Source organism: Poecilia reticulata, chromosome 18 (genome assembly GCF_904066995.2).
Source record: "Poecilia reticulata chromosome 18, P_reticulata-male-v2, whole genome shotgun sequence".
Classification (NCBI taxonomy): Eukaryota; Metazoa; Chordata; class Actinopteri; order Cyprinodontiformes; family Poeciliidae; genus Poecilia; species Poecilia reticulata.
The window spans coordinates 3,907,379-5,060,811 of record NC_088847.1 but is presented as its reverse complement, the minus strand read 5'-3'; the positions used below and the strand labels follow the sequence as shown (position 1 = coordinate 5,060,811).

The following is a 1,153,433-nucleotide window of genomic DNA, read 5'->3' as shown; positions in this document are numbered from 1 at the left end:
GGAGTTTATCAATCAAATGAATCACATTAAAGTTTGGGGAAAACTTCAAAGAATGGAATATTTATTTCTACTGTGCTATTTTTCTTTAGTTCTACATGTAAAATATTTAGAAGATTCATATTTCCTGACACACATATGGAGTATTTTTGCATTTTATTGTCTCCAAAATGGGGAATAATTTCATGTGTTCCAACAGAAATATCAAGAACATTCAGATCTTCAGATCTCAAACCAATCCGTCTACGTCTCACCAGGACGTTCTGTGACGGTGCTGATGTCTCCATCTGGACCGCTGGCTGAAAGTCCAGCTGATGTCCACTTCCTGTCAGAGTCTGGCTGAAGGCAGAACTTCATCATCAACGTCTCATCAGAGCTGCTGATGCTTCTCCTCTCTACAAACACTGAGAGACACAAACCCGGTTATAGAGCAGGTCACAAGGTCACATCCACTCATGTTGCATATTAATGTTGGATCTGATCTATCTGAACCGAAGCTTCTGTGTGGATCTGGATGCCAGCAGCATCAACATTTCACAATTCCACAAATAGGTTCAAATTTATCCAGGCAAACATCAAAAGTAAAAGAACATTTGGTGTTTGGTCAAACATTTTCTGTGTTGCACAAAAATTCAAAACAAGATTTTGGAACGGGCACCGACCTCGACTCAATTTAAGATTTAAAGACATTTGATATCATTTAAACATTAAATCTGTGGCAGGAAACCAAACAATTTGGTGTAGAATTATCCCTTGTAAGAAGAATCCTTAAATATTTTGCCGGAAATATGTGAGAAACTCAATGTTGGGTACAAAATGCGTGAGGTTTCTCTCTAACTTACTAAAAGACATGTACCTGTATATAAGTAAGTCTCTATGTGACTGTGAGCCTCTATACATGTGGATTAGATAGAAGTTAAATAACTGCTGATTATCTGAGTTCAAGTTTTTCTAGAGTCTTTAATGAGCTGTAAACGAGGTGTTACTTAGGAAAACAGACAGACAGGAAGTCTGAATGTGACTAAAGACAGATTTATTCAAACTAATGTCACATCAGCAGCATCAACATTTAAAGGTTTCTCTCCTTTAGCTGGTCTTACCTGAGAAGTCCAGATCTGGAGTTAAGAAGAAGGAGATCCAGACGACATTCAGCAGAACCACAATGATCCAAACTACCTGCTGCATGATTTGATCTGCTGCTGATCTCTGACTTCACTCAGTCAGTGAAGAAGACAGACTGACATTATAGATTAGAGCTACAGGATGAACCACAGCCCGATGTTTTTATGAAGCAGTGAGAAACGTCTGAACCGAAACACCTCTACCTCAGCTTGGTGTGTTACGATGGTTTCACGTCTCTCTGCAGCCATGATGAACATATTAGATAAAACCACAAACCTAATAGGAGACATTCTGCTTAGTACGTGATTATGTGACACAACAGGCACAGCTGGTTGCAACTTACTGAAGTTGAACTTTGACCTCTGCTCTTCTGTCTCTCAGTGAGGTTTATGTAGAAAGCTTTAAGAAGTAACATCTGACATGTTTGGTTTCGCTGAAAGCTGAAAATTTGTCGGATAAGAGAGGAGAGGCGGGACACTGGTAAGAGGGATGGGAATACTTTTCAGTGTACCAGTTAGCTTTTTTCTTGAGATTTTTTTTTTTTTTTGATAAATGCAGAAGCTGGGTCATAATGCCAACATTTGGCTGATCCTGATTGGCTGGCTGCATTACCATTAAGGTAGATGAAGTAGAGGATGTGAGGAACAGATCGCTCAGATCTGTGTCCAGATAATCTGAACTGATAATGGAATTTGTCAAAAGGAGATTTATTTGGGACAGGAACCAGTTTCCTCATCTTACAGTCAAACCAACATGGTGTCATATTGTTGACTCATCGTTGCATGAAACATTTTCTCACTGCTTTTTCTCTGCTGAACTGAAAAGTGAGTTTCTACAGATTCTTTAAAATATTTTTATTTTTATCATTATTAAAACAGAAATCATATTAACATCTTATTCTGGAGTTGGACTCTCTGAGCTCATCCTCCTGAACTGAGTTCAGAACACGATGTTTTTATGAAGCAGTGAGAAACGTCTGAGCTGAAACACGTTCTCTACCTCAGCTTGGTGTGTTCTGACCACAAACAAAACTGTCAGACAAATTTCACAAGATTTCAGCTGAGCGAAGTAGAGAAAAAATATTTAAGGTGATGCGATTTTCTGTTAAGCTAAACTCAACCTCTGAGGTTGAATTCAGGTCAGGTCACGTTTACCTGAACAGCACATTTCAGCAGCAAGATGGATTAAAGTTATTTATGTTAAAAACACAATAATGAATCAAAAAATGTGTATCGTAGTCATGGTAACTAGTCTTGTCAGATAAATGTGAACTAAAGCATCAAAATTTCTAGCATTACTAGATCATATGAAGTCTTTGTTTTTTTTTATAAAACTAAGAATTTTAACACAAGCAGCTCCAGTAAACGTAACTGAGAAACACAGAGTAAGACCTGAGTCAGACACGCTAACTTATAGACATACGCTGCCCCCTGCTGGTAGAAAGACTTACTGCATCCACTATTTGTGAAATTATTCACAATTCAGCTCAATTCAAGAGTTAAAATAAAACCAAACAAGAATAGAAGAATTTAAGCTTGCTTATGCACATGATTATGTTACAGTGTCACAACATTTGATTAATGTATTACTAAGTGTTTAATATTTCACCGCCACGCAGCAGGAAACGACTCATCTTAAACGTGTTATGATCAGGTTGATTAGACGTGTTATTCTGGTCAAATGAATCAAATGTTTCCATCTGTGTGAAATCTTCTGTCCCAGTTACTGCAGAAAGAAAATCACATGCGTCTGCAAAATAGAAAAAAAAAAAGAAAACTACAATATTTATCAATCAAGCTTTGTCATGTATTTAACTTTTCCACTGCTGCTGTTTTTGCCTCTGTTTTTATCAGTAGCCGTTACTAACAGCAAATCCTTTGTGTTTAAAGCACCATGAGTTTCTCTCTACCAGGAGTCTTGTTAGGTTTGTGCATTTAGTTAATAACCAGGTATTCTACATATATTTATCTGAAATTACTGCTACAAAATCCTCATGCTGTTTATAACGCAAATGTTATCATTGATGTTTTAAAGCATGCAGGAGTAAATCTACCTGACTCTTTAGTTTGTTTGAATTTCAGACCAAAACTTCCTTTTCTTTCTAAAATCTTAAAGATAATGATTTCTTTTTAATAAACACCATTTTAAATGAGATTGATGTTCCTTAAATATTTTAGTTTAGTTTTAAACTATGAAACAGCAAAAATGTTGCCACTTGATCACCTCTTCGTTACTTGGTACCACATGGTTCGGTTCTGGGACCAGTTTCTAGACATCACTGGTCGATTAATCTAAAGGCTTCGAGGGTCAGAGATGAAGGTTTTGAAGTTTGATTCTTGAGGTTTATTGCTAGACTTCACTCACCATTCATCCCAGTCCATTCAGTTTATTTATACTGAACCAATTCACAACAAATGTCAGAGGAAGATATTTTACATGTCAAGTAGATTTCATTCATATTGAGAAATATAAAATCAAATCAACCTCATAAAACAGACAGAGTGAAATTCAAATCAATACGCTTCAATTCTGTCCTAGTTATGACGCCTAATAATGTTTTTGTGTGTGTTTGGCTTTAGGAAAAATTGTAAAATCCAGCATGAAATCATGCAGCAAATGGTAAATACAAAGGTATAAACACAAATATATACATGTCCTTTTAGTCTTGTCAAATTTCTTTCTATCTTATATCAGAATCACAGACGTTTTACATATGGGGGAATATTTTGACTTCATGCTGTTGATATGCATTTTGGTCTAACCACCCGCTGCATTTCCTCTGAAATCTTCTCTCTGCCTAATCAAGTGGAAAGTTTCACCGTCACAGAACCGTTCAGTCACTCTGTAACCACAAAAACCCAGACTTTTCTGGGTTTTGACAGAAGCTCTGACAGATTTTTTTCATGTTTGGGTTTGGATAAAGGCAGCACTGCAGCATGCTGTTTGTTCAAACGATCCAGAGCGTCTCTATCGTCACTCACAGAGGAACATCTGGTCATCATGAAGGCTGCTAACATCCTCCTGCTCTGCATCCTGGGAGCGGCTCTGCTGTCCTCGGTGCTCTGCAACAGTAAGTTCACCTGGAGATGAAGCTTCTCCGATCAGCTGATGTCAGTCTAACGGTCTGATTTTCAGGTGGAAATACTCCGGTCGACTGCTGCTTTGATTTCTTCAAAAACACCATGAACAAAAATCTCTTCTCTTCATATTACAAGACTGATCCCCGCTGTTCGCTGAGTGGAATCGTGTAAGTACTGCAAGCTGGGCTCCTGTTGTCCTCTGTGTGTTAAATACATTCATTTATTCTGTTTTAATCTTGACTTTGTTTTACTTCTGTAAAATGTGAAGCTCGTTGGTGAGTCTCTTTTTATTCGTCTTCTTTTCAGTTTAATAACAAAAAGAGGACGCTCCATCTGTGCGGATGCAAAGCAGCCCTGGGTGAAGACGATTACTGACTTTCTGGGGAAAAATCCCCGTTAAAGGATCTGCCTGTCCTGCTTCACCAGACCACATGAAGCCCAATAAAACGCTTGTGGCAGAGTGATTATGATTTTTTTCATTAGATTTTGGTTCAAGTAATCATTGTTTACGCTAAAATTTATTTTGAAAGCTTTGTACAACACCTGCTGTCCTACAGAATTGACTGTATTGGTGTTTTTGTTGTTTTTTTCCCCCTTTTTTGCTTTTGTATTCTATTTTTCTTTAATCCCACAAAGTCTTCTAGATGTTTCCTTTGGTTGTTGTGTGCTTTCTTTTACTTGATTTTATTCTAAAATAAATGTAACTTTTGTCAAATGGTTCTGATTTTTGAATCTTAATTATTAAGCTTTAAGCAAGGCAGGTTTAACGGCAACATTGTTTTATTGTAGTTGTAGTTTTATTATCAATTTACAACTTATTTAGGAAACCTGTACATAAAACGCATGTTACTAAATTTTACTTCTGTAATTTACAAAAAAAAAAGTAACAGTCTGAACATATTTCCTTAGTTAACTCTTACCAGCAGGGGGCGAAGAGAATACATTTTGCTCTTAGATTGAAGATGTAAACTTAAAACATTATTGTACATGTTAGTTTTTACTTTATGCTTTTGATGTCAAAAGGGCAGTACTATATAAAATCAACTTTATTTAGCTTTACATAATAATATAATGTTATTTAATCAAAAACATACCTGGAGAGTTGCTTTGATTCTTTTGCGCATGTTTGAGAAATCCTCCAATCGCCTCCTTTTCCTGCTTTTCCCGCGCGTCCTTCACTGGTGGACGCAGAAGGCGCGCGGGTCGCTCTGTAACTGTGAAAGTGACAGACGTACGTAACTATTTACGCTGCCGTACCCAAAGTTTATATATTCACAGTACAAAAATATCCATTCAGAATATAAAAGCATAAAAATCTTCTTAAATATCGATTGCGTTAAGCCCATTAGTTATTAGGTGACAATTTAGCTGAGTAAATATGAAATATCTGCTCGATATATTAACATATCGCTTAATTTACCGAAATGCTCAGTCGTGTCCGCACATGTCTATGAGGGCCCCTCATACATGTCCGCTCCCGCTTCCACCACCGGCTCGTCTCTCCCGCTCTACCAGCTGACCGGACGGAGCTGGCTCGCCATGCCGAGAGAGAACGTCTGTCTCGCGGGCACCTTGTTTCAAACTCCCGCTGGTTTTCAGCAGTGAGCTGAAAGCAGAAATAATTCAATCAGTCAATATCTAATGTTAATGTTTGGTAATATTTGTATATTATAAATTAATTAAAACTTTGTTTGCAAAGTTATTGTTAGTGTAATGTGTTAAAAGTTTTACTATTAAGCTTAAGATGGCTGATTAGTGAGTCAAATTAAAACATAAAACAAGAACACTTCAACAAAAAGTTTATAAGCCATCATAAATATGTAAAGGGGAAAGTACTGTTATTTGCTGTGGAGACTGCTTGAATTGAATCACTCTTAAATTTAAGATTAATTTAGGTTTTTGTCTTTTCCGACTGTTAGATTTTGCAGTTTTACAACCAGGATCTTCAGGAAAACTAATCAAAAACTGGAACAAACTGTACAGAGTTTACCAGAACTACAGTGATCTGAATAATCCGTTGTCAGCAACATTCTACATTAAACCCATTTCATGTGTGTGTGCAGTCATGATAAACATTTCTGGGTACAACCACAAACCCAACAGGATACGTTCTGCTCGATGTGTGACTTTGTGATGCAGCAGGGACGGCTTGCTGCACCTCAAATTTCCTTAATAGGAAATTAATCATATTCAGAAAGATGAACAGAGGAGCAAACATTCATGTACAGTTAGGATTATACAGTCACACGTTTAGTTGAGTCTAAGAGGTAAACCTCACCACTCATTCAATATAAAAGTTAATGTTAATAAGTTTATTCATATCAATGTTGCAACAGATGTACTCTATATGTTCCTTCTTGGTCAGAAAGATCATCAGCTGTTATTCATATTTCTGAAAATCAGGTTGAAGCCTCCACATTCTTCTGATACTTTTAATACATTCTTTTCACTCTTGTCATTTCTTTTTGCTCATTTATTCTGTATTATGACAGTTGGTGTAAATTGTGAAGTACTTTGTTCAAATGTTTATGTTTTCAAATGTGTTATACAAATAAATTTAACATTAACGTCTAGCTAATGTTAAATTTTAAAAAATACTTAATTTGAAAGTATACAAGTGTCTCATGTCTATATTTGTAGTCAGTGTTTGTTAAAAATTAATGCAGAAATGCAGGTCTCTGCAAAATTCAGCTAAAGAGGAAGCTGAGGGGGAGAAATGTTTTTGTGTGTTTTTATGTGGGTCATAAAACACATGTATGTATATATAGCTTGACTCGGTTTGGTGGTTAAAGACACCTAAAATAACAATCTGTCATGGTTCAGAAAAGTGCGTAGTGACAACCCAACTGCAGAAAACATCTAGAAATGATGACGAAAAGTCATTTTGATGTAAAAACTAGAATAAATCAGCCTTGTCTGTCAAGTTTGTACAAGCAAACAAGAAATTTGAATGTTCAACATTTGTTGCCATCACAGAAAATTTTCATCGGATGCTGTCGTTTGTCAAGCCTGTAACTTGCTGCTATGAACTAGGCTACGCTCTGCAGGAGAGAGACTTTTAGGTCAGAATAGTTAGCTTAATCTGCATTATGTTATATTAATACATTCATATTTTCAGTTTAATCACATGAGGTAACTTGTCACAGTTGACAGCCCAGGTATATAAATATGGTATTGATCTGGGAACTCTGACTGTTAAATGTTCATCAGTTTGTATCCAGGATGTGTGGGGTCTCCAGAGACGTTAGCAGCCTTTTTCCTAACCTTAAACACATCCTGGATAGAGTGAAGGTCAGCCCTGAAGCTCGCCTCTGGACAGTTCTGTGGATGTTTTCCGTCTGGATATTCTTCTGAACGGTTCTGTGTGAGAACCAGCTCAGGTCCTGAGAAAGGCTGGATAATAGGAACAGGAAGTGACTCAGAGTAGACACACTCCTTCCCTCTTTTTACAAGTCTGGCACATTTTTCAATATTTTGATCTTGATAAAGGCAGTACTACAGTATACTGTTTTTTTTAAAGGCCCACACCATCAGCTGTGGTGTTGCTCACTATCATCGCTATCAGGGGAACATCTGTTGCCCCTTTTGGAGCAGAAAAAAACACATCAATAGATGGGACATTATCTCAGATACACATCTGTCCTCTTGGACACGACTAGCATCACTATTAAGAAATGTGCAGTTTGGATTGTCACTACACAAGATGGGGATCCTCACGGGGATTGGTATTTCTGATTCAACCTTCTCAAAGCCTGATCTTGTTCTCTTTCAGGATGTGTCTGCCTCTTGTCTTGTCTGCGTAAAAGGCTGAAATTATTTCTTTCTCTCTGTTGAAGCTTGAAAACTTGCCTCAGGACAGTCATGACATTCTGTATGGATTCATGTTCTACATTTGGAGTAGTGTGTTTTTTTTTTTTGTTGTTTTTTTTTTTTGTTCTTTGGAAAAGAAGATTCTGCTGTAAAAGATGCAGCCATATTCCCCATCCTCTGCTTGGACTCACTCACACCCCACACTCAACCCCTCGTTTTCTATGCTGGTTTGTATGCCTTGCAGTCTTTTGCCTCCACAGGTGAGACGTGTCTGTGGCAGAGTGCAGGCCTCTCCAGTGGTGTGAAGAGGCCCTGATGATGCCACATTGTCAGCTATGTAATGTGGCATTAGATTTGTAAATACTGCAAATTATGCATGGTCTGTGGTAAGGAACCTTGTAAAGGAACAGGCCACGCCCTTCCTCTGCTGTTTGTGATGATGCAGCGTTATTCCACTGCACAGCCTCTCCGCTGTTCTTTATGAAGTCTTATAGGCTGTGAAAGTTGCACACTGACCCCTGCAGAGATCCGTCAGCACCGACTGAAGCCTGCTGACCGGACGGTGCTGAAGAAGCTCCATAGAGAACACCGGCGACTTGGCAAGGACTCTTCCAAGGGCTGTTTGTGACTCAGACTGCTGAAAGAACCATCTGAGTCCACGCAAGTCACTGCAGACGAGTTCATGATCCACCAGGTGAATCCAGCCAGACGCCAACCAACCTAATCGCAGCAAAGAGAAAACGTCACTCTGACGGTGCGTTCAAGTACTAGAAGCCTCTGAACCCAAAGAAAGAAGACATACGGAGAAGATCCTGCCAATCGCCTTCGACTCAGGCAAAAGCTCAAGAGGGCTGGTCCGTAGAAGCTCCTGTGCACATTCTTCATCAGCGTCATCCTCCTTCCATGAGGGTGGTGGTTGGTACTGCCACAGACCTGCTCCACCTTTCAGAGAACAGACACAAATGTGTTTATGACAATGGAAAGAATTTGTCAGTGACTTTTTTCCACGGTTTTTAAGCCCAATGCCCCTCAGTAATGTCTTTTATCTTAATCAAAAGAAGGGAATGTAATGGAAAACCTTGTAATATGTTCCTCATCCCTCTTTTGCTTTAGATTATCTGAACTGTCTGATAATAAGACGGGATAGGTCCCTGATGCTCGAGACTATAAGTGTTACTTTCCTGACCCAGAACTTATCAGGATCAGAGCTGTCCTCTTTAACATCAAACACAACTCTGCTTTCTTACCAAAAGGCAAAAAAGGGCTAATAACCAACTCAAATCATTAAGTAAATAAAGGTTTAAATATATTCCTTTCAGCTTTTCTCAACCTTTTTCTTTTTTCTTTTGGAATCAGAAGTTTTACACTTTTTACTTCTTGCTGTTCAGGTGCATTTTGGTCCAACCACAGCAGCATTTCCTCTGTCATCTACTCTTTCTAATGAAGTGGAAAGTTTCACCGTCACAGCAGCATTCCGTCATCGAGTAACCACCAACACCTCCTCTTTCATTTGACACCTCCAACCCTTTTTTAATATTTTAATATTTAAGGCAGCCCACTGTTTGTTCATAAGACCCAGAACGTCTCAATCATCTCTCACAGAGGAACATCTGATCATCATGAAGGCTGTTAACATCCTCCTGCTCTGCATCCTGGGAGCAGCTCTGCTGTCCACTGTCCTCTGCCAATGTAAGTTCACCTGGAGACGAAGCTTCTCTTATCAGCTGATGTTTCATTCACATTAGTCTTTTTTTTTATTTTACTGTGCTGTCTTGCGCAATGACAATAAAAGGAATTCTGATTCAATTCAAATTCAAAATTACTTTATAGATCTCAAAGGGAAATTAAATGTTGTAACTCATGTTCATTCAAAATTCTTCATTAACTAACGATGTCATTTTCAGATGCAAGTGGTCCCAAAGTATGCTGCTTTAAATTCTTCAGAAACCCAGTGAACAAAAATCTCATCTCTTCATATTTCATGACTGATTCCCGCTGCGTCCATCGTGGTGTTATGTAAGTACTGATAAGTCAGTCCCTGTTATTCTCTGAATGTGAATTATTCTTCTTTATTTTTGACTTTGCTTTAGTTCTGTTGAAATCAAAGTTCATTTGTTATTTTTATCCCTCTTTTGAGAAAAATGTCTTTTCTTTCAGCTTCATAACACAAAAGGCACGCCGCATCTGTGCGGATCCAAACCAGCTGTGGGTGAAGAATCTTACTGACTTTCTGGACATAGAGTCTTTTTAAAGGAGCTGCCATCTGTCCTGATAATCCAGTAAAACACATTCTGCAAAGCGATCATGTTTTCAGTATCAGAATTATTCTGTTTCAAATAATCAAAGATTTTGCCTTTAAATGTAATCATTGTTGATGTCTTTATCATTTCTTTTGGAAGTTTTGTACATTAACCATCTACATCAGTGACTGGAACCGTTCGGATTTCTGTTGATTTTATGTTTTCTTTTCTTATTGTTTTGTTTTCATAATTTTCTCTAATCAAATACAAAATCATCAAAAAATCTTTCCTTTGGTTGCTGTATGTTTTCCTTTGCTTGCTTTTGTTCAAAAATAAACTTGATTCTTATCAATTGGTTCTGAGTTTTTAATCTTTTTTTAAAGGTTGTTTTTTGGTCATTTATTTGAAAGTGTTAAGACATGAAAGTAGGCAATGAAAGAGAAGGAAGACATGCAGTAAAAGCTACCAGGCTGGGAATCAAACCTGCAAAGGCCACATCAAGGACGAAGGCCTCCTGTGGGATGCTGCATCACCACAGCATCCCTGAGTCTTTAGTCCTAAAAATTTATATTTAAGTAATATACGTTTAACTTAGTATTAATGTACTGTAGTTACAGATCACTTTTAAACTCACAACTTACCTAGCAACATAAAACTCACTATTTTGTTTCTGTTTGCTGATTAACAGAAATAACTCCAGGTTCTACAACAGATGACCTTAGCTAACTTTTACCAGCAGGGGGCGAAAATAAGATGTTCTGCTCCTAAACTGAAAATGCATTAAAACTTAAAACATCATTGAACATGTTACAAATAAACACATTTAATTTAGTGAAGGGGCTGAATACAAAAGCACAGCACTGTTTATAAGTGTATTTAATCTGTTTCCAATCCTAACCACACATTTACTGTCATTTTAAAGGATTTACTTATTCCATGCTTAAAGTTTATCCCAAAATAAACAATTAAAATAGAGATCTGTGTTGGTGTTTATTTCTTCAGCTCACTGACTTCATGCTTTTTTTGGTCGACCCACAGCATTTCCTCTTCAATCTGTCTAACCAAGTGGAAAGTTTCACCATCTCAGAGGCGTTCAGGCACCGTGTAACCACGGAGACCCTGCCTCTTTTAACACCTCTGTTTTGATAAAGGAAGCATCGGTCTGCCGATTGTTCAAACGGCCCAGAGCATCTCTATCGTCGCTAACAGAGGAACATCTGGTCATCATGAAAACTGTTAACATCCTCCTGCTCTGCATCCTGGGAGCAGCTCTGCTGTCCACTGTCCTCTGCCAACGTAAGTTCACCTGGAGATGACAATTCTCTGATCAGCTGATCTTACATTCAATTTTGCGCTTTCTTGCGCAATGAAAAACAAAAGGAATTCTGATTCTGATTCAATTCAAATTCAAAGTTTGTTTATTGATCCCAAAGGAAAATTAAACGTTGTAACTCATGTTCATTCAAACTCTTTATTAACTAACTGTGTCATTTTCAGATGGAAGTGGTCCCATTGAATGCTGCTTTGAATTCTTCAGAAACCCAGTGAACAAAAAGCTCATCAATTCATATTACAGGACTGATCCCCGCTGCGCCACAAGTGGAGTTGTGTAAGTACTGATAACTGGATTTCTGTTAGTATCTGTTATAAAATGATCAGTTCTGACTGTTTTACTCAAAGTGAAGCTTGTTTTTCCCATTCCTCCTTTGTGAGAAAGAGAAATCTGTGATTTTTTTCTTTCTTTCAGCTTAATAACACGCAGGGCACGCCGCATCTGTGTGGATTCAAAGGAAGACTGGGTGCAGAATATTGTTGAGAATCTGGAGAGGAAGTCCCTGTAAAGAATCTGCCTGCTGTTCTGCTTTATCAGTTCATGTGAAGAACAAAGTGAACCGGCAATGTGATCATGATTTTGGTATTAAAGCTTTTCTATTTCAAGCAAAGATTTTGCTTTGAATGTACCATCATTGTTTGTTTTTATAAAAAATTCTTTTAAAATCTATCAATTATGTCTGGAATGTTAATTGTAGTCTTTATTATAGTCCTACTGTAATGTAATGTTTTTGCTTACTAAATTTAAAGATTGTGCAATAAAAATAAACTATAAAAATAAACTTGCCTTACCTTCCATCTCTCTGCCACAGTCCTTAGCAACACCTTTGGTTCTTCCTGCTGCCACTAGTGGTTTCTATTTCCTGGATCATTACAGTGGCAAGCCTCGTGAACAAGTCCAATAACTTCTGGAGAAAAACAATTGTGGTCAGAAAAGGCAAAAGTTGAACAGTTTGTCAAAAACAACAAGTAATAAGTCAAGGTGAAACTTTCAAAACCAAGAAGAGTTCTCAATTTGAATCAGTGTCTGGCAACAAAATTGTTATAAATATAACTCAAAATTTATTAGAAAATTGATGGATTTATTGAAGACTGACCTGTTTCTTTGACATGCTAACTATCAGTGGGTTCCTGTAACATATTTAAATATATTTGAGGATCCATGAATTGTTCAGACTCTGGATTAGAGAGAATCTGCAGTTCAAATCTGTACATAAAGAAATGTAATGCAGTTTTTACAAATTGTATAATTTTGAATGGAAAAATTATTCCCCTCTGAAAAGAAATACTGGTTCAGACAAATCCTTAAAAGTCTTGAAGCAATGGTACGCTGACAAGTTCGGCTTTTTCGGTTTCTCTTAAAATCTAAACAATTACATCATTTAGCAGAACTACAATGACCTGAATGGCCTGCTGTAAGCTGCAGTCGACATTAAAGCCATTTCATGTGTGCGTGCGTGCGTGTGCGTGTGCGCGTGTGTGTGTGCGTGTGTGCGCGCGTGTGAGTGTGTGTGTGTGCGTGTGTGTGTGGTGTGTGTGTGTGGGGGGGGGGGGTGCGTGTGTGTGTGTGTGTGCGCGCGTGTGTGTGTGTGTGCGTGTGTGTGTGTGTGGTGTGTGTGTGTGTGTGTGTGTGTGCGTGTGTGTGTGTGTGTGTGTGTGTGTGTGTGTGTGTGTGTGTGTGTGTGTGTGTGTGTGCAGCCATGCTAAACATTTTTAGACCACAAACCCAACAGGATACGTTCTGCTCAATGTGTGACTTTGTCACACACCAGGGACAGTTTGTTCACCTCGACTCTCCACAACGGCAAATAAATAATATTCAGAGACAAAAACAAACATTTATCTGCATTTAGGATCTTACAGTCTCACTTTACACAGCTGAATGACTGATGATGATGATGATGATGATGATGATGATGATGATGATGATGATGATGATGATGATGATGATGATGATGATGACGACGTTGAAGGACAGCAGCTCTGGAGGAATGGACCTCAGGCCACTGGTTGGTCAACAGACATTAAGACTCGTCTGACTTAATGGTTTTGTTTGGTTAGAATAGTTTGTTGGTTCTAGTTATCCAGTGCTCAATCACTCACCATGACAACCAAACATACAGCTCTGAAAAAAATTAAGAGACCACTTAAAATGATCAGATTCTCTGATTTTACTTTTTATAGGTCTATGTTTGAGTAAAATGAACATTGTTCTTTTATTCTATGAACTACGGACAACATGTCTCTGAAATTCCAAGCAAATATTTGGTATTTATTTGCAGGAAAGGAGAAATGGTCAAAACAAAAACAAAAAAAATAGATGCTGTGCATTCAGACCTCAAATAATGCAAAGAAAACAAGTTCATATTCATTTAGAAACAACAATACTGATGTTTGAACTCAGGAATAGTTCAGAGATCAACATTAGGTTGAATAACCATGAGGTTTTCAGTGGGTTCAGTGCAGCCATTTTTTCTAGAGCTGTAGCTGCACAACACCACCTGCTGACATGAGCATTTATAAATAACACAAATATTACTGGTTTCTATAGTACTGTACTGATGGTGTGTGTGGTTTGGGAGTGTTAGGTGCTACATGAATTTCCCCTACATGGGTATTAATTAAGTATCGGTCTGTCTGTTCTGTTTTTCTATTTAGTAACAGGTATTTCAGTAAATGGCTGAAATTGGTTGTCAGTGTTATGAGGTTCATCACACTGAGTAGGAAGGTGATGTGGTTTTGATAACTCAGGAGTAAAAACACTCAAGTCACATGTCAGAGCTGGAAAACACCAGCTGGTTCTGACCAAGATGAATTTAACTTGTCAATAAGTAAATAAATGCTGTTCCTCTATTTAATTCAGATCTATAGGTCTTAAATGAAACTTCTTGAAACTTGTGGAAACCTCATATCTACTGATCTGATTTTCTAATTTTTTCATCTTGTCTTTCCAAACAAGTTATTATAAGCCTGAGCAATGTAGAAATACACCGTTAGAACAAAAACAGATGAATGTATTTTTTTTTATTTTAGATTAAATCAACAGGTACAGCAGATCACTTTAGAAAACATCAGAAAACAAGATAAAATCAAAACCGGCTTCCAGTGAGGTTAACCAGTCAAGATAACAAAACCACTGAAACAGTCAGATAAATGACTCAAAAAGCTTTGAGCAGGTATATCAAAATATATGCCACCAATGTTCTCCAGCTTTTATGATGGATGAAAACAAAGCAAAGAAACGCGAAAGGATGAGCAAGAGGTTCACTTCAAGTCCTTCTCATCCAGATGCCTCATCATGTTTTCAACCCACAGGAGACTTGGATCCACGCAGATGTGACGACCCTTCTGTCCTGTGACCAAACTAAACGAAAAGAAAGGAGATTCGAAAATAAGAATACTGTCAACACTTCCTCGTCCAATGGTAATGTTAATACAAAACATCTCTAGTTTTAAGCATAACTGACATTATTCTTATGCTAATTTCCCTAAGAGAAAATCCCTACCTACCTATTTATCTTCTTAGGACTCATTCAAAACTTGACTGACATGAATCCAGTTGGAGGTTTGAATTACTCACATGACTGCAGCCTTGGGACAGCGGTAATCAGTGAAGTAGTACGAGCGGATGGCAGATTTCCTCATCTGTCGTGGATAGAATTTGAAGCAGCAGTCGTCGGGTCCAATTCCATCTGCGAACAAGAAGATCACATGAAACGAATCATCTGACAGCCTGGAGACGCAGCTGCAGTCTGGCTGTAGTCTTACTGGTGCAGAGGACAGTGGACAGCAGAGCGGCTCCCAGGATGCAGAGCAGGAAGACGCGTTCGGCCTTCATGATGACCAGATGTTCCTCTGGAGGTGATGATGATGATGAAAACTAACACAGAGTCTGGGGGGCATCAGGGTTCAAAATGGATAGGAGGAGTGACAAGGTGTCAGTGGGGTTAAAGTAGGAGGGCGTGTGGTTATGAAGAGACTGCATGTGAAACTTTCCACTCAGTGAGAAATGATGGTGGAGTACAGCAGCCGCAGTTTGACCACCGCTGCATCCGTCGAGCAAGATGGTGACGGAGCACAACACTGGTTCTTAATAAACAATAAGAGAAGCAATACAAAGGTGACATCGAGACTCATATGCTGCGTTTGCTGCACGTTTCTCATGCTTCTTGTTTGAAAACTCACTCCAATGTCTTGAACTGATTCCTGAAGAAAAAAAAACACAACAACCATATATCTATATTACTGCTGGGCCAAACACAACTGAACAAGGACTGAACTGCATACAGACACTGATAAATACTCTGACTCCCGGAATGCACTTATTAAATGTTCTTGATGGCCAAAACCAGATATTTTTGAACAATAATTCATCCCAGCATTGTTGCTAATTTCAAGTCTTGACCAAACAGTCACAGATTATATTGGTGGTTGCAGATTTCCTTCCGTTTGCATATGATCTCATTGGCTGTGGCTTCTTGGCGAACCTTTAAAGACTAAGGTTTAATCTCTATCCAGTCTGTATCGGAGGTCCTCACCACACATGGTTGTCTCTTTCTGTGGTTGCCTTGATCTTGAAATGAGACAACATAACCCAGATTGGATTCAAACAGAAGAGAAATTTCTGAGAGGTTCATCTACGGAGGAATTACTTCTATATATGAGGAAAATAAGGCTTTTTCACATAATTGAATTAAATTAGGGAAATGACCTAAATTATTCAGTTTACAACGGTCATGGAGTCGTTCAGATTTCGGTTCCTGGTTTCGACGCCCGGTACTTGATGTATATTTTCTATATATCGCAAATGGAGCATTATATATTTGCGAAAGTAAGTCTGTTGAGTTGTGATAAGAACAGGTGCGTCAGCAGCAGGGAGATCTGTTGTTGTTGTTGTGAAGCAAAATCTGTTCATGGACTAAAGTTGGAGTTGGTGCATCAAAAGCCGCTACGTCTAGATGAATCCTACGCATTGGAAGCATCGTACCTGCGTTAGAGAGAAAAACAACTGAACTGATATAAGTAAGAGAGCATTTAAATATGCCGCCCCCTCAGTCTGAAATGACTTTCAGTGAAAGGCTAAATTGACAGAGCAATTGACAGTGAACTGAAAGCACTTCTGAAAGAAGAGGTTTGTTAAAGGCAATTACTTTTGATGGTCATGTTTTATTGGATTTTTTATTTTTTTACTTCATGACGCCTTTGAAAGTAGCATACGCCATCGTTGGGATGTGAATGCTGAAACTTGTAAACGCTGCCATCATACCAGGTTGCTCTTGAAAAGGAGTTTGTGCATCTCATTTGTAAACATTCTGAAAACATCTCTAAAATTTGTAGGAATTTCAACACCAAATATCAAGAAAAATCAGATGCAACATCCTCAAAGCAAATTAAAGAATGAGACGAGAGTCGCTACAAGCTACACAAGGACATATTTCTAAATGCAAATGAACACATTGCCATGCATCATTCCTAGAATGTGGAACAATCTGACGTTTTTCTTTCTCAGTAAATTCTTCTGAGAAAGAAGTAGTTCTAGTAACTGCTTTAGGAAAAAGTGACAGACTAGGCAAACGTTAGTAAACCTAGTCATCGTCGAGGTTTGTCTTGGTTTTAGGTAACGCTTGCAATTTTGATGACAAGGACATTTTTATTAAACAATCTTAAGTTTAACCCAACTTAGTGATACAAAGTCATCTTTCCAGATGAAAACATAAAGGATTCCATTTGGAGATCAAGGTCACAGAGGTTTTAGAAAAAAGGTGGAGAGGCACAGAATCCTCATTGGTTGGAGTTGAGAGTAAAGTTTCTACAATCTGTGAAGGTTTGGGGAGCAGTCTTCCATCTACAAGGACATTTTAGAGCAACTTTTGGTTCCTTCTGTTGACAATAATATAGAGATGCTGATTTCATTTTCTAGCTAGGATTTGGTACTCAGCCCACACCGTCAAAGCTGGTTCAGTGGCCGTGGTGATACTGTTCTCGATTGGCCAGAAACTCTCATGACCTGAATCCTGTAGAAAATCTTTGGCGTACTGTCAAAGATTCTCTATAGAGGAAGAGGAAGATGAGAAGCACCAACCCAACAATGCAGATGATCAACCTGGGCTTCCATTATGCCTCAACAGAACCACAGGCTGGTCTTTATTGTAACCAAAATGGCAAAAAATATTTATTTAAAATTTTTTTTAGAGCATCTGTAGATTTAACAGACTCAGAAAAAGCAGGAGGGTATGTACAGCTTTTTATTATGATAAAACCATCATTTATGTACATTTTCAAGTGAGATACAGTTGCATGACGACCCTCAGTCCTCAACAGTACACGGGTCTCGAGAAAACACCAAAACAAAAGTGACGATATAAAATAAAACCAACAAATCAACCTGATTACTGAGCCAAGGAAAATGACACTGATGATTGAGTATTTTTGTGTGTTTTAAGTGCTGTGGATTAAAGAAAGGACAGGTAGTGTTGATAGATAACACCAGGTTTTACCTTTAATGTAACATGTTAGAAACCAACATCTTTGTGCAATTACCTTCTTAACACAAGCACACATTACAGAGAAAAGATCGGCACGGCAACGTCAGTGCGAACAACACGAAAACAAAAAGACGGAAACCCGTTTAACCATGACCGATGACATGAAGTGATGATGAGAGGCACAACTCAATGCAAAGGCTGACATGTTTGTGCAAAAAGCTTTATTGCAGTCCTGTGTGGTTTTTTTTAAAAAACCACAGTGGAGGAGTTGAATGGTGGGTGGAGGGGAGAGGGGCGGAGTGCAGAAAGATGATGATGTGAAAGCAGAAAAGAAACAGAGAACCGTCTAGAGACAGCCAAAAGATGAGCGAGAAGAATCCGACAAGTCAGAACCGATTTTTGGTTTCAAGTCATCTCAAGACTTCGGTGTACTTAGAGAGCGCGGTCCCACTGAGGAGATTTTCACAGAAAACAAAAGTAGCCTCAAAAAATAAAAAAATCAGCAGCAAAACAAGCAAGAGGAAGCAGTCATTTTATCCACAGTTTACCTTCAGATCCAATCAGATTTCTATGCTTTCAACCTGATTAGGTTAAAAATGGGGCTTAAAAAAAAGAATAATCAAGAAAAGTTTCAAGAAATACATATTTAGGTGTTTTATGTGGATCCTTACTTTAACTTTACAGATGACAGCAATGTAAATGCAGGCGTCACCTGGTTATGATGGGATGACACGTTTACCACAGTGTGAATCCACTGTGAAGGCCACAGAGGTCTGACTGAAGCAGAGTCAACATCTGATCCCCAACATCCAAGACTTTTACAGCCAGTCGTACTTTGAACTCATCCTGCTGCGCTTCGGAGCAGCAGAGTTTAAACCAGGAGCAGCTGTGTAGTGTGTTAATGTGTGTTTACGTGGGGGAGTTTCTTGTATTAAAGCAATAATTCACAGCTTCTTAATTCACACTTGGGAAAAAAAAGTTTAATTTAACAAAGTTCCAGTTAAGAGCTACTTACATACTGTGAGAAACTTACAGTAGCCTATGTCTACATGTGTTCTTCAAAATATGTTGGAGCCTGTTCCAAAAGTGGGAGGAGACTAGTCTAAAAGTGGGAGGAGCCTCCCCAGATGCAACTTCAAGATCCAATATGGCTGCCTCAAGGAAGAAAGTGCTAAAAGAAAATCTAAGAAAAATAGTTTGTTGGAAAACTTCATCAATTCATGCATTCATGTTTAAAAATCAATGACATTGCAGCTTCAGACATGAATTATACTTTATATTAAAGCTCAAACTGTCACCATCAGCCCCTGACGGCTCCTTCTTATAATATCAGCGAGGCAGAACTTGCACACTCTAAAACTGCAGATTTTGCTTGAGAACCCAGAGTTCATTTTACCATCACAGCTATCATGTGGACAAATTTTAACAAAGACTAATAAAATGTTTCTTCGATCACTTAGTAAATCAAGTAAACCGGTTCCGTCTCAACAGTAAAACATAGTTGCACGTGTCGGTTTGTCTGCTGCAACATGTTCACACTCCTCTCGCTTGCTGAGGAGGAACTTCGCCACATCCTTCATTTCGATTTTATGTCTCGTCACATTTTCGATAAATATTAAATAACAGCACAAAAAGACATCACACTCCAGGACACTACAAAGCTGAAATGTACCACAAACACATTAAAAGCATGAAAAAGAAATCAACATCTGCAGTGTTCAGACCAACTTCACCACTTTTTTAAAAAGTTAACCCAGTTTCATTGATGCAAAAATAAAAAGAATTTTCCAGGCAGCTTATACGACCTCGATGAAGAGTTCTCATTACTTACATGTTGGATAGAAGCTGCAGAGTCAGCATGTGATCGAGTTGCAGCTTCGTGGATTTTAACGCGACAGAATGGAATGATTCAGAAAACAAGCCTGACTAATTAAATAAAACACACTCACACACACCATGAGGGAATGATAGATGTGCAAACAGAATCCACTGGCCACATTATAAACAAGCATGGCCTTTTTGAAAGCAAAAGGTGGGAATTACAGATAAGAGTGATGTTCCCTGACTGGTACACATCTGGGAAAAAAAAGACAAGAAAAAAGAAAAAAAAGGAGTTTGTGAATCTCGTCATGGTAACCAGAGGAAGAAAGAGACAAGACGAGTGGAACGCGGTTCAGGTAGCTGACAGCAGAGGACCCGGCGCCGGGTGGAGGGACTGGTGGAGGAACTTCAGTGGTACCTCTGTGGTTTCCTCCCTCTGACTCAGCCTGGTGTTCATGACAGTGGGAGTGCGATACATTCTTCACCGTTTCCCAGCTACAGTTTCCAGTTCACTGCTGGGCTTCGTGGTGGGTGTTGGGGAGTAAAAGGAAAATAAGGCCTCGTATTCCTTTCACCTCTCGGTGCTTCTTGACCGGCAGACCCTCCTGGTGGATGCTGGTTAAGGGCCTGAGCGGCGATACGAAGGAGAGCTCCATCTCAGCAGCTACAGTAGTTTACTTCCCACCCACAAGTTGATGGGAGGTGGGGGGAGGGGGCGTCTCTGTCTCTTTCAGGTGCAGGATGCCCTGAAAGCTGGAGGGGATCTGAGTGGATTAGTGTGTGACCTTCCCTCTGACCTCAGCTCAGCGCCTCGGCTCCAGACAGCCTCGCTCCGGATTTTTTCTGATCTGTCAGCGTCTGTAGGACCTGAGAGGATGGAAGGCAGCAGAGACGTTTTTAAACATCCTCGCTTCTCACAGGTGGCATGAAAATAAAATAAAGCAGAAAATACAAAACAAGAAGCGTTCAAACACCTCAAACTTTTCTAATTGTGTCTCTAAAATGCTAAAAACAGTCAAAGGAGTAAAACAGACCGGCGCATGAATTAGAGATCATTCAGTTCAAGAAGACTTTAACTGAACCCTAAAGGAAAAGTGAGGTCTCAAGGAAGGGTCTCCGGTAGCAGTCTGTGTTACAGCGGATCAAAAGAAGCCTCTGACTGAACACTTTTAAATCTGAAATGTATAAATTTGCAAAAAATAGAAGGTGCAGCAAACAATAGAATTAATGCTGCATCAGTATTGGTATAGGCCAGGTCGTAGAACTACTAGGTAAGCCACACTTTTCAGATTTGTATTAAATTTTCTTTGCCCTTCACAGTCACGTTGTACGTTGTGTTGGTGTATCGCATACATTAATATTTAATATTGTAAAAAAAAAAAAAAAATCCAAGGAGAGTGAATCCTTTTGCAATTCACTGTGAACAGACCCAGTGGATGAACCAGTACCTGGGCCCACTTCCTGTTGCGGCTGGTCATGTGAACGGCTGCGATGTGCTGGAAGAGCTGCTCAGGGGGGATGAGGTCAGGGAGGCGGGTGAGGAACTGAGCCATGTGGATGAAGTCCATGGAGGTCAGGACGTCCTGGTAGAGGCGCAGCACGCCCAGCGCCGTGCGGAACAGGAACTCCTCGCTGTCCCTGCAGAACACGTCCCACACGCGGCACGCCAGGTCCAGTGGCAAAGACTTACTGTACAGTGTGAAGATCCTGGGAGGAAAGGGGGGAAAAAAAAGAAAGAGGAGGAAGACTGTAAATGGCAGCCAAAATAAAAACTGCATCTCTCTGCAAAAGACAACAGAGGCAGGCAATAGTTTATTTAGGGGTAATCAATTCATTTACATTCATGATGTCAGTCCACTACTGTCAGAATTAACTGGAAACTTTTAGACCAGGAATCATCATCTGATCTGAGTGATCAGAAAGAACCTAAATGGTGCTAAAAATCATGATGTGAACTCACTCAAGACAGCTTGGACAGTTTTTTTTTCCTGCACTAGTTTGGGAGTCTGAACATAAAGCCCTGTGGAACTCATCTGACTCCCGTAACCATCGGCGATTAAAGAAAACAAACAGGAGCGATTTTTCTGGGGTGCAAGGTTTGTTTTGATCGATTGTTGACGTGATTGAACCCGTTACCAAATTGCAAAGATCCAGTTATCTACGACAGACTTTCTCAGCAGGTGTTAGCAGTCATGTCTGAAACTGTCAACTTGTAACTTGCAACATTGTTTTCCTCATTAAGAACCTGCCTAGCAGCATTTCCATTAAAAAATTAGCAAAACTTTCAATACTGTTAATGTTGAAAAAAGAAAACTTTGCGATAGCAGTGTTTCCATGAAACAAAAAAATGCAATAAAAAGTCACACGGAAATAAACAAGTTGCTGTCCACAAACAGGGATGATGTGAATGAAGTGTTTCTATTGCAGTTTTACAAAATGCCCAAATTTCAACACAGTTACAAAAAAACTCAACCTTTTATTGTAAAAATGTGAGTTCTTTGAAAACTGCCATTGCCGTTAAGTGCATTTGTTTTTGTTACTCCAATTTGCGCAATTCTGTGCTCAACAAAAACGCAGCCGACGATGAAAATTCTCAGTTTGTGGTTTGACACCTCAGTGTTTCATACTGCTGTTAAATACCTCATTAAACAAACAGTGTGATAAAAACTGTTTATTCCACCTCTCTAGAGGAGAGATGGAATAAAATGACATATGACATTATTGGCCAACGTCATTTTACTTTATTAAGAAAAGGGGATGTACATTTAAGCATGGTTAAAACTGTACCCTCTAATGGGAGGTGATATTTGAGTACCAAGTGAGAGTGAACAGCATTTCCTCCAGTGGAAGGTGCAGACCACTAACACAGACCGATGTGCAAACTGAGCCCATCCTGTTTTCTCAGAAACTCAGCTGAGGTTCTGAATGTGACCCGCAGGCAGCATGAAGTTCCCCTACAGCAACACGGAGCGCAAAGTTCACTCTGCATGCAGGTGAACACATTACCAGCTCCACACGCCGACTGACGGAGCAACTTTAAGATTTGGGTCAAAACTACCTAATGCACCCAGTCAAGTTCAGAGTAGGTCAATTAAAAAAAAATACAAATAAATAAAAAGAAAAGCTGTAGAAATATGTAAAAGTGACAAACTCACCAGTCAATTAAATAAATATCAGGAGTCAAGCTGTTTTTCTTGAAATGTGCAAAGAGCTTTGGTAGATTTTCTTCAAAGAACACTTCAAACGCTGCAAAGTACGTCAACATCTGGAAACAGGAGAGATGGGAAACCATGGAAACAAAGTAACCAACATTTAACAGTCATTGCATAGGATAGAGTAGGGATGCACCAATCCACTTTATTCACTTCCAAAACAGATATCTGACATTTATCTGATACAGAGAAACAGATTAATTGACTTAAAACGTTTCTGTTTTTAAGCATAGACATAAATGTACTGAATAACACATTGATCTGATAACTCTGCACCAGTACAGCACACTTAAATACATCAATATCTTCACAAGCTTGGTCAAATGTAAAAATAACTTTAATTTATTCAGTCAGTGCAATTAGGAGCATAAAATAAAAAAAACTGATAAAAATAAAAATAGATCAACTACATTGGTCAAACGTAAAAATAAACAGCAGCAAACCTTTTAAATGGTTCAGAAAGAGCAATTAGGATTTCTGAATATTATGGAAAATAAATGATAAAACATTGCGTCACTCAGGTCCAACCTTATGGTTCAGGAACATTGTCACCAATACTCAACATAGATTTTTTTTCCCCCCCTATATTGGGATAGATACAGATATTAATACCTGATGGGTAAATCCCTAGGGTAAAGTCCCCTGCATAGTTTTTGAGAAACTCTTTTATTCTATTTCCTACCCAAACATTCCGTCAGAATAAATATGGAGTTTGTAAAGAGGCTCCCCACGTGTGATTTTTGTGTATGTATGATGTGGTTTCTGAGTGTCAGTGTGTGTGTGTGTGTGTGTGTGTGTGTGTGTGTGTGTGTGTGTGTGTGTGTGTGTGTGTGTGTGTGTTTTACTAACAAGGCTGTGGTCGACTCTGAAGAAGGCCATCTGACAGGGCTTGTTGAGCAGGTTGGCGAAAGCTATGAAGGCGTCGGCTGTGTCCAGATTGAGGATGAGCACGGCGGCGATGAACGACATCCCCTGCACCTGAGCGCAGTAAGAAGAAATGAAAAAAAAAAAAAAACACAGCCATTAACGGGTAACACTGACAGCTACAGAGGCGAGTCAGAGTGATTTGTGTCTGAGAGACTCAGAGCACGGCCATGACTCAACACCTGAACTTTCACTCTGTCAATACCAGGAGCTTTTATTGTTAATCAGACCGAAAACAGAGGAGATTCACATAAACTGAGGCTGATGCACATAAACTGTATATGCAGTGGTGAGTGCACAGATGTGTGTGCAGAGATGGGTTGGGGTCAGCGCAGGAAGTCACAGTCATTTCTATAAAAGTGTATAAACGGCAACAGTGGGGCTGCGGTTGAACAGCAACAGAGCCGACATCACAGCTCACATGTGCAAACAGATCAAAGGAGCGCTCCGTTTGCTGAAACTTTTTAATTTCACAAACTGATTCACTAAAAAGCAAAGCTCAAAAATACAATTATTTGAACAATAAAGTTCTTTAGTTGTGCTCAAGCTTCTCATTTTATTTTGTTTACTGTCCTGAGTCCACATCATTTTAGCTTAAATTGAAGTTTGACAGTAGTAATTTTACTATTTTGAGCTTTTAAATTCAAGAATATAGAGTTTCTGCAGGTTTCACTAAATCAAAATTAAGACTTTTTAAGATCACTATGAATTAAATTTAAGACCTGTAGCTCCACTGAAATGTGTGAACTTCGTCCAGCAAACTGGCAACAAATTTGAACTTGCCTATAATTGACACAAAGAAGCTAGCTAGCTAGGTAGCAGCGATTTAGCCTCAACCGTCTGAAGTCAGAGCGCAAAGAAGACATCCGAGTGCGACTCAAATATTTGCCTGACGGAAATTCCCGAAAGAAAAAAATATTATAATATATAAATTTAAGACCTGTGATCATCTTACTTTTTTAATATAAGATATATTAAGGCCCTAATTTTAGATACATCAATTTAAAACTTTAAGGATGCATTGACACTCAGTAATATAAACTAATAAAAAGTAATAAAAACAATCAACTTAACACATCAAAGATGATTTGACATCTGTTGAGACTTGGGGGGGCGGTGGGGAGGGGGGGCGGGGGGTAATTTAAGACTTTAAGACATCCTGTAATATAATTTACTAAAAAGGAATAAAAAAAATTACATTGATTTGACATTTGTTGACATTTTTTTTTCTTTTAAATCAGACATTTTCTTCCCTATCCTGCAGAGCTAGAATGTGTTTTTGTTCATTATTAATAAGAAACAACTCATTAAAAGTTTTATTATTCACCAAAACTAAGACACTATCAGGATTAAAAAGGGAACAATAAAAAAAATCATTTCTTTACTGAAGATAATTTATTTTTTTTTACTCATCAGATCAATTACCGTAATCACGCCAACAGAGTATTTTATTGGTTTTGAACTTTTCATACGCTGCTGAAACTCCAGAGTCATAGCTGATATCGACTGCTCACCTTTCATAACATGGACCCACTCAGCTTCTCCACGGCGCCCACTCAGGTGAAAATTAGATCCGAGAAGCTGACATCTACTTACACCACACTAACAGCTTAATGATAGAAAGCATGGGTGTTGGTGTTGTGTGGGAGGCTTGTGCTGCGCTATATTTACCTTTTTACGCTCTACAAGAATTCCTGTGGTCAACAGCAGAAAGTCCATTTAATATTTCCCTACAGCGTTTCTGTGGTGTTAAATTACAGGGAAAATATTATGCTAATGCTGCGATATTCTAAGAATGTTCCACTGTACTGTGACATAGTGGGTATTTCCCCAAAGCTGGCAGAGAAGAGGGCAAACGACTGGAGGGAAAATAGCCTTAAACGGATCGGATCGACTGTGACCACTACAGACATGAAAATTGGAAATGCCTGAAAAACACAATTATAAACAGAAACTGTACTCATAATGAAATATCTCAATTTAACTAAATGGACTGAACTTAAATAGCACTTTTTCAGTCATTTTGACCACTCAGAGCGCTTTACACTAGAGTCACAATCACAAACGCTCACATTTATATACCGATACGCAAATCGGTAGGCAATTTGGGGTTAAGTGCCCAGGGGCACATCGACATGCGGCAGGAGGAACCTACAACCTTCTGATCACAAGACGGCTACTCTACCCACACAGCCACAGTCCCCCCACTAAGTAGTGTGATGTAATTGGGAGTCATAATTTTGCGGTCGTCACGTTTTGTTTTAATGACAACTTCACTTCAAAGCACTTTTAGTGGAATGAATTCATCAATTGTGCTGATGCTGTAAAAACTGAATTGGACAATTTGAAACACAAATCTGTCCGACCAGCTGAAACTCAAACACTGACTGATCTCTCATCTGTGTCGAACACAGAAAGAGGCAGAAATGCATTAAATATCTGTATATATAATTAGAAAACCTAGAGAATTACAGAGGAACTGAATGGTATAAAATGTGAGCCAATTCTAGGACACTTAGTTCTCATTTCATCTCAACTTTTACATAATTCACACTCACCCTGCTTGCTCTGCAACTGAGTTTATACATTTTTCTATTACTTTATATTATCTTTTAAAGATTTTTATTGTTACAATTTAGCATGCAGTTTTTCAGAGATCATTTTGTCAAGGAAAAAAAAAAATCTTGTTCTTCCAATTCATCAAGGATCAAAATTATTAGATTTTCTTAAAAAAAAAAATTTTTTCTTCTCTTGTAAAGTGTAAGTGTGTCCAAAATAGTGCTAAAAAATATGATGTATTATTATTATTATTAATATAGTCTGGGTATATTCTAGTTAATGAGTGTATACACATAGTTAAAGTGACTTGCGATTCGTTTCACATGAGAACGAGATCAAATTTACCCTTACAGTGTATTTTGTCATAAAAAAGATGGAGGCGATTTAAACGTGGATTATCAGTATTAGTGTGACTATTATTGTCCCCTTGGGTACATTTTCATTGCAGTGAGGTGGCAATCAAACAACAACAAAAACACCAAAATAACCAAAATAAAAAATAAAATAAAATAAATATCTGAAAATACAAACAGAAAAACACTACAGGCCTGAATAAAGGCCTGGCCAATAAAAGAGTTTTTCTATCCATTAGTCATTTTTCTTAACGTAATCCACATAAGTACGGATGGTAAATAACCAACATGACAGAGGTGAGATGTAATCTCAACACAGGAAGTAGGGAAGCGTTTGGACGAACTTACATAGCCGACGTCTGGCCGGTAGCACGTGTACGCTCCCAGAATGCTGTGCAGCACATCATAATAAGGCCCACCCTGAACATCAACAGAGAACCAATGAAGAGCCAAGAATGAGCTTCCCTTCCACTTAAACAGCTTTCAACATGGCGGAGCTTTTTAATTAGGTTGAACATGACTGCATCTATATTCTGGATTCAACCTTCCTGTTGCTCACCTGCTGGAAGATGCACAGTTGGGGGAAAGTTCTGGAGATGTCCAGCTTGATGAGCTCCAGGCTCGACTCGCGGTCCGAAGAATCTAAAACGTCTTGAAGAAAACCCGTTGTGTCATGTGGGAGTTTTACTTGGATCAGGAATGAAAAACAAAGAAATCCACATTTTGCGTTTAGTCTCTACCTTCGGTGTCAGTGGTGGGAACTGCTGTGCTTCTCCACTTCTCCTTCGCCCGGGCCAGACAAATGTTATACAGCTCTGCAGGGATGACAGATCAATCGATATGAGACAGGAGAGGGCAAAGGTTAAAGACAATGAGCGGAGAACAAGATGAGAGGACAGAGAGGTGGTTGCAGAAACCAGAACTCCATTTCAGAAAACTTTGATCCTTATTGTTGCTGCCCTCTAGTGTTCAGATCCAAGTACTGAATTTGATGAGTGGAGCACCAGTGACCTCCATCATGTTCAACGTTCACCTCTCATCAGCAGGTTTATATTCCTACAGAAAGTATCTATGAACCACCCAACAAAGGCATTTAGAATAAATAAAAGCTACCAGCTGAATATTGTGATAAAGGAAAAAGATATTTTGGATTTTTCATGCATCTAATGAGCCTCTGCTACATTCAGGGCTGGAGATTAAATGTTATGTTCTTGAAAGTTGCAGAGGAACCTTTAACCTTGTTCTTTCAGAACGACATGGCAATAAACAGAAGCACTGATGTGAACAACAGCAAATATTTTATGTGCAAAGAACTTCTTTTCAAAAACATGTTTGAGGATCCATACAGTTTGAGGAGCCGTTGACTGTATGGATCCTCAAACATGTTTATATCACTTCTCCTGTATAATTAAGTCTTCTTACCTAGATTTTAAATTAAATATATCAATAAATTACTCAACCAATAAGGACACAGATTAGTGTTTGAAAAATGATATTGCTGCCTTTTAATGTTAACCTGAAGATTTTTTACCAAAACATGAGTTGACTATTATTTTAGGAAGGTGACGATATTCAAGCTTAAGTGTCAGGAACACGTGGAGTTTTATTACTACATCCATTACCTGCACACTTATACAGCAGAGATCTTGAAAGCTAACATGTCGTTTCCTCCAGTATGTAGAGGAGGTGTTATATTTGGAGCCGTCAAACTGCACATTTTTTCTTCAGTGGTAGGTACACTTCCGCTAACAGCACAGATCATTTTTCATACAGTGCATGAGCTAGCTTTGAAAACAGTTAGCAAACCTAGCTTTCTCTAATTTAGTTTACCAGGAAAACATTAATTTACTTGGATGATTTGTAAACATCCTCAATCCCAATGGGCCTATAGGAGCAGGATTATATCACTGTATAATTAACTCTTCTTACCTAGATTTCAATTAAGTATATCAATAAATTACTCAACCAATAAGGACACAGATTAGTGTTTGAAAAATGATACCGCTGCCTTTTAATGTTAACCTGAAGATTTTAGATTTATTTGTCTGATTCAGAGCTAGAAGAGGAAACGGGTTGGTGAACTGAACTAGAACTCTGTAAATTAAGACTGAAATCAACAACAACAAAAAAGAATAATAATAATAATAATAATAATAATAATAATAATAATGTACCATGTGTGATGTTCAGCTCGTTGCCCACAGCCAGGCTCCACACTTTCCCCCTGACACTTGGAGGGATGCCTTGCCACCAGAGGTCTCTCACTCGCCGGGAGGTACACCTGCAGACAGAAAAGAAAAACTCAGGCTGGTTTGGAACTTTGCTTCTCTTATTAAAGAGTCCATTACTGATCTGTGCCACATGGGGGCGATAATATACAACTGCAGCAGCTACTGTCTCTACTGCCAGAGCAGGAAATAACAGGTAAACCAAAACACAATGTATCTGGCTACTACTTCCTGTTTAGGTTTTCACAACTCCTTTTACTGACCTGCATGTGTTTGGTTGTAGCAGCTAATGTGGTATTTAGTTGGTCTAAACTAAAGTAGACCAACTAAGTAGAGAAAGTATCCTATAGCTATATGGATAATTTCTGAACAAGTATTACTAGCGTGTCCGGTTTTGAGATTAAGTGAGCCTCAAACGAGCCAAGTATGCTGGGAATGTCACCCAGGAATGTTTCAGTGAGAAATGCTTCATGTTTTTCAAAGCTTGTGAGTGGATAATTGTTGAGATCTCAGCTGATTCTGAATGCATTTCCTGTTTGAGCTAATCTTGTGGCGGCAGGAAAAAAGGCAATTACTAAAAAAAAGAAGAAGAAAATAATAGAAAAGAAAACCACCAGCCCTAGATTTACAAATGGGAAAGTAATCTTCACAGTCAATTTAAAAATAAATGTATTTTTTAAACACTAGAATAAATGGGAGAAATATAACTGATCAATATGTGCCTGAAATAATTGAGAATGTTTAGAATTAATAAAATAATTAGAAAAGATGCTACAATACTCAACATTCATTGATTCAGTCTACTGTGATGTTGGTCTATAGATCCATATAATGCTACAGCTGTTATTATTCTTCTATTTGGTTTTATATGCTTCATTTCTGTTTTAACTAAAACCGGATACAGACGGAAGAAAAAAAGTGTTATGTGGAAGGCTGTGGAATGTTAACTAATCTTTTATTCTTTTCTTTACTTACGTCAAACATACCATTTTGCATTTATTTAATTTACTGTAACACATATAAATGTGACTTTTGGAAAATATAAAGAAGAAAAGCATGACTCACATTGTGCTCCAGTTGGGTAGGATTTCCTGGTTCCAGATCTGGGCCGCCGTGCCGATGCTCTCCTCCAGCTTACAGCGATCCTCCAGCTGCTTCTTCCTTTTCTGAGCTTCCTTCAGCTCTGCAGAAGACAGAGAGTGAATTTAACAATACAAAAAAACACCAACAATATATGACGAGCTGATGTGGTCCAGTGTGGATTCCAGCTGGCTGACCTCTCTTCTTGGCCTGGGCCACCATCTCCTCATACTGCTGTCGGTGTTTCTGGGCCTCCTCTGCAGGTTTGGCGGGCAGATTACTGCACAAAACAAAGATGAGTGTGTGTCAGAAGAAATGAGTGAGCAGCAGTGTGTGTATGTGTGTTCTCCGAGTGCTACCTGCTTCTCATTTATGAGAAGCAGGCCTATGGCCTAAAGAGACATACAGTCCTGTAGAGGTAACTCTACAGGACTGGATTACATGCATCACAAGCTGCATGTAATCCAGCTGCACATGTTTGGATCTGCTTTCAATTTTACTTCTTGTTTCCAAAAAGTTTTTAATTTTTGGACCCAAGACTGATTTCTAATTTTTGTAATTAAAAAGGACATAAGGATGAATGTCCTTTTGGACTTCCTGTTTGTTCCTCAAATGGCAGACCATACTGGGAGTTGAGAGGTCAGAAAGGCATTCTGTTTTGACAAATATGCTATATATAATAACTTATCAGAAGAATGATGCTTCAATTAGGCCAAACTAATAATTAATTATGACTAAGTCAGAAAATCTAGCTGGTCAGCAAAATATCTCTGGCTACAAATTAAAGTTTGATTTACACTACAAAAACTTACTATGAGCTGTATTTTCAGTTAATTAATTATTTATTTTTTAATCTCCAATTTCAAGTTGATCCTTTTTCTTCCACTCAATTTTTTTCTAATAAAAAAACAACCGATGCAGAAATGGAATAAATGTAAACACTGGATTTCTTGCATATAATCAAAATGAAAAAGATGGGGAAAAAAACTCCTGGTATTCCAGGAGGAAGTTTTGATGAATTAGTTGTTTTACAATGAAATAAATTAAGCAGCCCAGAAGAATGAGGTCTAAGAAAACGGTAAGAACAACAACAACAACAACAAATAGACAGGGAAGGTGAAGCTTCTTTTAACAAAGTGAGAGGTAAGTGTGAAAAAACAAAGCATAAGCTCCAATGATCATGTTAATGAAGACACTGGTAGGATGGAACGATGAGGAAACGTACGCAGGTCTGTCCTCCAGGATGAGCGCGGTGGTGGAGAGGGGCTCGAAGTCCAGGTTCTTCCTCACTCCCTGCCTGGGGGACGTCGGGTTGCCAGGTCCAGCTTTGCCACTCTTTGTTTCATATTCCTGAGGACAAACACAGACATGGATGGAGAAAAATAAGAAAACAAAGTGACGACAGACGGCAATAGAGGCTAAATTATTTAGTTTGGGCGGCAGCTTTTAGTGTCAGAGGTATGCTGGTATCGACGTCTAGCATCAAGGAGAAAAATAAAACTAAAAGCATTTCACTGAGGAAAGTCCCTGAAGGGTCAGAAAGTCATGTGGAAGGACAAACCGATGGGATTTAGTGAAGGACAGACAAAACTACAAAAATTTTAAAAATAAACAAATCAAGAGACATTATTATGGACTGACTTATTTTCAGTTTGTCTCTAATGAGCTCTGATTAAACACTGGGTGTGACAGAGAGGGGGGAGGTCATGTGATGTGTGTTTACAGCTGAGGTCATAGAGCAGCTTAACTCAAGGCCAGCCATCAGCTGACTTTCACACTGTGTGTAGGCGCAGCGTTACGGAGCACACGGGTCAGAGGACAGCCTCTTTAGAAACATGCCGCAGGCTTCCTGACCGATTACAAAGCAACTAAAAACAGAACAAGCGCAGCGTGGATGCACATCAAACTGAATCACAGACAATTTCGTACATTTGCAACAGAGACGGAGGTCTGCCAGAACAGTTTTAGTCACCGATCAGCACAGAAAACGCCAGGCAGGAAATCCATTTCTACACTCAGAATGACTAATGCAGTCCAAGGCTTTTTCTGTCTTTTTTATTACTCATTTTTATGATGCACTGTAATTATCTACATTTTTGTTACATTGTCAAGGAAAAAAAGAACTGTACGTCCAGCAGGGACACAATCTGACTTGCATCCTTTTAAGCACACTACATAAGAATAATCTGAACATCAGAGAAAAGATAAGGAAAAACAAAAAGCGTTTTCTGTCTTTGCCATGCTGCCTGTAAAACTTGGACTGTGGGGAACCTTTTATAAGTGACTGAATTATGCAAACCTTTTACTAAAGTGGAGTATTTGTCTTCCAACTTAAAAAAAAAATATCTACATGGTCTGTTAAATCTTGATCAAAAATGCTATATCTGTGCTGCACTGGTAGGTGGTGATAATAACCAAAATTCAAGATTCAGAGCATGGCTAAATCAGTGCTGGGCAAAAGATTTGAAATTATGACAAGAAATGTTATTTACTTGACTGAAAAACACAAAACAATATATACAAGTTCTCCTAGATTAAAATCAAAAACACTGTAATGCCTGTGCAGCAACAGCAAGCGGTAAACGGCAGTAACATCAGCGCTGATATAATCAAAATTCAAATGCTTCTGTTCTTTGGCAGGTTGGCCATTTCCTTGCATCCATATAACTAAGCTTAATGGACAAAGAAAGATAAATATAAAATTAACCCCACAAGAATAGCTTCTATTCTTCTGCTTCCTTTTCTAACACAGCATGAATTGAGCCTCTATTATTATTGACTTATAAATAACTTTTGGTGACAAAGTACAAAGAAAAGAGAATTTACATTTTACAAAGCTTAATGCTGTGCAGCAGTTTGGAATATGGCTGTATTAAAATAGAAGAAGAACTATTGTTCATAAATATTTGAAAATGTTTAACAAATAGAACATTTTTTAAAATAGTGCTGTTACCAAATTTACCTCTCTCATTCAAGAGGTAAATTCTCTGTAAAATAAAACTCTTTATTTAGAAAAAAACAGATCTGGGAGAATAAGAGACTTTGACCTAAAAAAAAATAAATAAATCAATAATGCGTGTCTGGGAGATATTCCATTTACCTACTGGTTTCTCTAAAAAGACATTCTCCCCACTGACTACAGTACCACATGAACTACAAGACATTGTGAAACTTAAAAAAAAAAAAGAAAAAGAAAAAAAAAAGCTAATTGCAACAACTACCAGTAATCGAAAGCCAATTCAAAAAGATATTCAAATGGGAAACTCCCTGCAATGGTTACAAAAAAAACTGGAAAATAACCAAAAGAACAAAAGTGACGTAATGGAGATAAAAGATAAAACAAGAATGCCAAAAGCATTTCCAAAGGTTCAGGGGATCAGAGGAGAGCAGCTGATGCAGAACACAGGAAGCATTGTGGGTAATGACCAGGAGCACAGCAAGCAGATACGAAGCTACCGAAGACTGCTCCAGCTCTGCTGGATGTGAATAAACGTTAACATCCTACAGAAGACGAGCCGAGATTAACGATACGATACGGCGACAGGCTGCTTGTTTCTTTGACACTGCTGAAGGCAGCTGGTTCGTCTGAATCAGCTGCAAAGATAAAAAAACAAATCCAAACCATTTCCTCTCTCTATCAACACATGCAAAGCAGAGAAATCCCTCATAGCCGTCAGCTAGTTATCGTTGGAGATAACACTCGTATGTCTGGATTTCTTTTTTAAAGGAATGTTACCAGGAATTTGAATAGAACTTTAATTAGACTGTAAACCCAAATAGAAAGATATTGATGTCACAGTACTAAATACAGCATAAAATTTCTCGTTGAAATAAAGTTAGTGTAAGAAACGGCTCTCAGCCATTAGCTATGCTTATGTTCAAGACTATTATTCTGAAGTAACAAAGTACATAGTTTTTGCCCTGTGGACTAATCAAAACCACATGTTGGTTTGGTTGACATGGTTACAAAACTACTAAAACTGTCTACTTCAGGGTACAGCTAGCATCAGGGCTAAAGATCAGCTTTGAGATTGAGCATTGAGAGTGGACAATTTATCATTTCTATTTCAAAATGTTGTGAAAATGTACTGAGTAAAGCTGAACTGGATAATTCTACATTGAACAAAGAATCCTGAAATTGCAGTTTGATATTTCTGAGATATTTATCTAAATTCTGAAAACACAAAAAGTTAAATTTTTGACACTTTAGTTTCAATATTTTGCCTTCGATTTAGATGAGCAAGAAAACCTCCATACATGGTCTATATTATTGTTAGCGATGTACAATATATCAGCATCAACATCTGTATCAGCTGATTTTAACCTTTGTTTAACGGACTGTAATCACTTCAATAATAAAACTGGGCTGATATTAATTCCCATCTTGTTGCTGTTTGTGTTTCAAGAGAGAGAGAGAGAGAGGGGGAGAGAGAGAGGGGCAACGTAGATGTTGTGGACACTTTTACAGTGTTGAAAGTTAAATGTATAAAATAATAATGCTATGATAATCCGTCAAAGTGGAAGTATAAATATCGGCCAAATTGTCAAATTGGTGCATTCCCAATTATTATACAAAGATTAGGTTATTTATTACACATACGGCCAATTGTAAAAATGTTGAGTATTTGACAAAAACAATTTAATCTCGTTTTTGAGAACTCATGTAATGCCTGAAACAGGCAGATTTATGTTATTTTTTTTTATAGTTCCAATAATGGTACCAACACCACACAGCGAAAAAAATCTCATGTCAGATCAAGTAAATATTGTCAGTCTGTGTGTTTAATACAAAGCCAAAGTGTATTTTGTTTTGTTCACTAGTCAGTGTGAACCCTGGCAGCAGCTGCACTTGACTGAAACAGATCAGCCAGAGTTCTGCGCCACTGAAGAGGCTGGATGCAGCAAAGAGAGGGAGTGAAGAAAGGAGGGAAGGGGTAGAAACTGCTAGTAGTATCTGTTGTGCAAAGAGCATGATGTTAACTTGGGGAATGCAGGAAAGATGGAAGGATGCGTGAAATCTGTGTCAGATTGACAAATTAAACTACAATATAAATCAGAGGCTAAAGCTTCACTGTTCAGCAAATTCTGCTGCCGAAACAGCACTTAGCTGTTAATGAGTAAAAAAAACATGGCAGCTTACAGTATAAATCTGAAGACATTAATCTAAAATTAGGTTAAAGCACTACCTAGCAACATTTAAGATCTCTAGTTTTTTTTTTTTAATTATTATTATTCACCCATTTCATGGTTAATGAAGCCAAATCATCTGAATTATCCAGATCCTCTGGTTCATGTTGGATTCCATTCCTAAGATAGTAGATTTCTCAGCCTGCTCTGTGTGCTTTAGTTCTATAATACCAGTAAGAGAGGCAACATCAATCAATAAAGGAATTACTTTATGACAGAAACCAAGCCAATTAAAGTCACAGGTGTTTTCTTGTGCTTCAGAAATAGAATACGTCTGTGTTACGACTGGCTCAGGGTCGTAACAAAAACATGAAACCATACCATGGTTAAAGTGAAATAAAGTAAATGTTTATTAACAAAAAACAACTATCAAAACAAAAGAAACTCAAAAGTGCAAAAGACGGGGAGCTGGGGCCTGGCAACTACCATTGCCTCTGCAGAATGGACGCTGAGGGCCACAGGCGACAAACCACCAACGACCAGTGACCAACGACCAGCTACGAGCCACCCAGCGCCGCTGAAAGACGGAGACAGCCAGCTTTAAGTATCCTGCACTCCAATCACCCGATCAGGCACACCTGCAAATGGGAGGAGCACAAAGAGGGACAACAAGACCAGCCTACAAGGCCCAGGGCCGTCACACCCCCACCCATAAAAAGCAGGTTCCTATAAGGAACCCTGCTCCTGCCTAACTCACCGTGCGTAAACAAACACAGCCGCCATTTTCACCAGTCGTACTTAGCAAAGTAGATATGTAATGCCCAGGTTTTCTTCTCCCTACTCCACTTTCCAAACCAGCAACTGATGCACTCAGAAGCTCTTTTAAGGACAAGAAAAGGAAACAAAGAAAAAAAGAGCACAAAACAAACTACTAAACTGGAGCGCGAGATAACGCATCGGCTACTACATTGTTTTTCCCTTTAATGTATTGAATATCCATGTTGTAGGACTGCAGGAACAATGACCAGCGAATCAATCGCTGATTAGGACATTTCAGGGAAGACAAGAATGTCAGTGGGTTATGATCTGTAAACACCACAACACTAATGCCACCACTCAAATAAACATCAAAATGTTTCAGTGCCAAGATCAAAGCAAACGTCTCTTTCTCAATTACAGAGTAGTTCAATTGGTGCTTATTGAACTTCTTTGAAAAATAACTCACCGGTCTGCCAATACCCAGATCATCAGTCTGTGTAAGGACAGCTCCGGCTCCCACGTGACTGGCATCCACGTAAAGCTGGAACGGACGGTTAAGACGTGGTGCAGCTAATACGGGAGCAGCACAAAGGAGTCTTTTCACCTGCACAAAAGCCTGTTGACAAAGGGAAGACCATTCAAACTTTACATCTTTACGCAGCAAATTTGTTAGCGGCGCCACCACAGATGAAAAGTTTTGACAAAAACATCTGTAGTATCCTACCAGCCCAAGAAAACGCATCAGTTCCTTTTTTGTAGCTGGAACAGGAAACTGCCCTACTGCCTGAACCTTCGCTGCAACAGGGCGGACCTCACCTTGGCCAACCACACGGCCTAAATAGGTAACAGTTGCCCTTCCAAATTCACATTTGGCCAGGTTAACCGTTAACCTCGCTCCCGCCAAACGAGTGAAAAGCTCCCTGATGCGCTCCACGTGCTCTTCCCACGTATCAGAATACACCACCACGTCGTCCAAGTAGACTGCACACCCAGTCATATCACCAACCACTCTGTTCATTAATCTTTGAAATGTCGCTGGTGCATTTCTCAGGCCAAACGGCATCACCGTGTAAGAAAACAAGCCTGTTGGAGTAATAAATGCAGATACTTCACGTGCGCGTTGTGTCAAAGGCACCTGCCAATAACCCTTCAGGAGGTCAAACTTACTAACAAAGTTAGCAGAACCCACCTGGTCAACACAATCATCCATTCTCGGTAACGGGAAACAATCTGGTTTTGTCACAGCGTTAAGTTTGCGAAAATCCGAGCAGAACCGTAGGGTGTTATCAGGCTTTGGGACCAGAATACATGGAGATGCCCAACTGGACATACTCTGTTCTGCGATCCCATTTCGAAGCATGTAATCTACTTCTGCATCCAAATGCTTACGCTTCTCCAGATTCACTCTGTAAAACCGTTGTTTTATCGGCCTAGCGTCTCCCACCTCCACATCATGTTCGATGAGATGAGTGCGACCTGGCGTGTCTGAAAACAAACAAGGAAATTCACCTATTAAGTCTGCTAACTGTTTAGCATGACCTATAGGTAGGTGAGCCAACAACGTGTCCAATTTAGCCAACGCTTCTGAGTTTTTAAGACGCCCATGAATCAGAGCGCTGTCCAACTCATCTGTACCGCCGTCATTCCTCACAGGTGATACTGCGCTATCCGTGGTGCTGAAAGTCTCGCTGCCCCCATCAAGGCTGTTTACGGCACACACCGGGGTAACGCCATGAGGCTGAAATAAAACGTCATGAGCATAATATGCTTTTAACGTGTTAACATGACACAACTGGCTTTTCTTTCTCCGCTCTGGCATTGATATTAAATAGTTCTGGTCGGAAACCTTCTCCAGGACCGTATATGGACCAGAAAATTTAGCCTGAAAAGGAGAAGTCATGACTGGACACAAAGCTAACACTTGATCACCAGGCAGAAATGAGCGAACCTCAGCACGGCGATCAAACAGACTTTTCATTTTCCTCTGCGCTTCAGTCAGCCTCTCTTTAGCAAGATCCCGCGCCAGATACAAGCGTCTTCTGAAACCATTTACATAATCCAACAAGTTTGTCGGTGGAACGGATTCTTTAAGCCCGTGCGCTACCACAGCCAACGGACCCTTAACGTTGTGCGCAAAAACCAGTTCGTTTGGGCTAAACCCGGTGCTTTCCTGGGTTACCTCCCTGGCGGCCAGCATCAGCCACGGCAAACCTTCCTCCCAGTCGCCCGCCAGTTCTGTACAGTAAGCTCGCAGGAGAGACTTCAGAGACTGGTGGAAGCGCTCTAACGCCCCCTGACTCTCTGGATGATACGCTGTTGCTTTACTGTGTCGGATCCGTAACTGCTTCAAAACCTGACTGAACAAATGTGATGAAAAATTCGTTCCTTGGTCAGATTGTATGACTTTAGGGATGCCAAACACCGAAAAAAACTGAGTGAGCGCACGTACAACTGACCTAGCAGTTATTGACCGTAATGGATAGGCTGCTGGATAACGTGTAGTTTGACATATGACAGTGAGCAGATATAATGACCCAGCCTTTGAGCGAGGTAACGGGCCAACGCAATCAATTATTAAGTGCTCAAACGGCTCAGATGCGGCAACAATTGGGCGTAATGGGAACGGTTTCAAAGTCTGATTGGGTTTAGCAATGAGCTGACAGACATGACACATCTTAATGTAAGACGATACGTCCTTTTTAATACGCGGCCAGAAAAAATGTCTGAGCACCCGGTCATACGTTTTACGTACACCAGAATGGCCAGACTCGTCATGAGCAACTTTGCACACTGCGGAGCGGAGTTTAGTGGGAACCACTATTTGAAATACTGGCTCACCCACAATGTCAGCATGGGGTAACCATTTCCTCACCAACAACGAGTCCTGCAGAAAGTAGCCACATGCACAATCCGTGATTTCACTCAGCGGGCGCACCTGATCGAAGAGATTCTTGAGAGAAGCATCAGCTTGCTGCTCCGCCACGAACTCGCTGCGAGACAGAGACATGGGAAAACTGGACAATGGAAGAGTCATTTTTTTCACACATTTTTCCTCTTTCCCACTCTGAGCACGCGTCATGGCTCGAGTAACTGCGCATGCGGTAAAAACATCCGGGAATTCCCTGTTATTCTCGTCAGTCTGAGAAATGACTCGTTTAATCGGCTCCGACTTAACAAGTCCATCCAACTGCACAGTCTCCGCCCACAAATGTGTCCCAGCTAAACCGTTACCTAAAATCACAGAGACTCCGTCAATCGGCAAAGCAGGGCGCACAGCCAACTGTGCGTCACCCGTAAATAGTTCACAGTCAAGATATACTTTATGTAGTGGAACAAACAAGACGTTTAATCCCATTCCTCGCATCGGAACACAGGCACCTGTCTCAGATTCAACCGAGAACGGCAAAACATCAGCTCTAATGAAAGAGTCAAACGCGCCAGTATCCCTAAGGATCTTAACTGGAACCTTCTCCGTGCTGTTTGGCAGTGACACATACCCATCACGAATAAACGGCAGATAGGAGACGCCTACATCAGAACGCTGAATGTTCTTCGCGTCCTTTAGATGATTCTGCACCGGTGCAGCCAAACCAACACCTTTAGGAGCAGTCTCAAACCTTTGCATTTCAGCTTTAAGCTGATAACAATCCGCCTTAATGTGTCCGCGTTTGTAACAATAATGACAAACCCGATCATCCCGAACAACCGGACTTTTAAATCGTCTGGCCTCATTTAGCTCAGCGACATCAACCCGATCAATGCGGTACTTGCTTCGCCCAAAAGATTGTCTGAAACCAACCTGATCTGAAAAATCCTTATGCGTCAGAACGTATTCGTCTGCCAACACTGCAGCTTCAGACACGGTCTTAGCTTTCTGCTCATTGATGTAAGTTGCTATGTTTTCCGGCAACCCGTTTTTAAACTCCTCCAGCAAAAGTAGATCGCGGAGCTGATCAAAGTTTTTTACCTCCTGTGCAGCGCACCACCGATCAAACAAAGCGGTTTTTACACGCCCAAATTCCGTGTAACTCTGATTGTCGGATTTTTTAAAGCGGCGTTGTCTATATGCCTCGGGTACAAGTTCGTAAGCCTTTTCCACTGCACTCTTCACTTTATCATAATTTAAACTGTCACCAGGTGACATCGAGGCATAGGCTTCCTGTGCTTTACCCGTAAATACGCACTGCAAAAGCAACGGCCAAACATCCTTAGGCCACTTGAGTGTCTTAGCCACACGCTCAAACAAGACAAAATACTTGTCCACATCCGACTCTGAAAACGGTGGAATCAAACGAATGCATTTATTAATGTCAAACTGGGCCCCTGCAAGACCACTGTCCTGATCAGCAGAACCGCGCGCTGAGTCGCGTTTCGCAACTGCCTCCAATTCCAGTTTGCGCATTTCAACTTGATGTTGCAGCTCCAAACGACGCATCTCCAATTCCAATTCCATTTTACGCACTTCAGGGTAAAACGGCCCAACTTCACCCTGTGTGTTTGGTGCGGGAGGTGGCAAAACCTCTTGCTCAACCAATGCGGCGTATAAACGTCCTTTAATAACCCCCTTTTTCTCTTGTTTAACCACAGGCATGTTAAAATGAGCAGCAATGGCTATGAGATCGTTTTTAGTAGTACTATTAAACTTCTCCAAAGAGGGATCAGCTACAAAACTTTCCAGGTCAAACTCCATTTTCAGGACGAAAATTAATCACGTCACAGAAAGAAAAAACGCCAGCTAAGCGCCAACTACAGCGTGAAGTGAAAACAAATTGAAACAAGTGCACAATGGGTCCAAAGTAACCATGTCCCCACTATACTTTACCTGCCTGCCACGACTCACCTGATAAACTGATTCCTGGCTCTTCACGTGGATCGGCGGCGGGTTTATTAAGCACCAAACCAGTAAGAAATTAATCTTACGGACTGCCCCCGAGATCACTGCTCGCACAGTGAACGCTAACCGCAAACCCCCACGACACTATCAAAATAAACAGGTGAAGTCTAAAGCGACAGCACCTCTTAGCCTAGCAGGAGACACAGTCACTAAAATAGAACCAACACTGATGCACAAGCTCAAGAAACATTTCACTCACCTGCATATTGAACCAACCTACCAAATACGCCACAGCTGCCCAAAACAAGCCGGCCAAAAAAAAAACGTGTCACACCCAAATGGTGACGTCAGTGCTCACTCCTACAAACACGAAAAAAGATGAATGACAAAACATCACGCATTCAAACCATCAAGTTTACAAACTGTAGGAATTCTTGCTTTGGACGAGCCCCCATTTGTTACGACTGGCTCAGGGTCGTAACAAAAACATGAAACCATACCATGGTTAAAGTGAAATAAAGTAAATGTTTATTAACAAAAAACAACTATCAAAACAAAAGAAACTCAAAAGTGCAAAAGACGGGGAGCTGGGGCCTGGCAACTACCATTGCCTCTGCAGAATGGACGCTGAGGGCCACAGGCGACAAACCACCAACGACCAGTGACCAACGACCAGCTACGAGCCACCCAGCGCCGCTGAAAGACGGAGACAGCCAGCTTTAAGTATCCTGCACTCCAATCACCCGATCAGGCACACCTGCAAATGGGAGGAGCACAAAGAGGGACAACAAGACCAGCCTACAAGGCCCAGGGCCGTCACAGTCTGCATTATTAGCCAGCTGTTTATCTCACAGCAGAGAACCTGGCAGTGAGCCACTGGCTTTGGTTTCAGATGAAACACTGGAAAGCAGAACTCTCTCTCTGTGTGTGTGCGTGCGTTTCTCACACAGCTTGGCTCCATGCGCAGCAGCTCTCCTCTGGAACAGCAACCGTATCCCGTGATAACCTGGCGCCACGGCAACATGCTTTGTCATGCTGCCCTTCAACGGAGGTCTCCAGTTTCCGGAAAGTGATGAAAGAGCTTCCGAGTGCCTGGCTGCAATGACTGACCGACTGACTGACTGACTGACTGGTGTTAAAGCGGCCAGCTAATAGCCTTTACAGCTAAATTCTTCACCCTACAAGTAGACACATTTATAACTAGTCTGCTGTCATCATAACCTGCTGCCACACAACGTAGGCAAGAGTTAACATCACATAAAAGTATTTCTGGTATTGTACTTCCTTAGGCGTTGCCATATATTGTTTCTTTGGCATCAAATCGTCATGGAAACTCAGCCTCCTCACTAAATAATGTATACTGTCAGATTAAAGGCTACAGCAGCGACACGCCTCCTGGTTTCATGACACCATTAAGTGGAATCTGCCTGAGGCTAGCTAGCAGAACACACTAAACAGGTCACTAGGCTTCATTTGGTTTAGCAGGCAGGAACTACAGGAAGGTTTCCAAGTTTAAATAGCAAAACTACATCATCCTTCTGAGTAAATTAAAAACAGAGACTCAGATAGATGGAGAAATACTACCAGCGTGATCATTTGCACAGGGTGTCTGCAGGTTTCAATAAGACAAATTTAAGACTTTTTAATGCCAACTCAAATTAAGATAATAATAAAAAAGAACAATACAGGGGATGACTGAGGGATTCTGCTGGCTTATATGGGTTGGTACCAGAGCAGAGCCAGTGGTAAAAACAAACATCGTTCAGCCAACTGGCAATTTCCACCTGCTACATGTATAAATAAAATGATGAGCTGCTAATATAAAATATGTAATTCTCCAGCAAAAAACTAAGACATTTTCTAGAAGAACATTTCTGTGTTTGAAAAGTTGAAAATTTGCTGGAAAAAACTAAAATTTTGAGATCTCAGAAATTTGAAGGGGAAAAAACTTTTGAACTTTTTGAGCAAATATGACTCTTGAAACACAAAAAATTCAGAGTATTGAAATTTTTCTGGCGGAAATTTACTTTTTATTTTTCTATCTGCCTATGATGCCTCTAAATATTACTTGAGTAAATACGCAATCGTAAATATGACTCTTTACAAATGGAACTGAGCTAAACTCGGCATGAGCTGGTATGAAATTCTGACGGCATGAGAACCTTGATTAAAACTAACAAGTGTCAAAAGTATCCACACAAACGTTTAAAACAAAAAAAAATAACAGTTAAGTACTTCAAATTAAAAACAAAAGGACCAAATTTTTATACTACTGCTAACATTAGCAACAGACGTGCATGTGTATTTTGCAAAGTTACACGTGCAAAATACGTGTAACAAAATACGTGTAAAACACGCAGAATGCCGGCCCTCGAGGACTGACTTTGGGCAACCCTGCTCTAAAAGAAATGTATAAAGGAACATTTTGGTGATTTTGAAACCGTGTTTTTAAATTGTGGGTAGTAATTTATACCATTACTAAATGGGTGAGAAGTACTAAGCTGTGAACGAGCTCTGATCAATTACAATGTAGTATATTTTTTACTTCACTCTTTACAAAAAAAATACTTTAAAAAATTTTAAATGTCTGTTTGAAATCTGAAGAAACTCAGTGACTAATTCATCCAAACATGTGACACTCCTGGGCAGCAGTGCTGTTTACCAGATGGATTAAAGCAAAAAGATGAAAATAATGACATGACTTTGTAACGGATTCAGTTATCCTCGGATGTAGAACATAAACATGTCAAACAGCATTTAGTTGCTGACTGGAGTGTTGAATCAGAGGGAGTTACTAATTCAGCAAATTTTTTACAACTAATGTAGTCAGAGAGAATGAACCGAGATCATCTGCGTGCCGAGATACACTGGGATGTGGTCCATTACCGTTGTTATTCATACAGTTTGGAATCAGCAGCTATTGATCTGTTTGAGAACAGAAAGTGAACTCTCCCTTTAAAAGTCTGTCCTGACACTCAGAAGCACAGCATTGCTTCATCATGAACCCTTTGAGTCAGAAATTGACCGCGAGTTTGCAATAGATTTTTGGTGATTACTTTTAAGTGAGAAAATAGAAAAAAATACAAATCAATAGCACACCAAATCTAATGCTACAATTAACCCGTGTTTGAGGGTATGCTGGATTTATTCACAGGACTTTGCAACCAAATACATAAAAGTACTTGTCTTTGTCTTCATTATGGTCAATTTCAGTAGTGGATGCGTTAACGGCAAAACTAATTTTTTTAGCTTCCCCTACTTAGATGCTAAAGAGCTACTTTACTCAGCTGCTTTGTAAACTTTCAAGTTGAATAAAGTTCAACATCTGTGTTGAAGTTTTAGTTATTAATCTTTAAGTAGTTGCACATTTATATTCATGCTCTTATTTTGAAGTGGGTGAAGACTGTTCATGTTCTTTTCACTTATAAATTCTATTTTTTATTTATTTTTTTTATTTTTTGCATGACTAAAATACTGACAAATATACATTGAAATAGATAACAGTAATAAAATTAGAGGTCCAAGCCAAAGCAACCAGACGGCAGCGCATCGCACATCATCATCATGGTAAAGATTTTCTGCATGGATTACTCAGCGGTGAGAGTATGAGGGTTTCTGGAGTGCACACACTCAGGTGACCAACAAATATAAAAGAGAGAGATAAACATCCATTTAAAAACATTTGCCATGGGGGACAAGTCAAACTTAAAGAGGCCAAACCAGTATGCGCACCCAAGTCGTGCTTTTGTAGCATGTGGAGAATGTGGTTTGTATTGTCTTGAAAATCGGGCGTTAATATTTGTTTCATAAGCTGCTCTGAGGTCTGGGTGAACTCATCTGCATCAAGTGTGAAGTGCCAGAACCATTTTCTTATTACTTGAAGTAAACTTAAATCATTATTGTAGTTGCCCAACTTTCTCTGATTTACAAATTTTACCCCCATTTATAGAGATACCAATGATGGTTTAGCAGGTCATTTTCAATTTTTTTTAAATCTTTGACATTTGGTACACATTTTAGCCAAATGGGATTTTTCTATAAGAATTACATTAGTGATTAAAATATTTCTTTGTAGCCTTTCTGCCTTAAGGTCAATTTTCTCCATTAATTTGAATAAACATCTCTAAAGCATAAACAAATTGATGTCTCGCATCAGATTGCTCATCTCTGAGCATAAAAAAGTCAGATACTAAATGCTGAGCAGCAGGCATGTCTCCACAGAAAGAACTTTCCTTTTGAATAGTTGTGATTCCCCTCACTTCATCTCTATAAACATGTCATTAAATTGTGAAAAATAGTGAAGTCTGCATCCCACAGTAACAACCTGCACATTAATTGTTAATTGGCCTGGCTTGGTAGAATTTAATATGGTGCATTAACTGAAGAGATTTTTGCGTTTCAGAACTATAATGTTGATCAAAAGTAGCAGTTTTCTCTGAATTTGTCATTTTAAGAGGAGATTCAAGCTCTTTTTAAAAAAAAATTGATCCAAAACAATTATTTAACAATGATTTCATTTCCATACAATCTATTTTACCCCCTTCTGAATTACAGTTTCCACTGAATGAGTTTACGATCAGGGGTGCAATGATTTCAGCAAACCAGGAAGAGATCTCAGAGAATCTCAATGGACGGCTGTACAACCAGTGGCATAAACACGGGGATTTCCTGCAGTCCATTTCATCCAAACATTGACTGGAAAGAGGAATTAAACAGTCATGGAATCAACAGTTAAATGAGCTGCATCTTTAATTGCAGGAGGAAATCCTACGAGTGCTTCAAAGAGAAAAGAGCTGGCGGTGGAACCCTGCTGCACGTGCTTTTGATGTGCAGCTGAAAGCTTCGTGTCAGGATGAAAAAGCTCATCACTCCGTCAACGCTACACATCTTTATCCATCTTGAAACGGAGAAGTTATCATCATCACCTTCTGCTCACACAAAGCGGCGAGGCTATTATGTGAAACCGGAGCCATCCTCCTTCTGTACAGTCTCTTTTATGTTGCAGCTAACCGATGTCCTCTGATTTAGCCAGACAAGGAGACGGTCGCTCGGTGGGGGTCAGAAAAAAAGAAAAGCTCAGCAGCTACTTCACTCACCATGAACGCTGTGGTTCCTTGCAGATGGACAGTTCTCCGGTAGCCTAGCGTAGCATCACAGTTGCTCGGCAGGGCTCACTCCTGGTAACAGGACACCCGGGGCAGAGGGACAGGCAGGCTGCCGATGGAGGGACACACCCCGCATTGCAAAGGATGCAGCAGCAGGAGCATGACACCCTATGATCCACTCAACACCCCCCCCCACTCCCTCTCTCTCTCTCTCTCTCTCTTTGAGCAGTGACGCTACACTGATCCACTCTGCATCAGGTCTTCGGCTGCTGTGTGTGTGTCAGCAGAATCAGCCCTGCCTTGCGCCCTTGGGCTGCGTGTCTGCAACGAAAGGCTCTGCGCTCGTCTCATCTCTGGCAGTCCAGCTAATCAAGCCCAGAGTAACGGATCGGGTTTCACCTCGGCTCTCCCAGTCCGGTTGAGGCCGACTGAGCACCGGCAGTCTCCTTATCTGCTGTCCTAAAAACATTGTCCTCATTCTTCTTGTTCTCAAGCAGAGAACAAGAACATTTCCTTCAAATGTGTTATTTTATGTTTTAAAGGGGCAACGTCATCTGTTAATGTGCCATTTTATAGCACAATAAAGTGACTTAAAAGACATTTTATTTCCAGATTTAAATTGGGCCTCTGTCTCTTTAAGAAACTCCTACTCTTTCTGAAACTTCTCCTTCAGGAAGTCATCACAACATCACCATTAGTCCTTTAGCAATGTTTTTACCAGCATCCCACTGACGAGTGTCTCCAATAATGAGCTCAGCATGTGTTCCACCAGGTGTTTGCTAATTGCTTCTGGCTAGTCTGAAGGAGCTGACTGGTGGGAGGGGTTGGGGGGGTGATGCTCTGTGAAGCGGAAACTTTGAAGCTCAGAGGAGGAGCTTCATCCGAGGAGGTGGAGTTAGGTCCATCCAGGGGTTTCGCACAGCTGAATGGTTGCCATGGAGATTCAAGATATTTCTCAAACATTCATGAACAAATGAAGCCAACACTCCAGATACGTTTTTGATGAGGGAATAAAATTACAATATGATGGAAAGCTCAAAAGTTGATTTCACATGATACTGCCCCTTTAAAGACAAAACCATTGTGGGATATTTTCACTTGGTGTGAGACAAAATATGGCTAGTAAAAAGAACAGAGTTGTTCATAGTTGTTGAATTAGAGTTTTGGCATTAAACACAGAGCAATGAGTTCATCTTTAAAACAGCCGGAGTTGCAGGACAGAAGCCTGAAATCTGAGCAGCATTAACCAATCTTGCAGTGGAGTGTAGGGTTACAACCAGACATAAGATAGGAAGCACATGTGTCAGTGTTCACATGACCATATGTTTACACCCATACAGGCCACTGTAAATGATTAAAAAGTAATATGAGACGTGTTAAAAGGCAGTCTTTGAAGATATTATTTGTAATTTGTATTTTATTTTTAGAGAAAAAAAATAAAAATGGAAATTGAATTTGGTATGAAAGAAAAAAAAAATCTGATTTTATTTTTCAGTTATATTGCCCAGCCTTTCCTGTAACATGACTTCATGTTAAAAAGTCAAAGGGATGTCTTGGTAAGGCATTGGATCGATCTTTAAAGATGCAACTGAGCTTTTCAGCCAGGACTGAATTAAACAGCGATTGTTCCGCCTCTGGTGTCACCCAGAGAACAAAAGAAAGCAAAATAAGTGGTTCTTCACCCCCTTAATTACACACTAATCCGTTTCTTTGGTGCATTTTACTTGTCAAGAGCTGCGCTTTAAACAGGCCTGAGACCATTTCCCATGTGATTAGCAGCAGGAGATTATACAGAGGCAGTTCAGCCTCCCAACAGGATGAGAAGCTTTCAGTAACACCTCAAAGGAACTTGGAACGGAGTGAAAATAAATACAACAGAGCGCTGGCACTAGTAGTATATGCTGCATTACAAACAGAGATGAAACAATAACTCAGCTGGTGACTGGAATCAGCTGATTCTGAAGTAGACAGGCTCAACCAGTCTAATCTGACAACTACATTTTTTCTTCTTTCTAACATGAGACAACAGAGCTAAGTGGCCAAGTTGCATTGCAAACAACATGTCTTTGGCTGTGTTCACAGCCAGTCTAGATGCTTAATTGCAACTTTTGCTGAAATCAGTTTTTTTTTTTAACCAGGTCTTTCATACTACCAAAATGCGATTGCAATCAGACTTCTGCGTGAACGGTTAACAACCCCAAGGCGACCTGCATGCGCAGAAGAAGAGCGTAGATGTCACACAGCAGTGCTCTGTTTATGGAAGTAAGAATGAATGTCGCCGTCTATGGATCGATCTTTAAAGTTGTTCAGCGAATGGGAGCCAACAGTATGTCACAAGATCATAAGACGAAGGAAGCTAAGAAAAAAAAAAAAAGAACAAACAAGTAAGTTTTGTGAAGCGCCCACTGTCAGAGCCAAGAGTGCTGGGATTGTGATGAGCTCCAGTCACACACACTTCTTTCATAATTTCTAAATGTTGTGGAAGATGTTTGATTTAGTATATTTGCACCTCTACTCTAGCGTCTCGACAGAACACTAACTTCCGATGAATAAGGCTGCATTCACACTGCAGCCTGAAGTGACCCGATTACAATTTTTTGTCAAATCAGAGTTTTTTGTCGTGGCCGTTCGCACATCCAAATATATACGACCTGTATGTGTTCTCCAGTTACGACCTGAAAGTGTCCCGCATGCGCAGTAGAAGGCGCAATAACGTCACATAGAGAGAGTACTCGGTGTTTTGCCAACTACCAAGAATAAGAAGTGCTCTGTGTTTGCAGACATAAACATGGATGCCAACAATGTAGCATATCTTACAATTTTAAAGTAGTTTTCCGACCGAAGCCAGCACTTTAACAACTTAATCCTCATTACAGTCTGCCATGGTTGTTGTTTTTCTTCCCGTTTGTGTGTATCAGGATGCAGGATAAGGACATTTGTCGAGTACCAGTGACGTTCAGGTGGGATGGAAGCTAGGTTACATTTGAGTCGGATACTGAAGTGGCCTGGGTTGCATTCTAAAAGAATCTGTCCCGTGTTGTTCAGACTGTCATGTAAAGATCAGATACAGGTTGCTAGTCAAAAAAAATAAAAAAATCGGAATTGGGTCACTTCAGGCTGTAGTGTGAACGCAGCCTGAAGTCAGACCATTTGTGGCCCTTTAAGTGATTTTGTATGGTTTTCCTGACTACAATGGTACGAAATTCCTAGACGGGTACAAACAGTGGATAAACTGCTCAAGAATGTTTTGAGAAAGTGATCGAAAGTTGGTTCTTCTTAAGAACAACTGACCCAAGTTTGAGCTCAAGTCTGAGGCCCATTTTATATTTCAAAAACAATAATTACACAACAATTTTCTACCAAAATCAGACTACTTTGTTTCTTTCATTAAAGGATTCCATGTCTAGTTAATTAAGCATGTTGCACACAAAAAATTGTGAAATTAGTTTTTGCATTTTCTTTAAAAATCTAATATTTGTGCCTCATGAGTACTTGAACTTAATTTCAGTCTGCATGACGACAAGTTGATCTACATACCAAACATAAATCTCTCGCATAACCCCCTGACTGCATGCTTCCATCTTACATTCTACATTTTATAGCATTTTTATATTTTATTTTATTTATTTATTTCTATTTTTATTTTTTATTTTTATTGGTAACTTGATCTGTGTGTATGTGTATGCTGCAACAGCGCAGTAATTTCCTGTCTGGGATGAATAAAGTATTTAAATTCTATTCTATTCTCCTGTGTCAGTGAAACCTGGACTAACTGGTCCAACACTCTGCAGTTTTCTATGAACCGTCAAAACAAACAGTGGGTTGGTCGTTTGCTCTCCAGCACGTGGCTTCCTAAAATTAGCCGTCAAGCCCCAGTGATACCGATGAGGGTGTTTCTGCTCAGAACGCCATGCTCATTTCACTCAGAGACGCGACTTCTTCATTATTAGGCTCCATTTAAAGTCCAAAGGGTTAATATGTAACTGATTTATCAGTCAGCTGTGGGATTTTATTCAAGCTACAGCCCACAAGCTAGTTCAGTCAATATGGAAGGATGAACCACTGCTGCTGGTTTACGTCGATACATTACTACAGTGTTGGAGCTCAGCCTAAACCACAGCTGACTGCAAGGACCTGGGAAATCTAATTCATAGAACACACACAGAGGACATATAATAATAAATCAATGGCTTTGTTGAAAGTTTGTCAGGACTCTGTTGTAAAATGAAGATGTATTAATTTACTCTTCCTTGAAACGGATTCCTTAGAAGCCCTTCTTTTCTGGCAAAGTCAGGAAGGTCATGTTCTCTTTGAAAGGCTTAAGCAAACAGGGAGCAAAGCAAATAACCAGTAAGCAAACAATCTATTGTTGGATTGTGGAAGGGATTTCCTCTCCAAGGATGACAGAATATATTACAGAGATGGAAGGTTTTTATATGGAGTTGAATACCTTTCTGCCATATGAAAAGTATTTATATGGCAGAAACATTTGATTATTGGGTCATCTAAAACTTTCAGACCGATGTGGCATTACTGGTTTAGAGATGTACCGTCTCTAATGTTATGAAGCCTTTCTTGCTTTAGAGCAGTGGTTCTTAACCTGGGTTCGATCGAACCCCAGGGGTTCGATGAGTCGGTCTCAGGGGTTCGGCGGAGCCTCTGCCGCGGAGGTAAAGACACACTTGTGTAAAGTCGTGATGACGCCCCGCTTTGCCATCACTTGCTTGCAGAGGATCACGTTACATTGCTTAGCCAATCATTGCTAAGGAGGAGCACTGATAAAAGGAGCTCCACTCTCAGCATGGATTTGAACTTTATTTACTTCAGCAAAGATCACAGTTTCACTGAGCCAGCTCACAGAGCTAATTAAATGACCTAAACAAGACCTTAGAGTGATTAAAGTTTCTCTCGATGGCCAACCTGTTGAAACTGTGGCAAATTTTAAATACCTTGGGTCGTTCCTGGACAGTCAGCTCAACTGTGCTGAAAACACTGACTATATTTTGAAGAACTGTTTTCAGAGACTCTACCTTTTAAGAAGACTTAGTGACCATGGGGTGACCCAACTAGGGTCTAGTTGGGTCACCCCTATGCCTTAAATTTGGGAGGGAAAAAATTATATTTTATTTATCACTACAGAAGGGTTCAGTGAATGCGCATTTGAAACTGGTGGGTTCGGTACCTCAAAAAAGGTTAAGAACCACTGCTTTAGAGTCATGAGATCACTGAAGCTTTTGTTCCTACCTTTTGGATTTTCTTGGGGTCCTTTAGGGGGCCTTCCCGGGGCGGGATCTTCCCAAACAGCTTCCAACCCGGATCTTTCTGCTCCACAGGATTACTGTCCTTCACTTTCTTGGCAAACAGGTTCCTGAGAGAAGGCAGGGATTGAGAAAGAGAATTAGACTGGAGAAGAAAAGTCAGACATACTTTGCTAATGATGTTCATCATATCACTAGACTTGTCTCTGGACAAACATGCGGAGTTAGCGTTAGCTGAATAGAAGATAATCAACCAGCTGACTGATAGATCTCGACTTTTTTTTATAAATTTTGGTGATCAGACAATATGTATACATTTCTTCCAAGTATTAGAAGAAATATATTTTTCAGACTGTAATAGTAAAAAGCTTATTGAACCTATTACTCTAAAAAGTGACTAATCATTTCTCTCTGTTTTTAAGGAGCATTTATCAATATATATACAGCTCTGGAGAAAATAAAGAGACCACTTAGAATTATCAGTTTCTCTGATTTTACTTTTTATATCTATAAAAATATATCTATATTTTTAAAGATATATGTTTGTGCAAAATTAATGTTCTTTTATTCTGTGAATTACTGACATGTCTAAGAAATTCAAAACAAAAATTTTGTATTTGTAGAAAATGAGAAATTATCAAAATAACTAAAAAGGTGCAGTGCTTTCAGAAATCAAATAATGCAAAGAAAACGAGTTCATATGCATTTAGAAACAACAGTACTAATGTTTTAGCTCAGGAAGAGTTCAGAAATCAATATTTGGAGGAATAACCAGGAGGTTTTCAGTCAGGTTCAGTGCAGCGGTCTCTCCATTTCTTTCCAGAGCACACACACTAAAATATATTTTCCCCATTTGTGACAGTTGACTTCAAAATAAAGTTGTAAAAAAGTAAGCAATGATATTGTGTCAGATTTTTCAGGGAATAACTTAAAGCTTAGTTAGTTGTGGTATATCGTGATATATATTGTTATGATATAAAATAGTCCATGTTGTGATACGATTTATTTCCACCTAACCCAGATCTATGCACATCTTATCCAGCGATTGCATTTTAGTTTGGTTAATTTAGTAGTCTCGACAGCAACGCTCTAAGCATTTTATTCATATTTGAGAGCCAGACCTCATAAAAAACTGCACTTGATGCAAAACTAGTAAGTATTAAACCACTGCATGTGCAGCTGGAAGGCAGAGGTTCTGTTTCCAGCCTGGGTTCACTGCACCATTTAGCTCACTAATCCCATCATCTGTAGGCAGATAAGCAGCAGCTGCTGCAGGGGCAGTTCAATTAAAAGCCTCAACAGACTCTAAGTATGGTCAAATATAGACTTGATGTAATCTGACAGGAGAAATAATGGCTTGTAATGTTAGAGGCTCCTAATAATGGTGGTTTATTTGCGCTGCAAATCTCATTTGGAGAGCTTGATCAGATGGCAGCTGGTTCACATTAACAGGTGATAACCGACCAAACCAGGAAAACATAAGGAAGTGTTTGGTTTATGCCACAAGCAGTTCAAGGTCTGAGCTTTCAGAAGCTGATAAAAATGTTTACGACTGAGTATTATAAGAATGTTATGGTACAACAATAAAAGTAGTTTGAAGTTGCCAAACAAATAATACAACTCTATTCAGGGCTACTCGAGTTTCTCATTGCTTAACTGCAAATTAGGGATGTACTCAAATGAACATTTCAAAAATGTATGATATTAACACTGCTAATAACCAATCACTCTTTAACCCTTTCACAGCTTCTAAACGTCGGTGCTTATCAGACCAATATCAGTATGTTAAAAGAATGACAAACAATGGTCAGCAAGAACATTAATGCAGGTATATTGTGCATTCTAATGTAATTACATATCTCAGTCGCTTGATGTCAAATAATAATAATAATAAAAAAAAAGATATGCCAAATAATTTTCAGCCAATGACTGGAAATCCTAAAGGAACGTCAGTGCAGAAGTGGATTTCCGGCACTTTCTTTTGTTGTCTCTTGTAATAAGAATTAAAAGGGGATTAAACCTACAAATATTACACTGAAGTTGTAAATATTACACTGATACTGACAGTGTAATACACACCATAATACCCACCTGCAGAACCATTGAAGTGACATCATGAAAGATCACTAGAACATTATGTACATAATGTGCTAATATACCATTACTTGAAAGAAAATTGTACAAGAACAAAATATTACATACAAGCTGGCCTTTACTTGTGTGCAGTATTGCAACAGCAAACAGTTACAGAGTTACGGTGAGAATCTACGATGGCTGTTCTGGCAATGCTAACTGTCCCTATTATTACTATAGGATGCTATAGCTAGGCTAACATGAGAACTAAACATTTTGTCTTGAAATAATTGTAAAGCCTAGAACATAAAACAGTTCTTAGACAGAAATCTGAATTGGCTGTAAACAGTTATGAGTCAAAGACGGTCTAATAGAGCTTTAACAATGAGATAAATAAAAATAAAGAGAAAACTACAAACTGTTATTCTTTGGAGCTCACAGCAAATAGCAACATTAACTGAAAAGTAGAAGAGTGGCTGAGAGGAAGTGGATTTAGCGCTTTCCAATACAGCACTCTGTGCAGCTGTTCAGACAACCTCAACTAGTATTTTCTAAAAACCAGCCACACAGACATCAACCATATCTCACAAGTGAAAACAGTGGGGAGAGGCGACACTTTCAGTTTTCAGTTTGACAACCTATAAACACAAGACCCCTTCTGTCTTGTGTTCTGACTCTTCAATGATTCCATCTTTAGCCAAAGTGTCAAGTTGTACTTCACGTTCAATCAAATCTATGTAGTAAAAGGTCAGGTATGACGCCTCGACACGAATATGTACTGTTGGATGCTGACATTTCACCCCACATTCCTCAAAGTGACACATTCAACACCGGACTGCTCTATTTTCCACTCTGCTCTAGCTAAACTAAAGCATATGAAGCTAATAGCAGCAGCTCAAGGCATTTCCTCATTCTGTAGCCGAGTAAGGTTTGATGAGGGAGGAGGGACCCAAAAGATATATCAACATGTCCTATTTGTGGTCGGGTAATGGCAGAAAGTGACTTCTTTCGAAGATGTTTGTCTTTTATGACATCGAGTTGGTGCTCTTAAAAAAGACAGAACACAAATTCAGCATTGTGAGATGTTGAATTTGCCAAGTCAAGAAGTTCCACTGGCACCAAAGAGAAGCAAGAACACCATGTAAGCAAGAAGCCAAAAAGAACAGCAGCTAAAGCAAGCCAGCAAGCTAGTTTATGAAACTATCAATCTGATTTAAATGCTGATAAGGACTATCAGGAAACTGAGCTATTCTTAGCCTCAGGGTGGAGAGGACAGATACTGTCAGTCATTGAACTTGAGTAACCTTTTGAACCAAGACATAACAACCCAACATGGGTCAAAGGGCAATGGCCACCTTTAAACCAAGAGCCTTGAGTTATAGTCTAAAATACAATAACAGAGAGTGTGTTCTTCAGTATAGCTTTAGTTTACTCCATCCAAACCTCCAATAAGCAAGAACAACAATTTGCATTCAGTCCGGGCCAAATGTGCCTCAATGTGACAGCTGAATGGCTGCGGCTATGCTCGAGCGCTCAAGTGGAATGGCTACAAAGGCCGACAGAAAAAATGGTTGTATGTTGGATCTGTGCTCAGATTTGTCAAGTCTCAAGAACTTCAGAGGTTGACAGAGATAGTGTACAGCCCTGATTTCTGGGAATAAGATTGCTCAAATTCTTGAGCTGGCAGCGAGTTCAGTTGTTACGGAAATACCAAACAAGCCAGAACAAGATAGCAAGAGAACATCAAGTTTTTCCCACGTCGGACTGCAGTGATGTGAACGTTCCAGGTCGTCTTCTCTAAAAAGACCTTATGCAGGAGAAACTAGCAGGCGATCTCATACTTTTATAACTGATCAGAATCAGGAGTCAACAATCGGCAACTTTTGTGCATCGCAAAGCTTGTTGCATTCATTCACCTACCTGTCAATGTACAGAAGAAGGGATGGAGTTGCCATCCTGCTCACTCGCTTCAAATCAAAGCCGAGAGTCACAAATGTAATTGCTAAATGTTCACAGAGAAGACTACTCAAGAGCTCTGCCTCAGGTCAACATTCAGGTCCGCTGATCTCACAGTTTGAGCAAAGTCCTACAGACTCAGACTGCTGAAGAAGAATGAGAGCAGGAGCCGACTCCTCCAGAGCGTACCCGCCTCCTCACGGAGATGCCTCGTCTAAATGGGAGGAGGAAATGAGTAACTTCTCTATCGGAGGTAAGAATGATAACAGAACCGTAAAAAGAGGAGGGGACCAAAGGGAGTGGTGGCCATGTGACTCATTATCCTATACATAAACAGATTTGATTTGTTTATGGAGTGTGTGTGCTTGAAAGATTGGAGTTTGCTGTGCTCACATTTTCTCTGGTTCAATGAGAGACTGAAAAGAGCAATAAGTAACAAACAGCCAATGTCCTTGGCTGTTTGGTATTTGTTAGAAATCCAGAAGTGCCTTATTCTGAAAGGACTGCAGCACAAAGACAGTAAATGACACTGCAGAATAAATAAGAGTACCAATGAAAAAGTCAAAAAGTTAACTTTCAACAGAACATGAACTGAAAAGCATTTCCTTGATTTAAGGTTTCAGCTCCCAGCGTGAATCCCCTTAGTGAAAGTACCTGCTAGATCCACATGAAGCAGTTTCAAAAGATTCAATTTATGAAAAAGACTGGAGTTGCTGGTGGCAAAGTTCTTCTATTTAGTAATAAATTAGTTGAAATTTATTACGTAAGAGGTAAAAAAAAATAAATAAAAATTTATTAAAAAAGGACACTGAAAACTTTGCATCAATAACAGAAACCCTGCAGAGCTTGATTGCATTTATCTCTTCAGAAGTGAAATAGAGAAATGATAACTTGGTACAGAATCAACGGTTCTGCAGGTGAGTCACTGTAAATTCAAGGAACTTCAGGGGTCCAGTAGAAAGTGTAATGTGGTAAAGCAGTGAGGGGAAGTGAAAGACAAGTTTTGTTTGTTTCTTTAACACTTAACAAGGATAAAATCATGTTAAGCTCCAAGGCTACTATAAAGCACAGCTAAGAACATATGAAGATTTATTAACCAGCCGCTCTGCTTTCTAAGAGTCGGTCCAGCTAGTACAAACTTTAAACAACAACAATTTGCAAATCACTGCAATATTTTAAGAAATAAGCAATGATTGAACATCACTGCAGAAATCACATGGTGAATCCTACCCAAAGCACAAAGTCCAAAGTTGCATAAACAGAAAACCAAGTATCCAATTGGGTTCAAATTGTAGAAAAATTTACCTTTTCACAGATTTTACATACAATATATACTAAAGACTATGATAATTGGGAAGTTAAAATACCTAGGCGCAATGCTACTTGACAAGCTACCCGCTGGTGTTTTCAAAGCAGCCAATCCCGTAGCTATATTCACATCCTGAGGAGTGGAGGCATAGAAGAACGTGGATGTTAGCTTCTCCAGTAGTGCTAGGACAATTTCCATTGTCTGTTAATGCATATTTGTGGATTTTAGCTATTCACAGGATGTTATGGTTCCTAACCCCCATGAATACCAGTGAGCTGCTATATTCAAATTGTGCACTTGAGTGAAGAATTTAAATGCCTCATTAGATATTCATGAAAAACTATTTATAAAATCTAGACTCACTGAACTAAGATCTCCTTTTTTAAGAAGTGGTGTGTGTGTGTCCTGTGAACGTTTCTACTTTGAGAACATTTTCTCATCGAGGTGGCATGACAGTAACTTACAAATGTTTCACCATGTGGGGAACAAAAGGTCAGGGTCACCGGGGTCACGGACTGGGTAAACTCCAACATAAGGTAGCTTGAGGGATTAGGAGCATGTCTTGGCCAAGCCAAGTTTGTACAACAACCTTGAGCAATGTCTACTTCGACAAGCTCTCTCAAGCACAGAACATGCTATTGCTTCACTATGATGACGGCTATTTGCTTCCCCCACTTTTAGCCAGTATACTCATAGATATTTGTAGCTCTCTTTTTGAAGCCTAAGTTTCGAATGGGGTGATCAATTCAGTGTGAAGAGAGTTGGCAACAACTTCAATGTCTCTCCTTAGCAAATATAGGACAGACTACTGTTGAAAAAAAGAAAGAAAAAATAAGGTGACTGTAGAAGATAGCGCCAAACATCAATGCAATTTCAGTAGTAGTCATCGTGATGATGATGATGATGTTATCAACAACAAAAATAGGTTTGTGTGTGAACATATGAGCAACAAGTTCTGTAAACGTCTGTATCTATGCAAGTTGGTGTGTTGTAAAATTATATCTGTACCTCTAATATTTCTACATTGCGTCATTTTACAACCACAATCATAAATATGTTTTGTAACAGATCAACAGAAAACACAGTAAAGTGGAAGATATAATTTACATATGGTTTTCTACATGTTTTGAATCTGTCAAAGCATTTTTAGAGCCAAGTTTCACTGCAATAACAGCTGCAGGTGTTTAGTGGCAAGTCTCTACCAGGTGTGTGGATGTAACATGGCAAATGTGTGTGAACGCTAATAAGGGTTGAGAATTTCACAATAAAACGGCATCAATTTAGTGATATGTTTTGACAGACATTGGGAGGTGGATACAGTTAAGACTATCACAATAAGCAATTAATTACAAATTAAAATGAGAGCAATAATCTCCATTTAGGCAACTGTCTCCATCAAAGGTTTCAACGATAAACGTTGAAAAGTTGCCATTTTGAGAAACACCACCTGCCACCTTTGCCTGTTTCCCCACAGAGACTTCATAATTCATTTTACATACTGTCGTTTTGTTTGTTCATTGAGCGCATTTAAAATGTTTTCCAGTTCCAGTATTAAATCTTCTTCAGAAATTCAAGGGTTTTTTTCTCTTTGGGCAGACTTGCATTAATAAGCCTTTTTCTCAAAATGACAATAATAGTTTATCGCAATAATTTCTGGAACAATTTAAAATCTGTTGTTGTGACAGGTGAGCGTTTACTTGCCTGTTGAACAAATTGGAAAAAGCTCCCAGTTTCTTGAGCTTTCCGTCGTCCAGCTGCATGCCGCCCGTCCCCGAACGCCCTCGCCCGGGACTCCGGAAATCTCCCGGTGGTGGCGATGACAGCGCCACGTCCGAGAAGTGGGCCGAGCCACTAAGATCCGTTTCCAGGGTTACAATGGCGCTGGAATCCGAAGTGACAGTGAAGTCCAGGATGTCCTCGTTGGAGACGGACAGCTCGGTGCTCATGCTCGACACACTGCACACCGAGATGTCGTCACTGCGGTTCAGGGCTCCGCCCCCCACGCTCAGCCCCGACGCGGCCGTCAGCCTGACGGTGGGACTGAAGTGTCGAACGGAGTCGTAGCCGCTGCGGGGGAAGGTGGAGGACCTGTGCATGCCATTGCTGTCGGCCAGGTTATCGTCCAGGGGTAAAGTGGCGGGACAGTCTTCGGCGGCGTCTGCCGGGTGATGGTGGCCGTGGTCCGGAGGGTTGATCTCCAGAGTGGGGATTCCCGAGTCCTGTGAGGTCAAGCTGTGGCGGTCCGGGTCCAAGTCGGAGCAGTTTTTCTGGGGACTGCTGTAGTAGATGGGAGTGGAGGAGCAGGACGGCTTGTAGCTGGGCAGGACCAGCTCGCTGCCTAAAGCACAGCTGGGTTTGTCATACGAGTTGGAGGCGCTCGATTCGTTGCCCAAAGATCCGTTCTTCACAACGACTCCAGCAGATACCCCTAGATAGAGCAGAAAGTACAGTTTTACAAATCACTTCAACTCAGCTTGTAATGTGTTAATTAAACATAAAACTTAAGAAGAAGAAACCAGCTCTGGCTTCCTATTTGACCTTTTTCCAATTTGTAAAGAATTACTGAATATAGGGCTAGTAGATAATTCCAGATATCTTTAAAGATCAGCCATATTTAATGATTGTTCACTTCCACCATTAAAAAGCAATATTTTTATGAGTCACCCAAGGTCTCTTATTTATCAACACAAGAAGTGCAAACACAGTAACAAAGAACTGAATTCAGTACTCAACCCATTTACCAGAATCTGTTCGCAAATCTCATGTGGGTGTAAAAATATGACTTATATATATGACAAAAAACAAAAACACCGAAGATAAATGTACTTTTTGTACTGTTCTTCCTCGGAGCACATTCACGTCACGATCCAGTGAATACACACAGTCTTTGGAATGATACATTGCTAAGCTACTTAATGATTTATAAAGCTGGAAAAAAGCACTTAGCATTCTGATTTTAAAAGGGCTTTAAAATGTAGAAACAGCTTGACTGATTTATTTTCAGTTCATTTCAAAGATAAGAATCACTGCAGGACTTGGGGGTGCAGTGAGTTATCAAGAAGGATCAGAATAGGTGGAGAACAAAAACTGGGAGGGTCACACTCGCAAATAATTCTGATTCTCACTTGTCTAAGAATGTAGGAGCCGTTATAGTGACGCTTGCATCATTCTGCAACACAAATCAGTTTTATGAGACTTAATTCAGTTATCAGTTCCTTGTAAATAAAACCATGAATCAACTTTAAACAGTCAGTAAAACCCTTAGCAATGTAACGTACACTGAAAAATATTGGATCGACAAAACACAAAGTCATTAAAAGCCTCCTTAAAATTTACTAAGACACAGGATACAAAAGGAGGAAATTTAATGCCACAATAACCAGGCTGTAACTGGAGCCTGGAATGTAATCTGAACAGAGCCCCAGCTGGGCTACATCAGGCTTTAAACTGCAGCTTTGTGGCGTGTGTGAGTGAGCAAAGTGAAACATTAACACGGAAAACACTCGTTTAACAGCAACATGGTAGCCAGTCGACCGTTCAGCCGCGTTCCAGAGCCAGATTGCTGCCCAGCTCTAAAGCCCTGATCTGCTGGCTGCCATGCGAGTCCTGCAAGCTATTTTTTTATTGTTTTAACGGAACTATGCGACAGGTTGATCCTGCACCACAGTGGCCGTAATCTACAAGAAACGGGTTGTTCCCACTCCTTTTAGAACCAATGCAGTGAAGAATTTAGCAAACACAAAAGTGGAGAAGTGTTGTCGTGCTTTCAAAGTTTTAAGAACGGTCAGACTCGCAAAACCGCCCGTTTGAATAGATGCACAAACCATGCTCCATGACTCATCGGATCAAAATTAACCAGCAAAGGCATTTAATCTCTACACTGACAGCATGACAAAAGCTGAAATATGGGCTAAGTCATTTAGGTGTTGCCTCTGAAAGAGGAAACAATATTAAGCAATGCCTTCAGCTTCTGCATTTAATTAAAGTTTAAAAAAAAAAAACTTTTTAACCCAACTAAGACAATATTTTTTGCTACAATTGCTTGGTTATTATGCTGCTCTATTCAAAACCAGAATTAGCTTGATAATTACCTATTTTTTATTCCTATTAATAACACTGGTTGATTTAGCAGAATGTTCAGGTAACTCAAACAAACCGTCTTTTAGCTGTTTCTATAATTTAAAATTTAAGTTGATCTAATTTTTAATTCCAAATTTAGACATTTGACTTAAAAAAAAAAACATAATCTGAATTCACTTTTGTCAAATATCATTTATTGTTTTTAAATGGTGAAATGATTTTTATTCATCTGAAAATGGAATTAAATGTCATAACTCATACCATCCAGGTATCTTCAATGGATGGTGATGTTGTGAACGGGAAGAATCTCCAGCAGCTGTAAGTCTTGCAACTAATTTGAAGAGGCCTCTGACTGAAGACTGTTGTATCAGCCTCATTACATGCAAGCAGTCCACTTTTCAGGCAGCAGAGACAACATTCCACAGTAACATGTCCTGGAGGACACCATCAGTTGTTAGACATTGGTACTCCACCTCGTGCTTTTGACTAGGCTAGGAAACCACCGTTTTGGTAAGGATGTGACCTTTTTATGGAATAGACCATAGAGGATCTATTACAAGTGATATTTATTCTCATTATTGAGAAAAAGTCCTGCATCCCAAACGGTGTGCTGGATGTTCCGTGGGAATATGTAAAAGTAGCAATTTTATAGCAACAGTTAAATTTAGCCATTCTGAAAAGCTGGATCGCGACTTTTTATAAGTGTTAATCTGTTTCAGAATTTCAGCCTTTACACTGACTTTTTGACCAATACAAAGTTATTTTTGTTTTCCTCTCAAATATGCTTTTATTATGATACACGTCATTTTACAGCTGGTCTACACTGAACTGAAATACATATTTTAAAAAGTTGAAGCTAAACAAAAAGTTTATTTTCTCTTTCCAATTTGCGTCGTGTGTTTTAAACACAGAAGCCGAATTAATGACGTACTTCATTAATACACAAAAAGATACCTTTTAAGTCTTGATAAGTTCGCTACTTACAATAAATGGGATATACGTTTCAGTTTAACCTCTTTTCTCATGTAGTTTGGCGAATGTTAAAAAGGGACCGAGACTCGAGGGCGGTACAGCTAATGGCAGGGAGTGTTGCTATTTAAACGTGTTAAAGTGGAACAAACTGCCTTACCGGAGCGGCCGTCCATCTGTTTTTGTGGGCCCAGGCTCGGATTTGCCATGCCGCAGCCGGTGGACGCTACAGGTGGATGCCAGGTAGCGTCCGCTTGGAGAGATCCATGATGATGCTGGGGCTACTGCGGCTCCACCATCTCCCCCATGGCTCCTCCACACAAACGGCTCTGGAGGGAGGTCATCCGCGGTCACATAAAGTCACTACAGGTGGAGGGGGGAGGTAAAACAAGCGGCCGGTAAACACAAACACCACGTCGCACCACCTCTCTTCCTCAGAGTGCACTTGCTGCTGCTGACGCCAACTCACTTCTCTCAAAAGCGCTTCCTCAACTGGAAACAAATGTGAACAACTTTTATAGTTTAATTTCTTTGCTAGCATCGAAACGGGAGATGAAAGCGGTTTCCGCTACTTTATAAAGTGTACAAATGGCACATTTAAACCTTTACGGTGGAAGGTTTTTTTTTTTTTCTTTAATCATACCTGTTTCGTCGCTTCCGCCGCCATTTTAAAACAAACTTGTACGTGGAGTGCGGTGTAATCGAGTCAAGAACGTCTGCTGTCGATAGATTCACCTGTCTGAACCTGAAGGCGTTAATAATCGACCTACGTCACCTGCACACCCGGTTAAAATGCTATTCATACTATTCGAACTAATTTTTTTCCCACTACAACCGTAAACCTCAATGTATTTGTGGGGCGGGGGAGGCGGAAGCGAAATGTCGCGTGGGTTTTAGTTAGGTACGAACACTTGTCCTTAGAAGTCACCTGTTAAGTAGCCAAGAGTCCACCTGGGTTTAATCCCGGTATAAATACAGCTGTTTTGGCAAGGCTGTTGTAGCAGTACATGAGAGAACAGAGAATATGAACACTTCAGACAGGTCGGAGGTGAAGTTATGAAGCAGTTTAAGATTTTATTTTAAATGTTCAACAATAAAAAGACAGGGCTGTACACCCGACATTGTCGCCCTCAAGGCCGGGCCACGGCCACCCTACTGCCCCCCCACCAGGGAATCATGTTCAATTCACGAACAAAGGCATAGAGAATTATCTTCTACAATCAAGTAAAACCAAATAAATGTTATTTATTTTTGGTTTAATTTCTGCCACCCAAAATTTTTACTGACTTGGTCACCATCCTGAATTTTTTCTAGGGGTACTGCTGGCACCCCAACTTACCAAAAGGAAGGATACCAAAATATAACTTTTTACCCAACATGCAAAGCACTATTTTCACACTACCCGGAACACAACCTTCCAAATGTGAAACACGGCAGTGGTAGCATCATGAAGCAAAGGATAATTTTTTTCAACAGGTAGAGAAGCTGCCCTGAGTTGATGGGAACATAGAGAGCACAGAACCCCGGGATAAAAACTAGTGATCCATCAGGGCAATGACCCTAAAAATATAAGTGCTAATAGTTTCGAATAACATATATTCATGGTTTAGAGTGGCCCTGTCAAAGTCCTCACTCAAATCCAATTGAGAACGTGACGCAGGACATGGCAACTCACAAACTTTTATCCACCGTACGAGAGCTAACGCTATTTTTGCAAACATTTCAATCTCCAGAGAATGGTAGCTCTATTTGCAGCTAAAATAAACTCTAAATATATATATATGGTCTTTGAAGGGATCGTCTTAAGTGAGGTTGCTCACTGCTACAAGTTGATAGACAAAAAAAAAGTTATTCAATACTTCACAATGGATACTAAACTGACCACATTAGTTTACTTAAAAAAAATGCAAAGCACAGTAGCATAAGTTTGCAAATATGGTTCCACAGCTTGGAGCATCAACGCACTCTAGTGCCACCCAGAGGTCACATAGTGGAAGTGTAGAACTGGTACTTGGAACAAAAAACAAGCAAGTCCGACTGAGGTTTGCTTTATTCATTTATTAGATGTTAAGGAACTCCACAATGAAACAAAATAATTTACTCATGGTGTACATGAAATTAGAACACATCTATTAGGGTCATAAAGGAAGAGGGAGGGGTTTGGAGGAGCATCTTTCTGGGTGGGAATGAAAAGACGAGAAAAATTCTGATTTTCAGCGTCGTATGGCGTTCTTCAGGCCGGAACTTCAGACCAAAGTGTCGGCGAAACTTCATCAAAAAGTCCATCTCCTTTCAAAACACGTCATACAATCACTGAATACATTTTCCTGCCAGAGAGGCTTTATTTTTTATTTTTCCTTGTTTTAAAACAGCTCATTAAAAAAAATGAAACTTGAGGAGAAAGATGTGATGCAATCCATCCAATGTAAGTGCTTTTTGTGACTGCTTCTCGCATACATTCACACACACGCACAACATTCTCTCACCGATTTAAACTGTTTTAACTATAATGTGTTTCATCCAACTTAAAGCAATGGAGTGTGACGTTTGCATGCTTTATTTCTCAGACATTCCTCTGTGTTCTCAGGCATCCCTCGCTCAAAAGTAGCCCTGCATGCAACAAATAAAATAAATCAGCTGCATGACTTGGCGTCCGTATGTATACTTTAGAATGCTTTTACATGCGCCAACGTATTGCATAGAACTCAGGGCTCCTGAAATTCCCTCTCACGCCGTTTATGCAATCAATGGCTTCGATTTTTTTTTTTTTTTTTTTTTTTTTTACTTTTTTCGTAATTAAAACTATAGCTCTACATTAATGACAGTCATTACAGCGGTATGCTTGAAAACAACTTCTGTCACCAATTTCTGCTCGACAAAAAAAAAACAAACAAAAAAAACAATGCATCACTGCACTGTCACAGGTCTGAGTGTAGATTATGCTTATATTAAAAAAATTCCTGAGTATCTTTGACTGTTAAGGAAAGGGGACGAGACCCTGAAGTTAAGTTTGCTTCGTTTCACTACTCGAAGGGATTTTTCATTTTCTTTTTTGTTAAAGTACCACAGGGCTAAACTATCATTGGGTTTAAACAACATTCACACTCAGGAAAGTGGAAGCAACTCCATGACGATACAGGGGGAGGATTTTTAGTAGCCTGTGCTTCACATCTGTGGTACTTGAGACAATTAGTTCACTTATGTTATCTTCAATCTTCATTGAAAATAATTTTTGATGAAGAAAAAGAAAACCGCTTTCATTCAATTTGATTTTTTTTTTTTTTTTTTAAGCCTGGAAAACTTCAGAGGGTTTCTAGATAACAGCTCAAAGGGCGGAGCGGGAGGAGGTGTGGTTCCGAGTTACTGCGCAGAAGCACTTCTGCGGCCGTTCCCGTTTCTCGGAAGTTAAAACTTTTAACTACACTCAGTCTGAACCAGTGTCTTCACAAGTTCTACACCACCACACACAAAACGGAGAAGACACGAATCAATATTTCAACAAGATAAACCCAAAAGAAAGATAAAAAAAATAAAAAATAAAAAAAAATAAAATAAAAAAGACACCTCACATGGGAAAAACAAAATAAACCTGTAATTTAGAGTACTTCCTCTTTGCTTTGTGGTTAGCCGGTTGCCCAGCCACTTGTTAAAAGGTTTGCTTCCTTTGTATCTGCCGTGATGTCATCCTTTCCTTTCTGCAGTGGGGGGTTGGCTTTGAACTCAAAAATACGTGTTCAAACATGAGATTTTTTTTTTTTTTAAACATGTCTACTAATCATTAAATTACAGGTAAGATAATTCTTTTTTTTAAAAAAAAACAAGTTGATGTTAAAGTAAGAACTGTGTTCAATCATAAATTTTCATACTTGCAAAAATAATAATGAAAAAAAAAACCCCGAAGCATTTCTGGAGTCTGGCTACAAACTATGTCAAACGTATCACAGCCAGATTTATTGAACTTCAAAAGATTTTGGAACATTTTAATAGCACCAATGTTTTGTACCATAGAATTCACAAAAAATATATTAGAAAAATGTTTCAGCTGCAACTCAGATGTCTGGAGAGATGGCTGCAGTTGAGCCACCTTATATACTATCTTTAGCTCAAAACCTTTTTTTTATATGTAGATTATTTTTAAACCAATTTTGTGTACAGCATTGCAATTTGAAGGAGACCATTGGTTCCCCCGACAAAAACATTAATTTATGGTTATTTTTGTTTCAAATATTTTTTTTTAACCTCACAAACCACACTATATCTACAACTAGCTCTTTAAAAGACTATCACCATTCAAAACAAACAAAAAAAAACTCAAGACAATTTTTCACACACAGGGAAGTTGAGGATATTTAGAAGAAAGCTCAGTACATTCTCTACTTCGCATTCAGAAAGTTGCACAATCAAGATAAATTAAACTCTCAAATCCGATACAGAAGTCAAATAAAAGAAAAATCTTCACATCCTTGTATTTTCTTTCTGAATCTAACGCAGAGAAAGTAGAGAATGGGGCAGCAGTTGTTTCAAAACGCAACATCTGTTTCAACTAGAAAAAAAATAAAACAGGAGTGAGACTGCCTGGACGAACAAAAACATGCACAACCATTCAGACGGCACCGACCACCAGAGACCTTGGTTCGCTCTCAAAAAAAAAAAATGGTGGGAACGGAATCGGACGAGGATAGAACAAAAAAAAAAAAGGAAGGAAAAAAAAAAAAGAAAAATAGAAGCATCTCTACAAGCTAACTGTGAGATGTGAAAAAGGACTGGTGTGCAGAATAATCATTGCATCACTCAAAGACAGAACTTTTTTTTTTTTTTTTTTTTTCTTTAACCTTTTTTTCCACTCTTTTTGTTGATCCGATTGTTGATTACACAAGGTTGTTGTTTTTACGTTAGTAAATGAAAAGCCAACAGGGTTATGTGTTGGGACGGGGAGGTTTTTGGAGAGGGAGTCTCAGAAAAATTAGCCTACGTTAGGTTTTCCTGAATCTTTTGCTGGTAGAGGTCCAGTCCCAAGACCAGAGGAAGTTCTCCTCTCGGTGACAGGTGTCCTCCGCAAAACTGGAGAAGTCAAATGTTGCTGCTCCCTGGGGAGGAGGGAAAAAAAGAAGCAGAATAGAAAAAGTTAAAAACAGAATGACCGTCATCAAAAAGATACAGCAAATGAGGTCGTTAGATTAAAATTTTTTTTGATGGACTGAAAAGAACGTCTTCCATGAATAAAAAGCTGAATTTTTTTTCTAAGAACAGTACAGTAAATATTATATAACATATTATATGACACTTGTTTGTTTTATTGAACTACTAAATTTATGGCCTCCGTTTCCTAGATCTAGTATTTATTCTAAAACGTTATCTTTAAATTCACAGTGATTCAATGAGATCATTCTTCACTTCTAGTTGTAAAACTACAGAATGCAGTGAGACATAAACCCCACCAGATGGCACTGTTGAGCAGAATCTTCAACAATTAAGTCCAACAACGACTAGAATTTTAAATATTAAAATGTTCTTGTTTGAGCTTGATATTTAACAGACAGCTGACAAAGTCCATAAATCCTTCAAAAGCCTTCGAACTTGTAGTTTACAAATATAATTCCATATCATACATGGAATAGAAAGATGCATTAAAATTAAAAACTTTGACACTTATTTAAAATTGTATTTCAATGTTGGGAGAATACCATCAGGTTAGTGTTTCACAATAAAACACAAGCTTAGTTGTAGAAGAACTTTCTGGTGCTTAAAAAAACATATTGGTGACAACAAAACTTAAATATTTTCAATATGATGTCAAGAGAAAGCGAGTTTAGGAAAGACTTGCCAGACATAATAGCCAAGCAACACGTTTTTAACCCCTAAACGGTTAAAAATAAGTGCAGTGCAGTGTTTTGAAGTGCAACATAAAATGACATAACATTTTCTACAGTTGTTATAGTTTTTACCCACATGAGACTCAACATCTGAGATTATTTGTAAAACCCCTGAAAGATTTTAATTTCTTTGTACTGCACTAAAACTTCATGCATTTCATTACAGCTTAGAATACAACAGAGTAAGGAAATTAGTTCTATCGACTAAATGGTTTTTAGCAACCGTTATACCATACCGCAATTTGCCCGCGGGCCGTGAAAATGAGACCTCTGCTCTATATTGACTTCTTTAAAATAATAATATTAATATTTTTAGTTAGGTCACTTTCATAGGCCAACTCTTACTTTGTTCACTACTACATTGGTTGCTATGAATATGTGAACAGAGCTCTAATTCTTGTTCAGTTGTACCACTGAGTGCATTACCCACATAAAGGAAAGACCACAGATTACCCTGTAAAATACAATGAAAATTCGGGAACATCTGGCTGAAGTTTAGAGTTAATCTGACAGAAAAAGCCCACTTTGAAATCTGGACTTACCTGTACACTGAGAACCAGGGAAAAGAGGGGAACAAATTGTGTTCTGCCACCAGAACTCATCTTGCTGGCTGCCAATTCCTCCCTGACCACTTCTATTTAACAGAGGGAACTAGAAACAAAAAAAACAGAAAACGTTCGATCAATGTTTCTGTGAAATTCACAACTGCAACAATTTGTGAACCTTCATTACCTCTTGCATGTCGCCAACATAGTCATAAGCGATCCCGTACTTGGGGGTCTGAGCTGCTGGTGAACATAAGTGGGGCTGCTTTTCCTCTGCAGATTCTTCTTGTTGAATCTCGCCCACATCCACCTGTTCGCCTGCACTCGGCATGGCTGCTGCTGCCGTTTTGCAGCTCAAGCCGCTCTCTTGCTCGGCAATCGGCAGAAGGGTACTTGAGCCCTCCTGCGAATCCAGAGAGGTCTGGGCACTCTTCTCCATGCCAGACTTCTTTAATCTTGGTAAAAATTTACCAGATTCCAGTTCTGACTTCCCGTAATAAGGTCCCTCGCATTCGGCGTCCTCCTCCAGAGGTTTGAGGTCGGCTTGAGGATCGTCAAACACGTCCACCGGCGCCGCAATGGGAAAACTCATCTCTTCTTTGTCGGTCTCGGCCTCCGAATCGCTAACACCGCCAGGAGACAGTTCTGAGGCCGATATTGGTCGGAAATGAGTCCTGGGTGAAATGCGGATGGCTCTGTACTGCGTCCGGTTGATGCCGTAAATTCGAGTGTGGAAGGCTTCGCTCTCTGAATCCGAGCAAAGAATAGATTTGGGCTTGAATCCCGGACTGAAAGAAGCCATGTCCTCAGGCTCAAAGGAACACTCAACATGGAGGACTTGAGAGAAGGGATTGTTCAGGTTGAAGGATGCAAACGGGTATTCTAGACCTTGCTCCTCTCTGTGCAAGCCCCCGTATGATCCGAGCAAATCTTCATGGAAGATCAGAGAAAATCCCTTATTCAATCCATCTCCGCCTCCTTTAATGGCCTGGTCGCTCTGCCCAAAGGAAACGAGGGGCCTCCATAGGGGCCGGTGCCCAGGGGCGAAGCGGCTGCCCGTGTTCATGAATACATCTCTGCCCGTGATGGTCAGCATGTCGGAGCTGGACGCGGAAGCAGCAGCAGCGGCGCACTGCAGCAAGCTATCTTGACTATCGCTCGGCGGCACAACCGCCCAGTTTTTATCGCCACTTAGTGTTTTCAACTCTCCATACACTCCTCCGAGGATGAACGATGTACTTTCCTTGTCGGAGTTCAAGTCCCAGGGCTTGGACGGAGTCGTGTAATCCCCAGCGGCGTCTACTTTAGAGAGTTTGTTTTTGGCCAAGTCCTGTTCTTCTTTCTTGCCGTCCCAAAGGCGATACTCGGATCTCTGCACAGCCTTTTTCTGAGGTCCTTGAACCGAAACTCCTTTAGTCTGGACCTCAAGACACCTGCAACAGCAAGTGCCCGACTCATCGGAGAAGAACCCCTTGCCTGTCTTGTCTGTCCCGTGCTTCGATGCGGCAAATTTCCCGTCTCCTATTGCGGTCCAAATGTCTTTTATAATCCCTGAGCTGTAATCGTCACTCTGTTGGTTCGAGTTGTCTGAAAACACGTCTGTGCTGTACGGTTTGCTCTCATCCCTTTCTAGCGCTATGCCACAAATGGACTCTAATTTAGATTTTTTGGTAAAGGTCTGATTGGGTGCTGTGCTGACGCTGACTTTTTCGCACTTTTTGCCCGAGTCCTCCTGCAAAAACTCCAAGATTTCATCTTCTAGATATGTACCCGAAAGAGGAGGAGGGATGACTCTGTCTGGTTCGTCTCTGCCGAACGGAGCGACGTCCTCCGCCAGAGCATTGCCCTGCTCGTTGTCCGACCGAGTCTCCTCTGAATGCGACCATGGGCTGCAAGTTCGCGTCGATAGGTTCGAACAGTGTTCCGTTTCGTCAAAGGCACTATTTTTGGTCCATATTAGCAAGCGGGACTGCTTATTAGAATGCGGGTCAAGACAGCTACTAGAACTGGTATTGTTTTCGTGACTGACAGAAAGCGAGTCTCGGGGGAAGGGAAAAGTGGCGCCATCACACTGCACCTCAAAAAGGGAGAAGCAGGATGAATCCAAAGCAGATGCTTCACTGGGAGCTTCAGGAACGGCCGGATCTTCTAGTGGTCTGGATAGCTTGCTCAGAGTCAACGACACACTATCCAGCAGCGGAGAGAGCCGGACGGGAGAGTCTCCAAGGAAGCTTTCACCGTCTATGTCTTCGGAAGAAGACGGTGAGTAACACCCCCATACATGTACCAAGTTTTCAAAATCCTCCATTAAAAACCCAACAGTTCCCGAAGCTTCCTGTGAGTCTGCCTGTATTGCACTTTTCCCTTGCTGCTCAAGGCCATCTAAAACTAAACAGCATTCTGCCTCATTGTCTCCTTGCTCTTTGCTTTTCTGTCGAATCAGGCTCAAGATCCGACTCTCTTGTATCGTGTCTGAGGCACTAGTATCCAACATGGATTGATAAATATCGACTTCATAGAAGTCGGTGAATTCAGACAGATGCTTGTCATCTAAATCTCTACTATCTTCTGGCTGAGAGCAACGCAAAGTGTCAGTGAGGTCGGCGGGTTCATTGTCCGCGTCGCCAGGCGCTTCCACGAAGTGCCCGTCCACAAACGAGCCAGCTGGTAGATAGGCCCGCTGGTAGCTCTCGCTGGCAATGCAGATTCCCTGGATTTTTTCAGGCAGCCTTTCCATTTCCGCAGAAAAGCCGAAGCCATCCGGAGAGCCCACCTTGCTGCGATACTTCGTTTCAAGCTTACTTTGACAGCTGCTGAATGGTACAAAGTACTCCGTGATGGGCTCGGTGTACCACAGGGGCTCCTCCTTGTACTCTTTTTTGTTTCTGGCCTCCACTGCAGACTCCCTCGCTTCCAGCCAGCCCAGCTCTTTACGAATCTCCTTCAACGGTCTCTTCCCCTTCTTATAAAGCTGTGGTTGTTTAGCAGCGCTGCCGGTCGCGCCGCCGCCACTCGCTCCCATGTTTCTTCTTTCCTCCTTATCGATCACCTTCATCTGCAGCTTCACCTGCCCGTTGTTGCGTGTCCTCTTGTTCTTTGCAGCCTCCCTGGATTTGTGCCTTACTCTAACTGTTTTGCTTCTGGATGACTTTGTGTCACCCTGGTTCCCGCTGGAGCTCGACCCTGCCTCACTAGAACCAGAAGACCAGGATCTGGGTCGATATTTGCCCTCAGATCTGTGTCTGATCTGTCTCTTAGAGTGACTGATGGTCTTCTCCTCCGCTGCTGCGCCACCATGGCATCGGTTTTCCTTCTCTTTCTTGCTCCGTCGTTGCTGGCCTCTCTCGCTGGTCACAGTAGAGATGGTACCACATGCCTCGAGGTGTCGCTCTTTTGCAGCTTCACCATCACTGTTGCAGTCTTTGGGGGAAGAGGTGTCTGTGCTGGTTTGTGGAGCTGCAGAGGATGATGAACTGGAGTATGTGCAGGCCTTGGCCTTGTTCCACACCGTCATGATCTCTTGGAGACAAACAGGTTTCTCTGACAAAGGAGGAAAGGCTTCATAGTACCTGCAGTCACACCAAAAAAAAAGAGGAAAGGGAGATTAATTGCAATCAGAGTAGCTTTTATTAACTCGTGACAAACTATACCAAAGATAATAGAAGACCACAAAGCTGAACAAATAAAATTAAACTACAAGAAAATGCACAACTATCAAGATAATGCTCTACTTATAAAAAGCAATGTTAAAAAATTACGTTTGCCTACACATTTATGTCAAATTAACCAAGCTTTAATGCCTTTCAAAAAGGTACTCTTTTTTTTTTTAAATGAGACCAACATTGAATCAGATCAGCCTCAACTCTGCAGCTGTGTAACATACTGACAGATGAGTTCAAGATCAAATCTATTTTAAAGGATTTTGTAGAGAAGATCCAAAGCAAGTTCAAAAATGTATTCAGCATCCAAATTTCTTTATTCACTCATAATGAGACAATGGCAAAAAAAAAAAAACTAAGAATTCAGTGTTCATCTGTAAGAAACTCAGAACGTCAACATGAGAAAATGCAATAAAGCTTAGAGATGGCCGATACATCGACTGTATTTGTTAAATAAATTTGCTGTTTATGAAGATTTAATTTACGTAAAAATGTAAAAATAAATTACAATCAGACTTCAAACTTACATTTCCACCTGGTCCTTAGAAGAAGGCGAATCGGCACGTTCTGGTGACTGACAGCCATCCGATTTCTTTTGAATGCGTTTCTCTTCTGGAAAATGATTCAAAAACAGCAAAACATCTTAGTAAGATTGCCATTTGTGTGTTTTTCTTTAACAGCAATAAAGACAGCTAAACAAGAGAAAAATATTAGTTTCAAACCTTTCTGTTTGTTTTGGATGTCCTTAAGTTTAGAGCAAAGCTCTTCAACCAGACTCTCAATTCCAGAGTTCTGCACAGAAGACAAAAACAAGAGGAATATTTGAGATGCACATCTTTCCAGGTAACCAACTAAAAGAATGTAGCTACTGAAACTAAATGCTATGTTTCTGTTACATATTGCATACTCTGTGTATATATATATATGGTCAAATTTGCCACATCTCAATTATTAAAAGACATGTTCCAGAAAATAAAATGACTGCAGTCTGTTTGCAAGTTGTAGTTGATCTGGCAAACTACTTTGAAACAGCAGAGGGAACAAATGGCATGCATTCCGCTAGGACAGGTCTGTCACAGTAAAAAAATATTTTACCGGATGATAAATTGTCCCAGAAATTATGGTGTTAAAATTGTCATTTTGAGATCAAGGGAGGAAATCTCATTTCATTATTGGGGGCTGGGGCGAGACAATAAATGGACATTTTTTTAAGAGCAATTTCTTTTAGGAGGGGGGCAGGGGGGCCAGCAAAGTTATAGTGAAATGTAAAGTAATATGTGGCTTAAGAAGTTTATGTGTTCGAGCTGTAAGACCAAATATGACTAGTAAGCGGTAATGTTCATACATGTGTTTTTCTCAGTAAGCAAACTATTGAGACCCATAAAAGTAAAACTAAGATTTAAATGTTTAGATATGAGCTTGATTCAGTGGCACAGATATAATCTCTGGTACAAAATTACAAAAATGTATGGCTATAAATAAATAAATACAAGCTTTAATGATCAACTCCACTTGATAAAATTCCTCATAAATATTGTTTTATTGTAGTGGCTCTCAATACAAATTATGTGTTAATTAAATTATAACTTGCCAAGTTGCTTTATGTTTAAATCTTTTTTGGTTTTGCCATGTCCTGGATGGCTGAGAATCTATAAGTAGGTAGAAATAAATAAGATCTCGGAAGTATCATAACTAAAACTTAATGGTCAAAGCACCAGGGCTTTTATAGAAAAATATCCAGATTTCTTCTGTGTGTAGTTTTAGAGGCTCTATGTTGAGGATAAAGATTAGAAATAAAAGCACATTTCTGTTTTTCTCCATCTCTCTCTGCTCCTATACACTGAGCTGTCAGCCAGTTGTAGCGCTTAGTCCCTCCCGTTTCAAACTCTTCTCATTAACATAAGAGTTAAAGTGCTAAATATATGTGATTTGCTACCTTCGACAAAAAAAGTTTAAGTCCATCAAAGCACAGCCAGTTTTGCTAGTTTTGATTTTGACAATTCTAGACTTTTCCAAAATTGGGGGGTCCAAAATGAAATAGTCATCAAAATAGCTACAAACCGACCCGTTCACATTTTCTAAATTATCGCATTGTCCTCCCCTCCCACAGCAACACCGCAACAGTCAGCTTTTTCCCAAATCAGAAGGTTAAAATATTCTCATATTGTAATTAAATCATATTTTTTTTCTCTTAACTAGAAAGAACTATGTGCTTCCATAAAACGTTACAGCGATATCAAAAATAGTATTGATTATTTTTCTTAGCATCAGTACCAAGTTTGAAATTTGAGTACCCTACATTCAGCACAGAGAGGCCAATCAGCTTGTTTTTTTCAGTCAAATCAGATAAGATGACTAATGCTGAGGAAGGAATGCTTGTACTAACAAAGTAAACAAAGGCCAGCGGCTACGACTGCAGCCAGCTGATTTGTGACACCATAGGCATGTTCATTTAACAGGAGCGCATACATCCTTCCAAAAATAAAGAAAGCAGCAGAACAATGAGTTTCATCCACTGCTTTCATCAGCTAACATTTACTGCAAACACATCCTTGTAATTTACTGCCTTCTTAAATTAAGCTACACAATATGAATTACTTCATTTACAAACTTAGGGTTTGTAATCAACAAAAACCACAAAACAGCTGCTCTTGTTTCCAACCTGACCGATTACTGCTGCACTCTGGTCTGGTCCGAAATAGAAAGTGTTGCTGTAGCGCTTCGCTCCAGTCCTTTTATTTCCTCCTGCATAGCTGCTAATGCCGGTCAGCTGACAGCCGGCCAGCTTTACTGCAATCACATGCCGCGCTTACTGCTTAAGAATACAGAGCACAGAGTCCGGCCCCCAGAGAGGAGCATGACACCGCTCCCGTGTTGCAGATCTTTCTCTCCACCTTTTCATGTTGCGTCGACTAAAGCAAACTGCCATTTAGTCATGGAAGAAAACAATATTTCCGTTTCCTTTTTACACAGAAACAGAAGTGCGTTTTTCTGCCAGGTTGTAGTAAATGTTTTTTTCTGTTCCTTTTGGTCTTCATTAATTATAAAACACAGGACAGTATGGCTTTATGCTTGGTGAAAGCTGGAGTGCTGACCTGATGATGAGAAAAGCTACAGCCACCCGGCCAAATAAGGTGACTATGCATTTTCAGTCCAGATCTTCCCTTTTTCAATGCTCTGGCTTCCCTCTTTGACCCAGCTTTGTTCATTGCTTATCTGTTGTGAGTCATGCAATCAACATCCGCCTGACTTCACCTAAATAACAAAGACCAATATAGTCGATTCTTAAAGCACACGGTGCCTAGTAAACGTGTTCATTTCAAAATTTGGGGGGGCGGGGTTTGTCAGAGTGTGAACAGAGACCAGAGTGAATTTTATGTGGAATCAACACAAAACTTGCATCATCCTGAAGCGGGGCAGGAATATTTATGGTTTTATTTATGTTTATTTAACAGAGAAATCTGTAAATCTCTCATTTATACTCTGCTTTAATTCAATTATATTTTTTATTAGTACTTAATTTATTATGTTTTCATAAACTTTTTTATTGTTATTCATTTTTAGTTACTTTTTTAAACAATTTTTTTCTAATTTTTGGAAGTTTTGGCATATTTTCTGTGAGTCTTACAAAAAGAAAAAAAATTTTAATTATGCAAAAAGAAATTGACATTTCAAGATCTTTTCTATAAGTTCTTGTGCAAAACCTGCTTTTAATATCTACGGCAGACTTTTAAAAGTAACTATCTTCAAACTATGCTACTTATCTTTCTTCATTATGTATATTTATAGAAAAGGCTCATATGGTTCTACAAAATTGTTTTTCTCCCCTCTTGTAATAGTTGATTAATTTTATTCCAAAATCTGAAAACAGGAAACAATTTTAGTTTAATGTTGTTAAAACATTTATGTAGCACATGTATAGAACATTTTTGCAGCTCTAGACGAGTTTTATTCTGTAGCAGCGAGAGGAAAGGCTGCGGACGCCTGCTTTACATTACCTACACTTACCCTCTTCGGTTCCTTGGCCATTATTTTGCTATTTGTTCATTAATATTCTCCAACAAAGCACATCTGTACCCAAACTGACTTTAAATCACACAAAAGATTGAGTGCTTATATAGTGTACGAGTTTTAAAGGTTGCAATGGATTTTATTCGTCAGAGTAAATAGGGTAAAATAATAAAGCACACCCACATAAGTCTGCTGTTTTTTTTTTTTTTTTGTCGTTTTCTTTTTTTTTTTACTAAAAAACTGAAAGCTTCCTTCCACTGCACAACTGCACATTATTTTCTGCATGTCTATTTTTATAACATAAAATCTGAAATTGTTAAGAGGTGTGAATACTTATAAACATACAAAGAACAGTTTTTATTATCAGGTTAGGTCATTGCTAAAGGTGGAATTCAGTGAGGATTTCCCTCAACCAAGATTAGAGATTATTTCAAACATTTCAGAAACTTAACACCCAAGTTGACTAACAGAAGCTGATAACCACAGGATTTCAACCGCTGCGTAGAACAGAGCTTACTTCATCAGATGCAGAGCGAAGGCATTGCACGGCGGCTTGCTTCTTTATCTCCTCTAGACTCAGGTCGGTCCCTCCTTTCTTCTTGCCCTTGCCCCACTTCTTTCCGGCTCCTTTCTCCCATCCCAGGAAGATGTCATTCTCCTAGAAAAAGAAAAAAAAAGAACAATAAAAATCACTTATGTGACAATTCAAAAACAGAAACAATGACTTTTAGGGTTTCTCTTCTTTGGTTGAATGAGAGCTCACCTGGTCCTGCAGGTCGTAGTCGTAGCTGTCGTGCAGGAGAAGGCTCAGGACGTAGCGGGTGTAGATCATGGCGTCGATCCCACACTTCTCGAGCTCCTGGCCGAGCCAGCTCTGCACCGGCCCCAGCGACTGGAGCAAGGACATCTCTGAAGCGGGCAGGGGGAAGGGGCAAGAGAGGTTCTCAGGAGCAGGACCGTCTGAATCGGTGCTCACGGGACGCATGGGACCTCAGGTGTAGGCCATCTTCAGGCAGAGCAGCCTCATGGCGGGAAGCTAGCGAAGGCGAAAAGGGACGAGGCGGAGCCGATCTGGACGATGAGGTGAGGGTGGGGCGTCACTCCAGCAGGATGTACTTAAGGGGCTCTACATGGGGAGGCATGTAGGATGCTTTTTTATTGCTTTAAGCAAAAAGAAAGAAAAGAAAATAAAAAAGGAAAGGTGATTTTACTGGCGAGGCATGGCTGCTGAAAGCTCACGGCCGCTGAGCAAAACACAAGACGTGTTTCTGTCTCAGGCAGAGAGGTCCATGGTGGGACTGGGTCTTACTGCACCGGCACAATCTGGAACACAAAACCAGCCTGTATGAGTTTTTATGCAGAATAAGGAAAATGCAGCATATTTACATCTCAAAATATTCAGGTATCGAGAAAACTTCTTCACAGTTTACGGTTAAAATACGAGTGATTATAGGGCTGGGCGATACGGACTTAAAGTTTTATCACAATACTTTCCGGTCACGATAAAAGTGACAATAACAGCTGTTTATTACTTCTTTTTTATGCAACTGTATGACTGTGAGTCACAGCAAATACAACCCCACAACCTCAAATAGAGATTTGGAAAAACATTCTCTTTTGCAGTGCACTTCTTTAGGACACCAGTCACAAAGATGTGGGATTTGTTTCACTAAGCTGCCCACGGTAAATGGATTTTCAAATTTATTGGTATTTACTGATGCTTTCATTGAACAAATAATGGAGAAAATAGTAAAACTATCAATCACTGATAAAAAGGACGGTTGTGGGTTTGATTTTTAAACATGAATAGGAATTTACTGTGACAACGATGAATCAGAATCAATTGACAGCACTTTGGTGCAATATTTGAGGTTAGAGACAAAATTGGTTGATTCCTTCATTTTCTACTAGATTTAAAACTAATATGCCTATCAAGGCTCCTCCAGAATCTCCTTTATTAGTCCTTTAAAATATGAACTCGAATAAAATGAGAATTAGCTCATTAAACTAAAAAATAAATATCGGAAATGTAAATGAAGGCAAAAAAATTCTATCCAACTAATATATTTATGCTACAAAGACCATTATTATGACAGTAATAATAGTTAGAAATAATTCTTGATTATAACTTGTGCGTAAATAATGCTGAAGTCCCACACTAGCCTGTGCTTACTAGAAGATGAAAACAGTTAAAGCGAGGTCTGTTTTGAAATTCATGAATTAAAGCAAAAAAAAAAAAAGAATAATCCTCGAACACATTTACTTCGACTTATATCCATTCTCAAAAATAGTAAAGAGCATGGCAAAACGCGTTGTCCTGGATCGCCGCCGCCGCTGTGAGCCACTTTTGACAGCTAGGGGGGCGGGGGGGGAAGGGGTGGAAGTGGGCAGGGAATACAGAAAGCATGCGTTTCAGATGGTGAAACTGCGGGTTCGGACACCGACGACGTGACGAGCAAATGGAGACTGTGGAGATTTGATTGGTTGATCCGGGCGTCATTCAGCGGTGGCATTTACAGAGTCACCCGTCGGAGACGTCAAAAGGGCAAGATAAGGAGCTTTGCTATGCGCTACCATACGACTTGAGCGATCCGCACCCTTATGCACAATAACACTGAGTCACAGGCACCCTGAGGGAGAACAGCTGAGAGGTTAACGAGCCCGGCCGGCACGGCGGTTTCTAAATATGGCTGACCGTTGTCGAGAAGCCAGCAGTTCTCTTGTACGCGCATTAGCCCCGGCTGCCAGTTTCTGTCTGCGCTGTCAACATACTAACTTCATTCAGCAAGTCAAACTTACCCTTACGGCCGTTCTCTGTATACAACATGCACTTAATTACAATAAAATCTTTCCCAAGACACTTCGTAATTTATACGTTTTCGCAAACAAACGTGCGAAGCATGAGAAGCTAAGAAGAAATAACACTACAATAATTTTAAAAGGTTTCAGCTGTACATGGCGTTACACACCGGCAGTTTGTGGCAAAAACAATACTGCGCTGTGTTAAGGCAAGCTCCGTAACTAGGTGGAACAACATTAGGTAACAGTACAGCTGTTTAATAAACACACGGCGATAGTGACTTCTGTTATTAAATGGCGATATTTATGTCGCTTTGCAGTCAAACCGCAAGGTTAGCTGGACCACCGACCTTTAGCTCATGTTAGCCAAGTTAGCTACCTGGAGCTTCACGTATTCTGTCACAAACGTATCTCTCTTTTAATCGTATGACATAGGTATATTACCCCAGAATACTTTTAGGCGTTTGCGGTTAATGACGATGTTGCCGTATGCCTGCCATTAAGAACAGAACACTTTGTTACAGGCAGGTGAAGGGAGGTTGCGCTCAGTGGTGGCGTTATACTGCTTTTACGGCTTTCCATTAAAATGACGACAAACACAAATACGTCAAATATTAGGCCGAATTTGCAGTCGAAAAGAACCGGGCTTTAAATATCATAATGCCAACAATAGGAGTAAATGCGTCCAAAAAGGCTGGAACCATTTGAAAGCTAACGTTAGCTTTCACGTAGCTACGCTTGTTGTTGTGACCGAGGGGGAGGAACAGCGGCTGCACCGTACCAGAAGACAGTCAGACGTTTTTTTCCCTCAACAAATGTGCGCCATATCGTCATAAGGCGAAGGAGTTAACAAACTTAACATTATTCACCAAGCGGGAGCAAGAGAAGCTCAACATGTAAAGAACACCACCGGAGACGGTTTACTCACCTGCCGTGGCCTGAAGTAAAGAAGCAGCGAAAGGGGAGCGGCTAGTTCTCTCCCGCTGCCGTTCCGAGCTCGAGCTCTGGAATCTGCTGCGGTAGCAGCGCGTATCATGGACGCCGACAGAAATGGCGCTGTTTTCGCATCTAGCGCTTCTTCACCAGAGCGTCAGCGAAACCGGCGACATTCGGGCTCCCGTCCAGGAAGGTCATTCGTCGATGACGGGTGATACGCGGAACCACAATGTCCACCTTCAACGAGCCAGTTTCATTCACATACGACTATTGAATGCGCCACCCTCCGCGTTCGTATCTAGGCAACAAGGCAAACCTCTACCGTCCCGCTGCGGTAGGTTTGATTCCTCCGCCTGGAGTATTGCATCAGAAGTCCAACTAGTACTCCCACAGTTTGCTCTCACACAAAGTGAAAATTGAAAGGCACTGAGCAATACTGAATGCAGAGATTGTGCTGTACAATAAATACTTCAATCAATGTGACCAATGTTGATATTCACAAAGTTACAATTGGATTATCTTATCTACATTTGACAATAGTTAAAGCACCCTGTAAAAGTATTGATGCCCTTAAGATTTTTCAGCCTGAATACATTATAATATAATTTGTGGTAGACAAAATAGCACCTTACAGAAAGAAAAATAATATTTTAGAATTTAATGTTTGTTTATTTTTTGATTTTCAAATTCAAATCTGTCAAGCATGGTATTCATTTCTTTCATCTCTCTTTACTCTGAAATTCCTAAATAAAATCTGATGCAACCAATTGTACCCAGGTCTCCTAGTAAGTCAGTATAAATCTAGCTGTCGGCCACATAAAAAGTCGGCCCTCGGACCTTAAGTTGATACATATCCTAAAGTATCATGTCTGTATACTTTTACACAACCAGTTTTCTGCAGCATTTTACAATTTTACCTCCAACAAATTATTTAGTTTTTCATTTAAATACTACAGAATATATGTCAGATTGCCCATTTCAATGCATCACAAAAACTGACACTTTAGATTTTTTGTAGATTTTTTTGTGGATTCTGTAGATTTTTTTATATACACTTTTTTAAAAATAAGAACAATGAAAAATGAAAAGCACATGTATATCGACAGGTAAAGTGACTTTGTGAAACAGAATTACTAAGGAACTAGCGCAATATACAAGCATAAATATATTCAATAAAAGGTACACAATAATATTTTTAAATAGCTATATGGAAGACGAGTGATATACAGAAACAGTAAAATAATATGGGATGTTCTTAGATGATTCAGTTAAATATAATAAAGATAGAACATCAGCACAAAAAACTAAAAAATAAAAACCTTCTGTACATACATCCACTCTAAGATGTTCTTACTGGTTATAAGAACATCAACACACAACCTACATACAGTTAAAATAATAACAGTAAAAATAATCCTCAAAAAAGTTAATAAAAAATATGTTTTCTATGTAAGATATTGATATAATACGGTCTCATCTATTTTTGACACATGGATACAATAAAGAATAACATAACTAAAATGGCCGATTCTTACATTGCATGTGTACAGTATGTGTATGAGGATTTTTCTTTCTTTTCTTTGATTTTTTTCTAAATAAATAAAGAAAGTCAGTGTGTATTGGAGGATTCTCCAGACTGACCCTCTTCCATAAATCAAAGGTGTGTAATGTGAGGCCTGACCACAGGGGTCACCACCTGTAGCGTTACATGAGTTGGAGTCTATTGCCCTGCTGTCTGCACCACTGTCCAGATGACATAAAAACACTGCCTCATTGTCATGCTAGCAGCTAAAAAACATAGAGGGGTTCTGGAAAGGAGTTTGAGGAGTAAAGTCAGGATCTATATGTGTGTACATGAGACACTGCTGATAAATAGCAGAGCTAGTTTGTGTGTAGTTAGCAGCAGTCCAGAGGATCCCTCAGGGGTTTTTAACAGATAAGCTTTTGATTTGTATCTGGAACCAGAACAAAGATACCCGACGGCCCGCTGACCTTACAGACGCAAAGCCAAGTGAAAGCCGTGTCAGTCTCCACAGTCAATATCCTGCATGTCCTTTTATGAATCATCCTAATCATTATTGGAATCGTTCTGCCTCGTCAACGTTTCTGTCCTCCCTGACGCTGATAAGATCTCGTTTCAGCCTCGAACTGCAGGCCACGATTTAGCATTTTTTTGCTCCGAGCTTTATGCTCTGACAGCTTCCTCATTCGGCACTACTAATTGAAAGTCGATTTAGAGCATCTGGCACAGTTATAAGATTCCTTATAATCCTCTTTCAGGAAGATGGTTTACCCTGTTTAGAGGCATGAGGGCAGATCTTTTTCACTCCTAAAAAAAACAAAAACAAGACCACAATGATGTCTGTATTGGCAGCTCGTTTGAGGAAATGCTTTTTACATTTCAAGTTGTGTCTATTGAAGCTGAATTTGAAACCGGAAACTTACACAGACTGAATAAAAAGACACACATTTTTTTAATCTCACTGCTTAATCACACCAACCTTCTCTTGTTATGGGTCAGCTGGAATTACCAACACTATTTCTATTTTTCTAGATGCCACAATATTGAGAGAAAGAATATGTCAGGGATGTATTTATTAATGTCTTTGAAATCAGAAGTTTGCATACCGAATGATTACTATTTCTCACAGTGAAACATGTCCTGTACAGTCATTGGCTGAAAGGTTGCTCAGAAAGGATGAAGCCGGTGCTCCTAAAGGAGGATTTAAAAGACAGATTGCAGTTTGCAAATGCACACAGAGACAAACATCTTTATTTCTCAAGACATGTCCGGTGGTCTGATGAACCTACAGTAGAACTGTTTGACCATATGACCATAGTATTTGGATATTTTCTTCACCTCCCTCCTTTACTATCCAGCTTGATTTGAAGAATCAAAAATCAACCCAATAACTGAACCACCTGGAATTTGTAAAGACTTATTTGCTCCCATTTTGCTGGTTAAAATATTTTTTAAAAATCAAATTGAAGGTGGAAATTTTTTAAAATTAGATTATCCAATTAGCTCAGAAAAAACCAGCCTCTTGTGGCAGACGGTCTGGACTCTACGCTAGTGATAAACGATGGCTTCCTGGAGGCATGGACTCTATTGAAGTTTTAAATGTTACCCAATCGCTAACATTTGCCTATGACGATGCTATGAAGCTAACCGGAAATTGTCTGCACTGTAGAAAAGTACAGATCTGAATGTGGCAGCTGTTGATGTTAATTCAGTATTTGGATGCGCGGCCAGCACGCATCCAAATACTGAACGGCTGAAGACTGAATGGCTTCGTTCACATCCTTTGATGCCATTGCCAAAACTACAGGCAGATTGCAATTCGAAAAAGGTGCAGAGAAGTGTATTGTTCACAACTCCTCCTTCTGCTCGCTAACTGGCAACGTAGAAATTCTACCGGAGAAATCCAAGTGAATGGGAGAAACCCAGACTGAGCTTTTAAAGCGAGATTAGAACCGAGCGAAACTGCGTAGGAAGACAATGGCAAGGCTCTGCCACTAAAGAGGGAAATATTTGAAGCTTTTTACATAGTTTTACTGAAGGTGCCTGCAAAGGTAGCAGACACATGTTTGCATGTTTGACCAACCAGACCTGACAGGTATGGTTTGGAATTTTTTTGTTGCATTTGGTTTATCTTAGACAATTGCAGTTAATCAGAGGTTATCTAGATAATCTGACTGTTCTCATGAAACCTGTTAATCATCATCATCATCATCATCATCATCATCATCATCATCATCATCATCATCATCATCATCATCATCATCATCATCATCATCATCATCATCATCATCATCATCATCATCATCATCATCATCATCATCAATAACATCATCAGCATCCAGTCATATGTCAGCATTCACTAAAGCCACAAGAGCAGCAAGTGATTCTTGGCTCTTGAGCTGACACACTTCTCAAAGTAATCCTTTTAGTGAATTTAAATAGTAGCCTGTGCAGAGACCAATCACAGCCAAATAATTTAATCAAAGGGACCAATAGGGATCGTTGAGCAACACTCTAATCTCCGCCTTCATCAAAGCCATATGACTTTAGTTCCTCTTTATGATCTCCAGACCTGTTTACCACAGTCTGCTTTCAGTTTCTGTGTTGTTGCCCCACTGCATGTTCTTCACACAGACCTTCACTGCTGCCTGTCTGAGTGCAGGATATTTTTCTCCCTCTTCTGCTCACAGTTATGCAATGTTTTTGCTGGCAGCCAGCTTTTATTCTATGTCAGCCATTATTGCCGACCAATCAGATGTGTGATAATAAAGACAAACTCAGCTCCCATGAACCTGTTAATGTCTGTGTATTCCCCTGATTGTTGGCAATCTCCTCATTTTCATTTACTGGAACGTGTTACTGGGATCATGCTCTGGCTTGCAGAGAGGTTTTGTTGCAAGTCAGATTAGAAAAAAAGGGGAATTGGTGTACTTCTGCACTGCACTGAAGGTTCAGTTTAACAATGTACTGTAAATGTGAATTGCATTATAATAGTCAGTGGTCAAAGAGTGGGTAATTCTATGGCTACATGTCTAATGAAAGTCAGAATTTCTATGCTTTTAGGTCTGTAATTTGCAATTTGGAGTCAACACAGACGAGGTTTTTCAGCAACTATGCTCACCGCACAGCACAGCATAGTCCAAGCTTGACTCAGTTTATCTCCTCTGTAGAATTTTTGTAGTTTTCCACAGCCTCTTCTCCATGTGTATGGCTTTAACCTGTTCTCCCCCAGCCAACCCTGACCAGATTCGTCTCCGTTTGCAGACATGACGTGGTTCTTCCCCTTTTTTCGGAATCACCTCAGGGCTGGTTCAAGCCAGAGCTAGCCAGGTATTACGATCAGGCAATATGACTGGCAGCAGACTGGCCTGTGAGTTTATGTCGACATCTCAGCCACCATTTTCAATCTGCAATGAGACCCAGTAGTTGGCCAGACAGGCAAAACCTGACGTCTAAACCTTTTTATCAATTGCGGCAGAAGAGCACAGACAGCATCAGCAGGACATGGCAACTGGCTACAGACAAATATTAAGTGATTTTGGAGAAACTAACCTCTCCAGGGTGCATGATCAAAATCATCACAGCTGATGGAAAACTAACCCGGAGCATCACCCTGAAAATTCAGGATTTCCTAATCAATAGCTGCAAAAGCAAATGAGGTAGATTAGCAGTGCTTGCCTACGGCTGAGGGTGTCATAACACGCTACGGTGAAATATCATCCGTCACTGGATATTAAGCACATCATGACAGTCATGTATGACACTCATGTGACTGTCAGACAGCAACAGCTTCTTCAGTCAGAGGCCTCCTCAGATTTGTCCCATGACTGATTACCAGCCCACAGCATGACAGTCTGCATCAACTCGTTGAAGATACTTGGATGATATGAGTTCTGACAACATCTTTTTCCCCCTTTGGGATCAATAAATTATTTCTGAATTTCTGAAGAGTGGGTACAGTTCTGCATTGCAGAAACATGTTCAGGCTGAAACATGTTCAGTGGAAGATCAGAAATTAGTAGCTACAAGCCAAGAACAAAAATAGAACTTGCAGTATCTCAGTGAGATTGTGTTCTAGAGCAGATTCCAGAATACAGTGTCCTAACTTGGAGATGATTGTTGCTTTCCTCAAACCACTGAGGTTAAGATGCTTAATCTGCAGCTTCTAAAACTGATAAAACATATAATTGGTTTGACCTACTGTGTATCTCTTCATTTAAACATCCATTCATTGTCTTTACCCGCCTGTCTGTGCAGGGTCACGGGAGCTGGTGCCTATCTCCAGCGGTCATTGGGCAAGTTGCCAGTTCATCACCGGGTAACACAGAGAGACACAGCACAAACAACCATGCACACACGCACGCACACGCACATTCAGATCTTAGGGAAATTTAGAAAGGCCAATTACCTTAACAGTCATGTTTCTGGACTGTGGGAGGAAGCTGGAGTACCCGGCGAGAACATGCCGGAGTTTGAACCCCAGGCTTTCTTCTTGCTACAAGGCAACAGTTCTGTCAACCGCGCCTTTCATAAAAAAAACAACAACAACAACAACAACTTATAAATCATAAAAGATAGATAAATATAAAAGTATGACACATTGTATTACTTTATTCTTTATTCAAATCAGAAGAGCGTAGCCTAAACTTTAGAATGAACTACTACACGTTGCAGACTGTAAGCTTTTCACGGCTGAACTAAATGCTAAATGTCCGTGTATCTCCTATCCTCAACTTGGTTCTTCTTTCTTGGGCTCCTTCTATTTTTCACTTAGGTGGTTTTCATGACATTTGTTTGACCCACTTATTCCAGTTCCAGTTATTTTCATTGTGTGTCAGTCAGACAAGCAGCAGCAAAGCTTTTTCTTTTACTCGCTGCAAATTCTTGCACAGGTCACTGAGTTCTTTCTATAGCGGGACCACGGCTATTTAGGGTACAACATGTTCTTTCTAGACTCACAACACTCATGCAACAAAGCCAGAAAAAGGGGGAAATGTGTGATCTTGTGTTTTTATTCAAAATAGTTTATTTCAGCAGGATCTACATGAGATGGTTTCTGTCATAGCAATGTTTCCATTACAAATCTGCACAAAAATTAATATTCCACTAATGCAAAAAATTTTTACAATTGCGGTGTCCATCCATCCATTTTCCATCCAATATTAGAATGCGCCCCTCGCCCCGTTTGTGCTTTATATTGTGCCTGCATGATCTCATCGGGAGATTGGTCTCTTGCTCTCCTAAAGACTTCCACAGTGTCATGTAACAGCAGGGAATGTCTGTGATCCAGGAGACAATCTGGGTGATACTTCCCCGGCCAGAACTGAGACTGCATTTCATGCATTAAGTGACAAGCCCCTTTTCTTGACAATAGACAAATGGCAAGACCATCAGAACTGAAACTGAATTTCATGCATTAAGTAACAAGCCCATTTGCTTGACAATAGACAATTCCTGATTGCCCTGATGCATAACTATCAGGGATTCACACCTATTGCCCAATCAAGTCTCTCTTCTCTGACCAGAACCTATGAAAGGGAGCCAGATCCACTGTTGGTCAGAGCAGACTTGACAGACTCCTTTGACTCTGTACTTTTGTTCTCACCACAAGCAGCGTTATCATCCTCCAACTACTTCCTGTCGTCTTTTTCGTGGTTTGCATGACTGGAAATATCTGGTTGTTGACTATGTGACTCGTATCATGGGGAAAAAAGAGTTTTCTTTGCAGTTTTGCAAAATATGTCCAAAAAAAAAACACCTCCACCTAGCGCCAAACCTTTTCATTGCAAAGCAAGAGTTTTTTCTAAATGGGCCTGTTTCCATTAAGCAGATTTATTTTCGAAATGTTACATTTGGTGTCTTTTGGTTTAGGAATATCTTCCCGTGATTCCAGAAAGCTGCCAGAAATTTTACCACAACCATCTACCATTTCCTGGCTGACGGCTTTGTTGGCTGTAGATTTTAGAAAACGCAGCGGACCAACACCAGCAGATGACATGAAATGCAATTTAACTTTAATTTCATCAGAGAACAAAACTTTGAGCAACAGTCCAGTTCTTTTCTCCTCTGTCGAGGTCAGACATTTCTGACATCGTCTCTAGATCAAGACTGACTTGACATGAGGATTATGACATTTGCAGCCCATGAGTCGGATTTGTCTGTAGTGGCCCTTGCTGTGACTCCAGCCTCAGTCCATTTGTTATGAAGTTTCCCCAAAATCTTGACTGGTCCTTTACCAAATGTTTTCTTCCGTTCAACTTTCCATTAATATGCTTGGATACAGAACTCTTTGAAAAATCAGTTTCTCCAGCATTGACCTGTTGTAGCTTACTGTCTTTGTGGAGGGAGTCAATGTCTCTGGACATTTGTTCAGTCAGTGACCTAATAACCTAACCTAGTGACCTAATAACTCAGATTGAGAGAGCATTTAGAGGCTGAGGAAACATTTGCAGGTGTTTCATCTTGATTAACCTATTAGGGGGGAGACCATATTTTTCCTCTAAGGAAAGTTCCACTTTATGAAATGAGTGACTTTGTCATGATATTCAAATTTTTTCAGACGTTCCTGTGCAGCCAGGGCTACTCTGGAATGTTTTAGATTTAAAATAAATGATGTGGGGGTGCTGTGGTGGCGCAGGGGCAAAGCACAACCCATGTATTGAGGTCTTAGTCCTCATGCCAGCAGTCGCAGGCTCAATTCCCAGCTTGGTGACACTTGCCGCATGTCTTCCCCCTCTCTCATAACCCTCCTTCCTGTCAAACTACTTTCAAATAAAGGCCACTAGAACCAACAAAACCTTTAAAAAGATAAATAAATGATGTGATAGAAGGACATAGTCGAAGCACAAATCTTAATCCAATTGAGAATCTGGGGACAAGTTTGAAAACTGATATTAAAAGACACTAAGAATTCAGATCTCTTTATGTCCGAAGCTGGTAGAGACATGCCCTGAAATTCTTGTAGTGTAATTGCAGAGAAACGGGCACAACAGTGTTGATTTGAAGGTAGCGAAGGGGTGGTACGTTGACTCTTCTTGTTGTAGTGTGACATAATTTGTCCCTCCTGGATGTTGCAATATATTTTTTTGTGATTGTTGTAGCCCAAAATTACTGATTACCTTTTTCAAAACGTTGCAGTGAAAGTTGTGAGACATCATAAAACAGGAAGTTAAATTAGAAGAATGCAAAGGGGGATTGCTCAATGTTCAGTTGAGTTGCAGTGACTGGTCAGATTTGCAGAAAAGTTGCGACGACGGCTGAAAATTGCGAGTCTGTGCAAAATTTGGGGAATGATGAATTTTTGCATCGTAATTTGTAGATGGCCAACATCCTGGTAAACATCAGGCATCTTCCTGGCATAGACGCATTTCAGTTTGGATTTCTACGGGTGAAAATCCTCTTGTCCTCTAGGCAATTGGTGAAATCAAAGCCAAGAACCCATCTGAACTGGATCAGACCTCAGTGACGATACAAGGAGAACAGAGCATCGTTGTCGCTTTGTTTGACTTTGCGTGCGTGTGCGGAGAGGGCGGGTGTTTGTTGAGCGTAGCAGAGAGAGCAGGCCTGTTTGAGCCGGGACACGCCACCAGCCATGCTGCTTTTAATTACATCACAGGCAAGAGAGGCTGTGGTGGCAGAAAAATGGGGATTACGACACCGGGTCACAGTGTGTCCACAGAGAGAGTCTGCTATCAGGGCTCTGCAGGCATGATTGCGCACTCAAAGCAAACAACATGTCCTCACAACCCTTGTAAAACTGTCTGCAGTGTGCAGCTGACAGACTGCAGATAGTCGCCTCAACAGGTTTATAATGCATAGTTTGCATAGTTTTATTTTCACTTTGAAGTTTGTTTGAACAGAGAAGTTAAAGCTGGGCTAAAAGCCCAACAACAAATAGTTGAAAAACCAAAATCTCTGCTTAAATGGTGACGGGGTATGAAATATTTTTCTTCTATTTTGATGTTTGTTTTTCAAAAACCCACATAAAGATTTCATTCAATAACTGCTCGTATTTATTTTTCATTTTTCTTTTTTTTTTAAGTGGATAGACAATATTGAACTTATTTCTGTTCAGAGAAACAAGGAGAGATCAGTGAGTTAGGTTCAGGACAATTCACAGCAAAACTCATGAGACCAGATTTTCATCATCTATGTTTCATCTGATCTGAAAGGTTTTCTAAAGTGTCAGCCATTTTTGTTGGTCCTGATGGTTAGAAATCCAGTTTGAAATCATTTCTGTATTGCACATAGACAAACAAAAAGAAAAGTCCTGTCATTAATTTGAAAAAGAGAGAAAATAGTAGTTTAGCAAATAAAAATTGGTGGCACAAGTATTGGTACGCCTTAAGTAGCTAAAGTAAATTTTAAATAAAATTTTAAAAATCATTTCTTTTGCAGTTGATCAGAAAACCAGCTCAAGTGAGTACAAAAAACTTCTTTTTTTATTTTTTGGGGAAAGAAAACTAAATTAAATAACTTTAAAGTTTAAAGTTATTTTGAATTTTGCTATTTTCATCAATCTTTTCTAATGCGATTCTTCAAAAAAAATTTGATGGAAACACAGAGTGTAAATCATGATCATGGTCAAACGAAGTCACTAATATGCTCGTTTGACATTGGCATTTTATAAGATGGCAGAAATTAGCCTTCATATTTCTAGTGAACTGAGTAGTTAGTGTGACTCAGCTGAGGAAAAAAATTCTTGCATCCTTATGGATAATGGTTTTATGTTGTTTGCTGAAGGTGAAATGCAGATTACTTGCAGCTTGTTTTTAGTCTCTATTCCCTAAAACAGAAATCAAGCAAAAGGAAAGAGCGAGCATGTTTTCCTGAACTTCACCATCTGTTTCTTAAACATAAACATTGTTAAATCGGAACTAGAAACAAAACCAAACAAAGGATGTTGATGGTGAAAAATTCCTGCTACAGAACTGAACTCAACACTTCCTGTTCCACGAAGGCTTTAAAACCATCCACTCTAATGCAGCAGATTGTTCTTTGCCCTCGCCTTTCAGCTAGCTTAAATGAACCTGTTGCAAGCTGGCCTGACATGAGTGGGTCAAAGGTCACACAGTAACTGCTGGTAGAGAGTGCTGTTCCCTTTCTTTTGTTATCATACCATTTGGTTATGTCGACAAAGATAACCCGGCTCGGACAGCGTCTTGCGGCTGGTTTCATGAATTAGCATGCAGTAAAACAGGTTCTGTAGAGTGTTTAGGCTATAGAGCCGATACCATCGGCCTGTTTGACAGTGACATCCTCTGTGACACTCAGCTGAAAGGTATGCGCGGTATGGGAGGAACTCAACGGCACGCTGTCTGAGCCCTGGCAACCGGTTGTTAGCCCACGCTTTACCCTAAAGGCCACTCACACGTCCAGCAGGTCGGTTTCTGGAAACAGGTTCCCGGGTGAAAGGAAACGACGCCCTTATTAACATGAGCTTTTGGTTGACTAAAGACAATTGCATGATTTCCTCCCGCTTTGCAATGCAAACTGATCAGGAGTTACTCAGCACTCAGCACCTATTGCTGGATTGAAATGCTTCTCATGATTTTGACCACTAAAAAAATATAAAGAGTATCCCTTAAAGTTTATACATCTGACTTTAGACAGTATAATGAGTTATATTGTCAAACTGCACTGCTTTAAGTATGTTGCATATGTTATCCTTGATGTTCTGTTTTCAGGAAACAGTGTGCCTTTTTTCTTTTACAGTGCATTCCTTTCAATCTGCACCTCTTTCAGAGAATACAGGTCAGACCGGTAGGGGGGTGAGGTGTGTGGTTCCCTTCAGGCTGACATGACAGAAATATTAGTAACATGGAATTTACTCACCTGTTGACATTTATAGGAAATGGCAGTTACTCTTCTTGTCTGATTTATCTCAACTTCTCTTCTTTCATTCAAACAATCTGATATCAGTAAATCAGACTGTTTTTCTTATTTTACGTTTCCAAAAGTCAAAGTTCTTAATAATATGCTATTATGAAGAACCTCTAAAAGTAAGTTATATACTTACTTGTAGTAAGTATATAACTTACTGAAAGTAGGTTATACTTTTGTGCCTTTGTAGTTATCGGTGGATACATACAAACATTTACAGGTACAACACTGAGTTTTCATGTTTGGGATGGTTCATAACGGCCATACGTCAATTCATACCACACCAGACTTTTCTCATTTTTGTCAGCTCTACATTGCTGATACAAGTTATGTAATCCGCAATCAAACAGCTGTCAAGTAAAACCAGTCTGTCTGTTAAGGCATTTGTCAAAAGTCTCAGAATTACCATGGTCCATCTGTACAAAAACCAAATGACGCTCCGTGTACAGATAAACAGAGCAGAGACAAAGAGTCACAGTGTGCTCACTGACTTGTTTTCTCCTTCCGGATGTCAGGCCACGAGATGAGCCGGGACACCGTGGTGGATCATATGACCTGGGATGTGTGGCTTTAAAACTGAATGACTTATTTATGACTGTGCTTGTCTGTCTCCTCATTTGGACCGGGGTTCAGCAGCGTTTACAGCAGCCGTACGCCTGTAGATCTGTGTCCCTGTTGTCAAAAGTTCTGACCACCAAAATCCTGTAGAAGGTCGAGGCTGAAGCCAATGGGGAAAACCTTGCTATACAAAATGATTCAACAATTTTAATGGAAATATGCTGAGGTAAACGATGTCCGCTTAGTTAAGTTGCTAACTGTGTGTGTGTGTGTGTGTGTGGGGTGTGTGTGCGTGTGTGTGTGTGTGTGTGTGTGTGTGTGTGTGTGTGTGTGTGTGTGTGTGTGTGTGTGTGTGTGTGTGTGTGTGTGTGCGTGTGTGTGTGTGTGTGTGTGTGTGTGTGTGGGTGTGTGTGTGTGTGTGTGTGTGTGCATGCGTGTGCGTATGTGTAGGTGTGTGTGTGGTGATTCCAGGTGAGGTTTCTACCTGCATCATATGAGATACTAGGAAGACAAAAATAACCTTATACATCCTCATTTTTTTTTTCATCGTTGTTGCACTGCTGTAATATGAAGCTCTGCCACAGTCTCAGGCTTATCGGAACTTATAAGACGTTTTCTTCCAGAATGAGCCCACTCTTAACTCCAGCCGTTCTCCCAAATTGCATTCAGGGTTTATGTGCCAAAAATCTGGAACAAACTTCCAGAAAACTGCAAAACTGAAGAAACACTGACTTCTTTTAAATCAAGGCTAAAAATATTTCAAGTTGCCACTAATTAATAATAACTGGTATGCTGATTAATACGTTTGTTGCTTTTTTCAAAACTGTTTATTGTGTTGTGTTTTTAACATGTAAAGCACTTTGCCTTGTTGCTGATATTTGCTATGCAAATAACATTCACTTGATATTGTCCAGTTTCTCTGTCCTTGGTGAAAACAATCATCCCAATAGCATAATGCTTTCACCAAGTTGTTTCATCAGATACACAATACAATTGGCTAATATAATTAACTTTGTGGCCCACCAGTATCTTAAATTTGCTAATTTTGCCAAAAAGCTTGGACACCACTGACAGAGCAGAGAAATATCAGTATCTAGTGGTAGGTGTGTATTATTGTGGCCCAGTCAAACTGCTTCTCTCCTGACTCAAGGGCCACATCCCCCCCACCCGTCTCTGGACACCTAATCCCCATAAGCCTCCGTAATGGCCCTGGACAGGGAAGAGGAATTGGTGAGGGGAAAGTTTGAACTTTATGACCCTTCAAGCCGATTATTACGGGCCAGCTGAGTTTCACAAGTGGCCCAGCGAGGCCTCAGTCTCAACCCGGACAGGCACATTGCGACAGAAACTTGAAGACATCGTCAGGATATCTGTAGCTCAGGCCGAGAGCCGCCAAGGCAAACACTCCACTCTACTGCAAACGCTGATCTGACTTAAAAACGAGGAGAAATATGCCATTTGCCACTAGAGGGCAGCACCGACATTTGGTAATTACACAACTGTTCTCTGCGGGAGAAAGTATGTCACTTGGCCGCCGCTCGTGGTGGACCGAGAGGGTGATGACCTGAATCTAAAACAGAAAGTATCACAAAGGTGGATTAGCAAAGATGCTCATCTAACCGTGACCCCCTTCAGTTAGAGGACCGGTACAGTAATCAAGTTCAAAAATATTACAGGTCAGTAATGACGGACTTGAATAAAAATACTACTACACACTACTTGAATAAAAGTAGTGATATGGTCAAATCTTACTCAACTAAAAGTAAAAATTGCTCGGTCAAAACTTTACTCAAGTTAAAGTACTGAAGTACTTACTATTGAAAATACTTAAGTATTCAAAAGTACTAAAAAGACGTATTCAAAATGATTTAATTCAATCTTTCTAATTTAGGTACATCTTTTCTGAGGGCTTTTACAGTACCTTGTAACTTGCTGATCCCAATAATGAACTAGCCTGTAAAGTCGCTCAGCTACAAAATGTATGCACCACCTGTAAAAATTTAAGCACAAAAATCCTTTTAAAAAATAACATAGCATAAGATATTCCTTTATTAATCCTGCAGTGGGGAAATTTACATTGTTACAGCAGAACAGAGGACAGAGCAGAACCAAGATAAAAATCTATATATACAAAATACAAGTGAATATAGAAATACTGAAACAGTAGTGTATGAAATATAAAAAATAAGTAAATTCCAGGTGTATATGTTAAGGTAGGCAGATAGGTGATGTTACACATAGATTAAAGTAAATAAGTAATAAATGAAATAGTAAAGCAAGTCATATTGCACATGGTGACAGATAGGCAAGTTGTTATACAAGGTGAATTTGATATTGCGCACAGTTGAGCACTATACCAGTCATAAGTGAGTAAAGAGAGCAGGTTTATTGCTTGTAGTAGAGAGTAGTGAACTACTGAGAGCAGCAGGTGTTGTACAGTCTGACGGCGGCCGGAAGGAAAGACCTGCGGTATCTTTCCTTCACGCACTTAGGGTGCCGCAGCCGGGCACTAAAGGAGCTGCTCAGTGCTGTCAGAGAGTGGTGCATGGGGTGGGACGGGTACTCCAGCATGCGCTGAAGCTTAGTCCTCATTCTCCTGTCAGCCACCACCTCAACTGGGTCAACATGACACCCCAGGACAGAGCTGGATTTCCTGAGGATCTTGTTACAGATCCTTTTTACCATCTACTTTTTACTAGCTTTGGCTTGAATTTCTCCAACCGTCTTTGTTGTCATTGTCTTCTATTATATTGGTGGTTAGCAAACAACTCAAGGAAGCATTACCGCCATGCCAAAAATAAAAATAAATAAAATGAATTAGATCCTGTTGTACAGGTTATGGTGTAGTGGTCCCCAAAGTCGGTCCTGGAGGGCCGGCATCCTGCATGTTTTAGTTCTGTCCCTGGTGGTAGTAACAACCTTTTCAGCATGTCAATGTTCTTCTTAGGTCTCTAATGAGCCATCATTGGATCCAGGTGCGCTAAACGGTGTCTACCGTCACTCTGCTTCCCAAATGTTTCTGCACTAAACCAACTTCAATTTCATATTTCTAAGATTCTTAGCTAACTTATTTTTTTGAACCAGGTAATCCCTGCAATGCTTCTCCAACCATCTCCATTGCCGAGTTTGAATGAAAGCAGGAGCTCATCTCGCGACATTTAACAAGGATAATTCCACATCCCAGGTGTGAGTGGAGGCTGTGATATGCTCCCCTTCTTCAGGAGCATAGCGCATTTCAGTAAAGAAAAGCAAAAATGACTTCTTTTAGCTAGCTACAAAGCTAGCCAAAAAGAACAAGTAACATCAAGCTTCCTAGAAATGTAGTGGAGTCAAAGTACATTGTTTGTCTTTGAAATGTAGTAGAGTGAAAGTCATAAGTTCCCCCAAAAATAAATACTAATGTAAAGAAACTCAAAATATGTACTTCAGTACAGAACTCAAGTAAATGTGCTTTGTTACTGTTAGCCACTGAGAGGTCAGATATCTATCACCTCTGATCTTCAGGGGGTTATTATCTATTAATTCTTTACCACAGGATAACTTTAAACTTTAAGAAGGTCATTAGGTGTTGCTGTGTGTTAACTTTGAACACCCACCCGAGTTTAAAAATAGCCCTGCTAAGAAACAGCTTGAGGGGAGGGAAAAAGGTTTGCTTGTGGCTGACTTGCTGCATCAGAGAAGAAACCACAGCTCGACCACTCGCTTGAGATGTTTGCAAGGGTCCATTTCCATCCAAGCCGTGCGTCTGGTGAAATGAAGTGACTTGTGGTGTTTTAAAAGATAAAGCATCTCAACGTGTTGAAAACTTTACGCCTCTGAAGTGAAATGCACTTAGAGCTTTGAATTGTTTTAAGATCCGATGACCCCCCAAAAAATCTTTTGGGACTCAAACCTTCGATGTCCAAACAGCAGACCAACTATGAAACTTCTGAAAGACGACTTTGTTGGCATGAGGAAGTCTGAGTATTTCAATGAGGAAGTTTGCGATTTCTGGTAATCTGATGTGCGAGAGAGAACAGAATGTATGGGCCTGAGCACACTCTCATTATGAGTTGTCTGGACGGAGTGTGTAGTCTATGGCTTTGAAAATAAAAGATCTAGGACAGGCTTGAGAAGAGCATGGCTTTGGTATTAATGATACCAAATATTTTCTAGTGAAAAATTCCATGTAAATTACATTTCCTTTTGTTTTGTTCTGCAAAATGTTTGGTTTGATTTGCACCTGTCTTCATTTTTAATGGAGTGGAATACAACAAATACATTTCAACAATACACTGAAGGTTTTATGAGACCCAGTTATAATCTCTTTGTTTTAGCGGTAGTTGAGTTGCGTGTGTCAGTTGTTGAGAAAAATTTCAAGAAGTGAAGCATGGGGAAGTGAAGTTTAAGGAACTTCAGCAGGATTTTGTCAGATCAGAATCTAGTGCACAAAATTTTCAGTTTCATCCTCCCAAGAAATTGCTCCACAACGGCGGACAACGCACTACAAGAGCTTCCTTCCCCTTTTTTGTATTGTTTATTTCTCCTTATAGTACTTTCATTTGTTGCTAACATCCTACTAAGTACAACTTTTTAACAAAAACGTTACACCACAAGGTACATGTGCATGAATCACTTTATTTGTCTCAAAGTAACAGTAAGTACAAGGGGTTTTTCATGGTAGTGCCGGTGGTGGCCCCGGGGCCTCATGGGCTCCTCGCTCTCTACTGTTTGCAGAAGCGGCTGTGTACTGCACAGGTCAGGACAACGATCAGCATGACAAACTCTTGGAAGTCGACCTCAGCGTCCCCGTTTAAGTCCAGATCTTTCAGGAACTTGTCCACTTCACCGGGATTCTTCGCTCCCTGGAAAAGCAAATAAAAACTTTACTAGCAGGTTTGCTTTCACCAGGTCCTTTTAGAACCATGTTTAGCTGATTAAATAGGTATATTTTAGATAAATACAAGGTCTTTGAAGATGGAATTCAATGAAAAGTTGTCTCAATGTACAATAATCCCTACAGAGACAATAGCCTTGACATACATCGACTGACTATTTTTTGTCTAATTTCTAGTATACCTTAGTTCACTTGAAATAAGACAAAATTACCTCACAAGTAACTTTTCAGCAACATATAGGATCTTGTTTTAAGTCAATGATGAATGAAAAAGTACTAGCTCCACTGGCAGATAATCACTTAGGGGAAAAATGTTTTGTCATAGGTGAAAAAAATCTTCCAGTGGAACTCTGACTTTCCGCTATCTCGCTGAAAAGTGACTTGTAAGTTAGTTTTTGTCTTATTTCAAATGTACTAAGATATTTGCACCAGAAAATAGACAAAAGTACAAAGTTAGATTTTATGTTTTTGCACCATAGTCCAAAATATGCTCCCTAGCAATGATGCATTGCCTCAATAGACGTTTAGAAACTCTGTTAATGTTAAAGCTATGAGCTCTACATGATTATCTTGTCTGTTTCCACCCCGAGGCACACAGGCATCCCTCCCCAGGTGAGCAACGTACCTTGAGCAACCCAGGCAGCTCCTTCTCTACCAAAGTCTTCACCTCAGTTTTGCTCAGCGTGCTCTTCTTCCCATCAGAACCAGCGTATTGGTCGAAGGTCTGTATCAGGGTGGCCATTGCCATCTCCAGGCGACTCATGATTGCAGCCTGTCTGGTCCTTAGCGTAGTTCAGGGGAGATTCGGAGCGGCGGATGCACACGGTGTGGGGACAAAAGGTGGAGGCTGTTTTTATATTGTGTGGACCAATGATGAGGCTAGACTTGAAAGGTTGAGCAATGCCGTGTGTTTACCATAGGTGGTGACTCCGACTCTACAGACAACATCCATACTCCACCCAATGTACATACCCACTAAAAGCCAGCTTCTGTCATTGTCTTGTTGATTTAAGGAGGGGCACTATCATTAATGTAACCACAAGATGGGTCCACTTAAGCTGGAGACCAAATTACTTTAATACTTTAGGTTGTTATCATCTTATTGTGCAATCTAGGATCCAAACATTGCAGATTGTTGCCTTTTTGTTTTTAAGGATCACGATATCGAAACAGGTTTAAGCTCACAATCACTACATTTCACCGTGGTCAGTGGTTGCCCATGCTTCTGCACACCAGCGAACACAAATAGGTTTTGTGAACAGAAGTGTTTGCTTTTGCTTGCGTTTTCTCTTGTGCACCTGATTTCCTGTAAACAATCCCTTAGGGTTTCTGAAAGTAAGCAACCTTTGCTAACACAGTCAATAACTGCTTTCTCTACCTTATTTTTATCTCTGCTTCCAGATGTATTATAATAAAGTGCATCAGGAAAAGGTGCAAATGTTCACATTACCAGTTACTGTGACCTGATAAGCCCAGATAGGAAAGTATAGCTTGTATTTGTATCCTGGTTGTAGCATAAATGTCACTTTTGTACCTCTGACATCTTCAGTTTTCTTTGCATTTATTTTCTACTGGCTGCGAAACAGATTGCTCCTTGGAAATAATAGTTTATCTTGTACAGCAAGATAATCTAGTTGTAAAGCAAAAGTCCTATAGATGATGAATAAAAACTGACAGCCAAGCCCCTGCTGACGGCCAGGGATCCATGTCAGATTGGATGACTTTATCTTACAGTCCTGTAAAATAATAAGTCCACCTTACAGATTTGTTCCCCATTTAAGACTGTCGATCAGGTTCTAAGGTTTAAGTTTAAGATTTAAGTGATTTCTTGACTCTTTGGGGCTGCCCTTATTTAGACTCAGATGTGGCAGCTTTCCAAAACGTTTTAAGACTGCTTCTTGTATTAACTTTAGTTATTTTGGTATGATACATTTTTTAAGATGTTAAAAATTTAGAACGTTATCTATAAGGGGAGAAATGCTCTTTCATAGCACCGTGTGTTTACAGTAATTTGTCAAAAGAGCCTAGATCACAAACCGTCCTACGGATGTGGTGAATCTGTTTGTCTAGGGCGAAAGGAGAAGGCAAGGTTAATCTGCAACCAGAATAACTAGGCCACAATATAAAAAAAGCCACAGTAGCTGGTTAACACCTTCTGCTGGTCATTGCAAGGAATATGAAATTGGTGTAATCATATGATGATGCAGAGTTGTTTTGATCCAGCTACGTGAAGGAGAGTTTTGTTGGACTATTCAACCAAGAAAGAGGTCTCTTCTTTTGATTGGTTTCCATCGACATCTTTGGCCTCAAATGTCATATCAAGTTTGGCCTTTAGTTGGTTTGTTTCAACTTTTCTTTTTCTGGATTATTCTGATTATATGACATAGAACTGCAGTAATTTTTATAAACTAAATTCCCGTGGACATGATTGAATTTAATGTGGATTTTATTCCATCTACACAGGATCAAAATTATACATACAGGCTCAAAGAGAAACATAGACAGCCACTGTTTGGGTGAATGTGCTATAGGAAGTTGCACTATCACCACATACTTCTTTAATTCAATCGTTCTTGTACTCATCAGAAAAGCTCCTAGGATAATTCTTCTTTTTGTTTTTTTGTCCATAAATGAGCTTTAGTTTGTGTTCTGCCTTAAGTTGACATATTGTTCTGTGTTTGTTATTGTCATGTTTAAACATCTTGTTGATTCCAAGTCTCAGTCATCTGACAAAATCAAATAAGAAGCCCAGGACAAAAACTGACACAAGCTCACTTAAACTTTGCAACATGGACGAAAAATAGATTCGGTGTGAGGCTTTCTTACCTTAGATAACTTTGTTTCTTTTATTGTTTTGTTTACTTTAATTCAAACAATCTAAAGGCAGTTGGAACACAAAGATAGGTTTGTTTTACTCTCTCATTTGTATTTTTCAAGCCTCTTCTAAATGCTTCTCTGGGTGTTTTCTGTAACCTCTTTCTTATCCTGTTGTAATCTTTCTCGGTACATCCGTGGGTAATGTCCCTATGATACCTCAGCAGCTTTTGTATTTGCTGCTTCTCTTCAACAGATTCTGCAGATAAGCTTGAGCTCATCTTCTATTTTGGTTCTCCTTGTTTGTTGTGTGACATTTTGTTGTGTGAAATTACATTTTCTTGTACGATGCACCTATACACACAGGATGCTTGTCCAAAGGGCTCACTGCCTTTCCTCAGACCAACTTAGCAACTTTAATATTATTACTTATGAATACATTGTTGTTTCAAATACAATGGACTCCTTTATTTGCATGTGTTAGGGACCACAGCCACCCGCTAATAGCAAAAATTCCCAAATACCAGAGATCCCCTCTAAACATGTGCATATTATAATAGTTCAAGCACCAAATATACTATATATACATTAATATGACCATTAATATGAACAGTGGAAACCGATTTGGTATAACCATATAGAAGCTAACTTTCACAATCTTCCTTACACCAATCGGTGCCAATGAAAACGACTGACACACCTGGAGTAGCTGCTTTGCTAATGCTAGCAGTAGCTTGTTGAGTAGCATTGCGGCTACATATTTCAGCTTCCCAAGCTGCATTGTCTTTCAAATGTTTTGGGTATGAAAAAATATGTCAATAGGTCAGTTTTCCACAAAATTTTAATTTGGAGTTATATTCCACAGAAAAATCTGCAAAAATATGTGGAATATAAAAATACTGAACTGTAAAGGAATTTTTATTTTTTTTTTACATTAATCATCTGTGTAATATTCATATGTTCTAGACTTCTTTTTCTCTAAACTTGTTTTGCTGTTTGCTGTGACTTTATGTAACATAAGGTATGACCAATATTAAATGACCATTAATGTCAAATGATTATATGATGTATTGATCTTGCTGTTTTATATAGGAGCTTTTTAGCCTGTTTTACCAACATTTAACATGACATCATCAAGTTCTGAATCCCTTATGCCCCTTTAGCTCATTCCCCCTTTACATTTTTGTTCTTCTGCTTTGGGGAATTTTTAAATTTAACCATTGAAGCAGGATTCTTATGTTTATTTATCAGTATTGAATTTGCATTAAATAAAACTAACAGTGCTAGGTACTGATGACAGGACCAATGAGGTTTATTCACTTTCCCCTGCCACACCAGGATAAGAGATTTGACTTTTTAAGCATTTTAAGAGGAGCCTTCCTTCTTCATAATAACGTATTAGCATCTGTAGACGGTTAATAATAGGGTAGAATTGGAATCCAGAAATCCTGGGTCTGACGGATACAGATGGCATGTTTTGGTGACTAGATGAGACTTTGTAAAATAAAGCACACAAAATAAGACTTCTAGTTGCATTTTTAAGCTGTTTCTTCATCAGGTTTGACTTAGCATCTATCTTCTGTATCTTCTGCAGCTAGTGGCTGCTACCTAACTAGCTTGAATAATTCTGCTGTCCTTGGGAAGCCATTTGTTAAACTTAAAGCCTATACTGTATTTAGCTAACATTTTATGAAGTGGTTAGTCCATTGACATAAACCTGTAGTACAGTCCTGCTGTTTCAAACTAAAAACAGTTGTGTTTTCCTTACCACAGTGTTTCTATTTGTGACTAGCTGTAGGAACTCCCCCGTTAATCTTAAACGTGTGTTCAGCAGGTGCTGGGAGCGTTTTAGCGGTAGGTGTATGGAAGTTCCAGTCAGAGGACATAACAATCTGTATGTAAGCTCTCCGATAATGAGTGTCTAGAACGATAACATCACTGAGACACGGTCACAGCAGAGTAAATCAAAGATGTATTGATGTAGAGTACGCTGAGGGCTCAAAGTCAGACTTTGACCGTCATGCTCTTGCTCTTTCCACTTCCTGCCTTTGACCTATTATGCTGCAGCACGGCAACACCGCACTTTCCATTCAGGGTCCGTATTGCGAAACTTCCCTTCCAGCTGTAGACTTAGTATGTCTTGGTGATGTGGACCACTGCCAGTAATGTAGTTAAGTCACACTAGAGGTACATTTGACACTTTTATCTTCATAAAAGTACATGTGTCATATTTGTAGACTTAGAGTCATATTCAGTAGATCAGTATGTCTTTCAATGAGGTTTATGTCAGATTAAACGTACATTTTCAAAATAACTATATGCAGGTTATAATACTTATCAATCCCACTTTTATTAATTAAAAACATTGTTTTTATCTGATGTGCTATTCTAATCTTTAAGCATAAAATCATCATAATAATAGAAATAAAAACATGAAAAGATCAGTGTGTATGAAGTGTATGGTGTATGTAGTGTCTCACTGAGTGAAAATAAACTGACGTAAATAAACTTTCCAACAAGATGAATATAACTGTATATGTAATGACAACGTGAATAAATGAATTGGCCACCATATTGAATAAGACATAGTTTATATGAAAATATGAAATATTTACATACATAAAATAACTTGTGTTACTCAGATATAGAAATAAACAGTATTTACAAAATTACAAGTAGGAAAATGTTGGATGGGATCCTATTTAGTTCTTTTGGGCTCCACTCGCTCGAAGTAATCCAAGGAGTCATACATGGCCACTTCGCACTAAACAGAACAGAGAGAAACAAGATGTGTCAATACAACAAAGTTCAGCGTGTTTAAAATTAGTTTTTAATTTTTTTTGTTATGTGTTTTCTAATTTGCGCATAACAAATGATTCAAATCCATAGATGCGATGTAGCTTTGTGTTATAATTTTATCACAATGTAGGAAGTGTTTAAAAATAATCAATAAACACCAAAGGTTTTTTTATGGTTTCTCACTATAATTGAATATCCAGACTCATACTCACCCACTGGGTTGAGCCTCTGGAGGAACTGGTGCTGCTTTTGTCCATATCTGCTTCGATAGAGTCAGTGTGTGGAACTTCATAGATCACCCTGGCTGCTTGTCCTGAAAAACACACATTTTCAGATACTTACAGGAACAAACAGAAACATTATTTTTTCACCTAAAGAATTAAATGAAAATGTTGCGCTTCATATCGGTTTCTATGAAAGTGAGACTTGATATCACTTCTACTTTAAAAATAATGCTCTTATAGTTCCTTTTTCACCACAAAGCTCTAGTTTAGTCACACACTTTGGGTCCTATAAACATAACATCACACTTCAAACTGAAGCAGGAACTTATTTTTGCTGTTCCTACTGAAACATTGCGAGCTAAATATATCCTAATCTTTGTCAGAGGTGTACCACAGGGCGCATGCTTTGGTCCCATTTTCTTTTTACAAAGATTCAAACCTGGCAAAAAATTACTTTAGCAATCTTAATAGAAATAATTACTGTTAATGAAATAATGTTAGCTGGAGATGGGCACCAGCAACCCTCCCCACCCCACTGAGGGACAAGGGTGTCAAGAAAATGGATGGATGGATGAAATAATGTTGCACTTGAATTAACTTTACCAAATCTTATTTAAAAATGCACTTTATAAAGAGTTCTAAATGGCTTTCAAGAGATTTTTCTCAACATGTTTTGCCATTTGTGAACAAAAATGAATAGTAACTCCCCACTTCGCATAGTGACAAAATAAATCATACTTTACGAAAACTGGCTATATTTAGATTTGTTGGCGCTGCATTGAGATTGGCTAATGGTCAAAAGTTTGTTTGCAACTGGTACAATAACAACTACAACAGGAAGGAAAAGGAGTGGCTACAGTTGTCTTGTGTTTTCAAACTCATGTTGCGAATAAGATCAGTTTTTCATTTGTGTCATCTTAAAAAAGTTTGGTGGCTAAAAACTTGAAATACTGTTAGATTTTTTAGACACTTTCAAGTATATATATTTTTATCAGATCAGGTAAATCATGAGTGGCAAACATAATTATGACTGCCAAACGGCCACTGGTGATCATATTGTCTTTAATACTGTTAATGGCATACAATTTTCAAGTTCCTGAATTAATAACAAAAATGCAAGTGTATACTTGATAGATGGTGTTGAATAAAAAAAGTGCATAATTTTTGTAACAATAGTTACTCCGTGTGAAAACATTTAACACGTTCCATTTTAGAGCAACTTCTTCTTTGAATAGAACCAAAGCAAACCTCTTGGGCAGAAGTGTTCAGTCAACAAACCCACAGAAACCAGCCTGTCTGGGCTGCCAGTGCTACTTTACAAATCAACAACATGACATGCACATTTGAGATGCAGCCTTTGAACTGTGGCATGAAACTCAATAGGTTCACAATATCCTAGGCATTAAATAGGGTTCAAGATATTCCTGAAGAAAGGGTCTTCTACTCTGGTTTTCAAGGGCTGGTATCCTGCAATGTTTAGATGGGTCTCTGAATCAAATGGTTGAATTACCTCTAGAAGTCCAGTCAAGTCCTCTAGATTCATGCTAATGACCTGATTATTTGACTCATGTGTGCTAAAGCAGAGACACAGCTAAATGTTTCAGGACATTGAGGACTGTTGGAGCTGAAGACCCATGTCCTGAAGGGCTAAACACTTCTGTAACCTGTGACGCCTTTTTGGTTTGAAGTGTGGTTTTATGTTTGGTTGTAGTTTCAGCTGTAGCTGTTTCTGATGCTTGGCTGAAGTTTAGTGATCTACTTAGTTACCTCAGTGTCACCTAATGTTTCTTAATGGCAAAAACTTTGTGTCAAACACAAACCGCACAGGGATAATATCTGAATATCATCAACTTAAATCTTCAGCTATGGTGCTACATCTCTTGAGCAGCAAATGTGGTTTAAACTTACACAAGTCAACTGTGACACAATGTCTAACGCATCAGGACTGTAACAGCGATGGGTTGACTTTAACCCTCCTAACTGACTTAGTCTTTTCTCAAAACACAGAATGATTGAAAAGGCCTCATGAAATGTTTTGTTGTGAAGGCGCTATGAAAATTCAGTCTTGCTCTATGGATGGAATTTTATGCACAGCATCCTGTGGATTGAACAACATGTAAATTTTGGGCTTTGAATGATTTATTTGCAGCATTCTTTAAGCAGTATGAAATGATTGTAGAGCACTTCAATGGATTTTATAAACAGCGACTAAGTGTACAAATATGAACTTGTGGTCAGTTTTCTTTTAAGCCACATGTTCATAATTATACATACAGGATCAAATATACACATACAATCTAAGTAATGCTTGTATAAATGTCCCTGTAGCAAGGCACTTCAAAAGCACACTGTTGATGCTTAAATTATTTTTGGCAAGATATTTAAACACATACATAGTTTATTATAATAGTTTATTTAAATTGGTTGGTTTCCTGGAACTGATCTAACTTGAATATATTGTCCATAAATATTAATCATGATCAAGGTCAAGGCTGTTCTGCTAAAATGATTAACCACATGTTAGAGAAAAAAAAAACTAAATTCAAACTTGTGGATTAAAATGAATATTTGTAGAAATGTTGGTGAAACACACACATACATGCGTTTTCACATATTTTCACATGTAGAAAAATTGTATAGATGAGTTAATAATCTAAATATGAAGCTGGTGATGGGTGTATGAAAATCAGACTAACGCAAACATGACAGTGAAATTTAAGTAAATTTGTATTTAAGTCAAAACCCGGTTTAGTTCTGGCTCTAAGCAAGATTACTAATGTTTGTTTTATTAAAGTGAATCTTAACCAAAAACCTGTTCTGATTGGTTATCCCTTGAGAACTTTGCAAATTAGGGAAGGATTTTTATTTTAATAAAATCCTTTAATAAAATCCTTCTCTCTTGCTTCCACATCAAGCAAGAGAGATGTGGAAGGATGTGCTTGTCCTTCCACATCTCTCTTGCTTGTCCCTCCACAAGCAAGAGAGATGTAGCATATGATAAAAACCCTGATATGTTTGTTCTGTCAATGTAAAAAACTAAATGTATTCAATAATGCAGTCAAGACTATATTTACAATACTTTGACTATGAATGTCAAAATGTTTTTAAGAGAAGATATCCTGCACTCTTTTACCTCAGCCTAACAACACATTGACTCAGATTTGTGTTACATTGACATTAAATGGTCTTCACTGCTTCATCAATCACTAAAATAATCCTTAAATAACCGTTGATGTGGCCTAGAGGGCATTTAAAACCTTATTTAGAGAAAAACAGCCAACAGTCCAAAGACACAAGACAATCACTGCAGGTTTGATGTGACATTTCAAAGGCTTCCTCTTTTGTTCTTTGCAGCTCAACATTTCGTTAGCGGCTATTTATTGCATTGTCAGTGGGTTTTGGCCCTTTGGTACATTTCACAATGCAAATCAGAGGAAGTTGAGGCAGTATTCTAGAGAAATTTAGTACAACTTTTCAAAGATTTTATAAATTATTTGAAAAAATACACTAATCCTTTTTCGTAGATTTCCAAATAAAAATGATTGTGCATCTTTGTTATATTCAGGTAAAATAAACTTTTTGGGGGGGACCATCTAAGGGGAAAGAAATGCTCTTTTGCAATATAAAAATAAAAGATTATACATTTTGTTTTATTGAGGGAGTTTTAGTCTTACCTTTCTTCTTGCGCAGAGAGCAGAAACAGATGAGAGTGATGAGGAAGAGCGGGACCACGACACCCAAGGCAATGATCACGGGATACGGCAGATTTCCTCCAGTATTTTTTTGCCCTTAATGTTAGAAAAGGAATGAGTTTTTATTTTTATTAGCAAAACAAAGCATTCTTTCCAACCTATGTTGTAGAAAACGTCTGGTAAAATTCAGATTTATTTTTGTCAAAATGTGACACAGGCTATGCATTCTACGTAATGCATACAGCTTGTCTATTAGAAAGGCTGCAAGTATAGTCACCTACCTTCAATTTTGCTGTCATTTGTGCTCTTTCTGGCTGTAACTGTGATGGTCGTTCCATTTCCTAGAGCTTCCTTTAAAACTGGTATCTCCACAGTAACTTTACAGATGTATTTTCCTGAGTCATTTTTTGTCATTGTTTCTAATGTCAGAACTGAACACTTATTTTTCTGCTCATTCTGAAAGCCTGTGGACTGATCTATGACAGTTTTATTCTCTATTAATGTTTGGATTTTCAGCCATGTAAAGCGAACTCTGTCAGCTGACCCATTCCAGCAGCAGGTGATCTTTGCTGTCTCTCCTTCTTGGACAGAAACATCCAGACTCTGAGTAATAAGTGTTCCTGAAGAAACACCTGGACAGAGACACAATGGAGTATGTTAGTTCGTACAAAACAAATACTGCATGATTACAGAACTAAAACCAGAAACTGAAACTTTCCTCAGTTTGAACGTTTTTGGTAAAAACAATGTGGAGATAATGTTTAACTTCAACTATTAAGGTTTTACAAGGTGGAATCGTGCATGTAACAAAATCTATACAGTCGTTTTCATAGCATGAATATCATATTCACTTTTTACTTTTATTGAAATATCCGCATTCAAAGAAATATCTATAAAAAGACTCAGTGCACATATAATGGAAGGCCATAAACGTCCCATCATATATAAAAAGATATTAGATATAAAATATTTAAAACTTTCAAATAAAAGTAAACTTCATGGTTGAAAGACTCCAACCATTGTAGGCATATTCATATTTCTGTCGTAAAAATGGCCTCATCTTCTGTAGCTATAATGTCTGGGCCCAAGCTAAAACGGCGATGCTAAGAAGTGGAACCGAAGGAGAAGTTTTGTTTCTACTTACTCCATGATGAGAGCGCACAGAGAGAGCTAAGAAGCAGACTTCTCAGTAGGAACTTCATCTTTCCACCTCGATTCATTACAGAAGAATGATCTACATCTCCTGTCGCTGCTCTAAGTACCACCCACCATCCTCTCAGACCAACACACACTCAACAGAAACAGAAACATTACGGGACTGTTTTTTTTTTTTTCAAAGAATCTGAACCCACAGATTCTGTTCCTTCCGTCTTCAGACAGACGGCAGAGAGAGAGAAAGAGAGATGGTTCAGAGAAACGGCCTCTGAGATTCACCCTTCTGTCTTTTATAATAACACAATCACCACAGATCTCTAAGAAACACTGCAGACAGAGTTAAAAAGGAAAGTCAGAGACGTTCAGAATAATGTTCGCATATATATCTGGTTCAGTGATCAGTTTCAGTTTAGTACGTGCGCTCCTCTCCTTAAGGCAGTGGGTTCTTAACCTTTTTTGAGGTATTGAACCACCCAGTTGCATATGCGCATTCACCGAACCCTTCTTATTCCAACCTCCCAACACTGATTAGCTAATCAGTGCTCCTCCGCAGCTCTGATTAGCTAAGCAATGTAACGTGATCCTCTGCAGCAAGTGATGGTAAAGCGGGTCGTCATCACGACTTTACACAAGTGTGTCTTTACCTCCGCGGCAGAGGCTCCGCCGAACCCCTGAGGCCGACTCACCGAACCCCTGGGGTTCAATCGAACCCAGGTTAAGAACCACTGCCTTAAGATTTACCAGGTACACAGATACAAACTCCTGGCTGGTAATAGTCTATAATAACTTCCTAAAAGCTATTTTTAACCTGAAAAACAGCCACTATGTCAATCAGAAAACCCCAACTTTAACAGAAACACTTTAGTTCCATAGTATGGGGTTCCATTTGTATCAAAAATAAGTAGAAGTCATATGTGTAGATGTGTCGTTGCTATGTGTCATTGGTCTATGTTGCGTGTAGATGACGCACATTTAGATGTTGCATATTATGGGGTTCCATTTGTATCAAAAATAAGTAGAATATGGGGTTCCATTTGTATCAAAAATAAGTAGAAGTCATATGTGTAGATGTGCCGTTGCTATGTGTCGTTGGTCTATGTCGTTGGTCTATGTTGCATGTAGATGATGCACATCTAGATGTTGCGTATATCTATGTCGCATATGCGTTCGCTGCATATGTGTTCGCTGCACATGTAGATGTTGCATATGTCTATGTTGCATATGTCTATGTTGCATATGCTTTCGCTGCATATGTGGTTCATGTCGTTGGTCCTTGTCGTTGGTCCGTCTTGCTATTGCTTGTTCTCTTCGCCATTAAAAAGTCTTGAAGTAGGTGATGTATGATCAAATAATTTATTAGATATTACAAAAATATTGGTCTTTCAATATCAGTGGTTTCAGTAAAATTGTTTTCAAAATGTTAAGATTTCTACCTCGTATTTTCTTTAGGCATTAGTCAGGGCAGCTAACGAGGTGGAGGGGTCCTGGACCACTGAAGGGGGCACTATTTCCCATAGATCCGCGGCCCATTTTTTAAAATCTGTGATATATCTTCATTTCATTTTAAGAGTGATTTTCACCCTCAGTATGTTTTTGAACTTCTCTCTCTTATTTTATTCTGCGCAGCTCACAGTTTTAAACTAATTCTGTAGTTTTCGGGGTACTTCCAAATCTGCTCCTTAGTCACATCTTTTTGGGCCTTCTACTGCCTCTAGTGGCATTAGGTTAATAATAATAATAATAATAATAATAATAATAATAATAATAATAATAATAATAATAATAATAATAATAATAATATTATTATTATAATAATAATATTATTATTATTATTATAATAATAATATTATAATAATATAATATTATAATATTATTATAATAATATTATAATATTATTATTAATTAATAATTAATTATTATTAATTATTAATTAATAATAATTATTATTATTAATAATAATATTAATAATAATAATAATAATTTTATTATTATTATATTAATAATAATAATAATTATTATTATTATTATTATTATTATTATTATTAATAATAATAATAATCTCACTGATCTCACTGATGGTGGGCTCCTCACCATCAGTGAGACATGCAAGCTGGGCAGCTTGCATGTCTGGAAAGGCTCCATTAATGCAGAGAACTATGTTCAGGTTCTAGAACAATATGCTCCCATCTAGACGTTGTCTCATTCAGGGAAGATCCTGCATTTTTTTCAACAAGATAATGCCAGATCACATTCTGCAGCAATCACAACATCATGGCTATGTAGGAGAAGGATCCGGGTACTGAAATGTCCAGCCTGCAGTCCAGATCTTTCACCTATACAGAACATTTGGCGCATCATAAAGAGGAAGGCCCAAGACGATTGAACAGTTAGAGGCCAGTAGTAAACATCAATGGGAGAGCATTCCTATTTCTAAACTTGAGAATCTGGTCTCCTCTGTCCCCAGACGTCTGTTGAGTGATGTAAGATGAAGGGGAGATGCCACACAGTGGTAAAAATGGCCTTGTCCCAACTTTTTTGGGATTTGTTGATGTCATGAAATTTTGAAACAATATATTTTTCCCTTAAAATTATATATTCTCTCAATTTAAAGTTTTAATCTGTGATTTGTGTTCAATTGTGACTAAAATATTAGATGTTGGCACCTACACATCATTGCATTCAGTTTTTATTCACTATTTGTTTAGTGTCCCAACTATTTTGGAATCCGGTTTGTAATTTGCACAGGCACATTATTATTATTATCATACTGCCAGAATTAATAATAAATACTTTGTAGCATTTTGATTTAGTAATGTAATTATATTAGTTGTGTTACCACCCCGCGCCACTAGAGGTAGTAAAAGGCCCAAAAAGATGCGACTAAGGAGCAGATTTAGAAGTACACCGAAAACTACAGAATTTGTTTAAAACTGTGAGCTGCGCAGAAGTAAATAAGAGAGAGAAGTTCAAATACATGCCGGCAGTGAAAATTATTCTTAAAAATAAAGATATACAGATTTAAAAAGAAATTTAGCGCCCCCTTCAGTGGTCCAGGACCCCTCGACCTCGTTAGCTGTAGAAATCTTAACATTTTGAAAACAATTTTATTGAAACCACTGATATTGAAAGACCAACATTTTTTTATATCTAATAAACAAGTTGATCAGACATGACCTACTTCAAGACTTTTTAATGGCGAAGAAAACAGGCAATAGCAACACGGACCAACGACATGAACCACATATGCAGCGAACGCATATGCAACATCTACATATGCAGCAAACACATATGCAGCGAACGCATATGCGACATAGACATATGCAACATCTACATGTGCATCGTCTACATGCAACATAGACCAATGACACATAGCAACGACACATCTACACATATGACTTGTACTTATTTTTGATTCAAATGGAACCCCATAGAACCATGATATCGTGTGTGTTGTCATACCACAACAATCTCATAATGGCTTATGCCTAGTTTTTGGGTTCTGTGAGTGTTTTCCATTTTAATCTACATTTAGTTTTAATATATTTGGGTTGTCTTCTTTAATAATACAATGCCTAAAACTGTATTCATTAAATATTAGCTTTAATTCCTGCTTTATTGTACTATTCATATCAAAGGTCTGTCGGTTTATTTCCTTGCTGATGATGCTCCCCTGTGGTTATCTGCCCTAGCCCTGGCTTTCTGGTGGTTAACACTTCAGTAGACGTAAGCAAGGCTAATAGCAGGTTGCTAGGAGAAGCGATTTAAATAAAACGAGACTGAAAGTGGATCTGATGGTGAATTTAACTAAAATTTAATCATTCAATGTGTACATCCTCTAGGTTTGACCATTGGCTTGCTTACCTTCTCTACCATTATACATTCTGAATCATGTTTTTTTAGAGATGTACAGAGGAAGGAAGTCAGTGCCCGATCAAAGTAGTAAATAGGAAATCACACCTATGCAGCTTAGTAAAATTTAGTACTAGAGGGTTAGTGGCAATGTTATTACGTAGGCACACAATGAACTTTGTGCCTATTTCTCAGACTTCTGTTTAGACGCACATCTGAGTAACTAAAGCAACCAAACTACATTGTCAAGTTTTTTATTGCTTAAAATCTTGAAAAGTTTTTGACTGCTTTCATTAGAGATGAAAGCAATGAAAAAACAAAGGATGTTTATGATTGTTATGAATAATGCACCAATACATCCACATGCTTTCTTGGGCATGATTCCTAATTGACATTGTCTTGTGTTATACTAAATGTATATTCTAATGCACCATTTTAAAACTTCCACACAAATTAACCTCATAGTGCTATGTTTAATTCCTAATAGGAAGTCGTGGTTGTTTTGAAACAATCTGATTGGCTGACACAGGTTTAATTTTGCATTACACTGCCCCCTGTGGGTGAGGCATGTTCAAAACAACGTTCAGGGCCGATTTGTGGCGATTCGAGTGGATGAAAACTTTCCAGAGAATGAACCGGTGTGTGCAATATTATATTTTTAAACGATGTGATGGGAATTTTTACAAGGCCGCAGTCTTCCACCACAGCATTACCGTTCTTAATATTCTTTGAAACTCACATCTCTATAGTGGTAACAATAAGCCTCCATTCTTCTTCTTAAAATAAATGTATTATTGAAATAGGGAAGAACATTATTCATCTAGACAGCAACTACAGTCGTCTGCTGTAGTCCTGTACTGCTGCAGCTCTAACGGTTGCAGCTGAGCTCCTGTCGTGATCAGAGTCTGTTTTGTCCTTTAAGTAAGCCTCCCTTTGTAGCTGGTGGGACGTGTTGGTGTTAACCACATCCTCAGTTTGTTGCCTCCATCTGAGGGGCCGAGTGTTCATGTTCCCCTACTCTTTCTCAGTACTCTCTCTGCTATTCTGCAAGTCTTTCTGACATGAGTTTATTAAAAGATGTTGTGACCAGTAATTCTCTTAACCCTCAATAATCCTCACTTTTAAACTCTTAGTGTTCTGGAGCTCAGCTGGAGTCACGTCTAGAATGTTTAGATCTTTACGTCTGTGCTGCCTATCAGCTTTTAACATATTTACATTTATGTTTATCTTATTATCTCCTATGTCATCAGGTTGATTTTCATTAGTATCTAATTGCAATTTAAACAAGCATCAGTAAAGACAAGTTGGATGTTACTGGTTGCAATTTTGCGCATGCTCACAACACTGGAGGGCAAAAAGATGATTCTTTTATCTGCCATGCAAAGCCGCTCTGCTGCAGTAGAACGATTCTGTTCACAAAATAAAACCTGGATTTGTAGATATTGTTAATTCTGTGCAGTGCACCACATCAAAGGAAAACATAATGCAGAAGAACCGCCAAAGAATAACTCAAAATCACTCATATTCTTATTTTGTCTTGCTCTCTGTGTCATCTACACGCAGACTTGTTGCCGTAGCAACTGACTGGCAACAATGACACTAACGTATCAGAATTCAACACCAAAAAATACGCAAACATTTCCCACACAAGAAACAAAGTTTTTTACATTACAGTTTTATGTTTTCAGGTCTGATCTTTATTTTGCAATTATTAATGTGATTATTAAGTGATTGCTGTGGTACATTAGTTACCACAAAGATGGTTTGATTAGCTAAATTAAACACCTGCTATACTGATTGTCTGTCAGGGAGTCGGTGTGTGGGTCGCCTTTTTTTAACAGAACCAAACCATCAAATTCTGCAGCACGTCCAAATGTTAAGGTTGTCAAAGTCAAGCTAGCACAACTGACCTATTTTTCTCTCTCTCTCTCTATTTTGTTTTTTAATGAGAACTTTTTCCTGACCATGTTATCTAGTTGTCTTAGTGTTGACAGCTAGATTTTTCTTTCTTAAGTCATGTGTACATTTAAGATTTAGCGTTTTATGTTGACAACTTCACAACTAAAACCAATGGTAGTCAACATTGCTGATCAGCTTTTTGCCCTCCAACAGGGAGGGTAAAAACACATGATGTTGAAATGCTGGTGGACTACAGCATTTCCTCCTGGCCACAGGCTGGAGTTACAAAATAAATATCCAATCAATTATTCAAATATTAATGATTTGTAAAATTGTTTAATTTTCAGTGATGTCCTAATCTGATCAGCGTGTTTCGGCATTTTTATTTTCATGACTGCTCCTGAACTCAGCTGCATGCAAGGCCTTTCATCCCCAACTGTACCACAGGCACTGTATCACATACAGAGAACAAAGAGGCTGCCAAAGAGCAATTCTGTTTGGAATTGTTTTTGTTAAATAAAGTACTGAAATAAGTTGAATTTTCAATGATATCCTAAACTGATGAGAAGGAGAAGGAGATATATATTAGCTTGTGGTGACATTTTTATTGTCCTGACTGCTCTTGAACGCATCAGGCCTCTCATTCCCAACTCTACCACAGACACTGGCGTCCATGTTCAAGTAGCGTACTTGCCAAAGAACAACAGAGTGACCCAAAAGTATTAAATGAAGTCAAATATAGCTATATTACTGACTGGTACTAAGTCACTTTTGGACTGGACATTTGCAGTTATTGAATGTGCGATATTACATATATATTTGCATCAGTGATATGTATTTTCTGCGAAGAACCTTAAACTGCTGTAAATAGCTTATTGTCTGTGTTGTTTACTCCTTTTTTTTCCATGTTCGGTCTCAATTAAGAAGCATAATATAACTACAAGTTACATGTAACAATGGATGCAGTGGTGAGAAGAAATTCCGTATTTTATCATTAAATAAGAGTAAGAAGAGCATGGCTTACAGGTTAGTCATGAAAAAACAGAAAGTTTGTGTGTCCCCAACTCAACTAGAGGAAGGAACAATGTGTGGCTTTACACGTTTGTTTTAAAATATAAAAACCCAGCAAATAGAGAGAGCGCCTGCAGTGTGATCTGTGTTAGAAGTCACAGATCATGAAGAGGCATGAATCAGTATTCAGCGGTAAACCAAACTGGGATCATGGCGTTTCTACTGAGCTGTCTGCTGATGCTCTCATGGAGTAAGTAACAACTAATTTATAGATTACACTTATTTCACAAAGTGTAACTTAAAGTTGTTGACTTTCTGAATGTTTAGATTAACTCAGATATTTGTTCATATATAACTTACATGCATAAAACATGTAAGTTATATACATTTTCTATGAGCGAACAAAACCGTTGCTCATAGAAAATTTGGGGAAAAATTTATAAGTGAAAAAAAAATCACATTTTGTCAATTTGCTGTTGTTCATTGGAGTTAGATTATATGAATGTTTGATTTTTGTAGAACTTTACAATTTTTTGTAAATTTTACATTTTCAAATTTAAATTATATTTTTTTTTTGCTTTTTGTAAAAATCAAAAACTTTACATTTAGATGTTTATGGCCAGATTCTTCTTGTTCTAGCTGTGGCTAAGAACATTTTATTGTCGATGTTCTTGACAACAAGAATATCGAAAACACTGTAGTTACTATATTTCTGTAAAATTGAGCAATAGGAAAAATAAAAACAGACTAAGATTTACCATTCTAATAAATAATGACATTTAAATTATTAGCAAAGGAGCAATAAAATATGAATTTGACATTGATCAACCTTTTTTATTTGTCTGTTTTCTCCACCATACGCATTGCTTTGACTTTTAGAATCCTGACTTGAAGGGAGTAGATGTTTATGCATTCATTTACTTTATTTTAAATATTTTTCATTTCATTCATCTGGCATTATTTTTGTAAAATATCAGTTTTTGATTTGACATTTAAGGACTTTTGTTATCATTCTAAGGGCAAAAAGCAAAACTAATTTTGTTAATTATGATTGATTTGCAAAAGAAAATAAAGGGCTAATAATATCCAAGAAAGTGAATACTTATATCATTGTGCAGGCTTTGTTTGATCATTTGCTCCCTGAAATCAGCCTCTAGAAATGGTTCAACGTTATCTTTTAATTTGGCTACATAAAAATGGTAATGCAAAATAAATTATTTCAGACTGACGGTCTTACACACATGATGTCTCTGTCCAGGTGTTTCTTCAGGAACACTTATTACTCAGAGTCTGGATGTTTCTGTCCAAGAAGGAGAGACAGCAAAGATCACCTGCTGCTGGAATGGGTCAGCTGACAGAGTTCGCTTTAGATGGCTGAAAATCCAAACATTAATAGAGAGTAAAACTGTCATAGATCAGTCCACAGACTCTCAGAATGAGCAGAAAAATAAGTGTTCAGTTCTGACAATAGAAACAACGACAAGAGATGACTCAGGGAAATACATCTGCAAAGCTACTGTGGAGATACCAGTTTTAATGGAAGCTGAAGGAAAAGGAACGACCATCACAGTTACAGCCAGAAAGAACCCATCTGACAGCGCAGACCACCAACCTGACAGCGCAGACCACCACAGTTTAAACGGTACATAAGACACTTATATCTTAATTTTCTACACTGGAAAAAAGAAGAAACCTACAACCTAGTTTTTTGCAGCTGTATGTTAAATAAGCTGCAAAAAACTTATTTAACATAAGTTAAATAAGTTTTTTAACTTATGTTAAATAAGTTACAAAACTTATTTTTTTAACTTATTTAACATAAGTTAAAAAATAAGTTAAAAAACTTATTTTTAACTTATTTAACTTATTTAAGTTTTTAACTTATGTTAAATAAGTTAAAAAACTTATTTAACTTATGTTAAATAAGTTTTTTGCAGCTTATTTAACATACAGCTGCAAAAAACTAGGTTGTAGGTTTCTTCTTTTTCCAGTGTAGAAAATTAAGATATAAGTGTCTTAATTTTCCAGTTTAGAACTTAAGTTTAAGTTTAAGAAATTAAACTTATCATTTAAGTTCTTAAACTTAAATGATAAGTTTAAGAACTTATCTTAAACTTATTATTTAAGATAAGTTCTGATCTTAAATGATCAGAACTTGCCTGTTCTGATCATTTAAAATTAACAACTTATTTTCTATTTGTTCAAAGGAAGAATTAAAAGAGTTTTTGTTACTTTCTTTAAATTCAAAAGTGTATAAAAATACATTTAGCCTATTACTATTAATCACACAAAAATGGATTTTATTCAATTCTCTACAAAAAATGTAAATATTATACAGCAGCAGGATGTCGCTTAGAGTTATTTGGTTATGTTGGTCATAGTCTGTAATATCCAGTCTTCAGAAAATAATACAGTAAAGTTATATATGAGATTGTATTATTTTTTATGATTATCTCCAAAAAAGCTATAACTGCACAAGAAATGAAATAATTTACAGAGGTTGATAACATGGGTAAAGACTGGTTAGTTTTTGGTTGAAGAGGCAAACTGAGCCACAGGGAGTCGTCTAAGACTGGAAAATATCAACTCTTCAGAAGGGAATTATGATTTTTATTATCTTGTTAATAATTTGTGGAATCTTGCAGCTAAAGCAAAATGAGGCAAGACACTTTTAACGCTAAAATACTGAAAGAACTGTTGCATTATTGGTGCAATAGTGTTTTGAAAAATGCCAACAGTTAGCTGTGGCCGTTGACATTAGCATACCGCGCTGAGGCATTGCTCTACTTTAAACAAAGTAAAGTAAAACATCTCAACTCCTTTTTTGTACCACATGACACATTTTTATTTTAACTGTGGAAGAAAATGACAACTGACATTTAGAACGACTGAAACTCGATGCAGTTGTTGAGTGAAGTTAAAGAGTTGTGTTAAATGCCGTTACCTCATATCACTGAAAGAATGCAGCACATTCTCATCTTCTGTACCTATAGAGAGCAGGAAGGGAGGAGTACCAGCACAGGCTTCACCACTATGTGTGATTTTCATCCGGTACTAACTTTAATGGGCTAATATGGTAACTAACAACCACCAGAGAGACTTTTTATTCTTTACTAATTTACTATTTTTGGGACAAAAAAAATTGTAATAAATCATAAAGTATTTACTTTATGATTTGGACAAAACCTTCTGATATTGTTTTTATCAGTCTAGTTTACAGACTTGTCAGTTAAACAGTAGCAGCAGCACCACTTGTGCAGGTTCTGGACATTCTGTTTTGTTTCGTAGATCAAACCTTTAAGTACTTTAGTGCTTGCTAACTTTTAAGATGATTTCTGTTTATTGATGGCTGTTTTCAATAAGGTATAATAAATATGCTCAAATCCTACATTAAATAAATTTTAATTACAATCTGGCTTCTAAAAACTTTGTTATTCTCTGCTCTCATTGACTGTGGTTCAAATCCCCATTTGGACAAGTTGACAATAAGATGGTAAAGATGCATGACCCCTAATTAAAGCAGAATGACATAGCAGCCTGCTGCTGAGATACATTATTTATCTTTCACATACAACCACAATTCAGTTCAATAGAGACCATGATGATATTATTGAAAATGATTTAAATAATCCACTTTTAAAGTGGGCGTGAAAAATCTTTCTCTAAAATGACATGACAAATATTGAGACATTTTGCTACACTAACCTGACTGACAGAGCTAATAATGCTCTGCATATCTAAGACATAAATAAAGCTAATAACTTCTGCATATCTGATCTTCTATCTCTGTGGAGGAATTTCAGATGTTCCCCAAGAAGATGTTGTCACATTTGTTCTGAGATGCCTGCCCATCCTGGCCCTCATCACAGCTTTCTTCTGGCTCTACCACCAGGGGACCAAAGCTCAGAGGGACACAAGAGGTATTAAAAAGTGGTTCAACTCATAGTGTTAGTAGGACAGCTGTGGTGAATCTGACTGGTGTTATGTTTACATTTCAGCTACTTCACTGCAAAGCAAAGAAGAAGACCAGGAAGCCAATGACGGACATGAGAGACTGGCAGAAGGACATGAAGGACATGGGGCAATGACAGATGGACATGAGGAAATGACAGAAGGACATGAGGGACAAGAGCGAATGACAAAAGGACGTGAAGGACATGAGGGAATGACAGAAGGACATGAGGGACAAGAGGGAATGACAGAAGGACATGAGGGACATGAGGGAATGACAGATGGACATGAGGAAATGACAGAAGGACATGAGGGACAAGAGGGAAGGACAGAGGGACATGAGGGACAAGAGGGAATGACAGAAGGACATGAGGGAAGGACAGAAGGACATGACGGACAGGAGGGAATGACAAAAGGACGTGAAGGACATGAGGGAATGACAGAAGGACATGAGGGAATGACAGAAGGACATGAGGGACAAGAGGGAAGGACAGAGGGACATGAGGGACAAGAGGGAATGACAGAAGGACATGAGGGAATGACAGAAGGACATGAGGGAATGACAAAAGGACGTGAAGAACATGAGGGAATGACAGATGGACATGAGGGAATGACAAAAGGACATGAAGGACATGAGGGAATGACAGAAGGACATGAGGGACAAGAGGGAATGACAGAAGGACATGAGGGAAGGACAGATGGACATGAGGAAATGACAGAAGGACATGAGGGACAGGAGGGAATGACAAAAGGACGTGAAGGACATGAGGGAATGACAGAAGGACATGAGGGACAAGAGGGAATGACAGAAGGACATGAGGGAAGGACAGATGGACATGAGGAAATGACAGAAGGACATGAGGGACAAGAGGGAAGGACAGAGGGACATGAGGGACAAGAGGGAATGACAGAAGGACATGAGGGAATGACAGAAGGACATGAGGGAATGACAAAAGGACGTGAAGAACATGAGGGAATGACAGATGGACATGAGGGAATGACAAAAGGACATGAGGGACATGAGGGAAGGACAGAAGGACATGAGGGACAAGAGGGAATGACAGAAGGACATGAGGGAAGGACAGAAGGACATGACGGACATCGGGGAATGACAGATGGACATGAGGAAATGACAGAAGGACATGAGGGACAAGAGGGAATGACAAAAGGACGTGAAGGACATGAGGGACAAGAGAGAATGACAAAAGGACGTGAAGAACATGAGGGAATGACAGATGGACATGAGGGACATGAGGGAATGACAAAAGGACATGAGGGACATGAGGGAAGGACAGAAGGACATGAGGGACAAGAGGGAATGACAGAAGGACATGAGGGAAGGACAGAAGGACATGAGGGACAAGAGGGAATGACAGATGGACATGAGGGACATGTGGAAGGACAGAAGGACATGAGGGACATGAGGGAATGACAGGAGAATGATGACGAGACAATAGGATTATGACAGATCAGTGCAAAGCAAAGTATTGCTCCTACAATACTAGTTACTTTATTTCCTTAAATGTTCTCACTGTTTAAAAACTGGATTGTTTTTTGGTTCTGTGTTGAGTTTTGGGAAGATTATCTTGGTAAAATGTTTAAAACACTTTACCATGCTTCTAAGTTCAAACTGTTCATTGACTATAAACTCAAGTCGGACCTAGAGGCGAATGTATTGGATGAACAGCTGCATTCTGGGACATGTTCACACCAGGACTGGTCGGTTCCTAGATCACCTAGATTAATGAGTCAGATCTTCATTCTGAACCAGGAATCAGGGTCTGTCCACATCAACTGAATCAAATGTACCACCTCTGATCTAATCCAATCTCCAACCAGAACATTGGTATTGATGTTGGGTTGAGAGGATCTTCTCCACTTTAGTTCCATTTTTGACACTCTGCTCCCAGCCTAATACATTACACACTGAAAGAACATTGTGATATTTCTGGAAAAGTGTGTAATTCCTGTTGGTTTTTTATTGACATGGGCTCCTCTAGTTATTTCACAGGGTCCATTTTCCCCCAGAGATGCTGAAACTGCAACCCAGAGCGGTGTGGTTCTTCTCAGAAGTTACAACATGAAATAACCACACACCACAACACCCAGCAGGTTCTCAGAGCAGCTGGAGTTAGTGTTCTCACCAGATATTTTTGAGGAAAAGATGCCAACTTTTACTGATAAAGGGTCCTTACTTCCAGCTAGCCAAAGGAAGATTGGAGTCTTAATCAGTATTAGATTAATTTTCACTCAGGTTACCCTGAGAACCAGATCTATACAGGCAACCTATGGTTTCTGCAACACTATGCTCACTGGATGGCATGGTAACATGAACATTTTTTGACGTTTTGGACGTCAGATGTGAATTATCTGATTCTCTGGATGTCTTTTTTGAACATGGTGAACTGACCAATACTCTGTAAAGAAAAGTGATTAAAAGTTCAGAAAGTAAAACCCTACATCTGACTTGTTCTTTAACATGTATAAGTACAGTTTAAAATGTGACTTAATACAAATGTGGCGGCAAGCAGCTGAACAAAACCTGTTTCATCATCACCTACTGAGGGAAAGACGTCTGGTTGTCGACGCAAATCTGTGTAAGAAAGGAGGATCCGACTGTCTTCTACTGATCTGCAGGAGACACAGTTTGTGTTTCACAGAAACTCTGTGGTAAAAGCTGGAACGCTTCATCTGATCTGGATGTAAAGCTTCTGAAGCGATAACAGCGATGAAGCTTCTTCTGAACATCCTACTGCTCCTCTGTGTCTGTTCATCTGGGAGTAAGTAAAAACCTTAAAGTATTCTTTCCTCTGTTTGTACAGAACTCACTGGAAGCCAACAAAATTAAAAGAGCTCAACTGTAGATTACACCAGAAACTTGTTAATAATTATAAAAAGTGCGTAGTCCAAGCGCAACCTAAGCGATATTTACTCAAATATCAGTGCTTTGTTTAAGAACGCTTGTATAAATTTGATATATATAATATCGATCCAGTAATAATTTGAAAAAACTCCACAACCAATTCAAAACTCAGGCAACTAGTTATTTATTGTACCATTGTTCAAATAAATTATGAATAGTTCAAAATTAAAATGACATTCATGCTAAACGTCAAATAAACCCATGTTTTGTTTTGTTTTTTCTTCGCATTACTGCATATTTTATTTCATATAGTCGCTAATTCAATCGGAACATGTCCAAAAACATTTATCTGAATTGTCTTATTTGTCTTATCTCGTGATATGACCATATTTTGTATTATCTGATGTTATCCTCCTCTATGTTTCTTTCCAGATGTCTCTTCGGAGTCACTTGTTGTCACTCAGAGTCCCGATGTTTGTTTCCAAGAAGGAGAGACAGGAAAGATCTCCTGCTGCTGGGATGGGTCAGTTGAAAGAGTTGGCATTAAATGGCTGAAAAACCAAACATTAATAGAAAATAAGACTGTCATAGATAAATGTACAGGTTCTAAGAATAAGCAAAAAAGCAAGTGTTCAGATCTGACAATAGAAAACATGACAAAAACTCATTCAGGCAAATACATCTGCAAGGTTACTGTGGAGATATCAGTTTTAAATGAATTTGAAGGAAAAGGAACGACCATCACTGTTACAGCAGGAGGTAGGAACTGGTGAATAAACTCTGTTGGAGCAACAGAAAGAACTTAATAGTTTGTCATAAAAAACCCTTTTAACAAGTAACATTGAATTAAATTGTGTATTTTTACATCAGTACTCTATTCTATGAATAGAATAACTTCTACTAACATTTGATTTTGCATTTCTGTTGTTGTTGGGGGAGATGAAGGTTTGTGCTTTGGTTAAAAATATGTTTCCAAAACTCATTTTTATAGTAAACTCATTTACGTTTTATATTATCCATCATCCTCAATAGGTGATTAATTTCTTTCATGTCATCACACAACCACTGTTTCATTAATAAGGAGCATGGCTTCATATATATCCAGATATTACAGTAAACTGAATGTATTGTCACCATGACAGGCAAAGCAGCAGGCGATTAAGTTTCTTCTTATAACATTAAGACACTTTATAGACTAACTGAATGTCTGGCAGTAAAATTCACTTTTGAAAGGTTATATTTTAGTTGATTCCAAAAAATGTAATAAAAAATATTACTGGTAATCAAAGGTGGATAGAGTACTCAAAAACTGTACTCAAGTTTAATAGAACTAGTTCAACGTGTTTTTGCTCAACCAGAAATAAGAAGTAGTCAAAATTACCTGAGAGTAAAAGGAAATTGATACAAAATGCTACTCAAGGAGTGAGTAACTCCTACTCACTCCTTGAGTGAGTAAGAGTTTTGGTTCCAAATATTTGAACCAAATATTTCTAAATATTTGGTTCAATATTTAGAAAACTATGTCATTGTAAGAAAAAAAAATCAAATTATGTGTTAATTTTGACATTTTAGAGATTAAGATGAAAAAAAAGAATATGACGTGTTGTCTGTTCATTTGACCTCCAAATGGCACAGCAGGCTTATGTTATTCTCCACTAGTCTAGTGCAATCAAGACATTTCATTTTAACATATAAACTGTCTGTTTGGCCTCACCTTGAGGCTATGTAGGTTTATGTCTGGTGTTTTTCTGGTTAAACATATTTGATCTGCATTTAGTAATATAACTCAGAGTGAGTAGAGTAGTAGAAATGGTACCATGGTCAGAATAGTGTTGCTTAAAAAGTAGTGTTACTCAAGTAAAAGTTACAAAAATGTGGTAAAAATTACCATAGTTACCATCCATCTCTGTTGATAATGATTCCATGTGTGCCTGATCTTTCTAGAGAATCCATGTGCTTCCCAACACCAACATCTGGTGTTCTCCCGTTTCTCCGGAAGGGCCTCCTCATCCTCTCCCTCTCCATCGTCTTGGCCGTTTTCTGTGTTCACCACTCAGAGGAGCATCACAGGCCACCGGTCATTAGCTGTGTTGGAGCTGACCGGCTTTGTTTTCAGTTTCAGCTGCTGCAGAGAATAATATGTCGCTGCATCGCAGAAAGGAAGACCAGAGAGAAAAGGACAGAAAGAAGAGAGAGACGGACAGAACGGAAATGTCCCAGGAGGACAGAGTGAACCGTTCTACGTACCTGCCAGGTGTTCTGGGAAATAACTTCTCATGTTCAAATGACTCGTTGTATTCAACACAGCTATAACCTCAGACAGAGAGAATGAGACGCTGAACACCAAAAAACACATGAAGTCAAAGCCATTCACATTTTTCTATATGGATGGGTGGAATCTGTAAATATTAATATGTTTTAATGCTTCCACTTTTCTATGCGATTTGCATTCTTAAAGGGGCAGTATTGTGTAAGTGTCCGGTTTCCACCTCACAAAGTTGCAACTTCCCAAATCAGATCCTTCCGACTAGCCACCAGCAATTAGCACATTTGTTACATGAGCTACTTCTGAGAGCAACGCTGGTAAAAACGTTAAAGGGTTAATAGAGGAGCCATGTTTCAATGACTTCCTGAAGGTGGACTTACGGAAAGAACAGGAGCTTCTTAAAGAGACAGAGGCTTAATTTCAAACTTGTGAAGTCAAATTTCTCTTTAGTCATGTTTGATATTTACAGCATTTTATAACAAACTAAAGTCAACATAGTCACTTGATTTTGCTATAAAATAGCACTAAGTGCCTGGAAAACACATGACACCGCCCCTTTAACAATAAGACACCACCACGGTCAATCCACTGTTTACTGTTTCATCATTAAACCAGTTTAAAAAGCCAATTTCTGACTTTTTAACTGAGAACTTTGTCAATTTTAATAAAAAATAAAGATGACTGTCACACCAGTCACCATCATCGAAATCGAAAGAGCGACGTTCCAGTCCGATTTCATAGAAGGAGAACATTTGTTTTCCGTTCTCAGATGTGAAAAGCAGATTATGTTAGTGACCCGGTTGTTTACAGGGTTTGTTCAGGCCACCTGGCCCTCTTGTTCTACTTCTCATTTTGGTCTGCTTAAAGAAAATGGTCACATGCGCCACTGTGGACCGTCAGCGCGTCGATAAAGAGACAAACAGGAAGACGAACCACAAACCTCACAGCTGCCGCTGCCGTGCATCAGCCTTCACATCAAGATGCTCTGCAGTACGATAAATGACGGCCTGCAAATTCACAAACAAACATGGTAACTAATCACCCCCTAATGGTCTTGTTCCTACACATCATCACGTTACAGTTTGCCACTTATTCTCACCCTAGTTTTAACTAGGACAGTTGTGTTTTGTCTTCATATTTATATGAATGTTTATGCTTCACTTCACATTTATTTCTGAGAACTATGTTGGTATTTGATACTTACAAGATTGTGCAAACTGAAAGAAAAATGTTAGATTAGCTTTGTGAACTAGGGAGGGTTTTTTTGCCAGTTTGTACAGTTGAGAAATTTTACAATTTACAATTATTTACATGTAGATTATGTAATTTTATTTCTTCTTTATATTGTCTCACTGATACCTAACCTCTAAAGTTAATGGAATTATGTGGTAAGGTGAAAATGTGAAGTCTGTGACAGTTGGTGTTCAGTTATTATCTCTCTGACTCGGTGCTGTTCACACTTTTTTTTTTTTTTTCACCAACGTGTCACCTTTGAAAACGGTGCGCCACAGTCCTGCGCTTTCTAGCAAAGTTTGATTTAAACATTTGGTGGTCTGGTTCTAAATGAGCATTTATGTTTGACTGATCTGAGCCACTCAGACATTCCAAAAGTGATACGATATCACAAATAATGTTTTCATTCGTTGGTGATTCCATGGTAATGCCAAAGCCCAGTTAACGTTTGTTGACACTCAAGGATTTAAAAAAATGTAAAAAATATTGTAATCTGTTCTTGCAGTAGCAGAAATATCACTTGGAAAAAAAAGTGCAACTTATACATAATTAGCACCTCTAAAACCTCTGAAGAATCAATGTATACTTTTTTTGTTACATTGATCAAAGTGCTTAATTAGTATGACTCCATGACTTCCTGTTTCCCTGTGGAACAGATGTCACACGGACTTAAATGACTCCATCTTCATGTTAGGTCGGTGTGTGTTGTTGAGCTTCTTAAGGGAGGAAATGGCTTCAACAACAAAGCTTCTCACCTCAGGTTTCCCACGTCAAGTCAAGTTTGTTTGCTTTGTACCTTTCAGGTCAGACAGTTCAAAGTGTTTTACGTGAAAATACAAAACACAATGAAAAAAGAAAACAAAAAACATGACGATAAAGCAGGGAGGAAGACATCCCTTCAAAACAAATGTAAAACAGCCAGATTTCAGTTTGCACACAGGAGTAAAGACCTTTATTCCTATAGAAATGTCCTGATGTCTGATGAAACTGAAGAGGAACCGTTTGGCCTTAATGACCAATGTTGCTTTTGAAGGAAAAATAGCGATGCATGTTTTTTTTGTGTGTGTTTGTTTTTTTGTTTTTTGCTTTAGCATCCATAATTATCTAAGAGTGCAAATGAGAATTAGGAATCGTTTTGCGTTAGTCGAAGGGAGTGACTGACTTTGGTGAACAGAGAGGTGCAGACCTGACCTTTACCGCTGCTGCCTCTCTCAGCAGATATTAGTCGTGGAAATCTCTCATAAGAGATGATCCATTGCTTCAGTGACTCAGAGGTCAGGATAAATGTTAACACCGTGCCATGCCACCTACCACTTCCTCCTCAGCCTTTCTCACTGTGAGAATTTGGTGTGAGAAGAACAAAGTCTTTTGCATTTTGGAATACCGTCATGTTTCAATCTCCTCATGCTAACGCTAGTTTACTTTACTGGTCCTAACGTGGTAAATTATGTAATATGTAAACAGAAGAGAACTCTCAAACTGGAGATTTTTTTTAATCTTCAGGATTCCAGTCAGTATCATTAAGACGTGAACAACAGAATCATCTGCACAGCAAATCTGCAAAGCTAAATCAACACTATGCCCAGTCTATTTGGTCCTTGTCAGAATTGGTGTTCATTTAAATCTTTTCAGAGTTATTTCAACAAGAAATTGAGTAATTTTAACACTTGAAAAAGTTACAACTACTCAAACTGTTGTTGAAATAACTGTGTAAGAGTTAAATTAATGCCAGTTCTGAAAGGGACCAAATAAACTCGGCATAGTGTTGATTTAACTCTGCAGAATTTATTGTGTGCTGTTGACATCTGTCACTATGTCAATCAGAATCAATTTTAAAACCAAACCCAATCCAGGTGCAATAAAGGGGAAATTAGTATTTGATCCTCTGTTGATTTTCATAACTTGCTCAATTACAAGCAAACCCACCTTCTCTAATGTTGATATTTTCTTTTTAGTATTAAGTTTGAAGTCAAGGTTTGATTAAATACTTTTTTTCACTCAAAGACATGCAACCCAAATGTTTTTCTTTTTTTTCCCTTTTATACAACACGTTTTTTCATAACATTTTGTCGATATTCTGGAACTGTCGGATTAAAAATGACAATTATCTGTTCGGAAGACAATTTTACTTTTCCAAATGGTACTTTTACTTTTTAAAATCAAATGGAAATGTTACAACTGTTTAAACATTTCAAATGTTTTAACGGACCAATGAAAATACACCTCTGAAGATGCTGACACCTCCCAATCTCTCAACAGAATCGCCACTTAGGTAGATCTGAAACTTTCTGTTAAACTCAATATGAACTACAAACATTTTTTAGTTAGTTTAAAAACACACACACACACACACACACACACACACACACACACACACACACACACACACGCATGCACACACACACACACACACACGAACACACACACACACACACACACACACACACACACATTTGGCCACGTTCCTACAATAATAATTTTTTGTGTGTTTGTTTGATTTTTTGTTTTGTTTTGTTTTTGTTTTTGTTTTTGTTTTTTGCTAAAAGTGATTTTGTTTTAAAAAAAATAAAATAAAATAATAAAAAAAACATTATTTTAGGAAGGTGGCGATGTTAAGCTTCATATCAGAAGCGGAGCAAAACGTTATTTTTCATCACCCTCTGCTGCCATCTGGTGGATGAAGGTTGTAACTTTCTGCTAAGGTTTCCCAGCAGTTTCCTTTAACAGTAGCTCTCTAACCGCTCTTCATGACTGCAGCGGGTGCTACTGCTACTGTCAGCCCTAGTTGTGGTTAAGCGCAAACAGCTTCACCTGCTACCAATGTTTGTTGCGGCTTCGGCTTGTATTTTCCGTGATTTCTACACCTAAACAAACCACCGTGGCGTTTTTTTCCAACTTGGCAGGAAATGGTTACATCAAACAAAAAAGACCAATCAGTGTGTCAAACAATGAACCCCAAAGGAATAGAATCTCTTCTACAAGCTGAATGCAGGGAAGAATTAAATGTACTCATAGTTCCCTGGCGATAAATCACAAGTTAAAAATATGATAAATGTGTTTGATTAACAGTACATTTTTATGCGGAAAAATAATTGGATGAAAACATTTGACTTAGTGATATTGTGAAGGCTCAAACTTAGCATTTCTGATTTAGATTAACTGGAGCAACGAATATCAGACAGATAAAAGCATAGTGTGTAAGACTGTGGGGTTGTGGGTCAAAATAATCAGTTGGTCATCAGTGCAGGAGCTCCACAGGGAACTGTACTCTCACCATTCCTTTTCACTTTGTGCAGTTCATACTTCCAGTACAAGACAGTCCCATTAACAGCACAAACTCTCAGTTGATAGTGTAGTTATCAGGAGCATCAAAACAACATTAAAAACAGCAGGTGGCGTGCTTTGTTGCACAATGTGGAGACATTAATCTTTGAGTTAACACAAATCAGTTGATTGTAGTTTTCAGGAGAAACAGGAAAATGAAGAAATAGAGACATAAATGTGTCAGTGTTTACCGGTCGACAAAAAGAGACAGAGGGAGGTTTGTCCATTCAGGAATTGTGGCAAGATGTTGTATATCTTCTATACATTTATTGTGGAGAGTGAAACCTCTTCTGCTATCATCCATGAGGCTATAGCAGCATCAACCAGGGATTTAAAAGCTGTAATGCTGACCACTACAGGAGATCCTTCCTAACCACAACCTTCAGCAACAACTCTGAAGAAACTTGAATAGTTTGAGTTCAGCAACATTTAATTTCCCTTTTTGAATAATAAGAATATTTTTTTGAACTGAACTTAATGAATTGAAAATGAAAGCGACAGTGGAAGCAAACTCTATGCTCCTGATGTCTGAAAAACAACTTAATTTAACATTCTCATGACTGCAGAAAACGGAAAACATCTGATTCAAGTAACCAATGGCAAGTAGCTAGCAAGAATTCAGCTAGCAATAATCACATCCAGACTGGTGAAGCATCTGTTTCACCAGCAGGGGGCGCAAAACACCAGTATTCTGAGTGCAGCCCTCTGGGTTTTTATTTCCAGCTTTAAAAGAAAAAGATTTTTCTTAATCTGCTGCCAATACAATATCAGATGAATAGTAATGTTCTGATTCTATGTCAGAAAATCGTTGTTGGGTTTAATAAATATAAACATAGACGGAGCACTTTAAAGTTTTTATAGCTCTGTGTGAAGCTGGTGGTAAACCTTTGTTCGGTTAACCACTCAGAGCCGATGACGCAGAAACACTGTCACACTTTCCTGGAGGTAACCTTCGTTTCTTTAGAACATGTCTGGAGGAAAGCTCTTCATTTTTAAATTAATCTGAAAACTGCAGGTTACACAACAATGCTTCTTAATTAAGATAAAGGTTTGTCTCTATGTTAGCTTTCAGTTACATTCATGACTAAAACCCTTTATACTTTTTCCACATTTTACAATTTTGCAACTAGAAACACAACAGAGTGTGAGATCTTGAAGTGGAAAAAAAATAATGTGGTTTCTAAAATTTTAACAGATAACAAAAATATGAGTAATTGTCTCTGTTCTGTGAAGGCCTCAGATTCTATAGATACAACAGTGACCAAGCATCCAGGAAAACTTTATCAGTCTCTGGTAAAGTGTCAGCAACAGTTAACCCTTTAAGTGTTAACATCACAAGATCTCTATTTCAAACAAAAATAAATGTACAAATGTTTACTCTCTTCTGGTTTTACACCCAAACTTGTGACTGAACACTATATAGTTCAGTCTTTTGGTCTTGCACTGATATTGGATAGTAAATTTGCATAATATGTTCCACCGATAAGGTCACAAACTAGCACAACTTGAAAAATCTTGGCTAAGAAAGATCTCTGTGATTCATTGTTACATTCATGACTCATACCATTTATACTTTTTCCACATTTTGCAACGAAAAAAAATTATGAAAAAAAAAAGTAAGTAAATGTTTTACATGACAAAAACGTGACATTTGTGTGCAAAACTGGTACGGAATGCAATACAGAGCACATTTTATATTTAATATTGCAATACCTTCATTAAAACATGTCTTAGCCAAACCAGCTAAAGGGTTGAACTGTTTTAATGATATTCTGTATTTCTGGCTTCCATACAAAATGCTAATTGAGGTTCAAAAGGAACATTGCACTTTGCCCTGGCCCTTCACCCACACGTACATAAACTTCTTGTAAACTTGTAGTTACTTTGTTTTATGTATTTGTCATTTTGTTTGTTGAAGCACTTGAAAGACACTTTATAAATTGTGTTTTTCCTTCTTGCTTCTTTCCTTCCTCCACAACCATTCATGTTTGGTTGACTGGATATTTTAACTTACACTTAGTTGTGTTTGAATGTTTTTGTCTGGTTTGTGTCTGTAGTTGACCTTTGCTTGGCTGGTAGCCAGTTCAGTTCAGGAAGAAACCCTGCCTCTCACCCATAGACTGTTAGAGATACAGGCTCCAACATCCCTGTGACCTACAAGTCGGCTGACTGAATATATAAATAAATGGACCTATAGGCAGTTCAGTCCACATCCTGTACTGGGCGAACATGAGGATCAGTAGACACTCGAGTCTTTGTTCGTTTCCCTTTTGCTTCTTTTGTCACAATTGCTTCTTGGTTTTCCTCTGTACGTTGTTGCGAAGACGCTTTAATTCCAGAAGCAGCTGAAAATAAAAAATAAAAAAACATAACATCAGTCAACTCCACAGCTAAGTATCCGTAAAGGATACTTTGAGAGGATGTAATCCAGTACCTGCTTTTTCTCTCTGGGCTTTAGTCCCTACGTAGTAGAGCCAAAAGAAGGCAGTGATGAGGGCGACGATGGGCAGGGACCTCAGGATGAAGGTGAACATTACCTCATGGGAATCATCTAAATACAATATACACACAAGTTATTGTCGTCAGTTCAGCTTCCATTTTTCGCTAAGTGATTGGCATGAACAAGTACTACTGTGATGATGGACTGAAAACTTTAACAAGACAAGTGGAAAATTAAGACGTCTGAAGGACGGGCTACATTAATGTTTTATCGTCTTTTCTGCTTGTGCACTAACTTGCACTCAGTGTCTCTTGTTAGACAGTTGATTCCCAATGAGAGGTCTCTCTCTCTCTCTCTCTCTCTCTCTCTCTCTCTCTTTCTCTCTCTCTCTCTCTCTCTCTCTCTCTCTCTCTATCTCTCTCTCTCTCTCTCATGTCTGTCCTATTGTGTCTAACATTGGGGAATGCTGAGTGTTTTAATTGCGCGCTGCTCTTCATAAAAATAAGGAACATGACAGTCAATCCCCAAGTAGGAGAGGAACCCTTGCTCTGTATGTCAGAGAAAACTGCAACAATACCTTATACTAGTTATTCGTAGAGACTGATTACAATTCAATAAAAAGTATGTATGTATGTATGTATGTATGTATGTATGTATGTATGTATGTATGTATGTATGTATGTATGTATGTATGTATGTATGTATGTATGTATGTATGTATGTATGTATGTATGTATGTGTGTTTCATCAGAACGCAGTTGCAAAAAGTGAATAAAGTGGGCCAACTTCACTGAAACACGCTGTTTGAGTTTTCACAGTGTCCGTAGATGAGAGCACTGAATATACGTATTTTGCCACCTGCTGAGTGGCGAGGAGACGCTGAGTGGGAACCGTATCTGATGGGAAACGCAAATCGTATTTAACAGTTTATCATGAGTAGTAGGCTATTTGTTAAAATTATTATTTACATAATCATAAAACATACATAACTCGTTTATTTACGCTCATTTTGAAGTATCGCAATTGAAAAGGCAACATTCGACATAAGTTTCTCACTTTCCGTTGAGGTGGTCTTCGGCTTTTCCGAAAAAGAGTACTATCTCCATTTTTCTGAAATGTACGGTCCATGTTAGTTTGAGACCTCTGCGTCGTATTTATTACTCATACTTGGCGTTCAACATCGGACAAAATGATGCTCAGCGTAGCCTGGTTGACTTGCTCCAAAATGGTATGGAAACTCACAATTATTATTATTATCTCTTTTTGTAAAATTTTTAAAGTTTGCTCACAATTCGCATGACCACATGGATGGAAACATGTCTCGGTTAGTCATTATATATTTCTTACAAATATTTGTAGCTCTCCAGTGAACTGAGGAAATGAAACATCTTTGTTGTGGTTCGCTGTTATGCGGGTTGTACAAAGTCTTGGTAGCTCAACATATTCAACAAAACATCTGATTTACCGTCAGCTGGTCGTTGGTTTTTTCTTTCTCCCGATTTCTCCCTGGTTTTCTCCGTATCTGTAAAATAATCGTTGGTAGCGCCACATGGTATCTCTACAACAAATTACACTATTGTTAGTTGCTAAAACATATCAGATATGTCACTTACCTTTAGCAATGCGATTACTTGGTCTGTCAGTTGTTTTCTCTTTGTGTATGACGGCCTTCTCTTTACCTTCTAAATAAGAATAAAGACAGAGTTTCTAGAACAAACATTCTCTCATATATTAGAAAACATCACATTAAATTGTCCATTGCTGTATTTCTATGAGCATCAGGTCTCTGGTGTTTTGTCACCTACTGTCTACAATGTGGATTTTACTGTTGTCATCTTCTTTGTCTTCATCTGTCCTCTTCTTCTCTTCAAATTAAACAAATATGTTATTTTACGAGGTATAAATATCTTGGTGAATCTTGGTCAAAAGAGTTTTATTAGTTACCGTTTCTAGTGTGGTGGTCAGTTGGGTTTTCTCTGGGTGTAACTCTGATGGTTGTACCATTTCCTTCAGTTTCTCTTAAAACTGGTATTTCCACACTAACCTTGCAGATGTATCTTCCTGAGTCGGTTTTTTAAATATTTTCCAATGTCAGATTCTCACATTTGTTTTTGTGCTCATTCCGAGAGCCTTCAAACTGATTTATGACAGTCTTATTCTTAATTAAAGTTTGGTTTTTCAGCCATTTCACGCCGACTCTATCAGAAGTGCCAGACCAGCAGCAGGTGATGTTCACCGTCTTTCCCTCCAGGACAGAAACGTCCGCACTCTGTCTCACAACAAGAAGTTGGGACAAAACACCTGTGGAACAACGGAAAAAATATTCGCAAAATGTGAGAAGTGGAAGCAAAACAGTTCTGTTTTCTGTAGTATTTATTCTTTATTAGTTTTTCTGGAAAGGTTAATATGCGTTCTGATGAGGCTCATTCATCAGATTGTAAGTACCTTTTGAAAATAACAACCTTCAAGCAGGTACTAAACATATTTCTTATTATTTCTATGTTAAAAATGGGGCTTCCTTTTGGTCTGATGTAATATTCTAATCCTAATTTAGTGTTTTCATTAGCTGTAAGTGGAAAATCATCATAATTAACAGAAATAAAAACTTGAAGCCATCAATCTGTGTAACTTATTTACATATGTTTTACAAAGTGAACTAAACAGAATTTTATTTACTAAAATAAATGAACTTTCAAGAATATTCTAATTTATTGAATATGACTTTCGATGTGCACAATAAAAACACAACTTTTGGGGTGTGCTGTGGTGGCGCAGGGGTTAAGCACAACCCACATATGGAGGCCTTAGTCGTCAACGCGGCCATTGCCGATTCGATTCCTGGCCTGGTGACCCTTGTCACATGTCTTCCCCTTCTCTCAATACCCACTTTCCTGTCAATTAACTATCAAATAAAGGCCACTAGAGCAGGGGTGTCAAACTCCAGTCCTGCAACTTTTAGATGTGCCTCTGCTGCACCACACCTGAATAGAATAATTAGGTCATTAGCAAGGCTCTGGAGAACTGATTTACACAAGAAGGAGGTAATTAAGCCATTTCATTCCAGTGTTTTGTACCTGTGGCACATCTAAACACTGCAGGACAGCGGCCCTTGAGGACTGGAGTTTGACACCTGGGCACTAGAGCCAATAAAACCTTTAAAAAAACACAACTTTCTTCGTTTATCTTCACAATTTTATATTGCAGAACCATCAAATAGAACGATTAATGAAATAGTTATATCGATTTGAACTACATTCTGTCTTTACGCTTTGCAGGATTCATTAAAACACATTTATTCAAATAGGTCCTCCATCAACAGATTGTAATTAACTTTACATGAGTTATATGTCAAGAATTTGTGATAATTGAAGGAAAATCAAAGTTTTTCTGTTCTTACTTACCCCAGGATGGATATAAGCCAACATACAGGAACAGGAAACACATCAGGAGGTTCATCCTGTCTCTGAACGCCAACACCCGACTGTCTGCAGTCTGAACAGAGTGATGATGCGTTCTGTTCTGTTCATCATCCGAAAGTCTTCACAAAGAGAGACGTATGAAACCACAGGCTGTGCTGTTTCTTCCATATGTGCTAGAGTCACACCTCTCCTCACAGCCCATTTCTCTAGTGTTTTTTTTATTGCTGCCACTCTTGAACAAGTAGAAATCTAAACGTAGAATATCTGAAGGAAAAGTTAATATTTCATGAATGTATTTAAAAGCTGTGAATGTCATAGCTCTTAAAATATCATGAATTCCATAGCATAATTTGAAGTCCTATGAATCTTATACATCATTCAGTAATGTTAGATATAAAAGTATTTCTTTCCTGCTGATGTTGTTCTAATATACAATTTAAAGTATTGTTTTTAGCTTAGCTATTAGTCCTGCTAACCTTTTAATCTTTACCGTACGGAATTTTTTGTTTGTTTGTTGATCTGGTAGAAGTGAAAAATTGTGTTTTCATAGAACTGCTCTTCTATTTTTAGGTCTTAAACTGGTTTCCCAGCAGAACCAGAATCTGCTTTTGAGATTTTCTTTGTTGCCTCTAAATAAATGACTTTTCCTCCACATCGTATCAGTAATAAAACAGCAGCCTGTCGTTCAGAGGCTTCAGCTCTCATAGAGCTCTGAACCATCATGAGGTCTGTTTATCGGAAATGGCTTCACTCTCTGTTTCGGACGGCTGAACAGGAAGACGCTCAACCACAAACCTACAGACTCATAACATCGGGCTGCAGCAGATAACTGCAGGACCGACATGAAAACTCAAGAACTGAAATGAGAAACACACAAGGAACAGAAGCAATTTGGAGAAACACGATTACAAGACCTTAAATAATTACAGTCATGTTATATGTGGAAAAATATGGATTGTTTTAGCATATCTTTCCTAAATGCCTGATTAAACAGCAAAAGAATTGAATTGGTGGCATTTGCACTCAAGAATATTCTGATTTTGACAACATGTTGAGTTTATTTCCACAATCTTCTCACAGGAAGATGAAAACATGACTCCAAAAATTAAGATCTTTGTCCCAGAGTGCATTTTCAAATCATAATCTAGCTTGCTGTGTTGCTGTTGGAGAAATGGCTTTGTCCTCTCTGAGCAGCTTTTCAGCTCATTTCGTTGTGGATAATGAAGGTTTCAGCCAAACCTCTGTGGAGGATTGGCTTGTGGTGAAACACTCCTGGTAATAAGCTTTAATAAAACTATTACAGACAAAGGATTCAGTCACTTATTTATCAAAAAATTCCACCACTTACAATCATCTTCAGAAACCTGTTTATTCCTGGACAGTATTAAGGTCAGATGTGTTCATGCTGTTTATACAAGCAGACAAGTGTGCAAACAATAAAAGTGGCACCTTCAGGCATCTGGATACTGCAAAAGGAAGTTTTCATAGAACTGCTCTTCTTTTTTTAGGTCTTAAACTGGTTTCCCAGCAGAACCAGAATCTGCTTTTGAGGTTCACGTTGACATGCATGTCAACGGGATTGTGAAGCCAGTAGTCACAGACGGCATCATCACTTCTCAAATAGCTTAAAGGCACAGTTGGCTCAGTGTATGTAAAACTCTGACTTTGTACAGATCTTTGACATGTGTGGCACCCAAACAGATAGAAGCAAATAACCAGGGAGATTCCTTTCTGCTTCAGAGTAGCGCCACCTTCATATTTATAAAGTTTGTGGTTGAGCTTTTTCCTGTTTAGTTCTGCTTTCACACTAACAGAGTTTCATTAACAGCCCTAGTAGAAACAGACGCACTGTAAACACTGAGCCTCTAAAAGAGGAAGTATTTTGCAGGTCTAAGAATGAAAAAAATATTAAAACAGATCTGTTTTAATAAACAGATCTGGATCACTGGATCCATTTATCCTGGATCCAGTGATCCAGGATAAATGCATCTTCATTTGCATTTATCCTGGATCACTGAACTCCACAGAGCAAATTGAGATCGAAGTAAAAGTCCTTTCACATTATGTAAAGACAGGATTTCTATAAAAATCATCAGACTGGACCTCAGCTCCCATTCTATTTCCTCATCCAGATAGCGTGTGCTGCTTCTATGTGTCTCATTTCTTTGTAGTTCTTTTAAGGTTCTGCTGATTCCTTTTAATGAAGCTTGTTGGTCTTTTTCATTGGACACTGAACCCCAGTGGAAACCCTTAAAAAGATAAAAACATGCATTTTGATAAATATGAGCTGTAAAACTCATATATTTACTTTTTAGAATAAATACAGATGGATGGACTTTGCCAATATCTGTTTGTGAAAGGAAGTGACGCTTTAGAGAGGAAAGAACCTGGTCTGTGGTTTGTCACATTGCTCCTCAAAAACAGATGAACTCAAATCTAATAAAGATAAAGAGGAAACAGAGTGATTTGTGTTAGAGATCATACTAACAGAGAGGAGAGGCAGTTATTGTTATTTAGTGTTAAATGATGGCACTTCTACTGACCAGTCTGCTGCTCCTCTGTGCAGGTTCATCTTGGAGTGAGTCACTTTTTTTTTTTAATATATTTATTTATTTCCCATTTATTAATTTATTGTAAATAATTTCTGTTTCTCAGAATTGAGAGCTAAAATAAAAGAATGAATGGTTGGTAAACAGCTAATGACAGCTATATCTTTGATTAGTTTGTATGAAAAAGCTTTTATTCAGAAACACAAAATCTTGTGCTCAACATGGACGCCGGGTTCAAAGACTAAAGCACAATTTCAAGCTGATGAAAGTAAAGCATTTATTTCTAAGTTAAATTCTCATCCATGGTGAGTAAACCATGGATGAGAATTGTTAATAAGAGACAGTAGGAGTACACAGCTTGATCTGTCATTAGTCAGATAATAAAAGATTAATAGAGCAATCAAACTATATTAAATGCAACACTGATGAGCCGATGACTTAATGGTCCAAGGCAGAGGAACAATTCAGACCTGAGTATGTTGAAAACTAATCTTAATGTCTGATGTCAAAAATTTATGTCAGGCATTATGTAAATATGGATATTTTATAAAAAGACAAGTAAAAACCTTTAATTCATCACTGTCTTGTCAGGAAATGCAACTGTAATGAGCAAGAGTAACATTTTCCCTCAGCTTTTTTCTGCTCTTGGTTTAAATCAGACTTATCATTTAAATATATCTACGGAGCTCATTTCCATATCAAAGTGCAAAATCAGGACATTTTCAGCTTCTTACAACTGATTCTCAACTATGTTTCTGTCCAGGTGCTTCTTCAGATGCACTTGTTGTTATTCAGAGTCCGGATGTTTCTTTCCAAGAAGGAGAGACAGGAAACATTTCCTGCTGCTGGAAAGGGACAGAAAGAGTTGGTATTAAATGGTTGAAAAGCCAAACATTAATAGAGAATAAGGCTGTCATAGATCAGTCTACAGGCTCTCAGAATGAGCAGAAACAAATTTGTTCAGTTCTGATGATTGAAACAATGACAAGAAGTGATTCAGGAAGATACATCTGCAAGGTTACTGTGGAGATACCAGTTTTAACTGAATTTGAAGGAAAAGGAACGACCATCACAGTTACAGCCAGAGAGAACACAACTAAAAGCACAACAGGAAGTAAGTGACTGAAACACGATTCATCTGACTGTTGGGTGGAATTTAAGTTCAGAATTCAGAGAATAACTACAAGTGTAAATCATATCTGATATTGCACTTCCTGCCTGTATTTTACATAAATAATTTTATGGAGTAAATTAGCCTCTGTTGAAAATGTGACGATAAGTTAAATCATGGACCTAATATCCTGCACTGTTTCCATCTTGGTTTATCGTTTGCTATTCCAGACATGTTTCATTCCCCTGTAGCACACCTGTGAATAATTATAAAAGGAATATATTAAACACAGTTTGAAATGAACTCTAGAATATTCAAAAATCAAAACAAATATAAGGACAGTTTCACTGTTTGTAAATAAAATAAATAATAGCAGCGAGGCTTACAAAGGACAGCATAAACTTTGTCTAAATCCAACAACAGCTAACAATTTTGTGTTTGACATTTAAAAAATATTTATAAAAAAAGAGACATAATTTCAAGAGGCACTCTTTAATAGGAGCTATAAAATGTCTAGAAGAATTCAAACCTGTATTTTTCTTGCTAAATCTTGTTGTGTGAAGACAACAGAAAGATGAATGATTAGTAAAAAAAAAAATGGTCCAGAATTGGGGGTTCAAAGTTCAGACAACATGGCAGCACCAGAAGATTTCACTTCATGCAGTCTGGAGTTGGTATATATGTTCTTCTAGAGATTCAAACTATTTGTAAAATCAAAATAGAAAGTTTGACTTTTACTGACTTGCACATTTATGTTCCTCTGTCTCTGTAAAGTACCGTTAGAACATATCGAACCTAACGACATCATCTTCATCCTGAGGTGTCTGCCCATCCTCTTCCTCATCTCAGCCTTCGTCTGTGTTCAGTATTTAGCTCATAAAGCTCAGAAGAATCCACCACCAGGTACTGAGAAGTTAATGGATTCATGGCATTTACTGCATTAACAACAGCAGAGCTGACTGGTGTTTTGTTTCAGCTCCTGGAAATAAATCCACTTCAGCCCAGAGCAGAGAGGGAGAGCGAGGAGACGACAGAGGAGAAGAGAGAGAAGAAGAAGAAGAAAATGAAGAGACAATGAGCTGAGGATGATCACTTCATCTAGCGAGATGCATTTTTTAAAGACTATTGTTATAATATTGTATTTTTGTGACTTATTCATCCAATATTTTTAGTGTTCAAACTTCAAAAAGGTAAGGAATAAACAAATGAAAGGATTGCTTAACTGTAACAAATGAACTACATTTTTAGGACACTGAGTCATTGAAGTGACAGCAAAGTGAAGGGAAGAACTCTAGATGAACTGCGGCGTGTTGGCTTCATTCAGGATGTTCAGAATAGTTCAGGTATTAATAGTAGCAGCTATGAGAAGTCAGAGAAAAAAGCTGCAAAATTCAGTTACCTTAATAGCTTTTATTAGTTACAAAGATAATGCAGCTGGACGATCTAGTGTTTGCATTAAAATCTGTTCCTGTTACTAAAAAATGAGAAGAAGAGAAACAAGGCAGCCTGAGCAACATCATGATAAATCATCTTTAAATTACCTTTATAGAGACCAGCTGAAAAAAACAACAAACAATAAAATATATTCCAAACGAAAACTGTTGTCATATTTTTCAGCCCTACTGTCACAATTAAAAAAAATTCTTTATTTTGTAACTATAGTTCATATATATTTAAGCTCTGCTTTGTTAATTAATGCAGACATTTAATCAGGAAGAATTGATCAAAGTTTGAAACAAATATATTACAAAACCATACTTTGCAAAAACTTATTACATTTTATGGCTGCTGTACCGAAGCATAATCATGAAATATTTGCTAACCAGTGCTGTGTTTCACAAAATACACCACAACACCTTACCCTGGACCCCCGCTGTTAGAAAAAAATAGTCAACCTCCACCTTGACTCCAAAACCCTAAAATCAGCACCATGAGATTTACCCTCATCGGTTGTAGCTGCTGGCGTCACCAGCAGGGGGCGCAAAAAACCAGGAGGTCGGTTGCATGATGGATACAGTTTATCCAGTTTTCTTTTCACATGGAGCGTAACGTTGTATTGTTTTACGAACAATCCCAGCCATATAAATATTATAGATAAATTCACGTTGCAACAATAAAATAAAATAAATGACTCAACTAACATGGATGATTATCTATTATCTAAGTGATTTTAAACAGTTTTGTTTTGTTTTTAGTCTGATGTAATATTCTAATTGTAAATGTCATGTTTTTACTAGCTGCAAGCTGAAAATTGTCTTAAATAAATGCTTTCCAATATCCATTTGTGTGTAATTAATCTTAATGATAAAGTCCCTAAAATAAACAGCCAAGCTACCTTTCTAATGATATTATAGAACTCAAAAATCAAAACCCAAACACCCAAAGATTGATACAAAGACCGTCCTTTCTTCAAAGTAACCTGCACCATGCAAAATTAAGCAGTTCATAAGCTTGGTCTTTCCTTTCTCATCACATTTATTTTAGCAATGGCTTTGAGAACATGAATGTATGTGTACAGATAAAAGGAATAAAATGTTATATATCTGTGAAAATAAAATGTCGTCACGTATGAAGCCGATCTTATTCACCACTGTTTTCAACCTCGGCAAAGGTCTAAAAGTCAACCACTGTGCTTTTCTTTTCTTTTATCCCGTGAGAGAGGTTTGACTGGCAAACCGGCTGACCAGGTCATGCCTGGACATTTACAGTTAACAATGGTCACTCCATTGTTGCCAGTTCAGCAACTTTCTTGATATATTGAGCAACATTTCAGACAAAAAACTGGTATCGGCCAAAATCGGAATCGGTAAAAGATCTAAAAGAAAAAATATACGGAACTTTATGGTTCCTCCTGTGATGAACAGAATAGGTTTGACCGCCAGATGGAAGTGATTGAATTACAAAGGTAATTCAACGTTGAATTATAGTCAGAATGGTTGATTTTTGGTTGAGGTTGACAACTGACGGTGGATCAACTATCAAACAACCATCCACCTCTAGCCAAGTAACCAATGTTGAAAATGTGTCATTGAATCAGTGTTATTTTGTTGTTTTGTGGTTGAAACATCTGATCAATGTTGAATGTCCAAATTACCCCTTACCTTGTTTGTCCTGTGTGTTTCTGTGTTGCCCTGCGACAGACTGGCGACCTGTCCAGGGTGTATCCCGCCTCTCGCCCGGAACGATAGCTGGAGATAGGCACCAGCAACCCTCCCGACCCCACTGAGGGACAAGGGTGCAAGAAAATGGATGGATGGATGGTTTGTTTGCAAAAGATGTTAATTCAATGTTGAATTGATAACAAAGGTTGACTTTATGGTTGGTTGATGACAGATGGTGGATAAACCATCAAACAAGCACACATGATTTTAACTGATGGCTGATTGACAGGGTTTTGCTAAGCTGAAAACATGAGGGTCAGCTTTCCTTCAGGACTGGTGTCTAATCAATTTTGAATCCAAGTATGCTGTTTGTTGCACCCCTCCTCACCTCCTCCTCATCTCCCCCTGCTCACCCCCAGAAATCTGCATGTAGATCCACGTTCAGATGATGGTTGAATCAATATTGATTCAATGTAAAATCAACACAAATCTGCATGCAAATTGACATACAGATGATGGTTGAATCAACGTTGATATAGTGTCAGTTATGGTTGAAACCCTAGCGTTGATTCAACATGCAAGTCACCAACTTTCAGTTCCGTTTCAATGCCAGGCTTCAACGTAAATTCAATTTCTCTGCCTGACATTGTTTCAATGTTGTTTCACTCATATTGTGCTATCTGGGTCGGTAATCGGCGATCGGTCAGAAAACTGAAATCGGTGCACCCCTACTTGTTATCTGCAGTAAAATATTTTGAATTTGAATGTTGATGCATTTACCACAACTTAAGGGGAAGACAGTTCAGCAAAATGATTTTGTAACAAGGCAGCTGGGCTTAAAACTTTCGTGAAGCATAGAGATGCGTAGATAAATAAGCATCTGCACTGACTGGAGATTTACTCTCATTTGTCGTAGCTGCTAGCTCCACCAGCAGGGGGCGCAGAAAACCAGGATTTCTGTTTTATGATGGAAACCGTTTCCTCTTTTCCCATGGAGCATATTTTCCCATGAGCAATCCTCACACAGAAATATGATAGAGATAAATTCACATAGCAAAAAAGCTTTCCACCGACATGCTGTTATTTGAGTAATTTTAAGAAATCTACATTAATTTGACAATGAGCAACAAAAGAATTCTGAGAGGAGACCTTGCAAGGAAAAATAATTATAATAAGACCAAATTCAGATAGAAGAAAATGCTATAGACATTATCAGGGATTTGTTGTTTTTCCTCAATTGTTGCTATGATGAAACATTTAGACTGGCATCTTTTTAACGACAAAGTTGACGAAAACAAAAAACTCTTATTTCACCTGATAATTATACATTCATGTGCGGTACTGACTAACGCCCCAACTACAACCGGAACTGGAACTCTGTAGATTTTCAAAAGAATAAACTCACAGTTTGACCATTAGATTCTGACATTTAATAAATTCATTCTGAAGAGCGGTGCCTCCCTCACATGTCTGACGTGGAATATACGGAACTTTATGGTTCCTCCTGTGATGAACAGAATAGGTTGGACGGACCTAGCTGGTTTACAGTGGAGGTAGAACGGAACATCCTGTGCTTTGTGTGACTCGCCCGCCAGACGGAAGTGATTTTTTTGTTTAGTTTTTTTTCATTAAGTGGGGAGGAGTTAACGCGGTTAATGGAGTCCGCGTTTTATTCTGCCGCAGTTTGTCCGCCACGTGTTTAGACAGAAACAGAGTTTATAGTTTTATTTTCTACTCAGTCGTATCAGACCGTGTAGATAGTAAAAAGCTCGCGATGAACGGCGGGAACATTAGAGAGACATAGTAACGGGAACATTTCCCCAAGGTGAGTCTATCTGACACTTCGGCATCACGTTAGCTAAGAGTGGCGTGGAAACATGGGCCCGAGCTACAGCTAAACTCCTAAGTTTTAATTAGAAATATTAAATAAATTGTCAAATTAGTTAGTTGTTTAGTTTCCTGTGGTCTGGGTGATGAAACATCTCACGGCTTATGTTCCCTCTGTTATGAATCGTATGTGTTTGAACTGACGGATATTAATATATCTGTGATGAATTAACATTAACATCCAAGTTATTGTTTTGTGGATGAAGTTGATAATGTTACTTTCTTAAATTAGCCGAACAGGTGCGCATAGGACCGTATTTAGAAAAAAGGGGCCTCCGGGCGGGCTAGAGCCAGTTTTGGTTCCCCATTACCAAAAAAAACAAAACAAAAAAACCAATAAAGCATTTTACTCACACAAATTACAGTACGTTAATATGCAGGCCTATACATCAACAAGTTTAAAACATCTCTTGTGAGATGGCTCCATGTTGGCCCCCAAAATGAACTATAAAATCAGAATTTCCAAATGTTTGAATATTGTATAGTTCATGAAAGCATGCATTCATTACAAACGTATCCTAAATCTTTGAACCCACAAAAACCTAATGGCCCCTGTTAGCCTATTTTAAACAGTTAACATGAACACGTGTCTCATCAATGACACGTTCTTTGTTTGAAAAAGATGTTGGACTGGTTTGCTAGTTACTGATAGTCTTTTTATAGTCATACTGTAACTATCTCATTGATCCATCATTAGATGGGAACTTCAGTATTACTCTTTCACTTTACTTTAAAATGAAGTTTATTCTACAGTTCAGCATCATTGTAATAATAGCAACAAAGCATCTTAATGATCGGTGAAACATCTGAACTTTTGGTTCACATCTGGATGTTTCTGATGACACAACTTTTATGAAACTTAATGCAGACAAATGAATGCGCTCTGAGATTTTTTTATCACATCACGGGTTCAAAACCGTGAAAACTGTTAAAGCTTGAAACTATTGCTCAAATGAAGGCTGTTGTAAAACTACAAGCAACATGTGTGTGATGTAGCTGACATGACATGGAACCTGATGAGTGTGATGATGTTGGGTAAACACGACAGTTTCAAGATATGGTATCCATGGGAACATTTAATATTTAAGATAGAAATGCAACAGTTTCCTTAATGCTGCAAATGACATTTAATTTAAATGAGTTAATACAAATGGATAAATGTAATCTTACAAGTATGTTGTTATTTTTTCTTATAACAGAGCTGTCTCCACATAGATTTAGTTGCTAAGTTATTATTATGGAAGGGTTTGACTGATGAGCAAGGAAATGAATACAGGAGCAATATTTCTTAAAAAATGATAGTTTCTTGTAAAAATATGTCCCTCTGACAGATTGTGACAATTTATAACAGGGATTGCGTTAATGGAATATTTTCTGTTTTTGACTGTCTTTTTTTTTTTTTTTAACAACAAAAGACAAACTGGAACTGGAAGACGTTAAATGATGTTTTCAGAGCACCATGTGAAGACTGGTCAGAGCAACATGGTGCTCTGAAAACCCAGCAATAAAATCTTAATTAAATGAATACGTTGGGACAGGTTTACTTCAGGCTCCAGCCTCCGATTAAAGTTGGGTTGGGCTCAGACATAATGTCTAACGACTCGGTCCGGGTCGGGTCGGGTCCGATCCGATCTAAACTTTAGGGCAGATTTCACCTGTAGATGCGAACCAGGAGGAAGTGAAGCTGCGTGCTCAGACCCCAGCAGGTGAAACGCTTATTATTTATATGGAGTCAATTAAGTGAATTGTTCAGTCTGTGGTTTTTATCACTGTGGAGAAAAAGTTGGTTATCTTCATCTGCTTGATTAATGTGTGATGGGGTCTGGATTGTTTGTTCAACTTGTTTGAATATTAAATGCGACAGAATAGTTGATATAATTAAAAAATTGACAGATAAAAATCAAAATGACGGACAACAAAAAAGTGTAGTACGACCTCTGACTCGGTTTTCTCACCAGATACTTTGTTTTGACATTACTGTTGTGACCTTTGTCTATACAAGAAAATAAATGTGTTTTAATGAGAGTATATCTCATTATAATAAAGTTTCTCATTTTAACTTGCAGTCCTAGATTTTAGACGTTACATGTAAAATGCGTTATGTAAAATACTATGAATGTAGGATGATTTCAAAGCCCAAATGTGATCCTTTGAAATAAACTAAGCTTTTTATCCATGCTTGAAGAATAGCTGTGCTGGCAATGAAACAAGATCCCACTTGTTCTGTGTGGCATTTTAAGGTAAATATGGGAGGATCTCATCCAGATCACGTTAATCTTTTTGTCATTTGCTTCATGTTGCAACAGAAGCTAACTGGGTGAAAGTTAGTGGGCTGAGGACAAAGAGCAGGACAAGCTCAGGTAATGTTACTGTTGCTAAGAGCAGAGAAAGGGAAAAGTAAATAACCAGAGAGGTTCTCACAGTCATTGAATATTCAGCCTGAAATCTCTTGTTCTTGTTTTTTTTTTTTTTCTTTGAAACTTGAGAGGAAACACATCTGTGTGATTTAGGGGGGAAGAATTCATTCAAATATGGATAGTGAGAGTTTGTTCAGCTGATCTTGAGATTGTCTGCTTGAAATCAGGTATGTAGGATGTCTGAGGCAGACAGGTCAGTCGGAATAAACAAAGTGGAATCCACAATAAAATGCGGATTTTTGCGTTTCTGGGTAATATTGACGAGAAGGGCAGGATATTCTGTAGCTCCGGGCGATATGGCTCTGATTATCCATAATTGTCAATACTGGTAATTATAGATTAGATTTTAGTTTTAAAAATCTGAAATGCTGCTAGACGTTACTTTTCCTGCTTTATCCTTAATTTCCTCTCTAGCTGTTTTACTCACTTTCTCCTCTCACGCCACGATTGTTTTGTGTGTTTTTCTTTTTTTAAGCCTGGTGGCAAAACATAAAAATGCTGTTGCGCAAGTTACTCAACAGGCTGTTGCTAGGTAACCAAAAAGCGAGTAAGTTAGTTAATGGTACCCATCTTACATAACTCACCGTGAGACGTTGAGCAGCTAAAGCCTTTGCCTACATCCCCCAGAATGCTGTGTGGTTCTGGATTGAAATTCAGTGAAATTTTTGAATGTTCTGTCGGACGTATTTTCTATTGATATTGATTGTTTTTTGCGGTAGATAATTAGTTTCTGTAGTGTTTTGGCCACTTTGGCTCCTGTACCCTCCGTTACCTGGTTACGCTGTGCTCTCCACTCCTTTCTACACACAGAATGAATCGGTCACCAATGACAAAAAAAATACTCTGAACCCCAACATCTTCCCAAGAAAATAAATGCATCACTCAAATTTCAGAGCAAGATTCAGGGCCAGAGAGTTTTCCGAAACATACAGAAACATTTTCTGTACGTTTTGTCTGCAAACGGTTGACCGGAGGATACGATGATTACATGCATAAGAAGCCAACTAGCTAGCTAGCTAGATGCAGCTAGTCACCGTGTTCTGATGAACTACAGCAGTTTGTTTGGTTGTGATACAGAATAACAATATATGTTGACTTCTTGTTATTGTTCATTTTTAGTCATTTACTTCATTATTACATACTGTTTGGGTTCATAAATCTAAAATGGAATTCAGAAAAATGAAAACAGAAAAAGTGAAGTTTTAGGGGGGGAAATCAAATTGATTTCCTAGTTTGTCATATTCTGCTTAAAATACATAATTAATTCTGCTTTGTTCTGACTACTTGTAGTAAAACATGTAGGTAATGTGGGTCAGAAGAGGTTTTTTTTTAGAAGAGACCGGAAGCGTTTCAAGAAGCTTTTAAAGGGGATGGAGGCTTTCAGACTGTCTCCTTTGAGGCGGTTTGTCCTTGAAAGACACAAACAGCTGCCTGTCCGTCCCCCTGCTAGAACAGTGTATCATTAATCCCCAGTGGGATTTTTCTCTGTCATTGGCTCCAGAAGGACAAAGCTTTGGGGAATATTAAAGCCGGAGGCGGCGACTTTCTGAGCTTTGCCATTATGTTTTATTAGAACACCAGGAGTTTTTATCACCTTTGTTTTTCCCTGGTTCATAATTTACGAGCATATTTTAATTAGTTCTACTTGACTTTATCTTTCATGCTGTGAACTAAAGTTATGAGTTCTGAAAAAACCTATTTCCTGGTATTGACTACTTCCTGGTAAAAGGAAGCTAATGTGAGTCACTGTGATTAAACATTCAGGTGTTTTGTGAATGGTCCCAAGGTCATTTGATGTGTGTACTGCATTGTGGTGTTTGAATGATGGAGACATGCGTGTTTACTTTTTCATGACTGTGACTCCTGCACTTTTATTGGTTAGAAACAGGAAAACTGAATGCTGAGAAAAGAGACGAGGACAGATGATTCTGTGAAAATCAATCAGACAAAAATCAGGTTGTTGGGTTATTTTTTTGTCGTTTTTTCATCTAAGGCTTCCCGATGTTGTGTGCTCATGAGGAACAACATCAGACTGCTGATGTTGTGTGATCTGTTCAGCACAAAGCTGAACCAGAGGAGGTCAGACTGAACTGCAGTGTTTCCAGTGACTGGGCTGCTGCTCCCAGCCTCTGGGGGTCGGAGCAAACAGGAAGTTATTGAACCTTCGGTCCGTTTCCTCTTTTAACTGGAGGACATGTTCACTCCTGATGTTAGTGGGATTCTGCTCTGTCGATAAATCCATCAGGCTTCATTTAGAGAGCACTTTAAATGCAATCGGATGTAACAAAGTGTCTCACAGAGGTTTGAAACAATCAACAAGAAGAAAGTAATGATACTTGATTTGATGATTTAAATCAAATATGATCTGGAATGTAGAAAAAACAGACGTAGATGTAAATAAAGTAGAAAAATGTACAGTGTAGGACACCCCATGTATTCTGACAATTTGAGAAATGGGTAAACCATAATGTTAAGAAATGCACGGATTGCAGTTTTTTTTGGCTGATGCTGATTCTGATCTTCGCCGATGCCAGTTTTTTTTTTTTTTTTTTTTTTTTTTTTTTTGCTGTTGTTGGAAAAAGTTGCTAAGTCAGCAACAGTGGGGTGACCATAATTAACCACTCATGTTCAGACGAGACGCGGTAGGCGGGTCTGTTGGTCAGTCCTCTCTCACAGGAGATGGCTGTGGACAGTGGCTGATTTTTCAGACATTTGCAGAGGCGGATAAGATTGGTGGGTGAGATCGGTTTCACATGTAAGACTGAGACAATTAATCGGGTTAATCATGACGAATTGATTATTGAAATGTCAACTAATTTAGTAGTCGATTAACTGGAGAAACAAAGGACACGTATTCAGAGCAGTAGTTGAGCCAAAACTGTTTAAGATATAAAATAAAAACTGTCGTCTGTAAATCTGTTCTACCCAAGAACTCTAGTGGCTGTTTTAGCTTCACTTGGTTCTAATTCTGTTTTAAAAAAATTTGAAATCTATAAATACTTAGTCATAATATTCAGCATTTCACAGATCGTGATGTTTGTTTTATTTTTCTGATTTCAGCAGAAACTCCAAACATCGCTATGACAGGCCGAACCGACACTCCACAGGACCGGTGAGTGAAACGCCAAACCGTCGCTTCGTCTTATTCATAAAACCAACATGGAAACTTCTGGTTTTTACATCCATCTTTCTCTCTTCTTTCTCCCGCTGTCCCCGTTTCCTCCCATAATCCCTAGGTTCTGCTTGGTGGGAATCTTTTTCTTCATTCTAGGCCTGGGAACGCTGCTGCCATGGAATTTCTTCATGACTGCCTCACTGGTAAGAAGTGAAACGGTTTCCATAGAGATGATGTATTTGACAGAATGTGAAAAACAGGATGTGGGTCCAACAGCGGTTTACTTGGAGAAGATGGAAGGAGAGGGATCTCTAGAACAGGAAATGTGTTGTAAAGCAAGCTGTAAATGACTCTGTCCTCAATCAGACCAAAAATGACCAGCATCATCCTGTAAGTCCTACATCAGAAAACTGAAAACTGTCAGGAGTCGAGTTTAGAAAACAATAAGCAGCAGAGGCTCTAAAAGTCAAACGGCATCAGTTAATGACTGGAAAGAACGAGAGGCTGGCTGCAGTTTAACTGATGGTAACAATGTTGCCATAACTCTGCTATCAAACGGTTCGTCCGACTGTTCTAAAGACAAACGCAACACATGGCTTTGGAAAATGACTCCTACAACCCAAGAGGCATTTCTGGTTACATTCCAAACTTTTTCTTTTTTTAGCAGATCTCGTACAAAATGTCTCTTGATGGAAAAGAGTCAGAACAAAACACAGTCTGTTGGCGACGTGCCTGATCAAGGGAAAGGAAAAAGGAGGCATGCTTTTCTTCCTTTTTTACTAATGCAAACTGAAAGAAGTAATGAGTGTCTTTTGCTAACATAAAATAATATCCAGTTTCAACCATTTGCTTTCAGTTTTACCTTCTTAGTTAAAAGTTCACATAGGTAAGTTAATTATTAATTGATTAGAGAACAAATGGCATCTTTCCAGATAAAAAGATGAAATGGGTGTTGACCTAAATCAGAATCAGCAGGTCAGGCTTTTCAAAGATCCGTAATCGGCCAGAAAACTGCAATCAGTTCAGCACTAAATATGATGATTTACATATTTGTCCAATGGTCAGAATAAACGTTATTGTCTCTGAAAATGTTCATTTTATTTTTATTCCAGCCACTAAGAAGTCTCTAGATTTGTTGCTAGTCCCTATTTTGAACAAAAGCAGCTAGATTTGTCGAGCTAGTTGCTAGAGAAGTCAATCGCTTCACAACTAGTTAGCCTGTCATAACGGTGATGAGACTTTTCTATACAGCAGCAGTCTTCGGTCAGAGGCTCTTTTACATTCACTGCAACACTGACTGCTTGTGGAGATCCTTCCATCCACGACTCTTTGAATATACTTGAATGATTTGAGTTGGATTTGATTTCCTTTCAAAAATCAAGTATTTTTTAAATAAAGTATTTTTGAATAGAATACTGGAGGAAAACCTGCTAAAAAAAAAATGTTGTTTTTGGATTAGAGTTTCACCTTCCAGTAGCAGAACACCTTTAAGCATCAAGCTAGAGGTACAACAGAATGATTTAGATCAAAGTCCAGCTCTGTTTCCACATGTCCAGTATAAATAAATGGTCCGATTTGACTCCTGCTCTGTCGGCAGTACTTCCAAAGCCGCCTCAACAACACGGAGACGAACGGGACGGTGGTCAGGAAGGAGTATCACTTCAACAACTGGATGACCTTTCTGTCCCAGCTGCCCCTGCTGGTCTTCACCCTGCTCAACTCCTTCATGTACCAGAGGTCAGTGCTAACAGGTGGTGCCGCCTCGGGGATGACCTGTCGGTCCTGGTGCGACCCGATCGCCAAAACGTTTTCTGTTCCAGGATATCCGAGGCCATCCGCATCGCAGGCAGCCTCGTCTTCATCCTGCTGCTCTTCATCCTCACCGCAGTCCTGGTGAAAGTGGACATGCATGCGGATCTCTTCTTCTCCGTCACCATGGCGACCATCTGGTTCATCAACTGTGAGTTTTCTTTGACTGGAGGTGTCTAGAAGCATGTTTTTGTTTTTTTTTTGTTCGTGTTGTGATGGCGTTGCTGCTCCGCAGCGTTCGGCGCCGTTCTGCAGGGCAGCCTGTTCGGCCTGGTCGGCCTGCTGCCGCAGAAGTACAGCACCGTCTTCATGAGCGGCCAGGGCCTCGCCGGGACCTTCGCCGCCATCGCCATGCTGCTCGCCAAAGCCAGTGAGCAAGCACATAACTCAGAACACCACTCGGTTGCCTAGCAACGCAGTAGAACTGCTACAAATGGGCGCTTTCATTTAGGTGTTTTCAAGGAATGTGCCTGATGTTTAAACTGCATAGTTTTGTAATAAAGTCAGTCAAACGTTTGATAAAAAAACAGAATTTGAAAAACGTTATTTACAGTTCTAACCTGATTATTTTCATGCATAAATAAAAAGGCACATTTTTTCCACACTGAAGTTAAATCAGACTAAACATTTCTTGTTTCACACAGCAAAAACACAAAATCTTACCGAGTATTTCCAGTCTAGTTATTAGTGCAAATATTTTAATACACTTCAAATAAGACAAAACTAACTTATGAGTAACTTTTTAGCTAAATATGGGAGCTTGCTTTGAGTCAATAATTCTTTAATATTGATGGAAAAGAACTAGTTATAAGTGAAATAATCTGCCAGTGAAACTAGACACTTTAAATTATAAGAAAAATGACGATTATATTTTTAAAGATCAATATTAATTAATTATTGTAAGTTAGTTTTGTTTTGTTTCAAGTGAAATTAGATAGTTCCTGTAGGAACCAGGCCACAAATACTTGGTAAGATTTCTTTTTGTGAACTACTCTATTTCTCGAACCAGTCAGGTGTATGTGAGAGAGATCTAATTTTTTAAAATATTTTTGTTTACCTTACCTCTGCTGTAGAACATAGAATACTCACAAGACATTATTGATATCTAATAAATGATATCGCATAACAGTGAACTGAAACTGTCTTTTTTTTTCTTTTCTTTTTTTTCCTTTTAGTTTATTTGTATAGTTTTCATCTCCAAAGTTTGAAAACTTGCCGTAAAAATGCTTGAAATTTTCTGTGGTGAAAAGCGTGCAAACCCTGATTAAAATCAGTTTATTTCTAAGAACGTATTTCATGCTGAGTCTGGTTCTGTTCCCCGTTGTGACGCAGGCGAAGCAGACTCTGAGTCTGCAGCTTTGGGTTACTTCATCACGCCGTGTGTGGGGACTCTGGTCACCCTGTTGAGCTACCTGCTGCTGCCACGCCTGGTCAGTACAACACCGCCCCATTCAGACCGTCACCTTTAAGTTGTCATTTTATGACAGCAAAAGCTGGTTCGTCTGCCTGACTAATTCAGTTCTGCCATGTTTTTATAGTGCTGTCTGGACTTGTTTGAGATTCCATTGTTGTTGTTTCTCTGCAGGAGTTTGCTCAGTTTTACCTGAACAGAAGCAGCAAGTATGAAGAAGGCACAACGGACAAGCTGCTGACTGGTGAGACTTTGTTTAGGCCGAGCAGAGATGGGACGATAAATGTGTTGCTTCACAGTGTGACTGAATCAAATCAATTCACTGGAACATTATCTCATTAGGTTTGTTGACTCTCCGTTTATCCAGTTAAAAGCCAGACAAAGATGGCTCTGTTAGATGTCACACACACTCACTCACTCACACACTCACTCACTCACATTTTCCATTCAGCTTCGAGCCCTGAGGAGCCTCCACTGACACGAATTAGACACAGGATATAAAGGATTTGATAAACCCAACTGGTCTGTCTGAAAACAGAACTTTTTCACTTTTATTTCCTTACAACCATAAACTTAAATATATGTTTAGTGACATTTTATGTCACTAAAAATATATTTACCAACACAAGGTGAAGTGGAAGGAAAACTTCACATTATTTCAAATTAAAATCTCAAAAGTAGTGTGTGTGTGTGTGTGTGTGTGTGTGTGTGTGTGTGTGTGTGTGTGTGTGTGTGTGTTTTTATTCAGCTGGTTGAGTCAGTGTTTTGGAGAATTATGATTTCCACACCTGATGGTAGACGAGAGCAAAATTGCAACTTTTGTTACATTTTCTGCTGTTGTGGTTTTCTTTCACTGCAACAAGAACCACTGGAAGAAATGACATGAAAACCTCTGAAGAAGACACTTAGCGCATCTCCCTTCTTCATAAAATAAAGTGGTGTCAGATTTTAGCAGTTGCAGGTTTTCTCTTTTGTGTTTGGTAAAAATCCACAAGTCATTTCTTCTGCTAGCGATAAATGAGCACGTTTGTTTTGGTTGTATTCACCCAGAATGCCCTGTGCTGTAGTCCACTTCCTGCTTTCGGAGCGGTCTCCAGTCCGCTTGGCGTTCACATATGCCCTCGGACCACACCAGAGTTCACTTCAACTGAACTGAGACCTAGATTTGTATTTTTTGAGCGTTTTTCCAGAGTTCAGTTATACATTCACAAACCGGACTTTTTAGACAAACGGACTGGAGTTGGACTGAAGTGGACAGAGAGGACTGGTGTGAATGCACTGTTGGTTACAGCTGTAAGCAGATCGAAAATCTTGACCAGAATGCTCTGAACTGCAGACGGAACCCCTCTGGAGAACGGGAAGCTAAACGGCCATGCTAACGGCGCGGTGGCCAGCGTAGCCCTCGACAGCAGCGGTCAGGACGAGGCCAAGCTGGAAACCAGTCCAGACAGGAGCGAGCAGGCCGACAGCTCTGCAGAAAAATCCTCTGTGTTGGAGGTGTTTAAAAAGGTACGGGATGAAATTCTGGGCAAAAACAAAAAAACTGTTTTCTCTCTGCTGCTTCTTTAAATAATACAAACCATTTTATATATATATAAATATCAGATTTGGGTGATGGCATTCTGCGTGACGTTTGTGTTCACCGTCACTCTGTCCGTATTCCCCGCTGTCACTGTCGACGTCAAAACAGCATTCCCAGGTGGAAAATGGGGTAAGAGTGAGCAGCGCCGATTCAGAGAAGATCTGTGTTGAACATGGAGCCGATATATCGTCGTTTTACTCACTTAAATTGTCCCTCCTCTCTCAGAACACGTCTTCATCGAGGTGTGTTGCTTCCTGGTTTTCAACATTCACGACTGGTTTGGCCGGACCATAACTACATGGATACGCTGGGTGAGAACCTGACTGCTATTTGCTTCCCTAGAAAACAAGAATGACTGATGTTAGCCAACCTGCTTCAGCTGGTCTCACAGCATTTGTTTATTTTACTACCTTCGTCTTTCTGTAATGTATATGTATATTGGTGAGGGTAGTTCTATGTTTTTTTCACTTTCTCTTTACAGTGTGCTAAAAGAGAAGGCTGTCTGTAAATAGCATTTGCATGGTATTTGAATACCAACAGCTCACAATATTTTATTAGACATCTGTTTCTTTTTTTAGCTTACTGACAGTATTTTTCTCTTTAGAGGGTCTAAATCAGGGGTGGGCAATCCTGGTCCTGGAGGGCCGGTGTCCTGTAACTCTTAGATGTCTCCCTGGTCCAACACACTTGAATCCAATAACTGAATCACCTCCTAAGTGCAGTCAAGTTCTCCAGAATCCTGCTAACCTCATAATTTGACTCGGGCGTGTTGAAGCAGAGATGCATCTAAAACACATGTGTCAGACTCCAGTCCTGGAGGGCCACTGCCCTGCAACCTTTAGATGTGCCTCTGCTGCACCACACCTGAAAAGAATAATTAGGTCATTCATAAGGCTCTGGAGAACTGATCTACACAGGGAGGAGGTAACTAAGCCATTTCATTCCAGTGTTTTGTACCTGTGGCACATCTAAACCCTCCAGGCCTGGAGTTGCCCACCCCTGTTCCAGCACCGTCGCTCTGTCCGTATTGCAAAAATGAAAAAAAAAAACGTTCCGAGACTAACACGTATGCATAATAATGCGTAATTTTTATTTCTTATAAATGAGAAAAGTGCCTATATTTAATGCAGTAGCAGCCGGCCCAGCTGCGTGTAGTTTAATCTGTGATGGTTTATTAGTCTGGCTGTGCTGTGATGGCGCAGAGGTTAAGCACAGCCCACATAAGGAGGCCTCAGTCCTCGACGTGTCCGTCGCTGGTTCGATTCCCGGCCTGGTGACCCTTGCCACATGTCTTCTCTCTCTCTTTACCTACTTTCCTGTAATAACACGTTAAAATAAAGACCACTAGAGCCAAAAAAAGAACATGGCTGAACAAATTGCGTCAGGATTTAAGAGATTAGTAACACCTTTATTGGCTCCTCCGTCACGCAATGAAATAGACCTGGGTTTCAAAATGCCAGAGGAATCTCCCTGTGGGAGGATTATATGTGAAATAAACATTTCCTCTCCCCTGCAGCCTGGTAAAGAGTCGCGTGTGTTCCCGGCCCTGGTGGTCTCCAGGGTGATCTTCATCCCCCTGCTGATGCTCTGTAACGTCCAGAAGCGCTCCTACCTGCCCATCGCCTTCTCTCACGACGCCATCTTCGCCCTCATCATGGCGCTCTTCTCCCTGTCCAGCGGTTACTTTGTGTGCCTCTCCATGTCCTACGCGCCGCAGTGAGTACACCGCAGCAAGTGGCTGACCTCTGACCCCTGAACTCTGTCCCACTTGGTTCACAACTCCACCAGCTGCTCAGCTGTCAGCTAAACTGGAGATAAATCTGGAGGGAAATGATCTGCAGCCATTGTTGCTGTAATTGTGATTGACGTTCCTGGGTTGCCATGGTGATGTACAGTACAAATGGAAAGGATTTGTTCCCTTCCAGATTTCTTCAGTTTCCTGCTTTTTTTTTTTTTTTGCCACTCTTTATTTTTTTAAGATCTTCAAGCTAATTTTACTATCAAGCAAAAATGAGCTCACTACATATGAAAGCAGGGGTGTCCAAAGTGTGGCGCGTGGGCCATTTGTGGTTTCTTCACTGTTTCTGTGTGGTCCACTTTTTTTTAAAGAAAATTATTACTTACAAATTACAATTCAATTAAATTTTTTTTCTACAATAAGTCTTCGTTTTTCTACAATGCAAAATATTAAGTACAACACAAAGTGTTTGTCTTTTCACAGCTACGCCTCTTGCTTTCTCTTTAATTTCGTAAAATATAGAACCGTATTTATCGACTGACGTCCACCCAGAAACAGACTTTAGAAAATCTGCTGGTTAAATACAGAAAACCTTTCTAAAGAGGAAATGACCCAAATCTGGTTCTTGCTGTTGGAAACAGGCTGATATTTTAGTCATCTCATCATTTAAGTCGCCATTTCAGCTCACATTTCTGAGCTTGGTTGACCTCTTCAAAGGTCATAACTCAGCATCTCAGACCAAAGCAAATCCACACTTTGACTAGGCCATATCATTTTTTTGTCTCATTCAGATCAACTCTGTTTCTCACCTGTTCTGGAATTTTAGTTATTGCCTCATCTTAAAAAAAACAACAACAAAAAAATTTGAACTTTAAACGGTCAGACAGGTTCTGTGCATGATGGTCTGACTAACCAGGTCTGGGTGCAACTTGGGAATGTTTCTGCTAGTTCATGATTAAACAAGGCAGATATCATTTGAGGACTCCTCTATTTGATTAGCTCAAACAATAAAGGGACAAAGAAGCAAAAACAAAGATGGTTGATAATTTTCAAGAAGGCAGTAAAACAAACACAACTATTGTTCTGACTCTACTGAATGGAAAATCTTTTTTTGTGCAACATGACTGAAAACGTATGTATGTTTGTTATGTTGACACTCTGAACAGCATAGTCTGTAGTGACTAGCGACTAAAATCAACTGGTTCTGTGGTGTTTCTCCAGACTGGTGGAGCCTAAAGATGCAGAGACTGCAGGAGCCCTGATGACCTTCTTCCTGGCCCTGGGTCTGTCCATTGGGGCCGCCCTGTCCTTCCTCCTCAGGATTCTGGTGTAGTTCCCATAGAAACAGCACGGTAAAGGTATCACTACACTCCTTAAAGGAGACCCTGTCAGTTTTATGTTTAAAAACAAATCCAATATTAGTTTTCATATTAAGTGCAACTGGTTCTGCTCAGCATGTCGTTACAGTGGAACAGAGAAACATTTCAAGACGTTCGATCCAGAACAATCCGTAGATCATTCTGAAACCACATCAGTTTTATGGGTTTTTATCGCTTGTAGATGTTTGTTTTAAGACAAATATTTTTCTATTTTTTTATTTGTACATTGTTGTTTTGTAATGAACGGAACAGGAAGTAAAGCTGAACAGAACAACAACAAAGAAACAGGTACAACAGGATTTCTAAGCAGTACAAGCTAATTTGATGGTAAATCCTGCCATCTGGTGGCTGAAATGTTTATTATCGGGCAATTTGCCATATTGACTAAATTAGTACCAGTATTGTTTATGTATGAGTTTATTTCCTCATCAAATTTTACTGGTGAGGTGCCATTGTTTTGTGTTTCAACATTCTGTTCCAGTCTGCGGGTTCACATGGCTCCATGTGATGAGAAGCTTTGCTTATTTCCTGATTAAAGACCAAGCAGCAGAGGGTTCCTGCGCATTTAGTTCCTTAACTTTCTTTTTTTTAATATATATATATAAAATAACATAAGTTTTTCCGTACTCAAATTCCCCAATTTTATTTATTTAACATTTAAGTCTGAAATCTGAACTTTTTAACTGCTTAACTAACATTTGGGTTTTATCTAGAGATTCCACATCATCTGAAAAAAGAAAAAAAAAAACGAATTATGGAATCTGTTTTTGGTTTTCCTTAAAGTATTGAAAATAAAATACTTTTTTAACGTTTTGGATGAGCCAGTTTTCAGTCCGAGTAAAAAGAACTGGTTTTATTTTCCCAGTCCGTCATAGAAACACCTGTTCCGATTTGTTTTAGTGGCAGATGAACTGTGTGTGTTTTACAGTGTGTGCCGACTCGTGGTGTTTTATTTCTCATTTTGACAGCGCCGGAGTGTTTTGTTTGTTTACCACTAAAAATAATTTTCAGAACTTAGGCCTGTTCCTGTTTGTCAACAATGTGGCAGCTGTTACTTCAACACATTTTCTTTACAATGGGATCAGAAGAAAAACAAACAAAAAGCCTTGAAAGTGTCTGATTTTGGTGATTTTTGCTCAACTTCCATTTGCTGTAAAACGGACCAACAACACGGTGGGGAGACGGCAGAACTTCACTGCAGTTAGATGAAGACTAATGCATGAAATCCAGTTCCATCAGAACCGATGGGGGTTCTTAAAGAGACTTGAATGTTCTGGGGGAGTTTAGGATTCTGTTGCCTTAATGCACGACCCGGGGTATGTTCCGGTTCCCACTTTGGAGAGGACATTGGACTGCACAAGCAAAATGTTTTTGTATACCATATGTATCCATAGCAACAGAATGCGTCCTGATGTTTTCAGTTCCAACCAAATGACCATGTAGTGATCCATTGTGCTGTTCACAGTAGAAACCAGTTTCAGCAAAGGGAATCTTTTCATTGTTCCTGTCAATAAATGAATCTCAACAATTCTGTGATGTCTGCTGGTTTATAAAGGATTAGAGTGAAGTAATACAAATTAAAATCTTAAAGGAAAATATTCGCTCTACTTGAGTCGTGTTGATTTTCATCAAAGAACTTTGGTGCACCAAAATCTTTAGTAGTTTTATTAAAATTGGCTAAATGCATTGTTTACAGAGTGTGACCCAAATCCTGCTCTCATTGCTGAGAAAATACTAAATGTTATCTAGATTTTTCAAATTTGCACCTCTATGGAAGCTCATTCCTGCCATAAGTCATAATTTTGACATCCAAAATCATAATTATGAGATAGTCAGACTGTTTGTCTACAGCAGTGGTCCCCAAACTATGGCCTGCGGCCCGGATCTGGCCCCCTGAACAATACCAGAGAGCGTTCAGATTATTTTTTTTCATATATTGTATTTTCCGGTTTATATGTGGATTTTTCTTCAACCACCAGGGGGCTCTTTAGCAGGAAGTGTGTAAACTGGGTGTTTTGCTAGCGGTAAAGCAAATGAACGCCGCATTCCAGGTCGAGTTCTTTGAAGCAATGCCTGTAAGTAGCAGCTTATACTTCAAAACGAGCATTTATGTTAACATATGAGGAATTTATATGTTACTTTCCCTCAATGGAATGTATACTAGTCTGTGTATAGCTAACGGTCCCAGTGACCGTTTCACTAACGGTTTTTGTCCATGTGCTTTCTGGGTAAAAATCGAGTAACGCCCCCCTCACCCCCCTCTTGAACAGTATTAACCTTCAACCCAACCTCCCCCTCTAGTAATGACACTGAGCGAAAAAATGCTCAACTTCCTCGTTTCATTAGCATAAGGGAGGAGTGAACTATTGCATCAGGTAGTTGGATTTGCCCATCTTTATCTAAATCTAATTATTGAAGGGAAATATAGTATACAGTCTTCATAATCTGTACTCTTGGTTGAATGTAGTTTTTATTTCCACTTTGGTTTTATGTTTTTATTCAAGTGCATTTTGTCGTTTTTGGATGTTTTTTACCTGTTAAATGTTTTGAAAATAAAGTGCATTTCTTTTTGTCAGGATGTGCTTGCATTATTGTCATTACCATCAGTATAAAAAGATCTTCAAACAATATCGTTTAATTGCAATAATTTGAGAATCGTTCAGGAAGTTTTATCGTGACAGGCCTAAGTGTAAAACCTTTTGTTTTGGGTGGTTAGTAGGGCTTAAAATGTAGCATTCACTGATCACTGGTCTCAAACTTATTTGTAATTTAAAGCAAACCCAACATGTGAGTGGAACAGCTTGACGACAGGACTTTATTCTTTAAATGAGCTGTAGAGATGAAAGGACGACACACAGAATGGGATTTATTCCCTGTATTATTTATTGAAAACCCAGCAGTCATTAATACCTGTGGTGTCTGAACAGGCAGGGGAGGAAGGACATGTGGTAAACTACAAACTGCTGTCATTCTGTTAAGAGAAAAACAAAAAAATAAGGACAAAAATATAAAGATATGCTACAGAATGACTGGTTGTGTCTTATTGAAACACCTTTTAAAAATGTTACATAGACGCAGAGGGAGGATGAGGAAGAGGAGCTTAGACCAAGAAGAAGAGTACAACAGCAGTTCAAGAGATTAAATGGGAAAAAAAAAAAAGTTTCTGGAGAATGGGGTGTGTTTTTTAAAAATAAGGGGTTCTGGTTCCTTCTCTGCCAAGTGTTGCTTTTACTTCTTTAATGTGAAAAGCCAGAAGGAGACAATCGTATCATCTCGTCATCTTTCTGTCCATCTTCATCGTTTCTTTGGGGGTTGGGCTGTGCGAGGCGGCGTGACGGGTCGGCCGGAGTTCATCCCTCCATACTGGTACTTGGCCTTCTTCTCAGACGGCTTCAGGATCTGAGAGGAGGAAGAAGAAGAATCGATTATTACTGGACCAACAGCTCTACCTGGAAACATGAGCTGAACTCTTGACTGTTACGTAAATATGTTGGTGTCAAACATCTCCTCGGCAACATATCTGAATTTTACGACGTATAATATGGTACAAGACAGACCTTTGCATTAACAGCACTGAGGCTAACAGAAAAGATTTTGTTTTCCAAAGATTCTGAATTTTCATGTTCCCATTCTTATGTGGATTTGGAAAATAATCCAATCAAATTCCATATTTTAAGCTTGTGAAGGAACCCCAAGCCTGTTTGTCAACGGTGGCTTCAGTAAACTCAGAGGGCCACCAGAGGGCGCTCAGAACGTTGGATGGAGGGAAGGGGGTGGAAAAAGTAAAAGCAAAACAAATTGAAGAAATTTAGTCGAAATTTTCATCCTAAAATCTGATTTGTTTTTCTATCATTATAGAAAAATACAAGTTAAAATAACTTACTGAAATGTGTTTTGTCATGCTCATCTTTATGAATGGCAACAGAAGGAACAGTAAAGCTGAGGAGGATTCTGCTGTAAAACCCCTAAATTTTCCTTGTCAACTAAAACCAAAACATACGAGGCTGAATTTATGCTAAATTATAATAATTAAAGAATAGTGATAAAAGTGAGATACTAGTGCTGTTTGGGGGGGGCATGGAGTGGAAAGGCTTGGGAACCTCTGGGCTAAGCAACAACTTTCTGTCAATCAATTCACGTGATAATCTGGGTTCTAAAAGATCCTGGATCAGTTACTATGGCAACAGACCTGGAAGGAGCACATCAGGGTTTCATCCACGCTCATCATGCCACCGGCGTTGTCAAACTCCCCGCAGTAGTTGGGAGCTGAGAACAGGGTCACCAGCTGCCGCTTGGCGAAGAACTCATAGCCATCTTCTACCACCTGGGGGCGTCGGACACACAAGAATCAGCCAAGGCTTTTACAACGGGGGGAGAGGGAGGGGGGATCTGGTAGGAAGGAGCTGTGGTACCTGGTGAGCTCTACAGATGAGGTCCAAATCGTGACGGTTAAGGAACTTGCTGACCACGTCGGCGCCGAATGTGAAGGAGACGCCGCGGTCGTTCTCCCCCCAGCCCTGCACGTCCTTATCAGGGTCCGACCACAGCAGGTCGCACAGAAGACCTGCAGGGGGAAAGAAGTGAAACAAAACGTCAGAGTCCGTCACCATCTAGTCACCTGGTTGCAGGGAAAACCTGGTACTTTTTTTTTTTTTTTTTTTTTTTTTTAAGAGACGTTAGTGAAGCGTTCACATGCGGAGACGGAGTCATGGTGAAACTCCATAAGAGGATGTGAGACGGAGGCTGCCAGGGTCTCAACTCCAGCTACCTTATAAGGACAGGAAGAGGTTTAATGAGGGGGTGAACACAGAGAGGCTCCTCTTCCTCTGGTCCAGCTACAAGTAGATAAGGGGGAATAAGGCTGGGGAAGCTCCTGTTCTTACATTAGACCACAAATCATTCAGCAGAGAAACAGGAAGAGTTCACAAGAACCTGAGTTCATGTTGGTTCATCAGGACCAAAGGGAAAATGGACTAAACAGGCCACCATAGGAGAGGCTGAGAAAAACATTTCACCTCCTTACTAAGTTAATACAGTTTTGTTTTCACACTTAAATGTGTTGTACAGACAGAAAACACCAAGTCAGCCTGAGGTGAATTCAAATAAAGGTTTTGTTGAAGGGAAACCAGCTATTCAAACCAACCAGGCACCATGTAAACCAAGGGATAAACCCTAAACCTAAAACCAGCCAGTCATTTCTGGGAAGGTTCACTCTTCCAACTTTTTTAGTTGTGACTGTGGTTTACTGGAGTCACAAACCTTCAAAATGGCTTCCAGGGTTTCTATCATACCATCAACCTGGCAGGCCGCCAGGATTTACTTATCCCCCACAAGGCTAAACGGCATTTGTCCATTTTAAATGTTTTATTGTTTTGGGGTGTTTTGTGTCATGAAGGTGGTAGGAGTTGGTAGGAGTCAGTGAGTCGCCGGTTCAATTCCAACTCCATCCACCTCTGCTGTCGTGTTCTTGGGAAAAACACTTCACCCGCCTCGCCTGCTGGTGGTCAGAGGGCCAGTGGGGCAACATGGCTTCTGTCAGACTGACCTTTGTGCTCCTTTCCACTCTGATCCAGGTTTCATTTCTCATTTATTCTTGAATTGCCTTAGATGATTTGTCGCTTTTTTCTTTTCTTTTTTTTTTATCATTTCCTTCAAGCTACGTTAGGTTGTCAGAGAAATTCCTCAACTCCACAGCTTTGGCAAAACTTGCAATTTGTCTTTGATGAGTGGTTAATCATCAATCTCAATTGGATTCAAACTTTGACTAGGCCACTCTGTAACCTTACAGAGATGTTCTGGATAATGATACTAGAGGAGACGGTCACAAACTGATGGACACATCATCCTTCAGGATTTTTCTTGTAGAAAAATAAAAAGAAAGGACCATTTGCCTTTAGACAAAAAGAAAAAAAAATAGCCTCAGGCTGTGGGAAGTTTTCCAACCTTTGGTGAGATAATTTGAAGACATGTTTTATTTTGTCGCGCAATCTTTTTGTTTGATGCTCTTCACTTCTTAAGACACTGAAGAAACTTCCAAATTAACTAGATTTGGATGTGAGGCAGCGTGATCATTTTTACCCCTCTGATTTATTTCTAAGTTCTCCTTCTGCTTGGTTTGAAGCCCAGCTAGTCTGCTGTGTGACCGCATGTTAAGCTACCTGTGTCAGGCACGTCTGTGGGTCTCATGATCCGTCTGATCTGCTCCATAGACTGAAGGTCAGGAGAAAGTCCTGACAGAGAGAGAGAGAAAGAGAGAGAAAGAGAGAGAGGCGTTACAGGACTTTGTTTTTATCATAAACCTGAAACACTCCCAGGTCTCAATACCTCCATGACAACAGAAGATCTTCTCGTCCACTATGGCGGCGATGGGCAGGCAGTTGAAACAGTCAGTAAAAGTCTTCCACAGTTTGATGTTGAACCTGCGTTTACCTGCAGGATCAACAAGAGTGTTAGAAAGAGCCCACTGTCAACTCATGAACACATAAGCTTATCTCAATAAGCAGTAAATCAATTAATTGCATAATAAATTCAAATGAGTCGAAAAAGAGAAGCTCCTCTTTAATATTGTCAAAAAGTCGTCATGTTGAGAAATCCTGAAAATGTTTGACACCACCTGCCACTTTCCACTGTCTTCCAACTGTCTAAGAAAACAGTTAGCCATTTGTTACCTAAAAAATTAAGCTATTTGTTAGCTTAAATTCTTAAATAGTTTACTTGCCAGTAAACAAATAGCTTAATTTGTAAGCCAACAAATAGATAAATTAGGCTATTTGTTAGTCTTTATTTTAAGGCAGATTTACAATAATTTACTTTTCAACAAAAACTTGGTTAGCATAATTAAAATGTAGCATTTTTAGCTTACTGGTTAGCAGGAAAAATACAAATATCAGTTTTTATGAAAAAAGTGGTTGCTATTGGTTTCTGCATAAATAGCTAAAATTTGGATACCTTAGTGAAAAGAGTTTGACTGTTTTTTCCTACACTTGTTGAAATTTCAAATAGTATTTTCAATGTTCATTCTGTTGAACAAAACTGAAATGAACTGCAACCCATGTACTTGGGATGCTTCTCCGTTTCAAACCCTACATTAAAACAGGAAGTAGATGGAGTAGGCGGAGCTTACACTCGTCGTAGAAGCCGTAGATGCGGTTGATGGAGGCACACTCGTGGTTGCCCCGGAGCAGGAAGAAGTTCTCGGGGTATTTGATCTTGTACGCCAGCAGCAGGCAGATGGTCTCCAGCGACTGCTTCCCTCTGTCCACGTAGTCGCCCAGGAACAGGTAGTTAGCCTCTGGAGGGAAGCCGCCGTACTCAAAGAGCCTCAGCAGGTCTGTGTACTGTCCATGGATGTCACCTGGAGGAAACGGGAAGCATGCTGCGGGATCCTTACAGGAAAACGGGCCGTTTAGTCAGGGAGGGGGCAGAGCTTACCGCAGATTTTGAGCGGAGCCTCCAGCTCCAGCAGGATTGGCTGGCTAAGGAATATTTCCCGGGATTTGATGCAGAGGCCGCGCACCTCTGCCTCCGTCATCTGGACGATCTTGCCTGGGCGGCATCCTCGTACTGGTGGGAGGACAAGGAGAAGTGGAGAACAGGTTAAAACGGATGCATTTCTAAAAGTGTTGATGCCACTTTCACTTTACCGACCATGTGTTGTCGGTAAAGTTAATGTGTTGTCACATGGCCTCTGCCGGTTTCACTGTCAGTGAACTTGAAGCTAAATATGGGGGACGACGTGTAGGCAACAGGAAGACAGAAATAGACTGTGTGGGTGCTGCTGCTGGTGTTGGGGAGGGATGTTTGGACACACTTCCTGTTGGGCAATGGGTTTTTTGTTGTTTTTTTTTAGTTGAAGAGGAAACAAAAGCTTAGTTTAGTCCCGTCAGTCATGTCCAATTTCAGTTCCATTTTTGTGTTGTTGCCTAGAAACAAATCAATGTTCTAACACAATAATATCTAGATGTAGCCTATACTTCATTATTTAATTTTTTTAGGATTTTGTTCTGTCCTACAGTCAAATATAGCTTATAGTCAATTATGCCACATGAGGAGTATCCAACTTTTTGTAGAGCTAATCTGATCTTAGACTGTAAGGCAAACATTTGACACCCAATACAAAGTAATTTGCAATACCTGATACTTTTGCCTGTTTTCCCCGTCTCTAAGCTGAATGATTTTTTTTTTAAAGCAGTTCCAGTTACTGAGACTTTGTTGTCGTTTTGTTTATTTTGGATATTAGAAACGTTTCCTGCTTAAGTGTAAAAAATGTTCCTGTCTTTGAGTGGGTATACCTGCATCAATAAGACATTATTATCATTATATCAGCAGAAAATCGTGTCAAAATGACAATATTGTTGTTTATTGCAGTCATTTCTGGGACAATTTATCATCCAGTAAAATGTGTTATAATGAACAGCCTAAATGAACTATACTATTCGGTTTCAAACACTTTATTATCAAATAAAGTGTGAAACCAGACAAAGTTAGGACACCTCAGAAAATCTGATCGGTGCAGATCTGACTACAATGATCAAGCAGTTAGCATCGGCCATATTTATTTTATGTCTGTGGGCCGACTGTCACACATTTTTCCTGAACGATAAATCATCCCAGAAGTTATTGCAATAAACGATATGATAATTTCCAGTAATAGAATGGTAATGGCATAATAATAATTATAAACATTATAAATAATGATGTTTACTGATCTTTGAGAATTGTGATTCTCAAAGATCTCTTTGTGTGTGTGTGTGTGTGTGTGTGTGTGCGCTCACACACAGAATAATGATTCTCAAAGATCAATAAACTTTAAACTCTAATGAACATTCAACAGCTGGAAGACATTTAAATATACAACATAAAAAAGACAAATAGAAACAACACAAATCGAACTATGAAGCCTCTGAAAACAAAACTGTCATTAAAAAAATAAATAAAAGAAGGAGCTGGTTGAGATCAAAGCACTGGGCTAAAAACTTTTCATCCAGTTTTTGGTAGAAAGGAAAGAACAAAATGATAAATCATGAACATGGAAATTATTGAGCACATTTTAATTCATCATGCATGTCCGATCTATTTTGCGATATTTGTTTAATCTATGAAATAATTTTTAGACAAAACTGTTAAACAATGTCAGAACTCTTCCCTTCAGTGTTCCCCCATTTCTTCCTGCTGTGTTTACACAAAGAACAAGTCCAGCACCTCCGACAGACAGATCCGCTTCTCCTCGCTGCTGTTGAACCACAGCAGTGGAGAAGAGCCGACTCAGACCACACCACAGAACGGGGGGACCGTTCAACGGGCCAGGAGGGACGCCACCGCCACCGCCAGCTTTAACGAGGAGGAAAGTCGTCCCTTTTCTGCCTGGAGACGGTGATCACGCCCACCTCACCCTCAGCCTCATGCAAACACAACCTGTGTCCACGTTTTGACTGAAAGGGGACACCAGGACTATATCTGGAGGGTCCAAATGGAGGGACGGCTCAGGTTAGCCAGGAGAACGATGCACTGGAGAATCTGGCGTTCAGAGAAACGGGACCGTTCACACAATGCACAACCAGGGGGAATGTGTGTGTGTGTGTGTGTTGCCTGCTGTGTGGCTTCATAGCCGTCCCCTTCCAGCTGTGTGAGGTGACGTGTCCACACATCGGTGCCATCTCAGCTGATATCTGGGATGGACCAAGATGGAAAAGTAGGAGGCCTGAAAGGATCAGCTTTCAGGCGGCGGGTGAATCTGAATCTGAGCTCACATCAACACCTCGGTTTCTCCTACCTCTCCAACACACACACACACACACCCACACCCACACACACTGTGACCTTGACTTCAGACCGTACCACTCTAAGCTTGCAGGGAGGGAAGTGTCCCAGCATCTCTGCGTCCGTCGCCGTGGCACTGCGGCTCATGGAGAGGTGAGGAAGAGGATCGCCATGGAAACGTAGCAAGGTTGTTGTCTGGGAGTAAAGGATCTGCAGACAAGGTAGAACCTCCAGCGGGTCGCAGCCTGCATACTAAAGCCTGCTGCGTCAGAGCAGAACAGGCTGCACCGATAATCAGACCATTTCCTCAACTTTCAGCCGATACTTTCTGCACAAACCAATTTTTTTTTTTTCTACCTTCGCAAAACTCTGAAAGTCAGCCAATCCTGTCGCAATAATCAATCAATTAATCGCTTAACAAATTAAAATGAGCTCGATAATTTCCATTCAGTTTTTCATCTGCCTGCTGCTGGCGTACCAGACTGTTTTGTTCACAGAGACTTCATAGTTCATTTTATTTATTATTCTTGGTTTCATTTTATTGTAAATATTTATAATGTCATCCTCTTGTAGTGTAGAGTGTTCTGTACAAAACTAAAGTTTTCTAGTCTCTGACTGAGAGGGCGATCATGCATTACTATGCAGATATCAATATTGCCTGAAAATGGACTCAAAAGCGACAATATTTGGTGTTTATCGCCATAATATCTGGGACAATTTATCTTGTGCCGTTAACAGTAGGGTGACTATTATTAGCAAGTTGGCAACTTTTTCCTTCTTAGTGACTATTCAGACACACAAAAAAACCAAACAAAAAGCAGTAAAACATGTCAAAGTGTAGCGAATTACTCCTCAATTTAAAAAGAACTTTTCCCCACCAAAGTTCCAGTTCAGTGTGAAAATGACGGGTGTGATTCATTTCCCCTCCTCTTTACCTTTCAACTACGATGCTTGACATTTATCAATGCAGACGTCTGGCTGCAACTTTAGAAGTAGGCCAGATACTGATATCAGATACTAATTTTTCAGCCAATATCGGGCCGATGTCCTGATACAATATTGATATCGGAAACCACTCGTACACAGAAAAGCAACAACCAACCAGAAAGGAACAGGAATCGTTCTCACTGCAAAATTCAATATTACAATGTAAAATTTTCCAAAGCTTAGACATTAATCTCAAGATTCCTGTTAAACTGCTATTCCTTCAGAAAAAAATAAATAAATAAATGTGGGATCCTTGTGCATCTTTGTTTGCAAAAATATCACATCTGTTTCTTTAAGTGGCTGCATTCCTGGGTCATCACCCTGCTGCACCTTCAGTGAGCTACTATGACGTCAGGAAAAAGCAGCGCCTCAAACGCACGCACACACACACACACACACACACACACACACACACACACACACACACACACACACACACACACACACACACACACACAACCCCCCTTCCTCAGTGAAATCTGCATTCCAGACAGCTTCACAGAGCTCTCAGACCTGAGCAGCTCCACCTGGACCAGGATTTACTGCAGCAGAGACTCAGCAAAACGCAACATAAACAGCAATTCCCTCCAAAACATAATAATATTACCTCATTTTTATTTAAACAAAAGAAAAGATGCACAAAAGGAGTATTACTAAAACACACTGTGGCTTTGATTAGACTGCTTTAGCCGTTCCTGGTCCTTCTAGGTACAAACAAACCCAGTCTTCCCCCGAATTAAAGTCCGGCTGCCTAGCAACAAGCAGGTTAATTTGCCAAATATGTGGAGGGATTGGAAGGAGAAGCCCAGCTCAAACCACACCAAAGCACTGTTGCAACAGCCAGAACAATACAACCCACAGAGAGAAAGCACAGGACCAGTCTGACCACTTCTGCTAATAGACTGAGAAGGCCTTCAGTCAGTGTAACATCAGCTAGCTTAAAACAAGCTAGCAGGCTGGTTTCATCGTGTTTATAAAGAGCTCCAAGAGCCAACTGATAAATAAGTCAATCACAGACACTGGGAAATGAACATGTGACCATATATGGGCACGGAGTGGAAGGAGGAAGTAGTCAGTCAGGACAAAGAAGGAGTGCTGCATGGGATGGAGAGAGAGCCAGAGCAGCAAGCAGAGGGCTTGGCTACACTGTAGGAAAATAATAAAGTTAGAGAAAGATCAACTACAGTGTTGGGCTGGTGGTCTGTGTTTGATGTCCTGAAAGGTTCTGGAGTAAATAACTTTCTGCTTAAAATAGAAAGATAAAAGTTCTGGCAATTCTTCGACAACTGAGAGGTTTAATCTGAGTTGGTGTAAATGAACAAGCTGAGCGTCGTCATCATATGTCCTGTCAGCTGTTCTTTAAACAATCTGATTCCATTTCCAATATGGATTTCAAGACTAAAAACTCCATAATGGAGAATAAACATTTTTGTCAGGGAAGAGCGAGCCTTTTTAATTTTTTAATATTTAAAAAAGGACAGCATATTTTATGATGTCCCCATCAACTAAGCCTGTTGCAATAGATCTATTAAAACAAGCTGGATAATTTCCATTTGCATGCTTGTTTTTTTTTTCTTTCCATCAAAGACTGGATGACAAAAGCTTTCAGTTTGGTGTTTTTGGTCTCAAATAGCCCCTTTTTCTTTGAAGGGCAAATTTTTTTTAGAGACTTCATAATTCATTTTATTTGTCGTTTTGGGTGTTTTATTCATTTGGGATATTGAGATGTTCGAAACAAACAAAACTTTATTGGCATTATTATGCCACTACTTTTATATATTACTTGAAAACGGACTCAAAAACAATACTAGTGTTTATTGAAATAACTTCTGGGCCAATTTATCATCCAGCAGAATTTGTTGTCATGACAACAAATATTTTGGAGGTTTTCTTAATGTGGTCAAGTTCTGCAAGAAGTTCTGCAGAGAATAGTTTTGCTATGAATCATCACCAGTTTTTAATCTAGCATCTGTTTAGGTTTTTTGTTGCCCAGAACCAAACACAGAGAAGCAGCATTCAGCTTCTATCCACCACAAATCCAGAACAAACGTCTAGAAGATGATGCCGAAACGCTGAGTTTGTTTAAATCAGCTGCCAAAAAAAAACCAACACATCTCTTAAGAGATTTTTTTATTATTCATATTAATGGAATAATTGGAACACTGATCAATAGATCTGATGAGAATGTAACATTTTAAATTTCGCTATGCTTTTTTGTGCACAATAACAAAAGAAATTCTGATTTATTGCATGTTTCATAATTGGTTGCATGTTTACCATGTGAAGCACTTTGAACTGCTTGTTATTCACAAGATGTGAATGACTTTTCTTAATAAAAACAGCAATATGTTTATATTTTATTGTATATTTTGTCATTGTTGCAATAAATAATCTGTGAAACTGAGGATTAAATTGTTTCATTATGTTTGAGTCATGTTCATCAGTTACATAAAGAAGCCAAAGTGTGGACATTGTGAAGTTGAAAAGTTTTAAGAGTTTATTCTAGATTAAAAAAAAAATGCATAGATTTCTGCATATTAAAACAAAATAATCAATTTAAAAAATATAAAGCAGTTCTTTCAAGTACCATCTGAAACTGTGTTTCTATTAGACGCTTGTTTGCAAGACCAAGCTGGTGTATGGTCTATTTATACTGCAAGATAAAAGTTACGCAATACAACTTAGAAAATGTTAAGTACATCTTAGCCGTTTTGTTTTTGTTTTTTTAATTTATGACATGAGGCTCCACTGCTTATAATCTAATATTCTGACAAATCAAACCAGAACTGGATAAAGCAACACTGAACAGACTCCATAAAAGGCAGTGTGAACAGGGTCACTGATTTCAAACAGCAGATCGTCATACTGCTATGAATCATTTCAGTCAGTTTGTCCATGTCAAAGTTTTTTGTGCGTGTGTTTTTTAAAAAGCAAGTCGGTCGACTTGCTTTAAAAAAAACACACACACACACAAAAACAGCCTTCCTTGCTGGTTAAGCTTGTTTAACACGTGTTGAAAAATTCTCCAGCTTCCTCCTCTGAATAGTTTTATTGCACCAACAGCAAAATGTGGAGCTGCTTCCCTTTAACACACTGCAGACTCTGATATTGAAACCAAATACATCTGGAGATATTAAACCTGTTACAGAAAGCAATTAGAATATCCATTGAGGTGATTCAGATTTTTTCATAAGGAAAACTTTATTTAGAAAGATTTCATATTTATTGTTTCAATTTCGTTTTATTTATCGAGTTTTATTCTGGATATTTAAAAACGTCCTCCAGCCACAGTGTTAAGTGTTCTTTACTAAATTAAACTTTGACATTTGACATGGCATTTCCAATAAGTTACTTGAAAATGGTCTCAAAACAATAATATCGTTTATCATGATAATTGCTGGGACAATTTATTGTGACAGACCTAGATGTGTTTATTCATCCGTTTTGATGTTAAAAATGAAAATATGCCTCACCGTTTTGTTTTGATTTTTTTTACCGACATGAAAAGCAAATTTGATCAGAAACAGGAAGTTTGAGGTTCTTCCTTCTTCCTGATCAAGTGCATGTCCTGTTGGCGGGTTAGTAGCACCCCGGTGAATTTTGAGCAGGCATGACTGCACGTTTCTATCCCTGCTGCATGAAAACGCCCCGTCAGACCTTTTATTTAAGCTGCCCACCTCTGTTCTTTCTAACTGGGACTCAAGCCAGCCACCCCACCACCCCCCATCTCACCTCCAAACCCCCTCCTCCATCTAACCCTCTCCCACGCAGGGGCAGATGGAAAACAGTGACCCTCCCTACTCCCCCACATCACTGAACGACAAACTCAGAGTCCTGACTGCAGTGGCATTTCTGAGCAGGCTTTTTGCATTTTCATTGGGATGTTTTTGTTCGCCTTTAAGTGCCGGTTGTGAATGCTTGGCTTTGTGGCGCCAAAGAAAGACTGAAATTGAGAGGAGAGAAAGAGAGAAGAGGGGGATAGACGGGAGTGGGAGAAGAGTGGAAAATTGAGAGGGGTAGTGGTGGTGGGGGGGTCGAATCGCAGCAGCAAAATGAAAGTGCAGAGAAAGGAGTGGATGTGAGGGAGGGCTTTTACTGGGTGAAGCGCTGGCTGCCACATTTGGTGCCAGGGGGCGAGCGCGCCCCGCCGCACAGGCTCCACCATTGTTGTTTCCACAACAGAATGCCACGCCAGCAGCCTGGAGCTGAGCAGCTCTCACACTGAGAGGGGAAAAAAAAAAAAAGAAAACAACCGGGGAGACACCAACTGCAGAGATACATTTGGAAAAGATTAAAAGTGTTCAATGCAAAGGCTTTTTATTGTTTTGTTCAAACTAAAATGTACAAAAAGTATCAGTTTAACTCCAACTGAGAAATAAATATTAACGTAGATGCTTCTAGGCGACATGTTTACACCCTGGAAATGATGGGAGGTTACGGTTTTGAGGCGTGTAATCGATACAAGGCTGCAGCTAAAGATTATTTTAGTAGTTGATTATTCTAATGATTGATTAGTTTACATTTATTTTGAAATCTATGATTTTATATTTTATTCAATACTAGAAATGCATAACAAAATGCCACAACTGAATTTGTTTTCTTATATATATATATATATATATATATATATATATATATATATATATATATATATAATAAGCTTTTTATTGCCTAGAAGGTAAAAGCATAACATTCTGTCAGTGAATGTCTTATCTGCAGAAAAAGATGGACATCTGTTTTTTCCCCCCTTTTACTAATTGATCAGTTAGCAACAGGTGCTTAACATTTTTAAATATCATTTGAAGTAGGTGAAGCTATACATATGCAACTTTAGGAATTCTGGGTAGAATGTATTTACAAATATTTTTCATCTTCAATCCAAAAAAAGGTAGAGAGCTAGAAAGGGTCCATTAGCAGCTAGCTAGCAGTAGCTTCAAGTCAGACAATAATGAGGAGCTCTGAGTGAGACTCAAACTTTTGCCTGACAGAAAACTCTGGTATGATTTTTTATTTTTTACCCTTCAATACATTTTGTTGTGTACTTTGGAGTAGAATTTAGAATTTTGCAGAAAAGTCTTATTTTATTTCTTTTGGTGTGGTGTGTAAAGATCTTTAGCTTCTGTGTCGGTCATATTTCTCAATCCAGTCAGTAGCTACTAAAATTTTTTTTCTTTAACAATTATGGTACAGTATTTGCTGTGGAATCACTAAACAAGGTCATGGACTTCTGGCAAATCAGTTTAATAAATCCGACATTTTATTTCTCTCAAAGATTTTGTAGTCCAAAAGTTCAATGATGCCAAAGCTGCAAGTGGGTAAGTAAAAAATTTTCTATTGTCATTGATGGATTGACGGGTTAGTTCCTTCCGTCTATGAATCGATGGACACAGCAAACTACGGAAGCCCAAGTAGTACATTGGTTGGGGAGGGGGGGGGAATCTCAACATTAAATCTCCATAAACAGCTAATTTTGCAACCATTTGCCAACACCTGAAATGAAAACTTTCCCTCCATCCTTTTGCTGATGCCATGTGACCATGTTGGTAATCGTGCCACATAGAACCACCTGTTCTGATAAAGCACACAGAAGGGCTGTTGTTGCTAAAGCCTGGAGCAATGTGGGCTTAAGCATAGCTATGCTGGAAATGTTAGCGTGTGCAAGAGCTGCTTTGCTGGATCCCAGCACTAGTAAAAGCTAATGAGCAGGAGGAGGAGGAGGAGAACACAAAAGCAGTGAAAAAAACATGAGATTGGTCTGGTAGACTGAAGGATACCGGTGACCTTGCTCCGACACCCTGCAGCTTCAATGTGCTGGAACTAACACGAGTGATATTCTCTGGAAAACATCAACTGGAAAAACAGCAGATGGCTCTTTGATTCCCCACTGTGTCATACGCTGGTCTTTTTCCTCACAGAAATAAGGATAAGCCACACCTCCAATATTAGACCCTTACAGTGGTCGCAGTGGTGGAGGTGCTGGAACTGGTCCCAGGTCAGTTTGGTTTCAGGGTGACTGATGAAACCAGAAGCCCTGAAGTCACAGAGCGGCCTCAGCCAATTGGAAAGCATGTCAGTCTATCAGGTTTAGCTGGTCATCTAGACAACGCAGAATATTAAGTGATTTGGACAGATATTTAAAATCATTTCTATTTAATTGCTAAAAAATATTCAAGAGCCAAAGGATCTCACACGTTTCACGCTTTGAAAACGGAAGTCTTCTTCGTAAAAATGCTTTGGAGATGAGGTCATTCCCAAAATATGAATGACAAAGAAACAAATCTTACAAGCAGTAAATTCTTTCACTTGCCTAATGGAGCTTCTTGTTTGCAACGCTTTACAAAAGCAGACAGAGCTTTCATTTGTTTTCCAAAAAAAAAAAAAAAAGTTCAATTTTGCTTCTCCTGATTTAGTTTAGAAGTTGTTCAACCACTTGTTCAAGTGGTTGATAATTTTTATGTGAACCTCCGTGGTCATCAGGTATTCTTGGGGATCCAAAACATTATTAGTCACAGCAGAATTTAATGAAAGCAATGATTCAAAAGGTTTTGCCTCGTGAATTTCTTCTAAATCAGCCTAGAAACTGATAAGCTGCATTTCCACATTGCTTAGACATTAGTGCTATTAAAGTTGCCTTACGTCAGCCAACAGCAAGCTTATTATCTGCAGATCTACCAGGTTATGTTTAGAAACTATTTGGATGGCTTCTTTTCTGTTTGCAGCAGGACAATCAACAGAGAGGCAGCAGTTTTTATTGGAAATATTTGCTAGTCAACTTTAGAAATGGCTTCAGACACAGATACATTTTTATGCATTGTGGACTTTAATCTATACAAAAACTGTTAAATACAAAAAAGAGGAGATTTGAGAAAACTTGCTTGACATGATTCCAAATCGACATGGTCTTGTGTTTTAATAACTTTATATTCCAATACAGTGTTTTTCAACCGCTGTGCCGTGGCACAAAAGTATGCCGTGAGTGATCGTCAGGTGTGCCGTGGAAATTATTCAATTTCACCTACCGTATTTTCCGGACTATAAACTGCTACATTTTTCCTACACTTTGAACATGTGGCTTTTCTGTGGATTTTTCTTCCAACCACCAGGGGGCTCTTTAGCAGGAAGTGAATTATTGGAAGTCTAAATTGGAAATCAAAGAAGAAGGCGCTAATTTTCATTTAGAACAAGCACATGCTAGCAGCAGTCACGACGGAAAAATGTTTTCAAACTAATATGATGCAGCTTCTAAGTTGAGGAGTATCGATCTGGCAGTACAGGAGGAAAATAGAGCCACTGCACGTAAACTCGGCGTGAACAAAACCGGATTGGGAGACGGAGAACTGTGTCCTTAATATATCCAGCAGTTATTAGGACGCAGCCCTCTGCTGGGTCGTTATGGGAAACCGAGAGTGGTAAAGATACCAGCGGCCTGTAGTCCGGTGCGGCTGATATGCAAGTTTCCAGGGGAGAGGAGAGGGGTTCAAAAATTTGAAGGTACGGTTAGTATGGTGCACTCATAGTCCAGAAAATACGGTAATTGGTCTTAAAAGACTTAATTATCTGCAAATAATGCCATGTTTGAGTGTCTTTGATGTAGTAGTGACTAGCGGCGTAATTTTGTAATGTAATTACAAAATTGTAAATTTTATTATCACTAGATGGCAGTAGGTACAAAGCATTTTACATTAAACAAGAAAATTTGTGATTAAAACAAGAGAATTAGTGATGCATGAATGTTACTACATTCATACATTTTGAAGTGGACATGTTAAGTGCAATTTGAAATAAGAAATGTCAGATATGATAAAAATAAATTTTTTGTGTTGATTCCTATTCCAACTTAGACACTTTGATAAGAATAACTATATATGTAATATAGGCGGCTACAGAGCATCTTTGTTTACATCTTTGGTTGGTGGTGTGCCTCGTGATTTTTTCAATTAAAACAATGTACCTTGGCTCAAAAAAGGTTGAAAAACACTGTTCCAATACACCACTTGAAGGTAGTTCCACCTATATATCTGTCCACACAAATGAACCTCCTATTTAATTCCCAACAGAAACTGAAGCAATCTGATTGGCTGATATAGGTTTAGCTTTATGCTACACTCCCCTCTATGGGTTTGGCATGTTTAAAACAACACTCGGGAGAAGATTTATTTGGGTTTGTGTGGACGAAAACATTTCTAAAACTGATCCCATTTGTACAATTTCTTTTTCTTTTCTTTTAGGGTTAAACGATGTTGCATAGATTTTCATTTTAAAAAATGCCTGGCTGTGTGTGTACAATGGATAAGTCACAAAAGAAAGAACTAATACTTTTAGCTCACTACTGTTTATTGTTCAAATTACATCTATTTTGAATAATAAACATTCAGAGAGAGACTCGGAGCAAGATCATTCGGTTTACTAAAAATGGGGCTAAATAAATCCCCGATTACAGTGATCCCTCGCTATAACGCGGTTCACCTTTCACGGCCTCGCTGCGTCGCGGATTTGTTTGTGTAGTTTTTTTTCACAGTGCATTATGTTCTGCGTCCTGATTGGCTAAACAGTCTCCGAGCTGCCTGTGTGCCAATAACGTTACGGTACTTAAATACAAGTAATACAGATTGGCCATTCAGGAAATGAAAGCTGAAAACTTTGAATGCCTGCTGGGAAAAAAAACTGTGGCCAGAAGCAGCGCAAAACCCAACCGGAGGCTCGGTTGATAAGATCCATCGTTCTGCCGTAGATACAGCTGTGAATCTCTCGGGGCAGGTTGGAGGAGATGCTTTAATGACATGACTTCGGATCACATTAAGGGCCGATTGATGAAGACGCACATCCACTGACTTGATAACAGGTTTTGTTTTTTGGTTTCAATGTAGAGTATTTAATTATGCTGTATAATAACTGTAAAAACTAAAGGTTTTTATAAGTGAAGTCCACTTTGCGGACTTCACTTATCGCGCATTATTTTCGGAACACAACCCCCACGAAAAACGAGGGTTCACTGTACCTAAAATGCAATATTTTGTCACTTTTTTTTCTATTTTTAGAAAAGAATTGAAAAAAGAAACCAAGGGCAGCCATATTACTGTATGTATTAGTACAGCACCCTGCCCTTGTGAATTACCGTCTCTGAAGGAGTGTGTTCATTTCAACCAGAGACAGCTGTTGACATTTAGAAGGACATGAACTCCTCTGGAAGTTGAGTCAGTAGGAGTACCTAGCCTCCCAATCTGTAGTAGTGCATTCTGAAAGAGAGAGAAATCAATCTGATACAGCTATGAAGGAAAGTCCTTTCACTGTTGGAAAGGCCCGGTTATTCAAGTAGAGAAGAAGAAGTGTGCAGTCAGTCATTCTGATCTGCAGGTAAATCCCTGAAGAAAAAAAAAATAAAGAAAGCCACAGAGTTTCACTTGAGAAAGTTTTGATGCAACCCAGCCAGGTAAGCTGAGGGAAATTGTAGTGGTAGACAGCTTAGACAAGTCTTTGTGTTGGTGAAAGGTCAGATCTCTAAATAAAATCTGGCAATTTAAGCGTTTGGCTCTATATAATATTTTTCATGGCTTTAGGAAGAACACATGGGGCAAGGTTTTTGCCTGACGACAACATTTTAGTTTCCTTAACATAACACAACATACAGTACATAGACACAAACGTAACCACATGGTATATAAATGATTGCCAAATTGGTTTTTAAAAAATCTTAAATTAGTTCATTTGATTAAAGGATACGTACGTAATGTGCATCAATCAAAATGGCTAAAACATTTTCTAGCAAAGAAGCAGATACAACAGCTAGCTGGACGTCACAAAGGCTGTCGTGTTTTCTCGTGAACAAGTCACCATGGTAACATCTGCTCAATTCATAACCTTTTCTGGAGCAGAAATCGTTTTAACTATGAAAAAGCAAAAGAATTATAATCCTATAGGGTGATAACGAGTGCTAGTTAATAAATAAAAGTCAATCCTTCTTAGCAATGTGCCTGTCTTCAGTCTCAGTTGTTAAATATATTTTTTCCTGTAGCATAGAAAAGGCCAGGATGTGTTTCTTGCTCAGCCTGTCCTTCAGAACTCAACGTTCCTAAAAATGAGACATATGGGTTGATTTTTGAGAAACGGATCAGGATCCTCCACGTTTGCAACTTGATGCGTCAAAAAATCTGTTAAATAACCAACCAATCTCAGTTGTGTTGGCATTGTAACACCTCTACTGAACTGACACCTTTTAACATTTTTTTTTCCCTACAAGAACTAAATTTCAGTTAAGACAATAGCTTTAGATTAGAAGTCCATTAAAAATTATTATTATTCCAGAGTATTTTTCAATTCTTTGAAAAAGAGTAACGCTGGTTTCAGAGCAAGAACAGAAAGGGACAGGACATTCTTTCCTCCTAGATGACAACTTTAGAATGGAGTTAAATCACAGAGTACTTTATTGTGACACTCTGTTTAATGCTGGGGTCCATTGTATATAGTGCAATTTAAAAATAGTACTGATCAGTACTGGATGTTCACCAAATTTGCCTCGAGTTTTGTTCCATTCTTCCCCAGTGATGTACAGCTCAGAGCCAGCTAACAGAAATTAAATACTGAACTAATTCAACTGTATGTTTGGAGGACTTTGGTTCAGACTCTGTGTTCAAGCTTCAGAGCACCTTGGAGACTCAGCTTGCAGCACTTACGCTTCCTCTGATGATTCAAACCGACAGAGAAACAAGTTTAATTCCTGTAGGTTGCTCAAATCAAATTGAACCTGTCAACCTGTCACACCCTTAACAATCGCGAGTACACAGTGGCCTTTCCCCTGTCTACAGAATAAAAATACACACCTGCAGTGACTATGATTTCATATGCGTGTTTGGATGATCTAGCTCCTTCTGTGGGAGCTGTCATATGTATAACTGCAGTCACACTGGGTTCTAGATTCACGTGTCTTCTCAGGTGTGTCTGGAAAGTTCCTCCTACCTCCTTGCTCATCAAGTACATGTCATTTTGCTCAATCTGTTCATACTTGCCAGACTTCCCAACTCTTTTTCTTCCCAACTCTTACTACAGTAACGAGTTGATGGTCCAAAACCAGAAAATGACCACAAGCTTGGATTAAGTCATAAAACATTTTCATACCTGATAGTTCAGTCCAGACTATGTTCTATTGGGGATCAAAATTGTAACATTTGTTATATTTTCCACACATGTGGTTTGCCATCACACTGCACTGTGTAAAACAAATAAAATATTTTGAAAAACCTGTTCACCTCCTCGCCTGTGTGGGAGCACCACCAAGAACCACTGAAGGAAATGACACAAAAACCTTCAAAGACACCAAGTGCAGCTTCCTTCTTCAAGGAATGGCATTTCTCTTGCTGTAGGTAAAAGTCATTTCTCCTGCTAGCGCTTGACTTGCTCGTTTCTTTTGGTTGCATTTACCCAGAATGTCATGCACTACGGTTCGCATCCTGTTTTTGGAACGGTTCCCGGTCCGTTTGGCGTTCACGTATGCATTCAAAGCGCACGAGAGTTCACTTCAACCACATCCCGACTAAGGTTTGTAAGCGGACCGCAATTCGCTTTTTTGGTCCACATCAGAGTTCGATTGCGCATTCACAACTCCACAAATGAACTGGAGCTGGAGCAAAGCAGGCTAAATGGTGGTGGTGTAAATGAACCCAGATTCATAATCTGGAATTGTTTTCCTTCACTTTTCCCATTTGTTGCATCACAAAGCAGACAAACATGAAATCTAACCTGCAGGCAGTGTTGTCATGCACTGCTCACATACTGAGCAAACAACCTGTAATCACTCTTTATCAACTCAGTTGTTGCTAAAATTTCATGCAAATCCACATCCTGATGATTTGCACATGCTAAAAATGTTTTGCATCCATCCAGCCACATTATTTTAAAGACAAAAATCAATCATCGCCACTGGCTCATCACTAGCTCGAGTGTTTACTGCATACAGAGAGGCCGTCCGTGTTCCTGGCCGATAAGCTCACCTGGGTCAGGATCCAGTATTTATCTGGGGAAGTCAACCTCCGCTGCCATGCAACACATAACAAAAGATGCAGGAACAACAGTGGCCTTTTCTTCGAAAGTACATCCATAATTAACAGAGCCAAACCAACAACATCAGCAACAGAAGCAAGAACGATGGCCAGTGCGGATATTTAAAGGGGCAGTATCAAGTAAAAATAAGTCTTTTTTGAGTTTCACATCATTTTATCTCCTCAACAAAAACATACCTGGAGTGTTGCCTTGATTCTTTCTCGCATGTTTGAGAAATCCTTTAATCTCTATGGCAACCACTGAGAGATGTAAAATGCCTAGGTGGACCTAGCCCCACCTTTGAGGACAAAGCTCCTCCTCTGAGCTGCACTCTCAGACCTTCTGCTTCACAGAGCAGCCCTCCCCCATGATTCCCTCACTTAGTTCCTCTAGACTAGCCAATAGCAATTAGTAAACACCTGGTGGAACTGCTGAGCTCATTATATGAGCTACTTCTCAGTGCAATGCTGGTCAAATTGTTGTTAAAGGTAAAGGAGCCAAGTTGTGATGACTTCCTGAAGGTGGCCTTTCAGAAATAGTAGGAGTTTCTTAAAGAGACAGAGGCCCAATTTCAAGGCACTAAATTACAAAGTCAAATTTCTTTTAAGTCACATTTGATATATACAGCATTTTTGCAGCAACTGAAGTTGACATTTACTTGACTGCTATAAAATGGCACTACGTACCTGGAAAACACAAAATACTGCCTCTTTAAAATCTGACTAAGACAGGAATTTAGAGGTGGAGACGCATCATGTGACTCATGTGCTTTAGACACAGATCTACTCCACCCCACACACACACACACACACACACACACACACCCTCTCAGGGAAAGAAAATACCCAGCACAAATGATAACATCATCAGTACTGCTGGTTGAAATTTACTCACAAAAGAACAGCTGATTCAAAACTCAGAATTAGTCTAGAACCATGGTCAAGAATAAAAAAAAAAATAATAATAATAATAAAATGGTTGATTAGCAACTATTTTTATCATCAGGGAGATGTTTGAAATGACAGAGGAAGCCTTCTAAGAGGATGTTTAACTCCAATGGATAACCGGGCAGAATGTATTACATTCAAAGGAACAAATTAACCAATCAAGAAGCCCGATTTGTGGTGCTGTATTTAGAACATTGGTGGCTATTTGGAGATCTCCATAAAGGTGCTCTAGTAAAGCTAACTTCACTAACCATGGTCATTTAAAATGTCATCACTGTAACTATTGTTTAAAACGATGGTGAAATCCTATTTAATTTCAGAGCTGCGTAACCATAGTAACTCCTCTGGTCCTAATACAGATAATTAAATGGCAATAGCAAAAAACTTTTCCTAAGGCTGGAAAAGATTACAAGAAATTAATACACAATCCAAAATGTTGGGTAGTAAAGCAAGACTTTATTTTTTGAAAAACTGCTATGCTTTCTGAATGGTTCTTGTAGAAGGAAAAAAAATGTACATTTTATTTGTTGCACTTTAATTTGAAAATGCAAAAAGAGGAAAAAAGGGATCTAAAGTTGAATCTGATGTTATATTTTTAAAAATACTTCTGCTCCATAACCTGAATGATTTTACTGTGCTGAATAGAAAGACAAGCTATGTAATCTGCTTTTGAGGATTTACAATAATCATAATCAGCTAAAACAAAAAATTATAAATAATAGACCATGTAATCCCTGATGGGTCCACTTTTAGTTTTTTTTTTTTTTTCCCTTCCAAGTCTGTAAATGTTTAGAGGCTACTGCTGAGCATTAATTACATTTATCCTAGAAAGAAATAAAAAAATCATGTTAAGAATTTTGAAGATAAATTTAAATGAACAATGTCTGAAAACCCTAAGAACTGCCTTTATTGCGGGAATTTTTATTTCTACCATTTTCATTTTCTCTACCGTTTGTCTCATGAGAACAACAACAAAGTAAAAAAAAAGACTATTTTATCACTAAACTGTGTCCAGTTTAGTGATAAAATAAAATACATACTTATAAATAAATAACACCCTTTTACAAGTTGAGGTAGTTCAAGACGGGTGTCCGGAAGATGCCTTTTTAAAAATGGGTATGTTTTCGGCCATTTTCAATAGCTGCATTTCTGTTTGTAGGGGGCTATTAGTGCTGTCCCAGCTATAAAGTTACCTAAAAAATACACAACAGTACCACAGAAAAACAAAAAGTAATCGTGACTAAACCTTAGCTCCATAACTCTCACCCCTACTTGAGGTCATGGTTCCTGTAGGTCTATCTAAAAGTGGAAGATAATCAATTCTCATGTACACAGTGTCATTTAGCAATGTTCACACAGAAACACAACACTGTGACGTCTTCAGCCACCCCACCAAACCTCAAGAGAAAAACTCGTTTCTTTTTAGGAATAATTATGGGTTAAAAACTAAAACAATGCTACACCTTATCTGGCATCTTTCCATTACGTCCAACTTTTCGAGCCACAATTAGTAAAGTTCAAGATTGCCATTTACTTTGCATGAATATCCAAGTTTGTTGTTGGCAAATGAAGCTGTTGCATTCAATCGAGTACTTTTTACGGGGCTAATTAATACAAATGAGTATGGGTTGTAATACACACTGGATGACATTAGATTAATGGTTATTTAGTGGCTGATCTGCAACATGCCGAAGTAATAAAGTTAATATTGCGACATGAAAACTAGTAGAAATTAATTGCTGGTATGGAGAGTCTGACGTTACTCTCCATACTGAACCAGAGCACAAGCACTCCAAAGCAACGGCTAAAACAAGGGAGAGTCAACATTTCCAGGCTGAAAGCACCACGGTGTTCTAAGAAACTATTTTATACCACTTTAGTCTGAAGGAGCCGTGAGACGTGTAATAGTAGCTGGCTAAGAGGTGTGCCTGTATTCTCGGACAGAAAGACCAGTGTTGTACTCCCGAACGTAAGCTAGCCAACGAGTCAAGCGAGTTCGTTAATGTTCCCGGGTCAAAAATAAGCCCAGAGCGCTACAGAGTTTAGGAAAAATAGTCAACCAGCCACAACGAACAGACAGTATGGAGAACTCACCCTCTAGAAGCCTGGAAATCAACGAGTCAACGTCCAACTCCCCCTCCGCCATTTCTGTAACGCAAAGCTCTCTATGCCCGCCGCAGTCTGGTGTACAGGCACCCAAGGCGAGGCGCCGCCTCAACGCACAGCAACTGCCCGCCAACTCCTCCCATTAATGTCCTGCCGTTGCATTAAATGACCCTCGGAAATTTTTATATTCCAGCGAAAAAACAGACAATTTATGCGTTTGCCTCAAAAGAGTTTTATTTATTCTGATAAAATATGACAAGTTCTTCAGAATGCAACCTAAATCTACCATACATAGGCAATGGTTTATGGGAAATGTAGTTTAAGAACAAGACTCGCCTTTCTGTCCAAGAGTGAAGTAGTGTCCTACACACCTATCGAGGTTTTCTTTACTGGTAAATTCGGATTGTTTTGTCTTTTTTCGACATTTCTTTTGCCTAATATGTTTCAAAGTTTTCTGGTGTTTATTAAAACAATTAAGCTTGAACTTTAAATACGGTAAGTATTAAGAAAGCATACGATTGTCAAAACTTCAGATTCAATACAAAGAAATGGACCGAGCATGCATTTTCTTTTCAATAAACAACATACTTCATAACAAAACAGTACAAAAGAACTACACAGAAGCTGAGTAAAAACCAGATGGTCCGACATCTCATGTCAGACCAATGATCAAAATCATTGGTCCGACATCAATGATCAAAATTGATCAAACTTTGTAAAAACAACAACAACAAAAACACACAAAAAGGTAAAAGAAAAGATACATCAAGCTACTTTCAAGGATGAGGAGCTGAGGAAACTCAATTGTACAGTTTATTAAAGAAACACTAACAAAAACACAATTCTAAACACAGCACAGTTCTACAAACCTGAAAGCACAAGTAGTAAACAGAATAAAAGACCTAAATATTTGTCATAAAAACTTTTAAACAAGACAAAAGTGCAATTAAACAGTTGCACTTTTAATTGCAAATTAATGATTTCTTTTAAATCATTAATACATGATTTAAAAAGAAAGTCATGAATATATAATAATGGTCAAATTGAATAGTTGCGGCTCTCACCATGAGTTTTGGCTCTCACCAACAGAAGACTCTTCCTGCAGAACCAGCGAAATCTGGGGTGATAAAAATAACTTACTAAAATAAATCTGATAGTTAGACCAAACACTGATCATCAATTAATTTAAACAACCTTAAAATCAATAGATGTGAGCTGTCTTGCAGACGTCAGCGTTCTTGGAGCTGCATTTTGTAGTAGCTTGAATGGAGTGATAGTTTTGGTTGTCCATTACAATAAAGAACTCTGTGAGTCGTAAAAGTGTGCGCTAACGTGTCTGACAATGTTTTTCTACTGATAAAATTTAATTTTTGCAACATTTTAACGTGGTTTGCAACAAATCTGGTAATGCGAGATGTCAAGGGATTTGTGAATTTAGACAAATTTTTTTGTCTTGCTTTGTTTTGTTTTATTTTGGAGTGTTGCAATCTTAATGTTGCCCATCAACTTGTCGAAATAGAACTTCAGATGTTTTGTTACGCTAGTCACAAGTTGGGATGATGGACTTTTTGAAAAATTGTTTTCTTGGTTTACAGCACCCTCTGCTGGTCAGAGTGATGCACATATGTTTTTTGGGGGGCCATAGAGATGGCAGAATTCCTCCTATTCATTGTTTTTTTTAAAAAGAGAAAATTTGCACCAGTAGCTAAAAACATTGCTACTAATACTACATACTCCTGGTCGGCGCACAGCTTTTAAAGTTTCGGGAAACGTTTTTGTCAATGAAATAAAAAGCCATGTTGCTCAAAGAGCTTTGACTCGTTAAAGGCGGACAAATCTCGGTTGATGTTCTACTTTTAGTGAGGATAAAAAACCATGAGTGCACGCTTCTAGCGGAGATGGAAAAGGATACAGGTCTCTTTCTCCCACTCTTGTTATTGCCTCGCCCACTCACAACTTATTTTTCTGTTCCTTTAAAGTGCGTCATTTGGGTATTTCCGCACTGTTTGAGTGGGCGGTGGTGAGTTGCACTGAGAAGGAAAATCAAAGAGCAGCAGCTGTCAAGTTACACAAGAGTCGGTGCCGGAAATCCACGAATTCTATTTTCAAAATAATAGTCCTAGGTAACATTTACCTGGACACAGTTATCTTCAGGTATTTGTGAAGAATGTTTTTCTTTGCTTTACTTATTTGTTCTGCCTACTTGTTCAGCTTTTCAATTCTGACTCAGTAGAGACGGTATGGGGGAGCCAGGTAGTTAGGAAGATTGAGCTCACAAGCAAGCACACAAAAAACTATTTGCATTTTTGATGTATTAGCAATTACAGAGTACATGAAATGTGACACCAGACCACAAGCGGCAAAAATGAATAAGCTACATGCCTTTACTTATGACTGACATTTATCAGTTGAAATCTTAAATCAAAGTTTTAAATGTAACAAAATTTCAAATTTAGAACTCTGAAGCAAAGTTATAATGTGACTCTTTTTTGATTAACATAGTTTCAAATCTGAGGTTTGAAGGTCTATGTATGAGAAGTGAGGTGTTTAGTTAGCCGATGTCTTGTTTGCTGATACCACACACCTCACTACCATCTTTCTGTCCTTGTGGTTTTACTAGACATTGGGAACATAAAGTACAGGAATATGCGTGACTCACTTTGATTCAAATTTGCAGATTGTGTAGACTCAAAAAAATCAAAACATGTTTTAAGTGTAAGTGAAATATAATGATTCTCTAATTCAGATTTGGTATTTATTTGTACTTCTTTGCATTTCAAGACTCTTGTCTTGAAACTAGAGGCAGTTTGCCCTATAGAGCAAAATAAAAAAAAATTGAGGTAGTTTGTTAGTGAATAGTCACTAAATTCTGCCTTGATAGTTCATGGGCTCAAAGACAAATCCGCCAATTGAATTTTAAAATACAAAGAAGAGTCTAACCCTAATTTCATAATTTATCTTTCATCCTCTCTTTAAACTTTTTTTGTTTTATTTCACAGAAAGATTACAAAACTGGGAAATAAATATTATAGGTCCTATTACGACCTGCTTCATATCTCGTTAAGACAAGATTTGCATCCCATCAAAACTAAAATATGTTTGTTTCAATCAGAATAGTCAATCTATTGTGAACAGCATAAAAAAATATTACCGCCACCCCATATTCCTTCATTTTATTACAGACAAGGAGAAAAAAATTTTTTATCAAAGAATATGCTGCCTGATTTTCACCCTGTGCCACCGTGTGAGTTTAGGAATGTTTTGTGAAACAAATTAAAAATAAAATTATAAAGTAATCTATTTACCTTTAATGTTGTTGATTAATTCAACTGAACAATGTGATTATAAGTTTAAGCACAGGTCTTATATATTCAAAAAAAGAAGGTCAAGCTTAGACAATGTTGGGGTGTCCGGTGGGTTTAAGTACAATTCTGCCCAGGGCCTCACATATAAAGTTTGACCAGCTCTGAAATGGGTACATTTTGTCTATTTGACAAATGCGTCAGAGGAATTACACAAAACAATTGGAACTATTTCAGTCCCAATTGCTGACTTTGACAGTGGGACATTGCGCAAAAATCAAACAAGAAGCTGGCTCTCTTTGTTTTCTGAAATACACGCTGTATTTCTGGGCTACTTTTACCGGAAACCGAGTGAGCGCTTGCCCCGGCACTTTACTATGTAGGTGGGGCGAAGGAGGCCACAGTACTGCACTGTCAAGAAGTTTTTCGACTTCACATTGTCGTCGTTGCACCGTCTTTTTTTTGCTAATAAATACAACATAAACGACAGAGGACAGGTGGTGTGAGAAAAAGTGGTGTGATAAGAGGAGTGTGAGGCGGAAACGGACACAGCCATGGACGGTAAGTTGAGCTGCTTTTATTTGGTCTCCTACTTGGCAGGAGGTGAAACTGTACGGGTAGTTGTTTTGCGAAGAGGGAAAGCCCCGCTGTCGCTGGGTTTGCGCTAACAGGAGGAGGAGGTTGCTATCGAATAGCTAAAGTCTAACCTAAAGTTTAGAATTTGTAATTAATTTAATAAAGGGTATGACATATAAATTTCAAACGACCTTGTTTGCATTATTTAGCCTGTTAGTGGCTACTTCACCTGGCCTCGAACCTGTCGCTCTGCCAGGAGGCCTTCTGGGTCGGTCCTAAAGGATTGACTGCCATACTCGATTCAGAAATCCTACAGTTTAATATTTTTCCATCCCTCTGAAAAAATGCAAGTTATGAATCATACTCAAATACATTTATCTGATATATTTCACTCTTCGCCTTACATTCGGGCTGCATTTTATCAACTTCGCTTGTTTATTTTAATTTTGAAAAATCTCTTTATTTTGTATAACTTCGTCTTGCCCGCCCAGCTGATTTCTCTTTTCATTTTCTTTTTTTTTATTTTTAGGAAAGGCAAAAATATATATAAAAAAATGTATGCAGCAGCAACGGAGCGGCCATTAAACAGTTTTATTCATTATTGTCTCCTCATTTCAATCGTAAATTGAAACTGACATTATTCGGCTTGAATTTTAATAAGACATACGAGACCGCTACAATAATAATGTTATAGTGACGTCTATGTTGGGTCACTTAAAGTGAAAGTGACATCCAGTTGCCCCAAAAACCTTCAGCAGTTATAATATTAGTGTACTGAATGACTTATTAGTGTGTGACAATATAGTCACACACTCATAGGCATTTACTTTCACTTTCATACGAAGCTGAAACTAACATAAATTATGCCACTTTGATAAAAAATAACAGTTGTATTCCCATAATTTTAATGTCCTAAAATTTAATTTTACATGTATTAAAAAAAATTGTACAGCTCCAATAGGATGCATTGAGTTGGTCTATTTTTAAGCAGGGCAATAAAGCTATAAGCGTCATATTAAAAAATATACATAAATTTTCTCCACCTTACAGTGATTTAGTGTGTAAGCCCTAGCAGGCAAGTTCCAGCTTGGAAAGCATCCCACTCATGGTTCTGAAATGAATGCAGGGTGGAGCTTTTTGGCCACCTGATCTCGTCGCACCTTCCTCTCAGAAACCGGAGTTGAGCCAGCTTTTTTTTTTCTCTCTCTAGCAACAAATCTGGTAATGCGAGACACCGGCACTTCACCCCGTTGTTTGCACTTTTCCTCACTCCAGCTCCTCTGGATCTTTGGCGGGCGGTTTACGAGCAGTAATTATATTTAGCTGGGAAGCCCGTGTATCTCGGTGGCCTCCTGACCTCTCCTGGTTGCTGCGCCGTCTGGTAGATTTCCACTCGGACTGCACAGCAAATGACAAACCCGTACTAAAACCTCAAATATGCGCTGAATCCTGCTTGTTTTTTAATGTGTTTTAGTCATTTGTGCAGCGGGTTGTGTTGTGCGTCACTTAATGTAGATGATTAACAGTTACTCCTCTTGGGAGTTTACCTAACCCTGTCTCTCTGTCACCCCCAGGTGTGTACGGATGGGGCATGACCTCTATTAACCCAGGTATGAAACTGTTTTTATTTTTATTTTTTTAAACTTGCAACTGTTTTTGCCTTGTTTGTACACTGATTATCGATTATCTCGATGTCACTCCTCACACCCACCAGTCCAACCAGCGAGCCCTTACATAGAGATTATCGAGCAGCCGAAGCAGAGGGGGATGAGGTTCCGCTATAAATGTGAGGGTCGCTCAGCTGGCAGTATTCCTGGAGAGAAAAGCAACGACACCACTAAGACCTACCCGGCCATCAAGGTTGGTCAAACCAATGTTTTCCTGCTTTGATCCGATTTAATGAAGCATAAAATTCACATTTTTACCAGTCAGACTCCAATCTGTCGCTCCAGTTACTGTTCTCATGTTAGATGCTCAATTTGAATGGAATTTTATGAGGATAGTTTTCAATGGTTTATTATTATTATTAATAATAATAATATTATTAGGGATGCTCCGATCAGGTTTTTTGCTGCCGATTCCGATCTCCCACGAGGGCGGATTATTGCCGATCACATAAAACATGCCAAATACTTGCAGGCTCGATACAGCAGCTATTCGGTCAAAAGGACGATTGAAAAAACCTGCAATCAGTAAAACAATATTTAAGAATAAGGCTCTAAACAGCCTAAATTATGCATGAGTCAAATGAATCTCACAACACTGTCTATATTAAATAATGTCAAGAAAAAGAGGAAACATTAATTCAAAGTTAAATGCAGGTTGTATCAAAATAAACAATCCTGAGTTACTAAATTAAAACTTCCTGAGAGCATGGTTCCGATTGGTTGTTTGTGACCGAGTGGAGTAATTCTGCAGAACACAGGAGGAGGCAGAGGAGATTGATTTATTTATTTTTTTCACTGATTATCTATCTCATGTTGGGACATAGGGAAAGTTTTAATGCATATATAAAATCTTCTGTTTTTTAGTTTAAGTTGCGTGCTGCAGCTTCAAGCAGACGTTCAATGTGAGAGTTCACTGCCAGTTTATAATATTTTTATTGATTTTTTTTATTTAATAATAATAACAATAATTGAAATAATCAAGGAAAGTACATATTTAGGTTGAAAGATGAATAACATATGAGCCAGGAGGGAACGTTGTGGCAGTCACCTAGGTAACCATGCCTCGGATGCTTTGATGATTAGCTGTTTTCCCGTTGAGAATAACACTACTGGAACACTACTGGAAAGCTTCCAGTAGTGTTCCTAGGAAACCTGATGGAGACGCTTTTATATGTGAGGGTCGCCAGGAAGCCAGGAAATGTGATTAATGTTTTCATGTGTTACCTAAACTGGGAATACCCCTAAAGATGAATGTGGACAGTGAAACCAGGGGCCATTAAAAGGCAGGTGTGTAATAGGAAGTAAACGTTGTCAAGCTTGAAAACCGTCGCTGTTTTGAAACTGAATGTTTCCATATTTGGACTGAAGGGTTGACGTTTGGACGCTTGTCTTTGACCTCAATACACAAATGTTATTTCGACATATATGTATAAACATTGAAGTAGTTCACATGGGAAATTCTAATTCAGAAAGTTTTTTTCTCTGTGTTTCAGATTATTAATGCTGCAAACTATTAGAAAATATAGCAATGCAAAAAGATATGCACTAAATCCATATTTTTCTGCTTCCCCTCTTTCTCTTATACAAATAACTTAAGTTTGAAGTCCTTTTGCAATATTAATATTACATGCAGTGATACTACAGTGACATATTTGGTATGCATGTCTGTGCAGGTTTTTATGAAGATGTTGGGAAAGGATTTTTGTTAGTTTCCACGTTTCCACTCATCAGAAAAACAATCTATTGTAAAAAAAAGAAAAAACAAAAGGTATTGGCTAAAATCATAAAACGGAGTGTCTATGCATTCTTAAAAATCGGAAATTCATGTATCTGAACTTAAAGCTTTAAAATGTCTTAAATCTGTTGGAAATTGTGCAAGTTGGCCTTAAATACCGTATTTTCCGCACTATCAGGCGCACCTAAAAACCTTCAATTTCCTCAAAAGCCGACAGTGCGCCTTATAATCCGGTGTGCCTTATATATGGACCAATATTGAGCCACAACAGGTCTAGCAACTACGGCAAGCAGCCGGCGACTTCATTTTTGCCCGTAGAAGAAGAAGCGCGTGGTGCATGCTGGGATAGTTGTCAGAACGCTGGTTTGTAATCTATTAATAAAGTTTGACTGACCTATCTATCTACATACCGACCGTCTAGAATCAGGTCGTCTGCAGGTCCTTTAGCACCACGTTCTCGACGAACATGCTGTGCGCGAACGGAGAAGGGTGACCATCATCCGGCCACGCCCTGGCCCAGTCGCAGAAGGCTCTCCTCGCCGACCGGAGTTGGACTGTTTTGTTGACATTCCCTTTTAGTGCAGCTCCATCTAGTGGATGTATAACATAACTTCACCCTCTACTGTAACGTCTATTCTATGCGCCTTATAACTTGGTGCACCTTGTATATGAAAAAAGTTTTAAAATAGGCCATTCATTGAAGGTGCGCCTTATATTCCGGTGCGCCTTATAGTGCGGAAAATATGGTACATTAATCACAGGTCTTAAATTTTGTGACATGGCTATTTTATGTATTTTTCCTGTGGGACTTTTCTGTCAGGCAAAAGTTTGACTCTAACAGACGTCTTCATTACGTTCTGAGACTCGAGACAGTTGAGGCTACCACTAACTATCTGCTAATATAACTTTGCTAGCTAGCTTGCTAGCTTTTTTGTGTCTATTTAAGTGTAAGTTATCGCCAGCTGGCTGGACGATGTTCGTCTTTGCCACCTGCTTACTTATGTTGCCAACCCATACAACGCTACCTACATTCTGTGCAAAAATCTTGGCATTTTTATATAAAGTAACCAATTTTCTTTTGTATATTTCTGTCGTGATATAGGTCCTTAAAAAAATCTTAAATCTGAGTTGGTGAAACCCATTCTGTAAAACAAAATCAAAGTTGACTTTTTTTAATGTTTCTACATAAAGGTCAGTGACTGGCTGTTCTATATTTACTACCAGATGACTGAGAGCCATCAAACCTGCTCTGTTTTTTCTCTTTTAACCAGCAAATTCGTCTCGTTTTGTCCGACAGGTTCACAACTACAGCGGCCCTCTCCGGGTCCGCATCTCTCTGGTGACAAAGAACCCTCCGCACAAACCCCACCCCCACGAACTGGTTGGGAAAGACTGCAAACATGGCTACTATGAGGCCGACCTGCAGGAGAGACGAATCCACAGGTGGGCTTGTCAATCCTTAGATTCGGTTTACAGAATGAATCCTGCGTGTTTCTGGTCTTCTCAGTGCAACTTAAGCAGCTGTGCAGATAAGGGATAGTTTTCAAAGTAAATTCAAAGAGCGTGACAAGTAAAGGACAGGAAAAACAAGATAGAGATTGTTTTGATAAGTGACTGCAGCTCTCAGTCTTCGACTAAAATGACCTACATTCTGTTTCTTGCATGTTAGAGACGCACTTCATCCAAATCTTCCCTTTATCTACTTCAGAAATTTCATCTGTAAAGCTACCAGCTCCACCTTCTGTGTGGACGTGAGTAAAACATTAACTGCACCCATTAGGAACTGTTGGACTTCCTCTTCAGGGTCTGATATCCCGACTAAAATGGTCTTTTACTGGAAAGGGTCTCGTCGAAAAGGAAGCGGCGTGCTCTCAGGTGTTCTTTACGATCAAAAACTTAAAAAGGCGAGTCAACTCAAAGTTTGACTGTTTGACGCCAACACCTTGAGTTACATAACCAAACCGGTCTTCCTGGTGAGACTGAAATATGTCAGTGTGGTCTAAAACAGGAGTGATGAAATCCTAACAAACAGCATGTACTGCAGGTGGTTTGAGTTAATCCACTGGGTATATTACTCATCTAATTAAAAAACACTTTATACAAGGGCTTTATAAGTTTGCCTGATTAAAAGGATTATAGGAACCTGAAGATGAAGGAAGTCTCGTTTTTTTAAGCGTATTGTGTCCCTACCAAAATGACTGAAAACAATTATTTAATTTTATATCTAACTACATATTGGGGCAAAAAAAGATCCTTCCAAAAGATTAAAAATGTGAAATTTAAGAAATATTATTCATGTTTAAATTAAAAAATACAGAAGTAGAACCAATCAATTCTAAGACATAGTTCCTGCTTGTTGTAGTGTGAAAATGTAATTTTCATTCAACTAAAATGTTTGTTTCTGATTGGAATTGACATTTTTCTCCCAAAAGATAAGGCAATGAACAAGGAGTATTATGTTTGAAAAACAGAAAACAGCGGAATATAAGAAATGATGTATACTCTGCTATTAATGGAAATTAGGGGTACACTGTTAAGTGTATCATTTATTTATCGGGATACATTTCCTATCATAAGAACTTTCATTTATCGTTCCCACAATAAATTCCTATTCATGATATTTAAAGTCGCCCCAACTGTCCTTTTGTCCAGATTGTCAGTTTTACCATCTTCTCCACTGATAATTCAATAAATACCAATAAATCTAAAAAGTACAGTTTAGTGGTACAATTCACACTTCTTTATGTGACCTTTGTCCTAAAGAAGCGTAGTATAAATGGAAATGTTTTTCCAAAAGCATTATTTGTGTTTGTGGGGTAATAATGGCTCTGACACACATTCCCAATCTGACAGTTACCTAAAAGAGAAGTCATATTTTGTTCTTGTCATTCATTTTTCTCTCTGTAGCAGTAGTGAATTAATTGTGATTTAAAAAATGCAATAAAATTCTGCTTACTAAAATTATATCTGGCTAGGAAGTTGGACTTTATAGTTAGTTTTTTTAATCCCGACACATTTAAATTGTAGAGATCAACATGCCATAATGTAACTGAAATACTGCAATTTCCTGCTCTAAAAATGATGAATCCAGTTGGATTTCTTTGCTTTTTACAGAAATGTTGTTTTTCTCCTAATACAGTTTTCGATTTAAGACAATGCAAATAATAAATATTTCTCTTCTGTCCAAGCGGTGCAAATATAGAGTACATTAAAAAAAAAAACTTGAAAATTGATTGGAAAAAATCCAAATCAAATCAGCATACAAAGTATTAGAATTTAAGCAAAAAAAAATGTCCTTAAAATAAATAAATAAATGCCATTATGAAAAGTTATGTTGCATAGATTAGGTTTTTGGTTTTTGCAGCCTTGTTTACTGTAATTAAATGAACAGTATGCGATAATTCTGACAAACCTTCTAAAAGTTTTTAAAGTATTGTTCTGCTCACCATTGTTCCCCAGAAAGAAAATATTAAGGGGAGATTCTTGCAAAAAAAAAAAGTAAAACTGTACATAAATAAAGCCAAAAGAAAAAACAAAACGTATGTTATCAATATCTGTAATTATCCAGATCAATTCCCAATCAGTCAAAACATGGAGCTCTGGCCTCCCATAAATAAAACTTGGTGTATTTGCCCTTTAGTTTTCAGAACCTGGGCATTCAGTGTGTGAAGAAGAAGGATGTCAACGAGGCCATCACTTGCAGACTGCAGACCAGCAACAACCCCTTCAGCAGTAAGTGTCAATGGTTTTCTACTTTTAAGTTGCTGCATTCTCTCCTTGGCACCCAAATAGACTGATGACAATAATACTGATGAAATTTGAAATGCAAATCACAATTATAACAACTGTAGCAGGACGGTTTACTGGAACAAACCTTGTTAAGACGCCAATTTTTCAGTTTTTTTTTTTTTCCAAGCGTTCCACCTTCTCTTGACAGGATGCAGTGCTTAGTCAGACTGCCATGCTGTGTGATTACACTCCCCACCCTTTTCCTTTCTCTGTTTTGATTGCAGTTCCTGAGCCCAAGGTGTGGGAGGAAGAGTTTGACCTGAATTCTGTGCGACTTTGCTTCCAGGCCTCCATCACCCTTCCCACAGGGGAGATGTTTCCTCTGCCGCCCGTCGTCTCACAGCCTATCTTTGACAACAGTGAGTTGGAAACACGACACTCAACTGTTTGTGTGCCACTATTTTCTGATTAAAGCAAAGCAAAAAGAGAAAACGGGAAAATTTTAATTTATGATGGAAAAGTTGCTTTTGTGCAAAAGTGGGGAAATGCTTAGGCCTAAACCTATGGTATGTAAAGTTAAAATCATGATAAATTAATTCTAAACTCTCAACATCTAACATTTCACCAAGTCTCACTGGCCTAACTTCATTAGATAAAGGGATATTTTGTGATGCTAGTTTAGAAATATTGGCAAGGATATTTTTTTATTCATTAAACCTTCCAAATTTTACTTTTAGAAGGAAAAAAAATGAGAAAGCACAGTAATTTTCGCCAACTTATTGATCACCTTTTATAACTAGACTTCAAGTTGGCTGAGGCAGCAGTGTAATTGAGGTATGAAATACTGCCACCTGCAGGTGGTACTTAGCGGTCATTTAAACCAAATTGCAATAAACTCAGGATTACGCATTAGCGCAGAAAAAAAACAACAAAAAAAACCTTGGAAATCTGTTGATTTTGCATGAATTTCCATGAAAATGGAGGGACTGATTAGCAATGCTAGTAGCTACCACACCGCAACTCAAATCACTTCAGACGTATTGAAGACAGCATGTGACTGGTTGACTGGTTAAAGGGTTTTGGTTGGCCAACAACCAAAAATTTAGAACCTATTCACTGGAATGGACCAGTTTGATCAACTCAAAATGTATACATTTAAACCGTAGAACTGCTGCTAGTGAGAGAGAGCAAGACTTTGAGCGAATAACAGGAAGGCTAAACAAAGCACGAGAAAGTTGCTCTATTTTGAAACATTCCAGATTTGGAAATGTTGGCATCCTTGTGGAAACGGTGGCATCAAGAAAATAAATATACCCAGAAATCACCAGCCATGCTAACAATGCTAATTACTAGTGTAAGGTGCTAACACTTGGTTAAAGTGTCAATCAGTTACATTTACTCAAGTAGCTTTTTGTGAAAAATATATTTTAGGAGTATTTTCACTGTGCTGTACTTTTTACTTTTACTTCAGTAACTTTATTATGAAGTATTGTCACTCTTGAGTAAAATTTCTGTTTATGCTACTCTCTGAGAGTAACTTCACTGAATAAAGAACAAGCTTTGTTTTAACCAAAAATTCACCAGACACACAACTTTTGTCAGTGATTCATTAGCTTTATAATGAAAAAAACTGATACGGAAAAAACTCACCTCTGCAACTTGGTAATAGAAAAACCTTGTTTTACAGTGACTGCTTTACATTAACTGTATTCTGACATCGGCTACCCCCCAATCTAAATAATTAAGAAGGCAAAAAATATATTTTCAGTACCAGAAAACGGTTCTTAAAAGTAACTCGCAATCATCAATGATGTTAAATTAATGAATCTATTTAAGACTATTGATGACAGTCTTCAGTGCCTTTATTTACTTTTGTTTCAGTGAATAAATTAGAAATTATTCCGATGTAATTTAATCTGAGTTAGGGTAGGGTAGGGTTTGTCTGTCAAGTGAATTTAGGGCAAACTTTTGAAATTTTCTCTTAGAGTGAAGCGTTACCTCTCAGCTTCAGTATAAACGACAAGGTACAGCATTGTGAGCAGCTTATTGCTTATGTTTTCTGATGGTGATGGTAATTTCACGAGGGAACTGGCATTTATTACAAATTCGACTTATCGTGGTGCCTTCTTGCAGCCTCAGACGCTCTTTGTTCCTCTTTGCTTACCGATTTTTCTCATCAGCCTGAAGATACTGACAAGAATTGATCTCCAGATTAGCCACATCCTATTTTCGTGCAAGTTATTTTCTGTTGCAATCCTTTACTGAATCTTTGTTTTGCTAATAATAGTTTTTCTTTTTTTGTCTTTCAGGAGCCCCAAACACAGCTGAGTTGAAAATCTGCAGAGTGAACCGTAACTCCGGCAGCTGCAGAGGAGGGGATGAAATCTTCCTCCTCTGTGATAAAGTGCAAAAAGGTGCCTGTGCTGTCTGACATTTGAATACATTACTACAGCTTTTAACTTACACTTTCATACTGCGTAGTCTGTAAATAGAACTCAGAAGTGAGTAAGCAGAGATGTGGCTTATGAGACATATAATTCGGTGGGGTAGAAAACGGCTCACGCCCACAGGAAGTCGGGGCCTGTTGCCTCGTTTGAAGATAAACACACAGATGTTTCGTATCAACCAAAAATATTCGTTTTTAGATTGCGTAAATGCAAAGAGCTGTTTTCAAATGATGATTTAGTTTGTGTAAAATCTACCCAAATCATGAATCGTGAATTATCGCATTTTTACTTTTTTCTTTTGTCTTATAGAAGCCACAATTGACATAAATGGAGCCTTTCTGTCAAAGTGAATTAGGCCAGAAAGTCCAGAAAGCCATGGTTTAGCCATTTCAAACAAAATGGAGAACATATAAAAAAGTGGACTACCTTCTTTAGGATTTCTGAAAGAGGAGTAAAAGTCGTAAAAAGCTTGCAGGCCTGTCACATTACACGTACGAGTCAGATAAAATAGTACGTTGGCCAAGCCGGATGTGGCCCACTAGTCCTGAGCTTGTGGGCCACACGCCTGATCTAGGAAATAAAACGTCCGATAACGTTTCTACAGCGGAAGGCGTACGGTCGTGTGACTGGGTATCGGACTTATCTCAAGTGCCCAAAATGAGCTGCCACTGCAGTTTGTTGCAGATGTTCAGTTGTTGTCCTGTCAGTCATGAAATGACTTCTTGAGCGTGGCTGTCTATGGCCCAAAATAACTTTTCTGCAGCATTAAACTTCCGTTTCAAAGACCTTCTGGTTTCAGATGATGTCATGTTGCGACTGTAGGGTTTTGTTTCTCTGTTGCCGTAGGGTTAGAGTACAACAAAGCAGCAACACTGTGTCTGAATGAACAAAATATGTTTTTGTAATGGTAATCATTGGTTTAATTATGTATGGATATAGATGTACGCTACCTTGCTGACATTTTTATACCCATTTGAACTTTTCCACATTTTATCACCATACAAGTTCAAACTTTGGTGCATTTTAATGGGATTTTATGGGATAGACCAACAAATAGTACCTAGTTGTAAAGTTGTGAAAAAGAACAAATGGTTTTCAAAATCTGAAAAGTCTTGTGCATTTATGAGTTAGTACTGTTTAAAAACACTTTTCATTGCAACTACTGCAGCAAGGACTGCAGCAAAACTAGTAGATATGCAAGCCTCTACCAGCTTTACATATTTAAATCTTGCCGGTTTGCCTTTCCTACTGCAGAGGACATCGAAGTGCGGTTCTTCCAGGACTCCTGGGAGGGGAAGGGCACGTTCTCTCAGGCTGACGTCCACCGGCAGGTGGCCATTGTCTTCCGCACACCTCCCTATCGCGACACTAACCTCAGCGAGCCCATTAAGGTGAAGATGCAGCTCAGACGGCCCTCTGACCGTGAAGTCAGCGAGCCGATGGACTTCCAGTTCCTACCTGCTGACCCAGGTAATAGACTTCAGTTTTTATTTGAAGGCTCTCGAAAATAATTTATAAAACTAATGTAAAGTGTATGAAATCTTAACAATTTGCCATTTCGATGATCCCTTTATAGATGAATACAGGCTGACTGAGAAGAGAAAGCGTACAGGAGACATGTTCCAGAGCTTGAAGCTGGGATCTATGTTATCAACTGGTATGTTAGGGCCTGGATGGCCCTCTTTTTGTAATTATCATTATGCTTACATTGAAACTCCACTAACAAGCACATTTTGTAAAATTCTAGTGTCCGTTCCACAAGACAGACGGCACATAAACCTCGCACGGAGACCAGTTGCAGCTAAACTGTCTTCAATGAGCACACAAGCAGGTGAGTTAGTCTCATCCACTTATTGTTCGGAGTCGGTTTTATTAATTTGATCTGGGAAGAGATAAAACAATGTTAACATAATAACATATTCTGGATGATGCCATCAGTTGTTGGCGAGCACCTCCTTTGCTTTTGCCGCTCCACTTTAAATCTGTGTCTATGGCAATATGGTAAACTCCTCTGGGATTTGGGGTCATAGTTCATGTGTCATTTGAGTTTTTGAGACACTAATCAACTGCTTTCACTTGGAAAAAATATTACCTTGTTGCCACAGTTTCACATCTTAACAACCTTCCTAAAGTTAAAATCTAACTCCAAGAATTGAGAGGGAATGCTGATCCACACGTGCCACACCTTTTGTTTTTTAAGGTTTTATTGGCTAGTTAGTTGACAGGAAAGTGGTTAACGAGAGAAGGGGAAGACATGTGGCAAAGGTCGTCAAGGCCGGGAACCTGTGACAGGTGCGTCAAGGACTGAGGCCTCCATATGTGGGTTGTGCTTAACCCCTGCGCCACCACAGCACACCCAACATGCCACACCTTTAACATAAAAATGATGACCAAAAGTCTACAAAAAATAGGACTAACATGACAGAACTTCTCCAACATGCTTCCACCATAGGCATGTAGTTTTGGAATGAATTGGGTCAAAATACATTTATATGGTAAAATGGACCAGACATAAGTACATTTTTAAATATTATTTGCAGGACTTTAACACATTAAATCTGATTAATTAACTACATAGATTTTAATGCATTAAAATGTTAACGCAATTTTCTTTGTTTTGCATAGATAAAAAAATCTACAGAAGTAACCTTTATATTGTTTCTGGTACACCAGTAAATGTGACGCACAACTGACATCCACAAACAGCGACAGACTAAAGCCTCTTCTCTTAGCCCACTGGGAGTAAATTTTTTTCTTCAAAAACAATTGGATGGGATGCTGGGAACAACTACTGTTGTGTTAAAATGAGTTAGCCTGTCAGTGAAGCTATTCAAGCCTAAAACATGCTACAGCAGCAGCACAGACGTTCCCAGTGCTAATGTCAGAGTCCATAGTCCACATTTCTAAAAAGGTTCCATGAATGGTCAGGACCACCTAGATAACAGATTAAAAACAACAAATATCTTTATTGCATGTTTGTTAGCCCGTTAATAATTAGACATACTGGCCCTGTAATTTACCAGCAAAAAGTGTTTTTGAATTAAAACTTTCTTTTCTCAATATGGTTTTTGATTAAAATGCAATTAATTGCAATTAATTAATTATAGACCCTGCAATTAACTCAGTAAAAAATGTGAATCGAGTCCCACCATTCATAAATTTGAATTTACTTCATAAGGAACAATGCACAATGAAGGTTGCCCTTAGCAAAAAGGTTATTTCTCATCGGTTGATGGTGGAAAAATAAAGAAAAACACACACATGGACGAACACATAATTAACATCAAATTACAAGGAATGGTTAATAGTGGTACAGATGACTAATTTTAAAAAGCAATATTATAAAAACTATTAAAACATTTCATTCAAAGATATTAATTTAAAACTTAAATGCAGCTTTGAGTATTCAGCAGCCACTGTTTAGATTATTTTCTAAAACTGTTCACTGACATGTTTGTATTAGTGGATATAACGCGGCTTCAAAGTTGATGTTTACAGATACTTCTCTTCGAATACCTTGCAAAGCACTGCATTTTCCAGTACCTGACATTAATCTGTGAAGTATTACTAGTCCTTGCATTGAATTGGTTTTCGGATAGGAAACTGATGATGTTTTTTCTTCCAGCAGCAGAGGCTGCCCCTTCTGCCAGTGGGTTGAAACCCTTCTCATACAATCAACCAGGACAGCTGTTCTCAGTCCAGCCTAAGGTTGAGGCATCTTCGTCCATCTCCACGGCGACTACCAACCAAACCTGGAAGATCATGGAGAGCTTGAAGCTGGGCCCCACTAACCCGGTGCAGACCTTCACGATGAGCTCCGTGTCGGCCCCTTCCTCCTCCACCACCTCCACCGCTGTCAACAACGAGTACTCCACTATCAACCTGCCGGACCTTCACGAGTTCTTCCCCAACATTTCCTCCCCCATGGCCGAGGAGTCTGCGGCTCCTAAGGGAAGTGCCGTCGCCCCACAGACTGGCAGCACCTTCCCCCTGCAGGAGTCCCAGTTCCGGGTAGACCCCCCACTAGTGGACGACGAGATCCCGGACTTCTCCAACTTCACCGACCATCCGGTGCCAGGCACCCTGGACAGCCTCAACATGGATGAATTTGAGGACCTTCTGAACCCACGCCTAATGAGCGAGGGCGGATCTGCCGCATCCATGCTGACGTCTTCCCAACAGGGAGTCCTCTCCAGCTCGGCTGCTGCGTCCCAGAACGGCGCCGTATCCCAGAACCTCCCAGATCACATCAACAACCCAGGAAGCACCTACATGAATTACCCCAACAGCATCGCCAACCTGCTCCGGAGCGAGGACATGATCGTCCTGGCGTCCAGCAACAACAACCAGCAGCCTGCCGTGCTGGATGACTTCGACGTGCTGATGTCCGCCGATGAAGACCGCCTCATCTCCATTTTTAACAGCGGGAGCCAAGCTGGCTTTGTGTCAGGACACCCAACTTAATTGTTTTTCCAACAAAGACAATTTGTAAATTCCTTCCCTAAAGACTCTCTTATTAATGCAGACACAATAAAGAATCCTGGACTGAAAAAGGGTCGAAGAGGCTAAAGGTAGCAAAAGTTCTCTCTGTGGACAAACTCATAGAAATACTATTACCAACTGAGAAACCACAGGACTGAACGCATCTTGATTTCATTCAGCTCGTTGAAAACAACCATGGATAATGATTTACCACTAGTAAAGACTGGGCGTGGGACAACAAGAGGTCATCATAGTGGTTTAAATTTGAATTGAAAATACCATGGTATTAACTCAATTGTTTATGTTTAAAATTGTCACCAATCTCCTTGCTTTGCAACATTTCTTCTTGACCGGAAGTGTGCAGCAACAGGTGGGGGCAGCACCTATAGGAACTTAGGTTTGTTGGAAACATTTTTACAGTAAAAAACCCCCAAACATTTTAAGTGTTTAAGGTCACCTCTGTAGCTGGCCCATGCCTAGTAAAGACGTTTTGACGAATACGTCAGTAAGGTTGTTCTGAATAGAACATGTGTAGCTTGTTTGTGTTTTTTTGTACTGTCAATGGAATAATTTTTGGTAGCTAAAATAATTTTCTTCACAGTAGGGCTGGGCGATGTGGCTTAAAGTTTAATTTGCAATTAAATTTATTGTTTAATTACAAGAAAATAGACCAAGTATTAGCAGAATAACGACACAATTTAACCAGAACCAAAATTACCAAAAAAAGTCCTTTTGATGATTGGAAAAAAGGCTTCTAGAGTTATCGAGATCTGACGTGAGCCTTTCAGTGTGTGCGGTTTTCTTCAAAATGAACAATTTCAAAGTCCTGCTGCTGATAATTTAAAGCCAATGGTTAAAAAAAGCAATGCCAAAGTGCAACTTTAAAGTATGCTCAATATTCTTCATTGAATGTTTTTCTTTTTAATGGCAGAGTTCTCATAAAATTATTACTGCATTCTTTTTATATTACAACTGTACTCTGGTGATACTCGTATTATTTTGACTTTATTCTCACAATGATATGACTGTATTCTTGTAATACTTTGATCTTATTTTTGGAATTGAAACATTTTTTTTTTAAATTCTGGCCTAATATTCTAACTTGAAAAAATGATCATCCCCTTCTCCTACGCTTCTCTTTGTGCAGAAGTACCGGACCCTCAGCTATCGAAAAACAATTGCTTCCTTAAGGGGTGAACTCTGTTGAAGTTTTAAACTTTAAACCGATCGCTAATGTTTGTACGTGACTTATGCTATGCACCGGTTCGATGCTATTAAGCTTCCGAAAATTGAATGCGCTGTAAACAACCATCCTCTGCTTAACCATCGTAATATTAATTTGATATTTGGAGACATGGCCAACATGGACTAACCGGCTTTGGTCACTTCCTCCAGAGCCACTGCTAAAACTACAGGCAAACTATTTGTAATTCTAAAATGGCTCAGAAAAACGATGCCGTCATCCACAACTTCTCCTGTTTGCTGATTGGCTCGGTCGAAATTCTTCTGGTGGAATCCAGGTGAATGGAAGGGGGAAATGGAGCGGAAATACTTATTAAGACAGTGGCCAGGTTTCTAATATTCCCATCATAGAATTGACCAGAATTCAAAGTCCAAATAAATACAAGCTGTAAAAAGATGCTTGTTGAGCAAGATGAGCTGTGGGTGTGCTGTCATCACTATGAACTATAGAAAATGAGTGCATTGGTGAGGGGGGAAAAAAAAAAGATATTCCAAAAATTAAATCTTCAAAACCAAAAATGTTATTGATAATTTGATTTTATCGCCCAGCCCTACTTCACAGAAGTGTTTGATCTTGCTTTTTGTGCTATAAAATAAACAGGCTGGTACTTCTTAGAATGTAATCTAATCTAGAGGGAAGCCTATGCAAATCCATTGTTGCTTTTATCCAATACCATTTTCAGTTAACTTCGATTGTTAATTAGGGATGCACCGATATGAAAACGCGGTCGATGCCGATATTTATATTACTGCTGTGGCTGGTAATTGATACTATATATATATGTTTCCCTACCCTTTCTGCTGACATCACCATTAATAGCTGTGTTCCCATTGACCGTATAATTGCACAAATTGGAATTACGAAATAAAATTTGCTTAATAGAAACGCAAAAAAAAAAGTTTTGATTGAGGATGAAGTACCAAAATTAATGTATTTTGCAGAACTGTAATGGAACCACTTTTTTTGCATCACCAGTCATGTGAACAATGGATGTGAATACTGGAAAAAGGACCAGAGGACAGGAAGTAGTAGAGTGGTGGTGTGGCATGTTTTTTTTTTTTTAAACCTTGAGTAAACACACTTTTTTACATGATTTTTATTTCATTTAATAAAAAAACACAATTGCAAATGTTTTATTTTTTACATTAGCGGAATATCTACGAAGTTTTGCGCACCCTTGTTATGGAAATGCAGCTATTGTCACATGACTAAACAAATACCACTTAGATGATCCCCTGCCAAAACTTTAATTGTATCAGCCCAGTTTTACTTGCAGAACCGATATGTAAAATAATATCGTGTATCCCTAATTTTTATGTTCACTGAAGGTCTTTAAGTTACCATTTGAATGTGGTAAGAAACCAAATGAAGGTCTATATGTAAATACCATATAAACAATTTAAGAGTATGCTTACTAAACAGGATTTATTCTTGTGAAGTCATGGGTTGGGTTGTTTTTAACACCCGATAGAACCTGCAGCAAAAACCAACTTAAGACTTATGTAAAAACTATAAGTAGTAACATGTTTTTTTCAAGTTATTCTGCCTTTTTGTTTTTTTTACATATGGTATTGGATATATCCAATAAAGATGCAATTTATTGTAATTGACTGTCCCGATTCAAAACACTCTTTGCCAATAAAAATTACAACCGTGTAAAGAAAAAAAGTTCTTCAGATGTGTGTTTTATTTGGAAATAGTGAAATACGCAGTACTTAACACGATTTAAAGCTAAAAAAGCCCAATTCCTTGTAATCAATGAATTCATAACTCGATTCACCTCCTGAAGTCATGCATATAACTCAAACAATCCAGCCAGTCCCTTAAGTGCTTTATTCCTGAAAGGAACCTATCCAAAGCAATCACCCCTGGTAGAACTTAGAAAATGTGCCAGTCAAAAGAAATGGAAGAACTTGAGATCCAAACTCGATCAGTTTTGATTACTGCACAGGTTCACTCAAAGGCCTCGTCTTAAAATCAGTCCGGGGGAAAAGGCACCCAACTAATCTTCCTTATGTTACTTCCAGATTTGTGACTTTGTTGATGATGTGCGAGCGCCTTGGCACACACTCCAGGTCAAACTTGCTCTCATAGATGGTGGGGCAGAGCTTCCAGCGGTTATTCCTATAGATCCCCAGGTAGGTGTAGACGTCTGGCTTGTAGGAGAGGGGGCATTTGACTCCCGTGGCCCGGATGAAGGAGTCCAGCCGTACCACTTCACCTTCGTCTGTGAAGTTCTGGTTATAGGCGCAGATCACCTGCTTGCCTTCCGCCTTGGGGTTGTAAGGACTCACTTTGACCAGGGAGATTTTCCCCTCTAAAGCTGCTCTGGCCACGCATTCCCACGCATGGTCCAGCTTGAAGCCAGAGGCCAAGTGCATGAGCCACTTTCCGGAGAGCACGCCGTGGTTGAGGGCCAGTTCTTTTACAGTCTGGAAGGTGACAGGCCGGGAACTGGCCAGTAGTTTGTCCCAGCTCTCCTGGAGACCAGTCACGTCACCTGTAGACGGACAGTGGTTGGGACCCAGCACGGCTATCCACCCCACGCGACTGACCCCGTTGTCCTCGTCCCCAAACCGGTACACCTGGGAGGGTCTATTGCTCTCCAGCCAGCCGTCAAACTCGGACCGGGGGGTATTTCTGGAGTCGAAAACGATCCAGGGGTCCATGTCCGCAGCCATGGCCTCGGCGGCGTAGGTCTCTGCGGAAAGGAGGGTCTCCGCCTCACCGTCCGCGGGGGCTTCCTCCTCCATGATACCGTCAAGTGTGCGCTGGAGACTGATAAACGAATCCTGAGTGGGGAGAGCAGACGCAGTTGCTGAGTGCTACAGTTTAAGTCGGTTTGTTTTACTACGCCCGTACTGCTAATTAGAATTCCACACTCCCAACAATTGCTAAATAGCAACAACGTCCAAACCAACGTTTTCTGTCCAATATAGCCCCTCTACACCCCGTCTTTTAAGGCTTAGAGAAGAAATAAACAATTACCTCTGCCCTCCTGCTGAGGCTAGCCCGCTAAGCTAGCCACTTTCGAGCATAAAAACTACTTTTTGAGCAATTTTTAAGGAGCAGCGCGGACTAACTAGTAACTTTTAAACGCAACAGGCGTTATAAAATACACACGCAGTCTGGAATTAACAAGTCATGAGACGTGGAGCATAAATGTAGTCAGTCTACCTGTTGTAGCTCACGTTGTTAGCCAGTGTGGCTCTTTTCCGCTCCAGGGCGCAGAGATGTTGTTAAAGTTAGCTTCTGATTTGAAGCTTCAATAAAGGGACATTTCTGTATTTTAATAGGCCTGGAGTTTTGATTGCATATAATATAATATTGAAAAGGTTTGGCTTAATAAACCTTGGTCTGAATTGTTCTACAGAACCTTCACGTTTTCTCTCTTAGTAACCTCAAAATGTAATTGTCTAAAAACTCATAATTAAAACTTCCTGTAGAACTTTTATTTGTTTTTTTATGGTGGAAATAGGTTTCCAATAAAAAGCAGCAAGTCATTGTTAACTGTAATTAAAATAATAATTTCCTATATTTTTTTGGCCTTTATGCAAAAAGAAGAAAGTCATAAGAAGTCCTGTTTAGTGCATGCCATGTAGAGGACTCAGTAGGCATGAAGTTAAACATTGTTGCATGGAAATTGACAGAAATTACTGCAAACAAAACGTAGATGTGACAGCAGTACGCTGTGAAATAGTGCGAAAAATTGAGAGAAATGCAAAACTGGTGTGACAGACCTAGATATTGTAGTTTTTAAGATTTCATTAGAATCCGTCTATAATGTAGTCTATGTAATACTGAAAACAAAAAGCATTGAAGCAGTTCTCCTTTTAGTTTCACAAAATATGTTGTATTTTTGTGAATCTTTCCTCATTAAAGTTGTAACAAACCACTTTTGACTGTCAAAGCTGGTCCAAAATAGTCTATAAATTAGCCCTTTAAGCGGATACGATTCAGATACCAACTTCAGCTTGATGACGCAGCTCTGTTGTAATAAAAATATGTCCCTTTTCTTTCTTTCTTTCTTTCTTTCTTTCTTTCTTTCTTTCTTTCTTTCTTTCTTTTAGCCAATTATCGTTAAATACTCCTTTAAAATATTTGGTCATTTTTGTGCTTCATTACAGAATAATAATAATAAAATGTGTTTTATTTTTACCGATAAATATTTTTTATTTATTAGCAGTTTCTGCACAAAAACAACAACTTCGAAAACAAATTGTGTAACGGGTTCACTACATTTCTATCATTTATAGCTACCACATCGTAATGCAGAATGTAATTTATTTTTTCAGAGAAAAATGCGGAACAAACTCTGTTTGAGGCTGACGGCGCTGAGACCCTGCGGAACCAAACTGACACGACTGACGACAACGTGCTAACAAGTTAGCCGGGACTGGAGGAGGATTGTATATGGTGTAGGCTTATAATTTCGAGCGTTTTTGTATTTTATTTTACTTTAACAACAAAGTTTATTTAATTATGCCCAGCAAAAAGAAGAAATACAACGCCAGATTCCCTCCGGTGAGTTGAAAGCTTTATTTCTACCGGCGTCAGCACTGGCTAACTTTAGCTAACAGTGAAAATGAGAAGCTATTTGTTGTAGCTAAACTTGAGGGGCTTCGGGTGTCTTTTATTGCCCAGAAAGCCCAAAAAAAAGCCAAAGAGCTAGCGGAAAGTATTTGCTAAAGTAGTCAAACTTCTTTACGGATAAGTCGTAGGTTTCTCTGAATTAAACTAACTAAACTAACTTATGTTTCATGTTTTTATCCCAAGTTAGCTTCCAGGAGTCGTTGTTTTTAGCATGTAGAGCTAACCCAGGCTGAATCTTTTAGAAATGTCATTATTTATACGTCTTCTGAGTGCATGAGGTGTCATGGTACATCCTGCACATTCTGCTTAAAATTCGTAGTAATTTATCCGCACAGTTTTCTCATTTGAACACTTTGAGTGTTTGCATGGAAATAACATCAGATCTGTCCTTCTTCCAGGCGAGGATTAAGAAGATCATGCAGACAGATGAAGAAATAGGCAAAGTGGCTGCAGCAGTTCCCGTTATAATCTGTATCCTTCTGGTTTAGGGTGTGTGTATGCGAGACATTTGATATTATGCCTCCAAACGTTTTAGGTCTACTTTAAGGAACGCTAATTGGCAATAAATTTTCACGCCGACAGAAAACTGTTTCTCTGCTGATATTACGTGTTGTTGAATGATGAGATCTTTATTTATTTCGAACAAGTAAAATGACAGAAAAAAATGAGAAGAAAACAAAAGAACATATAATTATAGTTAAGCATAAGAAAAAAGACAAATCTATATCGTAAATATTATACAACTGTATATAATACACACATTTGATTATACAGATTTGCACATTGGAGTGTAGTTTGGTTATTCATGTTACAATTTCTACTTTTTCCAAATTATATACATGCACAAAATGTATCATTATGGAGTCTGCATGATTTTTACTGTCTTCTTCCTCCTGTATGATAATCCATGCATACAGCTACATTCATATTTAGCAAAACAACCAAAAGCAAAAAAAAAATTCTGTTCTGTATTTTTTTAATTTACAATCAAGAAATAAAAAAGTCACCCTTTTTTGTTTGTGTTGCTTTTTGAATTGGATACAAAAAAATTGCATATTTTTCAAATTTAGTCCCGGTTAAAGAAATGGAATAAATTACTTTTTATTCATATTATTTTCACCTTACTTGTTATGTTAAGGTTATGCCTTCAAAACACATTCGGCTTTTAAAATATTTTTCCGAACGGCATGATGGGTTGCTTTGTTTTATTGTTTTTAACTCAAATATAAAATAGTGCAAACGTGATGTGCTTTAACTCGATCAGAGTAATATCTGGTGAATTATTTCCGGGTCACGTAAAACCCGAGCAGTGAAATATTAATCTCAAATTTTAACTTAAATTAAAAATATGAAAAACAAACAAAAAAATTTTTTTTTGCATGAATGAATTCAAAAACCTACTACAAAAACCACGGATTGGGACCTGCAACGGTTTATTTTCCTGAAGCAAAGCCTCAGCGAGAGCTCTGGAGCTTTTCCTGGAATCGCTGCTGACGAAGGCCTGCCAGGTCACCCAGTCGAGGAACGCCAAAACCATGACGACGTCGCACCTGTGAGTTACTGCGTTCGGAACAGGTTTACTATAGATTTTAAAGGCTAGTGCTTTTTTTTTTTTAAAGCCTGTTGCATCTGTTTTTGGCAGGAAGCAGTGCATCGAGCTGGAGCAGCAGTTTGACTTCCTCAAAGACCTGGTGGCGACGGTGCCGGACATGCAGGGCGAGGGCGAGGAGAACCACACCGAGGCTGGAGGAGAAAAAGTCCCACGCAGGTAGTTCAGGGAGCCAACGCTCTGACAGGGTCAACAGAACAGACACCTCAGAGTTAGGGAAGTACAATAGAGTCAAAAACCATTCATTCATGAATAAAAAATAAATAAAAAATTGCGCCCCCTCATGGTGTTAGCATGTTATCTGTTACTTTAGTTCTGATTTCTTCTTTTTTGTCTGTTATTTTTTTGATTAAGGACAATTATTTCCTCTGGTTTTGCTGTTGGACAGTTGTAATGTGTAACCATAGCAACAATGTTTTTTTCTTTCCTTCCTTCCTTTTAATTTACAATTGGGAACAGTTCATTCCCTGAACTATGACCCCATTTGTTAGCATGTCATGACTGTCATACAGAAACCGTCTTCGGTTAGGGGCCTCTTCTGATTCGTTGCGACACTGACTGCTACTTTAGACCCTTTCTTCCCACAGCATGGTCATTCATAATGGCTCTATGAAGATACTTGGTTGATATGAGCTACGACATCTTTTTAATTTATATTTCGGATTAAAAAAAGTATTTTTGGATTGGATTTAATTAAATATCAGCATAATATGTTAAATATGTCTTACAGTTGTTGTTAAACTTGATTCGTTGACATTTTTCCACAAAGCAACTCTGACAGAGTTTGAAATAAGATTAAATACACTTTAAATATGGCTTTGGTTATGTTTTTTTTTTAACTGCAAATGTAAACATTTTCTGACTTTATGTTGTGACGTAACTTCTCTTTAATAAGCAAGTGTTTGTTGTTTTAGAGTACCAAAGTAGTTCTTTACTGAGGTCACAAACTGAAACCTGAACTGTTTGGAAAAAGTTCCTGGAAGCAGCACCTACCTTAACTTCTCCTTACAAAATCTATTTATTTATTCTTTTTTTATTTATTTATTTTTTTGTAATTTTTTTAGGGGACGAAAGCCAGGATCAGGTCGCAAGAACGGGGGAGCCGGCTCCAAAGGCAAAGACAAGAAGCTTTCTGGAACAGAGTCGGAGCAAGAGGTAGGAGATAATTTACACAGTGATGCTTTGGGAAAAAAACTCACACACTTTTGTGTTTTTGTGTCGGTGAAAACAGGAAGATTCTGAAGACAGTGAGACGTACGGGGACGAGGACGACGGCTCCCAGTCAAGCACAAACCAGCAGGCTACATCCATGTTCCACAGGTGAGGAGACGGAAGACGCCATGCGTCTGAAAGCTGGTCTCTCCGACAGCCCAGAGCGGCTGGAAAAGGTAGAGACGAGTGACCAGACGGAACAAAATGGAGGCTGAATGATTGAACCGCTTTCAGGTGAAGTAATTAGGTGCTTAAATTAAAGGCACTTTAAATTAAAGTGCTTTTAATTTAACTTTTTTTTCTATGTTTAGAGAGGATTTATTAAGCTTGAAGCAGAACTAATGTCAGGTCTGTGGGGCTACTAAAAGCCCTCCATTAGAATTATGAATTTGGATGTGCAGGGTTAGATCATTTCAGAAGTTTTTAAAGTGACGTTATAATCCCAAACCACTAGAGGGTGCTGTTTTCCCACTGGAATCAGAAGAAAAAATATTTCTGAGTTTAGACATGGGGATCTTCTTTTCTATAATGATGCTCACATATTTGAACTATCCACATCCTATGCAAATGTTTTCATACCTCTTGAACTTTTCCATATTTGATTCGTACAAGATATAATTTTGCTTGATTTAATTTTGCTGTAAAGAGTCTTGATGTGAGCTCCATATTATTATTTAGGGGTAGGTGTTACACAGAAAACAATCCAGACAGTTCTGGGGGGTTTTAAACCTTGTTACATGGAATTCATCATGGTGATGAGAAATCAAAATTGTTATTGCGATAAGAAATTTATCACGATAAATGATAAACGATACGATAAATGCCCACCCCTTTTAATATTATTATTATAACCATAAGGTTTTATACGTTTCTTAGCATGTTATGTTAAGGAATTTAGAACTGTACATTTTTCTATATTTATATATAGTGCAGCATGCATTTTTATGTACCTTCTTTGACTTTTATACTGCTAATATAAAGAGTTTGGAACGGCCCTCAGTGGCCTATCTCATACATTTTCTGCTTGTGCTCCCTCCCCTTCCCAGCTCAAACCCCACCTCCCAGTTCGGGAACACGGGCAACATGGTGACAGCAGCCAACCCGGCTCCGGCCCAGGGCACCATGGCGTTCGCCCCTCATCCCTCCATGGTGAGCGTCGCTCTGCCCCCCCCAGCGCCTGCGCCGCACAAAAACGAGGAGGAGGACGACGATGAAGACTATGACTCTTAGCTACCTCCCTGCCCTCCCCACCAACATCCTCTCTTTATCTCTCACACACACACACATGCAAACACACACACAAACCCAGCATTATTTCCAGATGAAGTTGGCCCCCTGGTGGCTGCTGCAGCAGTGAAGAAGAGGACTCTTCATCTTCATCGCAGCCCGCTAACAGAAGAAAGCTGTAAGAGACAAAACCTTGTTGTACATTAGGTGTTTTAATTTTTTTAAAAAGCTTTTATTTTAATGTAGAGATGGGGGGGATTGTTTTTTAAGCTAGCTCTTTGCTGTTTAGATTTTTTTTTTTTTTTTGTCTCGACTAGTATAACACGGTGAGCCACAGCAGACAGGATAGGTGTGGTTTATTTCACCTCACAGCTTTGTTTCTTTTTGTCTTTTTTTTTTTTTTTTCCAAAATTTCTCTGCATAATAAAAACAAATGCAATTCCTCCGACCCAAAGAAAAAAATCAACTTTTTAAAGCTCAAGCTGATGGCGAGCCCAGGTGAATTATGAAGCGTGTATTTGATGTCGTCTTTCAGCCGAGTGCTAAGATGCCAGCTGCATCTTTCTAGTCGTGCCTGATCTCAGTCGACAGAAAAGCAGGTGAATTTTTTATTTATTTTTTCCTACCACGTGTTTGCAACCTGCTGTTTGCTTTCGTTTCAAATTTAGTCTCTGCTTTAAACTCAAAATTGATTTCAATCACATCAGCAGGGGGTAAAGATTTTGATCTGAGTGTGTTTTTATTATTTCACTTAACCATAAATTTGTTTGCCTGTAAAATACACAAGTATTGGACCATGTTTTTTTTTTTTTTTTTCTGGCCACACCCTCCAACGTTTGCTCCTCTGTCTTTAACATTCGTTTTTCCTTCTTTTAGATTCTTTATTTTAAACGAACGCAGAGGTGGAACTCCCATTTACACGGCGAGCTTGTTATAAAATGGTTGCGAGACAGTTTACTCTGTATTGTAAACTTTTAATGTTCTTTTTATTTTGTATGGGTGAAATAAAGTTCACATTTAAATAAAAAAAAATGGACAGCACTTGTGGTTTCTTCGTTGGTGTGAAAAGAAAAAAAAACAAACAAGTTCACGTTACGTTTTGCTTAAATGTTGGAAGTTTATTTATTTATTTTTTTTATTCAACTGCATAAAAAGTTTTCATAAATGTTCCTCCTGAGTCGTTCGCTAGAGAATCGGGACACCAACAACCTGAACCTGCTCCTCCTTAAATTGTTGTCGTATAGTTTAAAAGTTCAGATAATTTTCCCATGTTAGCAGTGAAAATAATCTGCCAATGGAACAAATACTTTTTTTATAAGCATCAAGCAATTATTGACTCTAAACAAGCACCTATATCTCGCTTAAAACTTACTTGTAAGTTATTTTTGTCTTATTTCAAGTTCACCCGGATGTTTGTACTACAAACTATAGACCAAAACTACTTTGTTAAACTTTTTGCAGTGTAGGATCAACTTATGTTCCAAGAGAAACTTCTTCTACCAATCATTTGTGTTGATCCGTGTATTTCCATTTTCCAGTGTGATGGAGCAAAACGTGCAAAATAGTTACAATTTTTGGAACTCGTGGCATGGTTGTTTAAAATTTGTTTTTATATTAATATAACAACATGCAAAAAAAATGCAGGCAGATATATTTAGTTAGGACTATCAGCTGGGGCGTCCATCTTTAGAAATGGCTGTTTGGTTCACCGGCTGGAAGTGGAAAATTGAAACCCTGTGGCATCTTTTGGCAGAGTCGTCAAACTGCTTCCTCCTTCATTTCCCCGTTTCACAACCGCAAATCACATGATTTGTAATCCTTTGGCTCGGTTTTTGTGCCTCCCTTTTTTTTTTTTTGGTTTTTGTTTTTTTGTTTTTGATGTTGCCGCCTTCCTGAATTTTGCAACGCGTAAAGGTTCCCATGGAAGCGGCTTCACGTTCCGTGACTCACGCGGCCCTCTGGAAGACAATGCCTAGCATTTATCAGCAGCCTCTCCTCCTTGGGTATTTGAATCAGATTATGTGCAAGACAGCACAGGTTGGGAGGAGAGCTGCTATGTTGGTCGTCACCTTTGGAGCATCAGGGGTGGAGGGGGGGGGGGCTCCCGCTTTGCCCCTCGGAGCGTCTTCAACCCATTTCCTCTTCCCACTGCCATATTTGTTTGGTTAACCCCGAGCTTTTTACCACCCAACCAAAGAGGCGACTTGGATCTGGTGCCGCAAAAACAACTGCATCCTTCCTGCGCAAGAGTTGACTCAGCGGACTGGGAGGAAGGTGGAGCCTCTTTTGTGTGTGTGTGTGTGTGTGTGTGTGTGTGTGGCTGTGTGTGTGTGTGTGTGTGTGTAGTACGGAGGAGGGTGGGATCGGAGTTTGGGTGGTTGACTTTAGGATTGGTGTTCAGACAAAGAGCAGTACGGGGGAGGGAAGGGAAGGCGAGCCAGCAGAAGGAAGCGCACTGTTTCCACACAGCAGCCAACAGGGGCCAAAGGTGGCCCCTCTGATTCTCATCCGCTCCCATCAAGCTACTGTCTTCTAGGCTGTCTGCACTTTTTTAAAAACAAGAGGAAATGTGAGGGAGGAAAAAACGAAAAAGAAATTCCGTAATGTTTTGGCTTGAATCAAATGCACCTTGTGCTTCAGCTCTGAACAATACGACGGCCTGATTTAACGTGTATTTTATTGTTTTAAACGTCGTGTCTGTTTGTTGCTCTGTTTGATTGTTTGCTAAAATGATATGAACGAACTTGCATGAAAACTTAAAAGTTGATATGGCCATAAATGAATTATGGTCATATCATAATTCACAAGACGTGTTCCACATTTAACTTTGTAGTTTTTTATATGTATGTGCTTAATTAAAGTTTCTGGATAAAAATAGTGCTATGAAATGTTTCCCTTCTGGGTTTATATTCCTTTTTATCAAATTGTAATGTTTTAAAGGGGCAGTATTATGTGAAATCAAGTTTTGAGTTTTACGTCATGTTATTCTCACATCAAGAACATACCTGGAGTGTTGCGTTTAGTCTTTCATGCATGTTTGAGAAATTCTTTAATCACCATAGCAACCATTCAGCTGTGCAAAAACACCTTGTTGGACCTAGCCCCGCCTTCAAGGACAAAGCTCCTCCTCTGAGCTGCAGTTTCTAAGCTTCCACCTCACTAAGCCTCCATCTGCCTCCCTCTGCCGCAACTCCTTCAGACTAGCCAGCAGCAATTAGCAAACACCTAGTGGAACTGTGCATCAGCTGAGCTCGTTATGCTTCTCACAGTGCAATGCTAGTGAAACATCAAAGAAGAATTATGTAGTGATGACGTCCTGAAGGAAGAGTTTCAGAAAGTGCAGAAGTTTTTAAAAAGATAGTGGCCCAATTTAAAGGTGTTAATTTTCTTTGAGCTATCCTATGGAGAGCCATTTCAGCCAAAATTAAATAAATAAATAAATGGGTGAAATAAATAAAAAATGAGTAAAATAAATCAAAAAATGAAGAAAATGAGTGAAATAAATAAATAATTTGTTAAATAAATAATTTAGCTTTTTCATTAACCCATTTTTTCATTTATTTATTTTTCATATTATCAATTTCCCTTTTTTCATTAATCTATTTTCATTTACCCACTTTTCATTAATCTATTTTTCATTTAACCATTTTTTAATTTAGCTTTTTCATTAACCCCATTTTTCATTTCTTTATTTTTCACATTATCAATTTCCCAATTTCTCTTTTTCATTTATCTATTTTTTATTTATCCCTTTATCCATTTACCCATTTTTCATTAATTTATTTTTCAATTAACCACTTTTCAATTTCCCTTTTTTATTAACCCAATTTTTTCATTTATTTATTTTTCCGATTATCAATTTCTCTATTTCTCTTTTTCATTAATCTATTTTTCATTAATCTATTTTTCATTTGTCCATTTTTTCATTTATCCCTTTATCTATTTACCCATTTTTCATTAATCTATTTTTTAATTTAAACATTTTTTGATTTCCTTTTTCCATTAACCCGATTTTCTATTTCCCAGTTTCATTAATCAATTTCTCATATATCCCTTTTTTATTTACCCAATTTTCTTTTATCTATTTTTCATTCAACATTTGTTTGAAAAATCTTTACTTTTCCCATTTTCCAATTCCCCTTATTTATTTAGTATTTCCTTATTTTCTTATTTATCACATTCTATTTCCCCGCAAAACTTAGGGAAAAAATAAATGCAAATGAGGAGAGGCACGTCATCAGGCTACAACTTCCCCAATTGGTTGGTTAGCGTCACACCCATACTTTGCTTCAAGAAAGATGGCGACCTACTAACGGGTTATCAATAAGCTGAAGCTCATTAACTTCATTAGAAAATAGTGTTATTACTCCTGACTTTAGTTCTCGTGTGGCCGCTCAGACAGAACGTGTTTCAGTTGGCGGCTCTCATGGACTCAGAGCTTCACCGTCGGGAGTTTTTATAGTTTGAACGAAGCGGCCGCTGAAGTTGGCTTACGATTGAAGGTTCGGGACACCTTCGTAGCTACCAGCTGTGATCCAACTATAAGGAGCAACTTTACTGTACATCGTAAGTGAACTGCAATATCCAGAGGCAGCTCTACGGAGCATCGGGCTGAAAGAATGAGAGTGGAGAGCCTTGGAGATCTGCATCGGAGGCCATCTTTCAGACATGCACCGCTGCTGTCCGTCCAGGATCCTCCGGTTGCCCAGACGTTGCACGGTAAGCTACTAACGCTGATGTTTGTTTTCCAACTACAGTCATATTTAATCAATAGGGCTCAATTACGGTCGCGGGAGTTTTTGAGTTGATCTCGGCAGTAGGTGACAAGCTGAACGTCTCCAGGATGTTGAGACCAGCACGTCCTCTGATCCAATACATCTTATTAAGGATAAAATCAACAAAACGTGTTCAAATTAATGGCCCAACAGGTTGATTAAAGACAGTAAAAAGGTAGGAGTGGTTTCGAGTCGATCGCCTTGTTTTACCTTTGTAAACAGACAACCGGAATACAGTGACATTTAGTGAGGGTACAGAATGGAGAATGGATAAAAGCTGAACTCCTGCTACAATCTTTGCCTCTCTTGGTTATATCCCTGAGGTGTGCCAAGTGTGGCCCACATGCATATGCACTGTTGAAAATGAGAAGCTGACATTCACAAATGACATTGAAATAAATTCTAGTCCAACTTCTGGTTTGTTGCGATTCCTCTGGATCCTGTTGGAGGAAAAATATCCCAACTTCACAAGATGTGGCTTTAACCCAACTCCTGTCAGTCTGAAGCTTCTCATATTTAGGTCATCAAACCAAAGTTCAGATCTACCATAACTGGTTCCATCGCCACCAGGTCAAAAGTACAGCTTTTTGGCGCAGCACATTCATTAATGTTTCCATCATGTATGTTTTCAGATGCAGACCATCCTGCAGGCCTCTGGTCTCAGTGTTTCCCTTCAGACTCCCAGTGGGCTCACAGCTTCAGGATGACCAGAGACCTTCAGCTTTCTGGAGCAGGAACACTCGGCCACATGCACTGGTGACACATTCATTTAAAAAAAATTGGCTGTTCTTATACCATTGATATGCATGAACCGTCTGTATTTTACTGTTTTGAATAAACAAACTGATTATTATGAAATCTGTGTTCCTTCTAATATGTGAAGTTCTAATTTAATCAAATCTCATGTTTTCACGTCCCAGAGACAATAAAATGATCGTTTGTTTGTGGCTTAAAATAAAGGAAGCGATCTTAATAGAACAAAGCTACAAAAATAGAATACAGATTGAAAGTTTTGGACCTGTTTTATTTTTTGGTTTCATTACACTGAAGATTCTTCAACATGAAGCTAAACAGTGAGTGGAGGACCTTGTATGTATGACAACGTAGAAATGAACAAACATGACATATTGGGTTCTTAATAGCAACCCTAGCAGTTATTTTACACAGCTTGGTTTATTGAATAATGATTGTGTTCATTTACAGACGCCTTCAATTGGAAATCTGCAATCTGAAGCGTCAGTGAAATAGTTTAACCAGTCAGTCCTCAGGTCGTCTGCCCTGCATGTTTCAGGCCTCAGTAAATGTCTGATGGATGAGCTAATGCTATCGTTTGTATCAGGGGCTCTGGAACAAACACTTTAAAATGTTAATGTCCTGTATAACAGAGTGATATAGACAAATGTTTTCATCTCACTGTCATTTCCACTCTATAGCTGAAGCTCATCACATTTCTGGATGTTCTGTGTTTCAGTTAAATTGAAGTTAGCAGGTTTTTAATCGGGGCCACAACACCCTGTGTGTGTTGGGTTTAAGAAAAGAGGCTGCTCTGTTGAGCACCAGCATTCATTTTTCCTCTGATGTTTGGGTGAACTCTTCTCTGTGGAGGTCGGCCGTCTCTCTGCTTCTTCCTGAAGGAGACCCATCAGGAGTTCTGGTGCTGCTCACAGTGCAGACGGTTCTCCTCACTGTCAGCCCTGGTCCCTCTCAGCCAGGATCTCCAGTCATTCTGTTCCTTCACCCTTGAATAAACATAACAGAATATGTTCTGGGTGTTATTTATGATTCATTTGTTAATTGAAACAATGTTTAGTATCAAAATAAGATTAATTTATTTCCTTAACAGTTCCTTCTCCTGTTCCCTCAGAAGGGCAGAGTTTAGGAGTGACTAATTACATTTACTTAAATATAGTTGAGTAACTTTTTGAAACTCAAATGAACTTTTAGGAATACTCTTACTATGCTGAACTTTTTACTTTTACTCAAGTCATTTTATTATGAAGCATCACTATTATTTAAACTAATTTTTTTAACCAAGAGAGGCAAAGATTGTAGCAGGAGTTCAGCTTTTATCCATTCTCCATTCTGTACCCTCACTAAATGTCACTGTATTCCGGTTGTCTGTTTACAAAGGTAAAACAAGGCGATCGACTCGAAACCACTCCTACCTTTTTACTGTCTTTAATCAACCTGTTGGGCCATTAATTTGAACACGTTTTGTTGATTTTATCCTTAATAAGATGTATTGGATCAGAGGACGTGCTGGTCTCAACATCCTGGAGACGTTCAGCTTGTCACCTACTGCCGAGATCAACTCAAAAACTCCCGCGACCGTAATTGAGCCCTATTGATTAAATATGACTGTAGTTGGAAAACAAACATCAGCGTTAGTAGCTTACCGTGCAACGTCTGGGCAACCGGAGGATCCTGGACGGACAGCAGCGGTGCATGTCTGAAAGATGGCCTCCGATGCAGATCTCCAAGGCTCTCCACTCTCATTCTTTCAGCCCGATGGTCCGTAGAGCTGCCTCTGGATATTGCAGTTCACTTACGATGTACAGTAAAGTTGCTCCTTATAGTTGGATCACAGCTGGTAGCTACGAAGGTGTCCCGAACCTTCAATCGTAAGCCAACTTCAGCGGCCGCTTCGTTCAAACTATAAAAACTCCCGACGGTGAAGCTCTGAGTCCATGAGAGCCGCCAACTGAAACACGTTCTGTCTGAGCGGCCACACGAGAACTAAAGTCAGGAGTAATAACACTATTTTCTAATGAAGTTAATGAGCTTCAGCTTATTGATAACCCGTTAGTAGGTCGCCATCTTTCTTGAAGCAAAGTATGGGTGTGACGCTAACCAACCAATTGGGGAAGTTGTAGCCTGATGACGTGCCTCTCCTCATTTGCATTTATTTTTTCCCTAAGTTTTGCGGGGAAATAGAATGTGATAAATAAGAAAATAAGGAAATACTAAATAAATAAGGGGAATTGGAAAATGGGAAAAGTAAAGATTTTTCAAACAAATGTTGAATGAAAAATAGATAAAAGAAAATTGGGTAAATAAAAAAGGGATATATGAGAAATTGATTAATGAAACTGGGAAATAGAAAATCGGGTTAATGGAAAAAGGAAATCAAAAAATGTTTAAATTAAAAATAGATTAATGAAAAATGGGTAAATAGATAAAGGGATAAATGAAAAAATGGACAAATGAAAAATAGATTAATGAAAAATAGATTAATGAAAAAGAGAAATAGAGAAATTGATAATCGGAAAAATAAATAAATGAAAAAATTGGGTTAATAAAAAGGGAAATTGAAAAGTGGTTAATTGAAAAATAAATTAATGAAAAATGGGTAAATGGATAAAGGGATAAATAAAAATAGATAAATGAAAAGAGAAATTGGGAAATTGATAATGTGAAAAATAAAGAAATGAAAAATGGGGTTAATGAAAAAGCTAAATTAAAAAATGGTTAAATGAAAAATAGATTAATGAAAAGTGGGTAAATGAAAAATAGATTAATGAAAAAAGGGAAATTGATAATATGAAAAATAAATAAATGAAAAAATGGGTTAATGAAAAAGCTAAATTATTTATTTAACAAATTATTTATTTATTTCACTCATTTTCTTCATTTTTTGATTTATTTTACTCATTTTTTATTTATTTCACCCATTTATTTATTTATTTAATTTTGGCTGAAATGGCTCTCCATACTATCCCAAGAAATCCCAATAAATTAAAAAAAAGCGGAATGAGAATAATGCTTTTATAACATGGTGTAGGAAAATAAAATGCATGAAAGAGTTTCAACATATTTCAGAAATAACCAAAAAAATTGGGGCATACTCCATCCATCCATCCATCCATCCATCCATCCATCCATCCATCCATCCATCCATCCATCCATCCATCCATCCATCCATCCATCCATCCATCCATTTTCTGTACACCCTTGTCCCTGGGGTCGGGAGGGGCATACTTCAAATGCAATATATATCTTTTAGGAAATTATGTTCTTTAACCAAACATTAAAGATTCAAATGAGTAAGTCTTTCTGATTTTTAAATTGCTTTAAGCCTTTTTCTCAGAGATAGTATTATTATTCAATACGTGGTGTAAAAACTAGACAAACACGAACTAATGGTGTACTTTTCAAAATAAAAGCAATTTTTAAAGGATCATTAGTGGGTTTTTTTTTGCCCTTTAAATTGCAATTTTTTTGTTCCTTCTCTTTATAAGTAAACAGTCCCTTCTACACAAAAGTACCCAGTCCCTGTCAGATTGTGTTTTTAGCTATCTCTGTCACTAAATATGTGAGATGTGAATAAACAAGGATTTCAGTAGGAAATATTTTAATGGCAATTGCTCCAACCAATTGGTTAAAAGCAAACAACAACAAAAAAAACAATATCAAATTAATGATAAATATTTTTTTCACTTCATTTCACCTGCATAAATTATTTATTATTAACTATGTAATTGTATAATGATACAGTTTAAATAAATTGAGACATTTAATCAAGCGGTTTGTATGTTTTCAAAGGTAAATTAAGGCAAATTTAGTTTCGGTAAGTAGACATTACGTTTCAAATTGGTTGAACTCTTAATTTTTAATTATTAGTAATATCAGTGTAATTAGTAGATTTTAATAAGCTTTAGTTCAGAACATTTATCAAAGTTATCTGAACGTATTCGATTTTTTAAAAGGAAACTTGGTTTTCAAAGAGAACTTGCCACTCACAACATGGCGGACGCGTTTAGGTGTGGCAGTGAGCCGTCTACATTTCGCCTGGCATAAAAGCCCGTATTAATGAACTTTTATTTTGAAATCGGAAGTTTTGTATTTACTTGGTCCCCATTGGCGGGAGCGTGTCAGCTGACTTTGTTTCCTGTTGGGAGAGGAAAAAGTTTTGAAACCCCACCCTCCGGCACAGCGGCTGTAAGCAGCGACGTTGGAGTGGTCCGAGGTGCTGGCCGCTGAAGGCTGACCGAGGAAGAGGAACGGAGTAAAAACTTCTCACGGAACAGTTCCGCAGTTTTGACACCGTCTTTATGAAGCGGAGCACCGAAGTGACCCGGGCCCGGCGCTGAACTCCCAACAAGAACCAAAGTTATCGGGAATAGTTTGTTTTTCTTTCTTTCGGTTTTTTCCCTCCTCAGGACTGAAAAGCCAAGCAGATTTGGAGAGCTCTTCCTGTTCCCAGAGTCGGCGGCTCGCAGTTTATGTATGAGCTCCTTCATAACACAGCCAGCATGGATGTTTTGGAGCACGGGAATGCGGGATTTCCTGTGTGGTCACCGCAGTGTTGCGTTCAGGCGCACTTTCTGGGTCCTCGGGCTTAAATAATGAAGAGTGGTCAGCGCTTGAAACTTGTCGTAAAACACTGGTTGGCTGGACTGAATGCTCCTTTTCCTGCTATTCTTCTACTCCTCTCAGCGCTTCCTGCTTATGGTGACCACTGCTCTTAATGGCTAAAAATACATAAAAACCGAGTATGGACTACCAAGTGTGTGGGAAATGTTGATTGGGACTCTCATCTGTAAGCGGTTTCATTCCTGAACATTAATTTTGAACTTTGACTCTTCGCACTTGCTGCTCAACAGTTGGTTGTTCTGAATGAGGAGGGGGGGGAAAGGAGGACAAATTCAGTCATAATGAGTTGATTCCAGAGTCTTTTAAACACAGGATGATGAGATGATAATTTACTCAAGCCATGTGCGGGAAAACCACACACCACATCAATCTTTCAGAGAGTTAATTACTGCTGACTTGTAGAGATTTGATAAATGCTACGAAAAGCAAACCATCTGAGGACTGCGGAAATGGAAAGATTTGAGTTTAATCCAAGAACAAATGGAAGACATTTGACTTTCATTTGTCCCTGAATCCTTTTCCATAGCCCACCTGTTGGTCTGACTTTTGAACACACCTCATTGGTCCCTGATGAGACAACAACAAAGACAGGAAAGGGAGCAAGGTGCAATAAAGTACTCCTTTGTACTTTATTTTCAGACCCCTGGAGTGAGCAGTCGGATCCAGTCAGGCAATATAGTGGAGGTTCCATGGAGCCGCTGAAGAACATATTCAGTCGTAGCTCGCTGTCGAACTGGAAGAACTTGGATCAGTCCCAAAAAGGGAACTTCACCAACCCTGTATGGACAGTTTTGTTCGACTATGAGGCCTCTTGTAAAGACGAGCTCACCTTGCGTAAAGGTGACCTGGTGGAGGTTCTCTCTCAGGACTCTGAGATATCTGGGGATGAGGGTTGGTGGGCAGGTAAGGTCAACAACAAGGTGGGCATCTTCCCATCCAACTACGGCTCCTTCAAGCCTAGTGGATATGCCAAGCTACCAGGTACCAGCGTGGTGGAGGAGCTGAACCGTGCCGTGGTTGGCACCGTTGATCCCGAGGAGGTGGATTTCCGGGAGCTGAGCTTGGAGGAGGTGATTGGGGTTGGAGGCTTCGGGAAAGTGTATCGAGGTACATGGAGGGGTGAGCTGGTGGCCGTGAAGGCGGCCCGGCAAGACCCGGACGAGGACATCAGTGTGACAGCGCAGAACGTGAAGCAGGAAGCCCATTTGTTTGCCATGCTCACCCACCAGAACATCATCGCCCTGAAGGGGGTGTGCTTGCAGGAGCCCAACCTGTGCCTCATTATGGAGTATGCCTCGGGTGGACCACTGAGCCGGGCACTGGCCGGCCGCCGCATCCCTCCTCACGTCCTGGTCAACTGGGCCGTGCAGATAGCAAGAGGGATGGTGTACCTGCACAATGAAGCCATCGTGCCGGTCATCCACCGGGATCTCAAGTCTAACAACAGTAAGTCCTTAAAGTCTTTCAACTATAACACCCCGGTCGGTCTGTCCATCTGTGTCTAACTGCTGGATTTAAGTTTAGGGATATAATCATAGGGACCTTAGTGGTTTCTAAAATGCTTTTTAGGTGTCATGGCAATAGCAAATTACTTTTACCAGTTATAAGGTTTTAAAACAAAAAAATTGTGTAATGCAGGTATGTCCTTCTCCCACTTGTTGCTATGGGTCATTGTCAGTCTATCTCTGGTTTGTACATTTTTCCTGTCATGCTAACCCTAACCTTTGACACCAGAAAGAAATTCACACACGGAGTGAAGGGAGTGTCAGAAAAATGCGTGACAATGAGGGGGGTACTGCAGGACTAAATGAATGACTCAATTACTCAAGAGAACATCGTCATGTTCCTGACCTGATTGAAATAAGCATCATTCATGTGATGTTATATTATGTTGAACCAGGGAAATATCATAAACCTGCAAGACCTGGTTCAAGGCCCTCACAATTTTTCATTGTGGGTTGCTAATACTTTTTTGTGGTAGCCCAATCACATGACTTGCATGCTGACAAAAGCAGGCCTCAGTGATAGAGACTGCAAGGTCTTTGAGTGAGCCGTCGACGGGACAAGAATACTTTGCTGCCGAGCAAAGGTCAGGAAATGTTTCCGCATCAGCACCTTTGGGACTTATCCCTCGGACTTTGAGACCTTAAAGAGGCGGCGTGTCAGCTCTATCGCGCGGAACACGTCTCTGCTGTTCCGGTACTTTTACCTTCAGTTTCTATCTTCCAGCTATAGTTTACAGCAGTCGTCTCTATGGTGTTATCATTCCTTACATTTACCATTGTGCAGTTCTGTCATTTCCTGAGAAATACGGCTGTGACTGGTGAGGTTAACCCGCTTCATTCGAGTCGTGTTTATTGCACACTTTGAGGGGAGGAGGGCATTATGCAGCACATCCCAAGACATCCCTCCTCTCCTCCGTATGCATCAGCCTCAGTCGTCAGATCGTTGACATGATTGTCATCACAGACGTCTTCTCTCTAGCTTATCTTTGCCTCCTCCTGTCAGGGTTTCTCTCCCAGATGAAAACTCTTCTCCTGCAGTGCAGGAGAAGAAGAAGAAGCAGGGAGTTATGGTAATATGGTGTTTGTATATGGGGCAGGCCAGCTCCAACGCAATCCCTCTCTGTGTGTGCCACGAGATCATATCGCTCTCCTGCCTCCTGCTGCCTCTTGTTTTTTAATTCTTCTCTCAAGCTTTTGTCCCCGGCCTGCCTCTACATGTCTCCATACAGATGTAGCCCCGTTGTGTCACTGAGCAACATCCTGTTGTGTTGTAGGAAGGACAGAAGAAAGATTGGTGGGGGTGGAGGGATCTCACCAAGACAATGTCTTTTTTTGTTTTTGTTTAGTAGGTTTGCTGATTGGCTTGACAAACAGGTGCAGGAGCATCGAAGGGGATCTTAAAAGGAAATAAAGCAGAGCTACTTGAACGATTTGGTTGGTAGTTCAGCAAAAAAAAAGATCAGCCTCTGAATGAGTTGTCAGTTCCTCAGAATATTGATGCAAGTTCTTCTTTCTTGAGGTGCCATTTTATTTCATAAATCTGTCACGCTCGTTTTGTCTCCTTTCTTTTATATCTGTATCCCCAAGTGAGCTGTATTGCAACATGGCAGCGACTTGTAAAGGAAATATTAAAAGATGGAATCGAATGCAACGTTTTGTTTTTAGTTGTTGTTGTTGTGATCTGGTCCATCGAAAACCACAGGTTAAGAAAATGACGAGCGCAGCATAAAAAAAGAGAACTTGGAGATAATTGGGCTAATCTGTCACCGTGATGGATGGAGGTGCAAAGTCATTATCCTCACAGGGCTCATAAACAACAGCCAAGAGTTGCTGTTGAAGCTAATGACCAGCAGAAGATGCTGATTAAACAGGAGCGTGCTGGAGAGGGTGCTTTGTGGGGGCGCTTGGGTCGAAGCCAGAGGGCCATAACTTGAATTCCAGCGAACATGGACAAAGAAGAGACTACAGGATTGTGTCTGAATGTGTGCAGAGGAGTTGTACTTTTGGCACGTTGCAGTTTGTGTTTTTTCAGCCGCCATTTCTGTGGGATTTTGAGACTTTGCATGAACTGAAATCCCTTTAAAGTCCCTTTGATGTGCACTGCCAATCAGGTGGACTAAAAAAAACATTTTTCTTAGAAGTAAAACAGATTTGCTTTAAAAAAAAAAAAAAAAGCATATTCATTTGTAAAAAATAAGCATGTCTATAAAGCTTAAGAGCTACTTTAAAACTATAATTGGTAAATTTTAGACTCTACCCAAGCAGGTAAAATACCTAATGAACCTTATATAAGTTATACTTGTGTGAAAAACAGCAGAACAGCAACAAGCATTCTGCCCAACAAGCAATTGAAAACTATGGATGCACCGATCCACTTTTTTGACTACCGATACAGATATCTGAGATTTAGTAATGGCTGATATCTTACCCGAAACAGAAGAACAATGCTGAATTGACTTAAATCGCACTGTACTGAATTACAAATGTATGTAATGACTCAGCACAGGACGCTTAAATTCACCAATATCTTCACAAGCTAGGTCAGACATATTAACACAACACAAATTTAATTTGTTCACTCAATTCAAAATAGGAGTATAACAGCCAATGTCAAATAAAGAATAAAACTGAAACTGACGAAAAACAACATGTTGACAACCTTGGTCAAAAATGTAAAAATGAACTGCAACAAACCTTCTTTCAAATAGTTCAGAAAGTGCAATTAGGAATTCTAAGTGTAATGTAAAATAAATAGTGAAGCATTAGAGTTAGACTGAACAGATCTCCCCAGTGGATCGGACACATTGTCACCGATACCCGATCTAGAAATGTTTTTCAATATCTAGTCAGTGCTTTGCTATTGAAGACCACAACAAAGGTTCATTTTAATACATAAATATCACCAATAAAATTGTAACAACTGCTATAACCAGTCAGACAACTTACCCTTTATTGACTGACTGAAAGTATAAAAGAAATTGAGTGCATCTGTAAATTCAGTAAATAATGCACCTGTAAAGTCAATAAATCAACCCTAATTTCCGTAATTTTGGGTGATTAGCCAAAATGTGCATGTGAAACCAACTTAGGCATGTATCCAATTTAGCAACTATGTTGTTAATTTTCAGACTAAAAAAAATTGGTATCGGCCAAAATCGGAATCGACGTGTCAGGCTTTTTAAAGATCAGCAATCTGCCAGAAAACTGCAGTTGATGCAACCCCACTTTTTTTCCTATAAAATAAATTTAGCAAAGCTAAGACCCTGATGTAATACAGCACAGTCACATTCACTAGGTTACACAGCGTGCAGTGATGATTAGCTAAAAGGCGTCCAACAAAACCAGTAGCTTGTTTCGAGTCATCTTGAATAAGTACATGGCGACAGTGTGGAGGAACAACTTCCTCTAAACACGAGGGAACTTCCAGTAAAACAATAAAAGTAAAAAATAAAGTGAAGCTAAATAATAAAGAGAAATACTTGAGAATATTTGTTGAAATTCAAAAGAGTATGATAGCTCTCCTTCAGCAGCAATTGACAAACACCTGGTGGAACTGCACATCAGCTGAGCGTATTACACAAGCTACTTCTCAGTGCAATGCTGGTAAAAATGTTGTTAAATGGTTCATGGAGGAACCATGTTGTGACGACTTAATGAAGGCGGAGTTTCAGAAAGAGCATCTTAAAGAGACCGAGACCCAATTTCAAGGCGTAATTCTATGAATTTAAATTGTTTTTAGTCATGTTTTATATTTACAGCATTTTTTTAACACCTGAAGGTAGCCTAGATACTTGATTGTGCTATAAAATGGCACTTCATGCCTATTTTAAAACCTCCTTTCTGCATCTGTTTATGATAAAGGAACCAGCTCTGGCTTTTAGGTCAAATTTGCTTTGATTAGGAGACATAAAAACAGTCTTTATGTATGCTAGAACTTTGGGCCACTGAGTGTCTAATCAGAAATGGATTATCAGTCGGCGACATGTTTTTCGTCCTTGTATTTCACAATCCGTCAGGTTCAGCTGTGCTCTTTTCACCCTGTGTGTGTGTGTTTCTTTTTTTTTTTCCTGCACAAAGCCTTCATAGACCTAAAACCAGCTATATGCAACACCACAGCACATAAAACTTTGCAGAGAGCTTTAGTTAGAAATGCCGGAGGGGGGAAAAGCGCCAAGCTAAGCACTCTCTGGGCCGGTGCTTAGAGACTTCTTTCTCAGGAAGAAGCCGCAGATAGATCTTGGATCAACATGGCATTTAAATTTTTTTTTTTTTTTGCTACGAGTGGACAAACATCTGATGCATCTCTTTACCAGCATGTTTTCATTCAGGGCCTCCAGTGTCCCACGATATCGCGCACTTAAAAAAAACCAAAAAAAACATCAATAGTGTGTGATGTTTTCTGCATGTAGGGAATTGCTGTCCCTGCTTGTATTATGTGCTTGATAAATTTTATTTTCTGATTAAATTTAGCAAGTTAAATGTTGAGCTGATGTAGCGATGGGTTTCTTTGACAATCAAAAGTACACAAGGTTGCTTAAGGTAATTAAAGTTAAATGAGGTTGTGAAATTTATTCTCAAATTATGCGCAGGGCAAATCACATTGGCAATAAATGAAGCACTAAAAAAAATAAACCATATGTAACATAATCTGTACCAACCCACACTAGAGATACTGCTATCATAATTTTCTGTCCAATTTATGATCTCGGTTATTTTTTTTTCTCCAAGGATTTGACTTACTGTTACAGATTTTATCTGCACTGAGAATATTTGTCTCAGCTTTTCTTCCATGAGTGGACATTAAGCACTAAAACAGAGTCTTTGGAAATTTTTTTTTTTTTTATCTGACTCAAGCATCTTCATATTACCAGTTAGAGCAGTTAGCGAGGTTAGCATTATAAAACCTCGAGTTTCCACGGGCCGCAGCTGTCTGCTACTAGTTAAAGTCTGTGAATACTTGAATTCCCTTCTAAAAATGCTTATAGCTGCTTATTTGAATACTTCTAACACCAAACGTACCATCAAATGTTTTAATACAGTGGAACACATCTCAACACTGCAGTAAGCCCAGGCTTATTCGCGGTTCAGGGTTTACTAATTCGTAAATGTCTCTGTGGAACGCAACTCCAAATTATTTGTGGGAAATGAATCTATTCACGGATTTTTCCAGAACGTATCTAAAATGTCCTAAATTAAAATTCAACTTGGGAAGCTTAAATACCTGGACGCAATGCTACTTTACATGGTACTGGCTGGCATTTACAAAGCAGTCAGTCTAGGAGTCATTTAATTTTCTTATCACTTATTGAGTGCACCTTCAGTAGCGCCGATATGAATGACTGTAGAGATTAGCTTCTTCTGACCCATAACCTTAGAATTGCAGTCAGACATTCCCCTTTAACATTTTCTGATAAAAAGCAGAATCAATGTCTCTGAGTTACGACTCCTTTTCAAACAGCAAAGTACCCCCACACCATGACCCTACCACCACCATGTTTCACAGTTAATATAATTCTTTGTTTTTCTGAAATGCTGCACACTTTCCTAATAGTCCAAAGAATAGTTTCCCATCAAGATTTTGTTCAGGAAATATTAGACAGGTCTTTGTGTTATTTTGGTAGGCAGTGTGTCTTGCCTTGGGACCCTCCAATGGAGGCCAATTTCATCCAGTCTTCATTGCCGAGTCATGAACTCTGACATCAACTGAGCAACTCAAATAATCAACTCAAATAATTTTATAACCCTTCCTACACTGACAGGTGGGTTTTTTTGTAAAGATGTTCTTGTATTTCTATAGATTAAGGCATGATGTGTTGCTGTTTAAGATCTCTGGGCCAGGTTCTATGTTAGACAGGTTCTATGTGAAGAATGTTTTTTTATGATCATTTTTAGGTTTGTAGTTTCTAAAGAAATTAAACAAAAACATGCTCAGTCCTGTTTTACCAAGATGGGAAACTATATTTTCACACAGGGCTGGGAATGTTGGAATAACTCTTTTTCTCTCCCCCTCCCCCCTTAACCCTTGTGTGCGAGGACTGAGGCAAACGTAGAGGACTATGGCAAATGATACAAGTTTTACGTGTGTGGGGTCGGTTGAACCCCATTTCCTCATACAAGGGTTAATAAACCTAACCTTCATTTTAAATTAGTGGGTTTGACCTGTTTCTGCTAATAGTTTGTTGGTTTGGAACTTTTAATTCAGCTCCGTTCAGAATGATGAATCCCAAAAGGAACTCACATTTGTTTTCCTTCATTTTAATGCACTTAAAATATTTTTTTAAATAGTTGAATGCTACAAAAAACCTAAGTTGAAGTAGATACTTTTTCTTTCAAGGCACTGTAATTGTCACAATCACCAGTGTTAAAGCTGAATATCACTTAAATGTCAAAAATGTCCTATTCCTCTATCTTCTTCCTCACTTAACCTGAAACACTTGTATTTTTTACTGAAAAATGTTGAAACTATTCATTTGGAAATTAATCTCACTACTTTTTTGACTGTGAGGTCAAAATTAATCGGACACTGTTCTGTTGTTCCTATGAGAAACAATATCATGAAGATAGATGTGGACTTGGTCGTAGCTAGGCTAACAATTAGGCCTTTCACAATAACAAATTTTATTGGACAATAAATTGACCCTAAAATCACTGAGATAAACGATAATATTGTCATTTAAAGACCATTTTCAGGTAATATATTGATAATGGCATAGAAAAAAAAGTTTGCGCTCCCAAAAAACTTTCATTTTGTGGAGAACACTCCACAATGAAGCTAGAAGATATTTAAAATATCTGAAATAAAACGCAACCAATAACAATAAATAAAAAGGAAATAAAAACCACATGCCACCAAAATCACAGATAAAAAGGATTATGATGTGCTTAAACAAAATTGAGGAACAAAATTAAGAAAATATTAATCACCATTGTCAAAGCAATTGAGTAATATCTGTAAATATCGGCTGCCTACATTGGCCCAGGTTTTCACATCGGTGCATTCTTGCGAATTAACAGTCGTTCTGACTTCTCAGGGCCCTGAAATGCGCTTCTGACAAATATTTATCTCATAATGCAGAAACATTTAGAAGGTTTTAAATGTTTGAAAGCTGTTTTTATAGCATTCGTTATAGTTTTTTTTACCCATTCTTTTGAGATAGGTGAGAAGTCTCTGCGTGTTGACGTGGTAGAAGTGCAAACAGGAGCGCTCAAAAGATGTACTTCCTCAAGCAGCAGAAGTATGTCTCAGAGGGGAAATTTCAATTATGGAGCTCTACTTTATACATTAGAACTTAAGCTCTGGCTCTGATCACTGCCTTGCTTCTAGGTCAAGCCAGTGGTAGACCTCCCCGCCCCCTTTGTGAAGTTTTGTAAGGAAGCGACCCTAATGAAGGTTAAATTTCAACACAGAAGCTCGGGGGGCTTGTTAATAAATGACTGCTTACACACAGACTTTCACCTGGTAGAACGAATCATTTATAACCCCCTTCCTGATCCTGACAGAGTTGAAGTGGCTACCCAGACACGGGACCCTGCTTTGTGTGCGTTAGGTTTGGTTTGGTCGGTTAGTTTGGATGATGGTTATGATGACGCTCAGAAAAAGCAGGATAGAAGTTGGTTCTATTTTTATATTTAATCTGTGTCTCCACAGTCCTAAATATTGATTCCACAGTATTTACTAAACAAAATATAGATTGAAAAAAATCCTAATATTGCAAAATAAGTCTTCTAAGCTTCAGTTGTTTTTATATTTATGTGACTTTTGTTATGTATGAAAAAGAAACGGTTGATGTTTTAGTCATCACGTATGCTTTCTTTTACTGAGATAAGACCTTAAGATAACTACAAGTTCTAAAAACAGTTGAACATTGAGGTTTGACACAACCCAATGCTTCCTTATTTGATTTGACCATCAAACCTGTTTTGCAGTTCATTCTCAGAGTTAAATGCTGGTTGCTCAAAAACTGCTTCCTGTTTCCTTGTTTTAAATGTATTCCAGTGCAAAACACAGCAGGAAATGGGATTTAATGTTTGTGTTTAGAAGAACTTTTTTTTTTTTTTTTCCTTGCAGTGGGTTGCTAATTTTTATTGTTTTTTGTTTTTGCTCGTTACTGCCGCCTCAATGGTCAAATCTTTAGCTTGGGCGCACTGAGTGTATCTTTTTTTTTTTTTAACTCTGACTGTTTCAGATTTTGGGTGACACTTTTTACCAGTCCAGAATGTCCCCCACATACTTGGGCATACGTCACTCCACAGAGATCAACACCGAATCAAACTCCCAGACACGTTCACGCAAAGGTCAACAATTTTACGCCAACAGTGTAGAGTGGCTGCCCTGGTGGAGAAGAAATGATGCTAGGAAGCTAATTAGCTTGCTAAACTTGCTAATATCTACTCAGATTGTGCAGAAAAAAGGAATTTAACACAAAAAATGTGGACAGTCGGTACGCTCGACTATGAAATCTCAACTGTCCTGACCTGCGAATTCTGATTTTGACCAACGTTTTTTTTTCTTGTCTCTTAAGTCACTAAATATATAGCTACAAAGTTGCTAAGTTGGCAACGGTGAGATGACTATCACTAAAGGTGCATGTTCAGACATGACCTGATGTGCAAGTCTGTCAGCTTGCACACCAGTACTTTCATGGCAGAGCAAAAGGATACAGAAGCTGATTTTCAGAATCTTACACTGGAATAAGAGATCAGTTTCACACGTTAGTATTGGCCGACAGCTGATCTTTCAATATTGAGGAAATCGGTACATCTGTTTTCTCACTTTGCTAATAGGTGTTGTTTTGAATGGTATGTACCAATGTGACTTGCTTCTAAACAGGAAACTATGTTGCGTATTGATTAAACGTTGAATTCTGGTGGTCGCATTGGTGAGAACAAGACAGTTTCCCTCTGTACTTCTTTTCCCCCACCTTTCCTTCCTGAATCTCGTTTTTTTTTTTTTGCCCGCTACTGATTTCTAACAACATCCGAGATCTGCGACCTCAACCCGCTCTGCTTCCTTGTTATAAACCCTCCTGCTCGTCCTGCCTGTCCACGAGAACTGGCTACGATCCGATCGATGCGTCCAGAAATGGTTTGAAGCTGAGAGATTGGGCTGGATTCATTAGCCAGAGAAAACAAAGCTCGCTTGTCAGAACTGCCCACGTTAAACACGGGGCAACATTGAGTGATGGATTTAGACCACACTTAAATTGGCAAACTAGATAGAGGAGACCAAACAAGCAGCTGAACAAAGAGGGTCTTACAGGAAACAAGATTTTTTTCTCTCCCCCCCACCCCCCTTCCTTTCCCTTTGAAAACACAAGACGGATATTCTGCAACAGATCCAGATTTTTTTATTTTATTTGTTTTTTGCTCAGGGATTTCAGACCGAATATGAAAATTATTTAAATTTCATTCCCACTTTTTCCCCCACAAGGGTAACATCAGATTGATTCTAAAATCTTCTGCTTATTTTAAACCACTCAGTTTGTCCCTGTTCCCTCTATTTAAACTCCCTGAGGCAGCTTAACACCACCCGGCACTCGGAGTGCAACTTAGTGGAGCGAAGACAAAACTCCAGCAGAGCAAGTGCTAGTTTCGCTGTGAGCTGACATCTTCTCAGCTATGATTATGTCCCGCAGCTCTGCCTTCCTTCCTTCCCTCTCTCACTCGCTCACTCCCCTGCCTGGTCAGGGGTTGCCAGACTTTCTGTCAGCCCATGGCCTCGTCCCTCACGGGACAAAGCGCCCGTTCTTCCTGGGGAAAGCCCCCCGCCCCATCCGCTCCACCCCGCCTGGATTCTGCTCTCGCCTACGAGTGCAGCGGGAAGAGGGAAGAAGGTAGAAGAGATCACGCACAGCGATAACTATCGTGGTGACATTTAGGGTGCATTCACACCAGCCCTGTTTTAGTCCGGTCTAGTCAGTTTATCTAGAAAGTTCAGTTCGCTCAAACACTTGTCCGTCTAAAAACCCTCAGCTGCGGGCCAATGGAACCAAAATAAACTTGTGAGTCTAGCGTTAACGGGAGAAATGTTTTGTGGTGTTTTACCAAAGGCAAAGGAAAAATCCTACAACCGCTAAAACCTAATGCGACACCATTTTTGTTTACATTTCATTGAGAAGGAAGTTGCGTCCATTTCTCTTTCTGAGGTTTTTGTGTCGTTTCCTTCAGTAGCTCTTGGTGCAGTGCCACCACGGACGAGGAGGTGAAAAGGTTTTTCAATTAGTTTGGCATGTGTGGATGGCATATTTGCATGTGTGTGTGTTTAACAACCAAAAGTCGTACCTAATAAAGTTGCCGTTGGAGGAATAGCCTCATTGGAAATGAGACGAAGAGGTGAGGAATAATGCAGTATGTAGAGAAGAATGTGCTAGAGATGGAGACCCGGCTCCAGATGTAGCTCTGTCCACGGAGTGAAGATCATTAAACGAGGTGCAGAGTGAAGAGGCACAGTGCTGACGTTTGGGTCTTAAAGATGACTATGATTTCATATGTTGAGCTCCGGCCGCGCTCTGTCACACGTCCTTGAGCAAGGTGGTGATCCTCTATTTTGCTCTTTGTGCTACAGTTTTAATGTTTTTGATGGACTCAGATTTTGCCGTAAACCACGTACCTGGACCGTAGTTCATGTAAATAGGCAATCGCTTTGATAAAAATATCAAAGCGATGCTTCGCCATACAGATTCCATTGGAAAAAACTTGGGTTTTTAGTGAGGTTTTGTAGAGATTTGGCTTGCTGTTCCAGATTTTAGTTGGTTTGTCTTTAAGAAATATAAAAAACAGCAAAATTCTTGATGGTGCCTCTTTTTTGCATAAATTGAAAATGTATCTGAGACAGTATGTTATTATTTTAACAATTTTCTTTAAAAAACTAGTTCGAAACACTCCTTTAATCTGTTAATTTGCAACAGGTAGAGCAGTCTGTGTTACACAGCTCTGCAGTAACGTTTTCTGTAATTTAAAACAAATAGGACAAACTGCCTTGAGCATCATACAAAAACTTTAAATGGAAGAGTGTTGGTGTCATCTGTTAATGTTCAGGTATTTTGTGTTCAGGATGAAACAAAATTTAAATATACAAGCAATCTGCCCTTGATCTATAAATAATGCTTAAATAATTAGATTTATTGCTTTCTATTAACCGTATATAACATCCAACAAACACTGGCACCTTCCAAAGCAGCTTATTTCAACTTGCATCCATTTACGCAAGGTTTATTGAAAACAACCTTTTCAATAAACCTTGTTGCATAAACATTTTCTCAATGGTTCTGGTAATGAAATAACTTTTTTGCAGTTTATTGAATACTGAACTACCTTACCACCACTGTATCTACTATAATATGTTCAAAAAGCTTTTGGCACTGTATCATAGCCTGTTATGACAGTCTTTTTGATACTGTTCAATGGGCTTTTGGCTGGTTTTCAAACTACCTCTCTGGTGGGAAGCACCTGTTAAATTCCACAATTGTTCCTCTTATCTTGATGTCAATTACGGTGTGCCTCAAGGCTCTGTGTTGGGTCCTGCACTCTGCAATTTTAATTAAAAATAAAATTGCCTAGTGCATCTAACTATGCTGATGACACAGTTGTTTGCTGTCATGCAAACTGCTTTGGCCTTGTTTTTGATTGTCTTCGGGCTGCTTTTGAATTATTAAGTCACTTTTGTTTTATCTGAAATTGGTACTTAATGCTGACAAACATAAAGGCTATTGAAACTAATTACAACAGGACCTGAAGCTCTGCAGCTTAATTGAATTATAGGCTTTTATTCCAGACCTATCTTGTCAATATAATTACATGGATTTTAATGAGTTAACATGTTTTAGCATGTTGTAATTTTGTGTACAGTATGAGATTTACCTGTATAAATAAAGGTTTAATGGAAAAAGCTACTAAAACAACTTTTTGTACTGTGGGTCAAAATTGGAAGATTGAAAGTACACCAGGGACATGTTTATTTTTCAAATTAAACACGCACGCACGCACGCACGCACACACACATAAAAAACAGTACTTTGAATTATTTTCTTTTTACATGCTCAGTATTAAATTAATTATAAAACGTTTCCATAAAACAAAGCAGTAGATCTTAAAAAGACTATATTCAGATTAAGATTAATTAAAAGAATCTTTAATTAATTGTTTTAATTAAAGAAAGGCGTACAAGTTCCTACCTTTTGAATTAGAATTTTATATTTTTCTACCTGGAAAATGTTTTCAGTCTATTTCCAGCAACAAAGACTTTCTTCTAAAACCATTGCTGTATTTAGCCGAGCTTAATGTTCAGGTGTGCCCAACAAATCCGTTGAGTAAAAAGTCACTGTACGTTTTTGGCTTGATTTACTACAATATTAACATGAAACTAAAAAAAACCAAACAAAAAAACATGGCTAACAAAAGATAAAAACACTTTGTGTTGTACCTAATATTTCCCTTTTAGGATTATAGCATTTTGAAAAATAAGTTTCCTTTTGGATCAGCTGTACTACATTTGCACCAACTGCAGTCAGGAGGCACACAAAAATATTCCAGTTGTCACAATGGACCTCTGGGACGCCCCCCTCTGCCAAACAACATGTAAACGGTGAAAGTAAAATCAATATCAAGATAGAAAATCAAAGGCAAAACAGTTGTGGCATTAGCGAGGAGCAAGGCGATGTGGCTCTGTTTGGGCCTCCTGTGGCTAACCTACAATAATCAAGTACAACAACTTGGCAGCTGCCTCATACTATGGTTTGAACAAGGTTTATAAATGGCAATTAGTTCTTTTGTAAGAAACTGAATGGTTCAAGGGATGTTGCACAATACAAGCCAAAAAAGAAAAACACTCAAGACCTCAGTTGACTTAGATGCACACAAGGGGAACTGGGTTGTTGCAGTATGTGGCTGAATGAGTTCAAAAGGTATTGGGTAGTTTGTGATCTAACAGTGAATGCAGATGGATAAAGCAAACTCATCCTCTCACTCTAGCAAGCCTGGCACAAGATAAATATTTCAGCAGGTTTGCGCTCCTGAGCACCCCGCCAAAATTACACAAGAGTTTCTGAAGAGAAAACAAGAAACTAGGTATGTTGCTTGACTTGAAACGGAATAATACCTTTGTTGTTTTGCTAAAGAGAAATTAAGAAATGGTAAGTCCTTCCCTTTCAGCAAAGCACAGCTAAACAAATATGTTGCTTAAAAATAATATATGGAAAATTTAGCTGGACTGGTATCTCAAAGATGGGTGTTTGCTCAAATAAGAGGTGTCTGATTTTTACCTCAAATATCAGGGGTTGTGCGTCACGTTAGAAAAAGCCCAACATTTAGATCTAAAAGTTTCATTCTGCTCATGTTAATGTCAGATTTAATCATGAAGTTGTGGTTTTCCGCGCCTTATCAGCTGGCTCATTTTAAACCAAAGACACTCGCCGGATCTCTGCCTCGGATTGTTTCTAGGAATTGGCGGTAATTAGCTTGAGTCAGCAACACCAAGCTTGCGTCTGGGCAGCGTTTTTGTAGGAGGCCCTTCTGCAACTGATGCTCCCTTGTTTCCGTGCAGCAAACAGTAACCAAACAGAGGCCCCGTTGCCATGGAGAGGGTGTCACGGTGTTTCTCTGTGGTGACATTGTTGGTTTCCCCTCTCAATCAGGACGATGTTCTGTCTGGGCAAGACTGATCTGCTGATGATACTTGCTGTTGCTCACCCCCCCCTACTTCTGAAACGGCAGGTTTCCGTCTCTGTTTACCACTCTGGGCAACACACACACACCTTCCCAAAATGAAAGGAATGTGGGAGATAACAGAGGATGCAGGTGGAATCTCTTAAACAACGTATAATGACCCCATATTGGACATGTCATTTGAAATTTTGGAAAGCCTTTCTACAAAGAAAATATCACCTTAAAGGTAGGAGTTTATTTCACCATGGACCTTTGGAATTGTTTTGCACTTTAAAACTTCCCCGTGCTGATTTGACGATGTCAGCGGCATTTCGTTTTTATTTGGGTCAACGGCTGATTTGGACACAGTGCGTTGCCACATGCCGTCCAGTAAGCAGCTGACTAATGCAGCAGCCGCCATCCACGGTGGGAGTGGGGAGGGCTGGGCTGGATGGGGGCGAACAAGGGCTGAACTGTGGATGCACTTTATCGCTCTCTCTCTCTCTCTCTCTCTCTCTCTCTCTCTCTCTCTCTCTCTCTCTCAGCTCAGGAAGTGGGGGAAGAATGCGGTGTGTATGTGTGCTGAGATTGCTGAAATGCTTTCGCGTGTGTTTTGCTTCTCCTCCCGGCTGCACGCAGATGTTGCAGAAGCATGCGTGTTAGTTCGGAGACCAGGTAGACCATGTGCTTCCTGCTATTAGGATCGCTTTTAAGATGCATCAATGGTAGTCTATTATTTTTAATTTTTTTACAAGCTTTAATATTACTGAACAGAATGACAGAGGAGCATAAGAGGATTCTTTCTCACCTCTATTGAGACTTTATGATTAGACTCGGATGTACCGCTAAAGACACTGAACGACGATTTTTGATGCTTCAGCTGTCTCACCAGAGCACCTCTGGGGTTTGGTCTTCACTTTTTCTTCTTTTTGTCGGCGTGCACTCATGCTCAACTCTTCAGCTGCATCTTTTTCTCACACACTGGGCCACTGTATTCAACTTCCTAGAAACGTTCACAGCAGTAAACGAGTTGATCTCCTTAGACTCAGTCATTGAGATCAATTGCTTTGATTGGTGGTACTATAAAGAGTTGAGTCTGCAATTTGGCTGAAAAGCTTCCATGCACAAAACAACACCAGCTTGTTAACATTTAAAAAGATGGTTCTGGTTAAAAGGGGAAACTTCAATGTATTTTCTTTGAATTTCAAGTGAGTAGTGTCCACATTTTGGTAACTTGGCTAAAAATTGTAAAGTGGAAAGTGCTTCTTTGTCATGTATGACTTTTTCTAATAAAGAAAATGAACAGAATTTTCCTTTTGTCTCTCTCGATCTCTTTATTTCAAGGAAAGATGGGCTCAGAGATTTCACTTCAATGATTTTCTTTTATTCGAACAAACATTTTAAGTCTTAATTTATCATAAAAAACCCAACCAAAACATACTTTTTTCACAATCAGAACCGCATCAAGCCATCTTTACAGTGTACTGAGTGTTCTTTTTAAAATAAAATTCCCCCCCTCCGGATGTTGTAAGGAAACAAATGTTGGGTGATCAGTCTTTGACATCCTGATCTCTTCCTGTCTGCCTCTCTGGACTCATGTGACCTCTCCTAACACGTGTTTACAAAAATAACATGACTTGTTTTATGCTCAAAGTTCAGAAAACACTGGGGGAGGCTTAAAAAAAAGATGTCTTTCAGTTTTTAATGTATAGTGTTGGGACAGGGTGCATAAATTGGCCTTGAAATTAGATTGTGAAAGACCCAAGTCTCTTCATCGCCCCTCAAAGCTCCCACAAACACAGCAGACAACACAACTTCTTGTGATGCATTCCTTTGTGACGTCAAAGTCCCTGCCTCTGGGCTATGAGGCGCAGCACAGGATATCTGAACAAGTGACACAAAGGGAGTTCGAGAGATGCAACGAGAAAAGATGAAACTCATATTAATGTGTGAAGAGAGTCTGGACAAAATCGATTTCTTTTTTTTTTTTTTTACATTGAAGTTTAAATGGTGGGGGACGGGAGGGAGGGTAGGAGGAGCGGGGGAAGGTGCCAAGTGCAGAAAGTCGGAAAGTGACTCCAAATAGCTGGAGTCCTACTTCCCTATAATGAGTGATACTTTGCCGCTTCTGATCTGCGAGTTTGACAGCAAGTCGTGCCCTGAACGATGACCGGTCTGTCAGCAAAGAGGAAGAAGGACACCACTGCCACTCGCTAGCTCGCTTTGAGACATGTGATCCAGCGTCACTGTCAAGCAGCAAACTCGGCGTTAGACTCTCTCTACTGAGACTTTCCATGTCAGGACTGCACAACACTGACCATCGGCACATCTTTAAGGACAAGTCTCCTGTAGGATATTTTTTTACTGATATTGAAAAGCAATCCGTAAGACAAACATTGCCTCTGAAAGAGTACTACAGATGCAACTTTTGCTTTAGGGCTGTTGATGTAGAAGTACAGAGAAGGCCAGAGGGAGCTGGATCTTGTTGATCTTGGATCTTGTCAGACAGGATTTTAGATCTTGTTGATGTATAGAAAGTGTATGACCGGGTGCCAATGGAGGAGTTGTGATATTGCATGAGGAGGTCTATAGTGGCAGAGAAGTTTGTTATTGTGATGCAGGACACGCATAAGAGACGTGAGACAGGTGTGCTGTAGGAGGCAGAACATCAAGGATCAGCTCTACGTCCCTTTGCTTGCTTTGGTGTTGGACAAGCTGACAGTTGACTAAACATGGAGCATGATGGTTGCAGATTTACAGTTTTCAATGCTGTTGTGTTTTCACACCGTGATACTTTGGGGTTAGCCTGGTGAAAAGGAGCCCCTTGTTCTATGTTTTGCTTTGTACAGAGGGTCTGAGCTTTGTTATTGAGGAATGATTGCTTACAGGAGGCATGGACTCTGTTGGAGATTTAAATTTTACCCAGTCGCTAACCTTTTTGTAAATGACGTATGTTAACACGCCAGTTCAGTGCTATGAAGCTTACTGGAAATCGGATGCAGTATGTTCTGATTCATTAAAGTAGTTGTTGTAAAGGGCCACTTAGCAACAGGCTGCATAAGGAAACAAGCAGATCAATGATCCTGACTTGCCACTAACCCCCCTGCCCCACACACACACACAAACACCCACCTACACACACACACACACACACACACACACACACACACAGTGTGGGTTGCTTTAGGAAAACATGCTTAATCTTACTAAGTTTAGACCTTAGCTTGTAGCTTTGCACCTAAAGTTTTAACTATGACTCAGTCATCAGTTTCTAGTGCAAAGCAGACCTAGGTCAAGGATCCTGATTGTAATGTTGACATTTGTGTTTGTGCTCTCCTTCTAAATCTATCATTTTGTCCTTTGGGATGAATTCTTCAACACCGTCCTTATCTCTCCCAGAGTTTCAAAATAACTGTTGCTTAAGAGAAAACCCTGTGTTTGAGGGTATTTTTTGTGAGTCATTATTCAACGAGCTGAGAGTTTTAAAGCTTGTCCGTAGTATTGAAGCTTTCTAAGCCCAAACAGCCAGATCTGTCCAGGCAGCAAAACCTTCTGAGCCCAAGTAGGCGGAGCACATTCTGGGTTAAAACAGCTGTCAATGTTAGACATGTTTAGTTTTTAACGATCTCTTTAATGGTGATTGTTTAAAAAAGTGGCTAACTTCTGAGAATATCATCTTGACATTGTCTCATTGAAGCATATTGTAGGGACTGGAAACATCCCATCATGGACCAAACACGGGAACAGAATAAACCCCAAAAATAATACAAAGATCAATAGAAATTAAAACATTTATTTTTCTGACCTGCTATTATTACTTCGACTGGTTTTATGATTTTTTTTATATATGTTTCTTTTTTTTAAAAGGAAAATAAGTGTTGTAGATGATGGAGGTTTTTAAAATGAATACATTACAAGTTCATTCCCATTTATTCATCAGAACGTTGTGCATAATCTGAATTTTCTTAAACTTAAAAAAAAACAACTGTTAATCAAAGTTGGTTGATTAGCTGACAGTGGACAAGGCCTCAACTGTGATACAATCATTTTAATGAAGGAGAGAATCATTTTCTTCTGCTTTTAAAATTCTTCCTAAAACCAATTTTTTTTTAAATTCTTTGGCTTTCAAAAGGTGATGAGACTTTGCGTGACCTTGTTTGCTTGATTTGTTGTTTAATCTTTTATGTCATATCTTAATAGTTTGCTGTTATGTGCAGCTGTGGCTGTTTTTAAATAAAATTGCTTTGCTATCGTTAAGTTTTATTTTCAGAGCAATATTTGTGTTTGTAAGGTTTTGACGGCATGAAATCATAGATTTACAGCCAAAAATAAATGGGTAATTTTGTAATGACATCCTTTTTATGCTCATTGCAATACACAACACAAAATATCGGAATTAAATTCAATGCCCATACTGCCCAGTGTCCATATGTAAATAAAAATATTTATGATCCAGAAGTCATCTGAATTCTGCAAGTTGATTTTGATTGTGTTTTTCCTCTTTATGTAGCTAGCATAGCTAGCCTGCTCCCATTGTAGCATTGTATTTTCAATGCTTACAATGGAAGCACCTCGCTCCATGTACAGGAGCGCTGACGAATTTTGGCGGGCGAAGACGAATATATTTACAACAGAAAAGTGAAGTGAAGTGTGACGCAGGAATTGCTTAAATGTGTGTGACTGGATCATAGTGGGCTGAAAAGAAGAGGAAGAGGAAGTGAGAAAGAAACTGAGAATCTATGTTCTGAATGATAATCTCAGCCAAATTAGATTTTTATCTGCTGTTACAGGACAAAATCACTCTAAAGTTGTTTTATCAAAATGTAAGATCACAATGCCTCTGTCTAACAAACCATTTTTTTTTCTTCCTTCCTTTTCCTACCTACCCGTCCTGGTGTTCTGCAGTCCTGCTGGCTCAGCCCATAGAGAACGAATGCATGGAGGGGTTGACGTTGAAGATCACTGACTTTGGCCTGGCGAGGGAGTGGCACAAGACCACAAAGATGAGCACGGCCGGAACCTACGCCTGGATGGCCCCGGAGGTCATCAAGTCCTCCACCTTCTCCAAGGGCAGCGATGTTTGGAGGTGAGCATGGTCACACTTGTGGTCGAAACATCACATCCACTCCTCTTGGGGAGGAATTTTTGTTATACTTTGGCTTAATGACAGGAAGAATGTTTTAGGAGACTTTCAGGCTTAAGGACACCGTTTTATTGTCCAAATATCTTGGTACACTTGGCATAAGACATAACTAACAACTTTTCAGTTTGCTTTATCAAAATATTTATCAAAATATTTTTTGTAATATTGAATGATGTTCAAGTTCTACTTTACTTTCCTTATAATGTGACATTATTCCCGAAAGTGAAATAAACTGCCAGTGGTACTAGTTCGTGTTCTTGAACGTTAAGGAATTATTGAGGTAAAATAAGCTCCGATATCTTGCTGAAAAGTTATTAGTTTTGTCTTATTTAATGTGCTCTAAGATATTTGCACTAGAAACTAAACCAAAAGTACCTGGTAAGATTTTGTGTTCTTACAGTGCATTATATAACTGTGCTTTTAAAAGTATTGTGGCTTTTATAGTTCATGCATACGTTGGTGCAGTATTCTCCCAAAAGTTTACAAAAGTTTGGAGGCGCTGGCGCTGCTACACCGCGCAGAGGTGCAGTTATTAACCTAGCATTAGCCTGGTGGGTTTTCACGTTTTGTGCTTGTAGTTTGACAAAAATGTAAAACATGTTTGATTTCCGATAGATACTTTGTATACTTTTTGCGAGGAGTATGCTAGCATGTCCCAGCAACTTTTGCAGAAGTGCCGAAGGGGCTTGCAAGTTTTTGTTTGTGTCCAACAGGCGGTTTTCAATCATCTGTAGAGCTTGAACTAGTGGAGTTGGGGGTTTGGTAGGAGGAGAAAAAAAAAGATAGAAGTTGTAATTGGAGACTTGTTGATGAAGAGAAGGAGAGGCAGTGTGATGGATTACAACAAGGCCACCGTGACCATGTGACGGCGTTCCCTTCAAAGGCCTGCTCTGTGCTTTGTTGTGAGACATATGTACTGCACACTGTCCCATTGTCTCTGCTATAGACAGAGAAGGAGGCCTCACACCAGACCTGACCGCGGCCCTTTATCTGGGAATAGCTTAGTGTTGGTGTGTGCGTGTGTGTGTGTGTGTGTGTGTGTGTGTGGAGCCACATCTACACACTATAACCGGAATCCCCTGATTATGGTTTTAGGGTTTATCGTAATGACTGAGATTTCTTAAAGTGGTGTTTTAGAACTGGAATCTGGATGGACGTAAACACAAAGTCTTCATCTTGGCAGTAGGAAGAAAGATTTGTAGTTTTGTAAATCGATGAGTCATTCTCAAGATTTGTTTGCCGAGATTAAACTTCTACTTTCATATGCTTTGCTTTAATTGTCACCCTAACCTCCCTGTGTTTTCTTAGGACACATTCAAAAGAACGTCTAAGCAGAATCTCGATATGCTGGAGCTATCAAAGAAAACCCCTAATTAGTATAAGTTTACAGTTTTCCCCCATTTTCTTTTAGTTTATCCACAGTTTCTTTCTTGCTGTCTTAACACGAACAGCGAGAGAACGGGGCGACGCGTCTGCATTTGCAGAGCAAAGTAAGAAACAGCCTTTCTTTGGGGGAAAAACAAAAAAATCGAAGGCCGATCTTTGTTCTGGTATTCTTTCTCATCTGTCCTCGACTGCTCGTCTCCAGATTTTTGGAGCGGAACCCGACGGCCGCCTCTGGGTGCGAGCCGACGAGGCCGTTTTTTTTTCTTTCTTCTTCTTTCTTTCTTTCTTTCTGCGCAGTCACACAGCGTGTGGAAGTTGTAATTAAGGGACTAAATAAAAAACAAAAAGGCGGCGGCCCTGTGCTCTCCTCGCAGCGGGGCCCTCAGAGCGCACTCAGTCAGGGCCGGGCGAGGGCTAATTGACGGTGTGGGTGATCCAAGTCCTCTACGCCACGCTTCGTCTTCTGAAGATGCAGTGCTGAAGCCTTTGTGCTCGCTCTAAAAACAAAAAGGAAACTCTCCCTGTTTGTCTGTTTGTGTTCATCATGCGTGACTTGTTGGCGCTTTGTAAGCATGTGGTTCATCCAGCATGATGCTCCATTGCATCAGTTTGTCATGACGGGGTTTTATCACGGTTGCACAAGAGCGAGCCCAGTGTCTATGCTGTTATCAGATTGTGTGCTGCTTGGGACTAAAATAGATGCTGTGTCACACTGTCATCGAATAGTTAGGTGTAACTCATGGCTGGGTGGCCACCTGTTCTGTTTTAGTGACTGATCGCTCCATTTGACTACAGGTTTGGTTCAACCTCTTCAGGGCTTCGTGATATCAGGAAAATATTTAATTGGGATGCTGATGAAAATTAGTTTTTTCTTTCTCTGTGAACTGTTGTATCTCTGCCACTTAAAACATAAGGCCTTGTTTACACTGAGCTGATTTTCAGTGAAACCGTAACACGTTATTTTTTACACGTGATCAGTGATCAGATTCTCTCACAATAGCTGCGTTTCCATTACAAATTTGCGCGTGTCCAGCTGGTTGAAAACATTGTCAACAAATATACCGACGATTCAAATATTCTGCTCTCACACAAGCCTTTGAGATTTAAATACTGCACACACTGATGTTGCGTTGACGATTGCCATTTGTTACACAGTGGACCCTTAGAATTTGCGAATGACTGTAATACCTTAACACCTAAAAGCTTTCTAAAGGTGCTTCTAACTGCCTATTTTAATTGGTCAAACATCAAATACGGCAGGAACAGTTTCGGCACACCACAGAAGCTAACAGTCTAAATAACCACTTAAGATGTACTTTTAAAAAGGGAATGGACCAATAAACATGACACAGATGATGTCTAAAATAATAGAGAGGTTTAAATGCTTTCTCAATAATGCCATTAGTCACTATTCATGTAAACACCTTTATAAATTAAGTAAGCTGCAGCTTTTTTTAAAACACTTAATTAGTTTCTTATGTCATTTGTCTATTTGTTGTATTTTTCTGTTATTTTTCTCTTTAATAAGAACCAATCCTACAGTTTGTTTTGGCTCTGAGTGGGTCCGGTTTGAGCGTGAGTCAGCTGCTTCCTCATTTAGAGCTTTGTTTGTGTGGAGAACGGAGAATGGTTTTTTTTTTTGTTCATCTTATCTTTCAGCAGTTTCTCTTTCAAGATAGAAGCACCGTAGTCGTTGAACCAGGAGTCGTGTTACATCTGCCAGTTTCCTCCCACTCCGTGTACACCATGGACTACAACCTCACTTCCTGTTCCAGCTGTAGTATTTATCGGGTCACAGGCTCTTCCTGTTGCGCTGGAATTGTTGTCGAGCGGGATTTTCCAAGGACTCGTTTTGCTTTTCTCTGCTGCCTTTATGTGCTACAGTGGGATCATAATTTGTCGGATGTTCATGAAACGTCTTTATTAATGTTTATTTACAGAAAGTTAAAGTTAAAGTTCTGGTTTAAAAAAAGAATAAGAAAAGGGAGGGGGGAGGGGGAACTTTGGGGAAAAAAAGTGAAAAATTTAAATTATTTTATTGAAAATCTGAGATTAAAAAAAGAAGTTGTATATAATTTCACATTTATTTTCTTATTATTTATCTTACCATTTATTTAGGGGTATTAGAAGTGAAAACAATGCCACTTTTTCTTTTTCTAGTTTTTTTATTTTTTTATTTCCAAAGAACATTTTCTTCCACTTCACAATTATATAACTGCTTCACAATAAAATATGCAGAATATTTTTTGGTTTTAATAAATTTTGCTTACATCAAACAGAACAACAAAGCTGAAAGAGAGAGAATTAATCTCTCTACCACTCTGCAAATGTATCCGTTTTATAAATAAGAATTTTTGAAGGAGATATATTCTACAATTCTTGTGAGTTTTGCTTTTATCTTTTGTGGTGCACTGATGAATCAGCCCAGATTTTCTTAATTTTGGGAGATCAGTAATCGGCCGATTGCATGTAAAACTGATCTTATCCACTGATCTTACCTACTATATTTAGCAACATTTCAGACAAAAATAACAACAAAACTGTATCAGCCAAAATCTGAACCTCGTAATTGTCAATCAGCCAGAAACCTGCAATTGGTGCACCCTTACCTCTTTTTTTTCTTTTTATGGTCCATCTTTGTTCTGAGCAAACTGTGGTTTTCTTTTTTTCCCATTTCCAGCTACGGTGTCCTGCTGTGGGAGCTGCTAACCGGGGAGGCCCCCTACAAAGGGATCGATGGTCTTGCCGTCGCCTACGGAGTCGCCGTCAACAAGCTGACCCTGCCCATCCCTTCCACCTGCCCCGAACCCTTCGCTCAGCTCATGTCAGGTGGGCTTTTTTCCCGTTTAGTTGTTGAGACTGATTCATCATTGCAGCAATCACATAATAATGTTTTTGTCATTTCCACAAAGCTGCACTTAAAAGAGAGAAAACAGATTCATCAATGTGTTGTTTTTAAAATAAGAGGAAGTGTGTTCTGGATATGGCTTGTGCAATTTTTTCTTCTCTTGTTTAACAGAAAAAATACTTGAATATTTTGGTATAACATACCTTTTTATGCTTTATTTGTCATCTTTCTTTATTGAAGAAAAAAAACAGCAACTCTAAATCACTGTTGGCCCCCAGATGATTGTTTAATTAATAGATTTGTTTTATTATTACTGTGCCCAAAGTTTTACAGCAAATGATGCCAAACTCCCTCGTAGCAGGTTAATTAGGCGGAACCCTCTCAATAAGAGATCAGCTTATCTGTGGAATCGGCTGGCATAAACGCCTGGATCGCGTGTAAATAAAAGTCACAGACACGGCAGGATCTCCATTAAAATTTCTCCAGTGCAGAACTAGCCGTCTCAATGAGTCACCGGGCCTAATTTAAGTTGTAAAAATCTGATCTGACGGCTGTTGAGTTGAAGCGTTTTGAGCAAGCGACTTCCTCGTTTCTGGAGGAAAAGAAGTGAAACCGTTCTGGGAACTACTGAATCCGTCAGATTCTCTCTACCGTCTTCAGGAGGCAGCTGCAACGAGCCGAGGTCAAACACAGATCTGGTGTTCTCAGGGTTATCGGCGTTTCCATTTGTCTTTTGGGCATTAATGTGCAATACAGTTTGTTACGGACACGCTTGCCTGTCTGTGTGTGACAGAATGCTGGGACCAGGACCCTCACCGACGGCCCGACTTTGGCTCCATCCTGACGCAGCTGACCGCCCTGGAGCAGCAGGTGAAGGAGGAGATGCCGCAGGAGTCGTTTCACTCGCTGCAGGATGACTGGAAACTGGAGATCCAGGACATGTTTGACGAACTGCGGGCCAAAGAGAAGGTAAGAGGTTGGCGGAGACTTCAGCTAGCGCCAGCTGACACATTAGCTGGTGGTACATCATAATGAGGGGAAGAACGGTTGGCCTTTTGAAGGCACCAATACATTTTTTGTACTTTCTGTACCGATACTGATATCTGAGGTTTAGTATCATTCAATTCTGATACGATACAAAAGGCAGCGCTGAAATAACTAAAAAAAGTTTCTTTTTGTTATTTTAAACACAGACATAAATGTACTGAGTTACCACACCAGTAAAGAACTTAAACCCATCAACCGATTCACAAGCATGGTCAAACTTGTAAAAACTACACAATTTTAATTTGTTCAGTCAGTGCAATTAGGATCAGAACAGCTAATGAAAAATAAATAATAAAGAAACCGAAACGGATAAAAACAATAGGTGTTCTACCTTGGTCAGACATTTAAAAAATAAACTGCAACAAACCTTTTAAATGGTACAGAAAGTGTAATTAGGAACTCTAAATGGATGTAAGATAAATAATAAGGCTTGACATCACTCATTGTACAAAGTATAGAATTGGACTGATTCAATATGGTGGATAGTTACCTTATCTGGCCTTATTAAGTTTTGTGTTACCTTGTGTGTACTTTCCATTTCAGGATGTCGTGACAGAAGCACATGCGTTCAGCAAATAAGAACGACAAAGAATAGTATCTAAAAATATGTTGATTTTATGGCTGAATTAAAACACAGGAAGAATATCCATCACTAAATTATGCCTAAAAAACCCTAGTAAAAATAATTAAAATTATTTTTTAATGTTTTAAAATTATTTTTTAACTACAATGTTTGTAGGCCAAATATTGTAGTTAGCATTAGCAATGCATTTCTTGTAGAGACTCTTCCTCTACTGCCTGTTACTGAATATGAGCAGATTTTGCCTGAAGTGCCATCTACTTTTCAAAATAAGAACTGCAGAATAAAAGCCAAAGGGGCACTATTATTAACTAATTAATCTTATTAGTACAGCAAGCACTTTGGAGGAGTTACTTGTGTACCTAAAGTAGAAAGACATTAACATTTTTGAGTTTCCTACTTATTGCAGGTCACATCACTGGCATTATCATAGTAGCAGCCCTACTGAGAACCCAGTTAAGTGTAAATATGTACTGCAAGAATGCAGTTTGTTGATAACAGTATATTTATACGTGCTGAAATTAATCATATCAATCAAACTCTCTCTGAAGAAGACTGAAAAAATGAGACCCATGGTTTAAAAAGTGCTACAGGAAATATTTGAGTGTAAATATCAAGTAATGGGGAAAAAAACCTGACTAGAATCTACAAATTTGTTCTTGCAACGTATGTCATTTTGGTAATAAACTTGCTGCCTTTCTATTGACAATATTCTCTTCAGTTGTGGAAATATTTTATTTCCATGTGTTGAAAACTGAAAGTCCTACTGGACTTTCTCTGTCAGGACAGAAGTGTCAGCCATATTACGGTTCACATATCAAACCTTTTACTTTTTCTTCTTTTACTACATTCTCTTTTCAGCTCCACCGTGTCTTTTTATACAGATGTTTCGGTAAGTCACACAACTCCTTCGAGACAGGCAGCTCTTCTCTTGATTGAAGCCTCGGTTATTTGTTGTACTTTGAGCTGAAAACATCAAATGAAACCTAAAAATGATGGCCTCTGTGCGAGCTCTCGGACTGGTGTTTAACGGGCCTCGCCTTGAACGTTTACTGGCGGAACGGCACATATTTCTGCTCCTCTGAGCTGGCATTTTAATGTGAGCGCCATCGAACTAAAAGCAAAAGTTAGCTCCGGTTTAAGCCGGTAATGTTGTTGCTGGGCTTTATGAAGAACACACGTTACCTCTGGATATATTGGAGGTTGTAAAGCCGTTGTTTATTGGGAGCTCAGGTTGTTTTTCAGACCGTTCCTAACAGTAGTCCAGAAGGAGAGCTAGAAAGAGTTTAAAAGCTTTACTTGTTGTTTTCTCTGGTCTGGGGAAGAGCATTGATGAAAAGCTGGGCAACATTATGAAGGTAAATATTATTCAAACTAGGTGGTACTTGTAAAGTAAATGTATATTAATTCAGCTACACCATGTGTAGTGTAAGCTCCTAGAAGTAAACGTATGTTATTGTGTGCTCTTTAGTGAAACTATGTGAATTTGGCAATGAAATATTGTTGCTTGGCTGCCGGAGTACACAGAAAAAATACTGAAAAACTATTAAAAAATAAAAGTGCCTGTAAATACATATATACAGGTGTTAGTGGTGCACGTAAAAAAAATAACATAAAACAATTCTAAAATGAATATTATACAAATAAAACATTGAGGCATCAATAAAAACAACATTGAACTGTTAAAGTAAAGATACTGAACTTAGCATTTGGCTGATTAGCAAACGTTGGCTAATAGTGCATCAAGTAGCTTTACGGCTAGCTATTTCAGCTGTTTTTAAAATGTTTTTAGATATGCCCTATGGACAAATCCACAAAAGGTGAATTTTCCACAAATAATTCAAAGTGACATTCAATATATAAATACGGCAAAAACTAAACCAACAGGGCAGTTAGGCACGGGCCTAAATTGGTGTATAAATGTGAAGCAAAATTATGCGTTACTTTCAGACAACTTTGGAAGTGTGGCATTACACTGATGCCCCTAAATAAAATCCAGTGTGTGCCCATTGCCCTCCTGAAGCTGTATAGCCTGCAGAATGCCCCTAACGATGCGGTGATGCGTTTCCACCTCCATCAGGAGCTGCGGTGCCGCGAAGAGGAGCTAAAGCGAGCGGCCCTGGAGCAGAAGTCCCACGAAGAGTTCCTGCGGCAGCGCGAGCAGCAGCTGGCCCAGTGGGAGCAGGATGTGTTCGAGCGCGAGCTCAGCCTCCTCATCCTCCACCTGAACCAGAACCAGGAGAAACCCAACGTCAAGAAGCGCAAGGGCACCTTCAAGAAGCACAAGCTCAAGAGCAAGAACGGCGAGAAGATCAGCATGCCACAAGGTATTTCCGTCTCCGTGTGCTTTTTGGTTTTTAGAGCTCGGTTTTATTCAAACAAGCTTCAAACTTTGAATCGCATTGCAAATAAAGGTTCTTTTTGCTTGTCTGGCATGTCTAAGCGTTGATCCGGTGAGCGGTCATGATTAGAAACCATGACTGTCCCAACAATGAGTTGATCGCTTTGAGCAGCGGTTTTCTCTAGAAACATTGCTAAGCCCAGTGCTAAGGGCATTAGAGCTGTCCACCAGCAGCCCAACGTGTTTTTGTGTTAATGTTAAAAAGTTTTAAAAATTCAGAAGCGCAGGAGCAGGTGCAGGGATGGTGTGATTGGTGCGCACCCCTTTGTGCCCAGATCCGTGTGTCAACTATAAACCTAGCTTAATCCGTCCTTACCGTCACTTTTACTTGTTCTATAAAAAATCCTATTTAAAATGATCAAACAATGTTTAGCCAAGTAAAGCCCGGAGGCCTGCCAGGCTTATATCACACTGGCTTCACCGATTGCAGTTTTCAGGCCGACTACTGATCTTTAAGGAACCCTGACCTACCAATTTCAATTTTGGCCAATAGTCATTTTTTTTGTCTGAAATGCTACAAACTTGTACCAAGAAAGTTGCTGAGTTGGCAGCAGTGGGGTGACTATTGTTAACCGCAGACAATCAGGCCCGTCAGTCAAACCTCTCACGCCATGGCAAAAGAAGACAGTGGTTGATGTTTATACCTTTGCTCAGGTAGATAAGATCAGCGGGTAAAATCGACTTCATTTTTAAGTATCGACCGATCACTGGTCTCCCAAAATGAAGGAAATCTGGGGTCGATTCATTGACGCACCCCTAGTTTTCTCCCATATTCTCACCTGACCGCCTCGGCTGATGTGTCCTCTGCTGCGGCAGAGTCACGCAGCCAGCAGCAGTTTCCATCCAGTGCTTCAATTCAAGTCTGAGTGTATTTTGGGCCGAGCATGCATGCGTAAATGCGCCGTCTGTGTGTGCCTGTCAGTGTGTTTGTGTGTCGTGGTCAGCCCTTTTCCCAGCAGCAGCAGGGCGGTGATGCGGCGGTGGCAGTGGTGGTGGTGGTGGTGGTGGTGGTGGGTGGGGGTGTAGGGGCTGATGAGAGGGGAGCGTGAGCCAACCACGCCTCAACACTTCCTGTCCATAGGCATACTGGCCTCTCACTTTGGCGCTTCCAGTCAATGCCTTTGGCTCTTTCTTTTTAGATACCTTCCCTTCCCCTAAAGTCGGTGTTTTTGTTTTCCTGAGAGCCGTATTGCGCCAAACCCTTTTATTATTTTCGCTTTTTCATTTCCTGTCCGTGGCACTTGTTGTTGTTGTGCGTTTGTTCTGCTTGTGTTCCTCTTGCACTTTTGACTTAAAGTAATTTGTTTCAAACACAATATGTGACACTGTATGTAGTTTTATGTATTCTCAAAAATGTTTTAAATACATTTAATTGTTAGGTACTGTAACAAAAAAGAGCAACATTTTGAACTACAGACTTAGTCCAAAGGTTCCTGCATGTCCAGCTGGTATTTACTGTCTTAAATTACGTCCCAGTCCAATTCTCTCATCATTATATGTGGTGCAGAACTATAAAATATGCTCCACTGTCTCATCTCAAAAACAGAAGTCACGTTTCCCTGTAGCATGTTTTTAAATAATATATTCTTTAACCCAGTATGACCAAATCATAATCATATGGTCAATTTTCCACATTATGCCAACACTGTTTCTACCATCTTCTCTTGACCTTTTGTTTTGTTACTAATTTCATTTGTCTTTTAGAGTAGCATTATTTCATTTTTCACTGCTCTGTGTAGCTTGTTTTACATATTTGTCTTGTTCCCTCTTATTACTACATGTTGAAGGTATCCACAGAAAAATAACTGTTAGTCGCGACGCTTGAATTCACTGCAGTAATTGTTGGGGATTTCTATAAAAAGGTCTGGTCTGCGTTGTGAATAATTGTTTCAATGAATATAATGATGAACCTGAGTCAGAGCAAATAAACCCTCTTAATGAATGAACTTCCTCAATCTGAAGGTCTCAGGACAGGAGCCCTGAAACTGGATGTGAACATATTTGAATCCAAACTTTTTACCTTCAGAATACTTACATTTTACTACCAGGCAGCTTTTAAATTGGCTTTAAAAACTTTAAAAATAAATTGGGGCAACTGTGGCTGTGTGGTCGTCTTGCGATCGGAAGGTTGTAGGTTCCTCCTGCCCTTGGGCAAGGCACTTAACCCCAAATTGCCTACCGATCTGCGTATTGGTGTATAAATGTGTAAGCATTTGTGAATGTGACTCTAGTGTAAAGGGCTTTTGGTGGTCAGAATGATTGGATAAAGCGCTATATACAGTAAGTTCAGTCCATTTACCATTTACTCCACCAACTACTTAGTAAACTAGGTACAACATAGCTTGGTATTTGTTGGCAGTAAATTATTATTTTTACATTATTTAACAATAGCAACAAGTCTTTCAGTTATGATTTCTATCCAAAAACACACAGCATCTTGAATTGCTGCTTCTTGCTGCTAACAAACTGTTGTGCCTCACTAGTTAGTTGACTCTTGGATGAGGTTTTTTTTTTCATTTGATCATCTCTGCTATGAGTTGTCATGCAGTATTGTAACATTTGTAATTAAGTATTAGAGTTTTTAAAAGCAGAAAAGCCAAATATTCAATGAGTAGTGTAAAATAATGCAGCTGAAATCTGTTGGAAATCAGCTGAAATTGTTGACAGACAGATAAAAAAAATGTTGCAACCTTTCAGCATGAATTGTCTTAAAAAGCTGTTTTGTGATTTTTTTTTTTTTTGTGCGTGTGCAGATTTCATCCATAAAATTACAGTGCAGGCATCCCCAGGCCTGGAAAAGAGGCGGAACTCTCCGGATTTGGGTTCGGGCTCCTCGCCGTCCTTCGGCCCACGGTTTCGTGCAATCCAACGTGAGTATAGTTATTTTCCCTCCGTCCAGATTGCTTCTGATCACGTCTTTACACACATCCTGCGTTGCAATATCTCCGTTTGTGAACATCATCTGCTTTCATGTTGTCTTAAACACACGTCTTTTGTATTCCCCTTGTGTCCCTGTGGGCCCCCCCACCCCACCCCTAGTTCCTTGCACTCTTTCCCTGTCGCCCTCTCTCCTCCATGCGCTCTCTCTCTCTCTCATACACACCCTTTTCCCTTTTCTACAGTCTGCTCCAGTCCAATTATTATCCAACTTCCTCTGAGCCGTTCAGCATTTCTTTTTTTTTTATTTTCCCCAACTGTAGACTTCGTCTTGTTTCTTCTGTCTGCAGTTGCCACAATCCAGCAGGAGGGGGAGCCATTCAGCTATACTTCCTGTGCAGAAAAATGGAGACACACGTGCTCCATTTTTTCCAGGATGTTTTAATGTTGTTTTTGTTTTTGTGTTTTCTAACAATTCCAAAAGGGACAATTTTAAGAACAAAATTGTTCAAGGAATTGATATAAAAGCAAAAATTGGAATAAGAAATATTAACCTACAAAAGTGCTTTTTACATTTAACAGATTTATCACTTGATTATTAATAAGTGGTATGATTTTTTTTTTTAATTCTAAATGACTCTTTAACGGCAGTTACTAAACCATGAGTGGGGCGGCCATTAAAATATGTTTAGAGGATATTCCTCTTAGAAGCCAGCAGTTTCTTTTTTCATCTCTGGATATTTTAGTGGAGAACATTTATTTCTCTGCTCAGATCAGTTCCATTGTTTCATTATCTGACAAATGAGATAATAAGGAATTCAAACCAGCCCCATTTTTTTATGTCTCAGCTCTATTTGCAATTTAGCTCCCTAGCTCAGCGATACATGTTGGAAGCTAGCGAGTATTTCTGCTACAATTTATTTTATGCGTGTTTGGGGCAGAAATAGATTAAGATTTTTGTTCTTTATTAGTTATTTCACTTTTTATTTCAAGTGTGACAGCAATCGTTACAACCCCGAGGGCCATTTGGTCCAGCTGAACAAAACGTGTTTAGAGCCACAAAAGTGACATTAAGGAAATTAGCTTATTTTAACAAAATCAACAATAGGATTTTTCTTTATTTAAATGAAAAAAACAATTTTATTGTTGTTTTTTTAGGTTTAAAATGAAGAAAATCAAACATTTACCCAAATATATATATATATTTTCCAAAGGAACAGAACATGCTTTAAAACCAAAAGATGTAAAGTTTTATCAAAGTTACTATATCAAAAACGAATATCCCTAACTATATTAGTGTAATTTTTGTGAAAAATCTTTATAATGTTTTTTTTTTTTTTTTTTTTTGCATTTTTGACCACACTGGTTGGTCTAAAGAGCCACATGTTGCAGACCCCTCCTCTAGCCCCTCAATCAGGTTAGAGTTCCTGACCCTTATTAATAGAATCTCAAAAAAGGAAAATAAACCTCTAATGCACATAAAAATATGGAATATGGTGATGAGGAGAGCCACGTAAAAACGTCCAAGTCATTTTCCTAAATTATGCATCGGCGCACGTCAGGAAGGCAACCAGATTGCCTCTAATGTAACACAGTTTATCTACTGAGTTTTTTCATTTCTGCTACCGAAATGAAATGAAATTTTGGAGTCACAATAACAAGGTACTCTACGGTTACCGTTATGACAGTTTTTCCTCCGATATTTGAAGTGCATGTCATTCTCCCGGGCTGTAAAAACGCGGACTACCTCTGCCTGGGTACATGCTGTAAATTTAGAAAACAAAATTTGCTCGGTGTTCCTTCTCCTCTGTTTAAGTCGCATCGTGTTCCGGAGGTCGGCCCTCCTGAAGCATTCCCGTACTTGAACCCCATCCTGGAATTGGAAGACTGTCGCAGATTTCCCAGAGGTTGGCTTGATTCCTAACTGTGCGGCGCTAATCATGTTACGCATTACAGCCGAATTTGGATCAAACAGTGGCAGCTGCTCACTCCATTTATCCTGGATGTATAACTGGCTCGCTCATTATATCATCATAGTGTAAAATGATATTAACTTGTGTTTTCGGAAATGCTTCTCCCCCCCCCCCCACCTTTATACTTATTAGATAGGGATTTCTTTAGCTTCATTAGGTTTTTATAGAGCTTTAAAACTCCACATATAACAAGTTTTAATGTTTAAAGAAGTGCATAGAAAATGATCTGTTTCAGTTAGTTGTTTAAATGGATTATGTAATTAAGGCTAGCGTGACATTTTTGTTGTTGTTGCTTTTGTTATTGTGTTATTTCACACTTTGTGAACATAACGAGGAAAACAAACTAACAAGTGTCGTTTCGAAAACCGGACACACAAGAAAATGCAGAAACTGCAGCTAAAATTAGTGTCTACTAAAGTAAGAAAAGAAAATGCAGTGGATTTCAAAAGTATTCATACCTCTCTTCCAAATTTTGCCACATTGCAACCACAAAGGTAAACATATTCAGTTGGAATTTAATGTGAAAGACCAACACAATGAAAAGATCAGAGTTGACTTGAATTTCATTTGTTTGGTTTTTTTTAAGGAAAAAAAGTGCAGAAAAAAAAAAAAATCTAATTTGATATATAAAAAAAAACGGGGAGATTTTTTTTTTGTTTGTTTTTAATTGCCCAGCCCTAAACACTACATATTTTAACTCTTTGATCTGTATTTGTATAAATCAGTACTCTTTAACTACAAGGGAACAATAATTGAGCCAAATTTCTGCAGAGAAAATACCAAAAATGTGTTTTTAAACCAGCTCCTACAGTTTACCCCATCCTGGAATTGGAAGAGGTAATTCCAGGATGTATCGCCCCCTTTAGGTCTAAAGTCGAAAGACCAACAGGGGTAAAAGCTCTTGGAAAAGGCTTTATGGGACAGTATTATGTAGCATCCTGGTAGTGTTGAATTGATTCTTTCATTCATGTTTGAGAAATCCTTTAATCTCCATGGCAACCATTCGGCTATACAAAACGCATGGTTGGACTTGGCTCCGCCTTCGAGGACGAAGCTCCTCCACTGGGCTGCAGTTTCAGAGTTTGAGTTTACGCCTCCCCCACTCAGCTCCTTCAAACTAGCTAGCAGCAATTAGCAAACACCTGGTTAAACACACGCTAAGATCATTGTAGGAGCTACTTCTCAGTGGTAAAAACGTTGCTAAAGGGCGAATAGAGGAGAAATGTTTTGATGACTTTCTGAAGGCAGAGCTTCAGAAAGACAAGGGATTTCTTAAAGAGACAGTGGTGCAATTTCAAGCCTTTAAATATTGAAGTCATATTTTATTATTATTTTTTTATAACAACTGAAGGTAACATAGTTACTTTATTGTGCTATAAAATGGGACTTTGTGCCTGGAAAACACATGACTCTGTCCCTTTAAAGCAGGGATGCCCAAAGTGGGTCCTCGAGGGCCGGCATCCTGCATGTTTTAGTTCTCTCCCTGGTTTAACGCACCTGGATCAAATGATGGCTCATTAGAAGGTCTCAGAATAACAATTGACATGCTGAAAAGGTTGTTACTACCACCAGGGAGAGAGCTAAAACGTGCAGGATGTCGGCCTTCGAGGACCGACTTTGGGGACCCCTGCTTTAAAGCTTTTAGCACAGTGACAGCTGTTGCAGACGGCCTGGTTTAGACATCCTCTGTGTTACTGTGTTACTGTATGCTGTTCACACTGCTGGCAGCGCAGACCTGTTGGTGTGAGGAGAGCTGAGATGTGTCACTTGAGCTTGGCACATGCAATCTCAGTTATTCTTAGAGCTGAAGTCCCACCAGTTCCCCCTTCCCTGTGAACCATGTGTGGTTCTGATCAGTTTGAAGGTTGAGTGTCACCATCGCCTCGGAAATACAAAAACAAAAACATGAGAGAAAAGTGTAGAAAAACTGTAGCCAGTGCAGATTGATTTCATCTCATGTCCTCTCTCTCTCTCTCTCTCTCTCTCTCTCTCTCTCTCTCTCTCTCTCTCTCTCTCTCTCTCTCTCTCTCTCTCTCTCTCTCTCTCTCTCTCTCTCTCTTGGTCTCGGTCTCTCCAGTCAGTCCCAGCGACAACAGGACGTTTTGTCTGGCCCCAGTCCGGTCATTAGAGACCCCGTCTCACAAGCAGTCCAACGGAGACCTGAGGCTGAACCCACACTGGAGGCCCCAGAGCCCGAAGAGTCCCAAAAGCCCCAAGGTTCTGCGGCTGAGTCCCCAGGAAAGCAGGTACACCGGGACTTTAAACCACTAACGTCCTACTTTGGTTCTGCTCGTTTCTTTTTTAACAATATGTATTTAAACAACAACAACAAGAAAAAAAATCACATATTACATACTTCAACAAACATAAAACCATTTTAGAGCTGCGCTGCTAATGGCTGCATATAGAAATAGCTTTGTTATGTTAGTTCTGGTTTGTTGTTTTTTCAGACTTTTATTCCCTCTAGTTTTGGATGCTGGGCAGCTGGAAGGAATTTTAGCTTATTTTTATTTTGTTACTCTGACTAACAAAAGGTATTGTTTTTACAACTAGGATATTAAAAAGCTAAAAAAAATAACAAACAAAAACAAACAACAACCCTAAACTACAACCACAAATCACAGAGGAGTTGAAAGTGAAACTTTGTGACTGCAGACAGAGAAGAAGGAAGTTCAAACCTTCTCTACCATCAATCATAATGGATGCTGCCTGGACACTGAGCCGTCTGTGTGTCCGTTAGTCATAAGCCTGATGAAATAACGGTCTTCAGTCAGAGGCCTCTTCTAATTTGTTCCATCACTAACAGCTACTGGAAATCCTTCCTTATGCGTCCTTATTTCTGACCACGAACTTTCATTCAGAACTTTTGTTTATATCATCAAGCGACATGTTGATTTTAAACTGTAAATGAAGGAAATATATAAATAACATTAAAACCGGGGATGCAGAGTCCACTTTTTTCACTTCGGTACGATACAGATGCAGAAGCTAAATTGATTTTAAATATCTTTTCTTTTTTCAAACACAGACATAAATGTGCTGAATTACAAATGTATCTGATACCTATGCACCAGCACAGCACACCTAAATACACCAACAGCTTCACAAGCTTGGTCAAACATGTAAACACAACCTTAATTTATTCAGTCAGTGCAGTTAAGAGAATAATGTGAAATAATAATAAAGAAACTGAAATTGACAAAAAAAATAGGTTGACTTGGTCAAACATGTAAAAATAAACTGCAACAAAACTTCTTTCAATGGTTTATAAAGCGCAATTAGGAATTCTAAATATAATGAATAATAAAACATGATGTCACTTAGAGAACCACACAGAATTAGACTGAACAGAATCTGCCTCTTTGGATGAAGCACATTATCACCATGTTTTTTTTTCAGTCCAGCGACTGATACTGATATTAGGCGTTCTAAGATGTTCTGCTCGTCTCACTGCTTCCAGTTTATCGATGAGGGCCAAGCTGCTGGAGTCGGACAGCAACGAGAACGGAGACGCCATGGACGACTTCGAGGAGTACCGCCCCCCCACGCCGACCTCGGCCTCCACTCAGAACGGTAACGCTGCCGTCTGGGCAGTAGGAGCTACTGCTCATTGCAACGCTGGTAAAAATGTTGTTAAAGGCTTAGTAGAGGAGGTATGTTATGACGACTTTCTGAAGGCGGAGTTTCCGAAAGAGCAGGAAGCATTAAAGTGACAGAGGCCTAATTTCAAGACGTTAAGTTAAAAACTCAAATTTGAACTCGTATTTGAGTTTCTAACCACTTAAGTTAACATAGTTACTTGACTGTGCTATAAGTTGGCACTATGTGCCTGGAAACACATAATACTGCTCCTTTAAGACTCACCCAAGTCTGGGAGTGTGAATTAGAAACAGAAGCTGAATGAATAATAAATGCGTGGAGTCATTACTGTCTCACATCTCTTTTTTTTCACTAAACTTTCTCTCTCTCTCTCTCTACAGGCTCCTCATCGAAGGACAGCCTCCGCCTCCCCCCCTCCCAGGGAGACTCTGGCAGCGAGGAGGGGGGCTACTCCCCGGCCGGCTCCCCCATGCCCGAGAGGGGGTTCCTTGGCGGTGCCGTCAAGAACACGCACCGGGCATTGCTAGGCTGCGGCTCCCTCTTGTCCTCTGTGGCACTGGGTCGGGGCTTGGACGTTCCCCCCAGGGTTCCCCCTCGAACTAACCCTCCCGCCTTGGAGGAACGCTCCTCCTTTGAGCTGGAGATCTCCCCCCCCAGGCCGCTCATAACTGACCCCCCTGTGGTGGACGACCTCATCACCTTCTCCACCTCTGAGCCGCTCCCCAAGCCGCTGCTGGATTTAGCCCTGCAGTACCAGGAGCTGAAGCCGTTGCCCCTGACGCCACCACCGCCCAACCCTCGTGAAAGGTCCGGCCCCCGGACACCGCAGACGCACTACAGCGGCCCGCCGAGCCCGGGGACTCCACTGCAGCAGGACGGCGCTGTCCCGGTGGACTGGACCGCTAGTTCTGGTTCCAGCAACGGAGAGCTGAGCAGCGAGGCCTGGGAGCACCGACCCGACCGCAGGAGGAGGTCCAGCTACGGCCTACACGCCTCCCAGCTGGGTCAGTGGGTTCACTCCCCCTACCGTTATAACCCTGAGAGCCACATTTGCCTTTATCCACATAAATAATATTACACCTGATAGTCCGGTAGACTCCGTTCAATTGGGGATCAAAGTTGCGACATTTGTAGCATTTTCACCTGGTGCAGTTCCCCTCCTTGCCTGTGGGAGTGCTGCATTAAGAACCACTGAAGAAGACACTTTCTACTTCACAATATGTAAACAAATATGACGGCGTCAGATTTTAGCAGATTTTGTCGATGGTACAAGACAACAAGTTAACCCTCCCGCTAACCCTGAATAAAACAGCAGGTGTTTGTTTTGGTTTTATTTACCCAGAATGCCCTGCGCTCATGGCCAGATTTAAAAGGATAGGGGCAAATTTTTTTGCTCAATCGACCAAAAATGTATTTTACTCATATAAATGAAAACACATTGGTGGAGCTCATCAGTGGGTACAAGTAATCAACTTTACACACTGATGTCTACATAATAACCCTGAAAAGATGTAGTTTAGATTTAGAATAAAATTTTTATTACTCATATTGTTTCTATTCAACATTTACATTATTAAAACACCTCATTTAACACGGGTTGGTTAGTTTTATGTAGACTATGATTTTTATAAAACGTGTTAATAAAAATGCATTTAAAAAATAAATCTCTGGAGCCCCCAAAAACTTGGCTCTCTGGGCTTCTACCCCTGTAAGCTCTTCTTAAAGTCTGGCCCAGTTTCTTAAAAATAATTACTTTAAAAAATTGACCTTGTTAAAATGAATATAAAATATAAATATCAACTTAAGGAAATTTGTTATTTTTTATTTCTGTTTTTAAGTTTTGAAATAAAAAAAAACAACTAACTTTTGTAGAAAGGAGAAACAAACAATGATTTCCAATTTAATAACAAAAAAAAAAGATCCTAAACACTATCACCCATACTTCTGGTGTGGAAAATCAATTTATTACATAAAAAACTGTTGAAAGCAGCATTTGTTATTAATTTTACATTTGAAACATTAGTTGATTCTTTATAATTTTAAGGCAGAGTTAAGAGCCATTGCCGAAGAACCAGAAAGCCTCCTTAGCCTGATCTAATAATAATTAGAGTCTACCTCTGCTGTTTTAATTCTCACTAGTGTTTTTTTTTTTTTTTTAATTTGTCTTCTCCAGCTCTCTTCTTATTGGAAGTGCCATTTTAAATCAGCAGAGTACTTCCTTTAAGTACCTGCTCTTCGCCCAGATTGGGTTTCGGATTCGGGTTTTTAATTTAGCTCTGTGATTCATCTGCAACCCCTAACCGAGCTCGTTCCACCCGGCCGCGCACGCAAATCCCAATCCGGCTTTAACCTTGAGTCCCGTACCACCGCGGCATAACAATGTGCCACCCCCGCACACACACACGCGCACATGCACACACACGGTTCCCCCGGAATTATCATTGTCTTTTGTTTTTAGTGAGAATTTTTGTTTCCATTTAGCAGCACAGGGGATACTTCGTTGCTGCAGGAGCTTTTTCATTAGCATCAAAGCTTCTCTGCAGCCATTTGCATATCTCAGGTAACAGCTGGCCCTTGCTGTACTTCACTGCTAATACTGGCTAAGCAGAGCTATCAACCAGGGTTTTTATTTTTTCAAATGCTGTTTTTTTCACTCTTCTGTGATTGGAGTTTTCTTTCATTAAATAGCGCAGGATGAGTGCAGCACATTGGATGGAAATGTAGCAGATTCCAGACTGCTAATCTGCAGTCTGTCTGCTGGAAAGCTGGGCGAATTTGTGTGAAACCACTATGCCTTTCAATAATAGTGTTCACATTACGTTTTGTGCTACATTCTTTGTGCTGCTTTCTCTCCGAGTTTTAGACGGAAGCAAAGTAGTTCATGATTGTGGAGTAGGAGGAACAACTAAAAATATGAAAAGTGTGACATGCATTTGTATTCAGATTCTCTGACTACACGTATTGTGAAGTTTCATTCTTAACGATTTTGTCGCAGTATTTACCAAGTGTTTATTGACCAAAAAAAAAAAAAAATTGGTATCGGCCAAAATTTGGAATGAGGATTTTTAAGAGTGGAGGTTGTCTAGAAATCAGCAATCAGTGCACCCCTAGTTCTTTGGTCTTCGTCATTTTGTTTGTTCTCTAATGGTTTCTAGCAAATCTGTGAGGCCTCCTGAGAACATTTGGATTCATACTGATTCCACTTGACCGGATTTTATTTTGTGAACTGAGATGAATGCAAATTCATGCAGATTTGCAGAATGATCTTTTGTGATGAAAACACATGAAATACACAATAAAAGCTCAAAGGAAATGTCAATGATGTAATCTTTCAGACAGTTGCATCGATTTTATTCACACCTGTTTCAATTTATGTTGCAGTAATGTAAACGACCCAATTTTGGCGCCCCCCTGTGGTAACACCCCGGTGTTGAAAACAGGTCTGAATGTTCTCCAAATGTTTTGGTCGCTTGAACTACATGTCACAAAAACACATACACACCTTACACGGCGCCCTCACATGCTCAAAAAGTCTTCAATTAATGTATCTAAATGTTGGGCCTTAAAAAGTATTCAATTTATTATAAAAAGTAAGTTTGCCTTTAATATATGGGGACAGTTTTTAAATTTTGTCCTGACAGGACGAACTATTTAATCTCGTATACTCTATGTAATTTTTTTCCTGTGGGACTTTTCTGTTTAGTCGCACCCAGACTTCTTGTGTGTAACAGGAGACGGTTGAGGCTAGCATGCCACTGCTGTGGTAGTTCATGATTGTGGAGTACAAGATTATCGGCAGTTGGCTGGACAAAGTTTGTACATTCCAGTCGTAGGGGTTAAATTCCCTTTATAATGGCCTTAAAACGTCTTAAATTTGAGTTAGGGAAACCTGCAAAAACCCTGAATTTTAAGACAAGAAAAAAACCCCATCATTAACCAAGTGTGTTTTAGCTAATATGCTTGTTGACTGGAATGACGCAGGCGACAGACTGCCACATGGTTCGCCTGGCAGCCTGCGCTTGAAAAAGAGATGTTTATTCAGAGGATTTTTGTCACTTTTTTTTTTTTTTATATTCTGCTGCTCTAGTGTGACTCCTGATTGCTCGCTCTTGTCAGCTGAAAAGCTCGGCAGCCTTTGAGGGTAACTGTTGATGTAAATAATGCCATTTGGCAGACGCATCACATTTGGAAACAGCAAATGTTCACTCAGGGTGATTTATTCTGAGTTTAATGTTCTTGTCAGCGCCAATTTACGCTTTGTCTGCTGCTCTTGCAGCTCTGTCAACTAGTTAAACAGCACTATGTTACACTTAATTGAGACTAATTACATCAACATTCCTCACTTGTAATTGCTCCATTTCTGTTTTTTTTTTCTTTTTTCGTGTTGCAGTAAAGTTGTGCTTTCATCTTCTTGTTTTTGATCAATTTCACTGAATGGATTAAATCAGATGAGAGACGTTTGAGTGGAGCACTTCAGCCATTAGATCCGATTAAAGAGACATTTTTGCTGTGCTCCTTGGTCTTCAGGATATTTGTTCAATGACAAACCTGACAAATTGACCGAACAGGACTTTTAACTGAATTCACTTGTTTACAGCAATATGACATAATTCCATTACAGATTTTAAATAAAAGTATAAAATTATGAATAAAAGCCTCTATTAATGTGCTAATAGCAGATTAGCATACTGCTAATTTTGTTTGCGCTTAGCACACCTAGAAAATTCTAAAGCACTAATACATAAACTTTGAGATGAATAAAGTTTACATCTGTTTTCGAGTTTTAGTTATTGAAGAATTCTTCAAATAATTGTTTTTCTCTTACGTTTGCGTTTTCTCGCTAATAGCGATTTCAAACAACAAATATACAAGAACAAAATAAAGAACATGATATTAACATTATAGGCCATTATAGATTATGTAAAAAAAATTAAAATAAAATGTACGTTATATTGTTGTTGAAGGTTGTCATTCAAGGGCAAATGTAATTTGAACTGTAGTTAGCACTTTAGCATTAGCTTCAGTTTGAATAATTCTGTTGTGCTAGCAGAGCTAATGTTTATGATTAGTGCTTTAGGGTTAGCGTAACTAACTTTTTATAGCTAGTATTCCCCACCAGATTTTTTTTTATCACAGCATTTTTGATGTTATGCATCATTTTCATCCCACTTTACAATGGTACGCTACTTGTTTTTTATAACTTCAAATCCCAGTAAAATGTTGATGTTCCACACTTAACGTGACGTGAAAGTTTCTTTTTATTTAGGAATCTATTGAAGCGTAACACTTTTTTGTTGTTTTGTTCCAGTTTTAGATCTCCCCCTATGCCAAGACACACTGGACTTTGAGGACAAGACCTCCGTACCCTACGCCCTCCACCCCAACCCAGCGCTATGGAGCCCCAAAACCCGGCGCCTAGAGGTCAGTGTCATCCCCCGGCCACGCCCGTCTCCCATCCGGCCCCGCATCGACCCTTGGAGCTTCATCTCGGCGGGTGGCGCCATCTCAGCAGGCGGCCGCAGCCCCATCCGCACAGACGGCCACGCCCTGGGCTACCAACCCTCGCCCACCAACCCCTTCACCAGCTGCGACCCTTTCCCCTCTCCGGACTGTGACCCCTTTGCCCTCAAGGCGGACCCTTCCAGCAGCTCTGACGGCGCGCCGCCCTTCGACCCGTTCTCCGCTCCGTTCCGGACCTCCCGATCCGCCCCATGCTCCGCCAACGGCTCGCCCACGCTGCCCTCGTTCCGCATCGCACCCATCAACCCGGCGGACCCGGCCTTCATGGACCTGGGCTGGGCGGCCTGTGGCAAGCCTCTGGACGTGACCAAAGAGAGAGCCCACCCCCGCAGGACGCTTGGGCTCAAGCCCTTCAAGTCGCCAACGCAACTCAGAGACGATCGCTTCTGAACCCAAATCTCATTCCCAGTCGTGGATTATATGGAATGCAGACTTCATCGCCGCTATACCTGAGTGAGGTTGACCCCGCCCCCAACTTCTTCAAATTGAGTGTAATTGGTGTTGAACATTTCTGCTACGTTTGTGCTGCTCAAATTTTAATTAATGTTAATAAATGTTTCTGGAGGTCATATCAGCCACTAATCAGCCACTTCACATTTACAAAATAAAACATATGTTTCTGAAGTTTCCGAAGATCAACCAGCCCCTACCACCTCCGCACTAACAAAATCAAACTGCACTGATATAAATTAATTGTGCTATATTTGTGTCCTGATTAGTGCAGCTAAAATTTTAGCAGCACCAAATTTGACACAGAATTGTTTTAATATTTTAAGTGTGAAAGCAGGGGCTGGGGGAACCTTTTGATGACTTCGAAAAGTATCTGGAAACGTTTACCGTTAATTTGGTAGACAATGTCTGGGGGGGTCTGGTGACCTAGAAATCTTAAAAATCACAGCGGCACAAACAAAAATGAATACTGCACAAATGGAACCCTGCTGATTGAAACCATATGTTGTTTGATTTTGTAAATGTGGAATGGCTGGTCGACTTTGTTGGCCTCCGGAAACATTTAGTAATATCTTTTAAAATAACAGCGGCACAAATGAAGATTTTTGCTGCACAAACGTTTGACACCAGTTTTGTTTAATTTGAAGAAGGTGGCTGTTGTGGGTCAACTTCAATCAGGTGCCAATGCAATTCAGTCCAGGACCATTTTCACTACTGTTTTTTTTTTTTTTTTTTTAGTTTTGTTTGTCTTTGGGACGAAAACTTGGAACCTTTCAAATTAAAATCCCACTGAGGGTAGGGAGCTGCAGGCATTGTAGTTCTTTCTACCCCAGCCTGGTGGTTTGGAGAGCAGAAAGCCAGGGGAAAAGGTGATACAATGGATTGTGGGATATCTGCCTGTGAACCAACGGCTGGTGCCAATTTCATTTTCCTTTTTCATTTTTTCCTGGCGTCTCGTCTGTGTTACTGCTGTCCCTTTGAAGGAGCAGAATCCAGATCAGCAGCCTCATCTTGATCTTCTGTCATCCTGCTCCTATCAGCTGCTTTCATCTCCCCCTGCTGCTTTGAAGCATTGTGACAATGCAGAGGTGGATCAGGCCTTTTTTTTTTTTTTTTTCTTTTTTTTTACAGCTTCATCCTGCAGACTGAAAGCAGTCAGGACAATGAAAGAAAATTGGAGTGCCTTATTTTGTGAAGTGTTTTTAATATATATATATATATATATATATATATATATCTTAAAGGTTCCCCTGAACCAGTAAATGGCCCGGGCCATTTACAGCTGGTGCGTTAGACAAGATTTGACCTAAATTTTCCAGATTGTGTAAGAAAAGAAAAAAAAAAAAAAATAGAAGAAAAAAAAATCAAATGCTTGTGAGTGTGCATCTGTGTCTCATTGTTGGAAGAAAGCTTCTTTTCTTTTTCTTTTTACAGTTTTGCTTTATGGGAGAATCCACTCGGTAGATATTCTAGGCCACTCATGAAATCCAAAACGAAAACCGCGACCCGGGCGTTACCCCCCTTCTACTCCCCCCCCACCTTCAGAAGTAGAAAGCATTCCAGTCACATTCCTCGGGAAATGCCAGGGATTGGACAGATCCACTGGGCTGGCAGGCGACACGGCGGCACAGGAAGCGGGACGGGGAGCCCTCCGCCGCCCCCCACCCCCACCCCTCCTTTCTCCTGCCAAAGAATGCCGCCCAGCGCTCGGACAAAAGGTGCTTACAAATAAGCGGTTTTGGGCTCCGCGCTGCGCCAGGCGGAGGCAGCAGGGATTCACATGCAGAGCAGCGCACAGAGCGTTGGCGGGAACACAAATACATTTTATTATTATGGGAGTTAAATGATATTCTCTGTAGAACTTGCTAAATGCTCGAAGGCTTTATTTAAAGAACGTCTGCAGTTTTCATAGAATCTGAATCTGGTTTAGAGAACTTCATGCTGGTGGAGTTCTCAGTTTAAAGGCGTTCTGGATGCACCGCTTAGGAAGATATTCCAACTAAAACAGCTCAGCCCCTGCCGAGGTTTTTAGATTTTAATTCACTTTTCACTTTTTCCCCCCCAGTCATTGTAAAGCAGCTACATGACTTATTCTGGCATTTCATAGAAAAAAAATCGTCAACATTTTGAGATTGTCTGAATTCTGACTTTTTCCAATTTTTTATTTGAAAAAATGTAATGTCTTAAGAAAAAAAAAAGAGCAAAGTTTTGATTTGAGTCATTTCTGCAAAAGTCAGAGTTGTGAGATTAATCTGATTCAGACCTTCTTTTTTTAAATTCAGATAAAAAATAAACTCAATTCTGATATTGGTTAGAATTGTCTGAAATTCTGAAATGACTTTTTTTCAGTATTCTGAATTTTGAGATTAAAGTCTGAATTATTTTTTGTGGCCTTATCCTGTTGCTGCTGACAGAACGCTAACATCTCTCCATAAGCTAACATAACTTAATGATTTCTTTTTACTTTCCTACAAAGTTGCAAAATGGCATCTTTAAACTCTAAATAATAATTTCATAGAACCTCAATTCAAGAAATGTAAGCTTTGGGAAGCTTCTTGCTTATTCTGAACTGATAATTACCTCACAAACATTTCAGATTCATTCAATTTTTTCCATACAGTCCTAAATGTAAATCACCCTAGTTTGGCCTGCTCAGACTTTTCAACATCCTGCTATCTGCAGCTCACTCCACCATCATGTGCCACCATGGAGTTGCCAGGCAACTAGCTGAGACGTTTAGGCCAAGTTACACAGTCAAATTGGCTAATTTTTGCTACATTTGATCCGAGCCTGTCTGGCTGTTTTTGGTTGGCTTCATGCTTTAGGTCTGTTTTTTTTGTTGTTTCGAATCGTTCTCATCAAAGTCTTGCATCCGATCATTTGCATTCCAGATTAATGTTTTGTTGCTTTGCACCTATTCCAAATCACCAACGCAGCTTCCTGTTGACACCTGGATCATCTTATTGCACGTCACACATGCTCAGACACTTTTCATAGAATTTCTGTGAAACTGCTGTGGGAAATGTTAATTTGCACCTGGAGCTGAACTTCCTGCTGCAGCGAAGACGTCTTATCCTCAGGAGTGTGTTGAATATCAGAGTAATGATTCATACCAGCCTCTATAATTTGCTTATTTCAAAATGGCCTCTTTATCACACGATTGTTTAGCAAGTGAGCACCTGAAAGAGACCCACTCATTTATAGCCGACAGTCTTTCTATTAGCTAAAAATAGTTTGAAATATGACAAACTCTGACTGGCTGTGACACAAGAGTACATTCATGGAAAAGCTAAAACAAAATCAAGTGTTTTCCTTTATGTAAAATTGTATAAAAAATATATTTATTTTTTACATTCATAATACACAACCATTGAGCTAGTAGTTACTGTACTAGCTCATTTAGATGGAATTTGAACACAACGGGGGAAAAATTGGACTGAAATGGTAACAGTAAGTTGTAAATTAAAGCTTTATTTAAAAGAAGTAGCTCAACTGAACTTAAAGAACTAACTAAAGAATTATTTCATCAGCTAGCATGATAGACTTAGTAGTAGCAATTTCAACTAACTGCCAGAAGTAATTCTTGCTTTAAAACTGTTTATTTTGTTTAAATAATGTAAAGTCATTGCCAAACTGAGTTAGATGTATGCATAACTTTCTCCTGTGTACTCCTGAGATGCCTCTGAGCCTCCTGATAAGGGTGGGTGTAGCGTAGCGCTAACAAAGTGATCAGATATTTGGGTAATTAATTAGCCCTGGCGATGCCGTGCTTTGGGCCAGAAGTGGGTCTGCTTCCTGCATCGGCTCCCATGCAGATCCATGTTGTGTCCTGTTTTCTTTTTTTTGAACGTGTGAAGTTTCAGAGCCCGTGTGAGCTGGGGTCTCCTCCCTTTCCGTTCCTTTTTGTTGTTCTGTGCCAGCGGCTACAACTGCTGACTGCACCGTTTCTTCATCGCCTTCGTTGCTGAGGCTGTTTCTGCTTCTGCAGCCTTTCCCTCCTCACATCTCGTTTACCTGGCCGTTCTTCACTTCTCCCTTGACGTCTCCTTACCGTCTTAGTTTTTGGGGTATTTTCTCATGAATAGTCCTGGCATCGGGGGAGCATTCAGTTCTGTAACACCCATGGAGTGCTGGAGGGCGGGAGAGGGAAAAAAATAAAGTGGCATTTGTTCTAGGGCAGAGTCTATTAACTGTGGAGCAATTGTTTTCTTTTTTAACACATTCTGTTCTGGTCCAAATCATTTACTGGGATTTCAAGGAATGTGCCGTCCCACTGCTTCCTAGCTCTAAAAGTTTTAAAGCTGTCTTAAATGGCCACAAAATTTGCTAAATGGCTGCCAGTTAGGAAAAGACAATTATCCTTAGAATGAAAAGTCTGAAGCCACAAATCAGTATGCCATAATGGCTGCTGAAAGAAATGATCATCGTAACAAATGGTTCCTAGTTATTTTATACCCACGATTTCCTATTTCATCTAGAGCTGCAAAACATAGCTTTTTTTTTTTTACTTTATTTTATTTCAGAGATGATGTACAACATTTCATTAACCTTTTAAAGAGAGAGATGCATGGTACCAAGTTGTAGCAACTGCACCCCATCGACAGGTTGGTTACATCAACCTGTCCATGAGTTTAACAGATCATAAATTCATGATCATCATAGCATTGCAGCCCCGATATTTTGGAGGTTAGAACATTTTCAGTGTCATGCATTAACACTCCACTTGCCAATAATGTGTTCTTCTTGGATGTCCTTTCGTTGTCCTTCACTAGCCACACCTGATCTACATCTACTGACCCTTCTCCACTAGTACCAACTCAGCAAGACTCGACTCGGTTCCAAGTGTTTTCCACTGGCAGCAGCTATGTGGCCTACTTTGCTACCAAGCAAAGTAGGCTGAAAACACAATGATGTTGGTCACTAGTTGCGTCATGAGGGCAACGCCCCTTAGAAGAATCAGACCTACGACTCATAAAAACTCAGTGAGCGTATTTGGAGCGTTAAGGACAATGGCAACTCTGAAATCAACACTGTGGTCTAAGGACGAGGTGCAGACATTTTGCGCTTGCGTCATATACAGATCAGGTTGGGCTACTTTTCGGTGATTGCCTTTTACTCCACCCACACAAAACTGATCCCCAATTATAGTGGAGAATGACTCAAACTGAGTGGAGCCAAGTCAATTCATAATGAGTAGGTAATGGTGGAAGAGGGCCAATAATGAATATGTTTCTAAAGGAGGTTGGTAGAGACATCATTAACTAGACAAATCTCCACATTTCCTTGCATTAGACTATGAGCAGATACGGTTGGACAATAAATCAATAATGATATTCCAGTAGACACGTGTTCAATATCAATCGAAAAAACGTCTAATAGCATGTTAATAATTTCACTGAACTCCCATCCAGAACCAAAAAGCATTCAGGGCAGAGGCAGAGGTTGGGTGCCATCGACTCACTCACTCTTCAACCAGAAAGTGAGGGAGTTATTCGTTGAATAAGCTGCGCACCAGCAGTTTCAGATTTAAGTTAAAGAGGGTACGAATTGAAATCCCAGAAAGGTCAGTCATGAATTGACCAGAACAAAGATCTAAAACAGCAACAGAAATAACCAACCAACTCCCAAAACACAGACATTTTTTGTTTTACTAACTAGTTAAAATGATCCAAGCAAACAAAATATAATGACTTGCAACTTTGATTGCAAGTGAACACTTAATGCCTCGCCTCAGTATGTCAACACGCTAAAGCAGGCGCTATCTTATGACAGTCGTTGCCTCCTGGCAGCTGCTGTTTTTGGTGATCAAAAAAGTGCGTCAAGGAATCTGAGATGATTGAAATGTTTGGGGAAATTGCTTCAGTCACAAGTTTTCCTGTGTGAAGTATCCTCTTCCAGCTGTCATTCAGCAACCCGCCTAGGCTAGATTTGAATTTTCCTTCAGAGATTTGGTTTTGGAAAACATTTCTCGTTGTTTTCTATTTAATAATTGAGGACCCTAAAATATGACTCGAAATAAAAGGAGTCTTTTGTGCTTCTCACAGATGATTACTTTCCTACCTGCAGTCAGAGGGGGGAATGTTTTTCCTTCTGGTAATCACTTCTGTTGCGGATTGACCCATAATGAATAAGCACTTGCTTTTGCACACACACAAAAATACTCCCCGCACTCGCTTTCCCTGAACTTGGTTTTCTAATTTGCTAGCTGTGAGGAAAAGGCTTGACACATTTTATTCAGGATGTCTTTGACAGGGATGTCTGATTCTTGGTTTTGGCTGTCAGATTTAAGAAGCGTAGCTGCCATTCGTCGCCCCTGAGCTGACAACCTACGCTTCGACAAGAAAGTCCTGATGAGTCTCTGCGCGTCTCGGCAGCAGGCAGTCCGTCACCACAAGTCACTGTCCTGAGTGCAGCTGACAGGTAGTCAAGTCCCTCCTGCCCCATTTGACAAACTTCATTTAAAGACATGCCTGGGCCATTTACAGTAATAACTGAATGCAAAGATGGCCAGTGTGTCACCTGACGAAAATCAGCAGAGAAAGCACTGACCCCTTTGAGATTGCTTGCAGTAATGTTACAATCGGCTGTTACAAAATGAAAGCTTGCTTAATTGTATCCAAAGTTAGTTTACTGGATCTGCAAAAAGTCATTTTTACATTCATGCTTATTTTTGATTTAGACGTTGAGTTAGCTGGTGCAGTTATTAGAATTAGCATTTTAATTCCATTTGGAAACACTGAATTGCATTTCAGGAACATATTCTGTTTGGGTGTTGAAGCCAACGTACAATGTATTGATTATAGCTGTTAATGGGAGAGTGTAGCATCAATTGTCTAGCTCTTCTCCCAGTATTAACACTAATTGGACACTTTTTGTTGAAGTGCGTCAAGACTGAGCAGATTAGTGGATCTCAGCTGATTTTGCTTTAAACTGAGACTGAAAGCTTCAATGGTTTTCGCCCTAAGTAGAAAATAACATTTGTGTTTTGACACCCTTGAGAGAAAATTATGTTTAATTTGTTTAACATGTTGTTGAAGTATTTCCCTTAATATAAAATAACAGGTCTTATATTTAGTTTTTTGGGTACAATAATACTCAACATATGCCCATATCATACTGGTCATATTATTTGGTAGTAGGAGCATAGTAGGTTTTTAGATTTGAACAGAAGAACTAAACAAATTAAAGTAGCCTGAACTTACAATAGTTAAATCATAAAGTAAAGCTTTATTAAAAACATAACTGAATCAGATCAATAGAAGAAACTTTGAGAGCTAGCTGAACAATTTTTTGTTAGCTAGCTTGATTGACTTAGCAGTAGCAATTTTCTTTTTATTAATATATTATTAGCAAATTTTGTTTGATTTATGCATAACTTCCCACTGTGTATCCAATTCTAGTGATATTTTTTGATGGGTACTATACGTCACAATTTAAATTGAGGTTTGTGCTGATTTCTAGATTTGCATACATAAGAAAAACAAAAAATAATAAACTAGGGCTTAATTATTTTTGATAAATTCATAAAGTTGAGCTTTAACAAAAAACATAAGTAGCTGAACTGGGTCAATATAAGAAATGTAAAAAGCTAGCTAAACAATTCTTTTGTTGGCTAGCTTGATTAACTTAGCAATTTCAGCTAGCTGCTACACTAGGACTAAAATAATTTAAAATCTAAATTTATTTATACGTTCCCACTGTGTGATATTTATTTTTCTTGTTTTTCCTAGCTGAATCTGAAATATAAATCTGTTTGTGTTGGTAGCTGGTTTGTGTGTTCCCATCTTCCAGTTTCTGAAAACCATGCAGACACAATCCAATTCACTTCTCTGTTAAAAAAAAATAGACAGGGTAAATAACATAAATCAATGTGCTATATGCAACTGCAACAACATGGTGGGATGGTGATGGAGGTCGGAAATATATTACTTTAAAGCCTTCGGGGTAAACTAACCAAGCTCTGGAACAAGAAAAAAAAAAACACACAAAAACCTTTGTCAGTGTGAGGTAGGGAAAATAAAATAGATCATTTGAATTTCTAAAGAGCTGAGGAAGAACAGTGTGCCCTTAAACATGGCAGCTTGGCTTAAAATTTTCTTATTTTTTTCCCCCAAAAGTTGCATTTCTCCACCCGGGAAAATTAGAAGCAGTTCAGTAAGACTAGATTCAAACTGCTTCAATTCAGTTTTTACTTTGGCAAGCTGGTTATTATTTAACTCCTACAGTACCACTATATGTGGCTCTCCATTTATCACTGATAGTTTCTTTTGTTTGCTTGCAGTCAATTAGGTGGATGTTCCAAACGCGTGGTTTTCTGGCATGCCACAATGGCTTCTCAGCTTCCTGTCTAAGCCAGAAACATTATTTAGCGTTTATGAAAGTGAAACACCTGCCCGGACCTTTGTTTGGCCCCATTAGGCCGGCACCAAATGATTAAATCTGACCTTTCGCTGACCGTTCAGCGACGGCGGAACCCCGGTGGGGGATGCGGACAAAAGCCCACGTCCGCGAGAGATCGCCAGCAGGCGCAGAAGCTTGATGCTCGCCCTCCGGAAAAAACTGTGAATATTATTTCTAATTCTTTCGGCGCAGGCACCCAAGGTCACAATCTGCTGTCCCCTTCTCTTTCAATAACAATGAAAACGAAATGAATAGGAGCCGCGAAAGAAAGGCCGATTGGTTTCCAAGAGCACAGCGCCGGCTCCTGCGTACAACTGGATGCACGTCTGGAAAATAAACACAGATTTCAGCGAGGTTATCAAGTCCAAGGCTCAAACACGCTTCCCTCATTGAACTCAACAGCATGCGGCATCCGCTTGCTCGTGATTATTGCTCCGTCTAGTTACTGACACTCAATTACCTTTGTCATCTTCCTCTCTAGCAGAAGCTATTCAGTTTGTAAATTTCTGTTTTTTTAGAGTACGGTACAGCCCTGCTGCAAATCAATTTGGCTGAATGAACTCTGATCAGCCCTTAGATATGGAGGTGCTAAATGATTTATTACAGTTTGCTCCTACTGATAGATGATCTTCTCGGCCTTTCTCTTGTTCATTTGATAAACCAATACAGATCACAGTTCACAAGCAATCTCTTTCGATCTTTAAAAGGACTGTAAAAATGTATTTCCCCCCTTCTCGGTTGGTTTGGTTTAAAATGCTAATCGTAATGTGTAATTCAAAACCTCAGCTCACTTAGCTGCAAAGACTGTATGAACACCTGTAAATCCTGCCGGTGCGGCTGAATTGCAAGCATTCTGCAAAGACAGAATTTCTCTACAGCAAAGTAAAACATACTGACAGTTATCCCAAAAGCCTGATCAGGGTGTCACCAACTCAAATGGAAGACTTTTTAATACCATTATGAATTAAATTTAAGACCTGTAGCGCTATAGAGCTGTACAAAAGACGACAAATTGCCAATAAATTTACACTTAACCCATGATGGATGGATAGCTGGCTATCAAGCTATCAGCTAGTTAGCGGTAGCCTCAACTGGCTCAATGAAGAAGTCTCTTGCAACTCGAACTCTAGCCTGACAGAAAAGTCCCATGAGAAAAATAAATAAATTAAAAATATATATAAATATACGCACACAAGATTACATTTTCCACAACAAAAGGCCTGTGATTAACATATTTAAGGACAAACTTGAATATTTGTTAAAAAAGTATTTAGGACTTTTTAATTGTGCGCTGTTCCAAAGAGGGAACAACTCTTTAAGAAATATTTGATTTCCAGTCCAATTTGATGGCTTCTTTTTCCTTCTTATCCTCCTTTCACAAAGCGTTTTTGCTTGCACTCAGGTTATCTTCGGTGTTCAAATCACTTTGACGTTTTCAATAATTACATTTCGAGTGTGACCAGCAAACGCAGTGGAAATCTCTAATCGGACGTGTGCTTCATCACAACACTGCGAGGGGAAACCAGGAAGTTTGTAACCGCTTTGCCTCTGAGCGCTAACTTGTTTTATCTACTGGCAAATTATCCCAATTATGATCATGTAAGGCATTTAAAAGTAATTAACAGAAGCCTGAGAGTATTTAGCAGTGGGTGGTCTCTTTCAGGTGTTCATTAGAGCTGAACTCCCAACGATCCACAGATGCAATTTGCAAGGTTTTGGTTGGAACAAATCCCCGTGACTCACAAGTCAAATGTTTCACTCTCAACCTCTAAAGGTTTTTTTTTTTTTTTTGTGGGGTTTATTTTATTTCCCTGCTCACGGTTTTTCCATACGACGGTCAAAAAGGATATTTATGACTGGCCACCTTCTTAAACACTGGACAGAGTCTCTTTCAAGGTGGCCGTTGACGCAGTCTACTTTAAGATGATAAATACTTGTTTTAGGTTTTCACTGGAGTCTTAACGAGGCATGCTTTTGGGTGCTTCTATTTCTTCATTTTTAATGTAAAATATTTTCTCTACAGGGTGCTGTCAAAGAGTTTCTTTGCCTTTTGAGGATTAAAAGTTGAGCTATTTCGGTAAAAATATGCAGAAATTTCAGCCTAATGTTTCTTTGGGGCACCCAAACTTCCAATTTTATGTTGAACTGCTTTTTTTTTTTCCTCCACTCTTTTTTACTTTTTTCTTTTTTTTGACCACAGACATGCTTCAGCTCTTCTTCTGCCTGTACGTGCATGTTGTAACTGTTTGACCGTCTCTACTCAAGCGAGTTAAAGACTTTGCAGGCCCTCGTGCTTTTCCAAAAATCCTCCTCAATTTTTTTCTTTTTTTTTGTGAAATCTCGCACTGGGCTGGGCCTGAATCAACTGTTTTTACTGTGCGTCGAGAGTATTATTTCTGTATGCAGTATGTGAAAGTGTTTTTATTTCTTATGACTATTATAATGGGTTTTAACCTGTGGAGAGGAACAAAAAGCTGAAAAAAAAAAAAAAAAAAAGAAACGACCAAATAAAACGTAACACTCCTGACTCGCCTGTGACTTTTATTGTTGCGAATACGGCTGGGAGGCTTTTATGATTCGTCCGTTCTTCGAGCATAAAAACAGTGTGAAACTGCTGCCGTTTGATTGAACTATTGTCAGTGTGGTCCACGACAATTTTTCAGCACTTCACTGACATGTTAGACACCAATTACAGAGTGTGACACCTCCCGCTGTCCGGCGTCGCACCAACAATCGCAGACTGGAACGAATGTGTTGTTGGTTTGATGACATCCTCATAACAATTATCTGTCGCAGCAATTATTTTGTTTGGAAATAGCACTTTTCACATTATGCCAAGAAAGTGGATTTTTCTTTTTTTTTATTATTATTAAATATAAATGCATGGGGTTTGTGTCTGTGTTTGATATTGTTAAAAAAAGGGTGAAGAAGCCTGATTCTGACAGACATCTGAAATTGTAACAAGAAGTTTACCGACTGCACAGAAAGGAGACAGAAAAAGAAAAAAAGACTAAATCCATGCTTGCATTTGTTTAGTTTTTTTCTATGTGGTTCACCAGGTTAACGGTGACAAATATTGACCAAGATTTCAATTCTCAAATTGAGATTTTGGGATGAGATTTTCTGCATTTTTCTCTTGGGGACTCAAAATCATAATTCACCCAGAAGAAGAGGCTTTTCGCTCCAGGTCACGGGTTGCAAAATCAATCTCTTGCAAAGGTTTTTTGCCAGTAACACACATGTGATTTCAGGTTGAAATATTTTCTTTATTTTTGTTGCTTCTGTTGTAGATTAAAGAACCAGTTCATTTTGTAGGAAATGTATCCCAATTCACACAAACGGCAACATTTTCTATTTAGAAGCACCTTGTCGCTGGATTTGTACAGTCATATCTACTGTACAGTCAAAGTTTAACATAATTTAGGTTTGTCATATGAGAAAAAGAACATGATTCACTTTTTTACCATGTTATTAATTTATAAATGTCAGTTTCAAACTATTTAGTTGGTAAGCTAAATATTTATCTTCAAACTGAAGCTAAATATTCAGTTTGGAGATAAATATGTAGGTAAGCTTAGCCTTTCAGCTGAAACATGAATTGAGACCCATCATGGTTCAGTGATTCTGCATGCACAGCATTATCACGTGGATATCAGTGTGAGTCAGTGGTGAGACTCGTCGCTTTAGGTGATGACAGATTTTAACAAGTGTGTGTCCTCCAAAACATGACATTTTGGACCACCATACTGTTTTTTTTTTATTTTTTATTCATTTTTTAATTCTCACTGTGTTTTTACCTTGTCAGAGCAGATGGCTGGTCTGTTTAAGAATAAAACGGTACTGCATTTAAAAAGGGGACCCTCGATATAGACTGTGTTGCCTATATTTTCAAGCTGGGAGGATTTGGCATCTGTTTTAAATATAAAACAACTATGTTTTGTTTTATTTTGTTGTCATATAAATGCAAATGAAGTGTGTATGAATGCGGTCCAGGTTGTCTCTGGTGTAATGTTAAAAGGCAAGAACCGTTCGGTCCAAACGGAGCAGTTAGAGCTCACAAACTGCTAACTGCCCTCGTGGACAGGTCAACATCTCCGAAGCTAACCTGTTTGATTAGCTTAGCGCGCGCCAGGGATGCGCTCGCTGGTGGGACTCACTCAGACATGGCGGCTGCACTTCACTCCGGCCCGGTCCCTCCTTCATCAGCACCGTCTCCCAGCTAGATAACAGGCATTGAAGAAGACGTGATGCAGGAACTCTTGCAAGACCCAACATAAACCAACAAATGAAATGAACTTCAACAGTCTTGGGTAGAAGTTCTAATACCCACAGATGGTGCTGTGTAAGCATAATGTTGGGCTTAATCTGGAAATATCCAACTCAAAAATATGAGTAAAGGAAAATTGGAAATTAATTATTTAAAATGTATTTTTTTGAGCTTTACATTATGTCATTCCCTAATCAAAAACATAGTCGCTTTATGGATGTTCAGCTCCTTCAGACTAGCCAGCAGCAATTAGCAAACACCTGGTGGATCACCTAGCTCATGATAGGAGCTACTTTTTAGTGCAACGCTGTTAAAAACGTTGAAGGGTTAATGTGAGGAATTCCTAAAGACGGAGTTTCAGAAAGAGCAGGGGTTTTTAAAGAGACAGAGGCCCAATTTCAAGGCATACAATTACAAAGCCAAATTTCTTTTAAGTCATATTTGATATATATGACTTAAAAGATATATGTAGCATTTTTCTAACAACTGAAGTATTATACTATAAAATTCCACTATGTGCCACTTAAAAAAACACTAAATGTTTTATTATCATCACTTAATTTCTGTGCTTAGTATTGAAGATATTAATTTAATACATCAGGTTAAAACTAACACAATAGCTGCATGGTAACCATTATTTTGCTGTTGATAATTGCATTACTGATTGCTATATTTTACTAAAGGACAGATTTAGTAGTTTAACTTAAAATGACTAACAAGAAAATAGAGTTGGGGGTAGATACGTTTTATTTTGTACTTTTTAGTCCACCACTTGGTTAAAAATCAAAGACTCCCTGCAGACATTTTCTCTCAGCCCAGCCTCAGATGGTTTGTTTTTCATAGCAATTCAGCAATCTAATGGGACTCCCGCTAATCGGCGTGAATTCCCCAAAAGAAGACGCTGATGATCAGACGGAACATTAACGCCCCTCAACGACAGAGCAGAACGCAAAAATACATTCAATACATTTCTTTAAGGGCTGGAAAATTAAGTGAATCTTTTCATTTTTATTCCTAAACCGGAGAAATGGGGCAGGACTTCACAAAGCTGCTGAGATGATAAAAGTTTTGGGCAATTTTATCTCTCCCTCTGCCGGAGAATTGTTTCCGTCCCTATTAATTTTCTACTTGAAATTGATTATAGGCCAAACAAAAGTAAAATGTGAAGCTTGAGCTGAGTGTAAGAAGAAGAAGAAAAAAAAATCAGCGCCTCCAGTAATTTAGCTGTTTATGCTCCTCATGGAGTCAGAGAGTGTTCCGAATGGCGCCCCGAAATTGATAAAATTTATCAGGAGCCAAAGAAAGAAGGAACATAAAACAGGAAGGGGGAAAAAAAAAGCATTTGTCTATAATAATCTGAGCACAAGAGAGAGAGAGAGAGAGAGAGAGAGAGAGAGAGAGAGAGAGAGAGAGAGAGAGAGAGAGAGAGAGAGAGAGAAGAAGCATGAATGTTTGTAGCTTCTGGCTGTGGAGAGCCTGCAGCGATGTAGAAATCAATCAAGCTATCATTGCAGCGCTGCATGCTATCAGCTCAGATTTATACGCCGTCCGCTGCATTGGATGCATTGACTAGACCAGTTTTACTCAAAGCAACTTCCAATTTCAGAGTCAATTTTAAGCATTTAATGAAAGGGAAGTGCTTTAAAACAACGATATACGGTGTAATTTGCAAATTTCTCTTTTTATTTCAGACATACTGAAAGATGCTCCCATTGATCAGGACTTATAAATGTAGAGTGTGAAAGGTTTTGGCGGCGGGCGGTGCTGCAATGCTAAAAATAAAATCACGTGAAAAGCTTTCATATGGCAGTTCTCACCGTCAGGTAAACAGATGATGATGATGATTTTATTTCAGACAGACATTTCACCAACAAAACATAATAACAAAGACTTCTACACATACTCAAATACATCACTTGTTCGGTGACTGTGAGTCTGAAAAGGAGTATGATGACGTTTAACTTATATAATTATACCCTTTTTCCATTCAGTAATTCATAAAATAAATAATCTTTCCATTTCCTGATGCAGACACAATTTTTCCTAACTGTCTGAAGTTCAATCAGATCAGACGTCTCAGTTTTCGCTGGAATCAACAAAATTATTTCCATTTGCTAAATGCCAGAAAACTTAGCGATAACATATTTTTAGAATTTGTTTTTGATAACTTTGCTCACACATTTGGTCAGCATCAGAGATAACTGTCTTTTAAAATGTATGTCTTTTAAAATGTATTGTTTCCTTACACATTTTTTGAATTATCTTCACTTGAGTATTTAAATATTGTGCTTTAAACTCCACTACATTTGTGTCTACAAATCTGGCAGCTATGGGCCAAATGATTTTCTTACATTTTTTTTGTAAGATTTACAAACCTGCCTTAAATATTTCACAGCCCCACCTGTTGCCAAATGAACCACTATGAGCCCTTATTTACATCCCACTGATTTATACTGAGCCATTTCTGCAAAGCTTAAGGAAAGGGATTATTGCAGGTCACTTTGAATAGATTTTACAAACTTGTGTTTAACAACTACAGTATATACCAAAAGGCTCTAATTTTTATTTATTTATTTATTTTAAACAGCTTGCTGTTGGCTTCTTGTGGGAAGTTTGCTGACTTTAATGTCACTTTTGCAGTGGTGTTGCCAGAGACAGCAGAACTAAAATGTTATCAGCTGAGCAGTTCAAAAAAACGGAATTAGAGACACAAATTATTTTGGTTATTCTATTGTGTAGAGGAAAACTATATGGATCCTGATATTTTTTGGGGGGGGGGATCTAAGCTTGTTCTGGGCACCAACTTTGTGCACAGTCGTTTCCTCCATTTTGAATAATAAAGTCATTTAGCCTTTTTGCAGCTCCTTCTAAAATCAAGTCCTTGTGAGAAAGCCAGACAGCTGTGTAATGTCTGTACCCGGAGATTCTCCATGGAGTTCAGGTCCTGACTCTGCGGAGACCAATCCAGGTGTTAAAATGAGAATCATGCTCTCTGAAGCAATCTCTCTCTATTTGAGGCCAATGAATCCTGGCATTGCCATCTAGGAATACAGCCTACATCATCAGGGAAGGAATAAAAGGGAAAATACAAAACAAAACAACAACAACAACAACAACAAAAAGTCATTCGGTGTGTTCAGGTGTACCACTTTTTTTCCATTACTTCAGTATCATTTGACTTCATGGGAAACTGAAGCCTTTTGTTTCAGTTATCCTCACTGATAAGGAGTTTTCTATCAATGTCAGTTTTATTTCTGTTGCACATTAAAAGCAGCAAAAGAAGGAGTGAGTTGTCCTGGCTTTGATCCAGGGGTGGTCCTAAGTCAGAGCGAGGCCTGGGGGCTATTTGCATCCGTAGGAATATTTTGTGTAGACTCTTCACCCCACCACTAACGCAGTTAAAGAAGGAAGAAGGAAGACTTATAACAACACATTTTTCCCATGTTACAATTGAAATAATCTGCCTATGACCACATAATTGTGCAATTTGACATTTCAAAAATGAATTTGCTCAATGTGAACACACCAATTTCGAAAAAACAAACAAAAAAACTCTTGTTTTTCTATAAAAGGTTATGGCGCTATGATATTTTAAATTTTTCTGGACATATTGAAATTAGTTTATGTCGTAAAACTGCACAGAAACATTTTTTTCACATCACACGAGTCACATGACCGACAACCAGATGATACTACTGGTGAAAATTACGAAGAAGAAGACAACTGTTAGCGATAGGAGATTGATGGCGCTGCTTGTTTTTTTTGTGTGAAAAGTTTCTTATTTAACGGAAACACCGTGACTTGCGAAATTGGGTTTTTCGACATTAGCGGAATATTGGTAAAGTTTTGCACACATTTGTAATGGAAACGCAGCTGGTGGAAGTAGTAGTCTTTCATTAGGAATTCATAAGGAATTATTGCAATAATTATGGCAATATTTCCCATAAGCTTCTATATTTTGCTAAAAAGTTACTTGGAAGTTAGTTTTATCTTATTTCAAGTGAACTAAAATATTTGCGCCAGAAGCAAAGCAAAAATACTCAGGAAGGTTTTGTGTTTTTTTGCAGTAACCACGTCTCTGTCGACGCTCTCCTTTATCTCGGATTGAATGAGAAGCTAAAGGGTTTTATATGTGTTTTTAACTTCTTCAAAACATTCTCACTGACATGTCCTGTTCCTTGGTCTTCATGATGCCATTTGTTCACTAATGTTCCCTAACAATTCCCAACAGAACAACTGGATTTTTACTGAGGTTTCACTGAGATCAAATTACAATTGCCATTCACGCCACCTTTAAAGCACAGCTCAGTGACAAAGTGTAAAGAAATGTCAAAAAATCTGAATACTGTTTAGATGCTATGATGCTTTAAGTCATCCATCCATTATCTGATAAAGTTTACAGTTTTTACGGGTAAAAGAAAAAAGAAAAAAGATTGCTGCTCGTCTGACTTTTACATCTGTTAAGAGGTAATTTTGGTGTGATATGCGCTCCCCCAGCCAAATTACACTAAGAGCTTTTGAGGAGAATGAACCAGAGTGGGAAAAAATGACTGTCTGATAAGACTTGCTGAGGGCAAATCGACACCGGAACAAAGATGTCCCCCTTTCCTGTAGCAATGAAAAAGCTAAAGCTGAAGCCAAAGAGCTCAACTCTGGGAGGAAGACCTAAGTTAGTTAAACAGATGAGTGTGGTTGTTCATTTTAATGTCAATGTAATTTGAAAGTGAACCAATAAGGGAGAAAAACCTCCTTTTAATCGAGAAAGGAAATAAAAAGACATCTCTGCATTTATTTATCAGCATGCAGATCCAGTCACCACCAGGGGGCAGTGTGTGAGTGCGCTGCATAATAATAGACTTTTGTGTACTAATTTATTCTGTTTTGTCTTCACTGCAGTCTGCTCTTTTGGTCTCCGTGGATTCAGCGGGGAGTTTTGGAGTGAACGCCGCGTCAGGTCAGGGGTTGAGCATGTTTCCCTTTTCTCTGCCCATGTGGAGCATCTCTAGTCTGAGGCAACTCTGCGTGGCACGGCTGAATAATGATGTTTTCAGAGCGCGCGGGTCCTCTCCTCCCACAGCAGCACAGAGCTGCACGTGGAACGGAGGAACGCTGAATGACAGATTGAGATCATGAAATTACAGACAAAAGGAAAATGTGGGCAGGACTGAATCATTACACAATCTGTGCTCTTTACTCCTCATCATAGCAGCGTGTCTATCATGGCGTAAAGAAAAGGCAGCATACAAACGTGCTCTTTAATCTCTTTAATTCACGCCGATATTTTGAAGAAAAAAAAATAATACACACGTGCTTGGTGTGACGTTTATCTCAGATGTTCCGAAGATGCTAGAAAGTCTGATTTTGAATATAACCCTAAAATGCCTAACTGGTTTATTCAAAATTAGTTGCCGGTTTAGTGTAGTGTAAGAAAAACATTTCCACTGTCTAGCCGTACTTTTTGGCTCTACCTGCCAGTGGTGTCCCCAAGTGGGGGATTAATGGGGGACAACGCTCACTGGAAAAATAATGATCACCTCAGAAATTTTTGTTCAGTTCATACAGTGGCATCCAATCAAGATTTAAAAATTTACTTATTTAAATAAAAAAGTCATTTTTTGCCAAAAGTTGTTTTTTTTTTTTTACTAAGGCCATTGTTGCAGACAATGATATCAAAAATGATATATAACGTATATTTTTACTGGCCGGGTCTTGCCAGTAAAATTTCTGGTATGGAAAAATAATAATAATAATAATTACATATATATATATATATATATGGTCATGGCAGTAATGCTCAGCAACTTTGTGCTGCTTTGTGGCCCCTCAAAAAGGGAGCACCAAATACATAAATGTGCGCCTGCATGCATGAAAGACTTCCGAGTGAGAAGTGTTTGCAGGGTAAATATTGCTGTTGGCCTTGAAGCATGTGTACAGAACAATTACATGCTTCATTGTTGTGACAAAAATGGGCAGAGACAGCAACTATTGCTGCTTATTCAGCCTGACAAACCCCCAACACTGAAGGCAGAAATCCCACTGGATGCTGCAGGTTTCTTTTAGCAGGCTGTGGAAGGCTTAGGTTTAATTGAAATCATCTAAAATAGAGTTTAGTTTTTTGATAACAGCTTCAAAAACATCATAGCGTTCTCATTGTTTTCCTAATTTTTCAAGCTGGGTTGGAGGGAAAGGGATTGTGGAACACCAGGATTGTCCTCTAGTTTTCTAACCAATGATGGGAATCGAGTGGAAAAATCTCGCAGGATAAGTCATAAAATGACCTTTGTTGAACTTTAAAATATCAATTAGTGTGATAAATAGAAGAATATAGCAGTCATATCAATATCAATAAGGAAGAAAATGAAACATTAGCAACAAAAAAGTGAGTTTAAGCTGAAAAGAAATAAATTAAAAAGTAAAAAATAGTAATAATATGAATGGACACTATTGTAATTTGTATTCTAAAAGATTTAGTGCACAATTTCCAAATAAATGTGCACTGGGGCCAGACTAAGAGATTCTTTTTCTTTTGAAATTATTAGAATAAAGTCATGATATTAGCAGAATAAAATTACAATATTACCAGAAGATTATAAAATGACCAGAAAAAAGTTGTGGTTTATAAATAACCAATAAATCATTACTGATATAAATTTGTTCTAAAAGTATTACTGATTGCACTTTTAAAATTAGGTAACTTTATGTTATTAAAAGTAAAGTTTAAACAGTAATGATTTCTTGGTTAATGTCAAGTTGTCATAACAAAGACATTTTGAATAATGTCAACTTTGTATTAAAAGTGTCATAATTTACTGAATGACGCTTTATGACAACAGTTTTAAATATTCATGAAGGCTTATTCATGTTCATGACAGATGTTATGTCATGTTTATGACAGTGTCATGTCAGTCTTATTCACCCCCCTTCAAATAAAGTGTTACCGAAAAGTTTATAGAGGCAGAACGTAGCAGTTTTTAAATGAGCAAAATTGAGAAATATATTTGTTAAAAAAAAGTCTTTTTCTATTAAATGCAGAATAGAACGATATCATTAGCAGCAGTGGTAGGCTTCTGTTCTGCAGAGGACCGGCGGTGCGGTTAATTCTTCTCCCTCAGGCTCAGTCCACTGGGATTTGTGAGTCCATATCTTGATTCATGACCAGTGGAGGTGCAATTGAACATTTTAAGAGGAACCAGGGGTATACAGTGAAGAGTAAGCCGTAATAAATGGTGTTCTTAAAAGCCATTCATAGGCTGTCCTGAGCACGCCAGAATGATGACGGATAGGTTTTCTTTGCCGTGCCTCATTTCTTATCCAAATGAAATCCGGGAAGTCCATTCATCCCCCTTAGGAGATAATAAATTGGTAGAGCTGTTGGCTGTATATATTCTATATATCTACAGTATATGTGTGCCATGAGCTGACCCACCTCTGTGTTTACCTTTTTCCTCAGCAACACCAATTAATTCTCCTCCCTCATCATATTTATATCGTTATATGTTCAGATGACTCATGCTTTGGACTTTTTACATTTACAAATAATCCTCTACACTTTGCAAATTAACAAATCACGCAGTACAATTACTCTTAGACATGACTGTTTATAATTTACTGTGGAACTAAAAGACACAGGTATCTTTCATCTCTTTGTTATTATACATGTCATAAATTGATTCAATGCTTCTCCTTATGTACGTCAGTTATAGATTTAATATTTTGCCAACCTTTCAAATGTGCATTTTTCTCAGCACCAGTCGAGTTTATTAGTACAGCATACTTCAGAAACACAGCAGTTCAACTTTCCGACGTAAAATATAATGCAGTATTTTGAAACAAGCAATAAACATAACATTTTGTTAAATGTCATCATCAAGCAAATACACATAAAATACATTTATTGATGTTCCAGTTATTACAATTTGTTTAGGTAACTCTAGCAAATTGATTTTTAGTCTTAATTTTAAGAAACCAGTGTTTTGGCAGTTTTGTAGGTTTTTTTTTAAAGTTTGTTTCAGATTACTGGTTCTAGGGACACAAAGACTAGAGCATGGAAAGTTCATACAACAACAGGTCGTTAAAGTGTTTTGGCGCTAAGCCGCTCAGTGATTTATAAACTAACAGAAGTAATTTAAAGTCTCAGAACTACAGACAATAGACTTCCTGTATTGCTCCACCATGAACCTCTGTAGAGGTGAAATGCTTCTTTATATTTACAATGACACCATATTGGCTTGAATAATGAGAAAGAAGAATCCCAATCAATGGTTTTCCAGGTTTTCTGGCTATCTTCTCAACCTAATCATGACAATGTGTTATAGTGTGTACATCTAGGAACAGAACTTGAAGGTCAAGCCTTTAAAAATAGCCCACAATATGTCAAGCTCTTTTTTTAAGAATCACATCATTGATGGAAAAATCTATCAGATTCTCTCAACGTTGGTATACAGAGTTGTGTGAGATGGTGATGGAAACAAGTACCCAAAATCTCATAAGTGGATTTTCCTGAGGTTCTGGTTCATCTCTGGTGTTATTTCTTGGAGTCTCAATAATGTGTTAAAGCAGTTTAATAATTAGCAGTTTAACAGACAAACAAGCTAGTTATACTTCTTTGTACTTAAGAGATTTTAGTCGGTTGGCTGCTTGTCTGTTAAATTTGTATCTACATTCACGCCACTGTCAAATGTTGCCAGCTGTTTTTTGACAACAGCCAATAAAGATGTGAATCTTATTTCAACCTTCAATCGTCGTCATCTTTATGATGTTGGAAAACAGGCAACTATCAAAATAAGTATGAGGCTAATTAGCGTCACTTGTCCATAAGGGGTTAAGGAATCCGTCTGGTGAACAGGAAGACCCCTTGTTTTATTGGAGCAACTGAATATTGCCAAGCAGCCAAATTGTATAGAAAACCAATCAAAAGATATATTTATAGTAATTACAGATAATACAACTGTGACAAATTGTCACACATGATGTCTGTCACACGTAACGGGTACGAGAGTCATATATCTTGCTCAGTTTAGTTTTGGACTAATGTGTAATAAAATGTGTAATAAATCTTTCATATCCGTGATATAACTACGAGTGGCTGTGAGATTCGACGTAACTGATATTGATCTGAATGCTAATTGCTGAAGTGGTTTAGGTGCAGATGTATTTTTTGTGTGTTAAAAGATGAATATGAAAATAATATGCTGTAGCCACAAGGTTTCTGTAATACTCCATATTCAACTCCAACAGTTCTCTCTGAATCAGTCAAGTTTCAGCAATACGAACCAACTTATTCTCCACCCGATGTAGTCTGATAAGCATATTGTTGCCTCTATATACGTGTCTAACTGAGACAAAATGGAACAACAGGACCATTTTTAACTGGATCACAACATGTGCTCATTCTATTCATAAATACTCAGATAGGCTTTATACTGCTTTTATGTAACACAGTGGAGCCAAAACATAGAGACAGCAGGTGCTGCCATAGCTGTTAAACCTCTTTGTATATAACTAACACACCGGCGCATGTTGCCACCTACAGAGAGAAGAAACACATCAATAGCACTCTCCAGGATGGAAATCTTTCAGATAAATTATTGAAAGGTTGTTGAGAATTTCCTGCATTATAAGTCATACAATTTTAGGACTTTGAATTAGTAAAAATACTGCAATAATCCTTGAAGCTTTTGTTGAAGATGGTATACAGTTATCAATCCATTGTCTTCTGCTTATTCAAGAATGGGTAACAAAGGTAAAAGGTCCAGCAGAGTAACCGCAGGTAAGGTTCCAATCAGTTAGTCTAACTGTCTCCTGCTTAACGTTAACAATCATTTCTGAACCATACCAAAAAATATACTTGAGATCCTCTACTTGAGGTGGAGGCTCAGAGTATCCAACTCTCAGGTAAAACTGTCCTATCATCTGCAACAAGACAAAGGTTGTTGAGGGTGTCTGTTTCTGTATCAGACACCCTTTTCTTCATGACTACACTTCAAAGTCCTGTTCATGAGCTCAACCAGTCGGATTTGTGATTAGGGAGCGTACCAGTGGAATCCAACCAGTAAAGGAAACAAGATTGACTTTGTACCTAAAATGCGAACCCAGCTTCTCTTTTGTTCATCGGAAAATCAGATGGCCTGTGCTCCTGGAACAGCCCCAACAACATACCCAGTCAAAAGCCCAGATCCACAACAAACATCTGGACTGGACCCCTTCATTAAGTCGGTAAGCATAAAACTGTACACTAGCCTACAAGACCAGGATGAGAGCCATTATGCTCCCACGCTCCACGTTTCATTAAAAATCTGTACATGGAAACTGGTATTGAACATCAAATAATGTACTTCTGAAACGTACCAGTTTTTATTCTTTAGAGTAACCGTGTCTGTCATCTTGTGCATAAATGTGCAAAACCAAGCTGCTCTCCAATCCTATAGACATACTCTTAATTAGCACAGATAGAGTGCAGGATTGTGATGAGTGGATCCTGGTTGCGTGATGGAGACGAACTGTCTTCAGAGGCAGTGAGGTCAGCTGGATGCAGCTTCGGTACGCCAGCAGTTTAATTAGAGCGCTCCATAATGGAACCCTATCTGGAATAGGCCCTAATGAGCACCTCGTCATTCTATGTGTCCTTAATTTGTTCCACATAACTGGGGCCATGAATAATCCCAAACTATGAATGATCATCTCGCGCCAATGGAGGCTGGGGGAAGTTTGTGTTTGTTCACTTTGCTGTGGACATCACAGCTGGGTGGGGAGCGCTCAAGAAAGGTGTGGACAATGCAGTTTCTCCAAGCAAAGCAGCTGGCTTTACATTTCCTGAACACACACGCACACACTAGCACTAGAATGACGGTTGTCATGGTAACTGGGCAAAAATAGTTGTGGATGGATGGCGGAGAGTACACAATCATCAAAAGGCAAACCGTCTCACAGGCCTGCTGATTTTGGCAATCTCTCAACATGTTTGTCCTCCCTTTAACATCTCTCCATCTTTTGTCCCTCATTCTCCTCGCTTTCTCTCTTCCAGCCTTTCTGTGGGTGTGTACTCTCTGTGTGTGAGCGCATTGGAAAGTGTGATCTGTTGACAGCCAGATTGATGGCTAAATGCGTTGTGTTTGTATGGCTTTATTCCAGCAGCAGAGGTCTGGAGGCAGCTACCTGTTCATTCATCATCTTCCTTCTTCTCTCTAACCCTACAGTCAGATATTTTTGCTATACTGACAACCGTTCTTTCATTAATCCATGCCATCACAAACACACACACACTCTCTAAGCTCCTATATATTGCACACAAATTCACTCAGCTCATTTTATACACAGCCATTTTAGACAGAAACAACTCCAGTTAGAAACTTTCCAAGAGCAACTGAAAGACATCTACATCACTAACCTCTTCTATGCATCTGAAGTACAAGTGCAAAGCATATTTAACAGAAATGTGAGAAAGACTATTTGTGTTTCACACTCTGACCCTCACCTATGGTCATAAGACATAGGTGAAAGAACGAGATCCTGAATTAAAGCGTCCGATGTTACTTTCCTCCACTGGAAAACCTTAGACATAAGGTAAGGTAAAGTCACTAAAGGGGAGTTTGAAGTAGAGCCACTGTTTCTCGTTGCCGAAAGGGGTCATTTGATTATAATGCCCCCCAGCTGACCCCTTTTGGAGGTCCCACAGGAAGGAGACTCGGGGGGGAAAGACCAAGAACCCGTTGGAGGGCTACATACCCCACCTGTCCTGAAATGCCAGAATGCTGTTGCAAATATTTAATCAGATAATATTTGTTAATCTTGTCTGGCTTGTTTAATACTTTGCTGTTTGTAGATACAGAAGCTTTACTGCCATAAAGTTCTTCAGAAACATCAGTGTCTGGTTTTAAGATGCTTTGCTATAAGTTTGGAAAGCTAATCTGCTTTCTAGCCACAGCCTCACTCATCTATATCTCTCTGCTTTTAAGATTGTCTCCCTCAAAGGCAAAAAAAAAAACAAAAAGCAACTTGAAAACAATTCTTTTGTGGTTTACTTTGTCTGTTCAACCACAGAAGGTCACAAAGGCTCTTCTCTGGCAAATTTATCATGCTACAAGAGTCTTAAACTTCAAGCACCAGCTCACCGTTTTGATTCTCAGCCATCAGATTAGCTGCTGAAAGAGAGAGTAGTGTGTTTGCAGTGCTCTGTGAAGTTGTGTCTTAAGAAATGGCATTTTTTTATTTGTTTAGATTCAATAAAACTGCGACAGACTGGCGACCTGTCCATGGTGACCCCGCCTCTCGCCCGGAACGTTAGCTGGAGATGGGCACCAGCAACCCTCCCAACCCCACTAAGGGACAAGGGTGTAAAGAAAATGGATGGATGGATGGAGATTCAATAAAAATAAAATTTTTGACATCCTTACTCATTTCCCTTGTAGCTGTGGAAATGGGTGCAGTCATTTCCACTGCACCCACAGTGGAAATGACTGTTCTGGCGTCACTGGTGCAAAAAAAACTGGTGACGTCAGAAAACTACAAAAATGAAAGAGATATTCAACCATCCCCATCTGTTTTGAAGGCAAACATCTGGACTCATGTTGTTTTTTTAACTGAATTCCCAGGAAGAACGAGCTTGACATGAGCTTCACCGTCTGTAAGGTTCGTAAAGTGAACATTTGTGAACATCACAAATGAGTGAAAACAAGTTAGAGTTTAGCTAAGGTACACTGTAACGTGCGTCATGATTGGTAAGAAGTTTGTTATAATGTTTAATAAAAGGTTTTTACTCTGACATAGTGTCTGTAACCTTAGTCAGCTCATGTAACCAAGCTAAGTGTTCATGAGGAACTGAGCTTGTCACAGAAGAGAATCCTCAAATATTTGCCAAGTTAAGCTCTATTCTAAAATATTATTAATATAGTAAATATTCTAAATCTAAAGCCGTTACCATCTATTTTTAGATGATGATTAACTGAATTGAATCTCTTACTAAAGTTGACCACATCCTGTGGTTTGTTCTGCTGGACTATTGTATCCATGCTGTAAGCTAGCAGATTCAATAACAGTAACACTCTCAACACTCAGTAATGTCCTAAATTTTATTTCAGTTTGCTAAACACAGCTAGAAAAAGTATAATGTGTGTGTGTGTCTTTTTTTTAACTTTCTTTAAGAAGATATTTTAAAATGGTTTTGGTTTGAAGTTATCACAAACAAGTGTGTCTGCATTTTCCTCGGCGTCTTGTCGACAGCATGACTGTACTTAGCATTTATGCATGTATATATTTACCACAGTTGGCACGGCTACGTTGCAACACTTGCGTTTTCGTTTAATTCCTTTACCTGAACTTTCCAGTTCTTCTCCCCCCACTCGTCTTTAAAGGCTCTTTTAATAACTACAGCAAGGGATTAATTAGAACAGCTTGTGAATCGAACATCACACTTTTAGGTCTCCATCAGCTTTGATAGTTGAAGAAGGGGTATTGCCTTCAAGGTAACACAAGGGTGGAAAGTGTAGTGTGAACACGGTAAGCAGATTAAGTAGCATAATTAATGATAAAATATGTGTGTGTGGGTTACTCCAAACTGAAACCCTTCTGTCAGAATCAACAACTTTTTAAAAAGAACAAAATCCAAGGAAACATCTAGCAGGTAAAGAAAATACAAAAAATACAACACTTCACCTTAACATTTATGATTTTTTTTTCTTATGGGCAGATATGACTATAAAACAGCAAGCACTGTTTTGCTGCCATTTTCATTATTGAAAATACTTGCCATTGTATGGGAAGGCAATTAAAAAAAAAACAAAAAAAAACATACTGGCGCTCAGAAAAAGGAAGAAAAATTCAAACATGCCTTTTTACGTGATTGGTACATGGACGTAATCTAGAAAACATGGCTGGATATTTTACTACCTTTAAAAGAAACCATCCAGCCACTATCTGGAAATTAGGTGATGTTTTTTGTTTTGTTTTTTTTGTCTGGAAAACAAGTCATTATTTGTCAGGATAGTGTGAAAATATATTCAATTAACTTATTTCGCATCAGCAAAGACTGAACACTCCACAAAAAATTGCTAGATATGTTGGTATTTTTTCAAATACCAACCAGTGGTGTGTCAAGTAGCATTACGCCGAGATATTTCAGCTTCTGAAGCTGCATTTTCTTTATAATATATTTCAATTATGTTTATGGCAAAAAAAAAGTCTGCAAATAATTGGATTTTCTAAAAAAAATTTGGAGTTACATTCCACAGAAAAAACATGAATCTGGGAATAATGGACCACAAGTAGTGCGCATTAATAACAATTCTCAGACATAAATATTTGATTTAATAGGTCCACTGATGTCTCTATAATACCACAGATACTTGAATTCACTTGGACTGTATTGTTACTCAGTCATCAACACGGCTGAGATTCATCTGGGTCTAATTTTTGTGGAGATATTGCAGAAAGCTGATCTATGTAACGTCGTTTTTAAAACGCAGCATTGGCTGACTAGAGATTTAAACAGTGAAAGAGCTAATGGCTTGTGCAACTTCATTAGTTTATGTGCATGACGCTGCACAAATGCGACTGGACATCTCAAAGTTGTTTTGATTTGCTTGAACAAAATTCATAATGCGACGCCTGCAGTGAGTTTATTAAAAAGAGAGAAATTTCCACCATACAGCGTCCTGATTTCAGCTGATAAGTCAAATCTGAAATGTTGAAGGTCTTCATCTTTTTTTTTGAGAACACTCAGAATGTAAGACTTTTAAATGAATAAATCCCTTGGAGTATTCCAGAGAGCTGTTTAGTATTCATTGTTGAATTACATTTGTCTTTGGCAGTGATTTTGTCATTTAGCAAAGTCCAGACATGGTCAGATGACTTCAGGCGTGTGTCAGGTTTTAACAGGACGATCAAGTCAACCCTCATTGGATCAGGACCTTTCATTCCCACTGGTGGAGGTAACATATCAATGAGCATGGCAAACAATGTTTTCCTAAATTTCTCCTATGTGGAACAATAAAGGCTATTTCTATGTTCTGTCTCCATCTTTAAAAAGTTATTTTAACTTGTATTTTTACAATGAAAAATATATTGCATTTATAAAAACAACTTAAATTTATGATTTAAAATTGTGTTGGACTACATTTTTTCCCCTATTTTTTTCCCCTCATTTTGTCTACAACTTTCCGAATGCCATCAAAATATTAGGATTCCACCCCCCGAAATTTACTCCTTTTCTTCAATCCACAATGACCCTCATGAGTCGTAGCATGAATCAAATCATTTCCTGCTCAGTGAGCCATTAGTGGCTGCATAATCACCTGCTCCTTTAAGGCAGGGAAACACCTGAAACATGAAGGTGGTTCCTGAGGTCCAGGGTGGAAAACCACCGGATTACAACAAAATGGATTATACAACTTCACCATCCATCTCTGTAGGGACTTGTATTTGCCGTTTTGTATGCTTATAAATCTTTAAAAACGTGTGCCAAGGTTTCATTTGCGTGGATAAGGACTGTTAATTAAATACAGTAGCAGCCACAGGGTTCCTCATATGCATCCCCAGCTCCGGTAGAAATGTTTTTAGAGCCTCCACTCACCATTTTATGGTCGGTTTTACGCTCCAGCTTTTCGCCCTTCTGCGTTCTCAGCTCTTCCTGGCCCCCTTCCATTCACGCTCCGCTCCTTATACAGATTTGACTTGTAAATTGTGGCTCTATTTGTGTCATGCCCAAGAGGTGCTGTCAATTAGTTTAAACACCATGACGCTTCTTGAGCAGAGCGAGAGAGAGGAAGAGAAGAGGGGCGAGAGAGAGCGAGCAGTATGAAAATAAGGGAGGGAAATGGATGGAAAATGAGTATGAGGCTGAATTCAGAGAATCATCAGATCTGAGATCAGTGTTTATCTCTCTTAACCCTTGTGCGTGCGAGGACTGAGGCAAACGTAGAGGACTGTGGTATGATACAAGTTTTACGTGTGGGGTCAGTTGGACCCTATTTCGATATACAAGGGTTAAGATGAGTACTGAATGCAGGTGAGTAGAGGCGTTCGTCCTGGTAAGGTTCCATGTGTTGACTGTCTGCAGCTGGGGTGTCCAAAGTGAGGCGCGGGGGGCCATTTGTGGCCCGTGAATTGATATTTTTGTGGCCGCCAACTGCAGTTCACGAAGGGTACAAATTTGTTTGTGAAATGTTTTATTTTTAGTCAGACTAAAATTATTAATCTCATACTTTTATTACATAGAAAAAATGCTAAATACAGCACAAGGTATTCATCAGGCTTTCATAAAGCGTAGAACTACGTTTATCAGGAGATTTTTACTGAAAGGCCAACTTTGCTGTACTTAAACCACTTTTTACTTTATTTATTAAATTTGGCTAAATACAGCAAGTGTTTTTAAAGAAAGTCACCCAAATCCTGTTTCTATAACTGAAAATAAATCTATTCAATCGACCGTAAAGATTTTGATAATTAGATGCTTTAATTTTACTGCAACAAACCTGCAAAATCCTTTTCACGTTTTGGATCTCCAATGAATAAAATCCTTTCCTACAAAAGAAAAAAAAAAAGATATTAGATGACTTTATTTGATTCATTTTAGTTTATTTTTTGTGTGTCACACACATCAAGTTCTTAATAAGCTGCAAAAAGCAAATTAAATTCATTTCTGGCATGCCATGTAAAATAACCTTCCAGTTTATGAAGACAGAAAAATTCAGATTATGTAACATCCTGGCCAGACTGAGCTCAAGTCCTCCTCCGCACACTAAGCTGCTCCTGTGTAACACTCTGCAATATTTATATCATAAAGCAGCAAGGTGCATATTTAAAGATATACATTAATCAACACCAATCAGCTTCTTGTGTCCAACCTGTGACATAACTAAAGATTTGCTGCACAACACTGTGATTATGAATCAGTCGCTTGAATATTTATGCCACAGAACTTGTAATGTATTCGTGGCTGAAAAAGGGAAGAGAAGACAGCAATGGAAGCTCAAAGTCACCAACATTTTAGGGCTGCATCTTTTTTCTTGCTGTTTTTAACAGGAAGGAGCAGCAGGTAGATGCGAACAACGGCATTAGTGATCGGTCTGTTTCTAAAAGCCATGACGATACGCGAAGGCGCGCCACGACACGGTGAAAACCCTGGGATTCATTTTGTGCTTCTAGCATGTCCTGTTTGTGACTGCTGTTTGTCTGTATCACATTAACACTGGAGGTGTTAGAAACTCCACTGAGTTCACTCATTCATCAGGGATCAACATGTTCCTGGAACCTGCATCTGTGGAAAATGTTACTTTCCAATTTATTTGAAGTTACAAAAAAAAACTCAAATTGAGCCTCAACTAGCAACTGTGTATGGAGCTAAATTGGAGCCAAAAAGTTTGCAAATAAAATTGTTTAAATTGAAAAAAAAAAAAAAATTTGAAACCAAAAAACAAATATGAAACTTAAGAAAGTCTGAAAAATAGTTTTGAACTTTCTTTTTCAGTTTCAAATCTTTTCTATTCAGTGTAACATTTTTTTTTCGGTTTCAAAAAAGGCTAACTTTATGGTCCTAATTTAGCTCCACAGACGCTTGTGGGAGGAAGCCCAAAACTTTTGATCAAAGTCATACTGTTTACATTTTCTGAAGGTATTTTGCAATGACACCTGTTAGTTTCTAATGTTAAGTAAGAATAGTAAGAATGGTCTGGTTAGTCTGCTTAACTTCTTACCAGCTCCTGTGGTTTATTTGACAACTGTATTCCAGAATCTGTTTATACTTAACAGGACAGTAAAATACATGAAAGAAATGTTTTATGTTATATTTTGGTATCAATCTCTGAATGTATGTCTACAACATATTTTAATAATATATTAACATGATAATCAGAAACAGAAATGCAAAACAAATTTGTGTGCACCTTTTCCAAAAATAAAGTAAAAAAAATATTTAATTTGAGAGCTAATCGAAACAAAATCTTTTTACACAGTAGTTTTCAGAAAGTACATTCCAAATATAAAATTTAAAAAAATTCAAGAGGGAATCTTAAGCTACATTATCGATCTTAGCACACCAGTTTCAATACTGATACTGACTTGGTATCGATAGTATTGATATTTCGGATCGATCCGCCCACCTCTACCAACCATGATAGATAAACTGTACATTTCTACCCCATGTATTATGCTCTGAATCTCAAATTGTGTTTTTGAAGCCTAATGAAAACAGCATCCAGTATCTCCTCTTCTCTGAATGCCGGGTGCATTCAGGCTGAAAGGCTGTAATTTGTCCCTGACAGATTAAACAGAAGATGGAAGGAAGGAGAGTGTGTTGGTGAGGCTGTTATAAAGTAATGAAAAATATTCCCTCTACCACTACAAACGTTTAAAATGGGAACGTTTATGCTGAAGACAAACATAAATATGCTGGATTTTCTGAGAAAAAAAAACAATCACATCCATCTTGTAAAGTAAGTTAATTTTAATAATGTTGTTCATTTTTTTATTTTTAATTAAAATACTTTTTTTGTCTGGCAAACCATTGAGACCACAAATATATTTAAACATAGTAGGTGAGGAAAAATAAAAACATCTGTTCTTACATTCTTATTGAATGTAAGAACAGATGTTTTTGGCTTTTTTAGTCCATGTTAGAACGACCTTCAGGTGTCGACACAAATCAGGGAATCTTTTACAACCTAATACACCCTTAGATTAATAAACCTCCCATGAAACAGGGCAAACAAGAACATTTATAGGCTAACAAGCATTTTACTAAATGACAAAAGCTTACAAATAGGTAATGTCATGGTCAGACAATGGGGAAGGGCGGTTGTTCCGTCAGACTGTCAGTTCCCGAAACCAACTGATGGTTGGTGCTTTTGTAAAACCACCCCACATGTATAAAAGCACATGTGGGATCATTGCGATAGTGCCATGCTATAAATGACCCTCAAAATCTACTGAGTATTAATTTAGGGTGTGGAGTCTGGGCTGAATGCAGTTGCATGCCACACTTTTTAGATTGTTTTGTGGAAGGTTCACAAAACAATGTATGTGCTGGAACATAACATAAACATTTAAGATATGTTGAGTTTTGATGGAAGGATTTTACGTTTGGCTGATGGATTAAACTTCTGCAGAAAGAATGTGTTTGGGAAATTCTTACCTGTTCATCCTCCTCTTGAAAAGTTCCATCTTGGAATGATTTCCACCTTTGATATTCCGCCGAGCCGTGGCGCTGATAATCCATTCAGCACGTGTCCTTCCTCCCGCTCCGTCAGGACCGAACGCCACTCTGTCTGCCCATCAAGCTTTTCAGAATCCGCCTGCAGCTATTTTTCTCGCCCTAATTTCCTCGCTCTACCTGTGGATTTTTTATTCAGACGCGTTGTTTTCTAGCTCTTTTACCTTGGTGGCGTCCCTGACCACATGACAGCTTGTATGCCTGGACACTTAAAAGTAGATTACGGCTTTGTAACATTATTGCACAGGAGGACGAAGGCCTACTTGGTCGTTATGCAGTCTGTGAAACACCGTCTTTTTCCCCATGGCTTTCTGTGCCTTGTCACATCTCAGCAAAACATCTGACGTTTCTTGTTCTAAGGTGATTCATTTTGAAAGTGCTTACATTTCAAGCAGGTAGGTATATGTGCCAGAATTTTCTGTTGGAACAAACAGGCGCATCACAGCCGCTGTAATTTCTGAACATTCAATAAACGACGAACTTGGACTAATTGTTAGTCTGTGAGTACACCATGTCATTTACAACAAACATCAAACACGGTAAATATGTTTCATAAAGTATTTAACAAACAAATGGCTTCTACCGTGATAATTATGTGAAATTAAATTAATTGTCTAATATAAAAAAAATTGTTTGGTTCTGTCGGACTCAGAGTCTGAGGCTTTTCCTTTATCAAACAATTTATTTTGCCTCTTATTTAGTGAAAATATTGATGTTGATGAGACTTTCTCTAAAATAATAACCTTTTTCAACCTTTATAGCTCCACTGTTGAAAATGAGAAGCTAACATTCACAAATGACAGTGAAATAAAATCCAGTCCAACTTCTGGTTTGAGGTGATTCCTCTGGAACTTTTTGGAGGAAAAATATCCCAACTTCAGAAGATGAGCTTTTAACCTAACAGAGCTCTGTGGTTCCTCCTGTCAGTATTAGAGTCAGGGTGAGGAGGCGCCACGTTAGGAAGAGAAGTGGAAGCTGCAGGATCTTCAGAACAAACGGGTCATGATGCTGGGCTACTGATTATCCCTCTGTCTGGACACAGGATCAATAGAACCAGTTTAAAAGCTAAAATGAATGGTTATATGCCAGACATGGAAAACTGGGATGCACTCCATGCCATGATGTTCAGGATTTAGGTCTCATGGCATCTCAAGGTGTCGGCATTGCAGCCAGTGAGCTGAAGGAAATACAGCTTTATTTTGTAGCATTTCAAGAGCTACCAGCTTTTATCACTTTGCAAAAAAATTAATCAGCACAGAAACTCAAAAGCACACAGTTATATATATATATATATATATATATAAAATTTTATTTAATTTTTTTGTCATAGTACCCCCAAGAATTTAAAACTATTTTCAGCCCTGATTATAACATGATACAAAGCTCAAAAAAGTTGATTTTCCATGATACCTCCCCTTTAAGAACGATGGTAGAAATGTCACTGTAGATTGTAAATGTTGTGACATTCCAGTGTAAAGGGACCAATAACAGGTAACGACAGGAGCTCATGGCATCTCCAGTGGTCAGAAACATTACAGTGAGTTTCTGCTGTCTGGCTGGAAGCCAACCCTGTTCTGGATCAATACCTTTGAAGCATGATGCCAGCTCAGTCTTCAGCTGTCTGAGGATTTACTTTAAAAGGTGTTTCTTTAAGCGTGTGTAGCCCAAAACTCTCCCCCGCTACCTAAGCTGCATCAATGTGAGTTCCTAAGGGAACCCTCTCCCCCTCTCCCCCCCCCCCCCACCGTTTGTCAGGAATGCTGCCTTGGGGAGTTTTGAGGGGTGGGGGAAGGGTTGCACGATCACACACACGATTAAACCCAGAACAACGTACTCACAAACAAACAGGCGAGCCTCACAGCTCATTTGAGCTTTCCGCTCGGGGGTGAAGAGGCAAATAAACAAATTGAGTCTGAAGATGATGCGTCGTCTCTGCTTTTCACCCAAACCCGCAGGCGCGCAGCCGGGCGCGGCGCCGAGGGTACGAAACGGCGAGGCGGCCGCTGAGACGATATCACTGCTGATTGTCTAACCCCAGATATCGGATTCCTTCTGAAAGCAAAGTTCCCCCCCTCAGTGTTTCCAGCTGAACTTTCTTGCCTGCAGGAAAATTATGCCACAAATCCTTCTGCCACTTTCTGATTTGATGAATGTGGAGGAGAGAGCAGGGGGAAAACAAAACCAAAAAAAAAAAAAAGAAAAAAAATGTGCTTGAAGGAGGAGCATTTATCAGTTTCTGCAAGGGAATATTGGCCAGGCCTCATTGTGGTGTGATCTATGCATGCATGCAGCTCATATTTTACAGACCGGTGAGTAAATGGGAAATGGAACTCGCAGCAGGATTGAAGATCGGATGATGAAATGAGGAGGAAAGTCCTCTCAAAAAAAAAAAAAAAAAGAAAAAAGGAGCATATAAAGGTGGTGTGCTTTTTTTTCTGCCTCTGCTTCAGGGTGATGAAGTTTGCGTATCTTGCATCCCTAAATGTGTCGATTACGTCTTCTTGGAGCCGTTTCTGTGATTCGCTCTTGACAGAATTAAAACTGAGTTTTCAGGGGGGAAAAACACAACCAAGCAAAGAAAAAAAAAAAAAAAAGAGCAAGAGCTGGAAAACTCCCCAAACTAAAGTTAGTCCCTGGGTTTATCAATACGTGGTGCAGATGGTGTGCGGTGCCATTCGTTATGCTGAACAGCTTGCCAACATTCCTCTTTCTGCTCTCATCTCTGGGGACTGCACAGCGCCTCCCAGCACACAGCCATCCTTCTTTATCAGTTTGTTCTCTTTTTCCCCCCCTAAGCCTCTGATGCTGCTGTTCCTACAGAATGACTCTCTCCACCCCAACTTAAGGGAGATATTACAACATGTTGATGACAGTAAAGTACATAACCTTTACCGTCATCAACATGTACCATGCCAGATCTCTGGCCCTTCTTGTTTTTGGCAGTCTGTTGTCCAGGTGAACACCAAGACCTTCTGACTTCTTTCAGAATCTAAACGTAGCATCTGTATGCCATTAAGAGATGGCCAAAATAACATTATAAGAATTATACAAGAATAAAGTCGAAATAATATAAGAATAACAATATTTTGAGAATAAAGTAATGATATTAACCGAATAAAGTCATAGTATTATTAGGCCTACCACGATACATTTTGCTGGACGATAAATTGCCCCAGAAGTTTTTGCAATAAGTGATAATATTGTTGTTTTGAGACCATTTCCAGTAATATAACGGTAGTGGCACAATAATGCAAGATCATATTCTCAAAGATCAGTAAACTTTAAATCCTAATGAACATGTAACACTGGATGTGTCAAATATTTAAAGTAAATGAATAATAATAAAAAAACAGAAACAAGAAATAAAATAAATAATGAAATCTCTACAAACAAAACTGTAGTTGAGACCAAAGCACCAGACTTAAGATTTTTGTCATCCAGTTTTTGGTAGAAAGAGAGAAAAGAGAAAAACAATAAATCATGAACATGGAAATTATTGAGCTCGTTTCAATTTATCACACGATTGATTGATTTATTGCTTATTGCAACAGGCCTAACATTATGACTTTATCCTCATAATACTACGACTACTGTATTATTTCTACTAATTTTATTTGTTGACATTTTCTTATCCGTGGCCCTAGTACGCTGTCATAGCAACCAGATTAGCATCAGATAAGAGATTTTTGTGCGTTTGTAATAAATCAGCAGCATGTTAACCAGAATGTTCTGCCCATGTACGGCTGGTTTCTTTCACATGACAGTTTTCTGTTTTAAGTTGTTGGGAAGTTACTTATGGACTTTTTACAATTAAATTACCATGAGGTAATTTAACTTCTGCTCTAACAGAAATGCTGGGAAAGCTTTTGATAGACTGAACTCATGCAGACTCCTAGAAGTGAAAAGGCAACAGGGGAATTTTAAAGTCTAAGTTTTCACTTTGGTGATATTTTACGTGTCAGATTGTCACTGATTGAAGTCTTTCTTTTTATGTTAATCCAACAAACAAACAAAACAAAGAGTTTATGATGGAAGCACATTTTCCTTGCTGTGTTAGTTTTAGCAGTGATGTGGTTCTTGGAATGAGATGCTTTTTCTAATAAGCGCCTTGGAATGAAGTTGAATAAAGTCGACTGCATGTTTCGACTTTATTCTCCTGAGAACACGGCTTAAAATAGACAGACTGGAACAACGGCTTCCTTTAACCCGTCATACAAAGACCCAAACATAGACAGTTTCTGCATTTCTATTACAAATGTGCACAAATCTTTGTCTATATTTTACCAGCGTTTAAAAAAAACATAATTTCGCAATGTGTTTCCATTAAATAATTAATTAAATTAAAATCACATGAATAAAAAATTATGATAAGTCATCAAAAAGTATGGCAGTGACAGATACATAATTCAGCCATGGTGCTAGCTATGCCATGAGTCATGACTCATAAGTTATTATTGTGAGAAGAGAGATTACATCAATTCACAATTGTAAAAAGGATTACAGAGGTAGCATTTTAAACTGGGTTAACATCTAATAGCAGCATTCAGTTTCTATGCACCAGATTTGGAACAAACTTCCAGAAAACTGTAAAACAGCTGAAACACTGGGTGCCTTTAAATCTAAACTTAAAACCCACCTGTTTAGAGTTGCTTATGGCTAAATTAGGGTTAGAGTGCGGGTTTTGATGTCTTCCATGTTTTTAATTTCTTTTTATTTCTTTTCTACGTTTTAATGATGTAAAGCCCCCCGGAAAACGTCCCAGTTAAACGACGTTTAACTAAAGTTCTACGGGGTTTAGAGTCCCAGTTGATGGAGTTTCAACTAAAAACCTAGAGGTTGGAGTCCTTGTCAAACGGTGTTTTTGACTAAAGTCTCTGAGGGTTAGAATCCCAGTTAAAAGGTGTTTAACTGAAGTCCTAAAGGGGTTTTAATGTTTTTTTTTTGTTTAGTTTTTTTTTAAATCTCTTTCTCACTGTTTGTTTAATATCACATGCTGTTTTTATTTTAATTATGTAAAGCACTTTGAAATGCCTTGCTGCTGAAATGTGCTACACAAATAAAATTTGATTGATTGATTGATTAATACAAGTGATTGGAATGGCTAGAATCAGCACAGGAGACGGGTGGGTACAAAGATCCTTTCTACAGGTTACCAATATTTCTACAAGTAAAGTTCAAAGGATAAAGCATCGCTTCACTCAGCCTTCCTATTATCTGCTGATATTCTCACTCTCTCTCTCCCCAAACCTAAATAAATCAGTTTTTAAAATAGGAAATGTCCAAGTAAATATGTAGATTTTAAATTGACACATTTAAAATTTATCACAATATTTTGTGGTATTTCTTGTGACCACACCTTTATGGTCTAGTTTCTAGTTTCTTAGTTTCTTAGACAAAACTAATTTAAAAGTAAATTTCCAGGAAGATATAGATGCTTGTTTTAAGTCAATCAAAAATGTCTTGTTATAAGTTAAATAATCTACCAATGAAACAAGTACTTCATCGATATTAAGGAATTATTTACTTAAAACAAGCTTCTATAGCTTACTAAAAAAATACTTGTAAGACAGTTTTGTCTTATCTAAAGTTTATAAAGATAATTGCACTGAAAACTAGACCAAATATAGACCAAAGATTTTGCGTTTTTGCAGTGGCAAAGTCACAGTAATCATAAAAATTGCTTTTAAAAAAACCAAACCACTCGGAACACCAGTTACCTAAAGAAGTGAGCTTGCCATCAGTAAGCTACACACAGAACCTACATGTGATCATATTTATGAATTTATTGATATTTCTTGTTGTCTTGTGAAACCAAAATTGAAGGAAAAGCACCAAGAATTTCAACGGTGCAGCCAATTTTTGAAGCTCTCAAACATCACTAATTGGAATTCATCATTATCAAAATAAGTCTAAATTACTGACATAAGAAATTTTTCATCATAAAAATAAGATAAATGGCAAGCCTTTTCCCCATTTCCAGTGATCTTGTCAAACAGATCAGCATCTCTAGAAGCTCTTCGAAAACTCCAACATTTTCCTTTAGCCTCCCTGCCTGAGCTGATCTACAACATTCATCCTCTCAGAATCCGTCAAAGAACGACACATTTTCAAATGATTGATATTACCGCCATCAGATTCTTTCTTTTTTTTTTTTTTGCATTTAGTAATTATAACTGAGCACAGACAGTACATACAAATGCATGTTATTTGCATTTCATAGCTCCACAAATAAGACCTAGAATGACAAAGTGGTATTTGGAGAGCAGAAACCCTTGAAGCGTTTGCAGAGTGAGTAAATCACCGTGATAAGTGTAGAGCACTTACCTCTGTCCTTTGCTGTGTTTGATTGGAGAGCTGCTGGAGATGCTGCTCGACGTGCAGAACTGCTTGGAAGGTTTGCAACAGAAGCATGATGCTTCACCGAAGCTTCCACACGTTTTATCAAGCTGATTGACTGCCTGAGACAATATTAAGCGTTTTCCATCAGGGGTCTGAAGACGTCGTATCCTCAGGGATCATGCGCAACATGATAGTAGAAATACATAAAGCAGGAAATGGTTTGTTTTGTATACAAAAACTGAATGATAATAATAAAACTTTGGTCCTTGATGTTTCAGGTTCTTAAAACAATTTTTGTCAGCGTTAAAGGTGACTTATTATGCGTCCTTAAACAGGTTAGGTCCATGGCCTATCCAAAACATGTTTATTACATTTTTTGCACAAAATTGTTCTTCGATAATGAGATTTTATTCTGCTCAGTTCAACAGATTTTAGTCTGTTTTAGGGCCTCTGTCACTTTAAATACAAATAAGCTGGCCACGCCCCCCTCCCATCCCTAACTCAATGTTTACACTCTTACTGAAAATAGCTGCAAACAGATTCGCAATTATACAACAGTACATATTCGAAAAGCATTAGTATAGCCTCCTGGACATCCACCTGAAATACAGTAAGTGGTTTCTGGATGGTCGTCAACAAAACACTCGTCTTTTCCAACAGCCATTTTACAGCAGTAAAACAAACTGCCCAAGGTTTCCCAACTTTGTTTTAGCTGTCTGCAGGCGGTTGTGGTCTCTAACCCCCAAATATACCAAATATATAAAACATGACATATAAATACAATAAAAATAAAAAACGCTGCAGTTGGTGAGAGCACTATGCGTCTCTTCACAGGTGAGCAGGTCGGCCTCTTTGTGGCCTCAGAATAACATTTGTATTGATTTTACAAGGCTGCAAGAATTAAATATTTTTTGAGAGATGGTCCTTCATGTAGTATTCTGATAATAGTGGTGTTAACTATACTGCAATCTGAAAAACATATACAATTACCGTCAGTCATCACAGTGTTCAGAGGCCCCTCTTACGCTTTGCATGGCTGTGCTGTCATCAAGGAAGAAAGCTCTTCCACTGGTATAGAAATATTTCCTTGCAAGATAAAGGTGAAAACCTTTATTGATCAACAGTGAGGTGGCTTCTAAAGGAACAAATGGATCCATGCCGTGTCAGTGAATCGTTCCCCCGAAGCCTTACAGGGCCACTGCATCGTCTCTCTTCAAGGCGTGGGCTGGCATCGTTCTCCTACCGTGTGATAACTTTGGGTAAAAAGTACCTTAGCTTCACTGTAGTACAATATATTGACACACAAAAAACAAATCAATTGTATAACCTTATGGGTTACAGTTTTGTTATTAAAACCATTAGGGGTGTAACAATATCTAAAACTCACAAGACGAGATATTGAACAAGACGGGACGAGATCTCAAGAAAACTTCAAAGATCAAATTGATGCATCAAAAAGGCCTTTATTCCGCATTTTTATTGATTTGGCCACAAACTCAACAAACAGATGTGTTTCTTGTTTATCAACTATACATACCCCTAGACATCCAGCCTTCGGTTGTTATAGCGATGCTTTCTGTCTCTTTCGGCGTCCGAATAACTTTCAGTGCTTGTGCCTCCTCTGTCGCTCTGCTGCCGTTTATTGTTCTTCCTGGAAAGCCAAACTGCTACCAAACTAATGACTTAAGAGCAGCTAGAGCATCCTCTGTTACAACTTCCTCAAGCAAAGCCATGACGTCCGCAACTGGCTAATGCTCATAAGATCACAGTAATCTCAGCAAGAAATATTGTGATGTTTAAATATTGCAAGATCTTGTGCAATGAGGTCTTGTTACACCCCTAAATACCATACTTTTGTTATTTCTTAGCACGGACTTGTGTGAATACTTGAATGAACACCTGGTAAGTTTAGTAGCTCCAAGGCTATTTTTTTGCCTTTTCCTGAGTAAAACAAGCAAAACAAGAGGAGTAGCTACATCTCCACACCACCTGGTAACTGAGGAAAGTAACCTTCTGGAGGAAAATAACTTTCAAACCTTGGTACCTTGGTACAGATAAACGACCCATGACGGAGAAGGAGAAGTTCATTTGTCCACTGATGCCTAAACCTACGTAACTTTTTCTTTAGAGCGTGATAGATCTCTCTGTTGGTTTTCAAGGGCAGGTCATATGACACCAACAGATAAGTTCCTTCAGCTCACTGGGAACAGTAAAAAAGAATCAGATTTGAACCCAAATTACAGTTTGGGACTGTGATGAAACTTAATCAGGACCCCAAGCATATACCAGGCTCAGACTAGGACACCCCTAGGCTAAACCTAGCAGAAATTAGGGTTAGGAGACAGTATAAAGAACACATGACACAGAGTAAGAAGTATATAACCAAGTGTATTCCCTCTGTTAATGTACACATATTTAGAGTCATCTCACTGGAACACTTTACAATAACATTTAGAAAGAACAGGTAGATACTGGGAGGAGTATGTTTGAAATGGAGGAGGAGGAGAAAAACCAGACGAACATGACGAGGAAAAATCGATGGAACCTGGCAAGTGAAAAAAGAAAAAGATTGACAGATGGACAGTCTGCTGTAGAAGGAATAGATGCAGGACACAAAAATGAAAGGAAACAAAAGATGAACGATGACAGAAACAGAATAAAAGAGGATCTTATTTTCCCATGGAAATCAGGAATGCTATGTTATAACCCAAATGACATTTGCTCAGTTACCAAAAGAAAATACAAAGAAATTTCAGTATCCCAGGTCTTTTTTTTTTCCTCAAACAGGAATGATAGTAGGGAAAACACATGTCTGTCTCAGTAATGGGATGAGTGTCAAATATTTAGACATTTCACAAACTTGTTTCAGGAATTTTCTTTTCATGGTTCAGTTTACTTTTTTTTTTATAGAGTTGAAAATTGGAATACTAAAGTTCAGTTGTACATCTTCCGGGGACTAGCCATTCTTGTGGATACTCCTCCCACAAAGTTAGTTTTGCCCTTTGGCTGCCATCAGTCCAGTCAGGCAAGAGAAGGACAAAAAGTGGTCTCTTTAATCTGCTGTAATAGATCAGTTCACATTGGAACTCTCGCAAAAATGTAATCGGAATTACCCTAAAACGTCTGTCATTTATTCCGAAATGAGGAGGGAGGAAATAAAAGATAGCAGCTGAATCTTGCCATAGGGTATTTCATCAGCCACACTGTTCATGAGAGGGATAGGGTTGTCAAGATTAGGGAGTTGGGTGTTGTCAAAAAAATCCTGAAGTCCATCTTCCTTGTGCTCTGTCAGCAAACTTACTTATAGACTTGCTCACGCTTTAGGTCCATAAGTTTCTGCATCGTCTATACATATATTTATAGTTATATAGAACAGAGTTCATCTGGTTTGCTGGAGTTTTTTTCTGTGATTAGTAACTGTAAGAACATGACAGTTTCTTTGTTGGCCCACTCGGGGGCGCCGTGGCGTCCCGAAACACACGACATATATCTGCTGGAACAAAGATAGGCCAAGTGGGTTTGGCCACGAGTTTTTGGCGGCTAAACGTACAAGTTAGCATCCGTTAGGTTGGAGCTTGATGGTATCTCACATAGTTGCTACGTTTAACGGTATGATCGTCAGTCATCGTGATTTTTTTCCCGTTTTTTTTTTTTTTGAAACTCCACAGAAAGGAAAACTGTTTATCTCTTTTTCATAAATGAATACTACATGCTTGAAACATGGCAGAGTTCGCATTGCATCGGCTGCTAGGCACCGTAGACAAGGAGAGAAACAGAGAGCGCTAGCCAGTGAGCAAAAGAGAGAGAGACCCGTTCAGACGCGAGAAACTACAGGTGTTTCTTAACTCCCAGATGGATTACGACTTAAATATTTCTGTAAGATGGCGGTAAATTTTGTTCCAGGAATGCTAGCATAATGCTAATGTGTGTTCTGTTTTGGTGTTTGCAAATTACTTTTCAAGTTTTACCCACTCAAAATGAATTATAGGCCAATACTTTTGATGGTGCATGTTTACAGTACTTAAGACTTTATAATGCTAAACCAAGGAATTACTGATTTATCAGCATTGTCTCTGTGGTTGTTGGCACTGTACCTATGAAGATTTAAAAGGACGGATCAGATTCCGTCATAATCGACACCAGAGTTAACATTTTAACAAATACAAGAAGGCGTGAGAAGGACAATGACGCCTCTAAGTTGTTTTTGCTGCTCCTTTTTTGCCGTAGTTTGAATTTACGATACTGAATTTTAACCAAATCAGCCGGTGTGTGATTGCCGTTACCACAAAGCTGCTTTCTCTCTTTCCCTCCGTCTTTTTCCGTCTCCCGTCTCTTTCTTTCTCTTAGTGCGCCTACTGTCTGTCTTTGCGTGTGATGGCGGCGCGTCCTCACACATAGTACTCCTTGTCTTTGTTCTTCTTGTTCTTGGTGACCGTCTTGGCAGTGGCGGGCTGTTTTTCCTTCACCAGAGCGCCGTTGCTCTGCGTGGCCGAGTTGCTGATGTAGTTGCGGCTCTGGTCCACTTGATAGGAGCCCTCGTCTCGGTTGCGGTACTTGTACATGGCGTAAAGCAGGATAAGGATGCAGAGCGCTGCCGCCGCTACAATGCCCACCACCATCCCCGTGGTGCTGCTGGACTGCTGCACCTCCACGGCGCCGGGGAGGCCTCTCTCGGGAGACGTGGGATCTGGAGTGGGAACATGGGGGAAATTTGGGGGGTAGGTTATTCCCGGGATTCTGCGGTGACCCGGGTCTGACGAGGGGTGGGCTGGCGGCAGCAGCACTTGATCCCGGGTGTTCATTTTGCCAGCGGGGATATTGTTGCTACTGCTGCTGCTGCCGCCAGCGGCCGGTTTGACGCGGGGGCCTAGCTGGTCGGGGTTGGCGGTGGGGGTGGAGGAAAGCGGTGGGCGATGGGAGTTGGGGTTACGAGAGAAGTGGCGGTCTCGGGGGTTCTGGACCCCGCCCTCGACTGCCGGGGGAGGAGGGAGGACAGTTCTATCAGTGACCAGAGGGGAGTTTTTATAATAGTCCTCGTCATCCGTCTCTGTCATCTCCCCCGAACCCGAAACCTCTATGGTCTCCTCGCAGTCCTCCTGGTCCAAGGGGCAGGGGGGGTGGCCGTTGGGCATGGGGACGGACTCTTTGGTGGTTTCAAGCAGGGTGAGGAAAGGGCGATAGGTGGTGGGGGGCGGGGGAATTACTGGGTAGCGGGTGGCAATAGAGGGGGGATCTAGGGAGTCCACCGTTATAATGGGCAACACTAATTCACCTCCTAGGACAAGAAAGAGAAAACGAAGAAACAGAGTGTTAGAGACCGCCTTATAGAGCCCGCCTTAAGTTCAAATCAAACAGAACAGTTCAAATGAAAATAGGAAAGCCAGCATTAATTTCTACATCTTAACATGAAGTTAGTTATGTCTGTCTATTCTTTTCTATTTAAGAAGACTGTACTGACTACATCTGAGCTGCAGTGTGTTGTACAAAATACAAGAAAGTACTCTATCCTGATCTGCCTCTCTAGTCTGGACAGACCTATGTGTTACGTCACTAACAAAATATATCAGTAAGCTACAAACAACACTGACAAATTTAACATTTATTGCACTACAAATCCTGTTGTAAACTGCTAACTTTCTAGTCTTACCTACGCTAGCACTCAGGTGTTTCTGCTGTGAGTGGTTAAGTAAGATAGCAAACCACGAGGTTCAGGTCACTTACATCAACAAATTGGCCGCATGATTTTTGCATGAAAAAAAAATTACAAAAAGAAAGCTGTGTAAGATTGTTCTCGGATAGTAATAAACAACCACCCCCCTTTACCTCTTTTACTACTTTCTAGTGTTAAAATGAATTACAATGCAAAGGTATACGTTCTTGAATTACTCACTGACCTCTACCTTTTCTTGTCCCAAATGTTACTTTATGAGAATGCTTTCCCTGTTTCTTTCCATCCCCTATTGGCACGGTGGTTTCTATGGCTCATTTGTCAAAACAAGGCACTGCAGAAGTCTTACTTTTAAGGCTTAACTTTCAAAGTTCACTACGTTTCAGGGAGTTAAACATCTAGTGCCTTGCTGAAATATTTATCGACTTTGATCTTTTTCACATTTTTTTTTACATTGCGACATCAAACTTTAGTTTTGTTGGGATTTAACACAAAGTTGTGTAAAATTTTGAAGTGCAACAAAAGTGAAATATGTTTTTTGATTTTATTTTCAAAATAAAACGTGTCTTATGGATTTTTATTCAGCCCTACTGAGTCAATAAAAGTTTCAAAGTTAGGTCTGGACTTTGGTTGGGGATACAAATATGCTTTGATGTAAACCACTCCATAGTGGCTCTGGTTTTATGCTAAGGGTCATTGTTTTCCTGGAAGCTGACCCTCTGCCTTCAGCCCCTTCTGCACTAGCATAACTTTAATTGATTCTTCACCACTCAGCCTCCATCTAGATTAGTCTCTATTTGCATATACTGTGCAGTTCTTCCCTGATTTTTGGGTTGGTTCAGATCTATCCAGACAAAACCAGACCTAGTGCAAGCAAGGTCTGGTCTATTGATTCCTCCTCAAACAAACAACAACTCAACCGGTGCGTAGTGAGACTGTAGTAGTTGTCAAGAAGGCGGAGTGCAAATCAATAATAACGTTATAAAATGTTGTGGTCCAACCTTTTCTATCGATTGTGGCCAAAGTGCACTTACAGCATCAACTAGACAATAACGAACAAATACATTGAGAATTTTTTTAGAAACTGGTTGCCTAAGGGTACACGTGCAAAATGACATCATCGGAGTCTCGACCAAACCCACATAGTGAAGAACACCCAACCTGGCAACTTTAGCCAGTAAATGTCTCAATCTAGTGAGACTTGACAACATAGAAGGGGCTTTAGTGTCAAGTCTTTTGCTACCTCTAAAAATGTTACCCTATATTTAGCCGAATTTATTTTCCCATTCACTTTGACCAACTTCTTATGAGATGATTAAACCTTGGGATATTGTTTTACAACCTAACCTTGAACTCATGTTTTCAGTTTTCATTCCGCCAGATTTGCATTTCTTCCACTGATGCCTATTGGTGCATATTCCACACATACCAGTGTACTTCCAGAAAGCTCTGTGTTGCCATCTATTTCCACAGGAAATCACTTTTTTTTTTGCATATGTTCTATTTTCAGATTAATTAATAACACAAATAATTTATTACTGTAGCTTGGTTTTTATGATTCTATTTGTTTACTAGTAACCCACAACAGTCTTTTGATGGCTTCACAGATGGTTGTATTTGCATTGCTTAACAAAGTGTTAAGCAATGCATTCTTTTCCTTCACCTTCATAATGAATCCCAACGTTGTGTTACCGTATATAGAATTCCAATAGAATACTTTGAAGTTTGTTATTGTAATGTGCAAAAATGTGAAAAAAGTTCAAAAGGCATAAAAACATTTCCAAAAGAAGTGTCTTTTTTTTTAACATAAACTCTTCAAGCCCTACTCCCACTAAAACCATTCCTCTAAATCCGCCACCAATGGTTAGAAAAAGCTCTTAATGAGCCAAAGTTTGTTTAGCTCCTTCTATTAATCTGTCATAAGCCCACAGTGAAATAAGGACCAGAGAAAGATTACTGGGCGCAAAATGAAAAAGGACAAACACCAAAGGTGAATCCTTCAGTGACACAATAACTGTTTACACATATTGGGAAGCATAAGGACACAAAGCAGTAAAATGAAAACAGTTTTTTTTTTCTTTTTTGGTCAGAGTGGCAAATATGTATGGGTCAAAGAGCACGAAACAGTCATAAAACATGGCAGACGGGAATAAATTACATCACATCTTTGGGGAGAGAAAAGGGAAGGTAAGAGCAAAACATGAGCAAAGATAATGCTAACATCAACAGCATAAAATCATGGCTCAGGCTCTTTGTTTGATTGATGGGGTGAGTGAGTGGAACTCCGTGGGTGAGGCTTTGGAAAGGGCAGTTCAGGGTTGAAACGGGTGTGAGTAAAAAGGAAAAGGGGTTCTGGGATTGTAGGAGTTTCTCTATGGTCCTTAGTTTAACTCATCAACATACAGACACCTCAACCCCATAAACCTTTTAGTCACATTTCAGCAAATAATTTCAAAGAACCAATGCAGTTGAGTTACCATGACTACCAAAACATGTAACATTACATTTCAGAAAAAAAAACAGACATAAAGAAAAACACGAGAGCTGCGAAGGAAAAAGGACTTTGTGCATCTAGAACTTTCTGACTTCTCTCGCTGTCATTGCTCTAAAGTCTAGTTTCCATGGCAATGCTTCGGTTATTTCCCTCCACTCTGTCTTTGTGTCTGAGGGATGTGTTTGCGCCGTGACGACCAGAGGACAGCAGAGCGTGGTGGCACGTTTGAGGAACAAGAGAATTCTGGAGGACTTCCTAAACGGGTCGTTTTTTTTTTTTTTCCCTGTCTAACTAACAAAGAAAGCCATGTGTGATGGACGGTGAGGAGAAACCAGCTCAGCTATCTTTACGCTGCCATCTGTGGCAGATGTGCTGCAAGTGCAACTTGCTACAGCTGCTTTGGGCCCAGCCCCATTATGAGCAGTTACTTCCACTCTCTCCGTGTCCTACTTCCACAGTGAGAGTGGCTGACATTGCAGGTGGACGACCTTGTGAGGCTTTAGCAGCGCTGTAATCCTCTGGCTGTACGGGGGGATGTTGTTTCTCAGCTTATTTCTGGCTGATGTGCAAACCCAAAAGAACACAGCATGCAGTCATTATTTAGCAACTTATGAAATGTTGATCTTGCACATGATTGTTGAAAGTGAGAGATTGTTTCGTCAAACCCGTCCCACTGCTCTGCTGTGCTTTCAGACGGCGGTGCAGCCTCGGGGCCTTATGGCGTCAGTCTATGTAGACTGACAGGCCTGGGCTACTTGGAAAAATAATGAATCTCAACCCTCATCCACAAAGTGGGCCAGGCAGTTATCAAGTCTACCATCTTTTCATTTCCTGTTGTTTGCCTTGAGCCTGATGACAACAGTATTTTAATCCAGTCAACAATGTCTACTGGCTGTGCACCTTTTGGGTCCCCTGAATGCACCTCTGATTCTCCTGCTAACCCTCAAAGGAAGGGGAGAGTTGAGCTAAGGTTGATGTGTCGTGCATGTGCTCCCAATGAAAGCTGCCAAGAACCAGGGTAACTGTTTCGTAGTGACTCCAAATGTGAAATCTGAGCGGATCAATCAAAAATATCAATAATATTGATACCAAGGCAGTATCAGATCAATACTAGCTACTAAGACTGATACTTCAGTTTCAGATTCCCTCTTGAAATGTCATTTTATATTTCTGTTGTAGTTTCTCAACTCTTTTGTAAAAAAAACAGTTTGCTTAGATTTGCTCTAAAGAGATGTTATTTTGTTATTTTTCTATTGTCTTGTTTATCATGTTAATGTTATTAAAATATTTTCAAGACACATAAACTTTATCTAAATTCTGTCCTGGGCTTTAAAAAAATAATCAAAGAAGAAACAAACATCTAAAAGTCAGAAGTTTGATGATATATTATTCTTAAGCCACTATTGTATCGGTATTAATATCGGTATCGGCCCTGTATTTACTTGGTATCGGATTGATACCAAAATATACAGAATCGCAGCCTCTGGTAATTTTCTGTCTCAGGTTTAAAACAAATTATAATAAAACAGTATTAAAAGAAAAAAACACACAAACGCCTCTAGGTCCAAAATTTGATATGTCATACTTCAATAAGCATTACATCGGTAATGATTTCAGTGATTCTGACCTTTAATTTACTTGGAATTGGATTAATACCAAAATATGAAGTATCACACTCCTCTAGTGAGAACACTAGAGGTGTGTTTTAATATGTGTATGTATGATGACATTTCTGATTTAAACAGCACTGAAAATGCAGCTCATGTCTCCAGTGACTGCTTGTTTCTGTCATTTACACCCAAAAGTGAGAGAGCATCAGATATTCTGTTTGATTTATTGAGCTAGACTCCACTGATTTAAGCTGCTGAGGCGGTGAGTTCACGTTTAGGCCACATGATGAAACTTTTTTTTTCATCTCTACTCTCACGCTGCACCGCTTGCCCGCCCAGTGTGACTGACCTGCCATCTTTATTTACACAAAATGAGACCAGCCTAGATGGACTCTGATGCATTAATGTCACTCGCTTGAAAACATTCGTGTTGCCAATAACGCCGCGCTGCTCACACGCGTTTGAAATATCTAGATAAAAAAGAAAAAAAGGGCTGTTTGGAGACTGAGCATTCTGTAACTCGGCTTTGATTAGACCGCAGATGGAATATCCAGCAGCATGTCCGAGCCCGATACGTCCCTCGCTGCGGAATGATACCACAATAGGAGCAATTACGACCAAACCGCCTGTGCAGCGTAAGGGTTCCATAAGCTGTCTGCAAATGGTGCATTTGCTGCTGTCGCTCTCAGAAAAAAGGGATTTATTTTGAAAAAAAGGCAAAAAAAGCAAAAAAAAAAACAACAAAAAACCCAGCAACATTAACAGCAACAAAAAAAATAAATGCCCCTGACTTTATATAGTGTTTTGCAGGGTGTTACATATTTGCGGGAATGAAACTCACCAGTCAGCCCCTATAGCGCTTGAGCCGCTGGATTGCCTCTATAAACCTGGGTGGATTTGATTTCACAGTGAGAAACATGTCAGACCTGCAGAAAGGATCTCAGCCTGATTTGAAGACATCATCATTTACCATTTCTCCACTATCCCATCTTTATCTCTGCTCTATTTTTCAGTAATAAAAAAAATTCAGTGTCTCCGTTTAGCTGATCCCCCCCGTCAAACTTGTTTAAAAAAAAAAAAGCAAGAAACTGCAAAGCTAATTCACCGTAGAAAAATTAAAGAGATTTGAAACTAATTAAAAGAGAAATGACTAAAATTAGGAGCTCTGGACAGTCTGCGTTCTCTGTTGTCAGAGAAAAATGCAAACACATTCCCTGATAGTCTGAAGGGTGAGTGAGAAGACTTCCTGCTGGGAAAGCAGCAACGCAAGGAGGAAAAAAAAAAAAGAAGAAGCATTTCTCCCTCTTCAGATGTGGATTTGGATTTAATTATAGCTTAAATGAGTTCTGGGATCGCTTGCTGCACGTTTTTATTTAAACATAGACAATACACACATATGTGGCTGAATACAGATCAGTCAAGAGTTTTGTTTTCAGTAATTACAGCTTGGGCTTCGTCTTAAAATGGAAGTTATTTTTCATCAAACTAGACAGAAAATGTTTTGTTTTGCAACAAAACACTGCATCTATGTATAATTTCATAGATGGAATATGAGCTATGAGCAGTTTTGGTCAGTATTCTACATACATACACTGCATGATATATTCATTTTGGACTTTTTCTGTTGCTTTTCTCCATGAGGAGGGTAGAATCAGGGTTGAAAACAAGAACCGTGTGGAAAAATTTATTGTGAATTTTTCACAGCCTAACAACTAGACATGTAAGTTCAAATATACATATTAGGCTGAGAACACTTGAGCCAGATGCAGAGAAACCTTGCAAACGTTTTAGCACTAAAGTGACTCTGGTATAATTCTGATTGGATGTTGAAGCATTTTTCTCATCAGCAATCATGGTGTTAATTGGTTTGGTTCTCAGCTTTGATCATAGATTTTCAATACAGATGCGAATTGTTAGCTTGATTTTTCCATTCCAAATCCAACTTGGACCGGTGTCATGTTGGTATGTTAAGTTTTAACCATATAATTGGGACGTTGAAGAATTTGGAAGTCTAAGTTGTGGGATACACTATAATTTCTGGAAACACAACTTTCGACTTTTGGTACTAGGGCTGCACTGATTGCAGTTTTCTTACTGATCAGTGATCTTTGAAAAGCCTGACCTGCAGATTCCGATTTTGACAGTTTTTTTTTTTTGGTCTGAAAAGTTGATAAATATGACATCAAAGATGCCAAGTTGGCAACAGTGAGGTGACTATCATTGTCAGTCAGTTCTCTCTCACTGCAAAAAGAGGACAGTGGTTGATTTTCAGGACTTTGTGGCAAGAAATACAGATCAGTTTCTTATGCACGTATTGACCCATCACTGATCTCCCAAAATTAAGGAAATCTGTCCTTTGGTTTGAACGCCTCGCATACAGTTTGTCATTTTTGGTGAATAACTCAATTTTTGTCTGACCTGAACATAAAAGTGATTTCCAGGAGGGGTTTGGATCGTCTGTGGAGGAAGCTGAACACTTCAATTTAGATCCCAAATACATCTCAGAACTGATTTCAGAATGCTAAAACTAGCCAACATCAAACTTCCGGAGAAGTCTTAACCTCAGTTGCATTGAAAATGTATAGATTAAGTTTGTTAAAAGCCCGCTTGGGCAAAGAAACCTAGTTTGTTCAAGCTGCTTCTCACTGTAATTCCCTGAAAACTCTATAGCTGAATCAAATAGAGGTAAAAGAGAAATCCTACAAAAGAAAACATCTTTTTAATAAGAAGGTTGATATAGTCAATAAAACGTTGAGATGCTTTCAGAAGGTTAACCAACTCTTTCAAATTATTAGAAAACCAAGAAATTCCTGAAACCACTTGGAAATTTTACCTGAACTGAGATAAAAAAAAAAGGTTGTTATGGTGATCTTAGAATGAAAGACAAAAAAATCATTCAGCATTTCACAATAAAAAATATATAGAATTATTACTGATAGATTGTAATTGGATTATATTTTTCCCCCCACCAATTATAGTTGCAGAATATCAAATGTTTCTGTTTTGTTTTACTGTGCAAATATCTGCATAAAACATAATGAAAAGGGAAAACGTCTAAGGATCTGAAATTTGGGCTGTGTATTCGGTTAATAATTATTCATGGTGATTTCACATTAATCATTTAAGTTCTATTTCTCTTGGCTAAATTGTGCGATTGAAACATCAGGTGAAGGAGGAGGAGAACCATTTCTGAAACCTGCTATTCAGAGATCATCACTGGTGTTCACCGCCAAACATCCAAACTTTGAAACCCATTTATTAAAGCTGGGGCTGTTTCCTTGCCAAGGGAGCTCAAAGAAGCTTCACACTGACAAATAACTGACACCCAAACTCATTGAGTGGGATCACACTGGACTGGAGGGCCCGGCGCTCTGGGGTCAGCCCTCATTTATCACCCTATCTCGTACACTCACTCGTCGACCTAAAAAGAGCATTTGCGGGTTGTCTCTATGGTATGTCATCTGATGAATTATTGAGGAGCACCCCCAAAGCTCTGATCTTGTCAGAGTAAAACTGATATAGCGTCTACAACGTCCTAGGACTGGTAAGTAGCTTGAGGTTGGCGAGAGAAAGGCAAAGTGAGGTCATGCGGAGGTAGAGCAAACTCATCAAGTGAAATATGGAGATGGGATGGAAGACGTAATGAGCAGAACTTGTTGGACGAATAGGCTTTTTCGAAATGTGTACTGCAGTAAATGACACTTTAGTAGTTTTGAGGGAAAAAAAAATGTTCTGTGTCCATATTCGTTTTGTCATTTTCTGCCTTGAATCCAGCTTTGTAACAGAGTCCTTCTCATTTCTGGGTCTGTTTGCTCCCTCTGACTTAGGCTCATTACCACCAAGGGCAGATTCAAACCAGCGCTCTAATTGGGTGATGTAATTAAGCCTCGCTTACAGTCAAAGTTTAATTAGCCTAGTGGGAAAGCAGGATTTGTTCATGGGAATTCCACTCTACTTGCGTTCCCAATTTTGCATCCTGTTCCCGTTCTCTCTCTTTCCCTCCCTGTGGTATCTGCGTTTCACTCCTCTCTCATTTCTCCGTTCTCCTTTGAGTTGCGACACAACGTGATAAGCATCTCAACAAAACTCCGTTCCATTCATCGTCGCCTCATCAGTTTGTTTGATACATTTCCCACCTACTCTTCACTTGACAGCAGCCAGAAGACAGTGGCCTTCATTCCTTCTCATGAGCAAAGACATCTTTTAGACCTTCAGACATTCTCTAGCATGGGCATCAAAGGGTCTCCTGGTTTGGATTGTGGGTCTCTGGTCCCACAATCCATTCAAAGTATTTTATCTTGGTTATACTTCTGCAGCTAAACACGTTGCTACAGGGATCCCCCTAGGCGAAAAGAGGCACTGAGACCTCTTTTCGCCTTACTGTGTACACTGCCTCAACAGACTAGATCAGGGATCGTCAAATCAAGGCCTCACAGGCAGGTTGTAGATGTGTCTCTGCTTCCGCACACCTGAGTTTGGTCATTAGAAGGATTCTGGAGAATTTGACTGCACTGAGGAAGAAATCCAGCCATTCGATTGAGGTGTGTGGAACCAGGGACACATCTAAAAATTGCAGGACACCTGCAAGTCGTAAGGCCTGGACTTGAAGACCCCTGGACTAGATCATTTGATCAAATGGCTCTTCATACCACTGCCCAGCTTTGTCTGTAATTCCCACCTACCCCACCATATCTGCATGAATTTAGTTTCTATCTCTTGCTCAGTCAAAGGTAGCAAGAAACTTGAGCAATCAATGACCAGCTGACCTTTAAAGGTGTTGCCTCAACTGTGTGATCATTCTGCTTTGCATTGTTAAACATAAAAAAAATCATGACGTACCTAACCCAACACACTGCTCAGCTCCCAGTGAAGTCTGTGGTGATCTCTGACCTTGATGATGGCAATGCCTTCCCCACTAATCTCCCTGCATGTGCAGGAAAACCTCTCAGATGGTCACAATATGATGACGCGTTTGGTCTTTAACTAGCCCGAGAGACCACCAGTTGGTTAGCCACCCAGATCAAACTCAAGTCAATGTTGTCAAGCTACAAAGTGCTTACTGGAATGTCTGTCATCTACATTAATGCTCTCGGTAACACTTTATTTGAAGGGGTGTGCATCAGACTGACATGACACTGTCATAAACATGAGATGACATTGTCATGAACATAAAGAAGTCTTTAAAAGTGCCAACTTTGCATTAAAGTATCATAATTTACAAAATCATGCAAAGTTGGCATTTTTAATGGACTTTCAATGCAACTTTTAGAGCAACTTTGCATTAAAAGTGTCCTTACTTACTGAATGACATTTCATGACAACAGTCATAAACATTCATAAAGACTTCTTTATGTTCATGACAATGTCATGTCAGTCTTATGCACATCCCTTTAAATAAAGTGTTCCCATGCTCTCCAAAAGGCTAATGCTGACACTCAGTCACTCTGGTGATCAAGGGGTCGTAAACTAGCTGTGCCTGCATCGTGCTCAAGGCAATCCTCAGAAATGTCCCCGGTAGAAGTTAACTGATGAAGTATTTCAAACACTATATGGGTATTTATGTGATGAACAAACACAAAGTAGAACATAATTATAAAGCTGAAGGAAAATGAGACACGCTTTGTAAGTTATTTTAGTTTCTAACAAATGAATCTATATGTGTATCTACATATCAAATTTGTCTACCACATTTAATCTCAACAACACGCTGTAAAGTTTGTGGTTATAACATGACAAAAAGCAAATAAAACAAAAAAAAATGATGGGGAATGAATATGTTTACTAGGTGCTGAGCTTTACTACTGCAGCTGCGGGTAAACCCATCTGTAAAGTGCGTAGAGCTTTGCGGAAGCAGGAAGAAGTTGTATTGATCCCTATGAATTCCCAGCCCTCATATCAGGCACAGCTTAACAGAAACTCCACAGCTGTGCTTAACATTTTCCTGTCCTTCCTAAAGGCAGCTCAATAATTTCCAGCTCCTTCTCACATGTAATTGAAAACACTGGGAATTGGTCCTATCTCTGACAGGCTGGAAACCTGTATTTGTGGAGATGAGGGATGGACGGGGGGGGTTGGGGGGGGGAGGACATGCGCTGCGGACAATGTTGATTCTTCTTTCCTTGTCCACAGCTTTCAGAGAGGCTTATCCAACCTGGCTGGCTCGGCACGCTGGAGCCGTTTCAGCATCTGGGAGGCGCGATACGGAGCACGTGTGCATACGCGCGAGCAAGCGTTTATTTCTCAGGAGAGTCGGCTGCAGAGAGAAAACTTTACACCCACAGAGTGAGAGAGGCAAGTGTCTGTCTGGAGAGGTGAACATGTCTGCCACTATCTCCGCGTGCGTGCGTGTTGGTGTGTGTGCGTGTGTGTGTTTCTGTTTGTGGGTGGGCAAAGAGAGTTGCATTTCCCCACAGGAGATTAAGGCTGGGCATAGAATCCACTGAAATACTCTCATTTCTGCTTTCGATAAGAGTGGAACCGTGGCTCTATTTCGGTCCCAACCACCTACAGAGAAAACCGCAGGAGAGTGCTGCTCTCCAGTTCCTGAACACAGCTTCAGATCAGTTTCTCTTCACACAAGCATACTGATAGGCTCTGTAATCTCTTGCTATTTACAGGCGCAACACAGCCATAATCCTTATTCCCAGTTTATTCTGGAGAAGCGCAGCGACGTTAAGAAGCAAACACGGCAATTCTGCCATCTTTTCTATTTTCCAACTTTTTCAAATAGCAAATGTTCCCTGAAATGAGGTCTATTGCTTTTTCCTAGATAGATTTGTTTACATATGAAAAGAAGTGGTGTGCTTTTCATGTAAATGGTGAAATTGGAACTTGTATTGTAACTTCATAAGAGAAGATTTAAGGGATGCTTTTCAAGGGAGAGCCATGTTGTTTCCTGTCAGAGGTTAGATTGTAAATCTCAGTCATCTTGAGCTAATGGAGTCAACTCTACATGCTGTGGTTTGTAGTCAGAGAAGTATTGTTCAGTTCAAACCTTCTGTTTTTATTTCACTACAAATCGACGGTTTGAAGTGAAATTCTGAGATTACCAGTAACAGTAGAAAACAGATCATATCACTCTGATTTTGTTAAAAAAATGAAATAAAAACTCTTGCTAAAAGTCCATATCAAAGCGGACTGCAGAAATGAAAAACAACTCAAGCATGAAATAATTCTCAGTAATGTGACAATATCTGCTATCGTAGTCTTTTAAGTATCTACAGTTTCACAATAAACATCTTTTAAGTTGGTCGTTTTGTCAGTAAAGCTGTGTTTATGTTGCTCCTAGCAGCTGTTAACCTCCCACCATTCCCAGGACTCTGACTGTTTCAAATGATCTTTCTTTACTGTAGTTCAGTTTTGATTGGTCAAAGTTTCTTACATAACTATATATTAGCCCTTTAGTTTGGGCTGAAGGAGGAGCATGGAAGCAGATGCTAGCTTTTGTGTTGTTAGCGGCTAGCAGCTAGCCAGTCACATTTTTCTCAGCTACTTTCTTCTTTTTTAAGTTGAGTGCCTAAAATGCTGACAGTAAAACAATTTATCAGTACGGGAGGTTTCTATGCATTTGTTACATATATGAAAAGTCTTTATTACTCAAACTCTGTCAGCGCAACCTGCCAGCTCAACATCTACTGCCTTCCTCACCTGCTGCATTCATCAAACATGAATGCAGCAGGTGCTCTTTCTGTCTGGGATTCAATAGTTTACACCAACGTTGTGTGAGAGATTCCACTTTGATGAGAATTTTCATTTTAATTAATCGACAAGATCTCATTGCGCACCATAAACACAGCTGATAATAACGTTATAGAACCTTACTTCAAAACATCCAAACCATTCCTTTGATTAAACCCAAATTAATCTTCCCACAGTCGCAACAGAATCAGTGTGAGATTTGTTTTTAATAAATTTTTTAAAAAAATGCACATTTTATTTCCTGACCCTCGCAGCTTTTAAGCCCTAATGGTAGCAGTGGGAGTAGCTCGAGCCATGCTGATTCTTTGTGTGAACATGGTTCTTGGCAGTTTTCATGTACAATGGAGCTGGAAAGCACAGAGGCAGGGAGTAAAACACATGGCCTTTTACTTCCCCCTCCTGTTGGGGTGTCAGAACATTACTTGACCTGCTGTTCAGACACAGTGGCTCAGCTGCATGCTGCACACAACAAACTGTGTTACCATGTTGAAACCGTTTGTCCTTGTTAAAGTCAGCGCCGGAGATTTGTGCAACAGCTGAGAAAATGTTAGAAAATACTACTTGGCTGGGAAATTGAAGAAGTACAAATTCTGCTGGTAGAAGAGAGAGAGAACAAAAACATGGAGTAACCTTTGTCCAATCAGAGGTGCATACAGGGGGACTGCAAAAACCAAAGTATGAGACAGTCTGATTTCCTTTTATTTTTTTCCTTTTTAGGTTTCTGGATAAAACACAATAAAGACAGAACTTTCTGAGCTGACTCACCATTTCCGGGCTCGCACTCCTCCAAATCCTCGTCGTCGCTCGGACACTCTGCTGAAGCTACCAAGAGGTCGTCGGCGTTCTGGAGGAACGGAGAGGGACAGAACAGCAGGGCAGATTTTATTCAAGGGAAGAAGCATGCCGATCATCTTAGAGAGAGTCAACACTTTTCAGGTCCACAGAATTCCATCTAACCGTTTGTACATTCTGTAGGTGCAGGACTCTGTTGTAACTTTCACTTTGAACATGGGGGATTGCTGTTCAGCCGATGTGTTGGAAATGTGCTGCTGGTGGGCGCAGCTTTGTGAGCTGCACTTGTGTTCATGTAGGCAGAGTTGGGGGAGCAAAACAAAGAGAAACGAGCTCTTTCTGACCAAACACTGATGATCAAAGAGGTGTAGCTTTTCTTAATAGTAGGCATCGACTCTACTGTGTGGGCAAGGAAGTCATACACTGTAAATGGTTTGCGTTCACAGTGCTTTTTTAAAGTTGTTTCTTCACAACAACTTTAAAAGTAGGAACCCAACAGGACTGAGCGGTCTGTCAGAAAGAGATTCTGCCAATAAATGCTTCTTCTGTTCTAATTCAGATAATTTTATTACTTTTCCAATCCTTAATTTATCAGAATGAAAATGCAATACACGGTTGATCTTTTACTTTATTACAATTCTGCAATAAAACAAAGTAATATGAGCAACAGAGATAAATCGACCTTCACTCTTAGAAATCGGTCTGCATTGCTTGTTGCTCATGGAAATATGTTGTATTCCTGTAAATCATGGAATACCCATAAAATCCAGTCAGCTCTGCTTTTTCTCCCATTGTGTTAACCGCCCTCACTGCTGCTGCAGCTTCTTTTCATAACTTTTAATGTGATTTAGCTCATGCACATTCCTCCTCAGCTGCCTAACAGCTGAACTACCATGTGCAACCAGGTCACACACAGAGCGATAGTTTGCACTGCAGTGTCTTCGTTAAAAGTAGGAGAAATAATAAAAAATAAAAAAGCATTTACATTTTAATTCTAGATGAGTTTGGAATTGTTTTTGATTTGAACACATAATTTAAGTTCCTATAACATAAAGCAAAAAAAAAATAAATAAAAAAAATCTGAAAAATAAATGACCTGACGAATATTTAAATGTCATCTGTTTATCTTTGATTTTCAACCTTTATTTTTTTTTGGTCAATGCTGACTGTTTTTAGTTTCTGGATGTGCACACATAAAAAAGAACAGATAAACAAAAAATAAAAATAATTTAAAAAATTACTTTTTTTTCTTCATTTTTTTCCAATTAAACTCTAAGATTAGGATATTTATGCTGGATTTGAGTTGCTTAAAATATATCCATGTAACATGGACGCCCCATTGTCTTTTGGGATTAGCATAAATACCATTTATAGCAAAAGATTTAAAAGATTCAAAAGATTTAGCAGTTGCTAAAAAAAAATGCTAAAACATATATGAATATTGAGGCAACTAATAAAAACATTGAGATGTTTCAGGATTCGGGGAAGATTTAGATGATAAAAGTTGGCAGGAGTCCTGCAACTTTTAGATGTGTCCCTTGACATGTTCCATGCCTCACTAGCATGCAGTCAAGTTACACAATGCTCTGCTAATGAGTTAGCAGAACTCATTTAGCATTGAGTACTGTAAATATGTTACACTCATATATATATATATATATATATATATATATCCATCCATCCATTTTCTTGCACCCTTGTCCCTTAATGGGGTCGGGAGGGTTGCTGGTGCCTATCTCCAGCTAACATTTCGGGCGAGAGGCGGGGTCACCCTGGACAGGTCGCCAGTCTGTCGTAGGGCAACACAGAGACACACAACCATGCACACACACACTCACAACTTGGGGTAATTTAGACAGACCAATTAACCTAACAGTCATGTTTTTGGACTGTGGGAGGAAACCGGAGTACCCGAAGAAAACCCACGCATGCACAGGGAGAACATGCAAACTCCATGCAGAAAGACTGGGTGTATATATATATATATATATATATATATATATATATATATATATATATATATTGCTTCTTTGTGTGCTTTGGAGTTTCTGTGCTGATGAATTTTTTTGTGAAGCGATAAAAGCTGGGTAGCTCTTGAAATGCTACAAAATAAAGCTGTATTTCCTTCAGCCCACTGGCTGCAATGTTCATGGCATCTCATGGCACCTTGAGATGCCATGACACCTAAATCCTGAACATCATGGCATGGAGTGCATCCCAGTTTTCCATATCTGGCATATAACCATTCATTTTAGCTTTTAAACTGGTTCTATTGATCCTGTGTCCAGACAGAGGGATAATCAGTAGCCCAGCATCATGACCTGTTTGTTCTGAAGATCCTGCAGCTTCCACTTCTCTTCCTAACATGGCGCCTCCTCACCCTGACTCTCATACTGTCAGGAGGAACCACAGAGCTCTGTTAGGTTAAAAGCTCCTCTTTTGAAGTTGGGATATTTTTCCTCCAACAAGTTCCAGAGGAATCACCTCAAACCAGATGTTGGACTGGATTTTATTTCACTGTCATTTGTGAATATTAGAGCCTCATTTTCAACAGTGGAGCTATAAAGGTTGAAAAAGGTTATAATTTTAGAGAAAGTATCATCAACATCAATATTTCCACTAAATAAGAGGCAAAAAACGTGTTTGATAAAGAAAAAGCCTCTCAGTCTCTGAGCTCAAAGCACCAAGCTATTTTTTTATATTAGACAATTAATTTAATTTCACATAATTATCGCGGTAGAAGCCATTTGTTTGTTAAATATTTAATGAAACATATTTACCGTGTTTGATTTTTGTTATGAATGACGTATACTCACAAAGAACGAGGTAATTAGTCCAAGTTTGTCGTTTTGTGAACGTTCAGAAACTATAGTGGCTGTGATGAGCCAAGACAAAGGTAAAAAAGGTAAAACAACCTGAACAGGTGATCAACTCTAAACCACTCGCACCTTTTTACTCTCCGTCTTTCTGTGATTTAAGCACACCCGTTGCCATGGCAACCTCCTGCGCTCCACAAGCCGACCAGAGATTACGCTAAAAACATAACATTCAGTCTGTTACAATATTAGGTTTGCAGGCTTGATATTTATTTTGCGATCATTAATAAGCCTCCCTGAACACAGAGGTGGTTGATTAGTTAATTTTAAACTCCTGCTCTGCTCGTTATTTTAATAATGGAACCGAAACACACAGAATTGCGCAACACCTTGTTGAAACAATAATTACTGAGATTATTATTGTTGGGTCATTAATTTGAACACGTTTTGTTGATTTTTTTGGTGTTGCTCTTTCATAAAGTTACGAACGTTTTGATAAGCCAATCAGAGGAGGACGTGCTGGTCTCAGTTTGTCACCTAATGCCGAGATCGACTCAAAACCTTCCGTGATCGACTTATTGCCCCCCTGCTCTGGTAAAGCACGAACAGTTCAGAAACTATATGAAATGGGAAAAAGCTATTTATTAAATGATTAAGTTGTGTTTTAGATTGTTCTTGAAAAACTAATCAGCCACGGCTGATTAGTGAGTGAACTCACGGCTGCACAGTGAATCCATTGATTCTTTACAGCAGACAGCCGCTCCCCTCTCTTGCAGGTACTGCGTACCCCCGCTAAATCTTTTAGGGGTAAAGATGCCTGCCGTACCCCCCTGTATACTTTCACCCCTGTATATATATACAGGTGAAACCCATAATAGCATAGTTATATGAGTGGCCTTACAGTGGTCTTTACTGCCTGTGGGTAACATTTTGTGCATAAATATTTACATTGCATTAAAGAAAAAAAAACATATGACAAAAACATTTGACATATAACAAAAAGTATGACACGTGGCCTGAAAATCTTCACAAATTGTGGAAAACGATCACATTTTTTATTGTTATGGTGAGGAGGAAGAAGATAAAATGTGTAGCAGTGAGTCGGAAACAGAGAAGGAAGAGCAGCGGGGATCTTGACATGAAAGCAGATTAAACTAGACAAGGTGGTTCCAACGAAGTGTCCCGTGTTTGTCCTGACTGTCGCATGACTCACACAGCTGCATGTCTAGACGCCCCGGCCTCCTCCCCGCCCGTCTTCCCCGCCACTTTGTTATTCAAGATGGGGTCATCCGATAGAAAATGGAGAGCTTTTATCAGCGTAATTGATTTGAGCTCCGCGGTGCTCGGCAGGGCTTTTCTCCTCGTTATTAATCCACAGTATGGGCGCTATCATTTATTAATCACATTGTGTCAGTTTGAGTGCGTGCTCATGTCACCTACCTCTGTCAAACAGGCCTAACGATGCCGTCTCACATTCCAGGTTATATCTCTGTTTAACATACAGGGTTTTTCTTTATTATTATTTTATCAGTTCAGTCATCTGCCTTGATATCATCGTAATAAATTAGAACATAATTAAAAAGTGGATTTCTTTTAGTAATGTCATTTAAAAAGTAAAACTCATGGGTCCATTACGCACAAAGTGATATAAATCCTGTGTTTTTTTTGACAGCTAATGAAAACTCAAACTTTACTTTAGAAAACGTCAATAATATTCTAATTTATTGATTGCAATACATTTGACAATTCAAATAATAATAAAAAAAATCAATAGAGATATTAACATGCTGAACAATATGTACATGTACTGTTCATGGTAGTACCACCTTATTAAATACTAAAAACAACCAGTAAAAACAGCAAAATAACAGGAAAACGAGCAGTTTTCAGGGATTTTGATCCTTTGGCACAAGCTATTATTGGTTGATAGCTCGTATTGCTAATAGTAGTTAGACTGCTATTGTTATAAGCTAATTGCTAATAGAATGAGCTAAAATCACTGTTTCTTGTCATTCTCAAGCAAGAACATGGTTCAGTTGCCAGCATGCCTAGGTGGGCCCCATGTGGGGGAAAGGAGGGCTGATATATGGGTCCCATTTGGATTTGTCTGCAGGTTCCACGATGGCCCCACATGGGTTTGCCCATGTAGGGCCTCAGCCTACATGGGCCCTAAATGGACAAACCCATGTGGGCCCACCACCATGTAGGGCCCATGTGGGCAGTGGCCCTACATGGGCAAATCCATGTGGGGCCATCGTGGAACCCGCGGACAAACCCATATGGGACCCATCTGGTCGGCCCTCCTTTTTCCCACATGGGGCCCACCTAGGCATGCTGGCAGGGGTTGGGTCTAATTTGATTCCCAGATCTGTGTTCTGACTTCAGAAATATAATAGAGCACTACTATTAGCTTCTACTGCTAATAGTAGTTAGCAAGCAAGTGTTATAAAACTAATTGCTAATAACAATTAGCCAAAAACAGTTTTTTTTAAATTTGGGGCCAGAACATGGTTCAGTTGGGTCTTATATTCCCAGATCTGTGTTTTAATTTCAGACACATAATGAAGTACTGCATCGCAGTTCACTTAATTTTAGCAAATAAAACCTAAGTGTTTGTATTTACCGTGAAAATAATCACCATCAAAATATCTTGAGCACCAATAAAGTTAGCCCCGGTACCACTAGTACTAACTGTACAACATGAATGAGATCAAACTATGCCAGTATACAGAGTCAGCTCCGTTTGTGTCCCTACAAAACAGCAATGCCAGCTAAAATAGTAATCTAAGAGTTGTTTTTAGTGTCCGAGTTATCCTTGGCTGTAATTTAGTGCAGCATCTGTGACACACTTGTAAAGCCAAATTCACAACATGCCCCCCTGGAACATCCAGAGCGGCCCACAATGCTACCACTGCCTGTAATTCATCAGATAGGATCGTCAGGGGGCCCACTAACCCAGTGTGCTGATAAATTCTGAAGGAGACCTGAAGGTGTAGCTCCGATGTCAGGTTTGACCCAGACAGAATGTAGTTTTTTCCCCCTCTCTCTCTTTCTCACTCTCTCAATCAGTCTTCAAGGAGAATACAGAATGGTGGTGAAGGTGGGATTTCTACGGCTCCACATCCACGCAGCCGGCTTGCAGAAAGATCACAGACGCACGGGCGCGCTCTCAGACCAAGACGGCGGCCGGGGCGTCGGCTTGTGATCTTCAGTTTTAAAACACCCCAGCGCCGAATTTGGGTCAGAACGGAACAAGTGATGACTCCAACTGTTCCACGGAAACCCACACGATCAGGGGGTGAGGAGAGGGAAAAAATATCAGACCTCCCCCCCACAGATACATCAAAAGGTAGATCTTTTATTCTAAGCATCAAAGCATATTATTCCACTATGATCAAAGCTGCAGCAGCCGTGTAGCTCAGAGCTTTGGGAAAAAAGAAAAAAAAATAAATTGAAATTTGGCTCTCCACTCGCTTTGCTTTCCGCCACCCTTTGCGGTGACTTGCTGGATTCTGGCAATATTCATCAAAACTGCATGTCCTCTGTCAGCTTTCCTTAGTATTTACAATACGTCTATTTTATTTCATTTTTTTTTTTTTTTACATAAAACAGAGGGGATTGGCTAATAAGAAAGGAAAAGAGAAACTAATGAAACTGATGCAACGTTAAATATAAAACTACAGTACGTAATGCATTAATAATTGTGGGAGTAGTGGCAGCAAATTCAATTTTCTTTCTCTTCAAAGACTCTCTTAGCAGCACTTTGCGTTACTCCACGCCGGCTCTCACATTTCTTTTCTCCATTTAGTGTTTGCACACCTTCGCTATAGAATGGGAGGGAAAAAAAACCCCAGTCTTCTCAGATGCTTGTTCTTTAGCTTTCAGCCACTGTCGGTGACAGAAACCGAGGCTTGACGGTTGGATGTTTGATGCCAAAATGCTCCCAGGGAGTTGAACCAGATTGTTTCCCAACACAGTTTTGACTGATGATCTGACTGAGAGGATTTCACGCTGTTCCAAGCTGCACAAAAGCCCAAACTGTGAGTAACCCAAAGTGGCTCAGAACAATCTTCACATACAAACACAGCTAGCCTCGGAGTAAAACATGACAAACATTTGAGAATTTCATGAAAGGGAAAGTAATTTCCTCCTAGACGTACGTCAGATGAACTGAGTAGAATCCATTCATTTCTCTTCAGGGTTTGGCAGAATAACTTTTGCTGTGTGAACTGGTACACAGTACAACTCCACTATTTATTAAGTGACATCTGTGCAGTATGGTGACCCAGAAGAGTCAACAAAATGCAAAAGCCACAACTCAAAACCAAAAGCCACAATGGAACTAATGCTAACGTTGGAGTTGTGACAAACCTGCTCGCATAACGCCTGTTTTAGCATAACTAAACAGAAGTTTAGTTTATGATGATAATAGCAATATATTATTGTCATTAGAGCGATGTGGGGAAGTCATAAGAAAAAGTGAAATTTGTCTTTGTTTTAAGGAAGGAAAAAATCTATAAACCTTCTAACTTATGCTAAAACAGAACTTATTTTAAACCTGTTAGCTAGCATAACTTCCATTTTAGTTATTCCATTTTAGATTCTGTAAATCTATTGCTAAGAATTATGATGGCAGCATTGGGAAAACAGTCATTCACTGAGATATCCTTTCATTTCCGTAACTGTTTCCTAAAGGCTTAATCTCAGCTAGCAGTTGAGAGATTGAGGCGGTGACACTGTTCCAATGAAAAGTGGACACTGTTCCACTTTGTCTTTGTCCCACTAACTCTGTTTTTACATTTCTAGTATCGAAAAATGTTGTTTTGCTGTCTTCCTACGGGTCATCCTGGTTTCACCCCCCCAAACTCCTATCCAAATGGTAACACTGCCGACGCCATTGTTTGTCATTGCACCAGTGGTCAGCCCAATCTCAATAGAGTGTGACACTCTCATGTGATGCCATTTGGAATTTTTAAAGAAAGAACTTTGGTGTGGCTATATTAATCCTGTGAACAAATGAGAAATTCGCAGGCACGCTGATGTGTTATTCCAAACTCTGCAGAGATCTTCTATAAAACAGTCAAGGACTATTAGGCAGCTAATTTGAGATTAGCAATCTGGTTTTGAACCATCTTTTGAAATTATTTTTAATATTGCACAGGCACATGCTAAGATGTAAAAAGTGTCAGAGTACAAAAAATGATGTAAATAAATTACCTAAGGAAATCCATTGGAGAAAATATTAAAGGAAATATTAGGACAGGAAAATACATCCATCTTCCAATATTTAAAAAGAAAATATAACAGCTAAGATAATGATATTGAATAAAACTTCTCTTTTTATTTTTAGACAATTCATTTGTTGCACCATTGATTTATTTCTTACTTTTGGCAATATTGGTCTTCCATAGACCTGTGACAACATAGATTCCCTTCATACACATCAAGCTAGTGACAAAGTCAGACACTGACTTCTGAGGATTCATAAACCTAGAATAAGCCAGTAAACTCCGATTCAGACAGTCTGTATAATAAACTTCTTGATTAAGAGGGACAAAATACAAAAGCAAGATGACTCCACTGCTGACACGCAGCCTAGAGTTTGTGTTTGCTGTAGTCGTAAAGCTGCTTTGATGAAACAACAAAGGACCCAGCAGGAAGGGATATTAACATATTTCTGTTTTCGAGTCAGAGTTGAAATTCGCGGTGGAACACCTCCTGAACAGACTGAATGCAGAAAAAAAAAGGAAAAAAAAGAAAACATGTCTAAATTTCATTGCATTTAAATTGGGCAACACAACACCGACATCTGTGGCAGCACAAATATTGTTTTTCCTTTCAATTTTCCGTTTATTTGACAAACCAACATTTGGCCAACGCCAGTCAAATGCTTTCAATTTTGTTAGACTGTCAGACATCACCTTTTATTCAGTTTTGATGACATTTAAATGTTGTTTTAGGTCTGATTTTATTCCCTGCAAATGAAAAAAAAAAGCAGTGCAACAGAGGAACTTTCAGACTGCTTCGTTCAGGTCTCTGAAGATGAACATGCAGAATGACTTACAGCAGCAACTTGGAGAAATTCTCTTCTGAGTGGCTAAACCAGTCAAATGATTTTTCAGAGGAATGTTCTGTTCTGTGTGGGTTCATTGAAGTTAGTTAACATTAGTTTGTGCAGAGTTGTATCAATGTTCCGCCATCACGATAATTTTGATAAAACCTAACCACTTATGACTATTAGTCAGTAATAATGTGTTTAAACTGCTCATGCAAAGGAGTTTATGGTTCTTTTTTTTTTTGTTTACTTATTATCATTACTCTTATTATTTTAACAGTATACATATTTTTTTTCTCGTATTATTTTTTTTTTCTTTTCATCAACTTATTTTATCATTTTTTTTATTTTTTTTTATTTGGTGAAGTTTTAAACCTGTTCTTAAAGTGCTATATAAAGAAATTTGACATTGTCATTTTTGTTTGTGCAGATCCTGCAGAGGATCTAAGAAAAAGATAGTTGCTCATTATTAAAACACTCTGCCAAGAAGTTTATCAGTGTTATATCAGTTTCTTCACAGTATTATATCCACTTACAGTAGACAAAACTTACATTACATTTGCCTGCTAAGACAATATTGACTATTACACTCAAAAACTAAATGTTCATTTAGCAACATATAAAGATTAACTTGGTGTCTTCTAAAACCACTAATGTAGTCATTCTAAAAGTTTTTTTAAAGAGATTTACTAAGTTGGTGGAAAACTTAAGCATGAAATGTTCTATATTAATTAGAGACCTGTCCAGGGTGTACCCGGCCTCTAGTTTAATGCTGGAGGTAGTTCACCAGCCCCCTGGACACCCCGCAAGGACTGGAGGGTCTAGTCAATGGATGGATGAACGGAAAGACTTTTAGGAACCAATTATGTAATTACAGCACAGAATATCATCTCTTCTTGCTGTTCTGCTCCTTTTGGAAACTGTTAGTCTACTGGCTTGGCTCTGTTAACAGACATCCAGCTCCTGACCTTTACCATGCAGACTTTACATTCAAAATAGCTATACTTTAATAGCAGCTATACATGGCTTTCTTTATTTTACATCTACAACTTTCCAAACAGTTGATTGTGTTTTTAGTGTATAACAGGAAGGACAATGAAACGGGGAATGAAGGAGTAACTCTCTCTGGCATTTTGTTAAAGGATCTTTATACCATAAGAACGGTTTAAAATTGGTTTAGCTCTTTGAAACCATTCAACAATATTAGTCATTTCCTTAAAAATGCCTAAAAGAAACTCCCCGTGGTGGCAAAAGACAAGCTTCAAAACATCTACACCAAAGGTGACAGAATCTGGCCAGTGGCTTATTTCCACAGTCTCACTGTACATCAGCGGGACTGAAGGTCCTGGGTTTGAATCCCCGGCCTGAGGTCTTTCCTACATGGAGTTTGCATATTCTCTCTGTGCATGTGGGTTCCCTCTGGGTTCCTCCCACAGTACAAAAACAAGACCACCAGGTTAACTGAATACCCATTAGGTTTGAGTGTGCATGTGCAAGATTGTGTATCTTTGCTGTAATTTATTTTTGGCAAATCTGGCAAATTTTGCTCCAAGATGTGCACTGTGCTCGCAATAAAAATCAAAACCACTATTGGTTATCCCTTTCAGATGATAGTGTCATGATAAACACACATCAACCCTATAGGAGCTCCCTCTGTCTTTCACATTTCATAAATTGATCTGGTGAGATCACAGGACTAAATGTCACTAAAACTGGGATTGTAGAGCCAGTGCTACATTGTGTATAGCAACGGCAAAATTACATAAATAAGATATATTCATCCATCCATCCATTTTCTTGCACCCTTTTTCCCTCAGTGGGGTCGGGAGGGGTGCTGGTGCCCATCTCCAGCCAATGTTTCGGGCGAGAGGCGGGGTACACCCTGGACAGGTCGCCAGTCTGTCGCAGGGCAACACAGAGACACACAGGACACACAACCATGCACACACACACTCACACCTAGGGGCAATTTTGACAGACCAATTAACCTGACAGTCATGTTTTTGGACTGTGGGAGGAAACCGGAGTACCCGGAGAAAACCCACGCATGCACAGGGAGAACATGCAAACTCCATGCAGAAAGACCCCAGGCTGGGAATCGAACCCAGAACCTTCTTGCTGCAAGGCAACAGCTCTACCAACTGCGCCACTGTGCAGCCCTAAATAAGATATATGAGTGATAAATTACTGTTGAAATTTGCAATAACAAACATAATCTAGAGTGATCAACATACATTTGTTGACTCTTTTTCTATCTTTAACATAACACAATGTGTCCAAATGGCCATATGGTGTCAGTAACTGTGGACGGATGACCCTTGGGGATAGCAGCCCACCAAAAATTGCATCCATGTAGTCCTGCAGAGGTGACTGTGATTCAGCAGCTCTAACTCAAGCCTGTAGGGATGGCTCACAAAAGACTTGTGTGGTTCTTGGGATTTTATTTTATTTATCAATTATTTCCTGTTATTAGAGATGTAATTTGTCACTTTGTCTTTTTCATTTAGTCAGGAAAACGGAGTACTTTAAACCTTTGACATCTTTTTTGTCTTGGAAATTAGACTTAAAAAAAACGACTCACCGGTAGAGGCCAAAAAATGTAAACGGATATTTTGCTGTTAATCTGAGCTCATTTTCATCCTGCTCATCCTGCTGCTTAATGCCACTGTGGGAATACACCGTACTCAGCTAAGACCATATTAACGTTAAAGACAACACTCTCAAGATCTTCTAGCACTAACTGTATTCCTGTAATTAAATGCAATGTCTATTGCAGTGTGGAACAACACAAGTACAAAACATATTTCACAGGAACATGACTATTTCTGTTTGTGTTAGGTTTAGGGGTTTATGAGGTTAGGGTTAGCCAATTATTGCAGATTTTTATCTTAAATAAGTTCTAGGTCATTCATCTGAACTACTAGCTTCTTCTACCAGATGTACTTTAAATATTAGTTGTATTTGGATAATTCTATTCATGCTTGACCATCCTTATAAATGAGTACGCTTTGGCACTCTTTTTGTACTCCAAAACGTTTCCCCATGTGCAGAAGAAAATGTTTGGATTAGCGTTTTTTTTTTTCAGGATGTCATCAGAACTAAAGTTTTGTAAAACTATGCTCATTCATTCGGTAACTTACAAATGTACTAAAGAGAAAGAAATATATGCAAGGACGTATGCAAAATTAACATCCCAAACTCTGCAGAAAGTTACTGTCTGCCGTATAAAGTTGAATTCACTTTGTAGACGGATCTGTCCATTGTTTCAATGAGAATTTCATCTAATTATAATTGCTGTATTTATTCCAAATGGTCTAAATCTACTAAAGGTCTGAGTTGAGTTCCGGTTGTCTCTGAATCTGCTGATGATGCTCACAGGTAAAGGCTGTGTGGAACTTGCTGGAACTTCAGATGAGTCTCTGTAGAAGCAAAGGTCCTTAATCAATGCGAGTTTGAGGCGGCCCTTTGTTATTTCTCCAAGTCCTTAAAACATTCAAAACACCAGAGCGTTTGAGCAGAAAACCTTCACAGAGGCAGAAACAGCTGACAGAGAGCAACACCGTTGACAACGCAGGCATTAAGCTGGCAGTCCTTCCAGAGACGGCCCAGATCGCTCCTGGTTTTGCTCAGCACACGGTTTGCAGTTAATGATTGTGGATGTCGAGTGGAACATATTTCCCCCTGGAACAAGTAGATCCTGTCATTAAGCCTTCTGATGAGAGTGGAGCATTCTTCCGTCATCCCGCATGCGGGCAAATGCCACTTCCCTACAGTTTGCTAATTGTTGCTTACCGTGATGCTAACTTCAGCAAACGTGGCTAGTCATCAGACCGTAAACGACAGCCTCTCACCAGCATGTAGAGCCGGGCCGTAAATGTGTTTACTGCACCCTGGTTCGTCATTGACCATGGTACAGAGGATATCCTTGTGCTGATGCTCTACCCGTCCCCCTTCCACACTCTCCTGCCCAAACCCTCCAGTCTTTGTTGTTTGGTTATGTGCAGCAATTTCCCGCATCCCAGAATGCCAGACCTCTTCCGAGGAACATACGTAGCAGAGTTGACTGGTGTAATAAAAAGCAGTCACAGAGGCTGTTCTTTGCTAGATCCTTTGAGGCCTAACAAATGTCGCCGAGATGTGGGCCAGAAATATTTCACACGTGTAAATATAGATCTGTAATGTTGTGGAATAAAGTACCTGAGAATTTGTGTTTCCAATTCACTTCTTTGGAGTTATCAGGACTGCAGACACAAGGCAGAGAGTGTGTAAAATTCAGTTGCCCTCTGAGTCTCCCTCTCGAGTTCAGACTGCTAATTTTGGCTCAGTCATTTCACCTCTAACTAATTGAACGGCAGCCAATCAAACCAACCAATCAGGTGAGACATTGTTCAGCCACGTGAAGATTCCCACAGGAAATGACCAGCTCTGCTAACCATGTGACGTTGCTGGACGTGAAGGTCTCAAAACAATGAGTGAATTATGATTTTTTTCATAGATCAGTTTGATTGCAAATAAATACAAGTACTGTCCCTTTGATTGCTACTTGATTAGGCTTCTTTAATTTATACAAATCTAGCTTGTTTTAACTAAATAGTAAATTAAGCTGAAGCTTCCATTGCAAATGTGTGCAAATATCCCACTAATGTTGAAAAAATTAAATTTTACATTTGCTGTGTTTCCATTAAATAAGAAACACAATTCAAATCACACACGAATACGTTTGTTCACATAACATGACACCATGATTCTACCAACTACTTCCTGTTGTCTTCCTTTTTTTGATAAACGGATTTTTTCAAAAAATAATTAAAATCACCTAAGTTTGTTGACGCAATGTCATTAAAAGACATTACGCATCATCGTCCTACAACTACTTCCTGTTGTCTGCTTCTTTGTGGTTTTCTCCAGTGCCAACATCCAGTTGTTGATCACGTGTCTTGTGTGGTGCGAAAAGTGTTTCCATTGGAGTTTTCCAAAATACACCAGTTTCAAAAAAACCTGCCTCATCCTAACAGCAAAACTTTTTATCAAAATTGGGCCATTTTTTTTTAAATTGGAGTGTTTCTATTAAGCAAATTTATTTTCAAAATGTCAAATTGCATGATCAAATAGTCAATGGAAATTCTAGTGTTAGCATGACCGATGGTGAGAAACCAGAGGTAAAATGACTGGTGTACATGAGAAAATAAGTGGCCTTTTCTGATGCTGAAACGTTTTTACAAACCGTTTTTTTTAGCCATTTTCACGAGCATAAGAGATGTGAAAACATTGAACGAAACGTTTCACAAAATATCTGTCATTGCGTACAAGCTTAACGCTTCCTCACCTGCGTGACGCTGTCCCTCATGGTGGGCGAGCGCCCTTTGCGGGTGGTGGTTGTAGCCATTGTGGTCGTCGTCTCCATGATGGTGGTGGACATATCAGCCAGCGGGGTGGTGGAGGTGGTATCGGTAGTGAGCACCGAGGGCACGTCGCCCACCAGCCTCAGGTTGCCCTGGGTCTGGACGCTGGGGTCGCCCTCGGCCGCCAGTTTGAACACCTGCAGGCCGTTGTAGTACAGGCCTGACATCTGGCCCTGGAAGTGGCGCCCCTTTTCTCCACCACCGACTTTAATGAATGCCTGGCTGTTGAAGATGGTCAGCTGGCGACCTGATGATGCCAGAGAAGCCGGAGCCGTGACAGACAGAGAGAGAGAGAGAGAGAGAGAGAGAGGCGGTAGACATAAGACGAAGAGGAGAAGAGAGAGGCCATGAGAAAGCGAGGAGGGGGAAAAAAAGATAAAAGAAAGGATAGAATTCAGCTCATGTTTTAGTTCAAATATGAAATACAGTAATACACAGACATTGTGGAACAGAGGAGACCTAGAAACAGGGAGGGGGATTTCCTGGGTAACACTTTAGGGAGATTGGGCCCTGGCTTGCAAAAGTTGGTGCCATTACATTCCAGAAAAGGCAGCCCCGAATCTGGCAGTCAAATAGATTGCAGGGGTCGTAGCGGATTGATCCCGGGACGGATGGTTCACAGCAAAACGCATCTGATTTGCCCCCAGATGGAATATATTAGACCAGTACTGGCTCTGTGTCATTGACCTCCAACGCACCTGAGCTGCACAATGATAAAGTACCACTACCGGCAGGAAAAATGTCACCTCACCGCCATCCGAAAGCGGGAAAATGAGATCCTCATCGGTAGGAAATGTTTAATTCATCAGGGGCTGTTCTTCTCCGTGGTCATTACCATTTATCTGGATGGATAGATGGATGAAGGGAGGATGGGGGTCAAGCATTTAGCCAGGGCCCAATACTAATGTGTTCCCGGGATGTGTAGCGAACAGGGAGGGGAGTGTGACAGGTGGAGCTTCCCCCCCAGATGATGGCAGCAGAGGATTCACAAATAGGATTTCATTTGGGCATACAACGCGGTCGTGATTGGTGGGGGTTTCCCATGGTGCCACCCGGACCATCTCCAATGTTATGAGTCATATGGTTCAGATGGACATGTTTGTAAGGATGTGGGATGGAAATACTAGTTATGAGGTAATTACTCAAAGGAGAAGGATGAGAGATGCCAAAGAGCTTTTTTATGGATTAATCAATGGTTGTAAGGAAAGAGGGAGTGTGTCTGTTTATGAAAGGAATATGCCACTAATGTGTGCAGTTCAGAGTGAATTATTGACTCAGGCTAGGGGCCTCTGAAATTACAGAGCAATGCGGAGCCTGAATGAAGTTGACGCTGTTATGCAGAAGTATTCATATGCCTTAATCTGTTTTTTTTTTTCCAAGAGGAACTTTGTCAACATGTGCCAATGTTTCTCAGGAATCACTGGCCTGCATGTTGTAGATGTGTCTCTGTTCCATAACACCTGATTCATGGGATTAGATGACCTCCTCTGCATGCCGTCAAGAGCTGCAGAAGCCTGTACATCACCCACTTATTCAAATCAGAAGGGAAACACCTATAAGATGAAGGGAAGTGGAGTCTGAGGACAGAAATTGAGAAATACTGATAATATTCTACTTGAATTTTATGTGATAGACCAACACAAAGTAGAGCACTGTTGTGAAGTGGAAGGAAAAAATTGCTTATTTCAATGTATTTTTTTTATAAAAAGAAATCCAACAAAGTGTGGTATGAATTTGTATTTAACTCCTCTGGGTAAATACTTTGGAGAACCTCCTGTTGGCGAACATCTCTAGAAGCTTTTAACACCCCAAGAAAAAACACTGTCCCATTCTTGTTATCATAATAGGTCAAATTCAGTCAGATTGCGCAGAAGGCTTCCAATTTTTAAAATCTTTCCAAAGATTTTTTTTTTTCCAGTTCTGGGTCTAAACCGTTTTGGTCCATGTTTAAGGTTTAAGGTCATCGTCATGCATCATGGTGAACCTCTTCCCTCGTCCCATGTCTCAAGTCTTTCCTAGCCTCTAACAGGTTTTCTTCCAACACTGTTTGCTAGTTAGCTCCATCCACCTTTGCATTATTCTGCCACCACTGTGTTTCACTGGGGAGAGGGTGTGCTCGCGTTCTAAAAAGGCTATATTCTGCCACAGAGTTTTGCTGGAAGGTGAAAAAGTTGAATTTTGATCTAATCTGGTTTTGACATCTTTCCACGTGTCAGCTGTGTTCAGCTGACACGATTAAATTACATTTAATTTATTCCACTTCTCCATTTCCATAAAGGGCATTTTGTGGAGTTCAGACGATTCTCCCATCTGAGCTCTTAATGAGGCCCTTTTGAATACTTTTCTAAAGAATGTTCTGAGTTTAAATGAGTTTATTAATGTGTTTAATTTTATCTGCTTAATATTTAGCAAAAAATTTTTAAAATCTATGAACTCTTAAAGATCCAAAATGTAAAGAAAGCTTTGTTTGTACTACTGCCTTATTGAATTGAAATTCAAAAATACTGACACTGAAAATATTGATTCCAATGGATAATGTTGTTGTAACTTAAATTATTCAAGAGTCTTCAGAATCATACCTCAGACAAACAATTTCCAAAATTTTGAGTAAAAAAACAGCATAACTTTAATCTGTTTTTTAATCTGTGGGAGGTCATCCGTCGTTTCCTGTTTTGTTGGCCAAATTGTTTACTGTTTCGACTTATGGCCGATCAAAATCATTTCCAGGGCCATAGATGGCCCCCAGGTAAACACTGCAATGTATTTCCACTGAGATTGTATCACACACAAGTGGACTCTACTTACCTTTCTGCTGTGAATAGGCCAATCTGCTGTGAATACAAAATCATGCCAGACTGTTTTGTTATTATTATTAAGAAAAAATCTTCCACTTTACAGGGATCCCCTACTTTGTGTCGCTCCATCACATAAAACCCCACTGAGGTTTGTGGTTCTGTAGTGACAATGTAAAGAAAAGTTCAAGCCGTAGAAACATTAAAGCTCATATGTGGACTGATGGCAGGTGAATCTGTAGAGTAACCTTTCAATGTTTCTGTTCTCAGCGTAATAATCCAAGTGTATCAGGGCAGTGTTCTAGTCATCAGCATGGAGGAACTGTCTCATTTGTTTTCAATTAAGAGCTCAGAGGGTACTTCATCACTCTAATTATGATTTACTGTACTCTCCTCTATGAGTGCTCTTGGTCTGACATTCATGCAGCACCCAGGTGGGTGGAACTATCAGACAGAAAACGCACATCTGTATGTTTACACGTGGGTGTTATGGCACGTGTGTGTGTGTGTGTGTGTGTGTGTGTGTGTGTGTGTGTGTGTGCGTGTGTGTGTGTGAGCTTTTTACGGGCATTCTAGGAAAGAGAAGTCTTTTCCACTAAGACGGGGCCATTATGCATGCCATCCCATTATCACATCATTAAGTCTGTCGCAGAGCCACCGGGGCCCCGGTTCTCGTCCCCCAACCCTTTAATGAAGACACTTAATGTCTGACATATGCACCGCTGACATAATGGTGGTATCTTACTCGATTATCTGGTGTTTGTTGTGGGAGGGATGTTGGAATGACTGGCAGGAGAAAACGAAAAGTATGGACAAAGTGTTGAAAAAGAGGAAAACACAGGACAAAAAAACCCCAGGTGTATGTAGCTAACTTTACAGAGGGGAATACACACATATTACACCTCATGTTCACGCACACACACACACACACACACACACCCACGCACGCACACGCACACAAACACACACGCACGCATGACCACAGATCAGCACAGAGGGTCTCGCTTTTTCAAACAATCTGAGTTTTCATGTTGGAAAAATCAAAAACTTAAGTCTCTTTAATCCTGGATGCTGCAAAACAAAGAGATGAAGTTCTCCTTTGAAGTGAAAAATATGTAAAAATCTAAGAATATCACAATAATGAGGAACCGTAGTGAGCACCGCATGGCATATGTTTGGTTCAAATCAATTCAATTCAGTTTTTTGCATAGCACCAATTCACAACAAATAGGAGGGAACCTGAGGAAACTTTACACAAATGATCATTTCAGTACAGTCCCACACACGTTTCACTTGACCCTAGTTCAGTTAATTATTCTAATTAGTTTGAAAAGTTTCTATCTGAAGAATCGTTTGTCGACTTTACAAGAATCCCTCATACATGCTTGCATGTTGCAACAGTGGAGAGGAAAAACTTCCCTGTAACAGGACTAAACCTCCAGCAGAACCAGAACCTGGCCCAGTCTGCTCCATCTGCCACGACCAACTGAGGTTTGAGAACGCAGAGCAGATACACAAACTAAAAACAGATGAACTGTACATGACAGTAAAAAAAAGTTAGAAAAAGGAAGAGAACTATGTTTGGTGACTCATTTATTTTTACACCAGACTCCCAAATATTTGGGTTCAGAATTCATGGAAAACTAAATTATTTACAGAAAATCCATCCATTCCATTTTTTTGTATTTAGTTTGAAAGAAAATTCAGAAACAGCCAATAAAAATGGCCACAATGCTACTTTAAACACTGTCCACCTAACATTTGAAAAGCAGTCGATCCAGAAGCGCCATTTTTCTTTTCCGCTGATTGGCTGTGTCCACAAGAGCACGAATAAAGAAAACTGTAGATATTAGCTTCTGCGCTAGTGCTAAGACAGTTTCCACTGTGTGCATTAATGAAATTAAGGTATATTTGGTGTGAACTTTTAAAGTAGGCAGTAATAATTGTTCAACAGGGGTCTCAAGTATGTGTGGCTTGTGTGAAAATGCTAAGTGACTAGCAGTTAGGCTGCCAGCACAGAGAATGTATTTACTTTTCTAAATTGCTACAAAGTGGACGCCTGCCTGTTCGCACTTCAGTATTCATATTTTTTTTCTGCGTAATGTAACTCCAAATTATTTGCTGAAACTTCCCGTATTCACAGATTTTTTTGTCAGTTTCAGATTGTTTATTATTTATTTTACATTGGCTGTTTATACTCCTAATTGAAGTGACTGAACAGATTAAAGTCATACTGTTTTTTACATGTTTGACCAGGTTTGTGAAGCTCTTAGTGTATTTAAGTGTGTTGTAATTGTAATTGTACTTTTGTAATTCAGAGCTATGTTTCAATTCAATTTAGCACTGTTGCTGAATCAATATCAAACCTCAGATATTGGTATCACAATGGGAAATTAAAAATGTGGATTGGTATGTCCCTAGTATCAATTCTGATTAAAATAAAATATATTTGTAATTTCAACTATTAAAATAGGCAGTTATAAGCATTTTTTAAGAGATAATCTCAAGTGTTTGTGGATTCCGAGTTATTTCCAGGTGGTTGTGGTTCCTAACCTCCAGGTGAATACCGGGTCTCCACTGCTCCGACGCCTTTGGTCCTCGCCAGGTCAGACACTGATAACAACAAAAGGTGCCCTCTAGACGAGAATCAGGGAAATCATTGTTTGTTTTCTGGTCAGGATGAAACCCTAACAAGCCCTGATGAAGTTATTGTTTCAGGGCGTGCCAGGTCAAATCAAAAGTGGCGTGTGGCTTTAGAGCCAATTTTGGTGGCAGGGATGAGTGTGTCGCGGCGGAATGGAGGGACGGGCCGTCTGCATGACAAGCAATCGGCGCTCCTAACATGACGGAGCTGGATGTGACACTGCCGCAGAGAACAGGCCGGGCGCTCTCCGACGTAATGACTTATGAAATATGCCAGCGACGGTTTGTCTTTTCAAGCAGTGTGTGTTTGCTAAGATTTGTATTTACATATGCCTCCTCTATGCGAGTGTGTATGTGTATCAGGGCTCGCACACTGATGAGCAGTCCATTGGACCTATTCAGCCGCCTCTGTCCTCGGGGCTCTTAAGGTTATAGGCATTTAATGGGCAGCGGCTCACGGACGGGGTGAGGTTATGGCGCCGACCAGCCTCTAACTGTTCCAGACATTCAGAGCAACACATGGAGCCTTAATTAACCGCAGTGCAGACACAAGGAGGGTCAGGATTTAGCAACAAGCCACTGCAGATGCTCAACTCAGATAACAGATCTTTATTTAAACTCTGCATTCAATATAGCTGACAAAAATGGGACCTGTATTTTTTTTATACACTGTCCCATAAGGAATCAGCCTCCTCACGGATTCTGACGTACTGTGCCTTTAGTGTACACAGTGGAAACCGTCTTACCGTACCGCAGGAGCTGATATCTACAGACTTCCTTATATCTGCTTTTGGAGATACAACCAGTCAGCGACAAGGAAAAAAAGAATGGTGCTCCTGGATTGGCTGCTTTGAAAAGGCCAAGTAGGGTCAGTCTAGTGTCAAGTAGTGTCGCTAGTAGGTAGTTCGTCTTCTCAGGCTACATTTTCTTGTTAATATTTTAGGCAAAAATACATAAGAGAAAAATGTACAGGAATAATTTTGAGTTAACATTCCATAGTAAAAACTGCGAATGCAGGTGGGGTCGACTGTATTGCTATTTAAAGAAATCGTCAGAGTGATGTCAAGACCCTAGTGTTAGCCGATTTTAGCATTTTTAAACAACTCAAACTGAAGTTTATATTGTTAGTGAGATATAAGCTTATCTCAGCAAGTTGTTGCCCAGATGACCACCTGGCACAAAATGCAAATGTTTACTAAACCGGAGCGTGTGATCAGTCCCTGTTGGACTGGCTGTTTGACTTTGGTTGTTTCTTTTGTTTCCTACAAACTCTTTGCAACTTGTCACATTTCTAATACAAACCGACTATAACTTTACTTCCATAAATCCTGAAACAAACAAAACAAACTTTTGTAAAAGACTTTGATTTTCTCATCAAGACACCAGCTGGTTAAATTGGTGACCTAATTTTACAAATAATTTTCTTAAGATGGCGGACACGATTTTGTTGGGGTAAAAAACAAAAACAAATCTAGGTTTTCCATAATAATCTGAGTCTTCATCCGTCGATGCTGCGGCACCCAAAGCAGTTTCTTATTTACTGCAGTGAAAGAGAGACTGTATTGGCTGGTGCAGCTCCCTGTCTGTCTGTGTGAAAAAAGTTGAGCAGAGATCTGACATCTAAAGCAAAGTGCTAGATTTGTAAAACAGGGAAGCAACATCTTAGTCAGCAAACTGCATAGAAACGTTAGGAGGAACAAGAAGTGACTTTGTTTCAAAAATATATTCATGTACATGAGTCTGATTAATTTTTAGAAACAAAATTAAACTCTAAAAGGAGCAAAATATTTGTTGCTTCCAAATATGGAAGCCGACATGGGTGATATGGACTTAAAGCTTTATCAAAATATTTTGTGGTATTATTGTGATATTGATAAAAGTTGAGATAAGAACTATTAATTCCTTCTTTTTTAGGGCAATGTGGCTGTGAACGCATTACACAGCAATCATAACCCCGCAAATACTGCGCTTGAAAAACATACCATTATATTTAGGGTTATTTAGGACGCCAGTCAAATCCAAAAATGTGAGTTTTTATCACTTAGCTGTGAACAATAACTGCATTTAACCATATTTTCAATTTATTCATGGCTATTGACACAACATTATTGAACCAACAGACCTGATCATTTGGACAGTTTTGGGAGTTTTAATCATCATTAATTGGAGTTTATAGTGATAATAATGAATCAAAATTCTTTTCATATTGAGCAATTTATCGCGTTAAATGATAAGGGATACAATAAATGCTCCCCCGTCCCCAGGATCTGGAGCGTAAAGTGAAAATGTAACATTTTTTTCATGACACTGATTTTAAAAAGTATCAGCCATCCTGTGGTAGCAGTCTGCAGCTTCATGCCTTGGAGCAACAATCTGTTTAGCATATAGTTGCACTTTTATTGGTCGAGTTATCGTTTGCAATAAAACAAACATAAAATAAATAAAGGTAAAGTTTCTAGCCATGTTGTAATTTTGTTAGAACATACTGTAGCTTGCTGTAGATATATGTCTGTCCATGAAGGAGATACTTTATGAAATTGCCATAAAGTGGAGGCTTCCCCCCCCCCCCCCCTTCCTTATTTATACATCTCTTAGAAACAGAGCCGGAGGGGAACGGCCTGCTCGGTTTGCTCTACTGGCCCTAAACAGATACTGACTAACATTCTGTACTAAAGCTGCACAAATTTGAATTCTCAATGAAGCATTTTGTCATATGCAAACTAAGCATACGCCCCCAAGCGCTGAATGAGTCATCAGCGTTTTCCAGGAAATTACAAACTCTAAAATGCAGCATGCATACAAAGCGACGTATTTGTCATTGTCAGGTCTTGTCCTGGCATATGGGTTTAAGTAAACCACAAGACGTATGATCTGGAACAACAATCAGCCTCCATGGGGAGTAAACGTTAAACATTTATGTGCAGTTTAACCTCTTACGCTGCGTTTTCACACCGCATTTCCCAAACAGAACGTGCCGGGCTGCTGTTGGAAAAAGTCCTGGTAGCATGTGCTTTGTTTCTGCTTCAGCAGTCTGGTTCATATATTGTAGAGCAAATTCAGTAACATAAGAATTTTTGACTGGTTCTTATTAAAGCATTATTTACCCTCATTTACTGTTCTGCCCAAGTTTTTTTTTAAAAGAATTTTCTGGAGGTCTTTAGCTCTCCCGCTGGCTTGGTGAGATTACTCGCACTTCACAATTTTCCATCAAAGCTTCCAAGATTACTTTGAGGATATTTTTGAAGCAGAACTTTCACAGTCTATGGCTCAAAGAGTTAATTATCTTTTCAGTTTTTTTTTTTTTTTTTTTGTTTTTTTTTTTTTTTTTTACATTGACGAAAGAGAAACATCTTCAGCTTTTGAGGAAATTTAAACAAGCGCTACTCTAAGTACCCGCCTAAGGTAATTGTGTTTGGGTGCTTTAAATGTAATAATACTTGCTAGTTTGGCTCTAAGGAAATTACATTTCACTCCAGTACATTAATCTAAATGCTACAGTTACTGATTACCTTGCAGAATTCAGCAGCAGCAGCAGCAGCAGCAGCAGCAGCGATGCACTTGCATGTCAGACCACAGGAATCTTCTGTGGTTTTAAATGTTTCCCTTTTACAGGCCTGAACGTGGAGCAGAGCTAAAACTCACAGCGTGTGAACATTTCCTATTATTATTATTATTATCCTTTGCAGAATGTCAAAGGAGGAGCTTTATCATCTCAAGTGAAATAAATTCATTTCGACCATTTCATAGGTCACATTTAAACCAATAACATTATGACCACTGACAGACGAAGTGAAAACCTTGATTATGTTGTTTCAGTCAGAGTGGGAAGGATATGTTAGCATAGATACAGTAGACTCACGCCTGTTTGTGGTTCGGTCCTTGGAATGTGATCCAGAATTACTTATGGAAAATCTGTCAACTCAGATTTTTCATAGAATATTTCTAAAATATTTGAAAGAAAATGCAACTTGGAAAGCTGAACCAGCTTAGCACAATGCTACTTGATATGCTATTTGCAAACCAGCCAATCCAAGAATGCCATTTATTTTCCTTGTCACTATGAGCCCAAGAGTGGAGGAAGGTTTGGAGGAAGGCTGTAGATCAGGGGTGTCCAAACTTTTTGAGAGCAAGATCTACTTTTTCTCTCACCAGCCGCCTGAGATATACCTCATGACACAGAAACATAAAAATAAAATTGTAAATTAAACTCTATTGACGTATTTTATATGCGAATATACATCAGTTATAGCAGAAATAATAAAGTGACAGAAAACCTAATCCAGCTTCTTCCTCAGTGAGATTCTGACACTGGGAGCAGGTCACTGGTTTCTCAGTCAGAAGCTGGTTGCAAACCTGACGCCAGCAGGTGTCTGTCAGTCATGGTAGATCTGAAATTTGGTTTTATGACCTCAGTATGAGAAACTGCAGACTGATAGGAGGAACCAAAGAGCCCAGGAAAGGTAAAGGCAAATCTTCTGAAGTCGGGATATAATTAATTTAATTTCACATAATTATCGCGGTAGAATTAGTTAAAACTTAATGAAATATATTTGTCCTATTTGATGTGAGGTATGCTCACAAACGAACGAGGTCATTAGTCCAAGTTTGTCGTTTATTGAACGTTCAGAAACTACAGCAGGTGTAATGAGCCACAGCAAAGGTAAACAAAGGTAAAACAATCCGAAAAGACGATCAACTCAAAACCACTCCTACCTTTTTACTCTCTCTCTCTCTCGCTCTCTTTGTCGTTTAAGCACACCCGTTGCTGTGGCAACCGCCTGTGTCCCGCAAACCGAGCAAAGATTACATTAATTGATTGATATTTCTCAATTATTAATACAGCGGTGGTTGAGTAGCTAATTTAAACTCCTGCTCTGCTCACCAGTCGGTCTTTGAGTCGCCTTTTTTTCCTCTTTTTTTTTGTTAATGGAACCGAAACGCACTGAATTGCGCAACACCTTGTTGAAACAATAATTACTGAGATTATTAATTTTAACATGTTACGTTGACTTTTTTATAATTATTCTTCTTTAATGAAGCTACAAACGTTTAGGATCTTAGTGAATATTTTTGATAAGCCTATCAGAAGAGGAAGTGCTGGCCTCAGCGTCCTGGCGGCGTTCAGTTCGTCACCTGCAGAGATCGACTCAAAACCTCTCCGCGATCGACGTATTGGGCACCCCTGCTGTAGATATTAGTTGCTGCTAATATCAATTGCAGAAGCTAAGCTGCTAGGTCAATGTGGACATTAATGCATATTTAAGTATTTTTGATGTATGAGCTAATAAAATATACAAGTAAGTGTTTTTAGGGGGGACTCTCAAGTATTTTAGCAATTCACAGATGACTGTGGTCCCTAACCCCTGTGAATACCACGGGTTCACCTTAAATATATTTAAAGGATTGAAAGTAGAAAACCAGACAAACATAAGAATTAGAGGGACTTTTACAAGTACAAGTTGGAAATGCGTGAAAACGCAGACATCTCCACACATTTGTGGTGAGTTCTGGTCCTGTAGAACCCAGGACGGTTCAAAGGCAACACAGGTAAAGGAACCTTAACAGGGTCGAGATCTACCAAACCTCAGTCTTTTATGGGTCCAACAAATACTGATCTGTGTTCCTCAAGCTAACAAAAGAGCTAATTGTTGCTGGAATTACTGAAAAGGTTATTAAGATGTGTGTTCAGAAGGTGCTCTGTGGGAACATCGACTCTCACCAAGCAGGATAACACTGGGTTTGCATGCATAGGATGAGGCTTTGGTTATATTTCTGTGATAACAAAGAGTGTAAAGGTTTCCCTAACTGTGTTATAAATAATCAGTTAAGAAATACTGAGTACTTCAATCCAGTTTCGACCAGTGTGTATGCCATTCAGGCTTTTATGTTTGTCCTTTCCTATGGTGCTTCCCTTTTTGTGTTTTAGATAGCTAGTAAAAGTTTGATGAATCGCAAACTGTGCAAAGATTTCACATGATTTATCAGTTTAAGTATTAAAGATTATTTTTACAAGAAATGTTAAAATGCCATTGAGACTCATTAAAACGCAAAAATAGTTCTTTAGTTTAGCGCCAATAGGAAGCTGTGATCCAGATGGAAACTTTGGTGTTGTTAGTGGCTAACAGTTAGCACGTGGTTCTCACAGTGCTAACTGTGATATAATTGCCAGACAATTATATCTTGTCTGGCACTTTCTACTGAGGGCCCAAATGAGTTACGTCATCCTGAATGAAAGTGTTTATTAGCTGATTCTGTCAACTGTCAACCCAACAGGTTAAGAACTACTTCCAGTTTTTTTTTCTCAAAATAAGAGTTCCAAACATCAATACAGTAAACTTAAAGCACCCACCTATTGCCTTGTTTTCACGGTACAATATTTTATGGTCCGGCATATTCAGGAGAGTGTGTCCACTGCCAGTTGAATCCTCAATGGCCAAAACAGCGAACTGAATCCCACTGACCCTTACTGTACGGCTCAATACAGGAACAAGGCTTTAAGTGCAAATCTAGGGCTCATCGTAAGATATTAGACTTCACCAGAAATCACTTGGTGACCACAGAAGATAGCAGAGTTCACTCTACAAATTTCACACTGAAAGTGAAATAGAGTTTTTAGGCCATCAGAGGTCTTGTGGAGTCTGTTTCAGTGGGTCGGGGTTGTTTTTAGCATTACCATTACCTTTCCACGCAATTAAACTCAATTCTCATCTCCCTTCAGTAGTCCGACTGGAATTTCTCACATTTACTTGGATTCCTCTAGTAGAATTTCTACTGGGCCAATCAACGACCAGAAGGAGAAGTTGTAATCAATGACGCAGCTGAGCTGTTTTAGAATTGTAGTCTGCCTGTAGTTTTAGCCAAGGCAGTGGAGGAAGTGAACTAAGCCGTTCAGTCGGTGTTAGCCACGCCTACAAATATTGAATCAACATTAATCGCCATCTTGTTCGGTTCGGCACTTTTCTCTTCGCAGTGGAGAATGGTTGTTTACAGTGCAGACAATTTCCTTTTAGCTTTATAGCATTGAACGGGTTCAAAACATACGTCACGGACAAATGTTTGCAATTGGGTAAAATGTAAAACTTCAACAGAGTCCAGGAAGCAATCGTTTCTCAACAGCTGAGGGTCCAGACCCTATGGACAAAGCAAAGCATAGAAAAAGGGGCTGTTTTCTTATCAGGCTAGGTTGCTTTAGCAATAAAGGGTGAATTATTTAAGAGAGTTAAAATATTAGGAGTGATGTATAGCATGAGCTATTCTTATTTAAAATAAATGGGAAATCACTGAAAACAGTAAGTAAAGCTGCTTGAGTTTGAAGCCAAAAAACATGAAAATTGTAAACTGAGTGATAAAAAAAAACTGCTACCTTATCTGGGGCAAATGTTTGTTTGTTTTCTGTCACATTGAAACCTGCTCCATGAGATATTCCGAGCTGCAACTGCTGCTCCTGTCTCCGTTGTCTAGCAAGTCTCTTGACCAAAAAGCCTGTATATTCCTTCTGCCTAAACAGGGCATGTGGGCAAAAGAGACAGGTATTGCTCGAGGCGCTATCATCTGCAATCACCACTGATCGGTGGAGCAGCTTGGGATGAGGGCGAACTTAGTGGCTGGCAAGCGCCATGGAGAAACAAGTGGGATTCCGACTTTGATTTCCTCGCTGAGTCATTGCAGTAATGACCCCTGCATGTCACAGCAGATTGTACAGCTGGAGGAGAGGGGGTATTTTTACATTTTTAATGCACAGTGGAATGCGGCATGCAGTGTCCCTACTCCATGCTAGGCAGGTAATCAATTTGAAGGCAGACAAGAACTCCCCCCCTACTGTACATCTCACACAAGCCAGCCATTTTCTCTCCCAATTCTTCTCTGAAAAGAGGACTTACATTTTAATATCAAAGGTTTAAATTAAATCACCCCTATTAAAAGACTATTAAATGTAATTTCCTTTTGTCGTCTGCTGGTGAACAGCTCCACGGTTACCAAGCTCGGCGCTTGAGACGGAAAGACGACACGGGGAGAAGAGGGCTGGAGCGGCGCGGAGAAAAGGGGGACATGAGATATATGATGGAGGACGGGGGAGTGACAGACAATGAATGAGAGTATAGAGGATAGAATGTCATCAAGACAAACTGCTGGAGGGAGGGCTGATGGGTTTGATAAGAAGAACTAGAGAAACGGCGCAGTTGGATACATGGTAAATGTATAAAACAGGAAGGAAGACACTCAAGAACTGAGTCGCCTCTAGAGTCCAAACCTTATTTTTAAATGCCAACTAATGACAGGGTTAACTTTATGATAACATGTTTTCCATCACCTTGTTGTGGGGCCTAAGACTCCTGCTGTCTGCATTGTGGGAGCCCTACTTTTTGACTGTAGGAGGCGTTTTCATTTAAGGAAGTAAATACATGTAATACATATAAGAGGTATCGATAGAACAACGGCCCTCTCTGTTCAATGCGCTTTAAAGCAAGGCTTGTGTGAAAAACAATTATTTCAGTAAAATATTGTGCAGATTATGAATTAAATCTTTTACTTCAATGAAAGATATGATTTTAAGTGACGTCATTGTTTGACCTAATATCAATGTGCTGATGTGTTGCAGATTTGTATTGTGACTTCTGACTAGGCCTGTCACAATAACAAATTTTGCTGGACGATTGTCTAAAAAAATATTGTGATAAACGATAATATTGTTTTAAGACCTTTTGACACTGATTTAGTGGAAATTACGTAATAATGCATGCAATTTGCTGCCATAGATTGATACTTTATTTTCAAAAGAACACATAACACTGGAACTGATAAACTAAACAAACAAAACAACCCAAAATAAAATGGATTCTCAGTCTCCATTAACAAAAAACGTACTTGAATAAAAACTAAACAACATAAAGCCAAAGTGGAAATAAATACTGCATTCAACCAAAAGAGTGCAGATTATGAAGTCTGTATACTATATTGCCCTTCAGTAATCACTAGATTTAAATAGAGAAGATGGGCACATCCCACTTCCTAAGGCAATAGTCCATACTACACAACTCTTTGCCCCTATTTTCCCTTTACGAAAATCTTAAGACGTTGGCCAATCTAAGATTGTCACTGGTGATTTTGTAACCGATCGTTCTGCAGTGTGTGGTGTGTTACGGTAGATCGTCATGGCCGCTCTGATCTAAATCAGGGGTTTTCCCCAACTGGGAGCTTAACGCTAAATGTGACAGGTAGCCAATATGAGAGCGCAGATTCTCCTTCGTGCTTTCTGAAGGGAAATTACGAGGTGAATCCCAAAGTCCAGCGACATCGGAGATGATTTGTGGAAACAACATTAATGTTTATTCAACATTTCGTGCAAAGAATATAGAAATGACATGGGGAGGAACTGGAGCCAAATTGCTACTGCAGTTGATAAACCCGGTAAGTTTTCAGCTGTTCCAAGTTAACGTGACATAAATAGGTTATGATGATTTTCATTCAGTCAGGACCTTACGCTGACTCTAGCCACATGCATAACAGGTAGATTCTAGTAAAGCAATGATCAAATGCCTGATTTTAAAATGAGTTAACTGGACTTGTAGCCATTATTTTGGGCCCATGTGGCTGGACACCACACGGCACGATGAACCCGATCGAACCGTTATGCCTAGGATTTCTGTCGGCTAATGTGTGGTCTCAGGTTTTGAAAATGGGCCGACAACTCATGTAGTGTGCGCTGAACATTACACTAAGGAAATGAGGAAGGGAGGGTCAGTGGAGAGCACCAGAGGTGAGCCTTTTTTACTCAGTGTCATCAATAGAAAGAAAAAAAGGCAGGAAGAGAAGATAAAGCCGATAATTAAAATGAGGTCGATATGTTTAATTTATCGTGCGATTAATTGATTTATCGTTTATCGCGACAGGCCTACTTCTGACATATGTAGGTTTTACTGTATTTTAAACATGGCAGATGAGGTTTTGTAAATGACAGCTGCTGCTGTTATTGGATCAGCTTCTGATGACAACAGTGACGATTCTGATGCTGATGATGGTGAGGGCTTCAATGGACAGGATTTTGGGAAAAACTGTAGGAATTTGGAGTACTGTACTTCTGATTTCAGTCTCTTTTGAGTAAAGTTAATTAAAGTGGTTTGAGGTGACGTGTCTTTATTGTACGTATTACTATAAAGACGAATGAATAATCCTCATGTAATTTATGTAATTCACGTTAGGTCTCTCTAAATTTAGGTATGAGTGTGTGCGTGTGTATGGTTGTTTGTCCTGTGAAACCTGGTGATGGACTGGTGACCTGCCCAGGGTTTCCCCTAGCACTTAGCCAAAAAGCATTAGAGATAAGCTAAAGGGCTTACTTACCCTAGTTAAGGTAAGGGCTCATAAATTGACACAAGGAGAAAGAACAAGCCTGGGCAACAAGGCATCCATGGGTCACAACAACTGCAGGCAGAAGTTCAGGAAGGTCTGAGAAGAACTTAGACAGGCTGTCTATGCTTCTGACTGAAGTAAAATAATTATGTAAAGAAGAATGGGCAGAAATTCCTACACAGCAATGTAAAAGACTCCAGTTACTGCAAATTCTGGATGGCAGCCAGAATGAGTGGCATTACTTAGAGGAAAGTTGAAGAAATGTCCTTGCACTTTTGTGCCCGACTACAATTGTTTTAATTGGGGGTGGACCTTACAGTAACGCAATCTCTGTTGTTGAATTTCTCACAGCCGGGCCTTACGTTCATTTGAACCACCAGTTTTGCTAGTCTGTGCTGTTCTTTGCATTTGCCATGGTTGGTACATTCCTGCCTTGCTGTGATTTTTTTTTTTACATCAGGTTGGGTGGAATCTGAATGCACAGAAGTCGTTGAAAGGTTTCATGTTTGCTGGGTCCCATGGGAGTACAGTTTGGCTAAGAACACAGCTGCTAATGAGTGCGCCTTTACCGCCATCATGCAGTTTGGCCTTTTGAAAATCATTAAAAAGGTGGGCTGAGGAAAAAGAGACAAGTGCGAGGGGACATCTGGTCACTCTACATCCAAATGCACTTTAAAGTCTACAAGGTGCAGAGTTTGCAGACAGCAGGGAGCTCAATCCTCGCTGGGTTACCTATCCAGAAACAAAACGACGCTGCAGTAGCAGGAGTAAAATCACATTTCTAGCAGCAGATTTGCATTGATGCGCCATCCTCTTTGGCCATTTTCTTTCTTAACAGGGAGAAATGGCTCGTCTCAGATGAGCTGCGGTCGGTAATTACCAGCTAAGCCGAGCCAAGCCAGAGAGTGGGCCGGGATTGGGCCACGCTTGGGTTGCTAATGCACAGATTGCCTGTCGGAGGCTACGAAATAATGGCTGCATGTCTGCAACAACCCCGCAGAATGTACTGTAGGAGCAGAGGAGAAAAGGAAAGCGCCTGCTGCTGCTAACCTGGGGGAGGCGATCACTAAATGGAGGCAAGGGGAAACGGGGGGGGGGGGGGGCTGATGGAGGATGTAAGGGGTGAGGTAACGGATGATCTAAGTGCGCATGAGGGAAGGTGAAAGGGACTGCAGCTGAAGAGAGCGGCATCTCTCACCGTTGTCATTACCTCTCTCTCATCCACCTTCAGCTCCTGTTATCTCACAGAGAGAAGGACCATCAAGTGGTTGGGAAGGCACTTCAACCTGAAATGTTTTTCTCTTTGCCGAGTTGCAGGGTGGGAGGGATGGCCCAGAATTCACCTCTGTCAACAACCCACTTGTTTGTGACGTGCCGAGCAGAAAATTGAACTGTTAGTACGTGGGGTCTATATGGATTTTTTTGCTCAAAAATCCTTCATGTGCCTGCCGAATTCTCTTTTTTTTCTTCTTCTTCTTGTAGCAGAATCAACACAAAGAGCTTCCCTAAGACAATAAGGGCGGTGTGAGTCAAAGAAGAGCCGAGCACAATGGGGGTGGGGGTGAGGGTGGGACGCGGAAAAAGTCGAATATGAAGTGTTTTCAAGTTATCTGTGCAGCACAAGGCTCTCTTTGGGAATTAAGTTCTCTCTCTTTTTTCAGTTTCTCTGTAGCAGGGCTGGTTCGTGTTGAATACTAAGAATTAATTATGCTTTACAATAAAGATGTGAGGCACAGAGTAGCAACACTATGCGGTGAATGCTTTTAGAGTCAGTCTGATGCCCAGTGGTCCTTAAAGGCAACAACTGCTCTGAGATATTCTGCTGGAATATTTGCAGGACTCTGGTGGGAGTAAACTGGATTTAATCAGACTCAGTTCCTTATCCGTATGTTGATCTGAAACATGGAATACAGTAGAGGGAGATGCAGAAAGAGATAGTACAGTGGTTAGCTGGGGACAGGCTTCTCTCCTAACTGTGACTGTGCTTTTTTTTTGGGAGGTGTGGGGCGCGGGGTGGCATTTCACGGCAGGAGACCGTGAAATAACAGAAAATTCCCTTCTTTCTTTCACGCTTACTTGCTGCCACTTCTCCACTCGTGAGCAAGAATGTACGAATTCATTTAGTTTCCCCCCAATTTCTCTTGAATGGCGCAATAATAGTGCTGAGGGATCAAATGAGAAGACAACTCGGCGGGAGCCAGAACGCATCACCGAGGTTAGCCGAAAAGAAAAGGAGGCCTCAATCTGACCGGCTCGGTTGTAACCAGATGGGCCAGAATCTCTGAAATGAAGTGGGGATGATCATGAATAGCCGAACTGGATGGATGCCTGGCCTGGATATTTGATTTGGGTTCTGGCCCCGCACCAAGGGGGAGGACTTGATTGCTTTTGATTAAGGGATGGGGGAAGCTAATACACGGCCATTAAATTCCAAACATTAAACCTGGTTCTTCAGCCTGATTTCAGAGGCTATGGAGACCCAACTCCTCCCTCAGTCTCATGTAGCTCATCATAGAAACTGATTGGTGAGTCGTGCAGGGATCACGTCTTCTCAACAACATGATGTGCAGTTAATCCTCTTTAGGTAGGTTCAATATTCTGCAAACATGGTGCCAAGGTATCAAAAAGATTTCTTCTCTTGTTTGTCTGTAGTTCTATTTGGAATTTTAGCTCATAAAAAAGTAGGAGCTTTGACATTAGAGACCGCTTGTCGAGCTTTTGGACGAAGGATGTCCTTCAAAGTCAAAGCAAGAAAAAAGAATTACCTGAAAGACTGGGGAGAGGAAGGGGGATGGATGTAGAGAAAACTGCTAATGACGGCTCCATTGCCGGGTAAAGGGGTTGCATCTCAGTAAGTTTTGTCTCAGATAGAGCTGTTAAAAACTTTTGGGACTTGGGATTTTTTCCCCTCCATTGCTTTCCTGTAATTGCTGCCATTTTGAATTTAGTCAGCGGGCACGGAGTGGGCAGGAGATGCTCTCTCTGATCTGCCTCACACACAGTATGGGAGATTGGATAAGGGCTTCAGAATGAGATCTAGGGAGACAGCACAGCTCTCCTCTAGGACTGCGGGCTCCAATGACTTCCATTAAAGCACGGTGTGACCAAAATACTGATTTGTCAGGGAAAAAAGTGAGCGATTAGCCCTTTTATTTTGCTGCTGTCAATACAGGAGTGGAATGGTACATCTCCTTTAACAATGGAAGTGGCGGTTGAATAGATTTTAAACAATTAATTAAGCACCACAGTGTTAAATCACAGTTTATTATCTTATTTTCTTGTATAGACTACTACCTGCATCTGGTTTGTTGCCGTGACAATCCTTAAAGTATCTTTTTACCTTTTACAGAGATGCACTGAGATGCACCAAAGAGCACTGAAAGTATGACTATATTGGCTACTAAACCTCAGTGTGTGTATGCTTTGTGTGTGTGACTGTGCTGCATGCTGGTCAATTGGTCGGAAACTCAAACATCCACTTTTTTTTTACCATTAACAAACACAGTATTCCTAAGAGTGAAGGCCACAGCAACTGGACTCTTTGGTGTGTAAATGGCTACCATAAGAAGACGACTCAAAGCTCGCTGTATTCAGTGTCAGTGAGGCGTACAGCAATTAAGTCAGAGGAACCAAAGAAGTAAAAATGTCAAAGGAAATTGTGTTTTCTACATGTCATGGCATGTCTGCAGTTTATTCAGCCTGCGAGAGCGAGGCGTAATGCAGATGTTCTGAACATATTGCAATATAGTTGGACACTGTCATTTTTAAGCTAAGAAAAAGATTTGGAAAAATCGGAAAATCCTTACGTTAAGGGAAAGACTTTTTACTTTCTTGGACAGCGGTGTCCAAACATCTTGACTTGCTTTTCAAAAGGACAAAACAGAAAGAACTCGTAGGCCACAAACATTAGCTTGCTTTTCTAATTGAAAATATGAAACTAATTTTATGTGATGTTTTTGTCCTTATGTGATCAACAATAAACAAATCACATTTCAACAAAAGAAACAAGGTTTTTTTTAATTTATCTTAAATTTCTAGTTTGGCTTTGGAGTCAAGCTTGCTGAATTTTTGTTGTCTTGTTTACTACGAAATGAAGATTAAAGCAAAAAAAAAAAAGGGTTATTAGAAGACGAACAAGGTGCTGTTACATTTAACAAAATGTACTGTCTGTCTCCTGTTTAAAATGTCTGGCAATCAGCACAAATCTGGGACTAAAATAAACTTGGGCACTTTGGACACTCTTACTGTAGCTGTTACACACACAGAGACGGCCACTAACTACTAATTACTCCAATAAGATGCTGAAGACAGTTTGTAAATGTTAAGTCTAATCAAATCATCTTTGCAGTGATACAGTGCTGTCCATGGTTAGCCGCAGAACTCCCCCCAAAAACAACAGACGGCTTTATGCATGGGGAAGATGTGATAATTTGTAGCTGAAACAGGAGTCAATAAATCATATGATGTTCAAAACACACAGTGGGGAGCACACATCTGCTAATGCGTTAATATTTCGTTTAGAGTACTTAACTTCCCCTAGATTAGCGGTTCTCAATGTAGGGTTCCCAGGGGGCGTTCAGAGGACGGCAGGGGGCGCTGGCGGACACTTTTACAAAAGGGGGGCGCTGGGATGCCTTTGGGGGGCATTTAGTCGAAGGTAAAATTTACACCTTAAATCTACAACAATGCCAGTTTAGACTTTGAGCAACTTGGTAAAACTGTATTGTGTAACATTAAAACATGCTTGGCTGCAACTGTATCGATGGCAGCTCTTCTTCTATTCAGTGTTTGTTAGCTTCTGTTAGGTTCTTGGCGCAGCTCCATTCTCCTGCTACTGGTAGCTAAAATCACGATACCCTCACTGAGTATCCCTCTGAAAAATGAACCCATTTAAATAAAGAAATAAAGAAATCCCTCCATGGGTGATACCACGATAGAGAGCGTTCATTTTATAGCGTTAACACCGGAGCTGTAAGTGGTCCGGTATGAAACGAGGGTGATGGAACAACACAGCACTTTTAAATTTCAATAATCAGAATGCAGAAATTGTTTCCGTTGTTTTAAAAGTTTTATGTCAGTCTGCCTTTTCCCCATCGATACGTTTCACGACGACCCTGCACCTTAGGGGCTTAAAAAAAAAAGACGCGCACATTGCGAAAAACTAAAACAGAGAATCCGACGCTGAACAGTGAAAAAATCAACAAATGATGTGAAACACATGACGATTAGGCGGCGCAGCAGGTGATGAGTGAAGATTATTTGTCTTATATTATTCGTCTTATAATGGATAAATGATAAAATAAATCTAGCAAGAGGAAAGAAACTAAAGTGGACAAAGCAATAAACCAAGAGAGGATAAAACTAATCAAATGAAACTAAATGGAAATGAATGAAGAACAAAATGCAAGAATAAACTAAGAAACTAAAGTAAATACAGAGGAAGAAACTGGTATGGCAAGACCTTTCGAGCAATAATTAATACAGGGGACTGTATGGCAAGAATAAACAGACACTATTTCCAGATAAAAGGTGAAATAATAGTGTTGAAGTGTCATGGGTTTGTTGAGACCACATCTAGTACTGAGAATAAATATATCTTACAGACCATAACAGTAAAGAACTGATTACTTATTTATGTTTTTAATTATATTTGATATATTTATTTCTTCAATATTATTTTTCATGTCAGTGTTAATGTCATGAGGCTGATGACTCCATGACACTTTCAATTTGACTCATTAGGATTTGATTAAGAATCTTTGTAATTTCTGTCCAGTAAAACTATTAATCTATAATCAATAGACAGGTCTATATAAAGATATAATCCATGTTTCTGTCTCATATCTGTATGGCATTAAAAGGATCTGGAACTTTTGTTTTTCCTCTGAAAGCTCTGGTTTGCACAATAAATGCCATGTGGGTGAAGTTTTATGGATGATACTCTGATGTCCCATTCTCCTGAAGGCAGCACAGAGCTGCAACACCAGAAACTGACACTGAAGAGAAGAAGAGCTATGATTAATGTAGTTACAGTTCTATCCAGGTTTTAATGTTGCAGAGCTCAGTCGTTTGCAAATAGTTCAAAGTTTAAACTGGCATGTTGAACATCTTTTATCTGATCATTTTGTGCAAGATTTAACAACTAGAAAATGGCACAAAAGAATATTTTTTCCACTGTTATTGGCTGCTGTTAGACCTACCAATTTTAAGTTGAATGTTCATTGCATTTTTCGTAGACGCCTGTGAAAATAATTTCTATTCCCATGGCTTTTTTGTTCTCTGGGAAATTATTTTTGATGATAAATACAGAAACAAGCATAAAAATCAAAACATCTACAATAGTGATAGTAATATTAATGATAAAATAATAGTCAGTGCAAAGTAGCCTACAAATTCTTTGGTGTGGGGCGGTGAGGGACCTGGATGAAGGCTAGGGGGACGCTGGCCCAAAAAAGGTTGAGAAACACTGGCCTGGATTAATTTTTCCAGATAAATTCTATTGCATTAATTTACTTGTCTATTTTCTAAGCTTTCAGTTGAATAAGGTTCAACATCTGTATTGAAGTTTTAGTTATCGACTGTCAAGACAAGTAGATAAACGTTTGTATTCATGCTCTTATTTTGAAGTGGGTGAAACTGTTTACGTGGCAGTTCTGTTTCCTGTCCTCTATGCTCTCTCTATTTCACCTCCAGTAACTTCCTTTCAAACAAGAAACAAACAGGAACAAATAAAAGATGGACAGTAGAAAACAAGATATATATGCATGAATACAATATCTAAGTGCATGGTAGAATATGTAAGTTATATTGTCAAAATTAAAATGGTGCTCATATTGGAATTGAAGTTAGCGCTTAGCTTCCACTAAATAACATGTTGATGTAGTGCTTTAGCGTTAATGGAACTGTTTATGATTTGTACTTTAGAGTTAGCCGTGTCCTCCACTAAAATAAATCATTACGTTTATAAAAGAGAAGGCCAATATTTTCTGTGCACAATAAACTGCAAGCACAATGAATTAAACTATAAGGCAAAATGTCAAGTAGTCATAATAAAACAGGGAGGAAGCTAGCAAAACAGGCAATAACGTAATAAGACAGGTTACAACAGGTAAAATTATCTCAGATTAAATCTTTTAACTGTGTTACGAATGAAATTTAGCCTCATTCACGTGTAAGAGAGAAAATCCATGTAGACTTCTGGCTGTAATCTGTAAAACAACACTGCAGATTGCTGTGGAGGAGACCCACAGGGCTGATCGTTTGTCACACTCACATTCAGAACTCTGCAACATTAAAGATCAGTCATTCACAGCCTGGATCATCTACCACTGTCTAAATGATCCAGACTTTTAACAACAAAGACAAGTCTCATTCAAATAAAACCAGTCAACCCACTCAACTACTGGAAACCACAGCAAACATGTCCATTTCCTTAGTGGTGAAAACAATAAATGTTAAAGGGACCTTCATTTATGTATTTTTTTCTTAAACACACTATTGTAATTATCCAGAGCAGATGAGGTCAATTTGAGGTTCAACCGTTGCGTTACGTTTTAACCCTCTGAGTTTTGCTTGAACAAACAGGAGAGGACAATTTGAAGACCTCTTCACTTAGAGATTTGTTTTCTTTTTAGCAGGAGTTAGAACAGGGTTAGCATCTGTTTAGTTTCCGTTGATTGCAACGACCTGTCCAAGTTCTTCCAAATACCAACATCCAGGTTCAGTTAAAAATAGATTTATAACAAGGTTAGATCTGAGGACTCCATGAATTTGTTACCAGCTCAATAAGGCTGGAAAAGTTTGCCAATTTTCTTAGAGTCTGTAAAGACGGAACATCCTGAGAGGAGTCCTCAGTGGTTAGTGTGGGTGGAGTTTGATTTGCTGTTGGTGGTTAGATTCTGCTTTGAGGTTTATAGCTTGAAGTTCTAAATGGATACAAAAACAAAAGGAGGAAAGAAAAATCAAACAACTTTAACCCTTTGAGCTCAAAAATGTCCACTAATTCCCTTCAACGATAGCTAGACTTGTTCGAAAGCAACTCTTTGTCTTCATCGCATGGCGTGTGTAGGACACCTCTGCATTGACTCCATTATAATAGCAATTAACATATCAAATCTTCTTTAATATTCACTTTATCAAAATTTAAACTCATGAGCCGATGGGAATGTTTACAACTAATAACTCCTATTACTTTCATCTATTGACAGATTTCAAAGTGGAGAAGAAAGAGAATAATAGATTCACTTTTAAGCTCTTCTCTTCAGACTTTCGTGGCACACAGATAATTTCATGAAGTTGCCAAATCATTTTTTATTGATTCACTTTTTCATTCAACTTTAATCTCCCCAATCCTTTCTAATTTCTGTTCTAACTATTCCCAGCAATCGTGCAATCGCTGCAGCGCCACAGGAGAGCCAAGAAGTCAGTTTATGGGCGCTGAATATGAATACAAGGATTGTTTTGTTGTCATCAAATAAATATGAAGGCAGTTCATTTATCTTGTTTATTTTTTGCAAAAATAAAAAATGAAAATAATAAAATACCTCATCTTTCTCTCTGAGACAGAGTTTTATCTTCTAAATTCATCCTTCTGTGTTTTCGGATAGCGTTTCAAAGAGAACCCCCTAAAGCTAACTGTCTTTACGCTTAGGTTGTGATCATCTCAATGCATCTCCAATGCAAAAAAAAAACAAAAAACAAGAAGCAGTGCATATATATTTATTTACCCCTGTAGGGTTTTGTTTTGTTCTGTTTTTTACTGGCTTATTCTTGTTTTGAAGAATCAACCACCTTCAGCAGCACAAACACACGGCACGAGACAAAGACAGGAAGGTTGGGACATTCGGTACTCAAAGGGTTAAAGAATAATGAGTTTAATGGGACCACATTAAGAACTCAGGGCGCTGTCAGGTACAACACCGGCAGGGGCGCCCGCGTGGCGCACTGAGTGTAGACTTTGTACAAAAACGGTCCCTTTAACTTTTAGTGACTTTCATTGGAGGGGGATTGTGGGTTGTGGTTGGGGTGCAGGGGGTGTGAGGTGAGGGTTAGGGGGAGAGGGGAGTAGAGGGGTCCTGTTCTCGGAAAAATCCAGTGAAAATCAAACTTTTTGTTGTTTTACATCCAGCCAACATTCAGCAAACAAAAGACACAGGAAGGAAGCGGTTTACATGTGGTCAGGTTATTAAGGGTTATGTTGGGTTATTTGGAAATTAAAGCTCTGAAGAGATGCAGCCCCAACTTAGGGTGCCTTGGATAAAGACCCCTGAAACGTGGCCTTGTTAGAAACTACGGAGATATCTCTCTTTAAAAGCCAACGAAGGTGAAACTAAATCTGGTAGAACATGCTTCAATTCCAGTTGAACTTCTCAACACCATAAAATCTGGTCATTGCTACACTTGGTAGTTCTACAGTGATGGGAACCTATAGTTTAGGTAAGGAGTCAATCACATTTGCCCCTGCTGCATGGCACTGCACCTCCTCCAGAGCTGTGGTTAACGGTAGGTTAGGCGGTTAGATCATTAGTGGAGTTAAAGGGATTTTATTACCTTTTTCGAGTAGCCACTCATCAACTACCCGACCAAGTCGGTATGGGATTCTTTGTCTAGCAAGAGCCAGGCGCTCATTATCAAAGTTCCCTTTAAGAAATTTGGAGAAGACAAATTAGAAACAAAACGGTTACAGGCAAATCTGGAAGTTAAGAAAGTTAGAAGTTAGAAGGGCAACATTGCAAAAGGTTTAGCAGGTTATGAACTTTAAATCAGCTTTAGTTAGGACAGGAAGAACTTGATGTTGTTTTGGGCTGGTTTGTTCGGTTAGACAGGTTAACAACATTCTAGTTACCTTGAGTTTAAATTAGTTGTTTGTTTTTTTAATCTGATGTCATGTTAAACAGATTTAAAAGTGTTTTAGATGTAAAATGGTTACTTTTCTTTTTGTTTTGTTTAAAGAACTTATCATAGCTCTCAGCACATTAGAAAAATCATTAGCGGTGACAAAATATGTTAAAGCCAGCAAAACCAGCAGTCAACACAAGTACAGTAAGGAAGAATAAAGCAGAACAAGACATTTCAGTGTCAGCAGTAAAACATTGTTTCAAAAGGAGCATGACATAATCACACATTAAAAGAAAAACAAAACACATTTTGTGGTTGTTCTCAAGGAAAGCGCCTTAAAGTTCCCATTGCAGATAAAGAGTTGTCAATTAGCCAAATGGCTCCTCCCAAACCTGACGGTGCTGTGGCGCTCGGACCCCTTGAATCCCCGTTCCGTTTATCACCTAAAGCAAAACGAATTAAGTGGATCTGTCAGAGCACCAGTATTTCTCAGCGCCTTACCCCCCTCACCCCTCCTCCCCCTCATACCCCCAAACCTCCTCAAGCATTCATGGAGAACTTCTCATTGGCACTTGGCAATTAGCAGCACTTCATCAGTGTGTCAAAGAAGTTTCATCACTGCTGCGGCAACTTATTATCCCTCACTTCACTTCAATCAACCTCTGGGTCACGCTGCGTTGCATCTCCAGCACCATCAACAGAGACGGCGCTGAAATTAAGGGGGGGATGAGGGTGGTGATGGTGACCAGGCTTGGGTGTGTGTGTGTGTGTGTGTTTGTGTGAGTAGAGGGAGGTGAGGGGGGCGGGGGGTTGATGATGTCTGATGTGATGGATTAATTAGGAGTTATTGTCCATGTCAAAAGGCAGTCTTAGAAGATTACAGGCTAAAAAAACCTCGGCAGGGCTATGTTTAGACAGCGCTTTTTGAAAATAGGACAACTCACAAAAAACAAAACGTACCCCTAACTTACTGCCTGTTTTAATAGGAAATCTGAGAAAGCAGAAGACTTGAGTGCTGCTGCTGAAATTATCTGCAGAGAGAGAGAGTGTGTGTGTGCGCGCGCGCGTGCGTGTGTGTGTGTGTGTGGGGGGGGAACTCATCCTGCATCCTATCTGGAATGTACTTTGATTTAGAGGCGCCACTGCCCCGTGCTGCTGCAGCAGAGATCTAAAATAGACCACCTCTCGGTTCTGCAGTACCTGTTTCCTCTCCCCAGGGGTCTCCCTACCCACGCCTGCCTGTGTGCGCAAAACTGCCTCGGATAAGCAAAACAAAAAAAAAAAAGAAAAAAGATGTTTGCACATGCATGAGGCTATGTTGTGGGTAAATTCTCTTGCCTGTTTGTGTGTGAAAAGGGGGGCTACATCAGAGAGCGTAATGAGAAGTTGATGGGAAAAGAAAAGCAGAAGATAGGAGGAAAGGCTGAAACGAGGGGAGGATAGAACCGAAAATGACTCATCATAACATAGATCAAACTTTTTTTTTTAAATAAAATCTAAATCTAAGGTTAAAAGAAAACCTAATCGGTGTTTCCATCCTTCAGCTCTCCTCTCTTTTATATCAGCTGCACATTTTTGTTTTGACTCTACCTGCGAGAACAAACGGCGTTCTTTCCAAAACCGCCGTTTGTTCTAAAGTACAAGAAAAAAAAACAAAACACCGAGCAGCAATTACAGGTATGTTTTGATGTTGCACTTAAGATTAAGCGCGCTTCTGCTGTGCTTTTCTGGAAAGGCAGAGCGGCAATTACAGCCCTAACACAAGGCTGCTTCAGTAATGACACAACCACTCTGCTGCAATCACTAAATTAGACAGAGAGAGAGACACAGACAGAGAGAGAAACAGTGCGTTGGGCAGAGGACCAGTGTGGGGTGTGGCAGGGTTGCCGATGTTGCAGGGATAAAGCAAAAAACAAAAACTGGCAGACAAATCCTCCGTGGGTGGATGTCCTTCCTCCTAAATCCCTTCCTTTCCTCCGATTCACACTGCAACCTCCAGGAACCAAACCTGCTGTATGCACAATCCGTTTTATCCTCCTCTGGTGGCAGGGCTGAGACTCTACACTCAGAAAAGTACCTTTTCCTCTGCTCTTCTTCTCCAGGACCCATTTTTTTGCGCGATTCAGGCATTCTTTCCCTAATCCGTTCTCCACGTCTTACTCGTTTATTCCGCCCTTCTTGCCGGCTCTTTTCCTTCTTTTCCGGCTTGTCCCTCCCTTGTTCTCAAACAATCCTTCATCCACGCTTCATTCTGTCCTTTCTCTCACCCTCCTGCCAAAATCCATTTCCGTCTCTCTGTGGCTAGTAACTTGCACGCCCCATTCTCTCCAACTTTCTCATCTTCCACTTTGCTTCATCTCCATTATTTCCTGTCTTCTTCCTTCCTCTTTCCACTGGGCCTGTTTTTTAGCAATTTCTCATTTCTGGTTTTGTCCTGCCCCCCCCACAACTTGCTCTTACTCACTCACACTTAACCTCTGATTCGTAACCACGTATTCCTTCTTTCCCTGTAAGGTTTGTTACTGGAAGATTAAATGTGGTTCACTGTGGCGTGGCGCTTGCTTGCCATCTATTACTGACAAAGGATCCAGCAGACAAAGTAATAACTGCTGAGAATACAAAGTGAGTGTACTGTATGCGGATGTATGTGTTTTTTTTTCTCTCTGGCAAACAGCAGCATGCAGCAACATCCGGATCAAGAAGCAAAAACTGCCATGACAGGGATTCCATCTACAAACTCCAAACACTGAAAGAAGTCTAGAAAAGAGAAAGCATTGTAGGGATGGAAACCTGGAAGAGCAAGATGAGACTAAAAATCACAACATGTGACAAGAACGGCAACAATCTCCTCCTGCTGGTCAGGTCTTTCGGTCCACAGGCGATCTAAATTCCTGCGTGTGTTTTCATCCGTTTGGATCTGTGGAGAAATCTGAGCAAACCGGATGAAGGCCGTTCTGCATCAGAGTAGAGGAGACGGTGGGTGGCTGGCTAATTAAACAGCTGGGCCTCCATTCCCAGGACTCTTGCTTTTGCTTGATACGAATCTAGACTAGTTTTTTAACAGCAGAAACAATTTGAATACAAGTTAGGAACTTAGCATTAGCTTCTGCTAAGTACCATGTTGCTGTAGTGCTTTATCATTAGTAGAGTCATAGTTTAGCATTAGTGCTTTATTGTTAGCACAACTAACTTTTTAGCTAGCTAGTTTATCACATAGAACCCCATTAAAAATGGAGACAAGGCGTATGAGTTCTTCTGCCCGGCTCTGTAGATGAACGTTGTTAATGTTGAGTCACATCTGTTTTCTCACTCATTGATGGACATTCAAAATAACACTTGTTAGCATATAGCTGCTCTTAAATGAAGCTCAACAGAAGGTATGGGCCATAACTCCCCATGAGTCGTACCCAGGCAGGTTGCCTGAAGCCCTGACCCCCCCTGTGGTTTGGACTATCCATGCAGAACCCTGTCTGTGTTTTCTTTGGCGCCTCATGTCTGCTGCCAGACGGTTTGTCCAGATAATGGCTATGATGGGACCAGTTCAGGGAAGGTGTCACATCTGCCGTGACACAGAGAGGGGCGGGTACACGCTGCCTGACTGGCACCTAGGGATGGGGGCGGGGGTGACAGATGCATTGGCACACGGGGAGTGTAAACTATCTGCTTCGATGCGCGTCTGGGACGACTTGCCTTCAAGTGCGATGATAACCAAATCTTTTGCCTTCCGTGTCATTGCACATGTGCACATTTGTGTGGTGGCATTTGACCGTGTGATGCTCTGAGAAGCCAGCTGGATATCATGTTGCTCTGCAGGCGACCGGATGCCCTTGTACAGGACACCCACATTGGAAATCTATTCACGAGAATGGAGAGTACACTGGAGACGGTTGGCCCGCAGCCATGTCGCTCTGCCAGTCTTCGACTGAAACCTCCCCCTGTAATGTTAGTCTGAGTCTGCCAGCTACTTCATTAAATCATTTCACAAAGAATTCATCAGAATTTTAAAGTCTCTCCACGTTTCCTAAGCTGAGTTTGGAGTTTGTGAAATGAGGGAAGAGACCCTCCTAACCCACTCATTTATTTACATCAAACACATCCCCCCCTGCACCCATGTCTGCCTGTGTTTTAATCACATGGCTGTCATCGCTTTAACTGTTCGTCATCTCTCATATGTGCAGCACTTATCAGTCCAACAACTCGTTTTCATTTCTTCCCTCCACCACCTTTTATCTCAGCCACAAATTGATTTAATGCAAGAGCTGCTCCCAGAGTCAGCCGAAGGATCCCCCTTCCTCTTATCCCCATCCACCAGCTTTAAAAAAAGAAAAAGAAAAAGAAAAAAACTTGTAGAAATCAAAGTTGTCACTTCTCTAATTACCCAGAGCAATCTTTTTCCTCTGCCGATCTGCACTACTTAACTCTCTCTCTCCTCTTCATTACTTTCTTGACTATTTCTCTGCTCTCCCCTTCTGTCTCTCTCTCTCTCTCCCCATCATCCCATAGCCACAGGCCAATAATTTGAGATACCTTCCAACTGTGCAGGATCCAATCAGATGGAGTCGCAGAGCACCAGAGGCCCAATAAGAACCAACAGAATGTCACCAGTGACGAGCGACTAAGCTGGCTGCCTTCAGTTCCCTCTCGCTCGCTCTTTTTGGCTGTACTGTTTTTTCTGTATGTGCAAAACATAATGAAAATCCTAAACTAGAAAATTACATCAAGTGTCAGCCGTTCCTCAGCTTGCGTCACCATATCCCTGGAGCTCAAGCGCTGTCACACAACCCATACAGTAGCTGTCAAGCTGAAAATATTGGAGTAAAAACTTCTTTGAGACTTTAACCCAATCTCTTGTTAATTAGGTCTCATCACAAGTCCTGATTTATATCCACTAGGACCAGACGCACGTTTCCCCGCTCGGGATCCAGCAGTGATCACTGCCGGAGGCAACCGGAACAGAGCATCGTGTCCGAAAAAGCTCCGTAAGCTAAAAAAAACAAGAAAACCACAAAAGGCTGCTCGTCTGTAGAATCCCCACAGTGAAGAGGGGCTTCCTGCCAGCCCTGACAGGAGATTCACCCCTCTACATGATCCATCATGTTCTGCCCAGTGAACCATTAAAGCTACGGAAGACTGCCTTCCCTGCGTCTTGTTGGGAGGCCCAAACTGCTGAAGCGAAATCTAGTCCACGTTCAGCTAAAGTCCCTCCCGCCTCTAGTCATTTGTCTGACTGCGGCATCGTGTGCATAAGAGTGCCCCCCTCTCCTACCCTAATCTGTGAGCTCTTCCTTTGCTTTCAGCTACTCTTTCGACTACTTTCAGAGTGCTCTCATGTTGCTTTTGCCAATAGGCAGAGGGGAGGCTGATCTTCTTGGCTGCTTCAATGTCCTTCTCCTCAAAGTGTCTTTATCTTCCCTGTTTGCTCACGCGCCGCTCGGCTCGGCTCGGCTCTCCGTCTCCGCCGCGATGGAGCTTGCAAAGACAAAGATGGATGCCGAGCAGACAGTGGAGGCATATGAGTAATGATAAAGAGAGGAAAGATGAAGTGAGGAGCAGAGCGGAGCGCTGTGTTGACCCCTTTTCCTTACACCATTTATCTGAGATGTAAGAACATCTTAGCGGCTCAGCTGGAAGAGCTGGGGCTGACCTCTCCGCTACAAAGACTTTCTGCTCCTCTGTGAATCCACCAATCTAGTCTTTCTAGTTTCCCGTCTCAAACATCCAACTTTCATTTTGAAAGGGCCCTTTAAATGTCTTCCAGAGGGGGAAAAAAAGAGAATGGCAATTTGCTAGTTTTTCCATCTTTTCCTTTCCTGTGCCACCTTGTTCTGCCTATGAGGATGATGATGACTTCTAGATGTACCCTGGAAAAGTCTTTGGTTTTGAGTTTTGCGATTTCTGGTGAGGTACAAAATTGAAAGCAACCACATTTACCATGGTTTAAAATTGCTAAAATTAAACAGAAGCATGCTTAGGGTTTAGCTTGGTGTGCTCCTCATCGTTGGGGCGAAGGTAGACACCATGGTGAGATTCAAAAGACCGTCGTCCCGTTTACACAAAGCTGATTTTCAGTGACACCATAACATTTCCTGCTGCAATCTTACACTTGTAAGAAATGAGGAAGAACAAAACAAATGTGCAAGACAGCTGGTGCTTGGTTTGGGAAAAACTCACAAGTGAAGGATGATATCTAAAAACATACACACTCAAAAAGTACCTTTAAAAAGTAGTCATCATATGGCAGCAACTCAATGCATTTAAGCATTTGGACACGTTGAAGACACTTTGCTGAAGTTCAAGCAATGGCAACAGAGTGGTGAAGAAAGTTCTTGATGGTTGTTGGTGCCAGATTAGCTGGGCTGAGATTTTTTAATGCTGCTTCATGCATAGCAATTTCTCCCAGGTTTACAGAGAACGGTACAAAACAATGAAGAGAGACTAATACACACTAAGCCTCTGTTATGTGAACCAAAATGCCTTGTGACAGGGGAACAGGCAGACTGGTTCCATATGATAGAAACACAACATTCGCTCAAACAATCAATGGGTACAATCAATGGGTACAATTAATGGTGTACCATCTCTTAACACACAACATGTTGCACCTTAAAGCGGCAGAACATGTCTGATCCTACCACGAGACCAAACACAGGAAACAAAGGCCACAGCCTGCACAGGCTCATGAAAATTGAATAACAGCAGAGTGGAAAAACATTGCAGGGTCTGATCAATTTTAATGTCAGCTACAATATGGAACAGTCCAAATCTGTCCAAAACATTTTGTCCCTAGAATAAGAGAAGGGATCCGTTGTGTTTTTATCAACAAATACCCCGATGGTGTCGGGGTATTTTCTTGGTGCCCCTTTGCCATTTAGTACCTATTCAGGATCCTTTAAGTTTCAAAGTCTACCAAAGTGTTGTTCCTGACCATATCCATACCTTCATGACCAGTATGCCTATCTTTTAGAGCATATTCATAGCAGGATAATGCACCATTAGTGTTAAGATGACTTCAATGGCTTCAAAAGTCACAATAACTCAAACCAAAAGATAACTGTAGGGGATGTGGAGACTTTGAGGATGGTTGCAAAGTCAGCAAATGGGCAGCAACTGTCTGCTGCTACTACGTCAATATGGACCAAGAAGCTGTAACTCTACTTTTACTTGCGTACAATTTCTGGCTACCATCTTGAATTATTCAACTGATTTACAAAATAAGCTTAATTCTGCTACCCTTAATTTTTGTCTGTTCACCATGCTGTCCCAGCTGCAGGGCAAGTAAATACACAAACCTATTTAATAAATTAGAAAATTATTAAAAATACCCTTTATTTCAGTAACTCCATCACCAAGTGAAGGATATTATATAAAATAATTAGACAAAGACAAATGTTTTAACACCTTTATTTCTTTACTTCTCATTTCTTTCTCTGCCAGCAGCTAATGACGTTAGAATATTACATCAGACCAATTATAGAACTATTTTTAAAAACAGAAATCTGATCTTAATAAAATGTTTATTACCTGCATTAAGGTTTTTATTTTCAAGATGTACTTTTATTCCGACAAACAATTCTCATCAGGACTTACTGTATTTTCCGCACTATAAGGCTCACCGGATTATAAGGCGCACCTTCAATGAATGGCCTATTTTAAAGCTTTTTTCATATATAAGGCTCACTGCATTATAAGGCACATAGAATAGACGCTGCAGGGGAGGCTGGAGTTACGTTATGCATCCACTAGGTGGAGCTGCATTAAAAGGGAATGTCAACAAAACAGTCCGACTCCGGTCGGCGAGGAGAGCCTTCTGCGACTGGGCCGGGGCGTGGCGGGACGATGGTCACCCTTCTCCGTTCGCGCACAGCATGTTTGTGGAGAACGTGGTGCTAAAGGACCTGCAGACAACCTGATTATCAGGTCGGTAGGTAGATAGATAGGTCAGTCAAACTTTATTAATAGATTACAAACCAGCGTTCTGACAACTATCCCAGCATGCACAGCGCGCTTCTTCTTCAACGGGCGAAAATGAAGTCGGTGGCTGCTTGCCGTAGTTGCTAGACCTGTTGTGGCTCAATATTGGTCCATATTTAAGGTGCACCGGGTTATAAGGCGCACTGTCGGCTTTTGAGGAAATTGAAGGTTGTTAGGTTCGCCTTAGAGTGCGGAAAATACGGTATATTCTAACTTATTGAATATACCTTATGATGTTATTTTAAAGTACTTTTAACTGTTTTAGTAAACAGATTATTTTCTGTAAGTAATGGTTTTACATAGTGAACATTTAGGATTTGAAAATACATGTTTCTTTCAGTTAACTGAGTTAACTTTTTTTATGAACAAAAGTTAGCTTTTTTTTTTAGGTTTTTACCTGTATGTTCTTTTTTTTAAATAGAGTCTTTCACGAATTACATCAGCTTTAGCAGTACTAATCAAGTACACCATACTTAGGGAGACTTTTTATTGAATACATTTTTCCTCTCATTTGAGAAAATATTAGATTTTTTTTTTGCTTCGTTTCTTGAATCTGACACATAAAATAAAGTCAGTTCCTTAGGGAAAAGGGACGGATTCACCCTGATATTAGTAAGGTGTCATCAACAAAGTGTTCAATAATAGTTTGATGACAATATTGAAAAAGAAAATAGTTAAAAATATTTGTTTTTCAGGTTTTCCTGCTGCGTTCCTTTCTCCTCCAGTCTCCTCGCCCATTTCCTTTTGTCTAACTTTTTTTTTTCTTTTTTTAAATGAAACACTGCACACTATGTCAAGCTGCGCCAAGCTGCCAGCTAATCGCTCTTAAAGGAATCACCTTGTTAGTGTAAAAATACTATTTTATGCCAGTCAAGCTGCATTATGTTTGACATTTTCATGGCTTTACCGAAAAAGATTGGAACAAATTATGTGTTTGCGTGACAGGCTGCAACAAAGTGCCTAAAGATATAATTTAAGATGGCTTTCCGTGAGTCATTTGTTATGTGCAGACAAAACGACGGGTTCATCTATCCATCCAAATACTTATTTGTTTGTATAAAGTAGAGGTTTCTTACAAGTGGTTACATTTTTTTAAAAATCCTGTATCAGTTATTGAAATGTAGCAACACAACAATAAAGCCGTTCACAAGACCTTCAGAAAACTTGGACATCTCATGCTAAGTGGCTCTAAAAGGCAGGCTCATCTCCTTGGGAGCTGCATGTAGCAACACACTCTACATGTACCTATACATGTGACTCAATAGCATCAAACAAATGGAGAACTACACATCGTACTTGACCGTGTGATGCTCTGAGGGATGTGAAACATTTTCTCCCTTGGAGCGCTGCCTTTCTGCTAGTTTCTAGAGCAGCTTTTGAAAGGGCAGCCGGCTTCTTGTAAGAGGGGGATTATTGCTGCTGGCGGCCCCTCACTCACTAGCGCTGACCTCTCCTCTGAGAGTCTGAGCGCCGTGTTCGGCAGAGAGGAGCTCTGAAGATCTCGGGTAAAGGCACATTTCGTGACAAAAAGGGAGACGGACTGTGCGGTTCGTTGTGTGCTTCAATTAAGAGCGGCAGAATTAGCGCTAAAACACGTCAGGAAATGCTGGTAAAAGCAGCTGGTGGAACAGTGGGGATGTGGTGTGTTCAATGTTCTCGCAAATGATTCTACATTCAGTGTACAGATGAGCTAGCTTCACTTGTCTAAAGTTAACACCTCTACCTAATCAGTAAAATAAAATTAAATGGCTCAAATTGGAGTTACAAAAACAAATTGGTTTAATGGAAATATGACAACTTTGAAACAGCAATAAAAAAAAAAACTGAATAAAGGCGGAAAGATGAGGTTTTTCACCACTATTGAAATGTGTATATTTTGCAAAACTACAATGTAAAACTACAACTTTTTATGTGAGCAAACGTTTTCATAATTTAATTGTGTTTCTTATTTAACTGAAACAACCCAATTGCAAAATATGTTTCTTTTCCAACATTAGCAGAATATGGACAAAGTTTTGTGCACATTTGTAACAGAAACGCAGCTACTGTCATGTCTGCGAATAAAGAGTTGTGTCTGAGCCAATGAGGAAATTTGGTTAAACTTTGCCTTCTTTTTTTTATATTATAGAAGAGTATAACACAGTTAAGACAAAATGCCTGCAACCTGTGGGATGTGTAAGTTTTTATTCTAATGGCTGACAAAAACCATTATGTCATGTTCTATTGGTCACATTACATAAAAAAATAAATGTAAAGTAAACTAACTTAAATTTAGGTCTTTAATATATTGAAATGAAGACTGGAAAGAAATCATCTAGATCTAGAATAATCTAGAATCTAGAACTACATGGATAATTTAGATCTAAATGATCTAAATTAAACCCTCATCCCACCCTCATCTATGGTCATGAGCTTTGGGTCATGACCGAAAGAACGAGATCATGGGTACAAGCGGCCGAAATGGGCTTCCTCCGCAGGGTAGCTGGGCTCTCCCTTAGAGATGGGGTGAGAAGCTCGGTCATCCGGGAGGGACTCAGATTAGAGCCGCTGCTCCTCCACGCCGAGAGGAGCCAGTTGAGGTGGCTCGGGCATCTGGTAAGGATGCCTCCTGGACGCCTCCCTGGTGAGGTGTTCCGGGCACGTCCCACCGGGAGGAGGCCTCGGGGAAGACCCAGGACACGCTGGAGGGATTACGTCTCTCGGCTGGCCTGGGAACGCCTTGGGATTCCCCCGGAGGAGCTGGAAGAAGTGGCTGGGGAGAGGGAAGTCTGGGCCTCCCTTCTGAAGCTGCTGCCCCCGCGACCCGACCCCGGATAAGCGGAAGAAAATGGATGGATGGATGGATGGATGATCTAAATTATCCATGTAAAGAAGGGCTGTCAGAGATTCCCCTATGTGTTTTCAAACATGAACAAATGTTAAAGTTGACAGCATGGGAATCAATAATAGTGCCACTAATATTACTTTATTGAAAAAAAGAGTCTATTTTTAAGATCAATTAACATAAGATCTTCTTTTTTTTGTCTTCGCTATATAAATATATACTCAAATAAAAGTTTGGATTTGTCCACAATTTTCTCTGTATTAATGCTACTGCAATAAAATAATTTATCTTGAAGGCCTTCTGCACATTGTTATCAGCATTTGTACAAACTGATTGACAGAAATTTTGGGTTGAATCATTTGAACAAATACGGACCATAAAAGAACAGAAATGGGCTGAGGGTTCCCTGACAGAGGTAGTTTACAATCACAAGGTTATTATCACCAATTCATTACATCAGATGAGAACCAAAGGCGAGATATTTGCTAAAGTATTTACTGAATTCAGCAATGTGACTTCTAGATTTTTATTAATTTAATGAGTGAAAAATATGGGTAACACTTTATTTGAAGGGCTGTGAATAAGACTGGCATTGCACTGTCATAAACATGACATAACATCTGTCATGAACATGAAATACATGAATATTTATGACTGTTGTCATGAAGTGCCATTTGGTAAGTAATGACACTTTTAATGCAAAGTTGCATTAAAAGTTGCATTAAAAGTGTCAACTTTGCATTATTCCATAAATAATGCCATTTTAATGCAAAACTGCATTAAAGCGTGCATTAAATGTAAATTAAAAGTGTCAACTTACAATAACAATAATAATCCATTCATCCATTTTCTTACACCCTTGTCCCTCAGTTGGGTCGGGAGGATTGCTGGTGCCCATCTCCAGCTAGCGTACCGGGCGAGAGGCGGGGTTCACCCTGGACAGGTCGCCAGTCTGTCGCAGGGCAACACAGAGACACACAGGACACACAACCATGCACACACACACTCACACCTAGGGGCAATTTGGAGAGGCCAATTAACCTGTCATGTTTTTGGACTGTGGGAGGAAACCGGAGTACCTGGAGAGAACCCATGTATGCACAGGGAGAACATGCAAACTCCATGCAGAAAGAAAGGGGCAGGGAATCGAACCCAGAACCTTCTTGCTGCAAGGCAACAGCTCTACCAACTGCGCCACTGTGCAGCCCCAACAATAATAATAATAGTAATAATTTTAATTTATGTACTTTTCATTAACAAAAATCTCAAAGTGCTACCCAGACGTAATTACAGAGCACAACGTCAAAGCACAATGTTGAAAATCAATGATAAAATATGACTGCAACTTTGAATTAAATGTGTCATTATTTACCAAAAGACTCCTTCATGTTCATAACAGGTGTAATGCCATGTCAGTCTTATGTACATGCCTTCAAATAAGGTGTTACCAAAACATTTGTTACTCTGTGATTTGGCTGCCTGTTTTGCATCACTCAAGTATTGTCAGATGTTGACAGTAGAAGTGAGGTCAGTGTGTGAACCAACTTTAGCTGTCCAACAAAAATAGAATTCAGCACAGAAACAATAAAAAAAGACTGAAGCAGTTTGACTCTGAACATTGACTCAGCTGCTATGCTGTTGTAAATTATGGATCTGAAAATAATCGCCTTCTTTGATCCATCAGAAAGTACTATTCTTAAAGAATAAAAGAAAATTGTGTGTGAAATTGCACCATTATCGTGTTACACGGCAGTGCCGCCAACACCGGCCTGTTTATGCGCGGCTGGTTCGCTGCTGTCGGGGTGACGCCGGGCTGCTTTCATCCAGCCCCAGCCGAGGCCATTTTGGGAATACGAGAGGTGGGGATGCACCACTAACTGTTGCCGTGGCAGCCAACGGGGACACCCGACATATGGAATTAGCTGGCCCGGCTCCTCCTCCCCCCTCCATCCGACACCTTTCGTCTGCTCTCCGTCCGTCATGTGCACGCATGCGTGTTCACACACCAACAACCGAGGCACAGAAAAAAAAAACAGGATACATAGCCAATGCGCTGTGCGACGCGGACACATGCACTGTCACACGTAGGATCAGACGCGGACCAGACCCAGACTCCCCTCAGGACGGCAAACATCACTTCGTGGGACATCAGACGACGTGTTGCGTTGCCATGGAATGCTCCTGACCCGTGACGGCTATGTTTGCTGTCAACATCTTGTCTCTCCACATCATCCGCTTACGAATGCAGACCTCAGAGGGAGCCTTTTGAGGAAAACTACACAACCGGCCCCGGATCCGACAAACGTTAGGGAGCGAGGCCGTCTATTAGCATAAGTGTGTGTATGAAAATGATAACGTACCACTGTCTTCTTTTGTCTTGTTTCTTTTAAGTGGGCAAGCCTCATCCTCTGCTTGCCCTATGGGACCATTTATTCTGCTCAAGCTGAGACAAGAAAAAAATATGCTCATGTAACTTTCTGTACGTGCAAAACATTGTGGCAGGCCTCACAATGACATGGTATCCCAATGAGACTGCCTGATGCAGGCCATGACAGCCCCTTCAGGGAAGGAGATTAAACAGGAAGCTGCATGTCCTTGTTTTTTAAGGGATTAGACAAATTTGAAACCTGCTATGCCAAAACTGAACTCCTGGTTGAAGACACCTTTCACGATAACCTCTTAAATCGGGTTCTACTGAAACGGGCACGGCATTCTAGTAACACTGCATGCAGAAAACAAAACTGGCCCAGCCTGTGGGTATTGAGTATTGTTTTTCTCATTTAGAGAATTGCAATTTGGATCGTACAAATTTATTTTCACGTCGCAAAAGTGTTTACAAAGTACAACCCGTCGTTACAGGGGATTAGCAAGATCTCGAGGCACAAGATGCAACAATGGCATTTAAGTCAACTCTGTCTTAACTCTACCCAGTTGTGACCAACGTGTGATTTGTTTTGGTAAGTCGAAGCCTTTATCACGAGTCTCAGATATGAATGTTTGAGACTTTTACTTAGAAGTAAGTAAGGAAGTGGATCTTTCTAGGTTCTTTTTGTGTTACCAGCGAAAAAAAAAGACTTCTCTTAGGGCTAGTGGGTAACATTTGGTTTTAAAACCATAAAATTACTGAGCTTTGGGTACTCAGCCAGTGAGTATACTGCAGCTGGCCAGCCTTCCAGTTGATTTTTCCAACTCATAGGTCAGAATTTACGAGTTCTGACTACAAATGGAACCTAGCATATTTCACAGTTTTTCAATTAGCGTTGATGACACGAGAGGCAACTGGCCAGGGTTTCCACATAAAACCCTAAGAGCCACATCCTGGGAGTTGATCCACTCCTTCCTTCTTAGTTCTGTTTTATAAAGAAAATAAAGCTATTAAGTTATTACAACATGTTACTCTTCAGCTAAACAGTATGAAATAGGAGGATGAATGTATGTTTGATCAAACAGTGATGCTTGTGTAGTACTCGGTTAAAATAAAGTATTAAACTGTGGGCTAAGCAATACTGATGTCAAGTGGAGGAAAACGATCCTTGATAGGTCAGTAAGGATGCTTGTGTTTTTCTACTCGTTGCATTTCATTTCCTTTCATTTCATTCTCTGGTAATTTGTTTACTTTGTACCTAATTTCCCCTAAGAGTGTCAAAGAACTAAAGAGCGTTGACTATTTTTTGAATAGTGCAAATAAGTTTATTGATCAATTAGGCCGGGCCCCTTGTGGGTTTCAGTGCATCTCAGACGGGAGTGTGAGGTTACATGACTAGAGCAGAAGTCTGAGACAGGGTTGCCAGTTGCTGGTCGTTTTGCCACACCACAGGTTGCGTCCCTGATCTCTGAAGACTAGAACAGAGATTTTGGTAGGTATACAGAGGTGATGCTCAGTTTAAATGTTTTGGTTGGTGCCATTAGTTGAGGTCTGCATTTTAGGGTGTTTTCACACCCAATAGTCAGGAAACTGGGTCGGTTGGAGACCAAAATTGTGACATTTGTTACATTTTCAGCTGGTGTGTCAAATAAACCAAACCGTTTGAAGAACCGGTTCTCTCCCTCACCAGTGGTCGTTGCGCTAAGAACCACTGAAGGAAACGACATGATAGTCCACTTCATGCTTTTGGAGAGTTTTCTATCCGCTTGGCGTTCACATTTGCATTCGAAGCGTGCCAGAGTTCACTTCAACCCAACTGAAGCCTAAGTTTTAAAGGGGACCAGAGTTCACTTTCTTGCTCCACATCAGAGTTCGATTGTGCAATCACACCTCCCCAAAAATGAACCGGACTTCCTATGCAAACGAACTAGCATTTTATTAAAATAGACTAAACAAAGCTGGCATCAATGCAACTGCAATCATTTCCCACCCCCGCCGACCTAAACAGTTTTACACCACCTACTACTCAGCCGTGACTTGCAACAACTGGTAAAGACTGCTGAGCTCTAAGAAAAGTGTGTTGCAGACAAACGGTTAGAAGGAAAATGTTGGGGTAATCTTAAGAGAGAAGCTTATTGAAATGGGAGTTTAGACATTGCCGAAGGTGTCATCCTCTAATTTGCCTGAGGATTCGGTAACTCGGTGCTTACTCTTTGATGTGTCTTTGAACTACGAACAGCAAAAAAAGATGTTAAGGTAGTGAAGGCTGTAGGAGAAGGTGCTGGCATTGGAACGTCAGCGAGGGCGAGCCAAATTAGATAAAGCTTTCGCTTTTCAAAACTGAAGTAGGAATCTGAAAGAGTTGCATTATGACTTTACAAAGTGAGAAGTCAACATTAATGAAAGAAGGTAAATTGTCAGAGTTAGTGTGATGTGGCGTCTCACCGTGACTCCTCTGACATTATGATTGGTTTACACATATTGCTTGAATTTAGAAGAAAAACGTTGGTACATTTTCATTTTATTCTGTTTTTTTTTGTGAGTTGTGGTTGGTCATGTTCAGGACACTTTCCTACACATGAAGTGACTGTCCGGGTTACGCCAAATGTGCAAAACTGAAGGCAAACGAACTTAAATATAGTGTAGAAGGTTGTTTTGGAACCCACATGCTACATGCGTAATCCTCTAAGTTGATCTTTGAACAAATCACAAAAGCACCAATCATTTAAAAAATGTGGCATTGTTTTGCAACTTTTCTCTTACTATGAGACTGATGCATGTCACGCTCATTTGCTGTATTGGAATTTGTGTGGTTTGGCGATTTTGTTCTGAAAAGACAAAGCAGAAGCTTAACATGGAGGATTCTGTTATTTCAGGTTGAGATTCACAAAACCTTAAAGATTGTAAGAACAAAATGACTTTTCAGTTTTTTTGCATTAGAAATAACTCAGAATATTATGGATTAGTTGAACCTAATTGCCAAAACCCAGTGGTTACGTTCACGTCCGCTAATCGGCTAGTGCACTAACAGTGGAGCTAATTTTACGTTTAGCGCTTTTGCCAACTTTGAAAACATTTAGCGCACTTTGCTTCCCATAAACCAATTCTCCTGAATAATTTTGAAAGCGCTAATTTACTTAGCTGTTTTTTAAACTTTCAGCTGAATACAATTTGACATCTAGGTTGAAGATTTTGGTTATTAACCCTTTAAAATTCTTCAAGTAGCCGCACATTTATATTTATGCTCTTATTTTGAAGTGGGTGAAGACTGTTTACGCAGCTGTTCCTTCTCCTCTCCTCATGCTAGCCCTTTTCTCGCCATAGGAAGACAGTAGAAGATAGTAGAAAACTAGATATAAACAGCATTAAGGAACATGTAAATTATAACATCAAAATTAAGTCAGTGCTCGGGTGTGACAGTATTTCAAGGGCAGACATAATTTAACTTGAAGCTAGCGCTTTAGCACTAGCTTCTGCGACCATGTTGGTGTAGCGCTTTAATGTTAGCAGAACGAACGTTTATGGTTAATGCTTTAGGGTTAGCGCAGTGCCTACTACTGAATAAACCCCCAAATTGAGATGGGTTAAAATCTCTTCCTCTTCTGCCCAAACAGAAGGCGTTATCTTTGCCCCGTTTGCTGACTTTCTCATCACACCCTTTTCTGTGCACCTCATTTGTCAAAGTTTCCACCTCTGCCCCTCCCTCCATCATACCTCCTCTCTTTTCTACACTTTTGTCTTTGTTTTTTTTTTTTTTTTACACCCTACCCTCCTCTAAGCATTGCTCCCTTAAAGTGCAACTAATCTGCTTTTACCAGGATGCTACTGAGCCAGAAAGTGAAGACCAAGAGTTTTTTAGATTGAAGTCTCCACTCAAAAAAAAAAAAAATGGTTTGAGCGAATCTGGCTAATGTAGATGAATCCAAGCTCATCCGTTTTCCTCTTGCCATCCTCATAACCTTCTCAAACTTCATTTAAGCTCCAAACCCCACCGGGTGGGCGAACCCAGAACTCATCAGATAAACTAACAAACAAAAACAAAACAGCCGTCACATGTTGATCAGCGGTAGGAAAAGGAAAGAAGCGTTTGATGAGGACAACAACAACGCGGCGGCAGCGGTGGTAGCGTGGAGGGCGGAAGGAATTGGGGGGTAAAAAAAAAAGAAAAAGAAGAATAATACATTATGTTCTGTGCATTCATGTTTCTTGATGAAACAAAACCTCGATCCGGATGATGACATGGAAGTTGTCGGTGTTAACAGGCTGCTCTGCTGTTCTCCTATAAGCGGCAGAGTGCTATCTTTGGAGCGCGCTCGGCGGTGAAAAGGGCTGCATTTCCATCATAATAACAAGTGAAAAGAGTGAACTGTCACAAGGCGCTTCCTCCTCTGGCTGTGATGCATGCCCCTCAGTCTGGCCTCACTGTGCTGATGGATGAGCGGCAGAACGCGCTTCTCTCAATGCCAAAACTGGGCCCCCCTTCTGTCCCCCCCTCCACACAATACGGGATCACTGCTGTGGCGACGAATGTCACAGTCTTTTCGCTCCGTACCTCATGTCAACAAGAGGAAATATCACGACCGCATTAGCAGCCCCTCTCCCCGTGTGTTCGAACAATGCCGTTACAAGGGAAGCACTTTTAGATAATGGAGATGAAAGGTGATATTGATGGGGTTGGGACAGGAGGAAGGGAGGTGGGATCCTCATTTCGTATTCAGGTTGCTTAGTTTCTACATCATCATTAATGCAGGCTGAGAGTCCAGCTTACCCCCGGTGTTTACCCATATGCAAAACACATGTTGGAAACAGAAATAAGAGGCGCTTTCCTTTGAACAACCACGTACAGCAGGAGGGAGGGAGACGCACGTTGGAGAGAGAAATTCACTCTGAGCTTCTGAATCACCAGAAATAGGCTGGAAATTCAGGCAGAAATAGAAAAGCGTGATTATGCTTTAACGACTGGTGGGGGAATTAGCACACTGCCAGCAGTGACTCACAGGGTGTTTGGTCTCATTTAAATGTCATATGTTGGAATAACGTTGAGCTTCTCTATACACGGAAGCCAAAGCAGGATTTGGAAACGTCACTTCATACTTTCACGGGATGAAAAGTTTCTCTTCCTTCAATTTTTTTTTTTTTTGGCTTCCCTGCCTGGGATATTAGCATTCAGCTGACCTCCATTCAAGTCCTGGCTCCAGAGTGCCAGCGGCTACAATGGTAGACTAACTGCACAGAGCTGATGCTCTTAGATGGAAGATTACTTGCCTCAGGAAGGCTGTTTGGTTCTTCCTGCCTTTTGGACCAGAACCTGACTTAATCTGTTTGAATAAAACAGGCGTTCTCTGAGGGTCGCAAAGAAAACAAAAAACAAAACTTGAAATAAAATAAAGCCAATTCAAAACTACCTTTGAATAAAACAAGGTAGAGGAGGTAAGAGCTACTTTCTCTCTCCAATGTGTTCTTCCAAATTGATCAGTAAAGTTCATTACCCTGATGTTCTAGCTTACGTTAACCCCAGAGCGGGGGAACGGGGCCTACCTGAGGGGAAACGTTCGATGACGGGCTGGTTGTCCACCTGCAGCGTGGCGTTGCCGCCACTGCGTGTGAATCGCACCACATGGTATTTGCCGTCGCTCACCATCACCGCGCTCTCCTCGATGGTGATGTCGTCTGTTCCCACGTTGAAGATCACGCCGACCTTTCCCCGTTCCTACAAACGGAGAGCAAAGACAACTTTTGTTAGAAGACACTCAAGACAAATCGGAATTTTGCTCTCAGTTGGTTAGTCCTAAACATAGGTCCCCCTCCTTCCTATTGGGTGACTATGGCTCAGGCAATGCAACGCAAGGTCCCCAGTTCGTCTCTTGTTGTATGAACATCTTCAGCTGTCAAGCTGTGAGATTTAAACAAAGATAAGGAAACTGAACACATTTCCAGGTTTACACACTAAAGCAACTGACTGAGATCCAGATCATGAACAGTTTCTATGCCACTCAACGAGTCAGGCCAAGTTGTTCGGACCTCTTACATGTTACCATAGCACTAAGGTCTCCAAACCTGGTCCTACAGATCTACTGTCCTTTAGGTTTCAGATCCCCGCTGCAACCCACCTGAATTAATTGGTTGAATTATCTCTTCAGGATACAATCAGGCTAAAAGGCCTCATAATGAGATGGGTAGGAGCAGGGATGCATCTAAAACCTGCAAGAGTTGGAGACCCTTGCTATAGGAAAGAGGTCCAGTGGCAGAGCCACAACTCACAGGACAGACAATACATCCCTTACTAAGGAGAGCGATATCTCACTCTCTTGGACTTGTTGCCTTCGATATTGATTGAAAATGTACTTAGTCAATGGATGAATGGATGACTTTTAGGATATCACGATTTATTTTTTATTTTTTTACTGGCCCATTAAGGTTTCCCTGACAACAGTTACAACCTGTGTTCTGGTTTGAACCATAACAATAAGGCATTTTCTTTTGTTGAGAAAAAAAAAAATCTTGTTAGCTTCTACATAGTTTGAAGCTAACTATGGACAGTTATCAGATGAGAGTCAGAGAATTCTATTTGCTGTGTTGACACAAACACATGCATAGAAATTAACAGAGAAAGCAGAATTGTTTTTTTTTTGTAAAAAAAATAAAATAAAAAAAAACATTCAGCGTGTGCAGAAATACAGGAATGTTCATTTAGCAGCAGCGTGCAGAGAATAGACATGTACAGGAATTTCACAGTCAACCATGAAACAAAGAACAGCAGCAGGTGCTATTCAAACTTGTCAGACTACGACATTCATGAACAAATCAAAAAACGCCAAAGCTTGCAGGAATCAAATGTTTGGGTGACAAATCAAGACTGAACCCAGTTTAGACGCCAACAGTTCACCATCCGTGATCATTAGGTTGATCTTTTTGCATTTAACATGGACTTTAGTTCACTTGCAAAATTAAAAAAATAAAACTTAGTAGTATCTTCTGCTTAAAAACAAAATTCAGAAGAAATGTTCACAAAGGATATTTATATAAATAGCAATGAGGAGGGTACCAAATAATCAGATCTGAGGAACTCGACAAAAGAAAAAAGACCCAAATTGAGAAACAGCTCACACCACTTACATGTGCCATATTTTAACATTCAACACCCAAACAAATCTCCCTCCTAAATGATAATTTCTTTAACATTCACTGGATAACAGGGTTTTAGAAGAAAAAAAACATGTTAGTTAGTAAAACTCATTGGCAGATAGAAGTGGATTTAAAATATTGATGGATAACTGACACCAGCTACCAGGCGTTGACAAAAGACTGCATTCAAGTTATACGTTGTAGCTGAACAACTTAATTATACACAAGATAGATTTGCTTTTTCGTTGTCCAGGGCCGAAACTCAAAAGATACTGTCCAGTAGGTTCCTGCAGCGAGGCAGAATGCCCTCATGTTCCGCAGACCAATGTCTCTGTGAGCATCAGATCTCACACACATCAGCCTGGTAAAAAGAGACAGTACTTACCGAGGACTCAGGCACCTTTAGTATTCATCTTCCGGCCAACCCCCCCTCACCCCCACACCCCCACACCCCCACCTCCCCTTTCCCATTTATTAGTGTTGACAGCCGCCCACTGCTTCGAGTTTATTACAGTCAACCGCCTACTCTACTCTTTCCTCCCGCCATCTCTCTCCTCTGCCTCCATGGTTTCTGTCCTCAGTCCCAGGAAAGGTCAAAGTCATTTACAGGCTGCCAGAAAGCCACGGAACAAGCGGCGCGGGAGGGGAAGCGGAGCGCACCGAAGACAAACACGGCAGCAGACACACAGTCTGTCTGCCAGAGATTCCTCCACCACAGTTTCAAACTCACAAAACTCCCTGCCTGAAAAAAACTAAACAAAACAAAAAAACACAAAAAAGAAAATGCAGAGGGGAACCACAGAATGGGGCCGGGTGGCACTCTGCAGCGACAACTTCATTGATCCCATTATCTCATTAGCTATGTGCATTTTATTTGTGCCGTTTCCCATATGTTGAGTGTTTCAGAGGTGAACGCGCTTGCAGCCATGTTGTATTATTCATGGCTGATTAAGAGCTTTAAAAAGGACAATAAAGCGCCAGAAAGAGCAAGTTCATTAAGTAAATAAGTGCAGGGGTTGCACGGTATGTTAATGATTAGCATAGTCATTAATGATTTTATTTTTTTAAATGAATTGATTGTATTGTATTGTGGTGAACTGCTACATGGCTTCTAATGTTTTTAATTTTGTAACTACATATGGTTTTACATTAAAAACGTTTTTTATTTATTTATTATTATTATTTTCTCTTTTTGGCAGAAGCTTGTTAATTTTCCTGTATTGGACTGTAGTATATTGTATTTATGCTGATTTTACCTTGAGAAACTACAAGATGAAAACTAGCCTTTATGTCAAACTCTGGCATGTTATGTGATGTGCCGTTTGAAATAAATATTAAATATGCCTCTCACAATAGGCTACAAATCCATTAATTGCATGATAAGTTAAAACAAGCTCAATTTCCATTTGCACAGTTCATTGTGTTGTTTTCTCTTTCTATCAAAAACTGGATGTTAAAAGTCTTCAGTCTGGTTCATTGGTCTCATCTGGCCTTTTATTTCACATAGACTTTATGATTCATTTTATTTGTTGTTTCTGTTGTTTTGTTTGTTTATGTTGGTCTTATAAGTGTATTAGACTTTTATTTATTTATCTTTGAGTATGTGTTCTTGTGTTATTATGCCATTACCGTTGTATTACTTCAAAATGCTCCCAAAACAACAATATTATTGTTTTACTTCGTCGTCTGGCAAAATTGATCATGACAGAAATCAGCTAACAGCAAAAATCAGCTAAATTTGAGACTCGGCGGTGCTGATTGTACGGACTGAGCATGCTCAGAAAGCAGGACTCGTGGTTGATTGTGGGAGTGGACGTTAGAGCGGAACAGGAAACAACCCCGGCTCCGGACGCCAACACCAGATTTAGACGAGCTTCCCTCGGCGGCGCTTGATGGACTTCCAGTCAGATGATCTCACCCTGCAAAGAGGCTCAAATGGCAAAGTGCTTCCACCTTCTTAGGTGCCTAATGAATTGATTCATGTTATGTAGTAGCCCTCCCAGGCTCTCTGCTCACTATTATTGTTCACTTCCAAACTATCGCTGAGCGATAAAAAAAAAAAAAAAAAAGACAAAAAGAATGACAACTCAATCATCGCTAAGATCATGGCAGTCGGTTCAGACGCTGCGTCACCAGGAGAAAAACGATCGTCCCTGTCAGGTCCCACACACGGGGAGACCGTAATCACAACACCTTTTTTGCTTTTGCTCGGAGAATTAATTCGATTTCACAAGAGCAGAGCGGAAAGAATCTGTGCCGTTAAGACTGGAAAGCAGATAGGACGGTTGAATTTTTTGTGATATTTACACAGAGATTAGCATTTGCGTTCCGCAACATTAGGGTTTTTCCTCCGTGCCGAAGGAATGTATCGAGCCCATTACAACAGAAAGCCTCAGGGAACCAAAAAAACAAAAAAAAAACTGATTTCTGTGATGCAGTAATGACATTTTAATGGCCATTTCCCTTAAGCGAACATATCTCTAGACACAGGAGGAGGAGGGGAAAAGAAACACTGTTTGAATGACTGGGTGCAGTCAAGCCTGCAACTGTGAAAATGAAAGGAGAGTGGGGGGAACCTAAAGTAAGGCCCCGGCTCAACACCACCACTTCTTGGCTGCCGCTTAGCGGCCCTTAATCTGCTGCGGCTGTCAGCCGTCGTCAGGAGCCCGGCTCTCACATGCCTTCACTTTCATCTGGAGGCCAGCTCACCCAGCGGCTCTTCCTGCGGGTCAGTCGGAAGTGGAGGTGGGGGGCTTTTCGCCGCAGACCGAACCACTTTCAATTACGTCCAATTTAAATCTCAAGGAAGACGGCGTCTCTCTTTGAGATGCCGAGCTTTGTTGAAACATTAAAACGTCTACAGAGGCAAGGAGACGAGGGGAGAAAAAGAGAAAAGAAGTCTGTAGATTGGAAGGAGATTCAGCTTCAGCCAAAAACGTTCTTGCTGTTACAGCTGCAGAGAGAAAGGGATTTTTTTATTTATTTTTTTATCTTGGGAGTAAAAACAGGAAATATCAAATTTATAGTACTTTCCAAAGTATTCACATCCTTTCAATCTGGATTTTTCACACTTTGTAAGAAAACACAACTGTAGCATGTTTTATTGAGATTTTTATGCGACAGAGCAACACAAAAATAGCAATGGATAATGACGCATGATGCTATTTTTCTAAAAAGTGAGGCATACAGCGCAAATAAATTGCTGCGCAGCAAATTTTCCTCTGAAGTCATTGACAGTGGACCCTGAATATTTGTTGTTCTGTATCCTCAGATTCACCTATTTACAGATTTTTCCATGGAACGTAACTTATTATCCACAGAAAATCTGCCTAGTTGCTGATTAATTTTGTGGAGCACATCTAAATTATTTGAAAGAAGCTTAAACGCCATGACAATATGCTACTTGACATGCTGCTGCCTAGTATTTATAAAGCAGCCAATCCAGAAGCGGTGCTCATTTTTCTTGATACTGATTGGCTGTACTCACCAAGACCGGAAATAAGTAAAACTGTGGATGTTTGATTCTGCGATAGCACCAAGATGGTACTAATGCATTTAAAGGTATATTTGGTGTTTGAGCTGGTATAGTAGGAAGTTACGAGCGTTTCTAGAGGGGTGTCAGGTATTTGCAGATTTCAGCTCTAAGCCAGCAGCTGTGGTACCAGGTTGCCGCTGTAATCACTTGATAGAGTCTGACTGTGTGTGATTCATTTTCAGTTCAAATCCAGCTGTTCTGTGAAGGCCTCAAACGTTCAAGAGTATCAAACCAAGCTACAAACCCAAACAATGCTAAACGTTTAGAATTACAGTGGAATGGTTTAGATCAGTGTTTTTCAAATTGGGGCCACCGGGGGGCGACAGGGGACCTCAGAAAACCTGAGTGAAGATAAGATTTTTTTTTTTAAAACTTAACACATTTCTTAATCAAAGATCTTAATCAAATATTTAGATTACAAAATCTAATCTGGTTTTAATCATTATAAAATATAAGTTAAAGTAACTGTTTGAAATGTTATTTGGCATGCTCGTCTTTCTGATCGGCTGCTAGTTATCAAGAGGCTTTGCTCCTCAAGCTAGCATAGCTAAAATCAAAAGCTATGAGGCAGGATTTAAGCTATGAATATAGTAACTATTGAATATAGAGAAAAAAGTGAGAAAAATCATTTAAAAGTTGATGTTTTACTTTAGAATTGTTTTAAACAGCATTAAAACAATTCTGTTTTGTAGAATTGTTTTAATGCTGTTTGGGGGGCCAGGGCACGGACATGTTTGGGAAACCCTGGTTTAGATCAAAGCATATTCATGTTCTACTATATTTTTATGTTTTATGATGATATTGTTGTTGAGTGAAAGTGTGTCTATCTGTAAGTGACTACTTGTAACTGTGCTGCTGATACTTGCCAGGCAAAAGAAATTCCTAATCTCAAGGAGTTTTTTTTTAATCTGATTAAATAAAGGTTGATAACGTGTTATAAAGACCTAGTCAATGTCTTAAATCCAATCTCAGATAAGACTTGAATACCAATGTAAACAGACACTTTCTATCTTATCTACTTTTTAATAAGAATAAGTAAAAATGTCAGTGCCTACATGAGTAAAGCTGGTGGACTTGTGTCCCAAAAGACTTCATTAATTTCTTCCATGTCAGAAATATGTACTATTTTGTGTTGGTCTGTCAAACTGTAGCATGAGGGTCTGAACACTCTTTACACACTTTTCTTGAAAGCGTTATGTCGCAAAAAGTCTGCGCTGCAAAAATATTTCAGATTTCAGTTTTGAGTCAAATCTTCTTCATTTTCAGAGCAAAATCCACAGTTCCTGCTCCCATCAGATTTACCCCTCGTTTTAATATTTTTTTTCCCTCTCAAAGACAAACTAAATCAGCTCTGGAAATTCACGCCAGAGAGGATAGCAGCACCGGCACACGGAGAGCGTTTCCGTCTGAAATATTTCAACATGACCTTGCAGCAAGCGAGAGTGCGTTGAGGTAAACGCAGCCATCGAGAGGGGAATGAGAATGAGGCAGAGGCTGCAGTGGGCGTGCGTCGGTATGTGTGCGTGCTCGTGCGTGTGTGTGTGTGTGTGCGCGTGTGTGTGTGCATCAGGGTTATCTGGCAAACCTCAGAGCGCTCTGGCTGATCATTGCGAACAGAAAAGGGAAAGCGCAGAGGGAGGAGGAGGAGCAGACAGAGACAGTGTGCGATACAAGGACAGAGGAAACCTTGATGGTCTTCTGGGGCCTTAAGGTGCTTTGAGATCAAAGCTCCTTTTGAACGCTTCAAGATTTCTTTGTTTCTCCTCGGCACACACACAGTTAGTCAATTAAGAATGGGGAAATAGAAAAAGAGACTCCGTGAAGGCGGTTTTGAAGCTTTCCCTTCTTTGTTTCCGTCAACCGACAGCTCAATTAGATGGCGCTTCGTCTCTAGCAAATCCTAAAGGTTCATCACCAACACACACCTCCCAATCTGATGAACTAAGGAGGTAAACAAGCGAGAAAACATCGGGATTTAGCGTTTCTGCTACGTCAACACATCTCAAAAAACGACAAAAACAAGAAAGAAAAAATGAAGAAAAAGTGGCTTGACCAGTTCAGGAATTTGCTGATGTCGATAATTCGCTCTGACAGACTTCATATTAATAGTCCCGCGGGGTGGTGGAAAATGCAAACTATTCGTCAGCTTCTTTCCCCATTTCCCCCAATAATGATCTATCACAGCCCGGATCTGCTTGAGCCTAACTTGACGTGCCAGTGTAAGTATGCCTCCCTGCAATAATTTATGAGCTTATGAATCAGCCGGTGGGGCAGAGTGAGCGGGAGACGCGCCCGATAAACATATCTTAACCTAAAAAAAGCAACCGCTCCTCATACGGAAGCGTGCGCACACGTCCGACGGTTCTCTGCGCCGTTACAGCAACTCAATGTTTTACGCAGACTTACGGCAGAAGTGGCGCTTTCTAATTTGCTTAATGTTCAAATACATGTTTAATTTGCAGTTAGGGATGAATATTTGGAGGCTTGTTTTGAAGTTGCCCCACAGGCGCCTGCTACTGAGCCTGATAGACTATCAGAAGATATCTCTGCATCTCCCCTTTGAGGGGAATTCTGCCTCTGAATGGGTAATCAGCCTGTCAAAATGCACGCCTAATGCCTGCGAGTGGAGATCGGCTGTGGCATCTGCTACATGGAGAACAGTATAGTGGGGTGAATCTTCCACTCAGAAACTGCAGCGTTACATAAGTACAAGAGGGAGGGGGGAAAAAATACAGAAGTGGTTGCATAACTTGTAAACTGGCGAAATCACCCACTTTGTGTTCGCAGGACGTCTTTGGAGTGTTAGGTTGTGGCCGATACGGAGCGGGGGTTCTGGAGTCGGGCGGCGGTTATCTAGATCGCCCAATTCATGTCTCTCATCAGTCACCTGAAGTGGCGCTACAGACGGCGCAGCGGCTGCGGCCGAGGAGAGCGGGGGAAACTGAAATTGTCACCTATCAGAGCGGACACGGACGGCCTCACTCACCGCACACCTTTTCTCCGTTGCTGCTCGGCCAGCTCATTTGTATGTGTTTGCCGTGTTCTCCGGCAGTCACCTTGAGCGAACACCCGACACACACATGCACACATCTCTCCGTCTTAATAGCACTTTATCTCTCCACTCCTCCTTTCCTTCTCCCTAACTCCTCCTATCTTTTCAGCAATGGTGGCCATCTGTTCTTTCTCACCCTGACAACGAAGACTGGCCGCTCTAATGGCGAATCAGATCTTATTGAAAAATCAATGACTTAGACTAATGTGCTGTGCGTGTGTGTGTGCGTGTGTGTGTCTGAATCTGAATCTCCCATCAGAGTGTGACTCATGCTGGGCTTGCCCATTGCTCCTGGAGTACACACGCGCTGGCGGCGAGCCCTGCCACTGCGGAGAGAGGCAACGTCTCGGATAAAGAAAGGAAGCGAGACTCATAAATCAGCCGAAACTTCGTCGTCTATAAGCCTGATTAGGAGCTCTTTGTCAGGTTCCAATCTCTGATTTGACAGAAAACAACTCATCCTGGGGCAATCCCATCCTGGTCCTGGGAGTATCGACAGAGTTTGACATTCTGTAGGTTAGCCTTCTGCCACAGCGCCTATTCACACGCTTATACGCCAATACGTCAACGTACTGGTGTGAGGTTACGCCGAGGCCTGTTTCACACCCAACCGCAAGAGCAAACAGTGACGTTCAAAACTGCTGTGATCCAAATGACAGTGTGAACCACCAAGATGCTGTTAAGTGAAACAAACCTAGTGCTACCTCTGCTCCATCTTGAGTGTAGTGACTCTTCTTTGACACAAACGGACAAATAAAAACAGTAGAGCACCAAGCTCAACACAAAGACGGGATGGTTGTCGTCCAGACCACTGATGGGGATGTGAATGATTCGATTTGAAGGAGCCGGCATGTCTAAAACGGCATCAGACAGCGTAATTGGAGGCATCATGAGCGCAATAACACTGTTATCAGGCAGTTGCCAGAGCATTCAACAGTCAATTAAAACAATAAATGGAGATCAGCAGAGACAGAAAAGCGTTTGTAAATGCATTAGACAGCATTACCAGCACTTGAAAGAGTTTGATCGGGGTTGTTTTTTGGGTTTGCGTGAAATCGGTTTGTCACGGTGGAATCGTCCAATATCTCTGGCCAACTCCGTAAGACGCAAAGTCCAGTTTGTTTATCCTGTGTTCTACAGAACTCAATCAAATGAGACCATTGGTGAGTAGCGCTAATTGCGTTTTGGAGAACTTTGAAGTCAATGATGAGGCTTCTTTGATGTGAGGGCAGAGCTCCTTGGTATCATTAATTGCCTTTCCTTCTGCAAATGAACATGATTGTCAGCCGAGAGACTTTGAGGATGAATGCCTGCTACAAAATGTTGAAATGAATTGAAATATTAAACTTTAACGGCAACAGCCTTGTAACCTCTATATGTGTAAACGTGGTGTAGGTTATGACACACGGATATGCAACTAATACTGATCACCTTTTGACTGCCAATGTGAAATTGCTTCAGAAAAACTGTGTTGACATGGACGTTCCTGCAGGATTTCAACTGGGTCCATCTAAACCTATACAGATCAGTGCTCTGGTATGAAATCTTTTGCAAAGGGTTTCAGACTCATCTTGAAACAAAGCCTTGGTTTGTTGCAACCAAAATCGGCTGATAGCATTTGACAATACCCAACACATAACTCTGACTTTAAATGCAGATTTGTCTACATGCGCTCACTTTCTATATTTGGCATTCTTAACCCTCTGGCTTTGACATATTCAGGTATTCATACCATGCATTTTTTAACTTGCCTTTTTAACATAAGTGTCTGGCTTAGAAATGGGTGCTAAGGTTGCTGGGTGGCTCAGGTGGTGGAGCAGGCGCACTGTGTGCAAAGGCCATAAGTTTTTGCTTTAAGTCGCCCCAGGTCCAGTTCCAGGTCTCTGGCCACCTGCCACATTTGTGTTTCTCTTCTTTTGACAACTTTTATCAAAGTCATGAAAAAAGACCACTAGTGACAATAATCATCTAAAACTAAAATATATATATACTCTAATCTCAGCTGGAGCGCTTTACATTTACTGTTATCGGTAACCCTATTCCTTCCCTTTAAACCTAAGGCTCATGTCTTAACTATAAAAACTGAGTTGTTAGTGCCACTGGGTCTGTTGTTATTGTGAGTGACCCTGCTGGAGGCAGGGACTGAGTCCAATCATTAGTTAGATCAATGACAAGCACTTCTAACTCTTCTCTCCGACCATCGTACAGCCACAATAATGACACACACGTCTTTAAATTACAGTGATGTTTTTATCAGCTGTCATGTTTAAACAAAATCCCCATTTTATCACAGAGGAAAGCCAACACGGTAATATACTGAGAGGGCCTGTAATTTGAAAAGAAAAACTGCCATTATGACCTGGTGGTGTGACAAAATATGTCATCCAGCCGTTGGCATCTCCCACATCCATTTGTTCCAACATCTGGGTCACTTACATCTGCACACCCCATATGCTGTTTAACTACATAATATAAAGGCTCAGCTTCAGGCAAACCCAAATTACAGTCCAAAACCTGCTAAGTGCTGGTAATACTGTTATTAGATTTGCCTTGTTTTTTTCTCCTTCTTTTTTTTTTGGTTTCTCATGTAGCGCCGTCCTCTGAAACGGGACTATTCCTTCTGGGTTTTGTAAGCGCTCATTGATGATGAGATAAAGGCCTAAAGAGATTTTTCTGCCACTTGGTTCAACTAATTTGCTTACGCAATGCCGTGGAAACGTGATGCATAAGGGGCTATTGCACGAAGACATAGCGATCACAAAAACATTTTGATTCCAATGTCTAATCTGATCTCTTTCTTCAGATCTCTGCGGCTCCTCAACCTTAAGCAAAGTCTTAAACTTCAAACATGCATCAAGCGTGACAGGTCTACCTTTCACTGCTTTATCACATGAAAGATGACTAAAAGTGAGCTGAGATATAAAAAGAATATGTATTTTAGTGCTAACACAGGGTTGTGATTTACACCCCGGTATTGCTGTCAAGAGGTGTGCGATGGCAGTTTAAATTTATCAAGATGTGCGAGGGAAACCCGAACATTTCATAGGGCAAAGTGTCTATGTCGGTGCATCTTCAGGTCTTCAAAGATGGATGGAGGACTGGAGAGAGAAAGAAGGCAGAAAGAAAGGGTTATGAATGTATGAGGCAGAGGGCATGTCGAGGTGGTGATACGGGAAAATGTCTCTGAGAAGCAGAAATTGTGAAAAAAAAAGAAAGCCAGAGCAGGGTTGGAAGCCACAACACCGAAGCAACGTGGGCGTTTATTCCTTTAGGAAAAGTTAGGAGAGGATCTCTGTTACTGTGGCAGTGGAAATCAATGTCGATCCTCCCACAGTTCACCTCTTTACCAACGACAGCCCCAGACAGCTGGAGATGTTTGCCAATTTGGCTGACTAATTACAGGACAAAAAAAAAAAGTTGTACAATGCCTGTAAAGTTTCTTGTCCACTTTGGTTTTCTCCTCCTGTCTCTCTTTTCCCTTTGAGCCATTTGGATTTATTGGCTCCTGTTAATCCTTCACCAGACTCCCAAGATATGGCAATAATCCCCGTATCTGCCTCAAAGCCTCATTACGCCGCGCGTTAGTGTGAGAACAGAAACAAAGCGAGGACCGCCAGGTGACGTGACATTTTATCTGCTTAACAAAAGAATTAAACTAACCCCAAACTCTTGCTCAAAATGGCGGTTCGGTGAGTTGAGCTCGACAGTGAATCTGTTCTCTATCCTCTTCGCCAACAAACCTTGAGACATACTTTGAATTTCCTAATCCGTGAGCCTTCGACCTCAGCTCGATAGCTCCCTCAATGGCTCGTCACTGTGTTGACCCGAGTCACGAACATGGTGTTGGAAAAGTCCGATTGATCCAGGAGCTTGTGTGAATGATCTGGGAGAACGAAGCGACTCCCAGAGAGCAGCGTGGCAGGCGGGGAGGGGCGCATCAAGTCAAAGCAAAATAGGATTGTAGATTATTCCTGCCTGGCAGCGTAAATCTAGTCAGCAAACTGTGAAATGAGATATCGGAGTCCTTGAATATTGTGCATAAGCTGTGTTTTGTTTAGAGGCTTTGTGCAATAATAATCCTTTGTGACATTGTACGGGTTAATTCTGTGCCATGGTCGCTTCTGTCTTACTTGATGTTGCAACAAGGCCAACAAATAAAAAAAAAGAACAGAAAAAGGTGTGAGCAAGTCACTAATTTGGGAGTCAAGAGATACTGAACTACGTTTAGTCGCCGTGGGAATCACGATCCATCTGAACAGTTCTTTTACGAAGGTGGAGTGATTATATGGATTCACTAATAAGAAAGGTGGCAAGGCCTGTCTCAATAAGCAATACATCAATTAATCACATGATAAATTAAAAAGCTCAATAATGTCAATTTTTGTGATTTCTTGTTTTTCTCTTTTCTCTCTTTCTATCAAAAACTAGATGACACAAGTCTTGAGTCTGATTCTTTGGTCTCAGCCCGTTTTTTAATGTCAATTTTGTTTGCAGAGACTTTCTAGTTTATTTTATTTGTTGATTCTGTTGTACTTATTTGTTTTGCATATTTAAAAGGTTTTGTGTTTTTCATTAGAATTTAAAGTTAATTAATCCTTGAAAATGTGTACACCATTAACATTAAACTACATGAAAATGGTTTCAAAACAACAATATCATCATTTATCGCAATAACTTCTGAGACGATTGATCATCCAGCAGATTTTGTAATCCCGACAGGTTATCATCACAGTGCCGTTACGTAGGCACTGGTGACACACTTATCTGGTGTCGGTTCAGTCAGTGAAGTTTGCACACACTGCTACACACTGCCAACTTCCTTCTTCTTTATTTTGGCTGACTGACTGTGTGAAGCTACGTGTGAGACATGTGAAATGTTGTTTTGATATGAGTATTTGTGCTTGTTGTGGAGGGGCCCCGTCTCCCTGAGCGGAGGGGCAGCGAGGCGGGCAGCTGGCTGGAATTCAAAGGAAACACTGTGACCTTCAGACAGAATCAAAGGAAGATGTTTTGTGTCGCGCTTGTTTTCGCTCGTCTAGTCTTCCTGTCGTCTCCTCTCCCTTCTCAGAAACAGTGGCCACAGTCTCTTCCAGCTGGTAGCACAATGCAGGCATTTAATGCGTTGAAATCACATCTCCGGAAGCGACACAAGCTTTTCTTTCATAGTTGCCAAGGTGACAAGTTTCTTCACACGGGCGCAGGTGACGGACCTCCCTTCTAATTAAATATGTGTCATATGCGGTGCTTTACAGTAGGGACGCCCCTGTGTGTAACCCCGGAGGACCCGACCGCAGAAAAACATGAAAAACATGAAAAACATGAAAAACAAAAGGCTCCACCTTGTGGACGGTTTTGTTGCGGCACTTTGGAGATGGAAATATGATGCTTTCAGATTATTTTGTCGATTTTTTTCGTATTATGAAAATTATGTAATATAAAACATTTTTCTGTTTTGCATTTTGTGAAATTGCTGTACAAAAATTGCATATATGTATACACATGTCCTAGACAGTTTAATAATCATCCAACACGCACAACTTCTTTTCGATTGTTGCTCTTATAAGGGTTTTTGAAATTGTGGAAGTTTGTGGATCTTGTGTGAAGAAACGTTTATGAAAACCAGACTGTCTCTGGTATGTTTTGGATCCTTATCCTTATTATAAAACTCATATGTTGACTCTGCCTGTTGGGGCTTTTCATTTGGAACTTCATTATTGACAATCTCTCTGTATTGTGCACAGTATACAAATAAACCTGATTGAGTGGTTTCATCCAATAGTGCTTGGAAATGAATTTTTTACACACCTAGTCAAAGTTCAGGCCTAAATAAAATTGAGAATCTGTGGCAGGACTCGGAAGCTGATGCTTACAGAAACTCACCACCTAATATGACTGAACTGGAGCTTTTCAACTAAGCAGCTGCAGTAAAAGGTGAAAATATATCTACTAATGTTCCAAAATACAGAAACACACCACACCTTTCAGATTTCTAAATGCAAGAATTGTTGAAAATGGTGTTCCATTTCAAGTGCTATGGCCTGGTACATAAGGTCAACCTTGCGGCCGCATCGTGACCAGACGTGGAAAAACACATGAATATTACAGCCAGGCTGTTTTCATGTGGGGCAAAACTGAGAAAACAAACAAAAAAATGAAATAAATTTTGCATCAATATGTTATTTTTCTCCCCTCCACCCCCCGCCCCAATGCTTTTCATCTCTTTTCCTGCCACTTTTATCAAAGTGAAAGAAAAGCCTCCAAACTTCCAGTGGTTTCTGTGGTGTTTATGCTGAACTCATCAGTAAACAGAAGCTCTCAGACACTAAGAGGGGAACAGGTGCCAGTAGATGCAGATTTACCAGATACGACCTCGATAAACAGTCTCTACCCAAACGCGCTCTTGAAGTTTAATTTGGACTGCCGATTGATCAATGGCACAAAACGCCTCTTCCTATATCCTTCATGTTGTTTTTCATCATTTAAGCTATTTTCATTTTCTTCCAACTACCTTTTCCCCAACTACCCAGATCTCTCCAGTAGCATATATATATATATATTTTTTCTTTCATTTTTTGGTCTCTGCAGGCAGAGTTGGATGTTGAAGCTGCCAGAGAAGAACGGGCTCCTGAGCGCTCAGGCTAATATTTGCCCTGCGCTAAACTGAGCAAACAGGGATAAAGCAAACAGCTCTGTCCCTGGCTGGCTGCCTTGTTGTCCTTTCATTCCCGCCCTCCCTTCCTGCCACCGCATGCCGTGCAGCTCACCGCTGGCTAATCAAGGCTTGCGCGCCACGCGCATGATGTTTTTAAGCAAAGCGCCGGATGAGCGGTAAATCTGATAGCCTAATCTGTTTCGGCGGCGTGTCTTTGGAAATCAGGGTGCGAGGATTATTAGCTCCACACCTGCGTAATCCGACGGCTTCCAAGCCAGCGGTGCTGCAAGGACGGCTTTCAGAGACCTTCACGTTTTTGCTGCTGTTGTTCACAGGAGGAATCTTTGTCTTCTTTTTTTCTGGTGGAGAGTTTTTGTTTGGTACTATTTTTCCCCCTCCCCAGTCAGAGTTGAATGCAATGAATGCTGGTAGAGGTCTGTCGATAAAGTGGACAGCAACAACAATACAGCAAATTCAACTTCAAGAGAGTTCAAACTCCCTCTGCTGCAAAACTTTCAAATCACCTCCTTTTTCTTTATACAGTTTGTTTCAGATCAGTCAAATCAGCGTCTGAAGACACATCAGACCAAACTTCTCTCGTTTTAGGTCAGTTGGAATTACAAAAATTTCTATTTTCTGTAAGCCACAATAATGACAGAAAGAACATGCATGTCAGAGATTTATTTATCAATGTCTTCAAATTGAGACGTTTTCATAACCCCATCCTGCAGCAAACCGCTCCACTTTTTGCTTCTTGATCACCAGGAACAAAGGTTTGTTTGATCATAAACAAAACTCTAAAGTCGCCACAGAACATATGGATTAATATTGGGATTAAATTAAACACAGGAGGTCATTTGGTACACAAAATTTTATATGATGTGTTGGAGTAACAGGAGGAATGCCTCTGCAGAGCTCTGTATGCAGAGTGTTTGGTCACATTGACTTGTCTTTAGTCAATCCACCGCTTCTCTTCAGATACCCTCACAGTGGGACACTTTCAGCAACTACTCTGCATGATTCAAACATAAGAAGTTTCATGGTTAAAATTAGAATATCAAATATCTAGCTTTTCTGCAATCTGAGACCAGACTCAACTGATCACCTGTCTGCTGAATTTCTAAATGACAGACAATCCAAGAAAAGAGCCAAACCTTTAGGTTTCCCTATGGTTTTCAGTCTAGTTGCAATTCTGTTGAGCTTAAAATTGGCAAAATTGTCTTTGCTCCAATCAGAATTGCAGAATCAGCATCTTGTCATCTTTGGTTAGTGCATGGACTTAAACCCAATAGGCTCCATTAGGGTCCAACAAAGTGGTTTATCCTAGGAAAAATCTGAATTTGATTTAATACGGTCTGTCTGATCTGGTGTAGTTGGTTTAAGGAGAAGATATCCTTCAAAAACGAAAAAAAAAAAAAAAAGTCAAAGAATGTTGCTCGGAGGGAGAAGTTAATTTTGCAGCTGACATGATAGAGACGGCGCGCCGTCCGACGATGTTTTATGCAAACTAAAGTGGTGATTATCAATCACCGCCATAGACGATAATGACACCGTTTAAATTTTCTAGCTTCTAGGTCAGAATGAATTGCTTGTTCGAATCTACAAAGGCGTATGATAAATGAAACGAGCCATTAGGGGAGCGACAAAGCCCGTACGCTACACTTCATTATCCACCTGGGCCACAACAAAAAGCACAAATTACTGTTGTTCCCCGGTTTACTTCTCTGATCCCAGTGCCGCAATTACAGCTTCAATGAGATTTTGGGTTGTGCAAGACACAAGCAAAGTTAACTGACCATGCACACTTATCCATTAGCGCTCCTTAAATGTTCCAGTGAAAGCCCTATAAATACCACAGATAAGTGAGGAGAAAACATTAATGGGTAAATGAATGTTTGCTGTGGATAAACAGAGTTTTATACTAAATAAAACAACAAAAAAAAATCATTTTAAAAGTACAAAGGACAGGGAAGTTAATGTCATATTATCATGCAGCAGCCAGCAACCGATAATGAATAATTAAATGTATAAATTGCTTTCTTTTAACCTTTGGCCCGTGTAACACCTGTGCGACTGCTGTGACAGTCATGCATAATGTGGATGAAATGTTTAAAGAACGCTGATGGAATCGCCCGGTGAGAAAGGGATTGTGTCGCAGCCCTGAAACTCGAGTGAAAGCGGCGCCCCGATGCGACGACGGGTTAATCACCCAAGTGTTTAAAAGTCTGAACTGTTTTTAAAAGGCACCGCTAAGCACAATGAGGCGTAGCTGTTCCAGAGCGCTCTGAAGGAGCGACGGTTGCGGCGCCTACAAAGAGGCTCGTAGAGCAACAGAGGCTGTCACCGACGGTATGGGGCTGTGTGAGAGTTTTGTTTACATGGCAGGCACAAATCTTCAAAGACGTCGGCTTGAAGTCAACGGAAGAGACGAAAAACAAAAGTCTCTCTTGCTTCACGTCTTTTCTGAGAAGCGAGGCGAACGATATGGTGTTGAACGTTTAGTCCCTGAATTTATGTCCCCCCCCTTTTTCAGAGTGCAAGAAAGTAGGACCAGAATCAACCGCCGGCATGTCAACACCTACAACCTGTTACTAAGTCACTTTGTGTTAACAAGATGCTAATATGAAGACAAAGTCATCAAGAATCTGTCGTTGTTTACAACAAAAGAGGGCAGAATTGTAAAATGGGGGGAACAATGACACGTTACTTTAGTGGAAACCCAAAGTTAAACTTAGAACATTTGAATCTATAATCCAGACAAGCACACTGATACAACCTGTTAGAGGGGCATTAGGTGTTTTCCAGGCACAGTTTAAAATGCAAATTTGACTTCCTAATTTACAGCCTTGAAATTGTGTGTGTGTCTCTTTAAAAAGCTCCATTCTGAAACTCAATCATTGGTATTCAGCATGGTTGAATCTTTCTCAATCAAAGGTAAAGTCTCTTCTCTCCAGGTGTCCCTTGGAAGCCTGCATGCCTTCATAACCTCGCGCCTGAATTATCACGATTCGATGTTATTCGAGGTCAGCCAGCGCTCGCTACAGCGTCTACAACTGCCGCAATGTGTAGCGGTGCAATCTTTAAATGGTACAAGACAGTAAGAGAACATCATGCCGGTGCTTCCACTTTTCTGATTCGACTCAGGATTGATCTTTAAATCTATGAATGGTCTTTTTCCCCTCAGCACTTTGAGCTGCTTTTAGTATGAAGGGTGCTTAATACACAAAATTGATTGATTGATTGATTGATTGATTGATTGATTGATTGATTGATTGATTGATTGATTGATTGATCGATTGAACCATATGCATGGACAAACTGGAATAAAACAAGAAACGAATGGAAATTTTAATGCTAATTTCTGCAGTATGCTTCTCCGGTCACATTTTATCCCTGCTGTAACTGCAAGAGCCCTCTCAAGCAAGCAATTGTTTCCAGTGGGAAATAAGACAAGAATTCCACCATAAACTTTGAACACAGTTCATTATTCACCATGGGTAATATGGCGCATATAAAATCCACTGGAACTTGCAGCTATAAAGTTTCTGTTTTTGCTCCTGTGACGGTTCGTGTCTCATTAAACCAGGAGCGCACTTATACAACGGTACAACCTATATTTGCGAAACCGTTACTTTATTGTTAGAAGAGTAAGAACTAAGAGGAACATGTTACCGTTGGCTTGTATTGCTAATAACAAGGAGCTGAACAACAATGCTTGGACTTTGCCCTTATTGTGACCGCTTAATCTAGGAGCACACTTTACTGCTAATGCTGTCCTCTGAAATCAATCGCATTGTACTTAGAGGTATCAAAATAAATGAGGCATTGAATTAAAACGCACAATTTATACCAGGCTTTTCATTTGCATGTAGACATTTTATTCTGCTTTATTCACAGTCTTGCAACTCTCTGTGAATTTCTTTATTGGATCAAGCTTAGCTTTTTTTCTTTTTCTTTTAAATGACGTGTCTTCGCTCAAACAAGCAACAGGAAGGTGTAAAATCTCATTGACAGCGAAGCTCAAGAAGGAGCAGAGAAAGGTGTTCTATTATCATCAGTACTCCGGAAAAATGTCACCTTAAAGAGTACCAGATGCGCTTTTCCTTACACCAACTCTCGCGTACTTTCTGGGACACATCGCTGCGAAGTGAACACAGGTTCCCGCGGCTGCTCTTGCCCAGGCGCGACCCTGCATCCCCAGCAGGTGATAAACACCGCCGTCTCTCCAACCGCAGGTGCTCTGTCCTTCTTAGCTATGTCGCCATAGCAACCCCCGCCATTGCTGGTTCAGTGGCCGTCAGCCATGATGAATCATATGCCAAGAAAATGATAGGACAGTGATAGCGAACACTTATAGCCTGGCCTTCAATTTGTTCTTTTTCTTTCCCTCCTCAACACTCCCACTGCACATATATACCGTATGTCATTGCACAAGTGTTTCCAGCACACACACACACGCACACACATCATCCGCAGAGGAATTAATGGTCACACTCAAAAGTGACAGAGAGGAATAAGTTGGTGTAAACATCACTTTGCTGCTTCCTGACAACACAATCAACAAACCGTCTGACTAGGAGAGATGCTATAGGGGGAGACGTGTGTGTGTGTGTGGGTGTGTGTGGGTGTGTGTGTGTGTGGGGGGGGGTGTACACGTGTGTGGGTATGAATGCATAAACAGAAATGTGCCATGATAAAAATTCTAATTATTACAAGAAGAAGACAGCAGTGGAAGAAGACAACATTAGACGTTGGTAGCACTAGCTTTAAATAGGCAGCGCAAAGAGATCACACTGTGAATAGTTAAAATCTTAACTGCCTGATGTTTGAGCTTCTGTCCAGTATATCAAAGCTACTCAGAGCTACAGAAAATTGGCTATAAGATTTTAGGAATCCTAATTGAAAAACGTTATGAATCACCCTACCGTGATAATATGGTGAGATTGGCTAATAACATCTGAAACACAAATACAAACTGCTGGCGTCAGGTGAAAGATACACGGCTCCACTGTTTAATGAAGCTGTAACAGAACCTTAGTGAGTCAGTCGGTTCTGAACCTAACCAAATATCACCGACCATGCTGTCTTATGACTGCTTTCTGATTAATATGTGTCTGTAAACAATACTGCTCTGATGCAAATGAACAAATGGGCCCCATATCATATCATATCATATCATATGATATCATATCATATCATATGATATCATATCATATCATATCATATCATGTCATATCAGATCATATGATATATTATATCACATTGTAATTAATTGAATTTGGATATATAAACAGTTTTTACCTCAAATGCACAAAACCCCAAATTCCAGAGTCCAAAATGTCATTATTTTATGAATACACATGCTAAGAAAATACTGTTAAACTATGTAAAGCTCAGTGTCATCCTACTGACTAAATGAAAAAGCATCAGACATCTACACTGTACACTGCCTGACCTCCTGATATTTACTGTTACAGTTAGACGCTTTCCTTTTGTTAGGCTGAGCTGGGATAAATATACATTTTTCATTCTGACAAAAAAAAATCATCTGCACTTTTCAAATGTCCTCAGAACACAACCTGCAAAAGTAAAGAACAAAAACAGAAATAATGTTCACTCCTATCAATAAATATCTCATTTGGCTTCAACGCAGCAAATTATGTTTGGATTGATTTCTTTTTCCTTCCTCCCTCCAGTTGCTTCATTCTTTTGTGACCTTGTAAAGGTTTTTCTTTTTTCTTTTTTTTTCTTTTTTCTTTTATTTTATCCTGTGCAGCTCTAAACACGTGAAACACAAAATCCTCCATCAGCGAGCAGCATTATCGCGGGCCCGCGCTCCGGGCTCGGGTCCAGCTTCATATTTCCGTGCCGGTGGGAAAGCCCACCGTGATCGGGTCACTGGGAAGGACGCCAGTGTGTTTACACACACACGCACGCCCGCCCTGACCTGTGACGCTCTACGAGTGGGAGTGTGAAGGTTGGAGGGAGCTTGGATCCGTCTGCTAACAGCTGGGAGCGGCTACACATACGTAATGTGGATGAGTGAAGGCAAACACGTGGAGGTGGAGCTCTCAAAAAGGAACATCTACAACCTGGGTGAAGCTGCTCCTCCCCTCTTTCCTCAAATTCAACGAAATGGTCGTCACACGTTTGTGCAGCACAAATTTTTGTTTGTGCCGCAGTCATTGCAAAGACATTGACAAATGTTTCCAGGTGTCACTGAAGGTCAACCAGGCAGTCCTCATTTGCAAAATGAAACAAAATACATTTTAAATTAACTGAGCTACACTTGTGCTAGTTTGTGTAGTACAGACCAAAAAATTGGTGGTGTTATCATTTCAAGGATATGAATGAAAGTTTCCGGAGGTCATCGCAGGACAACCAGTCAGTCCACATTTAGAAAATCAAACAAAATATGTGCTACGTTTGTGCAGCAAAAGTTTTTGTTTGGGCCGTTTTGAAGATTTAAGAAAGAAAAACGATTCCAGAGTTCACCAGCGATAAACCTACCATGATGTAGCTTCCCCTACACCCTTAACTTAATTGTGTAATTGTGGATTGACTGATTGACCTTTGATGAACTCTGGAAACATTTGATTGTGTCTTTAAAACGACAGTGAAGATGTTCCCTGCCTTAACCAGCACAAATGTTTGACACAATTTCATCTAATTTGAAAGTTTGGGGTTAAGAAGGGTCCATCTATACAGTACAACACACAGCTTGTGTGTGAAAGTGGCACACACACACACACACACACACACACTCAGAGAATTTATGAGGCTGTGCTGCTGGTTATTTACAGGCAGTGCTCCGCTCTATTTACTGTCCATAACTGCAGACTGTTGGCCTTGTTTAGTGCTGCTGGGGCAGAAGCACTTACTGCGCTATAGGTACACATGTGTGTCGCCCCCCACACCCCTCTCTCCTATCACTCCTGCTAGCAGCTACCTCCCTATAAATCCAAGATGATTTAACATGAGGCGCTATTGACTCTCACTCCCTGTAAGTGTCGGAACATTTCTGATGCATAAAACAGAAAAATGCCAAGACAGTCGAGGGGTGGAGGGAAGGGGGACAGAAGCGACCTAAATAAATAAAGACATCTCACATCAAATATGAACTGGAGGTCCGGATCCCTTCATTACCGCTCTGAGAGGCGTGATGGCGCGCACGAGAGGCTTCTCACGCCGCGGCCGAGACAGCCGCTCCTCCCCTCTCAAAACGCCCATCCAGACGACTCATCAGACAATCAGGCAAAAAAGCCTCGACCCACTACAGACCTGATCACCCCGCCGCTGCCGCCGCCAAATAAATGTCTGGAACTGAGGAGCTGCAAATGGATGGAGGGAACAAGTGCTTGGAAGATGAGGAGAGAGAGTGAAAATCAGCAAATCAAACGTAGGAAAAAAAAAAAAAAAGCAGTAGCGGTGGAGTTTTCTTGGAACATCTGTGGTTTTCGTGCTGAAACCTCCCTCTGAGGCTCATCTCGTCTGCATCGCTTTCTATTCCTCCAGTGCTGAGGGACATTTAAAAGCTGAGAAGGAATAATGTGGGCTTCCCACCAGTGCAGACGGCTGCAGGATAAAACTCATGAAGGTTAAATAATTTAGGATGTGCTGTCTGAGGTGTCGTACATCTCAGACAACACGCAGCCTTAACTGCAAACGCAACTTCTTTTGACTTTACCTCCAATGATGGTTTTCTTTCAGCTTTCTAGAACAGTTGTCCTGGCAACAGATTCTCCCACCTGAGCTGTGGTTCTCTGCAGCTCCTTCACAGTAACCATGACAGTATTGGCTTCTTATTGGATTAATACAGTCCTTTCTGTCATTGTAGGGTTGGAGTTGTGGCATGATCTTCCTATGTTTTACTCTTGGGATGTTGTCTTACAATCTAAGTCTGCAAAACTCTATCATTGAGTGTTCTGTCTTCATGATGCTGAGATCTAGTTGAGCACAAGTCAATTCTGGTTTACTAAGTATGGCATTTCTAAAGGCAGTTGCTTGTACAGCCTGCTCACATAGAGCTCATCTGAAATATTGGCTGGAGTTTGTGAAGCAGCCAATCCAGGAGTGGCATTTATTTCCTTTGGCCCTGATTGGCTGAACCACAAAGAGCAGAAATAAGGAAGACTGTAGACATTGGCTTCTGATATAGTTCTTATACAGTTTCTACTCTGTGTATCAGAGCATATAAAAGTACATCTGACACTTGAACTATTTCATTAGGCACTTATAAGTGATTTTAGACACTTCTAACTGACTTCAGGAGGCAGGATGGATTATAATTGTAAATGAATTTGAAAAACATCCATCACTCCCTAACTTGTGTCATTTCTGTATTACTTTGCACTTCTGTAAAACACCTAAATCTTCAAGTTTTAGTTTTTTTAAGCTGATGTAAATGTGGCAATGTACAAGGCTTATGAACAGACTGGGAAGGCACTACAAATTATATTTACTTTATTCGTTTAGAAAGTATTATACAATCAGATGTGTCACCAAGGATGGTTTTGTATCTAATTTTAGCTATTTGCTCCACTGATTGTCAGCTGCTATTGATAGTACAAATGAATTCCAGTGCTACACATTTAGAACATTTTGCTCTTTTATGTCGCTTGTTTTTGGCAATATGTAGTTCGTTTTCAGACATATGGGTAGAGCTTGGCGATAAACTGTTTTTGAAGATTTAATACATGGAAAATTTAGATTTTTCTTTTCCCACCAATGTATCCCTTAACGCCACCATCTTGTTGACAAGCGTGTCTTACAGCTTCTTTTTTTCTCCATTTTGAATTCAGGTCAACTCACAGACATCCAGTCCAGTTTTTAGGATATTTTCTGTCTATTGTCAGTTTTTTTTAAAGGAAAAAGAACAATGGTGTTTTACTTTTAAGCCACGTCGCCCAGTGCTCCATCTGAGTCATGCCTTATTGATCTGTGGCTGAGTTTATTTATCCTGAGTCAGCTGCCTCTGCCCCCTAAAAAACTTCCCATTTGGATCAAACCTTCTGCAGTTCTTCCAGACTTCCACTGGAGACGAAGGAAAGCCCAGTTCCAACCTGAGGCGGAAACGTCTTCAGATGTCCTGTGTCTTTAGGCAACAAGGGGCTAAGCGTGTTCTGACACCTGACATTGCCCTGCACATTTCCACTCTTTACATCCATCAGCACTACGAGGTGTGACTAACTGAATCAGACCTTTATGAATACCTTCTATTCAACAGTTTCACAGCCTCTGAGGCCATATGTGGGTGTTAGTTCAGAGGCTTTACAAATCAGTAAATGGGCCTGGAAGGAACATTGGCTTTCAGAGATGTAATTAATCCAAGCTTTAGCGTGCTGACTGACGAGCGATACGACAACAAGAGAAGAACAGCCTCAGAGGAAGAACTGTTTCAAATCTTTTTGTTTAGCAAAGGAACGGCGTCCCAAGTAGAGGTATTTCATTAGAAAAAACATCAGCGCATGGGTTGACCGGACCAAATCTCCATTTATTTCCTCGTCGCCGAGCAGCAGCCGTCCTCCTGGAGAAGCGACCATCAACAACATACACACCCCCAGGTGTGTGTACGTCCATAGGTGTGTACTCCGGAGATAAAGATGCGCGGACAGACTGGATCCGACAAGTCTGCCGACTCGCGTCTTCACTTATCTTGTACGGAGACCTCACTACCTGTTCTCACATGACACCTGCACGAGCCACCCGTGACACACACCACCTGCTGCCTGCTCATGCACACACACACACACACACGAACTGATGTACAGTGACAGAAAGCCACAGACACTTACAAACAAGCTGTTAGTTTTGCTCTGTGGGTGACTACAGCTGGGGGTCACAGAGCAGCTCGTTATTCCTGGCGTCTTACTAGCAAAGCTGTCTATCAAACTAAACTCTCTAGATCTTAATCTGGTTCTTTATTCAACGTTGAGGCGGACATTAAACTAAATAACTAACAGTTATATAACTTTTATGAAAACGTTTTTTTTTTCTTTCATATTTCTTAAAACTGTCACTATGTCGACAATGTTTGCTATGAGACAGATAATCAGTGAATCTTCTGAAGAAATGCACCACTCCCGACCAAAAAGAACCAATCAGAGCCAGGAGGCGGAACTTAGCGCTTTCAATCAATCTTATGTATTTGCTGTTAAATCTGCAAATGGTGAAGACACAACTTACTGTTCCAGAAAAACCATTTCTCCACCGTCCACTAGCTAGCCTTAGCATTCACAACAGGCAATGTTGTATGTGGGAATTTTGCTATAATTTAAGATCACACATTTTCAGCTTGAAAGCAAGATTTCATGTCTTTCTTCTCAAAACTTGTAATGCTTGTACTCAAAACTTCTGCTCTCTCTCAAATATTCACTGTGCTTTCTCAAACCTTTCTCTTTGCGCTCAAAACTCCTCTCTGCTCGGAACAAATATCCTCTTGCAGACCGGTCAGATCGCTTGCAAATAATTTTGTGCTCGCTCTTGGAACAAAAAAGTGCTGTCGCCTGGCAACCTCTCAGCCAATAGAATGAAATGTTATACTGAGTGTGTTTGTTTCCTTCTAGTGGGTTTGCCTGTGCTAGCAGTAGCATAGCAGAGAGCAAGGCAGGATTTAATAAAGTTAAGACCCGCCTCCTGCGCCTGATTGGTTGTTTCTAATTAGCACAAGAAACAACTAGAAGAAGGCGGAGGAGCTTGATTTTTTTTCATAGATAGTGGCAGCTTGAACAAATGTGAAAAAATATATATTTTATTAAGAAGTTACACATTGTATCTTTAAAGGGTTTATATAATTCTATCTGAGCAGATGAATGTTGTAGAAGATCCAGCTACAGTTCTGTAAAATCGTATTACTTTTTAAGTGATGGTTTGATTTAATAAGAGAGAAAAGAAAACACAAGAGACCTTGGTTAAAAAGTAATGGAGAAAACATGCAACAGTAGTAAATCTTCCAAGGACTGGCTGACTTGCTCTGAAATGACTCCAAGAGCACATTGATGACTCATTCAAGGAGATCATAAAAGAATCTAAAGCACTGCAGGCTACAATTGACTGAGTTAGGGTTAGTGTTCATGATTCAACAATAAACAAAAGAAGAAAAAAAAGAGACAGAGATTCCCTGGAAGATCCGAGGCCCAAACCAAAACCACTGCTGACTGAAAACCACATAAAATGCACGTCTTGTTAATCTGAAAAACCATCTGGACAATCATCCAAAACATACCAGTCCATGACTTAATCAAGTAAAAAACACAAAATATACCTCTTGGCTTAGTCCCTGTTTGCACTTAAATCAGACTAAAAGCATGTATGGGATCTCCCTCAACAAGCTGTTACTATTGGAAATTAGACTGAACAGAATCAACTCTGCAAAGAACAGGAGGCCAAAACTCTTCCAAAGTAGAGGTGAACCAACCCGATATCTGTATCGGACGCTGACATTGAAAAAAATTCTATATTGGCTATCGATGACAATATGGGCAATCCATAAGGGCAGATCTATTCAGTCTAATTCTATGCTTTGTGCTCTGAGCAACGTCATGGTTAATTATTTTACAATATATTCAGAATTACAGTTTACACTTTTAGAACCATTTGAAAGAATGTTTGTTGTACTTTGTCTTCCTCCTGCCCCCTCTGTAGCCTGCTGTGAATGCTAAGGCCAGTTAGCATAGCCACTGATAACGGCGGTTAAAACTGTTTTCCAGTAACAGTAAGTTGTTTCTCTGCCATTAGCATGTTGAATAGCAATTACCTGGGATTGACTGACAGCGCTAAGACCCTCTTCCTTGCTCTGATTGGTTGTTTTTGATGCACTTCTTTAGACGCCAATAGTAGCACTGGGAGAAATAATCTTTTCACAGATTATCGGTCTCGTATTACACTGTCATGATGACAGTTTTAACAAATATGTCAAAAACATTTTCTATGAAAGCTACATAGTGCTTCTTTTAAGTGTTGGTTGATAACGGAAAGTGCAAGTTGATGTAAAAAAAATAAAAAAATCCTCCGTGTTTACACAGAGCTGAAATTATGAATCTGCTGTTTCTTTACCACAGTACAGAGGAGACTGCAGAGTAAAGGGAACGCTGTAGGAAAAAAAGGGTTTTTCAATCCTGGAGCAATAAACAAAAGTCAAAAGCAAAATAAAAAAGAAACAAAGCAAAATGCCAGGAGACAGGAATCCAATGAGCAGAACGCCATGACCTGCACTCCTGCTTCCGCTCAGGCATCCGTGGAGCAAGAAACTTTCCAACCGCTGTTAATTGCGGTGGCATTGGCAGACGTGGATGTCTCTTTCCCATTAATCCATTTGTTAATTACAGAGCAGACGTAAAATGCAGATCTGCCTCAGTCCGCGTTTCTCCTAATGAGCCTTCTCCCATTTTTTTTGAAGCCCCCTCTCCTCCAACCCGCCCGTCTCTGATTCTCACTGCACCTGCGTCCGTTTCATACGAGTGCCAACCGAAGCCGAAGCTGCGGCGCTCATTACAGCCTCTTTTTAATCAGAGCGCCCCCATGAATAAACATCTTTGTCCTTTCACCTGTCAGAGGAGGACAACGTCTGGTCATGATTTAGCTTGGCTTCGCTAAAGCCACAGTCACGGCCATGACCACATAGGAAGTTCACACACGTTACTGTGATGACACAAAAGAACTTCTTCCACCTTTTACAAGACCTATGACCCCTACAACTTGGTGCAAAGCCAAACATATTTTTGGAAAACGAAGGATGCATTCACACCAGCCCTGCTTAGTCGGCTTTAAATAAACACTAGTCGGAGTCTGTTTGCTCTGAAAGTCTGGTTTGTTTGGGGAAATGTGAACATGCAATCTAACTCTGATGAGGACCAAAAAGCAAACTCTAGCCTGCCTAAAAACCCAGGCTTCCGTTTGAATACACATGTCCCTTCCAAGCAGACAAGAGACCTTTACAAAAGCAAGAAGCAGACTACAGCGCAGGGCATTCTGGGTAAATGCAACCAAAACAAACTCCTGTGTATAGCATTAGCGAGACAAATGGATTGTTTATTTTCTCCAAAAGATGACTAAGAAATCTTATCAAATCTGACGCCATGTCTGACTCTTATTTACATTTCATGAAGAAGGAAGTTCACTCAGTCTTCTTCAGAGATTTTTGTGTTGTTTCCTTCAGTGATTCTTGGTGCAGTGCCACCACAGGTGAGGAGCAGGAACACATTTTTCAAAGGTTTTGGTTTGTTTGTCACAGTGGAGTGTGAAAGTGTAGCCGAAAATGGAATAAACTTTGCAATTTTTGTTCCTGCAGGTCAAAAGATGAGGAGTTATTTCTACTGCTAATGCTGGACTACATAAATACAACCAACGCAAACGCAGAATGCCCTGCTTTTGTAGTCTGCTCCATGCTTTTGGACCGGCCTCCGGTCCGCTTGGCGTTCACATATGCATTCGGACCGCATCGCTGTTTGCTTCTCAATTTAGTTGAGAAGCAAATTTATGTCTCATTAAGGATTAAAAATATTTAACGGGCGGTGCTGTACATTAAGAAACTTTTGTTTCCATTTGATGAGCTACATACACATTTCATTGAGTTCTTCATCATTTGAGCATCACACAATCACTATTCTTTTCCCCTTTTTTGTAGCTGAAGCCATTTATTCAAAGTTTTTTTTGTTCCTATTCCTCTAATTTTTGTTCCAAATTGCTAAATCAAAAAATTTGCATAAGAATTACCCAGCTGGTAGTCCTGCCTGCTTCCCTTTGTGTTCTTTTCTGTTTGCCTCTCTCTTGAACTGTCCTTTTTATTCTCTATCAATATCTGTTATTCTAACTTTGCAGTGTATTTTATTTAATGTAAACTTTACATTTAACTCTATATCTTTCTTTTGAAGGTTTGCCATCTGCGCCATCGTGCAGCTCTTTCGGACGTTGCCTGCAGGGCGTGCTGGATGACGAAGACGGCGATGGCGGGTTGTTCTTCGATCGAGATAAATCATAACGGAGATGGACGGCACTGATCCGATAGGTCAGCGTCTGTCAGGGCGTGGCTGGAAATGCTTTATGGAGTTGTTTACATGCCACATGCTCGCAACTCTTCAGCGTCAGGCACGTCTTTGATTGATGCCTCCGATGTTCCGCCACAGCATGAAGCAAGCGGAGAAGAAATGGCAGTAAAACACAACACTGATCGGCGCTCGCTTCATTGGCAATAAAAAGGCAGTTGCGTGTACTCGACTACAAGTCTGAAAGCCAATTCACTTCATCTGCTGAGCCTCCCCTCCCTGTTCAGGGAGCGACGACAGACCTTACATACAAGTCCTGTTTCCAGATAACCAACATGCCTCTGATGTGGCACCGCGAGTGTTTTCACAGCGCTCGCGCACAAACGTGTGTTTGTTTGCGAGCATGCGCGGACTTCAGAGATAACATCAAATGCGACGACGGCTTCGTATCAGAGATTTTAGGGCGTATGTAAATGCTTGTGTGCACTGTTTGTGCCCTTCAGGTTGTGCGCTCTGAGTGGTATTTGATGGGATGTGTGGAAATACTTGTGCGTGCGCGCCACATTAAAGGCTGTCTGGCGTTATCTCTCCGCGAGGATTAGAGTGCATAAGCTAAGCCTGGGGGCTCTGATTCCACCGTATCAAACGGTATCAATGGCTGCTGGACGCAAACCCTGAGCTCTTTATTGAAGAACCTCTCATATCTTACAGACAGCTATCTAGCAAAGGTAATGGGCCGTAGAGCGCTCGCCGAATCTGATGCTGTAAAAACGGGTTTATTCATCCCCCCCTGTGCTCAAACGGGTTTAATTTGCAGATAGCTTTTTTACTTTATTATTTCAGGCAACAACGGTTGGCAAGGAAGTATCGGCAAGACATTTTTGGTCTGTTGGGATTTTTTTGAAGACTCAAGGTATTCTTTCTCTCACCATATCCAAAGAAATAACGACAATCCTTTAGTTTTTATTTTATTTTTTATGTTTTACAATGGTTGATGTGAAGCAAAATGATGTTGATTGGTTATAAAAGAAGCCAGGAGGAATCCGTGGCCTAGCCTTTGGTCTAAGCCTCTCTCTGTCTGCCTTGTGTTAACCTTGGCCACTGCTGCTGGTCAGAAACTATCCGTCAGACATACTGTCCATGTTTCTCCGCTCGAAGTCTCCGGCAGCCTTGAGAATGACCACTGAACCAAGCGCCTATCAGTTTGTGTTAGAGTGCTCTATAAGTATTCACACCCCCTTTGAAAAACACATTGCTTCACCCCAGTGATCCCCAGAGGACAAAGAGAAGAGAAATAAGCTCAAACTCCAGCTGTATTCATCTACATGAGAAAGTGGCTTTTAAAAGGGAAGTGCTATGTATTTTCCAGGCATATGGTGTCATTTTATTGCATAATAAAGTAACTATGTTACTCTCAGTTGTTATGAAGTCGCTCCATTTATCAAAAACAACTTATTTAGCTTTGGCTAAATAAGCGGTGCTTTGTTTGAGAATGGTTGCCACAGGAGATCCAAATAATTCTGAAAGAATTAAAGAAACTCTCCAGGTATGGTTTTGATGAGGGAACAACATTATCACCATGATAACATAATTTAAAACACAAATAAAGTTGGTTTTGCATAACATTCCCATTTAAAAGAGATAACTCCACCTGAATCTCTAGAGATTTTGTGTTACAACTGAAAACTGCAAAGTGTCTTTTATTGACATTATAGATGAGGAAGACGCAATTAAAAGGGATCTAAATACTTTAGATATGCTCTACGGGAAGATCCATAGGTTTTATGCAAATAATTAGGAGTTACGTTCCACAGAAAAATTCACGATCCTAGAAAAGGTTCTTTAAGGATGAACAGGAATATTTGTGAAGTGCTTTTACTGACTTTACTGCTGTAATCCACTGCTGCAATCATAAAACTTTGGATAATGTATTCAAGCTACAGCAGTGCCTAAAATGAAGGGACAGGAAAATCACCAACTATTTATTCTGCCTGGACAGGAAAAGGAAGGAGAAGGTTGACCTTAAAAGAAGAACTCAAAAGTTCACCAAAGAGAGAGCTATGAATGTCAAAAAACAGCTGTGAAGAAGCTCTCTGTGACTGAGTACATTAGCTGAGCTGTCTGTTCAGAGAAATGTACCAAAGTAAACGGAGATCCAGTCAAACAATGCCAGGCCAAGTTAACATGCAAGTCACAACTGACAAGGTACGATTAGCTTAGAGTGAAGAACTGCTTCATCCTCAGTTCGGTGATGATTTTGTTTCCTGACACACACACACACACACACACACAAAAGTTTGACAGCAGGACCCGCACAGCAACAGACAGGGTTCGCCTCTGAGATGAAAGCTCAGGACATGCTCACCCGTCAGTTCTGCTGAGAGCAAAGGTTTTCAGAGTTTGATGGAATTTGCTGAGCTGGAGTTTACAGCCTCATCAAGAAAAGCCATTACCACCAGACTGGAGGAACTCTGATGATACTGCCAGAGTTGAAAAACCGTCACTTCCCCTCCAACATGGATCCAGAGGGAAGCGAATGCATCACCAGACCTGTGAGTGTAGACGCAACGTCTGCTTCCTTCACCAGAGAGTGTTTCCTGTGCAGAACATGAGGGGAATGCATGGATGTCTGATCCTCGTTAGAGCCTTATAGACAGAAGCATTTTTTAAAAATGAAAAAAGTTATCAGAGTCCTAAATATTTTTTTCCAGAATTTAGGAATTTGTTTATCCTACTGACAAAAATTGGCTGTACATCAAAGTGTGGCGATAAGGAAGACAGTCGATATTAGCTTCTGGTGTAATGCCAAGAGAGTTTCTACGCTGCGTATTAATGCATATTGAGCTATATTTGGTGTTTAAACTATTAAAATAGGCAGTTATAAGCATTTTCAGAGAGGGTCTGAAGAATTAGTGGACTTTAGCTATGCTAGTAGCAGCTGTTTGATTGATTAATGGACGGTCTACTGTACAAGTAGTGATCTTGTATTGAAATATTGTGGCAAATGTTGAACTTTTTTTGAAAGCATATTATTCCTAAGTTCTGGTTATTATTCATAACTTAATTAATTACAACAATATATGCTTTACCTTTAAACTTTTTAAGTTTGCTGATTGTTCTTTTCACACACCAAGAACATCAATCATGTGCCAGACTGTCCTATTATGTTCAGATACACCATAGTTATTATAGTTAGTTTAACCCAAGAAAACAGGTTAAATTTAAAAAACCAGAATTTATTTTTTAAGTGTCTATTAAAGAGTATCTAATAAAAAATTGCTTTTAACTGGGAACAAATTGTTAGATATGAGCAAAATACATTTCTAACTGAGCTCAGTCACACGACATGACACCTTTATCTAATTAAATCCATTAACCTCTTTAGAGGAGGTCCCTTTCGAAACTGATTAGAATATCACTCAAAAGTTAATTTACTTCAGTTATTCACAACAAAAAGTGAAACTCATATGGATTTGTGACACCCAGAGTGATATTTTGCACTAATTCACACAAGCTCCCATTGTTGTTCATGTTGATTTGAATGATTATGGCTCACGGCTGATGAAAACCCAAAATTCAGCTCCTTGAATTACTTTACGTCAAATGATCAATTAAGAAAGAATTTGTGGCCTAATATAAAGTGCATCCATGTACTGCATTGCACCGCAGCGTTGTCCACTCTACCATGATGTACATGGTATGCATTCCTATAGAGCCTGTTTAGAAACAGTCAGTTGGAAGCTTATCATCGCGTTTACTTCGTTGGTTTCAATGTAAAAATGGTTATAGGGTGATGCAGGGACAGGAATGCAAACCAAACTTGTCATTTTACTTCATTCGCGTCCAGTCTTTGACCAAAGATTCTTCATGAGGTTTTAGGTCTGGTCAATCAAGCACAGTAACAGTGTGTGCAGATGCCAAGCCGCTTGAAATCAAGATGAATGATGATGTTAGTGGCAATTTGAAGATACAGTAGCAAAGAAACCTGCTAATTTGCGTTGTGATAACAGTTCACCACGTCCCACTAGGGTCAAAGAAATCCTGGATCTAAATTAGAGAGCGATTTCTTCCTTTTACTGATTTTGCCTTCCAGACAAACCCAAGGCAGTCAATGCCAAAAGTGGACCTTTTTGTGGCTTCCCTTGACAGTAGATGCTTCAAAATACGCAGAAGACAGTTTTACTGAGGAATAAAGACAAGGGAAAGGAGAAACTGAGGGGAATAATCTGGATTTGAACTCCAACAGGAGAGAGGGTCAAACATTTGCTGAATCCATCCCAGCCTTAAGCTTTTACTGACAGAACGGCTTCTGTCATCTCTGTCTGTCTGGAAAGAAATTCTGCACGGTAAACATTTCAGTATCGCTGTAAAACGTTGGTTAGATGTAAACAAAACAGCCCTTATTGTGCATTTTGTGTTAAGATTCTTTTTTCTTCTTCTTCTTTTAGTCCTTTTCAGCAAGAGCTGAGCTGTCAAAGTGACTGATGTGTTTTGGATCCGTCTGACTGAAAAAAGTCAGCGTAGAGTGAAAGGAAATGCATCCTGAAATAGATAAAGGAATAAGAGGAATAAAACAAACAAACCTTGCGTACCTGCTGCTCTAAACTTCACAAAGCCTGTCATTCTTCTTGACACCACTGAGTCATCTCCTTTCCCCGTATCACCCGGTATGCTCTGCAGTCTCTGTGAGCTGGAAGATTCCCTGTTACCGCAGGAAAGGCGTTCTGGAAACGGTCACCCAAAGACAGACGAACCACACGAAATTGCTCCGGCTTATGTTAAAGTTCTTCTCCTGATGAGATATTCCAGGTCCAGCTAATGAGAACCTGAATGTTTTCCTCCATCTCTATCAAGATTCTCTCAGAAAGTGCAGGGCCAGTGATAAATGAACAGCCACCTGGGAAATATTGGTGCTGATGGGAGCCATTTTGGTTCCATTATTCTCAATAAAGGCCAGGTCAATGTGTCCCCTCCCCCCTAGCCCACCACTCTCTTCTCGCGGCTCCCCCTACGTCTCATTAAATGGGCCCCGGCGAACAGAGGAGAGGGAACATCATTAGTTTCGAGATGAAAGAGAGACCCTGGCGTCCTGGGAGGAAAGCGGTGACGCTCACCTTGGAATGACGCTCAGAAGGAATAAAAACCCTCCACGTTTATTTGAATCGTGTGGAACCCGTGTGATGTGCGGGGAATTTGCCTTCCTGATGGAATGAATGTTGCTGCATTCGCACACTGACAGACCGGTGCAGTGTACATTTCATTCAACCTGCGTGTCTCTGTTTATGAGCTTTAGTGCAGCAGAGCTTCTTTCCATCGCCTAACATGTCAGCGGTGAATTGTTTTTTCCTCCATAGCCACTCAAGGCAGGAGATTGGAGTCCTGACCCAACGTCTTGATAGTGGTCTCTATCTCATGCCGGCATCTGACAGCTAATAATGAAAGCATTTGAGGTCTTCATCTCAAGCTTTTCCTTTTCTTCTGCCATTTGATTCAGTTTCATTTGTGTCCCCACGGCCGGCGCAAGCGTTGCCCAAGATCCAGTTGTCTGTCCATCTGTCTGCTGGACGCACAACTGCGGGCTTGCCAATGGAATGATCTGTCTCGCTAAAGTGTTGGCTATCAAACAGATTGCCGTGTGGTCGTCAAGAGACAGAGAGTGTTACTGGCGCCAGAGCGTGTTCGGCTCTGCTCCTGGAATCTTTCACTCCGTGTCCAGACACCGTTCCTAATTTTTGACTCATGTCATCCTCCCTGAAAGCAAGCATGCAGGATGTAATAAGGAATAGCAGATTATTTTGTGCTGCAATTTCTGATGTTTTGTACAAAGTAGTCCCTGTTTGTAGTAGTAAGAATTTCTGTCTCTCTTCTTGTAGTAAAAGTGCTTATACAGTAACCATTTATCCATCCATCCATTTTCTTGCACCCTTGTTCCTCAGTGGGGTCGGGAGGGGTGCTGGTGCCCATCTCCAGCTAACGTTTCGGGCGAGAGGCGGGGTCACCCTGGACAGGTCGCCAGTCTGTCGCAGGGCAACACAGAGACACACAGGACAAACAACCATGCACACACACACACACTCACACCTAGGGGCAATTTGGAGAGGCCAATTAACCTGACAGTCATGTTTTTGGACTGTGGGAGGAAACCGGAGTCTTATACAGTAACATTCAGAAAAATTAGTATGTACGTCTTGATGTCTCTAATTGTAGGATTGATTGGATCTTTAAGCAGGTATTAATCATATCTTTTATTAAGCTCATATTTGTGTTTTTATTTTTCATTGGTGTGATGTAATGTTCTAATTATAAATGTCATGTTTTTATTAGCTGTTAGTGAAAAATCATCATAATTAACAGAAATCAAGAGTTGCTAATAATCATGCAGTGCCATGATCCTCCTTCCACTTCCTGTAATCTTCTTCGTGGCAACGTCTGGTTGTTGATCATGTGACTCGTGTGATGTGAAAAAAGTGTTTCCATTGCAGTTTTGCGAAATAAATTTCAACACGGCCAAAACATCAACTGAGCTACAAACAATCAAACAAAAGAAAAACAGTAAAATGCAAATGGCATTAAACAAATCTTTTTTTTTTTTCGAAATATCAACTTGCACAATTTGTCAATGAAAATGCAGCTATTTAGTGATTTAGTTTCTACAATAAATAATCTTTTCAATAATCATCTAATTTATTGAATGGGTCTGTATGGGCCTGTAAGTAAGTAATACTCGTTTTTCGCGGGGGTTGTGTTCCGAAAATAACCCGTGATAAGTGAAATAAGCGAAGTAGTTACCTGTAGTTTTTACAATTATTATATAGCATAATTAAATACTCTACATTGAAACCAAAGAACAAAACCTGTTTTCAGGTCAGCGAATGTCTGTGTGCATCAACCACGGCATTAGTGTCATCAGGAGTCGTGTCATTAAAGTCTCTCCTCCAAGCTGCTTTATGAGATTCACAGCTGAATCTACCGCAGAGCCTCCGGACAGATTTTTTTTCAGCAGGCATTCAAAGTTTCAGTTTCCATCTCCTGAATGGCCAATCTGTATTACGTATATTTTAGCCTATCAGGGCGCAGAACACAATGCACTGTGAAAAAAACTGCACTGTGGAGGTTCCTCCATCTTTTCCCCAGTGTTAGTATTTATTTAAATGCTTTCATATAATATATTTAGAATTTCACTTTTTCTTTGGTGGTGGTTATTGCATTAGGTTCTTTATTAATTTGGGTGCACACATTTAGTGAACACCTTATGTTTATTTAAGATCATTAACATTTTGTTTTGCTGAGTTTAAGGATTGGCTGGCAGAAGGTGGTTGGTCGAAAGGAAAACCAGGAAGTGGAACCGTCCATCAGGCTGCTGGAAGCAGGGGACTTGATGTGAAAGAATCTGGCTCTCTCCACTAATAGCATAATTGCTAAAACCTTTTTGGTATTAGGTTATTTTGGTTTTTATAGTTGCGTTAAAGTCAAAATGCTTTAGTTTAAATTAGTCACTTATGTTTATACATCATTTGTCTTTGTCTCATTCCCCACCCCTCCTCGTTTGTGTAGGCTAGCCTGTTTGTATAAATTCCCCTGTGTGTTCATTGTGTGAGGTCAGTTTTTGGTTTGTTATCTTGAGTTATGTTTGCCTTAGTTGATTTCGTTTGGGCCCATTTTGTTATATTTTTTAGATTTGTTGTTGAAACCTTTTGTTAAAATTTTCTTAGGAAAAAATAAATAGAAAATATTTTTTTATATATGCCTTTGTCCCTGTCCTTTACTGGTCGGATCGTCACATGCACCAAAAATAATCCGCAAAGCAGCGAGACCGCGAAAGGTAAACGGCGTTATAGTGAGGGATCACTGTACTCCAGTATACTTCTCTGCATGTGAAGCTGCTATATATTTTTTTGGCATGTCCAAAAACGATGTAGTATCCAAGTTTGGAGACAAAGATTTACATGAATGATATACAGGTGTTGCAGAAATTATCAAATAATTGTGTCAACTAATTTTATGCCACCCTAAGCGGGCACTCTGTCTACACTGACGAAGGTTCGCTCATGTCATTATGCTAAATGCTTGGGGTGGTACACTGATATAACCTTTTAGAGGCATTCATAGGTATTTAAGTATAACTGTTCAAATCAATGTGTTTGGTGGTATAGCTTAAAATATTTAAATTATGTCTCAAAACATAACTATTGTGATTGCTTATTTGACATTTTCTGATGATAGTCTTTTCAAATGGACTTAGTTTATGTTAATTCAACCATCTTAAAAAAGAAATGTTCATGTTTGGAATGTTACTGTAATGATTTTTGAATTATTAGTCAGAAGTGTTCAAAGGATGATTAAGTATGGGAAAAGAAAAGCAACAACAAAAAAACTAATTACATTGATGCAATGACCTAAGAACCTCACTCCATCCTGCTGCAGTGACGCGCGGTAAATTTCACACCCTTTATTTAAATAAATATGCATTACAACAAATGGGGGTCATAAAAAACACACCTTGAGTTGACTCAGAACTTGACGTTTCACTAAATGAGCCTTGTTTCTTCACATTTAAACCCATTTAAAACACTTTGTTAAATGTGCCAATGTACGTGACAACATCAGAAACTGTGACAAAAAAATCTTTAAATGCACAGTCTAAAATAAGTTATGCCAGAAAAAAAATTAAGCTGTGGATTGAAATGGGATCAAATAAACTCAGATCTAATTGGACAATTAAAGCAGTAAGTCCAAATGCCTGATTCTTTTGTTGCACAGTTGTTAGAGAGCTTAGGAAGCACATGGAGCGCAAAGAACGATGCATCTTTCATGGAACCAATTTTACTGTTATAATGAATTTAAAGATAAGAGCCTGACAAAATACAGCCTATGTAGAAGAACTTTTTCCTCTACAAGGTCAATATGCTCAAAATGGTTTTCTGCAGCTCAAAGTCAAAGTTCTGTATGAATTCCATCAGTATTACCTGCACGCAATTTTTTTCTCCTTAAACCAACCCCTTGCATCAGTAAATCACTGATGTGATGTCCACCAAAAAGTTAACAGAAGATAAAGTCAGAATCTGGTTCATGAGCACTGTGGAATATCCACCAATCAAACATCTATATGTTTTCTTTTCATCACGTTGGGTGATTAGATTAATGTAGTCATTAAAAAGGAAATCAATTAAACAATCTGATGTATCAGGACCTCAAATGTTAATGTGTGCTTAGGTTATGGCATACAGTTTTCTAATTTGGGCTTTTTTTTTGTCTAACAAAAGAATGACCAGTGGGGGCACACTTTTGCTAATCTGCTAATGGTGAAGCTAATTTTTTGTGTAGCATTTAGCTCACTTTGAAAATATTTAGCCCTCTTTGCTTCCAATATATTAACTTTTCCAGATAAACTCTAAAGAGCTAACTTACTTGTACTGGGAACTTTAATTTGAATGAAGGGAAACATTTGTGTTGAGCTTTTGGTTTTAGACTATTTAGAATAATATTCATGCTCTTATTTTGAAGAGTTTACACAGCAGTCCCATTTCCTCTCCTCACATTTTCTCTCTCTTTTTCATCCAATAATTTTGCTTTAAAAGAGAAACATACAAGAACAAATTACAACACGGACAGTAGAGAGTCATTTATAAACATAAATACAATATCTATTGTCATTATATGCTAGAAGGTTGTAGTCTTTTCCTTTTGAACTTAAGCTAGTGCTTTAGGATTAGCGCAACTAACATTTTAGCTAGGTGTGCCCACCACTGAAGAAGTTGCTATTTGCTGTCTGGTTTTGAGGTTAGATTTAAATAACTGTAGCACCAAGTAAGAACTACATCATTTTTATTACATTCTGACATGTAAAAGTCAGGAATTAAAGTGGATGTACTTTCTTTACCATAGATGAATACTAACTGTGATATGGAAAGGATCCAGCTTCATGCATATAGTTTTGTTAATCTGAAAATGAAGCCATTGCTGCTTTTTGTTGATCATCGTGTTGATGTTTAGTCTGGAAGCTAAAAAAAGAATTAAAAAACTCCAAGTGTGTGCAAGGATTTTTTAAACAGGTGATACGGATTGACAGGCTGCTCTGTAGATGGGCTGTAGGGATTCAGTCAATGTCCCCTGGCTATATTTTAAACCACCTCTGTGACAGCTAACGTCTCCAACATGGCGTGCTCTCATGTTTTGCTTATGTAATGAGCCCCCTCCACCACGGCAGAAATGCAATTATCATTTGGCTGACACGAAAATTTGTTTTCTCGCCTGTGGCCACTTATGCTGCTATTTAGAATTTTCTCAACTTCAGGCGAAGGAGCATGGGAGGGAAGGAGAAAAAAAAAAAAAACAGTTTCGGTCTCTCTTTCTTCCATCGCCCTACTTTTTTGGAGCTGGAAAAGGAAAAGCGAGGAAGAAGAGAAAGGATTGTGGTGAGGAGGAAAAGCGGGAGTGAGCGAGGGAAGATGCAGGGAGAGGGAAAAAAAGAAGTGAGGGAGAGTTTCTGGGAGGATGTGATAATAAGGGCAGTTAATTCAGAAACAGGGTGTGAGAGGCAGAGATTAGCCTCCTAGCAGGGCGATGCAGTCCACAGATTTTCTGCTCTGAATGGCTGTCAGTGAAAGCTGGGAGGGAGAGCTGTGATTGGCTGCTGGGGCCAAGAAGACCGCAGCAACAATTTTTAATTAAACTATTTGGGTAAATATGTCTTTTCAGGTCCACTTCTCTGGCAGGCATAAGCCTACCTTCAGGCTAAGATATATATAAAAAAATTAAAATACAGAGAAACAAGGTGATAAATCTTCAATAAATATCTCTTAATTTAATTAAAAAATACCTACTCCATGCATACAGAAATGGACATATTAACTGGCCCTGCAAAAAAAGATGTGTTAAAAAAAAAAGAAGAAACAACTCATAATAACGTGACTTTTTATGACGCTAGCCATAATCTGGCGTGAGAGAAAAAATAAAAATTAAACAATTGAAGTTTGTCTTTCTAATTTTAGTACAGTGAAGTTGAGAAATTATTGTTTTTATAAAATCATCAGTGGAACAATTATTTTTAAAATAAATGTCACTGAATTCTTTATAACATTTAGAGTTTATAAAAGCTACAAGTTGCACTGATTAGTAATTAATTAGTTGGCTGATTAGTAAATATTTTGTGACAAAAATGCAGAAAAGCTGTGTTTTTTTTTCTAACAAGTCCAAACTTTCAAACAGGATGGCTATTTCGTTGGTTTGCGAGTTCTTTTGACTTGACAAGTTTGGTTGACATGTCAAGAAGTTTGGACACCCCTGCTCTAGGAGACCTGCTATAGTTGATACCATCATAGAGTTCCTGAAATTCATAGAAATCTAAATTTAAAAATGCTGCTGCAATCTTTTAGTGAGATAATGATACATGTGGCCCAGTCAAAGTTCGACCTTCTTCCACAGCCGTCTCAGTTCCCAACACTGTAAATGTTGTGACAAAGTGCAGAGGTTGTGCAAAGTATAACTTTTATTAGCAGCAAAATTCTCTGTATGACTTTCCATGCAGGGGGAATATTTTATTTAAGTTGCAAAGTAATAATAATTTTTTTTTTACCTGTATTGTTGTCCCCATAGAATTTATGGATTTACATTAAAAGTTGGATTTTTCTACTTTTCAGTGTGTAAATTAATCAACTGCAATAAAAGTTGAATTTCTAAAAAACACATGTCTACACAAACATTTCTCTCTGCATGTATTTATATCAGGAACTAATTTATGGACATTTAGAGCATGATGGACAGATATGACTCAGTGGTACGTTTTGAAATCCTCTACATAAAAAACAAACATCCCTCCTCAGTCGCATCTCTTCGTACATTAAACCTCCTGACCTTCACCAGCGTTGGAGGGTAAAACTCACGCCTCTCTCCCCTTCCTCCACATCCTCCTTTTTCATCCCTTTATCTCCAGCTCGATCCCCCTCTGCGCGGTTCTGCTTATTGTCCCGGGTCCATGCCTAAATGCAGCTCTTTCATCTTTGTTTTTATCTGTCAGATCAGTGAGGCGCTACTCCCGCTCCTCGCAACTCCTCAACACATAAAGTTAGAAAGTCTCCCAAATCCTAGCAGATCAATGGATAAGGGTTGGCAGGCCTAGCTAATGGAATGCAGCTTCTGCCCTAGATTAGAATGTTTTTTTCTTCTTCTTCTTCTTCTTCTTCTTGCTCGAACCATTATGACGCCACGAGAACTCCTGAGACGGGGAGTGAGGACGGCAGGCTGGTTGGTTGGTTGCTAAGACTGAGGGGCAGATGGGCAGATCAACAAGACATCTAACCAAGAGAATGGCAGTGGGCTTCAGTACAGCTGGTTAAACAGTTCAATGAAACATCCCATGATTATTTTCTAATAGCAACCCGAGAGCAGTGGCAGTTTTTAATATTGGCAATATGGCTCTCTGCCGAGGGCACAATTATGTCCAGGGCAGCAGAAGAACTTGGAAAGAAAACAAGGAAATCACAAATAATTATGTGTCATTTTTGGGAAAAACTTATTTTTTTTGTTTATTGTCATCATATTGAATCAGTGCAAGTGCTTCCAATCAACATTTTTGAGTTTTACATCATGTTATAATGCTTTTCATTCATTAAAAACATACCTGGAGTGTTGAATGTTTGAGAAATCCTTTAGGTTCCTGTGTCAACCATTCAGCTTTTCAAAACGCCTTAGTGGACCTAGCTCCGCCTCTGAGGATGAAGCCCCTCCTCAGAGCTGCAGTTTCCTAGTTTCAGAGCTTCTGCCTCACAGAGCAGCCCTCCACCACAGCTCCTCCCCTCAGCTCCTTATGACTAGCCAGAAGCAATTAGCAAACACCTGGTGGAACATCAGCTAAGCTTGTTATAGGAGCTACTTCTCAGTGCAACGCTGGTAAACACCTAGCTAAAGGGTTAACAGAGGAGCCATGTGATGAGTTCCTAAAGGCAAAGTTTCAGAAAGGAGATTTTTAAAAAGACAGAGGCCCTATTTCAAGAAAAAATTCAACTACAATTTTTTATGAGGTATCTTTATAACAAGTGAAGCAAACAGACACCGTATAAATGGGAACAATACAGAGAGAGAGACAAAGAGACTGTTGCTGAGATCTTAAACTCTTAGAAGGGTCAAATCGGAATCGATTTATTTTACACCAAACGCGAGAGATTCTGCTCTGCTTCTTTGGAGAAGAAGTATCTAGCCAAAGGCTTTGGAAACATATTTTACTAAAAAGCAAGACTTAGTAGCAGTTGAAGTAATACCATGTCATCCACGGGTTTATTTGTAATTATGCAAACAAACATAAAACAAACCTTCCTCATGGTAAGCCAACAAAGTCTCTCTGCCTCCGTCTTCTAATGAAGCAGAGGGAAGCAATCCTGATCCGATTAGTTATCTCATCCCACTTCTGCCGAGATGTGATGGGACAAGAAAATGATAAAACGCATTTTCAGCAAGGTGGCATCTTATGGAGATTACCCAGAAATGAACCTGAAAAGCTGCTCATTGTAACAAGAAAACAGAAAATAAGAGGAACAAAAGGGGGAGGTTTGGGGGAGAGGAGACGGGGACATAATGACACCAAATGAGAAACAGGAAACGGTGTGCTGGTCAGCTCCCAGGACACGTTGTGTATGTGTGTGTGCGTGTGTGTGTGTGCGTGTGTGTGTGCGTGACTCCGAATGTTTCAACAGAAAAACAAAACACGACAAAAAAAAAAAAACGCTTGGCTGACAAATCCGGCATAGGAAACAATGACAAGCGGATGCTCGGCCAAGTCTTCAACTACTCCAGAGACGACTAATTGTCTCCGGCCTGAAGGCACGTGCCAGCCCATAGGTACAGGGCGGTTCAGACAGACAGAAGCCTGACGGAGAGAAAGCGGAGATGTTGATGATGCGCGTCTGCCACCAAGGCCACGGTGGAAAAGGAGCCGGGCACCAGTCACTCCACTGGGCAGCGTCTGATTAGATTTCTGCTAAATGGGATTAGAGAAGAGAAGTAGCACTGGGCACGCTCGCGAGGGCTGAGCAGCAGAGTGGAAAACACTGACAAAAGAGGGATATCTTTCTGTCACACTATCTCTTTCACTTAATCTTGCCGCTAATGGCATTTTTGGGGGGAATTACCGGAACAATGTGTGCCGCATCTCATCTTCAGCAAAGCTCTGTTGCTCGTGTTTCCATATGTTTGCGGGGCAGAGGTCTCTCCGTCATCCGAAGGGCTCCGACTCCAGAAACGAGTTGGAGCGACGTAGAATCTCTAAAGTCTTCCCTGTCTCCCTGATTTGTGTGCTCACATTAAGGGGTATCAAAATGAGTGAGGAAGTAAGTGTTATAGACTTTCCCAGTTCCATAACGCACAAAGCACGTTGACAGATTTTTGGTTCTTTTTTTAAAGTGTACTGCAAAACAAATTATTTTTCAGGTTTTTCTCGATCCTTGAGAGTTAGAGGAAAAATCCCAACAAGACATGAGATACCGGTAAAATTCTCTGCATGTCTTTTAATGCCGAGGGAATCGATGATTACTTGGGACCAGTCACAACCTGGGTTCAGGAGAAATGAACCCGGAAACGAGATGTAGCAATTCTTCGGGAAAAACAGATAAAGGTTCTGTATCAGTGGAGAATAATAAAGTACAATTCTTTTTCACAAACAGAATAATAGATTTACAAATTGCAAACTGGGTTTCAAAAAATCTCTGCTCAGTCTGGATTTATCTGGTTCAAGTCTGATCGGTCTCAGTATGTTAGATATTCAACTAGACATAAAACATCCGCTGCATAGTGAGACCTCAGTCAACACAATGTGGAATACCTTATGGTTTCTCCACACAATCAAAACACCTTTGCTCTACTTTAATCGACAAAATTGCTTCAATCACAAAAAGCATTCATTGTTGTGACGGAAAAGGCTAGAGCCAAACTCAGGAGGGAAAGCAGTCTTCACAAACACAAAGCCGCTAATTGAAGGGGGTCTGTTCATCCTATTCGAGTCTTGCACTTTGGTTTCTGTTGGGGAAGTTTGGTCTGGTTTAGACTAACTCCTATTCTTTACCATGGAGTGGTTAGATTTGTTGCTCTATTTCCAACATACCATCAGTTTTTTTTAAGAAAACCGTTGATATATTTAGTTCTGGGTGTTTCTAAGGTTTCTTCTCACTTAGCGAAACAGGAGACCTCACCTCCACAAAGCAATCATTTCTTATTAGCAGAGGGTCCAGACCTTCTGCTGGTTTTTACTAGGCTTGTAGCCAATTTGGGTTGTTTGTGAAACTAGCGCGTCCTAAATATGTTCCGGGGTATCGTGAATTCAAATAACGTCAGGATTTGACTATGTTATAAGTGATTAAATAGTTTTTACCATAACTTTCCTTTACAAGACAGCTGGACAATGTCAATACTTACCAAAACTACAATCATGACGCAATCCACCTTGTTGGTCAAAACTCTTCCAATCATTGCTTCAGTGTGTTAAAGGGTCAGAGTCTGTACTCCCATTCCTCAGAGGAATCTTTTGAAGTGTTATTTAAAGCTTTAAATATCATTTGAAGAGGAAGTCCCAGATGAATTTGCATAGCAAGCCACCTGTCACATCAGATTACCTCACTGAGTGACTTTATATTAGTGCCACAATGACGTAACTTTTTGTTATAATCAGAAGGAGGTTTACAGCTTAAATATCTCACACTAGGACTAAAGCAGTTTTTACACGTTCCTGTTCTTGAATAAGGACAAGGCGGGCATGCAAAACCGAAGGAAATGTTTTGTGTTTTTTTTATGCCCTGAGAGCACCAAGCCTTCAGGCGAGCACTCATCACCGCAGATGCTCCCTCTTCAGAACCATCTTAACAAACCGTGCAATGCAAAAACAGCTCAGTGGCCCCGGGGCCCTTCTGAGCCATACCCTGTGCACCAGAAAATGGAGATAAATCCTCCATCCGCCTCTACCACCCTCACTCGAAAAACTCCATTGCTGTCGATTTGCTGAAAATATTTAGATACGCAAATTATTAGTTGACACTGCCAGTGGTGGCTTTCTGCTTCAGATCACTTTGGCTGCAGACCAATGTGGCATGTAGATACACACGCATGCATGCACAAAAAACATTCACTCACAAACTCAAAATTATTCATACCCCTGAAATGTTTAGATGCAGACATTTTCATTCAATTAAGAATCTCCTTTCTGAATGTGCGTCAAAAATGAACAAAGTTAAGAAGCATCATTGAACTGTTTATAAGAATTGCTGACATGCTTTTTGCATGTTTCTACAGGTACTTTTGACTATTCAACTTGCACATTGAGCTCCAAGACTCTAATGTTTAATTTCCTCAACAGATCAAGTTCAAACCAGGACTCTGAAAGGGCCTCTTCAAAGCGTTGGTATTATTACCAATCAGAAGAGATGCATGTTTGAATTAATTGAAAGGATAGTTGCAGTAGCAACTTGTCTTATTTGAATATTGGAGAACTAAATCAATCAGCTAACCATGCATCATCCTGGTCTTTCTGGTCCTCTGTTGCGCCATCTCTTTCCTTACTTGTGCGAATTTATGAACTGCATTTTCCTGTTTTCCTTTTTTTTTTCCAGAGGATCAATTTCTCTATCTTGCCAACTGAGATGAACACGATTCGCAACAAGTAGGGAAAAAAAACGAGAGTTTTCCGATACAAATTGATTTTCTACTCCAAACACCTTCCTTTGAAAGAAACCGTCTGTCTGATTGAGTAGTCAAGGGGATTAAAGTACCCAGCAGGTAATTTCATCCATTTCATTAATACAATTCATCAAGACAACCAGCAAATGACCCTGGAGAAGCTTCAACTTTGTGAACAGAACCGTATCTCCCACTTGCTCTCGCACAAACATCTGTCCCTTTATTCTTTGATGGCTCTCCCACAAAATGTGCGGGCCGTTAATAAGCTTGACTACAGCACACTGACATTTCGGTGATGTCTTTTTAATTACTCTGATCGATGCTGTAGGATGGAGATAAATGAGGGATGGTGGATCGGGATGACGGCTTAGGGTGGGGCTGTTACAATTCCTTCAGTTGCGAATCGGTAACCTTTCTACGCCATTGCTTAAATGTAAACGGTGCCCTTAGGGTGGTTATCATAATGTATTTCGATGCCATTTGGATTCGTTCGGAAAACAAATGAGCCCCTTTTTGGATAAGTGGCTGAGCTTTCCCCTCAACTCGTAGAGTAGATGTCTTGGATTTTTGAATAAGGAGGAAAACCAGGAAATAAATCCGTCTTTAATAGATCATGGAATATCAGCCAATTATTCTTTAATGCTGAGCTTGCCGGGTCCCGTCACAGGGTCGTTAAAAAGTCTTAGATTCAAGTGCCTAAAATCAAGGCCTTGAAATGTCTTAAGAACCATTTTCAAAAAGTAAATTGGCCTTAAATGCATTACATTTGTCTTGGCTGGATTATTTAATCTCGTAGAGTCACGCACTGACATCTTCAGTCTGTTCTGTCACTTGAAATGATTGGAGCTACCGGTAACTAACCGCTAATGTGCCCTTGCTAGCTTGCTAACTATTTTCTACGCTTATTTTGGGTAAGTGCAAAGTTATTAGCACTTGGTTGGCGATGTTTATTTTTTTTTGCCACGAGCAAAAAATCTACAAGCAGAATGAAAAGCAAAAAGCTGTTGCCAAGACACAGAGAACACAGAAATGTTGATGTTGCTCCTCTGGTATGTTTTAAGTAAATGTAGTTCATACAGCTATTGAACCAGAAAGTATTTTTATCACTTTATATTCAATAAACAGGCATAAGCCAAACTTGAACGTAAAATGATTGACATACTTTTTGTGTTTGGTTGTAACAAAGCAGGATCCACCAACCTTCCACAATATTTATCTCTTTATTTCAGTCTTATGGTTCATTTATGTTTGTGTGGACCAAACTGTGCTCATCATTCTATCACAGAGTAAAGGCAGTCAAAATTTGGCCACGGTTAACATCTGGCACATTGACCTCAACTCTTGTCAGCTGGCCAACAATTGGCCCATAATGTGAAATTACAGAACTGTCACAGGCACAGATTTCTGCAATCAGTCAAAGGAAGCCACTCTCTATGCGAGGTTCAGAAATCTGAATCTAGCTACCTTCAGTTCTGCTGTGTTACTGTGCTGATGGAGGCTTACAGTGCTGATCGCAGCACTCTTCTAAAGCAACACTGTCACTTCGACTCTCAGCTGGCTATGCAGAGAAGCAGACATGTTTCCATGGCGATCATTGCCGTCCAAATAAGATCTGACATTAAAAAAGGAAAAGAAAAAAAAACTCATTGTGATGGCCACATTTAATGACAAATCTGGTAAAGATTGGTGAAAGATCATAGAATTATTTAATCTTTTCTTTCATTGACACAATGAGGAACTGAAAAAATAGAGAAATCTACACTTTAATTTAGCCATCAGGCCCAAAAACTGCATGTGCTGATGGACTCTGACCTGAACCTTCACAGTCACATAAAGACAGTTACAAAGTCAGCCTTCCACCTGAAGAACATTTCCAGCTAGCTCTAAAGAAACTCATGCATGAGTTTATTTTTAGTCGCATTGTTCTACAGTCCTTCCTGTAGCTTCCTGCAGCTCAGAGAAAAGACTAACATACTTTTGACAGTTTATAAATCACTGAATGGCTTAGCACCACAATAAATTAAAGTTCTGTTGTTGTATCAACCTTCCAGACTTCTCAGATCTTCTGGTTCTGGTCTGCTCTGCATCCAGAACCAGAACCAAACATGGAGAAGCAGTATTCAGCTTCTATGCACCACAAATCTGAAACAAACTTCCAAAAAACTGCACAACAGCTGAAACACTGAGCTCCTTTAAATCAAGACTAAAACCCCACCTGTCTACAATTGCTTATAGATAATAATAAATGGAACATTAACCAACGAATTTAATCCCCTTTGATATTTTTGATGATTTTACTAGACAAAAGGTTTTCAAAACTCTTCACTATCTGATGTGTTTTTGATGTTTTGTATGTTTTCATCATGTCCAGCACTTTGAACTGCCATATTACTGAAATATGCTATTCCAATAAACTTGATTGGTTCATTTAAGCACATTTATTATTCAGTGGATTTTTCTTTCTATTGTTTTAACAAAATCAATATTTTCCTCGAACATTTCTTAAGGTCAAAGCAGACAGAGATTTTTGATCATTCCTCTTTGCTCAGCCTCCTGAGGCCGGTCTGATACTCTCTTGTCTTTAGCTCAGCCCACAGGCTTTCTATGGGATTTAGGTCTGGGCACTAACATTGGGATTGAAGATGGACAATTTTGTCTCCCGAGAACTATTTCTGGGTGACTTTGATCACGCTTTGGATCACAATCTGGCTAAAGGAACTAGTTATAACTCATTTTAAGTAACACATTTTTTTTAAACGTCCTGAAATTTCAAAGAGTTCGTGATGCTCTTCGTCATAGTGAGATTCTCAGGTAATTTGAAAGTGAAACAATCCCTCGGTATCAAAAATCCCTGTGGCTAAACAGTGGGCAGAAGGTTTTTTTTTTTCTTCATAAATATCCTTTGTTTCATATCTGACTGTTACGATGTAATCTTGTGATCCCAGCATTTGCTGCAGTGAGCTTTGTAGATTTTTATTTTGACCTCCCTTTTCATTCTGCTCACTATGTGGTGAGCTTTGGGTTATGAGGCAAAATATAGGAAGTCAGTATACTGCCCAATTTATAAAAGGAAATAGCATCATTACCAAGTCATGTTCATAACTTACAATGAACGTACATTAGAAACTTTTTAAAAAAGTAATGTACATAATAAAAAACTGCTGCCATTGCATGTACTTTACCATGATTTAAACAGATTCTGATAATGGCACAACAGGAGATTTAGTTAAAAATAATGATCAACTTGATTGGAGTTTTCTAATTACATCTTACTCTAATCTACTTCAAACCATTTTATTTCAAAGTTTTAAAGATTGATGTTCTCTGATGCCTAATCTTAAAAATATATGTCCCCCCCCAAGATTCACATTTTAAATGGGCAAGGCATTAAAAATAATCTTTATTCTAAGTGTCAAAATTTAAATTCCAATTCTGATGCAGCATATTCTATTTTTCATTTATTAATGACTTCTCTTCCTGCCATCTCGGTGACAGCTGTGCTGTCTGTCGCTGCCTCTGAACACCATCTGTATATTATTTGTTATATAACTTTTTTTTTCACTAATTAGAACAATGTTGCAAGTAATTATTCCAGTGAGCTCTAATAAATGTTTTAAGAAATAAAAAAAAAGTAGAACAACAATGGAAATATACCAAACTTCAGTCAAATAAGTAGAGCACCATTTTTACAAACCGCTAGAAAACAAGCCGACTGTTAACTTTGATTTCAAACATTTAGTGGGAAAGGAAGACTGCAGAGGTGGAGGTCATTTATTCCGTAACTTGTGGGAAAACGCGCGGCCACTTCACAGTCTTATGGCTCGCATCAATGAGATTAGCTGCTTCTCTCCTGTGCAACGTCTGGAAAAACAAACAACCAAACTGAACTTCAGAGGCAGTCGGTGTAATGATGCTAAGATTGGATTTTTTTTTTCAGCATCCTGCACCTTTTACAGACTCGATCTGTATCACCATTGAAGCTGTCGTGGCCTGAGGGAACATGAGCGCGAATTAAAGTCTCAAACTCTCAAGAAAAAAACATTCACTTTACTTTATTTATGACTAAAATGTTTTTAAAAAAATTGTTCTAAATGACACTTATCTTTTTGTCGAGTTAAAATCACGATGAGATAGAAAGCCAAGATTTGCTGTCTATAATTTTTTTTTTTTATGTTCGATGCCAGAGGCAATAGCCTCCAAGCCATCTGGCCATCCAGTGATGAATATTTTCTCCCTTCTGTTCTCATTCACAGTTAGGAAGATAATCGCCACCCATTTCATCAGTTGACTTTTAAAGTGAAAGTGGCACTGCGGAGAAGCAAGACCGATCAACAGCAGGAGACGAAGCGGCGCGTCGTCGGCATAGCGATGGTACTTCTGCTCCCTGCAACTTCACTATTCGCTGTCTGGGTAGGAGAAGAAATAAAACGGACTGCAGTTCCTAGTCAAAGTTAAGACGATGCAAACCAGTTGATCTTCTAGCTTGCCGTGAACAAAGCATTTCCGTCCATCACGTCTACAGGCAATAACAGAACGTTTATAGCTTTGATCAGGGCCAGTCCCATGCTGTGCCTTACCATAAATCCAGATTGAAACGTATCCAATGTTCACGCGACTTCTCTGTGACGACTGATATTGCTGAGACAGCGGGATAGAAAATATGTTAATTTATCGCTGTGTATTACCTCCCATTGTGTGCAATCAATTTCATGGGGTTTCATTAAAACCTCAGCAGCAACAAATAATCAAATTCATTTGCCTTTCTTATTTAAATGTACAAAAATGTGTCTGAAATGGAAAAGTAAATTGTTTATGCATTTATTTATGTCAATATTGATTTTAAAAGCAATGTTTGCTTTAAGTGGAGGTTTTACTTTAGTGATTATATTGTGACAAAGTTTCTCTTGTCACCACAGATGTTATGTTATCCTTATATAAGTTGGTAGCACTGTATGTGCTAATGGTCTTATCCAAATAAATTTTGTCCTGCATTGCCCGTCATTAGTGGTTTAAGAACAAACTTAATTTAAGCTTTTCTGATTGACCAATAGCAATAGATACAGCAGTAAGTTATGGATAACCTGTTTCATATTGTTCATACTTTGATACCGTCATGGTATTTAAGAGGATCTGTGTGGCACACAGTCACAAGCCGTGTTTCCTTTACGCATTTTGAAGAATGGCATTAGAAAAGGTTGATGGAAACTTGAAAACCTGAAGAAACTTCGTCACGTTTGCTAAAAGGTTTTTATTGTCGTTCAAGGTGGTTTTTAGGTTTTACAAAAAAGAGTTAACATGGGGAGACAGAAACATTTATTACAGCCATGCATAACGTCGATGTCTGAAGAAATTATGCTTTGCGTAGCCTAGTTGATTCGCACCAAACTGTTAGACAGAAACATGCACTCATTCATTTTCTTTTTTTTTTTTTACGGCATTTTAAAAAATTGCTCAAAATGACAATTGGGGTGTTATTACTATGTGCAGTAGGAACTTTCTAACGTGCAAAAGCACAAATTGAAATAGCTGAAAAACATCTTTCACCTCAATAAAGAAACAGAGTCTAACTAAACTATTTAAGCAATGTCAACATAAAGGCATGCGTCTTTGAATATCCAGTTTAAGAAATAAGCAGTTGAAAGCAAGATGTGTTGTGGTTCAGAGCATTATAATTACAGGTGGAAAAACACCTGTAATTATAATTACCCAATCGGGTGGATGGACTCGTTGGTAGATTATGTCTGACATAATGTTTGTGGATCTGTAACAAGATTAGAGAGCAGATAGGATAACCAGGAGCTGATAGAGATGGTTTGTGACAAAATGTTAGCAACAATAGGAAAGCAGAAAAAACAAAACAAAAAAAACAAACAGAGGCCATGAGTCAGACACAACTATATCAAAGGTTCAGCAAAGGTTCAACATTTGGACGCAAAGGAGTAAAGAAGATATTTTGGATATGTTCAGGTTATGATACAGGGTAGGATATTGGATACACTGGACAAATTATGAGGAATATGGAGCTGCAAGAATTAGACTGTGACAGAGCAATGAACCAGGGAGAGGGTGAGACGATCCAATGTGAAAACCATCAAAAAACAAGATGAATCATTGTAACAACTCAATTTATAAGAAAAGAATAACCATAAAGGTTAAACTTGGTAAAATTTCCCCATGTTGGAGCCAGATTTGAACACATCCTCTGAATTTTGCAGCAATTTTCAAAATTTCAGCAGCTCTTCAGCTTCCATCTGTAGAGTGAAATGTAAGTAATCCTTGCTCACACATTTGTGATTTTATTTCTTTAAATTTCTATCTTGCTGTGATATTTTCCCATCTTCTGTCCCTCACTTTTCCCTCGACCGTCTCCTGTCGTCATTTGATGTCAAACAGCGCAGGCCGCCTGCGTGAAGAGCGCTTTTCTTGATTGAAATGATAATCAAAGACTCGAGTGGCTCTTGTGCCTTGGTGAGAATGTAATTCACATAGAGCTTCCAGTCTACAGCTTGTCCCCCAATTTCCTTGAGAAGTGGTATCCTTGCAGGTAGTTGGCTTTTTTTTTTTCCCCTCCCTTTTTAGATGTCAACATAATTGATCGCCAGGGCAACAGGCCTTTCAGTCCAACCACAAGGCACTTGACATCTTTTGAGTTATTAGAAGCTGAAATTGTTAGAATTTTTGAGCAGAGAGCCATAATTTGAGGTCAGCGGGACTGAAAACCATTCTCATGACAAATGACATTAGAGGGAGCCTTCCAGTGGGAGCGCCAACTCTTTTCACATTGTTGCAGGAAATGACTGAAAAGGTTTCAGCGGTAATTCACACCAACACGGACGTGCCTCTGCTTAAATTCGCACATCGTGAAAAAGCTACTTTGTTCCAAATTAATACATCCTGACAATCATCTCTACGGGTAAATTAACGGTTATGGATAGTAACTTCATAGAACCTCTGTTCAAAAAGTTTGAACAACTCCACTCTTAAACCACTGGTAGCTCTGATTGAAACGTACCAGGATCATATGTGTCACACTTTAAAATGAGCAGTTTGTCATTAGTGATCAGTATGAATGTAACAAGATCTCATGATAATAAAGTACTGCAATATTTGTTATCAAAATAAAGATTCTCTTGTTAAGAATTTTGGAATTGAATTAAGTTATTAAGATGAGTGGTGAATATTTTAATTATTTTTTTTCTTTTTAAAGGTCTTACTAGCTCTAGTGGCCTTTATTTGATAGTGAATTGACAGGAAAGTGGAAAATGAAAGATTGGGAAAGACATGTGGAAAAGGTCATCAGGTCGGGACTCAAACCTGTGACGCCTGCATCGTCGATTAAAGTCTCCACAAGTGGGTTGTGCTTATCCCCTGTGCCACTGCAGCACCCCGAGAGTGGTGAATATTGATGCTTTTTACCTTGAAATCTTACATTTCTGCTTAAAACTCCTCCTTTGAAGTAAAGAAAGTAGTTCCTTAGTGGACGGTGCATCGCTGACGCATAATAACACACGTATTATGCAAACGCATTAAAGAATCTTCCAAAATATTTGAGTTGGTTAACCCTAAGAAATTTAAAACCTTTACAGAATGACAGACGATAAGGATTGTGTGTCCGATTATGTCGTAGTGATGCTACAAAACCTGTCCAAATTTGAAGGCTCCTCCAAATGTAGCACACAAATGAAGGAGTGGTGTGGTGTGTCCTTCCTAGACCACCATATCCCAGCATTTACAAACAGGAGACCTCTGGTCTTGTAGAAATGGCGGAAGAATACATTTTAAAACTGTACGCTTGTAGTACAAAAATTTGTGTCATTAGCTTTTTGGCATTTTGAATAGACATGTTTTATTAATTTATTATTAAAATAACAGATTCATTAATGTAATTAATTAATAATTGAATAATAAAAAGATTTTGAACTCCATGTTTTACCTGCATGCGTATAGTGCCATCGTGTTCCCTAGGCAACAGGACATTCACCAAGGTAAAGGCAGAAATAAATCAGAAGGTTTGAACTTAAAACTCATCATCTGCTGTAAAGCCTGCTGTCATACTTAACCAAATAGCTGTTTTACTGTCTTTTAAAGGGTCAGTAATATGTAAAATAAACTTTTTTGAGCTGTACATTATTTTGTAATACATTATTTTCTCAAAGACAAAACTGGTTAACAGAGGAGCGCCGCTGTGATGACTTCCTGAAGGAGGAGTTTCAAAAAGAGCAGGAGGTTTCAAAGAAACAGAAGCCCAATTTCAAGGCTTTAAGTTAGGAAGTAAATTTTTGACATATATAGCATTTTTATAACAACTGAAGTTAACATTGTTAGTTGATTGTGCTATAAAATGGCACTATGTGCCTGGGGAACACATAATACTGGCCCTTTAAGGCTCAGAAAGGTTACACTACGTGGGTACATCATAAATCAGAAGTTGTTGGCAAGAAGACATCTCAGGTCTGAAACCTTTACTAATGACTTTAGTAAACGTTTCATTTATTTATGCTAGAGGAGAAATCATAGGACTAATATACATTTGTTGAGCCCAAATAAAGATAAACACATAAATATGCTGCTTGATACTGTATGCAGTAAGAGAATACAATATCTCAATTGAACCAAACAGCAACAAAAGAGACAATGGCCTAATTAACTCTGTAGGACTCATATGTGTGTCTTTTCTATTCTAACCAAAGCAGTGATTAACTTACTTCTTCTTCCACACACGCGCGCTGCCCATCCAACCCTAATTGCTAAGCTGGTAAATATAACCATCCAACAGGCTGTGCTGAATAGGCAGACGCTTCCATTTTGGCCGGCAGCGCGGACAGGACAAAGGGCCGGCAGACAGCGCCAAGCAGCAGAATGAGGAAACAAGAGCGTAGAATGGGCAGGGTGGTGCGAGTGGAGTGGGAGCAGGAGCAGACGACGGCGGCCTCGGTGACACGCCACGAACATCACCAGAACCAGCGTGACAGATTCAGAGCACTCAGCTGAGAGTGGGGCAAAGAGCCGAGCAGGAAGGGGTGTAGCGGGAGGGAACATAATAGAACTCGACTTCCTGGGGTTTAAAAATACATCCGCAGTTAAACAACGCTTCGTATCGCCGCGCCACACAGAGAGACTTATTGGCTCCGACTCGTTTGTGCGACTGTATATTTCTCCTGCATGTAACGAATGCTGGAGGGTTGTGTCATCAGGCCCCAGTGTTCACACTCCCCTGTGCCGTCGTGGCAACGCGCTCGTTGGAATCACACACATAAAGGTGGTTACAACCCCCGTACACTCTATGCTGCTGTCGCTATGAATTTGGCAGAGGTCTCCCTGCTCTGAATATGGCTTTTCACAGATCCATAAATCATACTTTTAGGTACTGCATTGTATATTTCTCTACTCCATCGTTGTGGGACTTAAACACATGTATGAAAGGCTTACACTGATACTCAACACTTCTAGAAACCTTTCAAATACAAAGCTTATTGAATTTGATTGAGCTTTTCTAGAGAGTTTTGATTAGTAATCCAAGATATTCTGTTTCTGTCATGAAGTGGGTTAGAGGTGGTGAGGAGAGACGCAGGCTGGATCCCAGGTTGTAGTGAAAAGGATTAAATTAATGATGACAGCTCAAAACAGTCCAACACAGGCGGCACGGCAGAGAGTATAGCGCACAGCTAATTACCGGCAGCTACTGATACACAGAACTGAAAACGAGAGCTAACGCTAACCAGGACTTAACAGTTCGACTGGAGAGCAGAGACGTGAGACGACAACAACTGACATTAGACAAGGACCCGACAAGAGACAAAGACAACAGGTGGGTTAAAATACACTGGGAGGGTGATCAAGGAACGAGACACAGCTGGGATCAATCAACAGGGGAAGACGCAGAGACAGACTCACAGGACAAAAACTGAACACAGAAAAACCTTACAATAAATACACAGAAACAGATCGTGAGTTTCCCTGGAGTAAAAGTATGACATTGACACAGCAGCCTATTTCTATTCAAGCAAGGCAGACACAAATGACTCCAAATAAACTAGACAAAAATTGCTGCTCACCCAAACTTGATAAAAGTCCAAACATTGCCTAAAAAGTAATAAACAACTAGAACATGGCCATAAGTTTTGCTTACCACCACAAAGAAGCAAACCCGTTTTTCAATCAGTTTGAAAAAGTGTAGTTGTTGTTCTCCAACCGAACCGAGTCTGCCAGACTACCAGGTGTGGAAACACCCTAAGGGTTGGCCAAGGTGGACTGTACAAATGATCGATACGAAGGATGGCAACAAGTGTGGGACCAATGATTCTGTAAAAGCAAAATTTCTCAAATATACTCACAGTGAAGGTTTATATGACGGGTACAATATCTATAGTGTTTGAGGAAGCTATATTATCCAACCTTTTCTCTGAACTGCCAAGAGGTGTATCAGACATGGTTAGTAAAAAATATAAAGATTACGCTGTGGACAAGCACCTATTTTATAGAATTACTACTGATTATCTATCAAATTTAGTGAACACTTGAGAATCTCGAAGAGATATCTGTGTCTGGCGTTGGCAGGCAGAGTAACATTATTAGGTCCACTGAAAGCATTCTAGAAAGCAATAAAGAACATCTTTAACATTTAGCTCACATCAAGAAAAGAGGAAATCTAAACTGGCATAAGGCATGTTTCTTCACTTTATGCATCTTTTTCTGCTCACATCTGGGAATATGGATGTCCACAATAACATGCATATTAAAGCATGGACATACTTAAGCCTTTATTAAACCATGCCTTAAATCAGACATGGCACTGGTGAAGTCATAGCCCAGGGCTCATATATTTATGGCAAGCAGCAATGAATTCTCTGTGGCATTTCATCTTCCCATCACTATTAATCTGGCCTTCTGGGGGTATCTCTGCACAGCCATCTATACTGCAAGGGCTCCAGGTTCCTCGCACATACACAAGTATGTGATCTGGAACAAATTTACAACCTCAAGCTGAGGATGGTAATTGCTAGGTGAGTCTCTCCAAAAGTACCTTGAGGTGTTGAAAAAAGGACACGTCTGTCAACCCGTTAGCAGAACTGAAGTTAATTGGATAGTAAATGTGTTTACATTAGTGTCAACAGCCCTACTCCGCATGCACACGCTCATGTCAAGACCCTGGGAAAGGCATGACTTTATTTTTTTAATTTTATTTTTATTTTTTATTTAACAAGCCTGCATGACACACACAAGAGCACACAATCCCTAAACCAATTTGGTTCACAGGCTGACGAATAAGTCATCTACCCTTCATTGAAAGCAGCTAAAAAGAAAAGGCAGGGATTAACCGGAGGCCAATTACAGAGTTGGCTAAACCTCATCTAACTGGAACAAATACGAGGCGGGGTCTCAGGTGGTTTTTCAGAACATGGAGTCAAATGAACATTCTTAGCACAACTTGGCTGGAAAAGAAACAAACTGAGTAAACATGGACAACATGAAGTTGCAGACAGAATATGCCATGCCACGGTAACTAACACTCCAAGCCATATTGGTTTAAATGATGAAATATCAGCTTGGTTGCAGATAAGTTTGCATTAGTCCCTATGTGTTACTTTTTATCTGCTGTGAAATGCTGTTTTTAATTTTAGCATATTAGCATGACTGTTAGCGTAAAAAAATACTCATGCTAATGTTAGCATATTAGCATGAAGGTCAGCGTCATAAAAAAACTGTTAACTTATAAAGTAAAAACAGTGTACCTGAGTTGTAAACGGTCTTTATTAAAAATAGAATTGGATCCAGTGCAACTTAAGTTAAAGCTTAAAAAAACATGCTAATGCTAGCATGCTGAGCAGCAAAATGTTAAGATTTTCAAACTAGCTTACAGCATCCAAGCACATTTAACTTGGAATGTCTCATTTGCTATTCGTTTTAAAACTTGAAGACCTGTGTGTGTCTATGAAATGAGTGAGTGAACATTTTCAAAAACATAATTTATATTCGACACAGATATACGATAATCTGTCACGTTTATGATGAATAATATCCACAGAAATGCACAGAACATGGATCTTACAGTAGCCTACGAATAGCTAATACGAATAATAATTTCGGTTGGCCATGAAGGTCAACCGAAAGGAAAAGAAAAAGTGCCTAGTACAGGGTCCTAAGATGTGTGGCGAAGATGTGCTGGTGTAATTGACTCAAGGCAGCTCGTATGTATCTTGACAGTGATTTGGAGCAAACGGTTGCATGACACCATGACCTCAGCTAATGCTAACACATGTAGAGTGACATAAACATGGTGAGAAAGACTTGAGGGCGAGGCCACGCTGGAAGACACGGCTTGCTGTGCACCCAAGTGACACCAGGGTCAACAATAATCGGTGGAAAGAGGATGCTGATGTGGGGTGAAAGGGGAGGGGGTTTCTTTCTCACTGCTTATAGGTAAAAAAAAACGTAGCATATTCCAACACACTGTGACATTTCAAATCATGCGACTGTGAAAGGCAGGTAGTGCCTTTATTTGAAAGTCTGGTCAGCTCAGATTGGGTTATAAGCTAGAGAAAGGCAAAATTAACAAGGATCTATTTGGATGGTTGCTCTTGTGAGAACTTTGAATCAGCTATGCGGGAAAGAACAGGTGGCACAACAAAGCATGGCCTTGATTAGAAAATTCCTCCTGGGAAATGGCAGCAGATATTTTACTTGAGACTAATGGAGTAAATAGAGCCTAAATCAGAATCGCTCCCAAAAACAACACAAAATCACAGCTAGTAGCAGTAGGGGATGACTAAATGTACTTCAGAACATAGAGGAAGTTTACAGTTTAATTAAGGCTCATTTAAACTTTTGTTTTTGATGAGAGAGTCGGTTGTTTCCCCTCTCCACGGACCAACAGGGAGAAGGAAGACGAGCATTGCATTTCTAAATACGTGAGTGAGAAGACTCTGGAATATGCTGCTAATATCCTTGTAGAATAAAAGCAGATGTAGCATCTTGGCAGCATACATTAAATGTTTGAAGTGCACAGGAAAGTACCTTGAGAAAATGCCTTAATAAGGCATTCATATTCTACATCTGATGCCTTCTGGGAGCTTGGTGATTTGTGTCAAGATGCAGGAAGGAGCTTCGCTGTTGTTTGTGGTGATCAACATTATGCTGGTGAGAAACACTGATAAACACACACATTAAAGTCTCAAAGTAAAACTATTACTTTAAATGAGAAGAAGACACTGGACTAAGACAAGGCAACATTGGCGCTGTTAAAAAACAGCCCATGGATATGCTGACAAAAACCCTTTCACACTCCTTAAACATTTTAATATTTTGTTGCATTATCACCACAAATATGCTGAATGTCTTTAGCTTAGTTTGACAAATCAACATTTAAAACCGGTGGAAAGCATTTGTTTTGAGCCCCTTTAAATCAACTCTTGGAATCACCTTCTGGTTTCCTAAGGTATGTCTTTAACAGGATTATTGAAAACATAGCTCAAGCTTAATCATTTTTATTGAGAAAGCATCTGTGAATATTAGTTTTAAAGTTTTATATTTACATCTTTTTGGAATGTAACTCTAAATAATTATTTGCTGGGTTTTTTGTTTTTGTAGTGAATATCTAAAATGTTTGAAAGAAAGTGCAGCTTGAGAAGCTGAAGTACCCAGGTACGATGGTACTTGAGGAGTTATTGCCTAATGTTCGCAAATATACCAATAGATACACCATCTATTTTCCTTCAATCATTGGCAAGGTATTAGCTTCTGTGCTAATGCTAATCTGGTCTGTGGGTATTAATCCACGCTAAAGGTATACGTGGTGTTTTGCTATTAAAATGAGCAACTATAAGTATTTGTCTAGGGGTTCTCCTGATTAGGTTTATTAGCTATTCGTAGCCTACTGTAGTCCATAACCTCCATGAATACCAGGAGACCACTGTATGCTAAAACCTTCAATTTTGGGCAAATTTGACCAGAGTACCTCTCTCCAAATGTTTGCTATGTCTCATACATGGCTTGTGGAAAACTCCAAAAGAACTTTTTAAGGATTTATTTTAAAAATGACTTTCTTCCTATCACTCTTTAATAAAGGAGAACGGAGCACAATTAGTTCTATGGTCAATAGCTCTTCTCCAGAGTTACCATGGGTCTCCCAGCAGAGTCCCATTCACCCAGTCTCACTAACCTACACACATTCATACACTCATATGCAGAACTGTAGGCAACTCAGGGTTAAAATGCCTCAAACCAAGACAGGAGGAAGCAGGAATCAAACCAACAACTTTCGGACAACAAGATGACTTCTACTCCCACTGTTCAAAAGTGACCCTAAGCTGTTGGTGTATTGTTTTCAAATGGTACCTTGCTTTAAACTTCACCACAACTTTACCCCTGATCTGTTTTCTATGCTCTTTGGTCTTTATAATGTTTACAACTTACAAAAAATTAGAGGACATAGGGAAACTTCTAAAAGTCAGTGGCTGTAATAGAGACATATTTACTGATGAATCTATATTTAAGACGATAATATATATTTAAATGTTAAACTTATTTCACAGTTTAACATTTAAATATGCGCCAATAAATTCTTAAAAAGGGACAAATAAGAAGTGAGACTCATTCCAACTGGCCAGTCACATCAACTATGGATTGTGCAAGCAGGTTGTGTTTATAGACCTTAACTAAGGCATTGCCTCGTAGACAGGCTGTGTGGGGACCTTCTACTGCTGAAGCAGAGCCACGAAGGAGGGGTTGTGATGTGAATACATACACTAAGGTACCAGTCACATTGTTGGTATGCAGCCAACATCACACTGCCTGTTGGGCTTAGACTCAGCATTATGTGCTACAGGGTCTATTTTGTGGGTTTGGAATGAATGGACCAACACCATTGTTCTGAAAAAGGTGGATGCCCATGACCCTGTGCCAGGGTTGCTGGTTAGGTTGCTTTGGAAGCTCTGCTAGACTTGTTGCTTTGGTAATCATCTACCTAGTCACATTGACAACACATTTTATCCTGAGTGAAAGTCTCCTAAATCACAACTTCTGATTAAAAGATTAATATGACTTGGTTTCAAATATAACCTTCTTCTTTCTATAAACTAAATTTGGACTTAACGAAATTTTTCTCACAGTTGTTACCCACCTACAATTAATGTGCTTTTAATACTAGACAATCCTTTATAGTTACTTTTACGTCACCACTCAAACTAACACTCTCAAAAATCCCCCCAAAAAACAGCTGTTTATAGAGCAATTTCTTACAAGAACACGTTGCCTTCTGTAATTACTTTAAACTTTAAAAAGAGCCTTTAAAAATCTATAATACATTCTGAAATATTGAACTCCTCGTATTGAAATGGGTGAACTGATACTCAACGTGAAGATTGATTTTGTTTGTTTTTAACCTATCTTTGAAATTGCTGAAGGTATTCCGTGACGTTCTTTTGTGGATTTTAAAATTGTCGAAGCAGTGGATTTGAATTTCATATTTTGATTTTAAGAATTTCATTACTATTTTTTCACAATGATTGTAAAAATATGATTTTATTGTAATGTTTGTTTTGTGGACCCCAGGAAGAAGAGTCTCTACTTTGGTAGAGACGAATGGGGATCCCTAAATAGACAAATAACCTGTTCTTTGTCCAACCTCTAAATACTGGTGGTTTTCCATCGTCAACAGTGTATATCCTTCACTTGCTGATGAGATATGATTGACACTTTGTTCAAATATGAAATGTGTGTGAAAATGATAGAGTTAAGACTCTGAGATATGATGTGAATGTGGCTACAGTCTTTTTCTCTAAACCTGCCATCATATGTCACCCCTGATAACTGGCAGATCAGGGCGACCTTAGCTTGCTTTATCTTCCCAGGCAGACATTAGACTTTCTAATACGATTCCACACCGAGCGAGGTGTGGAATCACATTTTATAAACGCTCCTCTAAATGACCCACCAGCCGTCACACGGCTGTGCCTCCGTCTTTACTTCTCCTTTTTTTCATTTTCATCATTCCAGAGGGATAATTAAGAGTCTGAGACATGGCGTTGCTGGTAGTTGGTGGGATCCACGGGTGGCGAGGTGGCCCCCTCCTCCCGGCCTCACAAGCAGCAGACCCTCGAATTGTCAGTTTGCTCACTGTGTTATATCTGGTCACTTTAAGACAATGAAGAAATCTGATTCGATTTTTTCCCCCTCATCTACCACTTTGCTGTAGTTTTTACATCAGGGATACAGTGTCTTGCCAGATTTTAAGTCCAATTGAGGATCGACACTTCAACATCGAGTTATCTTTCTTATGCCCGGTTTCTATGTCTGACATGTTTATACATCTGTACCTGTTCTTGTCTTAAGCTCCTTTTTCTATTACCTTCAACTTTTTTTTATTTCAGCACCTTTGAATTTTGTTGCATTTCTGGGGTTTTCTTAATCTTTTTTTCTTTGTCAACTCTGACCCTGATGGCTGCGCATTCAGCTATTCTTCCCTCAAAAGAATGAACAAGGTCAATACTTGCTGATATGGAAAAAAAAAATATTATCCTGGAGCAGATTTTCTCAAGACCTCTCACCATTTTTCTCATGATTAAGGCCAACATCATCTTCCAGTTTCAAGCGGTAATAGAAACAAAGACAGGTTATTTTGTTGCTAACCAGGTAAAATAAAAATGTTCTCTCAATGTATTACTCCTGGACACATTTGCTGTATGACTAGTTTTATTTCATACTTTTTTTAAATTGGTCATATTGGCCCAACCTGATCATTGGTGGTCAAATTTTGGTTTTCTAATGGATTTTTCCAAAAATGTGTGTGTGTGTGTGCATGTGCGTGTGTGTGTTAAAACCGACTGCTACTCTTTCCATTTAACCTCAGATTTAGAGGCTACCCAGCAGTAACCGCTCTCCATGTTCCTGGAGCTTCCAGATTTACACATAAAAGACCAGTAGCGCTGCGCCAGCTGTCTCCTCGACACTTTAAATCATTGGGCCAGATGTGCAGCTAATTGTCTATGCAAGCGCGGCATCTCGACACCCAGCCGTGACAGCCTCCAGCACGCAGAGATTTATGAAGCATGTGTCTCTTGTACGTGTTCGCTTCCGTGTGCGAGACGTTCAAAGTGTGAAAACTTTCCTTTCCGCATCTCCTCTACACCTTTCGACCCCCAGGAAGCCCATGTCAACAATGATCCAAGTCTGGGGCGGGGTTGTACCCGTGTCACTAGAGAGATGTTTTCCGCAACAGACGCACACAAGGAAGTCTTGATAGTGTTTGCCTTCAGTCTATCTACGGTGGTAAAGGTGCAGCAGGATACCTCACACACAGCTGCAAACCTAGCGGGGGGGCAGCGGAGCTGGGAGGCAGCACCTCCTGACATCTGCCCTTGAGAAAGCTCACTGATCTGGACCTTGTTAAAACAGCAGGTGGGGGGCCCTCAGAGAAGCTCTTGGGTGTTCTCCTTTTCCACATTACTGGCATCACAGTCGGTGTTGAACCCAGGGGAGTTGCAATGTGTGTGTGTGTGTGCGTGGGTGCGTGTGTGTGTGAGAGAGAGAGAGAGAGAGAGAGAGAGAGAGAGAGAGAGAGAGAGAGAATGTGAGTGTTTGGATGGCCAGGAATAGCCTGTTGTTTACTCATGCTATTCTCTGACTAATACTATATCCGCTTCTTTCAAAACACAGATTGCAGTATGTCATTACATCTGTTGATTAGCTCGCCGATTGCTTTTGATCAAGTGAATCCAGAGAAAGGCATCCCTGACGTCCAATATTTCTGCTTTATGGCTGCCACTGTAAACAGCTCTGGGACTCTGATGCAAGAGATTGCTGTTAATCCATCAGGGAAATGGTCTCCTTGGGCTTGACTACTCGCCTTTTCTCTAATTATTGAGCCTGCCAGCTTTGATAACTTTGCCCTATTTGTCACGTACGTATGCGTTGCGTCTCGGCCGACTGAGCAACGATTGCATGGTAATGTAAACCTGTGAGCAAGTGGACTATGCGACACTGCAGAGGGCTTCATTCGTCAACAGAATCGACTGCGGCCCGTCTGCTTGTCTATTTGCTACAGTTCTACCTGCAGAAGGTCTAATGTCAGTCATACAGACCCAGATGGCTTCTCTCTTCATGTTACACCACGCATACGTCATGTTGGATGAGTCATTAGCAAGGTATGCTGACATTCCAACCTCGTCGGCATGTCAGGAGGTTCAACTCAGCAGAATGACTGGGAGAAGCTAATTTTCATCTGTGTATTAATCAAACAGGCATGTGGACTCAGCTAATTGCTCTGGGAAAGCGTCCAACTAGCAAGCGTCTTTTTTTTTTTCCTGTCTTCGATTGGCTCAGAAATGAACAGCATAACAGTTACTGCTTTAGCCTCCATTAAGTAGGAAAGATCCATGTGTACAGAGTGCACTGTATAATAGTCTGCGTTGGTTGCCTCTTTGACGTGTGAGTGACTTCTTGCCTAGCAAGTCAGTGCCCTTGTTAAGTATCAAGTAAGTGTGGAGACGTTGAGCTGCTCCGTGTTTTATGTTTCTTTCCTTCCAGCACAGCCTGACTGAATATTTTCAAAGCTTTTTGTCATTGGAACGCACAACAACTTCCAGAACAAACAGCCCTCAGCATTAGCAACCATTTTGTTTAGAGAGGGAATTGTATCAAGTCTCCTACGGCCCTTTTCCACTAGCACCAACCCAGTGTGGCTTCACTCTGCTCTGCTTTCCTCTAGTAACAGTTACATGGTTACAAGATCCCTTATGAGAGACTACTTCACTAATAGAATGGAACATTTTATAATATTCTCCTAAACCCTCTTTAGAACCCTAGATGGAAGAAAATGTTATTTTATAATAATTAATATAACAATTATTATAAAATCATAATGTAATAATTTGTAATAATAATAGCAATAATAATAATGAATATTAATATATTAGCATATTAATCAATACACAATTAATTATACAGTGTATTATATGATACTTAGTGATATAGTAATTATTATATTACTATATTACATATAGTAATATAATTACTAATTATATGAGTAATAATTTACTAATATAATTAGTATACTATATTAATACAAATATAATATACTATTATATATATATATATATATATATATATATATATAATCACATATATTATATTGTGATAATATATAATATAGTAAATAATACTATACTATGGTACAATATTATACTATAGTATAATACTATAATACTGTAGTATTATATTTTATAACACTGTAAAATTATACTGTTTTCAATAGTATTATAAAATTATGATCATTTTATAATACTAAAATGATTATAATTAATCACACAAATTAACAATAATAATTAATTAATTAATTAATTAACTAATGTTTGCTGGAGATAGGCACCAGCACCCCTCCTGGTGTTAGAAAATGGATGGATGGATTATTTGTTGATAATTATAATTATTACTATTGATAACAATAGTAGTAATAATATAATATAATAACATACATTTATTATTATTTAATATTATTGTTGTGATTGTTTAATAATAATAATAAATAATAATAATAATAATAATAATAATAATAATAATAATTATTATTATTATTATTATTATTATAATAATTTTCCTACACAGAAAACAGAATATTCAGTATGTTAAAGTTTCATGTTTTTATGGCTTAATGTTTATTTTGCGATTATTAATAAGTGATCGCTGTGGTAGTTTAGCTACCGCTATTGGATAAGCACACACCTGCTCAGCTGATGATCAGTCAAAGTTGATGTTTAAGTCGCCTTTTTTATTTTCTGACGGAACTGAAACACAGAATTTCATACCATATCTACATGTTAAGGTTGTCAAAGTCAAGCTAGCATAACTGAACTGTATCCCTTTCCCTTGATATTTTTTCTGAATTTACTTTTTTCCTGACCTGTTTATCTAGTTATCAGAGTGCAGCAAAGCACTGCATCCCTTTTTCTTTTATCAGGCGTACATTTATTGACAACCTATCGCTAATTACTTCATTAAAGCTTTGCAGTATGTAAATACAGCACTATGAATACATATCAAGCAGAGAGAGCAATAATTAGGTCCTAACAACAATTTTATGAAACTGGAGAAAAGGCACAGAAAGTATTGGTGTGGCAACTTAAAACTGAGGGAAACAAACGGACAATTAACGCTACTGAAAACCCCCAAAAAGTTATAACGTATAATCCCGGAGGAATCAATGAGGCCTTTAAAAAGTACTATTCAGATCTTTATACATCACAATCTCAGGGGGATTTATATGAAATCAAGTCCTTTTTATCCTGCATTGATTTGCCTTGCTTATCAGAGGAGGACAGGGATAACTTAGACAAAACCTAAGGGCGGAATTACTCGATGTTATTAAGTCACTCCCAGGAAATAAATCCCCTAGTGAGGATAGTTTTCCATCAGAGTTTTACAAAGAATTCCTAGACCTTCTAGCACCACTTTTGATGGATGTTCTCGAGCAAGGTAGAAGAGAAGGGGGTTTTTCAGACTCCTTTGCTCAAGCTGCTATAACAATCATCTATAACAAGGGGACAGATCCTCTAAAATGTTCTTCTTATAGACCAATCTCACTCCTCAATACCTCCAAATACACTCCTAACACTCAATACAAATTAGTTACAAAAATGATAGCAAAAAGATTGGAAAGGTATCTACCCTTACTCATCAACCCCGATCAAACTGGGTTTATTCTAAATAGATTTTCCTCTAATAATTTGAGATGACTGTTTAACATGATACATTATTGCTGACAAAAAAGATACCAGGTATAGCTGTATCATTTGATGCCGAAAAGGCTTTCGATATGGTTGTTAGGCAATATTTCTTAAGGCCCGAATTTCCTTAAGAAATTGGTGTTGGTGTTGGCTTTGTCAATTTGATACAATCTTTTTATAGATCTCCTCTAGCTAGAGTTGTCACCAATGGGATCACCTCTGATTCATTCTGGCTGTATAGAGGCAACAGACGGGGAGATCCAGTTAGTCCCGCCCTCTTTGTGCTCGCCATCGAGCCATTGGCTGAGGCCATTAGAATAAATTCTAATATTAGTGGTTTTGAGATTGGTGCTGACATACACAAAATTTCGCTGTTTGAGGACGACATTATTTTATTTTTAACCAATCCAGAAGGCTCTCTGTCACCTTCCGGAATTACTGAGTAAATACAGCTCATTTTCTGGATACAAAGTTAACCTGGAAAAGAGTGAGGTTTCACGGATGTCTGTTTTTGACCACAGTAAAGTTAAAATCCTGTCTAATTTCAAATGGTCTCCTGGGAATTTCAAATATTTAGGGGGGTTTGTTGATAGTAACCTTAAAAAGCTCTTTAAACTCAACTTAGCTAACTTCCTTCAGAAGGTGAGTGAGGATTTAGGAAAATGGATGGATTTACCTCTCACATTACTGGGCAGAATTAATGTCATAAAGATGAATATCCTTATGAATTCTGTACTTGTTTCAGTCACTTCCAATTCACATCCCAACAGCATTCTTTATCTCTCTTAAAAAAATCAATTAGAAAATGTATATGGCACGGTAAGCCACCAAGAGTCAGCATGGATGAATTATTGCTCCGGTATGAGGATGGAGGTTTGAAGCTCCCTAATTTTTAATTGTACTATTCTGCAGCTCAGTTTAAGTTCTTGGCACAGATGTTTGATTTGCAGACTCCTCTTTCATGGCTCAAAATTGAAACAGTGATAAAAGAAGAGATGCCAATAAATTTGTTTTATAAGTGGGATAATAAAACTATCAAAAATCTAACTGATAACCCTTTAATAATACAGTCAATCCAAATTTGGTATACAACTCGTGAACTGCTTAGGTTAGCAGGCTCCCTTTCTCCTAAAACCCTGTTATGAGGAAATGGACTTCTACCAAATATTTTTCAGTCTGGTAACTTTAGATCCTGGCAGGAAAAGGGAAGTTTAAGTTTTCAAATAAAAATTTCCTTGGCTATATCCAACTTTGCGACTTCATGAGAACTAATCAGAAAGGAAGTTGGAAGTTGCCATCCATGTCTCCCGTTGAGGAAATGTGTCATGCCAATCAGCCATTACGTAAAATCATCTCAAGGGTCTATACAGCACTCATGTCAACTTTAACTATAATAACTGGTATGGAGAGTTCCAGAATCCAAAGGGAAAAGGATTTGGGAATATCTATTGAGAGGCAATTATGGAATAATTTGTGCAGAGAAGGTCTCACCTCTGCTCTAAATGCTCGATTTAGACTAGTACAATTCCATTTTTTATATCAGTTATATGTTACCCCACAAAATTTACATAAATATAACTCCAATATATCTCCTCTTTGTTTTAGATGCGGCATGGAGGAAGGAACGTTCCTCCATTCCACCTGGCAATGCTCTATGCAATGCAGGGCTTTTGGAAGGCAGTTTGCGAAACGCTACCAGACATTCACGGCATCACGATTGATAAACTTCTGTCGTTTCAAAAGTGACTAGAGCCAGTCGTTTACAGCAGCACTACTTGGCAGAAAACCAGGGTCTTTGGATTATCATGAGACTGCAATAGTAAATTTTTATTCATTTATTTTTTCTAATTTCCTATGCAGTTTATATTTCTGCACAGTTGGCCTCATCTTTTCAATAAAAGTTTTGACATTTTACTTCTGCTTGCACCAACAGCCCCACAGCCTTAGATATAAACGCTTTTAATTAGCATATAATTCTGGAGCCTGAGTCAGTGTACATACAAGCACTGACTCAGCAGAGGGGTGGATAAGAGAGAGAGAGAGAGAGAAAAACAACTAAAATTGAAAAAAGGCCTAACTACCCCCTCCAACCCCCCCGTCCCTCCCCCCCCAAAAAAACAAAAAAACTTCAGCCTTCCAAGTTGGATTTTCCTAAGGAAGTTTGCGACAAACACTGGCGTCTGGTGCTGCTTGATGAAATGAGAGCTCATGATTTATTTGCAGTTTATTATCATCTCTTTCTGCCTTTCCATCCCTTTCCTCCAAGCCGAGCAGCTTGTAATTTACACTCGAGGGGCCGCTGATTGTTGTGTCTTGATTGTCCCATTCCCAACCAGATGAACCTACGAAGCAGCGCCGTGCAGAAATCCTGATCGCGCCAGTCGGTAAATAAATGATGAACTTCCTTCTCCTCCTAGAGTGTGCAGGGGAAAAAATAAAACATAGAAAAAAAAAATTCAATGACACCAATCCTTCACTCACTCACAAGAGGTTGCTCCCTCGTGGCTGCAGGAATAGAACGTGTATGGCGCCCCAGCTCAGGGAGACAAATGGAGACAAGAGATGTGTTGTGATTTATGACTGAATATTCACAGCCTGGCACAGATTTTTATTCCTTTTGTTTGTTTTTGTTTTTGCATCTCATAAAGGCACGTTGAAAGAAAAGATCCATCCCCCCTCCCTTCGGTTTGTTGATGTGCTCAGAGATCGGGAGCTTAAGTAAACAAGAGCCTTTGTTAAAGGATGATATGTGTTGCTTTAGCAACGGCGTTAGCTGTTTGTGTATCATAATCCAAACTGACCCTCATCTCAGGAGGAGGAGTGAGACGTTGAGTGGCTGCCGCAGAAAATCAAAGTGAATAAGGCAGATTTTTTTTTTCCACCCCCTTTCTCTGTTCCATCTCTGATCACATTCAGAGCCAATTTTGGCGACACAAATCAGACACAAAAGACCCCGGAGAGACTTTGGTCGATGAATATAAACTGCGCGGCAAACTGACAGGCCTGGCAGCCTGTTGAAGGAAAAGGGGGGATGAAGGGGTGTTAGAGTGGGAATGGAAAGCTTTTTAAAGATTTATGGGGAAGCAGCAACGCAGATGCACTGCGTTCTGACAACTGAACGCTCATTCTTTACCATGATCCCGTATATATCTGGTTCGGATTAGAGAAAAAGCCAAAGCGCGGGTGTCTTCGTGACAGAGTTTCATCTTAGAACGAGACATTTCTCCGTCTTCTTCACGTCCCACCCTTGGTCCGCACCTGTCTCCGGATCCACCGGCGCCATCTGCTCAAACCGTGCAGCGAGAGTTACCAAAAGCGTCACGGCAGCTGCAACCAGTGAATCCTATTTGCACCTTATCAGCTGAGTGATGAAAGATTTAGCGGCGAGCCTCCACAGGGACGGCCCCCTCCATCAGGTCTGCTCAGACCTCAGGGGCCCGGCGTGCTCCGGTTATCGCCGGCCTGACAACAGGATTTCATCTCTTTGGGAGTAAGAGAGGGCGGCTGGACAGTCGACTTCTCTCGCTGCTCGGGGAGCGAAGACCTCAGTCACCCGTATCAGTGAGGATGGATAACGGGTGAATTACTCCTCTCCCCATAAAGGGAAGGAAATTGAAAAGAGAGAAGGCTGCGACAGGGTACAGGAAGAAAGATCACAGGATATTTCCATTTTGGTGGATTTATGCTTAACACAGACACAAAGAGACCTACTGCAGCTAATTTACATAAATAAAGCAGAACCTCACTCAACAAATCATGAACCGTTAACCCTAGCAACCAATCCAGAGAAAGCAATCATCATTTAACTCACAGAAATTAATTTAGTAAATTATACATGAACGTGCAATGCTGTGATAGCATTCTATGGCTATACGCTATTAAAAGGATGGTGGATTTTGAATAAAAATGCTCCTTGTTTAGTGACGGAATAATGCCAATTTAATGTCATACAACCAAGGTAAGAAACTTACATAAACATCAGGCCATAACCAAAATGTTTTCTTATACCACTGACATCTTCCCTTCTTCCTCAGAAGGATGTTGCGAGAAAGTGATTTTACCGACACTTAACAAGAGCTCTTTTACTGTGAGGAAGGAATTTCAATAAAAAAAAAAAAAAAACAGTCATGTTCTTATCTTTTCTCCACACCAGTTGTGTTTTAATAGCCTTCACTCTTCTGACCAAATTCATGCTGACGGCTTCAGACGTTCGTTCCTAATAGCATTCAGTTCAGCACAACAAAAGCGCTGAATTATGAAGTTGTTCTTCGCCTTGTACAAACTGAAGGATGGCTGATGGACTCTCAATGTCGAGAGTGGTGAGTGAGAAAAGATGCATTCATCAGTGGTGCCTGGAGTACATCACCGAGGGCTTGGAAGCATAGTCGAGAACGTTATGCATGGATGAGCAAATGTAAACATCATTTCCGCCTCGCTCTACCCACAAGACATTCGCTTCTATTTTTTTTTCTTTTGCTCTCCGTTGTCAGTCCATTTTTTTATTATTTCCTTTGTCCTTAGCCACATTTCAACTTCTTGTTTTGCTGTGAATTATTATCAACATGGTGAGTCCACAGAGAAATTAGAGGGTAAAATGAAACAGAATTTATAACACACTCACCGACCACATTAAGTACACCTTGGTAGTATTAGGTTGGTCTGCCTTTTGTCTTCAGTATTAATTAAATGACTTGCACAGCGCTTTTCGGGAAATCAGTCATTTCCATTGACACACTGGTGATGGCAAGCTTCTGAATTCTGTCTGGCAGTCTGACAGAAGTAAGGCTGCGATACTGTGCCAATGGCCCTTCAGACCAAGGGAAGGTGGGTAAAGTGTCCTGCCCATAGACACGACAGCGCTGCTAGAATTGAACTGGCGACACACCGATTGCAAGATGAACTCCTACCACCATTGCCACCATCACCCCAATCACTCTACTTTTTTGTGGCATAGATTCAACAAGGTGTCAAAAACATTGCTGGACAATGTTTTTGTCCATTTTGACATGATGGTGTCATGTATTTGCTGCTGATCTGCTGGTTGTAGATCTCAGTCCAACTCAGCCCCAAGGTTCTCTGTTGCATTAAGGCCTGGGGACTGTTGGAGAACAGTGAGTTCATTTTGATATTCAACTCACCATTTTACGTTGATTTGAGCTGGTTGTGGTCTGTGGGTTACCAGGTACTGTCTGCGGGTTCCGGCAATTTGGGTGGATTGTGTTGCTGTCCATTATGTCTGTTGACATGGCATCTATCCTGACGGAAGGTGTGGGTGTGTGTTGAGTGCATAAGCATAAGGCAATGGTTTTTGGGAGTTGCTGTTCTGCTTGTCTGTGTTTGATCCCGTGTTAATAATCTTGGATAAAGGGTTGTGGTCTTGGGATATGGTGGTGTTCATTTGACTTTATGGTGGATTGAATGGTGGAAAATTTGGTAGCACTGTTGCCTCATAGAAATAAGGTGCTAGGTTCAAATTCCTCAAATTTAGGCTTGAGGTTTTTCTGTATGGAGGTTACCTGTTCTCTCCAGGTACTCAGACTGTCCAAAAACATGACTGTTACGTGAACTGGTCTCTCCACATCATCCTTAGGTGTGGGTGTTAGCATGGATTGCTATCTGTACTGTGTGTTTCCTGCCGACCTCACGCCCAATGACTGATGGAAATGGGCACCATTCCCTCCGTGACCCAAACAGCTGAGTTGAGAAACTTGTTAATGAAAAAATTGCCTTTGTTACATTAAAAAGAAACTACCACTTTAACAGAAAAAAGAAGTGAATTAGAATCAGTCAGTGTCAGTGAATCAGAATGCACACGGATGCATCATTCCTCATGAGGAGTGTCGGGCTGCAATTGTGTTCATTGAAGTCAGAGTAGGACTGAATAAATGGCTTGTCCTCTAAGGCCCATTGCTCACTGCAGTGAGTGGAGGCTGGCCTAGCTAAAGTGCATCCAGAGGGAGCTGAGGGCTGGATGTACAGCAGTGACATTTGGAGAGGACCGCACAGTGGCTCCATCCTTGGGGCCGCTACTAAAGACAAAGTAGAATGGATAAATGTACTTGTACTTCTTTTTTTCACCATCTTGTTTCATGCTTTTAGCTGCCTTCATGCCCTCCCCTGCTCTTTTAATCTTTTTTTCTTGTGTCCATACGGTCTCTCTTTCTGGCTGAGCTCTTGGAAGATGTGGTCATGCGGTGAGCACATTTTCTGTCTCTTTGTTTCAGGCTGATTTAATGGAAATTATTGTGACCTATCACTATGTCAGTCATATTGGGATAAAGCTTCGAAACAGATAAAATGACAAACTTCAAAGACAACTGTTCCTAACTAATAAACATATGCTTTCTATTTGCATTAAACGCTATGAAGATAGTGCAAACAGAGTAAACAGGTCCTCAGGCAGGTCTAAAACCACACAACAGATCTCCTCTTGGACCTTAACAGAATATCGATCAGAAAAACTCATCCACTCCTTTCCTCTTACAGGACACCCAGATAGAGAAGGCCACAGCACAGCAACCTAAAATCACTAAAGATAATGGAAGGTACCTTGCTAAGTGAACGATTACATGTCTATGGCCTCTGTGCTAGCAGATGATCATGCTGAGTGTTCCCAGTGCATTTCAACTGATAAAAAAAAAAACAATGAAGTATAAAGTAGTGAAAAGAAACTGTTTTCAGAAACTTCCAATGATCGTTTGAGGAAACAGAAATAGGAACATAATATACCAGCTTCACTCAGACTGCAATTTAGTATGTATTCATCATAATAAATCATTCCAGATGAACTGTTGACATTCAATAAAGCTCATCACTGACACATTTTTAACTTCTGTATGTATGTTTATGAATCAGTATGCGGTAAAAGTGGGGACAATATTCAACATTATTCCAGTTTTGCTTTAAGCAGTCTGCAAGTAGTTTTATGTCTCCCTGTCCAGAGGTTTCTTCAGATTTGTAAGACTGACCACTACCGGAAGTGCTTCTTGTCCGCATCATCATACATACTTGGAAAATATGAGTTATGAAAACATCTAAGTTCCCTTTAGGAAAACAAAAGTTTTTTATTTATTTATTTTTTTTATTGAATTGAATTAAAACCCAAGAGGTCGAGATGAAATAACTTATGTTGATAACTAGGACTCTAATAATACCCAGAACGAATAAACAGCTAGAGAGAGTTGAAAAAGACAGATGTTAGTTTGACAATAATCTAGAAAGATTTTGCTGCACAACACGCCTGAGTCAATAGTTTAGGTCATTACCATTTTCAGTAGATTATCTGCTTGACCCGCTCTGGTTCTGTGGTGCTGAGCTCTCCTTATCAGTAGCAGGTCCCATGAGGAAGCACGCATTCCCTTATTCTGCTGTTGCAGCACTGACAAGACAAACAACGAGGTCAGTCCAATCAACAAAGCCACACTGTGAAGTGCAGGTTGTTGCATCACTTCCTGACGGTGCTGAGGTTTTTCCACAAAACCGCCTACCCCCCACAGACAGTTGACAGGTATGAGCCAATTCACTGCTTTGAAGTGGTCATCATACGTTAGGCTGTGTACTCTAAAAACAAGTCTCCCAGGGAGCAATTATAATTGTGCTTTGTGCTGCTCTCCACCACCATCATCAGTCAAGGGGGTTTAAAGGAGTGAAAGGGTTGATTTTGGGGGGTAGTCTGAAAATCCAAGGGTGAGATTATTCTATTCAAAGTAAGCCACCTAACATGAAACCTCTAAAACCTGAGTGTGCCCCTTGCCCACCACCAACTATCAGCCTGCGTCTCCCCTACTTGCAGGGGCAATTAATTAGTGATGCGAAAGGGAAGGATTAATCGATACGCTGTCAGGCTCCCACTGGCCGAGGAAAGAGACCCTGCCAAACCCACCAGGACCCGATCTCATTACAAATGGCAGCCCACTCTCCCCTTTGAGAGGCAGCTGCATTCATCAAAGCCGTGCGTCTCTGTATCTCTCTCTCCCTCTGTTCCGGCCCTATTCTCTGTTCCATCCCTCCCTGCATGTTTGCCTTTTTCCTCCCTGACAAGATGAAGGAGAGCTGGCTGCAGAAGTGACACCCATTTAAGTAAGAAAGTATGGGGGAGGGAAGGGAGTTATAAATAAGGGAATAACTAAACGTACAAGAGAAACAGTGGGACTAACCGCTGTACCTTGTAACCGTATACATGCCTTGTAAAAGCATTTATACCCCTTAAACATTTTCACATTTTAAAGTTCCAACCATAAACTTTAATGTATTTTTTGGGAGGGGGGGAGGGAGGGTTGTAGACCAAATAAAACCTGAAGGTTGTAGGGGGAGTTTATATTCAGACCTCTTGAAGTTTGCCATAAACTATGTAGCACCTAGAGATGCGAATCTTTCAGTTCCTAGTGATACGGTTCTGATTTTCAAGGTCACGATTCGATTCAAAACCTATTTTTCTACTCAAACGGTCCAGAGATTCAGATTAAATTATGCGAATGACGAGAGGAAAAGACAGTGTGAAGATTTCTTTAAAAATAATTCCGTTCCAAACTCTATCAAATTGCATCACTGAATCAAATCAGTTTATACTGTGATGAAAATAGGTTTGTGCATAAAATTCTGTAACTGAAATCAGCAATAGGTTACGCAAATAGGAATGAGCAAGAAAAAGAATCAAGCTCCATATGTCCATAGCTACTGAAAAAGACTTGCAGCTGTAATTGCAACAAACCAAGTAAATACTAAGGGTAGTAGACACGTGGCTACAACACGAGAGCTCTGACTGACACAGTGTTAATGACAGCCGAGCATGCCAAAGACTGAATGTTCTCATGCACATCAGCATGCTACTTAAGGCGGCAGAAGAGGATAAAAGCCTCTCTTACAGCTTTATCTCCATCACCGTCTTCCTTTATCTGACATGAGCATCTCTCCACCCTCTCCTCTTCACAGATCAACTCATCCCAGGCTGGTGGTACATGTCAGATCTGATTTCTCAACTAATAATGAAACAGTTGCTGTCTAAAGCCCTCAAGGTAGCGTTAGCTGATCGGCACATCATAGCCATTGAACTCCGATTGAAAACTTTGGGTTGTCTGGTGGCTGGTAATGAGAGAAAAAGCATTTCTGTGCAGGCAAAAACCCAGACCATTTTGTCCTGGAAATAGTATGGTTTACACCCAGGACAACAACCAGGGAAAGTTAAACAAGTTTTACTGACTATTATCTGAATGAATGACTTTCTGGTCAGACTCCACCAGTGTTGGTTTTCTGGACAACCCTCTTTGGACATTTGGACCTCAATAGACTTGGGTCCTCTGTGACGTAACGGCAGAGGAATGGTGACTGTCATTTTACTGGGGATTGTTTCACCTGTAGAACCACATAGAGGGCAATCCTCTATGTGGGTTTTAATATCCACAGTCCAATAATCAAAGTATGGGGAATCAATCCAGGTCAGCAAGAGGGCGGGCAAAGCAGGTGAGATCAAGCAGAAGGCAGAGCATAAAGCCCAAACACAGGCTTTAACATGACAGTCCGTCCACTCGTGAGAGTACGTACTGGAAATCCCGCCATTGTGAGAGCAAACTGGTGCTGCTCAAACAAGATCAGCATTTCACTGTAAATTTGAGGTATGACCACAGGTTCCCAAAGTGTTTAATTTTCCACAGTGTCTCACTTCCTCCCTGACATTTCTGTCAAATTCCTGTGAAAAAAAACCCAAAACAAAAAACAGCAAATTGACTGACCAAGATAGACCAGATGGGCCTCTAGCCTATCTTGGTTGGACAGTTGGAGAGGCAGTCGCAGAGAATCACTGGCAGTCTGAAAAGCCCCTTTGACTTTAATGTGTTCTAATCGCTGCTAACATCATCAGACTCGATTTTCCATCAGATCGGTTCCTCCATTATAATTTCTGCTGGACCATTCAGCAAGCAGAAGGACAAGTTGCGAAAGGTCACTTTTATTATTAGCGTTGTTTTGTCTGCATGTGGTTTTAACCCTTTTGCGTGCAAGGACTGAGGCAAACGTGGAGGACTGCGGCAAATGATGCAAGTTTTACGTGTGTGAGGTCGGTTGGACCCCATTTGTAAACATAAGGGTTAACAATGGCAGCGGAGGAAGTGAGCGAAGCTGTTCAGTCCGTGTTGGTCACACCTCCAAATACTGAATTAACATGAAGAACCACCTGCGACAGACTGGTGACCTGTCCAGGGTGACCCCGCCTCTCGCCCGAAATGTCTCGCTGGAGATAGGCACCGGCACCCCTCCCATTAAATCTACCTCCAGGAAGCAATCATTTCTCCATAGCTGAGAATCCAGATCCTCTAGACGAAGCAAAGCGTAGGAGAAGGGGCTGGTTTTCACCAAGCTAAAGACTTAGCAGAAACACTGAATATCTCTCATCTCAGTCAGGGTGTGACCAGGAGCAGAAAATACAACCATGTCTGTACTGCTGTCTGCCCCCCTCTCAGGCTCCCGCTCCCTGTCCCGGCTCAGATGACAGTTTTGTTGAAGCACAGCTCCCTAACGAGTAATCAGAGGCAGCCTTTATTTAATGCTGCGAGTCTGGAACGGGACAGCCAGTGATGGAGGAACCGGGGGAGAGGCCCGCTGCGCTCTGCGCACCAGCCCATAACTGCAGATGAGACACTTCCCACAGAGCACTTAGTGCAACAACTTGCTAGCTGTAAACGCACCGAGAACAAAGTGAGCATAGCAATAAATACATAAAGAAACCACTAAACAGTCACCATTTAAAAAAAAAAAAAAAAAGATCAAGTGGGTAATGAAAGGTGCATAAAAAACCTCCAGCTTTCTTTGGCCATCTGTCGAGGCATTTGGTTGTTATGAGGACCCTGCAAAAGTAGTAGCTGAAGCATTTGCTCCTGTTTTAATTAACCTCATGCATCTTTAACAAGTCTTTCTTGGGTTTAAGACCCTCATTACTCATATTACAAACAGTTTTAGATGACATCGAATGTCTTAATCACAGGATGTCATGGGATGCTCAGTTCTAATGAACAAACTTTTTTTCTCCGCTCTGCTTTTACCAAACCCTTTTCTGCTGAGGAGGCAGTAGAAAAGACAGCTTCTCAGCTGGGGTTTAGCTCGGTGCCTGTGTTTACCACTCTGTTTGCTGACAGCCATGCTACATAGCGGGGACAGTGGAGCGTGATACTAGACAAACATTGCTGTAGGTATTGCATCCAGATTGAAATCAGAGACAACTTTTCCCGCATGCCCAGTTTTCAAATTGCTGGTGTTGGTGTAGTAGAAGCCTAAAGCTGGCGCGCAACAACTGCTTTCATACTCACGCAGTGGAAATGTGCGTTTCTACAGGACAACCCTCACAGATTTTTCTACTGGAAGTGGTGCTTTTCTTTTCCTTTATATATGCTTTTAATGTAGATCTCCATGGAGAACAATTCTCATCTCGTGTAAAACAAAGTTTCTGAGCCAGTCAACACACTTTCCCTGTGAGTTCTGACTGACGTAAGAAATTGGAGATAGTTTAAAATATGGTATGATCCAAGCAATCTGATATACTAAAACAGAGTATGCACTCTTATGTAAGTATCGGCAATTTTCAGTATCAAGATATGGCTAGATCATTTTTATAAAAACATCAACAGCTCTTTATTTTACTGAAGATGGCAGCTGGGGAGAAGAAAAGTTGAGATATAGAAACCAAAATATACTCTACACAAAATGCTCCAGGAACAGAAAAGTTATACCTGGCAAAACAGAGCTACATGTGAGCATCCATTACTGAGTAAGTTAATATTAATGACTTAGTTGTGTTATTTTGCTGGACTTTAAAGCTAAGACCATGGCACTCATTTCAATGGAGAATTTGGGAAGGACTCAGTTATTAAGTGCTTATTCTTGTGTTTCTGGATAATGAGGTTAGGGTTGGGCAGCAGTAAAAAAAAAAATAATAATTTGAACACTTGCATTAAAAACTGTTGCAAATTTAATGAGGATGGCGGATCTATGAGTTTAAGCTTTTTGAGTTTTTATTATTAGGTAACATACCACCTGTTGTGTAACAGTTTCAGTATAATTCAGTCTACACTATTTTGATAATGCAACTCATCAATATACTGCTGTGCAGGGTGGGATACTGTAACCAGTGTTTCACACTTTCCTTGGTTATAGGTTATACAAAATACAAAATCAGATTGCAAGACATATATTTCCAATTATAACAAATATTGACAGTCATGATGTGGACACAGAAGGAAGACAGCCCGTCACGTTTACTAAGGTTGACAGCGCTAACAGTTGCCTATCTCTTTGTTCAGTAGTAAATCTCAGGCTCTCTTTAAACCAACTCTCTGTATCTCGATGATCTTCACCTGGAACATTTGCATTTTCAGAATCCAATTAATAAATAAATAATAAATAAAACATGGACTGTTGTACAACCTTACTAGAGGAAAAGGCTGTACTTTCACTGAATCTTCCAAACAGGTTTTCAGCTGGAAAGTCCTGCAGCCTGCTGCATCTGATGCTCATACCAAGAGGAAGCTGATTTCAAACAGACATAACCTTTAGAGGTGACATGTTTCTGTATTGATGCAAATTTCAATTTAAAAAACTGTTATTTGTTGCATATTAAGGTTGGAATTCAGTCATTAACCCTTATCCTGCCTTACAAACCCTTACAGGGAATAGTTTTGCTAAAAGCAAATATAAAGAATGTCAAATAAGTGACATTCTCTGTGTGTGTAATGCTGAGCCATTTGGGTGGCTCAGATGTCTTGCTTCCAAGGTCTTCCAAGGACATCTACCTTTCCCAGCTGCCTCAGATGGGAGATTTATCTATCAGCCTGCTTTCATATCTGTCAGCATCCCTCATTCTGTGGATCTAACACCCCAGGCCTTCATGGTGAAAATTGCATGCAGGTTGGCAATAAAAAAAAAGTCATCCTGAAATGCCCAAATGATTATTTTAACTTTGACACAGCTAATTCCCTGATACTGTGAAGAGTTTTTAACTATAAAATTGTGAAAAAGGCAAAATCCCAATTGAGAAACTATTTCTGCTGGAATAATGACTAACTCTAAAATGTACTCAAATTGCTAGAGCTGCCAAAATGAAGAAAAAAAAATTACAAGAACTGCAGTACAAAAACATTAACTGAATGGATAAACGTTGGACCACCAGCCACAGAGGTAGATCTGTGAAAGATCTATGTAACAGACTTAGATGAGATCAAGTTTTAGGGAAATTTGATGGCGCCTTAAAAAGGTTCATTAGGTGAAGACAACTTTGAGGTCCGATTCAAACAATCCTGGCTCTTCTGTTCTGTATATCAACTTCACGGATTTCTCTTCATCAAAGGTTGTCAATCACTTCTACTGGCTTCCTTGGAGCTTTGAGCTATCCAGTCTCTGTGGTTCATTAGCATGAGAGAGGAAGAAAAAAAAAAGCTAATTTCTTAACCAAACAGTAAGTTCATATTCATTTTGTTTGTTTCACAGTCTTGGTTGGCAGAGAATACTTAAAGACACATAAGAAATCTGATCATGTTACTTTGAAAAGCAAGTAAAAGAGCTAGTCTAAATGATATTCTGTGAAGTTATTATGAATAATATTTTTCTTACTGTAGAAGGACATCATATTCCAGTGAGTTTGTAGGAACATGAAGAAATCCTCAAAGGATTGTAGGAAAATGTTGTCACCCACAGGATAAAACGCTCTGCATAGCATATTAATCATCTACATGTTCAGGACACATCATTGTTTTCTAAGATTAAAAGAACTAAACCATGACAGGCCATCACTGCCTCATAATAGACTGGATATAATCCAGGCAGGTTGGGCCTCTGGCAGCCTCAGAAAATGTATTTTCATGTAGTGGCCAAGGAGATGTTTGGGAATAGAACCCTGTATCGCAGCATGTGATCCATGTTAGGTGTGTAACATGACCTCACAAGACAAGACATGATACCAAGGTCATAAGAACAAGAGATGGGACAAGAGTTTGATGTTATGCTAAATATCAAATTTATGTTACAAACTAAACAAAGGGTGGGGTGTGATTGTAATGTAGCTCATCACATCCCTAGACCAGTGTTTCTTAACCTTTGTCCTCAAGGCATGCTACAATACATGTCTAAGATCTTTCCTTTGCTTTAACACACATAATTCATACAATTACTAGCTCAGCAAAAAACTAATAATCAGCCATCAATTGAAGCCAGCTGAGCTGAAGCAGAGAAACATCTGAAACTTGCTCTGCAGTTTACCTTGAGGACCAGCCCACTGCCCTAGAAGTCTGTTGCCACTTATTGTTCCCACTGGAAACACAAAATGCTGCCCAACAGATGATCTAAGAGCAGTCGGGGCATTCTGTTCCAACGTCACTGGGCAGAGTCGTGGTGACCGCATCAGAGTAGAGCTCACAAGATAGCAGTCACCTCAATGAGAAGCAATGTGGTGTTTCAATAACAGTTCTTATTTCTATTCAGTGGCTAACTCTGTTTCCAGTTAGAATTGTTTTAAATGGCTAAGATCAAGAAACTCACTTACAGGTCCTTCTCAAAAAATTAGCATATTGTGATGAAGTTCATTATTTTCCATAATGTAATGATAAAAATTAATCTCATATATTTTAGATTCATTGCACACCAACTGAAATATTTCAGGTCTTTTAATGTTTTAATACTGATGATTTTGGCATACAGCTCATGAAAACCCAGAATCCCTGTCTCAAAAAATTAGCATATCATGAAAAGATTCTCTGAACGAGCAGTGAACCTCATCATCTGAATCAACAAAGTAACTCTAAACACCTGCAAAAGATTCCTGAGGCTTTTAAAAACTCCCAGCCTGGTTCATTACTCAAAACCACAATCATGGGTAAGACTGCCGACCTGACTGCTGTCCAGAAGGCCATCATTGACACCCTCAAGCAAGAGGTGAGACACAGAAAGACATTTCTGAACGAATAGGCTGTTTGCAGAGTGCTGTATCAAGGCACCTCAGTGGGAAGGAAAAAGTGTGGCAGAAAACGCTGCACAACGAGAAGAGGTGACCGGACCCTGAGGAAGATTGTGGAGAAGGGTCGATTCCAGACCTTGGGGGAAGCAGTGGACTGAGTCTGGAGTAGAAACATCCAGAGCCACCGTGCACAGGCGTGTGCAGGAAATGGGCTACAGGTGCTGCATTCCCCAGGTCAAAGGTCAAGCCACTTTTGAACTAGAAACAGCGCGGCAGAAGCGTCTGACCTGGCTACAGAGAAGCAGCACTGGACTGTTGCTCAGTGGTCCAAAGTACTTTTTTCGGATGAAGGCAAATTTTGCATGTCATTCGGAAATCAAAGTGCCAGAGTCTGTAGAAAGACTGGGGAGAAGGAAATGCCAAAAGGCCAGAAGTTCAGTGTCAAGTAGCCACAGTCAGTGATGGTCTGGGGAGCCATGTCAGCTGCTGGTGTTGGTCCACTGTGTTTTATAAAGGGCAGGGTCAATGCAGCAGCTATCAGGAGATTTTGGAGCACTTCATGCTTCCATCTGCTGAAAAGCTTTATGGAGATGAAGATTTCATTTTTCAGCACAACCTGGCACCTGTTCACAGTGTCAAAACCACTGGTATTACTGACCATGGTATTACTGTGCTCAACTGGCCTGCCAACTCTCCTGACCTGAACCCCATAGAGAATCTGTGGGATATTGTGAAGAGAAAGTTGAGAAACGTAAGACCCAAAACTCTGGATGAGCTTAAGGCTATTAAAGCATCCTGGCCTCCATAACACCTCAGCAGAGCCACAGGCTGATTGCCTCCATGCCACACTGCACTGAAGGCTGCAAAAGGATTCCTGACCAAGTATTGAGTGCATAACTGAACATAATTATTTGAAGGTTGACATTTTTGGTATTAAAACACATTTCTTTTATTGGTCGGATGAAATATGCTAATTTTTTGTGACAGGGATTTTGGTTTTTAATGAGCTGTCTGCCAAAATAATCTGTATTAAAACAATAAAAGACCTGAAATATTTCAGTTGGTGTGCAATGAATCTAAAATAAATGACAGTTTAATTTTTATCATTACATTATGGAAAATAATGAACTTTATCACAATATGCTAATTTTTTGAGAAGGACCTGTATATGACATCTTTCTGCTACCGGGATCCATTACTCTCAACACTCTCACAAAAGACTTGTACAAAAACTCTGAGCTGTCCCTTTAATGTGTTTATGTCTGCTCAGCAGCAAACCATTCTTTTGGCCTTTTCCAGATAATGTATCAGGAGTTTTTTTTCTATCCAGAACTCCAAATGTCAATGCAACTGCACCGCATTTATACCCACAACAATGGTAAATAATTACCACCAGTCAGGGTCCTACGAGGACAGAGTCTGACATTTTAAAGTAGATGATGTCAGCATTTTTCGGCTTCTCCAACTCTCTCGCAGCCGGCTCTTTACGTGGCCCAATGACAGCGTGTCAGAAAGGTGTAGTGAGTGATGTCCCGCCCTCCGTAACATAAACGGACAGAAATCGAAGGAGCGAGTGGCATGAAAGAGTGGGAGGTCTGGACAGAAACGGGGAAGAGTATATAAAGAGACGGGTGGCCTAGGCGAGATAAGGAGTAATGTTCCATCACGTCCCGGTGGCATGCTATTATCAGCCGTTTGCACCGGTGCCAGTATTTCTAGTCGGACAGGCAGAGACAACATCACACTGTGTTGTTTCATTTCCAGTAACAAGAAAGAAATGGTAGAGAGCAGAGTTTGTGAAGCTCTAATTTAAGAGTAGACCCCGCTCCCCCGATTTCACCAACAACTTAAAGATGAATGGTATCCTAAAAATATGACGTCTTGTCTTAAGATAACTGAATTTTTATTTTAAAAAATTGTTAATATGACCTTATAAACCCAACATAAAATATTGGACAAAGCCATCAACGAATGAACACAAGTGTTACGTCACTTTTTACGCAAGTGAACGCGAATAAAGCCCCACACATGGCCCTCAAGACCACCATCGGCAAACACGGAGCCCATCGGTAGTTCTATTGGGTCCGTGAGGCCGACCCTCCACCAGGTGGGATGATATGGGAGCCACGGCTCGCAGGTTTGCAGGTCTAATTTGCCTGTGCTTCTCCTCTCAAAAAAAAAAGAGAGAGAGAGAGAGAGACAGGCATAATTAACAGGAACCAAACACCCACCACGGGCTGAACGGAGTCATTTAGGGGAGCGACTCGGGAGGAACGGAAGCAAATGAAATGTAATTGCGGTGGGAGCGGAGGAGCCGGGCCCGCCGTGTCGGAGTGCACTGGTGTATGCGCGAGGGGGCGGGGGGAGAACGAGAGAACGAACGGTGCAGACGAGAGGGAACGAGGGAGTAAATGAAAAACACTGAAGTTAGATAGAGAATATGGACTTGAGAGAAGAGCAAGAAAACGAATGAGTGATGAGGGTTGGTGAGCAACAGGCAGGAATAAACAGTGAGGAGTCCGTCCCTCAGGTGGGGAGGTTGAACCGTGTTTCTTCAAGGATTTAAAAATGGATTTACGAATATATGAAATAAATTTGGAAAGATCCCAGGTTAAGGTCAACTGGTTTCAGCATTAATTTTTATCAACGAATTAACTGACAAAAGGTTTTGGTTTAGTTTAGTTTGGTTTTGACACCAGATAAGCTCCCTCCTCTGAGTTCATATCCATTAAATATTAAATATGTCCTGATTAAATATGTCCTAAGGACATATTTAATCCATAGATATCAAATTTTTCCACATACCCTATGTATGTATGTATGTATTTTTTCTGTTGTGTTATGTTATAGTTCATTGTCACAGTTTGTTGTTTTTTTTAAATGACAAACTTAACACAAAGCTCAGGAAAAGCAAAAATTCTGGGTTGGCAAGTCAGACGTTTCTCACCAACCTCAACATTTTTAAAAGGGCTAAATATTACATATTTTTTACACACACACGTTACAACCTCTTGTAATGTTTGGAAGTTCAAACTGTGGAGAATTATTTCTTTAGTTTGTCTTGCACGTTGCCACCGTCTGAAAACATGTCCTAAGTCTTTTTTTTAAATACCTAAATCATCTTTTGACTAAAACATGACGTAGGCCTTTATTTTAGAAAAATGACAATGGTCACCAATTTAAATTGCAAATGCTATTGGTTTTAAACTTGGAGCTTGAATAAGTTAGTTAACTTTGATTGGTTACCATCACCAAATATACCTTAAATTGCATTAAAACAGATTTTAGCTCAACCACATAAGCTAATATTAATGGCCTACCTTGTTTCCATCCTTGGAGTCTTTTGCTGCCAATCAGCAAGGAAGCACAATCAACCAATCAGCAACAAGGAAGATAAACGGCGCTCCAGGACTGACTTCTTTGCAAACGCCAGCAAAGCATGTGTCAAGCTGCACCAGGTATTTCAGCTTCCCAAGCTGAATTTTTCACTCTCAAATATTATAGAATAAAATCTGTGAATTGGCAAAAGTTACGTTCCACGAAAAAATCTGTGAATACTGAACCGCGAAAAGGCGAGGTCAACTGTAACACAGCCATTGCCAAAAAAAAAAAAATCTATTCAAAAATATACTGTAGCTCTCCTAATGAGGTACATTGTTACTAAACCAACCAAAACATTGAAAGATATTAGCACTCAGGTTGTTGACGGTCTTCGTTTCATAGCTTCCAAACCTTTTCAGCTCTAACAGTTCACACATTTTCCAAATCAAATTTCCAGATTCTAAGTGTGTTTTGAGTACATTCTTAATATCGACCATCTTCAGAAGGAACTCTCCAGCTTCTTCTTTCCTTATTCCCACACAGCTGCCATGTAAAGTGCTTCCATTGGGAGTAATTTGGGATTCACTGTCAAGCCTCAACATGTCAAGCTGAAGGTCCTCAGACAGTTTCTGGGCTGCATTACAATTTCACCTGGTTTGTGAGAGTTATTATTGTGGTGTTTTAACTGACCTGTGGCGACACAGTACAGAAACTGCTAAAGCAAGAAATCCCTCTGCTCCACAGCAGGACTTTATGCCAAAACCCTAAATCAAATTTCATCAACGTACTAGAAGAATGAGCCTATAGATGAACTCTGAAAACAGCTTGGAGGGATAATATCTGTCAGTTTATAAAAGAAAAAATAAGAGCATACATAAAGCAATATGCTGAGGTTGAAGCAGAGAACGTCTTGACTGATGGGAAACGAGTCGACTGAACTCCATGTAGCATTTACGCCAAAGGGCGACATTTGTAATATCTAACCCATGACAACGTTCTCTTCCTCCAAAAGTAGGAAACAGTTGCTGTGTGATTAACTGGAAGTGTGATCGCCTATAGAAAGCAGAACTAACACCATGGAGTGACGGGAAGACATCAGCAATCACCTCACATGGCGTTCACTCATGCTGCTCATTTATTTTCCTCGGCTTCCGACTGGCGTTGGACACATTAGCTGATATATTGGATTTAACTTTATTTAAATAAAACTGGCTTCATAGAACCATCTTGGTTTAAGAAACAAGTTTGGTAAAGTCTATTTGTGAGGCATATTCAGTGACATAATTGTAAGTCAGAGTACTTTACATGAAACACTATGTCTTTGTGCTTAATTCTGTATTCCTTCTTTATATTTACCACAGTTTAGCCTTCTTCTAATCTTTTAAAGTGGATCTTAAGATACTTTTAGCTATGATATTTTATTTTTATTGGTAAACAGAAGATGTATCCTGGAGCATGAGTCTTAGGAAAACAGATCTGGTGACAAAACTCCTCATCACTCAAGCAGAAACTACAGAAAGATGCACTTCAAACTTCTATAGAGCTACTGAGATGTCATAGATTTTCATAATTGAATTATACTTATGGTATGTTGTGGGTAAATCTGTGCTGCAAAAGTACAAATAAACTGAAAATCTGTATCAGAAAAAAGCAAGATCCTAAATGAGTTGGACCAGTTTGAGGGACAAAAAAAATTCTAATTGGAATCGTCTTCATCTGATTTATTTTCTTACTTGAAGTGGAATAAAAGCTAAGTCATTAGTCTTATTGATATATGTGAAGCTGAAAGATGCTAGCTGGTAAACCTCTGTCATGAGTACATGCAGGCAGAAGCCTTATAATTCACAAGTGTTTGTATTAAAAGGAAGAATCAAAATTTTAAGAAAAATCTAATTATAACCAGTGGTGTCAGATTTCTGGGCAAATTCAAAGGTTCCGATTACCTTTGAATGTACAAATTAAAAAAAACCAAAAACAAGCAATTAATTGCATTAAAATCTGTGTAATTAAATAGTCAATATCAAAGTTCCGGCCCTCATTATAACCACAATAGTCAGCAGCAGTAGGTTTAATACTTGCTTTTCCATTTGAAATGTACCGTATTTTCCACACTATCAGGCACACCTAACAACCTTCAATTTCCTCAAAAGCCGACAGTACGCCTTATAATCCGGTGTGCCTTATATATGGACCAATATTGAGCCACAACAGGTCTAGCAACTACGGCAAGCAGCCGCCGACTTCATTTTTGCCCGTAGAAGAAGAAGCGCGTGGTGCATGCTGGGATAGTTGTCAGAACGCTGGTTTGTAATCTATTAATAAAGTTTGACTGACCTATCTATCTACATACCGACCTGATAATCAGGTCGTCTGCAGGTCCTTTAGCACCACGTTCTCCACGAACATGCTGTGTGCAAACGGAGAAGGGTGACCATCGTCCGGCCACGCCCCGGCCCAGTCGCAGAAGGCTCTCCTCGCCGACCGGAGTCGGACTGTTTTGTTGACATTCCCTTTTAGTGCAGCTCCACCTAGTGGATGCATAATGTAACTCCAGCCTCTCCTGCAGCGTCTATTCTATGCGCCTTATAACGTGGTGCATCTTATATATGAAAAAAGTTTTAAAATAGGCCATTCATTGAAGGTGCACCTTATAATCCGGTGAGCCTTATAGTGCAGAAAATACGGTAAGCAAAGAGATAACTACAGATAGCAATGATGTATTTTTGCATTTTTAACACAAAGCCGTCTCATTTTCACTGTGAAATCCTTCTCTGTGCTGATGTCTTCCCCTCTTCTCACATATCCTTGTACGTCTCACCGAGTCATTTGTGCTCCAGACAACTTTTAAAATATTAAAGCCAGCAGACGGATGACTTCACATCACAGGAAATGACCCATTACAGCTCAGAGCATCTACAGTTGACCCCTGATGCATCACCACTTAGCCTACCCCCCCCTCCCACACACACACACACACGCAAACACACAACCGACGCATTATTTGTTGGGTCCATTATATTTACAACTATAATCTTTCATCATTACAGTCATTACCCGTATTTATCACTGAAGCTAAGAGCATTTAAATTGGCCTTGACCCGCTCGGTCAACTCGGCAGCGGCGGCTCACACACCTGTCCCTCCCCGTCTCCCGTCGGCCCCTCGCCCTGTAGCTCTCAGTTTACCCAGCACTGGATGAGGAGCGACCCCGGGGGTCACTGCTCTTCTTGTTGCTCTCGGTGCTCGGGCTACGAACCAAACAAATTGGGGTCGGCGCAGCTGCTGGAGCGCTGCGTGCGCAGCGCACACAAGAGGCCGAGGGCAGATAAGTGGAGATCACAGTGATGGTGTCTTCTCCTGTCTTGTTGCTGCGGCATCACCTTTTACCATCCGGCAGAGTAAAACTCTCCCTCTGAACTGCTCAGAGGCAGCAGCAAGTAATCCTGGATGGTAATTAACACAAAACCCACCATGAAAATGAACAGAATATTAGGTGGAAGAAGCATGGAGGTCAACAATACAATTAGAGCCCCGTTAAATGCCTTTTAAATGCCTGTTGTCCTTTAATAGCCATTTCAATCCATCAGTGGAGGTGGACTTTAATGACCTTTAAGCCCAACATATGAAAGCTGTAAAACAGAAATTAGGGTGATGACTAGAAATAACAAGAAGTGTGTGGGTGTGTGTGTGTGTGTGTGTGTGTGGGGGGGGGGGTGCATGTGTGTGTATAATTAGCCGTTTTCTTTACTCAGAGCCTAATCCTTCTTAACAGCCCTTGAAAGCAGAAATGGGCAAAAAGAAAAATAATAATCTAAATGTCATTTAAAGAAAAATCAGCCACACTTGGAGAAGCCAGGGGTCCAGTTTTACTCACTGGAACATGGCTCTGTTGTTTCAGTGGAAATCTAAAACTATGCAGTGGGGAGAATGTGTCTTACTATGTGCAGCTCCAGGTAGTCTCCCAGTCCCTTGGCACTCTCCACCCTGACCAGAATGGCTTCCTTCAGCTGCGTGCTGAAGCCCACTGCCAGCCGGTCTGCCCGCGTGCTCGGCCGGTCATTGGGTGGCCAGGTGTATGTGATGAGGGCTCCGCCTCGTCCAAAGATGTACGTTGTCCCAGCTGTGAAATACAAAAGACAAAAATAAAGAAAAAGCTAAATTAGGACAGTTGACATGATACGTAAAAGAACAAAAGCACAACATAGTAAACTACTGGAAAGTTTTGACAACAACAGAGCACAAATCCGACTTTCAGGACAGTAAAGATGGTTTCTCCCACCCCCCCGTCTTTGTGTTGTCATAACATTTCAGCTGGCGCCTGCGTTTTTCCTGTTCTGATAAAAAATGCTTTTGTTGTGTGGATCCCTTTTTGGAAATAATCTGTATACTCTAATTTGTCAAAAACAGTTCCCATTCAACTGCGATAAATGTGATTTTGCGCAACAGCAATCAAAAGAATTCGACAGCCGATGAAATATGAGAATAACAAACCAGCGCGTTTTATTACCGACACCGAGAATCTGTCACAATGTGCCATGAAAGAGTATTTGTACCACTGGAACTTCTTCACATCGCTACTGTGACTAACTAAAATCTGTACTTAAATGAGTTTTCATGTGAAAGACGAACACAAAGCAGTGCATAGTTGTGAAAAATGACACATGGATGTCAATTTTAAGGTGATAGGCAGCCAGCTGCTCTGAATCCAATTAAACTCTGTATGTCTGATGCAATTGTTATACTAAAAGAACATGTTGAGTAAATAAATATCTGACTGTTTTCCCGTGTTTTCTAGTCTGTCGTTCCATCAACTCTGACCATCTTCTTTATTTTTGATGAGGAAGAGCGTCCCTACACTATGATGCTGCTGTCACCACCAGCCCTGGTTCACTGAGATGTATTCATCTCCCGAGCTAGCCAACAAGCTAGCTAATAATTGTAATTGTTAGCTAGCTGACAAGAGTTATGAAGCGCTTGTTGGTGAGGAAAAGCATCCCTACACTGCGATGTTGCCATCACCACCCACCCTGGTTCACTGTGGAGATGTGTTCATTTCCAGAGCTAGCCAACAAGCTAGCTAATAATTGCCATTACCTGTTAGCTAGCTTTTGTTGGCAAGCTAACAAGAACTAGCTACTCAACAAGAGTTATGAAGATGTTGGTGAGGAAAAGCAGCCCTAAAGTATAATGTTACTGTCACCCCCTGGTTTCACTGTGGAGAGCTGGCCAACAAGCTAGTTATAATAATTGTGAATTATGGCTATTTAGTCCAAGAGTTAGCAAGCTAACCAGAGCTAGCTAGCCAACATTTGCTATCTAGCACTCTTTAGATGGCTCTTGTTGCCAACAAAAGCTAGACTACAGGCTAGATGTTGCTGGCTAGCCACTGTTGATCGGTTTAAAAATACATATACAACATATGACGACGTGTTGACCTTTCAACATCAGCCAAAGTCAGACCATCTTGTTAGCAGCAGCATAGCAAAAGATGGAGGAAAAAAAGAATTGCTAACAAATAAAATGAGTAATTTAATGTTTGAACAGTAACAGAGGGGTTGAAGTTTGGCTCAGATGAGCCCACAGGTAAATGAGAAATAGCTGCTGGGCGTGATTAGCATAGAGTAATGAAACCAGAGAAACTACTATCAATCCATGTGGGCTGTTTCCACCCCCAGTATTATAAACACACACACATATACACACACCTCGGCCGTGTGTCACGATAACAATGCATGTATAGCATTCAGGTGTATGAATACATAAGTAATCAAGGGATTCGGGCATGTTTTTATGCAGACCAAACTCAAGGCCACCGACACGGATATTTACAGGTTTTCAGTCATTTTGATCAGAAATGACCATGGAGAAGCAGCATCCAGCTTCTATGCACCACAAATCTGGAGTTAATCCAGAAAATGGCAAAATGACCAAAAAACACGGCGTTCCTTTAAATAAAGGCTAAAAACACACCTGCTTAGAACTGCCTTTTAGCAGTAAATGATGAATGACTGAATGAATGAATGACACTGATCAACATATTCCATGTGTGTTGATGATTTCCATGACGGCGGCATTCAACAAAACGTGATGTTTGTTGCTTGTTTCACCATTGGTGACTGTATGATGTTTTTAATGAACGGTAACATTGTTGAAATGTCCTTTACAAATAAACTTGACCATTTCTTTTGGATTTGACTAAATTTACATTGGGAAGAACAGGATAAAATGCAGCTGTTTAGCTAATCTTCTAGTAGCGTAACTCCGTTTTATGTATGCCAACGGCTTCTAAACACACCATCACTGGAAGGTTGACGCCGTGACGACAATGGGGGGTCCAACGGGCCGAAAACATCCACAACCACAAACAGCCACCCGCTCAGTCGTACACCAAGCAAAGATCCCTGATTAAAAATGGGGACAAGCTGTCTCCCTGCACACAAACATGCACTCATTCAGCAATGATCCACTGGTAGCCATTTCAAATTGGCTGACACACAGCACTCCCTGTTTCTCGCTCTTTTTCTCTTTCTCGCCAGCCCTCCCCGTATCCCTTGTTTCCTCCCAGCAGAGCTAAGCCCCTCTGCTCAGCTCTTGTTGTTTTCTTGAGGCTGTATTATTTTAGCGCTGACTAATTATCGCAGCATGGCAAGGAGGGCTATAAAGAGGTTGTGTGCCGGAGGAGAAAGAAATTGAAAAAAAAAAAAAAAGAGAAAAAAGTGAGAGGACGATAAAAGGCGACAGGATTTAAAGACAAAGAGTTTAGAAATAATGGTGGAAGCTATACATTGTGGAAGTTAAAGAGGAAAAGTTGGTGTTTTCTACCGCTTAGACTCTGTTCATCACGAGTGAAGCACCAACCTATACAGAAACTGGTCAGGAGACTAATAGAGGAAAAAGGAGAAGAGATTTCTAAAATGGCCGACTAACAGGAAAGGAAGGGAACCATGTTGTAGAAATAAAGAAAGCTTTTGCATTAAACAGCCGATCTACATCATTAAAAGTGAAACTCATCTAAGTTTTACATAACTACTAAAAATATTTGCCCTCTTTCTCATTGTGTTTGTTGACATACTGACATGTTTCAGATCATCAGATATATTTTCATACCAGCCAAAGAGAAACAGGGTAAGCAGCAATGCTGCTCCAGACCATCACACTCACACAGCCTCTCACTGTTCTGATTTCTTTTCCTGAAAGGCTGTCAGTTTCACACTAATTCCATAAAGTTTCATTCTCTTATAAAGCAGTTTTTCTTTGTGGAACAAGTAAAAACAAGCCTGTATGTTCTGCAGTGGTTTTCATCTTAAAATATTCCTATGGATGTCCTTTTTGCCCTGATGCTCGTTAATTGAGGCAAACGAGGCTTGCTGTGTTTGACCCCTGATGTTGGTCTGGGTTCTTTTGTGATCTTTTGTGGTTTGTTGGATACCCAAAGTATTAGAGACCGTTTTTTAACCCTGTCCAGACTGACAGATGTCCAAAACTTTCTTCATCCGTTTGTTCATGAAGATCATTTTCCTACTTCATGTCGTCAGACAAGTTCTATCTAAGTGAAATTTTTTTTGTAGTTTTATCAAGCTTGGGTATGGTTGATGGAATTCAGAGCTTAGTCATAGTCAAAGTTAATTTATGATTCAATAAAAGGGCAATTGCTTTGGATAGGTTTTCTTCTTTAAAAAATAGAATTATATGAAAACTGATCTTTGTATTTACTTAAGTTTGACAATAAAATGTTCTTAATGAGCTCACATACAGAAACTAAAAGTTAAAGCAGAATAATGTTTGCACTCTGTCTATGATTACTTAGATTTTGATTTTGCAATAGCTTCATGGTAATTAAATGTGGCTTTCATTTTATGCTCAAAAATGTTTTTCTTAGAGAAAACACTTAACATGGTGGAGATCATGTCAACCAACCAACTAAAGAATAACACCTAAAGCTTTATTTAAGCAACACACGGTCAAATTTCATCAACTCAGCATCCGCGGTTTCTCTGTAGAGCAAGTTTTCCACATAGTGCTCCTCTAATATATTGTAGTTACATGCAAAAAGACATGGCGGGCGACATAGAGCTCCTCCTAGTGGAGGTTTGCAAAGACAGACACTTTAATATTTGTCCCATAAAGACAATAATTCCACCAACACACTAACGGATGTAACCATGTTCCTGCCCTACACTGCCCCCTACAGGGACGAGCCGTAATACATATGCTGCAAAAGTCGAGTTTGCCTGATTCTGATCTTGAACGTCTGTCTTCTGCACGGAATGCAAGCTTCAACGTTACCAGATTCCCTGATTCATTTGTAAATCCAACGTGATGTGAATTCTTTTATGTAAATAAATGCATTAATCCATTCTCATTTAAGCATCTTGCTACAAAATTGTCATGATTTTTTTTACTCTCTGTTCAACACTTTTCCTGTTTTTTGATAGCTGTTGTTTACGTTTTGGTGTGTCAAAAGGGCAGGAAGAGCTGGAGAGCATTCGTTCAGGCCTGTGTCTGTCAGAACCTTTACAATTCAACAAATCCAATAGGACACAGTTATGCTTATGCATATCTGAGAAGCATTAAAAGAAACAGCAATTGTGAATTTGTGTACAAATTATGCCAGTCCTAAATAATCCCTAGTCCTGCTGTGTCAGGGTGTTATTTCTGTAGGCTTGAATACATCTAAAAGCTAGCATGGCGCCGCAACAATGAACCCCAACTGTGACTGATGGGTCGAACATCACTCACTGTGCATGTACGGCGTCTAGCAGCAGTATTAATCACACCCTTTGAACTTTTTCAACACTTCTCATGTTAAAATCCTAACCTGGGTGATTTTTAGTTATATTTGGATGGATTGGGATTTTTTCAGCTTTGACTGTATTAGAATTGTCCTGCATAAAAGTGAATCTTTGCCACAATTTTCAGCTTTTGGAGAAGCAGCGTTCATTTTTATGCTCCATAAAACTACAAAACTGCTGAAACACTGATTTCCTTTAAATCAATGCTAAAATCCCAACCGGTTTAAAGTTACCTTCGTTTAATATTAACATCATCATTCATTTTGGGCTGGATTACAGCTTTTCATTACTACTAATTTTGCCACAGCTATGTATTATTTATAGTTTATTTATTGTGACATGTTTTTATCTAGTAAACAGATTTATATTGCCTTGGTGAAATGTCTAAAAATCAACTTTACAATTAAATCTGTTCCAAGTTTCTGTTTGTAGAGTGACGAACTGCTTACGCTACACCTTTACACAGCAGCTGGGCTGAGATACAAAGATTATCCAAGAACACACCAGCACCTCCAGGCAAAGGCATTCATCTCCAAAGGCTAGGGAAATTAGAGCTGCAGTTTCATTAAAAAGATTTATTTTCTGCTTATATTAAGTCTGGTGGTCTAGACGACCAAGAACTCAGTAAAACAACAACAACAAAAGTTCTTAAATTCAAATGAGAAGCCAGAGGCTAGTAAAAATTAGTGATGGCAGATCCGCCTCAACAACATATGCAGAGTTCAGATCATCATTTGATGTGTGAAAAGAAACTGCGGTTGGATTTACAGATGCCATAAAAAATTGTGATGTCTTGACACAGCAATTCCACACAACGCAGCAGGAGAAAACAACTCTCGGAATCCATCTCATTTAGAGTGCGCCGCAAATTAGACTCGCAGCGCGTATCGTCACCGCATATCTTAAACCCAAACTCGGGCTGAAATCACTCACATTGATTACAGCCCCCGCCAGGCTCAGCCGCCTCCGCCATATGCTCCCCCGGCTCCTTAGCCCGCGCAGCAGACGTCACTGCCGCAGTGACACCTGTCAACTTGTGGCCTAATCGTCGGCGTGAACGTCACAAAAAAACAACAAAAAAAAACAATGTTCTGGGAGGAAAATCAAGACAAAATCAAGAAAGGACTTCAACTTTTTCCCCCCCCCTACTTCTCTCCTCTTCTATATCCACCCTTTGAGCCGGTGGTGACTGCTTTGATTTGTTTGCCTGGTAGTGGCCACCTGCTGCTTTGTAGACTCGTGAGGCCCGTGCACGCCGTGCACACGAGCGCCCTTCTCCACTCTAAATGAGGAGACTAAGGAGCCACAGAGTCTCTAATGAGTAGTCTGACAGAGCGCATCCATGTGTCACCGTTTCTTCCAGCAAACACCTGCTGCTCTGCTTAAAAAAAAAATTAAAAATCCACTGAAGACTTCAGCGCAACACACACTGGTGGGAGGATGAGATGAAGAGGGGGGGGTGAAGAAAAAAGAAAAAAAAAAAAGAGGAATGAGGTGTTTATTAAATTCAGGACGACAGGTCTGGAGGGCATTTCTTTGCTTGTTGTAGTTACTATAACAATCTGAATAAAGTTATACAATGTAAATCCACAAAATAGTCACGCGCAGTGCTGACCACATCACACCTCTGTTTAAAAACTGATCTGTAGGATTAATTAGGGGGGTGGGGGGGCGGGGGGGTATAGCAGTTTGATTATTGATTTAAAGATTTTTGGCACTAGTGGCCTCTGTATATGGAGAACTTTCTCTACCACTGAGGTACCTGGTTCCCCTGAGTATGGAATGAATACCTCATGTTATTAAATAAATAAAAATAGCGTAGAAAAAAACAGACACTTTGAATTTTACTTTGAGACCAGTCACGTTCACAACTGTGGAAACACCACTAATTCACCAGATTGTTTGCTAATATATTTGTGAACATCTTGGCTTTCATTGGATGTAAAATCTCCCAATTTAAATCCAAGCCTAAATGTAATTTATTTCTAATTATGTATTTATGTTGAAGCTCTTCCCCGTCACGACCGCCTTTCACTGGCACTCCAAGGAAATGAGCAGTGGTTGTCTGGGGGGAAAAAGAAGATGTCGGCAAAATCTTTAGTGATGCCATTTGGCTACATGGATCATAAAGAATATATTTGTAACAACAGCATCCAGAGGAAAACATACAGTGACTTGTAAATTCTCCAGTAGTTTGCTTTCAGAGATGGTAGGGACTACGTCAAACTTTTGTTGTCACTTAGACACAGCTTACCTTTCTTTCTGCTTTTTTTCTGAGTGATGTTAGCAAAGCTAGCTAGCTAGTTAGCAATCCGTTTCTGTACCAAACTTCTTTACCCAATTCTCTCACAAGAGATTTAGTCAATATTAACTATACATATTAAGATACCTGTGTACACAAGGCTTATATACTGTATGTTTTTGGGCACTAGTTTCCACTCTTTGTTAGCTGTTTGCCACCTAGCTTGTGCACCAAGGTAGGTCACCTAATGTTAGTGTGGGGGTGGAGGAGGGAGCTCGTTTCTGACTTAGTCTTGGTTTAGGTGTTCTTGGCTACAATACTAACTAACATGTACATGTGCTGTTCATTAAAAGCAGTTAGAGAACCACCGAATGGACATGGATCCTGATCAAGGATAGGAGGGTTAGGGTTAGCCTTCAAAGATGAACGGTTGCCATGTGGAACCTGCGTAAAGCTGCCTCACTGAAGCCCATCCATGTTACTCAAAAGAGCTAGAGTCCTTTAAATGAAAACTTTATGTTTCATCAGTAAACAAAGTTCTGACTAGCTGAAAAAGTCCCATTTGTCCTCTAAACAAGAAGTTCTAACTTCTTAAAAGCACAATATAAAAATGAGAAGCGGCCGTACAATTTTGCTGCTGATCCAAGCTTTTTAGTGTTCATTTTGATGAATACAGACCTTTTTTTTTTGTCGTGTTTCTATCAACACTGAGGCCCTCCTGGCTCTTCTTCCAAGAAGCCCATCATATTTCAGAATGGGACAGACGGTGCCATCAGAAAGTTACACAGTTTGACCTTAGAATTCAGCTTGAATGGCTTTGGCCTTTACCTTTAACATGGATATCTATAATCCCATTTCTGAGGTCTTCAGAAAGCTCTCTTCCTTTGTTTTCTCTGGTCTATCTTCAGTGTGTTATACGCAGCGAGGGATGTCAAGAATCCTGGTAATTGAGCATATCTCTTTACTTCTTTGTACTAATGCTAAATGCATGTACAAGAGGAGTGTTTTCCCTTTTGTTTATAGAAGTTGGAAGATTACCAGCTCTTTTATCCATGCCCAGAGTCCATATACCAAAGACAAATCTTAAAGTGGAGCTCCAAAAATATGTTATTGATGTCAGCAAAAGGAACCTTACTGCCAAACAAGAGTGAAAGCTATGCTTTCTGTGGCGTTTACAGGAAACACAGGCCAGACAACAAGGTGTTCCAGTCAACCTGTCTGCCCTGCTTTCACAAGAACTAGAAGGATATGAAGTGTCTCGTCCAATTCATAAGCGACTAAATATTTATTATGTGTGTTCAATTAGTTCAGGTGGTATTGATTGGGCCAATCAATCCCACCTACAGGTTCAGAAGAGGAGAGATGAGTCAAACCATGCGGGATGCTTCTTGATTATCATCTCCATTCATGTAGGCTACCTCGTAATTTGGTTGAGGAAGAACTGACACGGAAAATAAAACAATTTTCTTCTGTCTATGATTCTGGTGGAAAAAAATAACCTGAAAACGCTCACCAATCAAAAGTGCAATGAAGAGCCTATTGATTGGGTTCTTTTTTTTTGTTTTTGTTGGTAGGAGGATGCGGGGAAGCACACCGTCTCATTTTTCCCTACCTGATCCCACTACGCTACGGCAAAAGGGAAGGTACGAGTTTATCATCTAGGCTCCATTGATTGGAAATAGTGAATTCTAGGCCACTGCCGTCTACTGTGGGCATAAACAGGTCATATTGGAAGGAAGTAGACGCCACAATTTTTCATTAAGGCCTGCGGTCAATGTTGCAGTGTCAAATAGCAGCAGTTGCTTAGCCTCATGAGAATTGGCAGGAGGAAAATTGTGAGACAAGACGGCAATAAAACAAAAACTCCACAAAAGGGATAAAAAAAAGACTGATGATGGTGATGAAGTGTATTCTCTGGAGACAATATGCCTCAAGGCAGCAGCTCTGCGCACTGATGTAAATGTTTCCCCACTTCTTATTTTAACCTTTCAGACAGGCTTCCAAACAATAACTCAATAACACAGAGACGGTTCCTCCAAACTTTATGCATTATTGCATCAGTGGAGCCTGATTCTTTGAAGTGGTTTAGTAGACAGACAAACCTATTGATTCTTAAAAAAAAACAGAAGGCTTGAACTTTTTGTTTTCTTTTTTAAACACAACAAATATTTCTGAGACACTTACAAAGAGATGCGTAGACCAGGATACAGACAGGGGCCGATGTAAGATATTTGCCAAGCTTTCAGAGAGCAGGAGAGATCTTTGAAGTTGTGGAGTAAAATAAGCACACACACTTCGAGGAGAGCATCAGGCACACACATTACAGACGTCTTTGAATTATTTTCACCAGAAACACACCAAGAGTGTCAATAAGACACTCTTGGTTCATACAGAGAGACAAAAAATTTACCACCAAGAACAGAAGCTTCCATTTAGACAATTTTAGAGCACATGCGGCCTAGTGATGGGTATGTAAATTATTCAATTTCTGAGGAGCTGACTATCCATTTAAGTAAATTATTGAATGCCAACAAACACAGAGGATGTGTCATAAATTATCAGCTTACTTGACTTGAAGTTTGATGAAAGGACCAAAGGTCATGTGGAGAGACTCCTCACTATGTGGCCTGTGAACTCTCCTGCTAGAGTTTAGGGGAGGTTGCCTGTCAGACTGTCACTTCCTAAAACCACACAAAAAAAGCGCACGCAGGGTATGTGAGACCCTGTCAGACCGCACATAGGATAAAAAGCACATGGGGTCCAAATGACTCCATCGCTTAAGACTGCAGGGGGGTTAAAAAAATCACACTAACTCAATGTTGGGCCAGAAAGAAAGCATAAAAAAAAGATCCTCAATGTGCGTCAGCAGACTGTGTGGACAGAGGTGTCAAAGACCTTATATGTCACCAATGGGCTTGACAGCATTGTCACGTGGTGTAGAATGAAAGTCGTTTACTCCATCACTCAGTTTGAATCTTGAAGACACTGTTTGCAGATATGTTTTGAAGAAACTGGCATAGTAAAATCTCATAATGTTAATATTTCTTATCAAATTGAACCCTCTTGGGATATCTAGTTGCTGTAAATATGTGACTTCATCAGTTGAAGTACATGTTCACTCTGGGTAATGGTAATGGTGGAAGGAGTTCAACTTGTAACGTCTCCTTTGTCGTGTCCTTCAGGAAGACTCTTCACCCTCCTTGCCTGCTGGTGGAGGTCAGATGGCACCGACACATGGCAGCCTTGCTTCTGTCAGGGCAGCTGTGGCTGCGACCCACTAGCTTCCCACCATCGGTGTCCATGAATGGGTAAATGTCTGAATGTAGAGTGAAGTGCTTTGGGGTCTTCTGGACTTGAGAAAGTGCTGTACATGTTATAGGAGCCAGATATGTGGATGAAGGGCCTTGCCCACGCACACGACTTAAATGACCGGATCAGGATTTCACACCAGCAATGGCACAGACTCCCACCCCACGGTGACCCCTAAAGTGGCATAGTTTGACCTTACAATTCAGCTTGATTGGTTGTTTTTTTTTTAACCATCAACCCCATCAGCCCAGGGTTGCATTGCTTCTTGTGTCTATGTCCAGGACATTTGGCTACAATTCCATGAACATTTTCACAATATTGGAAACTGTGGTCATAAAAACATGAAGCTGCTTGGAAATGTCTCGCAGCCTTTTCCTTTAACATGGATATCTTTATTCCCACGCTCCTCAGACAGCTCTCTCCTTTGCTTTTTCTCATCCATCTTTATCTTTACAAAATCATTTGCGTGGCAGCTTTTTGTGTCCTTGATGCAAAAAAAACACCTTACACAAAGCAAGAATCAAATGATTTGTAAGCACTGTGAGAACTCCGAATGCCAAGTAGTAGCCATCTGTTTCATTCTTCTTTCAATCCTAAACTCAAGAGCTATTTCAAACTTTTACCCACCCCCCTGGAGTGGATTTGATAGGGATAGTTTGTCTTTTGGGGGGATTAGAAACACTACTTGAAGCTGCACTAGACATCTCTACACTGATTAGATTCGTTAAAGCACAATTTGTGACTTATGAAACTTATAGTCTATTTGCGAACAGTTCAAAACAGGATTCTTCCTAGTTTTATCAAAAGTAAAGTTGAAACTTCCACTAAAAACCTGGACACTGCATATTTGATAGTTTCTCTCTGCTAAGACTGACAAATTGAAATGTGAAACAGTGGGAATACTAGCTCTTTATTTTTTAATCCTCTCTGAAAGAATACTTTGTTCCCATTACATGACCAATAAATTATGGTGTGGAAGTTTCCGGTAATCTGGTCTGGATAATGTTTCTGTGCTTTCTCCTTTCCTCTGCTCTATCACGGGTTGAGTGGTTGGTAGAAATGTTGCCTTTGACCAAGAAGGTCCTGGGATCTGTTCAAGCTGCACCCTGCCACTCAGCCATCGACAGTTAGAGAGAGGTAACGTCCCACCAAAAACTGTAAGAAATCAATAAGCAGGTATGGGCAACGCTTGGGTGGTTAGGTATCACGAGTAGTTCCATTTGGATGGCGTAGTTTTGGTGTCGATCAAGCACCCCGATTTGTCTCACTTTCTATTAAAAGACACAGGTTTAGACAAATGAAACGGACGTTTTTTTTTGCCTCCTGACTGACTGATCTGCGTCACTCAAGTCGTCAAGGGGGCATAAGACGAAATACACAAGTGGAGTATTTTCTTTGAATTTTTGCTGTCACTTGTGTTTTATGGCACAGGCGCACACCTCTGAATCATCCTTCGCATTCTTCAGAAATCACTTCTGTCAGCTTGAAATGTCTCGTTATTACCCTCATCCCTACGTCTGCCTTTGGGGACTGGATACACAGCTGCATCTTTTATAATTTGAGAGATGTAAAATGTTTCTCCTTCTTTTCTTCCCCTGCTTTCAGCACCAAACAATGTGCTTGTGAGGTTTGTTTGAAACATTTCAAAATGCTTGTCAGGTCCCTGGAGGAGATGCAGCTATCAGGGAGTGTGTTTTGTATAAATACCATTATACAGTTAGGACTCAGAAGGTACCATTCTCTTTCTATATTTTTTTTTCTTTTTTTCTCAATGATAATACTAGGAAGCCTCAGGGGAACGTGGAAAGGCGGTGTTGGCGGTCACTTGCGCTGTCTTTCTCTGCGATAAAAGGAAACTCATTAGTTTTCACAGGACATTCGCCTTGCAAAGTATTCATACCCCAAACTTCAAAGAGCGCATTTTATTTGATAGACCAACACAAAGTAGTCAGTAATTATTGAGTGGAAGAAAATAGGAAGCTTTCACAAAAAGAGGACTCAATTTTTAAGTTCAATTATTTCTGACAACCCTGGATAAAGTGCAACAAATTGCCTTCAGGAGTAACCAATTTGGTGTCTGTATGATTTATTCAGTCTTTTCTGTAAAGGCCTCTCAGGTCTGAGCAAACGGCATCAAGTAACTTAGCAACACAACAGATGGGGTCCAGCAAAAAGCTGTGAACATCTCAGAGCACTGATCAATTCATCATCTGAGAATGGAAAGGGTATTTACACAACAGCAAGAAGACCAAGCCATGGGGGCATTGATCAGACAAGCAGCTCAGATGATCCACAGCGTAGGTGTGGAAATTTGTTGACTTGTTCACTTCTCAAATTGTTAGAAACCTGGAATTTAAGAAAATGTAGCAAGAAGAAAGCCAATGCTGAAGGAAGTGTCGTCTGCAACAACAAAATGTGAAGATAGGCACTCTGGTTAGGAGACATCGTGCCTCTCGGTCTGTTTTCACTTCTTTCCCGTCTTTCTTTCTAGCTAGCTAGCATCTCTGTTCATCCCCTCGATGACCCAATCAAAGTATAACTTTAAATCTAATTGACAATTTATTTGAAAATTAATGTTCACAGAGACTCTATCCTATCTGAGTGATTGAGGTAGTACTTTTGTGAAAAAGGATGGAGAAAAAGAAAATCAATCTCGACCTGGACAAAGCTGGTAGACATGCCTGTAATAACAGACTTGCAGCACCAGTTATATCTGCTAAACAATGACCCAGTGGCGAGTACAAGAATACATTTGTAAATTGATAAAGGTTCAAAAACATGCAGCAACTTCAGAGAAAAACACAAACACTAAAATTGTAGAATCGAATACATTCTATACATAATATTTGAAGTATTTTTAGGAAGCAAATCACCTAAAACAGATATTTTCCTGTCCGGTAGTAGATCATGTGACTTGTGATGCAAAAAGTATTTCCAGTTCATGTAAACAAGTATTGTAAAGTACTTGTAATGAAATGTAAAGTAAAACAATTTCAATATGGCCAAAAAACCTCACCTCATTTAAATAACACCTTTTATGGACAATATATTCTTTTTTAAATTGCTGTGTTTCCACTAAGCACATTTATATTCAGTATATCAAATTGGCACAATTACATGGTCAATTAACACGCAGCTAGTGATAATGCATTTTTCTACTAAATATAAGGAACTACTAACAAAATAAACATTACAGAATCTCAATTCATAAACCTGAACTACATTTTTATTAACCTATTTAATGTGGGATGAAGAAGTACTGAACTCCCTCTGGTAAAACGTTGGTAATACTGACTCACTCAACATTAATTGAGAATTGGAATAAATGCATTTTAGTTTTTTTGTCACTTTTGAAAATTGTCAGTTTCCTCAACACTCACAATTTCTCCAAAAAGATCCAAACTTGAACCGTTTCAATGCCTGTCCAATTTCCTCTTTTGTAAAACAGATGTTTGTCAAAGATTAAACCACAAAACACAAAACTATGGGCATTTAAATACAAAATGAAAGCACTCCAACAGCTTTTTCCATCGTCATGTCCAGGTACTTTCTGAAACAGGAATTTCAGGCAGTTTGTCTGACATTTCAGTCTAAACTGCCCTTTATGGGTAAAAGGTTTGAGTAAGACTTAAAATCTCACTTTTTCCTCTCCAATTTATCGTCTCTTCTTCTTGCAGACGAACGAAGGAGGACTCATCGTTGCTTAGAAGCTCTGACAGCAATTATTTAAGGAAAGCGGCAACGCGCACGCGATAAGACGCGGGCGCAAATCAAACACAAGAACTCATGCAAAACAAACTGATTCACAAGCGCAGCGTCAGCCACATCTTTTCACATTAACTTTTATAATGACATGCCAATCAGACGGCAGACGCCAGACAGAAACGAGTAAATATTTCAGCCTGACAGTCTGCCTGGAGATTAATTATTGACCGTGTTGGGAGGGTTTTCATCAACCAGAGTCACAGGCCAACCCCCCAACATCTGCTGGAGCAGATGAAGGGAAAAAACACAGACATCACAGCAGCACAGGTTGAACTGACTAGGAACAGCAGAAAACCAGGAGGTAAGCAGAGCGAGGCTTGTGCTATGTGAGGAAATAAAAACAGACGTGTGTAGAATCCCATCCTGATCCCCCCTCCCTTCCTCCATACAGAGTCATTAAGCCGTAATGCTTTCAAAAGGTCACTTTGTTTTATTGCTGTGAGCTCCATGTGAAAACAGGTGTGCGTTTGTGTGTCAACGCACTTATAAACGGATACGAACGGTGTGAGCGCGTGAGCGCGCAAGCGAGCGAGCGAGCGAGCGGCTTCTTGATAACGTTTAATAGCCAGAGGCCCAATTAGTGTTAACATCGTCCTAATTACGCCGGAGTGGCCTTCACAGCGCGTAAATAAACACGGGGCTGAAGCCAGTGTCAGCCGCTGCGGCCGCGCGCCGCCGACCTTGAGGGAACTCTGCAGAAGCTGAGCATGCGTCACTTTGAATAGCAATAAATCCACAGAAAAGGGAGTTTGAGATAATGTGTGATAGAAACGTGGGAACAGCTCTCCAACACAGGCTGTAAGAAGACAGGTCACAACAATAAGTTTACCGGATCATAAGTTGTTCCAGAAATGATTGCAATAAATGATAATGTTGTTTCGAGATCATCTTCAAGTAATTTATTGATATACGTATAGTGCAAGTTGATCCTCTAAAAGACTGACAAACCCAATTTTACGATTGCTGTTTTTCTATTAAATACAAAACACAATTAAAATCAAACCTGAATGTGTTTGATCAAGCAATATGTCATTAAAAAACAAGCCGCCCCGTGATCCTCCAACTACTTCCTGTCGTCGTCTTCTTTGTGAGTTGCGGAAGTTTTGAAAAAAAGTGTTTCCATTGAAGTACCTCATCCTAGCACCATTTTTTATTTATTTATTTTTTTTAAACAAAAAATGAGTATTTCAAAATTGGCTTATTTTCATAAAGCAAATTTATTTTCTAAGTGTCCAATTCCACAATTATTTGCTCAACAAAAATGCAGCAAGTGAGCAAAATGTTTAAATCACAAAAGGGAAAAAAAAAAAACCCAAATGTATCAGCTCTATGTCTCAAAAGAATGAAAACAGTCAAATCCAGATTATTAACAAGCTCATTTTTGGTAATAAGGTTTTTCTTTTTTTCAATAAAGTGCATCAATACAACTTCTGGGTGATTGCCTTTAACCATTTTATACTTTTCAGCTTTAAAAAAAAGTGATGCAATGTGAGCATATTTTAATAAACTAAAATATTAAAGGGCAGTACTAATTTTTTGCTAGTGATGATGACAGAAGGCAGCAGCAAAAAGGTTATAGAGCAGAGAACCAACAGTGGATTGACGTGAAGATTCTTCCAGAGGGCAACAACCCAGATCCACGGCTTGGTTCCCCGCGGTCGTTTTCCTCAGACTTCACAGGTTTGTGGGGATGTAGCATCAAAGGTGAGAAGCAGATGAAAGAACAACACGGTCCATGGCAGACGTGTTGGAATCGTGCATTAAATTCTGTCTGCCGAACGCGTTGCCCCGCATGACGAGCTGCCAAAGGTCAATCCGCAGAGGAATTTGACATCTTGTCAAGATTTGAGTGTTGTTGACACAAGAAACCTGCTGGGTGGGATTCAGAGCGGTGTGACTACGTGTCAGTTCTCCTCATGAATAAGGTCCTGAATCCAGTCACCCGCCAATCCCTGAGCTTTCATCTGCAGAGATTAGCCTCGGAGGGGAAGAAGAACAAAATCTAAGCCTGTTTCTTTGAAGGGTAGGGGGTGGTCCATTCCTCCTCTGATCACATAAGACCCAAAATCTGCCACGCACCGCTCTGCTGGGCGCTAAATGGAACAAACGCTCAGACTGGGTCAAAGCAGGAAGATGGAGCGCCTTGCGAAGGTATTCATACCCCTCGAGTTTTCACATTGTCACAAAAAAACTGCAAACTTCAATATTTCTTTTAGTATGCTATGTGGTTGGAGGTGTGGGTGTGATATTCACCGTAAATATTAAAAAGGTTAACATATACAAGTTCTGAATCACATTTTCCATTCCAGAAAAAAAAAAACTGCCGAATTGAAGTCATTTTTTTTATGAAAAAAAAAAAAGCTCATCATAGACTACTATCCTTTCAGAATATTCTTTTTAACAACAATCTCACACATACTCCTAAAGTTCTCCACCTGTGACACAGTGCAACTAATGACATCTATTCTGTTCCCAGAATGCATCACTGCTCTACAATAAACAGTTTCTTTACTCTAAAGCCTATAGATGTCCGTCATACTTTCAGACGGCAGCCCTGTCATGGTTATATAGGCAAAATCAGCAACAGAGTTACCAATTACTCAACAACATTGAGAGTGAAACCATGAGTGAAAGGTCTGTTCCAAACAATGACGTCCTGAAGCCTTGAACTGTCCTGTTGGATCTGGATTTACAAATTTGACCCTGTTGTGGAAGATATATTGTGTTGTAACACATGTTTTGTCATTGACAGGTGAATGGTATCAACACGGTTGAAGTTAGCACATTGGCTTACTCTAAATATCATGCTGATATAGCATGTTAGCATGAGCAAAACTATTTGTTTCAATTAGTCCTTTAGAGCAGTAATTCTCAATTCCAGACCTCCCCTTGCTCTCTGACGTGGTGTCATCGTTAAAACGGTCGAATAAAGAACGGACGGTGGATCATATTCTTTTCATCTTACCCTTACGTCTCACCGGACCCACGCTGGACATTCACGGCTGTCTGAGAACGCCTGTCACATTGCTGATGTGTCACATATGCTGGGGACGGGGACAAGCCGAGTGAGGTGAGGAGTGGGAGATACCGAATAAATGTCTGTCTGAACTTTGCTGAGAGCCCTTTAATAGAAAACGAATCAAGCCGAACCAATAATGTGTTGAGGAAAACAACATTGGAAAGAAAAGGGCAGCGAGCAAAGGAGATTTACTGTGCCGTGTCTGGAACCGCGACATGTAGCCAGGGGCGCGTCACCTCCTCCTCCTCCTCTCGTTGCCTTTCTTCATCCTAAACCCTCCATTTGTCCCTGATCCCTTCTGCCGCTCCGCCGGCTGCCAGTCAGACATAGTGGGCCGCGGCCCGTTACGTAACAATTCATTTTGTCGGCCGGTTGCGAACGGCGCGCAGCGGCAAATACGGCTTTTGTCCGCGCAGATGCCGGTGCACACCAACAAACAAAGGCAAACACAGACCGCGGCAGAATGGAAAACATAAAGTGGCGTCGGGAAACATTTGGGGGTCTTTCGGTCCATCCTGCTGGTGTGTGATGAGGACGGAGAGCCAGATGGACTTTAAGGCAATCTGCTGGGTTTTATCATTTCTCTCATGAAGGCCGTAAAGCACCGAGATTCCAGAAGGGGGTTTAGCTTCATTTCTGTATAAATGAAACAAAAGCTGTAACAAATAGGTCCCTTTTTTCTCATTTTTTAATATAAATGAACACCAGCTTAATGCATAGAAAATCCTGGAAGATTATATGCATGCAATAATATCTAAGAATATAAAACTACTCGGGCCTAGTCGTACATCAAACGCATTCTCGACCACTTGGCTTGTTTTGGACATTTATTAAACAGAACATAACTTTCTGTACTTCAGTTCTCCAACAATCAGCAATATTGGCAAAGTTTTTGGTGCCCAATGGAAAGCATGGGCCTTCATCTGGCTAATTGTGTCACATAATATATCATAGGTGATTAATTGCAACTTTGTACTGTTTTTTTTATTAGTCGACTTGGAGAAGAATGAAGTCATTTGGTGGGTTCTACATCACTGGTGCAATGAATTCCATAAATGCACTGTTTAAAGAATTTTAAAACTTTTTTAACATTGGTGTGCCAACTTTAGTCCCAGTGTGCCATTTAAAAAAAAAAAAAAGAAAGAAAACAACCTCTCATCCTTTACAGAAACTCTCTACAAAGTTTTATCTAACGGAACTTATTTCTTATTTCTAGTGTACTCAGATACTTTCACTAAAAACTGGGCCAAAGGTAATTTGTAAGATTTTGTGCTTTTCCAGTGAGTTATTGTTGTTAAAACCAGACAAACCACTGAAGTGACATGTTTTTCTCGTTAGTGTCAATAGATAAAAAAGAAAGAAAAAAACAGCTCATCTAAACATAATTTCCATACTTTGGAGTGTTTGAACTAATGTAGGATCCATATTTTAGTGAACAGTGGGTTGGTGTGTGGCCCTGGGGCCAGTTGAATGGTTTGGACAAAGCATGCTAGCATATAAACAGATGAGCGAAGCATTCAAACTTCTTAAAAGTCACTATGCAGTAAAATTGCAAAACTGAAAAAAAAAACAGTTCCAATCTGGGGAAAAAAAGACATTTTCTCCTATTGTGTGCTCATGCAAACCCCCTTTTCAGTTGGAACAAAAAGCTTGTTTACATGGGTTTTTTTTTTTTTTTAATGAAAACAGACCGATTATAGAAATAAACTTGGAGAACAAGATAGCCTGAAGAAATGTTTGCAGGAAAGGAGAGTACAAATCTTATCTTATCTCGTCTTATTAACAACAGCACGGAGATAACGACCCTGTTGGCCCCAAACGCTGAGAGAAATGTGATTTGATGCAGCCGGGCAGCCACTGCGGTGTCCACAAGCTACAGAACCGTCTTTCTCATCACAATAAGCCCCGTGCTGCCACGCTGCCCAGACCCATCTCCCCCCACAGCTCAGCTAATGAGGACAAATAAAGGAAAAAAACTGAAAAAAAACCCCCCAAAAACAACAACAACAGAGTATGGATTTGAGTCAACGCATCACAGATAACAGCCAATCTGGGCGGGGCTGGAGGGGGAGGGCGGGACGGGATGTGTTGTTTCAGCCAGATCTCACCGGTAAACAAACGGCAAACGTTTTCTCTAATTAAGCAGAGCTTCTCCGCCAAAAAGCCTGAAAGCGGTGACTACAGTGATCACGCCGTCGCGCCTCCGAGAAGGCGGCAGGGACACACCGAGTTTTACGACATCTTCCTTTAATGTTCGGGAAGGGAGGTTTCTACAGTATTCATCACACACACACACGCACACACACACACACACACATACACACACACGCACACACACGCACGCACACATCTTTTCTTGAACTTTCTTCACTTTGTGTCATGTTACAAGAGCACAGCTCCACATTTTCCCCACGTTATTAGTGAAATGATCTGCTGGTGGAACTAGTCGTTTTTCATCAATATTAAAGAATTGTTTACTCAAAAAAAAGTTGCTGCAGCTAACTAAAACTAGCAAAAACTGAAATTGAGAAAATATTTCGGTGATCTGAAACAAATAAAAACTGTAATTAACGGGGAAAACTATAACTAACTGGAAATATAATAAATGTTTATAAGACTAGCTAAAACATTTTCATATGCTTAAATGCATTCATTAGCCTTCTGAACTAAAAATAAATTTTTGTGGGAGTATCAGAATACAAACGATCACCTTTTAGGTTTTTATTTCAGCTTGAGGCTGTAATGTGACAGAATATGAATATGTTCACAGATTACAGGATATCGTGTATATTTCTCTTTAGACCAGAAAGCCAAAAGCAAGTTCCACTTGTTTGAGCTGATGTACAGAGCATTCGTTTATCCCACAGATCAGACAGGGAAAAGCTAACGGAAATGCTAAAAAAATAAAGAGAATAAACTGTAAATGATCGTTTCTCTTTATCAAAGCGTTACCTCTCTTCTTAGCACAGTCAGTTTAACAAGTGTAAGAAGAGTGATTTGAGTTTGAACCTCTTAATTGTGGATGAAATAAAAGGATTTAAATGTTATGATTGAACCCCCCCATCCCTCCTTTGGCAGCACCAACAAAGTGCTGGGGAAACAACTACAAAAAAAAAAAAAAACTCTAAGCGGATCATTTTCAAACTAGAGTTGATTCTGTAAACACTAAACTCCTGCAGTGCTGGCTCTTCACTCCGTTCTGTCTGCGCTTTCCCCTAACCCTCCCCCCGTCGTTTTCAGTCAGCAGATTAAATAAGGGTTTCACGGATGTCAAAAAGTATTAGCTTCTCGTGCAAAAATTATAGTGTGAAGGATGTGGGGATAGACCGCATCATGTTTCTCCTCAGAGCATACGGCTAAGTGCCAGCCTTGTAGCTTTTTTTTTTTTTTTTTTTACTCAAAAAAGACAAATATTAGTCTGAAAAAAAGCTTTACCTAAGGAAGACAATCCTCTGCATGACCCTAAAGCCCAAACTTTTGGTGTGCTTCCATATAAACAAGCAATATGTTATTGGTTGCAGTATAGACGCAACCGAAATGTATTAGTGTAATTATTTCAAAACAAGCATAACCCCATCAGGAATGAGGTGTATTAAATGTTTACATGTATGTAGCAAGTACTTGACTGGATCAGGTCAATTAAAAAATACTTTATTTATCCCAAAAGGAAGTTGAATGGAGTTAGAGGAGTCTCAAAAACTCAGTGGGCAGAAAGTATCTCTGGTAGCAGTCAGTTTTGCAACCAAGCCTCTGACTGAAGACACTCACTGTATGACAGTCTGGTATCCTAACAGCTCAATATCCAGGCAACAGAGCCAATGTTACATAGTAACAAGTCCTGGATGACATCATCAGTTGTTAGTAAGCTCTACTTATCCACATCATTTACTTTACATTTACAACTATTGCTACTGTTCAGCCCATCTAATTTAGGCTATTATGCTCCTAGGTAAACCAATAAGTACACAGTTTTAGTTCCCTGTTCATGTCAATAACAAGAGTACATAGACCTTCCATCCCCATTGCAGAAATTTTGAAGGTTCTTAATGCCTTGAGCATATTTATTAGTTTGGCACCAGAACAGATTTACGACCTGTTGTTGTTGTATCAACCTTCCAGGCCACTGATCTGAATCTCCAGAACCAGAACCAGACATTCAGCTTCGATGCTCCTCTAATCTGGAACAAACTTCCAGAAAACCTCAAAGATGCTGAAACACCGAGCTCCGATAAATCAAAGCTAACAACCCACCTGTTCAGAGCCACCTTTGGTCAGCAGTAAATGGAACATCGATCGATCAACATATTTGATGATGACATTTGACAAAATGTAGTGCTTATTGCTTGTTTCACAGCTGGTGACTGTGTGACGGTCTTATGTAAAGCCCTTTTAAATTGCCTTGTAGCTGAAATGAGCTACGCGAATAAACTTGACTTTCCTCTGATGGAATCTCGTGAGTCACATTTCAGTACATCTATTCACTGAAATGTGACTAGATGTACTCCTCTGGAGAGTTGTGTTTTGAAGCAAGAGATCCCGCTTCTTAGGCACTGAGGTTTGCGGTGGAGGGGCAGGAGAGTAGAGAGGAAGGGCTGCGGTGTCAGCCGTGGTGTGTGCATGTTAGCCGAGTGCAGATGGAGCAAGGAGATGACGGTTTGCACTCCATTTTCCACGACAGCCGCAGCCAGAGAGGGAACGAACCGGGAAATAAGGCAGATATGCTTAGAGAGATAAGTTAGAGGAGATGATGAGAAATGAGAGTTCACGGAGAGATAACATGCACCTTTACCACGGTTCATTCTGTCCGCTGACCTTCAGCTGCTGCCTCTGTTCTCTTTGTTAGTCTTCCAAAGTCTTTGCCGTAGTTTTCCGATTCCCTTTTCTTCCCAAAAACCCAAACTCTAATCAAACTTGCCAGGATGCTTAGCCTGATCGTGGAAAAGGATTTGTCTCTTAACAACATAACCTGTGAGAGACTTAAAGCATTCATGACTCAAAGAATTCATGAAGCTACACCGGCAAATGACGACGACTTGAGGAGAAATAGGTAACTGGAAATGGACGAGCTTGACTCTAGTCTTTGCCTTAAGAAAATGGAAATTAGTGTAAAATAAAAAGATGTAACAATCCAAGGGAATTCTCAGGGGTGGTACTTTATTCTTTTGCCAAATGCGCTTCTTATGTTAAAGATCTGAGGCTCGGGGCTGCCTCAGAGCGGGTTCAAAAGTGCAGGCCGTGGAATAACTCCAGGGTACGACCTGATTGCGCTTTAAAAATGTATCAATGAATAAGAGTAATAAAGCAGGACGTCTGTGAACGGGCGCCATCAGGACACAGGAGTGGTTTTCTTAAGGCTTTAAAGAGTAGAAACAAAGCAGGTGGGGGATAAATCAGAAAGTCAAGTTTGTGCCACTTTTCAGTGGTTGAAAAGCAAAGCGGTGACCAAACCGGAGACGCCAATCTGTCCAAACAGACTGTCACAAACAGAAGAGAACAGATTTCCAGCAATTCCGCTCCCACTTGCTTTCCAGATGTTAGTTTTTATCATGCAGCTTTATTGCTGAATTCCAGGAAAACAAGAGTGACTGAACTTAAACTTTATGCCTTTATGATCCACATAAAGGTGTTTAATTAAGTGTTCCAACACACAAAAAAAACCCCTAACGAGTGCGTCTGTATGGGACGGCTGTAATGAAGAAGAAAAGCTCTCGCCGAAGCCATATGGAATGACGGAGACGTGGAAAAGGGGGAGCGAGATAACAAGACGACGCTAATGAGAAAAATAAGAGCAGCGCCGCAGACTCGGCGTTTGGTGTGCAGCTGTACCCGTTCTTCTGCTCCCACTCTGTAACCAGACTGTGCGACTTGTTAATACCACAAAGCTGTTTTCCTGAGTGCTCGACTATTATATTGGTGCTTAATTTCCTCATCATCTGGGCGTAGTTTAGCGCTAATCAAGGTGTTGTTGTCATTTTCTTTTTCTGTTTTTTTCCCCTCTCCCCCTGAAATTACTACAACTGTAGAGGGAAAACAAAAAAAACAAGCAGACGATCTGAAAGAAGTTATACTCAAATGTAATTAGATAAATTCCACCTCTTCAAATGTTTGCATACGTTTCTAATTTAAATTCAGTTAATTTAATTTCAGGTTTCAAATATGGATTTAAACCCTTCGTGTTCCCGCTGTTTTGAAATGCACACAAATTTGAATTTATATTGGGATTTTCTGTAATACATGCAGGCTGAAATGCATACGTGCAACCAGTAATGTTAGGATATATGTCAATAAATGAGCTGCAAAGACACCAGCTGCTTTCCTGACCGTCATTGTGATCCTGGCATGATTCTAGTTTGGTATTTGACCAATTTTTTTGGACCCAGTCTTATTAGAAGGGCTTGAACCCTTTTAAATGTATCGTTTGTTGAGGAATAATTAATAATAGCTTCATGTAGGCAGTGGTGGGAACCGCTAACTAGAGTTAACTCTATGGGACTAATCGTATACATCATCTCTGCTAATGCTTATGAGCTACATCAACATGGTATTTAGTGGAAGCTAGTGCTAAAACACTGAACTGCTAACTTTAACCATGTTGATACCCACCATGTGTCAATGAAAACAACCTGTGCTACAACATATTATATCACTGCCAACAGTTTGAAGATGAACATTAGCTAAAGCTAAAGCTAAAGCGCTAAATGGAAAATCAGCTCTGCTATGAGCAGAAATGTGCCAACCACTGGCATTAAGTTAAGCCTCGAGTCCTGGAGGTACCTTGATTGTTCTGGATCATTCTAAATATTTTACTTACTTCCGATGGTGACGGAAGTTCAGAGGGTTTAAGGTCAGACACAGTTACGCATTACAACCGAACCACGACCTAAAACATTCAACAAAACTGCTCTGGAATGGATAAACAGTATTTCACTGGAAACCTTTAGCTGATGGGTAAGTGAACAGGCATTACCTTCACTAAGTCATACTTTTGAAAAACCTGGAACTTTAAAACGTTGAGCCATCTCCTGGTTCTGTTCCGCTGGTCGGCGTTAGTCTGTAACACGCAGCATCAGGCTGCTAAATGATACTTCACCTCACGGCAGACGGTCAGCCAAATACCCAACGAGTCGATAAAAGACGGATTCCGATTTCAGAAATATAAACAGCGACTGGAACAGTTACGAATAACTTCAAAATTCCTGAACATGTTTTCACTTTGCCTCCAGTTTAAATCAGTAAATCCTGTGTATCAAAGCTGATTTCAAGCTTGACCAGAGAGCAGACGTGTGTGTGTGTGCGTGAGACCAGAGATGTAAATTTTACATGAAGATATGCAAGAGAACATGAAAGAGATGTTCTACACTGGTCCAAAAACTCTGCAGTGACCTACTTTTGATCTGGGCAGGATGAAGGGGGGTGGGGGGGGGAGGGGGGGTAATAAATGCATCACAGCTCTTTCTTTGATTTTCATGAGGATTTCTGCAGCAGGCAGTCCGAAATCTCCCAGATACTGTGAGTGAGATGGGTAGAAACTGAACAGAATGTTTAGGAAAAAAAAAAAAAAAAGATGAGGTATCTGTGATCCTATTAAGCAGCGCTGATCGATCTGATGTTTGGACCTCAAGCAATATTTCAGAGCCGTTAATTGCAGCAAAGTGAATATTATTGTTAAGCTATTTCACCAGACGACACATCCTCCTTTGTATGTGTGAAACACACGGAATGATTGCCATTATTTTAAGCAGGATACCAGTTTCACACACTAATTTGCTGCTTGAGGTCGTTAAATCTCGCCCGGGTTAATAGAGGCGCACTCCAAAGCCGGAACTTAATTAGTTATAGATTTTTTTGTTTAACAAATGAGGATTTCTATTTTCCTTTTCTGTTTTACAAATTAATTGAAGTAGCATGCTATGTTTTGAAGCACGACACGGCGATTGCATTTTCAAGTAATTCAAAGAGAAAAATATCGGGGTTTAATTTTGGCGGACGTCGGCGCTGACAGAGGTGGAGACGATGGACGAACGGCACACACAGTGCGACAGATAATGCATCATATTATTATTATTTTTAATAATTCAATTCAAAATTACTTTTTTTAATCCCTAGGTTGAATTAAATGGTATTCATATGGCTAAAGAAAACACAAAATTATCCGGAAATGATAAAATTACACAACAAACAGTTAAAAAAGATTTTTACAGCAAAAATGCGAGTTTACTGGAAAGTATGTCTATGTGGCGTATACACATTGTGTTGATGGAACTGGTGTGCCTCATTTTCCTCTTGACAGCAGCCCAGAGACCGTTTTTGGGGCTCAGGTCAGAGCAGTTTGCTAGCCAATCAATCACAGTAACACCATAGTCATTGGAGCAGGTACTGGTGCAATTGGCAGTGTGAAGCAGGTGCCAAATTAAAATCAACGTCTACGTTGGCTCAGCTGGTAGATCGCCCGCACCACCTCCAGAGGACTTAGACGGCAACAAGGTTGTCCTGGGTTGGACTCCCAGTCTAAGGCCATTTGCTGCATGTCTTCCCCTTCTCTCTCCTCTCTATTTCCTGTTTTTGTACGAGATCACTAAAGGCCACTATTGCCAAAAACATATTTAAGAAATCAAGATCTACAAAAGAGGGAAGCATGGACTGGATCCTCCAGTAAATGCCATGAGAATCCTCCACAAACTTAGTGGACTGTGAACAGTCAGCTTCTTACCATACTGTTGGAAGGTGTAAATGAGTGTTAGCTGGACAGCTGTCAAGTCAGAAGCTTTTGTCACAGTTGTATGGGTAGCAGCATAATACCAAATTTAAAGCTTGTATTTCTTGGTCTTCTGTAATGTTTTAATTTCCTAACAACTTGGATTTGAGGTTTTAAGTAGCCATAATAATTTAAATGTACACACATGCCCAAAAGGTCTTGCACACATGTTTAGAAATGTGATAAAACAATGTTAAACAATCCTCAGACTTTAGAAGAAATTTAGTTTATGAAAAATATGGAAAGACCGCCCAAGGCTACAAGAAGATCAACGACAAATGGTCAGAATGGCCTTTATACAAAACAGGGTCAAAGAACTCAGGTCAATCTTGACTGAGTAAAAGAAAGTAGAATGATGGACTTCTTGCTTGGGTTGCGGCTCCCATTTGTTTTAAATGTGTGTTTGTTCTAAATAATTTAAATAAAAAAGGCTTAAAATACAGTTAAAACAAATATTTACAAACAGTATATGTAAAAATGACTTAGCTTGATTTATTACTTTAAATAATTCTAAATAAATTCTCAAGTCCTCTGGTTCTGGTCTGCTCTGCTCTGCATCTCAAGAACCAGAACCAAACATGGAGAAGCACCATTCAGCTTCTAAGCACCACAAATCTGGAACAAACTTCCAGAAAACTGAAAAACTGCTGAAACACTTTAAGTCCAGACTATAAACTCACCTGTTTAGAGCTGCCTTTGAATCTTAATCAATGAAATGTTGACCAGCATATTTGGTGTGTATTGATGATGTAATGTTTGTTAATGGATTTCTCAACTGTTGACTGCAAGGTCTTTTATGTCTTTGCATTTTTGTGTTTTCATGATGCCAAGCACTTTGAACCGCCTTGTCGCTGAAATGTGCAATATAAATAAACTTGATTGATTAAATCTACCTTCCACTTACAGGAAAGAAATGGATTATGCATTTTAAAGATTCATTTTCAAAAGTAATCCCAGAAGGTCTCAGAGATCACGTCCCGATCAAATCAAGACACACACCTGCACATTCTAAAACCCACACAAAAAGAGAACAGCGGACGACCAAACGGTTCCAAAGGACAGGTCATTCAGTAACCAAGCAGCTCTCTTTCTCTGTTCTGCTCTTCATCCCAAACTCTCCACAGCCATCCGCACCACTTGACTCATCATTAGTGACGCACTAATCAACCATCGGCCATTAAATTCCATTCATTCCCTCATGGGGGAGCGCTGGAGACAGGAGGGCTGAGCAAGTGATGGAAATTGGCCTTAATAATGAGGACACAGCCTTTGCTTCCCCAATGTTCCAGAGAGCAGTAGAAGGCACGACACAATGAAAACCCCCACAAAAAAATACCACTGACCTTTGAAAAACGGGGAGAGGGGGTTGCCAGTGAGAAAATGGCGGCTCACGCTGCTAAGCTTCTAATCTGGAGGAGTGTATATATGCACTACAAGCCCCTTTTGAAGTTTCTAAAATAGTTTATAGCACTCATTTTCAAGGGAGAATGTGACACAATGATGAATGTCTGACTAAATATTGCTAAAGTCAAAGTAATAAATCAGGTCCAACTAATAAATCACCTAATGTGGGTCAATAAACTATCTCTCCCTGAAGGGACTTCTGGTGTTGAAGCCTCCATCTGGATAAACACTGGATATGTGTTAGGGACAGTGAAGAGGAAAAATAAGAAATAATACAAGATATTAAAAAAAGAGAAGAACGCAAACATGTTCTACTGTAAACGTCTCTAATGTCAGCACAAAAATGCTAGACATTTCCGTTGTACTCCTTTTTTGCAATAATTTTTATACTTATGATTTTTTTTTGCAGAAACAAAACTTTTTGGCCTCTGGTTTTAACAGAAAATCAGCTGATATTGTTTAATAGAAGACAATTTTTTAAAAAAAGTAGTTCATAAATGTCAAATGGGAAAAAAAAAACATAGGATGCTTCGTTGATGTAGATCTCAATTATAAAAAAGTATAAATGATGCTGCAGACATCATCATCAATCAGAAGGATTTATCAGAAAATAAATGATACATAACAAACTACCTGAATGCAATATTTCATGGTGTGTTTTATTTCAAGTGCCATGTATTAAACCTCTGCATGCCAATTACGGATTTGGCCAAATGAATGTGTTCTCCCTCCACCCAGTGAACACTCTTGTTTCAGACCATAATGATTGTGGGAGTGATGCTCACATTGTGACGGCGAGGGGGAAAGAAACCATCACTATCAATAAAACTCGACAATTACAGTCCCTTCTCTAAACTGTCTGCACTTGCAAAAAGTTCTGGAATCACTAACGAGTGAACAATTAACAGAATTTCAGGCAGCAGCCAGCATCCTACTGACTTCCCGTTTGATTTTAGGAAAAGGCTCGAGTGCAGTCACGGTTCTAAATATAGCAAATGATTTGAACTTTTTATATCATTCTCATGTCATTGAAAGCAAGAAGATTTGTCCGACAATTGTTCCTCAAAACTTTCCGTCCTGCTCTCTTGTAGAAAAACCATCTCATGGAAGCTGAGTAGTTCTAGACATTTTTGATGAAAAGCAACACACCCATATAATTCTCACCAGTCATTTTGCATAGAGAGGGGGAGAAAAGTTTGATTTTCAACACACAGCTGCAACAAATTCTGCACACAGAACTCTCACCTTAGGGTGTACCGCCTGGAACAGTCCTTGGACCTTTACTTTTTAGCATTTCTGTTACGTGTCCAGGTTTTGTTCTAATGTTTTTCTGTTCTCAGGTGTTGCCCCAACAACTCTCTGAGGATAAGTGAGTTATACACCATAGATAGACGGAGGAATTTAAATTTTAATGGAATTTTAATGTCTAAGCTTTCAGTAATCACCCCTTTTCAAGGCACTGAATGGGCACTTCAGTATATTTATTTAGGCTTCAAAAAAAGATGGTGCTATCTAAGTGGTAGCAATTTGTTAAAAGATTAAACTTTTAATTTGGATTTTTATTCAGATTTAAAAACTTTCGAGATTACAGTGATGTTCTCACAAGCATGCCCCCTCTAAAATCATTAGTCAGGGATTATTTGTTGACCGATATCCCATTAGTCAGAAATCATGTAACTTTGTCATTGTGTGCTGTGTTTCCAGGTTGGATAGTCTTCCCTGTCAACTTGTCATTTTTTACAGGTATATTTTAATATACAGCACGAGTCTATTTTGGGCATGCTCCCTCCTTGTCACCCGTCTGCAGTAGATCTGGATTTTACCAAAGCATTTTCAGCTCCCAGGACTTTCTTTTTTTTTTTTATCATCGTCGTGACCAGAAGTTCAGACAGAACCAGCTGCAGTTTTTCAAATCAACAGCAAACTGAAGGAGTTGATCTCATTGAAAAGTATTTAATGGGATTTGAAAGACTTTTAATGAACCACTAAACTTTTATGTCATTTTTGTATGAAACTTTGTCAGTCTGAACACCATTCCAAAAAGATATTGAGAGATTAAAGGGGCAGAATTGTGCGTCTTTCAGGTACATAGGGCCATTTTACTGCAAAATCAAATGGATATGTTAACTTCAGCTGTAAAAAAAATGGTTTATATATCTAATATGACTTTCACTTTGTAATTTAACACCTTGAAATTGGGCCTCTGTCTCTTTAACCTTTGTGTTTACAAATGGGGTCCAACCGACCCCACACCCATATCACTTGTATCAGTTGCCTCAGTCCTCGCACGCACAAGGGTTAAAAACTCCTGTTCTTTCTGAAACTCCGCCTTCAGGAAGTCATCACAACATGGCTTCAGCAACATTTTTACCAGCGTTGGACTGAGAACTAGCTCCTATAAAGAGCTCAGCTGATGCATCAAGTGTTTGCTAATTTTTTCTAGCTAGTCTGAAGGAGCTGAGTGGAGAAAGCTGTTCTGTGAGGCAAGTACTCAATTAACTTAAATTGACTAATCTAAATCAAAACAAACTAACATTCCCCCCCACATTCTCTGAACAGGAAAGATGGCCAGTCTCCCTACCCAAAAAGAATGTTCACCAAATGTCAAAGTAACTGAAATAAAGAACTGATACAAAACACATTTGAACTGAAAAATAAATAACATAATATCAATATTCAACATGGGCTGGAACCCCTGGTCTCCATCACACGGAAGCTCAATAGCTTAGAAACTGCAACTCAGAGGAGGAGCTTAGTCCTCAAAGGCGGTGCTACGTCCACCTAGGCGTTTTGCACAACTGAATGGTTGCCATGGAGATTAAAGGGTTTCTCAAACATGCGTAACAAAATCAAAGCAAAACTCCAGGTTTGTTTTTGATCAGGGGTTAGCATTATGGCATGGTGTAAAGCTTAAAAATGTCTATTTTACATACTTATAGCTTTGCATTATTCTAATTCCTCTTGCCACTAAAAAGAAAAATATTTCCACTTCCTCTCAGTGAAAGCGGCAGCCATTTTGTGCTTGACTTTTCCCCCACTAAACCTACATGCAGAGTGAAGAGGGAGAGTGTCGGGACGAGTGCCAGGACAGCGTTTTGGACGCCGCAGATGTGTGGGCCAGCACATGACAGATGAGCGTGTCATCCGCGGCCCAGAGCCACGGCGGAACCCCTGGCTGGCTCATCCGCTCTCCGAGGGCTAGAGGGGTCACTTTCACTACAAAGACCCCTGTGCCTCCTCTTCCTTCCATCCTTTTGTGTTCCGAGACAGGAGGCAAAGAGCCATTTCTATCTGATTTTTTTATTTTATTTTTTTTTAACAAGGACAGGAGCTCAGGGGATAAAAGGAAGAGTGCAACAGGGTGACAGGGAAATATGTGACTAAGCGATCAAATGAGACAGAAGCGAGAGGCTGTGAAACCTCCTGGCAACGATGGAGAGCAACGGCCAGTGGGAGAAACATAAACAAGATGTGAATGAAGGAGCAGTAAGCAAAGGGAGATGGTGCTTTTGGGGTGTGAGTATGTGTGTGTGTGTGTGTGAGGGGGGTGGGGTGGAGGGTGAGTGGGGTAAAGGGATTCTCAAACAAAAAGATTCAACACAGCAAATGGTGGACAGAATGAAAGCTCATAATAAAGAGCTTCAATTTGTAAGCCCTGACCATTTCTTTTCCGCCTCACTTTGGGTGTTATTATGCGTTCATGCTGTGGAAATTTCCCCTGATGGGTCCACAATTTCATCAGAACGCGTAGCATATGCACACCGAGCCAAGCCCCTGTTCTCACTGTGACAATAAATCATTCCATTCTGACTGTTTTATGCATGGCAAAGCATCGACTATGACGACACTTCATTTCATGCCAATTGTTCTCTGGCTTTTTCTCACACCCCCCCCACCCCCCTTCTCACTCACTTCCCCTCCATGCAGCCCCTTCATTCGCTTTTCATTTGACAAACGCACATTGCTGCATGCATCAGATTAGTAAGGCTTCCACACACGAGAAGCTAGCGGTTAGCGGAAACGACGGGGGGAATCAATACCATCTGAGGGCATTTTAGAAGCTACTTCTCAGTGCAACGATGGTAAAAACTTTGTTAAAGGGTTAATAGAGGAGCCATGTTGTGATGACATCCTGAAAGCGGAGTTTCAGAAAGAGCAGGAGCTTCTTAAAGAGACAGAGGCTCAATGTCAAGGTCTTTAAACACAAGGTAAAATTTCTTTTAAGTCATATGTGATATTAGTAAGTAGCATTTTTTACAGCTGAAGTTAACATACTTACTTGATTGTGCTTTAAAATGGCGCTGTGTGCCTGGAAAACACAAAACACTGCCCCATATTTTACACACAATATGCTTTAAAGGTGGCCTCTGAAGTAGCATCAGAACAAAGCAGGCCAAATATCTACAAATATCTGCTATAATTTTCAGTATATTATTTGTGAACAAAAGGGAGGCTGTAGCAACGTCGCCTTGGTTCAAGTGTTTATATATGGAGTCTGCTCTGGGTACTCCGGTTCCTTTCCACAGTCCAAAAGTAGGACTGTTAGCTTAACTGGTCTCTAAGTTGTCCTTATATGTAAGTGTGTGTGTATGTGCTTGGTTGTTGTCCTGTGTGTCTCTGTGTTGCCTTGGTGATGGATTTGCAGCCCTCTACCCAGCTTCTCGCCCAATGATAGCAGATAGTCGATAGCAGTTGGGGAAAAAAAGATGGATAATTTTTGTTTTACTCCTCAGTGATGCACTACTTGTGTTCATCTACAGCAAAAAGAAAATTCCAATAAAACACATTCAGGTTTGAGCTTGCCACATGATAAACTGAAGAACTTTCAGAGCTCTGGATACGTCTGCAAGGCGGCGTACATGTAAGGCAGGTCAGCAGGTTTAAAAACAAACCAACTTCTAGTCTTTTAACCTGAAATGTCAAAGCAGCCGGATTGTGCAGCGAATTGAGGGAGGAAATAAAGAAAAAAAAAAAGAAAACAATCCTCATCCGGCACTCTCTTTCATGAAGGAATTGTTCCTGACAAATGGCAGCCAGAGTTTGCCCGCCAGACAGCTCACCATTTCAACATCTGTCGCGCCGAATGCGCCTCGCAAACACTCAACAAAATGGCATATGCGCTCCCAGCTACCAAAAGAAAGGCTTAGCAGAAGATGGAAGGCGGAACCGGTATCCGAGGCACAGCTTTCTCCGTCTCTTGCTAATCCCAGCCATCTCCTTTCATTTTTTTTTTCTTCCCTCGGCCGTTAAATCGTCTGCTCTTGTGGCTCCAACGCGTTTCTCGGCGCCGTGGAGACGTGTCGAACAGCAGATGTTGATGTGCTTTGCGATTGGAGTCGGCCTGTAAATCCTCTCCAAAAGCTAGACAGACAACGCTCCATTAGCCATAGCGACTGCCGGGGCTCCGATCCGCCGTTCGAGTCGGGTCGACCTGTCTTCGCTCGAAGCACTTCATTTGGTTTGCTACAGGAGTCACAGAGGTGATGCACCTGACGGGCACACCCGACTTAACGGCAATCCTGCCAGGATCCACACAGCCATCGCTCCTCGTTACGGAGCAGATAGAGATGTTGGTATAAAACAGGCTCCAAGACACAAGATATTTAGGTTTTTTCATCAGTCAAGACTGATGCAAAATAATTTCTGCTTTCATGGTAGTGTATTATTATATGACGGAGACGAGAGAGAGAAAACTTTTATAACGGATGTTTTACAATATTTCTTAGCCAGGAAATTGGTTCATAAACTTTCTCCCTTATGTCTGCCTGCGCTAACTTCATATGTATCACTCAGACATGAAAGTGATATTGATTTTTCCATCTGAGTCTCAGCAAAAAAAATATATATATATATATATAAAGACAATATAAAACTGTCAAAATATCCCCTTACTTATGTCTGTGATGGACCGAGCAGTAAAGGAACAGCCAGGCACCAGTTTTAAGTCAAAAATAATTGTTTTTTATTTAACCCAAACAACACTTGGGTAAATAATAGAAAAATGACAAAAATTGGGCCCATAAAAGAGGTCAAAGTAACAGACATCAACTCATAATAACTCAAACAAACAGACCTCACTAACACAGACAAAAGGGAAACTTAAATACTGGCTGATCAGGCCACATACAACACACTAAGGGGAAAATACACAAAACCTAACTGAAACTAACAGAAAAATCCCATTCCCCCCCTCTGGATGATGAGTAGTGGTATGAACCAATTTGCAGTCTCAGCTGGCTTGCTCCACCCCATCTCCACCTCTCTGCTCTCCTAAAGGATTGGAGCAGCCAGCCCTGAGGAAACTCAAAAACCAAACAAAGGTTAAATCAAGCATAACACAACAATGTAGACTAAATGTGCGCACTTATTCCAGAATACAATGCCATGTGTTGCCTTCTAAACAAAAACCAGTTATTCTGTAAATTGAACCCTAGACTTAAAGAAACCCAAATATAAGTGAGGTGAACCCATTTGTAGTGAGAGTGAATGTGAACCTGTTGCGTGTGGTGAAAGTGAATGTTACCACATTTGTGTGGCTGTCACTGCAGCCATCACACACTCCCCTCTTCAGATCTCTCGCTGGGACAGCGAGAGAGGCAGTCTGCGATGCAGTTGTCCTTGCCCGGGATATGGTGGATGGTGAATCGAAATGGTTGGATGGCAAGGTACCATCGCGTAATCCTTCCATTAGTATCTTTCATCTTCTCTATCCATTGGAGAGCTTTATGGTCGGTTTCCAAGGTAAACTCTCTGCCAAGAAGGTAGTACTTGAAGGAATCCAGGCCCATTTAATGGCCAGTGCCTCTTTCTCAATGGTTGAGTATCGTACTTCCCTGGGAAACAGCTTGCGGCTAATAAAGCCACTGGATGGCGCTCTCCAGGGGGTCCCTGCAACAGAACAGCTCCCAAACCTCTCTCAGAGGCATCAGTCTGTAGAATAAAAGATCTCTCAAAATCAGGGCTGTGCAGGACTGGACTCTTACTAAGAGATTGCCGTAGGTCTTGAAAAGCGGTTTTGGCCTCCTCTGTCCAGATGATCTTGATGGGGCTTCGGGAACCAGTGAGGTCCGTTAATAGCGCGGCCCTGGCCGAGAAATGAGGGATAAAACGATGATAGAACCCTGCCATACCAGAAAGGATCTTAACTGTTTTCTGGTCTCAGGCAGAGGGCAGGCCTCTATAGCGGTAATTTTATTTATTTGAGGCTTTATCACTCCATTTCCTATAACAAACCCCAGGTACTCAGTTTCAGTTTTGGCAATCACACACTTGGCTGGATTAATAGTCAACCCTGCAGACTGGAGGCGCTCCAACACCTTCTCCAGACATTTCAGGTGATCTTCCCAGGTAGAACTGAAAATGACTATGTCATCAAGGTAGGCTGCAGCAAAATCAGACATGTCAGACAGTACCTGATCCATCAGTCTCTGGAATGTTGCCGGGGCACCATGTAGTCCAAAGGGCATGACTTTAAACTGGAACAGGCCCCACGGTGTCCGGAAAGCAGTAAGCTCTTTTGACCGTGCCGTCAGAGGTACCTGCCAATAACCCTTGCAGAGATCTATGGTTGTTAAATATCTGGCCTTCCCAATCCGCTCCACCATGTCATCAATGCGGGGAGCTGGATATGAATCAAACTGTGTTATTCCATTCAAATACCTGAAATCAATGCAGAAACGTATGCTGCCATCCTTCTTTGGCACCAAAACCACTGGATGGCACCACTCGCTTCTTGATGGTTCAATGATTCCGAGTGACAGCATCAGATCGACTTCCTCTTTCAGTGAAACCAACAGACGCTCAGGTATTCTGTAACTCAACCTTCTCACAGACGCTCCATCTTTTAATACTATGTCATGCTGGACAAGGTCTGTTTTACCAGGATTTCCCTGAAACATATTTGAGTTGCACAGATTTCTCACCTGAGCCTGCCTTTCTTCCGAGAGGTGGTCCAGAACCAGTAATTGAGGTGAGGGCTTTGGCAGGTACTGGTTATCCTCTTCCTCCTCCTCTGTCACATCTTGAATAAGAAAAACATCTGCCTTTGGCCTCTCCACCCATTCTTTAAGCAGGTTGACATGGAGCACTCTGGTGGAACGGGGCTGATCTGGAATGGCAATCTTGTAGGTTGTTTGCCCCAGTTTGCTCTGGATTTCATACGGACCTTGCCATTTCGCCAACAGTTTACTGTCAGCACTGGGAAGGAGCACCAGCACTTTCTGGCCAGGACTGAAAGACCTCTGGCGCGCCGACTGGTCATACCAGTTTTTCTGATGTTTCTGTGCTTCTTCCTTATGAGCTTGGGCCAACGCCATCATCTTTTCCAGTCGTTCCCGCATCTGAACAACATAAGAGACAACATTTACAGCTTGAGATCTTTCTTTGTCACCCTCCCACGTCTCCCTTAACAGAGATAGGGGACCCCGGACCTCATAGCCATACAGCAATTCAAAGGGTGAAAAACCAGTAGAGGCCTGCGGCACTTCTCTATATGCAAAGAGAAGGTAAGGTAGCCACTGGTCCCAGTCTGTACCGGTTTCATCGACAAACTTGCGCAACATTTGCTTCAAGGTCTGATTGAAGCGCTCTGTCAGGCCATCTGTCTGAGGATGGTATGGAGTGGTCTTCAGGCTCTTAATTCCAAGGAGTTGGTACACCTGCTTCAACAAAGTGGACAGAAATTAGTTCCACAGTCAGTGAGAATTTCAGTTGGAAACCCAACTCGTGAGAAGAGCTGTATGAGACAGAAGGCAACTGCTTTAGCTTTTATTGATTTCAAAGGAAAAACCTCTGGATACTTTGTAGCATAATCCAGGATCACCAACATGTAACGATTACCTGATTTACTTCTTTCTAGGGGACCAACGATGTCCATTCCCAGCCGTTCAAACGGGGTGTTGATGATTGGTAAAGACTGGAGAGGAGCTCTGGGGGGAATTCTTAGGGAAGACTTTTGGCACTGAGGGCAGCTTTTGCAGAACAGAGCCACATCAGATCGTATTCCAGGCCAATCAAAATATTTTCTGATGCGGGCCATTGTCTTGTGCTGTCCAAGATGACCAGCCCATGGAATGGAATGTCCTAAAGACAGCACTACCTTCTGGACTGGTTCAGGAACCACCAACTGCACTGCTGACCCCTGCTGACGATATAGGATGCCATCGTTCAGAAAAAATTCCCCCAGGCCGTTCAAACCTCGTTCAGGACGTGTATTTCCCTCTGCTTTCTGAAATAAAGATGTCAGAGCTGGATCCCTGTGCTGCATTTCTCTGATGTCCGTGGGGATTTTAAACCCCAAAGGTAACTCAGGCTCAGAGCTAAAAGGTGATTTAACAACAGTGTGTTGAAATTTCTCTTGCCGTCGCTGTCTGCGGGACTTGCGAGACTTCCCGGGTGTGGTCTCCAGGTCCGCATCATAAAAAGGCAAGGCGCAGAGTGGTTGTATAAACTCCTCTCTCCTTTTAGCTCCAAATCTGGTTAATGCAACATTGCACATATTGCTGGAATTCAATAAATCACATAACACAGGCAGATCTTGACCCAGTACTGCAGGAAATGGCAGATTCTCAGCCACACCAATATTTAGAAGATAAAGTTGGTCTTGTACTTTAATATACAAGTCTGCTGTTTGATATGACAACTCATCCCCATGAATGCAGCGGACAGGAATTGTTTCCACATTAACTTTATTTGCTGGAACAAAGTCTCTGTGCACCAGGGTTTGGGTACTTCCTGAGTCAATGAGTGCCTTTAATTGTTTACCCTCAACTTCAATTGAGGTCGTCCTTAAACCAAACGCCACTTTAGAGTCCACACTTTGTCTGGGCACAAAACACATTTGTGTTATCTTTGTGGAGTTCTTCGGGCACATTGGTTTTGTGTGTCCTTCCATCCCACACAGATAACAAATCACCGTCTTGGCTGGGACTCTTAATGGTTCATTCAATGACTGGACCTTTAGAGGTTTACTCACCCCTGTCTTTTGGTAATAGGGAACAGGTCTTGCAACCTCCCTCATTTTCCATGCTTTTTGACTCCAGGGTTGTCCTTTTTTTCGTGCTGCCACAAACACGTCAGCCAGCTGTGCAGCCTCTGCAGCCGACTTTGGGTTATGTTCTTTAATCCATATCTGCAACTCAGGAGACAGCATTCTTAAGTATTGTTCCAAAATGATTATTTCACCGACCTCATGCACAGTTTTTTGTCTTGGCATCACCCACTTTCCATATAACTCCTTCAATCTTGCATACAATTCTTTTGGATTCTCCTCAGGTTTTACTTCCAATGATCGAAATCTCAATCTGTATGTTTCAGGATTAATGTCGTACTTTGAAGCACCGCTTCTTTAACTTTATCATACTCCAAAGAGTCATCCATATCCATGTGAACATACGCACCTCTTGCTTTGCCAGTGAGTAATGGAATCAGATAAAAAACCCAATCTGCTTTTTTCCACCGGCAAACTAGAGCCATGTGTTCAAATGTTGTTAGAAAATGTTCAATGTCATCCTCATCCATCAGTTTTTCAAGTCTCGGTTCATGAGAGTAAAACTGACCTGAGGGAGCATGCCTTTGCTCATTATTACAGCAGGTGGGCTCATCACCTTCATTTGATTCTACATCAGATTGTTGAGACTCATCCAATTGAAGCTCACGAGCAGGGTTGGTACGCGCTTGCACTTCCACCTGTAGCAGCTGAAATTGGTGTCGCAATGCTCTGAAGCACTGTTCCTGCCGATTAAACTCCTCCCTTCGTCTTGCTTCCTGGGCTTCCTGCTGGCCCATATGAGAACGAAGAATGGAAATCACTTCTGATATTGTGGGTTCCTTACCCTCATTACTATCCACCTCTCCAGAGGCTCCATTTTCCTCTCCAACTTGCTCCTCCATTCCGACAGGCTGGTTTTGAGGTTCTCCTTTTTGTCCTTTGGCACTCCTTCCTGCTCTTTGCATGGCTTGGTAAGGGGAGAGGGCTACAAAAAAAAAAAAATAACTGGTGCCTTTAACTGCAAGATCCCACTTCTGACACCACTGTGATGGACCGAGCAGTAAAGGAACAGCCAGGCACCAGTTTTAAGTCAAAATAATTGTTTTTTATTTAACCCAAACAACACTTGGGTAAATAATAGAAAAAATGACAAAAATTGGGCCCATAAAAGAGGTCAAAGTAACAGACATCAACTCATAATAACTCAAACAAACAGACCTCACTAACACAGACAAAAGGGGAAACTTAAATACTGGCTGATCAGGCCACATACAACACACTAAGGGGAAAATACACAAAACCTAACTGAAACTAACAGAAAAATCCCATTCCCCCCCTCTGGATGATGAGTAGTGGTATGAACCAATTTGCAGTCTCAGCTGGCTTGCTCCACCCCATCTCCACCTCTCTGCTCTCCTAAAGGATTGGAGCAGCCAGCCCTGAGGAAACTCAAAAACCAAACAAAGGTTAAATCAAGCATAACACAACAATGTAGACTAAAATGTGCGCACTTATTCCAGAATACAATGCCATGTGTTGCCTTCTAAACAAAAACCAGTTATTCTGTAAATTGAACCCTAGACTTAAAGAAACCCAAATATAAGTGAGGTGAACCCATTTGTAGTGAGAGTGAATGTGAACCTGTTGCGTGTGGTGAAAGTGAATGTTACCACATTTGTGTGGCTGTAACTGCAGCCATCACACTTATGTCTGTGATGACTTGGCTCAGGCAGTTGCTCTGCTCTGAGGTTTGGGACTGAATGGAAACGGTTCTCTCGGTACACCGGGTGCTTCTCAACACTCCGAATGGCTCCGGACTGAAACGGTGTGTGTAGTGAAAAACCACCTCGGCTGAGGAAATTGTAAACATTGTTACAGAACTAGAAATGGGATGTTTGGATTTTGGATCGATAGCCCTTGATTATGTAAAATGAACAAACAAAAAAAATATTTACTTTTAACAAGGTCACCAGTGGTACAAAACATACAGCTTAAGTCTCCATATATATAGTAAAAGAAAATCCAAATTTTTCTGTTCTATTCACAGTTCAGTCGCAGTTATTCAGAGATTTTTTTAATAGAGCATATCTAAAATATTTGGAAGAAAATGCAGCTTGGAAAGCTGAAGCACCAAGGAGCAATGCTACAATATTGGTTGTAAAAACTGCAGATGTTAGCTTATGTAGCAGTGCTAAGATATGAGTGTTAATGCACATAATGGTATATTTGCTGTTTGAGGTATTAAACCAGGCAGTTCTAAACATTTTTCAGAACAGTTCCAAGTATTCATGGATTTTGTTCGCCATTCGCTATTGGCTGTGGTCCCTAAGCCCTGGGAACACCGAGCTTTCCAGATGCTAAAGCTAAAAGCTAGCGAGAGTATACTATTATATCTCTTTAGGAAAAAATTTACCTATTTGCAGATTTTTTCAGAAGACATATCCAAAATATTTTCAAAATATCAGGTTAGGAAGCTGAAATATCATGTTGCTTGACATGCTAATGGATAGCATTTTCAAAGCAGTTGATGTTTTTATTTTCCTTGGCACTGATTGGATCTAAAGAGCAGAAATAAGGAAGACAATGGATGTTAGCGTTTGCAGTAGTTCTAAGACAGCTTCCACTGTGTGTATTCATGCATATTAACGTACATTCGGTGTTTGAACTGTTAAAATAGGCAACTTTAACCGCAGATTCCAGTTATCAGTAGGTGGCAGTGGTTCTTAACCCAAGCAAATACCAGGTATCCACTGTAGTGCTTGTGATTGAGATTTATTGAGTCAAAGATGGCACTCTTTGCTGCATATGTGCAACAGTGACTTTTAAAGACTTTTTCAGATACCTTGGTTGAGGTGGTGAAATTAATGTGGGTCCTCATTAAGTGGCTAAATGAAATGGGTGACTGTTGTCAAATGAGATATACACGAACAGAAAGTGATGAAATAATAATTAGTCGTTCTTAGAAATGTTGATCAATGCAAAAAAAAAAAAAAAAAAGGTAAACTTAAAATGAAAAAGAAATGCTTTTTCTATATTTATGCTAAATTAATTGAAATGAATTGTCAGAGGTGCTAAATTAGGTGAAGTATGTGATTTCCTTTCTAAACAGTCGGTTCTTAACCTCGTTGGAAAACCGTACTCAAACAAAATGTTTTCCCAGCATATTTCAGCGTGAGATTAGCCCACTAAATAAACATCTTTAATGAGCAGGTTCCCTTTTACTTAACCTCTTCTGAAGCAGCAACAGAACTCAGAAGCTAATTACAGAGAGGCTCATGGGGCGACTGTCATTTAAGCCAATAAAATGACAAATTTGCACTTTTTACATCCCCTTGCCTCCTTCGCGGGCAGTTTTTCAATTTTATGTTGCTCCCCGAGATTTCACACCCATAAAACCCAATTAGCTTTCTGCTGTGTCATCCCCATCTCCATCAGCTCTCGCCATCTAATCCCCACTAATGCGGGTCATTGTCATTGGAGGAGGCGGCGTGACTGTGTCAGACACCACAACAAAGGGCTAATGATGCGCCGCTGCATTAAATACCTGTAATTGTAATCCCACCAGATGGGAGGCTTTAATGTAGCATTGCTCTGAGACACATCAAGCAGAGCCACTTGTTTTTTTTCTTCCCTGAACCAGCTCTGATTTTGCTGCGCGGGTCCAGCAATTGTCAAGACAACGATACGACGGCGTAAGGCAGGAGTGTGAAACTCATTTCCATTTTAGGCCAAATCAAGATAATGAGTGCTCTTAAAGGGCCAGTTGCACCATTGATAAAACCTGTCCAAAAACTGTTAAAATATCAACGAATTCTTAAAATTAAATAATATGAACATCTTTTCAGTTTCTCCAGGATTTTGTGATTAAAAATCAAAGTGGTAACCACTGACGATGAGTGGATTGTGGTACTAATTTGGAAATATCTGTGATATATGTACATATCAATAACAATAAATGTGACATTTTATTACTCACTGTACAGGTCATGGACTAAAATGCGACATCAGTTAAGGCTGAGGCAGCTGTTTAGTACAAGTAAGAACATTTTTGACAGCTTTTTGAGAAAAATCTGCAATAAACTCCCAATTATGTATTAGTGCAAAAAAAAGTGCGGGGATTTGTTGATTTTGCATGAATTTCCATGATAATTCTCAAGAAATCAGCGAGGCACTGATTGATATCATTTGGCAGTGAACAGACTGCATTTATTTGATTGATAACATAATATTTAACCACATGTACTGTTTATCCTGGAATCTAAAGGGTCACATAAAAAGCTACGGTGGGCCGATTTTGGCCTGCGTGCCTCGACTTTGACACATGTTGGAAGGTGACGAATGAAAACATGGCGGTGTACGAGGTGACAAAAAAATATGATTAAAGGGGGAGTTTTTCCAGAAATCTTCAAATTAAAATCCGCCTTCCTATTTCATCTTACGCCAATAAAAAAAATATATTTCAGGATTAAAGAATTCCACAATTAATAGTATAACAAGTCTCGTCCTATAAATCAAAGGTTTCAACCATTAAGGAAGGTTAATCAAAGCTAAAATAACTTTCTTCCTCGCCTTTAGCCCCCCATCAGAAGCACGGAGTGAAAAAGCCAGTCACTAATTTGGAGTTATTTAAGGATAAGCGGATTGCAGTGGGTGAGGCCTGAGGCTTATTGCAGATTGCAAGGCGGCAGTGAGTTTTAATGCAAGCGAGATATGATGGTCATTTAAAGCCTGGGCGTGAGCAGCAGGTCCAACTCCCTGCAGCCACAGTCCCTCTGTGCACATATTGTCTGTGCATAATGTCTCCGCTCAGCCGCTGGCTGGGACTCCTGCTACCTTCAACGCTCCGCCATTTATTGCATTTGCTTCGTGTCATTTGAGCTCTCGATTTCACCCGTTTCGTAATCATATTGAATGTAAGGGTGAAAGACAGAATGAGTACTAACTGTTTTTATTGCTTCAGTTTTTTTTTTACAATAAATAGATAATAGCCTCTTGAATTATTGCTAATGGGAGATTTGAACTTGGATTGTGTTATATTCACTGAGCAGAGCAGAGGAGGGAAGCTACCAGGAGAAGAACATTTAGACAAAACCGGTAAAAAAAAACAAGATATTCGGTTTTGCTGGTGTATGAATATATAAATATAAGTCAAGGGCTCTAAAAAAAATGTCTTAAAGAATTCTCAAAAAACAAACAGAACTGTACCAAATATTTCTTACCCACTGATGATGATCAACTATTTCCAGTCCATGCAGGATTTGTATTTATTTCTTTTTTTTATTATTATTATTGTAGCCTAAAATTATTGACTTTGCGGTAACCTTTGTCAAAAAGTTGCGGTCAAAGTTGCACATTTTTTTAAGCTTTACGGGCTTACAAAAAAGCTGAAATTGCAGAATTTATTTATTGTTTTAAAGGTGTTGTTGGCTCTAGTGGCCTTTATTTGACAGTAGTCCAAGAGAAAAGAGGAGGACGACAAGTGGCAAATCTCGCCAGGCCAGGAATCAAACCTGTGACCACCGCCACGAGGATCAGGACCTCCATACGTGGGTTGTGTTTCGCCCCTGCACCATCACAACACCCGTGAAATTACTGAATTTAAAGTGTAAACACCCTTTTCAAGAAGTACCTTCTTGAAATAGCCCACTTGCTAAGAACAAAATCCTGTCCTGAGGAATTGGCCAAGTGCAAAAGAAGACTTTCATATTGGTCAACCAAGTTAACACGAATTGTACACAGTACAAACAATTCCTTCAGAACATCTCAAAATGGTTTGTGCAAAACAACAATAAAAAAAAAAAAAAAAAAGGCAACACACCTGTTTTTATCTTGCAGGATCGGCTTTTGAGGATGAAATAGGAAGTAAAATTAGAAATTGTTTAAGGGGATTTGTCGAAATTCAAAAGAATTGCAGTGATTGTCTAGAAAAAATGAAATACAGAAAATGTTAAGGAGATTGGTCAGATTTGGGGGAAAGCTGGGATAACTGGTGAAAACAGCAAGCCCGCGCAAAATTTGCGATTGACGAGGCAAATTTCCATTAACAGATCCAATCGCATCATGGTAACTTCCTGGAGGGACTGAATTTTCTCTTTCAGACTTAATGATTCCTTCATGTGCCACTTTCTATAAGGTACACCATTAACAACCTGCTAGATTGTTGTCTTTAGAACCAGCCTCATTATCTGGGTCTTTCATGTGGCATACATTCAAGGAGGAATCAACATCAGAAATGTTTCAAAGAGAGTTGGACCCATTATGACATAAAAGCGTCTCGCAGTTGCTGCAGATTTGGCAGGTTCTCATCCGTGGTGTGGATTTCTCTACGTCTCCAATCCGCTCTGTTGAATTCAAGTCTGGTGACTGTGGAAGCCACTGGAGTTCTGCAAACTCATTGTTGTGCTCAAAATACCCAGACTAAGATGATTTGATCTCTGTGGCATGGTACTTTAACCTGCTGGCCGTAACACCCAGAAGATTGGTCATTGCTTAAGTAGCACTATGCAGTCCAGAGGATGCCAGATAATTATAGTCTAGGTCATTTTTCGCCATCAAAATCACTTTTTGGCAAGAAAATGACTTGGGTCATTATTCTTATTAAGGTGACAATATGCACCATTACACCACCAACAATCTGAAAAATTAAGATTTGTGTTGCTTACCCCACATTCTGGCCTTACCATGTACATGTAGCAGCTTAAATCAAGATTCATCGGACCAAGCAATGCCGTTCCAATCTGCTATGGTCCATTTCTGGAGTACTTGTGCATAATTTCCTTTTAGCATCACTTTTTTTTGCACCTAGTGTAACATTCTGCTGAGACCCATCTGCTTCAAGCTGGTGTTTCCACCTCCCTTCATAATAAAGTGTTTATATAAGCTACATCTGCCTTTCCCCCATCAGGAACCAATCTGTCCGTTCTTCTTCTCTGATGTCCGACATCGGAAAAGCATTTCTGTCCACACAACAGTTGCTAATTACATCTTTTTTCTTTTTCTTTTTCAGGCCATTCTCTGGAAACACTAGAGACGGCTGTGTGAATATCCCAGTATTTTTAAGACACTACCAGCCAGACTACAGTGGCCCTCTTGTATTAGAGGGGGTCAGAGGCTTCAGCAAATAGCGAAACTCCGCAAATACTTCCACTAATAAACACGGTGGAAACCATCTTAGTACTACCACAGAAGCTAAAACCTATAGGCTTTGTGGGATGCAGCCAAACTCCAGCGAGGTAAATAAAAGGCAAACAAACTACAAATGGAGGAATGTTCCTGTTTTTAAAACAAAGACATTGTGGAAGTGATGTATATCTGTGATTTTCTTGACTGGTGCTGTTCTGGCATTGATTCAGCCCCTTCCACCACTCACACACACACGCATGCACACACACGCACACACACAGTTGCACCACCGTGGTGCTACACCCTGACAGCAAGGAGATGAGTTTTAAGAGGCAAAAGTTCATTGTTATGACTCAGCAGTAATAGATTTACCTGTTCATATCTTCCTGCCCTGAGAAGATGATTCAGGCTACATCTGGAGGGGCAAACAGCTCTACAACCCTCTGCAGACGTCCTCGAGTTTAGCAAAGGACATGTTTTTATTCCACTCAAATATTCCAAATTTGTATATTTACATTTCTGTATTGATCTGTAGAGGATTTAGCATGCAGACTCAACTTATTTCAACAACACGTTTATCTGTGTCCCGTTCCTCATAACACTGGTCTTATCGCCCGGATCTTTCGACTTTAATAACGTGTCACGGTTAGATGTCTTTCTGTGTCATCTGCCTTTAGAAAAGATAAGCTAGACTGGAAGTGTGTGGCTTATTGGTCATTTTAAATTAGTTTTAAAACTGTGGTTCTCGCCCCGAAGCAAGATGGAGAAAAAAGAGAAAACATGGCATGAAAATGTCTCAAGGAAACTGTGGCTGCTGCAGAATGCAACATTAATTTTAGCTGATTTAAATGGAACTCATAACCAAGTCTAAGTTTTTACCTGAAATTCACAAGAAGTTTCAAGTAATTTCTTGTATTTTTAATTACTTTAAGCACTTTACTTGTGAGTTTTGCCATTTCTTTTTACAGCAGATGACTTCAGAAACTCCTCAAATTTCAACTTAATCACCATAATCTCTATGTGTCAGGCGACTTTAAACCAGATTAAAACCAACTTTGCCGTTCAAACACAGGTAAAATGAAGAAACCTTTAAAAAGTCTATGTTCAATCTGAAATCAATCGTAACTCTTCTACATTCTTACTACTCACCAAAAAGACACATTTCACAAAGCTCCCCACATGGGTTTTAGGTTTAACTAAGATTATTTTGTCCCACAAGGTGCAACGTTTCATGAGGAATGTCTGAGGTTTCTGCACCTCCACCATCAGTTTTAGCTTCTCTGTTGGGGAGGAAACACCATCAGGACTTTCATCTGTTCATGGATCCAAACGAAGGGATTGGGAATGTAAAAGTGTGATAGCAAGCTTAAAATTATATCGTCGCCTTCCGAAAATAATATAATATTTGTATTAATTGAATAATAAACCTCATTGGCTGCTGCTGACACAACTTTAAACATCGCCTGTCAAACCATTGTCTATCTCTGAAATGTGTTGGTCTCTCAACAAATCGTCTATGCGCAATATGGAGGTATGCTTTACGTTCCTGTAAGGAATTTGGCATTTACACACTCGTCACCATGGTGTGCTTTGGTTTTGTTTTTTATTTTTGACAGGATTGTTGAACTCTCAATCATGCTGTTCTTCATCCATCGTCTATATAGCTGCTGATCATTGTCTGGTCACATGGGAGGCTGGTGCTAATCTCCAACCGTCATTGGCAAACAACCACGCACACACGCACGCACGCGCGCACACACACGCACACACACACCTACGGGCAATTCAGAGAGATCAATTAACCTAGCAGTGATGTTTTTAGACAGTAGGAGGAAGCAAGAGTACCCAGAGAGAATAATTTTGCACCAAAATTCTACTAAAAGTCAATATTTCCAGTAATGAATACTTTTATTTACTGATGGTTTTTTTTATGTGCAACTAAAATGAGAAGCAAGCGCGGCATACGTCCCATCAAATTCCCAGCTCTTAAGCGAAGCAACAATACAGCCTCTGCATCTGCCAGCACGCTTTCCCCGCTGCTCCTTAGGCGCCGCTAGACGAGTCCCCCGATGCTAAGTGCATTTTCCTCCGCTGACGCCGGTCACGTCGCCGTCGCCGAGGAGCTAAGAGGGCATCTTCAAGAAAGTGTGTAAATGATTCCAATTACGGAGAGCACTCCGCCTGACCTCATGAATTTAAACAGGCTCATGTATTCCAAATAAACTCGTTTGACAAGATCAAATGAGAAAATTAAATTGGAACGCGCCGGCCGCCCTCGCACGGGGCAACACAAATACCATCAGACCGGCACCGCGCTCCGCGAGCCGGATGGGTCTCCTCTAGTAACGTAAAGTGAAAAAACCAGATAGGAAAAAAAGAACATGCTTCTTTTTTGTTATGATAAAAAGGACAAATTATGAGAAACTTGACGGAAAGCACACGGAGGGACAAGATCACAAAACGAGAGAAGCATTGTGCCGTATTCCTGCTGTTCTGATGAGCAGAAATGTGTTGCCCTTTCTCTTTACGTAGAAATGTTCCCCCACTACCCCAACATATAGCAGATCATTTGCTTCTAAAAAAAAATAAAAAGTGCTGTCATTGTCTCCTTTAACAATCGCCGCCCCTATAAAAATATGACACACAGTGGAGCGTGGAGAGGAGTGGAGGAAGCAAAGTGAGATGCATTTCAATCCCCCTCTATTATTAAAGTTTCATGCCGCGCCTCAGTTCAAAGCCGCGAGAGCGGGCTCAGTGAAAACCTACAGCGAAAACATCCCAACCATCTCAGCTAAATATGCGATTAAAAGGGAGCAGCAGGCTGTTCCTAAATCACTGCAAGAGGGACTGAAGAAAGCGTTCCAGAAAGGACCGGAGCTACAGGGGAAGACGACCAGGTTTTATCGCAACAAACCTGTCTGCCAAGGTGCACGAATTTAGTGTCTCGTTTTTGTTCTCAATCAAAACAGCTAAAAATTGCAGTCAGTCAGAGCCTGAGGCTCCTTTAATCCCTTCCTCCATTTCTTCTGCGTTTGCCGCCTAAGCGCAGCCCTGTGTGGGGCTCTCCCCTGCTTTGGCGAGCAAAGGAAAATGAACCAGATAACTCAATTTGACATTTCAGTGTGCAAAGTGTGGGGATTTTTTTTTTGTGTGTGTCACTTACCTATTTGGTTGTTTTGGGAGGCAGCGGCGAGGCCAAACAGAGCGCGAGGCATGGGAAAGAGAGAGAGAGAGAGAGAGAGAGAGAGAGAGAGAGAGAGAGAGAGAGAGAGAGAGAGAGAGAGAGAGAGAGAAGAACCAGTTAGTTGAAACACGCCACGGAAATATCATGCATTAATCACAGGAGGGTAAATTCACTCATTTATCATACTTAGCCCCAGCTTTTTCTTTAAAGGATGTAATAAATGCTGTCCTTTATAAAAAGTCACTCATCTGACAGAGAAAAAAAAAAAAACTGGAGGAATTCAAGAGAGGCAGGTAAAAACCACAAGCCGAATAAAAGACTCAAGGTGTGACATTAAAACTGATAGAAATATGATAGACGTGGATTTTTTTTTTCTATTAATTGAGAATGTTGAGATAGTTTATCTTATTTTCACTGCATCCACGTTTTGCTGCAGTGGAAATGCATACAAAGAGTGCTCCATTTTATGAGCTCGGGTTTGACAGTTACCAGTGAATGATGCTGTATATGCTAAACACGAGGCGATATGGCTGAAAAGCAAACCGTGATGTACTCATTTTCTTCTTTCGCTCCACCATGGAGTGAAACTTGGAAGTGGTTATGAGAGACGGTGGCGAAACTTGATCTGCATCCTCTGAGATGTGTGCTGTGCCCGGACGGTTGAGATTTCATAGTCGTGTACCAATTGCATAACATTTCTCATGACAAATTCCTTCATTTCCCACAATCCAAATGGATACTAGCAAGTCTGATGAGCCAGTTGGGCTCCTAGTCACATTTCCGGGTGGTCGCGCAATGAATCCTTGCAACCAGTTGTGCCGGCTCTGAGCATAAAAAAAATAGCTTGATGTAAATACTGTTTCCTGATTCCTAAGAGAGTCAGCGTGTCGCCGAGTCCGCCAACGTTAAAACTTATCTTTGCTTTGAGTCCACATTGTTCTGCCTCAATATGTTGGGCTAACATGAAACTGCTACTCAATAAGTGACGTAGTTGATGAGACCAGCTAGGCCTTCTTTCCTTTGCCTACACGGCCCAGAATGTAGAGTTCAGTGACATTAAAGTTCAGTGAAATTATCAAAACTCTATCAGATGCATTTTCTATTGTCATTACTGTGGTTGTTGTTTCACCGCCCAGCCATACTGAACACTGCCTCGCTGAGATAAATGGCTTTCCGGTCGCACCTACAACAGGTTCATGCCATTGTTCTCCAAAGTTTCTTTCAGTGTTTTTGCTCAAAAGATTCAAACTTGCCCCGTTTTTCGTTTTTTTTTCTCTCACCACAGTGTTTGGGAGAACAGGTGCCTCTCCTATAAATACCGCCATCTGGAAGTGGAACAATGCGTGTGCATCTTCCTGCCTAACAAAAGGGCTAGTCTCCAGCATCCCGATTCTGCTGAGGTTACGGTTCCCCATTTCTCTGCCTTTTTTTTTTTTTTTTGCTATCTAGGTCAGCCGAGGGAGGCGCAGGGAGAAAAGTAAGAGTGGGGAGGGAGGCTGGAAACAAAAAGAGGAGGCTAAAAAGCGGATTGGAGCACCACTTTATATTTTCCCCGTCCGTCCCGCCGACAAAATCTGTGCAGATGCGGCGAGGCTGGAGGTACAACGGAGGAAAAGTGGCAGATGGTGGATGTTACGTCCTGTTGTCCTAAAGAAAACATCCACATCAAACTCTACTTTGGCTTCTTTTCAAGTGAGAGCGAAACACGCGGCTGTCGCTTCATGTCGGCTTTGTTTGAGCACCAAGGAGGCATGATGGGAGATGAAGACATCCTGACTGAAAGAATGCACCTCCTTCGTTAGAGCCATCATTACTCATGCACTCCTCCTGCTTTACTTTCTCTGCCTGCACTCAGAGAATCGAGGTCTGTGTGCTACCAGATACCTGCTGTTTTCTCTCCCTAAACCCAATTTGCTGATATTTCCAGAATGCCTCTCCCTCTCTCTCTCTCTCCCTCTCTCTCCATCCTCCCTCTGGTCCTCCCTGCTTATCGAATTGCAAACAAACTGTCTGGTTCTGTGCACCCTGATTAGTAACACAGTGGCGTAAAGATGGGAAGGTAGCGAAGAGGAGGAGAGGGAGGCGATGAAATCATGGGAAGGGGATGTGGGGGGGGGGGTAGGAGAAGTGTATCCGTCAGTATGCAAAGAGAGCAGATAAGCTTCAGCTGCCGCAGTGATACGCCATCAAGGTGAGCAACGAGCCGAGGTGGGGGAATGGGGGGAGGAGGGTGTAGCCGGGTACCAGCGACCAACCCAAACGCTTTCAGACCAAGTTCAACATGGTCAAAAACACAAACTTCAAAAACTCCTTTAAATGCAACATGTAGATGAAATATGACATGATCCAACTCAACACCAGTCCTGCCAACTACCCAGAGGGCTGAGAATCAGTGAAACTACAAAATGCAAAGCAACAACGGAGGGGCGCAGCTCGCTGCCTCTGTCACATGTCAGGAGGGAACAGGTGGTCACCGGAAAGGCCTGGGCTCTGAGAGAGTTATTGTTTTAAACAGAATGTTGATTATATATATGAAAACCTAACCTATCACTTGTAATCAATGGCAATAGAAGCGACACAGATTCCTTACTACCAATTTTAGTTTTTTGCAATAAGCCACTTTCTGTTCTCAGATGGTTCATTTGCTCCTCCTTCCTTCTGCTGCTGTAGCCAATGACAGCTGAACTCAGACCAATGATTGTTATTATCATGTCTCATGGATGTTAAGATTTTTTAATAACTCTTTTTTTTGTCATAAGACCCACCAGAAAGCCACTGACGTTTTATCTGCACTCTGATGTATAACAAGCAAACACATCACAAGGAGAGAATGGTTACCCGAGTTGGATGATTAAACTCATGTGTATCAACTTGTGTGTCATCATACCAAAGGTTTTTCTGCCGTCATTATGATTACAAGCAGCAAACATATGTGCCGGAGGAGGAATGATGGCTCAACCCAACCATTAACCACCAGTGACAAAATAGCTTCACTATTATTATTCATGTTTTCTTGAAAAAATGTCCCCGGACACCAGAGATTCTGCCTACTGAACTGCAACTCTGAGGAGCACAGATGCTAAACAAAAACAAAATGGAACCACCAAACATATAATCAAGGCGAGTAAAGTTGTTATTTCTGGTCCTGCTCAGTTTGCCAGACCCAAACAGCATTTTAATAAAACGTAATGACCTTTTGCCTCATGAAAACTTTGCAAAACCGTCTCTAGACTAAAAAGCAAAAACAAACATATTTCAGATTAAAAACGCACGCATGCACAGACACACATTAAAATGTTATATTTATCATAACACAGTAAGATACAACAAAACGGGTTAGCACCAAGTCAATGAAAAATCCCTCTTATTGCTAAAAACATGGACTAAAACCATAACAGATCTTTGTGTACAATCTCCATATTACAGCAATATAGACACAAAATATATTGTTTAAATATATATATTTCCTAGGATCTAAGGGAAAATGTAGGTGTAATGTTCACACAATAACTGAACCACTATGACAAACACAACTCTACTGGTGACTGGAACAAGTTTGACCTCTTGATTTTAAGTTGGCAACGAGTTGCCATGTTAGACTCACTGCACAGCAGGAAGTCGTATTAGTTAAGCAAAAAAAAAAAAAAAGAAAGAAACTTCTGCACGTGCTGGGGAGGGCTCTGCATGGCCAAGTTCTACAAGTCTGCAAATTCACCAAATGTTTGAAAAAAATTGCTCACTAAGTTACCGGGGTGGATAATTTTGCACTTACAATGCCTGAATGGTTGTGAATTTCAGGTTGTTTGCATGACGCAGGAAAAAAAGCCTGTTTTTACACCAAATTTCTGTTCACCTTTTGCTTCTTTTTGGAGTTTTCACAGTTTTGCCTGCTTGGAATTCAGAGTTAGCCTTTTTGAATACATTTTAAAGATTCTGAAGAGTGAGACTGAAGCAAAGATAACTTTTCTCAAACTTTTGACTGCAACAAAATGATCATAATACCATTATATAAATTTAATTCCTGCAGAGTTCTTAACGTTATTGCAGAGAAAGAGACCCATGATTTTTAGTAATCTTTTTTTTTTTTTTTTTTACAAGTCATCAGTTTCAGTGCAAATCAGAATTTTAAGCAAAAGGTTTTAGTATTTTGAAGTTGCTTTGACAACGTAAATGACAATGGATTATTTTCTAAGTTGTACACTAAAAGAAGGTGGAAAAAAACACTTATTCATCGCTGATATTTTAGGGTAGAATGAATTAGAGCGCTGTGATAGACGGCTAGAGAGACTAAAAACAATTCCTTTGTGTGCAAACAAGGACAAAGTCTGTACAGAAAAAAAAAGTTAAAAAGTACATTTAAAAAATTTGGAGATCTTCAGCTTGCTGGATAATCGCTTTAAAGAAAACAATAATATAAAAAAAATATATAAATATTAATCTCATGATATTTTGGTACTGAAATATTCAGTATGGAAAATTATTTTTGAATTACTAACTGAATTTATTAAACAATCCATTTTTCATAAGGGTGTGTTCACAACAAATGGGTTATGCACGTCGAAAACACATCCGAAACATCAAGTTGGAAGCGTGTGCACTCTGAATGCACAGGCTTGATGGTGCTTTCACACCAAACATGTCTTGAGCATCAGGTGTGTCTCGTTTACATTCAAAGTCTATGGAGGAGCGACAGACGCGTCAAAATCGTTCTAGTCGTTGTTTTCCATTGTTGGACATGCTTGACGTGTCAAACGCTCAAAACATATCAAACCTTCCAAAGGCTTCAAATCGCACCGAGCTAGATGCTCGAAATGCACCGCAACGAGCCTCCACACGGACGTTGAAGCGCCTGACATAAACCAGAAACACGTTTGCTGCGAACAAACCATAACTCACTTGGCAAAACCACATTCAGAATTTTAGGTGTCCCACCCTGAAATAAGAAAGATTCTGGTTCTCGGAGTTCACTGTTCTGCATATTTTAGACATTTTAGAACACATTCATTTGATCCTGGCACTCTGCAGTGCGAGGGCTTAAATGAACCGCTAAAAACTGAAAATGTCCTGAAGACATCCGTGCAAACGACGAGCATTCTGCCTCTGCATAACCCACATCCAGACGAAGGACGTCATTACTCTAATCGGTCAGTTCAAGCTCCCAACGAGTCGGCCAAGGTCACCAACCCTCGTTAACGGCCAGAGAACTTCCCAGCTGCCGTCCGTCGCCTCGCGTCTTTCACTTCTGAGCTCAGGGCGCCGTTCACTTCTGACATTTAGCATTCCTTCCAGAGAACGCCGTCATTCGACAGTCCCCCCGCCACACACACACACACACACACGCACACGCACACACACCTTTTCCCTCCCCCCATTATTCTCATGTCTTCGGAAACCAACGCTAAATGTCAGGTGGAGTCTTCCGGGGGAGAGCTGGTGTTTTCATGCCAAACACAGAATAACTATACCACCATTAGAATGCAACAGCAAAAGGGTAGACCCCGCTCCCTCGGGGCGTTTTGGAATGCAATTAAATGCTGAGATGATAATAATAAACACGGAGGTAATTTAGTGTCATAGCGGCGCTGCCTGCAGTAAGGGTATTTGAATATGCATCAGAGTCTTTTTCCGGCAGTTAACTGGAAAACAATAATGGTGAAGGTGTGCAGGAAATACAGAGGAAGTGATAAAAACAAAAACACGAGTGTTTCTGCCTGGCGTCGCATCCGTGTGCTAGTCGGTGGCGCCGGACTTCAACGCCGATGTCAAATTTATTTATGAATCAGTTGAGGTTGCAAACATGTGCAGTGCAGCAATCAGCAAATACACCATTACAAAAATAACCATTAAATAACAAGATCGCAAAAACAAAAGGGGCAGTATTGTGTAAAATTGACTTTTGTGAATTTTACATTGTTATAATGTAAATAATAATGTAACAATTCCTTTGTCAGACCTAATATAAGAAGGAAAAAAATCTGGTTGAAGAATCTGCCTAGATTAGGATGATCCATGAGTTGCTGTGGACGGTGGTGTGTTGGGTTGAGAATAGTTAATGCAAGGGAAGCCGGACTGGGAGGTGGGAAAAGTTAGGTTTTACAGTTCCATTCGTTTCTCTTTTGTGCTAAAGTAATAACAATTTTTTTTTTACAAAATTAAAAAAAACAAATTCAATTATTCCATAGACTAGAAACCATGACAGAAAAAGTGCAATCGCCTTTGCTCTTTTATCTGGATCATGAAGTAGATTCTGATGATTTGACTTCAATAACAAATGTTGGTGTAAGAGATGTTGCAAGTAAGGTAAAGCTAAGCCATTTAAAGTTCTTAAAACTAGCAATAAAGTTCTAAAATCAACTCAATAGAATACCGGACAGCCAACACCTGACAGACTGAAGACAAACACATTAAAGGGAAATAAACCGTCTGTCATTCCTGTGGGAGACCAAATTTAGCTGGTCCTCCTCTCGGTGTGTATGCATCGTGTGCCGCGAGACACTGAATTATTTACCGCCTCAAACCCCTGACACCGCCACCCCTGCGTTTGGAGAGAGAGCGAGCGCCTCGGGCAAAGCAAACCCCCATCTGTACAAATGTTCTCTCACCATTCGCTCGCACAGATGTTCCCGGCGAGAAGAGAGGAGAGTAATACAGGGAGTTATGAGAAACCTTCATGTAAACAGAATTCCAAACACCGCTACGTGTCTTTGGAGTGTCTTCCACCTGATCTTGAAGGCTTCATCAGCTTCCTCTGGTACTTTAATATCATTTCAGTTTATGCAATTTATTCATCTGCTATTTTTTTTTTTTTCTCTCCCGCTCCCTGGACTCCCGAGGCCGGCACGAGCCAGAAACACAGAAAGTGGGAGGAAAGAGGAGGGGGAGTACAAAACGAAGGGTGGGGAGGAACAGACTTAACCAATAGGGGGGTTGGAGGGTGTGTGTGTGCGCGTGTCTGCGTGTGCGTGTGGGGGGGGGTGGGGGGATTCTTCAGGATTCTCTTCCAGGTTTTTGATGTGCCGGGAGATGGAGGAGAATGGAAGAGAGGATGGAGAGGCACCACACTGTGGGTTAGGTGTGTGATGAAGAGCTGAGATGGTTTCATTTCTTGCCTGTATGCATGCTTGTGTGTGTGCGTGTGTGTGTGGTTTGCTCTCCTAGTAAATTGGCTTCAGCGATTAAAAGCCAGTGAGGCGAGCAGGAGAGAAGTGGAAGGTAAGGTACCCAGAGATAGGGCAGCAGATTTTCACTCTCTCTCACCTTCGTTACCCTCAGAAGCATTTCTTCTCCTAACTTGTGGGGCTGTAAGCACCAGACCCGTCCTGATGGAGTCTCACTGCCAACGTTAGGCTTAGAAATAGAGAACTAGTTGATGCTAGTTATCATGAAAACCAACACCAACGTTGAGTTCCTTTAAATCAAGTGTAAAAATAACCCCACCTGGTTTAGAGTTAAGAACACTGGTCCACAGCCAAAAATCTGTCTGGGGATTTTCAACTGTTTTAGGGTCATGTTGAGCTGAATCCTAAAATTATATTGGTTTTGCTCAATTAGGTCAACTTTCTGAACTATGGAGCAACATGAGCATCAAAATGCAGGACTTGTTCTCACATCTGGATAATCTGATCAATGAGTGATGAGCAGGAGGAGAGATTCCATCAGGACAGGGAGAGACGGAGACGTGATGTTCAGGTCACATGTACTTACCCTTATCAGTGTTTATTATTCAGTTTACAGAAATCTGAGTTTGTAACACTAAATTGGTTCACTCTGTTGGAAAACAATAATTTTTTTCTCCTAAAACCTTTTTTGGATGAGAAATATTAATGGAAATGAACTGATGATGTCACAAAAATGTCATCAATTAAGTCAGAAGATCAGATTTCTCTAAATCGAATTAGAATAAAAACCTGACCTGATTGAGAAACATGGATGTCATTTTATGATTCAGAGGTGCAAAAACAGTCCTAATTCAGTTGAAAAAACATAGACAACTTAAAAAAAAATTATTTTTTTGTGATTCTGTTATAACTGGAACATGATCGACGTGGATTGCTGATTTTGATGATGACACTTGTCAAAAATGTGATGTCAGTGACAATATGTTAGTTATATGTCTTTGTATTTTTGATATGTGCTGTACAAATAAACTTGATTGATTGAGCTCAATGACTAAAAACTTTCAACAAATTCTTTGCAAAACAAAAACATTCTTTTTTTTGCAGAAAATTAGAAGGAATACTTTTTTGTTTGCTAAATGAAGCAAAACAAAGAAAAGAGCGACTAATTCATAACTTTTCATTGAACCTTCATGTGGGAGCGCTGACCTTTTTAGAAAACTTCTAAAATCTATAGCACGCTAATTGTGAGAATGCCAAGCGAATCAATCTAGAAGGAAATACTGTGACTGGCTGGAGTTATGGAACATTTGCAAATAAGACAAAAAAAAAAAAGGCTAGAAAGTGAAATCAGAGAGAAAAAAAAAAAACATCCTGGTTTCAGCACCAAGGCCAGCTCCCCTCAGCCTAAAGCTTCCAGACTCACACTGTAGAGCCAAACAGAAGTCAGGATTGGGTTTAAAAGCTGGACACATCCCATAGAGCTGGAGCCATTCTCTCTGGAACAGACAGTTCACCAGCAGGAAGAACATGGGGTTCTGTCACAGAGACAGGCGACGCAGCTCTTCCATTAGGTGAAGCAGCATGGCGTCAAAATGTGAGTGATAAAACTCCATCTCTTTGTCAGGACAGGGCTAAGAGGCAAGGAACTGGATTTGTAATACAATTAAAGATGAGATGTCAGCTATGATGGCATGTAGACATTCAGGTGTTGGAATCTGTCAACAGGAAAAAAGAAAATGTCCCACTTCAGAAGTAGTTTTTAGGAAAAAGTGGGAAGAGGAAGGCAGTTAAGGAAAGATAAAGAAAGAGGAGCTTCTGCCTCAGAGCAGTCCCCTCAGCCACACTCAGCTCCTTCAGACTAGCCAGCAGCAATTAGCAAAAACCTGGTGGAACTGCTGAGCTCATTATAGGAGCTACTGTTCAGTGCAATGTTGGTTAAAAATAAATAAAAAAAAGCCATGAGGAGCCATGTGCCATGTTGTGATGATTTCATGAGGGTGGAGTTTTAGAAAGACCAGGAGTTTTTTTTTTTTTTTAAGTGACAGGTCCAATTCCAAGGTATTAAATTACAAAGTAAAATTTATTTTAAGTCATATTAAATATGTAGCATTTTTATAACAACTGAAAGTAAAATGGTTACTTGATTATGCTATAAAATTGCACTATGTGTCTGGAAAATACATAATACTGCCCCTGTAAGACGCCCCTTGAACTCATCCAAAGTATGAACAGGTCTAATGTGAATGGGGAAACTATTCCAAAGATTGTAATGAATTGTGAAAAACCTGGATATAAGGATTGTATCGATGTATTGGTTATTGAAATGCTCCAAATAATGGCTGTGCAGCATCCAAAAATGTAAAAAATAAGCTCATGCGAACCTTTATAATTCTAGTCCGAACAGGGTTAACGGGATACCTCTGCATACCGTTTAAGAAGAGTAAAAACATCATTGAGGCGCTATAAAACCAAATGTTTTTGAATCACCTTATTTGGGCTCCTGGGCCGGTGGAGACAGAAACACGAGTTCAAAGTTGTTCCAGAGTAAAGTTAGAGCCGGTACACTCCTGAGGCACAGCCAGCAGATGTTCGTATTTTAAATACACATGCTGCTGTTCTGATCCACGCCGGTTGCTGCTTATAGCACACATCCTGCCCTCATTTCTCTTTGTCTCCAGACCTCTGGCCGTATGACCACCAGCTGCTTGCTGGTCTCCCGCACCATTCTCCTCCTACAGCCCATCTGTTTGTAATTCTTTCTACTTGTCTTATCCCACACTAAAACACGCGTAGACAAAGACAAAACACACATGCACACGCTCACGCCTCTTTTGGGACTTTTCATTAAATATAGCAATGACAGTTTATGACAAGCCCTCCCAGGTTTTTAATTTAGCGCTGGTGTCCGCCCACCTCCTCAGAGAGCTGGTCTAAAACCTGTCGCAGCCAACTGTCGGGGGATGACAAGGTAATTAATAGTGTTTCACTACAATGCAGGCGACACTTTAGGTAGCCGGACGAGCAGGGGATGTGCTGCGAAAACAGGTAAAGGAGGATGGATGAAAAAGAAATAAGAGGGGAGGAGCAAAGAAGGAAACGTTGACGGATGAGCTTTGGAGAAAAAGGAACCGAAATAGATGGGGAAACCAGATGGCCTCTCTCTCGTCAGCAATCACGGGATGTAGTGGATGCAAGAACAAACACTCTCACACACAAGCACACAGGAGGTTGGGGCTTTACTTCTTCCCAAAGTTTGAGGCTGATCCGACAGCATTCGGTGATTGAAGCGCTGCCTAAAGATGAGGGGTGGCGGCGGACGTTTTATGAAGCCATTAATCAGCAGAGCAAGCATCCTCAGAAATATTTAGTATCTGTAATGCAGGACCAAGTTTCATCCATCTCTGATGGAGCATCAGGCCGTGATGTATGGGGAGGTAGAGAAGTGCGTGTGTGGGTGGGGGGGTTATTTATGCACATTCTGCACGGTGGGTCGATCAATGGCACTAAAGGGCTGTCTTCAAGTTTTTTTGTTTGATTGATTGCTAGTGTCGGTCGTAAAGCTCGGCTGCTCCGGATGAAATGGATGCAGAACTGAACGGTGGGGTCTGTTGGGTCGGGAGTCTTCAACAAGAAATTTCAAAGAAAGGAGAGAAGAAGAAAAAGAGCAGAAAAACGTTCGGAGGAAAGTTAGACGGAGAAAAGTCCCAGAATTGAAAGCGAAGCCATCTCATTGCCGCAGCATAATGGAAAGTTTTCAAATGATAGCCTTAAAGGCCCATAAGTATTACAGTGTTGAGAAACCTGATACAGGAGCATTATAGTGATATTATTGCTTTTCCCAGAAATGACTAGAGGGGTTGATTTACACACACCCCTTTTTTGTACAACCCAACTCTGTTGTATGATTTGATTAATCCACCGTTCTTTCGTATTGTCGAATCAGAACGTCACGACCCAGCAGGACATGCCACCTCTGTTTTCTCTTCTATTTTTAAGCTTTCAAGAGAAAGCAAAAATACTGAAGAATAAGATGCGACTGAAAGAGATGAAGTTAATCAAAAACATCTCTAAAAGAAATGCAGATCGTCCGGCGCTTGCATCAGGATGCACAATCTTCTCATCAAGCGTCGCGCCATTACCATGCGGTATTGATTCCAGTAAGAGAGACATTTGAATTCCAAACAGGATGGATGCGACAGCTCCCTCTCTCCCTCTCTCTCTGATGTAGCGCTGCTGTTTTTTCCGATCCCAGCGGTGAGTGGGACGTTGTCAGTCATCTCACGTTGGCGGGTGTCCACGAGATGCTGGAGTGCCTCTGTGAAACGCCGCGGTAAATGGTAAACGGACTGAATTTGAATTCGCCCAGTTACACTCTCAAACGCACACGGCTATACACCGATAGGCAGATTGGAAAGAGGAGCTGGAATTGAAATCACAACTTTCAGATCGCAAGACTCTTCCGTCTAAGATCAATGTCACATCCCCAAAGCGACTGAAGAAATGAGTGAAGACAAACAGGGACTCATTCCATGGTTTCCATGTCAACAGAATTTTTCAGTTTTAATTCTCAAGAGCTCTCAGTCCTATCCATCCATTTCCTGTACTACAATCTTTACAAGGTCATAGGAGAGCTGGTTTCTTTCTCCTGCGGTCATTGGGAGGAGTGGTACACCGGGGATAGGTCGGAGTTCATCATAAAGCCACAAACATCCATCCATCATCCACACACACCTAACGGTAATTTGGTGAGACCAGTTTACCATAGTAAACATGTTTTTACACTGTAGGAGGAAACAACGCATGCACACGGAGAACAGGGCTGTTGTAACACAATCTTCTAGTAACCCAGTACTCAATAGATTATTTTTACAAGTAATCCTCTCTCTTTCTCTCTCTCTGCCTGTATCCCTCCCTCCTGTATTTTTTCATACATATTTTCCTTTTCTATGCTTATCCTGATATAGATAATACTTTGATCAATCTCCTCTCTATTTTATAATAAGTAGGGATCTTGCTAATTACATCGAGGCTTATACTTTATGTTTGTAATGTCTTGTGGAAACACTAGCAGTGACACATGCCTTTAAATTCCAGTTTTAATCTTAAGTCAAGAGCAGAAATGGAGATTCTCTTCACCCACACTGTTTGCTCTCAATTCTCCCTCTGATCTTAATGCAATCCCATGTAATAAGATTTAATCGCAACTCTTTTCTCGATCACTGTGATCTCGTCTAGGCACTGTCATTAAGCCGCCACAATCTCAGTTTTCTTCCATCTCTTGTACAATTTCAATTTTCCTTCGCGTCCCCTTTCTTTTGGCTGTCTCTGAGCAGTGCATTAGCATTGACAATGCTATTACTATGCTCAAGTACTCTTTATTTTTCCTCACCCTCTCGCCTTTTCATCACTGTCGTCTGTCATCTATAACCAGCCTCAAAGCTAATAACTGCCAGCTATTGTGAGCTAATCACGCTCCGCCGAGGGGTCAAGTCTGTTTCTTCTAGGGGTCGGATTTTATTTCCTTTTGTGCTGTGTTGCAACACACGACATGAGCAGGTAACGCTCCGAGTCCTAACCAGAGCTGTTAGCATTAGGGACACTTTATGGGTACGTTCTAAATCGAAACCGGTATCGCCACCGGTGACATTTTGCATTTGACTGGTAGAAAAGGCTGCTAATGGAAACCGATGGCGAGTAGCGTCGTTCGTAATAAAAATCAAACAGCTGTGGCAGTCTGCGGTGAGGCAAACCCTCGCACAAAACGGAAATATAGATAGCAGCATCTTCTTTGCATCAAAGGACGAGCAGCGGCGAGATTCTCATTACGGCTCGCCTTCCGTTTTAGTGCTTTCATCCCAAGGCCATCCACCTCTCGAACACAGATAAAAGAGATCCCCTCCACCCTCCTCCCCCGTCCCCCCCGTCACCAAAATACCCCCTTTAAAGAAACTACTAAAGGTTCCACGTTCACAGAGAGCGCTAGGAATGTGAAGAGTGTGAAGATCCTCTCAAATAATTAAGGAGTGGGGCGTGCATTACAGATAATGAGTTTCTAGCATCACTGGCTACACAGTATTCCCCCGTCTTATCACCTGCTGCTGTCACTCACTAATGAAGTTGCTATTTCCAATTACTGCTCCCAATTAGGAATCATTATTAGGCTTGGGTTGTTATTGAGGCTGCTTTGGAGGCGGAAAGGAGAAAGCAAAAAGAGCTGTAAACCACAGTAAATCATTATAAAATTGATGAAGAGGAATGAGGAATTTTTATGTCTTTGAAAATAAAAAAGCCAGTGACATTAATACATAGCTGTGGTATGTGCAACATTGTTTATATTATATAAAAAACACTCGGGTACTAAGACGTTGCAAGCGTTTTTATACACTGCACTGTCGAACTAACCAAACTGTTCCCTTCCTCGCCTGTGGTGGTGCTGCACCAAGAACAACTGAAGGAAATGACACAAAAACCTTTGAAGAAGACATTGAGCGCAACTTCCTTTTACACGGAATGGAAACAAAAACGGATAAGCGTCAGATTTTAGCGGTTGTAGAATTTCTCCTTCGTCTCTGGCGAAACACCACAAGTCATTTCTCCAGCTACCGCTGATATGCATTTGTTTTGGTTGTTTGTACCCATAATCCTTTGCGCCACAGTCCACTTCCTGCTTTTGGAGCGGTCTCTGGTTCAGTTGGTAATCTCCAGCAATCGAACCGCACCAGAGTTCACTTGGACTGAACCAAGAATTAGGCCAGAGTGAGCTTTGTTGGGTCGCATCAGTGTTTGATTACACATCGACACCTCCCCTTCTACATATTAAGTTTGAGAGCTCATTTACCACATGACATCTGAGTCACAAAGACTAATTACGAAGGTATACCCACTTGGATTTTCTCTGTTAAATAAACAGGTGTTTATTTAATAGTGGATCTATCTTGTACTGATATTTAAACTGCAGGCTACAACAAGGGGTCCTATTCAATATTATGTAGTTGTTTGAAAAAAGTTCATGAAAGCTACTAGGGATGGATGACATTATCAGCATGGTATTGGTATTGGCCGATATTAGCTGTAAAATTTAATAAGAAAGCCATATAGTTTTAGTAAGTAGGTATAGGAAAAAAATATTGGTATTGGTATCGGTTATCGACTAGATGAGTTTTAGTATATTGGCATATCGAATATCGACCAAAAATCTGGTATCATGCATCCCTAGCTACTACAGCAAAGAGGTAGACTTTGTCCTGTGTCGGTGTCTTTATCTTCAAGTAATGGCTGTAATCTACTTAATTGATTGAATTAAAAAGTAAAAGGTAGCATTTAACCAGAGGATATGAGTAACTGGCCTTTATAAATAAATAATAATAATAATAATAATAATAATAAAAAAAACAACACAGGCTGTGATCATGCCAAGCTTGGTGGTAAACCATAATCTTGACATTTATGGTGGAGAAAAGTGAATCTAGCCTGAAAGATTGCCTCTTGAGATTAAGACACGGAGCAGACCTTCTTTGCTAAATGCCACATCAGTTTTGCCACAGGACACTCATAAGTCATACACGGTTTTCGTAGGCAGACATTTCCATGAGGCACGACAGCTTTCAGCGACTCGGGGAATGATGAAAACCTCGCTGAAAAGTCTGCTTTTATTACATACCTCAACCAAAAAAACATCTGATTGGCTGACGGCCCACACATTTCAAACAGTGCAGAGCATGAGTAGGTATCAAGTTTTATGGCAGAAATAATTTTTAAAAAAAGCTTAAAAGAGCAAAAATGATATGAAAAAACAAAATTTCAAGCAATGACATTTGAAAAAAAAAAAGATCCTACCCCCGAGGTGTAAAACCTCCTCCAGCAGATTGTGAGTTGTGTTTAAACAGCCTCCAACCCCCATGAGGATTAATTAGTTGGATAAAGCATCAGAATGCATCACCTGGGTCAATATCCTCTCACAATGTCATTTTCTGCAGAAACACGCAGCTAAGGCCAGACATTGTTAGTCTTTTATTTTCCTGTGTTTTTATTCATCTAACTGGCTTCGCTATCTTAGTCAAGGTCAAAAGAAAAGTTATAAAACAGTTTGAGAGCCACAGCTTTACTGTAAATCAGTAAAAAAGATTATCAGAAAACAGAACAAAGACGGAGAAAGCCGCTATTTATATTGGTGCGTTACGGTAATGTTTGCCATTTATCATTCAGACATTATCAAACTGTTTGCTCCTTTAAAGCAGGGTCACATATGGACCTTACACAAACAAAAACAAGCGAGTGTATGTCTTATATCTATAGATTATGATGTATAAACCAGATTTGCTTGGGGTCTGTGGGGGCGATTCAAAAAAGCGGGCTATTGTGCAGGTGAGAAATTGAAAATAATTGGAATTTCTCCATAAATCTCAGAGACAGCGGAGGACGAACCAGTTAGGAAACCGTACAAGGGAGCCGCAGCCAGTGTTAAATTAAAGCCTCTGAGGAAGAAAAACACCACCTGTGAGGAATTTACATAATCTGTTTGTAACAACAGTGGGAAAAGGACGAGCAGAAAGTTGAGCCTGCGAGGTTGGTAAACTTTGGCTGGAAGGCAGACGCTCGCCAACTTTCTGCTTTCGGCTCCAGATGAAATGAGAGGTTCGACGCTAAACTCGGCTTTTATTTCTCTTCCTTCCCGTTCCGTCGTCGGGGAGTGTTTATGTCAGCAGGAATTCGCAAAACTGCCAAGTGGAATTTCCTCAAACCTGCTGCAGAGGAGGAGAGTGGGCAGAAAGGAAAACAATTGCAATTTCATGCGTATCTGGATCATTTCAAAGGCTTTTCTTGTTGTCCACGGATGAGATGCTGGCTAGCGCGCTAACGCAGCTGAAAACTAAAAACGACTGGAAGCTGGGAAAAGAACACAGAGAAGATCTCCGTCGAACTGCGTGTCTAATTCAGCTGACACCGACGTGTGTGCTCCTGCAGTCGCTACCACGTTAAATTGCATCAGAACTGACAGTTGGTGTCGAAGACGTGGAAAACGGCGTAGGAGTCGCAAAGCGGCGGACCGTTGCAGAACTCCGAAAGGGTTAATATCCACTCCTGTGTTTAAAAAAAAAAAAGAGACAAAAGAGAGGAAGGAGAGAGAAAGGAGGAGCAAACAGGGCTGTGTGACTGGTGATGCATGAGTGCCTATTTCTGTTTTCAGCGCTTCCACCTCCCATGGAGGGCGAGGTGGAGGATACACAGTGGGCAGTGCACTCAAGGAAAAAAAAAAAACCAAGGAGGCAGCAGTATGGAGAGTGAGACCAATTATACAGGCCCATTAAATTCATTATTTCATTCAATTTATTTAGAAAAAATAAAAACTGCCTCAGGACAGACTGCTGAATTGGACTTCAAGGAGGTTGTTATGGGAGCTCCAGGGAGGCTGGTCAGTTTTCAGAAGAATATGACCCGTTCATGGCCTGGACGCTGAGAAGAACAGGCGACGTTCTATGAAGGCCTTAAAGGTTTGCTAAAGAACTTTAAGGGGTTAAACAAAACAAAACAAAGCAAAACAGCACCAGACATGTCAGGCAGGAAGTTGTGGAGAAGTTTAAAGCAGTGTGTTAAGTAATGTCCAAACTGAGTCTTGGAATAGATCATTTTGTATTCTCAGTCTAATATATAGTGATGCCAACTGTAGGGAAGGCAGCAGTAGGGGAACGTTTTCATCCCCAGTCTGGCTTAGTGGCCTCATCTACCACCTTATTTGTTCAAGCTAACAGGTAAAATATCTCTTCTTCCTTGTTCATTGACAATTGTGGAAAGTGAAGGAATTTCTCATGAGAAATGTAGGAAATCGGCACGCTTAACTATGACATCTTGAGCGCACAGTCTCCACAGTTCACAGAACACACACAGTATGCCAGAGTATGTGGAAGCCTGCAGTGCTGCTCTCCACAAATGGGTTCTTTATGGAAAAATACATTCATCGTTGATAGGAAGCCATACAACATCGAATTTGTAGTTTAGTTGAACACATGATTCATATTCATATGTTGTGGTGTTCCAGTCCAAGTTCAAACCTAAATTCAATCAAATATTCCTGTTTATAATTGCTCTCCATCACACATGACAGTGCTTGGGCTACTTTTACAGAAATAAATATGTAAACATTTTAGTGTCAAGTGTAGAAAGTTGGTAGAAATGTGACTGGAGCAAAATGTGGTTTTACAAAGCTTTGCCTCAGATAGTCTAAATGCCAATGCATGCACCTCTGAGTGTTTCACAAATAAAAACTTTCAAAAATGTTTTATTAATCTATTACATAACATTCTAGTAAAATACATTAAGTGTGTGTTAGCTTTGGCAATCTCCTGTATTTGCCAGTTGACAGAAGTCACAGGATCAGAAGAAAATATGAAAAATGTTCAGTGTCATCAACCTCTGAAGTGAAGACAGTTATTTGCAGTTCTATGCCCGTCTGTTTGGGACGTCTGCACTGCATCAAAGACTGAGGAAATGTCAAACCTAAAAAAAAAAAAAAATTAACTTGCATTAATCTAAAAAGATTTTTTTTTCCGCATTTCCCCACACATTTTTTTGACAAGTTGATGGGTTGATCTAAAATATGAGTACAGGGACTGAAAAGGAACACTCCGCTCACAGACCCCATGCATCCTCAAGCCAAACTTTACATTGATGCTGACTTTCAAAATCCCTCTAGCATATAAAGCATATGCTCAGCAGGGCAAATAAACACCGTCTCAGCACACACACTTAATCTGCAACACTCTATTTACTCCAAAGAGAAAACATTTAAACAATAAGACAGCGATTACTCTGATCTAATTTAATAAGACCCAGCTAATCGGTTGTCCCCAATGTATTGCGCTTGAACGTGTTTAGAAAATAAAAAAAAATAAATAAAAAATTGAGTCTGAACAACAGCCAAGGATGACTGCTTTGGTAATTTCACCAACGGGCCAAACTCAGTGACCCGTTGGTGAAACTGCCTCGTACCTGTACAGCAACCCGCAATGAGGTGGCGTCAACCAAATCACTGAATATGGTCTCATTAAATGCACCGACATGAGCGGACGGCTTCGCCTCAGGGAGCAAAACACCCTTGAGAACACAGAAGGACGTGACCTTTTTAACCGCGCTGCAAAGGCAAGAAGACACCAATTCATTAAAACACAGCCTGTGCTTTTCGCAAACTAGGATGGACTCCAGCAATTGAAAGACACCAGATGCAATTAATCTGTTTCAGTGAAGACCAGGTACTAAGTTTAAGTTTAAAAGGAAAGAACAACAACATGGTTCTGTCCTGCTTTGTATCAATAGTTTGGGATTCCGGTGGTCATCTTAAGGGATATTTCTGGCACCCTTTTGGTCCCTTCGTACCAAATGAGCATCAGGTAAGCCCTATAGCCTGTTCGAGTGTTTTTGCTGACTATGCCTGTCCCGTTAAAACCATGTCATAAAGCTCCCGTCGTCAGACTGATTTACTGAACGTGAGTTCACTGTAACACAAAGGACACCATATCTCAATCCACCTTTTGGATGTGAAGCTGACAAATCTGCAGCAACCAAGTGATGTCAGGGATGCTTCATCAACTTGTCAAATCTATGCCACAACAAATTAAAGAGGTTCTGAAGGCAAAATAAGGTCCAACAAAAAAAACCAAGAAGTGTATTATAGTTTGCACTTCTCTGTTTTTCTATCCAGTTTTAAACACACACGTTCAATCTGATTACTCACACATATCCTACTGCTATTAAAACGTCCTTATTTATTTCTAATGTTCCATGCCAGAACATCTGTTGCACAATCTCATAATTCCAGCCTGTTTTATTTTTAAGTTATGAACTTTGATTCCCTAAGACCTGACCTGAACTAGAGACAGAGTCTCTGAGTGACATTTAGTGTTTGACCTCTGCTAACACACCAACACCTGCTTTTTAGTTCATTTTTAGGATTGGTGAACTGTTCCAGACTTTCTGATTTTTTTGGAGGAACTAACTTACTTAGTTGTTACAACACACAGATCCATTGCTTAAGTCTATAACTACATGGACTCGTATAGCCAGGCCATATTGACTTTTACTTTTAGCAACACCTTTGAAGACTTAAAGGTTATCTACTCTTTGGCTCAGTTTGGGCCCAACCACCCCTGTTTGGTACAACTTGAAGCCCTTGGTTCTTAATCAATCTGAAACTTTATTACATCTTGAAGATCAGACAGGTTAAATAAATCTTCATTGAAGACTGAAAGTCTTCACCCACCTCCACACAAGAATCTCTTCCTTTTACTTGTGGTGCAACCATATCGTTTTTCCTTCATCCACAAATCCATCCCAAATGTATTTGCATCAGTTAGGAGAAGCTAATAAACTGGTCGATATTGTTGATGAGTGTGGTTGACATAATATGGCTCTGGTAGCCAGTGAAATCTTTGCTAACTAAGTGCTTTGATTGGTGTCCACTGATGAGAACACTTGTGGAAGAAGTGGGTTTACTCAGGTCTTGCCTCGTCAATATCTATTCCGAGTGGGTCAACGACTGCACTCAGCCCATAAATTATACTTTTGGATTAGAATACAAAACGCATCCTCTACTGGCCTATAGAGCGGGGAGATAAACACACACAGGCATCAATACTAGATGGGCCTGTGGGAAGTTGTATTTTTCTACACCAGTGGTTACAATTTTCTCTTTGCCAAGTCCTGGGAAAAGCATGGTCACTGAATTTGTGCACCATTGATTTGACCTCTCTGTGCTCGTCATGCCGACTTACTTTCTGCTCTCAGTCTCATTTGTGTTTTTCGTTTTCTTTTGGGGATAGATGCTAACCAGGTGTCAGGAGCTAAGGCCTAACTTGGACTCTTCCCTCTTGTAGTGTCTCTAATTAATGCTCAGCTTGACAGCTACCTGTTCCTATAATTGGAAACAATAAGACATTGGTTCAAACTGAACTTTCCTGAAAACACCTTTATTAACCAGACTGGTAATTATCTCAGACAGCTGAAAACTCATTATCCAATTTTGGCTTTGTCACCATCGCTCGTTTACACAGTCCTGCACAGCTGTAATCACTGAACCCTATATATGAAAAAACCCTCCCAATGAATGCAGAATTCAGAATTGTGGCCGTGAAAAGACGTTTTATATGCAACATTTTGTACTATTAAACAAATGAAAGCCACGTTCGGGGATGCTGTGGACATTGTGTAATGTTGTGAAGTCTCAAAGAGGAGACAAACGGTGAAAAAAAAGAGAGAACTAAAAAACAAGATCTTACAGGTTTAACATAGGACATGGAAACTGGATGTGCAAGAAAACAGGAAAAGATAGGCCTTTAAATAAATAGACCAGGAGGGTGAATTACATTGGAAACATGTTAGCTTAATTAGGAGGAATGTAGGACAGATGTGGTAGAGTGAGAGCAGGAAGACAGAGAGGAAGACTACTACACAGTAACTGTGTTTCCATTACAAATGTTCACAATATTCCGTGAAAAACACAATTCCGCAATTGCAGTGTTCTCATTAACTAAGAAACACTATTAAAATCATGCGTGAATAGGTTTGTTCGCATGATAAGTCATTGAAAAACATATTGCGCCATCATCCTCCAACTACTTCTCATCTTCGTGATTTGCACCAGTGGCAAATCACTGGTGAAATCACCAGTGCTTTGCACCAGTTGTTGATCATGTGATCAACAACTGGATCACATGATCCAGTTGTTGATCATGTGACACATGTGATGCGAAAAGAGTGTTTTCATTGCAGTTTTGCAAAATAAACCAACTTTGATGTGACCAAAATACCAGCTTATCTGAGTGCCAAAATTTTATGAAAAACAAGGTTTTGTGTTTCCATTAAGCAAATTTATTTTCAAAATGTCGAAGTACACATTCATATGGTCAATGGAAACGTAGTTACTGAAAACGCAAAGATAACTAGTTTGTAACCAAATAAAAAAAAACTGGATAATAAGCTGAAATCCACAAAGCAATGAACCAATGAGGCCAGACCTAGCCACAACAAATAAAACAGTTGTGTTCATGGAAAGTCACTATTACGTGACTTTCCATGAACTACAATGGAAAATCCTAAATGGCTATAATAAAGATCTCAAACACAAAAGAAAACTGAAACACTAGCAGATCAGATGACGATCTGAGCATATTAAATGTTGTGTGGGTTGAGGTCTACACCGTGAACATAAGCGGCTGTTAGCATGTGCGCTCTGTTCCTAACAGCAACAGCAGCTGAGGTCTCTGGGTAGCTGAAAGGCACGGGTCTCCTCCGTGCATGACACAAATAGGCCGCACCGTGCCACCTGTGACATTTGTTGTCGACACCCAACTACAACAAATCTGTCTGCGCTTTGAATATATTTATTTAATGCCACAGAAAACCCATGCTGATATCATCTGTGAACCTCCCCATGGTCGCCTATCCCAGTATACACCATAAACAACTTCCTGTCTAATCTCCAGGTGGGGCTTTGTGGAAGACACATTTGAAGTATGCTTTTCTCCTCCTTATCATTTCTGGAACAGCACTCACATCCGTTATCAAACCTATATTCTTTCTGTTTAATCCCACAGCACTGCTGTTCAGGCTACCGCTGCCTGGTAGCTGCACATAAACCCTCCGTCTAAACACCCCCATCTGAATCATTGCAAAGACATAAGATTACACTTTGCTTTGCAAGGCTGGGTTAATGAAAGTAAATCCCTTCAGGAAGTTGTAGCAGACTAAAGAAGGATGATGTATGTGTCAGGTAAAGTTAGATATGCCACCTAAGACCCAAAGCCAATCATAGCAGAACGGGAAGTGGTTGAACAGGTCTATGACCAAGCAGAACCAGAGGGAACTTCTAAATCATTCATCAAGCTGCTTCCAGGTAAAGTCAGTGGAAGGAGTGGGTCCTTTTGGTCAGTGTGTTGCGTTTAGCTAAATAATTGATGAGTTCAATCAGGAGCTGACACAGTCTTGGTCAGCTCCACACAAAAATAACACATGGTATATAGGAGGAGCTGTAGGATAAAGCAAGTGGAGAGGAATGAGAGCTGATTCGCAAGGGGGAAAAAAAAAAACATTAAAACATCTTCTGTGTCGGGAAGCTCAGAGATGTAGCTGAAAGCTACAACAGTTCTTCCCATTTTGTAAATTAATTTTCCCTTTTTTATACCTTTGCGCTTCCTGACATTTGATGATCTACGGAGGTGATACACGGCCGAAGGGCAGAACATGTCTATCTCCGTTTTCTTTTTGTGCCTGATATGAATCATACAAATATGTGCTCTCTTGCATTAAATATTAAAGTCAAGGCTTCCTTTTACCTTAAGCACAGCAAGATGGATTCATTTGTATGCTCCCTCCTGTCTATTAGCTTCATCACAGAGTAACTACGTCCGCCTGACGCAATGAAAAACCTATCACAACCAGAAACCTACACCCTCTTGTGAATTTCATCGATTGCCTAGTAATGGTTTAGTGTAACACTCTGTGATTGTTCAATTCTACCCATTAAGATCACCTGTGGGCTTCACTCATGCAAGCTCACGTAAGGAAAGTCTTGCTTAAGCAGGAGAGATAAAGTAATGATGAGAACAGGTACATACAGCGTTGATGGAAATCTGTAGGGTCCCAATCTGTCACTTTTTTTCTTTCACGCAGAATTAAAAGACAGAAGGAACTGAGGAAATAGGTTTGCAAAGACTAGTCAGCCAATAGGAGAAGACGGTTATGTCAAAGAAGCTGCCAAAGATGACTGCTGTTGTGCTGAGCAGTGACAAGGATGGACTAATCCAGCCAAATCCCCATGGAGAACCTACAATAAAAAGTATTAACTGTTGCTGAAAGCTGAACTAGACCTGATGAGTTCAGTGCATTTGACAAATACCTATTAAGTGTCATTAAGTAGCATTAAGGCAAGGCACATATCTGACAGAAAGCGGTAAAGTAGTCTCAGTAATTGTATAAATTTGGTCTGACTAGAAGTTATTCTATCACTCAACATGTCGGGTGTGCTTTGGCAGCATGACAATGTAACTAACTGCCTTTTTAAAATGGATTTTACAGGCTGAGTCAACGTGAACAAAGTGATAGTTCAGAAATGGCTTAGGTGCCCAATTACTATCAATGACAGGCAATTCTGCCTGAAGCTGGCAGCTATTAGCAAGCCATCAACTTCTGTTGGCAAGGCTATTTCTAAATAAAATCCCCCACAACGGGGAAAGAGTAAATGTAGTGACCTCGGAACACTTAATTATGGAATCATAAGCCAGGTCGGCGGGCAGCTCTGACTAACTCCTAATTGGCGATCTGATTATGTATGAGGACGGCGGTTAAGATGGAATGACGGCACAGTGGGGCAAAATCAAAGCCAGGCCTGTCACTCATGCAGAATCGCTTAAGACTGAATTAATTTACATCCTCAAAATCATTGGGTCACAGGTGGGCAATGTTCCACACATTTCTATTCATCAAATAATGTTAGGATAGGCTAAAAAATATTTTGAAGAACTATTTAATCCTTTTCTGTGTCTCGTCATGAACGTATAAAGAGCAAAAACTAGTAGCAGAGAATGAATTCATTTAGAATCTTTCCAAAAGAAAGATTCTAAGAGTAACTAGAGAAAATCTTTTCAATAACACCAAGTGCAACAATACAACTGTGAAATTATGTGGTATTGCACAGTTTCACAAAAGGTCCAACATTTTCAATCAGGTAGGAAGAACAGACAGGAGTACAGGAAGGACAGGAAGGACACTCCTTCCACTGACTTTACCTGCTTAGTAGCAGTCAGATTTAACAGGTGTGAAAATGAGAAATGACATTTTAGTTGATTAGCTGGTTTTAGAGAACACTACCTGATAAACGCCTCTTTCCATATCCCAACAAAGCCAAGATTTTTTTTGTTTTTTTGTAAAGTACCATTTTTATACGAGGAATTCAAAGAATTTTGACAGAAGAAACTGCAATACTGCATTTTGACTTTATTCCCCTTAACTCTACTGGATATCTGCTTGAATCCTAATGACAAACAAAAGTACACTGGCACATATGGATTTTTCTGTATCATCCAAAACTACAGCATAAGCATGTGCCGCTGATCTTGAGCTGAGCTTGGCTGTTTGTTTACAAGTTGAAAAATTCTGTAACATGAGCATTACAACGTAGAGATGTGTACCGATGACTTATTGCCTAAAATGGCCCAAATGGATGATAATCTCACACATTTTTTAAATGTTATTTTTTTGATTATTTGACCTCAAAGGTCAAATAATTTATTATTTTACATAAAGTCACAATTAATAGGCTATTATATGTGGATGGGGAAACAAGTTTACTTGTTTGAGTGAGGGTGTGTCCTATGATCCCCAAGCAACAAATGTTCCAGCTGTTGAAAATAAAAAGGAAACAAACTTTAGTGGAAATTTCCATTTGATGGTCTCCATTTCATAATAGCTGTTTGTAAATTCTACATTCTTCTTCTATATCCACAAGTAGTTCTGTGATTCTGGCGACCTGTCCACGGTAAACCCCGCCTCCTGCCCAGTTCCTCCAGTACCTTACATGCACATGTGGGTGTAGACAACGGACAGATGGATAGGTCTGTGATATTCCAGTACAGGTGCAGACAGAGATATGATTAGCCCCTTTAGGGAAACCATGCAAATCTAATGAAGTATACTGTTCTTAATGGACAAAAAGACACTCGTCTCTCGGAAGGCAGAGTGATCAGATTTCTTTTCCTCTGCTCTTGACAGGAGTGGAGTGAGTATAAGCTGGTGGGACTAGACTCATAAGTCTGTCTGCCTGGTGAACATTGTTGATGGTAGTGATGATGCTGGAGTTAGAATCTTTTGGTTAGCTGTGAAGAAAAGGACTATTTCCCTGCTTTTCTTGTTCAAACTCTAAGCTCTCAAACCAGCAGTGGATTCTCCTAGCTGTCCAGAGTTATCTCTCAATTCAGCTCGTTTAGTTTTCATGTTCTCTTTTCGCCAAGTTGCCTCTAATAATCAACACACCACAGACAACACAACCATGTGGGCCCTGGCAATTTCCTCTGTGGAAAACAAATGACACTTTATGCCTGTTACGCCCATCTTTTGTCGAGTAACTATTACTGATACCCAACTCATCTCTCAAAGATATTACACACACAGCATGAATAATGATAAAATGACACTGCGTGAGCATCAAGGAAGAGAGGAAATCATCACTCAAGATTCCAAATCCCACTCGAATAGGACTTGACGTGCAATCACTTAATGTAAAGAAGCACGGAAGTACCATCCTCGAGTTTCATAGTGATGACTTGCTGTGCAGATACCAATCAGGGCATACAATCCACGAGGGTCTCACAAACACAGCACCAGCATGGCATCTGAGTGTAAAAGACTGACAGCCTATCAACACTTTAATCCACTGGGGAGTTGTTCTTATACACCTAACTACCCAACTAATGGAAAAAAAAAGGGTCCGACAAGCAAACTGGGGTTGATGCCACTTGAATGGCGACAAAATGTCAGCTCCGATCAAATGTGAATGACAGCCCTCAGGTGTTTCTTCCGCATATCATTTTTTTTTTTTTTTTCCAGAAACATTGCAGCTAACTGACTCCCAGCCAGCGTCGCAAAAGCTGCATCTGTTTGCCTCAGGTTTTCATAGTGCTTTACTTTTATCCTTTACTTTTATCCTGTACTTTGCTACAGGGCAGCTCTACTGCAGACACTGAATAATCTGTGAAGTGCCACTTGGCAGCCTGAAACTAACTAGCCACTCAATGGTAGCCACTTAACCGCTGCTCTTGACTGAGGGCAGCGGTTCTAAAAGGGTACATTTCCTAAACAAATAAAAACAATGTTTAGATTGCGCAACAGAGCTGATCTCACAATGTTTCAGAGTTCAAACAGGAAGCCAGGCCTTATCAAACACGAATCGTTAAGCTTTTGTTTCTAAGAGTCCCGGATGCACGTGAATTCCCAGTGACAGGCATGAATAAACATGACTAAAATATTTATTTTCCATTATTAATTTAACTGATTTAACTGAGAAGATTATATTAGTCGCAGGCGGTAGGGGAACAGCTTGTTTATCAAATACCACGCTGCGTTTCAATTAGGCTAAACAGTCCAGCCTACCAAGAGATACACCGCATTAAGCCACGGGGGTGAGTACTCCACATTTGTCTAAATGTGATAAGTCTGAGTAAAGCTCAGAATTACAAAGAAATTATAAAGGAGCCCATTATCCTGAGAGAGGGGTTGGGACTTGTGCTGAATAATAGAGAAGTAAGAGGGGGCATTGTACCTTTCTGTCAGACAATCATTTCGCGATCAAATTGAGGAGAAACGTTAAACTGGGCCAACACGAAGGAAATGTCAAAGAATATAAAAAGGCTGAGACGTAGCATATTCCATGTCTCACTTTTCTCCAGCACCAGAAAATGCACACGGAAAGCACGTAGCCAGGCGCTCTATTTCTAGCTCAGCAATCCCTGCTTTGGAGCCAATTTCCCCTCCCCTCCCATTTCCACCCTCTGCTCTCCTTCAGGTAAGTTCAGACAAGCGTTCATGCTTCAGATCCTCTAACGCTCCTCAGGAAGGTTGAAAGGAGATGATGACAATCACGTGTCCAAACGGTTCGCACTCTGCTCTGTCTCTCTCAAGATATGCCATCTGTAACCAGGCGTACCTTGTAATGAGATGTGGAGATCATGGTCCAGGTACATGGTTAGATGTCTGACAAAAAGCCAATGCCGTACCTACAGTACGCACCGGTACTCGTCCTTGACTTTGACTTTGGCCAAGTGAGCAAAGCATTTTTTTTGCCATCCTTACCATTTCAATTATCATGCATGAAAACACATGTTAATGAAGCGTATCTGGAGTGAGGAATGAAATATCACATCTTCCGATAAGATGACTATATGTTTTCTCTTCCTAAGTGGACTCTGCTGAAGACGTGTCAGTGAGTTAATTTAACAAAGCTGACCTTAAAAGGTAAAGACCTAAATGGTAGGAACAGAACAGCGACAACAGCACAACATACACACTCTCTAAAGTGTACAGTAACAGGGAGTCCTGCCTTCGGTCATGACAAATTCTCTTCCTGCATCTTTCCAAAGTCCTGGCATTTCAACGGCTCCACTTCGACTGTGCTTCTCCCGAGAGGAAACTGGCCAACATGTGTAGGAGGTGCAGGTTTGCCACCAGCACATAATGGCACTTTAAATTAAATTAGCTGCATTGTGTTGTAATCAAACTGTCCAGTGTGTTGGATTTATTGTTCTCGCGTAATGACAATGCGTGCATGAACCTTAAAGGATGGGTTTGTTTTTCGTTTGCGGAGGGAGACGCAGTAAATATGGATTAAGGCGCGAGGGGTTATGACTAATCCTCACAGCTGAGTGAAGCCACAGGAATGTGGATCATTCCAAAAAAACAAACAAAAAAAAACAGACATACCTGTGTTCTGACCTTTAATTTTTTAACAGTATTTCAAAGAAAAACTGCAGTCTACTTCTACGAGGAACAATATGTGCTAAAGTTGGTTAGAGTGCACTCTGAGGTCAGAACTTTATTTTCTTTTTTTTCTTTTTGTAGCCATCTATATTTCACACCCTGGAAATAGAAGCGCAGATTTCCAGGGTCATGGCAGGGACAATAGGGTGGAAGAAATTAGTGCAGAAAGAATAGAGAGAGTCAAGTGGAAAGCAGCTGTGAAGCAGCGGCCCTGCCCTCGTACATCATCACATAGATTTCTGGCCTGACCTACCTTGCTGCCTGTCACTATGCAGGCCTTTGAGGTTGGCTCAGATTCCTTCACTTCTATTTTGTTTTATCTGCTTTCCCCATCTGAAAAGCTGCCAGTGCGGGATTAACTGTCCCTCATCTACCTTTTCTTGAACCCTTAATCACTTCAAGTCCTACCGCTCTCACTCATCATGATGATTCTCACTTATTATGCCATTTCTGTGCCGTTTGCGTTAGATATGTTTGAAAAGGGCAGTTTGCGGGTTTTGACGTCAGGGTAAAGTTCTGTTGCAAAAATGAAAGCAGTTAGTTTCCCTTTGCTACAGTCCTACAGGCTAATGCTAACATCTACACACCAGTTTCAATCTCAAATACAATAAGGTTATGCTGTCAAAAGCTGTTTTATAAACCTGTCATCATGTATCCAATAGAGAGTCAGTTACACATCAAGGATTATATACAAGGAAAAGGAGAGATGTCAACCATGATCTTCATGTGTACAGTTTGACTCCCTCTAAAAATGCTTAGAACTGCATGTTTTAACGGTTCAAACACCGAATATACTTTAAATTATCAACCTAAAAAAAATGCCTGCTAAGGAACTAATAAAAACAAACAGCTACAGCCAATCAGCAACAAGGAAGATTACTGCTGTTCCTTCATTGGCTGCTTTGCAAACGCCAGACAGTTATCCCAGCTTCCCAGGTTGCAATTTCTTTCCGAGCAAAAGATCTGTGTATTGACCAAATTTATACAAATAATTTGGAGTTATGTTCTACAGGACATAACTCCTGTAGAACCTAAAAGAAAATTAAGCCAGCATACAATTAATCAAAACAGAACTCACTAACCAGAAGGGCTTTGCATCCTCCACTGTCAGCAGGTGCTTCACACAGGAAACTGAAGCCCCATCTCCATCTCCAATTGCTGTGTGAATAACTGCCCGAATTTGATGATTTTAAGGTCCAGATCTACCTTAGATGAATTATTAAACCTTTTTAACAGAACTTCACTTTAAAACAGGTGAACTATGCCTTTAAGTCAAGCATTATGACCACAATGCCCAGGACCTAAAAAAGGAACTAACATCACTCGTTTTGTACAAGAGGTTTCCTTCAGTTCCCCATAAGACCCCACAGCGATGGCAGCTACCTCTACATATATATATATATATATATATATATATATATATATAAAAGTCAAAAACGTACAAAGAGCTGATTACAGATGCCATTGGGAGAATCGATTCCCATTTTGACAGGAAACATTTGTCTTTGTGCTCCAGTGGCTTGTGGAGATTTGACAGGAAAGTTTAGCATCAAAGAGCAAAGCCTGTGAGCTGAGGGGAGTCGGGGAGGTGGTGGTGGAGGAACGAGGTACAGAGACACAGAAAGAATGAGGGTAGGACACCAGAGCATATGTAGGTGTATTTGTGCAACAGAGGTAAGAAAACGATCGAAGGTCCCCTCTCTTTTCATTGATTATTTGAAAACCACAAGGCGCTGAGGGCCCTCAGGCAAGGCAGTGGACTGGTGGGAAGATTCAAAGGTAGAGTAGCTGAGTGAGTTTATTAGTAAAGGATTCATGGGGGTGAGGGTAGCTTTTAGTCCTCTGACATTTAACGTGACTTTACTGCTTTATATAAAGGCCAAGACTAAAATTCGGCTGGACAATATTCTCAGCTTGGCAGAAACACCCTGCCCTCCAGAGTGCTTTTTTTTTTTTTTTTCCTATTTTTTAACATAAAATTTTAATCGTTTGCAGAAAATAAACTAATTAGGTTGTCACTAAACAATTTGCCTTATATAGAACTACCTTGGGTTTTTTAGTTTCTTTTGACAGGATAAACTATACATTTGTTTTGAAACTGTCAACATATTGTTCAAATGACAACAATGATATTCTAAAGATAAATTCCATCTCTATACGTCACCAGTACAATGTCAGAAAACCCTGCTTCTAGGCCTTATTCTGTGGGTTGAGTTTCCCCCCAGAATTCGATTCCTAAAGGCTAAAACACACAATTTTTGAGAACAGGCGATAACACTTTAGCAACGTCTTAGAAGTGCGCCTGACACCAAGTCAAGAAGCGAAGCCTGGAGAAGGACATGCACAAAATGTGAATACACAAAAAAGGTAAACATTTGTCAAACTTGTTTTTTTTGCTCCCTGCAGTAAAAAAACAAACAAAAAAAAACCTTAAGCACAACTATCAAGTAAAAACTCATTGTTGTCAAGTAATTTGACAAAAAATAACAGAAGTTACTCGGAATAAAAAACAAAAAACATGTAGTGTTACTTCTTACGAGACTGTTGGTTGTTACAACTATTACAAACTATTACAAATTGTGAGTGATCCAGTGAGTTACTTGTTACATAAAACAGTTGTTAGTTATTACAAGTAGCAACGTGTTATAACAATTAATAATTACTTCTTATTGTTGAACAACAGCGAGGAAACTTTGACTTCTCGTTATTAAACAATAAGAAGTAATTGCAGCAGCTTATGTTCTCCTTTCATTAGCATGTTGGTTGAGCATGCTAATATTTAGCATGTTCAGGTTATGTATTGAAAATGGTATTGCTAATAAGAATTAGCATGTGCACAGAAGTCAAACTTCTGTTAATAGCTTTGGCTATTAACCAAAGCAGTTAATGGCCTTTAGACAAGGGTTGCAATATGGATCTATTTTTTGGAAAAACACAAATAAAATATACAATCTACATCTGATCCTGCTACATGAAATACTAGCCTTAAGTTGGTAAACTTTGATTTCTAAGCCCAGACGTGTGCGTGTGACTCAGCATGTGCAGAGATGAGAACAACAAGACTAAATTGACTGCATCTGCCTTGGGTAATAACTTATGTGTGGAGCATGGGGCCGTGGGATGGTGAGTTTCAACCCGACGAAAGCACAAACAAATGAACAGAAATATCATGGGTATACTCCATTATAATGTATGTTATTAGTCTGCCGTGCATTCTAGCAAATCCAATATTCCGGCAATAAAGCGCTGGAAGTGACTCGAGCTGCTGAATGTAAGAAATGGATTTGTTGGGCACTTTCTTCATTTGCTGTTGTTTGTCATGGCTTTACATGTAAAGAGCAATTTACTATTTAGCATAGAGAGTTGCAAAAAATATGAGTTGCTTTAAAATGAATTTGGAATAAGAGTGCGACAAAAAAAGAGAATAAATCCATTCATTTACCATCGCGGTCTTGCTTCATGGCGTTAATACGGTCCACCTCATCAACCTGGCGCTGACAATTGGTCAAAATTAAATCCAGTGGTAATATTAGCCAACAAATATATATGCACCATCATTTTCATCATCAAATATTTTGTTTTGCATTATATGGTAATGCATGGTATGCTGAAGCTCAGTTCTTTATTGCTTTGTCTTCCTCTATCCTTAAAACAGACAGTTACAGTTTTCTGTGGTTGAACTTTATGTGATAAGACTATGTTGATACGAAATACATACTTTCTTTTCCTCAATGTATGGATAAGATTTAACATCACATTTGATGAACAGATGCATTAAGGGCTAACAGTAACATAAGATGGTTCTTGAGGCTAGGCTTTGTCTGGTATGTTCCTTGGTCTTCATGATTCTGATTGTTCACTGATTTTCTCTCATGCCTTCAAGGAACAGCTGGATTGATCTGGTGATGAGCTCACATAAAGGATGAAAGCATTTCTTGTTACTGCAGCATAGAGTATGACTGTAACATGTTGGCTCTTGAGCCAATATGTCATAGCAGAAAACAAAACTGCATTTTTTCCATTTATTTTACAACTGTGTGCTGCTTTGGTGTCCATCTTTCACATAAAATCCTACACAAATCCAATGACCCTGGTGGTCGTTATGTGACTAAAACATTCTTTTATCCGTGTGACCATCGAGGCAGTTCGGTGAACTTCAGAAAACCGGTAAATAAATGAGACAAACCTAAAGATTGAGTTGGTACTGAAAAGCTGATATCTGAAAGCGACATCATATTGGCCGGGTCACACAGTAGAAACGTGTCGGACAGTGGATTCCTTCAACATTCTCCTCAGAGAGCCAACATTTCATTTATTTGCTTGACTGAAAGTTAAGCTCCCCTGACAGCAACCCCTAACTCTACTTCTCTTCCTGAATCAAACATTTCAGAAATGTGATTTATTTTTTTTGCTGCACTTATATACTTGAAGAAAACCACTAGAGGCACAACACACACCTCTACAGTACCCAATCAAGAAGGTATTCTTCTAGAAACGGAGGAATACATAAAAAGAACCAAACCAAACTTTATTTTTGTCAGACATTATTTGCCAAACTATCAAATGAAGCATTTACTCCTTCTCCTGCTCAAAAAGGCCACACGAGAATGACATGTTACATCCTTGGATACTATGATGGCACCTACTGCCTGTGTTAAACTTGTGTTAAAGCGCGTTAATCCGTTTGGGCATTGACTTTTCTTTTTTCTTTCTTTTTTTTCCCGGTCTTTTGCTCACATTGACCTCCATTTTAGTGGAGTGTTTGGGGGAAAGCAGGTCCAGAGGGAGGGAAACAATGCAGAGGGACTGGGCAGGAATATAAAGAAGGAGGGACAGTGTGTGTCAGAGTGCAGGGTTTCAGAGGTTGAGTCGGACTCAGAGTTCACCACCTCTCTTCATTCAGGGTTAATTAAAAAGATGAGGGCAGGATGAAGAACTCAGCAGCAACAGAGGGAGCGAGATGCAAAATGCTAATGAGCTGTGGAGATATTTTAGCTCGTGAAGTCATTTAAATTAGGTTGGGCAGAGATGAGCTTCCAGTGGGCTGAAGGGATCATGTAAATGCTTCTTTTTTTATTTCCTCCCCAAAGCAGCAGATTTTTTAAAATCTTTTTTTCCTTTTAAGGTAAGTATTCAGCTAGCAGTATTTTGGTCATTTCCATACAGAAAAAGAAGACGGTGACCGTATTTGCATAATAGGCTGCTGAATAATGATTTTAAAATAATTCATGCGACGGCTTTTGTGCGCTGCAGTTTTTTTTTTTTTTAATAAAATTTTATTAAACTGGAATGAAGCCAACGTTAGTTTTGACTGGGAAAAGGGAGGAAGCCAAAGCTCACATAAACAGCTCCAGAGGAGCCGCGCCCCAGTGGAGAAAATCTGAACGTGTCACACGGAGAAGTTAAACAGGATCTGGCAAAAAGGTTTATTGGAGCATTAAAGCGAAACAAGAGCAAAAAGGAGATAGAGGGGGTGGGGTGGCGAAGGGCGCCCCTTACCGATGCAATCCGAGTCATATGCACAAATGAAATGTTAAAAAAAACAAAAAAAAACATTCAATCTATGCCTGTGTAATCATCCAGCATGCCCAGCTGGGATCCGGGAGACCCTGGCTGTCAAAACCAATCTGGCCTGTAACAACATCTGCAGGTCCACTCCATGTCACAGCGACACTAAACCCATCCTGACCCGATGCGCCCAACCCACAGTGGGGCCTGCACTAATACTTTTCCTCTGTCGCTCCCATCCCTTCTTCATTTCCTGCCCCAGCAGGTGCTCGCCAACATGGCTGAATGGGCAGGCGGCATAGTCTGACAACAGGCAGCCATTTGGAAGAGAGAGGAGAGGAAAGAGGAGAGGGCGGACGATGCAGCAGAGGATAGGGCAGGTTAAATATCAGCCCAAGATTGATGGACGATAAAAGGGCAAACTAAGATTCCTATCAGATATTCTGATACTTTCAGCATACAGAGTGCCTTGGGGCCACTCCTTAGCCAATGGATGAAATCTAGAACTGTTGCCTAATCTTTTTTTCTGTATTCCTTACAGAAATAAACAAAGAGTCGTCAGGTTTCTTCTTCAATCCGTGTGGTATCTGGTTTTGTATAAGATTGATCTGAGTACAGGCCAAAGTTAAATATTATCTACAGGTGAGGAGAAATCTCAGGTCATCTATTTTTGCCTTTCTCTAACGTACAAAAATAAATAAAAAAACTTTTACACAGATGCGTTTTAATTTAAACTTTCAATAAAAGTCGCTACACACACATGCATGCTCAAGGCCATCTGAGCATCAAAGTTCAGAGCAAAATACAAATTCTAAGAATGCATCAAGGTAGTCAAGTAATTAACAGCTGAATCAATCAGAAAATAGTTTACAGTTTATAACCTTTGGAAAAATCTCAAGCATCCATCATGCTGAGGAGAGTGACATTTTGATCATTCCAAAACAGCTTTTGCACAGAGTATAATGTTATAATATTACGCGAATAAAGTCATAAGAGAATAGCTGAAACTAGAACATTTCTGAAGAAATTTAAACAGGGCCTGCCAAAGCGTGTCCATCGGTTGGAACCACAGGTCATGTTAGACTGTTTAGTTATCCGTCATTTGACAGACAGCATTAAAGAAAAAATAAATAAATAAAATCGGTCATATGCTATTTTTACCCATCAAATTATAATCATATTAGCATAGGTTACTTAGCCTCAATTTCTATGCATTTTAGTTAATATTCACCCAGTTGAACCATGAATCCAGATCCCATCACACAAAAAAGAGATGAACGCATCTAACTTTTTCTCCGTAGTGAAGGTCCACTGACAGTGGCCCCAATAACTTATAATAAATTAAATTAAACGACTTCACTTCATACCAGCACTTCACCTGCTGGGGTCTGAACGCACAGCTTCACAAATTCCCCCTGGTCGCATCTGCAGAAAAATCTACTCTAGTTCATCGGTCAGTTGGATCTGTCTGGACCAAACCGATCGATTGAACTCTGCAAGTTTTTTTATCCTGTATGCGGTATGAACATGCGCTATTATGAGGATTTTTTGTTTTGCGTGGTTTCGCTTCCCCGAAACGGACAGATGTTACGTCTGCCGTGCTTCTCCTGAAAGCCGCTCTCCTTCTGGACGTTGGAGGGTAGCGTCTTCCAGCTCCTTTGTTAAGACTGCAGGGTGAGTTTAGTTACATTTTTTGCAGCGGCGTCGCGTCCGCATTGGTTGTGCAGCAGACAACGCATGTTACAGCCTAATTAACTCCTGCACCTTTATTTATTTCCTCAAGATAAACTGCCAGCTGCTCTGTTTAGACTATAAATGGATTAACACAGCATTGCATTCTCTTTAGTTTTCTCTGTTCCGTATGTAGTGGAGACTGGAATTATAGGCACCATTTCAACCAAAGGTTTGAAATGCGCTTCTGAATCAGACGCTCCAAAACGTCTGGTCCATAACTCTTCAACACTCTGTCAGGTCCCGGCCAAAAAGATGCACTTAGTTCAGTGTCCATGAGATGTTATTCACAAAGGATTTTTTTATTGATTGATTTTAGTTGCCTCTGCAATTAACTCTTTGCGTAAAGTCTATAATGTCTGCCCATGTGCACCAGTCACATGGGCAGACATGTGACTGGTGCGCTGGTGTTAATTATAACCTGTCAAATGACAGATGGGCTCTAAATTTTCCCGTCGTTTAAAAAAACACAACAAAAACGGTCAAATACGGAAAATATTCCGTTAACGCGACCTCTGATACACAGGCACATGCATACCCACACACACACAAACGACTCATGATTGTGATCTCACTTTAATCCCAACTTCAACAGAGCAACTCATTTGTTCTGAATGTCAGACTGCATTGAGACCCAAGAACAATACTGGATTTAATATCTTGGACTTTCCAGCAACACAGGTACGGATAAGTACAGTTTATTTCATTCAGGCACTTCAAAGGTACGATTTAATGAATTAAAAAAATGGCCGAAGACAGCAGTGACCAACAGGCTCGCCAAGCTCATGCTGGCAAGCCTGATGAGCTTGCCAGCATTTTGGATGAAAAACCTTCTGATGACAAGATGCGTGAAAAGCTGGAGAAAGAAAATGTAGAACTCTGGCAGATTGTAGAAAGTCTCTTATTGGTCAAAAATCATAAGATTTCTTCTGCTCTTTTGAAATACGGCTTATCTTCTTAACAAGAATTGTGCTGTTGATAAATTTTTCAGAAAAGTGAATTTTTATTTGCTTAATTTTTGTCACTGTTTTACGCAAAAATAAAACTCTGACTTATATTTCATGGCAGCTCGTTACCAGAAAATAATGCTTACATCTTAACACTAAATTAATAACAAATAATATTGCTTATTAAACATAAGCGCTTTTGAAATACTGCTTATCTACTCAATACTGCTCATCTACTTAGACATAAGAAATTTACAATTGGTAAATTTATCAAAAGTAACAATCAGATGTTTATTTCATGGCACTTTGTTACCAGAAAACACTCTCATCTCTTAGAAACAGATTAACAACAATTATTGTTATTGTTCAAAAAACATAAGATTTCTTTTATATTACACTACTTAGCACTTAACAAGAATTGTGAATTTTTCAGAAAAAATACAGTTTTTTTTTCTTCTACTCTTTTGAAATATGATACTATATATATTCGCCACCAGATTTTTACGCAAAAGGTAAAATCGGACTTATACTTCATGGCAGTTTGTTACCATAACAAAATGCTTATTTCTTAATACCAAATTAATCGTTATTTATAAAACGAGCTCTTTTGAAATACTTATCTGCTTAGACACACGAAATTTACCGTTGGTAAAAATCAGTTGTTTACTTTGTGGCACTTGATTACCAGAATAAAGTCAAAAGTCACAATTTTACAGGGCAAAAAAAATAGTCATAAAATTATGAAATAGAAGTCATTTCGAGAATAAAGTAAAAATAAGAATAGTCATTATACTTCCAAAATAAAGTAATATTATAAAAAATAGTCACATTACAAGTAATAAGAAAATACACTCAAAATAACGAGAATGGTCACAAAATTACAAGATTAAAACAATTACTTTAAAAATAATCAAAATATGAAAATGTCAAAAATGTTGTCTATTTCGAGAGTGAAGTCACATAGAAATTATATAAAGTTGTAATATAACTTTATTCTTGAATACTGAAACTTTATTCTTGTAATATTTTTTTGTTTTTTTTCTTATCATGGCCCTAATACTGCATCGTAGGTATTCGAGTAAGTTTTGTGTTGTTTTGGTTGCAGAAGCCTGTATGTGTACTATATATAGATGATCATGCCACAGAATTTTTCGCCCAAAATCGTGATCAAAGTATGTACAGAACTCTGTAAGATGCCCTAAAAGGCAAAAACAAAAAACGGTTTAGCCACGGCAGTCGATTTTAAAACGTCATTGAATCACAAAGCAGATACACATGGTTAGGCTTAAAAATGAAGCCACAGAAGAGTTGAGGGAACAAACATATGAGGACTGAATACAAAAAACCTAAATCTTAAGCAGTGGAGCTGAAAAGTGGAACATGTGGCAGCGGGAAACGGTGATGGAAGGTAATCCTACAGTGGCTCACCACAGAACGACAACAATAGCAGAGATGGGAAGAGCATAGATCTTCCCATCCAAAGGAAATACAAAATCTAAGGTGAGCTAAAGGTCAAGCATGTTTTTTTTTAATAGCGCTCTCTCTGTATCGATTGTCCTGCTAAAAGGACAGTGTTTTATCGAAAGTGTAGTTCAATATACATTATGGCTGAAATAAGGTGCCATAACATGAGGTCTTACAATAACAATACAATCCTGACAATAAAGTGAGGTCTACATCCAGTTTGTGTCAATATGTGATTATGACTTTGTGATACATATTATTGTAGCATCCGGATATGAAGACCGGTACAGTAACTGCTTTAATATTTACACCCTATATCCGTGTTTAAAACACTTCCTTTGACGAAAGAAAGGAAGTAGTTACTGAGTAATGGAGACTAACAATTATTGAAATTTTTGCTATGTTTAAATCAATTATATGGTAGCATTTTGGATGCAAAGTGAAATAAAAACATTTGCTGCTAACAATGCTAAGTTGGTTTCCGTAGCATTACGTACCACAGTACGTTTTAAAGTACATAAAAGTTCAACTGTTGAAGCGAGGAAACAAATTTAGGAGCGATTTATCTCCATAGTGTGTTAAAATATGTTCGTCTGACAGATACTTTTTTTTAAAAAGCATGAAGAGTTTGACTCGTAATTGTCTCTCTCAATTTCTTATGAACAGCCTAAAGTGGTGGTGTTGTTTAATGTTTAAGCCTTTAAAAAAAAGGAACATTCTTTGGTTCGAAAGCAATATAAATATTGCCATAACGGGTTTTATATTTCGTTAAAACGAGAACATTTTTCTTATTTTAATGAGATCCTGCTCCTGATTTATTATTTTCTTGCTCTGGCAGTTAAACAAATTCACAATAAATGGCTCTTTCATAGTTATTAATAAGCCCACACTCCAGATTAAATACTAAATTACTTGCAGCTCAAACCAAGAGTCTTAAAACACTCAATCATCTTGTGAAAACATACACACTACTCAAACCTAAGCAAGATTATGCAAGTATTACAGATTTGAAAAAAAAATATTTATGACTGATTAAAACTTTATTCTGTTTGTGAAAACAAAAGACACAAACATTTTTAGCTGAATGTGGTTTACTGTAAGATAAACAAAAAAAAAAGTTATAAAGCTCTTAAATCTCATTTCCAGAAAAGTATAGAAGTGAAACAAGTAAAGGCCACACAGTCTTGGCAGGGTTCATCGGTGTGAGAATGTATCCATATTTATTTATGTCGTCAGCCCTGCGGTCTAGATATTTAGCCAAGTGTCTGCTGTAAAACAAACAGAAGGAAGAACTCGATGCCGACGCAGTCACCGCTTATCAAAACGAGAACAAGCGGTGAAAAGCATTCAGGGCGCACTGGGGACGGAAAGATCAAGTGGAATAAACTGTCAGCTCCACTTCACATAGATTGAATTCCTACAAGCAGGTACCATCACACAAATTCATTCATTCATCATTTACAGGCCATTATACTTAAACTAACACTGAATAATATTGACCTGAGGGTCCTTGATTGTATTGATAAAAGCGTTCATTGATAATGATAGAGCAAGGTCTAACGGCTAATTAGCTGCTTCTGAGCATAGAGAATAACCATACTGTGGTTGCCTGTCACTCATAGATCCATACCATTGTAATGCCTTCTGTTTGTAATTAACTTTTTATTTTATTTACTGATTATTTTTTGTCTGTCTTTCAGCCTGAGGGCACATTAAATAATACAATCGACTGAAATGATTGATGTCAGAGTAACAGTTTACTCTTTGGACACTGCTTGCTTTAACTGGGAAGCGTGGCGTGAACTATGGAGGTGAGCTTTACTACGTGCAGAAAATGTCAGACTAACCAGCAACAAACTAACACTCGCTGCCCAGTGATCATCATAGTCTTTACAAGAATATCGAAGCTATCCGACAGGAATAGTAAAGCCTATGACACTAATCAGCATGCCGATCTCTGCCGTTGCAAAGCTTCAACACATGTTGAAGCTTTGCAACATGTGTTGCAATCAATGAATTTTGATTGTGTTCACGAATAGAATCAGCTCTGAAATTGTATTTTTTTTTTAACAAGTTATACTGAGTGCAGCTCTCCTCAGCTGTGCTGCTTTGTAATCTTCTGTGAAGTGAGAAACTTTTAGGACAAAAAGTGGTTTTATCTAGAATGGAGTTGAGGAATAAGCCCTTAAAGGCAAGCCATTAAAACCTAAAAGATCACGTAGAGTTGTTAGTGCACCCTGTACTGAACCTGCTGCGGGCAGGGCGTGTAGCCGGCTATGGGGTTGATGGTAAACACAGAGATGAGAAGAAGAACAAAGCTTCACCGGAACACATTCTGTCACTTCCGACTTTTTTCTCTGACCTTCGGATAGCTGAATATTTCATGTTTCAGCAACAAGGCAGTTCAAAGTGCTTTACATCATAAAAACATGCTACAGTCACCAATTGTGAAACAAGCAATGGGCATTACATTTTGTCAAATACACATCAAATGTTGATCAATTTAAATGAGTTCAGTTTTTTGGCTGTTTTGCAGTTGTTCCAGATTTGTGGTGCATAGAAGCTGAATGTTGAACTCCATGTTTGGTTCTGGATCTCAGGAAGCAGAGCAGAACCAGAAGACCTGACTGGTCTGGAAGGTTGATACAACAAAGTATTACTCTTTGTTCTTCGGGTGATAGAAGGCTGATTTTCAAACTGCCTTTATGTGTCTGAAGATTCAGGTCTGAGTCCATCACCCCGAGTTCAGGCCTGATCACCAGTTTCCGTTTGTAAAAGCAGTTGTTCCTTTTTATGTCCAAATATTATAACTTCACTTCTGTATCCATTCAGCTGGGGAATGTTCATGCACCTCCCCACACACAGATTTTAATTTGAGGATTAACTGAAAGACTAATATGGGAGTGAACTCCATTTAGTTCTTATGGATTAAACACATCCAGAGTTCTTTTGGAACCGTTTTTGGAACATATTTTTGTGCTCTCATATTCAAGAAAAAAAATCAAATTTATTGGAAATTCAGCCAAATCAGAATATGGTTTATGGAACCCAGTGAAACAGGACATAACTAAACACGCAACATCTATGTGATCATAAGATTAATGTGGTAATTAATGACTGAGGTCATGATTTCATTACAATAACCACCCCACCACCCCAAAAAAAAAAAAACAACAGGACAGCCAGTTTATTTTGATAGTTCAGGATGTCTGAGTGCTGAACTATGATCTTTATCTCATGTGAACTGAATTAGTTCTTGAGGCTGGACTGATGCAAAAGTTCCCCAAACATGACAGTTGTGTTAATTGGTCTCTCTAACTTGTCTTTAGGTATGAGTGTGCATGTACGTTGGTGTCTGTGATGCACTGGCAACCTGTCCACGTTGTACCCCGCCTCTCGCCTTGTAATCGCTGGAGATAAGACGATAGACAGATCCTACAACACCAAACATGTCTCTTCTGTAGGAAATCTAACATTTCACGTGACATTCCGTTTATCGACCTCTTGTATTATATCCAGATGCATTCTGCTATTAATAATCTTCTTGAGGTGGCACGTCCAATCTGTCCTCGTATCAAATTCCCTATTTCCCTCTGCCACTCTTCACCTCAGTCTCATTTGGCGCCTTTGTGAAACGTATCCATATCCATCTTCCACACGGAATGCCAAATGCTTTAAGCATAGCTCGAGAATGAGCGGTCCCAGAGCAAAGTAGCACTACCACGGAGACCACACGCACACGTCCACGCAGTAGCTAACAATGGTGTGAAGCTAAGATGGAAATGGACTTGCATGTAAATGTGTTCATATGAACTGCGTAAATCAAAGCCGTTTTCCAAAAAAAGAAAACAACCCCACATAAAACAACTTTTTCTTTCTTTTGAGTACAAAATGCCTACATCACATTGAATGCTTTCTATTGATAGTTGCCATGTTTGACTAAATCAGAATCATCCAAATGGCTGTACAGGTATGAGAAGCCTCAAAGCAAGAATTGCTTTTAACTGCGTTATTAGGCTGCAAACACATGTACACAGGACAGAAATAAATCGCCCACACCACACGCCCCAAACCATTAGAAGCCCAGGGAACACTGAATCAAGCCATTTATTAAAAATATTGAGCTTTTTTTTCCCCCTGTAAAACATTGACAAAAAGACCAATAACTGTAAATTCTATATGAACAGGCTCGTCAGTGTATCTAGCCTCACCGTGACGAAAAATGTACTGATAAGAAAAAGCACATAGCGGAGAGATAAGGGCAGCTTTGTGAGTATTTTTTAGATTTGTTTTATGTTGACAGCTGTTCTCAATGGCAGCACAAAAAAAGTTGATCTGAGTATGTTTACAAGAAAAAAAAAGTTTATTTAAAATTGGCATTCGAGTTTGCTCGGAAAGGTACAACAAAGCATTCTGCTCATCAGAGCCAGACCAAGGTTGCACCAGGAGTTTTATTTGGGGGACATCTTCCAATTAACCTTATTTTGAATGAAAGATTTCATTTTCCTGGATGCTGATGCTTCTGCCGGGAAAAGAAAAGAGCAGACTTTAAACATCTACAGTCAACAAACATTTTATCACAGTTAATGAAAACTACTTAATTCAATTTCATTGTATTTCCATTGAGGCTTCACTAGCACATCTTTTTTTTTTTTACCATTCTTGTAACAAAGCAAGTGCTCTCAGGGTCTCCAGGCTACCAGAGGGCCACACATTGCACTAATAGTGCGGGCTTTCTGTTTATAAAAAGACATTATGATATTGGCAACATTCCAGTTACAGGGAAAGATTTTTTCTATAAAATGTATACAACCACATTTCCTCATGGGTGGAACTCATTGAGAATTAGGCTCTGTTTACACAATAATGTCCGGACAGTAAAACGCAAACGTTTTGTTGCTTCTTGTTTACATGGCAACAGTTCTTTGGCTCGACTAAAACCCAAAGGCTTGACAACGTACTCCAGAGTGAAACGTTTTAGAAACACAACGCTAATCATACCAGTGTAAACGCAAACCAAAAACGCTTGAAAATAATGCGTCACTCACGTCTTTTAGCATTTGAGGATCTGGGCTCAGTTTTCGCCTGTACAAAACACAACAACAATGGCAAACCTCAGTGTTCAGTGTTTGTTGCTGCACCTCTTTAGATAATTTGCTGTGGTCAGTTCTGTTAAAGTTAGCATGCTAAACTGTGGCTACACTTATGCCACTTATGCTTCATGTCCATGATTATATGCGCACCTCTGTACAAGCGAATGGTTACAAAAACACGCCTTTGGATCAGAAAGTTCACCAAGATACATCGCCTCCTACAGGCCTGGCATGCACACTACATTTCCAGGGCTATTTGAGCTTTCACTTCCACATTTTATTCCGGGAAGCATTTTTGGAAATGTTGTGTGAACAGGGGCTCAGACATTTTTAGCGTCATCACTATTAAGAGCTAAAGATTTTCTAAGAAGGATACAGTACACATTCAGACAATAATAGTATAATCCTAAATTGAGATAACTAGAAGTTATGCTACATTTCCCATGTACTAATGGAAGCCCGTGTTCATGGATCACTACGTGAATCGCTTGTCACAGTCTAAAGTAAACACTTCACAAAAAACATGTTAACTGTCCAAATAAAGTGCTAAAAGTAATTTATGACTGCATTATATTTACTAGTCAATAGTCTGTGCTAGTTTACATTTTCAGTGTATCATTTGCTTGTCTCTGCCAGAATCTCATCAGCTTATTTCTGTGAAATTTAGAACAAAACAGCTTCCATTCACACATTCTTCTGCTTCTTAATGGGAGAGAAAAGTGCTATTAAAACTACATGATCAGTTCTTATTAAACCAAGGCTGGATTTCTAAGCTGAGCATCACTGAACAAAGCGCCTCATCATGTAAACTACACATAGTTCATACAGCTTTATCGTACCTGGGTTATATTTTCCAATGGAAAAGTCTTGGCATTTTAAATGAATCTTTTTGGCTCTGCAGTATAATATGACTCAACAAATACATTCGGAAAAGAAGGAAAAAGAAAGAAAAAAAGCTAAGTTATAAAAGATTTGAACAATTGAGTCTGAATGAATGCAGTACAGTGAGGGTGAAATACTTTATTGTAACGTGTATGTGGAGCCGTTCTAATGACGCATAGGCTCGAACACCGAGGTCCAATTCACACTAGAATGGAAACCCACACAGGAGACTACTTTTAAGATAAAGTTTGAATATTTCAATGGATCTGCTGCACTTGTACCTGGATGAATACAACCAGCCAAGATTTTCCATACACACGTTTTTCAAAGATCAAGGTTTGGCAAGAGCTTTCTAACACTCGAGGGTAATTTTAAATATGTTTTTATTCATAAAAATGAAAGGGATAAAGTAAATCAGTGATAGAAAAAAAAACATGTGCAGCTTGACCTGAAGCCTTTCGTTACTGATGAGCATAAACAAACACAAACAAGACTCAATTAAAAAGTGAGAAATGTTTCTAGCGTCTCAGCAGGTAGCACCAAATCAATGTAAAGTAAAAAACTAAAGCAGGCAGCAGTTGGCACAGCTAACAAAAATGCTAGTTGCGCTAACTCTAAAGCATTGATCATAAACATTAGCTACACAAATGCTAAAGTGTTATCTAACCAGGATATTTTGAGAAGCTAATGCCAAAGTGTTATCTCTAAAAAACTTCAACTGTCGAGCACCAATTACATTTTTTATTTAAATGTTGTATAATGCCCCTTGAATTAGTATTTATGCTTATATCTTATTCTCTACTGCTTTATTTTGATTCTGTATGTCTCTTGTTTGAAATAAAGTTAGCAAAAGAGAGCGTGTGAGTAGAGGAAACTGAACTGCTCTGTAAAATTAACGTCCAAGTTCTTCAAGAATTCTTAATCAATCAACAATCTTCAAGACAGACATCAAAGTTAGCACCTTAGAACTTACCGAGAACAAATAAATTTAGAGGAAGCTAAGTGCGCTTCAAAGTTAGCATAGCGCTAAGCAAAAAAATTAGGTCCCCTATTAGCAGATTAGCAAACGTGAGCTCACTAACAGATGAGGCATGTTCATCAGAATCAGGAATCACACAGTCTCAGTCCTTCCTTGTGATATCTAATTTAATCCAGTGTTTGTTTAGCTGGAGGAAAGCGATGATTCTTACCTTTAAACACTTTAGAGAACAACTGAGACAACTTCCCCTGCACCGATACCTTCTTTCTATATCCTTTCTGTTGCATTCCCATGGCAATGCCTCTGTTTCCTCACAGAAGTTACATTCAAAGCTCTTCTTTGTTTTGCAACTCTTATCCTCTTTCTTTGTCTCAGAGACTCTTCCCGTTTCTTTATCTTTATTTTGCGGCTTCAACCCGTTTCTCCCTGATCCCCAAAAGCCTGAAAAGCAATATTTTAAGACAAATAAGGACAAAGAAGTAACACAGTTTGCACAACAGAATATCTTCTTTTCACAGAAAGAGAAGCAAGCAGAAAAAAAACAATACAAACACAGATGTCCGTTTATCTTGTGAATGATACACAGTGCCAAAGAATCAACAGTGATAATTGCTGTAATTGGTGCTTTATTCCACCAGTTCCACTCATATGAGGAAGAACCCCTGAACACCTAGTTGGTTTTTTCAGGGTTCAGGGCTGGAAAACGAAAGAAAACGTCAAAACCTGATCACTGGACACTCACAGCAGAAGGTTATAATAGTTTTAGGTTTTTCCAGTGTAGTTTAGATTTATTTCATTGTGACTCTGATTCAGTTAGTTTTACTTTTTAGAGTGTGTTTGGTATTTTTTTTTTTTTAGTTATAGTTTGCTTTTAGATTACTTTTTATTAGTTGTGGTAGTAAGTTTTTGTTTTTTTTATACTTTGGCTCATTTTTAGGTGCAGGATTCAATAAGAACAACGTATTGTATTGTGATTATGTATGCATTTATTGGGCAATGAATACTCAACTCATTTTCAAAAATGTATTAAATTCTTGTTAAACAACTCAATGACTCAATGTTGTCTCCAAACTTCTGCTTTTGTCGTTGCCATTTTGCAGTCTAGCATAATTTGCTGAGAGCTGGAAAAAAAATCCATTTCACATCAGTTTGAAAGGTTAACAAATAGATTCATAGACACAAAAACTAAGGACATTATATTTAATGTCAGTATACCTTAGTTTTATAACCACAAGATATTGTTACAACAAGTTGGTTTTTCCCCCCATTTATTACAGTTTTTTATTTATTTCAGTTAACGAAAATGTTTTCTCAGTTTCAAGTTTGATAAGTTTTATAAAACTCGATTGTAGGTGAAAAATGCTGCATTATTATTGTAATCCACACTGGGAAATTTCTGTCTCACTCTCCTATAAAATGGAGACCCAGCTGCTGGGAGAGACGGCACACTCCCCTCCTCACACACATCTGATGGGCTTCATGCTGCAGACGTCAGCACCGTGTCAGAAGGAGAGCGGCTTCCTGGAGCTAAGAGGATTGGGGGGCTGAAGACTAGTGACTGTGAAGGATGCGTAGCCTCCTGATGAGGACTTCAGAAGAAAAGAGAGGACTGACTCTATGGAGAATGAGAAAACGAGACAGAACCTGAACTGGGCTTAAGAAGAGGGCTATCACCCAAAGTCTCCTATGAAATGTCATCCACAGAGCTGGCAGAGTGAGAACTCATCAGCAGGCAAGGCCTTTGCCCCGATTCATTCGCAGAGAAGAGTTATCGACCATTCCAGCCAGTGTTGCCAGAGGATTCTCAGCTCGCTTTCATCTCTTTAGGATTTCTAAATGGCTGCAGAGGAGGCGTTTCTCATTCCGTCCTCCGTGACGCTGTGACCGGATAATCACGACAAGTCGTTCATCTATTAGTCTCACACCACGTTCCTCAGGTGAGCTCCAGGTTCCAGGGAGTGGGGAGAAAAAAAAAACGATTTCTTTTTTTCAAGGAGGTTTCAAAGAAACAAAGTGAGATTAACATCTTTGAACAATCCTGATGAGAGTCTGGTTTTAGTTCCTTTTAGGTGTGAAGTTTAAAGACGACTGACGGGTTGTGGCTGTTGGCCTGATCCCTGGTTGACTATCTCTGAATTGCCGCATGTGAACCTGCAGATGGGTGCTTAGTGCAGCCAAGCACTGAAAGCAGAAAGGAGACAAGGACAGATTTCTTTTTCTGAAGAAAAGTGCTGAACCATCCCTTCATGCTACATGCCACTAACAAACTCATTGCTGTAGAAAAAAATGGATCTAAACAAAATCTGAAGCATTTTTTAAAAGCCAAACTCATCAAACTCATACCTGTAGTTGGTATGCTGTGTCATTTTAAACCCGTTGTACTCTTAGATAGATACAACCAATGTGAATTGACCAATTTTTAAAAAATCAAAGATTTTTACTACTACTTTTTCACTCTTAATGAAATTCATAGTTTGTTGAGTGGCTCAGTTGGTAGAACACACACTCCATGTTCAGAGTAAGCTGCCCATGTGTCTTCCGACTTTTCCTCCATCTTGTTTCCTGTCTATAAAGTGTTCAATAAAAACCACTAGTGTCAGAAGAGAGAATGCATTGGCTGCTGCAGGCCCATCTCTGATTGATGTAACCTACTTTGTGCTTTTCTCAACAATCTTCAAACACGTGAAAGTAGCGACCAGCTAAGGTAAGGTCATTTTATTTATATAGCACATTTTCAGCAGCAAGGCAGTTCAAAGTGCCTTACATGAATTAGAAGGAAATACAAACAAAACAGCAAGCCAAAGGAAAGACACAAAAGTAAAAGCATAGAACTACATATTGGCTCCCCATGTTTATTAGGAATAAGAATAATTAGTTCATAATTTATAAACCAGTAGGGGTTTCTCTGGATTCTTGTTCTGATAAAACTAAAAATTGGTTCTCATTGTTTGATTCTGTCAGTAAGTATAAAACTAAATTGTTCCAGGTTGAGCTCCAGATGTGTACAATAAAAAGCAAAATGTTGGTTCTCCATGTTTGATTGTTGTTCTGGGTTGTTGAGCATATGGTACTTTCTAAGTTTGTTCTAGATTTGTAAGCTAAAAGGAGTTTCTCTGGATCTTGCTCCAATATTGAAAGCATAAAGCTAAATGTTGCTCTAAAGTAATGAGCTAATATCTACCAAAAGTAATATTTTAACAAGAGCAAATGATCTCAAAGGGAAATTAAATGCCGAAACAAGACTGAAAAAGCCTCAGACTAAAGTCAATGTTTCTGTATGACAACCTCATGACTGTCATACATGAGAATCATGACACGTTAACAGCTCAAAATTCAAACACCAGAGGTTGTATTTCATGGTAGCATGGCCTGGTGGTGGCAGCAAGTGCTGTTAATCCACCTCTTTTGCTTTTGCATTGAATCTCTGACTTACCATATGATTAGAAAGCCGGGCAGAGAGAAATTGTTGTCAGAGATGTGATCAATGGATAAGTTGGGTTGATTTTCCTCCCTCTCTTTCTAATCTTCTCTCAGTTGTAAAAAAAGAAAAAGAAAATCCTACCTTGTTACCATGGTTACGCATCATAACGGTCCAAAAATAATTTAAAAAGCAAAAATCTTTCCAGCTGCGTAGCATGCAAAAGGAAAGGGAATCTTTTTCTGGACATGTGATGCCTTAGCTAAGATGATTCTGAACAAAAGTAACAGAGCTACTCCAACAGACTCTCGCCATGAGCAGCGTGATTCTATTCTAGTCCTCCATATTTCTTTTGGGATCGAAAATTCTCTCATTCCAAGAACCCTTTCCATCCAAATCGTTCCACGTACAGCGTGTTCACAGAAATCATTATCCACAACAATAAGATACAACACATGTACAAGACATTATTGCCCAGATGTCTGTCTGCGGAACAGCATTAGACGTCTAATGTAGCTTTCTGCACCACGGCTCAGCATTTTCCCCATTTCCCCCCATCAACTTGCCTCCTCCATATGGTTATATCCATCAACTACCTAGCCATCAATCAGCCTCGCCGTTACTTTCTTCTCTGTCTGCTCGCTAGGTCGAGCTCATAAAACATCCAAGGCATTATTGTACATTAGACAATAAAGACGTACTGCAGGGAAAAATCCATTAGGTTCAACGGAGAGAGGTGGCATGAATAGAAATGTCTAAAATCCTGACTGAGAGGATCCATCTTGCTCTCTTGGGGAGACATGCAACAGTTCCTGTGCCGTTTTGTCTTTCAACACATGTTGCAGTGACAGTTGACATTCTCAAAGTGTACTAGCATGTGAAGGGATGTAAATCTATCCATGTAATAATAGGTTATATTATAATGGGATTGATTTTTACTTAGGAGCAACGCAGGACAGTTGGTGGAAGAATTCTTCTTTCATTCCATTGGGCACTTTGGACCAGAGCTTGGCACATATACTCATTGGATTTCCATATCAAGATCTGTCAATGGCTGATGGCCCTCAGTGTGATGTATGCAAGTTTAGGGTTTGAACTGTTGAAATTTCATCATCAGTAACACAAATCCAGATATACTCAGAAGTAATGGTTATATAAAGTTACTTTGTCTTCTTCTGGTATCATTTTCTACTTGAAGAAACTGTCGGATGCACAAAATGCATAACTTACTCTAAAATTCACCTTTCATCATATATTTTTAAACACACATACATTTTTAGATTTTTGAGCCTTTACAGCTCAAAAATCTGTAAAGGCTTTTGAGCTTTACAGCTCATTGATAATGAGCAGTTTTCAGAATAGGATTTTTTTGTTTGTTTGTTTTACCATTGGGCAAGGTATGATACATGCAAACGCAACTTTATTATGCTTGATGTAATTACCCAGATCCTACCCTCTGGGCTCCTAACAGAGCTGTGGACCCTCAGTGTTAAGGAGGCTATATCATTTGAAATTGGCTTTTTTTTAAATTTGCATCATGTTCTAATATTATCCCCTTATCAAAAACATATCTGGAGTGTTGCCTTGATTCTTTCATTAATGTTTGAGAAATCTTTTAATCTCCTGTGTCAACTATTCAGCTGTGCAGAACACCTGGTTGGACCTAGTACCACCTTTTAGCTCCTCATTAGAGCTGCAGTTTCCACCTCACAGAATACCCATCCCCCACTCAGCTCCTGCAGACTAGCCAGCAGCAATTAGCAAACACCGCTAAACAATACTGTGAAATTAAACTCTCAAGAGCTAAAATATCTAAGAGCATCACTCCAAAAAATTTTCAAACGATTATATGCTTTCGTGTACCTTGCCCTTTATATTCTGATTGATCTGGTTTAACCAGAAAATGGCTTTCCATCTTGAAACATTAGAAGGTTTAGAGTTTTAGGGAAATAATTCAATCTCCAAAGGACAACAGGAAAATATGTTCAGTAGCCTTCTAACTATAAGGAATTCATAAAAAAATTAATTTTTCGGACTTTGTCTCTGTTGTTTATCATACCATCTGACGTATAGGTTCCCATCAGACCATCATCTAGGCTACTAATAGGAGCAGTGATCAATCATAAGGGTCACAGTGCTCAGAAAGAGCCACTCGAAATCTAAAAACCTTTGCATGGAGCCAAAATGACACCCTTACACTGTGTAGACCTTTTTTTTTTCCTTAGTTTTTAATCATTTTACTTCACTTTCAGTTTTGAACCCCAGGGCCGCCCGTCAACTAATTGGCACATAATGTCCTTTGTGATGATTCAACCACACCTGAAATGTTGCGTTGCAGCTAAAAGTCATCGAATTCTATATTTTAACAACAATCGAAAAGTAAAAGATGAAAAGCACATTACTTTCAAAAGTATGCTCCTGATGTACCTCATTAGACGGCTATATTAGCACACAGAGAGCAGCTATGAGTGGTACTTGGCAAGCCGAAGCACAGATAATGAGCAGTTTACTAAAACGCTGAAGAAAAAGGTCATTCTATTATTTGGACGGACTTACGACCTTGATCATCTATTAATTAAATGCAAAATGGATAAATTTGGATTTCGTTGGAATAAATGTGCAGCAGATGTCGGAACAGTTAGTGTGCGTTTCTGATGTCTGCGATTTCTGTAACGAGCCAAAATAAAGCTGACCTTCAAGCTTCTCTTTAAAACCCTGCTGGAATGCGGCAATCAGCCTCGGCTTGGTGCAAAAGATTTGTTTATTCTGAAAGGTGAGAATTTTGAAAAACATGTTAACATGACAGCTTTCTCTGACACCTGCGACAGCTTGTAAAAATATATTTAACTTCAAGACTGTCAAAACGTTCAAGAAAAATCCTTCTGTTATGCTCCAAGATATAATTACATATTAATCGTTTTTACATTTGTCGGGCCGCCAGTGGCAACTGTTGTTATGTATAATCACAGCACTGAGCGAGGAAAGACATTCAGGTGAAACACTGCTGGTGGTTCCATTAGCAACAAATATGATTGAGCTAGGCCATACTTAAGGAAATCCTGATGTGCTCCTGGGCTACTAAATGCTAAAAGGTGAGAATGGATGACTTAGTCTTCAAATACACTTACTTCCAAAAACAGGTAAGCAGCCAGAAGGAATGATTAGATTGTGGATTAATTTTGCACATAATCTGCACGAGTCATTTCCTTAAGGATGTAATTACATTTACAACAGGCATAAATGGTTGCGTCATGAAATGACAGAAGTGAAAGTTACCAGAAGTGTTTAGGGCACCACGGATGTTGTGAAGGTTTATGTCGCTCAAGACAAGCAACACCTAAGAACAATCATCGTCTAAAATGCTAGAATACATAGACTGGCATTAATACTAGTGTTTGGGTTTGTGCCACAACCAGAAGAGAGGTAGTTTTATTCTGTTTAGAGAGGATTCAATTTCTGCTTTTCTAATGCAGAATAAGAAAAGCATTTCTTCACTGCGTGAAGAAACAGTTGTTACCAGAAGTGCTTAGGGCTCCATGGATGTTGTACAGGTTCAAGTCTCTCAAGAAAACAATCATTAAATGGCCTATGTTGTACCGCACTGACTTAAAGACTAACATGCATAGGCTGGCATTAACCCCAATGTTTCCGTTGGTGCCACAACCAGAAGACACTGACTGGTGATGAGTGGTATCCTTATTCTGTTTAGAGAGGAATCTAATTCTGCTTTTCTAATGGCTCATGGTGTCACGGGAGCCATAGCGTGCAACTAAAGGTTATCTCTTTTAGTGATTCAGGAGGCCAATGTAGCACAGCAGTATGTCAATGAGATCCTGTCTTACCCCTCCTGACACTGGCCTCTCAAGCAATGTGTTTTTAATGTGTCTATTAACTGCCGTCATCATTTTTTGAGATCCTATTGTGCTAAGACAGGTGACTCCAACTGAACACGTGTAGGATCAGCTGAAAGTAGAAGCTACGATAAGGACACAAGAAGAAACATCCAACCTGTTAATGTTTAGCCATTAGCCAAACTGGTTTAAAATTACATTGTTATTCTTGTTTCTTTAGGTGTAGAGAGTCAGAACGTTCCTGGACATTTTATGGTAAGGTAATTTTATTTATATAGCACATTTTCAGCAACAAGGCAATTCAAAGTGCTTTTCATGAGTTAAAAGGAAATACAAACAAAATAACAAACCAAAGGAAAGAAAACTAATCTAATGTTCTAAAGTATATAAACTATGTGCTCCTGTTCAGGGTTGCTAAGTATCCAATACCATTTCTAAATGGTGAGTACTTGACAGTTTCTGATAAAATAAGCTAGAGTGACTATCTAATTCCTTTTCTGGGTTAAAGTGAGTACTCCACAATTCTAAGTTTGTTCTAAATCCTTTTCTGGGTTAAAAGTAATATAAACTAAGCAGTGACTGTTCCTGTTAAGTATTTCTGGATTCCAAGTTCATAGTGATTCTAATTCTAATTCTGATTCCATTTCTGGGCTGTATAATATTGATCTAAAGACACTGTTGCTTTATGGTTAGGTCACAGTTTGTGTCAACTGATGTTCTTTTTGTGACAGTCTGTGTTTCGCAGTTAGATTTATGTACAATTCACTTCTCACGCTATGACTACATAATTTCATTAATTCAATGCAAGTCCATTTTAGCTGATGCCCATTTGTTTTCTGTAAAATTCTAGGATAGCACTGGTTATGATGACAACATGTTAGAATAGTTCTGATTTCACTTATATTCATTTTTCTGTTGGAGGTATTGCTTTTTTTGGACAATTATTCCAATTGGTTTTGAAGGCTGCGAATCTTGAAGGCATTTTAGCTCTTCCTGTTTTACTTTTGGACAATTGTTATACTTAACCATGACAACCATAGATATGGGACCACATCCCCAACTCCAACATCTATATGTCCTGCTTTCAAACTGTATGTTCACTTAAAGAGGACTGGCAAGAGCAAATGACGTGGATTAACGGGGCTCGTCAACAACTGATGGTGTCATCCATACTGTGAAATATTATTTATGTCTCTGGATATTGAGCTGTTCATAAAGCAACAATGTCTTTGGTCAGAGGCTTATTCAGGTTCAAGACTGCTAAAAGTCTTGATTCTTATCTACAGCATCAACATCGACTCTTTGACAATATACTTCAAAAACAATTTATTTCCTTTTGAGAAAATAAAGTATCACTGAAGTGAATTGAAGTTGAATTGACTATGTGCTTGTGTGACAGCGTTTCCGTACCATGTGAGGAACCTGCCAACCAGGAGACTATATAGCTGCAGGTTCAGCCCTCTCTTTTTGAGCAGTTACTCACCGACGGAGAAAGGAAACACACCCGAGATCTACTGGTGAACAAACAAATTGAACTAAAAGATCACACACTCTCAGATGACCCCTCCCACCCCACCTTTAAACATCCACCCAGCAAGTTTAATTAACAAATCAGCTGAAAATGCCAAGAAAACATCACACTGTGAAGATAATTCTCCTTATCCACTCCTTGCTAATTGGGTACCATGTAATGGAATGGTGAATAAATATTGTTAATTAGCTTTTAGACCTGGACATCATTCTGTCTGGGCTTCCCCTCTTGAGTCCTGTTGGTGTTGAGGTCCAGGTTATGTGATAAATTTAGACCATACACTTTGACCGTTCTTTATGTGCATATGTGACATTTTAGGGAAACATTGAAAAATGCTTTGAGAATCCAGACATTTGAGTTATTACATATTATGTAATATAGCAGGGAGTGATATAATATTTAGCTTGTTTGGCGTATCATTTCAAAGACAGCACGAGACCAAAGAGCAGAAAAGGTGAAAGCGAAAGCTTCAACTGCACTAATGGCAATGAGGAAACCACAGCATGAAGATAAAACAGAAGGGATAGAAGGATAAAAAAGAAAACAGATGAGGTGTCAGCAAAGAGAAAGTGAAAAGATAAATAATGTGGTTAAAAAAAAAAAGAGGAAGAGAAGGTATACAGAGAGGGAATTTAAGTGCATCAGGGGCATCTGGCAAAAAGGAGCACGGCCTGAAAAACAGAAGCACAGAATAAAAATGAAGGAGGGAGGAAAGCAGATGTTTCCATTCAACGCCTCATCCTTCTGCAGAGCCACAAACCCAGCAAGGCGAGAGAGAGAAAAAAGAATGTAAAGATGGAGGATTATGAAGGTAAAGTAGGGGTTGAAACTCAAAAATGATGATAAATGGAAGGGACACGGTCTGAGTGAATGTCTGCACCACATAATAAAGAAGTTATGAGATTGATTCTCGGGCTATGGAAACAGAAAGCGCTGATGGCTGTCAGTGGATTCTTTTTGACAGTTAACATCAGAGAGAAACCTTTTTGATGCCATTCTCATCTTTCCTCAGAACAAACCAGCCGTGCTCTTGTAGTTGCAACAGCTCCACTAAATTCACCAGGTGAGGATGCTCGATTAAACTTACGAAACGCATCCGTTGCTTACGTCGTGCAGTTTTACATGTGCATGTTTTAATTCCTTGTGATTAATCTTTAAAAAGTGTCATAATGCAAATAAGCGTCGTGTTCAGCAGGGGTTTAAACTAGGCCTGCACTAGCGGTGGTTCTGCAAGGCATGCCACCACTGGAACCGCCCCACTCTGCTCCACCAAGGGCACTGTCCCTGGGGAGCCAATTAAGAGTGTCCACTGTACCACTGACAGCTGCTGCAGCTGCAGCCCTGAACACCTCCCAGCCACACATCACTAATGGTGGAATACTGCAGAACTGGCAGGGGGGAGATGGAGCTGAGGGCAGAAAGAATCAATGGAGACAGTGGTCAGCCTGAACGCATCAAGGCATTGTCGGGGAGCTGAGAGTATGTGGCAGTGTGACCCTTGGATAGTGTACTGTTAGACTTCGAGTTCTTGGACTTGGGTATGAAGGTTACTAAAAGAGAGGACTGCGTGTGGTGCTGCAAAGTGTATGGGGAGTTAATTTGTGTTTAATCAGTTGTTTCTTTGTTGTAACAATGATTGTTGGGAATAAATCTTCTAGTTTTGGAAAGTTATGCTTTTCCCCTTACATTGAGCCACGTTTACGGTACTTGCATTTGTGGGTTTAGCATTTGGATTGGACCAAGGAAAACTTGATAAATCCGTAAAAATGGAACTTGTCAACATCAGAGACGATCTCAATCCAAAGGAATGTTGAGAAGACATTCTGTAATCAGAGGGAATCCCATATAACCCCTCTAAGGGGCTGAAATCTAACCTCACATAACAGAGTTTGGATGTGGAGCGGATATAAAGATCTGTCCACAGTATTGACCTTGTAAAATCTACAATCAGTCAAATTCTGAAGTGGTCAACTACACGACTGTAATTGAACATCAAAGCACAATCATGTGTCAGGCTGGTCCAGTCAAAGTCTAGACCTAAATCTAGTTGATAATCCGTGACAAATCTTTGAAATTAATTCTCACAAGTGCTCTCCATTTGTTCTCTCTAATGTGTTTTTTTTTTCTGTTACAGGGATTGGGTAAAACATTTGGTCTCTACACCAGTTTTACTGTGTTTGGGTGAAATGCATGAAATCCCAACAAAATACACTAAAGTTTTTGGCTGAGGTATGAATACTTTTGCAAGGCATTGGAAATGCATTCAAATTCCAGGCAGAATTTGCCTTTAGGCATGTATTGTATGCCAGAAATGAAGACAATATTAAGTCATAAACCAAATTTTTCATTATTTCCTTGTCAAATACAGGAGAGGATCACTTGGGTGAAGAAAGTGAGTGTGTAGTGTTTGGGTGCATGCAAACAATGTATCTGAATCCAGCAAAGTTTTTAATTGGGACCTTTGAGATAAAATAAAATACAGCATCCCTGCATGGGATACGGTGTTGATTTATTCCAAAATGTACTCATATAATTTACAAACTGCAGAAGGATAAATTAAATCTCTGCTTCTTTGTTTCCAGGTGTTTGCTCAAAACAACCTCAGAGCAACGCAAAGACTATAAAACTCTGTTTGGCAGTAAAAAGTTGGTGATTTTACTTTCAGTATTCCTGTTTTCTACCATTACGTATGCATCACAATGCAAAGTCTCATCTATTTCATCGAGCCGGGAGTAAAAAGGTCAGGAGCTATGTCCCTTGTCTTGTACAGTCTCCAAACGTCTTGTGAATGCGGCTGCTCTTTGGAGAACTGACAGGTGTGTCTAGCCCAGGTAACAATAGGTTCATATTCAGTCACACTGGTTGTCACACATGAGATTGTCGGAGGGAAGGAAAAACTCACAAGAACAGGCAACCGTGTCCCGACACTTATGTGGAATTCACCACCTAAATGTAAATGCAAAACACAATCCAAACTACCATTCAATGTTTGGTTTCAATACTTAATGCTTCCCTAGGGAAAATATTCAAAATATATTTGTGAAATGTGTCATGTCTATATTTTTAAATAAGGTAAATGTATAACTTGAAGAAAGCTAAACACAGTTTTAATTTAAATGTTTGGAGTTACCTACTTAATTTGAATGTCAACGGGTTCTATTTAAGTGTTAATTTTGAAGACTTAAATAGTGTAATTTATATCGATTTTAACATACTGATTTCTTTTAACACATTTAATTACACTTTTTGTTTTGCTGTAAATACAAAGGTTCCGGCCAGAACTTTAATATTCTCGTGTTTCTGGTATGCCCCGTAAATTGGACACACAACCATCCTCCACAATGGCAATGGATGACAAAGATGTTTGTCTTGGCCCACTGGGAGCTAATTTTTGATTCAAAAAATGATCTGGTGGGACGCTTGAAAAGACCATTGTTGTGTTCAAGTTATGCTAAAAGGAGCTAGCCTATTGGCGAAGCTTTTAATGCCTAGAAAAGCATCTCAGTGCTAACCATGCTGCAGCCCAGATGTCCCCGACATTAATAACGCTTCTAAATAAAATAAGTATCTTTCAAAAAGGTTCAATGAATGATCACGGGTTTCTCAAACACTTAAAAGCTCAATGGTTAGGATAGCACTTCCCACCGATCTGGTGTCTGAATGCAAAAGATAACATATTAAAAAACAAATATTTTGGTTGTTGAGCTCATATGTCTATTCAATCTGTAATTTAGAAACAAAAAGCATTTTTGAATGGAAAATGTTGCTTTTTTTTCCCAATATGTAGATAAATTAAAACGTGATCAGTTACAGACCCTGCAATTAACTGGATCAAAATTTTTTAATAGAGTCCCACCACTATTTTCTACATTTAGAGGTGAATTGGATGTTGAATAAACCAGGACAACCGGAATTATCAACTACAAAACAGGCAATGTTCAGGCCGGGGGTCAAGGATGCTCAAATGGTAGCTTCTGTTGTCAGGATGAGAGAAAGAAACATGCCAAAACACTATAATTCTCCTGTCAGTAAACCCACGTCTTAGTGTTGCGCTGCTTCATTGTGTGGGATGTCCTTGAGTCCCGAGTAAATATCAGCTAAAGATTAGCATTTATCTCCTCTTCCTCCTTAACAACAAGGTATCTTCTCACTCCATACATACAGGCTCTTAATTCACAATCAAATCCCAATAAGAGGAAGTTAGAGTGGATATTCTCCTGCCAATCATGCATCTGCTTCAGCGGTGTGTTTAGATTGAAAGTCACCTTTCCAGATGCTCTGTTGCTAGCACTTCTTCCACCCACTCACAAAAAAATATGTGCAAAAAAAAGAAAAACAAAACACATGCACTGTACCAAACCACACATATTTTCCTCCCACTCTGCGCGGTGTGAGAAACCTTTTGTCAGTTTGCATCTTTCAAAAGGTATTTAGGTGGCACTTCGAGGGAAGTTCGTGTACAAAAACAGTGCGATGAGTGTTGCACGACTACTCATTCTGCTGAGGGACTCAGTTTCACAAATTGTATCTCACATGCACACAGTCCCACAAACTGTAACTACATTTCTTCAACTCTCAAGTCTTCTCAAATATAGCCACTGTTCCGTGAAGTGATCCCCTACTTTCTGTTGTTTTCTTGCAAGATTCACTCTACACCAAGTACATTTCCAGCTGACTTTAAGTTTACATCAATACCTATTGTCTGGAGACTCAGCTTTTTGTCACTGCCTTTCATATGTCAGGCTTGATAAAGCTTTTCAATTCTTTTCACTACAGAAGCCCTGAGTCAGATTTGACATTTAGTGCCATTAAACACTGACCATGCTTTGCCTCAAGAAGAATAGATAAGGTTTAGAGGACAAGGTTCAATGTCACCTTATAAAAATCATAAAAAAGTACCGTCGTATTGTCACAAATCAATCGAACCGTACTGGATATTTTTGGTACAAAAACGAGTAGCGTTACTGTGTAAGTGGCTGACATTTGATGCCACTGTCCATCCGTCCGTCAATTTGTTTGAGATCAAGTTGTGGGGGTAACAGTTCAAAGAAATAAACCCAAATATTCCTTTCTCAAGTGATTCCTCCAGAACTTTTTTGTGTTTTCTCACACGGGAACATGTTCAGAAAACAGAGAGCAAACGTGAGACATTCTGATCAGATGCCTGAACCATCTGAACTTGTTTTAAATGCAGGATAGCAATAGCTCTACATCAATATTCTCATGAGTAAGCACATCACTTTTGGCTCTCAGGCAGAATCTAGGTACCCTACAAAGAAATCGAATATCAACCACTTGTATTCAGAATCATTTTCTTTTGGTCAAGATCCATATCTAATGACCATTGGTGAGTGTTGAAGAATAGATGGATGGCTTTGAACTTGTTTATTTATTTATTTACCATTACAGACCAGGGCTCACATAACTGCTGAAAAGGGCTTGTCTCCCACTCCATCTTATCATCCCACCCATCAAGATACAGGAAACTGATTGGCTTGAGGCAAAAGCTTGTATCTCGATTCAGAATTCAAGATACAATCTTCACCTTAACATGGTGGACCGGTTTGATAACCACTGCGGTCCTGGGTGTATTTCTATCTGGGGTTGGGCGGTTTGTCCACTTTTGGGACAAAGAATGCCTATTGAAAGTAATTGCAGGAATCTATCTTTCTTGATGATTAACCACAGTATGCAAACAACTCTTGACTCATTGCTCAGTGCTCATGATTGCTGTCCTTGGTCACTGTTTCTACATGATCCAAGATGGAACACTGCCCAGCCTCCCAGTGACTCATTAGACATTCTCAACCATAATTATGAATGCTTTAAAAAATGTCACGGTTGCTGTCTAAGATTTCACCTACATATTCCTGTTACCCATTTAAGAAGCTTGTAGTTTGAGGCTCATATGGTAGCCCTTTAAGCACAGAGGTCAGCCAACAAGTGAATAAAGATTACTGTTGACACACTGGGCGAGGAAGCTCTGGACGCCGCCGTCCTCCTCTACACTGGTCTGATAAATGCATGTGGCAGATCAGAGGGAATGTAGAAAGGGATACCAATCTTTCCTTTACTGCCTCTTTGTCTACTGCCTGCCCACATAACAGACATTAATCAACGTGGAAAGAATTGTTTTCTCTCCACTGCATGGCACAAAAAATAAAACCTCATCTGTGTCTGGGGCGAAGGGAGCGGTAATGTTGCGTGACATTCTCTTCATATCGCCGAGCTAGAGGTCACCTCCCGGCACTGAGGGAGGAGGGAAAAAAAAAGAGGAAGGGAGAAAAATAATTCTCTCCATCTCTCACCTGTTCGCCCACTCTGCCTGCATTTATCCATCCGCACTCTGCTCATGTCCTTCCATCTATAAGGCCTTGTATGACACACATGGAAACAGTGTACCTGGAGCGCTGTTAAGTTTTTTATTTTATTTTAGGACAAACAGAGTCACATGTTTTAAATTACAGTGTGAACTGACCAACATCATTATCCACCATAATTACTAAAGGGAAATAAACGGCACTGTATGTGAGTCATATAGTAATAGGAGCAGGCAAATGCCCATTGTGTCCTGCTGGGGTTGTAATTGCTCCTTAGTTCTGACACCACAGAACAAATGTTTCTGCTGGCTAAAAACGACACCATGTAATTCATTTGATTGGTGGAGGATTAGCAAGACGAGGACTTCATTTACAAAAAAAGGTACTTTGTGTCATTTCCAAATAAAGTGAGCGCTTGTGTTTAACATTTTAACTCCAAAACATACTCAAGTTAAACTGCAACACCAAAGTCATTTTTAGCAAGGGGAGTTGCTTGTGTATTTTTGCATGGAATCAAATGACTCATATTAGACTGATAGAACACAGTACATTTACACTCTTAAAATGACAACTCATGGCTTGTGTGAATCACCTGACATGCCTTGCTAAAATAATCCTGGAATCCCACACCTTTTTTGGAAGTGTTAAAAATGGAAATTATCTTCCACAGCACCACCAACAAAAACGGTTTGAGGCAGTTTAGAAGCAGAAGTTAGGTGTGTAACATCAGAAGAAACCAAAATAAGCTGGTGAAAGCAGCGACCATTAACTGTTTATTGTTTGCAATAAGCAATTAATGGCATGATACATTGAAATGAGCTCCATAATTTTCATTCTGATTAATATTTTTTGAAGGACAACCATTTTATTCATGATTTCTGTTGTGTGAGATTTTTTATTTTCACTTTCTATTTAGTATTTTTTTAATATTATTATTTTTGGATAGTTCCAGTGTGGAGTGTTCTTTACAAAAAAAGTTTTTTGAAAAAGAGAACAAATAGAAATCGAGCTAGTTTTAATTCACTATTCGATTAAGTAGTTTATTGCTTCTTGTGACAGGCCTACAGGAAAATGGTCTTAAATCAATAATGTTATCGTTTATTGCAATAATTACCAGGACAATTAATGGTCCTGCAAAATCGGTTATGACAAGCTTAAGTGAAACCCAACAAAGGGAAATTTATGAATGCAAAACAAGTAATGATTCAAAGTTTTTTATGTGACTTGAAGTATTGCATTAAAAAAGGTTGATGGGAAAAACAACATTTGAACTCCGTCAGTTTCACAGAAATTTTTTTGGCCTTTCCCAGTAATTATGATAACCTTCTAGGTCTAAGCCTCCAACTCAGAGGAGAAGATATGTGATCCATGCAACCTCTACTTTGTTTTCTACAGCCATACATGAACAGAAACATGCCTAATTTGCATTTTCTTTCCAACATTTTAAAAGTCAGTTCAATATTCGCATGACAATTGAACGGAAACAGCTATAGAGGCCATCGTGAATCTTGTTGATGACCGCCCAATAGCTTGAGTGCTCTGATCTCCAAAGCATGGACTAAAGCCTTTCCCTTAGACTGAAGACCAATCAATACCGGGACAGCTTTATGTCTACCTGCACTGTATGAGAAACCAAAGAGCAAATCCAGGAAGGAAGATGGGGGCCACGAGAGGAGGGAGGATACTGACAAAGCAAGACAGTTGACTGACAGGTTGAGAACAAGCTCTCAGCAGTGGAAATGATTCAAGTCAAGTGTGGTGCTCAAAACTGCACCTCAGCATAAAGCCAAGCAAACAGTGACTACATATCACCCCCTCTGACCAATCAGTGCAAACACACCATTTATGTGGCTCTCAATAAAAGAAAGAGAGGAAAACACATGCAAGCGTGGTCGGAGAGGAGAGAATGTTAATCAGAAGGGAGTGGAGTTTAAACATGAACACACCAAGGCTCTGACATGAATTCTCCTGCAGTTGAGAAATGGTCTCCAGGTGGGGGCTTGTTTGTTTAGCAGCGCCTAGATGCAACTTTAATTACTTTCCTAGCAACTGCCTCTAAAACATGCTGAATGCTATATCTTGCACATCTGTGTAATGCAATAAGTGTAACGTGACCTCTGCCGCTTCCTCTTATCTGTGCGGATTTAATTTGTTTGCATGTGTAATTTAAAGCCGGGGTGCTTGTTTTTAGTTACTGTAACACAAGCGCACCTGTAATTTGATCGATGCAGAAGCAATCACGTCCAAAACCATAAACAACCGAGGAATGTTCTTAACACAACGATGCTTGCAAGTTGCAGATAGGGTGACAGTTAAATGTAACCTACCTCAGAGAATGGGGTGGCCATCAATAACCCCCAAAATAGGACGAGACCATTTGTACGGAGGACAGCGGTTATGATTATCCTGACTGAATAATTTGGAGGAAGACAGATCTGCATAATCAGGAGGGTTCAGCACAGATGATAAAGTGGTTTAACCGAGGACATTTTGAAAGGGGTTCAATTTAGTCTGCTGTCAAATTAGGTGTGAATTCTCCGAATTTAGGACATGTGTTGAGTGTCAGATCAAATTTATTCAGCTAACAGACCATTTAGTCCTCCAGCACAAACAAATAAGGAGATGAAATGTCATATTTCTCCCGGAGATATTTGTCAAGAGGGAAATTCTACACGTCGCCACAGCAATTTTAAGCAGAATATTCTGGGTGAAACAATCTGTTTCCAACCACACTGCCAGACTCGTAGCTCACCCACATGCAACAGCCATTGGCGGTCAATAATCTCCCAATGAGGAAATGTTAGCTGACATGTAGAAGAGGAGGAGAAAAGGATGGAACAGTGGAGGATGGGAGACCGAGTGATTTGTCTTGCGTACGGGCCATGGGTTAAGCCACTTGGTTTCCAACACTCCGGTTATCATCGCAGACAGATTACAGGGTCCTCTCTGTCTGAGTCCAGGATGATGCTGGATAGGCCTTTACTGCGCCACCGCCATTATGAATGCTCCACTCGCACTGTTCTCCACCGTAATCAATCACGTTTACAGCCGGTTTGAGTTATTGCTTTCACTTGACTCCCTGTGAGTAGATATTGACCTTAACTGGTTCGTCATCCCCCAGAGGAACGACTGAACACCCAATCCAAACTCCTAATAAAACCATATTCTACAAACCTTTTGCACCCATGCACAAAATCCCCAGGCTGAAAGTATTCAGGGGCATTTTTTTTTTGTTTTACCCTCATTAAAAACACAAAAATTATATATTTCTTTTACCTGCACACCATTAAACATGGAATATTTTACATATGCCTAAATGTTTACAGTTGTTTAAATCTTTGAGGTTATTCTTTTCTTTAAGTGTATAAATGTTTTCAGTTTATACCGAGCAATGGAGGTAAGAATGTTCCTCTTCAACCTTTGTTGCGTTTATCCAAACGTAATGGTCTGTGATTTTGAGTAAAAAACTTGCTGGATGTTTGTGGTATGATGTATTGTGAAACAGAAATAAAATAAAACAAAGAGCTATGGAAAATTGACCTCAGGTAGATGAAATAAACAAAGCTCATCCCAACGTATGAACAAAACCGACAGACGAGTAGGTAAAAAGAAAAGCACGAACAATCCGTTTAAATGCTGTGAGTGCAAACGAGCAGTAGAGGGTATATCAATGGCTTTTAGGTCTGCAGCCGAGAACTGTGGGGCAGCATTGGGAAGCCCCAGATGGGACAGTCACCTGGATGCACTTCTATAACCTGTTTCCACAGTGAAATGACTGATGGGATGGGATAAGATGGCAGCGGCGCCGAGTGGAGTAACACAAAAGGGAAAGTGGTGGCGGTGTGGCTATCTCTAGTTCTGCTCCAGTAGGGCTATCTTCATTTCTATGGCATCCGAAAGGCCCTGGGGAGGGGCTATAACTGTGTCAGGGCTCCTGTGTGCTGGGGGAGAGACGGGGAGGGCGGAGGGGTTTCAAACACTCCATACCAGGAATATATTCTCTGCTCATCTCACTCTACCCCACTTTCCAACCAAACATTCTCCAGTCGCCCTTCTGCTTTGCAAGCTATTTCTTTGCTTCACTTTATTAATTTCCACCTGACAGCATGTGCTACCCCCATCCACCTTCTAATCCTCCACCCTCATGTTTGGGATACAGATGCTGCATACAGGGATGACTTAATGGTAGTAGCAGGAGGAGGGGGATGATGTTGATGGATGCTGGGTCTGTCAGTCATCACAGGCCTGACACAGATGTGTCAGACAAAGACGCGATCTCTGAAGTTCACTTGAACCGTGTGAAGTAGCTTTCTGCTGGCAGAGCATGAGGGGGTGTGTTTGCATGTGTGCGCGTGTGGATTTTTATAATACAAGGTAGGAGCACGAGCAGCTGGAGGTTTCTGTCTGTCAAGCTCCTTCAGTAAACTTTCATTTTCCCCGTCCTGACACGTTGCTTCAAACGGAGAAAATTTGTGCCTCTGCTCAAGCAGGAAATCACATTTTAACCCCCGTGCGTCCTCATACTTCCCCCCCACACCCCCGATGACAAAATGCTGCTTCGAAGAATAATTGCACCAACACATCTGCAGTCCTGAAGATTACTGTTAAAACATATGAATGCTATTCTTTAATATATGTACTGCTTAATCCTATGGGTAGCTACTTCTATCAATCAGATGGGGAAAAAAAAAAAAAGCATCAGCTTAAAAAGAAATCTCTACCAACATGTACCTCTTACTGCAAGAGCTCTTATAGGAAATTACATTTAAATATTTGAAAGCGACACAATAATGGAAAGCTATCTGAGTAACATTCAAGCCAAACTCATGCAAAATAATAAATAAATATGTGAGGAAAGCTTATGACATCTTAAAAGTTTAATTATGTGCTCTTCTTAAGTGAAAAGAAACGACACAAAGAATGTCCTCATGGGAGCATGATAGTACCGTTAAGGAAGCATTCACAACAACCCTGTTTAGTCTGCTTTAATTGAACTCTAGTTTGTCTGGAGAGTCTGGTTCGTTTGGGGAGGTGTGAACGCGCAATCGAACCAAAAAAAAACGTAATTTGGTCCTCCTAAAAACCTAGAACTCGGTTTGGTTGAAGTGAACTCTGGTGTGGTTCGAATGTAAGCAAATGCCAAATGGACCAGAGGTTGCTCAAAAAGCAGGAATTGGACTATAGCGCAAGGAATCATGAGTGAGTATAACCAAAACAAACGTTTGTGTCTGGCACTAGCAGGAGAAATGGCTTGTGGATGTTTAGCAAAAGACAAAAGAGAAATCCTGAGGTCTAAATCAGGGGTGGGCAATTCTGGTCCTGGAGGGACGGTGTCCTGCAACTCTTAGATGTCTTCCTGGACCAACACACTTGAATCCAACAGCTGAAACACCTCCTAAGTGCAGTCAGGTTCTCCAGAGTCCTGCTAACGACCTCATTATTTGACTCAGGTGTGTTAAAGTTGCGACGCATCTAAAAGTTGCAGGAGACCGGCCCTCCAGGCCTGGAGTTGCCCATCCTTGGTTTAAAACCTGACTCCATTTAATTCTTGTGTCAATTTTGTGAGGAAAGAAGTTTCACTCAGTGTCTTCTTCAGAGGTTCCCCTGTTGTTTCCTCCAGTGGTTGTTGATGCAGTGCCACCCCAGGCAAGGGATGGAACAGGTTTTTAAAGGGTTTGAATCATTTGACAGCACAGTGTGAAAGATAACAGTACCAGCTTAAAATGTAAGAAATTTTGCAATTTTGGCCCCCAGCTGAACCCAGTCTCTGGACTATGAAGTGTGAAAATATCTTAAGTGAAGGGAATGACTCTAAAGCACATACATTTTTTGAAGTTCATAATTCTACACCAAACAATACCCCGGCATACAAGGTATATGAGCAGATAAATACATGGTGTCTTGTTCCAATCACTCCTTGTGAAATGAGTAATAATTTGTTAAAGATTTTGCCAGACATGAAAAGTGATGTGGCAGAAGCTAACCATGAAACTTGTACTTATTCAACGTTGTGTCTAATAAACACAACAGTGTTGTAATCCTAATCCTAAGATTAATTTGGAAACATATCACATTCAACAACCACTTTAAATCTGAGGTGGGTGGCAGGGAATGTTAGCTGAGGGATAAGGAGTTAAGGAGTGGGTGGTGGGATACATTCATATTGTTGCTCCTGCCAAGCGTTCTCTTCTGCTTATAAAAATTCATCTGGGTTGGGTGAAGTGGAAGAGGTGGCGGATTTTTAAGGCATCCGTCATGCATAATATAGGACGCTTTGTTTATTAATGGTGGGCACTCCCACTGGAGACTGCAATACTTGACGTAGGCCCCCCCTGAGTCTCGCTCCTTTAATATCTGACGGCTAAATAATTGAAGAAGCCTTACATCAGCACGGCTTCTAAGGAGCCGGCCTCCGCTTCTCCTGTGTCTACAAAGCGAAGGCGGTGCCCACGCCATGATGGTCTCCCACTGATGTACCCACAATGCTTTTCATGTGCCAGGACAGACAGTGGATGGGGACGACAGAACATCCTCCCCACACGTCGGCAATGTCATCATGTCGCCTCCCGCAAGCCCCGAGTCAAACCTCAGCACATGCCTAAGGAGTTTAATCTGCAGAAAGGAAATGGTTTGGCATTGAGCCGTTTATGAAAATACACTTACTTACTCCATTAGTTACACCAGTTGAATAACTATGTTGTTTTTATATCTAGAAGTGAGAGCCTCATTGGCGTTTCTATCTAGATGTGGTGAAGTTTAAACTGAACCTCAGTGAAAAGAGGATTATAGTGACTACTACACCGATGCACCACGAATTGTTCCAACAAAGACAGAAAAAGAAGAACGAATAAAAAGCACTTGTGTGGATAAAAACGCCTTCTTCACATCAGAAGTTATGGAGGAACTGGCAAAGTGGTTGGAGATTATAAGAACGGAATAGTAGCTTAAATAATAACTTGTTATTTTGTTTTTATTAGAGATTTTTTGGCACTGGTAGCTTTTACTGAACAGGAGATAAACAGGAAAGAAGGTGGAGAGAGAGGTGCGTAATGCTCTACGAGTCGGGTCGGGTCGGGTCGGGTCAGCTTGTTATGCTGTAGAGACAAATAATGAAGCCTGTTTGGAAATTTAAAAAAAGGACCCAACTTGGTGCCTGGAAGATGTAGCTAGTAAAGTATTTCAACTGAGACAGATTTAGCTCTTTATAATCGAATACATTAAAAGATTTAACTTACGAATGAATAAATATAAATTTCTAGGGCTATGTCAGCATCCATCCATCCATTTTCTATACACCCTTGTACCTCAGTGGGGTCAGGAGGTGCTGGTGCCTATCTCCAGCTAACGTTCCGGGCGAGAGGCAGGGTCACCCTGGACAGGTCGCCAGTCACAGGGCAACACAGGACAAACAACCATGCACACACACTCACACGTAGGGGCAATTTAGACAGACCAATTAACCTGACAGTCATGTTTTTGGACTGTGGGAGGAAACCGGAGTACCCGGAGAAAACCCACGCATGCACAGGGAGAACATGCAGACTCCATGCAGAAAGACCAGGGCTGGGAATCGAACCCAGAACCTTCTTGCTGCAAGGCAACAGCTCTACCAACTGCGCCACTGTGCAGCCTGGATATGTCAGCATTTGAATCATTATTTGTTATCTTCGTTTTTTGAGCTGTTTATTAAAATGGAAAGGTTGCTGGCTTCATTTTGGATCACATTAGTTACCAGCTGAAGTTTGATTAACTGAAGTAAACTTAGTAAAATGCAGGATTGCATTTTATAACTAAAAGTTAAAAAGCACATTTGTCTGATTTGTTTTACAGCACAATATATGTGATATCTAATTAGCCATCATGTGGTGAATAGTTTGAGTTTATTTTGTTTTTTAATGCTTTGAGTTCACGCTCTACTGCAAAACCCATCTTCCACTGATTTAATGACATTTTCCGTTCCTCTTAAATGAAGACAGATTGGCACTTAAACATGACCAGTTCACTTCATTTTCTAGGCCAACAGAACCCAGTGACGTTTTGAGGTCAATTGGTTTTGCACCTCAGTCATGTCTCCATTTTTCCTGAGATTGGAGCACAGCTTTTTACTCTGCTCAGTCTATGTAAAATAAATGTTTTACCACAAATTATAAAAAACAAAAAACAGTGCTTTCTGCTGTTTTCACTGAAATGTACTACATATAATACTTGAGGCAAAGTTTACTGACCTTTTTTCCCTCACTCTGTACCTCACAAAAACTTCTAAATAAAAAATGTATTCCAATGCCAATTCCCTTCCCGAGGCAGAAAAACTGAGCTGCAAGCGAAGGAAAAATGCTATTTTTTTACCCCCCTTCCAACCAGTTTTTTGTTTTAATAGAAAAGCAATGAATGGATGTCTTGGTAAAATACGCTCATTTGGTCCCTGCGGCACTGTAGGACACTTTATTCCGTCTCTGTGCTCCAACACGCAAGAATGAGATGGGCCAAATCATTTTCCCTGGCAGGCGTGGAAAAAACGCTCGCTAGCTAAACTGGCTGCATGCATAAGGCTGTAGAGGTGAACTATGTGCTGATGTATGTCAACTGTTCTGTGCTTTGTTACGTCCCGACAACGGCGTTTTACTGCACCCCGTCAAACACTAATAGAAGAATAAAAGACGGACGCAGCCTTTTATCAAAAACACAAACTACTTGTTTCAAGGTGAAAGCAAGTTGGAAAAAGTGAAATGAAAATCGAATTTGCATAGTGACAAACTTACTCAATGGGCAAACTCTAGTGTTTTATGACTGTATGATTTTCAGATTCATACAACCGATGATGAGCTACCGTAATCCAGTTTCATTTGAAACAGTTTCTAATATGTGTAAAGTGTTGCTAGGTTACACAAATTTGCAAGAGAAATAAAGGAAATTTATCCACAGCAACTAATACAATCCCTTTAAAAAGTTTTTGTACCACTAAAGGTTTATTTTGACAAGTTATGACTACAAACTTTATTGTATTTTATAAAACATACCAACACAACATTACGCAAAATCATGAAGAGGAAGTATGAATGCCAATCTGAAAAGTGTGGAAAGTATCTGTATTCCATCTCATTATTCTGATACTCCTAAATGAAAGTAAAACTTACAACCTTTATAATTCTCCTACACAGCAGTTCAGTCAAAGGCTCGCTTTTGACTTATAAAACTCGCTGAAACTTATGACTGAAAACAATCATGTAGCTGCGATTCTGTTACAAATGTTCGCAAAACTTAGTCAATATTGCGCTAATGTAATAAAAGCTCCCAACAATTCCTCACTTTCGTAGTTTCCATTAAATAAAAGCAATTAAAATAGTTTGTTCACGCAACAAGACATTACAAAAACATGCCATCATCCTCCAACTACTTCCTGTTTTCTTCTTCATGGTTTGCATCAGTACCAACATCCAGTTGTTCATAATGTGACTTGTGTGATGCAAAAAGAAAGTGTTTCCATTACAGTTTTGCAAAATAAGCCAAATAGCTCAATTATATGGTCAATTGAAGCACAGCTACAATCGCCACACTGCAGAGTAGCACAGTTGGTAGCACCGTTGCCTCGCAGCAATAAGGTTGTTACCCTGTCAATGACCCAAAACATACAGATAAAGGAAAATGGAATTGTTTAAACAGAGCCATGCTGGTGTGCCAGAATAACGCATTTCTGGTCCACATTTAAATCCAATTCAGAATGTGTGTCAAGACTTGACAGCCACTGTTCATAGACATTCCCTGTCCAATCTGGCTGACCTTGAGCTATTAAAAATGTATGAAGTTCATTCCACTTTACATTTGTGCTTTTCAATCACTTAAAATTCCACTAAAATAACTTTTTTGTTGTAGCATGAGGAAACGTAAAGCAGTTCAATCAGTATGAAAACATTTGCAAGGCACTGTGCTCAGAGGACAAAGTCAGAAACATGACATTGAACTACTTAAAAGAGCAGTATTATGCATTTTCCAGGCACATAGTGCCATTTTATAGCACAATCAAGTAACTATGTTGCATTCAGTTTTTATAAAAAGTCTGTATATATCAAATATGACTTAAAATAAATTTGACTTCATAATTTAAAGCCTTGAAATTGGGCCTCTGTCTCTTTAAGAAACTCCTGCTCTTTTTGAAACTCCTTCCCCAGGAAGACATAACGACAGAGCTCTTCTATTAACCCTTTTTTTGCACTGAGAAGTACTCGTGCAAAAAAAGAAGTAGCATCTTGAGGATCAGCTGGGCTGATTCTCAAGGTGTTTGCTAATTGCTGCTTGTTAGTCTGAAGGAGCTGAGTGTGAGAGGGTTGCTCTGTGAGGAGGAAGCTCAGAAACTCTGAAACTCCAGCTCTGAGGAGGAGTTGTACTTCAAAGGCGGAGCTAGGTCCAACCAGGTGTTTGGAACAGCTGAATGGTTGCCAGGGGAGATTAAAGGGTTTCTCAAATAGGCATGAAAGAATCGAAGCACTATAACATGATGTAAAGTCAATTGTACATAATACTGCCTCTTTAAAGCATCCTTTATCCAACAATGCGCTGTATGAAATGTCAGAGCACCAGTCTCGGTTATCAAGAAAAAAACCTGCTGCAATTGAAAAGAAATCTGACTGAACCAAAGAACTTGCTTCCATTTTGTTCTCGGATGCCTCTCGGTGGGCTTCGTGCCGATACTCCTGGTTTATATATATGTTCCATTTGTCGACTGATCAAATGCTGCAGGTGTAAATCTAGGGAGTCGGGTCAGGGAGAGGGAGGGACTGTGGTTGCATGACAGAAAATGTCACACCAGCAAGCTTATCTTAACTGTCCAGAACACCTGAGGCGTCCTCTCCTTTGCCCGTGCGTGCGTACGTGCGCGGTGGGGCCTCGGACTTTGTGTGGAGGAAGAATCATGAATACTAATGGGGTTCGCTGAAAGAGAAGGGCTGTGACTTGACTCTCAAAGGAGAGCGCTCAACAGTTCTCCCCCTCAACATCCTGACACACACACACTGCACCTGACCTCCCTCTTTGCAGCACAGAGATAAAGTGGTGATTATCAAACGCACCAGGTTGCTATTAGCATAGGAGTAATAATAATAACAAAAAAAAAGAAACAATACAGGGTATTAATGAAAGAAAGGACAGGGTGGATCTGAGAGTGTCGCACGCTGGGAGGTTTTAAACAATGTCTGAAACCTCTGGACCCACAACGAGGGTGACGGGGCATTACTTGACCAGGATAGGGTAGACGGACAGGAGTGGGCAGCAGCTGACCTCATCAGTATTCATGTATGGTAAGGCCAAACAAGCAGCATCACACTGAGGACTACAGACAACGACTGTTCTGTCGCAGGGAGTGAACCGCGGCGTGTAGTTCCGGATTTTAAAAAGAAGATACAAATGGAAGCGGTTACGACATTTTAGACAATGATAAGGTGTTAAAAAAAAATCAAAAAATGATAAATCAGGGTCATGTATTCAGACTGAAGAAGAATAATGAAGATGAATACAGTGGAAATAAATAAGCAACAGCAGAAAAGGGGGCTGTGTAGGTGTAATATTGGCACTTAAACTAAAGGTTATAAAAACATTATGCAGTTAAGACAGCAAAGAAATCAATAGCAGACACATCAGGGAATTGAAGTTATACTGAAAAGAGAAAATATGTAAAAGTGGATCCGTCCAAGTACTTCAAGGCTAGAACATGTCAGGTCACCATCATTAATGAATATCGAGAGAAAACATCTCTGGCTCATCTACCCCACAAATACCAGCCTGCAGGTTGGAACGTCATCTAAATGTATAACCAGGTACTTTAGTTGATGGAGTTAAAATTGTTTTTAACGAAATGTATTTAGAGAAGATAGAATTCCATAATGCCACATAATTAGATCTAATACATAAAACAGTAAACATGACCTGTTTTTGTTTCTCAACATGAGACTTGCTGCATAAATGCACACAAACTGAATTACCGCTGCAAACTACACTCCCCGTGACTTGTCGTAATTATATTATTGTTCAGATCCTAAAATATTTCTGCTTCAGGTGATTGCAGCCACTTGCTAATATGTTTTTATGCTTTTACGAGCGACTCCGACCTCCTGTTTCCCCTGAGATTAATTATGACGGGCAGGGTCTGATCGATGTTGAAATTTAGCCCTAAGCGATTCGGGAAGATGTTTTAACCTTGGGAGATTCTTTTTCTAATGCAGTTACGCTTCTTATTCGCATTGTAATGAATGCAGATGCACACAAACATGAGCAATCGTCCAAGAAAGCCCAAATGGATATAGTCGCTCCAGTGCCAAGGACAAGGCGATCCAACCCAGCAGGAAAATCTCTTACAAGCTCTTCATGTAAAAACATCAGTCAGCTTGAATTATAATTAGTTTTTTTTTTTAAATCCCTTTAGTCCTATGCATTGCAGTATCCAGGTATGAATTAATGTTCACATCTAACACTTCCTTTTTAGCTCGCGAGGCCAGAGGCATGAAAAGCGAACACATGCATGCGTTGAGCACGCAGACACAGGCGTGCTGAGATCCATCCCAACTATTACAGGCATGCAGCTGATGGTAAAGATTAATTATACATATGCAGGAGCGAGGTCCGGGCTCGTGTGTTCGGATGGTGTCGCGGAAAATACTCCTATCTCTTGGCGTTTTTAACATTTAATCGCACTGTGATCTTAGAGGTATTTTATTGGGAATTTACTTGATGCAAAGTGGACGGAAGTGAAGGTCGTGGACCTGGTTTTAAGCGAAAAATAAATAATACAAAGAGGAGGAAGAGAGACAGAGACTGCGGCAGCGCATCGGTTGGTCTGTGTTACCCAGAAAGCAATTGGGCACAATATCGCAACACCAACACCGTGAGTGAAACAATAACTGGGGCAGCCAACTATATAAAGTACTCGGGGACCAATTCTTTATTATTATACTTTATTATTATACTATTATTATATATTATTATAGCGTCTATTCTATGCACTTTATAATGCGCGTTATATGTGAAAAAAGTTTTAAAATAGGCCATTCATTGAAGGTGCGCCTTAAAGTGAGGAAAATAAGGTAATTTTGTTCTAGTTTTATGTATTAAGCGTTATTGACTTTGAAGCACTGTTTTGTGCTGCAGTCTCGTCCGCTCCTCTAACACAAATTTCTCCCATGGGGACAAAAAAAGTTATCTTTTGGGCAACGGGATAAAAACAGTTTCATTGGAGGTTTAAAGATCGCACTGGTGGACACGCTTCTGCTAGTGTGCTAATAACGGAGCTAATTTGTTGTTCAGCAAGTTAGCTAACTTTAAAAACACTTAGCTTCCCAATTACCTTTATTTCAAGCAAGAAACATAAAACACGGAAAGTTGAAGACAAAATATAAACATTAAAACGATCTCTAAGGGCATTGTAGCATGTACACATTATAATGTCAAAATTTAGTGTTTGAAGGTTGTAGTCTGTAAACAGCAGATAACATTTAAATGGGAGTTAGCACTTAGCATTAGCTTCCACTGAATTCAATGTGGGTGTGGTGCGTTAGTGTTAGGGAAACTAATATGTATGATTAGCGCTTTAGGGTTAGTGAAATTCACTTTTTAGTCAGCTATGTACCAAAATCTTAATGCTCCTGACTGCTCTTTGTTTTGACGCATTTAATAAAAGTCTGTAAAGGAATCAGAGAACTCTTGGATCTCTTTAATTTAAATTAAAGTACAGATTTAAAAAGCTTATCATTTAAAATCCCAATAAAATACATCAAAGTTTGTGATTCATTCATCTTTGAAGTCAACTAATTTGACTTCATATTAGTTGACTCTTTAGTGGATTGTTGGCTGTGCTAAAAAACAACAAATCCTGTCACATGAGAGCGCATTTTGATGCAACGCGCATCTGCTGGAAAGCCTCACAGGGCATTTTATATGTACACCTCGCAACAAGAGCCATCATCATTCTCCTCATTGATCGAAAAAGAGAGGAGTAAACCAGATAATGAGAAAGCGGCGTACGTTTGTGTGACTTATCGGCGAGCAGACAGCTCTGTCAAATGTCACACCTCAGTGGTCAGGAATCTCTAATTAGCTGTAATCAGGACAATATGGATGAGACTGCGGGCATCTGAACCAACTGTCACAAAACCGCTTTGCATACAGATACAGAAATGTTTTTTTTTTTTAAACCATTAAAGTTGTTGCAGAAGGTGGTGATATTAGACACTAATTCCATTCCAAGACATTCGAAGAGGTGTGTGGAGGAAGTAAGTCAAGGCTGATCCATTTGAGTGAGATTTGACATGAGGTATAATTATTTGCTCTAGTATTAGCTGCCTATTCAGATGTTAAGATGTAGGTTTTACCTCTGCGGCAAAAATACCTCGGAATTTAAGAACAAATAAAACTTAGAGGTGTGCTTTGTAGAATCACTGAGAAAAAACTTACTGAACAACTAAAATGTTATTTCTACATGCTGTGGAAAAGCTGATGTACTTGGCAAGTATTAATGTAACAACCGAATAAACGCCTATGTGGAAGTTCTTTCAGCAGAATGTGGCATGGTTAAATTGATTAGCTTCACTTATTAGAGTGAAACAGGTTATGCTACAGATGTAGCACATTGGATATAGTCACAAAACACAGTAGCTGCGTTTCCATTTATCTTAATATCGTGCAAATTGGAATTACGAAGATAAATTTGCTTAATGGAAGCAACAATTTTGAAAAAGATTCACTACAAAGTTTTGCCGCTGGGATGCGGTAGTTTTTCAGCTGTATTGACATTTATTTACTCCGCAAAACTGCAATGAAAACATATTTTACGAGTCACATGTGTCGTGACCAACAACTGGATGTTAAACTGGCACAGGAAGAAGTAGGAAAATCAGGTTTTTTGACGACTTATTGTGTGAATAAACTGGTTTATTAAACAGAAACACCGCAATTGCAAATTTGTGTCTTTTTCTACGTGAGCGGAATATCAATATCATGGCTAATGATTCCAACATGCATGTTGTATCAAGTCTGTTGTCTTTCTGTCTGTGTTGCTGTTTATTCATAAATGGGTGGGTGTGTACCACCAGGCGAGCACAGCATGGCTCTCCAAGAGCTTATCCAGACAGAGGCAGCATCATAATCACACCGTGGGATGAAAACGCCAGATAAGGACGGAGCTGTGGATGTTATAGACCCGATATGCCAACATTCTCGAATCTGGTTCAGGGCCACGATTAGAGCTTAAATGAATCACAGGTGCTGCTTTGTAAATGGGACGAATCTGGCACTTATACGCTACGATGCAAACAGATGTAAGATGGCACAATCGTGGTGGTACGGAAATTAGCGAAGAGGCTCGTCTACATTCTTGGGACACAGTGGAGAAAACTGGCTACTGGAAAATGCTGTGAAGTGAGTGGGCTCTTATCACCGAGTGGGGTATTAGCACTCGTAATATGCTGCGCCACTTGGCTGACAATATGTGGAGAGCTGGCATTTCAGACAAGGACACGATTTGCCAGCCTGAAATGGAGGTATTTATGACGGTAACTGTATTTGACTCCCCACATGAGAGGAGCATCCGCTTGTGTGTATGTGTATGTGCTTTCTTGTAGCAGATAATGAAAATGTTGGGAGTGTGCTACTAAAAACAACACAAATGAACCGAGAAGCCACAGCGTTCGCTGTGTAGGAGTATATTACTAACTGCTATGGCAAATGCCAGGGAGAAAAGCAACAAGAACAGCAAACACAGCCAACCAATCATCGTCATCTCAATCTTGGTTAAATTCCTTTACTTAGACATATACTTTTATCTGCATAAGTTTACATAATGGAAGCCTGACAAGCTGCTGCATTGTCATGACTGAGCTTAAGCTAATTTTGCAATGGAAAGGCAGGCCCCCCTTTTCCAGGCTGCATTTGTGAAACGGCTATAAATCCACAGAGAGACCCCAAAAACAATTTTTATGCTGATTGTGTCAATTTAAACAGTCAAGCATGTTGAGATATTAGAGCTTCAATCCAATTATGGATGCCAGATGGAAGAGAAAATGAAGAGGAGAAAGTGGTAAGGGTTGTCATTTTAAGAGAGCAACAATTTTAAATAATGCTTTTGAAGTGTTTAGCAGGAAAGAAATGGACTTCTGAATACTTTTAAGAAGCAAAACTCTGAATAATGCTATCAGAAAAGTGACGTCTTCTCATGCATAAGCAACCCAAGTAACATCAAATAAACAGCAGGATAACACAGCCTTCAGTAGAATTCTTCTAAGTCTTTTCAATCCGGTCTATTATGAGGGGATTTTTGGTCTTTACAGCAGACAGAGAATTGCAATCCAGTGAACTGAATGCAACATCTGTTTAAAAGTTTTGGAATTTAATATGTCAACACTTTAAAACAGAGACTAGTGAAGAATATGTTTGAAAATCAGAACTAAACTGATTGTCCGTACAGTAAGTTTATAAAAACTTAATGAGACAGTATGTTTTCTATTGGTGCCATTTTATAGCACAATCAAGTAATTGTTACCGTTAGTTGTTATAAAAATGTTCTATATATCAAAAATGGCTTAAAAAGAAATTCTGCTTCTTTGGTCTCTTTAATGCTTCCTGCTCTTTCTGAAACTCAGCCTTCAAGAACATGGCTCCTGTATTAACCCTTTAACAATGTTTTTTTAATTATTTTTTATTTTTTACCAGCGTTGCACTGAAAAGCAGCTCGTATAATGAACTCCGCAGATGTGCAGTTCCACAAAGTGTTGGCTATTTGTTTTTGGCTAGTCTGAAGGGGCTCAGTGCATGCGGGCTGCTCTGTGAGGTGGATAACTGGGTAGCTCCGAGGAGGAGCTGCGCCTTGAAGGCGGGGCTAAGTCCAATCAGGTGTTTTGCTCAGCTGAATGGTCGGTTGCTGTAGGAGATTAAAGGGTTTATCTAATGTGCATGAAAGAATCAAGCCAACAATGTTTTTGATGAGGAAAAACTTTATAACGTGGTGGAAAGCTCCAAAAAATAATACTTCTCTTCTAATATTTAAAACATCAGAAAGCACGATTATAGGATCTGGTGAAGATATGCCAACTAAAATGTTACTCAGATTAGCTTGGAGATTTGCCATTGCCTCGTCACATTATTCACATCAGTGTGTGTAAACGTGTGTATGAATGGGTTAATAACTGCAGTGTAAAGAGCTCTGAAGACCTCGACATTAATGAAATGTTATACAAACACAGGCCATTATGCAATTATTTTAGTCTCAATGCCAGATACCAAATATCATTAGTGAGCTCAAGACTACTTCAGCTGGGGAACACATGGGCTCATGTCACAAGTGTAATGCAGTCCTGAGCCCTGGGGAAGGAAGTTGTGAACTGAACACATCTAGAGAGACTAAAGGCAACCCAGCAACTACTGGCGGTCGGTGCTGTGCGGGCGAATCCGACACCCCGCCGACTACAGGTACGCTCTGGCAAAAGTGAGAGGTAGACAGTGGAAGTTAGAGGACTAGACAAGCTGTGGAGACTCACTAAGTGAATTTAAATTGGGCAGCATGAGCATGAGCATGCTGAGGAATCAATATGTGCTATTAGCATCTCCTGTCAGCGAGGTTGTAATGAAGCACAGGAAAAGGAGGAGAAAAAAAATCGCAGAGAAAAGCTTGAGTTGGGGAACATCAAAGCGATCATCAGTGTGAAACCCTGCCTTGTCCCTGACAGCTTAGGCTAAGAAAAGCACAGCAGCCGATGCGCCATAGAGCACTGAGCCAAAGACATATGCTGCAGAAAGTAGGACAAAATATGATGTGCTCAGGCAATTATCTATGGATTTTTTCCCTCAATATACAAAGAACCCCAACAGGCGTCACGTGACACCTGCCGTCTTCAAACCCAGCTTGACACGATTCTTTTTCCTGACTACCATTATTCACTGTTTGGGGTGATTACATGGATTTAAATTTGCCACAGTTCCATACGCCCATGGGCTCAAGATGGACTATAAACTTGAAAGGCAAGTAGCAGAACCCAGCTGGCTGGGGATCCGGTGTAAAAAGCCCAGAAGGGAACAGGCAGTGGAAAACATCACCCAACAAGCCAGAGCCACAAGCCAGGAGGCTAGCCTCAACAGGAAGGAAGAGGAAGCCAAGGAGACTGCTTATTGAAGCTTGGGGTCATCTCATTGTTTCTGAAATCACAACCATTCCAATGGTTCAATTGGTTACTTAAAACTTGTTGTGAAAATAAATTATCCTCTCAGAAGATTAAGTCAACCCAAAACTTGAAATCTTCCAAGTCCTGCTAACACAGATGTGGTTTTCAATGGCGGCTTCACCAAAAAAATTCACCTAAGAGAAGCAGAAAAACAAAGGTCTTACCATGGCCCCCACGTGTCACAAAGGGCATCCGGTTGATGGCAATGGGCACAGTGCCATGCTTGTTGTGGAAGTGGTGAACATGGTGGGTGGTGCTGAGGGAGGAGGAGACTCGGGCAGCTACGGCTGGACATGGGAACACCAGCAATGCCAGAGAGAGCACCAGCCGGAACAACAGGGCCGGGCTGGCCCACACCACGGGGGACGCCGCTGCACCCTGCCTGGGCACCAATAGCAACCCTCCGTCTACCTCCACTTCCACCTCCTGCTCCATGGGGGCAGGGCCTGAGAAGAAGGGCAGGCCTCTCCCCCTCATGCGACACAAACAGGAAGTGAACATCTCAAAGGAATCCAGGGCCCATGATCCCCCCCAGCCTACCAGCCTGGGATTGGATAAAAAAATAATAATAATAAAAACAAAGAAACAGAAAATACAGATTAAAAAGAAGTATAAGCCAAGAAAGGGGGAACAAAAATCAAAAGCAGATCCTTTGCTTGAAAATCCCAAAAATGACTGGAAATAAAATCACTGAAGAAGAAGAAGAAGAAGAAGAAAAAAAATACAAGATCCTTTCTGAGATGAAAAATCTCCAGGAGTCAAATATTGATATCCAAAAGCTTCTTGATCCTTTAAAACCAATTTCCTACTCCTACCCTAAAACAGCTAATTAAATCTGATAAACGGAACTGTCGAAACAGAATCTTAGCTGACAAGTATTAACTTAGCAAACATGGGACTCCATCTTAGACACTTGTCTGCGATGATCTTTCAGTCAATTGTTCTTCAGGATTCCCATTGCCTTGGGGAGATCTTCAGAGGTTTTCTCCTCCCATAATCCGAGTCTACCATCTCTGCTTAGTCTGCCCGACACAACTTATGGCAGCCGAACGAGAAAATGCATCTGAATAAAACCAGAGTGCAGAATAAACAGGAGCAGAAAAGGATGCTACGAAGAAGGAGCGTCCAAAATCCGGTTCTGGGTTTTTTAAATTTTTTTTTATAGAATCCTTGAGGGAGCTATCAAACCCTTTCAGTCAGGAGCTGAGAGAAGGAAAAACAGATTAAGAAATAAAAATGAAGCACTCCGGGGCAAAGGAGGAATCTGGAGCCAGAGCAAAAACAGCTGGCTATTTCCAAGCAAGGCGTTGAAATCCTTCCCCTCTATTCTGGCAGGATAAATCAATACGGGTCATAGAATGCTGAGCAGCACCCAAGAAAAACAGCTTAACGGGATTAAACCATAACCAAAAGCGCTGAAGTGCCTGGCGTTCAGTTCATCTCAACAATCTTCCCATCCTAGGACTGACAAACAAGCTCCGTCCTACTTGCTCCCTCCTCTCGCTTTGAGAATCCGCCGCTGAGCCGCTTCAAAGACCGCTCTCCAAGGTGGGAAAGCGACGGGAAACAGTTGCGGGTCCCCTTGACGGAGCACCGACGCGGGAAGCTGCTGCCGTTGCTGGCTCGCTCAGACGGTCTGACGGGGATGCTGCTGCCGCTGCTGCCTTCGCTGTGAAATTCATGCTAATTGAATCAGAAGCTGCAGCAACGAGCACATCCTTCCTGCCCGCGCAGTTCTCCCATCTCCTTTTCCTCCGATCGAGTCAGCCAGGGCGCCCACCCCCCCACCTCCACTCTTCCTTCCACCCCAAACTGCATACAGCTCTGTACTTGGCAAACCAAAAAAGGAGGGGGAGAAAAAAATAGCTACCAAAAACCAAAACAAACACAAAAAGAACCTGCGATAAGAGTCGGAAAAGAAGGATAAGGTAGACACATTTAGATCCTTTGGATGCAAAGACCGTCAGTGTGATACACAGGGCAGCGCAGTGATGGAGAGAGAGAGAGAGGGAGAGAAAAAAAGAGAGTGTGTGTGTGTTTGGTTGTCTGGCTGAAGCGGAGAGGGGGGAAAAAAGTGAGAGAGAAGGAGTGGGCGAGTGGGAGGGGAATGAAGGAGAAGAAGACACATGCAGAAACGATGGAAGAATTGCATGGATGTTGTGTATGATAGTTAAACACGTAGAGAAGCTGCGGATTTTCAAACTGATCACTCTGCTGTGAGTGACAACATGTCCTGAAGATCCACATGCTAGAGATAAACCCATCACAATTCTGTCACTAGTTTCCGATCTCCAACTACTTTGTTAGAAATCTGAGTTGATTCCATGAACTGTAGTATAACAGGACTTAAAATATGTGTTTAGCCTTCCTGTCGTGAAAAGCTACTGATATTTGAAGAAGGGGCAATGCTCTCTACATCAGGATTTCCCAAAACAAATAAAGACTATTACAAAGTCAAAAAGATTATTAGAAACTAATGCATGCTCAGAAAACAAATTTAAAATATCTTTGTTAGTTTAGGACCAAAAAAGATAAAGACCCATCGTCGCCGTATCAACCTTCCAGACCTCTCAGGTTTTCTGGTTCTGGTCCTGCTCTGCATCCCCAGAACCAGAACCAAACATGGAGAAGCAGCATTCAGCTGCTATGTTCCTCTAAGATGGAACAAACTTCCAGAAAACCGCAAAGCATATGAAACACTGAGTTCCTTAAAGTGAAGGCTGAGGTAGTACTCAGTTGTTTAGAGTTGCCTTTGATTAATTATTGGAAAGCAGATTAATTCTGTTCTGGATTACAACTTTTTCTTACCTTTACTTTGCCTCTGTATTTTAATGTTTGTTTGTTTGTTTTTTGGTTGTTTACTGTGTTGTGTAAACCACTTTGAACTGCCTTCTCGCTGGAACATGCTATACAAATATACCTATCTTGAAGAGCTTACTGGTTCTGGAAATAGCCAACTTTACACCTTCCTCATTCAATATCTAAATCAAAGATTGTGATTTTGGTTGTTGAAACAAAGCTCTGGCTCTTCCTCAGTGTTCTTTCCATGTCTTTCACAACATAAATGTACTCAAAGTATCTCCCACATCTCCCTTCAGAAAGCCTGACGCATTGAGATGACAAGAGAAGATGAAGAGCAAGTCTCAATCATTCCCATTAAATCTGAAAAACGAACTTCAAATGTGAGGAAAATTTGTGCGAAACAAGATAGAGAAAGAAAGCAGAAATGAGGCGGAATAAGAGAAGCAGAAGGTGGTGGGGGAGATTGTGTACGAGATAAATCAGGGCTGATAAAGATCGTATTTGGGACAGGAGCTCAGTGCGGGAGACAAGAGGCAAGAAAAATGGCCGAAGCCAAGAAAACGCAGGAGACGTCCTCTGCGCTGATGGAGAGAGCCGAGCCTGGGCTATTACTCATGTGTTCGCGCACCCACGCACACAACAGCCAAACACGCTCACCCCAGTCAGCCAGGTGGGAGGGTCCCCCGGGAGACCGGAGATGCTGTGCTTGCTGATGGAGGGAGGAAACATCGCCCAGGGTGACCAGGACAAGAGTTCTGATCCGGCGCTAAGGCTGAACTCCCGAACTCAGAGCCAGAAAAACATAAAGCTTCTCAATGTTTTGATGGTTACTCATCATTTGATTTTTTTTTTTTTTTTGCTAATGAAAATGTTTCCTTCAGAGGGCAGTGTGTGGACTGGGAACTCATTATGAGGAATAAAAAAACACAAGGAGTATACCAACACCTGCTGCTGAACTCCCCTACGGCAACAGAAGAAACAAGCAACACAGAACACAAACACACACACACGCACGCACACACACAGGTGAACAATTGGCCCTCGACACGCATGCGTGCATAAAAACCGCAACACACACTCTGGCAACTGTCGTGTCAGCGCAGCTGCCATATGATGCAACGACTCACATCTCAAAAAGGCTAAAAGCTACCAGGCTTCAGACGCTGAGCATTCTGCCGGAGAAATTACAGACTCCAGAAATCCTTCAGGGGAAAGTACGGTCATAGATGGAGGAGGTGGGCTTAGCTGACTGACAGATGTGGGATCAAAGCCTCTCCTCTACACTCTAATCCCAGGGAAACATTCTTATGATTACACACCTAATTAATTAGACTTCAGACATCTCGAGATGTTGAGAAGCCAAATACAAAGTAAGAGGATTCTCTCTCTTCTAAGTGTAAGAAGGAAATTACAAGCGAGTTTAGCAGTAGAGGTAATGTTAACATATGGGCCTGTAAAAAAAAAGTGAAAGGTTTGACGACACTCAGGAAGATAAAAGGAGCTCAATGCAAGAGCAGACTTGCAATTTGTTGTGTTGGAAAACAAAAGCTAGGATAACGGGACAAGTTTCGTCTCTTTAGTGAGTTCAGACAAACACCACAAAAACGCAAATCATCAATTTTTAACACCAGTTTCCCCGTTTTTACTCAGTAGCTTTCTGAAACACTAGGGGGCCAGTGTTGGCTGCTTATGTAAGGACGCTGCAGGGAGACTTGTTTTAAAATTAGGGAACAAAGTTAGATCTCATTTCATGGCGTGTTGGATACATCGGACAGGATTCGAGGCGTATGTTTAACACTAACCGTAACCCTAACATTAGATAACTTTAACCCAACAAAATCAGGACTCCATTCAGGCATTGTTAGTTGTTCTTCTTCTGCTTTTTTGATGATTTAAAAAGTGAGACTCGCTTTGAATTTCACGCAGCAGCCATGCAGCACATCACCGCCTGCGTACTGCTTGCGTTTCGTACTGTTTTTTCATGTTGTTAAACGGTAATTCAACTTTTTTTTTTTTGTTGACAAAAAGAGGCTCAGCTGTGGATTATTTTATCTGTGGCGCTGCTTTTTAATGTCTCAAAGAAAAAAGTGACTTTCAAATTGATACCTTTTCCTTTGCTAGTAATGGAAATACCAACAGGAGCTTGACGCTTGCATTTCTGTTGCTTTTCTTTCTTTTACTTTGGCTACATTGGGTTTTGTCAACTTCAGTAAATAATCCATATAATGTCACTGACAGTGTTAACCATGTGCAAAATTTGTGAAGACTGATTTAAGTGTGTGAAAATATGTCAAAAAGCTTAAGACCTCCCTTAGATCTGTTGTCTGACTCCAAAACACCATGTCTTGCCACCATTTTTGTACTTTGGATTCTTAAATCCTATGATTTATTAATTGCCACTGCTTGTTTTCTGAATTGATTCCCTTAGGATTCTAATCTTCATCACAGTCAGTGTCATTTCCCTACCTCCTTCATGTGGTCAAAATTTCCCCCGGTTTGCTTATTCAGAATGTTTAACAGTTTCCATATAAATATACAACTAGTCAGAATCAATTTATGTATTTATGTTAGTTAATTAATGTGTTTTGTTTCCCATCAAACACTGTAATCCCCCAAAAGGTCATAATATGTGCGCCATATGCGGCGCTGTATGTGGAGTAACCAGTGAATTATTTCACTCACAGCTGGAGAGTTCTTTTTTGGCCTTTCCGAAGTGGAATTTCATGGTTGCACTCAAAGAGAAATTTCAGAACAAAATAATTTAGAGTGATGTATAAACTGCATTGCCATATAGAGCCCTTATTTATATGGGTATATTTAAACAACGCATATGGGTTTAAAGAAAACTGACTGAAATAAAGCATAGCTCACAGTGTGCAGAAGTAGTGATGGCTTAATCTAGTGCAAACCCAAAGAATACCATTATCAATAGCTGCGTTTACATTACAAATGTGCACAAAACTATTAATTTTCCGCTAAGGTTGACAAAAGAACAATTTTGCAATTTCTGTGTTTCCATTAAGTAAGAAACATAATTACAATCATGTTAAGTTTGTAAATAATAAGTCATGAAAAAAACATGCTGCGCCATCATCCTCCAACTTAGCACCAGTGGCAACAGAAAGTTGGTGATCACGACTCGTGATGCGAAGAAAACTGTTTCCGTTGCAGCTTTACAGAAAAAATAAAATAAAGATTCAGTACAGCCAAAAACCACCTCATCCTATAGCACAAAAAACATTCTTTCAAAATCGGCGTGTTTGCACCAATCAAATTTATTTTCAAAATATCAAACTGCCCAAGCATGTGGTCAGAGGAAACGCAGTTTCTAATGCTCACAGTGAAACGTAGCAGCACAAAAGACTTTTTGTAGTGAAAAAATCTTTTGCCTCCATACTGAGGCTAAAAACTGGAGTATGGAGTAAGACAATAATGCTAATGCTGCTCATCACGGCAGGTCAAACTGATAACTTCACTGGACTTTGATCTGAATATGGACCAAACAGCAAGTCAGTTCAGACCCAATTCTCAACTTATTTTTAGGATTCATTTAACTAACACTGAGGAAACAGACATGTGGAGGACAGCGGAGCACGCTGCTATGACACAAGTCAAAGTTTTACTCAAGTTATTGATGGATACTATAGTGCTTTACTAAAAGTGAGTAAACCCATGTTTGAAGCTGAGTAGACTGTTTAGAAGCTGGACTGAGACAGACTATTGTATTTTAATTTAACTAATTAGTAAGAGAGTTTCCAAACCACTTACCTCAATAAATTTGTTATTTTTCACCTCAGCTGTAATAATTCTTCACACGGCTTCACTAACCGTTTTTACAGTAGTTAGAAAATGTGCTTAATTTGGTAAATATTGTATTTTGACTTTGCAAATGGAATTTGAACAAAACATAATATTTATGCAAATTAGAATGCTCATTGGATGCAGACAACCACAGAATCCACTGAGGGTTGCTTCGTATTCTGTAGCAATCTCTTCAACTTTTACCTACAGCTGTTTTGATGTTTGTTTTTATCATAACTGCATGCAAAGAAATACACGTTATTTGTGGAGTTACATTTATTAGACTTACATGGACATTTCTTCCTAAATTGGTCACGTTTCGTTAGAGGTATAGGACCCAAATGTAGAGCGGAATTGAAAGCAAAAACAACAACAAACAAGCAAACAAGGAACTTACAATGAAAGAAACTACGGGAAGAGATGAACCGGGGAATAGGCAAAGAAACACAGATAAAGACAGACGAATCAGTGGAGTATGATGCAGAAAGGAGGCTGTATATACACTGAGGAGGGAGTAGACAATTACGTGAGAACAAGAAGAGCTAATCACAAGTTTGTAGATGCAGCTGGAGAAGGGAGCAGGCAAAGGAAAACAAGGAATTGAGAAACAGCTGGGAAGGGGAGCAGGCTGACCAGCAGACAGAGAGAGAGAAAGGTGAACAGGATGAATAAAACAACAGAATCTAAGTCAAACAAAAACACAAACCTGAAGGAAACAAGTCCTAAGCAAGAACAAATGAACTGACGGAGCAAAATCTAAACATATTGTAAGTAAATAGGTTTTAAAAATGCTGGAAGAAAACAATGAATAAAGAATGAGCACAAATATACGCTGGAGAAAACCAAAACACCCGTAATACTGACTAAATTAGATAACTCATGACGCTCTACTGAAAGGAATGAAAGAAGCACAGGTCTACAAACCAACAATTTTATGCCTTAAAATATCTATTTTGCCAAAAAAGAAACTCAACAAATTAGGATTTGCTCACAGCTAATTATTTTAAACTTTTGACCCCATAAAAGAAATTGGATTTCAACCTTTGAACAATCAACTTCGAGAACCAGTTTTCTAAACTGTTCATTTTACAACAAATCCTTCGTGTGTTTCCTCTTCCCTGTGTCCCATCATCCGAGATGTCAATTTGTTTCAATCATCAGCCGAGTTAATCCCCAATTTTACAGTGTTGCCTTTATCAGTCCTGCAGCGTCAAGTTGTAATCTTCTTAGAAAACTGCTCGAGATTCTAAAAGCTTGCCTCTTGACCAAATACCATCGTCTGAGAACAACATATGTATGATGGGGGGGAAGAGAAGAGCTCGCTGTCTCCAAGTGAGCATAGATCACACACAGCAATCAAACTGTGCTTGCAAAATCGAGCGCAGTTGGACGCAAGATTATGGCAGTACCCAGCTACTGATTTGTCTCGACTAACTGGTCTTGCTTTCTCATTAATTTTTTATTTAAGCAGCACAATTGAAACTATATATATTTCTTGCTGCAGGGACGCTCGTCCTTACAACCAATTGGCTTTGCAAGATTCAAACTCTGCTGCTTTGTTTCGATGGGGAAAAGAAAAGACAGTAAGGCCATCCTATAGACGTAATGTGATCCGTGTTTATTTACTTACGTTAATATGCTTCTCTCTGGGATTTAAAAAAAAAATTAAAATCTATTGGTTTTCCACAAACCCAGCATCAATTATCCTGCTGGTAGTCAGACGCACACATTTACCCAACAAAGCCTTGAGAGCAAGCCGCAAAAAAAAAAAAACAAAAAAAAAAAAAACAGTAGGATGGAAAATGGATGGAGATGGAGCAAAAAAATATTGAGCCATCTATCCAGAATAGACCAAGGCATTAGAGGACAACGCTATAGGCAAAGGAATCCTAATGGCATTGTGGTTTCACTCGTTATGAAATGTAGAAAATCTAGTTAAATGGATCTTTGCAGCACATGATATCAGGCTAACGGTAACTGGGAGGGATAATGACAGAGATTTAACGTGTCGGTATCAATAAAGCCAAAAAAAGAGAGAGAGAAAGAAAGGAGATGAAAAGGAATTGGGCAGGATGAGAAGACGTGAGGGACAAAACGGGGGGAAGTGTTTTAGATAATTACAGAGGCTGGATTAAAGTAAACCGTGTATTGTGGGCAAACGAAGCCTCAGCTGGGAAGAGGAGACTAAAGATAAACTAGCTGAAGGGGGGAGTCTCCTGCTTCACTTGGTTGGGTGAGCACATCTTAATCATGTGGAATGATACGTCCTCAAGGGGAGTTAGCAGAATAAAGCAAGGAGATGGGGAAAAAATACATTAATCAGCCAACCGCCCACGTTCCTTTTCCACAACACCATGACAGTCATTTTCCCTGAGCTCCTATCAGAGATCGGATGCTCAACGCAACCACCTGCCACTCTACACCAGTTCAGTCTGCTTCAATCGAACTCTAGTTCATTTGTAGCCTGGCCGTGGCTTTCCTAAGCAATACCGCTCGATTCTAATCTCGCTTCACAGCTCAGTCTAGTCTTCCTCCAGTTGACTTGGGCTCCACAGGTTGAATTCCAACCAGGCCAATCAGCAATCAGGAGGTGAAATTGTGAACGACAGTGTCAAATTGTAGTCTGGCTGTAGTTTTAGCAGAGGAAGTTGAACAAAGCCATTCAGTTCGTGCTGGCCACGCCAAAAATCTGGTTTGTTTGGAGAGGTGTCCATGCGTAATCAAACTCTGGTCTGCCTAAAAACTGAGGTCTCGGTTTGGTTCAAATGAACTCTGTTTTTGTTGGAATGCAACTAAAACAGGGAACATCGACTGCGGTGTTCCCTGTTTTTGACTATGTGAAAGTCAAGCGGACCAGAGGCTGCTCCAAAACCAGGAAGTGGACTATAGCCCAAGGCATTCTGGGTAAACACAACCAAAACAAAATGCGTGAGTCTAGCGCTAGCAAGGAGAAATGGCTTACAGTCTTTTACCATTGACAAAAAAGAAATCCTGCAATAATTAAAATCTGATGCCATTTTGTTCATATTTCTTGAAGAAAGAAGCTGTGTTGAGCATCTTCTTCAGAGGTTTTTCTGTTGTCTCCTTCAGTTGTTCTAAGAGGTGAACAGGTTTTTCAAAGGGTTTGGTTTGTTTGACACAGTGCAGTGTGAAAGTGAACCTCACCAGCTGAAAATGTAACGAATGTTCCAATTTTGGTCCCCAATCGATCCAAGTCTACCGGACTATCGGGTGTGAACACCCTGAGGGTCAGCTCTGTATAGTGTTTGATAACTGTACAGGTGTGATATCCATCACTAGGTGGGGATGTTACATTTTTAAACACAGTAGGAGTTTGTTGCTGCAGTGGTGCTTTCTCAGCTAAATCAACACCATCCCAACAAATAAACGCGGCATTAAAATGACCTCCTATTGACAAAGCAGGACATATGAGAGTCCATCCAGCCCCAGGTACGGCCGCGGTCGATGTTCCCTAAAAACTACTTTTAAACTAAATAATCAACAACCCTCAGCAGAGCCCACCCAGGAGGCTCATCCCACGTCTTTTACTTTTTCTGGGCAGTTTTACTCTCATTTATTTAAAGGTCTGTTATGCTAATGCATGCACATAAATTATTAAGTGGAGGCTGAAAATGGTTGCTACAATGCAGAATTTATCACACAGAGAGCAGCGCTGCTAATTTGTTCCACAAGTTAAACATAAAATAATCCATAACACCTGCCAAAGTCTGTAGATCTTCCTCAGGCGGGTTTTATTTTTTCCTTCTTCTTTTGCTTCACGCCAGCATCATCAAAATGCAAACGAGGGATACGACTTGTGGGCTGGAACGCTTTCCCCCTATCGAGCTCGGTCGCTCGCCTCCACCCCCCCACCCTGCAGACATCCATCCATCCATCTCTGCATTCTAACACTGCGCGGTGAGTCAGCTGTCACTGTCTGTCCCTGCAGCTGTGGTCCCAGCTGTCTGGGCCAGATGGCCTCGTCTCCACCTCATTCGCGATGTTTACGAGGGGGCGCCCTAACCCAGAGCCACGGACAACTGCCCCCGGGACCGTGCTGCTCTCGCTGGGCTGAAACTAAATGGAAGAGAGATGCATGTGGCGCACAAAGGAGGTGTCGGTACTAGTCACTCGCTGTGACAAAACCCCTCCCCACCCACCAAACTGTGATTACACCTTTAAAACTAGCTCCAGCGGCATTCAATCTTTTTTTTTTTTTTTTTTTTTTTTTAAAGGGCTTTATCTTTCTACGTGCAACAACTTCATAGGTTGATTTACAGGTTTACTGTGACCTGAAAATGATTCCTTTCTGCGCGCTATTGTGAAGCTAATAATTGGGGTACATGCTGAAAGGTTGGTGAGGAGGGAGAGTGCCTGCTAAAGCCATTGCAGAATAATACTGGCTCACAGTAATCTCTTGCACACAGGGAGAATTTCTGACAAGGATTTAAGGATTTTAAATACAATTTCTATACGCAATGAAGGCGCAACAATAGCACCGGGGAGTGAGAGGGAACAGAGCACGGTGCGAGGGGGAAAGCGAAAGTTGGCTCCGTATGGGGCGGGGAGAGACGAATGAAAGAGGAAACAGAGTCATCATCTTTCTGGGGAGCCAGATTGCAGAGCTCTAGGGTATAAGGCACCCCTAGAGTTCATAATGCCTGCCCAATCACATCTAATTTATCCACAGTCTACGTGAAGAGGAGGAAGTTAATGTGAGTTTGTGAATGAGTGTGAAAGAAAGCGAGCGACAGAGAGAAAGCTACATGTAAATTGAGGATGCGATTTATGTCTAAAACCCTTTTTCAGTGGTGCAGGTATCCATGACTGAGAAAAAAGGAGAGTCAAGACATTCAAGGAAGCTGTACTAAGGGTTATAGTTTCTGCTTTTAGATACAGCAAGGGCTGACAGTGGAACTGTTGGTGATGCTGCTGCCTTGCAACAAGCATGTCCTTGTTTTGAATCGCTGCCTGGGGTCTTTCTGTATGGAGTTTGAAAGTTCTCCCTGTGAAAGCAAGGGTTCTCTCTGGGTACTCCGACTCCCTCCCACAGTCCAACAACATGACTGATAGCTTAATTGGTCTCCTAAGTGAAGTTTACGCCTGAACCATGCGTCTCTGTGACAGACTAGTGGCATGGGGTGGGCGATAAAACTTAACGTTTTATCACGCTATTGTAATTGCTATTCATTCTTAACTGTTTTGCTGTTACTACATGGCAGCATTCGAAGCCCCACCAACATAAACACTGGTCTTAAACAACATTCCTATTTGTAAAAACACTTTTAAGACACCAGTCATATAAAGAAGTGTCATTTGTATCACTAACCTGCACTTGGTCTTATCTTCAAATTCATTGATATTTATTGATACTTTCATTGAACAAAGTGAATAAAATGGTAAAACCAACAATCCCGAAAATATGGAGACTTTAAACACCATTAATTGGAATTTATTGTGAAAACGATAAGTCAAAATTCTTCTGATGATAAGAAATGTATCATGATAAATGACAACCCGATAACCCTGCAAGGATCAGCATGTATACATGGATAGATGGAAATGTATAGTGCTGTACAGATGTCACAAGAACTACCTCAATCACTTAGTGAAATGGTCCAGTAGCAGTGAGGTGGGTGCAAAGGTCATCTGTATCTATTTTAAAAGCTGTGTCTCATCTACTGCATTGAGAGTTCAGATCCGTCCCACCTAGACTCAGATATTGAATCACAAAATGTCAAACTAAGTGCTATAAAAATAATTTATATTCCTGCTGCTGTAAGTTTCCAAGATTGGTTCTAAAATAGTCTTAATATTGTTTTTTTTTTTAGGTTGTGTGTTTTTGTTTTATTGTTTTTAACATTTTAGAAGTATTGAGTGAAGTATTACTTTTAAACTCGTTGCATTTACTGTGTATTTTTGTTAAATGCCATGTTTGGCAAGAAAGTTGACTCAGCTCACTGTAATAAAATCTCTTTAATGCTATAAATAAAACTGACTGATTTGAATTGAATGTGGAGCACAGGTATCAGAATAAACCACAATTAATAATACAGGCTGATAATATATTCACCAGTGTTTCATGCATTCAGAAAAAAAAAATCACTGCATGTACCAACAGATGGCAGAAACATTTGATGGTACAGCATTATGTGTGCCACTGATTTAATAAGATACAAACCTGCAGAAGCCAAAAAGTGAATCACTTCATTTCTCACTGATTTACATTCACAGCAGTCGTACTGGATTACTTTTGGAGGATTCTAACTTCCCTTCAGTTTTATTTTTCTGACTAATTTTTAGGAAATTTCAATTTCCATCTGCAAATGAAATGCAGCCCGTGACCCAGTTCCAATCGTATTGAAACCACCTACCGTCACAACATGTTGGTTATAAAACGTGTGTTTACACAGATCTGCTGTACATAACAGCTATGGTTTTTAGTGTTGCAGAGCATTCTAAATCAACATACCTTGAAATTTTAAACGTATATGAATGACATGCTTAACTGTGGGATTTGGTAACAATTATGCTTGATAATAAAACTGAAATTCTCTGGTCGGGCTGAAATTAGCTAAAGCAGCTCACATTGTCGCAGTTGCATGACGAAAATCGCATCATTTCATTGTGAACCTTCTTGTCACAACACCCACGGCGAACTTTTTGCTCCCCTCGGCATGCAGAACTATCAAACTATCGTAGGCACGATTGTTTGTGCGGAAAAGCGCCGGGACAGCAATGTTCCGCAGTTCTGACTACCCAGCTTCTAGAAGCTGATTTCAGCTGAAGAGTGGGACAGATAGTTTTTAAGAGCAATTATCCGAGACCATGAGGAAGTTGATACAGTTGGTCCAAAACATTCCCTCGGTGTGCCTGTAGGACCTTAGGGGGTGAGCACGAACACAAATGTCCTGAAAATAATGTGACGCGCATCAACTGTTCCACTTCGGTCTGATCATGCTGGATCAGAAGTCCTTCACAAAGATTTGTTTTTTAATCATTTAAACGTTGTAACATTTTCACTAACAGAAACTGGATCCTTTACATAACTTAGTATCTTGTGAGATAAATACACGTGTAACGTTCTCCGACAGGATTCCATTTTCATCTGATTTCACTAAGATCTCAAGTTAGTAACCCAACTTCTTTGTTTTTTGTAAAACCTTGGTGACAACACAAAGTTACACGGACTATAAAAAAGTAAAATGAAATTATGGATCGACATGTATGAAGAAAAGATTCTCATGATAACTATGGCACTTTAGTGAAAGGAGTGTATATTAAGAAAATTTTTTACATAAAACAGATGCAACACCAAGTAAAGAATGCACCACTAAATGAGAGAATAATAACATTTTGAACAGATAACAGTTTCCCCAGCTGCTTTGGACCGGACATCACTTATTCCAGGCATGTTTCTCCCTCCATCTGTCCAGTAGTGGACACGAACCCCCCTTCTGTCGGAAAAACCCCTCAAATAATTGCTTGGCAGTGTAAAAACTCAACTTCCTTTAACTTGTAAATAATTTTGCTTCTTCCTGGGAAAGTGCAACTTCTCTAAACACAGAGGCTATATAATTTTAGGGTATGTCTGGGCTGAGTGTGAGTGTATTTAGACTTGGCTTGCCTGTGTGTGAGTACGCCGCGTGGCGGTTGTGGCTAAAGATCAGAGCCCTTAGTGCAGTATAGCTGACTGAAATCAGGATTTCAGAGTTAATGGACGGGGTGACGGCTGCCTCCTCGATGTGTCAGCCTTTGTTACACGCTCTGCACACAGAAGCCACCGCCACCGCTGTGTGCTTCAGAGCAATACACTGGCTGAATACATTTTAGTAAGGAAAAAGCACAAAAAGGTCTTGTTTACCTGTTTCGGCACAGAGGTGTCTGATGAGTTTGATTATTCTGTTGCTAACTTTACTCTAAAACTACTTTTTTTTAAATTACTTCTTTTGTTTACTTTTCAAAAAAAAAACACAAAAAAAAAACCCTGTTCTGCATTCTTTGTGTAGGTCTATTACACAGAATTTGAAGAAAATACTTTCAGGTTTATTTTTGCTGTGCAACAAATGTCAAAGTTCAAGTAGTTTTAATATTTTTTGTGTGGCAAAAAACAAATAAAAAAATATTTCTCTTGTTAAAATTGACAGATTTGTCATTTTATCATTCCCTTTAGTTTTTCGCGATTCTGCGATCGTGGAAAAGCCTGGCTTCTGGCAGCGACAGAGGAGCGGTAAGTGAAATATCTAATATATTAGCTATTTATCTCCATGTTATCGTTATTAATGTCAATCGATTTAATTGTGCAACTATCATCACAAGCTAGCAATCTTCAGCACACCTAACTCCTATTTTAGCACATCAGCAGAGCTCTCGTGAGTAAGCTATGCTACCGAGCTATGCTAGCACTTCTGCATACTAATAGCATCAGGCTGGCGCCTTTCTACATAGTTGAATTTATTCTAGATAATAATAGGTTTTGTATATTATTAATTATTATAAAGCCCTGCTCCTTAAATGATAAATTATCATAGCGGTATAATAATTTAACCGTCAGTGCTTCGTCAAAGCTACCGCACTGTTGGAATGAGTTAATGTGATTGGCTGAAAAATAGATTACCCCAATGTGGGGTTCCGTTCATATGATCTGATTGGTTGCTGATCACCCAATCAGATGGAACATTTATTAAAAAAAGACTGAATTTTGAGACGTCAGGGGAGTCTTAAAATTCACACAAATGCAGCACAACTCACAGGCCAGAAGGAGCTCGAAAGTGTGAATCTCGTGCTGTGCATTTGTGGATCTTTTGCATTTGTGAATCTTAGTCTGTGCATTTGTGAATTATGAGACCGTTTTAGCTCCATAGTTCACACTGCCAGTAAATGCGACCTGCATGTGTTCTGCAGTGTGAACGGGTAAACGACCTGAAAGTGTCCCACATGCACACTAGAGGGCGCAATAGCATCAGCGTTCTCAGAGTTTTGCCAACTGCCATAAAAAGAAGTGCTCAGTGTTTGCGGAAGTAAACATGGTTGCCAACGGTGGAGCTTAGCTTACATATTTGAAGTTGTTGTCCGGTCGGAGCAACAACTCCGACCAGACTATATGAGGATATATGAGGACTACATCCTCATATAGTCCGTCATGGTTGTTGTTTTTCTTCCCACTTGCGTGTGACAGGATGTAGAATAGTGAGATTTGTTGAGAATCAGTGACGTTCAGTTCTGATGAAGGCGACCTGAACGTTAGGTCGCATTTGAATCTGATACGTATCGGATATGGGTCACATTCGAAAAAGAATCCGACCTGTGCTGTTCACACTGCCATGAAAAAATCGGATACAGGTCACGTGACGTCAAAAAAATCGGAATTGGGTCACCTTGGGCTGCAGTGTGAACGCACCCATAGTGTTGTGAAAAGAGAAGATATTGGTCATAATTTAAAGCACAGCCTACATAGCAAATGTATTTCTGGAATATATCTCAAATTTCTGTTCATAGCACATGCTCTCTATTGGTTTGAGTTAATATAAAAAGTCTTTGGGCTCATGCTTTGATGCTGGAAGCACTCCATTATAATGCCTTAGGCCGATTTTACACTTTATAAAACTTCATATCGAAACAATAGGAAAAAAAAACCCAGAGGATGGTGGAGGGAAAACTCAGGAATGTCCTTGACGTTCCCATGTCTCTCCTTCCTTCATGACTCCATTCACACTCTTTATCCCTTACTTTTAGGAACGTCTAATGCTGTGGCTCAACGGAGGATATTAACGACCTAATCAAAGACCAAAATGAGTGGCATCCTGGATGAAAAGCTCAATAATGTTTTCCTAACAGCAATGAAAGGCGGACAAACAAGGACTGACTGACGCAAAGTCCTTGCCAGTCAGGTAAAAAAAAAAACACAAAAAAACCCACAAAAACAATATCTTTAAGTTTAATAGATATCAGTAAACATCACGCACAATCAAAAGCACTTGAATGATATTTAGATGACTTTTTATTCTATTCCTCTACCTATTTTGTGAATTAGAAAAAATTCCAGCAAAAAAAAAAGGCGCATAGACAAATAAATAGGCAATAGAACGCAAGAATCCACCTAAGAAACAATGAAAACTAGGAGCTTAAATACTGAGGCAGGGGTGGAAAATTACAATGGAGCCAGCTGAACTGTTCAGAGACTCAGTAGTGGCAGAATAAAAGCAGGAAAACTGAAGGAGAGACTAATTAACACTGAAGGGAGCTGAACTAAGACTCAAAGGACCTACAAACCAGAAGGGAAAAGGCTCGACAATAATCTAAGAGAAAGAATTCCCGATGTACGAATAGAAACGATGGAATGAACTGACACCTCAGTAACAAATACCAAAGGGAAGTCAACAGAATATGGCAACATAAACAGCAAAGAACTGATCAAAACACAAAAGGATCGAGACACAACAAAGAAATCAAGTGGAATGACTGCTGTTTATCCAATTAACCTGGTGGCAGGTAAACACTGACCTCAAAAACAACCTTCTGATTCTCTTAATAAAACATGCTGAGAGTTGATTTGAATGAGAAATCAGCACCACTTAAAAGCAGTGGGGTATGTTTACTGCTGGCTTCCATCTTGTATATATAAGTATATGTAAAACCTCTGGGAAATTAAGAGGATCGGTTTATGAGGTGAGATCATTTCTGTTGTTGGGACTCGAGTTGTAAAGTGTTTTTCGGTGTCTTTGTGTTGCAGTTTGAACCGCAGCAAGTGTTTCATGTTCACCGGTGAATGCTGCAGAGCATCTCTTGGTTCTCATGCGTGAACCTGGCGTGACACCAGCACTGACTGAAACCTGCGTAGAAACAAATATTCCAAAGCCTTACAAGTCGACCTTTGTGTTGAGAGATTTATCTCTAAAATAGAAACTGTGTTCCGCATGGTAAAACATTACACCTCAACCGTTTTTGCATTTTCATACCCACAACTGGACTGTAGGATTTTTTTTTAAAACCAGGGCAATTGTTGTTCAATTTGTTTTGTCTTTAATTGCAAAAGTAGCTATTTAGTATTTTTATTTCCTCAGAAATCCCAGGTCTTCTTTCCGTGAAACTTTGTGAAGCTTTAGAAATGCTCTTTGTGGCAGCATAACTTATTCATATGAACGTAGGCCAAGTAAACACATTAGATGTATGAATTTAATAATTTACAAAGAAAACAAGGCTTTCTCACCAATTTCTACGGGGAAACTAAAAGTTCAGAGGCATCTCAGGTAGGGATGGTATTTTTGGTGCGAAGTCTGTAGGCTGGCAAATTCAATGACCTCCTCAATTATATACCATGAAACACAATAATTTAAATTAAAGACATCAGTGAGTGCTTTGTCTGACAATTGATCAAACTTATATTAGAAGTGGTAACTGCGTGTATACAAGAAGGTAAAGATTATATTAGTCAAATGTGATGGCTACTGACTGACAATAAAAACAAACTACATGTTTCAAAAGTTCTATATTATTGCTCTGTCCTGGGGAACATTTGACAGCTTTTTGCAGATATGTGTTGCATTTGTGCGAAACCATAAATGATCACATCAAACAATAAGTCGTTTTGTATTATTTTTCCTTTTTCTTGACCCGCGGAGAGAAATATGCTCTAAACACCGTATTTATCTCGGTGACAGGAGTACAATCTTCAACTTATTCACTGCACACGCCGCTGAACGACGCTGTGCGTTTAAAAAAAATACGCTCACTCTATTTTTCCTTTCTTGCCCTCCTGATTCGGTGCAGCGCTAGACGAGGACAGGCGCGGTCCTCTCCCAACCGTCAGCCTCCGTTGCTGGCAGCCATAATGCCCCACTGCGCTTATCAAATGCCAAGATGACAGATTTAATTAAAGACCCTTACGTTCTTTATTCAGCCCGGCCCTGTGTCTGTTCTGGCTTATGCACTGCAGGGGTTTACAGGAATCACTTGGTGACAGGGTTTGATAAAGTCATTAGGCTTCCAGGCTAATAATAGAAAATGGGAAGGGCTGTCCTTTTGTTAACCAAGAGATAGGCAATACTGCTAGCATGTAACACAAGAGGATGAATGCTTATGGAAATGAGAAGGGAACATGTAATGGAGGAACACTAATCTAAGATGATTGGATGTACAGAGGGAACCGTAATATGAAAAAAAAAACAAAAAAAAAAAAACATAGGATTAATGGCACACAAAACGAGACCGTTGAAATCTAATCAGGGAAGGAAATGGATCCCTGCGTCTCTGGGATTGGTTTGTGAGTGAGCTCCAACTATAGGTTACATAAATGAATCAGCGAATACAGAATTTAGAGCCTCGCCCATGGCAGGGCAGTTAATCTTAATGTTTTTTCATGCTGTTCTTCTCTCGGTGCTGCTTGTAGTGCAAACGTGGGGGCTGTTTTTGTGCCAACGAGTTCATGATTTGATTGCCAGGGAGCACAGAGCGTGGGACCCGCCGGGGCCGCATGCGGTCAGAGTTCACGTCCGCAGACCCGCTTCCATCGCGGCCGGGAAGAAGTGTTGCAATCTAAACGAGATTTTTTCTGGGGTTTTTTTCTTCCATTTTTTAAGGGAAGCTTCAATGCAACATGGTGCTTTGGTGTATGCAAGGATGCAACAAAGTCTGCAGAAATCTCATCACACACTCCAGCTTGCCCTTTTCCCTCCGTGGTTCACTGGTTGGCTCTGGCGTTGCTTTATTTTCACTCCCTTGGCCATGATTAAAGTGCGTACATTTAAATAATTCAATTTGCAATGCCTAGCTACATAATCATATTCTTCCTTCTCCGCCTTCTTTTCACTGATGCTTCAAAACTCCCTGCAGGCACATTTTCTTCTCTGTCTCCCTACATCAGTTAAAAAAAAAAAAAGCAGTCCTGTTTCCTTAAAGGTGCAGAATTTTGATTTGATGACAATTACACTTTTACAACCAGTGTTGTCTCAATACTGCTGGACGTACTACAGCTTAAGCTACTCCTATGAAAGGTTTTAAATGATCACAGCTCATTTATCGCTGCAGTTAAGTGGTTACACTCTGAGATAAATAGATACTTCTGTCGGCTTGGAAAAGTCATTTTGTCAGAGTTTTAAAGGATTTGTTCAAGTGCAACAACATACAAGATTAATAACAGTCTGGAAACACTAACAACAAATAATAATAGTTCAAATACATAGGAAGGGTGGGAGAGACACCAAAAGATAAATTGGGGAATTCACAGAGTATGTTCAATGAGTACTTTTTCTACTATTCTATACTTTCTATAGGCTATATTAAATTTAAATTTTACATGTCATTACATCACATTCCTAAAATAATGGCTTAAGTCAATTTTTACCAAAAGTAATTTTGGCAAAAAAAAAAAAAAAAAAGAAAAAAATCACCACCTCTTTATTGCCAAAAGCTGATTTAGGCAAAAATAAAATATAAATTATTCTCAGAGCTCCCTTGACTCTAAAATATATGGTAATTGTAAAGACATATAAATGGGACAAAAACCAAACGTTTCTGGGTTATTTCAATCCATAAAACAGCAGGTACGCAATTAACCTTGACGTTAATATTGATGTACTTGAAACTGCTTCACTTTTACAGTAAATGAGCTCTAATAAAATAATTTCTGAACTGCTCAGTGACTATATTTCTTATATGTTTTATACCTCCAAAGGCTTCCTTTGTTGTGCCAAAAATAGTTTTATAATGACTGGTCTGATAAAAAAAAGATGGTTTAGTAAGATTTATTCAACCAAGACATCATCTTCTTGACTACTTGACTATTAAAATAACCAAAACAATTTCTATAGCACTTCAGAATAAATAAACCTACAGTATACTGACACAAAAATAGCAAAAGCTTTAATAGATTAGTAAGATCCAGAGCAAAGACATGAGAAATCCATTCCCTGGTTAAGTAATACCTCAATGTGGGCAAACATCATACATTTAACAAACAAAGCTATTTCTACACCAGGAACCTGATGGGGCTGTTTAAATTCAATACACTCCCTTAGTGGAGTAAAGAAAACGGAGACCATAAATCTATTTTATGACATTTATTTCCCCCTTTAGGATATAGTCTTTCAGGTCATATAACCTTTCAACAATATATGCTCTTTATAGATGGTGGATTCGGAAGATGTGACAAGATAAGGGAGGACAGCAAAGTTCATAATATGGGTAAACAGAGAAAGACGGAAAGAATAAGAGAGAAAGAGAGAGAGAGGCAGGAAATATGGCTGTCAGATGGAGAGCTGGCACCCTGCTATTGTCCTGGCACAGCGTCAACAAGTTGATGGCCAATTAGCAGTAAGTAGTGGGCAGGTGGAGCTCAATCCCGTCTGAAATATCACACAGTCAAATCCCTGCTTGCCTTAAACCTTTTATCCGCTGAGCCTCTCCATCTTCCTCGTCCCTCTCGTGCTCCAGTGACCCCGTTCCCCCAACGTGTCGCCTTTAAAGCTTGGCTCCTCCATCAGGACCTGCAAAGGCCAGATGGCACTTGCAGTTGAGTCCACGCATCAGTTTCCGTTCGCTAGCTACCTCCCAGGCAAAAAAAAAAGAAGAAAAATCTATCAGCCAACCAGAGCTGTGGGGCTTCCCTTTAGCTTTTGGCACCGATTAAGCCATGCTGGGATAAGCCAAGTAGTTCATTCATGAACTCGAGTTTTCTCACTGCGACGGTCGCGTCTCATCTTTGGACGAATGTTCAGTGGGTTCTTGAGGAAATTCAAGCAACATTTAGCTTTGGCGGCAGAAGCTCTGGCATTTCCCCCGAAGGGTTAACAGCCGCACCCGTCATCGACTATGATCACCTTTCATTCGTCCTTCACTCGTGTCTTTTTCATTCAGCGTATAACCGTGAATTTAGATTAGAAAATGGTTCTGCGGCTCTATGACTCAGTTGCACCCTGCAGCAATAGTCAACGCATTTTCAATTCATTGGGCTATAAAGAACTCGTTTCAATTTTGTTTAATTTATCCTTAGTATTAGGTGCTATAATGTGGAAAGGCCCTCAGGCTTGAGCATTTGCCTGCAGTGAATACACGATGAGAGTTAGTGAAATCAAGAAACACCCAAAACATTAGAGCCCTTCCAACACTGGCCACACCAAAGGATAGGAGAGACTCTTTCCATTTGGGCATTTTAGAATAGAAACATCTTTTATTGTCCGGAAAAGGGGACAGTCAGGTGTAACAGCAGCAACAGAAACAAAAGTTCATGCAAAAGTTCTAAAGTGTTAAAAACAACATATTAAACACAAGATTAACAATAACGATAATAATGATAGTACTACAATGTGCAAGGCTATGAAAAGGAAAATACTGTGGAGTAACTAGAAATTGGCCTATCAGACTTGCAGTATGAACAAACTGAACACAGTTTGTCTGTACTGCCATCACACATCAAGCAAATTAACATATTTGTCAACTTCCTAAAATAATGGCATAAGTCAATTTTTGCCAAAAGTGATTTGTTTTTTCAACTTAAAACATATTTTTGAAAGAAAGCAATTGTGAATTTTTCTTTTCCTATTTTCCCACCAAAATACCTTTAGGCAAAAAATGACTAAGGCCACTGTTTTTACAAAGGTGACAAGATGTAACTTTTTCTCCATGGTGACAAAAATCACTGACTTTTTCCTTTTCTTTTTCTTTAAAAAAAATCTCTTTGTCTTTCTAACTGTTTATTCACTGTCACATGCTGTTTTTATTTTAATTATGTAAAACACTTTGAAATGCCTGGCTGCTGAAATGTGCTATACAAATAAAATGTGATTGGTTGACTGTGGCCCTGAAAACTACATATAAATAAAAACAAGGAAATCAAGCGACTGCTGTACTATGAACGATTCAGATACATTTTAATTAGTACAACCTCCTTACTGTCTGCATGGACCTGAGCTGAGCACCTGCTCGGTGCTTAATCAAAGTCCTATAGACGTTGATGTTGATCTGGAGGCTGAATTTGAGCTTTGCTTGCACTGTGGAAACTGGATTTACAAGTGCCACTTGAGTCAAAGTTTTGAAATCAGGGAACATTTCTCCAATTGAAGTGATCACAACTCAATGTCAGCTCCCACATAGGAATTGCATTGATTTCCGTGTCCAGGTCAGAAGACACTGTCTGAGCATCTGAAGCAAGTGGTCAAGTGTGTGAATTGAAATCCGTCAGAAAGACAGATGACGTTTAGATTTTTCAGTCACAAATTAAAAAAAAAAAATAGTCAGATGGAAAATATTCATCTAATGTGACCCATGTGAAGACCAAAAAAGACAGGAACCAGGTGTTTAGCTGTTTAGCCCTCAGATATTAGCACTGGACTCTTTTAGCATGAGTTTTCATTATTGTTGATGCACAAAATTCAGCAGACCACAAAAGCAGAGCTGCAATATCACATTGATACATTGGCCTTCCTTGTTTCAGTGCTACATACATATTTTAGTTTGCTATGATTTAAAGAGTTTAATTTCACGGTTCACATGTGATTCAAGAATGCAAACAGTTGCTGTGATATTTTTGCTTTTACGTTGGATTTTGCTTAACAGATTTAGTTTCACTGAGTAATTCAGTGGCCATTAGTTTGCCTCCTTTAGTAGCCTAAAGACAAGTCCTCTCTCTTCCGTCATGATTTCACGCCCTCTGTCCACTCCATCTTGTTTTAAAGGAAACCGGGATCACCTCAGTACAACACCATTCTGAATTTTCCAGCCCATTTCCTCCTCGTACAACTCTCATTTCTCATTGTTTAGGGAAGATGCTCTGTCCACCCTGCACTCTCTGCATTATGTATCGCAGCAAGTCCTGTATAACCCATGCAACAGAGAGTTGGGGAGCATAAAAATAGGAACAAAAAATATTCACAAGTGTAAGTGACAGGCCCAGCATATTCTGATAAAAAATGTTTAAAAGTGTAAAAACTGTGTGGGGTAATATAACTACTCTCACGATGTAGCAAGCAATTATAGAAAGTTTTCTCATAAAGCTTGACAAATTGAATAATGTGATTTGTTCCGTTTTATTAGTGGTGCAATATCATACTTCAATCTCTCTAGCTGGATGTTCTGAATTCCTTTCATATTTCTGTCTCACAAAGAATGCAGCCATCAAGGTTAGATCAGGTGGCAACTGTGCCACTCTAATGACAATGTCACTTTAGCCCAGACAGCCACACTTCAATTAGTATTTGTGCAGGACTTGGCTGTGATATCAATCAAGGACGTTCATCACAGACCATGTGTCTTCTCATCGGGACATGGTATCGATCAAACTCAGCTCCATAGCAGATGGAGATTAATCAAGAGATCACAGAGAAATTATGACCAGCATGCCTCTTGATAAAGAGGGTACTCATCCCAAAACTTCCCGAAAAGATGTCCTATTGGAACACTGTTATTTTGCAACTTATTAGAGTTACAAACAGACTCATGCAGAGTTAAAATCCATCTACAGAACTCGTGTCACAAATGCTTTTCAACTTGGTCAACTTCATACAGTTCCCGTCTTTAGCAATGCCTGCCTTAGAATCCAGAAGACTATTATCAAGGTTCAGAAAACAATAGAGAAATGGACAAAAAGAGACTAAGTTGGATTTGTTGAGGACTAGTGTGTTTACAGTGGACCCCTGCTTATTCTGGGTTCAGTACTTGTGGATTCATCAGTTTGTAGATATGAAGTAAATCCACAATATTCACACAACATATACCACTTCATGGATTTTTTTTTGCAAAACATATCTAAGATGCTCATAGGCATCTTTCACGGTGTGCTGTGGTGGCACTTTTCAGAGGGAGTCTCAAGTATTTGTAGATTTTTAGCTATTTGCCTGTTACTGTGGTTCCAAATCTCCATGAATACCAGGGGTTCACTATATTATTTTTGTCCGCCACCAACCCACTCATTCTTCTTTAAAAAAAAAACAATTACTGTTGTAATATATGTGAATGAGAGGGTCTTATATTATATATGTTGCTTTTACCTGGTTGCCACAGAAGCATTACCAAACCTTTTTTTTTATTCCTACTCCTTTGAAAAAGATGTACATCACAAAGTTGTGTGAAATCACTGTCTCTTTTTTTGAAGATAGGATGACTCCATTGGTCTTTATTTGTGACTGCGTGCTAGCAGTGTTTGTGTTCATATGATGCGTTTATGGCCCTCTAATTTTCCTGTCTGCATGCAGCATTAGGTAAAGTTCGTGCATGTCGCATCCGCTCTGCAGAGTACTGCCAATCAACTGGGCTGCCAGCACATTCCCCATCAGCATCTGAGTTAATTTCAGGTCACGTCATATACTACGTACACTACAGCTTCTCTGACTGCTGTATTCTTCATGCATAGCTGACTGACAAAGAGCAATAATAAGTTGGAACCTGCATTCATAAATGGACTGCTGCCTAGACATTTAGGCTCCAGTCATGCTGCCTCCAAACCCTGAAATTTATGGTAGGTGTACCAAAAATCAGGTGTTACGTGATTCTTGACATAAAGAAAGCAAAAGCATTAATCATGTTTTGAAGGATATCTAAGAATGGGTAACATTATTTTGTGTTCTGCTACAAAAGGGTAGGATTTCTGTTTCGTTTTGTTGATGTAACGTCTCATTCTGTGTGTTTCCTTGAGTCTGATGCTCTACAAATGCTCCCAAAATGGTCAGATAATTACTAACTGAATTACTCAGAAAGCAAGTAGGGCTGCCATCTGTTTGAGCCACTTCAAGTATTCGCAACGGAGAGGCGATCGAATGAAGCAGTTGCACCTAAATTACCTCAGAGTTGTTATGCTTATGGCGCTCTGTTTTTCAGGAAGGGCAGAAATGCCCTTGTGTTTCTGTTGTGTCTGCAACCAAAGGAGATGCGTAGAAACGCTGGGGCATTATTGGCAGAAGCTAATGTATGTGACTGAAATTCAAGATAATTAAGGAAAAGTGGGATGGATGATGAATCAAGGAAGCGTAATTTTTCATATGAAATTGGGTGATGATGTAAAACTTAAACAGTGTGTGGTTGCGGATAGTTATTAGCCTCATATGTTCTAAGAAAAAGTGTTTTCCATGCGATGTTACACAAACTGATTGTTTTTGATGCTGGTGTTATTTTACACACAAAAACAAAATCAACCTGTGGGTTGCTGGTTCATCTCTGTCCATCTCAGTCATTGTTTCTTGGGTAAGACGCTTTACCTGCCTTGCATGCGGTTTTATCAGAGGACTCATTGCAACCAACCGGAAAAATGTCTCAATACATTTCTTGATTCATTGTTCAATTATATGAAAATATGCCAGCTTCAGTGTTTTGGGCTGATGAACACAACCAGCATTCCGTTTCTTCAGCTGTGGAGACTTGCGTAGTGTGTGTGTGTGTGCGTGTGCGCGGGTGTGTGGATATATGGCAGTCTCACTTCTGTCAATCTAGCTTACTACCATCAGTGTATGAATGACTGTAGTGCGTAAAGTGCTTTGGAGTCCTTACTTGATGAAGAGATATATAGAGCCTTTACCAAAACAGAGTGACTATAAAAGGTACCAGAACCATTTTTTAATCATCAGATTCTAAACTTTTTTATTTTATTTTACATTTTCCACAAAAACAAATTCCATAGAAGAAAGCATATCCATCTTCATTTTGCAAAAGCTTGTTTTTTTTTTCCATTTTAAAACAAAAAAGTGGTTATTTTTCAATGATAAATTTCCATTTGTAGTTATTTATCAAAACGTTAGTTGACATTTGGGGCTCTAAAGGAGTTTTAATTAGGCAGGCTTAAGGCAAAAATGGTTCCTTAGACTGTAAAGGTTGTACACCCCTCACCCAGGATGTTCGAGGAGCCAAGTGAAAAATGATTTGCTCTTTTTGTAAGCAGGTATAAAGGATTTCTCAGGTGGCTAATAATTTTAGACCTTAGCGGTAAGTAATAAACCAGGCAGAAAACAAATAATGATAATTTTCTTCTTTTCACTGTGTGTTACGTGAAGATGTCAAAGCATTTCACATCACTCAGGTTAAAGCTGAGGTATGGTTCCTGGTTAAGATTGGTGATGTCACTGGGTACCACAGAAACCAATAGTTTGATGAATGGTAGTAATTTACCTCCTGGTTTCTCTCTGAACAACACCGGCTGTGTTGACCCCGTAATGGAGAATTGTCCTGAGTTTAATTAAGACACTAATGTCTTTCAAGAAAACTGCCACTTGAATTCTGCACTGCCAGAGAATTAGTTTTAATTTCCCCATCAAGCCAGGGTCAGAAGTTATCTAAAGCATAGTGGGTAACTGATGAAACATTCCTTGTAAGAGGTAATCACTTTGCTTTTAACACAGCCCCAACTGGCCTCTTCAGTCATGTTCACGACGTAGATTGTGCACCAGCAGGACTTTTGGATGACATGGGAGCGATTCGCAGTGATAAGCGAGTGAAAACGAAAAGGCGGAAGAGACATTTTTCTCTGTCACTCTGTTTTTGGCCTTCATATTTCACCGCCTCGCAAGATCCTAAAGAACCCAGAATGCACCTTCCACCAGCTCCACGGCTACCTATTACACCTCCAATCACGTATACCCGCCCCCTCGTTTCACCCCCGCCATCCCATTATGCTTGTTTCTTTCTCTCCCAACACAAATCTTTTCCTTTGTTTGGCCAGCACCCTGTGTGGCGAGTGCTTTAGATTTCCTCCAACACTTGTGTTGAATTTGATGAAAAGGCAGCCTGGACAATTTCTAATTTCTAAGATGGGCATTACAAAAAAATGCCCATCTTAGAAATTAGAAATTATGAAGATTAAGACACATTTATCACTAGAATCCATCTGAATATTAAAAATGGATTGGAGCTTCACACTTCAACCAGTACAATTTTTTTTGTAGACCCCTTTCATAGCTTAAAAGATTAAGCATTTCCCACCGGAAAGTTAAAGTCAAATATTTTTATTAGATTTAAAATGTTAATAAAAAAAAGCTTATTTGCAACAGATCACCCCCCCTTTCTCGACTGCCTGCATCACCCCGACTGTCTGAGTCATTCTTTGGAAACTTGATAAAATTGGTAGCAAGTAAAAGACAGCAGGTAGTAATAACCAACTCAGGCACTCAGTCACAACAGTCTTGCAGACAACAAAAAGTAGGGTTGCTCAGAGGGACCTCAGGACGGCCACATGTTTTTCTAATGCTTTGATAAGCCCAAGTGCAGCAGCATTCAGCTGCATACATGTATACACACATACACACACACACACCCACCCTGTGCCGATTTACAATGTGCCTTTTTCTGGCATTTTCTCAGAGGAACTCAAATCGGCAGCATTCATTATTGACCCCTTCTCTATTCAAACAGATTTTTTTTTTTCAAGTCTGACTCTTTCTTTGAAGATCCAACACTACAAAGCCAAGACCTTGTAGACACAGAGGCAGAGACGTCAAACATGGGGAGAAACAAGCAGAAAGGAAATAAAAAGTAAAAAAAATAAAACTACGGTGATGAAATGGTGGATAAAGAGCATCTGTCTTTGCTAGACAGTTGCACCGTGACATCCGCCACTAAAATAAAAGTAGAAAGAGGAAAAACCTTATCCGAATTCCCTCAAAACCAAACACATCAAACAGACTGGATTAAGACCGGCGTATAGTCTCCATGACCTCCGAGACTCTTCACACGGAACTGGACCGCAGCATATTTGGAAAGCCTGTCTTCTTTCCTGAAGGCAAAAATGACTTTGGTACTTTCTTGTTATCTCCTAAAGAATTTTTTGAGGTTGGAGCTTCCAGTTATTCTGTACTGGTTTTGATTTTGGACTTAGTCACAATCTGTAGGTTTTACATCTATTTATGGAAGGTTGCTGTCCCTCAACTTCAGCTGACCAACTTTGAGGCTATCTTAGCTGGCAAAAGCAATCATATTGATAAGAAATCACACATACACAGTATCCACAATCTAGATTCTTAATTATGATCATCATTGTAGGTTCTCAAATCTAAAAGCGTTTTCTCATTTAAAATCCCAAATGCCGATATTTTTTATTTCTGTATTTTTTGTAAATTTCAGATATAGAATAATGAAAAACAAAACTTAATAGAACACAGAGAAACATGGAATGATCCAAGGTTTTCCAATGTGGAAGTTATAGAAAGAAGTGACAGTACAAAAAAAAAAAAAAAAGAAGAAAGACAAATCAAACTTGAATAGAGACAGCCTACTATCTCCCCAGAGAAAAAATGAATAGGCAAGAGAAAAAAAAATAGAGAATAAAAAAAGGGGAAATTGATTGAGAGAGAACATGCATGGCTGAGCATGAAATGCCTGCAGTGAAGCCTTGAAAATGAGAGATGACCAACTGAGAGGAGTGTTTGACATCCAACAATAAACTCCCACCATGACCACTGCTATAACCACAAGCTGCCAAGACGGCAGAGCAAAGTGAGATGAGGAGCAAGGCAGCAAATGCAGTGTGACTGATGGATAATTGGATGATGATCAGATAGAAATACGCGTCTGAAACAAGAGAAGGTTGTGGAAAACTCATGCGGTCATGTAGCCACGTTCACTTTTGTAGGTTGTAAAAGTACCTGAAGGAGATATTGTCATTAGATTTCTTTTGTGTCAACAAAAAGTGAACCTCTATAATTTTTTGAAAAAAATAAAAAAAATAAAAATCTGTGCTTCACATATTAGCTTGTTGCCCGACGCAGTGAGAGTTTAGCTGTGATTCCATTGATCATATAATTGAGTAATTTGACATTTTGACAATAAAGTCTCTTAATTGAGATGCGTCAACTTTGAAAAATATCTGTGTGTTCGAAAAAAAGCTTTGGCGCTGGCATGAGATGGGTCTTTTTGGCCAAATCAAAATTGACATATTGCAAAACTGAAATTAGGATATATATATATATATATATATATATATATATATATATTTGAATCACACAAGTTGCGTGATCAACAACTAGATGTTACCACTGGCAGTTGGAGGCATGGTTTTTAATGTCGTATTGTGAGAGCAATTACATATTTTAATAGTGTTTCTTATTTCATGGAAACACTGCCATTGTGAAATTGTGTTTGTTCATCTTTAATAGAACATTGAAGTAATAATTCAAATTGCGCAAATTTAAATTACAAAATTACATTTGCTTGGCAATTCCAAAAACACTCAAGTTTTTTGATTTTTTTTTTTTTTTTTGCTAGGATGAGGTGCTTTTTTAACTATATTCAAATTTGAGAATTTCGCAAAACTGCCACAGAAACACCTTTTTCGCATCACACACGTTTGCATACAGCTGTTTGTCATTCGAAAGTGTTGAATACACAGCTCTTCTGTAAAAATAAATTCACATGTGATTTTAATTGCCGTTATTTTATTGAAACACTGCAAATTGCAAAACATTTTTCAACATTAGCAGAATAACTGACAATCCATCATTGGCGTCAGAAAGGTATTCCCCCATTCAGACTTCTATGCTGCTATAATCTTTCTAAATGCCTCCGGCAGCTGGTTTCATCTCACCGCTCTGTCCTCTGATAACCTGCGTAATACCAAACACTAAAATATTAACCCCAAAACAAAAATGATTTTAGTGACTAACAAGCTTTTCTTTGGGGCGTCGGGGGGAGTATTCTAAAGTACTTCAATGTGGCCTGAAAAAAAAATCCAATCAAACTTTCTGAACTAATCAAAACAATGTTTTCTGCCCCCAAGCCCTTTCATCTTAAGCAGATAAGAAGTTCATAAAAGATGACTCCCCTGAGTCAAACACTCCTGCCTTTAAGATGAATAGGGAAAGCAGCAGCACAAAGACGACTAATTTTCTCCTTTAAAGGGTTTCTAATTTCTCATCCTTGTCTGCCAGCGTAGCCGCCCACTTGGTCACAGAAGTTTAGATCCAGGATGAAGAGTGGAGCGGTGGTGGTGATTAGGAGGGGGCGAAGCTCAATGCAAACACTCTTATTGTTCCCCTTCATTATTCATGGAGGCTAATGGAGGTTTGGATAGTAACCACGGGCAGACCTGCTCACAAAAAATGGAGCTGAGAGCAGGATGAGTGTTTTGTCTCACCTCCGTATTGTCGATTGCCCTCTCTTCCTCTTGCCCTCGCTCGCCGTTTCCCTTCTCAGTCCGTCTACGATGCTGACGCAGGGCTTTAGTAGAAATTTCAATGAGTAAGAGCTCTCAGGCTGTTGCATGAGTAATGGGACACTGAGAGCGTCTGGAATAAATAAAACAAAAAGGCTGCCTGGAACAGCCGCTACCACCCCGACTCATCCTTCTTCCATTTTTTTTTCTTCTTTTTTTTTTTTATATCTGCTCCCTTCTCCTCCCGTAGTGATGGAAATCCTGCAGGCTGCAACATGATCGAAATTCAAACAGTAGCCTGGGAGTAGATTGGGTTCATTATTAGCCAAATCTGAAATCCATGATAAAACTACCATCTGAACAGACCGAAGATTTTATTTTCTATTTTTAAGTTCCAGTGATTGCGTGTTTGTTCACAGGGCTACTCTAAGATGAGCACTGACTGCTTTTGTTCATTTCTTGCATGACAGAGGGGGTGGGGGAGAGAGAGAGAGAAAAAAAAGTCTGACTTAGCATATACTTTCTCAGCATGAATAATTCAACACTGAAGAGGATGCTCTGATTCGCAGTCATAATAGGAGGTCCTGAAATGGTGTACAGTCCCGCACCCCTTCATCTATATTGCAGAGTTTCTGTCATGCAAGAAGAGGGAAGCAAAGGACTGCTGGGGAAAAAAAACACAACCTAAAGCCATAAAAATTAGACAATTCGTAGATACAGGTAAGGACAGTCCTACTCCAGCCCCGGAGTTTGAAATCTAAGTCTGTCCCATCAAATCACTATGTTCTGTTGAGTCAACGCCAACACACAAAATGAAGTTAATGTTTCTTGAAAGAGCCTTTCATTTTAAAACAGACCGTCTCTTTGTTATTACAGCCTAACCCCAGCCTACGAGTTCTGTCTCTAATGTATTAGAGTTTCAGTGCTCATGGTGCAGTAGTGCCATGTTCTGAGTTGGTCTTTCTACAGATTTTTGGTCATTTGTTTTAGATGAGGCATTGCTTGTTTGGACATGTTTCACCCTCTGGTTTTGGAAGCTGTACAGCTTTAAGGATTTTTGCTCTTACTTCTTATTTCTGGACAGTTGATGCATAACAAGGCATTGTTTTTACAACTGAGTAAAAACAATGTAAAGTACAAATACCACACCATGGGTGAAGAGCAAAAACAAAGAGCTGAGAGAAGAAGGAAGTTAGAATCATCCAATGGGCAATCATCATGTCTTTGACTGCATCGTCTCTCTACTTGGCTCCCAAACCCATACAGCCAAAGATTTCTAAAGGAGTGGTGAAAGAAAATCAGGTGGATTGGCAGTGCTTGTCAACTGTAGCTACGCTACAGTGAAATATCATCTCTGTCTGTGGATATTGAGCTGTTGTCATGTCATGACAGGGATAAGACTGAAGATTTCTTGAAGATATTTGGACAACAACATTTAGGGATTCATGAAGTATAGCTGAACTGAATCAAATTATCCATTCCTCCACATGTTCACCTCCTATGTGTTACCATTATTTCCTGGAAGTCAAAAAGACAGGAGGAAAGATATCCATCCCTATAGGTGAGGTCATTGGGTGGAAGGCGAAACAAGTCGTCAGTCTGTCCCAAAAATCAGAGGCATATGGAGAAGCAACCATACATTCATACACTCAAGGGTAATCCAAAATGGACAGTCAACTTTACGTGCATGGGAGGAATCTGGAGTACTCGTGAATTACAAACTCCTTTCAGAAATGTCACTGTCGAATCCTAGGCCTAACTACTGCATGGCAACGGTGGTAACAACTGCGACAGTATGAAGCCAAGAACATAGCATGTGTTGTCAAAGAAGAAAATAAAATGTTATTTAATTTATTTATTATGTATTTGAAAAAAGGGTCAATTGGATGCCTTCAAAGATGTAGTCCAGTGGTAACATTTCCGCTTCCAGCTCGCCATTACTATTGGCAAGGCAATACATCACATCCCAGTGTCTTTGGATAGCTCCTTCTTGTCTCCACCTACACACCAATACTTTTGTTTTGCAACATACTAAATTGGTCCTGTTAGTGCTTTCTCTCTTGTCTTCCTTTGCCTGTGAACCTTGGGTAGTCTGACGAGAACTACCCAACTCTGAGAACAAGGTGTTGTGTCTGTCTAATAGCCCCCTTCTCCAGTGTAGTGCTGCATGCTGACTCTCTGGCTTAGATAATTGCTGTCTGGATTCTCCCAGCTCAGCAGATTGCTTCAACTCATAATGAGGAAAAAGCTGCCTGCTGGTGCACATGGGTGTCAGAGTGGGAAAGGCGTACTGGCTGCACAGAAGTCATGCGCGCACACTCATAAAAAGTAAAATGGAGGACCCGGGCTAATCAAAGGGCTCAACCAGATAGTGAGGAAAGTGGGGAAACTGAGAGCAGATGGATGAAGTGCTGAAATGAAAGCAAAGGTGTCTTCTTTAACTAGACAGGTGTCGGCTAAGGAGCAAGAGTAAGGGTGTGTGTGAGAATAATAAGAATCAGACATTTAACAGAATTTGTGGCAAGGAGAACAAATGTAAATGTCAAACTAAGTCTATACTAACAAGAAAATCCTGATTAAATTTAAAGCAAGGATTTTAAAATGTTAACATGCCAGTGGCTAAACATGCTAAAATAAAACAATGTTTGGTTAAAAAAAAAGGAAAAGTGCCATTTTAAGATGACGTCTGCAAAAATATCCTCACCTTTTTAAAATTGCATATTTATGTAGGTTTGTCAACTTATTTGTGTTTGGAAAAGTTTGAGAATTTTTATGATAACAAGGAAGCACAGGCAGACAAAAGTGTTAATGATTAAGAATGTGGATCTCCAGAAGAAACACTATCAATAATGTAAAGCTTCTGAATACCTGAAATAATTCCCAGCATGTTTTTTATTACAGCAGGTAACATGTTTAGTTAACCTGCTGACATTAACATAAATGTAATACAAAAGTGTTTAACAGTATAAAAGAATTTACAGTAATTATGACATTAAACTTTCTCACTCGCATGCAAGACTGTATCAATTTCTGATACACTCTTGCATGCGAGAGTGTATCAGATATTGTTTTGCAGTAATACAAAACAATATCAGTTTTGTATTCATGACCGTCACTTATACAAGCCCTCTTCAAATTCTAATTAAATCTACAAGTTCTTTTACAAGCATTTCAGTTGAGCATAAACAATAGAAAAGAGGCTGAAAAAAACATTTACTGTATATTAAATAAAATGACTTTAAATAATGACAATATTTCAAGTTGGTGCAATTCACACTGGGCTTTAGCTAAACCTAAGAATATTCTTCAGAAAGCACTAAATCAGTTTTCAGTAAAACTAAGCTTGTCAGAGTTTGTTTCTTAAAATAAGAATGGACTTTGTTGCAGTTGAAGTCACTCATGTAGTAAAGTTTTATTTTTTTAATTCATATGGAAATCTTAACAGAAAAAAGTATTTTCTGCTTGAACATTTTCTTGGTATTTTGAAATAAAAACTATTTAAAAAAATAATAATTACCTAATTAAAACTGGAGGGAATCTTGTTTGGTCCAAAGATATTAAAATACGGTTTTAATCTCAGAATGAGGTTATTTGTATGTTTTGCAGTGATAAGTGAGTTAATAAAGAATCAGCCTGAACTTTATGAACACAATCTTTGTTCTGATAATTTGTCATCCGACTGTACGCTGCCTTTTCAAGAGCACACTCCTCATTGGTCTTCCCGATGTATTAGTTATTCCAAAGTTTTGTATGGGGCCTGGCTAATGGGGTCTTGATTAATGATGAGGACTCGGCACAACACCATTAGCTTCTTGTCTCCCTCAGGAAAGCGCTGAGGGATGGAGAGAGAGAGAAGGATGGGTAAAAGCAAAGAACTCTGGACTGGGGCCAGCATATCCCAAACATAAATCCAAATGAGAAAGAGATAAGGTAGACTGTAGATGCCTACTATTGGGATGAAATTACAACTGTCACGGCTGAGGAAGTGAACAAACCCCATAGAAGACATGTACAAAACCAAGATCTAGCAGTAATCTGGTATTCTGAAAAAAAGAATACCCTTTAAATTAGGGGGGGAAACTAAAAGACTTTGACAGATTTAGCCTCTGACATTAAAGGTAAATGGACAAAAACAACTATATGAATACTATGAGGTTAGCAACAGTTACAAAAACGAAAAATCCACAAAAGCAAAGTAAATTCCATGGACAAACACAGATCGGCTTTATTGCTGCCCTCAGGGTGAACAGATGCCTCTCCACGTCTCCAGATGCTCTCATCTGATTAAGTTGTGACTCCAGTTTTGACATCATTCTTTACACACTTATGAGATTCATCAGTTAATAAGCGCAGCAGGAAGGTTCATCTTTTTAAACGGTGCTTCAGCCGGCGCACACTGATCTGTGCTGCTGTGTTACAAGACTATTCATGGAGTCTGCACAGGCCATTAAAGTGATTCAGCACCGACACTGAGCAACAAACATAGGGGGGTAGATTGGAATGGAGCATTTCTGGAAGAAAGGAGGCAACGAGACTATTCTTCACGTGATATGTAGTCAAAATTGGTTAAATGAGGTCTTAAAAGAAACTATGGTACGAAACTTTAAATCATGACAATAAAAATAATCGGGAAGATTTCAAAGACGGACGATGTGGTGGCACATTGTCCGTTGGTAGCGTTAGCTGTGTTTCCGTTGACCAAATAAATGTGCAATCTGACATTTTGAAAATAAATTTGCTTATTGGAAGGACGCTGCTTTTGAAATATTCTTGTTTGTCGATGAAAAGTTTTGGCGCCAGGATGAGGGTTTTCTTTTGGTCATATAAAAATTGGTCTATTTTGCGAAACTGCAATAGAAACACCTTTTTCACTTCACAAGAGTCACATGATCAACAGCTGGATGTTGCCACTGGCGCAAACCACCAAGACGACGTCAGGAAGTAGTTGGAGGATGATGGCGCAGAATATTTCTAATGACTTTTTATGTGAAAAACTTATTTATGTGGGATTAGGCCTGTCACGATAACAGATTTTGCCGAGCGATGAATTGTCTAAAAAATTATTGCAATAAACGATAATATTGTTTCAAGACCTTCTGACACTGATTTAATGGAAATGACTAATAATGCATGCGATTTCCTGCCATAGATAGATACACTTTTTTTTTCAAAAGAACACATAACACTGGAACTGATAAACTAAATCAGTTCCAGTGTTAATGGATTGTTAATGGATTCTCAGTCTCCATTAACAAAAAACGTACTTGAATAAAAACTAAACAACATAAAGCCAAAGTGGAAATAAATACTGCATTCAACCAAAAGAGTACAGATATGAAATCTGTATGCTATATTGCCCTTCAGTAATCACTAGATTTAAATAGAGAAAACGGGCACATCCGACTACCTAATGCAATAGTTCATACTACACGATTTTTTTGCCCCTATTTTCCCCTTATGACAATCTTAGAACGTTGGTCGCTGGTGATTTTGTAACCGATCATCCTGTAGTGTGTTACGGTGGATCGTCGTGGCCGCTCCGATCTAAATCAGGGATTTCTCCTGACTGGAAGCGTCAATGCAGCCCGTTGAATGTGACAGGTAGCCAATCAGAAAGCCCGGATTCTCCTCCGTGCTTTCTGAGGGAAAAATAAGGAGGGGAATCCCAAACAGCTGACACGGCGCAACCCGAAGTCCAGCGGACATTAGAGATATGTGGAAACAACATTAATATTTATTCAACATTTCGTGCAAAGAATATAGAAATGACAAGGGGAGAAACTGGAGCCAAATTGCTACCGCAGTTAATAAACCCGGTAAGTTTTCAGCTGTGCCAAGTTAACGTGACATAAATAGGTTATGATGATTTTCATTCAGTCAGGACTTTACGTTGACTCTAGTCACATGCATCACAGGTAGATTCTAGTAAAGCATTGATTAACGCCTGGTTTTAAAATTAGTTAACTGGACTTGTAGCCATTATTTTGTGCCCATGTGGCTGGACACCACACGGCATGACGAACCTGATCTAACCGTTATAGATTTCTGTCAGGTTTTGAAAATGGGCCGACAGTCTGCCGACAACTCGTGTAGTGTGTGCTGGACATTACACTAAGAAAGGGCACCTGAGTTGAGCCTTTTTTACTCAGTGTCATCAACAGAAAGAAAAAAAAGACAGGAAGAGACGATAAAGCCGATAATTAAAATGAGGTCGATAGGTTTAATTTATCGTGCGATTAATTGATTTATCGTTTATCGCGACAGGCCTGTGTGGGATTTTGCATTTTCTATTTAATGGAAACGCCATAATAGCAAAATTTTATTTTTTCACCATCAGTAGAATATTGACAAGCACCGATACTGTTGCCTTGCAGCAAGAAAGTCATGAATTCGAATCCCTACATGGGATCTTTCTGGTCTCTGTAAAGATGTTTCTTTTTGCCCTGTGACAGAGTGGGGAACTGTCGAGAAAGGTAAAGACTGAAAAAATGGAGCATGTCAGAGAAACTTCTAGACTGCAAACTGTCAGAGAATCCGGTATGCCAGCCTCCAAAACGTGCACAAAGATTCATGCCAATATACAAGTTGATTGTTTTAGCTGTCAGGACAAAAGCCCAAAATAAAGATAAAATCACACAGTCTAGAGTCAAGTTGAACTTAAGATTTTAAGAACCACACCACAAGTGGCAAGGCAATCGACCTTTCCTGCTTTATAAGCATTTAAAGGGTTAAGCTACAATAAATCGCCTCGATATGCAAATGACATCAATAACAAATGTGATATTAAAAGCCCTTCTTGTTCCCGTCAGTGTTGCTGTGAGCATGGAATGATCGGGACACGCTTTGTCACACGGGTGGCTGGCAATCAGTTTCATGTCAGCAGGATAAATACAATGCCCTTCTACGCATCCTCCTGTGGCACTGTTTTGTATTCCATTCTTGCTCTGTGTTTGCTTTGTCATAATTCATTTCTTGGAACAAATTAAAGTACACCTGCAAAATCATTATGACAGGCACATACCAAATGGAGATGAACTGGGGCACACAAATGATAGACAGAGAAAGGGAATGAGACAAGAAAAATAAATCTATTATTTGGATAGGGATTGAAAATCTAACATAACACCACCAGTTAATTTAGAGCTCTCTCTCCGGTAGATACCATTTAAATCTGAAGATGTCCGTATCAAATTATTCTAACTTCCAGTAAATAAAACAAGAACGGACAAGAACTGAGGGGGGAGGTTTTGTTTTGGTTTTATTATTGTTATTATTTAACATGTGAGTGCATATGACATGGATATTTGGGGTATGGTAGAAAAAAAAAGGTACGCAACAGAATCCAAATAAAATGCTAATCAAAAAGTTGATTTGACATCAGTGACTAAACATTGGGGACAAAAGCCACAACAATAGGGACGCATTCAATTAAAATGATCCCTTGTGTCAAGAAAAAAATTAAAATGTTCAATGAGATCTTTAAGTCATCTCAAAATCTAGCTCGGCTCTCCTCTTTACCTGGAAGTACAGATTCAGAAATGCCTCTTTACTACAAACACCTAAATGTCTAAACGAGTTTAATTAGCCGACCTGTTGCATAGCAACATCTAGTAAGCAAAGCGCCTGACATTTGTGTTGAATGACTGTGTTGCATATTCTTCATTGGTCTTTTCCCCCATTTTCAGTTTCATCACCAGGTGGAGGTGTAACTGTTCTTCTTTCAGTCATTTCCAATAAAGAGTCAAGGTCAAAAGCTCTCTGTCTTCATGCTGACTGTCCTCTGAATAGGTTCTGTTTATTGGTGTTGGTAAATTTCTTGCCAGTTATGTAGAAAATCCCAGGTTATCACATTTTCAAATAAAGAACTTGTCCTTCGGTTATTCACAAACACAGCATTTTCTCTTGCTTCCTATTAGGCAAACTTTAAAAAGGCAAGCACTGACTTCCTACATATGTAGCTATTAAGAGCCCATTACTGACATTTTAACATGTAAAGTCAGCATTTGGTTTATTTATCCCTCTGTACATATGGGAAATATTTCCAAAAGGTGAGCATGAAAAAAAAAAATATAAACAGATTGTTAGAAAAGTGGCACATAGATTGGGACTTTTTCAATAAAGTTACACACATTACTTTCAACCACTCCAGCTTGTATTGCACAGGCAAGTACTCCCCTCCACATTTTTATTTCATACCATAAAACACAATCATACAACTCCAGCTCGAGATGCCAATAGTGACCAATTAAGTTATGAAGAGGGCTTTCAGAAATGAATCGCCTTAGTCCGAGAGGGAACCTGCTTGGATTTATTTTTTATCTCTAAAGGTGCATCTAAATGGAGTGCGCACCATACTTCATCCTTTGCACTAATCTTAGCGCTGGTCCAGCAGAGACATGATTTTCCTCTGCCTTTGAGGCTCTGCCATCGACCCACTTTGTGTTAAAAGGACATCGTGTGCCACAGTGCGTCTGTGGATGAACTCTTCTGCTTTGTGAATTTCTATAGGTATTTGGAGTTATATATAAGAAGCAACAGTGTGGATGTGATGTGGAAAGGAAGATGTGTTCATGTGTGAATAAGATTAGATTAAAAATGTCATGGAGGATTATGAAATTATCACAAAATGGAATAATGCAGTGATGTTACAATACATGTACATAAAGCATGCATAAGAAAAATAAATAAATTTGACAAGCCTACCTGTGTTTCGATTGTAAGGAGGGATGGTGAATATATATATACAATATATATTAATGTATGGAATGTTTGGTTTAATTTGGTTGCATCGTAAATTCCTACAGCTTCATGTACCTTGCATTGCATTTATGCTAAGTAAAAACCAAACAACAGTGTAAGAATAACATGAGATGTACTAATAATAAATACATCTTAACCAACAGAAATGTGCCCAGACTGTCAGCAGTAAAACAATCATGACTACCTGCATGGCAGAAATTGGTTTTCAGGGGTGTGTTATTGCTACAGGCGGTACCGATGACAGGCAGAGTGATTATAGAATGCTGAAGATTCACTTTGTAACGATATATCATTTGGTAATGACGCTCATTACTGCGTCTTGAGTTTTCAGCTGGACAAACATGGAGATGTTTGTGTCGTTAGTTTACACTGCTAATACAGTATTTGCAGCAAATCACAACCACAACTTATTAAATTCAAAAGTTGTAAAACAAGATTGGCTCTCTAAATATAGTCTGCAGAGGTGCAACAACTGGCAGACAAAACACCACAGTACAATACCGTAATCTGTTGTTTACGAGTTGTCTTCAGGTGGATAAAAAAAGCAGAAAGCAAACTGAAAACGCGTAAGAAATAACTCAGGATATTGTGAACATGGTTCAGGTTTGTGTTAACTCAACACAAGTGAATGTTTTTACTGAATTTTGTGAAATTCTATATGCTGAAGGCTCCCTAAAAGAGCGTTCAACAAACTCCTTGCGAGGTAGTCTCCGAGACTCGTGCCAGAGATTTATGAGGTATGGGGAAATGCCTGGGAATATAAAACAGAAAACTCCACAAGTTTGAATCTATAGGGAGGTAGTATGTACAGCGGCAAATTTCATTTATCCTCTTAAAGCCACACAGAAGTACTTTCACAAGAGTCTTGGTTAGCTACAGACAATTCTCTCAAGGGGAAGATTTGAGGCAGGCAGACGGGGATTTGAGATGGTTTAACTCCCAATAATAATTTAAAGAAGTTTTCAGTTCATGTGTGTACAGCCCTGTAGTTCTTACCTAATAGTTTTTAAGTTCTTAACAAATTAGTACTAAATAATGTAAAGAACAATGTTTTTTGGGGGTGTACTGAGAAACAGGAGACAATGGGTGTTTTCACACCTCGTAGTCTGCACATTTGCTACATTTTCAGCTGGTGTGGTTCTTTTTCACACTTTTCACACTGCACTGAGTCAAAAAAAACAAAAAAACTCTTTGAGCAACCTCTGCTCCACTTAGTATTCACATACGTATTTGAAACATACCAGAGTTCACTTCAACCAAACCAAGATCTAGGTTTGTAGGCAGACCAGAGTTTGCTTTTTTGATCTACGTCAAAGTTTTATTCTCACCTTCCCAAATGAACAGGGCTTTCAAGACAAACTACAGTTTGATTAAAGCAGACTCTAAACATGTCTGGTGCAAGTACATCCTAAAGAGGGTTGCTAAATCACAACAGTGCCTCAAGATTTCAAATTTATCAAAAAATCTTTGACATTGTTAGCAGCTTTTTGTTCATTGCCTTATATTATTTAGCTCGGAAAAGCTGAGACAGAATTCCGCACACATTGACCTAAAGTACCTTTAACAGTAGAAGTTCTGCCAGTTAGTCTGAATAAAGGTGGATTAGCAGCAGTGGGGCCTCAGATCCATTTGTAGAGTCACTTATCAGGGCTTTTCAGTCCAGCCAGCTAAACCTATATCACACCGTAGTGAAAAGGATAATCACAGAGCTTTGGATCCCCAGCACTCCCCAGACCCTCGCCGTGATTCACTGTCTGCTCAGGCAAGTCAAACGGGTCCCAAGCATATTGCTGGCCAGAGCCCACCTAATGACAGGAAATAAATCCTACCAATGAGTGATGAAGTCATTAAACAAAGCTGTGAGGAAGGATATTGAGGCAGGCCCCTGTGAGTGTAGCACAGGTCTTGTAATTTGTATACCTGCATATCAGCGACAAAAGGAACAAGCGTAGGGTTGAAACCCATAAGCCTGTTTGACTGTGACAGGCCACTGAATACTTAATAGAGTTCCTGGGGATGTTTTACTGTGGATGTCTGGAAGAGTTTTATAGTAAGCAAAATGCAAATATTGTTTAAAAAAAATAAAATCAGCTTGATTGTTTTTGCTGTAGAAGCAGTGACGAAGTGTTTTTTTTTGAGGGGGAGAGGGGAGTTTATGACGTCAATTGAAGAAAAGGGGAGTGAGTTTTTCTTTTCCAGAAAAAAAAATCCTTTAAAAAAAAAAAGAAAACTTTTCATCTGTCCATGTCACGACAAAACAAGGAACAGGTTCCCCCAGGGGCATTTTTAGTTTTTTTACAGATTCTGACAGTGTAGATTCTAAGCTTTCTAGCACACAGAAAAAAAGAAGAAGATGATATTGCCATTTCAATGTTTGCACTGTGAAAACAAGATTGGGGGAGGGGGGGGGGAAATGTCTTCGATTAAAAAAAACTGGAAAATAATTTAATTCTATATAATTTTTTTATATGGTACCAATTCACAAAAAAAGGTGGTAAGAAAAAAAAAATAAAGACATGCAGCTTATGAACAAAAAATTAGTAAAATTAATTTTGACTAAAACAAACGTAACAGTACCTTTTATGCTATATACATTTTAGACTTTATCATAATGATAATATTCATTATTAATAGAGATGTGCCGATCAGGTTTTTTCCTGACAATTCCGATCACGATTACCGATACCGATCATATAATAATTATTTTTTTTATCATAAGCACTACCAGTTATATTATGTGGAAATATATATTTGTTTTGACGTAATGATGATGGCTTATTCTGTCCCTGAAATATTTACCTTCAAACTCCAAGAGGCAGTCAGTGGAGGGAACCAATGCTGCGGGGGATCATGACAGGATGGGAGAAATGTTAGGGTGGGTAGCAAATATCAGATTTACATCCAGGAGATTGTCAATGTTTTTCTCAGTGGGAAAATGATTTCATGAGAAAACATGCAGTGCTTAAGATCTGCTTCTTGTGAGACCTTTATTTTGCTCAGGTTTCCAGAATTGTGTAATGTTTCAGGTTTTGGTCATTTGAACTGTACTGACGATTTTTGACAATACCTTAAAAGCTATTAACTATGTTCATATGTGCATTAGCGTCAGTTATCTAATTCCTAATGTAAGGTATCTTTTAACCTTTCTCTTTTGAGAGACAAAAAAAAAGACAGAAAAGCTAAAAACAGAAATAAACCTAAAGTACCTTAACATTTTTAAATAAGTATATTTGTGTTCCCAATACAGATGTGGCGATCAGGTTTTTTCCTGCCGATACCGATCACCCATGAGTGCCGATCACCGATACCGATCACATTATTATTTTTTATTTTTTTATCATAAACACTACCGGTTACATTATGTGAAAAAAGGAACTACGAATTCACCTTAATTTAGACAAAAACTTGTTTTTAATAACTTTTTCCAAGAAAAAAAAACAGGCATTGTGCAAATTGTACTGCTATCGGTAATACTATCTTTAACAGACTGAAAACATATGAAGACTCTGAAGAGGCTAAATAATGCAAAGAGTCAAAATAAAACCTTTCAACATTGCCAAAGAAATTCAAGTATAAAACTTAACATTCAAAGGAAAATACAGGTTCCATTACAATAAACAGTCCTGAGTTACTGAATGAAAACTTCCTGATAGCATGGCGGGTAGCTGATTACTGCTAGTTCTGATTGGCTGTTTCTGACTGAGCGGAGTAATTATGCAGAGCAGGGAGGAGATCGATTATTTTTTCAGAGATTATTTGTCTCATGTTAGGACAGCGAAAGTTTTAATACATATGTAAAATTATTTTTTTTAAGTTAGATGCTGCAGCTTTAATCAGAGGTTCGGTGTGAGAGTCACTACCAGGTGGAGCAGAAGCGGCGCTCTGTCCGTGAAATAGTCGGAGCTACGGTGAACCGCTGTTGAACCGTAGCTGTTGAACCGTAGCAGCGGTTCAACAGCGAGAGCAGAACCAGCGTCTTACATCGGAGATGTGTGGGTTATTTGTTTAGCTTTCTGACCGTCATGCTAATTCGGGTGAGTGTTTGTAGTTGTGCGCTGCTTTACCTGCTGTCTGATCCTCCATATGTCTTTTTTACTGCAGTGAGCCTCGATGTAGCCAAACTCCGTCAAGTATGGCATTGTTTTTATGCCACATTAGATTCGTCGTGTTGATGCATTTTGACCTGCTTCACCCCACGTGCTTCGATTTTCCGCAACAACACGCAAACTTCCTCATTCGCTCAGTGCGATATAGTTACACAAGACATCGCTTAGGATTTGTTGCTGCACAGGCAGGCAATGAGATGCAGGTGATCGGTTTGTATAATCGGCAACAAGAGACCGTGATCGGCGATCACTGATCATACACTTTTTCACGGAAATCGGCCGGTTATGATCGGTGGCCGATCGATCGGCACACCTCTAATTATTAATGAATAATAATGAGATTATTCATTAAGCATCTCTTCTGCAAATTAAGGCCTGTGTAATTTACCTCCATCTTTGTGAACTATTTTTGTTCAAAGGTCTTCGAAATGTCTCATTACTGCCAGGAGAGAACTACTGAAGTGATTATGACTCTTACATTAATCATGATATTTCAATTTTGTACCTAGGAAATCCTATATGGGTTCTATTTTTGTGCCAAAAACATTCTAATAAACACAAATCTTTTCAACCTTAATGGTATCTGCTAGTAACTGTGCAAAGCCGCCCACTAAATCTATCTACTATAATTTATCTACAAGCTGAAACATGAGGAGGGGAGGGGAAAAAAAAAAAAAGGTTAACAAAAGCAATGTGCCAGCAAACGCATTCAGCTGAGTAAGCAATCTCTTTCTTGCTGCTCTTCACTTTGCTTTCCTTCCTCTGGATCTTGTGTGTCATTGGATTTTGTAAGTTAAGATTCAAATTAGTTTTCTTTGTACAGCTGATGGACTGCCAGTGTCAAATGTGGAGGAAAAAAAAAAAAAAGAGCTGTTATACTCAGGAATTAGAAAGGGCCGGACCTGCGTCACAGGACACACATCTCAAGCAATCAACATTTTTTATGCCTTTTGGTTCTGGATAACTAGAGACATGTTTTTTGATGATTAATGCAGTCAGTAAAAATCTTTTATGGTTGGATTTCTGTTGTGGAATACCAGTGTTTATGACAACAGTGTTTATGTTCATGACAGCAGTCATAGACATTCATAAAGACTCCTTCATGTTCATCACAGGTGTTATATCATGTTTATGACAGTGTCATGTCAGTCTTATTCACACCCTGTAAAATAAATTGTTACCGAACGGGGCCCTGATTTTCTAGCTAAAGCAAACCTTAAAGAGTTTCCTGTGTAATACACCAAAACCTGTTCCGAGTTATTCTATGCTCTGCCATAAGAGAGACTGCAGCTGTGCTGACCTTGACCATTTACTTGCTCAATTTGACATTTCAAATTCCAATTAAAAAAATAAACACACAACAACTCAGTTTTTGATTAAATGTTTTGGTGCTAGGATGAGGTGGGGTTTTTTTCTTCTTCTTTGGTTTATCTTGCAAATCTGCAATGGAAACACTTCTTGCATCACATGATGCATGAGCCACAGCCGGGTTTTACCACTGGCACAAACCACAAGGAAGATGACAGGAAGTGGTTGGAGGAAGGTGGCATGGCATATTTTCTGTGCGATTTTAATTGTGTTTCTTTTTTCATGGAAACATTGCAATTGTGAGAGTATTTTTTTCGACTTTAGCAGAATATTGTACGTTTTTGTGTTCATTTGTACTGGAAACGCAGATTGTGGCTCAGCGGTAGAGCAGTGGTCTTGCAATTGGAAGGTTGTAGGGTCAATTCCAGAGTATCCTGTCACATGTCCCTGCACCCTTGGGCAAGTCACTTAACCCCAAGTTGCCCATTGTTCTGCATATTGGGGCGAATGGGCTTCGACTGGTGAGTATGACTGGACAGGTGATGAATAAATTTAGACCATTTTCCATTACAAAAGCCTTTTTTCAATGCACCCGTTTTCACTTGTGAAACATTTTTTCTATTTTTGAAAGCAATTGTTTTCAATGATTTGAAAGTGTGCTTTTATTGACTTTTTTTTTTTTTTTCCTGATTGTCCAACCAATCAGTGTTGCTATTTAAGATTTTAGTTTTGAATCTTAAAAACTAATTGGCTACGGTACTTGATGTTTTCTAAATAAGCCCTGGATTACTCCAGAGGTGGTATGGAAGATTAATATGTTTCCCAAAATCTAAAAAAAAAAGCATTATATTTGACTGTGACCTTTTGATACAAACCGCTTCACAATAGCCACCTCTACGGAGCGTCTGTGCCTTTCATTGGGGTGCTTTGCACACTGCAGCTAGTCATCATTACAGTGTGTAATTCTGAAAAGTCACACACATTAGTTAGAGGATGAAAGAGCTGGGTATGAAGTCGCCTTCTGTTGAAGCAGTGAAATTAAAACTGAATCGTAAAGGGATAAACTATTTAAAACACCTGGAGCTGTACAACTTCAAGATTCAAGCAGGCCATTTCTTATTCGTTGCAATTAAAAATAACATCCTAAAATAGCAAATATTCTGTGTTATATACTTGGGCTAAATTGAGGGGAATCCATCCTGCGAGAAGCATTTTCCCCAACAGATGCGTTTGCATGGGACATTCAGGTACAACTCGTTCGCTGGATTGTCTCTGTCAGAAAACTCAGAGTAGCAGAGCAGTTTCAATGTTTTGCATCATCAAATCTCCAGTGTTCTTCAAAATTCTCTATAGCAACAACATGGATCATTTTCAAGTGGTTTCATTGTTGCATAATCCATCCATATAGCCATTATTAATTAAAACAGACTAACCAAGTCCCCAGTCAGCTCTACACACATATTTTTACATGCAAGAATATCTTAAAATCTAATTACAGTCAAAGTGTTAACTTTATTGATTTGATATTGAATGATTTCTCTTGTTGTTACTGGAAACGTTCTAAACCATGACTATAAATACATACAGCAGGTAAAATAGTGATCAAACTCTTCAAATCTTTTCTCATTATGCAGTCATTTACAGCGAATTAATCTGGGTTTGGATTGTTCTCGTTTGTCAGATTATAAATAGACTTAGAAAATAACTTCTATGTAAATATTAAACATGCTACTCTCCCTACATCTACATTTCTTAGTTAAACATTAGTTGGTTTTTTTTGGAATTGGTTTTATGTAAAATTCTAAATTTACCTGTTGTGTTTTTATTAGCTGCAAGTGGAGAATCATAAACAGAAAAAGGTTTCAAAACACTCTCTGTGGAATACTTAATGTAATTTGTGTCAGTGAATTTTGTTAACTAAATTAACCTTTTAAAGCTATTTCAATACATATATTTAAATTTGAATATATTTATTGAATGGGAATGTATTTATGTCTAACATTTCAGTTATGAAATTCTCACCAGATGTCAAAAATGACCTAAAAAATCCACACATACAAAGAACATGCCTAAGCTCTGGGTACAATATGGATATGAAACAGGAAATAAAAAATAATAATACACTCACAGAAATGTTTTCATTTTTTCCGAGCAGCCATTTTTGGTAGCGTTACCTTCAATACTGTTATTTTTAGAAAACAACTGCAGAGAACAAAAAATTAAAAAAGGCTCAACTCCATCTCTGTTTTAAAAATCTCTGGGATTGGCAGAGTCCTTCTTCCTACACAAAAACTCTGAAGTGGCAACATGCAAACAAATATACTGCTGAAATGGGAAGGATATTAACATACTTAATATCCATTAGTCGGGACGAGCCTATGAGAAAAAGTGCCTATCTCTAAATAAGCTGGGAGAACTCAAGTAGCTGTGACAGGCAATTTGGTGATTATATTAATGCCAGTAAGAAACCTGACACTGTAACTGTAATGGCTGTTTGACGTCTCAGAATGACAGCTCTATTCCTGTCTGAAGCTGAGAAAGGAGGACCACTCGTCTGACCAGTGTTCTGTTACTCTGAATGCACTGAGCGTCAATAAGACGGGTTTGGTTGGTTGAGGCCATTGATCCGATGCAGGGATGAGGAAACTGGAGAAACACAGGCAGCGCAGAGAGGAAAAGCTAAATGTCTGATATGAACGCGAAGTAAGCATAATGTCATTTAAGTTAGAAAAATGCTCACTGCTTAAAATATCTACAACTCATTTAAAATACAATATTTGTCTTGACAAAGTAGTAAACAGATGTAATTGCAACGTAAAGAGCTTCATACCCACTGAAATTATAAAATCAGTGACTGATCAAAAATCATGTTACTTAAAGGGCCAGTATTATGTATTTTATAGGCATATGATGCTATTTTTAGTGTAAAAAAAATGCTACATATATCAAATATGAAAAAGATTTCACCTGTAATTTAGTGCCTTGAGAATGGGCCTCTGTCTCTTTAAGAAAGTGTCTCTTTCTGAAACTCCGCCTTCAGGAAGTCATCACAACATAGCTCCTATTAACCCTTTAACAATGTTTTTACCAGAAGTAGCTCGTATAAACAGCTCAGCTGATGTGCAGCTGCACCAGATGTTTGCTAATTCCTGCTGGTTAGTCTCAAGGAGTTGCAAGGGGGAATCGCTGGGGAGGGCTTCTTCGTGAAGCGCAAGCTTAGAAACCCCAGCCTAGCCTCAAAGGCAGCGCTAGGTCCACCCAGGCGTTTTGTACATCTGAATGGTTGTCATGGAGATTAAAAGATTTTTCAAACATAAACAAAAAAAAAAAAAATCAAAAATCAAAGCAACACTCCAGGTATGTTTCTGATGAGGGGATAACATTATAATATAACGTAAAGCTCAAAAAAGTCAATTTTACACAATACTGCCCCTTTAAAAAGCTTTGATGAGTCCGTCTTTCTGCGCATCTCCATAAAGACGCCAAAACCATCACTGCTTTTGGCAGATACCTGCGCTTCCCTTAATTACATGTTTTCACTGCGGTTGGTGGATTTTATTCATATTATTGAGTGCAAACTCCATAAAGCACTGCTTTTCAGCATGAGGTGGTGAAATATTGTGTTTGCAAACAAAGATACTGAACTGCTAGAATTTGAAAGTTAAAGAGAATGAACTGCAGGGGAGGACAAACATGGAGATGACTGAGAAGTAGCTCAGCTTCTTAGAAGCTTCTCAGAAATTCTTAGCCTTCACCTTTAGTTCATGGTTCAGTTAAAATGTCCTGTATTCCTTGAAGGGCTATTGATGTGTCAGATATCTAGCCACTTTTATTTTGATTCAGTTCTATAGAGAAATATCTCAAATATCGTAAAGGCAGGTCATGCATTTCAGTTCAAAAGAAATATTTGATTTGGTATGTAATACAAATAACTAGATGGACCAATCAAGACATTTCAGAATGACTTAGGTTCCAGCTTTTGTCCAGTTCTGAAATGCTCTATTTATGGAGTTTTAGGAGGCAGATAAAAGAAAATCATATCTACTTTATGATTAAAAATGGACTTGTGTTGATAGAAATTTTAATTTAAAACAAGCATTGTGTTTAAACTCTCTGAGGCTGCACAAGAGCAACTTTCTAAAGAAGAAGCTTTGCATATCTACAGGGAGGCATTTATATAAATAAACACAGCAATTGCTATTTCCTCATCATAAACTACTTAAATATGAAATCATTAGAGGTCACAAAGTCAACATCTGGACAAAAATGAGCCATCTGTTTGGACGGCAGCTGGCTCTAATAGAAAAGTGTAGCTCATCACTGAGCCGTAAACGGAGCAGGAATACAAAAATATTAGTAGCCCTTAACTTGTCTTCAGGCATGAATTTTGAACTCAAAACCTTACAGATGATAGAAAAGCCAAGTTTTAGCTCTCTCTCCTTAAAATAAAACCTGTACTACCTTAAGTTGTAAATGTTCTGGATTCACTAAACCCCAAATTATACATACCATTAACAGATTTAGGTTTAAGGTCATGTTTCAAATTCCCAACAGGTTTCTTTTGACTGGAGGTAATATTAACACTTAACAGTTCTGAATTGAATCCAGGATCAATCAATAGTCTGAAAGGAAATCTTTTGAAGCAGGAGGAGCTCAGCATCCAAACATATGTCGGTAAAATCTGAGTGGAAAAGATGAAGGAAAGCTGGCCACCCATTACATTAGAGCAAGATGTCTGCAGTGTCGACATCAAAAACGGGCGATCAGTAGCTAGGTTTCCATTAACAATGAGCGCAAAACTTTGTCAATATTCTGCTGAAGTCTAAAAAATACAATTTCACAATAGTGATGTTTTTATTAAATAAACAAAATTAAAATCACCCATGAATAAGTTTGTTCATGCAGTAAGTCGTTTAAAAAATGCTGTCATGATCCTCCAACTACTTCCTGTCGTCTTCCTCATGGTTTTCTTCAGTGGCAACATCCGGTTGTTGATCATGTGACTTGTGTGATGCGAAATGACTGCTCCCATTGTAGCCAATTTCGATACAATCAAAACAAACCCACCTCATTCTAGCACCAAAGCTTTTCATAAAAAGCACAAGTGTTTCCATTAAGCACATTTATTTTCGAAATGTCAAAATGCACAATCATATGGTCGACTGAAAAGCAGCTTATGTCAAAGATGAAGCATTAAGATTGCTCACGTTTAATCTTTCAAACACCTACTTCAGAAGCCTTATACTCCAGCACTTAGGATTGTAAGCTACATCTTACTAGTCAACTAAAAAACCTTCAACAGCCAGATGGTGCATCCCAACGTACCAGGACACAGATGGAAGCAATAACCACAAATACATACACAATAAGATAGGGGGGAACCACTTGAAGTTAAAGCATAGCCTGGGGCAAGCTGAACTTCACCACTGCCACTGACTCAGCTGAGGAGGTTCAGTTCAGACATTAAGTGGTAATGCAGAAGGATGTCTATAATAACACCAACACCATTTGGTCTAAAGGTGCCCAGCACAAAAGGGGAGAACCTCTAATGACATTTTTTGTCGGTTAAGAACTGCAAAGAAAGCAAACAAACTGGGTCAGTTTGTATAAAGGAGATTTTCACCTCCGTACGCATCTCCAAAGATCATCTGAATGATGAATGCTATAAGGCACATTCATCAATTTATTTTAATTTAAAGAAATGCTTACGGAAAGAAGCTTCAAATAGCCTGAAACAGCCTGCACTTGCAATTTCAAGTGTAAGAAATTAATGCTTACTTCTACTTACTTAAACTGTAAGTATAAGCCTAAGTTCATACTGTAAGTATAAGGTATCAAATATTTACAAAAACGCTTCTGTGTTTAAAGAAGTCTTTGATGTCTTAGTTAATCCATATGCAGGATTTCAAATGAAATGGAGGTTATCTACACTAATTAATATTGGGTTTTAGTCAGCTGGACCGATGCAAGTCAAATGAACACATTGCTGAGCTGAACTGAACTGAACTGTTCAGTTCAGTTCAGCAACTAGTTTCTCTCCCTGCTAAAAAGCAGGGAGAGAAACTAGAAATAATCTTTTCTCTTAAAATGAGTTACAGATGTGACTCGAGAAACAGATGTCATGGTCACATGGTGCACCATTCAAAACATTTTCAGAAAAATTTCATTTCCATCTTGATTCTCTTTCCTGGAGTAAATATATTTTAATTCAATACATTTTAGGGTTTCTTTGGCAAACGGATGTATTTTAATTTCATATTTCATGCTAGATTTGTTGAAGGAAACTAGACTGAGTCAAGTTGAGTCAGCATTTTTTAACGATGTAATTTGACTTTTTTTAACAGGAACTAATCTAAAACATTGATAAACCTAAGAAGTATTAAGGGAAGAAAAAATAGAAATGTATGTTGTATAACATGTCATGCAAAGTCAGGATCCTTCTGACACTTACTCTCATGAAAAAACATTTTTCATAACAAGAGAGGCACTGACATAAAGCTGAGGTTTTTCTGCGGCTTCCTCTTCCTCCTCTTAATGCTGACAAATGGACAGAGTATGCCAGTAGTGGACAAGAGAGGTGCTGAAACGCCAGCTTGTCATCCATCTGCTTTATTCCCCCGGTACTCCCTTCACCGTGGCAGAGGTCACATAATCGCTGGCTCAACCGCCACTACAAACACACTTTCCTGACACAGGCACACTTCCCTGTAGCTGTAGCACATATTTCACCTTCCCGCCCTCCAGTATCATCTTTTTTCCTTTCTTCTATTTAAGTTTTTTTTTTTTTTAAGTTTGAGGCTATTCTTCCTAAATCATATAGTGCTTTGTTGTTGTTTTTTTGTGTGTAAAAAGGCTCTTTGGTCAGCTTTCTTACACATCTTTTCTTTGGAATTTGAAGTAATAAGAGAGATGGTTTATATCACTAATATTAGAAAAAAACACTGCAGCCAGCAAACTCTAATGCAATTTTAGCAGAAAGCAGCAACACACCATTTGTGATGCTTTTAATAATAAGAAAAAAAACACGTTTGTCAAACTGAGCCGCACAGCTGAACCTGACATCCGCCTTCAGATGATTGCAGGTCGATGTAAAGCGCAGTATTCCTCAATTCAAATGTCTATCATATAATTTGCAGTTTTATGCAAATGATGAAAATAATCCTGGACAGCAGAAGGTAGAGACGGTGATTCCATCACAGCAGACTATTCCAACCAAAAACAAAGCCTCTGTATTCTCACTGTGATGAAGACAAAGATTTTTATTTTAATACAACAGACAACAAATTAGAAACCAAAAGTCATAAAGAAAACTATAATGAGCGGAATATTTGCTAGACATTTACATACACCTCCAAAAGTATATTTGTTTTGACGTAATGATGATGGCTTAATCTGTCCCTGAAATATTTACCTTCAAACTCCAAGAGGCAGTCAGTGGAGGGAACCAATGCTGCGGGGGATCATGACAGGATGGGAGAAATGTTAGGGTGGGTAGCAAATATCAGATTTACATCCAGGAGATTGTCAATGTTTTTCTCAGTGGGAAAATGATTTCATGAGAAAACATGCAGTGTGATACCAAACAAGGTAAGGTAAATAGTTTTTAAGGTGAAAATATAAGGGTAAATTCAAAATTAGACCAAAACGGCCATTTAGACCCAAGACTAGATAGGGTTAAGTACGGTTTTTGTTAATGAAGACTTAGAATCCATTTTATTTTTGTTTTTGGTTGTTTTGTTTATTTAGTTTATCAGTTCCAGTGTAACGTGTTCTTTTGAAAATAAGGTGTATCTATCTATGGCAGGAAATAACACGCATTATTACGTCATTTCCATTAAATCAGTGTCGAAAGGTCTTGAAACAATATTATCTTAACGCAATAATGTTTTAGACAATTAATCGTCCAGTAAAATTTGTTATTGTGACAGGCCTAACTCCACTACATTTTACAGTATGTATCTGTACTTTCTACTTCACTACATTTCTACAAAACTGTCGCGTTACTCGTTACATCCAAGGCGCATTACACTTTTTTTCCGTTAAAATGTGAAGTTAAGGGACTTAAGGTGGCGCTGTAAAATCCAAGCAATAACGTGACTTAGTGTCTGTTGTCACCCATCGCCTCCCCTTTTCACTCGCACGCGGAGCTCCAAGACATGTGCAGTGGTTTCCTCTGAGCGGGAGAAGATGTCTGTCTAATTGTCAGTAATATAATAGCGCTGCATAAATCATAGATATGGCGATATGTAAAATCAGCAGCGCTTCGCTTTCACAGATGATGGGGACTTCGTCCAATGTTTAGCGTCACTTGGAAGGAAAGCTTAAAGAAAGGTAAGCTCTGTGGACGTGATGCTAGCAAACCTGGCATTCCTGACACACATGTTGCATCTGCGATGAAAAAAAGTTGTCACTCATGCTCTGAATTATTGTGTGGAGGTGTGTTGACTGAAGTGTCGCTTATATGGGACAACGCTGTGACCAAAGTGCAATATAGTAATATGACATTCAGGAACGATCCGATTCTTCTGGAGGGATCTTTACTTAGGTTGATGTTCTTGTAATGCTCTGCATGTTTACACTGCAGTAGCTATTATTTTATTTCATAAAAAAAAAGAAAAAAAACAGAATGAAGAAGAGTTTGAATTGATACTGGTTCAATTTATTTCAGCTCTAAGTATTTAATATCTAGGCGTTTTTATGGGAATGTGGATCTTTCAGATCAATTTGAGAAGCAATTTTGATAGGTGCACTGAATTTTATTGTGTCACACAGCGCAAGGTGCTGGTCTTGGTCTTAATTTGGTCTTGGGTTCAGTGGTCTAGACTACAACTCTGCTACGTGACTCTCTGGTTCCATGTCCTCCCCCGCCCACCCTTTCAGTTAGATTTCTTTCAAAATAACTAGTGGCAAAAAAAAGTGAAGTTCATGTTATGTTAGGACAGGAGACAAGATGTTTCATCCCTGAAATTATGATGCATAGAATCACATATCTAAGTCTAAACTATGTTAGAGAGTAAACACAATAAAAACATGCTTTATCTGTGGCATTGTTTATTAAAATGGCACATTTCCGATGTATTAAAATTAAATACGATCGGGACACTTAATGATATTAGCGATTAGGTAATGCATTCAGCCAGTACTTTTTTACTTGTACTTAAGTAAAATGTTAATGTGGTACTTTTACTTTTACTTGAGTACATTTTTGTACTTTTACTTAAGTAAATTTTTTGGTACTTTCTCCACCACTGTCACCTTATGTGATAGTGCTAAGATGGTTTCAACTATATATATATATATTAATGCATATAAAAAACTATATAATTGTAACTATGTAAACTTTTTTTTACATATTTGCTATAACTATCACATGTTGTAACAATATAATATGAGACACGTAATCTGTGAAAAGATTGATCTCCTTCATCTCTGCCATGAGCCGCTATTGCCGTTTGATGAAATGCCCCATTTGTGGTCAAAAACCACCAATCAGAGCTAGGAGAAGTGTCTTAATGCTGTTATTCAACCTCATGTATTCACTGCTCAATGCAGTAATGACAGAGAAACAACCTACTGTTACACAAAAATGTTGGTCATGCTAACTAGCATGTACAGAAGCATGATTGGCATTGCTAAAAGCTTCCTCCTGGCTCTGATTGGTTGCTTCTAGTTAGCACTGGGAGCTGGCAGAGAAGGAAGAGGAGTTTCAAAGTATTTTTGGTGTTGGAACTATGAAAATGGTCTATTATGAGCATTTTTAGAAGCGGTCTCATGTATTGGTAGTTTTCTGATTTTAACAGTTGGTTGTGGTCGTTATCATCATTCAGAGAGTAGAGTTAGCTCACAGATTTGGCTCAGAGTACAATTATGTTGCCCATTATTCTGTCAGTCCAAATTCAGCCACAAGTCTGACCGTTTGGATACTTATACATCCTAAAATCATTCAATAACTAAATTAGCTAAAAAGAAATCCTCTAATGATCCCTTACCAGTACCTTTTATAAAATCTTACTAGTTTTAGCTGCTTTTTCAAAGAATAGAGTGCTAAGTTGTTTTTGAAATGGACATCAGGGACTGCATCCACTACAGCTTTTTAAAAACTTTACAAAAAAAAAAAAAACACAAAGAAACGGACTTACTGTACGTCAACACAACAATGTGATGAAGGATTCACAACTTTGACTGTTCCACTTACCAGGATTCTACTTTTGTTTTGCCATCTGCTGTATACTGTTTGTTTTTATTTTTACATTGAACTCACCCAATTACCAGAGCAGGGATACAGAGCACAGACTCTCCATGGCAAAGCAATGAGACATTCTGAATATTTTAGAATAAAACACCAAGTAAAGATGTTCAAGCCTCAAGCCTTTAAAAGTAAATTTTCCTTAAGTTCATATATTGAATTAAACATTTAAAAATGAAGCTATCTCCTGAAGTCTGTGACTGAAAACGATGAAGAAAGCTCTTCCAGACTTATCTCCTTGTATTTAAAGATGAATAAACATGAATAAATTAGTTTAACAATATATTCTTCTGGAGTCACATGTACTGATTAGGTTATGTTTAATCGTTTTTTACCTTTTACCCTGAGGGCGACAGCTTCCACTGTGGCTCAGTGGAAGCTGTGGGTTTGATTCCATTTTCCTCCCCTTTCACATCTCAGTGTGCCCTTAGGCATGGAAATGAACCCCAAGTTGCCTTGCATTCTGCATATTTGCTTATGAATGCATATCTGGTGTAAATACATATTAGTTAATTTACCATTTATTCATATAGCCTGGCACTTAATCAATGGCTTAAACTTGCCCATTGTATTAGCAACCAGTATGCTACATATTAAGCATATTAATATGCATATTAAGCATATTAATATGCTTAATATGTAGCATATTAAGTAATAATAGCTACCGTTTTTTGTGTTTTTTTGTCATTCGTACTTGATAACACACCCTAAAGCCATTAGAGGGCATTTCAAAAAGATATTTAATCATTATTAATCAATTTATAATTTATAGCAGTTTCTGATTTCCTTTAAAAAAACACAGGTCTGTCTTTGTGTCCACATTCACATTCACAGTGGGAATAATTGTAGAAAAAGAAAGAAAACGAGCGGAGAAATAGGGATGTAAGTGGTCCAGGCAAGGAAATGAGGATATAGGCGCAGTCTGTGGAGTGGATGAATTGCATAATTAAAAAAGTACCCGTTGCATATTGATTGGCTGGACCTGAGAAGGTTTCTACCCGAACGTCCTGAGAGTGCAGCTGTCCCGAGGCAAAGTGACGGACAGAGAGGGCAAGGGGCAGGGATAATGAGCTGCTTCAAATGGAAACTGCAGCTCGTTTAGCACACTTATTGCTCTCTGTCTCATGCAGATATGCTGGGGCAATAAGTCGCACACAGTTTTGTGTTTTTCTCTAAGGCACAAATAATGCAAAAGCAGAGAGGTGCATTCAGTTACAAAGAATTCTGCCGATGTAGATAGACCGGTGCAAACAATTAGGAATTTTAACTCGAAAAGATGACACTTCATAGCAAACCAATGAATAAAAAATGGGGCGGTGATCATTTAGTTTTCCTCTCTCAGAAGCTGTAAAGAAAGTTCGAAAGAACCCTCAAGTATTTGCTCTTGGAGAACGGAAGGCCAGCCTTTCTCTCAACAAAGTCAAGTTGGTTTCATCCGTCTAAGAAAGACTGAGGTGTGACTCATACACCTAACATATTTAAGTTTAGCCAAAGGGGAAAACAAAGGGAAAACAAAGAAAGTTCTCAAAGTTTTGTGGGTAAAGTTTACAAACTTTTTTCGATAACAAAGACATCTTTCTATAAAAAGGTAATGAAACATTGACACAGTTGACGCCACAAATTTACATCCAAGAATTGGATTTGAATTTCCATTAAAATATGATGTGAAACACCAAATCTATTTCCACCAGTTTATTCCAACCCTTCTGTGCAGAATAACATTTCAGGAAAATCGTTGGCTTTAAGCAGTCAATGATTTAAGATGAGCATTGCCTACACACCTGGAAGCTAGCTAAACCTGACCTCTTGTGCACCCTACGGTGCGTCTGTGGCAGATGTCAAATGACAACTCAAACATAGGAATAAAAATTAAATATCGTGGAAAAATGTTGAAACAAACACAGAAAGAGATTCTGCATGGTCTAAAACATCCGCCGTGAGAAATTAAAAGGCATAACATGAGGTATGGACTTGAGTGTTACATGAAATGCTGTTTGTGCTCATTTTCTTTTTTGTTTCGTTTGTTTCATTCATCAGCATTAAAGGGAGGGTATAATGTACAATCAACATTTTTTAGCTTTATATCAGCATATAATGTCATTGCCTCATCAAACATGTATCTGTAGTGTTGCTTTGATTCTTTAATGCATGTTTAAGAAATCCTCCCAAGGCAACCATTCAGGGAATGCCATAGCTAACAGTGACAACAGTTAGCATACACCTAGTGGAGCTGAGCTCATCATAAAAAACTAGAGCGCTCCAAAGAAGCATTGTTGCAACATGAGGAAGGAGACTTGTCAGATAGGGTGGGAGATTTTTAAAGAGACAGAGGTCCACTTTCAAGGCATCAGATACAGCATTAAGGGAAAATTATTTTTAATCTAAACAGCATTTTTTATACCAGTTACCTGAAGTTAAGATAGTTGATTTCCCTATAAAATGTGCCTCGAAAGTACATAATTCCGCCACCTTTACCTTTTTGTCTTTGGTTGTTCAATAGAGAAAAGGAGAAAGCCGAGCAGGGAGTGAGAGGGAGGGCGAGACGAGTTGGGGTTGGGTTGTTCCGGGAGGCCAATCAGAAAAGAAAACAAGCACAAAGAAGAAGCAAAGAGACAAGACATTAAAATGCATGGGTGCCCTTGCCAGGTCATATAAGGCTTGCAGTACACCGGCATCAAATCTCATCTAGCAGTTAGCAGAAGGTATATAGCAAGCAGCGCTTCTTACCACTGTATCCAATTGCCCTGACCGTAGATGTATGTGTATACATGTCACAAAGAAAGGTGTGAGTGCGTGTGTGTGTGTGTGTGTGTGTGTGTGTGTGTGTGTGTGTGTGTGTGTGTTACGTGTGTGGAGGTCTGTTGGGGGATGTGCTGACCTTCCTCTAGGCCTCATGATGTCCTTGTGTTTGTTGCCGTCTCCTTTTAGCCACTGCTAATTGTGTACAGTGTTCAGCTCACACCTGGCCTGTTGGTCATGCTAATTCCCTCAACATCAAACCCCGGACCTGCTCTTCATGTTGTTTTTGATCCCCTCTGCCTTCCCCACATCCTGTTGTGATTTTAAACTCCATTTTGTTTCTCTTAGCATGTCTTGTACGGTAGCTGTGTGGAATTCTGAAGCAGCTCATATAGGGACCTCAGAAGTCAACACAAACACGCCCCCACAGAGGCTAGTACATTTTCAGATTTTAAAAAAAAAAAGTGCATATATATCTCTGGGTCCGCATCGTTATAAAGGATGCAACGTAAGGCAGGCAGAGAAGAGGGCGGTATAATGTCAGGACGATTGCAAAATGAACAGCCCTCAGTCAAGACTGCTTTTCAAGAGCTGCATCTTAAAAAGGAATGTACTTAGACTGTGAATATGTCTCCTCTGAAAAATCTTTGAAAGTTGGGCTGCATCTCTAAGGTTATTAAATGAGACATGTACAACCTGAGGTTTAAACCTAATGATGTAATTTTGATGCAAGCAAGTATGGCAAATGAAAGGGGAAGAAAAGGTAGAGTAAAACTGATTTTTCTTTTTGAGCCTTGCTAAACTATTCCCTCACCTTGAACTTTTTCAGATTCTCTAAGGTTACCACTGATTTCAATATTGAAATGAAAGCTTTTTCAGTGAAAAACACAAATTAGTTTATAAAAACACAAATTAGTTTATAATAATGAAATGAGACATTTTTGATTTTAAAAAATATGATTCAGTTTGCCATAAGTCATGGAGCTTTTGGTCAATGTGCCTTTCTATGTTCACCACAGGAAATGTGTGGAAAAGGGTATTTTGGACAAAAATGTAACTTTTTGGCTCACAACGCACTGTTACAGAAAACCAACTGTGCATTTCACTTTGAATGCACTGTCTCCACAGAGAGACATGGTAGTGATAGCATCATCCATGAGGACTTCCAAGTACAACAAAAAGTGAATGATTGGAAACTAATTTTGTCACATCCAAATCAGTTAATCAACTCAAAAAAGTCTGAAAAGGTTTCCTGAGCCTCTAAGTGGCCTCTCATTCTGGGTCAGTAGGTTACAGACTCATGTAAGAGTTACAGACTCTTGTGACAAGTATCATTGACACTTGTCACAAGAACAGTAAGCCACAAAAGGTGAAGCTGAATAAGCTGTTTTCTCACTGAGCGCTGTATGAATGTCTGAAGTGTCTCATCCATTGCTCAATAGTCCAGAGTTCTTTCAGATCATTTACATTTGGAAATCAAGGTCCCAGAGACTGAAGGAAGAGTGGAGAGCCACGGAATGCACGTTGCTTGAAGTCAAGTGTAAAGTTTCCAAAGTCATTGATGTTTTGGGTGCCATGTCATCTGCTGTTGTTGGTCCTTTCGGTTTTCTGAAGCCGGTCCAATGACCATTGTGCTACTGACCTGACCTGAACTCCCCAGAGAATCCATAGAGTATTGTCAAGAGGAAGATGAGACAACAGACCCAACAATGCAGATGACCTGCTCTTTACAACCAAAGGCTGTTCTCCATGCCATATCCCATTGATGCAGTAATTCATGTGAAAGTTCCCTTAACCAAGAATTGAGTGCATAAAAACGAACAGACCTTTTCAATTTTTTTAAAATCACACTTATGTAAAATTCTACATTTCTAAATAATTTTCTGTAAGACATAATTACAAGAAATTGAGGTTCAAAAAATTTAATTCCATATACTAAATGATTTTGCTTTCTGAAATGATTGACACAACTTTGAACTTATTCATGGCAGTTTAACTTTTTGAGATGTATCTATATTCATTTCAGAATTCAGTCCAGCATGTCTTAGCATGGACCTATTTTCCAGTGCGTAGGTAAAGTATTTCTGTAGATGTGCAAAGCTGGTGGAGGCGTGCATTAGTTACTTCCAATAGAAGTAACAAAATGAAAAGGAAAATAAGCACATTGTTTTTTTCTTTCTGTTTGCGTTTTGTACAGTACTATCGCATAAAATTCCAAATATGTGAATATTCCCGCAAGGCGGCGTAACTAAACAATTACAATAGGTAACTATCCGCAACGTGCTCTTGCCCTTTCACAGGGGTACCCAAGCAGCCATAAAGTCGGAGCCAAGTTCAGCTGAGCACAAATACCAGAGCAAGAGGCAGGGGAAATAAACAGGCTGAAATGTCTCCCTCCTCTCTGCCATTTTCCTCTTTGATGATTGATGGTGGACATTGTTCAGTGGCTTTTAGTCACAGGCTTGTAATTGCTTTTTGATATTGTTACAAATGAGAAATTACTCCATCCCATTACCAGGGCAGACGATAAACAATAGAGAGTCCACAGCAGAGGAGGACGATAAGGTTGTGTTTACAAAGGGAATGCAGCAGTATTTTCATTTCATTTATTTGAAGTGAGTTACAGTGCACCCCAAGGATCAGGCACTTCGGAGTCTTTGGGCAGTCAGAAATATGTGGGTATTCATCAGTGAAGAATGTAATCTTGCCCGTCTCTAAAGGTGAATAATTGTGAGAATTTAATGAGGTATCTATAAACAGTCTTTTGAGTCTCCATTTAAACACCCCCAATGAGTTAAATTGACGGAACTTGTCGGACCTCGTGTAAGTAGTGTCCTGGGATGTCACTCACACGTCTTTCTGTTCCCCGACAGCGCTCCCGCCAGCCTCCAGGCACTCCCACATTCAACTGTGTGACAAGTGGGAGAAAGGAGTGCTAATCACTCATTTATCACTAGTCAACTTGTGTCGTTCTGGTGTTTGGCTAAAAAAATGGCCACCCATCTGGACTTTGTGGGGCCTGGAATTGTTTTTTTTTTTTTTTTGCCAATGGTATTTAAAGAAAAGGGTCTTAGGAGTTGAGCTGGTAAAAAATAGTTCAACTACAATCTTAAAACTTGTAAATTTTCTGCGAATTTAGCATTTATCTAAGTAAACTTGTTCTGCACTACAGACAAGTTTGTAGTTTCTAGTTTCTAGCTGGAATAACTGAATGCCATGCATTGATTTGTTCAGTCACCTAGTGACATTTTAAGGTAGAGCTGTGCATCATCTGCGTAAATATGGTAACAGAAAAGATTACAGGAACCAAAAAGAGGACAGAAAATGTTTGCTTGATGACCTGCATGTTTAGTCATAATTTATGACCTATGAAAGTTGATTTGGTATGTTTGTTGTTCTTTCTTTTTCTTGAAGATTTAGGGTTTGCTGTATTTGTGCAGTCACAGTTAAAACTTTCACACATTCTGTACACACAAACATACATACACTGGAGCAGTGAAAGTGCAGTTCGAGCAATCTTGCTTCTTACAGTGTTCTACAGTTTTCTTATGTTTAAGATGGAGGTTAGGTCCTCACACTGATAAACCCATTTTTATTATTGTCCAAGTGTCGAGTCCACAGCTCTTGCCTTAAGGAAATCTCAGAGATTGTTCAGTCTTTTCATCATATTCACTTAGAGAATGTGCCATCAGGCGATGTCTTTGTTACTTCACCACAGAATTTTTTTGCATCATCTGCTTCACTTGCGGCAAAGCTGTCCAGTAGTTTATTCTTTGTCCATTTATTACCATATCATTTCACGACTGCAGGGCAGAGATGTAGAGCTGCATTTTATTTAAGAACTGTGATAACTGAAATTACTTGCAAGTACTTTGAGCACTTTGCTTGGATGAAATTTGTTTCATATTTGAAGAATCCGGTTCACTTGAGACTCTTCTTTTATTGCCAAAACACATCAATTCATGGTTTACAAGAGCCCTACTGCCCCTTTATGTATTCCACAGGGAGCCAATGGTGGCAGATGGGCTCTTCGAATTTAAGAATCTGCTTAATTCTTTGTTTGTGATTAATCCTTCTGGCTGCTTCTCAGACAACTTTGACAAACATTCAGCGGCGCATCCCTTAACAATCCAGTCTTATATGAGAACTATCAGTTTTTTTTCTGGTCAGAACAGAAAAAAATGTCAAATGAAAGAGTTCCAAAATGTCAGATGGCTGATCTTTGTAGGCACAACAATTTAACCCGAGGGATGGAGAATGCACCTTTTTCTTTTCCTTAAAAAATGTGTCACATTATAGCCTTGTTGCAAAAACGTAACCTGAACCAGTAATTGAAGAGCACATAATTGGATAAAGCACACAAACCCCAGGTAATATCAAAATACTCAACTACAACTATGTTACCTGGTTAGGTAACATAAATAGTAGTGTCAACAATAGTCTGGGTTGAAATCATTGTGTAAAGGGTAATAAAAAATAATTTACGACTTTTTCAGACAAAAAAACTGACAAGTTTGACTTCCATATATATATATATATATATATATATATATATATATATATATATATATATATATATATATATATGTGTGTGTGTTTGTGTGTGTACCGTATTTTCCGCACTATAAGGCGCACCTAAAAACCTTAAATTTCCTCAAAAGCTGACAGTGCGCCTTATAATCCTTATAATTCTGCACAATGTAAGAGAGCAAACAACTTTTTTCTCCCACTTAATTGTTGGATTTGCAAAACAACTGTCTTGGTGAAAAAAGATGCTTGTTTGCTCGTTGCAAAAAAAACAAACCAGTTCTCCGGGGTGCAAGGATCCCTGTGGAGGATGTCTCAACCTTAGTGATGGAGACGGGCTTACATGCAATGAGTCCCCACACTCAAAATTGCTCCCTCTGTGTTTCAAGCTTCCCATATGATTCCCAGTCCTGCCCTCAGACGTGGAAAACAACATCCCTAATTGACAGGAACATGACACGTGATGCCGATGGAAAACTAAAAGCTGCTGTTGGTGAGGTCAGAAGGCAGAGTCTTTCATCTGAAGTTTTCTTTTTTCAGGATAAATGAACGCCCTACATTTTAGCTTGTAAAATAAACAAGGGGAGGCAACAGGCGGATGTATTTCAGACTTTTATCTGTAAAAAGAAGTTTGAATACCATACCTCATTTTCTTTCCACTTCACATTTATGCTCTACTTTTTGTTCTGAGGTCCAGGATTTGTATGATGGCAAATTGTAGAAAAGCTCCAGGGGTGTTGGCACTTTTGCAAGTCAATGGAAACCTTGGACATTTCTAGGTCTGAGCCTCTGAAACTTAACGGATTCTTGTCTTCTTCATATAGGATAACAAAGCAGTATAATCATGGAATCCTGTGTTGATGTGAATACTTTAAAAAAAAATTAAATTACTACAATCTTCATATTTAATAGATAGCTCTCATGTCCTCACTTAGATGGCTTGAAATACTTTTTTGTTTTGGTCCCCACGAACATAGTTTGACAAGTACACTCACACGCACGCACACGCACACACGTCATTGACATAATTTATAAAATGGTTTAATTACTGAGTATTTAGGCAATCAAGAGCACCAGTGAGAACTGAAAGAGTTGTGCAGGTGGGAATTTGTCGGCAAAGGAAGAAAAGATTAATTTATCTTCCCACTGCAAAATGCTGCAACTGTGAAAAGTCAGTTTGCTGCTGAAGAATTCATTGATTTATCAGGCTGATGCAAATTTGGACTACACCAATCATAGTTGCTGATTGCTTCTGGCAAAAAAGAACTTGTACATTTTAAAATTTTTTTAGGAAGTATAAAACTCTTCAGCATTTTTCTCGCCAAAGTTGGGAACGAGAGGTGTGCCGATCGATCGGTCACCGATCATAATCGGCCGATTTTCGTGAAAAAGTGCATAATCGGTGATCGGCGATCATTGGCTCTTGTTGCCGATACCGATCACCTGCATCTCATTTTGCAACCTGCCTGTGCAGCTGGTCTCCTCTTTCCTTCACACTGCGCAAACGCGCAGCAACAAATCCACTGACGATCTCCTCCCTGCTCTGCATAATTAGTCCGCTCAGTCAGAAACAGCCACTCAGAACTAGCAGTAATCAGCTAGCTGCCATGCTATCAGGAAGTTTTCATTCAATAACTCTATATTGTTTATCGCTATGGAACCTGTATTTGCCTTTGAATGTTAAGTTTTATACTTGAATTTTTTGGCAATCTTGAGAGGTTTTATTTTGGCTCTTTTCATTATTTAGCCTCTTCAGAGCCTTCATATGCTATCAGTCTGTTAAAGATAGTATTACCGATAGCAGTACAATTTGCAGAATGCGTGTTTTGTTTAGTTTTCTTCTTGGAAAAAGTTATTAAAAACAAGTTTTTGTCTAAATTAAGGTGAATTCATGGTTCCCTTTTTCACATAATGTAACCGGTAGTGTTTATGATAAAAAAAAATAAATAATAATGTGATCGGTATCGGTGATCGGCCCTCATGGGTGATCGGTACCGGCAGGAAAAAACCTGATTGCCACATCTCTTTTGGCAACACAAATATACTTATTTAAAAATGTTATGGTACTTTAGGTTTATTTCTGTTTTATCTTTTCTGTCTTTTTTTTTTTTTAGTCTCTCAAAAGAGAAAGGCTAAAAGATACCTTACATTAGGAATTAGATAACTGACGCTAATGCACGTATAAACATAGTTAATAGCTTTTAAGGCATTGTCAAAAATCGTCAGTACAGTTCAAATGACCAAAACCTGAAACATTACACAATTCTGGAAACCTGAGCAAAATAAAGGTCTCACAAGAAGCAGATCTTAAACAAAAATTAAACCACATAAAGCCAAAGTGGAAATAAATACTGCATTCAACCAAAAGAGTGCAGATTATGAAGTCTGTATAATATATTGCGCTTCAGTAATCACTAGATTTAAATAGAGAAAACGGGCACACCCGACTACCTAATGCAGTAGTTCACACTACACCATTTTTTGCCCGTATTTTCCCCTTACGATAATCTTGGATCTAACCCAGTGTTTCTCAACCTTTTTCAGGCCAACACCCCCCCAACCTTTATCCAGGTCCCTCACCGCCCCCCACCAAAGAATTTGTAGGCTACTTGCACTGACAATTATTTTATTATTAATGTTACTATCATTATTGTAGATGTTTTGAATCGGCGCAATGATTATGTTTTCCCGTACACTTCAGCGCGCCTTACGCTCCTTCACCTCGCGCATATAACGGGGTAAATGTAGCGAGTTTTGCCCTAAACATAGCGGCGTCTGGAGGAGGGGAGTTAGGGGGGGAGGCGAGCGTATGTTTCTACGCTCCTTCGTGGGGGGGCGCCGATTTTTGTTGTTGCATCCATTTGAATAATGTGTAGTTGCGCCCCTGCCCATGGCACTTCAACAATATTATTTTACCTTTTATCTGGAAATAGTGTCTGTTTATTCTTGCCATACAGTCCTCTGTATTAATTATTGCTCAAAAGGTCTTGCCATACCAGTTTATTCCTCTGTATTTACTTTAGTTTCTTAGTTTATTCTTGCATTTTGTTCTTCATTCATTTCCATTTAGTTTCCTTTGTTTAGTATTATCCTCTCTTGGTTTATTGCTATGTCCACTTTAGTTTCTTTCCTGTTGCTACATTTATTTTATCGTTTATTGACCACCAGTTATATTCATTCATCACCTGCTGCGCCTCCTAATCGTCATGTGTTTCACATCATGTGTTGATTTTTCACTGTTCAGCATCGGATTCTGTTTTTATGCCATAATTCCCATCTAGTTCTACGGTCCGCTTTATGTCCCGCTTCCCATGTTTCAGAGTTTTGAGCAATGTACGGGGCGTTTTTTTTTTTACTCCCTAAGGTGCAGGGCGGTCGGGAAACATGGATGGGGGAAAGGCAGACTGACATAAACCTTTTAAAACAACGGAAACAATTTCTGCATTCTGATTATTGAAATGTAAAAGTGTTGTGTTGTTCTATCACCCCGTTTCATACCGGACCACTTACAGCACCGTGTTAACGCTATAAAATGAACGCTCTCTATCGTGGTATCACCCATGGAGGGATTTTATTTCTTTATTTAAATGGGTTCATTTTTCAGAGGGATACAAAGTCGTGATTTTAGTAATTACATATTTATAAGAGCGATTTTCTGTTGTCCTTCCATGGTAGCGGGCAGCTTTCAAACGGAAATAAAACACTTTTTAATATAAATTGCTGCTTTGACATGATCACAGAACTGCCAAAACATATGTAGCTACATAAATACCAGACAAAGTGAATCACAGCAGCGTCATCAGGCGGTGTAACGCTGAACTGATACGGAGCTGCGCCATGAAGCTACAAACACTGAATAGAAAAAGAGCTGCCATCGATAGAGTTGCAGCCAAGCATGATTTAATGTTACACAGTACAGTTTTACCAAATTGCTCAAAGTCTAAACTGGTATTGTTGTGGATTTAAGGTGTAAAGTTTACCTTCGACCAAACGCCCCCCAAAGGCATCCCAGCGCCCCCCTTTTGTAAAAATGTCCGCCAGCGCCCCCTGCCGTCCTCTGAACGCCCCCTGGGGGGTGGTACCGCCCACGTTGAGAACCGCTAATCTAACCGATCATCCTGCAGTGTGTGGTGTGTTACGGTAGATCGTCGTGGCCGCTCCAATCTAAATCAGGGGTTTTCCCTGTCTGGGAGCTTAACGCTGCCCGTTGAATGTGACAGGAAGCCAATCAGAAGGCGCGGATTCTCCTCCGTGCTTTCTGAGGGGAAATTACAGAGCGGAATCCCAAACAGCTGACACGCACAACATGAAGTCCAGCAGACATCGGAGATGATTTGTGGAAACAACATTAATGTTTATTCAACATTTCATGCAAAGAATATAGAAATGACAAGGGGAGGAACTGGAGCCAAATTGCTACCACAGTTAATAAACACGGTAAGTTTTCAGCTGTTCTTCGTTAAAATGACATAAATAGGTTATAATGATGTTCATTCAGTCAGGACTTTATGCTGACTCTAGTCACATGGATCACAGGTAGATTCTAGTAAAGCATTGATTAATGCCTGATTTTAAAATTAGTTAACTGGACTTGTAGCCATTATTTTGTGCCCATGTGGCTGGACACCACACTGCACGACGAACCCGATACCTAGGATTTCTGTCGGCGAAGGTGTGGTCTCTCAGGGTTTGAAAATGGGCCAACGAATCAGTGCGATCAACGATGAGTGGTTACCAATTTTAAAGACAGCACCTGAGAGTTTTATGGAAATGAGTTTGAGGGTATTAAAGTGGGTTTTTACCTGGATTCAGTGAAGGAGTGCACGCTAATGTTGGAGCTGTCGCCACATGCCCCGCACACAGATAAGGATTACTTATCTCCCAGTCTTTCACATCACTTTTATCATCCCTTACCCGCCTGACAGTCTCTAACACGTGTGCACAGTCACACATGTCGATACACACAGACACACGGAGCTGTTTTATGTGTGGAACCAGAGCAAAGAGAGGGTTCAAAGCTTGAGTGATTTCTTCGAGTAGAGGATACTGACTATCTTAAACTCAGATCACCTGCTCTCTTATCTTGTATTTTCCCACACTGTCTTTTTCACTCTCTCCCCCCTCAACCCCCAATACTCTCGGAGAGACACAATCTGACCAGCAACACTCAATCAAGTGATGCGCAGATTTCCCTTTTATCTCCCTCTTAGTCACTGCCTCTTTGGAGGGCTCTACAGGTCCGTTTTCCCTCTTTTTATCCAGACAACTGGACAGGGTTAGGTGGCCCCGGAGGAGCTTTGCTGTATTAGTTCCCAACTGAATCGCAAACACTGTTGCAACTGTTAAGGTTGGCAAAGAGAAGAAGGAAATAATGTGGAAAACGAGTGATGATACCAGAAATACAAAGTAAAAGGAATAGAACGTATGGGAAGAGGATGATCATGAAGGAAAACCAGGAAATTGTAACTTCAGATTACTGTCGAGAGAATATGTACTATACATTAACATCCCAAAAGCAGGGATCACAGAACTAGTGGAGAGGATGAGAAGGTGTTAAGGGCTAGAAATGAGTAACAGAGGCTGGGATGAAAAATTAGAAAGGAGAGAAAGCAGTAAGCAAGGGTGAGAGACTATAAAGTAGGAGTAAAGATAAGGTAAAGGAGCACAGACAAGTGAAAGATGGAAAAAGGGTACGGGGGGATGAATCAGAAACAGAGCGTAGAAGGTTTTAAAGTGCTATCTGCTTGTTATCTAGTACTATCCCCCATATGTGTGTGCTTGTGAGTGAGTGTGCATGCGCTCTGCGTTCCATGTTCATTTTTCCTACTGCACTCCTGCTGGTTCATTCTCTCGGGACCACAGGAACCAAAGAAACAATCTCCTCCTGCTAGAATATACGTGGCTCTCATCCAACTCCTATTAAAAAAAAAAAAAATTAACAGTCGTTCTGCATTTGTTTCTGGGTCACGATGCTTTTTGTCATTATAACTTAAGTAATGGGATCAAAGATATCCCTCATTGGGTTTCCCCCCCTCAAAATCAACTAAATAAACTATATCCTCCCACAGAAACTGCTTACATATCTTATCAATGCTGAGGCAAAGCAGACAGAGGGATGGATTGCTTACCGTTTTTGTCTACAACTTTCTGGTTTAGGTTACTCGGCAAAAATCTATAAAACATCCTGTTAAGGTGGAGTAATGGGAAATGGAAAGCTAAAATGTATTGTTTTGTATCTAGATCAGAAAACCAATACCAACTTCAACTGTCTGGTGAAAAGAGCTGAAAAGTTTTGAGACTCCTTAGAAATATTGCTACTATTACAAAGCTCTTCAGAGAGGTGAGCTGTTTTATGTAACTTCATAAATTATTCTAACTCATCTCGGTCTAAAGCTTTATTCAGTTTCCAACCCAGTGAAAATGACTTGAGACCAAGACTATCAGTTCACTGGACAGAAATTTATACTAAGTCAGTTAAACAGGGGTACAGTGGCAAAATAACTAGCATCAGCATTTCTCCTACCATACCAGTAGGCCTAATCAGGTTAGGTTGACTTTCTATATAGCACCAGATCATAGCAGAAGTGCACACACCCTTCAGTATATCAGCCATAGCCTGGTAACCGTGTCAAGAGATCTCAAGCTATTACACAAACAAACATTTTTGGTCATATTGTCCTAAAAGTTTAAAATCTCCTTAAAAAGATGGTAAGAAAAGTTGCAGAGGGATTAAAAAAATCCCTTTGTGTGCAGCCGAGACCGGATCCTTTGCTTTTTAAATTTTTTTTTGGATCACTCCAACATGTTCATCTTGATTACAAGACAGAATATCTGTAATTTGGTGTGGAAGTTAAGGTGTGCCACCCAGTAAGATTAAGGTAATGCTGTTTTGAAAGAGCATTTGGAAAGGTAAGGGACCAAAGCCAGGAGTCTATTGAACAGCATACCATGGGCTAGCTCATTGAACACATAGTCCGACTGATTAGACAGCTAATATCAGCTGGTTAGATCATGAATGTTACTCCTTGAAGAGAAAAACAGGATGAAGCAATCAGTCTACCTAATAATCACATTTAGACCAGACCTTTACTACACTGAATGGGTTTTTCTTCCACATTTAACTTCAGTTTTACACCAATGTGTTGACCTTCTAAACAAAATAAATCTTTCAAAATGAACTCATCTTGCTACTTGTGAGTGGAGTAGAATTGAATTCTGAAACTAAACGATCAGCCAGGATAAAACTGACTGACCATTGCTTCCCTACTCTTATTCTCCGTATGTATACAGTTGAAGAAAAATAAATAAATTCTTCCTTTTTATATCAGCTTTTTCAAACACCCATGGTTTATTTTGAAACCTTACATCATTCTTCATCAAAGAAATGAAAATATGCCACAAAACCTTTGAATGAAGCTACTGTGTATAAATATAAATCACACTTCTTTCATGTGTAAAGAAGCATTTTTAACAATATTTGTGTCACAGTCAGTTACCTAAAAAAGAAGTAATTAGCCATTAGTTATGACTTAATTTGATTGTCATTACAATGGTATCACAAACTATTGTGAAGAAATCTAAAGTCCATATCACCTACCACTGCTATATCATAATAACTAATAATCAATACAAAAATTTTGCTGCATTATTAGAAAAATAGCTTTATTATCCAAACACTTGCATCCTGTACATCTTATCTCCACTGAACCTTTTTTGTTTGTTTGCTTTTTGTCAATATGTCAAATATTTTGACAACAGAAATATGCAGAGGGAAGTAGACCACCATGAACTGAAATTCCTTAAAGTATCTGTTTCAGATGTATTCTGAGTGTTTGGTTTAATTTCCAAAAAGACCCCACTTTTGGGAATCCATTATCCATCCAAATGTATACCTAAACAACAGGAAGACTTTTAGCAGCGGTTCTGACTGCTGAACTGGTTCGTCTCCATCTACTGGAAGTTTCAGTGATATGACGAATCACTATGTTGCAAAGCAGGAGGGAGGAGGGAAGGCAGAACAAGAAGCAAATCAAGTAAATGAAAAGCGTTCTCTGCTCAGTGGTTGGCTGAAGTGGTGAGACGAGCCAGTTAAGCCACTCTAACAGAGGAGACAAGCAGACCTACGAATGGAGGTACTCAAACAGCCAATTGATTTCTGACTAAAATCTCTCTTTCAACCGATCACTGACGCTTCAGAGAATCACATCATCTCAATAATTGGAAAATCTAGGATGGTAACAGAGTATTTACAGCTTTAAACTTATGTGTGAGAGTACCCTACAATAAAACATCAAAATGACTTAGAGATTGATTATCACGAAGTGTTTGTGCTTTATCCATCTTTTCAAAAGGAACTAACCACGTACACTCCGACACACCAAAGAAAGGACAAAAACAAAAAGACAGCTGAGCTCACAACATTGCGTGAGACAGCAATTCAATTGGTAAAAACCCAATACACGAAACAAATACAAGACGTGGTGAGTAAGATAAAGACGTAACACGGAAATTGAGGGGGGAGCAATTGGTAGGGTGAGGTGCAGCGGCGGCAGTAGGGGGTCAGACTTTTATCTTGAAGCGGAATAAATGAAGAGTGGTGACGGAACTGTGAGCTGCGGGCTGCTTCAATATTTTATCACCGCGGCAAGGTCTGGCATCAAAAGTAAGCCTTTTTTTTCCTCCTATTTTGGTCGTTGACAGCCCCAAATGCCACCAGTGATGAGTGTGGGTGGAAAGTGAAACATTGAATGTATAGAACAAATCAGAGATTTTTTTTTTCTCTCCAGCTTTTTGCTCATTTCCCATTAATGCTTCTTTTTGTTCATCCGTAAATGAGAAGATGGAACATCCCTCGCGGAGAGAGGCAATGTGAAAGTACTTTATAGTTTCAAACTGGAAGAAGTCACAGCATTTCCTGCTGCTTCAGCTGATTAAGCTATAAAAGTGACCAGATTTATTTATTTTTTTTGCCTTTTTTTTTTTTTTTTGCTTTCAAGCAAGACACTCATTTGTCTTTGCAATGTCTGTATGTATTTTACACAAAATGTGGCGGAGTCCTCACTTGGATCTTCAGGCCTTAATTTTCTCCTCCACCTTTTCATCCTGCAGGATGTAGCTTTGTGCTATATCCTACGTTTCTGTCTTCAGTGTACAAATTCAGGTCACTAAAATATTTCTTTTCAATAAACAAGTTATTTCAATTTGCATTTGTTATTGAGTTTGATTCATGTTTCATATGACATATGTAGCCTTGATTTGTCAAATTTTGCGGGTATTAAATGCCTGAAACGAAAAAAAAATTAAAGCATATCCCTCTGTCCTTTAACCCTTTAATGTTTTTACCAGAGTTTCACTGAGAAGTAGCATCTATAATAAGCATAGCAAGATGTTCCACCAGATGTTTGCTAATTGGTGCTGGTTAGTCTGATGGAGCTCAGGGTGAGAGTCATGGGGATGGCAGTTCAGAAGCTCGGAAGCGCGTTTGTTTTGGTTGTATTTACCCAGAATGCTTTGCTCTATAGTCCATTACCTGCTTCCGGAGCGGTCTCCGGTCTGCTTGGCGTTCACACATACATTCAAACCGCACCAGTGTGTAGGCAGACTGGAGATTTGTTTTTAGTCGTACATGTTAAAAAGCACATGTTTTTCCCTTCCACTTCACAATTCTACCCAATATTGTGTTGATAAAGCACATAGAATCAAAATAACATACACGGAGCACGCTTGTGGTCGTAAGATGATTGTATTCAGCTGTTTATTCATAACATAATTGAAGAAGAGCTCGGGGAATGTAAGGCAGATAAACGTAACTGATGCTTTGATCCGCCGAGATCCTTTATTTGTCTTATTTAGTAGCAACAGCTGTATTCCGAGCAATTTTAAAAATCATTACGGATGACTTTCAGAGAGAACCAATTCAGCTGCTATTATAGATTGCACTGAATCGCCAGAGATTTCAACACTTGGGGCAATATGAATCACACGATAAGGCAAACACATTGTTGTGAATATGTATGAGGCTAGCTGAGCCATCAAATCTTTCAGTGTGTGTGACTGTGTGTGTGTCTATGTAACTAAGGGGCTTCAAGGTTTATGGTATTCATGAGTGCAAGCTGCAAAGCATGGCAATCAGATTCAATATGGCTCAGCTTAAATGGTTTCAAGCGACCTTTTGGCCTCTTTACTCACAACATATTATAGTGCTGCTGACAGTTGCTGGCTGTGCAAATCACAGGTGAGACAGGGTTTGCCTTTTCTAGTAGAAACAAGCTAAAGAACCCCTTTTGCTCCCCCACAGCCTTAAGGTTTGCCCATTTTCAATTCAGCTTCAAGAGCACGTCAGTTTTCCATGTAAATGACGGGAAATACGACCAAATGAGACGATGCGTAGCTTTGATGGTTTCAAGCTGTATGTCCAAGATCAGAAGTGCTTCAGTTTCAACATCAGAGACAAGAACAGAGTTGATAAGATGTGGGGACCGGTAGGGCGAGAGAGAGAGAGAAAGAGAGAGAGGCACACAAAAAGGGGGAGGCACAGAAAGAGACTATCGATCAGTTAAAGTTGTGCTGCCTGTCGATAGAGGCCTCTCTCCAGGGAGTGAAATGACACAGAGAAAGGGAGGCGGTATTTATTAGGCTACCCGTACAGATCTGTGCGTACGTGCACAGAGGAAGCCTGCGTGTGCGTCCGCGCAGCAGGGAGAGCCGCGCTGATGGGCTTTTAGATCGAAACACACTTAAATGCCTGCATGCAGACTACTCACGCATGCCCCATTTGTGGCGTAGAGTGGAGACAGGCCAATTTTGCAGTCCGCAGGCCTCCTGTTGGAGAGTCCGAGCTCACAATAAAATAGAAAATCATTGAAGGATGCAGAAATGCATTACGTATTGAGTAACGCCGACTATGTTTTATGATTTTTTTTTTCCTTCCCCATAAAGAACGCAAAGTCAAAAGAGTTCAATGTTACACAAGCCACTGCATGTTTAAGTAGAGTAGGACATGGAAATGAAAACATGTCAGCGATGAAATCAAGAAAACACAACAATCTTTTGGATGTAATCTAATGTAAAATTTTTAAACCCTGTGCTAATTTAGGACTCTAATTTCAAGACGTTAATTTGCTGTTCTTAGTCTACTAATACACAAGAGAGGTTGATAATGACAAGCTAATAACTAGTGACAATTTTACAACTTAGGTGTTTCATTAAAGAACACTGCAAGTAAAGCTACAAGAACCTCGATGTCACCTCTTTAGAAAAAAAAAACAGTATTAATGAGAGGGAACACAAGCAATGAAGTATTTACCGAGATTGCCGAGGTGACAACAGGATTCACTGCAGCTAAATTTAACTGTTGGGATTGCTGCTGTGGCTGCTGATGATGATCATGATAACTGTGAGTATTGAACTGGGTTGCTTGCGGGGTTGATGAAAGAGGAACAAAATGGGTCACAATTTATTCTCTCTTCTTGGAACTCTCAGCCTCTCAACTCCCTTTTTCCACTAAACTAGTTTCAGCCCTAAACTGGTTCCTAGTGCTTGCTTACTACCAGTTCTTTGTATTTCCAGCACCTCAAGCTCTGCCTTTAGCAAAGAATAACTGGTACTTTAGCAGCACAAACTAGGATGTTAGCCAGGGGCGGGCTGACATAGATCAGCAACCAATCAAGTTGTAAGTGCAAGAGTTGATTTTGTTTTTCTGGTAATTTTGTAATTACCAGATTATTTGCATAAACATTAGCTCATTTATTGTAGAAATCTAAGCATCTGTTTCTTCACTCAAGTAAAAGTAGCAATAGTTCATAATATGTCTTAAGTTAAAGTAATTCTGGTGAACAAGCTTATTGTAATATATTGGAATGTATTAACAAGTCATCATCTAGTTAACATTATCTGCATCGAACAGTGTTACACCACTTACTCGAGTTTGTTTGGGGAAAAAAAAAAGATTGGTATCGTGTTGTAAGTACTGATCTCCCAAAATAAGAGGAAAAACTGGGCCAATTTATTATTGCAGCCAATAGCTTTGAGGAGTAAAACTGTTGCCATACTAGAGGTGTGCCGATCGATTGGCCACCGATCATAATCAGCCGATTTCCGTGAAAAAGTGTATGATTGGTGATCGCCGATCACGGTCTCTTGTTGCTAATCACACAAACTGATGACCTGCATCTCATTTCGCAGCCTGCCTGTGCAGCTGGTCTCCTCTTTCCTTCACACTGAGGAAACACGCAGCAACAAATCCTAAGCGATGCCGTGTGTAACTATATCGCATTGAGTGAATGGGGAAGTTTGCGTGTTGCGGTGGAAAATTGAAGCACGTGGGGTGAAGCAGGTCAAAATGCATCAACACGATGAATCTAATATGGCATAAAAACAATGCCATACTTGATGGAGTTTGGCTACATCGAGGCTCACTGCAGTAAAAAAAACATATTGAGGATCAGATAGGTAAAGCAGGCAACAGCTACAAACTCACCCGGATTAGCATGACGGTCAGAAAGTTAAACAAATAACTCGCAAAATTATTTAAGTCTTCGAGCTGCGATGTAAGACGCTGGTTCTGATCTCGCTGTTGAACCGCTGCTACTCGCTACAGGTAGTAATATTTCACAGACGGAGCGCCGCTTCTGCTCCACCTGGTAGTGACTCTCACACCGAACCTCTGCTTAAAGTTGCAGCATATAACTTTAAAAAATACATTTTACATATGTATTAAAGCTTTCGCTGTCCAAGTAATCTCTGAAAAAACAATCAATCTCCTCCCTGTTCTGCATAATTTCTCTGCTCAATCAGAAACAGCCAATCAGAACTAGCTGTAATCAGCTAGCCGCCATGCTATCAGGAAGTTTTCATTCAGTAACTCAGGATTGTTTATTGTAATGGAACCTGTATTTGCCTTTGAATCTTAAGTTTTATACTTGAATTACTTTGGCAATGTTGAGAGGTTTTATTTAGACTCTTATTATAATTTAGCCTCTTCAGAGCCTTCATATGTTTTCAGTCTGTTAAAGATAGTATTACCGATAGCAGTACAATTTGCACAATGCCCGTTTTGTTTCTTTCTTGGGAAAAGTTATTAAAAACAAGTTTTTGTATAAATTAAGGTGAATTTATGGTTACTTTTTCCACATAATGTAACCGGTAGTGCTTTTAAAAAATATGTGATATGTGTAATAATGTGATCGGTATCGGTGATCGGCCCTCATGGGTGATCGGAATCAGGAAAGCAGGAAAAAAACCTGATTGGCACATCTCTATGCCATACACTATCGTCTTTCACACAAAACATTTATCGTGATGCATGCTGTGACTGATTCACATCATGCACATGATGCATGCTGATTCACATGCATCATGTTGTGATGCATGTGGTATCACAGCATGATGCGATACCACACGAATTGTGGTAACCAATTCATTGGTTGTTTACCACAACCAATGAATTGGTTCTAATTCAATTCATTAATCGGTTCTAGAACCAGCTCTGGTTAGGCACTGGAACCACTCTGGTTCCAGTGCCTAACCAGAGTGGTTATGCCTGGTGGTGTGAAGCAATGTTGGTGAAATTTAAAAGTCCCAGAGTTGTCCCATAGCACCACAGGATTTCTGATTTCATCTTTTGTAGCGAGGCAGATTAATCTTCCAGCCCGACCTTTTAAGTAGCCAAAATGTATTACCACTTCACTTTTGCGATGCCCTTACATCGGTCAAAATCAATAAAATAATGTTCCGTTAGTATTCTTCAGTGAATAGATGGAGTCAGAACAACCAAACATAAAACAAGCACAGTACAGCCGCTTTATTCAAGACCAGAGGCGCTGGACCGAAAGCCCTTTACTAATCCCTTGTAAAAGTGTGGCCAAAATTAGCTTTCAGGTCTTGTGTTTTGGGGAAACTTTGCTATGTCTCCTTGCGTGTGCTGGCGGTGTAAATGTAATGCTGAAACAGCATTGTGTTTTACCGTGTCATTTCCTGCTCATTTCCCTCCCACCTATGCTTTTAAAGCTCTTACAGAGGCAATGTTTTGTCAGACCTGCCCATGGTCCTTTTTGATGCACGCCAGCTGACTGGGAGGCCCGGGCGACTCTATTTACAGAGAGCAGGCTAGCCATGAATAATACAGGAGGTGCTGAGCACGGGGATGGAGACAAGGGAGTGGGGAAGATGCTTCGGCTTACGTCTAGCCAGTCAGCCAAGAAAACACATTTAGACACCGCCAGACGGATACATCTGTAGCCAAACACAATGCAGAAGGGAAGACTCAAAGGGACAGGTCTGCTGCAGAGTGGAATCTTCCTCAGCATCCCGAACGCGATTAAAATTCCCAATTCCCTGATTGGTCCCAGATAACAAATTTGCTGACATGCATATATAAACAATTTCACAGAGTTGCATTTTCAGCTTCAGTAGGAGCTGCTGCATACACGCAGATCTGGGCTGTCATCTCTGTGGCATATCAATGTGGTTCCTGCTCCGCTCAAGGACACTTGTCTACTTTGTTATGCTCATATGGCTGCCTTCAATTGATCCCTGGCCCTCCTAGGGCTCAGAGAGGATACAGAATACTTTGAACACAAAGTCTGAATAAAACTGAAGGGACAAGTAGAAATGGTTTTGATTTCAAACACACAAAGGCACTACATCACCAGACAGCGGCAATCTGGAAAATGCTTAAAAAATGCAGGCGAGTACATGAAGCCATGATGCTGCATATATTTTTCATGCAGCTCTTTGCAAAGTTTTCATCTTTCTTTAACTTTTTCTTAATTTGTGCCATTACAGTCCTAAACTTCAAAGTACTTTATAGGAAATGTGCTAAAGACTAGCACAAAGTGGTGAATCATTGGGAATTGGAGGGGAACGTGAAGAGGGGCAGCACAGTGGCGCATTTGGCAGAACTGTGGCAGAGCAACAAGGTCTTATGTTTGGATCCTGGCCTGGGGTCTTTTTAAACAGAGCTTGCATGTGGGTTTTCTTAGGGGAATCCTGCTTCCTCCCACAGTTCAAAAATTCTGTTAGGTTATTTAGTTTCTCTAAATTATTATTTTTAAAGTTTCTTTTTTTTCCAACAAGAAACACATCTGAATAGTTTGACACCTCCTAAATCAGAAATATGTAAAATTACCTTTTACTGCAATTACTGCTGTAAGTTGTGCCAGCGTTGCAAATCTAGAGACTGAATTATTGTGTTATCCTTCGTTGGGGGAAAAAGTAACTTGGTAAAATGGGATCGAGAGCAGCTGGATATATGCCTGAAGTTTGGTTGGTTCGTTCTAACACGTGAATATGCTTTGATCTGAGCCGTTCTATTGCTGCTTTGGCTGAATGCTTAATGTCATTTTGCCACTGGAAGGTGAATGTTCACTCTAGTCTCAAATCTTTATGACATTTTCTTATAGTGCCGCCCTGCTTTTCACTCCATCCATTTTAACATCAGCGCTGTCCCTACTATTTTTCACCATAGGGATAGTTTGTCTAGTGTCATGCAGCATCATTTTTCTATGGAAGCTAAAAAGTTCATTTTTAGTCTCATGCAACCACAGACCCCTTCATCCATGTATTTTCTTTGTACACACAAGTTCTCCTTAATTTCTAGAGGGCGAGCCAAACAATTTCACACAATTTACTTTAAAACGTCACCATTTTTATTATCAAACTGGGTCCAAAAAAAGGTTGAAGCAAGTAAATCCATATTTTCTTAACAGAGAGCTTGATTCCCAGGCTGCAAGCTTTTGTACATGCTACCTAACCTACAATTAACGTAACAGCCTTCAGTAATTAGCCTTGTCCTCATGGAATATGTTAGGTTCGTGTGGCTAACCCCCTTCTTACTATTAGGAAAAGGCGTAAAATATTGCTTTTTTGTGCAGCTTATGGTTAGGGCTGGCTCGAATGACTCTGAACTATTCCTTTAGTTATGCAGCTTTAGGCTTGGACCCCTAGGAGACCTCCCAAAATGCCAAGAAAACTTTCCCTCGCACTGCTCTCATTGTCTCCATTCATGTAGAAATCATTATTAGTATCCAGAACTTTTTTTTTTTTTTAAGCAGGCCTGTACCTGGCCAACAGTTTTAGGATGCGTCTGCTTTTAGGTCCCGTCTCCTTAGGCCAAGTCCAATCAAGGCACATAGCTGTCCTCCTTCTGGAGCTTCTGCTGGAGATTTTCTTCTGTTTAATTTTTCTTAACTGAACCCAAGACAGCAGTTTTAATTAGAGAAGATTCAAGTTAAAGCCTCGGTTTTCAGAGCCATCTTTTTGCAAACTGCCATCATAATAATACAGCAAGACTTTTCTGAGTTTGGTGTTAGCAGTCTATATGAAGCTTGTGTAAGTAGGGCACTTTTGAGTTTGAGACCTTGCATCCCTTCCTCATTAATGGTCCAATTAGAACATGTCCCCCCTGGGTAGCCCATATGGCTGACCCTTTTGGGTTCCAACCACTGATATTACTGAGACGAATAATATTAAAAAAAAAAAAAAAATAGAAAAGCTTCTTCCTTTATAGGAGGGGTGTCAAACTCATTTTCATTTTGATCCAAATTAAGATCATGAATGCTCTTAAAGGGCCGGTTGTGCTGAGTATATTGATAAAACCAGTTCACAAACTGTTAAAATATCAATAATTCTTAAAATTAAATATTACTAAACTTCCTTTCAGTCCCTCCAAGATTTTTTGATTCTTTGTGTGATTTTTAAGTGTTTGTGGTACTAATTTGGAAATATTTGCAATATTTGCTCTTATTTATGATGGTAAATGTCACTTTTTACTACTCGCTGTATAGATCATGGACTATGATCTGACATCAATTAAAGCTGAGGCAACTGTTTAGTGCAAACAAAGTTCTTTACAATTTTTGCGAAAAACATGAAGTAAACTCCCAATTGGCGCAAAAAAGTGTGGGGAATTTGTTGATTTTCTGTGAATTTCCAGGATAATTCTCAAGAAACTGGAATAATTTGGCAGTAAACAGATAAAAACTGCACTGACTTGATTGATAACATAATATTTAAACACACTTACTGTTTAGTCTAGAATCCAGAGGGCCACATAAAAAGCTACGGCGGGTCGCATTTGGCCCACGTGCCTTGATTTTGACGTGCGCTTTATAGTGAAGGAATTTGGAACAGAAAGAATTGGACTGATATTTTCCATTCCAACTGTGAGAGCAAAACTATTCAGCCAGGGAAGGAAGGACACTAGTAAGAATGACAATGCAGTCTCTATGCTTCTGTTTTAGTCTAGATCTTGTTTTTTTTGTTTTTTTACTCCGCCTCTCTCGTCTTTAAATCCCATTCTCAAGTCAGCTGCCAGTTGTTCACTGGGATCCCAAACACTGCTGAAACATCACACCGCAAAGGTGTGCTGTGGAATGCATATAAATGTATAGCATTTCTCTAAGGATAGGCAGAGAGGGACCTTCCTAATTTATCACCCTGCAAGTCCCACATCAGTTATCACTGCACTTGACAACTGCTTTAAAATGGTTGCTGCGTTTCCACTTGGCCAACTTTATTGTCACTGGTAGAAGAAGTAAAAGAAAATGAGCAAGGAAGAAGAATGGAATGGGAAAAAACACGCTCAGGTAGTAGATTGGAAAACGGCTCTCAGTGAATGCATGACTGTGAAGTATGAGTTATGATGTGCTCCTGTTTTATACAGTGAGAATATACTGGGATGAATGATCCAAAAATGTATGCAATGTTACAGCATCAAACCAGAGCATCGAACACTCACTCGCAGTGGAAAGGTACTAGCAGTGAATCTTCTGTGGTGTAGAGAAACTCTCCACAACATGACAAGGGATTAAGACCATTATATGTGGTCATGTGTGTAACTTTTAATTACAGTGGCACCTCCAAGTTGGAGTTATAATATCACAGATGTTTTTACATGTCTAAAAATAATGTGTCAGACTGCCTAAGCTTACATAAGCAAAAATAGCAGATGAGTAGAGGATGATTAAAATGTTTCCCTTATATTACCTAAAGCAGCGTAGCTTCATGTGCCATTAAAACACAATTAAGCAAAAACAAACACACTCTTGCTGAAAAGTCACATCAATGACATTTGCTTCTATTTTCTTTTTTTTTTAAATGGTTTTTGTTAAAGTTAATTTACATTTATTTACAAAAACACATTTTTTTTCACCTAATAAGCAGCAACTTTAGAGCAACTTGAAATATTTACATGGAATAAAGGTCAAGAAGGCAAGAAGTTGAGGAAAAGGACAGGAAGCAGAGGAAAGACAAGGTGAAGAGGAGACTGTCAACTCAGTTTATTGACAAGTCAGCCCCCAGAGGGACGAATAAAATGGAAGGTCGTTTTTTTTCTATATGTGCACTGTGTGTGTGTGTGTTTGAGTGTGTCAGCCTGGATGATCTACCATGTCAACTTGAGGAAAGGTCTCACACTGTGCTAATGCCCTGGGGGAACGCCGACGTTCTAAGCTGAAATTTGAGTATTTGTCGGTAAGGAGGATGGCAATTAAGCAAGTGTCAGACACCAAGCTGGTTTATCCTGTAGTAACATAAAAAGTGTTCTCTAAGGAGAACACTTTTCTCCTTAGAAAAGTGTTCAATTTTGTTCTTTTTGTTCCAAAGAACAAAATTGTATGATACAATCAGAAAGGGTTGATCAGAAAATGTACATTAACAGCAAATCACAGGTCCTGTCTACTGACCTCAAACACACAGAAGATTGGTGGACCAGAGGTTTTCTGAACCCATTCCAGAATTTTTTTTTTATAAACTCCACCTGTTCTGCCTAGCCATTTCCTGCCAATGCTCAGCAATTCCAGTGCTCAGTCTGGAATTTGTCCCACTGAGCTTGATCAGCAAACACGAGTTGTGAACGATGATGCCACGTTTCTGTGCTGTTTTTCCAATTGTAGTCTGCTTAGAGTTGTAGCTTGGCAATGACAGCAAAAGAAGTGAACAAAGGCATACAGTCCAGGTTGGCCACTGGCGCATTGCATACGCAACAGCCAAAAGGTAATGATTGGGTAAAATCAGATCCAATTGCTTAAAACTTCAACAGAGTCTACGGCTCCAACAAGTCAGTTTCTCAAAAGCCGAGGGCCCGGATCCTCTGGACAAAGTAAAACAAAGAACAAGGGGCTAGTTTTTACCACGCTAAACTCTCCCAGGAATAGTAGTCAAATACTCGACTAGAAAGCCGACACAAACTTGCTGATAGCTACAAATAATTGCCGGTCATGCTATTGGAAATGTAAAAAAATATATATATTTGTCTGCGCTAAGATTCTGAAAGTAGTTAAAAAGGGGTGCATGAAGATGCTGTAGAGAATGTGGAGCACAGGTTTCTGTAGCTCCAGCTTTGTTAGGCTGTTTCATTGTCCAGTGGCATTCGCTCTTAAAAAGCTTACAGGCTTAATCTCACAATTTCCCCATCCTAGGAGGGAAAGGGTAAAGGAACTGAATGCGACTTAGTTTTCCAAGTGTTAGAATAATACTGCATCTCCCTAACTCACTGGAGAACAAATCAATTAGAGCAGAAAACAGCTATCATACAGTGTGCATCTGTTTCAATAAAACTCCTCACTATTTGTAGAAACTACTTCGGAATCAAAACTATTTGAAAACCCTTTAGTTAGGCTCATTAGATTAGCTAAAACTTTCACCTAAGATAATCTTTACAGCACAAAAAGCCCCCAACATAGACCTACCCTTAATCTACTGAAGGGACACGTACACCAGTTTGCTTCAGGGCCATATTAATAGTTAAAATCACTGATGTTGCTACATGACTTGTGAAGGGGGTTAAAGGTTCAAATATGATGTGCAGGTAAACATCACAAATGTATTCTCCTATTTTGTGAAATAATCCCATCATTTATGGAAATGTTACCTGGCACAACCTACAAGGAAGCGTAGGATAATACTCTGAATGTGTTCACTTACCACCAAGGTAGATGGACAAGAAACTACTGTTGTAGAAGGTTTAAAATGCAGAAGAGAGCTTTTTTTTTATTAAACAGAAAGGTGCAGACCAACTCTAGCCCACAAAAGAAACAGTTACAGTGTGTTACATCAGCAAGAACGTGGACGGCATACATGCTACTTGATAGCGCATTTACGAGAACACAGGAACTGCTGAGATATACAACACTGTTCAATAAATAGGGTAAAACATTCAAGGTAGTTTATACATTTTTTTGGCACTGAATGTACAAATTGCAAACAAAGAACTTGTCTGATAAATGTATGACTTGCAAAACAAATCAAAATGATTTCTTATTCCACTTTTCCATTCATTTTCCATTTTGATTCTTTTTTTTTTTTAGTTTTATGTTCACACAAACACACAGAGACACACTTGTTCTTATTCCAGAGCAACGTGAAAGGCTTTTTGATAATGCTTGCCAGTGGCTGGAGTGGTTCAGTGCATTTACAAAGCCCCATTAAAAGCTCATGCATTGTTTAATTAAAAACCAAGCAGGGAGAGAAGAAGTGTTTAGTGGTTAAACTCCTTCCAAAACCTATTCTATATATATATATATATATATATATATATATATATATATATATATATATATATATATATATATATTCTTCAGGTTAAGTGTTAAAGTGTTATTCTCTTCATTCATCTTTGTAAATCTGTTAAATCTAAACTGAAGGGTTGGGAAATTTGCATGGAGGTATATTTTTTGAAATGCTAGGATAAAAATATTACAGTCAGCCAACAACCCCAACAAAAGCATTACTTCCAGTTAAGTCATATTTTATGGCAGCGCCTTCGCTTACAGTTACTGTGCTCAGAATCAAAGGCTACAGAACGTGGCCCGCCGCCCTCAGCCAATCGCCTCTCAAGTTCTTGACATGGTGACTTGTGAAGTCCAGTGGGGCTTAACGGCACTCTCTTCTGAGGAAACCAAAATTGCCTTTGCATGCCCAAACACTATTTCATTACTCCTGCTCACCATCCTCTGCTTTTTCCATCTCTACTTTCATTTTTCTACCCATGCTTTACACTGTGTGTCTGCAAATGGAGAGATAGCTCTCTGTATCTAATTTGTTATACAGACCATTACTGGGAAAAAGAGATAGACTTTGTATATATGTGCCTGCATTTCTGATATTGGGGAAAAATATACACAGGATTAACACTGCCTTTTTTTATTATTATTATTCTTTTTTGACTTAATGAGGTAGTAGTTAATTGCTTGGTCCAGACAGTCACACTGGCAAGAAAAAGAACATATGGAAGCTACTGAGGATATAGCAGGAGATGAATCCTAAACCTAATTAAAAATAATAATATAGCCCAGGAGCATATAAGGTAGCCGCATGGTCAAGCAAGTCAAATTTCAGACTTTTTAAGACCTTTTTAATGCTACTTTGAATGGAATTTTAGACGAAAAAACAGTCATTCATTTAGAGGATTATTGGGGGAGGCAGCTGCATTGTAATCAAGCATAACACTTGACACTCCACCGTCAAACCCACATAGTGCAAAGCTTAAAAGTAGCTGCTTTTTTTGCACAGCATGCACTCTCATATCAGTTAGCAACAGGAGAGTCAGTGGAAAAAACAACGATTAAATTTGTGCTAAAACGGCTCGAGACACGAGAGGCGACATTGTTCCCTCTCCATGGTTTCCTATGGAACTAGCACGATGAGGTGACAACCTCTTGTTCTCCTCTAGGAAATCAAGCCATGGTCCATGTGAAATTTTGCACTTTTAAACATACAAGTGCAATGTATCTTGTGTCCCCCGTTGCATGGGACACGACTTTCTTGTGTCCCATGCAACGGGACACAAGAAAGTTGAAACGTGTTCAAACTTTTGTCGTCGTCGCTATCGCTTCCCATGTGTTGGGTTTCACTCCAGGTGATTTGGCCTGTTACTGTCTTTCGTCAAGCCATTACCCATGACAGACAGTAAGAGCTAGCTAGCTAGCTAGCTAGCTAAGGAATCTTAAATGCAAATTAGTGGTAGCCTCAACCGCCTTGAGTCACACAACGCCATGAAGAAGTTGGAACGCGACTCAAACCTTTGCCTGACAGAAAATTCCCACAAGGAAAGAAACCCCTACAGATGAGAATATGCAAGGTAGGAAATTAAAGACCAATGATCAATGTATTTAAGGCCAACTTGCCTAATTGTAAAGGTTAAGACTTTAAAGGATGTGGTAAAGCCTGATATAGAATGGAAATGCTTAAATTTATATGTAGGTTTCTAACAGTTTTTTTGTGTTTTGTTATTGTTCTAGATGGATGCCAGTGTCCGACAGATCAGCCAGCTTTGTAAGAGGATTTTGTTTGTAGCTTCGGTTACACTCCCTCAAAACTCACAAAGTTTGTGTTAAACCACTGGAGCCAGAGATGGGAATCTGAAAAGGGGTAATCCTCCTCTTAATTTCTGTCTGTCCTACTCAGTTGAGCACTAAGTTCATCTTTAAGTCAGCGCAACATTGACCATAAAAAGCAACCCGACGACCGGCGGCGGGGCAAAGACAAGTAGATTCTACATTCCCACCTTGGTCTACAAATCATTTAGCTATTTTAGATTCTGATGTGATGCACCTAACAAATGGTGACCTGCTGAGCTGCAGGAGGGGATGGGAGTGAATGCCTTTCAGTGATCAGGTTTCATTAAGGTTTTGTGAGGAGATGTAGTGAGAGGGGTTCAGCGTGACTGATGCTTCTTGAGGCCTGTAAAGCTTATCAAGCGTTAACAGTAGGCCAGCGAAGGCAAAACGAGAGAAAAGCTGAATCCTTCAGAATTACTGAAGACAATTTACCAAGTGATGCCAGGAACATGTTATAAATAAAAGCAACAATGAGGAAATAAAGAATAATAGCACATTCACTTACTATATAAAGGTAATGCACATCTATCCTTCCCAAATCACCTACAATAGCATTTTCCAGGTGTCTGATAGTAACTTAATGATGTACACCGTGTTGCTTGGTGCATAAAATGGGACATTTTCAGACTCAGCTAAACAGTAAGGTAGGACAGGATAGTTATAATGCTACATTGAACTAATGAGCAACTTCAAAGATTCGAAAATGTTTCGTTGGATGGCTTTTCAAATAAAACAACCAGATGTGCATTTCCTTTTCAACAACCGTAGAATTCCTGATAAAAAAACCCAGCAGGTTACCAAAATGAATTTTGATCCTCTCTGACATTGTTTATTGTCAACCATAATTCTCAGAGAACGTCTCTGTGCTGGTGCTATGACTGCAACTAGAAGGATAGAGCACGCTTACCGAGTAAAGAGCTAAAATGACCCTCTTCATTTTGCATTCAAACTGTAAAGAAGGAAATTAAATGAATAAATTAAAAACTTTGTTGTAGTAAACAGCCTTTATGTGGGGAACCCTGCATAAGACCAGCTGTTGAATTTCTTGGAGGCTTTTTAAAGGTTCCACTAAACTGGGTCAGTTAAGAAGTAAAAAGATGTAAAGTTTTACATGAGAGCTAGCTCTTTGACTTTTTAAAACGGCAAAGTAAATTAGGTGCAAATACATAACTGCTTGTGTTTATAGTGTAATTTTGGACAGACAATGGAACTGAATATTACATTTTTCAATGTAGATATTGTAATTTCTGGACTATTGATTGCACCTGAATATAAGCCACACCCATTAACTTAAAAAAAAACTGACTTTCGTCTTGAGTCAAATTCTTCCCTTAGCTTGTGCTGTTTTCTTCATCACACAGTTGTCCAGCTTTCCAAACTCCATTGGTAAAATCCTTATAATCTATAAGCCACATCACTGTTTAAGCCACAGTGCTGAAAGCGTATGAAAAAAAAGTAGCAACTTGTAGTCCAGAAACTATGATAACCGAGTCTGAGGATGATGTCAGGAAAGCTTAACCTGAGTTTTATGGAATACATGCAAAATATATTCCTTATATGTAGAGCAGAGAAGTTGTAAGTACAACACTGTAAGATTAGACTAAATGGCACTAAAAAAACAAACAAAAGCCAAGGTGCATCTTCACAAAGACTAAAAATAGTAAAATGCTGCATCAGTGCAACCTTTAGTAGAGCAGAAATATACCAATGTAAACTTTATGAGTTTGTATGATAATGAGGCAGCAGTAGGGATGAGCTATTGGGAGAGAAGGCAGATTGAAATCAGCAGTGCTGTAAACACGCTGGCACTATTCCCTTAGTTAGTATGCTTGGCAGCACCATTCAAGCAGCAGCTGGATCCATGGAACACATGCACGGGACGTGCTAACGTCCGCCGAATGCATGCGGTTAAACAAAGAAGCCTTCTCTGTCCTGTCCTCTCTTGCTCACACAAGCAGAAAGCAGAAGAGCAGGGGACAAACCAAGTCCTCGCACTGCACCCACTTACACAGCATCTCTGTCTGAGTTGGTTCTAGATGAACAAAGCAGAATACCAAGTGGCCCACTTACAGGCTATGCAGAGACAAATAGACCAGTCAATCACTGAAGGCTGCTAGAGAATAGTAAATGCTATCAGATGGATTTGAGCAAGACAGAGTATGAGGCAGCTCTGTTTGATTGGTTCTTCTACAAAGACAGCTATATGTGTAAACAATGTGTCACCGTACAGGAAACTACTGGTTATATGCAAACTATAGAAATATGAGTGCTCCACATGCTCCTTTTAATGGTCTGAATTTAAAAGAAGAATATTTAAAAAGTAATTCATGTAGAACAGCTACTTAAATGCTAAGATAGAGCCAATAAAAAAGAGCGATTGTAGCTATGTTTTTGTAGCTTAAGGCCCTTTCTCATGAGAATCACAACTCAAAGTTTAAATGATCTCACCTGATGCACTGCAACACCATCAGGTGGTCTCATGAAAACCACGATGTGTGTCACCACCTATTGACGAAACTGAAAAGCATGCTTAAAAAAACACGGCTCACCGGAAACAGCTAGCTGTAATCAAAACTGTCAGCAGGAGCAGATCACCTCAGGATAATCCCATTTTTATTTTCAATCACCCCATTTTCCACTGTGTCACATATTATGTAGTCATCTGCTTTCCCTTTGAATATTATCTTTAGTGACTTGACAAATTAATACAGGTGTCAATTAGCTTAGAGGCATTCCAAAAAGGGGAAAAAAAATCTAAGAATGTCGACAAGTTATATGTTAATAGCTCATTTAAATATTTTTCAATTTAAATAGTGTTTTGTAACCCGGGTACAAAGTAGACATCCATCTAACTGCGTTTAGACAGTAACATAATACTTGAAAGGCAGCGATTTCTCATTAAGCTTCTGCTAGGAGTCAAATCATTCATCGTTATAGTCTCTTAGGTAATATTAAGGAAGCCACATTCAGAGATATGACTGTATATTATATCTTGTTAAAAAAAAAGATCTGAAATCAACAATGATGTATATGTTCACCATCTTGAAAAAGTATTTATTACCATCAAACAGTTTCACATTTTGCCATGTTGCAACTACAAACATTGATACAATTAATTTTTGTGTGGTTTTTTTCTCTATTATTTTTCAATATCCCACAAAGTAGCACATAATTGTGAACAGTAAATAAATTGATAGATTGGTTTTTAAAACTTTTTTTAAAAATAAAAAGCATTAAAGTTAAGGGTGGAAGGTGAGAGACCCAGGGTAACTCTAGAGGAGCTGCAGATACCCACAGCTCAGATAGGATCATCTGTCATCAAGGCAACCATTAGATGTGCTAATCACAAATGTTGCCTTTATGAGAGTGGCAAGAAGAAAGTTTTTGTTCAAAGAAAGCCAAAAAAAAAAAAAAAAGTTATATTTCTAGGTAACTGCAAACCATGTCAGGTATCCTGAATATGCTGTGAGTTGTTCTGGTGAATTGAGACTGAAATGAAACTTTCTGATCTACAGGCAAAGGATCACACTGGATATATATAGGGCAACAAAGAACAAAAGTGGATAAGTTAATGACGTTTACCACATTAACTCATTAAAGAAATCTAACATGACGTAAATGTTTAAAATGATTTATTAAACAAGAAATGTGCCAAATATGTCATTACATTTCCTGTTCCTGCAGAGTCACTAATAATTCTGTCAAACTCAATGATCAACAGATCAATATAGACCCCACCCATTGCCCCGACCCTCGACTTTGACGGCAAGTTTGGCAGAAAAACAAAGAACCAAGAAATAATAGATTTTTTCAACTGTACATTTATTTATTGATTTAATGATGTATTTATTAATCTAATATTGTGCCATTTGGTTTCCCGTATAAACACATCATCACTTCCATGACACATGGTGGCGGCATCATGCTGCGGATGGCTCTACAAATTATTAACTCATTAAACAAATATGTGTGCCACTTTTGTGAATTTACTTCCATTATAATGCACTCCTTTGTGTTGGCCTATTATATTTTAATAAAACACACCGAAGTATGTTTACAATGTGGTAACGTGCAAATGTACTTTTACAAGGTACTGTTATGTTTAAAAACAACAGGCATCCCCATTTAGCAAAGGAGGGAAAAATACTAGAAGATGGAATCTTTTATCTCTGCGTGAATCATCTACTCTGCTTAACTGTGAATCTGTGTTCATAAATAATAACTGCAGTGTCAATAATTTTGACAAGCCTTCCACCCCAAGTGAAACAAATGATTCAGGGCTGAAATGGAGGAAAGAGCACAAAAGCCTTCCTGCACTGAATAATGTTTACAGCATAAAAACTATTAATGTGTGAATGCAACTGCATAAAGCTGGAAGCAAATGGCAACGTTTTCAACAGCCGGTTTAATAAGATGCTCCTTTTTTTTTTTTGGTGAAGCTTTTTGCTGTTTTGAATCCACACACCAGGAACAAACACCCCCACCGTAGGGCTGCCTTAACACTTTCTCTGTAAGTGTCACCAGAAAAGGTCATTCACACAACAACAGCTTGAGAAATAATTACTCTATTACATTCAGCTTGTTATTTATTACGCAGTGGGAATCAAAAGAAACGCCAATCACTTTCATTTCTTGGCTCTGTCTGAAGGCACCATTAAAGTAATTACGTTTTTTTTCTTCTTCTTCTTCTTTGAGTCAAGTGCAGAACCTATAACATGAAAGGTAAGCGAGTGTGCAATTTTTGTACCTTTTAGATTGCAAAAAGTTACTGAACAACGAGGCTGCCTTTTTGTGTTTCATTGCACTAACATTGCCTTGATTTCTTGTGCAGTATGATTCTACAAAGAAACATTCAAAACCGAGCAATAAAGGCTAGAAAATACTTTGTATTGATCAATTATGGGTACTTTTTTGGGGGGGGATTTTCGGTGGAAAGTGAAAGGTGTCTTTGCCATTGGTATTGTGTCAGAAGAATCCATATGGACGATTTGTGAAAGAGCTTGAAAGTTGCACATGAAGTACTGCAGTAGGTCCTACCTTAGTTTTGGGAGCTGATTCAAGAAATTTTCATCGAACCTCAGCATGTTCTGAGAACCACAAATCCGAAGAAGCACCCCAATAAGATGAAGTAAAGTACCAAAAAGAAGGCAAGAGTAAAGAGACGGAAGTTGTTGGCGGGAAGGAGCCAAACTTCAGTCTATGTCCAGATCTCAAGGCTTCTGCTTCAAGACGGCAATAAAAGTTGACGGGTGTTCAGAAGATGTGCTGCTGTTATGAAGGAGGAAAAAGACGGGCAACAAAAGAAACCAGCAGCAGCAAAAGCAAGACATGCAGATTTAAAAACAGGCAGCCACACTGCTTTACTTTGGACAATAGGAACAACATGAACCACCTCAATGTGTTCAAAGTACCTGAGCTTTCTGGTAGCTCAGTTAATGTTCAGTTGGTCTGTACTGTTAAAGAAAAACAGTACAGAACAGTTGTTTCCACCAATGTTCCCATATGCCAATGGTGGAGCTTATATTTTGTTTAGCACTTACTAAATAAGTGCTAAACTTACCAAATAATAGCTAGCGCACCTAGCTAGCCCCAAAATTACATTTTCTAGATGAATTCTACAGCGTAAATTTACTTGGCTGTTTGAAAACTTTCAATTGCATAAACTGAATTCTTCAAGTAGTTTGACGTTCGTCTTGTTATTATGAAGTGAATGAAGTCTGCGAAGATCATATTGGTAGAGTTGAGCGCTTTAGCATTAGCTTCTGCTAAAATGCCATGTTGGTATAGCACTTTAGCTTCAGCAGAGCAAATCTTTATTAGTGCTTTAGGGTAAGTGCCGCTAACGTTTTTTAGCGGCACTCACCACTGGCAGACCTTAAACGTATCAGATTTTTATTTCAAAGACGAAATTTATTACAAGCAAGAGGAAATATGATAAATCTCCTCTCAGTTGTTTTGTACTGCAGTGTGGCGACCGGACATAATAAAGTCGTTGTAGAAACACAAATTGTTAGTGAACTTTAACCAGCAGCTAGTTTCTTTTTAAAAGTACAAGTGTGATGAAGATAAGATGACACAAATATGTCATCGCTGATTGACTGGGTTTGGAACTAAGGAAAATAACACTATGTTTAACCATTTCTGTGCCACATTTTGATAGTTGTGCTATTTTAACCTGTGATTTTATTCAGAGAATACGTTAAATCAAGCTGCTGGTGAAAGTTCCCTCTGTCTACATACTCTCAAAACAGGCACATCACACACCAATTTCAGGAAAATTTCCCATATAAACCACAATTCTGCCTACTTCTGGATGATTCCTCTAAAAAGAGAAAAGGTGCTTTCGCCCCTACAAGAAGAAATTAACCTTCTATCTTTCCCTTTATTCCTTGGACTCCTTTATCATTTCTCTAATCAGAGATTGGCATTAATCACAACTCACACCAACACTGTCACAAATAAAACTGAAGAAATGTTAAATATCCAATCACCTCTACTTATACAAACATGAATATTAGCCGGTCAGGGCGGACTGCACAGTGTAGCAGAAGCTCCAAGTCGCCATTCAAAAGGCTTCGTTATCAACATTGGCTTCATAGTTCAAAAGCAATGAACATCTTCGCTTACAAGTGGAGAACGAGGCCCGCTCGTTACCATCGGCAACACCTCAACACGAGCTGGTCCGCTGAGCTCATACCAAATTCACATTGCGTAATGAGAAGCGGGGTGGTGGATAAACCTCTCAGTCAGCTTCCTTCAGGCTAAAGTAGTGTTTTCTAATTAATATCTGAAGCAGCTCCCTGACAAGGGGTCGGCTTATTCATTTTTATTTACCATGTAATTTTAAATGTTCAGTGAATACTGAGAGGAAAATGAAAGGTCTGCCCTAATGGAACTAACTTGTGAGCCGCGCGCTCAGCGCTGAGGCTTCACTAAAAGCATTATCTGCTGCGATGTACCGGCTGCAAAGTGTCAGGCTTGCATGGAAGCAATTAGAAACATTGGAATAAGCGTCATGTTTGCGATAACCGTGTTGCGTGGTTTTCCGTTTTCGCAGCCTATGGGTGCAAGGCTCCCAGTCGGTGATTACGCGACGTGGGACTCCGGGCCTAAACAAAGCAAAGCCTTCCTTCCTCTGCAGAATCCAAAGAAGCAGTCTTACTACGAACACAGTGAACACACCCCGCTATTTAAAATTTCAAAAAATGTTAAAAACGCTTTACCGACTTTTCTCCATCCATTCAAGCCCATTCACATCCGAGCTACGGGAATCAAAAGTTTAACGACTTACGGTCGCTGCAAAATGAGCCTCCGTAGGACGTCATTGTGCAGTCACAGGTGAAGCCCTCCCACTGCTGGAGACAGACCCCCTGATGGTAGCAGGACTCCTCCGTACAGGTGGTGCTGGGTCCTGAGAGATGGAAATTAGCCAGGAGGATCAAATTAAAATCTGCCATGCATAATAAATGTAAAAAATAAATTATTTAAAAAAATCACAGACATTTTCTGTTACATCTCCAACAGTTCAGTCTGCTCCTCTAGAAACAACTGCAGGATTTATGTTTTAAAGCTTTGGTTAGAACCATGCAGGTTTTATTTTTATTTATTTATTTTTTATTTTTTTATCTATATATCAAATAGAATTCAATATAAAAGATCCACGGGTGTTAGCAAGATTGTGTACAATGGAGAATTAAACAAACTGACAATGGGCATTTCATGTAACTTTGGCTGAGGAAGAAGAACTGCGCTGTTTATCAGTGGCTGACACTTGATTTAGATCAGAGTACATTTTACATTTCATTTGATTAAAGTATCAGCATCTGGAGAAAGAGTGAAGAGATCCACAATTAAAGTTGCTTAAGGTTCTGGGTGAAGTTTCTACACATAATTTGGGGAGCCATGTTATCTGTTTTTATCAACAGATAACATATATTAGCTATTTATATACATAAAAAAAATACTTTATCTAATTGTACTTTGCAATATTTTTTGTGGGCTGCACAGTGGCGCAGTTGGTAGAGCTGTTGCCTTGCAGCAAGAAGGTTCTGGGTTTGATTCCCGGCCCGGGTCTTTCTGCATGGAGTTTGCATGTTCTCCCTGTGCATGGTGGGTTTTCTCCGGGTACTCCGGTTTCCTCCCACAGTCCAAAAACATGACTGTCAGGTTAATTGGCCTCTCCAAATTGCCCCTAGGTGTGAGAGTGTGTGTGCATGGTTGTGTGTCCTGTTTGTCTCTGTGTTGCCCTGCGACAGACTGGCGACCTGTCCAGGGTGACCCCGCCTCTCGCCCGGAACGTTAGCTGGAGATGGGCGCCAGCAACCCCGCTGACCCCACCAAGGGACAAGGGTGCAAGAAAATGGATGGATGGATGGATGAATATGTTTTGTTAGAAGATAACTGTTTTTCACTACCTATAACCTTCAAACTAGATCCGGGGAACATGCAGGATGGTCCAAAAGACTGATGTTATTCTCTTGGAAGAACTCCTTTGTCAGGCGGGCATTGTGAACTGCAGCATTGTCCTGTTGAAAAACCCAATCATTACCACACAGACGAGGGCCCTCAGTCATGAGGGATGCCCACTGCAACATCTCCACAATGCCAGCTGCTGTTTGACGCCCCTGCACAACCTGAAGCTCCATTGTTCCATTGAAGGAAAACGACCCCAAATCATGATGGCGCCCCCACCACTGTGCCGTGTAGAAAACATCTCAGGTGGGATCTCCTTGTCATGCCAGTAACATTGGAAGCCATCAGGACCATCAAGGTAAAAATTTTTCTCATCAGAGCAGACAACTTTCTTCCACCTTTCAATGTCCCATGTTTGGTGCACCCTTGCAAAGTCCAAACGGGAAATTTTGTGGCGTTGAAGAAGACGTGGCCTTTGAAGACGTTTTTTGTTTCTGAAGCCCTTCTCTCTCTCTCGCAGATGCCGTCTGATGGTTATTGGGCTGCAGTCAGCACCAGTAATGGCCTTAATTTGGGTAGAGGATCGTCCCGTGTCTTGACGGACAGCCAATCGGATCCTGCGGCTCAGAGCTGGTGAAATTTCTTTGGGTCTACCACTTGACTTTTTTGTTCCATAACCCTTATTAACATTAAAAAAAATGCAAAATTACTGTCTTACTGCGTCCAACCTCAGCAGCGATGGCACGTTGTGAGAGGCCTTGCTTATGCAGCTCAACAATCCTACCATGTTAAAAGTCAGTGAGCTTTTTTGCTTTTGCCATCAGGAGGTCTTGACAGTGTAAAGACTTGACAGAAAATGACATGGAATCCAGATTTTTGCACAGCTTTTGGCTTTTAAAGGCTTTGGTCTTAAACGTTTGGATCAGCTGAAAAAAATCATGTTTGAGTGTAAATGTAGTTTTCAGAAAATTTCCTGCTCAAAAGTTTTATCTCTTACGCTGATTTCTTCTTTTAACATTGTGAAGCTCTACATAGAACCGTCTTAAGATCCAATAGTGCAAAATGCAAATTCTTGCAATTTTTTGACTGGTCCTAAGATTTTGATCAGGAGTGTACGTAGTTCTGTTTTGGCTAGTTCTTCTAACGGCTTGAACAGGTAGCTCATTGATTACTTTGAACACTGCTGCCACCTATTGGCAGGAGGCTTGTTTATAAGTCAAGAAGAGAAAAATAAGAAAAATATAAAGTTCTCTTGCTTCCTGCTGGCTACCGACCAAGTATGCTGTTACTTATTACTCCTCAGCGTCCGCTATTTATTGCTTAATAAGACGCAAACCAAAGGGAAATTTGTGCAACTCAAACAAAAAAAGTTGATTGTTGGAGATTGTTGGTAAAAATGCTGAAGAATAGATATTTGATTAGGCTGCAGATGAAGTCTTAGGTGGGATAATTATTTTTTAAACAAGTGTGCGGTGGCTTTTGCGTTGATGGCAGTGGGGCTTCTCATTACAGCCTCAATTAAACAGAGATTTTCAAAGAACCGTGGTTCACTTCCAGACTAATTTGTTTGTGCACAGATAAACAGCCTCTGCACTGTGCCATTTACAAATGGCCTAGTTAAAAAAAAATGGCCCCAGCCCCTTTAATTCTACAAAAAACAAACACACAAGTAACCAATCAGATTTTTCTTTTTTTTTCTTTTTTTTTGGTTAGAAAACAACTATTACCTTTTTTGCTTAATAATTAATTGGCATTTTTAAGAGCCAAGAGATCAGCATGCAATTACTTCCTTCCTCTTTAATTTAGAAAACAAATTTTAGTTTCACCTAAACTCCTTGTTGATTTGGGTTTGTTGGAGTGTGAATTCCCATCTGCTGTTTGCTCCAAATGTTTGAGGAAAATCCTGCTGTACTAAGTGGGGAACACGCTTAATATGACTATAAAACCCAAGTAAACACATCTTCATTCCCTTTCTGCAGTCAGCTCTGCACTCCACAAACAGCTTGCTTATCAATGAAACATCTGCCTACGTACAAACTGTGCATCCAGTTGGAAATTGGTTTATGCCTCAGAATAAAAGAACCTCGAAATGAAACATCTTATTAAATCTCGAAATTTGATTTTACGTCTGCTTTAGGCACCAAATCCTCAAGCTTCCCATTCAAGTTCCCAGCGCTTTCAAATCTAAGTTCAGATGTGACGTTCTTCATTGTAGCAAAATGTGGAGCAAAAGCTCCTTTAATAAGACCTTTGCCATAGACACATCAGAAACGGCAGCCATCTGTGACAACTGAGGAGGAACCGTAAGTAAGAAAACTCTTAAGGGCAGAGGAATTATTCCTGTAATTGCTGTAAAATGATATTTTTTTTATGTGTTTATGCACCATCGACAGGAGGATAATTGAATTTCTAACAACCTCTGGTTTATTTGTCAAAAATAAAAAAACAAATCAAAACCTCCAAAAATCTGCTCAGGTATTAGAGCTCAGTTTCCTGGGAGTCGGATCATTAACAACCATTGTGTGAGCCTGCAGGAAAGGGTGAGATAAAGATAACTTAATGCAATTTTAAACTGTGTTTGGAGCAAAGTAATTGTGGGTTGTAAGTGTGGGTAGGTAATAAGGCTAGCTGGCAGAAACGGCATCATTTAGGAGGAAGTGTTGGGGGTGGAGGGGACCCAGAACACATGAAAAGCTTCAGTCGGTGCGGTTTCAGCCAGTGTTCCCCACAGGGAAATTAAGCCTGGGTTCTCCTGTGCTCAGTAGGCTACCGAGACACGGTGGACTGTGGCTGAGGGTACGGTTTGTGTGAAAAGAGGGAGGACTGTTAGTGCCAAAAACTACTGTTATACCCAGGATTAACTGACATCAGAGCCATTTAGCCCGAGACATGCAGCAACCCAAGCATGGCGGAGGTAGAAACGGTGCTAAGGCGAGACGAAAGGAAAGCCACAAAGCAACAAAAGTGGGGTGTTAGTGAGATTAACCACACTGTCGATAGCAGAGAGAGGGGGGGAAGAAAGGCCCGCCTCCTGCAGGATTTACGGAGTAACTAGGACAATACACAAAGAAAGGAGACTAAAGGCTGGTCCAGGCACTCAGAATCTGTGTGGTTACGAAACAGCCGTTTCCGTCTTTGACTTCGTCAGACGTCACACACGAGATTTGAAACGGCGGTTTTCTGTCATCTAGGTAGAAGGAATCACTGTGACTCAGCTTGAAATCAAGGGCAGTTGATTTTTCGTCCCCTGGTAACTCACAGGGGAGATAATTATTGAATGGTCTTTCCTTAAAAAAAAAAAAAAAAAAAGAATTCAGTAGCCCTAAGGTATTTATTATGACTTGGACTGTTTTATGGAGGGTGACTGGTCCTGTGATGCACCTGGAGAAGGGCGCCAGCTGCTCTGCGACCCCTGACAGGATAAGCGGGCATAGACTACGGGGCGGGTGAATGGATGATGGATGAAAGTGACAAAGAGAAGCTTCTCGTACCGTCGCAGCCTCTTTCCACCTGTCCCACCTTGTGGAGGGCATCTGCGATCAGGTCAGGGAGTCTCCCGTTCAGGTCCACAGAGGCCAGGCAGCCCTGGTACCCGTCCCGGGACGCGATCAGTTTGGGCAGATTGCTGTACATGCTCTTCGTTACGCCACCGATGTACAGCTCTCCTGCAAAACACACACATGAAGAAGACTGTAAGAGATGCAAACAAACAAAAATGATACGTAAGAAACTTCTGGTTTTACTAGAAATCTGAGGCTAATCTTTGACAAACAGCCACTCTTCTTGAATTGTAGCTTTGAATTTAATGACTTTGTAATTCCATCTTAAACCTTATTAACACTAGCATAAACTCAACTGTTTTTGTTTTTTTGTTTTATTTTTTCAAATCTAAGGAATGAAGGCATTAAAAGGTAACAAACCTCTGTGTTGCATTTTTCTGAAAATTAACAATATGTTGCATCATTTTCAAACTCCAACTAGTTCAGTCAAGTCAGACCTCTCAGTGTTCTAAGCAGAAATAGTCAACTAATAAACTTGTTGAGAATGATCTCCTGATTATGATTTTTACTCTTCTTTAGGTTAATATATTGTAGAAGAAATCAGTAGATGAGGTAACGTTCATCTCCAACAGGTTTCATGGAATCATTGGCAGACTGACCTTTCCTACACATTGGACCAATAGTACAGCATCAGCATGTACAACAAATCTCTGAAGATACTTGGAGTGAGTTACAATAGTTAATTACTCTTTGGGATGAAAAAAAATTTTTTAGACTGAATTGAACTGAAAGACATATCATGAACCGAATTATCACAAGTCATATCAAAATAGAAAATAGTGCAAGCTAACGCTGGCATCTCAATAAAGACATTGAACACCCAAAAACGAGCATGTTTGACATGATGATCTGGTATGAATATTATGGGCGTTTTTTCAAACGAGCAAGTCCGGTGGCAGAAGTTATTCATTGACAAAACAAAGAAACGGTACTTTAAACAGAATAAGGTAGAGGACAGTAACAGAACTACTGCAGCCCATCTAAGTTCAGAAACATTCATGTCTGGATTTTTTTTTATTTTACAGAAAGTACTTTTGTATATACATAAAAAAAAAAACAATAAGAGTGGTTATGTGACAGGTGTCATGTTATAAACAAAAACATATTGATTCAACAATATCTGGGTCATTTCTACAATGAATTTTAAACACTACTCCCATAGTTGGGTACTTATGTTAAAAATATGTTTATTTTGGACAATTTAATTCTAAAAATATTTTTAAAAAAAACAATTGGGAAAAAAAAACCTCAATTTGAAAAGGAAAATAAAAACTTTTTACAGTCCCCTTGCTCACAGGTTTCTATATATTCTACTCTCTGCGGTTACCTTTGACCTTTAACCTTTTGTTTTCACGTAACAGCCTCTTGTTGCAGCAGACATAGGCCATCTTGTTTATACAGTGAAAGCAGTGTTTTAATGATAAAGAAATTAACTTGTTAAAGTTGAAAGTGTATAAAAACAAAGAGATTGTTGCAGTTTATTGTGCAAAATGCAGCAGCTTATGGTTTTCAAAAGAACAGTTGTCGTCATAAAGAGTAATTTCCTTTCCTTGTTACCTGTAAGCACATTTAAAAGTGATTTATCCGCTCTAGTTGCTCCAGACCTTCTCCGGCAAATTACAGTAACAAAAATAAAGTTTTTCAGCTATACTCCATATGAAACTGCTCATTAAACTATTAATTTTAAAGCTATGAAGTAGTGTGTGCGCATCTTCTGGTTAAAAAAACAAAACACACACAAAAAAATAAATAATCGCATGTCACTTTTGCGCTGCACAAATACAAAGTGCTGCTTTATTTCTTCGCTCCAAAATGCTTTATTAACAACTGCTGGTAAAGGAGAGATGAGCAAATCTTCAAGCCACTAAAGAACAAAACGGGGATCCCACGAATCACAGCATGCGTCTTAAGAGTGCATCCTCTGAAGGCGTGCGCTACCACACACCCACACACACACACACACACACACACGCCTGTCAAAACATTACCCTCACCGCCACACAGGAAAATTGACATCTCCGAGCCAAGCAAATGTGTCTGTCAGTAGGTATGCTCCTTAGAGGCGTCCCTGACAGAGTGGCTGTCATTACCGACGCGGCAGAAGCATGTTTGGATGATTACATGATTCAAAGAAGCAGCTTACAGTTGACACGAATAGCTTTGCCAGCGTCAACCCTGCACACTGGAAATGGGATTTGATGTCTGAAAGAAATTTTATCTACTGTACTCTTTGGAGGAGAGACGCGGGACGTACACAGTGCACTTACTTATGAACGGGGCAGAAAATTGCGAATCCTAAAGCAAGATGATAAAAAAGGCTGAGGTTTGGGAACTCTCGGTGCTCAAGCACAATTACAGCATAAAAGAGGGGAGGGGGGAAAAAAAAACTCATCTAGTTTTAAACTTAATTATTTTTCTCCCCTGTCTCTTCGTTGTGGCTCCTCCATTCCGTCAAGTCGCTGAAAGCAGCGAGTCAAATTATGGCAAGCGCAAGAAAAAAAGAAGGAAAAAAAAGGGTCTTTGATGTCAGGGGATATGAATAAACACGGTTTGAAATGCTTCAAGGTTTTCGTATCATCAAAACCTATACTTTATCTTTGAGTAGGCACAAAAACGGAGACCCAGCAGAAACTCCTCCACGCGGGGACAAGATGCTGCTGCGCAGATAAGATCATCAGAAAATCGGAAGAATTTTCCGTCAGCTAAAAACTGGGGAAAATTTCACGGCGCAGGACGGAGCCGCAAGGTCAATTATATGTGGACTTTGGGTAATGGAATGAGTCAATGATGTTTGCCGACTTCTCTCCAGAATTAATGAGCACTTGACACTTCATATTTTCCAGCCAGGGCTCCCGGACATTATAATCAATACAATAAATTCATTTACCGTCCGCCTGAGTGATGTCCTGAAATCACAACCGTAAAGGCCATTTAGCAAACATGAAATTATCGAAATGAAATTAATCTAAAAAATATAAATAATAAAAAAAATAAAGCAAACGGTGCATTTTTTTGCCAAAGGCAACGTGTTTTAGACTCCATTGGCTGTCGGTTTAACGACAGAAGGCGAGAGGTAGTAGAATGGTTGTAAAGTAAGGGTCACTAATGATGAAATAATTGGAATTAATTCAAACATTCATTAAACTAAGCGTATGTTGTATTCGGAACTGAATATTCTCATTTAATATTATGGGCGGGACAATAAATCTACCAGTGGTTCTGTGGCATGAAGTTATGCTAATGAGCAGGAGTGAGTCTGTCTGGTGCAGAGAGTCTCTCCCCTTACCCACCTGTTGGTGGAAGCAGTGAGTTGGTGGTGTGTGAATATAAGAAAATCTTAACGCGAGAAAGTTGGAGAAACATCCAGTGTGATAAAAAAACAAACTCAAACCATCACAGCAAAGGATTGCTATAAAACCAATAACTCAAATTGGTTGTTCTTTCTTAGATTACACTTTACCAAATGACCAGCTGACTTTAAATGCATCGTATTACAGTTAGTATTGGTCCAGACTGTATGTGATTAGATTCCAAATATATAATTGGACTGTATTAGAATAAACTGTTATAAATCATTACTGTTATAAATTTGTTATAAAAGTATTACTGATTGCACTTTAAAAATTAGATAACTTTATGTTATTAAAGGTAAAGTTTAAACAGTAATGATTTCTTGGTTAATGTCAAGTTGTCATAGCAAAGACATTTTGAATAATGTCAACTTTGTATTAAAAGTGTCATAATTTACCGAATGACGCTTTATGACAACAGTCATAAATATTCATGAAGGCTTATTGATGTTCATGACAGATGTTATGTCATGTTTATTAAAGCGCCATGACACTTCAAATAAAGTGTTACCGAAAACGATTAAAATGTGATCGGGGCCTAGAGATCAGAAGCTCAGTTAATGATACTTTAATTTCTTTTTAAAATTAAAATATTTGTAAGTAATATTTCTCATGAAGGTTATAATGTTGAAATTAAATTATATATAAAAAAGTGTGTATTCTGACATATTGAAATGGTTTTCACAAAACGTGACAAAATAATATTTAGCATGGGAAATTCTCAGAATGTCTATTCTAGGCCACCTTAAAATTAATAATCTAATATACATAAAATTAGTTTAGACAAAAGTCATTTAATGGGTCAAGAATAACATGATAAATTGTATGACTCAAGTTATCTTACCACAGGCTTTCTTAGCATTAATACCTGCTTCAAAGTAAGAACATTAAACTGAAGAAGGTTTACTCCGTGCCAGACGCTGCATCCTATGCTGGCTCTGCTGGACCCAGCAGTAATGTCTGTGGTACTGCTGAAGAGCTCCAAGAGATTCCTGGGATTGGACAAATTATAGCCACGCAGGCATCACAGAACACCACTTCCACCTCCATGATCACCGTAATGACCCTTCACACTGACTGGAGGAATGGGTGTGTTTGAATACGGGGCCCGAGAGAGCCACTGACTCTACTGTTTGAAAGAACACACCAGGCTGACATTTATGTAAGGAAGAGAAGGTTTTCAACGGGTTTTAAAGAGGGATGAAGATCTCGCTATCGATGTTTTCATTAGTCCAATAAAGGCATAATCTTAATTGTAAAATCATGTTCACACCTTGAGCACACTTTGATTAGTCTGAGTGGTCAAAAAAAATCTATTAAAACAACTTTATTGTTGAAGCTAAGAAATACTCAACAGTTCTGCACTTCTATTTCAAACTAATTGTTGGGTTATTATTATGTTAAGTACTTTACCTTTACTTTAATTTTGTCAATCTGAACAAAAGAAATCAGCTTAGTGGCCACATAAAGGGAGGGAAGTATCTAAATATAGTTCATGTTCGACTCAGACAACTATCAATCAGGGAAAAAGTATCAAAAGTCACCGTTACAGTTGGAGAAATCAAGCTTTTCACAAAATAATTGCTGTGAAAGTAAAGAGTTTTGTATATATATATATTATAACAGAGAACTTTGCTTTTATGACAAAGTGTTAAAATCCAACACCGGTGTTAGGTGACTCATTTCCTTTGGAGAGAACACCTCAGAAGCACAAAACCAAGCCTGTGTATTTCATCCTCGGCTATAATTGGCTCCCCGAGTGGAGTGATGGTTTCACAGTCGTCACCCATATCCACCAACACTCTGATATGCATTATTTACATTCGTCATTAGGAGAGGTCCGATAATGAAAAGAAAAAGGCCATGAATGCGCAATGTGCGATCTTTGGGCTCAATCTGCAGACTCCCTCTAGACGACTCTCTGGTGAGCACAGAGCCCACCATTAACTTTCATTAAATGCTCTATTAAGATCCTCTGCCCAACTCTCGGTCCCCCCCCCCGTTTCTCTTCTTTTTCCGCCTCATGTTTGCCTCACTGTCATGCTGGCTCTAATTGCTGAAGATTGAATCATTACTGATCAAAAAAACACACAGAATCAACCACAAAAACAGAAACACGTGCGGCCGCGCGGCGAACGACTGTCGGGCGGTGGGGTGTGTGTTGCAAGGAGGGCCGGGACAACGGCAGCGAGCCGGAATACGCAGGGAATCTGATTGCTAATTACAGAGGCGCTCCCTTATCCACAGTCATCACAACAGGACGACTGGTCTGAGGAATAAATGTTGAGCCTGCTTGTGCAGTAATTGCCGATGCTAAATTATAAGTTGTCTAATTGTGTTGCGTGCATAGACTCTGTGTTTGGAAGGTCTGAGAACAAATGATATGGAAAGGCGGAAGGCAACTGAAGCTATAATTACTTGATGGCGCGCTATTTTGACAACAGGTGTCTTCTTGCTGAAGCTGAACTCCTCTGTGACTACAGGTGGCAGAATGCAGCTCTGAAGTGGTTCCTTCAGACAATGCTTTAAAAATAGCTCTTCATCTGATTATTTGCAGGAAACTGAAGAAGGGACGTAAACATGGCTGTCATTTCTCATTAATGTTGCGATAAATTCAAACTTATCCTACCTGTACATGCCTCTCAGGGATGAGGTTATGACTAGGCGTGCACTGAGAACAGCTTTCTGGTCATGACTGATTTTTAAAAAAAGTCTGACTTGCCGATTGCGATGTTGGCCGATATCGACTTTATTAACTGAGAAGTTATTAAATGGAGCAACAAAGTTGCTAAGTTCCACTGGGTTCCAAAAAATATATGAAGTTGTCTATGTTTTTTCAACTGAATTAGGACTATTTTTGCACAGCTGAATCCTAAAATGACATCCATGTTTCTCTATCAGATCAGGTTTTTATTCGAATTCGACTTAGACAAATCCAATCTTCAGACTAAATTGATTACATTTTTGTTACATCATCAGTTCATTTCCTTTAATATTTCTCATCCAAAAAAGGTTTTAGGTGAAAAAAAAATGTTTTAACAGATTGTATTAATTACATGTAACAACCTTGGATTTCTGTAAACTGAATAATAAACACTGATAAGGGTAAGTACATGTGAACTGAACATCACGTCTCCGTCTCTCCCTGTCCTGATGGAATCTCTTCTCCTGCTCATCACTCATTGATCAGATTCTCCAGATGTGAGAACAAGTCCTGCATTTTGATGCTCATGTTGCTCCATAGTTCAGAAAGTTGACCTGATTGAGCAAAAACAATGTAATTTTAGGATTCAGCTCACCAACATGACCCTAAAACAGTTGGAAACACCCCAGACTGGCTGCTGACCAGTTGGCCTGTAATGTGCTGAACAAGCAAACGTTATCCATGATGGGTCCGGCTCAAAACTTCCACCACTAACAGAACCTGACACTTTAAGACACCATAAACCTTCAGGAATCTGAAGGCTAAAGGAGAAACCAGTACAGTACAAGCAAAGTGTGCTTAATAAAGTGGCTGGTGAGACTATATGTAATTTTACGGGGATGAAGTATATGAAAGTGTTCATCCTAAAAGAGTTTGTGGCCTCCCTGACAGCCCTTCACTGCTCTGTGAGCTCTTGATAAATTCTTGGCAGAGTTACGTGCCAGTGCTTGTTGAAAGATTGTACAGTGACACAGAAAGGCTTCATTACGTACTTTTCACGCTTCTTTTCCCGCTCTGAGATGTCACTCTGCATTCAGAATCTTTTGCCTTTGACAGAATCGTCTCTGCCGTCTCTCCCAATTTGCTCCGTCACCACCTTTCATTCTCCACCTTCCTAATATTTGTCTTAGTCTCCCTGCCGTCTCGTTTTGCTCCGTCTGTTATTGTGTCAACAGGATCCAGAACTTTCTTTGTTGCGTCTTTGTTTTTCCTCCAGTTTTATTGTTAGAAATTGTTCCCAGAGTAATGGTGACAATAAATTGAATAGTCAACGTAAGCAGTCATGAGAAAAATGAAGCTTTCCACGACGCTCAGAATAGATATTGGAAAGCTAAGTGAAGTGCAACAAACGTGAATATGGACTTTTATGAATTTGATCAAAGCATAAATGTCCCCTGGATGTGAAATAGACCACTGTACACTTTTGGCTTGTTTTTTGCTAGTGTGACTTGTGTGCTGCTGATACATGTAGAAAAGATTAACTGCCAGTAATACAGACATGTGCTAGTTTGCTTTCTTAAAAATTATATTCGTACAACAATATTTTCACTATACTTAACTTATAGGTACAGTAGTTTCACAATGCTTGAGTATGGATCAGCTTTGTACAATAACACATCACCAGCAAACAGAGAAACTTTATGTTCTGAACCTCGTATATGAAATCTTTCAATTGTGGAATTGTGTCTTGGATATAAAGGGAGTCACAGCACATGTCATATCAGAGTGCATTCTGGGATGGTGGTAGCCACCTGACAACTACAGTAGAAAAAACTGTATAGTTGGTGATTAGAGATACAGAAAAGGGCAAAAGAACGAGATGATAGAAGAATATGTGGAGAGATTGTAAAGAGAGATAGGTTTAGTTATTGGAAAGGCTACATGCAAATTTGAGATTTCATTTCATTTTTTACTGTTTATTTTTTTTCTTTTTAATATTTTTCATATTTAAGCTTTAATTTTAATGAGTACCAAACAAGTCTTATAGAGTGATTCAATATTCACAAAGTCACCAATTCACTATTGTTTTATCTAAAATATTCAAAACAAAAATGCTGCAATGCATAGATGTAATGCAACTTCACATCTGATTTGCTGGCATTTACAAAGTAGCCAATCAAGGAGCACCGTTTATTTTACTTGGCATTGATTGGCTGTACCCCCAACAGCAGAGAGTAGGAAGACTGTAGATATTAGCTTATGCGCTGGATGGATGCAGCCACCCTCCAGGAAGACGTAGTAAGACTAATGTCTTACATGTAATATCTTACATCACTGACAACAAAGAGGCTTTTTGTATTTCTTAACTAGTAAATGGTTGCTCTGTGTGCACAGGAGATTTTTAATCAGAAATAAGGTGGAAAGTTACATAAAGAAAAACTGACAAATCAATTTGGAACATGATCTGACCATGGGGATCTCCACCTTACATGGCTCTAATAGCTGAAACTACATTATATTTTACGTCAGTCGGGTTTCATCAGTTAAGCTGAATAAAAAAGTACATTAGGAATTTTGAAGCAAATACCTTGAAAAATGTAGCAGAGTTGAATCAAAGCCAATCCCCATGTTTGAATATTTATACAGTTTATGTAATTAAATGTTTCATGCGTGCTGCCTAAATAACCGTGTGCCACGACTTATAAATGTCATCCACACTTATCCAGATCAGCATGTTCATGTCTGATTTGTAACTTTTATTCAACTTGAGGAAAAAGAAAATTGACTGCTCTGCATGGCCTTTATAAAACATTATTCAAGTTCCTTCTTGAAATTGCAATAAAAAATAAAAAAAAATAATAAAAGTGCCACATTTTTTCCTGTTAGTTAAATATGTTTGCAAGGCTACAACTGATTAAGCTTTTATAAAGAAATTGAATTTGAAAAATAGCAGCGCGTCACATCACCGACGGTCAAGTCAGTTTCAACGTTACTGTTAATTATCAGATGGTCACGGCTAAATGAATAAATGTATAGGAATCCTGGATGTTTATGCAGCTTATGATCCATTTGTAGTAAAAAATATATATATATATTATTTTGGACGTGCAAACTACCATTCATGAGTGTATAGTCACATCTAGAGTCCGTCTGCTACTTGTATTTACTTTTGGTCGGGAAGCCTATGATGAAAGGGGCGATGAAGAGGGAGAAAGGAGGAGGTTGGGCAGAAAAAATGACCAGAGGTCTGAGTAATCCCATTGTAAATTGCAATAAAAGACAGGTGAGACCAGCAAAAACATCTTAAAACACACTGCTCTACTGCAGCACTCCACAGAGCCTATCATTTTCGCAAAGTGCACTGACACCGAGAAGGAAGAGAGAGGAGACAGAAGAGGGCAGGGTTGGAGGGAAAAAAAAAAAAAAAACGAAACAAAAAGAGTCTGGAAGGAGGAGAAGCCGTCTGCTTTCACCCGTCTGAAGGATAACGCTTACTGAACATTAAAAAACGCATGTCAAACAGGGACGTCAAACTCATTTTCATTTTGGACCATATTAAATGTCTGGATGTTCTTAAAGGGCCAGTTGTGTCCGAATATACTGATAAAAACCAATTTGATTGTTAAAATATCAATAAGTAGCCGTTTCAGCATTCAATAAGCGTTTAAAATAAAATAACGTTGAACATCTTTTCACACTGATCAGTCCATCAAGTGTCCATCAAAATCACAGATTTCGTGGCGCTAATTTAGAAATGTGTGTAAGGAATTTTCACAATAATTGCACTAATTATTACTAGGACAGCGTTTTGCGCAACATTTCTGGACTTAAACAAAAAACATTCAACATGTCTGCAGACGACGGATGGATGAGGATTAACACACAGCTGAATGGTATCCTCTGTTCCATTTGCTGTTTGAATTGTCTCAAAAGAAATAGGCCTAAATGTTCATTTTTTTACCATCATCTCAAAATATGTACTTGAAAAACAGGAGCTATTTTTCCTATTTTTTCCACAGAGAGAAAACGCTGCAGTCATTTTAAGACCGAGACGAGTTTGGAGGGGCGCCGCAGAAACTCGACTTCTCACCGGCTCAGTGTCTTTCTCCTTCCCTAAATCTCAGCGAGAATAAGTGCTGCGAGCTTCCAGACACTCATACCATCTGATGCGCACTGCTAATCCAGTTATTCTGCGTGTGATTTGTTTAGCTATTATCATGCAAATCGTTTCAGGCACTGCCTCGGCAGATCTTCATTACATTTCCTCCTCCCCTCTCTGTCACTCTCAGGCCCACATCAGGTGCAAAGTGAAGCAGAGTTGCGGAGGGAAATTGAATTCCTCCTCCGTCCGCCGGATGACGTCGCATTTCTCGGAGCGTCTCGACGCCGTTGCGTGCTTCCGAGAATTTCAACTAACAACTCTCAGGCGAACGCTGAAATCAGTCTCTCATGACGGCAAACGATAAACACGACGAGCGCGAGAGATTTGGTAGGAAAACAGAAATGTCACCGTGTCCTAGTTGCTTCACTCCACTCATGTGTCTAATTAGCTACTAGTCACTTGTATTTGGAGAAAGGAGTAATCAACAATGACAAGCAGTTTATTAAAGCATTTAAGGAAAAAAGGCCCGTTTCCCCAAAGAGCAAACACCAAAACTGAATTAGATATTAGTGAACACGCTCACAGCTTTTTCATTGGAGAATGTCACACCGCTGTGGAGTTTAAATTAGTATTTTGCATCTAAGGGGAAGATTTTTTATTTTTTTTTTAAACCAACACTGGTTAGCTATGAGATAAGCTGTAGGATGAGATGTATCCACAACAAGAACTCAACTATCACAAGGTTAAAAAAACATATTTTTTTATTGCAGTGTTACTTTAATACACAAGAGGTCAGTCAGTCTATAAAATTACAAACAAAAAAAAAAATCGCAAGAGTAGTTCCTAAAACTGAAATGTTAAGATAAAACTGGTTCCCATCAGGAGCGACATGGTCCACACTGACCCGTCCACAGAGGAAAACTTCTGGTGAGACAATACAAACAAATAAAACAAAAACAAAAAAAATGCATCTCACATCAAACTCTGCATGAATCCTTCACATGATTCAACATCAACTGCTTGAAGCAGACTGAGTAAATCAGTCCTTCATGGTTGAATTGCTGCAAATAAACCACTGTTGAACGAAGAGAATAATAGAGGAAGAAAATTGGGGTTTTGGTCTATCAAGTTCAAATTTGACTTTTTTTTTTTTCCCCTTTTGGTTTAATCTGCTAAGTTTTTTTTTATTCTTTTAGACAGAGAGAAAGCCAACCGTAGAGGTAGCTCCTCTCCTAAAGCATTGAAACTGTTGGGACTTCATCCCGACAGATCAGATCAACCTCTCAGATTATGAGAACGTTTGGACAGATTTTACGTTAAGGGGAATCCCATGTGGAGTTTTTAATTCGCTGTTTTTTATTTTTTGTCTTTTCTTACACGCCAGTTCTTGCAAGGCAACATGAACTCAAATAGAAAGATGTATGAATTCTGGTCTGCATGGGTTTCAATCCCAAGCTAGCAAACTGAAGTGCAACACGTCTCCAACTGGAAATGGCTCCGACATGATCAAAGAGCTAATATCTACTTTGCCACCACCAAGTGTAGAAGTCATTAAAATGCAAACACCAGTTTGCAAAACAAACAAAAGCCTCCTTCATGTTGTGTTTGCATTCGCTCCGCTTTGTTGGAAAAAGGAACATGTTCAATGTCATCTCTTTACAGTCGCACAGAAATTATCCCTCATTAGCGAAGATCTTCAAAAGAAATGAGCCAAAGTACGACCCCTCCTCTTATCTGCTTGATCTAAATAAAATAAAAAAAGAAAACAAGCTTTATTATATTTGATGCACTGGCGATGAAATGTTTCTGTTGTCAACGATGGTATTGATATGCTAAACTTTTTCCTGTTCTCGATAGAAAAACAAAGTTAAAACCAGTGGATGTTGTTTTTAACTTTCCATATGGCAAACGTTGTAAATTCACCTTCAAACAACACGACCGCTTATGACAACCACCATCAATTAAAACCATCTTGTCGTTATGAAAACATTCATGTCTCGTTTCACATTAACAGTCAGGTTCTGTTTGGTTTTGTTTTTATTTGTGAAATTCCCCACCGGAAAATGCGAGCCTCTACACTGAAGCTTTCAACTGGATTTGTCTCATTAAGTTTCCGTAAAATTAATAGATTCACATTTACTGAAGAATTGTGGGTAGTAGTAGGCAGGCAGGTGAAGAAACATCAAAAGAAAAATCAAAAACGCAGCTACAAATAACTTAACACAAAATAAACGCATTATGAAATAATTACCAATTTATGCCCATTTAAACCAATTATATTCCAAAATATAGTAAATGCATGTTAATTCATTTTAACATATTCTTATCAAAAATTGTGTTCATTATATTTTATAGTCAAATACATTTCACCAATATTTATAAATCACATAAAAAAAGGGGAATACTTTTTACCGCGTACATATTTTAGCTAAATATATTCATTACCTCGACAAATCACCCACTAACTTTTGCTAGATGTCTGTTTTTTCCTTTGCTGTCTTTTAATTTCCATAATTCCTACTCATCAACATCAACAGTCTCAGTGTCGAAATGAGACGAGTCACAAAGGATCTTTGTGGAAACAGAGAGGAGCTCATGTTCTCCTCCGCTTCACAGCGAGTCGAGTACCGACAGTAACAGACCTAAACAACACTCAGCTGAAGGTAACACAGGACGTGCAGCACTATTTGTGGATCACTGTATTATACCATGGGTGGTAAGATCTGCATAAACAAATGGAGTCTATTAGAGTCTGTTTAGCCTTGAGAATGTTACTGATGCCAGTGTGTCGTCAAACCCCTTGAAGCTTTCTGTCGCCAGTGAAGAGGCTGCTAATTAACTCACGCCAAGTTCTCAGGAGACGGAAACGTTAATACTGGGCGATGATGTCGCTCGGGCAAAAAAAACCCAAAAAAACCACACAGAGCTCCTAAAATACAACCGGCACTCGGTCGTCAAGGCACTTGTAACGGAAGCGAAATCAAAGTCATGACGTTTAAAATGTCCTGTTTTCACCAGCAGCACGTCAAAGGGAAATGGAAGCATGTGCATTTAAACAGTGGTAAAAATACAGAAACAGAAAAATAAGAATGTATAGTTAGGGGGGTAAATTTACAATATAAGAACAATATTGTACGGTTATTTAAGTAGTAAACAGTGTGCAACCGAGAAAGGTAACACGATGTGCATATTTCTGCTTAGAAAGCAGCAACAGACTATTTTTATGAAATTTAAAGACTGTAAATAAGAGCAGCTGCTGGGAGAAAGCATCTGTGTTGACGCTCCAGTTTTCTTAGTCAAATGCTTTAAGAGCTGTTGCAGAAGGTCAGAGGAGCCAACTGAGACTCCAGAGCCACAGATTGCAGTCCCCTGATGTTAGCGATGACGGTCTCTCCTGGAATATTGATTCAAATTCCTGTAACATATCGTGCTGTAGAGGGAAAACGCTTTCCCCACAATCCTGTGGTCAATATTTCCTTTTAAATCATCTCACTTTTTATTTTTTGCCACACAACACGACAAAAACCAAACGCCGTGTAGGATTTTTTGTTTTTTTTAAAAAAGACCAGTCGGTGCCATCCTCGGGGAGTTCACGTGTTGTTCCGTCAGCGTGTTTTAGCCGACAGAGAAAATGCCTTGAAATTTTTATTCTTTTTTTTTTTTCTGCCTGTCCAAAACAAAGAGAAGGGAACCAGAAATCCATTTTCCCCCGTTTTCTTTGCGCAATTACACAGATAAAGCCTGGAGAATTGGTGTGTTTCTTCCTTGAAATGAAAGCTGAAATGGTGTTAAAAGAGAGCAAGGAGATTGTGGAAAAATGGCTTATTGTTGCCTTTTTTGTGTGTGTTTTTTTTTGGTTTGATATGCAAAGCTTTGTTTAGGGGCTGCGTAACACGATAAAAGCACACAGCATGCATTTCGTGTGTGTGTGTGTGTGTGTCAACGTTGGAGAGTCTCAACCCTGCTGTCAGTTTTTTTTTTGTATCATGTATTCGTCAGGAGACTTTTTCCACCTAAGGAAGTTTAGACCTGGAGGTAACGCTCTGGTGTTCGTAGAGCTGGAGATGTGAGCTCTGTTTTTATCAGGGGGATTGTCACGGCTGAAACACAGAAAATGTTTGAATGCCCAATTAGACGAGGGAATTGGGGAGAGAAACGTGCCCCGTCTCTCCCTCTTGAGGTTCTCCGAATCAAGATTCGCGATCCCTCCAGCTATTACCGAGATGCCTCCGTCTCCGTCCCCCTGCAGGCTCGAGCGGAGAAGCAGGGACGTTTCATTCATGAGAGCTGACACATTAATAACATGAATTGTTTAATCCCCAGAATGCTGATTGGCCACCAAAGATTTCCTGTCAGTTGTAGTCGTGAGTGACATCATAACTGAGATGAATATCTGTACTTAAATATGCAAACAGGGTTATTGTTACCTGCGGGATTTTGTCTCTGCATGCCTAACTGGTCCTGTTTACGATTGCCTGTTTATCTCATCACACTGATTGCATTGGACAACGGTTTATTTAATGACAGCAGGGCAGGTAGTGAATACTTTAACTGCTCCAGAATGTCAAGCGAAGGGAATGTATTGGTTGAAAAGCATTGGTATGACTAAATATTTGAAAATAACTCTCCCGTGGTGTAAGTGTGGCAAATGTCACAGTCAGACAGTGGAAGGGAAGCGGGTAGGTTGTGTTGTCCCATCAGACCGTCAGGTCCCAAAACCACACAGAAAAAACAAATGCATAAAAGCGCACACAGGGTCCTGCGACGGCCGCATTAGGGCCTTTTTATGTGGGTTGTGCTTAACCTCTGCCCCACCACAAAACCCCTACATGAATTATTCTTCAATGGTTTTTCTGCATTTTCTTCCCTTTTTTGTTAACAGCGCACCGATGGCTGTCAAGTAAAAGAATCATCTTTTTGCTTTCCAGCATTGTGCGCATGTTCACAATTTCCAGATGTAAACAATATCATGCAATGTGTTTGTAGAATAAACACTCTGAGGTATTAGCTGTTTAATATGAGTCACTGCTATATTTTGGAATCGTATGGATCTTTTGACGCCATGCGCTCGCCCCAACATCTGAGGTGTCATTTTCTGAAATTTGAGCCAGACAGCATCAGAATGAAACATCTAGATTTCTTCCTATCATCAAAGGCTTTTAGAGTTTGGTGGTTGTACAGCCTGTCCACTGTTATGAAATACAAAGCGGCTTTCTTTTGGTTCCCTTTTCACATCCGTCAGGTTCTACTTCGACCTAAAAAAATAAAAAAAAACTCTCCAAAGCCTCCAAATTGCATATTAGAAAAAAAACCCGGTTGCAATTACAAAAGCTGTAATTTGTCCATTTCCCAACAGACCTGAGAGATTTTTAAGACTCTTGGAGAAACCATTTGATAACAGTTATTTCAAAATAATTCGCAAGCGCGAAGCATGATGCATTAAATTATGACTTATTGTTTTTTGGAATAGAGCACATTCATAAAAAATAAAAATAAAAAAAAAACGAAAAAAAAAGAAGGCCGACGTTCTCTACATCCACCACAAAAAGTGACTTTTCTTTGTGGAAAAAGAAAATCAAAGCTTTTAAGCAAGACTAAGTCTGAAAGGCTGTGGTATTCTGAAAGTGGAACTAATGTAGATTTCTGCCTCAATGTGTTCGTGGCCACTCTCCAACAACACTTGAGGGGCAGAACGGAAGGATGGCGCATGCTTATTTCCTTTAAGTGATCACGTTTCATGGAGGATGTGTCGCAGTCCCACACGAGGAGAAAAAAACAACAACAAAAAAAAACGTCCTTACCTTTGAGGTCCAGGTTGCGGGCTCCGTTGGAGTGCTGCGTCACGGTGCGCGAGTCGATCTTCAGCGTGTGTACATTGTTGGCATCCCGGGACACCACCACGTTGTGCCACTGATTGTCGTTGAGCGGCTTGTCTGAGTTGCCCTTCATTAGCGACGGGCCGTTGCCGAGATCAAAGACGTAGTGGACGTACCTGAAAGGAAAGGAAGCCAAGTTTTAAAGTTATGTTGCTATTTTTGGCTTAGTACATCACCAAGGGAAAACTAAAATATGCTTAAATAACATATTGAAAAGAATAAAAACAAAATGGTACATGAATTGCAGTAAGTACAGTCAAAATCAGTCAATAGAAATTATCGTCTTTACTGTCTAGTTAAGACTCGCTCATAACACATTCAAAGCCAAACAGACACAGACTCCATAGTTCAACTGAATGTGAATCTTCTAAATCTTGACTTGAAGGGTGTAAATATTTATTGAATCGCTTATTTTATTTGTGATATTTTTATTATCAGTATTTAGTAGGGGTGCACCAATCAGACATCGGCGTCACTTCCGATATCTGAGGATTAGTTTCGTCCGATAAAGAAAAACAGCTGAACTGAGTTAAAACATTTTATTTTTAAACCCAGACATAAGACATGGGGAAATAACACAACTTTAATTATGTCAGTCAGCAGAATTGAGAGTAGGACAGCCAATGTGAAATAAATAGTAAAGAAACAAACAATAGTTTAATAACTTCAGGTAAACATTTAAAAATAAACTAATAAATCTTTTTTCAAATGGTTCAGAAAGTACAAGTAGAAATTCTAAATAATGTAACATAAAATAAAGCATGAGAGGAAAAAGCATAGAATTAGAGTGAGTAGACTGGGCACCGATACCCGATACAGAATTTGATTCAAAATTGAAGCTGATACAGATATAGATATTAATATTGGATCGGTGAAAGTAGAAATCAGTTTTCACATTAGAGGTCAAAATGACCTCTGCTGCATTTTTTTTTTTTGTCAAAGAAACCAAATCATCTTAATCGTGATTGATTGTGATAGCTAGAAAATGGCTAAAACCTTCGAGGGGTTGAATACTTTGCATAGGCATTGTAATTGCATTGATTTGTTGTACCTAATAAAGTGACCACTGAGTGAGTGTACATTCCTTGGTAAAATCTGTGAAAAAAAAAAAAAAAAAATCATGGTTTGCGCCCCACGCGGGAACATATTTGTCTTTTGCTTTCATGTTGTGCTGACCTGAAAATTGAAAAGCGTCCCTCTCTCCTAACGCCGTGTTTGTTCACACAAACAGAAACAACGCACCCTTCTCCGAGTCAAAATATGGCTCTCTTTTGTATTTCTGATTGAGATTACTGCTGCGCATTTATTCAGGGTTTTTTTTTTTCTTCTTTTGTTTGTTTTCTCACCTTGATCTGAATTCTTCTGTGATGCATATTGTCTTTGTGGCAGTAGCGGCTTAAAAGCTTTTGTGTGTAACAATGCCGACAACAGACCACAAGAGACAGAGAGAGACAAAAGGAAACACGCCTGTCTTTGATAGTCTAATTAAAGAGCAGCTTTTATGCTGGTACAATTCACAAACTTAACCTGTTTAACTCAGTGTTGGTCTTTTCAGGGCTCCAACAGATGTTGGCTGTGAAAAGACAGAATGCTTAACCCAAACTCTCGCTGGATTCAGTGTTCTTTCTCAGGTAGCGTGCTGTAAGATCAGCGCTCGTCGGAGTAAATGAAGTGGAGCTCACGGAAAAGTTCCAGTTGTTTGTGGCTTTAGTGAAACAGAAAACGACTACAAAGCCTTTCCAGTTCAAGTCCAACTATGGCGATATGTACAAGCAGCGCAATCTAGATCTGTGATCAGTGCCGTGTTCCTCCTATAAACTTCAAAACACTGCCAACAAATCTCACTATGGTTGTCTACATGGCTATATGGATCAAGTTTCATGATCAGGGTATTTAAACATGTAAGTTGAGCTCTAGCCCGGAAGTAGAAAAATTATGATTCAGAGGAGCGGCCCTGGTTCCCGTAGAGAGGAACACATTTTTTCAATGCTAGCTTATTGGTTTTTTTACACCTGTTAATCCAGTAGACTTGGTTCAGTTGGAGACAAAAATTGCAGCATTTGTAACAATTTCAGCTGCTGCTGTTCACTTTCATTGTGTCAAACCAACCAAACCCTTGGAGTGACCTGTTCACCTCCTCGCCTGTGGTGGCACTACAGCAAAAACCACTAAAGGAACCGACACAAAACCCCCTGAGAAAGACACAAATGCAACCGTTCCTTCTTCCTGAAACGTAAAAAAATGGAGTTGTGTCATAGTTTTTGCGGTTGTAGGAATTCACTTTTGTTCTTTTGAAAAACCACAAGCAATTTCACCCGTTAGCGCTGGATTTCCACATTTGTTTTGTGGAACGGTCTCTGTTCCGCTTGGTGTTTGAACCAAACCAGAGTTCACTTCAACCGAACCGCGACCTACGTTTGTAGGCGTAGGTCCCTTCAAGCAAAACGGACCTTCTACTGTTTGATTAAAGCTGTGTGAATGAATCCCAAGTTGAACACAGCTGGGGTTTTATTACTATTTGCATGAGTTTTGAAGGCAATTGGTCAGACTTTAATTAATCTAAGGGTATGTAAAAAGTTTTTGAAAACTATGTATCCCCCTACAACTGTGTGTTAGTTTTAGTTGTGTACTTTTAAAAGTATGTACAACAAAGAGTAAACCCGATCCAGTATGCAGTTGTGTTTGTCTAATACCAACCATTAGTGATTAAAGAACACACCAAAAAACAAAGGAAAACCTTTGGTGGTCAATATTAATAACAGAACTTTACATTCTGGAAATCAGCTGGGCAGAAACTCACCCTTTCACCAGTTCCACAACGATGAAGTCGTTCCCATCTCCAGAGTTGAAGAGCATGAGGCCATCCGGCGTGGTGGTTTTGAACTGAAAGAACAGGTGCATGGAGGCGTAGGCCTGCAAAGTGGCTAACGCTAAGTAGCTGCCTTTCGTTCGAAACGTCACAGGATCGGCGATGATGTGCCTCATGCCAAAGCGGGCGTTCAGTTCGCAGTAGGAGATGTCCCCGTTTTTACACTGATCTAGGTAGGGTACGCTGTTGAAGGACAGGCCCTGCAGGTGGCCAATGAAGTTTGAAGGCACGACGGAAATGAAGCGGCGCTCCGTCATGATGCCCGTCTCGATGTTGTGGAACTCTAGGCGTGTGTGGGCACCGGTCATTTGGCCTGGAAAAAAGAAAAAAAGAATGTGTGTACTTACCCATGACAGTTGTCTTTGTACTATTATTATTATTTGTTTCTCCAAACTTAAATATTTCAAGATTATTTTTTATATCAGACAAAAATAACCAGAGTACACACCAAAATTAGCTTTAAATGAATGTTTTCAAACTGGCACTAACCTGACCTGCCTTTTGCCTAGTTAAACTTAGTTTTACTAGACTCAACAAGGTCTGATTACTGCTAGTCATCTCAAGCAATATTAGAACAATTATTAGCACCTCACTAAGAACCAAAGGGAGGTTAAAAGGTATCAAAAAGAAGAAAACGAAGAATTTGACTAGTATCAATCTGACATTTCTAAGGCTTTGGGATTCTATGGAGTCAATGCCAGTCAATTCCTAAGAGTTGATTGTATAATATGTGATGCATATTAACATCACATTCAGAAAGAACCCAAAGCAGCATCTGAAGCCACGCAGACCACAACTGACTCAGTTTTAGGTCAGTTTTTGTTGACTCAAGAATAGAAATGAGACTGTGGGGGAAAATGGCCTCCATAGAAAAGATAAATAGATGAATATTTAAGGAGCCATTACTTCACATGGGCACAGGGTTTTTTCTCCTTTAAGTCACAAATCCATCATTTCAAAACTGTATTTTGTATTTACTCAGGTTATCTTTGATATTAAAATGTGTTTGATGATCTGAAACATTGAAATGGAACAACAAAGAAAAACAATCAATAAATATAAATTTATGAATGTTATTCTAATAACTGTTACCGTCCATATAATGGTCTAAATTACTTTTGCTAAAAGTGACTTTCATTTTTTGCCTAAATGATCTTTTGGCAAAAAATAAATGAGCCCATTTTTTTGGTAGATGACAATATTCTCTTTTTATGCCGACTGCAACACCAATAGAATCAACTTGTGTGTGGAAACTTTATTTGTGCATTTTAATATAGTACTGACCAAATGAACACGCACTGATGAATATTTTATCTAATTCTATTAGAGTTTACTGCCTTTAGGAAATCCTAAATTGATCATGCTTGCTTTGTTTTCTATTTTTATGGCCTCCTGTGAACTATATTACCAAACCGTAATGCAGAAAATCTCTTGATATGGCTCTATAGTCTGCTGATTCGATAATGTTTAAGAGGGAGTTGTGGAGTAATTAAGCTCAGCAGAATTTAATTCAGACCCCTCTGATAAAGCTGCTCAGTTCGGACCCCTGAGGGCTTTACTTTTTCTCTCCATGTGAAACGGTTCCTGAATAAGTCAGGACTTCACAGAGTCGCTCTTTGCTTCTGGCCCCTTGCATGTTCGCGCCTTATTCTCACCTTTTTTTCTCTCTCTCTCTCTTTTTTTGTTTTGGCCCTTCCGTCCTTTCACCTGGGGCCAGAGTGCTGCGACTAAGCCACTTCTCTTGACCTTTCATCCGTCTTTTGTTATCAGTGCATAATATTCCTCTGTTCTCTCTTTAGAAAGTTCTCTCTCTGTGAGAGCAAATTGGATCTCAGGCCCTGTAAGTTTAAAGTCTACAACCAGTCTCAATATGTTAGGGAAAAAAAACAACTCAGGTTATGTCAAATACAGCATTTTTGCTGTCATGTTTTTTATTTTCTTTGCTTTACAGACACGTTGCATGTTATTGTTCACATCTATGCATGTGCACAACGCTGGAGGGATTCTTATACATGCCATTCGTAGCTGTGCTGACAGTAAAACAATTAAGTTAAAAAAAATAAAACCTGGATATTTATGTTTTATTAATTTAGTGCAGTACCAAACAGCAAAGGGAAAATAACATAGAAAAACCATAGAAGAACAACTCAAAACCTCTCTCATTCTTTTTTTTTTCTTTCTTTCGTTCTGTCAGCTACACACACAACATATTTGCCATGGAAACTGACTGACAACAGCTCCACTAGTGTGTCTTATTTTCAACACTAAAAAACATGCAAACATTTACCATGTAAAGAACAGAACATTCCTAACAGTCTTTATGTGGACTGTTTGGAAATGCCCATCTAAGGATAAATGCTACAAATTAGATTATGCTATAAGCTCCATAATACAGGCATGGAACTGCTGTTTTATTCAGTTTGTCTGTGTTATTTTGTGTCCGTCCCTATCAAATAAACCTAATAAATAAATAAATAAATAAATAAATAAATAAATAAAGGAACAAATACAGCAGCTAAAGAAAGAAAAAAGCAACTTTTTTGTTAATCCTAAAGTGCCTAAATATTATTTTTGATGACGCTGCAGTTACATAGTCATCTGTCGAAAGATGAGCCACACAAAGATGAGTCAGTGTGGGATGCGATTGTGGAAGGGTATTGATATTTACTCACTGACGTGTCATGGAACAGCTATTTAAATGCTAGCAAGACTCTGACATTTAGCAAATACCACATTTTAGCTTTTGCTATTAATACTCCTAAATATCAGTTTTCACAACAGCGGAACAGGGCGTCCGTGTCCCCAACACAACCCACCTTCCACTGTGACATTATCCACAGACAGCTGCAGGCTCTTGCCTCGTCGCACCACCTTCACTGTGTGCCACTCGTTGTCATTCAGCTTCTGGCCCGCAAACAGCGTCTCGGGCCCTTTGCCTGTGGGAGGAGAAATTCGAATCACAAACAACCAGTGGAAATGACGTGAACCCTAACCCACACACTCCGACGAACAACACGCGAGAGAGCGCGCGCGCACACACACAGGGTTCTCACGAGGTAGGTGGTGGGAAGAAAACCAGCATGTTTGCAACACACTTTCACATCAACCATCCTTTAAACAGTAAGATATGTTTTCCCAAAATCCTAGAATGATGGAACTTGAAAGGTAAATCAGAGAACGACACAATGGCAACTGGAGGTGCTTTGTTACGTCAAAATGTTTTGCATTTGGTCATGATAACCTGTTGGGAAATGTGGCTAGGATATGACAACAAAAAATTACTTTCCAGGAGGACAGAAGGACATTTCCTGCTGTTGCAGTTCACTTTCACACTGCGGTGTCCAAAGAACAAAGAATCAAACCCTTTTGCAAAAGCTACTGTTCTCCTCCTCACCTGTGGAGGGCACTGCACCAAAAACAACTGAAAGAAACGACACAGAAGCCTCTCAGGATGACACTGAGTGTAACTTTCTTTTTCAGAAAATGTAATGTAAATGTAATGGCGTCAGATTTTAGTGGTTGTAGTATTGCTCTCTTTTTTTCAGCAAAAGACTTCGACTTAGCATAACATTTCTCCCGCTAGCACGCGTTTGTTTTGGTCATTTTAACCCAGAATGCCATGTGCTGTGATCCACTTCCTGCTTTGGAGTGATCTCTGGTCCGCTTGGCATTCCAGAGTTCACTTCAACTGAACCAGAGCCTGAAGTTTGTTGGTGAACCAGAGTTTGTAGTTTAGCTAAATACTACAACTTTAACTAGCAAGTTCTTTTGCCATTAAAAGTTGAAGGTAGTATATAATTTGTAGCTTCTGAAAGGACTGTTAAAAGATTTTATTTTTTTACTTCAGTGATGTCAGCCTGAAACGACTGCCAGCCCTAGATAAGTTGACCAGCTGAACGGTTGTTGGAATGTATTTTCCTGTGATTATTAGGCCAAGATGAACTCACAGCAGATCTTTAAAACTTGTTTTTACACCAGATGAGTTAAATTTTTATTTATTTTTTACATCTCCTTCAAGTCCAAAGCTAGTGTTTACATAAATGATGTATTTCTAACTTTTAATTAAAGTTTCTAAGTATGAACAGACAGCAGATCATTGCTCAGAGTTTTGATCTGTCGATGTTAAATTCTGTCTTTTGCTCTTTTTATGTTAATGCTGTGTCATGTCAAATAAATATTTTTCTTTCAGAGGGGGAAGATAAGACATAATATGAAGCTTCCATTTTACACTGCCTTATCTGATACTACAATACCAAATATAATTCTCAATACCATCTGATTATCACATACTCTTTTCTTACTGTTAGAATAACCAAAATCTGAAAAAATTAGTAAAGAAGCTTGACTTTTTCTTTGCCCCCATTTAAAAATTTTCAAGAAAATAGCTGAGAGATTCAATTATTGGTGAGTAACACTGTTGCTAGTGAATAGAGATGCAAGGAAATGTTGTTTGGTTGTAACATTTTTATGTTGGATGTAGTGCATGTTGCAGCTCTGGTCTTGTAAAAAGCTGAAAATCTGTTTTTCTGTCAGTTTTCTGCAAGAATAGCTTGTATGATAAAAAAAAAAAAACATATTTTTTTTCTTCATGAACTTCTGAACTCAATATGACTCATTGCAGTAGAAATAGATGGCATTCATTGATTAAAAATATGAAAACCTCACAGAAGTATGCAAATTTTGTATGGACAAATTTCTGAGGTGTAAATTTTGAATGCAAGGTTTGGATGTGGTGGATAGTTTGCTTAGATAGAAAACTCAGAAGAGATGAAATAGGGAGGTACAAACTGGCAACATGACAGATAGTCCAGCAGGCCTTAGCTCACCAAAACAGAAAACAGAGAAACGTCTCAAAAATACCCCGTAAGTGGAGGAGTTGAAGGGCAAGATAGAAAGATTTATCAGCTCAGTCCTCAAACTGCTGCTCTCCACTTCTGAACATCAAACGCCGCCCCTCCACCGCTCTGCAATCCATCAATGCAACCGGCGAAGAGCGTTCTACGCTGCGGCAGATGGCGTTGCAGAGATGCTTATTAGAGAAATATTTGCATTAGCAGAGGACCGAGGTCTATATATGCGCGGCGAACAACAAAGCTTGATTGCATCGGCGGTGGAGTGACGGTGCCAGGAAACTGCTGATTTTAATTAAAACAACAGTCATGGATCCGGTCTCCGACGCGGAATGAGAAGCTAATGCGATTTCCCACAAAAACCTAGGCGGCAGCTGGCAAACGCTTCGGCTGGAGTTTAAAGATTCAAAAAAGGCATAAAAGAGGGAAATACAGAAAATGGCACTGAAGGAAGGAAGAAAAAAAAAAATCATTCCACACATGGCTTTAGGAGCTGGAGGCCAAACGTTACGGCACGGTGTCACAGTGTTGAGGTGATGAAGGTAATTACTAATGAAAGGAAAGGAGGAACATTTCATAAAGAGCAATAAACTAAACAGAAACGTCCACCTGAACGGCTGCAGGGCACACTGAGACGGTGCGTTGCTGCAGGACACCAGTCACTTCCATTAAGCTTCTGTCTGTTTTACCCACGGAGGCAGGAAATCGTGAAGCAGTTTGTCTTCTAGATAAAGGCACAAAGTAAAGATTAGGCTTTTCTTAACTGTAATAATTTAATGTTGTGGATCAAATATTTGTAAGCACAATCCATTTCTGGGGGTCGGTGGCCGTTTTCTGGTTGGTTAGCTGGCCAAAGCCAGAGAGTATTATAGTTGCTGCTTGAGTGGATGATACAGTACAGTCTGGCGAAAAATGATTGTCCCCTTTCCCACTAGGATGTGAAGGTATTTAGCCTGCAGGGTGCTGTGTCCTGTCAACTGATAGGCCTGCAAGGCGAGAACACCTCCAGCTCACTGGAGAACTGTTTTCCAATTTACTACTGTTACTTTTTTATGATATCATTGGGTTTTGATTTTTTTCCAAAAGCCTTTTTTTTTTTTTTTTTTTTACCCTTCAGCTGCATGAAATTGAAAAGAAAGATTTTTGATCAAACCTTGTATAAAAGGAATATAAAGGAAAACAAAGGTTGGCTGCTCTAAGGAGAGAATGCGTGGATGAAAGCAGCTAGCAGACGGGGCAAAGCTGAGAAAAAGGAGAGAAAAATAAAGAAAAAGTCGGAAAAAAAGTCCAGTTTAGGATAAGGATAATGCATTGTAAGGGTTACTGTAAAAATAAATGATGATACAGTAAGCAGGTTACAAGAGAACAAGTTTTTTTGCTGTCCAAATACCTTGACCCATTTAGCCTCAACCTTTAACCATGGCAACCAACGCTGAGGAAAAGCCAACCTTCATTATCTAATTTCCACTATGAGACCCAGAGCAGTTTTTGTCCTCTGGAAAGTTTCATTTGCTCTGGCCATTTTCAGGCAGAATGTCCCCCTGCAGAACGTAGAGCCAACTTCTCTATTGCTCTTTATGAAATGTGTCATCGACTGACACTTCAGCAGTGTCAGTCGATGTCTTGGTCAGCCATTGAGTAGTGGAAGAAGGCTTAGATTATAGATTATAAAACTACTTTCACGATTCTGCCACAGCGACTACCATAATCAGTACATTACAAAGTCCAAAGAAAACTGGAACATATTTTTCTACTTGAATTGGAAGTCTGTCTGTGAACAAAAACTTGGACCGTTTTACAGCATTATGACTGTGAGACCGCTACATATTCATTTCAAAATGTCAAAATATTCAATGAATAAACTCTAAGACGTGTGGTAAATTAGCATCCATAAAACCCATACAGCTGCCTGAAAGCATTAATCTTCTAATAATTCGCTGCACTGCATTTTTATTTTATTTGTACAACAGAGAATACATTCTGAAATATCCCTTTAAATGGAGGATCCCCCCCCCCCCCCCCCCCTTTCTGACATAACGTGACTTTATATGTTGTTTAATCCAACAGTCTTAGCATCCAAGAACGAGTTGCTCTCTACACATGCGCTCAAACAGTCATGCGTCAAATCGCAGATTTTCATCGTGGGAGTAACGTCGACTTGATTGAGCTATTCCAAATATTTGTACGCCGGCTTAAATCCGAACCATTAATGAAAAATCGTTCATCGGTGAACTCCTTTCAAAGCACATATTGATAAAAGCAGCTGGTGTTTTATCTCTGTCAGCGAGGCGAAGTGAAGCCTTAAATCACCGCCCAGGTAACCCTGCAAGCAAGTAAACCAAAGATGTGCCACTCACGGTTCAACGAGCCACTAACCCGTTAATGCAGCTCAGGGCATGGAGAATTATTCATTGCATTGAGCAGCACAGGGCCACATTGTCTTCTCACAAAGGGGGCTGCCAGTTATTAAACGCAATTAATTCTCATCTTGCTAGTTATATCCTCTTGTTTTGTCGCAGACATCAGCAGAGTGAGGGGTACTTTGAAACCCCTCCTGACCTCCAACACGTTCAGAAAATATGCTAAACGAGACCTGAAGAGAAGTCAACATTTCTTTACTAGTGTACAAACAGATTGCCGATTACTTTGATGGACTGTGTCAGCACAGCGTTAAGTGAGCGGTGTGATCTTTGCAGGTACTTGCATAATTATACGCCGCCATCCATCATTGGCTTGCTGTGCTTTCTTTGTAAACAACTTGATTAATGCAACTGGATCAATGGAGCACGAGCCCTCAGCCAATGGCTGCAAGTTGTTGCCATCAGTCTCTATTCAGGCTGTGGGGTGTGCGCGTGCGCGTGTGTGTGTGTGTGTGTGTGTGCGTGTGTGTGTGTGTGTGTGTGTTGGGGGTCGCTGCTGCAGCAGGGAGCGCTTGAGTGCAGTTTTCAACTCTAATCAAAACAACTCGGGAGTGGGGAGCTGATCATCACTCTGCTGTTTGGTAATGACAGCAACATTTCTAGCACGGCAAATCAAGAACTGAGAGATGAAATGTATTTCTCATCTTCCACACTTTGAGGGACCTGCCCACAGATTCGGGCATATCTGGTTCCTGGGGATCCCACGGTGTTTCCCAGGCTAGAAAGATTATAAAGATTGTAAAGTCCAAGCAAAAGGTTTCAAAGATATAATATGCATTTTAGTTGCTCACTTTTTAATTTATTTTTTAATTTATTTTTTTATTAAAACTAGATTTCTGGTGCACTGTAGAAAGTTGAATACTTAAAGGGGCAGTATTATGTGTTTTCCAGGCACACAGTCATTTTATAGCACCATCAAGTAACTAAATATATCAAAAATGACTTAAAAGAAATCTGACTTTGTAATTTAACACCTTAAAATTGGGTCTCTGTCTCTTTAAGAACTCCTGCTCTTTCTGAAACTCTGCCTTCAGGAAGTCATCACAACATGGCTCCTTTATTAACCTATTAATGTTTTTACCAGCATTTCACAAAGAAGTGGCTCCTACAATGAGCTCAACAGATATGCAATTCCATCAGGTGTTTGCTAATTATTGCTAGCTAGTCTGAAGGAGCTGCGTGGGGCAGTTGTGGTGTGAGCTGCTCTGTGAGACGGGGCTTTGTCCCGCCTCACAGAGCAACCATGGCAACCGCCAGCTGAATGGTTGCCATAGAGATTGAAGTATTCCTCAAACATGCATGAAAGAATCAAGGCAACTCTCCAGGTATGTATTTGATGAGAGAATAACATAACCCGATGTAAAGCTCGGAAAAGTGAATTTCACATAGTACTGTCCCTTTAAGAAAAAAAGCTACCATAAAATTCTAGGAAAACAACCAAATCCATTGCAAGACTTTTCAGTCAGAGTGATGCCAGAGGCTTGTTGCTAGCTACAAAAAGGGTTTGGCATCTTGTGGGTATAGTACAATCCTTTATTATTGATTATTACTCAGCAGATGTACAATTTAGCTTATCTCCGTTATTTTGGCTGTGTGTGCGTTATAGAAAATTCAGAATAAATTCAAACTTGCACAAACAATTCTTGTTTTTTTTTCCTAATTCCGTGAAGTTGTTTTCTTTATAACCATTCCACTTTGGTTTCTGGTGAATGCATTTAAACCTTTGAACCAATATATGTTCAGTCAAGCACGTTCTGAGACGCTGTCATCCAGGAAACATTCTGAGCATCAGTTCTACTATTTGAACCTTCCAGATCCCGTCCATTATTGGAATGATTAAAACATTTACCAATGTACTTTCATTTGTGCACAAAAAATTGGTGGTTAAGTCAATATTGACAGTCGTGTCATGGATGAATTGTAGGGCAAAAGTTGCAAGTTAAAAGTTCAATGTTTTCTAGATAATGAATTCTACAAATAACTTATAAAAAGGAAAGAACTCAGACTTTAAATCAGAGTAAGAATAATATTATGGAGAAATGATCCTGAATGTGTGACTGACTCAGCTGAACACCGACAGCTTAACTACAGTTTTAGGTCCCATTAAACTAGATCCTCTCCTAAATAACAGTCATATTGCCTTTCTGACAGAATCTGCAATGTGTAAGTATCACAATAATGATTACCAATTCAAGCTGTGCGATTTGAGCGTTCTGGGAGAAAGCATTATCATAGCCTGCTTCTTCTGTCAGATTAAGGGTTGAGAAAAAGGGACAGAAAGAGGATGTGTAGGGTGGAGGGCAGACAAAATGCAAAAAGCAAAAAAGATGATGGCGAATACAGCACCAAGATATTCAGTGGTTTAAGGAGCAACTTGAATAGATAAAATCCATGAATAATTGAGACCCCCTCTAAAAATGCTTCTAACTACCTTTTTTAATAGTTCATATGCCTTAATCCATACACTGGAAACTGTCTTGGTGATAAAGGACAAGCTAATATGTTCCTTAACTCCACTGTTGTGGGTAGAGAAAATCAGATCCATCAATAAACGGTGCTCCTGGATTGGCTGCTTTGTGAGCATGTCAAGTAGCATTGCGTTTGTGTATTTCAGCAACCCAAGCTGCATTTTCTTTCCAATATTTTAGACATGTTCTTTGACAACATCGGTAGGGAAGATTTTACGTGAATACTTTGGAGCTATGTTCCATGGAAAAAAAATCAGTGAATAGATTCACTGTACCAGAAGATTTACTTATAGCAGCAGAGAATCCAGAGCTTGCTTGCACATTCAACACCTGCCCAAATGAACTGGGCCTCCTAAACAAAAGCCAAACGAACTAGAGTTCAATCAAAGCGGACTAAAACCTTGGATGCTTTGGGTAGCACCAATCCAACCGAATCTACCGGACTATCAGGATTAACAACACCCAAACAAGAACAGTTGATATTGTGTATTTTTAAAGAAGAGGAGATATAGAACCACCTAAGACCTTGATCGGCAAGACAAAACATATCACAGCCAGGCAATGAGTGTAACAGTACTCCTATTTTGGTCACTGTTCCAGTAAAACCCACAGTACCGTCACCTTTTTGTGTTAGTTATTTGTACAGTGGAATCTCTGAGGAATCTTTAAGAAGCTTTGACATCTTTAAGTCTTTGCTTCAAACTAGGCCCTAAATAAAGTGAAATGAAGAAAGCATAGAATACTGTACAACAACCAACACGGTATGAGTAAAAACACACCTTACCAACCGAAGGTCAGACAGGAAGATATGACAATTCAGATGCAAGTTATATGTTTTTGCAGCTGTAATTAGTCTGTATTTGCCACAAGAAGGTGAGTAAGTGAGATATAGATATCGTACGAATGTCACTTAATGCCCATTTATATGTACGCTAATGAGCCTTAAATCAGGTTATTATACACAAGTCCAGGATTTTTGTGGCTTTCAGATGGAAGTAGCAGAAGATGGTGGGTGTTTCTCAGGTGTACTGTCAGCTACCACATGAAACCACATGGTTTTCTTGCTTTCAACACCAGTGGGAGGTGTGCGTGTGTGTGTGTGTGTGTGTGTGTGTGTGTGAGCGAGAGCTTGCTCTTCTGTTTCACCTTGCAGAGGAGAGAAATCCAAGCTGTGCACAACAGATAGAGCTCCCACACACAAACATGCTGCCCTGTATGTTCTCACCGCGCGAGCACAAGCCGGCGCTACTAATAACACCACAGGAGGTCTGAGTGTGTGTGGGTGTGTGTGTGTGCGTGTGTGTGCTTGAGGGTCTGCAAAAAACTATGAAATACTTCAATTAGAATTTTAATTTAGGTCTGAGGTTATATCACTATTGGTGGTGAGCGGGCAGAAAACGAGTGCAATGGGAGGACATGTTGTGCTTGTGCCAGGACACAATGCAATGTCAGCACTGCCGACTTCCTGGCCTGGCAGCAAAGACAGAGACGACGCTTACAATGTGTGTGTGTTTGTGTGTGGGTGTGTGTGTGTGAGTGTGTGAGAGTGTCTGATCGTCATGAGGAGGAGTATGGAAATTATAAGTGAACGTGAGGAGTCGTTCTACCTGTACCTTTACGAGGCACACACTGAGATTAGTGGTTTTATTGTCGGGTTTTCATTTTTTATGTTACACTGAGGGAGCTGGTGTGTACAGTGCACGGGTGTGTGTTGCAGATTTTATGCCAACCCAATGCTCCCTCTTTCCTCTGCCATCTGTTCTCCTGGCATGGCCCCTTTAGTGTCGCTTATGAAGTAATGACACACATTTATATATTTCCATCACAAACCCAACACACACTTGCAGTTATTGAAGTTTTCTGACTCTCCAGCAGTCATTTCATTTGTCACATGGTTCTCCTTTTCCTAAAACGACTTCGCCATGCCGTGAGCTGGTTCCCGGAAACACAAAGTGTTCCACCAGACCCCACAGATGAGTTGTGTCCCAGGTATGTCTGCAACTCTTTAGAATCAACTTGACAACGAATTGATTTACACTGGCCCTCAGCATGTTACCTTTTAAATCCACCCCTCCCACATACACACACATTAACAAATCCTATAAATAGTGTTCATCCCATTGCTACAATTAGAATAAAACTACAATTGACAAAGCATACTAATTTTATGACCATGACAAAGGAGAATTCCTTGACCATAAACAATACATGTTGGCTAAAAAAAAAGCCAGCCTTTCCTTTCAATGACTAACTTTCATTGTTTTTTTCTTTCCTGCGATTGTAACTTTTACCAACTGTTTATGACCTCAGTTGAAGCGCTTAAGACACACTGTAGCATTGGGAACATTGAGCTATGCAGAAAGGTGAAGGCTTTCTGGCTTGACTGTGAACCAGTTTTCCTGCTCATCTTAGCATAAAACAAGACACAGTTGCAGGTGCAGCGGAGAACTGTTACAGATGAACATCTAAAAAAGGAGGTGTGCATTTGTCGAGACCTCTTTGCCCAAAAGTCAAGATGAGGAGTTGTTGATGTGGCAACGGAAAGGTGACGAAGCTGAATGGCGTGAATCCCTCAATGTGGTTATTGCTCTGCTTTTAATTGGATCTAGCCACAGATCCCAACCAGTCAAAAGTAACTTTCACATTGTCAAATGTTCAAGAGTTCTCTACTGGATCACCACAGGGATGCATCGTCTCACTAATTTTGTTGTTGTTGTTCTCTACACAAATTACGCAATTTGCTGATGACTGTCATAGTAGAACCATTGTTAAAGGTTGATAGCACGGACTATTGAGCCACAGTTTATGGCATACTTCATTATAAAATAAGCAGAGTATCTTATTGAAACATAAATCTGTCTAAAATTACATGGTCACAAATTTAAGAAGGAACCGATTCTTTTTTCCAGCAGTGTTCCAAACAATTCATATCAAACCATACTTGACATTTCCTTTGGTGTTTAGAAGCAAACTCCAGCCCGTTAACAAAACTGAAATAGTAGGCATAACACCAACATCTGGGAGTTATCAGGCGTTTATGAACGACAGAGAAAGTTCTTCAAAATGCTAGTCATCAACTATTTAGATATTCATCCAACTAGACTCTACAGCACTGATCGATCTCACCTCTGATCTGTCTGGCTTGTTGCTTGGCCTCCATGATGCTGTTTACTCCCCAATGTTGTCTAACAGACCACTGAGACATTACAGTGGGGTTGTATTACATGCCTATTAAAAAACCATGAGGCAATATCCCTCAATTTTACAATTATCCACTGCCTTGTTTAGATGTGTTACATAAAATCAATAGATGAATCATATTGAAGTTTAAAGTTGTAATGTGAAGAAATGTGAAAAGGCTATCAGTACTTTTGAATGACACAGTACATTATGCTAAAATCTTTGCAATCTTCTTGGAAATAATGTAAATAATCTTTGACAGAAAATACTGGTATTAGCTCATACAATTTTAACACTGACTGCCTGTTAGTTGTCAAAACTTGTGAAAAATCTTGTGAAACAAAACATAAAAATTATTATTTTTGCATTCATTTAAAAGGAATAGTAAACATGATCTTAAGTAATATCATCTCTTTGCTTTTATTTGAAGTCGCAGCCTGTTCATTGGTGTTAGTCATGTCTTAACTAGCAAGACTGATTTATAAATGTACCAGAAAATTGGCTCCCTACTGGAATAACCATATTACAAAATGCAGGCACCTCATAAAATATTCATGCTGGAAAGACATAGAAAATGCTATGTGCTCCTACTTTTTCAGAAATGGTGAACACTGAATGAAATTATGGATGTATCTGAGCTTAAACATGCTGGATAATGTAGGTATACAGAAGAACATAACACTGTTATCTGGAGTTGCTGCATATTTAATGTGGTTCCTTTAAAGAAAAAAAAGATATTCAGGTTGTTTTTTGCCACAAATAATTTACCAAGCTTGGCATTTTTACTGCCTGCAGTATATTTGCAACTCACCACCTTCCACAACGTCCTTCCACATCCCTTTACTTTATGTGGGATAAAAAGTAGTAACAGCTTTGAAGATGTGTTGTTTTTTTTTTTAAATGGTGGTATTTAGGACAAAGCATGAATGAAAATCAACTAAATTCCAAACCTCATTCCAAGGCCACGTTTTATTTTGAAGCCCAAACTTAAAATAGATTTGAACTTTGTTCAGCGACAAACTAAACTTTCACGCAATAATTTAATCATGCAGGTTTTACAATGAAGGCCAAGAAGAAAGCCGTTATTTCTCTTCAGGAATCCATCTGTTACAACCCTGAAGACAAAAACTAGTGATGCTCCGACAACATTTTTTTCACCTGAACCAATCAAAATCAGTTATAAATAGGCTTTTGCCCAGCTCGAGGCACCGATCTGATTAAAAACAACCACTGACATTTAGGACGCCACAGTTTATGAGGTTGTCCTGACAAAGACAGTGTTTGACCCACAAAGTGTTTCTCTAGGTCAGCCTGATGTGCTGCTCCAGCACAGGGACAGGTAGACTATAATGTGATCATAAAGCACCTACAGGCATCACCTGAAACATTTAGAGCTGCATTATCAATTTAGAGCTATATTCCATCTGAGACTTTGCTGGGTTGCTTGGTTAGCGTTAGCATTAGCATGTGTACTCTGATTTGATAAGGTGGTGTAGTTCATTATGGCTCCAGTTTATTGTCTGAGGACAAAACTTATATAAATCTTTGATCTACTGCTTTTTAACTTATGGCTTAATGTCAAATGTTTCAGCTGCTTTCAATACACCCTATTAGGACAGCTGGGCATATTTTAGCACAACCCAGGTGACAACACAAAAAGACCTGGACCCAAAGCAGCCTCTATTTTATGAGCAGCATCAGTGTAAAATAGCAAAATCCACTCCGACTGTAAGCATGCTTTCACTTCTAAACTGTTTGTCTGCTTTACACAGGTCACAGTTCATTTCCCCTGATACTCTCCTTTGTGTGGGTAAGTGTGACAAGCTCAGATATACGATGAAAAAATAAGCAAATTCTGGTCTGTTGGAAAATGTGTTTCTGTTCGCATGCAAGTGAGCTTTGGTGTAGTTTTGATTTCGGTGGGAATGCAAAACGGACCATCCGGCAAAGTGTCTACAGAACAAGATGGTGAAAAGCTTGCTACCTCTACCACTGCTCACTTTAGGCAGTTTTTGTTTGACGTTACCCCAAATATGTGTAATATTGTCCAGGTGGTTTGGTCTGCCTTAATGAAAGAGGACCAACCCAAAAGAAAATGTGACATTTTGACATTCCCCATCCACTCAAACATAAAAAAAAATCCCCAAAACACCAACTATACATTGTAATACCGTTTTACTAATTGTGCACAATAAAATGAGCTGGGATTTTTTTTTTTAAATTGGCCACACAAATTTGCCTGGAGGCCTGCTTGGGGTACAGCAGACAAAATCACAGGCAGTACAACAACAACAAGCAGTGGGAGCTCTGATTAATCAAGGGCTTTGAAAAGGTTATTTAGTAGGACTGGTTGTAAAATAATGGATAAATTCCCTAGAAAAGGTCTAGATAAGGACCCCAAAGCATCACATGGGATCATATCAACACTTCCATTACCAAAACCAAACAAATCTGTGCATGAGGGCTATTCTGCAACTTAGTGGGCAAAGTCTCTTCTAAAAACACCCCCACTAATTCGCCATCCTACCTGAATTTCTTTGAAGAGAACAAGTCAGAAAACATTTGGAATCCACACCTTGCTGAGCACCAGGTGCATTGCCCCTTTTTTTCCCTTCATGCCCGTCTCTGTACGAGTTCCTCTCTGTGCCAGCTTGGTCTAGAGCAGATGGGACGGTTCAGCATGGCATCACACCAGTCGACACAGTGGCATGTCAAACAGGCATTCGCAGGACCGGCCACTGCCAAGACCAACCATGCTGTACTGCCATATGGGAATAATGTGTGCCGAGATCACACTGGATAGGCTGACAGAGTGGGTAACATGGCCTGCTTTTCCTGCAAATCAGAACAAATAGACAGGAATGCCAGGGTATTTACACGCAAGTCCCAAAGTACACACCGCCACGCACGGCAATTACTATTTACCGGAGTGCAGTCAATGCTGTAGAGTTGCACAATCCAAGCGTCGTTGCACACACTCAAATAGAAGAACATCGATGCACAAACACACAGAAGTGTGAACAATCTTTTCCCCCAGACAGGCACCATGCACCAACAGACACACATGAGCTACCTTACCCATCCCACGTCTATAAAAGGCACAGACGCATGATCCCTATGCTGCAGTCAGCAGTGCTGGCACTTGCTTTCTTTCACATACTCACCCCGTCACGCAGACACACATGCACACTCTCCCGTCTGTCCTCTGCAGACGGTGATGATGGCCTGTGTTTGGGAGGTTAATAGCCGTTTGCTCCTCACAACCTTCACACTTGATTACTCAAGTCGGCTGCTGTCTGGACGGCGGGGCCGAGGCTCAGGCAAAACAAAGGCCGCCTCGTCACTGCTTACACACGTAGCGCTTATTAGAAGACTAAGGCATGATTGAGAGCATCGTTTGAAGAATAATTAAGGGCACTGTATCCCTAAAGAAATGTAAATAGGGATTTAGAGACGTCAGTCAGAGTAGGAGCAACCTCCAAGATTCCTTTGTTACGTTTTCAAAAGAGGTTGCAGCAAGGGAAATGATTCATTACTGCAAGAAGGGGGGAAAAAAACTACAAACGTACATCTAACAGGACAGAAAGACAGCATGTCTTTTCAGAAAGAAATATATAAATGCAGGCCACAAGCTTGGCAATCACGTTTTAAATAATTCTGAACGGCTTTGAACTACACATGAGCATCTAACTTTCATTTCAGGGAGGTAATGCTCTAATCCAAATATAATTTAGGGGAATGACTATAAAGTGTGAGAAATTGTGCATGCCTCCATAGTAATGGAGTTTGTAGAGCAGGTGCAGGAACTTCAAACACTATCTCACAGGACCTAGCCAGCGGTCGCTTCACAGTTGAGACAAAACTCCCAGCATTCATTAAGGTTTTCTGAAGATCTGATGTACAGGTATAAAGTTCTCCATTTGAAGTGTTAAAATCAGTTCTCAGTGACAAATAAGACGATGCGTGACACAAAAAATGCGTCGTCCTGCACGCGATGGAAGCGCAAAGGACCAGGCCCTGGTTGGACTATTTCACGCAAAGCTCTGTGCAAAGTGTTGTGTGATTGGCCAGAAGCCTGTGGAAGTATTTTACGCAGAAATGCGCTCGGACAGCAAAGATGATATTTTGTTTCAACTAGTCCAATCCCACTGTCTGGTTTTTGTATCCACAAGCAAAATGAATACTTTTGAGGAGCGTTTATCAGACACGATTCACTATGAAATATTTACAAAGATGGTTGTTGTCTTTCCAATGGAGGACACCATCTGAAAAAATGTGTACCTCTCTCTCTGTGACTTTACCTACGAGCTTTTTAGGGCATGATGCATACTGGAGTGGAAGGGTCCTTTAAGATTGAAGATGGTGAAAATCCGCTCCCAGGAATTGCATCCAGCTAGTTTCTTCATACTGGAAATGTCATTACTAAACAGGAATTTTAACCAGAATTAAAGAAATATTTAATGTGCTCGTCCTTTACTGCACATACCATAATCTATAGTTATTTGTAGTGATTTATTTGTATGTGTGGATTACTTGGGTTGTTACTGATGTTTAATGTAGATTTGTTTTTAATCAGACCATTAAAAATATATTAACTAAGACAAACTTTGAATTGCTCATTACTCACTTTCCCATATTGAGCACCTCAAGTGTTCTTCCATTCTTCCAACAGCAACAACATGTAAGTCATTCTGTTCTTTTGTTTCTTTTTGTTTTTAGAATTAGCCAAAAATACATCAGAATTCACAACAGAGAATGTTTTCTGATAAATGGCCTGATGTGGTTATTGAGTTTGTTAGTAATGAAATGGTTTACAATGCAAAGCAGAGAGGAAGCTGAGGAATGTGATTGCTCAGTCCTAGAGCCAAACAGGTGTCCTTGTTGAGTAAAAATGATAAACAGGCCTTTAGAATTTAAGTAGTTTTCTTTATTGTGCTCAGCTTTAGTTAGTACATTTGTTTTGTTCTTGATGCAGCTGATGCACAACTGTGGCAACAAGGTGTTTTTTTTGTTTGTTTTTTTACGAGGAGCAGCTGATGAGCATTTCAAAAGCTCAAATGATACCTGAACTACAACCTGAAATCCCACAGGAATTTAAAAAGGGGGCTTTATGGCTGCAGATCAGGATCCAAAGAACAGAGAAATAAGGAAATTCAAACCACTTCAATCAGATTTAAAGAGTGACAAAAGCAAATGAGGTGGATTAGCAGTCCTTGACAACAACTGATTATCTCATCCAGGATATTTTTATCCTAAAATATCAGATCTGGATATTGAGCTTTTAGCATGTCAAGTGTCATCAGTCAGAGACATCTACAGATTCATTGCAAGACTGACTGATCACCATCCACCACATTTCATTTCCCTTTCGGATGAATAAAGTTTTCTCGGGTTAAAACCAATACTTGCATCGGAATAGAAGAGTGCACCATTAAAACTGCACTTTTTTGCAAATATGTGCCATTAAATAAAGGAGTTCTCAAAAAACTAGACCGAGTTGAGGTGGAAATACGGGTCATTGTTCCTGTCCTTTCACTCTCTGTCAGTTCAGTGTCTTGAACAATATAATCAGTTAATTAGCCTATTAGCTCCTCGGCCTAAGTGATTTCATTAATAATATTTACAGTGTAATCAGAACACCACATACAGTGAAAGTTGAGGTAATTTCAATAAATCATGATTTTGTGCATTGCCATTTTATAAATGGAATATTGGGGAAAGTATATTAAAAAAACTCAATTTACCAATTTACAACTTTAAAAGGCAGGCTATGGTAATGCAAAAAATGCAAAATATCTTCCTAATAAGCTTCGAACCTCAGGTGATTCTTCTGTGTGAGGCTGTAATTTCATTTGCAAAGGTAGAAATATGCAAATGAAGCCTTACTCCGAGACCTGGGAGACTGCCATTTCATGATTCATGACTAACCATGCAAACCGCCTTACAGGCTGACATAGCCAATGGTGTACTATTAGAAAATGAAACACGTTTTTTTGAAGGGTGTGTTTTTTTGCCTGAACTTCACAGACCAATACCTAAAGCTAACAAAAAAAAACAAACAAACAAAAAAAACCAATTACATACTTTGTTAATGCAAAGGTTTTCAAAATAATCTATCCCAGTCATCCAATTTGATACGTAGAAAAAAAACAAAAAAAAACCCAAAAGCATCTGTATAGAGTGTGTGGTTTTGGTATGCTTAGCCAAAAAAAAATCAAGGCGGATAAGAGTCTGGGTCTGGGTTAGTGTCTGTCAGGGGAGTTCAGGTATCTTGGTACCCACCGTGCTTACAACTAATGGTAGGACGCCTATATGAATTGGTGCCTTGTCTGCTTTAATACATTACTTTGCAGCAACCCAAACCCCAGTACTGACTGTCAACAGGTATGAATGGGAAGGTTAGAAATATAAATCTCTTGAAGTTGTCAGTTTTTGTCCCATTTTCCAATAAGACCGTGGGGTTCTGTTTTGTTGAGCCTTTGTCATGGAGTCATCCATGAGTCCTGAACTTAACTGGAACTAAACCATAACTAAATACAACATGTTAGTTAGACAATGTTTTCCTTCAGCCTGAAGAAGGTCTGATGTAAATGGTTATTTTATTTTAGGTTTTACACCTACTAGATGCAGTTAGTCAATACAGTGCGCATCACTGCTGATGTAAAACTCACATGGTCTTCATCATAGCGCTTCAAGCACAGCCGCAGCACCTCAGAGCAGGGCCAGAGGGGAGCATATCTGTGGGCAGACGTTGTGCAGGTTCCCAGGACAGGGCGCAGCCAAGCAGACCATTAGCATGCAATGGACCACTAGATCCTTCTAATCCATCACAATACATAGCAAGTCTTGAATACATTTTATAAAAATGATTTAGCTCTGTAAAAAAAAAATTATTCTCTCACAGCAATTACACTGAAAGTTTTGGATTTTTTCCATATCACTTTGTCTTCTTCAAATGTTGTGTTGGCGATGTTAAGAAGCCATGTGTTCCATTCAAACATGCTTCTATTTGGCTGAAACCAATAAGAAAAACGTGTGAATGGCCAAAGCCGGTATGCTAATCAGCAGCTCAAATGCCTGCCAGTCAGAATTACTCTGTAAAAAAGAGTTTACTACTTTAAAACTTCCAAAACTGCCATTTAAAACATGGACTGGTCTCTTCATGACATGACTAGTATTTTTAAAATCAAAAATATAAATACATTTTCTTAAAAATTGATATTTCTCTTTCTCCACTTCTGCTCTGGCAACTTGTTCCAGGTTTTGCCATGGCACGTCACATCTGTTCAGATGACATTTAACAGGAGTATCCCTGCAAATTAACGAAAACCCTACAAACATCACTTTATATATCCGTCTTTTACTTTTAATTACATTGCTATTTCTCTTTCACATATTCAAAGATAATACACAAGAAGTTTGTGTGTTCTCCCTTCGTTTCTTTCTTTACTGTCGGTGCTTCACCCCAGAGAGCCTATAGTAGGCTGGAGGTGATGGGAGGGATTTGTCAGTCAGTTGAGGGTGTCGGTGCTTACTGAGAACAACCGAACAGCCACTCGCCCTCCACATGAAACATCTCATGTATGGGACTGCATAGCAAATAAGGATAGGGATAGCGGGTGGCTAAACGCGCCCATGTTTAAGAGTGCGCGAAACCATGCGGGGTTCCGTGTGCTTATGGTAAGAGGGAGAGGGAAGAAAAATAAGAAGCAGTGCGGGAAGAGGCAAGCAGACTACGGCCCCCGGCCATGATTATCTACGCCTGCCGCTCTGACCCCCTGTGCCAATTACAGAGATAAGGCAGTTTGTTGTTGTGTGTTCTCGAGTGTGCCTATGTCTCCTGTGCTAAAGGAAAATGTATATTTGATGCCTGCTTGCACACACATTTGTATTCTGGTAGCTATCAGGAGCCATGCAATCTTTCTTTTCCAGTGTACTTGCTGGGCTGTGTGGGAGGGGGGTTGGCTGTGGTGCTTTGACATGACAAGATAAATGCCTCTCGAATTGCAGATGTCCACCACAGAAATACACATTCCAGTCGTGGACTGACTGAGAGGACTACTGATTGTGTTGAAGAAACAGGAAAGGAATCTTTGCTGGTGGTTCAAGAGACAGACAACGCCCTTTGTCCCTTTCCGCAGTCTCCTTATCCATTTCTCTCAATCCACCAGCCCCATTTTTTTCTCTCAACTCTGCTTCAATCTCTAGAGAAGGATATTGGGGGGGATGCTGATTCATGACTTAAACAGCATTTTACAGTCTGTTGTGGCATAAGGGTGTAATCCCATGGGGCAGTCATCAGTCCTGTAAGGCAGCAAGAGTGTCGACAGTTCCAGGCTGCTGCCGGTTCTCTCATTAGAGTTCCTGTAATGAGTCCGCATCTGAACTGTCGCCAGTGCCACTAAAAGACCGAAAAGAGGCAGACTGATTACGGTCCGAAACGGTTCTTCTAAGACGGGTGCATACAACAAATCCCCTGTGCTCTCTACAGTTGAAATGAAGAGCTGGTCATGGTCAATTCTGTATGTTTGCAATATTCTGAGAAGAAATAATTCTGCTGTTAGGTAAGAGAAGCAAAACTAGAAAAAAACGCTATAGTTCTATTTACCTGATTGAATCTTAATAAATCATTTTAACCCATTTAGGCCGAATGCGTTGGCGACAACACAGCCAAATTTGCAGTATCATAATTAGAAGACACTTTGCGCCATCTGAAAAATTCCAACGGTTTCTGAAGGGGGAGACGTTGCGCTTTCCAGCCAATATCGGGTTATTACGGAAATTTTACTCCCGTCGTAGCAGGGAGTGAAATTAATCTGAGAGGCTCTCTTTTAATAAACGGTAAATTGCAAAAATAACTGCTAGATATTGAAAGTTCTGATTGTTATAGATAAATGGGCAATGTATATTTACTCACAGGACATTTAAAGAACTTTGTTCAACTAAAATAATCCAGACCGAGAATTTAGACATAGTACCCCCTAATGGTTAAATTACATTAAACATTTTCACTACTGTTTTTTTTCTTAACAGTTCTTTGCAAGTCTGATTGCAGTTACACTTGGCTAGTAGTAGCAGAAACGATTACCCAAAAACAATAGTCAGATTTCAGAAAAAAAAGAAGAAAATCGGAATTGACCTGTTGTGTGAACATAGCTATAGTGTCAGTGGCAAAACCACTTTTATGATTGTGATGTTAAGGTTCTAAGACATTTTGATGATCACACTAAAAATATATTCAAAATATATTGTACTTCAATTTGAGCTGATTTATTAGGTCTAGTGAATCACAGATCGTCACAGAGATGTTGCCCAGCTGATGTTTTTCAAGTAGTGGTAGTTTGTCACCCTGTGAGGAGAACTTATATAAAAATTTCTTATTCGGTAACTCTCCAAGACTGAACATGTGATTCAATCTCCAACTATAAACTACTATAGATATAACTAAAACTATAAAGATGTTTTAAAACCGCAGAAGTCAACATTTTTACACTTTTGTTTGAAATAGACATGTTGACAACACTGAGTTTTACAAGGTTAAGGAGGAAAACTCAAAAATCTATAAATACACTATGGAGCAGATTGGATTGTGGGGAGGCAAAAGCATATTGCTTCTTCAACAATAAGGAAGAGATTACTGCAAGGTCAATGAATTGATGCAGTATGCTGAGCTTTCTTACATAGATATCTTTTGATCAATTACCATTATCAGATCGATATCAGGGATAAAAAGAAAAATCCCCAGTTTATGTGGTTCCATTACACTGTAAAACATTTGGAGGTGGTTTAACTTGAAAATAATGGTTCACCTGCTGCCTTGAACATCCAAGGAAAGTCAATTAGAAAACTGTTATGGTTTTAACTCAGAAATAAATCAAAGTTCATCAAGCTGATTTAACAACAAGAGAAAAGTTGTCTAAACTGTTTTTTTTAAGTTCAGATGGCTCATTAATCTCCAATTACGAGTTGTTATAACGTAATATTCATAACAACTATTAAGTTGTTATATATAATAGTTATATAACAAAATAATGATTTCACACTATGCAAGAAAACTGCTCACCTAGTTGAACAAGTAGAAATTTTGTACTATGTTCACTCACATCATCAAGCTAAAGGAACAACCTTAATGTAGAAGAATTTAAATGTTTCATTCAACTTGCATGAACAAAATATCGGATAATACATTTTACTAAATGTCACACTGAATTCTGCTCAGGAACATTTATTTTGAATAGAGCTTAATCAATGTGAACTATTATTCTCAACCAGTACAAACTGACAGTTGCGTCAGAATGAACATGTGTATGAACATACACACGAGAGGCACGTCAATTTAACACACTTCCATCTAACTAACGGTGCAACACAAGATACGAAAACCGGCAAAGATTGTCAGAACCCTGGTGGAGTTGAGCTGTTTCTGACCAAAACCCACTGGACTTCCACTCCAAAGCCAACAGGTTCCGTGTGTTTGCTTAAAAAGAAGGCAACTGAACACATCGAGTCACCAGAAGCTTCCATCAACATGAACCAAGTCCCTCTCACGTTTGCCAATTTCAAAATAAATGCAACTCATACGCTGGAGTATCTTATAGTCTGGAAGATGTGTTTGAGTTTTTACCAATTAATAGCACATCTGAATAGGGGCTGAGATGACATAAACCTCCACTACAGGGCCGTAAGCACTGAAAACAGGTGTCTGCAATGTCTCAATCAGTGTTGGTGAGAATCGAGTTGGGAGAAAACACCATAAGATCCACTGAATTTCTCTAAAAGAGGCTTTCAAGTCCATTTTTTAACCTCCTTTATACAAACATGTCTGTGAGGTTCCGTCTGTTTTGAAGTGAGTACTGCAGGCAGACAGGCCAAAGGGTATGACATTAGCAGACGGCGTGCTTGCACCCCCACACACTGCCCATATGTCGTGCCAAATCTCATCTCGTCATGCGCTAAGAGAAGGTGCTGCTGGCGGCTAAAAGGCCACCTTCCAAACAGATATCATCAGCCAGATACCCTGACCCGACTGCAGCTGAGGGCCACGGCTCTGCTCTCTACAACATCATGATACATTAACTGAGGGGGAGATGGGTCGCAATGCACAAAGGCAGGAAGGAAACATGGTTGATGCATCAAAAAGTAAAAAAAAAAAAAAAAAAAACCTGTAAAGTCTCCAGATGCAGGAGGTCAAGAAAGGCTAAAGTTGACGTACTATCCTTTTATCAGCGGTGACCGTTGCGATGGAGAATTTTATTGCTCATGTAAAGTACACGCTTGTCAGATTGACCGTTTGTAATCTTGGATAAGCCAACGGTTTGATTTGCATACGGAAATATGAAGCTTTAGTTACTGCAAGACTCTGAAATGAATATAATATCAGATTATGTAAATTTTCTGGCCCGTTTTGTGCCCTCTGTCTTTTCACCCCATTTATCTTTGCCACAATCAGAAATACAGCCTCACTTCTTTTATCATTTCAATTATACACACTTACATTTTTGGGATATTTCTACAATCATATTCCTGCCACAATGGTATGACCTGCAACTATAAAGATCCGTGCTGCAACTGATTACTCTGGTAATTGATTGTTCCAGCAGTTTTAAATATTGGCACATTTTTTCATTTAACCGCTTAAGATTATTTTATAAAATATTAGAAATACCTTAAAAAATATAATTAAATATTTCGATTCCGTTTTTTTAAATAGAAAAATTTATTTAAGTGCCTAAAATTTAATAGCAGCATTCCTTTGGTGATTTTATGTTATTTGTAGCAAAGGATGCAACTGCAGCTAAAAAGTCTTCTAACATCAACATGTGAAAAACTCAACTCTTTCTGCTCGACTTACCATCAGTACAGTGTAGGGTTGATCTGCTGGTTATTCTTTTTAATTGACTAATAACTGGATAGCAAAAAGTTCTTAATGGATTTGTTTTTCATAGAACTTGAATTGGACGAAGCTTCATCTGAGTAGAACATATTTACAGATAAAGATGGTTTTATTTACATTAAATGCAAAAAGTACATATTTTTGTAAAGTTTTGTCTTGCTTGCTTACTTTTCCTTTTTTTGAGTCTATCTACTCCAGATATGATCAATTGATGATTAAATTAGTTGACGAATATTTTCAATAATCGATTTAGAATGATTAATCCGATTAATTGTTTCAGTCCAAAGATTAAGTAAAACAATTCCCTAAGGTTTTGAAACCTGTAAAGGACGATGGTTATACAACTGTGAACAGTCATGGCGATCCTTGACCTGGGTGGGCAAAAATGGCATTGGGGCCAAAAATGTAATGTTGCAACTGTTTTTTTCAATATTTTTTTGGATTTTCCTTTCTAGCAAAAGAGAAGTTATAGTTATGTTCTTTATAACATAGTTGGTGAAACTGATATAAGTTAATTCATGATTTAAGAAAGGGGGCAAATGATTTCATCCCAGAGGGTCAAGAAGTTTTTTTTTCTCTTAATGTTTGAAAAAAAAATTTGTTCTATTTACTCTGGTTAATTTTCTGCAGCCTTACAATTAGTTTTAAAATATGAAATATTAAAGTATGACAAAATAAATCAAAAATAGAAGAAATCTATTCAGGGACACAATTTCACAGCTCTGTAAATAAAATTTGCCAAGTGCTTGACTGACATCTAGTGGTTAAACCAGGGTACTGAAATCTTTTCAGGCCTTTCTGATGGTGCTGTGTGGAGGAGATTCTAGGTTCATAAAAAGAGACTTTGTCACAACCTTTCTGTGCCCTGTTTTCTTTTTATTAATATAGAAATTGACGCTATTGCAGAAAATGTAAAAGACAACAAATTACAAAAACATTTGTAGTAAGTAACTATGCAGCCTTTTCCAAGGGCAATTTAATACAAGTAGAAAAAAAAATCTTCGATTCTTCACAACCGGACAATCTTCTGATTGGAACCGGGCTGCAAAATAGCCAGCAAAGCTGCCGTATTTCAATGTATGAAAAATAAAATCCTCAAAGATAACATGACAGTAGAAAAAATGCATACTTTTAACAAGGTTTAGCACCAAAAAAAATGACACTAGGTGGTGCTAGAGAAGATTAAAAAGTTTCCTTTCTGAAATCTTTTTACAGTATATATTGTGTGGCACAAGCGGGCGCTTCCTGATCTTTAAGCCTACATTACCAGTGTCCCACGTTTTTTATTATTTTGCCTGACAAAACTCCCCCCTCCAAACAAACGCACACCTGACATGCCCCCCATCTCGAGCCTCTCTCAACATGAACACACTAAGCTCACAGCGAACAGGTGAGCTGCTCTTCTCTTACAGAAGACAATGGTGGATATCCTTGTGTTGTGCTTTTTTTCTACTCACCCTGTTCAGCTTAACACAATTCCTGATAAGGAATGTTGGCATGGGTGACCGAAATGGGCTACCGTTTACAATAAGCTGGATGCTATGGTTACTAAAGTGGTTTAATGTAAGGATCAAATGCGCATGTTAATTCAATGAATTGCTGGGATGACAGCGCCATCCAGCGGCCCGGCATGACAACTACAGCAGACTCAGTGTGTCTTGGCTGTATCGTCTCTTCTAAACGTTGAGAGTCATCCCAATCAACATCCGAAAAATACCGACAGTGTAAAAGTAGTTAATACCAAATACAGCGATAAAATATTAGCATTTGGTATAAAAACAAAACAAATAATACTGTATTGATAGTTGATTGAGTAAATAGAAAGCTCACTGTAGTAAGACAACTTTAAAAGAAACAGAAAATATAGGTGAAAAACCTGCCAATCGTGGAGAAGAACTCCACTAATTGCTGCCTGCTCAGATGCTCTTAAACTCATCATGTCAACCCCCCTCCCCACACATTTCTCAGTTTCCAAAGAGCTCATTAAATCAACATACACACACACACACACACACCCACACACAAAGCTGCAAACATGAGGTTTTCTCTGTTTTCATCACCATACCTGGGCACCACTTACCTGCAGGCTAGTTGTTCAATTGTCAGGGGCCATGACAGAAATAACAGTTTGCTATCATTGTGTCTGCATGTGGTAGAAAAACATTAGCTCCCTCTGAAAAACAAGCAACACGGCAGGCGACGCCGCGTCTCCGTGGAGACGCAATTAGCTTTCTGGGGGCCAAAGCTACAATTTGTCCCGTGCAGAAAACAAGCAGCACCTGCGTGCGCAGACATGTGGGGCCCACATTCAAGTGGCCCGAAACGACGGAAAAGGAGCGACGTAAAGTCAAGCTGGCTTTTTCTTCGACTGATTTTTTTCTTCTTATAAATAGAGCTGACAGAAAAATTAAAATATACTCATAATAAGAAAGAGGAAAAGATTATTTCAAGGTGTTGCCAGTGGAATGTTACATGATGAAAAAAGTCTGATGATTATATTCGCAAGACATTTGTTAAAGCTATGACAGAAAGAGTAAACATTCAGACATTTTTAAAGAATATAACAGAATGTAGAAAAAGAAAAAAGTATTTTAAAACAAAAGATAAACAGATGGACAAAAAGGAAGTTAATGGAAATTAAAGACAACAGAAAAATGAAACACAAGGAACGTGAAACGGTCGTAAATCACGATGATACGAGAGCGAAGAGAGCGCCGACGTACAACTCAGGAGGGAGACACAGAAACGTACACATTTTAGTCAGAAAAATGGATAGAACCACTTACTGAGGCTACAGTCTATCCTGATACAATCTGGTGGGAGAGAGAGCGAAATGGTGAGAGTAGGAAAAAAAATAGAAACAGAGGAAAGAAAGAGAAAATAAGGAAAGAAGAAAAGAGAAAGAAATAAACAAGACATTTTACATCCTTCAAGGTACATTCTGCAGACAACCAAGCATTGTTCTGAGGCCACCATCCGGGGACAGGCTCTTAGTCAGGATCACCCTCTCGCTAAAACGCCCAACATCCATCTTTTATCCCATCCAATGAAAGCACAGGAGAAGGCAAGACTTACGCCCAGAGGTTTTACTACGGTTTCTTTGAAATAGTTTTCATTTTAGGAGGCAGAATGTGACTAAATAACTACTACAGAGGGAGATTAAAGAGAGAATTCTGCAGTGCGATATGTTAATCCTCACTTTGAAATCACGGCACTTTTAAAAGAACACATTACTGAAACTGCTAAATGCAAATGTTTTCTTCAACTTTTATGGCGTGTGAAGCGTTTCACTTTTTTAAACTTTAACTTCAGCAATGGTTCCTGTTCCTTAAAGCTCTGTTTGCCTTCTGCAGCACTTTGATTCATGAGAAAAACCCCAACAGTGTAAAAGACAGAAAGGGTGATCTGCACAGCCCAGCCACTGCATGCCTGCTGCACACGCACACAAAAATATGGAAAAATTGTTGGAATTCATCATCTTATTCTTACTTTATCAAGCAAATGATTCTGGTTGCTTAGTTTAAACTGACCTGCAAAGTTCCTTAAGCTGAAAGTTACTAAGTAAAGGGAATTAAAAACCACTTATGCGTCAATTCGTTACACCCTTTGGATTCTTCTTTCAGTTTGACTTAAGTTTCTTGTCCTGAAACATGAAGCACGTGTGCAAATGGCATTGTGGCTCGGTTGTGGTCTAGAGCTGTCAACCGCTACAGAATAGTGGACACAAACAGCCAGAGACCAGCGTCACCGTGGAGACGTGTGGCAGGGATGCAGCGCAGCTTCGTTGTAAGTTCGTTGTCCCGGGTTCAGTCAGGACAAACCAGGACTTGGGTGTTTTTGAAAGTTTTTAACATTTTAAAATATAGTTAATCTCTCTGCACAGAAACTTTCTTATTTTTAATAAATTAGCAAAAAAAAAAAAAAAAAAAAAGCTCCTTGTTTTTTTCCGAATTAGCTCCGTTTCCATTACAAATCTGTGCAGAACTTTGTCAGTGGTGCTGCTAGTGTCAAAAACACAATTTAATAATTGTGGTGCTTTCATTAAATAAGAATCACAATCAATCCATTAAATGATCCTCCAACTACTTCTTGTTGTCTTCTTCTTCGTGGTTTTCACCAGTGGCAGCCTCCGGTTGTCGATCATGTGACTCACGTGATGCGAAAAAAGTGTTTCCGTTGCATTTTTCCAAAATAAACCAAAAATAACCCCACCAAAAATGTCATTACCATTGAGCAAATTTATTTTCTGAATGTCAAATTGTGCAATTAAATGCTCAGTGGGAACGCAGCTAATTTTTCAAGAACAGAGATCAATTTAAAACAATTTGGAACAATGCTGTAGCATAAAAATATGGAAAAAGTGAAGAACAGTGAATATTTCCTGGACTGTCTAACAGAGTCGGTAGTAAAATGAAGCCCGGTGCTTCGCGGCGCGGCCGGAGCCTGTAGGTGGCAGCATGGCTGCAGCTGCTCCAGCTGTGAGCTGGTCTCTCTGGCTGTTTGATCCGAGGGCCGCAGACATACAGGCCGTTGAAGGGATGAAAAGTTCCATCGTCTGAGCTCTGGCCAGATGGGATGTTTATGAGTGACGAAGAGATAGAGAGAGAGAAGGTGGAGGAGGAGGAGGTGGAGGAAGGGGGCCTGAAAATGATAAGGTTTAGAGAGAGTGAGGGATTTTTATTTTTTATTTTTATTTTACTGCCGTCTCATTGGATGACTGTAGCGTTACCACCTGACGCACCTCTGTCATGCTCGTCAAATACTGACTTAGTGTGTGAAAAGGTAGCAGGTCAGGCCCATCTTACCCATGGAAATATTCACTCTAATGAAACATTATGGAGCTAAATTAGTCTCAAAAAGATTCACAAAGTGTACAACAAGATTTGTAAGTGAATGACATAATTAACAAATGTGAATGACACAACATTCACATATGGGTAGAGATGCACCGATCAGATATTATTATCGGTATTGGTCCCCATATTAAAAAACAATTCTAGATGGGGTATCGGTGACAATATTTACCATCCATAAGGGCAGATCTATTCAGTCTAATTCTATGTATTATTATTATTATTATTATTATTATTATTATTATTATTATTATTATCTACAATTCCTAATTGCACTTTCTGAATCATTTGAAAGGTTTGTTGCAGTTTCTTATTTACTCTACATTGGCTGTTATAATCTTAATTGCACTGATTAAATACCTTAAAGTTGTTTTTCCATGTTTGAATGTTTGACCTAGCTTATGACGCTATCGGTATATTGAAGTGTGAATTATCAAATAAATTTGTTATACAGCACAAATATTCAAGTATCAAAGAATCAAAATTGTAATGCTGCGTTCAAGGCAGAAGAAAGTCTCGGATATCTGAGCATTAACCAGGTTTATTGGGGAAATTGTGTTTTTGATTTGGCTCAGGAGCCGAAAACCACTGTATTAACAGACATGCACTCACACAAGTTACTGGATTCTAAAAAGTATTGACTTTGTAGGCTGCACTCCTGTAATACACTAGGTTCTTCTTTTCCTAGAAACATTTTAAAATCCCTGAAATCTAATGAGAGCAGCGGTGCCATTTTGTGGCAGCTCCATCACAGGCTGCAGTGACTAATTTAGCTCCATAAAACAGAAATAAACAAGTCTGGCTTCCAGTAGTCTGCCTCTAATTCGAAACAATCCAACTTCCAAACTGCTCTCTTTGTAGGATATCACTTGGAAAAAAAAAAAAGAAAGATACATTTTAGCTTATTTTATAAATTTCTCTGCTGGTCAGTAATGAGAGAATTCATGAATTAAATTGCGAGTCAGAAGAAGTGGAACTGACCTTCCTCCCAGCTAACTCCATAAAAACATGGAGGGAGAGAGAGAGAGAAAGAGAGAGAGAGAGAGAGAGAGAGAGAGAGAGAGAGAGAGAGAGAGAGAGAGAGAGAGAGAGAAAGAGAGAGAGAGAGACAGGTGCAAGTCACCCTGAGGCTTTTTAGAGACAGGCTGAAGGGTTGAGACCCAGGGCCAGGCCATGGATATTATTAGAGATGGATCTTTTTGACAAGGTTAGGAGATTGAGAACCTCATGGAGGAGGGAAAAAAACACTGGATGGAGAGGGATTGAAGAATATGAAGAGGAATTACAGGAGGGTGGCTCACCTTGTGGACCGAATGCAAGGGATGCTTTTATATGCAAGATTTTTTCTCTTTGTCTTTTTTTTTAAGCAAAAATGCAATCTGGAGGAAAAGTTTCTAGATTTTTTTCCTCAGTGTTCTTAAGTTGCCTGTGAGCACTCTGGTCATTCACTTTGAATACACAGTTAAGCCCCAAATTAGGCAAAAACACCTGTGAGATATAGATTTAAAGTCGACCAAAACATTTACTTAAAATCTACAGTTGGGAAACTACATAAACATCAGAACCTTCTTATATCTTTCTATTTTGACTATCATTGATGATGAGCTCCAAGTGTTTGAATGGCCTCCATGTCATCACCCTAATCTTTAACCTTCTTTGAATATGTTGCAATTTGCTTTTTTATTTTTACTCTGTCTGCTCCTGTTAACACTTAAATAATTACTACGTTAGCTGATTATTTCATGACTGATTTGATTTTACTTGAGCTGTCCAACTCCAAAGCATGAAAAAACTTCCAGTCAGAATAAATATGATGGGGAAATTACAATTTCATGTGAACCCATACGCCTGCCAGCGGTTTGGACTTAACTGCATAAACTAGACATTACAAAAACCAACAGGCACACCAGCAGACAGGTGCATCTATTTTAGGTAATGAAATATTCAATTTTTTCCACTGTCAAATTTAGAAACTTTTCTCCATCATTTAACAAGAATCTGCTATTTAACAAAATAGTCAGTACGAAAAGGACGGGGGGTTGGAGGGAGGGGAAGAAAGTGGAACACAATGAATGAAAATGGCCTACCGAGGTTGACAGTGAGTTTGACCCGGCCTCCGTCCAGCTCCAGCCGCAGGGTGTCCGCCGACTCTTTGGAGGTGGTGGCCATGAGCAGGCCGTATGCCCGCTGCGACATGAAGCGCAGCGCCACGTCCTCGGCCTCCGTGTGCATGGTGATGGGCATGATGATCTTCAGGTACATGCTGCCGTCGTAACTCAGAACGGTTGCCTCTGCACAGGAGGGAGACACAGGGTGGAAGAGGATGAGACATAAAGAGGATATGATGATTTAGAAATGTAACCCAAGTGGAGATGATACCCTAATGTCAACAGCCACCTAAACTAAGTGAATTCATCCATCAGCAGGCGTGGTGGATGAAGTTTCTTGTCCAAGAACACAACAACAGACACGGACGGAGCTGGGCTCAAACCGAAGGAACTCCTGTAACTGGTGAGTTGCCACCATCACCAATGCAACCAAGTGGTTTCGGTCGTTACGTTAGCATCAAGGACTGACAAGCTTGGCAGTGATCTGACAAGAAACCAAGTGGCTGCTGATGGCTAGAGAAAAACTGCAGAGTCACAGTTAGGGAGGTAGAAATCTATGGCGTCACATTTGTGCCAAAAACCCGTGGAGCGTATTAGGCAATCACAACATTGCATTTATTAAAAGAGGCCCATGAATGCAGCACGGCAATCAGTAAGTAACAATAAAGACTAGTATACCATTACTAGGGCACTAGTACAGTAAGTAACAATAATGGGTACTAGTACCAGTACTAATATTAGTGTACAGTAGTACACATAGACTAGAACTACTGAACTAGAGTACCAGCACTGGTAGACCAGTGAAGTAATAAATTAATAAATTAGTGAAGTTTAACTTTAGTCCTGAATCATCTGATTGGACAGATATTTTCGGACCTGCACCGTTAGACTTGGTCTTAACTGTAGAAGAAGGAGAGAATGATGTGGATTCAAAACATAGAAGAGGAAGAGGAGGATGAAGAAGAAAAATATGAAGGTAACAAAAAGAAGTTTGTTATTTGTAGCACTTGTTTTAAGATGGGACATTTATTTTAGTAGGTAGCTGGTGACATCTTTAAAGAATTATCCAGAGACTTGTAGCCAGGGTTTAGCTAAATGTACTTTTTGCTAGTGTACTAGTACTCTTTATTGTTACTTACTGCTCGGTGTGCTGCATTTGTGCGCCTGGGAATATGCCAGCGATCAGAGATACATGCTCTCTCATTTAATACACCGCATTGTTGTTGTAGCTTAATATGCTCCACAGGTTTTTGGCATAAATGTGATGCCATACTAATCGTTGAAATAAAAAAAAAACTAAGTAGTAGACTCCATAGGTCTGTCCTTTACTGTGGCAAAAAGAAAACCACTGTTCATGTGAAGCATTATGAGAGACAATCTGAGGCTAACATTCATTTATATCAGGTCTAAATCCAACTGAGAAGGCTGCTGTAAGACTTAAAATCTAATTATCAGAGATCCTCTCTACCCAGTCTGACTGAGTTGGATCTGTTTTCCAGAGACAAATTAGCAAAAGGATATATAAGCTTCAATAGTCTCGTGTTGCTCTGCAGGGTCTAAAAAAAAAGGCAAAAAAAACTGCAGAAATAAGATCAAACACACACTGCATTCATTTCTCCATCTTTACAATTACAGTGTAACTGACTTATAAGAGCAGAGAGATTAGTGTTTATTTTTGATTGCATCTCAGAATAAGGGGACAAAATGTCAAGCACTGCTTGTTTTCGATTTCCAGAAGGCGCACTTTAAATTTGACATGCAGCTGTGATTAATGCACGTATAATGAAAGTTGCCTAGGAGACTGACAGTTCCCCGAGGGCTGCTCTTATCTAGCACAGCGAATTCACATGTTTCACCACAGCCTGTCGTGAGTCACTCACATCAGGTGTTCGCACGTAGAGCACGAGCACATCATGTTCTGAGATGGGAATAAAAATCCCAGTTATGAGCTGAGATTCAGGTAAAAACAGCGTGCTGAACAAAACCACCTTCTGGCAAACATACAGCTCAAAACAATACAAATAATAATCATTTTGCAGCATTAAGAAGTCTGATTCCTTCTGGCAACCGTCACCACCGTCTTCTGTTGTTTCTGAGTCGGTCTGTTTTGGTCTGTGTACAAAATGTAATTCCCTGACACAAAGTGGGTGTGTGGGTGGTTGTTAGAAAACTGTCTTGCTCCTGCGGTAACACTGAACACCACTAGATGGCAGAAGAGCGATACGGAAACCACACCTGCGATTGGAGCACCTGAGGACTAAACTGCGAACATATCACCCTTCAAAATAAAGAAATGTCATCGTCTGCTTCAGCTGTCCTGATTTGAATCCAATCTCTGTTTCCCTCATTACCCTCCTTGTCCCTCAAACTCTTGATACTGCCATGCCTGCTCGCCTCCACAGACGTGCAAAAGGAAAAAAAGAAAGAAAGGAAGAAGAAAAAAAAAAAAGACTGATCTTCCCAGAGCTGCTCAGAAGCAGTATGGTCCTATTTGACTAGCTCACCCCACGGCCCCCCTGGCGTATCACCCCCACCCACCCGCCTTGGTTTGTGTGACAGGCACAGATGGTGGCAATAAGCCCGGCTGCACTGCCACACTGCTGCCAACCTCCCAGCCTGGCCCCCACACAACCGCCGGACCCCACTGCAACCGAGCCTCGGGCGGCAATCGGTTCAGACACAACTCCCTCTGGAGCTTTCAGTCCCACTATAACAGCAGCCGCTTAATGATGTCAATGACCAGGGAAATGAAAAAAATGACATAAAATGCTGTCGAAATGTGTATTGTTCGACTCTCCAAACCTGACAATTTCAAAACTTTTTCTTAAAGGGGCAGTATTATGTGTTTTACAGCCACATAGTGCCATTTCATAGAAAAAAAATGCTGTATATATCAAACATGACTTAAAAGAAATTAGACTTCACCATGAAATTGGGCCTCCGTCTCTTTAAAAAGCTTCTACTCTTTCTGAAACTCGGACTTCAGGAAGTCATCACAACATGGCTCCTCTGTTAACCCTTTAGCAATGTTTTTACCAGTGATTCACTGAGCAGTAGCTACTGTAATGAGCTCAGCTGATGTTCCACAAGGTGTTTGCTAATTGCTGCTGGCTAGTCTGAAGGAGTTGAGTGGGGGAGTCGCAGTGGAGGGCTGCTCCGTGAGGCAAAAGCTCAGAAACTTGAAAACTGCGAAGCTTTGAAGGCAGCGCAAGTTTCACCCAGGCTTTTTGCACAGCTGAACGTTTGCCATGGGAGATTAACGGATTTGTCAAACATGCATTAATGAATTAAGGCAACACTGCAGGTTTGATTTTGATGAGGCCATAGCATTATAACATGGTGTAAAACTCATAAAGCTCCTTCTTGGACCTGTAGTTTCCAAGTTGCCTACTCAGCTCCTTCAGACTAGCCAGCAGCAAATAGCAAACACCTGGGGGAACTGTTGCATCTGCTGAACTCATTATATAGCAACCATTTCTCAGTCCAGTGCTCTGATGAATGTTTGTAAATTGTTAATGAAGGAATGTTGATACAATGACATACTGAAGGTTTTGTAAAGAGGAGGGGCTTTTTAAAGAGACAGAGGCCCAATTTCAAGCTAGTAAATTGCGATGTCAAATTTGTTTTCAGTCATGTTTGGCGTATTTATAACAGCAGAAGGTGACATGAGTTACTTGACTGATGCTATAAAATGATATTATGTGGACATATAATACCACCCCTTTAACGTCTATAAATGCCCTGGCATGTTTTTATGATGCGATCCTTACCTATCTCACAGTTGGTACCCAGGTATCCCGTGCCAGTGCAATCACATATGTACCGGTTCCAACCCTCCTTGCACAGGCCGCCGTTGCCACACGGGGCACTGCTGCAGCGCTTCTGCAGCTCGCGGGTGCAGAAGCTGCTGACGCCCAGAGCGCTCTGGATCTCCGCCAGGCGGCGGACGTCGCGGCTCTTGCCATCGATGAACAGGTCGCGGACGCAGCCGACGTATCCGTAGTTCAGGAGCGCCGTCCAGACCTCTGGCGGCAAGATGAGGTCCGACTTGGACTCGGGCAGTCCGCCCAGGTACATGTCACTGTCCAGGTCCAGGATCTCACTGCCCTCTGGGGACAGGAAGGGCATGCTGCGGCTGTTGACGGAGATGGACCCTAAAGGCGACCAACACAGACAAGGACACTAGTTAGAGTTAAGTAATGAGGGGAAAAGATCTCGTATAAGAACAAGGGAAATTAATAATCTGTTGTTTATTACTTTCTATTCTGTAAATTTAGACAAAATTTAATTTATGTGTTTTACTGTAGAACAAGCCATAAAAATGATTAACAGCCAGAGAGGCTGAAAAAGAAATAAAGTAAGATCAAGTGGGAGGAACAAGTGCGAGGGGCCAGAAGGTGGAAAAATTAGGGTCGCACAACTAAGTCAGAAGAAAGAAAAGGGAAACAGGATAGATGACAGAAGAGTGTGTGAGCACATGTGTGTGTCTAATGTCTCTATAATAGGCTAAATAGAAGAGAAGGGAAGCAGAATGCAGCAGGGAGTGGGTGAAACAAAATGCCTCCTCTCCTTCTGTGATTAACGACTCCATCTTAATTTTCTATTAAAAGCCAATTACAGCAGGAGCAGCGCTGGGATCGCATGCGCGCACATACACACCGGCGCTCCTTCACACCCTTTCTCATTATGCCGCACCATTAGGAGGAGGTATCATGTCCACAAGGTGCTTTAACGCCTACGGATCATTCATCAGACGCCACGGATTGAAGCGTACTCCTGGTCGAGTCCTCAAGACATCACAGCCATGAAAAGCTCGGATACTTTAATGTGTACCACAAGTGGTTTTGTTACTATTGTGTAGCATGGTGTAACGTAAACAGAATGTGTCAGAATTGTCTGTGAGAAACAGATTTGCCTATAATCATGATCTCCTAATCTGGTGATCAAGCTACATTTTGTCCTTAATACTTAGATGATATATGATATACTGACATCAACATCGGTATTGGCCGATGTTAGACTTATCGGTATTAGTCCGATGAGAGTAAATGTGCCGATATTAATAACCAATATTTATTTCCATCTTGTTGCTGTGTCTGTGTGTGTTTGGCATTTCCATGAACCATAGAACTGCACAAATTGAAATAGCAAAAATAAACCCACCCAAAGGAAACATGCCAATTTTGAAAAACGCAAGTTTTTAATAAATTGTTGTTTTTTTTTTGCACCAGGACGAACGAGTATGTTCTTTCAGTCATACTGAAACAGATGTATTTCAAAAACTACAATGGAAGCATTTTTTTCACCTCACACAAGTGACATGATCGAAAGCTGGATGTTACTAAACGTAAAAACCTAGAAGACGACGACAGGAAGTAGTAAGAGGATGATGGTTTTTTTATGTTTTTCAGACAATGTGTAACTTTTTACATCCGTCGCTGCCATGATTTTTAATGACTTGTCACGTGAACAACCTTAATCGTGGGATTTTAATTTGTATTCTTATTTAATGTAAACACCGCAATTACAAATTTCGCTTTTTTCACACTAGCAAAATATTGACAAGGACTTGTGCACATTTGTAAATGCAGCTGGTGATTGAAATGGAGCATGGGATGTGTGTGTGTTTATCTTAAACACAGAGACAATGGTCAGTGTGTTGTAGTTGTTTTTCCATGTTGTTAAAAAGGTAAGGAAATAATATTGATAGATATATGTTATTGACCATAACACCAATTTTAATATTAATATTAAACATATATATTAGTGTATTCCTGCCCTTATTTGTCCAATAAATTCAACAAAACATTGAAAAGTGAATTATTTGACCCCTATGATCACTTGGACAAAACAGTAAAATCACTAACATTTCATAATTTTCATGGATACTTTTCTTTAAGATTTGACAATAAATAGTATTTTTGCAGTGCATAACATATCTATGTTAAGATCAAGAAAATTCTAAAATCTGTAAAGAATTCATGAACCAAAACCATCAGAGTAAACATGTTTGGTTGCAATAATGCATAATCAAAAGCAGAACGGGTTGGGCTCCAGCATTCTCATTCCTGCTTTGAGTTAACCGTCCACAGTGTATAGCCCCTACTTGTTAACCCAGTGGGACCCTGTGTTCTTCTCTTTAGATGTTAATAATTCTTTTTTTTTTGCCATATTTTTTTGCATATTCCTGACAAATATTGTCTCCTGTCGCTGCCAATTTGTCTTTCTTTTCTTTTGTCATGCACATTGCTATTTTCAAAGCGTGTTGCTTTGAGCATTTTGTCCTAACGCTTTGATGTCTTTCTTGGACTACCTGGCCTTTTCTCTTTGAAAATGCTCATTTTTTTCTGTACTTTCTCCAAACTGCAGGCACATGTGACTGTGAGAAACTCGACAACATTAACACCCGGAACCGTGTTTTTCTATCAGTTAGCCAAAGAAATTTGGTTGTGAACCAAAATCGGCTCATTTTGAATCAACTTGATCAGGCAGGATATGTGATTGGCTACAGTACAGTGTGTGTTACAGCAACTCTTCAGTGTGGATGTTTCAGTGTATTCAAAGTACATGAGAGGAAACTGTACTTTGTACTATATGTCATGACATGGCAGCAAACTGCAGGAGAGCGAGAGAAAGCTAAACTGTCTCACTGCACATAAAAGCTGTGTAGTGCTGTGTGGAGGTAAAAATAATGATGTAAAACACATAGAGACAGTGAAAAATCACCTTAATCCTGTCTTGACATATTTTCTTAGATTAGATATTGTTGTGATGTTACCCGGTCTCTTACTGCTGATTTTTCTTTTTTTTTTTTTTTACCTCTTCTTGAAATAACTTGGGTATTCTGTCGTTTCTTAAAACAGTTGTGTATGTTAAACCTACATTTCTAGCTGCTTATCTGAATAATGTGTTTATTTATTGTTTGTTTGGGCAGTTGCTGGCCTGCTGTGCAATATATAGTACACCTTTCCACAATAAAGTCTGTTCTTTTCTATTCTAAGAGGCACAATTAGATTTGTTTTTACATCGCTTTTGTTTTTTAATTTTTATAACATTTCCAAAGCAAGAATATTCCACTATGGGACTAGCAACTGACATTTGGTCTTTCAAGCAATTTAAATGTCTCCTCTTGCATCTCTGCTACATACATTCACTGTAATCATCACATTTTCCAGCAACACTATAATAAAAAAAACAAACAAAAAAAACACAACCCCTACTCTCTGCAGCTCTGGATTATTTCTCTCCGGCTCATCCTGCTTCCTCACCTTTCCTCCCTTCCCTCTGGAAATCCACATGGCACCATTCTCCGTCATTGACCTTCTTGTTGCTGGCCTTGAGCTTTGTTTTTCCAGAGCCCATATCGATCAGCAGGTATAAATATCCGTCCAGCAGCTCCATAGCAAAGTAATCGGTCTTCAGTTCCCTCCCGGGCTTCTGCTCTTTGGGCCCCTGAGGACGTCCGTGGCTGAACAGCAGCAGTCCACTGGGCTCGGTGGTGCGGAAGTCAAAGGAGATGGAGCCCGTCTTCTTGGTGTTCCACTTTGGCAGCGAGATAAAAGCTTCGGGAGCTTCGAACGTGACGGGGTCGAGAGCCGCCACGTCCTCGCAGCGGAACACCAGGTCGCCGTGCAGCGTGATCTTAGGGTCGCGGTCGATGGCCAGCCGGGAGAGCTCCAGCTTGAAGTCGTTGTTCTTGTACACCACCTGTAGGAGAGATGGCACAGCAGGGTTTGGCATAAGAGAAGTGTGCTTACAAAAGCACACTTCTCACTTAGCCATTTTTTATATTTAAAATGGCTAATTTTAAATATAAAATCAGACATTATATATTTAAATATAACACTTGGTACTGTCTTATGAACTACAATGACCAGTTGTTGGTCTAAATACCTAATATAGTAGAAAACACTATGATACAGTATCAAACTGTACATGCATGCAGAGGCGCATGGCACTTTCTGAGCCCTCCACAGCGCCCCTGGTGGCCCCCACTTTGTAAAACACTAGCCTAGAACACGGGTTAATATTTGCAGTCACAAATTTAGCCTTTTTAGCTTAGCGTAGCTTCATTGCTTTCAGCTCCATTTTAAGCGGCATAATGCTAACTCTACTCAACTTAAAGTGAAAATTATTTAACCTCTATCGACTACAAATTGCAAATCAACAGTTTAATTAGCCCATTTTCTCTTTTATGAGAAAATGATAAAATTTATTTCACTATTTAGAGATTTTATGTGTGCAGCATTTTATGTGAGGCTGCTTTTTCTTATTATTATTATTAAACATCATAAACATCAATCTGCCAATGGGACTTGGATGGAAATTGGTCACTTGGCCATAATCTTATTTTATTTGCACATAAACGTCAATTAATATGTAATTGAAACAGATAGATTTAAATAGATTGAAACAATCAATAAAAACTATTAAAACCCTTTGAGTCCTAAGTTTCACATCTCTGCCTGGATATTTTTCCTTATTTTATTTGTACAAAGTTATTTAAATGTCCTGTAAGTAAATGTATTTCCATAACAACTGGAACTTTCAATATCTTGCAGTTATTTTTGCAATGTACCACTACTAAAAGAGAGCCCCTCAGATTAATTTCACTCGTTACGTCAGTAGTGAAATTACCGTAATAATATTGACAAGCGCAACGTCTCCTCTTTCAGAAACCATTGGAATTTTTCAGATAGCTCAAAGTGTCGCGGATTTATGGTACTGCAAATTTGGCTGTGTCGTCACCGAGCCGTTCAGTCTGGAAGGGTTAAAGACATCATTGTCAATTCATGAGGGTCACCCTAATATGTCCTTCCCTTTCTACCCAAAAGGAGAAGTGGTAATCAAGCTACGGTAACTCGGCTCAATTGAGAACACGCTCTATTTGAAATTTAGCCTCGCCTACTTTCTGATCAAATTCCAACTTTTTACCTGCTAATCTATGAAATGCATCTGTTTAGGTCTTGCCTGCTGCATAATCTCCACAAAATCAACACCATCACTAATCAGGTAGAAAGAGCAGGTTGCTTCCCTGTGATTTTGCAGCAACAAAACAACCTCCTTAACGTTGTAGCTTGGATACCGGCATTAAAAAAAATAAAACAAGAGAATGTAGAAAAGGCATTCTTCCACTCAGATGACTCTTACCGGGTTTGTGTAGGTGTGTGAGTGAGCACAAGGAGTGGAACAGGAAAAACAAAAAAGCAAAACGGAGAAATCTCAGCTTTTTTTCGCAGTGTTACCTTGAGGATGGTCTATCGAACGCTGTGTACTGTGTGCTCAACAAATGAAAACAAAGTCAAAACTAAAAACACAAGAGTTTATCTTGCCTGCAGCTGCTAATTTGTTCTGAAAACACTCGGTAAGGCGCAGAGGTTCACACACTTAAAGCGCAAACGATAAAGCTGTGTTCCATCAAAGGCATTCGGAGACCTTTGGACTTCAGGCAACATTCACGCTAGTCTGCTTTTGGTTTTCCCCCGGAGCCTTTATTTATTTTTTTTGTGCATTGTCTTGTCGTTTATTTTGTCGCTTTGTTCCCTGAGTGGCGTTTCATTGGTGCAACAAAATGGTTTGCACATTTTCTGTTTTTTGGGAGAAACGGTGAGGAGTTCATAAAGTGTTAATCGCGGATTGATGTGTGCCCCCACAAGGCCCTGACTCTCGGCATTAAAATGAATGAAGGCACGCCTTGGAAAACTCATCGGCCCCGAGTGGTCGCTCGGTGTTTGAGTTTGAGGCGAAAAGTCTTTTTTCCCAAAAAATAATTTAGCATCAGTAAACCAAACATTTATCTGACTAAGATGTCTCGTTAGAGGTTCTGTCCACCTAATGCAAGTTCTGATCGAAAAAGCCAAGAGAAACTCTTCTCCTTTTTTAGCCATTCAGCTATTTGGGGCAGTCTGGATACCCTTGGAATCTGATTGGCTACTCCCACCAGAGCTGTCAATCTTTGTGTTCATATTATACCGTATACAGATTAGAGTTTTGGCCACACTCCATGTCAGTAGATGACAGAAATGATCCATTTTGTTGTTTTACAACCGCCATTAATTTTGTGTGATTGGCTGATACTTATATGAGAAACTGCTCTTATGTTCCTTCATGAATGTCTGAAAATCATCCACAGGCTCCTTTCGCGCTGCAGTGAGGGACGGCTGGCTGATATAAATGCTCGCCAGGTCACGCCTTTACAGGCGTGGTTCACAATATTCATCCCACCTTTGAAAATTTTGAAACCGTCGTTTTTAGCAACATGTCCAACAAAAAATGTTAGTATCTGTCAAAATCGGAATTGGTAAATCAGATTTCGGAAACGGCAATCTGTCCACCCCTATACAGTATGTATATATGTAGAGCATTTCTTACTATTGCTCTCAATCCTACTTTTTTCCGCTTGTAAGAGTCTCTCTCTCCGTTTCACCTCTCTTTTTTAAACCAAAGACAGAATGTTCAGCTAGAGCAATTCAATGGTAGTTTATTCTTGAACTTCAGGCTGCTTTGATCATCTTCTCAATTGGCAGCTCCACCGCAAAGGACTGTACACCTCCTAATGTTGTCATTAGCAGAGATTAGTCCTGGTAATTAGCCACGATAACACTAAAACTGGCAGCTAATAAGGTGTGAACTTGCCTGAGATAATGTGTAAAAAAGTGTAAACATGAGTGCAGAGGAGGGAAAAGCTTTAAGACGAAGGTAAATATTTATGTGTCTCTTCAGGTTTTTATTTTAATTTCCACAAAAGACAGTCTGATAGGATTCATTTTACAGCAATGCAAAACAACCTGAAGTTCTCTCTTAGGTTTTTGATGAGCATGGTTGATGAGAGCAGCTAAACTAAAGGAACATCAGAATGAGTGATGAATAGCATTGTTCATCTCATTATTTCATTTGTGTGTTTTGCAGTTGCTCTTTTATTGGCACCAACTCTTAACTTCTGTAATTTTTTATTTTTTTTGCTTGAATTTGGTACTTATGGAAAGTGTACACAGAAAGCTGTTAAATCTAGTTTAATCAAAGTTTAGTTCATTTGCTTAGAAAGTCTGGTTCTTTTGGGGAGATGCGCAATCGAACTCTGAGGGGGATCATAAAATAAAACTCGGGTCTGCCTAAAAACATCAGCCTCGTTTCTGTTGAAATGCGGTTCAAATGCATATGTGAATGTCTATGAGCTGCTAGTGGACGAGCTCCAGTAGATTTTATAGAGCAATGAACGTGAGACTAGAAGGAACTGCAGATAAGAAGAAAGCACATCAATGTGAAAAAAAGAGGACAGAATAAAAGAGAAAAAAAAAATAGTAGGAGCGAGTGAGGGCAAAGATGAGGGCAAGCGCATTCACCCAGTGCACGGAATCAATCGAAGAAATCAATTTTTAATTTGCCCATCAGGATGGCGAAGCAGGATGTACCAAAGGCACTGCTATGGACTTAATTACACAAAACCGTCTCCCTGCGAAAAACGGAAAAGATGAGAGGCCAAGAGGAGAAGAAGGGACAGAGGCGAGCAGAGAGAAATACAGGAGGAGTGACAAGGACGCTGATGGAGAGGCTGGTGTGAAATGGGTGATAGCAAGGTCAGTGACTGGGAGAGTAATAGAGCGTCGGAGGTTTCAGGGGAGGGACAGATGGTGACACACAGAAGAAGAGTCGGTGGAAACAAGACCCAGGGAAAGAGAGAGACCTGATTTCACGCTCCACCTCTCTGGGAGGAGGGTCGAAAACACACGCGCACCGAGTACATCACACAGAGTATGATCATAGCATGTGGGGTGACTTTGAACACACACGTAGAAGCACACACACACCAACCCACCAAATAAAAAACTTCATATGATTTCAGTGTCTCTTTTGGTGCCTTTTTTTCCTCTCCTCTTGCTGTGCTCTTCCTTTGGATTTGTGCTGCCTGGGGTTTAGGGGGGGAGGTCTGGCCAACCGTATCAAAGGCATTTGACCACGGTGGCGGCATGAAAGCCTTGCCCCGGACCATAACGCCAGCGATAATCCAAGCTGTGCCACAGAAGCAGCAGCACAGGATGAAACGCACTGCGGTCTACACCCCCCGCACTCACTCGCAGGTCTCCCTCCTCACTTTCAGCAGCTACAGAACTACCTGGAGCTTCAAATCACTCTGATTGCAGGTTTTCTCAACACCTTTCTTCGTGGTTGCCTCTCTGACTCAGCTCAGATCATGGAGTCATTAGAGCTTGACTGCAACTGAATTTGTCAGGCCATGAGGCACAAATACTGGGAAAAATGAAGTGTAAGGCAGGGTTAAGGGTACGCCTTTACTTTCGGAGAATTCAGTGCTATCTGGAGCGCCGAGTCATTCTGAATGCAGGTTTTCTCAACACCTGGAAATACTTGTGTTGGTTCTTATTAAAAAACTTGGTTTCACTGGACTGAAAAAGAAATTCTCTTGGTTTAGTTTGGCGTTTATTGTAATCACGCATCTCTCAAAAAATTGGAATTGAGCACACAGAAAGAACTGGATGTTATCAGTGCTCACAAACAGGTGATTTAAAACAATGCTTTGTATTTATTTACTCAATGATTCCATTTTCTTTGCCTACAATCTCCACCTTTGATCTTGTGCAGCATATGACGTTTACTATGTACTCAAAATTATTGCTGCACAACTACAGCCTGAGACTTTCTGAATGAAAAATGTGGTCAATTAGCAACAAAGTTAGCAATACTCAAGAACGGCAAAGCTGAAACCAAGAGTGAAAGATCTGTTCCATAGAATGACTTCCTGAGGCGCAGACCACACAGGTAGCTGTGAATACCGTAACCCTGTTGACAACACTGTACTGTGTTGTGACAAATGTTGGAAATCAATTTGTTCAATTTAACGCTTTAACATTAGCTTCTGCTAAACAACATGTCGGTATAGTGCTTTAGTGCTGGTGGAGCTAATGTTTATGTTTAGTGCTTTAGCCTAACTTTTTAGTTAGCTGCGTTTAAAGTGACTGTTTTTACCCACAAGCTCAGTCACTACCCAGCGCTTGTGACCCCAGATGAGGGCAGGAACATTGATTGACTGGAAAATCAAGAGCTTCATCTTTTAGCTCAGCTCTCTCTTCACCACCAAAAACCAATACAGCATTTTCATCATTGCAGATGCTTCACAAATCTGCCTATCGATGCCCATCATTCTCCCATTTGGGAACAAGACCCCGAGACATTTAAAATCCCTCCACTTTGTACGGAACCTCTTCCAAGATGCTTTTGTATTAAACCCCCTACACTCTGATATCTTTTGGAGTCATCTGATTGTCTAATGTGTGTAATTTAATGTCAGTGTAAATCGATCTGTTTTGTGAAGGTCTCAGGGGTTTGTTAGAGAACACTGGTGAACAAAAAGCACCATGGGGACCAAAGAACTCAGCAACCGAAGGAAAGAAGGAAGACATTTTTGAAAGGAAGATATAACAAGTCTTGTGTTAAGTCTGCTTCCAAAGGGGCACCGCAAACGTGGAAAAAAAGAAATAAATGGGTTATGTACAAAAAGAGATCACAAATTCACTTCTAAGGCCAGATGTCAAATGCTGTGTGGTGGAAAACTAATACTGCAAATCACCTGTGGAGGGTGATTTGGGCATGTTTTATTTATTTCCGTAGAGACAAGGAAACTAGTCAGAGTTCATATGAGGATGGACAAAGCTGAATACGCAGCAATACTGGAGGTACTGCAGACAGAGACAGAACCACAATGGAACATTTTTGATCAAAGCATATTTGTAGACTAATCGGAAAATATTTCCAGACTCAAAACTAAAAGTTGCTGCAACAGAAGGCCCTAACAACTCCATTTCCATTTCGCTGTCTAACACCGCTTATTTGTCTTCAACTCCTGTTCTTCCTGTTTGCTATCTGTTTTCTCTCCCATTCTCTTCCTCCTCTCCCCTTCACCGTGCTCTGTCTGTACACTGACTATAAATCCTGTCTTGTCCTGATGAGAGAGAGGATAGTTAAATGCCTTGGGAGGTTTAGGACCCACAGGGGAACCTTTCGATGGCAAGTCAAATAATGAAAATGTAATTCTCAAGGCATAATTAAGTTAGAGATGGTGTGATTACTGTGTGATCCATTAAAAGTGATGGCAAAAGTAATTACTTATTCAATCAGCGAGGTTTTATGAGGATATAAGATAGTACCACGTTGCTTTGCGTCTATACAAGCCATTACATTTACAAGAGAACATCAGTTGGGGCCGTGATTGGTCTTCATGACAGCTTGTTCATCTCTGTGGTAAAACTTTGGCGGCATTAAAGACATGTTTTTTTGTATGTGAATTGAACTGAATCCTATTGGTGGACAGTATAAAACCGGAATACGGCTGCTTCCCCCGTCAGCCTGTTGTGGCGTTATTCATTTCTGCTCAAGTGTTTGGTCTATACTGGGGTTAGAAAGTGCAAGAACAACCACAGAGGGAATAAACACTTGGAAAGCAATTCAGAATGTTGTGCATCTGACACCTCCCACTCCAACATATGGGAGTTAAATCTGCCCACGCTGATGAATCTCTAGAGACTGTGTCTGTCAACACAAGGGTGCTCGCTGAAAAATGTGAGAATGACACTATTCTACGATCCAACATGTTCTCACTGCAACTGTGTTATGCTGCTATAACTACATTTTATTGTGGAACCAAACAGACGTTGGCTGGTATTGTTCGATAAAACAAAAACAGACTCACATCTTTAAGGCAGCCCATAAAGTTGTTGCTGACTGGTGATCCAGGCAGGTCTGCCGTGTTGGGGCTTCCCCCAATGTAGAAGAAGTCATCGGAGCCCAACATGGTGTAATCCTCCTGGGTGTAGCCAGTGGTGGTCAAAATACCATCTACAGAGATGGTCACCTAGTGCAGGCACCGGCCAAGAGAGACAGAAGTAGAAAGAGGGAACAATAGAGCAAGAGTAGAGAATGATAAGAGAGGAGAGAAATTAGAAGAAATGAAGGGGAGAAACAAGGAAGATGTTAGATTAAACGCCAGTGGTGGGCAGGGCTGTGTCCTAGGGTGCATTGCTCTCTTTTGGTGCTCGTCAGACTGAGGATCCTCACTGCAGAGTGCACTTGTTACAGTAAGGCTAAGCCGTGAACTCCAAGGTACTGATCATTGACGGTGCAGGAAAAAGACGAAAGAGACGGTTTGCTTCAACTGGATTCTGGACTGGTTAAAAACGGGCTAGAAAACTTAAACCGGGCAGGTATTTCTTTTAAATAAGACTAATAATATCCACTATCAACAACCAAAAGTTCAATTAGTTCAATTCAATTGGGCTTAGGACTTGAAGCTCGTTCAACTTGTTTGCAAACAACCAAAGACACGGTCTGAACATCTTCCTACTCTCTCCTGTTCTGTGTCCGTTTGGTACATTCACCATTTTACCATTTGCTAAACGTACCAAACATAAGCCATTTGATCTTTACAAGTGGCCCTGTGTTGTTTTTTTTTCTTCCCTCCAATCCCTGGCATAGACATTCTATAACATTCCTTTGCTGAACCAGTTTTCATTTCAGGCGCCATCACTAAAAATAACTCCTGTCTCATTTTAATTGCCTCCAGACTCTTCATTCTCTGCAAGGTTACACATTCGACATTGAATGTTTGATTGCAGACGGAGTCAACGGAGCCAGGTTGGAATGAGGAATCAAGAGACTCCGACGTAAGCTGAAAGTACGAGATAGTGTTAACAGACGTGCAGAAACAGGACTTACCATTTTCAAAATTCTGCTCTTTTACATTGTAGAGAACGAGACTGGGAGGCTGTGTGTTAAAGCTCAAACTCAGTCGTATAGTGTTTGAAATACTGAGTCGCTATAATCTGATATCAATAGAGCATGAGTAATCCAATGAAAAAAAGATGTTTTATCCTGGATTTCACTAAGAGGTGTGAGAGCTGCTCTGCTAGCAGCGCACACAAAGCTCAGAAGATGAGACGAAACAACTGTTCTAAATGTCACAGCAGCCTGTTCACTAATAGTTCAATAACTACCTGGGGAGTGAGAAAAATGAGATCTGGGATACACTCAAGGAAAGCGTCTCTCCTCCGCTCATCAGATAATACGGCAATCATTCCGAATAAAAACCTATTCTCTCCACATTCGGCTCATTACAATGCAGACAAAATTGCAGTACTTGACGAGAATGCAAATAAGTATAATTTAGCTAATTGTACTGCTGCTCTGCGTTGTCATTTTACATTATGACCGTATTTAGCATTAGCACCACCAAAACCAAGCCTTCAAACAAAACAGAAGCACAGCCGAATCATGTTGTCTGATTTCGGACCATATTCGGTGCTTTGTCAATTATTTATACTTTAATCATACTAAAACCGCTGGCTTCGCTGAAAGGAAAAAAGTGCTCTCATCTGATTTAATATATAATGATTTTGCGTAAATGTATAAACTCAGCACTCCCAGGAGTTATGCACGTCGATGTTTGCTTTCCATTTCCTCCTGCATCAAGCAGTGGCAGTATTACAGACATCACAACGAGAACGCCGAGAGGAATTTTCTACCGTCTATGGACAGAACGCGTCGATTTAATTGCAGTACGTTTAGCTCACTTGTGACAAATTTGACATTTTCTAGAGCAGGAGTCTTTAACCTGACTGGCTTAAAATGATAGAGAATCAACTAATGTTTTAAAGTGGCAATATTATGTTTATTTCACGTATATTGTGGCAATTTATAGCACAATCAAATACGTATGTGCTGTTTATTTGTTACAAAAATTATATATATATATATATATATATTTAAAATAACTTCTCTAACTTATTCAACTGAACTGATGGAAAATGAGGCTCTTGGGGTTCTTGACAACGCGTAAACTGTTTCTGACTGGAACAAATGAAGGCGTTCAAAGTTCTGAAGTTGGTGGCTGAAGCCAAACTATAGCAACTGCACTCCACAGATCCTGATTCCTCAGCTGAATCATCAGTTTTGATTCTTAATTCCTTTCGCCATTTTTATTTTTCCTTCGTACTTCCCTGATTAGCAGGGCAACCCATTTTTATGTCTGCTGTTGGTGAATAATAATGATTATACTAGCCAGACGCATCTGGCGTAAAGAATCTGCAGTTTGCAGAGCTGGTATGTGGGGGTTAGGGGGGTGGGGGGCGATCAGATGGGGCTTCTCAGCGGGACTGACTCACTTGTCCTATCGTCATGGTGGAAACCTCACCGGCTAGGGAGAAGAAATGTGGGGCATTATCAGGATGGTTGCAATTTTTTCCAACACATTTATTTGACTTCAAATGAGCCACACGGTCACCAAAAATAAGACGTTTTGAGAAAATATTGAACCTGGAAGGCCTTGAGACTAAAGCGTGGACTAAAAGTGCTAGGAACTGCCAGCGGAACGTTTTGTAGAAAGATGTTGATCTCAAGAGCTGGATATGATCAGAGGGATCATGAGGGAGAAACATTGACAAACTGCCAGACATCTATTAAATTCAACAACAACAACAAAAAAAAGACAATTGGAAATGATCAGTAGATTTAAAAAAAAAAGTTTTTCTTTCTATTTGTAAATCCGCTGCCTAAAAAGTTAAAAGCGTTTAAGACAGACAGATCAGTAAACATTGCCAGGAGAAATCTTATTTATGAATTGATTTACGATGTGGTCAAAGACTGGAGCAAATAAAATACTCCCCACAGTATGACAAAACTTGTCAAGGTGCCAAAACAACAGAAACCTAAAAGTATGTTATTCAAACAACTAAAAGTCACTTTTTTATTGGATCTTTACACCTGGTTTTCCTGCACAAACCTTACTGAACGTCCTGCTGACTTTAATCGTTCTTCAGGGTTTTTTACCCAGAGTCTCTTTGCAGCACAGAGAATCCCAGACCTCGCTGCTCTGTGCTGAATTGAGACTTTCCCAGATTTAAGGTCGACACAGCTTGAGACGTCAAATCACTTAAAGCTGACAAGTTCACCAAATCTCTCGCTGCTGAAAGGATTCTTTGATCAGTGGATTTCTTGAACGCGTTCCCTCCTGACAAAACATTCTTTTCAACAATATGAAAATGTAGCTAGTATGATGGATAATCTTCTCGTGAATGAAAAGAATGGAAGGATGTAATTCCCACCGTTCAGGTGGTTAGCCCTGTCATGACCGACACACACACACACACACACACACACACACACACACACACACACACACACACACAGAGTTTACTTAGCTGATTTGCACACAGTCCACTGTGCATTAGAATACTCCCACCTTCTCCACTCTGCTGATCCTCAGAGGCCCGGTGAAAAACTTATGTGCTGACTACAGCCAAATCGAAAAGAAAAGAAATGAGCAAGCACACTAATAGGAGGTCCCACGAGCACAGCCGCGACTTCACCGCTTCTATATATGGATCAGAACGAAGCCAGGTAGTTTCTGGGGCTGGAGCGAGTAGGAAGCACTAAACCTTCCTTTTGCTCCAGGAAAAAAAAAAGAAAAAAAAAGTTTAATTTTGTCTCCATTTTGACGGGTTTTTGGTTTTCTGGTAATTGACTGACTTTGATGATGTACAGAGGAAACAGGGTTTCATGAAGAAAAATTAACATTTTCAGACCGTTTAATGTCACTATTTAAATTTAAAGCCTACATTATCCTCAGAAATAACTTATTAAAAAGCTTGAAACTTTTACCAAACAAAGTCTTTCTAGTTTTATATTGGTGAATGATGATAGGTTTTATTCAACAACTGAAATCCCTGCATACAAACTAAACTTTATGAAATATACTTTTGTATAAAGGTATATTCCCAATATGCAGGTTCCAGAAAAAGGCTAAATATATGGCAATAAATCGCAAACAAAAGTGTTTAGTGCCCTAAATAAGACTTTATAGTTCGACCACAGTGTATATATATACATATAACATCAGCATATTTTGGCCAGAACTGCAAGGCATAAAATAAATGATGCATTTCTAAAAAAAAAAAAAAAAGGTTAATAAAAAAAACAAAAAATTTAAAGATGTAGCTTAAATCCAAAACCTTGTGTTAAAGGCCAGTATATATCTTGTTAAGGGTTTAATGTTTTTATGCCTTACTTTAGGACTTTTCATTAATCTTTAACACCCTGTAAAAACTGCATGGGTGGCTGCCAAGTAGGGCAGCCTGAATGGCCCAATGAGGACACTTGAAGATGGAGGCTGGCCGGCAGATCCCTCGGCTGAACATAGACTAGAACTGACTAACAGGAAACAGAAACATCAACTTCCACCTGGACAACAAGGAAGTAGGTCTGATGTGAAACCTCTGTCTGGAATTTATGCTAAATGTTTGCTGAAACCCAAAGAATCAATTGGAAGAGGGGAGACTAACTCTAACCATCAGCAGGTACAACAGTCAGTTACCATGGAGAACGAATAAGGACTGGTGGACGGATGTCATTGCTGACCAAATGTGTTCCACTGATTTCTTAGGTGGGTCTACTTTTTGTTTGGGCCTAAAGAAATGTGACTGTCCAGTTTGCTGTTGAAGGAAGACTCTGCCACCAAAATAAGTCTGTTTTATAGTTCTTATTTTTCTTGATTTTTGGAGAGTTTCTAACTACAGCAGCAAAGGCCTGGAAGATTTAGATTGCAAATCAATAATTATAATCAATACTTTTTTCTTTTTTGGCTTTATAGTTTGAAATTCTTTGTGTAATTGCTGACTAGCTTTCCCCATTGGTATTTATCTTTACTGATGAGCCTCGTGTCTTTAATGTAAGGAAATCGCTTAGCCAATTTAATCTTTAGCTACCTAGCTTAATTATTTATTTCCATAATGAAATAATTAAACTAGGGATCCCATTTGATCCCATTAATCAAATGGGATCTTCCATTTGATTAATGGACTTTCTTAACTCATGTAAAGCACTTTGAATTGCCTTGTTGCTGAAAATGTGCTATATAAATAAAATTACCTTACCTAATGTAAATGGCTTGAATTTGTAGCTCTTTTCTAGTTGTGCTAGTCACTCAAAGCACTTTACAATGCAGTCAATCACCAAAGCACACTCATTAACACACACACACATTCATACACCGATATACAGATCAGTAAGCAACCTGAGGTTAAGAGCTTGGCTCACATCAACATCAACCTCTCATCCAAAGTCACTAAGTGTGAAAAATATTCTTAAAGATCTTCACAAACAATAACAAATGTCTTTTTTCAACCTTTTCTTGAGTACTGTTCTTTCGTGCATCATATGAATGTTTTTTTCTCCCTGAATGGTTAATGATTTACTCTGTTAATAATTATGAAAAGTTGAGTCCAACTGAAACATGCTTCTTGAAATGTAATATAATCAATTGTTTTGCTCATTTGTAAACTGATTGGTCAGGTTTGTACATTTATGTTTCACATGCACTGCAGAAAAGGGTTGAAATGCTTACCTGGTAAATGGATCACTTACCCTTAAAGCGCTACATCTGCTTATTTTCATAGATCTTTAGTGAGGAGAATTGAAAACATACACATTAAGCATTCATAACCGTTCACATTTCTATAGTAACCCAAGAGTGAAGCTGTTAAAGCTTTCCATCAGAAAAACGAGTCTCATTGACTTTGATAGGTGTCTGGCAGATTGTCAAAATTTTCTAGCTAATCACAAATTATAGTTAAAGCATACCGGGAAACTAAGCTAGTACATTTCAGGGATTCTAAAAGTATTCCGGTCACGTTGTATCGGCAACAATTAGAGGGGAGGGAGGTGCCTAATGGAGGCCCAAAAGGCTTAGCAGGTTGGAGGGTGAAAGGAAACTGTTAGTACTTTTGTAAGTAAGGGAAAGTCAGACACAAAAATGGTTGTTAGTACAGTTACAACAAAGGTTTCGTTGGAACAGTTGATTAGTAACACTGATTCGGTTAATTTCATCAATGTGGTCAGTAAATGTGAGGATTCTTTAAAAGTCCTCTGCAATTTGATTGCACAAACCAGATCCAGATTTGAACTGAACATGTTATTTCATGTGGAAGGGGTTTGTTTCGCTCAAGAAGAACCAAAATTAATCCATCCAAGTTAACAGGGTGACACACAGCCCATGCACGTTAACCAAAAAAAAAAAAAAACGGATGGGAGGAAGTATGGAGGTGGAGGGAGAATTCCTCTGGACACAACACAAATGGGTTAAGGAAAAATAATAATAAAAAAAAAAAAAATTGGAAAAGCAAATCGACCATCTGGCAAGATGCAGCAGAAATGAGCTGGTAGAGACGAGGGGTGAGTGTTGGGGGGGACGGGGTTAATTTAATTTCAGGGTATCACAACACCAGACAAATGGGAAAAAAAACAGAGCTCTCATTGTTAAGGCTGTTTGTGATATTCAAAATCACAACATAAAGAAAAGAAAAGAAAACAAACCACCAAGACACGTGTACAACAGACTGACACGTGCTGGGCTACAGCAGCACTTGCGCCGTTTTAATGGCGCAAGTGCTCTAGCCAACTGTTGCATGCAAACAGATTGGAAGGTTACAATCACTGAATACTGTCAACGAAGAAGGTGGAAGTGAGACATGATGGGATCAATAGCCACGGATGAAATAAACAGGAGAGAGGTTTTTTTAAAGAATAGGGAAAATCCAGAGGGGAGATGAGATAGCCCTGCGTTTGGTAAATGGAAGAGTCGGTATTCTGATGGCATCGATCGCCGTCGTGAGTTTAGGGCTTTTCCGATCGCCTCCGCCACATTTTTACGACGGCGTTATAGGCTGTGCACTTGTATTGCTTTGTAATTTCTCTCAAAATTCAGGAGGAAATCACAAAGGCATCATCAAATATACAGGCTTCTGCCTTTTCCCTTAATTCATGTCGAGTTGGACTGGTTAAATTGAATCCTTCCGACATTTATACTCTTTTTCTTACCAGAGTAGGAAATCTGTCTCCCCTCTATATTTTTTTTCCCTGTGTCATTTTCTTTCTTTTTTTTTTTTGGTAGGGAAAGGTGTGAGGTCATAATTTGTTTTAGTAGGTTAATTTCTAAAATTAAACATAAATAATAATAATAAAACAAATAAACATAGGAAGAACAGAAATAAAAAAATAGGGGTATGGCTACCACATTTTATGGTCATATTAACTATATTAGAACAATTAATATATGTATGCATATATGTTAACCGGGATATATATATACATAAACATATATTGTCAGTCTTATCCCTATTTAAAAAGAATAAGGATGAAAAAAGGGAGAAGCCCACTATATTCATGCAAGGGATGAGGGATATAAAGTATACAAATATAAGTTAATGTTAGTGTTAGTGATGGGTAGAGCACACACAGCTTATACATATTTATGTTTTAGGGTCTGCATCAATGGGCAGGCAGCTTTATTTACAGTCATGGCCAAAAGTTTTGAGAATGATTCAAATGTTAATATTTACAAAGTCTACTGCTTCAGTTTTTATAATGGCAATTTGCATATACTCCAGAATGTTATCTGGAGTATATTCCTAATCGGAATGTGATCTGCAGCTCTCACTGGAGCGGTTCGCAGCCGAGTGTGAAGCGGCCGGGATGAGGCTCAGTGCCTCCAAATCCGAGGCCATGGTCTTGAGCCAGAAAAGGGTAGAGTGCCTTCTCCGGGTCAGGGGGGTCGTCCTGCCTCAAGTGGAAGAGTTTAAGTATCTGGGGATCTTGTTCACGAATGAGGGAAGAAGGGAGCGGGAGATCGACAGGCGGATTGGGGGAGCGTCTACTGTGAAGCGGGCGCTGTACCGGTTCGTCGTGGTGAAGAGAGAGCTGAGTCAAAAAGCGAAGCTCTCGATTTACCGGTCGATCTACGTTCCCACCCTCATCTATGGTCATGAGCTTTGGGTCATGACCAAAAGAACGAGGTCACGGGTACAAGCGGCCAAAATGGGCTTCCTCCGCAGGGTGGCTGGGCTCTCCCTTAGAGATAGGGTGAGAAGCTCGGTCATCTGGGAGGGACTCAGAGTAGAGCCGCTGCTCCTCCATGTCGAGAGGAGCCAGTTGAGGTGGCTCGGGCATCTGGTCAGAATTCCTCCTGGATGCCTCCCTGGTGAGGTGTTCCGGGCATGTCCCACCAGGAGGAGGCCTCGGGGAAGACCCAGCACACGCTGGAGGGATTACGTCTCTCGGCTGGCCTGGGAACGCCTTGGGATTCCCCCGGAGGAGCTGGAAGAAGTGGCTGGGGAGAGGGAAGTCTGGGCCTCCCTTCTGAAGCTGCTACCCCCGCGACCCGACCCCGGAAAAGCGGAAGAAAATGGATGGATGGATGTTATAAAGAGTGATCAGCTTAACAGCAATTAATTGCAAAGTCAATATTTGCCTAGAAAATGAACTTTATTCCCCAAAACACATTTAAACTTCATTGCAGCCTTAAAAGGACCAGCTAACATTGTTTCAGTGATTGCTCCATTAACAGGTGTGGGTGTTGATCAGGACAGGGCTGGAGATCAATCAGTCATGATGAAGTAAGAATGACACCACTGGACACTTTAAAAAGAGGCTGGTGCTTGGCATCATTGTTTCTCTTCTGTGGACCATGGTTATCTCTAAAGAAACACATGCAGTCATCATTGCACTGCACAAAAATGGCCCAACAGGGAAAAGTATCACAGCTAGAAAGATTGCACCTCAGTCAACAATCTATCGCATCATCAAGAACTTCAAGGAGAGAGGCTCCATTGTTGCCAAAAAGGCTCCAGGGCGCCCAAGAAAGACCAGCAAGCGCCAGGACCATCTCTTAAAAGTGCTTCAGCTGTGGGATCGGGCTACCAGCAGTGCAGAGCTTGCTCAGGAATGGCAGCAGGCAGGTGTGAGTGCATCTGCATGCACTGTGAGGCGGAGACTCTTGGAGCAAGGCCTGGTGTCAAGGAGGGCAGCAAAGAAGCCACTTCTCTCCAGGAAAAACATCAGGGACAGACTGATATTCTGCAAAAGGTACAGGAAGTGGACTTTTGAGGACTGGGGGAAAGTCATTTTCTCTGATAAATCCCCTTTCTGATTGTTTGGGACATCTGGAAAACAGCTTGTTCGGAGAAGACGAGGTGAGCGCTACCACCAGTCTTGTCTCATGCCAACTGTAAAGCTTCTTGAAACCATTCATGTGTGGGGTTGCTTCTCAGCCAAGGGAGTCGGCTCTCTCACAGTCTGGCCTAAAAACACAGCCATGAATAAAGAATGGTACCAGAATGTCCTCTGACAGCAACTTCTCCCAACCGTCCAAGAGCAGTTTGGTGATGAACAATACCTTTATCCAGCATGATGGAGAACCTTGCTATAAAGCAAAGGTGATAACTAACTGGCTCATGAACAAAACATAGAGATTTTGGGTCCATGGCCTGGAAACTCCCCAGATCTTAATCCCATTGAAAACTTGTGGTCAATCATCAAGAGATGGGTGGACAAACAAAAACCTAGGAATTCTGACAAAATGCAAGCATCGATTGTGCAACAATGGACTGCTATCAGTCAGATTTGGTCCAGAAGTTGATTGAGAGCATGCCAGGGAGAATTGCAGAAGTCCTGAAGAAGAGGGGCCAACACTGCAAATATTGACTTGCTGCATTAACTCATTCTGTCAATAAAACCTTTTGTTACTCATAATACGATTGCAATTGTATTTATGTATGTGATGAAAACATCTGACATACACACATGAAAACCAGAGGGCAGCAGATCATGTGAAAATATAATATTTGTGTCATTTTCAAAACTTTTGGCCATGACTGTAGAGACGGACTTCCCAGTGAAAGAAAGTTAGACCAAACTGCCTGAATGGTGTTGAGATGTTAGCATGTCTGAAAAAACAAACAAACTTTATTTTAACTTTGTTGGGAATCAAATTAGAGCGTGCCGGCTAAAGAAAAAGGGCGTTTCTAGGGAAACTGAGTGTCCACTCTTCTCCAGGAGCTTTCATGGTTGCCACTGGACGACATCTAACTGGCTGCATTTCAAAATGCTGCTTTTCATGCCTCTCCTCTGGCCATGAAAAACTTTAAGATGTTTTTTTTTTTCCTTATTTAAGCCAGGTGACATGAGTATGTTCCTCACCATTGAGAAATCAGAAGATCATGAAACTATGGCCAAGGACTCCACCCTGATATAAGGCTGGTTTTATTGCAAGAGCTTTAAGTTCTAAATCAAATGCTGTAAATACTCTTCAGTGTACCATGAACTTCACGACGTCCCAAGATAACATGCTTTGCTATAACATAGTAAACAGGTTTTACTTTGGCAAGAAAACCAATAGCTGCGTTGAAATTGTCAAGTTGTTCACTATATGCACTGTTTTACCTTTGAAAATTTTACTTAGTAGAAATTCATCAGGTGGTGCAGTAATTTACAGTTACAGCTAAAAATAATCTAAAATCCTCCAGCTTAAGCACAGGCTCAATTGAGATGTCAGTCTGCACAGGACATTCACTGAGAATCTCCTAGGTTAGCTGTTTAGCATGCTAGCATTACGATTAAAATTTTTTTGTTGTATCTGAAACGGTTTACAGCTAGCAGTCTACTACTAGCTGAAACATTTTACAGCTAGCAGTCCACTACTAGCTGAAACATTTTACAGCTAGCAGTCCACTACTAGCTGAAACGGTTTACAGCTAGCAGTCCACTACTAGTTGAAACGGTTTACAGCTAGCAGTCCACTACTAGTTGAAACGGTTTACAGCTAGCAGTCTACTACTAGCTGAAACGTTTTACAATTAGCAGTCTATTACTAGCTGTAAAACATTTTAGATGCAACAAAGAATGCTAATCATAATGCTAGTATGCTAAACAGCAAACATAGGAGATTCTCAGTGAATGTCCTGTGCAGACTGACATCTAAACGGAACCTGAGCTTAAGCTGGAGGATTTGAGAGTTTATTAGGAAAATGTTTAGCGTACTAAACATTTCCCCAGGAGGGTCAAAACTTTTCACAACCCTTTCTAAAGCATAGTAGAGGTGTTAATATTTTGTGGGAGGAACCATGTGGTGTATATATCGCAATATAAGATACCACAATAATTCTTTTTATTGTTCTTTGCATCTTAGAGATCAGCACATAATTATGAGGTTTGTGGCACTGCGAGAGGCCATATTCATCCCACAATTAAGTGAGCGAGTAAATGACTATATTTCATATGCAACCGATGGCGTTCTGGAGCCTAATGAGCTAATCTTTTTCGAATGAAAGACGCAAAAAAAGATTTCTGTTCAACTTTTTTTCACTGGAATAGTCACAGAGTGTGTATTTTCTTGAGAAATCAGCTGTGTAAGCTCGCCTCAAAGGATTCCTCTAAAAAAACAAAACAAAAAAAACAGGAGGGGAACTAGGGTTAACAAAAAACCCGTAAAAATATTCTAATATAAAATTGTAAAAAAAAACAACAAAAAAAAAAACATACATTTTGCATTATATTCTTTATTTCTTCATACGGATAGTATTCGAAGTTTAGAAAAAAAAACTTAAAAACATAAAGGAAATAAGAGCAAAAAATATATGTATTAAAAAAATAAAGACAAAGACAAAATTAAAACAAAAAATATAATTTTTTTGGTGCCGACCTCTTTGGATGAAAACATTGAAAATTTCAGGGAGGGGAAAATAAAGGGTAGTAAAAAAAAATTCTGTTACACATATTTGTATAAGTTTATACAAAGAGAGGGCTAAAAGAAAAAAAAAAAGAACAGAGGTGGAGATTTTCAGCTACCTTGGAATTGATGAAGGATTGGACTTTGAGTTAAGCAAACAGAATAGAAAGAGTAACGGAAAACCCAGGGCAAACCAAAGTGTAAGACAATTAGAATGATATCTACCATATAATGCAGTTTGTTTACCATAGCGTGTCCAATGCCTGCGTGCTTCAGGAGAAAACAGGGGGGAGGAGAAAGAAAAAAATAATGATGAACCTTAAAAAAAAACTCAAGAAAACATATCCTAACCCCCAAAAAAGTGGGATAGAATTGCCTATAGCAAAAGCAGCGTCTCAGTTCATTGACAGTCTGAGGCTAAAAAAAAAAGAAAAGTAAAAGAAAAATATAGAAAAATACAACCTAGAAACTTCTTCTCTCCTATATTTCTTTTGCTTTAAAACATCCAAATAAAGAAATAAAGAAAGCAATTGTAAGTGCCTAGTTGTTTTAAAGGGTCTTCCAACACAAAATCATCCAAAAATAAATAAATAAAGAAAAAGTAAAGAAAAAGGATAGGATACAGTACATTTGTTAGTATGTAGGTCGCAATTTAAGTAGAAAAAACAACAGATGGCACACATTCCGTGAATGACACAGTGTTAGTTGTTGAAATCATAAGAGGTAAAGGAAAATAAAATTCACTAACGAAAAGAATCAAACTGGAAAAAATCTGAAGCTTGTTAGTAAGAGAGACAAAAGTTAGCAAACCAACCTCCTCGGGGAGGCGGGCGGGGGTGGGTGGAGAGATAAGGGCTTCGGGCGGTTTTAAAGGGGATGTTTACGTGGAATTGGGAAGGAAATGAGGGAAAAGTACATCAATATTAGTATCCACGGTGACAGACTGATGTGGCCAGCGGGGCTCTCTATTAATAGGGTCTAGGTAATTTCTGCGAGGCCTTCGTTTTGGTGGGCACAGCCAATTATTTTAGATGACTTACAGAGAAGTGAATATAGCGGATGACAACTGCAATACATGAAACAAGAAAGCAAAGATGTTACGCCATTGCACAAATCTGCAATTATCTTGAAAAGCTAAGGTTGATCTCAAGTGTGAGGTTGTGATGGCGCCGAGTTAATTCAGAGATTTCCTGCAAAGGAGGAAAAAAAAAAGGCTTCAGGAAAGAAAAATGGCTGCTGCATTCTGAAAGGAAAAGAGATGTTAATTAGTTATTTGTTAAAAACATACACACACATTGACTGCATTCACAAATAAGTCATAATTATCATACTTTTTAAGTGATTTCCTATCAAACAAACATGTTGCTATCATTAGACATTTTAAGATTACATGTCTTGTGTAACGCAAATTATACGCACAACCTAGTAAAAATCAAGTATCAGCCATGGTGATTGTCTTCAGCAGTGGAAGGTTGGTCAATATGAAAGGAATCCTGAACGTCGGCATTTTTTCAGGTTTTCCTCTTCCGGATTGGCTGTGAAACTCCTACAACAACAGAGGTGCTGTACAAACACCCAATAAAGTGGCTTGTTAGAATGTAGACATTAAGTCTGAGTGAAAAGTTGAGGCGTTGCTAAAAAACTGTTGCACCCCAACGGAATTTGTACACATTCAAAAAGCTGGATTAATTTCGTTTTTGAAAACAGCAGATTCATATGCAAGTGGCTGCATGTGCTATAATTATACATGCAAAGCCCAAGATGCTCGCAGCCATATTTACTGTAACGTTTATTCAAATGAAATATTTTTAGGGAGTCTACTGCATAAAATCCCAAAGCAGGTCTGTTTAAATTCATAAGTATTCATAAATTGTTTTTCTCACACATAATGCGACAAACTACATGAACCATGTGTATAAAATAAAATGAAGCTACCATATTTTTTTTTAGAATTGGAGTTCATAGGTGCATTTCCATTGACCATATAATTGCACAACTTCACATTTCGGAGATAAATTTGCTTATATGGAAACACGCCAACTCTGAATAAATTCTTGTTTTTGATAAAACGCTGCATCTGTATCGAAATTGGTTTTTCTCCATCATACTAGTCACATGATCAACAACCAGATGTTGCCACTTGGGAAAACCATGAAGACGACGACAGGAAGTAGGGGGAGGATGATAGTGTGGCATATTTTTTAGCGACTTCTCGCGTGAACAGTTATGATTTTAGTTGCGTTTCTTATTTAATGGAGACACTACAGTTGTAAAGTTGTGTTTTTTGACAAAAGCGAAATATTGACAAAGTTTTGCACACATTTCTGATGGAAACACATCATTCATCCTAACCGTGGGTTCAAAGTACAGGAAATGAGCTGCAGTGACAGTGATAAGCAGATAGTTAAAGTGCTCCTGCCCTGAATCATGCACAACTTCAGACAGTAACAGAATTTCAACCAAATAAAGCTAAAGAAACTTTTTTGAACGTGTCTGTGAAGTTCGGCGCTGCGGTCAGAAGCCTGTTCCCGGCCAGAGATTTGCCTCCGCTTTATGTACGTACAAAAGGTGTGTGGGAAGAATGCGTTCCTGCCATCTGTGTGGGAGATTGATCTGAGCGGTGACCATAAACAAACCGGTCCCCAGGAGGCTAAATGGCCAGTGTTAAACTTTGCACACGCCCACACCTTGATGCTTGGTCAAAGTGAAGAGCTGTCAGCCGTCACCCACTGTCTCTAATGATGCCTCTTAATCCATTAATTAGCAGAGAAAAAAGGCTCCTGCAGTGGGTGTGAATCTGCATATGAGCACTGCAATTTGCTTCTGTGCCTCTGAGCTGCAGAAATAACAGCCTGTGAAACGAACGAACGGACATAACGGAAAACCTGAAAAACCCAAATTGTGGAAAAAAAAGATTTGCTGGCTCTGACAAACAGGACAATAGAAGGTGGACTTTCACGCTGCAGAAACTTTTAGGTGCCTTATAAACTTGCTCTGTTTGGATTTTGGAATGACCTGTCTGGACAATCCCTTCTGTGAGGAAAGGTGTCGGTATATTTTAAGGAAACGAGACCAAAAGATATCTGATGTTACGTAAAAACAGTTAAAGAGTTATTCAGTTTCAATAATATTCAGCCAAGAAATATGATTTAAGCTTTAAAATATAATGAATAGGTGTACTCTAAGAAAACAAAGATCTGGAGGTGGCGTTTGAATTTAGGCGTCTAGAAGATCCAAGACTGTTGAATACAATTGAAACAAAAGTTTGACACTCACCAGAAAAACACCCTGTTCTAAAATCCATCCACTGTAGCCCAGAGAATAGACTTTAATATATAGGTCTGATAGTTTTTAAATCAATAAACGGCTTAGTTTCAAAATGTGTTAAAGACCAGTTGTCGTATGAACCTTCCAGTCCAGGCAGGTCTTCTGGTTCTGGTTCTGATTCTGGACTAGAACCAGAAGACCTGAGTGGTCTTTCTTACTGTTGTTTCCAACAACAGTAAGAAAAATGTTGGATGTGTTTTTTTTTTCTTTTTCCTGGTGCATACCAGCTACATTTCTACCAAAGTCCTGAGACCCATAATCACTCATGAAAAGTCCCTTAGGCTGGAGATCAATCATGCAGAAAGTTAAACTTTTGTTTTCCTTTTTTTTTCTTTTTTCTCCCAAACTGCAGACAGGAGGATTTTGTGTCTATTCGGTTTAAAGACTTCTGTCATGACTTGGAGTGTTCAAGGGCGCAGGAAGATGTGAGGGCAAAACTCCCGCACGTCAGACAAAGGAGAAAGTGACATCTTTAACAAGGGGAAACCATGTGTGAATCCCATTTTTATACTTCTCGGAATGTAACTCGAGAGCGCGTGCAGGTGGCAGGCGTGCGGTCGGTCACAGCGTTTTTAGGAGCAGGCTTTTGTGTGGATCGAAACGATTCATGTCAAAAGTTTAAAGAAGCAAAGAATTAGAGTCTTTTGGGTCAGAAAAAGGGCAGTTTTACCACACCGTCAGGCATTCTAGCGCGTTTGTAGAGCGAAAGGCAAAAATAATGAACGCATTTTGCGACGGCAGGATCCCCGCAGACATCAGATCGCCTGCTTTTTGAGAATATGCCTGAATAACATCTGCAAGTAAGCAGCTAAATCCGGTAAGTGATTCCAAGGAGAGCAGGAAGAACCCTGCAGCCTCCTCATCTCTCCCTTAAAGCCAACATATTTGGCACCCTCCCCCCTGCTGTGACCCTTTCCGTAATTGACCCATGTGGGAACATGAAGACTGGGTACACTGATGCTACTGATGGCGGATAACGCTCTCCCCCGTGCGGTAAACAACCACGGGCCAATAAAAACAACTTTGTGTTGCATCTGTCTCAAGAACCCCCCCCACCCCACCCCTCCCGGGAAGAGGAATCCTTATACGTTTGTAGTGAAGGATGCTGCCAGACAAGAGAAAATAGAGGAAAAAGAGAGAGCAGAGGAGCTAATTATAATAGCACAAATGCTGCGACTGTTGCTGTAGGTGTGCGAGCCACCGCCCTGGCAGCAGACCCGCAGGACGCCGAGGCAGACTGGAAGAAGATGCAAACTGATGTCTTGTTGAGTCGCTGATCTCCTTCACACCCCTCTCAGTGGCCTTTACTGAACTGTGGCCACAAGCGAATAAGCAGAATAAATATTTAATGACAGAGCTGTGAAGATGATCAATGGATGGCAGAGAGGAGCCAGGATTCCCAGGCCGGATAGATTTATCATTGTAGCTGGGAAAGTTCGGAGACGGATCACCGTCCTCTAGCGCGTCTCCACTTTGAGGTGTGAAAGTAAGAAATGAAAGCCACCTTCTGTTATTTTACAATGGCACGTAAATGTCGCTTGCTATCAGGTGAACACCTAGCAGTCTGAAGGTATGGTTAGCAAGACATAGCATATCTGTGACAGCACCAATGCAGGTGTCCGTGTCTTAAACAGATGCTTGGTGATGTATTTATGCTTTTGAATGCGTGACCCTGCCTGACGGCGCTTTCCTTTGAATCAGAAAGACTCTTTTAGCTACATTTGCTTCTGTGTACATCCCACCAATCTAGCATTAAGCCTCGCCTGCCTCTCTGCAAGTCTGGCGACACTTAATGGAAGCAGGCAGACAGGCTTCAGGTGCAAATATAAATGTCACTGCAATTACGGCAGGAAGAAGTTGGCAAACAAACAGCATAAGGGGGTGCACAGATGTAGAGCTGTTAGAGTGTGTGAATGAATTCTGCAGCAGAACGTTTTTGCCCGCTGCAGTGTACTTGTCTGTTTCTCATCCGGCTCTGCAGTCTTTTTTTTTTCACCCCCCCCTTCATTTCTCCTACTTATTTCATTCTAGATTTCATTTGTTTCCCCGAAAAATACTGAGAAACTTTATGTCACAGTGTCATATTACTATGTGATGTCTTCAAGAAATGTAAAAATTAAAACACTAACATTGTTTCACATTTTCCTCCTTGTACAGTTGCAGTGATAAAAAATAAGATTGTATTATTGTTTAGTGCCATGCATGTCTTGAACCCAGTGGTGGACCAAAACCTGCTAATGCGCTAATAGAGGGCTAATGTTCTGTTTTGTGCTTTAGCGCTTTTCCTAACTTTGAAAACATTTAGCACGCTTGGCTTCGCCTAAATTAGTAATTCTGGATAAAGTCAAAAGCACTGATTTACGTGACTGCTTTGTAAGCTTTGGGTTGAATAAAGTTTGACATCGGTTTATGACTGTTTATGCTCCAGTTCCTTTGTGTCTCTTCAGGTCCTCTCCCATTTTTGTCCCTCCCAATAACCTTATGCCAAACAAGAAACGTACAGAAACAACAACAACAAAAAAAAAAAAAACACGGACAGTAGAGACACATACATCTACAACTTGTAAATTATGTCAAAAACTAAACTGATGCCCGTCGGTGGCAGTCTTTCAACAGAAGACGTAATTTCAACTGAAATTAGCGCTTTGGCATTAGCTTCCACTAAATAGTGTTAATGTAGTGCCTTAGCGTTAGCGGTATTAATGTTTATGACAAGTTCTTTAGAGTTAGTGCAACTGACTTTTTAGTCAGCGGTGCCCATGACTCCATATTTTGTAATATTAGAACTTATGTGACAGAACTTGTTTTATGCATATTTGGATTCTAGTTTGTGAGCTCATAGTAGCTGAACATGAATATGCATGTTTAAGAGAGCTGCTGCTATTCAGTGTTTGGATTTTGTATGATGTGCTGGAAACTAAAACTTGCAACAATAGAGAAAACTCACAGAAAGTAAAAAGATATGCTTCAAGAAAACAAGTAAGTGGAAATATCTAAGGAAACGTCCAGCAGTACTGTGTCATATTACAGAACGTACGGCATGAGGTTAGTGTCTTATTGAGCTATGACAAAATGGATAAGTAGGTTGTTGTGTCCCAGACTTAAAACTACATCAGGCAAAATAAAAGACAGCCTTTTCTCTCTCTCTGGTTTTATAAGACTCTTTAGTTATTTAGATGGAAAGTCAGATTCATAATTCAGGATTAGCGGATAAAACATTGATTAAATGTTTTGGAGGCTTTAAAGGACCCACTTCATGAAGAACCATAATATAATAATTAAACTGTGATTACCTTAATACATTTTTAATCGTTTCTCCATATATGTTATTTAGTCCAACCTTGTTTGATATCCATAAATATCTCTTTACAAGTGCAGCTGTACAAAATATCAACGACTTGAAAAACCAGTTCACCTCCTCGCCTGTGGTGGCGCTCTGAAGAAAACAACACAAAATCCTCCAAAGTAAAAACAACGAGCACAACTTCCTTCTTTGCGAAATGTAAAAAAAAAAAAAAATGGCGTGGCATCAGATTTTAGCGGTTGTAGGATTCCTCTTTTATCTTTGGCAAAACATCATTTCTCCTGCTAGCGCTAGATTTGTGTGTTTGTTTTGGTTGCAACTACCCAGAATGCCCCGCTCTAAAGTCCACTTCCTGCTTTTGAAATGGTTTCCGGTCTGCTTATGTATTCAAACCGCACCAGACTTCATTTCAGCCAAACAGAGATCTAAGATTTTAGGCAAACCAGAGTTCACATTAGCGTTCGATTGCACACTCGCATCTTCCCAAGTGAACCAAACTTTATAGGCAAACGAAGGAGAATGAATGCACTCTAAATGTCATTTTTCTATCAATTGTCTTGTGCATGGATGATTCCTTACAAAAAGTTGCCATAAGATTATCCAATTGTTAAAAATCTGACGATGTAAATGAAATGTGAAACTGGAAAAACAAGTCAAACATCTGTGGGTGAAATCCTTCAGACTTACAACTCAACATCCCATTCACACTTTGCATAACAATAAGCAGAATATCATTTTCAAATGACATCTTGTGTTTTCATAAACACTCAATACCTCTTTTTTCTTTTCTTGACCCGTTTCTGCCGTCAACTTGTCTTGTACCGGTCCACCATTTCCATCTCAATCTCCTCCACAGTGTATATCTCGCCAACATTTTATCACTTGTTTCCACCTGTTTGAATGCGCTAATGACGGCGAGATCTGTTATCAGATTATAGGTTTGCGAAGTGAGTGGGGGGCTTGGGGGGTGTGGGGATGAACAAACATTAAAATGCCGGAGCAGGTAGTGGCAAATGAAGCTGATGAGAATGAGAATGTGAATGCGTGCGGGGGTAGCAGGGAGGCATGCTAATGGGTTGAAAATATGATGCAAATTACCATTTCCCCCCCACGCCCCCACATCCACCCACACCCCCACACCCCGCCTCTGAAATGCAAAATCTACCTGTGATAAAATCAAACAGCTGGGATGGTTTTTCTGTTTTTTTTTTGTTTTTTTAACACATGGTGTTTGTAGTTTGGGCTTGGAGCTGACTGGCTGAGATCAGGCAGAGGAGAGGACGCAAGGGAAGAGAAAAAAATGAAATCCTAAAAGCACAGCCTCCCACAGATATATGACGACTGCACTCCCACATCCTCGCAGCGTGGCTGGAGCACATTAGGAATACTTAAAATGTCATTGGCAGTAAATTGAGAAAGGATTACAGGGGTGTTAGTGCGCCATTATGTTCATCAAACAAATCCCCTACCCATGCTTGTCTTGAATAGCAATTCCATATCATCATAAGAGAGCGTGCTATATGGGTTGCAAAGAAGATCTCTCTAAATAGTTTTTTTTTTTCCTTTTTGGCTGGTAGAGCTTTGATGTTTCTCAAAATAAACACGTTTCTGGACCTTCCACGTTAACAGAAGCTAACCTCCTACATTAACTTGTTTGATGTCCTTGAGTCGCACTTTAAACCTGGAAGCTGCTCAGGCTGCCACCACTTGGTCGAATGATTTCCCCGACTTTTCTCGTCGAGGACCAGAATGTCGTATCGCCGGCGTCCGACTGGGAGCGTTTCAAGCCAACAGAAAGGGTTAAGCGCAGGAGCGGAGGCGAGGATGATTCACAACCGACGGCGTAGTGGACTCCGTTGCTAAGTGACAAATTGCCAGCGAGAATCAGGGGGAGCGAGAGATAAAGTGAAAATGAGAGGGCGAAGGGGGCGAGGGGAGGAGAGAGATGTGCGGGAGAGGAATTGATTGCCTCTCTCTTAGGAATGCCGGCTGCTTCTTGGACGGAGGGTTGTGTTAACGGCGTGCTAGGCAGAGAGGGGTAATTGTAGCTGATCATGCCTCACAGAAACGGTTGGAAAAAATGCTCAGATTGAGTCTGAGACAGATGGAGAAGGGATGTGAACGATCAAGGGTGTGTCAACTAGCATTATCACTCTGTCTCCGACATGAAGCAGAAAGGTGAAAATCATCAAAACTCCTACTTTCTCATCCGCATGGCTAATAGACAAGGTGGTAAATTCTTCATTTCCAAAAGGATAACATTATGTTAATGTTCTCTGCGTTGGTATTTGATGCAAAATGACCAGTGACAGGTACACACAGCCTGTGGCGAGAGGGGATTGCGTAACACCAACCAGGAGGAGGAAGAGTGCCTTGTGGAGAGTCAGCGTCTCCAGTGGGATTGGCTCACACATAAAAGGATCTTTCAACACTTATCAAACAAGGTGACAGAAATCAAAGACAAAAATAAGAAGAAACATTTCGTTCTTCAAAAGTTGCCTTCATCTTTTCTGTATTAGTGCTGTTTTCTACGGTATCTCATGTGGGCTTCCAAAGCGCACTATTTGTCTCATGGTGTGCTTGAACCTGCCTTGGAACTAGAGTGTAAAATAAACTAATTAGCTAAACTGGCACTGCTGCTGAAAAGTTTATAAGTGTTTACTGTTCCTGTAATTAGGGTGCATTAATATTGAAATACACAAAATGATTCTCCTTGATGAAAATTTTAACGCCTCAGTGGTTTGGTTGTGTCAATCTTTAGCTTTGACTTTCAAAACTGAAGACGCCAAGTGGTGAGTAGCTCTACATTAATTTTTATGTTTTAAATCTGTCCAAATAACAGTCAGAGATCACCAACAACGAAAGGTTTGGACCACCTGCGGTACTGTCCCAGTTAATTCAGACAAATTCCTGATACAACCAGTCTGCTTCAGGAGATCAAAATGGAAACGAATAAACTTCATACATATGTAAATAAGGCATGGAAACCATAAAGCTAACTATCTGTTGCTTGTGTTTGCATGAAAGAAGCTGGGTTTCATTATTTCTGTCAAAGCTTTGGAGATTTGGTTTAGCTTCAGTATATCCAGATGACCATATTGTTTTATAGAGGGTCTCCTATATGAAAACGAGGTCATCCAAATCGAAATCTTTTAAAAAATATTTAAAAAAAAACTAGACACAGAACTGCTTCGGAATTGGGAACAACAAGTATGAGGTGCAACAGGTGAAGGCTGCATAATTTGTGTATTTTTTCTTAAACATGATCGTCAAACAGGGTTTCCTAGAGGAGGACATGGTTGAAAAAAATATTCCAACTCCCAGTTTTTATCTGGAAGCAGAAAGTTCGAGTGTACTGACCGAAATGACAACAGGTGCTGCCAACAGCCAATGAGAAAGAGAGGCAGAGACTCAACTGCATCTCTTAAATTTTTTTTTTTACTTTATTTGTAACTATCTATTGAAAGTAGAGTTTACCATGTTAATTTTGATTTACTAATTAGATTTTAGCACATTAAAAATTTTGCTGCAATTTCTTTACTAACAAAGGTTCTGGTCAGAACCTTTGTATTGATGCGTTTCTGGTACACCAGTAAATCTGACGCACAAGTGACATCAACAAACAATGAGATTAATTTTTGCTTCTGATGAGATGCTGGAAAAAACCTATTGTGTTCAAGTCGTGCTAAAAGGAGTTAGCCTATTAAAGCTTTTCAAGCCTAGCATCTCAAAGCTAACCACGTAGTAGCAGTAGACGCTAATGTTAGCATCCACAGTCCACAAAGTCCAACTGGTGATCAGGAGTTCCTGAAACTCTAGAAAGCTGAAAGGGTAGAATAACACTTTGCACCAATCAGAAGGGTAAAAAACCTGAATAACAGATTAAAATCAATAACTATATTTGTTGTTAAGCTGATATGTCAATTTAAAAAAAAATGTTGAATCAAAAATGTTGCTGTTTTGTTGATATGTAGTTTTTGGATAAACTGAGATCAATTGTGATTAATTAATTACAGACCCTGCAATTAACTTGAAGGAAAAACGACCACTAATTATAAACATAAAAGCACAAACAGTAGGCATAGTGCAAACCAGGAACTAATTACGCAATAAACCCCCATAAAAAACAGACATTCAGATATTTTAGACTGACACACAGTACACAATACATCTCATCACGTAAAGAACAACTACAGTTCATTCTCTGAACATCTTCTATTACCACCACCTACTGGCATGTTTTGTTTAGTTTTTTCCATCAAACTATTGTGCTTGCGAGAGTTTGACACCTTCATTCGGCTGTATAGTTGGTCCCTCAGCAGGAGCAGCAGTGAAGTGTTCGCCGCTCGGTCTTTAAGTCGTCAAAGTGTAAACTAGTCTTTGCAAAAATCGATGGATGTCGTGTAGGATCCTCAGCTTAAGTGCTGGTTATCAGCTCAGATGTGTCAGATCTGAGCCAATCACAGGGCCGGCCTGTTTGAGAGGAGTCTGTGAGAAACATCAATGGCTTGACTGATAACTCCCCCCTCCCCCCGCCCAACCCACCACATTGACAACTTAGAAGTAAGTGGTAAGTGAAGTACTGGCATGAGTGAGAAGATTCAATGTCAAGAGAGTAATAGCGAAAACAGTTCAATAAAAAGTTTTTTTTGTGGTGAATTTTCAGCAGCATGCTACAGGCGAGCTGTTCTGTCAGAGCAGCAGATCCTCTTTGGAGCCTTCCCCACTAGGGCTGATATGAGATCAACTTTTTCTCCTCTATGCTTTTCTGCTTTTATTCAAATGTGGTTGTATATTTATAAAAGAAACAACTGGATGTACCAGATGAGTCAGAACATGTCAGTCAACAACATTCGAAAACGTCTAGAACGGCATTTTCTTTCGAACTTTGTTCTTCTATCTTGTTGCCTCCAGAATAACTTTATAATAATTATTATTAAAGATTAACATTGAATGTCACATACATGATTTATTGCATACATTGCGTTATTGTCTGGAACTGTGTAATATACAAGCTTGATGTATTATGGGGCAGTTCTTTAAGAAAACACTATGGTATGAATAAGTGAAAGCCTATATAAACATACAAACATATTCTAGCCTTGAACAACTATGTTGATGCCTGAACACTGATTGTAATAAAATGTCAGTAGTAGTTTAACTTTATTTGAGGCAACTATAAAACTAAAGTGAATAAAATGATCTGTGGAGTTCCCCAAGGTTCTGCTCTCGGTCCTCTCCCCTTCCAAATATATACACACTAAGATAGAGCATCACGATTATTCTGATGCCACAAAGTTGTACATTAGTCTATCACCAGGAGTATACAGTCAGGTGTAAATTTTCACTTTTAAATAAACTTTTCTTCAGCTAAATAAAGATAAAACCAAAGTTTTAGTTTTTAGACCAAAATAGCATAGGTTAAAAATTACTGCCCATCTTCAATCTGCCGGTTTAAAACAAGTATAAATAGCATTATATTTGCCGTTTCCTACCCTTAATGTATTTTTATTTACTATTAAACCTTTTTAATGTTAATTGCTTAAAAGCACTTGAAGTCCCCTTTGGTTGAAATATGCTCTATAAATAAAGCTGCCTTGCCATACATAACTAGATGAAAACGGCGTGTATTGCATGCTACGTAAAATAACTCCAAACAGAAGGAACGTTCTAGTCAAAACCTGTCCACACGCTTCACAGTCATTCAATTTGATGATTATTTACCATCTTATTAAATAAGAACAGCTGTCCTGAAATTCAATCATACATAGAGTTCAGCTGTATTTTTTCATAAGGCAGCAAACATTACGGAAAGGTCTGGGGAAAACCAAGCTTATTATCCAATAAGGCTGGCTTAGATTATACCAAGTTATTGTCTGCTGGAGGACATGCTGACCACTTTTCCTCACTCTGTTATTTTCTCCTACTTTCATTATTTGCAACATTTGCTGCCATTAACTTTACTTACTCGCCGTTTCCGTTTTTTTTCCCCATTGGAAGAGAAACTACCCCGCACCCTGTGACTCTGTGTTAAGATGTGTCATTTTAAGGGAGGGAGTCTTTATCTGAACTATTGCTGCCAAAAACGTCCTGTTCTCCCTCTGGAGATGATGCACAAAGACAATGAGTGTCTTTCCCAGACAAAGTCACTGAAGGATCTTCTGCTCCATACGTCACAGTTTAGCTGTGTTACACAAAGTCACTTAACAGAGTTAAGAGTTAAGTTAATGATGAGCTCTAAGAGTTGTTGTTGTTATTAACCTTCCAGACCTCTCAGGTCTTCTGGTTCTGGTTCTGCTCTGCAGCCCCAGAACCAGAACCAAACATGGAGAAGCAGCATTCAGCTTCTATGCACCACAAATGTGGAGGAAACTTCCAGAAAACAGCAAAAACACTGAGGCCCAACGCCACCTGTTTAGAGCGGATTTTGATTCTCAGGAAATGGATTATTGATTCATATATTTGATGTATATTTGCTAGATGACTGCTTGTTTCATATTTGGCTGCTGTTTTTATGGTGTTAAAACACTCGGAATTGCCGTATTCATGAAAAAATAAGCTCGACTAGAGACGGCTCAGGGGCATTTTTCACCAAAACACATTTCCTTCTGGAACACATCTCCTTTTTGAATGCCGTGAACATTCCCTGATGGACAGCGCATGTGCAGGCATCTTGAAATTTTACCCAAATTTGTGATGATAAGCAGCTCTCCATCTGATATTTAGCCTTTCTTTGGATTTTTCCATTATGTCACACGAGACAGCAACCTGGTTAAAGTGTTGCCTTAAAATATCTTGTTAATAAGCCCATCTAAAACCTAAATCTGAGTGGCAACCCCAGCGTGTGTATACATACGTCCGTCTTTGAAGAACGTAACAAAACCTGTGAGGCAGTGTAAAGTTTCCGTATTTTAAAACTTATATGAAAACATCTGATTGGTTCAGTCAATCACGCGACTGAGGGGACAAAACGAGGTCTGAGTGGGAACTAGAAAGGACACGGCCGACTACAAAGCAGAAAAACGGGGTAATGGTCATTCAGAAAGGAAACGGAAGACGTCGAGATCAAGGGTCCATCCCTCTCCGCAGCAGCGAATAAGCTACTGACCCAGATCTGTGACACAATGGTTGTTGAGTCTTCAGGTTGTAAAGTCACATTGGGGATTTCAGAGAAAGCTCGCCTCTGTTGTGTGTAGCACAAAATCAAACGGCTGTCTCTTTCCCTGTTCTGCCCTGATCCTCCCACTGCTCTGATACTCTAAGTCTCATAGCAGCGCTGTGCTTCATTTCCAGCTCTCTGTTGTGCACACTGTTCTCTCCTCCTCCTCCTCCTCCAAACAGGAGTTAAAAAAAACCCCCAAAACAAACAAAAAAAACCACAGAAGTGCACATTTCATTCTTCATGCTGGTGTAAGATTTGGGTTAGCTCTGACTGCAAAGCGGTGTCTTGTGGGGCTCCAAAGCCCACCGACAACAAAAAACGCTGTGCTAGGATCAAGCCAGTAATCATCAAGTTAGAGAGTTGGCAAAAAAAAGGAGAGGGAAGCATTTAGAGTGTGCTTCTTTTTTCTTTCTGGCAGACTGAATAGAAGGAAATGAAAAAGCAATATCGCACATTGTAATAATCCCAACAAATCTTAGAATGTGATTAAGCTAATGATGCTAACGTAATGCAATTATCAAAGCAGGCACATGATTGTGCAGCATCTTTCACTCGCCTGCTTCGCTTCTTTAAACCTGCAGCACAAAAAACAAACAAAGATTCATTCTGCTATTATTACTTTTCATCCAGTGAGATTTTATTTGCAAAATCACAAAGAAAATATGCCAAAGTCCTTTAAATGGTTAAATCTTAACCACTTCAGAGAAGAACTGTAATGTACAGATGTTGGAAATGTGCCATGAATTTTTATGCCTTTGATCAAAATATTTTGTTCATCTACTGCTGGCGTTCCCATATCAGACATATTTTTTTTTCTTTCTGTAGAACATATTTTCAGCTGAGCAAAGGAAAATTCCAGAGAGTCTTGAGATCTGTGCAACAGCCGAATTTCTGTAATAAATATGGAAAGTAACTCGTTTTTTTTTTTTTAAATATAGCATGGATATCTACTGACAGCAGAAGATAGCTAAATGACGTCATACGTTAAAGGGCGAAGCTCTTGACATAAATACATATGGCAGAATTAAGTATTCAGAATATGGATGTCAAAATGTGGAAAGAAATTGGGTTTCCCAAGAAAATACGGCCTGAAGGTATTTAGAAAGGATCTAATAACAAATTTTAGATCCTAATAACTCAAGTCTGATTGTACCCTAAGAAGTTGTTATATTTGCTACTAGCAAAAATGACAACTTCAAAAGATTCAAAAGATTGAATCTGAATGTTACACATAAATTAGAATGGGTGTATCCAAACTGAGGGGTCGCATCCTTCGAATGATGTGGCCGGCTCTTCATCGACCGTGAAGACAGGAAGTGAGCAGCTGTGAAATTCCCAACGTTACCCCTGTGTACGTCCTGTCACTTATTTGTTATTTATTATTAATTAAATTAAGAAACTAGTTACTTTTTCAAATATTTACTATTTGAACCATTTGTGCCATTGCACTGAAAGTTGAAAAGATGAGCTTGGTTCATGCTTGACGCACGTAAATTCCACATAGAAAGTAGACGTGCAGAAACAGACCGACAGCTTTTGCAGCATTTATACTCAACGCGGTTAATCACCACTTTAGGCCATATTCTGATAGACTCTATGTGTCAGTATAGGGCGCCTACGGCAAGTGTACAACACAACCCAGCATGTTCAGAAGTGAAAAACACAACTATAACACAACATGGTAGTATTATTGTCGTTATGGGCTCCAATAATTAAAACATGTAAACCTCTGCCAAGACGGACTCTTGCTTGTCTGCCATTTTTTCCCTACATTGAACTGTTACCAATTACAAAATTTCAGAGGTTTAATGGGCCAGGGGGACGACATGTGACTGAGTGTGGAGGGGAGGGAGGTTACACAGTTTTTTTCTGTTTTTGTCTCTTATTCCACATACTGTAATTATGCTGTACTTGCAGTGCGTAGAATTTGGCCTGCATGGATGCCGTTCAGAGGACCGTAGTTGCTGAAATAACGTAATTTGACCGTTTCAAAACTGCTAAAACTTTCCATCACATAATTACTTTGGTTTAAAGTAATTTTGTGCTCTCCACTTGTAATTAGCATAAAGTAGCTGTCCTCTACATCTATAGCCATTGTCTAGCTTCCTAGTCAGCTTGCAAGACAATGGCTATAAATGTCTTTGTTTTCATGCCCAAAACAAAGAAATATGATGTTTAAAAATACAATATTTCTGATTGTAATTAAACAAGGAAGTTGGAAACCGAAAAAGCTCACGCATATTAAAGTAACAATGTTTGAAAACTACAGCTGACCTAGCTAGCAACCCAAAGTGCTAGCTTGAGTGACAGACCAGCTAACACCAGCTTGTTATACTTGTGCTACTCTACAAAAAGCAGCACAGTTTGAAAATGACTCATGAATGTACTGTTTTTCCAAGCAAATCTACAAGGGTTTGCTTTTGTTGCTCTTCTGTTTTAAACAAAAGCAATGCTATCATTTCACACAGTTTGGTGATACAGCTGCGTTTCAGACTCACACCTGACATGGACATTAGCATCTGTGCCTCTGGCTCTCTCCTTTCTGCAGCTGTGTTTAGACAGCGTCCACATTCCCTCAGGGGAGCACGGCCCCCTGCGCAGACGTCTACAAGATGCCCGTGATGGCAAATCATGTCAGAGAGGCAAGAGGGAGAGGGGAGACAAAGAAGCCGGGGCTTGCTGTTTATGCTAACTGATGTGCACTGTGAATTGTACAGGATGGGCGGGACTCTGCATGTGTCGCGGACAGAGACTTGTGCTGATAAAAAAAAGGTCAAGAGGTGTGTGCTGGCCTGCCAGTCAGAGTACACCACAAGGACAAGACTAACCCTGAGAGAAATCACTGAAAAAAACACTCTTGCAGTGCTGCAAGTGTCCACCAGGGGGAGCTCTGAGCTTATAATCCTGCTACAAAGTGAAACAGCCCCCCCCCCCGTTTCTTTCTTCTGTGCTGGCAGAGAGTCCCCATCGCCTCACCTAATTCTGTCTGCTTCATTTTATCCCGCACAAAGCTGACAAATGCATAGGTTATATAGAGAACCAGAGTGAATACACACACACACACGCACCAGAAAACAAAGGAGGGACGCTCCGAGGCTCTGCTTCGGTTTTTGTTTTGTTTTGTTTTTTGGGGGAAGGTTGCTGATACCAAGATAGCTATCGATGATGTTACAAGACGCTAGAGTCCACTAAAACCTCAGGTGACATCCAACCCTCTTCCTGCAAACTGCAGCTTCAGAAGGCATGCAGCAGGATTCAGCTGGCACAAGTTGGTCTGCTGTGCTAGTCTGGGATGCAAGGGGTGGATGATGTCACAGAATTGTTTGGGATGCTCATTTGCCTGGAGCCTTTTTCTTTGGAAGGAGTCAATATGGGAACACAAACCATAAAGCAGAGTATATATAAATGTACACATATAAAAAAAGAAGCCCAAACAAAAATGCAGAAATTGGATCAAATGTAGATGTCTGAATTATCTGCACAGCTGTTTGTGAATAGCTGAAATCCACAAATACTAGAGAGGCCCTGTAAAATAGTCTATAACTACTTATTTCAATAGTAATTTGTACTAATTTGCATAGTGGAAACCATCTTGGCTCTACTCCACATGATAATATTTGAAGTCTTTTTGGTAACCCTTTATTTGAAGGGGGTGAATAAGACTGACATGACACTGTCATAAACATGACATAACATCTGTCATGAATATGAATAAGCCTTCATGAATATTTATGACTGTTGTCTTAAAGCGTCATATAACACTTATGACACTTTTAATACAAAGTTGACATTATTCAAAATGTCTTTGTTATGACAACTTGACATTAACCAAGGTCTGCCATGTATATATAAAAGAAAAAAAAAAACCTATGTAATTCTTTTGCCTAAATCACCTATTGCCAAAAAAGAGGTGGGGATTTTTATTTATTTATTTATTAACAAAAACACTTTCGGCAAAAAAATGACTTACGCCTTTATTTTACAAAGATGACGATGTAATTTATCTTTATTGGTTCTAGCTGTGTTTTTCACCAAGTCCTAAAACAACCTGTGAGTTTTCATTTTTCTGCTCTTCATTTTAATCCTCACCTTTTCTCGCCGTTTTGTTTCCGACATCATTGTTTGCTCAATTGTTCCTGTAACGAGGCTGCTTCCGTAATGCCGGTGTGCAGTAAAGCTTCCGTAAGGTTTAATAACTCGCAAGCTCTCATTGATCCGCCTTGCAGTAAACATGAGGTCAGAGGTGGTCGGCGCCATTGATACCCAACTTCCTGTGTCCCTCTGTGCCGACGGTGCGGTGTAAATCTACAGAGCTCTATAAACTCCAGGACTGCTTGTTAAATCAATTACAATGATCCACTGGAGACTTCGGCTGCAGTGTGATTTAACAGAGTTCACCTGAACAACATGATACGGCTGGTTAACTCTGAGTCAAGCCATGGACTAAGCATCCTGATCTGATGTCTGCAGAGACATGAGTTGTCTCTGATTGTTTGGGGTTTTTTTTCCACTGCAACGATTCAAGAGCAGTCGAGCTTTGGCTATAGTGTCAAAACTTCCAAAAACATATGTAATAAAGGTAAATGATTTGGTAAAGTCTCTGCTGTCTTGCGTTTTTTTCCTCGTTAGCATTGCCAACAAAAACACAACCAAGTTTAAGGTCCAGAGCCCGACTGTCAGGAGGTGAGAAAGGCACCCAGATAAAGAGTGTGTTGTTTCAAGTGTTTGTACTTGTGTGTCCCATTTGCCTAATGATCATTACGGTGCGGTTGGTGGTAGGTGGATTGTCTCATGCTGTAAATCCTTAAAATCATGTTGGCTTCCCAAACTCATTAAGCCAGTCTCACTCTGCTGATCACACACAGCTCCACATTTGACCCCAGCTGTGTGTGTGTATGCATGGGGGGGTGTGTGTGTGCGTGTGTGGGTGTGTGTGCGTGCGTGCATGAGTGCTTGCTTCTTGGATGCTGGTTTAGAGTTTGTGTGAGTGTGTGAGCTTCTCAGTATACCATAATTTGCTTTATTTCGTGGCATGAAAGTGTATAGACAGGAAATATAAATATTTATATATGACACTGTCATATATAAATATTTCCTGTTTATATTTTGGTGCGAGAGGTCGAAAATGAGAAAGAAACATGAAAGAATTTGCCTTTTAATTTAATAGATACTCTTAGTTTCTATTTTTATTTTTATTACCTTGGCGGTGCTGGAGGATTTCTCGAGTTGCTGGAAGTAACTTCCTGATTATGTTTCTTCACCTCCCAGAGACCCAAAACGAGCTGATACACCTGCTTTGTGGGAACGCATTCACATTAGAGCTCGTTTTTCTTTTGTTTTGTTTTGCATTCCAGGCTGCTCAGAACTCCCAATTATTAGTACCGACAAGCCATTCATTCCAATTACACTTAAGAGGAAAAATGTGCAGAAGTAAGCATGGCACGCGGAAGTGAAATTGATCGTACCTCGCCGCTGGTATCTGCAGCTGCCAATTGATGACTGGCTGCGTATGGACAGCGTCCGGCCGGCACTCACAGAAAGCACTTTAGGTTTTGTTGTGCATTTGCAAACAATCTGCCACGGATAAATACACAACGTTTCACACAGATTGCAGAGCATTTCGCCAGCCCGGGCAAAGACACCGGTGGGTGACCAAGTTTGAGGTGAAACACTGGCTTCGCTGATAAACTAGGCTGAATTTCAAGTGTGCATGTCTGAGCATTTGTGCATAAATAAAGGGCAGATCATTTTGTTTACCGTTTCTTTTTATAATGCTAAAATGAATAAACTCATCTTTGACTTTGTATCAATTAGGCCTGTCGCCGTAAGAAAATTTACTGGACTCAAAGTTATTGTGATGAACGATAATATTGTTGTTTTGAGACCAATTGTCTCAATATAATGGTAACAGCATAATAATAAATATTCAAGAACACATTCTCAAAGAACAATAAACTTTAAATTCTGATGAACATTTAACACCGAAACTGGAAGACATTTTAAATAAAAAAAATAAGTAAACAAAACAACAAATAGAATAAATTATGAAGTCTCCGTAAACAAAATTATCCTTAAAAAAAGGGCTAGTTAAGACCAAAACACTTTTGTCAGCCAGTTTTTGGCAGAAAGAGAAAAACTATAAATCAGAAAGAAAATTATTGAGCTTGTTTTAATTTATCACGCAATAAATTGGTTTATTGCTTATTGTGAGCATCCATTCAACTGCAGCTCAAGTAATGTACTTTTAACTATTTCCCTGTTGAATGACGGTGAGGTGGATCTTTGGTCATTGCGTCAAAACAGAAATTCAAAGAAGAGATAAGGTGACGGGGAAAAAAGTTCGACTTTCACCTGGAAAAAAAGAGAAACTTTAGACATTACACTAAGGGAAAACAAACGTGTGACACAAGCACATGTAAAGCGCGATCTTCTGGTTTTCTCCAAACGTAACCCTACGGAAACGAGGAGGAGGAAGTGGCAGACAGAGGAACCACCTTGACAGCACCACCGTGAGCCGCTTACCTGCCGCAGGTTGCGTGTGACGCGCACGTCATGCCAGGCGTTGTCGTTGAACTTGCCATTGACTGGCTCGACCAGGGCCTCGAAGGCCCCAGAGCCCAGGTTGATGACCAGCCAGACGGCGCCGCTCTTCAGGGACAGGTTCACATAGTCGGCCGACTTCCCGGTGTGCAGCATGAGGCCGTTGCGTTGCAGCGTTCGGAAGGAGAGTGTTATTTCGTCGGTGCTGCTCTGGATGGGGGTCAGGGACAGGTCGTAGCAGAAGAACTCGTTGCCCTTGAAGGTGGCAACGGACTCTTCTTTACCTTCAGAGAGAACACACACACAGAAAGAGAGTGGAAAAACTCATAAATCAAAAAGGGAGAAGACAAACAAACCTCTTTCTACCCAGAGTCCCACTTCGTGTGAAAGTATTCACACTCCTTAAAATTATTGCATGTTTTGTGACGGACCATTTAAGCATAAACTACCTAGCCAAAAAAAAAAAAAAGTTACCACCCGCACAAGCTTGACAGATGGCACCAAGTAATTTAACCCCAACTGATGCAATGAGTACCTTCCCATTTCTTAACAACCATGTCAGAAGACACAGTCATGGAAATGATGGAGGAAAGTCTGTTTAAGAAGAGAACAATTTAGGAGATTAGAGGAACTACTGAAATCTGGTTAAGAACTGTCTGATGCGTTATAAAAACCTGGAAGGAAAGAGCGGAACTATCATCTTCAATGATGAAGAAATGTGACCTGGAGAAAGTCCTGACTGATTGTGATCGGGGAAAAACTGAAATGTTTAGTGAAGTCCAGTAGAACTTCAAGGCTTTATTGGTGAAAGTAAGAGGAATGTGAAGGGAATTGAAGGGGCTGTGACTGAACAGCTGTGTAGCCATAAGAAAACCACTAATCAATGAAGCCAACATGAGAAGGAGATTGGACTGTTGAGCAAAGTGGTCTAATGAGTTCCGATTGACCTTCTTCCACAGTGATGAGCACATCATGGTTAGAACAGAGGCAGCTGAACTGATGTACCCATCATGCTTAGTGTCTACTGGACATGGCAGTAGACAGGTACTGACCTCCATGTCCAGCAACATAACGACAACTTAAACATACCGAATGACCAAATTATTCCATCAGTAGATGGTTTCGTCCCTAATGAGACGGGCACATTCCAAGATGACAATTTCTAGGATTATTCATCGGAGAACCTGAGACATCATTTTCAGACATTGACTGACCTCCAAAGAGTCTGGACCTTCGCCCCACTGAGACTCTCCTGAATGTCTGGAGAAGGTCAGACATCAATACAAGTTATTGGTGAAAAGCTTACAAAACGACAGACTGAAACCAATCTTGTAATGCTGCAGAAACTTAAGGTGTGTGTGCTGCAACCAAAGCCAGAGACAGTTCAACGTTTTCCTAGCCAGGCGTTGTGTACAGTGTGGTGTGCGCTTTTCAGAATTTCACATGTGCATAAATATACATTTTATGTACCCTTTCCATTTACATTCTGATGCGCTTAAATCAAATCCAAAGCCACCAACAGCATTTCAGTAGTTGACTAAAATAAAGGGTAAGCAATTTAATCTCATAAATACAGAAAACTGAAACATAGAGACTGGGAACACTAAGTTCCCAGTGCTGAAGTGAAGTGGCGCTCCGTTAGTTCCAACATTTGAAAACTGAGGGAATATAGCACAACTGAAAAGCTGCAAATGGCCCTGCGCCAAAAACTGACAGGCCAGGCAAGAAGAACCTTTTTAACCCAAGTATTAGTCATGCACTCCACAGAATTGGCCCCTAGTAAGAAGGAAATACACAGTTTGCTGAAAGTCACCAAAAGAAAATGGCAAACATGATCTTTTGACCTACATGTAAAACTGTATGTGGGGAGAATTACTAACGCATCACGACCCCATGAACACACCGTCATGCGGCGTTGGATATTCTCTTCAGCAGGGATGCTGAAGCTACAAACACATGCTCACCACGTTGTTTTTGTCTTTGAAAGAAAGAACAGGAAACCACGTATCGTTTTTCCTCCATTTTACAATAATCCACAACTTTGTGCTAGTCCATCACGGCGGATAAAAACAGGTGCTGACATCTCCGCTGAAGCCTGCCAGCCTGTATACGGCACATGGCCCCCTTCCACCGCATTAGGCTTCATTCACACACTAACAGTCAAAACAGGCAGCCTGCACAGTGGACACATGTCAGGCATCAGTCTAACAGCAGCCAGGGAGAACTTTGTGTATGCATCTGTCAAAAGCAAAACACACACCTGCAGCTATCGCCGCGCAGGTAGCGAGGCCTTCGAGAGCGTTCGCAGTGGTGAAAACTCAATCTCGCTCGACAAAAATACAAACGGTGAAGCTCAACTGCTGCGAGGAGAAAGCTCTGCTCGTCTAATTCTACAACACTTTCTTTGATTGCTTCCATTTATTTGCCGTTATTGTTCTTTCACCTGTTAGATACTCAACCTGTGGGCTGGATGACACGGCTGAAACATGTGTCAGGATATAAGCGTTTACAATCAGACAATATTTATAATCATGGACAAGTTTTAAATATCTGAAATTCTGCCAAACCGGTGGCGCGAGCTTTCCTCTTTTATTTGCAGTTTTCACTTTGCGCCGTTTGTTTTCTATTTATTTTTAAGCAGCTATGACGAAAACCTGAAACTGCTGCTGCACAAGTTACTCAACAAGTTGTTGCTAGGTAACCAAATAGTGAGTGAGTTAATGTCCCCATGAGAGGTTGAGCGGCTCAAATCTTCTTCTCCGCCTACATCCCCCAGAATGCTGTGCAGTTCTGGATGGGAGTTCAGTGAATATTCTATGAGATGTGTTATATATTGATATTGAGCATGTATGTATCACAATATATAATGTTATTGATCTATTATGTATAACTCAACATGCTGAGGAATTTTTGGAATTCTTTTTATATTTCCTAAATATTTCTTAAATTGGGGTATTATTTATTTTCACTGTCAACTTAAATCTGACGATGAATGACATTGTAGTCTTTCTATCTGCGAATTTGACAGATGAAAGTATTTGATCAACATTCTTTTTTTTCTAATTTAAATTGGCAGGGATTTTTTTTCTTTATCTTTGTTTATTTTACGCTTGTGGTTCAATCGGCAACACTTTATTTGAAGGGGTGTGCATAAGACTGACATGACACTGTCATAAACATGACATAACACCTGTCATGAACATAAAGAAGTCTTTATGACTGTTTATGACTGTTGTCATGGAGTGTCGTTCGGTAAATAATGATACTTTTAATGTAAAGTTGCTCTAAAAGTTGCATTAAAAGTCCATTAAAAGTGCCAACTTTGCATGATTTTGTAAATTCCATCCATCCATCCATTTTCTTGCACCCTTTTTCCCTCAGATTTTGTAAATTATGATAATTTAATGCAAAGTTGGCATTTTTAATGGACTTTCAATTAAACTTTTAGAGCTACTTTGCATTAAAAGTGTCATTATTTACCGAATGACACTTCATGACAACTGTCATAAACATTCATAAAGACTTCTTTATGTTCATGACAGGTGTTATGTCATGTTTATGACAGTGTCATGTCAGTCTTATTCACACCCCTTCAAATAAAGTGTTACCGTTCAATCTTTACATTTTTCTGTAAAGCACTTTGAATACAAAATGTACTATGCAAATAAATCTACCCAAGATATAAAGCTCAAAAATGTTTTTTACTACATGGTATGTTACGACGTTCAAATTTCTATGAACCAACTTTTATCATAGTTTGAAAATAAAGTCAAAAAGTCAAAATTCTGCCAGGTAATGCTGGCTAGGAAGTATAATTTAGAATCATCTCTGGGCACCGAAAACAAAATATAGAACAGAAAAGCTCTTTGGGGAAAGGACGGACGCAGAATGTTGCCAGCACCAGCAAAAAGCCTCAACTCCCTCTGCAGTCAACAATTGCATGAGCAATAACTTAAAGATGCATTGGAGTTGCTGTGTCTCTGTGAAGTTCCACACTTTTTGACTCCCTGGAGGAGGACACACCGTCGACGCAGCCTCAGATAATAAAGTTTGGGGCTGAAATAGGAAGGAAACGGTGCGAACCAAAAAAAAACCACCCTGGATGGCTCGGATTGGTGCACCGCCAAATCTAGTTTATTCTCAGGCTCTATTACAACAAAATGACTTTAAGAGTCCTGGGTGCATTGCCTTGGGGGAAACAGGCTGGGCCAATTTAAGGAGGTGGTCGGTTTTCACACTGCAAGCCAAATCTCATGAGCGACTATGTTTACCACTCAAGCAATCACAGGTCAAAGGGCAAGTGGGGCAGAGAAGGAAAAACAGCCGTCCTGTAAACCTCGGAGTGAGAACGCAACGTTAATTTTTCATACATGGAGGTTTAAAACAGAGATAGAAAACGTTGCGCAATTTGGTCTAGAATATAAGTGCCTCTCAGAAGGCATAAGTGTTAAGTGACATGCTAACTGCTGTACTTTGGAAACATTTAAGTCTGTGACACAGCTCAAATACGAGCGCATAATATGGGTGGATACGCTCGCAAAAAACCAAAACATCTCAGGGATGAAGGCAGGAAGTGAGGGACAAATGGCATCCAGACAGAGAAAGCTACTTTAAAAAAAAGAGCACTTTGGCACGAGTCGAAATTTAGAGCAATCTCAACTGAAGTGTGAATTGTCATGAAAAAAAGAAAAAGAAGGGGGCATATCAAAGGAGAGAGGGAATGAGATGGGGAGGGGGAAAAATGACACACAAAAAGCAAATCCCCTAAGAGCAGCATCTTGGCGGCGCCTCCGCTGCTGATGTAGGAAGAACAAAAGCGTAGCAAATGGACCACGGCAAGCATTTTCAATTATGTACTAAGTTGCCCCCCCTACACCCGCACCACCATACACACACACACAAAACACACACACGCCCCCACCCCTATAGAGGAGGCTGTTAACGGTAAGCAACAAACAGCTTGTGATTGCTTCCATGAGCTCAGCGAGATTGAGCCCCATGCAGCGGGGGGGCCGAGAAGCAAACAAGAAACTTTCTTTTGTTTATGTGTTTTTAATGAACAGAAGGCTGAGAGGAGGAGATAAAGCCGGAGAGGACCGGTGAGTGACGGCGGCGGTGGGACTGTTCGTAGCAGCAACAGTTCAGTCCAGTTACGACGCCAGCTCTTCCATGAACCAGACTCACACAAACATATGAAGCAAAAACTGTGTTTAGCAGCGCTTTGGAAAAGGATTTGACTTCCTGTTTAGTTTTTTGCTTTTTTTTTTTTTTGTTACACAATTGTTTCAGATCCAGCTGTCCACCTTCTACGCCTTTATGTCCAAGCAGCGTTGCCGTAACGCTGTGTTATGCAATAACAATTCATATAGCTAACTAAAGCTAACCATGCAATGAAAACATTTTTGTTTGCTGAAATAAAAATGGGAATTAATGGGGAAACATTTCTAACTACCTGAAACTGAATTGTGGGTATAAACTAACTAAAACTTAAATTACGGATGCAACATCCTTCACTTTTCTGTTCATAAATCCATTTATTTGCCTTTTGAACTGATGTGAAATTATTTTTTTCTGGCACTAGTGCGCAAAATGGCGACAGCAACAGTTGGGAGAAAACACCAGTCAGTTGGTTGATCAACAATAATAGAATACATTTTTTTGAAAATTGTATATTATTACCCAATCAGTGTATACATAAACACAATACTTTGATCTTTTTGAATTCTGCACCTAAAAATTAATCAAAGTATGAAAAAACTAAAACTACTACTATAAGTATTAAAAACTCAATTAAAACTAACCAATATTTGTCTAATAATAGCTAAAAAAATAGCAAACACACTATAAAAACTAATTAACAGCAACTGAATTAGACAAAAAGTCACAATGAAATAAAAGCTATTATGAAAAACCCCAAACTACTGGAACTCTGGCAACAACAGCTCAGTAAGTAACAATGTAATAAAATTGGGTTTTAAAATATAACAAAACATAATTAAAACCATGTTATGTAATAAGAAACACAAGGTATAATTAAATCCTTGAAATTGTTTTGAATTATTTTGCCTTGAACAACATGTAGGATACCAAGGGTTCTGACTACGAGTCTGAAAAGGTGACTTAACGTAAAAAAGTTCATCATTTATTCACCAAAGTTTCAGTTTAAGGTGTGATTTTTAAATACATAGACATTTCTTAAAAAGGATGTTATTACATAATGTGGTAGAAAGTATTGCAAAAAAAAAAATTGTCTCAAAAAAAAAAAAGCAATTTCTGCACAGCAAATCTCATTGCATTCAACCCAAACTTGAACGCAACTCCTTTCCCCCCCCCATACACGAGCAGTAGTTTTCCCCTTAAGCAAAAATGATCATTTGAAAATAACTGTTTGCATTTATTCAGGTTAGAATTGTAAAATTTTAATATTTGTCTGATGATGTCAAAACATTTATGGTTCAGGAAAATGCAGAAAATAAGAAATATACCATCAATCAAACTCTGTTTCACACCACTGTAAGATACACTGTCCTATCTCTATGAAGTTATTTCCTTTATCTTCTTTGCACTAGAGGTAATCTGCAATCCCCCTTTGCACAGCAGTACACAGAAAAATCCCACAACTATTTTAAATAATGTCTCATTGGTCTTCGTCTCTGAGACCACTTCAGATTCCATGAATGCAGGCTTTTCACCGTACATCTGTTTTCCCTCTTTCCTCTGGTGCCCATAGCTCACTCATCCTCCTCCTCCCACGGCAGCACTCCTGTGATAACACATGCACACACACATACACACTTGGGGTATACATTTTTCACTTAGATCAAATCTGTTTCTGAAGAAAGCCCGTGAGCAGACTGTCTAACCAGAACAAAGATGAGGCACAGCACAGACTAAAGTGCTGTCAAGGTCTCAATTAACCTCAAAGGAAGCTTTGCGCACTGTACAGAGATGATTCATTTGAAAGTTAGCCACCCGTAATAGCATCTTTATTATTAATTAAAACCTGAGCTCCCTTTGAGTTTGTTTGACAGACCTTTGGCACTTAGCACTGTTCAGCAGAAAAATTATACCGCTTCGCTTTCAGGCGACGCGACCAAAGACTGTTCCAAAGATCAAGAAATGCATTGAAACAACTTCCGGATGAGAGATGAGAACACCAAGGAAGTGGAAGTCTCATTTTTGCCATTTTAAGCTGCAGTTCTGTTACATACTTCATGCAGAAAGATTCCAGGATGTACTTGCTGCAAAGCAACTGCGCCATCAAGTCCAAAAGAGTCGACTATCAGTAATCAATACTCTGTGAGCTCTTTCTACTTCCATCTCCAGAGGACATCCCACCCAGAGAACCCAGAAATAGTCCCTTCTACCTGGGATCACTTTGGTCCCCTCAGAATAGTCTAGGAGGTGTCAGGTTGGATGGACGGATGGATATAAAGACCAAAGAAATACAACTTTAAGTTACAGAAGAAACCATTAGAGGCCAGCTGTTAGCCTGTTGTAGCATTCTCACGTTCCGTAAAAGTCATTTTCATCGTGCCTATCACTTTGCCACCATTTCTTGTTTGTGCTGGGACACACTGGTTGCTACACAAACCTTTTAAAAAAAGAGTAAAAGAGCCTCCTTACATGTTTCTGTAATTGAGCGTTGTGCCCTAATGCTCTTAGTAATCTACTCTGACAAGACAACAGGACTACTGAAGCGCTACACCTATCTTACCAAACTTTTCTTTGAAAGATAGAACTGTCTTTCAAAGCCAATAGAATTTACCATCAACAAAGTTATAGTTCAGACACACTCGGGATTGTCCCTCAGGTGTGATGGAGTCTGAATGGGAGCTCAAGTCATGTCATGCAGTGATGGATTCCTGCGGCTTTTTGGGTTGTTCTGGACCAGATGCAGCCTGCGGGGATGGAGTTGGATCCAGACAAACGTCCGGGAACCTGGTCTGGGTGTGGATGACATGGTGCACTTCGCCTCATTGTACCTCTGGGGATTGCCATTTCCCGTCAAGTGGACTGGGAGCTCCTAAGCCCCGGGTGGCTCTGCTGCCAGGGGCCTGAACAGGCACCTGGTGGCCAGAGTGAAAGAACCCCAGCTCAACCTGCACAGGGGGGAAATAGTACTTGAGGTTCACTAGAGGTTGCTCTGCGCTCTCTTCTCTCCTTGTGCCTCTTTGGCCTGAGGCCTATTGCCCCCCATGCTTCGCTGTCAACCTACCTCCATACTTGGAGGATAGATGTGGGGGAATGACTAGTTGCCACCTCCCAGGGATTGCTGCTGTTTCCAGGAGGCGAGGCTTCCTGCCCCCTGCTGTTCTTCAGTAGTAAATGCTACTACTTTATGTCCTTCACCAACCTAATAGCTTCTTGTCACTTCCAGGTGACAAATTAGTACACACATCTACGGCACACACACACACACTCACAGGTTAATATTTTTTACCAATATTAGGACTTTGTATTGACTTCCAATCATTTTAGTAACTGGATTTATGCCTAACCAAAGCATTTATCCTGACCAAACCATTATCAGTATATTCCCAACCTTAACTGAACTTTATTCACTCCATACACAGCAATTTCAAAAGTGTTAAATGTTTTGGTGTTAGTAGAATTTGTGCAAAAGCAGAGTTAATTTTACTCTAATAAAGTCACATTCTGTTTATGTAACTCTGGGGTGTATATTATTAGTAGTTAAAATCCAGTGTTAAAACAAAGTGTTTCCGTATCAAATCTAGAGGTGTTAAAATAGAATCAATAACTCTTTACTTCTTAACTCTGAACTCCTGCAGCGACTATATGAGTTAATTCACTGACTCCGCCCCCAGAATCACAGGTTCCCACCGAAGCAAAGCGACAGAAGCCAAGTCATTTCAGGACTATTTACTTTCCACATGTCTGAGTTATTTACTGCGCTTGGTAAGTAATTTTTTTTTCTGAGATGGTTTATAACTATTATTTTGAGTTGAGCTCAACCTGTATGATAGACGTCACGTTCGCCACACGACTCGGTGTTAGCATATTTAGCTTAGCATGCCGAATGTTAGCGGAGTATAAATGTTGGAGAAAATCGAGCCGGTGAACATTCAATCAAATTCCTGGCTAACTTAAACAGGTCCGTAATAAACTGGAGTGTGTTTTTTCATGATGTTGAACGTTTACATGAATATTGGTCAGATTTATCAACCTTTCTGATCGATTTTTTTCCTTTGAAAAACTGTTGAAAGCGTTATTCCCACTGTTGTGTCTTCTTTTATACGTTTTACAGCATGTTTTAATCCTTTTATTGCCTTTTTGTATATATTAGAACCAGTCTGGTTGAGGATGAATCACCAGTTAGCCTAACGTCTCCCTCCCGATCCCACCATGGATTCTTCAAAGATTCAAGCTCCAAAAATGATTATGTAAGAGTTAATATCTCCGAAACTCTACATTTCTGTAATTGAGGCTTGTTGTTAGAGTTGTAGTAAAAATGTATTCCTTCGTTCCATTTGTCATTGTTTTGTTTTTTGTGTGTTATGATCCAGAGACCGACACTGACTGTCCTACTCAGACACTGAAGACTGTCCGATGCAGTAGAGGAGCATGTTGGTGTCTCCGGCCAAACTTCACGAACAGTCCAACAACCTGAAGACAATCTGTTAGTGAGTGGACATCTCTCTGGTGGAGTCAGAGAGGAACTGTCTCTTATCAACAGAAACAAACTGGATAAGAAATGATGGATTTGAATATCAGGTTGGTCTGTTATGTACTGTAATATCCAGTAATCTACCTGTTAAAAAAAAGTGCTCTATCATATTACATTAACTGCTTGCTTTACTTTCTCCACCTTGTACTTTGAACAATTTCATGCTTATTGTATTGAAGAAAAATGTATTAAGCATACTGCATTTTGTATTGCACAGCTGGTATGTCAGACCATTTGATAAGCAATATGTGAATGAAAGCGACATGTGAAACATGCACATTATTCCACGTTGTAATATGTTTTGTAATTATGGTGCACGTTTTGAAATAAATGCTTTTGAGAAAATCATTGCCTCTTTATTAAATGTTTATTTTAAAAAGAATTTGTAAAAGTTCAAAACAATAAATACCTATTTAATATTAATTACAAATAACTCATATGAAGTTAAAAAAAATACTCTGTCAGAGTTAATATTAGGATTTAACACTGAATTAGTGTTAGTAAGTGTTAAATTATTAACTCCAGCAGATTTGATATTTGACACTTCATTAGAGTTAAGGTACTAACTCTCCAAAAAGAGTTAAATAAAGACTTTCTGGTGTGGACCCATATAGACACTTTAAAAGTGTTGAAATCAAATCTGACAGAGTTAATTTGGGCCTGCTGGATTTGCTGTGTACCTCTAAACCCAAACCCTAGCCCTACAAATAGTGACTGGGCTAAGATGAAGTTTACCAAATATACCAGATAAGGTAATAATAGAATAACTATATGAGTAAACACACACGCACACACACACACCCACAAACGCACCCACTTATACTACAGACACCACCTCAGACACCCATACACTCCCTTTCACATGCCCATATTCCAGAAGGCTGAAGGTCATATCAACACCGGTTCAACATAATGCAACCCATCTACTTTGATTACAGGGGCAAGCCTCATTTAATAAAATCAATTATGCAATTAGGACACTATCCCCAGATATCGCTTTTGAAGAGAAATAAAAAGCCCTGGCACATGTCTGCAACCAGCTTCCTCATGCGGCATGCCTGGAATGCCGAGGCATAAAGACAATACATGCAGTTACGCAAGATCTTTTTACATTCCTAATTAACATTAAAATTAAAAATTAAGCTGGCAAAATCTAGTATATAACCCCCCCCGCTCCCGCTCCTTGTTCCTATTTTTTCAAGCTAAGTTTAAAATCAGATTTTAAGAGTTACATCCCTTTTATTTTAAAATAAAAGGAATATGCTAATCATTAGCAAATGTTGCAATGACCTCATCCATACGCCATCAAATCAGTTTCTTTCAGACCAATGCAGGTCCATCTTACTGTAAAACTCCTCCTCAGGTCTCCACCTTTTTCCTCCAGTCAGTCTTCTCAGACAAAAGGTGTTACTAACTTTGACCTTTGCCACATCTATCACGAGGGTGCCACCAACAATAAGCTCAAGGCTACACTAAAGACATTGTGTCAAGCGGCGTGTCTCCTGCACTCTGTGTGCGAGAAGTAAAGCGGGTGGGAGAAAACGAATCGAGGGAAAGAACAGAATAACCAGCTCAGTAGAATTCCTGCCTTAGACTTGGACTCGTGCACGAACTCCCCTCCCACGCAGGCGCCCAAAAAGTATCGACGCCGCTGTCAGAGATTCACTTGCAAGCCAAGAGAGACGATGAGTGTGAGTCTGAATAAATGTGCTACAATTCCTGGCTGCCATGAAAAAGCCAGAGTTTCTGATTTGTCCGGCCAGAAGAACTAGACGTGGGACGCATCAGTCGACAGATAATGAACCTTCTCACAAGTTGTGGTTGATTGGGCGACATATCACAAATCATAAGATCACTTCAGTGAAGGCGAAACAAATAAAGATCAAGAGAAGGCAAACTGTCGCTGCACGTGTGCGTTTGTAGGAAAAGGATCCTGAACCTAGATGACCACACGCTGGCAAAACTGCTCGTCACAACACATTACCTCGCCGCGCTCTCTCAAACACACGTACACCCACCCACATGTGCATGCACAGTCATCCTCTATTAGCTTTCAATGACTGCCATCCGCCCTGCAGAGAGCATATCTGACAGATTTGGGGAAAAAAAGCTTCAACAGCAAGATGAGAGAGAGCGGTAAGAAATGCAAGGGCTATTTGAAAGCTTAGACGCTGCCTCATGAATCAAACAGGCCTGCTGGGTCCACAGGCGGCGGTTAGATTCCTGCTCTTTCTGCAAAGCTCCTGCAAAAGGCATGTCGTTTCCTTGTACGCTTTTCAAGTATTTCTGTCTAGCAATATTGTGAGTGTGTAAGCTGTGTATGTTCAAAAAATATATACAAATACAAAAATCCCAACAGTGCACAAAAGATTATTTATCCACATAGCACATTTGGTAACACTTTATTTGAAGGTTTGAACATCAGACTGACATGACAATGTCATAAACATGACATAACACCTGTCATGAACATAAAGAAGTCTTGAATGTTTATGACAGTTGTCACGAAATGTCATTCGGTATATAATGACACTTTTAATGCAAAGTTGCTCTAAAAGTTTGATTGAAAGTCCATTAAAAATGCCAACTTTGCATAATTTTGTAAATTATGATAATTTAATGCAAAGTTGGCACTTTTAATGGACTTTTAATGCAAATTTTAGAGCAACTTTGCATTAAAAGTGTAATTATTTACCGAATGACACTTCATGACAACTGTCATAAACATTTATAAAGACTTCTTTATGTTCATGACAGGCGTTATGATTATGATTATGACAATGTCATGTCAGTCTTATGCACACCCCTTCAAATAAAGTATTACCGCACATTTTGATCTTATGGAATCAAAATGGAATGGAAAGCAAAGGCAGCAATGGAGGACGGCACTGAGGGCTGAGACAGTGGGTGTGGAAAAGTTTCATAGTCACAGCTACGGTGCAAACAGACTGCAGAGGGGGAATGATGTACTGTATCCTCCCTCAGTCTTAGAGGGTTCTGTATTGAGTTTTACTCTGTATTGATTACATTTGCCGTCTTTCTTCAACTTTCAGTTGTCTTTGACAAAACCATCTAAGGTACTTTAAGCGAGGGCAAAAAGTCAATGAACCAAGACATTTTGTCTGATATAATTGACCTGTAAGAGCAATAAAGAGGACCTCTTGAGTATTCACAGAAACATCTATTCGCTCATTGTTCTGTGGAACGCAACTCCAAAACCTGTATGATTTTTTTGGATGCGGCGACTGAGATAGATGGAGCGGGGGTTCAAACCCAAAACCCATCGACAATCCATTAGTTATCTAAAATAATCAAAAGTTAACTAGCCAATCCAGAAGCACTCTTCATTTTCCTTGGCGCTGTTTGGCTGTAGCCTTAAGAGCGGATAAAAGGAAAACTGTAGACGTTAGCTTCTGCAGTACGGCTAACATGGTTCCCACTGTAGGGATTAATACACGTTAGGGGATATTTTGTATTTTTACAAACATTTTTAAGGGGTTCTCTGATACAGATTGTAGCTATTTGTGGGCAAGAGCGTAGATAAGACTGTAGATATCAGCCTGTACAGTCGTGCCAAGACAGTTTCTACTGTGCGTATTAATGCATTAAAATAGGTTATGCATGTTTAGAGTGAATCTCAAATATTTGCAGTTGTGGTACCTAAATCCTGTGAATACCGGGGGTCCACTGTCTATGGCCTATCACATGGTATAACAACACACCAAATAAAAAGAGAGAAAAAAAAATCTAATTTTACAAGGAAAACCGTGTAAGTAAAACGTAAAATGTTGTTTCTGAGTCATCTGTTGTAGCTGCGTTTCTCTAAACACTTGTGAAAGCATGAAATATATTCGGTTTAAGAAACACATTTGGAAGTTCAAAGACTTGCCAAACATCATTCTGCAGTAATATATCACCACATCATCCTGAACACAAGCCGTTGTGAGAACTTCCCAGTGCTAAAGATATGCATTTATGCATTTGAATTTAACAAACAGAAATGTTTGCCACAAACTGCTGAAGTCAAAAGTGCATGTTGGATGCAGGAATGTATATAATTAAGCAGGTAGTAATTACAATAATGACATATTTTGGTTAAGCTTGTCCTGTGACTGCTTAGCTTCATCAACTGAAACCCAGGAACAAGGTTCCATCTACAAATCCTCTTCACTTCTCCTCCTCTTTACAGAAGGTGATTACTGCACATATTGATCTAAAGGCTGATTGTGACCCTTAAATAAAAGAGCTATAATTTGAAATCTGGGCAGTCAAATTACTTGGGGCTATTGTTCTGGTGACATGCAAAATCTGTTGTCTCGCGTGACTTGCAACAACATATTGTTTCTTCATATCTGAAGCATGCTTATCAGGAGGAAAAAGTAATAAATCTACATGGCCTGTGATGTTTTAAATAAAAATATTACGCCTTAAGTTAAGACATAAAGCCTAAGCGTCGCGGCAGACAGATGAAAACTTACAGAACCTTCCAATTACCTTCCCTCCCTTAGTTCAATAAAGCTCAGTTCCAAAAAAAATAGAATTACAACATTGAATTTTCAGAGCCCCTTGCAAGAGCAGAATCATTAAGATAATGTTTTACTCCTTCAAATTTATGGTGTTTGGCTGTTTAATGTAATCCTTTATGTCATTGTGTTGATTGACAGAAGCTAAAGGTAGTGTGACTGATGGGGATACAACAAAGACAAACTTGCATGACACATGTTGGGAGTTTTAAAGGTGAGCAAAGAAAGGTGGCATAGGCCAATCTGGTGTGAAGATGTCTGCTATAGACACGCTGCAACGTGACGTCACATTGTTTGCCGACGATGACTACCATTGGTTTTAGTTGTCAAGTTGTCAACATAAATCTTAAATATATAAATGGCATGTAAAAGAAAAAGAGATGGCACGCTTTGCTACAAATTGTCCACTCTACGACAACTAAATAAGGTTTCAGGGTGTCGCATTTCAGAGGTGTATAGAAAAAGTGAGGGTGAGAGAAGTAGGTCAGCTGTGCTAGCTTGACTATGACAAATGTAATATGTAGATGTGCTGTGGAATTCGATGTATTTTGGTTAGTTTAAAAAAAATGAAGGCAACCCCACACATCTACTCTGACAAGTCACCAGTAGCGCAGCTGTTTAAATGAGCTAATCAACGACCGATGTGATGATCTGACCGTCACGTTAATATTTGCAAAATAAACAAGGCCTGACAACATAATACTGTAAAGGACAGAATATTCTGTTCTTTGTGTGGGAAATTTTTGCATGTTTTTTGGTGTCGAATTCTGATACACTAGTGGAGAGGTTGTCAGTTAGTTGACATGGCAACAGGCCTGAGTGTAACTTAGCGCTGTGTGTAATGGAGAGCGAGAAAAAAGACGAAAAAAAAGTGGTTTAGAGTTGTTCTTCAACGGTTTTTCTCCATTATGAGTCAGTTGATAAAATATCACTTGCTGGAACTCATAGACTCTGTATAAAACAATAAAAAAAGAATGTAGAAAAGATAATTCAGGTATGGAGGGAAAAAATACACGTCAATCCAATATACAACCACCATGCAAAATGGGACACATAGAAGCTTAGATTTTTCTCAAAATGCCATTCATTTAAACCCCAGTAGCAATAGCTGGCTAAACTTACCTGAGCTGGAATACGACTACTTTGTGTATCAGATTGTGCTCGATTTGTTATCCATTTAATACGTTGATATTTGAATATAGAATCAGCTGAATAGGCTGAGGTGGGGCATCACTGTTTTATGAGAGAACATGCAACACCAAAAATACAAAAGCTATCACAGGTTAAAAAATGACATATTTTTACTTATTCCTAGATCACTTCCAGCAACACTTTGGTCATGAATAGTTGACCAAAGTGTTGCTGGAAGTGATAATGAGCTGAATAATACTGCATATCATAAAGAAAGAAAAAAATGACCCGTCATTTCTTGCCAAAATTGATTTTGGCAAAATAAAAAGACCTTCATCATGTATCATTTTCACTGTCTTTCCTTTAAGGTTTCAGAGACTCCCTGCCCTCGTCCTTTTACTGCTTTGTATGTTCCTGTTCTGTAAATGCTAACAGAAGTTAGAAACTGAGAGGACATTACAGCTTCATTCAAATCTGTCACCAGGGAAACAATTCGTCTCGTTACCACAAAATTTGGAAATAAAGACAAGAGACTTCATATCTCTCTATTCCATTTTTGCAATTGTACTTTCTAACTCTGACATTTCTCTTTTTTTCTTCTTCTTCTTCCAGCCATTTCCTATTTTCTTCCACTGTGGGAGTTTTGCAGGTGACTATTACCAAAGCGAATGCTGTTTGGTCTTTGTACTCAAATGAACAAAATGGAAATGTCAACTAAAATTATAGGACAGGCAAATGTGCTTTTAAAGTGGAGGGATACTTAGCTAAAAGCAGCCGAAAGTGAATCAGAAGCCCTTCTAACATGAACTAAATAAGCATGATTAACTTAATAACATAGACATTTTCTGCCTCTGCCAGAAATATTGAATCACAGTCGTCCTCACAGTATTGCGTTTAGTAGACTGTTAGATTTCATGGGCATTTAAACTTTGCTTCTAAATAATATATTTGGAAAGTTGGGTAGAATTTTATTGTCCGCCTAGAGCTTAGCGATAAACATGCTAATTAAGGAAAATTGTAGAGAACAATGGAAGAATGGAATGGAAGAATAGACAGCACCTTGATAAATGTGATCAATCCCCATTGATATTAACACAGTATATAAAAATACAACATCACATTATCATGCTTACCTGGTACCATACGCCTCTAAAATACAGTATACGACTGAAGTTTTACAAGTATCATTTATAACATGCAACCTTTATGAAATTCCAGCATGGGACCTTGAAGGTTTCCCACAATTTCACATAAATCCACAATTTCAAAATGTTTACTCTAAAAAAAAAAAAAAACAACCTTTGGCCCAAATTGTCTCACACTTTTAGAACTGCAGCAGATTCCTCAAATACTCCAGGCTTTGAATTTCACGCACCGGTACATCAAGACTGACTGTTCACTGTCTGACTGATTGATTGATGCAGGCTTTAGCATCATTAGCGGCTAATGGTTAGCCAGTCGTCAGAGTCTGACGCTTCTTTTAAGCAGTCTGCTGTCTGTCATTCATTTCTAACTGAATTCCTTGAAGTGTCGCCACATTTTATTTAGAACTTGTGCCTTCTTCAACGCTTTAGTAACAAGTTGTTGTCAGAGAGTCTGATGAGATGTATTTATTTACTCTGTCAGCGCAGTGGGGAAGCTCTACAACTATTTTGTTTTCTGCAGCAAAATGAGATTTTAAAAAGCAGATGACATTAGGGAAGCATAAAAAGCATAAAACTTCAGGAAATCTGTTGCTCATGGAACAAGCGACTTATTTACAGAGTAGCAGATTAGCTAACATTATTCTGCATGGTAGGGACCGATGCTTTCAATTGTGTTAGAATTCTCATATCCTTATATTTTTATTTAGACAACGTCTGCTGTAAAATCTAATACAATAAATTACTGCAACATGATCAACCATAACTAAAAATAACTAAAAGTTATCAATAGAAAGCAAACTCAGGTTTTGGTTTATAGCATCTTTATAAAAAAAAATATTAAGAGCGCTAAAGGCATTTAGAACTCACTGATGTGCCCTATTTCTGTTGATTTTCATTTAGCTACACATTAATGCTACTAGAAAATGGCTAAATAAATGTAGAAATATTAGGTATGAGTTCCATATTATCTCACAACAGGGAAATGTCTGTGCAACAGCAGCAAAGTGACGGGCAGTAACACCGAAAACACTCACACAGTACAAGAATATAAAATGTATATAGAAACTGAATGAAGAATAAAAATACTGTACAGGCAGAATTTCAACATAAATCCCAGGTGGCAGATTCAGTTTTTGCAAGAGTCACAACTTCACGTCAAGTCAGGCGACAGACAGATAAAACGATGCCACGGTGAAACTGCAGGAAGAGAAGCCATGAAATAATTAAACACATATTTAATTATACGCATTGGCTATTAGTTTGCATTTTAATCGTTTAGTGAAATATTTAATACATTCATTGTCTGTTAAATTATTTTAACATTTATTAAACATTCATTTGTTTCATGAAACATTTAATTAATGACTGAATGGTGTATTTATTTAATTAATTTTGACCCTTTTGACCGTCTGTGCTCTTTTGAAAGCCATAAGCAGGTCAAGGTAGCTCATTACGCAAGAGTCTCCATTCTATAAAACAGAACACATGTCTCGTATAAAGAAACTTTACCAGATCAGCTGGTAAATTTAGTTTGTAAAATTAGTTCTGTTACGTTTTCCAGAGGAACAGTACAGCTTTTCGGACATTCCAGGTGACCATCCAAGACACGGGTAGAGGTGGGGTGAGGGGGGCACACCTTTAAGTTGTGTCAATTTTTGTGGTGAAGTTGAAAATAATTTAAATATTCATCTTTCCTGTACATTTCAAACACTGAAAAAAACATTAATAGTCTATCTGGTTAATTTTAAGGAGTTAATTTATTTTGAATGTTGAAATTAGGGCAAGGATGGATACACTGGAGCGTCATGTACTAATTAATTATTCCTAACCTTAGTCTGCACTCATGTGTCACTAAGGGCTTGTGGACAACCTGTACCCAGAGCCTGCATTCATAATAACCTGCCACCCAACTCATTTACAAGTGTAGCAATGTATTTTTTAATATTTTTTTTTTAAGTATTTGTATTATTTCTCGAGAGTGAAACAATACTCGCCGTTCCCTCTTTGTTGAAAAATGTCCAAGTTGCTCCTTTCGTTCTTCTGCAGGAACACGTCGAATCAACGCCTGCTCAGCTGCCGTTTAAGTCTGTTTATGTTTCTGTGCCATCTGAATGTTTGCTCACAACATTTAGCACCTTTTTAGACCCTTTTAGTAACTTTGTTTTTTGTTTTTCAAGGAAGCACCTGGGAAGAAGCAGTTAGCAACCTTGCATTACCCATTCCTGCAGGCTTAATTAAGAGCTTGGGCTGATGCATTACCATAATTATGAGAATACGGGAGCAGAAGAGGAAGCAACAGAGACGGCATGTCAACTGGCAAACATTCAAATATGGCTGACACGAGACGCATAAAGGCTTTTTGCTGCTTTTTTTATGTAGCTATAAATACAGTAGAGAAGCTACTTTGATGGAGATTAAAGCTTAGAGGTGATGCTATCGTGACGGTGGCCTAGAAGGGTCAACAAAATGCAAAAGCAATAACGTAGCAAAGTCACAACACAACCACAAAAGCTAAAGAACAGCAAAAAACCAAAACACAGCAGCAAAAAGTCACAACAACAAAAGTAACGATGCAAAAATCACAGTCACAATGTAAAGGCAAAACGCTACAACAGAAGCGATAGCAAAACGGAAGTTTAGCTAACCTTGCTAGCATAGCTTCAGTTTTACAATAAATTCCACTGCGCTTTTTTCATTACATTAACTCTTCTGGAACACTCTATAATACATGCGAGAAACAGCAAAGTAACAATATTACCAACGCAAATACTTATTACAAAAACAACAGTTTCAACCTGAGAGACATACTCATACCAACTCTGACCATGTTGGTATGAGTCCGAAAAGCAGCAATGACAAAACAGCTTTGTGCAATATGCTATATATACATACAAGTCATTTTTACGAAATGACTTTCCAGCCGCACGTTGATCGCTGAATCACTAATTAGTTCATGAAACAGGCAAAGAATGAAAACAATGTGGGGTGTATTTGGAAGGGCGCCTGGTGATGTTTTATGCTCATCCTTTTATCTGAACAAGAGTCCTTGACAAATTGCCTGAGGCTCTATTTATTGGTAAGTCCTTTTTCTGAATATTTAAATGAGAACAGCAGCAGTTTAAAAAAAAGTGCCTGCTTATAAAGATGGCTCTACATGTTGCTTCCCTCATGTCAATTTGAAAGACAGAAGAATAAATCAGAATTTGCTTAAATTCCCCACCCATATGCAAAAAAGACGGAACTCTGCTGATAAAATCTACATATGCACATGACCGTTTTTTTCTTCTTTCCTTTCTTTTGTTACCTGATCAATATTCCACGTGGCATTTAAAAGTAATTGTTAAAATATTAACTTGCAGAGTTTAAAGACTAGACAACAAACAGAACCCGAGAACTTAAATGAGATTTTCTCCACTGATGTATTGGAAAGCCTTTAGCTAAATGCTAACCTTTCCCTCTGGAGGCTTGTCAGTGATAAATGCAGAGACATGAAACAGCCCATATGGCAGGCAGAGAGATAGAAGCATTGAGCGGGAGAGATAACTGCTTCCCAGTATTAGATTATAAAAGAGTAGATAACATTTTGGCTTCTCTCTGTTTACAAATTGAGGCCAAAAAAAAAGGCTTTGACTTATATTACTATTTTTTTTTTTTTAGAGGAAACAGCTCATCAAGATTTACACGAGGTCTTAACGAGGTCTCGTGATGAAATATGAAAGACATTAAATGAACGACTGTTTTTTTTTTTTTGTTTTTCCTTCTACCCCTGTTGGCTCCATGTTTTGTGCATTTTCCAGATAAACTGGGACTCAAACGGCAGCTAAAGCAGAGAGAGGAAATTTCAATCTGCTTAAAAACACAAACATGCTTTTTTTTATTTTTTACTTTCGCCAAGTCATTTTAATTTCCAAATCCTGGCATGTAGCAGAAAATAAACACATTGGTTCCAAACTGACAAACATTTAACTCCACTAAACTGATCTCCTTCCAGCCGCAAACAGGCTTGATGTTGTGTGACGTTATTTTGCGACAACAGAGGGAAACACTTCACATGATGTCGCTAGTCTGTGGCTAAATCACAAAGTGTCAAGATTTTCCCAGAGGCTGGTCTGTAGTGATCTATTACACTGTAGAGTCAAAAGTCAAGAAAAGGACTAATCCAGAATAATGTATTAACGAACCTAATGCATCATTCATATCATCAGACAGCAACGTAGGAGAAAACTCGCAGAGGAACAATCACAGTTTAGAATTGTGTAAAACCAGCTTTACTTTATGTTATAAAGTTATTCCCTCATCAAAAACATTTCTGGAGTGATTCTATGATTATTTCAGTCATGTTTGAGAAATCCTTAATTCTCCATTTATGGAAACCATTCACATGTGCAATACACCTTGGTGGGCCTAGCTCCGCCTTTGAAGACGAAGCTCCACCTCAGAGCTGCATTTTCCAAGCTTCCACCTCGCAGAGCGGCCCACCTCTCCCCCACTCGGCTCCTTCAGACTAGCCAGCAGCAACTAGCAAACACCTGGCGAAGAGAAGTGATGTTGTGATGGCTTTCTGAAGGCGGAGTTTCAGAAAGAGCAGTTTTTAAAGAGAGAGGCCCAAATTAAATTGCAAAGTCAAATTTCTTTCAATACATATTTGATATGTACAACATTTTTTGTTTTTACCATAACTGAAGGCAACATAGTTACTTGATTAGTTTGGGCCTGCATATGATATAGTGTTCTTGATTTTCTGCATTCAAACACAAAAGAATCGTCTTTAATAGCTGTTTTGCATTACTATGGGTGATGAGATTAATCATTAGTAGTGCTAAGCTAACAGCTCATCCTGGCGGCTTTTGCTACTCTCTGTGTGCATGCAGTGATTTCGGAGTTGCTCAGAGATTTCTCGTTGGAATTATAACTTTTTGGAGCGTTCTTGTTTTTTTTCCAACTGGGGTTCCGAGGTTCCGAATTCAAAGAAAACACACCATATGGCTACCAAACTTGCCTCCAAAAGAGATTGATGGTAAGAATCCCTCTGTACAAACTGATCCTCCCACTTTAATTTCCATAGCCTTTACTTAAAACAGGGCTGAGAAAAATTAGGATGACATGCAACGATACTGCTGAATTTTGCAATAGAAAAGAAAATCATAAAAAAGTGTTTTTGTCTTTTTGGCTTGTATTCATTACAAACACAGACGTCAATCCGGCTAAAAATGATATATTTTTTATTGAAAAGCTTGCTAATCATGTGTAATTTAATTTTAGTAAAAGCGCAACACTGTCTTTAAAAAAAAACAACAAAAAAAAACAAGGAGAAGACGAACCTGCTCTCCAAGTTACGAGGCGAGTTCATTTGGACAAATGTGAAGGTAGAGCCGTACGCGCTGCAGAGTCAGTGGCCCGGTTCTAACAGCACTCCTGCTAAATCAGCACAAAACCACGTCCCAGTTTCAGTTTTACGTTGGTAATTCATACAGCTGAGGCAGAGGCAGCTCAGGGCTGTGTCAATGCGTGCTTCCATATATCACGGCCTGCGCAATCAGATGGTTGACAAATGAACTCCTGCTGCTACGATTTTTATGTAAAAATATGCTTGAAGATGGATTTTTTTTTAGCATAAAAATAAAAATGTATTTTCAAGTCAAGCACATCAATGAACATCTGTTTAAATATAAAGAAAAAGCATAAGGGCATTACAGAATAAGAAGTGCCATACTGTAACACTACATGCCTGCCCTAACATTTTCCTAAATCAGTGATTTGTCCTCTACGCAGAGAACGAAGTCGTTAAAAAGGGATTAGAAACCGACTTGGGCAAACATGACGATGTTCCAAGGTAGAAAATCAACCTTGGAAACGTCAGCGTTCTCTAATCTGTGGAAAAGTGCTTTCTCATTTACGCAACAGCTAAGATTTCCGTTTTTAGCTCGCTGGGTTAGTCACTGTTGATGAACACGCAACGTCAGTTTGTATGTGTGAAGGTTTTGACTCTCAACTGCACACACGCTCAGGCGCATCAGATGAGCCTGAAGCGGTTTTCAATGTTATTAGACCAGAGTAATCATTTCAAAATGCTGCAGAATTAGACCAGTGGGGCTTATTATATGAGCAATACAACTGGATGTAACTTAGGTAAAAGAGACACCCAGTACAACAACATCCAGATCCACATGGAATGGACAGTACGAGTTATCGACAACAATATGTTCTGCTTACTGTCAGAAGTTGATATACAGTCACAATGGTGATGGATTGCACCATAACTTTGACCTTTTCATAATGCATTTACTATTTCTTTATATGCAGCAAATAGTTTTCAGAATATTTATAAAACTCTAAATAACTTGTTTGATATTTGGCTACTTTCTTTGGAAGAATTGATAGTTTTTTACATTTGACCTGTGTTTGGGATTTCTGTTCTGCTGTAAAACCCAACTGTGTCAAAGTTTTAACCATATATCCCAGACCCAACCTTCAAAAGGCTTCAGCCTGCCAACGAGTGGAAACTATTGGAAAACCAAAGTGAGAGCAGGTAAGTTTCATGGTCAGAGAAAAGAAAAGATTCCCAATGAAATCAAACGCATGCAAACAATTACTGTTTTTAAAAGGGGTAAAAATTAACTTTTTTCAGCTTTGCATCATGTTATTCCCTCATCAAAAACATAGTTCGAGTGTTGCTTTGATTCTTTCATGCATGCTTGAGAAATCCTTTAATCTCCCATGGCAACCATTCAGCTGTGCAAAATGCCTGTTTTGACCTAGCTCTGCCTTTCAGCTCCTTCAGACTAGCCAGCAGCAATTAGCAAACATCTGGTGGAGGTGTACATCTGCTGAGCTACTCCTCAGTGCAACACTGGTAAAAATGGTCATTAAAGGGGCATATACTTTTACAAGTGAGGTTAACATAGTTACTTGACTGTACTACAAAAGGGAACAATGTGGGTAGAAAATACACAATACTGCTATTTTGAAGTTCATTCTAGGTGTGTGTTGTATTCCATTCTTGAAAAAAAGAGCAATTTAAATACATCAATAAGCCCAAATTAAATACCATGAAATGTCAGGGTCATACTTTATCGGTTGTGGAACTAATACCCTCCACATACTCATTTTGTGGAGGTCCGTGTGTACTCCAGTCAGACTCGGAATGGACGTCCACCGGACACGTCTGAGAAAGATACATCACGGCCATAAACACGTACTCGGTGTTCTAGTGGAATCTGCTCAGCAAACGAGTTCGTATGCGACACCGAGCTGATGATGTTGCAAGTCGGCGCAACCAGTCGCAAGATTGCACAGCGTGACTGCTGCTCTGTGCTGCACTTGTTCATAAACCTTACTGGTATCCACTCCCACTATGGGAAATTTGTCATGAGAAATGTATGCAATCGGTTGAAATCTCAGCTGGAGTCCGTGCGGCCAACAGCATGTATAACACAAAATGCCAAAGTATGTAAGAACATACAGAAGTGAGTCCAAGTCTTAGTTCAACAATCTGAACCAACAAACAATAAAAACATATATACATTTCTCAAATAAAGCTACTACCAAAACTATTCCTCCTTGTCTTGGCATTGGTGTACTTTTGACTGAATGCACAGAGTTCATAGCATACAACCACATTAAATGCACATCTTATTTATCCCCTGTACTGTGGGCTCATCCTGATGTAGCTCTGGCTTTGGGTAAATGGATTTAAATGGAACATTCAAATAGAAGTCATGTTCTTATTTGCACCGCTGCTAAGGATTAATATGTCACACTAATGTAGTCTCAGTGATGCATACACTGATGACACCTAAACGCCGGCGCTCCCAAACACAAGCCTGTGAACCTGCGCCGGAGCTCATCCTCCTAAAAGCACACAGGAAGCACACACACACACGCACGCTCATACACACACACACTTCCATTTTAATCTACAAATGAGTTGTGTTGTTAGTTGACGCTACAGTGGCTATTGACAGTGAACTAGCAGTATGGGTGATAGGCTGTTTGTCTAATAACCAAGGCTGCATTTCAATTTCACAACTGACTGAACAGCCTGCTTAGCCACACAAGACTGATATGACACCAGGCTTAGCAAGAGGCTCTTTTATTTTATTTTTTTTTTAATAGTTTTTGTTGTAAGTTTTCGCTGCGGCTGAAAAAGATAATAGCAAAAACTCACACATTAACGCCATCGTCAGGAGTGAGCCTTGAAACAGGTTGAGCAATGGAAAAACTTTTTTCTTTTCTTTTTTTTGGATAAGCACACATTCGCAGATGCAGAAATACAAGAGACATAAAAAGCGCAGCGTCTCCCCCCCACGCCCCCTGCGCGGTCCCCACGGGGGCCCACCATTATGTTAGCAGAGCTTGAAAGTGACTTTCCCTTTCTGCTCCTCCCTTCGGGCCTAGCCTGCACGATGCACGCAGACAGCGCTCCGTGCCTCGTCTAATTAAAGACTCGGATATGGCGCCTCCCTCTGCTTCTGCCTCTGCGTCCCCTTCCTGTCTGGATTCGGCATCTCGGATTGCTTTCCAAACTCGAGCTGAGGGACTTCTGCAGTTCTACAAGATGCCAAACATGGTGCGAGACAATACGGTCCCGGGTGGAAGTTCGACGGGGGGTCAGAGATAGGGGAATAACTCAGAACATGAACAAATAGCCATCAGGTGTTTACTTTCAACATCGGTAGAGTTGCTGTCTTTCTCTTAGTGACTGCAAACAGTCATAGGAAGTGATGGAGGTTATCCTTCTCTCTCACAGTTATTGAAAAACAACCACTTTCTTCAATGCCACAACACCCTCTTCCTCTGCATTCCCTTCCCTTGCTCGCCCCACCCCCAACCGCCAGTGGTCATCATTTGCTTTGAGTTTAAGGACGTGCAGTATCCGAAGGCACTAAGTTAATTAGACATCGGGCCCTCTCTGTCTCACTCGTTATGTCGCCCCCTCTGAATATCTGCAGGCTCCGAGAACTATTGCTGCTTCAGTGAAACCACATACGCAAAAATGCTTCAACGGATCGGCCCGTCTTTGGCTGACTCTATGTGGGTGTTTGGTTCCCTGGGCTTCTTGGTATTCTGCAAGATTGATTAATTTAATTGTCTGACTGAAATCTGCAAAACAGATTTTTTTTTTTTGGTTGCCTGGTTTTTCCTCCATACAAATCCTTCCTCTGATTATTCTCCTCCCCCCCAAAAAAAAATGTCGGCATCCTCATCCATCCTGTCAAAACAGGAGAAGGGTGAGGAGTGCACTTTGACTCGCATGTCAGTGCCACAACTCCTTACTGTGTAGATGTCTGAAGTGTCGCCTGTGGCTGTGTTAGGTAACCTTGCATGAAGAACTTAAAAGATGCAGTCTGTTCAGCTCCACGGGGTGGAGGACTGTGACCCTTCCAGTCATCGCTTAGAGAGAAGACCATCACCTCCCTACGTGGAGAACCGTATGCTAGGATTTTGAAGTGCATGAAAGTGGAGTAAAGGTAACACAATGTAGCTAAAAAAAACAACAACTCTAAAACTGTTCCTGGTGGCAGCATGTTGGAGTAGCTCTGTTGGTTCCGGTTTGTTCTTTTTGCTTTTTTAATTGTTCCTTTTTGTTCATGTATTGCTTTTTGGGATAATTATTCCATCTGGTTTTGCACGTTCTGCAGCAAGAAAGATTTTTCTTGTTCCTTTTTTTTACTTGTTTTTTTTTAAAGACACTTGCATGAACAAACCTACTTGTGTTTCTTATTTAAACAAAATGCTGTTTTTGACATTAGCAGAATATTGACAAGGTTTTGTGCACATTCATAATGGAAGCAGTTACTGTAGTAATGGTCATAAGGTGCTGCACAGTTGGCTGTACAAACAGACAAGGATACAAACCAAATGTGTCATTGTCATTTTATTGTAAACCGTTTAATGAGGACAGACAACAGCGATGGATGGCAGCCGTCAATCGTAAGGACTGATATTCCAGGTGGGAATTGTGGCGGACAATGCTCAACGCTAAATCAAGATAAGATTATTTCATTGATCCCTCTAGAAAATGAGATCTGGATCTCACTGGGGTTTTACCTGGTTAAATAATAAAAAATATATACTTTATAAATAAGTAAGATTAGTAAGAAGTATGAAAGAAACACTGGTTACATCTGCTCTGATTTACAGGGAATCACTGTTTACAACATACAGGTATAAATCATGTCGTGAATTCAGGCAAAGTCAGTGATTTAATCAAATCAACAACATCAGGAGGGAGAAAGTTTGGGTTAGTTACCAAGCTAGCTAAATAAATACCACATAGGACCCCCAACTAGCTGAGCTATTTCCAGAGACCAATTAGCTTCACTGGAACAAGTAGAAGCCATGGCTGTACTGGCAGAACATTTAGGAAAACAATCGTAGTCTCTCAGTTTGACACTCCCGTCCCTCACTTCATGGCGCCTCATGTTTTTAAAGGACGTAGTTGCAAAGGGTCAACAGTAGATCCTTCCAGCCCAAACAACAATAACTCTTTGTAGGTACTTGGATCATACGTGTTATGACATTTAAATTCCCTTTAGAATAAAATATCTTAGAATTTATTTCAATTAAGTTTGTCGTGGCTATAGCTTTCAGTCTTTTTGGGGGGAGGTTCAACGTGATATTTTTCAGAACATTTTAAAAATTCAGAGAAACTAGGTCACTGATTGGTCGTTTGTCATGATATCCATATGTGTATATGGGGAGTGATATTTTACTAGAGACAAAATCAAAGCATGTTCTCATGTCCTTGGACTGCCACCAAAAATCCTTAGAGAAGTCAGCGAATGTTTTGCATCCCAACTATCCTACAAACAGCAGGCTGGCAGCCATTGTCTGAGGTCCTCTCACAGGGCAGGAAGCATCTGCCACTCCAAAGCATGCCAGCATGTTCTTTTCACTGAGAGAACGGAGCAAATGAGAATCCCTGAGCTTTGTTTTTTTTTTCTTGTTCACTTGAATGGAGGAAGAGACTAAAGGGGGGAAGCTAAGGACACAGCGGGATCAAAACAGAGCATTTAAATAAGTTATTTCACAAAGTCTCAGCCTCCAGCATGTGTTAGAAAGGAAGACATCAATATTACAATGACTGTGGATGACACAGGGAGAAGAGGTGAAGTATTAACTTCTAGTGGACTTTTATTTTTCAATTTTATACTGATTTTGTTTTGTAATAAACTCAAAGTATAATTATAAAGTGATAGGGTAATTCTACAGGCTTTTCAGATTCCTCCATAAATAAAACTGAATGCTTTTGCATTGTACCGTCTTTACTGAACACATTCTCAAACCACCTCTCGAAGCCGTCATCACTGTTGATCTTTTGGATTTTGTTTCCACCAGATTTCCAGATTTTAATTGTTCTTTTTTCACAAAATAACTCAAGCTAAGTAAGATTAGACAATGTCTGTAAAGTATTGTAACAGGTTCTCAGTAGGATTATGCTCTGGACTGTACCTGAGCCAGTCTAATACAATAATGCATTTTCATCTAAATTATGTTGTTGAAGTTCTGGGTGTATGTTTTTTGGTTGTTGACTTGCTGGAGAATGAACCTAGACAAGGTTCCCTGTACGGTCTAAAGAAATCCTTCCCCACAGCTCGATACTGTGGTCAGATTATGTGTATGATGCATGCATACCCATGTGTGTTGTGCAGTGATAGTTGATGTAGTTTGTTTCAGGAAGTTTTCACTACTTACAAAAACAAAGGATGTTTGGCTTTTGGGTGGAATTTATTGTAACAAGTTCACACTCGAATATTGTACGCATCAAGAAAATAGAGGATTTAAGTAAAAACATACAATGTTGATTTCCTCATCTCAAACACTGTATTGAAACAAAAGCCAAAAACAGTGGCTAATGTCTCAAGAACGTGTCATGTGCCCTGGAGGCAACAACGTCTCGTGCTGTTTGACTTATTGTCTTTTTGAACGACAGAAGTCAGGTCACTGAGGTTCTGGGGTCCAGAGTCATGAGCCTCTACACGGTGAGTCAGCCAGTCTCATTGGTTTTCTATGAGATTTAAGTCTGTAGGAAGTGCAGACCACTCCATTCAAGGTACCCCAGTCTCCAGTAGACGTTCCCCAATTATGCAACCTCGATGACCCAGAACATCGCCGTCCATGAAGATGAAATTAGGCCTTTATTGTTCACACAGTTGCACAATGACTGGATAAGTGGTGACATTCTGGTAGTATAAGGTTGTCACTGTACAGTTCACAAAGTGTAGGGCAGTTCTTTATTAACTAGATACACCTGATCCCACTGTAACATCACCACTACCAAAGTTTCTGATGACAGCAGAGGCTGATGCAGATCACGCTCCCTGACATCTCCAACATACTGTAGCTGGAACCCATCATTTCTGATCATGAATCAACTTTTTAAAAAAAGATTTTATTGGCTCTAGTGGCCTTTGATAGTGAATTGACAGTAAAGTGGGTAAAGAGAGATGGAGGAAGACATGCGGCAATGGTCACTAGGCTGGGATTCAAACCTGTGACAGCCGCGTCGAGGACTAAGGCCTCTATATGGGATTTGTGCTTAACCCCTGTGCCACCAAAGCCCCCCAAAGCGAATCAACTTTCACTATAGAACAGCACTGACGCCAACTGGTCCCCCGACCCCCTAAATCCTCCCTGACCCTTGCTGGATGACGACGCCTGTGCCTGGTGATGTGGTCAGGTACCCCTGTAGATCATAAGGCGCACAGAACACGCTGATGGAAATGGCTTCCAATTGTCTAACGTTACACTTAGTTGCCTATCACTTCCCTTAAAGGTGCCAGGAATTGAGCAGCATTCATCATCTTGTTCTGCAGGGCATTGTTCACAATGAAGTTGTCATCAGTGTGGAATGTGGCAAAAAGACGTCCACTTCTACGCTTTTCTTTGACTCTTCCAGTCTCTCTGTATCTCTGAAACTCTAAGCTCAGTGGCCATTTTCTTTCTGTCTGACAACATCCTGTGTGAAGTCACGCAATGGCGTGGTACTGCTGATCAGTTGCTAGGTGTCGTCTTGGTCTCATGATGTCAAAATGTGAACAGCATGATGAATACTGTTTAAATGCCAATTCTTATTGAACCTGGAATTTACTGGTTTGGTTGATTCTAGGATCAAACACCTAGCTGTGAGTTTTGCCGTTAAGAAAGTTGTTAGAGAACAGCAAGTTTTTTTAAAAACTACTTAAACACTTAAAAGCTGGACATGTCCATTCATATGTTTAGAGACCGCCACAACCTGTAAAGGTTATAGTGAATTTTAGGTTCAAGCCAAAAATCCCTGATTTTTGTGAGTAGTGTATCTCAGATAAATCACAGAACTATATGGGTTCAGGTGGTCTCTGGTTAAGTGAAGGAATGAGGTCTGAATGGATTATATTTTAGGGAATCAGAGCATTATTCATTTTTTTATTGTCCAAAATATTTCAAAATCTTGCATTACTTTCTTTTCACTTCACAATTCCACACCACATCGTGTCGTTCTATCACTTAAAATTCTAACAGAATCCACTGATGGTCGAGGTCGTAACGGAACAAAACGTATGAAAGTTCCAGAAACACTTGAACATTTTCAAGTTATGACCTTCAGCCTCCTTTTTCCCAATCCCATCCCTGATTTCTTTTACATCCAAATCCTCTGCATCAATATTACAGAAGAGACATCGCTATTACCGTTTTCACTCCCGCTTCATCTCGTCTGGAGCAACATCCGAGTATCGCCCGTCATTCATATTTCATTAATATTTTAGTGTGGAGAAACCCTACTGTATCCCGCCGCCTACCCGCCTCCTCTCTCCGCGGCGCCTTTCCTGCTCACGCAGCACAAAGTGATCCAAAGGAGGCCTGACACTGATAATTAAAGAGTTATTGAAATTAGCATTGACTGGCCGTCTCATTGCCGCCAAGCGCCAACAAAGATTCTCGTTCTGCTTTGATCACTTAAGCCGTCGCTCCGTTTTATTAAACCTTGCTCTTGTGATCGACTCAGACGCAGAAAAAAAACCAAACAAACATCAATAGTGAATCAGAACAGACTTCTAAATATATATTTAAAATATACATCAAAACCTGGCTCCTATTAATAAAAATATTTAAAAAAAACTGTATTCTTTGTGAAACCACTACATCATTACACGTTTCACTGCTTTCCGTATGCGGCTTGTTGCGGCATCGAATGGCTTCCATCTAAGGAATATTGTTTTCAAGGCAAGCAGGTTATTGGAACATCATATGTGCAAGTGCAATACTATATACAGTAGATTATCAAAGGAAGGACAATGGGATGACATTTCCTACTCCTCCCCCCCCCCCCACACCCAGCCACCCACCCACCCACACACACACACACACTCACACACACACACACTCTCTGCTGCATCAAATCCGTTTCCATTTGCTCCCCCTGCCAGCATCCATCCATCCTCCCTTCCATCCTCCTCTCCCTCTGTATTGGCAAGCGTTAAAAAGTCAGATTCTGAAACCCGCTACCCTCCTCCTTTCCTTGCCCTTTGCACATCATTCGCCCATGTGTTGAATCTCTTAAAGCTAGTTCCGTTTGCATTCCTGCAACCTCTCCTCTGCGGCTTTCACTGGCTCGCCCGGCTCTTTCTCCCGGCAGTCAAAGCCCGTCCTCTCCCTCCTCCACCAGCTGCGATGAACCACAGCCATGCTTTGCCAAGTACCATTCGATAAGCCTCTCTCTGGAAGTTAGCGGTAATTACGTAACGATTTTATTTTTTCCCACTTCCATCTCTCTCTCCATCAGCTGTGTTGAAGATGCATCATCATCATCATCATCATCATCATCGGATCATCAGATTTTGCTGCACATTTGATTTTCTTTAAGACACTAATGAACCCAGCTGTGTGATCCCACAACTTGCTTTTCCAAGAACGTCAACTTCATAAATTAACATCTGCTCATCAGCGTAACCTCATAGTGTCAACTTCATGGATAAGGACAAGTTGGAATAAAGAAACACTTCCCTACTTTGTTTATTATGAACGTTTCATACTATTACCAGAAATAATAGTGATGTATGTTTTCAAGTAAACCCAACTGTTCAGGGTTTCCGAATGTAGTACTGAAGTTGATTACATACCATCCCATTTCTAGATGAGACTTTAATGGATTAATTTTGATGAATATTTAATGAAATTTAATTACATTTTTCCAGCTGGAACCTTTGTATTTGCGTGTTCCTGGTACGGTCGTAAATCTGATGCACAAGTGACATCCGTAAACAGTGATGGACGACGAAGCTGCTTCTCTCAGCCCACTCGGAGTTAATTTTTGCTTCAAAAAATAATTAGATGGGAAGCTGGAAACGACTGTGGTTGTATTCAAGTTGTGCTAAAAGGAGTTAGCCTATCAGTGAAGCCATTTAAGCCTAAGATAGTATCTAAATGCTAACCATGTAGCAGCAGCATAGAGGTCCCCAATGCTAATGTCAGCGTCCACAGTCCACATTTCTAAAAAAGTTCCACAAATGATCAAAAGATCCTGAAACACTTAAAATCTGAAAAGAATAACACTTTGCTCTGATCTGATGGTTGAATAAAAATAAATATTAAAAACAATAAATATTTTATGGTTGAGCTCATATCTCTATATTCTCAATATTGTAGCAGCAAAAGGGGTGTTTGAAATAAAAGTGTTTCTTGTTTTGTGGATATACAGTTTTTGATTAAAATGCAATTATTTACAGATTTTTTCTATTAATTCATAAAAAAAAATTCATTGAGTCCCACTTAAAATTATGGAATTAAAATATTAAATATATTGTAATATATTCCAACTGCTACAGAAATACTAATGTAAGCTTAAACAATTGTTCTAGATTTAAATTAAATGTAACAGCCGTTACATTTACAGTGAATCCCTGGGTTACGGACGTCAGCCACCCGCAAGACTATATCTGCAAATACTTGAGGCCTCTTGAGACACTTAAAAATCCTCATTTTAATAGTTCAAACACTAAGTCGAAATGCATTAACACACATAGTGGAAACCATCTTGGCGCAACCTGCAGAAGCTAACATCTGAAGTCTTCCTTATCTCTGCTGTTTGGGAGTAGAGCCAATCAGCGCCAAGGACTGGTTGCTTTTAAATCATGAACCAATAGCGTGCCAAGTAGCACTGCTTCCAAGTATCTCAGCTTTCCAAGCTGCATTTTCTTTCAAATATTTTAAATATGCTCTATAAAAAAGAATATGCAAATTTTCTGCAAATGAATCGGAGATACGTTCCACAGAACAGTCCACAAATAAGCCAGTCTGTGAAAACTGGATCATGATCTGGGATACCTTGTTGCTTGTCTGCTCTTTATACAACACCAAATGTTTAGCAGAAAAACATTTAATGACTCTCATGCTTTCTTCCTGGTCCAATTAAAAGCATTCTAAACCTCAAGCACAGTGAGGCCATTTTAAAACCTTGGCTTACCTTGATAAATATCTCCACAACTCAGAGGAGACATGCCGGCAAGCTGACAGCATGTGTACATTTTGTTCTGATTAGCATCGTGTTTCTGTTTAATCTCCACACAACGGCATTTGAAGCTCCATAAGTCCTTACCTGAACCTCAAAAAAAAAAAAGAAAAGGCAGATGTTTCAGAAAACAGACTAAGAAGAGCCTTTAAAGGAATCCCGTTTTAAATCAGAAACTAGTGTCAGGAAGCCCTTTTGTTCACAAGGAGCTGCTCTTCCAGGAATCAGGCCAACTGTCAGCCTTCAATAAGCTGCTTGACATTGACTGCGAGGTAGATGGAAGGGATCGGGTTTATTCTGTCAATAAAAACATTTCAGGCAGTCAACTGGTGAGGTTATACACTGAGCGATACTCCGCCGGTTTTGAGATGAAATTACATACCTGTGAAGCCGGAGGCAGCATTTATCGAAGGGGTGCCGCAAACCGTAACAGAAGATGTCTTTATCTTTGCAGTTAATTTTAAAGGTAAGGGTTTGTAAAGACGCAGGTCTTGGCTCTGACGTCTGCGTCGTTGCGTTCTGTTTTTCCGGGACACGAGTTCAAGCGCTGATGTGTTTGTCAATCACTGCTGCCCAACAAAGTTGACACTCACTACGTTTGTCATGGGTGACTGGAAGGGCAGCTTTAACAGGGTGAGTAATCACTGTGTTTTAGTCATCGATCTCTGTATGCCGTCTCCTTTGTGAACAAACAAATGTCATGCCTTCCCTTAAGGAGCAGCTTTGTGGCCTACAAGTTACAACTGCGTACTCAACTGTACAACATCACAAAAAAAGGAAGGCAGCTTAAACCACCAAATAAATTCATTCATTCCATTAGGGTAATGTGTGTGTGTGTTTTAAGTTTTGGATCTAAATGGTAGAAAAACAAAGCAATACAGTAAAAAAAAAAAATGTAAGTAACATTTTGCCATTTTCTGTCTATAACAGAATCCCGGTTTGGAACGTCAATAACCCACAATCTAATTTGCTTACGACAGCACAAGAGGATTGTCAATTAACTGAATGCCTTCAGGGAATTGGGTTGTCAGACAGTTAATATGTTCTGAATTTATTAAAAAAAATAAATAAATAAAAAAATTATGATTGAGAATCTTTGGTGAACATTTAATTGCATCCGAGGCCGTTGACAATGTAATAACCGTAATTGGCATTTCCTGGAGACGTTTTTGCGACACACACAAAAAAAAACCAAACCGGTATGCCGATATCACTGATAAAGAAATGATAACTTTGTAGGGTTTTCTCTTGGATGTTCGCTGCAGGTATTTTGGTGAGAGCAGTGCGCATTTTGGGCAGCGTGAATTTATAATAAATCCTGGTTGCCTTCTCCATTATACACTTGATGTATGTGTTTCGTATTCCCCACAAGGTCTGAAATTTTCACTAGGGTTGGAAGACAAACTCCAAACAGCCTGGCAAGAATCTTCTTCAGCCATTTGGAAGAAGGTTTTACGGTGTGATAAAAACCACACAGAACATCACCAAAATAGCCATATAAGATTATGGTTGCAGCAGGGGCGCCGCCAGGAATCGTGGGCCTCCTGACAAAAAATTAGATTGGGCCCCCCTCGCAGCTGCTGTTACAATTTGTTTTGAGTCTATTTGACCCATAAAAAGTGTCACAATTTTAAAGGCCTGCATCTGCCTTGCTTTCTTTGGTTAAATACAAATAATTAGCACAATATTTACTGCTCATGAATTTAACATCCAACAGTCCACATACAGTATGCAAGTACGTTACTTACATTTCTTCTATTAGTTTTAGATACTGAAATATCTTTCCCCATGAGCAACAGTCAAAAGCAACGTGCAACTACACATAAAGCAATCCAGACTTCTCAAAAATGCTATGTAGTTGCATTTTATTCAAGCCGCAGTACATAACTTTAATAAAATAGATGTTTTCTCCATATTTGTTAAAGCTGTCACCATGTTGTAGCAGTTTATGAGACAGATAATCTGTGAAAACAATCAATCTCCTCCATCTCCTTCCTGAATTACTATTACTGGTTAAAGTAATGCACCGTTCTGACCAAAACAACCAATCAGAACTGGCAGGACGCTCTTAGCACTGTCAATTAGCCTCATTCACTCACTTCTAAATGTGCTAATGGTGGAGAAACAACTTATTACAAGAAACTGTTTATCTGCCGTCATTGATAGCTATGCTAACTAAACTGAGCATTCACAGTTTGAATCTGCACAGCTCTGTGCTATGCTAGCTGCAGCATGGCACAAATCGAGGGGGAGGAAGGATGGGCAGCACCACATGAGATTGTGATTGACAGCGCTAAAACTCTCTTGACTGGTTGTGTCTATAGCACTGGGATAAAGCAGAGGAAATCGATTTTTCACAGATTACCTCTCATACCATACTGTCACAACATAATGACAGTTTTATCAAATATGTGGAAAAAAATATATATTTTATAAAAGTTACATACTGCAGCTTTAATTTCACTCAGAAGAGAACAGGTCAGGAGGGATATGGGTTAGAGCTGCTGATGACTGACTCATCTGTTACTAAGTGGTAAAAGGTACAAGGGACAAGTTAAATATGTGAGTAAGTTCGCATTATTTGTCCTTAATTCATTAAATGCTATTGACATGGAGGCAAACAGTAGTCTGTAGCTAAGCTATCTATGCTAAATGATTGATAATCTCACACAGTCGCCTTTTTCTCTCTGTCTCCGGCTCTTTTTTTTTTGACTTTATAACTTTTCTTAGCAGCATAGTACCACAATTGTTTGTGTCTTCCACTGACTGCTGCGAACAGCGTCACTCTCAAGCGCTCCAAGTAGGAACGAACCAACTAATGCAGATAGGGGGGTTCAGGGCAAATATGGACGTGTGTTTTTTTTAAAATCTTTTTCTACTCCTTATTTTAGGAGTAAAAAAAGATTGTTTTTTACTGCTAAAAACAATCTTTGAAAATACAATATGATTAATTTTGTAATTGACAAGGTCCCGATTATTTATTTTTAAAATTTGCATGAACAAAAAATAAATAATTAAATTGTGGAGGGCCCTTGTAGGTCAGGGCCCCTAGAACTGTCATCACTTTCCCCTCCTATACCGCACCCTTGGGTTGCAGCATAATGGGCTCTTTTCCTCAGATGGAAATAAAAGGTGGGTGAAATCATTTAGAGCTCTAAAAAAACAGTCAGTTTTAGCTCAAACACTCACAAACTGAACATAGTTTTCAGTATTGCTGTTGGCATCATGTCAAAGCCAACAAAAGAGCGACATCATTAGACGAGATCAATCAAATCAATCAATTTTGTTTGTATAGCACATTTCAGGAAAAAGGCAGTTCAAAGGGCATTCCATTGTAAAAACACAAAAATGAAAAGTCATAAAACCTCCATGCAGTCATCAACTGAGAAACCCGTGACATACGTAGCATTTTGACAATTACCATCATCAAAATAATCAATGCACATCAAATATGTTGGTTAATGTTCCAGTTATTATGGATCAAAAGCAAAAATAAACAAGTGGGTTATTAGTCTGGATTTAAAGGAACTCAGTGTTTCAGCTGTTTTGCAATTTTCTGGAAGTTTGTTCCAGGTTTGTGGTGCAAGACAAAGGTTTGAGGTGGAAGACGGTCTGAAGTCAAGTCATGAGATGCTGATAAATTCCTATCAAACACAAAATGGTGAACTTGAATCAACATTTGGTTCAACCAAATCTTAGTTTAAGGGTGTGTCTGGATGCTTATGCAGAATGGTTATTGCAGATTTATGTATTTATTTCAAATATATTTTCTCCTTAAACATTTATTCACAACTGGAGATGAAATGTGACACATCAAAGGTGAGGAAAGTTTGAAAATTATATACTATGGTTTTGTTCCCTATGTCATAAACCGGGGCATTTTATCAAAGACTTTTTTTAACCACTATACATCCACCTGTTTGTAACAATACCAAAGATATACAAAGTAGATATTCATCTAATTTCTCATGCTGCTCTTGTTTGCTATCCATAAAATGTGTGAATGTTTTTTTAGAGGCACCTGCCTTATTGTATGCATGCCACGATCAGCTCTAACGCAACAGCTGCCTTTTTACCACTTTGCCAGAATGATGTTTTACAGCCAGCCAAGTGTTGAGGTGAATCTGTATAAATATTCAAAGAGAGAGAAAGAGAGAGAGAGAAAATGCTGGAACACAATAACTTCAGTCTAACTTTTTTTTTCTTTTGCTGAGGCCATGACTAAGGAGCCAGCAGCAGCCAAAACGAAGAAACAAAATGTTCAGAATGAATTTAGCTACATATCGACTGTGAGATGAGTGTTGAATAAGAATCTAGTGTATTTTGCAGCTTAGCAGAAACATTTTCTACAGCTACTTTAGAATATGAGTTTTCTGCTAATGCCCCACACCGCTCAGGTGATGTCTGAGCCATTGCAGTGGCTGCAGTTCCCCTGCATTGCCAGGAGAGAGCGCCGGTTTACCAGATAGAAATAACTTACGATGCAAGTTCCCCCCCCCAACTTTTCACCATTTGGCTGAAGCGGAAACACATCGATGACGAAATACAATGCAGCCTGACCTAACACCTGCTAAGCTGCTGAGAGCACAGCTGAAACTGCCAACTAAGAGTAGGATTAGCGTTGACCGTTTCCCTGTGCGCAATCAACTGTGTTCAGATCTCTATATGAAAACTTCTCCTGTCAAGCACTGCTTTAATGTCATTATGGTTCAGGGCAATCTTGAGATAAAAATCAATAAATCTCCACCATGATTATGGAAGACATAACCACCAGGTCTAGCTTATGAAGCTGTGGTTGCTTCATATACCCAAGGAATGGACCTTAAGTACATATCAAACATGTTGCGTGATCTTAAACACCTAATTCAGGACCTTGCATCATCTCAAAAATGTAATTTGGAATCTCACAAAAGCAGTTCAGGATCTCTTAAGCCTGATTCAAGATTTCCCAAATATAATTTAGGATCTCACGAAAATGATTATTCGTAAAAGTAATTTGGAAACTCACAAAAGCAATTCAGGATCCGTTTTGGAGTCATATAAACTCTACATTGAGTCATTCATGCTCACATTCACACACTGATGGTTGTTAGCTACTACATTATAGCCAGAGCTGCCCTGAGGTTGCCAGATAGTCAGTCTGCATGAGTCTGAGACAGACCCAGTTTAAGTTTTTTTCTACTAGGGGATTTTTTTTTCTAATTTTAATGATTATGTATTAATTTCAGAAGTCTGCTAAAGTCCTAAAAAAATTTGAAAACATTTTACAAAAACCTGACAGTCTTCACCGAGCGATCTATTTATACACAAGACTGAAGGCAGAAAAAAACTGTTCCCGCATGGAAGGCTTACAAACTTCAGCTACAGAGGACGCTGTCACCTTTAAGAAACTGTGGTGAGATGGCATCTTTTTTTAAAAAAAGGACAACCGATTAAGGTTTTTTTTTTTTTAAAGCTTGGAAAGCTTCACCTTTTTGTGCTCTTTAGTGACAGCTAAAATAGAAATCAATATGTTTGAGGCGACCATGGCATCCGATGAGTTAATGCAGAATCAATAATGAATGTCAGAGGGATTTTTTTTTTTTTCATCCACCAGCTAAAAAATATCCAAGGCAAAAGGCGGAAGGGAAATTCTGCATCGTCTGGGAGCGACACGATCAGTGAACTGAAACCACACAGAGGACAAATAATCAGAACCTTCTTCATATCGCTGACTCCATTAATCAGTCTTATGATTATGTCTCACTAGACAGCACTTAGCTTCCCCTGCAATGAAATGATGTGAACTATAGCAAAAGAAAAGTGTTTACAGTGGGAGAGATAAAAGTTTGAATGCACACCTATGGCAGTGAAAGCTATAGGTAACACTTCCTGCAACACTTTTTCAATCAGGAGAATATCAAACATGACACACACACACACACACACACACACCCACCCCACCCCCACACACGCACACACACACACATACACACACATACTGTCTCTCTCTCTCTCTAAAGACATAACAGGACTCAATATTCCACAGAAATCTTCATTTCTTCACTTTCATATCAACACATCCAAAGTTCTTCCAAAATAGTGTCTGCACCATCCTGTCACACAATGAAAGCAGACATTAATAATATTGAAATAAATAACTGAGACACACAATAAAACAAACTCCAGGGTTCATTAAAACTTCATAAAGAGACTTCAAATATCACAGGAAAACAAAAAGCACCACAATAAACCATCTATTAAAATAAATAACAGTTAATATGCTAACTTACAGTGCATTAAGAAAGTTTTCACACTTTTTTCCCCCATGTTTTATGTTACAGCCTTATTAACTAATAATTGCACTCAATTCTACACAGAAATGCTCCGTTATGACGGGAAAAGCAGAAAATCACAGCTTTTACTTGACACTTTGTTGATCCATCCTTCATATTTAGACAATAGCCGCGTTTTCACTGGGCATATGGTCGCACAATTTGACATTCCAAATTTAAATGAACTTAAAAACGCGCCAATTTAAACAAAAAAAATAATAAAAGAATATTGTTTCCTTTTTGACAAAAAGTTTTTCCGCCATGATGAAGTGTATGTGTTTTCCTTGGCCATACAAAAGAAACACTTTTTCCGCATCACACAAATCACATGACAACAACTGGATGCTGGTCGCAAACTACAAAAAAGGAAACAGGAAGTGGTTGGAGGACCATGACGCGGCAACGAGCAAAAACGAATGAACGTGTGATTTTTAGTTGCGTTTCTTCTTTAATGGAAACACCACAATTCCAAAGTCGAGAGATTTTATGAGCAATACGACCTGAAACAAAAAGCCGATTCAGTACTGATTTGTTCTATATTTTAGAACCTGCAAACTTCTCTCTCATTTAATTGACATTCACTGCTTCTGCACCAGTCATGTACGACTCCCATCAAATTAAATCTGGAATATTTTGTACAGGCAGTTCAAACAAAAATATTCCACTTGATAAAATAGCATGGCTTTATTTCTTTTAAGATGCAGAAATTCTGAGATCATAAAAACAAAATAAATGGAGGAGAAATTTGCCTCTCTAACCTGAATCAGTGCCCAAGCACCAGATTCTGAATCCCTCCAAGCCACAACAATTAAAGCCAAAGCTCACTATAAAATCCAGCCTTGTCATAATTCTCTGGTTCCTAAATATTTATAGGCTATTGCCTACAAACCCTGCGCTCCTTTTTTTATTTTATTTTTTATCATTTGTCAGCAAAAAATGATGTAGCCCTTGGAAACGCGCTATATGGATACATGCATTCTGGAATGTACAAGGACTGTGCTGATGATTGATCATTCAACGTGTTATACTGCCACCGCCAAGTTTCAATGGGGGTAATCAGAAAACGTAAGAGTTCCTGGAGCTGAGGCAAAGAGGAGCAGACAGAGACACGCCTTACAGCAGCGATGGCAGCGGAGAGAAAACTCTGTTCTCTACATGCAGGTTTACATTTAACAACCAACACGTCAGCAGCAAACTACATCCATAAACAAGCGTTTGGTAACTCCTGGAAATTACAATGTAGAAACAATATTTACAACGTGGTGAGACGGGAATGGTGGTTATTTGACAGAGCACGCCTATTGAAGTCACTTTTTAACAGAAATTAAACATATTTATCTCTACTTCTACTGGCTGGTGGCTCTGACATGAAATAGGCTAGTGACTGTTCAGTGTGCTGATTGGTCCTTGTACGGTATGTATTAAGTGACCCTGCACAATTATGCAAGTTCAACGTGAAATAGGTGTTTTGGAGTTTTTAGGGTGAATTCACACCAGCCCTGTTTAGTTCACTTTAATCAAACTCTGGTTCGCTTGCAGAGAAAGTCTGGTTTATTTTGAGGAAGTGTGAATGCATAACACAACTCTGATGTGGACCAAAAAAGCAACCACTTGTCCGCCTACCAACTTAGTTCTTGTTGGTAGTGAAGTGAACTGGTGCGGTTCAAATGCATATGTGAACGTCAGGCAAACCCAGAGACCGCTCTAAAAGCTGGGAACAGACTATAGTGCAGAGCATTCTGGGTAAGTACAACCAAAATAAATGGCTTGTTGTCTTTTTGCTAAAGACAAAGGAGAAGAAGGAAGTTGTGCTCAGTATCTTCTTCAGAGGTTTTTGTGTTGTTTCCTTCAGTGGTTCTTGGTGCAGCGCCACCACAGGCGAGGAAGGGAACATGTTTACCAAAGATTTTGGCTCAGTCAACGCAAACGGCACCAGCTGAAAATGAAACTAATGCTGCAACTTCTCATCAGTCGTAACTTAAAATTCACCAGGTCTACCAGACAAACAGCTGTGAAAACGCCCTTTATCTGTTAAATTTCCTCCACAAGTCCAGAAGTATTTTACCCTAAACATCTTTTTTTTTTGCATTAGGTAATCCGCTGTAAAGTATCACAACTTGAGTTTAAAGTCCAAGTAATTAATTTCAAATCAGATGGACAACATCAACATGGAGATCAGTCAGGCACAGAATATTTCCACTGGCCTCTCCTTGCACAGAGCCATGCAGTCACTATCACAAGCCCTTGTCGCCATTATTCGTTTACTCTGGTCTACACAAAGGCCTTGAAATGTGTGAGTGCGTGAGGGTGTGTGTGCGTGTGTGTGCACGATAGTCTGAACCAACAATAAATTGCCACATCGGCATCCACACCTCACCAATTGCCACATAATTACATTTCAAAGACACCCTGTGTGCTGACCTCCAAGTGGAGCTCGATGCTATATATAACGTTGTGTTCGCTGAAAGCCTCTTTACATCATGTGTGAACACACCGCCCCTCCTTCACATCCCAGGCATCAAATGCTGCCACTTTGGTAGCTCGCCTTGATGCCTCACAGAGACGTGTAAGGAGTCCTCAGACGGAGCGAGCACACGTCTCTACACATGCTTCTGTTTTGAAGTTTTGAAAGAATTTCAGTCATTTCAAACAGTTCTTCTCTATGTAGTCTATAAGCATACAGAAGTATACATGTACTGTATGTGTATACATTTTAAAGGTTATGTAACCTAATTGTTTTATTGCAACATAACTTCATTATACTTGTTTGGCACTGACAATGGCTTTACAATTTGCACAAAGGACTTCCTTTATAATCCCTGATGTACCCAATCAAATCATAAGAGGTCTCGTCTTATGTAACTTTTCATTGACTTGTTAACAGTCTGGTTTTGGAGACCAATGTCAAACAAAACCAGACAAAACACAAATGCATTCTCTGAATAAAGATGTACCTGAAGGGAAAAGCCATTCATGTTTTAATTACAGGGGCTGTATCATGTATTCTGCAGGCGTATAGTGGCATTTCATAGCGCAATCACGTAATTTAAGATGTTAGAAAAGTGCTTTAAATACATCAAAGAAATTTGACAATGTAATTTAATGCCTTCAAATTGGACCTTTGTCCCTAAAAAACTCTTGTTCTTTGTGAAACTCTGCCTTCAGGAAGTCAACACAACATGGCTCCTCTATTAACCCAGGACCGTTAAAGCAACAGGCCCTCAGTGACCAACAACAGCCTTAAGAAGAACTGTGAAAAACACCTGAACAGAATGTTTACCTGATTCTGTGCCTCTTGAACTGGATAACAGATAAGGCTCCATCCAAAACACAATGGGTGTTACCCGGGGTAATGTTAATGTTACTGTCTGGCATTTTGTTCTGCCTCTTTCTTTTTTGGTTGTTTGTCTGTATTGAAATACAGAAATAACCAATAAACATATGTTGGTAAAAAAAAAAAATGACAGGCCCACCATACTCCCACAGTACCCTCTACAAAATATTTGGGGGACATCAGCGTAGGTTTTCTTCAAATCCATTATACGCATGTAGACTGGAGAAGCATGCTCCCATAGGTCACCAGAGTGTAAAATGACCAGCTATTGGAATTGCTTGACGGCAGCTGTCCATGCTAACGGTGGCACAACCATTTGCGTATTTGGTTTAGGAGGCCGATACCTTTTCACACATGGCCACGTTAGTTTGGAAGGTTTTTCCTCTGGAAAAAAAATTTAAATACAATCATCCTCTCAAAACTGCCTTTTCTATTTACTTATGGCAGCAATTAAACATTTGAAGCATTTAGGTGTGACAAAAAGAAGGTAGACGGGACAGGGAAAGGCATCAAAAGGTACAACATTTTTTGGAAAGAAATTTGTTTCAAAATATGAACAGTACAACATGGCAGCGTACACAAAACGTACCATTAGATGAAAAAGCTAACACCTTTAAGCCACTCATACTGTTCAGATATTATGACACAGGTTTCCAAGGCCAGTTGGTAAGCTTTTAAATACACCGACATACTGAGAAGTTTTGATTATGCCATATGTTTTCTCTATGCTGTCTATTTATTTTCTATTTAAAAGATCTTAAAGCCTCTGAAAGGTTGAAGAGAGAACTCCTCAGCGGCTGGTAGATAGAGCAGGAACGATACAAGCCAACATTCACTGTGGTTTTCTGGGCAAGAATGTCTTGGACTATAAAAGGTCATTTTTATCCACTTTACATGCTCATCCGATCCTTGAATCGACAGAACAAAACCCAGTCAAAACTAAACAGTACTTTAGAAGTTGGCAGATATTTGCATGCATATCTCCAGGATTATTTTGGGGAGAGAGCTTCTGAATTATTTCTGCTTCAGTTACATAAACACACTCCTGCCAAGATCTTCTCCGTGTGACACAATGAAGGATTTAAAAGTCATACGGCGTTCTGCGGCATACGTAACTGTCAGAATTTTGAGGTTTTGCACATTGCACTTCGAGTAGCATTTGAAAAAGCAACATATCGTCTTTGTTTTGGATTAATTACCAATATGACATATTGGAAGACATCTGTCCCCAACCGTGTAATACAATAAAACCCTGACTTACAGTACCAAGCAGAACGGCTTATATCCCTTGAAGTTTTCCCAAATTTTGTCATGTCAGAACCGCAAATATGAAAAATGCGGTTTATCCCTTTAAAAAACAATCTAATGCCGACAATTAACCCTGGAAGAGACCCAATCAGTAACCACAGTCCACCTGTGTTTAATGTCATTTGCGAAGGCCTCTGAGGTTTGTTAGAGAAGATTAGTGAGCAAACAGCTTCCCGAAGTCCAGCGAACACACCAGATGGCTAAATTTCAAAATGAAGTTGTCATCGCAACATCAATGTGTACAAAATCACAATGGCAAATGGACACTTGGATGCAATTCCCTGTTAGCTTTTTTTCTCCCAGACCTGATGTATGTTTTTGGCAGATGAGAAGCTAACGACTGAGAGGGGAGAGTGGCATGGATATTATGATGGGAAAGAAGCAGAGGAGTGAGAGTAATATGTATGAATAGTTCATATGTTTATTGCAATTCACAGTTATAGAATTGCGATTAGAGGCTCAGATGGAGCTAAATACAGGGCAACACTGAAGGAAAAGTTCTCAGACGATGTAGAAGTGGGTGAAGGTTCACCTTCCAGGAAGACTAAACTAAATATACAGCCAGATTATTTATCTGTTATAATGGCCCAGCATTCAGGCCTAAAACCAAATGACAATTAGCAAACAACTGTAAAACTTGAAAACTGATGTTTTGCTTGTAAATCCAGTCTGACTGATTTTTTTTTTTTGTGTTAGCCTTTAGATGTGCAATGCTGACTGATAAAATGCCCATAAAAAGATTAGAAATTTGCTCGTTGAAAGCAACATATATAAATTCATACAATTCATGCAAACATTTATGAACGTAAATGGTTTTCTGTCAACTAAAATTTATCACGAATGAACATTTGATAAACTCAACATTCACTCTTTCACCTTCACGATGCCAAGTCACCCTGATCCCAACTAACATGAACACACTACTCACCTCCCCTTTTCTTTTTCTTTCTTTTTTTTTTTTTTTTGCTTTTCCCATAATGTATCCGGAACGCCCAATCACAGCTATTAAGGAGGATAATGAACTCCTCTCATTATGTAGATGCTAATCATGTAACACAGTCTTGTAATTTGACACACTTGATTTATGGTGGGAGATGCCCCACCCGCCACCGCCGCCGTCATTATGCAGCGAGAAACTTAAAATCCTTTTGGAGTTAATAATCGGAGGCCTCCACAGCTTGAAACGTGTCAGAGCGCCACACGCGTAATGGGTTGCCGAGGCGATGTATAGCGCGCTGAAATGATGCAATATGCAAGCGGAGAAAACGAGATCACAATTAGAGCTGTCAATCTGCATGTAGGAAACAACAATAGCAGGGCACTGACTGGTGTATGCGCGCTCTCTCACACACACACCCATACAAGCACACACACACAGGTGTTATTTCAGCATTATGTGTATCTCCCTGCTTAAGTTACTTCTGTAGATGAGGAGCATAAAGTCAGGTACAGGAAGTTTAAGAGGATTTATTGTGAAAGTGAAGGCATGCTCACATGGAAGAATTTGTTTTCTAGCATCTCAATTTTTTATTTTTTTTTTACCTGACAGCTTCCATGCATTCATATTTTTGATAAATCAAGTTGCCCGGACAACCCTTGTTACTTGCGTACCAATAAGCGCACCAACAATAGAAGTCAAAAACATTGTTTAATGCATCAGGTGATTTTTCCTGTGTTAAGATTTCTCCCATGCACCATGTCTGTAAAATAATAGCAGATAGTTACATATGTATGCATATTCAGTATAAAGTATTTGTGTTACCCAAGATGTGAACAATGTTAAATATTTTAACCCTGATATGTTTTCTTGAGAGAATAAACTACTCAAAATATTGAAATATTTCAAGAAACGTAACCCAGAAACCAGATATTTTCTTTTGTAAATGAGTTTTTTGCATCACTTAAGTGCCAAGTGTGAATTAAATCCAATATTCAATATTCATCAGGAATATTTCTTCACACTACGGATAAAAACCACAGAGAGCGCAAAGAAAAGCAACGCAAAGCAAACGCTGATGAGGCTAAGTAACGGTGGTGAACTCATAATAAAAACGGAAGTCTGGCGTATGACGGAGATAAAAATATCAATATTCTAATGATTATAAAAGCTCTAACAGGCAGGCTTAGTGAAAAAGATCAGCGTTATATAAGTTATGTAAGTGTTATCTGAGGCTGAATTAAATCAGAGGAATGTTGATGGGTTTTGCAGCCAGAGGGTGGGAGAGGTCCAAAAAACGGAAACCGCACTGAAGGCTTTTCTCACCAATATCAGTTGTGAACCGTCATAGCAGTAAGTCTAAGCTTCTTTTATCTGCTCATTTCAGCAGGGGAAATGGATTCAAGAAATTTCCTGTACATGTATTTTTGATTGGGAGGTGAAGGAAATGGGATGGCGTTAAATATAAAAAGTCTACTAACAGAGCGTATGGACAATCTTCTAAAAAATATAGGCAAGCAAAAGCACTTTGTGTGTGTAAATGAGCACAGAAGGTTGGGATCATTGTGAAGCACAGCTTTATCTACAGAGTGGATTCAAACACACACTGTGTACTTATATCCAATAGAAATGTTTATATCTTCAGTCAGAAAGAATCTTGTTTTAATTTAATTCACAAACTGTTAAGTACAACACCTGCTTTCGAGGACATAAATGTGCAATTAGACCAAAAACATTTCCGTGGAATATATTTTCAGTAAAAAAAAAAAAAAAACGATAAAGCGTCTTATGAAATGTGACGTGAATGTAAAATTCACTTACTGCCATCAGCTGCACAACTTTAAGAATCAGAGGCTCATTAAAGCTTTGCTTCGCCGCAAGGCAACGCACACAGCGCTTTGTTCCACAGTAAGGCAGCCTGAGGCACATTTTTTACTATACAGTACACAATTTACTGTGTAAAAACCTATGAAGAAAATGTAGGCTGCATGTGTATATGCTGCGAACGGTGCTACAGATGGAAAGTGCTTAAGAAAAAGTCATTAGAAATGACATTGATGAACAAATTTCTGGCAATATTTCACTCATTATAGTGGCATTTAGCAATTAGAAATGATTCTGCTAATTCCAGCTGACCAAAAACAAGAGATGTAAACATGTGGTTTCAACTGTATGTACAAATGCATTATTACAGATATGTAAAAGCAGTTACAACGTTTCCTAACGCTTTTTGTACACATATCACTCTGGGTATTACACAGTGTTTGTCAGAATGCAAACATATACACCAACACTACCAACATAATGCAATCTGAGGGAACAGCAAACATGACCACAGAAATAGGAAACCACTAAAACCAGAAAGATAATCAAATATTTGTAATGTAAAAGTACAAAAATGTAACTCTCAAAGGGGAATTAAAATTAAATTTTGCTAACTTTAAGCACAAGGGCTAAAAATGTGGCTGTCGTTTTAAGGTTAGGGATAAACAGGGAAATCATTACTTTTTGTTACGAATTAGTCAATAGCTATGTCCAATTGTAATGAACATTTTGAGCAAACTTTTAAAATATGTATTTTAACAAAAGAAAGTAAATCTCCGTGTTTCCATTTTCTGGTTTGGAGCGAATCAACCAGCATAATTTTGTCAGATGTTGATGTTATGCTTAACAACCTCACTTACACTTCCTGTAAAACAGGAAGTAGATTACCCTCATTTTCCTTTGATTAGGTTTCATGGGATTCAATAGTTCTGAGATTGAAAAATTAGACCAAATGTGTATTTTTTAGTCAACAAGCAGTTAATCCCAAATAGTTGTACTTCCTGTGAAACAGGACGTAGAGGTTGCTAGCAATAGCACGGACCACACATCCTGGAAAATTGAGAAAGTTTTTAAGGAATATGTTGCTAACAGACAAGTTGTTAGTGTTCTGCCATGTCAGCTATCGTTGGCGATGTATGGAGAGATAGAGAAAGAAATGCAGTTCTAATGAACAACCACAGCAGAAACAGCTAATCAGTCACATGAGGTGAATGTGAAATTTTTTGGGGAAATGTGTTTCCATCTTCTCTGTAGCACATTAACTATTTTTGTTAAAACCAAAGACCTCCTCAGGTCAGTGTAAAAACATGTTTGTGAAATTGAGGAACTTATTTCGAATTTTGGGGTTTCCGTCAATCATTTCGGGCGCGACATTTCAAAATGCACATAAAAATATGCTGATGGAGACGCGGTTAATATTTGAGAAAAATTGAATAAATGTTAGGCTAAAGTCCAAAACTACTTCCATGAGAATGTTTTTACATTTAAGAGACAAAACTATAAGTGGACAGAAGAAAAAGCTGAAAAAGTTCCAAAAAAACAAAGACAAAACGAGATGTAGTCACTACTAAAACATTTGAAGGAATTCAAAGAAAGACAGAACATGACAATTAGGTTCACTACAATGTTGTTTTTTATAATCAACAGTCAACATCTCTTATACGAAAGAACGCTGTGTGTTTGCTGATAGCTTCTTTTTAAAGTACATTCTAAAAGATTTCCTGAAAATCTTTTACATCACCGAGGCAGACACAGTCAACAGCCTGGTGTCATATTCATGACAACGCTGAAAACTCCCAAATCTCCTTACCCTGAACACTGGCACCTGCAAAGAGGGAATTTTGGCAGCAAGCCCAGGCAAGAGCAAAAATCTCCTGAGTGCTGACGCCAAAGCAGTTGCAGGGACATCCCATCGCCACGGTGACGAGGACATGGCTAGAAGCTGGCCAACATCATAGCCAGGTTTAAAAAGAACAACAGGAGCAGCTGGCACAAAAGTTAAGAAATAAACTTAAACTTGTAGTCATTATTCTCTTGCAGTTAAGTCTATGATTATTTGTCATCAGCAAATGTTGCTTCTTTTGTAACAAAAGCTACCTTAGCATAGCACCACAGCAAGCCTGAGGGAGAGTTGACTGCAGTTTAATCATATAATAAAAACCATACGATCATGCGTGCTCGTCAAAAATATAGCAGAATCACAATATTTAAGAATATTCAAATAAACCACATCACTGTTTGCCTTTTTTTTTGGTTGAATTGTGAAGGCGACACATTCTAGGTGTACTAATTCATTTTCACCTAAAAATCACTGCATTAGTCCAAATGTATCAACTTGGACTAAAACTAACTTGGTGCTGTTGTACTTTAAGCCCTTCAGTCTACAAATAAGATAATAAAGTAACTGAACTGAATCCAGTGTCACATATGAAGAAACTTCCTAGTGTCACAAACCAAAGCGACAGGAAGCAACACTTGAGTGTATCGCACAACATGAATATGCTACTCAGTGGAACCCTGCTTATTCACCATTCAGTATTCATAGGTCCACAGGGATTTGTAGATTTTTCTGTGGAACGCATCTCCAAATTATTTGAGAACAATTTGCCTGGCCATGGATTTTTTCATTGAGTATATCTAAGCTAGTCGTCAAAAAATAGGTTGGAAAGTTGAAATTCCCATAGCGTTTGCCAATAGTGTTTGGCAAACATCATTGGTCTCCCTTTGCAAAGCAGCTAATCCTGAAGCTCCATTTATGTTCCTCGTTTCTGATTGGTTTTTAGCATAAGAGCAGAGATAAGGAAGATCTTGGTTGTTAGCTTCTGAGGTAATGCTAGGAGGCGTTCCTACTGTGGATATTAAAGCGTACTGAGGTATGTTTGGAGTTTCAACTAATAAAATAGGTAGCTATGAAGGTTTGAGGGAGTCTCAAGTATTTGGAGACTTTAGCGATTATTTTCGCAAATCCCCCACCAAAATTGGGAATCTACCTTATTTAGCTTATTTACGTCGAGGGGCAAATTCAGGAAAAAAAAGGCAAAAACCATCAAATGTTTGTTTTCATTACAAACATAAAAGTCTAAAACAAAATTTTCTATTGTGTCTCTACTGTTAACTTGCTTTTTCAGGATCTTTGCAGATAGTTATTCATTTGGCAACAATGCAAATAATGTCACCAATCTGCCTGATTGATGGGAAAAGATGCTGCCAAATATTCTACATGAACAGTAACTATATTTAATCACTGGATATAAACAAATCATTTGTTTTATTTCAGTAAAAATTTGTCTAGCAGTGCAATCTACACTGAGTCACAAATTTTATCCATGACAAATTACTGACAAAATGTGGCTAGCTCAAGCTAACAAAACTAAAAGTTTGTAGATTTGATTTGGTGCTTAACTTGTGACGCACTCCAACTTGTGGTTAGGAAATATTAATTTAAATGTTGAATGATGAGAATTAATGAAGTGATTGAAGAACATAAAACAAAAATCAAAAAAAGTAAATAAGAAAAAGCTTCAAAATGGCGGTAGGTTTTTCTCTCTGGTATCAGCCAGGTGATCACATGACCCCACAAATAAGAAAAATAAATCCTCTTTGAACTAAATCTCTCACTTAAGTTTTGTGTGACACCAGAGCAATATAAAACACTGATTAAGAAATCATGCTTGTAAAAGCAAATGGAAATATTCCCATTTGGGATTAGCAGCTCGTTGAGTAAAAAATAAAAATCTGGTTAAATATTACAATCTCAGAGCACTGCTCTGAGCAATTTAACCCCATGAAACCTAAGCAAAGGAAAATTAGGCTAATCAAAGAGTAGTAAAAGCAATTTATCCAACTTTTAATAAAATGAACAAAAAGAGCATAAAGTTTCAGAGTGCAGCTTTCAGTGAAAAATTCACGTTGTTTTACAGACGGTGAGCTTGGCGGTCTGTTTATGCAAAAACTCTGGCTGATAATTGTCTCAGTTACTCTGATTGTTTGTTGGTGATGTGTGAAATGGGAACCAAAGTAACACTTAATCCAAAGAAATGAACATTATGATCTCAGAAGATGAAAAAAAAAAAATTGCATTCCAGAGACTTTAACTCTTTACTGTCAACCTTCAGGAAGACCTGGGGGGGAAATCTGCAGACTTAATGGATTCAGATTTTTCATATCTGAGAACCGTCCTGCACTCACATTCACGTTGATATTCCCCACAAAATGAAGTATTGATTCTTCATTATCGTCATCACCTCTAACGCGACCATAACCCCACTGTTGAGGATTTTAATAAATTATGCATACGCTGTTCAAACAATCTGCACATTTCTAATTGCCTCCCCACTGATCTCCATAGCAACAAAGGCTGCAAGCACAGCCGACTTTCCTCCCCATTCCCAGCTACAATCAGTCATTTTCCCCTCCCTTTGCTCTAATTTCCCTCATTAACTCCGAATCAGATATTGGGAAGAAAAAAAAAAGCTAGTAATGCTTTCATCCATTTTTAATAAGGCCTAACAATGCTTAAGTAAGCGTTGTTGTTTACTTTGTTGTCTTCCTGCTCATGCCGTTGGAGATGCACACGGAGAAAACAAAATTGAAAACTTGAAGTCGTTTTAGGTTTCGGTTCCGTAAAGATATGCGTTTCACTTGCCTACTGACTATTTCATTTTTCCCAAAGATTTCATCAAGGTTACATCTAGAGCAGGGGTGGCCAACTCCAGGCCTGGAGGGCCGGTCTCCTGCAACTTTTAGATGTGTCTCAACTTCAACACACCTGAGTCAAATAATGAGGTTGTTAGCAGGACTCTGGAGAACCTGATTTCACTTAGGAGGTGATTCAGCTATTGAATTCAAGTGTGTTGGACCAGGGAGACATCTAAGAGTTGCAGGACACCGTCCCTCCAGGACCAGGATTATCCACCCCTGGTCTAGAGGCACGTTCATATTTCAAATATAAATAAAACAGCATTGCTTTGAGATGTTGCTTGGTTAGAATGAAAACATAATTAAACATGGAGCTTTTTTTTTTTTCTTTGGTACTCTATGGAGACGTGTATAAAACATCACTGCTCTATCGTGAACAGCTACAACCTTGAAGTATTTTGCAACAACTTACCTTCCCATAATGACTGTCTAGTTAAACTCTAAAGAACTAATTTACTTGTCTGTTTTTTTTTTTTTGTTAATAAAATTATAGCTGCATAAAGTTTAACATTTGTGTCAAAGTTTTGGTTATTGACTGTTACTGGAACCAGTAACAATTAAAATAAAACAACATTAAAATAAAACAAAAAAAGAGCGAGGAGAACATAAACAAAGATGTATTCATAAAATGTCTACAGAAGAATGATATTGAAAGAGCAGTGATTGAGCTGTGATTTGGAAGTCTCAATGGATGGTCTGTATTTAATTAACAGTGGGAGCTTGTTTCAGAGCTTTGGGGCCTCTACAGTCTCCATTACTAACTACTATACATCAGGGATCAGCCGAAAGCAGCTGTTTAGAGGATCCAACAGGTCTGGAGTTACGCTAATAGGAGGCAAGCTCAGATTCAGTGTCTGCTCTGCACAAAGCTTTAATGTTCAACTAAATAGTTTCATGTTCATATCGGGGTTTTTTGTGCTAGTTAAGATCTAGTCAGTTAGGATTCCACACACGTGGAATACCCGTTTAATAGTTCAACATATCTGTTTATTAAACAATCACAGTTTTGCTTCTAGGATGAGGTGCTATTTTTGGTTGTTTCTAAATTTCACAAAATTGCAATGGTTACACTTTTCTTGCATCACGAGTCACATGACCAACAGCCGGGTAGTCGGAGGATGATGGCGTGGAATGCTTTTCAACGAACAAAGTTTTCCACATGTATTTTTAACTATGATTCTTATTGAATGGAAACAGCACAATTTCTAAACTGTTTTTTTTTTTTGGCGAATATTGAAATATTTTTGCACCCCTTTTTAATGAAAGAACAGTTACTGACAAAGCTTTCAACAAAATTTAACAGACAAGAGGTTATTTACTCATGTACAATTGAATCCCAGCACCTGCAGCTAAACACAAACAGCTACAATCTGCAAATATCTGAGACCCCACTAAAAGCACTTGTTTTTGTAGTTCAAACACAAAATACACCCCAATATGTATTATATGTATTCATACGTACAGTGGAAGCCATCATAGCTGGGGTCTAGAGTTTTCCGTACTTGCTCTCTAGGGGGGGACAGCCCATCATTCCCAAGGAATACAAGAGGCATTCTTGGATTGGCTGTTTTTTAAATGCCAGCTTACAACAAGACAAATAGCATCGCATCTAGGAATGTGGGATTTCAAAGCTACTTTTCCTTTTGAATATTTTAGATGTTCCCTACGAACAATTTGAAGTAATGTTCCACTATAGAATCTAACCACATACGGCTGAGGACATCAGCTACTCTGATCTCACAAACAGAATAAATATGAACGTTTTCTGTAATTCTCAAACGGACATTTACAAGATTATGTGATAAAATGACCTGACGCCGCAAAGCCAATGTAAAAATGTAACTATAAAGAAAAACTGAAACATATAATTAAGTTTAAACTGCTTCAGAAAAAAAGTCATTCAATAAGAAATTCTTAAAAATCTTCAGATATTTAAAACTGCAAAGCTTCTGTATAAAAAGAGCTTTTTGATGCCGATGAGATCTTCCTGGGGAAATAAATGCAGAAATTACTCAGAGTTTCTGTTGTCGCCTCGACATGAACCAACATATAACTACAATTTATTGCTACAGCATGGGAAAAAGAATGTTGTAAAAGATGCAACATTAAGTCCAGTGTTCTTCCAGACACAGTATTTTCTGCATATTTCTCCCATGAACCGGTGAAAAACATTCCAAAGAAACTAATGTGGCATTTGTTTCATTGGTGGAGCAGATGAAAATGATCATCGCCGCGGCGATGTCTGCCAATGGCTTCCAACAGATGCTTTATGAATATTGAATCCAACGTCACGCCACCTGTCTCCTCTGCAGAACTGGTTAAAAAAAATATCTGCCTTACACTTTCCTGGAAAACAAGAACGATGGCAAAATAAGCAAAACAAAACGAAAAACACAAACACGTTTACATGTTATTTTCTACCACTTTGTTTTTGAGTCTAAAAGAGACAATTTGAGACCAAAATCAGTGTTATTGACTTCCAAGCTGTGGACATTGTTTTTTGTTGAATAAGTAAATATCTGTCGTATTCCAGTTATACTTAATCACTAAATCATCTCATTTAACCAGAAATAAATGATCACCTAAGATTCCCTTTCCTTAATTTGGTTCCTTACTCTTTGCTTTCTATCCTGCTGAAATTGACGACATATTGACATTTGCACAAAGGCGCCTGCCACCCATCCATCCATCGTCACCGCCGCATCATGCGGGCATCTAAACTGAACATGGCCGTTAACAAGATCTCCCTTTGGCTCCCGAGTGTTGATTAGGCCAGGTAGTCAATAAAAACCGCAGCCAGAGCTGTGGCGCACCACACACACTCAGGTGTCTTTTATCAGCTTCTCTCCAGCCTTCAGCCTCACCAGCAGTCAATAGCAGGAAGAGACTAATCCATAACTGCGACGGCAGCGGGGCGTCTGACACAAGCCCGCGTGATTAAGAGTGAACATTCAAGCGGCATTAGCGCAAACATCTGCCGAGCCGGGAGCGACACTCGCGTTCCCCCCGTATCGAAAGCGGGGCCAACCGTACAGGAAACAGATGAGCGGGCTTCAATCTGCACACACACACAGACACGCATACGCGTAGACTCATCCAGTGTGCTTCATTTGACACACAGCTGGGCGAGTGTCAGGGCTGAGCAGATAAATGCTTGCCCTGCAGTACGCGGAAAACAAAGGTGTTTCCTCGGAGGATAGAAAAGCTGCAGTGAAACTGCAAACGCAGAGGTGTGTGTGTGTGTGTGTGCGTGCACAATGATGAACACATACAAGAACTGTGGTTCTTTTTTTCCCCTTCAGTTCTGCCCTCAAACCACCATGATGGAACATCTTTTTTTTTGTCTTAAGCAAAGCGAAAACCCTTCCACTTGTCCTCGCGACCACAGCGAGCCTCACCGGACTCAACCGCATCAGCATTTACACCAGCTCCAGAAATAGACCCACTACCATATATATGTTTTTCCTCTGTAGTTAATTAAATGATTAGCTTATCAGGTGCAGATTAAGTTTGCTTTTGTGCTCAACGTGATTGTGATCACGAGAAAAGGTTCACTGTGTCACATTGAGGCTTCCTTTGGAAGACGTCTACCCGTTCCGGGGCGGAGAGCTGGGATCGAACAACAGGGTGAGAAAGCAGCGCCTTAACAGCGTTTGGTTGGAACATCTCTCCACAGGTAACGGTGTAATGAAGCCTCTGGCTGTGATCACCGTGCCCTTTTGTGCACGCGAGACCATGGATGTGTGCTGTGTGTTTCCAGCTCTGGTGCATTTGTGTAAAGCACTCCCGCCTGCCAGGGTGATGGATGCTCCTTTTTGTAGCACAGGTTAGAAGGCATCCTTGATGGGATAGGCCAGCTGTTCATCACTCCTGCCTCTCCTTCGTTGCCCCACTTCACACCTCCATCTATTCTCTGCCTCCTTTTTTCCAGCTGCACATGATGAATGGCCCGTGCAACAAATGTGCACAGCGATATCTAGCAATTTTTCCCTTCGCCACAAGCTTTCTGAACCTCTTTTTTCGCCATCCTCGTTCATACGTCTTCCCGCCGAAGGTTGGTAGTTAATGAATCTCAAAAAGTTTTTTCATTTAGCTCAATCTGCAGCTAGACGAGTTGGAGCCGTCTTTGCTGATCTAAGCCAAATACCTTCACCTCTGGTCGGTTAAGCTAAATGGTGTATAAAGGAATCCTCTCTTACAGGTTTCATGCTCAGAACAGACGTACTTTCCAGGCCAATCCCCATCGCCAGTTTAATTTTTTGTACACCTTATCTACTTATTCTGATTTTGGACAATTCCGAAAAACACAGAGTAATAACAATAAGCAGATATTTAAGCTTTTTTTGGCACAAGTGACCTAATTGAAGATTGAGTAAACTGGAGAAAGCAACCATCTACTCATTATGCAGCAAACGGCCCAGTCTCAAACCTCGAACAACCACAGCAAGGACTGTATCCTCTACACTACAAGTGCCTTTTCTGCCAACTGTAGTCACGCCAATGCACCAGTTTGCTTCTTATTTATAAAAGTAGTAGATTGGAACCAAATTAAGAAATGACAAAATTTCTCTTTTTTGTGCATCAAAGCACCTAGCGGAGCAACATTAATTTTAAATAGACAGAAATACAGCAATGCCTTTTGGGTAAACAGGATCATGGATGGGTGGAAAACCAAAATTATGGAAAAAACTTAACATAAAGAGATTTTTTTGATGTTAGGGTTATCATTATGCAATGTGTTATGGGCTGGGATCCTCCTTCGACCCAATTCAGGTGGTGGGTGATGGAAGGAAAATCTAATTTTTCAGCTTCAGATCTGGTGATCAATCAAGCCAAAGCTGTTCAATTTTGATCTCCAGCAAAAACCGATGGCAACATTTCGTCTTTGGACGTATGTTCCAGAGATTTGGGAGCAGGTGAGCACTTATCTTGCCGTGCATTGACCCTGGCTTCTACGAGGGAAAGAAAATACTGATCTCAGCTCATTGTAAAGGCGTCGTTGACAACAAACACTGTGAACAGAGCTTCAATATCCTAAGTACATCTTGTTTATCTAAGCACAGCTCCACTCTGATGAATCAGTCGAAGAACATTAATCTTTGTTTACTCTAGCTGCCAGAAAAGATACCCTGGGATTTACGCAGTCTCTGGCTTCCTCACTTCCATATAGCTACTCCTTTCGGTGCTACTCACCCACTTACCCAAACGGGGGAGATGTAAAACATTGCATTAGGGTGACATGCATTAGGGTTCAGTATCACACCTAGCCATTACTGAAGCTTGCTGTGGTTTCACTTTTCATTCAGATGACAAACAGACAGGAAAGGTGTGTGTGTGTGCGGGGGGTGCGGGGGGGTGCAATCTCCAGGTTCAAAACAACAACCCAGTGAAGCCAAATACGTCGTTTGGAATGGAGATGGAGCCGTCAGCAGGCTGGTTAGGGAGGGTGACTTGATAAGCAGAGTAATTCATCATCAGTTTCCCTGCCAAGGCACCACAGAGTCACAGCCTACTGCTATAGGAGGGGAGCGTGGGGTGGTGCTGGTGGTGGTGGGGGGGGAGGGGGGGTGCCATGTCCTTGATGATTAATTTGAATAAACACGAGAACATCAACATTAATGTTGATTGCTGATTAAGTTCAGATCCATTATGTTCTCCCGGCTGAGATGCCCGCCCCCTCCCCTCCTGCTTTTCTTTTTTATCACCTAGCTGACATCCTTCTGTCTCGTTCTCTTCATCTATATCTTAAGTGTCTGACAAAAGCAGTAGAGAGTTTGTATGGTTTGTTGGCATCAGGTGCTAAAAGCTCACAGATCAAAGCTGGGAGAAGGGAAAAAAGCTGAGGAACTGTTTATTCAGCTCTTTGGTTTAAGCTAATCCAGCAGCTGCATTCAGACTTTTTTTCAGCAGCCAGGCAGCCTTGAATTTTAGCTGCCGTGAGTCATTTGTAGCACTGGACACTGCTAGCTAAAACGTTAACCCTAAAGTAAATAAATGTTAGTTCCACAAACGCTAAAGCGCTACACCAACATGGAAGCTAATTCTAAAGTGCTAATTTCACATCAGATTATATCTGCCCTCAAAAGGCTACAAACTTAATTTTGACACTATAATGTACATGTTCTGTAGTATTTATGTTGATTTTATCTCTACTGTCTGTTGTATTTTGTTCTTGTACGTTTCATGTTTGAAATGAAGTTACTGGAGAAAAAATAAAAGAGTGCTGCCATGTACACAATTTTCACCCACTTCAAAATAAGACCATGAACACAAACATTTAACTACTGGTACGTAAAAAATTCTTAACAGCAAAATTTGAACACAGATGTCAAACAATATTCAACTGAAAGCTTACAAAGCAGACAAATAAATTGGCGCTCCCAGAAAATTAATTTAGGGGAAGCCAGCTGGGCTAAACGTTTTCTAAATTAGTAAAAGTGCTAAGTGAAAAATTTGATTTGCTACTAGCGAGTTAACGGAAATGTGCTCATCTGTGTGCGAAACATTTTAAAAGTTAGCAATAGTGCTAAACAAAGAATTAGTTCCATTATTAGCGAATTAGCGGAAGTTTGCCCATCAATGGCTATACGTTTAGAGAAATTAGAAATCAAAAATAGAAACAATCAGATAAATACCAGGAATGAAAGATGCATACAGTTGCTCTGGATTAGTGCTAGTCCAGAGGACAATAAGACATTATTTAGAAAAATGCATACGAGTTTGGTTCATTTAAAACAATTCCAAAGCTGCAACACAAAGAACTCTGCCTCGTTTTGATCATATCTTTCTTATCCTGGTTGTTTTTTACTCTGCTTAGAGCAGGTATTTTATACCCAGTACTAAATCTGTTCAAAACAAGGACACCTGTCAATAAAACCCAGATGATTTCTTTCCCATCATTGGCCTAAAGGAGGGCTGGTAAAACCCGGTTGAGTAATACAGGCGGTGACATCGTAAAAATCTAACTCTGTTGAAAACGTCCACTCTGAGAATATCACCTTTTACAACAGAGTCAGTGTATTGACAAACAGACAAATCAAAGAGGCAAACTACAGACCACAGGAGGAAAAACTCAATTTAGAGCAGCAAATAGACTCTTGCACACCAATACTCCCACAAAAACTGCCACTAGGTGTGAGGGTGAGAGAAAATGCCAGTTTCCTTGAATGACTCAGAACAACACATCATGTCTTTATGGCAAAAAATACAAAGATTACAATACGTGCATGCCTGTGGAAGAGAGAGAGAGAATGCCGTTTGTCATCCCTCTGCCCTTCCTGACCAAGATATTTCATAAGGAATGGAGAGTGCATCCTTCAAAGTAGCTGCGGCCCCCTCTAATGGCGAGGTGAGTGTGAAGGGTGGCTTTTAAATCAATCCCAATGTGCCATTTGAGCCTCCTGTTTATCACGCCGCAATGTGGCAGCGAGCGCTGATCACTAGAACTCAAACATGATCTCTCCCTGACGCGACAGACTCTGTGGGCTCTTAATCTCCCGGGTTAGCCCACCCCGTGACAGCCGGAGCGTCTCCATGCATACAAATTGATGAGCCAGTCTGCTCTTATCCCATCGTGTGGTAAGTGGTGTTGCTTATGGGGCGAGGACAGACAACTTTTATGATAATTTCAAGGTAAATTCAAATGGCTCTGGGGGGTCACGCACAGGTCATAATCAATTTGGATCATTTCCTGTAAAGAGCCGTGTGGATGTACGGCGTATTTATACTCACACACATACACACACACGGCGTTTTCTCCGCCTTTTCAGAGAGGCGAAAAGGTGAGAACCCCCACAAGATGCCACGGGAAGTTTAATTTTACTGTTGCCATGACGACGGGGGTTCAAATATGCCTTTGGCCCTAATGAGCCACGCAAAGTAACACAGATGGTAATAAGGAAGTCTCCATTGGTGCAATATGTAGACCGGCGCACACAACAGCATACATAAAGAAATGAACGCGCGGATGTAAAACACAAACAGGAAGGAGTTTTTAAACCAGTACCGAGTTTAAGAACCGGAACATCGACCGGCATAATCGGCTCCCCACGACACCACTGCCGGTTCTCCACGCAACGCATCACATGCTCCATCATCCATGCAAACACAAAAATCCTTCCAAAGACGGAGAGACAGAAATGTAAATCAGATGTTAACATTTGCTCCCGGCTCTGGCCTTTGTTCTGCAGGATGGACGTAATGTGATTACGTACGGTGTTTGGCAGCGCGCTTCAACGTTTGCCGCTTCCCTCTTCTAAGACCAGATCACACACACACACACACACACGCACACAGAGTATTAGCCATCAGTATTTTCCACCTCCAGACAGTGACTAGCAACATGTACACTTCACCCAATACAGAATGGCATAAAGGTGCAACGGTGAATTCGGTGACCGGTGTGAGCTGTAACTGACCCCAACCTACAAACTGAAGGGGGCCCAAAGAGGTGAGAGGCCCCGAGAATTTCAATGAACTTTATTCTGTGTTGCTGCTGCTGCTGCTGCAGGGCCAAACAAAGCTTAAACGACTGAGCTTACTTTAGGCGAGGTAACAACACCAAAGAACTAAGAAGAAGAAAAAGTGGGAAAAAAAGCCTATAGCAACAAAAATGGTTCCTGACATACAGCTGGTAAAGAGGAGTCCTTCTGGAATCGATTTAAATCATGTGGTAGAGTTTCAATTAATTGATCTAGGAGCTTCTTAGGAAAATGCTGATTATTACACAGACAAGTGATGCACATTTTAATAACACACTTTATATAAAGATCTACCACCAATGTGTAATGTGCTTCTCTGTTAAAGGGAGGCTTATATTTATTTTCCAGGCACATATGCCATTTGATAGCACAGTCAAGTAACTACGTCGTTTTCCATTGTTATAAAAATGTCACGTATATATCAAATGTGATTTAAAAGAAAATGAAGCTCTGCCTTCAGACAGCACAACATCACTCCTCCATTAACCCTTTTATCAACCTTGTTATCACCATTGTACTAAGTAGCTGCTAAAATGAGCTCAGCAGATGCACCTTGGAACCTGCAACGCAGAGGAGGAGCTTCGTCCTCAAAGGCGGAGCTTGGTCCAACTGGGTGCACAGCTCACTGGTTGCCATGGACATTAAAGGATTGCTAAAACATGCACTAGAGCAGTGTTTCTCAACCTTTTTTGGGCCAGTGCCCTTCGACTAAATGCCCCCCAAAGGCATCCCAGTGCCCACCTTTTGTAAAAATGTCCGCCAGCGCCCCCTGCCGTCCTCTGAACACCCTCTGGGGTGCGGTACCGCCCACGTTGAGAACCGCTACTCTAAATCTTTGTTTCTTCTGCTGTGCCATCACAAATAATACATTTTCCCAAAAATGAATCACCAATGAACTGACTTGAAGGAAGACGGACGAAACTCCAGCAGTAGCAAGCCATAAACAGGAAACAGGCCCTCCTGCCAGTAGGGCATGTGCACGGCGCATTGCAGGGTGTCAAATTACGCAGTTAAAACTCTGACCCAGGTGTGAATTTACAAAAGCGATCACCTGATGTCTTGAAAGGTCAGTCTCTCCCGTCACATGGTACTGATCATGTCCGGTCAGCAACTAAATATGTTGTTTACAAAGTGTGTTTTATAAAACCACGACATGCCCTATAGACCTTTAAATTTCATCAACTGTTTTTAAATAGCTATAAAACCAGAATATTTAGTGCAAAACTTGCACATGGGATTGTTTTCGAAGAATTAAAGACTCCTCTTGCGGACAAGCAAAAAAAGGAAAGTCACGTGTACAGGTTGTTTACCTGAACATCCGCAAAACAGGTGATTAGTTATGCGATTAGTGATCCCATTGGTAGGCTCATCAGGTGCCTAGCAGTCATGCTTTTGGACTTTGGGAGGAAGCCGGAGTACCCGGAGAGAACCCACGCATGCATGGGGAGAACATGCAAACTCCATGCAGTTACTACGAAGCCCTGGAGGTTAGCCGAGAGACCAACAGGAATAGCTATGGAGCATTGGAGTTCGGGCAGGAGACTGACAGGACTCGCTATGAAACCCTGGAGAAGTGTATTGCATATTGCATTTTCAAAAGTGTAGTGGAGAAGTCTCCAACCACACGTCTGACTACAGGCTGCTGCTTCTGTGGCTGGTCTGAAACAGCCGCAAAACACATGATTAGTGATGTGATTAGTGATCCCATGGGTAGGATTGTCAGGTGCCTAACAGTCATGCTTTTGGACTTTGGGAGAAAGCCGGAGTACCCGGAGAGAACCCATGCATGCATGGGGAGAACATGCAAACTCCATGCAGTTACTACGAAGCCCTGGAGGTTAGCCGAGAGACCAACGGCACTAGCTACGAAGCGTTGGAGGTTGGGCAGGAAACCGACAGGACTCGCTACCAAGCCCTGCAGGTCAGATCGGAGACCGACAAGTCTTACTACGAGGCTCTGGAGGTCAGGCAGGAGACCGACAGGACGAGTCCTGGAGAAGCCCTGGAGAAGTGTAGTGCATATTGCGTTTTCAAAAGTGTAGTGGAGAAGTCTCCGACCACATATCTGAATACAGGTTGCTGCTTCTGTGGCTGGTCTGAAACAGACATGCTGTATTCATGATGGCTAGACAAGACTTACTACTGGCAGCTATTTATGCTGCTTCTCTGTGTCCCTCAGCCTTTTCTCCAACTGTTCCACTTGAAGCTGCAGGTTTTTGCATATATTCTCAAAAATAGTGCCCTCCTTCTCCAAGGTGGTGTATTCCTGCTGTAAGGCGGTGTTTATTTCCTCCAAGTAAGTGTTTATTTGCTCCAACATGGTGCTTTTCTGCTCCAGATCGGCCTTTTCCTTCTCTAGGGCAGTGTTTTCCTGCTCCAGGGCAGTGTTTATCTGTTCCAAGACCGCGCTTTTCTGCTCCAGAGTGGTCTTTTCCTTCTCCATGGCAGTGTTTTCCTGCTCCAGGGCAGTGCTTTTCTGCTCCAAGGCAGTGCTTTTCTGCTCCAGATCGGTCTTCTCCATCTCTAGGGCAGTGTTTTCCTGCTCCAGGGCAGTGTTTATCTGCTCCAACATGGTTCTTTTCTGCTGCAGAGTGGTCTTTTCCTTCTCTAGGGCAGTGTTTATCTGCTCCAACACGATGCTTCTTTGCTCCAGAGTGGTCTTTTCCTTCTCCATGGCAGTGTTGTCCTGCTCCAGGGCAGTGTTTATCTGCTCCAACACCGTGCTTTTCTTCTCCAGAGCGGTCTTCTCTTTCTCTAGGTCAGTGTTTTCCTGCTCCAAGGCAGTGTTTATCTGCTCCAACACGGTGCTTTTCTGCTCCAGAGTGGTCTTCTCTTTCTCTAGGGCAGTGTTTTCTTGCTCCAGGGCAGTGTTTATCTGCTCCAACACCGTGCTTTTCTTCTCCAGAGCGGTCTTCTCTTTCTCTAGGTCAGTGTTTTCCTGCTCCAAGGCAGTGTTTATCTGCTCCAACACGGTGCTTTTCTGCTCCAGAGTGGTCTTCTCTTTCTCTAGGGCAGTGTTTTCTTGCTCCAGGGCAGTGTTTATCTGCTCCAAAATAGTGCTTTTCTGCTCCAAATCGGTCTTCTCTTTCTCTAGGGCAGTGTTTATCTGCTCCAACACCGTGCTTTTCTTCTCCAGAGCGGTCTTCTCTTTCTCTAGGGCAGTGTTTTCCTGCTCCAAGGCAGTGTTTATCTGCTCCAACACGGTGCTTTTCTGCTCCAGAGTGGTCTTCTCTTTCTCTAGGGCAGTGTTTTCTTGCTCCAGGGCCGTGTTTATCTGCTCCAACACGGTGCTTTTCTGCTCCAGAGCGGTCTTCTCCTTCTCTAGGGCAGTGTTTTCTTGCTCCAGGGCAGTGTTTTCTTGCTCCAGGGCAGTGTTTATCTGCTCCAACACAGTGCTTTTCTGCTCCAGAGCGGTCTTCTCCTTTTCTAGGGCAGTGTTTTCTTGCTCCAGTTCAGTGATTATCTTCACCAAGATGGCACTTTTCTGCTCCAGAACGGTGTTATCCTTCTCTAGGTCAGTGTTATCCTGCTTCAGGGCAATGTTTTCCAGCTCCAGGGCAGTGTTTATCTTGAGCAAGACGGCGCTTTTCTCCTTCTCCAGCTTTTTATTTCTAATTTTAATCCAGTACATGTTCTCCTCATTTTCTTCCGTCAGAGTCTGTCTGTTGACAAACAACATGCTGACTTTTTTCAATATTTCAAAAAACCACATACTGAGCTGACTGTAGATAAATCCAAAAATTAAATCACTTATGAGACAATACTTATCCTTACTCTTCGACTTCTGCAGTGGTAATGACCGTAGAATTCAAGACTGCAGCCTTGTGACATCAATGCATCACTCTCTGTGACATCAATTTGTGTGATGTCACAAATTGATGTCACTACCTCAACAGAACTAGAAAACTGCTGAAGTTTGAATAAAAACAAACTTTACAGCTAAATGCAACTTGGCTTAGCTGATGGCCATTTCAGACAGTTAAACTGGTAATATATTAATTACCAAGGCTGTAATCCGCACTTGGGAGTCAGCGGCTCTTTAGGATAATGGCCTGGCACAGCAGGGTGCGAGGACCAACTCTCTTAAAAAAGACATGTTAAAAAATAACACAAAAATGTATTACCTTTAATGCACATTTTATGTTCGTTTTAACACACAATGTGTTAAAATGTACAGAACATTATAACACACAGTATGTGTTAAATATTTCAACACATTTTTGTCTTGGTCAGGCACAGATTTTCTAACAACAGATTATATAATTCTTAATGACAGTTTCAAGTATTTTTTTTTCTAAAATGGTTTTCAAATTTGTTTGTATTTATAAAATGTTTAACTTCTAAAAAATGCCAAGTAAACATTTTTGTAAACCTTTACTGCCTACAAAGGTCTTCTGTAAACTTTAATCAATTTTAGCAATTCATATATCAAAATTATCAACTTTCTGTGCTATTTGTGCTTTTTTGTTATGTTTCCTTTCAACAATTTCTGGTTTTGTACTAATTTATTCTTATGCTAATTTATGCTATTTTCCACTTTTCAACTATTTCATGTTTTATACTCATTTCTGCTTTTGCTAATCTATACTATATGTTTTGCTATGTGTTACTATTGTACTTTTTCAAATATTTTAGAAATGCAACAATTTCTTCAAGTTGCCATCTGTCCCCGCAATAGCTGTTGATTGCAGTAAACCAATATTGTCATATTTAAGCTTTCATTTTTTGACAGAATGGACATCAGAAGTAATGACACCCCCTACCTCTTTTCTTTTTTGTTTATTTGCTTTCAGAGTATCATCCATAAAACTTCACCCACATGGCATTTATTGTGCAAACTAGAGCTTTCAGAGGAAAAACAAAAGTTACTTTTAGTGCCATACAAATATGAGACAGAAACATGGATTATATCTTTATATAGACATGTCTATTGATTTATAGATTAATAGTTTTACTGGACAGAAATTACAAAGAACAAATCTGGTTCTTAATCAAATCCTAATGAGTCAAATTGAAAGTGTCATGGAGTCGTCAGCCTCATGACATTAACACTGACATGAAAAATAATATTGAAGAAATAAATATATTAAAAACAAGTAAGTGATCAGTTATTTACTGTTATGATCTGTAAGATATATTTATTCTCAGTACTAGATATGGTCTCAACAAACCCATAACATTTCAACAATATTATTTTACCTTTTACGTGGAAAAGTGTCTGTTTATTCTTGCCATACAGTCTTCTGTATTAATTATTGCTAGAAAGGTCTTGCCATACCAGTTTATTCCTCTGTATTCACTTTAGTTTCTTAGTTTATTCTTTCATTTTGTTCTTCATTCATTTCCATTTAGTTTCATTCGATTAGTTTTATCCTCTCTTGGTTTATTGCTTTGTCCACTTTAGTTTCTTTCCTGTTGCTACATTTATTTTATCATTTATTGACGCTCACCATCAGTAATCTTTACTCATCACCTGCTGCGCCTCCTAATCGTCATGTGTTTCACATCATGTGTTGATTTTTTCACTGTTCAGTGTCGGATTCTCTGTTTTTATTCCATAATTCACATCTAGTTCATCGCTCCGTTTTATGTCCCGCTTCTCCTGTTTCAGAGTTTTGCGCAATGTGCGCGTCTTTTTTTTTTTTTTTAAGCCCCTAAGGTGCAGGGCGGTCGGGAAGCGTATCGATGGGGAAAAGGCAGACTGACATAAACCTTTTAAAACAACAGAAACAATTTCTGTATTCTGATTATTGAAATTTAAAAGTGCTGTGTTGTTCTATCACCCCCGTTTCATACCGGACCACTTACAGCTCCGGTGTTAACGCTATAAAATGAACGCTCTCTATCGTGGTGTCACCCATGGAGGGATTTCTTTATTTCTCTATTTAAATGGGTTCATTTTTCAGAGGGATACTCAGTGAGGGTATCGTGATTTTAGCTACCAGTAGCAGGAGAACGGAGCTGCGCCAAGAAGCTAACAGAAGCTAACAAACACTGAAAAAAGAAGAGATGCCATCAATACAGTTGCAGCCAAGCATGGTTTAATGCTACACAAGACAGTTTTACCAAGTTGCTCAAAGTCTAAACTGGCATTGCTATGCTGGCATTGCTATGCATATAAGGTGTAAAGTTTACCTTCGACCAAACGCCCCCCAAAGGCATCCCAGCGCCCCCCTTTTGTAAAAATGTCCGCCAGCGCCCCCTGCCGTCCTCTGAACGCCCCCTGGGAGGTGGTACCGCCCACGTTGAGAACTGCTACACTAGAGGATCAAAGCACCACTCCAGGTATGTTTTTGATGAGTAAATAAGATAACATGATGTAAAGCTAAAAAAACATAAAAAAATCTATTTTCACATAATATTGTTCCTTTAAAAAGAAGGCAATAAGAAGTAAAGTTACCAACCAAACTATATTCTCCAAAAAGGTATTTTATTATGAAAAAAGATTGTGTGCGAGTCTGTAAGGTAACGATGTTTGTGTGTGTGAGACATCTTTTCAATAGCTTCATTATATTGCCTCAGTTGGTCAAAAAAGTGAGCAAATCAAAACTTAAAAAATGAAGTAAAAGGAATTGTTTTCAGCTCACATATCAAATGCGGTTACATATCCCTGGATCCCCTTTAGCCTTCTCAGTTTTGTTCAGGAAAAAAAAAAAAAAAAAACTCAAGAATGATGTAAACTACAAGAGCCAAAGGAGACGCAGAAATTTCTAAAATGCAAGTTGCCTTAAAAATGAAGCAGCATACGATTCCCAAGAGCTGCCGCAAGAGTTCTGACAGTTTTTTTTTTTGTTTAATTCACTTGAGCAGCAGCCACTCGTAGTTTGGAAATTTACTGTGATTTAGAAATGTTCATTCTTACATTTACAGCCTCCAGGGCACAACCTGGAAAGTTTCAGACCGAAAGGGAATGGAAAAAAATGCAACGTTACGGTAACAGTAACATCAAGGTTCAAACCGAGAGGACCAGTCTGCTCCTACATATTCCAAATAAAAAGTTCTCAATACTGAAATGTACTTATTACAGTAGTGTTCATACCACAACTTTACAGACAGTGAATAAAAAGAAAAATATGCCATTTTTTCCTCACTGTCTGAAGTGAAACCAGACCAAACTTCTTGTGTTTTAAATGAGTTAGATTTTTCAGAATTATTCCTATTTACTAAATAGAACTATTATGACTGAGGTGAGTTATAATAGAACTCATAATAGTTGTATTATTATAACTATTAATGGTTGTAATAAAGGTATCTATCCAGATACCTTTAAGCATCTGAAAATTGTTCCAAAGGAAGTTTGGCCGATTTCACTTGAGATTTCACAATGAGCAAAAATGGTGGATGTGTTTTTGTTTTTTTTTTATTTATTTATTTTTTTATTTGGTGTATGTAAACTTTTGGTTTCACCTGTATGTGATTTCAATTATAATGATGAACCATGTTACACAGCTGAGCAAAAAGAAAAAGTTTCACATGCTGCCTTTTTCTCTTATGATGAATAATAAAAAAGGTTATGCAGAGGATATAAACTTTGAGGCAAGAGCACAACCAGAACACCTTTTGTAGTAAAACCAGACACCCTCATGGGAAAAATAAATTATGACTTATTATTAGCTTGCCTTACCGCTAGGTAATCAACAGTTATCTATAATAACTGTCTGCAGCACTAGAACTTTATGGAGGCCAGGTCAAACTTCTATTCAAATCACCCATGAACCAAAAGCTTATTTACTCTTATAGCATCAATATTTTTAAGAATGGATCACAACATAAAAACAAAAAATAGATTTATGTCCAGTGGGCTATAAATGGTGGTTGACAGATGCAAATAGTAGCAAATCTCAAAAAAATGTCATAAACAGTTACAAACGGCATAAATAATGCAAACTCCAAAACGTACGCTGCTAAAAATAAGATTGAACCAAATACAAAAAAATAAAAACTGCTGCAACTGCTCAAGATAAGAGAAGCAGAAGGGGAAAATGGCAAAAACACTGGCAAGTATGAAACACTGCGAACTTGCTCCACAAAATGGAAGTGCTCCAGGCCACTAGGGGGAGTCGATCATTAAATCACACGGGGACCAGACCCTTAGAAAAGACAGTATGGGATGATTTGATTGAATGGGAAACTCTCTGCTGGACATGGCAACTTAATTTCTGGAGAAGCACAGAGTTTTTCACAATATCACAGAAAAGCAGCATATTTACATAACGGTAATGTTACCTGCTCCAGACTCCCCCTTGTGGTCTGGGGGAGTTTGTAGCATTTCATACTTGCTGTTGCTATTTGTGGCATTTTCCATTTTGCTTGTGGTATTTTTTAGTTTCATTTGCTTTATTTTGTTTTCTTCCATTTGTATGTTTTGGAGTTTTTTTACCGTTTGTGGCGCAATCACAAGACCCGTTGGCAATAGTAGGTGTAGGAGAAGCTGATCATTTAAAAACTAAAACTGCTCTTGAAAAGACTGTTAATGCCATGTTTCAAACAATTACTCACAGACAAAAAAACCCCAAAAAATTTAAATATGCACTTTTTAATTTCCACACCCAAACCTGACATGCATTCATTAAGCTTTGCAGTGAAAGGTCCCAGAGATGGAGAGGAAAACCTTAGCAGCTGGAGATATAATGGCCACTTAGCTGTCTGATAAATTCCCCACATATTTTCCTAAAGTTATCTGACAATTTAACATCGATAGTCTTTAACTGAAAAACAAAAAGTGCTGCTTCAACCTTCTGCCATCTTCCTCCAATGCAAAGCCTCCATCTCATCCCTCATCTGTCCACCCCCACACAGGCTTCCTTACTTGCAATATTATCATTCCTTTAAAATGATGTATTTTTCCACATTTTCGGTGTGGTTTCTCAGGCATTGGAAATATGACAATAAATGTGAATACTGAGGGAAGTTTCTTAAAACTGTAGAAAAGTAGAGGCGTTAACAGGAGTTGCTCAGGTCTACTAAGTAAATCACTGGGATACTGCCAAATGGGTGAAAGTGTAATTTCTGAACAAAAAAAAAACACAATTTACCAAAAAACATATTTTTGTCCCTGCACTTTGAAAGTAGCTGAAGTAGTGCTAGAAACGATTGGTTCCCCAGCGTGCATTCACAATCAGAGTAAAATCAACATAACAGTAATAATCCAGAGCATGCCAGTCAGGTGAAGTGAGGATGAGAAAACGATTGCCATTATATTAATGATGCCAACTTTTACACTACTTATACACAGCTGAGACACATCACTGTCGTCTCTCACTTTTCACTCTGAAAATGTATAAATACAGAGGTAAACTGAATCAGCTATGATTTCCAGAAATTTTGTACACTTTCTTTTCTAATTGAAAAAAAAAAACAAAAAACATTTTTAGTTGGATCATATTGTTCAAATGGGGCAGGGAAAAAGGAGCAGGATTATGTAAAATTAACTCTTTTTTAGCTTTCCATCATGTTATAATGTTACTCTCTCATCTAAAACATACCTGGAGTGTTGCTTTAATTCTTTCATGCAAGTTTGAGAAATCTTTTAATCTCCCATGGCAACCATTGACCTGTGCAAAACGCCCGGGTGTACCTAGCCCTGCCTTCAAAAACTAAACTCCTCCTAGGAAACACAGTTTCCAAGTTTCCGAGCTACCGCCTTAAACCTACAATCAGTTCCTTCAGACTAGCTAGCATCAATTAGCACACACTTGGTGGAACACCTGCTGAGCTCATTATACGAGCTACTTCTCAGAGCAACACTGGTAAAAACATTAAAAGGTTAGCAGAGGAGCCATGTTGCGATGACTTCCTGGAGGTGGAATTTCAGAAAGAGCAGGAGATTTTAAAGAGATAGAGGCCTAATTTCAAGGCATTAAATTAGAAAGTCACATTTTTTTTAAACCAGATAGCATTTTTATAACAACTGAAGTTACTTGATTTTGCTAAAAAATGATGCTATGTGCCTAGAAAATACATAAAACTTCCCCATTAAGTCAAAGAAAGTATAAATAATGAAATAAACCGACATATTAACCTGATTTCAGCTGGAATCTTTAACCCATCAGTGAATTTGGGTTAATAATGGCTCTTTTTCATCATGACAAAGAGCACCAACAGTCATCTGTCATTGTCTGGCAGAGCGAGGATCCTGTTCTGGGGGTTGCACCACCTGCTGCAGGTGGAATCAATGCAGAGTGGCAGGTAGCCACCAGACAGCGAGCTCTCACAGTTCTGCCTGTGTTTTTCTAAATCAAAGCTTACACCCCCATCAGACCCCTGGTCCTTCACCGAGCGCAAACTGCAGAAAACCGTTTCATTTACCAAACATGTCTGACTGTTCCTTTTTACAGCCGTCCGATGCAAATGGAGCACAATGGAACCTACCGGCGGTAATATCACTGTTGTCTAAAATCAAGTGTGATAACATTAGTGAGGCATGGTGCTGGGCTTTTCATTGAAGAAGAAGAAGAAAAAAAATACCTACGCCACTTCTTTTCATAGTTTAACCCAAGCAAACTGAATCTAAAGTAGCGTTTGAGGCGGATGTTGACGCTGTCCCCCTGCTACAAGTTAGAAAGCCCACTCTGACAGCAATCACCAACCGAACGGCTCAAATCACAGCACTATTGTTTGTCCGAAACCACAATCAGAGCCATATTGTTGGAAGCCATGCTCGACAAAAAGGGTCTGCGGTTCGGCAACACAATTAAACGCCCTAGGACAGTGAGCCGCAGCAGTCGCAACGCTGATAAAACGAATAAGAGTTTTGTGTGGAACAACAATGAAAGGCTCAAACTGAGGCGGCCTTGCTCAGAGCGGTTCGAAGTGGGAAGGACTCCGAAAACTCAGAGTACAAGAGAACATTCCACTATATGAGGAAGTACCAAAGTTATTTAAAAAAAAAGGAGGAACAATTTTAATCTTTTCCGAGGAATAATGATCTTCTGAAACATTCACAAAAAATACAATATTTCTAGTGTAAGTACACATCAGTGCTGTACATAGAGATTCCTCATACAAGATGCATGGGTTGTGTAAAAATCCAACACTGCCTTAGTAATGGTGCGAGTTGCCAAAACAACAAAAAGACCAACGTGAGGACAACAGTCCATTCACACCAACTCCTTCAGTCCACTTTAACAAAACTCAAGTTTGTTTGCCTGGAAAGTCTGGTTAGTTTGGGGAGGTGTGAATGTGTAACCCAACTTCGATCCGAACCAAAAAAGTGAACTCTGGTCTGCCTAAAAACCTTGGTCGCAATTTGGTTGAAGTAAACCGTAGTGTGGTTTTAATGTATATGTAAATACACTGCAGACTGGAGATTGCTCCAAAAGCAAGAAGTGGGCTAACACACAGGGCATTCTGGGTAAATACAACCAAAACAACAAAAGAGAAATCCTACACCAGATGAAATCTGACAACAGTCCATTGTTGTTTACATTGCCTGACGAAGGAAGTTGGGTCACCGCCTTCTTCAGAGGTTTTTGTGTCGTTTTCTTCAGTGGTTCTTGGTGCAGCGCCACCACAGGTGAGGAGGTGAACAGGTTACTCAAAGGGTTTGGTTTGTCTGACAGTGCAGTGTGAAAGAGAACCACAACAACTGGAAATGTAAGAAATGATGCCGTTTGGTTCCCAATAGAACCGATTCTGCCAGACAATCAGGTGTGACAACATGCATAGGGTGAGTAGTACATTTACTGGGGACTTATTAACTGGATGCCACACAGATACTGAGGTAAAAGTAACACTGTAAGAACACAGAAAAGAAGAAACATAAGATGACAAAATATACTCAAACCAAGTAAGCCAAGCTCAAAGTCCAACAGATCGTGATAGGCCTGTCTTTTCATATCTACAAAATAATATATATATAAAAAAAGAAATAAACAGGGATACTGGAAAAACGAGCCAACATAAAGAGTCATAAATAGCTTCAGAAGACGTTTTGTTGTTACTGAACAACTATGACGTCCTGTTACGTGTTTGGGTTTAATGCCACCTGCCCAGTCAAAGTCCAACCTTCATTCCTTCTAGTTGCACCAGAACATTTAAAAAAATTTAAGTGAACCTCCGATATCCCTCAGCCCAGCCTCTTTAACACACATCCTGTTCCGCGAAAGGATGAATAGCTGCGCCATCAGCCGGGATGCTGACACGTTGTGATTCCCAATCAGAGCAGAGGCTGCAGATCCAGCCTCTCCACAGCCAGGATGATTACAACCTGTTTACAGCTGTGATTACACAGGAACCAGCAGGGCTGTGTGTTTAAAGTAAACCTGGGATATCTTCATAAAAAAAAAGAAAAAGAAAAAAACATTTCTTCATGCAATTAAAGTACTTCAGCAAATACAAACAACTGCAAACAAAAATAAACCAAATTTGAGTTTCATAGCTGGTCATAAACGTGGCATTAGGACATCATAATCGAGATGAAATCCTTGGTCAGAATGTAAAATGGGTTTAAAAAGTCTGATTTCTGATGTTCCTTAGAATGATGATTCCCAGCAAAGTCTTGTTGGGAATATTTGATCTTATTTGTATTTCAGTTTTGCAACAGACTACGAGAGTCACGCTAAGAAAATAAAAATTAAATTAAATTGAGAAGTCACAGTATTATGAGAAGTTGTATTAGTAACTTTTATGAGAAAAAAAGTCAATGTTATGGGATTAGGTCATTATATCACAGGAATACAGTCCCAAAGTTGTAGTGTTACAAGAATAAAATCATAACATGAATATGTCAAAGAATATGACTGTTATGTAATATTTTTATCTTATTAAATTTTTTTGCAGTGATATGGATATATTATCGCGTTATTTCGACATTATTCTCATAAAATGAATTTATTCTTGTAATACAATGACTTGATTTTGTAATATGACTATATTCTTGTATGTTTAATATCATGCTGTTGCCACTTTCTTGTATTATTTCAAGTTTCTTCTGGTAATATTATGAATTTCTCATAATATTTCAACTTTAATCTAGCAATATGACTATATTCTCGAACAAGTTTCTCATATTATGTCAACTTTATTCTTGAATTATTTTGATTTTTTTTCTCGCGATGCTACATCTTTGTTCGACTTCTAGTAATATTATGACTTCATTCTCGTACCCGTTTATTCTGGAAATATATTACGGCTTTCTCCCTGTAATTTTTCATTAATTCTCATAATCCTATTGGCCTTTATGTGGCCTCAAACACTCAGTCATACATTTTGCCCAAATATTTTCCTGGAGCTTCAACGAGAAGTTGGAACGCCGATCGCTGAAGCAAACCTCATTGACTATGGTGAAAAAGACGTCGATAGCACATAAACATTCAATTATTCCGATATTAAAAATTTCACAATTCCTTTATTGCATGCATTCCATGCCTACCAGTCTATTGTGTTTGTGGTGGAGAGCCAGCAGCGGCATTATGAAAGCAGCAGCACCACCCACTCTGCAGGAGCATGTTGCTGCGGTGAATAATGAAAGCACTGGCTGCCACTACAGGGAGAAGCTAACTGTCAAACCTGGCTCAGTGCAGTCTGATTAACTTCAGCTCTGATGCCATCTGACACTAATGGTGTCCGCCGTGTCTTAACATTTGCAGGAAAAATAATAATAATGAGGGGAGCCGCGCTGCACTAGTCCAACCACAGCCACCGTCTATCTCTGGTCGCCGTAATGCTGCAACAAAAGGCGAACATTTCACTTGTTTTCTTCTTCGTTTTCGCAGCGCGCTCCTGCCACAAGGTTATTTCCATAAACTCTGCCTCGGGCGCCGTGCACCAACCCTTCTGAGAACAGGGGCTGCTGCCACTTCCAAAGCCTGTCAGAAATTGCCACATGCTTAGCAGTTTCTGGGAAAAAAAACACGGCAAACAAGCAAACCAAAACAAAAAACAAAAAAGAAAAAAAAACAAAAACAGTCGTAGTGGAGAAGCAGAAACTAAAATACCGGACTTCCTTCATTTATCAGGGCAAGAAAAACAAAAAAAAAGAATGATTTCTGCTCCCACACAAAGTATTTCTGCACTGTGGCAGAGCAGAGCATCTGTCTACTTCAAGTAATATTCTGGACTGAAAGTTATTAAAGCATAACATCAACTTTTACTTTACAAAGTTGGTAGAAAATACAGAATTGTGTTACTTAGTAATTTTAATGTTTAAAGAGGCAGTTTAATGTGCTTTCTAGGTGCAAAGTGCTTTTTTACAGCACAATATGGTAAATATGTTAACTTCAGTTGTTATAAAAATACCAACTATATCAAACATGACCGAAGAGACATTTTACTGCCTGATTTACCTCTTGAAATTGGGCCTCTGTCTCTTTAAGAAGCTCCTGCTCTTTCTGAAACCCCGCCTTCAGGAAGTTGTCACAACATGGCTCCTCTATTAACCCTTTAGCAAAATTTGTACCAGTGTTGCACTGAGCAGTATCTCCTATAATGAGCTCAGCAGATGTTCCACCAGGTGTTTGCTAATTGCTGGCGGCTAGTCTGAAGGAGCTGAGTGAGGAGGTTGTGGGGGAGGGGCTGCTCTGTGAGGCGGAAGCTTGGAAACTGCATATTTGAGGAGGAGTTTTGTCCTTCAAGGCGGGGCTAGGGCCACCTTGGCGTTTTGCTCAGCAGGATGGTTGGCATGGGAGATTAGAGGATTTCTCAAACATGCATGAAAGAATCAAATCAACACTCCAGGTATCTTTCAAAGGAAGTTTCCAAAACATCAAATATTGAGTATTTCAAAAGAGTTTGACATTTTAGTATTGTGACAATCCTAGTCCCTTGTTGAACACTGACCTATCAAAACTCACAATGTCTCAGACTCAAAGTATATATTTTTACTAGTTCCACTAAAGTCTTCCATTAATAAAAATTTGATATTAATAAAGCGGTCATCACCCACACACCCTCAGTGTCTAATTCTTTATGAATTGTCGTAACGTCTGAACTGTGGAGGAAGCCTGGAACGGTTCACTCCCACGCTGCTGGTGTGTGCAGATCGGCCTCTCACACACATCACAGCCTCTGTCTAGAAAACCTGAGGGCTGACGGTCAGTAAGCTAGCTGAGCATTTCACAACAGATCCACTTGTATTCATCTGGAGCTCCTTAGCAGAGCAAACTTAAAAACATGTTAAAGGAACGGCAGGGATCAATGAAAATGATCCCTGCATGGCTGCATCCTCGGTCCAGATGAGTCAGCGCTCTGGAGGGGAGGAGACAGGCGGTTCTTTTTTTTTTTTTTTGGGGGGGGGGGCGGTGGGTCTTTTGCAAAAGGTTCATTTAGATGCTTAAATCCAATGTAATTGAAAATATCACATTTACTTATTCCAAATGTTTTGCTGCAGCCAGCTAGAGGGCATTCATAAAAAAAAATGCAAGTGCAAAAATGTTACACTAGTTAAATTAATATTACATATTATCTTTAGAGTGTACAGACAGGATAATCTTGAAAGAAAACCTGTTAGAAGTTGAAAAAATTGCGACAATAAAAGCAGTTTAGCTTCTGAGTAGGACAGTAATTTTACCTTCGGATTATTTTTATGATCAAATTCTGCACATTGAACCGATATAAAATTCACCCGAGGGCTGTTAAAACTGTTTTTAACTACGATGTTCAACTTCAACTGGACAGGTCAACACTCATACACGCCTGTTGTATGCAGTAATGCTGTTGAGCTGATCCAAGGAAATCTTTAACAAACTGCAGTCGCCTTTGGTTTTTCCCGGCGACACGTCCAACTGTTTAGGGTGGCACTGGGGCCAAACAAAATGGAGCGATATTGCCGTCACCGGCTGTCACCCCTTTAATAACCGAGAGCTTCTTTTCTGTTCTCATATGCTGACAGGAATGCAGATATTACCTCTGCTGGTTTTATTGTCCCCTCTGTCTGATCTGCTCCTCTTGCCCCTCCCACCCTTAATGCCACAATCAAATAAGATAGCTCTTCTCCATCCTCAAATTTTGTATTAATTTTTTTATTTCTACCTCTCAGCACTCTTCTTTCCTGTTACTAAGCACTCAGGCTCTGCTGAGGCTCCTCTCTTTCCTCTCCTCCTACCACCTCTTCTGATCTGCAAGGCTCCTCGTGCCTCCTAAGTCACTCTAATCTTACAACATCAGCTCTGTAATGCACCTCATTATGAGTGGTGGGCATGGCAATCAGAGTTATAAACCCTCGCTCTCCTCCAAGCCTCATCTCTCTTAAATCCACTTTAATTCGAGCTCCGGAGCGCCGCAAACAGATTCCTGGAGGATGGTAAACTTATTCAAGGCCATGGCTCCGGGATCAGGCAGATTCCCACACACTCCCCACAGCTTCAGCCACAAAAAAAAAAACAACAAAAAAAAAACCACAGACACACAGCGCAGGTTCGTATGATGCACACCAATGCTGATGTTATTTAGTGGATTTCATGAAAATGTCGCTCATGTTTTAGAATTAGATTTTCTGACTTCATACTGAAAATAGGGTGAGATCCTGCTGTGTAAGGTGTGAAAGTCTGCCCTGGATTCATGGAGATATGAGAATCAGCCACAAGCCACTGCTGCTGCTGTGAGCAGGTTATTTAACCACAGTTTAACTTAAAGGGACAGTATTATGTTAATTTCCAGGCAAATGGTGCCATTTTATAGTTAAATCAAGTAACCATGTTAACTTTAGTTATTATAAAAGTACTGTGTATATCAAATATGACTTAAAAGGAATTTGACATCATTTAAGGACTTGAAATTGGGCCTCTGTCTGTTTAACTACCTGTTCTTTCTGAAACTCTGTCTTCAGAATGTCATCACAACAGCACTCCTCTATTAACTCTAACAACATTTTTACCAACATTTTTCACCTCCTGTAATGAGCTCAACTGATGTTTCACATAGAGTTTGCTAATTGCTGTTGGCTAGTCTGAAGGAACTGAGTGGGGGAGAGGTGCTCCGTTAGGTGAAAACTTGAAAACTGCAGCCCAGAGGAGGAGCTTTGTTGTCAAAGGCGGGGCTACGTCCAACCAGACGTTTAGCACAGCTGAATGGTTGCCAAGGGAAACTGAAGGATTTCTCAAACATGTATGAAAGAAACAAGACAAAACTCCAAGTATGTTTTTGATGAGGGAATAAGATCATAACATGATGAAAAGCTCAAAAAATTTTATTTTACCTAATGCTTCCCCTTTAATGGTTACATATACAGCATTTTTTATGCACCTATAAACTTTTAAAACCAAACAAATGATAAAGTAGAACTGCAAGCAGTTAACAGGTTCCAAGTTGGCCGTTTGCCCCGCCTCCTGCTGCAGCTCACTGTTTTGCCTTTGCTTCAAAGGTCAAAGTTCATCAAAGGGCAACACAGAGACACACAGGATAGGCCACCATGCACAAACACTTATACCTGAAGGTAGAGACTAGTTGATGTATATATCTTGTTTTCAGACTGTGGGAGGAAGCCAGAGAACCCAGAGAGAAGCTCTGCATGAACAAAGAGAACATGGAGATTTCATGCAGAAAGACCTCAAGCCCAGATTCAAACCCACGACCCAATACGTTTCTTATTAAAGGAACAATAGCAGCATGCAGTACAACAAGATAGGCTTGGTTTCAGTGTAAAACATCCACTCATAATTCTTTTTTAAATATTGCAAGGTATAAAGTTCACCTTGGGTTCTTTTTCTGTTCTCTCCATAAACAGAATCTTGCAGCCATTGGATCTTTTTGCTTTTAAAAGCATTCACTTAAGGCCTAACAACATACATTCTATTCCTGCCACACGGTGATAGATTAACCTTTGCCTCGGGCCCTGGGGTTTTGTCCTATAGCACAGCAAATGCACTATTCTTCTTAGCTTGCAGACTATAGCAGCGCTGATAAAACTCAAGCTCTAGTAGTTCTCATAAATAATGTCCAAGCATAATTTATGATAGGTACACATTAGAGAATTAGTATAAGTAGAATAACTTACCAGCAAGTCTAAATCATTACTAACTAATGAACAATTTAGTATGTAGTATTTCAGAAAAACCAATATCTTAGAAATCTACATTTATACTGCAGTGAATAAAAGTCAAGAATATTGTAAATACAATTCTATTTTTCTTTTAAATCACAAAATAGTGTTTTCAGTTTTCTCATTTAACTTTTATTTACCAGGACAAAAGCCCATTGAGATTAAAATCCTCCTTTTCAAGAGAGTTCTGACCAAGAGGCAGCAACAAATACAGAAAACAAGAAAGAAATTGCTAAGCTATAAAAAAAACAGGTACATGTCATTGTAAAACAAAATGTAAAATAAAGCTTTTAGCTTGGATTTAAAACTAAACGAGATGAATTCAGCCAATCTAAGAGTTTCTTGTAAGAAGTTCAAAGAAAAGACAGCAGAGTGAACCACAACCTTCTGCCCAATTCAGTACGAGCAAACAGAGTGCAATCACTAAAATTATGATTGAAGAAAAATCTCCACAGCTTTGTGACTTAGCTGAATCTCCATCGAGTTGAGCCGTTTGAGAAGCTGAAATACCTAGGTGCAACGCTACTCGACAGTGTTGGCAAACGCTTGCAAGGCAGCCAATCCAGGATTGTCAATAATTTTCACCGGCGTCGATTGGTTGTAGCTTCAAGAGCAAAAATCAGAAAGACGGCAAATGTTAGCTTCTGGAACAGAGCAAAAATGGCTTCCACTCTGTGCATTAAGAGGTTCACACACATTAAGTTACAGTCGGCGCCTTAAAATGGGCAGTTCTAAACATTTTTAGAGGAGATCTGGCGTATTCATTGTGGGTGGATGTGGTAACTCCCACCAATACTGGACAGATCTACTGTACATACATAGTTTTTGTCATTGGGTTAAACTGTTCACATATGTTTTATGTGAATATTGTCTGAACGGATGTTTGGATGTCTCTGCTTGCTGTCTGACGGTGGCATCGCTGTAGGCAGATATGACTGGATCAAACAGACCCGACGTTCATACTGAGGTTGTTTATCACTTAACCAGAATCCCAGCAACGTTTCTACATCAGCGATCAGACAACAGCTGCTCAGGTGCAATCAATGAGTTCTTCTGATAGAAGACAGGGTTTGACAAGCAATGGATTTACCATCTTCTGTACTGTAAACAAAAAAAGAAAGACTTCTGCAAACACACTCTGCCCTGCTAGAAACTGCCTTCAAGCGCGCCGTACTTCAGCTGAGCTGCAGATGAATTCTCCCTGCTAAGTGCATAACGCGTATGTGTGCTGGTTCATGTCCTGACAGGTTGATTCATGAGCTTAATCCCTCCAATTGGGTTTCCTATCGATCAGTTCGACTGAGAGGCTTTTGCTGACCGTGGCCTGGGAGCCAGAGAGCAGTTATCGCTAAGATATACATACGGCGGCGGAGGAGTATTAGAGAGTCAGGAATTAGTTACAGATTAAGTTTAATGCTCAACATTTCCATATGTTCCGCGCATGTTCCATGTCCTATCTATATGTCTAAAGGGATAAAAACAATCAATTACCCCAAACTGATTCTTTTTGCCTAGTTCCAGTGCAACTTTTTGTTGGCCTACAGACTTTTTGTTATACTGCTTCAGCGTATTCTACTTTACTTATAGTTCGTATCTACAATATACTAAATAGCATCTTTTTCCATGTGATAAATTATTCTGTTTTCACATCTGGTCAGATCAGATATTTACTCAGTCTCATTCAGTTTGGTAGCGACCATCCAGCACTGGTTGTGCAAGATGGAGGATCTGAAATATTGCTTCTGTGAACCGGCTGATTCTGCTGGAAGCCCAGTGTCTGTCATGATGATGGATGGTCAATCTGTATCGTTTATTTTTCCTTTAAGGTTTACACAGAGGAGAACACACAAGGCTTCACTATATGGAGGGATGAATCAGGAGGAGTACCAGCGGAGAGTTCAGTAACCAACTGTGCCAATTTTGCTTTGATCTGGTTCAAACGATGTCATATTTCACAAATATCAATAAGGTAACAAACTGTAATTTATTTACCTCCAGATAATTTAGTAAAGACGTAATGTAACAAGAAGTATTTTACAGTCTGTGTTTTACTTTACCGAGTAAACACAGCTCATTCTGTTGCAACATCTCAGTTTCTGTGATGTGATTTGTTCAAAACCCCAAAAATGCCAAATATCATTTTATAATCAAGTGATCTACTGAACATGCCGTATGAGGAACTGTGGTGGGAACACTTCCAGTAATCTGCTAATTTTGAGTTCATTTTTCGTCTAGCACTTGTGCCAACTTAGAAAACGTTTCCCCTAAATGAAGTGTTCTGGATAAATTCTAAAGCACTGACTTATTTGACTGTTTTGTAAACCTTCAGTTGAATAAAATTTGACATCTGTGTTGAAGTTGTTAAGAGTTCTTCACACAGTTAGACATTTACATCCATGCTCTTATTTTGAAGTGGATGAAAGACGGAGCAGTTCCCTTTCCTTTCATGTTCTTCTCTCTCTTTTTTTAAAAAAAGAACATGAACATGTTTTATCTTGTTTCTAGATAAAACATGTTTTATCTAGAAACATGTTTCTGTTTCTGTACATGTTTCATCTTGTACAGAAACGAGATAAAACATGAACAGTTGAGAACCAGATAAACATAAATGCAATATCTAACAGCTTTATGGAACATGTAAATTATAGTGTGAAAATTTAATTGGTGCTCGAGTCTTTCAAGGACAGATATAATTAGAATTCAAGCTAGTGCTTTAGCATTAGCTTCCGCAAAACAGTGTTTATGTAGTGCTTTAGCATTAGTTAGTGGAACTAATATTTATCATTAATGACAAAGGATTAGCACAGATAGCCATTTAGTTAGTGATGCCCACCACTGATGAAAAGCATGTAAACCACTTTTTATGAGAAGATAAGTTACAACTGTATTTGTGTTTGACACACAAGTTGACACTTTTAACTGGTAAGTGTTACTAAAGGCAGTCAGCTTCATCACTTCGTGTTGTTCCATCGCAAAAAATCCCACTTAAATATATTACAGCTTGTGGTTAAGTGCCTAAATGGAGGAAAAAGTCAAAGCAGCTCGTATGGTATGGCAAGACATTGCACCAATTAATGTCTGTTGTGTTCTCAGTAAGAATAATGGAAAAAAAAAATGCATGCTGGGAACTTGGAGAATAAATGCAGGCAAGTCACATTAGAGTAAAAAATTGAACGCTGTATGGAATTGTGATGACTTGCGGTAATTATCCGGCAGCAGCTGCTGGTAATAAGCTGAGGGTATTAGCAAAGGCTCCATCTAAAACCGTGGAGCTACAAGACACTGAGATCACTTCCACAGCCAGAACCTAGATTCCTGATCACATACTTCACCACACTTGGTGTTCCTGTGAAGTGTCAGCATCCCATTGACCTTTTCTCAGCTCCATTCATGAAGGTAGAGTAACTTTAAGACGGCCATTTTGGACGAAACACCACCTCCAAAGGACAAAATGTTGATTAAGGACAGAATGAAACAAGAAAGGGCATCAACTAAAAATACTAAAGCTGCTCTCCATCTTGTTCTGCATTCATGCACTCACACTGTGTGTTTAATCAAAAAGCGCTCCACACTGGAGCAAATGTGAATTAATGAATGAAGACACCGTCTTTAAAAACATTCAGCTCCTTTTTTTTTTTTAAAGCTGGCCCCGAGTTCCTCTTTGAAGAACTCCGATCAAATTACGACTAATCAGTAAATAGAGGAAGTAAATCATCTCTGTGATGTAATCTCAAAGCAAGATAGAAAGATTAAGTTACATTTTTTTTTTTTTTTTTTTTAGGCAAGGGAAATCAAATCTGAATGCTGGAGGTCTGCGCTACTTGTGTGTGATTTGAGGATAAGAGTTACAGACTGCTCATCGCTGTCTTTACAATTACTTTGAGACTAATGGAAGCGGAGCCGGTTAATCTTCGCATGCTGGCCCCAATGTACATCTAGCAGCGCGCCGTATCTCTTATTCCTAGCATGCAGCCTCCGATGCTGCTCTGCTGAATACACTCTGCCCGGCCATCACACATTATCGGCTCGGCATCGTTTATAACAATCCAATGTAATTTCCAAGCAGTCAAGGTATTACGGTTTAATTTATTTGTTGGAGACGGGACCGGCATGAAATACAGAGGCAGTGGGAGTGAGTGATAGCCACGACAGGAATTTCTCTAGACTCAAAAAAAAAAAAAAAAAGAAGGCTGCAGGGTTGGTCCAGACACAATCAGTGTTTACTATAGCTGCAAACAATCTCCTTATAGTTTTGCATTTAAAAACCCCCAGCATAATACCATTTATAAACAAAGCCACAGACAAACACTGGAAGATACATTCCTGCGTTGTAAAATGCAAGATGTTTAAATTCTAGAGCTTCTAGTTCTATGCTAGTTTTTATTTTAAACATGACATTTTATGGCATAAAATGTCAACCTATATCATCCTCTCTCCCCCGACAGGATTGTAGTGTCTATTTTTTTGTTTCCAATATATGCAACGTCAGGAATTAAGTGTATCATGTTATATCAAATATGAACTATTATTCTTAAAAATAAATGCTTTCCTGTCCTGTTTGGTCAGGAATGTGGGCACAATATCAATTTCCTTCTCCTTCGCTGCTTATCCCATTCCTCATTGGCTTCTTAATTTGCACCTAAAGAGCAGAACAGCAAGCTGCCAAAGCCTCCGCTCACACTAGCGGACGGTCAGTTAATTAAGTGGCTTTTATTAACACCACCTGGCTGCTGCTGACCCCGTTAACATCTATAGAAGCCATAAGGGTATAATTAGTTGCGCCCCCCCCCCCAAACTCCTCCTCCAGCATTTCTTTTGTTAAAGTTTATTTTAAATAACTTCTAAAATGCTATATGTTACTGATTTGAGGTTGTATTTAATTCACTTTGGACCAATTTAATATCATGTGGTTTCAATTAAAACCAAACCATTTTGCAACATAAAAAAAAATAAAAAAAATAGTCAATTCAACCCAATCATAAATATTGGTTCATATCTTTCTACCAATTTGATTCCATTTGTAATACAACTAAAATATATCACGCAAATGGTAAAAAAATTAAAAACAAACAGCTCACAGCTTTGAGCTCTAGAACTGACAGTGATCCTTTCCCCTGAGAAAGCATGTGGCGACAGTGGACAGTTCATCAAATTTAGGTGTTGACTCACAATGAGCATGAATATGGTGATAGTAGAAGAACTTTCCAGAAAGATTGTGTCCTTATTTTTCCCCAGTGACTATACCGTACCCACAGTACTCAGCAATCCTAGTAGAGATGTAAGAAAGAGGTTGAATACATTCAGATTTTCACATGTTACTTGCAGCAGCATAATCTCACACTGCTTTTCCTCTTGACAAATCCAACCAAATTGTGAAAAGAATACCTCGGTTTCAAATCATAGCTGCAAAAAAGTGAAGTGAGAGTAAAAAACTTAATGCTGCACTGCATCCAAAACAAGTGGGAATAACTGTCAAAAAAATAAAAAAAATCTGATTAAAATGATTCGAACGACAAGAAAACTGCTTCCAAGATGGATGTAATGAAGTAAGACGATGAGATCAAACGCTCTCTTTGCTCTTCCAGGCAGTCGAGCAAAGGTAATTAATAAATTACTATTTATTTTTATTTTTTTTGCCCTGGCTGCATTGCTTCATTAGATCAAATCTAGCGTGTTCAATTCTTCACATCGATGAGATTTCAGACTGCAAAAGCTGCTTCCCCCCCACGCGTCCCTCCATGTTTGCAGGCTCATTTAATGCTCTCTTAACCAATGCATTTTTAAGACACAACGAAGCATAAAACGACATAAATTGTGACTCAAATGGAGACAATTGAGTGTCCATTAAACAGCAGAGAGCTAAACTGGTGCCCTGTGGTACGGAATGAGAGCCAGACATCGTGAGCAGTAATTATCTCAGGTAGCTATCTCATTACCGCCCTGCTCCTGGTACGTAGCTGTGGCCGCAGGCTCAGAGTTTTACCGTTAGCTTCTCGTTTTCTTGTTCTCCTCCAAAGCTGAGCCGTTTACCGCCGGCGAGACGCCTTAAGTCAAGGCTGCACTCCACAACGCTCCGACTGTCTTAAGTTAATCCCCGTCACTAGAATTGAACTTCTTGAGCTGCCAGGTGACTGCAAACCTTTCGGAGCGTGGCGTTCTATCTACATAGAAGTTTTTATTTTGAATTTAGGGGCAATTTTCCAAACAAAATCAATGAAAACCTCCCCTTTTGATCGCAGACAATTATGTACGATTATCTGATGCTTTGTTTGGAATCTGAAGTAGTTGTTACTGACAGCGAACTAAAGCCTTAGATTGTCATAAAACTACAATGCTTACATTTGCTGCACAGCAGGGCGCAGTGTCTGAAAACGTTGGATTGCATTTCGATGCTAAAGTCTTTGTTAGTCCCACAATGAAACGGCTTAATGGGAAGGCGACAAAAGACCTAGAAAAGCCATTGTTTTCTTTAAGAGCTTGTAAAAGGGAACAAATGCCTTACTTAGTGTCACCCTCTGCCTATAACTTGTGCTCTCATCTCTCCTTTTATTCATTCAGAGTATAGTGGTGTGGCTCACTGGACAGCCTTCAGCTGTGTCAAAAAAGGTCAATCACACCCAGTGGCGCAACTACACATTATTCAGTTGGATGCGAAAACATAGATCGGCGCCCCCCCAACGATGGTATGATACGTGAAGGTTAAAACTCGCCACATTTACCTCGTTACGTGCGCGAGGTGAAGGAGCAAGGCGCGCTGAAGTGTATGGGAAAACATCATCGGCTCGCCGCCCCCTCCAGACGGGGTTTTGGCGCCCCCTCTGGTGCTGCGCCCCTATGCGTTGCATACCCTGCATACCCACTTTTTGCGCCACTGATCACACCATAGCATCGCTATAGGAAGATCTCCATCGGGTTCCAGAAGACTTAAAGATTCAGTATTCAGTTTTTAGCTCCTCTAACCTGGAACAAGCTTCCAGAAAACTGAAAAACAGCTCAAACACAGAGATCCTTTAAATCAAGGTTAAAAACTCACCTGTTTGGAGTTGATTTTGATTCAGAATACACGGAAAACGGATCAGTATATTTCATGTGTGTTTGCTTGATGTATTTGACAAAATGTAATGTCAACTGCTGTTTTATAATTGGTCACTGTGTGATAGGGATAGGGTTAGGGTTTGAACTGCCTTGTTGCTGAAATGTGCGATACAAATAAACATGACTTCAAGAAACAAAAAAAGAGAGAGATTGCCACCGGACAAGGCTCGAAACATGAGCAAGATCTATGTGTGCAATGAGCGCCACCTGGACAGCGGCCGTCACATCAAAAAACTTTGAATCTCTGTATTTGACGGAATTTAGTTTGCGCCACAACAATAGACAACATTGAGCTTCTGCATCCACTCATCATTACATCGTTACGGGACCAGACAGCAGGAGCAGATTCAGTGGAATCCACTGAAGAATTAGACAGAAAATACAATAAAAACATGACTGTCTTAGGAAAAGCCAGCAACAGACTGTAAATTAGCAGTGAATTAGCAGTCACTGTGGCGACAATGAGCCAATCAGAGGCTGACTTCACATCTGGAACTGGGTCACAAATTGTAATGCAAAGACGCTGAACCAGGTTTGACCCCTGGTCAGGTCAGAAAGGTCCAAATATCTCCAGCCTAAAATTTAGCAAAGGAGTTTTTTTTTTCCTTCTTTGCAGACAACATAAATGGATATAAATGTCTAACATAAATGGATATGAAAAGAAAATCTTGACACGATAAAATTTATTAAGGTTTTCGCTGTTCAAAGTCTCGTCTGTATCTCGCTAAAATATTTGCAGGCCTTGAACCGTTTCACACTCTGTCGTGTTTGAACAACGGGCTTCGGTATTTATTCAGTGCTTCATTTAGCTTGAACAGAAAGTAGTTTATACTTGTGAAGTGGATTGATGATGCATCTCATGATAGTTTCTCCTTGACACAATCTTTGCTAAAACAGCTAAATGAAAACACCCAGATTTATTTCTACTATATTTCAACAAACAGCCTAACAATTAATATGTGTCTCATTTGGAAAGCATTGCTTTAAGGTTTTGATGTTTACCCAAATGCAATACATTAAATATAAAGATTTAACAATGTCATTATAAGCTAAATGGTTTTTTCAGTCAAATAAATGAAAACGTAGTTGCTTTTGCAAATCAGTCATAGCAAACAAACAGTCTTTTTTACTACTGGATAAACAGCTAAATCTTAAAAGTAAAATCTGAATAAAAACTATGAAACATAAAATAGGTAAGTGCATAAACATTCAGCCCCTTCAAAGTGACTGATCTAATTCAACAGAGGTCCAGCCAGTTGGTGCTAGTAGTCCAACAATAAGTGGAATGCAACTGCAAGGAGGTGATTATTTTTATAGAGACTGTACATTTACCTCATCACACGTATACTTGCATCTTTTAAATAGTTGTGTCGCCTTTATTATGTTTTTTTTTAAAGCGTAGATAATTCAAAGGAGTAAAAAGCAGAATGAAGATGAGACTTTCCAAACAGAGTTAATAATGTTCACCATTGTTGGTACAAGTAACTCAGATCCCGCGCTACACAAAGTAAATAGCTGAAACTTTCTAAGGGAATGCTAATTTTGGTGAAACAAAAATAAAAAATGTAGAAAGAAGGAAAAATGTTTGGGTTGCAAATCCAAGGCAGAAAAAAGGAAGTCTAAACCTAATGTGAAATATTCCCTCTGATAAAGATCAGAACAACAAAAACTTTAGATTAGCTTTATGATTTATCTTGTTATAGTTCACAGCAAAAGACAGAAACTCTAACACAGACTCTTTGTTGGTCGTCTCCTTTGAAACAAAGAACATGATTCAATTCTTACAGTTAAACTGCGTGATCATAGGGCTGCTAAATAATTACTAAGTATTGATGTACGGAGAACAAACACGACAAAAAACAAGCTAAAAAAAAGCACGACTGGTTCACGACTTTGAACCTAAAAGGGACGGTTTATTAAAACAATTTTTATCTGAAAAACTACACTACGTTCTCTTTAATAAACATCCTGCCTGACCAAGTTTTAATTGGTCTTTATTCCTTCTCCCATCGGTGTCCCGTAGGTAGGAAGAAACCATTGCGGTATTTAAGCATTTCTGCCTGGACTCCCTTCAAAACCACCGGGATGAAAAAGTTCCAGACCGAATCTGTGCTCGACCGCCCGCAGACACACAGCACGGTGCATTAGTATTCAGACAACGTCAGATCTCTGGGCCAAAACACTCAGTGGACAAACCCTGACAAGCAGACACACATTAATAGCTATTCATGAGTGAGAATCGGGAGACATGCTCGAATTGCCACAGCGCAGGGACTCTCGGGGAGAAAATATTCATCACACAATTGGTTAAAAAACATTTTTTATCATCGGAAAATAACTCAGTGTTTTTCTCATTACAGGCAACACATTCTGCTCAGCAGTAGATTACTGGAGCAAGTATATAATGCACTGTGGGTACTGGAGCAAGACAAAGCTAATTATTAAGAGGCAAGCAATAACACTGACACATCACTAAAGCAATAGTTACAAAGTGCTATCAGCCAGACTTTTAAACTCTTTCCATCTTGTGTGTTTACTGTTTGAGAGAGGTGTTGATACATCCCATTAGCCTGTCCAGTGTTGCGCTTCCCTCGCCCATCGCCTCGGCTAGCACATTGTGACATGTCAGCATGTTGCAGATGAAGCTTCTGTGGCTTTTAGTAATTTCTTATCAGCTGTCTTAAGTCAAGTAACGCAACAAATACAACTTAAGAGCGGGTTGAAATTTCTGCTTTAAGAGCTGCATAAATTTGAAGGTTCTTTTTGAAAAGCGGAGCGACGACAGCATGTTGCCCATAGAGACTGAGCTATTAACCGGTGGGAAGATTAGGGTCTGTGCCTTCCTACTACAAAAGGGAAAGCACTCAGATGCTCAAGTCAACCGAAAATAAATAAATAAACAAATAAAAATAAAACAATCTAGCCCTGAAATTAGCATGAAGCAAGCCCAGAAGGTTTTGATCTTGGATATTAGCCCACAGAGGAAACGTTGCGACAGCGTCCTGAATATGAGGATAAAAGAAGAGCAAACAGCTTTATTAAGAGCAATGGCAAAGAAATCAGTACAACTTCAGAGGTACATAGGGAGCTACTAATAGTTTGTCTGCTTTAGTTTAAAATTAGATGATTTAAATCAGTCGTGCTAACCCTAAATCACTAATCGAGAACATTAGTTCCCCTAGCGCTAAAGCGCTACACCAACAGGGTATTTAGTGGAAGCTAACGTGCTATCTTCAATTCAAATTACATCTGCTCATGAACGACTTCAAACTTCAAGCACTTATTTCATTTTGACGTTCTAATTTTTTATGTTCTTTAATTCCTTTACCCGTTGTATTTATGTTTACATCTTGTTATCAACTGTTTGTTCCTGTATGTTTCTTCTTTGAAATATAGTTAAGGAAAAAAATGAGTATGTCAAGAGAAGAAACGGAACTGCAGCAACAAAAAGTCTTCACCCACCTTAAATAACATAAATGTAAACATCCAACTACTTGAAGAATTCAACACAGACGACAACAGAACGTTTACATCACAGCCAAGTACATTAGCGCTTTAGAATTTAACCCGGAAAAATAATTCAGGGGAAGCTAAGTGCGCTAAACGTTTTCAAAGTTAGCACCATTAGGTGCTACACAAAAGAAATTAGCTAATCTGTTAGCACTTTGATGGATTAGCGGAAGTGTGCTCACCTTTGCCTTCAATACTCTCCCGACTTTTAAGATTCTGTTCTCAATAAAGACAGCCAAGGTGCCAGCAGTGATAATTATACCTGTTTCAGAACCTCGTGTGAAAAACATGTTCAAGCTAGTAAAACAGGCTACATCAAACAGCGGCGGTACACACAGACCGATGCTGAAACTGAGAAGAGAGGAAAAGGCAGACAGAATAAAAAATCTCTCCAACTCTTCATGACATACACTGATTTCCGTAGGTGAAAATAAAACAACATAAAGCTTTCTTTGTGCATGAAATGGTTCATCCGAGCCTGCCTTTAATATCCAATAAAGAGGAGCTGTAACTACTCAGATAGTGTGGCAAGGAGCAGGGAAAGAAAAAGCAGAAGAGAGGCACAGCATAAAGAAGGACTTACCAACTAGAGATGAGTCACCTGCAATGAAAGAAAAACAGAAAAAACAGTGGATTAGTCTAAAGGGTATAGCAAAAATATTGTTCACACCTGCTCATCAAAGGGAAAGTCACAACTAAATGAGATATAATAGCAGAGTGAGAAAAAGGAAAGTCAGAATGCAATTAACATTTTATGTCTAGGAGAGCGCCGTTTCACACATAAGCTGCAACACAAAGCTGCTAATTGAGACGGTGGAGGGAAAACAACCGCTCATCATGTTCTGACGGCAGCATTCATATTTTCCTTGTGAGATAAGACTTAAAGGTCAGAGGAAAACCTTTCAGGCAGCGACTCTCCTCTCTTTACATTTGACATTCATCCACATAAGAAACTCATTATGAAAGTCATTTTGTTAAAAGAAGCGTTGCGGTAAATGGAAGACTCCCGTACATGTTGGTTTAGTCGAAACAAAAACATTGAAGCATGGTACACAGCCACAAGATTAAACAAAAACACATAAAGGGAAGAAAAAGATTCAAAGTTGATAATGAATAATATTAATAATACATCATTTGTCAAAAACAGTGTGCAAAAATAAATCTCTCTACACAGAAAGACATATGTGGTAAGTAATTCATCAGCTTGTACCAGTGACTTCAATTAAGTTAAAAAACAAAAACAAACAAAAAAGCTTTCACGGCAAAAGAAAATTAAAGGTTATAGCTCATCATCCGAGTGTCTTCAAAGAGTCATTGTAGATGGTGATACTGTGAGCAGAGAGGATCTCCAGTAGCAGTCAGTCTTTCCTCAAGTCTGAAGAGACCTCTGACTGAAGAATGTAGTATGTAACATTAAAACATGCTTGGCTGCAACTGTATCGATGGCAGCTCTTCTTCTATTCAGTGTTTGTTAGCTTCTGTTAGCTTCTTGGCGCAGCTCCGTTCTCCTGCTACTGGTAGCTAAAATCACAATACCCTCACTGAGTATCCCTCTGAAAAATTAACCCATTTAAATAAAGAAATCAAGAAATCCCTCCATGGGTGATACCACAATAGAGAGCGTTCATTTTACAGCGTTAACACGGTGCTGTAAGTGGTCCGGTATGAAACGGGGGTGATAGAACAACACAGCACTTTTAAATTTCAATAATCAGAATGCAGAAATTGTTTCTGTTGTTTTAAAAGGTTTATGTCAGTCTGCCTTTTCCCCATCGATACGCTTCCCGACCGCCCTGCACCTTAGGGGCTTAAAAAAAAAACGACGCGCACATTACGCAAAACTCAGAAACAGGAGAAGCGGGACATAAAACGGAGCAACGAACTAGATGTGAATTATGGCATAAAAACAGAGAATCCGACGCTGAACAGTAAAAAAATCAACACATGATGTGAAACACATCATGTGTTGATTAGGCGGCGCAGCAGGTGATGAGTAAAGATTACTGATGGTGAGCGTCAATAAATGATAAAATAAATTTAGCAACAGGAAAGTAACTAAAGTGGACAAAGCAATAAACCAAGAGAGGATAATACTAATCAAATAAAACTAAATGGAAATGAATGAAGAAGAAAATGAAAGAATAAACTAAGAAACTAAAGTAAATACAGAGGAATAAACTGGTATGGCAAGACCTTTCAAGCAATAATTAATACAGAGGACTGTATGGCAAGAATAAACAGACACTATTTCCAGATAAAAGGTAAAATATTGTTGAAATGTCATGGGTTTGTTGAGACCACATCTAATACTGAGAATAAATATATCTTACAGACCATAACAGTAAAGAACTGATCACTTATTTATGTTTTTAATTAGATTTGATATATTTATTTCTTCAATATTATTTTTCATGTCAGTGTTAATGTCATGAGGCTGATGACTCCATGACACTTTCAATTTGACTCATTAGGGTTTGATTAAGAACCAGATTTGTTCTTTGTAATTTCCGTCCATCCATCCATCCATCCATTTTCTTCCGTTTATCCGGGGTCGGGTCGCAGGGGCAGCAGCTTCAGAAGGGAGGCCCAGACTTCCCTCTCCCCAGCCACTTCTTCCAGCTCCTCCGGGGGAACCCCAAGGCGTTCCCAGGCCAGCTGAGAGACATAGTCCCTCCAGCGTGTCCTGGGTCTTCCCCAAGACCTCCTCCCAGTGGGACGCGCCTGGAACACCTCACCAGTGAGGCGACCAGGAGGCATCCTGACCAGATGCCTGAGCCACCTCAACTGATGGTCAGTGCAAAGTAGCCTGCAAATTCTTTGGTGGGGGGCGGTGAGGGACCTGGATAAAGGCTAGGGGGGCGCTGGCCCAAAAAAAGGTTGAGAAACACTGGTTTAGATCCTTTGATAATCAGCGTAGTGTGAAAGTGAACCACACCAGCTGATTGTGTTACAATTTTGGTCCCCAATGGAACCGAGTCTACCAGACTATCAGGTGTGAAAAGAAACTAAATTCTGGCAGAGAGGTAATGGAGTCACAGATATGAGCTTTCCCTTTTACAATTGATGAAAGAGATGAACTGAACTTCTTTCTTCTGTCTCTACCTTTTGGTCCCACTCTGCATTCATAAAGCCTCCTTTTCAAGTCCCCAGTGATTTGAGGTCGTAGTTCATGTATGATTTTAGAATCAGCTGCTCCTAATTTTGAAAACAATACTAGCTTTTAAAAAAGTAACAATTTTCTTGTATTCTTATGTTTGTTTTGGATTTCTTTTTGTTCTTTTTAATTTCTCCATTGGCTCCAAATGTCTTGAATGTTACCGCATTGGAAGAAAATTCCAACCCTTTAAACTACAGACTCAGAGTTCCTTTATTATTTAGTGACAACATTAGACCCAGCGGACCACAGTAGGCTGCCATGCATATTGTCACGATGGATGCCATTCAAAGGCCCTTGGTGAAAAGAAGCTGTTGGGGTCCCAATGCATGAAACAGACGAGCCGAGCAGGAATCCCAGCCAGAGTAGAAGCACCAAGGGTTCGTCTTTATGTTGCAGTGCCAACCGTATTCTTGATCTGAGGTCCAGACTGAGGAGCAGAGACAGAGCTTAAATGTCTGAAAGAGCAAAAAAAAGGCCACTGCCGAAATAGTAGAGAACACCTGAAGTCTCCCAGGCCTCGTTTGTTAATATCCTGGACTGTGACAGGGGTATCTCCACATCCCGCGCGATATCCGGGCACGCTGCTCCTTTTGACACAGAAAAACATTCCCTAACACACGGCGTACTGCCAATGTCAGGAGAAGGCAGAAGGAAGCAAGTCCGCACGCACGAGACGAGGAGGCAGAGATACTGGAACGGACACGAAGAAGAGATAGCTGCTCAAATATATCTCATCCATCATGTCTCCTCAACTCTCCCAGGCCACCGTCAGCCACCGTGGGAGAAATAAAGTTGTTGCAAGGCACGATACCAGTCTCTAAGTAATATAATGTCATGGCAGCCGGGTACAGACACAAGGCTGTGGCAGCCGCCGTCACGGCGCAGGTCACAGAGCTGGGGTAATCATGTTTTACTGAGGACGTATTCTAGAGAGTTGACAGGACCCCGAGGAAAACCTATAAAGTCTCTAGTGGGCCCTACAGGATAGTAAATAACGGCAGCTGGATCCCAGGAGAACCGTAATACTCGCGAAGACGTTCCTTGAAAGAAATATACCTGAGCCGAAGCTGGTGAGCTCCGGGGACGTTGAGGGTTTTAGTGTGCAGAGCCAGAACCTCCTTATAGTGCGTGGAATCCGTCATTAGATCAAATGTTGCAGCATACTCTCTCTTTTGTCTACAGCAGGCAGTGATCCCCGTCTGCCACTTTGCGTTCCTCCTCCTCCTAAACTCAGCACACATTTCCCTTTTTCTATTCTCTTGTCTGGAGGTATTTGAAAAAGAACATATGGAAAAAGCTTGACTCACAAACCTAAAAACATTTTTTCTGAACTTCCACCTTTTCAGACACACGTAACCAGGTGCCAAACATAGACATATTGTATGCAAAAGAAAAAAACAGTAACCTCCCCATCTAAAGTGCCGTCCTTTAGAAAATTTTGTAAATGCTCTTTATTGCTTTTGATAATGTAATAAAAAATGGAAGCTGTGCTGACACCATTTGATCTCAATTTTTTTTTCTGTAATTTCTAAGTAATTTGACATAATTGAACCAGTTGGTCTTGTGACGTACACTTCTTTTGGTGCAAAAAGAATTGAGATGAATCAGGTTATTATTCAACTGAATTGCTATCAAAGACATTGTAAAGCGCACTACTGATTTTTTTTAAATTCATGTATAACCTGTGTTTGTACGGGTCTTTAAGTGTGTGAGTGAGAAAGGGTCAAAGGAATAAAAACTGACAGCTAGTGAATTTGAACAATATTCATACTGAAATTCCCAACGCTAGTAGGTGAGGGGATATATGTACAACATATATTCATTAATGAGAATGGATTTACTTCTAAATGTATTAAAAAAACAATAGCAGCTGACATCATTTGGGGGATTACTTTTTACTATATCATCTCTTTAGAGTTGCGCTGGCAAAGGATTTACGTTTCTTTTTTTATGGAAAGTAAAGGCAAGGAAACAACATAAACGGCGTATCTGAATTCAGTGAAAAACCTCAGAATGAATCACATTCAAACAGTTTCACAGGAAATATTCCATATTCCCAACAAACCTGTCAGTTAACATGAAACGGCAGAAAAAAGAAATTAATGAGGTGGCTTGAGTGTGAAAAATGAAATTCCTTCAGGGATCAGAAAACTTAACAGTACTGTATGAAGTCTAAAATAACCCATTTTTAAAAAAATATTTTCAAAAGAAATCAGAAAATGCACAGCTTTAAAGTAGCTGCTTTGCCGTTTTAATAGTAATGTTTAACATTTTGATCAATATTGAAATAAATATCTGAAATAATTACTCATTGATAATTGGGGAAAAATCCACTAAATATTTCCTTTTCACCTCTTTTTGATACATTACTGAAAATAAAAAAATATTCATTTAATAGTAAAATAATGTGTGTTAGAGATTTTTTGGTATTATCATTTTGTTGTTACTTTAGTTCATATTCAGTCTAATGTTGGAGCAGATTAAAATGTTCTCTTCTTTAGTGTGTGTATTAACTGACCTGGGGGGTCACAGCTGCCTGTTCATCTTCAGGTGAAACAGTTTGACCAAGATTTGAACCGGGCTCAGGCCGTAAATCAGATATCGCATCTGGAACTGGGTTGCTAGTTGTTTAGGTAAATTGTTTTACGACCTTTGCTGTTTTTTCTCTGCTGTCTATCTTGCCTATCCTCCCTCTTTGAAGTTTGAAAATAAAAGACAAGCTTTACCCAAAGATTTTCAGAACGCTCTATGAACAGCTCGGAGGAGCAATTGATAGAGTTTGTTCTCCTTTGCAAAGTTTGTCATAAAATTCATATACGTTGTCTGTGGTTCTTTTATGTAGGTTCTAGGAAAATACCTATCATTTTGGTGCCGAAACCCGGGATCTCTCATACCGACCGCTGTCAGGCAGAGGAAGACGCGCTGAATCCATGCATGGCCAGAAGTCATTTGGACCTGGAAAGAAAGACCCAGGAAGTAGAATTCTTCGCTGGGCCAGCGCCGTAGGTCCGACTTTGTCTGCCAACGGCGGAGTGACGAGATCCGACTGGACAACCCGAAAACTACAGAAACGTAGGTGAATTTTAAAATGGCTATTTTAGTGGTTTGAGTTCCCTTGTATGATGTCGCTCTGCTAAAACTCTGTGGTTTGAGAATCCTTGTATGATGTCGCTCTGCTAAAACTCTGTGGTTTGAGAATCCTTGTATGATGTCGCTCTGCTAAAACTCTGTGGTTTGAGAATCCTTGTATGATGTCGCTCTGCTAAAACTCTGAGGTCTGAGAATCCTTGTATGATGTCGCTCTGCTAAAACTCTGTGGTTTGAGAATCCTTGTATGATGTCGCTCTGCTAAAACTCTGAGGTCTGAGAATCCTTGTATGATGTCGCTCTGCTAAAACTCTGTTCGAGGAGACCCCATAAGGGCACGTCCTCAGGCGGATAGGAAGCTTGTCATTGCTGTGTGGTTTTGATTTTTTGATGGGTAAAACATGACTGGTGCTGAGTTTTCTGACAAGGCAAAAACAGATAATGTTGTGCTAAATTATGGTTAAATGAATCTAAAAACTTAATTATAGAGAAGGAAGAAAATAAAGTAATTCCAAGCACACGGAATTCTGCAGCGGTGCAGGGAGAGCAAGCTCCTGCAGCCACCTCTCCCCTGGCTGCTTCAGCAGCTCCGTCTGCCCCAGTATCAGCCGCTGCTGTTCCAGCAACACGACTGTATCCTTCCCTAAAGGAAGGGACACAAAACTTATATATCTTTAGACCCTGTACCTTAGAAGAGGTCAGGAAAGCTGTGAAAGGATCAGATGTTTTTCACCTGGAGAAATTTGGAGGTTTATATACCTCTGCCTTTTCCAACGACCGGACAAAAGGCCGTGGAAGAGGCAGAGGCAGAGGAGGTCACGATAGGCGAAGACCCCAAAATAACACCCCACAAAATCTACGGTATTCAAAAGGCTGCTGGATTTGTGGCAATATTGGTCACTGGGCAAGAAACTGCCCTTCAAAGAATGTTGCACGGGGCGACAAGAGGGGTGGTGGAGTGAGGAGACCACAAATAGGAGAAATCCTCAGCATAATCAGACTCTACCACACCCCAAAACACAAACCCCCAGTCCAAATTGATGAAATGCTAGAGACATGTGCATGCAGTTTAAGACGTTAAGTAAAACCATAAAAGAAATTGAATTCCTGCAAGAAATCAGTGTATGCAAAATAATTTTTCTTTCCTGAAGGAGGAGAAGCTGAAAAATAAAACTAAATAATAAAATTGTCCTCAGAGAACAATGTTTAATGTATTGTGTAATATTATAACACCAAATTGGTGAAATGATTCTTAGCTGTCTATCTGGAGGGGTCAGCGGTCAGAGTAAGGTACCGACCTGGACATTAACCAGCCTCGTAAACTCTCTTAGGCCTTGAGAGGAGGGCTGCCCGCTGACTTCACAGTCTGCAGCACTGAGATCAACAAATTTAGAGAAATCCATTGTTCTCTGGTGAGACGTGTCTTAGATGAAGTTAACTTAAACGTACATTCTACATTTTACAAGTTAATGGTGAACATGATGAAAGAGACTACAGCTTTTAACATGTTTCATGTTTATATGTGTTTGAATAAGGAAATGGTTTATGACTTCTTAAAAAGTTGGATAATAAGTGGCTAAAAGCTATACGATGAAAAGAAAAGAAAGTTATAATTGACTCTTATTTGCTTCTTTCCTTTTCCTCTGTCTGAGCCTCGCTGCGCTGCGTCTGACCTCTGACCTCAGCTCAGATCTGTCCTGCCAATCAGATGACTCCCTCCTTTATCACCAGCTAGTTGATAAAGAAGCGAAAAAAGGACAGGACGATTTCTACCAACTGGACACTGAAGGCAATAAAGTGTCCACTGGTCCTAATTCCTTGACATCTGGGAACTGCCATGCAGCAAAACTACTGTATGGAGTCTTGCTAGATGTTTGGAAAAAGAAAGCAAACTGAACTGTTTGCCGCTTGTTTCATTGGTGGACAAAGGGACGGTCTGGACAACTTATAAATAATCCAACACCAGAGCCAGTTGGACTGACAGGGAGCTGGAGAAGAGACAGAGGGAGGACCAGCTGCAGCGACGCCAGCAGCAGGAGGGGAAGCGAGAAGCAAGACAGAAAGGAGAAATGCAGATAAGTTATACACACACACTGCTGTGATACACACACTGCTACTGTAATGAGGACTTGTTTGTTTACTTACTAGCAGGAAAGAATTATCTAGCTAGAAAAGGACATATTGAAGGTTTTTAGGTACAATGTTAAACAAAATCATCCATTTTGTACCCATTAACTCAGTCCTTAACAGAAGGACCAGTGATCCTTTTAGGGCCCACGAGCCATAGATTGGGAAACTGTGAAGGAAAAACTGTAATGGTTACAAGTTAAGAAAGGAAAAAAAAACTGAGTGTGATACGGCTAAATTACACCAACTAAAATTATTAGATTCAAAACTAATAATGATTTGCAAATGTTTTATTTTCTTTGAAATAAATATACAAGTTTGGAACTAAATTAAACATATCTAAGTGTTGAACTTAATTGATATTGCAGTGTTGAAATACTATGGAGTATTTCTTTGCATTGAACTGAAACGCTTAACTTAGAGTTTAATTATATAAAGAATCTATAAATTGATTGGGATTGTGTTTGTGTGTTTTATATTGGGATGAATGACAATTGTTTTGAGAAGAGAGAAATTTTACTGCTAAATTGAGTAACGGATAAAATTAGAGGATTTGAGGTTTTGGTTTAATTTCAGGATGGTCATTTTTATTTAGGAAGAGTTATGCTTTGATGAATTTGATAACATCTACAGGGAAACCAGTCACCCATGCATCCTTGCTTAAGAATCTTTTGCAGGCCATACATTTACCAGCTGAACTAGCAGTTTGTAAGTGTGCAGCGCACACCACGGAACAGGATGAGGTTTCAAGTGGCAATAGATTAGCTGATAAAGTAGCAAAGGAAGCTGCAGCTGGGAAGCATGGGGAGACAATTTCTCAATACAGATAGAAGATCCTCAAGTAATAGACATAGCTGTGTTAAAAGACATGCAAGATAATGCTCCAAACGCAGAAAAACAAATGTGGATAACTAAAGGGGCGACACTGAATGATGATAACATTTTTTCAGTAAATAGAAGTCGGTCCTTCCTAATTCTCTATTTAGAGCGGCAGCAATTTTGACACATGGGCATTGTCATGTGTCAACAGGGGGGATGGTCTCTATGCTACAACAGCATTTTACCACATATGGATTAAATTCTTACTTAAAAAATTTTTGTACTGCATGTCCAGTTTGTGTCAGAAACAATCCTCAAGGAAACATTAGACCAAGAAGAGGAAGTTTCCCAAAACCCTCATCCATTTCAAACAACGCATATGGACTTTATTGAACTCACACAAAGTGGACCACATAAATATTGTTTGGTGATGATTGATGCTTTTTCTAAAAGAGTTGAAGTAGTTCCAGCAAAGCCTGCTTTTGACATAATTTATGGGAGAGCCTACATATTGCCTCTGTTTGCTCCAGACTTACAGAAAGCTGATGAAGAACAAACATTGGTAGATTATATGATCAGGATCCTGAAACAGAAAGAGGTGTTAAATGCAAATTTACTGCCGTCTGACTGTTCTCCTCTACAGGAAATAAATAAAACCACCCCATCCAGCCAGGAAACTGGGTCTACATAAAGGTCATAAAAGAACCCTTCCAGGTGCTGATGACCACACCAACAGTCGTAAAGACCCAGCTGGATACATCTCAGTCACTGCAAGCTGCAGGGAGTGTTGAACCCCTAAGTAGGCGGAGGGAGGAAGACCGGACTTCAAAGGGGGGCTATTTTTTAGGGTAGCTCGTCTCAAACCCGGTGAAGAAACGCTTAAGATTCCCCCGTCTTTAGTTTGGGGGTTCTGACATCTCTGTGCGCCGAGCAGCAATGGGGACTCCATATGCCAGATGGATCTTCTACTGCGCTGTGACTGCAGCATCAACCTGTGGTGGAAACTAATGAATAGAACCGCGTACGAGGGACATGCTGTGAACTGCTATGTGTGTGCGCAGCTGCCAATCGCCACACACAACTCAGGTCTGCGTGTAGGACACATCACGGATGACAAATAGATGTGTCTCTATGGCCTGAGCACACAACCACGACTCAGCGTCCCCATGCCAAAGGGATGCAAACGGTGGAAGAATGACTATTCTGTTCTACTTCAGATAGGAGATGCCGTGAAGGAACTTTTTGGATCTATGAACTGTTCCTTTAATGCTGACGTATTTCCATTTCCACTAACCGCATGGAAAATACCAGAGACCATTTCTTTAGCAGGAGCTAAACCCGGGTCTCTGAGGAGCTGCATGTTCAACAACGGACATGTTTCTCTTGGGATGTTACCTTGAAACTTGTGTAACATAGTTTACACATACTGCAAGACGACACCGGATTACATCGACTGCACAGCCTGCAGGGGTCAAAGGATGACTCCACACTGCAAAGTTTGGAAGGACAACCCAGACTGTGACAACATGCTTCAGGAGAGGAGTTTCAACATCACAGATCGGACATTGGACGACAGGAGACAACGCTGTGCAGTACCATAGTGCCAGGAGACTATGGTTCACGGGTGATTGCAGACTGGTACTTCCTGTACCTGATTGTACTCATCAGGAAAGGACGACACATTCTGGCTGTCTGCTCCAAGCGTGATGCCTGAGGTCAAACGCTGGGGAGGCCTCACTACGGACACTGGAGTTCCATGGGAAATCAGGATTTGGACCGGAGGTGAAAAGTTCATGCAGAGCATGTTCCCAGGAGTTGGATTAGGAGAAGTTCAGGACCACGTTGAAATCAACAGATATGGATTACTGCAACTCATCAACAGCACACACCGGCTGGCAAACGGCTCCATGAGAGGGCTGACTGAACTGAGAAACATGGTTTTGCAAAATCGTATTGTGCTGGACCTGCTCACAGCCTCTCAGGGAGGTGTTTGTAAAATCATTGGCCCAGCGTGTTCCTGACGAAACAGGAACTGGTGGAACTATTTCTGATGCTCTACATGGCCTGGAGGAACTTAAACATTGTGTAGACGGTGCTACGCGAGGATCACATTTTTCCTTTTTGATTTGTTTTCATGGTTCATGTCTGGTCCATGGTGGACTTTACTGTTAAAGCTCGTGACACCTATTCTGATTGTTTTGGTTCTGTTCTGTCTTTTTACGGGTTGCATTATTCCTTGCCTACGAAGTATGTTGTTTAAAACAATTAACACAACTGTTGTCAGTTATCAGCTAGCAAAGGCATCCTATGAGACAAATGAAGATGACTTGTTTCGAGGTTCTGACGATTTTCTGAACAATGATGATGTTCTGTAATCAATAAACAGATTAATTCATTTGCTGAATGATTCCTACACCGAAAATGTGAAAACAAGTGGTGTTAGAGATGAGAAAACTGCATTTGATTTTTTGCTGTTTCTTTCTTTTGTTTTTGTCCATGTCATTTATTCATTATATTAATTTAGTCATTGTGTCATTTTTATGTTTAGACTAGGGAAAAAAAAAAAAAAAAAAATTCTTGCATTTATTGGTTCTATTTTATTTCTTTTCTTTTCTATGCTTGGCTTTTGAATAGGGTTTACACACGTGGTAAAATGATAAAAAGGGGGGAATGTTAGAGATTTTTTGGTATTATCATTTTGTTGTTACTTTAGTTCATATTCAGTCTAATGTTGGAGCAGATTAAAATGTTCTCTTCTTTAGTGTGTGTATTAACTGACCTGGGGGGTCACAGCTGCCTGTTCATCTTCAGGTGAAACAGTTTGACCAAGATTTGAACCGGGCTCAGGCCGTAAATCAGATATCGCATCTGGAACTGGGTTGCTAGTTGTTTAGGTAAATTGTTTTACGACCTTTGCTGTGTTTAGGTAAAATGTTTTACGACCTTTGCTGTTTTTTCTCTGCTGTCTATCTTGCCTATCCTCCCTCTTTGAAGTTTGAAAATAAAAGACAAGCTTTACCCAAAGATTTTCAGAACGCTCTATGAACAGCTCGGAGGAGCAATTGATAGAGTTTGTTCTCCTTTGCAAAGTTTGTCATAAAATTCATATACGTTGTCTGTGGTTCTTTTATGTAGGTTCTAGGAAAATACCTATCAATGTGTAAAACACATTCATCCTAATACTAGCTGGTTGTACAGATTTGCTGGGTTGCTCTGGTTTCCTCTAGAATCGTTTTTAGCTCTTTCTTTTGGACTGCTGTTTTGATGCATAACCATAGCAACAAGGTACTATTTTTACAACTCGAAGCAGCTGATTAGCAGCTCAAATAAAACTGAACTACAACCTGATGAATGCAGAGCAGGACCAAAGAGCAGAGAGAGAAGGAAGTTAAAACCATCTCTTCCATTGATCGTAATAGTCAAAAATCATATAGTCTGACTTCAGTCTGTGACTTTGTAACCGTATGACCTAACAGAGATATAAATTAGAGCGGCAAAGCAAATGTGGTTGATTAGCAGTGTTTCAGTCAGAGGCATTTTAAGATTTGTTGCAAGACTGACTTCTACTGAAATCCATTCCTGCCCGATGCAACGCTTTGCCGATACTTGGAAGACATGAGTTATGACTCTTAATGTTCCTTTCGGATAAAAATGTATTTTGAATTTAAATTAAATCTGAAAGATCTCCAGAAACTGAGCTGTTGTTCAATATGTTTAAAGTAAGAAGTAAGGAATAATGAGATGAAGTGCACATGAAATGAATGTCAGTGAATCCGTGTATTAAATCATGAAAAATCTGGACCAAAATCTCACACTCCATCACTAAGCAGACAAGGAAAAGCTGCTAGGATTCTCCCTTGATCAAAGTCCTATAACTAGTGGCATTTTGCTCAACATCTGAGCAGAATAAAGAGGAACCTTTGGCTTTTGTAATATCTGTAGTTTTTCCTGAGAGAGAGAAAAAAGTCACAGACATTCACTACAATACAAATATGACTGACAAACCTTGATTTTGTGAAATTTTCAAGTTTCAAAGAATGACAAAACCAAACAAACGGATCAAACTTATGGGGTAGGTTCAATCAAGATAGTACAATTGGTGCATTAAAAATAACAGAAGATACTAAGCATCAAGGACTGGAACATTTACTATGACTTCCTAATGGGAAGGTTTACATGGGAACGCATTGATGTCTGACAAAGATTAACTAAGTCAGATACGCCTGGTGTCTCAACCAGGTTCTGAGGTTCTTGCCGACTTTACTGGTGGGTAAGAGGGTTACGTCCAATGCTATGCCCCTGGAAGCTGAGACTGCCTTTCTGTCATCAACAGCATTCCCCTGGGAGGGGGAGAAGCTGCTGGCAAAACATACATCTCCGAACTTATGTCTGCTGATTACCTAAGACTGGGTAATGCAGTTGGACTTACCTCAACATCAACCAACCTGTGGCTAGACCTATTCATTTGGTTCAAATTTACAAGACATCATCATTGTGGAGATGTCCGTCCCATTGAGGAAGCCATTGATTAAGCATTTAAAAGAAACTATCAAAAGACTACTGAAGGAGGTTGAGGTCAGAGGACAGGCTCAACGGAAAACCACCAGAGAGCTTGCAACTGCTGTCGCAAGACAACTACTGACCATTGGCTCATGAAGCCGTCAATGTGATGCACATCAAAGTTTGATCAGTCTACAGTGGGCCAGACATGAGCAAGGGTGTATTGTGATAAAAGGTCAAAACAACTGATGAGGAGGCTGTGGAACAACAGGTTACCACCCATGGAAATACTTCCAATCCAACCAAAGAAAAAACTTACAAAGGATATAAAGGGATGTTTAACTTCTAGTCCAAGCAACCTCAACTCCAGTTTTTGAGTGTCTGTGTCCTGCAACTTTTACATGTGTCCCTGGTCCAACACACCTGAATCAAATGGCTGAATTGCCTCCTCAGTATGGAGTCAGGTTCTCCAGAGTCCTGCCATCAGCCTGATTATTTGACTCAAGTGTGTTGAAGAAGAGACGCATCTAAAAGTTGCAGAAAACCGTCCGTCAAGGACGCCTGATTGAGTCCAAGGAGGCTTACACATTTTGTGTTTTGTCAACACAAAATAAAATGAAAAAGCATGTCCATGTTAAGTTCACACAAATATGTGATAGAGTGACCAGAGTTTTCAACAGTAGGGAAGGCGAGCACTTCTCTTTCTCACCCCTTGATATGAGGTTTCATTCAGTGAACTGAACAATTGTGCTCCCTATTGGACCAAATAGACTGGAAGATTCCCCCATCACTGAGCATGCACAGTGGTGAGAAGCCACATGTGCATTTTAAAAAGTAGTTAGTTTGATGCAGTAATAGAGACATTTTTTGCTCAAGATAAACACACTACTAGAATTTCCTCCCAGCCAATGTGGAGACTTTGGGTGTGTTAGTACCACACCCATCTGAAGAGAGATGACTTTATGAAGCATGTTCTTCTGAAACGAGGTGAAAAAGGTTTTGACAATGATGCTGAAAGGTCTAAAAGGTTGGTTTTCTGTTTTAATCACGACACAAATGGAAAGCATTTCAAGATCAATTGGTATTTTAAAAACCCTCTTCATTCACAGACAAGGACTCTTGACTGATAATATTTCAGTGTTGATGCTGAAATAAATTAGATTCTTTATTTTTAGCAAAAATAAATGGTTCGCCAGACACTCCGTGTCATTTCAGTCCAAAAAATCCCATTAAAAAAATCTGACCAGTGAGCTGAAAACAGGACTGCATGAGACGGATTTAAGGACTCGGGATGATGAGGGGTGTTTGTGCAGGAAGGAATAGTCAAAGATGCTTTTCTCTAGGACCAACATTGTCACATCTCATAGGAGAAGACAAAGTGTTTGTCATTTTAACAAAATGGATGTGTACAAAGTAATAACAGTATGGTACCAGTTACCATATTATAGGGTCATGATTTCATTATTCAAGGACCTGGACTTTCAAAAGTCCTCAAGGTCTTGAGATTTTGTTAACTTATGTTTGACTGTTTAGCTCGCTGCTTTCCCGTTAGATTATTGTTTTCTTTGGGTTGCGAAACAATCTCACTTCCCCCAAAGAGCTGTTAACGAATGCTAAGTACGTTTAGCAGCAATAGAGGGAGACAGAGTGGGTTGGAAAGAAGAAAGACAAGCCAAGAAAGACGGCTCAGTGCGTGTACTGCAAAACAGAACTGGCGTTTTGTCTGCTATGCTGCAACAGCTCAGCTGGAAACTTTAGAGTTTTAGATCAGGCCTAAAAAATGACAACCTGACCAAGCATGTAAATGTGTCTGAGCCCGATCTAAATAACTCTAGAAATTGAAGCCCAAAGTAAACTATGTTATGCTAAACTGCTCTGTGAGCTTAGTGGAACTGTCCCTGTTTTAAGTTTTTGCTTAATATCATCGAGCTCCATTTTCTCACTTGTGATACTTGCTTATCAGGGCGAGTAATGACCTGGAAAAAAAAAACATTAGAACTCTATTTTATGAAAAAGCTTTTTTATACTTCAAACTTGTGTCTGAAAGTGGAGTGGAATATAAAATGCAGCATTTACTAAAGCCTCATTTTAAGTTTGCTTTTTAACTTTTAAAACTGAACGTGAAATGTTTTACATGTCTGTTTTGGCACGTAAACAAAAAAGAAAAATCATACTTCAACCTTGAGACTAAAATCAATGTATTTTACATTTATTTTACAAAGTGTTGTATTTTAAGGAATAAAATATTGTATCAAAGAATGAACTGAATTGTTTATTACTAGGATTTTCTCTTTCATATATTTTACTAGCTTACGTAGCAGCTAGCTAAAGTAGCAGTTACTTTTATTTGTTTGCTCTAGTAACCATCAGAATAATTGACAGATTCCCCTCTTACTAAAATAATTGGTTACAATTTATTTGAATCGGTGTGCATCATACCGATTCAAATAAATTGTCATAAACATGTCATAAACATGACATAACTATTATGAACATGAAGAAGTCTTTATGACTGTTGTCATGGAGTGTCATTCAGTAAATAAGGATACTTTTAATGCGAGGTTGCCAATTTGATGGACTTTTTATGCAGGTTATAGTATAATGTTGCATTAAAAGTGCCATTATTTACCGAATGACACTTTATGACAGACATTCATGAAGACTCCTTCCTGTTCATAACAGGTGTTAAGTTTATGACAGTATCATGTCAGTCTTATGAACACCTCTTCAAATAAAGTGTTACCAAATAATCACAACAGTCCTACTACGCTTTGGATCTTTTTATTTTAAAAGAAGTTATTGATGCGATTATTTTTTTCCATGAATGACTACTCTTAAATATTTTTGTTTTTGTTATCCCACGCTATGAAACTCAGATTAAGGATTTAATTCATGTAAAGTCCTTTCCAATAACGAATATAGAGGGCACTACATCTAAAAGCCTGTTTTTTAAGGTTCTTGCTGCCATTTTGGCTTGGAGGCAATAATAAATAAAATAAAATCACATGCAACACTTACAGTATGCCTTCCAGTGACCTTCAGGATGTTCCCCTGTGATTTCACAACATACATCTTCAATGTTAGGTGGTGCTTGAAGCCGTGCTTAACCAATGATTCTCTCTCTCTCTCTCTCTCTCTCTCTCTCTCTCTCTCTCACACACACACACACACACACACACACGCACACACACACACACACACACCCTGATCCCCTTCTTCTTGTGCGTTTGCACATCTCCTTCCTGGACCCGGTCCTTGCTCTAATCCTCTGGACTCAATGCTTAGGCTGCAGCCTGGTAATTCACCAAATCCCCTTCTGCTCCCCTCAACCCACACCTCTCCTCCAATGTCAAGTGCTCCTTGACAGAAAACACACACTTTTCCAAACCTACACCCCCTTGAACATAAACGTAGTGAATAGATATAAAGGCTGCACATTACAATTTAACTTCTTCAAAATCCTTTATTATTTTATTTTTTTTATATCAATTTTGTCTAAAGTTGGCCGATTAGGTAAAGCACATGCGGCACCTAATTAATTAGTTTTCAAGTCTTAGGTTCTCCAAGCGTGGCTTAAGTTTGACGTCTTGGTCGACTGTCACTACAAAGCTTTCACCTTTGACTATTTCATGAGACGCTTTGTTGTTTTCACCAAACACTGAAGTCACGGCTGAATTGCCGTCAGAGTTCCCAGAAGAACCGACAAGTTTATCCTGCCGCCAAGGCAGCGAGAGGCATCGGTCAGCATGCCAAAGAACTGAGGCTGAGATTATAAACGGGATAAAAAGATAAACTGGACTCACTAATGGAGGATCCTGCTTCAAAATGAACTGAAGAAAGAACTCTGTGAGTGCAGCAGTCAAAGTTCATGACTTTATCTGGAAATATAATTGTTTTGAACAGTGGGTCAGTTGGAAAGGAGGCCTTCTGTTTTAAAGACGCATGACTGAAGAAAAAAGAAATATCGGAGACCTGTCAGGATCATGTCAACTAAACATTATGGTTAGGAAGGAAAAAATAGGTGTGCTGCCTTGAAAGTCTGCAAAATGGAAAACAAATAAAGAGGGACGTAGCAAAAAAAAATGAAAAGAAAGACATAGCACAGTCTGACTATTAGGTTAGAGGAACATTTTCAAAACACCTTAAAAAGTGTGGGGGTTTTTTTTGCAGCATTTCAGGACACTTTGCTGCTCTGTTAGGGTAAAAAGAAAAAAAAAACTACTTTGAATTACTGGAGGGGCCTTCTACTGAGACCTGCTCTCACAGCAGCGTCTTTGTTCCTCCATGATGAGTGTGCCTGCTCTGCTAGATGTTATTAGACTAATGCTGTCATGGTCTAGCCAAGTTAATGGTCTGTGGTTACTGTTGCAAAGCCCTGCCACTTGATTAAATAATTAACTTAGTATTAGTAGATTAATCTACCAGCTAATTGGCTAGGTCAAAGTGATTGTAACGGAGACTCCGCGCAACAGCTGACTAACCAACAGTGCCGTTATTTGATATTCACTCAGTGTTTACTTTATATTGTGCTGTTAACATAGTGGCTGGTGCCAGCCAATGAGAGGCCAGCTTTTATGTCAGAACTTAATTATTCACATCACAAAAACTTTTTTTTTTTACTTGGTATAAAATGGAATTAGGAATCAACTTTCATTGGTGGAGCGTTTGTTGCCAATACTTAGAGTGGCAACAAACGCTCTGTTGAGAAATTGATAATTAACCCCTTCCTCTCTGTCTCTCTGATTTAAATCAGATGATACATTTTCAGACATGGAACCGTATAGAGCATGGTGGGCCCTAAATAAAGATCTGTATTCAAACTGAGTAAGAGTCCAATCTTCAGCTATAAACGGGGACAAATTACAGAGTAATCCATCTTAGTTTTACCTTCACAAGAATGCATCATAAGATGTTTTCTGGTGAACATGGAACAGTGTGAATCATGGGAAGAGTTTGTTCATACGCCACTTTGTATTTATTTATTTTTTTTTTTCATTTTAAAAGGTGAGGAAGAGGGAATTTCTTGGACTTGTTCTTTGGCAGATGAAGCATATATTATAAAGTTTGGTACTTGTTTTTACAAAATTCTGTAGGGAAAAAAGGATAAATAAATAACACGGATGGGGTAGCAAATATTTGATAAAAGAACATGGCTGAACGTCATACCTCGTCTGCCTTCTTTAGCCATACGGTTTAAAATGATGTAGCTAAAGAACCGTCAGCTGTTCTCAGGTTTTCCACAATGTTCAGGATTGTACTTATGGAGATTTTTGACTTCCGGAAGTGCATTTGCTAGGCCAGACATCGATTCATTCCAAAGGTATTCCGTCAGGCTAAGGTAAGGGGCTGTATGAAGGACAGTACATTCTTCTACTCCAAACTCACTAATCCATGTCTTTATGGGCGTTGTAATAGAGACGCAATAATGTGAAATCTTGTTAAAACAGGAAGTGTCCATCCCCAAAGGGTTCCATTAAAGTTGGGAGCTTGAACTTGTCCAGAAAGTTTTGCTATGCTAATTCAGCCCCTTTTCTGAAGCACACTCCCACATCATCACCCCATCAGCACCAAACTTTACACTTAACAGAACGTAAACACACAATCGCCTTTCTCATGGCAATTGCCAGTAGCAACATTTTCTACACCACTGCACCCGCTGCTTTGTGAGGCAAGCCGTGTTGCAGTACTTGGATGCAGCCGCTCCACGCAGAAGGAAAATCTGAAGGTTTGCAACTATCGACTCTGCTGAAAGTTGGCGACCTCGGCGTACAACGTGCTTCAGTATCTGGATGTTGTATTAACACTGAGTGAATAGTTTGGCAGTACAATGGAACATCATTATTAACAATGTAGAAGTTTTTACCATCTGTGACAAAACAAGAGAGTAAGAGTGAAGAAGTAAGATGGATTTGATAACTAAAACTGAAGGCAAAATAATGTAACCATAACTACTGAATTAGGTTGTTCTATAATTACCTTCAGAACATAAATAGTTAAACTTCAGCACCAGATCAACTCAGGTTCTATGGAGGTTTGTTTATTTTTGTTTTGTTTTTTTTAAAACGGTGTCAACCTGAGTACGGAAATTACATAACTACAATTTAAGAACAAATCCAACTCCATTTTACGATGTTAGAGTGATTTATAGAAGGCTGACCTTTCAGTTTCTCAGCTTTGGAGAATTTATATCAATTAACTATGAAGTTATTGAGTTGATAAGTTTATTTACTTGCATGTCTATATCACGTCAGGATTGTTCTGGCTAATTTTCTTTGGTGAAAGTTCAGAAGTCAACTTAGTAGTTCTGTTTTGTCAATATGAATTTAAAATATCCTATAACAATATTTAACTAGTGTAAAGTCCTAGTCAGTAAATGGCAAAGACAAACTTGAGTCATATTTTAAAAAGTACTGCATTTAAAGGAGAGAGAACGTTTTAAAAATTGTCAATAAAATACACATACATACCTGTAAAAAGTATTCACATATTCACACACGTTTCACATTTCTTTTTTTTACTTTTTCAAATCAATCCAGCTTTATTTATTTATTTATTTTACACAAAAAGCCCCCAAAACTTTGTCATATTGAAAACTGATTTCTACAAAATAATGGCAAACTAAATATTTAACAAATAAATAAATGATTGCATACATAATTATCCCCTCTGTTGAATTACATCAATAGCTGGGCAATATTTATGCAATCTTATTCTATATGAAATGTATAGTCATTATTTTGTAGAAATTTGTTTTTACTTTAATATCAAATTAGTTTTTTGTAATTTTTTTTTTTTTTTAAAAGCAAAATTTTGCTGATCATGATTTATTTGTAAAAGCAAGAAGGTGGAGAATGTTTAAGGCTCTGTCTGTTCTCTTTGAGCAGAACAGCAGAGCAGCAGAGCCAAGTAAACAGCATGTGTAAATACAGTTTGCCTGAGTTGATGTAAACTACAAATATAAATCTCATCGTTTTATTAAATTAGATTCATCAAAGTCTGCGTTGGTTTCGACAACCGTCGCAGTGGAAACTCCAACGCTCATCTCATGTTCTGATTTAATAATCTCTCAGATAGACAAATAATACAAACCGGATTCCTTTAAGTTGTTTCTTTGCTGAGCAAATGAACGTGATGGAGCATGCTGGCATCGTTAGGTTAGAGTCACTCCCTTTGAGTAGAACCGCAGATTCAGTTCTGGTCTGAATATATTTGCTGACATTTAGTGAAGTGATTAGTTTTGGTCTGGATTCAAGGTCCTGCATCCCCTCCCCTCCGACTGCCCACTCTGTACCTGCTCCAAAAAACAAACAAAACAAAAAAAGACCCGGGCAGTAATGTTGTTCTCCTTGCCTCATTTGCCGGTGCTCGTATGCTCCGGCGAGCACAAAACTACACGCTGCCCTGTGAATGTTCAAAACTACCAAGGGGCGATTTTAAGGTGGAGATGCCCACTGTTTGATTTAGAAAGACTCTGCTTGCCTCGTCTAGTTTTTTTTTTTTTTTTTTTAAAGACACAGCTGCTTCCCTTTTTTTTTTTTTCTTTTTTAAAGTGACTCCGCAAACCACCCATATCCTGCTGCCTAAGCACTTCACCTTGATGGAAGCAGCATAGCAAATGCACTGAAAGCACTCCAGACGGTTGACACCGGCTTCTAATCTGAGCTGGAGTATTATTTTGGTTCGCTGAGCCTTATGTGAAAAACCCTCTCACTACACTAATCATCTGCCCAATTAGAGCCATTTGGAGATAAGATAGGTAGCTTTGATCAGTGCTGCGTACCGAGATATTTGGAGAACAAGGTCATGTCTCTCCTATTTGGAGTCGAGCTCAGACTGCAGCTTCCACTGAAACATGCCAGGCTAACTGCTTTTATACTGACAGATATTTCATTAAAGCTATGGATTCCAGGTAAAGATTTTTTTTAATTTCTTCCTTAAATGTTTTTTTTTATGCCAAAACAGTGACATTACTGGTCTTATTAAATTGATAAAATACATTAAAAGAGGCTTTGTGTCATAGGCTAATTTAGTAGATAATTTTGACATGTAATTTCTATATGAAAAGGTCAAATCCAAATTTAATTTTAAAGCTTTCATATGCGCAGTAAAGGAAACATGTTTCCCTAACCTATAAAATTCTTATTTTGCTGCCCACACTGGATGTAAAAACTATAATGTTTAAGCAGGGGTTGGCACAGCTAGCTAAAAATGTAAGTCCGCTAACGCAAAAGAGCTACAGCAATGTGGTATGTGTGGGAAGCTAAACGCTAACCTAAATTCAGATTTTATCTGCGCTTGAAAGACTACAACCCTGGAGAACCAACTACATTTGGACATTATTTACATGCCTATAGATATTGTTTTGTTTATTTTGTTCCTGTATGTTTCTTGTTTGAAATTAAGCTACTGGGGGAGGGGCTAGGTGGGTGAAGCGAGAATGTACCGGAAGTGCTGCATAAACAGTCAGATCATAAACATTGGTTCTGCTAACAGCAAACTTTAAAGCTAATTTTATCTGCCTTTTTAAAAATACAACCCTAAATCACCAATTTAATTCTGACATTACGATTGATATGTTCTATAAACGCCCTTAGATAGAGTATGTATGTTTATGCATCGTTCTCTTATGTTCCTTGTTCGAAATAAAGTTGTTGGAAAAGAGAGAACGTGAGGAGAAGAAACAGTCTTCATTAGGGTTGCCACCCGTCCTGTAAAATACAGAATCGTCCCATATTTGGCTTATAAATGTTACGGGACACGATTTGTTCCGTATTTCTATAAATGTCCGATAGATACGCCTATCACACACATATCAGCACTAACTGCAACAATAATGACCAAAATAAAACAGGAAATATTAAGGTCAGCTAAATTGTCGTGGCAGGAGATAAAGGACCCCCCCCAACCCCTTGGAACGCTACGGCCTGACGCTGCTGTCACGGTTGCCTAGAGACTGACACTACGCAGTCGCGGTGAGTTGCTATCAACCCGCGTCTTTTAAAATGTCCTCGACCAGATACTCCACAGTCCTTAGAAGAAAGAACTCTGGCAGAAATACAGACATGAGTGGAGAGACGCACATTCCAGGCTGAACAATGCCTGATTCCAGGCTAAACGGGCAATTATTTAAAAAATGTGTCCATCGTGGTGCCGTGTGCTGCTGTATGATGTGATTGATATCAGCCAGAATGGATCAGGAGAGGAACACTGCAGGCCCGTTCGCGTCTCTTTATCCCTCAATCATCTCCTGAGGCTGAAACGGTCCAGAACTTATTATTGATTCAGTTTCTTATTGCACTTTTAAAAAGCTATTATGGTTTGATTATTTGCTTAGGTGTTGAGTTTGGATAATAATTTATTTAATATATAACATCAGCCAAAGTAACATGAATGGCAATTTAAAGAACATATCATGACAATAGATTAACAGTACATACCTAAATATTTCCTACTTTAAAACGGTTTGTTAGAACTTTCTGTATGTTTTTAAAAATATTAATACATTTTAGCAATAATTAGTCAGCGGTCATTCAATGTATTATTTAACTATTATTTTATTAACGTTGTTTAAAAGTTTGGGTAACTTGACTTCCTATTAATGAAGAAAAAACATGCTAACCAAGAATACACCAGACACAGACCTGCAGCCCAGGGGCGGTTCTAGACGGGGGCCAAGAGGGGAAATGAAGAAATTATACTAAATAAATGTCTCTTTTTGAATTTGAGTGGTAGATATTTTTAACCTAAACAATTTTACTTTAACAATTGCCAGTAATAAAAAATTTGAATTCTGCACTTTCAGCTGCTGTATGGAGATAGGATCATATTTTCCATTTGCATCGGCTAGATCAGGATCTGCAACCTGAATCTGGAGACACAAGTGGCTCTTTGACTAAGAATATTAAATGATGAAATATATTGCTCTGTTTTTTTTTTTTTGTTTCATTTTTTTTAAGAGCTCCCCACAAAAAAAACACTGACTACACTGGCGCTCATGATATATTTGGTCTAGAACCAGCCTCCAAACCAAACTCTTTAGTTGTATAAATATTTTGGTAATACTATTTCTAATACCAGAATGTTCACTTAACTTTTATATTTTGGGCTGTCTGAGGACACATTTTGAATATTAAATCAGGTGTTACGATCAATTACTCAGCACTTGAGTAGATTTTTACCAAATACATTTTACACTTACTTCATTAAAGCACAAGTAAATCTACTCAAGTATAAACGTGTTGTAGGTATGCTACTCTGATTGGAGTACAATTTTGGTGGGCGTCCCTTATTTTTATTTCTGAAAGGTGGCAACCCTAGTCTTCATACACAGTCTTCGCCCTCTTCAAAATAAGAGCATAAATATAAACACTTAGCTACTTGAAAAATTCCTAGCAGTCGTTAACCAAAACTTCCACACCGATGTAAAACTTTGTTCCACTGAAAGTCTACAAAACAGCAAAGTAAGCTGGCGCTCTAGAATTTATCTGGAAAAATGAATTGAGGGAAAGCTAAGTGCACTATATGTTTTCAAAGTTAGCAAAAGTGCTAAGCAAGCTCCGCTACTAGCGGATTAGCTAAAGTGTGCCATTTAGGTTTAAGATAGCCTTGATAAACAGACAGAAGTTACAAAAAATAAATAAATATATGCACTGTACTGTTCGGAAATATAAACTGGGCAGTATAGTTTTTCTATTTATGTATATAATGTGCTAGATTAGCTGGAATGTGCAACAGTGATTATGCAGATAAGTAAACCATCACTATTTTATATAAAGATGAATTATCACACTTTGCAAGAATGTGTTAAAATTATAGCAATCTAGTGGTAAAAGTGAGAATTCATTGACTACTGATGTGACCTAAACACTCCGAAGGAATGTAGTGAGTGAAGGCAACAAAGTGAGGATGGTACATGATAAATTCATATTAAATATTTCCATTTGTAGTTTAATATTTCGACCTGTGTCGGGACAGCAGAAACAACCCCGGGCACAGGAAGCGGAGAGACGAAGCATCCTGTTTAACAATGACTTTAGCGATTTACCCATGAAGACCTGGAGCAACGTACAGTGGTGTGTTCAGAGGGAAGCGACCCTGCCTCCGGCAGAACAAATCGATACACACTGAGTTATTACAGAAGCACAAGTGTTGCTAATTAGGTTTGGTAAATTAAAACTTTTTTCTTGCCGTTTCAGCGTTTATTACTTTAATTGCTTTTGTGCGTCACAGTCCCTCAAGTAAAGGAAAAATAAAGATTCCCACCGCTAGCCCTAGATTTTTTATTTTTATTTTATTTTATTTATTTATTTATTTATTTTTTATTTTAGTCCATAAGGAAGGGCGTCCACTATGTTTCAGAGGAGCAGGGTGAGGGCGAAGGGGGACAGCTGTTAGAAACAGAGGAAGAAAATTCACAGAACTATGCAATTAGCTCTTAGCTAACTTTTGTCCCCCCTAAATGCAAACACAAAAAAAGAATGTGATGTAAAAAAAATTTGACCAGTTGTGCTTTTCTATCAAGTCTTTTTGACTAGAAAAAATATTTGGAAAAGAAAAAAAAAAGAGATTCTGTTGGTTGAGAAAAATCCAATGGATTTTTGGTCAAATTTTGTACATCACAAAATTTTGTGCTCCCTTCCAGGGGGGAAAAAAAAATCCACGAGAGAGAAAAAAAAAACTTTAAAATATTTCAGTCTGCTTTTTGCTTTGTTTGTTTTACCAGCAGATAAGCTCAAGTCATGAGAAACAGAATTAGTTTAGACTTCGAACATGAATCAGTGGAGTAAAAGACGTTTTTCCCTCTGCGTCTTTCAGGGTTTCCGTACAAAAGCGATCAAAGAGCCAGAGAGAGAGATTTCCTTACAGAAGGTTTCAGGTTGTTTTCTGAAGAGGTGATGAATGTTTTTAATGGATGCTGCAGATTGTGAGAGTACAAAAGGTTTCAGTGACAACATGGTTACGTGAAAACATACTTTTACTAATTTGTAGTTAATTTACATTTCTAATTAAAAAGAAACCGATTTCACTTTTTACACAAATTGTTTGTGTTCTTGCCACCTCCTCATCTGACCTACGTTATGCTGTAGGAATGTTCAACAACTCAGTATGTTATAAAACGCTAAAAAAAATTATATATATATATATATATATATCCCATCCTACCAACCCCTAAAACTCCATCAGATGAAACATTGGTCTTCTTGGTCTTTATTTTTAATATAGTCCCTTTGCACATCTCAATACATGCTGTTTCAGTAGCTTAGAGGCTAAGGCACTCTAGTTAAATGCGTGGGATGCTGAGTTTGAACCTTGATACATTTTTTTTTCCTGATAGTTTTTCATGTTTTGGCAATATGTCGTTTTAAAAAGCCTTTTTAAAGAATAAAGCCTCTCTGGGTTGGTGTTTCTGCACATATCATTGCCAGAGGCAGTGGACTGGTAGGTCTGACAACTCGTAGTTTTCACCTGCAATGCCAAGCAATGACTTTTTAAAACCTCATTTTATCTTATTTATAGCGAGTCTTAGGATAAATTCATCGCTCTTATGATACAATTCAAAGTCTATTTAGATTCTGGTGAGAAGCAAAGCAACCGAGGTGAACGAAGGCAGTATAAATTCGTACAAAGACATTTGTATTTAGTTTGCTAGTTGGAAAAACAGTATAAAAAATGAGGGTGAGAAAATGGGAAAATTTGTTTGGATTTATTTCATTTTCGGCAAAAGTGCAATGGGTCATCCTGTATCAAAATTAGCAACATCCCCCCAACAATCGTTTATTAAATTGAACTTGAATGATCCAAACTGCTCTGGGATGTTCATCTGACAATGGGAAAAATTTTACCTAACAATTATTTTTTTGTTTAAACATGAGAAGAATTTGGCAGCACAGAGAAACACTGTGTGCTCAATAATTCGATTTTAAGAGCTGATATTTCTTATGGTGCGTTTTAGAATTTGTCAAATTTGCTTTGCACAAATTTGACGAGTACAAATAGAACTAACCACTGACATTTTACAGGGTCACACAAAGAATAGGATTTGGTCTTGCAAAAGCACTAGAAAAATGATTTTTCAGTTTTAATATTTGTCCATTTTAGTGTTTTGAAGGTTTTTTTTTTGGTAACATAAAAGCAACTGAAGATAAATTAGGTCTTGTGAAAACTGATTTGACCCAGGGTTTTTCATTTTGTGTATTTTAGAGCTTGGTCGGTGTACTTGCTTTGTATTAAAGTAGTGGCAGTCATGTTGACGGCCACTCAAACACATGTCTATTAAAAAATCAAAGAACTATGAACAAAGTGTTGCAGCTGGTGTGTTAAGAGCCCGGCTGCCTGTCAAAAAGCTGCATGTACACTGTGTGTGTGCCATTTTATGAAAAGTACAAAAAAACAACAACAAAAAAAAAAACATGCTAAACTACAGCTGAAAATGGTAAGACTTCCAGGTGTTTGTAATATTGACAATATATTTTTTATGAAAAATGGCTCCTATTACAGATCATCTAATTGATTGCCTGACAACCTCTGGTCCCCAAACCCAGATTGCTGATCCCAAATCTGATGCCTTACAGTCCTTGACTGTTTCATAACAAATCTCTGCAGATGGAGAAATCCCACTGTAATAAGAAAATGGGGAAAATAGTGCTCATTAGATCTGGTATTCCATTGGTCATGGAATACATTGGTATACCAATGCAATACCAATATTAAAAATGTTGCATGTCCTTTGCAACATTTTGCCTTTCTACCATTTAGAAGACACATATGGGAAAACTAGAAATTAGCGTTTACATACTAGACATAAAATAGTAAAACAGTTTTTTCTAAACCTAGACTGAAACCCCACCTGTTGCTCTTCGACCAACATTGTGTTGTGTGATTTTGATGTCACTTGGCAAAATGTTACGTTTCAATTGTTGATTTTTGTCTCTTTATGATGTAAAGCACTTTGAACTGCCTTGCTGCTGAAATGTGCTGTACAAATGAAATTGATTGATTATTCCATACTTTGTCTAAAACTGACGGGTTAAAATATTCATTACGCATCACGCATATCTTATTTTCTAAACTCAATTACTGCTTTGTTTTGCTGACAACCTGCATTTTATAGCAACTGAATTCCTAAAACAGATATCGTGGTTTACATGTTTTAACGATTTGTTATAACGTTATATTTACATAATGATGAATGAAAGCTCTCATTTCCCCTCCCTTTTTATTTTTTACATTTTATTGTTTTCATCTTTCAGAAAAAGAAAAAAAAGATAGTCCACTGACATGTTTGTAACTGAATTCACTTTACTCTTATTACCATTAAACGGGGGCAAACAGGATTTGGCACAAGCCCCCTCCCTCCCTCCCCCCAGTTTTTACACCATTATTGCAGAGTCAAAAACCAGCATTACAGAATAACTGCCACATGATGAAATTTGACACCAACTCATTGCACTTTTTTTTCTCCAATAAAACTAGATTGTTGAAACTTCATGGTGCTTCACTTTACTAAAATTGTAATTTTGCACCACATAAGCTTTCACACTTTTTAATTGTGTACATTACGTTATTTTAATTACAATTATAATAGAATGCAGCAACAGCTTTTCGATTTTACCTCACCAAAAAGTAAAAATCAGATTCATATTAATATTCGGCCGGTTTCTCTGATCCCCCTAAAAAAAAAAAAAAATCAGGTGCCAGCAAACGCCTCCAGAGGTTACCCATTAAGTAACTAACACCCACCTGTGTGTAATTTAATCTTAATGTAAATGCAGTTGTTCTTTCAAGGTCTGTAAAGGTTAGTTAAGAGAAGATTAGTGAACAAAGTCATGAAGACCAAGGAACACTTCAGAGAGGTCAGATGATGTTGTGGGGAAGTCTAAAGCAGGCCTGTGTTATAGTATATAGATCTACATAATTATGCATAGAATGTAACGTTTTCCTACTACTTCATACTGAAGTTCAAATGTGCTGGAGGAAAATGTACCACAAGGAAATTATGTAACTCTCATAATTAACCTCAGCACAGAATCTGTTACTTTTTAAAAATAACGCTGAAGACACAATACAAGGAAATGTGCAACATGGGGAGGTCAAAGTTCCTCTGACTGAATCATTCTTACTGGTATTTTAAAGACATTTGTCTTTAAATGAAGATGAATGTCTTCATTTAAAGATGAAGCAGAGAGGCTTTCTAAACATTACCCTTGGCCGACACCTGTTCCATGAATACAGGTTTTGAAAAGAAGAAAAATAAACTACATAAAGATTGAATTTCCACCGCTAATAAACTTTTTTTTTCTCTACCAAACCGGGCTGCATTACATAAAAATGCTAACTACTCACACTGCCATAATTAGTGAATAAAACATTTGCGATGGAAAAATGTCAACAATGTTAGATTTTAAGTCATAGTTTGAAATTTGTCTTCATTTTGAATGTTCATAATTGTGTTGCTATTGGTGACAGCATGTTGGAGGAACTCTGTCCTGCTACTTCTGATTTATTCTTTTTGTAGACTTTTGATCTTTTCATTTGATCGAGTCATTAGACATTTGGACAATTATTCCCTCTGGCAGCTGAAAAGTGTTTACCCTCATTTTTTCTTTTCTCCTTTCGGACAGCTCTTTGAGCTGTGACAATAAATTACTCTTCAGGGTTTCTGCAAGTTTCACCAACTCAAATTTAAGACTTTAAATACATTTTTAAGACCATTTTGAATGGTCCAAAGAAATGTACAAACTTCAACAAGCTAGCTGGTGATAAATTTGCACTTCCCCACGATGGACGCAAAAAGAGCTATCCAGCTAGCTAGCAAGGGTATGTTAGCATTGATTCAAAGAATGCAATGCGTGCGACAGTCTTATTATGCCTGACAAAAAAGTAGTGCAAGGAAAAAAAACAGAAAACAAATTTTAATAGTACTGCCAAGACAAAATTTAAGACCTGTAAATCACGGATTTAAGGCTAACATACTTTTTAAAAATATGAAGCAGATGGATTAGCAGTGACTGCCAATGTCATCCAGGACATGTTACTGTGAAATATCCTCTCTGCTAACAGGATACTGAGCTGTTGGCATGTCATGACACTCTCCACCCTTTTTTTTTTTTTTGAACAGCCTTCAATCAGAAGCTTCTTCACATTCTTCGTAACACTGACTGCTACGAGTCATTTCACAATGACTCTTGGAAGATATTTGGATGACCTGAGTTATGGCAACATTTAATTCCTCTTTGGGATAAATCAGGTGTTTTTCAACTTAACTGGATATTTGTGTTTATTGTGGCAGTGGAACTGCTCACTGCAATGAAAACCAGTGAAAATCTATTCAACTAAAGCGAACACAATCTTCCCGTGAACACATAAAACAACCCGAGCATATCGCTTCCAACAGGAGACGTTTGGAGTTGTCGGTTTGACTCCATTAGCCTTGCCTCTGTCCTCTACCCTTTTTAAATCCCTCTGTGTCTTCGCAGCGCACGCTCTCCCTCTTTTATCCAAATCCCCATATTCAATTATGGCAACATCTAATACATGTGTCAACATGTTTCATTAGCTGCTCCGCCCCTCCCCCTTCCTCTCACCAGAGATTAGCTTCCCTCTCTTTTTTTTTTTTATTTACTTAATGCAGAAATATCATTTTCTCCTGGACAAAGTGTGGGAGAGCTGTGAAAAAAGGGGAAGTGATTATTTTTCTTCATTACATTTCCTGCTGCTCTGGCAGTCACAGCTTATTTTCTGTTGGCCCAAAAAAGATGATTAAATGTTTTGGGTGTAAAATTTACTTATGCTGCCGTCAGGTTCACCACAGGTGGTTTTAGCGACATTAAGAGTGGGGAAGGGAGGGAGTGTTGTCCTTAAAAGGAGCTTCTGGTCTCGGCTATCTGAACGCGGTGGATCGAGGGTTCGCCAGCTTCATTGGAGTAATTACCGACGTCGCTCCAGAAAACCGATTTGAAGCAAGACTCCATCTCAGGAAACGCAAATCTGTGCCACAGAGCGGGCCGAATAATTCTCAGAGTCTACGATCCTTTTGATGTTCTCTGTGCCAATTTCTGCTCCCTCGAGGGCTTCCCTCTGTAGTGTTGAATTTAATAGGAGGTTATAGGAAGCCTCCTACAAGTGGCCAAGGAGTAGATTAGGTGCTAAGGTACATGCATGGTCTGCTTCTTTTTCATCTGTGACATTAAAGCAGCAGGTTTGGAGAAAGGTGGGAAACAAGAGCTCTTTGGTCACTTTGTCTGTTCCTGGAATGAAAGTAATGTTCCAATCGGACCGTCTCTTCCCTTACAAAGAAGAAGTGCATTGTGGTCTGAATGCTTTATTTATATATGTGGAAAAAATGGAGAGCCCACTGCACTGAACACCATTGAAAATCTCATGGTTATTCCACCTAGTATTGATTTCTGAACTCTTCCTGAGTTCAAACATTAGTATTGCTGTTTCTAAATAAATATGAACTTGCTCTCTTTGCATTACTTGTCTCTCTCTCTCTCTCTCTATATATATATATATATATATATATATAGTGTTATTGCTGGCTGTGGGGATATTGGGATAAGTACTGTAAATTACAAATCCTCAGGTAGATCAGTGGGAACCTTTCTCCTGAAACTTTCTCACTAGTCTTGTTTGCAGAGCCAACATTTACATTTTCTTCATCTGTTTTCATTTCTCTGATGTCATTAGAAAGCTTAGAATCCATCCTTTCAGAATCTGAAAATAACTCTCTAGGAAGACTTGTTCCTGGTTTCGTTGTGGCCGTAAACATGTCGTCTTGGTTTAGTCCAATATATTCATATATAATTATATATTATCATAAGAGTTTTATTATCACAGTAGAATTTTCAACCAAGGTTGCAGCACATCTACCTTTTGCCTGTCTTTGAAATGCTTCGGATTTGTTGGTCAAGTTTTTTTTTTCCTCTGTTGGACATAATTCAAAGTGAATGCATCTGCTGCTCTTCGCCTGTAACTGACCCTTTAGTTAAAAGTGTCTGCTAAATGTTGAAACTATCGTGTTCTCAAAATGTGAATTGTTTAAAGGAATATTCTGTAATAACTGCATTAAATGTCTCCTTGCTTTGGATTGTAACTATTCTGGTGAATCAGTTCTTACATCGTCTTCATCTTCTCACTGTTCACCTCTGATTCACACATTTCTCATTCCATCCAGGGCTTTAACTTCACGTTTGCTTGCTTCTGCACCATTTTGGCTTCTCTCCCTCTCTCTCTCTCTTTTTGCCCCAAGCCACCCTAATTACAACATGTAAAAACCTGACCTGCACCACTTTTCTAACCTCTGACCCCAATGATGAAAGATTAATCCTCAGTGGGCCTAATTCAATTAAATTTGCTTCTAAATAATGACTCCGGCTTCAGCGCAATATGGGTGTGGAGGTGAAACCATCGATTTGCACCACTGAGAAGAGCGTATCTAAGTGTTTTCTTATTGATACGGGTGAGGAATGAAAGTGGCTGAAGTAAGAGGCACGTTTGGATGTTTTAATTTTTTAGTATTTTACTGACGAAGAGAAACCATTCATTTTGTTTCGCAGTGCATAGCTAATAAGTATCTCGCCGGTGTTGGGGCAAACCACACAGGGAAAGCCAGGCTGAATATTAAAGAAAAGGCTGTTGAGTCTGGATGATGATGATAATATAGAACCACAAACTGCCTGACTGTAAATTAAGCTCCATGATTATGAGGTCCTAAATGATCAAATGTGCATTGTGTTTCCTTTCTGTGTAACTCCAAATCTGAGCTGGGATTTACTTCATTGCTATGGCAATGCTACATAACACACATTATGTTGCAGACAATAATTGACTTTAGATTTTGAATAAATCAGTATTTTCCCCCCCCAAAATGTGTTGTTTTTAAATTCATCAGTCCATGTCTAAGCTCTTCTCATAACTTTTGTTTTTGTGTTTTATGATGTAAAGTACTTTGGACGAGAGGTGGGGACTCGAGTCACATGACTTGGACTCGAGTCGTTAAAATCACGACTTGACTTGAAAAAATGCTCAAAGACTCGGACTTGACTTTGACTTTCATGCCATTGACTTGGGACTTGACTCGACTTGAAGCTGTTTACTTGAAAAGACTTGATATTTTTTACTCAAAGTCTTAAAATTTAAAACACATTATTTATAAAGTGGCGTCATTAATTAATTTCACTCATTCCGTATCGCAGACCGTCCCTCTGTTTTTCCTCTCCTTATGTATGTATGTGTGCGTAGCTGCAGCACAACCAATCAAATTAACAGGATTTGGACATTTAAAAAAACGCAGCGACTCTGCAGAGCTCAGGGAACGAAAGACGAAATAACCGCTCGAATATGCTTCCGAGAGTAATTTCTTTTGGCTACGTAGGTTATGAACTTTCGAATAAAAACGAACTGCAACTTGTAAAACATGCAAGAAGAGAATATCGGATGGAGATGCCACGACGTCCAACTTTGTCCGGCATTTGAAGCTTCACAAAGATTGGTAGATGGCACTTTTCTTTTCCTGTAAGATAGTTGACTTTAGCTAACTTCGTGTTAGCATGTGTACTCCGGGTTAAATTGGTGATGATTTACCATAAATCCGGTCCTTCAAATGCCTCCACAAATAATGTGCACCGTGTTATTAGCTCAGGAAGCCGGTGGATAGTGAGCGGGGCTCCGGAACAGAAAGCAGATTCTGGACCTGAACTCAGGGAACAGACTTAGAAATAAAAGCAGAAAAATAAATGCACCAGACCTTCCTGAGTTTATTGTGATAACTTCATATATACTTATATTTTCTGAAAACTTTTTGTTTTGTTTTCAGAGTTTAACAGAACTGCGCAATAAAGAGGTCCAATTTAAAAATGTTTTTTATACTTTGTGTTCAGCTGCACATGTTCTATCATTTTAGATAAATACAGATTTTAAAAAGAACAAATGGTCTATTTGAATTTTATGTATAATTGCAAATTATAAAAAAATAAAAAATAAAAATGACTCGAAATGACAGGTTCTTGACTTGAGACTTGACTTGACTTGAGGACAGAGACTTGAGACTTACTTGAGACTTGCAACACAGTGACTTGGTCACACCTCTGCTTTGGACTGACTTATTGCTAAAATTTGCTATACAAAGAAAACTTGATTGAGTCAGACAGTCGCCTGTTTTATACACTACTGCACGACTTCTCCTACTAGTGTTCCATTACTCACCACACCCCTTTTTACACATTGTTTTGTTTTCAACAAGTTAAACATTTTTAAAGGTTATGACAATAACCCTTGATTTAAAGTCTGGTTACCCCACTCCACTGATGTCAGGAATGTGTGGAGGTACCTGAACTGCCCACTTTAACAATTCAGACACAAATTTTACCATAATATGCATTAATTTCCAGATCCTACCCTCCACGGTTTCTTTAGTTCTGCTCCAGCCAATCAACATTGAGGAAAATAAAAGAGTGCTCCTGGAAAGACTGCTTTCCAAACGGCAGCCAATAAGGAGAATTCTTTCAAATGTTTCAAGTGTGATCTACCAAAAAACCTTTTACTCATAATTTCAAGCTACTTTCTACAAAAAAACTGACATAACCTATTAGGTGGGACTGGGTTTAAATAAGTCATCACGATGTAGTGATTCTTTAGGTAACATATGTCTGAATATAGTTCAGGATTTTGTGAGTCCCTTCAAACAATTAGCATGAGTGTAAACATAACTATTTAACATGACATAGTGTGTCCAAAAAGGAGTTGCTTCATGGCTCAACTTACCTTACATATGTGGTAAGTTGAGCCGTTTCCCTAAAAATTGCTTAAATAAAAAAAAAAAATAAAAAATGTCTGCCAACAGGTGATTTGGTCCATTGAACAAACTGTTCAGTTTGTTTTAAGTTTGAAGAGTGCCGTCTCTGGAGTTCATTCTAAGGGTCGTTCCATTCAACAGTATTGAGGTCTGGGGTCATGGAGGGTCTTTTATCAAGAGCCTAATGTTTTATCAGCCCGTTGATGCTTTTAGTTGTTGACTTTGTGAAAACTCCTAACTTGATGCCTTGCTAGTCTTGACATGTCACTGCAGCCTTAGAACAAAACCAAGGTCATGTTTCACAGCAGGTGTGTTATCCTCTCCTCTGAAAGCTTCATTTTTACTTTAAAAAGCCCCACAAAGATAATGGCCAACTATTGCTCAGTCCACAGAATGTTTTCTTAGAAACTTTGGAGCTTGTCAACATGCATTTTGGTGGTTGATAGTCTCTTTGCATTTTGCCTGTCAACAGTGACGCTCCCCTGTGGGTCTTCTTCCATGGAGCCTATCAAGGTTCAAGATGCAGCAGCGGTGCGGTGCGGTCAGAAAGTGACGTTTTCTGACCACAGAGTTCAGCTTGATTGGTTTTCCATGGTTTCCTTTCCTGCCATCTGCTCTATATGTCTTATCAACCTGGAGCTGCTTTTCCCTGTGTGTTGGAGATCGACTCCAGTCACAAAAATTACAATAATAATAATAATAATAATGAAGGGAGCACCTAAACAAAACAATGCAAGTCCAAATCAGTCACACCTTTGTGGACTCAATATCACCAGTTAGGCAGTAACACTTATTGTGAATCAATTTCACCTGCTGCTGTGCAAATGGAACACACAACGGGTGGAAATGAGAGGCAATTAGCCAGACAGCCTCTATAAAAGAGCGATTCTGCAGGTGGTGACCACGGATCATTTCTCTGGTTGAACTTTTAGTCACTCATTCATTTTTGTCAGAGCTGTCATGCATTGAGGCAATTTTTTATAGCCCACCAAAGTTTCTCAAGTTGTGCAGCTGATCCAAGAGGGATCATCAGTGAGAGCAAATAGTGAGATGATTTGCTGCGTCTCTCAGCACAGTGTCCGGAACATGTCTTAAGGTACCGTGATGCAGGGCAGTACACCAGGAGACATGGGGGGCGGGGGGGCCCATAGCTGGGCTACAACCCAGCAGCAGAACCGCTACTTCCCCCTTCTACAAGGAGGAACAGGAGGGCCACTGCCAGGGCCCTACAAATGACCTCCAGCAGGACACTGATGTGCATGTTGCTACTCAAACTGTCAGAAACTGACTCCATGAGGGCCCAACGTCCACATAAAGGGTCGATGCTTACAGCCCGACACCATGCAGGACGATTGGCGTTTTGCTAGGGAACACCAAAACTTCACGGATCACATGGAGACACTGGTGAACTTTATGTTGCCTGCAACATCCTCCAGCATGAGCCATTTGCTAATTGCAGACTAGCCAGCAACAATTGGCAAACACCTAATTATGGAACTGTGATCAGCCGAGCTCTTTATAGGAGCTACTTCTCAGTGAAACGCTGCTAAAAAAAATTTTGTTAAAGGGTTAATAGAGGAGCCATGTTGTGATGGCTTCCTGTAGACTAGCGGTTCTCAACGTGGGCGGTATGCTGCTTCTCAAAGGCGGTGCTAGGGCCAACCAGGAGTTTTGTGCAGCTGAACGGTTGCTATGGGAGACTAAAGGATTTCTCAAACGCACACGAACGAGTCATTGACACAAATCAACCAAGATTGGTTTTGATGAGGGAATAACACCAAAACATGATCTGAAACTCAAAAAAGTAGACTTTACATAATACCGCCCCTTTAAGACATGCCTCACTATCATATGCAGTAACATCTCAAATCTATTATCTTTCCATTACAGATTTTAAGAGGAAATTCCAGCCCACACTGTAACTCTCTCACTACCAAGAATTTACTGATAGCATGTCTATGTGAAGGTCAAAGGGCATAAATGTCAGAAACACATCAGATTTGGTGTAGCTGTTTGGTCCCATGTTACGAGTGTTGCTAAAATGATTACAATCATATCTCTAATGTCTCAGCTGTCTGATAAATCTTCTCGGGAGGTAACCCTGAACCCATCTCTCTTAAGCATGTGAAGGGGGGCGGGGGGGATGCATTTATAATGTTGAACTGTGATCATTGTATAATAAAGTGGGAGTTCTCGGGGCACATGACGTGACCTGTCAGTTTCTCTAAGTGATGCTGCCAATGACGAGACGTGACTCGCCTGGGAAACGAGTCGCCGACCTCTAATCAATCTTGGACAGGGGGGTTTTGGGGGGGGATGCGGGGACCGAGACTGTCACACACCTCGCGCTGTCGCTCGCTCTCCCCACAGGGCCGACTGAAGGTTGCAGAGGGCAGCCTCGGTGCGCTGCTGTCCATCAGCATCAGCGTCAAAGTTGTGATTAAGATTTGTGACAGCGACGACAGATTAATAATCTATTCAGTTAATTTGCAGACACTGTTAATCATAGTATGATGTGTTTCGATTGCTTACATTGACTCCTATATACATTTAAGAGTACATGTAGGAACTAAACCCTAAAATGTACCTGCACCATATCTTACCTCCTTTAGAATTTGATTTTAAACGGGCATTATTTTGAAAAAATTACTTCTTTGAGTTTTACATCATGTTATAAAAACATACGAGGAGTGTTGCCTTGATTCTTTGAGGCATGTTTGAGAAATCTTTTAAGCTCCATTTCAACCATTCAACCGTGCAAAACACCAGAGTGGACCTAGCTCCGCCTTCAAGGATGAAGCTCCTCCTCGGTGCTGCAGCTTCCAAGTTTCTGCCCTCCGAATCCCCCACTCAGCTCCTTCAGACTTCTCAGTGGAACGCTGGTAAAAAGGTTGATAAAGGATCAATAGAGAAGCAATATTGTGATGACTTCCTGAAGGCAGAGTCTCAGAAAGAGCAGGAGTTTCTTTTTAAAGAGACAGAGGCCCAATTCTAAGGCGTTATATTACAAAGCAAAATTTCTTTTAAGTCACATTTGATATTTATAGCATTTTGACTGAAGTATTGTATTGCTTCTTGATTATTGTATAAAACGGCACAATGTGCCTGGAAAACACATAATATTGCACCGTTAAACAATTATTGGTTTATAAAACATGTAAAAAAAACAACATGGTTTTCTGTTGAACATTTGCCTTGTCCTGTCCTCCTGTGTCTCCTGGAGTCTTTAATCTGGACCGACTTCAACAGCTAGTGTGATGAACCAGCTCAATGAGGTCACAAATTAATTTTAAAATGATCCCCGAGAACGAATATAAGGATTATTTAGTTTAAACTGCATAAAAAGCGCCAGGCCATCCACCTAAAAGCTGCAGCATCTGAATGAAGACTGAATATAAATTCTTTTTGATTCAAGACGTGGGTCTTAGTGCGAGTCAACTGGACGGTAATTTGACCATCTACCTACTTACCTTTGATAATCAAAGCACACTCCTCTATGGCTGCAGTAATCCACAAGGTCAAAGGCCACTTACAGCAGAAGAATATGCCTTCTCATCAATAACATGCCAACAGAAAACAATGGTTTAGCCTTTGAATCAGTAGGAAAAAGAACAAATTGAAAATGTTAAGGTCACTAAGTGTGTTTTGGTAACTTCTGAACATTCCGTTTTCTGACATCAGTAAAATTTCATATAGCTTTTTCCTGAAAGCTGTTTATTTTTTTTTTCTTTTCTTTTTGACTGAATTAGCTTCTGCCTTTTGTGTTTATGCCATTAGGCTCGCTACTCTCAGTGTTTTATTGACAGCTTGCTTTGCAAACTGCAGGTATCTCTGGTTAATGGCTGAGAAAATGTCAAGCTACAGCTAATTTCACAGTGATGACTTAATACACAGTGTGTGCAGTTGTGTAAGTGGGTGGGGGTGTGTGTGTGTGTGTGTGTGTGTGTGTGTGTGTGTGTACTGTACGGTTGCTGCATATTTATGTGTCGCATTTAGACGTACTCATGCAGCGCTCTGTTTTAGTTATGCAGACAGAGAAAGAAAGAGGGTTTTCTTTCAAATTCAGTATAAAGAGATGTTTAGAACTAAGGAAGGTATTGGCCAATAGACTGATCCAATGCTGGTTAAATTATCAAGGTCAAATGGTGGTAATTTAGTTGACTGACATCAGTCAATTGTGATGGCCACACCAAAGCATTGACTTTGTTGTCTCTAAGCCACTTTGTAACCCATCTGGCTGTTTGCTTAGAGCTGTTGTCCATTTAGAAGACGCATATCTGTGAAAGCCTCAACTTCCTGGCTGATGTCTTTCTTCATTGCATCAATATTTCTATTGAGTTTTCCTGAGTTTGGTCAATTATGCGGTTAATCACGTTTTAGAATGTTTAAAAAAAAAAACAGGTTTTATTTATTTGACAATCTGTAGAGCCTGAAAAAGAATCAAACTGCAACTGTGTGACAGCAGGAAAGAGGTGGTTGATATGAGAGTCTGACCACCGGTCAGGAGGAAATTAACACCGAAGGGAATCATCATGGCTGCAGTGAGACGGTTTTAGAGATGGTTGGTGCGACGAAGGCGGGCAACGGAGAGGCAAGACTTCATCCTCTAAAGGAAGCCGTTCACAGAGGAGTGTGGCATCAACCTTTTGCATTTTGGCTTTTTCCCCATTTCTATAACCTTTGAGGTTTTATGTCTCATGAGTTCACAACTTCTAGAACGGCATTCCTACATATCCAAAAAAAAGTGTCTCAGAATGTGGTGATTTCAACTTACACTCTTTAAATTGAATCATTTATTTATAATTTCATCTTTAAAAGATTGGGATGATGACAAAGAAAATGGGGTCTGATTATTTAAAATGGCATATGTGAGGTTTTTTTTAGTTTTTAATTTTCTGAGAGCACGTTATTATTGTTATGCATTTGACTAATTTTTATGAGACCCCATATCATGGGGTCAAGGTTTCCTGCAGGACCTTTGTGTTGTCAAACTGAAAGAAAGAAGTATTCTTGGGTTGTCTTGGTCTCTTTTTACTGAAATGCCACTTTCATCTTTGATTGTGTCTGATGGTAGCCAACAGAAAATCATATAAAACTCCAAACTTCAAGAACTTCCTGTTTCAGATATCAACCTTTAGTTACCGTCTAAAAACAGACAGCATGAAGCACAAAATCTGCTTCATTTCCCACCAGTCCACTGTGTGTGTGTGTGTGTGTGTGTGTGTTTTGCATAGCTCAGACGAAAACAGGACATACCCTGCCCTTAGTGAGCGCCGGCTGAGATGGCTATCTCAGCCTGGACCTAGTCTATTACATTTGAGGTCAGATACAGATCAGACTAGATATTCCCTACTTTTTTTCTGTTCAGTATCTCCAAGGAGATCTCTGCCGAGAGACTCTCTCTCAGGGCTCGGCTTATTTTATTACGAGTGCGCATCAGGCCAGCCTCACCAAAAAAAAGAAAAAAAAAAGAATGTCTGCTAGCCGCGGCGGGGGAACATCTCTTACACGCAAATTAAATGGTCCACGGGCTAAGCAGGTGCAATTCCAGAGCCAAGAGCCTGGAAATGTTTTCAATTTAGATCTATTAACTTTCTTTTTTTATACTGTATTGTAAACCACGGTTTATTTAAGGCCCCTTAATTACTTTGCCACGGTTGAAACGGCTTCAGGGTAGCTTGTTTAGAGCATTATGTCTGCATCATAGAAATTGCTAAGCCAACAAAAAAAAAAAGGCCAAGGCATTCTACCTGTATTACTGTAGTTATAGCAATATGAATGATTTATTGTCCCTTTAATTACAATGATACATTCTACAGAAACTCAATTTAAGGTGTGTAAATATATATCAAACCATGAACATCCATGTTTACACGTCATTTTTAGTTTAATTTTTCTGAAAACTAATCTGGACATTGATCACATGTCTGACATTTCACTGATACCGCTGTGGAAATAATAAAAAAAAAAAAACATTTTTCTGCTAATTTGTATCTTGTAAATTCAGGGTTTTATCCCATAATATGATTTACATTAGTGAATAGTATCAGTTCAGGAGACTTTCACATACTTTCTTTGACAAGTTCCAACTGATATGGTCTTGTGTTTTATTAACTCTGTAATCTGATATGCTATTTAAAAGCAGTTCAAACTCCATATCTGTCCAGCAAACAAAGCTCCTAGTGCCATGTCTAATTCCTAACAGGAAGTTGCAGTTGTGTTGACGCAATCTGATTGGCTGACAGTGGTTTAGCTTTGCGTTTCTGACGTCGGACCACTTTTTTGAGTAAGGAGTAATCAAACACTTTACTATTTCAAATCCAGTAATTAGATTAAAGTTACTTACCCAAATCACTGTGATTTACTATTTTCTTTTGTAATGTCATTTTATTTCCTTTAAGCGTCCACTGACCGCCATGACAGAAATGTAAACAATGGAGGAAGGAGAGAGATGTTGCTGGAAAAAGAGTAACTATTTTGAGTTTCTATTGCCAAGTACAATTATTAAAACAGTTTTGAGCTTGTTTTCTTCCAAACTCGCTTGCAAATTTACTGAGCCACAGGCTGCGGTCTTTTGGGCTCGTTTTTGAACATGAACTTGCTAATTTGGATTTTTAAATAAGCAGACACGCATAATAAGGGCCAGAATTTGTCTGACATCCAGATAGTTTTAGTCAGACTCTCCCTGGCCATCATTTCCCCGATGATCCGTCCTGCTGTGTCTTTGTTAAAGTCAAGTTAATATATTACCTGTGACTGACGTCGAGCTTCGTGTTACGCTCCAGAAAACTGTAAACATCGAGACTAATATGAACAGCGCAATAAACGTGAAAACAACCACGAATGAACGAGTCCATAAAGTTGTGCAACTAAACGCTATTATAATATAATAACATTAAGATAAGTGTCACAAATCTGTGCAGCGGGACATCAGAGTTGTGGAACCGCAGGAGAAGCCCTGTGAGCTGGGCTGTGACAGCAAACACAGGGCCGTAACACAGAATCTGGAGGCTGGGGGAGGGAAAGAAAGGGGTTTGGGGGCGTGGGGTCTAAAATCCTACTAATAGTGGAACACACAAAAACACGCAAAAGTTACTTAAGGTTTTTTTTTTTTTACTTTTGTAACCATTAAACAATCTCCTCTTCAGTTCAACCTTAGAGGAGACGCATGTTGCCATCATAAAATAACTTGCAACTAAGTATCAGCAAAGCTAAATGTAATTTTCACAGGTGGCGGAACATTATTGTCAACAGCTTCTGAAAGTAGCTAAAAAAATACTTTTAATGTAATTTAGTTTCCAAATTAAGTAATCAGTAATCTAACTACGTTACTTTTTCAGGGAGTAATCGGTAATCCGATCAAAGACACTTTTCAAAGTAACTATGCCATCACTGGGGCTACGCTGCCCCCTAAGGGTTTGGCATGTTTAAAACAACGTTCAGGGGGGAATTTGTGCAAGTTCATGTCTTTTTTTTCTTTAAATGATGTGGAGATATTTGTAGCCGAACTGGCTACTTGTGTACAAAGCCTTAGTCTTATTTTCTTATATTCCAATACCTGTACTATGATATGTTCAGAATATTTTATTTTTATAAAATATTTTGTCTCACAACAGATCTGCTCTGCATTTGGGTCCCTTTTCAATAAATTCTTCGACTAAATGAAAGGTTTTGAGTATAAGGAAAACTATTTCAAGGTTCTGTCAAGTTCCAAGATTTTCAGATTTAAAAGAAAGTTCTTAAATCATAAACATTTATTTTGTTTAAAGCATCCAATTTATTTTGAAGGTTGTGGTAGCTGATTGCCTTCAGGCTGGTTTTTACACTTTGGTAATTAATGAAATTACTTAGAAATGTGACATTGTTTCATATAAATACAAAAAACTTTTCATTATGCAACTCCATGCAATAATTACCTTAATTCACTTTATAAATCAGGTATAATTTAAGGTTCATTTAAAACAAACAAGGTTAGTTTTTTTGCTTAGCCAAGGTGTTACTATTATTGTGAGGCTTCTCTAAAAATGCTGAATTAGTAAACAAATGTGTAATAGAGATTTTGACTCCAACACTTTCGGGCTTCTTCCAGCTGAAATTCACAAACAATTACAGAAAAAAATATTTGGCTTATTTTTTCCTGGTTTTTAGAACAACAAAAGACAAAAACAGCAACAACATGTAAGTAATGTTGGAATAAAATTGGCAGCATTTCAGGTGTGCAAAACCGTTGGAAATCATGTCCCAAAGCACTTTAAAGTGCAGAAGATCCTAAACACAAAGAATGGACAGGCAGCATTCTGTTTTATCTAATGTTTTTGTTGTTTCACAGTGATGAGTATTTTTTCTCCACTGAAGTGGCAGCAATGTTGCATTGATCAAGTGATAGAAGACTGAATCCAACAATACGAAAAGCTAAAATCAAAAAGGTTGGAACCTTGATGTTGTATTTGTTGTGTTGGTCAAAGCAGTCGATGAATCACTTTCAACTACTGCAGGTAATGACTTAAAATTGGGTTGAGGAGGTTTTTAAAGGAGCAGTATTCTGTGTTTTCCAGTCATATAGTGCAATTTTATAGCACAATCAAGTAACTACCTTGTTAAAAAATGCTATGTGTATCAAATATGGCTTAAGAGATTTTACTGTCTTAAAATCATGTCTCTGTCACTTTAAAAATCCCTGCTCTTTCCAAAACTCCGTCTACAGCAGTGTTTCTCAACCTTTTTTGGACCAACGCCCCCCTAGCCTTCATTCAGGTCCCTCACCGCCCCCCACCAAAGAATTTGCAGGCTACTTTGCACTGACCATTATTTTATCATTAATATTACTATTACTATTGCAGATGTTTTGATTTTTATGCTTGTTTTTGTATTTATCAGCAAAAATAATTTCCCAGAGAACAAAAAAGTCATGGGAATAGAAATTGCATTTTGTTCTTCATTCATTTCCTTTTAGTTTCCTTTGATTAGTTTTATCCTCTCTTGGTTTATGGCTATGTCCACTTTAGTATCTGTCCTGTAGCTACATTTATTTTATCATTAATCCATTATGAGACGAATAATATAAGACAAATAATCTTCACTCATCGCCTAATCGTCATGATGTGTTTCACATCATGTGTTGAATTTTTTCACTGTTCAGCGTCGGATTCTCTGTTTTTATGCCATAATTCACATCTAGTTTGTCTCTCCGTTTTATGTCCCACTTCTCCTGTTTCAGAGTTTTGCGCAATGTGCGCGTTTTTTTTTTTTTTTTTTTTTTAACTCCCTAAGGTGCAGGGCGGTCGGGAAGCGTATCGATGGGGAAAAGGCAGACTGACATAAACCTTTTAAAACAACAGAAACAATTTCTGCATTCTGATTATTGAAATTTAAAAGTGCTGTGTTGTTCTATCACCCCCGTTTCATACCGGACCACTTACAGCACCGGTGTTAACACTGTAAAATGAACGCTCTCTATCGTGGTATCACCCATGGAGGGATTTCTTGATTTCTTTCTTTAAATGGGTTCATTTTTCAGAGGGATACACAGTGAGTGTATCGTGATTTTAGCTACCAGTAGCAGGAGAACGGAGCTGCGCCAAGAAGCTAACAAAAGCTAACAAACACTGAATAGAAGAAGAGCTGCCATCGATAGAGTTGCAGCCAAGCATGATTTAATGTTACACAATACAGTTTTACCAAGTTGCTCAAAGTCTAAACTGGTATTGTTGTGCATTTAAGGTGTAAAGTTTACCTTCGACCAAACGCCCCCCAAAGGCATCCCAGCGCCCCCCTTTGTAAAAATGTCCGCCAGCGCCCCTTGCCGTCCTCTGAACGCCCCCTGGGGGGGCGATACCGCCCACGTTGAGAACCGCTAGCCTACAAGAAGCCATCACAACATGGCTCCTCTATTAACCCTTTGACAACATTTTTTTTAGCAGCGTTTCACTGAGAAGTAGCTCCTATAAAGAGCTCGGCTGATCAGTTCCATAATTAGGTGTTTGCCAATTGTTGCTGGCTAGTCTGCAATTAGCAAACTAGCCAGCTAATTGCTGAGCCGGGGGTGGGGGAGCTGTTCTGTGAGGCAGAAGCTTGGAAACTGCAGCTCAGAGGAGGAGCTTTGCCTCAAAGGCGGAGCTAGAGCCACCTAGGCGTTTTGCACAGCCGAATGGCTGCCATGGGAGATTAAAGCATTTCTAAAACATGCATGAAAGAATCAAGGTGACACTCCAGGTGTGTTTCTGATGAGGGAACAACATTAGTAGATTTTACTTAACACTGCCCCTTTAAAACATCTCAAAATGTGAACATGTTGAGCTGAAAATGTTTATTTATTTCGAATATGATAGAAACATAAAATCACACATGAACAAGGAATGCAGAAGACATGTTTGTACAATAATCTTAATATGCTCAAAAAGGAGTAGGAAGAAGAAAGAAACTAATAAACACCTACCCCAGAAACTCAATATTTTCAGATGGACCCCCATTATTAAATTAGTAAGTAATTGAATCTTACTTACTAGATTATCGGGGTAAAAAAAGTTAATAAACAATAGTTCATGGATGTCACTTGCAAACTACTTCTAGTATAATAATCATGTCCATGATGGATGTGAAAGTTTCTCTTCAGATAATTTTTTTTTTATTGCTTTTATATTCGAAAGTGTTTCACTTGAGAACAATGTGCGACAGTGTCACATGTTAGCTTAGACTGAAGAGAACATTTTTAAAGTTAAATGTGACATGCTTATGTGAAAGAGTGCAGCCGCAGTGTGTTAGTCTGGAAACATTTTTTTTTTATAGACGGGGAGATAAGGATCAGACTTCAGGAAGATCGGAACCAAAGCCCAGGGTTTGTCCTTCTTCGGTCTGTGAAGGACAGCTGATATTGATTCTGCTGGCCTGATTATGTGGCAGCATACAGTGAGATTTATAGAACTGACCAAGACCTATTTTATAATTTTACTTTTACGACACAGAGATTTATGAAAAATTTAATAATCTCTAAATCCTCAGGCCAAACTAACAATGTTGTTGAAATATTGTCTTTAAACACGGAGGAGCACTGTATTGATTTCATTTCTCCCGTCGGTTGTTTGGCCAAGCTGTGTTGTTCAGCCGAAAGGTCAAATTTACAGAAACGCCCCAGTTAATAAAAAATAAATAAAATAAAAAAAAAATAGTTCAGTTCACCGAAGAATGAACTCGTTCACTTTCCCAGCTTCCCACTGTAAGCTGGGAAAATAAGTTCTGAACACCTGAACATTTTTCTGAGTTTAAATATCTTTAATAGGTCGACTGCCATGAAATTCAGTGTCTGTTTGCAACAAGCCAAAGTGAACAAGATGAAATGTACTTGTTGTCACCTGAAGAGCCCAGATTTGAAATAGTCTAATTCTTAATATTTATTTTATTTTTTAGGATGAAATAACTACAAAAATAAAATGAATATATAAATAAATACATAATTTAGTCAATTGCTTTAGAAAAGAAGACAAATTAGAAATTTTGGGTGAAAGTCAATTAGAATTTCTCTAAAATAAAACCCAGAATCTGTTTAAGCATTATAGTGAATTTTTTCTTTTCAGTTTTTAAATATCTGTTAGAGATCAGTGTTTTGTTTGTACAGCACTTTGGCAAACCTGCTAATTTTAAAATGCTTTATATAGAAACTGGATTTGGAAAATCTAAAGTCAGACCAATTAAATTAAATGATCTGAAATGTTACATTCCTGCTTCTCTTCATGCCCTGACTGCATCTCCATCTAAAATACATTTTAATCTCGTACTTTGTATAGTTAGAATAAACTCAGTTAAAAAAAAAATCTTTATTTACCAAATGGAAGAGAATTACTTCTGTTTTTTTTTTTTTTGGTTTTTTTTTTTTTTTTACATTTTTCTCCAACTCATTCCAGTGGTTAGGGTCAGCTGACAAACTTTTGGAATGAGTTTAAAGTTACTGGGGCAAAAACTGCAGCGATTACTGGGAAGGTTGAGAAAACTGCAGCGATTACTGGGAAGGTTGAGAAGTGTGTTTCAGTTTATAAATAAACTGAAATAAAATGCAGCGTCCTGTGGGAACGGAGTGATGGCCGGCTGACAGGCGAGTGCAGATTACAGTGAGACCACCTGAGGCAAAACAGACTGCAGTATAACATCCGAGTCCTGTGGATATTGTCACTATAATCTAAAACAGACGGTTTTACCGTTGTGTAGGGTAAGAGTGAAAAATATTGACAATTAAAAAAAAATTATTTTGATGGGATTTTACAAAGTACTGAATTAATGCGAGTGTCAAAGGACAGTAACTAGGTATTTTTATGAACTGATAGGTTTTTTATTGCTGTATCATTCAGAGTAGGGCTGTGTAATAATATCGATTTTGCGATGTATATCAATATTTTCTTTCCTAGAGAAAAATCGATATTCATCCGGAAGTGTTGTAATATCCAACTGTCACCTTGCTCACTCACCGCTAAGCCTGATGACCGAATCACTCTCCTGGCGAACCAGGAGAGTGATTCAGTCACCAGGCTTAGAGTGATTCCTTCAGATGTTAAGTGTCAAGGTTAAAAAGGTATCAAACTATTCAGAGCAGGTACTGTACTTGGTGCACTTTACTTTACAAATGCATGTAAGCTACAGTTTGCACTGTTTCAATTAAAAGAAACATGTTTTCTCACCACTTCTTTGATTCATTTTGTCCAGCTGTCGACTTTAAGGCTGTGTCCAACCAGAGCCAGGTATTGTATAGTTGGTGCTTTTAATCAGTTTTCAGTTAAATTAGTTCAATCCAACTCTATAACAGTCACAAAATGTCACCAAAATCACTCTGTCCCTCTAAAATCTTTCAGAAAATCACAAAACTGTATTAAATTGTATCGTTTGCTGAATATCGCAATATATACCGTATCGTGAGCAGAATATTGTGTATCGTGAGATTATTGTATCACTACAGCCTTAATTCAGAGTGGACATTAAGAGGACAGTGACGGTTAAAAATCATTTGTCTGGTTTGACGTTTGTTTCATAAAAGATTGGAGAAGACATGTTGAAAACTGCATTGTAAGAAACTCAATGCAACTGTAAGGATTTGACTAGAGCGTACAGAACAGTGTTATCAGCATAGAAATAATTAAAATTTCAGATTGGGTTGACCTGGCATAGATCCCTGAGGAACGCTCAAAGTCAGCATCATAGGGTCAGACTGGACAGTGAAAGTCTCCAATGACCAAAGGTGTAACATTAAACCACACTGTGCATTTCTTTAAAAGAACAATTATTTTAAGCAGGCTCATTTAGGTCAGGAGTGTCCAACTCCAGTCCTTCAAGATTTAGGATATGTCCTTGATCAGACATCTCCATAGAGATCTGGCAATGAACCAAATGACTCAGGTGTGTTGACCCAGGGTGACCTCTAACACGTTAAACATGTTGAACCCTTAACACCACTGCTTTGGGTATTTCTACAATGCAGCCAACGCCTGGCTCTGAAGCCAGACTGCATAGGGCTAACACTATTGTAATATTCTAATTTTGTAAGTGGTATAGAGGCATGCCTGTGTCTATATTGTTTAATATGTCATATCACTAAAACGAGGGTTGACAGCCACGGATTTCCAATCATGGGGAAGTTACAAGTTTGTAGGGAGGGTTAAATAGATTAGTGGCAGGTGTGATGTCATTTACTGCTAACCTCAGAAAGAAAGCATCTAGACCAGAGGTCTTCAACCCTGGTCCTTGAGATCTACTGTCCCGCAGGTTTTGGATACATTCCTGCTCCATCACAGCTGAATCAAATAAATCACTTATTATCAGACTTTTCCCAAGCTTGATGGTTTGCTGAAGAGCCAATTCAATCATTTGATTTGATGGTGATGCATCTAAATCCTGCAGGACACTAGATCTTGAGGTTGTCGAGAAAAGTCGAGCTCATCCCACTTCCCCATGCTGGAGATTTTAGTTTAATAGTAATAATAAATAAAATTACCTTAAAATTAATGACATAGGTGACATCAAGACCCAACAGTAGAGTCAGACGGTAATAAAATGAATCTGGTTGTGTGTGTTGTTATTGTGTCCTGCAAACTTTGCTTTAATTCTACTTTTTTATATTTAATCATAAAAAATCAAAGTCAGGCAGAAAGAGAGTCATGAAACAGGAAGCTGGTTTCCTGAAGAAAAGCGGAAGTTTATTTCTTGCATCAGTCTAAAAATAATTCAGACCATTCCTTATTTTAAAGCATTAAAGGTTTTTAAAGAATAAAATCTAAACATTTTGAGAAATTGGATAAAACCCACAGTAAAATACTTAAAATAATGACTTATAATTATGGCAATAATTAATATTGGTTTAACCAGTGGTTGATGTTGATTTGATTATAAGAATATTTACACTTACTCTTACACTTGTGGAAGTACTTAAAGGTGAAACAAGTAACTGTAACATGATATCAGATAATTAGAATAATGGATTATTATTGGTTTCTTGTCAGAAGTGTCTGTAATAACTCACATTATGATTATAATAAGAGTAACTAATAAGTTATGGTTATTATAACATTATAAATGAATGTTGAATCAGATAAACTAAAAGGTTATAAATGTGATTTTGACATTGAACTTGAAAAGGTGTAAAATGTTGTAACTGTAATTAAAGGTCACTGATGTTGTGTAGGAGGTAGATGGTAGGTGGAAGGACAGGGCAAAAATAGGAACTGATAGGAGAACGGAGAAGATAAAGCCTTATTGCTAAACTTCAACTTGCCTAAGAAAAGGTTGGGCAGGAAACAGAGGTAGGAGGAACTATTGAGCAACTTGGGGACATTAGAACAGAGATCCGGTCATAAGGTCTCCAGGGTGATGGAGATGAGATCATCTGTCCAAGCAGTCAGCCAATGAGACAGGCACAGCAACAAAGCCAGCCAATGCAAACGCACCAAAAGGTGGATAAACCCTTTATAAGGTGGGTGCAACAGAGGAATCGTTGGTTGGATCCTTCAGGCAGCTTCGAGCCAAGACGGAGATGGACAAAGAACTCTGCAGCTGAAGAAGAGCCGGGGCCACAGAACCGAAGACTGTTCTGCACATGGGGACCAACCCGTTAGCCCCGCAACATGTGGCTTCAAATCGCACTTCTCTCATCAGCTGGGTTCAGACCCCCAACGAACAAGGCAAAGATGAAGATAAAGACAAAGGCAAAGAACAAAGGCAAAGAGGAAGAACTGGTGTGTTCCTTCCGTGGGACCAGAAAGATCGTGAGACGGGTAGAAAGGAGCTACAGAGCTGCAAGACAAGAAGCTGAGGACCGCTACGCGCATGAGGAAGTCACCCTGAGGCCTGAGACCTGCCGCTCTAAGTCAGTACTCTTCCTGTACTGGGAACCTCCTGCTGCTGCAACACCTTCTTCATCATCAGGCCAGTTCTGGGGTTCAAAATGCCAAACTCTGTCCGTCTCTCTCAAAGTTTCCCTTTTTTAGTTCTCAGTGTCAGCATTAGGGAAAGATAGGCTAGATTATTGATTTTACTTATTTGATTATTTCTGCTACTGAATTAAGCTGTACTGACCCTTGCAAAATTGCCTTACTAATAAAATAATTAGCATTAAGAAAATCTAAAAGATGTTGTGGACATTCAATTAATGAGTCACCTTAAAGTTCTTTGATGGTTGTGAAATAGCTATGAAGTTTGATTCTGGGAGGAAAAAGTAGGAATGTTTTATAGGTTGCTTTTAGCCAAAACTAAAATAATGACCTTGGGACTTAAATCTAAGTCACTAAATTTAATCTAGCCGTTAACAAGTGCCGTTATTTTAGGAAGGGAGCTACCGTTAACAGGAGTGGTTGTAGGGGTTATGTCGCTGTGAGTGCTACTCAGCGGATTGCTCCTCAACTGTAAAAGGTCATAACTTTTGGATCGAAGGTAGTCAGAGCTAGACGAGTCCTTTCCGACCCCAGTTTAAACAGATTATTCTCCACAAACTATCGCTAGGGTAAGACCCGAGTTTCTGGGGATTTTCCGGACCTGTTAGACAGAGAACTGGGCCGTAGTGAGTCCAAAGAGTTGTGAGGAGTGGGCGGGACTTACTATTGGGTAGTAACAGACATGGCGTCCCTGGGTGGGCCCGACCCTAATGAGTAGGAGGGCCTTACTTTGACCAAGTCAGTAAAAACAGACGAGAGGGTCTGAATAGCTCACTTGGGAGACCAGCTCTTAGGAAATAGAGTTGGGAGCGACTGATGAGGCTTATCAGCCGCGACCCTTGCAGTAACTGTACAGCGTGCAGGCGAGGGAAAAGCTTCCGCTTAAGATGAACAGCTGCATCAAGAAGGGAAGCCAGTAGCCAACCTAGCCTAGACCCATCCCTGCTCTAAGGTACCCTGAGAGGCTTTGGGGGATAGGCGACTCGGAGACAAAGAGACCGAGGAGTACGACGCAAGGTCGTACGTCCAGAAGATGTAAGTAATTTCACAAGGAAGTGGTGAAATGCATCTGGAGCTCAAGGTCGAGCATCTGAGCACACGCATGAGGGAGCTCATTGGCGTGGAAATGACGAAGTGGACTGTTATGTCCAACAGAGAAAAATTGTCTTTGTCGGAGCCGAGAAGTGGGACAATACTCCCAGAGGACGGGAGGTCCCAGAAGAGTACGTGGATGAGGTCGTGCGGAGCGTGCATGAAGCCCTTGGACATGCAGGCGTACGACCCACCCGTAAGGAGCTGGATGAGCATGAGCTTTGGATCCCAGTGAAACAAGTCCAACGCGTGCTACGGGGCTGTGAGGTATGTGGACAATACAACGCAGGCCGCCGAGGGCAGCGGTTGGAAGGGTTGTTCATCAAGAGCACATTACCCGGGGGTTCAATCTGCATGAATGTAGCAGGCCCCATGGATAACAGAAAAGAGAGGTGAGGAGTACCTCTTGGTGCTGATGGACATGGTGTAACAGTGACAGCTGAAAAAGAGCAGGTCTTCCCCTGCAGAGGAACTCCGTTCACGTCACAGAAAGCCGGAAGGCGAAGGCACTTCTCCTTTTTGCCCAGAGAGGGAAAGGGGAAGTTGCAGTTTACAGTGTCATTGAAAACAGGACAGAAAGTTTGGATTAAAGATCAAGATCGGCCTGTAGTCACGGTGATCAAGTTGAAATTCAATGGAATGAATTTTGTGAAGCAAGTACTGCACTGTAAAAAAGTATTACTTATGAAGAAAGGGGTCCACGAGGTCAGTGTTCAAGCCAGTTCTTAGCTAAAGCGAACCAGAACATTGCAAGAATCAAGCATCATGCCATCCTGTGTTAGACTGGCTACTATTACAGGATGATTGCCATTCAAAGAACAACTTCAAGGCTTAGGACTAGGAGGGCCCTGAAGAAATTGGATTATGCTAAAGAAGAACTCCTGTCACAAAAGGATGGATTAAACTGGAAAAGGGACTGAAGTCATGAGGAAGGAGTGACGTCATAGACAACCACAAAGATCAATCCTGCAACAAAGTGTTGAAATCACACCCAACACCTGGAAGCAACCTGTGGACTTCACAGAGTCCTGCCTGACAGAGTCCTGTTGCCTCCGACAACTCCAGTAACCCTTTAACGACCCCAGCGATGGAAAAGGATTATGATTATGGATAAAGCGTCATGCTGCTTATGCTTTTTGTTTTACTCTACTGAACACCCAGAGTTTTGTTTTTTTTTTATTGAGGCTTTTTGCCCATCAACCTGTCCCTAAGGAATCTTCCACATCCTGAAGAACCAACGCTTCATTCAGCTGAGGATTTTTTGTCACTATTAAAGGATCAGAGCGACCTGGGTTCTCTTCAACATTCGTCACTTCCTGAGAGACATCAAAACTCCAAGGAGGGGGTGTCAAAGAGCAGTGGAGTTTGAAGACTGCTGTGGCCTTGGTGATGACTGAGGATCTGCATCTTCACATCCCAGACTGCTGAGCCCTTGGTGACAACTGAGAATCTGCATCTTCACATCCCAGGCTGCTGAGGCCTTGGTGACGACTGAGGATCTGCATCTTCACATCCCAGACTGCTGTGGCCTTGGTGACGATGGAGGATCTTCACATCCCAGACGACCATCTTCTCTTTCCAGGGGATGAGGACGCAGACCTGCAAGAGGATGTTGGGTTCCCAGCATGTGAAAGGTCTGACCTCGCGGAGGGGGTGTCGAGAAAAGTCGAGCTCATCCCACTTCCCCATGCTGGAGATTTTAGTTTAATAGTAATAATAAATAAAATTACCTTAAAATTAATGACATAGGTGACATCAAGACCCAACAGTAGAGTCAGACGGTAATAAAATGAATCTGGTTGTGTGTGTTGTTATTGTGTCCTGCAAACTTTGCTTTAATTCTACTTTTTTATATTTAATCATAAAAAATCAAAGTCAGGCAGAAAGAGAGTCATGAAACAGGAAGCTGGTTTCCTGAAGAAAAGCGGAAGTTTATTTCTTGCATCAGTCTAAAAATAATTCAGACCATTCCTTATTTTAAAGCATTAAAGGTTTTTAAAGAATAAAATCTAAACATTTTGAGAAATTGGATAAAACCCACAGTAAAATACTTAAAATAATGACTTATAATTATGGCAATAATTAATATTGGTTTAACCAGTGGTTGATGTTGATTTGATTATAAGAATATTTACACTTACTCTTACACTTGTGGAAGTACTTAAAGGTGAAACAAGTAACTGTAACATGATATCAGATAATTAGAATAATGGATTATTATTGGTTTCTTGTCAGAAGTGTCTGTAATAACTCACATTATGATTATAATAAGAGTAACTAATAAGTTATGGTTATTATAACATTATAAATGAATGTTGAATCAGATAAACTAAAAGGTTATAAATGTGATTTTGACATTGAACTTGAAAAGGTGTAAAATGTTGTAACTGTAATTAAAGGTCACTGATGTTGTGTAGGAGGTAGATGGTAGGTGGAAGGACAGGGCAAAAATAGGAACTGATAGGAGAACGGAGAAGATAAAGCCTTATTGCTAAACTTCAACTTGCCTAAGAAAAGGTTGGGCAGGAAACAGAGGTAGGAGGAACTATTGAGCAACTTGGGGACATTAGAACAGAGATCCGGTCATAAGGTCTCCAGGGTGATGGAGATGAGATCATCTGTCCAAGCAGTCAGCCAATGAGACAGGCACAGCAACAAAGCCAGCCAATGCAAACGCACCAAAAGGTGGATAAACCCTTTATAAGGTGGGTGCAACAGAGGAATCGTTGGTTGGATCCTTCAGGCAGCTTCGAGCCAAGACGGAGATGGACAAAGAACTCTGCAGCTGAAGAAGAGCCGGGGCCACAGAACCGAAGACTGTTCTGCACATGGGGACCAACCCGTTAGCCCCGCAACATGTGGCTTCAAATCGCACTTCTCTCATCAGCTGGGTTCAGACCCCCAAAGAAAAAGACCAAGGCAAAGATGAAGATAAAGACAAAGGCAAAGAACAAAGGCAAAGAGGAAGAACTGGTGTGTTCCTTCCGTGGGACCAGAAAGATCGTGAGACGGGTAGAAAGGAGCTACAGAGCTGCAAGACAAGAAGCTGAGGACCGCTACGCGCATGAGGAAGTCACCCTGAGGCCTGAGACCTGCCGCTCTAAGTCAGTACTCTTCCTGTACTGGGAACCTCCTGCTGCTGCAACACCTTCTTCATCATCAGGCCAGTTCTGGGGTTCAAAATGCCAAACTCTGTCCGTCTCTCTCAAAGTTTCCCTTTTTTAGTTCTCAGTGTCAGCATTAGGGAAAGATAGGCTAGATTATTGATTTTACTTATTTGATTATTTCTGCTACTGAATTAAGCTGTACTGACCCTTGCAAAATTGCCTTACTAATAAAATAATTAGCATTAAGAAAATCTAAAAGATGTTGTGGACATTCAATTAATGAGTCACCTTAAAGTTCTTTGATGGTTGTGAAATAGCTATGAAGTTTGATTCTGGGAGGAAAAAGTAGGAATGTTTTATAGGTTGCTTTTAGCCAAAACTAAAATAATGACCTTGGGACTTAAATCTAAGTCACTAAATTTAATCTAGCCGTTAACAAGTGCCGTTATTTTAGGAAGGGAGCTACCGTTAACAGGAGTGGTTGTAGGGGTTATGTCGCTGTGAGTGCTACTCAGCGGATTGCTCCTCAACTGTAAAAGGTCATAACTTTTGGATCGAAGGTAGTCAGAGCTAGACGAGTCCTTTCCGACCCCAGTTTAAACAGATTATTCTCCACAAACTATCGCTAGGGTAAGACCCGAGTTTCTGGGGATTTTCCGGACCTGTTAGACAGAGAACTGGGCCGTAGTGAGTCCAAAGAGTTGTGAGGAGTGGGCGGGACTTACTATTGGGTAGTAACAGACAAGGTCCAGGCCTGGAAACCTCTGATCCCGAGCATCCGAACCAGTGGATCTTTTAGGATCCAACTCCCCAAACACCCCACGCACCCGCAGCAGTTCAAAATAGAAGTGAGAGTTGCGTGTAGGGAGGGCATTGGTATGTAGAGTTGACTCATTCACCTGATAGCAGTAAAAACCATTTTAAAATTGAATAAAGTGTTTGGTGAGATGGTTCACCATGGCAATTTCATCTCAAAATTTAATGTCCATAGATTTTTATTGGACTTGTGTTACCAGCGTATGGAGTCTAACATAGAAACTAAAGACTTTTTTAAAAATATGACGAAGCAGCTTTAGCAGCAGAATTGAGATTCATTTTATGCCGCTGCACTGTTGACAGATCATGTGGGAAGGTCTGCTCAGTTTGCAGCCGTTTGTTGCCATTACATTTAAAGCCATTTTTGTATTTTGGTCGAGTTTAAAGATGAGGTGAGAAACAGACATGATCAAGGTCCAGTCCCCACAAGGACTACAAAGATCATGTCTGAACAACTTTCTCGTAGGAGAACTCTTGTGTCCACACTGCCACACGATCGCAAAGTTCTCATGCCAACTCTTTTCTGAATAAAATATTAAAAGTTTGTCCTTGAACAATGCAGTATACATTTTGGTTTAGAGCAGTTTTCTTCAAATCCAGTCCTCAGGGGACGGTGTCCTGCAACTTTTAAATGTTCCTCTGCTTCAACACACCAGAGCCGAGTAACGGGATCATTAGCAGGACTCTGGAGGGCATTTAGGAAGTGGTTCAGAAAACTGACTCTAGTGTTTTGGACCAATAAGGCTACAATCAGCGTGAACGGTTAATGACCCCAAAGTGACGACCTGTTTACGCATAAGAAGAACTTAGCAACGCGCTGTTTACAGGGGTAACAATGGATCGATTTTAAAGTTCTGACAGTACTGTCATGACATCATCACATGGAGGACGTTAATAAAAAGAAAGCACAACCAATAGTGCAGTCATTGCTTTTGTAGAGTAATGACTGCAGCTTGTTTGGATATGCAGTCAGAACCAAGAGTGGTGGGATTGTGACGTGATGCACTTTTCTGTCATGAGATGTATTTTATAATTTTGATTATTATAATTTTCAGCCATTGTTTAAATCTGGATTAATCATGTCCGACTCCTTCTGGGGCAGGATTGTGACGCACGTTGATGATGAAAAATGGTTTAAATGCGACATGACGCAGAGAAATGCTACGCATCTAATTCAGTACCACAAAAAAGAGGCACAGATCAGATTCTTTAGGGGCAAATAGATCAGAATTAGGCCGTTCTGCTGTGATGTTTGAACTTGTCAGGATGGGGAGGGGGCTAACCAGAAGCCTTAGGGGTAAAACAAAAGGCAAGACCCTGTTCTATTCTTATGGCTCTTATGTCAAAGTGCTTCACATCCCATCACCCTGAAGCTGAGAAGGATCCAGTTTGATGATCAGACTCCATTACCAGATCGTCCTGCTCTGAGGTTTCCCATCACCTACAGCCCCGGCAGGACATCTGTCTGGACCAACAGCTGGACCATGATGGCTTTGAGCTGCTGCTGTGGGCCAGAGGAGAAGACCAAGTCTGAGCTGAACTGTGTGCTGCCCTGGTGAGGTTGACACAAATCGCCAACATGAGGTTTCTACAATCTGACATGTTTTTGTCCACTAAGGAGAAAGGTTTAACATTTATTATCAAACCTGATACACACAAAAAAAATAAGACTAAATCATAGTTGATGCCAATTACTTGACACTATGAGACTCTGATAATCTCAGTGAAGTTTATTTTGCATTTATGAAACTCCAAAGTTATATTAATCCTGTCATTTAATTTAATCTTCTAAGGCAGTGTTATTCAAAATGGGGGAATTATGGGAGGCCTCAGAAAGCTGGAGGGAAGATGAAAAAAAAAGAAGCAACAATTAAAAAATGTAAACTAATAAATATTCTACTCCTTTTTTTATTAACAAATTCTAATTTGTTTATAAAGCTTTATTACAAAATGTAAGCTGGAATAATTTATTGCCATGCGCATCTCTCTGATTGGCTGCCAGTCCAATTTATCAAGCTGCTTTGCTCCTCAAGCTAGCACAGCTAGCATAGCCAGCATAGCTAGCAGAGCTAGTAAGTGCCAAAAGTTTTGCCAAAAGTTTGAGAGGTCTGGAACTCCTGTTCTAAGGAATTACAAAAGGTGATTTTTGAAAGTTCTCATCAAAAAGTCAAAAAATGTTTTACTAAAATGTAGTTTTATTATTGGTAACACTTTATTTGAAGGGGTGTGCATAAGACTGACATGACACTGTCATAAACATAAAGAAGTCTTTATGAACGTTTGACAGTTGTCATGAAGTGTCGTTGCTCTAAAAGTTGCATTAAAAGTCCATTAAAAATGCCAACTTTGCATTAAATTGTCATTATTTACAAAATCATGCAAAGTTGGCACTTTTAATGGACTTTTAAAGCAACTTTTAGGACAACTTTACATTAAAAGTGTCATTATTTACCGAATGACACTTCAGAACAACTGTCAAACATTCATAAAGACTTCTTTGTGTTCATGACAGGTGTTATGTCATGTGTATGACAGTGTCATGTCAGTCTTACGCACACCCCTTCAAATAAAGTGTTACATTATTTTACACAGTACCAGCTTCTCTTTGCCATCTTTCAAAAAGTTATTGATAAAAGTTTTAGATCCTGCCTCCTGCCCAGACACGTATACACACATATATGTGTGTGTGTGTGTATATTATATATACCGTATTTTCCGTACTATAAGGCACACCTAACAACCTTCAATTTCCTCAAAAGCCGACAGTGCGCCTTATAATCCGGTGCGCCTTATATATGGATCAATACTGAGCCACAACAGGTCTAGCAACTACGGCAAGCAGCCGCTGACTTCATTTTCGCCCGTAGAAGAAGAAGCGCGCGGTGCATGCTGGGATAGTTGTCAGAACGCTGGTTTGTTAATCAAGTTTGACTGACCTATCTACCTACCGACCGTCTATAATCAGGTCGTCTGCAGATCCTTTAGCACCAAGTTCTCCACAAACATGCTGTGCGCGAACAGAGAAGGGTGACCATTGTCCGGCCATGCCCCGGCGCAGTCAGGGAAGACTCTCCTCGCCGACTGCAGTCGGATTGTTTTGTTGACATTCTTTATGTCAACAAAGTGGCTTTAGACATTCATCTGGGGTGCTTCGACTAAGGTTACCAAGGGACCAGCCCCTATACATTTAAAGCCGGGGGGCGGGAGAAGAGAGAGAGACTGCGGCGGCAGCGTGTCGGTTGGTCTGTGTTACCCGGAAAGCAGTTGGGCACAATATCACAACACCATGAGTGGGGAAGTCAACTATATAAAGTACCAGGGGAACACTTCTTTATTATTACACATCCACATTTGTAGGGAACGGAGCAAATCATGTCCCGTATCGGTTCAATTCAATACAGGACGGTGGCAACCCAAACTGTAGCTTCTATTCTATGCGCCTTATAGTGCGGAAAATACGGTGTGTGTGTGTATATATATATATATATAAAATCAAGCATTTGACCTTGAAGTGTAAAATCTGACAACGAATGTCTCATGTTGGATTTAGAGCAATGCTAGAGGGAAATCACGATGGATAAATGCTGGTGTCAGATTTCCTGCTGTTCTAGTGTTTTCCTTTTCTTTTTTTTTTTTTTGCAGTTTGTGCTTTTCTCTCTTTAAGCATGTGGGCTTTGATGAACAGGCGGCTGAGTTTGGAGTGGATCCCAGAATGCATACCTGATAAAGTTCAGCTGAGGAAGGTTTATGGAAATGTTAACGAGACAAAAAAGAAAAAAAGAAAAAAAAGAGGCAGTATAAAGATAACAGGATTACGCTTAGAAAACATCTGCTCAGAGTATTGAATGCCTTCTTTTTTTAGTTGCTAAGCCACACAAAAGCTACGGAAGCGTTTAACTGCTTGAGCGCCGAAATAAATTCGGGCTGAGCGTCTCATTTAAACGAGGAAACTTTTCTCGCTGTGAGGAGACGCAAAACTCGTTTAATTGAGAAAAGTTCCTCTTTTAACAAGATTTTTAAAAACACATTATGACGGCGTCTATATCTCATTAAAACCAAAACATCTTTTAAAGGTCGTAACAGTAAAAAAGCTACAGCTCTGGGGATTTGTATGTCGTAGAGGAAGCAGGGTGAGGAGGAGAGTCATAGCGAGCCCCTCTGTGCTCGTTTATGTTGTTTTTATAGCTTATCTTTATAAAATGACATAAAACTCATCTTGGTATAACGAGAAGCTCTCGTTTTAATGAGTTTCGCATCTTATTTTAAACGAGAAACTTATGACAAAAAAAATCTAAAACATTTTTGCCTCAATTGTTTGGTGTGTGGTAGTCAGATAAAAATAATTTTGCCAAAAGTTTATTCTGACTTGGTGAATTATTGGTAAACACACAGATGCGTTCCGTGTTCATTTGTTGTGCTATTTTAGTCAATCTGGGCGTTTGTGGATACATATTCAGACAGAAATTGGTAATTGTAGGCATATTCAGACAGAAATTGGTAATTGTAGGCATATTCAGACAGAAATTGGTAATTGTAGGGGCAGTGTGGCACAGTACAGCTGATGTGCAACTAGCAAAGAAATGAAAAGAATAAAAAAATAGAACTTCTCCATCAGAATGTCATGATGTATGACATTCTGATGTCATACATCTGATGTCATACATCTGATGTAATGTAAAGTTTATCTATATTTACAAAAGAGATAATGCAAATATTGAACATTATCTAGGATAATGTACAATACTTAGATTTTTTCTTCATCCTTGCCATCGTTGAAAATGTGCCTCAGATTTAAGAAGCTAACTCAGACCTGCCCTCTAGCGGACATAGTGCCTTACGGATTAATGAAGGCATTGAAAACAGTGAAGGTTGGCAGCATTAGAATGAGACAGACTCGTTTCTGCCTGTGGAGATAAATACCACATTTTAAGAGATAGAGAAATGTAATTTATGATTTATCGTTGCAATATTTTTAGTCAACTTAGTAGCAGCATGGATTATGTGTGGTGTATATAGGGCATCTCTGAGTTTTGATGCTCAGGCCCCAGACTTTTTAAATGTATCCAAAAAGTGCCTGGCTGATGTCTCATTTACACTTTTGTCCCAATTTCACACTTCTGACACCCAGATTATCAAGACGGCTCTTAAAGTGTAAAATCAACTTTTTGAGCTGTACTTTGTTATATTGTTATTCCATTATCAAGAACATACCTTGAGTGTTGCCTTGATTCTTGCATGCATGTTTGAGAAATCCTTTAATGTCCATGGCAACCATTCTGCTGTACATAATGCCTGGGCGGACCAAACCCCGCCTTCGAGAACGCAGCTCCTCCTCTGAGCTGCAGTTTCCTACTTCTCAGAGCAACGCTGGTAAAAAACGTTGTCATCACAACATAGAGGAGCCATGTAGTGATGACTTCCTGAAGGCGGAGTTTCAGAAAGAGGAGGAATTTTTCAGGCGACAGTGGCCCAATTTAAAGGCGTTAAATTATGAAGTCATATTTTGCATGCATACATACATGCATACATATTTATATAACTGAAGTCAACATATCTTATTGTTTGTGTGTCAACTAACACTGTGCACCAGAAAGTCTGGTGGGGAAATGAACCATCGCTAGAGCTTCTTGCCAGGCAGCCATGTTTGTTTACTCTGAACTCACGCTTGGTGTTACATGCCTGTCAGGCTGTTTGTTTCTCTTTCCCCTCCCCCCCTCTTTTGTTTGTCTCTTCACAGGTAGTAAGGAAAGCTGGTGTCAATCTCCCCTGATTGATCCTCGTCAACCAAGGCCCAATCAGCATCCAGGGAGGCCTTATATAAGCATCCCAGCCGGAGATCTCTGACGGGAACTGACTTTACCTGACGCATGTCTTGTTGCTCTTGGTGTGAAGGTTTGTGGTGGGAGTTAGAGGGCGAGGTAAGTTTGGGGTACCCTGTACATGTCATCACGTAGGTGTTTTTCTGTTAGAAACATTAGGTAAGTAGGTGGGTGCCACCCATGTAAAGTTTTGGTGGAAACTTTTGTTAGATTAGGTAGGCAGGGTTTTTGTTTTCTATTTCTTTTCTTTAGCATAGATGGTAGTTAGGCCCTGTTTTGTTTTATTATTTTCTTTGATTTGGCACCACCTAACCGTCCCTTTCTCCCCCACAGTTTGTACAAGCCTTCTGGGATTTTTATCAATAAATCCCTCTTTTTTAAAACATTCACCTGGACTCTGTCAAGTTTTTGTGGTTGTCGGGTTACTAGCCTCCTCCTCACAAAAGGGGGGGGGGGGGCGTAACAAGTGGGGGCTCGTCCGGGATAACCATTTTCCCTGAGCTGTAGACATCCACAATAATTTGAGAGATCCTTGTGTCTGTTTAGAAATGAGCTTCAGCTTAGAGGAATTCGTACAGGCTCCTAGCCATGAACAGCTGGAACTGTGTCGTAAGGACGACTTGTTGTGTCTGGCTGAACATTTTGACATTTCAGTGAAAAAACACTTTTCAAAAGCTGAAATTAAAAGCATTGTTGTTCAAAAACTGATTGAGATTAAAGTCCTAGCAGACTCAAGTAAAATGGATGTAGATGTTTGTGCTGTTCCTTCTGTTGATCTAGGACTCCCTCCTTCGGAAGATGGAGTTGCTGTAATGGAAACTCCCCCAAAGGGGTTGGCAGAGCCACAGGCGCCCCCTGCGACTTTACCACGGTTCGATCCGGTGTCACCAGAGCTCAGTGGCTCCAGTGGTAATGTCAGACTCAAGGTTCGGCTGGCTCGCCTACAGTTGGAGGCACAGGAGAGGGAGTTGGTAAGAAAAGCTGAGTTTGATTTCAAACTTGAAATGCGCAAGTTGGAAATTGAAGCCGAAAAGGAGATTAAATTGAAACAGCTTGAGGTAGAAGCTATGAGGCTTTCACGTGGAAACTCACCTCCTTGTTCATTTGTGAACTCTGATTCTCCACAGGTGGCGTCAGATAAAAACAAGTTGATGTCAGCAAGAATATTGCTTTGGTGCCTGTGTTTAGGGAGTCAGAAGTGGACTCTTACTTCAATGCATTTGAGAGGATTGCTGTGGCACTAGAGTGGCCAAAGGAGATGTGGGCTGTGCTTTTGCAGTGCAAGCTCATAGGTAAAGCACAGGAGGTTGTTTCATCACTGTCAACAGAAGACGGCATGAAATATGATGTGCTGAAAAAGTCAATCTTGCGTGCTTATGAACTTGTACCTGAAGCTTACAGGCAAAAATTCCGGAACCAAAAGAGGTCTAATGGCCAGACCTATGTGGAGTTTGCACGTGAGAAGGGACTACTTTTTGATAAATGGTGTGCTGCAAGTGAGGTTAAAGGTAACTTTGAATCCCTTCGCCAACTAATTCTGTTGGAAGACTTTAAGAACATGTTGCCTGAAAGACTGGTGGTTTTCTTGAATGAACAAAAGGTGGCCTCTTTGTCTAAAGCAGCTATTGTCGCTGATGAGTTTATGTTGACCCACAAGAATGTATTTGTGTCTGTACCTCGTGCAGATAAAGTTTTGAACATTCGTCAACAAAAACCTGACCCCACTCAGTCAGAAGCTAAGGCTAAGCAACCACCACTTTCTCCACGTGAGGTAAGGGAGTGCTTTTACTGCCATAAAAAAGGCCATGTCATTGCTGACTGTCTTTCATTAAAGAGCAAGGCTTTGGCAGCACAGACAAAAGGTGTTGGGTTGCTTAAAAATGTGTCACCCTCCAGCAAACAGACTGCTAAACATGAGGATGAACTAGATCCCTGTTTCATACCCTTTGTTACCCAGGGTCTTGTTTCCTTGACAGGGGATCCAAAGGATGGCCGACAAGTCAAAATACTGAGGGACACAGGCGGTTCCCAGACAATCATTCGGGAGGGTATTCTGTCTTTACCCGTCATGTCATCTTGTCAGTCCAAAGTGGTTGTCCAAGGTATTGGAATGACTTTTGTATCTGCACCACTGCATAATATCCACCTTAACTCGACTCTTGTGAGTGGTTTTTGCAAGGTTGCTGTCCTTCCCGCCTTGCCCATAAGGGGGATTGATCTCATTCTGGGGAATGACTTGGCTGGCGGAAAGGTATTACCTGTGCCTGAGGTGTTGGACAGACCTGACACAAGCATGGACTTTGAACCAATGCCTAACGTTTTCCCTGCTTGTGTGGTCACGCGGGCCCAGTCAAAGAAATACAGTCTTGATTTGTCTGACTCTTTTCTTGCTGCAGAGCAGACTCAAGCTGCTGGATCAGAGACTGAACTTAACAAGTCTGAAAATGTATCTCCTCTTCCAGGTCCAGATATGATGAAGTTACCTGCTTCCAGAGAGGAATTCATTGCTGCTCAAAAACAGGACATGACTCTGTTGAAATGTCATTCTTCTGTTCTTACCCAGGAGGAAGCCCAGGGAAAGAAGGTGGCATATGTGTTTGATGATGGTCTTCTGTTGCGACGCTGGGCTGGTGAAATCTTGGAGGACTGGAGTACTATTTATCAGGTGGTTGTGCCAATGAGGTACCGCATGCAGGTGCTAGCATTAGCACATGATCATCCACTGTCGGGGCATTTGGGTATAAATAAAACTTATAACAATGTTCTCAAACACTTCTTTTGGCCAGGTCTCAAGTCTGATGTTTCACTTTATTGTCGTACTTGCCATGTTTGCCAAGTTGCAGGCAAGCCAAACCAGATTATACCTCCTGCTCCGTTGTGCCCAATTCCAGTCATGGGTGAACCCTTTGGAAGAGTGATTGTGGATTGTGTGGGGCCTTTGCCAAAGTCAAGAAGTGGAAACCAATTCATCTTGACAATGATGTGTGCTTCCACCAGGTTTCCTGAGGCCGTGCCCCTGCGGAGGATCACAGCTCCCATGGTTACCAAAGCTCTGGTAAAGTTTTTTTCAATATTTGGTCTTCCCAAGGTTGTCCAAACTGATCAGGGCACAAACTTTATGTCTAGGACCTTTGCCCAGGCACTAAAACAGCTGGGTGTGGAGCATGTAACTTCAAGCTCTTACCACCCTGAAAGCCAAGGCGCCCTTGAAAGGTTTCACCAGACATTAAAAGCAATGCTGAGAAAATACTGTATGGATACAGAGAGGGACTGGGATGAAGGTATCCCATTTCTGTTATTTGCCGTGCGTGGAACAGTGCAAGACACTTTAGGTTGTAGTCCTGCTGGACTTGTGTTTGGACATGAGGTTAGGGGACCTTTAAATGTCCTTAAAGACAAGCTAATCTCACCCTCTCACTCTGTAAAAAGTATTCCAGAGTATGTTTCAAAGATGAGAGAGCGACTTCAGGCAGCTTGTGCTCTTGCGCAAAATGTCTTGGCTTCAAAGCAGGTCAAAATGAAACAACATTATGACCGGAAAGCAGTCACTCGTGAATTTCACCCTGGTGATAAGGTTTTGATCTTGCTACCCATCCCTGGCTCTTCTTTGGAAACTAAGTTCTCTGGACCATATGTGGTAGAAAAGAAACTTGGTGAAACGAACTACATTATTCAAACCCCAGATCGTCGCCGTAAGACCAGGTTTTGTCATGTCAATATGATGAAACTATATCATTCAAGGGGGACTGACCAAGCAACCCAGAGTCAGGTTGAAGCCATTTCCCCTGTAACATGTTTCTCAAAGTTGGCTGAGGAGGATATGGTAATGCGTAAAGATCCACCACAAGTTGCAAGGCTTAGTAATGGTGAAATACTGGCTAACCTGCCGGACTATCTGGCACATTTATCAGATGACCAAGTGGAGGACATTACAAAACTCATATCAGACTTCCAATGTCTGTTTGGGGATGTTCCTACCAAGACTAATGTGGTGTCTCATGACATTATTCTTGTCAATCCTGCACCTATAAAGCAGAGGGCATACCGTGTCAATCCCACAAAGAGGGAGGTTATGAAAAAGGAAGTAGAGTACCTTGTTAAAAATGGACTTGCCATTCAGAGTTGCAGCCCATGGAGTTCTCCGTGTCTATTAGACATGAAGTCTGATGGAAGTCCAAGGTTCTGCACAGACTTTCGTAAGGTGAATGCTGTAACAGTCCTTGATGCACACCCGTTGCCTCTCATTGAAGACTGTATTGATGAAATTGGACCAGCAAAATTTGTCACTAAACTTGACATGCTGAAAGGGTATTGGCAAGTACCTCTAACAAAACAGGCCTCTGACGTCTCAGCTTTTGTCACACCAGACTGTTTTCTCCAGTACACAGTGATGCCTTTTGGGCTATGTAATGCTCCGGCTACGTTTCAAAGGCTTGTGAATAAAGTACTGGGAGATGTGCCAAACTGCAGAGTATATCTAGACGACATAGTTGTATACTCAAATGACTGGCCTAACCATCTGGCAGCTTTGATTGAGGTCTTCAAACGTCTTTCAACTGCCTCACTAACACTCAATCTTTCAAAGTGTGAGTTTGGTAAAGGTACCATTCTCTATCTTGGCCAACAAGTTGGTGGAGGGAAAGTGTGTCCTGTGGATGCAAAAGTTAAAGTCATTTCTGACTTTCCGGTTCCTTCAAGCAGAAGGGAGCTCCGTCGATTCCTGGGGATGGCAGGATTCTACCGTCGCTTTTGTAAAAACTTTTCCACCGTAGCTGCTCCTTTAACAACTTTGACCAGCCCTTCTAAACCTTTTACTTGGTCTGATGAATGTCAGTATGCTTTTGAACAGCTAAAAGGATTGCTCTCGTGTTCTCCTGTTCTTTCCGCCCCAAATTTCAGTTTGCCATTTAAGCTGGACATAGATGCCAGTGCTGTTGGGGCAGGAGCTGTCCTTCTGCAGGATGATAAAGATGGCATAGAGCATCCTGTGAGCTACTTCTCAAGGAAGTTTAATCTTCATCAAAGTAGATATTCTACCATTGAGAAGGAAGCGCTTGCACTACTCTTGGCGTTACAGCATTTTGAAGCTTACCTTGGCTTGAGTGTGGAACCCATCACTGTCTTCACAGACCATAACCCACTTGTCTTTCTTTCCAGGATGTACAATCAGAATCAAAGACTTATGCGGTGGGCTTTGATCATTCAGGAGTACAACCTCAAGATCTGCCATAAAAAGGGGTCAGAGAATGTGTTAGCAGATGCTTTGTCACGTGCATTTTGAGCTTGCATTTTTTTTTATCTTGAGCATTCCAAACATTTTTGTTTGGACTTATAAGGGTGGGGGTGTTACATGCCTGTCAGGCTGTTTGTTTCTCTTTCCCCTCCCCCCCTCTTTTGTTTGTCTCTTCACAGGTAGTAAGGAAAGCTGGTGTCAATCTCCCCTGATTGATCCTCGTCAACCAAGGCCCAATCAGCATCCAGGGAGGCCTTATATAAGCATCCCAGCCGGAGATCTCTGACGGGAACTGACTTTACCTGACGCATGTCTTGTTGCTCTTGGTGTGAAGGTTTGTGGTGGGAGTTAGAGGGCGAGGTAAGTTTGGGGTACCCTGTACATGTCATCACGTAGGTGTTTTTCTGTTAGAAACATTAGGTAAGTAGGTGGGTGCCACCCATGTAAAGTTTTGGTGGAAACTTTTGTTAGATTAGGTAGGCAGGGTTTTTGTTTTCTATTTCTTTTCTTTAGCATAGATGGTAGTTAGGCCCTGTTTTGTTTTATTATTTTCTTTGATTTGGCACCACCTAACCGTCCCTTTCTCCCCCACAGTTTGTACAAGCCTTCTGGGATTTTTATCAATAAATCCCTCTTTTTTAAAACATTCACCTGGACTCTGTCAAGTTTTTGTGGTTGTCGGGTTACTAGCCTCCTCCTCACAAAAGGGGGGGGGGCCGTAACACTTGGTCTCGAGAGGTTTGGAGAGTTTTCCCATCTTACATCTGAATGTTGGTGAATGAAATCTGTTGCGATGTTTTGCTCGATGCCTCACACTGTATGGCTAAACCCGTTATAGCTAAGATTTGTTATTCTTTTTGAAACCATCTCGTCTATGGTCTCAGGTTTTGAAAATCAGCCGACAATTTTAGAATCTTGTCATGTGAACCAGACTTTAGAGCAACGGTTTACAAACTTTGTCTCATTGACCAAAATTGCTAATTGACCAAATTTTGACCAATCCTTCCTTTCCACCAATGGTTTTTTGGGGGGGAGGGTGGTGGGTTTTTTGTAAGAGAAGCTTCATTGTAAATCCAAAACTTAAAGATTTTGCATGTTTACTGTATTAAAAGAAAGTCTTCTAGTTTTCAATTTATTTTGGGCTCGATTGAATACATTTATTTTCAGTCATAGGAACAGGACTTTGGTCACTCTCTTTCAAAATGGCTGCTGTAACTAACCGGGTTTAATAAATTTAAAAAAAACTGATTCGGGTGCAGCAAGGCCTGCTTTACAGTAATGTCTGTGAATAAACGTGACTCTGTATTATAGAAATTTTAAAAAGATGAATACTTTGTGCCGAACTTAACATTTTCCATTGTAAGAAAATGACGTCATTAATAATTTTACCCTGATTAAAATGCATCAGCCTCCTGTGTTACATGGGACAGATCTGTATCACTGCTGAATTGCAGTTGGGGGCTCAACAAAATCAGCCCAAGGGCCACAAATGGCCCCCAGGCCACACTTTGGACACACCTGGATTAGAGGAGGATCAAGATGTGTTGGGTAAAGTTTCAGACTGCCTCTTTGTAAACCACTTGAAGGAAAAGCAAATGTATAAAAGCTTTGATTGGGACAGGAAGCTGAAATAATAATGAATAAAAAAGAGACAATTACATAAAAAAAAATAGAGCAGCTGTGACATGGTTCATAATGAGAGGAGAGGCACCTCTTTCTATTCCAGTAAAGGTCAAAACATTCATTGCACATGTTCACTTTCCTCTCGTGAACTTTGCTTTAACACCACATTCAATAAGCCGGGCTCGGCGAGAGGCCAGAGGCTGAAAAAGGGCAGGAAATGAAAAGACATCAGAAGAAAAAAAAAAAAGCTCAAAGAGTCACTTAAAACCAATTCTGTCAACCTGTAAAAAAAAAGGGGAAATCTGTGACAAAAGAGGATGTGTAGCAGACATTAAACAGCTGTTGTGTCACACATAGAAAAACATCAGTAGAAATCTGTGTTCATGTCAAAACATTTCCCATGAAAACCAACGTATAAAACCTGATCCCAGTTCATCTTGGTCACAGTTTGCCCATCGAAGAAATTATACAAAATCATTGCCAAACAATGGGAATGTCAGCAGAGTGGTGATGAGAAACTCTGCACATTCGACAACACTTTCACCTTGAAGTGTTAGTGAATGGAAGCTGGAAGGCATTTCGCTGTTAAAACATTGACCAACAAACACATTTCCAATAGAATCAGAAGTTTTGTCAGGTTAGGGTTTTTTTGTTGTTTTTGATTAAGCCCAAGCAGAAAGGGAGAGCAGAAAAGTGTTACCTTCAGCCCCCGAGGTCAGGCCGGCGGGGTCAAAGGTGGTCAGTGTTGAAGTCCAGGACGTGAGCCATAGGACAGGACAAGGGGTGGGACACACATTGGCGGAGGTCACAGAAAAAAAACACAAAGATAATGGCAGCAAGGGAGAGGAAGGAGGCACAATCAAAGAGGGAGGGAGAGGGGGGCAGAAAAACGAGGGAAAGTTAGAGGACATGGACGAGAAGAAGATGAAAAGGATTAAACAGAGCAGGGGATTTAGGAGAAAAATGGAAGGATACGCCACAGAGGGAAGGTGGAAAGCAGAGGAGGAATTTGTGAGGGAGAACAGTAGCTTTGGGAGCGTAGAGGCTGAGTCAATTCCTCTAAAAAAAAAAAGGCAAAAAGAAAACGAACAAAAAAAGGAAAAAAAAAACGAATAAACCCATACCTTGGTCGTTTAACGTCAGGTGCGCCAGACCTTGAAGGGGAAAAAACAGAAAAAAGGAACACAAAGGAAGAAAAAGAAGGTCATAAAAGGCACGGGAAGGAAAAAAAGCATTGTCACAACGTTGGACTGCAGTTTGTGACAGACATCCTGGGGCAGACTTGGATGTCAGAGTTTAAAAGTAAAAAGAAAAAAGTACAAAAAAAAAAACTAAAACAAGAACAAAACAAAAACAAGAAAGAGTGAAAGATAGAGAGATAGAGAGCGAATAACAACAGAAAACAAGCAAACACTTCTTGAGTGAGGTGTGAGGGGTTCTGGAAAACAAAAAAAAAAAAAAAAAGCATTTTCATTTGGCGCAACCGCCGAAGGCTATTGCTCACACAAATGCTTTTTTTTTTCCACTTGAATACTTATGGAACACACAGAGAACTGTTTGGCAGAAAAACAGGCTTGGATCTGATTGGTTACCTCCAACGCTACTCAAACCACAAAGCAGGAACCTGAGCCGATTCACAGAGAAGACACGACGGCCTTTCAGAGGCTGCCACACCCGTCAAACTTTTCCACCTCAGTCATGTTTCAGCTGCCAGCCTTCAAGCCGGTGCCATTTTGATGAAAGTGCCACAAAAACGCAAAGTCTTACCAAGTATCTTTGGTCTGGTTTCAAGTGCAAATATCTTGGTGCACTTGAATTAAGACATAACTAACTTTGAAGTAACTTTTCAGGAAGAAATGAGTCGATATTTCTTAAAATTTGATGAAAAAGTTTAAGTTCCACCTGACAGATTATTTCACTTATAACGAGACATTTTTTTCCCAAATTATAAATTATATAATCTGCCAGTGCAAGTAGAACCTTTTCACCAATATTAAGGAATTATTGACTTAAAACAAGCTTAATGACAAGTTACTTTAAGCTAATTTTGTCTTAATTCAAGTGTAATACGGCAGCACTTGGAAAATTTTAAATTTCAACTGTTGATTTTCTTTTTTTTAACTGCCTTGTTACTAAAATGTGCTATATAAAAAAACATGACTGATAGATTGATATTTCTGCAAGAAACTAGAGAAAAATACTTGGCAAAATATTGTGATTTTGCAGTGTGTGACTGACCAACACAAAGTTGTACATAATAATAGACAGAAAAGGTTGTACAGACCTAAATCCAATTGGAAAAACTGCAGCATGAAATAAAAATGTCCTTTCAAAGACAATTTCCATCCAGCTTCGTCTACTTTTTGGGAAAAGTGGCCAAAAAATTCATTTTTTTGGGGGGGGGGATGTTAAAACCGGGAGCAGACATCAAAACATCCACAACTGTGATCTGAGTGGAAGACGACTATACAAAGCATCGACTCAGAGGCTGAATGCAATTTCAAAACATACTTTTTAGATTTTGACATGGTAAAAATCCAGGAAATCATGCATCGATTTCTTTCTGCTCTACCATTATGCACCGCCTTCTGTTGGTCTATCCCACAAAAACCCTGTAGAAACACACTGAAGCGTGTGCTCAAACCGTGACGCGTGAAAACGTTTGAAGGGAAATGAATCACTTTTGGAAGACACGCTAAGAACTTGAAACAACACGAAACAGATCACACAGCGTCGGCACAGCCGCAGCATCACAACGTCGGCATAGAAACCTCATACTGGTGGACGGCTACTTTACACAAACTGAGTAAAACATGCAGCTATATTTATTGAAAACACAGAAATCTAATGATCCTTTGCTTATGGTCATAACTAGATAAATATATGGAAGGAGGGACATAAGCCCAAACCACAGAGAAAACATGGTATAAACACGGATCTGTAACTGAATATAGACAGAAGAAACACGCCGGCTTATAAACGCTTTGCTGCCACACCGTTTCACTTCAGCTTCTAGTATAAAGTATGTCAGTGTCTACGTTTCTGTCAAATTCAGCCAAGCTTCTAAGGAAATAGAAACATTAAATAAAAAAGTGATGTGTGTCATGTCTGTTTATGGCCATCTGTCTGTCTCACACATCTACTGTATCTGTTCCTGTCTGTCTTTTTCAGTCTCTATCTTGGTCTCTGTCTGTCTCTATCTTTGCTTCTATATTGTTTTTTTATCTCCGTCTGTCTCTCTATGTCTCTATCTTTGTTTCTATACTTTTATCTTTGTCTCCATCTCTTTCACCATCTCTGTCTCTGTTGATCTGCATCTGTCTCTGTTTTTGTCTGTCTGTCTCAGTCTCTATCCATCTCTGTCCATCTGTCTGTTTCTCTGTATTTCGATCTGCTTGTTTGTTTGTCTTTACATCTATCTTCATATCTGTCCCTCTGTTTCTCTGTATCCGTCTCTGTTTATCTCTCATATCAGTCTATTCGTCTGTGTCTCCATATCCGTCTCTGTTTCTTGCTATCCATTTATTTCCAATATCTGTCTATATGTTTGTCTATTTCCGTCCATCTGATTCTGTCTAAATGTCTGTTTCTGTCCGTCTCCCGTATCTGTCCGTCTCTTTCTGTCCATCTGTCCCTGCTTGCCTGCTTCTGTTTCTTTCATCTATAAGTCTGTCTTTCCCTCACCCCCATTTCTATCTATGGAGCTGTATTCATGAACTCGTACAGCAGCATGTTTTTTGAGAAGAAAGTCCTTCAAGAAAACACTGAGGAGCAAAAAAAAAATTAAACCCTGTGGCCTAAAGCGTAGAACATTCCCAACTAAAAAGAAATTGGATTTATCCTCGGGCAACAGCAGGATATAAAACGGCATTACAGGTCACAAACAAGGAGACTGTAAAGGTCAAATCTTTTTCGAGCCGGCCTGTCTTTCAGTGATCGATAGCAGCTCAAACACAAAGCTTCTGGCGGCCTGAGCAAACAATCGAATGTCAGCAACAATTCAGCGTCAAACGGCAGCGTTTTGAACAGGAGCGGCTCAAACAGGAGCCACGCAGAGACAACAACTCAGCTAACGGTGATCCAAAAGGGACTTCAGGTTTTTACTCAATACTGCCTTATTTTTAGTCTTTCCAGGGGCCAACGACGACGGAAAGGCCTGTTGAAAGACTAACGACACATCTATGTTGTAACTCTGCTCTAAAAACCAGGACATTATACAACTGCTAGATGACTTTTTAGTCATTTAAGACTAAAGACTTAAATGACTACAAGATGTTCTTTCTGTTCTCCATATAATGCATCCTGTGATCCAGGGTGAGAGGAAATGTACAGGCAGAGAGCTTTATTTATCCGGTGGAGGTCGGTTTCCTGCCGGCCCCCTTTGCATAAAGACCAATCATTCTCACTGTGCCACTTTCTGGTTTTGTTCCCTCTGCTCATATTCCATTAAGGAGATAAGGCTGAGGCTCCTGCAATGAAACAGAATGCTGCCGTCGCTGCATACCAAATCACTCAAACACACCACCGTCTACATGTCCTCTCATTCCAGCCTCACGTGGCTGAAGCAGCTGATCAGAAGAAAAAGAAAAAAAAAATCAATACATAAAAAAAAAGGATGAGAAGAAGAGGAAAAACCACAGAGAGAGAAAGACAGTAGAGAAAAAAAAGTGCTGCAGCTGCAGGTTGTTAAATGGCTGCTATTCACAACTAAACTTCCAGCTTTAATTTCACACGCAGGTGAATGAAAAAGAAAACATGAGATAAGAAACAATAAGAAGCCTTTTTATCAGGAGGTGTTAAAACAAAGAAAAAAGAAAAAAAAAGGTGTAGGTAGAAAGCAATTAAAAAGGTATGCACCAATCCGGGATCACACTTCCAAAACACACCACAGTCTCTCCTTCAAACAATACCCTAGGCGATAAGGGAAGCAGAAATGACGGGCGAGATGAAGGGTTTGGGTGAGCGGAGCAGCCCTACATCTTCAGCTCCGGTGGGGCGTTCAGAGGCAGCAGCGGAGATTATCTATCAAAATCACCCCAGAGGAGAAATGGCGACTGATCAGGCTGCCCATCAGCCAGGTCCAGGAGCAGCAGAGTCTCAGTGGTGTACATGGAGAGCAAAGGCTGGTTCACTAGGACCTGAACTTGGATCTCAAAGCCAAACATCAGAAATGGACCATGGAGCAACAGAAGGAGGTGGCCTGGTCCCACCAATCAGACAGCAAGCTTGATGTCAGATAGATACTTTTAGGGTGCTAAGGTTGTGGTCATAATGTTATGACTGATGCATAATCATCGCAAAAAAAATAAAATAAAAAGTCCCTAAGCCAAACAAACATGTGTCAATCTTTATTTAGGTCACTGACTGCAAATCAACTTTTAGAACACAGTTTTATTTCAATGTCACTTTTTTAAAAATTATTATTATTATTATTATTATTATTATTATTATTATTATTATTCTCATTCTCTTGTTTTGAAATTGTTTCAAAATGTTTCCAACCTGATGAAGCTGTTTTGAGTAAAATTTAAATGGTTAAGACAACTTTAAACTTATTTTTGGATAATAAAAAAAATATATAAAGAAAAACAGAATCAATGCGGTAACTGATATTTGAAGCTGCCACCTTCAAAAATCTGGCAATTGTTGTATTGAAAAACACAACAATTGTAACTTAATTTGAATTATGTTTGAATGGAGTACAAAAATGTGAGACTTCAATTGCCAAACCAAGCATTTAAGAATAAAACAATAATATTTGTTGCTTTAAAGGAAATTGAAAAAAATAAATATTATAGTACATACTTTGTGTTCCTGTTGTTTCCTTTGGACAAACCAAATTATGGGACACCCAGAGTTTGAGTTATAAGTTTGGATGATACGTCACAATGTTCAACTGTAATGACTCTTGTTCAACCAATGTTGACAAAAATAAAATTACCCACCCCGACTTAAAACACCAGCCAATATCTTAGTGTAAGAAAACCAACATGCTCTTAGGCATGTGGTCATAATGTAATGCCTGATCTGTGTACAAGCACAACCAATTCCAAAGCCACATTCACACCAACGTCCTTCCTTACACTACACTCCATGGCACCGGCTCGACAACAGATAAGGCAACATGATTGAGCATTTACACCAATTATCTTTGTAACACATTTAAATCCGATCACAAGGAAATGCTCTTCAAGGCTTCATCGACATCGGAGGGGAAATCAAACTGCCACGGCAACAAGAAAAGCAGCGCTGCTTCCTTGCAGCCTGGGAGCGTGATGAAATGCGAGCCACCGTTCTCGCACCTCCTTGACATCTGAGCATTGATTACATTGTTAATCGTGTGGCGAGCACAGATGGGAGTGTCTAATGGAACGGGTGCTGTCTGGAGAGTGTGACTGCCTGGTTATGATCGAGTGGCAGATGGAGGCCAGTCATAATTTTGTCATTAGAAGAGAACATGGTTCTGTTATGTGCTGTTTTTCCTCCCATTTCCTTCCGTTTACTACCTTTATTGCTCACCTTAACTTTCTTGGCCTCCATATGCAACTCTACGTTGGCACCTATTGTTTCCTCCTTTCTCATCTGCCAGTACATAATGCTCTTTAATTTTTCTAACCGCTCTTCTTGAACCATTGGATGCTTAAAAACAGACCTCTAATAGCGTCCAATTAGCATAGCATGTATGTTTAGCAGATAACGGTTATGCTATAGCGGCACGCATTTCTGAAAGATCCGTCACAGCTTTAGTCGCAATTTTTTAAACATTTTTTTTATAAACCTTAAGCTCCATCATCCCAGACACATTCACACACACGAGCAGATGTGTTGGGTCACAGCAGAAGCGACTCGCCACTCGAGGGGGACAAAGAAAAATGGCCGTCATCATCATTATCGTCTTCTATTCCTTTTCAACTTGGGTTCTCATCTAACGCCGCATCCCTCGTTTCTTGGTTGAACACACAGAACGAGCCACAAGAATACGTTCACCTTGAAGCTCCCCTCCCTCCTGTGGGATCCACATGGCATATTAAATACTATGATTTCCAAAGACTTATATCGACATCTGGTTATTTCCTAGTTTATGTCCTCCTTGAAAACATATCGAGGTAGAGACAGGTTTTGTTTTGCTGAATGCAAAGTGTGTTTGAGAACAGCTGTTCAAATCTACTTTTGAAGAAGGGAACAAGGATGTTCAAAAGGTACAAACTGAAACAGCAGTAATACAATAAACTAGAACTGCAAGCAGTTGTGAGTGGGTTCCAAGCCCAACAAAGCAACTCTGCCCTTGTTTCACATCGTGCACTTTGTTAAAGCACTTTGTAAAAAAAAAATATATATATATAATTGTATTTTTTAGAATTTTTTTTTTACATATTTGTTAACATTTTCATTATATTGTTACAATATAAGACAGATAATCTGTGAAAAAAAAACAAGCCTTATCCCAGTGCTTCTAGTATAAACTGCAGAAGCAAACCAGTCAAAAACAACCAATCAGAGACAGGAAGAAGGTCTTAGAGGCATCTGTCACTCTTGTGCTAACTCCTCTCGCTAGCAATCTGTTAATCTACAGCTGGTTTGCCACAAAATAACCTGCCACAAATGCTAAGGCTAGTTAGCATGGCCACTGATGATGGCAGATAAATGACTTTCCATTTATCAATCAAAAATAACCTAAATGTAAATTCATAAAAATTGAAAAAGATGCCATAGAAAAACATACCACCACACATTCGTTATAATGGTAAATCAGCATGTAGGATGCATCTACTGTACAAACATGAGGCAAATCAAGGCTTAATGCTTCCATCAGGCCTGGATCAATGTTAACCCTGTGATTGCCGTTTTATCTCTGTTAGCAAAGAGGTACAGGCTCTGCTACCGAGTGCTTAAAAACAACAGTGCAAGAGCTTTAAGGTTGATCTCATTCAATGTGAACATTTATCATTTCATCGGACTGATCTATAATGTATGACCTTTCCAAAACTAAATATTAAAACTGCAGCAGGTTTCAGCAGGCTTTAATAATTCAGTCTGAGTGCCAATTGTACGAGGAAGAGAAGCAGGTGACGAGGAGCTGCCACATAAATTCCACGTCTTTCAGCGCTTCAAAAAGTGAACAAATATCAACCCTTTTCATAAAGTGAGGACTTTGGGTGAAGTTGTGGATTTTTTTTTTTTTTTTTGCATATCCCGTTGTTTTCACATCAATTTGATGTCAATTGGAACTTAAATTATTAGATTTTTCACAACTTTATGGCCACAGTGAATCTTAACCAAACTGCAATGCGCAAAACCTTTAATTTCTACAAAGATTTCATTACCAGCGAAAATACTCACCACTTGTAATACCAGGAGGAACATTAATGAATCAAGAGGAATATTTTTTATTAATAAATTCTCCAGACCAACTTTTTTTTCTCCCCCACAAGCAGATCTGGTGTTTCTACATAAAAAATTTAAGAGTAGCAATGAATATTTTAATCAACTTAGGCAAAATAGAATTACAAGAACACCTTCATATTTTAACTGCATTGCAGATTGTTACATATTACTTAGCCCCGAAACAGAACTAATAAAAAAATACATGTAATAGTATTTTTAAGAAAACAATTAGAAAGGGGAGCAGTGAGTCATGCAAAATGCTGCAGCACAACGGTTCGAACTAAACGGGAAAATGAACAAATCTCAAACGTAAATATCATCAAACCGAACATTAGTGCCGTTATAATTAAATAAATAAAAATTAAGGTTGTACATTTTTGCTGAAGTTTCTTGGTTGACACAGATGTCATTGCAAATGGAGAGCAAACAACATTATTTTTGATGTGATAAAAGAGGCGAGTTCGAGGTGCGTCTGTTTTCCCGTTATTTCTTTCCGCTGCTTGAACTGAACCTGTCCAAACGAACAAAGGTTTTCATTGATAGACAGGTAATTCAATGTCTTATTCACACCAGAAACTTGCCTGTCTGGTGTTACAGGTGCATGAGTTTAAACATTTTATTTGAAGTTTTGAAAAAAAAAAAAAAAAAAGGGTAGAGCGCCAACAGGATGGATAGAATTCAAACAGGTGTCTGATAGAATTCAGACACCTGGTATGTTAGGAATAGAAGCAAAGTGTGTATTTACTGTTCAAATTGCAGCAACTATTCTTTGTTTCTTCTTATCAGGACTGAATAAACCCCTCGACAGTGTTCTCGGATTGGTCTTCCTCTGATTCTTAAAAGAGGGAGAAAACAGGATTTCACTTATCTTAGTACGTGCGAGATCTGCTGCTTTACTTTTGAGTCTGAGTCTATTCATTCAGTGTAGTGTTTCCACAGAACTACCACAGGGTATCTGACTCCTGGTGAAGCACTAAGCAACTGAAGCATAAAGTCTTTATGGTCTTGTTCCGTTTTACAAAGCAGCAGCAGGGGTCATCTGTCAGTCGTGATGCATTAAACTGTGTCCAGGTCTGTCAGATGTTGCGAGTCACTATTCAAAGTTACAATCACTCAGAGTAACACACCACCACTGAGACTTGACTGGAACCACAATCTCTGATAACTGGTACTTCAACATTGACACTTCAAACTACAAATGATCCAAGAAAATGGCTGGTGGCTGGAATCTGACAGGCTCTGATTGGTGATCCAATTGATTGGTGGGTATTCCTAACATCGCTGGATGTTTTAACAGGAAGGTTGGAGCAGAAGACAGTAAGGCTAAACATATTAGACATCTGCATCTTTGAGCATACTCTCTCTGTATATATAATTCAGTCTTGAAAATCTCAAAATACCAAAACTATTTAAATGTCAAATGTATTTTTTTATGCTTTAATAAGTGATCCTGTCCCCTTTTCTGAAGTCAACTTTCAGAATCATGCATGTTCTTCCATATTACTGTGTTTTTGACAAGAAGAAAAATAAAAGCTTGACCCCTTTATGACGAGTGTCGCAAATTAGCATCAATCCCATTACAGGCTGAATACTGCAAAGGTTGTGCACATATACCACAAATGCTGCATCATACATATAAGCAGTGGTGGGAAGTAACGAAGTACAAGTACTTCGTTACTGTACTTAAGTACAATTTTTGTGTATCTGTACTTTACTTAAGTAGATTTAATAATGGGTACTTTCTACTTTTACTCCACTACATTTTACAGTAAGTATCTGTACGTTCTACTTCACTACATTTCTACAAAAGTGTCGCGTTACTCGTTACATCCAAGTCGCGCTGCTGTTTTTTTCCGTTAAAATGTGAAGTTCAGGGACTTAAGGTGGCGCTGTAAAATCCAAGCAATAACGTGACTTAGTGTCTGTTGTCACCCATCGCCTCCCCCTTTACTCGCATGCGGAGCTCCAAGACATGCGCAGTGGTTTCCTCTGAGTGTCAGTAATATAATAACGCTGCATAAATCATAAGATATGGCGACATGTAAAATCAGCAGCGCTTCGCTTTCACAGACGGTGGGGACTTCGTCCAATTTTTAACGTCACTTGGAAGGAAAGCTTAAAGAAAGGTAAGCTCCGTGGACGTGATGCTAGCAAAGCTAGCTGTATTGACTGAGACACATGTTGCATCTGTGATGAAAAAAGTTGTCACTCATGCACTGAATTACTGTGTGGAGGTGTTGACTGAGGTGTTGCATATATGGGACAACGCTGTGACCAAAGTGCAATATAGTAATATGACATTCATGGATGATCCGATTCTTCTGGACGGATCTTGACCAAGTCCTATAGTGCTGAAGCCTCACTGAGAGCCGTTATTTGTTCTTGTAATGCTCTGCGTACACTGCAGTAGCCATTTTATTTCATTAAAATATCTTTATATTTAATTGGCGAATAAATAAAACAGGAACGTAGCAACACAGAGCATGCTCATTGCTCTTAGTTTTTGTCTCCTGTCATGGTGGCAGACGTTGCAGCAGGAGGGAGGATGAGAACAGTCACGGTGCTCCTCCTGCTTGGTTATTTCTTGCTTATTGGGCCTTGGACAGTGTTCATAGTTGAGCGCTGTTAATTGCTATGTTTAATGGTGCAGACAATTATTTCTGACATTGGCATTATGGGCAACCGCCCAGGGTGTTATTTTTTTAGGAATGGCAGGAGACCTCTAGACCTCTGTGTATTGTGGCACAGAGATGAAAGCAAAACAGAATGAAGAAGAGTTTGAATTGTCACTGGTTAAATTTATTTCAGCTCTAAGTATTTAATATCTAGGTGTTTTTATGGGAAAGTGAATCTTTCAGATCAATTTGAGAAGCAATTTTGATAGGTAAACTTAATGTTATTGTCATGTAGCACGGGGTGCTGGTTTTGATTTGGTCTTGGGTTCGGTGGTCTAGACTACAACTCTGCTACGTGGCTCCTTGGTTCCATGTCCTCCTCTGCCTGTTGGATTTCTTTCAAAATAAATGTGTGACAAAAAAAGTGAAGTTCATGTTATGTTAGGACAGGAGACGAGATGTTTCCATCCCTGAAATTATGATGCATAGAATCACATATCTAAGTCTAAACTATGTTACAGAGTAAACACAATAAAAACATGTTTTATCTGTGGCATTGTTCATTAAAATGGCACATTTCTGATGTATTAAAATTAAATACGATACTTTTACTTTTAATACTTAAGTATTTTTAAAAGCCAGTACTTTTTTACTTTTACTTAAGTAAAATGTTAATGTGGTACTTTGACTTTTACTTAAGTACATTTTTTGAGTACTTTCCCCACCACCGCATATAAGTAACATACAAAGGATTATAACAGAAGTGTTTTGCCACCAAATGGAGATCATAGTGGTGTGCTCTACATCCGGTTTATGAATGCAGAAAACTGCATCCGGAAAATCTCATTAGCTCTGGCTTATAAACTCAGTATATTGTCAGAAATGCGAAAAAGATGGAAATAGTCAGAAATGCTGCCAGGAGGTTTCTTGAAAGTACAAAAACATCTGCATTCTTAGCCAGTGGGTGTTATTTAGACATGGCAAAAGCAATATAAAAAAATTCTCACAGACAGCTGTTTAATACCATTTGACTATTGCTACGGTAACCAGGATGTAGCACATAACTTATGAGAATCATAAGTTCTACCTATTGAGGTAGTGCTGAATGACAAAGTGAATCTTAAAGCAGAAAATGAAACACTGTTGCTGTGGTTTACCAGATAAAATAAATTAAATTGTAAACGAGTTTACAGGTCTGACGAGGTTAGTTACAATCACCTGAAACTGATATGAGAGAAGAATAAAGTAGGCACTAATATAGTTATAAGTGTCTGAGCTAATTGCTGCAGGCTGCAAACTTCAGCTTTGAGTTTAACTACTGCATATTCTGCAGAGCAGAGGAGTCATGTTTTTCATGGTTATGGCACCTGAAACACAAAATCTAAATATCGCCCTCTGGTGGTTCTAGTGTTATCAGGATCTTGGCAGTACTAATGTTTTATAGGAATTATGAAACAACAAACGAGGTAGAAAAACTTTTCAGTTTCAAAATGTTACCACAGGATAGCATTTTTACAGGGGTGTGTCAATCTTAGAATAAAGGTGAAACCTTTAAATCAATGTTTGAAGTGGGCTCTGCAATCAAGCTGAAGTGATGCTGCTACTCTATGAGTGTGTTGCTGCTAACTGGGATAAGAGATGGCAATCATTCATCTCAAAATATTCCTACAGGTCCTGTAACATTCCTATAACAGCCTGTTATTGGGTTTATAATAGCAGTTGGCTAAGCCTGTCACAATAAGCAATTAATCAATTAATCACATACATTTACATGAGCTTGATAATCTTGCCTTGCGATTAATATATTTTGAAGGGCAATTTTCAAAAAATAGTCCATTTTATTTATGGTTTTGGATGTTTGTGTGTGTACGTTTATATTTGTTTCATTTATTGTTTTTGGTTGTTGTGTTTTATTTAAGAATCTTAAATATCTCCCAGTTCCAGTGTTGTGTTCTTTATAAAATAAAAGTTTATTGATTTTTGAAAGGGCAAACTTGGATTGTTGTTATTATTACTTATTGAAAATGGGTCTTAACAAAACAACTACTGGGACAGTTTATCATTAAGCACAATGTGTTATCGTGGCAGACTTTGGTAGAGGTTGATGAACATTTTATTTCTACTAGTAGTTTGTATTTTTAAAGCATCGGCTTCATCTTCACCGCAATCTTGGTCTGGGGAAAATGGAGATTGAATGTGGGTTCTCTCTGGGGAATCTGGATCCTTCCAAAGTCCAAAAATATGCCTGCTAGGTTAGATGGGGAGTCTAAGGATGTTTTCATATCTGATAGGCCAGTAAACTCTGTTCTATTTGGGACCAGATTTGCAAAGTTTGTGTCAAACAAACCAAACCCAATGAGAAACCTGTTCCCCTCCTCGCCTGTCCTGGCGCTGCACCAAGAACAACTGAAGAAAACACTGAGCAACACTTCCTTCACAAAATGTAAGTCAAAATGGAGTAGGGTCAGATATTAGCAGTTGGAGGATTTCTCTTTTGTCTTATACAAAATGAGTCTAACTCCAGCAAGAGTTAGACTCATGCATTTGGTTTGGTTGAATTTACCCAGTGTGCCCTGGGTGCAGTCCACTTCCTGTTTTGGGAGCGTTCTCCAGTCTATTTGACATCGACATACACATTTGAACCTAGGTTTGTGGACCAGAGTTCATTTTCTTGGTCTGCATCAGAGTACGATTGAGCATTCACACGTCCCCAAACGAACCAGATTTTCTGGGCAAACGGACTGGAGTTGAAGTAAGCGGACTAAACGGGACTGGTGTGAATGCATCCTGAAGTTGCCCTTTGCAGTGAGTGCGTTTGTTTTTGGTCATGTTTGTCTGTGTTGCTCTGTCATGGACTGACGACATGTCCAGGGTCTACCACCCAATGGCCGCTGGAAGTAGGTACCTTCCCCTTCTTGAACTTCCATGAATACTTGGACATAGACAATGATTGGATAGTTTTAACCATATTGTAAAAACTTAAATCTCAAGTTAATTGCCTCACTGGATAAAGATCAGAGAGGGTGACTAAAGAAAATCTCACACTACACTTCCTCAAATCAACTAATTAAATCCAGAACTAATTGATCCCCATTGATTCACACTTTATTATTAATCATAGCTGCTAGTACGTAACAGAAAACACTCTGAGGAATAAATTCTTGGAGACGGTGGGGGGTGTAGAGATCGTACAGCTTCATTTTCTTCTTCACTAAACATCTCATAAATAAATCGGATGTCCATATGTCAGGATGGAAAAACTTAAAATTAATTTTGCGTTTAAGGTGTCAGGGAAAAACTGCCGTAGTTCCCTTATGCCAACCAACCACAACACAGGAAGAAAACTGCTCAGATAGGCTACCAGAATTTAAAAAGAATGCAGTATTTGATCAACCTGGGAAGTCGAGTAATGGACTCGATGTTACTTATATGTTAGTATTTTTGCCAAATTAGCAAATGAAAGGTCAAGTATTTGAAATATTGAAAATTATACAAATCATTTTCCACATACGTTAAAACACATTTACCACATTTCCTAAAATAATGGAGGAAAGTCATTTTAGCCAATAGGTTTTTTTTTTCTTATTTTTTCTCCTAAATCGTCTTTTGGCCAAAAATGACTCAGGCAGTTATTTTTGGAAGGTAATGCTATATTAACAATACATTTTTCCATATCAATCATTGTACATGATATCAATATAAAAATTAAACATATTTTGGGATATATAAGCACAAACATTATATTCATATCACAATATATGGAACGTTCCAATCATTTGTATATTTACATGAATATAGAATTCCCTGTACAATACATGTGTCATCAATATAATTCATTGTTTTTACAATACTATATTCAAAAATGTATTAGAAAAATATATTACAAGATATCACCATATATTTTTGTTAATGCATTGGTAAGTATTTTCATAACTGTATATATATAGTATGTCATAGCATATAAGATGCATGTAAAAATATGCCCTTTTTGGTTGCAATTCCAATACATATTTATATAGATATATAATATGGTCTATACTTATTTTGCAATATATTAGAAAATATAAATACTAAATGCCATATATGGGAATATACTGCTTAATGTATGGAATGATATTTTGTAATACACATTAATATCATAAGGTCATTTCTATTCTCTCTCATGTTGGACTGCCACAGCTACGCAGCAAATATTCCCTATGTCCATCCGTCCTGTTTCACAAGCAAATTTTATTGAGTGAATGTTTCTGATTGCCACTTTGTAGCTCATTACATGAACTAAAGATACAGAAAGTTCCCCCCCCCAACCCTTTTCCTGGGATTATGAAAGAAAATAAACAGCCCTTTTGATGGAGGAAGGAAGCTGGTCATCAAGTCAAGTGCTCCACGTTCACCTATGCAAAAGTTCAGAATTTAATATTTCTTTTAATTCTTCTTTTCCCAGCTTCCGTTGCCAAGTTATTTTCAGATGGCAAAAATAAAATCAGAACCTTCAAAGTCTCTTTACTCCTCTGAGCTACAAAAGCTCAAGTTAAATGCAAAGAGATCTTCAGGGACATTAGAGCGAAACAGCACCTTGCCTTGAGCATCTCTTGATGCCTAATACTTCATTTCGACAATCATCTCTCACGCTACGGAGCTTAATCCTGTTTCTCTGCATCGACACCGCCACGCCGGGTGTTGCAGATTTGCTTCTGGAGAAATAAAACATGAAATTGTAATGAGTTTTCCTAAAAACGGGGGGAGGCTCCCAGTGAGGTACCGACAGGGAAGCCCCCCACCCCACCCACTTTGTGTCTGGGGGTGGGCGTCAGCAGGTAACCACAACAACTTCCCTTAATGGAAAATTAATGTCCTCCAGCTGAGTCGGCGCACCAACTTCATTTAACTCAACATCTCGTAAACACCATTAGACCTCGACAACAGCAACGCTCCTGGAAGTTCAGTCGTTTGAGAGGGGTTTGGCAATTATGGGGGGAAATTAATGGAAATGTATGTGACAAATGTATTCATCGTTTATGGATTGATTCTGAGAATATTCGGGGAAACGCTTGATTTCCTTCAGATTTGAGGGTCTCGTCTGGCCGTGCGATCATCAAGAGTTACATTCAGGATTACTTTTGGTCAATATTGAAACATTTAAATTATGTAAATTGATTTGTTAATGTAGGCGCTACACTTCAAGAGTACACTGCTTTGAAGGTGATTTGTTTTCTATATTACAACTTCATTTAAATATCTGACAAGTATTCAAATATGCAACTTTGTGAAATGAGAAAAAAACAATAAATTATTCAACTACTAATAGATAAGACCAAGTTATTTAAACCAAACAAATTTTGGATTTTACTGAACCATCCGATTTAGTAAAGGTAGGTTTTATATAGTTCATATAATTCAGACAGTATTTTTATAGTGTCTATTTCAACTGGCTGGAAAGATTTTTGTTTTGTTTCCAAGGGGACCAGGACATAACTAATAGATAAGACAAAGTTATTTAAACCAAACAAATTTAATATTTTCATGAGGCATCAAAATTTATTAAATTTAGGTATTATATGGTCAATACAATTTAGTGGTTACAATTATTTGCCAATATCCCTCCAGACTTCACATTCAGATGTCTGGCAAGATGTGTTTTGTTGCAAACGCTGAGCATTATGTGATTTGCGTCAGTGTGTTGGAATGTGAAGAATAGAATGAATGTGCCATTAGAAAATAAAAGCATGCCTGCAAAATAAAATTGTTATAAAAAATTGGTACTTTTATGTTTGTCAAAAATCAAAACTGCTTACTTGAGTAATTGGACAGGCCCTGTTCTTCTTAAAGTGGCAACATAACGTATTACCTTGTTATGTTTCTGAATATGATCTGGCTTAAACAGCTATGGTTAACGATACACAACATTCGTTAACAGGTTTGCTCTCATAAACAGCCTTAAAGTGACAATAGACAGTTTTTTTTATGGTTGTTTAATTATGATGATGATTTCAAACTGTTATAGCTCAAGTTCATACACTCATTAAAAAAAAGGAAAAAAAAAACAGACCTGAGCAAATGTCAAGTTTCCTTTTAATGCAGACATGACATTATCCCCTTTTTCACATTCAAAGCAGAGGCTTTGATGGTTGCTTTCATCATGCCAAACCCTAATTGGGCAAACTGAACAAATAACAGCAACAGGAAGTCCTATGCATATTCAAACAAGTTGGTTCCTGACTTCCAGCTATTGGAAGGAGCACAACGGTGGAAGGAGAGGAAAGAGAACTGATCAAAAGAAATTAGACTGGGATGAATCCCTCTAGTTAAACTTCTGAAAATGTAACAAATGTCTGACAGTGCAGATGGGGTTGAATTGACACTAAGGAAACTAGTACTACAGGAAATACAAAAAAAAAAAATTAACCAGAACAGGAAACTTAAATTGGCTTTCCAAGATATAAAACTAAATCACTTTATTAATTCAAACTCATTATTTTTTTCACCATTCAGAGTCAATGCTTGTTCCAGCTGTAGCGTTTCTAGCAGAAAAACGACTCCCCCTCTTAATTTTGGAAACATTTTCTGTTTGACCTCAGTGCTATATTACACACTTCACCCCGACTGTATCTCTGCAAGTAGTTTTATTATGTTATTCATAATGCGTGCGTCTCAAAGGTCAAGGGAGATTCAGAACAAGTTAATAAACCTGGCTGTAGTGTCTCACAGGCACAAATAGTGTGAATATTTGCTGTGCGCAAAATATCAGATCATTTACTCAGTGAGATAACTCAGCACAGACTCCTCGTAAAAAAATAAATACAAATCTTCTCATGGTTATGCCATCAGCAGCATAATGGTGACTACATCTGTTACATTACATTGACCATGGTTGTTTACAGAGTGGAAACTGAATAATTTAAACCTAAAGTTGGAGGAAAGTAGTTAAAACAAAGGCAACCACTGAATAGAGACCAAAGAACCTGCCCCTTTATTACAGAACTTATAGTGGAAAAGATCTTTTGATGACAATCTCTGTGACACTGAACCCATTTCAACTTATTAATGACCACTTCAGAGTTCAGGCTCCCACATATTAGGGCGTTTTGTGCATATTCTATGAACTGCGCAAACTTTGCAAACAATGTGCGCGGATGGTAGCGATTTCGATCAGGTTTACCAGGTGTGTCTACTTTTCGCTTGACAGACTCCTTAGCTTCCCACAAACCGAATGGATACTAGCAAATTTGAGCTAGTTGGGCATCTAACCTTGTTTCTTCTCTACCAGGATGGCAACCGCACACCGGCTAGTCCTGCACAGAGTGGCAGTCCCCCTGCGGCGTGTCGTGTTGACTCTCAGTGTTCTGCTTGGTGTTACTTATGAAACAGTTCGATGGGAATAGTGTTTTCTCCAAGCAGTTTGCTGTGTAACACCACATACACAGTCGTAAAAATGTACGTGTCGGGTGGACGTCCACTTTTAGTCCGCTTAGAGTACGAGTAGACGTCTGAAGAACGAAGTACGCCTGGTATGTAGGTTAATCGTGTCCATTCTTGTGTACAGACATATTATGGCTTTATCAGTACACTCTTAAAACAGTGGCCCTCCAGCTCTCTGGTGACATTTTAGACTTGATCGCTGCATGGATCATCTACACAGACTTTCCAAGTGGAGGTGGGGAGAAGGATGACCATGTTCAGAAGCTCCACTGATCAAGTAAGTCCAACTTTACAGGTTTTAATAAGTTGAGTTTGATGTTGATATTTTCAACCTGTGCTTTACCTCATCAACCTGACAATTAGCTGGCCTTCTGACCTCCAGCTGGCAAGGACAGTGGAGGGTCTTGAACCGGCAACCCACTGATTACAGGAGAAACTTCCACACAATCGCTACCATTGCCCCACGTACATTAGGATTACAGAATTACAATTTCCTGCTTTTACAGCAGCATTGAATCTGTATGCTATCATAAACTACTGCTGTAGCACACGTGACGTTAGAAGCTTTGTGCATTTGTTAAGTCAGCTGATTCCTCCCTGGATGATTTATATCAAGAAAAAAAGGAAAGGCTCAAAACAAGGACACATCCCAGGCATGAAAAGGCAACCCGTTAAAAGTCAGACTCAGATCTATGCAAAACAAATGACACGTCAACAGGATAACAACGGTGGGTTGGCCCATACTTGTCTTCCTGTCTCGAATAGATACATCACTGATGCTTTACATACAATCCAGAACATAACATAATTGGTCTGTGTCCTGAATAGATAGTTTATTATAGAGCTTCATTAGCAATTCATTTTGCCAGACACCGGTCTGAACAACATGCACCAAGAGAACCATACTCTCTGTGTAAGTGCATTTGTGTGAGAATAGATAAGTCGGCCACAGTGTGTTATCTGCATTGTCAGGTTTGACCCAACTGGCTATGTTTATCTAAAACACTGGGTCAAAGTTGATGCTTCACATATTTCTGTCCCCTTTAACTGGCTCACAGGTGTCCGGACCCCCCACCTCCCTCTGAAGGACCATTTTTCTACCTCAACACACAAATGAAATAGCTCAGTGCCAACTGTAGCATGGTAGTGGGCTGTCAATGTTATTTATTACCATGGTAATTGTGCTGTTGCTACAAGAGCATTGACTGAATTGTGAATCAGAGCCTTCAAACTGATAAGTTACAGTGCCTTACAAAAGTGTTTCGTGACAATGCAACCTTACACTAATGCATTTTAATGCGATATTACATAGTAAATCAAATTAATCAAGCCTATAATTGTAAAGGGAAAGATAATTATTTCTTCTTTTTTACACAAATGATAAACCAACGCCTTACCAAGTCAAAACTTTATACAGCAACCTTTTCTACTTTTACTGCCACAAGTCTGTTGGGGTACATCTCTACTAGCTTTGCAAATGTGAAAAATAAAGGTTTGTTGCATTCTTTACAACATGCATCAATTTAAGTCGCATCGGCTGAAGGAAAACTGTTTAGAGCAAGTTTTTAAGTAGCTTGTAGGATTTAGGTCTGGACTTCAGAACTGTAACACATGAACATAATTTGAGTCAAACCATTCCAATGTAGCTCAGTTATTCCCGTACAGTAATGGCTCTGATAGCTGGTGACCCTCCTCCCCAGTAGAAGGTGCAGCCCCATCTCCAGACTCAACCCCCAGACTCGTCTCCATTTGCAGATCCTACATAGTTCCTCCCTGTTTTTCGGAACTGTTTCAGGGGTGGTACAACCCGGGTATTGCGTGCAAGCGATTTTGATCGGCAGCAGACTGCACTTGTTGACTGGCACATTGGATTCACGTCATTAGATGAGTAATGACAGTACTTGTGGAAGAGAGCAGCCAGTGTTAACTTTATGGGGCAACCCAGAATTAACTCGTATATCAAGAGATTTCAGAGAAACAGGCCATCCAGGGGTACAAAGTGACATCAACAGAGCATCGACCACAGCCCCTGCATAGAGTTTAGGTAGGGCCTAAAACTCTAAAAAAAAATCCAACCCAAATAAACTCTTCTCTACAGGCATTGTGTCTGGGCCTGATCTAATCCATCTAACTAACTCCAATTAGAGGCCCAAAACTCTACATCACTCATACTGATTCGCCTTTCTGTATTGTATGTATAGCAGACTTATCCAATGCGCCACAGAAGCCAGAGACCGAGCCGAACCCGATCCCAAATTCGGGTCGGACCAGAATTATTTCCTCGATTGTCTATCCTGTTGCACCGACTGCCAGTCCACATGCCTTCCCACTAAGAAGAACACACTGCCGATGGAGACACATCCAACTTGGCCAGAACCGAACCAGACATAATCCAGCTAGCATGAGAATTGACAATGGAGGAGGGGCTTATCAAATGTTCCTCCAGGATAATCCTGGATTTCCTGGATGGAAGTTGTGATCAACCTCCCTTCTCCCACATCACCACAGAATGATACAGTCAACACTGTACTGTTAACCACAGTGTGGATGATGGGTTTAGGTTGATGTACAGTGTTACATTGTTCCAACATACATGTCAGGCAAAAAGAGTTGGCTTTAGGTCTCATCTTACCAGAGAACATCCTTCCACATGTTTATCGTCTCTCCATTCACTGCTTGTGGCTAAATGCAAATGTAGCTTCTTATGTAAAACACTCCAATAACTGACTGACTTCTAAGGTCAGTCAGTTATTAGCGATAGCACAATACAGGATGGCGAACAAAATTTAGACTTCAGCCTTTATCTTCTTTCACAAATATTGATATGGTGAATGAAGTTATAACGTCAAAATATGAAAAACTGAATGGAAACATTTGAAAACACTTAGAATTTTAACTTCAACTATCTTTCTTATCGGAGCAGAAATACAATGGATGCTTGGGAAAAGTCTTTGTGTCCAACACATTCCTTACATTTTAAGAAAAGTTATGGAGCTGTGTCTCTAAGCTTGTTAAAAATACAGTTTTTCTGTAGAAGATCATGCTGAATGTGAACCGCTTAAATTTTAAAGTGCCTGCATGGAGTCTAGAAGCTCCTTCGGCGCTACATTTGATAGTTAGGGGCCTGCGCAAAAGTGAACTTTTGCCATTGCTGTGGGGAATTTTATTAATATTATTTTTTGTTTTAGAAATTGTCATCACCACTGCTGCCAAAATCTCAACCAGCAGAGTCATTCTGGCCAGCGTTCTTAAAGTGTGGGATTTCTTAATCAGACAGCATTGTTGTGCTGGGCTCCAGTGAGCCCATCTGTCAAAACTTCATCTTGGATCCTCCATGCTGCTCAAGCCCCAAGACAGCTCTTTAAGAAAACCGTTCAATCTGCTCGCTGAGCTATTTTTGAATCTTTAGTAATTTTCAATAAAAAGAAAAAGAGGCTCAGGGAAAATGTTTACCGGGTGGCGGAGACCGTTTTCAGTCGAAGGCGTGTGGTGAGAGTTTCCTCTCCTCTTCATCTACTACCTGAAGCTCTACAGAGGGATCTGGCAGCAGAACAGAGGGGTTTGGATCAGGCGGAACCTCGATGTTATTTGGCTCTCGTCCACTACGTGTCTCTTCCTACCAGTGTGTCCAGTTCCCACTGGATTAGTTTATCCAAAGGGAGCCTGCAGCAAACTGGATTAATGGGCTTCTTAATGGACCAGAGAGAGTTCCTTAATTTTGGTTTATTACCGTGTTCAGTGCAGGGGGTCGTTACCTGGTTACAAGTTACAGGTTTAGGGGAGCTGATACGACAGCACATCACATAAGTAAGTACACCCCTGACATTCCTGCAGATATTGAAGTGACACACTGTAGTATTTAATGGAAACCAATGTTAATGCGCTAACTTCAGCATTAGTCCCAAGCATTAATTTAAATGACATTACATGTACTATAATGCCTTTAGAAGTTATGTTCATGTTTATATCGTGTTCTTTACTGTCAGTTTTACTTTCATATTTTGTATGTATAAATATATATATGATCACAAGAGAGCATTTCTATCTCAGACAGTGAAAGTCAGTGACACGCCAAATCAAGTTAATATCCAACTAAAAGTGTACTAAAGAGCTTCATGTGGCCATAACAGAAAGAGAAACTGGAATACAACGAAATATGTCCTATAAAAATCCCTCTGGTAAGTTTTATTGATAAGGTTTTGTTTATCCGATATGAAAATGCATCTTTCAGCCAAGCTGGGGGGTTCTGCATAACTTTCAGTCTATGCTGAAGAGAAAAACTACAAAACAAAACTGCACCAGGCCTTTTGGGTGGAACGCTACAAGTAAAATGTGAGAGAAGTAGCAAAATTTATTAGAATAACATCACCATACACCAGCAGGCTCTTGACTTTAAGTTATTAGCAGGTACCTTAAATATAAATTGGGTCTTTTATTCACCATTCCCTTCAATTTCCCCTGCAAGAACAAGATCTCTGAAAACTGCATCAATAGGTACAAATGCAAAGAAATATAAGTGATAATTACCAAGCAAGGCATCCCATTAGGTTTTTCCTTATGTCATTACACACCTCTGCTTCTGTAACAGGTCCTATAAAAAGGTTTTACAACGCCTACTGTCAAGATTTTAAGTTGCAAATTAAATGTGATCCAACCGTAAATTATTTGCTAGAATAGAAATCTGGTATTCATTCGGTTTTGAGGCCAGGACCGCCTGCGAACGCTTAAAATCCGTGAAGAATCATGGCTACACCAAAAGCAGGCTAATTCCTCTGCTGCAACTCAACACCTTTAAACGATACGGCCCACATTTTACCCATGAGATTGGATAAAGTTTCTTAGCTTTAGAAAGCCAGAAGTAAGACAGAAACAAATATGAGTGAGCAGTTTGGTGTTCCCCTCCCCGTCTGTAAATGAAGCAGCACCTCTCACACCAGCTCTGCATCGAGCGTCGCTTCATTTTGATGCCTTTGAATGTCGTATTCGGCTGAAGGTGCCAAGAAGAGGAGCAGGTAATGAGAGGCGGGCTGCTTGTATTAAGCTACAGGACGGAGTCACAGCCCTTCTTGGCTCCAGAGCTACACTCGGAGGCTTCAGAACTCCTTCATGTTCATATCAATCACACCTCTGTGTGCATGTTATCTGGAGATGGTGCAACAGCAGCGGGAGCTTACAGACTTACAGATGGGGGAGAGCGACCAAGCGAGGGCTGATTTCCAGGCTTCCAGGATTCCTGTGCAAAATTTTGTCTTTCAACATCCACTCATGCTGGCTGGAACATTTTAAACGCAATCATTGATTAGCATTGTAACTGCTTAGTTGTCCAGAATTGATTGAATTGCGTGAATAAAACTTTGAGCTTGATAAGAAATATGTCTTGGTCCCTAAAAAGATGTCGCATTACAAGAAAATTGGTAAAAAAAAAAAAAAAAAAAAAAAAAAAACACCTCCAATCAAATGATGATTTAATAAGCCTCACACACATTTAAGGAGGAAACCCCTCAGCAATGGCCCCATCAATAATTTCCCAATCAATCAGTTTTTATTAACAGATCAATTTAATATAAACTCCCGCAATTAAAACTAATTGCTTTCCAAAACAAATCTCATTAAACTGACATCAGGACTGAGACCAGATTTCGGAAAGGAGTCAGAATTTTCCAAGCCACACAAAAACATGATTAGAGTTTCCTGAAATACCAGCAGCAATTAAGAAGAACCATCACTTGATTTTTTTGAATTTGTTATTATCTTAAATATTTTAACTGTGTTGTATCAACATAAGCAGCAGAATGACCAATGTAAGAATTCCACTTTGTGAAACCAAATGACCAGGAGATTTTTAAGCACAAGTAAGAAGAGCAGGAAAAAAAAATGTGATGCGAAAAAGAATGTTTCCATTGAAGTTTTGTGAATTTAACCAATTTTGATATGGCCCAAAAAAAAACCCACCACAAAAAAAAAGCTGATTTTTTTTCTAAATTGCAGCGCTTCCATCAAGATGATTTATTTTTGAATCATCAAATCGCTCAACTGCTATTCATTAGCTTTGAATAATGAAACTCAGCTCCCATCATCATGTCTTCATCTCTAGGCTCAACGACTTCTCTATCCATCCCACAAAACCAGTGACGCTCTTCAGACTCCTTCAGCTCCCACCATCTGTAGCCGTGGCAACCCGGGTCTCCACACTACACAGCTGTGGAGTGAGGACACGTTGTTTGCATGCAGCGTCCGTCAGACGTGGCTACACGTGTCGTTAATTATCTGCCGTTGACGGGGAGCTCTCGTATGGAAATTCGTTTGGCGCTTTAGAATGCAAACGGTGTCCATGTCAGCCAACGCCTGACCACAACCGGCAAACGCAGACGTAAGCGGCGTCGTTTGCGGCGGCCGGCGACGCCCGCTTTATGATGAAATTCCTCCACAAGGGCGTGTACACTTCTGGAATGATAGAGACTTCGACTGGCCTCTGGATGTGGAGGTCTCAGTGTTTTTGCTTTTTATTTTAACGTGGACAATATGCATGTGGGTGTGAGGGAATGTGCAATTGTGTGTGGCCTCCTCCTCCTCTCCCTCCTTATCTCTTCCTACCAGGCCACTCTGCCATCATGCACTCCAAAGAGCCCCTAGTTGTCATTCATGGCAACACACAGTCTTGAAAAATGTCACCGTAGGGGGGAGAGACAAAAAAAAGAAAGAAAGAGAGAGAAAGATGGTCAGCGGCGAGGGTTTGAAGCCCTGTGTTGTCTCTGAAGAGTTGTGTTATCTTTTGTGTTTTACTTTACCCTTCACCACACACACACACACACACACACACCAACAACGCCGCAGGGAGAATCCGCTCTACGGCCTTGTAAACGTAAAGTGTTTTCTGAAACGCAAAGTTGTGACAGCAAAGTGTCGATACGGAGCTAAACGGTTATAATTAAGCAAATAAAATGTTGGAATGGAAAAGATAGGCTGGTGTGTGATTGATCTCAAACCGAGAAGACCAGTAATTTCCCTTTTTCAGATGACAGAAGCTGGAAAATGTCGACAGGCGCGTTTAATATTTACACAAACAAAAACGATCAAAACGTATCATTTCACAGACATTCTGAACAAATGAACAAACAGTCACTGGCAACAGGCAAGTGTGAACCTATATGAATTACGGAAACTGATTCTTTCACAACAATACTAAAGATATCTCTCATTAGCTTAGAATAATGACATACAAGTTTGGGTCAGAAGGCAAATGAATGCAGGTCATTCATTTGGAAAAACCTTGTTTGGAATCATTTTGCTAAGTCATAGTACAGACTGTTTAAATGTGCATTTAATATTTGAAGTTGTTATTATGGGGGAAAACAAAGATCACATGTGAAAAAGTTTGCTTGCGTAATAATAATAATAAAAAAAACCCCTGCCGTGCCATCATCCTCCTGCTGCTTCCTGTCGTCTTCTTCATCGAGTCGCATCTGGTTGATCGCAAGATTCATACGGCGTGAAAACATGTTTTCCAATTCAGTTTTTAAAAAATACCCTAATTTTGATGTGGCCCAAAAAAACAAACAAAAAACCACATCCAAGAGCAAACGTGAGTTTTCTTTTTTTTTTTTCCTAAATCAGCTTGTTTTATTAACGCAATTTTAAAGGTCGATGGAAACGCAGCTAATGACACCATCAGTTGTCTGCAGCTTATCCACCTTGTTTGTATTTGCTGCTTCTCAGTCTGTCTGCAGAGCGCCGTTGGTTTGAACTCTCTCTGCTCTGCATCCACAAAGTCGCCTTTTCTCCTTCTCTGGGATTCGGGGTTGTAGTTTAGGTTTTATTTTAAGCTTTTGAGATGCTAATCGGCTGCTCACAGTAGTTAAACGCCACCTTGTTGCCATGGTTACACATCATAGCCGTCCAAAAAGCAAGAGCGAAAATCCTTCCAGCTGCTCGGCATCCAAACCCAGAGGGAAACATCGTCCGAACATTGCAATGCCTCAACCGAAAAAAAAGGTCAACAAAAGTCTACAAAAAGAGCAAATCAGAGCTAACAGGGCAGAACCGCTTCGACATGCTACCACCAGGACCGGCACAGTTCGAGAAAAGTCGAAAATATTTGACTATAAATCACGAAACCAACACTTCATTCTTAAAAGTACATTCTCTTCTTCAACCTTCTATCCATCCTCAGACTTGCCTTCTCACATTTTGCAGATTCTGCAGGCTTCATCAGAACTTCCTCAGCACACACACACACACACACACACACACACGCACACGACTCGGTCTAATGGAATCTGAAGCGGTCGAGATGGAATCCTGCACTTCCAAGTCTAATCTCGAAACTGTGTTCACAAGTGGGAGAATATGAAAAGAAACACGAGCGGCAGAGGTGGATTTAATGAGGCTTTAGCTGTAATCCACGCAAACCACCAGAGCAAAGGAGGTAAAGAAGGTGGAGGGAGAAGACACAGCTTCCTGTACTACTGTCAATCCGCGCTTTAAAAGCAACCAAAAGTTGGAAATCGGTGATGGATGTGACCAAGATGAGCTTATAGGCAGATTGCTGGATTGGTTTAGGTGTTTGATTATGAAATGCCTTCAGCACTTTCCCTCAGAGCGAAAACACTGGAGCCCAAACACCTGTTCTTCCTCGAGTTATTAATGAATCTATTGTGACTTTGTTGCCCACAAAGTATAACACCGCAGTCCCACAAATCCCACGGTGACAACGAGGTAAACCTGACAGCCGGAGTGTTTTCAGCCATTCGGTAATTACAAAAGGGGTCCGAGAGGAATGCCTCAGTCGATGGTTCAATTCAAAAGATGCCTGCAAAGCAGACAAAAACATTCTGGTGTAGCTCGCCCCCCATTGTGTCAGCTGCTTACAGTAATTATAAAGTGCCGCAACAAAGAGCTTCCTCCAGTGCCTGAGAGCCTTTCCTCAGGCTCGATTTTTGGAAATGTAATCTGGTAAACGTCAGCGACTACGATTTCATTACGAATGAGAGCAAAACTCTGTGGATATTCCGCCAAAGTAGAAAAAAAGAACAATTTTTTATTTTTTTTTGCAATTGTTGTGTTTACATTAAATGAGAAATTAAATTAAAATCACGTGAATAAGTTTGTTCATGGGATATATCATTAAAAATATGACATGCTGCACCATCATCCTCCAACTACTTCCTGTCGTCGTCTTCTTCTTCGTGGTTTGCGCCAGTGGCAAAATCCGGTTGTTGAAAAAGTTTTTCCATTGCAGTTTTGAAAAATAAACCAATTTCTATTCAGCTAAAAAGAAAAAAAAACTCCTCCTAGCACCAAACTATCAAAAACGAGAGCTTTCTTAAAATTCCCACATTTCCATTAAGCACATTTATTTTCAAAATGTCAAAAGCTCAACTACATGGTCAAGAGAAACGCAGCTGGTGTTCCAAGCAAGATGCATCTCTCTCCATTTGTCTTTACATGACACTATTCCACATCTTAGCACATGCAGACACTCATTTATGAGGGTTCCAAGCACCAGGGTCTAGTGGAGCAGCTCTTCCCTGATATCCAGCTCGTGGCTGCCAGCAGCTGACATTGTGACGATGCAGAGTTGTGAGTTTTATGTGGACAACGTCTTCAATAATGAATGCCGTTCATTTCAACTGTCAGGACAAAACGCATCTCTCGCAGCAGCCCGAGAGGGAAAAACACAAACATGCTCGCACAGAGCGAGACAGTGATTTAGAACATGCAAGCAGAAAGCCACACAATTTCAAAGAAAACAAAATTTTTCAAACTATGAACAAAAAAAATAAATCAAAGCAATTATTTTCTATCTACATGTTGGTTGACTTCCGGAGAACACCCCTCCACAAGTACAACCTTTTACATGCGGGTCATCGTCTTCACGGCCACTGTACAGTCTGAACAGGGCAACTGACAGCTCTGCAGACCCCACACATTCTGGACACACACACATCCAGGACTGTTTAAACTTTTACCTTGACGTCGGTGACAGACATTTCTATTTGTGAGAACTTTCCACCACTGAGGCAGTTTCTTCCCTCAGAATGTTTCTCTGATTAGCAATAAACACCTTCTAACCTGAGCATCACAACAAGCCTTCTCCCTTTTCCTTTGTATAGTTCTAAAAAGCTAAAAACAAATTTAGAAGCATATACACATACACACTGTTCCTTTTAAACTTTAGTTTTATTTCCTTTCAAACTCCAGCCCTCCAGCTCTGCTGTCCTGCAGCTGTCGGATGTCCCTCTGCTTCAGCCACCTGGCTATGTTAGCTCATTACTACATTGGCTTGTTGTACGTTTTTGTCTTTCAAGTACTTTGTTTTACACCAAACTAATACCAAATACGCTCAACTTTGACTTTTGTTGCTGCAGTGCCACAACTTCCACACCGAAGAGTGTCGCTATAGTGTCGCAATAGGATTTGTGACAGCAGCCTGCCATTGATTTAACGCGCCATATTTTGTTCAGCAGATATACAAATATCCAGATTAAATGTCCAGATTGCAAGACCTTGCAATCCGTTATTGAATGAGGGCAAAAAATAAAAATAAAAAATAAAAACTCTCTGTGGGAATCTGTTGAATATAAATATGAATTTTTTTTTTCATGTTTGCTGTGCAATCAAAGAAATCCAGCTCCACATGTGTCGCTTTTGCAAATAGCATCCAATCAGAAGTGGAGCGCTCACTGTGGGTGTCTCTTACCCTTGCAGACTAGACTCAGGAGCCACTTCAGTTATAAATGTTCTAAAGACACAGCAGAGAATACATGAATTTATTTTCCAACGACATGTTTTTTTTTTTCATTTTTCTTTTCTCCATGAAAAGAGAGTGTGGGCTCTCTGCAGCCACACAGAACTAATCACAACTTTTAAGTCAAATGAAATGTGTGGGCTTTCACAAGGCCACGGTCTTTGTAATTTGTTTCTGACCTACGCACGTATGATTGACTTCAGCCTGAGAGGGTTTCAACAGGCACACCACGAAGGTACAACATCACACAGGCATGTATTAGAGGTAATTAAGCCTGAGGCCTACATAGGCACTGGCCAGAAATGTACTTGATTTGAAAAGAACAGGGTGATTAGGCACTCATGGTGTGTAAGATTTGCTCTAGCCATTGCATTAGTGTCCATTAGCTTTATGTTAGGCATCGTGAGAAAAACGAAATGGACAGACACTTGGAAATTAATGCCTTAACATTTCTCACACTAATTTCACGTCTGAAAGTTGTGCTGAAATGTAGAGTTTATAAGAAAAGCTCCCCATTAACGTATTTATACACATATTTTTTGCACAAAAACCCAACATCTAACAGTGATCAGCCAACTCGGTAAAGCACGAAGAGCAGGAACAGCCGTCCAGTAAGGCTTTCTCCACTGACCGTAGGCTGCATGTTTCAGAGCCTTTAGTTCAGTTAAGCTGCACAGCTTCAGGTCCAAATGTTGACTTGCTTCAAACATGGAGAGCGTTGGAAGAAAATGCCTTTTGGCCCCACAAGTTCTGTATGTAGCTGAAGGAACAGAGGATGTCATGCGAGTAGTTAAAGTGACATATAGGAAGTCAAATACACTGGTAGTAAACCTATCACTGTTTTATACATGAAAGTAAACTACTACAGTAGTTCTCTGTGCTTTGATAATGAAGGTCAGTTAGCCTCTTACGTTCTTCAATGATAGTAAAATTGTCTTGGTGCACGGTTTGGAAATGTCTAGGTTTGTACAGATCGCCTTAATCCCCAGGTTAGTAAAAGCAACATGTCTGGGGCTCCATATGAGTCACAACGATGCCTGGTTCAGAGTCAAGATCCAAGTTGCAAAATGAATGGAAACGGGTGATGTGTGTGAATCCTAGTTGACTGCAGAGCTTCTCAGTTTGATGGATTTATAAGAGGAATGGGCCATAAGGCATGTCTTCATACATAAACCAGATAAATAGATTTCCTACAGACCCTGATGAAGCTGAGGAATCGGCAGAAGTCGGATGGGCAAGATGGTTAAATGTTAACTTCTTAAGGTAGAGAGGTAGTTAGGGAGCGATGACAAACATTCTCATCAGGGATTTACAGAAAACTTTATTTCTGAAACAGGAGGGAAAAGTAGGTAAAAAAAAAAAAAAAAAAAAAAAACACTAATGAAGGGAATCTGAATTGAAACCATCAAACTGTACAAGCAGTAAAAACACAACCAAAGAGATTATGTCCACAAACTATTGCTCAGGTTTGCATTAGCAACTGGTCTCTCTCTCAAAAAATGTTTTTATGTATTTCTTCTATATGGCTCTTACAGCTACTCAGGCAAAAAGGTATGATGAAATAGTGGAGGAAAAAAAAAAAGAGGGAGTGGGCTGTGTGCAGGGCCCTGAGATGAGCAGGAACATATTTAAGCTTTTTATAGCATCTATTATTTGCTCAGGGGCAAAGAATTGTCATGAAAAATGCATTAGTTGTGTGATGTCACCTGTACAACGGCAGACAAACAGAGGGGGGAGATGCAGTAAGACAAAAGGCGCAGTGCAAGGATGGAATGAAAAGCACAGTCAGAAGCAGGAGGCAGAGTGTCTCCGCACCTACATTTGAGAGTTGTCTCTTTGTATTAGAAACACCGATGGGGGCGCCATGCAGATTTCTGACTGAATAAGCGGGGAAGCTGAGCTGTGACTTCTCGTGTCGTGGTGTCTCCCCGCTCATCTTCAAATATTTTTGTCTTCAAACGCCCCCCCTCCCCCTCGCTCTGCGTGATCCACCCGGGGGTTTCTGTTTGCAGATGGGTGGAGTAAACACCTGACTGAATGTGGAGCAGAAAGTTCTTCAGGGTTTAAAATATAGAATAATAAATCAATTACATGTAAAAAAAATAGCTGCTTTTACTTGCCTGATCCTCAAATGTGATGCAATTTATGATGCAGCTTCTCTTGATAAATATAGCTTGGAATCAAATTCTAGGTGATATTCACTTTGGCACAACTCCTCATTTCTTTTTCCACATTCAAATTGTTTTTTCAAAAAAAAGACAGGAAAAAAGCTGACTGTGTCAGTCTCCTCCACTCTGAAGGGTTTAATTAGCTCAACCTGGCAGCACTTAGTAAGGAGCGTTCACTGATCAGAAAAATATTGGATTTTTGATTATCTGACCACCTGTCACTCTTCACGGCCGATCAAGCTGAAAATTGGAGGTTTCCGGTGACCAGGCGACTTCTCTGTGCGTTTTCAGAACTTGGTACAAAAAAATGCTGTTTACATGAGACTGAGAAGAGCATGGAGAGAAAATGTATGGTGATGATATATTGATGTTTAGGAAGATGGGGCCTTAATTTCAGTTCTCATCTCTTTTTTTTTTTGTTTGCTTGTTGGTGGGTTAATCATCTTGGGGTCAAATACAATACATTCAGAAATCAGCTTCAGCAGTTTGCAATGTTTCTCCGTTTATATTTGTTCCTATAAGTCACACCTCCATAAGATAACTAGGACACTTGTTAAGCATCATGTCTTGAAAATGTGCACCTTTTTTGTCCTTTGCATTTTCTACACAGTCTAAGACATGTAAAAAAGCTCATCTGTGTTTATGTAATCTTAATCAAGACATAAAAACTACAGGAAACGCTGGCAGCTATCGGTAGCTGTGTTTCCACTGACCACAAACCTGCACAAACTGATATTACGAAAATACATTTTCTGAATGGAAACAAGGCAATTTAGAAAAAAAATGAAGATTTCCCTAAAGTTTTTGAGCTACTGGCGAAAACGATGAAGACGACAAGTAGGCGGGGCTTGTCGCTTCAATGTCTGATTAAGACACAAGCGTCTCCTCTGATTGGCTGATGGGTGATGAGCGCTAGCGCCACGGGTGAATTATAAATATTTCACATGTAGCTGATTACAACCACTGCTGCCATGATTTTTAACAACTTATCATATGAAGAAGCTTGTTCACGTTTGATTTTAATTTAATTTATTTGATGGAAACAGCAATTGCGAAATCGTGCGTGTCTTTTCGACATTAGCAGAATACTGAAAGATTTGCGCACGTTTGTAAAAGAGACAGAGCTATTTTGTGGAGATATTGTATAGGAATATGTGTAAAAATGTGGAAAAGTGAGTCCTCCAGACTTTAGTCGAGTCCCAAATCACATCAGATCTCGATGCTGCAGGGCGCCCTTTCAGAATTTTTCTGAACCACAGCCTTGCAATGGGAGTGATCAAGAAAGGCAAGGCATACACAGCTTAAGGCTGAGGGATACCAAATATGTAAAGCATATATATGTAGAAAGGAGCGTGCTTAAGGTTAGAGCCATATGCTGAGAAAGTCAAATACGTGAAACTGTGTGCGCCGCCTGTTTGCATATAAAGACAGGCTGTGGGATTTCTACAACCGGCTTTGATTTTTACTGATACATACAATCTTTGATATGGTTTTGCTTGAAATCGAATAAGTTTGTGTCAACAAGAGTTTAGAATTTTCACACAAGTATTTGAAAGATGACCTAAAGCCCAAATGCAAATCAGACTCTGATTTCTCAGCAAATAAATGGGATTGCTTACCCTTTTTAAAACACTCTTATTCCCGTCTAGTACCAATTTCAAATTCTGGTCCTGCCCGACACTCTAGAAAAGTAGCTGTATAAAATAAAAAGATAAAAACACAGAAAAAAAATGTAAAGAGGAGCAGAAAAATGAAACCATTGGCACTGTGGCCCTCTCATTGTGCGCTGGGCAGATTTACTTTGAGTGTAGCAGAATGGAAAGACACAGAGTGCATTGACAACAAAATGGCCCACCTTTTTAAGTGGTGTACAAAAGAGACCTTTCTGTTCTGTTTAAAAGTAGGATCGATGCTACAGGGAACAGGGATCAATGTGGATCGCCTGGAATAATAGCTTAACTCTCAGGAAACAAGGACATGTAGCCTATAAGGCTGCAACAATTACTTAGAGCTCGGTATGTTGTGGATTTTGTTTCAGTAGAAATCTGCCACAAGTCCTAATCCCTCCAAATCTGTTTGTGTAATGAGTGCAGAGCCACTTTATTAGTTCTCCCCAAAACATTAAGGATAAGAAAGAACATCAACATAAATTACTAGGTAGATAAACTTAATTACCCAGTAATGATGCAAATCTATTTTTTCTTTTTTTTTAATACATTTTCAAAAGATTTTCTTATTTTATACCTTCAAATCCATAATGTTTTACGCATTAAGAAGCTTCCTCGTTGGACTCTTAAGCTAACCATGATATCTTTATGCCAATTAAGAGACACGCCTGAACCACTTGTTTGGCTTCAACAACTAATTGTAAAAAAAAAAGTAAGTGGAAAGAACCTGTTAATCACACTTGTGAGACTCGTCAGTGATTACTTTAGAGCAGGGGTCCCCAAAGTGGGTCCTGGAGGGCCGGCATCCTGCACGTTTTAGTTCTCTCCCTGGTGGTAGTAACAACCTTTTCAGCATGTCAATGTTCCTCTTAGGCCTTTAATGAGCCACCATTTGATCCAGGTGCGTTAAAACAGGGAGAGAACTAAAACATGCAGGATGCCGGGCCTCCAGGACCCACTTTGGGGACCCCTGCTTTACAGCATGTTTGCTGCACACTGTGAGGCTAATTGGGAAAAAACATCAGTTTAAACTACTAAGCGGTTGATTCCACAACTCTGGAGTTATGGGAAACAGCAGAAGTGGACAACAAAACATCTCAAGCTACGTAGATGTCAGGTAAGTTTCAAACGGCTGACAGACAAAATGGTGTTGCCTGGTCCTGTGTTATGTCCTGTTGCTAATAATGAAGGGTGTGTAGTAATGTGAAGGTTTTTATTTTAAAGGCAGCTGTAGTTCACTACATTTGGAGGCATAAACACACTGACCTTACAGTATCTCTAGTTTTTTAAAATCTGTGAAGTTGCATGTTTTTGAAGCATGGCACCCTGGGAAAAAAAACAACAAAAAAAAACTGCTTAAATAAATCTGGCCAAAAATGTTTCTTTCAGTCATTAAAGACCTGAAATTTGATTCTGACTTTGGACAAAAACATTTGAGTTGTAAACCATCACTGCTGTATTTCACCAACATGCTAGTTGTGTCCAAAAGAGATCAGCTGAGACATGAACTGCAGCAGGCTGCTGATTGGACGGCAAGGATCAGCAAGTCGTATGCACTTCCTGCTTTGTAAAATCTGAAAGGTTTTTATAAAGTGATCGTCTAAATGAATGATATTTCTGTTTGAATTGGTACGCACAAGCAGTTCAACACATTTTCAGAATCTTCCCCCAGACTCATCCGGGCCGGGATCTACTGCTGTTTGGCTTCTTACCTTATTAGGATCGGATATTCACATGAAATATGAAAGTCAACATAATGTGTACAGAGGGCAGGATTTAATCCAAAATGAATTAACAACTCCATGAACAAACAATACAATCTTTGTTTGGACAGGTTTTGTTGTAAAAGCTCATTTACAGGATTACAAAAGACAAAAAAAAAAAAAAAGAAAGTGTGAAGTCATCTAATAAGGTGACAACTCGGCAAAGGTTGGAGTCAATGTGACTGTGCTGAAGTTACGTTTTACAATCGGTCTCAGTGTCTCGTGTAAACCAATCTTCACATGGCATTTGCAATAGGTGGAGTCAAAAAAAAAAAAGATAATTCCTCTGCCCTTAACGCAGCATACCTCTGTGCTGACCTCATTTGTAGCTCTGCAGTCAGTTTAATGCGGTGACACCCAGCTGGAATCGGGTCCGGCTCGCCCATATCTACAGCTTACAGGATGGCTCAGAAACCGAACGCAGCGCGGCTTGACGGAGTCAGAAAACCTCCTTCTGCTCAGTCCAAGTCCACATTAGACAATCAGATGATATCCCACATCATTAGGGAGATAAAACAACGTTCTGGGGTCGATATTGATAAGTTCACTCTGGTTCTGCTACCCCTGATGAGAGACGGGCGTTTCGGGGAGGATGGCTAATAACATTAGCTTATAGATGAGGGCACACAAAAGGCATGTAGACAAACAGAAATCAGCCACATTGTTGCCTAATCAGAGTTCTCTTTAGCATAGAAGTGGGGAAAAAAAATACTAAACCGAAATAAAAAGCAACCTTTTCTATGTCCTTGCATAAACACAGCCATTATCTGGGTGAATAATTATTCGCAGTGTGTTTGGATGCTGATTACAGCTTCCCCCTGTTGTGTGTAATGGGAGGGAGGCATTCGCTCATCAAATATGGATGAAATGGATGTTGATAGTTTCCATCATAGCGCTTAATCATGGCCTTCGGTAAACAGCAAGGGCAGTTGAACGTGATAGGCCTTGATATGGCGACAGTAACAACATGGCCGTTATGTAAACACCGGCGTAGAGGAGCAATGTTTGACAGGGACGCTCCACTGCTGGGTTCAGTTCAACATATATATATATATACATATATATTGACAACTGGTGACACTGAAGAGTTGACAAAGGAATTTTTTTTGGATAAAGACTGAAAACTGATCTCAAATGACAGATGTCGCTTCATTTGTCATGTCTACTGCAATGGATTGGACTCAATGAAACTGGTTATGCGGTTCAACTGCACTACACACAATATGCTGGTGACACTTCAACTGAAGTTGAACAGATCGCCACTTCGCAAAAAGATTACAACTTTGTATGACTGCTGATGAGCTAAAATTGAGACTGTGCCACAATTAGCGAAGCCAAACAGTCGGGGATCAAAACACCAGCCCAGATTTAAACACCTATAAACACATTCACACACCTTTTATACCTTCCACACTGAAACTGATCCTGTTAGTTTCTCAAAATGTTGATGAAATGACTTTCAGCTGAACACTACGGAGGCCCCAAAGGGCAACAAATCACTAAACACAACTACAAATTGGAAAAACACAACGTCATATTTAAAAACACAACGGCGTTAACGAAGCCCAAATTTAGAACGACAACGTTAAAAATGGAAGTGGTAGGGGTCAGAGGGAAACCTGAGACGTTGCCGATTGTGAGACACCACTTTTGACTTTACAACTGGAAATTATTCAGGCATTTGCTCTCCTTTTGTTTAGACAGGCAGGCAGACAGTCACAGCACAAGGTAATGAATAAACCCAAAACAAAGCTGTACGTCCCAACTCCAAATATTCCCGGATAGCGGTGGCTACATTTGCATCACCGACAACAGTCATGCTTCAACAAACGCGCTAAAGCCAAAATAACTTCAGATTCTAAAACCAAAAGTGTCGTAGTCTAATCAGCGATGTCCCAGGTTCTCTCCCGTTTTTGAATGCGTTGTGTTTTTCAAATTGTAGTTGTGTTTAGTGATTTGTTGATGTGGTGTGCACTTTAGGGTCACCTAGAGAGAACACACCTTTTCAACAAACAATAGCATGTCAAGCAGCCCTGCGGCTCCACAAGCTGCATTTTCCTTCGGATAATTTAGATATGCTCTGCCAAAGAAATCCACAAATGTACACATTTTCCACAAATAATTTGGAGTTACATTGCACAAAAAAATCCACAGAGATTAAACTGCAAATGCTTAAAGAATAGTCTGGTGTTCACTGTTTATGACCAGTACAATAAGTCATCTGGTAGAACTGGAATATTGTTCTATAATATATAATTATTCTACCTGACATGTCAGCTACGTCCCTTTGTCCTCTTGATGCCGTTTGGTCATTTAAAGGAGACTAAATGCAAATGCATGGCTCATTTCCCATTCCTCTTTACCTTCCATTACAGAAAATCCCAGTAAATTTCACAGCAGATTTGTGTTGAATATGCAGCAAAATGTAAAAAAATAATTCAAGAGACATTGAGGCTTCTGCTAGGAACTGTGCAGCTAGCTTTAGCAAGCTATGTACACCCAAAAAGTAAAACAAAAAACCCAAAGACAAAAAAAATAAATAAATAAAAAAAGAGAGACCTCAAGAGAAAATAACCTCCAAATTTCCATTTGATCTTACTCCTGTGTTCAAAAGGCAGGATCAGTGTCAGGCTAAGGTCAGGAGTACAAGGAGAGACCCACAGAGAGGAGGGATCAGCCGCAGCACCAAACCCATAGTTCACGTAGAGGACAGATCAGTTAGTGAGAGCAGAAATCAGAGTTCAGAGATGAACACAAGAATATGATTTCACTCTCAATCAGCGCGGCAGAATAAAAGTGCAACATCAGTTACACGTCCCCACGAAAATGCCTCCATTAGGTAATTACGATGCAGGAATGAATAATGCTCACTGAATGCCGTGGTGTTTACTTTAAAAAAAAAAAAAAAAAAATCCATTATGTAAGGTAATGAATATGTATACAGTGAAGTGGCCGGTGGGTGAGCAGGCGTAGTGTTTAGTTTGCTTTTAAAGGGTGCTGCTTGCCTTTCAGGCTTTTTTTTTCACATTCAGGATAAAAATCAAGGTTTTGTGATAAATGGATCCAGTTAAGGCAACCAACAAACTGTACAGAATTTAAACGCTCAAAATTAGTTTGGATTGAAAGTGAAGTGTGGTTTACTCAGAAACAGACCCAATGTCTCTTTTTCATTTTTCATTTTAGAATCCATATTTTGCTTTTCGAGGCATTTTCTTTCCTCCCCTCACAGATTTATTTTATTTTTTTTACCTTGCTGGTATTGAAGTTTGTTCTGCATTGCATTTATAGCAATTCATTACTAAAGAAGAAGGATGTATTTTGTGTTAGGACCAACATTATATAACTGTAAAAGGCCAAGCACATTGTGATGAAATCCCCCAAAATCCCCAAAAGATGAAAGGAACAAAAAAAAGAAAAAGAAAGATGGCCGGTGGAGCTGTGTGAGACTACTGTTGGCATGGCTGCCACGTCCCACCGCTCTGACAACTAATTTGCCCTAACATTTCAAGAAAAAGGTCAGACAACCCTCTGGCCAACTTTATGAATAGTGTGTCGGGGCCTTGGCTGATGGAAAGGAGAGGCGGAAAAAGAAGACAGGTAGGCGCTCCCTTCATTGACTTAGTTCAAGTAAATAGTGTTGTTGTCAATGGCCAGATGGAAACTGCTCTGTATCCTTTGGATCATGAGCGGAGGTCTGACCTTCTTTATTCAACTGGACCACTCGCTTAAAGGGACAGTACCATGTTTTCCAGACCATTTTATAGCACAGTCAAGTTACTATGTCACTTTTAGATTGTATAAAAATGCTGTATATATAAAACTTGACTTAAAATACATTTTACTTTGCAATTTAATGCCTTGAGAAATTGGGCCTCTGTCTCTTTAAAAATCCCTGCTCCTTCTGAAAATCCGCCTTCAGGAAGTCATAAAAACATGGCTCCTCTATTAAGCATTTAGCAATGTTTCTACCAATCTATGTAGCTCCTACAATGAGCTCAGCAAATTAATTATTTCACCAGGTGTTTGCTAATTGCTGCAGGCTAGTCTGAAGGAGCTGAGTGGGGGAGTCAGAAGCTAGAAACTTGGAAACTGCAGCATCAAGGAGGAGCTTCGTCCTCGTAGGCGGAGCTAGGTCCACCCACGTGTTTTTAACAGCTAAATGGTTGGCATGGAGATAAGGGATTTCTCAAACATGGATAAAAGAATCAAGGCAACACTCTAGGTGTGTTTCTGATGAGGGAATAACTTCAAGATGAAAATCTCAAAAACTTCACATAATTCTGCCCCTTTCAGCTGCTGAATTGTTCAGTGAGGTTTCTGACTGTGGTAAAGAATTCCAGCAAATTCTGCGTGCGCACAGAGGTAACACCCTTCGCCAGTTCACGGCTACGCCTTTAGTCTAACAGGATGTTAATAAATGTGCTTTGACACACTTTCTCTTGTGCTATATTTTCACTTCCAAGAAACTCAAACGAACAGGGACTTTATTCTGCTTAGGGTTGTGACTCTCGCAGAAGGAGAAATCTGCTTCCAAGAGAGTGGGCGGCTGCTGGACTCACTTTAAACAGCTGACTGTACAATCCGACCAACTCCGCTCCTGAGAGCCAGAGAAGGGGACAGGACATGCAGATAGAGAGCAGTAAAGAAGAGCTTCATTCACTGCCTGGGAGAGATTGCCCAGAGAAACACAAAGCAGAGAAAGAGGGAGAAGACTCTCTCTGAACTGGTACAGCATATTTAGGAATGAGCTGCATCAAAATCCGGTGATAGCATTGGACATTAAGATAAAAGATGAATTCAGCTGTTGCATATAACTAGGTGTCTTCTTCACCGATCACGTTGACCGTTCAATTCCCTGGATTCTGCTTGGATGGGGCCAACAACACTTGTTCAATTAAAGGCGAAGGGGGCAGGCTGAGCTACTTCATTATCTACAAGCTGGTCCCCAACATTGATCAGCATGCCTGTTTGACAGCTCAATTTATGCCCTGCACAATAATACTGTCCCTTACTCTCATACGCAGTCAGTAGCTACCATCACCCCCTTTTTTCCCTTTAGTACCTACGCGGAGTGACTCAACGGTCACACGGCAACAGCTCTTTTTCAGAATGTACTTCGCTAGAGCTCCAATCAGTCAGACTGACAACATGAAGTCAGAAGACAGCCAGTTACTGATTGGCTAGAGGGTGGAGTCACTGGCTGTGTCACAAGTGAAACTCCATAACAAGAATTAGCCCCTGTAACACGTGGAGACGAACATGGTAAATTTTCATAAATTAGTTAAGAAAAAATGCTCAAATGCTTCTAGTAAGCCCAGAAATCTGACGCACAAACAGCGGTGGATGACAAATCCACCTCTTTTGACCCACTGGTGGTTATATTTTGCTTCAGAAAAAGAATCTTATGGGATGCTGGAAAAAAAAAAAAACTACTGTTGTGTTCAGGTTGCAGTAAAAGGAGTTAGCCTATCAGTGAAGGTATTCAAGCCTAAAACAGCATCTCAATGCTAAAAATGTAGCAGCAGCACAGACGTACCCAAAGCTAACGTCAGCATCCACAGTCCACACGTTTAAGGGATTTTTTCGGAGAAGTTCCTAAATGATCAGGAGTTCGTGAAACACTTAAAAGCTGAACAGGTGGAACAGCACTTAGCACCAAATGATGGCTGAATAAACAAAACAACCGATTAAAAAGTATATGGTTTTAGAGGAAAATTACATAGAGCTGCTACCTCCATCGGGTTCAAATCTCATGTTTGCTCGTGGGGACCAGCGAACGCGACTCTCGGCTTTTAGCTCATGAAATCACACTGTCTGCTGCTGTAACTGGAAAGATCTGCAGATTCACTCAGATGTCAGGTTTTTCCATTAGCTTTGGTCTCACTTACAGCTCTCCGCTAGCAGTCTGTGCTAATATGCACAAACAGACCTGCTGACTCTCTGGCTCCAGAGCACATCTCTCTGCATCTAATGCAGCTGCCATGTGTTCCGTTGGTGGCTGTTGGAGGTGAGTTTTTAACTAACTGAACCAGGAGCGTCAACAGCCTTGGACTAGACTGCCTTCATGGACCTTTTCAAGACGCGTTTGTGGATTTCATTATTTGCCAACTGTCAAGTCATTAAAAAGGTATTTATTTTCAGTTTTCCAGTGATTTTTAAAAACAAAATGTATTGTTGATTTGAAGATGAACATTTTGAGACCATCTGTTTCACTAAAACTGGTATTCCACTTAATTCCCTCACTTTAAAAAAAATAAAATACAATTCTGAATAGATTTAAATAATGTCAGCAAGAAAACTGGCTGACGTGACTCACAATCCCAGTTTCTTTTTCATTATTTAAACAAAAATATTCAACATAAAACAGCAGACATAGATCACAGAAATTCAAAACTACAAAAAAATAAAGCTCACAAATCAAAAATGAATTATGCTTTAATGAAAAACGTCCTACAAAAGGTCATTCACTTCAATATGTGAAGCCACACTTACATTGATTGTGTATGTTTTCTGTAACGCAATGTAAGATTAAGAAGAATCAGTCAGTATAGTCGTTTTTCTTGTAAATACTTTAAAATGAAGTTTGATAGATGGTCTAAATTCGGCTTCCTCTACGAACCTCTAAGATACATTTCACATCAATTTCTTTTTTTTGCTGGTTTTTATTTCATTTTCTTTCTTACAGTATTTGTGCGCGAGACTAATTCAGTTGACAAAATGAAACCTTGTCCAAACTAAGCAGTCATTAACAATGAATCTTTCTGAAATATTTAGACCACGTCTCCTTCCACTGGTAGTTTCATGTCTGAACTTTTCAGCCCTTTTATCCCCTCCCAGCCGTGATTCACGTCAGCTTGTTTTCATCTTTTTCCTCTTTGCACTCATCGTTTTTGCTCTTTGACCCCAGTTTTTTTTTGTTTTTTTTTCCCTAGACAACCTTTCCCCCGCCCCCTCCGACGCCTTTCCCTCTCCTCCTCGCTTTGCGACCAGGCTCGGGTCGCAAAGCGACCCGAGCCTGAGTGGCATTAAAGCTCCTCCTCTCCGATCCTCTCTGGTGACAGATAAATAAATAAGAACTGCAGGGACCCAGGCTTTGTGGCAGATGCTGAACAAATTTATGGTGTTTCTGATAACAACTCATCATAGTGCTTGGAGCACACTGACAGCATGAGCGGCGAAACGCCACAGAAAAAAAGAAAAAGAAAAAAAAGCAGTGGGGTTTCTGTCTATACCGATGTAAAAAGGACAGATCAGCCATTTATGTTTTTAGATGCCTATTTTGTTACTCTATCAGGTCTGGCTCTGCACATAAGAGTCCCAAACAAACACTTTATACAGATAAACCATAAAAAAGAAGCAGCATATAAACTTTGGGTTGAGTGAACCTGACTATCGACCGCCTTGCAGCATAAGAACGCCGGTAAACAACAAGGTTTAAAAAAAATGTTAGTCAAAAACAAGAGACACCTGAACCCCGGAACACATTGAAGATGTTTAACAAATATGAGGTTTTTTTTCTATTTCCAACAAATCAGAATATCCGTCGAAAAAAACAGTTTAAGATCCTGTTGTTCAAGAAGAACAAACACAAAAACCGTTTCAAACTGCTACATCTTTCACACACCACACAGCTATGGTTAAGCTCAAAATAATTAATATCCCCTCACAGACTCGGGTTTACAGTGCTCTGAACACCACAAACAGGTTTCATCTGGCTGTAAATAATGATAAAAAAAAAACATTTTTGGAGAGGCCCAGCTACATTTTTGAATATCATCACCTCTCTGAAATAATGGCTCAAGTCATTTTTGCAAAAAGAAATAAAAAAATAAAGTTGCCACTTATTTTTAAGTCAATGTATTTTAGGCACACACACACACACAAAAAAAAATCACCTTCGGCAAAAAATTACTGGGGCGATTATTTTAGGCCGATATAATGAAGCATTTAAGGGAGCTAAACATTAGGGTGATGGCAAGGAGAGCTTACAAAGACAAAGTCGAAATACAAGAGAAAACATGCAATAAGGTGATCAGTAATGTGAGAAGGCTCTGTTGCTCTCCAACTGCAGCAGAACTTCGTCTATTTGTGGTTCAGTATTTGTAGATTCCAAATTTATTGCATTTACTGATTTGTCAAAAAGACATTACAGGTTGGAAAGTTGTAATATTTTGACACAATGATACCCGACACGCTATTGGCTGGTGTTTGCACAGCAGCCAATCCAGGAGCAGCATTATTTTTCCTTGGCGCTGATTGGCAGAGAGAGAAGGCTTCCACTGTGTGTGTTAAATCATATTAAGGTCTACATGGCGTTTTTAAAATAAGCTGTTATAATCATTTCCACAGGGAGTCTAAAGGATTCACAGATCTGAGCTATTCGCAGCTGGTTCATTGTACATGGTTCTGTCATGTTTTGGAAATGAAGCTCGTCTAATATCCCATCAAAAAACAAACCTCGTCAATAAATGAAAATACTATTTAATCTAATATTTGGCATATTTATACATGGTAAGGATCAGAATGATCATTTATAGAATATTTTCACATCCAGAGGTGTTAAATCTGAACTACAGACTGTTGAGAGGCAGAGGGAATGAGGATCCAACCAACAAACAAACAGCTTGAATTTTCTCTCCTAAATACTGAATTATCTCCAAAGAAGCCCATGCTGAGCAGCAGAGTGTTTACTATGAAGCAAGAAGACTCTTAATTGGCTTCAACGACTTAAACTTCAGAGAATTTGACAAATCTCTTTAGATAAAAACCATCAAATTAAGTAGAATTTCAGAGAATACCACTGATAGTTCGAAATTTACAAAAAACAGTTTTCGCTGCAAGTTTAACCTTCCAGAGAAAAATTATTCAGCATACAACCAATAACAAACCCAGGTTTAGTTGCTTCAGTCCAAGAATAATGTCAGTATTAAGTTAGATATGAACGAACAAAAAACAAAACTTTTTTCAATAAAAAATTAGACTGAAGTGGTTTTTGGATTGTAGTTTTGATTTATTTGGCAACAGAAACACTTTATGAAGGATGAGCAGATATTAAAAAATTGGATGGATGAATGGATGGATTTTTTATTTAACTTTGTCATTTCAGGACAGAATGTGGATTAACAAAAAAAACAATTGTAACATTTGAGTTCCTCATAACTAAAGACAAGTGTGTCTGTGTTTCCACACAAAGTGAAACTGACTAAGGATGCAGAGGGAGAAGGAATTACTAAAGTGCTGCCGTGATTACACTGGCCTCATAATCCCCATTCCTTTGGGCCTGGTTTCACTTTGACGGCACAGTTATTTCAGGTTAATCACCTTCTTTGACTATTTTTTTATTTAAAAACCTCTGTGTAAAATCTGGAGGGCTTGTAAATGCTTTCACAAGCATTGAATTGAGGACTCAGGTCTTATACTTGTTTGCCTTTACATATATTCTGATAGTTTAGCAATTGAGCAGCATCAGAGTTCAGGGAAAACAAATGATAAAAGGACATGTTGTCCTGTTAAGTACACATGGTAGGCACCAGCCCCTAAACCCCTGCTCCCCTCTAATTCATTAAAGCTTCATTACGCTGTCCACTCCACAGACATAAATAAAGAAACTCCCACGAGAAGCTCTGCAATACGCCTCTTAGCTCAGCCTCAAAGCGCAACTCGCAGCAAAGGAACAACGAGAACAGAGGCAACATATGGAAGGAAAGGAGGGAAACGCGGCCAACGGACTGCGGCAAGACGAGAAACGTAGAGCTGCCTGGCGCCAAGGAGGAGAAAAACGCAGAATAAAATGGCCGACGGCCTGAACAAAAGTAGAAATTAAATCTGACTGACAGACGTGGAGATCAAAAACAGGCAGAAAATAGGATGACTGTGTTTTTGACTGGAGTCGGTAAAACAAAAAAAAGAGATTTACTTTCATGTTAGAAGAGAAATGCCACATTTGAATAAGCATTTAAATGTTGTCAGAAGCTCCACTTTGTAAAAACAATGTGAACAATTATACCGTGAAATATGCTTAATTTGATACTTTAATTTAATACATAATCTGCTTTCATTAAAGCAATTTCATTTAATAAGCTTGTGTGTGACCAGGAGTGGAAGGTAATCAGAGGAACTTCACTTTGGAGACCAGCGAAAAAAAAAACTCATGGAGGATTCAGACTATAGTTGTCTCCCATAGAGGGAGGCTCGTTTTGGAAGAACCTTTGTCACCTCACCCAACTCAAAAGTTGAAAGAATAGTTTCAGTTGACAACAATCTTATACATTGCGATTGCTTACAGCAGAAGCTCCCAAACTGTGGGACGCGCCCCCTAGGGGGACACCGTGTGCCATTGTAGAGGGGGCGCGGGATGAATGAATGAAAAAGAAAAAAAAAAAACGCTGTGTGTGCTGGTGTGTGTGTGCGTGTGTGGAAGAGTATAACAGGGAGTCTGTAAGAGTCTCTCTACCCTCCCTCCCCCCAACACACATCGTATAACAAGGGGCGTCAAACAGGGAGTCAGTTATAAATGTTAGTTTTGTAACTAATATTTTGTTTGAGTCTGATTGTACAGTGAGCAAATCATTTGATATTGTAAGCAAAAGTGTGAGTCTATTTTCAGTTGATGAGACCTTATGACAAAGTAGACCTTCGGTTTTCTCCAGGGTCAGAGGCAACAACCAACCATGGATGGCTGAAGTTCGAGAATACTTGGGATCCCTTTTAAAAATACTTATAAATGCCTGTTTTAATAGGTCAAATATTAATAGCTCAAATGTGCGTATTAACATGCATTAATACACACAGTGGAAATCTGTCTTGGCACTACTCCAGTAGCTAACATGAGCAGCAGCCAATCAGTTCAAGGAAAATGAAGGCATTAGTTTGGTTGCTTTGCAGAGCAACACCTTGTCTAGTAGCATTGCCAAGGTATTGAAACTTCCCGATCTCCATTGTCAAATATTTTCGATGTGTTCTGCAAAAACATATGCAGGTAGGCAGATTTCCCGTCAATATCTTGGGAGTTGCATTCTAGAGAAAAATCCATCAAGATTGAACCACAAAGTTCAACAATACAAAATATGGTGTTTATGTAACAATTTTAAGAACATATTGTAGCCCAATTTATGTGTTTTTGGTAGTTAAGAGTGAAAGTTTCGTTGGTCCATATATGTTTCAAAGGATGCAGTCATGTAGTATCACACGTTGGTCTGCATTTGAGTCAAAGCCTGAATATGAAAACAGTGGTTCCCTTTATCTAAGGTGTTCCTAACGCTACACACAGAGAGAAATGGCCTTCTGTTTTCACCAAGAGTACAATTTTACGTATTGTCAGGTTATTTCATCATGCTACCGCACTTGAAAGGGACAGACATCTAAAAAAAAAAAAAAAAAAAAAAGTTCTATCAACCGGACTCCGCTCAATCACCAAACTTTCTTTCTTCCTTTTATCATTTATTTTCAGGCAGGAAGTGAAAGGTATTTTTCAGTCATTTAATCGGCAATGTTTTCAGATGAAAAACCTCCAACAAATACCGCAGGCAGAACACATGACTGGGTTTTAAATAGTCTATGCTTAATCTGTTAATGACAAAAGACCATTAACATCAGGAAATCAATTTTCATCAACAGCACTAAACTTCTCAAAAATGATGACTGTGCTTAAAATCCATACAATACTCTTTCACAGAAATGAAATAAGAAGAACTCCAATTACTTTAAGAAGCTATAAATATTCACCAGGCATGTCCTCATTATGGGTTTAATGAGTCTCCAACAAAAAATTGTTTGCTTTTTGCTTGGTATGGGGTGTGTTTGGGCCACACCCTACCGAGCAATTAGCTCTGTACCAGCATCAGCAGTAGCACCATCTAAGAAACATCAATGCCCAACACAGTGTTTGTATGATTAAAAGTTCCTTCCTTACCGGCTGCCTCTCTAGTAGTTGGAAATGTCATCATTTTAAAGAGATCCCCACTTTTCTGTCTGGTACTTGTTGGACTTCTTCCATATCTCACCAGCTGTGCATCATCTCCATTGTCCCCATTTACACAGCAGCTCACTACAGATTGGTTCCTACCTCCCTACTTCCAAGCTTTGGCTTTTCACACATAGATTAAATTTGAACTCTTTAGCTGTGGAATAATCCAAGTCATGTTTGACCATACCAAATGTTTTAGACATTGAGCAAATTCTCCTAAGAGTTATTAATAACCATTCTAGAACTCCTCAGTTTTGTGCCTACAGGTTAAAATAAGCATCAAAAGAACCTTTTTACTGTTTTAAAAATAGAATAAAGATTTACGAGCCCAGAAAATTCATTTGTAAAACCTGCTGATTAGTCTTTCAGGTTTTAAACTATAAAACCTAAAATGAGATGGAAACCACAGTTTCATTAGTCAGTCGTTGTATATTGTAATATTTTCTTACAGTCTATCGTTCACCATCCGGAGGAGTCCTTGACAGCAGGAATATATTTATATTTTCATATAGCAAAATCTCTTGAGATCTCTGATATTTGTATGGTGCATAGAGGCAGATGCCACATGTTCTGGTACTGAAAAAGCTAGTTTCTCAAAAAAAAAAAAAAAAAGTTGCCCATTTGATTGCTCAAGTACGAGTTATGACAAAAAGAAAAACATCCACGTGAAAAAAAAAAGAGAGTTGTATGAGCATTGAAACTAGTATCTGGCATGGTTGGACCTGAGAGAGCTTAATCTCAACCCAACATCTGGCAAAAAGCAGGGCACACAAAGGAAGCTCCCTACGGTCTGAACAGTAAGAGCAATTTGCGAACGGCAAAGGGAGACGCCATTTTATCCTCCGTCCCATTGGTCCAGTTTTCCTTTTTCAACAAGGTCACGGCGTGTGTCTGTAATCCAGCCTTTTCAGTTTGCTACGTTCAAAACGTTTATCTTCCTGAAACTGATTGCTTTGTTTGTACACAACTAATCTCCCTGGAATTCAGGAAAACATGGAGAGGCTCGTATCACTCAATGAAAAAAAAAAAAAATACCACTCTTATGTGATGTTCTATTATTATATTTTCTCTTTGTCTAGACTTTTAGCTAGGTCAGGCTTGGTTATGCAAGTCAAAATATATATTATTTTGCACATTTGGTTCCTGAAGTAAAACTACACACAACATCCACAAGTTTAGCACCTAAAATTCCAAAAAGAATCATAACGAATGTCACTGTTTTTGTTCACCAACCCCAACCCTTCACATGAGAAAGGACCATCAAAATAAAAGTTACCATCTATAAGGTTGGTGCCGGCCCAACCAAACTGGCCATAGGGACAGTTAGTCAGGACTCTTTAGCTCTGTTAAGTGACTGAATTATCTCATGTTTTTCCCCTTTTAGACTGAAATGTCACTTATTCTCTAATATCATAATTTACGTGTTATTTCAACAATAACTGAATTCACCAGTTTATAGGGTACAAACTGATTTCCTATTCCTACCTGCTGTGAACACCAACATTTTTAGCATTTAAATAAAGCTTTATGAGTATTAGTTGTTATAGGAAAAAAAATCTAGGTTACTACCAGACTGATATGATTACATGAAATCACTACATTTAATATCTTCTTTATATGCATGCACACAAACATGTACACTTAAATAGGAACAGTTTTGTCTATTGTTCTGTTTAATTTATCCTCGCCAAAATAAGAACAAATTTCATAATCTGGTTTGGATGATCCAAAGTAATCTCTTGAATCTACGGGCTCCACTTAAATAAATAATCTTGTATCTCTGCGACCTCAGCCTCTCTCTGTTGTTCTGCGGAAAAATCAGTTATTCTCTCCCCTGGAGAGGAAGATTAAGTCGGAGGCCTGCATGGCTCGGAGAGAAAAGATCATTAGCCTTGACCAGATTGATTAAGATCAGTGTGGGCAGCTCAGGACATTGTTCACTCAAACACAGCAGCTGGTCACTAAATCCATCATCTTGTCCCTGTACCCGGAATTTTATTTTCCTCTTATCCATGTTCATGGTCATGGACCAAACTGTACTTATGCACTGGAATAAACAGTCTGCTTATACTATATGTGGGAAGACAGGCAGGGAGACTTTGGACTCAGGAAGATGTTTCTTGCCCATTATGTTCGATGGAAGAGATAGTTTCAACTATGGGGCAGTTTTAGGGCAAAAATGAGACTATTGCACCCCCAGTGGTGGCTACTTACTGAACGTACTGTACCAGTACGTCAGTTGTTGGTTGAAGACGAAGCAGATACCAGCAACTGAGCAACTGACACTGATAACTGAATGTTTGGCCCTGGGAGAAGGACGCTATTCACTTGTGTTAGCATTGGACAGGCTAACGACTAGCATGCCTAGGCTGGTCAATCATTAGTTTGCGCACTTTCTCTACCATTCATTAGCACAAATAGGCTACTGCTAGCAATAGGAGATTCTAACAACTACCTAGATGGGTCACTCACTGGTTTACCCATTTCTTCTGCTGTTTATTAGCACAGCTAAGCTAGCATTAGCCTTCGATCGGGTAGGAACTAGCATACTTAGGCTGGTCACAAGAAAACTGAATTGAAAAAATGGTTGGCATACAACGCAAGAGACAATCCAATGCACTGATGTGTTGACAGAGTACTCTAGTGTGACACCAAACAAACATACCACCACTTTTTTACTACCTTGAGCATCTTTAATTGGTTCTAGTTTAAAAGGAAGTAGGTACTGCTGGTTGCGCGGTGCGGTAGTCTTAAATTTGGCATCATCTCGTACCATGTTGAACTTCTGCTCTCTTTTTCCAACTCAAAACCTCATCAGTATTCCAACACTTGTAGACGGGTCAGAAAATTGAAGCGTCTCATTTTTTTAAGTGTTTCTCTTTTTTAACGCAAGTACTCCATTGCAGACACAATAAGTCTACCTCACTACCACGAGCCAGTTAAACTACTGCCATGAGTTTCAGTTCTTCTTTTTTCTTTTTAACCCAAGGAAAGAACACAAAGCAATGAGAGAAAATAACAGTGCTTACAAAATAAAACTACTGATATTCTGACCACTGTCCTCTTAGTACAACACGTTTATTCACGTATTTATCCATGAAACAATCAAAGTATTTCAAGCTTGCCACTAAAACCAGCAACATATCACAAGCACACCATGAACTGTGAATATATCCTCAGTCATCTGCCACTTCTTGGCCTTTGCATTCTCCCTGCACCATCAGTCGGTGCCAGTCTTCCAACCTGCAGCCACCGAACCCAATCACACCGAACACAGACTCAAGTAAACCCTAAAGACAGAACCAAAATGGAAAACTCAGAGACATTCATGAGTTTAGTCTGAGAATCAATAGACCTGAAAACGCTCCTCTGAAGAGGATTTGTTCACCAACAAAACTCCTACGTTTTATTAAAAAGTCTCATCTTTTCATAAAACAGATAATGATTAACTAAAATAAGCTAGGCAGGGAACTACACCGTTTGACAATGCTTTATGACATTCATCAGAAACTAACCTACCGTTTGATCATAGACTTGTCTACTGATCATAAACCAAATGCAAAATATGTCCTACTCACTCATTAGTTGCGTTTCCATTGATTTGCGCAAATTGAAGTTCTTTAAATAAATTCAATTGATAGAAACGTGCCAATTTTGAAAAGGCACAGTTTTCACTAAAAAGATTTTTGTGATAGGATGAGGCGTTTCTTCTGCCATGATTTTTAATGACTTATCGCATGAGCAAGCTTATTCACCTGTGATCTTAATTTCGTTTCTTATTTTATGGAAACACAGTGATTGCAAAATAGTTTTTTCAACATCAGCAGAACATCAACAAAGGTTTACGTACATTTGTAATGGAAACGCAGCTAATGATAGACTCCCTAAAACTAAGTGGACTGCGCATGTGAAGGAAAAATTGAAATTAAGAGACGGAACTTGCATCTGCAGACTGTACCGTATGTAGCATCACAACCGACAGCAAGTCTGGATTGGAAGAAGGCTGTGGGAGCAATAACACTGCCAACATTCCTCATATATTCAATCTTTAGGTTTAGATCTGATAATTTCCCAACAAACTCGATGACATTTGTCAGCTCCCACCTCTTAAACGCCAAGCCATGCAAGCACAGCGAGACGGCAGCTCTGACGCTACTTAACCAACACCTGCATTCCCTTAAACAGTTGAAGCTCCTCAGCTGCAGAGGTGAAACAGGCAAGTGTCTGCAGACATACAAGTGAAGACTGATCTATCCATTAATTCTCCTCTATCCAGCTCAGGCTTAGTGCCTGGCCTAAGGGCTTAGGGCGTCCCTCAGGGGCCCCAGCTAAAAGCATTTGTTCACCTCTGAGGGGAGGAGAATGAGGGAAGGAAAGTAAAGTTGATCTCTAAATCACAAGTTTTCTTGTTATTTTCGATGAAACATTGCTGACTTCAATACACCTCTGTGCGATTTACGGTTTTGCATCTTCATAAACAAATCACAACCAAAATAAAATAAATAGGAAAAAAAAAATTTTAAAAGTCAAAAATAAAGAACCATATAACAATAAAAAAAAAAAAAATCACCAGATAAAAAGGGATCGATATGATTGCAAATGTATCCCTTTTATCTCGTTCAGAAACTTGAATTGAGGCCCCTGGACGTCACTTCAAACCGCAGTCCAAACTGACAATGCCACCTCTGCACAGATTATTAACAAGCACCCAGCATCAGCAGCCATGACAGCAGTGGGGAGTGCAATCAGACTGCCTGAGGAGAAAAGCATCGGTCTTACCTTCCACAGCATACTCTTCAGCTTCGGGATCCAAATGAAATGCATGAAGAACAGGGGGAGAGAAAAACACAGAAAACAAGTCAAATCGTCTTCCAAACTCATGACTTTTTTAAAGAAATATCAAACAAACAGTAAATACATGTAACCATCAGCCAACCATGACCAAACCCACTCCCAGTACGAGCTGAAGTACATAGCAGGGATGGGGATTTATTGTATGATTTATTGAAATAAATTTGATTTATTGCCGTCATAATAAATTCCAATTACTGTTTAAACTGTCTGTATTGTCGGTATTGTTAATATCACTATTTTCTCCACTGTTCAAAGAGTGTCAATACAAAGCAATAGATATGAAAATATGATAAAATGCAGTTAATGTGTGCAGCTTAGCTCGTCCACACTTGTGTAGTACGTGGGCACGACTTGCTGTCTCATGGGAACGACTTATTTATTTTGTGAAAACCAAATTACAACTCGTGGCCGTGGGTTGATGTTTTTTTCTACCATGTCACCAGATTAAAGATGAATTCGTGGCCACAAATTCCTTTAACCCTTGTGTCCAGAAATGGGGTCCAACTGACCCCACACACAGTCCTCTACGTTTGCCTCAGTTCTCACACGCACAAGGGTTCATTTGTAGCGAATTCGCTTAATTCGTATCAATTCGTTTAATTTGTGTCAGCGACTTAATTACCAGGTGTTATAATTAAATAAATCCCACAAAATAAATAAGTAATTTCCATGAGTTACTAAGCCATGGCTACATTTTTTTTCCTCCCATGTCACCAAATGAGCTTAGTGATAGAAATCACACGTTTGTGACTCGTGTCCTAAACAAGCGTATTAAGTGATGAGTATGGTTTTTAAGTGCATCATTTGTGTGTGTTAGGCTGACTTCTGGGCTATACAGTTAGCTAAAAAAGAAATAAAGGTTCTTATCGTCACTTTTACACATTCGCGCCACTAAATATTGTGACATAACATTAAGTCCATATCGCCAACCCCCTAATAGGTAGCACTCCCACACACTTTTTATTGTGCTAAGAAAGCAAGGTGGTGTTACAACGATCAGCACCCAACAGCACTACAGTGACTTCATGAAGCTATCGCTCAGTGGCACAAAATTAAAGCCGCCTGCCACACTAAAAGGGCCATGTTTGAAGATAAGAAGAGACCAAAAAATGGAAGTTGACAATGTGTCCCTGTGGAGATTTTGGCATTTTGATCTTCCTCTCTGTGCGTGCGTGTGTGTGTGTGTGTGGGGGGTGTGTGTGTGCGTGTGTGCGTGTGTGTGTGCGTGCACGTGTGTGTGTAAGGGTCTTTTGGTGTTCATGAAACATTGTTAACCCAGCACTGCACTAGCTCAGAGTCTTGAAGTCAGAATTTCAGTCAGTCTGGCGGAAGCAGCATGTGGTATCCTCACAGGAATTTGTGTCCCGGCGACACATAAAAAAAAAAAAACTGGAAAAAACTATGAAAAACACCCCACATCATGCCGCCTCCAATACATGAATAAATAAATGGACTAAAAAAAAAAAAAAGAAAGCAGAATTCCATGCGTTAATATGACCGGAGCGTTCTTCCACTTGCTTTTAACATTAAGATTTTATGATAAGTGGAGCTGTTAGGATAAAACTTCAACAAATCCCCAGAGAAGACGTGTGGCTGCGAAGTCAGTCAATCAGATCAGCCACAAGCCGAGTTCCTGAAAATAGATCCTCTTAAACACATTCTTCAATCATGTATAAACTTTTCTCCAGATTTAATAGTGAATTCTTTCAAACTGCCAGGCATTCAAATCATCTTTAATTGATAGGAACATCCACCAATAACATAGATAAGAGCCTGATAGCATCCAAGGAGAAGAGGAGGAAAGTTGGTACCTGTAGTGTTGAACATATGTGTTGTAAATTAAATTTTCACATCATTTAAAAAAAAACAATATATATTTACATGGTCTTCTTAGCCTGGTGTATCAATTAAACTAGAACCACAATTATCGACCTGCTTCTACTAAAAAAAAATCATTATAGAATCTGCAGCTTGTCTTATATTAATGCAATCTTGCAATATCTTTTGTTGTGTTTCTGTGAACTATTTCAATAAAACTGACATTGATCAAATAAACCCCTGTATGCAGACGGAGAGTTTTATCGTTTCATACTGAAAGTCAGGCTTGGATGGACTGCTCTAGTTTTTTAGTGCGTGTAATTAAAAGAACTGATGAAATAAATGATAAATTGATGAAAGAACGGCATTAACAGGAGGATTTTAACCCGACAGTTCACATCTGAACTGCCTTGAATCAAAGTGCAAAAAGAGCAGAGAGGACTTTGCTCTCAGGTAGCAGGATTCTCTCACTATTTGAAGCTTTGTCGTTTTTATCCAATTTATTTTTCTGTTGTCTTTACAACCCATTGGTTTTTATCCCAGAGGTCTTTTTCATTAGAGTGGATTTCAAATAGCCACTGGCTTCAAACTCCAGCGGGATTCTCATTTTGTCAGGACAGTTTGTGATTCACAACTGATTGTGGAGAAAAATATGTGTGTGTGTGCGTGTGTGTGTGTGTGTGCGTGTGTGTGTGTGTGTGCTGTTTTTTTTGGAACAGGTGCTAAAATGAGAACCGCTAGCCAAGGCCAAACACATTGTCTTTTATCAAAACACACCAAGAGCTCAGCATTCCGAACGCAGAGGTTCCTGCCGCACATTTCTCTCACTTCATTAGGTTTTCTGCTGCAGCACTGCCTCAGGTTTTAAACAGCTTGTTTTCCATAACCTTTAAAAATGTTAAAAATATTTACTAATTTGGGTGCGCCCACTTTGCGGCGCATTTCTGGAGAACGAAGACGATTTTTGAATTTTCTTCTCCACAGATTTTGCTCACTAGGTTTGAGTAAATTTAAGAGAATACAGTGTTTCTATCCTTGCGCCTTCCTGCGTAGCCCCTGATACAACACATTTAAGCTAATTAACAATATCGAACGCACAGGGGAAGACACATTTTCCTCTGAAATAAACCAAACAAAAATAATACAATAGCCACAATTAATCATAAGTACTCCTATAGTACCTAAAAAAGGAGAATTCAGGTAAGCAGAGCAGCAGTGTAGTATTCCAACTGAGTTCAGATGGAAGCAGTGGGAAAGCTGAGTTTCTTCAACAATAAATCCCAAAGGGCTTCAGAGGCAACTGAGAGACTTTTCTTTTCTAATCCTCTCACTAAGCTAACTAGTGGATTTACCAAAGGGAAGAAAGCTTTGCTTGCATTTAAAATAAGCCTTTTCCATATCACTCTCCCCCTGTTTATATGCTGTAGGAAGCAGCACAACTTACCCAATCATAAACAAAAAAAACAGATTAATCAGTAGCAGAATACACTTTGCATAATGTACCGTATACATTGTGAGTTCTATAGGAGCCAAGGAGCTAGCGCTCACTGATGATGTGAAGTCTCTAAAAACTGCATGGAAAAAAAATACACACAGTTTAAAGTTTAGCTGTGATAAAAGGTTGAAAATAAATGACAAGGATACAACAAATAAATAATGCTTATACTTCAGCTCTGAGTATAAGTATATAGTGTACCTTTATTTGTGGTGCTGAGTGTTTGCGGAAGTAACCATGGATGCTAACGGTGGGATGAGTGCGACCCGGCCGTATGGACTCAGGTCACATTTAAAAAGATCAGATGTGTACCAGATTTAGTACCGCAAGTCCGAGTGGCCTGGGTCGCATTCGAAAACAATCGACCTGTGTTGTTCAGACTGTCCTGAAACGATCAGAAGCAGCTGGCAGTAAGACTTCAGGTTGCAGAGCGAGCGTAGCCTTCATTGCAACTCGAGCTGGTCCGAAACTCCAGTCACCATCTCTGCCATGGCAAAACCAGAGAGCTGTCAGTGGAGGTAAAGCGTAGATCTGCAACAGGCTGGGATGGACAGAGCAGTGGAGAAGCATTCTGAACCTCTCCATCCCACAACCCTCCGAATTTGACTGCTTTCAGTTGGACTGTGCTTCTCTGACAGCTTTTTGTCAAATGTGAAGTTTGATACAGCAGAGAACAAACTTTGTGCTCAGTGCTGTTTGGGGTTGGTCCCCACCTGTTCCAACATGACGGAGCCCCAATGCTCAAAGCAAACTCCAAAGCTCTGAAGCATCCGCCGCCCGCTCAGCTCCTCCAGACTAGCAGCAGCAGAAATTAGCAAACGCCTGGTGGGATTATACGTCTGCTGGGCTCATCGTATAAATTACTTCTAGAACGGTTGTAAATGGTGTAATGGGGAAACATCGACAGGGGGACAGTTGGACAGGGTGGGAGCTTCTTAAAGAGACAGGATCATTTTAAGGCATCAAATTCAAATTTCTTTGAGGTTACTTTTGATATATATTTCATTTTCATACAAACTGATGGTAACGTAGTTAATTATGTTATCAAATGTCTCTGTGCCTAGAAAACACTCAATACCCTGTTCCATTAAAAGCAGAGAAAGGTCAACCATATGAGTGGTTGCCATCGTTACCGACATTTACACAATCTAAAATAAAACAAACGTACGTATTTCCAGCTTTCACTGCTTTGCTGTGCTGCCTGAATAGAAAAACTTAAAATCCCAGTACATTATGGAGTCACTGACGTAATTCTTAATGCCGTTTTGTTTTAGAATGAGTAACGGGGAAAAAAAAGTCGTTTTCTTGATTGAAAGCCAAACGGAGCGCGTTGCGCTTTGTGTAAGTCGTCAAAGCAGCCGAGGTGAAGAGCTCCAGGTCAGCGCTGCTTGTTATCCTGAATGAACGGGAAATGAGCCGGTGGTGGACTTCACCGCTGGGCCTCATCCTGGCTCTCATGAACGTCCATCTCAACAGGAGAATGATGTCGGTGGTCCGAGTCATTTGCTTTGATGGCCAGGCAGGTTTCAGAGGGAGGTCAGGCAAATGTAATAACTTCAAGTGTGAAGGTCCTGACTCTCCTGTCAAAGTCAAGCCGCTCAGCTGGATGATGAGCTAAAGACAATAAGCTGACACTGCAGGGCTTTTATCTTTTATACAAGATTTAGTGAGAAAACAATAAAGTCGATAAAACAACTGTTACTGTATAAATTCAGAAAACAGATGTGTTTGATGAGTAAAATGATTTTTTTTTTTTAAGAAAATATATTTTGACATCCAGTGCAAGCAACGTCAGGATGTTAAACCTGAGCTGGCGATGAAGGAAAGGCTTTTTTCGTTTCATGAAAAAAGTGAGAGTAGTGAGATAAAAACAAAGACAACTGAAAACAATCGGGTTAAAAATATTAAAGGTAGAAAACTACTAAAAGTCTTCAATGCACTGCTGCATGATGAAGAGGACAGCACAGGACGAAGGGCGAATAACCATGAAATTCAGACCAATCACAACAGGCTGGCATGGAGAAAGCGGTTCGTCACCTTGGTGACGACACAAGGTCGGACAACACGATTTTTTTTAATATTCAACTGCGACAGTGAGTATTGATTCCATCAGTTTTAGCCCTTAAGTTTGTCGGCTGGCCTGGGAACGCCTTGTTACGACTTTAAAATGAAGTTCTGCAAATTGGCTTTACGTGATAATTTGACAGAGAAAATACAGAAGCAAAAGATAACCTTTCCTTTTCCAGCCTCTTTCTGCGGTTATTCATTCCCGTCTTCTGATGGTATAATTCAAGCCCACTGGGTACCAAGAAATAGAATAACTGATTCCAGAAAAAAAAACAAAAAAAGACAAGTCAAAGTGGTACTTTATATCGTCCAAGTGTAGCCGGCCTGCTTTGCACACAGACAGAAACACACTTACATGCACACCCCCACACACACACAGTTGGTGTCCACGCCAGTCAGTGAACACCAACATTTCTTTGAATGTTTTTTGAAAGCCAGCAGACGACGTGGCCTGTTTTATATAAAGGGTGGAAATTGCAGCAGCATATAAAGCTTTATCCTCTCAGATGAAATGGAGCATTCCTTTGGATACAATAAAAACATGGTTTCATGGGGGCCTGGCATTCTGATCTGGTAAACCTATCATCAGTGGGATATGTTTGGCATTTTCACAGAACACCGACTTTCTGCCCCCTGCTGAACACTGACAAAAACTCTGGGCACTAGAAAGCCCAGACCGTTTTATGGATATTAAAGCAAAGAAACATTTTACTATTGGCAATTTACTCTTACCACCCCAAGGAAAACCAGCGGTCATGTGATTATTTTGTGATACTAAGTAATCTTTAACATGTCGTCAGCGTCCTAAAATAAGTATTTTTAAAAAAAGTTATTTTGGCAAAAATAAAGAAATAAAAATATCTTCTTTTTTTTCTGCCAAAAGGAAAAAAAAAAGAAATATATATATATATATATATATATATATATATATATATATATATATATATATATATATATATATATATATATATATATATATATATATATATATATATATATATATATATCACTTTTGGCAAAAAATGACAGGAGCATTTGCACAAAACCTGCCGGCAGAAACTGCATACAGAGCAGTCCAGGTATTCTGGACCACCACAAATAGATAATTAGCTAAAATAGCTAAAATCTACAAGTACTTAAGATTCACTTCAGAAAAAAAAGTCTATTTTAATTGCTTAGACACAAAATATGTCTTCATATGCATTAATGCAAACAGTGGAAGCCATTTTAGCAGGAACACAGAAGCTATACAGCCTTCCCCTGTGCTCTTAGGGAAATAGCCAAACAGGAAAAAGAAATGACCTCTTGGTTGGGTTCTCCACACATACCAGCCAGTAGCATCTCCGATAGGTGTGTAATATATGTGTAATGCTGCATATTTTGGCACTAATGTGGTACCAAGTAAATACAAGGTCAGTATTGCGGCTGCCGATAGCGATAGCTAGCAATACTTTTTATTTGGGTTTGACACACCAAAGGTCTGACCTTTGGGTGTTTATGTAGATTTGTTTGAGTTATTTTGTTGAAACCTAGGTCAGAATTTGGTCAAAGTTTATAAGTAACCATAAAACATGTTAGCACAACAAACGGAACCTATACATTTTGGGGCATTTTTCACATGAATATAATTTGAGAGCAAATCAAAAATATTTTGGATCGAGCTGCCCATCTCTAGGTTCTAGTGTCACATTCACTCCAGTTTTTCAGTTTCCTCCATATTTCAGGTTTTGATTATGTGCTACAGAAACAACAGATTTCCCATAAGGACCTCAGAGTTGTATTCTACGTAAAAAAAAAAAAAAGAACGATAGACTTTAGTGAATATTTGGATTGTGAAAAAAATCACGAGGAGGAGAAAATATTAAAACAATGAGGAGCAAATGTTGAAACAACAGAACTGGAAAACAAAGACTGGATCAGCAGAAAACGCGGCTTATTTGGATGATAAAGATTCACATTCAAGTAAAAATATGAAAGAAGCACATTTAAGGAATGTGTAAGGGAATGTTGGCAGCTACCGTGTTTCCCCGAAAGTAATACAGTGTCTTACTTTCTTTTTATCCCCAAAAGCCCCACTATGTCTTACTTTCGGGGTATGTCTTATATTGGAAAAAAATTGTCGAATTTTTTGTTTTAACCATAAAATTAACATTTATTAACAACCTGAACAGTATTGTATTCACCACAAAACAGTTTTATAAAAGGAAGTGCAGGGGACGGTGCGGTGACGTATGGAGAGGGGGACGGTGCAGACGTGGGCAGGAGGCGGCGCACAGCTAGATGAGAGGGAGGCGGCAATACCCCCGTGTTTCCCCGAAATTACTTTCGGGGTACAGCTTATATTAGCCGACCCCCCTGAAACCCCCGATACGTCTTACAATCGGGGGTGTCTTACTATCGGGGAAACACGGTAGTTCCTGGTAGCCTCAAATCACAGAACGCAATGATGATGTTTGCATAGAACTCAAACAAAAAAAAAAAAAAACAAGGTTAACATGAACATATTTAAGGCCATTTTAAGATGTTTTAAGTCTTTCATTTTAGAAACAAAATTTTAAGATTTAAGACTTTTAAAAATGCATGGACACTTTTATAATGAGTAGAACAAAATATTCATACTCTGACCATCATAGACTCTAATCATGGCCCAAAATAACTCAAAATTGCCTTTTACGTTGATGAGTTGGGAAGTCAAAAGTGATTGCGTACAGAGACTGCAGGGCAACAGCAGATCTACCAGAGCAGCTTTGGATGGAAATTGTAAGGTCCCCTTTCGAAGAACCACCTTTGCTCAAAGTGCTCAGTCTGTGAGAGGATCTGCAGTTTGGAACTCACTTCCTGTTCATTTAAAGTCTGTAACCAGTTTTGGTACGTTCAAAAATCAAACAAAACTCTGGTTATGTCAAAAACAGAACTGTATCCATTTTTGATGTTTTACATTTTACTGTTTGTATACATTATTTTGTGCTATTTTAAATGACTATCACTTCAATTTTTAGAGTTATTAAAAAAAAAAGCCCAACTAGGGACAAGTGCTGCGAATTAGCTGTGGCTATTGCACCATGATGCAAACATGGGATGATGTTTTATTCAGTTTGTCTATGTCGGTGTGTGTCTGTCCCCATCAAATAAACTTTATAATAATAATGAACTTGCTGTAGTCATAAACAAATCAGAATTCTTCAAAGATCCTGATGCCTTCTTCTCCTCAAACACATTACTCATCATACTCTAAAACGTAGCTACTTCTACAGCTCACACCATCCTGAGATTTTTCTGTTCAGCTTCCCATCATTACACAGTGCGTCAGTCGTCACTCTCTTTTAAAAGGTACGGCGTGTTCTGTGCATCACTCTCTTCGACGTACAAAAACATCCAACCGTCTTAAGCTGCACTTACTCCTTATTATGCCTGATAGAAAAATACAAAACAAAACAAAAAAAATAAACCCCGTAAGGTCCTTAAGAGTTCAGATGTATTGATCAGAAACATGTTTTAAGCAGCCCAGCCAATTTCATTACACACTAACATTAAATGAAAGAAGAGTGATGTTTTCAGGGTAGTAAATTACAGTGTGGGTGTTCACGCAGTTAAAGAGAGGCTTTCTTCCTCTTCCAGTCAGCTAGAACAGGTCTTAGAGGCAGAATTCACACACACTTGCCAAATAGTAGGTTTAAAAAGGAGAAGCTGTGAAAGTAATGACATGATTGGTTGTTCAAAAACAGTCTCTGTTCACGACATCTAAAGCTGCTGTCTATTTGGAGAAGCTTTTGAGCTATCAGCAAAGACTAGACAGCAGCTTTCAATGCAGCTGCCGCATTCTAATTTAGGTTTGTGTGTTTACCCTTCTTTATTTTTTTTAAGACTTCATCCAGGCTGAGTGAAAAAAACTACAAACAGGCTATTTATTTGAAGTCAAACCAGGGGTGAAACTAAAGGGGGGGCAACCCTCCCCTCCCCCCACCAGAAGAAGCTTGAGCCGATGCTTCTTCTGCATTGTCTTTAAAAACATATAACAATTAATCACTTGTTTGACCAGAAGGCTCTAATTGCCTTCTAATTAAACATTAAATAAGGGCTATTATGTGTTTCACGGCACATAGTGCAATTTTCTAGCACAAACAAGTAACTGTTACCTGTAATTGTTATAAAAACAAAAAATGTAAATGTTCAAATGACACCTTGAAATGAGCCTCTTGCCTCTTTAAGTCTCGACTCTGACACTCCACCTTCAGCAGGACATCACAACAATGTTTCTCCGTCATGGTGAGGGCTGGCTGATAAAGTGAATTTTTATTGGATTTTGAAGATGTAACTTTTTTAAAGTTGGGATTTTTTTTTTTTTTTTTCACCTGTGCACTTGGCTGTCAGCGCGCCCAAGACAGATATCTTGATTGACAAGCAGGTTTTACACCTTATGCTTATTAGGACTTTGAATTCAGTAAAATCTATGACTGGGTATTAGATTAGATTCTTATTTTTTTACTCTAATGTTTTTTAACAAAGAAAAAAGTGATAATATTATCAGAATAATGTTGTAATTATTCCAACTTGAAAAATATCAAAGATTGAAATAAAATGTATTTATTGAATTGTACAAAAAAAAAAGAAAAGAAAAGGGAAAATGAATCTTTTGAAATGGGACTTAGTGTGGAAAAAATCTGACTGGTTTTAAGCCGTTTCTCCATAATTATCAGATTCAATGATTTCTCAAAAGTGCTAGAAAGACTCAAAGCAGCACTCCAGGTATGTTTCTAATCAGAGTGGAACATTATAACAAGATGCAAGGCTTAAAAAAGTCAATTTTGCATAAAGCCACCTCTTTAATTCGGTTTATATGATTGTAAATAAGCTGTCACAGGCACCGACAAGGCCTTCTGACTGAAATCCAGCAGCTCGCTCCATGTTTAGTCAGTTTCTCGCCAGGTGATGTTAAAAACAAACAAAAGTTAAAGTCCAATTAAGTTTGCAATGATTGAAATGTCTGCTGAAGGTGACAGATGGTGGCGGTTTACCGCGCCCGTTAATCGCTTCCCAACAATGACGCACTCGCGTGTGATTTTTAAGAACCTATCTCCCTCGTTATTCTTGCCTACAATAAACAAAAGAACAGTTTATGAATAGTTTAAGAATGAAAAATTGCTTAGGGCTTGCCGTTTCAGTTGGAGTTTAATCAACGAGATGCTGTGATGAGATCCACATCACAGCAGAACCAGACTCAAGAGAAAAGAGACTTCTTCATAACTTAACTCAAGTAAATATAACCGGCACTAAGCTGTCAAACTATTTTGCGATTACGGTGTTTCCATTAAATAAGAAACAATCACAATCATGTCCATAAAAGGTAAGATCATGTGATCAGTTATTTCTGGTTTATGTAGTTTATCAAGATGAAAGTTCAGGATGAGTTACTAATCAAAACTAAAAATTATATTTATGAGGAAATAAATATTACTTTTCTGTTGCGAATCAGAAACCTGGAGTCATTCGATATCAGATCGGATTTTTTGGGTCGGTTATACGGACGTTCAATTTTATTGTGATATTTTGTGGTGCTACTGTGATAACAATAAAGATTATGATTAAAAAAAATGTATTACTTATTTTTCAGGTAAGTGTATATCTGCATCACTCAGCATTCATAGCACCACAAACACAAATACTGTTCTTGAAAAATATTCAACAGTCGGCTTCTTTAGAATGCTGCTTACTTATATGAGTAATTTATCAATAAACTGCACACAGTAACTGTATTTAACCAGATTTTTCATATTTTCCCCTGGAACAAACAGTGGAGAAAATAGCAAATAAAATTAACATTTACCATCAATATAACTGAAATTTATCACGATAAGCGATACGATAAATGGCCACCCTAACCTCATTAATCCACTGTTCCATGTGAAATTCCAATCAGCTGCTTTCACATCCCTACCTCACTTCTTGAAGGCAGCTGTGTTGCCTTTCTAGTTCACCTGAGTTAAAACAACAGAGATAGGAGGCTGAATGCACTCAGGAATTCCAATCCTGATCAATGAAACGCCGCCTTGATCAGGACCAACATCCAGCGCCGGATAAAAAGATTGGAACGATTCAACTTCGTCCATCTAAATTAGCATCAGTGTGTGACTAGATGTGCTTTTTTATTTTTTTTTATCCCCCCTCACTGATTGCCGGGATGGTGTGTAGAAGGGGACGAGAGGTACAGTGAAGACCGGGGCGCAGGAAAAGGGGGCCTGACAGATTATCGATGATAGCAGCACATTATTATCGACTCCAAGAACTCACTGGGGGGAATGAGTCTTATCTTTGCAAAGCTAGGAACAGAGAGAAGGGAGACAGAGAGAGAGAGAGAGAGAAGATAATGATAAACGCAGAGTGAGAGAGAGTTGAAGTTTATACCGAGGGAGAGGGGCTGAGGGAGATACGAGATGTAAGAAGTCTTGGCAGACGGCTTATCATATACGAGGGAGGAGGAAGGAGGATGAGAGCGGAGATTTAAAAGGTGAGGCGCCGACTTGAAAGACATATTTTAATTTGAAAAGTCTGGCAGGAATACCCAGTCAAAGCCTTATTTTACACTTTCAGTAGTGTGACTCGTGTGATTCTTTTTAGAACTCCATGTCGATGCTTTTTTTTTTCTTGAAATGGGAGTTGAACAATTGTGCAATTCGCCAAGAAAGTTGATAATTCTCAACAGTAAGTGTACAGGGATGAAAAGCTTTACAGAACTCTATACCACTTTTGAACTTTATGTCATGTCTCAGGCAATGAAAACAAGCAGTGTGAATAAATGGGCGTGTTCTTACTGCGTGCATTAACCATAAATCTGTCTCACACACACATAAAAACACTGCAGAAAGACGGCCTGGTGCTGACAATTCTAGATAAGCTGCACAGACGAACTGCAAAAACATGAAATCCTTCCAAGTACTTTTTTTTTTGTCTGGTTTCTAGTGCAGGTTCACTTGAAATGAGACAAAACTAACTTACAAATAACTTTCCAGCAAGAAACAGGAGTTTGTTTAAAGACGATAATTGCTTTAAATCAATGAAAGAATTTCCACTGGCAGATTATTTCACTTATGGCAATACATTTTTTCTCATGTTACAAGTGAAATTATCTGCCACTGGAACTAGTACCATTTCATCAAGATTAATAAATTACTGAACTAAAACAAATTGTTTTAATTCAAGTTTATTAAGACATTTGCTCTAGAAATTAGACCAAAAATGCCAGGTAAGATGTTGTTTTTCCAGTGGAGATCAGATGAATACACCGTCAATTTTACCTTTTTGTTTTGTTAAAAAAATAAAAATAAAATAAATAAATAAATAAATTTGTTTTTAACAAAACAAATATTTTGTTAAACTTTTTTAACTTAAAAAGTAACATGGAGTTTATACATGTTATTTTTTTATATGATGACATAATAAATTAACTCTGATTTTTTTTTTTTTAAGTCGGATCACCTGTCTTATTTTTAGCGTGATGCTGGCTTGTGTCTATAACCAACATCGAAAAAGAATTCTGAGCATTAATTTCTTCATTATATAGTATCTTTTGAAAATAAATATAATTTTTAGTTGATTAAGCGTGTGGAGCGCTTATTCTGTGGCAGACTTTTCTGAATACTTAGGATTACCTCCTGGCTTTTGGGAGTTTTTCCACTGACATGTTCTTTATTCTAGTATTACCCAGATAGTATGGGTACCAGCAGTACTCATAGTACTGGGTACTGCTAGTACCCTATTGCCCCATTACCCTGGGTAAAGTTATGGGAGTTATCATCTCACATGACTTTATTATGGAAGATGATACACCCTTCCTTCTCTGTAGAGCTTACAGTGAAGGAAGAACCGACTACATTTAACAAAACACAACTGAATACCATGTCCTGTAACACCGAGGTTACCACAGAGATAAGCTTTGTGCAGATTCCACATTTCCAGTTTGGTAAATATAATGTGTTATCTTGTTGCACAGTGCTACTCCACAGAAGTTGGAATGAGAAAGTGCTTCTTAGAGTTTGGTCTTATGTAATGGTGCGTCACACTCTAAATGTACTTTGACTGTCTGAGTCCTTGGGGAGAAATGAAAACACGAGATAAAATAAGGCAGTTTGCACATCAGTCTCGATGGACGCCATGTTGAACTTGGAAAGGAAAATAAACTCATAAATAAAGCAGCAAAGCAGCTGGGACCAAAGGAAGATTAGCAAACCAAAATAAACACAATAAAAAGTAAGAAAAAAAGATCAAACATTGAAAGACAATAAAATACTTGATGTACAATGAGGTTTTGGGGGTGGAGAGGTAAATCTCTTACTCTCTGTCTGTTACTTTTGCGCTGCTTTTCTGGCCTCCAGACGCCGTTGATCCCGTTGTAAATTGCCTGTGTCAATCCGACATTACAAGCTTCCACACACTCCGACAGTCCCCCTTAAAACTGTCATGCCAATAAAGGCCCATTCACTTGTAATGAATTGAAAGAGAAGTAAAAGACTAAAGGGGCTGATTTAGTGACAATTGTTGATGATCCTCGATTGAGTTAGGATTGAGCTAGCCGGCTTTCCCGCTGCTACGGCACAGCTGCCGTTGTGATTTTATTAGAAGGGCGCTGCCAATTCCCCGTTCGCTCTCATCTGTCTTTGAAACTGGAGCGGTGCGCAGCAGCTTTTGGATGCACACAATTTATTGAGGCAGAGAATCTTTGGAGTTTTATCTGGTCTCACTCTTAGGGCCTGGCCGACACGTAGCCAGATATCTGGGGAAACGGAGGCTTTTTGTCTGCATTTCGGCTGTTTATCCACTCAAAAACACTATTTCATACCACTAAAAATGAGTATTCATGGAAAATCAAACCAAAGAGAAGGTTTTAGAAAACTCAGCATGTGTTCATGGAAAAAAAAAAAAAAAAAAGATTTAGGGTCCTGTGTAGCAAATAATGCAGCATTTCCATTCACACAAATGGTGTCAGGTTTAATTTCTAACAGGAAGCTGAGGTTGTCTGGAAACAATCTGATTGGCTGACAAAGGTTTTAGCTTGGCACTACACTGCCCCCTGTTGGTTTGGCATCCTTAAAACAACGCTCAGGATGGATTTGTGTGGATTCATGTGGATGAAAACTTTTCTGTGCCAGACCCCGATGTAAACAACAAGGCAGAGATATTTGATCCACCTCATCCGAGTGCAAAAACTTGAGATCTAAAGACGGAAGTTTTTTTTGAAACTGCTGCATTTATTTTCAGAATTCCAATTTGCCCAATGCTACGGCGAATGGAAATGCAGCCAGATTGACACGCATTCAAAATACAGCGTTTGGCTTTGTGTTCCTTAGATTGAAACAAAAATAGAACTGATCAAGATTAATACATTTTCTGTTTGAATTTAATATGAATATATTGGTTCTGAGCTGAACCTCCTCCTCACAGGGGTCCGGTAGAGGGGTCACCATGGTTAAATCTGTAGGGTGGGATTGTGGGGGAATTGCTGATGCTCTAATCTCCAGGTAAGCCCCTTGTAACGCTTGCATCCTCGCTCTTCAGCCTCAGCTCTGTGCTTACAAAACTATTAACGTTGAGCAAGGGACTCTTGCAAAACACTAACCACCTGCCTCTCCCCAGAGCCGATTACAGCTGCGAGGTCAAGAGAAGCTAATGTGACTTTGTCTGGAGCTGCCCGCAGTGGCTCCGGTGTGCTCAGCAGCATGGCCCTGGATTACATGGACGGAGGGGATTCTTAAAAGGGAAAGAAGTGCAGAGAGCGGGAATTAAACGCCAAGCAGGGACGAAATATCTGTCTTCGTTTGTGAAAGCTTATAACAAAGTGGCACTGCGATTGCTGCTTATTTCGTTCCTTGTATTGTATCAACAGAGAGTATTGATTTTTTTTTTTCTGTACAGCTTGGATGGGTTTTATAGAGCACGCCTGTCATTATTTTCTAGCTTGGAGATGTATTCTGTGATTTACAGCAGCAAATTTCTGTGCAACAATTGATGATTCTTCTAACTCAAACACAAAGTAAAAACAAAACGAAAAAAAAGTATTCCAACATTGGATATTATAAGAATATGCACTGCTACACCAGACTCCGTTTATAACCAACGATACTCAACAGTCAGCTGTGTCCTGCATTCATTCTGCTGCTTGACAAACAGAAGGTCAAACACATTTTGAAACACTGTAATTATGAAACACTATTATCACTAGCAGATAAAACTGCGCAAATCTAAATTCCAAAAATAAATTCACTAAATGGAAACAAGCCAATTACAAAAACAACAAAAAACCTTTGCTAGAAATGTTTTGCGATAGAATGATGTGGTTTTCCGTATCACATCAGATGGATTTTGCAAAACTGCAACAGAAGCACCGTTTTCATGTCAGAGGAGTCGCACGAAAAACAGCCAGACGTTACTACTGGTGAAAACGACAAAGAAGACGACAGGAAGTAGTAGGAGGCTGATGGTTTGTTTGTTGGGTTTTTTGTTTGTTTGTTGTTTTCAGACAACCTGCAGTCGGCTCAGCATCACACCATTCATAAAAAGTTGTGTGTCATGTAATTTTAATTTCACTTCTTACTGTTAAAACTGCAATTGCGAAATGATGTTAGCGGAACAGAGATTTGAGCTGCTTTGCAATGGAAACACAGCTATGGAAACTATGGTTTCAAAATCACAAATGTCACTTCATAGTATTGCTACATTTTAAAGTCCTTTTAATGTAAAAAAATAATAATAATAAAAAAAAGGACCAATTGTCTTAGTGGATAAGGAATATCATTTTCCATGTAGCCTGAGTGCTGTTACATTCCTGCCAACTCAAATAATGTAATACTGTGTTTTCACAAGCGCATGATGCAAAATTCACATGACATGGAAAAAGAAAAAAGTCAAAGTCAGGGTTTCTACAAGGTGATGACAGCAAATAGAGAGTATGTCTCTTCAACAACGTGTGGCTATGAGTGCATGTTGACCTACATTATCTTGCAGTGTGTTAGAGGGAATGTCTGCTTTGGTTCGACTATGTCTCAGCGCACACTGTCATAATCCACATGAGATTTTCCCCCATCTGAAAGCGGATGCGGCTATTTTAGAGTAGTATGTCGCAGCAGGAGTTGTTCTTCTGTAGAGATCTAGCGGACTGGCAATGAGGCCCGTTGTCTTGCATGGAGATTACAGTGGCTGCTGCACATCAGAAACAGACGCATGCTTGTCTGCAGAGAGCTGAAAATCTGTTGTGAGGCACCTCCAGCCAAGAAGTTAAGTAGTGGCCACATACAGTTCAAGCGTACCAACTGTCGTGTCTCCCAACTCTTAAGTACAAGTGGGGAAAATGATTTTTCATTGCACTGTTTGTAACAGGAAGTGAAACGGGAACTTTGTGTTAGGGCACTTAATTTTTCTTTTAAAAAAATGTAGGGGGGTTTTAGTGCTTGAGGAAACAGACAGACACATTGTTTTTCCTCTGCAACAAAAAGCACCTAATCATCTAAAGCATGTGTAGAGATGCAATTGCATCAAACTCTGCTATTATAACAGAATCCACGTTCATAAAAATAATAGATTTCAAAAACGTAAAAGCACTGCGCAGTGTTTCTGTTGGTTCATTTTGTTAAAAAAAAGAAAAAAGAAAAGAAAGAACTTAAAAGTAGGAGTATGACCACTATAAAACTAGCATGGCCATTGTCTTCCTATGCAATTCCCCTTGATTCTCATCTCCCTCTAGTTCTCCATCTCAGATTTCTCCCATTGAGCTGGATTTCTCTAGTACAATATTTTTTCTATTAAGCTGGCAAATAACACAAGTCATGGCCAAATGTTAACAATTAGGTAAAATTTAAAACTTCAGAGAATACACCTCCAGGCAACCGTTTCTCAATGGGTCCACATGTTGTGTACGAAGTCAAGCATAAAACAAGGGTCTGGTTTTTAACTGCGTACTTTGGAAACAAACAAAACAAAAAATTAAGAAATTCATATGAAATATTCTCTCAACAGGATTTCACAGCCGATTACATTACAGACAGCTAGAAGAAAAGTCATACTAATGGTGAAACCTTTAAGCTAGCGGTTCTCAACGTGGGTGGTATCGCCCCTCAGGGGGTGTTCAGAGGACGGCAGGGGGCGCTGGCGGACATTTTTACAAAAGGGGGGCGCTGGGATGCCTTTGGGGGGCGTTTGGTCGAAGGTAAACTTTACACCTTAAATCCACAACAATACCAGTTTAGACTTTGAGCAACTTGGTAAAACTGTATTGTGTAACATTAAATCATGCTTGGCTGCAACTGTATCGATGGCAGCTCTTCTTCTATTCAGTGTTTGTAGCTTCATGGCGCAGCTCCGCTCCGCATCAGTTCAGCGTTACACCGGCTGATGACGCTGCTGTGATTCACTTTGTCTGGTATTTATGTAGCTACATATGTTTTGGCAGTTCTGTGATCATGTCAAAGCAGCAATTTATATTAAAAAGTGTTTTATTTCCGTTTGAAAGCTGCCCGCTTCCATGGAAGGACTACAGAAAATCGCTCTTATAAACATGTAATTACTAAAATCGCAACTTTGTATCCCTCTGAAAATAAACCCATTGAAATAAAGAAATCAAGAAATCCCTCCATGGGTGATACCACAGAGAGCGTTCATTTTATGTGAATTATGGCATAAAAACAGAGAATCCGACGCTGAACAGTGAAAAATCAACACATGATGTGAAACACATGACGAATAGGAGGCGCAGCAGGTGATGAATGAATATAACTGGTGGTCAATAAACGATAAAATAAATCTAGCAACAGGACAGAAACTAAAATGGACATAGCAATAAACCAAAAGAGGATAATACAAATCAAATAAAACTAAATGGAAATGAATGAAGAAGAAAATGCAAGAATAAACTAAGAAACTAAAGTAAATACAGAGGAATAAACTGGTATGGCAAGACCTTTTGAGCAATAATTAATACAGAGACTGTATGGTAAGAATAAACAGACACTATTTCGAAAAGGTTGAGAAACACTGCTTTAAGCTAAAGCAGCGCACCCCAACCTATCCCAGCTGTCGTTGCAAACTGCCAGTCAGCTGGCTGAAGTGAATCATTTCTTGACTTTCAATTCGCAGAAAGGAAAAGTCATAAAATTAACACAGCAGCAGCAACAAGCTATGAGAAGTAGCATGTATGTCATCATGACAACAGCTTCCAGCCTAATGCTACAAACAAAGCAACAAAAAAAATTGTTTTGCACACTATGCAAGTGTACATAGAAAATTACTCACGTCTGTGCCTTTAGTGAGCTTTTCCACAGCAGTATTTAAGTGAAGCGGAAAAACTCTAAGCTAGTAAAAAAAAAAAAAATCCACCGACTGTTATATCATCTGATATTTAACTTTTATACTCTTCAAAATTGACACCGGATTTAAATATCGTGATCTTCAAAATATCAGTCAAAGTAATTCCAGTTAAGTGCTAGATGGTTACTGATGTCAAGATATACCAAGGGTATTTTAAAACCTTTAAATAACGCTGAATCTATCCATCAGGCTGTTAGTATAGTTGCAAATTCCTTTAGTAGGAAAATGGATAAAGTGCTGAATTGACTAGTTTTCTCTGCCTGTATAGACAAAGACTCTGTGAGTAATGGTTGAGAGGCAAATTCAGTCTTTGGGTCATGAAAAACATGCAGTGTTACTGTGTGGAGATAAAAAAAATGTATTCCTTTTCAACTATCACAATTTTAACCTGCAATTAGCTAATGAGCAAAAGATCCAATAACATCCACTTTAAACACATAAAAGTTGTTACTGTATATTAATTTTATTATTCTTAAATCAATAATTGACAAAAAAAATTGCCATACTACCTCTATCGCCTTGTCATGTTGTATGTTAATAAAGAGAAGCATAGGTCGGCCCATTTTATTGGTTGATGCTGTTTTGGTCATCAAATCTTTGAAAGTTTTAGCTACATGGTGTGTTTGAAGACAAAACAAGCAAAAGGTTGTGTTACAGTAACCGATAAAAACAACGGGGAAATAAAAATGTTGAACATAAAAATACTCACAATGACAAAAATGTGTGTTTCTTCTGTGTATTTTGCCTGTTTTGACCCAAATTTTCAGAACTGGAAAATCACAATACATAGACACCTAAAATCTCTCCACTTTCATAACAGTAGAGTTATAGAAGTAAAAAAATAAATAAATAAAAACTATTGGTTTATTCAACTCACTTTAAAGTGAACATATTATGCTTTAAAATTTTTCTTTTCACTTTTTAATCATTCAGTTGTGGTCAATGTAAAGTGGAACTGCAACTATTATTGTCCCTCGTTTAGCCTTGTTCTGATGCCTGTCTGAGAGCAACTTTTTTTTGGTGAGGTCTCCTTCACATCCCACCACCCCTAACAGATCGCACAGCGTTCCACTGCACATCCATACAAATATCCAGCAGCGCACAAACTTTTAATTCCCAAAATGATTAACACCGAATGGAAGACTTGTCCATCCAACTTCACATATTTGAGTCAGAAAATGCTACCACAATAGGAGTGAACATGTCTTGTTAACAAGACATCCAAATAGTTAGCGAGACGGCTAACACTAGCGCTAAGAATGTCACTGAATACACTTGGCTTATGTGCGTTCAGTCCCCCAAGAGAAAGACAATGCTAAACTGCATATGTGACAAGACTATTCAAATAATGTAGCAGTCTGAAGGAGCTAAAAGCTAGCACACAGCGCTAAGATAAGCAGAAAGCTTGATGCCACTGCGATCAAAACAATAATCATCATGTCAGATTAGCACACAATAAATTATAGTTTGTATTTTCAGCGTTATTTGCAGTTTTGCAACTTTGCTGTGCGTCGTTTCCGTCGACAGGTGAAGTGTCTTTGATGCTGGTGGAGAACCTCTTTAAAATGCCTGAATACATGAAACAAGTGGAAACTCCATGTTGTTTGCACAAATAATTAAAGAACGAGAGCCATAAACAGAACATTTAGACTTATCTATTTGTACTGTCAGCATCCCTGCACTTTAACTACAAAATCGCTGCTAGAAATAAAAATGGCTGACTGGGAAGACTGGTTAGCTGAAAGTCCATGACCTTATTTAGCAGTTCTGCAGCAAATGCTGTGACATGATAGCTCAAAAAATCCTAATAGAGAAAACTGGAGAGATTGAAAAATATGACCCAAACAGAATGCAAAGATATCTACATAGCAGCGGTAGACATTAATACAACTTTTCTGAACTCTTAGATTTAAGAGCTAATTAAGTGGATTTTTAATTACATTATAACTGACCATTGCATATTTTCTATGGAAGAGAAACAAATTAACAGATAAAAAAGATTGATAATGTCAAAAATATATTGCCCCAATAAGCCTCAGTATTGGCCTAAAATATTGGCAACGCACTGCCAAGAATTTTGTTTCAAATATTTACATCGACCAAAACCACACTAGTCTGATTTACTTGATTGTTTGCAATAATAACAATGTCATCCAGTGTTACACTTGAACCTTCAAAATACACAGTCCAGAGACGACACTCAGCTTTGTCTGACGGAGTGCGGCAGCGGATGTGAGAATTGAATGCTGTGACATTACCTTACAGCACATACAGTCCTGTGAAAAGGTCAGAACAACGGGGCCTGCAAGAGACTCATCGGCTTGGCAAGAGAGGGAGAAGACAGACGAAGAGCGAGGGCATCTGCTTTGACCTAGACAGAGTATAAACAAACAAACCAGGCTGCCAGGCTATCAGGACACACACAGCGAACAAACAGGGGCAAATCTCCCCGCTATCAGCAGAATGAAGCCAGGCTGCATGCAGGTTGGGGAAGGTGACGCGTCGCAGCTTCACGCACCTTCAGATGGAATTTATAGACGCTTTGAGAATTTTTAAAAAAAAATAATTTTTATCTTGACCATCACTCATGTCACTGCTCCCAGATATTAAAGCAAGGAGATGATTAATCGGATGGAGAATTGATTAGTCTTATCAATGTACCATCAAGAACCATCCATCATTTAAGGCCCCGGACTTGCTAATGGCACGCAGTGAAAAACATTCTCAGCTGCTGTCAATTATCCAGTGGAGAGGGAGAGGCGTCCGACTGGGACCGGCTGAAAGCGGGCGGCTTCTCCTGAACACATTTCAACAATTAGTTCCGTCTTCTCAGGTTGAAAGGACCTTTTTTCTATTGAAATTACTTCTTGCTGCTTTTTTTTTTTTTTTTTTGGGACGATATTGAAATTATATATATTTTGCTTTGGTTGGCTTTTGAAAGTGGTAAAGTAAAGGCAAGTACTATGGGAGCCTGGATAAAAGTGCTTCAAGTCTCACTGTTAAAGCTGCTCATAAATTTTATATGTGAGCTTGTAATATTCCATTTTTTTTTCCTCTGTTCAAGGTGTAGTAAAAGCCCGTTCGACAACTTGCTATTTGTCAAAAATATTATTGTTCCACTTCCTCGCCAGGAGGGGATAATGGAGCCAATAAATGAAAGTCGAAGACGCAATAAGACCTCTTGGTTACTGTACGGACGTGATTTACTCACACATGAGTTAGTCCTATATAGCAAAAATATTTAGACACACAGAGATAACACACACACACACGCATACACATACACATACACACACATCCAGAAATACAAGACAAATTCAAAATGTCCAACCGGGAATCTACCTCAATCTCCTTTAAAGGTCACTTGTCAATAATGTGCAATTAAGTCCCAGACACATGTGAGCGCTGCATCATTGTTTTCCGCTTCCGCCTCGACGCCGTTTATTGGAACGCCATTACCTCGATCTGCCATTTTAATTACGCAGGCATGTTTTTTGAACAAATAAAAGTTAATGTACTTTCATGAAACTGGCTTGACGTGCCCTTTTTACTTATTCATTCGAAAGCCCGCCCTTCTCCCCCGCCGGCCCCCGGCTCCCACCCCGTCCCTGTCAATTTCTGCGTCTGACGGACTCATTGATATCGTAGGGTGTGTGGAGAACCGCCGTCTCACACACACACAAGAAATCAGTTAGGCCCGTCAACCATAAATCTGCAAAATGCCCTTTTCAAGCTTCTCATAAACACCCTCATAGATCTCGAAAAATGCCACCTCTCGGAGGCGGGAGCCGTTGAATGCAGTGAGCACATCGTGCTTTAGTTCCCTGCAGTGAAACAGTGATGAATGTCGGGAAGAAAATGTGTGTTACAGTATGTCAAGAAAAGAACGGGGAGATGTTGGATTGGAGCAGAATGTCGATCTAGATGTTTAGCTCTGAGCTAAAGATGTAGTTAGTTACATAAGTATTTAGCCTCAATTTTTATCTCTAAGCCAAATATTTAGCTAGCAAGCCAAATATTTAGCCTCAAAATTTAGCTCTGAGCTACATATTTAGCTAGATAGCTAAATATTTACCCTCAAACTACCCATTTAACCTCAAATTAAACATTTAGTTGGGCGTAAATATTTAGTTAGTGAGCTAAATGTTCAACATCTATTGAAAATTACCTAGTTAAATATTTAATTGAGCTTGCAGAATAAATATCTATCTTCAAGCTAAACATTTAGCTCAGGTTTAAATATTTAGATGATCTGCTAATTCATTTGCTGATAACCAGAAGTGGGCAACCAAAGGAAAAGCTGGGTCTTGTGAACGTTTCTATAATCTCCCGCTGGCATGTCTGATAGGCTTCAACTGTTGCTCATGTCTCTCGTCTGTCTCATTGTTTCTTTTCCTCTCGACGTGTAAAACATGTTAGCTTTAAAGGGAGGATGAGCTGTTTTAATGCCAATATATAGGTTTAACAATAACTGCGCCAGTTAACCGGCAGAAATGTACATAGAAGCTCTCAAAACTCCGCTTTTATTTTGACAGTCCACTTCCAGTTATTGTCACATAAATTTGCATATCGGCTAAATAGGTAGCATGTCTAGTTTGAAGGTAAACATTTCCTTTGTAAACTTAATATTTAGTTTCAAATTAAATATTTAGCTAGGTAAATAAATATTTAGATGAATGTAAATATTCATTTGAAGCTAAGTAATGGTAAATGCTAATACTTAACTTTGATATATATATTTAGCATATATATTTAGCGTCAAACTTCAGCTCTAGCTTTAGCTTGTTCATTAAATATTTAGTTTAGAACTGACATTAATAAATGCATAAGGTAGTGATATGACTGAGAATTTAATCCACATAGTTTTCCTCTTATGACAGGCTGAATAACTCAAATTTGTGCTGTGAATATTTTACTGTAACTTTACGAACACACAGCTACATGCCACAGGCGTTAACTTTGCCTGGCTTATTACGCCTTTTGCTTCAATTTCCACATAATGTTCTTCACTCATGAGGTCATGCAGAGGAAGGTGCATATGTCCGTTTATTCAGAGTATATAAACTTCAGGTGTTGTATACAAATGTGACCGAGGTAAAAAACAAAGCAGTAATCTTCAAATGTAAATAATAACGTTAAAAACAAACAAATATAAAAACACAAATGTAAGATAATCTAGTTGTTATTAGCAGTTTTCATCTGTCTTTTATATTCCATCTCTGACTCATCCACTAAATTACCGCCATCAGGATTATCATGTGTAGTTCATCTCTAGATGACCCTGAGGTTTACTGGACAGCCCATTTCCGGCAGGAGGTCCATTATCTTATTACCTTTAATGATAGAAAAATAAGGGGTAATGTGGGCGACAGCTGCTGCTTTGAGCCGCTGTTTTCAACACAGAGCTAAAAATCCAATATTGCTTGGGAGACAGATGCTGAGGAGGAAAGATAGATGTTAACTCAAAAGCTATTACAAAGTCTGTTGTCTTTCAATGCTGACATAAATTACTCTGAGCAGCTTCAAGCTTTGTTTTGGATTCGAAGACTCATGTTTGTTGCAAAGAAATGGAAAAAAATAAAACTTTTTGGACTAAATAGATTTCTTTATCAGATTTTAGGTTTCAAAATTAAATCTATCAAATACATTTACATAAACAGGAGTCTATGATTAATGGCAAAATTATAATATTACCAATTTCAGGAAGACCTAAGATCTTTTAATACATTAATGCAATATTTTGCCAGTTTTGAGCGAAAACAGGCAAAAAAAAAAAAGCATTGCTGTGATGAAGTGCAGAAGGGGGAGTGTTGGAAATAGTAAAAGCTTCTTAAAGAGACAGAGGCCATTATCAAGGAGTCAGATACGGCTGTGATGTGAAGTCGTTATTTTTGATGTAAACATTTTCATAGCAAACAGTCGATTTTGCAATGAAAAGGTGCTACGTGTCTGGAAAATGCTTTTTTTTTTAATTCCAAATTGAGTGAAATTTTTAAGGTAAACTTAAATATTTTTTATTGTCTGTTGGTGGCTAAGAGAAAAAAAGATGAGCTTTAAAGTTTCCGAGTGAGTAAATGTGAATAAGGGGTTAGTGAGTCACCAGATGGGAAAGATTTATGGGATGTGCAGCAGGAATTCTAATTATAGGTGAGATGTCAAAAATGCAAAGAAAGCATTTCTGCCAAACGTGGAAACAAAGTGTTACACAGTCAGGAACTTCCAGGTGGGTCACGCTGCATGTTGGTCCTAATAAGCAAAAACAGTTTGCACCACGCTTCTCGCCCAGTGACCACTGGAGACAGACACCAGGCCCCCCGCGACGCTACAAGGGTAAGCAGGATGCCCGTTTAATCCAGCAGAGCAATGCCAAACGATTCTCAACATTTCATAAACCAGCGCGACTCACGCTGTACAAGTGAGCAAGTTGATCCAAAAAAAGTTAAAAGTTTCCATTTAATGTTCAGCTGTATTTTATCCAATGATCTGTAACAGTTTTTTCTTTTCCTGTGCATGAACTACTTATCAGTTTGGTGAATTTGATAATCAATGTTTACAGTTTTTGACTATGGCAGAAGAAAAGAGACCCAACAAATGATAACATTTTTTCTTTAAACAGTGCATTTTAAAATGAAATCTTTGCTGTGTAAAATTGAAAATAAAACCTCTCAGAATGATACGTTTACACCTGAGCCATACTGATGTAGCTGGAAATCAGTTGTGCAAGAGCAGTAGAACCCAACAAGAATTAAAGAGGTGAAAGAAGGTATTTTCTGTTTCCTCTTCAGGCCAAAGTGGTCTTCCACTTCCAAAGCTTCCACTGTTAACCTTTGATTCAGCTGAGATTATTGAAAGTGGCTAGCCTGGCCATTCTGTTTGATTCTCATCTCCTTACAGTGCTCTGTGTGGGCTTTCCTCCATAAAGCTCAATTTCTCCATTTAGATTTCAACCGAGCCAATCAGTGAGCAGAAGGAAGAGTTATGAATGATTATGTTGGAGCAAGAGGAATGTATAAGATATTTTATTGCTGGCAAAGATGTTGTGGTGCTGCTTCCTACGGTGTTATTTACAGAGCACGCAATTTCCCTTTAGCTTCATAGCTTCCTTTATGGATGAACTGGAGGATTGCATATTTCACGACCAAATGACAGCGATTGGGTAAAATCAGTGCCAATCAGTTCAAACTTTAACAGAGTCCACGTCTCTACGACGCAATTGTTTCTCACAAGCTGGCGGTCCAGACCCTTTGGATGACGCGAGGCGTAGAACAATAAGCTGGTTTATACCAAGCTAAACAGTAGCTCAAGCTTCTGTTTTTCCCCCAAATTGTTTTTTGTATCATGAACAATTAAACACATTTTTTCTAGATCTGCAAGTGCGGGAATGATGAATTGGTAGTTGTCATGCCAACGAGACAGATTTAGCATTGAGTTGGTATATATATGTGTAAGTTGGACAAATCATCAAGTCAAAAAAACAATCAGTCAGGAAGTAGACAGTTTTTCCGATATTGAAAAAACATCGTTTCACTATACGTTACAGTTGACGGATCTCGTACTATTAAGCTGTGTGACACATCCAGGCATCACATCAGTTCATACATGTTGATCCTCGGCAAAGCATTAAAAATTTGGAACATTGCTCAGGATAACATGTGACAAGCAAACGGCTATCTTGGAAGTCTGAGGAGGATTCTAAATATTTTCTGATAGGCCACTTGTAGTTTCTTCATGATAGCTTCCTGATGACAGGACAACAACTCGAGACCTTTCCAGTAATCTCTGGGTTTGACAGACCAAATGAAGAAAGCAGTATTGTATTTGAAACGTGATGCACACAGCCTGGCACGTTCGTGGAAATCTGACCCTTAGTACAAAGTCGACAGGTCAGGAAAACCAAAACATTGTGCATTGTGTGACTTTCCGTCTGAGCAGAATGGACTTGCATATGAAGGAGAAACGACTGATGTGAGAGCCTGGACCGAGGGCAGGCCTTACAGGATGCGCTTGCACTTACGCTCACCCCTTTAAACTCTTTGAGCATCGAGTGTGGAGCAGATCTGTGAACTAGCGAAGCGCCACTGAAGAATCACGGCAGTGAAAGTTGACTGAACTGCCAAAAATCCCGAGAACAAAGAGAGGATTTCAAGCGGCTGAAACAGAAGGGGGTCTCCTTTTACTTTCCTGCTCCTTGTAGCTATTTTCAGATTCCAAAAAGTTTCACTTGTGTGCAGGTCAGACAGAGTCAAGCATGCGATACATCTTTTAAAACCTGAATATAACGTCGTAATTTGAGAATTTCACTCTTTTCGAACACTTCTGACGTTTTTTTTTTATTTCCTTATCCAGGAGCGCAGTGGGAAAATGGATAAAAAGGCACCTGGTCTCCCCAGAAGGAAACTGTCATTCCTTGCATCTGATTCATAAAATTATAAACTCACACTGAAGTATTTCTTCTCAGTCAAACTGTAAGGTCGGGTTCAGGTAGTGTAAATCTTCTGCTAATGAGTCCCTTGATTCTTTGATTTTTCTGTGCAAGACGTCCCAGATTCCATTCTCTGGGCAGGATGTGTGGAAACGCCTCCCTCCAATATCTCCCATTGGTGAGGTTCCAAAACTACAGCAGTAATATTCAAAAAATGTCATTGTAACACACACACACACACATGCACAAACAGAAAATCTGTTGATTATTGTGTATTTACCAACTTGTTACCGTGGTAACAAGTTGGGAGTTGGGAGTGCCTGGTGGATATTTTCCATTGTTCGATCTGAAAATGTGATGGTTTGGTGGAAATGTTAACGGAACAAGGCAGTCGCTACATTTCCATTGACCATAAAACTGCGCAATTTCACATTTTGAAAAGATAATAAAAATATGTCAATTTAAAAAAAACAAAAAAACATGTGTTTTTGCATAAAAAGTTTTAAGGTGTTTTATCTTTGACCGTATCTAAATTGGTTTGTTTCCCAAAACTGCAATGGAAACACGTTTTTCACGTCACACGTGTCACTTCATCGACAACCAGATGTTGCCACTGGCGCAAGAGGACAGGAAGTAATTGGAGGATGATGACGTGGAAGGTTTTTTAATGTTTTTAAACTTAACAAATTTATCAGATAGTTTGTCAATAAGTTTAATTTATTGACACTCGTAATTTTAACTGGACACACTGCAATTGCGGAATTGTGTTTTGTCGACCTTAGTGGAACATTCACAAAGTTTTGTGTACATGTTGATGTCTGTGTCTTGCCTTTTTTCTCTACTTTTACAGTAATTTTTTGTTATTCATTTGTTATTGTATTTATTCATTTGTTTTATTTAATTAATTTATTTTTTGTTCAAGTAATTTCTGTTAACTGTGTTGGCCTGAAGAATTCACAAGGACTAACTTTGTTTAGCTGATGCTAAATTGTAATATGCCAAGTGTGTAATAAGGCTATATTTCTGTTGGAAAATCAATAAAGTTCAAGTCATAAAAAAAAAACAAAGTTTTGTGTACATTTGTAATGGAAATCCAGCTACATTTAATCTTTCCATGTATCTTAAATCAGGATATAGGCCACTGTTGCAGCCAATAACCAACTCTACCATCATCTTTGATGAAAAATAATCAACCAGTTCTATGTCAACCTTCTTGTACAAATGTGAATGTGGTTAAAATCAAAACGTTTTGCCAGAGCCGCTTCTTTTACCTCCTACAGATTCTGAATCAACTCTTTATTGTCTCTAGCTTATCTATTATTTTGTTTTTTCTGGTTTCTTCTAGAAAAACATCAGTTATTATTTAATTGCACACCTTTCACTACTATGCAAATAAAAATGAATAAAACTCATAGGTTTTGTCCAGCACAGAAAACATACCCATGGTCAGATCAGTGGAATCTCTTTCCAGGTCGCCTAAAGCAGCATAATCTCCCCCACTACCACCGTCTCCACCTCAGTAATATTCCACATATTACCTGGCCAGCTTCCGCCCCTGCTACTGGCCACCTGCGCAGCGTGACACACAGCACTGAATACCAACATCGTAACTAACCCGGGCATTATCGCCGTGGTTACTCAGCTGAGTGCAGCTGGAGAAAACAGATGTATTTCTAGTTCATCAGCTCATGTAGAAGCCTCGTCTTTGCGATTGTATGTTCATCCCTCCATAACCATGAGTGATATTAGCATTTATTATATATTTTTGTAAAATAAAAAAAATCCATTACCATCACAGCTTAAAACCAACACCGATGTTGAGGAAGGATAAAGGGATAACACCAGGTTGATTATTCATCACCTGGATTTTGGGTGATAGCTATTAGTCTCAGTGCATGAGGATGAAAAGCAGAGTAAACTCATTTTTGTCGGAATGTTGCCTCTTCACTTTTCGGATTGATTTCTGGTTTCAATTGTTCATTTATCCACATTTAAAAAAAGGAATACAGCCTCTCTTTTCCTATTGCACAACAAAATAATGCAAGCAGTAATTTCAGGATTTTTGTGTTAAGTTTGAATCTGAACAAACTCAGGAAGAGAAGAAGGATCCAGTGATAATCATCAGCAGTGCTACAGTTTGTGTATGCTAATGTCCTGGCTCACAATGCTAGTGTATGATTTCAACTTATTTTGTTCTAAAACAGGCCAACTAGGGGCTATTTTAACTATTTTATCTTTTATTGAATCTGCTTAACTTTTGGAATGGTGTACTGGTTTGGTACCGTCAGCATGGTAAATAAGACATACCTTATTAACAACATGGAAACAAAAATGGAGAGGCGTCAGATAATAGCGGTTTTAGGATTTATCTTTGGTTCTTGGCAAAAGGCCACAAGGCATTTCTTCTGCTAGCTTTGGCCGACTTTCTGTTGTATTTAAGGAAATGTAATATTTATTTTGGAGAGCGCTACATGTGTATTTTTATAACTCAAGGTGAAACTAATATGAAGTGCTCCAGTTTAGGGAGCACTAACGCCTAATACATGACACTTTCACAAGTTTTAAGAAATGATCTGACCTCCAAAAGGACAATTTCTTTGCAGTAACAACATTTTGCAATAATAATTTATTTTTATTTTTATAAGCTTTCTCGCCACTTTCAGAAGTCAGTTTGTTGTACCCTAAATCATAACACTACTTTGTAGAAAAGCTGAAAAACAGAGATGGTTTTTAGTGACTTATCATGTGAACAAGTTCATTCAGGTGCGATTTTGATAGCAATCCTTGATTTTTGCAAACACTGCAACTTCAAAATGTGATTTTTTTTCTGCGCTTAGCAGAATATCAACATTTTGATCACTATAAGTTATAAGCTTTAACCAGCTCCTGTGCCATTAAACAGCAAAAGTAGAAAATCCTTCTTCAAACAGTATATATGAGAGTCATGCAGCACCAGCTGATGGAATATTCCATTTTCAAGTATTATATGGATTACAGTATCAGCTTTAATCAATCCCTCCAACTACATATTTGATAGAATCTGTGTGTGGGTACTCTGGATCATCCAGTGCTAAAGATAATCCAATCCTATCCATGCAAGCTGGTATCCAAATCACTATTCATTGCTCAGTAAAAGAGAAAAAAAAATAGAGATTTATTGATATTTAATCACACACTAAAGGAACTGTCAGTTCTTGCGATTGCTTTCAGGTAAAGTGACTGTTAGCACCGCTGCCAAAAGAAGCTCCAGCAGGAGAGAAAATGAAATCACACTGAGGCCAGTCTTGCTTTTTCATCTCTATAAAAAAAAGGGCAGTTGGTATTATCCTCTCACAAGGAAAAAGGGAGAGGTGAACTGTCAGCGCATAACAGACCTGATGTGGGACGGCGCTGAAAAGGTCACTGCTTCTTCTGGAGCTAAACCAGGGAGAACAGCTCAAGTGACAATAAGGTAATAGCATTTTTAGGCCTGATCAGACGTGTGCGCGTCCGAACAATGCTCCCGTTCTTCTACCTTCCATCTCATTAGGCTCATTCATGATCGCGGTTTTCACTGTGATGTCTCGTTTCTGCAGTGCCACAAAACTGGTGTTGGAAGCTGTTATGGACCAAAATGAAACCGAAGCCATAAGCAAAAAAAAAAGAAAAAGAAAAATCAAAGCATCAGGGAAAAGCGTTGTCGTCATTGTAACCCTAAGCTGGGAAGATAATTCAGAACAAATCATGCCTCAGTGGAGTACAGACAACACTTGGCAGGGAGAATGGGGCTAGAGGCTTTGCTCATTGTATGGACTTGGCATAACTTTCTAGCATAACAAGATTAACCCTTTTTATATGAACTATCTTTGGAGAATAAAAAGTGAGCTCATGTAATTCCTACAATCCAGAATGACCAAAAAAAAAAAAGAAAAAGAAATTGATTCAATAATCCAAGTGATCCCTTGGCAAAAGGCTCACACCGGATCAAGAGGAGACAAAAAGGGGTTCGCTATTAACTACTAACACCAGCAAATGTTAACACACAGCAAGACTTCTGCTTGAAACCGGTGTATTATGTGTCCTTCCCAGGCTCCGGTAGTCAGCGAGCTCTTTAATGAGAAGACTGTGAGTCAATATTTACCTTCCTTGCTTGGCTTGTGAGCGGTGACGCCAGAGGGATGTGTGTCAGTGTGTTTGTGTGTTTATGAAAATGTGTGATTAAGACCTTTAGCTGACAAAGATGGCTGTGAATAAATGTTGGGCCGTGTTGCGATGACAGCTTCGGAGTGGGATGACGGAACAAACAATAATCCTTTCGGAGGGAAAAGAAACGCCGCTCTGCGTCGCTACGTCTCATCGTCTTATTGATTCCGTCCAAGTGGAAATCTAAGATTTATGCTTTGTTCGAGCTGCTACTGTTGTCCAATTATAAAGGAATGCAAAAAAGAAAAAGGTAAAAACAACTTTCTTCATCACCTAGGTGCATTAAAGGCAGATCTATGCTCTCTACAGGCTTTCCAAATTTCCAACACACACTCTGTCAAGCAGATCCATCCTTCCTGACCAGTTTGACTATTTTCAATCGGTTTGTGCCATGAGTCTCTTCTTCAGATTTCGAGTGTTTTTGTTGTAGTAATGTCACATAGTAATGAGCGATGATTTACAAACTGCAATAATATCCTTTTTGTGACATGGACGTGATGATGTCATGTGACCCAGAGAGCACATGGCTACACTTCAGTCCACTTGGTGGCAGTAAAGCAGCTTTCACTCACCTCACCAGTCACTTTTAGAACTCAGAAGAAGAACTACAACAACACAGTGCAATCTGTCACCACTTAGACCAAGTGTGTCAAACTCAGGTTCGGGGGCCAAATCTGACCTACCATGGCTTTTAAAATGGCCATGGTGGGTCATCTATTTATGGCAATTTGTTTATGGCCATAAATAGATGACCAACAATAAATGGCCATCTATTTATGTGCCTCTTTAGGGACACATAAATAGAACCTTCAAGACAACAGTCGTGCGCTTAACTATTATTTTTATCAATCAAATGAAATCTGTGCAGAGCCAGATCACATCAGTGAGAAAAAATGTTCGATATATTAATTTTAAGCAGTACTTATTGAATCCAGAGACAGTTATTTATTCATATTTTATCACTTTGATAATGGGTTCTATCAATACATTTGGCAACAACTGGCCCTTTGAGAACATTCATGATCATGATATGGCTCAAAATAAAAATGAGTTTGACAGCCGTGGTTTAGACCGTAACCCAGGTAACAAAGTGCACAAAGTGGTTAGCTTATCATATCCATCAGGGATTTTTAGCTGGAATCCAGTGACTTTTCCAAGACTCAGTTTGCTCATAGTAAAGTCTCTAGAAAGTACTTCAGGCATCTGTACCAAAGTACTAAAGTATACAATGTACTAAGTCTTTTAGTACATTGTTTTCCAATGTGTAAGCTATCACAATGCCATACAGAACTTTGTTTAAAATGGCTCAGTGTTCCTTTCTAGAAGTAGAGACTATTAAAAAATCATTTGCTATATCAGAGTCTAATGGTGAACATAACTGTCCATCTTGTAACTGAAATAACTGACAGAGATGAAACGTAAGAAAAGTGTTTCAGACATTTTCACGAAGCTGAGTAGTGAATCCCTTCTGGGTTTTAAGTTGAGATTTAAAGGCACCCAGTGTTTCAGCTGTTTTACAGTTTTCTGGAAGTTTGTTCCAAATTTGTGGTGCGTAGAAGCTGAATGCTGCTTCTCTTCATTTGGTTCTGGTTCTGGGGATGCAAAGCAGACCAGAACCAGAAGATCTGAGAGGTATGTACCTCCATAGAATCAAATAAAACAAACCTGGTTCACAGTTTAAAGAGAAACAATGTGGAATAATGTTACTTCATATAATTGTATGTTTTGTAGCCAAAACATTTCTGTCCATCCAAACTATGCTGATTCTAAAACAGGGTTACTAGAGTTGATGCTTGTCATTTTCATCTTGTCAAGCCAGAGGCTGTTGGGTCAGCCACGGTCAGCCGTGGCTTCAATTCAGCATGAAGGAACAAGAAAAAATGTCAGCCATTTTTTAGAAATGGGAAGTTAGAAAGTTCACCCTTGATCTCATCACCCTGTCCAAAAAACTGGTCGATATTTGCCATTCTTTTAATTATAGGCAATCACCCTTTGCAACATACTCTTCATCAATTTTTAAACAGGCACACAGTAAACGGCATTCAAAAATGGAAAGCCATTATATCCGCAGTGTTACGTTTAGGGATACTGAAATTCACGGCGGCTCCCATCTTCGTTGCATCTTTTACTCACAAGCTGAGCAGAGCTGAGACTTTGCATTTCCTCCATAAGTTGGGAAAACACTCACACAAGGGCTGTTAAAAAATAGAAAAACACAGGCTAACTTTTAGCCTTCCTGTTGAGAAGCCTCGCTAATGCTGATGAGCCACGAGCAACAACAATCTGCAACTTGAGTGACAGCATTAAAGCAGCAGGCACATCGGCAATCAGACGCTCATTTCCGAGTAATTTGATGTTGCTTGCGCTGTATTAACTCCATAGGTGGGCCTGTCTGTTTGGAGCGCTGAATTAGGAAATAAATGTCAGGGAGCTAGCTCGGTTCGCAGGAGATCTATAATGTAATAATGAATGTCACCTTGTTGTGTGGAAACCCACACTGATGGCGTTTCAGTTTCTTCAGGTATTTTCAGGCCAAATACTCCCCTGCATGTCAGGATCAATACGTCCCTTTGACATGCTTGAGCCGCAACGTTTCTGCAACTGTATTAACAGACAGACAAACAAGAAACACAGCATACAGGCTAGCAGAACGGTGCTAACCATTCTGCTTTGGAGGGGGAGAGGTGAAAACGAGCAAATGCAACACTTGCCGAGTTAGTCGACACATCTCTAAATATATGTATTTATTATATTATTATAATATATTTATTTATAATATATCCTTGGTTACAAAGAATCTTTCAAAGCCAGAGGAGTAAAACCTGAGGGGCTCATTGTGTCTGAGAAGTTGTTTAATCTCAACTATAGGCGCTGAGAACTGGTCCATCAGGAATTCACTTTAGTGTCTGTCCATATAGACAAAATGGCTAAAATATTACCAAAGGATCCCTTCTCTCCATGCCTTTTTCTCTCCTCTTTCTTTTAATCAATGTACAAAGAATCTGCTAAAAAGTATTAATGTTGTATTCATGTTTAGAACAAGGTTTGTGCCTCTTAAACTCAAGAAAGTGAGCTCTGATTTAGTTATTTTATTAAGATTTTCTGCAGTACAGTGGACCCCTGGTCCAGGGATTAGACATCACAGTCACACGCAAATATATAAAATTCATAAATACTTGAGAACCCCTCAGAAAACACCTATAATAACATAATTCAATAGTTCAAACTCAATGCACACAGTAGAAAGTGCTTCTGTAGCACTACCACAGAAGCCAATATCAATAGCTTGCCTGATTTCTGCTTTGGGTGGACAACCAATCAGCATCAAGAAGAGAGAGGGAGGCAGACCCTCCCTCTCTCTGATCATTCCCATTCAGGTCTGACTGATAGAATATTCTATCATTTCACTGAACAGAAAAGGCTTTAGCGTTAGCTGCTGAACGTCAGGTAAGTTACATGAGTGGCATCAACTAACTCGCTTGCTCTTTGGTTACCTAGCAACAACCTGTGGAGTAACTTGAGCAGCAGCAGTTTCAGTCCCATTGGCCACCAGTTTGGCAGTATTTCAGATATTTAAAAGAAAAAAAAAACTAATCAGTAGCTATTGATATCGACTGATAGGAAAAGCTCATGTCATGAAACATTTTTCAGTCATATTATGCAGCCCTAACAAAAGCCGATTAGTGTGTCTAAAGCACCTTTCTAAAGCTTCAACACCGTTTCCGAATTTGCAGAGATTATTAGCAGGAAATTAAAAATATTTTATTCTACCCTGAAAGTCCCTGCGGTTGCTGTTTGGTGGTAGGTTTTAAAATACAGATTATTGAAGCTTCAGTGCAGTTACTGCCTAATACCTGCATAGTTGGATGCAGAAGGCAATGTCTTGATATTCAGTTAAGTCCATCTCAGGAAGATCTGCAGCATGTTTTCAGAGTTCTGCTCCCTCATTATTGAAGAGAAAAAAAAGTTGAGCTTCCCGTTTTCAGCCGCACACTCCACAACAACACAAATCAGTTTTTCTTACAGTGATTTTCAGTTGAAGAAAAACGTTATTCCCAATAGCAAACACCTGAGCCAGGAAATTAAAAAAAGTAGGAAGTTAAGACGATTCTACAAAACAATAACTTATTAATGTAACATTTAATGTGAGCTCTCTGTCAAATTTATAAAAAGATACCCCCTTAAATCTAGAATATGTACAATTCTGTGTTGAATTCCTGTTCCAAACTAAAACAGCTGACGGGTCAGTTCGCTCTGCTGTGTCCAGCACACATCCAGGGTACAATATAAAACATCTACAACTGACGATCTACAGCGCATGTGGGATTTCCTAAAAACAGAACTGTTCCTCTCCTCGGCTCTGCAGCCAGAGTTTCGCCTCAGGTCACAGATTCTCTCTGAGTCGGGGACCACCAACCCGTTTAGGGTCAGTTTACTGCGTGACTCCCTGGAACGGTGACTGGAAAATTTATATCATGTAATAATGAGAGCATGTTTGCGAGACATGCTCAGATAAACTTCCTCCTCAAAAAGAAATGTGAGATTTGACTCCATGAACCTTCTTCACACATAATTGCTAACAGTGTTTCTTTCAGACGTGTTTACAGTCCAAACATATGACAGCGACACTGTGGTTTTTAAACATGCAAAAAATGTCCAAGATCAATTATTACATCCCGTATGAATCAAGTACAGAACAGACTTCTAGAATCTGTTATTGAACACTGAACAACTGAGCCTATGACGTTATCCAGACAACGCAGCTGCTGTAGGTTGTATTCCTGTTTCCTGAGTCCAGCAGCTTGATAACATTTCATGTTTTTCATGTTCTGCTCAACTCCACTCCATGTCCTTGAGATATTAAGTCAAAGCTGCCAAAAGCTATTTTCATCTACAAAAATCATTAAGTCATTAAGACCATAGTTAGCAGTTGTTGCTAACTATGGTGGATGTGTGTTAATTCTTTGATTGTTTCCCCCCCCATCAAATATTATCGTTTTATCACAAACAGATCAGATAATAAATCCATAAAACAAATTTTAAACAAAGGCACAAATGCATTTGAGAAAATTCTGTATTCTCAACAACCATGACGTACTGCATGCAGTCCAACCTCAAGGAACACATGCAAGATCATAAAACGACTTGGACGACTTGTGAAAAAGCGTTGGTTGACGAACAGGATGGCATCCCACAACAGAGTGTGACCAGTCAGGTGACCAGTCAGGTGACCAGCCTGTTACAGCGAAGAAATAGTTGAATTTGAATATTTGGGATGGCATCAGGTTGTAAATATTTGAACAGTTTATAATACTAGAGTTTAAGGCTTATCATAAATCTGAATATTCATAAGCCTTTTATTTTCCTTTTATTTTGTTTTATGCTTTTCATTCTATGTCTGTTTAAGTCAAATTTTGCCACCTTATTTTAGCTGTTTTATAATTGTTGTATCATCAACCTGAGGCTAATGATTAAAACGACCCTGTCGGCTAAATCTGCCACATTAGCAGAGTTTAACTCTGCTAATGCTTCTGCATCGTCTCTTTTCAAATAAATAAGCACCATTGTTAGTTGTCTGCTCATTAATTACTGTCATAATATAAAAGTAGTCATTCACTTACATCCTAATTACATTGACTTGAGAACTCCTGACTTGCCTGCATTTCTACTTAGAGGTCAACCCAAGAATGGGGCAGAGGTCAGCATCAATTACAAAAACAATGGCCTACAGAGTCACAGAGCTGCTTTAATTACAACTCATAATGGTAAAACGCAAACCTCTAACCATTACAAATTGCATTCTAATAGGATGATTAAAAAGGGGAAGAACTGAGTTTTTTTTTAAAGCACATCAATCACTAAAGTAATATGTGAGCTTCATTGGTAATAATTAAAACTCTTTGGCTTATTGATTAATGTTTATATTTGTTCCCTATGTTAATCTGTCTTCAACAAATTTAATGAAGGAAAATACTTAACAGGATCTTTTTGAGGCATGAGTGAGGTCAGCAGTCAGAGTGGTCTCAGTCTAACCGGACATAACAAAAGCATGGGTATATTAAGGTACATATTAGCTTTTGACACAATGTGGGGTCTATGTTTAGATGTCAGATGTTATGTGTTGTGAAATAGAGATGTGTGTCTTAGAAAATCAGTTTTACTCATCCAAGCTGATGTCTAGGTTAGCAAAAACAAAAAGGTTGAGTATTCACATATTTATATGTGGAATGTAACTGAATATTTCTCATGGAAAACCCATCTTTTTTGTGAAATTTTCCATATTGCATATCAAAAACTGAAATATCTCGGTGCACTGCTACCTGACACGCTATAGGCTGTGGGACCGCAATTTATTTTCCTTCACTGGTGATTGGCTTCACCGGTGATTGGCTGGACTCTACAACACTGGAAAGAGGGAGACTTTAGATGTTATCTTCTGCTGTCGTGCTAAGGCGGTTTCTACTGTGGATATTATTACTTATTAAGAAATATATGGTGTTTAGGCTATTAAAGCTAGTATTATTTTTAGAATGGTGCTCTCACGTATTTGCAGATTTTAGCAAATACTCTACTTTAGGCTGACTTAGTTGAGTAGTCCAAAATGTCCAATCACATTGTCATGAGTAAGACCATAGATCCGTTATTTGTTCGAAATGGACAACATGCTGTAAGTGGATTCTGGCTTATTATGCTTCATAACGTATGAGGATACAATAAAATGATGCTTTACTTAAATTATAGGTGGCAGAGGTTCAGGAATGTAGGTGGTTTGTTCTGTAACCAGTGGGTTTCTTGTCCAAACCCCGCCCCCTTTGTCTCTTTTCCATGGTTACAAATATTAATCTTTACATAAAGATTAGTATTCAGACTCTTCAAAATATTAATGTACATCTGACAAGCAGTTGTTGATTTATAGATGAAGTTGCATGTATAAATCTAACGTTAAATAAAAGGCATGATAAAAACGGTGCTTTTGAGTAAATAAAGCATGTCTGCATGTTTACTGAAAGCTTGCTGATTCGTTTCAGAGTGCATGGAAAAACCTTTCAGGGTGTGTATTTCCAGTGGTCATTGGGCGAGATGCAGGGTACAAACCCGACAGCTGGCCAGTCCATCACAGGGAACCGCAGAGGCACAACAATCCGGGTAACCCAACAGTCATGTTTTGGACTGTGAGAGGAAGCATCTAGTACACATGGAGAACATGCAAACTCCACCCACAAAGACCCCCAGGGGCTGGGATTCAAAACCTGGACCTTCTTTCTGCAAGGCAACTGCTCCGCCGTTCACCCCTTTCCAGTTTTTTTTTTTAAAGGTTTTGTTGGCTCTAGTGGCCTTTATTTGAAAGTAGTCAGAGAGAAAAGAGGGTAAGAGAGGGAAGACCTGCGACTACCGCCACGAAGACTAGGGCCTCCATATCTGGGTCGTGCTTTGCCCCTGCGCCACCACAGCACCCCAACCGTTCACCCCTTTTTAGTTTTTTCATCATCATTCTTACCTCCCCCAAATTTCTGTTCCTGCCTTGCACACCTTCATATCGCCTCAGCCACCTCATTTTCCTCCCCTCCTCGCTCCATTTCAAAAGGACAAATGCTTCCTGCAGTCATTCTAGCCCTACATTGGTATTCTACTCTCAATTTAGCCGAGAGACAGGCAGTAGTGTATGCTTTTCTTCACCCAGACGGCAATCTTAGGTAAAGTACATGGACAAGAACGCGAGGAGAGAGGCTTCGAGACATTAAAGTAATTATGAAAGTTGGACAGAAAATCGGAGGGAACAGAAAAGACCTGCGTGGCTTTTTCACTTTAGCTCCCGAGTCTTGAGCTGCAAGAAGTAATAGTCAAGTAAATACAGAGTGAGACTTTGAGTCGCTGGATTACAAAGGCGACAATATGGCATCTCCGTCTCACCTAAGAAGGTTTGAAAAGGCTTTGATCTAAATGCCAGTTTTAGTTTTTCCACCTCAGGTTAATAAAAAGAAAGAAGAACTAAATATTTTTGTTTGGCTGGATATCTTTTTCCAGCGCTGTCAAAACTGAAGTGTGGGCCGCGCAAAAAAACGCGTCACTTCAAACAACCAGCACGTAACCGGCGGCGATGAAGCTATCTGCAGTTCTTTGCGCTAATTACACGTCATTTCATCACATGGGAAAAGCTGCGAGATACCGAGCGTATTGATTATTCCGAAAGTAATAATGCAACATTTATAAGTCACGCCGATAATGAGGGATGAAGAGCTTTTCCCACCGTACCCCCCACCCAGAGTACAAATGATCAAGATGGAGAGAGCAATTCCTCATGGCTACATGGGGAATTAGAGAATTCACAAGTAGGATGGGGGTGGAGACGCAGACACATGAAAGCAGCAGAGGAGGGCGATAAGTGCAGGAGGAGGAGAGGCAGGACTGTGAAGTGCTGACAGCAGGTAAAGGGTAAGAAGATAAGAGGAGGAAGGGAGTCACCTCAAGAGAAGCAGACAGGGAGAGAGGTGAAGGGAGGTGGAGAGCAGATGGCCTTGAGAAAAGAAGGTAGGAGGCAAGATGGGAGGAATTTTACTCCAAGATGAAGAGAAACAAAAAAAGGAAAAAAAAAAAAACAGGATGAATGTGAAAAATAAGGAGAAACCACAAATATGGAAATGGGATGTGTTATTCCAGGGGTTTAAAACAGAAGCAGGTTTGACATGAGCTGACGTCCCCAGAGCAAAGGCAGCGGGCTGGAGCGGGCAGGAGGAGGCAGGAGCGGGCTGGAGCGGGCTGGAGCGGGCTGGAGCGGGCAGGAGGAGGCAGGAGCGGGCTGGAGCGGGCAGGAGGAGGCAGGAGCGGGCAGGAGGAGGCAGGAGCGGGCTGGAGCGGGCAGGAGAAGGCAGGAGCGGGCAGGAGGAGGCAGGAGCGGGCAGGAGGAGGCAGGAGCGGGCTGGAGGAGGCAGGAGGAGGCAGGAGCGGGCTGGAGCGGGCAGGAGGAGGCAGGAGCGGGCAGGAGGGGGCAGGAGCGGGCTGGAGGAGGCAGGAGCGGGCTGGAGCGGGCAGGAGGAGGCAGGAGCGGGCTGGAGGAGGTAGGAGCGGGCTGGAGCGGGCAGGAGGAGGCAGGAGCGGGCTGGAGCGGGCAGGAGGAGGCAGGAGGAGGCAGGAGGAGGCAGGAGCGGGCAGGAGCGGGCAGGAGCGGGCAGGAGGAGGCAGGAGGAGGCAGGAGCGGGCTGGAGCGGGCAGGAGGAGGCAGGAGCGGGCAGGAGGAGGCAGGAGCGGGCAGGAGGAGGCAGGAGGAGGCAGGAGCGGGCAGGAGGAGGCAGGAGCGGGCAGGAGCGGGCTGGAGCGGGCAGGAGGAGGCAGGAGCGGGCTGGAGGAGGTAGGAGCGGGCTGGAGCGGGCAGGAGGAGGCAGGAGCGGGCTGGAGCGGGCAGGAGGAGGCAGGAGCGGGCTGGAGCGGGCAGGAGGAGGCAGGAGCGGGCCGCTCGCCAGCAGCAGCGGGCTGGTTCGGAATAAAAGCAGGAGAGGAGCGAGGAGAACAAAAACACAACAATGTCGAGTGTCTGCACTGTACGTGATCTAGTATGTTGCATCTTTCCATATATCATGGTACATATAGTTTTGAAATGAATGTAATATTGATGTAATACTTACAAAATCTGAAAGTTGTACTGTCTGAACAGTCCAGAAAAAAGTCTTACCTTAACTACTAGACAATTACAGTATCATTATGAAAAGAACATAAACACTGTCTCAGGGATATTTATTATGATAATAAGTAACTAATTGAAGATGTTTAGAAACCTTGGTTGTGATCGGGAATTTTATACTTTGCAGGTTGAACTTTTTTTGGAATTCAACTCCAAATGATTTGTGAAACACCCGCTACTGTTTCATCAAAACAACATGTAGATTGAAAACAAGAAATACCTGGGTGTGATGCTGCTTGACACACTATTGGCTGTCCCCAAAGCAGCACTATTGGCTGCCGTTTGTTTCCCGTTTGTTTCCCCTTTGAGCCGATTGGCTGTATCCCCAAGATCAGAAATAAGACAGTTTATGGTGGCTAGCTCCTGCGATAACCGCCGATACACAAATAGTTCACATTTGGAAAGCATGCCTGCATGTATTAATGCTCAGTAGAGGTATGTTTGATGGTTGAAAATAGGCAGTTCTCAGCATTTGGGAGGAAGTCTCAAGTATTCACTGACTTCAGCCATTCACAGGCGGATGTGACCGCTCTCCCAGGAGAACATTTCCTTGGTCAGAGTTGCCTGTGTTACAGCCTCCACTCTGAGGACAGGACTCTGTGCAGGTACAGTCATGTTTCTACACACCAAACTCCTTTTTATACCTTTGCAGACTGTGCTTCAATGGTGCATGATCAGCCATTATCAAACCAGGGTTTCCCCCCATGTGTATTATAAGCCTGGCAGGCCACCAGGCTTTACTTGTGCCCCCATCAGCTTTAAGCATTTTTTAACTAAAAAAATGGCAGCTGGATGAATGACTGCCGAATGCCCCAACCACTGGGCTTAGCAAGTTTTCTGGGGTTGGGGCTTTGTCAAACTGTCACCACAAAGTCTGGAGCATGAAGTTGTCAAAAGTTCAACTCCTGAAGATAAGTCACGCACTATAATACCCTGTCCACCAAACTTTACGCTCGACTCAATTCAAGTGCCATTTCAGGGAAAAGGTAAGAAATGTCCCTTCAAACAACACATTTATAGCTCTCCATGTTCTAATGACAGCATGATTTACACCACTTCATCCAGCACTTTGCATTACACATGATAATATCCAGCTTTAATGCAGCTGCTCAAGTCATTCCACTGAGATCTCTGAGCCCTGTTCCTTGAGCAAATTTGATGGCGACTTGAACCATTGGTTCTCTTGAAGATTGGTGACCTTTGCCCCTCAGAATCCACTGACTCCACTGTGATAAAGCGGCCTGTATACCTGTGGCCAAAGAAGGGATTGGAACACCTTTACCATTTTGAGAAGTTGACTCAATCAATTTGGCAATATGGTGTATGTAAACTTCTATAAGTTCCATTATTGGAATTAAGCATCTCAGCATTCCTCTGAAATCTCCAGGTGGTCACTGGTACATGAACCAAGGCACATTGATACAGGCTTTTTCGCTGGGTGTGTTTAAGCAATAAAATTACCAATATTTACTTTGGTTATCATTAGAGTTTTGTGGAGAAAAACTGCTTTATGCATCCAGTATATCAAAACACTGTTTTTCTGCATATGTTATTCAAACCAAGTCAGGCAATATTTTCACCTGCAATTTCACGTCAGAAAAGCAAGACTGATGTCCAAATTGGTACCACACAACAACAAATCCGATCAGCACAGACACATGCACAGTGAGACGGGTCCTTACCTTCCTTGCAGTACTTCCCCCTGAAGCGGGTGTGGGTGCAGTCACAGTGAACTTCTCCATAGTGAATTGAGCAAAACCCTCCATTGAAGCACGGGTTTTGTTTGGTGCAGAGGTACTCCAGGTCGCTCTCAATGCCTTGGCTGTTTAACAGTGTGGGTGGCATCTCCCCCACCTTCAGATTGGTGATTAGCCCCATGAAGGGTGGCTCATACTTAACAGTGCTGGAGGTCAGAGCAGAGAGGCGCACGTCGAGAGGGATCCCACCCACGAATAGGTCGCTGACCACAGCCATTTCCTTCCTCTTTGATTTGACCTCGGCCACTTTTGTCTCGCCATCCACCATTAGCAAAGTCTCGCGAAAATTGCGGGTGAGCAAGACCATGTGCCAGCGGTCGTCGTTGACCCGCGTCTCCATGTGCAGAATGGCCGGCTCGGCACAGTGGATGGCGAAACGCAGCTGAAGGCGGCCGCCGGCGATAAGCAGCTCCAAGAAGTCGCAGTTCCCACCGTCGTCCAGATAGAGCACCAAGGCCTGGCTGACGTTGGTCTTGAGACTGAAGCTGAGCTCACCCACGGATCCTGCTTCCCAGCGGCCATAGCGTGCGTACTGGCCTGTTGCCCCACCAAATTCCAGCATGTCCACAGTAGCTAGCATGCTGAAAAGGGCCAAAGGCCACAGGGGCCAGCATAGGAATCTTAACACCCTTGTCATACTAAAATTTCCAATGTTTTCTTTGCCTTTTTTTGATGCTTTGTAGCCACAAAGCCAATCCCCAGTTTCAATTTATATAAGCTGTACAAACAATTTAAACGGAATATAAAACTTGCTCACAGGAGCCCTGTTCCAAGTTCCCAAGCCAACAGGCAGTATCTCCCTTCACTTCCTGTTACGATAACTCTCGTCCTTATCCTGACTCTTTCCTTCGTTTCTCCATCAGTTGGTGCTTGAAAGACTTAAGAAGCAGCCGGAGGGTAAAAGAGGGGAAATATAACAATTTTAATCCAGTGAGACACTTTGAAGGGTCCTTCTGTGCCTTGGACTAAAACGTCTCTAATGTCTAGATTTTGAGGAAATTTCCACAAATTTTCGAGCTGTGCCAAACACTTTGGGGGAGGGTGTTCTTGTCAAGAAAAATAAAAGGACATAAGGTGGCAGCTTTAAAGAGTATCAGCTGCAGGGTACAAGAGGTTCATATTTTCCCCATGATCTCCCACTTTTCCAAAGCCTTAAGATTTATGTAGGTATCGGTTCCATGATTGTAGCAGCAGCTTGCAGCTTTTTTCCTAGAAAAAAGAAACAGAAAATAAATGTAAGTTATATGCCAACACTGTATCAATTGATAAAAAAAAAAAAAATAAATAAATAAAAAAAAACTAAAACAAAATCTACTTTACGTTTTAATGACGTACTGAACCATAGTGAGATACCATTACGGAGCTTTGTAATAAAGTTCAATGTAGGGAGCAATCAACACCTGTGCCTTCACACAGAAATAGTTCATATTTAAAAAGCAAGCCCCATCACTGTAGCACACACACGCGCATATACACTACAGACATGCGTTTGCAAACACACATCATTAAATCCAATGTAATTCAGAGTGGAGTGCTGCAGAGTCAATAGCTATGTGAATAGCAGATCTTGACCCTGGGGCTCAACCTGATCCCCAGCCATTAATTCTTGAGTGAGATTTAATTTCCATCACAGACAGTCTAAAATTAAAGCAAGACTCAACTCTGCTCATGCTCCCCCCGCCCTCCGTTACCCTACACTGCTTTAATGTGACAATACCAATCATGGCTGGATGCAAGAAAAGGAAAGAGAAAAAGAGAAACGGACAGAAAGAAGCAGCGTAATCGTGATCTCAAAGCACAACATGGAGGAAGATTAGGAAGAACACCGAGAGCAGCTGAAAATGTCAGAGACAGACTTTAATGAAAAAGTGAAATTTTGGCCATTTTGCCTTGCTGGATGTTCTCGTTTCCTACCATAAAACAAAATACAACACTGCATTCAAACGATAAAAGGCTGGTTTTCACTTCTATTATTAAGCCTAATAAAGCAAAGATATATACAATCAAACACCCTAACAATATTAAATCTGCTTCAGATCAACAGCACATTTTAAGCTTCTCACTCAAAAAAAAAAAAAAGCCTGAAGTCAGTGTGTGCAGACGCGCTGCAGCATCTCCCTGACAAAGATGAAAAATGTGATACCATAAACACTTAAGTCTAGATTCCACAGGGAGTTTGTTTTGGTTTTGCTATGCTCCATTTTTTAAGCCCATTAAATCTCTCTTTGAGGTTTCCTCCCAGGAGGAGTGTTTTAATGGAGTGCACACATAAAGGCAGTCAAATAGCTGTTGATGTGCAACTGCTCCAATCATCTTATTTGGGTAAAACGTCGGGTTGGAGTGTGGCAGTAAAGAGGTCAAGTTGGCTTCTGATGCTTATGAGAAAAAATAAGGTTTACATCCTGCCTGGTTCAATAAGTCGAGTTTAACATGTTTAATGGGTTGAAGAACCCTGTAATATTTTTTTATAATACATTACATTTATAAATGAGGGTCAATTGGGATAAAGCAGCTTCTGAAAAGTGAATAGGAGAGATAAAATCAGTCCAGCTTACTTTGCGCATGTGTGTGAACACTTTCCAGAAAACAGTGTTTTTACTACTATAATACATAAGACAGATATATGCAAAGGTTTATTCCCAATTTGTTTAGAAGCTAAACCAGCAAATCGGGCAAAGAAAATAAAACTAATTGCTAAAGAACAAGTACTGATATGCATCTTATGAGTTGAAATACTTCATCTTTCACTGCTGAACTTTCACTTCTGTCTGCTTACAGTCTTAGAGATTGCTGAGATCGGATTTCTTGCGTTCTAATTATTGCTGCTTTTGTCAGCAATAATTCAGTCAGGCCATATTTGAACCGTTTATTTCTTAATAAGCTGGGAATAACGATGTGTTCAGGAAAATGGGAATATTGAATCTCACGGACACCAATCAAAGATTTTAAGGTATCTGAAGCTACAGCATGGAGTAACCTTCTGTAACCTTCTGAGTAACCGTTTTTTTTTTTTTTTCTTTACTTGTATTTGAGGATGAACTACAAGTACTGCAAGACACTTTTGAGCAGGTTTGGATGAAAAACAAGGCGTTAAAACGTTAGTGTTGCCATGTCGCAGCAGTTTCATAATGTTCATCATTTCATGAAATTTGAGTGTCTGTTTAAACTGTCAAACCACAGCAGGCTGTCTTCAGTCAGACACTTTTCAGATTTGAGACGATACTGACTGCTACAGAAGACTCTTCCTACCCACAACCATCAGAAGCTGTGCTAAAACTCTTTAAATAGTAATATGAGTTACAATAACTTCTAATTTACCTTTGGGATTAATAAAGTTTTTGGTAATTGAACCGAATTCATATTTATTATGATGTACTACATGTTTCTAGTTATGTTTTCCCCTAATTGTTATAATATTTCCCTTCCTCTCTCCCTTTTTTTTAGCATATTATTTACTAAGACCTAGTTCAGCTAGGGAACAATCAACAGTTAAAAGTCTGTCCAACTGGTTTAATATTATAATCTAAATTATTGGATGCAAAACTGGAATGCATGGCACGTGAAATGCAGAAGCCTGCCAAATACTGCCTCCAAACAGTCTACTGCATACTTATAGTGGTGATGATTAGGATTTGATGTATTGTGCAGCTCTGGTTTTTGATGTTCTTCTTTGAGAGAGCAATTCCAAACTGGCATCCTCTCTTTCCAAATAAATAAAAGCCACGGAGTGAAAAGCTTTACAGAAACCCTAAAAAGCTGATTTTATGTGATCCTGTTCTTGTCCAGGTGTTTGTCATCTTTGAGAAAGTTCTTTGAAATCAGTTTTTGAATGAACATTTACATTTTTAGGAGGAATCAACTTAGGATTCACAGCAGTCAGTTACAGAGGTTAACATTTTTAAAAGACAGGATGTCTAACAATGGACCGCTGAATATTTGTGGATCATTATTTACCTATTTCAGGAGTTTTCTGTTTTTTTAAACTCACCTATTCACGGATTTTCCGTAGAACTAAAATATTCACAAATGCAAAAAAACATTCAGCTACTTGATCTTCTCAAGGTTATGAGTAAATAGCAATAAATAAATAAATAAAAAAAACAGAACTTTGGGGTACCTCACATATTAGATCGATAGAATCTGACATGTGATGTATTTGAATTCCTATTTGAAATGTTCTAGATTTGCGGTGCATAGAAGCTGAATGCCGTTTCTCCATGTTTGGTTCTGGAGATGCAGAGCCGACCAGAACCAGAAGACCTGAGTGGGCTGGAGAGGTTTTCCCAATATACAGTGGTACTGGGAAAAATAATAACATTTGTGTGATTAACAATACTTTACAAAAACACAAAATGGAACATAATGACTGAACATAGAGTGAAATGCGTCTCCTGCAAATTCCAAAACAACTAAGTAATTGTAAACTTTACGTTTCCTTATTGTGAAACGATAAGGAAAGTTGACCGAGTTCAGCCGATGTTTCGGCCCTCAGTGACCATCATTATGCCTTCACTGTGTTCCTTTGTGAAAATGAACTGCGTATGGCTGCTGCATCCATCTGGTTTTACGACGGACGATTCAGAATCTTCAAGAAAACCTGTAAATGCTCTCACCAAGAAAAAAAAAAACAATGCTCTTTCTCAAATTAAAAAGTTGGTAGAAATTCACCGTGAGCTTGAATCTTTCCCCACCGTCATCATAAACTATCACTACACATTTTGTCCACACAAAGCTCTTCACCCCTCAGAATAACTCGGGAGTCATGTGAGCCACCGTTGACCCATTTCCTCTCTCATCCCCCCCCTGGGGAAAAGCTGGCATAATCTTGACAGACTCTGTTCCAAAGTGTCTGCGGCTACGTTCAAACTGCAGCGCAAAGTGTCCCATTTCTTACTTTTATTTCCTCACTAGAGACAAAGGCTGGATGTCACTGAAACAATAGAACATACAGCGACGCAAGTTGCTCTCACGCCCAACAAATACAAAACTCTCTTGCTAGAAGGACTGATTCCAACACAATTAAATGTAGAAGAGATAAACTGACTTGTCTGATCAAAAGGGGAGTATGGATCTCTCTTCCTCTACAGTCGGATTCTGTTTGGAGGAATTTAATATCTGCTTTTTTTTCTGCAAATACAACGAGCATTTTCCTCTGCACTCACGGCGTGCCTTGGCATAAATGTGTTTTCATTTTTAATCCAGCTCTTGCCGAGCTCCGCCTTGGCCCCGGGTCTTTAGATTCCCCCACAGACCGTCGCACACCTGTTGCATGGAGCGGCGCCAGGCTTTCATCTTCGTCCTTCGGCGAACACTCAGCCCACCGACGATCAGATTAGGCCTGCTTCGAATAATTCGCTATCCGTCAGCACTAAAGGGAGCTCACCGTGTTGCGTTTCTCTCCGCCGTACTGGACGCGTCATTTAGAACCGTAAATACGACGACCGCACACCTTTCTGGTATCATAAAACGACTGAGAAAACTCAAACATTTACACGGTGGGAGGATAATGGAGACGTAGCTCAGGAAAAAAAAGAAAAACGTGTGAAACTGGGCGAACCAAGGAGTTTGTAGAACACAAGCAGGCACTCAAACAGCAAAAGTCATTCATCTAGGCGTGTGAGAAGCCCACTGGTGTACCATCAGTCAGCGTGAAGTTGCTGCCGTTGCTACCACTGAGCTCTAATTACCCAGAGCAGCATATGAAGCTGCTTTCAATATTTCTGGTCAAAATGAAAAACATGGGCAGTAAAATAGAAAAAGAAGGAAAAAAAGAGATATTAAGCGACAGGGAACAGCAAAGTTAAACATAATAAAATGTGCTGGGTCTTAGCTATGAAAACATCAAATTACTATTGCTTTATGTTCTCTTTCAGACATATAAAAGTCCTAACAAGGTGGTAGAGTTAGATAGATGCCAAGAAGCAGCAAATGAGTAGGAGGAGGAGGGAATCATCGATTCATAGAACTTAATCAACAAAAACTAGAAGACATTAGCATCAGCCTTATTCGACAGGTTTATTGAAAGGCAAACTTTTCTGCTTTGATTATTCTGTTGACTGAATTTAGTAATATGCAAAAAACTGTTCTCATTATTTTAAGAAAAGTGGAGGAGGACTAAAGCGACTTTGGCAAAAACACACCAGACGGGAGACACAGTAATACTGCAAACAGGAAGAGTACAGAGACCTGCAACTGCTGCAATTACAGCAAATAAAGCATGTTTAGAGCTGCAGATTTCACAAATACAGCTCAGTATTGGTCTGTTGGTCTTTTAACACCACCAGGTTGTGTTAATAAATGTCTTAATTTTCATTCATTTTCCTGCCTGCTGTTGTGGATAAGAGACTGATGACTGTATAAAACAACATCTCTAAATTGAGGTGGTAAAACATAGCACAAATGCAGGGATTCTGGGATAAGTACTACTATCCATGTGGTTCAATTGTCTATAATTTTCAAAAATACTGAACAAAATGGGGAAGATCACAAAAATACCTGAATGAGACATTTACTGTGCCAAAAACAAGGATGCACTGTCGATGTTTCAAGTTTCCTCTCTTACAAAGAACAGAGAGGTCTGTTAGTTTCATCATAGTCACATATCAACTGTGAGACAGAATCCAAAAAATAAGTCTAGAAAATTACAATGCATCATTTTAGATAAGTTAATGTGCGTTTTATTGAAAATGAAATAAGAGTTTGATTCTGTTGTCTATAGTTTCACTGAAGTCTCAACTTCTCAGAACATAAAGAAAAGAAAAGCTTTTACAAACTTTGTGCACACAAAAAGAGTTTGACTTCAGTTCCCCTTTGCTCTCAATGAAAACATCTTGCCTACAATCATATGAAAAGAACATTTGGGAAATAAAATTTGGCTTTCTTGTTCAATCCTTTGTAAAGCATCGCTTTTAGCAGCGTTTAGCATCAATCTCTCATCAGCTGAGGATTGCCACGTTTAAGTGCTGCGGCGCGTCTTGATTCTAACTACACGTTCGACGAACAACAGAACAAAGGATGAGATTGAGTCGACAAAGAACCAGACTAACTCCTAAAGGAGATCTGAAAGAAACAGAGCACATAGAAGCCTGGGGGGGGCAGAATGAGGTAATCAGTACCTACTCAGCAGAGTCCCTCACTCGTTTTAACCAAGTGAGCTACCACAGAGGTGTGCAAGCCTTCCTTCAACATCACGTTACTGCCTTTGATCAGCCGAGAGCCGCTGGAGACCGGCCGCGGCTATACTCGCGCTATCTGTACTTGGCTCTGATGAGGAGATGTTAATGGAGTCAGATCAAGGGCTTAAGCCTTTGCTGTTAGCTCTGGAACGGCGAGATTATCAGGGACTTTAGCAGGACTCTGTTAGGTTTTTGGATGTATTGTTGAGGAGCCTGAGCTTCTCATGGAGATACGCAACAGGGTCCAAGAGGTGGAGGGAAAGGAAGCAACATCATTAAGGCTTCCTTATATTGGCAATTTATTGTTTGTAGTTCCCAAACTTTTTTATGAAGTCAGTCAACAAACCGACACAATCAGGAATAAATTGAGAGAGGGCCTCCGTTTGTGAGGCCAACATGACTAATAAAATATTAAAGACACATGAATCTAGCAGATAGGCCAACTAGTATTAGCACAACTTGAACACAGCGATAGTCTTTTCCGACGTCCAATCAGATTTTTTCTGAAGCAAAAATTAACCCCTAGTGGGCCAAGAGAAGCGGCCTTGTTGCTCCTCGATGTCTCGATGACGCTTGTGCGTCAGATTTATGTGCGTACCAGAAACGCGTGAATGGATATTTGTATGCAAGAAAAAAAATGTGACATGTAATTATTCAACAAAGAAATAATTAACCTTCTGGGCCTAGTCAAAATAATTTCATTTAAATAACAAATGTTAATCTTACCCAAACGTATACCTTTTAATAGTGAAATCCAACAAACCACTTAATTGTGCAGTGTAGGCTATGTAGTGCATCACACAGTTACAATCCGGAACGAACCATTTGGTTTACGATTCAAAAAGGAAATCGGGGGTTCTTTAAATAATTGAAGAGGCAAATTCTTTCAGTGGTGTTCCCAGCATGCATATATAGCATGTACACCAATAAGAGTCAAATTGACACAGATCAATATAAACTGTGGCTGGGTCCTCCTGATGTTGAACTTCTGCCTGGTAACCGGATCTAGGTTGCTCTGTATGTGTGAAATGCTAAAAGTTCGCTGCAGGGAGAGGGGAAAAAAAAATGTAAGTGGAAAACTGTGTTCGTCTGTGTGCGAGTCTGATCATCAGCATGTGAGCTGGAGCCTGGAGATGTTTTGGTGGGAAGCGCAAGGCTGACTGGCCAAGCCTCAAAATTCTCCTGTTTCAATTAACCAGCCCAGCAGCCTGCAGCTACACCACTCTTATCTGGGCGGAAGCGGAGGAAAGAGACAGGTATGTGTAGAGCGAGACAGAACACAGGCAAGACAGGCGGCGCTGGAAAGTGACAAAAAAAATAAATGTGCAAAGTGAAGAAGAACCAGTGGTGAAAACATAGAACTTCCATCTTTTGTCATTAAGACACAAACATTCAGTTTCTACTCTTGACCAATCACTAAATACGTCTTAAAATGGAAAGTAATTAAAGTATTTACTTCCATCTGTACTTTATGGCTGTGTAACTTCAGAGGAGCTTCAACAAGCTCATTAAGGTTGCATTTATGTGTTTTTCTTTTGTTTTTTGTTGGTTTGATGACAGATTCAGATTTTAAATGTCATTTTTTCATTAATCGTAAGTAGAAAATAATTAACTGATATAAAGTTGGTCAAACATCCAGCTATGTGTAATTATTTATATAATCTGCTTCACTTTGTGATAAAGTTCCTGAAATAAATAGACTTTTTGATAATATTCAAATTTATCCAACAGTCTTTATGGTTGAACCTTTACTTCTTTATGTTTTATCTGTCATAATCACCAGGCTGACAGAAAACCCATTAATAAAAGGAAGCTGGTGATCAACCTTTACAACCAAACGAGACAAAATGCATGTTGAGAACAAAAAGCAATAAACACTCATTACCTGTATGGAACACACAGTAACCATGGCGAACATTTTTCAAACCAGACCAACACAGTCTTTTCCAAATATACTGTGATTTATTATGTACCTTTGCACCTTCTGACTGCTCATTGTTATTATTCTGTAAAAGCGAGCTACAAGAGTCACCACTCTGCCACATAACATTCTCCTTCAGCCCAGAGTAAGTGATGGATTTCTGAATACGATATTGAATTTCATGTATTATTTGTGCGGGTGAGAGCTGGGGGCAGAATGAGAACTAAGAACAGTGAATGTAAAAAAAAAAAAAGGAGAGGAAGGCCAGGGAATTAAATACCAATTCAGACGTAATGTTGAATGAAGGCCAACCAGTCACTCAAGCATACATTCAGACAGAAATTAGTTTAGGATTTGCAGCAAGCATGGTGTTTTCACTTTTATACTGAGCCTATTGTTATTAACAAACCAGTTTTGAGATCTTCTAAGTCTCTGTTTATATGCGTCATCTATTTATTTAAGAGTTTGGGTTAGGGCTAAGGTTAGAGTTATGGGTGCAATCCCCAGACAAACAACCAAGTAAACCTGTTTTTTTTTTGTTTGTTTGTTTTGTTTTTTATTTATGAGAAAACAATTGGTTTTTAAACACCTACTATTGAATGAAAACAGAAGAAATACCATCACTATCACTACCATCTTTGCTTTGTGAAAACAGAGACAACTTTAAACTGCATACCACTACCACTGCTGTAACTCAACTCTATCTGTGTCCTAATCAGGCAGAAGACGAGCTCTGAACATTGAAAAGTGTCCCAGTTAAAGCTACAGAGGATTGCATTGTTGCAAAACAAATCAAAGGAATCAAAAGAAACAGACTCTTAAGAGATCTGGGGACCGACCAAAGCAATATGCCAGGCTCTGTATATTATGCTTGGCGTTATATCTTAGTTATTCCAGCTTGCAGTGGTGTTAAGAAGCCAATATGATTACTAAGAGTCGGGGCCTACGGATATCCAGAGCAGGTGAGCAATGTGTTTAATTTCACAGACCTTGTAGACCCACTAAGCTCATTATGGGGCCTCTCAATTCCCTCACTGATCTTCCTATGGTGGCATATTGATTTGGGCAATATGGTTGAAAGCTGTGTATAACAAAAGACCTCTCACCAAGGTATTCTCATATGGAGGCGACTGTATGGAGTCTTTCACTTTTGAGCCCCAACGTTTGAGTAACTCAGAATAACCGATGAATGGGGGAACTGACACCGCGCTGAAAACATTGATTTGGGTCGCCTGTAGAGCCGCTCTAAATCGGGCAGGTAGTGAGGTAAATCGCACAGGTTTAGTGTCACACACACACACGCATACACACGGACAAAATACACAGTGGGCAAAAAAAGGAAAAAAACTTTTTTGGGAGTTAGCTAGTTGCACAGGGTGAGATAATATTGTTCCTAACTGCAAACTCCAGAAATTGAAGAAAGCACCGAACCTGCAAGACAAACTGCCTCCACCTTCAAGCAGCCTCAGCGGGGATGTTAGACAGGAAAAAATATGACCCCTAGGATAAAATAATATTACACCAGCTGGCTCTAAGGCCAATTGAAACCACTCGGTGTCTCAAGATTTAGTACTGAAACCAAGAGGAACAGCGGAAAGTCAGCCGTTCATCTGATCGATGCAGAATGCACCGCTGACGACCTTGTAAAACCCATCCATACCACAGAGGCTTTACAGGGGTTTTTCAGGAGAATAATGTTGAATGTTAATCATCGAGACATGACCCTCTCTATAAAGCATAATGGATTATAAGCATCTATGGATTCAGCATTTTAGCACACACTAGAATCCGTTTGGTGCAGTACGCTGATAATGCATGGTTGTGGGCACTTCATAATCGCCTGCATGTGTAGCGCACCAAGTACAGTTTAACTTAATGTCTCTATAACGGACAGCTCAGCGTATCGGTAGATCACCAGCAGACTGCAGGCTTCCTGCAGAGTTTCATGAAAAAATGACAAGATTTGTACAATCGCTCACTCAGTCATTTACATCCATTTTAATAAATTAAAAATAGAAAAGAGGATTATGAATTTATGGCGCATATTTCTACAAATTTGAGGATCCTGCAAAAACAGACAGAAGAGAGATAGAACTAGGAAGAAAAAAGGAAAAGAGAAAAGAGGAGAAAGAGAAAGAAAGAAAGCAGAAAGAGAATGAAACAAAACACAACGAGCAACATGAGGAAAGAACAAAATAAAGGAAGCAAGAATGGAAAGTAAGATGGTCAAAGAATGAAGGACAATAAGTGAAAATAGTATCAAACAAATGAGAAATTAATCAGGGAGGAAGAACTAAGGAAATAAATAAGAAAACAGGAGAGAGGAAGGAATTAAGGACACAAGGAGGCAAGATGGAAGGTATGATTAAAGAAAAAGGCTTGTGAAGGCTAAGGACCGAGATGACAAGGGAGGAAAGAAGGAAAATAGCAAAAGTTGCAAAGTAGCTTTAAACAATATTCTGCCATTCAACAACGTTTTGAAAACACATTTTTTGCTGAGTCAGTCAGTAACGCCGACACTTAGCACCTGTTTCAATCGTTCCTGGAACAACCAGTCCATACAACCAAAGGCACAGTCTTGTTATGCCAGTGGTAATGAGCATCGGCTTCTGGAAAATATCAGATAACAGCCACATGCAGAAACTGCAAACTGTGTTATGACAGATCATGTAAAAAAAAACAAAAAACAAAACCATCCAATCAGAGCCAGGAGGAGGGTCTTAGAGCTGTCAATCATCCCCATGTACATGCTGATCACCTACCCACCCCCATACATGACCTCCCTTGCTCTCTGCTAAGCTACAGCCATCAGCAGAGCCTGTTGTGAATGCTAAAACTAGTTAGCTTTTCCACCAATGACAGTGTATTATCATGTGTCCTACAATGAGTTTTTCTCTGCCATTAGCACATTTGGGAGCATGTTCGCGAGGGTGACTGACAACACTAAGACCCTCCTCCTGGCTCTGATTGGTTGTTTTAGACCAGGAGCGGTGCATTTCTTCAGACAGCAGCAGTCGCACCAGGAGGACCTGGAGGAGTTCAATCTTTTCACAGATTTTCTTTCTCATATTGTATAAAAACATTACATACACCAGCTTCAAGATTATTGACTGGCACAAAGTTTCACACAGTCGGCAGATTGCTCACTTCCTCTTTCCTGAACCGTGTGTAGTACCCACTTCCACCTCTATCTTGCAATCAAAGCACGTCTTATAGGAATCTTAGTACAAGAGGAATATGTATCAACCAACAGTTTTAGCATTAATGCATCCCTTTGGCTGTATTCTCAGTGAAAGAGATGAGGAAGCTAATTAGCTTCACTAGTCCACCAGTTCAGGTCTCAACCAGTGAACACCTGACCTGTAGGGGGGCACGCCTGTGTGGGTGGCTTGCCTAATTCACAGCAAGACTGGAAAAACTATTTGGGATTTGGGAAAATAATCCAAATGGCAGTAAATGACCGTTGTTGAATCCATGTCATGTTTCTGTCTTACAGTTCATGCAATAACACAGCTGAGGATTTACCGTGTGTTTTTTGTGTAAGGTAATGCAGCTAGCCGCGAGGCTCATGACTCGAAGCATTTTAATGCATTCAAAAAAAAAAAAAAAAGAAAAACATGCCTTGGTACCTGGGAACATAACGTGTAGCACGGCGATGAGAAACACCACAGACAATAGAGAGCACCCAAACCGTGTTTGGAGCAGGAAGGTAAGAGGAACAGAGCGGAGCAAGAACATCCAATTCAATTTCAAAACTGTGCCGGCTCAGTGTACAAACACAAAGGCTTCATTACGCGCAGATCCCCGGCTGAAGGCAGGAGTTAATTCACCGTCTTCAAGCACAAACAGCAGGAGGAGGGGGGGGGGGGGAGATCAGGGGGTTAGGGTGAAGGAAGCAACAAGAGGACTGCTGGAGCAGAGAACGTAAGGTGACATGGAGAGGTGAGAAAAGGGGGGAGATCTGAGGAAACACTAAACAGTAGTTAGCTTGCTGCGCTAAGAGCATACTAATGCACTATTAAAATGGAGCACTAGGCCAGAGAGTAATGACTTCCATTATGTGTCTCTAGATACTCGAGTACTAGAGGCATGTTATTGCATCCATAAATCTGGTTGCACATTAAATGATCAACTTTATGAATAAGTAACGGGCTGCACAGTAAATGGACACGGCTAAAGATAGACTCGTTCATTAATAAAACTTTGACGTGTCAACTCACTTCTACACATTTCTGAGTCTTTCATTTAAAATAAGCTTCCTCTTTTTTTACAATCCCATAAAATTCTATATAACTTCACAGTTGTATTCTTAAAGAGCCTAGTCAAAGTTTCCCCCAGAAAACTTGCTAAGACTTGTGGCTTAGCAGGGGACGTTCGGGCAGTCATTCATCCAGCCGGCCACTGTGTTTTTGAGTTAAAAAATGTGTAAAACTGACAGGAAGTTTAAAAATATCAGCTGATAATTATGTGTTATTTAAAAATTGGAAGATTAATATCTGAACACCAACTATAAAGTCTTAAAAAATGCAAACATTAAAAAAAAACTTAAATAAACAATGCTAAGCCTGGTGGGGGCACAAGTAAAGCCTGGTGGCCCGCCAAGCATATAATACACTGGGGGTAACCCTGCTATGTTCACACAGCAAAAAGCACAACATTTTTCAAAGTAATTTTGGTCAAGTTTCTAGTGCAATTATCTTTGTACACTTGAAATTAGACACAGATAACTTAAGATTTAACTAACTAATAGTTTGTTTTAAGTCAGTAATTTCTTCACATTGATGAAAAGGTTCTTGTTCCATTAGCAGATTATTTCACTTGTACCAAAAAAATTTTCACATGTTATAAAGCCTGCCACGATAAATTGTTCCAGAGGTTATTGCGATAAACGATAATATTGTTTTGAGACCGTTTTTAAATAATATAATGGTAATGACAAAGTAACGCAAGAACACGTTTTAAAAGATCAGTAAACTTTAAATTTTAATTAACATTAAACACTGGAACTGGAAGACATTTTAAAAATCCAAAATAAACCAAAACGATAAAAAATCCTTGTAAACAAAATTGTCCTTAAAAAAAAGGGGGGGGCTGGTTGAGACCAAAGCACCAAACTGAAGACTTTTATCATCCAGTTTTTGGTAGAAAGGACCTAAGAGAAAAATGATAAATCATGCCAATGGAAATTATTGAGTTTGTTTTATCATGCAATTAATTGATTTATTGATTATTGCCTACATAATAAGTGAAATAATCTGCCATTGGAACTAGTACTTTTTAAATCAAATTCAAGGAATCACTGAGTTAAAGCAATCTCTTATAAGTTGCTGGAAAAAAAACCTATAAGTTTGTTTTGTTTTATTTCATACATAATATTTGCATTAGAAACTGGACCAAATATACTTGGTAGAATTTTGTGTTTTTACTAAGCCGTGTGGATGCACTCTACCTGTGCACAACCAGTCATAACCTGTTGACGCTTTCACATTTTTTTGAAGACACAATCTCAGTTTTCAATGTATTTTATTAGGATTTCACTGAATAAACCAACACAAAGTGCATCGTTTTGAAGTTAAAAGAAAAAGAAATGCATGTTTTCAAGAGATTTTTCTATGAAGATCTTAAAGGTTGTTAGAGAACATTAGTGAGCAAACAAAATCCTTGTTCAGTGGTCCGTAGAGGTACTGTCATGTTGGATCGGACGCAAGAAATTCCTTGGCAATAGCAAGAAGCTAAAGGTGTTTGCCTTTCCTGTGAATGTATGAACACAACACAAACTCGGTAATGAGAGAAAGAACACCAGGGACGACCGCTGTGGTTTGTGGTCCCAAGAGAAACGTCTCTAAACTGGGCGTAAATCAGACGAGGGCCTGCAGACAGGACGCCGATGGAAACGGCACAAAGACAGAGAGGGGGAAACGGAAAGGCAGAATACTATTAGAGCATATTAAAAATTCAGTGCTATGCTCTTGCTGACGCAAAAAATGAGTGCCCTCATTTGTTGCCTGTCACCTCTAGGAGCTCAAATGACACAGAGGTGGGAGATGAGTGGAAGGGTGAAACCAAATGAGAGGAGCGTAGGCAGCGCAAATCACAAAGGGAGCAGAGGAGAGTCAAAAATTTGCAGTGTTGAGTGGGATTAAAATGAGACTTTTTATGGTATGTATGCGTGTGTGTGTGTGTGTGTTGGAGACAGCACAGACCGGAATGGATCAAGGGAAGCCAAGCTGTTATTTATTAGAAAAACGGTCCATGGAAAACGCCATTAAGGAAAACAGATATTGCAAATGGCCAGTTGCCTTCATGACTGGGCTCAATGCTTTGCGCTCTGACTGGACAGTCGAGCGATCCGGCTACTTAAAGGGCCTCGAGTCTGGTGGGCAAAATCAGATCAGAAGAAAAACAATGCTAAAAACAAAATAAAGAACAGGTGACAACAACACTTAAAAAAAGTGTTGTCATGTCATGGACTTTTTTTTCTTTTTTTTACATTAATCTCACTTAATTCTTTTGGTTTAATGACGACAACTTGCTTTATTGTGTTGAATTAATTTAACTTATTCAGTTTTAATTTAAGGAACTTTTTACTTGGACTTTACTTGAAACAACTAAGTTCAGTGCCATGTTCATGTCCTACGTCTGACGTCATGACACAAGCTTCATCAGGGACAGATCCTGTACTGACCAGGCGCTGTGGTGGAGCAGGGGTAGAATAAAACAAACATAAGGCGACCCAAGTCCTCAACGTGGCTGTCGCAGGTTCGATTCTCGGCCTGATGACTCTTGCTTTGACCTTTTTTGTGCTCCCTCTCTGTCACTCCCCACTTTCCTAACTACTCTCAAATAAAGTCTAAGAAAAAAAAAGCTTTATTACTTTATCTCTTTATTTGAAGTAAACTAAATGATTTGAATAAGACTGAAATAAATGTGTCAAGTTAAAACAATGGAATAAATTAAGTTGGATAAACTCAACTGAATCACTTGTTACCAATTGAAGCAATTCAATAAAGTTGGTTAAACTATTTTCTTTTTTTGGTGTGCAACTTTCAGAGCGAGGATGTCATGATGACAGTTATGACGGGAAACAGCATTACAGTATGTATATGAGAGATGGTGTGAAACCTTGAAATAATTCAAACTGCGATCAGATAATGGTCAACTTCGAGGTATTCTGGGACCAAAGACCCTTCAGTACCTGCATCTCTGTTCTATGGGATGTAGGTGTCATTGTTGAATTGAGTCTGGTTCCACTCAGGCTTCCGTCTAACACAGGATTAAAAGTTATATTTTTTCCACTTCTCCCTTAGATTTTTTTCCATCTCTCAGAAACCGTCCTTGCCAGTGTGTCCAGCCTGTCAACCAGCTCCCATCTGGCAGTTTGTCACAATCAAGATTTATGCTTGCCTGCGTGCCCTTGACGTGTCAATCAGTTCACCTTACTGTGTCATATTCACCAGTACAGTACAGAATAACCCTTTTTCCCCTCTTTCTGTTGCAGCGTCCGATGTCTGTGACAGAAATACACAAAGATTTTTAAACAACTAACAAGTTGTGTATTTTTGGAAAGTCTCTAATAATAAGCTAGATGACATTGTATTTCTCTGTACATCATCTGATGTTAGGAGGAAACAATTACGGGCATACACAGATGGCCTACATTTTGGCTAAATTAAAAATGTTAAAACAATGACGACAGAATTTGGATTTAATTGTGCCGCTAGCTAGTTCCAACAGATTGAACGGACTGGGCAGAAACGAGCGCATATATACGGTCTTGGCAACAAGTCAGCAGCAAAAGTGTGTGTCCAGGCTGCAGAGGAACTGATGTCGATCGAGGCAGGCGGCAACACTTGGACACAAAACCACTGATCTGTGCCAGAAAAGAAAACCAAAGAGCTACTTTCATCAGGTTCTTAGGTTTTAAATCACTTATTCAATTTGGTCAAATCCAACATCTGAAGGTGAAATATTGTTTTACTGCTGAAGTGCGGAAAAGTGTGTCACCGCTCAGTTTGCAGAAGTTCTTTATATCTGATATCTGTAAAAAGACACAAACAAACAAAAAACACATTTTACCACAGTAGGGACAACCTTTGAGCTCTTTAGAGGCGGCACTGATTGTTACAGCTTTCTTAGTTCCAATCAGGGCGTGTGAAGCTTTGCCGCCAAAAGTCCAAAGAATATTTAGGTTGCATAGGATAGACTGTTGGTGAGACAGAAATAAAAATCACTTCAAAAAAGGTTAATTTCCTCTATGAAGGCACAACCTTAACCTTCACCACAATGAAGCAGTTTGAACATAATCAGCACAAGCCTAACGTGGGATCAGCTAGTTACAATAACCACACTCTTAGACCAGTCAGAAGTTTGGATATGAATCTGTTCCCGTATCAGTCAGGATAATTCCCATGATCTGACGATTGTTTTCCATTGGTTACCAACAGACCAATGTGCCTAATGAATCAAGATTTAAAGTGACCAGTACCCCACAATTATGTACGTGTGTGTGTGCGTGCAAATTTTTATACTGAAACCCAGGAAGGAAGAAAATCCATACCCAGTGATGCAAGCCTTTGTGGATATGGAATATGGGTTTAGGTTAACTGCTAACTCCAACCTGCAGGTGTCAGTCTGTAACAGATCAGAGAAGAAATGTTGGCTTCTGAAAACGTTTACCAGCACTAGAGTAGGTCAGGTATAGACTCTTTGAATAGCAGGCCACGGACTTATAAGGGTTGTCAAAAAACAGACATTTGGTAGAATAATATTGCTTTCATTGAGTTGATTTCACAGTAAAAGGTGGTAATAGGGTGCTACAAGGTCGACTGTACAAACAGACAAGGCTTTCAAACCAAACTTGTAATTTCGTCTCAAACCTTTGATGAGAAAAGATGGCGATGGATGCAGTCAATCATAAGGACTGGCAGTCCTTGGTATATTTGCAACAAACACTTCTTACAAGGTAAACATTCATTTGCTTCATGAGTTTGGAATATTACTAAGATTCTTGCAAATGTTGTGTTAGGGAAAAGGTGTGTGTCTAATCATTAGCGACCACAAAGAAAACACCTCCACCATCATGTAGCCTAGCATGATCTGCAGGACTAGGGCTGGAGACTCCTGAGCTAGACTTTTGTAAACTTTTAAATCTATTCTCACCAAAGAGGAAACACCTTTTATGACATAGTGATATAAACCATGTGGTCTGAATGCAGGCAAAGTCGGCAATGTGATCAAATCAAACACGTCAAAAGGGATTCTCTTCTAATTGGTTTCTAAGCTAGCTGCTACCAACTTCCGTCTATGAGCCCCAACTAGATGAGCTACATCCACAGACAGACTTAGCTCGACTTAAACCAGTGGAAGTCATGTCTGTTAATAATTTTAAGTTTTAGAAATAGTCATGTCATCACACCCTTCTGGAATGACTAAATCTGTTAAAGCTCGACATCCTGGTCTTTCCATCTTGGAAATCATTCCGACAACAGAAGATCGCCAATTTGAAATACACAACTAGTGTGCTTCCATTGAGCTTTAAAGCATAGAAAATAACAAATGAATACCAAATTAACAGATTTTTCTCCTTTCTTGTCTACAGAAGTGGAGTTAAAAAGTAAATTTCTTCTCCAAGTTAGAAAATCATGAAAAGGGTTGTTTGACCTTTTCATTTACCTCTTATTATCTTAGTTGCCTCATGGGTAAAAATCTATAAAAGCACTTATGGTCCAAAGAGGATTTACAATAAAGGACCTAGAACACATAAAAAACTGGTACAAAACCCTCAAACATAAGACACACCTTGGATCTGCAATTACAACCATGCTAGGCTTCCATCCACCTTCCAGCTGCCATATACAATATCAATATTTGGCAGCTGTGGCACTCCAAGTATTTGTATAAGTGTGGGTAATTCTTCATCGTCACGGCAATGTGTTTGCTGTATGAAGGCTCACAGCAGTAGATGCAAAATTTTGACAAAGACGGTGTAGCCAAAGTCATTTAAGGTCACAAAAAGCTGGCGGCGTTGTGACGGCAACGGGGAGCGGAGGAGGGAGAAATCACCACACACATTACAAATGATGTCGGCATTGCCCATATTTAATCTCGTTGCCATGGCATGGTTTATTGCACAGTCCAAATTTGCCAGTTCAAATGACTTTATAATGTTTTATCAATCCCCAGCCTGCTCAACGGTGTCAGGAAATTATTTAAAGAAAGATGTATTTTCTACACTTTAATTTAGATTCGAAGCATTTCAAAATGAAATGGATGTAAAATACCGGAGGGGGGAAAAAATGTTTACTGCCAATAGATTTGTAGGATTTTATTAATGATCCCAACGGGTCACCACTTTAAGTGATCTGGGGAAAAAAGTAATAATTATCAGAAATTATCATCTGTCAACACAGTAAATATGTTTCATATTATTTAATTTGCTTACAGTAATGAAAACGCAGAAATCTTTTCTTTCTATAGCTGGTATTGTAACACCAACACTTGACACTGAAGTCCACCACTGTCTGTACAAATCTTTTCCCTTGAGACTTTTTAATATTTATTGTTTTAAATGGATGTCAAGTTTAAGTTACAGGTAGAAGACAGAAAAAACAACAAGGAGCAGTTTTTCAAATAACTCAAAATATGGAATGGCTGCCAGTCTTTTCAGTTGAATTCTAAATATAATAGCAAAATAGGGACGAGGCGACCCTGAAGTTACTTTTATTAGTCATCTCTGAACTTCAGATGTCAATGCTGCTCTTTTCCATTACATAAGACGGCCTACAAGATCAAGAGTGGTGGGTAAATACGATTTTCCCCTAAAATGAAATGATCACAGCTTAAATACGGAATGGACGCTACATTTTAACATAATTGCTCTTTGACTCTTTAGTCTTAGCAAAGGGATTATAAAAAGCTGAGAACAAATCATTAAGGCAGGAGAGAAACACGCCGCAGCTTCGTTGGGAAGCAACGCTGAGGGAGCCGCTCGATTGACTGATCATTGCCTTTGAAGCCGATTAATAATTAAACAGGATCTTTTAACGAGGTAAAGTGCTTTGACTGGAGGCCATAACGCGAGGCCATAAAGCTATGTATAGTCTGTCTGCCCAGAAGAATAATGCATGCTAAAACTAACAAAATGCATTTTTGAGTGCGCCGAATAGCACCCTGGGGCATCGGGGTCGGTACTTGTACTTTCCGATGATTCATTAACCTTTAACCTTTGCTTGTACCAGATATACGCCGCACATTTTAGCCACAGGCAAAATGCCGATCTTAAACAGACTGCAAAAACATCATCGCTGCACACCTTGCCCATCAGGGATCTTTATTAAACCATAGAAAGTGGTGATTTTTACCTCTATTTGTAAAGCTGAGGACACACTGCCAGATTGTTCCGCCTCATTTTAAACAGATTAAAAACACTTGGGCTTCAAAATCAGAGAAGACTACAAATTGTGTTCTTGTAGAAAACAAGAAGAGGTATTTTTCTTTTTTAAAATCGAGTGGTTAATGCAAAAAATAAAATAAAAATCATCTAGAATGGGCATGTGGGATGTGAAAGCAGAGTGAGTAACCTCAGCATTAAGCTTAAGGATTGTGGTCAGTAACAGTTGGCAGGGCTCTGCTCTGTCTGGCTCTTTCTCTGACTGGATTATAGTTGCACGCTCCCTCATGTCCCTTTCTAACAATAGCAAGAGGTTTGATAATCCTTTTCTCTGCTTTCTGGAACTTTTCCTTTGTAGAGTCAACATCTTCGTACCTTATGCCACTTAGATTTCCTGTCATAATCCAAGCAACTAGGCGGAAGATTTCCAAAACTTGACATGCCATGACCGAACTAAGAAATGGGGGGAAAAAAGGACGTACAGAGAGAGTGTCAACTGCTGAAAAAAAGTGGGGGTTTTACAATATGTACACTAGCTTTATGTAGCAGTTTTTGAGGTTTTACAATGTTAAATGTTGTGCTTGAATTCAGCTTGCTTCTCAGGTAAATTTGACCCAAAAGTTCACTTTTGTCTGCACACCCGAGTCTAACCATGCTAAGAGTAATGAACACCGTTTAGTGCACCTTTCAGCATCTTCGCATTAGCTCTTTGAGTTCCATCCCAAACCCACTTCCTAGAACCACCGACAGCTGTGGTTCTGTTTGGGGAAACCAACTGGAGGTGGTTTGATGTCAGTCATTGATTGGTTCATTGGCCATGGGGGGGGGGGCAGGTACATAGACAAGCTATCGTCCAGGTCTCTCAGTCAGAGTTGCAATAGACTTTCTTGATGTTCGCATCAAAAACCCCCCAAAAATATTCAATCCATTTTCACCCTTTGAACATCTGATCAAAGCCATCACACACCAAGCAGATGAACACAGGCTCAGTAACTACATATGAACCATGAGATTAAATGAACGCACTTAAATCATGTGCACCCACGTGGGGCTGCTGTCAACCTAGCTTAGTTTAGTTTGCACAACTAAAACAGCTGAAAAATCTTAAGAAAATAATATCTATGTCCAATGGGCTTATGTAAAACCTTCACCCCAACAGTACAGAAAAAATACATCAGACAATCCAAGAATACAATCCACCAGTTGATCATAAATTTATGAAATACAATCATATAGAAGAAATAAAAACATAAGAGCCACTAATGAAAGAAGTGCCTAATTTATTGTGATAAATATCCCAATAGAAACTGGGATATTTATTGTTTACTTATAAATAAATATCCCAGTTTTTTTATTGTAACTTCAATTGATCCATTCATCATTTATACTCGCTTATTAGGTGGAGAAGGTTCCCATTTCCAGCAGTCATTGTGTGAAAACCAGTCCATCAGAGCTACAGTCAAACCACGGTCTGTGTTTTAGCTCATAGCTCTAAAAGTGAACATTGCAGCATTTGGAAAAAAAAACTAAACATTCCTGAACAAACAGAATTTACTTTGTTCTCATGTGTTTTTTTTCCAATTAAACTCTCGACACTGTTGTTGCAGTTTTGCTGCAGTTCCACAATAATTTTATTTGCATGTCATCCATCAGCTCTAACATGCACATTTTGAACTTTTCTTTTAGTATTTTTTTTATTATCCTTCTTGGTTGCATGTTTTATTGAATCAATGGATGCCATTTTCAATGACCCTACACAATTTTTTTCCCCTTACTTATGCTGTAAATTTGCCCTTACTGTGGAGTCTTTGATTCTTGTTTTCGTTCTTATAAATATACCTTGGTTGTATCCTGAGTGCTTGGATTTGGTCGTCACTTTGCTGCCGACATTTTTCACTCGTCCTTCAGTGGAATAATAAAGGTTGTTTCTGTTCTGTTCGCTTCAATTCAGATTACCTGCTGTAGCTCAACCACACATTCCACCCAGAGTTCACACTGCTGTGTTTTCATGAGCAGAGGAGATATTGGAGGATGTCTTTATTTACTTCATAAAATACAGTCTGAATTCCAGAGAGGAGAACAAATGCTTAAGGCAGGAACAGTGGAGGCCTGAAAGAAGTTTCTAGAAGCATACTGTAGGTTAGCTAAAGTTAATTTAGCATAGCTTAACTTAGCTTAAGTTGAGCTAACTTATTTTAGCTTAAAGCTAAAAGTTAGCTTATTTTGCATTAGATGCACAAATTACTAGAGGCACAAATGTATTTTTTCTTCCATATGTAGTGAAAACAACATAACATCGAAGCTAAAGCTACACTTAAGACTTGTTGCCATGAGCTGGTGATGCTGCGTTTATTGGACAATCAAAACATTTTTGATAAATGGAAGTTTTGTGAATTTCTTCCAGTTAAGCTTCCCTCCAATGCTCTTCCAAAAACTATCCACCGATTCTATAGTTTAAAAAAGTGTATACTTGCATGATATCAATACGGTCTGAACAGAAATGTCATTATAAATCGGCAATCCTAAGTTATTATCAAAACTAAATCTACCATAGTAATTATTAGAACCAACACTTATTTCATCCCTACAGTAAAAACATTAGAAACAATGATCCAACATGGAATCGCCCACCTACCCTGAACACTAGAATACCATCAGGACTGTAAAACATTCTGACCATTTTTGTGTCAAACTTCCTTCTAAGATTACTTTATCATCCTGCTATCAGTTGTATGTCATATAACGTCTATTCTGTGAGCCAAGACAGTATCCTTAACACGAACACACAAAACAAAATTCCTTCAATAATTTAAAGCAACATATGTTCAACATTTCTCTTCGTCTAAAGTACAATAGGGATTACAAAGCCCTGTTTTCAAAGAAAATGCAACCCTCGCTTCTACGGCAAACTGTGGCTGCGTCTTGCAGCGTCTGACATAAAACTGCAGGGCAAAGGAGAGAGAAGTAAAATGTCAGTTTCTGTCCAGAGCATTCCCAGGAGCTTCTGCTAAACTATGCAGGTTTAAGCGCAGCAGAATGTAGCCAGCATGTGGTATGCAGACTGTCCACCCCAGGAAACTCAGCGCTGAGGCTCTAGACAAAGACTGACCTTGACAGAGACTAAACACAGCAGAGAAGCCGGCTGCACCACCAGGATTTCACACAGCGCAAAGCAACTCTTCACTCGAATGGAGAAAGAAAAATATGTTATGTTGAAATTATTAGTAGAAAGTTGTGGGAAAAAGGGATTTTAAGTCAGTAGCTAATGTGTTTAAGCTGGTTCAACTCAGATAGTATGCAAATATTTGGCCCCATTTCTGAGTGACGGAGAGAAATTGGCATGGATTTGACTTCAAACACCAAAAATAAATAATCACTCTCACCTTTGTCTGCAGTTGTAGTTGTGTGATCTTTTGAAGGAGAAGATTAGAGATCATGAGATAAGTGGCCATCTGTTTAACCACAGATTTAATTAAAAGTAAGGAGGATGCCAAAGGCAGAGGCTTAACTGGCCACTATATGAAACACAACAAGGTAGAAAATAATCAGCACTTGGGGCCAAAGTAATTAGTATGTGACTAGTCAGACCAGTGTGGGTGCAGACTTTTCTTTTTTAGTTGTTCAACTCTAATGTTGTTATTGCTGCCTTTCTGTGCTGCTGCTACTGGTGATAGAAGATTTGTTGTTTCAAAAAACACTGACTAATTCTCTACTCATACCTTGTAGGAGTCACAGAACAGTAAAAGAAATTAATTAGCACTTAGCAAAACATGTACAGCAACACTTTGTTTACACAAACTGTACTGACAGAGAACTCTGTCCCTATTGGTTTCCATGTGGAAATTAAGTATATTAATCTATATGAAAACGTTGCTGAAACCTAAAGACGAGGTAGCAATATATGAGAGTACAATTTAAGTCAAAAATGTTCAATTTAACTCAAAAAATAAAATAATAAAATAGGTAGTTTTTAAAGCTACTAGAATCTGCATCTCAAATTTCATCTAAAGAAAATCTGCTGACTCGCCTTGAACCATGAGGCAGCTTACTTATCGCCTAAGATGTGAAGATAAACATCTCTACCTACTTTCTGAAATGTCCTGTGTAATTTAATTTATTTTAAATTATTTTAAAAAAGGGAAACGGGTAAAGATTAAACTGCAAAACAGTTTAGGAACACTGGGAACTTTTCTTTGGTTTGTTCTCCGGGCTAAGGATGAAAAATGAATTGATGTCACAGCTTCTGTGCTTCTAATGATTGACCAAACTGAATTTTAACACATTGTACTGCCACCGTCAATTCTGCATGAGGTCCGGGTTTAATATAAAACATGTCTTGAAATCAGCAAGACTCTCATAGGATTTAGGCAAACCTCTAAATCTCCCACTGATCCACTGACCGCTCCAATGGTCCCGTCTCTGCCTTACTAAACAAGAGTTGAGTAAATACTGTCATATCGCCACATTTAGACCCATGTAAACAGAATTTCTGTGGCAAGGTAAGAAAACAATATGACGTCATCTTTAATAATTTCACAATCTAAATTTCACACTTTAAATTGTCTGAAAACACAATATATTGTCTCTTATGGTAAGAAAACCATTCTTAATTCAGGTTGGTTTTTTTTACCATAGCAAAATTACTTGTCATGGGGAGCAATTGCTCCTTCAATTGCTCCCCAATAAAAACACTGAAAATGTTTAAATATTGCTATGATTTTTTTTTCTTACTCTCCCAACCAAACTTTTAAAAATGTTAAATGTTTCTTCATCCATAAAGTTCTTAAACTGGTAATTTCTTTTCATTTTGCATTTCTCACCTTTCCGCCGATGATGACCAACACGCGCCAAACACACGGCGTCCCACTGAAAGCGCTTCGGGACACCGCAGAGCCACTGCCACTGTTTTGCTGTATGTGTTATAAGAGATAATCTGGAAGAGAAATGGAAGCCAAAGCACAGCAGCTGTTCTCAGCTGAATGCCTAGGGGCTGATAATGGGTAGCTTGGCAACCCTTGACCCCAAACGTGCCATTTTACTCCAGCCAAGGAGAGAATGTGAAGGCTATAGCTTCTTCAGGCATGAATAATTCCACAACTATGCCTCTTTGAATACCTGTTGTCAGCTCTCTGGGAGCAGAGTACAGGGGTTCTGACAGAGAAAGCTGTTCATCCAACATGAGCCCGCTCTCCATCATCAGCATCTTTCAGAAGAATGGAAGACTTCCACTCTTTTAGCTGATACATGTGCCAATTTTATGCTATAAACAACAACATGGAAATGCAAAGAACATGTCTATGAACCAGGCGCAGTTCATTTTACAGAAAATAAAACCAAAACCTGCAGGAAAACTGCAGGAGAGACTTCTAAAAGTCGTTACTTTCTACAACGTGACCTTTTCTTTGTGATGTTGCAATGAGATCACAATGTCACGTTTCCTTCAGCCTCCCAGGTGATTCCTTCAGCCCGCTGCTTTCACAAACCAAACATCTATCCGTCCCTGACACGGTTTGTTCCTCTTTTCTAAAACGCATGTTATTACCGCCACAGTTCAACGTCCATGTTGGGTTTTAAGTATTTCAGAATCAAAAAGGGAATCTGCTGGTAAGAAAGACACAGATCTGTTGTGATGGATTTGTTGAGCATTTAGGAACAAGCAGCTTTAATAGCAGTCAGGTATTAACTTCACTTGTACTACACATGCAGGGTTAATAAAGGTCAGCAGGGCATTTTGTTTACATTATACAACTTCATATTGCATAAAATGTCACAGTATTCAAGTTTCAAGAAACAGTTGCGTTCACTATGAATGTATCTTAGTAAGTCTGAACTGAAAAACCCTCACTACTTAAGTTATCACTACTTAAGTTATCACTACTTAAGTTATCACTACTTAAGTTATAACTTCTTAAGTTATCTGAATTTTGGGAGTACTTTTTTTTTTCAAATTGAGGGACAAAACACATTTACAATAAACAAATCACAACTTCTGATTTCAACAGGATAATCCAAACTGTTCAAAGGTGTAAAATTGCTCAGTTTAATATTGTTCAAAACATGACATAATTAGCTTGATGCCAGTGCAGATGATAATATTTAAGACTTCTGAATTACATGGACTTCCTTTCAGTTTTAATAAATGTTTGTTCTTTAAATTGAGCACAATCTGTTACAGCAGACTAAAGTAAACTACAAAGATCCAAGTGACAGGGATTTGTTGTCCATGATGGTAATGTGTTCAAGTCTGGGGGTGGATCTAAATAAATTTCAATATTGTTAAAAGATTATTCCAGTAATTTAATCAAATTTAATTCATAACGTGGAACTGTACAATTTAGTTTTATTACAAAAAAGAAAATATGCTTGAAACTAGATGTTTACAAAATGAAAAACAAAACTGTTCTTCCCCTCTCACTGCCATGGCATGTAATCAAACTAAATATTTGTACCAAATGTGATTATAATGAGGAAGAATTCTTTTCAGTATTTTTTTTTATTCAGTTCAAATTCAGAGGGTTTTATAAAGACTGTTAAAGATGCCTTTAGTCAGTTTTGAAAAGTCGAGATGATGATGTCACAACTTTGTAAGTTTCTGATTTTCAGGCTAACGCTGTGACTTTGCATCAGGTCCCAACTTAAAAACACGAGTTAAATGGTCTCCAATTAGACAAAGATCAGGAAGCTCAATGGCTACCAGAGCTTAGCTACATCAAATCAAGAAAAGAAACTCTCAAGTCTCCAATAACCAATGTCTTTGAACACCTTCAAAAAATTTTTTTAAATAGTTAGACTGAATTTTTTCACATTTCACACAAAGAACCATTCAAAGTTAAATAAAATGCATCTACAGCTGTGCCTCAAAGTGACTTAAATGTGGTCACTTCATCTAATGCAAGTTTCCAAAGTCATCATTTATGCTTTCACTGTGTGTGTGTGTGTGTGTGTGTGTGTGTGCGTGTGGGGGTGTGTGTGTGTGTGTGTGTGTGTATATATATGTATAATTTTTAATTATATATTTTTTAAAGAGATGGTAATTGTAATATATGTACAATTCTTAATTGGAGTAAGCTCAAGCTAAATCTAACCGACTACTGGGAATGCTAGAACAAGTTGTCTGATTTAAAGTCTTAAGTGATAAAATGGTTGTCTTTTGTTTGTACAACTAGCTATGAATCATATTGGAGAGTTCAGACATGCTGCATGTTACCTCATGTTCAATAGTTTTCATCAAGAATGAGCTAGCAAGCAAGTTGGCCTATTCTAACCTACTAGCAAGCAGGTTAGCCTATTCTTGCTAGCCTATTTGAAACACAAAGACAATTTACTTAGCTGAAGTTAGGAATTGTTGTTGATTGTTGACTTTTTTTCCACAGATTCCATCAGGAAAGTAAAGTACACCATTTCCTCACACCCCTTGCTAGCTTGCATGCTAACCTTTTTTTAGCCAAAGGCCAAAAGGAAAAGCTCAGTTGGCCTGATAGAAAGAAACATCTGTATGAAAAAAATAAAGGGATTTGAGCCATTGCCAAACACAAGAACACAAAAACCGCACCACAACAGATGCATACGGTGCCGCTTTATGACATTTTTCAAAATTTGAACAAACATTCAAACTAAATCCAAAAACCATTTTTCATGCTGCTTGTCCCTTTATGAGCACATCAATCCCTGCTTAATCTGATCTGTCAAATCAGTGGGAAGTTCTCATTGAAGCCTCAACAAACTAATCACACATGCCAAATATCTGAACTGAAACAGTGTAAAATTACACTGGAAAAAACAGAAATAAATGACATGGCAAGCTAATATATGTCAAAATTCTTAAAAATTGATTACACTCAATGTTTCACTTGCTACATTTTCTAAACCATACCGTTAAATTACACAAAATCCAGCTGAAGGATATTGTTATTGTCATAACAATTTAAGAAAAAGAAAGATGACCAACTGTCTGTCCCCACCTGCTGCTCCATCATGAGCAAACTGTTGGAGCATCCCCCATGTCTCTAAGGATATATCTGACGGGACACATGCAGCCACAGTTTACTATAAACTCAGGTGTTCCTCATGTGTTCTTCTACATTACTTTAGGCTCATTCTTTGATCTGGGAACACAGATCTCTGACAACTGTTACGATTGGGTCTAAAAAAAGTAATAATAATAATAATAATAAAAATGAAAAAAAAAACCTGTGAAATCAGACAGCATTAATCTGACTCTTTCATAGTAACTGTGTGACAATGGACTGGTGGAAGTGATTTTTGTTTAATTCTATTCATTTCAAAAATATGTTTATTATTCCCAAAGGGAAATTAAATATAGCCCATATGTTTTATTCAAGTATATTCAACGAGTTGTTTTCGATGGTGATGTTGTGGTCAGGAAATGTCCTAAAGTCAAAAACTGCAAACATTCTTCTGCCTGTAGCATTCAAAAACAGGAGGGAATAGTTGTCCAAGCATGCAACGCCTCAAACAAACCAAACAATATTCCAGAAGCTGTTCCAGAAGTGCGCCTTTCCGAACTGCTCCATTCCCGACTGCAGCAGAAAAGAAGGAAAGCTCTGCCATCTCCAAACAAAATTTACGACAGTCTCGCAGCAATTCAGCTCTGAAGTTCAATTAAATTCACTTCTAAATCAGAGCTAGTTTGTAATTATCTAAAAGATCTTTAATAACTAAAGCCTCCCAGATGAGTCCCACAGGACAAGTAACCGCATGCACACGAGCAGCACGGCAGCAGCTTGTCTGCTCCATTTAGATGTAAAATTGGGGGAATGATCAACAATCCCAGGGCTTACAGCTGCTGTAATTGGTATCAGAGAACATAAATGCTGGGAAACATCCAAACTGGTTTACTGGTTAAAATCTCTGTAAAAGCACTGGATGAGAGGTTTGCTCCCTTTCGGCGGAGACACCGAATGTGGAAGTCGGTGCTTCCATTAGTGAAGTACTTCCACCAAGGTTTGCAGATTTTTTATTTTTTTTATGTTTTTCAGTGTGTTTGAATGAAAGCTCTTTAACAGCATGACTGTTTTGAAATGAAAATCCTAAACTTCTGTACAGAAATTAAAGTTGAAAGAAAATACCTCAGAAGAATAAATTGGAGGATAACCAATACCAACCAATAGATACTTTTTATTCAAGTTTGATATAAAAGCAAACTTCTGACATTTTTGGTGGTTTTTTTCCCTTTTAAAATGCTTTGTAAAACTTGGGACACAATTTGGACAATGTTTGTAGAAATCCACACAATACGTTTATTGATAAACAAACAATAGAATAATATATAAACAAAGAGCAAAAATTATAATTTGAGAATAAATCAAAACAAACCTTTTCTTTTAGGTCGAGTTGAGAAAAAGTGCTAAAAAAGTACGTTTCAAATTAGAAACCGGAAGTATCGATCTCACCATGCTAGTATTTATCCGATACCACCTGGGTATCGGTATTTTCAATATTTTAGATCAATTTTCCCACCTCTTCTAATCAGCACACCCTGACTTTAGACAGTGATTCATTTTATATGCATCACCTTATTGTGTTAATGTAACACCAAAGGTCTTTTAAAGGGCTTATGACTGTGAACATTTCTCTCTCTCTCTCTTTTTAAAATGCCATAGTTTAATTATGGCCAGCAGACTACATGGTACTGCAAGTGTGACCTTTACATACAGTTAGGCCTCCTCTGGGTTAGAATTTGCATTTCTTACTCCATCAAATGAATCTCATGTGGAAGGACAGGGAGCAGGAACCAAAGAGCATTCTGGGTACCAAGAAACAAGATAAACAAAAATTTTTTATGCATTTAAATATGTTTCATGTTCTGAAGTAATCTGCTAGAAGCTCGCTCTGGAATTTCAATTTTGATTAAAATAAAAAATGCAGCGACTTCTTTAAGGTTACTTCTGCCAAAGTTGCCTCACATGTCATAACGGATGTAAAGGTCTCGCAAACTTTGCTTTTAGAGGTCGTACATGAATGAATAAAATTGCTTGTCTTCGACTCTTCATGTTGCTGTTTGACATAATTGCTACTGTTCTGTCAGCTGCCTGCACACATACAGTTGAGTTCAACAAAGTAGTGTGTTTAAATGTTTTAAAAAGTGAGAGACTGAACATTCTTCTTAAAATGCTTATTTAAAGTGTTTGATCACTACACAGAAACTGGGGGAAGACAAATTCTAGAGTCAACATTTTATTTGCAAACAAAAAACTACAGTCTAAAAACAAGATTCTGTGAATCTCCTAACTTTAGTTGCATCACTAATGTTTCTGAAAATCGCTCCATTTATTTTACATAGAATGGACCAACCTCTGAATAGATAACGAAATAACTGTACACTAACACAACCATTGAATTTGGTTCTTTGTCAATCAATAATATATTTTGTTGGTCATTAACTGTTCATTTACTACTGAGCTTGTTTGAATTCTGGCACCTTAATTATTATTTTTTATTTATTATTATTTTAACCCAAACAATTTAAGAACCGCTTGTCCAGCTCAATATGAATTTCAGGTGTTTTAAGAAAAACAAATATAAAAATAAAATGTTTCATTTAGTAGTTTAAAAGTCAAAGCACTGATTGCTAAAAGTGGTAGAATGTTAAAACCAGTAAAGTTATAAAAACAATTATTAGAATTTTATCCTTTAGAAAGTTGAGTATTGAAAATAATTTATTTATTTTTTTGTTTTTTACTATAATCATTGTTTAGAAAATTACAAAACAATAGTATGCAGGAATCATGTTTCTACCAAAACCTTATTAATTTGGTCATTAAATGATGGATTCATGTTACTCTGAACAGTAATAGTTACCTGTTCTCAAAGTAATCCTCAAGGAAATGATGGACAAAATCTCAAAACATTATTCAAAGTTTAACTGAATGGATTCTAGTCATGAAATAGATTTCAAATTTTTAAGGTTGATTGTAGTTCCTGTCATGTTTCTAATATAAGAGCGCCAATCTTCCTTTTTTTCCAGCTCTGATATTTGTGTTAGCCAATCCACCTGGATTATTATGTTCATATTACTGGCAATATTTCTTCAGAATTTGTTGCCAAACACACACAAACAGTCTTATCTACCAGCAGTTAGTTAATATGACTTCAAACTAAAATAAAACCAATGACATTTATTTGTATTAAAACTGTTCAGAGAGGTTATGCATCATAAATTAACTCCAGGTATGACAAAAAAAAAATTACCACCAATGCAGTATTACATAGAATGGTATTTTTATAATTAACATTAAGGCAAATTGATTTTATCTCTAGATAATACTCATTAATTCCAATCATCATACAGCCAACAGGCTTCTGCCATAGATGGAAAGGGAAACGATGGGCTCAATTTCATAACTGAGAAAAGGTCAATTACAGAGTAATGCAAGATCCCAATGGAGTTATTATGTTTATATTGCTGGCGATAAGTCAAGGCTGATGTCTGTGTTTAATGACTCCACACCGAGCGGCGGCTAAGCAGCGTAGAAAAACTTCCATTCCCCGTGCGCGCGCCAACGCGTTTAGGCTCAACCGGAAAACAGATAAATACAGAGAAGTTCCTAAACGCACAGAAGAACTGCATGAATAATTCATTCATTTTAAATTGAATGAATCCAACGTGAATGTGTGTAGATTCAGAATCTGCTCAGATTCAATAATACAAGGGAGCATATATATACAAAGTTGTGACTTTATCCTTTTGAACGAGGAAGTTAATGAGACGAAACGGAGGAAGAGGCGGGTACCGAGAACGAGACGGAGATAGAGCACGGGTCGCCATGTTGATCCGATGTGTCCGCGCTCCCCTCAGAGAGTTAAGCCTATTAACTAATGAGGAGAAAGGGGCAGAGGTGGCCTGATCAGGTTAGTCTGGTGTTGAAGCTAGAATAGTGGCGACTCCACACGATAAAGACCTTATCCCCCTGGTTGTCCATCATCGCGTTTATCTCTACCCCAGCTTTCATGAATTGTTGCAATATTTCTCTATTACCCAATATGTTCAGCTCGCCATGGCGACCATGCTTCAGTCATTTTCTTATTCCACCACCAGGAGAGACGAACGTGGTTGAGATGAGAGCTGTAAGTTAAAGGAGCTGTGCTGTATAATTTCCAGGCGCAATCAAGTAACTGTTAACTTCAGTTGTTATAAAAATTTTGTTCAAATCAAATGTGACTTAAAACAAGATTTGACTTTGTAATTTAACACCTTGAAATTGGGTCTCTGTCTCTTTAAATAGCATTCTGCATTTCAAAATACACTTTTTTTTGTAGTTTGCTATGCCTGTAGGGTTAAAATCAACAGCAATAACAACATCGGTGTGATGTATGCTAGCTTCAGTTATGCTAATTATAGCAGGTATGTTACAAAGACAGGAGATCAGGAATGATACAATTTTGGGGGGGCTGGGGGAGGGCTCTGCTTAAAATCTGTTTAGGGCCCCAAAAAGGCTTTCATCGCCCCTGTTTTCAGTTTATTTACTATTTTCCATATTAAAAGGACATGGCTGACAACTACCACAAACACAAAAGCAGTGGGAAAGAGTTTTCAACACTCATGAGCATTTAAACAACATGTCAACAACGGAAGCAACTCCAGTTTACAGTCTCTGCACACACACACACACAAAAACTGAATTTAAACTGCATCCTAATTACCTCAAAGACAGCTGAGTGCATTTCTGGTGTACAAATGTTCACACACAAAAGGAGACAGCCGGAGGGAACGAGATCCGGCATTGTAAAAAAAGGAGACACGAGTCGTCATCCCGGGATCACTAGCAAACCCAATGAATATTCTAAATACGACAGAAGAAAAAAAAAACAGCTTGAGAAATGTCGTCTTTAAGGCAAGAAACTCCCCGACACTGAAGCAGAAAAAACTCCCTCTGTGACTCTTCAAAGTAAACCTTGAGAAATATTTGAAGTCCCAGCCAAGAAGGGAATTTGAATCATTTCAACTTGATTAAATAGAGGACAGCATTAAAAGAAAACGTTTCAACTTCAGACTGAGGAACAAAAAAGAAAAAAAAAATCGATTTGACTTGTCACGGATTGGGCGACCGTTAAAAACTGACGGGCGTCTCCGTGGCAAAACACTTTCATACTGGCAGATGGAAACGCATAATTAATTGATCTCAACCCTCTTTTTTTAACACCATTTTCTTTTACAATCTTTATCTCGTCTTTATTACATTTGGGAGTTCAGCCTCGTTCAGCTGAAGGAGAATCTAAAATTAGTGAGAATGTGTGGCAACAAAGACATTGTTGACAGTTTTAGGCTTTTTTCTTATAGAAATGCTGATATTTTTGATGCAGTGATCATTTTATACATCTAAATGTTTCTTTCTTTTTTTTTTAGTTTTGTGGTTTAACTGTTAGGATGACATGATTTCCTATCAAGTCATGACAAATACTGTTTAACTTAACAATTATTTCAAACTCTGTAAGGTGGGTAGAAATCTAAAAAAAAACAAAAAACACACATTTTAACACAGACCTAGACTCATTATTTGTCCTTAAAAATGCCAGAATGTGTGTCAATCGTGTGTGAAAATAAAAGCATAAAAAACTAACAATGTTGAGACTAAATTCATTTTGACAGTCCTACTTTTTTTTTTTCAACAAATACTTTTCTCTCTTTTACATAAAGCTATAGTCAGTTCCTGGATGGTAACTTTCATAAACTGCTCGAGTAGTTCTGCTTTTACTCCAGTATAATTTCAGACATGGTTGCCATGGCATCGAGACGCCACCCTCCCGCATTTTCATTTCTGACAGGTGGTAACCCGAGTCTGGGTTCTGTCGCAGCATTGTTTTAGGGAGGAAGATTCCTTTGCTACTTGAGATGGAAACGATTCAGCAGTACTTATCTCTCAGAGTGTTGCATCTCATCTTTGTCTGACTCAGAATTGCTTTGTTGACTAGAACTCCAGGCTCAGAGGCTCTTATCAGGAGAGGGAAAAAAAATGAAAGAAAATCGCACCCAAGGTTGAACTGAATGCAGCTTAGGTTGAAGTTTTTTTATTTTTTCCTTCAAAACACATTATTTTCAACATTTAACTACTGATATGTAGCCAGAAGTAAAAATGATTTAGTAGAATTGGATGCTTTTCAGGTGAACTTTCTTCAATCAGTTTGAACATCAGAATCTAAAGTTCATAGTGCAGTTTTATTAAAGTTAAAGATAACTATTTCTCACTAGTTGCACCTTTTTGCGCATATTTCACATGAAAATAACAGTCTTTTCCAAAAAAAAAAAAAACTCTGATTGCTAATCTCATGATTAAAGCTCAAATACTTTAAGTAACTTTTTTCCACAGAGTTGGTTCCAACTACAGGCTCAAACACCATCGCTGTCTTCTGCCCCCATATGAAAGCCTGATAAGAGGGGAAATGCTATCAAAGTGGCAGCCTGCTACACTGCTGAGGACATGATACTTATCTCAAAAGGTGGAACAGGATTAATTCATATAGCTACAAAAACACTTGGCCCTAGATCTCAGTTACAGAATCAAAATTACTTTGCAAAAGAAGTGCTGTCAAAATGTACGGGAACGTCCGAGACTTTCCACTGAACACCCTGATATGTGGTCAAGCAGCAAGAACTGCCTGTCCCACATGACCATGCTGCTGCATTTTACGGAAAACTGGGGAATGAGAAGTGGCCGTCTCCACACCAGCTTCCCAACAGAACACACGGGGGAGGATACGGCCAGCTGAGGACATGCTTCCATCTGGAAGCTCGACCCGGTGGGATCGGTTGCATCAGTGATGTTGCGAGAGCACAGCTGCAGCAGCGTGCTGGTGAGTAAAATACTAAATGGATTCTGGTAAAAATCACAGAAGTGTGTAGTTTTGTTTCATGCCATGTTCAAGGCTGCAAAAATGTTATACATGTTTACAGTAAAAGAATGGTTAGAATTGCCAGATTTAAAGCTGCAGTACGTAACTTTTATTAAAAAAATTTTAAAAATACTATTTAAATTTGTTTTTTTTTACATTTTTGTTAAAACTGTCACTATGTCAGTAGATGAGATCTGTGAAAAAAAAAGGGTGAGGTCCTTTGCCTTCTCCCAGTGCTCATAGTGTCATCTAGGAACAACCAATCAGAGCCAGGAGGCGGGTCTTGGTGCTGTCAGTCTCCTCCCCGCCCTCTTGCCCTTTGCTACACAGCAGTTAGCACATGAGGACCAGGGTTGAGAACCACTGCCTTGCAGTGTTCAGCTACATTATATAAATATGAATAAGATCCAAAAGACCTTTCTTAGCAGTGGTACAGGTCAAGGAACGAATGAGGCGTCCAACTCCCGGGTCATTCTCTGTGTAAAACAGTTCAGCAGCTTTTTCAGCTGCTGGAGAAAAACAAATGGCTCAAGCGCAGATTCAAGAAAGAGCACCAGCAAAGCTCTAGTTAAGATATTGCTGAGATCTTGCTGAGGTCTTGTTCTTACCAGGTGGGACACTGAACTCCAGTCAGTCCAGAACTGACCGTCACTAAACTAAAACCTTTCAAGACTTCACCAATTCTCTCTGATGTTCTTCCTGTGTTACAACCTTTTAACACAAACCTCTGCATAGGTCCAACAAAACTAGAATTTTGGGTTACCTCCACAATGAAAAGACACCCAGACCGTCCAGTGACCTCCTGGACATCACTTCCTTCATGGATGTGAGATTAAGGGGAGCTAAACAGGAAAGGCTTAGTCTAATTTAACATCAGAGAGAAAAACAGGGTGTTTGTTCCTTTATAGTGTTTTTAAGTATCTGATTTCGATTTCTGTTTGTACGGAAACAAACGAGACAGATTTTTATTTTCATTTTTTACCTTTTATACATTACTTAAAAGTGAGATTTTCAACAAGATGTTCATTGCAGGAGTAAGAAAATGAAATCTGTCCTCCATTTCAACCCTTTTTCATTTGTGTGGGTTTTTTGTTCCAGTCTTACTTCACGGTCAGCCACCATACAGTGTTTTATGTGCCTAAGTGGTTTATACTAATCTACTCAATGAAATAGCAGAAAGGTAAAAAAAAAGAAAAGATTCAAATGAGAAATCAGGAAAAAAAAAAAACTCACCACAGAGACAAAGCACTTTTTGTGAGGTGTGAACATGCACTCTAGGAGATATCTGAGCTTTTCATAGAAACAATTCTGCTCTTGTTGTGTGGAGATTAAGACAAAACAGCGGCTCCTGTGGCTGTGGCTGATAAATCAAGCTCCACTCGTGTCAGGGATGCCATTTTTAGAAGCCTTAAAAAGATGGAACAATAAAGCATTGTCTAAATATAGAAAATGTGTAATTGTCTTTTACAAATCAAAACAAAACTCTGGCCTCATTGCTCATCTTATGCAACCTTTGCAGTGCATCTATATTTGACATTGATTTTCATGCTACATTTATGTATCGTTTGGTTTTACAAAGTATGAAAAAGAAAATGTCAAAGGAATGTATTCAGCTACAATGCATTCAGGTGCATTCAGTTTTAAACTTTATATAGCTTTTGAAAAAAAAAAAAAGGCAAACCTTTGCTCATTACTATGTTCATACAACACTAAATGTAAATGTTTATCAAGTCTGCTGTAGCGTCAACCATTTTTTTAAGCTTTCTGTACAGATACAGATAAAATTTAAATTGTAACTGAAATTGTAATCCAACAATGGGGTGGGGGAGTTTTATCACCACAGAGCATCGATGACTGGATAACTGTGGAAAGAGGCAAAACGGGGACGGTAGTGCAAATGTTGTCATTAGCACATTAAGCCTCCGCAGTGCCGTACGCCAGCGGTCAGCTTTGTGCCTGAGCGGATTCCAGTCAACACATTCATGAGTGACGCTCACATAGATGAACCCGAGTAGAGCCGAGCTCACTCTGACGTGGTTTGTGCTGTACCTGGGGGATGAACAAGAGATTTCACCGACAGCACTACAGCATTTGTTTCTACTCTGAATCCCCAGAATCAGAACCAGACGCAGAGAAGCAGCATTTAGTTTTTACGCTGCTCTAATCTGGACTTCCAGAAAACTGGCAAACTGCAGGAACACTGAGTTTCTTAAATAAAGGAAAAAAAACCCATTTGTTTAGAATCGTTTCTGATTACTAGGACATTAATTATAGTCTGTATTCCAACTGTTCATTACTTTCCTTTTAATATGCCACCAAAATGTGATGTTTTATGTTTTTATCAGCACTCTGAATTGCTTTGTTACACTGAGTGACTGCTGGGCATCCAAACAGCAGAGAAAAACAGTTTAACTGTTTGTTCAAGAAAGCAATTTCTGTCATCTTTGTAAGGAGCAATATTGGTCATTTGCAATATACAGTATTTAAAAACGTTGGCTTCACTTTATGCTTTGTGGACAGAATATGCGTCAAAAACATGCAGGGAAGCTGAAGATACAGCCTGTAACTAACTTGTCTCAAAACATCCTACAGAGAATGTGCTCAAACAAAGTAAAGATTTCATTAAACCACCAAAATTATATAATGGTCATGCATTATAATAAGTTAATGCATTAGCTGAAAAGCTGGTGTATTCTGTGGGCTTATGTTAACATTTCAAAGCTGGGTCAATATTACAGTACAACTCCACAGTTATTTTGTTTATTGTTCAATCAGCACGTTTCCTGCTTCTGGACAACGTACTGCTGATTCCTGCAGATTTATACAACGGTTAATGCAAATAACCTAGTGTACGGTACCAACAGTAAGAGTGTAGAGAAAAATATAGCACAAATATTATGTATTATGATAGTGTACAACTTACATCCAATTCACACTAAATAAAAATGCCACTTCAAATTATAACTACCTCAGTAAATGTTACTGTAATTGCACCATAACAAAAGGCAGGAGTCTTGGGATGCCGCCTGTAAAGTTGGAGAAAAAAATAATAGTAGTAATTTTGTTTTTTTTAGCCCTCAGAGGGAAAAATGGCTCTTTTTAGAGTCATTTTTTTCCACCATGTTATCACATTTATAAATGTCAGTTTCAAACTATTACATTTTTAACCTAAATATTAAATTTTCAATCTACATATTTAGCCAACACAGCACATTTATAGTTTGCAAAACCCAGCTCTTATTTTGGTAGTTAGTTATCAGGACGTGAAATTCCATATTAGATAAATATTTAGCCTTGAGCAAAATATTTATTCTGACACTAAATATTCAGCTTTCGGGCCAGATATTTAGCTTGCAAACTTCATGTTTAGTTTGTTAACTAAATACTTAGTGTGAAGCTAAATATTTAGCTTGCTAATATAATTTAGTTTGAAACTGACATTTATGAATTAATGAAAAACATGGTGAAAATATGACTAAAAAAATAAGCACCCACACTTTTTTCCTTCTTAAGACAAGCTAAATAATCAAAATTATAGTTGTTTATTATTTTTTTTACTGTAACTTCACAACATCTACTGGACATATTTTGCTGATAATTAGTTGGAAAAAGAAACTAGAACATCTTTAATTGCTGCGAGAAAGATACAACCAAAGTGACCTATCATAAATAGATCTGTTCAGTAAGTCTATACACACTTTATTACCCAAGAACAAATGTTGAACAATACAGGTGCTAAGTCAGTTTACAGAAAAGAGTACTTACAAGTTCTTATCTGCAGCTTTCTCTCTCTCTTCCTGTCTCTTACCTCTCCACACCTTGGCACTCTTGCTGGCTGTTCATGTACATGTGTACACTGGAGGGAAACCTGAGGAGGATCAATTACCCCTCCGGCTTCTGCTGCCAAATTTAGTGCCAGCAACTCTGAGCAACTCAAGAGTTCTTGTGCATATCTGGATATCACAGATCTACACCGAGTCTCAACTGTCTCTGAAATGAGGAGCCATAACACATTTTTTTTTACAAATCTATCCATTCTCAATCGACATCTGATTTTATGTAAAAAAATAAAAAAAAAAGAAAGTAGAGTTTGTGGATTTTTTTTAACATTCCTGAGGTGTATGTTAAAAAGAGAACCATACCTTGTGGTTGACTGTTGCTAACTGGTAAAAGTAGTTGTCTTGTAATTGGATGCTGCGGGTAAATTCCCGTTTCCTGTCGATATTCCCTCTGAGCAAAGGATTCACCCTCAAGTCGCCTGCTGACCTGCACATCAGCAAATTAATTGGTGAGCTTTTGTGGCCGTCTGGGTCTGGTGTGAAGCACTTCGAGTGGTCAGTATGACTAGAGAAGCACTTTATAAAGTCAATCCTCACAAATCTTCAACAAGCCTTTCAGTCAATTATGTTCGTAATGAACCACGGCCCTTTTAATGGGTTCCCATGACGATGGACCGCTCCTCCTCAGCAGAAACTCCCACCCTGTGTTCCACACATCAGGGGAGAATCCTGAACTACTACGGCCATAGATATGTTGTCATCGCAATATTGATGTCACAGCGGACTGCTTTGGTTACAATAACCGCTTGCCAATAAATTCCAAGTATCAATAGTTCCCAGCATGCCGTAAAGTTATTTAGCCCGTTCGATAGACTCGCAGCAGCAGATGTCCACACCTGATGGTGCCCAAGACACCAGCGCTGCGAGCTAGAACAGACGAAAATGAGTGTGCTGAGAAAAAAAAGCTTGATTTACAGCAACTGATATCAATTTGTATACAAATAACATTGCATGATTTTCCAATATTATGCAGCACTAGTTATTACTGCTAGATATAAATCCTCATCTTCATATCAAAAGAGGCAATTACCAAGACTATTCTGGGGCGGAGGATCCGCCAGAGGTTCCCCGGTCAATTTAACAGAGCCACGAGTCAGTCTGCTGCTACTTTCTCATATGTAGATGTTGGGTAAAATCTCCAGTTGTCTCCGTTATTCAACCTTTCTCAACAGAACATTTTTTAGTTTATTTGACATACAAAAATCCTACCCTATGGAACATAATATTTGCAGACTTTGGACAGCCACCTTCAAATAGCTAAAATCTGCGATTAATGGAGTTCTCATCCAAAAATACTTAGAACTGCTTATTTTAATAGTTGAAACACCAAATATATTTGAATATAGTGGAAACTGTCTTAGCAATACCACAGAAACTAATAGTTTTCCTTATTTTTGCTTTCATCACCAGTCATGAAAGCGATGGCAAAGGCCAATCATCTCTAAGGAAATTGAATGCTACTTCTGGATTGGCCGCTTTGCAAACACCAGCCAATAGCCTGTGAAATGGCACTCTGCCTGACTATTTGGTCAAATCTGCATTTTTTTAAAATATATTTTTGGGGAAAAAACTTACATTACAAATAATTTTCAGCTATGTTCCACCAAAGTCAAATATTTATATTTCACATTTACAGCAGCCTCAACAGACCAAATGCTTAAAAAACAACTTCAAAGGTAGATAAATTATAAAATAGAAAATAAAATTACATTTATTAGAAATAATAAGACATTTAAAAAATTGGCAAATATACCAAAAGCTAATAGGAATAAAAACAAATATTTAATTTTAGCTCTAGGAATATAGAAAGATGACAAACGGCAGTCTACTGTGTACATGGTTAAGCACACTAAACTTTGATGTTGCATGATTCTGTTTATATGCTTTTATTGTTCCATCTGAACAGACACATGAGGCACATCTCCACTCCTTGAAGTCATTGATTCTGCTACTTAGAGACTAAGAACAGTGGACGTTATGCAATATTAAACAGACTAATTCATACTAGAGCCGTCTTATGACCATAATCAACGTTGTGTTTCTGGTGCATTTTTTTGATCTGACTGAAACTTCTCAATACATCCACTGAGAACCCTTACTGATTCAGAGACGAAGGCAACTCAACATGAGCTACTTTTATGTTGAGCAACTTCTCACAAACAAAACAAAAGGAGTCCGTGTCGGCCATAGACAGCTCTTTACAGAATCCAACAGAAGCTTCATTCACAGACCCTAAGGTGTCACTCAACAAATTCAACTTGGTTTTAGACATTTGTTTAGAGTTGCGTCTCCTTCTAAAACCCAGTAGCAAGTCCCAAGGTTTGGAAGAGGTGAAATGGACACAGGGTGCACGAGGAAGGAGACGTAGAGCTAATATGACAAGCGTACAACACCGAACTCAACAGAATGTGAAGATCAATAGCAGGCTTTCCCATAATGCCTGTATATTTCTTTTATGCAGACCTGTCCATGCTCCCTACCTACCAACCATGTTATAGAGTCTCATTGTACTTTCAGACTGACTCAACCTCAGCAGATTACAGTGAGAAACGAGCTCTGAAACGTCGATACAAAGCATGCCGAGACACAAGGAGGAAAAAAAAAAAAAGTCTGATTGAATGAAATCTTAGACTGGTATTGTGGAGCAAATCCTCAGACAACAGCTTAGCCCGTCATCTTACCAAACAAAAGGAAAAGCCTGCACACAAAGCGCAAAGGCTTTCAGGTAGGAGGTTATGCTGGATGTTTTGTACGGTGGAAGAGGGAAAGGGAGACGACCGTCACGCACATCTCCGAAAATTGGAATATCACAAAAAATTCCAATATTTTTTCATCACTCGTTTCATAAAGTGAAACTCAGATTTATGAGAGACATTGAACACCCATAAGACTGCACCCTCTACAAATTAGGCAAGTAGAGAAAATAGATTGATGAATTACAGTTCCTATCACATGAGAGAGACCACCTGGATAATAAACTTAGGATTTTCTCTGATTCCCCACAATATTAATATCATGTTTGGTGTGTCATCGGATTATAATGCAACTTTTTCTACTATATAACTTGAGTTACAACTCATAAAATCTATGGCACATGTCCCCTCTAAACATAAACACCAAATCTCTTTGTGCTGTGGATGAAATATGACTAGCGTGTGAAAGCATTTTCATCTGTCACCTTCACATTGCTTTAATGACTTAAACAGATTTATTCTGGTTGAATTTGATTGCATGCAATTTTTAACTGAAAAAACAAAGTTGTGAATTTGTGTTTTTTCGACATTAGCAGAATATTGGAAAAAGTTTTGCACACATTTGTAATGGAAACGCAGCTACAGTGTCTCATCTGAATCAAACTGATGTCAAGAAAATGTTAGCTAACTTTGTGGCGGTTGCTAACTTTGACATGCTATGTGTACTAGCATCTTGCTCTATCCCTCACTAGCTGCGTTTCCACTGACCACATAATTGCGTGATTTGACATTTAGAAAATAAAGTTGCTTAACTGGAACAATTTTGAAGAAAAAAGTTAAATAAAAAGTCTCAGTGTTGGTATGAGGTAAATTTTTGGACGTATCAAAATAGGTTTTTGTTTCACAAAACTGCAAAGGAAACACTTTTTTCATATCACATGATCAACAAGCGGATGCTGCCACTGAAGACGACAACAGGAAGTATTATAGGGTGATGGCACAGCATGTTTTTCAATGACTTACCGTTTTAAACTAATTCAAGTGATTTTAATTATACTTCTTTTAACACAGACACTGCAGTTGCAGAATTGTGTTTTTTTGACATTAGTGGAATATGGACAAAGTTTTGCGCACATTTGTAATGGAAACACATCTAATATGAGGGAATTTAAACTGGTTTTCATTTCAAAATTCCCTTTTGAATTTGTTTTGAAGAGAAAAATCAGCAGATGAAACCAAAGGAAATTTGTCCAGTGTAAAAAAAATAAAAGAATCTATAAAAACCAATTCATATGTTAAAGAAAAAAAATTTTTTTTTTTTACTCAAAGATGAAAAATCACTCTTTGTGCGCACACACAAAAAAATCTACACTTAAAACAATGTTCTGTGATGCTGTACATAGTATCTGGTACTGTCCTGAGTATAAGTGTCAAGCTTCAAATAACTGTTAGTTTTAACTACGATACAGACGTTTCATTCATTCCGTCTTCAGATTAATGATTTCTCCCATGATGAGGAAGACGTCTGAAGTAACTGAAGTGATTCTGGCCCTGCCTCAGCGCTTTCAGCTGCTGCTGGCTCCATTATAGGAAGGACAGTGGAGGTGCAGCGCTGCCCAACTTCACACAGAGTGACAGCTAATACCTTCAGAGAAAAGTGTCTATGGTAGCACCAAAGGGAACGAGAGGATAGGCAGTGAAAAGTTCAGCCGTCTCATCTTGGCTTACCATCGCTCTGACTGCACTAATCTGACAGCTGATGCACGCCCAGCCCGTCTCCCCGCACTGTTCTCCACATTCCTCCTCTCACTTTTTCATCTTTACATTGAAATTGTTCACTTTCATAGTTTCCTCTTGTAGCCTTCCTCTTTGTGAGGGTTTCATCACGGGGTCAAACCGTTGCTCACCCAAGGAACAAAGGGACGTAGTAAAAGTCACATTTGTACAATCAGATCATTAAAAGTAGCAGAAAAGTGAAACGTTACTGACGATATTTTGTAAAGTAGCCTAATTATGCTCAACGGAAAGTTGAAAAGTTGGTTTAAAAAAAAAAGAACATTTCTGATGGTGCAAAACTCATTTCTGAGAAATCGTATGACATCATCGACGGCTTTGCATTACCTCAGTCACTGCTGAGAAACAAACGGCTCATTAAACTAATTGGAAGGCCGCATAAGTTAAAAGGCTGGGGTACGGGGCTCCTGACTGATCAATTCATTGGTTTATTGATTTAGTGAGTGCTGCAGTGGTTTCCAGCCAAACATTGCTACTGTATATCTGTTGCTTGTCTGCACCGTCATGGCAATTTAATCTTTTTTTTTGCCTCTCGATGGTAATGCAAGACTGAAATGTTCAGCGGAGTAAATAGAAAAAAAAAATACTGCTGCTGCCAAAAAAGTCACATTTGGAGTTTGGAAAGTCAAACATTTGCTAGAAATAATAATAATAATAATAATAATAATAATAATAATAATAATAATAATAATAATAATAATAATAATAATACAAAAAAATCATATTTTCAGGAACTCTGACATTTTTGGCGGAAACCTACTCCTCTTTTAATCTATAATGACCATAATACACGCCACCGTCAGGGAAATGTCCAGATGTGTGGAAGACAAAAGTACCAATCAACTTCTCCAACGTAAATTTCTTGTCATGCCTCTTGATTTTGTCCATTAAGACCCATATTTATGTATAAAATCATCAATATTTACTTAAACATCTTCAGGAATGTCTATTAAATGAATGTGTACAACCAAAGGGGAACACAGAGTTCCAAAATATGCAGTGTGCAAAAATGAACAGCCTGAATACGGAATTACAACAATGTCCAATCATCAACCAGTGTAAAAATAAATACTAAATCATATTATAATGTACAGGGAAGAAAGCGATTAACACAAATATATATTCTGATAATGAGTCATCTGTTACCATTATCTGTAGATTCTTATTTAATTATTGGAGTTTTTTTAATTGTCTTATTTGTTATACAACTCAGATTAGCAAAGAGTTGTTAATTATTTTGATGATGAATGTCCGGTTGTCATTTACAATATTTTTTTACATAACACAGGAAATGGCTTTGACTGTTGTGATTCAATTTGAAGTTTTTTTTCTTCAAATTTTTGTCATAATTTCTGTTTTTTTTAGCACACTAAATTGAACAGGCATGTTTTTATTTACGCATTTGTCATAAGTGACCGAGTCTCTAACTGATATATGTTATTAAATTGAGATGACCGATTCTTCCTACTTCCTTTCAAACAGAAAAGCTGTGCTAAGCTAATTATTTTGTTCTCAGTTATGCATGGAGATGTTTTCTGTCCTCATAGTGGTTACTTGAGTCTTATTCTTTTTAAATCCCATTTAAAATAAATGTCACTGTGGGATTACAGCTGAAGTCTCACGTTTAAGAAGTACAATCTCTGGTTGTGAGTTCACATCAGCTCAGTGTGAAGAGATTCACCAACCGTCAATTTAACTCTGATAACCGACATGACCAAAATTAAACATGATCAGAAATGTGTGGCAAACTGAGTGCTACTGCTACTGATGTCCGATTTGTGTCCTCTTCTACAAATCAGCCCCTCTGCCGTCTCCATTCCCTCGCACTCTTTTTAGCATCTGACTAATAATCACGTTAACACCCGGAGCTTCTCTTCCATTCATTGCAGCGTTGGCATGTCTGTTGGAACTCCAGTCTGATGAGATTTTTTTTTTTTTTTTTGCTGCAGCAGCGAGACAAGCTGGCATGTTCCATCATTCAGTGTGACAGGAGTTACTATCCTATTGGTGTCTCACAGTGTGACATGTTAAAGTGCTGTACGACTTTTGAAACCACACACTGTGTGTGCGTGTTTGTGTGTGTGTGTGGGGGTGTGTGTGTGGGTTTAGAAATGTATGATACTTTAACATCTTGTGACTGGGATGTTTTTGGTAAAATATTGTGAGGAAGATTGACTTTTTTCCTGACTATTTGTTGTCATCTTTCATTATGAAGTTTCCAAAACTCTTTGTGACTTTTAGCATTCATCTGTACCAGATGTTGGCATCTAATCCAACAGGATCCAACAGACTGAATATCTCATTGGCATGCAATAACATGTATTGTTGACACTTGCGGTATAATAACCGATAAACAACTTATTCCAAACAGTCCTTTGAGGTTTAAATAATTCATACACAACTATTGGCATAAGAATATGTTTGCAAAATATTGTGCTGCCCCACTGGGAAGACATTTTAACCAGCATGTGTGATAAAAGCTTGGCAGTTGAACTAGTTATCCTCTGCAGTATAATTAGGACAATTATTTTAGTTTCTGTACACATTACCAAAAATGATTAATGCTGACGAAAACTGAATTATTCATCACTTTTCAGTTGTCATGTCTTTAACATGGTGTTTAAAGACTACTATGCATTCTACATTGCAAGCTCTGCAAGTAAACTGAAAGAAACGATGAGCTAAAGTAAGTAATGACGCCGAAATTTTGTGAAAAGAAAAACGTTGAGATCACCCCGTTTCATATTCTGCACAAAACTTTTGCCTTGAATAACAATGTCACAGCATTATTGCCAGTGGTGGGAAGTAACGAAGTACAAGTACTTCGTTACTGTACTTAAGTACAGTTTTCGTGTATCTGTACTTTACTTAAGTAGATTTAATAATGGGGACTTTCTACTTTTACTTCACTACATTTTACAGTAAGTATCTGTACTTTCTACTTCACTACATTTCTACAAAAGTGTCGCGTTGCTCTTTTCTTCCGTTAAAATGTGAAGTTCAGGGTCTTAAGGTGGCGCCGTAAAATCCGAGCAATAACGTGACTTAGTGTCTGTTGTCACCCATCGGCTCCACCTTTACTCGCACTCGGAGCTCCAGACATGCGCAGTGGTTTCCTCTGAGCGGGAGGAGATGTTTGTCTATAATATAATAGCGCTGCATAAATTGATATGGCGACATGTAAAATCAGCAGCGCTTCGCTTTCACAGACGGTGGGACTTCGTCCAACTTTTAGCGTCACTTGGAAGGAAAGCTTAAAGAAAGGTAAGATCTGTGCTAGCAAAGCTAGCTGTACTGAGACACATGTTGCATTTGATGAAAAAAGGTTGTCACTCATGCGCTGAATTATTGTGTGGAGGTGTTGACTGAGGTGTCGCATATATGGGACAACGCTGTGACCAAAGTCTGCAATATAGTGATATGACATTCAGGAACGATCTGATTCTTCTGGACGGATCCTAAGGACTGAAGCCTCACTGAGAGCCGTTTATATATATATATATATATATATATATATATATATATATATATATATATATATATATATATATATATATATATAGACATTCATTTAATCGCTGAATAAGTAAAAGTTGAACGTATGAACACAGAGCATGCTCATTGCTCATTGATTGATTTCGTCTCCTGTCATGGTGGCAAACATCGCAGTGGGAGGGAGGATGAAAACAGTCACGGTGCTCATTCTGCTTAGTTACTTGTTGCGCCGTTGGACAGTGTTCATAGTTGAACGTTATTTACCGTTAATTGCAATGTTTCAGTTGTGGTTTCTGACATATGCAATATGGGCAACCGCCCAGGGCGTTATTTTTCTAAGAATAGCAGGAGACCTCTGCGGATTGTAGCACAGCGATGAAAGCAAAACAGAATGAAGTGCGTTTTAATTGATACTGGTTAAATATATTTCAGCTCTAAGTATTTAATATCTAGGTGTTTTTTATGGGAATGTGGATCTTTCAGATCAATCTGAAAACCAATTTTGATAGGTAAACTTAATGTTATTGTGTCATTTAGCGCAGGGCGCTGGTCTTGGTCTTGGGTTCGGTGGTCTTGACTACAACTCTGCTGCATGGCTCCTTGGTTGCATGTCCTCCACCCCGCCCACACCGTCTTTACATCCCCTTTCAGTTAGATTTCTTTCTAAATAAATGTGACTAATGAAGTTCATGCTATGTTAGGACAGGAGACAAAATGTTTCCATCCCTGAAATTATGACTCACAGAATCACATATCTAAGTCTAAACTGTTACAGAGAATAAACAAAATAAAAACATGTTTAATCTGTGGTAGTGTTCATTAAAATGGCACATTTCTGATGTATTAAAATTAAATACGATCGGCACACTTAATGATATTAGCGATTGGGTAATGCATTCAGCGAGTACTTTTACTTTTAATACTTAAGTATTTTTAAAAGCCAGGACTTTTTTACTTTTACTTAAGTAAAATGTTAATGTGGTACTTTGACTTTTACTTAAGTACATTTTTGACTGTGTATTTGTACTTTTACTTAAGTAAATTTTTTGAGTACTTTCTCCACCACTGATTATTGCTTTCAACAACTAAGCAACTTTTTCAATCTACTTTTCTTTCATACTGAACATGAGCCAATACATGAAACTAAATATTATCAAAGGATAAATGAAACAAGTTAAATGTTAGCTTTTAGATTTTTTGGTCATTTCCAGTGCCTCTTTGACTACCTTCTGGAGCATCAGGGCGTCTTTATTTTTAGTATCAAAATCAAACTAATTTGATGCTTCATTAATATTTTTGCCCACATTTGGAAAAAAGATTATTCACCTAAAAGTTTCCAAGAACATTTCTGTTTAATATTCCCGTATCAAGATGTGGGTACTTTAATATGGCAGTAGTCTGAGGGGCGTCGCTTGTAAAGCTATAGCCAACATTTTACAATCATTTGATTTTTTGAGTCATATGAGAAGTCGGGGCTCGTCTGTCAAAGTCATATTTTTACCATGTTATTCATTCATTTAGAAATTAAATGTCAGCTTCAAACCAAATGCTTGACCCAGAGCTAAATGCTTAATAATTTATTAAACATTTAGTTTTGTTTAACAAATGCATTTCAAGCTAAATATTTAGCTTGCTAACCAAATTCTTCTTTAACCTTTATTTAATTTAGAATTGCATATTAACCTCCAAGCTAAGTTCTTAGCTAACTAATTGAATGTTGGTGCTAATTTACCTGGTTAGCTTGCTAACTTTTAGCTAGCTTGCTAGCTAAATATTTAGTTTGGAGGTAAATATTTAGTTTCCTAATTAAATCTTTAGTTTGATTGAAAAATTAACACCCGAGTTTTTGTGTTTTCCTCCTATAACACACTTAAATACCCAAATTATTACCGTTAATTTTTAACTGCCTATGGCTAAAAGTTGAACCCCAAAAGTAGTCGACACTTATGCAAGCAGTTAATTGACGTTTTCTCTCCAGCAGTTGACTCCTACAAGAGAGCTGTGTCACAGGGTGGAAAAAAAGTTCACATTTTTTTAACCTTTATTTTACCAGGTACATTGAAAAACAGAACAGGTGGTCCAAACTTAAATATATTTTCTTAATTGGTCACAGGGAATCAAATTAAGTTTATACAATTTGTTATGCTTATTAAGTTGTCAAGTTTAACATAAATAAAGTAAGTTTGACAAACTTCATCCGATCAATTAAATTGAGGTTTGAGCTGCATTCTGTTGCTTTGGTGCAAGTCCATCAAGAACAAATTCTCATTTTGACAACAATCTATATATTCACAGCATTTTCCCTTTTGTTGTATATTTCAGAATAGTCATTCAAGAGATCTTGAATCATAACAGGAATAAATATAGTCAAAGTTAGCGTTGCTTCAACAGTTGCGTGCTGAGGAGCTGGTGGCGGATCACTGGCCAAGGACACAAACAGGCTTTCTTGGACTGCAGCTCCCCCGCCATCTTCTCTCCATCTGCCACATGAAACATATTAGCCAAAAGCACAAGTGTTGAGATGAGTGTGGCCTGGCCCCTGTTTTTGGCCATTAGGCATTTGATGAATGTCCTGGGGAATGTCACACAGGGAGGGGCATGTCGCCCGAGCAGCAGGAAGCCGTAATGACTTGCTGCAGTTCATATAAACAGATCAGTCAAACCAAACGGTGCCAAACTGTGGGCAACACATCCAAAGGAAAAAGGATGACTGACTGCTAACCACTGATAGAGCCAATAGGCTGATTGTGTCTGGTGTAGCAACATGGATTTGTTTTACTGTAAAAACACAAAATCTTACCAAGTATTTTTTGTCAACTTTCAACTCTCTTAGTATACTTAAAATAGGCCAAAACTAACAAGCAACTTTTCAGCAAGATATAGATTATTTTAAGTCAATAATTCCTGAATATCGATTTTATTTTAAAGTACTAGATCCATTGATAATTTTTCCCCACAAAAATCTGCTGCTTATTTGCTAGACAAATACTTGCTAAGATTTTGTATTTTTGCAACTTTTACCTTTTCAATTAAATTAAACACCAGTTTTCCATATTCTGACTACTTGCATCCAATTTCCTTCCCTTTCCAGAACAAATGTGAAAAACCACAAACCAGTTACCAACCATCAACAAGTCAAGGCAGAAAAAGAGTCAAAGTTGAAGTGACGAGATGTTGAGAGAGAGAGAGAGCCAGAGGGATTTTAAAAAAATTAGAAACAAAAAAAAAAGAAAACACAAAAATTGTCCTTGAATATCAAATGATTATATTACTTTACCATCTCTCTCCACTTTCCAACTCACCTATGAAGTCATTTCTCCTTTTTGTTCTGTGCAGTTTTGCCCTTTCCTTTCCTCCTCCTGCTCCTGTGTCATCAGTTCTCATTTATTAGCATAGCTAAAACCACTGCTGCATCATTAAAATGATCCTAAAGGGCTCAACAATGTTGTGTAACAGCTTAGTGCAGCCGCCCAGACGTAGGGACTGAAGAAGAGAGATATTTCTCGAGACAACCTCGGGCGTCATTTGGACTCGCACAAAAGATTTTCACTGCATCATCGTCCTAATTGAAGAACGACGCCGCTGCTACCATGTCATCCAATCAAAGGCCGAGTTTACCACGCTTCACTCCTGGTGCTTTTCACATAGCCTTTAGACGTCTTTAATTGGTCTGGCATTTATTTATCTCAAATTCCGCAATTTCACTCGGGATCCATAGGTCTGATTAGCTCACTCATGCAGGTCCATTCCACACGAGTAAGCAGCGACTCCATAAGACTCTCAGACATCCAGCGCACACAGTTCAGCACCTCAACTGACAACAACAATCTACTCATGCTAAATTACACACACGCACACGGATGAACTGCATTTGTGTGCTTTTCCATCGGCTGTGGAAGGCTTCGCCATGTGTGTGTGTGCGTGTGTGTGTGTGCGCAGACTTCAAAACCACAAGCGCAGCAGTGTCTCGGCGTCGTAACGCTTTGGACTCGTGATTTAATCCACATTATGCATGCCGACGTCCTCCACGGCATCGCCGTTCCAAACCACAGGCAAATCAACTGTAGGTCATTACAAGCGAGCGCATCACTGCAGCCGCATTGTGCGAAGCAGAAATGCATCTTAAGCGCGTTTTGGTGTAGAGTGCTGCAAGGATGAATTAAAAAAGGAAAATGGTGATAGGAGGCGGTAACTAAATGCAAAAGGGATGACATGCAACCTACAGTTTTCCTTAATCCAGCACATTTGTGAGGTTGTAAAAGAAAAAAACAAAAATAAAACATACCAACCTCAAATGCAACTCAACGATATTTAGATATTTTAGCCTTTTTAAATTCGTCCCAACACTTATGATGCTGATACGGAACAAGATTAGAGTCCAGGCCAGTTAACTAAAACTAACATGAAGACTGAAAGTGAGAAAACATTTTTCTTTAACTGAAATAAATAAAAACCGTAATTAATGGGGAGAAGCTGGAACTAATTGGAACTGTATTGTGCATTTTTAAAACTAAAACACACCAATACATATACCTTTGTTTTTGTGGATCCATTTATTGTTATGTATTTGATATTTTTTTCGCTAATTTTTACATAAAGCATATCTAAGGGAAAGTGTAACTTGGAAAATTGAAATACCTTTGTATCTGGTTTGGCTGTACTTCCAAGAGTGATACTGTCAGTCAATCATGTTTGTTTGCATAACAAATTTTATTTACAGGGCAGTTCAGAGTGCTTTACATGACTGCAAAAGTCAGGAGTGATACAAGATCAAGAGGACCATGGATGTTAGCCTCTGCAGAAGAGCCAACATGTTTCCACGATGCATATTAATGCAAATAGAGCATTATTAGGGGGAGTCAAGTATTAGCGGATTTAAGATAATCACAGTCGTTTGTGGTTCCTGACCTTTGTGTAACTAAACAGTTTTGATAATCATCCCAATATGGTTTCAAAACACCATACAGTTTGCTTCAAAACTCATTTTAAACTAGCACTGCAAGCAGTTTTAACAGGTTCCAAGCCGAAAAACAGCAACTTCTATAAGATTTATTTGAATATTTTTAAAAAGTTGGCAAAAACTACATGTTGCATTCTCTTAATATTTGTATGACCTTATATAACAATGAATTTTTTTCAATTTGCTTACATATCGATACATAAATCCCCTTTTCAGCATTGTACAAGCAGAACGTAATCTAAATCATTTTCACATGACTGTTTGCAACCAACATGACTATAGTTAGAAAAAAACGGAGTAAAATATCACTTTACTTCAACCAATTAAATTAAAGAACTTAAATATTTCACAAAATAAAAAAACTTACATGGACATGGAGCACAGAAGAAAACAGAATTAAGAGCATCTAACGTCTAAAAGGCTAAAACAGAACAACGCTACTCCAGGTGCCTAAATACTGAGGTGAAACAGAAATGACAAAGCAAACCAAAAGAAGTCAAATGGGAAACAGCTGAGCAAGAAGGGAAGGTGAATAATAAACACTGAAGACCTGAGACATAAGAAAAATACAAACCAAAGGGGGAAAGAATAATACTAATCTAAAAGAACCAATTCCAAATGCACAAAGAACAAAATACAACAATAAGAAACTGAGAAACTGAATACAAGGGAAGGAACTTTTATGGCAAGACCTTAACGGATTTAAATCAACAACAAGGAAAGAATCAAAACCCAAACACTTCTGAGTTGTGACAGCAATTCCTTCTCAATCTTGTGATAATGTTTAGCATCAGTACACATTAATCATTCCCGTTGACCATATAATTTTGCAATTTGACATTTCAAAAATAAATTTGGTTAACAGAAATTTGCTATTTTTATTTTTCAATAAGTTTTACCACTAGAATCAAGCGGTTTTTCTTGGCTGCAACAAAATTGGTTTATTTTGCAAAACTGCAATGGAAATGTGACACGAGTCAACAACCAAAACCAAGAAGAAGATGACAGGAAGTAATCGGAGGACGATGGCGCTGCATGTTTTTTAATGACTTATCACATGAGCAAATGTATTCACATCCTATTTTAATTGTGTTTCTTATTTAATTGCAAACCTAATTGTGAAATGTTATTTTTTCAACAGTAGCGCAATATTGACAAAAAATTATAATGGAAATGCAGTCAGTGAGTTCAGGTGTTGCCCGTTAGTCCACATGTCTACCTCAAAGAATATATTAAAGGTTTTATTGTCAAGTCCTAATTTCATATACACTCTGATCTACAAACACTGTTATTTTAACAAAAGACTTTAACTACTTAACAAGAAGAACTACTAAGCTGATGTTGGTAATTAAATTCTGAAAAGCCTCTTAAAAGTTTAGCAGCTATTTTACATTTTCTTTCATCTCATATCTACAACTCAGAGAAGTCAACAAATCCGCTTGACCTCCAGACACAGATCTTGAGAAAGCAGCATTGCAATACAACTCAATAAAAGCCTTCACTAATTAATTAAGTCTTTACATTCCAGTGGTCAGATCTGTGAAGAGAAACCTCGACCTCCAGACATTCCCTCTGTGTCAACAAAAGAAAGATCCCGTTTCCTGCCTGCTCTAACCCAACAGTAAGCAGTTAGAGCTGTTCAGACCCATATGAACCGAGTCACATGCAGACGGTAATGTGACCACATTGATTATTTTTCATAGCATAATTCCTCTGGGAGCGCTAAAGCGGTGAAGGCCAGGAAGTAAAGCTTCACTTTGCGTTTAAGCAACATGATCTTGAGAAAAAGTTTGACATTAACGACGAGCGGCCAGAGCAAAGCCAGGACTCTGGATTCCGATGTAACTCTGAACCTAACCCAACGACTCATCTGATACGTTATAGTCTCACCGCATGGAGCCGGTTTGTGGTTCAGCTGATTAGCAGACTGATGGGTCAATCGTGAATCAGAAGGGCTGTGATTCTTCTTCTTGTCTCCTTGGACACGCTAGTGAAGTCCAAAGGTTTAATGAGACATTCTGGTCTTCTGTAAAAGCAGAGGAGTAAGTAGAAGTCTCTGGAAGTGTGAGGCTGGTGCTGAAACATCACTGTTCATAAAAAAAGTGTTAGGGAATTTTTCTCTATGCCTATTGTGTTTACATATATACTTTCAGAGTAAAAGTATGTATTTTGTCAACATAATGCTAAGCAGAACAAACGTTGACAACAATATTGTGTTGTAGGTGGTGTGGATTTTTGAATCGGACCCACAGTGTGGACCACCGTCTGTCTGTGGTTCAGTATTAACGGGTTCACCCATTTGAAGATTTGTTTTTGTAGTGCAATTATTAAATATTCGAAGAAAAATGCTGTAATAACTAGTCACAATGCTACTGGACTCGTTACTCTGAAGCAGCCAATCCAGGAGAGGATTCAGTTTTCTTTGATGTTGATTGGCTGCCCTCCAAAGGGCGAATATAAGGAAGACTGTATCCTGCGTTCCAGTTATACTCAGACCTGGGAAATTACAACTTCCTGGTCTCAAAAGAAAAAAAAAGGTATAACTTCAATTGCCCCCAGTTACGACTTGTAAGGCATTTCAATATAGCCGCTTCAACGGCTGTGCTGGAAACATGTTTATTTTTCAAGACAAGAGTGCATCTAGAATCAATGCTGCATGTAGAGCCTGCAGCTCTAAACTGAACAAATCCAAAGTGGTGTTTGCTGAAGGAAAGTCAAGCTTTAAAATAATGTTTGTAAGACATACTCTGCAAACAATTGTTGAAATTCCCGATTCCTAATTAGAACAGCGTTAACTGGAACGCAGCAAAGCAGAACTAAATATTGTTGCAGTATCCTAATTTTTGCACAAAATGTTATTTCTATGCCAGAAAGAGAAGTCTGGACATTTTTCTCAACATCTAACAAAGTACGGCTATTCATATAGAATAATTTGAATACATTTACTTACTAAAACTATATGTCTGTCTGCTGACAGCATTATCCAGGGCAGAAATGTAACAGGAATTGTTCTCAACTCTTGTCCTGGAAGTTGCTTTTTGTTTCAGATGTTTTCCTGCTGTAACACTTAGAGTAGGTCTAAATAACGATTTAGTGTTATCAGACAATAGCTGTGTTTAATACTGAGTTGATTCTTTTAATTAGCTTTGATAAGGAGGATTTAAAAGTCCTTTTTTCAGAGAACATTGTCAAAGTAGTCATCAAACCATTCACTTCAATACTGCAACTTAAGAGCTGACAAACTTTATGAGTGGCAGAAATCTGACTGGAGAGCAATGCTGCTATAAAATTGGATGCGGTGTGAATCGTACTGCTAGAGGAGGACACAGCATGCACACACAGATCACTTTTAATTCAACATCTTTCCCTTGATGGAACTTCAAAGTTTATGTTTTTTGACAGAGATTGTTCCAGACACAAAATACGTTAGCAGTAAAGTAAAACCAGCAAATGGTTTGGTAAGGATTGATTTCCACAATATTTGAACATAATACAGCTGAACTGGACGTTTACTTTAAAATATTATTCTAATTGATTTAGGTAGACAGATTAGCTATCTGTGGGAGCTAATGGAGAAAGAATCTCTCACTTAGGTTTGGTCATGTGTAAAAAAAAAATTCTATAAATCTAAAAGGAATCATACCCATACAGTGACTTCAGCTTGTTTTCACACCTGATAGTCCAGTAGACTTCATTGGAGGTCAAAATTGCAACATTTGTTCCATTTTCAGCAGGAATGGATCGCTTTCACACCATACTGTGTCAAACAAGCCAGACTCTCTGCTTTCTGAAAAACCTGTTCCCCAGTATTTTTTTTTTAAAGTTACATACCGCAGCCTTAATTTCATTTAATTTCATTTCATTTTCAACGGACATGGGTTAGAGCTGCTGCTGACCGACTCATCTGTTATTTTACTATCATTTTACTATCATTTTTAGATGTCACATTCCAAAAGTTAGCATGCGTTAGCATGTTAGTTACCACAAGTTAGCAACACATGCAAACTTTTGGAAGATGGCATGTCTTGGAAAATGTTCTGCAATGGTTTCTCCAACCAAGAAAATAAGTAGTTTTCTGGTTGGAAAGAGATTTTTAACATTTTACCATATAAATGGTTGCTTAACAATGCTGTCTCCTCTTCACAGGCTAAATCTAATTCAGTGAATTTTCTTAAGCAGAACAGTTAGCACTAAATATATAGAGAGTCGATCATTTGCATTTTGTTGCCTCTAGGAGCCATAAAACAACAGGATTATAGTGACTGTAACTGTTAATTCACGTGTGAACACAGCGTGGGTTTCTGCTTCGTTTGGCTGTCAGTTGTACTGTTAATCCCTCTTTCATATCCTTCAAAAATAAAAAAAAGATGAAACAACACAGCCATTAAGAGCTAAAGCCATGTGAGGAGAAAAGGGACAGTAAAAATTTATCTGAGTTTAGGATTACTGGATCACAACAGGACAAACTCCAGATCACTATTTTACTTTCTCTTTTAACCTCTAAATTAAGAATATATAGATACGTCTTTAGAAAGTTACATTTTGGAAACTGTTGTCGCACCTTGATCAGCTGTTGAGGTTGTTCACAATGCTGTATCTAAGCGTATTTATAGAAAGTTAAGTGGAAGGAAGAAGTGTGGTAGCAAAAGGTACCCTATAAACAGGAGTATCAGCTACTTTGAGATCTGTTATGTAACACATATTTTTTTGTATCACACAAAAATCTACCTAGAGATTCTCTCTGTCATTAGTAAAACAAGACATTTTTTCTATGATTAGAAAAAATGATTAGCATTCTCTACAAACTGCTGGACTGGTTATGGTCATTGTAACTAATGTGGCAGACATCATGTTCTGTAGACTTCTGGAAGAGAAACAAATGTTTATATATGGTGGAAAAAAAGATGAACTCCTATACAAAAATATTGACATTTATTCTTATTCTCATTGTACTGATCTCCTCCATGATTACAGTAATTACAGTTATCTCAACAATATTTTTCCTGATAACAGTAAATGATATGATTTGACATTTTGAAAATAAATGAGGTAAATGGAAACACCAATTTAAAAAAAAAAACTTGTTTTGCTGCTTGGCTGAGTTTTTTTTATTATTCTAGCTGGATTGAAATTGGTTTATTTCACAAAATTGCTATGGAAACACTTTTTTCGCTTCACACGAATCACGTGATCCACAAACAGGATGTTGTAACTGTCAAAAACCACAAACAAGAAGAAGACAGGAAGTGGTTGGAGGATGAAGCCGCGCTGGTGTTTAATATGAACAAACGTATTCATGCGTGATTTTAATTACGCTTCTTATTTAACCGAAACACAGCAATTGTGAAATTGTGGGGATTTGTTTTACATTAGAAAAATACTGACAGAGTATGTACTTCTGATATGTAACAGATATGTACTTCAGTCAGCAGTCTGATGGCTCATACTTTACATTTTCATTGACGGTACACGTCACACTTTGTTTTCCAGGATTCATCCAGCGTCTTCCTGCCCTCGCTTTCTCTTCCACTTTGCCCCGGCGTGAACATGACCATGAGTGATCGGCTCCTTCTAACGTTGCCATATTCTGTCACCTCTTGGTGACTTATCGTCTCTTTTCTCCCTCTCCCTACGGAGCTCCTGACCTCTCCTTTCTCCTCTAATAGGAATGGATGATAGCTGCAGTCTCCTCCCTCCTTCACATCACTCTCTCCCTGCACACACACACACACCCACACAACCCTGGAAAACACACACAACCTACAGCTCACCGTTCCAACTCTTCCTTTGCAGCTTTAGGGCTGCTTGTTAATATTTACCTAGAAGGTTTTTTCAACACTTTATTTGAAGGGGGTAAATAAGACTGACATGACACTGTCATAAACATGACATAACCCCTGTCATGAACATGAATAAGCCTTTATGAATATTTATGACTGTTGTCATAAGGCGTCATTCGGTAAATTATGACACTTTTAATACAAAGTTGACATTATTCAAAATGTCTTTGTTATGACAACTTGACATCAACCAATAAATCATTACTGTTTAAACTTTACCTTTAATAATATAAAGTTATCTCATTTTTAAAGTGCAATCAGTAATACTTTTATAACAAATTTATAACAGTAATGATTTATGAGAGAGGGATTTTCATAACTATAACTATGTCACTGTCGTCAAAAAACGCTTAATTTTTTTCTAATTATTCTCAGAAATTTTCTAGGAAAAAAAAAAAACATTTTCCTACCACATTTTCCAAAGGTGGAAAATAAAATAGAAAGCAACTCTGAAATGTTTGAGATTAATCTCTGAAATTTTCTTGGAAAAGCAAAACAAATCAAAAATTTCTAAGCTTCAAAATATTCGAAAATTTGTAAACTCAGAAGTTTTTTCTAAAACACTTATGAGATTAGAAAAAGATGAGTAAATATCACTTCACGTCAGTCAATTTTTTGCTAACTAAATTACAACTAAGTCCAGGGAATTTTGGGGTGTAAAGTAACAATGTGGACTTTAATCGACTAAATTAAGAGGATTTAACCTTTTTTAATTTGTCACAATACACACTTTATTTAAATAGATTGAGGGCTTTTTGAGGTAAAATGTTTTAAAAAATGTACTTATTTAATTTGAAGTGATGTGACAATAGAGATTGGCCAACAAAATGTCCCACAATGCATTGTGCCACCAGCTGCAGCAACTAATGAAAGCAGGAACTGTTTCAAACAAGTCATTATTTTCTCTGCATGCAAGTAGATTCTAGTTTAAAAAAAATGCTCCTTCTCAAAGCTCAGGAATTTATCTATATGCAAAAAAAAAAAAAAAATTGGGTGTTTAAATAATTACAAAATTCTCAGATTTTTAAAGTTAGTTATGCTCACTAAAATAGCACAAGATAATGTTAGTCAATTTTATGAAAACTACAAACAATTTAAGGAGAACCAATTAGGTTTTACAGTGTAGAAAGAGAGCGATTTGCTCTACCATTAAGAGAAACATTTTCATCATTTTTCTAACACTTTTCAGTTTTTACAATGTGTAGAGGTTTCTGTTTCTCCCTCCGTACTGAAATACTTGAGCCACTTCTGATGCCTGAGTAACTTTCTTTAGGCTGCAGAGGGTAGATACTGAGGGGGGGGGAACTAACTGACAGCCAATCTAAGCTGGTGTCAAACCACAGCTTGTACTCTCCACCTCCACCGAACCTCATTTCCTCCGACTCTCTCCGTCTCTCTTTTTTTTTTCCTAGACACAGTTAGATTAAAAAAAGAAACCATTTTTACTTCCATTTGTCCTCCCTCTTCATTTATAACCCCTCCTTCGTCGAGTCACTCCCGCTCTTCCTCTTCCTCCTCATTTCCATTACCGAACCCGACCGTTCCTCAGCTGTTTTATTGTCATCACGTCTCTTTCACCTTTACCTACTTTCTCCACTCTCTCGGCCCGTCTCTCGTTCCATCAGACCTGACGTCCGAGGCCGAGGCGGCACTGACAGCGGTCTGCCTGAGCTCCAGACTCTCTGCGCTCTGTTTTTTAGCTCTGCACATCGAAGTTATCTCCAGCTTTCACTGCAGCAGGGCTACGGGACAGGAAGCGGTCATTTTCTGTGCTTCAAAGCATGACAGAAACTACAAGCTACTGAAGAATCAGTGAATATAATGCAGCATCGACAAGGTCATGTAGAAAAACTCTATTTGTATCACTGAATACATTTGTATGGTGGCCCAAAAGGGTCCGGAGAACGTCAAAGTCATAATGGCCTCAAACTACAACAGAATAGTTATAGATACTTTGCATTAGGGGAGGATGGTATGGATTTAAAGTTGTATAGTGATATTTTGTAGTAATATTGTGTAAAATAAGAACTATTTATTACTTATTTTTTTAGGTATCTGCATGACTATGACTGTGTCACAGCAATTGTAGCCCCACAAACACAAATACTGCTCTAGAAAAATATTCCCATGTGCCTCTTTGGGACACCGGATTCATAAGAAGTGTGATTTATATCAGCTGCATTTCATCATATTTACAAATTCATTCATATTTATTGATGGTTTCTTTGAGCAAACAGCAGAGAAAGGAGTGAAACTAACAATCCTGACGTGTTGGGGAAGTTTAAACATCAATAATTGGGATTTATTGTGACAGAGATAAATCAAAATTACTATTATGATAAGAAATTTATCATAATGAATGATAAACAATACGATAAACGCCCAACCCTGCTTTACAACCAGTCTGAGCTGAATCGTATTTAATAGACGAAAAGCATGTTCCATGGTAACACAGAAGGTAGCACCGTTGCTTAGCAGCAGGATGGTTCTGGGTTCGAATCCCAGCTGAGGGCCACTCTGCAAAGTCATAGTGGCAAAAATCTGAAACATTCAATAAGTACACAGTCAGTGATGAGTTTTTGTGCAATGTGCACCACTACGGATTCCATCTTCTAATCTCACATAACTGAATGCCGTCTTGCACAATCCCATGCATGCATGGGGGGAAAAAATGCGACGCCGCACACGCCCTCATTCTGCACAGTAAACAGAAGTGCTGCGCCCCATAAATCACCGGAGTATTTTCTCTGCTGTGAAAAAAAAAAGAAAAAAAAAAGTTCTGACGTTGCACATGCCATCAGACACAATTTATGCACTTGGAAAGAGCTTACATAGATATTCTGCGGCTACCTTAAGTGCACTAAGAGGCTCGGGCTTAACACGGCGTGACCTCATCGCTGCATTTACACCATGACCCGACACGAAACCGGCAGCCCAAACATCGGCCGGCCCCCAGTCAGCACTTCTTCCGCTGAGCTTTGATTACACCAGAATACACTCTGCCCTTATTTAAGATACATAAACCAGCAGCACAGTGAGGCTGAAGGCAGCAACACACCACTGGAAGAAAGGAGAAACATAAACAGAGGGAAGTTATGGAGAGCAAAATCTCAAAAGCCTGATAATTATGATCACACCTGCATGTCAACTGACTTCACGGATCAACAGAGATTCACAGATACAATATTAATATCTGTATCGATGCTGATATTGAAAAAATTCTAGATTGGGTATCTGTGACAATCTGTCTGATCTGTTCAGTGTATTTCTACGCTTTGTCCTCTGAGCGATGTCACACTTTATTATTTATTTTACATTGCACTGGTCAAAAGCCAAAAACTTGTCTGGGGATTTTCAACTGTTTTAGGGTCATGTTGATGAGCTGAACCCAAAAATCACATTGGTTTTGCTCAATCAGGTCAACTTTCTGAACTATGGAGCAACATGAGCATCAAAATGCAGGACTTGTTCTCACATCGGGAGAATCTGATCAATGAGTGATGAGCAGGAGGAGAGATTCCATCAGGACAGGGAGAGACGGAGAATTTTACAACGAAGACGTGATGTTCAGGTCACATGTACCATATTAGTGTTTATTATGCAATTTACAGAAATACAAGTTCGTAAGATTTAATTAATTCATTCATTAAATTAATTTTTTACTCATAAAACCTTTTTTGCATGAGAAACATTAATGGAAATGAACTGATGATGTCACAAAAATGTCATCAACTAAGTCAGAAGATTAAATTTCTCTAAATCAAATTAGAATACAAACCTGAACTGATTGGGAAAAATGGATGTCACTATTTCAGCGGTGCAAAAATAGTCCTAATTCAGTTGAAAAATAATAAGACAACTTCCAAAAAATATTGTTTTTGTAATCCAGTGTTAAAATTTAGAATTCATAATTAGCTTTCTGAACCACTGAAACGTTTGTTGCAGTCTATTCTTACATTTTTGGTAAATCTAGTCCACCTTTTGTTAGTTTGTTTCTTTATCGTTTGTTTTGCAGTAACTTATGATCCTAACTGCAACGACTCAACACAGTTAAAACACAACACAACACATTAAAACAAAAAAAAGGAGAAAACAAACAACCCTTGGCTTGTACAGAAACAGACCTGACTGGGTGTTTTCACGGCTGTTTGCCTCCTGAGACCAATACTTGCCATTAACGAGTCGACATATAAGCACTGTCAGGGAAATAAACAAAGGGGTCAACCAACCGATTTAACACACACACAAAAAAACACCTCTAATTCATCATAAAAAGGACTATATAGCAGTATCCTCTCTGTAGGGAGGTGCTACAGTCTGTACTACATAGATTTGCGTTCAGACACAAAGTAGGAGAAAAGTTGTGAGAAAAGGGTGAGAAAAAAAAAAGCTTATCTGGGGTAAAAGAAAGAAAATCCAAGATGCTGAAAACCTCTTAGTGCTTTGGACACAATTGGCTGATTTCGACAGGAGACAGAAGAATGGAGGCAGAGATTGTCCAGGCTCTTCTCTGCTGCAGCCCCTTATAACGCTCTAAATGCACAGAGCCGATATCCAGATCCGCTCAGCCGTTCTGAAGCTCTGTGATGTCGCTTTCCAGCTGCACTGCACAAGAAAAGCAGCTGAATGTTGCTGAGGAGGAGAACCTCACCGAACGGAGCTGATTTAATAAAACGTAAGGAATCAGAGAAAATTGTCACCTTTTGTTTGTTGTCACACAATGGCTCTCTCTCTCTTTCTCGCTCTGTCTGTTTATCGTCACACAATGCCTGAATCAACAGTGAAGCGTTTAGCGTCCAAATTCCACAAAGTGAAAGCTGTGTAAAGCCTGTTAAGGGCCGTTAAGCCCACATTGTTCTGTTATTTCCACTGTTAGCCGCCGAAGCTCACAACCGCAGATCTGTTTGGAGTTATCGGAGACTAAAGAGTAAGAAAAAAGAAAAAAGAAAATTACAGTGAGGTTGGGAAAGTGGCAGGCTTTGTTACTGTCTCAAAAAAGAAAAAAGAAAAACATACTTGAAACAAATACATAATTGCCAATCAACAATGCAATTGTGTTTACAGCTGAAGAACAAAGCAGTTTGGATGTGGGAATTTTTTTTTTTTTCCCTGTGTGATCCGACTCGGCGCCTTTACCAGAGGAAAACTGAAAACAGCTTCCCTTGCCGTGCGCCGCAGATGGCGCGCATGCATAAGTGAACATCTGAAGGCACCGCGTTATTAGAAATAATGCTTTACTTTCCATTAACACGGCGCTGCCTATTGATCCCGCCAAGAAGATTTCTATTTAAAAAGTTGCCGGTTTCATGTTCTCCCAGGCTGCAGTGATGAAATATGAGAGCGAGAGTTTACACCGGACAAATCGATGGCGGGAGTTTTGTAGCACAATTAATAGACCCGGTGTAATCCATTACTGATATCACACAACTCTTTGTATTTGAGAGTCTTCTCTTTTTTCCCCTTCCTTAAAGCTAAAAGGGGAAAGAATTAAGTGAATTGTTTAATGGGAAGAACGAAATGAACACTTAATTAATATTTTATAAAGCACGAAGGCTCTGCTTGTAGCAAATACAGCTGAGGGGATTTACAGCAGCTGACCCAGAGGTTAGCTGATTAGCTCCATGATGCAGCAGCAGGGGGCCTGCAGTGGTGCTAACCTGGTGGACGCTGAGCTCTCCATGGTGCTGAGATGAGTGAAGCTCTGAGCAGACAGGCAGAGGAGCTGTTCGAACAAGTGGTGCTGAAGTACCAGAAACGTACCGTTTTTGAGCAGAGACGGTTCTTTTCCTGGTGCTGATGGTAAATTATGAGTCCTGATAAACTACTGGACAGTTTCTGCAGCTGTTTCTGATTAAACTAGACAGACAAAAGGTTTTTGTGACAACAGTCATGGAAATAATCAGGGTTAACATATTTTATTGCAATTCATGCACCAATCAGGTGCATTCCCATTACCAAGCAAAGGTTTTCATACGTTTTACGTTATTTTTTTTATGCAATTTTATAAGGTACACCAATGCAACATAATGCAACTGTTTTTAGATTTAAAACATTTTTAAACACTTAAGTCCTTTTTATATTCAGTGCTCATAAGTGGAGGCTGAACTTTTTGTCCTCGCAAAAAAGAAAAGAAAAAAAAAAAACATTTTCTTCCAGAATTAGCCTGGAAGAATTGCACCAACAAGTTCCCATTTTTATTAAGCTACTATTTTCTCTACTTTTGAGTACGCGCAGCAGCAGACTTTAGTTTAATGTTTCAGCGAATGTAGGGAACCCCTTCTGCAATGTAAAAAAATTTTCATCTTTTTTTTTTAGAAAACCAGAATTGATGGAGAAGTCTGAATTTTGTTGAACAGGAGAACAAAACACTGCTTTTTGTCTGGACGCTGACTTGCTCCGGGCCACACAGGTGTGACTAAGTCTTATAGATTCATGGCTGATGGCGCAGCAGGGTTAGTGAGGGGAGAGTGGGTAACTAGAGCAGAGTGCATGGCTTGCAGATAGCCGCCTCCTCGGAGGATATGGCTCGGCAAGAGTGTTAGCTTTCGATCAATAATACTCAGAAGAAGTTTGATAGGGCTTTGGAGGAGCACACTTTGGGGAAACCTAAGAGCTCTGTGGAGTTTCTGTAATCCGTCTTTGTTTGCCGTGTTTCCCTGATCTCCACCTCTTTTGTTTTGTTTTCTCTCCTGGTATCTGTCCTTGAATCTCTGTCAGCTTCCCCATCAACATTCGGCTTCTTATCTTGCAAGAACGCACGCAGCTGTTTTCATCCTGGTTTGTTAACCAGTATGCCGCGAACTAAATTCAGAAATGAAAAATTATCTTAATTATTATTTTTTTTTTTTTTGTGGTTGGTTTGTTCGCTTTGTTTGTTTTCTACACAGATTAAAATGTGCGGCGAAACGATCTGGCAAAGGTGAGGCAGAAACCCAGAGGGAAAAAACATCAACAAGAATGGGTTCACATGTAACTCTGCTGCTGTTATGATCCCTAACACACACACACACGCGCACACACACACACACACACAAGTGCACGCACATTTGCATTTCTAACCATAGGACTATCCATTAACTTCTATTCATTTTAGTCATTAATTTTTGATTAACCTAATCCAGTAGACTATTTATAACCTTACACCATATTTGGAGTACATGGCATTTGGTTCCCGTAGAGCCTACTGGTTCCAGAAATGGTCCCAAGTAGAATAGCTAAACAAGTTCACACACACACATATTCCCAGAACTTTTCCAGGGAGTATCTGGGAGCTTGTGTCGCAATACAAGCCAAACATTCGGGCCAAATGGTCGTATTACAGCAGGTTGGACAGTGTCAGCACACAGATGAAATGTTGGAAGGCTCCATTTGGAAAGAGTAGAGACACACACACGCACAGGCAGTGAGGGAGTTGGAAAGCTGGAAGTGCTAAACACTCCCGATTAACACCGCTGATGGGAGGAGCGGTTCTAATCCCCAAAACAACTAGACGTGTCTTAAATCTCATTTCTGAACTGTTACTCCAGAGACAGGAGCTTCAGACTGAGAATGAGAGCACAAGAACATCTGATGAAATACAGACAAATAGTATTGTATTTATTTACTTAATGTTTTCCAGTGGCGGGCCGTTGGGGTTTCAGTCAGGGCCTTCACTAAACCTCAACAATACACACGTTGTGCAGGACAATGCAAGAACTAAGCACCACACCAAGCAACAGGCATCCAATAAACAAAAATACGCCAAGTAAAGCAACAATGCAGCCCCACAATGCCAACAATGCATATCAAGCAATATATCGTGTATATTTTAACAAAATACAGGCAACAGCATACATCATTGAATGGCCAGCAATTTAGCATTCAATTGCTAAATTTAGCATTTGAGAAATTGTTTTACTTTCAGACTGTCATTGTATGTCACTTTTGATTGGCTGATAAATCTGGCAGTCATGCCAACTATGACCTGTTTTTGACGAGAGGTTAGCTGAATTTGTACAGCAGGTCCTGAGCCGCTCGCCAGATATGTTTAAGGCACCTTTTGAAAGTAGGAAATTAAAGTGAAACCCCAATAATAGCAGTAAGCAATTAAATTACTCCATCTCTTGCTGCGTTGCTCTCTATCAGGTATGTTTTTGGTTTTTACTAATATTTCAAAACAAAGACACAAAGATTATGGAGTCGACATTTCAAAGCGGCTTCATAGTTACGAGATTGTTATTTATTGCAGTTGACACAACAAAGTTAAAGAAACAGCAGCCTCTGTTTGCAGTTCTTCGAAAATATAAAACCTTTTACTAACTCTGAAATTTTAAAAAAGCTGCCAGCATTTCCAAACCCAGCAAGTATTATAACAAGAGGCTAAAAGTTTAAATAGACACAAAACATAAGTTATTGTAAGCCTTCTAATTTTATGCTGGAAGCTTTGCTTTCTCTCCCTCTCTCGCAGCCTGAATTTATCAGACAATACCACAAACATTATAGAAAGTGAAATTTTCTTTTAAATAGTGTTTTATGTCACTGCTCGTTTGAGCTTCATTATGGCTTATTTCAAGTGGAAATAGCAACATTTGTTTTATTAATTAAATAACATTTTAACAGCAAATAACACCAGAGTGCTGTGGCCGGTGCTTATTCATGGTGCTTTCTGTGAGCTTAATAATAAAGGTAGTATTTTTGAGTTTCCACATTTTTCGTGGCCATCTCTCATCAGTTGCTGCCACTGAAACATTTCCACTCAGTTGTTTCTCAGGAGGCATTGAACTTGGGGAAAAACAGTTTCCATGTGTTTCCACTGGTGTGTGCCCACAGAAGTGGAAATAAAAGAGCATGCATTTCTTTAAATGTTTATGGGATTAATGACGATGGGTGCAACAACAGTGTTTCACCGGTAGGTGGCGCATGTGGACTCTGAGTTGCCTGTTGCTCTGCCGTTTCTCATAAGTTGAGAGAAATTGGAGTAACACAGACTGCGTCTCCCGTCTGCTCACTTAAATGCTGTTTTTCTGGTGAGGATAACCCTCAAGTTTATGTTAACAAAGTACTTTATTATTTGGTACTGTTCGGGGAATGTTTGGGGAAATGTGTTGAGAGAGATAGGACGGGTTTTGTTGTGTTTCGGAGCCAGCAGCGGCTAGAAGAGGTAGCCAGCAGGTCGTGATGCTAGTGGGTTAGCACACTGTAGCGGGTTAGCACACTGTAGCGGGTTAGCACACTGTAGCGGGTTAGCAGACTGTAGCGGGTTAGCAGACTGTAGCGGGTTAGCAGACTGTAGCGGGTTAGCACACTGTAGCGGGTTAGCACACTGTAGCGGGTTAGCACACTGTAGCGGGTTAGCACACTGTAGCGGGTTAGCACACTGTAGCGGGTTAGCACACTGTAGCGGCGGGAAAGAGCGGGCTAGAGGGTGCAGCCACTGAATTGCTAACAGTGGTTGCTTGTAAAGGAAGTGGGGATATGTATATATATTCTATGGAATGACTATTGTGCTGTTTTCAGGCTCCATGGTTTGTTTGTGTTCTGGACACAGTTTTGGGAGGTTTAAGCAGTGATTTAATGCATTCACTTAAAGTAGTTTGCATTCAAAGGTATTTATGCCAGCGCAGTAGTGCCCATGAAATGTCGCTGTGTGTGATTGGACATGCATGTAGAGTGCAGTGAATTGAAGGTATATGTTACCATACAGGGAACTGGGACAAAATATGATGTTTATGTTTACATAGACTATAAATACAGTAAATTACTGAACTATTAATGGGAATGCATTGACAGTAAAATGAGCTGGTTTGTTTAATAAATAAGTTGAGAGAAATTGGAGTAACACAGACTGCATCTCCTGTGTGCTCACTTAAATGCTGTTTTTCAGCTTCATCATCTGCTGCTAACCGGTCCAGAACCTTGGTACCCGCTACACATGGGTTTTGTTTTTTTTTTACATCAAAAGCAAATTCCATCCAGTAAAGTTTCTACTTTGAAATATTTATCTTAATTACTAGTACTCAACAGAATAAAACACATTTGTAGTTATAATCAGACTGCACTTTGTTTGCTCCATTACCTCCCAGTTGATACGGAGGAGCTGCGTCTCTAAAGCGCAGCATGGAGGCAGGGGGTCTGTTCACAGCCCACATCATCACAACCATCCGTGTTTTCACCCATTTGTTAGAAAAGCTTGAAACACAGTCCTGATTAAACAGGATTAATTGCATGATAAACTTCTAAATAATTCATATTTTGAATCAGCTACACAGTGTTTACACCAGGTGATAAAAATCAATTCATATTGATGAGTTGGTTTCGTATAGATTTTGAAAGCTTGTACAACTTATCACCCAAAAGAAAGAAGCTTAATACAAGAGCAACAACAGCCATGAACACAACAGGAACCTCAGGGGGACTTCAGCAACCCTAAAAAAATTAAAAACAATTACTTCTGTTTCATGAAAAAGCCTTGTCTCAAACCTGAGATTTACCAAATATATTTTGATCCAAATGAACTTATAGAATCTGACGGGAACCTTTTTTTTTTTGGATCTTTCTGTGTTTGCAGTTATTTTATATGCAGAAATCGGCTTATTTTATATGCAGAAATCGGCTTTGATTTTTTTTTAACACAAGCTTTTATTTTGAAAGCAACAGCCCTGTTTTTCCCGTTTTGGGTCTAAATCTAAAGCAGAGAATCGGCGGACCTTTGACCTTGTGTTGCCAAGGGAAACAGACTCTTCCCAGGCAGATAAATTTAGGAGAAATTAGATTTATTTTATAGAATCATCATTGTGATTAACTAAGAAATAAGGTGGTTGTTGTTTTAAAAACTAAACAGAACAAAGCAACAGACTGACTAAAAAGGGAAAAAAAAGTATGTTCATCTAAAAGCTCTACAAACAGTGCAGCATCATCAGAAAAATTTTTTAATGAATATTTTACACTATTGATTCTGTAGATATTATATACTTGTTTTAAATCAAAATTAGTTCAAATTATGGCATATTTCTAAGCACCTGATTATGATTATGTTCATTTTATGTTCAACACAAGCTAGTACGGTTGAACACAGGAATTTCTTTCTATGTCAGCAGTAGAAAGCAGTAGCCTTTGTTGAAAGCCAGTCATACATAACGCACACGTCATCATTTTTCACACACTTTTGGTTTGCCCGTTGTCAAACCTTTGTGTTTTGGTCCAACCAAAACGTGGTTACCGTGTAAACGAGAGGCCGTTTCGCTGTCCTGCCATCCTCATGTGAACAGAGCCTAGATAAATCCTTGCACAATTCAGAGAAATGAGTAATCGTACCGTTTGTACTTTGGTCAGGCCTCATTCAGGGTGACTAACTATTACTGATCCACCTTCAGCAACCAGAAGCAAACACCTTAGCGACCACTCAGTCAGTCTCACCAAGCTGCTGGTTGGACTGGAACAGCCGAGCGATGCTCTCTAACTGTCCTCACCCCTACACCCCTCAAAACCCCCCACCTCCACCTCTTTTTCCCATTATTCTGACACATTTAGCCTTCACACATTTCATCTCTGCATTTTCTTCTTTTCAAACGTGTAAAGTGGCAGCCCAAGTGGCAGATCGCCATGATTGTGACACGGGGCTTTATTTGCTCCTGACAAATAGGACGATGAGAGAGAAAGAGAGAGAGGGGGGCGAAGAAGGGGTGAGGAGGTGGGGCTGGGGGGGGATATACATCAACATTAGAGAGACTACTAAAAGCTTGAGCAGCAGCACTTATTCCACAAAGAAAAATTAACAATTCAATAAGCGAGATGAAAATAGTTGGTGCTAGAAAGCCAAAAACGCAGAACTCCAAAAACAGCAATAAAGCAAAGTGGGATTGAGGCTGAGTGCCCAATGTTTTTTTTTTTTTTCTCATCTTCTACATTTTAAAAAAATGTATTTTTTATTTTGTGGACACCGAATTATTAAAAACTGTCAGCGGTCATCGTTCTACGGCACTTCTCTATTATGAGCTCATTACAGCAGAGCGGACGGCGCTGGGTGACTGTTTGACCCTCTGTGCTCAGCCGACGTCCTTGGCTCTCCGTGTGAGAGTCCCGTCGAGGGAAACACTCCCTGTTCCTTTGCCACGTCCCGTCTGCAAACATATCAGCAAAAAAACCCCAAAACAACGATGGGAAGGGAGGCCTGATTAAGGTTCGCCGAGTTTACCACACCAAAACGAAGCAGAACCACCTTTTGCTTTTTATTTTAATTAGCCATGGAGGTCTCCGTGCAACGATTGTGGCTTGTGGAATAGTCGCCTCTCTCTCTCTCTGTCTCTCTTTCTCTATCACTCCGTGAAGGAGGGGTGAGCATTTGCACAGCAGCAGACACCATCTCAATATCATGACCTCCATCTGCCCCCAGGTGCCCCCCTGTTGCTCCGTTCATTCATCCTTAGCGTTAGGCCCGGTTTCAGAGGGTGAATGGAGAGGGAGAAGTGGTGATGCGTAGTGAGTTTATTAATAGCATGCAGGAAGAGGTGAGAAGGCTCTTTAGCTTTCGTCTAAATATTCGGACAAAAAGCTCGCGGATCTCTGAAGCGCTGCCAGGGGTCAGATGACTGAAGCGCCGTTCGTAGCGTCCAAGCTGTTCTGCTGAGATGCAACACAGAAGGTGGGCGGCGAAGATGAAAACAGAAACAAGAGCCGCGACGGTCTCTGCTGGTGGCACGCCCAGGGATGCCCCCCATTGGCTTCAGTTCAGCTGGGCTTGAATTCTTTATGAAAACGACGATAGCTCACCAAGCGATATCTACATGCTAACATGTTACTCTGGATGCTAACGGGCTACTTCGTATGCCGCTTTAATCCTTTCAGGAACTTGGTGTCTATCTCCAAAATTCAATTACTGAAAAACATGGGCACACCCTGGACAACTCATGTACAGGCCGGAGGTCAAATGGGAGAAGCATATTAACCCAACCTTACATGTCTGAGAAAGCTGAACAATATATGCTGCAGAAAGTACAAACATTATGCAAAAACTGAACCTTTCAGCAGCAAAACAGTGGAAAAATCTGCCAAACTGTTGGAAAAATGTTTCTTTAAATTAAATCATTGATTTGATTGTCATTCAGTCATTTGCTGCCCTTTGACTTTATATTTCTAGACAGTCTAGCTTCAGAATAACAGGACATATTGACCTGGTACGTTGCATCATTTACAGTATGTCTCTCATGAACGACACACTAAGTCATAACGTGTCCTTGCTGGCTAGTTTCAAAGATCAAAACTGCTATTGATTATATTAAGAATGTATTAATAATTGCACATTTAAGGAGGAGAATGTGAGATTTAAGTGGCATGTAATGTGGAAGTAATTTAAGTTACTCTGGTGATTGGAGATTTAAATGTTTAGCAGTTGAGTATGAAAGGGGCAGAAAAGATCTTGTATCTTCTACCGGCTCCTTTTCGAACAGATAAAATGAAATTGCATGTCCATTGGACATGATCATTTGTTTATTTATTTTTTTTCTTGTTTTTACTTTTTGTCTGTTCAAAATAAAATATTTCTTTTTTTTAAAGTGTGAAAATAAAAAGATCAAAAAGAGACTAACATGTTTGATTGTATGTACTTGCATGCATGAAAATGAGTAAAAAATAAAGAAAAAAGAGACAAACTCGTGATTTCTCTCTAGACAAATTTTTCTAACACCTTCCATGCAGAAGTTGCATAAGCTTTCAGAATTATTGACTCGTTGATAATAAGATCCAGCACTTTAAGATTCAATACAGTTGCCATTTTTTATGTGCTAGAACTGGAAGTAAATGTCCAGATGATGCAACACTTTAAACAGTTAAAAGTTTTTCAGTTTTTTTTTTGTTTTTTTTTGCTTTGTTTTGTTTTTTTATCTATGCAGAAATACAAATCTCTAAAAACCTTCACTTTTCCTAACTATTCAATTTTCAACTGTACATATTCAAAAAGCGGGCTGCACAGTGGCGCAGTTGCCTTGCAGCAAGAAGGTCCTGGGTTCGATTCCCGGCCCCGGTCTTTCTGCATGGAGTCTGCATGTTCTCCCTGTGCATGGTGGGTTTTCTCCGGGTACTCCGGTTTCCTCCCACAGTCCAAAAACATGACTGTCAGGTTAATTGGCCTCTCCAAATTGTCCCTAGGTGTGAGTGTGTATGTGTGGTTGTTTGTCCTGTGTGTCTCTGTGTTGCCCTGCAACAGACTGGCGACCTGTCCAGGGTGAACCCGCCTCTCGCCCGGAACGTTAGCTGGAGATGGGCACCAGCAACCCTCCCATTAAGGGACAAGAGTGTGAAGAAAATGGATGGATATTCAAAAAGCCACTTTGTAGGCCTGGACAGAAACTAAACCGATACCATTTTGTGTTGGTAACATCACCCTGTTGTAGAATCAGTTAGGAGTTGATGGGAAGGCGGATGGAGCTGCATCCAACATGTGTTTGAGGCCAAAAGGCTCCAGACTGGGCAGATCATCAACAGAAAATAATGCTTTAGATCAGAGCACAGTACTGACTTTAGGGAGTTCAATATAGAGTCCAGACCAACATTTTAAAGAGACAGTATGTATTTTCCAGAAACCTAGTGTCATTTTATAGCACTATCAAGTAACTATGTTAACGCCATAAAACTGTTGCGCAAACCAAATATGACTTTTAAAAAAATGTGAATTTGTAATTTAACACGTTAAAATATAATCTGTTGCTTTAAACTCACTATTTCTGAAATGTATATGGTCAACGTTTTTACCTGAGAAGCTGCTTCCATAGTGAGCTCAGCAGATGCAGCAGTTTCACCAGGTGTTTGCTAATTGCTGCTGGTTAGTCTGAAGGAGCTGAGTCATGGAGGCTGCTCTGTGAGGCGGAAGCTCAGAGCTAGCGTTTTGCACAGGTTGCATGTGCAGGTATGATTTTGATGAGGGAACAACATTATAGCATGATGAAAAAGGTTAAAGAAAAGTTGATTTTACATAATACTGTCCCTTTGAAATGTGAAAACCGTTTCACAATTCTGCATGACTTTGTGTTGTGGTTATAAAATGACAAAATGTGGGAAAGCTCAAGAGGCCTGAATCATTCCGTAAGGCCTTTTGTGGATGGATATGACCCTGCTTTATGATGCAGGGTCACGGGGTCGGGGTACACCAGCCGCAAACCGAAGCTGAACGAAGTTCACAACATTTGGCCACCGTTTCTCACAGCTGTCCCCCAAGAGGAATCATTCTTCAGGTAAGCACAATACATCATCATCATCATCATAATCAACAGTTCCCTTTCCTAATGAGAGGGAAAGGTGTGATATTTTTAAGCTCCAGCCAGCAGCTGCCTCTGTTCAGCAGTAATTCAGGTTAAGCAGCTCCCCAGCAGGTGCTAAACATGTCCGCCACGCCAGGAACATTAACTGGCACCGAAAGACTCCCGGGGTCAAAGGCTTTCTCAGGTCTAGACTGGGTGCAACCTGAGGGAGATGACACCTGAGAGGAAGCCAAGAAAGCTGGAAGACGAGGCCTTTCTGTCCGACTCACGCAGCAGCTAGATCTGCTTTCTGTACGACGTTACAAACGCTGTAGCGTCGGAACAAAATAAAAATAAGAAGGCTCGCTTGAACCTGTTCAAAGCTGAGCCATATGGTAATGCAAATATTTCACATCAAGCTCTCACTGGAGGCTACAACGCACGTCTTTATTAATTCAGCAGCAGAGCTTGCTTTTTTTCTCTCTTTTTTTAGGGTTACTCAGATATGATAAAAAGGGGCTGGGATTACATTACTTCCAACCGTTTGAGGGAAGAAAGAGAATTCCTCATAAAAGATTCAAATGCATTTGCGAGCTCTGATAAATGAATTCATGACTCAATCTTTGTGGCGTACAGTGGAGTGCGTGGCGCGGAGCCAGGATTTCTGAAAGTCTCACAACTCCTCCTCAATTAGACGAACCACAGGCAAGTTGTTTCAAAAAAAATAAAATAAAAACACAAGTCGGCTTTGAATTAAACCGATGTCATCATGTGAAAACTTTTGTCTTTTCCTCTGGCTCTGCCTGCAGGAGAGACTCTCACTTTGACGTACTCAGTGACAAATTTCCTGCCAGAATAACTGATATATGTCTCAATCCGGTGACCTTTTTTTTTTTTTTAGCAGGGAGGTTAAACAGCTTCATTGGATCGTCGCCACGGTGTTTTGTTTATCATCTTTTCCCATCTCAGTCACAAATGATTCCATCAAATCATTGACCATAAGTGGCACTGCTCTGTTTTGCATGATAGTCCACACATAAGGCGGCGTCTTCAAAGGCTACAGGTTGCAGGTCGTCAAGACAACCGGCTGGACAGACAGCGTTTTCCAGAGTCGGTAACATTCCTTGGATTTTCACGTTTTCTCACGTCACAACCGCAAACTTCAACAAGTAATTTTATCTGACTGACCAAAACAAAAGTAGTGCATTATTGCAAATAAGACAGGAATTAAAACTGTATTCAAAACGTTTTATAAAATTCTGAGAAGTGTGCATTTATCTCAGCGGTCTTTGCTCTAATAACCCTGAATAAAAACCCAACCAGCTGCATTCAGAGCTCTACTAATCATTCATTTTACCTCCGTGGGTTTAATTTGATCTCTGTAGCTCTCTGAAGGACCGCTGAGAGCTTTGGCGAACAAACATCATCGTGGAAACCGACAAACCCGGCAGACAGGTCAGGGAGAAAGTCGTCGAGAAGTTTAAAGCAGGATCAGTTCAGGAAACTTTTCAGCGGCATCTACTCAGCACAGCTAAACTGGGCCCTGCTTGGTTGTTGGGTTTCCCTCTAGTAAAGGTTACATGGTTCCAGCCTCTTTTCAGGACCGACTTTGCTCCTAAGCCAGGAGGAAGACACTATGTCTGAAGACTGCTGATTACTCACTACGAGGTGGATTAACTGGTTCCATCACAAGAGTGACTCCTTTACAATATTTAGATCCACTGTAAAAACTCACAAAAATGACTGAGCCCATTTGGTGCTGAAAATTGGCAACATCACAATGGTCCAAAGATGAGGTCCAGACGTTTTTGTGCTTGTTCCGTTGAATTGTGTTTGTGTCACAGGTGTTACTTTTCGAAGTCTGGGGTCGTCAGGACAACACCACCTACATAGAGCTGGAGCTCTATTTTAATGAAAAAAGACCTGGAATGTCTGGAGTTCCACAGCTGAAAGACTGGATGGTACACAATCAAAAACTGTGACCTTCTACTGGATCACAGACTAACAAAAATGAAGTGAGCTTACTGGGGCAAGTAAATCATGCAGTGTGGTCTCAGCTCAGCACTGAAGTATACACACCCCAGGGATGATTGGCTCAGGGAGACTAGACATAGTCTTCTCTTCTGTTTTACCTCTGCTTCTGCACTGATCCCACCAGTTAAGACAAAAAGAAGTATGGGGATGGTCTTGTGAGCTGTGGTGGTGTTGTGGTAAGGCTCTTTTGGTGGCACTAAATTGCTGTGGGTGAGGCTTTGGTAATAATTTCCACATGACCTCATTAGGACTATGTCACCAGGTGCCTTCCTCCATCCTTAACTCCGGCAGGGAATACCTGCCCAGAGAGTTGGCTGTTCCAGGGATTGTCCCTTCTTGGGATGTATAGGCTCCCAATCATCAAACATGCCAAAACACACCTACCCTGTATTGGCCAATGTACCCTGGGTGCTGAGTAAGGGGGGCTTGGCTGGTACATTTGCCTTCCTGCGGTCCTATTTCTGTGTCAGCCGTAAGGATTATCCTGTGGGGTGTCTGGTGTCTGTCTGACTGGGACTGGAGTGGATTTCTGAGGCCTGCTGCTCCTAGGTGCTGAGTGTTGCTAGATTTCCACCCTTCATACCATTCTAACATCGCTGCACCTCCAGGTGACAAATTCTGACACACACGGCAAGTATGTGTACAAGTATGTACAAATATAAGTTATTCTTTTATTGACATGGCCTGTCTACTTTGATCCAAGATGCAGTTATGATTTAATAAAGAAACCGCACAATTACAATACAAGCTTGCAAGATCAATTCTGCAAGCTTGATCTTGGCTGCCTTCACAAATACGCTCTGGCATATGAAGGCAGCAGACTTCTCCATAAAGTATGCCTGACATGGTGAGACAGGACACAAATAAAGCAGAGGTAGGCTAGAGAAGAATAATCCCAGCTTTGAATGCAGAGAACTCTTCAAGCCAATCATCTGAGGGAAAGACAGTGACACAACTGAGAACCTATCAGGCTAGGGCAAGGAAAATCTGATTACAGGACAAATATTAGTCATAATTTCCACTAATCTGTCATTTACGGAAGAGTGGAATGAAGAAGGCCAATAGAAATCACGTTTAGTTTTCCAAAAGTCATGAAGGAGACACAAATACACCCTATAGCTCTGGCAGATGCCAGAGAATGATCAAAGTGTATTCAGGAGTTAAAATGAGAAAAAAATATTCATTCTTTCGATGTGCAAAACTGGTGGAGATACATTCCAAAAGACTTGCTGGTTTAAGAACAGCAAAATGTTTTGACTCAGGGCAGGCTAAATATAAATGCCTGACACATATTAGTGGAAAAATGTTAAAAATGATCCATCTGCCACATAAGGTTCCAACAAAACAAACCAAGATTTGTGGTTGCGCCCTGTGAAACAGGACGTCTCACTTTCATCACATGAAGGCCAGGCCCGTTAGAGCGCGTAACACACAACATGAACCAGATAGATGTGAATAAATCACACAGTTGAAAAGGTGATTTTTTTCTTTCCTCCCCCAGCTGCATACAAAATGCCAACTTCAATGTTGTTTCAATACCAAACGGTGACATTTTAGGCAAAAATAAAAAAAACCCCAACAAAAAACAAATTCATATTCAGATAGGTCGTTGAAAAGCCGATGTCAGAAAGTTGAGGCAAAACAAAGAACAGCACAGGACCTCAAATCCACTCTTTGCTCTCGCTGCATAACAATTTATTCAAATTGCAGAGAAATTTGCAATTATTATAATTCATTTCAACCCACAAAGGCCGTGTTAAACACCTTTTGTGAAGAGCACTGAAAGCTCCCCTGAGAGCAAAACTGGAACTGTAGTACATAGCATGCAGGCTCAGTTCCTGCTGACGGTGTCTGCATCAGAACCTGAGCAGGTCTTCCCCACAAGATCAACATGGGAGTCAAATTTAGGAACGTTTAACAATCTGAGAGAACTTCAAGTGATGCTCCTTCAAGGCAGACGTTTGGTCATAAACTGCTGGTTTGATACTGAAGCTTTTTTTTTTGTCACTTAGAATAGGATTTCCTGCATGACGAGAAAGAAAGTTGGCATCAACTACATTGTCACTAACTGCATTTCCATTGACTGTGTAATTATGCAATTTGACATTTTGTAAATAAATGATCTTAATGGAAACTCGTTTTTTGATACAATGTTTTGGCGGTAGGAAGAGGTGGTGGTTTCGGCCGCATTAAAATTGGTTTATGTTGCAAAACTGCATTGGAAACAGTTTTGCATCACTCAAGTCACATGATCAACAACCGGATGTTGCCACTGGCACAAACCACGAAGCATAAGAGGACAGGAAGTAACTGGATCACAACGTGGTATGTGAACAAACCTATTCACCTGTCATTTTAATAATATTTCTTATTTGATTTATAAAATAAGAAAGATAATAAACACAATAGCGAAATTGTGTTTTTTTCGACAAAGTTTCGGGCACATTTGTAATGGAAACGGAGCTACTGCTTCCTTCAAGTCCTTCCTGTGATGAATTCCTGGATATAGCCAGACACTGAGCACCTCCTCTGCTGTTATCAGATCTCCACTCAGCGCAATTTGGGCAAGGTCAGAAATTCAGCACGCAAATTGCACAAAAAAATTGTGTGCTGAATTTCTGTGTAAGTTGCCATGCTGATCATGTGTTGATGGAAAACGGTGCAAACACAGACGGCTATTCCTCATGTGGCGTCCGTCCGTCCATCCATCCATCCATCCATCCATCCATCCGTCCGTCCATCCATCCGTCCGTCTCTTCTCACCTCAATCGCTTCTCTTTAGCACAACCGATCCAAACCCAACTCATTTCCTAAGAAGGTTTTCTTCGATCATTGTTGGTAATCACGCGCCTGCTCTGGGAATTGTGCGTGAAGACACCGTTACGCATCACAGTGGGCGTTTTGGCGACACCGTGGCGCAGCCGTCGCGTGCCTCGGCGCGGCAAAGTCCTGCGTATGGAGCATGTCTAACTCATCAAAGCAGGTTGAATTTACCAGACACTTTACAAACAAACCGGGCGCAGTGACGAGTCCCGGTCACTGCCGTCCTTTTTCTCCGGAAAAGGAAGCGACCGCAGCTGGTAAAGAGACCATCTTACCCTCCGGTGGCCTAATTTGGCATACCGCACTATTCAGGGGGCTGTGTTTGAAACATGACTTCACGATTATTACAAGGAGGATTCAATTCATGACTCGTGAAGCGAAAGGTGCAAATGTCAGTCATTTGCGCGCAAAAAGGGAGTTTTGCTTAAACACTCCAGATTAAAGTAGCATACATCATATGCGGGTTTTTTTTTTCTTTTTGTTTTGATTTTTTTAAGGAGAGCTAAACGGATCAGCGGAATCATCGGTATCCATCCCTGCAGCAGTTAAACCCACAGAGCTCTGAAATGAAAGCGATTCCTCGGACTGAGTGTCGGGGACCTGTGTGAATAATCCCGCACAAGTCGTCTGGACATTAACACATCCGCAGCTGCTCCCTGTCACCAGTCGCGGTAGGATGCTCTTATTCTCTCCCCCCCCCCCCCTAAATGTTCCCCCCACACTCTTACCACGCGTGGTTTCCAAACAATCATGTCCACCAGTTCCCTCCACACACACACATACACACACATTGACGCTCTCACGCACACAAACACTGAACTCAGCGTGTCTACTTAGAAAGCAGCCAAAAACAAACGGCACAGCGCAGATCTCCTCCAAACAAAACTGACCCATTACGCGTCATCTGGGTTCTGCTTCTTCATTCTAGAAAACAGCACGCAGTTATTAAAAAAAAAAAAAAACTAAAAAATTAAAAAAAAAAAAAAAATCATGTGTCATATGTAGAGCTCTGTTTTCTAATCCTTATAGCCAGAGAAAATAAAACAGTCACCACAGTAAAAAGAAGGGGGAAAAAGTCCTTACTTGTATCTTCGGATAATTCCGTTATTCTCCAGACAAGCCAAGATTTATTAATATCCTTCGAAATAGTTAACGCGGGTTTTTTTTTCTTCTTTCTTTCTTTTTATCCAGAGCGTAGAGCAGAGCAGATTTTCTTTCCCCCCCTTTTCTCCTTCAAGACAGATGTGAACAGTCCTGCCCGAGTCGCTCCACCTGCATCCTCTGCTGTCAAGCCAGACACCAGGCAGGAAACGTGGCTTCAGAGTTCCCCGTCCTGTCAAAGTAAAACTCCGGGCTATTCAAAACCGGCGCCCAGACTTTTATTGTCTAACGCCGGTTGCGGGTGCAGGTGTCTTGACGGCGCCTCCACCTGATTCTACTGGCGATGGAGTCGCAGCGGCATCAGCAGCAGCAGAGGCGGCCGCACCGCAGAGGCCGCCCACCAAGGCGCGCCCCGTTCCGGCTGCAGAAGGTGGCACTGCCCGGTGCGAGGGAGAGGAGAGGGCGGGGGAATAATGCAGGATTTACGGTCCACCTCACTTAAAATGGTAGGGACTTTCCAAGAAACAGTGATGATAAAAGTAGATCACGGTTTTGGAATGACAAAAGTTATAATGGGGGAAAAACGAGACAAAAAAAATAAAAACAGTGCAAAAAAGAAATGTCATGGGATAGTAACTAGTTTGTGTATGTGATGTTCACATGTACACAAACTAAAACTTTTAAAAGTTTTAAAATAAAACTTTTATTTTAATTGGAGTTAATTTTTTTACAGTTATATTTTCACCATTTTAGTCCTTCATTTAAAAATGTGATAGTTTCAAACTAAAGATTTAGCTTTATATGAAATATTAATTTAGCAAACTAAATATTTAGCTACATACTAAATATTTGGCCTCAAACTACATTTAGTTCTGAGCATTTCTAAGCACTCACATTATTACAACAATTTAACTAAGAAAAAAATGGGAGTTTATTTTCAGTCATATTTTCCCCATTTTATTAATTCATTTATAGTTTATATCACAGTTTCAACCTAAATATCAAACTAAATGCTTAGTTTACAAACCAATTTCACTAACAACCTATATAAGTAGCCTTATACCATATTGAACTCTGAGCTAAATATTTAGCTAGAAAACCAGATATTTAGCTAAACATTTAACTGAGCAAAACTGTTTAGCTAGATATAGTTGGCAGTATATTTAACTATAACATTTAGATAGGAAATATTTAGCTTCTACTAAGCTAAGATGCTAAATATTAAGTTAAATACTTAGCTAAATATTTTATTCTAGATATTGAGCTAACAAGCTAAATGTTTATTCTGAAACTTTTTAGCTGTTTAGCTAACAATCCACATATCTCTAAACATTTAGCTCATAGCTAAATAGCTAACAGTCAACATGCTGAGAACCAGAAGTGAACTACCAAAATAAAAGCTGGGTCTTGCAAACTTAGCTCCTGCTGGCATTAATGTTTCGCTTCAGTTGTTGCTCACATCACCTCTTCATTGTTGTTTCTTTTCCTCTAACATTTTAACGTAAAGCATTGGTTGAGCTGTTTTAATGGCATTACAGATGTTTGCCAATAAATCCACAGCAACAGTGACTACTCCAGCTAACTACCAGCAGTTTATAGTCAGACTCCATGACCCAACTTCTGTTTTGATCGTCGACTTTTGGTAGTCAGTGCATGTAAGGAAATACTTTGCTAGCTAACAAAATATCTAGTTTGGAGCAAAAATACTTAGTTTCTAAACTATTTATTTAGCTTGTAAATTAAATATTTGGCTTGAAACTGTTACAAATATAAGTGAATGAATGACGTGGTGAAAGTAACAGTTTGAAAAAATGAACCCACATTTCATTCTTCATATTGCCTCCTGAAGAACCCAAAGTAGTGATGTTAAATTTTGACTGTGTAACTTCAAATGATACCTCAATTTCTTTCTCCATTTTTCACATGCAGTGTTATCTCCAGCTCAGTTTTCCCTGTCATAAATTTTACACCTCGGCTTTGACATTCTAGTCCTTGATATTTTCAGTTCATGCCTGGATACAAACCCTCTTGTTATCACGTACCTGGACCAGATTTAGCTAGGTATTTTAACAAAGTATGGAGACAAATGATCAGAAGAATACTGACATTATAAACTTTGAGGCCATTGTGCACTCAATTTTTGAGCATATATATATATATATATATATATATATATATATATATATATATATATATATACTGCTCAAAAAAATAAAGGGCACACTTAAACAACACAATATCACTCCCAAGTAAATCAAACTTCTATGAAATCAAACTGTCCACTTAGGAAGCAACACTGATTGACAACGTTTATATTGTCACATTTACTTAGCGTATGAGCATATACTATTTAATAACTTTCATCTGTAAGTTGTCAATGTCGGTATAAACTCAGCTTGACGAGGTTATATATACAGTGCTTGATTTAATTTCATTGCATTAATTACATAGATTTTAATGTGTTGCATTATTCACATGTTGTTTAATGTGTTTTTGCATATTTTACTGCTTTTTCTTTTCTTTACATGCAAAAATTACAATACGGAACCTTTGTATTCACACGTTTCTGGTATGCCCTTAAATCAGACACAAAGGCAATATCTGCAAACAGCAGTGAAGGACAAATCTGCTTCTTTTAGTTCACTCTATGTTTATTTCTGCCTCAAAAATGTATCTAATGGAATGCTGGTAAAAAACTTTTGTTATTTGTAAGTTGTTCTAAAATAAGTTAGCCTAATAGCAAAGCTATTCAAGCCAAAAATAGCATCTCAATGCTAAACATGCAGAAGCACAGACGCTAACCTTGTCAGGGCTCACTAGCCACATTTCTGAAGAAGTTCCATGAATGTTCCTGGAACTCTGGAAAGCTGAACTTGATTGGACTACAAAGAAAACAGATTAAAAGCAATAAATATGTTTGTTTTGGAACTCATATGCCTATTTATTTAATAATTTGGAAATAAAAAGGTTTATTTCCTTGATATCCATCCATCCATTTTCTTTCACCCTTGTCCCTCAGTGGGGTCGGGAGGGTTGCTGGTGCCTATCTCCAGCTAATGTTCCGGGCGAGAGGCGGGGTACACCCTGGACAGGTTGCCAGTCTGTTGCAGGGCAACACAGAGACACACAGGACACACAACCATGCACACACACACACACACACCTAGGGGCAATTTGGAAAGGCCAATTAACCTAACAGTCATGTTTTTGGACTGTGGGAGGAAACCGGAGTACCTGGAGAAAACCCACTCATGCACAGGGAGAACATGCAGACTCCATGCAGAAGGACCGGGGCCGGGAATCGAACCCAGAACCTTCGTGCTGCAAGGCAACAGCTCTACCAACTGTGCCACTGTGCAGCCCTATTTCCTTGATATACAGTTTTCAATTAAAATGTGAATAATTTAAATGAATAAATTACAGATCCCACTATGATCGTTAATCGAGCATGTTAAATTAATTATATTGGGTGCAGCTAGTTATTGAACTTCCTTCTCCACCCTCAGGTTTAATAAGCACGTGCCACTAAATGGCTCCATGATTTTTCTCTTCACAGACTGAACTCCTTTGACATGACAGTGGCTAGAAACAGCAAAAAGTACAGTAAAGAGAAATATAGAATCAATGGCGTACTGTATGTGGCTCCCAAAGGTTTTTCTGCGACTGTAAGATATGAATACACAATTTATCTGAAACCTTTTTTTTTTTTCTAAGAGAGTTTTCTCTCTATATCTGAATAATATGTAAAGCTACATGAGGGATTGCATAAAAAAAAAAAAGAAAAAACCAAATGGTGTTCTGTGAATATGGCTAACAGGACAAACTGAAGACCCGATGAAGAACACGATGATCAGACTGGACTGTTCTCTGACTGAGGCAGGAGACTGCAGTGACGCCACAGACGGCGGCTAATGAGGAACTCTGTCAGCGCCGGTGTCAGACATGATGAGCAGAGGAAATAGAGTCAAAGTGAAAGCAGACAGAAATGGAGTTTCTGCTTCAAATGGTCTGCCTGGCTTAAATGACGCCCCTCTCGGCCGATATCAAATGTCCCCCACTTGTTTTACTTATTTCTTTTTTTTGTTTGTTTTTCCTTTTTGCCAGCAGCGTTTGGCAGCAGGCCACTCTTTAGGATAACACATGGCAGTGCAGCTGATAAAGAGCGGCTCTGTCGGTCAAAGCCGATCCCTCGTCGTCTGGAAAATATGCCGTATGGCGCTTTGTGAGCACAGCGTGGTCGGGGAGTCCCACCGACTTTCATTAGGGCTATCGATCCGAGGCTGATTTACACTCGGCATGTTCGGTCGATGCTATTAGCTGAGGAGAAGAATTAAAAATAGGAAGCGTTTTGCTGACCTGTCAAAACACTGATATTCAAATCCAGCTGGGAAACAAAGGGAAGCTTTAAGGCAGTGGTCCCCAAACCTTTTCCTGTGAGGGCCACATAGGTTTTCCCTTCTCTGGTGGGGGGCCGGAGTCAGTTTGTAACAGAAAAAGTGTTACAAGTTTATCACCTGCGCTGCTGGTAATTGTTGATGGGGGGGTGTTCGCGTTTCCTGATTGATTTTTACCCAGAAAGCACATGGGCAAAAACCGTTAGTGAAACGGTCACTGGGACTGACTAGTATATATTCCATTGAGGGAACTTTGACATATAAATTCCTCATATGTTAACATAAGGCTCGTTTTGAAGTATAGGCTGCTACTTACAGGCATTGCTTTGAAGAATTCAACCTGGAATGCGGCGTTCATAACAAACACCTGTGTTCATCTGCTCTACCAACCGTACTGATTAAATAACATAAAAGTCAAGCAGTTCCCTAAAAGTCCAAAACCCACAGTTTACAGGACACACCTCCTGCTAAAGAGCCCCCTGGTGGTTGAAGAAAAATCCACATATAAACCGGGAAATACAAAAAAAAATCAGAATGCTCTCTGGTATTGGTCAGAGGGCCGGACCAAATGTGGATCCGGCCAGTGGGCCGTAGTTTGGGGACCACTGCTCTAAGGTGTTCAGTTGAGCCCAATTGGAGCAAACGGCTGTCAACGTGACGTATGTTTGAATGCATCTGATGTTTAATAGGTCAGTTTTTTGTGTGTTCTGAAAATGATCAAATCATCTAACAGAAACTACAGTGCTTGAGAGTGGAAGCTTGGAGGCAGGTTGTATGGCTGGAATGAATCTATTTGCGTCAAACTATAATTTTCTTGGTCGTCAAGCAGATCTCAAGCTAACCAAACTCAGATTGGTCGTAAGAGATTTGGTAGTAGAAACTTAACTTGCATCTGACTCATCTCTCTCATCCAAGAACATTCAAATTGTATTTGAACTGACAGTGTTGGAGGATTTCTTTATTAGAACTTGCAGTTATTTAAGTTTAAGATTATTTTGGATGGTTTAGACAAAGCTCAATGATGGGACTTGATAAAAATGTTTCTGGAAGGAAATTCAGAATCTTTGACCCAATTCATAGAGTTCAAAGTCAAGGCTACTAAATACAGAGGAAATGCATGTAAACTTTTGGGTTTTGGAGAAATTAATAAATAAATCGTAGACCCATTCTTCTGTCAGTATTGTGACATTTAGCAAATAGAATTAGTCATTTTAACTGACCTACAGCCAGAGAAGTTTGGTCTGTTTTAACATCAGACAGTGAGGAAAAAAGTTTTTTTTTTTTTTATTTAACTGTACATTTGTTGGAGAGAAATAATTCTATAAAACTCAATGTGATGAATTCCATTGAGATTAGACAGTTTGTACTTTCATTTGATGATCTGAGTCTCTGTCCAAACAGCGGAGGCTGAGCACCAAAGCTGTCCAGTTTTACCCATCAATCTGTTGCTGCTGTATCCACATGGAAACAGAGAAAACAAGAAGACAGTTCATTTTAGTTATACTGCATACAGTTTTACTCAGACATTTGCATTACAGTTTTTGGGTTGTTTTCTAGAGAATATGACATCAAAATGCACTTTTTCAAAAATCTATCATAACAGTAACATCATAATGATTTATTGGACTAATCAAGATGAATCAATTATTAAAGTAATCATGAAGTAATTTAATAATGGATTAATCGTTTATATTTTCAAGAGAATATCACATAATAGTATTAAAGAAAGAATTAAGGGAGGCAGAATGACTGAAACGAGTAGAGTTACAGACTCACTCAGGTTTTACACAACTGTGAATTTTTTTTAAGAAGTTAGTTTTACCTTCACTTGGTTAAATTCTGTAAAGAAAAATCTCATATTAAGCACTTTTTGTTTTTAGCTGGTTAATCCAAAAAATAATCCTGAGCTGAGCTCTAAACTGTATTGATGCTAAGTCAGGCATCAAGGGCTGAGCTACTCGTGTTATTGACATTATTATTTTAGCTGGATATGCATGCTTTGCATTTTAGGAAATAAAAATGTTTCTGTTATTATCTAAAAAAGGGTCATAATTATTTGTGTATTTGCAATCTATTCATTTCTTATTCTGCATAAAAAAAGCTCACGTGGTTAAATGAAAAATCTGCCAGTGTCATTGATTAATCATTAGAATCATTAATAGAATATTTGACTACGTTAGTTACAGTCTTAGACAACAGAAACATCTCAACCACCTTGATTTAAACATTTGCTAAATTAAGTTTTGTTGACTGGTGAACTTCATCGGTCTTGTGGTTTCATCATGGTCGTGTTAGGAGGTTCAAAAACTTCCCATGTTCAGCATCTGACCTGGGAGCAACACTGAATATTCCTCCAGTGTTGCTCATAACTTGCTGAATTCATCTTACGTTTCGAACTAACTTGGTGGTGCTTCCCAATCTCACACAAACCCAACATATCAGTAATCCAGCTCATTGCAGGGAACTTGTACTTCTCTCCAAATGTAGTGTTTGTGGTTGTGGCCATAAAGTTCAGATTTGGTCCTCTGGCTCCTGAGAACTTTGTTCCAGATGTTTTTGGTTTGTCTCTTTGTTGTCTGGCAGAGTAAGGGTGTTCTTCTGACAACTTGATCTTCAAGTGCCACCTCTACTCTGCCTCTTCAAACAACTGAACAGCTATTTTTTTGTTTCTTTCTTTCAAAAGATTCCTGTATTCCAGCAGAAAGTTGTTTGTAACTTTTTTTGTGGCAGTCATGAAGGAACTTTTTGTTGGTCTGCCAGACCATCGCCTTGTTTCAACATAGTTCTCTCTTCCTGACTGTTTGTTCCGTTGGCAGATTATTATTATCTGTTGTAACAGGACATACTTTCATGTCATATGTGAAATAATCTGCCAGTGGAACTAGTATTTTCATCAATATTAAAGATTTATTGGTTTAAAATAAACTCTTATGTCTGGCTGAAAAGTTACTTTAAAGTAAGTTTTCTTAGTTATTATTTCAGAGAGAAACTAGATCACACATACTTGGTAAGACGACGCGAGAGTGATGCTCCTATATGTCTCCTCGTCACATTGTGTTTCTCACACTGATCAGAGGCCCTCTGTTTCTGAGAAAAACTGCTCGTCTCCATGGTGATTATCAAACAGATCCATCAATCAAATCTGAGTCAGTCTTGATTGCTGTTTTCCACTGAAGTCAGCCTAAAGGAAAACAAACTAAGTGTTCCACGAAAAGACACGTGCAGACTGAGTGCATCACGCACCAAACACCATCAAATAACCGGCAGCTTGTTATCATGAACTGATTTGAATACAATAGAGATTTCATGCCTTTTAAATATCAGTATAAGTCATTCCCGTTCCATGTCTTGCAGCACTCCGATTTAATATTCTCCACATATAGAGCTGGCTAATTTGATAAGCTTTTACTCGCGAGTAATCCATTTCATTGTTGGAGGGCCCTGTGAGCTTGTTGTTTTTCCTCTTTCTTTCCATTGCGCTAATTAAAACTAATTGAATTGAATTGATGGTAGAGAGCCCCTGAATCACTGTGCTACCATCTCAGTCCTGCTCATCCCTGAAATGAGACAAATCAAGTGTGCCGTGTAATCAGACCGCAAAATAAAAGTCGACACACACACACACACGCAGTCACGCACACAGAGGGAGGCTGGTTCCCTTGTTTGCTGTGAGCACATGATCACAGTTTTAGCAACATGAACTTGGCCGACAGGTGAAGTTGTTTGAATTAAACTGATGCAGTTTGGTTACTTTGGAGTATGTTTAGGTTTGAGTCGCTGTTTGAGACGTTCACATTTTAATGTGCTTCTGCTTCACTAAGAACATGAACGCAACAGGTCCAGGAGGAAAAGCCAGGAAACAGCCACGATCCGTTCTCATCAGACGACTCAAGGGGGCGGTGTTATGGATTTTTCACGCCATTTTAGAGCATAATCAAATAACTGTGTTACCTTCAATTGTCATAAAAAATAATGTGTCAAATACGTCTGAAAAGAAATTTGACTTTGTAATTAAACGCCTAGAAATTGGGCCTGTGTCTCTTTAAAGACTCCTGCTCTTTCTGAAGCTCCGCCTTCAGGAACTCGTCACAACATGGCTCCTCTATTAACCCTCATCCTTGAAGGCGGAGCTAAGCCCACCCAGGTGTTTTGCATAGCTAAATGGTTGTCACAGGAGATTTAAGTATTTCTCAAATATGCATAAAAAAATCAAAGCCAGTGTTTGTGTTTGATGAGGGAATAAGATCACAGCTCAAAAATATCAATTTTACATAATATGTATTTTACAGACCGTTTTATAGCACAATCAAGTAACTATAAATGTCCATTATATGTCAAATATTGTAATTTGAATATATTTGGAAACAGGCAATGCACATTAATTAATATTTTTGTAAATGTACCAGAATTAGCCATAAGGCTATTTTTCATGTCATTCCTGGACAATGAGTAACTTGTCTTGGTGTAAACAAAGGTTATGCAAAACAAAGATGACCCAGTTACGTCATTTTTGTCAATAAATACAATCAATATGCAAACAGTAAACACAAAACAACTGAAATTATAACATTATGATTAGAAATCATATAAGAAATCATTGAAACTAATTTAATCCTTCATCCAGATGCACAATCACTGGCGTTCACATGGTGGGATTAGGAGACGGTACTTATTATTAAAATGTTGACAGATTCGATGAGTTATGAACCAATTCTTTCAGAGACCTTTGACTTCCCAAGTCAAAGCCTTGAGATGCATTTGTGAACAAACGGAACTCAAACCTCCCAGAATAAGTTTGAACCCGCAGCGTCGCGACGCTCCTGCTGGGGTTTTCTTCTTCTTTTTTTTTTTTCCTTAAATCAGAGTGAAGAGCGGATCTGACATTTAAAAATGTTGATCACAATCCTTCTACAGTGCAAGGTGCTTGGCAGCCACTGCTCTGTTTTCGGCTCATGATCAGAGTCAGCACTGTTTCTTTGCTCATATCGCAACCTGTCATCAGTCGTGTTCAACAAGCCTCCATTTTCATTCTCCAACAAGCCTCAGCGATTCCCTGAAACTAATTTAGATAAGGAAATTATGAGTAGATTGTGGCAAACAAAAACAAACTTGAATTATATTACGATGCATCTGTGGAGGGAATTAAAAAGCATTTTTCATTTTAATTGAAATAAAAACAACAACAACTACTACTAGCATAATGTGAAAATATTTGGAGTGCAGCACTTAATGGAAATAAATGCAAATTGAACAATGAAGATGTGGCAATGCAAAAACTATTAAAATGTTGTAGTGAAACTATCCGGAACATTACTGGGAATATTTCTGATTCATTTTGTTGTTTCTGTTTAGATATTTTTGGTTTTATTCACAAGCTTGCAACATTTGATTGCTTGTTTTAATTAGATAGCGATTTACCAATCAATGCATCCTTTTTTTTTTCTTTTCAAACTTCTGTGAGGATTTCGTTGGAAAAAAAACTAAACATTAAATTACTTCAAATTCCCTAAACGAAAACAACAACACAGCCGACCGTGTGGCCATGGGCGGATAATGAATAATCCCTCAGTTCTGAAGTTGGGAGGAATCCGAACACATCAATTATCCCCTCAAAGCAAATTGTCACAACAGCACTTGATTTAGACAGCCTGCGTTAGCAATCTAAATCGCCTCTGAGATATGAACCGCTGCGGAGGTGAAGGGCATTGTGGGAGAACTTGCGCGATCAGCATGTTCCGCGCTGGCGAGGCAGCGGCATGTTCTGCTCCCTGAAGGCCCAGTCATGATTAGATAATCAGCCTAACATATTTACCCCACACAGCCCTTTTGGATGTACGTAATGCGACAGCGGCAACACGTGCAGACGAGCGAGTCTGCGCGAGAAAACGAGGAAAAGATCCAATTATTGACACACACTCGCCTTGCTTTGTAAAATTCCGTCTTGCTTGCTGATGGAACGGGACGACGTCTTGGAAATTTGCGGTGCTTCATGCAGCTCCGGTGCCTGTGTGCGGTTCACTTTCTTGTGAGGACCGCCACGTTTATTTTGTTTTTCGAGGCGGCCTTCAGAGACTGCTGCAGCAGCACTGGACGGTAGGAAGTGGTGGAGGTGGGGTTTGGGGGCGGGAGGGGTTTGCACCATTGCTATCATCAGGTCTGGCTGCTCAAAGGAGACACACTTTACACACAGTGTGAAGGTAAGCAATTATTCCCTCTCCCTTTTATCCCCTTGAGATAGAGAGTAGCAGGCAGCGGTGAGCAGAGCTGCTTTTGTGCTCTATTATCAGGATGGAGAAAATCAGAGCTGAATTCCACACCATTCTCCTCCGTGAGCCACTCTGTGGTCTAATTGTATGGGTGTTTGGCACATGTGTGGATATTTGCTTTTTTTTTCTGGATTATTCTAATTTGATTGTTAGCTTGAGCAAAAACTTGTCAAGGTTTTAATCGTCTTGTCAGAAATCAGTGGGCTTTTCAGTTACAGTTTTCTTGACTTCACAGTTTGGAGGGAAGGGTTATGTGGCAACACTGTGAGCTGGTAGTATCTTAAGTAAACCTGAGAACTTATTGAAGGATTTTTGTTTAGAAAAATGAAAAAACAAGTTGTAACTGTACAGGAAGACTGGCAAATCCAGAGACAGCAGAGTGAGTTCTACATCCAAATATGTCGTCGTCGTTGTCATGTTCGACTGCCTCTGTGTTTATCCAAGTGGTGCAGTTATTTCTGTTCCCGTTTTCATAAACATGCAGTGGCTGCACAACTTTGAAATGTCTGAACATACGTTTAGCTTTCAATGCAGCAAACTGTGTCCAGAATGTGAACATCTTTTGTGAAGTACTCTGCCTCTCTTTTCTTTTCCCAAGCTGTGGAAAAAGGAAATGACTAGAGGTAAGAACCATTTATTTTCTCTGGTGGCTGATTGGCTGTAACCCTGAAGAGTGAAGCAAAGGACGACTGTTTAAGTTAGCTTCTGCAGTAGCGCTAAGATCTTGTATTATTGCATATGAAGGTATATTTGTTGTCCTATCAAACAGGCAGGGATAAAAGTTTTTAGAGACGGTTTAGCAGATTTTAGCTGAAACCCTCGATTTTTAGCCATACCTAACCCTAACCCTTTAAAGTAATGGAGGTCCGCTGTAGAGCCACATTGTCATAATCATCAACCTACTTTCTTAAACATGTAAACTGGTAGTTTTGTTTACATACACCATAACTCCAGGTATATATTTGGGTGTAAAATAACTTGAAACACTCACCAAGGAAGCAGTGCTCATCAGACAAATGAACACAGAAGGTAAGATAAGAACATCTCACAGGCACACACACAGTCCAACCTCCCATTATCAACTAATCCTTTCACTCTCCTCCTCAACCTTGCTCTGCCACCCACCACCCCCCGTCTTTCCTTCGTCGTGGGCCATCCATCACTTAATTTCTCGTTCCTTCTTCCTCCACCTCCAATTCAGTTTCATTTGCCTGGCTGGCACGGGGGAAGTATGCATTTATGTCAGGCAGGCATCGGCGGCGGTAACGGATGGCGCAATAACCGTAGGGAAACAATGCTCTCAAACAGGAGGGAGTAGGTACTGCTACTGAACCATTAAATAAGGGGGGAGCTCAATGCTCCGTGTGACTTTGTCGGAGTGAAAACGACTGTCTTCTTCCGCCAAACGACTCGACTCTCTGCAGTGGGACTGGTCTGGGTGCAGAGTGTGATGAAGGAACTTCCAGTCCAGGCAGCTTTCACGTTTGTGGTCTATAAAAACCCATTTAGGTTGGTGGATGAGCTGGAGGTGTGTGGATACAGTGCATGTGTGACCGCGTTGGGGTGGGTGACTTATGATTCAGAGGAGGAATGAACACTGCAAAAACACAAAGTACAAATTTATTTCACTTATAACATGGGGAAAATGTCTTCCTACAAGTGAAATAATCTCTCAGTGAAACTTTTCATTAAAATCAACAAAATATTTACTTAAAACAAGCTCTTATATCTTGCTGATAAGTTACTTGTAAGTTAGTTTTGTCTTACTTATATTTGCACTTGAAACTAGACAGAAAATGCTTAATAAGATTGTTTTTGCAAAGCCGTAAAAAAATAACTTGCGTTAAAATTATTACTCAGAGGCACCGTTTTATTGTTTCTCAGCATTCCAGCTTGTTTTATAATTTTAATTTTTTCAGAAGTATAATCGAAGATTTAATCTCATTTTCTAACAAAAGGCCTACAGGCAGAATTAGGAAGGGCGTTACAAAAACACTTAAAGCTAAATATTCCCCGATACGCGGGAAATGTGCGAAAGCTCTACAGCTAACGGCTTTAAAAAGTGAAATCAGAAACAGGTGTTTTCACACTGGGATGACAATTAGGTGTGAGGGGAGGTTTTATTTAAAGAAGTGGGATCAATTGAAAGGTGATTTCACAACACATGCTTGAAGGCGCGAGGAGGGAGCCGCTGCTGTTCATTAGGGATGAGATTGTATTAGTCGAAAAGCAGTCGAAAAAGTTCAGAGCTGTCAAACCTTTAGGGATTCCATGGAGACGAAGAAAACCAAAGCTCATTATCTTCTGAACGAGACGCGTTTCCCTGCATGTGTGGGATGTGAATTGTACCTTTAGACACACATTGCTAATGCTAATGTACTGCGGATGTTTTGGGTTTATGGGAGAACGGCGTCATGAAGACCAGGGAACCCAGCCAGCAGCAAGGTGAGGGAATTAAAGAGGTGGAGAAGTTTGAAGCAGAGTGTGGTTGTGAAATTACTTGAGATACGAACATCTGACAGTTCAGTCCGTCACTTGAAAATTGAAAGAATATTGCAAACCAACGCAGCGGCTACCAAAACATGACCGTCCGCCTGACTTTACGGCCCAGTTATGGTGAACCTCAATCTGAGAAATTGCCAAGGTAACTGTGGACCTGGAGCATCTGTTGACAGGATGTCCAAATCTGGCATTACACAAAAATTAAAGCCGCTGGTGAGAAACAGCAATGAGAATTCATGTTTGTTGACCCAAACAATTTAAAGGGGCAGCATTATATGTTTTTCAGCCACATGAAACCATTTTATAGCACACAGACCACTGAAGCTGACAATAGTGCATCATACAATACACTATCAACTACTGTCCATCTACTGCAAGTGTAAGATATTTTTTGTTAAATCCAATATGGCAGACAGACAAAAAAAGCAACTCTGGAATATCCAGACTCCTTCTACTGTAGTGGACTCTTGTAGGTAAAAGAAAATTGTGACATCAAGTAACCCCTAAAGACTAATACTACTGATGTGTTTTCCAAACAACAACTTTGTATGCTCCTATAATGAGCTCAGCTGAAGTTTCATCAGGTATTAATCGCTGCTGGCTAGTCTGAAGGAGCAGAGTGGGGGAGGGGCTGCTCTGTGAGGAGATTAATCCTCAAAGTCGGTGCTGGGTTCACCCGGGCGCCTAATCTTCACATTTGAACCAAAAACTCATTTATTGAAATAAGTAACATTTTCTATTCAAAAACCTTTTTTGCTGTTTTAATTGAATTAATAGACAATTAATAGACATGGCTTAGCGTGTAATTAGCTTGGAAAGTTGCTGCAACAACAAATATATTTATTCCTTTTACTCTTATCCAGGAGTTTCAACCATTGGATGTGTATAAAGCAGTGTTTCTCAACCTTTTTCAGCCCAACGCCCCCCTAGCCTTTATCCAGGTCCCTCACCGCCCCCCACCAAAGAATTTGCAGGCTACTTTGCACTGACTATTTTATCATTAATATCACTATCACTATTGTAGATGTTTTGATTTTTATGCTTGTTTCTGTATTTATCATCAAAATAATTTCCCAGAGAATAAAAAAGCCATGGGAATAGAAATTATTTTCACAGGTGTCTAAGAAAAATGCAATGAACATTCAAGTTAAAATTGGTAGGTCTAACAGCAGCCAGTCAGAGTGGAAAAAATATTCTCATTTTGTGCCATTTTCTAGTTGTTAAATATTACACAAAACGACCAGATAAAAGATGTTCAACATGCCAGTTTAAACTTTGAACTATTTGCAAAACGACTGAGCTCTGCAACATTAAAACATGGATAGAACTGTAACTACATTAATCATAGCTCTTCTTCTCTTCAGTGTTTGTCGGTTTCTGGTGGTGCAGCTCTGTGCTGCCTTCAGGAGAATGGGACATCAGAGTATCATCCATAAAACTTCACCCACATGGCATTTATTGTGCAAACCAGAGCTTTCAGTGGAAAAACAAAAGTTACTTTTAGTGCCATACAAATATGAGACAGAAACATGGATTATATGTTTATATAAACCTGTCTATTGATTATAGATTAATAGTTTTACTGGACAGAAATTACAAAGAACAAATCTGGTTCTTAATCAAATCCTAATGAGTCAAATTGAAAGTGTCATGGAGTCGTCAGCCTCATGACATTAACACTGACAGTAAAAACATAAATAAGTGATCAGTTATTTATGTTATGGTCTGTAAGATATATTTATTCTCAGTACTAGATGTGGTCTCAACAAACCCATGGCACTTCAACACTATTATTTTACCTTTTATCTGGAAATAGTGTCTGTTTATTCTTGCCATATAGTCTCTGTATTAATTATTGCTCAAAAGGTCTTGCCATACCAGTTTATTCCTCTGTATTTACTTTAGTTTCTTTGTTTATTCTTGCATTGTGTTCTTCATTCATTTCCATTTAGTTTCATTTGATTAGTTTTATCCTCTCTTGGTTTATTGCTTTGTCCACTTTAGTTTCTTTCCTATTGCTAGATTTATTTTATCATTTATTGACGCTCAACATCAGTAATCTTTACTCATCACCTGCTGCGCCTCCTAATCGTCATGTGTTTCACATCATGTGTTGATTTTTTTACTGTTCAGCGTCAGATTCTCTGTTTTTATGCCATAATTCACATCTAGTTCGTCGCTCCGTTTTATGTCCCGCTTCTCCTGTTTCAGAGCGGTCGGGAAGCGTATCGATGGGGAAAAGGCAGACTGACATAAACCTTTTAAAACAACGGAAACAATATCTGCATTCTGATTATTGAAATTTAAAAGTGCTGTGTTGTTCTATCACCCCCGTTTCATACCGGACCACTTACAGCACCGTGTTAACGCTATAAAATGAACGCTCTCTATCGTGGTATCACCCATGGAGGGATTTCTTTATTTAAATGGGTTCATTTTTCAGAGGGATACAGAACCGCTACTCTAAATCATTGTTTCTTCTGCTGTGCCATCACAAATAATAAATTTTCCAAAAAATGAATCACCAATGAACTGACTTGAAGGAAGATGGACGAATCTCCAGCAGTAGCAAGCCATAAACAGGAAACAGGCCCTCCTGCCAGTAGGGCATGTGCACAGCGCATTGCAGGGTGTCAAATTACGCAGTTAAAACTCTGACCCGGGAGTGAATTTACAAAAGCGATCACCTGATGTCTTGAAAGGTCAGTCTCTCCCGTCACATGGTACTGATCATGTCCGGTCAGCAACTAAATATGTTGTTTACAAAGTGTGTTTTATAAAACCACGACATGCCCTATAGACCTTTAAATTTCATCAACTGTTTTTAAATAGCTATAAAACCAGAACATTTAGTGCAAAACTTGCACATGGGATTGTTTTCGAAGAATTAAAGGAAAGTCACGTGTACAGGTTGTTTACCTGAACATCCGCAAAACAGGTGATTAGTTATGCGATTAGTGATCCCATGGGTAGGCTCATCAGGTGCCTAGCAGTCATGCTTTTTTACTTTGGGAGGAAGCCGGAGTACCCGGAGAGAACCCACGCATGCATGGGGAGAACATGCAAACTCCATGCAGTTACTATGAAGCCCAGGAGGTTAGCCAAGAGACCAACAGGAATAGCTATGGAGCAATGGAGTTCGGGCAGGAGACTGACAGGACTCGCTATGAAACCCTGGAGAAGTGTACTGCATATTGCATTTTCAAAAGTGTAGTGGAGAAGTCTCCAACCACACGTCTGACTACAGGCTGCTGCTTCTGTGGCTGGTCTGAAACAGCCGCAAAACACATGATTAGTGATGTGATTAGTGATCCCATGGGTAGGATTGTCACGTGCCTAACAGTCATGCTTTTGGACTTTGGGAGAAAGCCGGAGTACCCGGAGAGAACCCATGCATGCATGGGGAGAACATGCAAACTCCATGCAGTTACTACGAAGCCCTGGAGGTTAGCCGAGAGACCAATGGGACTAGGTACAAAGTGTTGGAGGTTGGGCAGGAAACCGACAGGACTCGCTACCAAGCCCTGCAGGTCAGACCGGAGACCGACAAGTCTTACTACGAGGCTCTGGAGGTCAGGCAGGAGACCGACAGGACGAGTCCTGGAGAAGCCCTGGAGAAGTGTAGTGTATATTGCGTTTTCAAAAGTGTAGTGGAGAAGTCTCCGACCACACATCTGAATACAGGTTGCTGCTTCTGTCGCTGGTCTGAAACAGACATGCTGTATTCATGATGGCTAGACAAGACTTACTACTGGCAGCTATTTATGCTGCTTCTCTGTGTCCCTCAGCCTTTTCTCCAACTGTTCCACTTGAAGCTGCAGGTTTTTGCATATATTCTCAAAAATAGTGCCCTCCTTCTCCAAGGTGGTGTATTCCTGCTGTAAGGCGGTGTTTATTTCCTCCAAGTAAGTGTTTATTTGCTCCAACATGGTGCTTTTCTGCTCCAGATCGGCCTTTTCCTTCTCTAGGGCAGTATTTTCCTGCTCCAGGGCAGTGTTTATCTGCTCCAAGACTGCGCTTTTCTGCTCCAGAGTGGTCTTTTCCTTCTTCATGGCAGTGTTGTCCTGCTCCAGGGCAGTGTTTATCTGCTCCAACACGGTGCTTTTCTTCTCCAGAGCGGTCTTCTCCTTCTCTAGGGCAGTGTTTTCCTGCTCCAGGGCAGTGTTTATCTGCTCCAACATGGTGCTTTTCTGCTGCAGAGTGGTCTTTTCCTTCTCTAGGGCAGTGTTTTCCTGCTCCAGTGCAGTGTTTATCTGCTCCAACACGGTGCTTTTCTGCTCCAGAGTGGTCTTTTCATTCTCTAGGGCAGTGTTTTCCTGCTCCAGGGCAGTGTTTATCTGCTCCAACATGGTGCTTTTCTGCTCCAAAGCGGTCCTCTCCTTTTCTAGGGCAGTGTTTTCCTGCCCCAGGGCAGTGTATATCTGCGCCAACACGGTGCTTTTCTTCTCCAGAGCGGTCTTCTCTTTCTCTAGGGCAGTGTTTTCCTGCTCCAAGGCAGTGTTTATCTGCTCCAACACGGTGCTTTTCTGCTCCAGAGCGGTCTTCTCCTTCTCTAGGGCAGTGTTTTCTTGCTCCAGGGCAGTGCTTATCTTCTCCAAGATGGCACTTTTCTGCTCCAGAGCGGTGTTCTCCTTCTCTAGGGCAGTGTTTTCCTGCTCCAAGGCAGTGTTTATCTGCTCCAACGCGGTGCTTTTCTGCTCCAGAGCGGTCTTCTCCTTCTCTAGGGCAGTGTTTTCTTGCTCCAGGGCAGTGCTTATCTTCTCCAAGATGGCACTTTTCTGCTCCAGAGCGGTGTTCTCCTTCTCTAGGGCAGTGTTATCTTGCTCCAGGGCAGTGTTTATCTGCTCCAACACAGTGCTTTTCTGCTCCAGAGCGGTCTTCTCCTTCTCTAGGGCAGTGTTTTCTTGCTCCAGTTCAGTGATTATCTTCACCAAGATGGCACATTTCTGCTCCAGAACGGTGTTCTCCTCCTCTAGGGCAGTGTTATCCTGCTTCAGGGCAATGTTTTCCAGCTCCAGGGCAGTGTTTATCTTGAGCAAGACGGCACTTTTCTCCTTCTCCAGCTTTATATTCTTAATTTTAATCCAGTTCATCTTCTCCTCATTTTCTTCCGTCAGAGTCTTTCTGTTGACGAACAACATGCTGACCTTTCTCAATGTGTCAAACAACCACATATTGAGCTGACTCTGTAGATAAATCCAAAAATTCAATCACTTAACAGACAATACTTATCCTTACTCTGCGACTTCTGCAGTGGTAATGACCGTAGAATTCAAGACTGCAGCCTTGTGACATCAATGCATCACTCTCTGTGACATCAATTTGTGTGATGTCACAAATTGATGTCACTACCTCAACAGAACTAGAAAACTGCTGAAGTTTGAATAAAAACAAACTTTACAGCTAAATGCAACTTGGCTTAGCTGATGGTCATTTCAGACAGTTCAACTGGTAATATATTAATTACCAAGGCTGTAATTCGCACTTGGGAGTCAGCGGCTCTTTAGGATAATGGCCTGGCACAGCAGGGTGCGAGGACCAACTCTCTTAAAAAAGACATGTTAAAAAATAACACAAAAATGTATTACTTTTAATGCACATTTTGTGTTCATTTTAACACAATGTGTTAAAATGTACAGAACATTATAACACACTGTATGTGTTAAATATTTCAACACATTTTTGTCTTGGTCAGGCACAGATTTTCTAACAACAGATTATATAATTCTTAATGACAGTTTCAAGTATTTTTTTTTTCTAAAATGGTTTTCAAATTTTTTTGTATTTATAAAATGTTTAACTTCTAAAAAATGCCAAGTAAACATTTTTGTAAACCTTTACTGCCTACAAAGGTCTTCTGTAAACTTTAATTAATTTTAGCAATTCATATATCAAAATTATCAATTTTCTGTGCTATTTGTGCTTTTTTGTTATGTTTCCTTTCAACAATTTCTGGTTTTGTACTAATTTATGCTTATGCTAATTTATGCTATTTTCCACTTTTCAACTATTTCATGTTTTATACTAATTTCTGCTTTTGCTAATCTATACTATATGTTTTGCTATGTGTTACTATTGTACTTTTTCAAATATTTTAGAAATGCAACAATTTCTTCAAGTTGCCATCTGTCCCCGCAATAGCTGTTGATTGCAGTAAACCAATATTGTCATATTTAAGCTTTCATTTTTTGACAGAATGGACATCAGAAGTAATGACACCCCCTACCTCTTTTCTTTTTTGTTTATTTGCTTTCATTTTTCTTGTGCTGCCTGCACTTCTCTTGCTGAGGCGCTGTAATGCAGTGACAACGGTTCGCCACCAGTGGGCATATAGAGCACGGTGAGCAGCACTCCTGACTCAGCGAGCCAACGGCAATTAAGCGCAGCAACGGCTGGTCAGCGAAGGCGCTCACTGTCGCTCTCCTGTTTCAACAGTGTTCATCGAAATAAAAGATGAACACTTTTATTTCGAAAGTGTTCGAAATAAACCACACCTATTATTTTTTAAGTGTGCAACAATTGGAATAGATGTATGCATATAGATGGATGGATGGCTCATTTGATTGATTGATTGATTGATTGATTGATTGATTGATTGATTGATTGATTGATTGATTGATTGATTGATTCCTACAAAGGTTAGCTCCAGCACCAGGGTCTTTCTTCTGCAATTAACAATTTGTTTGCTTAATGTGATTTCTCCTGCTCAATTTCATGTCTGCTTGTGTTTCTGATTTCTTTATGCTCCTTCCACTTTCTAGGATTTTTGTGCTTTCTTTCCTACTTCCTATGCCTTGTTCAGATCTTTTTTTCTAATGTATTTTTCTTCTAATGTATAACTTTTACTTTTCTCCTCTTTCAATTATTTCAGGTTTTATATTATTATTTTATATTTTACTACTACATTCCTTGACAAACAGTGTTCAACTCTCTGCATGTTGTGTTTAGTTATATATGTGATATTTGCTCTAAAAACCACACAAAAATACACTAATGCGTGAAGCGTACATTGTACATAGAACACATATATTATTATAAACTTAAAGATGGTTTAGAGTTTATTGAGGTGTAACCTGAGGATCTCCTCAGCTATGCACCACATATCTGAGAAGAGACATGGAGGAAATTAGGGGTTGAAAACTGCACACACCTGCTCCTTCATTTAGCTTAAATCTTATTGTATAGACTAGGTCAGTGTTTCTCAAACTTTTTTGGACCAACGCCCCCCCAGCCTTTATCCAGGTCCCTCACCGCCCCCCACCAAAGAATTTGCAGGCTACTTTGCACTGACTATTATTTTATCATTAATATTACTATCACTATTGTAGATGTTTTGATTTTTGTGCTTGTTTCTGAATTTCTCATAAAAATAATTTCCCAGAGAATAAAAATGTCATGGGAATATAAATTATTTTCACAGGCGTCTACGAAAAATGCAATGAACATTCAAGTTAAAATTGGTAGGTCTAACAGCAGCCAGTCAGAGTGGAAAAAATATTCTTATTCTTATCAGTGCCATTTTCTAGTTGTTAAATATTACACAAAACGACCAGATAAAAGATGTTCAACATGCCAGTTTAAACTTTGAACTATTTGCAAAACGACTGAGCTCTGCAACATTAAAACATGGATAGAACTGTAACTACATTAATCATAACTCTTCTCCTCTTCAGTGTTTGTCAGTTTCTGGTGGTGCAGCTCTGTGCTGCCTTCAGGAGAATGGGACATCAGAGTATAATCCATAAAACTTCACCCACATGGCATTTATTGTGCAAACCAGAGCTTTCAGTGAAAAAACAAGTTACTTTTAGTGCCATACAAATATGAGACAGAAACATGGATTATATCTTTATATAGATCTGTCTATTGATTATAGATTAATAGTTTTACTGGACAGAAATTACAAAGAACAAATCTGGTTCTTAATCAAATCCTAATGAGTCAAATTGAAAGTGTCATGGAGTTGTCAGCCTCATGACATTAACACTGACAGTAAAAACATAAATAAGTGATCAGTTATTTACTGTTATGGTCTGTAAGATATATTTATTCTCAGTACTAGATGTGGTCTCAACAAACCCATGGCACTTCAACACTATTATTTTACCTTTTATCTGGAAATAGTGTCCTTTTATTCTTGCCATATAGTCTCTGTATTAATTATTGCTCAAAAGGTCTTGCCATACCAGTTTATTCCTCTGTATTTACTTTAGTTTCTTAGTTTATTCTTGCATTGTGTTCTTCATTCATTTCCATTTAGTTTCATTTGATTAGTTTTATCCTCTCTTGGTTTATTGCTTTGTCCACTTTAGTTTCTTTCCTGTTGCTAGATTTATTTTATCATTTATTGACGCTCACCATCAGTAATCTTTACTCATCACCTGCTGCGCCTCCTAATCGTCATGTGTTTCACATCATGTGTTGATTTTTTCACTGTACAGCGTCGGATTCTCTGTTTTTATGCCATAATTCACATCTAGTTCATCGCTCCGTTTTATGTCCCGCTTCTGCCGTTTCAGAGTTTTGCGAAAGGTGCGTGTCTTTTTTTTAAGCCCCTAAGGTGCAGGGTGGTCGGGAAGTGTATCGATGGGGGAAAGGCAGACTGACATAAACCTTTTAAAACAACGGAAACAATATCTGCATTCTGATTATTAAAATTTAAAAGTGCTGTGTTGTTCTATCACCCCCGTTTCATACCGGACCACTTACAGCACCGTGTTAACGCTATAAAATGAACGCTCTCTATTGTGGTATCACCCATGGAGGGATTTCTTTATTTCTCTATTTAAATGGGTTCATTTTTCAGAGGGATACTCAGTGAGGGTATCGTGATTTTAGCTACCAGTAGCAGGAGAACGGAGCTGCGCCAAGAAGCTAACAGAAGCTAACAAACACTGAGTAGTAGAAGAGCTGCCATTGGTACAGTTGCAGCCAAGCATGATTTGATGTTACACAATGCAGTTTTACCAAGTTGCTCAAAGTCTAAACTGGCATTGTTGTGCATTTAAGGTGTAAAGTTTACCTTCGACCAAATGCCCCCTAAAGGCATCCCAGCGCCCCCCTTTTGTAAAAATGTCCGTCCTCTGAACGCCCCCTGGAGGGCGGTACCGCCCACGTTGAGAACCGCTAGTATAAAATGGAGCTTTAGCGGAAGTTCAGGCTGGAAGACTCCACCCCCTTCGTTCGCCCATCGACGTCATTTTCATCTCCTACCTCAGCGCTGGACCTCACCCGGCGCGTTCAATCAGCAATCAGGCTCTGCATAAAAGGATCCACACCCAAGCCGTCAGCTGCTTCCCATCTGCGTTCAACCCACCACCTCCCCTTCTCCACCCACATCCTTCGGCTCTCCAGGATAGCACCCTTCCCTGACCACCACCACCAGTGTCGGGTCCCGGGGGAGAGCATCCCTAATCAGTTATCGGGATGTTCATCGAGTTCACATCAAATCTCAGCTCAAATTAGCTGCCGGGGTCCGAGCGCCAAAGAACTGTTATTCATTCCTGTCATTAAATATTTTAATTGTTCCCCTTTCCGTCTGAGTCTCTCCAGATTGAAGTGTTGTTATATCATTCATCCAACTTCAAAGAAAGCTATATGCATAAATACTTTTAAAAAATTATAGTTTTCTTTCCTGTGTTTTCACAGGAAAGACAGCATCACACTGATGCTGTCCGACAATAAAACGGTGATATGTTTTACAGTAACCGAGGTGGCAACACCAAGTGGACGACCAAGTTCACAAGTTTACAGTAACCAATATCAACATGGTGGATTAGAACGTTACAAGTCTCGCTCCGTTTTCCAACAACTTGGATGATTTCACTCTGAAGCAAAAATAGAAAACTTCTTCCTACTAAATTAGTCCACAATCACTTACAGAAGCAGTTATTTTTGAAGCTGTTGAATAAATTCATATCAGTCGTCATGTTGTTTTGACTTTTTATTTGCCACCACACCGTTCTGCTGTGTGCTCCTGACACAAAGCCAGGCTTTAATTCTGTCCTCTTGCGTTTCTGTTTCTAATTGAACAAACCTGACTGAGACTCACTGCTGAGAGAGAGAGAGAGAGAAGCACCGCTTCCTCTAAATGGGATACAGTATAACCAGAGGCGCTTTGGAGTAAAGTTGTTTAATACTTAAATAAAACATAAGCATAAAACATTTTTTATTATTATCCAAAGTCATCAGGAGGAGGATTTATTCACTGAAAGCTAAATAGTGAAATTACTTGATAACATAATGTGCAAATGATTGTGTTTTCCTCATTAACCGAGGCAGATTTGTAGAATGAAAAGGTCAATTCTGCAGAGGTGCTTTGCTTTAAGAAACGTTTTTTTATTTTAATTTTAACCATATAAATGTAATTATCTGCAGTTGACGAATAAAGGATCATTTTCTAAGCTCATCCATTTATGATGAGCTCAGACCTCGTTAAACACTTTGAACAGATGCACACGGCGTTAATGTCACAATCACGTCATCCCTTCAAAAACAAAATGACTTGTTTCCAGAAAACTACCACCAAACCCTTTATCACACATTTGTCACATATTTTAGATCATTAGAACAAAAAAAAATTAGCATTGAATTTATTAATATGTGAATTTGTTTCATCTGCTCATGATGTAACGTTTGTCCTTTGTGAGCAGGAAGAACACCAGCAAAGAGAAATGCCTTATTTCCTAACTACATGATTTACTTTTGCTTTGTTTTCTGTATATTTATGTGAAATGTTGGCAATTTAATAAAAATAATCTGACAGATGATATTATTCAATAGGGGAAAAGTTTTGATTTTCCTCTCAGATCTTCATTTTTACTTCACAAAAACTCATAAAGCACATGATGGCATGAAAATTGACCAGATGCATTCACCATGTCGTAACTCCTGTACAACTGGAACTACAACAATATGTTTTACATGTCGCACCATTTGATCACAGTGTAACTCTGTTGTTTTAAAACTTTAAAGTTCCAATTGCAAAAAACCCAGATACCTATAGGTAATTCCTGCTATATTCTAAAGGCACCATTGTCAACGTCAGTGGACTGTGTGCTATAAAATGGCTTTATAGAGTCCCTTGCAAAAGTATTGAAACCTAATGAACAGTGACAGATTTCACAACTACGCAATCACAAACATCAGTGGTTATTTTTGGAAGATTTTCATAAGACATACCACCAAAGTGGTAAAAGTTTTTACCTTCCAAAACTTACAGGCTGGGCACAGAGAAAAGTGGCGGAAAAAAGTCCTGATAAAGTTCTGGAGCTTTGGTACAAACCATGTAAAGAGAACAAGAAAAACATATAGCAGAATAAACTGGAGGTGTCTTGGTCAGAGAACACTAGAAGTAAACTTTCTGGCAAAAATGAAAATGTGTGGCAAAAAAAAAAAAACACCTGAAAAAACTAATTCCCAACTTGAAATATGATGACAACCTTAAATATACAGCCTATAGAGTTAAGTCAGGGGAGTCCAAAGTGTGGCCCTGGGGCCATCTGGGGTTCTTGGACTGATTCTGTCCCCCAAGCTGCCCTTCAAGCAGTTAATGCACATGGAAACGTTTTATTTTGTAATCAGGGTGAAATTATTACCAACATCATTTTTTAACAATGGAAAATGTTAAGTACGACACAATGTATTCATCTTTTTATAACTGAGCAGTTTAATAAGTAGAACCGCTCCATCAAGAGACTTTTACTGGAAAGACGACTTTGCTGCTTCCAAATCATCTTTTTTTAAAATTTATTAAATATCAGCAAATGTGCAAAATACTTCATAGGGTTTGGATCTGAAATGAATAAAATCCATACACGCACACACGCACACGCACACACACACGAACACACACAAAAATCTGACTACTTTATATTTGCTTGATTTTAGTTCTTTTCATCATCTTAATCCACAAGAAGTTTTTCTGAACAGCCAAAATTGTTGAGTCCTTCTGACTCTTTTGGACATGCCCTGATTTAAATGAAAGCATGTTGATGTGTTAAAATGGAACAGTCAAAGTTCAGACCTGATTCCAGGGGAGATTCTGTAGCAAAGCTTGAAAATTAAAGTTCATAGATGCTCTCTATGGGATCCAAGTAGCACCTATTTACTGCAAATAAGAAAATGTAACAATCCAAGAATAAACTTCAATAGCAAAATTTCCCCTGTACTGTATTTATTCAAGAGGAGGCCAAATAAAAATGCAAATAGGACAGATTTTTATTTGCTAAACACTCAGTTCACCACTTTACAGTTGTGTACACGGGCACTTAAATTCCCAATAAAACAAGCTGCAGTTTATGTTGAAAGAGTGACGAAATGTGAAAAAGCCGAAGACATTTAAATGTTTTCAGTCTGCAGACTCACCTGTGCATGGCAGCAACAGTCCAAGCTAATTACACGCTAAGCCTCTTTATCTGCTTCTCTGGGTGTTTTTGTGTTTATTTCTGGGTGAACAGACACACGTCTGGTGATGCGGCCTCGGCAGTTTCCCTTTCCATGCGTTGGTAAAATATGTCGTAATAACGCGTTAAGTTGTACTAAGCGTTTCCAGAAGGTGTCGATGGGAGTAAGGGAACTGAGCCAAGTGGGTATTTGAATTTTATTGCGTCAAGTTGGAGGCGCCGCTCCGAACGGAGCCTGATGTGAGGGCAAAGAGGAGCTTTTTTATTTATTTTTTTTAAATCTGTGATTGTGCCACGAAATGGAGAGAGAGTTGCCAGATACACTCATAAGTGCACAGATTTTTCAAAAAATCCACACACTAGATCCCAGCGAACCTTTTCATCCACTCACACTGTTGCGCTCACATTTAGTGTTTCTTTAAAATGTTTATTTTTCAGATGGGGAGGAGGGGGGGAATTTGGGCTTTTAAAAACAGCAGCAGTTGCAGTATAAGGTCCAGATTTGTACTTTTGTTTCCGTACGTCACTGAAAACCAACAAACCTCCCATCTGAAAGCATTTTAAAAATATATGAAAAATTATGACTCATGTTTTTTTTTAAACAAGCCGATATAAATTTGGATCATTCTGAAAAATACTCCCATTTCGCTCCATGTATGTTTTTCCCGACCAATTATCGCAGAAAATACAAGGGAAGCAAAGCGTATGGCTGTGTGAACAGTATGGAGCAGAAAATCCTTATTAAGTGTAATCAGCTGTACTTTTCCTTTGGATTGGACATAAAACTATATATAGAATATGTGCAGTTAGTAAGAGCTGCTGTGTTTTTTGCAGAAGAGCTGGGCGGCCATTAGACAGCAGCCAGCTCCTGCTCTGTCTCTTAAATTGGGGCCCCGTAACGTAACGTCTGTGCACCAACATTTCAGCCTGGCTTGCTATCGGAACGCTCGAGAATTCACGTCACAAAATGTGACGGCTGCGCCATTTTCTTTAGTGTCTAAAGGCTGTCTTATTTCCCTTTTTGTCAAGACGTTGTCACGGAGATCAAAATGTTTTTGACGTCTAAATGGCAACCTCACCTTGGCTGTGATTCTTCTTTCTTCTTTTCCCCTTTCGTCTCCTATAAACAAGTTTCGAGGTTTTCTAATAAGAGCCACACAGATGAGGATTTTACTCGGTGGAAAAGGGCAGGATGGTTATGTTTGCTTTGTGGCTTGTGTAGTAATAATCAATCAATTTTATTTGTGTGTCGTATTTCAGCAACGAGGCAACTCAAAGTGCGCTACAGCGTAAAAACACAACCTGTGAACTAAGATGGAGGTGATGACAAACTGTCTGATTTTGGCTTTTGCTGTTGCGTTGCGGCTCGTTGTTGTTGTGTCGTCGTCGTCTTCTGATGCTCCCTCAGGTTGAGGCAGATACTCGCTGCCTCACCAAACTCTACAGTCATTGAAACGTCACAGGAGTTTGGTATACGACATTCACTCATAACCCGAAACCCTTCCTCTCCTCCACAGACGTTACAGAAACAGACTCATGAGCTTCTCTGAATAAACCTCTTCATTAATTTATCCTGAGTCCTGACTGGAAAGTACGTGGCAAAAACCCTGAGATGATGATTTTTTTGTTTGTTTTTTTTTTTAAATTTTATGTTCAAAAAGTTGTGACAAAGTTGGCGCAGCTTGTCGGCTGAACTCGACACTCTTGTCTACTTGAGCTGGATCCAAATAAACGCAGTGTGTGTGGGCGTGCGTGTGTGTGTGTGTGTGAGAGATGTCCGACTCCCTCTCTGTGTTTAGAGTGGCTGACCTTTCTTTGAAAGGCTGCCTTTAACAGGTTTACATAAACACTCATTATGCTAATTAGCGGTGATGCTGGATGCAGTGAGATGCTAACGCTCCCTTCCCTTGGTGATGCGCTGCGTCTGATTTATCTGCTGCCGCTGTAGAGAATCTTCTCCTCTGAATCTGTTTCTAACAAATGCTAACAGGTAAACACCAAGTAGTGAACACCTGTTAGCAAAGAGCACCTGAACCTCCTCTACAGGCTGGTTGATTTGCTTCGTATTTTACTTTTAATGTGTGTATATAAAAATGAAACGATGCATTTACTTTGACTTGACACAAAGGAAGACCTTACATTTTTAGGTGCAAGCCTTATGGAGTTGCAGCAATGTTTAGCTCGTGGATAGAGCTGGATTTTGTTCCGTCTACAAACAACACACTGATGTCAGCAGTTGCTTTTAGAATAGCTGGTAGCAGCATGTTGCACAAAGCTCCCCGTCATTTCCACATAAAGCACCGTAACCATCCGATCCTGATCAGAGCTGAATGAATGTTATAATAACAGTATTTGAAGGAAAAGTTGTGCCTATTATGCCACCTCTTCTGATGCATTGTGAATAACACGGGCTCTGCCTTTAGACTGCCTGCTGGTGAATGCGTACGGTGAGGACAGCATCATGTTTTTCCTCCTGGCCTGGCTGGGATACGTAGCTCAGACCTCACGCCCTTTATCTGGACCCTAGTGCCATAAGGCGCGATACAAATCACTTTTGCTCTAAAAGGCCAGTGTGTTTCGAAGAAATTATGTTTTATTCATAGTCTTTAAATGATCCACATCATAGTCCTCGACAAAACTGAAATCTTGCCACCTGTTGTGTTGCTCTATTGTGTGTCGCCACCAACAACAGGTGGATATTTTTGGAATAATCACAGCCCGTTTTTCTGTTCATGAAGTTTCAGGATTATCATCAGATTTTGTGTTGGATTCTGCTGCCAGCGTTTGGACTCACATTTTGTATTTTACAGACAGAAGTAAACATTTATTTCGATATTGATCTTCCATTTTCTATGCCTGTAAATAACATCAATTGTAGATCTGTTTTAAAACTGTTTTTGTTATTCAGAACTATAATGTTTTAGTAATTTAGTAATTAATTGAATTTTTTAAACAAGTGTGCCCTCCTCCCCTTTCTCTCCTTTTCTTCCTCACAAATCTACCTGCTCACATGTACATGCATATCCAGGCCTACCATTACAGTCCCTTCAGTTGTCATTTGTATTTGTTTTTAGCATAAAGTGATCCGTTGGTGGCAGAAAGTGGATGGTTTTATGCAATATTTTCAAACTAATGGATCATATTAGTTTGCAGCAAATTGTATTTTACATGATTTGCATGATGTTTAATATTAGACCTCATGTTTAGTTAAGGCCAGTTTATTTGTATCGGACATTTCTCCACTAGGATGCAAGATATTAAATAGGAAGGGTCTCCAGGGGGAGCCTTGGGGAACCCCACATGTGATGAAAAGTTAGCTGATGTTTAAGTAAAACTCAGACCAGTCAGGTTCAACCAGAGTTCAACCCAGTTTTCTCCAGTCACATCAAAAACAGCAAAAGTGACTTTTCTTTAGAAACAAATCGGTAAAGTGAAGCGTATTTCAGAGTTTCAGACCATGATAGATATTTTTTCAGTGAGTTAACTCCGTCTTAGACAGACGTTCTGATTGGGAAAACAGTTTAAAAGGGTCAGTATTATGTAAAAATCAACCTCTTCAAGTCCAACAACGTCGGTTTTGCCACCTGTGTGTTTCTTTGCTCCATCTTTTAAAACCTGCTGCTTTTCTGATTCCAAGAATTGTGCCAAAGTTTCTCCAAGTTTTACATCAAAGCATGACATCTACACCAAGGAATCCAAGTGAATCCGTTCAACAAAGTATAATTTAAAATTAAATTATAATCAAAGTATAATCAGGTGCTTTAAAATAACTACAGTAGCAGTGATGGGGCCAAAAAGCTAATAACTTAAACATGTTTTGTTTGTAAATGCTGCTAAGCAAACAAAACAATGAGCTGGCGAAGCCTCATGCATTATTCACGTCAGCCTTTTTACCTTTCTTCAATCGAACATGTTATGCACTCTCCCTCTTAGCCGCTCTACGACTCCAGCTAATAAAGAAGCATGGCCGTGCCGCTTGCTGTGTCATCACATTAGAATGAACAATCACCTGAAGAGTGATGGGACTTTTAGCGCGGCCTCCATCACCGGCGGAGAGAAATCAGCAGAGCCAGAGCCTTCCGTGTGCTCGGCGCTGGGAACGGCTCCAAGATTGGTAGCGGTGGTGAGATGAAAGAAATTCTTCACACGCTCTCAGAGGAAACAGCAAACAGCACTCTGCCCATGCCAAATGGTAGCCTTAAGTGGGAGTTAGTGGACTGGAAGGGGAGATATGATGTGTTCTCCAGTGCTTTCTTTTTCTTCCCCCCACAACCAGTGATGGTGGCCCAGTCCCCCGCCTCCCACTCTCTCCTGTGTCTTTTTAAAAGTGCTGATGCTCGGCTATTGCTTGCATGACTGGCTGCCTTTGGCGTACCTGGGCAGGAAGATCTCCTCGAAGCTGCATTTTTCAGGCTCATCTCAAGGATCATTGAGGATTGGAGGAAGCGTCTCTGAGGTCAGTTAAAAACCCTGATGGCACCGGCTCACAGCTTCTGGACCCAGGACGGGTCTTTAGTCCTCTGCTGCCACAAACAGGCACCTTTCCAGAGGATTAGCCAGTTAGCTAGTGTTAGCTGGCGAGTGCCAAGAGATCTGCTGTTTTAAAGTGCATCCAGTGTTAAAGATGCAGTATGTAACTTTTTTTAAAAAAAGACGTTTAAGTATTTGTTAAAACTGTCACCATGTCATGACGGTTTGAAATGAGACCGTAAAAATATCAATCTTCACCTGCACTATTGCCATCTGAAGAAATGAACCGCTCCTCACCAAAAACAACCAATTAGAGGTAGGAGGAGGGGCTTAGCGCTATCAATTAGCTTTGTGTACCCGATACTAAATGTGCTAGTGACAGAGAAACAATTTTCTGTTACAGAAAAACTGTAGCTCCGTCGTCATGCTAACTAGCATTCATGACAGGCTCGGCTAACTGCATAGCAGGCATTAGTGAAGGGATGAGCAGCGCTAAGTTCCGCCTCCTGGCTCTGATAGGTTGTTTCTAGTTAGCAGAGGAGCTCAATTGTCTGTCTCATACCAAACTGTCATGATATGGTGACATTTCTAACAACTATGTAAAGGAATATTATATAATTTTTTTTTATAAAAGTTACATGCTGCTGCTCATAATTTGTTAGCATAAAAGGCCAAGTTTAATGAAGGCAACAACTGCAATGTCACGTATAGAAATGGGACAGAGAGAAAATCACATGAACACTGTATGCTAACACTCACCCAGCAGGATTAGACAAAGATAGACTAATCATGCTAATCACGCTCTTCCCTCTGGGTAGCAGAATAACAGAATAAGGCATCCGCTGTGAATTTAGGTCACTATGAGATAACTGAGCCACAGTCTCTCCTCGTCCCTCCACACACAGCGCTCCTTAAACAGGCACATTAAGGGAAGCAACAAATATTTTTGCCAAAACAGTTTTGTCAGCAAGCTGGGAACCCGGAGATGTGAGATCTGGCGCCTCGTTCGTCACCGCTTCTTTAATTTGCCTCCTCAGAGGCTCTGCGCCGGAGTAAAGCCAGAGAGGGGGAGGAGGAGGTTACTGGAAAGATCGCGCCGCCACACTCTGAGAACAGTTTCTACACAAAACCTACAGTATTAACCGGTGACTGACAGTAGCATGTGTATTTGAGAATCACAGCAGCCTCTGGCACTCGGCATCATAACTGCATGAGCTGGAGGGCACAAGGAGGAAAGGCTGGAGACGAGGTTAAGAATCAGCTTATGGTGCCACTGTGCTGCGAGCTTTATGGATGGGGCTTTCTGGTCAAGGTCACCGATTGCTCCCAGGTTGCATACTGCTGATTTATTTGGAGGCCAGAGTTTCTCCCCTCGCTGGCCAATGATACATTCAGGAGATTAATGAACGTCACAAAAGGGCTCAGATATCGATTGAAGCAAGTTCAGGTGCAAAAAAAGGGCGATGTTGGGATTGAACAAATACAGCAGTAAATCACACAAAACAGGAAAACATTGACTATTTGTGGACATTCAGGCAACCAACCATGTTTAATTTGAACGTATCTCCATAATCACATGCTAAAAGAATCAAGCTAATGCAACAGCTGAATCTTCTGGTTTTCACACCTGATGGTCCAGTCAACCCAGTTCAGTTGGAGACCATTTGTTATACGTTCAGTTGGTGCAGTTTAGCTTTCACAATAGCTACGTTTCAATTTACAAAAATGCGCAAGGCTTTGTAGATATTTAGCACTTGTTGAAAAGACACAATTTTGCAATTGTGGTGTCTCCGTTAAATAAGAAACACAAAAAAACTCTGAACAGTTCGTTCATGCGATGAGTCATTAACAACCCATCATCCTCCTTCCTGTCTTCTTCTTCTTCTACTTCACGGCTTGTGCCAGTGGCAATGTGCGTTTGTGGATCATGTGACTCGTACGATGTGAAAAAAAAATGGTTTCTATTGCAGTTTTTCACACAGCTACTTCACCTTTGAGCAACCTGTTCCTTTCACAAAAACATTTGAAGAAGACACCGAGCACAACTTCTTTCTTCACAAAATGTAAACAGTAACGGAGAGGCGTCAGATTTTGGCAGTTGAAGGGTTTCCCTTTTGTCTTTGGCAAATGTGCCACCACGAAATTCAACAAAAGGTTCAGAATGAGCAGAACATGAGCAGAGAGACCACGGTGAATGTTTTTCCTTCTTTTTTTACACAAGCACCATGTGCTGTGGTCCGCTTCCTGCTCGGTGTGCATCACTGCAAATGTTGAGGATCATAAGAACACAGATCAGCTCATTTTGTAAAGCAGCGAGTACAAGCTTGTAGGAACAGCTGCTTCACGTCCAGACCCACCAGGCGGCGTCACCCTGTTAGGGAGAAAGCAGAGATTTAGGACGACACCACTGCATGCATGAATAACCATCGCAAGGTCTGAGCATGTCACAGCTCTCCTTTCTGCTCTCACCAGCCTGGTTTGTAGATCTCAGAAACCCGGCTTCTTGTGGCAGCTAGTTTTTAGCCTCCGCGCTAATAGCCTGGTGTACTGAGCCCTGGGAAATTAGCTGCTTACTGAAGCATGCCGCAAGGAGCTTGATGTAGCTCGGTCCAGAGGATAAGCAGTCACACATAGGTCAGAGGAATCAATGTCCTTTGGGGACGAAGGGGGCCAAGCTTAAGAGCATCAAACTCTGACCTCAGTCAGGGGCTGCAGTGTAATTATACAGGTGTAGTTATGGAAGATGAGAACGGCAAAGGTCAGAAGTCATACAGGAAGACTGGCAGACAGCTGGAAATCATGGGCGACTTTGTCGGGAATCGAAGTGGTTTTGCTTCGTGGAGAGACGTTTTTCCACAAAGCAAAAACACTTCGATTCCTGACGATGGTTTCAGCTCAGTGTGCGATATTGAAGTTGCTGTGTCGTTTTGATTAAAGGTCATCAACAATGAAAGGCAGAAATATTGTGGTCTTTGTGGAAAAAGAAACATTCTCCATTTCAATTTTTAGTGGCAGGAAATGGAAAAAAGATGAAAAGGATTTTTAGTACCTTTGTTGAAACATGTGAAAACAAAAAAATGTTCCACTTCACTGCTGAAAAGTTGATTTTTTTGTATTCCGCTTTGTAGTAAGAAGAGACAGTAAGTGGCCGCATGGAAACATCCTGCATTTCTAAAATATATATATATATATATATATATATATATATATATATATATACATACAAAATGGTACATTAAATCTCAACAGATTTTGCTGTTGAGGTAAAATAAGAGAACATAAATGTTCATTAGAATTTATTTTGGGAAACAGATTATGCAGAGTAATTCAGTCATTTCAATCTGGCCATTTGAAACGCTGCATATTTGTAAAACAGTCAGCAGTTATTCCTAGATCATCTTTTGAAAGGATAGACTTGTAGCACCTTCTTTTGTAGCTCTTCTCTCAATAATTCAATCATTGTGTCCGTTTTATGGTATATTTGGAAAAAAGAAAGATTGTGATCCATATACTTTTACTTTTCTTTCAGCGTGATGAGATTCTTTTAATTGTACGTGTTTGAACTAAATGACTATATAAGATTACCATTAAAAGGTTCATTCTTTTCAGTAACTAAATTCATGAAGTGAAAGAAATTATATGGTTACACACAGATGCTCCATTTATTTAATGTACCATTTTGTATGTATATATATATACATATATATATTTTATTCCATTTATTTCTGTTAATTATGACAATTTTGCACTTCCAACTTAAGAAAAACACATCTAGGGTTTTATATATATATATATATATATATATATATATATATATATATATAATATCAAACCAATAAAAATACATTAAATACTTTCTTCTTAAGTTGGCTCCATCTCAGAAATCACTTCAGCTATCATTATGCCAACATGTCTGCTAATCAGAAATTCTTATGAGCTGGTTTTGAATCAGATGCTAAGTAGGCTAGCTAAGATGTTGTCCTGTTTCAGTGTCATACAACATTGGTTCTGTGACCTTTTTCGCCTGTTTGGTTTATTTTTCTCATAGCCAAATCACTGGCTAACAAGGTAATAAAATATTCAATCAACAGCAGGATTTGGTAACAGGATTGTTGACTAATTCAGGGACAGCGACCCTAAATGATACCAAGAAGCCACCAGAGACTGATCTAACTTGGAGGATTTGTGGGTCTACAGCACCTGATCTCAGGAGGATCAACAGATAATCAAGACTCGCAGCTTAGGGAAGGAATTAATGGTGCAGATGATGGTGCAGTAGATGTTTATTTACAGTTTCCTAATCACACCAAGCAAAATAGATTTATAGAGTGCAGATGTTCTGGAGAGCCGAGCCACTTCTTGGCACGAGTTGAATAAGTTTCATGTAATTTCTCTTGACAGTAAACATTTTGCGGGCTTTCTTCGTAATCGTCTCCATTACTCATTGAAACTGAAGTCATTTTGTTGTCAGTCAACCTCAGCATGTAGCTGGAATCATGAAAATCCTTAGAAAGAACAGCCATGACTCATTGTTTACTTCGTCATCCTATAGGCTCTCTCACTGTCACATAAAGTCAGTTTTCTGTGATGTTCATAGTAAAACAATAACGTTCCAAATAATCATCCGTTTCTTTGAAATGGAAAAATTAGCTTACAAACAGTGATTGACTCCCAGCATTTGATCAAACTTTACAAACTTTTTACAAGCTTCTCGCCCAGAGAAAGGTCACTGTTAAGAAACTAGAGTTTGCTGATGGTTGTACACCATGAGTTGCTTCTGGAAAATATTAATTTTTCCACATTTGTTGTATTGTTAGAAAACCACCTCTAACATTCATTTCTGTTTTAATAAAGAAGACAGAAGTTCTTGGGAGACGGTTAGACTTTGCAGGTTGTCAGGTTTAATGACGACGTCAACTAAAAAGAACTCGGTACCCTGGAAATAAGCATTTCGTTGTAGAATATGTTTGCTATTGAATCTCATGACCAAAGTTCTACAAAAAGAAGAGGACGATGCTTTTGGCAACCCGAAAATGTGAAAAAACAGAAGTTATTCCGTACTTATAATTTTTTCATGTGGTCTTAAAGAACATTTTATCTTTGGAAACCCATTTCTGTGTTGGTTTGACTGTAATTATGGCCCAGTGACGATCCAATGATCTATTTCCAGTTTACAGAGAGAGTTTCATAATGCCATACAACCTTAGAAGTCTACAAACAGCATTAGAAGAGAAACAGGCCCACAGCATCACAGATCCTTCACCATACTTCAGTGGCCATAAGGCACTTTTCCCAAATAGTTGTTTTCCATATATACAGCAAAGTAAAATATGCATTTTTACATATGTATCAAATGTACAAATAAATTCTGTGTGATATGATATGTACATTTTTCAACTCATAGATAATTTTTTTAAAAGAGTTGCAAACCCAACTCTTTTAAAAAAGAGTTGGGTTTGCAGTGAATATATGGAACCGTTCAGAAAACTTTTGTATTTTGAAGAAGTTTATTTGCCTCAGTAAGTGAAACATGTTACGTCAATACAGCCTGATTGTTAAGAAGCAATAAGATTTTCTGTAACGTTTAAATTCTAGAATGTGTGTATGCGATCCTTTTGTTTGTGAAATGTTTGTTACCTTTTTGGGTGTGTCCTTGTAGCGGCCATCTTGGAACCTAAGGAGGAGGCCCGCCTCAAACCCAGCTCTTTAATGGGAGCCATGTTTGCTGGAGTTTGATTGGCTGTGGCTGGGCAGTTAATTGAGAAGGCAGGGACAACAGTATACAAGGAGACTGCTGGCTGGAGCTTGACTGAAAGCTTAGGAAACTGATGGAAAAGATGCCATTTTGTCTTGTGAGTGAACTATGCTGTGCTGATGGAGGCCTAATAAATCACCTTTGTTTATGATACAGCCAACTTTGCTGAGTTTTCCTTCCACACCACACCTCTCAGTGTAACACTGATGTTTTCAAGAATTGTGTTTCCACTTACAAATGACAATCTGATTAGAAAACATCAGACCAATAAATGATCACATAAATGTGGGCTTACTGAAAACAATGTTTAATACATGCTTATAGGTTGTTTTCAAAAGGTACTTTTAAAAAGAATATACTAAATATGATTGCTATGGCACTGTGATTAAACAAGATGTAGCTGGTATTGCTAATAAGGAAAATGTGAACGGTGCAAACCAAAAACCTTTTGCTTTTGCAAACAAAATGTTTCTCTTCATGAACAATCTGAGTGTCTTGGACTTTTTCCCTTATGTGGAAACAAAAAGGTCCAATGAAAAAAGTTAGTTTGGTGATAAACTAGGCCCAACGGACAATATTTAAAGTTCTGCCTCTGCAGTTTGGTCTTTTCCGACTCTAAGAAGTGGCTCCTGTCACAGTAGGATTTTTATGGAGGACCAGAGCACAGATGAAGTGGAGAAGACAAAGAGCAGAGCAACAATAAACAATCAAAAAAGGGGAATGAAACTCTGGGATCAGGCAGGTACAATGACCAGGAGGGCACACAGGAAGCTGATATGAGAACAGAGAACTAACAGGGAGAAAATAACAGGGGAAGGTAGCAGGTGGAGAACAATGAAGAACAGGAGCTATATGTGCTGAGGAAGGAGTGGAGAAAGAACCACAGGGACTAATCAGGAGGGAATAGAGCACAGCTGAGGGAGAATGAGGAGATGGATAGCAGCTGCAGCGAAGGTGGAAGAACAGAGGCAATGAAGAAATATAAAAAGGCTTGAAAGTAATTTAACAAAAAACACTCATTTAAGAAAATAACTCCAAAGCACAAACGAGAACAAATGAACACGGACAAGACATGAACTAAAACGTTAAGAACTATGTAAATAAATGAGGAAGTGACCAAAATAACAACTCAGGATTACAACAGCATCATTAAGTTCCAACTCTCAAAACTTACTTTGTTTAGGAAGGCGGCAGCTTGAAGTGTTGGGGAGGAGAGGGGGGCACAGACAGGAAGTTGTTATATTAGATATGTAGGTTTGGAACAAGGATGATGAAACCTTGACTAGTCTTGAAAAGTTCTCTTTAAAAAAGTCTCATGGGAAAGCTTTGCGTTTGTGTCGGATCACCGCATCCAAACAGGTGAGCTTACTTTGACTGCAAGCCGCAGCATTTATAGGAGGAAGGCAACAAAAACACTCCATGCAGATATATATGGGCCACATCGTATTTGGATTTAAAGGGGAAGCTTGCCAGCATTTCACATATTGTGTTGCCATAACTCCTTCATTTAGCTCTCTGTCTGTTGAGTTTATGAATCCCTCATACTTATTCAGACGACATTGTCAGTAACCGGGCGAGAGACGTAGGAAACACACAGCAGAAAACCGAACTTCTCTGCTTAGCGGAGCGCGTGATGTGGATGTGTTTGCCTGTGGAGGAGAGGAAAGAAAACCCTCTTTCTGTGATGGCAGGGGTGACATTGCTCTGAGGCTGCCATTTCTGCTGGGGACGTCTCTGTCTGCCAGCTGCTTCTGACTGACAGATCCAAATCTGCTCCTTTTCGCTTTTTCTGCCGTTAAACGCGGGGTTGCCCTGTGCCCCCACCAGTGCCCCCTCCGCCGCTGCTTCTGACAAAGTGCGAGGGACTGCAGGAGTAATTGTGATTACCTGATTTTTTTTTTTCTCCCAGTGGATTATTCTCTCTCTTCTTGCCTTCAGATGATGAAACGTACTTCTTCTGTGTTCTGACACAACTTGTCTCTTCTCATCAGGACTCTGTGATGGAAACTGTCAGTGCTGCATGTTCGCATTTGTCCCCAACCCATGAATTGACCTCACACATGTTTACAGTCCCTCCAAAATACACACAAACGCCCACGCACACACACACACACACACGCAAATGCACACAGTATGTCTTTCTATCTTCACGGGGACTTTGCACTTCATTTCTATAGACTAACCCTGACCATTACTGGTACATGCCTAACCCTAAACGTAACATAAACTCAGTTCATACTTTGGACCAAAACCTAAACCAAAAACAGCCCTTCTGCTTTAGGACCCAAAAGGAGTCATTGGATAATTGGAACTTAAAATGAATCAAATATAAGGCGGCACACACACAACCTTGTAGTTCAAGTTTGTATGTTATGTTAACTTTCATTTATTTTAGTAGCTACATTAATGGCTAACAAAGACATCTTTGCTAACCTTAACCAATACCAATCTATCCCCAACTTCAACCAAAACTTAATTTACACCTTTCCTATAAATCTTTATAGGGACTTCACATTGACTTCCATTCCTTTCTACAGTCCAGCCCTGACCTCCAAACAGGACTTGTTCTTATGGGGTTCAGACTTTGGGCCCCAGTAAGGAGCAAAGGATCCTCACAACATAGTACTTGTAGGAAAAATGTTCCTTATATTGTATGAAATACGAGGCAACACACACACATACACGCACACACGCGCGTTAATCTATCTTTACAAGTACTTTGCATTAACTTCTGTAGAGAACAAACTTCTATTTATTTCTATAACCTAACCCAACCTAACCCAAAACTATTCTCCTCCAGTGGACCAGGCGTGGCCCCCACAAGGAGCAGTGGGTCCCCACAATGCATGTGTTTGGAAAGTGGTTCTTAAAATGTATTAAATACAAGGCCCCCGCACACAAGTTTGTATTTCTACCCATATTAGGACTTTGTATTGACTTCCATTCATTTTAGAAACAGCCAAACCAAAACAAAACCCGATCCACACTTTACCTCTAAATCCAAGCCTTAACCCAAACAAGGAGGTCCACTACATTAGGACTGTGCTTTGGTCCCTATAAGGCCCATCCATCTTCAGAAGGTCGGGAAATGGTCCAAAATAGGAAAGCTAAACAAACACACGCACACACACACACGTAACTATATTCCCTCTGGCCCACC

The 1,153,433-nt window shown here is 39.6% G+C and overlaps 14 protein-coding genes and 5 long non-coding RNA genes across 38 annotated transcripts; 7 read left to right on the top strand and 12 right to left on the bottom strand.

The window, feature by feature from the left end:
• The first annotated feature begins 11,320 nt into the window (after positions 1-11,320).
• Positions 11,321-12,363, top strand: LOC103480214 (eotaxin-like). The gene is made up of 3 exons (XM_017310297.2): positions 11,321-11,545; positions 11,747-11,858; positions 11,997-12,363. Exons 1-3 carry the CDS (start codon positions 11,476-11,478, stop codon positions 12,088-12,090), a joined length of 276 nt encoding a protein of 91 aa, XP_017165786.2. The 5' UTR covers positions 11,321-11,475; the 3' UTR covers positions 12,091-12,363.
• A 2,222-nt stretch (positions 12,364-14,585) lies between these two features.
• On the bottom strand, positions 14,586-16,172 carry LOC103480193 (C-C motif chemokine 13-like). The gene is made up of 3 exons (XM_008435071.3): positions 15,350-16,172; positions 15,162-15,273; positions 14,586-14,945 (listed from the first exon to the last, which is right to left on the bottom strand). The coding sequence occupies exons 1-3, from the start codon at positions 15,417-15,419 to the stop codon at positions 14,846-14,848; spliced, it is 282 nt and encodes a 93-aa protein (XP_008433293.1). The 5' UTR covers positions 15,420-16,172; the 3' UTR covers positions 14,586-14,845.
• A 1,640-nt stretch (positions 16,173-17,812) lies between these two features.
• On the bottom strand, positions 17,813-62,343 carry tbc1d14 (TBC1 domain family, member 14). 3 transcript variants are annotated; one of them, XM_008435067.3, is made up of 15 exons: positions 62,183-62,343; positions 61,874-62,076; positions 58,366-59,092; positions 51,313-51,436; positions 31,469-31,593; positions 30,441-30,523; positions 30,229-30,346; positions 29,110-29,216; positions 27,676-27,750; positions 27,495-27,586; positions 27,284-27,355; positions 23,949-24,077; positions 23,043-23,152; positions 21,336-21,594; positions 17,813-20,754 (listed from the first exon to the last, which is right to left on the bottom strand). In XM_008435067.3, exons 2-15 carry the CDS (start codon positions 61,920-61,922, stop codon positions 20,686-20,688), a joined length of 2,139 nt encoding a protein of 712 aa, XP_008433289.1. In that variant the 5' UTR covers positions 61,923-62,076; positions 62,183-62,343; the 3' UTR covers positions 17,813-20,685. The 3 variants fall into 3 exon arrangements, with proteins under 3 accessions (XP_008433289.1, XP_008433290.1, XP_008433291.1); XM_008435068.3 differs by lacking the exons at positions 58,366-59,092; positions 61,874-62,076; positions 62,183-62,343 and adding an exon at positions 55,320-55,521; XM_008435069.3 differs by lacking the exons at positions 51,313-51,436; positions 58,366-59,092; positions 61,874-62,076; positions 62,183-62,343 and adding an exon at positions 46,060-46,642.
• A 1,408-nt stretch (positions 62,344-63,751) lies between these two features.
• Positions 63,752-79,800, bottom strand: kiaa0232 (KIAA0232 ortholog). The gene is made up of 9 exons (XM_008435063.3): positions 79,529-79,800; positions 77,013-77,124; positions 76,565-76,927; positions 76,319-76,459; positions 72,513-72,582; positions 72,318-72,402; positions 68,319-71,700; positions 68,129-68,237; positions 63,752-66,800 (listed from the first exon to the last, which is right to left on the bottom strand). The coding sequence occupies exons 3-9, from the start codon at positions 76,784-76,786 to the stop codon at positions 66,784-66,786; spliced, it is 4,026 nt and encodes a 1,341-aa protein (XP_008433285.2). The 5' UTR covers positions 76,787-76,927; positions 77,013-77,124; positions 79,529-79,800; the 3' UTR covers positions 63,752-66,783.
• Positions 79,801-96,095: 16,295 nt separating this feature from the next.
• LOC103480189 (protein S100-P) lies at positions 96,096-97,218 on the bottom strand. Its single transcript, XM_008435061.2, has 2 exons — positions 97,000-97,218; positions 96,096-96,342 (listed from the first exon to the last, which is right to left on the bottom strand). The coding sequence occupies exons 1-2, from the start codon at positions 97,135-97,137 to the stop codon at positions 96,202-96,204; spliced, it is 279 nt and encodes a 92-aa protein (XP_008433283.1). The 5' UTR covers positions 97,138-97,218; the 3' UTR covers positions 96,096-96,201.
• Positions 97,219-101,762: 4,544 nt separating this feature from the next.
• Positions 101,763-107,208, bottom strand: LOC108167202 (uncharacterized). The gene is made up of 5 exons (XM_017310434.2): positions 107,048-107,208; positions 106,185-106,535; positions 105,886-105,999; positions 102,200-102,300; positions 101,763-101,952 (listed from the first exon to the last, which is right to left on the bottom strand). The coding sequence occupies exons 1-5, from the start codon at positions 107,121-107,123 to the stop codon at positions 101,887-101,889; spliced, it is 708 nt and encodes a 235-aa protein (XP_017165923.1). The 5' UTR covers positions 107,124-107,208; the 3' UTR covers positions 101,763-101,886.
• A 19,358-nt stretch (positions 107,209-126,566) lies between these two features.
• Positions 126,567-133,761, bottom strand: LOC103480188 (uncharacterized). 2 transcript variants are annotated; one of them, XR_014084821.1, is made up of 7 exons: positions 133,296-133,761; positions 131,839-132,195; positions 131,700-131,759; positions 131,508-131,576; positions 131,360-131,416; positions 129,889-130,005; positions 126,567-129,799 (listed from the first exon to the last, which is right to left on the bottom strand). It is a non-coding gene; the product is annotated as an uncharacterized LOC103480188 (long non-coding RNA). The 2 variants fall into 2 exon arrangements; XR_014084820.1 differs by having other exon boundaries at positions 131,360-131,576.
• Positions 133,762-141,693: 7,932 nt separating this feature from the next.
• LOC103480187 (equilibrative nucleoside transporter 2) lies at positions 141,694-157,990 on the top strand. 3 transcript variants are annotated; one of them, XM_008435060.3, is made up of 13 exons: positions 141,694-141,899; positions 147,442-147,490; positions 147,615-147,696; positions 149,091-149,230; positions 149,314-149,453; positions 149,538-149,672; positions 150,635-150,732; positions 150,888-150,957; positions 152,050-152,222; positions 152,319-152,424; positions 152,521-152,606; positions 153,812-154,011; positions 155,255-157,990. In XM_008435060.3, the coding sequence occupies exons 2-13, from the start codon at positions 147,459-147,461 to the stop codon at positions 155,364-155,366; spliced, it is 1,374 nt and encodes a 457-aa protein (XP_008433282.2). In that variant the 5' UTR covers positions 141,694-141,899; positions 147,442-147,458; the 3' UTR covers positions 155,367-157,990. The 3 variants fall into 3 exon arrangements, with proteins under 3 accessions (XP_008433282.2, XP_008433281.2, XP_017166041.2); XM_008435059.3 differs by having other exon boundaries at positions 147,439-147,490; XM_017310552.2 differs by lacking the exons at positions 147,442-147,490; positions 147,615-147,696.
• A 282-nt stretch (positions 157,991-158,272) lies between these two features.
• Positions 158,273-181,392, bottom strand: LOC103480185 (serine/threonine-protein phosphatase PP1-beta catalytic subunit). Its single transcript, XM_008435057.3, has 8 exons — positions 181,233-181,392; positions 162,844-162,975; positions 162,536-162,766; positions 161,737-161,841; positions 161,571-161,642; positions 159,825-159,976; positions 159,602-159,736; positions 158,273-158,811 (listed from the first exon to the last, which is right to left on the bottom strand). Exons 1-8 carry the CDS (start codon positions 181,282-181,284, stop codon positions 158,707-158,709), a joined length of 984 nt encoding a protein of 327 aa, XP_008433279.1. The 5' UTR covers positions 181,285-181,392; the 3' UTR covers positions 158,273-158,706.
• Positions 181,393-184,913: 3,521 nt separating this feature from the next.
• On the top strand, positions 184,914-202,093 carry rela (RELA proto-oncogene, NF-kB subunit a). 2 transcript variants are annotated; one of them, XM_008435056.3, is made up of 11 exons: positions 184,914-185,107; positions 186,697-186,732; positions 186,837-186,982; positions 189,822-189,967; positions 192,165-192,256; positions 192,538-192,672; positions 194,563-194,667; positions 195,955-196,170; positions 196,277-196,357; positions 196,448-196,531; positions 198,329-202,093. In XM_008435056.3, the coding sequence occupies exons 1-11, from the start codon at positions 185,101-185,103 to the stop codon at positions 199,162-199,164; spliced, it is 1,884 nt and encodes a 627-aa protein (XP_008433278.3). In that variant the 5' UTR covers positions 184,914-185,100; the 3' UTR covers positions 199,165-202,093. The 2 variants fall into 2 exon arrangements, with proteins under 2 accessions (XP_008433278.3, XP_081455265.1); XM_081599139.1 differs by having other exon boundaries at positions 198,326-202,093.
• A 146-nt stretch (positions 202,094-202,239) lies between these two features.
• c18h11orf68 (chromosome 18 C11orf68 homolog) lies at positions 202,240-203,807 on the bottom strand. Of its 2 annotated transcripts, none has more exons than XM_017310584.2 (2): positions 203,603-203,807; positions 202,240-203,217 (listed from the first exon to the last, which is right to left on the bottom strand). In XM_017310584.2, the coding sequence occupies exon 2, from the start codon at positions 203,176-203,178 to the stop codon at positions 202,438-202,440; it is 741 nt and encodes a 246-aa protein (XP_017166073.1). In that variant the 5' UTR covers positions 203,179-203,217; positions 203,603-203,807; the 3' UTR covers positions 202,240-202,437. The 2 variants fall into 2 exon arrangements, with proteins under 2 accessions (XP_017166073.1, XP_008433276.1); XM_008435054.3 differs by lacking the exon at positions 203,603-203,807 and adding an exon at positions 203,414-203,596.
• A 937-nt stretch (positions 203,808-204,744) lies between these two features.
• On the top strand, positions 204,745-210,107 carry drap1 (DR1-associated protein 1 (negative cofactor 2 alpha)). The gene is made up of 7 exons (XM_008435053.3): positions 204,745-204,949; positions 205,417-205,489; positions 206,477-206,570; positions 206,661-206,786; positions 207,692-207,782; positions 207,859-207,947; positions 208,886-210,107. The coding sequence occupies exons 1-7, from the start codon at positions 204,908-204,910 to the stop codon at positions 209,067-209,069; spliced, it is 699 nt and encodes a 232-aa protein (XP_008433275.2). The 5' UTR covers positions 204,745-204,907; the 3' UTR covers positions 209,070-210,107.
• Positions 210,108-212,464: 2,357 nt separating this feature from the next.
• On the top strand, positions 212,465-214,699 carry LOC145548573 (uncharacterized). Its single transcript, XR_014084572.1, has 2 exons — positions 212,465-213,785; positions 214,474-214,699. It is a non-coding gene; the product is annotated as an uncharacterized LOC145548573 (long non-coding RNA).
• Positions 214,700-214,844: 145 nt separating this feature from the next.
• LOC145548572 (uncharacterized) lies at positions 214,845-217,182 on the bottom strand. The gene is made up of 2 exons (XR_014084571.1): positions 216,238-217,182; positions 214,845-215,580 (listed from the first exon to the last, which is right to left on the bottom strand). It is a non-coding gene; the product is annotated as an uncharacterized LOC145548572 (long non-coding RNA).
• A 1,217-nt stretch (positions 217,183-218,399) lies between these two features.
• Positions 218,400-262,305, top strand: LOC103480213 (mitogen-activated protein kinase kinase kinase 11). The gene is made up of 10 exons (XM_081599141.1): positions 218,400-220,660; positions 239,266-239,446; positions 243,570-243,718; positions 244,531-244,706; positions 247,445-247,691; positions 250,519-250,635; positions 254,693-254,861; positions 256,076-256,188; positions 256,596-257,219; positions 261,524-262,305. Exons 1-10 carry the CDS (start codon positions 219,904-219,906, stop codon positions 262,123-262,125), a joined length of 3,135 nt encoding a protein of 1,044 aa, XP_081455267.1. The 5' UTR covers positions 218,400-219,903; the 3' UTR covers positions 262,126-262,305.
• A 40,455-nt stretch (positions 262,306-302,760) lies between these two features.
• On the bottom strand, positions 302,761-1,114,742 carry nrxn2b (neurexin 2b). Of its 12 annotated transcripts, none has more exons than XM_081599839.1 (23): positions 1,114,465-1,114,741; positions 1,035,285-1,036,568; positions 992,518-992,538; positions 942,134-942,163; positions 874,015-874,032; positions 784,961-785,262; positions 764,892-764,915; positions 752,787-752,948; positions 745,354-745,792; positions 741,856-742,239; positions 738,065-738,268; positions 733,911-733,937; positions 709,130-709,249; positions 706,245-706,626; positions 703,370-703,560; positions 687,404-687,577; positions 682,792-682,911; positions 465,619-465,800; positions 377,248-377,419; positions 358,262-358,351; positions 332,852-333,174; positions 318,628-318,706; positions 302,761-305,079 (listed from the first exon to the last, which is right to left on the bottom strand). In XM_081599839.1, the coding sequence occupies exons 2-23, from the start codon at positions 1,035,994-1,035,996 to the stop codon at positions 304,781-304,783; spliced, it is 4,455 nt and encodes a 1,484-aa protein (XP_081455965.1). In that variant the 5' UTR covers positions 1,035,997-1,036,568; positions 1,114,465-1,114,741; the 3' UTR covers positions 302,761-304,780. The 12 variants fall into 12 exon arrangements, with proteins under 12 accessions (XP_081455965.1, XP_081455958.1, XP_081455963.1 ...); XM_081599832.1 differs by having other exon boundaries at positions 302,761-305,667; positions 1,114,465-1,114,735; XM_081599837.1 differs by lacking the exon at positions 358,262-358,351 and having other exon boundaries at positions 302,761-305,667; positions 1,114,465-1,114,742.
• On the bottom strand, positions 554,886-561,514 carry LOC103480180 (uncharacterized). 2 transcript variants are annotated; one of them, XR_014084755.1, is made up of 4 exons: positions 560,933-561,514; positions 557,711-557,940; positions 555,594-555,630; positions 554,886-555,067 (listed from the first exon to the last, which is right to left on the bottom strand). It is a non-coding gene; the product is annotated as an uncharacterized LOC103480180 (long non-coding RNA). The 2 variants fall into 2 exon arrangements; XR_536058.3 differs by lacking the exon at positions 555,594-555,630 and having other exon boundaries at positions 560,933-561,496.
• Positions 921,813-926,814, top strand: LOC145548824 (uncharacterized). Its single transcript, XR_014084817.1, has 2 exons — positions 921,813-924,531; positions 924,779-926,814. It is a non-coding gene; the product is annotated as an uncharacterized LOC145548824 (long non-coding RNA).
• An 8,697-nt stretch (positions 1,114,743-1,123,439) lies between the features above and the next one.
• On the bottom strand, positions 1,123,440-1,132,785 carry LOC145548873 (uncharacterized). The gene is made up of 3 exons (XM_081599936.1): positions 1,132,576-1,132,785; positions 1,130,564-1,132,422; positions 1,123,440-1,126,739 (listed from the first exon to the last, which is right to left on the bottom strand). Exons 1-2 carry the CDS (start codon positions 1,132,783-1,132,785, stop codon positions 1,131,403-1,131,405), a joined length of 1,230 nt encoding a protein of 409 aa, XP_081456062.1. The 3' UTR covers positions 1,123,440-1,126,739; positions 1,130,564-1,131,402.
• Positions 1,132,786-1,153,433: the final 20,648 nt, after the last annotated feature.

Coding starts and splice junctions, on each gene's coding strand:
- LOC103480214 (XM_017310297.2), top strand. CDS start 11,476: ATGAAAACTGTTAACATCCTCCTGCTCTGCATCCTGGGAGCAGCTCTG. Junction 11,546..11,746: donor GTCCACTGTCCTCTGCCAAC/GTAAGTTCACCT, acceptor TGTCATTTTCAG/ATGGAAGTGGTCCCATTGAA. Junction 11,859..11,996: donor TGCGCCACAAGTGGAGTTGT/GTAAGTACTGAT, acceptor TCTTTCTTTCAG/CTTAATAACACGCAGGGCAC.
- LOC103480193 (XM_008435071.3), bottom strand. CDS start 15,419: ATGAAGGCCGAACGCGTCTTCCTGCTCTGCATCCTGGGAGCCGCTCTG. Junction 15,274..15,349: donor GTCCACTGTCCTCTGCACCA/GTAAGACTACAG, acceptor TCTTGTTCGCAG/ATGGAATTGGACCCGACGAC. Junction 14,946..15,161: donor TGTCCCAAGGCTGCAGTCAT/GTGAGTAATTCA, acceptor CTTTTCGTTTAG/TTTGGTCACAGGACAGAAGG.
- tbc1d14 (XM_008435067.3), bottom strand. CDS start 61,922: ATGGCAAATCCGAGCCTGGGCCCACAAAAACAGATGGACGGCCGCTCC. Junction 51,437..58,365: donor TTTTCCAATTTGTTCAACAG/GCAAGTAAACGC, acceptor GCCTTCTCTCAG/GAACCTGTTTGCCAAGAAAG. Junction 27,587..27,675: donor TCCCACCACTGACACCGAAG/GTAGAGACTAAA, acceptor GTTTTCTTCAAG/ACGTTTTAGATTCTTCGGAC.
- kiaa0232 (XM_008435063.3), bottom strand. CDS start 76,786: ATGCGTCCCGTGAGCACCGATTCAGACGGTCCTGCTCCTGAGAACCTC. Junction 72,583..76,318: donor TTCGCTCTGCATCTGATGAA/GTAAGCTCTGTT, acceptor TCTTCTGTGCAG/AACTCTGGAATTGAGAGTCT. Junction 68,238..68,318: donor ATGTTGGCGACATGCAAGAG/GTAATGAAGGTT, acceptor TTTTGTTTCTAG/TTCCCTCTGTTAAATAGAAG.
- LOC103480189 (XM_008435061.2), bottom strand. CDS start 97,137: ATGAGTCGCCTGGAGATGGCAATGGCCACCCTGATACAGACCTTCGAC. Junction 96,343..96,999: donor AGCTGCCTGGGTTGCTCAAG/GTACGTTGCTCA, acceptor TTGCTTTTCCAG/GGAGCGAAGAATCCCGGTGA.
- LOC108167202 (XM_017310434.2), bottom strand. CDS start 107,123: ATGAATCGAGGTGGAAAGATGAAGTTCCTACTGAGAAGTCTGCTTCTT. Junction 106,000..106,184: donor AAATGACAGCAAAATTGAAG/GTAGGTGACTAT, acceptor TCTAACATTAAG/GGCAAAAAAATACTGGAGGA. Junction 101,953..102,199: donor CCAGAGGCTCAACCCAGTGG/GTGAGTATGAGT, acceptor TGTTCTGTTTAG/TGCGAAGTGGCCATGTATGA.
- LOC103480187 (XM_008435060.3), top strand. CDS start 147,459: ATGACAGGCCGAACCGACACTCCACAGGACCG. Junction 149,454..149,537: donor GACCATCTGGTTCATCAACT/GTGAGTTTTCTT, acceptor GCTGCTCCGCAG/CGTTCGGCGCCGTTCTGCAG. Junction 150,958..152,049: donor AACGGACAAGCTGCTGACTG/GTGAGACTTTGT, acceptor TCTGAACTGCAG/ACGGAACCCCTCTGGAGAAC.
- LOC103480185 (XM_008435057.3), bottom strand. CDS start 181,284: ATGGCGGAGGGGGAGTTGGACGTTGACTCGTTGATTTCCAGGCTTCTA. Junction 162,767..162,843: donor GGCTCCGCTCAAAATCTGCG/GTAAGCTCTGCC, acceptor CGTTTCCTCCAG/GTGACATCCATGGACAGTAC. Junction 159,977..161,570: donor CACAGACGTGCCTGACACAG/GTAGCTTAACAT, acceptor TTCCCCCTGCAG/GTCTTCTGTGCGACCTGCTG.
- rela (XM_081599139.1), top strand. Junction 186,733..186,836: donor CATGACCTCTATTAACCCAG/GTATGAAACTGT, acceptor CACACCCACCAG/TCCAACCAGCGAGCCCTTAC. Junction 196,171..196,276: donor GTTCCTACCTGCTGACCCAG/GTAATAGACTTC, acceptor ATCCCTTTATAG/ATGAATACAGGCTGACTGAG.
- c18h11orf68 (XM_017310584.2), bottom strand. CDS start 203,178: ATGGAGGAGGAAGCCCCCGCGGACGGTGAGGCGGAGACCCTCCTTTCC.
- drap1 (XM_008435053.3), top strand. CDS start 204,908: ATGCCCAGCAAAAAGAAGAAATACAACGCCAGATTCCCTCCG. Junction 206,571..206,660: donor ACCATGACGACGTCGCACCT/GTGAGTTACTGC, acceptor TGTTTTTGGCAG/GAAGCAGTGCATCGAGCTGG. Junction 207,948..208,885: donor GCTACATCCATGTTCCACAG/GTGAGGAGACGG, acceptor TCCCCTTCCCAG/CTCAAACCCCACCTCCCAGT.
- LOC103480213 (XM_081599141.1), top strand. CDS start 219,904: ATGGAGCCGCTGAAGAACATATTCAGTCGTAGCTCGCTGTCGAACTGG. Junction 243,719..244,530: donor CTTCGCTCAGCTCATGTCAG/GTGGGCTTTTTT, acceptor TGTGTGTGACAG/AATGCTGGGACCAGGACCCT. Junction 256,189..256,595: donor CTCGGCCTCCACTCAGAACG/GTAACGCTGCCG, acceptor CTCTCTCTACAG/GCTCCTCATCGAAGGACAGC.
- nrxn2b (XM_081599832.1), bottom strand. CDS start 1,035,996: ATGACAAGGGTGTTAAGATTCCTATGCTGGCCCCTGTGGCCTTTGGCC. Junction 992,539..1,035,284: donor GGGGAAGTACTGCAAGGAAG/GTAAGGACCCGT, acceptor TGGATCCCGAAG/CTGAAGAGTATGCTGTGGAA. Junction 358,352..377,247: donor CATCGAACGTTTCCCCTCAG/GTAGGCCCCGTT, acceptor AATTTCTTAAAG/GGAACTTTGATAATGAGCGC.
- LOC145548873 (XM_081599936.1), bottom strand. CDS start 1,132,785: ATGTTGTTCGTCAACAGAAAGACTCTGACGGAAGAAAATGAGGAGAAG. Junction 1,132,423..1,132,575: donor AGCAGAAATGTGCCATCTTG/GTGAAGATAATC, acceptor GCTCTGGAGCAG/AAAAGTGCCATCTTGGAGAA.